This window comes from Helicoverpa armigera, chromosome 12 (genome assembly GCF_030705265.1).
Source record: "Helicoverpa armigera isolate CAAS_96S chromosome 12, ASM3070526v1, whole genome shotgun sequence".
In the NCBI taxonomy this organism is placed as follows: domain Eukaryota; kingdom Metazoa; phylum Arthropoda; class Insecta; order Lepidoptera; family Noctuidae; genus Helicoverpa; species Helicoverpa armigera.
Window position 1 is genome coordinate 9,069,914 of NC_087131.1, and position 930,087 is coordinate 10,000,000.

Sequence of the window (930,087 nt, forward strand, 5' to 3'; positions counted from 1 at the left end):
CAATTACTTACTGAGATTTTATTCTTATCTCCGTGATTTTCGACGAAACATAAATTGTGGTTGGCAACTAATTAGAGGATCTAGATATAAAGTATGTATTTAGAGAATATATATGTATAGAGATCCTAGTCTACCGATATTAAGTAATAAGAAGCAAGTTGACGTTCATAGCAATCGATTTCGGATAACCTTTTGTCCGTCCACCGTCTAGTTGGAGAGGTCACTCCAGTGAACGGTATAATTATACTAGCGTTACGTCAAGATCCGACCATTTCCCAATTCAATCAGCGAAAAGTGCCGTCTACAGATTTTATAGGCAACCCCGATTAACGACAGATTATGACAGCCGTCGCAGTTATGAACGCAGATTTTATAAGCTTTCTTTTATCAAACCATGATTAATTCCTCAGTTGACCATTTAGAGCTTTAAAATGGAGAATTTCTTTATATTTCTTCAGATGTTTTGATCCCAGCTTAAGTCCTAGGGCTTAGGGATCTTTTGTAATTTTTAAACCTAGAAGGGTTGAGTGAGCTATGTTAAGACAAATATTATTTAGTGTCTGTAGAGGTAGATTAATTTCTGCGCTAGTTCCTAGTTAGTTATATTATACAATATCAAATACACTTTCGGGCTATAAAACCTCGCGAATAATAGACAAACTGGTGAACTTTTAGGGATAAATAGTTATATTGAACTAGATGCATTTTTAAGACTACGTGAGTTCAACTGAATGAAAGTCTTTTAATTTACCTAGACAAAATATCATATAATAATGACTCATGTTTAAAAATGTGCAAGGAATAAAACAGATACATTTCTTTATACTTACAAAAAGATTATGTTTCTAAAGACCGTCTTATTATTTTAGTTTAAGCACTCCGTTTGTATAAAAGAAACACGAATGAAATGCAGGTGTTATTTCAAGAGCTTTTACTGCATAATGGTTCGGAAAGTTTCTGAGACATCTTTTACAAATCCCTGCTTTTTATTTCAGTTTATATTTAACATCACTTTGTACCTACAAAGACCTATATTATACTTATATTTGAGCATCTACGTTGGGTAGTTTATTTTGCCAAGGAAATCGGTCGGGACCACAGTGATGCCTATCGAGACATATCCGGAACTCAAGATATATTATGGGCACATTATCAGTAACTGTATTATGAAGATGGGTCGTTACCCGCGTCCCGCTTTTATATCACCATAACTGTGACGCAATAATATCGCTTCTATTCACTGATATAATTTATACGGAGAACACGTAATAATATATATGAACACAAAATTATATACTATTCAGGTGCGTATTACATTGAAGCTACATTTACAATATGTAGTTACTTTTGATCGAGTGAACTTACAAAGACTGAATAAGTTCCTCAACTACTAAATCGGGAATTTAGCCCAACGTGCATTTTTCCGTAAAACCAATAATATCAGAAATTACTTCGAACCGCCAGTACTAGTTTCATGAACAGCAAACTAGTGTAATTAAGCAGATTTCCAAGTAATAAGCAATTCAATAGATCAGAGATAACGACTTTGGAATGAAGTTCTAAAATGCAAATCTAGGACTAACTTTTTGTAGGTCAGCCATTAAGGCCGCTTCTAGGAATATTACGGAAAGACGTCTCGTTTGCTGGAAGAGCTTTGAAGTAAGAAATCGCCGTTTTAAATATCACTCTTTCAAAGTCGAACCCCGGGTTCAATTTAGCAAGTTCAAATGTATATCTACTAGCTTCCGCAGTTTTTGCGTAAAAGAGTAAGAAACATACTATACAAACATCCTCACAAACTTTCGCATTTATAATATTAGTGCGATTATATAGGTAGTGTGACATGTACATATTCCTTCCTTTCTTTCTTTTCTTTCCTAAGTCGTTCCTTGTAAAACACTGATACTCAGCCGCATCCGGTTAGACTGGAAGCCGACCTCAACATAGTTGGGAATAGGCTCGGGAGATGATGATGATGATATAGGATACATCTTCAGTCGACATATGCAATTCAATGCAATCATCTAACAGCAAACGACATAAACACAGCTTTAATTATCATTATTATCCTGCAAACTACACAACACACTGCATGGTTTAATTTATTCATGAAATGTCTGTCTGACTATATCAATTGGTGGCTTTGTTTGTTCATGACGTCACCGCTTGCATTGTTTGCTCGTTTGATTTATGGCGAGTGACCTTCGGGCTTCGGACATGATTTGTCATAAACCACAGTCGTGTCAATCGATAGTTTACATACTTAATGTGTTTATTATTTATCCTTTAACAACACAAGTAGATAACTGTTTGGGGGAATATTTGTTGCAAACGGTACATTAAAGTGTGTAGGTATTGCTGAAAATTCAAACAATATAAGAAGGGCTACTCACAGACTTAGCTATTTTAAACATTGTTTGACATGTCCATGGGAAAGCTTTTACAGGATTAATGGTCAATACGAATACAAGCTGTTGTTTTGCATCCGTGCCATATTCAAGGAGGTAATTATGCTAATGATTCTCGACCCAAATCAATAAAAAAATTGGTACGTAATTTTTATTCTTAAATTTTTTTTCGGAATTCCGTAAATGTCATCTAGCCTTATTTAAACTTGGCGCGTATGTTACTGGCGTTAAAACCGTGCTGCACCCTCACACAAACACAAAGCATACGTAACAATCACTCATAAATTTCATTCATAAAATTGGATTACTTCTTAAATACCACAACATTACAATGACAAAAAAAGCAGTGCATATTAGTTATTTCCCATATACTGTAATTCCAATCGATTATTTACGTATTGTATGTCCTCCTCCCGAACTATGGCACAAATGCAAATCAACACCTTGTATTATACTTAATTAATATAATGTCACTTATCTCAAACCGCAGCTATTCCTAGACGTTTCTTCACTCTCTTGGTATAAATCAATGATAGTAAAAGTTACTTCCTTATTTCGAATATATTACAAGTGAAAGTGAGTTAGTAAAAAATATTGAATACATATATACAGAGTGAGTACTCCTTAAGGTAAACAGTCAGCATCTGATATAAAAACATTACCCTCCTTCTTTGGCAGTCGGGTAAAAACGTACAATCATCAAAAATAATGGAAAACAAAATATGTTACAAAAACGGTAAGTAGAAAAATGCAACTATGAGTGACATCGACAACTTTGAATCACAAACATTTTACCTTGACACAAGGGATATACTTCTCATATGGATATAAATTGGCTTATAAGTTATTCTGATATACATAAGTATTGTATGTATATGCTATAGGTACTTATTGCTCCCTAATTTTATCAAAATCCATTCCGTACTTTTACATGAAAGAGTAACAAACATACACACATCCAACAAACCTATTGGAGTTTATAAAACCTATTGGAACTCAAAATAGATAAAATGCTAGCCGATAAAAGCAGTGTTACAACGCTAGCAATTTTTGAACGAACCAGCATATCATGTTCAAACGATGACATAACTGCCGGCAAAGGTGTCACAAGCAGGAATTCCAAAAATGTTAATTGGTAAAGCTTAAAATGGCGCCTGCATTTTGGCGCGAATACCGCTGGGCTGTCAGCCGCCCTGAATCACGGGATCGATATCAAACGGCTACTATTTCCGTGGCAGATTTTATGTTGATACGATTTTTAACACCATTATGTTCACAATGAAAATAATTTAGCTTGGTAAAAAAATTTGCATTCAATGCATATGTTATAGTTCAAGGACCTGTACAATTATTAAATACTTGCTGTTTCCCGTGGTTTCACCCGCGTCCCTTGAGATCTACTGCCTGAACCCTAACAAAATGTTAGCTATGTTACTCTGGGATAGACTAGCTTATTGACAGTGATCGAATTTTTCAAACGGGTTGCATAGTTTCGAAGCTTTCGAGGTACCTACAAACAACGGTTCAGTACTTTCGAGGACTATAGGGTATAACAAAAAAAATCCTCTGTATTATATTAGTGTAGATAGATATTAGATATAGAAAACTATGAAGTCGTAAACACGTGTTGGCACTAAAACTGATATAGGATTATAAATCTCATATAGCAGCTGCGTTATGAAAGCTCATACAAGTTATTGCAGGACACGGCTCTCCAATATAGGCTGCGGGAGGTTTCTTTATTCGTTTGTGTTGTACCTACTTTATTAAGAGTCTTGTTTTGTGGACCTAAGGTTAATTCACATAATGGCAAAACCTACCGAATAGATTCTGATGAAACTCGGCAATTATATATGCAGATTAATATTAGAAACATACCTATATGCTACTTTTTAACCATATGCGGAAAATAGTTGCCCTGTGCGGTAAGTAAACCTGATAGTATCTTTTAGGGCTCCCACCATATTGGAACTCTAATAATACATACCGTATTACCATACCATATACGAAAACATACATTAAAAAGACAAGCTACCAATGCAACATCCTAATCCTTTTCCGAGAACTTAGTACAAAAGGTTCGTAAAAACGTAATACAGATTTAGTTAGCAACGACTGAACGAAACGAGCCAACTACGATCTCAGTACGTACAGACAGAAATGAGAAGACAGGGCAGTCTTTGTCCCCGACTCAATCTGCGCAAATACCTTTGTAAGTATTAAAGTAAAAAGGATAACTGAAAAAAACCTTAGGAAAGTTCCCACGATTTTCTACACTGTTTATAAAACGATGGTTTTGAGACGTTGGAGTAATTGTTTGTTTTTTATTAGTCCTCAATATTTGGAATTATTTTAGTTGCCAGACAGAGATTTTATGTAATAGTAAGAAAATATAGCTATACTGGAAGTTATTTTTTTTATCACACGGATAAATAATTGCCTTTGTCAACAGGTGATAGTGTAGCTTTACAACAGTGAACTAATACTTCAAATCCATTTAGTAGTTCCAGAGTTAAAAGCTTTCCCAACAGATTAAAAAAAAAACAAATCAATTCAGTTCTTTTAGAACCTTTACGGAATAACAAAAAAAAAATGATCTTCCTTTTCATGTGAAAGACTAATCAAAAGTCAATAAAAAGCAATCGTTTCATATTGCATTTCTTAATCTATTGACATAACTGCATATTGATTGATGTTACAGCGAAAAATCCTTTCCCATTCCGGTTATATTTTTTAGAATAGTTACGTGGAAACTGTTGATGGATGAAATGGAAAATGGAACGTTGAATTTTAATGAATATGGTCCCTTGTTTGATTTGCGTGAGTATCATTGACCACTGTTCTATTTACTTTCGCAAAGGAGCTTAGTTTCCTTTCAATGAATAATTTTGACGAGGATGGATAGAGATTTGTTGAAGGATACTTAGGATTGTACGTGATTTTACATCAACTTATAATACGATTAAGATATTGAGAAACTTCAACATCCTTTAAGCTAATTAAAATCTTAAGCCATAAGAAAATATTGATCCTTTACTTAAAAAAATATAGTTACTAAGACATAGTTGTACTTAAAAGGTAAATCAGTCAGTTTACTTAGCGCTACGAAAATCTAAAAGCAATTCGACATCTTGTTTGCCGATAAAAGTGCGCCATTTTGGCTGAAATGGTTTGTTATTTTGTCGAATAATCCAACTAGACCTTTATCGATGAAGTAGATTTACCTCACTTGGCCTCTTAGGTAAGCGATTGGAACAAGCCTGTGGTTTCACCCTGGTACGCTTGATATTACAGGCTTGCAAGTAATTGGCCAATGATCTGTAACTAGCAGACGTGAGTTTCCGAAGCAACTCAATTTAGCTCCAACAGGATCTGCAGACTGCAGAATTCCAATTAATATTCAGCAGATTTTTGTGGCAATTGTAAAAGGTTCTGTTCAAACCTGTTGCGTTTGCGTTCACAAAGCAATTTTACGTCTATGCTCAGAATAAAAAATACCGAATGATATTTCGATCAGAAACATATATTTTAAAACATATAAAAGATCAGTCTGTAATGAGATGGGATAAAGAGTACACAATAAAATTGTCATTTCTATAGGAGATTTGTAAACGTTTTGTTTATTCTTAATCATCATTGCTGAAATAAAAACACATTTTAAGAAATAGCTGAAAATACCATCTAGTAGATAGATTTATGTTTTGTTGCATGTCCTTGTCATATGTAAATGCGTCTGCCATGCAATCTACCTCCAATTGAGTATTTCCCGCTCGACTTCATACGAACTATAACTTGATCGTCGCTTCCTTCAAGAGGTTGCAACTCGTGACGAGGGTAGCTAACATCATTACCCGGCCATTGGTCACGCTACTTTACTCAATAAAACAACATTTCTACTGATTTTACGCGCTACGTTACTTTCGATAATGTTTTCACACTTAGAAGGAGGTTTTAGGGAAGGATTTGTTGGTTAATGCATGGAACATTCATTATTTTTATATTATTATAATTTATATGTGCTTTTTAGGGTTCAGTACCCAAAGGGTAAAAAGGGACCCTATTGTTTTTGCTCCTCTATCCGACTCGCACTTGGCCGGTTTTTTTTAATAGCTTCTTATTATTTTCTTTACAAAATTAAATATGATTAATTTTTGAACCTTATTACCTCTTCATTACGATACCCTCATAAATATTTTCACCAATTCGATGAATTATTTCATTATGAACAGCATATTATTGATATTCCTATAAATATGACCGCTGGACCGCGAGTAAATCGAATTCCCTAGAGTTATGTAGCGATCGTGGTTCTCATAATTTAAATTTTCGGTCAGTGAGGTAATTCCGAGTTACCAGCTCATTGAGTTAGTGTCGACGCAACGGCTTTGTGTGCAGAGGGGAATAATGAACTAGGACATATTTTGTGGGTCGTGATACCTAAATTAAAAGGGCATATTGTTACAGTAGCAAATATTCAATGCGTAACATGGTATGAATCGATCTAAATATTCAATCAAGAAGCCATTTTAGCAGCGTAAAATTATTTAAAAACACAATTTATTCAGTGACTGCTTTTTTTGTGTTAAATATGTATTAATAATTAATTCCCACGAAACGAAGTAGGTCAAAGTATATCTACGTTTATTTATTTGTAAATATTCAGGGAGTGTTTGGCGACGAATTGTCGACAAAACAATATAAATTATAAATTCACGGTCGCGCAACCGTGTCAAGTTTGAAAGTAATTACAGAGTTCAAACGGAGAGTTAGGTACGTTTGATTGTAGCGAGCCAAATTAATGGAACCCCTTCGCCCTTCAAACTTATCCACAATGTGTACAATGCATTTAATAAATGTTGAACACACAATATGCAAAAAAACTATAAAAGTATTTTCGTAAGAAAAATTCTAATTGAATAGAAATGGCACGATAATAAGGCTTGGAAAAGAGACTTGAATTCACATCACGCAACAGCAAACCACATTTCTAAAAGAGGTATTAAAACTTTTAGAAAATCTCAATATTTTCTTGGTCCTTCAGACTCTTAGAAAGCCAGACTGGTTCGGCTATCGTTATTCTCAGAAAGCGCTTATTTTCAGCACATAAACTTTAACGATCTCTCTCAGAGCAGAATTTAGTTTGCGCTAGTTAGGCACATTAAGTACATTGTTATTTCAACAAACATTTGTACGGATAACTTAAAGATGGTGGTAGTACAAGACAATTATTGAATTCAAAATAAACGTTAAGCATTTTATATTCTTAAATTGAAAGTCAACCCTCTAGAAAAGTTGGTTAAAGGTTAAATTTTTCATGCACCCGAAATAACATGACCTTTGCTTATTTCCAACTCGTGTCCAAATGCCAAAATCAGCAATTTAAAACGAAATAGCAACACAAACAGAATGAAATGCACTTACTTTCAAACCAAAACAAATCAAGTTAATGGAGAAGTTATGAACCAAATATTCAATATTCAGTCTCTGGTGTCCCTCAAATCAATGAGCTCGATATTTTCGCGTTCCAAAGCGAATTCTGTAAACCGGGCTAACATCGTAAGCCGGATGTTATTTCGCTTGAAATGCGATCGAACCGAGAAATCCGAGAGAGGAAAAGGCAATCGGCTAATTGGAGGCCTACATCGGCCATCAGTCGTCTGGCGGGAAATCAATGGCCCTAATTGTGTGAAATAATGTTGTCTCGTCTGAGCACTCGGCCGGCTTTATGGATTAGATGAAATCGACGATTACTCAAGTGTTAAACTTAACTTGTTTTTGTATAAATATTTCCTTCTCTTTGACTTTGGTTTCCGACAATTTTCTAAAATATCGGCTGCCTATCGACGCTTTGGAAAATGAATTGTAGATTCTAGAACGTTTTGAGTCAATCTGCAAGTCAAATATTGTTTACTAACTTATATTTTTGTCTTAAAATTAGAACTACATAGGTATTTTATTGTGTATCCATAATATTTGATTGTATCTGGGTAACTAGGTACAATTGACGACAAACACGACGTTTATTCTATTATACAAAACTACACAATTTGTGTTCCAAGCGGAGCAGACTTCTCATTGTATTAAGCTTTACTTAGTTTGCCTTTGGCGAGTGTCCGCCCTGTTCTTGCCGGTAACAAGCTAATTTAACAGAAAAACAGCTAAACCCTCTTTGTTTTTTAATTATTTGCTTTACCTGGCCAAAATTTAATAAACATTTTTGTGGCTGAGAAATTGAATGCATTGTAGTTTATCAGGTAACTTTAGGTGGTATGATTTTCGCGTTAAATTGAATGGGTCTTGGTAAGAAGAGATTTCAGGTCCACAAAGGTCGTAAGTGGTACACTGTGCATGGCGGTGGCACCTCTCTAACTCTCTGGCTGATAGGGAGCCGGGAATGAATCGAGTACTCGCGTGTTCCATTTCAACGAATTATGTGCTCGCTCTCTATTATAGGAAGGTTCACTTATCAAGGCAATTTGACAAAAGCTCCAAACCAAAATATAAATTAAAAAATAACTAGTCTAGGAAACCTCGTGACGGCTACAAAATACAAATGGAAACTGTTTTAAATTCCGAAAAGTACTCGATGAAAACGAACCGCCACTCTCACAAAGGTATTGACTTTTTTAGGAGTTTGTATGTAAAAAAGGCACACATTACGCTGAGCACGACCCTGAATGAGTGCAGCTCCTGAAAAAGCTTTTAACCTCTACCTTTACCTTTCGCCGACATTCTAGATTAAAAAAATGTGGGAGCAGAAAGTAGGTCAGTGCTGCTGCCAACCATTGTAAAGGCGTCGAGGGTGTTAATCTGTTCGTCACGCTCGAGAGCTCGCCTCATGTTTTAAGGAGAAAAGCTTTTGGCTCGTAATTAAAAACATACCATTTGACTGTTGACACTATTTTTTATTGCCCGAGTAATTGGCAGAGATCGTCTATTGTTACCTTTAAATGAAAGTAGCTCTCTTTTATATGATGTGATATCAAACAAAAAAGTTGGTTCCGTAATATTTTAGCAATTTCATAAAGGGAAAATATCAATAATTTTATCCATTTCACCGCTGTTATTACCGTACTTCGGCAAAGGATATTTATAGGAAGGTCTGGCTGGGTATAAAGTATCGATGTGGCTCGGTCCCCATTATTGTGGAAACGTCAAGCTATGAATGTGACGTCATAGAAATTGCGGATGTATAATAAATAGGTAAATATAAAAATATGTACGAAGGTGATCTTGAAAAGTCAGTTGCAGATGTGGGAAAAGGTCAACGAAAGTAAAGAGTTGCTCGATACAATATTGTTACCTGTATTTTTTATACTGGAAAATCTGTTGTGGATTTATTATTTGTTGGGATTAATATTGAGTGTACATTTACATGCCAGATTACGCATTACTCTTAAAAAACTTACACCTTCTTACAATGTAATTGCTTTTTACTATTTTTCCTGGAAGTGAAGTTGTAAATAGTTATAGGTATAAATATCTTGAAAATCTTAGTCTCAGCATCATAACATAGAGGTTTTCATCCTTGAGGTCACAACACATATACCTACATATTCGTTTGTTCGTTTTCCCGGTGAGGCCGTCCATTGTTGTCCGTACCGGGATTACTCCGGATCACCGGCCACGACATTTCATGTTTATGAAATAGTTGTTAAATTACATACAAATAGATTTGCTCTGTTTTGGTTCAGTTTGGAAAGGTTCTATTTATAAAGGTTTGGAAATAAATGTTTTTTTATTAAACCTACGAAAAAGTACACGTGACTTCAATATCGATTGTTATGAGAAATGTACCAAAAATATATGCTACACGAATATCCCCACCATCCAATATCAAATCATTAGATCAATAACAAATACATAAAAAATCCTTTCTTCACCACAAAACGCAATAAAAAAAAGAATTCATCACGTTGAATTAAACAAAAACCAAACATGGTAAAACAAAGAGAAAATTCTAAGTAGCTAATAACTGGCTTAAGTTCAACCAGAACAGAGAACACAGGAAATTTTGCATCGCTTCATAGTTGTTCAACAATGCGAACAACTTTCGCATTTCCAACGAGCTGATATTAAAATTCGCACAGCATTGAAGAAATTCTAACAAATGCGTTTAATAAATTGGATCGACTTTCATAGAAATCCTTGCGCTCGAAGAAATGTGCTGAGATGACATCTTTGCTTCTTAACGAGACACTGCGATGAACTGAAGCTTACAGCTGAGCCAGCGCGATAAATTGTACCACATCTTCTACATTTTAAAATGTTAACTTACGTACAGATATTTTTAGGATTCATTCGATAATATAGAATATGCTTAAGTTGGTCTAATACAGCGATCGCTGCACGAGTGTGCGATTAATTTACTGAAGCTATATCTACAAAAAATATTCATAGTAAATAATGAGTACATTACAAAAACTCTGCCAAATAGACCATTTAATTATCATTTAGTAAAAGTGTATTTTTATCAGAAATAATAGTTTTATATGCATGGGAATGAACTGCAATGTCACTAAAGGAAAGTCTTTTATAAAATCCTATTGCATTTCATATCTACCGAACAATGCAAGCTGGAAATTATTCAGCATAAAATTAATAAGCAGCTCTAGGAAGACAGTTCGTTAATCTAGGATTAACATAGATATAATAAAACGTCTGCGTATGCAGTGTAATTTAATTCTATCCAGGCACGAATTTAGTACAACGTAGAATTTATACGTACATTTATAGGTCGTCTGACTAAAGCCTCCTTGTACGTAAAATGTAGGTTGCAAGGAAAGCGCTACTCTCGGAAAATTCTAACATTTTCCAGTAAGCTCGCAGCCTTCCGTATTTATTTAGAAAAATGACACGGTTTACCGTATGGAGATGGAAAACCAATTTGTGGAATACGTTTTTTAATATCGTTCTTGTTGCAGTCAGTTTTAAGTTGAAAAATATTCGTTTAGCATTTAAGTGAAGAAATTAGGCACACACTGTAAAAAGGTTTGTTTTTTTTAATACATTAGGTACCTAATATTATTCTTGATATTAAATATCAAAGAGCTTTTAATCTCCCAACTCCATCCCTGAACATTCTTCGTAAACTCATATCGTAATATGAAGCAACTATAAGGACGTACGTAACATTATTAAGCACACCCTTCACACAGAATACCCTTTGCAGTTTCTCGTTTCAATAAACTGAATATTTTAACACGCTTATTATCAATTCTGCAAAGATCAGAAATAGCTACCACCTTATCTCCCCAGCAGAGATTTCTAACCGCATTCAACACAATTAGACATCAAAGAATCTTGACTATAATTCACTTGAATAGCTTCTTTGTTCAGACAACTCCACTATCTATAAAAACAGTATAATCATCATAAAACACTAGTGTATCCCAAATTCAATTGTTGCGAATTCGAACGACAAACATTAAAGTGACAGTAAAAAGGCTAGACCCTACTCCCTAAGCTTAAGCGTTTATCCACCAAAGAGTATTTAGGTAGAAGTTACATTAGAGGCAAAAAGTATTAAGGCAGAGGTTACAGAGTATTAAAAATCCTGTCACGTAACCACGGGCAGTTAATACCGCTTGAGTGCTAAAGTATACACAATTTGTGCCAGGCTCTTATCTACAGGTAAGCAAAGGTATTGGATTTTTTACTCTGTTCGACATAAAGCGTAAACTAGAACGTTAAGGGATGAATACTGAATTAGTTTGTAAAATATGCTATCGTACTGCTAGTACATAATTTGTATTGTTTCGTGTGTAACTGTATTAGGTACGTGTATTCAATTGTTGTTTAGATTTTATCTTTAGAATCATTATTCTGATAGTTATTATCACTTAATCAGTACCTATAATAGACAGTGTAAACTTTTTTATTAGTAAAGTCCAATTACATACTAATTAATTATTAAATTTATTAATTAAATTAAACAAAGTAAAACTAAAACTAGGTAATACCTAACTTTCACATTAATTCTATAAGAATACATAATTACATTAGATTTTCTAACTAACAGCTCCTAAACTAACAGCTTACATATAACTACCTATAGATAACAAATTCACGTCCACCAAATTAACGTTAAATTCTGGAGCACTATCATGACAACACAAAGCCATCTTTGAGCTAACACAACGCGTAACAGATTTATACCATCGCCTTCACTTCAAACAATATACGCCAAATACACGAAATTACAATCTTTCCAGACACCGAATGAATATCTAATGACGCCTTTGTATTCGAACCAAGAACATTTTCATTCGAATATTTTTCTTAAGACAAAACCTGGCTGGAAATAATATTGGAATTTCAAAGGTTATCGATGACAAAAGTGATAATTACGATCGAGTAATAAGATGAGTTTTCGTGGAAATAAAGACGAAAGGAAAATGGCAAGAATGGATTTGCAGATCTATATTGGTAACTCGTTTTTATTAGTTGGGCCTGGTTAAAGATAATTACTTGTTACCAGGAATTACTTGGGTAAAATAAGCGTTCGCTAACGTTCGTCAAACAATGTGAAAGTATTAGAATTCGACATTTTATAGTTGCATAATCCTATAGCATTATGCCATATTCATATAGCTTATTCCATTTATGAACATTTCCCAGAAATTCAAACAACATAAAAACTCAAACGTTAGCGTACTTGTCAACTTATTTCATACGTCCATTTAATATAGGAGTAGTTCAGTTCATACACAGCGGTACTACGTTATAAATTAATAGCGAGTTGCGCTGTGTTCGAGTTGATCACCCCGCCGGAGCAACAAGTCAGCAAACTTCTCTTTAATGCTTTATACCCGCTCAAAGGAAAACGGAACACTTTCAATCAATAATCGTCTGGGGTAGTTAAAAATGTATCGATTTGCGGCTTCTGTAGACTGCAATCAGTAAAATGGAGTTTCTCCTAAATCTGCACCGTCAAACCGATGAACCAGTTTAGTGGAAAAATATTTTAAGCTGAGAACCAGTACACTGTTATAAAAATAAATAAAAAATATATGTATTACAATGAGTACATTTATTTCTCCTGACACTGTGACCTGAATTTTATCGTATCCGATAAAAAGTAACATTTCATAATAATTGGAAAAAGCACTCGCAACAATGAGAAAGTATTGAAACAAAAAAACATAAAAGCATTTCAATCGGAAAAGTGTAGATCGTCTACGGCTACGTGTGCTACGCTGAGCTCCCCTTTTATTAGAATCGCAGCGCGTAGCCCGTAGCGCCGCGGTGGAACGCGACAATCGATTCACATTCGACGAGTGATTGATCGACGTCAACACTCCAATTCGATACCGTGATTTGTTCCCCGATTCCGATTTTCGATATCATCCCTTTATTTATCTCCTACAGAAGGTACCAATCAATACGAATGTTGTGAGTTATTTATCGAGAAGTGAAGCCGTAGTGAGTAGGATTCAATCGAGAGTTAGAGGATTGAATATTTATAAGTTAATGGAGATTTAGAAACCAGATACTTAGAGAATATTTAAAACCAAAGTAGATTAATAAAAAGATGTATTTCCCGGGCCCTGTTCTGGAAAAATAAACAATATTTTTAAAAGTTTTACATTTTGAGCTTGGACGAAGTTATAACTAACATACTTCTATACTACATGAAACTCTACTCAAGTTCTTGGTGCTTATTAAAAAATTAACCACTCACCGTACTTGTACGTATACAGTAAGTCGTCGTTAAACGCTCACTTTATTACATGACATGGCACAGTTAAGCACTCTAAATTAATTTAAGCTCATATTACCAACGTTACCACTCGACCTATAAAAAATAACAATGATATTTTTCCTTGAAAATTGCCCAGCAAACCCAACAGATTCACTTTCCCATAATCCGTACCAACTTGCGTAATAAAATAGTAATTGGAAATGGCTTCAATGCAATATTACGTGAAAGCGAGGTCAGAAAACAATAAATGTTGCTCCGCTCGAAGCATTAGTAGCGATAAAGAAAAACGCTTGTTACGTAAATTTATTTATTCAGAAAACGTGGAAGTACATTAGGTAGTGAGTGCCGCGAGCTCGACGCAACAGGTCCCGATGTGTTTACCCTCGCCGACACCCACTTATAATACCGTGAGGGGAATACTTATCAAAGCCTACACTTAAAAACAACCTGATTCCCAGCCAGGAGTAAACTTTCTTACTTTATATCAAAGATAAACGATGACTGACCTGTTTCGTGTCGACGTTTTTTCCTTAATAGGCCAGCCCAGCGCGGCGACTGTATATCAAGTTATTTTGAACAGTCTTTTTTACAAAACGTTCACGACTGAGTAATTTCCTTTAGCGTTATGCTAACAAAAATATTTTATCAGGCTTTCAGTGAAAAAATTGCGTCGGACGCGGCACGGTTGAAACGGAAAAATACTGGAACTGGGAAGGTAATTGCGTAAGGATTGCGGTCCTCAGTTTTCAACGGATCGTTAGTTTTAGCCAGAGCAATAGAATTGCGTAAAATGACGTCACAAATCGCAAGAGGGCCAGTAATCTCAAATCGTCAAAGAAGTAACAAAAGAAAATCATTCATACAGGATTGCAGCTCCTGTTGCTATATGTAAATCTCTGCCTACAAGTTGGCAGTATGAAATTAAGCTGTAATATTTTTATTCTTAATTCCGTGACGTGAAGACTATTGCGTGACGGTAAGCAGAAGGCAAGCGCTGAATTATCAAAAGTGGAACATCATCCAACAATTCAATTGAATCAGAAGTTATAATATTTCTGTAGAATAAACGGGGCGTCCTCACACTGAAATAAAACAGCACTTGAGCGTTGACAATAGAAAATATATGTGGATATTGCGATAAAAGTCAGGCGGGGGCCATTCCCTCACGACGCTCGTCCATAAATTTGAGCTCGTGGGTATAATGACGATACATTTCCAGATCACGTCTCTATGTAAGCTGTGCCTTAAGAGTTCCTGTACCCTGCAGACTAAACAGTGGGCCGATAGTTGCCCCCATGGTAGGCAATTTTTTTTAAAGAAAATCTTGCTTTTGTCAATGACTTCAGTCAATTTGAAACCGGTTAAATATCTTCCTGATCTTTGTAATGCGTATATGCGTATATGCGTATATTACCATTAATTTCTATACTCATTTATGAGCCCAAGAAAACTATAAGCCGACTAAAAGTTTGCAGTGTACGGCTACTCTAAGTCCGCGATATGAATTCACGTCCTTCCTTCCTTGGCGACCTAAAAACGTAATGAACTACATCTATGTCGGCCATAGTGGTGCTGAACTCTAGTGCTCTTTATATAAGTTGATGTAGACTGATGGGAGACATTAGTTTTTACTTCCAGCGGTGTTTAGTAGTGGTCCTCTTAAGGTTAGTTCTACGCTATTTACTCTAATCTTTCCTTAACACCTAAGATATTTTCTAGTTGTATAAATAAAATGATATATTATGTCAGCTTTTCTCCGCGGTTCCACCCATATCTTGAGGGGAACCTTTCCGCATCCGAATAAATAAATAGCCTGCTTACTTTCTTCTCCCACCCGAAATTCATTAAAATCTGTATAGTCGTTTTCGCGCGAAATTCATAACATATAGGTAACTAAAAAAATTAATCCATTTTCTGTATGATGAATGTCTAAATTAAACATTTTAATATTTCTCGTATCTAAATCGGTTGCCAACACATGCTAACTGAATACCATCATATTATTTCGGCAACAGAATATTCCCAATATGAAAAAGCATTCACCCAACCGCACAGATAATATCATTCAAGATTATTCAATAAACGCTTTTGTTGGATTAATGTTATTCCATAAATTTATTAGTCGAGCTGCTACTTATAGTCACAATAAGATAACTGGCGTAAATAATGCTACTTTATTGAATCCAAGCCAGTACAAATCAAACTTTGATATAGGTAGCTTAGTATAGCTTTCGTTATTTCTTTAGTTGAAAGAAATCAATCTTAACCAATTGCTTAAAATGCTGACCAATCTGACCTGGTAAATTGATCAGTATATCTTATGCAAAATGTATCATACCAACACAGTTTCTGAAAGGCAAGAAAAAGCTAGCGGATCCTGTTGTATATTACTTAGTTCAATTTTAATTTATCTCTCATTGAAGTTACATTCGCAATTTGTTATTAAAGAACAAATTCAGTCACCGGAATTAAACAAACTGTATGTTTAAGTATACAGTAATTACAAACTCCTGTGGCTTGCGAACAAATTTCATTTCAACTCACGACTTATAAATAAGTAATGAGACTACAGCCACACTTTACGACGCAACTTAACAACCTTCCGCAAATGAGACACACACTTCTCACAAAATTATATTTGGGGATTTTTCGAGGATTTTTGTCCACTTTTTGTGGCATTAATACGTAAAGTAGAGCAAGGATGGTCGAGCAAATAAGCACATTCACTCATTTAAATACAACCTTAAGTAATTGAACTGTCGTGAGGACAAAGCGGAGCTCAAACAGCTAAATTAGAAGGAATGTTCTGTCGGGTGTAATTATATTGACGTGCAGCCACACTGTCCAGTGTCCACACTGCACGACATAGCACAAAGGCTTTAGCGCTAAGCTTCCTCCCCTGACCAACGATAATACCGACTTTAACCGGAAATTGCATCCTCCTAAGTAATTCCACTTCAGCTAACTTCTACATCCTACAATTAACATTCGACGAATTTTAATTAATTATCAGTGATCCATGCTCAAAAGCAGGTTTTATTCAATAACATTAGCATAATAATTATACGAAAATCCCTCAGCCGTTAAAACATTTAACACACCCCAATTCCATTCCGCTGGATATGTTTCCATTACACTGATTCACTGCGCTGATTAGATGTTATTTTTAACCCTATACGTGCCTTATTTAATTATCTAATATTTCAAGTTAAGTTGCATGCTAAACCTAATTTGTACAATGCATGTTTGAGATGTTAGTAAAGTGAAGGCTAGCGTGAAAATCGTTTAAGAGATGCATCAAAAGTTTGAGCGGTAGAGATAGACTGGGCGACTGGGCGGGCGGCGGGTCCGGGAGAGGCTGCGGCGCTCGTCCCGCCCAGTGGCAGCCCGACCGCCGCACCGAGCGCACGCCGCGACGCGCACGCACACACACAACCCGCCGGTACGCGACACCAACACACGCATGCATCGCCCCGTCCCGCGCACCCCACCGCGCCCCCTCCGCCCCCCGCGTCCCGCCCGCCCCAGCCTCCGCCACCAGGTGGATACGTATTACACGCACACGTTGATCATCAATTAGCATCACACTTCGATACTGTTGTCATTAACAATGAAACGTTCCCTGAATACGTATCCATCGTGGGTGCAATTTATATCACTATTGTTTGCATGGCTGTGCTCCCGAAATATCCCGTAGTACCTGTAGATTTTATCTTAATATTTCACTCCTGTAATCATACTTCTTCTGATGTTTACCCCTTGTTTAGTAACTTTATTAGTTGCTCTTGTCGGAGATGTAAATCATGTCTCGTAAACGGTGAACACCTCAGTAAATTCGTTATTTTAAAAGCGCGACTTATTAAAACTTTGTTTAAGATTTCTGCATCTTATTTTCGTACCAAAATATTTTTAACTTTTTATTCTGAGCCATAATTTATTAACAGTGTGATGAAAGAATTTTAATATAGGTACATTGTAATATAATGAATTATCCCCTACATGAAAGTGCCAAACGATTTAAAGTTATTCGACTTACTTTGCATTCTAAATATCTCGTATTATTTATCATGAGCACCATGAACTCGTTAATCCATAAACAATATAAGATGAAAGTCCGTACAGTATTACTGAGTGCCACATTAAACAGCTAAAATAAAACGTCAGTCATTTTTAACAGCGCGTCCTTACTGATTAAAAATCAACTATAATAATATAATAATCTCTAATTTATGTCCATTTAATAGCTACGACCATTTCCAACAGCGAACTAAGCAGGCAGACAAGGGTTAAAAAAAATCTATAAAAGCTTTTCAAACTTTAATTACCTTATAAGAAACTATCGATTCCCTTTTAACCAGTCAAAAAAAACATCATTTTTTATAGGTATTCCAATCACTAAACACAACAAAGACCAAAGTTAATTTCTATTAAAAACTAATTTCGATTTGACCAAAGCATTTGACACTGTTGACAATAAAAGTACTGACTACCCATCTATAACTTAGCCTGGCCTGGTCAATTACAAGGCTTCCACTTCATTTGGTAGCTATCCGGTCTTCAGTGTCCTTACCAGCTCAGTGGGTCCAATCGGCACACCTAGGCATCTTCTCGCGATGACCTCGAGGTAGCTAGGCGGCACTAGGTCAAGGTAGACCCCACCTACACGCCCTTGGATTTGGTTAACATCGTCATTGAACATGGATTCTGTCATGTCATCTTAACTTAGAGCTATATTTTTCTGAATTTCTAAAGTTTTATCTTATTGGTCAATTTCTAAAATGTCCAATAGTATAAAATGTCAATTTAAATGGCTATAAAAATTACGTTTTGTACCTAATCTAATTAACCTTAAAAATCATAAATAGAGCTTTAACTTTACCTTATTTTTTAAAACACTGCTCATTATACAAAATGGTCGTGTTACATTAAAGAAAATCTTTTTAACGCTCGTTTTTCCAAAAACTTTTCCCCCTTTTTTCTTTATTCTTGGTTGTACTTATTTTGTCTTGTTTCTTCGCTCCAAGCTCATTGTGCTCTCATATGTAAGGTAATTGGATAAGTTTTAACAACATTTAGCGAACAAAACATAAACCGTATTCGTTAACGAAACAAATAAACGAACATTACATTATATTATTATTATTATACACTTTTTTACATCTAATTGAGTACCGACTTTACATTTAAAACCGGACTTAATCTAATTGGACTGCAATTCGTACCCGTTGAAGTGATTACTCAAATGAATTTAGTTAAATCTCACGCGAACAAATGAACAAATATATAACTTCCGAATTCAATCGTATTTTCAATAGTCATTTTGATAATTTCAATGAATGAAACAAAGGGCCGATCCCCGCGATCCCGTAATTGAATTCATGAATAGTTCGCGTTTCAAAGGATATTTGGCCCCAATATGTATGAGACCAACTGGTTTCACTCCCACAGTTCACTTGTACCATCAAACAAGCTCATCATAAAACCGAAGATTAATTTGGAACTTCGTGTTTTCTTAACGCCACCGCTTTGAACGCAGTTAAGGCTGACGGTAACGATTAATCTGGGTTTCAATATTCATAGGGTCGACGTTCTGAAGAGCCACTCGTCTGTTTTTGTTTACCTATTCACACCACGTAGACGTAGTACATCATTGTCGCCCCTTCTATACTTAGTTGTTTGTTTACCGACGTCCTTATGTTAATTACACTGGATATTAGTTCGTGTAATTAATGCAATTCCCTCGGAATACTCGTTCTTATTTCTCGGTCTTGATAATTGTTATAAATAAAGATAAATGTGTGTGGTGCCTGACCGGAATACTGTTGTAGGCGCATCAGTAGGAGTGTTTGTTCGGTAAATAGGCGAAAGATTTGGATTGGGAGCGGGCTATGCCCTAGTCCGGGAGACTGGGCGTGAAGATACTTGAGAGGCAGCTGGAGATCCGTCAGGTTTGTGACTTCTGTATTTTGTATTCCTGTAGATACACTTTTGTTTTCGAACGCAACGTGATTGTTTGACATTTGTCAAGTTGGAATGTAACAGATTAATTAAGCCTTTAGCAGAAATTGATTAACTTTTAATTTATTTACTGACTCTTTTGAAGGAATCCCATAGTAATACTCTGCATTGCGCGAATAGTCATCAACTTGACTTGTTTTACATAACCGAGCACACAGCTCTTTACTAGATCATATGTAGAACAAATCAATGATGTGTTTCATAAATTAATCCTCAAATCTAGCAGTAACCACAGAGCGTGTAATCTGTCGTTCAGTGAACGATATGATACATTTTCAAAGGCTCACTCGAGTCTGTCCTAAATGTCAGGGTTTAGCATTTATGCTAAGTGAATTTCATCCGTTAGAGTTAGCTATATGTTCTAAATTATATCTCGACTTGAATAAGAAGATATGGTATTTAATAAAACTATGAAGGTCCTTCCATTTTCAAATGGTATTCAAATGGCACTTAACCAAAAATAATAACAATCATCATCTATGAATTCCTAGTATTAGGTACTCCTTTGCGAGATCCACCTCTATTGTAAATCAACAAAACTACCTCAAGTTTATTGTTGCCAAATAGCCGAAAATGTAATCGCTTTCCAATTTCCGTGAAATCGATAAGTTCCTAAGTAGAACTTCATTAACAAGTGCCTATCTTTGATCTTTGAGTTGAAACTACATACAAGTATATTTATAGACGATCAAAGTAATAATAGTCTACTACAAATAAACGTTATTTTAAAATTTCAAACTGTAATTTTAAAACGTAAATAGAAAATTCCCGTTTCAATTAGAAGCTGTGATGGAAAAGTGTAATTTTCATTAGATAATGAAAATTGCTTGTAGCAAAAAGTGCCATTTTTCATTAGGTACTTTCCAATAAAACTGTTACATCAGTGAGATGGCAGAAAATTACCCTTTCTACCTGTTCAGCTCCACTTTCAAACGTTCAAAGGTTCGACGTAAAAGTTACCCTAAAATAAACTTGACGCAGCTCCCGTGAGCGATTTTCTTCTTTATTTACATTCGAACACATCAGCCCTCGGACACGTGAGTGAGGGGGGGGATGTCGCACGTACGAGCGCACGACAAGACGCCGCACAATAATGTTTACTCCAACAATTTGTTTACTGTCAAACATCGGAAGTTTGATTGAAATTCGGATTACTTCGAAACGTTTTTACCTACTAAAAACCTTTACCATTAACACAAACATAAGTCTGTAACTGTGTACGGTAAACTTTTTTATAATTGGGTCACAATAAAATACAATGTGATTGATGAATTTCCCCTTAGAGACAATTAAGCAATTTGGAGCAACGTCGACTTATTAGGCCTTTTCCTCGTGTTTTCATTTTTTGAACACCAACGGAAACTCGGACAATAAAAAAGATAATAACTTTCGGTCGCCTTTGTACTGGCGACCTTTCATGCCCGAGGAAAAACCCTTAATTTAAATGGAATAATTCTTGAGTTAAATTAGAAGCTTGTGCTTTTAGGTAATGGCATTGTATGATGCACTTCGCTAATCATAGTAAAGAGCACTTAAGACTCTCACGGTTGGTGTTGTGTTCGGTGAGATAAGACGCCGCAACACGCGCTAACTAATGCACCTGCTGCCGAGCTCCACATTTACATGAACTCTATTAATAGTGAAGAGCCACTAAACCTGAACTATTATAAACAAACTTCGATGATTTACGAAGGATTTTTACTTTGGTTAGGAAGTTGTCTGTCGATCAATATGTTTATTTTATATCAATCTGTTGCGTGGAAGTTTGGTCGCGTTTTCGATGCTAAGGTATACTTTTCCTTAACAACTATATAACTGGTGTGAAATCGTAAAATTAGTTCAATCGGCTATTTGCAGAGTGTACGCCTCCCACATTATTTTATTCTTAGCATTCGTTGAGTTGTTGATTGAACGTGGATGGTTTGACGGATGAGTTTAATCATCCCGCGGACAGCGTTCCTTCCAGTGTTAAATGTACATAAAGCTAGAAGTTATTTGGTTGTAGCCAACAGATAAGCTAATTAAAATGTATTTATAGCTCATCCCCCAGTCTTAAAGGACCTACTAAACGTAATCGAAAAAATACTGCTCCGTTGACTGTGCCCAAACTATTGTATAGTATACAGCCCTTATACAATATACACATAATATACCAAGCATCTATGCGCATTTACGTATACACATATCAATTGGGTGAAGGGTTAATTCAATGCGGGGTCGCGATATAATTGCACACGCTGTTGGTTTGTGGGATCACGTCCCCACACCGCTGAGACCTTCCCCTAAAAGCTTCATTTAACAACAAAGCCAACAATAACCCAAACATAATAATGATATTTAAATAGAATAATAGGTCAAAGTACTAAACGTAGGTTTTCCAGTAAACTCCAATAGGCTGAAATGATGACGATGATAGATGTTTGATAGAAGAGCTCATGGCAAGTCAAAAGATCGACTATAACGTTTAGCAAAGCTTTCGAAAAGGTTAGGCAGATAATGCATATGAGGATAATAGATCAAACAAAGAGCCTCCATCATATGTTTTAAAGGTAAAAGAGTCACTATCTTTATGAGTTCGAAGTAGACTTAAAGCTTCCTTAGAACAAGGATTTGTTTTTATTCGAGTAAGGAAAATATTTGAGCCAGGAATGGTACCACAGAAACATTTTCCACCAGCTGCGTCTGTTTTTCCGGAATAAACGAACCTGTCAACAAACGTAATTTCAAGTTCCATGAAACAACATTCTGGAGAAACTTTGTCATTTACTAGCTCAGTTCGTGGTATTTTCTGAGGTAAATTCCTAGGAAAAATGGTGCTTTAAATTCTAGCGTAACATCTCTTAAAATACGTGAAATAATTTTTAAGCATTTTTATTTCTCAATTTACATTCATCATCATCATCAGCCTATAGCAGTCCACTACTGGACATCATCATCATCATCATCAGCCTGTCGCAGTCCACTGCTGGACATAGGCCTCTCCAAGTGCACGCCACTGAGATCGATTTTCGGCTGCTCGCATCCAGCTCCTGCCAGCCGCCTTGCGCAATTTACATTAACTTTACATATTTTCAAGCTGTTCAATACTTCAAGACGTTTTCTCTTATTTTGCACTTACGTCAATTTTTTTTCACTATCAAGGAGTATATTAATTAATTTTCATTAGATTTGACGTTACTGATTATCAGCAGTGTCCCCTTTTTAAGAATTTTACAATCCCTAACCACGACACGACAGAGAAAGATTTTTAATTAACAACTGCAACAAGTATTCGAGATCAAACAAACACAACATAAAAATAAACCTAACAGTTTCTTCAGCAGCCGTTTGAGAGCAAATAAGCTTGAAACTTGAATCGAACAAATATTGATCGTATCCGATGCCTTGAGATGAGACGCAGGCAATCGAAGCTACATTTTATTTGCATTGCTCCAGTACGTATGTCAGATGAATAAAGATTGCAATATCGCAAAGATGTCAGCCTCTGCCTACCCAACGGAACATTCGCTCCGATGTAATATTACTTGGACTCCAGCGTATCAATTCTCAGAAAAAACTTCTTATTTTTAATGATGTTCTTTGTGTTTTCCAGACTGCGATATTATTTTTCTTTGATTGAATTACCTACGTCGTTGTATAATTCAATGTGAACATTTGTTTGTTCGTTATTTATGTGGTTGGTTTTACTATTTTTAGGTATCTGAATTTATTTTTGAAAAGTAATCTTTCAGGAGTTGCGTGCGTGCTTTCTAATGATTTTGTTTCAGAGGACACGATAAACTGTAGGTCCCGTCTGAAAAAAGTAGGGGTATAAAATTGTCAGGGTAAACGGGTTGAGAAGGTCAGATAAGAAGTAGATCCTTGTGAAACCCTGGTACTCAGCTGCATTCTGTAAGACTGGAAGCCCATCCCAATACAGCTGAGAAAAAGCTAAACAGTTGATGATAGTTCTTCTACTTTCTTTCTCTCATTGAGCTTGTTTATCGTGCAATTTAATAAACACCTAATTATCTCATTTCCGACTGAAATAAACACATTAGTTAGATGATGAAACTTGATGGCAGTAAATAATTCGTGATGGTGCTAAAACATACAGCAGATTCGTTTTATAGCCGTGCGCTTTGTAACTACGTATTTGTGATTTATTTCTGTCTGTGCTGTTCATATATTTTGGGAAGCATTGCTCAATTATTTGGCTTTGTTTATATTTGCCTAAAACGTTAAGATGATTGTCAAATAACATCTTTCTGTCGAAGTTGGTTAAAAACACAGCATTATTGTATTCAATTGTATAAAACGATATTTAAAGCATATTCAAGTTTTGCTTTGTGGAAATAACTGTAGTTTTTACTTTGTTTATTTGTAATTCCGTTCCGTTTTACGCATAACAATAGGCCTGTCAGAAACAATACAATAGGCGCGTGATTGCAGCGAAATGAATCGCGCCTGATTTGATGCTATCCATTCAATAGTTACTGTTACTGTTCACTATCACTGTTGGTCATCAATAGTTGTTTACGTAATCTAAAACTATAAGTTAGATGCACATACATTGAGGTTCACTGACAAAAAAAAATGAAAACAACTGTTTACCTACTATGATTTTTTACGTTAATTTTTAAAATTAGCTGCTTTAATCAAAACGGACATTTACATGTTTGGTAAAAATGTGTCTTGATATCATAAGTATATTTGTTACGGGTAATGCTGGAAGGTGGAGTAATCCTAGGTTTACCCGGGTTGACTTAGTATTACCCAAGCTTCTTGGGTAAAGTCCGAATAATAAGTAAAATAAATTTTAATTCGGGGTTTACCCATGCTCACCTAGGTCTATAATTTTCGAGCCCGTGGCGTAATTCTAAAAAGGTATAATTGCAAAACAAAATGTGCAACAAAGAAGTGTTCATGCAAAGCTGCAAGAAAATTGTGCAATTTTAAATGTCACAGCAGTTTATCTTGCTCAAATAAATAATTACAATTTGAACAACAACGACCGTTATTAGTTTTTTCTATTAAAGCTGTTAAGTTAATGCTCTTCAAGCGATTACGATCGCCTTTGTATGTTTTTTAAATAATTAATGTTTAAAATGACCTTGGATTTTCATTTCACTAATTAATTTTGACAATTTTTTAACATTACCCAGTCAGAGTTGGGTAGACCTAGGTGAGCATGGGTAAACCCCGAATTAAAATTTATTTTACTTATTATTCGGACTTTACCCAAGAAGCTTGGGTAATACTAAGTCAACCCGGGTAAACCTAGGATTACTCCACCTTCTAGCATTACCCGTAACATATTCACAAATTAGATACAGATGTTAACAATCGTCTTTTTTACCTGAAAAGCGAGGACATTTTATCAAATGGCTTTAGTTTAATACACTGATTGCAAAAAAAAACGAGATTCTCTCTCTCTGCTTTTAATTTTTATATTGCTCGATCTCCCTCTACGTGCTTTAATTCTTTATATTGCTCGATCTACAATAAATCCTTACAAACAATAGAACAGCAAGAACAACACATTTCACATCCACAAATGGATGAACAAACAATCCACAATACCACAATTTCATTACAATCTTAATCCAATGCTAGTTTTATTAGTAAATGGATTGTAGTTTTCTAATAACAACAATGGAAAAGGATCGATAGATAGTATCTCGGATTTAGAGTAGCACACTGCGATCTTTTAGTCGGCCGATAGTTTGTTTGGGCTCATAAATCAGTATGAAGATGAATGTGCGCACATTACAAAGATCAGGTACTTAGCTGGTATCAGACCTGCTGAAAACTGTGAATAGAATCAAGATTTTATTTAAAAAAAAATGCCAACCATCGGTTCAAATGGGCGACTGTTTGGTCTACAGTGTGCGGGTACTCTTATTGAACAAATATTTGAAATAGCTGTGTTCCGCACTATTGATTGTCTATCTGCAATATTCCTTTGTTTATACCCTCGTTATGTTATATTAAATCCTACAATAGTGAAATGTTACGCTTTCTCAAGTAATATTTATTGAAGAAAATATCGATTTCAGACCGTTATGTGTGTGGTTTATAGGCAAACTTTTGGGCAATAAATGAAAGACAATTCTTGTTATTGTAAGCTTGTGTTATGTCTCTTTAATATTTATCTAGCGTGGTCATATATTTATTTGTTTTGGAATCGCATACGACCTTGGTTTTATTTGGTTCGGGAATACATTGGATAAGAAACATCAGATACAATGTTTTAACTAATAGACAGTCAAAATCTGTACAGCTTATAATGTTCTTGTTATTTCATGCTAGATTTAAGCACCATAATTGGAAGAATTAAAATAATACCAACAATTTCCACAAAAAAAATACAACACATTTTTACCCAAAAATAAAATTTCAATTTAACACAAAAAGGAGTGCTGTAAAAACACGTACTTTGGTAACGTTATTTCGTAGCGGTGAAGCACAAACACACGACATAAAATTAATAAATTAATTAACTCGACCCGCCGAGAGCGGCGCGCACTTTTGACGCCGTTTATAAGGTTTCAAATATATAATTGCGAACGCTTAGCTTCGTTTAGCACGCCTGTACGACGGAAAATTGTTTACCAAGCTGTTGATTGTTGCCTTTCATTCTTTGATGTAATTAATAATAAATTTAAATTATTCGTCATCGAGTAAAAAGTATTATTTTTAATCGCTATATTCAGGAACGTTTTCTGCCATTTTTTGATTTCTAGACTTTTTTATTAAACTGGTCTTTCATCAAAATGTTGGAAGCTCCAATCATTTTGCTATTCACTTTAATGAAACTACGACGTAAAGACTTCAATTAACGTATTTTTAACACCTCGCTATTATATTAGTGAAAGTCACTCCAAATATATGCAAATCCCGCGCCAAGCCGAATTAATCAGAATTTCCGGGAGATCACTAATGTGATGTTGTTATCTAAAATACAATTATTACTTAATGCACGTACTCCCTCGGGTTAATCAACTCAATCTATCTCAAGAATATACACTAACACAAGAAGCGTCTACCCCTTCTATTTCAATTTAATATAATACGAAAGATTTAAATATTCAAGCATGTATTTTGTTTTAGGTAAGAAAACCCATTTTTTTAGGTAAGAATAACTTTGGTCTTTCCCAAATTAATTGCTCTTGAGTGTAATGTATCAGTTTCTAAACATTGGTAGACTGTCACTTGTCAAATTGGTAGTCATCTGTCAGCCCAGCGGGGGTCAAGTGACTCCCTTAACAACGAAGAAAAATAAGATTAGAACGCAACTTCTACTTTCCATTCTATTTTAACACAGCCCTTCTTTATCGATATTTCTATTAATAAAGTTATGTGGAGCACCGTATCTTTCCACTGAGAAAAATATGTTTTATCTTATATCTTGTAACATACATAAATCCTGCATTCATACACTTTTATTGAACCCTGTTGGTTTTTGATGTTTTGTTTTTGAGGAGACGCAGTACAAGGTTTACGATTGTTTACGCTGTACTTGCGTGAGTGAAACGTAAACAAAAAATCTATAAATATTCTGTTATTGTATTGTCTTATACAATAAAGCTTTCACTGTGATATATTTTTGTATCGCATAGAACTGTTTACAAACACTCTGTCTCTTATCTACGATCTGTGGGCCTTCACGAATACACTTTGTATAAAAAGTTGTGGTTTTGTTCGTAATAATATGAATATTTAAATTGAAAGCTTAATTTCATTTCAGGAAAAAAACCATGCTTATTACAGTTTATGCAAGTCTTTCAGGTGAAATGCAACTGTTGGGGCAACAACCTTTAAAAAACTCTTTTATGAGACCTTGTTAAGGTCTAACATATAAATTCCTTAACGAACAGAATTTGACGGTGATTATTCTACATCCCAGAATTGTTCTTAAAAGAAATCCTGGTTGATAAAGTGGCTGCAATATGGAAACATAATCAACTACATATTTGGGGATCATGCATTTTATAAAATTATTGGTTATTCACCTTAATCCAAATAAATAAACAAAACAAAAGACAGCCACAACTCTCAAGAACAAATGTCACGGCGGCAGAGAGGCCAGTTACTACAACAGGGCTATTACCGCGGGAGCACAATATCCATACAAAATGTCGCTTAACCCACTTACTGCAGCTAGCCCGGGGTACGACAGCTAGCCAACTTGCTTATAACATCTTTGTAATATGTATTCAAAAGTTTTGTACGAGGTATTTTGTGTAATTTTATATTTATTTAAACTTTAGCAACACAGAAGATAGTAGTCTATATTTCGTTGTATAGTTAGGATAAATATGAATATATCATATTTTTGTACAAATAAATCATTTATCCACCATACAAAAAAAAAATATCAAAAGGAAGTCAGCCACAACTCAAGAATAAACGGAACAGCGGTGTTACCTACAACAGGGCTATTACCGCGGGAGCAGAATATCCATACAAAATATCGCTTAACCCAGTAACTGCAGCTAGCCCGGGGTACGACAGCTAGCCAACTTGTTCGACAGTTCCCGAGATAGTTATAAACTTATAACATCTTTGTAATGTATATTTTAAAGTTGAGGGAAAGGTATTTTGTTTCATGTTGTATTTATTTAAACTTTTACAACAAGGACTCAACTTTCTAAAAGATGTATGCAAAATGGATCTAAGAGTAATAAATAAATATAAGAAAGATATCGATATAATTTAATGAATAGCATGGAGTTGCGACTCAGTGTTTTGATTGTAACAAATTGTAGCTTTAGAACTACATTCACTGTATTATTAGAAGCAAACCCTAATCTGAGCGTCTATTCTCTAAAAATGTATTCCTGGACTACAATATTCATTAAAAAAAAACAACGAAAGCTAGCAATGAAAAGCTTAGGATCATAAAAAAATAATCACCACTATTATCAAGTCTACAAGCCTTTTTCAAAACGACGGTTTGTTCGACAAGCGTACAATTACTGTCCTTTCATTAATCACGCACTAGTTACGGGTTAAACAAACAAATACTAAGCTTCAACAAAGCCCACACATGAATAATATACCAGCTAAAATAAGTAGGTATCGAAGGAAAATCAATTACTCTGCCGCTCCTACTTTGCATTATTAATAATGTTTACGCAAAGCTTAAGCCGGGAATATGAGATTTTTAAAACCTTTTTTTATACGTCATACAAATAAAAAGTTTATCCTCATCTGCCTAGCCTTTTCCCTGTAGGTCGGGGTTGACTTCCAGTCTAACAGGATGCAGCTGAGTACCAGTGTTTTACAAAGAGCGGCTGCCTATCTGTCCTCCTCAACCCAGTTACCCGGGAAAACCAATACCACTTCTTAAGACTGGTTGTCATACTTTCTGGCTTTCGAATACCCATATCTGCCAAAGACGTTCAAATGACAGCCGTGACCTGCCCAAATACGGAACTCGTTATGACAAAATGGTCAAACAGCTACAGACCGACCGCGCTAAGCGTTGCTTAACTTTCATTATCTTTGCTCTTCATCAAATATGAATATTAAAATATCTATGAAAGTTTATTACTAAATATTTAAATGCTTATCGTTGTTAATTGCTTGAAAACAATAATTTTAGGGGAAGAAACAATGTAATTTGGAGTTCATGAATATTACACGAAACACATTATTATTCCGTTTACGCGCGTTTACATGGTTCGCTCAGATGTAAACTCTGGTACATAAACAGGTGCTTACATTGAAAGCACTGAATAATATTGTACTATTATCTTCTTGAAAGTGAATATCGTCGTTAGAATAACTTATTTTTAAAACATGCTGGTTGCTAATACTACAGAATTCATAGTATACATTTAATTCTTTCATTATATAGGTACACTTAATAAGTCTTCCCACTCAATGAAATTACTATATAACTCGGGTTTTCCACTTCAGAGCCTCATTTTAAAGACCTTGGTACCTAAAATAAATGCATAGCCTGTAAAAGGTGATAAACACCTACCTAACCTATCTAGATACACATATTAAACAAAAATAGGGCCATGTAACATAACATTTTAACACTCCTAAAATAAATGTCTATGTATATCTCATGTACCGTCGTAAACATGATACCGAACTCACATCACGACGTATAGAACAAAGAAATTTGTTGCTGTGAGGAGACGACAGGCTTTTTACCTTTACCGTAAAATTACAACGTACCTTGTGGTGCTGGCTTTTATTACTTAGAGCACTTCATTTTATGTCACTTTCTCTTCAGCTTTGTGTAAATTACGGCTGCCAGGGAGATGAACAAACGATGTTGTGTTTCGCTTGTTTATTGTTCGTATCTACACGTTGTTTGTTGCTGCCGTTAAAATAATCTTGGAATAGGCTTTAATCAAATGAAGAATCTAGAAATTTTGAAAGAGTTCCCCTTATTTAGAAATTAATTAATACATTACCCCATTTTTATCCACAGGAAGTATTCAAATTTATTCTAAGTTCAAAATTTTTTTTCAATTAGGCCTGTAGCACAGGAATTTATTACTAACTAGCTGATCCCGCGAACTTCGTATCGTTCAAACCTTCCCTGGACCTCTACAAACATTTTAAAACGAAAATCAGCTCAATCGGCCCAGGTGTTCTCGAGTTTTAATCAGACTAACGAACAACAATTCATTTTTATTTATATAGATACTCAATAGGTTGATTATACAGATTATGCCATATTATTTAAGAGTCATGATGAAAGTGCTTAGTTACAATACAATTGCTAAAATAGGACCTCTAAACTATCTAGTTTATATTAGAACTTTTAAATACATAGTATAAAAGTAATAATGCTAGGTTCAACGGCTTTATAACCCAGCACTACTGCTTACCCGGGTGCGACATTAAATGTTATAATTAAACCATTTTGAACAACGAGCCAGGTACCTACTCGTCCCTCTGAAGTGATACTTACCGGGTCCAACAGCCATTTTACTTTTCATTATTAGGACCCAGATTTTGTTATTATTTGAATGTTTTATTCAAATAATTGTTTATTTGCTCATTGGAATTTTAAATGCAAACAAAGTTCGCGGAAAAAAAATGAAGATTAAAGTGGTCTCGGAGATTTTTACGCATAAGATGATCCACAACTTAATTAAATTAAAGCTCAATACCCTTGAAAGTCATAAGTAGCGATTTTTTTTATTAATTATCAGCCTATGTTAAAAGTCTTTTGCGCTCCTGCGTTGTCGGGTAAAAACGAACTTCAGTCGAAAAAACGCGGTCGTTAGCAGCTAATATAGCCAATAAAATACACTTTAGAGTGTTTAAAAGCCATGAATCTAGGTTTGTTACTAAAGTCATTACCTAAATCCTATAAAACTATCTTCATAAAACAAGTACAAACTACTCAAAACAGTAGTAAAACAGTATGTACGTAGTGTTTGCTGACCCAAATGCTTGCGAGTGTAAGTAAGGTCCCGCAATATTATAATAGATCTTACGTCCACGCATTATAGTGCTTTATTTGTATGTGAGAGTATGCGTGGCGCTCCACTTTATCCTCATTAACACGAATGAGGCTATACACCCTATAGTATAAAAGAAAATGGAAATTTATTACGCCTCTTGACGCCACTCTCTTCAAGTACCATTATTTTTCTCCGTCTCAAAATTAATCACAAAACCACTTCCATAACAATCAGAGGCCAAATTGATATTTCTGAACTTCAAATAAGCCGAAACAATCAGAATAAATTGCCAAGCTATCGATAGAACACGCCGGCATTCCGTATGCTAATTTCTGGCAATGTTTACGTTTATTCCAGAAAATCAGACTTCAATCCGAAACATTTATCACCTGTGTGCCATTTATTCACGTATAAAACATTTTATATGAAAGCTCAGATGTTTCACGAACTAATAAACAGTTCTAAAAGGAACATAACCCTGATTCTTTCAAGACAGAAATGGTTCGTTAGAACTTTACGAGTTCACTCCGGTTACCAGAGTAAAGTTTCATGTTATCGGTAATAATCCATTACCAATAGGCTTTCATGATCCATAATGCACGAGATGAAGGGACCCGATAAAACTCGTTCCGGGAACTGATGGCAACTTTATATCTTTCTTCAGTTACGATTGTGGGAAATTGTTAAAACTTTCTAGTGGAAGTTTTCGGCGTTTTATTGCCACCTCCTTAGTATTGATATTACTCTTCGTTACCTTTCAGACACACCCCAAAAACTGTCTCCTCGAGCCGTGTACGGGTAATTACTTTTTGTTTGTACCTTGTTCACAGGGTAACGAGACAGTTGATTGATGAAAACTCAAAATCAAATTATGTCATAGCGTCGTAGTCACTTCATTCATTAGCGTCAAAGTGTAAAGATTACTTATGTATTACATTACTTCAGTCATATTTTACCTGCACAATTACAGGAATGAATAAAATAAAAATTCTGGCCATAAACGTATTTCAGCAAAAGTTACACGTCAGCGCGCCATTTTACAATATGGTGCGAACATAAAGTGTGAAATAAAATAAACTGTCGTCCTAGACTAGATCTCGACAGCTATTTCCGAGCTGCAACTGCAACGAGATGCTACCCGGGCGAGAGGGCGGGAGACGCGAGCTCACGGGCTCGCGGGGCGGGGAGGGAGGGGGGTAGGGGGTGACGCGGAAGCGGGTCAGTGCCAGAGCAGCCTTGGCCTGCCGGGGCCGCTGCCAGACCTGTTGATACCGCACCAAGTGATCGTAACACGCGATTAGATAATGTCTGTTATTGACTGCTCACGAGCGTTTGTGTTCAAACTTTAGCGAGCAACTTGAAGGGTGGATATGTGTTTTTGTTCGCTCCAGGAAATTGTGATGGTAATCTCGCAGCTTGATTAAAGTACGTAGCATGCTAACAACTTGCGCGTTGCATGTTTTCATAGAATATTATGGTTTTTGGTTCAACAAGTTGTCCCTAACTTTTTGGGTCATTGTTTTGAGAGTTGATTGATGTTTGTGATCAATCCATTTGGCCTAGCAGACTTTTTTGCATTGTTTATGTATTATTTAGACCCTAATAAAAACTGAATGTCCCAAAATGTGTAATTGTATGTATGAGGGGCTGTTGGTCAAGAGTTCAAGGTTATGCTAAACTTTACAAACTTTGCACAGCTAGTTAGATCGCCGATCATCGACTTACATGCCAGACACTTCGACGCCTGGTGAAACCAGTCCCAGCTGTCAATGAAAAATAATTGACAATTGTCAATTGTATTCTTCAAGAACTGGTTTCATACTAAGAAATATCGTGTTACCCTGTGACTGGATTGACAATCGAGGTCTTGCAAAATGCTGGTTTATCAACGTCTAGCAAAACTGGAATTTATCTCCCTTACAATTTTTAAAAGACAACAATGCGCCCGTAGCACAAAAGGGGGTTTTTCAAGGTCTTATTAGTAACGACAACTCTGGCTATTAGAATCTTTACGACACACAATATTTCCGTATTATACTCAAATATTACGACTTGCATAGAATCCATACTCCTTATAACATTAATTTAGCTGAAACCTAAACACATCTAACCTACGTGCTACTTATATGAAACCACTATTACTTAATAACATAAGTATCCCAGGGGACTGTAGGAGCCGCGGATACCAAAAGGGCAGTGTATTAATAGCTAAGCCTTTAAGCCGACTGACCGGTAGCCTGAGCTGTAACTACGTCATTATGAGTGACGTCCATAGATTTAGGAGCACACAACGTTTGATAGATCGGTAATGCGTGACAGAAACAAAACAAAAAAAACAAGCAAATAACACGTGAATGTATGTGTGTCCAAAAAATTTACATTCTAGAGGCTTTTAGAATTAGAATTTATTTATTTGCTTGCAACAGCCCCTTAATGCAAACGAAAAATGTTTTAAATGTTATATGATCGAAATAAAATAAACACCACAAAAACCGCATTTGTGGGTTTAGGAAAGCAGCACATATTTACTCACACATGAAAAAGTAACTCAACTGATGTATTTCATTTTTGATCTCACAAAAAATCACTCGATTGGCGATCTATCTCCTTAAGCTTAAGTTCACCTACAACAAAAATATCCCTTATCCTTACAACAACTGTTTATTTCGACTTCATTATACGTAAAATCATAGTAAACAATTGAGAAAACTGCCGTTTCCGCTGTTAGTGAACTTGGGCCTTACTATTCTATATCTACAATGACGTCACAATCTTCTCTCGTCACTTGCCACGAGTGAATGATCGGTGATGGGTGCTCTATGGCTTTTGTCTATCAGCAGTTTCTTTCAAGTCGGTCTTGTGTGAAAGTTGATGATTGACTTGGAGAACTAGGAAGTAGGTTATTGTTGTTCGGATGTGGTTATGAGGTTAATGACTGTGAACTTTATAAGAAGGTTCATCATTAATTAGGGAATGATTCTCATTAATTCTAGGTTAAATAACTCTCAGTGTCTGTTTTCAGCAGTAACTCTCTTTTATATAATTTTCATTTACCTTCTAATAATCATAATCAACTTTAAATAAAAATAAAATTTATAAGTAAATCCATTAAATTAGGTATGTGTGGCACGCAGTTGGTAAGGGTTAATCATTAGATTAACGTTCATTAATACAAAATAAATGAAACCGTGAAGTAAAGTCATTAAAACTCGGTAATAAACATCTAGAAATTCCAGTGGGCCGCAGACTTAAAATTGAATAAAATTACAAATCAGTGAAATAATTTAACTTTCTGACAGCAATTACCAGTCTAATAGAAATGAAGCTCGGCCGCTTAACGAAATTACGTAAAATGCTTTCGAACGCTTAATTTATATATTAAGAAGACAAATAAACCGTCTAACTTTAATTAATATTTAATTAAAATAATGTAATGTACCGGTAATCTTTTATAGAGACGAACAAAGTGACTTAATAAAGTCTGGTCTGCGAAATTTTAATAATGAGATTACAACTGAATGTTTGCGTGCTGTTTGTTCGACGTTTTACGATTATAGAACTGTTCTTTGTTGTTTACCGGCACTACGAGTAAACACGGCGGTTATTTATGACATGATTAATATATCAGCCGTCAGCTTTTATCAGATCAATAGCGTACAAAAGTAATGTACATACCTTTCACAAGCTCCGTAAAATACAATGTAATTACAATATTGACTTATGTGTTCAATGACCCACTTTTAAACATTGACATCGCGCACCTTCCCTCGTTTATTTATTATCCCATCCGATCGGCTTCCGTCAACATTCAAATTCGGTTACTGGGCTTTTTACTAGCAACCACATATTTTATATTGGTAATTTCGCAGAAGGCCAAGTTTAGGCCGTTTTGTATATAAAATTAAAAGCACTAGACGCAAATCTTGTCAGCATTTTCCCGAATATGTTGGGGTCGGCTTCCAGTCTATACAGATACAGCTGAGTAGATACCAGTGATTTACATGGAGTGTCAGCCTATCTAACATCAGTTATCAGTTACCCGTGCAACACACAATATTTTTTGCCCACGAGATGACTTACCTGTTTACTATAGCTTGAGCATGAAAAGCCCAAGATCTCAACCCAATGAGTAATCACCAAAAGAAGATTGCTTATACCTACCTCAGCACAATTTACTAAAGAAATATTTTTTTTGTCACCCAGCAATGATGCGGCGCGGTTCGATGGCGATGATCGGCGGAGGGGAGCCGCTGATCGTAGTGGAGGAAAGCGGCACGGAGGACACGGACTCCTCCCCTCACTCCTCCGCGCCGACCCGCGGACTGTCCGTGGACCAGGAGTCGCCGCCCGACCCGTACCATCTGTCGCCGTGGCGTGATACTCGCAAGCATTCCCTGCCGACGCCATCCTGCACCACTGGACCTACTGCCAGTCAGGTGAGTAGTAGAAATGAAAATGTTTCTACCAAAGACTTAAAGGATTTTACTGTCCTAGTAAGTGATAAGTGGGTATACGGCAGCGAAAGTTACAAATACACATCATCTATGAACACGGATGAATGGCAAACTAAAAATTAAACCATAGATACAATATTGTTACAGCTCCATGATTGAAAGAAAGTAATCATTTTAATAGGGCCTTTGTGTCAACATTGATATTTTTATTTATTGAAGTTCGTGATATGACAGTCACAGACACCCAGTTCGTCTGGCATGAATGATCAAATAGGTTGACCGATATTGGTACCGACTAAATATACCCTCTTAGGTACTGAGAAAATTCCGAGTAACATTAATTTGTTCTTTGTCAAATGCAGTTTATTAGCCAATTCCCAGTACAGAAATATGTATAATACTACTAGGAATACTAGTTATTACTCAATAGATTACGACTCGATACGACGTTCAGACAGCCTCTTGAGATCTATTTATTTATAGAACTCGTCTAATACGACTATCGATAAAGTTTACAGTATACTCGAGTTAGCAATCAGGCAATCGTTGATTACTAAGTAAAATGAGACTGCTTTATTTGATATTGAGTACCTACTTACTTTGGAAGACTAAAATAAGGAATATTGGACAAAAAATCTTTTCTTAACGAGAGCTTCTTTCATTTTCCAATTAGCCGAGTCATCTTAGCAAAAACTAATTTAAAAGAAAATCTCCGAATGAAGACGACTTGTAGAGTTTTTGCTCTAAAACAAAACCCGTCAGCGCAAATTGATATAAATCTTTGGGAGATATTTATGGAAAACCGATTTTCGAGACGCGCACACGACATCTTATAAGGCTCGAGTATATGTACAAAATGTCACGACGACGACATGTACCTATCAGTTTATAGCTTTTACTTTTTCTGGAGTGAAACTGTAAACGTCAGAACGAAGCTGAATAGGTTTTAGGTGCATTCAATAATTTCTCATCAAGAGGAACAAGCACTAATATTAAGCGTACATCCTACTAGAGCGTACGAATGTGGAGTGGTGCGGTTAATTCCCAAGCCTGCATAATTAAGCAGTTGGCCGATGATCTCGCTGGATTGAACGCAGTTTCAATCAGTTCCGACACACTTAACATTAAGGGTAATTACGAATGCGGATAATTGGCTGTATTGTGTACTTAAATAGTTTCAATTTGGTATATAGAAATTAAACTATATCAGACGGAATCTACCAAATAGAACCATTACCTGTATAGAGTAGGTAAGGGTGGGTTCAAACGAAACGATAAAATGCTTATAATATCCACACCCATCAAATTTTCGTAGAGATAGCAACAAAAGAATGCTCTGCGCTCGATTATATTAGAAGAATTTGATGAAGACAGAATGTAATATTGCAAAAGAATGCTTTCTACGGTCGTTTGGTCTTAATCTCCTCTAATCATTAAGTAGGAATCTATTTAAACTGGCTTCGATGTATTTATGTATATCTATTCTTCAACATATAACATAAGATATACATACATACATAGTACTTACCTACTTTATGTCATGTTATATCAACAATGTTGTGACTAGGTTCGGCGGCTGTCGGAGCGAGGCGAGGGCGCGGCCCGCGAGGCGCGCGAGGCAGCATTCCTGGCAACACTCACGTCTACACAGCCGCAGCCGGGTGGCAGAAGGTGAAATTCTTTAACAATATCTATGATGCTACAGATATTAAGTTTCTGGAATACCGAAAACGGTTTCTTCGCGTTCACTTCTGATGTTGAGCTATTACATATAGTCACTACAACTCGCACTATACAATATATTTTATTTGCGACACGACATCACCACCAGAGTGATTGGAATTGCTGCTATACAAGGTTATTATTACTTTGTTCTTCCAAAAATACGTTCTGCTAACATAACTTTTTGTTTCAGACATTCCGTAGTAACTATATCCCGGGTGCCCCAGGCACTGTTTGGTCGCGGACGCCGCGAGTCCATCGCAGCCTTCCCAGCTCTAGCCCGTCGCAGAGACTCCGGTTCCAAGAAATGTGAGTAAGCCTTGATATTCAGAAACCACCGTAACTCTTTCAGCTTTTGAGAGCAGCTAATATTTTCTGCGTACAGCTCTGGTTTCCATTGCAGGCCCACCAGCCACCGACACACTCGGCAGCACGCACAATCTACAGCTAGACATAATGGATGACATCGTCCAAGCGCGCAAGGTTCGCATGCGTCTCTGGAACACTTCGAATGAGCGAGTATGTGAAGTCCAGCCGCTAGACGAACGCTCGCCTATGGGCGGCTCAGTGCGGTACACAAACCGCGGACGCAGACACTCAGACTTTGTGGGCTCGCCCTTGCCGCCCATACCAGCACGACGCCGAGCTTCTGAGATGCCGCCGCCACCGCCCATTCCACCACGAAGCGGTGCCGGCGTCGGCGTAGTCTGCACCGACACAGACCTTCACTTAATGCTCAATGCACTCACTTCATCAGCCACAGAGATCGACCGCTGTGGCAAACCGGAGCGAACTCGCCGCCTCGCTGACATGAGGTCGAGCAGTTTTGATGCATCATCACTGAGAGACAAACCTTTGGACTCGGGCACTACTTGGTTCACACGTAGGCACCAAACATTAGCCACGAAGAAAAAGGAAAATGAGCCCAAGAAGAGCAAGGTGACATTTGCTCCGGATTCAAAACCGGCTCCAGGAGACGTGGCAGCTGTGGTATGGGACAAACCTTCGGGGTCCGTTGTGGATGCGAGTGCGCTTGGCAGTGCCATCGAAGTGTTCCTTAGGAAGAGTTCCGCAGCAGACCCGGGTGCATCTACATCTGGTACTGCCACTGTGAAAGAATCGGCACCAAAAACCGAAGTTCGACTGAAAACGCGAGACATTCCAGCAGCAGCGCGGCAGCCAGGCCGCCCGGAGGGAGAGCGCTGGTACCCCAACAGGCCAGAGGAGGAGGAAGCCGTGGAGAGCTGCGATGCTTCTCTCTGCACGTCATTAAAAGACCTTTTCGTGTAGGCACCACGTGTGTATTTAACTCTTGTAAATTATAAACATACCTTTAGTTGTCGAGTAAAGATTCGTTTCTAAAATGGAGAGTGAGAGGTGACACGCCGCGGAGCGCTGTGGGCGCAGTCCGCGGCGTGCTGATTGTACTTTATGAATCTTTCTATGTGATAGACTACGCGCCGGCGCCGGTCGTCCTGAGTCGACTCACGACCGACGCCTGTCCTGCGATTCTATAAAACTCGATCAACAACTCGCATTTCACTTCGATTCGTAATGTCATTTCATACTTTAGGGGAGGTAGGGGAGGGATGGGCACTTTTTCACATTTATTGCATAAAAAATCAGATTTTACAGATAATCAATTTTATTGCCATTTCTTATGTTTGGCTAGATAAAATCAAAGAGCTATCCTAAAAATTACAATCAGTTTCAACATTACGAGATATTTAAACGGTTTAAATAAAACCGTCGACACGTCAAAACTTTGTTTAGTCTGACATGCTTTAGTTGGTACTTACGTAGTGTTTAAAGTTACGTTTTGCTTTTTATAGGGTTTATCGTTTATAACATTTTGTCATAATAATTGCGTACTTTTTTGGGTCGGGGGTTTTTTTAAATTTATAATTTTATTTTATTTCATGGTTTTTTAAAGGAGCTCCTTAATTTTTCCTTCTTTTTATGATGGGTTCGCTATAATTATGCGATCTCAGCCAAAGGAAGCTGTTTAACAATCCTCATGACAAACTGGCTCTGGGAGAATTGCACAGATTGAGAAACAATAAAGATGGACCTTTGTTGATCCAGGGTTATATACCATTCTAGGGTTTCATCCACCACATCCCATTTCCAGCATTAGGTTCTCGTCAATTAGAAACATGAAGAAAACTAGTCAAGACAAATTAAACGAGCCCAAACTCGATGGGTTTACTAAAAGGCAGTTCAGGGTTACGTCTCCTATCTTCGTGTCCTAACAGCAGACCAGCTCAGTGGTTTCAGAAGACATTAGTATTTCAAATTTTAGATCCCACATATGCTTGCAAGTAAACTGAGCGTGTAACATTCCTATCACACCTAACAAACGAGCTGATGACCTTGAAGACCTGAACCGATTTCCACCAAACATAGCTAAGATCACTCCCGAATGACATTCCTTTTAAACAAAAAAAACCGCATTACAATCGGATCATCCGTTTGGGAGCTACGATGCCACATACACACACACACACACAGACACGTCAAACTTATAACACCCCGTCGTTTTTGCGTCGGGGGTTAAAAAGAATGGTTTGCGACGGGAAATTCCTAAAGATTTAATATAACGAGCAATACAAGAGGTATCAAAAGGTTAAAAATAAAATTAACAGCTGATAAATATGGAGTCCCTAGATCAAGTTGGCAACGGTACCTGAAACAAGATTCTATAAAGGATTTTTAGCGCAGATTTATAACCTCACAAATTTTCACTGAAGAAGAAGAACAAAAATTTACAAATTATACATTACATGGTATGTCCAAGCCTCCCTACCATAGGGAGCATTGGACACTTTTGACTTAGTTTATAAAAAAATCGGTAAAAACTTAAGTAAAACGGTTTTATCTTATGTGCACTGAAAACTAGAAAATAAAAATAGTTACTTACCTGTCAACCTACGTAGGTGGTCCCGGTCATATTAGACTAAAATAAAAACGTGGGGCCCATAAACTATTGCTGTAGTACCTCTTCTAGAGGTATAATAGGTGTGGATTGCATCGACTTACTATAATCGTAACTGGAGATTTTGACAATCAATCATTAATAATAGAAAATACACATACCTTTCATTAGTTTCTCTTTATAACGATCCGAAACCGCAACAAAATATTTAAGTACTTTTACGAGTGTTTGTTCTTGACAACTCACAGAAATGACAGATAGTCTATGGATGAACACCGTTACCAGTCGGTAACGTAAACTACCCAAAAAAAAAAAAAACTATGATCAAATCAGAATAAAAGGACCCCCCTTTTATTCTGATTTGATCATGTCTCCCAACTGCCCATCTCTCCCCTACCTCCCCTATAGATAGACAGATTTTGGCAGATCTGTCAAAATCTCGAGTTTAATTTAGTTCAACTTGTCAACACGCTCGATAGTGTAGCGCTAGTGTAGTTTGACAATGTCAATCACGAAACTTTAAGGTAGAATTCCGTGGGTCACGATTGTCGCAGCCGCGCGCGACAAAAGTCAACCTATGAAAATGTATGGCACCGCTGCCGAGGGCCGCGACAGTCGCGCGCGCACGACGAATTTTGTGAGCCGCTCGCGGCCGTACGCTTCTCAACATGGTCTAGCGCTTAATAACATCTATAGAATTTTAGTAAAACCAGAATTAAATTGTTGACAATGCCGCGAGCAGCTTACGAAATTCGTCGGCCGCGCGCGACTGTCACGGGCCTCGGCAACGGTGCCATACATTTTCATAGGTTGACTATTGTCGCGTCCACGGAATTCTACCTTTAGATCGAAGTCGAAGTGAGAGTGATGTCGAAGTGAGTTGTGATATTTTATAGAATCGACATGCTGATTCGCGTAAAATTATTTTTAGAGTAAATTCTATTTTCATTGTAAATTTTTTGATATTAGCGATCAGAATATTGACTTATTGTTAGATAGAGAATTATATTCGTAATGACCGGGCGCGCGTTTTCCACGCCGAGTGGCGGTCTCCCACCGCGCGCCCGACCCTACCCGTCTCGTTCAACAATCTGTGTATCGTAATCCAGTGTTACCATTAAAACAATTAAAACTTTATCATATAGCAGACATTAAAATGGAGACGTCGGGAGAAACGTACGCTTAATAGACGAAGGCGACTTTCTGTCGTCTTTAATCAATAAAAGTTTTTATCGATGTTATACTGCGTTTTCATTTCATGCTTCCCAAGTAGTCCACCTACACTTCCTGGGGCCTCACCTCATTACCTGAAAAGGGAAAAGTTAAACATAATTTGCTCACAATACATAAAGAATTGGACGCAAGTCGCCGACGCATATTTCTAAACAACGAAGCCCGACAAACTTATAAGTGACATCGGAACCAATTTCGTCGAGTTTTACGTGATAACTTTTTCAATTACTTACTTGGATAGATGAGCTTCTACTTGGACCGTTTAAACTTAAATAAACGTCAGAGATATAGTTAATGTTCCCATAACTTCGCCGGCAGCGAAACAGTAATTCTTGTTACCCCTTCATCCTTCGAAGTTCGTGGTCGATATGATAAAGGTACGTATTATCGTCTACCGAATACTGAAATACATCATTTGTGAAATTTCAACTTAGATATGATAATAATCTTCTACAAAATATAGAAATATCTACATCAAAATTTCAACTACCACAGTCTTAACTAGGTATAACAATTCATGAAATACAGCCTGGTGACGGTCGGCTAGTGAAGTATTAATAGGTTACCGTTTTACCCTTTGGGTACGGAAACCTAAAACCAAGCGACTTGCGAAAATTAATGGACTCCAAACGTATTAAATTATTATTACAACAAAAACATTGTAGACAAAACTATTTACGGAATAACAATATAGAACGTATATTGTTTGAAACGTTTAGCCAGATGAGCAGTGAGAGTCTATTAGAGGCAGCACTAGTGCGCCACTCGAGCTCGCTGCCATTGCGCTCCAACTGAACACAATTAATTCTGAAACTCAGTTGACATTCAAATTAGCCTCCAAATGGCCCACTTTATGCAATTAACAACGTATTCTGTTAGAAATGTCTCACTTTATCATCAAACTCATTTATGCGGTGACAGTCTCGCGGCTGCGGGTTGCCTTTTGTTGCTAGTTTTATTTTAATATGGCAGTTTATAGAGTTACCTACAAGTATTTGTCATGGACTTTATCACGTCTATTTAATGAAACAAAAATAAAAACAGTAACACTGTAGCATAAGCAAGGATGAAAAAACCTCATATTTCCTTCACAGTGGATTTGTTTAACTTTAAACATTTCTCATTTTAATTTTTTTCTTTTTTTTTTAATTAATCCCATTAGCTCGTTATGTACACGAGACTCGTATTAAAACTATTTTAAACACAACCTCTCTATTTGAATATACGTTGGTTAGCAAACAGCCCCCGGTGTATCTATCAATATTGACCAGAGCAAACACGTTCCAAGAATTTCAATTTAATAGTATGCTGAAGGGTTCCTCGCATATTCTTTTTTTATTTATAATGTTATTAAAAATACTCGGGCTCTTTGTAGACCCTTTGACCTTCAGCCGAGGTCGGCGGGTAATAATAGAAGCTTTTTCCTCTTTTTACACGCAGCAGTGGCCGCGATAACTTAATGCCTAAATTGAACCTGCCTAGGTTTGGTTGACCCTGTTTGTTTGCTCATATTTTACCTACAACGGATTTTCCCAGTAACTCTTTGTGGATGAAATTGAATAAGTATACATTTTCATAGGACGGAAAAGCTGCCCGATATGATAGTGTATTTTCGACAATACGTATTATTTTCAGTATCGAGTATTTTATTTTATAACATGGTTTTTGGAATAGCTATGATAGTAGGTACTATCAGACATAGTTGTTTGAAAATGTCAACGATATTGTATCACCGCAAGATAACATTATTAAACAAAATTATAGGAATATAATCGTTCTAGTTATCAAACCACTTCCACGCGCGGTAGCGTGTGATAAGGAAAATGAATTTAGTTTTCAAAACAAACTATGCAGTAAATAATAAATGTACAAGTTTATATAAACTATTGGGACTCCTCGTTTTATATAGGTAACGTTAGCTTTGCAAAGAATGCCCTCAGCAGGGGATAAAATGTCAAGAACTTTATAAGTTGGAAAAGTTGAAGATTTCAAAGGAAATTCCACATAATCTACCTACCTATACACTTTTATGTTCGCAAACTACCTTTTCCTGAGAGTTATTTTTTGCCACCGATATTCTTCTACATCCGATATCTTTTTACACATAATGTTTTATGTACACAGCAAATTCGTTTTTTTCCTGGACATCTACTAATTAATGTGCAACGACTTTACCAAAAAACAAAACAAACCAACATGTTTGCTTACAAATTTATAACACATATTAGCAAAGATAACACAAAACCAAATCTGTTGAATAAAACTCGTCACCACCAATCCCTTTGTCAATAAATCAGCGATCGTATCGAATATCCTAAATTGTTACATCCACATGTTCAGCGTACAAATTGACGGATTTTACGCAAAATGGCTGACGACGGGTTAACGAAGCGACACAACACGGCCGAAGTGATTGGGTAAGCTTATCTGTCACACGGAATTATGTTCAGAAGGCTCAATTGTTTTGGAATGTAAGTATGCTTAGACAGGTGTTGAATAGATAATCTATTACAATTGATTCTTCTAAATGTTAGTAGGAAAAACAAAATACTTTTAAAGAAAAAAAAACTTTAAATTACGCTAGGTAAAACAACAAAGCTCATGCTTTACGCATCGTTGCTCTAATAATAAGAATCAGTTTCTTTCCAGTTCAATAATAGCTATATTTAATTCTAAGTTACATGGACTAGATTTCACAAAAGTAAACCCACGTATCCAAACAATCTTCATAACCACGACAAACATTAATTAACTTGGAACTTGAATAAAAGCAAACTTCATTACGTCTAGCCCGTATATATTATTATCTAGTCTGAACACTGAAAGACGGGAGTAAGCTCGTTAAAATAAACTTTGTGTCCGACTTTGTGCCAGACGTTTCAGCCGGTCTTAGCCCGACTTCGATTTGAAACATCTTTCTCGAAGTTTCCGGGAGACAAACATTTTATAAAGTCGTTTAATTAACATAAGCCCGTGATTATTATAAAGGCTTCCAGATGCAACCTGATTATTTATGCGTAAACTTAATCAGTAAGTAGGTACGTTTTTCTACGGTTGATTGGGATCCTGGGGAACATCTTCCGGTCTCCGGATAAAATAAAGCCTATGTGTAAGTTACCCTGCAATAGTGTGGCTTCCCAACAGTGAAATAAATTAAATCATTCCAGTAGTTTCAAATCGTAGAAAATAGAACATACACGAGATTGGGTATAATATTTTATCATTAAGTTAAATGAGGCAACAAAATAATTTGAATGTTACAATTAAAATACAATTTCAAAAAACGAAGCCCGAATGCTAAGAGATCAAGTTTATGAGAACATTACAGGCACAAGAAGACAAACCGACTGGAAAATAACTCTAATGATAAATTCAAATAGGTCTCTAGACATTACTATTTGAAAGACAAATAAAAAATCTATAATACAAAGATACTATTTGTACAGAATATTGACTCGCACCTCGTAACAAGCTATGAAGGTTCTTCAAAGTCGATAACTTATCGCTATGCGTGACTCGAACGCCAGGTGAAAACATAATGACATAGTCTGGTAAAAAACGCTTTCTATAACAAATTATTTTCAAACTAGAAATACACAATGATATGCAATAAAATTACCTATAATTTCTAGTTGATAGCTAGCTACCAACAACTAGAAATTAGCGTCAATATTGGATTGCTTTAAGTAGGAGCTTGTTTTAAAATCATGCTACATATTAGTTTTATTGTACATCTTTCTATTATGTGTTTTTAACCCCACTCACCGTTTTCAGCGGTTACACTCGCGTCCCGTGGGAAACACTATCAGTACCTGGATAAAATATAGCCGATGTTTCTCGGAAAGATTGTAGCTTTCCAACAGTGAAATAATTTTTCAAATCGGTTCAGTAGTTTCGAACAAGCAAATTAACAAAGAATTTTTCCTCTTTATTATATTAATATAGAAGTGTAGACAAATAAGTAGGTACATACATAACTGTAATGAGTTCTGTCTCGAATTGTAAATGTTTCACCTAAGGCAGATATTAATGGAACTTTGTACATATACACAAAGTAAGTATATTTATATGTTTGTAGCCCAGTCTATAAGTGAGTATGAGACCACATTTTCGCAGGGTTAAATCTCTAGTGACACTAATAGTCAGGGACGTGCGACGTCGCCTTCAACTGACGTGGCTCGACGTTTCACATGTAATATGGATTTAGCTGAGATTTATTGTAGAGTGAAAACTTTTTGATTCATGACCTTATTTTGCACTTTATTGTTTACAAATGTAAGAAGATTTAGCTTATTCATTCTTGCTGTCTACCTCTTATATTTTCATGTACATTAATCTATACTTACATTACAAACAAACTTTAAATCGCCCGATCTTAAACTTTCACCAGTATAATTATTTTCGATTACCGGGTATCCGTGGACGGTGAGCAGTTCCCCCGGGACGCGGCTGAAAACCCAATAACGTAAACCCAAAAACGTTATAAGAGTAGGTACTACGTGCTTATCAAAATTATGACAGTCATTAAATATTGAGAACAATCAACAATATAATCGAACGAAATGAAAGAAAAACAATCCTTTAAAGTGCTGCACCAAAACGATTGTCTATTGTTTGTTTTATTCAAAGTTTTGTCGTCCAATAAACTTAAGCGAACCGCTTCTAGAATCGAGATTGCATTGATAGGAGCACCTTTGTTCAGCAAATTCGGGATCTATAGTTCGACAAAGCCACCAATCAATGCTGTCGACTGGTCAATGATTTACGATGTTTTTGGTTCTGTTCAACCAGCTGCCCTTTCCGCTAGATATTCCAGAATATATACGTTTGTGAGAGACGTTATTTGGCCTGGTGGATTGTTTGGAAGATTAATAGCAGACGCTAAGGGCAATTGAAATAATATGGTTAGGTTTTCTTTAGTAAGAACTGTAATATGCCTGTTCACTCTATCAGCTCTAATGTAATGGTTTTCTATCCATTGAAATGTTTTTAAACTTTATTATACATCTTGAAGATCAAAAGCGATCAGTTAAACCTCATGTAAAGATTTAGGCTTATCGTGACAGAAGCTGCTTAACTATTAACTTAAATAAGCTGCATTCCAGCTAAAATCGAATTACAATTAAGTGCCTACCTTTAAACTGCTAAATATTAAATGACAAAATGTATCAAAAGTGACAAATAATATATCAACGGGGTAAAAGTGAAGAGGTCGTTCAAGGAGTGTAAAATGTCTCGGCTATAAATTGCGCCGTCTCGCGCACCCAGCCACCTGACACGAGTCTCAAGACTCGCAGCCTTAAAAATGTTAATAGCTCCTCAAATATACACTTAACACTTTCTTGTGTTTTTTACAGTAATACAGGTATTATTTTTTGTCAATTGTTAACTTGTTGTTCGTCAGCAAGAAAGTCGAACGGCCGGTCTTCCAAGAAGTATCGAAAGTGACACGGTGATTGAGTAGAGAAGCTCAGATAATCAGTCGCTGCATATTCTAGTTTCCTGTTGCCAGTGGTTTCACCCGCATCCCGTATGAACTAGGGAAACTAGGATAACTGGAATAAACAAGCAGTACTTAATATATCAATTTAATAACCTTACTTACCGTGCAATACCTTTAATTAGATTCTTACTATTGAGTCATAAATAAAAAAAAAATACAGCTAATTTATAAATAAATAAAATAACTAATAACGATTAATACATAATATAGAATATTTATAATATAAATTAATAATATATAAATAAACGAATATAAATTTAATAAATAATATTAAGTAAAATGTAAATAAATCTACACAGAAATAATACCTACTCAAATATCTAAATATTATAAGATTTTCTACATTTAATTCAATATTAATATGTTTAAAAAGCGCTCTTCGTCCTCTCCTCTAAAAACTAACTTTGCTGTGCCCGACAGGGTCCATAATTGTTTCTTTTAATTTTACCCACCAGCCTGTACACATTATGGAACGCAATAAAGTTATTGAGTATTGAGTATTGAGTATTGAACCTCTGCAGGAACCCGAATTAAAAGTAGCCTATAGCCTTTCTCGATAAATGGGCTATCTATCACTGGAATAATTTTTAAAATGTGACCAGTACTTCGTGTGATTAGCCCGTTCAAAAAAAAGAAACTGAAAAAGAAGCTTTATAATATCAGTAGGTTATAGATTAAGTAGTACTTATTCTAGAAAGTAGTAGTTAGACTGCAAATCGACCCCAACAAAGTAGGACAAACGGCAGGTGACGATGACAGGTAATAATTTGTACCGTGATTTTCCTTTACCTTGGCGTTATGCAAGCAGAACAGACAGTTTTCAATGTGTGAAACGGCCATCGCATTAAATATTTGATCGTGGGAACTCAGCTATCGGTTCCCTTGTATTTTTAATGAATTCTTTCAACGGTTTTACTTAGTATACTCGATGTATATTTTGTACTGCTAAGGAAAAATGGATGTATACTGAAAAAATAATATCGTTTTTCAGTAATTGTAGATTCGGTTGCTCGTGTACTTTGTGAACGTATAACTGTTGTTTTGATAGGACTCCCACTCATTACGGCCTCGCGGTCTCTCATTTCACTTGTTTTTTGTTCACCATTGCATCATACTGACACACGTGCATTTTATTAATTAAATTTTCGCGCATTTCGTGCATTGAATTTATGCTCGAAATACAGACAAAATATAAGGAATATGATACAATTATAATTTAGGTCACTGATTTACGCTACACTACTTTTATTTTTAAACTAGCTAGAAATCACTTCTTATGTCTTTATAAGAAGAATGTATGTAACTAAGCTGAATACAAATTCTACAGAGAACAGATTTCCACAAAATCTGTCACTTTTCAGAAAGCAGGTAAAGTACAGAACGTGGAAACAATTCCTGTCTGCGAGTGTTCACAACTAAAGCTTTTGAAAACTACGAGTCTTAGCATAAATCAAAGCTATATTATGCCGAGTATCTCTCATGGCAAACTGGATTCTGTATAATAAAGTGAGATGGAAACACCTTCGCCCTCCACGAACCTCACTCGAATAATTTACGATTCCCTCTGTCTCATATTTACGAGCTCACCTAAAAATTCTTTATAAACGCGAAAAAACATTAAACTGTTTAGTCAGGTAGAATTTTCGTAATGGAAAAAGAGCTGTTATAATAGAAATAAAACTTTTATGACACTTTTATATCTATTACAGAAAAATATTTCGGTGAAACTCTGTATTTTTTATTTAAACCGACATTTAAATTGGTTTGGCCCTTGTTCGAGCGGAATGTTACGAGAAAATAATGAGGGCATAAAATATACATAGTGAGTGAAGCTAAAGAGCTGAATATTCGCTGTTTCATAGAATTAAATGGGAATACTTTATAAAGGACTCGTCTTTCATATTGTGAAGACTGAAAGCGTTATATTAGTGCTACTTATGTCAAATCTTCTGGATTTTTACAAACGTTCTTTACGCTGATTTTGTTTCACCCTCGGAAATACCTTTTTTATGAATGTTAGGAAGAAAATCCTATTTATTTTTAATTTAAAGCTATCATTCTTACTTCCAGCTAGGTATAGGTACTATAGCCTAATATCACAACACCGATATGTACATATAACTGTGCAGATCTCAGTTAATTGGAAGTAAAGGGTGCTTGACAGGCTGACAGGAGAGCTAACCGCCTTACCGACCGCAAGCCGGATGCGTTACATAATCCGACATGTTCAAATATTAATACGCTATGTACCCTTGTGTTATAATATAGCGATAGGCTTTATTCTTATGATTGAATTCACACTGCTCGTTTCTCATTTATTTGTCATTACATAAAGTGCATTGTTATATAGAGGCAGTACATAATGTAGTACGCAATGGAGTACATAGGGGTAGTGTATAATGGAGTATATAAGGTTAGTACATAGGGGCAACACATAAAGGAGTACATAATGGTGTAAAAATTTTTTCATCCCACCATCTCGGAAAGAGTACTTTTACCCTTTGATATCTGAGCGCAAAAGCCGTTTTTATCCTCTAGAGCGACAAAGTGATTTGAATTTAGAACATCGTGTGCAATATTCCACTTGTGACAATCTTGATGAGACTTTTCAAACAAATACATATTAAACAAATAAAATAGTGCTTAAAATCATTATTCAATTAATTAAGTAATTTTTATTATTGTTTTTACATAGATTTTTAACCTCGTTTCATTTTTAAACTGCGTTTTTAAATAAATGAACTTACTTCTATTTAATTTGATACTCATATGTGCGCGCCATTTTGTTTTTTGCATTTCCTCGATGAGGTGGGATGAAAAGTTACGTATTGCACTCGAGTGCAAAGATTTTTCACCTTGTGCTCTTTTGATTCCCTCGCTATCGCTCAGGATTCTAATTATTGAAACACTCGCTACGCTCGTGTTTCAATTTTAGAATCCTTCGCTTGCTCGGTCATCAAAATTGAGCACGCGGTTAAAAAGCAACTTTGCACTCTTGTATAACAAATAACTATTGTCTTGCAGCCAACTTTGAATAAATTATTTTTTATTTGGTTTGATTTTATTTAAGGCATTATAAAATCTTTAAAATCGAAAAAAATACTATAACAATTTTGTTTATAAAACACAAATCTGAAGAGTCAAATTAAATAAATAAGAAAACCGTAATTTTTAGCAACATATAGCTCGAATTTCAATGCTCCGTTAATCGCAATAGACACTCATTTTCTAAACCGTAAAATTGAAATATAATCTTTTCAACCTAAACAAATGAAAAATCCACCTCAGAACAAACATTAAAATAATTTTCGATAAAATATTAATTGTTTATCGCTGGGTAGCGATCACCAATATTGTCGGTCCAGTCGGTCCCCAAACTTTTGCCGTTAACAGAAATGGATTAAAACGGCACAAAACGGAGTAACTGAATAATAGGGGTTTTAGAAAGATTAAATATTCAACGTATTAAAGCAAAATAAGTTTAAGCGCAATGAATAATTTGTTTTATTTGTTGAAAATCGGCAATCATTAACAACACCTAGAAAGGTGTGATGTGGAAAAAATATCTACCTAATATTATGAAGATTGACTTTTTATAGTTATCGGCACGAATCTTGAGCTCTGACCTACATCTGCGCAGAAGTGATTTATTAGCAAAAAAACCAATCCCGAGTGACGGCTATGACGCGATGCACTGCGGGCCAATCACCGCTTTAGCCCGCCGCTCACTTCATACCACAAAAGGGACCAATAAATTACTTCTGCGCAGGTAAAGGTCAGAGCTCAAGATTCGTGCCGATATCTATACTAGTCTATAACCTATTCCTTAAATGATTTTCGATACACATATCTACGAGTCTATAATTTGTACTTGTAAAATGAACAAACATATAATTCCCTCAGCACATACTCCTAGAATATTGCTATAACCCTATATACTCCGTTATAGGTACATCCCAAATGAGGTTTGGTTTGTAGCTCGCAGCTACGAGCGTAGCGCCGTAGCGTGTCGTAGCGCGTAGCCCAAAGGCATGTAACTGGATTTCAGAAACGTTCACCCGTGGTTGAGTCAATTAATGACATGACGTGATTCGTGTCACCTCAGTGGAGTGATAAACTGTTCGGCCATCGATCGGTGATGCGGTGTATGATGTTATATATTGGGTTGGTGACTCGGTAATACAGCTGTTAATATTATATGAATAAAAATTACCTACACTTATAGGAAACTTAAAGAACTTCATTCTTTATCATAAGCTTTGTTGGTAGCTTCATCTGGCCTAACTGCATCGTCCGGGAAACTAACTATGCATGGTACCCTAAACCTCACGTCAAATATCTTACATATTGAAAAAAAATATCTCCAAATAAATATGTAAAACCTTTCTCGATTCATAATAACAACACACCACGTAATATTTATTATAATTATAATCATCATACATCGTGTATAATAATAAAAATCTGTCCCATCGGACGTATATTGAATTTAATTAGCTCACGTTAATTAGTCCGGTCACCGAGCGCCCTGTCCGCGGATATTGTCAAATAAACGAACATTTACTCGGAATATCTAGGTATATTTATTTATAAGCCACCGACATGTTTTGCTTTTGTAAATAACAATGTTTGAGTGTTCCTAATTTTTATGAGCTTGAGAAATATGAGGCATGTTAATAGTTTTTTTTTTGTTTTAGAATACTTTTTACGTTTTAAATAATGCAAAGGTTCATAATACAGTTAGAACACAGATAGATAGAACAAGGGACGCAACAGGTTAAAAATTCATTACCTATTAAAGATTTTTTCCCAAAAAGACGAAGCTTTATCTCAATTATTTTTATGACGTAGGTTATTCATAAGCGAAATAAATTCCTTAAATTATGCATACGAAAACATGTTCCATTGGCAATCATTTATTTCAAAAGTGCATCTGTAACCGCGACAGCAGTTACAAACTTGCTCCATTCATTTATCACTGGTACGTGTGCAGTCAGTGCAGTGTGCAGTCGACGGTGTATGTGACGTCATCACTATGATTTCACAACTGCAGTGACTGCTACGAGGAGATGATCTTGTCAGGAATAGTTGTTTATTAACTGTCATGTTATAAGCTGTATGCAAACATTATAGGTAAGGTAAAGGCCAGGAACTTAAACTTGCGAGTATTTTCTAAAAACATATTTTTATAACTATGTATGCTGAAGATTTCTTAAATCACGGGATCGAATGGTCCAATTTGAAAAATTATATCAGTGTCAAGTAGCCTATTTACCGAGGAAGAATTAAGTTAAGAGGGTTTCTTATCCGAGTCTAACCAAGGGGTATCGGGTTGCCCGGGTAACTGGGTTGAGGACGTCAGATAGGCAGTCGCTTCTTGTAAAGCACTGGTACTCAGCTGAATCCGGTTAGACTGGAAGCCGACCCCAACATAGTTGGGAAAAAGGCTCGGAGGATGGATGGTTTCTTATCCGAGTGTACAAAGTAGATCTAACGCGACGCAGATAAAATCATAGGTGTAAGCTAGTTTCCTTACATTGATGGAACAAAGAAAAAGCCTGTCTCGAGCAATCTTCTTCGCTTCAATAAGCATTTTTAAATCTCGTAATTACGAACATCAAATAAGACTCATCCAAAAAGAATTATTTATACAGAGACTGTTTTGTGTACGGTTTTAATGAAGGTAGAATAATTGGCCATATTGGTCTTGTATCTAATAAGGATATACGTAATAAGGAAAATGAGTATCTTATCAAAATATGTTTGGGGATAGGACGCCATGTTTTCCGTGTACAACCCGGGTATATGTTGTGACAATATAAATAATGTTAGAAAATATATGTCAACTTGCAATAAGGTATATTAACAATGGATTTCTACTATAAATCCATCTGTGGTTTTGCGATTGGATAATGAAAACTGACATCATTTATAAAAAAAATACTTTAATGAAAATGCAATCTCTAATCGCAAAACACGGATAGGTCAGTTATAGAAACCCACAGTTCATTACTTTACATGAACACAATACTGCCTAAACATTTTAATGCCGCTTTAATCCCGTATCCTATTAACAAACAACCCATATCAAATAGTGACAATAACGGATCGATAGCACCAAACTATCCATAAATATAAATTGGCGTCGGGTACAACCGAACTTAAATAATACGAACCGTAATACAAATCCGTAATAATAAGCCCATTATATAATACTGGCAGGTTATACAGTTTATATGCCATTAGATTACAGGTTATTGTCAAAGAGTTGATTAGGTAAAGTCACGTGCAATTATTATACATATGTATATATTAACGTACTGCGGATTACAATATCATATCCATCCGTTGTTTTCGATTGGAGATTGATTCACATTGGCTTCACATAAAATCTCTAATCGAAAAACAACCAATAGGCCATTTATTGTAATCCGCGGTCAGCAAAGTTTTAAAGCGATTTCTTCGTGAAACGTTGCTTTATTTATACTCTAAGATGAGACCTATTTTGTAATATTGTGGCTTCCAAAAAAAAGTGTACACATGTTACTGCTCGTCACTATACATTATCTACAGAACTAAGTCGAACTCACAGCAGCTAAGTAAATAAACTGAAGGAATTCAAAAGCTCACTGTCTCGACAGCAAGTCTGCGGATTTATTGTGTTTTAAAGCTGAAGACGTTGTTTAAAGTTCAGAGACACAAAGCTTATTCTAACTACCTTTATTTGTCAACTTATTTTATGGGTAGTTAGGTTCAACTTATCCAATGATTTCGGTGCGTCTTTATTTATATAAGCTAAGTACCTAGAACTTACAATACGCTCTACATTCTAAACAAATATCGATTCATAGAATAGTACAAATACTCGGTCCATTTTATAAAGAAATCAATAATCCCTTCCTATCCAACAGTAAAATGAATATACATTTAATAAACGTTGAAACACAAATAGAAACGATCGATATTTTACAAATGCAAGAGCAAATGTTGTTCAATAAATATCCATCGGCAAATAAAGTAGGAACGGTGCGAACAATTGTCCGACATGTATGCACAGCACGTACTTAGAAAATTGCAATAAACTCGGCGATTGGACCACTCTGTGCTAACCCATGAGGGGCCGGAGTACAACGAGCTGCGAAACAAAAAAAGTTGATGACATTTAGCCACCAATGTTATTTATTTTTCAATTCATGATAAAGGCAATGATTATAGAACTAGACCGTTACGTACCTGATACTATATTATGATATGGTGTCATGATTATGGGGTCTATAAGATCTAACAGAGATCTAAGGGGGAGGCCTATGTTCAGCAGTGGACGTCCTATGGCTGAGATGATGATGATGATGATGAAGAAGATCTAACAAATCAAAATCAAAAGGTTAATTAAACATTCACACGATTATGATCTTAATAATGATTTTCAAAAACCAAAAACCAGACGTCTGACAAAAATATGATAATTACCGCTGCACCAAATCCAAAAATACTCAAAGGGAAAATAAAAATATCTTAAAAGCTTTTCCTTTCAGCTCAACATGAAAGTAAAAATATCTGTTAAAAATGTGTATTGGTTTGGCTTTGAGACTCGGTGTCTCTCCACCGCGCACCGCGCCGATTCGAGTGTACTACAGATGTCGTGAATAAGGATCTATTCAGACTAGCGTTTTAAACACCAGGAAATAATAACTTTGGAGGCGTCTAAGCACAATTTCTGCCACATGGTCATATTGTACAATCGTTGATGTACTTATAAAGTGTTATCGCTGTAAACAGCCACATCTCACCACTACTGGATCGGCAATCAATCACTTGTACCAGTTGTATCCAAGTCCAATAGAATTTGGAAGAGCCAAATAAGTATACTGTAGCGCGGGGCACGCTTCGCCATTATTAACTTTAAACTTGTGTTTATTCCTTAGGTCGATCTATTGCAGACTTGACAAGATACGTTTATTTACGAATACAGATATACGATTATTAACTACTTCATCACCAGCTTTACTTTAACCAAAACATATGTCTTTATTTTACATACCTCTATAGTACCTAAATCATAGCAACAGTAGGTACACCCGCGGACAAAAACGCAAGTCTGTAATCGCCCTAAAGCGTGCACACGATTGAAACTCGACGAGAGCACTCGGCACGCATTCAGTATCATAGCCAGTACCGTCTATTGTTTCTGCCAATTGAAAACCACTTCAGATCAACTTTATACGCTTGGCTTCAATAATGCTATTGAACAGTTAACTTTTGTTAAGCTGATATTGTCGTTTGGTATGTTAAGCAGCTTTTTTGCTTATTAGCAATGATGACGAATGAAACAAAATTATTTATTTACAAATGGTGATATTTACCTCCATACATAAGTAGGTACTGTACTGCCTCTCTGTGGTCTACTGATCTTAAGCTCAATTGAACATGAAGTCTTGATTACGCTTCCCAGACCAGCCAAAACGATAAGATTTTCCAAGTAATTTTTCAGTAGCAGACTTTACAATATCGGCAGTCTGTGGGAACAATCTAGATACACTAGAACATTAATTTAATTAAGTAAGGTTTCTCGAAATAAGATCATTTGAGTATGTTTAGTCTGAACATAGCCTTTTATGTTACTAAGGACACAGATTGAATCCCAGACATCAGATTACAAACCTTTGCGTGGCAGAAATACCAATTAGTTCCAGCCTCTACGTTAAGATATTTAATCTATGTAAGTAAATAGATTATGTGCCGAATCACCATTTGAAGCAAACTATCCAATTAATTAACAGTGTCACGTAGTCGTAAGTACGTCCTTGCAAGTTGCTTGATGTCATAATATTATTAGACAAGCAGTTCAATTATGGTATTACCGTTATAGGTAATCTAATTTAGTTAAATGGATAGCTTTGACTATAAAACTTTCCTTTGTGTATACAGCACTTTTTATTTTCCTTTTCCGATAAAAGAAAATCACGAGCGACGTTGGCACTAAACCGTACGATTTGCCTCCATACAAACCGTCAGCAGTTGCTATGAAAAAACACAAGGAAAAACAAATACAAAATCCTTTAACAGAAAACAATGCCTTCGAGCTAGGTTGGCGTTTCGAGAGAGTACATTGACGAATTTTATGGGCTACCTCGAAGTTCCACCGTTCCACAAACAAATGAGCATCATTTGTACAAGAGAAGATTCTAGAATAACACTAAAACTTTATACTGTTACCAGTTTGTACCTGTACCGTTATTTAATTAGTGAATTGGATCTCGAGCGCCGATTCCATTTACAAATTAACATCGTTCATTACTGACATTAAAACATGTAGCACATTTCATTTTGCAGTCTGACGATTTGTTTTATTAATTGCTCCAGAATAGATTGTGCCGTACCTAGGTATCGATCGTAGTTTAATAAGTACTAGATTGTACGCCGTAACATCGTCAGGGGTCACTCACGCCGACCTCACTCAATGTCATCGTGGACACAAAGGATCAATAGTAGTCATCAGGTACTGAATACAATATTGTTTATTAAATAAGCTCTGTAAAGTTTAATTAACCTTTACGGATTAATTTTAGCTTGGCAACATCAAAGCTTATATTATTTTCATTTAGTTACAGGACTTTCATCTGACCATGAAAGTCCAAAACCGCGAGATGTATCTACAGCGGCTATGTATCAAAGCGGGAGAATTTATACCGTGATGCGGTGAGCGGCGCCCGGCGTTCGCTTCCCGAGGTGTTTGCGAGCCAATTTGGTGCGGTCACAGCTTTTCACCAACAATAAACCTTAATGAAATTTGCTCTAAGAGATTCTAAGAGATTCGTTTATAGCCCATTAAGTCTACATCAAAGATATATCTTACTCAAAGAGTCGTTTTCTCGGTTCGAGTGGTGCTCGCCCAACTGTGGAAGGCTGAGATTATTGGTGTAATGTAATTGAAAGGAGATCAATGACACTTCCACACTAATCTATTACGTATACGACTTTAGTCATTCAAGAGTAGTTACCGAGGTGATTAACAAAGCTAAAACTACCTAATAATTCGATAATTGGCTTCGTATCCAATCTATGCTCCATCAAATACAAATTTATAGCCACATGGGTATTAATACAAGGTAAAAATGTGTTTCAAAATGACATCACCTGTTATTAACTGTTAAGAAAGGTAATTTGTTCGTTAACTGTCGGTTATCGCTTATTAACTGTTCACCTGTGAATGTGACTTGACGTAGGTACCATTCATTATTGAATGAAATAGGTAGGAACTTGAACAAATAGGTAAGCTGGAAAATCTAAAATGAACACGTACATCAAAGAACAAAGAATGTACCTATATATCAACGTCAAAATATTTATGAACACTAAAACGTTCGCACTCTCGTGGGAAAATGTCGTTCGCCCTAGTTTACCAGATCACTGAAACTTTCAGCTTCCACATTTTAAACATGTAGCTTTGAAAGGCAGCTGGCAGCCATTAGGGACCTCGGGTGACAAGAGTTAATATTTAAAACACACGTCCTTTTTTTACACCTCATGAAAAGCTCTCGAATTATTCATGAACTTTCTAATTGTAATCGTTTTCTAATCGATAAAGAAATTGCTCGAATCGATAAAACATATGTACTTTCAATCATATGATTGAATATAAGTAACTTAGAAGCTCTTAAAACAAATAATAACTACAAATAAAGTCACAATATAGTGGATTGGATTCTCCGCAGCGTTGGTAATGGCGCGATTGTGACGACTAAATCTCGTTAGTCGATAGTTGGGGGGCCTATTGTCCTAGGCGAGCTATGGAAGCGATGACATGCGACACAATGCTATGAAATAACAAAGAATAGATGAAATATGAAAGGTATTTTTATATTTCAAGTCACATTATTGATTTACAACAACGAACATTCATGATAATCGTCATATAATGGCCTATTACTATCCCGGAGTTGGGTAGCTCGCATTTATCAGACCTTACTGCCACAGAATGAAAGATCCAAATAGGCATTTTGTACGGAATTTATCACAATATGAATTAATGGAAAGTGGTCCTAAATGTTATAATCATTTTAGTTCTTGCATAGTATTTTATAACAAACATTTAGGTACGCTTCGCTAGTTTTCAATACATAGTGAAGTAGCATTTTTCTTTCACGTAGGACTTCGAAATCAGGTCGTCACCGCCACTAAGACGGCGCTCCTGGCTTCAAGTGCCTGGGCTAAAATTACATTTGCTCTGTAGAAGACTGGGTTAGGGAAACACCGCAAAAATCACTTTTAAGAATATTACGTTCAAGTGGTAAAAAGGTGCACAAGTACCTAGTATAATCAGCAGAATACTCACAGAATTTAAACTTATTTTCCATAAAGAACGCCTTTAAGAACCAAATTAGTTAGGTACTAGGGGTGAAATACAATTTGAATTTCTAGGATTCTGCATCCGACGCCCACTAATATTTTTATCAGCCTCATGAATTTTCATATAGGAACAATGGGTTACAGACAATAATTAGCCACCTGAGCCTTATTTAGTTTTATTCCTAATTCTGTAGATACAAGGCAATATTCCCTACTCGGTAAGAAGCTTATATAGAGCCGCGGTCACGAAAAGTTTTCTATGCGACATATCTACCTAATAGCACAGATTATATAATAGTTACTACGTAACTAATAGCTAAGGTTATAAGGAAATGGAATTGTGGAAATAATGTAACAGTCAAATTAGCTCCATGAAATATGTACTTGATAAAACCTTTTGACTTATTTTTTGGTATAAAGAAACAATATTAGCCCTGTTGCAATATAATCCTGAACCTGAATTTTTTGCAAGTATGTAAATATAGCATAGACGTGCCCACAACCATTTTTTTTGCCTTCCTCGATCACAGCATCAAAATTGTTTAACTTCATAAACCCTTTTATGAAAGTGTAAAATGTGAAAAAGAACAGTAGAAAAGTACTGCCATACCCTAAAGCCGCTAAACGTATATGAAGGGAAGGATACGGATAGAGTTATGAAGGACATTTATTTAATCCGGGTTTATGATCGGGGTGCGGTGACAATAGACGAGAAACCACTGCGTATGACTTGTATTCAATCAAATTATATTTCATTTTTTACTTATAATTTTCTAACAATTATATCGTTACAAACTTCGTTGTACATAAATTAGACCCTACGCCTTGTTCTCAGAAAAAGAATACAGTAGGTACGAAAATATTTTTTATTCATAAACATTTATTTCAAGTTAGCGTAGGTATTTAGATATGATTAAAGCTAACAAGACTTATAAGTTACTCTTCCAAATTCAAACAGAGAGTTATTGAACATCAATAAACGAATGCATACAAAAATTCGCGAGAACAGTTTGCTTAACGGAATGACCTCCTTAGAGCCTTCTGTCGTAATTTCGTCGAAATGAAATATCATGTCGATTCTAAAATCCTTCGGTTTCTTTTAAAGGTCACTGAAAAATTAGTCGGGTTTCCAAATTTATGGAGGCCCTTATATGTTCAGAAATCCCTACTGTTTTATGTAAATTTAAGGAGCAGTCCTTTGCCGACATATCTATCTGCTGGTATTTATAATGACACAACTTCAATGCACAATCACGGCTATGTAAATGAGATAAGGAACTCTGAGCACCACCCAAAAGTTTCTGAAGTACCTAATTAACAACTTCTTTAGCCAAATCTAATCAAAAAACAGGATCTTTTTTGTTCGCAAGTGCCCTCAAAAATATTAACAACCATTCAGAAAAGATACGAAAATAACTTAGAATACGCAAAAATAATTTTCTTGAAACCCCAAGAGAGAGGCATTGGTAATCTTGTTTCATACACATGTCACTGGCTTTCATTCAAGTAATGCTGATATAATCTGTGCAAGTATACTTATATTATACCTATGGCTGAAGAATTTTGATTGTTTTTTTGTACAGGTTTGTTTTGTTTCTTAATTGTTAGATAGCCCATTTATCGAGGAAGGCCATGAGACTTCAACGAGACTCGGATGGATAAAACCCTGTAGGACCTAGTAACTGAAAGAAACCTAATAAGGTAATTATTACTATGAAGAGAAAGAAAAGAACTAATATAAAAATTCCTGGAGGCAGCTATAATCTTCGTCGTCTTTTTAATTAGATGACCGACAAAAAATTATATCATACTAGAACTTATCTTTTATTTGGATTGAGTTAGAAAATCCTAATCGGGAAAAAGATGGCTCTCGGGAAATCTTTAAGAAGTCTCACTATTCTTTCCCTTAATTCTAACAGGAAGGATTTGTGTATAAATTTTGGGTGTGAATGAAGGTGTGAATGACACGAACAAGCAAATATAAAATAGAACTTGTCAGTATCCGCGTATGTAGCGTTTGTTTGAGTTCCTTCAATATAGACCAAATAGTATTTTTTTCATTACACTTTCGTTTCAATTCTAATAAGATCTGGATAGGTTGATACACGAATATGATAAGAGCTAAGAAAACCACACCGGCCTCAAAAATTGTATTCATAGTTACCGTATAAGAGTGACGTTAAAATTATCGTGCGTTCTCATCTCATCGGCAATTTGAGGCAATTTTCTACTGAGAACCAAGTGGCAGAAAATTGTATCGGACCTGCAATCAGACCAACTTGTTGAAGGAGAAGAAATTTCACTTCGTTTTGTATTCAATCTGTTTCATTGAATAACCGCCATTTTGAAAAGCCATCAAAGTGAATTAAAGTCAATACGATTTTATAAATTTATATTGTAGAAATCTAAAAATAAACCGACCCAGCTGAAAATATTATCTACTACTGAATAATTCCGGATACGGTTCATAATTAATTTCCGCACGATACGAATGCTCACAAATCATAAAAGTGTTAATCGATTCGTTAAAACCATGCTATATTAATCTAATTAACTCAACAAGTCGCTCGATAAACCTCCGATTGTAATCAATTACATGTACGGATTTATTTTCCAATTTTAGCGAAGCATTTTTGTAACTAAAAAATCGTCGTATTAAATCCTAACTTATCATAGTAGCTTTTTCGGTCCTGTAACGACGACCGACAAAGTTGTAATTTTCCAAAGAATTCGGAAAGTTGAGATTGTTTTGCTTGATCAGTGTTTCGAGAAGCCCTGGGGAGGAATGAGGGGTGGGCGGAGTCAGCCGGGACCAGCAACAGGTCCTGGTCCAGACAGGATCGATACTCGGAGGCTGGAGCATGCGCACATTGCATTGCAAACAACATGCGCTCTCTGATACTGCTCTTCTTGTCATTATTCGCTCCAAGTAAGTAAAATTAACCTTTTATATACTAATTTATGTGAACAGTGATATCCTAGTTATCGGACTTAAGAGTGCGTGTGAAGTTTTTGTGGTACCCATCCAAATCATAGTCTTGTAAACCTATGTTAGATTACAAACGTCAAAAGAGATTGTCTATGGCTCGTGCTATTTGTTTTGGTACTAGAATTTCCTTATTTTTAAATATATTAGACCCCAGAATTAGTAAGAGAGCTTTATTCAAGTAAGCTTAATTAAACGTATTGTAAATATCAACTGTAAGCAGCCAATATCTCCCGGGAAAACTAGTTTTTGAGAAGCCAGTGATAAAATATTCACGATAATATTTACATTTGGGAATAAGTACTTCTTGCAGCTACAGAATTGTTGCTATTTCTATTTTTAACGTTTTATAATTGAAGCCAATTTCGAAAACATGTCTTGTTTATTTATTAACGTCAATATATTTTCTTTATACATGTAAAAACTGTAAACTATGCTGATCGATGAAATACCTGCATTGGACATTTATTTTGATAATGGAACACTTTATGGAGATGTCGAATTTTTTCTGTTATTTAAGTAAAACACGGCAGCCAGTCAGTGCTTTAGATACCACTCAACTTCTACACGGTTTCTTAATCTCAATCAAATAAGAACTACTCTACTACCACATAAACATGTACTTAAAATCCACATCCTCATTTCCAGAAGGCGAATGCGACCTTCTTCGAGACAGTGTCCACGTGACATCAGCAGCAGCCAGGCCCAACAATGAGCTGTGGTGCTACAAGTGTCTGGCTGAGCTGCCCGATGACCGCTGTGCTGATCTGCGGCATAATAACTCCGCGCTCATACATAAGTGCCACAACGATAGAAGGATGTGCATGGTTAGTATGCGTTTAACTTTACCAAGAACAGCATCCACAGACTGTTATTAAGGGAAAGGTATTAGGGTTTACATTTTCGTGAGGGTAACATTAGGTTATTGACCTATCTACACTCAACATACCTAATGTAGGAAAGGGGATGGGGCAGGCGAGATCATTTTAAATTATTGACATACTAAAGCTTCCTTAAAATTTAAGAATTAGTTTATCCAATTTCGTCACCCTTCTGCTAACGTGTTTCGTCTGCTTCAATAAAATGGATTAAGTGTTAACGACCAAACGGGAACATCCAAAATTAAACTGAAAATGAGCCGGCTCTAAATATACGTAACTATTTATAATGCATTTTATTTCCCACATTGCAGGTAAAACGATTCTCCTTTACTACATCAACGGAGAATTCCACGACGTTGCCAAAAATGTGGGCGTTGGAACGCAACTGTACCAAGCACTGCGAGCCAGGGTGCATCGTCATCGGCGAACGCACCAAGCTCTATGCCTGCACTTCTTGCTGCACCACTTCACTATGCAACTACGGCTCAGGAGCTGAAGAAACCGTATTCGATATATTCACTGTAGCAATAGCACTCCTCTTAATATCATTATGATTCAACTAAACGGCTTAGTTAAGTTACGTCATCCGTACCAAAGACAATGACGGGAGTTCTAGGAAAATTATATCAGCATATCGATCTACTTAACTGAAAATTTCATGTAATTTAACAAGATTAGTACGCCTACGTGATGCTAACAGCGAAAATACTGATGTTTTTACACTAAGTGAGACCGTCATAGTTAAGCAATGTTACCAACCAATGAGAGGAGAATCAACAACGTTTTTGTCAAGTAATCTTTGGACTGGATGTGATATGAATGATGTCATGATACCACCTAACTTATTACGAATTTGAAAAGGAACCAAATAAGAAAGGCTTTGATCATAGATTATAATAATATATGGATTAACTCTACATTCAAAAATCAATTAATATAGTTACCTACCTAATGTTGTTTTGCTTTTTAACAGAGACTTTAGATACTTATACTAAGTACCTACTAACTTATTATATTAAAACTGTAGCTAGGTAGATAGATAAAGCTTTTCAGGATATCCAAATATGTTCCTTGCTATTTTCTCATACATTTTATTATAAAGTAGATAGAAAATCTTATTGTTACACTGAAAATAGTAAATAGTAATGCAATATTTTCAGTTATGTAAATAAGCAAGTTATAATATTGAGAGATTATCCTTGTATTTAAAATCAGCTTATAAAATGTTCAGCAAAAATATTCGAATAAAAAATATAAGTAGATAAATCGAAAATCTTTATCAGGATAAAAAAAATATTAAGAAGATTATAGAGATGTTACAAAGAGTAACATCTTATAAGTAAGACCTATGGTAGATAAATAAAGCGCTTTTAGGTACCTATATAATTAGTTTTTAGTATTGTAAGTCTACTTTTAATGCCAAAAAACATGCTGATATTAGACGTTTTACAACAATAAAAAGTTTCTTTTGTTTATTTTAATCTACTTATTTGCTTTTTCTGAGTTCAATAGCCTCACAATACATTTAATTACTTAATGTTAGAAAACTAGCCTCCAGGTATATAAGTAATCGAAGTTACCGTCTTAAAACCACCAGCTTGTCCGAAGATATGTAGAAGGATGTAGATTACCCAAGTTTCACTCTCCCAGTAGGTATTTTTCAACTTTTCAGTCACATTATAGAAATAAATAACGGGATATTATAAATTGCATATCAAATAAATAATCGCCTATCAATAAATCCTCATCATTTATATTCTTTTTTACATCAAATAACTTACTTCACTACAAATAAACTAAATGTTTAACAAAACTCAAACTGCAGATAATTCGAAATTATACATCAATATGACATTGCTTTTTTTATTATAATGCAATACAGTTAAATTTATTCTTGTACAAAAATACTACATACATAGCATTAATACTGACTGCACAGCAAATTTTCCATATTTCATAGCAAAATAACTATCCCAGTCGCATATTAACCAGTAAATACAACAAAACCTATTCATCATATTTGTCTTAATTTTCAAGAAGCCATGCTCGGCAAATTTAATGATTATTATAACAAAAAAATCCTGTCACATTGCATTATTTCTAAAAACAGAACAAATTAACTGAAACGGTTCGCGGCTTCGCGCGCTTTTTCGTCACTGGAGTGGAGGGTGGCGCGAGCGAGTAAGATAGAGTTCAATTAAAACCATTGTATTAAAAATTGAAGCTAGTAACGAAAACGAATCGCTGCAAAACCGACTCCACGTAGTCTTGTTTGCCCTACCCCTAGAGTGCAATTCAAAACCGCGTAGGCGCGGAGGGGCGAGGCGGCCTGCGAGCTGAGGAGCAGGTAGTTTTAACGCTCGCCGACGCGGTTGAGGCTGGCCGGATCTGCCGGCCAGTAAGCCGAAGCTGCGGTGGTGAGCGTGAAAATCATCTGCGACGATAAGCTCGCATGGGACCGCCGGAGCCACGAAGCGCCGGAGCCGTGACAGAAGCCATGCTTGCTGCATGTTGCATGCTTACTTCCATGTTGCATGCCTGCTTACATGCTGCATGCCTGCTTGCATGCTTCAGGCTTGTTTGCATGCTTCTTACAGGAAAATAAAAATTCCAAAACTATGCCAAAAGATGATTCTGACTATAAACATTCTGAAATATGATATTATAGTAGTAGCCTTTTAATGACTACTTATATGAAATGTATGCTAAAAGGAAATACTGACAATGACTGACAATGCACCAGCCCCATTTTTTTTAAAGAACTATAGTATGCAAGCATATCATCGGACTTGCGATCCGACTCAAGTACGTGGCGCCACCTGCAGAAGCTAAAAATGTTGCCTATTGGGCAAAAAAGGAAGCGTGAACGCTTATAAATAATTCAATAAATTACAATTTTGTATTTAATTTTATATTTTTTTGCTGATCTCATTATGCCGTAATTAATAAATAATAAGATGACTGTGACTAATAAAAAGCTGTTTTATTCAGAAAAACTGCTGTAAATAATATAAAAACAGAAGCTATATTTAAAAGAAAAAGAGTTAACATGTATAATGTGCATTAAGATTATTAGCTGTGCATTGATGAAAAAGCTTTTGCTTTAGGAAAAATCGCTGTACGCTGTGAAAATAAATTGTAGTGTGTTTAGTGATATTTTGAGTTGAATATTTTGCTGTGCAATCAGTAATTTTGATGGGAATTCGGAATCTTATTGCATAGAAAAAGGATATTTTTTGATTTGCGTTTAAATACTACCCATAAATAACTTACGAATAGGTACTAGGTAGTTACCTAGCACTGAACTAATATAAAAGATAGTATAGCTTCTGCTATACTTTTCTTGGGCTATATTTGGTCTTGGGCATACCTGCCTGCCTTCTCATAGAACGTTTCCAATACTGTTTGACTCCCGCGGTTTCGCCCAAATCCCATGGGACCTTCTTCGTTAAGGTACTACATTGCATATGCAGGATCAGTAGAGGTCCGTTCATGTAGGAACTATAGATAGTATAGGTGAAGTACGTAGGCATAATGTGCTAGATGAAATATTTTTTTAATAAGTGTTCACAATTTAAGTAATTAAATCCTCTACTGTAATGTCATTATGTAGGTGACTAACTAAGGCACCTTGACTGACGTAGGCAAAATCGTCGTACGAAGATGGAGCTAGAACAAAAAAATATACCCAGAAATGTAAGAATATTCTATTCTAATAAGTGCCTGCGCTTATGGTATGAGCAACTAGTAGTAAAGGGAATATTGGTTCCTTCACATTTCTTCGCCAACGGGATGTGACAAATAAGTAGAGGTACCTACCTACGTAATAAATTTGAAAAAGTATAGTTTCTCTAATGCTGATCTAATCAGAATAACAATGTAATTTTACTAAACGACATTGTATCTGCCACACGTTTCGATTCGTGCCAGCACCTTTGTACTAGAATGTCCTAGATGGACGCGAAGGTCAATGAACGCAGACATGTAGGTAAGTATACTATATACATCATACTAAGTATTGTATAACGAGGAAAACTACCACAGCTACCTATCGAAGTTAGTTGGGCGACTTTAGCCCGCTAATGTTTGATCAAGGTCGATTTAATTTACAAATGAATCACCTAAGTTTGTCGAGGCATCCTGATAAAGTAACTTCAATATGAATACTAATGTGGTAGGTAATTTTCGTGGTACAACAATGTTTAATCGTCATATCATAGGTCACAATAATAATTATTGTAAATCGTTTACTGCTTTTCATGCTATTTGAATAACATTATTGTATTGTGTAACATTGGTCAACAGTCAATACATTATGTAAGCAGAAATGATTACTTTAATGTTGGGTTATCTATCAATAAAAACACTGATGTTATATAAGTTAATTTATTATGAATAAACAATGCACAGAAATAAATGCAATCCCTAGTTTGCAACCTAAAACATAGCAAAAAGTTTAGTCATAATTGGAATGAACCATATTCAATTTCTTGAAGACTGGGAAGGTATTACTTGGGAGGACATAGTTTTAAACTTAAAAAATATTGTTATACTTTTATAATTATTACAGAATTAAGTTAGGAGAGTTGACCACAGTCGGAGATGACGATTTTCTTTGAGGGCTTGCCAGACTGTGAGCCAAAGGCTTCTACTTGCTTGACCACATCCATGCCTTCAACAACGGTGCCGAACACCACGTGCCTGCCATCCAACCAGGAGGTCTTCACGGTGGTGATAAAGAACTGGGACCCGTTGGTGTTGGGACCAGCATTGGCCATCGACAGAACACCAGGGCCGGTGTGCTTCAGGACGAAGTTCTCGTCAGCAAACTTCTCGCCGTAGATGGACTTGCCACCAGTGCCATTGTGGTTTGTGAAGTCACCCCCTTGCAACATGAAGTTGGGGATCACACGGTGGAAGGTGGAGCCCTTGTAACCGAAGCCCTTCTCGCCGGTACACAAGGCGCGGAAGTTCTCACAAGTCTTGGGAGTGACATCTGTTCTAAGCTGTAACAAAAAAAAACAACAAAATAAGAATATTACATTACTATCTAGAATGTTCCTAAGCGCGATATTTTCATATCTGTTTGAAAAAGTTGCTATATTTCCACTCATGGAAGTAACTCCCAGATGGGTGTGTCACTATCGCGAATCGGTTTTGTTTATAGTGGATGAGTAATACAACTTTTCACCAATGAGCGCAGTCGCCGCCGGCGCATCGCTTTCTTACGTGTGAATGTAACCAAAACAGCCAATGGAGGCTACAGTGATATACAAAAACATAAACATCATTACAATGGCAAATTCCGCTCAAATCATAATTATCTATAGCTTGAAGATTTGACCTTCACTTAGCGTAGGTAATCTTAGTCGCGAGAATTAATACCACTACATCTATCTATATATAGCTAAAAGAGCCGATTCCCCACATGTGAAATAAGATCAAGATTACAATATTTTAAATTATTAATCAGAAACAATAATCGAGCTATTGGAATTTCAATGAGTAAAAAGTGCACCGCACTAAGACATATTATAGCGTGCTTTCTGCAAAATCACGCCGGGCCGGCCGAGGCACCGGTGTGACGAGATGTAACCGAAATATGAAGATGTTACATACCTCAACAACGATTCTTCCCAAAGCAGAACCGTCAGCGCTGACGTCGAAATAAACTCGGGGTAAAGCCATATTGCTTTAATATGTAGAGTCTCAGACGAATTAGATTTTATTCACCACAATGACGATGCGTCTCCTGTCGATGCCGGGCGGAAACAGAATGTAGCATAGACAAATTTCTTACGTCATATCCTACGACGTTCGAAATATATGAACGATAATATTATTTCTACAAGCACGCTAAACACACAAACTAAAATATCAAACTATGATAACAAATATTAATTGTGGTCAAATCAAAGAAAAAGTATTTTTTAAATAATATTTATATGGTAGGGTACCAGTTACTAATTTACTACACCGATAAATAGCTATGTATTGTCAAGTCAAATTATATGCAACTAGTTATCCTTAACAAATCAATCTAGCTGCATTTAGTATGATTTTCGAGGCCAAATTACTTCGAAATGTGTATTAGAGAACTTTTATTGTACTCTATAATTGTTTTCCAATTATTTACTGCATCAAATTTCAGAACGCACGTGTAAGTGTTGCCAGTTACTAGAAAGTTCAGAAAAACATTTTGGAACTATTAATTTCTGCTACATTCAATTCAATAAAGGTAGGTTTTAAATGCTAGCTACCGATTAATGATTGCAACTGTCGGCCGCACATGCCGCGACTGCATGAAATAAGCCGCGGCTGGCTGCAATACAGGTTTGTATGTATTTACATGAAACCATTTTTACATGAAATCATGCAGTTACCACAAGTGCAGTTAGCTTTCAAAAAGGCACCTTACAGTAAAATTATTTGGTTTTGATCGCTGTCATTAGTTTTTAATTACGATCGCCGAGTGTGTACTTTTTACAAATATTATGTACCTACCTCGTAAACCTTTTTTAGGTTTGAAGTCTGAGTTAGGGCGAGGCACTTGCCTTTGCACATCTATGCCTTTACACAAAGTTAAGGGCTTATTAAACTTGACTAAATTCAGTCGTCTAAATTAGGTTTCCATGATATTTAATGGAACCTACCGTCAAGTGTAATAAGCTTAAATACGCCCTTTACATGAAAGTGCATAATCTTAAAACCAGTGTAAAACCACCCTAATGCTGATGTCATGTCAGTGACCGTCATGTCAAAATTGACAAACTGACGTTTAAAATTTCAGTGATCAAATTCCCTGAAAATTATTACATTTATTCATTTTCATGTAGCTAAAAGTTATACACGTACATAATCGTATGAAAGAAATCAAAATAATTATTTCGTGTGTTTAAGTAACTCCTTGAGACAATAAGCAGCTATATCGGTATGTACACGCAACAAAACTTAACATACGGTGTGGTTAACAGCCGGTACAATTTACTTGTTTTAATTGGGCTTTCAGCACAAGATGAGTTTAGAATCTATAAAGTACACCAGGGGAAATCTGGAGATCCTAGACCAGCTCAAGCTCCCTCTGCAGACAAGATACGTCAAAGTGCAGGGTGTTGAAGATGGTTGGAAAGTAATTAACAAAATGCAGGTGCTTACATTGTTTTGAAGTATTTATTATATTTGCATTTGCTTAACTGAATCGTAATGGAGTTACATTGACCTTAAGATTCAGCACTTATTTTATACATCAACATTGATTGCATTCTAAGGCAGATTTTATTTGAAGTTCAGTTAATTGGAGTTATTTAAGTATTTATGTATAATTTTAGGTTAAACTTAGACTTATATTTTTACCATTTGTTCTACGTTACAGGTGCGAGGAGCTCCTGCCATAGCTATAGTCGGCTGCTTGTCTCTGGCAGTGGAACTAGAAAAAGACAACAATTCTGACAAAAAAGTCATGCGACAAGAGGTCAGTTCTTCACCTCTTCAATGATAAAGTCTATAAAGACTAACATATTGTATAAAATTTAACTCCAAGCAGATAATGATGTGACAATATTAAAATAGATAAAGTCTCTTATCATTGTTACAATATGTGAGATGAGTTATCAGGAGTTCTTATCTCCACTCTATAATGGTTAGATGTAGAACTCTATCAATTGCATCACATGTCCAATAAATAATTTAAATACAATATCAATACCACAACTCATAGATAATGTTCAAATAAACTCATCTTAACAATAAAGATTATGTAATTCTAATAGTTATAGCAACAAACATAATTTTAGCTAACTACATTTTAGTCATTTAAATAACAGAATGTAATACATAGGAATCTAAATATGTTAATGAGAATATTAGATCTGTATGTTATTGGCAACATTTCCTTTGGTTACAGATTGAAGGTAAACTTAATTACCTAGTGTCGGCAAGGCCAACAGCTGTAAACATAAAACTGGCAGCTGACGAGCTGATAAATTTAGCAAATTCTCTGAGTGCCGATGAGAGTGTTACTCCTGAGGAATTTAAAGAAAGGTGGGTGACCTTACAAATAGTTTCCTGTTCACTTTTGTGTCAGAAATTATAAAAATTAATATCTTGAGCTATTGTCAGTTTTAATAATAGGAAAAATCTTCTGTTTAAATGGATTTAAAGAGTCCTAAAATCTTAAATAGAATTTTATTCTTTTATCAGGTTCATCAGCAGGATAGAAGGAATGTTAAGCAAAGATATAGAGGACAACAAAGCTATAGGAAGGTATGGATGTGAGGCTATACTGAAAACCTTGGAAGGTGATGGGCCAGTCAGAATACTGACACACTGCAACACTGGCTCCCTAGCTACCGCAGGCTACGGAACTGCCTTAGGAGTTATTCGTTCTTTACAGGATACTAAGAGGCTTGGTAAGTAAAAATAAATGTATATAACATAAAAGAAAAATAAATAATTGTCCTCGTGGACAAGCTTGACCTATATACACACAATCTATATATATAAAAATGAAACCCGCTTTCCGTTGTCACAACATAACATGAAAACGGCTTGACCGATTTGGCTTAAAATTAGAGGGGAGGTAACTTAGACCCGGGAGAACGTTTTAGGATAGTTTTTATCACCATCCGGCTACGGGATGCGGGTGAAACCGCAGGCGAAAGCTAGTACTAAATATTTATTGAATTACGCTATTGTTTTTTTTTCAGACCATGTATTCTGCACTGAGACCAGACCATACAATCAAGGTGCAAGACTCACAGCTTATGAGCTGGTCCATGAGAAGATTCCTTCCACGTTAATAGTAGATAGTGTGGTATCAGCACTCATGAACACAAGAAGGATTAGCGCTGTTGTTGTTGGTGCTGATAGAGTGAGTGTTTTGCAAACCAAATAATGCATTTTAAAACACTTTATCCTGTTTGATTGTGATCTGTAATTAATGGACATGTACCATAAGGCTGTAAATCTTTGAATTGGTTGTAGAAGTGATATTGCTTGTCCAAACCTAACTGTGTCTTACAAGTTATATTGTTCAAAAGATAACATATTAAAACTAAAACCATTTTACCATTTCAGGTTGCTGCTAATGGTGATACGGCCAACAAAATAGGAACATACCAAATAGCTATTTCTGCGAAACACCACGGCGTGCCTTTTTACGTAGCTGCGCCACTAACGTCGATAGACATGGCTCTTACATCTGGTGATAGAATTAAAATTGAGGAGCGGCCAGAGAGGGAAATGACTCATGTTGGAGAACACAGGATTGCAGCCCCGGGTATGCCTTTATGATCACTACTATAACTTCTCTTGTATGTAAAATATGTCTTGATTTATTTAAAATATATTTTGTTTCAGGCATAAGTTGTTGGAATCCCTCGTTCGATGTGACACCAGCTGCTTTAATTACGGGTATTATTACAGAAAAGGGAGTATTTGCACCAGACAAGCTGAGTGAAATTGATCCCAAATAACAAAAAATTTAATGTATTTATTTTTGTAAACTTACTGCATCTATTAATTTAAAAGTATTCAAAATACTATAAGTGGCTTATAAACAATACATACCTATGTTTTTATAAGATTGTTATACTGTTAACTGTTATAATCGCATGTAAGAATAAAATTTATTGTAGAAAAAAGAAATTATTTATTGCTATAACAAAGGTCTTTAATTTATCAACAGATTAATTATGTAGCTGTTGCTAGACAGAGATCCTATTCCTATCCCAATTCCAGCATACTCTTGATACTCTTCAATTTTTAAATCAAATATTATTTCGGCTCAGAGGGTTCCCAGTGAAAGAGGAGATCCATAGATAAAGTAATACAATAAGGTGATCTTTCGCTACATTTAACGGTTGCTGTCGTGCGATTACGCGTGCCAGTCCCGTACGAACCGAGCGATGTCGCTCTGATAAGCCAAGTGGAAAATCAAATTTCAAAATTTATAGTTAGATCTACATTTACCACAAATACTATGTAGCAGCCCTAATGTAGAAACTGATGCGCGAGCGTAGTGAGCGTGAGCGCACCTTTTTTTTTTGTCAGTTTGAGGGCAATAAAAAGACTATAAAGCACCCCTTTTTGTAATTTTAAGTGTGGGCGTGACTTTTGAAGACTATAAACTAGCCCCTACACAGAACTTTGTATCATAAATACACACATATCAATAGTAGGAGGTAACTCGGCTCGGGCAGCAACGCTGGCGCTAATAGTGCAGATGTTATACCTATTTTGTTCTGCTTATTTATTGTCTAAATATTTATAGTAGGTACTAAGAACAGTTTGGATTAAAAACTACTATATGATATTTGATCGTCTCGCAAACACTTTAGTAAGTTTCTTGTCACGACGGCGCGCGATGAGACGGTTAATCAAATAGTTTACTATACAGGCTGAAAAGCTGAGATTCCAAACGCCAAAACCAGCTCTTAAAAAAAATCCAATTCCAATATGTCAGGTTGTCGTTGTAGTTGGGCAAGTCGAGAATTTAGTTTTAGTTTTATTAAATTAGGGTAAGAATAGGACGTTGTGAATAAAAAAGTTATAATGATACAACAACATAACTCGGTGCAGTGTTGATGATTCATTTCTGTTCCAGAACTGTGTTCAGGTTTTCGTTTCTCTTTTTACGGAAACGATTCATGTTGTTATTTATTGTTTCGATTCAACTTATGTTCGGTAGTCTATCTAGTAAATGATCGCGGTGACAAAAGTGTTTATTGGTTTTAAGTGTAAGAATAAATTGTTGTAATGTAAATAAAAAAATATTGTTTGCTCGCGCATGCGTTTGTGTCAAAAACAGACAAAGGTTTTGTATGGTTTGGAAATCAGCTGTATTTTATGTGCAATGACTTAGTGATACAAAAGTGTGTGTTTGCAAGCGACAATGTACAGTGAAATTGGATACATAGTTTTTCTACTTCTTGCTCTACCGTATATCGAAAGTGGTAAGTACGAAAGAAGTTTTTATTCTGCAACCCACTTACATTTTAAGAGCAATTACCAAATCTCGGTGTGAACGGCAAGATTTACCCCTACGCTTAGTCATCGTATTTTAGAAAAGGTGACTTTCATTCCCTCACTCATAATAATTGATCCATTGCCTTAAAACTTTGGAAATGATAATGACTTTCAACCAGCCACAAAGACAACACTTGAGTAGGTACCCATTTTACAATTTTACATTGAAATATTCGTAAATACTCCACAATGTTGTAAATAATTCATGAGAGCATTAAGAAATCATGTAGGCCTACATTCAGCAAGCTGAAACAAAGGTGACTAGTCTGATGCAGAGGTGTCAATGACTGGGTGCACAACAGTCCTGTTGCAACATTATATTTACAATAGAACAAGAACATTGTAAACAAATTGTACCTGTGTAGTATACAACACATTAGTATTGTTTATTGTTTACATCTTCATTCATGGAAAACAAATAATGTTTTGTCTAGTTTAATTTGTATTAAATAGCTGTAAGTTCAGGCATTATGTTAATCATAGACAAAAGCAGTGAACCTTTTCTGTATTGTTGTTGTATGATCAGAATAGCTGGCTAAAACCTCATAATAATAACCACTATTTTAGTGTTCTCTTTGTCACTGTTTCTAACTATGCTACTATACCTTGGATGTTTAGGATTTAGTGAAGATATTAGTTTTAATATTTGATATTTTAGGAAGGCTCTTATTTGAAACTGAACATCTCTGTCAGAAAAAGTTCATTCATGTTTCGGTAGGCGCATTCAATTTGTGGGTCCTGGCTGTCATTTAAACAGAGTTGGCAATGGTCAAATTGTGACAACCAATCTTAACAAAGTCTAGATTGCCGGTGTAAGAAGTAGCAAATTCGCTCCACGCAAAACAGTACTCAGCTGCATCTGGTTACGTCAGCTGCGTCTGCGTCTTTTGGACATAAAATATTATTAAATTGAACTACATTTAAGTTTTCATCATTAGTGCCGAGATGAGCAAGTAACAACAAGTTGGAATCCCTTCATTGCTTGATTAAAATCAATATGTTATATTGACAATCGAACTATCAAAATTAGTTGAAGGTAATCCAGAAATTAACAACAGTTACCAGGCAGGTTTAACAATTCATAAACGTGTTGTACTGAACAATAGTCAGCTATAATTTTTATGTATGTATATGCAATTTGAATGTCAAGAGACATCACACTGAGTCTTTAAAATCAATAACCTTGAAGTCCCTCTGGAATCTAGAACTATTAGTAAACATTTTAGCACAACAGTGAACAATCAGCAAAAAAATACATTTCAATACTTTCACGAGCTAGTGAAGCATGGAAAATTTATTAAGGAAGCGATGGCTACTTAATGAAAACAATCATAAATAATGAGTTTCTATTTGTACACAAATAAGAGTCAAATGTCAAGAAGACATTCTTTACCGTCAACATTGCATGTTGCATTGTAATTGTACTGCCCATAAAATTTAATATTGTGTTGTAGGGAATTTCTTGAGTTTGCTATTGCATTTAAGATGATATCGGGTTGTATACTGTGATAGATCTTTTTTTGTACACGATACTAAACAAAGGCACCATACTTGCACATTGAGGGGGTCAGATAGGGCAGTCGCTCCTTGTAAAGCACTGATACTCAGCTACATCCAGTTAGACTTTAAGCTGACCCCGACATAGTTGGGAAAAGGGCTTGGAGGATAGACCATACTTGCAACATCTCTAGCCGACATCTTTAAGGAAAGGTTACCTATTATTCAAATACTATCAAAACTTCCGAACTTTTTATCCAGGTTCACTTATGGACATGAACAAAGTGTGGGGGAAGTGGGCGAATTCAAGTAAAACTATAATTTGGGTGCAAAAAAAACCATGGCATCAAATAAAATTATAAAATGTAATTTGGTGCTTCTCTAATTCACTTTCAACAATAATTACAGTTAGTTAAAACTGGCTTCAAAAATACTAGTTAAACTAGATACAATAGATAGGTTTGTTCCACATTTGGTGTTCGCCTGTGCAGTCAATGTTCGATATTAACGCGCCAAAAACCAGTTTTAAATAGTGACTCATCATAAATCAGCCATGTCATTCATCTACCTCTACCTACTTAGTGAGCTCCATTTTCGAAAGTTTGCAGTTGCCTGTTGTAAATGAGAAACCTACTTAATTTATTTTTAAAAAGTAATGACTATGAAGTTGGTATATGCAGTTTAAAAAAAGCTGTATTTTCCTTGAGTTTTAAGTAAATGGCTGCTATAATTAAGCATAAGCAACGTGTGTTTTCCTGCACAAAACTGAATGATTGTACCTAATTCTGAAAATGAAATTACATCACCACCACTGAACTATTGACTCATAAAACGATTTTTTTTATAATACCTAGCTACAAATGTTGTTGCCTAGTTTTTTATTTTTATAAACTTATTAAGAATATAACATACAGAGGTCATGAATATTTGGACAATGCAATTATACAACGAAATTCGATGTTATTATTTGCAACAAAGATTATGAAGAAAGATGCAATATCAGCTATGATTGCGATGTAAATTGCAGATAGACACTGCAGGATAACATGCATTTTCTGTGATGGCGACTTTGTTTACAAATAACTGAATTAATTTCAATGAGAAGCTGATTAGATTGTCGCGCGCACATCATGAAATATTTTTGTATCCTCTGACGTTCATAATTTTCCAAATTAAGTAAATCCCAAATTCCAATAGTTTTGATCACTATTCTCAACGTCCAGGCACAAACAATTAGTATTTTTTCCCATACCTTTTTTTACGAAGAATTTATTCATCGTTTTTCCCCAAAAAAGAAAGCTAAACTATAAATCGTAATAGCCCATTTCGGGTTCCAAAAACTATTCGCACACAACTGGGCTTTTTGGCAGGTGAAGGTGATTTATTCCTGTCCTAGTTGCCTAGAGGTGAGGGTGTTGTGATCGTGTGAAAAAGCAAATGGCCCTCTGTTACGGCGAGAGGAAATGACATCCATTCATGCGCTATCTATCCGTACCTCGAAGAACAATGATAGCTGTCCAGAGATAGGACAACGGATACTTTACAATAAAGATGGCCTAGCCTTTCCTTTAAGTATTTGAAATGAGGTTTTAGTAGGTAATTGTCGTCAGTAATTTTGTAAACAAAGGTGCTACCTACATATTACGCGACAGTCTGTTTATTCAGGTGCAGGGGAATGTATAGTAATATTATGCCAATTTTTCAATTCTTCCATTTCCAACCTCTTTCCTCTACGTTATCTTCATTATTACGTGTTAATTAGTTGAAAAGTAAAGTTTTATTTTTATACTTGTCTATTTATAGCGTAAATAACTCATTAAACCCATAGAATGTCAGTAACACAACAAACAACATACTTTAGAAGTTAATTATAATTAGTTACTTAATTAGTCATTTTAATGAGCTTTCTGATTTCATGATAGTCCTTGTAACGAAACCATAAAGTAAATAACCACTAGAGAGCGCACTCACCAATTTCTTCTAAGAACACGACTCACCACTGCGGGCGGGGGGAAGCGGGATAATCCGCGGCTACTATTGGTCAGTTCAAGGTCGCTACTAAAGGATCGTACTGATCGTAGCCTTATAGTACGCGCAAAATCACTAACTTTTGGCGAGCGTCGGGGCACTGTATGCGCAGTCAAGTGGTTTTATAGTCTTTGAACGAAACGTACCACCTAATTACGACAAAGATGCCCATTGTTATTCGGTGATTGTGCAAATCCGTCATTTGTTTCGTCTCGTCAGCAAAGCCTGGTCCATCCGCTCGTTCTTCTCTCGCTCTACTAACCGTTACACTCAGCTAACCAGTTCTTGTAACGAGTATAATAATACATCTATTATTATTAATAAGCACTTAGCATGTACCTACAAGTTATTTAATTAAAATTATTCTTTTTAATATCGGCCTCAATACCAAGCGATAGAGTATAATTATTTATGCGAAAAATGGCATTAAAATAATACTTTGTTAATTAACGCAATCAGTAGCAGCAGCAACCTCTAGGGAGCGCAAAGTAAACTCCGATAATTTAAAATAAGCTATCGCAGTTCAAAAACCCGACTGATCGGCAATCAGTGCAAAAGATTAATCCCAGGCTGCTGTTATTCTTATTTCGGGGATCTTTATTTCCTTCGCGCCAGCAAGTTTTGCGCTCGGTGACTCGGTCGTTCATTCTTAATTTGCGCGGCATAACGGTATCTGTGAGCCTTGCCTCAAATTACCTTGTGTTTTTATTTATCTTTAATAACCAAGTTTTACGCAGTGCAGTAGTCTTTGCTGTATCTGAGATTGTAAATTGACAATAACACCAGAACATACTTTAACAAGCAGCCAATCGTTCAAATTAAGATAATTAGTATTTTACGAGCGTGACGCGAAATGCGTACTGTGCCTAACAACTATAATCATGTTCCGTCACGTGTTCACTTTCTTAAAGATTTTTTCTGCCATATTTATTGTTTCTTGCGTTTCATATGTAAACTCATGCATTTTCTTGTTTTTTTTTCACGTTCAATCTTTCAAACAAGAACTTATGTCATTAGGTAGTTGAAACTTGTTGCAAAAATATCATTCAGAACAAAATAATAGCCGTCAGAGTTACAGCACTGCAGCACGACATTCATGACTCAGCGTCATCAAGTACGAAACAACCATTTAAAGACAAATTAAATAAAATTAAGCAATTTGTCTCCAAGGAAAACCGAACATCCTTTTAGTTTTTTACTGTTCCTTTAATTGAATAATTCAATAGTTTGCAGTGAAGCGGTTTAATCGAAACGTTAATTTTTCCGTCTCGTGGTGAAGTTTATTCCGTATTGTTTTTGTTGATTCATGGGAATGTATGAACATTAGCACCTGTTAAAGTTCAGTTAAAAATAATTGTATCATTTGAGTGTAGGTCTCATGAGACAGCGGAGTTGACGCATCGCGGCGTTGCGCGCTAGCTGTGACGGCGACGGGTGCGTTCGTTGAACCGGCGAGGTCACGTCCACCCATGACGTGTGCGGCTTACAAACACTCTTTCCTCACAAACACTCGATGCCAAGTCCAAGTGACTGACAGACACCGAGCGATACTCGGGCTCGACACTATCGCACACATCACTCCTCGACTCATCATTCATACTGCGATCTCGCCTTGTGTCCTGTCCCGCTCGCCGGATATTGTGCGCCCTTTCGCGACACATCAACAAGATATTTTTAGCTCTACTCCTAAGTTCTTAACAATCATGTGTTACTCATGCTCTCTCTGTTGCCTAGTCTTTAGTTTTGAGCGTAATATCCCCTTCCTCTGATTCAACATAACGATATCTTTTAAAATCGACTTTGCTTTATTGATTGCATATCATAATTATTATGTCGATCATCGTCTCATTTAATGTTCTAAAAATACATTGAGTACAATCAGAATACCAAAAATACTAACGATAGGAACAATATTGTGGATGTCTTTGAAAATAAATCAGATACCCCAAAGGTTCGATATAAAGGCATCTTGCGTTATATCAAAACTGTCAAAATTACTTTTAAAACGAGCGAACTTCAATAAGTACTTACACTTTGCAATATACACTCAATTAACTTACGTTTTCTATTTACTTTGGAACACCTATTTTGATCGAAAAAGTTTCGGAAAAAAGAGACTTGTAACGCGACGTTTTAGCTCGCTGTTTAACTGAGTTGAAAAGTTTTTACTGCGTTTGACACAGTTAACTAGACAAAGCCAAAACGATCGCAGCAAGCCGAACGGCAGTTTCGTCTAAAGTAGCCTCGTAAAACGTTTATAGCGAAGTAGTTTACTTATGCCAAACATAAATACACCTCAATGCTGTGTTGGGAAACTGATCAGATTTATAATCTATTTATCATTTTACCAATCATCATATAATTTGAATCAAGTTCCGCATAAAAGAGCACAGCGTTGCAATGTAGTCATTATTTAGTCAATGTGTATATCAAATCCACCTTTCACTTCATAATCAGGAAGCAATTTGCTTCCCCATGCATCGTAATTTTATATTAACTAAGAGAATAATTGATTCAATAATGTATTTTTCAAGCGACATGTTATTACAGTGAAGTGGCGACTTGCAACGAATTAACGTACAAGAATAGTTAGTTATTTTCCTTATTGTTTGCAGTTCTGCTGAATACTACCTACCTATATTTTAGTTCAAGGCAAAACTTGCAATAATATTCCTTAAAACAATTAAAACTGGTATTTAATTAAGTATAGCTCTGCACACGCAAAGCTTAGAAAACTGATGTTTGTTGTTTGCATCCAATCACAATAGATCGAAGTAATTAATAGTGCCTTGAATAATTATCAAAAGTAAAGGTATTATAGCAAAACAGACGACACGATTACACATATTGCTGCCATTAACCTGAAATGTCAAAGGTTTTAAATACTAGCTCTTTCCCCGCGGTTTCACTCTCTCCCCGTGATAACAACTGCCAGTGTCAGGACAAAATATAGCCTATGTTATTCGGGGACAGTCAAGCCTTCCAACAGTGCAAGAATCGGTTCTGTAGTTTCGGAGCCTTCATCCATCGACCATCATGATAGTATAGTATAGATAAGAGAAGAAATAGATAAAGTGCAGTAACGTTGTTATAATTGTTGCATTGTTGTTAATTGTACTTGCAATGTGTGTCGCGGGTTTTTCTTGTTACGGGTTCAGTGTCATTGTCTGTTGTCAGTAATATCACGTAATGTATAGTGCACCGTTCCCACAACTGTATGATTATTCTGCGCTATTATGTTAGTTTTAACTTGTGTACTACTAAAACGAAGCTGAATCTCAATCTACCTATGTAGACCCATTCAAATTACTTTTACATTAACGTACATAATTGTGGTTAATCGGTGCCAACTTGTCCTGTTGTCCTGTGTCCTGTATGCGTAATAACATAGTTATGTACAATAAATACATAACAATATTGTAAAAAAAAAAACGTTTTAAGCCACAAATAAATATGTAACATTTGATAGCTCAGTAGGTACCTAATGCAAATTGTATGGTGGTTGGTTAGCCAGCACGGTTCAATACCCATCATTGTTTCTGCGATAAAATGAATAATGTCACAGGAAGCGCTGTTTTGACCGTCAACTTGATGGCCATTATTTTAGCGTATGACATTAACCTTTTCCATGTTCATGTATCATGACATGACAGTGGTAATCTGTACGTAATATCAACGGTAGCACACAAATCCATATTCTACATTAACTGACCGTGATTCACCGAATTGAATCACAGTAACATAATCAGAATCTATTCAATCAAGTACAGATAGGATTATAGAAGCAATAACGTTCATCGTAATTATCGACGATCAAATGATATTACGGCATAACGGCATCTCTTTTAATGGCTATTTGGTATAATGTTGCCATGGTAACCGTTCTATTTCAGTATTACGGTACGGCACAACGGAGCCAAATCTCCAAAATGGCCACCGGGCGGTTAGAGCAGCGCCTGGCACTGCCGACGGTAATCCCTGAATGGGTAATGCGCGGCTGTAAGAGGTGCATTGATATCCCATTCGCTGACTAACGTTTAGAATGTTCGCCGAATAAAGAGCTTACTGCGGGAGTCGCGCGGATTCCTAATGTAGATAAAATGTTCTCTCATACAAGCATTTGCTCAGCTTTGTAAATAAAATATTTTCATATCTTGCGGCATTTGGAGAGAACTGCTTATGTGGTTTAGAACACTTTAAAAGTAGTTTAACTGGAACAGTATATTCACTTGAAATTCAAACATATTGGAGATTTGATATACTCAGAAATAATGAAAGAGGTTTTAAAACTGCCGCAGTAAACTTAGCATTCGGCAAAATCTTAGGGCCTGAGTCATCATGACAGAATTAAAGCTAAAAACCCAAACAAAGAAACTCAGAAAAAAGAACCCGAAATATGAGACTACTAAATGGATCGTCACGAATAATGCTATCGACACTACCTCAACGACAGCCATTCGTGCCACTAAATAGTAATTTGGAGTCAAGATCACGCGCCTCGTACGTAGAAGGTCAACGTACTAAAGTTAATGAGCCATTATTTTAAAAGAACCTAACCAACATTAGACCAAACCAAAGAACAGTAAGCTATTAGTGTTTAATGTTTATCCGGTAGCAAACAAACAATAACTATGTACTTTACCAGAACTTGAAATAAAGCCATAGCGGTACTAGTTCACGCAATCTGCGATTCTGCCTTTGTCTACGTAGGAAAAAAATCAGTTGCACAGAGCTGTTTAGCTTGAGGCCAGGCTGTAAATCGTGTTACAGCCTTGAAGGCCGGCCATGCTCCACCGAGCATGACGCGGCAAACCAGCCCAACGTCAATATCTTTAATCTATTGTACCTTCGATAGGATCTCGGCCACACTACTACGCACCAACCTTATTTTCCTTGCAAATCTTGTTAACGCGCAAGTGATTCATCAACACTAATTGGTACTGGTGTCTTCGATTTCAAACAGAATCTAGGAAAACTTTGCTTTGCTAATGTGTGTTTGAGAGTTTGCCGATACCAAGTTTTGTGTTCTAGGAAAAATCTTTTCTAGGATTTGGTTTTCGGATACTTACGATCAAAAATGAATTTTCCTAACTCATGTTAGATTGTAAGTTGAGCGAATTACTTTGTTATACATAAAGGATTCAGATCAGATAGTAAAACAGATATCTTTTATAAGTAGTTTTTGGTCTCGCTTCGTCAATCTTTATTGTGCCCTATAACATTATTATTAGATAAAGCTAACTATCGTCTTTTAGTAATAACCTACTTTTTTAAATTGTAGAATATATGATTTACTAGATAATATACTGTTCAACAACAAATGTTCCTAAGTTTGTTTATCTACGTGGAAGTATTTATTGAACAAACGTAATACTCAGTAATTCCGATCGTAAACTACTTCGTCTGCCTTCTTTTGAGAGAGACTATTAGATAATCTCGATAAAAGAAATATACTGTAGTAAAAATAAATATTGTAGTAAAAATCCGTACCAATAAGAACATGTTAGCTTGAGATAAGACAAATATATTGAAATGGTTCTGTTCGTTCGCTGTGCTCCAAATATTGATGTTACTTACGTGCTATGGCGTCTGCTCAAAACTAAATGTTGATTCAGCCAATAAGAAATAAACTGATAAAGTACATACGTCCCTCATTTCTAAGAAGCTTATTCATGTAGTCTGATACCAGACTTGTTATTACTTCTTGGTACTTTTAAACGTCGCTTTTTAATGGTAAATGTCTCTTTTAGACGCTCATGAATATGTTATGACTATGATCTATTTCTTGTAATGGCTTCATTAAAATGGCTATTGTATTGTGTATTTTCTTTTGTAATATTTTAGAATCTTCAATTAACTTACCAAGATACTTCACTTTCAATTGCCCGTAATTTGAAATGAGGTATTTTTGAATAGCTGTACCACATTGAAATTTTGCACGGTATAATAGCTAAACGTTGATAGCTGGAATATTAATAGCTCGCATTTTCAATTTTCACAAGGCATGCATGAGTTATTGAGCGATTATATGACTTTTTAATTTTAAAATAAGCTACAATTTGCAACCATTAGCCGTGTAGAAACTGCGACTAATTACGACGTCTGAGTCGGCTGTTAGCTGTGGTCTTGAGGTCATAATGCCCGTAGGAGTACTGTGCTCTACGTCTGCAGATAACGTTCTTTGGATTATACGACCCAAGTATCGAGAATAAAAATTGTGGGAATCGTGAGTTGTCTGTCTCATCGACTGCTATAATAACGGTTAGTCTTATTTGAAATCTTAAACGCAGACTGCTTTTACCTTGATCAATTCAAGAACATAAATGCCTAGGTACTTAAGTATTGATAACTGGTTTCAAAAGTTGATTATTTTAATGTTTGGCTTTTATAGCTCGAGAAGAAGTATTAATTTTATGAGATTCAGAATTTCTAATTGAAACACGTAGCTGCACAGTGACAAGGTTTAGGTTTATTATGTTGTAAAATCCGTGAGCAGCGGGAGCGCGCGGTCGTTGACCTCGCTGAAGCGAGCATCCGTGCTACAGGGCGGGCGGCCCGTCGCGTCCGACGTAGTTGGGCGCCCTGCAAACATAAACAAATGTTTCAACATGATAGCTACCGATGAATGGACAATCATTTTAATTCCTCGTTTATGGCCACACAAACATTTCTAATTACTCGTTACTTCAATTAATCGTTTGTACTCTTTACGGGTGTTTAAAGACTGAAACGAACGTCTATTTATTGCGGACAGACATTGCGTGGCGTGTCCAATAGCACCAAATATTGTTGTGAACATAAATACGTTTGTCAGGCCGTCAATCTTTTGTATTACATAAATTAATTGGTAATTATACCCGTCCGTGCGGTCACTTCGTTTCAATTAGCTGCGGTTACAAAAGAATTACCTAATCGACCGACCAATTATATGGTGTTTAGGAAATCTTTATGAGCCTCGATAATGAAGGTAAAACGAGAAACATTTTATTTCGATTCATTTCTTAACATTATTTCGCATTGACCAAGATTTGTGATGAAAGCTCGCAAGGTATTTTATCTGAGATAAAATATGAAGCAGTATAATTGGGTCACCGGAACACAGGGGGTGGGACTCGGTAGTTCACACTAGATAACACTCCTCTGATTTCCTGCAGCGCTGAACGTATTATCTCTTTATTATTATATCAATATTGTCATTCATACAGCATTATCGGTGTTTTGTGTGTATAGCATTGAAGCTTGTCGATTTATTCACGTTCCTTCCTTCTTGTTTGGTAGAGCGATTTTATTGATGAATGATTTATCTATGAATTTGTTCAATGCAGTTTCTTGACCAGTTATAATACAAATACGGCCTGTATTATTAACGCACGGACGTGCGCCAAATGTTTCCACAATATTCGCAGTCCAATACTTTAGGGAGCGTTTAGTGCGCGACAGCAATTTGGTACAGATATAATGTGTCTACGAGTGGCCGCCAGCTCGCACTCGCTGCCCAACGAAGGCAATTAGTCGCACATGCCGTCGACACCGTCTTCTTATGAAAGAGCACTCCAACTATTGCACCACTCTTACACTAACACTAAACTACTCATATATTTTTCAACACGCTCCATTTTCCCTTCACCAAGTTCCTTACGTGCGCCAATTACTTTTAGAAACTATTATCCCCTATAATTTATTTCGGCGAAGACTAATAACAAATAGAATCGGCTTATGTTTAACTGATCACCAGAAATAGTAACAAATAGCAGACAAAAATAGTAAATGATCACCAAAATGAAACTCGCATTTTAATGTAAAATGATAACCAAAGTTTTAACACTTTGCTATCCTATTTAAGTGAAATTACTCCAAAATAAATCATGCGCAAGCCAAAAATAGTAAATGGTCACCAAAATTAAACCACCATTTTAAAGTAAAATGATAACCAAAGTTTTTACATTCTGCTATCCTATTAAAGCAAAATGACTCCAAATAAATCATTGTTATCCCAAAAGTAGTAAATGATCACCAAAAGTAGTGAATGATCATCAAAATTATACCAGCGTTTTAATATAAAATGATAATCAAAGTTTTTACATCTTGCTATCCTGTTTAAGTAAACTGACTCCAAAAAAATAAGTTCGGCCTGATACAATAAATGTAATAACATTATGGGGACCCTTTTCCTGCACTAGGGTGGAAAATTGTCTATTGCATGCCTCTAAACAGTGCGATAAGAGTGTGTTTTCGAGGGAGTGTATTGAGAAACACATTCTTCTTCTTCTTTCTCCTGCCCTGTTCCCAATTTTACTTGGGGTCGGCGCATATGTAATTTTCTTCCATTTTCCCCTGTCACTCGTCATACTGACACTCACGCATGCATTGCAAGCCGGACACATAACTTAATATGGCATCATAATACTTTATTTGATAATAAGCCTACATTTTATGGCAATCACAGTGACTTATTTAGGCAAAAATAATACATTAATTTGGTCGTCAAGAGTTGGTGATCATTTACTAAATTTGGTGGTCGAATACAATTTAAAGTGAAGTCGTGACTAAAATAGCTGGTACTATTACATTTTTAGACTTTATTTTTCTGGTGTTCAGTAGATTTTTCTGGTTGCAAAACTAAGGGTATCAAAGCATTTTATGGTGGTCATTATATTTGTTCCCAATAGAATCTTAACGGCCGAAACTGTGTCCACGAACGTCGCCTGTAACTATTACTTTTAGTTGTTTAACCAAACTTTTAACAAAGAAATGGGACGCGGTGGGGGTTGGTTTGTGTCAGTTTAATTGGATGAGGGAGCTGCACAAATTCGCTCCACCAGTCACCCAGTTTATCAATTAGGTCGTATCGCACGGTAGTTTGGTCCCATCAGTATTTATATTGTTCATTGATTGAGCAATTCTCGTATCCAGTTCATGTGCCTATTGTGTGTCAAATGGAATCACCACTCCTCATTTTGGATTTTAGAAAGATGCTTTATATTGAATTCGATTTGTGAGCACAATATAGAGTTTTGTTGGAAAGCAATTGTACTGAATTGAGGTCTTTCAATCCGTATTCTGCGAATTATAATACTAAACGTGCAGGATGTAGCATAAATTATATTTATTGTCATATTGATTTAAACGCATAGCAATCACGCTGTGGTTCAGTTGGTCAATAGTGTATTAAACTGCTTTAGTGTATTGGAGTTTGTTCGTGTAGGGAAAGCTTGTATCGATGTAACTGGTCGCTAAGTAATTGGTCCCTTCCCTTGGGTATTCCTTTGCTCTAGCTTGTTTTGTGCTGTTAACGAAAGCACTTTCTGTCCGCCAACTAATTAGATTTCTCTATCTACTTAGTGCTTGCTTACTGTCTCATCTTGATCGATTTCCTTTGACGTATTATCTGATGCAGTGCACTATACAAAAACAAGAATTTTGAACTTGTAATTCTTGTAAGTCGCAATTTTCTTTGATAACAGCAGGTGTTTGCTTGGTTTGATGTTTAATTATTACTTTTGATATTGTATTCTCATATCTCCCTTTAATTAAACCTGCGTTTTGCTATATTCTCCTTTAGTATGTTATCATTTCAAGATAACTGTCCGAGAATACGTCCTTGTTTCGTTGAATAAAGGCTGTTATTGAAATGTATTTTAATAACATAGAACTTACCATGCAAATTGATCAAAGCATTTTTGAGAAAGTTATTACGTGATGATATAAATTTAAAAGCTTTGTGATAAAGAACGATATTTATAAGAAGATCGCTTTAGTGCACAAGTAGTGCCTGCCCGTCGTTTACGAGCACCATAATGTTTAGCAAGCCATTTCCTTCAGTTGACTACAATAACTTGCGCATAGACGATAAACGATATAATGGAAATAAAATGAGCTTAAAGTACTTCGTGCTCCTTTCAATCTTTAGACACTTTTATGTTATCAGAAAATATAGTCGGAAGGGACAGAAGCTTCAACAGCAAAACGTAAACTGTTTGTAACAACATTATGTGAAACGATGATTACTAACTTTCTTATCTAGTAAAAAATATTTCTGTTACGTCACTTCACGTCTTAGCATCGTCTTAAAATATTCTTCGTCAGAGACCATTACATTAACATCATTACTTAGCGTTAATTCTTCAAAACGCGTGCCGTAACTGTACACGGCCAATTCCAACAACAACAAAGTTAAGGCCTCACGCAGAACAAAGTTACGAATCCCGAGGGACAGTCGAGTAATCCATAAATCCCTCGGAGAGTCCTTCGTCCTCCGTGGCTACTTTCACTTCTGATAATATTGGGTCGTCACGTCGTGCCTCAAGTACTTGCATGAGGACGAAACTCCCCATTCACTGAATTATGGCTTTGCTTGCAAACAATGAAGCACAGGTTGCTAGGTTTTTATTTTATTTACTGTCACTGTAGTATACAATCCCTATCAAAATGCGGTATTCAAGCTATTTATAGATTGACGTCATCTGTTTATAACTTTGATACGGTATTTAGACAAGTTGTAGGTCGCGCATACGCTTAGTCCAGTAGGGGGTATTCCATAGGTCACTAACTGTTTTTATCACATTCAAATCTGTTTCATTTATCCTTTCCCTAGTTTGCACCTCATCAGCGGATGAACCAAGACCATAATCAACTAAAATAATATTTATTCCGTGCTAAGTTATCGTGGAACCCGATAGCTTTATCAATAAGCTGTAAAGGTTACGCAGACAGTTTTATGGCAACTTTCTCGTTACTCATAATAACGGCTCCAATAGCTAACTTAGCTGTTAATATCCCACGATGTGAATGCGGGAATATTTATTTTCATTTGACAGTCAATTGGAGATAAACTATTCCATCACGTTTAAGGCAAAGGTGTCCAATTACTTGGAATAGTTACTATATAGGCTCAAAACGATTAATAGAATTTCTTATCTCAATAGACAGTGCCGAGTAAATACGTCAAGAATTAATTGGAAAAATCTTAAGAATATTAAACGTAGTAGGTGTATGTATTTAGTCATGATTTCTAAGTTATAACTTTGGAACTCCAGCAAGATGTGGTCAGTCAATCAGTTAAACTTGAAAAAATGCCACTTTTGTGACCCACGGTTAATTACTACCTATTTACGTTTTTTCCGTAACTTAAAATAACAGAGTCAGTTAAGTTAGCCCTTGAATTCTAATGAGGAAAAAAAAACAAGACAAAGTTAATTACATTTTAATGATATGGCTTTAAAAATATATTTTTATAACCATATCGATATAGGGTTATAGTTACCATAATAATTGGTGTTCAAAATGCAGTGTAAAACAATTTCTTAGTGTGTTTAGGGTTCCGTAACTTCGATGGAGAATGCTGAAAGCTGTATGGTATTGAATCACCCTATGTCCGTCTGTTAGGACCCTTTTCCTCGAAAACGTGTGAAGTAACAATTTGAAATTAATATTCACATTATTAATTATATTAATAACCCTAGTGTGTGACAGTGTACCAAATCCAGCGATGGGAATAATTAATTAAATGACCTAAGGGTAGTTTAGATTTAGATTAAACCCTGCAGATTAATTATAACACTTGGATTACAAAGATAACAACGTTGTTAGTATCATTTAGTGGAAACTAAATGGTCTTTGGCAATAAGACACTAATGGCTAGTGTTGTAATGTTAACACGTAGTTTCAATGACGAATTTTGTCATTACTCAAAATTACAAGACATTCGGTAAGCATAGACCTTGATATATTAAAATCCGAGCCTAAAGATTTTATTATTGGCGACATCATAATTGTTTATGACTGTTCAAGGACCGACATTTTTCTTAGAAATTATGTTGTAATAAACCTAATTTGTTATTGTCGGTCTGGCCAAAGCTAAGCTTCTTATCCCAAAGTAAGTCTTCGTGAATATCTATTAACAACATAAAACTCCTTTCTAAGTTCTATCGATTTGCATGTAGGTTAGTAATACAACAATTATGTATCTGAACCTGACATTAACTAATTTGCGTACATGTATGCGCAAATTGAAACTCGACCATGTTCTAACTAATGGCATTCGGAGTCGCTAACTATCCGGTACTTAGTGCAGGACTATCGCCATTTCTAACTCGTGCCCATCTTGTTTATACGAGAAAGTAGACGGTTCAATAACGACCCAATTTATTCGATTACGATCTCACATGAGATTATTCATCGCATCAATCATAGAGAAATACTAAAAAGCAAAGTTAACCTCTGATTTAATTCGTATGATCGAGAAATAGCAATATTTTAACCTTGATCAAGTCTGATTGGCTGTTCTTTGTATCAAGTTATCAGGGCGTTTTTTCCTTAATTCAAATGTTTTTTTTTTCATGCTATCGGGGTTTCCCATATTTACTTACTGGTTTGGGGAACACAATTAGCACCTATACTTATGTCGTCCATGTATCCTGAATAAATTAAAACACTTAAAAACAATGAATGTTAGCACTGAGTAAGGTGCACCGCTTACCTCAATTTATTAAAAGTTAGTACATAATAACCTATGTATTTACCTACAATAGTTTCTTAGGATATAATAATTCAAACGCTGTGCATGATAATGCAGTAAAAAAGTAAACAGAAATATTATTAAGAAGTATCGCAATGATTCTCGCAGACGCAATTTTAACTATTTCAATGCTCACAACTGGTCCACCCTTGAATACAATTATTATCTCCTTTTGTTGATACTAACAACTGCGTGGGAATATGTAGATACATCTGTTATAGTATTTTCTTTCATTCTACATACATAATTTGTGTATGTGACAAAGCGCGAAGGTACGCTATATTACATCACATATTCTCACGCATAGTAAAGAAACCGACTAAGGGACATAAGTATTTAATCATATTTGTCTGCACGTAAGCTGGGTCGTCATCTGTATCTTAGGTGTTATTGCACAATCACAATAAGTTTTGAACTTATGTTTGTAAGTATTAATAAGTTGAAACGACAGTAAAGCAAACTGTATATAAACTTTCTCTGAAAACGGAGAACCCTATATTTAGGACATCTGCAATGAAAAACAAAAGCGATAAGGGAATAAAATCAAGCGGCGAGCGTGCAGGTTGGCTTTGTACCCGCGTCCAGAACACGGCGCTCCTGTCCCACTGACCCAGTGACACGCTGCCTATTGCCTAAAGCAAAAAGCTTCACTTTGTACGCCTGAACAAATACACGCGTATGTAAATGTTCCACACGAACGACCAGCCACAAACGTCACGCTGCGCAAACACAGATAAATGATTAATGGGATTTTTAACGTGATATATTGCTAATACGTTGAATTTTCAAAACCTAAAAAAACGACGCATTTCCATTTTCACATTTGGTCGACCCCGAATGACCGAAACGTACGAGGTAGAGACCAGTATGTGTTTGTTTTGTGCTCTGTCACTTCCCCTAGAACTCCTTTATTTTTCAGAAGTAGAAAATGGCCGTAGTTTTTTCCACGGTTCGACATGTTAGTAGTGTATCGACAGGGCTGACATGTTGCGCATTTTATTTGCGTACAAGGGAATCAATTTCAGATAGGACGTTAAATAAATCCGGCGCGTCTCACGCTGTCTCGCATTCAGATTGCATTCAGCTGCAGCTCTCTCGTAACTTATGTCCCGCTGCACATCGCATCGCAAACAAAATACCAGTTCCGTTCAATTTCTCTATGTCGAAAACTAGTTTCCACTTTTCTCACTTCTGTGTAATCCCTATATCAAGTTGTTCTTGTCGCTTCACGCTGCATTTTCTCGAAATGAGGGCCTAACAAGAACGTATAGGCTATTTATTTGCACCGAGCTTCCTACGTGCCTGATGGCCCGGCCACGTAACTACTTCCATATCCAGCGCTGGACACCTTGTACATAGTAAATGTAGTATACAATACACCACACAATGGTAGAATATAAATAACTGGCCGTAGTCGGAGATGCATTGTTCTAGGGAACGTGTGCGTAGGAATATATTCTTATAACTTACGAATATAGAAAAATAACAATGGTTAAGTCCAGTCTAGCAAGAAATTATTTTTAATACCTCTAGGAAACTTTTTGAAACTGAAATTCAGCAAACAAATGAAAGCTTCAATTCACACAATTAATTTAATGTAGATTGATATGGTTCTTGGATCACATTTAGTCCTTAAAAGCTTACAATGAATGTATGTCAGGAAAAAATCCTTGGGGCGAGCTGGGCACGTTTCGTAAATGGCATTTAATCAGAGTGTACGAGTTGAGCAAGCGCGTGAAGTGCTTCGCTTCGTCTTCATAGTCGCGGACTGTCGGGAACCGGACGCCAACGAACTACTCTGTAACTATCTCGTCAGATTGAGCTGTAAACTAAATGAGTTTACATAAAACTAGCAATTGCTATGACTTGACGCGCTTGGCGGAGGTTGAAGAACTTGATACTCTGTTGGGCAATGCTCGCTATACTTTCTTGTTAATTAAGTTAGGTGTAGAGACAACCATGTTTTTATTATGATTATAACATATTTTTGAACACTGCAAGCATATATTACGTAAACTGTATCTAAAAGAGCGCTCTATTTTAAAAGGGTTGAGATAATACATACTTTGAAGTAGTCACCAAGAACAAAGACAACATTTTATGTTAAAGTTAATGAACAAACTGATTAACCTCGTTTTTTTTGCAGCTTCTCGCCGGCGTCTTAACGAGTACATCGAGCACTACGAGGGTCTGGAATACGACTCAGACACATTGCACCAGCAACACTTGCGCGCACGTCGCTCCATAGACGCGCCAGAAGACTTGAGGCTTCACTTCCGCGCACATGGGAAGAAGTTCCACCTGCGACTGCGGCGGGACTTGTCCGCTTTCAGCGAAGACTTTAAAGTAAGTTTTCTTACGGCAGCTGATTCTAACTCAACACAGGTAGAGATTAATTTGTGCAACTGTACGCAACGAACTTGTTTTATCCACAGGTTGAAGGCGCGCAAGGGCAGATACATGAAGTCGACACATCACACATATACCACGGAGAGTTGGCGGGTAAGTTTTACATTGATGATAGTAGAGAAGGATAGGTACAAATATTTTGTATAAATCTGCTCACCAATTAAAATTATTGACACGCAGCCAGTCCGTCCAGTTGTTATGTTAATCAATCCACCCTGTTTAGGTCGTCATCCTACGCGTTTACCTTAAAAAAAATAATAATTAGTTTTAAACGAAGTTTTTAACAAAATGAAATGATGTAATCACCTCGTACAAAGTGAAGTCAGGTGAAGTGGAGAGGTTTAGCGCGAAGCGGAGCACTCACGTACTGAAAAGACAGACACAAACTTTGTTGGTGGCGTGCGGCGGACTGACAGCCGCAACTCGGGACCCACTCCTATTGTACACCGGGAGCCGAGAACAGCGACGTTATCTACACCCAAGATAGACGCTATTGTTTGCCCTCACCCCGAGGGAAAATTTAATAAGTCCCCGCTCGGAGTATGTCGACCGCGATTGTGTTTCTCTTTAATCAAACAAAAGCCGAACGCTAACTCTTCGTCCGCATCTGCCCCTGCCAGCAGCGGGCAGCTCCTCGTGAGATAGACGCTTCGCTCGTTCCCGACATTAATAATTCTTGGAGAGCACTAAAACATATTTCTTTTTGCAATTACTGGCGGGACGGCGTCAAAGTCCTGGCTAATTGGGAGCTTTCGGTGGCCACTCGACTTTTAATGTTGGCGGGCGGAGGCCGTGCCGATGGTTGGCTGCTCCGCAAGCTTTACTACTTTACGTGTATAATATGTATAATTACACTGTTCAAAATTTGCCCTGCATTCTTGTCTCGCGAAATATTCTAAAGAAATGTTCAAAAGAAATTCATAACATTTTCCGGACAAAAAGAAATATTCGCTTGATTTTTTTACGATCCTATAATAATAATAATAATAATAATAAAATATGTTTATTTCTCCCAATAATACAAATGCCGTTCATTTTAACAATGTTAATGTAAGGAAGGGAGACAGGAGCCCATACTAAGTAAAAAACTTGTGACATGGGTCTCCTGGCCTCCTTGACCCGAACAAGTATGTTGGTTCTAACAAAATAAAGAACAGTTAGTTTGGGAGTGAGCTAGATGAGTGAGTTATGGAAGTGAAAATGTTTTGGGGTGTGTGTGATTGTGCGTGCGTGTGAGTGTGAGTGTGTTGTGTTTGTGATTGTGTGTGGATGTTAGATATCTTTGTGCGTGTTAAGTAGTTCCTCTGTTTCCTCATACTTAAGAGTAAGAAGCCATTTGATCACTTTTTTCTTACATTCTAGAGTTGTATTTGAGTAGATTGAAAGTTTTCTATTAATATAGTTATATAAACGTGCACCTTTAAAAAAGAAATATTTATTGCTGAAGGCTGTTCTGGCTGGTTCTGTAGGGCATATTTGATACTTACGACGCTGAGACAACGTTGGGTTACTTGGGTTAAATAGAAGAAGCCTATGTTGCCTAAGAACAACGGAAAGAACATACAGTTGCCTAACTGTTAGTACCTCAGCTAGTTCATAGAGTTCCGAGGTAGAGAAAAGCCTTGGTTTAAATAAACTAATTTTTAGTATAAGTCTTTGGGCCCTCTCTAATTCTATTAGGTGGCTCTTAGCTGCTCCACCCCAGGAAGAAATGCAGTAGGCAAGGACGGATTGACAAAGCGCTAAATAGACTGTTCTCATAACTTTAGAGTCCGCTACATGTCTTAGTTGTTTAAATATATATGCTAATTTTCGCACTCTTTTTGCAACATTACTTATATGTTCTGAAAAATTAAGATTTTCGTCAATGGTTACCCCTAAATATTTTATAGATTTAGTTTTTTGAATCTGTGGACAGGAACAATTTGTGCTTTGGGTTAAATCACATGAATGCGCTATAATTTTATGCGGTGGTGAAACAGAATTACGTAGAGAAAAAGTTATATAGTACGATTTATTTGTATTTAATGTTAGTGAGTTGTTAGATAACCAATGACATACCCTATTTAAGCCTAGTTGGGCGTATTCGAATACGCTTGACCACGAGTCTCCAAAAAAGGTGAGGGTTGTATCATCAGCATAGGAGATTATTTTACAATTTTGAAGATTGAGTTGACATAATCCATTAATGTAGCATAAAAATAGGGTAGGGCCCAAAATACTTCCTTGAGGGACTCCAAAGTTAACAGAACACTCCCCGCTCAATGTGTCAGATATCCTTACCCTCTGTGTCCGACCCAGGAGGTAGCTTTCAAACAAAGAAAGTTGTTTATCCCTGATACCGAGACTCTCAAGCTTAGCTAAAAGCTTGGGAAGAGAGACTGTGTCGAAAGCTTTTGCAAGGTCCAGAAATATTGTTAGGCATTTAGTTTTGGCATCTAGCTTCCTTGCAACAAATTCTGTAAATGTGTGTACGGCATCATCGGTTGATCTGCCCTGCCTAAAACCATATTGGGCGTCAGATAACAAATTTTTTGATTCTAAAAATTTGACGAGCCTCTTATTAATAATCTTTTCTAGGACCTTCGATAAAGACGGTAGTAAAGATATTGGACGGTAATTGTTGACACAGTCTCTCGCCACACTTGTGAATGGGTATAACTATGGATTGCTTAAAAACCTCCGGAAAGACACCAAGATTCAAGCAATCATTGAAGAGGTCGGTCAGGGGGGGTACAATGAACTCTTGGATCAGTTTAAGCAGTTGGCTCGAGATGCCATCATATCCAGTACTGCTGCTCGACTTTAAGTTGTTGATAACATTCCTCACTTCATCAACATCCGTTTCAAGCAAAACAAAAGAATCCGCAGAGGCACCTTCAGTGCCTGCATCAGATGTCAACGATGGGGAGTATCCTACCAGCCAAGTTTGCACCAACAGAAGCAAAGAACCCATTAACTAGATTAGCAGAATCAACCGGCGTTCCCTCAATAGATAATAATTCCTGATTGGGAGGTTTAGTTTTGTGCGAGTTGGTAATATTTTTAATGCTATGCCAGAGCATTTTACTATTGTTTTTTGCCTTTTCTAATTCATATTTTTCGTATTTGATTTTACATTTTTTAATTAAGCAATTACAAAAATTTCGATATCTTTTATAAGTAGTAGTAAGTGTGACATTATTAGGATCACGTTTTAGTTTTAAATGCATTCGATCCCTATTTCTTATGCATCTTAATAAACCTACTGTAATCCAGGGTTTTAAAGTAGCTTTATTTCGGGGTATTTTTATATTAATTGTGTTAAGATGAACTAAATTTTGTAGATAATTGATAAGGATACTACTTGCTGAGTTTGGATTTTGGTTACATAAAGCTTTCTGAAGTCAGTATTTTGCACTCCTGACTGATGTTTTCGAAATTGATTTTACAAATTGCTCTATTACTATGGAAGTTATTGTTTTTATTTTTATGGCAAAATAATGTTGATCCGTGATCTGTAATAGCTGTGTTAAGTACAAACGACAGTGATGGCAAGGTGGTTTTCAAAATGACGTGGTCAATACAACTTTTACTTCTGGTTGTGGAGTCATAAGCGGGGAGTAGGCCATGAAACGATAGCAATTCTAAATAGCGTGATGTGTTAGAGTTGGAGTCTATTAAATTGATGTTGATATCTCCTATAATAAATATATGTCTAAAAGAGGATAAATCGTTTAGAATATCATTTAATGAATTTAAAAAATTATCAATGTTTTTGAAACAATGGGGCCTATAAATTGAAATAATTACAGTATCAGCACTTGTCTTAATAAGTAGACAATTCGCATCGAGGAATGTCGGCTCCTCCACCTTATGCTCAAGCGATTTACTAATAAATAATATCACTCCGTCATTTTGATTGTAATGGTCTGAGCTGCTGTATGAGTAATAGTCATTCAAAATAGGTAAGTTTGTTACAAAAGACAGCCAACATTCCGTCAGTATTATAACTTCACAGTCTATTTTAGTTGTTGTAATAAGATGCAAAATTGTCATAGTTTTTATTTACACTTCGGATGTTTTGGTGCAAAATTTTTAGATAAGATTGAGGGTTAATAATTATATGTTCACAGTCTTCAGGATTACAGACAAATGATTCGCTTGCATTGAAATTGTCAAGTTGATTAATTAAATTGTTAATATCCGAGAATTTTATAGGTTGACAAGAAAGGAAGTACGTAAAATTGATATAATAAATTAATTAAATTAGAGTATCGTAAGAATTTCAATTGATAATTGTAAATAATAGATAGGTTAGTTACAGTTACTTTGCACCGGAATTGGATAAGAAGACTATCAAGTATAGGTTGTGTGGTTGATGTGTCTGTAGAGGTATGAGGGTGTATGGGTGTTGTATATGTGTATGTATGTGTGGTAAATCTTAAGCTAATTAGCATGCAATTACACAGTTTTAATACATTTTTTATAGAGTTAACATTGTATAATACTTCTGGATATAATTTCAAAATAAAATTTAAGGAATAGACTAAGCATAGTCACAATTTGTTTTTTAAATTAATTAAATCTAGTTCATTTTTAAGCTTGATGGGGTGATCTCCCTCTTTTTTTCTTAAGTAAATCGTTCCCTGCGTGGACCAACAAAATTTGTAATTGTTTGTAGAGGCAAAATCTCTAGCAAGAAAGTGCAATCTCTTCATTTTTGGTGTAAGGTAGTCGGCTACGTATATTAATGAACATGGCCCATCGAGTTTAATTTGAGTGGTATTCAGCTTGTTAGTGCTGTGTTCTTTATTATATAGTTTAAAGGAGGATACTACTTTGTACTTTAACATGACAGAAGAGAAGTCTACGATTATAGGTTTTTTAGAATCATTTTTAGAGTAACCCCTGTAAATGTTTCTTATATCTGCAGGTACTATAGGGACATCCAGAGTCTTGCCTGGAATAAGGATGTTGTAATCTTTTCATGTTATTTATGTTAATTAAAACCCGTGTAGTCACTGATAAATAAAGTAACGAATGTAATACACGGAGGGGATTTTTGATGGTTTTAGTTAGAAGTTATTGGCAGTTAGGTTATCGATGAATGAAAAAGTGAGACCATGATGCGTATCGATATAGATGCGGGTGCGACTTGGAGTTCGGGCGCGGGTGTTATGATGGTGAAAGTTTGGAACAGTGTAAATGGATAAAGTTGTGCGGAGGGCGGCGCGGCATCGATCGCAGTTCGTCGCCCTACTTACAGCGGTCTCCGATGCACTTAGTCGTTGAGTTGCAACCTACGTTTTGCATGCACAACCCACCGTCCCCACATATTTATCAGCAACTGTAAACACGATTTGCGTTTTTATTGTTATAATCGAAGCTGTGAATCAACTTGTGGCATTAACATTAATAGTGTGTTAAAGAAGCATAGTTTTAATTACAAAGCGTTGGATAGACTTCTCAAGCGCTTTATTAATTACCTATACTGGATTTGTATTTAGAAGAGATTACAATATACATATTTCTTGCTGAGATGGCAATCATTTTTAAACCACTTGTAACTCATGTATGTAGTTTCTTCTCAGTTCTGAGACAAGATAATCATTACTTATAGTAAACTGCTTCTATTTAGGTCATTCATTGAAACTGTAAAGGAATTAGAAACATTGCGTAAATGGAGTATTACAGCAGAATCTATTTCTAGGAAATATTCACTTTCGTTGAGCGTAACAATAGATCTTGTTGTGAAATGTACTTACATAGTTGGTTATTATACAAAAAAATTATAACCCGAACCGCTACCAGTGCTCTTAGCTTCAGCAAAATGTGCGCGAGTTTTTCTGCCGTCGCACTTGAAATTTACTGAAAAACATTTTCGGAGCCCTGCGGTTGGGCGGAAAACATTTTACGTTTCCTCCGTACTTTCCAAATATACCTTATGTTATGTGTATATCATTACGTTCATTTTACATGGACCACAAAAAAAGCTATACAAAAGCAGGATTATTCTTACAGGAGTTGTCGTTTGCCTTCTTGTTTACGCCTGTTAATGAATGTTGTCTTATCAATTTACGTTGGTCACTTCAGTTCTAAAGTTTACTGTTTCTCGAAAACAATTGCTGTCGTCAATTCAATACTTCATTGTTTCATCCGAATTCATTCCCACGTACCGGGGTATGCAATCTTGTTTGAAGCAGAAATATTTGCACAAAAACTTGCAAGATTAATCCAGTCTAGAATTTATACTGCTATCTTTAACAAATTCAGAGAATTATCAATAGCAAAGTTTACGTAACCCTTACTTGTTGAAAAGTAATTCAATCCGAAAACCAAGGAAGTGAACTGGAAAGCTATTTCGAGCAATTTTTAGTTTATGGTTAACTGACTGAATTATTAATTTATTTCGTTCTACTTTGTCATACTTTCCACTGTTTCCAAACATTATGTATTTAGTTTGATCACGTCTGTCAACTACTTGACGAATTCAAGGTCAAGTAGTTGACTCTGGGCCAAACTTTGTACTGGAAAGCAATGCTTTAATTATGATGACAACCCAGATATAGAAATAGATAGAGCATACTGAAAACAAAAGCATTTGTTTGAAAAACTAAAGTAGCACTTGTTTCCTGTTGGACATTGTATGTCCGAGCACCTGCCGCCTAGTTCAACAATAGGTCAGCTATTCCAAAACTACTCGTCGATATTGTTCCTCAGCAGAGTAACGTTCAGTCATCACAGGTTTATTAACAATCTACATAATAATATTGAATTGATACAACCTTACACAATACCAGCGGATATAAATTTATAATAAACCCATAGTCACCAGCGGTAGTTAAGCGCGTAATCAATTTGATCGCATGCTCACACCTGCATGTCTCAGTGGGTACCGTGGGTAGGGGGCATAAAACAAATGGTACGCCTCAGCAAATGTAATTGCAACGTTCAATTTACGTACAATACACCTCCGGCCCCTATTAGCTGAGCTGTATGACTCACTACACCAGCTATCATTATTAATATACCTTCGGAAACTAACGTGCTTGTGACACGACACCCAGCAATTGTTCAGTGGAAGCTTCGCCGTTATCGTAAGAACAAATTGTGAGCTTCGGGTGACCGACACCGATAATAAGGGGTATTGTTGAGACAAGAATTTGAAATATGGAGCATTAGTGGATACTGGCAGGACGTGACTTTGTTGTCGAGTGTTAAACTTACACCTTTGAACAAGGTGACCTCGAATAGTTGAAAACTGACATTCGATATCGTGGCTTAAGAACTTGACTTTTGAGAGTTGTATTTCTCAGAATAATGTAGTGTACATTTCGGTTAATTTTAATATGTTAGAGTTCTGATATAAAATAAGTCCATTTTATATCTGGCTGCATTGTCATATTTGTATCAGATAAGCCAATGATAAGGTTGTATGTAATATAAATGATACAACAACTCGGCTGTTAATACCTTCTTATTGCATGAGGATAACAGAGATAAAAAGAGATGTAATAATGCAAATAGTTTCTGTAAATTCATGAATAACTGTTTAACGAAGGTTATTTTTACCGGCGAGTCAGAGTATGTTCAAGGATGCCCATTTTGAGCAAACTTAAAATCTCCAATGTTCACCATTATGAGTTAGACCAGAAGCAGTGTCTAAGCGAATGTAGAATGAGCAATATCTTGCAAGAATCAGATTACGTGGGTGTTGTGGTTTGGTTTTTGCACCAGGCTTTGTATAAATAATGAATGGTGTTTCTACGTATAGCAGTACAGTCCAATATACCACGTCTTACACAAGTTCAGAGATACCGTAATTTCCTGAACTGATGGTGACTTTTTTGGGACTTCACACTCCATAAATGTTTTCGCTACTATCAACTCCGTCACGTCTGCTCCTAATAAAATACCCCAGATAACTTTAATGTTACACAACACACATACTTACTTCACCGTCTTATTAGAGGCAATTTTGTTATAACAAACTCATATGAAGGCAAACAACGCAACGTCAAGACTTTAGAAAGCCGTGTTCGGGTAATATACGTAAAATGAAAGTAATGAAATTTTGAGCGGTAAGCCTTAGTAGTGCTCCAAATTTGTTGGTTCCCCTTATAAATTGTTTTTGTATTAATTTTGAAGTCACATTTATGTTATTTGCTTGTCTACCATAGCACCATATTGAGTAATCAATCGTGTTTCATATATAAACGAAACGGTAATTAAATGCGTGGTAATACATATAAACTGGCTACAAAATCCGACGTAAAGGCTGGCTGTGGATCAACCGTTCAAAGAAATTTTCTCAGAATAAGTTAATGACTACGTCTTTCATAAAAATGCACTAAAACATTATACTTGTTCCGGTTCAGAGTACCAATTCTAATGAGAGCTTAAAAAGTGGGGGAATCGCGGTTACGAATATAATCCTAACCGCTGTTATTTTGAGTGCGCGCAAAAGGGTGGATTCTAGTCTAATGCCGGAGCGTGGAATAATGCTATTGCAGAGATAGATGAGGTTCTATGTATGCAAACCCTCGCTGAAGCCACTGTATAAAATAACACTGTTTGTTTATGCGCAGATGATCCGCAATCGAAGGTGTTCGGCTCGGTGACGGACGGTGTTTTTGAGGGGAAGATCATAGCGAGCGATGGCTCGTTCTATGTGGAGCATGCTCGCCGATATTTCCCCCCAAATGGCACTCGCACGCGAGTCCACTCCGTCATCTACCGGGAGGGTGACGTTAGCGACCCCTACGCCCATCGAAGACATGGTAAGTAAAACTTTTAATTTCTATATGCCATTAAGCTAAGTCTGTTTCCAAATTATTCTACCGCTGCCTACCTATTTGTATATTTGGGCTAATTTGCATAGCCACTGGATGGGATTCCTAATTGCAGTAATGGAGATTTAGGGCTGTAGAACTTCATTTGGCAATAAAGTTAGATCCGGATAAATGGAGCAGGTTCTCTCATTCAGAAACACTGAAATGTTTTTGTACTTAAATGTTATTATGTTAAATCTTTCCGTGATCAGATAATAGACTTAAGCAACTGGGACTGTTAAGCTACACAATACTGAATCAGTGTTATTGTTGCGCGGAAAATCCGATTATAGCATAGGTATCCCTACAAAACGCTACTTTATGAGTCGTATCAAATGAAGTAATCGCGTTTTATGGTTTAATCCCATTACGTTATGTACAATTAAGTTCGTTCGCAAAGGTGCAATAACAAAATTAACTGTGTAGAAATTTGTAACTACACGTGCAGTTAGTGGAGTCGGGAGTTCGGGAGCGGAGGGAGAGGCGAGTCGCGTGGAAGTTTCGCCACAGTATGTCGCACGGCAAATGGATTGCAACGCAAGGTCGTTTAACAAAGTTTAATCCCATTTGCTCGGCGCGCTGTCACCGGCTGATTGCGACACCGCTTGCATCGGAAAATTCGCATAATTTATAACGGAACGTTCGACTCATTTATTGGCCGGCGCCGTTGTCATAAATTCATTCAGTCAGTCGACTATAATTCGCCGTGACGAGCTTAACATGCTTTAAATCATGTTTTATCGTTGTGTAGATGAAATTTGGCACGGTTCACAATGTCATCAAACCAGACTAAATTCCACGTTACATATTCATTCGTCCGTAGGCTGCGCTGGAATGGTAATTTCGCGTCAACAACACCGCCCCGCCTGCCGAGTTTGCATTTTTGCCGTTTCAACTGTGTTGTAGATGCAATTTCATTGTGCAGTTGTATGTAGCGACCCACCTGAATATGCGACTTTACTGAATTGCATAAACACAAGTCCCCTTTCAGCATTGCTTTTGAATACTGACAATATACCACACCGATATACAATACAATATATTAGTATGACTATGCATATCATTTTTATCTTGTTGTCTACGATTCCATTTTCACTTTACATTGTGTATTCCGCCAAGGTTTCGTTGGAAGTACCTGGCAATTTTTCCGGTGATCTTTTTCTTTGTATTGATAACAATGTATTTCATTTGTTTTGCTTCTGGAAATTACGTTTGATCGGAAAATAAATTTCGTAGGTATAGACTGAGCAGGAAGGGTCGCGTTTGTAGCTACATTTGTTTTCATTACGAGTTATCGAACAGCGGCAGGGGGACCGCTCTACGCGTTCTCTACGGAACTTTTATTTGAATATGAAAGACTTTCACGAACAACCAAATAAGGGATCTTTTTATAAAATGTACAGGGACGGTAACTGCCCCATTGCATTAGAATGACATGTTTGATACGAAGTATCGTACATAAAGTAAATATTAAATTAGAATTAATTAACAAAACGTCATTTTTATTTTGTTTTATTGGAATAATTATGCATAGTTTTTGGACATGTACGAAATTCTACAGGTTGGTGTCATTCCTAGTATTATCTTACAATTCTGCGTTACAATCTTTGTCTAAATACCAACATACTGTTTACTCTAACCGTAATTTAGATAAGACAAACAAGACGCACATAACACTGAATTTCTCTGTTTACATTCCCATTTGTGTGGGGACATATTATAGAGGGCATTAACCGAGTATAAAATACTCCTCAGAAACCGTCTCAGGAAGACTGAAGCATCACTAATTTAATATTGTCCAAACTCGCGACTAGTCACGAACGAGGTTCTCGTTTCGTTACACAAACTGTTCTACACAATCTTATTTAAGCGCTTCATTTAATATCTGTATCCTCATATCGCTTCGCTTTTCATCCAATGAAATTATATTGTAGCAAGTTTTCTTCATCGCCGGATGGCATAAAAGAAACTCGGCGCTCCATATCTTTGAAAATGTCTGTATTTAATGGTGTTTAGAAAAATAAGATGATACGGATGGAGAATGTTTGTTCAGTCCTCTGCCAGATCTGAGTGAATGTGCCTTGAAATAACAGAACGTATGTACGTACGTTAAGTTCCGTGCAGAACAAACAATCGGCAGCTAAGTATTTCTATATGGAGTTCACTTGACTCCGTCTGGGCACGAGTTGGCACAACGACTCGAACTGCGCCCGTCGACGATATTTGCATGATAAATGTACGTAATATTTCGAATACAAGTTATTACCATTACTGGTTATTAATCTAACAATAAAGTGGCTTTCTGGTATTTGAACAGGATACTTAATTTCAAGACTTCGATTTATTTGCGTAATAGGAAACGGCATAGTAAAAGTTTTCTTGAGATCTTGTAGCGGGGTAGATTTTAATTAATAGTTTGCGTTGTTAATTAATGTTGAACTCAGTTTCTTTGTATAAGACTGTTTATTTGTAAATATATTTACTTCACATATTATTATGTTAAAACACAATCGGAACACTGATAACATGAGGAAAATATAGTAATTTCCTCAGGACCTGTTATCTTAAAAGTTCCGGGATATAATTAGTGTAAAAACAACTTATCGGCTTTTGGTCCAGTATAGATAGTTCAACTCAGATTTGCGCGCGGCCCTATGTGTGCGTCGGCTTGTAAATATACAACTTTCATTCGTGTGACAGTGACGTCGTCCGAGCATGACGTGTTCTTATCGCTTTTTGTTATGGGTACAGTCGTTTACGAAAATACTAGTTATTCACGGAGAAATTATTAAGGAGTCAGGTAAAGCGTTTCAAAAAATGAAACAACATTCAAAGCTTCTTATTAAATTAAATATAATTTTCTCATACGTCTTTTCAAATTGACATTGACATTATCTAAGAAATAAATAAGGTGAAATATCTAAGATGAATTAAATACTCCTTACATATTTTCTAGCTCGGGGTACGCGCACAATAAATAAAAGTGTGGACTAAGAATATAAAAAGAGGTATAATCTAGTATAATAATGTAAACAAAATGTGTGGGGAATTTAAAAAAATTATATTGCTTTGCATAATGTCGACCAAAATAAGACGAAAATAATGAAACTCATAAATGAACGTTTAAGTCAAATTGATGAAGGGATGTGGGGTAATACTTGTCGACATATATAAAAGAAAAAAGAAGATTACTATAGACATTTTGACATGGAGTCAGAATTTATAATTCACCTTGAAGAGTAGCGAATCCGAAAATTCATCATTTGATTTTTCAAGTAGCGATTCATAATCATTATAAATAAATAAACATTAAATTACGTCATAACTGTTTTTCTTTAAACACCCGTATACAACCCCCGACTGTACCTCTTGTCACGCACACAAAGTCACTGTATATGTTCAAGGGTTACCCACACATAGGGCCGCGCGCACGACTGAGTTGAACTTACTATACCATAAGTATAGGGGTAATTAATGTTTTTTCACACATCAGTTTTAAAAAATCGGCTCAGATTTTTGTGACAGCCTAAAATAAATATGAAATGAAGTGGTACATATTTACTTTCATCTTAAATTAGCTAACACTTAGGTCTACCACAAATTGTAGTCACACAATGATTATGAAACGTGCGTCTAGATAGTGCGGGTAAATATGATTTTGTATTGCTCGGTAGGCATTAACGTCGCGATGTTCGCCAGCAGGCGGTAATTTCCGTTATCTGGCTGGCGCGGCGCACCCGCGCACAGGAGGTTCGTTAAAATGCAGCCCGCCCGGATGCGAAACGCCAATGTGCTCTAACACGACACACGAGCTGAAAAAAAAAACTCGACTATTCAGCACTTTTTAATTTTAAAACTGCGCTTTTTCGCTCTCATTGTACTTTTGCATGCGTCGTTATGGTTTTCCTATTCAATGCTGCAGTTTAGATTTACTCTGGGGACAGAAAACAGAATGGCAGTCACAATTTTTCACTTTAATCATTGAATTTATTGTGGATCGTCTAAGTGTTTTCATTTACAATGTTTATAAATATAATTTAATACCACTAGCTTATTATATGAACTAACAGAACCAGGCCATATGCAGATTGCAAAAAGTTACCTACCTAACAGTCGTTACAAAGGTTGGTAATTACATACGTCTCGGCAAGAGAGGAAAAAACAAAGAGATTAATATATATTAAGGTTATAAATCTAACGGGAACTCGGTTGATAAATAAATCTCAGAATAGCGCTATAGAAAAGAGTTTGGTGTCAGCGTTTGGTATTTATTTCACCACGAGCGGCCCGAGACGGTGTCCGCTATGTATTTTTCTTCCCAACTCCGACGGCAAAACTTGGGATTTAGCATGAATAATTTAAAATATCATGTACACCTCTTGGAATATTCCAGCATTGTGCCACAGGGAAACACTACCGTCTTTATATTGATGATGTTCTTTCAACTCCTAAATCGACACGTGGATTTTTTTCTCAATGGCTACGACTGATCTGGATTATAAATCTCGATAAATTGACCTATCGTATTCGAGACACGTACGGCGCGGAGTTGCGACTATGTGCTTGATGTAATGGCCCATGGTCTAGCGTGGAAATCTTTCCGCCACGAAGTGTCAATTTATTTTTTGTTACTCTAAAACGTTACCTTTTTGCTAAAAGGTCATTTAACAAAGTATTTTTAGGATTGCAAAAAAAAAGAATTGTTCAGTGTGCAGAAGACTGACTCACGCATAGGCGTTAATTTCAAAACATGTTGTAATTTGCGTTTTGCAATGTCGCATGGCGGCGGACTGACAACAGCTGTCAGATCTCCTGCACAATAGCAAGATGGTGACGTTGTAAACATTGCTAATGTAAGCGGAAATATACGAGACTGCCACCGGAGGATAGCATAAGGCAGAGCACGGGAAACTAGGCTGAATACTGAATGCATAAATCGCTGATACTAGATCAGCGACGATACTAGATCGTATTCCCGAACCTAAAACCGGAGCGTGGGATGGTCCCCGTTATGGTACAGTTTTATCTTCTGTGGCTTGTTTTGCAAGTCATTAGATTCATGTCTATCTTCAGTAAACAACATTTTGTGGCCTCCAAAATGATAATGATATAATAAAAGATTTAGAGCATTTCGACTCCCACTCATTTTCTTTGATTTGGTCAGGCAGTGTTCGAGCATATAAATTGGAAATTGGATTTTAACTTTGTTGTAAAATCTGGTAACTGAACGTATCCCCGAGGCTTTCTTGATGATTTCGCTTTTTATTTATTCACCGTAACTTGGATATTAATGGTGACTATTATTGTTGGAAAAATATATAGGGGACTCATAGTTTAAAATTCTGCAGTTTTTCACATTGAACTCTTTTTCGTTGCACCAGGTCACGTAGGTGGTTGCGGCATCACAGACGAGGTGGTGCAATGGATGGAGCGCATCCAGAACTCTGGCGTCGACGATGAGCCTCAAACGTCGCCAGCTCCTGGGCCAACGCCAACCACGCACGGCCATCATGCCCCAGCTTCCCCGCCACCGCATCCCAACAGCTTGCGAGACGACGAGCCCAGGTAACCATCAACATCAACCCCCAAAATCACAAACAGTCGATCCAAATTTTCTATCTCTTATCTACTGTTACAGCCTTTTTATCGTCCCACTGCTGGGCACAGGCCTCTCACACTTAGAAGGATTGAGCATTAATCACCACGCTTGCTAAATGCGGGTTGGTGATTTCAGACATGTATAGTCCAGGTTTCCTCAAGATGTTTTCCTTTACCTTTTTATCAGCCATTGGTGTCCAAGATATACTTAGAAAGTACATACAAACTTAGAAAACTTGCATTGGTACTTGTCTGACCTGGAATCGAACCCCTCATACTCGAGAGGTTGGTTCTTTACCTAGTATGCTAGGCCACCACGGTCTATCTATTGTTTATATCTATGTAGGTATAAATCTATCAATTTTCTATCGATACATACAAAAGATAGGAATTTGAAATCACTTGGGCTTAATGTCAAAATGATATTTCTAATAAGCAATCAACAGGTAAATAGAATATTGACAACGCCCGTAAGCTACTTATAATAGGTAAATGTTCTCATACCTCAGGCTATTACAGGTCAATGACCTAGAACTGACTAGAGAAGCGAATACAGTCAATAAACAAATCCTTTTCCTGTCTGTCACGTTTGCATGAGTAGTTCCAAACAGATTTTGACGATGAAATTGGCACACGGGTTATGTAATCCGGGAACGAAATAAGATGTTATGTCGACTAATATTTTTCTTCAATCTCATCTATAATTAAACTTTACTATAAATATAGTGTTGTAAATGCGAAAGTTTCTTCTTTAGATTTATGATATTCTTAAATATAGGTTGAAAACTTTAGAATGATTTATTATATGAGTGCCACCAACAATTCCGTCACTGTATTAGCGAAACTGCCGGAAACCATAGTGCTTTAGGGATTGTTCACACCAAACGTATTGTCCGCCGCTGACTGTGAGTATACTCACTGTCTGCCCCAGTGTGAACGTCGACTCAATCTGCAGTACGCGTACTCACCAAGCCGACAATAGGCTATAGCGTACGATGCGCTACATGTGTGAACAAAAGAATAGGCTCTTGTAGGTTCACACTAGATGCGTACGCTGAGCGGCTGACTATTCTACACATAAAAGGGCTCAGTATTTGAAGTTGCTCGTAGTATTTTATAAACGATAAAACTAGCGTAATTTATTTTTTTCAAATCAGACGTTTTACTGATATTTCAATTAAATGATGCGCAATCAGATAGTTGCCATTTGCGAAGCTCTAGAGGAAGACGAAAATAATAAAAAGAAGAGGTTGTGGGTACATCCCTTAAATTTGAAGAGATGTTATCTTGGTCAATTTCATACTTTATATTTCGAATATAGACTTTATCCAAATAAGTTCAAGAAATATTTTCGTATGACAGTAAAACATTCGATGAGTTACTATCTTTAATACGTTTAAGTTTATATAAAAGGGACACTAATTATCGACGTGCTGAACCGAGGCGCGGCGGTGCGTACGCGGCGGAGCGGCGCTATTCGGCAACTGCGTCCGCGTAGCCAATCCGCGTCCGCCGTGCATAGTCGCGTAGTAAAATAATCGGCCACTGAGAGTCAGCTACAACAGACGACGTAACAGCGTATAGTCGGTTCGGTGTGAACGACAATTTCAATATACAATATGGAAAAGCAAAAAAACTGCGTAACGCGCGCTCACAGTCAACGGCCGACAATACGTTTGGTCTGAACAGACGTTAGTTTAGCAATAAACTCATTCTGCAAAGTTAGAGCTCTTTTATCAAAGTTGTTTCTTCTAAGTTTAGCCCTTTGTTCTAGAGACTTAAAATATTTGTAAAGCATATTTTAGAAATGAAATTTAAATAAAGATGTTAGCGTTAGCTTTGTCCATTTTGTTTTTTTTTATTTAATTAATTTAGGAGAGGTCAATAATAACTTGAACCCTCTGTACCGTTTAGTATGATGATGATGAATTGTATAAGAAGCATCTCTCGACGGTGACTAGTTGATTTGTCCCAAATAAACTTCTGCACATGCATCATTAATCAAATTCCTTTCTTATTATAATTAATATTAAATTTTACATTCACTTTTTTTCTATTGCAGCGATGTAAGTACATAACAGTAGTGACTGTTCAATAAACCTCAACTATTTTTTGTGCCAAATTCATAAATAGTTTTTATATAAACTTCATTGTTGCCAGACTAAAATAAAATTAGAAACAGCCCCTATCGTATAGAACGAAAAATACAAACTAGCAGGGACAAGCCAACCCCAAAATGAAATTGTTTAGAATTACTGTAAACAACATAAATTTTGATGCATGCCCGCCTCTGACACATTATTTGTGTGCCCCTACAACAACAAAAAGTTTAAAACCTTTTTTTATTACCCACATGCTACACGTGGGACGTAGCTGGTGCAAAAAAAAAAGAAAAAAAAACTAGTTGAACCACGCCCAATTAAGTGATGTTTGTACTTAGATCGTAATCGAAGTGGTTTATTCCAAATATAAATTATATTATTATTAGTATTGTTACCGGTTTTGGTGTAGGTCAATGGTTTATGGTCGAAAATGGATCGTCACAAATTTTGTATTAATCGAAAACAAGTAATATCGCTTAATGGAATAATTAAGTGACGTGAACAATTCTAAAGTAACCTTTTAAAGAGTCATTCTTTCGATTGCAACTTAGCTCACCTGTCTTTAAAGTTGTGCGATTGATTGTATAGCCTGTATAGGTCGTCCCTATTTTGGCAGTGGGACATTCCAACGCTACACAATGCTAACGACCGGACCATGTAGATATATGCTTTAAGATTTGTTTGTATAATAACATAACTTTCCAAGTTTGCTTTTTTTCAAAGATAACTTTTTGGCAGTAAATACAATAGTAATATACTATTGTATTTTTCTTGGGAATTAACAAAAGATAAGGCATGAGTAAGAGGAAGAGTTTGTTGAATATGGATGAACAACGGATATTTCCCAATGAGACCAAAGTAATTATAGAGTAGAGAGTTATTAGGGGTGCCTGCTCACACTGCAAATGGCAAATGTTGCGTGAGATGAACTTATGTATACATATATTCTTATCATTGTACAATTGTTTCAGATACTGGGACGTACACCATTACAACAAGTACTCGCGCGCAGCGAACACAGGCGAGCACACGCGCTCGCGACGCGACACGTCCGACAAACGCGACAACTTCGACAATCGCAACGCCTGCTCGCTCTACATACAGACCGACCCGCTAATATGGCGGCATGTTAGAGAGGGATTTCCTGATGTAAGTTTCCTATTTATAGAATAAGCGTAATCATAGCGTAAGGGCCGATGGTTCTGGAGATTGGCAGACGTAGCGTAGGATAGCTACCAACGGCATTAATCGGATGATCTGACGGTTGGTGCTGGATAGAGGCTGCTTCCGACCAGTTGTCGCCATTTCTATAGTGGTCTACAGTGGACGGTTCTATAGCATCTCAATCATGAAGATGTTCATGAAAACACGTTTGCGGCGCGATACTTCCTAGAAGCGCGACAATGCTGCTTATAGTCAACTTATATTTTTCTAGGAAAGGCCAAACACGAAATTCTAAGTTAATTATCATAGTCCACGTCCTGTTAAGTATGTAGTATTAGGCCGTAATATTATTGGTTTGAACCAATATTAGAATGTACTCTACGGTCGCGAACCGAACTCTGTGCACAATCAGATAGACCTACTGGCCGCTAATAATAATATGATGACGCGCTAGGGAGGGATTCCCGGACGTAAGTCATCATTAGTTTTCCGTCCGTATTACGCGATGGATTTTAAGTATGTTAATGTCAATGAAATTTGTTGATACAAGATGTAGCTGGAAAGTAGCCAATGTGAATTGTTTTCTCATCAATTAGGTGGGACACATAATTGTGGACATTTTTTAAACTCCTAAGCGCCTGTTTTTCCGTCATCTGTTAACTTCTATCTGAGGACTAATTATGGCCAACATCATCATCATCATCAATTATGTTGGGGTCGGCTTCCAGTCTAACAGGATTCAGTTGAGCACCATTGTTTTTAAGTGTGAATTATGTCCAAACATATTCTTTAGATAAAAGGTGTCTTGCGATTGAAAAATCGACCCTAAATAAATTTTATGTATTGTCAAAGAAAACATCTAAGATAAACATGGTGTAAGTTAACTCGAGACCAACATACGCTGACGTGACCTCATTGACACCAATGAACGTTGATGAAAAAATGTTTAGCGCCAATTGCGAATGTAAACTCTAAACTACAACATGCATTCAATTGTTTCTTTGTTTTGTTCACGTTACTCACATTTTTAGGGTTCCGTACCCAAAGGCTAAAACGGGACCCTATTGTTTTCGCTCGTCTCTCCGTCCGTCCGTCCGTCTGTCACCAGGCTGTATCTCATAAACCTTTATAGAGAGTTGAAATTTTTACAGATGATGTAGTTCTGTTGCCGCTATAACTACAAATACTGAAAACTAGAATAAAATTAATATTTGGGGGGGGGGGAATGGTACGGAACCCTTCATGCGCGATTCCAACTCGCACTTGGCCCGTTTTTTTGTCCCATTTCCTCTTACATTGTCAATTTATAATTTACGTCATGCTATTTACATATACTGCAATACATATTATCAATGAGTTAATATTTTGTAAGTTAATGATTCATTCATGTTTATCTAAGTTTAGAATAACATAACAAACCCAGACCGAGTTACAATAACACATTTGTGGCTTTTAATATTACCCATTTTATTCTTATGGAAAAACCTATAATAAAATTCCATATTAAAGTCCTCCTAAACATTTATTTATTTAACAATTTATGTACTGTAAATACATAAGAATAAAAAAGATCAATTTAGTACTAAGGGACAGCTTATTTCATAGGAAATACCTTCTATCAGACCCGTTATGTGAGAGTTAGAATAAAAAAGAGATCTAAATATCTTATTGTTTCTCTTTCCAGCATCGGGATCCGAGCAAGAAAAGCGAGGTGGACATGAAGACTCGAGAGGAGATCCTGTCTCTCATTTCCCACCACGTGACCGCCGTCAACTATATCTACAGTTACACAAAGTTCGACGGACGACTGGAACACAGGAACATCAAGTTTGAAGTGCAGAGGATTAAGGTTTGTGGTCATTCCTCATAATAAATGTAGCTAGTGACGGTAGCTGATAGGCAAAATAAATATTTTTTATTTTTTTTTATTTTGTGAAATATGGGGAAAGTTGAGATAGTTTTAGGATCATTCGATCAGAGAGCTTCAGAAATGGGTGGATATAATTCAGTAAGAATATGCCTCCTCCTTTCCATTCCACTGCCTGTAGGGTTCATTGATTAACCAGCTCCCAAAAAAGTGTAGCTTAGCCGAATTTCGCAAACTGTCTGTATTTTACACCAAACAGCCTGTATCTACACAATTTTTAAATCAACATATTTTCCATACTCCGGGATGCAGTAGGTTTTTTTGAAATCCAGAATCTGAGGTTTATTGTCACTCGTGTAGCTACAGAGTCATATGATCTTTAGTTCCCGTTCGACATTCGATAGGCCGGATAAAATTAAAAATATCTTATCACAGAAGTGCTAACAAACCCGACCGCATGGTGGCTCGTTTCGGATGTGGTCAGATCACAAGTCTGATTTCCTGTTTCGCTCGCCTTTTCAAGAGGCCTAGGTATTATTTAAAAGCAGGAAAATAATAACTTAATTTTATTTATTTTTTAATTCGCCTGCTCACAATATTTTTTTAAATTAAATGAAATGCTGAGGTTGACAAAGTGCAACAACCCGGTAAAACCCGGTATCTTTTTTAGGACCACGTTTTAGGCTTTATTGTTCTAAACCTAGTTCTAAACTCGGCACTTTTTAGGACCACGTTTTGTTATAAGGTTTATTATGCCTACCTTTCGGTCCAACAGACACTAATAGAGAATTTTTTATCTACAAACTTATCCTAGGGACGTTATTTAAGGGTAATAACCTACGTAATAGGCCCCGTGGTCAATGACGTGAGGCTCATGAATTTTTCTATAGCAATCTCTCCGTCCTAAGTACCTTATAAGAGTTTACGTAAGCTATAACATCCGATATCGTATGACCATATGTTATGTATGACTCATTTGTTTAAACAAGCGAGAAATTTGATTGGAAACAGAGAAAATCGTGACGAATGTTATCGCCTGATGTTTTAGTAACGGTTCACAGATGAACGTGTAGTTATCGTACCTTTAGGGTGCGTATACACGGTGCAAGTAGCTTGCGCATGTTGAGGCACATGCGCAGGCTACATGCATTTTAAAAACGTGCGGGTCCAGCGACTCGCGCATGTACCAAAGCAAAATACCCACCTGCGTGCTTTTGTCACTTGAGCTACATGCACCGTGTAGACGCACCCTTAATTTCAGAACACAAATTATGCTTTGTTAAAATGCTTATCAGTAATTGGTGCTTTACCTGAAGTCAACCTATAAATGCAGTTAGTTAATTATAATGCAGTTAACTATTCAAATTAAACATTGTACATAATTAGACTCAGTTTTAAATTCATGATAACAAAATAACGATTGAATACCAACTAGGTATATAAATTGTTTTAATTTATTTACTGGTGTAAATATTTTATTTATTTATACTTACAAATACATACAGTACAAGGAATTTTTGTGATTTCATTATACTATTACAAATGGAATTTCCCTCATGAAATCGTATCTGTGCCTACTTAAATGTATAATAATAGTGTTGCATATACATAAATAATGTTTAACATGCGTAATTAGTAACTATAAATGTTGCTATTTATTATTAGCGGTTACAACAAAAATGTTCCTCTTGTACAGCTCATGAAATGAAAATGAAAGTTATGATCTAAAAGTTTATAAGGTAAATAGCGTTCGAAATAAACTATTAATTGTGGCAATGAACGAACATTTATAGCAAAGAGCAAACATGTCTTTTGTATTTAACTGTCTCTAGGCGCAATTAAAATTGACACGCTTGTGTCATTCACGCAATTACATGCACTGCCTCTTAAAAAAAGCCACAGTGGAAGAACTAGTTGTGGAACTACCTCCCGCACCTAGATAAATATAAGCCTGTATGGTATTCCGATGTGTAACCTATATAACGACCTATCAAAATCCATTGAACCGTTTGCACGTGAAGAAGTAACTCACCTACGAACTTTCGCTTTTACAATACCTTTTAGAGTGATGAGAGAACATAATTTCTTTTGTTTCCCCTGTAGTACAATAAAGTATGTGTTTAATGTCGTCTTCTTCCTCTTGCCCTGTTCCCAATTTTATTTGGGGTCGGCGCAATATGTCATCCTCTACCATTGTCTCCTGTCACTCGTCATACTGACACTCACTCCCTTTCTATTCATGTCATCAAAGTATGTGTTCAAAGTACATTAGTTAAAGTAATAATCTTGTACACAGATCGACGACGATTCAATGTGCAAAGGGCACGAGTTCGGCAGCGAGACGAACCAGTTCTGCTTGGAGAACATTGACGTGTCTAACTTCCTGAACTTGCACTCGCTCGGCAATCATGAGGACTTCTGTCTGGCGTATGTGTTCACCTACAGGGACTTCACTGGAGGCACGCTGGGTAAGGAATATTGCATATTAATGGGTATTAAATCAGGCTAAAATTTAAGAAGGGTTGGTCAGATTTTCGACGTCTTTCAAAATTATATATTCCAATTTGCATACAACACACTCTTTCATTGTCAGTTTTGTGGGAGTGCCAGAGTAGTATAACAATGCAGTTTTGTTTAAAAATACTAGAAGTATTGCCTACATTCAGTTACCATTACAATATTCATCATAGTCAGCCATTTTATCGTCCCACTGATGGGCACAGGCCTCTTGAGAAAATAGAGGCCTCTACAAATAGAAAGATAAAGCAATTGTCAAAGTATTCAAAGGAACTTAATTTCAACAAAATGTTCTCCTTATTCAGGCTTAGCATGGGTAGCGAGTGCAAGCGGCGCATCGGGAGGCATATGCGAGAAGTACAAAACATACACGGAGACCATCGGTGGTATATACCAGAGTACCAAGCGTTCCCTCAACACGGGCATCATCACGTTTGTGAACTACAACAGCCGAGTGCCGCCCAAAGTCAGCCAGCTCACCTTAGCTCACGAGATCGGACATAACTTCGGGTCACCGGTAAGTGTTAACATACACGGAGACTATAGGCAGTGTATATCAGAGTACCAAGCGTTCTCTCAACACGGGCATCATCACGTTTGTGAACTACAACAGCCGAGTGCCGCCCAAAGTCAGCCAGCTCACCTTAGCTCACGAGATCGGACATAACTTCGGGTCACCGGTAAGTTTCATCATACACGGAGACTATAGGCAGTGTATATCAGAGTACCAAGCGTTCTCTCAACACGGGCATCATCACGTTTGTGAACTACAACAGCCGAGTGCCGCCCAAAGTCAGCCAGCTCACCTTAGCTCACGAGATCGGACATAACTTCGGGTCACCGGTAAGTTTCATCATACACGGAGACTATAGGCAGTGTATATCAGAGTACCAAGCGTTCTCTCAACACGGGCATCATCACGTTTGTGAACTACAACAGCCGAGTGCCGCCCAAAGTCAGCCAGCTCACCTTAGCTCACGAGATCGGACATAACTTCGGGTCACCGGTAAGTGTTAACATACACGGAGACTATAGGCAGTGTATATCAGAGTACCAAGCGTTCTCTCAACACGGGCATCATCACGTTTGTGAACTACAACAGCCGAGTGCCGCCCAAAGTCAGCCAGCTCACCTTAGCTCACGAGATCGGACATAACTTCGGGTCACCGGTAAGTTTCATCATACACGGAGACTATAGGCAGTGTATATCAGAGTACCAAGCGTTCTCTCAACACGGGCATCATCACGTTTGTGAACTACAACAGCCGAGTGCCGCCCAAAGTCAGCCAGCTCACCTTAGCTCACGAGATCGGACATAACTTCGGGTCACCGGTAAGTTTCATCATACACGGAGACTATAGGCAGTGTATATCAGAGTACCAAGCGTTCTCTCAACACGGGCATCATCACGTTTGTGAACTACAACAGCCGAGTGCCGCCCAAAGTCAGCCAGCTCACCTTAGCTCACGAGATCGGACATAACTTCGGGTCACCGGTAAGTTTCATCATACACGGAGACTATAGGCAGTGTATATCAGAGTACCAAGCGTTCTCTCAACACGGGCATCATCACGTTTGTGAACTACAACAGCCGAGTGCCGCCCAAAGTCAGCCAGCTCACCTTAGCTCACGAGATCGGACATAACTTCGGGTCACCGGTAAGTTTCATCATACACGGAGACTATAGGCAGTGTATATCAGAGTACCAAGCGTTCTCTCAACACGGGCATCATCACGTTTGTGAACTACAACAGCCGAGTGCCGCCCAAAGTCAGCCAGCTCACCTTAGCTCACGAGATCGGACATAACTTCGGGTCACCGGTAAGTGTTAACATACACGGAGACTATAGGCAGTGTATATCAGAGTACCAAGCGTTCCCTCAACACGGGCATCATCACGTTTGTGAACTACAACAGCCGAGTGCCGCCCAAAGTCAGCCAGCTCACCTTAGCTCACGAGATCGGACATAACTTCGGCTCACCGGTAAGTTTCATCATACACGGAGACTATAGGCAGTGTATATCAGAGTACCAAGCGTTCTCTCAACACGGGCATCATCACGTTTGTGAACTACAACAGCCGAGTGCCGCCCAAAGTCAGCCAGCTCACCTTAGCTCACGAGATCGGACATAACTTCGGCTCACCGGTAAGTTTCTTTTGGTGTTAAGGTCATTTGAGTTAACACTTGGTGTAGCGTAACTAATCACAAAAAAAAAAAACATTTTAGAATATTTAGTTTTGACTCTGATCTCAAGGAGACTGAAACTGAGCATCATTAGGGGTACAGGACCCAGCATAATCTATCTCTAGATATCAATTTTGAATTTGTTATTAGACTATTTGTTCTTTTAAATGTTGGTATTTCAGCTTGCCACTGTACACTTGACTGAAGTCTGCCTCTCCCCAGGCGGAGGAAGTCCATGAGGATTTCCCCCTCCCAAAAAAAGGTCTATTCAAAGCCTTAAGCTTTGCAGCTTCGTTACGGAAGTTAATGTAGCGTATATTAAAATTATTGCAAGCCTTCTAAGGGCCCTTGTAGCATAGATATTTACAATAAGTATATTATGCCTATATATTTACATGTACAATAACAAATATCTTCTTTCCCCAGCACGACTACCCCTCAGACTGCCGCCCAGGCGGGCAACAAGGCAACTTCATAATGTTCGCATCAGCCACATCGGGCGACCGGCCCAACAACAGCCGGTTCTCAACGTGCAGTATAGGCAACATCAGTGCCGTGCTAGACGCCGTGAGAGACGGACGTAAACGCAACTGTCTCAATAAGACTAAGGGCACTTTCTGCGGAAATAAGATTGTGGAGTTTGGGGAAGAGTGTGATTGTGGTTAGTACTTTTTTAACTCGCTTTTTTTTTCTCGAGTCTTTTCCCCGAATCTTAAAAGATCCTATTCAGTGACAGAAGATTCAAAAGATAAAAAATCCTTACGCTTACAATTATGATGATTTGAAACATATCTTTTATGTACGTTTTTCTCCAGGTTACGATGAGAACGAGTGCAAAGACCGTTGCTGCTATCCGCGACAAGTTAGCGATTACGATCGAGAGAAGAACCGAACTGCTGTCGGTTGCGCCAGAAGAGCCAATACACAATGCAGGTATGTTCACAACCAATATAAAATTGTTCCAAAAGCCGGTTAAGCCAAGCTTTACATGGTTGGCCCATTAGTTATGGCCTCCGTGTTTCGGAAAGCCGCTAAATTGGGAGGTCCATTGAATTGCTGTCATTTGAAGATCTTTGGCAGTCTTTATGTGTAGTCAAAAGCTAGAAAGTCTGAACAAATTATTAAGCTGTTTTGGGTTGCCCGGGTAACTGGGTTTATATCAAGGTCAGTCAGACAGACAGTCGCTCATTGTAAAACAGTCGATGTCAGACTGGAAGCCGACTTCAACATGTGTAGTTGTACAAGGTTAGGCAAATGATTTCTATAGTAACATGACATTCGACGTCAAAAGGTGTCAGCCAAAAGAAAGACGTCCACTACTGGACAAGAGCCTCCCCCACTTTGATCGATGTTCAACAGCCCGCATTCACTGCTCCTCACCTTGGCCAGATCGGCCGTCCATCTAGAGAAATTTATTAATTCTTATTTTCGTTTTTCAGTCCGTCACAAGGCCCATGTTGTCACGGAGGCACGTGTCAGTTCGTGCCTCCCGCTCGCAACCAGACGTGTCGCGAGGCGTCGGAGTGTAGCCACGCGTCGTTCTGTTCCGGACACTCGGCTGCCTGTCCTGAGCCACGAGCGATGCCGAACCACACCAAGTGTAATAACGGTCAGTACAGTTGTCTTCAAACTTTTTGTCATCAATAAGTTTGTGCGAGCAGTTGAGAAGAAACCAATTCTAGGTATCAGAGCATGGTAGAAGAGTATGGGAAGTAAGTTTTTCGAGAACAGGACAATAACAAAACAAAATCACCATCAAGGGTTTTCAGAATGAGGTTGCGGGATTATTAGAAAGTTATCAGGGTCACTGAACACAAAGTACTCGAGAAGGAACATGGTGGATTTTAGAGTGCCTTCTGCTTTACCACTGCAGGGATAACCAACACGTTCTCATCAAATATATAAGACAGCATTATGTCTTATCATTGGAAGATCAAATGAATACATAAATCCTAATGTTATCCACCATTTTTTGTCTACAGGAACCCAACTATGCCTTGGCGGGGAATGCAGCGGCTCCATCTGTCTCGCTTGGAACATGTCAGAATGCTTCCTCTCATCAGCCCCTCGGTCCCTCGGTGACGGCGTGTCAGCGGTAGTGGATAGACGAGCGTTGTGTCAGCTGGCGTGTCAGACGTCCGCTCGGCCCGACTCGTGTCAGAGCACTGCGGACTTCGCGCATAGAGTTGGATTGCCGCCGGGGGGAATCAGTTTGCGGCCCGGATCGCCTTGTGATAATTTCCAGGTGAATACTTATTTGAATGGTTGGTTGAGACGAATTTGGTCGTAGACTTTTGTGCACTGTTGACGCGATAATTAATGGAATAGAATGGTGGAATTTATGGTCTGCAGTATAACAGCTAGTAGTACTACATAAACAAAACGACGTAAAGGACGTATCAGGTTCAAGCGTCAGCGTCATGTTTATATCCTAACCTATAGAACGGAACTCTAGAAATGTTAAACAAAGTAGACAAATAACGACCAATTTAACACTAGTATTTTTTATAATCGTTGGACAGTAGAAATAAATAAAATAGATGATCATCTATCGATCCGATCGAACATATTTAATTTTCGAGCATCTAGTAACGCTATTTTATCTCTATCCCAGGGTTACTGCGACGTATTCCTCAAATGCCGTGCAGTCGACGCCGAAGGGCCACTGGCTCGGCTCAAGAATCTCCTGCTAAACCGAGCTACGTTACAAACTGTGCAAGCCTGGGTGACGGAGCAGTGGTGGGCGGTGTTGTTAGCGGGAGTGGCGCTTATAGTGTGTATGGGCGCGTTTGTCAAGTGCTGTGCGGTTCATACGCCTTCGTCTAACCCGAAGAGGCCGCCTGCCAGGTATGTGTTAATTGTTTTTTTAGTTAGTGGATCGTAGATCATTTACAGTGTTTTTTTTGCTATTGTGTCTTCATGTCAAAGTGTTGAGGGCTAGCCGAAATGTGACTGTAATTGTAGATTGTCAGGTAATGCAGATTGTCAATGTAAAATGCAAAAGACTGAGGATTCAAAATTGGAATGAGTGCCCATTGGGAAGAATTATTTTTATTACTTTTTTAAGAATTTCATTTAATAATAGCGTCCAAGGCTGATTTTGGCCACTTCGGTTGTTCACATATAAGGAGATCAGCTAGCTGCGCAGGAAATATTATTGTGTACGAGTGCAGGCACAGGAGCACTCTATTCCTTTACTCTCATAGCCCGATGTGACCGCAATCTGATACGACCGGAGAAAGACCGGACGCGGGACTGACATTAACGTGCTCTCCGATGCACGGGTGTATCAATCAGCAACTTCCAGATTCCTCGCTGCTTTTGAGCATCATCACATACTTCTCTATAACAAACGATTATAACACTCATATCTCTTCCAGGCGGCTATCCGAGACGCTGCGTCGTCCGATGAACACGCTACGGCGCATGCGTCACGCGGGCGGCGCGGCGCGCTCGCCGGGCCGCGCGGCGCCGCGCCCGGGCCACCGCCGCGCGCGGACACACAAGGGATACGCGCCGCCGCTTACGTACGCGCACAGGGACCTGGGTATGTATCATCATTACTATGAGAGCTTGTTTTTGACTGTATTATTCTCTGAATTTACCTAAAATACAATAAGGACTGTTAGGGTGCATCGCATGTTGAGGCACATGCGCAGGCTATACGCATTTTAAAAACATGCGGATCGACTCACGCATGTACCAAAGCTAAATACTCACCCGCGTGTTCTGGTCACTTGCGCATGTTAACTTGCTACATGCGCCGTGTAGACGCACCCATATGGATAATAACCATAAGCTATAAACCAATCGAATGACTTTTAGTACTGCCAAAATGAAATACATACATCGGTTGAGGGTCTTTTATGTGTAGAAAGTAACTATGTGCTATTTTCCTCAACCTCAAAATCGGTATTTTTATATATTTCATTAAATATATTTCGATATTTAATTTAACTGTAATTACAGCAGCGGCATCAGCGCCAGCAGGTCCGAGCGGGCGACGCAGCTCACCCTACGCGAACGCCTACCCACAAGCGTACGAGATGCGGCCGCCGCAGAAGGTCTGACAGTACGAGTACTGTGCGGGCGACGCGCTGGAGCTGGTCGCGCTGTACGTGTGCCGGCCGCCGCCGCCCGACCCCCGCACCGTCACCGTGGCCTCGCAGACCACCATCACGCTGCACTCGCCCGACGCGCTCACCGTCACGCATCCGCCGCGGCACCAGGCTGATATATAGACCGATATGCTCAGTGCCTACTGGGAGTCGTGCACGTTAACGTTCTTGATGTGGGAATTATCATACAACTTCATAAGAAATGTAGAACTGTTTGTTTAATAAAGCTGTCATCAGCGTTATTATCCGACAAAATTAAGGAAAGAGTAATATTCACATTGTGTGATGTAATATACAACTTTTAATTTCAGCCGAGTTATAATGTGTCGAGAGCGTTAACTTACAAAACTCGTAATCAGCACTCAGGTAACGACCACGTGACAAAACATTATTTTGTACCTCCCAAGGTACACTTTATTTGCTCAATGCGGATTAGTGCGATCGATCCGCTCTCTCTGAGCTCAAAAGTAGGATTCGCGAGCACCGCGGTACTAAATTATTATTTTTATACAGAAATACCAGACGAACTCTTAGGGACGGCGCGATGTTCGTGTGAACCAGTGATACTTTTTAACTGTTCAGTAGAGTGTTGCTCCTGTAACCGGACATTTATGTATATTTTTGTATATAAATGGAGAGGTATACAAAGGCTACGATGTAAAAATATCATACGACTATAAACCGGAACGTTCATACCGACTCTAGACGTAATTGTAAAGTAACTGCATTGTTTTACTCGAATCTCCGTAATTGTAATTTTTATATAAAGTTATTTTTATCGTATTTAATGTAACGTAAGTGGAATGTCGAGGTGCCATTATACCGATTTGTATTCCTGTTCCTTTAATCGTTAGTCCTTCATTTCTCACTGCATCGTGATAATACATTTATCATAAGTATATTTGATAATTTTATTAGTAAAGGGCTCAAATACCTACATATTTTCAAAAAAAAGATAAAATGCATTTAGTCTTCCTATGGCGATTAATGTACTTTTGTATTCGTTTATTTTATTTATCCTATTTTAAGTAGAATGTAATGTGAAAATTAACAATATTGCCAAATGATCAAATGTTATTAGACTGAAACTTTCATCTTGCTATGATGACGTCTTATAAACTCATTCCTTGTATTATTTGTGAGTGTATGAGCTGGCTAGTAAGCCGCGGCTCTGGCTCAAGGCTCAGGCTCAAGAGGTAGTGGTGGTGAATATAACGTATGGCAAATAAAAAAATACTTGTAGCATCGGCTATGAATCCCTTCAGGAAGCGCTAAATTATACCGTGGCAATTGCCAGCGCACTATATAACAGCCGAACGTGACTACCGTAATACCTTCGCGCGACCTGTTATTGAAAATGGCGCGCTAGTATGATAAATAGATAATTCCGCAGTCAACAGATAGACACTAACCGGTATACCTTACAGTATTGTTACACCTATTTTTGACGCTACTCTATGATTAGCGCCAAAAAAAGAACGCTATAAAATATAGCATATTCCATGTAGCATGGTAGATAAAACTAGGCGTTAAGTCCACCACTATCAGGAGGGATGAAGCCGCACCGGTGGACCGCGCCACGTGAACTAACTTGCATATCACACCTCTCCCTTTCCTATAGCTGTGTACCAGAATATTTTGTCGTACAGTTGAATTGATCTCTTTTATAGATTATGAGATTACGTTAACAATCATATTATTGCGTAGTATTATTACTTTCCGTCGTGCAAGCCAAAGAGCATGATGTATTTTTTATTATTTCTATACATTGTAATGTTAAGAATCGGTCTTATAAGTATACCATATTAATGCCATTTTATTAGTGAATGTCGAAACAATACGCAAGTTCTTGTAATTGTACTATAATACTGTATATTTGTATGTATGTAAACTGAGGGTAATGCTCTGTTGTAGAATGACTTGACCAATCGTGTAACCGGCGGATGACATTATATCCGTCACTAGTAGTACTCAATGGCATTATTTCTCCTAAGTGTAAGCTAGATTACCGTAATAGATTATTTAAATGACAATGTGAATATTTTTAATTAACAAGATGAATGTTACAACATGTGATTTCAAAATAATAAAAAAAAAACAATAAATTTTACATGAACTTAGATTTTTTATTTAAATACCTACCCTGGTACATAGTAAAATTTATTTTAGTGGGCAAGCCTCGGTCCACTATAAACCAATGTTAAAGTAAGCTGTAAGTATAAAAAACTTTTTTACAAAAAAAATTAACCGACTTTCAAAAATAGGTAGATACGAATAGGTAGTTATCACTATCCATATAAGTGGAAAGTTCTCATCAATACAAAGAATATAAGCCCAAATACGAGGTATTTTACATATTCAGTAGCCGAGTTCCCTCGACCTTCTCTGGTCTCCATCATCAGGTCAGCTCCTGTGCTTTCAAGCATACACCTGAGTGTCAAGTTTTTACCCTATGTATGCCTACAACTTTCGAAGGTTGCCCTCGATTTCTCAGGGTTTCCATCATCAGATCCTGACCTGATGACTATGGGACCAACTGCCAGCTATTCCGCGGCGAAGCGTATTTCCCTTTCCGTGTTCAACTGGCGACGCCGAGCTCGCGAAATCCACACGCTTTTGTTTTACTACGGAATCCTACGATCCCGTGTTCAATTCGCGTCAGCTGAGCACGGTTTTGCGATCAAGCAACTTTAAAAGAAGTTTTACAAAACAGTGTGCAATTGAATTGAACACGGTTTTTTAACCTGTCTATTCGAAACAAATCCGTACTGGGGCCCGATTCTCCTAATTTTACTTAAGCGCCCTTCGATTGACGTTCGACTCGATTCGACTGAGATCCAATCCCGACTCGATTACGATTGAAGCGTATGTGGCATTCCGCTATTTTTTCTTTGAAATAAACGTTTTTATCCTTTTCTGTCATTCAATAATGAATCATTTTGTCTGCAAATGATTTACGATTGCAAAATGATTGTACAGCAAACTACCGCATAGACCAAAATCATCAAAATAGCAGACCAATCGCACACCAATCAAATGTCAATCGAATACGATTGGTCTTTTATTAGTAGCAGAATGTCCGATATGGTTAAAACTGCTATTACGATCATATTGCGATTCGATTTCTATTCGATTTTGACATTATTAACTTAGGAGAATCGGGGCCCTGATTTAACGCGTTCGTAAATGTTCGGGATTATTCGTGCGAGCCGAAGCAGGCGAGAGCGTCCGAAGTTGGATTCGCGCGCTTGCAGACTGCTTCCTCTATTGTTTCATACATGCATGATTAGAAAATATGACGTTCACGAAAAATAATCTCGAGACGGCATCAAAAACAATTACCCAGTAGGTAGTGGTAGAATTTAGTCCGGCCGTCCTGTTAAAAAGAAACGTGCACACAATATCGCTGTGAACATAGACCAAAACGAACGTTCCACAAAATAGTTGTCTTGTTGGTGTTTTTGTTTTGTTATTTTTGTGCTGATAATAAATGTTTCATTAATTGTATTGTGTGTAATATTTCATTGAAATCATATTGAGTTAATAACAACCTACTGTCTACTATAGAATAATACCGTCGCTGATTCAACACGCTTTTGAAGACTCAAACAGTCTAAGAGTCGAGTCAAAAAAGTGTTTAAGTAGTTCAACTGCACACGATTTTGTAAAACCTTACCCAGCGCCACTTTATCGCAAAACCGTGCTCAGTTGACGCGAATTGAACACGGGATCGTAGGATTCCGTAGTAAAACAAAAGCGTGTGGATTTCGCGAGACCGGAGTCGCCAGTTGAACACGGAAAGGTAAATACGCCGCGGCGAACAAAAAAAAGAATCACGTCAATCGGTCTATAAACCTCGGAGTAATCGACGTACATACATAGAAAAAACAAAAAAAAAACATACCGGCCGAATTGAGAACCTCCTCCTTTTTGGGAAGTCGGTTAAAAAGTAAAGTCTACAGATAGTTCACTTGTTATGAAAACCAAATATTCAGCAATTAAAACCCACTAGAAGTATTATTTAATAGTTTAATAAAGGATATATCTGTATATACAAGGTACAAAAGTATCATAATTATAAGCTAGACAATAAACAGAAGTGTACAAATATACTAATATATACTTTTATAAGGTATGAGAAGTCAATCCATTTTAATCTTATAAACGCAAAGTTGTAGACCCAAGTTTATGGAAGTCAAACTAGGCATTGAACTAAATATATGTATAGTGTGCCGTTCCTTAATCAAAATACGTAAATACATAATTATTATTACTCATACAGGCATATTATAAAGTTATCAACTGCGGATTTCCTATATTGAGTCATCTGAGTACTGTGCAAAATTACAGTTTTGCACAAACTTCTATGTTGATTAATTTAAATGGTAAAGAAAACCAATTAAGTTTAGATTTTTCATTTTAGATAGTAACAGCTAACTTAGATATAAAATTGTCTTTTATCTAGAATAAAATAGGTGGATAGCCAAATAATCACATTATAAAGCTAAAATACTTAGATGTCTGTTACATTAAAATAGTGGAATAAGGAATATCATTGAAAAGAGTGATAGCATCAGGTGCATATAAGAACATATCGGATTATTTTTGAGTGTTTAGGCGGGTGTCCCCAAATGTACTTATAGTGAGAGTTCATTAAATATGATAAAATTGTGTAACATCTAAAACTATAAATATAACATATAAAAGCATCGAGGCAATTATACAACTAATTACCTAAACGTATTCTCTAATGTATCTTTGTGAGTTGTAGCTACATAATTCAGTGTTACTTGACAAACTGCATTTCTTTATGTATTACAATAGGTTAATTGAAGGTGATTAATCTTTGACCACTGCTAATTGAACTGTAATGTTTCCCTTAACTAACGTAAATATTCTTTATAATAATAAATCATTTAGACTAAAAGGCTTAAAACTAACCAATTATATTCCATTAGATAAAGAGGGGAATAGTACGCCAGTCTCATTAAAGCCAAATATTTCGGGTAATAACTTAAATGTTTTCATGTAAGTTTACATAAATAAACATATTATACGAAATGTCTGACCATCTTTATAATGAACATTAAATTGTATTTTAATAATACTCGTAATATTGGAATTTGTCTATAGAATGACATATCATTATTCAAACGTACTGCTAACTTTTCAAACGCGATCTGTCTGTCGTCATTTTAACAAAATCATTATAAATGCAATGCCATTTGTTCCTGTTTGTATACTTCATGATAAGCATTACGTATTAGAACATATGGGAAACAAGATTCTAACAAGTCCATCGTAAGGAATGGAGACTCCTGAACGATCAGGTCGAGCAGCAGGTAAACTGACTCTCTGTTCTTTATAGCTTCCTTGTCAGTCTCCTGGCCAAGTCGAAGCAGAGATGAAGACGCCAAAGCCAAAAACTCCTTCATACGATCTTCTATATCCCCCTGACCACAGATTGTGAACAGCGCTCCGAATATGTGATTAATTGCAGGGGCCATGCAATGAATGTTATTTGCGTGACCTTCCAAGGAAGGCCTGTAAAACGAGCCTTCACTGCGAGCGAGTCTTGGCAAGGAGACGGCTACGAATACCATCAACAGGCATACAATGAGATGCTCTTCCTCTTCAGCGTCTGTTTTATTTTGGCGCAGAGCTGATGCCAACGTGGGATCGACCTTGCAAGCCAACCCAGCCGCCGAACACATTTCTGATATGACACGCATCGGATCGCCACTGGGCAATTGCTGTTGGAAATCCTTAATTGAGCTAATCAAGAAAGGAATGCGACGCTCCAAAACGTCCAAAAGAGACTCCTGGGCGATCTGTCTGAAGCTCAAAATTACCCCGATTATTGTCATCCTTTGCAATACATTGTCCACATGTTGCAGCCGTTTAAACTGTTCTCTCATTATTTCAGGTTTATCAAAGTTTGTTCTGAGCATCTGAAGAACTTCCTTGTTTTGTACTACTAGCTTTTTAAGTTCTTGGACTTGACTTGCAATATGCCACATTAGTGTTTCACTAAGTAGCTTCATGCCATACGGCCCAATAAGTTCCGCTAAAGCTCGGAGCTCGTTTATGTCTGAATATTCTTCGGCATTAAATGGGATGGCGCCTTCTGCCGTCAAACTTACAAATGCCTTTTGATTCATAGAAAAGCAAATACTCCCAGCACTTACTCTCCTGAGTAAAATTTCGGAATACCACTGTGTGTAAAGAGACGCTATTGTTTTTTCACCATGGCTGTCGGTGTTTTGCGTTTGTTGCAAAAGGCAATTATTGAAGACTCTGGTAATGTCAATGTGTACATAATTTTCAACAGTTTGTAGAACATTCATATAGGCGCGAACACTGACTAGCAACTCAGAGGGCTTTGCGATTTCACTTGTATCCTGATTGAACATAACCATGCCAACCAATGCTTTAGAGAATCTGGTTTCCAAGTGCTGGTGCAAATATTCTCGAGGCGCGAAGGTATACTCCCAAACATTGACAGTGGCACAATAGTTGATGGCATAGCAAAGCTCTGTTAAAGCCATATGGAGTTTGTCCATTGTGGTGAGATCTTCCCTGGTCTTCCTGTAGCTCTCTGCTCCTGGCTGCACAATAGGTATTGTGTTCTTCTTGTTCTTATCCTTCTTCTTCCTGTTCGCCAGCTGTGCTATAGTTTGCGCACAATGTTTCGGAAGTAATTTGTCACTCATTGTACACTGTTCATCACATATTGTTGTGATTATATTTTTAGCCTCTTTTGCCATCTCATCCAGGAATATATTAACAACGGAAAGACTTCTCTCTCTAATATGATGCCTTTCTTCTGGACATAACTCGTGAGTACAGTTTTGGAAGTGGCTGCAAATCAGAGGGAATGCAATGATGTAACGATTTTGTGCAGGGAACTCTAAGCACATGTGAAACTGACTTTCAAAGATTTTACTGTAAAAACAAAAGAGTGACAAGTCAGATGTTTCCACCATAATTTCATCAAGATTGTCAACCATTTTTGTATGGAAAACCATTTTGTCAATAAACTGTGCAAGTTCCCTCTGATCAACGAGATTGAATGCAGATTTGGCAACAGAGGTATATGTCTGCAGCCTGAACCAATCGAGGCGAAATGCTCTGAAGTCAAACAGCTCATTGTCTTCAACTTGTTTAACACTGAGGTTGGCAGCAGTGCTGCATAGAGAGGAAAGTATTATATTTTCGTCATCAGGATTGACTTGCAAGTTCTGTATCATCAAGTTGAGAGCAATAGCATCAAATCCTGACAGATATTGTACATAATATCTCTGCATAACTTGGCTGTACTTTCTGACCAAAGCCCTTAGTTCCTCCATGTGGAACAGCAGTTCAGGCAACTGGCGGTCCACTAAATCCTCTGCTGCTTTTCCTTTAACCTTTTGTGGAGGATTTTCGTTGTGTCGCAATAACCAAAACACTTCATCTCTTGCATAGCAAAGCCCAATGAAAATTAACAGTGCTTTAGGTCCCAATAAACCTGGTTGGTCAGTCAATATGAGACCTAGTTCCTTCAGAGCTGTTCTCAAGAACTTCCTCCTCTCTCTGTGCTTGTAGCCAGCCTTTTGGACTGCATGATGATAACAATCCTTTACTTCAGATATTCTTTTACCATATCCTTTTATGCCATCAAAGAAGCTCTGGATGTAGCTGTGAATATAGATGACTTCATCACGGAATAGTGCTACTACCCAACCAGACTCTAAGGCACTGACCCACATCTTGTTTGCATGATCTTGTTGCAGCATTTGGTGGCAAATAGCCATCCCAAATATGACCCATCTCTCCAGACTCTCCAATGAGACATATTCACATGACATGGTGTTGGTCTCTGAAGGCTTCAGCAGTTGAGCTGGGTTGCTTACCAAGCTCAACTTTTGTTCAGACCTCCAGTGTTCAGCTGTTAGATTCCTGGCAGGATACACTTGCCAGAGTGAATTAAGTGCACTAGACAACACTTTCTGATGTGGTAAGAATTCCTCAGACAGCTTTTTCAGAGGAACATCATAATCTAAAATCATTTGACCCAGCCGAGGGAAACTTTGGTCAATTTGGTTGTGTACCATTTCATGTGCAGCATTAAACAAACCCAATACTGCTTTACGATCTTCTACTCGTGACAATAAAATCATCAATGAGATGTATGTGGTGATCAAATCAAGATAATTCTTAGTCAATTCAAAGTTTAAAGTCAAGTCTAATGTGACCTGACATGCGTCCAAAATATTAAGAAGTTCGCAAACATTATCTTTGAAATCCAATAGATCTACAAATGTGTAGTAGTACAGTGAGAGGGATTTTATAATTTCATTTCTGATGTTGGTGATAGCCTGAAGGCCTTTTACATCGATGTTAGGAAATCTTCTAACAATGTTTTTGATAGAGGATTCTAAAGCTTTGTCAGACAGGAAACCTGGTTTAGATTTAGCATCTCCACATGCTTTCTTGATGTTGTAGATCCTGGTCAGCATTCCAATACCCCTGTCATTGAGTATGATGAGCTTCTCAGCCAGTTTCTGCTGACTGATGTGAACTGATCTCGACATGGTTGACATGCTTCTGTAATCAAACAGAATGAAAATACATTAATAACTACGAACAGGAAAATCCACCTAGTTTAGATCCTGCTGAATGAATAAGCAACAGGAAGCAGTAATATCAATAAGTACATATTGCACAAAACTATTCCCAGAGGGTCACTTTTGTTTAACATTGAAACAGCCATTATTATCATTCAATTTGTTAAATACAAGGTTAGGTATGTGTTAGTTTGTATTATATTTAAGCCTTCCATGAATAGATAATATAAACATGCCATGTGAAATTAATTAGTTATAATTCCATCAAGCCACTTGCCTAACACTGTTCTGTATGCATTACATGGCCAGCAAATAGCGTTATTTGCTGTACGCACACAGAAGGCATAGGTAATGTTTACTGCAGGAGTTGAACCCACATTCAAAACAATAACGAAGTACGACTCAATTGCTTTTAATGCCGCATATCCAATTTATGTTATCATATCCTTCCTGATTGCACAAACTGAAACCTTCACTGAATAAAACCTCGCAGGTATAACTTTTCATTTCCTTTGTACAGAATTATACGTGTGATATGGATAATGATGTTAAATCTAACAAATGAATGCAAAGTGGCACGAGAGTACCACCTCTGCGATAGATTGAATCATAAATTATTTACCTTATTTACTGCGGCAGTTCTCGTACTAGATTTTAACACAGTAAATTAATAGTTCATGGTAATCAGGAAACTGAATACTCCTATTGGAAATTCATATTATAGTGTCTTTCGGTGCACTGATAAACGTTTTCATCAATAATCAAGGAAAAGGGAGTGCCAGAAACGCTATCACCCATTGAGATTTACAGCAGTTTGACAGCTAACAGCTAATTTTATTCTGTTGGTATTCCGTGAAATCACATTGCCATTATTAAAATATAACACAGATAATTTATATGTAATAATAATGTTCGTTATAGAAACTTGTTTATTGGTATACGTGTTCAAAATAACAGTATAGCATGACAAATATTGTATTGTAAGCTTTAAATGAGAGTTAAAGAAATATATTTTCACAAACTAGAGTCAAGAACTAAAGCGCTAGAAGATCAGTAAAATTGCACAATATTACGAATTGTGCAAACTTATTGTCCGTACATTCTCCGAGTCTTTTCCCAATCATGTTGGGGTCGGCTTCCAATCTAACCGGATTCAGCTGAGTACCAGTGCTTTACAAGAAGCGACTGCCTATCTGACCTCCTCAACCCAGTTACCCGGGCAACCCGATACCCCTTGGTTAGACTGATGTCAGACTTACTGGCTTCTGACTGCCCGTAACGACTGCCAAGGATGTTCAATGACAGCCGGGACCTACAGTTTAACGTGCCATCCGAAACACAGTCAATGGTGTCTAAGATATACTTAGAAAGTACATACAAACTTAGAAAAGTTGCATTGGTACTTGCTTGACCTGGAATCGAACCCGCGCCCTCATACTTGAGAGGTTGGTCCTTTGCCCACTAGGCCACCACGACTTTTGTTATTATTGTCCGTACATTTAGTAAATAATGAAGACTTGGCAAAGATTTTTACGAAACGTTATTGATTATTCCCCATAATTGGCGCATTACACTGTAGTGTGTGAAATGGTCTGAATCGGTGATTTGTTAACAATGTCTAATAAAGTTTTATATTTTTATAAAATGAGTAAATTGATTTTAAGAATATTGGTAATTTTATAGGGGTTTTATTTAAGCTTTATGGGTATTTTTTTTGGAGTTGGCAGCACTGCAATTAAACGTCATTTCATTCTATCAGACAGCGGACCTGATTTCGCGTTGGTTATTTTGTATTGAAATGCAGTGAATACTATGTGATTTTAAACAAAATTACAGATATTTGCATTAACTACAAGTAAACTAATTCAAGTATTTCGTGGTGGGCGGCATAAAAAATCCTGAACCATGCCGCGAATTATGATAAAAGGTGGCGTTTGGCGCAACACCGAGGTTTGTAATTTTATTTTTGATAACGTTATATTTTCTATTGATCCATCATATTACAGTGTACATTAATATTATATGTATTATATCATTTGTAGGATGAAATCCTTAAGGCGGCGGTGATGAAATATGGTAAAAACCAGTGGTCCCGTATAGCATCACTTTTGCACAGAAAATCTGCCAAACAATGCAAGGCGCGTTGGTACGAGTGGCTAGATCCGAGCATCAAGAAGACAGAATGGTCTCGCGAGGAAGACGAGAAGCTGCTGCACTTGGCCAAGCTGATGCCAACACAATGGAGAACTATTGCACCCATCATTGGGCGCACGGCTGCACAATGTCTCGAAAGATACGAGTATCTGCTGTAAGTATGGTTCTATATCAATTAATTGCAGTTTCAATGTTTGGAAGACTGTAATCTTCTAGCAGCTGCACCTAGTTTCCCTGTTTGAATTTATCAGGACTAAGCTAGATTTTAGACATGAAAACCACAAATAAATATTACAGCGAGCCTATGTTCAATATTAAATAGACTAATTATTATGATGTGTTAATATTTAACCATCATCCCAGTCTGAACTGATTCCTAAAACTTATATTGAGCCAAAATGTATTGCCGTGAACTGCTGAATTTAATATTTGATATGTGTTTCTACTCATGATTATAAACAACCTTCCACAACACTTTTAAATAAACTTTTTGTTTGCAAGTAGCTGTTGTAAGCAGAACTTAGCACTCACTCCTTATCCCAATGCCACTTGTGACTAAACAAAGGAGATTAAATATAAATTTTCTTTGGAAAAGTTAGATGTAATATTAGTACAATCTCATGTTCAAATACTGGTCTCTAAGTAACGCTCAACCTATATAGAACAATGAACATTAACTTATCAAAATGACACAGGGATCAAGCACAGAAGAAGGAAGAAGGGGAGGATATGGGTGATGATCCCCGTAAGCTGAAGCCTGGTGAAATAGATCCCAACCCTGAGACTAAGCCTGCCCGTCCTGATCCCAAAGATATGGATGAAGATGGTGAGTGTATAGTTGCATAATTCACTTTAGAAAGTTATGAAACTTATTGCAATGCTCTGCGAACTTTGTCGGCAGATACTACGTGTGAAATAGGCTATTGTATGTAATTCCTATTTGAATGTATTGTAATTTCAAAAGTTCTTAAAAAATTATATTGTACTTCTGAAGAATCTTAAGTATGCACACAATAAATGCTTTGATATTGTTTACCCAACAACCAAGAAGATCAAATATGAAGTTGTCATTGATGGTTCTTTACAAATATTAGAGTCATTGATTACATGTTGTACATTTTACAATATCTTAAAAGTGCCTTTTTATCATCCCACTGCTAAGCCTAGGCTTCATCTCACACAGTGACGGATTGATTAGTCAATGTGATGATTAACAATCTTATTTATTTAAAGCCTTTCCATTTCCATTTCTTTACAATAGTATGTTAATTTATTATTTGTTTTAATTTTTGATTTAAAAAATGGATCCCATATGGGTATAGGCCTCCTCCATCTTCTTCCACTTTTCTCTATTGAGGGCAACAGTCTGCCAACTGGGCCCCGCAATCCCAGCTATGTCATCAGCCCATCGCTTTTTAGGTCATCCAACTCTTCTTTTGCCTTTTGGATCATTCCAGTTACAGATGATTAACAATCATCGCATTGAAATATTATATAGTATATTTAATATTCAAACACGCATATGTATATCCTAAACATGTATGATACAGAACTGGAGATGCTGTCGGAAGCCAGAGCTCGTCTTGCCAACACTCAGGGTAAGAAGGCCAAGAGGAAGGCTCGTGAGAAGCAGCTGGAAGAAGCAAGAAGACTCGCTGCACTGCAGAAGCGCAGGGAACTAAGCGCTGCTGGTATTGCTGTGCCTATTAGGTAAGGAATATGCATATTTTACAGGGACAATCAAAACATTAAAATGGGCTGAGAAAATTAGAAACAAGAAGAAAAAATACATTGCAAGTAATTTAAGACTCAGGATGAGTTTCTAGCAAATTGAGTATTTAGTAGATTGATCAAAATACGCAATAGTTTTCTATCGCGTATATATTTTGCCTTAAACCACTTAGATAACTTCTAGAGCTCTTAAGGCGCGGTAATTTCTTATAAAAATAAAACAATATACTTGCAGCAAAGATTTCTAATTAGACAAATATTTGTAAAATTAGGATAAGACTTATAGATATAAACAAGAATGAAATGTAATCATCTACTTCTTTTAGGCGCAAGAAGAAGCGTGGTGTAGACTACAACTCGGAGATACCGTTTGAGAAGAAGCCCGCTTCAGGTTTCTATGACACATCCACTGAGGTGGTGGACCCGATGGCGCCAGACTTCTCACGGCTGCGTCAGCAGCACCTCGATGGAGAACTGCATTCAGAGAAGGAAGAGGTATTTTGAACAGGTTTTCTTTATTTTGAAGTACAATGTGAACTTTTAAGTCCGAAAAAATATCTTATATACTTTTTCTTATGTTTTAGTCATTATAGCTATTGGTAAATAATGATAACTCAAGACAAATACTAAGTTAAATTGCTCATCTTTTAAGATACATTACTTCATCTGGTTCCCCCGATGTGCCTGTTGTAGTTGTATGTTTAGTATGTAGTTATAATTAATGTTATTATGTCACCTTCATTATATCACAAAATAAAATTCTATATTAACTTTTATTTGTCACAGAGGGACAGACGCAAGGATAAGCAGAAGTTGAAGCAACGCAAAGAGAATGATGTGCCGCAAGCGATGCTGCAAGGCGACCAGCCGGCGCGCAAACGCAGCAAGCTTGTGCTGCCTGAACCACAGGTTACTGATCAGGTAAGGAAATAACCCTAAAACAAAATGTGTTTTCTGCTGTTTTGCTTTATGGAAGATAATTCAGGTCTAAAAGCGCTTTCAAAGTAGAGGATTTACTGCGCGGTTTGGATTGTTCATGGGTATATTTGACGAATTTTTGTATATTATGTGATCTTTTCACATTACTTGTAGATGTCAAAATTATCGTAATAGGATACAGTCATGTTGTTGCTGAAAGTTGCCACATATGTTTTAGGGCTTTGGGCTTTCATTGCCTTGAACGGGTACACGTAGCAGACATCTGCACTGTGTGTTTACTTTGTGACATTTGTGTGCTCGGGACGGGTCACGCTTACTTGAGCGCGCGAGCGTATTTATTTGTACAAAGTCATTGAGTGCCGCTGTTATCTGTGTCGCGGACGTATGCGCGCGGGCGTTCGCGACGCGTGTCTGCGTTGGGTGTCCGCTTAAAGTAGCGAAGGTTCTTAGTTCCTAATATTGTGTTTCTGGTTCTCAGGAGCTGCAGCAGGTGGTGAAGCTGGGCCGCGCGTCGGAAGCAGCGCGCGAGTCAGCGGGCGGCGCGGGCGCGGCCACGGACGCGCTGCTGGCGGAGTACGCGCTCACGCCCGCCGCGCCCGCCGCGCTGCGCACGCCCGCCATCCACCAGGACAGGTACACTGCACCACTAGCTGTCGGCGGCGGCACGGACGCGCTGCTGGCGGAGTACGCGCTCACGCCCGCCGCGCCCGCCGCGCTGCGCACGCCCGCCATCCACCAGGACAGGTACACTGCACCACTAGCTGTCGGCGGCGGCACGGACGCGCTGCTGGCGGAGTACGCGCTCACGCCCGCCGCGCCCGCCGCGCTGCGCACGCCCGCCATCCACCAGGACAGGTACACTGCACCACTAGCTGTCGGCGGCGGCACGGACGCGCTGCTGGCGGAGTACGCGCTCACGCCCGCCGCGCCCGCCGCGCTGCGCACGCCCGCCATCCACCAGGACAGGTACACTGCACCACTAGCTGTCGGCGGCGGCACGGACGCGCTGCTGGCGGAGTACGCGCTCACGCCCGCCGCGCCCGCCGCGCTGCGCACGCCCGCCATCCACCAGGACAGGTACACTGCACCACTAGCTGTCGGCGGCGGCACGGACGCGCTGCTGGCGGAGTACGCGCTCACGCCCGCCGCGCCCGCCGCGCTGCGCACGCCCGCCATCCACCAGGACAGGTACACTGCACCACTAGCTGTCGACGCAGAACATAACGCAAGAAACTGACAACAAACCAGTTTTAGATGGCGATGACTAGGTGGAGGGGTATGGATACGGAACAGACAGGTGCTCAGAATTTAATTGCGGAACGACATCGAATTTTACCAAAATTGTGACTCTTGTACAGGACTGTGACTCTTGTACAGGACTAATTAGAGTTTTGCTATATTTTTCCACCATTACATTACCACAGACAGACACATATGTACTCAATACATACACACATGTGACACTAATTTTGTGACTGTATTGGTGACTGATATTATTTAGTTGATTCGTGAGTTTATAAGCTTTATTTTTATTCCTTAGAATCCTAATGGAAGCTCAGAACGTGATGGCGCTGACCCACGTAGACACGCCACTGAAGGGAGGACTGAACACTCCTCTACATCAGACAGACTTCTCCGGAGCTCTGCCGCAATCACAAGCCGTGGCTACGCCTAACACTGTGCTAATTACGCCGTTCAGGTAAGAACAAGGAATTGGAGAGGGCCTAATACGTTACGAAATTGTTTCAAAGTTACAAGTGCGAATATTTTAAATTGGTTTAAACTGATGTTGCTATAAAAAAGACTAAACTATAGCTTACTTTATTTTAAGTTTCTTGGAACAATCAAAGTCACAAATCAAAAGCATTTCAGTGTGAGCTGAAAATCAAATTGGACTGTATTCAAAACCATTTTCACCAAATCGTATTAACCAATAGAAATATTCCTAATTGTGAAATTAACAAAAAATCGGGGTCAATTAATGCATTTAATACATATTTGTATACAGATCATCACGCAGCGAGGTGTCGACTCCCGGCAGTTTCAACACTCCCAGTCACGGAGCCGTGCAACCAGGATTAGCCGTATGTAAAACATATACCCAAATACACCATGCCTATACCCCCTTATTAAAGTAAATCCTAGTCTAAGTCAATGAAAATGTATATTTATTACTTTCTTCCTTGGTGTAGCATTAATCCCTGTTCCTTAATAAGAGGGGTAACTTCTTCGATAGTACTTTCGTCTTAACATTTTCTTACTATTTATATGTATTGCAGACACCAGGTCTTCGTGACAAGTTGAGTATCAACCCAGAAGACAGGCTGTCTACAGGAGACACGCCCCAAGTTGCTAATCAGTTACAAAAACAGGTTAGCATTGTACTGTGTGATTTTTGACGAATATGTAATAATTAATTTATATTTAAAAATATATATTCTCTCTGAGAATTTCGTCGAAATGGAATGATCTTTTTCTCTTCTTAAAAATGACCAAAAAATTATCGTTTGTAATAGGATAAATATTTTTTTCTAGTTTTTTTTATTTGTTGCTGCATCCTGCCATCCTTTGGGTATGGAACTCTAATAATTAACTGCTTCTATATGTTTCTCAGCAAAAGGCATCAGTTCGCAACGCCCTATCCTCCCTGCCTACACCGCGCAATGACTACGAGATAGTGGTACCGGATCAGGATGACGAGCCCATGGAAAGCTCAGGATCGGACGCTCATGTGGAAGACCAGGCCGATGCTGATGCCAGGCTGCTGCAGCAACAGGAGGAATTACGTGAGTATTACGATATTGGTTGCAGTTTCTGGACTATTATGTGTGTATAGGACTAATGTGAAGTGATTGTCATATTGATCTTCATAAATGTGAACTTATATAACCTTTAGAGGCTAATTACTGAATTTCAAACTTTCGGGCTGGTTGATCCGAAACTTTGCGTGGTAGATGCCCACTGGTTGATCCTTAAATTGATGAATAGTTTGATTCGATAAATTAGTGAAATGAAAAAAATATATGGTTAAGTCTTTTCAAAATTCAATAGCGGTTCGCGACAAAATGCGCATGTGGCCCAAACTTCCTCGCATATCCGTCATCCATGTATACCTAAAAATGGTCTCTGCTTTTTTCCGTGACGACATAAAGTTTGATATGAACTATGGAGCTTTGTGTTCTGTGTGTAACTGTGTACATAAACTGTTAAATAAATGAACTTTAACTAAGCACTGTGTTCCAATCCCCAGGTTTAGCAGCTCTAAAGCTGCGGTCGTCAGCAGTGCAGCGCGGCTGCGTGCGTCCGGGCGAGGTGAACGCGTCGGTGGTGCGCGGGTCGGGCGGCGTGCTGACGCCGCTGCAGCACGCGGAGGAGCTGCTCAAGCAGGAGATGGTCACCATGCTGCATTATGACGCGCTCAGGGATCCGCCTCCGGGTTTGTGTAGCTGCTTGTTTGTTCTTATATATGTACTCCTTTTGAAGCATCCCTCTTCGCTTATGTACTTCCTTTAATACTCCTTTATGTATCCTCCCTATATTCAACTTTATGAATGTATAATGTGCTCTCCTACATACTCCCCTAATATTCTTCCTTTATTTACTACCTTTATAAGATCTCGCTGTGTACTTTTATATCGGGTGTGTCATACCTAATCACATTAAATCAAACACGTTAATATACTGGTTAATGTATGTCGATTACCACAAAGAAAAAAATAAAATTTACTCTTATGTGCTGCTTCATATAGTCTCATTACAGATTCTCTCCCGTATAACTGTGAATGGAGGTGATTTTTTTGCCTTATCAAATAGATATAATCACAGCCTATTTTTAGGGAGACCCAAGACTAAAATTATTTTCATCATATTATTTTATGCTATATCTTTATCACGTCAAGCACTATCACAATACATCATCAACTAACTTAATCATTATTCAAAACAGGTGTAGACAAGAAACGAGCGGTACAACTACAGGCATCACACTTAGCGTACCTGGAACAGCATCCTTACGAAGAGTTCTCGTCTGAAGAGCTGGATGCCGCCAAACTAGAGATGAAGAAGGAAATGGAAGTCGTGAAGGCGGGCATGGGTCACGGAGAACTCAGTATGGATGCGTACACACAAGTGTGGGAAGAGTGTCTTGCGCAAGTAAGTTGACATATTATTTACCTTTGTGTTGTATTAAGGTCAAAGTTACAAGTACCATATATGTAAATTTTCCTAATACACCTGTTTAGTCAGTTTTCAAATAATTTATTTTAAAAGGGATGTTATGGTGGTGGGTGAAAAAGACTTGAGATAATAACAGACAGTATGAAAGAAGAAGACATGTTGGACCAAAGCTAGCTTAATTGGGATAAGGGTAGAAAGATGATGGTGAAGATTTAGTAGATCAGTTATTTTAATTATAAATTAATGACGACTCATTTTCATCCTATTTTTAAAGAAATCCATCATTTTCAGGTACTCTTCCTACCAGGCCAAAACAGATATACTCGTGCCAATTTAGCAAGTAAGAAAGACAGATTAGAATCAGCTGAGAAACGGCTGGAACAGAACAGGAGCCACATGGCTAAGGAAGCCAAGAAGTGTTCTAAAATGGAGAAGAAACTTAGGGTTTTGACAGGTACGATAACACAACATAAAAGATAATTCAATTTATTTGGTGACTTTTTTATGGAATATAATCATCAAATGACCCTGCTTGCTGTGGGTTAGCAGCGTGAGGGAGTGTCCGACTCTTATTGACTAAAACCCATCATGTTCCTTCCTAAGCCCTTTATGTACCAGGGCAGCGGCTACTATTTCGAACAATCCCGCAGCATAGTTATATAATCACTTGCTTATTAAAATTGTATTTTACATTTTAGGTGGTTATCAAAGTAGGGCGGCGTCCCTAATCAAGCAGTTCCAAGAATTACAGGACCAGATAGAACAGGCCAATTTGGAACTGTCCACATTCAAATTCCTTGCTGAACAAGAAAAGGCAGCCATTCCACGTAGGATAGAGGTATGTATCCCAAACTACTTTTCTTGGTACATCGGAAAGTCTTGAAAGCCGAGGTTTTTACATTTTGTAATATAACGTCTAAAATCACCAACCCGCATTAAGCAAATACCGCTCAAACCTTCCCCGAGTGAGAGGCCTATCCGACGATAAAAAGGCTTATAATGATGATGATGATTTTGTAATCACATTTTTTTCTCCATTTATAGTCATTGACTGAGGACGTAAACCGCCAAACGGAACGAGAAAAACAATTGCAGAAGAGATACTCAGAGCTTCAAGCCGAATTAGAGGATTTACACAAAGGAAGACAGCCTAAAGAAGTCGAATCGAAACTAGCTGAGGAGTAATTATATTAAGGGAATAATTAAATAATAATTATTTAACAAATTGAGATGATTGAGTGCAATGATCGATAGTTTTGTGAGCAAATTGTCATGTCACGAAATGTTTGTCGTTGTCACTGAATGTAAATCATTATTTCTAATAGAACTGAAGTTGATTAAACCAGTATCTACCGCTCAACACTTGTCTGTGCAATCTGATTGTTAAGAATAATAACTGTACTTTAATTAAGTAGGGTCTTTTCTAACTCAACACAATCTATTGATGTAACTTTTCAAGTTTGATATAATTTGGTCATAATATTTCGGTTGTAAGATTTAAGAAAAGTATTTCAGGACAATATATGTGCGGAGTTCTACAAATTTTACCCGCATGTGAAATAGTGCTATCACTTTAATTTTGCAATAGTTTCTGGAAGCGTTTCATTGAGTTAGAATAGAACGCCAAATGCTTGAAACGAATCGACATATTTATCGTGCCTATTCACCTGTGTTGAATAATGTTGCTATCGTACTGATATTCTCTCGAATACAACCTTGTATTTTATCATCATATCAACTCACTCGCGACAAATATGTCTATTTGATTCAAATCTAAACAGGTCATCGAGTTTGATTATTAAATAAGCAGTAAAATATGACAGAAATGGAAAATAAATATACATAACTTTAAGAGAGATAATGTTTTTTTTTATTTCAAATTTTATATACAACATGATTTACACAAATTATAGCAAATTACATAAGCATTAACCGTAATAAATTATAAGATGAACTTAGAATAGGCTAGTTTCCTAAAAAATAATAATTAGTCCGTCTTGTAGATTGTCCAAAATTAAGCGATACGTATTTTTTCTTTTTTAAATTGGATCAGAACTTGTTAAGATATAGCGTGTTAAAGTTGAGTGTGACGTCACAAGTTGCTACAATTTTCAGGACACTGTGACGTAAAAGGCCCCCACTCCTAATTTTTGAAGTGTATTATCTTTGTCATTTTATGTTTAATTAAAAAAAGAAAAAATACGTATCCAATATTTTTTGATTATCTAAAAAGCGGACTAAATATTATTTCATTATTTCGACCCTGGACACTACCCTATTATTCAGTATCAAAATCATAAATACTAAGTATCATTAATTATACATATTTATATCACAGTTTCGGTACTACCCAGACCGGCTGGATACTTGTCTATAAAACTCATATTTACTTAGTCTATGTCATGTTCAAAATTGTACCTATTTATCATCTTGGACTCATTCACAGTTAAACAATAACTAAGGATATTAAAACAATTATGCTGAGACCAAATTGTACTTTATATGTTAGGCTACATTGCAGTAGCTGTCTGCCTATAATAACAAAAAACAACGGTTTTACTGCACCTCATAGGTTTTCTATCTAACAACACTTGATAAAACATCTTTGTCATACATAATGCATGATAAATAGTAAGTTAAAAATTCACTAAGCACCATCGTCATCAGAATCACTTTCAATCAGTCTCCTTTTAGGTTTATTTCTTTTGACCTCAGGGCTGTCATCCTGTGAACATATTCGTCTGTATTTCTTCTTAGTTTTTCTTTGCTCTTCTAATAACATTTCAGCTAATTCCAGCTCCGAGACCTCGTGACCTTGTGTTAAGCCAATGTTGGAGTCCACACAGAAGCTATCCTGTAAAATCATACTAATATTATAAAGGAGAAAATTCGTGGTGTATGTTTGTTCCTACTTCATGCGCAAACTGCTGAACCGAGATTCATACTTTGGCAAAAATATAGCTTAAACATCAGAAAACCAGATAGGCTTCTTTTTATCCGGTTCGAAAAGTATTTTTTTTTGGAAACGGATGAAATTGCTGGCGGAAGTCAGTATAAATATTTATAAAATGGAACAAGAAAGCGTTCAGACAGCAAAAGAGGATAGGTAATGATAATCGGAAAGTACATACCATTTCATACGAGTCCTCCTCAACGTACTGCGATAAAACCTCCTCCTTATTGAATCTCTTTGGCAATTCAGGTATTTTAAAAGCACCGGCTCTTACAGGACTCCTGAAGAGGTAAGAAAACACGTAATTTTAAATACAATTATTGACCTGAGAATAAGCTAAATGTGAGAAGAACTTCATCATGAAACAACTATTTATTCTAAACTATGAAACTTATAAATCCACAAGCAATACCTGAGTGAAACAACCTAAAGAAAATTCAGCCCTTCAATTTTCTGTAAAGAAATTACGACAAGGGATTTTATTTATTTTATTTTATTTTATTATAATCGGAAAACATACACCCTCTTATTATAAATCGCGGTATCAAATAAGTATCGGCTTTTGTACTACCTTTAATCCACCTTTAAGTACGACCTTGAAAAAACGTTATTACAAAACGCAGTTTATCGCAAGTCCTATTACTATCTGTAGTACAAAAGATAAACCATCGAGCCCCCTAGTTTAACTGCAGTACTTAGTCGACAAACGTCAAATTCCGACATTATTTACTTTTGAGGTTATTTGTTTTGTGATGAAAAAAACGAAAGTGGATATAAATATGTGTGATTTGGAATACTTGGATGTGTTAGAATACTATTGAGAGTGTCCGGGGACCCAACAGAATGCGTCATCGACAAAATCTCTTCAAATTACCTGACGACAATTTTCGATATAAATAACGATTTACGTTTTTCGACATAATAGTCAATTGAATGCATGATGATAGTCCAGGATGATCCTATGATGCTCAACTGGGCTCGCCATAAAGTAAGTAGCCTTTACAGTGCAAGTAGGTTGCCAAAACATCCTAATTAATTGTATAAGAGTCAATGTTTTTATTATGGATGTTTGTTTATGTTCCACGCATAAACTACCACATAGATTTTGATGAAACTCCGAAAATATATCAGATTATCATACAGTCTATTGTTTATTTACAGATTCAAGACTATTTTGGCGTTTTGCAAGCCGTATCTCTGCCAGTAATATGCAATGTTTGGAAAAGACTGGAAGCTTGCTAAAATGTACAAAAATGCCTAGATGAGAAAGGGAACAAGATTGTGTGATGAAGAACAGTGTCCAACATGTATCAGTGCATTTGACTGTATAAATAGACATCGGGATAAAATATAATTTTCTACTTTTATGTTGTTTCAAATGTTTCATTTTCTTTTGGTAATTTAATGCACACGATATTCTGTGTGTAAGTTATTGTGCACTTAATTTTGAAGAGGTTCTAATGAGATGCACAACGCCTTATTTAATCATTTAAATCGGGATGAAAATAATCTAAATTATTTCTAACCTAAAAACAAAACATAACTCGGATACGCGCTGACGTTCCGTTATACGCGCAAACTCGATAGTTGTTTAAAGAGAATAATTGGATCATGTATATCGTTAAAAGATACTAGAAATATAAAATTACCTTTAAATAATAAAAAGTAATATTTTCAACTGCAGAGAATTTTTTTTTATTATCATAGTTATTTATTTTTCATCAAAATAGACTTAACAAAATAATGTAAAAAGGAACGGCGCATAGAAATCGGAACGATTGAAAGAATGATTTAAATATTTGTTGCTTATAATCTGTGGATATTATTTGAACCATAGACAAATCGAAGTACTTAACAGTCTTCTCTTAGTCTACGTTTTGTAATAAGGATGTCAAGACTATCGTAAGTACCGTAACAAACCAAGACGTCTTCAGTCGGGTTTAAACCACTACTTGCAGCAGTTTTTATAATAAGAGGGACAGTATTAACAACTAGGTAACAAAAATAACAAATTATGCATCTATTAACCAATAACATGTTTTCGCATTTAGGTTTTTATGAAGAGCATGCTTGAGAGAGAAAAGGAAACAAAATTAGGAATAATATTAAAAAAAAGGAAAAACTTAACTTAAACAAAACTACATTACTACACTGTAACAATAATACGTGTTGCTACTAGATAGAACAGCTATCGAACCAATGTTTAGTCAGTAATTTATTCAATACTAGCTTCTGCCCGCGACTTCGTACGCGGATCCTGTCCCTTATGCCAGCGACTACGGGGTTAGCAAAATCAAAGAATTTTAAGAGCCCGTTGACTTGAAAACAACGGAATACGCATTAGAAACGTTCCATATATTTAATTTTTGTACTTCAACGGCAAAAGCACAGCAGACTAAACAAAACGCTGCGAACTGAACCGCAATAGACGCGACCATAGGGATAAAAGTAGTGATTCTAATTAGTCCGCATTTAAGTTGTGTGTGGCAAAAACATTACACGTATTATTACGTAAAAAACATTAAATAGATGACAAAGTCGTGGTGACTTAGTGGAAGTCGTGGTGGTTTAGTGGGTAGAGAACCAATCTCTCAAGTATGAGCGTGCGTCTTTGATTCCAGGTCTGGCAAGTACCTGCCAATGCAACTTTTCTAAGTTCGTATGTAGGTACTTTCTACGTATATTTTGGATACCAATGACCGTTATTTGGAAGGCATGTTAAACTGTAAAACATGAACATTCTTGGCAGTCGTTATGGGTAGTCAGACCAGTAAGTCTGACCAGTTTTACCCAGGGGTGTTGGGTTGAGCGGGTAACCGGGTTGTGGAGGTCAGATAGGCAGTCGCTCCTTATAAAACACTGGTACTCAGTTGCATCGTGACTGGAAGTCGACTCTAACATAATTGGGACAAAGGCTCTTGAGATAATAAAGACAATAATAATGAGATATAAGCACCGCAGGACATCTGAGGCTGATGACGGGGAGTAGCTACCCCGCGGGGCTATATATACTGAGTTCTCCAGGGAGAGTATACTGCCCCCATCTCCGGCCGGTCGGAGTGAACCATGACGGGGGTAGGTCTCAAGCCTTTGGCTTGGCTTGGCCGTCCAGAGTGGAGTCGCTAGAGCAGGGTTAGTAGCCCTACTCGGAGGATGCCACGTGGTAAGTGACCCACAGGGAGCGCGTAATCTGCGTTTAAAATCCGCCGAGGTATTCTCACACTTCAGCCGCTCATGTCCCTGTTGCCCTCTTGTTGCTATTCAGTGACTGATTCCCGGGGGCCCAGTAAGTGAGCTGGCGAAGTCTCCACCTGCAATTTTTACATGTATCTAATACATTATCATCGGCAGGTGCCATAGTTCCCGTAGTTTCCCCATTCCAGTCCATTAGCATCCCATCACAATAGCCCAAGTAGTTTTCATCCACGTTAGCAATGGTATAGCACAGAACCGGGGATTGTCTTTTTTTAACGACGTCCACCGGAGATTGTCCTTGAGTTCATATTTCTATAGTGTATAAAGGGATAATCGTCGGTTTTGTGTCACCATACCTATTTCATAACATTCGTTTCTATACATTTCAAGTGTAGTATTGCTCTTGAAGTTCCACATCAGGTGTTTCAGATCTTCGATGTATATACGTCAATAGAGAGTGCTTATTAGATTGAACCACTTTTGCAAAAACGTCATATCTTTATATGCTATAGTCTAGCTGGGCTCCTGGGGTTCCACATCAGGTGTTTTACATCTTCAATTTTTATAAGTCAACAGAGAGTGCTTATCAGATTGAACAACTTTTGCTAAAACGTCACACCTCTATATGCTATAGTCTAGCTGGGCCCCTGGAGTTCCACATCAGGTGTTTTAGATCTTCAATTTGTATAAGTCAATAGAAAGTGCTTATCAAGTTGAACAACTTTTGCTAAAACGTCGTACCTGTATATGGTACAGAGAAGCTGGGCTCTTGGGGTTCCACATCAGGTGTTCCAGATCTTAAAATTTATGATCTCAGCTGAAAATGCTCATCACATGAAACAATTTTTGCTATGGCACCATTTTGGTATCTCTTATAGTTTTGTTGGTCTGTTGGTGTTCTGCATCAGGTCTTCAAGTTTCGAAGATAAATTATAGCCTATATGTTGACCAGGCTTAATACTGATACAACAAAGAAAAAATCATTGAAATCCGTCCAGTAGTTCCGAAGATTAGCGTGTACAAACAAACAGACATACAGACATACAGACAGAATTTTTTTTTTGGATTTGTGCTCCATTACTGTTTCTAAACCCCACCCAATTATTATTTTTTTAATATATTCAATGTACAGACACAGTTTTTTTACAGATTTATTATATGTATAGACATGTGGTTTAGTAACGAATAAGTCAAGTTCAGAAAAGTCGACCAGACTGTTGTAGAACTTTGCGCATCTTATAAAGAACGAATTCTGTCTGTAATTAGTATAACAACGGGGAACGTTAAGAAGAAGGAAGGGTGTTCTAGAAGATCTAGTGGGAACGCGTAAGTTAATCTTGGAAAGAAGTTGCGGGGCATCGATATAGGATTGTGTTAACTTAACGAGAAAAGAGATATCCGATATATTCCTTCGCGCCTTGAGTGGTAGTAGATGGTATCTCTTGCATCTCAATTCATAATTATGGTCGCGTGTTTTACACTTATACTGCAGGAATCGCGTAAAGTTTCGCTGAACAGATTCCAGTCTTGAGATATAGATGTCATACATGGGATTCCAGACCTGCGAACAGTACTCAAGTGAACTACGGACGAAGGAACAGTATAAGATTTTAATTATTTTGAGATCCGTAAACTGGGAACAAGACCTTTTTAAGAATCCCATGGCTTTGTTAGCTTTACTTACTATATGATCTACGTGCCTCTCATAGGTAAGTTTGGAATCATGTATCACACCTAAATCCCGTATGGAATCTACTCGTTTTAGCTGGTCTTTCTTTAGCGTATACGTGTAGGATATGAAGTTGGGCTTGCGAGTAAATGTCATTGAGTAACATTTTGACACGTTGAGTTCTAAATTATTGGACCGACAATAATTTTCAAGTCTATCGAGATCTTGCTGCAAGCAGTAGCAGTCCCCGAGGTTGTTTATGCATTTAAACATCTTCATATCGTCTGCGTAAAGTAGAAATAACGAATTTCGAAAGCACGTATGAATGTCGTTTATGAAGATATTAAATAACAAGGGCCCAAGAAGTGATCCCTGGGGAACTCCTGAGGGGACTACATACCGCTTAGACACAACTCCATTGACTACAACAGCTTGGGTACGATTCTTTATGTAGGATGTTATCCACCGGTATAAGTTACCATGAATGCCTGCATGAAAAATTTTTTGCAAAAGGATAGTATGATCAATACGATCGAAACATTTACTATAATCAGTAAAAATACAATCCACCTGCCCCCCATCGTCCATACTTGTAGTAACGAAGTCGACAAAGGACAGAAGGTTAGTACTAGTCGAGCGATTTTTAAGAAAGCCGTGTTGTTGGGGAATAAATGTCGTAGAAAAAGTGCTATAAACTTGCTTGTAGATGATTCGTTCAAGAATTTTACCAAACAGGCATAATTTGGAAATGGGTCTATAATTATCGATGGCACTCTTAATTCCACTTTTGTGAACCGGTGTTATGTAGGAGTACTTCCATATACTGGGAAAAAATCCCTCCGTAACAGAACGCGTGAAAATAATCTTTAGAGGCTTAACTAAACCTTTGGCACACTTGACAATAAATAGCGGTGGTATGTTGTCGGGACCCGCGCCTTTAGTGAGATCCAAAGATTCTAAAAGAGTAAGCAGATGGTCAGAATTTATTTCAATCTCGCCTATGTTTAGTGCTGAGTCGGTAGGAGAAAAGGAACTTTGGGGAGCAGAATTTTATGGATGAAAGTAGATATGGTAAGAAAGAATGTTACTTGTGAGCATGGAAGAAGAAAACATGCTGCGCCGATCCCAAATAAAATTGTGATAAGGGCAGGAGGATGATGATGATGAAATTACGACAAGGGATATTTCTCTACGTACTTGATAGACTTAAGGTACACAGCCTGTATGTCTTCATGATGCGTCACATTGTCGTCATCGCATATAAAATCGATGATACTACCGACACTCTCGTCCGAGAGCTCGTCGCCGCTGTGGTCATCATCGTCAGATAGCTCCGCTTCCATGTCCAAGAATTCGTTGCCTTTCTTCTTTTTCTGAAATCATATATTATCAGTAAAATACTCATACACTAATAGTTATCTAGTACTTTAAGAAGGGTATATCTTTAAATCCCGACGTGCAACTTTATGTTCTGGACTTCGATTACGTATCAAATATTCTAAACGAAATTTTATGTTTCACCTCGTGACAAAAATGCCTTTGACCAGTGTAATTAAAGAGTCGCTATGGACAAATAAATGATATATCAACTTACTTTTCGAACTTTATGATTAGTTGTAGATCTATACGTATTATCATTATGTTTGTGTTCCGTGTGATTTCTTAAATCGCTCTTCTCATCATCAACGAAATCATCGTCACTATCATCAAACGCTAGTTTTCGTTTATTATCAGCAAGCTTTACTTGAGGCTTGATCGGACTTTTGTACATTCCATTCACTTTACTCTTAGTAGTGTCATATTTGCTATCTCTTCTAAACCTTTGTAATAAGCTCAATTTATTTACGCCATTGCCATTTAAGAACTGGGGATTCTCATTTTCCTTTTGCGATGAGAAACTAGGCTGTGATACCATGCAGCTTAGAACAGTTTTATCGTTCGTAACGACACTTTTGTTCTTTCGCATGACTGCTAACACTTTTTCTTGTATGGACATTTGTTTTTCAGCATCATTATCTAATTTTGGTTTCTTATTGAAATATGGTGAAGCTGTGATCATGCTACTATCCAAGTCTCGTTTTCGTTTGCCGCCTAAAGGACTGACATTAGTTTTATCTAATGTTTCAATATTATTAACAGTAGTTTGTATATCTGTTGGGTCATATATCTGTGTGCTGTCTGAATCGCTATCGCTATCACTGTCTAGTATAACAAGACTTTTTGTAAAGTTCTGAGATGTCGATGCTACTGATTTGTCCAAAGTATTTTTATTGACAGTTTTATTTCTCTCAGCTTGTGTTAATAAAATTGGTGATGTACTCCTTTCGTCATCTGGTGGTTGTCTATCAGAAACGTTTGCCTTAAATGCTGATGCGTTATTCTCTGTTCTGTTAATCATATCCACAAGTTGTGTTATCGTCATTAAACTTTTATTAGTGGTGTTATTTAGGCTATCTCTAGTCGAAGTTCCCGGGATTTCAGCAGGTGTGGACATTAAGCTATTATTGTTCGTTGGTTCTTTTATCAGTTGTTTCCTACAACTTATGATGGGCGTGGAACTGTGAGGCTTATCTTTCTTGGTGCTGAGCTGGTACTTGCGCGGTTGACTGCAAAGTATCGGAGAAGTAGGAACTTCTTTAGGTTTTATTCTTCCAGATAATATTGAAGGGCTGCGGGGATTTTCAAAAGTAGGAGATCTACTTATTTTAACGTTTTGAGTGGTGACGTCATCTTTGGGTTTGTGTTGAGTCTTTTGTGTTTGTTCTGGTGGTGTATTATCTATTTCATCGTCAGCAAATATGTCATCTATACTGTCCAAGCCGAAGTATCCTAATGCTGCCTTAGCTTCCTTCGGCTCTTCTTTTATAGGACTTTCTTCTTTTGCTGAACTTTCATCTTTTACCGAACTTTCCTCTTTTAAAGCTTCCTCAGGACTACTGTCAGCGAATATATCGGCTATGTCACCGATATCAAAGTTATCCGAAGCCATAGAAACATTCTCATTTTTAGGTTGTTCTTCAATATAGGGTGAAGGAATGTCATACTCGGGTGAAAGAAAATCTGCATCTAAATCAAAATTGTTTATAACATTCTGTTCATTTTCTTCTGCCTTTTTAATACATTTTAAGATAGTTTCCGCGTCGAAATCATCAATTAGATTAATGTTAGGTAATTTGGGGTTTCTTACAGACTCTAGTAGCACCATTGGAACTTTATTTTCTTGTTTTATACCTTTCAAAAGGCAACATTCGCAGATATTTTGGCAGATATAACACTTTTTGTTTGCGTTTGTATTGTCAACACTTAAGTCAACGAGTAAGCTAATCAATCTTGTAGGTAGACTACCGTCATTTTGAAGACCTAAGTCATTAATAACTTTGGTATAACTTTTAGTGGATTTCGTAGCAGTACTGAAGAGAGCTCGAATGTCTCCATCTCTCTTATCTAGAGGTTTAGGAATAGGTACTTTTTGTTTCTTTTTAGGCGGCTGTTTAGATTTCGCTGGAGATGTTAATTTGACTGGAGTGAGGGGCGTGAGCCTATGTGGTTGTGTTTGTAATTCTTGACTCGAAAAACCTGTAATTTAAAATGGTCGTATTGATCACATCACATAGGATTAGGGCAATAGTTTTTAAAGAGGAAATATTTGATTGTTTGACATGAATAGGCTCAGAATCTATGTACTTGACCGATTTGACAAATTCTTTCACTGTTGGGAAGCTACATTATTACCGGTGAACATAGGCTATATTTTATCCGGGTGCAGGATGAAGTTTCCCAAGGACGCGGGTAAAACCACGGGGAAAAAGCTAGTGTAAGATGAAATAAAGTATATACTTACAAGGATTCTGTGTAGATGGTGGCAATTCGAATCTTTTAGCATCACTGTATTGTAACAGTTCAGATAATATTTCAGTATCTTTAGAGTGGTGTATATTTATAGTTTTCTGTAGCGTTCGCTGCCATTCAAGCCATTTAGTTAGCTTCAGTTCATTGCCCTCTGATGTTGGGAGATTCTTAATTGTTTCTGCAATATTCAAAGTGTGTCCTGTGAACCTTCATAATACTGACCAAAATCAAGTTAGTTTTATAATTTAATCCTTTATTATCGGACAACTAAGGCCTATAGACATACTGTAAACTTTATCACATTTGTTTAGGTACGTATAGCAAAATATTGAAGTGTTTTCCGATAGAAAAAATATCCTATAAATAGTGAAGTCAGTCCCTATAAATTGAAGACATAGATTAATTCTAATTTCTTACCTTTGTTCATAGCCCAATATTCTTTAGATGTAGCCAACAATGAAGTGCTAGTATATCCTTGCGGGAACAATTCGTTGAATTCCGCTTCAGTGATTATACTACTGCTTTCAGTTTCTTTGTTGGATGAGTTCATACCGCTTGTGGAAGGTCTACTTAGTAGCATAGTTCTTAAATCTTTTTGACCCTATAACAACGTAAATATACCATTGTAAGATTATGTATGAGCCCCAGTCATAAGCAAGTATTATTGGTTTTAAATTCTTGCAGATTATTTTAAGTTATTATGTCATAAATATTTCATGACTTGAGGTTAGTAGTTGTTCAAGCAAATAGTAATCAACCTTCTGTATTGTGACTTATGAAAAAAACATTTATGCTATTAAAACTTACCTTTTTAGCCTTCTCAATCCCTTCTTTACTCTTCTCCTTAGGATCAGGTTTCTTCTCCACCGTGATAAACATCTTCTGACACTGCGGCACGAAGTCGTGCGGTATCATGCGCGGGTTCAACTTGTAGAGGTTGTTTTCAACCTCCTTAGATTGAAGAACCTTCTTGTTGAGCCCGTCTCTTTGCCGCATGCAGTCTTGTAGTGTCTGTGGTGAGGATTAAGAAATCAAGAAATTGGTTTTGTGGGTGCATAATATTTATAAAGTAAATAACTTTTTTGTAAGTCAGTCTGATCATATGATCTTCAGAAAAAATAATATAAAAATGTATAGCCATAAAAATATTTATGCGAACTAGTAACTGCTTATTATCGACACATACGCAGCTTGGTTAAGAAAATGGAATAGGAACATGGAATCCGGTTTTAATTTACCTGATGCTCCCTGCCTTCTGTGACTAGAATGAAGACTTGTCCTCCTCGCTCACGACCGGTTCGCCCACATCTGGTAACAAAAAGATGTATAATATGAAATGGATAAAAGAACCAACTTCTCAAAATATGTGGGTTAGATTCCATGTCAAGCAAGTACCAAGGAAACTTCTAAGTTTGTACTTAGAAGTATTTCTTGGATACCAATGGCAGATAAAAGATGAAGGAAAACATCTGGAAGAAACCTGGAGTATAATGTCTAAAATCACCAACCAGCATTGAGCAAGTGTGGTGGTTAACGCTCAATCCTTCTCTATGAGAGAGGAGGCCTGTGCCCAGCAGTGGGACGATAAAAAGGCTGATTGCTGATTAAAGTGCATTTTTTTTTAATATAATAAGTTTTAAGTTACTTCAAAGTTTTGTAAATAATGTACATGGTATACAAAGTCATCTTATATGATAATAGGTATAAACAGCCTCTCTAATATAACTGACCTCTGCACCAGTCGGACAGGCGACTTGGTGGATATATCGAAGCAGACGATGAGGTCCACGGAGCCGACGTCCAGCCCCTCCTCAGCGACGCAGGTGGCCACCAGCACGTTGCACTGACCCTCGCGGAAACTGCGCATCACTCGCAACTGTTGCTTTTGTGATACTACAGTCTTACCGTCTTTGCCTGGTGGGTAAGTTAATGGTCAAGGTAAAGTTGAAATTGTTAGATTTTGTGCCTACAGTCATCGTATCGGAGAAAAGAAAGAACTTTGATTTGCGTATTTTTAGTAAGGTTTGGGGCTATTCATCGTCAAGCAAAGCTTATAGCAGCCAAAGTAAAATACACTATGGCAATAAGATATAGAGTGGTGGAATACATGAAATAAGTAATTAAATTGTAAATTTTGTATTACATTTTGAATTCTTCATCATGGTATAAAAAAAAATAAGTCTGGAAAATGTGTTTAACAATTATATCGATGACTTTATTACAGGTAACACAATTTATATCATCATAAGCACATAATATGCTAAGCAATCTAGAGAAGTGATCTTACCCGAAGCGCCTTGGCCCACAAACATTTGCGGCTTGACGAGTGGTCTGCACTGCAGTAATAAGCAATGTACCAGGTTCACGCTCTCCCGGTACTCGCAGAATACTGCGAAAAAAATGGGTTGTTTTACGATACTATATATTTATATAAAAAAAAATGCAGTAAATAAATTCTTTATTTGAAAATAAAAGTCTATCAGTAAATAATTATTGTGCAAGAGTTTATTGCACGTGTAAAAAGCTTACCTATAGCTCTTGTATCCTGTTTGTTATGTTGTGCTTTAGTGAAATGATACGTTATTATTTCTTTAAGCTTGTCAAACTTGGGGTGACCGAAGCATAAGTCTTTTGGCATCTGCAATTTCAAACACACTCATAGGAAGCTAATTTAATTAGTCACGTCCAAAAGGAAACAATAATTTAGTAAACAACGCTTGATGCAATGAATGATTTTAGTCCTTAGGCTTTAACGTTAGGGTCGAAGATTGCATGAACATATAGTATTTACAAATTACATAAAAATATATTGTTACTGAAATATTCTGATCCGGAAGTTGAAGTTGTCCCTGTAGAACATTGGTACTCAGCTGCATCCGGTGAGACTAGAAGGCGACCATAACATAGTTGGGAAAAGGCTCAAGAGATGATGATTGTTAATGAAATGAAATGCTTCATACCTCAGGTATAGTCCCATCTGGCAATATACTCCTATCCAGCGCCAGGGGATTGACTCCTAAATCATCTCGGAGCCTCTCCAGCAACGCTGTGAGCCTGTCATCCATCTGTATCCAGGACTTCTCCGGGTGCTCGTCGAAGAAATTCAGGAACACCCTGGAGCCGTGCTGAACTAGCAGTTCTAGGCCGTGGTAGAGTGATATGAGGCCTGTGAAGTCTTTCATTATGTAGTTGTGTTGAGGGTGCCTGGGGAAAAAATGATTGTTGAATTTAGTGCATGTTTTTAACGGCACGTAGACCAAACTATGTTTTAAAAACGTGTAAACAAAGCACGTAACATATAGCACGGTTTTATAGTCACGCCGCAGATAAACATAATACAACAGTATGTACTACTATTTCTCTTTATAGAATAACTAGCCGTTTTCCCGCGGTTTCACCCGCGTCCCGTGGGAGCTACTGCCCGCACCGGGATAAAATATAGCCTATGTTACTCGCAGATAATATAGCTTTCTAATGGTGAAAGAATATTTAAAATCGGTCCAGTAGTTTTGAGTTTATCCATTACAACCAAACAAAGTGTTCCTCTTTATAATATTAGTATAGTATAGTGTATAGTGACGACCTCGATGGCGCAATGGTCACCGTGCCGGACTGCCGAACCTGAGGTCCCGGGTTCGATTCTCGGTTCGGTCGACATTTGTGTGATGAGCATGCTTGTTGCCCGTGGTCTGGGTGTTATAATATGTATTTATAAATATGTATAATATGTAGCTATATGTAGTTTATCAGTTGTGTTAGCACCCATAACACAAGTTAATTAATAACGTACCATGGGGCTAACCGACCGTGTGTGAAAAATGTCCCGGCATTATTTATTTATTATTAGTGTAGATATTCACGTTTACAATTAATGTACGTATTCCGCGAGAGGCAAAAACAATTTTCTTACCTGGAAGCCCGGTCTTTATTTTGATACTCCTTGTAAAGCATCACAATGCGTCCTTTGGAGAGATTTCCCAAATTAGGCGGAAGGATATTCATTTGTTTCAGCCTTCTAGCATAACCATCTAATATCTGAAATGTTAATTTTTTATTAAGATTACATATACATACATACATTAAATATTAGTTTCAATTCTTCAATTCTTATGCGAAATGTGTTTATAAATTTTGAGACTGCCTTGCAACTATGATATATTGAAATAAGAGAAGTATAGGTACTTGAAAAAAAGGGTATACCTCTAATCAGAAGGTGTAGGTATAATATTACGATATTATTGAAGTGTTTGCTGATTACAGACTGATGTGCACTTATTCACTGCAAGGGTTTACCTATAATGGCGTCCACGGCCGATTACGGCCACGGCGGCTGTTCTCACTTAAGGAGATCAGCCAGCTGCGCAGGACATATTATAGTGCACGAGCATTTGCGCAGACACAGGTGCACTCCCTATTCCTTTACTCTCATAGCCCGATGGGACGGCAATCCGACACGACTGGAAAGAGATCAGGCGCAGGACCGACATTTACGTGCTCTCCGATGCACGGGTGAATCAATCACCAACTTCCAGACTACGGGCTGCTTTGTGAAAGTTTAAGAAAATCCATAAAGCGATTTCGGCCCGACCCGGGAATCGAACCCGAGACCTCGAGCACAGCAGCCGCGCTTGCGACCACTAGACAAACGAGGGAGTCAAAGTCAAGGGTTTACCTAAAACCAGATGGTGTTAAAGGTATAATAATAAGTAATATCACCTCAATATACTGTTGTCTTATCTGCGTGAGCTGCGGACCGAGCTGTATGATCGTAGTGTTGATCTTTCGCGCGTGGCTGTACGGAGACACGTCGATACAATTCTCTGTACGCAGCTCCAAGTGAGCTATGTGAAGGTTTTTTACCACCTAGAACCGTGCAAATATTCATCTTTGATATATTGTTATATTTGGACATAGAAAAGAGCCAGAAGATGTATAGGTTCTTGCATAAATGCTAACGAATAAGGCTATTCTGCCATCCCTACTAATATTATAAATGCGAAAGTAACTCTGTCTGTCTGTTAGGGTGCGTCCACATCTGGCGAATGCGCAGCACGCGAGCCGATCGCGAGCTGTCCGCGAGCTGCGCGCGTGCATTTTTGTTCGATGGCCGCTTCTGCTTGGCCCGCGCGCAGCTCGCGCGCGACCTAAGCGCCGCACGCGAGCGGCGCGCAGGCGGCGCGCGACGTCTGCCATCTTCGATAGTACTGAGCCAATATACGGAACTGTAAGGGCGAGAACTGAGTGCGCGCAGATCGCGCGCTCTATACGAGCCTTGCGTGAGTTGCGCTAAAGAGGCGCACCGAACTATTGCAGTGACTGCACGCCATAGACATAATATTAGTAAACAGGACTGCGCATATAAACCCAAAAAACGAGCCGAGTGAAACAGTTAGTACGGAGGCTGTCTGTCCCTTTCTAATAGGGTGACTATGAGATTAAGCTATGTGAGACAAATCCGAATTTGCTAAGATTATTAAACACAGATTGGTATTGAAGTTTTAACTTACGCAGTTTGTGACCTTAAGATACTAATAAAGGCTTTTAATAATTAGCGGGAATTAGCAGTATAAAAGCAGGAAGATTCGAAGTGAAGACTGTTTTTTTTTGTATTTCTACTTCATATATAGACTGCTGAGCCATTTATGTCGCCTTTTTTCTTTTTTTGGGAAGCTATAACAATAGTAAAACAGTTTTAAAATCCATCACCCATATTTTGACTCGTTACAAGAATTCATGGGCACCCTAGTTGTTTGGTTTACGAAAATGTTATTATTAGCTTACCTGTGGAACGATATATTGCAACCACCATAGGATTCACTTTTACAAGTATAAACGCAACACTTTTTCACCATTTAAATAGTTTAAATTGATTTAATACAAAAAATATAAACAAAATTTTAAATGCTGATTACGCGCCAAGAATGTTCAGGGTTCACCGCAAGAGAAAAAAAAAACAAAATAAAAATTTTTGTTGTTTATGTTTTAATAATAAATACGAATAAATTAATGCGATTGTTATTAATATGTTGACTTACAATTGTTAAAATAAGATAAAAATTTTATGTGATTCAATTGTTTTTTGGGAAGACAAAACTTTTGATCACAACATTTTTTATGCTGGCAAGGTGTTAGAAAGAGACAAACAGCCTCCGTTCGAACTATCTCTCTCGGCTCGGATTTGCCTCTGTGTATTATGCAACCAATTTAGTACCTTATTGCGTTAGAATAGAGTTCATTTTCGTAAATATATATTTTGAGCGTGCGCAATCTTGTTTAGTAATATTATATCTATGCTGCACGCGCGCAGCTCGCGGACAGCTCGCGATCGGCTCGCATGCTGCGCATTCGCGGCGCATTCGCCAGATGTGGACGCACCCTAACGCTTTCACGTCTAAAACACTGAACTGATTTTAATAAAATTTGGTAGAGATAGAGTTGACCTTGAGAAAGAACATAGGATAGTTTTTATCCGAGACTTCTGAAGAATTCTCTTGAAAACGCGATATAACTGAACTCTATACATTATATTTGAACAGTTTATGTAAACTTTAGTTTTAGGGTTTGCTTGACTGGTTGCAATACTGACCCATAATATACTATTTCAGTAAATTAAAGATTGATGCTTACAATTCCTTGTCAGATATATACATGATGCAGAAGAATGTTTAATATTTATTATGAAACAGTAACTTACATTAATAACATCTTCAACTCTGCTCCCAGGAGTTGCAGACAGTGCCAGTACTCTATAAATCTTATGGTTCATATCATCTAAGGTGGATATAATCTGGCAGTAAGCATAGTTTCCCCTCGCTCGATGTGCCTCATCTATGACTAGACATCGCACTTTGTCGCATGGACAAATGCCTGATTTCATATCATTGTAAATGACTTGAGGTGTGGCAAAGAACACTCTTTTACTCTGCCAATGTTGCTTTCTTGTATTAACTTGCATGTGACCTGAGAAAATATTAAGCATAGTATTAATGTGGCAATATGGCTAAATAATGGTTCCTTCATTATTGAGTTATCTGTGAGTCATTATAATAGCAGCTTTATATTTAGACCAGGAACTACATAAGCTTCAGCTACATAATATGATGCATAGCTAAACTATGTTGATAAAATATCAGAACAATTCTAGGAAACAATGTTGTTTTAATATGTATGTTCCTATATGTAGATTAGGTTCACGTCATGTAGATACTGTGACTGTGTGTGTGTGTGTGTGTGTATGGTAGTATGTATAAGTGTAGGAGATTCCGAGGATGGCTACGCGACACCACGCAGCGTAACACGACGCCGACACTTCGTGTGTAGTAGTAATATTTTATATATTAGTTTATAAGTATTGTTATGAATGATATATATGTCTTTGTATTTATATGGGCCCTAGTTGCCTGAAATAAAGGAATAAATATGTAAAATAAAAATAAAAAATGTTGCAGGTTATTTTTCACTTGTTTTACCTGTCATTTCAATAGTATCACTGGGTGGTATGGCTATAATGTTATAGCATGCTTCAATCTGCTGAGCAACAAGTGGCCTCGTAGGAGCTGTGAACACTATCTTGCCGAGAGGGTACCAGCGGTAGAAGTTGTACATAATCACAGCCGCTATAAATGTTTTGCCCAATCCAGTTGGTAAGCTCACCTGTTACAAAAAAAAATATGTTAAATAATAATTTAACAATAAACTATCCACTAATATTATATGAAGTGGTTACAGGCACTAATAGACAAACACTAAAGAATATTTTTAGTGAAATCCAGCATTTATTTTTTGATCCACTACTAGCTGTTTTTTTTGGTTTCACCTGCATTCTAGAGAAGTTCTTCCCATATCCCTAAAAAATATAGATAATAGAGAAATATTTTTTCAAATTCGGTTCAGCAGTTTCAGAGGCCATAGGGTAAAACAAGCAATAAATTGCTACTTTTAATAACTTTTGTATAGATTCTTACCAAGGTGTTCTTCAGAATAGCAGCTTTAATGATGTTAAACTGGTAATCCCTGACTGGGTAGTTGGTTGGGTAGATCCATGTCTTCCCAGTCAGCTTGTCATAGCCGCTGATTTCTTCATCGCAACATAATGCACTATAATAGGAGTAAAAATATTAATGCTATTGAAAGGATATGGCAGGACCTTTGTGTGACTGTATTGTAAATTGCGCAATTATACATGCTGTGCATATAATCTATTGCAGATAGTATTACACAGGTAAACAATTACATCAATGATGAATATATTATATAGTCTTAACACATGCAGTTATTTAAAAATATTTGTTTTTGGAAGATGAATATGATGAGTATGATGAATTATAAATGAGTAAACAGGCTTTTTTAGTCACGCCAGAAAACTTTATTCTTCAAAACAAACTCACCTGACATTCAAAGCACTTCTATTCCCAGAATCATTTATGACACTCTCAGAAAACTTGGATCTCTGTATCGAGGTACTATCAAAATGTGCCAGCAGTGAAGAGTCGTCGAACAGATCATCATCTTCGAATCCATCGTATTGTTTAGATTTACTAGTCGAAGGAATGCTGCTCATAGTTGTAACTTGCACATTATTGTAGAGAACGCGGTACTCATACATACATTACATAATTAAAATAGTCCGAAACCACTTTAAGAATCATCTATTAGGTTTGAAATGGTACTTTGTATTAAAATAATAAATATTATAGAATTTTGCGCGGTCTTTCATTCAGCGAAGGCGATTTCATTTGACTGACTGACAAATTGACTGACAGATCTGCTAAACTTGTGATTGTGTCTTGTGACAGTTTCTGACGTTGACTTACGTATCTGACGATTTTAACTGTCACTGACGATTTGTGGAAAAATATAGATTGTGTGTTTGTAAATGGTTTGTGTTTAAGGTTTCTGAGAGTCCACGAGAAGAATAAAATTTGATTTATCATTGGCTTAGCTTTCATTCAGCACTTCTGCTTAGTCGAATTCATCAATATAATGATCAATATCCATTTGAAATATTTAGAAACATCATTTCATTGTCACTGTCACGTCACTGCAGTGCTAATGTCAAAATATAATATCAACAAACAAGCCGGGAGCAGAAACTGCGAAATATTTGAATTTGATTTATAATTTATTAATTCGCACTGTTGTGAGCTTTATTGTCTCAATGGAATTAGAAGATGGTTTCGACGATTTACTTGCTGAAATTAGTGAACCAACATCTCCAAAGCAGCTAAAACTTGAATCCGAAACTTTACATCAAGTTCAACCTGGTAGGTTGCAGTTTCCTTATCATGTCTGCATTTATTTATGAATGTTTATAAATCTACCTACCTGAAGATTATAAGTCGTAATATAAATCAAGTATATAAAAGTCGTTTCTGTAACTAGAAGAATGATTGATATAAACACTTATTTTTTTCAGGAACATCAAAAGATCCTGTTACCAAACCCGCATCTTCAAAGACGCACTGTGTACTAGTTAATCAAAAACAGGTAATTCAACCTAAATATGTATATATTTTAGTACATAACTGAATAATAAAACCAGCAAATCATACATTTTCACGAAGAGATTAACAAATTATGATGCAATATTGTGTAAATCTAAAAAAAGTATAACTCAAAAAATATTATCCAAAATATGTAAATACATACAAGAAGATTAACAATTGGCCCCCAAATTAGGCATGCCTATTTTGGGCATAATTTTATTGTTAATGAGCTACAGTATAATCCTAGTTGACTTAAAATATCTTTTTTTCAGAGAGGTAATCCAGTACTAAAGTTCATCACAAGTGTACCGTGGGAATATGATGATATAATACCCGACTATGAGGTGGGCAAAACTATATGCCTGCTGTTCCTGTCTCTCCGCTACCATAACATGAACCCCGACTATATACACAACAGAATCAAGGAGCTCGGGAAGAAGTATGAACTAAGAGTTCTATTGGTTCAGGTAACATATTTTTGAATTTTTTTTTTTTGAATTTTTTTGGTGAATAGTTTTGGACATTTTTGTCAATATAATTTCTTAAATGTATTGAATAACTAATTAATATGTAAGGAAGCTTTTTATTGCCTCTGAGTGTTAATCACCTAATGCTTGCTCAAAGTAGAAATAAGGCTTATGATGTTGTAAGGAAGGTTGTAACATATACAACAACCCTCCTTTGGAGCATTTGTGTAAAAAAAGAAATGGCAAGTGAAAGCATTGTTCTATCAATTTCATTTTTATAATGCAGTATAGTTTCATACTATTAACTTTCCCGAAACAAACAAAAACATTTTTTTCCTCTTTACAACATTAGAATAGATTTAAAAAGATTATCCTCTTTTAGGTAGATCTAAAAGAACCCCACAGTTCACTAAAGAACTTAACCAGGATATGTCTTTTGACTGACTTAACGCTAATGTTGGCATGGAATCCAGAGGAAGCAGCTAAAATCATAGAAAACTATAAGATTTATGAAAACAAACCACCTGACAGGATCATGGAAAAGATTGAGAATGATCCACATCAGAAGGTAATTATCATTTATTTATTTATTTAACTTTATGCAATCATACAATTACAAAGGCGGACTTAATGCCATGGGCATTCTCTCCAGTCAACCTTAAGGCGATCATTATTATTGTAACAACTAGCTTTTCCCTTAAAGTTTACCAGCTATACTAGCTTCCGCCCGTGGTTTCGCCCGCGTAGTGTTCCGTTATATTGCGTTTCCAAGAGAATTCTTCAAAAGTCTGGAAAAAAATATCCTATGGTTTTTCTCAAGGTCATCTCTATCTCTGTTTATTAAAATCGGTTCATAGGTTTAGATGTGAAAGCGTAACAGACAGACAGGCAGACAGAGTTACTTTCGCATTTGTAATATTAGTAGGGATTTTTGCAATGTTTCATCAAAAAACATAAGTCAGTACATAGGGCAGTACATAAGGGAGTACATAGGTGTAGTGTATATGGGAGCACATAAGGTTAAGGGAACATCTACATCAGGAAAGTACATACATTAAGAATTATCGACCCAAAAATAAATCGCGTTTCTTTTCTAGGTGATAAATGCATTAACGACAATAAAACCAGTCAACAAAACCGATGCTATGACGCTTATATCAATATTCGGTACGTTAGAAAATATGATAAAAGCATCGGAGGCAAGGCTCGCCGAATGTCCTGGGTTCGGAGCTACGAAAGCAAAGAAACTATACAAAGCTTTACATGAACCGTTCTTAAAACGAGCTAATGTTGATAAAAATACTAATAAGAATGATTTCGAAGGAGATATAAGTATAGAAGATATAGAAAAACTAGAAAATGATGTTGAACAAAATGAGGAAGAGAAACTAGCGAGTACTGAAGAAGTTCCGTCGAAAAGCTGATTGTAAGTTCAACTAAACGCCGGTAGATGGCGCAAGCTCACAAGTGTACTTTTAAATAGGTTTTGTGATTTTGTGCCTGACTGAAGAAATGTATCAAATCTTACCAAGGCAATAATAAGTGATTCATAAATAAATACGGTAATTTCAGTACCGAATTAAGAATACGGCATCCTATTAGGAATAATTTTATGAAGTTTTCTGTGTAAATATGCATGTAGAATTTGTTTACCCAGCTAAGATTTTAATTTGTAAGAAAATTGTGTGAAATCCCTTTTTATGTTATTTTTTAATATTTATTTGTTTATCAATTTATCAAAACGTTTGTTGTTATGAACCAAAACAATTTGTTGCTCGCTACACAAAATCAATAAACAGGTTTTTATCAAGTGCAGCTAATATTTTTTTCATCTCATCTCATTAAAAAGTTCCTATCCCTAGAAAGGGTTTGTTTTTAAGAGTACCTTTTTTTGGTATCGTATGTCGAGGGACGCTCGGCCGTTGCGCGCTTGAACCGCGGCGCGGCCGTCGAGTTCAAAATAAAACAATCAACAGCGAACCGGCTCCGCTCGTGGTTGGACGCGCGCCGCTGTGCCTTTGCCTGCCGTACCGACGAAATAAATAAACATTTGGCGGGAATGTGCAGATTCGAAATTTGAATGTGTTTTCCTTTTTCAATTTTTAATTTATTGAAGACGATTTAGTTTTTTTTTATAGAATTATTTTTACTTTTTTTTTGTGAAAAAGTTTGGTCGTACAGTTCGTGTTTTGGACCTCAAGTGATGGATTAAGTGGACTAATGTGAAATATTTTGAAGTGTAATGCTGAGTTATTGAAAGGACTGCCTCCTGCATGCGGATTTAAATTCATGGTAAGTGTGAACTTAATCTTTATTATTATTTCTTTCTTCATGTTTCGGCGTAGGTACCTATTGGTATTTTAATGTTTTTAATAGTATGTGTTAATAGAACGAAATATTTTTAAATGAATATTCTAAAATTTCAGTCTAGCATAGTTTGTCTTTGGTAAAAAAAAAAATATTTAAAAATACATTTAGATTGTTAACTATTTATTTTAAAAAAATATATATTTATCCTATTTTGCACTGCATAGTTAAAAACCGGTGCAAACCATAATCCAAACTTACGCAAAAGGGAACTTACCTATTAAAAATATAACCGACCAAAAAGTTATAGGAAGCGCGTCGTAGTCTCACGGCTATAACAAAATCTCAGGCCATTGTTATACCACCTAACTGATTACATTATTTCTTCTTGACTAGAATATTAACGAAATCCCAGCACAGTACGGCTTGGTCGTATAGTTAGTTCGTATTCGTAGTTTGAAAGCTAACCGCCTCTGAATGTGGTCAAAGCACTGCGAATGACCGTGAGCTTGGAGTTCAGTTTAAAGAGGTCTTGACATCGATTTTATGTGCAAAAATAATTCCTTGTGGAGATGGATTTATAGCCAATTTATCAACATCTCAATCTGCGGTTTATTTATCAATTTTTAAAGGAAAAATAAGTAAATAAGTAAAACCGCTAATAAACTTGTCACAGGAACTGGCCACAGAGGGTGCGGATTGCCTAATTGCGTTAAAAATGAAAATGATGAAAATGATACACCTTATTCCAATTACGACAATTTACTATTGAGTCTGTCTGTCTTATTCGAAACTGTGAGTCGTTAAATCTACCTCACGGACTACAAAGTCTTTAAGTCTCCCTTGACATTCTATTGTTTCAAAATACATCAGCATATTCATGCGAAGCAGGCTTGGCATAAAATTCTTTTTGCCTTTGCCTTGTAGCAATTTCACCGGCGAATTCAAAGCCAACTTGTCAGTGTCAAAATATGGAGAATACCTAGCAAGAATAGAGTTTGCTCTGCAGTTAATATAAACAATTTAATTTGGAATTTATGATAACTTGAATTTATTGGTCTGCTATGCTTACTATATTCTAGCTGATTAGGTGCTATAATTCCTCCCACACCAGTCTAATGAACAATACTTTATGTCCAAGTTGTTCCGATAGACAGATACAGAAACCTTTATAACTATGTTCCTAAACATTATTGTTCCGTCTAGTCTACAGCAAATTGCAATTAACATAATAGAGTTATTACTAAATGTATCTAAAGTCGGCCACATCGACATTTGCCTACATTACGGTTTTAGAAACACGTCTTTCTCAACGGAGAAAGGATTTGCAACATAAAATGATACAAATTGTGTGTCTACTACCTATGTAATCATGTAGTTAATATGAATGTTTGCATGACTCAATATTAGACCACCTTGACGCTTTTGAATTGAGATTAATTACTTTTTTGCACGTCAAAAAAGACTGAGTCAATACTTAATAGTTTGCAAGAAATAATTAGCTCGGAAAAAATATTACTGAATCAATTGTTCCAGCTATTCAATTTTACCGTCACTTAAAATTCGCCATCATTAGCGTATTTTGTCGACAAATTAGATAATCTATACTAAATTCCAAACTTAACATTCAAGAACAAATCAACTGAATCAACAGTTTAATCAACGCCTGACCCTATTTCACCCAAATACGAGTTTACTACCTTAACGTATTCCGTTACAATATTTGTACACCAGTTGTAATTGTAACACTACAACATAATGGTGGAAATAAACGATTGTTTCTTAATAGCATTCGAATGATTTAAAACAGCATCTACGCCTTAATCATCATTTAGAAATAATATATGCCTACTATCACGGTGTGCTGTAGCTAACTTATAATTACGAGTACACTGCAGCAATTTTTAACCCCCGACGCAAAAACGACGGGGTGTTATAAGTTTGACGTGTCTGTGTGTGTGTGTGTGTGTGTGTGTGTGTGTGTATGTGGCATCGTAGCTCCCAAACGGATGATCCGATTATAATGCGGTTTTTTTTGTTTAAAAGGTATGTCAGTCGGGAGTGTTCTTAGCTATGTGTGGTGGAAATCGGTTCAGGTCTTCAAGGTCATCAGCTCGATTGTTAGGTGTGATAGGAATGTTACACGCTCAGTTTACTTGCAAGCATATGTGGGAGCTGAAATTTGAAACACTAATGTCTTCTGGAACCACTGAGCTGGTCTGCTGGTAGGGCACGAAGGTAGGAGACGTAACCCTGAACTGCCTTTTGGGAAACCCATAGAGTTTGGGCTCGTTGAATTTGTCTTGACGAGTTCTCTTCATGTTTCTGATTGACGAGAACCTGATGCTGGAAATGGGATGTGGCGGATGAAACCCTGGAATGCCGGAATGAAACGGATAAACCGATTTATATTTTTACTGAAAATCTAGAATGACCAAAGGTTAATCTTTATTGTTTCTCAATCTGTGCAATTCTCCCAGAGCCAGTTTGTCATGAGGATTGTTAAACAGCTTCCTTTGGCTGAGATCGCATATAGCGACCCCATCCTAAGATAAAAGAAATTAAACGAAAGAAGGAAAAATTAAGGAGATCCTTCAAAAAGCATGAAATAAAATTAAATTATAAATTTAAAAAAACCCCCGACCCAAAAAAAGTACGCAATAATTATGACAGAAGGTAAAAACGCTGAACCCTATAAAAAAGCATAAAATAACTTTTAACACTACGTAAGTACCAACTAAAGCATGTCAGACTAAACTAAATTTTGACATGTCGGGGGACCGCTTTTTACCTTCAAAAATACTTACATAAATTAAATGATACCTACTTAATTACAACATTCGTATAATAAAAACACGTATCGAAAGTAATGAATTAGAGCGGTCCCCCGACACGACAAAATTTAGTTTAGTCTGACATGCTTTAGTTGGTACTTACGTAGTGTTAAAAGTTATTTTATGCTTTTTTATAGGGTTCAGCGTTTTTACCTTCTGTCATAATTATTGCGTACTTTTTTTGGGTCGGGGGTTTTTTTAAATTTATAATTTAATTTTGTAAGGCATACAAAAAATAATGGCATGGTTCATACGGCTATGAGTGCCGAGTGCCGGTTTCGAGAGGCTACTTATTTAAAAGTGCGACTAACAGGTGAACTGAGCACGTGCCTCTTGCCAGGTGGAGAAGCAATTTTTTTAATGCCTGTATAATTAACTACGTCCATACAGATAAATAGACCTGTCGTACTGGGTTATTGGAGAACTGCTGAATTGGGAAGAATTACTTTGTTGGTTCTATGTATAAAATAAAATTGTCTTGGGCTTATAGATAGAGCCTGTTTTCTTAGGCGAAGATATTACCTACATTGGATTTGGCATCCAATGGAGGCTTTAAAACTTGATTCGTATTCTGTTCATTTGGTATTAAAACGAATTCTAAATCAACGAACAGGTTTCTTCGATTAATATTTAAATTGAGCTACCGTTCTCGGAGATCTGGAAGAATTGAGTGGCTGCCGTATGCATACAAGTTAACAAGCTCACGGACGGTTCCCCGTTATATAAATATGTTGATAGCCGATTCTGTCATTGCACAGATCCTAGCATTTATCAACAGTTATATTTCCGCGGTGTGCAATTATTTAATGCGCCTAAGCATGAAATATCGCATGCTCGATTTAACCCACTTGTAACTAGTACGTATGACACGATATTTTCGTGTCACAAGGCAGCTATGTCGTGTCAACTGTTTGTTTATGAAGTTTTCTAATTGGCGTGTGGTCTTATGGAAGGAATTGTTTCTTATATACGATTGGATTTGAATCAATCGATAAGATTAATAGAATTCTTTGATTTAAGTTTTTCCTTATGAGATCATAGAACCTAGTCTTTTCTTCATAAATCTCTATCGTCAATGGTTTGCATTATGCTTTAGCTTTCTTTATAAATCTTATGAATACCTTATTGTTTTATTGTCATGGTTGATGTAACTATGAGTATATGATCAGGCTCGAGGCCACATCGTGATCATCTCGAGAACTTCGTGTGACAAGTATGTCTCTGGCGGTGATCGTGATTGCTTTCATCGAGATATGGGCCACATCACGACTGGCTAATCTCAGCCAATCTACCATTGAACGTTGGAACTTGTAAACAATAGACCGCGGGAACTATGGTTTGTGAAACTGTGACAAACATATGCGAATACGAATGTCTAACGTATGTACCGAGGAGAACGAGCTCATGTTTACCTGTCCGAGTTTCAGCAATCATTTTCAACTGTGCTTTAATGTTCCCAATTCATGCACCAGCCAATAAAGAACGTCATATGTTATGGAATTACGTATGACAAATTAAATACATTGTATAAACAATATGATCGAGAGCACATTACCACTTCATAATCAAATAATGTTTGGCTGATAGAGACATAATCGCCAATAATAGCGCGTGACATCATTTTGCTGAAGCTTTAGTTACAATATCGTTCACATGTGTTTATGGGGTACAAGGATATTTTGAACAAATTATGTGTTAATGCTGCGTAAATATGAGCAAAACTGTGTACCTATTTTGTAAGAGAATGTCGCAATATTGTTTTGCACGGAGGTGTATCATGTTAGGGGTGCTGTATTTTCGTGTTGACGAGTCTCTTTCTGTATATCCGTACACAATGGAAGGAGTTGTTTCATAAGTCCAGAGTTGTGTACTCTATGGGGCTTTTTGTTGACCAGTACATTGAGGAATGAGGGTCATTAATGTATAATGTCCCACGTTGACACCTCTTTTCAAGATGCTGTAGGTATTTTAGACGTAACGCCTTCGTCGTCACGCGAATCAGTTACGCTACTTAGACATTGTATAATTCAATTCAATTTTAGATGACTTTGTGCTCTGCGATCGTTGGTGGTCTAATGAAAGTTTTAATAAGTGTAGCTACGGGATTTATTATATAAATGTATCTACGGGATTTAATACATGCCTTATGTGGCCTTCCATTAGTAGTTTGTAGATGTGTGTTCTACTTCTCATATGTAAGGTGGTGGCATTAGGTCTTATGAATATTGAATATCTCCTTGAAGGTATTGGTTTTTAATTTTCTGGTTTACCTTTACCTCTCCTTTACCTGGTTGGATGTTAGGTACTGCTCTTAAATTGCCTAGTTTGCTTAAAGGTAGGACTTCTTTTCAGACTCGTTTACCTTTAAATCGTTGACGGTGTATAATAATTCTTTTGTAAATAAACTGAGTATTGTAATGAAACTGTGACGTTTAATATGTGAAAAATAATGACCATGCTACCGAAATTACTAGCTGATCATTTCAGTGTTGTTTACTGACCTGCTGTTTTTATTAGTTTCGGAGCCAAATGTGTTTATCGTATAGAAGGAATAGTGTCATAAAATAATAATAGTAATATTATGCGCGGCGCAGCGTTTTGACTCGTGCCATCTCGCGGGTCGGCGACTCGTCGCACGCGCAGCCTCCGCTTCTTCCTCTTTTTGTAACGTGTAATCAAGTTCGTGACGTTGGCATGTGTGCGTTCCTTTTGATGGTGTGCGCACGTGTGTTGTAAGAAAACTTTGTCCGTCTGCGGCTCCACGTCGCCGTGTAAATTTCAGAACGATTTCGATTATATTTTTATGTTTCGTGCCGAATAATTAAACCTACCTGTCTGAGTTTGAAGATTGGCTAGACATTCTATATATAGATTTTATTATTTTTAACTGGTTCTACTCTAATTTATTGCGTGTTGCCTGTCTATTTCATGTTCTGATTTTAGACAGGTACGTAGGTACGATGAAACTGACACTAACTACATACAATGTTGATTTAGAGGACATAAGTCTAAAGTGCCTTTTCTTTCTTTCAAGAGGCATCAATCAATAACCTTGTCAGTTGAATACTTGGTAGAACTTAAGTGCCTACCTAGTGCCATCTAACCTCAAATACCCTCGGGGTTTAGGTCAAAGGTAGGCGCTCCACTTAAAACTAGTATCCAGCGATGTCACGGCTAAACTAGAAAGAAACGGCTTCGATAGTCCATGTCTAGTGAGTGGAAGTGGCAAAAAATGTGGAACATATTCTTTTTGTGTTATTCTCTTTTAGCTTGAGGCTTCATTCCTACCGCAATGGCAAGACAATTATCTGAAGAATGTAGGCAGCTCTCATTGATTCTGATTGGACTATCCCCGTGATCTTGGAATAATTACAATGTGCTGCAATGTTAACATATATTCAGCAATGCAGTACAAATGAATCGGCTTCTTGTTAGAGAGCCAGGTTAAAGTACTTTTGATAGGTAGGGGAAAGTGGTATAAGATGGGGTCGTGGGGTAAGATGGGGATTGCGAAAAAAAGAATGTTCCAAACATGCTTTAAAATTACTACTAACGTCATCTAATGGCCTTTTGAGTAACTTATTCAGTGCCGCAAGTGTCATGGCAGAAAGTGCGTGCATTGAGATTTCGTAAGTAATTTATTGATTTTGACGCTTTTAATCTAATATTTCGATTAAGTGATCTACGTTACTGTGTGAAATATGTGACAATAAGACGGACGAGGTATTTTTTCCTAAAGCTGACATATTTTACCAACTTATGAACAATGTTTCAATCGATTAGCTTTGGTTTTCTAATCTTAAAAAAATAAAGTTTGGTAAATTGTCGTTTGGGGCATGATGGGGTACAAACTGCCATACTTACGGAATCTCCATATAAAGCTGAACTAGAAGAAAGACAAAGACGTAAGAAACCGAAAACACAAAATAAGAAGACACAAAAGAAACCCAATAAAAAAACTAATAAGCCAGCTAAAAAAAATGATGAATCTGAGAGTGTCACTGAGGATACTGAATATCAACACTGTCAGGGTTTGTATTCTCAATCTACTGAAGGATGGATCACTCTTGTCAGTTGTGTGGAAGATGGGCGCATTGTTCATGTGCAGGAGTTGAAGACGATGATGATGAGGCGGTACATATTTGTCCAAATTGTGGCGACAGTGATTGATTTAATGTACCCCACAATCATACCCCATCTTGCCCCATTGACGGGGGCAAGATGGGACAAAACACAGTTTTGAAAAAAAAAATATTTTCATAAGATTTAAATTTTTGAGTTAATGTTGATTAGAATATAAGAGTACTAAGGCTGATTGTTTCTTAAGTAAAGTTTCTATGTTGTATAATAATTTTTTGTTTGTATTTCAGCAACTTTTCCTTAAAGGCCCCATCTTATACCACTTTCCCCTAGTACAAGCAATGGCTTGTTTTTATTGCGAGTGAAGCACGTAGCTAACATATTTATTAGCATTCAGTAGAGCATTGATCAAACATGGGCTATAACATTTTTATGAGGATACAAAGTTACGTGCGCCTTGTAGACGTACCTCATAGTTCGAGACATACTTTATAGGTGCTCGAGTCAAAGGGAATGCTTTTAAGGTTATCAACTCAAAATTATTTATTACTAATGGAACACTTGAAACAATCCCTCGCTTTCTTTAAGTTTTTGTGTGAAGTTGGATTTTTTGTTCTCATGGTAATGTGCAACCACTTGAGCGTTTTCTTATTTTTTCTGCAGTGTGAGCGGCTTTGATGCCGAATCACACGCTAAGTTAACCGCTTGAGATAAGTTTTTTAGATTAAAACCTAAGAATAATATTTTTCTCAGAATTAGCTATCTAACTTGTCACTTCGCACTTAATTCAATTGCAAATGTAAAGTGTAACTCCAAGTGGTATTTCTGCGTTAAAATCATATATTCATCATGTTCAAAAAAAAATATAGATTCTAAAATTATAAATTTAAAAAAACCCCCGACCCAAAAAAAGTACGCAATAATTATGACAAAAGGTTAAAAACGCTAAACCCTATAAAAAGCAAAAAATAACTTTTAACACTACGTAAACTAAATTTTGTCGTGTCGGGGGACCGCTCTTATTCATTACTTTAGATACGTGTTTTTTTTTTAAACGAATGTTGTAATTAGTTAGGTATCATTTGATTTATGTAAGTATTTACGAAGGTAAAAAGCGGTCCCCCGACACGTCAAAATTTAGTTTACGTAGTGTTAAAAGTTATTTTTTTTTATAGGGTTTAGCGTTTTAACCTTTGTCATAATTATTGCGTACTTTTTGGGTCGGGGTTTTTAAATTTATAATTTAATTTTATTTCATGCTTTTTAAAGGAGCTCCTTAATTTTTCCTTCTTTCATTTAATTTATTTTATCTTAAGATGGGGTCGCTATATGCGATCTCGGCCAAAGGAAGCTGTTTAACAATCCTCATGACAAACTGGCTCTAGGAGAATTGCACAGATTGAGAAACAACAAAGATTAACCTTTGGACATTCTAGATTTTCAGCAAAAATGTAAATCGGTTTATCCGTTTCATTCCGGCATTCCAGGGTTTCATCCGCCACATCACATTTCCAGCATCAGGTTCTCGTCAATCAGAAACATGAAGAGAACTCGTCAAGACAAATTCAACGAGCCCAAACTCGATGGGTTTACTAAAAGGCAGTTCAGGGTTACGTCTCCTACCTTCGTGCCCTAACAGCAGACCAGCTCAGTGGTTCCAAAAGACATTAGTGTTTCAAATTTCAGATCCCACATATACTTGCAAGTAAACTGAGCGTGTAACATTCCTATCACATCTAGCAAACGAGCTGATGACCTTGAAGACCTGAACCGATTTCCACCAAACATAGCTAAGAACACTCCCGACTGACATACCTTTTAAACAAAAAAAACCGCATTACAATCGGATCATCCGTTTGGGAGCTACGATGCCACATACACACACACACACACACACAGACACGTCAAACTTATAACACCCCGTCGTTTTTGCGTCGGGGGTTAAAAATTACGGTAAACAAACACTTAAAGTAACCGTCAATTATTTATCAATTTCTATGGATGGAACCAGTCACCGGGTAAGAGGAACGTGACGTAGCAATAAACAACAATTGCTTGATTGCTGCCCAAACTAACATGTTATTAAGCTTTTAAAGAACGTTTAGTGACAAAACGCATCATCATACATGGAACATGATTGAAGTCTTATTTCTCCGTCGAGAATGCTACGAATACAATTGAAAGTTATAATTATAATTACCTCGAATAAAAAATTAATAGCTGCTATACTTTTTTTTGGTTGGAGCGCATTTCTAGAAAGTAATAGACAAAGCCTTTGAGGAAAGAAGTGAAATGTCTTACAACGCGAGATAAAAAGTGAATCTTGAGCGTATCTAACTCAGGAATGAGGATTGCGGTCGTCAGACTGATCATTTCGGTGATTACAAGCGTCGTTATTATCCACGTGGTGTTAGAGTCCATTCTCCCGTGAAAAGTGCAAGAATTTATGATTTAGAAATAAATCGTAAATATAATATAGTAATTCTATTACTGTGATAAGGTTTTTATGGCGTATATGTGATGTTATTTTAAATTGTATGCTCTACTTGCCAGGATTCAATCAAAACTTTTGAGGTACCTACCTACTTTGTAGAATCGCTATAAATTCAAATATATTTCATCGATAAAACTAAGTATACCTAAAGAAATCTTCAGCCAAATTAAAGGCTTCATTAGTCAAAATATCCTTAATTAGGAAGGCTGCTGTAATTCCTAAAGGAGTCTGAAGATTTTATATCCCAAGAATGCTAACGAAACCAAGTTGTGGAGCATAACACTTGAGATTAATTATTTTGGGTGCACGGATTATGCACGCTCTGTCCGTACCGACGCTGTTATGGGGTTTTTAACCCTTTTATACTTTTGTAATTTAATTGTTGGTTACGTTTTATTGAGCGTCTCGAAGATCAAAATGCATCCATGTTGGGTTTTAATTAAGAAAGCTTTAGATTATAATTGATTGTGATGTTTTTATTAACGCAAAGAAGTTAGTTACAAGCTCAGCTTAATATGTGGTTAGAGAGATCGGAGAAAGAAGAATGACGAAATAGAAATGATGAGAATTTTAATTATACACAACACAATGTTTACTGCTGCCGAATGTTCTGCAGCGAGCCGTTTCAACTTACTACAAATATTTATGCTCTGGAATCTGTAATCACAATCTCAGTTACTTGTAACAGAATCTGTAAATAAAAACCGAGACGGGAACGTGTTGTGTTGCGTAACAAGCAAATGATATCCAGGAATTAACCCCGTTTTTTCTGAAATTATCGATAGATCGGAAGTGTGGCCGCAAGTAACTGACTGAAATAGCTCAGCATGCTTGCTTAGTATTTAGAAACAACATGTAAACTCAACACGTACGCGGGCATTTGCATCACAAAATATATTGGCGCCTTTAACGGAATCTATAACATTAGGATAGAAAAGATAGATGCCATTTATGGTGATGCAGTGTTTGTTACGACACAAAGATTTTATAATTGCAAGCATTTGCACATATGTGTGTATCTACCATCTACCACACCTAATTTCATTCATAAAATATTTTTGACACTTTTGTCCAAGGTAAAAAGTTGATCAAAAATCCGATTCATGAAACTACAGGTGATTCCAAAATTCGTTCATAAATCATGCGGTTTGAAATAAACCGTTTTATTGCAAGGCGTTTCGCAGAAGCCCGCACATGTGCCATGTGCATGCGACGCACCGCAGGGCGCCGGCGCACGACTTGCAACACTAATTTGGACAAATCAGCAACAAGGCCCTGATTCTTTATACCCATTGTATAAACCGATACAAATAAAAATAAATGATCGACAAATAAATGTACAGCGTAATTGGGGCATTTAAATTAAGTCGTGTTTTGTTTGGTAACTCTAACGGATTTCAGGCTTTATTTTAACAATCTTAATTAAATCAGTTTTTTGTAACTCGTGTTAGTTTAGTTATGCGGATGGCTTCTGTTTTAATAGCTGATAATAATTAGCAGCAAGTATGGCTGTAGCTCTGTTAATTGCCATTTTTGCTCCTTACTTAGGATCTTGTTATGTCTTCCGGGCACGTTTTTATAAACAACTCGCTATGTATTCTTACACAAAAGCGTCTAGCAGCCATATCGCGTGAAAATTCTTTTGTTATGTTTTTTTAGATTTCTATATTGTTGTGACTTAGGTGCCTATTTTCTACATTTACCAGTGGAACGAATTTTGAAAAGCACTTGATGGTATGACGTCAGCCCGTTAGAGTGAAGGATCTATTGTGTTTCGTGTTGCAAAACCTATTAGGTACTGTTTTGCTGACATAATTTTCACGGGCTGTCACGAACAATCAATCGGTAATTAGGTAGCTTTGCAACCATTTGCCTGCCCTCAACAAAGGTTGACAACGAACGACACAGTTCATTGTTGTCCCGTAGCTAACAATGCTCGTGACTTGACTAGTGAAAGGAATCAGCTAATGAATCATTGTGTAATTAAATATGAAAACTCGCCTTATTAATCCCAATGTAACAATTATATGAATGAGAAATCAGAACACGATAGTCGACTCCGCCCCTCGATTGTCTTGTCTAGGCTGTGTGAACGTTTCGTCAAATGTAGCTACGTGTTGTCTACTTCTAACTGATATTCTTGCATTATTTTCACGTTATGGCAATAAAAACGTGATGAGTTTGCTCTATTTATTCTTTATGGCTATAAAAAACGGTCTCAACTAAATGTAGCGCACTTGCACTGAAATTCGCAATAAAAAAATCTTAGGATTTCCTTATATGATTCTTATTCAAGACAATAAGTAAAAATTCTGCTTGGAAATAATTATTTACCACACATGCATTTTCGGTTCCGCATGTCTTTGATATATTGCACAAAGGTTTAAATAAATCTTCAGATAATCCGACAGCTCCATACATCACTGTTGTAAACCAAATTGCAGATATAACAGTTGCCGTATTTTTCTTCTTATTTTTTCAGATATCGAAATGTGGCGAGTGAATGGATTACTATAGTGCTTTCTTCAAAATGGCGGGTTGGTGATTCAAAATGGCGCCAACAATGGTGACTCCCGCGCACGAACGTTACGCGCGTGACGTTGAACTCCGACCGCAACATTCGAGAGATGGATCTCGAGATTCGGGCATCTTTCACACCACTAAAGGACTTTGGAATGCTCCTGGACAGAACAACTGCTTTTTGAATAGTGCTGTACAGGTGAGTTAATATTTTACTACTATCTAGTTATTTGTCTATGGTAAACGTCAAATGCGAAAAAAACAATAAGGTGATCTCTCTGAATCGCAATGCAATTGATCCCATAACAAAGAGTCATGTTTCATGAAATGTTTTTCTGTTGAGAGTCACTAGATTCGCATTTGTTTTTTACCTACAGGACAAACTGCAGTTACATGCTGTGCAACATACATGTTCTGCACATATGTGACCTGTCTGACCTTCACTTATAGGATTGTTTAATGAGCTTTAGCAAAATTCCTCGAAGGTTGAAGGCAAACAAGTACATAAAAGGCTGTATGCGAAGTTCAAGCATCTGATTGTTTAAACATCGTAGGTGGTGTGTTGATACGTGTCACGTCCATATATTAGAAGATAGACGTGAGATTTTTAATAAAATGCGTCATTTTTATTTCTGGTGAAAAATTGCCTATTAGCAAAGTCTACGAATTGGGAAGCACTTAATTATGAAATGCTAGAGATTGATATCTATAACATGTTTAACACATAACGTCGATGTTTTAGCTACTTTTTAAACGATATAATTTGGTGATTTTACACGCTGCATATAAACAACGTTAATCTAAATTTTAAAGCGATCTTATTTATTTATAACTTAATACATATTCATGCTTAATGTTAGCAACGATGATGATTAGAATCATTAACACTAACGTTGATTACTGACTTAAACTATAGGCATTTATTTTCGTTCGTGGAAAGATTTCATTTTTAAGTTGACGTAAATAATATTCGGAGATAAATTCGGAGATAAACGAGAAGCATTAGTAGGCTGTCATTGGCACGCCTCGGAGCATTATTCAAATTTCATCAAGTAAGCTGGGGTTAATCCTCTATCTGGAATATTTAACAAAGCATTATTCGTTATCGCGCTTAGATATTAAGAGCGAAGTTTGAAATACTGGTGTATTAGTGGGTGTTCTTACGAAGTGTTGGCTTAAAAGCTTTCCTTTTTTGTTTGTCATTAATCAATGGGGCTAATAGCAATTAGAATACTTAAAACTTTTACATTGTGATCCAATTTTTCTTATGTCTGCTATACACTATCAGAATGATATAACAAAGTAACGAGATGTAACTGTAGGTATATTGTTGTTTTTTGTTCGGACTTTCTAAAGCTCAGTTTGTTATAAAATACTGCTACTTCCACACATTATGGTCAAAGGTAAACATTCAAATTATAAGCGGACAATATGGTTTGGTGACACACGTAAGAAGTAACGGCGTGTACTCATTTACACCGGTTCTCTTCATAAATATTACAAACGAAAATGAATCATAATGATAGGAGCTTAAAGCTCAATCTTGCGTCTTTTTTCTAGCTGATGATGACACTGTTGGCTATTTCCATTAGGGGTCGTTTGTTGACGTGACTTCTATACTAATAAAGTGTAGAACCTGTTTAGAGCCTTTTTGTAGTAGCGTCAATATTTTGAAGTAGCTGGTGGGCCCCAAAATATGTATCGAATTACAGACGACATAGTTTGAACATGGGAATTTGGAAGATGGTTCCTCTACCTGATACTAATTTGGGTCACAACTCGAAGCTTCTGAAGATGATTTTGACGTTACTTGAACATAATTGGAGGAGTAAATTAACTCGCACAGAAAAAGAAAGGCACGCTTTTTGAAACCGAAAATTTCATTTCTTGCCGTTGTTTTCACAAAACAACAATATGTTAATTACTGGCTTATCTTCCGCGCGTGTCATATTCTCGCGAAGAGAAAGACGTCGATGAAGTGGTAAGTTTTTGTACAATAACCACTTATGTAGTGTTACATTTCCCACATCGGCGTCGTCTCACCAGCAGTCTACATCGTCTAACGAAAATGTTACGTCGTACCGGTAATAGGTTTAGCGCGATCGTGGGAACAACATGGCTGTCTTAATTACTAAAACATCGAATTACTGTTATCGATTGATTTGAATAAAGAGATAAGAAGTATTAAGCGCGAAATTAATAGACGAAATGTGAAATGTTGACAGCCTTTAAAACATTGACGCTCTTGTATGGGAACTCCATTATTTACAACCCAGAATTTAGAAACTCGTTTTAAAATAGTGAACTATTTACAGCATACCTTACATTCAGTCCATTCTGATCTGGTTTACACCTTTCTGTATCACTTACACCGAGAACTAATCATCGTAGTAAACAAACTATGTATTCCGGTTCTGACATACGCATAGCTCGCGTTCCGAGGCGCTCGTACTCACTTGATAAATCTGATCCAATTTACATAGACGTAATTACCACACGGAAAAGATGCGAGAGCTTACAAAAAACTTACAACCATCGGCTCTGGGCGTAATGACGTGTACCATGGTTGCCGCATCAAACTCCCATTAAAATGCCTGTCTATACATCGCGTGAAGATTCCTCGAAAAGAGACAAATGATGTCATAGCTCCCAGCGAACGTGTGTGATCTTATTTAGGGCCGAGATTTTAATAACGCAACGATTACAATGTCTTCTCATCTCATGTTATTGTTTCAGACAGTCTATCAAAGCGTGTATGTGCATTACTCACTATTACGGCATTTGTATATTTACCTTTAGACATGTTGACGAGCATGTCTTTGAAATTGCTTTTCTGAAATGGTTCCTTTGACTGCCCAACAATTAGGTGGTCGTAAAAACATAAGTAAATAACGTAAAGGAATGTGTATTATACAGACTTCAACTAAACTACCAATGAAACAATTTTAAAGAACACGTCAGCAAATCCTTTACACAGATTTGCGAACCTCTGTGAATCCAATAAGAGTCGTAGATTTTATTATATAACATTCCTTTGGCTTTAAAAGCGTAACCAAAGAAATATACCATGAATAAGTTGGCACGAGCCAGGAATGTGTGAAAAAGTAAAGTGTTGAAGGCGACATGGGGTTTAGGCGTCAGAGCGACGTGACGCGACAGAGATTGCGTCGTCTGCCTTATGATGGATTACACCTCGCAACTTGTTACTTCTTAGAAAATGCGAAGTACGAGATGAACCTGGGCAATTTGTGTGAACATTATTTCAATCTGCTGCGTCTATTTTTATACCATTATTTATAAACTTACTGTGTTTTTCCTCCTTTAATTATTGAACGAATTTAAAAAAAATAGCAAAAACACGGCGGGTACAGAGTAGGTACATAGGTACGTAAGCTAGCTAACGAAATAAAAATACCGCTACACTGAGTAGACTGATATTAATGCGACGAGTATTAATAAAATGAAACAAAGATCGTGTGAATTTAGCCCGAAGAGGGTTATTCTTTACGGGATCTCTAATAGCCGTCGCGTTCCCATAAAGGCAGAGATTTAATTGGAGCACGCGATAGCCCTATCAATCTTACTAATAGAATCAAAAATTACTTCATTGTCTTGAAACTAATACCACGAAATGAGGGATCTTTGTAGATTGAACTGAACTAATACGGTCGATGAACTTCCGCGTTATAATTAAGAGTTAAGATTACGTTGCACCTAAATTAAAACGGAAACCGATATCTTGTGTTATCACTTAAAGGGCTCAAGCTGTCAAGATGTTTGGGAAGACTTAATTAAGCAAGTGTTTTGACACAAAACTTGAGTTTTTATCAGCTAAAACGAGTACAACGAAGTCACACTAATAAGTGTTGAATTCATTTCCAACGTGGGAAAACTCGTGAATGGGTGATATAGCAACATTAAAATGATAGTTGTTAGATACAGACAATGTGGTTGCGGTAAAAGATAAAAACTTTACTTTTGTGGTGCTGACAGGCTTTCAAGCGAGTTTCCAGACGATACTCGTCAGTAAGGAGTTTACATTTTCTATGACTTGGTAGCGATTATTATTTATTACAAAACTTATACGACAACGGTTTACTGATAAGCCAGAACACCATAAAATGAGTTCGTTATACTTTTGTGCACCTGTTAGAAGTGTTAAGCAGATAAGCTTGTTAGCCTTTCCTCCATTCTTTGCTTGTCTTATCTCTTCCGTAATGGATCGACCTAACAGCCATAGCTTTAGAAGAAAACAGTTGTACAATAGCAACATGTAGTAAGTTTAGTGGCCTTTAACCAACGTTATGACTCTTACAGGTGTTGATAATACAGTTTATGTGTTCTAATCTGTACCTTTGCTACGATACTAGTTAATTTACTCACTACGTCGTGAAGTAAACAAACTATGATTTCATTGTAAAGGAAATATAAGTATCGTTTATGTAAGAAGGCGTTATCGACGTGCCATTTCCAACGCTTTTTAACAATGGTTCTGCTATTGGCGGAAAAGCACTAGTCTCAAATCGTAGATTAGTTATGCAATGAAGTCACTATTTTATTGTTTCTATCAATATTCTGTTGTATGGGTTGGGTCACGCTTCAACGCAACACATAGATGAACTATGTATTGAAAAAAACCTAAAACCTATGTTTAAAGGTTTCATTTTCATTTCATTTGAAGCATGTCAATTGTCATGTAGCATAGTTCGTGAGGCATCTGTCTGTATCGCGAAAAACTGTATCCCACCAAAAACATTGAATGTAAAAAAAAGCCAATCCTCTACGCAATTCCTCCACCGTAAAAAGTTTTGAGATCGCATAGAAGCCAAGTCCTGTTCAACATTATTTGTAATAATAAATCAATATTTTGTGACTATATCAATAGTTTCGTTCACTTTACAATAATATTGACTTGGCCATGAGCACTTGGCCAAATCAATATTTTGTGACTATATCAATGGTTTCGTTCACTTTACAATAATATTGACTTGGCCATGAGCACAATAAACTACAAATATAATACAGCATATCTTGGAGAGGTGAAAGTCAAACATGAAGTTTAAAATCAAATAATTAAATACTTTTAGTTTATTCGATTGTTACTAAATGACCGACAGTGAGTATCATCCAACATCAATGAACTGCACATGTACTATGGCGCATGTTTAGTCCATGGTGATCTCAAATTCCAATCAGTCCAATCGTAAAATCATGTCCATAATATATATTTATCAATTCAACACATTATTTCAAGGAGCGACTTTTAACTTGTGCTCATGGCCAAGACAATATTATTGTAATGTGAACAAAACTATTGATATAGTCACAAAATATTGATTTATTATTACAAATAATGTTGAACAGGACTTGGCTTCTATGCGATCTCAAAACTTTTTACGGTGGAGGAATTGCGTAGAGGATTGGCTTTTTTTTACATTCAATGTTTTTGGTGGGATCTAATTTATTTTTTGTAGGTCTCTTTCTTCTCTAAGTATATAACAAATTAAATTAGCTTACATGCAAGTAACTAAATATATAACAAACTAAATATTTACACCTAAAGTAGCACGTAAACAACATTTTTTTTAACTAAAACATTTCGAATTCTTGAATCGAATATCTTTTAGAATAAAAGAGATCTATTTCAGAGGTAATTGGCGCTATCACATGAAATTATTTGTTTTTTTTTTTAAGTACTACTTATACTAAGCTATGTAACGAAACCATAGCGCGATTTAGACCAGAACAACGCCATCTATCGAGCGAGCATGCAGTATTTATTGCACTGCATTAATATGAAAGATTTTATCTGGATTTTATGATTATTCATTTCATTTTAACCTAGCTTTTTTATTCATATGTATGTATATTTAATACATAATAACAATAGTGGTATATTTTATTACGTAACAATAAAACAAATAGTAACATTTTGTACATAAATAAATAACAAAGTTATCAATGCAGTCAAAATACATACACAATGTTCTTAAAAAACCGCAAATATAAATTTGTTTCCTATTTTTTTTTTAAGTTTTAAGGTTTTTATAATTTTCCCTTTATATGTAGCTAATAACCTATCTTGGTGCCAAATTTGAAGGTTCTAAGTTTGCTAGAAGTACCTTAGACTTTTGATGATCGGTCAGTGAGTGAGTCAGTGACAAAATGGTGTAACTTTGATCGCTCATAACTCGTAAACTATTTATTCAAATGTCTTGAAATTTTGAGATTGAGCTTGTTCTAATACTTGCTCTTGGTCATCGAAAACTTAAACTCTTAGCTTTGTTCACATGGAAGATACAGGGGGCTGAAATAGCCGCGAAACGCTTCGAGAAAAGATGGTACGGCCGTGCCCGTTTTGCTCGAGTCTTGGCTGGGGCACTGCCGTGCCCTCAGATTAACTATTTTGAAGAAATAAACCGTTTTGTTTTGTTCGACTTGAAAAAAGGATATTGATGAGGAACTGAATAACAGTATGTTTTTGCCGGTATTTCATACTTTAATTTGCAAGTTAATTAGTACATTTAGTGTCTGTTCTGGATTCAGCATCCAAATACGTTACCTTGTTAGGAAACCCTTTTGATGGACAAGCAATTTTAGAGTTGTTTTGGAAGCCAGTGAAGTATGGTTTTCGATAAAAAATAAATTAATGTCGCTTGTTAAAAACTTTTCGATAAACTTAATAGTCTTCAATTAACCGCATTATAATACCGCTAATAGAAACGGTCATCATCAATCATGATAAAGACGATGACGAAGCGTTTTCAACATGAAATAATTTTCTTTAAACTTTCTTATTACACACATGTGGTATCTAAACAACGTTCATATTCAAACCATCACCTGTTTCATGCACGAGCCAGTATTAAAAAAATACTTATCAAACTGAATATATGTATCTCTTTCCTTCATTGAGTTCATCAGTAAGTGTGACAGTGACAAAGATAGTTGAGCTCCTGTTATGGAATAAACCGGGAGCGTTGTAGTTGTCCACGGAGTAAGGAAAGATGAGCGGAGATGCCATAATTCAGGTAGGTCAGGCGCCTTCTTTGAGGTCAAATTCGTACGGTGGGCATGATCAAAACGAGCGTTCGAGTTCTTTGGGACATCTGTCAACCGTGGGATTTTTGGTATTACAAAAAATGGTGTCCAAAGAAGGCGTATATAAGGGCGAAAACAGTATTCCGTGATGGCACCTCCGCTAGTCAATTTATTCTCTCTGTAGTTGCCAGTTTTTAAACAATTCTCTTTGAACAGGTGCTCGTGTGCTTACTTAAGTTATTTTACTAACTGTAGAGTATTCCACTCACGGCTCAGATTCTGTTGTTTACTCACGGCTTCTGTATATGCCCTTTACATTTGTAACTAAATGTTGTTTATTAGTTTTTAATTGCTCCCTAATAGATGTTGCTATCGTCACTGACGACTGTCTCGTCAGATTTTTAAAGGAATGTGTGCCTTGGTCGTTATTGATTTGAACGGTTTTGAACTCCTAACTTTGATTGACTTCTAACTAGCGTGGTTCCTATGTGGATAAGAATACTTTTAAAAGGATTTCAGTAGGTATATCGACACTAACTTTAATTGAAAAATATGCGATAAAAAAAGAAGTTCGCTATGCAAGACTATGTGTGCAAGCAATTATTCGGAATTGGTGTAAAAGTAATTATAAAAACAATACAAGCGAAATAAAAAAGTAAGCTCGTTAGTTTGATTGGTTGAACGTGTTCAGACATTCCATTTCACGATATTAATGTTTTAAATGACCTCTGCAGCAGTCTTTTGTTTTGGCGAGAACACATACCTATTCGAGATATTGAATTTATACTCGACAGGCAGTTTTCTGTCCGTACCGGTATAAAATATAGCTTATGTTACTAGTTATGGTATACGTTTTTTTTCGAAGTTTCGGCGCCTTCAACGCACAAACAAAAAATGATTCAGGTTTCAGTCATTACTTTTTATAGGTTCAAACTTTAAAGAATTTTATATCTGTAGCATACATATATGTAGTATTTTCAAACTCATTGTTTACGATAGTAAGTTCCATAGTGCAGAAATAGTACGCCTATTTTAGTTCAATTCTAATTTCAAACACGTTAAACATGTCGTGAGTATAAACGTTGTGTGACGAGAAGTGACCAGTGTTGCCAACAATGAATATGAAATGAGGATGTGTGAACATGTGGAACATAATAAACATAAGCCTGATATGTTTATATACATTTTATTGGTGGGAATGTAGGAAAATATTTGTACATATAAGACAAGAGACATGTACTAAGTAAGATATTCATGGTTACTTAGAAACTTGTACGCTGTTTGTAGTTGTCGTAAAATAGATTTACATGTATAAATTGTGCAAAAATTTTGCAGGATTAGGTATAAAGATAACTAGTAGTAGATAGGTAGTAAGTTTTCATATCCATAACTGGTCGTTGAATTACCTACAGTCTTAACCTTAATGTGCCAATTCTATGTGTATAATTAGGCTAGGTAAAGAGTGATAAATAAGTGTCTTATTGCCTGAAGCATTTTTTGTATATGTAGGTACATAATGTAGTAAAATAAACGTGAATTTAAGCTAACATTAGGACCGCACAGAATTAAAAACATTTGCCAATAAGTGGCCTGCGGCTTGCATCTGCTTTTGATTAGATTATTTTTCGATTAAATAATGCTGTTTGCAAGTGGTTTGAATAAATAACAAACGACTTGGCATAAGTTCGTGAAACTGAAACGCTCGCTAAAATGTGCAGTTAGTATATTAATATGAGATACAATTTTGATGAGACTTGTATAAATATTATTATTATTCTTTATTGTACACAATACATTTTTTATACACACAATAGAGAAAAGTTATGTACAAAGGCGAGATATTGTATTTGCTGTCAGTAAATATTTAAATTGTTGTCATCCAGAAACAATGCGTATCTATTAAAGACTATAAATTGAGTTCTCATTTTATTGCTTGCGTCAGATAATATAATTCCCAATCACGATCGTAATTAAGAATCAATATTCAGCAAGTAATCACGAGTGTCAAAATTTTCTGTTGATACGGGATTTAGTTGATCTACTAGATTATCTATATTGATTTAAAATTAAATTCATCATACACGTAGTATGATGACGTGTATTCTATTTTCATATTCGTGACAGATGTCGATAAGCGTGAATTATCTTCTACTATATTGATAACTAATTTGATAACTGGTTTTACGTAAATAAATGTATTTCTTTCGTCAGTATAACACTAAAACACCTGTGTATATCGTCCACCTGTCGATCTTCATACAATAATTCACAAAGTTGTTCACAATGCGCGTGCGCAGGAATTATATTGTAATTAAATGTCAGTGTTGTAATTAACATTTATAATGCGGTGCATAGAGCAAAGGTGTTTTCTCGTATGTAAAGATGAAGTTCTATGGGAATTATGAACCTTCTTTATGGTATATCGATATGCTTATGATAATCCAGAAGGCAGTACTCCTTGATACGGCGCGTATTGTGAGGAGGTTTCTGTCTCTGGGACCCTAACTACCGGTACCTTGAACCCTGTGCCCGATATCGGTGGCAACCTATTATTTATATTTTTGGAGTTTCTTGCCGGTTTCTGTGGAGTTTCTTGTCGGCTCTTCTCTATGAGACCAACTTTGTGGAACCGTGCAACTAGTGTGACGTTTCATAGGAGCCTGTAAAAGCCTTTTATAGTATTTGAAAGAAAACCATTTGACTTTGACTTTTATGAAAATGCGTCTGTAGTACACCTTAATATTTCAGAGTTGAAACCAGCTGATGTAGCTTTAAATATCTCAAAAACCAGAAGGTTTCGCAATAACACAATGGGCACTGGACATGTAGAAGGGTCACCTTAAACTTTTTTCCCTTGAAGCAGCTGCTGCGCCCGCGCCGACATTCCGTCGTGTGCTACCACTCCCGGCGCTTCAGACATTTCCGTCACAACGTCTGGTTTTTCATCTTTCCACTTACAATTAATATTAATGACGGATCATATAACCCGTTGTTTCGTATCTAATTAACTGTTCAAGTTTACCTGGTCTTAAAATCACAGAAATTGTAAGAAACAGGAGGATATGAAGTTTCTTGCCGGTTCTTCTCCATAAGACCCACGCTTTGGGACCGCGCAACTAGCTTGACGTTTATTAAGCATCTAAAATAGGTCTCTATGAAATAAAAACCTTTGATTTGAAAAAAAAAAACATTTTTGATCTTAATATTTCACCTTCTCAGGTCTTAAAATCACAGAAATTATTGGATCTTCTTTTGTTTTTCCACGTAGTTACGTTACATTAGCCACTTAAATTATTAGTCGTAATACAGCTAGATGGCCATAAACATAATTTGTGCATTATAAAATTGACCCTCGTCTTTTTTAAAGTCTTTAACTAGCGGTGAAACAATGAGAGGCGCGATGTGGGCGCCAAGACGGTAGCGTCACGGGTCGCCGCCTCCGGAAGGAACCGTATCGTGGGAACCACACCACGATTCACTCCCTTATTATTCACCTGCATAATGTTTTGATAATTAGAGCACACCATCACTGCTGTTATTCTGACGTGTTAAAACAATTACTTGATGTGAATACACGTCTCATGTTTGGAGATTGGATAAATTAGAGGTTATTTTTGATAACTATGTGGCTATTCAAGGTGTTAAAAAATGAAAAGCAATTTCAATTTATCTATTTACTTCGTTTTTTCGTGTATAGATTTTAATCTTACTCGATAACTTAAGACTAGGCCTATTGTCGCAAATAAAGCCGCTGTCAAAAATGCATAAGTAACACCTAAGTAATGATTGATGACTCCACTGATTAGTGGTGTCACAATCCCAGCTATTGACCTGACGCTGCTGAATGCTCCTATGAGAGTCCCGCGGCTGTCTGGCCCACCTCTAGTCGCTACAACCTCCAAAGACACAATCCTCGCTAGAGAAAAAGATACAGCCTTCGGTATCAAAAGCACCACAAACAAGTACACATTAGGAACTAGAGCTAACCCTACCAAAGAGAATACTATCAAGAAGAATATATGTAAAATCCTCTGACTGTAGTCCTTATCATTTACATAGAATTTGTTTATGTACGCAACTGAGTTATTTATAATGGATGAAACTACTCCTTCTGCAGCTACAATATAGCCTAAATACACGTGAGATAGACCGTGTTCAGTCATAAGGAATAAACGAAAATTACTATAATACAGGCCTACAGAAGCTGACAAAACTAGTTTGAATACAAATATATCCCAGTACGTAACCCAGTCTATGCTATAGAACTTATTGATAGTTTTTTTGAAAGTGTCAATAGTGAGATCGAGTATTTTTGATGCTTCAAACGTAGCTGTTGATTTGTCTTTTTTCTCTCTTGCTGTTTCTGGTAAAGAGTTGATTAACCCTGAAAAAACAGATAAACATGTTACTTGTAATGAAGTAGCTAAAATTTATAAGCGGGGATTTTCAAACAAAGTCTGACCCCAACACCAAAATTAAACATCTTAGAATTGGACCAATAGTTTAGCCTTTTTATCGTCTCACTGCTGGGCACAGGCCTCCTGTCACACGAAGAAGGATTGAGCGTTAATGAGTAAATTGGACCAATAACTTAAATAATTAAAATTCGTTCTAAACTGTTTCTTACCTGCATTAATAACGAAGAATGCGGATAAAATGATACACATTATAGTAAACCCGCTATTTGGGAATGCTTCCATAGCATACCCGCTCAGAACGGACCCCAGGGCTAGCCCTAGTGACCCCAATGACATTAATCTTCCATAAAGAGTTGATATATCGTCTGGGTTATCAAGATAATCTGGGGCTAAAGCTTTCGTCAGTAGCTGAGTGTGCTTGAATGTTCCTGAAACAAGTGAAGGTCGGTTATTTAGAAAAAGAATAACAACAAGTCATGATGATGATCTTGTATGAAGGGATAATGAAGTATTGATTATTTAAACCATTGATTTAGTTACACATATGTGTGTGGATAGAACACAACATAATATAAATTGTACAAGAAGATGTCCTCTGTCCTTTGTAGTTCTTGAAAAAGTAAGTGAGTACTTTACACGCACACGGTAAAAGTTCATAATTTTTTTTGGCATGTTTATTTATTTTGGATAAGTGGATATTCCATGTCAATGAGAAAAATAAAACAATAATCTCTTTACCAATCCCTTCTATAAAAACAATAACAGTAATCTGACTCACCTAGTAAAATACGGAGGCCAAAGAAAGCTAAAAGAGAGGATGTTATTCCTAACCAGAAGTAGGTTATTGCGCAAACAATCAAACAATACAATAATATTGTTCTTCTGCCTCTAACGTCACCTATGCTCCCCTGAAATCAAAACAATACAGGGTTAATGTGATTCATCATCATCCTCCGAGCCTTTTCCCAATCATGTTGGGGTCGGCTTCCAGTCTAACCGGTTTCAGCTGAGTACCAGTGCTTTACAAGAAGCGACTGCCTATCTGACCTCCTCAACCCAGTTACCCGGGCAACCCGATACCCCTGGCTAGACTGGTGTCAGACTTACTGGCTTCTGACTACCCGTAACGACTGCCAAAGATGTTCAATGACAGCCGGGACCTACAGTTTAACGTGCCATCCGAAACACAGCCACACACAGGTTAATGTGATTCCAACACAAAAATATATATATTTATTTAAAAAGCTACTAGTGCAACTGGCGCTATTTACTTTAACCAAACCATAACCAGTCGTGAAATTGTCGCCATTGGTCAATTTATCTACAGGGGCGATTTGACTTCTGAAATTTCATTTATTTTTTATTAGCCTGTGCTGTCCCACTGCTGGGCAAAGGCCTCCCCCGTAGCCTTCCACTTTTCTCTATCCATCGCTGTTTGTGGCCAGTCCGAGAGGAAGCTGTCCAAGTCTTCTCTCCACCGTTTCCTTATTCTAAGCTCGGTTATAGTTATAGTTAAATGGCGAAACTCGCCGTTAGAGTATTTAAAAAAAAATGTTTTACTCACAACTATAGGTGATGATATCATTTGACATCCTGGATACACGGCTCCTAGGAGTCCTATTTGAATGTGGTTGAAACCTAGCTCTTTGGCGTGGATATCGACATATGGCAATATTAAAAATATTGACATTAAATCCTGCAACAAATTGGTTAGCTTATTCTCTCAATACACACTAATTATCAAAACTTCCTACGAAACTAAGTACTATAAATACTCTATATTACAAGAAGTCTAAATACTTTGTTATTTAACAAAATACCGAACTTAGAGATAATAGTTAATACGCCAAATGTTACAATGTGCAGTTTTGGTAATTACGAAATAAATTAGACTATTTGTTACGTCAACATTTTTTACATATCATCTTCGAAAAAATCAGGTGCCCAATTTATAGGTCTGACACACAAAACAATACCAAAAAAAAAACCTTACCAAAAAGCCGACAAGTAAAAAAGTCCAACTCGGCTTCATCTTATTATTTTAATTAGCACTTAACTCACAAATATAAATAAAATAATACACTTTAACTATTCCATACTGCACAACACTTCATTCACTACCGATACACGTAACAACATTGATTAGACACATGTTTCCTATCTCTAACAGACTGCAAGTCACTTTGATAACACTATCTTAGAAAAACCACGATTAAGTTTCATTGTTATACCGTCCAATATTTAGTAACAAATCATTAGTTTAATTTACGTATAATTGAATATATTGTTCCGTAAATATATGTTCAAAATGAGAGCTGTTCAATTGAATTGAAACTTGGCGATCGTCATTTTGACTTGTCCTTGTATTGATAACGTAGACGATAAAAATCATGGATGTTAAAATTAAATTAATTGCATATGTATCACGATTAGCTGTTGCTACTAGGTACTCGTGGTATGACTGGTCATGATTACGGAAAAAATATCGCAAAAAATATTTATCTCTTCAATGATTCCTATAAAATATATGACATATTTTGTCTTAACTGTTTTTGGGATCCTTCATTATAAGTAGGAAGCATATTTAGGAATCATTACATAAGTAAATAAATACAATAAAAAATGTCAAAGCAATTTAACATCAATTTTATTTAAAAAAACATCTTCGTGTGTGTCCGGAAATGGAATCAGAGTTAACTCTATAATTTCTGGCTTCCGATCATTTTGGACAGTTCATCTGTAAGACCGACACGGAAATAAGGCCTAATCGTGAAATGATTAGAAAATGATGCAACTTCTATTATATTGTGGTAGTAATGAAACGTGAGAAAGATTTGTGTTACCTTATCTTACAAAGTTGGCATTTACAAATTGCCTTTCAGCTGATTTGATAAGTGATTGAATGCGATGTCATTGTGAACCAGCGGATTCCTTTAAATCGCAATTTTTATAAATACTAAAAATACTCTTATACCTATTTATGTCACCAATTTGTGGTAAATATGGTCAATCAAAAAATTATTAGACTTTGAAGATGTTTTAAAAGGGATCAATAAAACGATTGCAATGTAGTTATCTATTTTATTTTCTCTTCTAAAGATCTTGTTCTCGATTGATAACTTAAAACAAGGCCTACCGATGCTAACATAGCACCTGTGTAAAATACATAATTAACACCTAAATAATGATTAATGAAGCCGCTACTGAGGGGTGTTATAACACTAGATATAAGTCCTACGTTATATAATAATCCTATGAGTACTCCACGGTTGGTATCTTCACTTCTACTCCACAGGACATTTAAAGTTACCATCCTTCCAAGTGAGAAAAATATTGCTTTCGGCACTACTAATACTACATACAAATAAACATTAGATACTAAAGCTAAGCCTACAAACGACAAAACTAAGACTAGAAAAACATGGAAGATTCTCTGACTATAATCAGTATCATTTCGATACAACTTATTTGAGTAAAAAACGGTTTCAAGTATTATAGTGGCAATAATTCCTTGGAAGGTACCAATATAGCCTATGTAGTCGGATGATAATTCGTGGTTTGTTTCTAGAAATGAAGTAAAATTCATATAGTATAAACCTATAGAGGTTGACAAAATGAGTTTGAATAGAAATATGTCCCAGTATTTGTTCCAGTCTATGCTGTAAATGTTGTTGATACTTTGTTTGTATGTGTCAGTGATGGAATTATTTAGTTTTGGCGATTTCTTCTCTGGCTCTGGATTTTCTAGTTTCTTCTCTTTAGAAATTTCAGGCAATCCATTGACTAAACCTGTAAAAGTGAGACAGTTTGAGATGTTTTGTTTGAAAAATATTTGAGCAATGTCCTGTTTGAGAAATATTAGAGCAATGTTTAAATTCTTATGGTTCGGATGCGTCTACGGCGATTTATAAATTTAGGAATAAGTATAGGTAGTATACTTGTCTGTAGTACAACCTTCAACGGGTAATATATGAAGCGAAAGTATCAAGGATTTGTGATATGTTTGTAAAAAATACTTACGTAAAATTATGAAGTATAACGGTGTTGTCAATGCACATGCTATAGTGAATCCACTTTTGGGGAACGCCTTCGTGATTCGGCCACCTAAATTAGTTCCTAGATCCGTTCCTAGTTTCCCCAATGACAGGAGTTTTCCATAGAGAATAGATACATCATTTGGGTCGTCAAGATAGTCCGGCGCTAATGCTCTAGCAAGTATTTGCGTTTGTTTAAATATTCCTGAAAGAGTAAAGACATATTATTATGTTGATTTTAAAGTTCATTTAGATCTTATAACTTCGAGAAAGAGATGAATGACACACGAAGTCTTATTCATCATTCTCTTTGATAAAATATGTTTTTCAACTTACCTAAGACAATGCGTAGGCTAAGGAAAACAAAAAACGACGATGTTATTCCTAGCCAGAAATAAGCAAATGAGCAAACAATCAAACTGATCAATAATACTGGTTTTCTTCCCTTTATATCACTCACGCTGCCCTGAAAATAAAACAAAAAAATATGAATGAAATCTAATCCTATTACATGTAAATGCACTTGTAGTGTAAAGGTATAATTTTTAACCTTTCAAAAATGAGGTTCTCAGTATGATCTGTATATTTAAGCACGATTATCTCCCGTTTGGATGAAGCGAATTTAATGCGGTTAGTTAGGTTAGGTAGGTAGGTTAGGTAGTAGGCAAAATGTATGGTTAGTTAGGTCCCCTACAATGTCAGATTTAGGAACATTATTGAAGTCGGTTTTTTTTGTTAATAATTTTGAACTTAAACCGACAACTTACCATAAATGGTGATGATATCAATTGACACGCATAAAATGCAGCTCCGACTAACCCAATCTGAATATGATTAAAGCCCAGCTCTTTCATATGATTGTCTAGATATGGCAATACGAAGTGGACTGCTAGCATGTCCTGTAACAACATAAAATTAACAGTTAATTTTCCAAAAGTATGTAGAAACCGTTAATTATTTTGGGCTAATGCATTTAGAAAATAACTTATGTTAAATTGAAATGAAAACTTAAGATTATACTATACAAAAACCTACCTAATTTAAATTAAATTACCGTATTAAACTTCAATTTAAAATAATTTTTATTACAAATTCCTGATTTTTTCAAAAACATTTCAAAATTAATTTAAATCAAATTATTAAACTTTTATTCAAAATCAAATGAAAAATCAACAATTTAAAAGTCGAAATCACAGATTTAAAATGACATTTAATTTGAAGATAAAAAAAATCTCACCAGCAATCCAATGAAAATAAAAGACACATATGGCGATGCCATTTTATTTATTTTCAATCCAATTTATCCAGATCAGACCGCTAAATACATAAACGTAATACACAACAATGATTTCATACTACATTATACATTATTTATTGTCGATATGCGGGACCGCATTGATTAGGCCTTATCGGTATCTCTAGTAGGCACACATCATCATGATAACCTTCATTTTCATCAAAATATACATGTATACGGAAATAATCGAGTCTGTTTGTTTTACCTAAATACTAGACTAATGTTTACGGACGTGGTTGCTCAGCCCCAAAACATTATTGGGTTAATATGCAAAAAATGGTCAGATGTCGTCTATCGCTGCTGAAGCTTTTCCGATGAAGATAAAATTGGACCCTTCGTTATCCGAAAATGATGCAAATACCGCCCAATTGTCGCCATTCCCTAACCTGGATATGTTTTTCAGATTTGATAAGAAATATGATGTAATGTTGGTTATGTATTAATTCACCACATTCAGTTTCAAATCATGTACCTACGTAAGATATCAGAATATTTCAGGAGACAATTGTTAAACAGGTCTATCTTATTTATTTCATTGCATTTCCCTCCTTTTAACCATTTAGGCGTTTCTTGCTTAACCCCTTCAATTGTTTAATACCCTATCGGTCACATGGTTGAATGGGTCTCTAGTTAAAGCCCATTAAGCGGTCTGTTGGCCGTTTGGTCACACTTGCATCTCAATAGAGTTTGTCGTACGACACTATGCTTGATTGCTCGCTGTGTCTGTCATTGTTTTAGTCTGTTTCGTCACAATCGTCCATACATTTTAGGTATGTAATGTTTCTAGCATGCTTTGGCTTTATGTGAGGCTATTTGATGATTGTACAAACGGTCCTCTAAAGAAATGTGTCTGAACGTGAACCTGAAATCAAATAATAGGTAACGTAATTTTGACCCCCTATTTACTTGATGCAATTTATTCAGAAACCCTTACAAGGCTATTCTTTGTTATCGTTAATGACTAAGACAGTAAAGTTATATGAACAGACAAATGTAATACATAACTGCGCTCACGCAGTACATTGGCACAGTTCGGTTGTGCGCACTGAACCGCGACCCCGCGACCCGCGACTTTTGATGACTCACCCTTCCTGACCGTCTTCAAGGATATGCCTCCTGTGACTAATTCTTGGTAAAAAAGCCTCCATTGTTCGAATATAGACCATTGTAACAAAATGTCGTAATTCATTGAGCGTTTCACGACCGCATTGACGTTAACGACACCCTAAAATTAAGAACTTCGGTTTAAGTAGCAATAAGGCTTAGGATAGACGTGAATTTTAACACGCTATGAGTAAGTGTCGACTAATCTTTAAAGCCTGTTGTAAAAAGCAGGTGTGCCACTGTCAAACTGGATTGTGAGTTCATAGCGTAACCTAAATGTGTAAGTTACTTCACAAATCAACGCACATCAGTAGATTTATCTGCTAACATACATATGTAGGAAAATACTTGTTTCATTCTTCCATAATTTCTCCGTTATCAACCGAAGCAAATTATGCTATTAACGTAGACAAAAGTAGTTGCGTATCGGTATATCTGGAAGTGCGGGTTAATCTCATCATCAGAATAGGAGGGTCTGCCTGAGCCGCGAAGACGTGTGGGAAAGCCAGCCAAGCTTGACCGGCGAGCCATGCTTCGGGTAACGATCTAATTACAACACTTGACAGGTGCCCGGTCAAAGGTTGAACAGATACAAGCCAGGACCTTGAATTACAGGCAATTTCTTGCACTGCAATAAGGAAGCAGTGCTAATAGGAAGTCTATAGAAGGATGTGACTGGAAAGGACATGGAATATGCAATTTTATTGTTTCATGCGGATACGGGCTGATATGTGAAAGTTAGAAACCACTGTTGTGATTTAATAGGGTGGGGTTTGCTTTGTTCACACAATGTGAAAACAGATTGAATCAATTAATACGTGACGAAATCAAATTTTATTTGAGTCGAAAGAACATTCCTGAGCCCTGGTTTTCCATGTGAACTTGTGCTCGGAATAAGCAATTTATGCAAACTTAATTCAATAAATAAGATGTTCCTTCCTTTGTTCTATTCAGACTTAAATGGTAAAGTAGCAATTTATTTCCAATACACTCAGTTTGAAATTGAAAGTCTCGTGAAACAATTGTATCAATTTATGGTAGCGGGATAACTGTGGGACCGCGGTTGCTTCAAGCTTCCCGCTTGTTCTGAAAATCATTACAATGTTGTGGTTACTATGTTTACAAACATCTTCTAAAAAAATTGCCCCATGTTAACAAAACAAATGAACATCAACACTTTCCAATTTTGAAATAGGAATGATTTAATTCGGCATCCAAATCTTAAATCAGAAGCTTCTCTGATAAATGTATTGCTATTTCAATGATAACTCCTTCTATGTCCTTATAGACTCTTTCCAGAGGTTTCTTGCGATTGAACTTCATCGCCACCATATCGGTAACAGTTTCCTAATACGTATTCTTACGTAGTATCGGTTGGATCATTCGAACTCCCACGGGTAGGCGCCTGCGCAGCCACGCGCTGAATACGATGCGTGATCGCCGTGAGAAATTATATGCTAGTCGCGGTCCGTGATTTTCTTATTTATATTTTTATTGCTTTATATTTGAATATAAAAAGTAGGTAGGTAAAAACGCTGTAACGTCATCGCTGATTAAGGAACATACATATAGGTTTTATTAAAGGGCCCACATCATCCAGTCTTGTTAGTAAATGTTACCAGTATTGGCTACTGCTCACGGTTTTTCATAACCCAATTATAAAAGTCTATTACTTATTTTGGATATTGGTTTTTATTAACTTCTTGTGCAACCAATTAGACAGGAACCTCATAGATGGTCATCATTTTGATCATAAATCGTCCCACAAAGTGAGCAGTTTATTACTTTATGGTCATCTCTTGAGAAAAGGTATTTGGTAATATAAACATCTATTTAGTAATAGAGATTGTTTACCATAAGAGAGCGACCACGTGGGCATGAGCTTTGTTATGATAATTCTGATAACTTCACGAAGTTTTGATAAGTATTGGGGTAACCATTATTGAAACATTTAAATATTTATTACATTTAAATCAAGTCAAATCAACCATACATGCTTACTTTAAGATGTTTTCATAGTTTCTGCAAAATCAAAGTGATAACGCAACTTCAAAATTGTATTTTTAGTGTTGATCCTAGTTTCGGAGACAATAGTACCGTAACTTTAAATAAAAATAATCATTTAAGCTTGGCTGATAATAAAATGTAAATTAGGTATTTCAACGACTATCATTTGGACGTTAACCTGTTCTCGCTTGGCTATAAAATTAAGATTGGAAACTATAAAAGTGGCGGAGAGGTTCGAGAGCCATTTGTAAACCTCAGAAACTTAAGTGGTCATATAATATTGCCGGTGCTTGGCCTAGAGTGGGCCATGTCTGTGGGTCGGTTAGATTTTGAAATTTTTAGGAAACGTCCATAAGGCTCAGTGACCAAACCGGTCATAGATTAAGTGAAACCTCGTGCGATATTGTGGACGATCCAGTTTCGTGCTCATCTCTCATGTAAATTGATACACAGATAGGCGGCAATTTATGTGTCTACACGAACAATGAAAGCTACGACTGTTTTTGGAGCACTTGGCATATCTGAAATTATGTATGTATGTATCTTGTGTGGTGCTCATAAAATGGAAAAAGTCGTGAGCATTGCATTTTAAAAATCAGGCTTTGAATAGAGAAGACCTCCTACATGGAGGGATCAATAGAAATGATTTCACAATTCAATTACAAGCCCCTTTGAAAAATAAAAACTCGTTAGTGCATGAAGTGGGTCATATAAATGAAAATCAGTTTTTCCGACAGTTTCCCGCCGGTTTTTTATTTGACCTACCTGGTTTATTTGTAGTTTAATCCATAAAAACAAATCGAGTTACCTTCGCCAAGATCAATAATTTGTAGTTATTAAGATAAATGCCATGGGATTTGTCCAATTGTTATGAAGCTATTATCATGTTTGACGTCATAATAAAATACCAAAATCGTCCAAGAATGTGGAATAATCGTTCTATTATTAAAAAATAGTGTCATATGCATATTTATTTATGCAAAGCGAAGGTATTTAAGTTGTTTTCTAAAACTTTTTCTCTTTGTTATGCTATAAAGATTCTTTACGTTCATAAGTTTTTTGGCAAACAATATTTGTTATTTAGTAGTTCGTTACTCCCGTCTGGGTACTTAAATGTTTCAAGTGTTGCGGGTTTGTGAATGGCGGTGGTCGTGGGAATTGCGTGCAGTTTCAAACGTAGTAGCACCCGCATGTCTTGCAACCTAACAATATCTAGTATCTAGGGCTCAATTCTGCTAATGTAATACTGTGGCGATAGGATAAAAATTGAATCGCAATGGCAGTTCTAACCTTAGCGGGCATTCTGCTACTTATATAAGACCAATCGTATTTTAATGACATTTCATTTGGTCTATACGGAAGTTTGCTTTACAATAATATTACAATCTTAAATTTGCAGACAATATGATTAATTATTGAATCACAGAAAAGGATAAAACGTTTATTAAGGAGAAAAAATTGCAGAGTGCCACATACGCTTCAATCGTAATTGAGTCGTAATTGGATATCAGTCGGATGTGAATCGTATGTCGCTAAAGAAAAAATAGCGGAGAGCCACATACGCTTCAATCGTAATTGAGTTGTGATTGGATCTCAGTCGGATGTGAATCGTATGTCGCTAAAGTAGAATTAGCAGAATCGCGCTCCTGGTAGGTAGACTAGTGTATGAGACACCGCTGGAAAGTTTACTAATCTGGGAAACAGTCACCGTCAGAACAATGGCTAGAGTGAAGAATAGCGAAGATAGTTTATTAGAAACTGATTGTCAACGAGTTAATTATGATCCATTGTTTAAACGGAGTATAATGTGCTATGATATATAACATTACTCCTTTAATCGGTTTGCTAGTATGAGTAAGTGATGCTTGTATCAATAGCTACTCATCCTTAACGTTTCTAGCGCCTTCTCGAAATGTGATTCCACCGCGCTGCCGTGCAAATGATTGCTTTTTCATTTCACTAGGCGCTCGGTGAATTGCTATGCGTTTGCGCATCTTTGATTGAGACATTCCATTAGAGTTATATCAATATAATGCCAGTTACTTCTAGTTCTATGTTAAGCCTAAGTTTGAGTCTTGAATAATTTTGAGATTGAATTCACAAAAGTTTCTGTTAATCTACAATTTAAGGTTCTATTTGTTACTATTTTTCCTGCAAATCTACTCGTCATTCAATTATATTATCTACGGAACAGGATAAAGGCAACGATATCTATTATGTATGTCCTACTATATTTGGACGTTTCTTTAACGGTAAATGAGTTTTTGAGCGAAGTGGTCATTTCCTCTTAGCACAAAACTCGTTTCATCTTACTACGACCTACTACAAGATCAACAGTTTATGTACGACGTCGTTCATGCCAAGGGATTTCAAACCTTATTTTTAAAAACCCAAGGACTAGTTTGCTATGACGAAGTACAAGTGCCATAAGAGTAAATGAGACAGCTATATTGTTGTATAGTACGAGATAAAAAACCGGTTAGGGGTGTTGTAATTTTACTATATAGATTTTAATGAACACACATGCCTGCATATAGTATGTTTCTTATATTAATCGAAAAGCTAGGTTTGTAAAAAATAAATGAAGTTGGAGCTTGAGGATGGTGTACGAAGATTATTAAGAAAGAGCTGTGTCGGTTTAGGTAATTTGTTGTAGCTAATTTGACTATTGCTGGCTATATAACTAAAAAAAAAATTACCTCCTTGCCTTTGCTGTATAACAAAAGAAAACCTTTTAGTATTTGTATCAGTCTCAAGTCATCATCAGTCTAGCTTTTTCCCAAAGTTGGAGTCGGCCTCCAGTCTAACTGGATGCAGCTGAGTACCAGTGTTTTAAAAGTAGACAGTATCTGACCTCCTCAACCCAGTAACACGGGCAACTCAATACCCTAAAGTACCTACTGCTGTAACTTTTACTCAATTCTAAAAACACATTATCCTACTTAAACTGCTTCCATAGAGTTCTGAATACCAGTTATAAAAATAAATCATAAAACATTTTACGTTAATCTGTGATTAAAAAACCGTCTAGCTAATTACAAAGAAGCTTACAAAGGATAAGATTATTATCTTTATTTTCTAAATAACCTTTCGTGCTTCCAATTCCCATTAAGTTTATTGTTAAACTTAAATAAGATTTAGATTGGTTCAGAAAGGGTTAAATATATAGGAAGTGTAAAACTCTTTTATGTTGACCGTTTTTTGAAAACAACTCAATTGGTAACGGGTACTTTGTTGTTAACGAATAAAGTTGTAAAGAGTAAGATTGTAAGTACTTGAGAAACTGTTCTTTAAAAATATGCTAAAAAGTACATCAGGATAATCTTTATGCTTCGTTTCTTGCAATCGCTAAAACCTTTATTTTAAGCGGTAAAAGATTTTATGATTATTGCCCTTCCATAAAAATATTTTCATACTTGCGCGAACTTCGACAAATAAAGCCCTTACATGGAAATAAGATTTTTTTTTTAATTAAATTTTAATAATTACATAGGTGTGTTTCTTAAGTCTAAAGTTGCCAAACTTTTACGTATGATGGCGAGATCTCTCGAAGTCTCTCTTCATAAAAATGTTACCTTATCTACCACTAATAATAACTCTAGAGTCTATAAATCACATTCCCCCCTACAATTAAAACTGTACAGATTTCATACAGAGGAGACAAATAGCAGCCATCTGTTGTGGTCGTTAACACACGTCTAATTACAGCCTCCGACTTAAAAGCCTTCATGTCATCTCGACGGCCCTGGATTTCTTATTAACGCAATCCCTTCTGCATTCTTTGGTGCAAGGAATGCGTGCGTCATGGACATTATTATGGTTTAATAAACATAAGGCTTCTTTGAATCCTCAGTTGTCTGGCCTTGCCCTTATATCTGTGATAATGTCCGCCGATGTTCGTACAAATTGCTACAGACGTACCTAATTGGATGCTTTGTATAAGGCAAACCAATTTTGCACGAGCAAATAAATGTTGTTTCTGTTTTGTTTGCGTAAGCTGTGACGAGGATTTGAAGGGTTTTAACCGACTTCAAACAAAAAAAGAGATTTTGTATTAGTTCAAATGATTACTGTTTTAAAGTGGACACTTATAAAGATCCTTTCCGCTTCTGCGAAAACCTATCATCAAGCTCGATAGCAACTCTAAGTGGCAACCAATAAACACTTTTTCTGGCCGTAGTTTCGTAACTGAACATGCTATTACACCCACAATTTTGTGAGTAAAAATAATAGTTTCAATCCGTCGTCATGCTAGCTATATTCTATTTCTCACCTAACTAGACGGGAGTGTATAATTGGGCCAAACAGCCCACTACGCAATTACTATGGAATGGAATAAGTAGTATCCGTAGCTAGTCCCGACGCTTACCGTTCGAGTGGAGCAATCTCTTAAGCGCTTCGACAGACGACAGTTTTTGTTTTATTTTTATCGATTCTCTCCTTAAGGTAAGATAATAAGATTACTGATATAAATGGAGTATTCTTTTCCAAAAGTACCGCTAAAGAATTATATAAGTTATAAGTCCTTTATAAGGACTACTTATTGGCCTACTTGTGGTCATTTTATTTGAGGCATCTCATTACCTCTGAAGCTATTCAAATCATAATGATATGTACCCGTGCGTAAGTAACGGTGTCCGCACGTGCGCAAAGACAAAGGGAACTTGAAACCTTTGTGTCTGGTTTAACAAGAGACTGAGTACTACTCACTATAGTACCTCTATAGTACCTCAGTAGTACCTCCAAGGTGTTGCGCCACTTTCATTGAGCTGTACCAAACAGAATCCACAACATACAATGTATTGACAACACTCGATTGTCAACTGTTTAGAATTAATTGAGCTCACGGACAAATGCAAATGTGTGCGTGCGTATGTATGTGTAATTTGATTTCTATGTGTAAATGTAATTTTAATATTAAATTGTAAATCAACAATGTTAGTTTTCATTGTTGGTTTATTAGTAAAAAAAATTGTATGTCTAGAATAGCATGCAAATAATACGGCCTATCGAATGCAATCCGTTTTACTTTTACTCTGCACACATATACATAATCATTTACGTCACCATTTCTTCTATAACAGACTATTTCTTACAGAAATTTTATGCGTAGACACACTATTACTACTATACAAGTCACGCACGCAATGTACTACAAAGAAAAAGATTTGAAATTTTCTCGAGAATTGATAAGGTATTACGAGCGATTACGTATTATAGTCGGCAAGGTGCGATGGAGGTTTTTTCAAACATTTTTAATCCCTCATCCCGCTGCGCCGTCGAAAAGTGCTCCCTCGCACGTTCAAACTTTTTTCTTTTGGCCACCTGCTCCGAAGCGAGGATTGTAAAAGAAAAAAAAAAACGTCGAACAGGTAATGTGTTATATTATTATTCTTTTTGAACTTAACTCGGTTTGGCAGGTTTTAAAATTAACGTTAAAATGTTTAGTTTTGATGCAATTTGACTGTGTAAAAATCAATCAAAGTTAAAATCAAAAGTTTATCATACAGTGTTCCTGAGTAAACTAGTAATTAGAAGGTAGTCAACATATAAGAAAACTAAAGCCTGAAATAAACTTCTAATCATCATTTTATAACTACACTTTAAAAGGAATGTCACATTACCTAAGATGAAATGTACAACTCCTGACGAGTTTATAATAACAACAATTATTGTTCGCGTCATCTTTACTCGACTCAATCCCGCGGGCACAAAACAAGATGGCCGCCGCTCAAAATCCTGGGCGTAGTTCCTGCTATAGCCGCTAGGGGCGCTGTACGCTTAGTTCGTTACTTCGCCGCAGTAAGCCGTGGCGCTACCGTCACGGGCGGCGTACGCGCTTCGGAACACTCCCACGTACGCTCTCATTGTAAACAGAGGCGCGAGTGCCGCGTGTAAACTTCCCTCACGAACTAATTGACAAACGTTTGTAAACATGATTGTTATAAATGTGTTATGAACTGTGTACTGTGATTTCTGGACGGATTGCAAGGATTTATAATGACGAAAGCCAAGATAACGCGAAGCAGCGCTCTGTATCACAGCGCGAAGGTGAGCCTTCACTTTAATTTATTATTATTTTGTGTTTTTATGAATTAAAGTCATGTTCTTTGGGTTTATGTTCTATGTATATGCATGTAATATAGTCAGAAAAAGTGTTTGAACGTGTTATTTTTAAACTATCAGTCAGCGTGTTATTTATGTAAGTGATTCTACAATATTCTGATTTGTAAACGTGAGAATTTCCTATCTATGTTTTAATTTCGTAAATAAAACATGTGAAGTTAAAATAGAGTTCTATAATAGTTATAAAATGGAGGGCAATTGATTCGGGTCCGGTTTTGTGGACGTGTGTCGTGAATCTCGATCCCTCCGCTCCCGCGGCCCTTCGAAGCCTCCGTGTTTCCAATTTAAAATAAGCGATTACATCTTACATTGCATAGTATATTCGAAAATTCAGATACTTTTCGAAAAATTCAATTTCTGATTGTTGGAAAGCAACATACGTATTAATATAAAGAATGTTGTAGTCTAAATAACTATAAAAACTGTGTCTTAACTTTGTTTTGAATTTATGTAATTTCTTGGCGGGAAAAGTTATATATGTTGTACTTGTATATGCTTATCTAATTATGATAAACAGCTACACGTGTGTTTAAAATAAATACGTATAAGTATTGCTTATTTGATAAATATACCTCATTGCTCAGTTTTGCTACGACTGCAAACAAAAATAGTATCTGTATATTTTCCGTATACTGTAGCCCTACGGGGCCTACGCTTGGAGTAAAAGACATCAACGCACAGGAACAAAAGAGACGACAATACCTCAAAGCTGTTTTTGAGTTTGTGCAAGCGAGACAAAAGTCTCCATAGTGCTTATACTTATTTATTTGTATATAATTAAAGACTGGGATTTCGTATACAGGTACGTTTATAGTCACAGGTAGTGGCCGTTGCACGGATGGCCGATCTCCCCATTTTTGTAAAGGAAGGGGGATGCTTCGTAATGGGGCAGATTTTGACCGTATGTAATGCGATGGCATTCGAACTTTGGGGTCTTTCGTTTCGGACAGTGAGTGCTAATGATGCGTAAATGGAACAATCCTTTTACTTATTCTTGGATAGATTTTTGAATCGGTTTTCATTTACATATTTAAATCTTTGTACCTTCCGATGAACCTTCCGATTTCAGAAGACATTGACTTTGAGACAGTAATATTATAATAATTTCGCTTAGATTTAAGTCGCATTATCTCCTGTTAAACTATAGTAACAGAGCGTCTAATTTGTATTTAATGAATACCTATTTAGCCCTCGTTTCAGACGATATCAAAAAGTAATTGGTGTTGATGTGGTTTCTTGGAAATTGGGCACACGCTACACTCGACGCCGACCGGTTCTCTTCTCGGATTTAAACCGTATAACTTTGATTTTTTCACCGGTCAATCATCTCTTATTAATAGTGGCTGGCAATCATCGACTGTTAATAATAGAAGTACCGCAAATCTAACCACAGGCAAAGTCCTACGCCCCGTCTGTCTGCACGCATTAACTCAAAAACTGCTGAGTAGATTTTCATGGGGTTTCTTCCATTAGATACCTATAGAGATTCAGGTTTAACCTCCCCATTCAGAGACATTTAAAGATTACTTAAGTCACTCCTTAGTGACGGAATGTCATACAAATCCTTCACTAAGGAATGGCTTAAGTTACCGTTAAATGTCTCTGAGTGGGGAGGTAAGTTATATATGAGCAAAGCAAAGGACCAGAGGGTTGATAAATAAGGGTTGTTATAAGATAATTTGAAACTTTTAGCATACTTAATCATGTATTATGTGATTACACAAACTTATATTCAGTTCTCTGAATATAAGTTTGTGTAATCACCTACTTATTCTGTTAACGATAGCAATCAAAGAAAGTAATTTTCTCTCGCTTTGTCATATTTTGATCGTTAATTTATCTTTCAAATCTGACGCGTGTATAGAAAGTGTAAAATGTCTTGTGCTGTTGATGACAGAATACATTTACATAGACTTTGAAGATCGTCGCCATTCTGTGACGTATGTATTACATTTTGAAACGTAACTATAGTTTTTTACTTAATAGGATTATTTATAAATTAATAGTACAAAATTACTAATATAAACAGTTTAGTTTGTCAGTTTAATCATATTGTATTGACATCTGAACTTTCTAAATATGACTCGAAAGTCCTTGGAAGATGGTTAAAGCTATCTTACTTGTATGCTATTACATAGCTACATACAGGTCTATCTAATAAAAGCCTGTTTATAAGAATACGCCATTTATTATGCACAGCTGACTTATAAAAGATTTTTATTAATAAAACAAATGACGATTGATGCTGAGAGAGACTTGTATAGTTTATTATTATGAGTTTATAACAAGGTAAAGAGAGCAACATTATATAAATCAATGTATTAGTCACCTAAGTATTTATTAAACATTGATTGCAACATCACATCATGACGAGTGTATGCGAGAAGTCGACTCATCAATTCCATTGAGATCACGTATTACATATTAGCTGTTTCACGTGGTATCACTCACATGTTGAGGGAACTTTTGCACTTACCCGAATAAATATAGCCTATCTAGAGGTAGCTACCGACAGTGAAGTAATTTTTCAAGTTAGTTCAACAGTCTCAAAGCCAAAAATTTTCCCTTTTATTAGTATCCTCGTAGTTTTCCCGTGGTTTCACTCGCGTCCCGGGGAATCTTCTTTCCGTACTCGAACAAAATATAGCCTATGTTACTCGAGGATAGTCCTGTTTACAATAGTGAAAGAATTTTTCAAATCTTTTCAGTACTTTCGGAGCCTCTAGAGTCTAGGGTACAAATAAACAAACAGAAACATGTTTCCTCTTTATTACAATAAATAAAGATTGTTATAACATACCAGATGAATGGCGCTATCTTGTGATATTTAAACGCATGCGCGTAGTGACACTGAGTCAGCTCATTCCACGGTACATTCACCTGAATCAGAGTATCGTCATACCTGTGATTGTTTTCCACCTAATTGAGTTTTAATTAGACCGTGACGGTGGAATTACCTGAAACTGGCAGCATAAAAAAAATGTGTCTAGTTCGGGTTTAGCGTCCTGACACACTGATTCTTTTTTGTTATCCTATGTTATCCCACTTCTGAGCAAAAGTTTCTCACTAACCTTTCCTCTTTTTCCCTAGGGCTGTTTCTTAAGTCCTATATTAATAATTCCTTTTCTAATTAGAAAGACCGGTGTTATTACTTAATTGTTATACAGTAATTTGCACAATTCGATCATTATGTTATTTGCCAATTAAGTAATATTCTTCAGGAATGTTAAATTTTTATCTGATGAGTCATTTCTAAAGGCTTCGGCAAATGAACACATGGTCACAATTTTTTCTAACTGTGTTTTGTGTCATGATCAATAAATCATTGTTAACGCTATTTTGAATACCACTTTCGCAATATTCTAAGTTTGTTATTAGCGTCTAGACCATGGACAAGAAAATGACGATCAGACGATGGAGATGTCATAATGTCCTAAGATAGCAACGTCGCCAAAATGTGGGGGTTTGAGGGATAAGAAAAGTACTGGCTACCCAATCATACGCCATCTTTGGAACCCGCCCAGTTTTGTCAGACAAAAAATCTTCTACAGATGATCAAGGAACCTGAACGTTTTGTTAGTCGACTAATAACTGATCGGTTTGATCATGCCCCCTCCACTCTTTTGACCTAGAAGAAGTGGCCTACCTGCCTTATGACATCTCCGCTCATGTTTTAATCTTCCGTGTTCTAAACCTTGATGGCGTATTCAAACACAACATTGTGCACAAATATTGTACAGCCTGTAGGTAATTACATCTCAGATTGATTATACGTGTAATTATTTATTTTATAGTACTACAGGTATATAACGTCTAATGATATCCTCTAGCTAATGCAAAGCTCACGATATTCCCTGAGGGGACTACTAAGAAGTGTGCAGTTTTTATTTAAAATCAAGACTTTAATTCAGATTCAACAAAAACGACGTAGAACTATATTGATGGTGAATCATTATTCATAAAAACCCAACCTTTATAAAGACCACACGTTATAATTTTGAACACACAGGTTGAACACTTTGATGACCTATCATAATTACAAAATCATCGATTTTTCGCCATCTGTTCATACCCATGCTAAAAGCAAGTAAAAAATAACCCATCAAACACATTGGTTCATATAAATATTAAACGGTCAAGTGTAGGTGAGCCATTTCCGTAGGGGAAGCGCATCGGCTATATTTTGATTCAAATACTACTTCCGCTTATAACTTCCACTTATGTTCAATGCGTGTACAAGATAAAAGTATAATTAGTATTTTTAATAGCACTTTGAATAACAAAGGTTAGCATAAATTGATTTAATTTTAGGCGTAGCTAATTTAACGTATGCTAATTGGGTATTATCAATTGTATACGGTTATTTAGGTGATTTTTAAAACTACACGTGTGTAACACAACCTTCTTTGTATAGATAAAAAATCTAGATAAAGTATACAGTTATATAACAGATTATTTGTCGATTAAGACTGTAGGTAATGTTGAATTGGTGCGGCCGGCCGGCTTCCCACGCGACTCACGAACCATCAAATCGTGGTTTTTCCTTCTATATATTATTCAATACATGTACAACGCATCACTGCGCCCCCTCGTGTGTATAACACGTAAAAACGTGTACTAATTGACCCTCTCCCTTTCTCATTTCTTAAAAAATACTACTCAACACGTTGTTTGTAGCAAAAACGAAGTGATTAAATCATAGCAGTAATGCAATTAGATTAGCTACATTTATCAGGCGGATTAACTCATTGTTAAGTCGCGGTACGACTAATTATAAGGATAGTATAAATGTTGTTAGAAGGAATGACTAAGCCTGAGTTGGCAACAGTTGTGTCAAATATTTTAATAGCCCACCCTTGGCTTGGGATCATCAAAATCACGACAGAAAATTGGTGTTCTATTGCTAACAGACAGCATTAGCTACGTTTATGAAATGAAATAAGGTTTATCGTACAATTAACATCTTAATATTCAGGAGTGATTTTGAATAACTCATATACAGTACTAAAAATATTGAAATATAAATATGTATACGTAGCACACGCAAAACTGTAAATAAACAAACACAAATGTATAACGATGAAAAATATTATGAACATAAACGAACTTTACTGTAATCGTTTCAGGTCATTGCCATTTCTCATGAATCGTAAACAAAAACTCAGCAGAATCAACAGATTGCAAACAAACGATAAATATGAAATTGTTTTAACAAATATCTGTGTCGAATTATGTACAAAACAGTTGATCTTTTCAGTATGCTGTATAATTTTTGTTTCGCCGTAAAAAGTAGTCATCGCTAAAGTGGTCATTTCACGGTTCACTGCACTTTGATAAATGATATCGGAAATCGGAATAGAGGTAAACACAGGCTATAAAATGTTAGGAAAAATTATGTAGCGTTAATTTCCGCGAGATAGTAAATCGAGGCTTTGGATACTCGACACGTGTTTCGCCCCTTTGGGCATTTTCAGGAGAAGTTGACCCGCTTGTGCTCGAAATTAACGCTACATATTTTTCCTAACATTTTTGTCATAGATTTCCGCAAAGTAACGAGTGATTCCATAATATAAACACAGGCTAGTAAAGCAAGTCGAAAGATTTACAGTTTGGATGCAACTGGTCACATACTGCATAGTTATAAAATGATTCCTTTACTATTTTGACTTGATTAAGTAATTTGAACTCAACAAATCAGTCATTTAATAGAGTAGTCAGTGTTATTAGTCCTTTGAACCCGTAGTATACGTTCAAACGCAAAATACCGTTAGCCGACGTATGTTACTCGTTAAAGCCTCTTAGAATAAGCTAATGCCTTCTTCACTCGTCTTAATATGTGTCTGTAACTGCTAAAGGATTTTTAGAGTTTTACCCTTATGCTAATTAGAATGAATTCTGCCAGTGAGAAAATCACTTTCATCACAACAACTATGCAAAATTTAAAAAAGAAAATACCTGTGTTCTCATTTTAGTCAAAGTATATAGCTCGCTATTTCAATGTTTTATTATCAATTTTGAAACGAAACCACCTTCCTCTTATCAAGGTAAATATTGACAAGAACCGTTGTTCCCAAAACCGTCTCATTTCGAAATCGTTATCTGGCGACAATACGTCCCAACTTCCATTAGCGAGAAACTTTATCTATTTGTCACGAGCTCCACTTCATGTAGGCTGCATACACACGGAGCCTCTGTCTAGCACTTAACACGAACCCCAGAATCTATCGGTATTGTACCGCTGGTGTGAAGACAGGCTTATACCCTGTTTGCTTGAAGACACAGCCTTTATTCCGTATGTTTGACATGCTTTTATAGAAATACAACGAAATCTTCACGTTCGTCATAACTTGTTGTGCAAACAAGCACTTTTTCATGACGTAGATATGTTGAAACTTGAGATAAGTTGCATTTATAAAACGAGATAAAACTATAAATAGTATCAGGTAAAACAATCTAGAGCAAATTGTTGTTCAAATGTTTTCGCTCGTTTGAAATCGAGATGTGGAGAGTTTTATCACATTGATATTTCTACTGCGACTAGAACTAGTTCTAATGTGGTTTTACTTACGCAGTCCACGCGGGGTATGTCGCTAACAGTACCTTAGTTACGTGACTTAGAAAAATCAGCATTAATCTGCCGCTACCGTGGCGCGCTCATTTCGCGGAACATGACGCCCCCGGTGCGCGTGCTTCACTTGCACGGAGCGCATCTGTCATCCTTCCTCCTCCAGTTTTTGCACCTTCCTGTATATTGTCCTGGCACACACATAGTCTTGGAAAAGTTAAATGAAAGTTATAAATATTACGAAATCCAAGCACGTGTAAAGATAACGAAATTATGATAAAAATGTTTGTATGCCACTTAGAGTGTAGTGTTGATTCGAATATAAATACCTTTCGAAATCGGCTCATGATAGCTCGAGATACAAAATAAAACGAAGTATATTATAGTGAGCATTCGACATCTGCTCGAGACGAGTTAGGTTGCACCTGCCCGCCAAAATCGCGAAAAACTGGCCACCGACGTATCTCATTATAATAACAGGTGAGTGAGGGATCTTATGGCGAACCTAGGAGCCTGCTAACTGTATAAATACGATAATTGCATACATACAACGTATTACTATAAATTCTGTAGTAAACACTAAACAATTTTCTTATCGAACGTGCATGTAATTGGAATAATGACACTTTTTGCGTGGCTGGCTTTTGTGCTCGCAAGGTGCTCGTAGACACTCGTAGACTTATAGTACGTCAGCAATTTGTATCAACACATTGTTGATGCATCGATGGACGGAAAGTGTTGAGAACTCTATTAAAATAAACTGCAAAATGCAAATTCATAACTCCATGCAAAAGCTTCTGACAAAAATATACATACAAATGAATACATTTGTTTATTTTTATTACAATCTGCTCCATTCATTTTGACATTTATTCTGACGAAACTGGAGTGAAATGTTAATGAGTACCTGTTCAACTTGATATTTAGAATATGCAAAAAAAAATGGTAGTCAATCGATGACATATGTATGTATTTCTGTGTTAATATTACCTAGTGTGGGCGGCGCAGGAAGTATGTAGGCGTTGTGACCAATGAAACTGAATCGTGCACAACTTTTATCTTGATTATCTATGCCATAGTTAATTGCTAATTATATTGTTAGTTCAGAGTACCTTAATTGCGTTCTAAATGTACCTAATTCTAGCCAGTATATATTTATGTATAGTATTTTCGATGGGCCTTAGTTATATAAATGAATACGTAAATTGAAGCTGTAGTCAACATTGTCATCAAAGCCAGGTGCATTTCAAAAACTGAATTATTTTTTTTCGCACATTATGCCACGCTGACAGAATATAATGGATGGATTATCCTATAGCTCACAAACTTACTGTTTCTTATCCATAGCTCTGTATAATCGGGGTCTTCGCGACACATGTCGGGACACACCTGACGTTAACACGTGCACCTAACGTTTAACGTGTCTTTATAACATGTGCTGCCTTTAACTTAACCTACTGATGCTATCAGGCTTTCAATTATTAAAATAATTCATTAGTTGGTACTCTGAAATAACATTTCAGAGACAGCAAGTGCATGATTTTATAATTAAATACAAACATTTAAGTTTTAATCGGGTCATAATCAACAATTAGAGCATATTATAAATTTAAAACATCGTATTTTTTTTGTTTAATTGCATCAAATGTTCAAACAGGCAGGTGAAACTATTGACTACACGATCAATTTAGAATGTAGACTATAAACAACCGTGGTAAAGCCAAGGAAAGGGATTTTGAAATTAGTAGCTTTACATATACTTAGCTTTGCTTCTATTTACGTATTCCCAATTGACACTGGATGAAAATTTAAATAGTCATATAGGCATTAATTAGCTTGCCTAGTTACCCAATGCACCTGCGGAGCGCGTGTTCCCAACTTTAATCGCCTCATAGAATTAATGTGAGGAATTTAAATGAAATTGACGCATAAGCATTAAGCTTATATCTATAAATACACTCAGATGGATGATAAAGCATTTGCTTTATAGACGAATGTTAACTGATTAATTTGCCTGATGAACTGATAAACTACTCATTAAAGTAAGCTTCTGTGCTCCTCATCAGGGGTTTTTATAGATATACAATTAGTTCATAAAGGTATTGTAAGCATACATTTTAATATTTTGTTTTATGTTACAGGTGCTTTGGCATCTGGATATATTCCGGCGCAGCTTCCGCGAGCTCACTGGCCACGCTTGCCTCGGACCGTCCTGTATTTTTTGCGCCCTAAAGGTAAGACAATTACTTCACTATTTAAAACCTTGCATCTGCTCATGCAACTGCAGAGTAATAAAGGAGATTATTCTCTTGTAAAATGTGCAACAATTAAAATAATCGCCAATTATGAAGCTGTAAAATAATTTCGCTTGTTCTTCATTAAAGATCCCGATAAGATTTTTTGTTATTCGTTGATCAGTTTAATTTTCTTTCTACCTATTTTACTCTTAAGGGCTTATTACACTTGACTAAATTCAGTCGTCTAAATGATTCAGTCACTAAATTCAGTCAAATGTAATCGCATTTAGGAAGGTAGGTTTCATTAAATCATTTAGAAACCTAATCAGACAAACCTAATTAGACGACTGAATTTAGTCAAATGTAATAAGCTCTTTAGAAGAATTTTAAGTTTCTGCTTAGTAAAGGGCTTATTACACTTGACTAAATTCAGTCGTCTAAATGATTCAGTCACTAAATTCAGTCAAATGTAATCGCATTTAGGAAGGTAGGTTTCATTAAATTATTTAGAATCCTAATTAGACAAACCTAATTAGACGACTGAATTTAGTAAAGTGTAATAAGCCCTTTACACAACTTGTTGAGCACGCAACGTAAGTCTGACTCTGAAAGTGCAAAAGCCTTTCGCGGTCTTAGATTAAATGACTTGTTTTTATTACACAACGTCCGCTGGAGCAACTAAAACAACTAGAAACATGATTCTTTGACCACTCGAAATGACACAAAGTACTTTTTAACAAAGCGAAAGAACAACTGCATGACCTCGGCCGCTGCGCGCCAGACAAACGTGACCTTTTGGGAACAATAGAATCTGTTCATAGCCTTATTCAAAACGAAATCTCCGAGCTTTCGACGCGTTAATATTATAAAGAAACATTGCTTTAGAAGCTCCGATGTGTAGCGGTGTTACTTTTAACGGGGTAATAAAAATGGTAATAGGTTGTTGGACAACAATTAGTGCATGTTTTTGCTGTCGATTTTTTCGTGTAAGCTGCAATTACGGGCAGCATGTTTCAGTCTTAAAATAGCGTCTGCTGAATACGATGTGAGGCGTGATTCAAGGGCACTGAGGGTTAATCTACTAGTGCTAGACTGGCCCAACTGGTTTCGCAGAATGGGCCGGCCAGCCTCCAGCCGCGCTGTGATTTAGCTACCCGCTTTATATTTGTTAACTGCAGATTGGCCCTTAGCTCTGGGATAGTTTTATAGCCCTTTGTCTTCACTGGTTGTCTATTTATTATTCTGTCAGTGACGAATTACGTTGTAAGCATTTGAGACACGCGACTTGAACCGCAGGCCTTTTAAGGTAAACAGTACATTCTTACGTTATTTTAAATGAGTAAGATTTTGTACTAAGGAGGCTAATATAAAAAAAAATTACTAATAGGAGTACAATCATTCATTTTAATATAATCTTCTCTATCTGCTCTCAAAAATAAACAATTGAAGATCTCGTTGTTTACACTCACTATGAAACTTTCTATTTCGTATACGTATGTATTTGGTACCGGCGGAGGCAGCGCGTGCGCAAAGCCGTTACATTTCCATTTTCAAACTCGTTTGAAGTTGGCGCCCTTTTCGACCAATGGGCGGCGTGCTAAGTTCGTAGAACTCTTAGCCTCTGCCGTGATTGGTCGGCGAGTGTTGTGGCGCCAACTGCACTTACTCCTTTCTTTTTATCAATACGACAAATGCTAATGAGAATTCAACCATTACGATTGGATCTTTTACTTATGTTTTGTATGTTTCTTAGAATAACACAAATGAAGACTATGATTATGTTTATTAGCAAGAAAATAATTAACTTTTTTCTTTGACTAGAATAAGAATGAACGATTTGAAATGACGTAGAATTTCCAACGGATATACAAATTGTTTTATACGCTAAGCTTTGAATCTAAACTGCGATAAGATCCGTGTTTCATCAATGGTTAATTGAATGTTTTTTTATAGTGCTAATAAAATAGCGTACAATCATTTAATTGGGTACTACGATAGTTTTTACGTTTTCTAACAACTGTTAATTAATATGATTTCTAAGAGCTACCTTTATCGCCCACGGCGGTTTTGAACTAGTGTGCGACTGCTAGGCGTGGGTGAAAATGTATGCATATGCTTTGACTAATTATTATTATTAATAGCTTGAATATTAACCAGAACAAATTGAAAAAAAAATTCATGTTCATAAATTATAGTGAGTAGAAAAACTATTGACGTCACATAGATACCATATTTCTTTCGAAACAGAAGAATATTGTACGTTTCTTATACATAAATGCGATAAATAACATTGTGCTTCTGATCTGTTAGTTTTTTTGGTTTTTGCATCTATTTAGCATGTATGAATACAAAATGTAAATCTCTAGTCAGGCCAGCTACAAACTACTTTAATTTGATTCCTCTTATCTGGCATTATCTTTTACTCTTATCAGATTGATTTATTCTTTTAATTAATTAAAAGATTCATCCCAAAGAATAGTAGCTGTTAAAGTAGACTGCAGACTAAACAAACAGTCGGCCGACAGTTGTCCCAATGAGTGGCGAAAAATGTTTTTAACAAAATCTTGATGCCAAACAAAGTTTTCAGTCGAGTCTGAAACCGGCAATGTACCTGATCTTTTTAATACGTGTATGTGTTTAATACATACTGACTTATGAGCCCAAACAAACTATTGGCCAACTAAAAGTTTGTGATGTGCTTGAGTTCAGTTTAAAAATATAAAGTCAGTGCCTTTATCACTTAACTAACAGTAACATCGGTCATCGGGTGCGATTTCACCCGTTCCTAATTGAATTTGTTTTACGGAGCCACGAACGCGAATCGAACCTTAACGTTGCCTATTCTTGAACAACCAGATTATATAGACCTTTCATATAACAAAGCATTGAGACATTTCTTCGGAAATATTGGAGTGAAAGGCGCCGTGAAAGTTCTACTAATAACAGTCCCTATAGAGATAAAGTTCCGGAAGATTGGAACACAAATTGACTACTCTATCGTGGGCTAGAGGTATCAATTAATAGTTTATTGATTATGCGATTATTCTATATAACTTTCAGATGGTTTAAAAATATTTGATTGAGCCTCACTGCGCCTTGGAGTCTCTACTAAAGTAAAAATACGCCTTGGGCTCTCTAACTGGGCGGAATAAAATATAGTTCACACCAAAGATGGTCTAACTAAATGTATCTAACACCTATTCTAAATGCATCTAGATTCTAGGTAGGTAACACGAAAAACAAATGACGCGAGCTCTGTGAATCAGAACTCGGTACTGGATATAATGGACAATGATTAAGCATGCTCTTAACTTTATCTCTTAAATCAACAGCAATTAAAACTTTTACCGCGGCTTTCTTCTAACGGCATGATCTTAGTAATTCATTCACTACTTTGCCTAGTAGCTGTTACAATTTAGAAGCAACTTATATCGCATGATTGCCCAATGAAATTACAAGAAGCCATTTTTGGTAGTAATTAGATACAGATCATAAAAGTACAACAAAAACTTTAATAGGTCTTAAACATTGCTGTATCTAATCAGCTAGATTTAGCAACGGTTTCTCTTAAGAGGTACATGTATTATTACAAGATATTAAGGTACAAGGTTGATTGCTTGTAGAATTTTAAATGTAACAGAAGAAATATTTGTATCATCTAGTGGGGCCAACTGCCTTGAGCGAGTTGGGTATTAGACAAGCATCGTAAACGGTACCAGTGCCTCTGGTACCTATTTTAAATTCCTTAAACATACTCGTATACGCACGTACTGAAGTAAACTACCAAACAGAGCGAAAACACCAAGCAAAGGTTCCGTTCCGCTTTAAAACCAAATCCAAAAGAGTACTCAGTCCCAAAGCGTTTAAAACTAAATGTAACATAGTGGAACATAATTTAGTATCAATTTCCCCAGTTGTTAGTACGTAACAAGTGAAACATTAGTCCAAATATTATAGGCATGTAGCAACAACGCTAGACGGTGATCTAGGCACGTTCTACCCAACCGCGCCAGCGAAGTACGTGCCGCGAGCTGGACACAAACTGGGCCAGCCAATTACTCAGATAATATTACACCAACTATGTCAAAATATATAGATATTTGTATGTTTTTATTCTATTTAACTAGCAACCAAAATCCTCGGTTTGACAAAATTATTTCGCTTAAATTTTCAATAGTATGGTTTTTTTTCGTCTGGACTCGTACCGGTAGCATAATGGTTCGTGATAAGTAGAAAATTTGGTGGAACCAAGTTCAAATGGTCGACACAGCGTGCGCTTATTACATTTCAATATCCATGCTGAAAAATAAAGATGACATTAATACAAAAAATATTGGTCTTTTCAGCAGTAGTATACATTGGTGACTGCTTGATGGTATAGAGATTTTTCGCGATATTTGGATGTCTAGATAGAATAGGCAGCGTTGCTTAACTTCTACGGCAAGAGAGACAATGTTATGTTTATAACTACAATTAAAATTGATACACATATTAAAAACAAACATGATACACAGATACCATTAACTCAGGTCCAGATATCTGCTTTCATTTAATCTCCTAAACATAAACTATCAAGTAGAAGCTGTCGTAGGAGGGGTCAATGTGTCAACACCAGTGGGACTTAATAAGTATGTTGCGTCAGTAGCTATTATCATCAGCTTTTTCCACCCACGTAAGGTTAAAGGCTCTCTACCATATATTTTCGTGCAGCTTGATATTAAACCCTACCCACTCATGTAGAACAGTATTGTTATGCTATAAAAACAATCGTGATAGTTGCTCACATGTATGTTAAAGTATTATGTGTATAATCTATGGGTGTATGTGGATGACATTATGACTGGTTCATGCTCAGATCTGCAATTCAATGACTTTGTTATGTTAGAGCAAAATGTTTATTAATAATAAAACTTGCCTGTTATATGTAGAGTTATTTCTTAGATGATGTGGTTTTCTTGTTAGAGTTGTCGTGGATATGTAAGGCAAACGTTTCCATTCACTTGTACTCGGAAATCATTTCAAGGATCAACTGTTGCTGCGTTGACGAATCCGCACACTAGTTACGGACATCTTTAAATTCGCCACTGTCATAACCATGCTCACTGGAAGCCATAAAAGTCGCCAACACGTAATATTTACCAGAAATACCACATCAATTTTAAATATTAATGCGACCACGTGTCAAAATCGTGCATTTTAATTCGTTCCTCGAATAAAAAGGTCGTGAAAACCTTAAGATTGATAATGCGGTTCATGAGGGTAGATCACGCGAGAGCGTGCGGACCACGGCCCATGGTCCATGGTACACGTAATATAATAGATCTACATTACACCGTGTATCTAGAGGTATAGGAGCGTGCGCGCAGCTGCAGGACCGGTTTGTGCTTCTCGTTTACACCGAGTTGTGCCATGTCATACTTTACTATGGATGTTTATAGGTACACAGTTAAGTGTTGGGATGGACGTAAAGGCGGAGGATCCGGATGCTGCGGTTGAAGGATAGATTTGATTGAAAGCTCGCGAGCGTTATAATTTATCTTTTAACTTTAATGTTCCGTTTAGAGAGGTTTAGGTTCCCATTAATCAATAACATCAGATATTTCTACAAGAAATTTAAACTGATATACTTTTTTCTATTTTTTGTGATCAGCAGTAAGCAATCCGAAGTGTAACTAACACAGCATGTCATCACAGTTCAAGGTGTCAGCTTATTATTTTTTTATGCGCTTTACAGTCTTGCATCAAATAGAATTGCCATCCTCCTACTTTTTATGAGGTAAACAGCAAAAGGTTAAGACAACTATTAGGTAATTCACGACTAGTTTTTGTACCTTGCAAAAAGACATAAAATGGCGTTAAATGTTCACTTTTTTGTCCTTGTTAGAGTTTTTAGACTGATTGATTCCACTATAATTTAACGAGCCATTCGTAGCAAGCCCAGGCAGAACTGTTTTAAAGCCACATTCATACTGAGAGCTTATTGATCTAACCTTAAATCGAATAAAACATACATGAACAAAACAGGTTTAAGTGCCCACCAACTAAGCAATTGTCATCTTCAGACTTAAACCTGAGCAAACATAATAAAACATCTTATAACAATACTATAAATACCCTTATTTTCTCGTAAAAGCTTCTATTGTGTATTATTGCGAAAAAGCAGTACGTTTACCTGCTCCGAAGACATGCATCCTGTGCATTGTGCATCGGTATCAGTTTCAACAATGGCGTAGTTTGTACTACGGACTGTACTGCGAAATGGAATCATATTAAACCTCTTTAACTCGCTTTGTTGTATATTCCAAGTGGATTTTAATTGACTCATGAGAGCTTCTTTCTGCTTTAAGGCTCATAAGGTCTCTTGAAAAACGTCTCCTCTTGTCTTTATCTTGCCACTTTTTAAACGGTTTTATATATGTTTTATTTATCTGTCAAGTCTAGCAGAATTTAATAAAATTACCAAAAAATAGTTACTCAAAGAATTCCAGTAAGAAACATTTCCAAATAAAGTGCGGCGTATAAAATACTGCGTAGAGCTGCCAGATAAGCCGCGCCAAGCCGAGGAAATTTATTATAACCGAATGAAAACAACACAGTTCATATAAAAGTTAAGCTGCAATTCACTTCTGTTACTCCCACATAAAAGTTAGTGACCAAGGCTTTCGCCCACCAGTCAGTGACGACTTGATTGCAATCTTATCTCAAAAACTTACTTGACCAAGAATCCTAATATAGATTGAACCATATTCATTTAATTCCATGTGTCTATGTTGTTAATTGGCTTGGGTTAGGAACGTTTCTTTTCTAAACCAGTTATGAAACATGATCGATACCTACACTGACACACTGGCAGTGAAAAATAATCACAAAAAAGTGTCTAGGAAAACTGGCCTCCTAACTCTAAAGGCTAGCTGGAAAGTGGTGAAAACGGTCCTTCTAGGGACAGGGCGAATGGCCACGTGCACAGCGACCGGTCACGATAGATATCGCCTTAGCGGCGCCTGCGCACCCGCCTTCCCTTCGCCCTGACAACACACAAATACAAATCACTACAGATTACATCGTAAACTTAATTTTACTTGATATATGATATAATTAAGCTTGTCGAGCTGTCCACAGTCCTGTCAGAGTTCACGGTCTCTGAGCGATCGTGGGAGGTCGATTTATCATTGTAATGCAGGAAAAGTTTTACTGTATTTGTATAATAGGGTTAAGGTGAATACCAGAATTAGTTATGACATTCTAATGACGTTGTTAACTGCATTCGGAGACCAATTAAAATACTCGTAAATGGACCGTTCCTTTGTTGCGAGTACAGACTGAGTAAGAACGCAGCAATTTGTATGTCAAAAGAAGTCATCAGCCGCAAAATGCCAATTGTAATATTATTTGTTAATCATGATCCATCACTTCTTCTCCAATTGACAGTGATCCTTATCTCCTTAATATTAAGGGTGAAAATATATCTTCTCCGATCGTTTGTTACGCAGGGATGTACACAGTGCCCAATGCATGTCAATCATCGTACGCATATGTCCATAGCCAACTGTCATGCGTGTGTGGTTACGATAACCAACCTTTGTCAATACGAAATATGAAGTATTGTTTAACACGAATATGGCTTTGCATTTTTCATTAAAATGACTGTCGTTTGACAAGTGTCCTCCCATCCACTTGACCTTTTGTATGAAGTTGAACTCTATAAATGCAGTTGTGGTTTTACTTATCGTCTTTTTATTCGATCCTATATTATTATGGTATATCGAGCCTTTGGCTTTCTACAACACGACTGAGACTGAGCAAATCTTCAGTTTTCTGAAATATTTTCCCTAGAAGTTATGTCAGTTCTGCAAAGCTTCAAAAAAATCAAATTAAGCATAGTTTAAGTGGGCGATTGCGTCCTACAATACGATTGGTAGCCAGCTACCAGAGGCTCTACCTTCAACCTTCAACCGGCTTAGAGAGGCTAGGCACAACTAAACAAGGAATGCGCAATCATTGTCTATTATCTTAGCTAGGTGTTATCTGTAATTACTAATAGACTTTGTTTGTTGTTTCGAAATCTATCTGAGATTGGATTGCTACCTTACCTACTGAATTTAATTCAAATTGGTCAGCGTCTACCTACTCAATTGTAGATAGCTTTGATGTAGCCTTTGTTACATTCAAACTACACGTAAAATAGTATCTTAAATATCACATACGTACACATAATATGCCTTTACAATTTTCTCAAGTGACTTAATATAGGCAATATATGTTATAACGGATTCACGATTATGCTTATCATCATTGAATTATACTGGTAACTTCAATCAGCCTCGCGATTGCTTGCCGGTACACTCAATTACTAGCCTTTACTTACCACAATACAATATTTTACAATATTTTATAAAGCCGGACGCAAAGAATCAATTTGGACCCTTAAGATTGCAAATATTTGACCAAAAGATTAAAATTGCTTCAAAGTGTAACGGAAACGATCAAATTGCTAGATAAACTTGACATAACAGCAGTAATCAATTAAAATATGAAATCTCTTAAGTCCAAGCTTGGGAGACATGTTTGGGCGTCAAACTGGTTGCAAGTGAAATGAACAAGTGTACAGAAACTAGGACAACGACACACATTATGAATATAGTGAGAGTGGGCATCACTCGACCGTGTAAACCTTTTCAGACAAAATTACTTACAACCATATAGCGACCATAAAAAAAATAAGATTTTCTTATTGGTTTATTTTGTCATAATTCTGAACCAGGATCTCGTATCTAAACTTAATTTATATTGAGATTTTTTTAAGCTTTGGGACTAATAGTAACTCAAAACAGCGAGACAATACTTTTCAAACGGTATTCTCCTACCTGTATGCATTGAAGATCAGTCTTTAGCTTATTTTATTGCCGTGTGAACTTCTGATGCAGGTGGTTCTATTGTTCAGGTTAACGCTCTTTTATTGAAAACTACGTTTGGGGGCGAACAAAACATTAAGCTCAGCGAACTAAGCGCAGCCGTCTATTTACTACGCACGCACTACTTTAATTCGTAATGATTCGTCTACAAATCACTGAGCCATTTCATTAAACTCATGCTGTGCAGTTTTGTTATTCTTTCCGACTAATTTCGTTTTTGTTTCCATGTTCTTTTCATTGCTACATTTAACGAGTCTGTGAAAACTTTTGCCATCTACAAGAGTGTACTGATTCTCAACAATTATATTGTTAGTTGAAACAGTACTGTACGAGTTTACTTTATACACGAAAATATTGCCTTTGCTATTTCACACGCGCATAGACGAGCAAAACATTTCAAATTCCATAGAGTATGACTTGCCTCAAATAAATGCACGGTAGTTGAAAATTGCCATGATGAATTAATTTCAGCTATTGCCAAATTCTTTGGTGGAATGCTGTTGTTTGTATGCAATGTTCAGTTTATTACAATAGCCGTGGACTTCACGAGCTGTGTCTAAAGAAACATTTCTTTTATTGTTTTCGGATCTTGTTGATGGTGAGTCATCAGTTTTGGATCATTGTTCGTGTTATACTTTTAAATGATGTAGGAAATGGAGAAGTTTTTTGTGGGTCTGCCTTTTGTTACTATGGGATGTGATACGTTTTGAAATGAAACGATTAAGTATGCATTTTTGTTTTCGTTCATTAAAGTTTTACAGTTTAACTTCTTTGGAGATTTTTCTCGTATATCATTTCTTAGTTGGAAGATGCTTTTGCCTGACAATAGGACATAAAAATACTTAGAACTCCTGTTGTTATTTTCACGTAAGCTTCCAATTTGTACATTGCGTCATCAAAGCCCTCTAAAATGATCACAACATTAATACTCTTAGCTAAATTATCACTGTATTGATGAATTTATCCTCGATTAGCACATGTTCACATTCACGGTCACGGAAACCCGTTATTGCGAGATTTCGCTTGAATAGACGTTAATGTTACATGCAGCTAAACTTTTGACATTTACTATTGCGCCCGTATAACGAACCTCTTGTGCTTATAAAGACCAATTTAAGTGTTCAAATGAAATAGTTGAAGTGTTGCAAAAACTGCTCATTTAAACCATGGACAGCTTTTAGATTTTGACCTTAAAACTAATTATCTGTACTAATATTATAAAGAGGTAAAATTTTTAAGTTAGTGGGTCGTATTCTTTGAAACCGCTGGTCGGATTTCCAAAATTATTTCACTGATAACTGAATGAAAGATAGCTACAATGTTCCTGAGAGCCATAGGCTATGTTTTATCCCGGTACGGACAGTAGTTCCCATGGGACGCGGGTGAAACCGCGGGAAAAAGGCTAGTCAAACATATACAGAAGGTAAAATTGAAAAGACCAACGTTTATTTGTTTATGGCGTCGTCAAAGTTCGTTGCGCTTGCAGTCTCATCAGGAGTCGCGATAAGAAAGGCATTGCATTACGCAGACTCGTCAAGTATCAGCGTTATCATTACGCTATACATATACCTTACACCTATGGCTTGTTCCCACCTGCTCCACAAATTCCTTCCCAACGGGTCCAAAACGAAACAAACAATTGTTTAAAAATAATACAATCTTTACTCCAAAAGATTTTAAGTACAGAGACATAATTTTGATATTTTCCTGACAGACAAAATTTTTTGGAGCCATGTTGAAGGAATTTGAAGGTATATTTTAATTTATTCTTCAAACTTTTGGACCCAAGTGGAAGAAATGTATGAAAAATTTACTAACAGAAAACAATAGGTTTGTAGTCAATGGGAACAAGCCATCATTACGCTACACATATACCTACATATAAGTATATACATTATACAGTAGTATCCATAAGACAAGGTGTCGTTACTTTGTCGTATCGCGTTACAGAAACCGGTACTAGCAACCGCGGCATGACCCCGGCTCACCAGATTTGTTTTGCATAATCTTGATATACTATATCTGTATATTTGAGAGATTAGATATTGTACTGTTAGACTTACTGGTGGAGCAGACTAAGGTTGCGAAACTTGGAGCAATATCCTGATGGAATCCTTTGTTATCATGCCACTTACTGTATTCGAATTTTTGATAGATACCAAGTTGTTTTCCAAAATCGAAGGAGGATCGTGGTATTAGCTTTTGGTAGACCTGAACATGATAGCAGTAATAAGGCTTTTCCGTTCAATGATATAAAAAGAAAGCTTATTTCAGAAAATAAAACTCTACCATAAAACATGAGTGATCACACACCACTAATTTTCTTTGCAAATGGAAGCATCCTGAAATAAAAATGATAATTCAATAGAAATACTGAGCTTGGTTTTAGGGTAGCTAGATACCTAAATAACATTATGGACCCATATTATGTAAGCTAATAATTGCAATAATCTCAAAATCAAAGCTGTCAAATTGAGAATGTAGATTGCAATTCTTTAGAAAGAGTGAAGGGTGAGACGGCGGTCGATGATCTAAGCAAGATAATGTTACAGACTAGACTTGAGCTAAGTTCGAGCGGGATTAATTACGGTCAACCGTTCTGCAGAGCCGGTGACGTCATTTTTTTCTTACTATTTCAAGAAAAACACGTTTCTAGTAGTAATATTTCTTTGAGTCTTATTTCCAAGTTAAAAGTAGACTTGAGACATGCAAAAGTTGCAGTTGCGAAATCTTTATTAATTATAAGCCAAAGTCTGATTTATACGCAACGTCAATCATGTGATACTTTTTATTGAGCGGCGTATTTCGTAAGCTTTATTTTAAGCGCTCTATGTGAAGGTTTGGTCAAGTTTTTTTCTGAAAGTACTGCGTTTTCTTTTATAAGTAAATTGTTTTTCTTGTACAAAATATATAAACTGTCTTCAAGGAACATAAAAAAATGATCTACGACTTGAAATTCATGAATTTTCCAACAACAAAGAAGTAACGGAACCTACTAACAGTTCTCAACAGAATGTATCACTTATATACAATTATATGTGACATATTACTGTTTATGTGGAATTTTAATTATAATTGCAATGTAAATTGTAGTTTCCACATACTTTTAATCTCCTTGCTCCAAGTAAGATACATAACCGGACTCCCGCGCAAGCCTCTCTTGCGTCTCGCTCGAACTTGGGAAACCTAGTGTTGGCGCCAAAGCCTTCATGATCTGTTGTCTTTGTCGCTCGCGTGCGCCGGCGCAGCCTGTCACTGCGCGGTTACTCCACGAACAGTCGTACATGACGCCTCTCTACCGGAGCGCACGTCGCGTGTTTATTTTGTATTTAATCGAAATGAAACGCTTTGTAACACGTGAAAAATAGTGCCGCAACACTGGATTGTCAAGTGTATAAACAAAGTTCTTACACAAATACTACCAAGTGAAAGTGCAGTGCCCAAGTGAGATGTGTTCATGCTAAAGGTCATTATCATATAAAATCGTGTCCTTATCAAGTGAACGGTATTGTATCTACATTCGATGTGATTTTATACAGAGAATTGGTTACTTGTTAGCCTTGTAGCCGACAGCTCTTCGTCGACCGCAAACTAAATATACAAGTGTTAATTTATTTAAAGTGACGTGACAACCCTGTGCCGCGATAAGTTAATGCCAATTTCAGGGTCGCGTTTAGTTCAATTATCGGGAAAAGTAATTAAAAGCAATCGATGTTTATAGCATTTCGATTGATTGCCCCACACACCTCGTGCTCTTGCGACACAATAATAATAGTTGTAACGCTCGCCTATTCGTGTCTAATCTACCTGTTCCTAGGTCTACAAATCCTTTTCTGGGAAACATAGAAAACTTGTCTATTAGTATGTTTGAAACTACATCTTTCCCAACATTGTATTCACTTAGTTGATTTCAATGACATAATAAACCCCTAAGGAAAATAGGACTACAACATACATATATGTCTAAAGGTTAACTTGTAATGTGGTGTTCAGTTTCAAAGTTAAGCAGAAAACCAGCTTCATAACATTTGAACAGTTGTTATAACACGTCACTAATTATAATCGGAATATTGTCGCCATTGTCTGTTCACCCACACCGCCACAAATTCGTACATTCGCACTCGCGTCTGTAGTGCCCACAGACTATTTACCAAACAAGACGCCTGCGCACACAACATCGTCATGAAATGCTCTCGATGTCCTTGTTCTTAAGTGCACATTACTCCTACAGTATCCAAGTTGTACGCAATTTTTTGGAGCATTAAGTATACTTAAGGTATCAAAAACCTGCTCTTTCCTTGAAGTTTGAAAAGGTGAATTTTAAAATTTGCATGCTGTGGCTCACGCTACGGATGTCGGTGTTCGAGATGTCAGAATATTTTGATTTCGGGAGTCAATGTGCAATTTCCTGATTAAAATGAATAAGCAATCTTCTTCTTATATTATTACGACGCTTTGTAAAATCCTTTGCAGTGTATAAACAAAACTTCCGATACAGTTGTTGAGATAAAGAAAGCATTAAGCGAGTGAATGATCAATCCACAATTATTTGCTATAATCATAAATAATGCACTGCCATTCTTGATATGCGTAATGGTTTCCTTTCAACAGTAGGTAATCCATATAAATGCGATTTCCCTGTTTCTCCACAGCATCCATTAATCATCTCTGCGAATATGATGGTATAAGGGCCTACGATTGTGTATCGATAAATCACACGTATCCGAGTTTATCGCGGAGCTCACTTGCACAATGGTTTATTGCATCGGTAATTGAATTAGATATTACGAGTTGAACGAATCGATTGTGGCGCCGATAACTTCACCGACTAATCGAATAGAACGCTAGAGTTCATCACACTTGCGCTATGATAAGGATTGCTCTCGTTTCTTTGACTTGCTACTTACATAAGTACCAAGTTATAATATCTTCGCATTATCAACCAATTTACTTCTTACTCACTAACAACCAGCAATGGAAACTAAGACATTTAACCCAATCAGATTACCGTCTTGGATTGCACATTTAAGGAATTGTATTTCCAATCCTATTGCCAAATCTGATGCTAATCTTAAACAAGTTAACAACTACATATACGCATACATTTCCAAGATAATCTCAACGTTATGATAGATGTATCTCCTTGAAACAATTTCGAAGAATCTATTTGCTTGCATTACAATAGGTAATTGATACAAGTTGGATTCTACAGAATTAAGGGTTCCGCTAAGTGTTGCAACTTCGATTGTTTGTGGCTTCACACCTTAGCAACCGTAATTACAAATGAATTAGGTTATTATGCACAACATATGGGCGGTAATAAGAGGTTGAAATTAAGTAACACCCAAAATTGTTTGTTGGGTAACCAATTGGGGTGTTCAATTTTTTTCCATCAAGTGTGTCGTAGAAAATTTGGTTATTTTTACTACCTTCAAGTGTATGGAACATATAGATACTTTAAAAAGCTCTCTCTAAAAATAGTAGGTTTTGCTAAGATTATTCTCACGGTCTCATTTATAGACGAGTATAAAGGAAACGTGCGTAATACATATGAGTCAGAATTGGCGACTCATTTGCTAATTTTGTTGAAAATATTTTAAGTACGTAAGAAAACTCAGGAAGTCGTTTATTCTTCAGACTGAAATACATTTTGCAATTCACTGTATCTAAATAGATAATGAAGACTGTCTTAGTTAATCGTTTCTACATCTTTGACGATATTAGACACTTTCCCTTCAAAAATTATCCTTCAGCAGCAATTTTTCAAGGGAAAAATAGTAACAATTTGCACAAGGTCCCTGTCGCAAGAATGTGAGTAAGATTCGGCGAACAGATCCGCCTCTTGAATAGCCTTATTCGGAGAAACCGTGGCGAAACTCGGTGCTGACTTGACGGCTATGACGAAGGCACTTCAGAGTTGTAACAATACCGTGTAATAGCCGCTAAGCATCACGTTTGACATGTAGGTGTTAAGAGTATGTGCATTCCTCCTCAACATTGTTGTTAACTTTCAAAGGCTTAAGCTCACTTTATCCTAAGTTACAGTTAAAGCAACACTTCGAGGAAGTTATGTGCAAGATCTTGGCAGAATGTTATGACGCTTGTAATCCTAGTCTTTGTTAAGGCAGTTCACGGAATTCCACCAATACAGTCCTGTCTACATAGTAATCTTTCTTGGTCCATAGCTGTTTAAGGCACATTACTCAATTTAGCAATTTTACACCCCGTACTTAGCAACAAAAAGACTTAATTACAGACATATTTTTCCTAAAATTTTATGTTTTCTGCAAAGTAACACCTGATTCCATAATTTATCGAAATACATAATTATTTTCTTCACTTTAACGTGTCATTATGTACCTACATATTTATTTATGTAATATGAAAGACTTACAGCTAAAATAACTAAGAATAACACAAGTTTAGTTAACAGAGAGCCAATTTGCATTACAAGAACCATTAACTCTTTACATGCGCAAATTAAAACCACATCATTATAACGACATAAAATGACAATCTTACCAAGATTAAGATGCGATCGCGAATCCCGGATCTTTAATTAAGCGGGAAGTAGTTAATTGATAAAAAGAAGATCGTTTCTCACAGACTACACGAGCAGTGGGTAGTTGTAACTGGATCGCATGTGAGAACCTCTCACGGTTCATGAACACCGACTTATTGAAGCCACATTTATTATTAAATACTTATATGTACACTTTTCCTATTCAATGTTTTTCTTGTGGTTTTAAGAAAGTTTCATAGAGAAAATTGTCTTTGTTCTCATCGAAACTGATTGAATGTATTTAAGTTGGAATAATATCTATTGCCAAATGTAGGAACTAATGAACAACTGAAAACTTAAATTGTTACTTAGCAACTTTAAACTTATTCATACTGCGAATATAGTTAGGTTAATAGTACTAGTAATAATTACGGCTACAGAACTATGCACAGAGCTCTAGCCGCATAGTTAGATTAGAATACAAATAAGCAACGTTAGTAAATGTCACTAATTTATCACTAAAGTTCAACTCATTCACACGCCGCTATGGTAAATCTAGAATACGACCAAAATTGGCTTGCGTGGGCGCAGTTTTTCGGTTTTCCTTAAGAGGCGACCTTAACTCACTTCTGAGAATCAAAGCTCTGAACTTATAAAGTAACCGTTGTTTTAAGAATACGTAACATGAATGAATCACTCAGTATTCGGAAGTGTAAGTAATTTTGAAGCAATCGAATTAACATACATTAAGTTTACGTTTTGAAATCGAAACACAAGTTTCTAAAAAGGAAACGGATGACATTATTTTTGTTTACGACTCACGACTTGATTTGGAAAAGGTTGCACTTATAACTTAAAGTTTTAACGTAACAACTGCCTTAATAGGTGATTGATATTTACTCTAGTCAAGTATTTAATGGGTGGTTTTAAGAGGTGCCCTTCTTACGCATCGACGTCGTCCGACGAGGAAACTGACCACATATTTTACAACTTCGGCATACTTACAGACTGACTCACGTGGCGTGAAAGTCCATTAAATATTACGCATAAACCTTCTCAATATGTGAACTACTTATATAAAAATGTTTGGAACAAAAAATATGTTTATAATTTTTTACTATCAATCTAGGCGTCAAGGGTCGTTTATCAATGAGATCAGTAGACCCTTTACATTTTTGGGGTATGAATCATTGTGACGGATTTTTTGGGAGTGAGTCCTTTTATTGAACCGTGTTTTGTGTTCTGTCAAGACTAATTATAATTTTAACGCTTTGTGTATTAAACATGAACATACCTATCTATTTTTATACTGTTGCTTCAAATTGAAACTATTAACAAATTAAATGTTAATATTGTTATGGGGGACCACTTCTTTGACCACGTGGGATTTTAACAAAAATATCCCAAAACAAGATATTACGTATAATAGGAATTATGTAAGAATTACTTAAATTCATGTGCTCAGCACGTGTTCTACAAATATGGAGCTTTCCTAAAATTTTGTAACTTTATGATCTTTTAGAGCTTATCGCTATTGAAATATAAACAAAGCTTCGCGTCCTCATAAAAGGTTGAGACCATCTTATATTAACTTCTTGACGTAAGACAGAGACAACGCAGGGCCCACGTGAGTTACGTTAACAATAGATTAGAAAAAAAACATGGTACCTGGAAGGTAGACCGCCCCGCCCCCGCGCACCTCGCCTCGTGTCTCTCCTCAGTCTGCACGAAAGCCTTCGGAGAGTCGAGCGTTCGCTCCCAATCCACATTTACTATTTTGAAATCACTCATTAAACTATCGTGAAACATTATTAATAACAACTAGTATCCGTGGCTTTAATTACAGTGCTTTTATTAGTGTTTTTGTGTTGTGCAACGCGACAGTTGTGCCCTTTTGTAGCCACCTGTTACCTTAAGACATCTGACGTTTTCGCGCCCAAAACTTAAGGTTTCCTAAAACTGTTGCGAGCTTCAGTCGCCCCTAGTTTCATTACAGTAGTGAACAAAGCAGCGTATATAGGCATATCTGAGCGTACCTACGTGCGGAGTGGAATTCAAATGAAAAGTTTCTCAACCCTACGTGTTTCGGTTACTTATTGCCGTATAGAGTTGTTTGCGGACTACAAGACAAATGTATATTTAGTTTGCGGCCATTGTTTGCGATAGGTATGGAGATTGAATCCAAATGAGGAACTGAATTCGTCGGGATTAGTGTGTGGTGCGAATTGAGTGAAGAGTTGAAGTGAGCGATGCGGACTACAGTGAGATCACGATGATCAAGTTTCGGTACAAACGTAAGGAGAACAGCGATGGAGGGAAGAGTGGGACTGCTATACAGAAGCAGAAGATTGAAGGTCTTCGGGACCGGGAGCTCCTGCCTCCCAAGGATATGCTGCTGACGGGTTCGCTCGCTGGCGTGAGGAATAATACACTCCCGCGCTCGCGACCCTCGTCCGCGGCGAGGAGGGAGCCGCCTGAATCCCCGCTCAGCCAAACTACTATTTCGCTGTTTAGAGTAAGTTTTGAGAAATCTACGAATTACTGTATTCAGATTGTACTTACCTTCTTATTTCTATAATTTTAATTGTTATCGATATGTGATATTATGACGAGCAGAAGTCGTGTCATGATATACCTATGCATGATTAAAATTTGGGAATTCTGTACATATAGGCACAAGAACTCAAACTATTGTAATTCTGCCACCAACTCATTTACAATTTGATGGTTTATTTCAATTTCAAATAACATTTTAGCATGCCGGTGCTCAGCGAACAAAAGACATCAACGATTTAGTTACAAATGTAATCATGTCGTTACCTCATTGGTAGTTAATTGCACGTGTAATTATTTATTTAAACACAACCTGAGCTCTTTGTGGAATAAATGCGGTCCATGAATATTAATACCAAGCCCTATTTACCGGTAAATAGGCATTTAAATTATTGGAATTGCAGATTGAACTGGTACTTGATTATTTACAATCTCGATCTTATTATACCGATACGTTTTGCCATCATTAAACGACATTAGCACACCTAGAATATTGTGTTCAGTAGGCATATGCAAAGTGTGAATGATGTTCAACTGTAAACTACAAAGTTCGACCATACATACTTACCTACATTGCAAAATACATAGAACGTCTATTTTCTAAACCCTTTCACTAAAACGAAGATTTATACGACCCTTTGTGAACGAGACGGTAAATATGCATATTACCCTAAGTACAAAACAGTTACTTAATAAACTGTCGAGGAATAAGTTGTGGATGCGTCGCTCGTCGCTGACCCCCCAAAGGCTATTGTGTCGATGCTTCCAAAGGCAATTTGTCTCGGGAATACATAAAATTTTCCACTTACGTATGTATGCGCGAGCGCCGTCCTCCGGCGTAACTCGCGCCTTGAATCCGCTATTGTTTCTTCGTGACATACGCCAACATTATATTGGAACTTATGCTTTATTATTCATATTTGAAACACGCGCATAGTTCACGCGGCGATACCTATACTTGTTAATATTCATCAGATAGATATAGCCTTTATGGCGGTTGTGCTCAGGAAATTAACTTATATCGAAGTAGGCAGCGAGCTTTGAATAATATATTATTATTTAACTTCGTTCTATTAAAACGAGTCAAGAAATATCTAACTAGCCTACCTAAGTGAACTTTAAAACGTCGTTAAACGGTCGCTTAAGTGGAAGTGCTTTTAAGCGATTAGATAAGAACTAATCAACTAACTCGACTCACCTGAGTCATGAAACTTAAAACATATGACTTCTACTTCTAACCACTAAAGTATGTACTTTAATAAGCACTTGACGCTTATTCACAGACTGCAAACTTTTTCATCATCCTCCTTCCCTTATCCCGATTTTTATTTGTGGTCGGCGCGTTGTTCTGTTATTCTATACTCTTCTATCTGCCGTCATCTCAGAAATAACATTCTTCCATCCATCGTTTCTTTGGTCGTCTTCCATTATAACCATCCACATTCATGCTCAAAGCACGGAACAAACAATTGCAACCCTTCTAAACAAAAGAAAAACGCATGAACAACACAAAAAAATATCCCACGCACATTAACAGACGTATATGGCACAAGTACAATTTTCCCAGTTTTCCCCTTTATATAGTAGAATCATTTCTGCCATATATTGGTACACTAGCTTCTGCCAGCGGTTTCACCCGCATCCCGTGGGAACTACTTCCCGTACCGGAATAAAAAGTAGCCTATAGCCTTCCTCGATAAATGGGCTATCTAACACTGAAAGAAATTTTCAAATCGGACCAGTAGTTCCTGAGATTAGCGCGTTCAAACAAACAAACTCTTCAGCTTTATAATATTAGTATAGATAAAAGAAGCAGGGTCAGGGTGCAGTTGGCTGCATCATTCTCACGTGGGTAACAAAGGCGTCCGCGTTCTCACAGTTGTGCTACTAATGTCTTCTATGAGGCATTGGTTCCGGGTTTGTTGGGTAAAACATTAAAACTATACTGTATTTTTAATGGCTTGATTATAAGCAGAGTATTTGTGTGGTTTTGTGATGTTAACCAATAATAATGTTGGCAATACTCCAATCCATGAATACATAAGAATTTATCCTTCTGTATTTTATTATGGTATCAAAAATCTTCTTGAAACCTTAACTTTAAAATTTGAAAAATACAGTTTTACTTGCTTTAGTAGTAGGTATGCAGGTAGTTAAAATTGGCAGTTATTTTATTCAAATCAGATGGCTCTGCCTAAAATACACCTCGAAATGACCTCGAATTCAAGTGCATAATTTTAAGCAGGTAGTCAAGCGACTTACTTTAAATTCATTTTAAAATCTATTCATAGAAACTATGTACGTCTTATTTAGACATTAACATTGAAACATCAATTAACAGCCACTTACCATAACGAAGAACCTTTGAATCTAAAAACTAACACAAGAAGAAAGATATTAACTTACATAGAGAGAAACATGCCAACTTCTTGTTAATAATACAAATTGCATTAAAACTAGAACTAACAAAGTTGTGTGTATTTTGCTTTATCATAATCAGTTATCAATTAGCATGTCTGTTGTATGTTATCGCCTTTATGAAAAACAGCGGAGCCAGGAAATAAGTTATGCAGGTGTTTTTCTTTCGGTTGTAACCGTTTTTTGTGGGTAAGGCATGACTAGAACTTAATGTTATTCTTGATTGCAATGGTAATTAGAAATTTTAACACAAATGTTCTCATAGAATTAACTACAATAAGTGCTATTGAAGAACAGGTGAAAAGCTTAGAACACTGTAAGACCTAAAGCTTTATTTTACTCTTGCATTGTTAAGGACAAAAATATAAACACTCATTGAAAGTCAAAGTGTACTAAAAGAAACCATCTATGTATAGGTATATCTATTTATCTGCCAAACTAACAAGCGCTATTGTGAATTAGAAAGATAAACACCATCGCAATATTTAGGTTGTTCCAATGCAACAGGCCAACATCGCGGCTGGTTTAGCCAAGTTTATAAACCCGTGTAACGGAAGGCGCGCACAAGCTGCGTCCGCCCCGCACCGGATCATACGCCATTTAATTGTGCGCTCATCTTTATCTACAAGTTAAATAAATATACCAGTATGTTTGCAAGTAAAGCTTTCGTTTGGCTGTGTTTGTTCCGGCGCTTTTGTTTATAAAGTGGGAAAAGCATAAGATTTAGCACTTCAATTGTGTAAAACACTACTTAACTATAGAAATACACTTGAAGCAGCCATCTAACACAATGTTGAATAACTTTTAGTACTCTAACGGTTACGAAATCGTAAAACTACAAGATATATCTACTTTCGTACGTCAAATCGCCTCGGCCGGGTCACGCCGTGTTTGTGACCTATACCTTAACTCGTATTCGTGCCATACTGGTTTTGTTTCCAGTTTCTTGTTCCGTCATCGCTATATTCAATCTTATTGTATGGATATTAAAACTGGAATTTGCATAGCGGCCAGTCGGTCACAACTTTCTTTATGGAGGGCTTGTAGTGGTCCGTGGATTTTTTTACGTGAAATCGTTCGATGTTTGTTTAAATACTACTACTGCCTATAAATATTTTCTTTAAAGCGTGTCCAGTTATAATTACCACGAAAAAACTATATTTGTTTTTTCTTTTGATAGTAAACTATTACCAAAACATGACCAAATCTAAATATATTTCTTATTTGTTGACAGGAACTATTCACGCAGCTACAATGGTCTGCCGAACGGGCACCCGCCGCGGACGGTCTCCGGCGCGCCCTGGGCGGCGGCGGGGCTCGCTTCCAACTGGGCTGCATGGCCGACGCCAGCGAGTGCTTCGAGCACCTGCTCCTGCGAGTCCACGCTCACGTGGCTGCCGGCTCCGGTGACAGAAGAGATGACGATGCGTGTCGAGCGCCGCACTGCGTACCCCACCGAAAGTTCGCCATGATGCTCGTCGAACAGTCCGTATGCGGCGCCTGTCAAGCTACCTCGGAACCTCTGCCTTTTACTCAGGTGAGATTCCTATCTAGTCCTGTATATCTGTCCCTCTCTGTTCCCGACAAAATCAAACCATTACTGAGATTTAGGTAGTAGTAGATATGTTTGTACCTACGTAGATATGTAATTTTCATATACCCGTGCAACTTGGGACATGTAGCAGCTATTGTTCAAAAATATTCAGCTCTTAGAAACTGCAACTCTTCTACTTAGTTGTGTTAAATAATGTTAAACTTGTCGTAGTTCTTAAGTACTTTAGTGTCCTAGTTCGTACTTGTTAAGTAAATAATATTAATTGGTTATGTATTTGATTTTCAGATGGTTCATTACGTATCCGCTACTGCGCTGACAGCTCAAGCGGCTCTGGGCGAGCATGGTGACAGTTTCGGCTTGTTGCTGAGGAAAGCAGGAGGAATGGGCGATATCAGGGACTGTCCGGTAAGTGTGCTGTTTGTTTGTTATATCTAGAGTCCACACTTGTCTTAGAAAATCACTTTATGATTTCTGCAGTTTATCTTGTACAAACATGCAATGATCTTTGTACCTGCTACGTACTTAGATGTATATCTACTTTTGTTCAAGTGTTCGATTATTACAATGTTCTTTTTTTGTTCCTTTTGCAGAATGCATGTGGAGCGAAGATTCAAATATGCAGAACGCTAATGAATCGTCCAGAGGTGGTATCTATTGGCATGGTGTGGGACTCTGAGAGACCGGCGGCGGAGCACGTGGCCGCCGTGTACGCCGCGCTGGGCACCGAGCTGCGTCCCACTGACGCCTTCCACGCATGCGTCGACCGAGCCTGGGCCGCCCGCGCCACGCACCGCCTCGTCGGACTCGTCACCTACTACGGCAAGCACTACTCCACCTTCTTCTTCCATAGTAAACTCCGCCTCTGGATATACTTCGACGACGCGGATGTCAAAGAAATAGGACCGGAGTGGTCACACGTCGTGGAGAAATGTCAAAGAGGACGATTCCAACCGCTCCTTCTGTTGTACGCTGCGGTCGATGGAACGCCGTGTGACACTCGTCATGCTCCTAAAGATGTTGTTCCATTCCCGGCGCCCGAGCCTCGCCGAGCGGTCACGCCGGCACCCGAACGACCCGCAAACGGATTTGCTAGGCGGGCCGTCACGCCAGGCCCAGACAATGAAAGTGACTACGTTAGTAGGAAAGCTGTAGAAAACATGCTTGAAGTTCAAGCCAACCGACGCGCACAACTCAATCGAAGTCTGAGTACGGGGTCTGGATCTGACACCCAAGAAAGGCCGCGAGCACGGCGGGATTCTGGCAACTGGAGCGGTGACCGCAACAGTGCGTCATCTGCGTCATCCTCCACCGCCGAGAGCCCCTACATGTACCCCAGGGGTCGCGGTGCGGGCAGCGTGCCCGGCAGCCCTACGCGCAAGGGAGAGCTGTCTAGCGGCGGTTCTTGTGATGCCGGCTACGACTCATACTCCCTATCCTCTACAGACAGCCTACCTCTACAACAGGGTCTGCGCCATAACCTTCAACTGGCGCAGATACCAGAGATAACAACACGTGGTGAATGTGAGGCTCTTTGCTTAGAAGCAGACAGGCTACTTGAGAAGTCTCGCAACGCAGAGGATTCGGCTGATTATGAAACAGCTCTAGTGTTATGCGATGCAGCCGCAACAAAAGCTCGTGTGGCTATGGATGCTCCCTACAATAATAGACATATGGTGACATTTGCTCGCATGAAACACAACACATGCGTAATGCGGGCACGCAGTCTCCAGAGGCGAATGGCTGGTATGACCAGAGTAACTGAAATACCCCAGGCTGCCCCAATCAGAAACACAAAAGGCGGTCTCGAAGCCACACCTATGACAATCGAAATCTATGCCACATTACCCAAAAAGAAGGGCTCTTCAAAGAAATCACCCAGATGTATTGATGATGATATCGATACAGTGACTCGCGAGCGACCTCCGAGACACAAATCAAGGGATGAAGACAAAGTTAAAGAAAAGCGGTCAAGAAGTGAAGACCGGAGTCGAGCTCGAAAAGAAGTTCCCGTTGTAAAGACTACAGAAAAGAAAGAGGAATCGGCTGAAGATAAGAAAGCTAACAAGAAACAACATAAAATACGTAGAAAGTTGTTGATGGGCGGTTTGATACGTAGGAAGAACAGATCGATGCCAGACTTGACGGAAGGCGCTGATGGTAACAACGAAACCACTAACAAAGAGAAGCGCGTATCTTCCGTGGATGACACTGAAGTCGGCCGGACGATTGATGATAAGACAAACTTGAGCGGCTACTTGTCGGAAGGGCACCTAGAATACTCAGTTGCGAGCGGTACTAATCCAAACCTTGAAAGAAGCAAACTGATGAGAAAGAGCTTCCACGGCAGTGCAGGCAAGATGTTAACAGCCGCCAAAGTGCCACCTCCGCCGCCACTTCGCACTACGTCCCAACTCACTGGTTCCAAGTACGCTTATTCTGAACATGGGAAGGGTACTTATCCATCTGAAATTGAAGAAGACGGTGGATTCTCGGAGCAGTATGGTGACGAGCCGCATTCGCTACCGTTCTTGCACCCTTATGACGAAAAGCCTGGCAATCACTATGACAGGTTAGACACTTCGCCAGCACAGAACTTCCACACTGTGGTTACGAAGGCTATGATACACCAAGAGCAAAGCCCGGTAAAGAGAGACACGATGCAACCCATAATGCCGTCTCACAACACGATACAGAACCTCTCGCACACGTTCGATGCGGGTGTGGACGTTGTGGACTGTGCACCGCCGCGCAGGTCTCCCACCATGTTTGAGCTGCCACCCTACCCCAGCCCCATGAACTCCGTAAACCACTCGCGACAACCCAGTGAAGAGTTCCCGCCACCGCCCCCACCTATCGATCTAACACCACTACATGACGAACTCGAAAAGATTCAGACCATTAGTGAAATGTCCATGCCAAACGAACTAGAAGTGGCCAAAGGAACCTTACTGGCGAGCCTCCAGGAGAAGAGAAATCAAATTTTGAGAAATGAACAATGTGCTCCTCAAATGCCTCAAATTGAAAAGCAGAATACCCACCCAACACTGTTGAAGGAACTGCAAGCCAAACAGGCCTCATTTAAATTAAAGAGGTCGGGATCGTTAGAGGGGCAGTTATCGTCGAGTCCTATGGAAGCACACAATGTGTATGAAACCACAAATAGCGTTAGGAATATTGCCTCCAGATTCGAAAATAACACTCAAAACCAATCACAAGAAGGTGACAGAACACATATAGGTTTTGTAGGCATGAGTGGAAATAGAGACGTGATCAACTGTTCTGACCAATCCAACGCTGGACTCAACCGTCGTGCGTCAGCATCCTCAATTGATCCCAAACAAATTGAGGAAGAACAGTGTGATCAGAAATCGGCCAACAACACTTACGGCGACCGGTCCAAACCTAAAAAGAAATCAGTGTCCTTCTGTGACCAGGTGATATTAGTGTCCACCGCCGAAGACCAGGAAGACGACAGTTACATCCCGAACCCTATCTTAGAGAGGGTACTGAAATCTGCGATGAACAAACCTGAGCTCACGACAATGCCACTCCAATCAGACAAGCCGTCACTTCAGCGACAAGACTCTTTTGATAGTCAATCATCACGATCGACGATATCATCACTATCACAAAATTCATTCGTCCCTAAAGAGAATTCACACGCCGAGTACGTTAGATTACAAAACAATTATCCAGCCTATCAGATGCCTCCGAATCGTTTACAACAACAATTTAACGCACAAAAGAACAATAGTGTGTACGGGACGAACTCGCCAGTACAAACTACTCAAAATCAAAACGGAGTCAACAGTAATCAGATATACCAAACGCTTCCCTCCAGCACACCTCAGAACACCACCAGCCCTATCCCATACAATCAGCCACCGTCAGTATACCCGAACCACAGCAACGCTAGCCCACCGAACTTTAGCCAAACGCCTGCAAACAGATTAACGCCCACGCACAATCCCGCCTATATGTCAAAACACCCCGTCAACCTTCAGAGACCCGTGCCCAACGCCGGGCACACAACCGCTCAGCTGCATCCAATGAATCAGGCCATCAACAACGCCTACTACCACCGAGTGCCGCAGACATCGGCCGCCACCACGATGCCCAGCAACAACTACACAACAAACCGCCAATACGCACACAATATGCCAAACACCATACATTCGCCTTATCAAAGCGTGCCCACCAATTCGCCAGCTTACCAGAGCTACCACAACCCACCGACAAGCTATGCGAGCTCAGAATATTCTAGTCGATACCCACAGGCGAACAGTACAAACCACTACACCCAGTCACCATACCAGAGGGTACCGCCACCACACGGTGACGTACCGGTCGATAACTACAATAATTTCCCACAGAAAATGTCTAACAATTACTACGTAGACAATCCTTCCGGTCAGCCGCGTGTTCAAGATACGAGGCATTATGCCAACACGCAACACCAACGCGCCGTGTATAGCCAAAACGTTAATGTAGATAGTAATGTAAATACCGAGCAAATGGGGCAGTACCAATATGCTCAGAACGGTTACAATCCGTACCAACACATACCGCCGCCAAAGCAGTTGCAGAAGAAGTCTGTTTCCTTTGAGCCGGGCACAAAGGGTGGCACAGATTCGCCAATACCACCACAAATGAATGGCAACCCTCTATACCCGACTGGCGAATCTCAGCCCCCGCAGAAGACTGTTTGCAACTTATGTCGCAAGAAAACCATCAACCCACCGGCGATGTACTGCCCCGACTGTGATTTTTACATGTCTCGGTTTAAACCACGCTCATAGCAATAAATAGAAATTGCTAGATGCGAAAAATTTGTACTCAATAGTATAACTATTACAATAGATTTGTATTTTGAACCCATATGGGATGTTAGTAGTGTTATGTACCTATGTATTAATATTGTTAAGTAATAAAACAAATTATAGATTATTGTATTAAGGCTTGACTGATCTCATGTGGGAAAATATTTTTATAACATTGCAGAATTATAATTGTAAGTTTTGTATGAAATTAAACTATTTCTTTAAAGTGCCTTAAAGTAGACTCGTATTTTTTTAATATAAATAAACAATGATAATGACATCAACATCGCAAGATGAATAAATTATTTCCAATTAAGTTCAGACTTTTATTGCGCTATTACAGCAAACCTATATACACCCCCACAGATCTGATATCCTGACTAGCCACTACCGGCTGTTTCTGACCTATGCCTCACAAACAGGATAGGTAACAGGTTTGTAAAACATGTAGGAATGATCTAGGGAAACTGCCTAAACATATAAGCAATGGCAAAGACCATTAGTTTATTTAACGTTATTTGCAAAACTCGAACTAGGAATCTACTTAGCCTGTCGACGACCACCTAGGGACAGGCCGCGCCAATCGATGCTTTGGTCGACTTAGCCGCGATCTGCCTGCCCGTGGTGCGCCATGCTTAAAAATGAACAAGGCTCTGACGACCAACTGGTGGCGTTAGTAAAGCCATCACACGGCACTTAGTGGGATATTGTGGGCAGGCAAACTGCGCTGATGCTGCTGCACTCATGCTAAGCGCGCTGAATGTAGGCAACCCCCAGCTTGGGGGAGGCTTTTATACTTAAGCCTGATCTTGATACTTAAGCAGTGACAACGAGGTACCTAATCTTGTGTTTACCACCTCAATGTCTTATTTTATTGTAGTTTTCAGTACCTACATATCGAATCAAAAGGGAAAAGGCCCGAGAGATGATAGTAGCAAAAATAATAATACATCATCTTTGGACAATATTGACCTACTCTCTAATACTAATGCTATCACGGCTCATAAGATACCGCCTGGTGATAGCCGGACAGTTTTTCTCTTTGGGTACCTATTCGATCCTTAAAACGTACTGACCCATATAAAAACTTTACTTGGCAGTCAAATAACAAAATATAGGCAAAGAATGATACACACTTTCTATCCTATTTTGTGCTATCTTATTAATACTTTACCTATAGATGTTTTAAAACGAATTGAAGACCATAATGAACGAAAAAAAAACATAAATTCATGAACGAAATTATCATGAAATTATAATCGATTACGATTTTCTATTCTATTCTATTTTTATTTATGGCAATCCATGTCGATGCAAACGTCGACGATTCTATTGTCGTGGTAACACTATGTGGTAACGTCAGTGTCAAAGTGACAATGACAATCTCCAGAGTGACGTTTGTCAAAAAGACGAGAAAAATCGTTTATTGCCAGATAAAAACATTAAGTTAAAATGTATTTTGGTAGATTTTTAAATAATTTTACATGCCTTTATTTAACATATCATCGGGCTACAATGTTTTGAAACAAAATGATTGTCAAACGTAGAACTTACAGAATATATAGACTGCAAGTTTTTAAAGCCAATTTTACTTAATTTTGTTACATTCCCAGTAAATAAGTAGTTTCAGTCAGCTAGTCACTGATAATATCCTTTTTTTGGTAATTATAATATTGTTAGTAATTATAATTAGTTTAGTATTATTTCTAAAGATATTTTATTACCATAGTTATTTTTTTTTAAACTTGCTATTTTAGAAGTTTTTAGTAATATGAACTAGTATCCCCAGCATTGATTTAATGTTGCCAGACCTACACAAAATCCTCAGGAATAGGGACTACTTAAATCACTTTACAATGTAAGTATACTAAGGCATGCTATACTTGCATTAAAAATGTATTATTATTTTGTATCACATGTACATTATAAAAGACAACGATTATAGCAACGAGAGAATGTGTAAACCTCTTCTTATTTACCTATAAATATGTTTTTGTAGATGAGATGATTTCCATTTACAAATTATTGTTTCATCGAAAAAAAATAAGCAAGCAAGTTATTGTCATATTAAAAGTCTAGTTGATGGGATGTCTATAAAGTACATAATGTGAAATAATGATTGAGTGTAAAATAATCGTCAATGAATCAAAATATTCGAGTTCTATGCACAATGAATGATGATAACTATTTATGAATCACTATTTATTGATTATTTGCTGATCCTTTTAAAGAAATCTTGAATGAATCAAAACAACCTGGGAGGTTTATTTTGTTGTTGTTTGTAACCCTGCGGTTAGTTCTTCAAGTTGGCAGTTCTTTAATGGCGACCACGGGTGACGGGTCGTTTGTCTGGAAACTGTCACTATTTATTATTTTAGATATTTAAGTGTAGGTTCTGTGTTTACGTAAACATGACGGGGATTTTGCCTACATACCAGCGTTTTGTAAATGGAGTTCCTGTGCCGTCCATTTCTCGGCGTTCCTTCCGCCTACGAGAGAAATATTTGATTGTTTCTGTACTTTTGACATTCGGGATCGTGTGGTTAGGGGCACTGTTCTACTTACCAGAGTTTAAAAGTTCCAATAGTGTGAACGATAGTGTTTACAATGTTTACAAACGAATTCAGAAAGCTGGTCCAGAGCTGCTCATGCCGCCTCCTCTCGCTCAGAATGATGTTGGCGAGTTTCCCGTCGTGGGGATGGTTCGTCATGGTGAGGAGGGTGATGATCCTCACGTAGTTGAAGACAGGAACCGGTTGAGGGCTAAGATTGAGGAGGATATGGGTATGAAGGTGCTGGAGAGGCCGCAGTTTGACGTAGCACCTTCTGTGTCGTCTTCGCGAGGGCCGAGCAAGCCGCCAGTGGATGCTATCGAGGAGCCGGCGGCTGGTAACAATGCGGCGAGTAAGGACGTGTCCCCGGCGGGCCCGAAGGCGGACAGCTCTGACAAGTTCGTGGCGGTGGCGCTGGCACCGGGAGCTGACCCTGAAATCAAGCACAAACTGGAAACTGTCAAAAAGGTGAGTCATTTGTACCTTATTTACATGACCTATTCAACATTTCAAATAGTTTCTATGTTATGAATATGTAATTTACTTATTTTTGATTATATAGTAGAAATTCTCACCAAAGTTATTGAAACAAAACTTGAGTAAGAATACCTGATGCTGATATTCTACAAAACAAACTATTAAACCACTAGTGTAGCACATTAACATTTAAGTTTCACTTTCTAGTGAATGTTGCTGAAATTACAGAAAATTAAAATAAAGGCAAAAGTGTTTAAAACCACACACATGTAATTTATGCGCATAGAAGGAAATTATGAAATTAACCAACAGTAACTAAAAATAATCTTTAATCATAATTAAATTATTAACGCACTTCCAACTGTTATTAACTGTGTGAGGTAACGCTTAATTATTTTGATTTTTAGAAGCTTAACCAACTTCAAGAGAAGATGGTTCTCATTTGACATGTGTGTATATTTTTGAGCGCAATACTCTCACGTTCGGCTGAACTGTTTTTAATGCGGTTTGTGCCATGGTATTCGTCAGACTTAGGAGAAGGTCTTAGGTATATTATTTAAAACAGCTTAATTTCTTTTCAAAAAAGTTTTTTTTGCATTTATCATAGTTGGGTCTTATAGTAAAATAATCTATGAGACAAAAATGATTAATGACTGATAGTCGTCTTATACAATATCAATGATGCATGACATAATAAATACAATGATAATAGGCAATACTTGTTATCACTTGTATCAGCTGGTAATACCCTTATCAGTTTAAATATTGGGCAGGCAAATACCCTAATCTGTATTGACTACTGATTGATAGTAAACTGGTTTAATCTTTTACTATATTTGTCAATGGATGTGTGTAGACAAGGCTATACTATTTTTGGACATTTAAAACCATTGTACTGGATAATGATTAACAGTATCAAAATTATATTAGATTGATTTTTTACTTAGGTTCGTCCTAGACCATTGTAACAGCCAATGTAGGTAACTTAAGGAAAACTGGATTTCTGTCATTGATCCACGGTCAAAGATATAATTCATTACATTAAAATGTAACTTCTTTAATTAAATTGCAGTCTTTTTTATTTACTTACTACAGTGCTATGCTGTATAAAGAATCATGATATTACGCACCTACTCATTGAAATAATTTAATGAACCATTTTATTTATCCTCTTTTATTTCATTGCAACAATTTATTACAAACATTTATTTATTCATAAGGTTTTTTTTTATTTGTACAAATGTGCAACCAAGCTATGTTTAACAATAATATATTGAGCCATACTATTCACTGATATCCATATTTTTCTCATGTCTATGTGATTGTTAATGTCAATAGTTACAATGAACTCGCAAAGTTTACCTGTACATTGTACATCTATATGTATTATTACCTACAAGTTCTATTTATGATGTACATACTGTTTCTATGAATAGAACCAGTTTATTTCAGCATACCAGGTAATTCGTATTTAAACTGATAACAAAAACAATAACTTATTATTATTTCAATCATAAAAATAACTTTTACATGAAGTGTTTTATAACAACCGACAACATACCTGTTACATAAATTGATAACACAGTATTTTATGTATTTATAAAAGAAAACCTCAATTTTATTTAAATACATATTTTTGTCCCAATATTTTTATGTTTAAAAACTGCCATCTGATAAATAATGCATATTATTATTGCAATATTCCTTTCTAAATACTTACTACTAAATTATCACTACCACAAAATAATCTTATTTCTTTGCTACAAGTAAAACAGTAACAATAAAAGATTACTAGGTAAATAAGGTCACTCTCACTTAGTTGCCTCGGATCAAAGAATGCTAGACTACCCTAGTTAGCCGTTAGCCTTGACTTGACAGAAGCTCCACAAGTGAGAAAGTGTAATCAATACTGGTTATCTGACTAATAGATATAATCTTACCTTATAATTATACAACTTTGCTTTACATTCTCTAGTTTAAAATGTTGTATGATGCGTAGGTAATATCCCATATAGGTTTTGTAAAGTAGGAAAAAATGTTTTTAAAAACCCCACTGATTGTGTCATGTGAAAATGGTATAATGCACTACATTTTGATATTTACTGATAATTTTTTCAGACTTAATATGATGTAATCAAGTTTTGTTTTTAATTTAAGAAGTTGGCCATGGCCTGGTGCCCAGAGTTCTGTCTTATCTGTGATATGAGGCCTACTTTCAGTCAGTATCATTCAAAAAATTATATAATTCATCTTAACTTTTCAGGAATTTATTTTGGTAATTAAACTTGATCCATATTTCCGTCGTCGTTATCACACCACGCCTATTTTTCCAGATGGCAAGATTACCAGAATTACGTCATGCTCTTCTCCTCTTAATTATTTTAGTTATCAGGACGCTCAGTCCGCCACGACAATTGGCCGTGATTGATAACACGTCGGATAAACCACTTCTGCCGCGGAACATACGCACCAACCTTGCCACGGATATATTAAACTATTTTCTTCATAACTTCGTTTCCGTCGGTTATACAGGATTAGGAGTAATCTAAGCTTAAACTCTGTGGTCTAATTAATTGTGATATATTGTTCCTTGGCTGCCACAGGCTTTTGTCTTTGCGTTTCCTTATTATGCCTCCACGTTAATTGTAGCTTCCGACATCCTTTACTGTTCTAACAATTACATAGCTTAGGGAATTCTTAAATAAATAAAAAATACCCTGGAGGATTATTTTGCTGTAAATTAGTAAACCAGTGGTTAGTACGTTTGTTGCAGTAAAATTGTAATCAGCAATCGTATACCTTTATAGTTTTTAATGCCGTAACATAGAGCTCAGGGTCGTATGATAATTTGCCGTGCCTAATCACACAGCCCGCGTCGCTAGAACATGTTAATCAAATGCCGTAGACCATGACGATATAAAAATAAATGATTTGAAAGTTGATTTGTTGCTCGTCGCTATGGTAAACAATGTTTTTTTAAATCAATATCCTTATTAAACCCAATTTACTTTGCCGCCATCTCTTGTTTGAAATATGATCATCATCTACCTATGATCATTGTCACACCTGCTTTCTTCCATTCTGCCTTCTTCCTTATCCGTAACGACTGCCAAAGATCTTCAAATGAGGAGAAATGAAAGACGGAGGAACTGGTCATGTGAAGTTCATCCGTCCACAGACCAACCGCGCTAAGGTTTGCTTAGCCTTATGATCAATCCATCCATGCGGCTGTTACTTATTCCAGATATATTTGAAATAAGATCCTGTTTTAATAAATGTGTAATCGTGTTTATCACTGTACTTTTTTGCCACGTGTAGGCCTTTAGTCCGAATTTAGCGTCAATCAGACATTCTTATCAGTATTCAACGTCAATGTACCGTATCTGGTCAATGCCTGTTAGTTTTGGCAACTAGGTAGAGATGTCGCAATCTTCCACATTTTAGCGGCTACGAAGTGCAAAAAATCTGTCAACCTAGCTGTGACCTAACATAAAGAAGCTATTGCTTCGGATGCTGGCGGATTTGCGGATGAGAAATATGACAGATTTCTCAAATCTCTCCGACGGCCTCTGATAGCTGCCTCTCAAACTCAGACATCTTAATGATTAAAAAACTTAAGCAATAAACAAAAAGGTAAAAAACCTCATTACCGTTGTTGCTAAACGAGAAATCCTGATGATAAGAACAGCCACGTTGCCTAACAGCCGATCATTAAGTACTGCAGTCCATTGCGAGGTTTCTATTTACTTAGCTAAAAGTTTCAAGTGTTGATTGCAGAAGCCGCTTATCTGCTGTATGAGTGGAATTTAAACAACATGTAACTGTAATCGCTAGTACATGTGGTGGCAACATACCTTCCTGTGTGCTCATTATATAAGCTCTTGATGGTAAATGGTCGTATCGTTCTCTCACCATCAGATAAAATAAATGCATGCACTAGAAAACAATAATGCAGATAAAATAATTAAGATAACATTAAAAATTTAAAAAAAAATCGTGCAAGTGCTAAAATGTAGGTAACAATTTAATGCATCAAATATGAAACCGTTTTGTTTATCTTATCGCGAATTTTCAATACTGTTACGCGTTGAACTATTGTAATACTTACAGTACAAAATAAATAAGTACCTAATAGGTTTTGTGTTAACAATATGCATTTTATTTATTTCATATTAATCGCTTCAACGCTCTGGTTCGGTTTAATTACTCGATAAGAAAAGTAAAAGGATTCAAATTAGCGATGTTAATACTTTATCCTTTCGGCTGTGACTTTAAAATAAATCACAGACGATTAATGTACAAAACTTAATGTTAATAACGTTTTGTAGTTTTCGTTTTTTGTATTTTAACGAGACATGATAGTGATGGCCTTTGAGATGAAATAATTTCTCATATGAAGACCATTCTTAATCTGAAATATAAAATGCTTCAAAGCCGTTAAGTCAACGTGAAATAATGTTTTTTTTTTTTGTAAAGTAATTCACGCAAAACGTTGTATAGCTTTATTTTACGAGTAGTACTACTGACGTGTCCTCACAGTCGTACGCAATGGTTTAACCTAGTAATTTCTTAATACTTATGTACTATGTGCAATTTGCAAATCCGACGCACAACGATTGCAGGCATCAGGTAGGGTCATTTCGCCTGTTGGCGACCATTTAGTGCAGTTGGCAAGTTTGACGGCGATAATAAAAATGCTCCAGCACTCATTTCCATGTCAAATTTGTGTAATGTATTCCTTATATACTCTATTTTAAGATTAACTTTCAGTTGTATTAGAAATATCTTACGTTTTCTATTTAAATCGATAAACCTCAAAATTAGGCGTTTTACCCAGTTTGCGTCCACAAAATCCAATTCGCGACCACCCATGGTCCAGTTCGCGTCCAGTAGCTTAGAAAAGGAATACAGGGGTGATTTTTTTAAGAATTAATAAAGAAAGATTGTATTAGATCAATTTCTTTATTTAACAATAAACTTAATTATTAAAAGTCAACATTATCATCATTTAAAATTCACTTTAAAAAATAAAAATAATTCTTCTCAACATTGGTTTAAGTAACTTAAAATAAGATTAAACAGTAATTTTTTTTATTAAGATATATACGTGGCAGGTGGTATAATTATAATAATTATAATTTAATTATAACCACGTATATATATATATATATATATATATCTTAATAAAAAAATAGAAAAATTATAATTTAATTAGAACCACGTATATATCTTCATAAAAAAAATATAATTTAATTATAACCACGTATATATCTTAATAAAAAAATGTACTGTTTAATCTTAATATATTAAGTAATTTCATTTAAGATAAGTTCTTCGGATACAGGAAAAAAGAAGGAAAAGACAACATACACAGAAGAAGACTTAAAGAAAGCATTAAATGATATTCGAGAGAAGAATAAATCGATAAAAAAAATATTCAAAGAATATGCCTTGTCTGATAATTTATTGACTCAACAATTCTTTTAGTTGTATGTTTAGACAAAATTGTTATATTGTTTTGTTAATTTAATATGGCCAAAAACTTACTATAATCAACGCGGGTCTTTCCCTGTGATTTTAGGGTAAAATTAACAGAACTGATTACTGTTTATTTTTCAAGTTGCAAAATTAATTGCCTAATTTTAAGTTACTTAAACCAATGTTGAGAAAAATTATTTTTATTTTTTTAAAGTGAATTTTAAATGATGATAATGTTGATTTTTAATTTAACATAACAAAAAAAAATTAAAAAAATACTGTTTAATCTTAATATATTAAACAGTACCCATGTTTTAATTATTTTTTATAAGCAAGTATTTAACGAAAACAGTGGACGCAATTTGGTTTATTAGTATAGAGGATAGTTTTAGTTCGCGTCCATTGTGGACGCAAACTGGAAGTTTTGTAAAATACGATGTAGTAATTCGCGTCCACCTTATTTTATTCGTTAAATATAAAAAACATTACCAAATTCATGAAAAACATTATACCTTTATTCATCATTAAACTGTAGAAATAGCTATCAATCCTAAAATTCACATAAAACAATATAAAACTTACCATCAAACACGCCGCTGCACACTAATTTTTATCTAAAATTCAACGTGTTTGCGCTTTCTTGTTGAAGAGCCTAGACTAATTATTTTTTCTAAAAGGATTGGTTGGACGCACAGAACTTTTGTGTATCTGTGCGTGCCTCTTATACATTAACGTATTAGCGGTAATGATCTTTCGTTTGATTGGTGTGTTAATTATCTTGTTTTCGAAGTTTTTTTAAAGGAGATCGGCAAAATGGACGCGAACTGGGCGATGGTCGCGAACAGGCGAAATGACCCTATCACGCGACGCCAATGCAGTGTTGATAACGTTACAACTTGCACTAACGCAACTTATTTACTTACAATACAATATCAGATCGTATACGAGGAAATTAATTAAGTACTCGTCAAAGAACAATAGAAATGTATCCGCATTTCCTGTAACTACTTGCAAGTAAAAGTCTAGGCTTTCTCGCAAACTTTCATGGTGGGCCGTTTGGCACTATTTCGTATTGGTCGATGACCGCGGGGAGGCGCCGCCGCCTGCGCAACGTGCCTCGAGGCACCATGAGCGCACGCATGCATTGCAAGTGAAATCATTTGTTTATACTCGCATGACTTACTCGTTCTACTCATCTGATTTGAATTACTACAGAATGCGAATAAGCTATTCATTGAAACACGGTCTTGCTTCACTCGTGTTGCACTTGCACACCAAATCAATATTTGCGTTATTAATTGAAATTCTAAATTATGGTAATAGGGAATTCTTGGTATTTATTGTTTAACGTTTAAATAATATAGTGGATCTGTCATGTTTTCACCCGATCGATCGCTAAGTGACGGCCGGTTTGAGTCATGTCGGGTATCTGGTTCCGCAAATATTATCTCTGCCATCAGCGCTCAGCTAAGGCCACAAAAATTCTCAGTCCTTATTCGGCTATCGATTTGTTTGCATCACTCGAATCAAAGTTTATTTTCATGACAATAGCTGGCGATTTAAACAAACGTTAAAGATAAAGATAGATTTATTTGCAAAAACATGTGTAGGTGATAATAAGTTCAATCAGTATTATTTCAGCAAGCGTTACTTTTGTGATAATATTTGAACAGCCACTAGTAAAGCAACGCAAAGTTAATTCTATTCATTTTAGTGCTTTGTTCTTTGATAACGTTTTGTATAACTCCACGTCATATGAGCAATTAAATTATCTGGGTAGTTTTACCGATACAAACTGCGTGGCTTGAATGCATAGTTTGATATGTCTATTCAATCCCCGATATTAAAGTCCTGAATATTGTTCGACATTTTAGAAATAGACTATTGAAAATGTTAAAATTATGTTTCAACCATTAGAAATACATGTTTCTCATTTTGTAGGCCCAACACAAACGCCGACTCTTTCAAAGGGAAAGACAAGTCTCTTCATAATAACCACATTAGAATTCTATGCAGCGCGCTATGAGATGCCAACGTTTTTAAATAAGAATATGCATAAAACCGATTCACCGAACCTCAACTGTGATGGAGGCATCGCTAATTTTATTTTCATGTTAAAATATATTCCACGAATAAACGCATTTGGAATTGCTTAACCCACTAAAATAGTATAAATAGCTATGTGGGACGGGCACGAATGGTGTACATAATGAATCGTGGAGTATGGAGATCTAAAAAGCACATTCCGCAAATGCCGTGCAGACCCAGTTTACTTGTATCGGCGTCGAAGTGCCGTGTTAAGTACGTAAGGTAACGGCACACCGAATCGGTCGCGTGGAGACGTCGCCGGTGACCCCACGACACACATTTGCCACAAAACAGTAAGCCATCACCGTTCACTGCACGCTAAACTAACAACACTTTCTCGCGATCTGCCGCCGAGCTGCTGCGGAATGCGACTTAAAAATATTCGATTCCGTTCTGATTCATATATTTTGACTGGATTTATTATACGCGAACACGCAGATAGATGCAAGCAAATACCCCATAAATTCCCACAATTTGCGTAATTTTAACATCGTTTTTTACCCGAGCGACCTACCGTACTTCCGGGTCTAAATAGACTTTATTGAAGAGTGACTGGGCGCATGTCGCACTCGTTACATTTTTATAGAACATCAGAGCTCTCTAATTTTGCTGTCAGCTTGTATGTTTATGGAACGATCTCGGCCTCAATTGTTCAGAAATTATTTACAATATTTTTATGGCAGCCCAAAAGTATTATAATAACGGTCGGACTTGTTGCGTATGTATACCCATAGAAAATTCATGTTACACAAGCTATCATTCATTACAATGAAATAATCCTGCACTTGATTGCAAACATTGTTTTAATTCCGATGATAATCCAGGCGACGACACGACGTCGGCGTCGGCAAAGCGTCGTCGATAAGTTAGCGACAAAACAAACAAAACGTTGTTGACGACGGAGTTAGGCTTGTTGAGAGCAAACCGGGGCAATTAGCCGGCCCTCAGTATCGCGTCGAGGGATATGATAAAAAAAACTCGGTCAAGAGTGAAACTCTCTTTGCTGATTTAGGGTCCTGTGTGCTTAGGGGAGTGACAGGGACTCCTGTTATTCCCAAACGTGCGTGGTCTCAATTAGAAGGATCGGAAAACAACGGACTCATTGGCTCATTTTCTTCGTTTGCGTCACAGATGAGAGATGATGAGAGATGCGTCATTTCTCAAATTAATTGCTTCCTCATTATCTGCCAGGAGTGGTTAGGGTTATTGCTAAGACTTGAATAGACGTTGTTCGAATAAAATTGCGTCAATAAATACCAGTCTAGCAATCCGATAGTCTTACACCAATAATATCGTTCTACACAGGCAATTGTAACAAGATGAAATAACATTCTCTCAAGATCGATGACTCGGGTAAGGTCATCTGCAATCAGAAACATTCACTTGCAATAAAAAATGTGATGTAACGGATCGAACCTATAGAGAATAGAGCAATATCGTAGAGTCCCGTTTTAGTATTTTTATAAAGGATCCATGGTGTCGTTTTATCTGGCAGTTTATATATGGATTGTGTCGAATAGTCTTGTGGTATTTAACCCAAATATTTCTTGCCAAAAATGGTAAATTTCGACTCTTTTTGGAAATGTTAAAAACATTCTGTTCGTTACTGCTTAGTCCGTTTATTTGTTTTTCCACTCAAATCCTCCACCATTACTAATATTCGTCTGCGCTACAAGCTTGCAGTTTAAAGTTACGTATTGCATTCACTTGCTCGGCTTTAGACATAATAAACTTGCTGAAAGTGACAGGCTCTTACAGTTCATTCTCCAGCGTTCCTTGAGAAAATAAATGCCTTCTAAACTACAGCTGACATTGACATAGAAAACTCTATTTTATCACAAATTCTTCTGTAGAATATAACATCAACATTAACTATGTGTGGTATATGACATTATATTTAAATGACGTTTTACAGTTGGGTAACCAGATTAAAGTGATTTTGAGCAAAGTCATTAATGCGATCGAACCGCTATGCGATCTATATTAACGTTTGAGTGGCATTCATGAGGTTTTGATGTATAATGCAGTATTAAAGCAAATTACATTGCGATTACTGACCATGAAAATTTTAAACAATGAGCTCGGTTCAAAGACTTTCGCAGGCATTAAGTTTATTATCATCGTTGTAAATAAATTACACTTAATAATGATGTCATAGTGTTTCCGGTAGCTTAAACCATGTGACCGTTTAAATTAGTTGCAGCTAATCGTATGAAAGGCGCCGGTCCGTCCTAATGCGAGCCGCAATTAGCACATGACGATCCAGAGCAGTTTTACTGTGTTAATGTCTGCCCAAACAGTCGCCGACGAGACCTCATCACCACGCAGTACTACGAACTCAATATTGCCTCATAAAAATGTTAATTTGATGCCAAGTGACACAGCTCTCTTTTCGACACACACATTATTACTCACAGCTTTGTCATTGTGAGGCTCCGCGTGCCGCAGTTTTTGTGTGACGTCTGTTGAGTATGATGTACGTTTACATAACGGCGGCGGAGGCGCATCCACGGCCTCGATTGTACTTTTTCTGTTGCCGATTATGAACGTGGGTTGGAAGCCAACGGAGTGAAAAACTAACATGTAGGCGCCCACATTACTAAATGAACACTCCAAAAATGTTCTACCAAATCGGCAGACAACATTGTAGTACATTTTATTCTGATCAGAACGACGTTTCTTATTGAAGCTTCTACAGATGTCAAGAGTTTGCATAGTACTAAGAGTAGCTTTTACAGAAATGAAAAGTTGTCTTTAATTCCTGTAGAAGCTGCTGTCAGTGCAGTGCAAACTCCTGAATGTATTGTTTATTTAATTGAAAGGTCTCAGATCCAATATCTAAAGTGGTTACTTAGCTGTGGCCGGTAGGATATATCGTAATGAGTATCTTCCGTTCCTAACCACAACAAGTTGGACCCTCTTTGTAGACTGGCTTCTCGTTCTTCATCGGTGTCAATGAACTGCGCTCAGATTACGAAAACGAAAAGCTAATCCTGTTAGCTGGATTAGCTTCACATATTTGGACACGATTGTCCTCTCTCCAAAAATGTATTTGATTGATGAAATTCTTTTTCGATTTATAATAGGATTTATTTCGCGGGTTCCGTTAAGCCTTTTGTGGTATTTGGTAGCTTTCGCTTGTATCTGTTGCGTATGATATTAAAAAATATCAGCTTCCATAATCGTCCAGTACAATTAAATTCATTGGATTCCACAATTCTCGTCCAATCCACTATGATCTCAAAAGTTACCGACCAAATCACATTGTGAGAGTGACAAAAGTGTCCAATATAAGAATTTGACCGTTTTATGTACCATTACAGTTTTTCTGCAACGGTTACGACAACGTTCATTGATGTTCGTGGAGAAAGAGCGTCGACTAATGGACTGTGAAAAGAAACCGGACACTTCGTTTTTCTTAGTTGGTCCTCTGGGGATAGTGTACGTAAACATAATATATCCAAACACATATCTTTAGCTTGCGCTATTCTATGAGTGCTTGAAACAAATAGAAGGGCGGTATGTATAGTATTTGAATGATAGTACTTTTGTACATATATCAAGTACTTTTTTTAGTTATACGAAGAGAAAAAAAATATGTTAACCGGAGAAAGAAACAGGATATTTGTGTGCAATTTTACACCGACGAAATTCAGACATCAAACAAAAAATTAAAATATATTGACACTTCCCGTCAATTGCTGTTGTACACCGGTACTTTTTTTTATACACTTTGTTTGTTTTTCGTGTTTTATGAGCACTGGTATTTCAGTCTATCCTGACGATGTTTGCAGTTCTGCAATCCAGAGCGCCTTACTTTCTAAATGCCTTCTTAATTTTATTAGATACCGCAGCTAAACTCCCTGACGTAAGCTGAATGTGTATCCGCCTTCACGCTTGTTGTTCCCGCCTGATGTTCGGCTAATGCGCGATAATAGGGGGTAGGGGAGGGGGCTAACGAGCAGTCTCAATCACTTGCCTAGCCACCCTCCTGATTACACCGCTTATGGAATCATTATGCTGCATTACTAGTATACTACATGCATTTCTACTCCAGTGAAATGTGTCACTGTCCAGCAGAATGAAGAATAAAAAATATGGTTTATAGTTTGTTTCTAGACAATATCTCTTATTGAAAGTGTTTCCTTGAAGAACTTCTAAGGGCTTTTTTCTGAACTCTTGTTCTTGGATATAATCCCCCTTTTGGAGTACATACGAAGTTTACGTTGACATTAGTAAAAGCATTTGCGCAACGTTGTTAATCTATACGAATTGAAAAGTCAAATTCGTATTTTTCCGACGACGACAAAGCCGTATGCGCCGTGTCTTCATAGAAAGTTGAAAGTCGGTCGTCATGCTTTGTTTTTTGGGCGTTTCTTCAGGTTTTGCATGAGTGAGTGCACTGTCCTCCGACCGTACAATTTTCCTCGTATTGTATGTGAAAATATAAAAGGCACTATATTGTGCGTCATTGATTGTGTACTATTTTACTTTACATTCAATACTTTGAATCGATATTCTGTATTGCGTAGATATTGGAATTTTCCTCACAATGTTGGAAGTCCATAACATCAGTTAATAAAAATGGATCAACTCTCAATACTGTATTGTCAATACGGACTTCCGATATATGAAAAAAATACTAAGAAGTTAATAAATGAAATCCGTATAACCTACACAAATAGCAGCACTTTTGAAGTATTCAATTATTGACTTTGATTTAATATGATGGATTACCGTATATTGATATCCGATAAAGAAATTTATTTGCCATGATCATACGATTACTTGGACTTAATCGTACAATCTACAAGTTGTTGATAAAGCGATGAGTGATATGTTAATATTGTTAGTGATAGCGTTTAATAATAGTGACCTACAATCGTAAGTAGGCACTTGAAACATTCCGTATTGTGCAGTTATCCATATCACGGCATAACGATAAGAGTACATATCTATAAAGCATACACATGGATTGTAAGGTAGCGTGTGAAATCATTAAGATTTCCCTTTTTTCCACCTGCTACGTCACTCGCTTTACCGTGTTTGCCTTACAATAAACCAATACATTTATTTACTCACGACACGAATGGTACCGTACAGTAACCTTACCATAAAGATAAGTCCCAAATATTACATGACTTAAAAACAACTTTTAGATAGGAAGTCGTGTCTAGAAATCATTGAATAAGGCGGGAATATCAATGCAATACCTCTCAAAAAACTAGATCCATTTATTTAAATTGTCAGCCACATCCTCTGAAGATATCCTGTCTTTTTCGAACGGAGTAATAAGAATTGAATTTTAAAATTTTGTTTGCAATATCATCGTAAATGCAGAACGCGAGCGATGCTAAGCGAGTACGGCGCCTTATCTGGCTCGTTTGTCCTCCGGGAAGCTCTTTACCCCGATACGGGGAGTTCTAGCCTTCATCGGTTCAGCCACAAACCGCTAACTTCGGGGTAAATCACGCTTCGCATATCATATACTGTAGCGTTGAAAATTTACAGCCAAAGCACTCATATTTTACACAATATATTACTCATAAGGATCAACGCACCTGAGTTCGTTGTACTGGTAACAATGTTTTGTTTTGTAACGCTGTTTCTGTTTACTTTATCTTTTATGTTTACACTTTCTGTTATTATCACAGGTATGTACCGTATAAAATTAGGCTGCAATTTGTTCCAGCGCTTCACGGTCTCTTTATGAGCGTAGTTTCCGTACTTCTTGTGAGTTATCTTGCAGCGAGTACGTTTAAAATGATATGGAGTGTTTTAAAGAACTCGCTTTTAGTATGTGCTTCTTTCTTGCCAGAACTTAACCGTCCAATCTGCCTTTTCAAATATTTACCAATCTTCTATCTCTGCAGTATTTATTATTTTAACTGCTTATTTTATTAGCAAGTTCGTTAAGCCTGCTGCTATAAAATATTAAAACTCGTTAGCTTAAATTGGTGCCATATTGTTTCATAAACACGAAAGAAAACAGTTTAGATCATCATGATTAAACTGAGCTCCAGTGTTATTTAGGTGCAGAATTTTACTTACACGTTAAGTTTGCTAAGAAACTGGTTCTCGAGTTATGTGCTAAATGGTTTGTAACATAGCTAGTAACCGTTACCTCATAACTATAAGTACAAATAAAGGATGTTGACGGCCACGCTGCTACTAACAGCATCCACATTTTTACTCAGGTTACCAGTAAATTAAATAATAAATATTTTGTAAATACCATATCACAATTGTTGTACTTAAAAAAATATTTTTTGTTTCAGGTAATCCTTCAAGTGCAACACATCTACGAGCACAGTACCTACTCAACGAAATAATTCTTGAAACACTTTAAATTGCTCGGTTAAGACTCTTTTATATTTCCCCTCTTTCTACTACGTTATTGTGGCAATTCCCGATTTCCGTTGTTCCGGCAATATTTTTGTGTTCCTTTTTACGAGGAACATAAAAAACGACTCAAAGTCCACCCGTACTTGTGCTCCCGTCACGGCCCAGACGGCTGAAGGGCGCGCGCAGGCCTCTCCTTTAAAATATAAAACCGCGATTCTTAATTCCTTTGACTATTTTCCGAATGGAAAAATTCACTCAGCTACACAGCCGCAAGCGATTACTCCTCTTTACGTAGTGATACGCGGAGGGTGGCGGCGACACGACGGCTCCCGTAGCCTGGCCACATAAATAATCGAGAGCTTACGAACGAATTCACCCGCCCCAGCTTCACTCCACAATATCATGGAAACTTTCAACCAAATTGATCGCCAAACGTAACTCTCTAATGGCGTGTAGAGCCGATTATAATGGACAGTTTTAATACCCCTCGCCAATTTGGAGGGGATCCTCTAGCATTAAGAAGTTTTAAATTAATTTGGTCGTTACATTATCGTTTTGGGTCGTCTAGAAATAATTGGCAATTGTTCAAAGTGAGACTGTAAATGTAATTCAGCGTGGGGATGATATAAAGCTACGAGCAGTGCGCAATTGATTTTGAGAACTAACCGAACGGTGACTGGGCCTCGTAAATTGGGCAGTGCGGATCTCTGAAGCATAAATCGACAATTGTCCTGTCAACGTGTGGGCGCCGCCACCGCTGGCCGGCGGCACCTCGCCTCATACACAATGTCCACTACATATCAGCCGCTGCAATCTCTCTTTCACGATCACTGTATGAATTAAGCATTTAAATGCTGATGAAGTTACTTATAAATTCTTTTGAGTCTCCATAGGATTTATTGCCCATTTATAAATTATTCTAGCTGGTACTTGCAAAGCTTACACTCACTACTCTGTGCGAATTATTTCAAGTGAATATCTTTGCCGTTCTGAAGTAACGTTAACAGAATATTTTTTTATTTATGAATTTCCAAATCGCAAGGTCTAGTATAAGTGATTGAAATATGGTATTCTCGCATGCCAATATACAATAGTAAAATAGTATGCACAATAGGTTATTGTCTGAAGGTACCATTATTTTTCATATAGGTAGGCGCACGACAATAGCCTTTATGATATTATTTGGGATGTTATTTGCTTTCAGAAGTAGTAAATAAGAATATACGGGGAACAAACAATTGCCAGACGACTTGAAAGCAAATACATCCTTTCTAGCAGACCTTTGTCGACTCAACAGAGTTATTACATTGCATATACATTTTAATCCAACTATTTGGAATTATGTTTTCCTGCTACTTTTTTTGGAAATGTATATGTACTTCATGTTATAGTTGTTATATGATACTTGTATCTAAGTAATTGTCTAAGTGCACAATGTGATACGTTCACATTTACTCGCTTCGTGAAGGTCAGGAGCCATTCGCATATTCATGCCCCGAGCGCGTCACCGTCAATGCATCTACCTAGCACAGTTCTGTTGCTAAATCAAATGTGCCTTCTCAAAGTTTAAAAACAGCCTTTCATCATTTTACCTCCATCCCAATCTTCGTGAATCCTCAAACTTTCATTTGAACTCGTAAATGATGTAGCGAAAATCGTGATAAGAGTACGCTCCCATACGTCGGTGGTAACTATTCGAGCATTGAACGTAACGTTCTGAGAAATGGCGATCTCGTTACGATAGTTGGTGTTCAGCACCCTGGGGCCCGTCCGAAACTTATCGTGGGAGATACCGGGACGATGCTGCCGCCGCCGTGCGATGAATTAATTTGCCTCCCGCTATTATATAAACTACCTAGATTGCAATAAAGATACCTTCGGGTTTCGGGTTTCACTGTAACGTAACATTATTATCTTGTTCCCCAAAATGTACGCTAATTTACTGTACATTTATTATTATTCAATAAAGCCGTGTTAACGTGAAAGGCAGTTCGTGTAAGCGATTCAATATGGCTAGTAATGATAGCTATGATTAATGCTTTATGTCTGTGATTTACTTGAAATGTGGTGCTATTCCCTAAATTTATGACGACGTAACAACAAAGAGAAACTGAGCTGCGATTCGATGGACTGAGCGATATCACCGAAGCTATTATTCCTGAACATTCGAATTGATTACACGGTCTCTTTGATTTCAAACTGAAAGCGAAAAGACTTGCACAGTGAAAATTGTTACTGAATACTCAGGAAAGTTTTCAAAAGTGGAAATTTTATGTAAATAGTGAAGTATGCGGAAAATGCAAAGTGAAAGTTTGCGGTAATCATTCAACGTATATTATAGCTATTGTAACTAATCCCTGTAACAGCAATATAATAATATAGCTACTAGTACCGCTGAGCGGTGTTGCGGCTGTTACATCATGTTGTGCGGTTTCATATTTAGTAATTCAGTTTGCTTTTAATTTTACGACTGTTGTTATGTAAGCTATTATTGTATTATGCTGGTACGCGATCCATCCACATTGCCGTCCCATCGGGCTATGAGAGTGAAGGAATAGTGAGTGCACCTGTGTCTGCGGAAATGCTTGTGCACTATAATATGTCCTGCGCAGTTGGCTGAATAGGAAGTCAGTGAGTGCCAATATGACGAGTGACGGGGGAAAATGGAAGAGGATGACATATCGCACCGACCCCAAATAAAATTGGGAACAGGGCAGGAGGAAGAAGAAGTTGGCTAATCTCCTTGCATAAGAACAGCCGACGTAGCCGATAATCAGCTAGGAGGACATCACATTCTAGCACGTTTGAAAATGAGTGTGTTTTGTTGGGCCCAGGCTGGTATGATGGATCCGTTGACTGTGATCCGTCATCTGAGCGGATGTCGCCTCCGACGGATGTTTTCCGAGCTTTTTGCGCGACTTGTACACCAGACGAAGGACATAAATACGAGGGCACGCCACAACACGTTTTTATGAATACGAAAATAGTAATTTATTGTGTAGCTCTAATTATAGTTGATTTTTAAAACATTCATGTAGCTAATAATAAAGTCACATATTATGAATCATCAATAAAAACACATGTTTCGTGCGATAAGATCATATTATCCTCCCGTCTTAAATGAATGAAAATCGATACATTAATCATTATGTCCACAGCCTTACGATAAGGAAATCTCATGCGCTACTGGTTCAGATCCTACATAAAACATAAACCCCCCGTGGTGATCTGTCGTAGTTCGTTTATCATATTATGTTCTTAATCGAGAAAACCTTCAACTCTGCATTTCTAATTTACCTTTATCTTTTCGTATTCATTGTATTAAAAGGGGCTTCATTGCTCTCGTTATGGTTTGCGAGGATTAAAGTCGTCCAAGTTTTTGTCTTGCTTTTTAAACGTTCCTGGTTTTCGTCGCGTCGTTAAATAAATCAAATTTGAGGTTCCGTGGAGCATTAATCATGTTGCATGTTGTCGGCGCAGTCCGTCGTGTTTGACAATTCTGTCGGTGCCCGTCGGAGATGAAGGGCGTGCGTGAGTGCCAGTCCTCAGCCGCTGTTTTTGCCCCCAGTCCGACGTCTCGTCTCATTGTCTCACCAGGCGGCATATTGGATCTTGTCATTCGACACACGAAGTAATACAATAATTAAAGCTTAATTTGGACTTGTAAAATTATGTGCCCTGAAAAAGGCAAGAACCCAATTAATAAACGCAGTTCGTAGCATGCTTTTAGGGTTTGCTGTTTAAGAAAAACTAGATCATATAAAACAGCTAATGAATCGTATGAAATTTTCGGAACCTATTGATACGTATATACGTATATGTACCTAAAGTTGCTTTGATGAATATTCATCAGACTATTATATTAGGTACTGAAAGCCCATTCAACAAGCACATGAAAGAGACATACCATAATGTGTGTACAGGTGGTATTGAATAGGGATTGCTTCACGAAGCCCCACACAAACCGCGCCATTGACTTTGATGCAGTAACAGAGCATGACATAATGCTCTTAAACCACGTTGTTCTCAGTTAGTTCGAAATACTGATTGATTACAAGCATTGAGAGGTAATAGCCGTAAAGGAGAGCTCGTTACGTCACGTATATCAAGCATCCTAGAAGATTGGATTTTACATTGTTTCTGTGACACCAGAGACTTTTGCACGAGAACAGTAGTCACAAAATTTTTATTCCGCCACCCGCAGGCATTTACGAACCGTCGTAAAACTGATGTTCCGAAACACTGAAGGTAGAAATGAACCAGTTTTATATGATCCTTTCTTTATAGTCGAGTTATTTACGCAAAATACACTGTGTTAAATGTACGCATCTTTGGCAAATTTTAATTATCTGAATACCAAATAATTGGTGCTTCAATACAATGTCTAATACACACTAATCTAATACGTTTCAACCTCACTCAATCCTAAACTTGTATCTTGTTTTCAGTATTGTATCCTAAAGTGTATAATCGTCAACATAAAAATTCGTTTAAAATACAGAATAATCCATTTCATATATCAGTTTAGTATTATTCATTAAGCAATTCAGACCAGTTTCTGCAAATCCTGCATCTTATTGTTTTAATCAAAAAGCACTTATACTGTAGCGCATGGATACTATGTTGGTATCTCAATTAATGAGCGGGTGGCGCCGACAGCCCGGGACGAGTGCATATTGCCTGCACCGCTCCGCTTTCCCGATTGAATTCTTGGCAAACAGACCCACGTTGTTATCCAAATCCTTCATTCCACACTGCATCCAAAGCCGCGCAGTTTTTATCATAAACGGAAGCATTTATTGCGGCTTTATCCTCGACGTCTCCTAAGCACCTTTCAACTTTTGAAGATTAAATAAAATTAAAAGCTTTATGTAAGATTTTCATGAGATAAACTGTTGCGGAAGTTCCGCTTCATTGTTGTGCGCGTCGGCCAGACGGAGCGGCAGCTAAGTTTATTGACCATCGCCAAGTTAGCTCCACCAAAGTACGCCACTTTGAGTAACTTTAACTCTGTAAAAGCTATGGCCCGGAAAGCCCCTTTTTCTCCTTTTATTGCCAAAGTTCTTTCATACGTGTCTTGAGAACTTGAAATTTCTCTTTTTAATGTTATCTTAGTGCCTCTGTGTGGGTCACTACAATTTGCCAATGCTTTGGAGTGTGGATTCGCATTTTAAGTGTATGTGCTTTAAAGCGCTTAAATGTTTCCGGTCGAGTCTGCATTTGTTGGCAGAGTGCCTGTTTTCACGAATTGTTGCTCTCAGTGCGACCTCGGGACTGCGACAGCATCTGTACCCACCTCGGCATTTCGCTGCGCCTGTCCTCCTCACCAACTGGGGATTATTTATCTAAATTTGAAACAGTTAACGTCGCGGGCAAATGCTAGTTATTCACATGCTCAAGGTTTTTTAATCCTTTTTCTTCGGTTTTCATCCTAATCTGATTATCCTAGATGCTTTAATCCTTCGATGCAGTAGGTAATTAAATAATTCGTGAGTGTCCAGTATGTAATCTCTATCATATACCAACTATGATATCTATACCCTTAGTGTCATCCTTAAATTGCCAATGAGTTTCATTACTAGATACACATGTGTCAGGATACGTAAGATAACCGCCTCATTTCCCAAAATATTGATAGCCTCCATTACTGGTCCGAAAATACAGCACCATATTCCCAATATCGATTCCGTCTACATGCTTTCTATTGCGTATTAAATTTAAATGAGAGGACCACGAGACGGCGGCGGCCGGTATTATGCACTTGCGCCCTCTCGATCACGACTTCCTTGCATTCACAAACTTACTGTGGCGCACCGCCTAACCACCCGCCTGGCTTTTCTCTACCGCTTAAAACATTCCTTCTAAGTTTAAATGAAAGCTTCTTTCACCTCGGTTATGAAATGTAGTGAGAAAAACGGGATTCCGAATCGTGCAAATACCAAGATGTGCTATTAAAATTGCGATTGTTGCAACTTTGTCGCCGCAGGTCATTTCATATATGTCAATGAGGACTTACGGTATGAAATCATTTAATCTCGCTTGCCAGATAAAGCTTCTTAAGTATGATGACATGTAGACCTTCGACAAATGTAATTTGGTGTGCAACGTCAGCCATTGCCATTAATTGACCACTTATTACGGTCGGCACCGACAAACAATTTTAATTGCCCGCTATTCTGCAATGTTAATAGATGGTGTCTGCATATTAATTCAGAAGAAAATAATAAGTAAGGAAAAAAACACATACTTAAAGAAATATCACTAACGTCTATGTAAAAAAATTAAATATACAGGATTATTACCATATCATTAATTCAATGTCAAGCTTTTTGGATCATCAAATAAGAACATAAGGTACTCGACACGTGCACCTTTAGCAAAAATTAGTTCACAACTCCTGTAGGCGCCGGTACCTAAATTATAGTAGCAATAGGCTCAATACGTTTTCTGTACCTTTAAGTTTGAAACTGGCGTGTCGTGTGCCCGCTAAGTTTAAAGATATTCAGTGAATGTCGCAGTCCGGAGTCCTGCGGGAGTAGTTACGTGCCCGTATGCAGCGCCCGAGGCCTCATGTGCGCGCTTCACAAACACCGCTCCACCCGTTTAAGGTATAAACTCGTGAGTCTGCCACTACTAACTTGTTATATGGATCATTATACTCCGATTAAATGGTATTCCTTGAATATTCTATAAATGGTCCATTATGACTTTAAAAAAGTGGATTATTTGCCTCCAAAATCGTAAGCGGTCATATTAACGCCATGAATATCATAGGCTGTCAGAGAATGATCTTTTCTTCAATGCAAGCGCTGCAATTCAGAATGTCAGCAGTGACTCCTTATTCAATTTGCATCTTCGTTGCAAACTGCTGAAAGGCGAAAATCTATAAAAAGAAGGCATCATTCTCAGTACATCAAGGGAATGCTGACAACGACACGTTCTAATAGAAAATTTTCATATTCATAAGGACGTAGAAAATTTGCATATAAAACGAGCAACTTCGCCTCCCCCGACCCGCGACGCTGGGTCGAGCACCCTGTTTTCCATTCTCTCTCCTTGTAAGAAGTCAGGAAGATTTTAGTTTACATTTAACAACTCCCCGAGAGTTTCTATTATGTAAGCTCAAATTTACACATGATTTGTTCAAGTGGAAGTCCTTGTTATAGTTTTTGCAAACTCCTTGGAAACTCTTAAAGAATCACGCAATCAAGTCTTCCTATTTTTAAGATTTACCAGGTAGGGAAATATTGATTGTGGATTTCGGTTTTATCAGATAAGTCGTACAAAACGAATGACTTTCATTTAAGGGAACAAATACGGAATACGCGTCAAAAATTGCGAAGCTATCATGCGCAACACATAAATCCTTCTGGAGTGACGTCTGATGCGTTGTTTGACGCGACTAACCTGAAAACCCTGAGCGAGAAAACGTTTTTGAATTTAAACAAACAATTATGAATCGTTCGTTTGACTACTTCCATTTGGAAATTCATTCCATCCAAAATCGGGTGCTGTTATATATTATTTATATCTATTTTTTTTACCTTGGTGAGTTAAGTAAACTTTGATTGCTTAATTCAAAGTTTGATTTCGGTTCAAAGGTATAAAAATGCTGCTATCTACAACTGGAGGCCATAAAATGCCTTTAATGAAATTATGAACATCATCACACAACACCATGTATTCGTTACTAATCCTTTCAATCGTTTATTTGTTTGAGGTACCTATCTACTAAAAGATTATTCAACAACGTTTATGATTGTGTAGGTAGCTCCATTTGTTCAAATCACTACTATTTTATGAACATTGCTATCAATGCAAATGACATCTGGAAAACCGACATCGCTCGAAGATTGAAATGTTTGATTGTTTACTAGTATTGGCTTTTCAATAATGTGCATTCAGCTTCGAAGATATTACATTGAACGGACAGTTAACACAGTTGAAATAGTGAGCAGCGGCTGCGGACACTAGCTGGTACACACTTGGATTGAAATTGAAATGAATTGTTTGCGGAGTCAACTCCGCAACTGGATTATATGCGGTTTGCTCCCGCTCCAGCGTAAATTGGATCGCGAATGAGATGTCTTTTTCCGAATCGGCTGCAATGCTTGTTCATTTCTAACAGACTGTGACGAACCAATGAATCGATCTTCCTTTGAAAAGCGATTACTTTATGCATTGCCTTTTGCCTGGTAACTATTGTATAGGTTTTGGTTGCTGAATTTGACAGGCTTGAATACTTTTTCTATTGTTGCTAATAACCTGCAATGTTTCTCATCTATGCTTTCTTATTTCAGTCACCATAATCCGCATACCTACTATACTTGCCTCAACTTGATATCAGGAATTTTATCGTCTCATATTCAATTAAATTTAAGGCCGGAGATATTGGCCAGATAACCGTCATAACTTAGAGATCATGACTTTCATATCCTCCATCAAGATGAAATTATTGAAATATACGGACATTATTTGTGATATTGGTAGCGAGGCGAGCACGCGCTAGGGTCGTGTGAAAACCTTATTGCCCAACAACAATGCGCCTCGTGACTGCCAATGCGATTTTGTCTTCAGATTAAACGCTGACATAAATTCCCTTGTATTTATTATATCGATACGAAAGTGGAATCTAGCCGCTGAACCATAATTTATGTAAGTTCAGCTAAGAAATACAATGTTTGATTATCTTCAAGTTGAAAATCAAACGTTTTGTGTACGACATTTTCCGCAATAATTTGATCTGCTCTAACCTTTATTATGGTTACCATCGTTGCTAGCTTTATCTAGCTGCTTCTGTTTGCAAAATAAGCAATTAGTGAGTTCTTAGTAAGTAAACAAAGCAGGAGTTATTTTAATTGCATTCGCAGAGAAATTCCAACGACTACTTGTCGTTGAATGACGCCCACTCGAGCGCTCCGTCCTTCCTCCTCGTCGCTCGATGGATAATGTACGTGCCAAACGCTAACTTAGCCAATCGCTGTCGACTCATTTGTGGCTCATCATTAGCTAGCCGTCTGCCTCGACTTTAGTGAAAAATTAACAAATGTGACATCGATGCCAAATTCACTTACAGACTCTATGCAATCGAAAGACTGACTTCAATGTATTTGATAAATAAGATCTCTATCATTCTTGCTTTTACTTGTGCATTGTAGTTTTATGTCGACTTTTAATAATGTCGGGACACCTTTTCACACACGGTCGGTTAGCCCCATGGTAAGTTATAATCATCATCATCATAATCATGGTAGTTTAATAATCCGGATATTTGGTTGAAAAACCATTTGTTAAGGTAAAAACATTTTCTGGGCCTTGTATTCGACAACAATGGGAACGCATCTGAAGGCCCGGAACCTTTGTCGCATTCTCTACGTACAATTAGCTTTTTTTATACGAGAACCCCATAATATTGTGAAATCATGTCCTTCTTTGAATTCTGGATTACGTTTCAGAATGTATGAGAAACCCCAACTCTAGTATTCTTTGAATTTTTAAAATCTTTGTCTAAATAAATGAGCGTGTCGTGAACAGTAGCATGATCGTGTCAAAGAAAAGAGCCCCTACATGAGTTAAATCAGCAATTTCGTTGAGTATCGCACGGCCGGCGTTAACTTAGCTCCACCGACTTTGAAATTACATTTCGTCTGGAGAAAAGCTTCTAACTTTGTGGTCTTTCTCTTTTCAGGCTTTGTCTTGAAGAAACATTAAACAAGTTTTAAAAGCGCAGCTTTTAAGTACATTTGATAGGTTTTTGTATTTGTTCACGAGCTCATAGCATTTTCAATGAATGAAGATCTTCTGTTTCATTAAATTTGGTTTGTCAGTTGACCGAACAAGAGGGTAGCAACAGCGGCCGCTGCCGAAATTCGACAAACAGCGAGTTTTATCTTCGCCCGCATGACGCGGACTCCCGTCTGCTTTCTGTTTACATTCTCTATTTACTTTTGCGATGTGTATTGTTCAGTTCAATACGCTTTAAACGGTCCTATTGTTTAATGTTTTTGTAATCCACGAGTCCACTTGTGTAAACATTACCTGTTGTTAATTATATTAAATATGTTTAATCGCTAATTGAGCCGTTGAAGTTAACAAAATATGTATTGCTATACAATAGTGCAGGATCAAATAAATGGACTTCATTCAAAAGTTGGCGAACGTTTAGAAACTTGGCGGCGTCCGTCGCTTCGGAATAAAGAGATTTCTTTAAAGTTGGTCGATTCCGAGCACGGGTGGCGGCGGGTGGTAGTGTGTCGGTGTGCACCGCAGCCATCACAGGGAATATTAAGGAGAGACGTGCTATTCGGACTGTTCGCCTGGTTCCTTTTCATGCATCGACGATTTACTCGTATTTGTCGCAATTCGGTACAATCGAGATTGCGACACACGTGATTTGCGCTGCAGGTTTAAAATTATTTCCACGCGTAAAGGTTATCACCAGATAAAATAGTTGTTCCTATCTGTTACGTCTGATAATGACGAAACCAAGGTCTGTTACAGAGTTTGAGGCTACTAAGTACTTGAGCTCTCATTTCGCAAGGTTCTCCTAATTAGTGTTAGGAGCATTGTGCAATGATGCTCTCAAAACAAGGGATCTTCAGTGCAGTTGAGAGGTTTTAGCATCATTTAAAGAAGTGATGTTAGTACCTGTTGTATTCACGAAGAACTTAAAAAAAATACGTATAAGTAAATAGAAGTGAACGGCCGAACTGACCCTTAACCAAATGCATTAAAATCAAATACATTTTATATCAAATATTGTCATTTTAATGTCAGTCGAAATGAGATGCGCGCTGATTAGTGCAATTACCCATAAATGTTGATCATACAGCGATATAATTTCTCATTCAGGATGTAATTACATCCAGGTCGTAAATAGTATTTTCCTGTGAATTATCATACGATTCACAATTGTCTGCTCATGCAGGCAAATTACTATATTTTGCTTGTCAATAGTTAAATCAATATTAGGTTTTAAACTTGTGTACACAGTGATATTACCGTCGGTCACGTTAGGGTTGACGTGCTAATAGAGACTAAAGAAAGAACCTTTACTGAAATAGGTACGTTTTTTCTTTTTTTGTTCGACGGTCATAATATTTAAAAAGCTTTTAATGTTATCAGCCACGCTACATGGGCAAAAAGGGAAGATTTTCGTCCACTCTGAGCCGTCCATCCCGCCTTTTCCATGTCGGCTTGGTATTGCGCCAGTCGTTGCACAGGGGACCGCTCGTTAGAGACTGTCCACTAGGATAAATCGAGTTTTCTCTATCGCCTACTGTAACTGCCGTTCGGTTTAACTCGGCCACGTACTATGTAATAATACCCTTTTATTCGATCACTTTATGGCTGCAATATAAAGTAGGTTTTGCTTTATTTCACACTTCTAGATTTGGTTTTGGTTTAACTGTATTTGCCTTTAGTATATTTCCAACTGTACCTACTCCAATGAAAATTATAACTTCAACGTTTAGCTAGTCTGTCTGTATAGACTTCAGCGCCCTAGTCCCTGACCTATTTCTTGGCTTATTGCAATCTTGCAAGGTGCACAGGTAACGGATCTAGGTGAGGCGACGATCGGCCCCTTTTCTGAGTACATGTATCATCCATGATTTAAAGATTGTGTAGCTTTTTAACTCCTAACACTCCAAAGAGAACTCTTTGTAACTACGTAAATGTATTTTTAGTAACGGACTGACAAATTCTGCTAGATGACATGCTTAATCACCATACTATGTATGAAAAACTGTGTGCGGGACATTTCATTTGCTTTAACAGCATCAGAGAAATGTAAAAAATTGTCATTTATTTTTTATGACCGTCGGCAGCCAACGGTATGTGGCGCGTGACAACCAGCCATAAGGCGTACCGTACTCCCTAATACCGGCCAACGTACTCTCTTCACTTAGCAATTGCAGCAAAATGGCAATAACAATAAAATACTAAGATAAAACTGTTGATATAGAGTAGCGATCGTGAAAGCCGAACCATGCTCGCAGCCCTCGAAACTTTGCCAATATCTAGTGTTTCACTGTATCCTTGATCTCAGCTTCTTTCCAACAGATATGTATCAGAACATTCGTACTTTATCTTCCCTTTGATGGCGATGGGTGGGCGTTTGTCGTGTCGTGTTATGACTGGGCTTGTTGAGATGTTATATGTAATTCGCAGAATTTTCTTATTTCGTCTGAAAGATACTTTGAAACAGTCGTTATATCATAAGAGTATAATGTATCTGTAGTGGCAATAACAAAATATGTATTCAGTTTGGTTTTATGATGAAGCAATAATAATGTTGGTATAATATCCTGTAGTTCAAAACATTTCCATAGAGAATTTAACAACTTTGACCCGCTCGCCCAATCATGCTGTAATTTACGACAAAAAAGTAGTTCCTCAATTTGATTCCTTTTCAAAAACTTCTCATTTCTGTTTCCGAGCTTCGATGTAATCAAAACAAACTTCACAATTGTAATTTTCTTCAGCTTCATTCATTTGTTTGAGAGTAGTACACAATCGCGTACGCCTTGCCGTAGGCTGCCTTAATTAGTACTGGGTCTACAAAAACAAATAACTCATTACATTTTTGACTCGGCCGTGATTAAAGTTGTGAGAGCGTGTTTGCGGGTATGCAAATATTCAGTGCAACACAACATGCATACCGCGGCACCGCTGTCAGCACTCGTAAATTTGGAGATTACCCGCAGAGAGTGTTCCCGCTGTATATTAATGCAGCCCACAATAAAAACGTTGTCGTAAACACTTTAATTGAATACGTAAATTATGATTACGCGTCCCGCTAGGCATTGTGTTTTACAGAGCTCTGTATGCTCTGTATAATCTCATTTCGATTAGGTAACGTCTTTATGTGATCTCATCCAAACTATTGATGATTACGTTTCGAATGTGGTATGTCATCTATTATCTAATTCGTTAATAGAACAGATTCAAAACGTAAACATCGATAGTTTTTTACGAGATGACATGCGGCGTAAAATCAATAATCAATTATACAAAAAAAAAGATTGGTGTTTCATTTGTTTCGTATACAATACCGCAATGGTTTCTTCAAAACTTAACAGAAAATCTAACAAATGAACTAAACGAGGTGAAAATTTTCAAATAAAGCTTCATGGTAAGTCGTTTAAACTGAACGAAAACTTCTCCGAGCTGTAAGTTCGCTTTAAAATGACTGGCTTTAATTTCTTAGAAGAAAATTGCAGCATAAACATTTCTTAGCGTTGATTCTTCGGAAAGCGCAGCCACCTTACAGTTTAAGGCTTAAACTGGGCGGCTTACTGCGCCGAATGAAAGTTTACACAAAAGATAAACTTGCCTCCACTTCGACGGCACTACTCCACTCTAGATTAGCTTTTCTATTTCACGCTGTGTAACACCCTGATATTTCATCACGGGAATGTAGGAGCTGTACGACATAAGCACACTCTATGGAGTTTCGTCCTCCTTAATGTAATTTAGAAAAGCAACAGATTTTCTCTCATAACATTGTAATTTGATGTCCAAGATTTGGCAGTGTTTAACAAATTATGGCCCATTCACATTCATGTCGTTAAATTGGGTACTTGTAATGGCCTCAAGCATTCCAATCTTCCTTCTAATATCTATGATTCCAATAAAATAATAAATATTGTCGTGGAGCGTTATTTTGGGTCTAATAAACAGTGCTTTAAAATAAACGACGAAGAGGAAAATCTTCATAAAAATCCATAAACAAACACGTCTCTATAATGATATTTTTGTATAGAAAAATTGAGATACAAATTAAATAAGAGGATTTGGGGCGCGCCAACATTTGACAGATTATAAGCCGAAATGCCTCTCTTCTTTTTCAGCTTATTGAGTTTTTCTCGCATGTAATCAGAATATTCAATAATAATTTATTTATTATCTTATTATTCACTCTCGCTCTCGACACCTAAATTTCACGAAAACACGTGTATTTGGCCACTCGGGAATTCTTGTTCATGAAATTCTGAACCTTAAAGCGACCTCTTCGTTCTGTCTATGAGTGTTTGCATAAAATGTTGGACCTGTTTGGCAGAAATGTATGAATCGCTGCGAAGACACATGATTAATTATAATGACAGACGACTCACAAGAGTAGATAAAAGTGACGTGGGGTCACACCTCTGCTTTGCCTATTAAATCATAAAGATTCATACACCTCCTATTAGGACTCCGTACTATTAGGAGACTATGAACTGGTTTCATTAAACACTATACGAGTATTGACAATGCTCCCTTTGTTATTTAAACACTACCAATACATGGTTACTCAATGAGTTGTTGTTCAATCAATTAGAGGTCATTAGTGTCAAGCACTTACACAATACATGTTTGAAAACACCTGAAGATATATCTACCTTTCGATGTTTGTGTGCTGTGTTCCTTTTCAATTAAATAAATAAGGGCGAATGTATTTCATTTTTCTTTATAGCTTTTTATTCTTTTTTTCAAACCAGTTGTCGTTTGAATCCTTTACAATTCTAAGCAACGCGGTTTTATAGTCGCGAACCGTCACGCGTCATGGCCCATTTGGTCAAATAATACGTTCGAAATGTTTTTCTTGTATAAAACTGTAAGCGTTTTATTGCATGTTTGCTTTAGCTCGAGTGCCCTGCAATAAAGCCTTAGTTTTCTGCTGTAATTTACAGACTGCTCAGGTGCTGCAGTAAAAATAACAGCTCGCAGGAAATGTGCGCCTTCGACCCATTCGTTCGTAATAGGACACTCGTAACTTGCCCTACACCATAGAAACGTCGTCGGTCTTTAAATTGTCGTCTCTAACTAAACCTTTTTATTGAATGGAGTGAAAATGATCCCTTCAATACGCCAACTTTTGCTATCAAACGGATTTATTGTCGTGTCGGATACCTGTTTTGTGATGAAAATAGCCATGAACCGTACAAATTCGATGTATCGGGTATGCAAAGTAGGTGTATCTAAAGCGAGTATTGTGTTCTGCATTGAAGTATAAGCCAGTATTGCTTTATTGAACCGTGCAGTACCGCAGAGCAGGAAACGCGCCGGTGTTTGCGATCCGCGCCTACACGAACTTCCGTCTGCGCTGTCCTGAACAAATAGAGCGGTGCTGTTACTGCAGCCCTGCGAATGGTCGTTTCATTGGCCGCGCTTACATGCAACCATTTATAAATTCAAATGAACACGCCGAACATAATAACGCAAGTGTGGCTCGTGCGTATCAACTCTCACCGGTCGATATTTGATTACTACTAACCCAATAAAAGCACGTGTCGCCTTTCCGTTCTGTTGTTCCCAATTTATGTACGATACCTTACACTACACTACACAGTTCAAAATATCCATTTACCCAGGTATCAATCTATAGATAGCAACAGGAGTGATTTGTACCGGAACTATCAAATCATCCATTATTTAAAGTAGATTTATGGCACAACTTTTTTCCAGTTTCGATTAAATAAATCTGTGTTTATCCGATGTTGATTTAGCTTCGACAGAAGTTGATAAACGATGTCTCGGCACCCGAACTATTTACCGTTTAAAAGGGATTCAGCGCATCTAGTTGTTTTTGCCTTATATTTTGTGTTGCCTTTTTCTTCGGCAGCGTGTCGGATGAACTGAGAGCTGTGTGAAAATATTTCCTCCCGCACCTGCCGGCTCACACGTTAACTACTCACGTATATAAATGCCCTCCAGTTACATTTTCTTTTTCTACACGCCTTTTTATATTGTTCTTTTATTTTCCTTCTTAAATAATGTAGCGAGAAACACATCGCTCTTATACATTATTAAACGTGTTGCAGCAAACCCAGTGCCACAGTAAATACAATCGTGCTATGGACACTATAATTAAAGCTGATTAACTAGTAATAGCATACCATGATTGGTTAACCTGCGGGCTGTACGTAAAGTGTTACGTTGCGTGAAGGACTTCGCGTAATAATTTATCATTAGGTAATGGACGCTGTTCTGTCTTTGTGAGAACTATATGTGTATACGTACAGGCATGTACAGTAGGGTAAAATATGAATCCGACTTGCAACTTTTATGATTTAGTAGGCACAGCAAAGGTGCGGTGACCTGCCACGTCGACGACGACGTGATAATGATAAATGTGGGCTCAGCTAACCCCTATCAAAAATATTTTCCGATTCCGACCCTTCTCCCCTCGTGAATCTAAATAAAAAATGGATTTGATTGTTTTAGTAATAATACAAATCCAGTGTATGATCCCAACATTTTTTCAGGAATTCTTTAGGCAGGCGGCGTTAGCGCTCGCTTACAATAATTAATTGGATGTGCTTCGTCATATTTTTTAATATTTCTGTCTGGCTGATGATTTATTTCGCCCCTGTCACGCCGGCGTCGCGGGTCAGACTGAGTGATGCTTGCAAATCTTTCGGTGAAGCGTGCCCTATAATGGACATAAAACACGAGTGAGCTCAAGGGCCCGGCATTATTGGATATCGCTTACAAGGGTTCCCATGTTTGTCAGTGAAACAGACGCCTTCGTCGATCGCTCGTTTTATCCTCGTGAAAGGCAGTTAAGTCACAAAGGCGGCCCACTTACAAGTTCACTTTGCAAAAGGAGATCTACAAAAACTGTCGTGTTCCGTCGGCGAGTAAATAGCAGTGGTCCATTAGAGGGCGCGGGTGACGGCGCGCGCGCCTCCGACATAACGTGTTCCGTGCAAATCGAATCACAGGGGAGAGAGCCATTATGCAGATTTTCCATTAGAGAAAACTCAGCCTGTGCCTCCGTCCTTCAGTTACGTCATCCTGCGCGTTATCGTGACGTACAGCCGTCAATCTATCTTTCTGGGCGGTCTGTGATTTACATAGTCGTACCTGTTTTGTGTTTCTTTCACGTTTATTGTTATTTAATAATATGATTATTATTCAACGGCCAAAAAGATTAACATTCTTTTCTATCCGAGTAGGTATCCTCAGCCGCTGTAAAAGTCAGATAGAAATGAAAATTATTATTCCACACCATTTTTATAAATCTCTGCTTAGGTAGGCTTTGACATTGTTCCACATTATAATACTGCAGATTCAACTAAAACGCTTTGTAAAATCATCAATGTACATAATTAAATTGCGAATTCTCGACTTTTTCACTAAGATAGTGAAGTACGAGAGAAATTAAACCGTTTACGATTGCGGATTTAATTTTCCGGGTTGCTGGCTCACGTTGTGTGCTTGTCAACGTCACGCTAATCAAAACGTACCTACGTACTTACGTTTGTTGGTTAAAAGCGAAATAGACAAACGTGTTTTGGTACGAGACAATCGATCAATGACACGCGACAATTTGACACCTCCAACAGTGAGGGTCGGAGGTTGCCTCGTTCGCTTGAGTTTAACCTAACATGATAAAGGGACCGAATAATGTTGTGTTTATTTACCTACATTGTTCCTTTTTTGGTAGCTTTTTTGCCGGAAGTTCAACTACAATTTTCTTTTTTCAGTGCTAAAACTGAATGTATTTTGAAGAAAACCAGATGTATGAGCGGTCTTTGATCTGGTGTCAGGTCAAAGATTGAAAGCATTTTTTTAATATATTATTTAAAAAACTATACATTAATAGAGAGCTATCTTATTTCAGTAGGAAGAAAGGGGACAATTGGACCATCTCTACCAAATTAATGTAAAATACTAAAGCATTCAATAAACAGTGAACTAGTTAAACCCTTAATAAAGCTACTAAAGCGACTGTAAATCAAAACGTTTCACTTCAGGCAACAGTGGCGACGGAAGAGACACAAGTTGACACAGCCGCCATTGTTTTTATCATTAGACCGTTTGTTTTTGCCGACAATTTCTATTAATGTCGTTCCATTCCGCTGGAAATCGTCGAGATAACTTTCCTTTTTCAACTCTTTCCTGTTTTTTAACTTGTTTTGTTTTTGTTTACATCATATTTTGTTTCGTTAGCTACTGGAAAGTGGAAACGTCAAAAGCAGTGGTGGCCTAATTTTGTTGTTAATGCTGACTTAAACTTTGACCGAAAAATGTTGAATTATTTTAGCCAAATATCATGTCTTTTCTTCATTCATTCATGAAGTTTTTCAAACTTAGGTACTATCATTATTGCAGTAAATTTACAATTAACAATTAATTTTCCTTATCATAATACTGGAAATAATGGCTGATTTCACCTTCCATTATGCAGTTAAGCTTGGCTATTTTTAATTTACTTCATTCTATTTATATTTATTCTAAATTTATTTTGCGAGTAAAAATTATTATACTCTTAAGACCAATTGATTTTATTGCGATAGTTATTGGATTCAGATCGTTTTAATTCATACTTAAAGAAATTCTTCTGTCATATATTTAGATCAGTCGAAATACTAGGCATATTCAACACGAGGCCTTGTGCAAAAATAATTTGAATAATACCTACGGGTTTCAAAAATAAAGGTCAAAGCATCACCAATTCAGTGCAAAGCGGGACAACTACAGTCTCTTTGATAACTTGTATGAGAGCCTCTTGTCCGACAATAGCATGTAAATAAGTTTCAACGATATACATTTTGGAAGCACAAAGCTTTATAATTTAAACAGAATAGATTGATCCAGCCGGCCTGGCTTTAAAATAATGATAATGCGAGCTGTTTTAGAATCGAGAATATTTAAAATTGCGATACGACGAGTACAATTTTATCACTGACAGACGTCTACAATTTGAATAGATACTACGTTAGAAACTAGTATTGTTAATTAATTCACAAAGAAAATCTGTGTTAGAAACTCGTATTATCTTTCAATTTCTAGGAAATTCTTTGTTGGTCTTTCCTCTCAATTTTAATGGAATACCCTATACATAGCAAAATGTATTGAATTGCCATGCCCCATGGGTCAGAATATAGGAAGAGTTGTAACTCTTACAGCCCATGAAAACCAATTGACGAGAGTGTCAGCGACATTTCATCGCCATAAAACAGTTAAGGTACAAAGTATTGACAAATAAACTTGCGTCTTGGAATTCCGGGATAAAGGTTTAGGGGCGTCGCGGGCGGCAGTTAAAGTGATAGTTCGGAGTGGCGCACGGCAATAAGTCAGTGTGAAGACGTGTGGAGGAAGAGCTGTTATGGTGTCTGGGAAGGCTATAACAGTAAATCTGAAGAGGCTGGGATTTACGCCGGCCGCTAGTGCAGCGGAGGCCGCGCCCGCACTTAATTACCGCCCGCCGAGATTAGTTCCCGTGGTGGAGTCGGCACATATGCCCCAGCCCCGCCTCCTGCCACCCGACACTACTTTTCACCATCATCCACTCGGCCCCTCAGTCCGCAGTGCTTGCTTCTGTTTAGCCACTACATTTGCTTAACAACATAAGATAAATCCCGTTGTCCATCTAAATTCATTACTTGCTCGGACAGTATTGAATGTAGACGTTCTTCTGTCGTAAAAAATATGAAGCCTCACAATCGTAAAGGGTTTATTATTGATTAATTAAAAACTTCACTATCCGTCATGAGTACAGCTGCATTAAAATTTTGTTGATTCATAGTCTCATATGAAGTATTTTTTTCCTTTCCTGCTATCTCTAGAATACAGGGAAAATCGGTCTAAATACCTACATTAAAAAAAACCCCAGTAAAAGAGCATAACCTTTGATAACCTCTTATTTGATTAGGAATTCCCAAGAAGAAACGTTGATCATGCTAAATCTTGGAAAAAAATATTTTTAAATTTTTATCAGCATTAAAACACAAATTTGCCGAAAACAATTCTTGAATCAATCTACATAGAAAACAATATTTAAAATTTTTTGCAGCATTAAGACACAAAATTTGGCGAAAAATATTTCTTGAATCAATCTAATATAATGTAATCGTCTGGCAAGTCTTTTGTCACCATCATCATTTTTTGTTTCGCTGACACAAAATGTATTCGGCATCATTAATATCTCTCTTTATCTCGCCTCTACCGGGTGCTGGAGCGGTACGTCTTCCTCTAATCTGAAGAATTATTTATTTCTGCTTTACTTACGAGCGGTCCTGAATTTTATATCCGTTTGTGTGAAACTGTTTCTTGAGGCGGTGCTAAGCCGTATCGGAATCTGTGCTCTTACTTAGAGTATTGTTTTTGCAGTAACGAGGTTTATCTCAAACACGACGGTTAGCTGCGGTTTAGTTAATAAACTTGATAAAAAGGTTATCGTATCGTCAATTACACAGAAATTAGAAAAAGAAAATGAACATATAAATTACATGTAATAATATCTTTTGTACACTACATTTAATTTACTCGTGACAGTTATAGTTTAATGTTATTGCCGTGTTAAATTTATGTTTAATTTGTTACAAATACTTACTATTTTATGGGTTCGTTAATGGCGAGATAATAAGCTAGAGCCTGTTCGTAGCGTGTGCTGTTTACAGTAACAATATAGGGCTAATCGTGACTCAAAACATGCATATGGATTGAATAAAATTGTTAGGTACCTCTCTTTTTCTGTAGTCGGATAAACATGCCCGTTGTTGTTGATGACTGTTGTTTTATTGTCAATTATATAAGGCGTATTTCTTACCATGTTACTGTTACAGCCTTTTATCGTCCCACTGCTGGGCACAGGGCTCCTCTCACACGGAGAAGTGTACCATGTTACACTAACATGGTAATATTAATCAGTTAAAAACTCGTAAAAGTCACATACAAAAAAAATGTAACATGGGTATCTACATTATTTCAGGTATTTTTAATTTACGAATTGGTGGAATGTGGTTCGATAACAAGTGGTTATTGGGTGTTAGTTTATTATTACGGATATCCGAAAGATTACCAAACATCAACATCGCGGGCGAGTGGCCGACATCATCAATATCTCGCGCGCCGCCGACTCGCGCGCTTGTGTATAAACTTTGCTATTGTCATATAATTTGTTATCGTCTATTGGTCAGTGTATCACCGTACGCGTGTCACCAAATCACGCCCAAAAACGTAACTCCGTAAAAGTGATAAAAATTCGCGAAACGTATAAAAAAATATCGAGAATTGTAATTCCTTCAATATCGTATATTAAAAATATCTCTTTTATCAGTTTTAAACGTGTCGGCCAACCGTTAACGATGCGAATAATTTTCCGGATAGTGTTTATCGCTTTTTTCACTGCGACTATAATCCTGTTGGTCCGCCTGTCGGAAATCGAAACATCGTTCAAGCACGGCGGGAAACTGTCTCGAGCATCTCGTCATGTGCCTGATCCTGACACCATCAACACAGCCGACAACACCGTCGTGGACCAAAGACGATTTATCATACAGGTGTGTCTTTTTTTCACCATTCGATAAACGGACATCTGGGACTGTCATTACTATTGTCTGTGGACCGTATGTAGGTCTATGATAATGGCCCACTCTCCTCAATTTGGATTTTATGAATCGTAATGCAAAGTTTATTGCGTGCGGGTAATTCGTATGAGACAGTAAATCATATGGCAGTATGGTGGCCCAGATTTTTTTATTTACTGACTATACGCTAAATAAATCTACGACGTGATTCTTTATTATTAGTGAACTCAACACATGCCTTAAACTTAAAACAAGTTTTAATTATTTTCACCCCACTAGGCTCAATTTAAAGTGTAATTGGTTAAGTCGCTCAGTTTTTCCAAGTCACTGGGGAATGGAAGTTTCCCGGTACCTAATAATAATTAATGGCCCCGACGAAAGTCCGATATCCTTTCATTAGTGTCCCGTCTCGGCACGGAGCGGTCGAGATTAAGACTTGTTCAGAAAAAGAGCTTTGCGAGCGCGCTTTTTGAAAAGACCTCATTCACGGCACGCCTTTGAAATGTGGTCGCTGCTTTATGAAAAAATATTTGTTCACATGATCAGGAAAACATTTTGAATTTCCAGTGGCGACTTTTGCATTTCATGCTTACATTTTATTTTTGCCTAAGATTCTAGTAACGATACTGCTTATGGACGCGGAAATTAATTGATGCGTCACACTCATTAATGCTCTAATGGGTCATTGATGTATTGATCCTTGGTGCATGATAACATTTATTTGTTAGTTTAACTCGTTCGTAATACTAGATAAGCTACTAAAAGATGCGATCTCCGATGTAGTATATTTATCTGTTTGACTTAATTAATCTGCCCACGATCGAAAATCGAAACTTGTAAATTATTTACACCAACTTAATAAATATTACCACCTATTCAAAAATGTGACCTTAAAATACTAACGGGAATAATAATGAATTTAACGCACATCAAACTCTATATTTACTTATCTATGACATAGTTACTAAGTAGATTACAGATAGACACAATATGAACACAGAAAATACAACGAGTTTTCTATTCCAGATGATGATGCACGCGTGGAACAACTACAAGCTGTACGCCTGGGGCAAGAACGAGCTGAAGCCGATGTCGAAGCGAGCTCACCTCTCCAGCGTGTTCGGAGCCGGCGAGCTCGGCGCTACCATCGTAGACGGCCTCGACACCCTCTACCTCATGGGACTCCACGACGAGTTCCGGGAGGGCCGCGACTGGGTCGCCGAACACTTGCATATTAATGAAATCGTAAGTCAAACAAAGCCTGTCACTCCCAAATACTTAAGAAGCCAGCACTGAAGTATTCATGGAATTAGCAAAGATTTTAATTTACGTCACTTCGTCGGTACCGCGTGATGTTGAAGTTAGACAGCATTGTTTGAATTCTTGTTCGAATATTTATTTGAAAGTAGATTTGCCTTTGGTTCTTGTGAATTCAGAAAACAATTAAGCAATACTTATCCGTTATGTCGCCTAACGTCTGATGATGGCATATGTGAGACAGGTCATCGTCGGTCACGAGTTTTATTTATCATCAAATTGCTCAATTAAAACTATATCATCAGACATAATTATAAATTATTATTATTATCTGATATTAGCTGTCCAATTGGATAATCAATATCTTCATTCGCTCATAAATTTTACAATAATATTGACACAGATTTATTGTTTTGGGAAAGCCAGAATAATCTTTCTCCTGTGGGGTAGTCTCAGTAGGTATCGGGTTGGACTTCTCACGTACGGAGTCATAGCTGAGACTTGCTCGGCGCAATGAGATAACAAAGGCCACAGGAGATTGCTCCCTATCATTTGAATGTGGGACATATCAAATATTTAGGTAGGAGGAAATTAAATTGATTAGAAAGCAGTACATTTTGAGATTGCGATCTAGAAACAGTTGACAAATGGTGACATGTTATGAAAATTAGTCACGATATCTGAGTTTTATGCCAGGTTTACCTTGCAGTTTTATGTTGACTTTATTGTTACAGTTTATAATATCAAATAAGCATTTTCCGATATTTATTCAAATGATGCCGATTAAGCTAATATTGCGTCTAGACTAGACGTCAGCTTGTAGACTCAACCGCTTTTCCCACTATGACTTGTACTTAGACTCGAAAGTAGTAAACAATAAGTTAGTGTCAGCTTTGACAATAACATATAGTTTTACAGATCCATTACCTGCCACGGTAAATTTTGATTGCACGGACATAGGATTTATGAGGCTGCAGAATATTTTAATTAACACTGACTGTTCTAAAAAAAAACATTTGTAACATAGCTCTGATTCTGATCTGTTGGATTTCCCGGCATGACAAGGAAACTTTTTTCCTGGACCGCACTTAACGACCCTCAGGGGTATCAGTGGACAGTGGTACATGCTCACTTAGAAGTAAAGATAACAAGGTTATTTGTTTTTGTCAGGATTCCGACCTGTCTGTGTTCGAGACGACGATCCGGTTCGTCGGGGGCTTGCTGTCATGCTACGCGCTTACCGGAGACACCATGTTTAAGGACAAGGCGGTGGAAGTTGCTGACGCGTTGCTGCCAGCCTTTGATACGCCTACTGGGCTGCCGTTTGCTCTCATCAATCCTTCCACTAAGGTACTGTAAACCAGCGAACCTCGATTCAGATGAATTCGCGCTTCTGTACTTTTTATGTGACTTCGCAATTAACTTGAACATTCGTCTGACTGGAAATTCCATTACGACTATTGTTCTCTTTTTGTAAGTCAGTGTTTTTTTACATGAATTGCGCAATGTGTGGTAGGTGCCATCTGGACCAACGCAAAATAACAAATCCTAATTCGGGATAAGTGTAAACATATTCGTTATATTGTTGTACATATGGCACGTGGAAATTATGACTGTTCATAATTCAACCTCTATATTAAAGCCTAACGTGTAATTATAAAATATTGCCAGCAATTAAATATACCTTTGTTAGTAATTAGGCCCATTTATGATTCACAGTCAAAGAAATCAGAAATAGCTGTCCAAGTTGCCACAGTTTATGCGGGGAATAAATGTCTTTATCGTAATTAGCGTAAGGGACGACCTTACTTCGTAGAACTTGGTAATTTATGTATTGGATACTCGTATTTTGTGTCGGCCTAATGTGACATTAAATGGACATGTACTGCGATAACTTTCAACCCATTCGATTTCGGTGATGATGGTATAAAATAACATAGCGTCTGAGAACAATTTATCTATACACTCTACCATTTTTCCCACGTTAAAAAGATTACACACTTTCTAACATAGTTCTTTCAGAGTTAATATTACTTTAGCAAATTGCTAGGTTATCAAGCTGTTTATTAATCAACTAGGTATCTAATTTCCGCGGCACGTTGACGTGAAAACAGGATGGTGAAATAAATGTAATATCCTGAAAATCTAGTTCGAAGGTTCCGCTTAGAAACGGTGCCGTGATCAATTTACGATGCTTTCAAGGAATATCTGAATTTCATACGAATATTGATTAAACTTACGTTGGCCGTTCCACACATCAAAAATGTAATAGTATATAAAATCAGTGAATTCGACGCAAGGCTGTATCCAATAGGATTTGGACACGCTATTTTACTTTCATGTTTAGATTGAATTAAAAATATTAAAATCTGATATAGAATAAGTTGATTAATTTACATAATGCGGGCAGCGAAATGAATCGAAATTTTCTTATTTAATAAGAACTGAAATTATAATAAAAATGTGATTGTAAGTTTCTAATGATCATTATCGAAAAACTGTTAACTTTCAGACAACCTTAGTTAAACCTGAAAAACCGCACATAGATATTTGAATTACATGTACAGTCAACTTCAGGTCAGTGGTAACAGTTTTATAGGAAAATCGTACTTATTACTGTTGAGTTAAGGTGCATGAGAGTTACCACTGATGTGCAGTCTACTGTACTATAGCTAGAATAAAAACCAACTACTTACTTAATAAAGTCATGAATATTTTTGCAGGCTAGCCGTCAGTACCACTGGGCGGGACCGAACAGCATACTTTCGGAGTTGGGTACTCTCCACCTAGAGTTCACGTACCTCAGTGACGTCACAGGCCGTGATAGTAAGCACATTTGTCATACTCCAATATTATTAACAGCCATTCATCATTCTCTTGGAGCTTGGAGCGGTCGACGCATGTCTCTCCACTCTTTTGTTTTGGATATCTCGAAGATGGAGATTTTGAGCTGATAATGTTGATGTAATTAATGTATGATATTGTTTTGAGTTTATTTAGTAAAAAATTACACCAAAAATGCCCTTATTTTTGATACAATATCAACTCAGTTTACAATCTTTTAAGGTGGCTACTGAAAATGAAGTTCTTTCTTCTTCAACCATTTTTCTAATTTACGCTTTATCGTAAATCAATTCTATATACGATTCTAGCGAATAAATAAACAATGGAAAATTCAATTAAATCTGAAGGTGGCCGATGACGACCGACAATTGATTATATTATTGTTATGCCCATTTATTTTAATCAAACAAATAAATAACCTAATCCATTATTTCAGTCTACAGACAGAAGGTGAATCGTATCCGCGAGGTACTGAACAACATCGACAAGCCAGGGGACCTGTATCCGAACTTCATAAACCCTCGCACTGGACAATGGGGACAGAGTGAGTGCATTGTTTTCATAACTATTTGTATTAACACTGCTAATGATTGTTTGTTTAGTGAGGTAAAAGGCTTGAATGAATTCTGACGGGTTTTCACGGAAACAGACAGTAAGGATGGCTATTTCAAGCTTTAAGTTAGTTAGTTCGTTTGTGGACGGATGAATGACGGGAAACGGTTAGTCTATAGCTAGCTATACTTAATAATCTATACTAATATTATAAAGTTGAAGAGTTTGTTTGTTTGTCTGAACGCGCTAATCTCAAGAACTACTGGACCGATTTGAAAAATTCTTTCAGTGATAGCCCATTTATCGAGGAAGACTAGGCTACTTTTTATCCGGGTTCGTGCCGTGGTTCCTACGGGATTCGGGTGAAACCGCTGACAGAATCTAGTACATCTAAGAAAGAGGATTTTTTTTCGTAAGGTTGTACTTTTAAGGCCCCGGAACTGCTGAACCGATTTAAAAAATTCTTTCACTGCTGCAAAGCTACACTCTTCCCGTAACATAGGCCATATTTTATGACGGTACGGGCAGTAGAAATCGCAGGAAATGACTAGTACATAATAATATTATGGACCGCAATTGGTGAGACTACATGCAAATTAATTGTTCTATTTCAAGCAGAGTCTATGATTCAGTTTATTAATATGTTTTCCTCTTCAAACTACTGTAACTGCTCTTAATTGAAGAATTGAGAGTAGTGCAATATTTTTGTCCCTGTTAATTATTAATTGTTTATTTTAAATTTTGAAAGTAATGAGTTGTAAACAGATATGTTACATGAACTTTGTGTGAATTGTTTAATTGGTGTATAATGAATGAGTATTTATTTTATTATTCAAAATGGAAATTAACACATTGAGATATTATAAATATCAGTGTATTTTGATTATAAATAGAACGTCCCAAATTCAGGGCAATCGGTTCTGTAGTTACAAGTATCGGATTGCGCAACTAATATCAAAACATTCACGCATAAACTGATTAGAATATATTTTTAACTGCAGTTCATATTTGAAGGGTTTGTCTTGACCTAAAATTCTGTACTAGTAGTAGTTACTTATAAGAAGAAGATTCTTACGAAATAGCTTAATATGATATCGAGACAAGCTTCCGCCAACGGATTTACCCGCGTCTCGTGAGGACTAACTTCGTACACCCGAATAAATGTTGCCAAATGAGCTATTAAAAATAAAATAAGCGCTGATAATTGTTGCTTTCGTCAAAAATACGAAATTCATATAAAAAAATTAAACCTTTCTATTAGCGAAGTATTCAATACCCGACGCGAGTGAACCACGGTCAACAACTAGTAAAGTCATAAACATTACATCTATAGACTACAGACAGCCTAGTGATCAGTACAAAGAAAAAGCTGGCTGGAAGATAATAAAACCTCAGCGCTGAAGCACAGCTGTAACTGCTTTGTTTTACGAGTTTGTCGAGCCAACCTGAAAGAGGTCGAATGATGCGGCTAAAATACTAACATTCCTCTCGTCAGTCTTTTGTTGTATTGTTCCACTGCAGGGCATAGGCCTTCTCATAAAGAGAAGGATATGAGCTTTAATCACGGAGCGTTAAGATTGGCGATTTCAGAAACCTGGACTTTTAATGTTTTCCTTCACCTTTTCTCAGTTATTAGTGTCCAAAATAAACTAAGAAAGAATACATAACTTCTGACCTGGAATTGATCCCAAAGCACTTGAGAGAACTGACTTCTTGAGAGGAGGTACTGGGCCACCAATGGGCTAAAGAAAAGGAATTTGGATTTAAAAGCCTATTCAAATTACTATTTCCCGAGGGAACTATACTGTCCGGTGTAGGGAAAACCCGGATAAGTGTTCCGTCTCCAGGGTCCAACCTATCTCCACTCGTTTTAGCGTATAAGTGTATCAAACAAATTCACATTCGCATTTATACTATTAGTTTTACGAACCTTATCCTTTCTGTTACGAAAGAGAACTACACTGAAGGTTTACGAGTATTATACAGGATATTATAAATATAAACTCAAAGCAATCTCAAGTTCCGAGTAATATTCCTAGATTATTTCCAGTGAGACGTTCTGTACAGAAGATTTCATTCCACAATAATATAAACTCGGGTTAGCATTGTTATCGCGCTGTCACCGTAAATAGAACGAAAACTAGTTTACGATTTGAATAAACGGTTCAATTCGCGTAGCTGCAAAGCGGGACTTTTTATCTGTTCTATTTGTTCCCAATTAATGTTTGACGTCATTAATTACGGGATGTTATTGATCTTTACCAATATAATAAAGAGGAAACATATTTATGTTTGTAGCCTAAAGGCTCAGAGTACTGAACTGATTTAAAAAAAAATTTCACTGTTGGAAAGCAACAATCTTCCCCAGTAACATATGCTTTATATTTTACCCCTTTACGGGCAGTGGTTCTGACGGAACGCGGTAGAAACCGCAGGAAAACGGCTAGTGTTAAACAAAAATGACTAGGATACCGTCACCTAGTTATTATACTTTGATGACGTCACTATCATGCTATAGACTATAGACCAATGATGTATTGGCCGCCTAAATTGTCACCACGAAAGAGGCTCTCCACTGAAATGTTAGACGTCGATGGAATTCGGTCGGCCATAATCTAGTTTGTCGCGGTAAAACCAATTTATTACATTAGTGAAATTGATGTAATCGATCAACTGCTAATGTTGTACTGCCAGGATAGTATTAATCAAGGTCGATTAGATTTTAGAACATTCATTGATTCGTGAACTGGACTCGTTGAATTAATGAGACCCTTGGACGATTATGGACATTTGTATGCTGACCGATAGACAGGTAGACCAATAAATAGTTAGGAATAGGAAAAATAAGTATATTGCATATATGAAGTATATAAGTCGAGTTGGAAACAGAATTAGGATTTTTTGACGTAGTGCCTACGGATAGTAAAAAACGGTATGCAATAAATATTATTTCTACAACTACTGCAATATAGTTTTTGTAGTGTAATAAACTATTAAACTCAAGTAGGTTAAGTGCGTAGTTGCATTCAAACATATTATATGTTGTAAAATGAACTGTTAGTAACTAGTTTTATGTTCAAACAAAAAACGGCCTGGGAAGAATTATAAAGCTATGTGTAATTTAGCACTCAAAAATATGAATAGGATTTGATTCCACAGATTTCAACCCCGATTATGATTATGTCCAGCAAACATCTTGGCCATTCGCATTCACTAATATGATTTTATCATCAACATCGATTATCCACAAAAACTCAACCCATTTAGACGACATGATAATAAGTACAGAAAGAAAATTTTACGATTTCTCGTGATCTGCTCTGTTCAGATACCAGGTTATTTTGTTTTTATCGCCTGTTAAAACTTCCTCATGAATATTCCCAACTGACCAATATTTTCCCCATTTTCTCAGGGCACATGTCATTGGGCGCTCTAGGCGACTCGTTCTACGAGTACCTCCTCAAGGCTTGGCTGGTCTCCGGCGGCGCCGACGAACAAGCCCGCATCATGTTCGACACAGCAATGCAGGCCGCTCTCGACAAGATGTTACGAGTGTCCCCGTCAGGGCTCGCGTACCTAGCTGAACTGAAATACGGCAGGATTATAGAAGAGAAGATGGACCATCTTTCTTGTTTCGCTGGTAAGTCACCTTAGATTGGACTCCAAGTTCACACAATTCTTGCTGTATATTTACCTGCTTTGTATATTTAACGTAAAAAAAAACAAAATAAACAGTCGGTGAACTGAGGTCTAAGAATCACTAGTAGTCAATTTCAGATAAGTGAAACAACTCGGGAAGCACCTTAAGTTTTACTAGCTGCTTACCTTCACCTTTATGACGTGACAGCAAGTAAGTTGGTTAAATCTGCTGAATTATCTGCAAGTTAAGATCAAAAATTGGGCACGTATTTTAGCAGCAGTTTGGTATGCATAAGAACCTTATAAGGTTACTCTTATTCCATCTGTAAATAAGCAATAAATCTACCAGTACGACTATCTACTAGTGCTCTGTTTTTTGTTTATGCAATTAGTGTAATTATTTAGTTCCATATGCCATAGATGGACTTACAAATTTAGTGCAGGCTCTTAGTCGGAATTTAGATCAGCTGCTTAGCGTTCAAACATAAACTGTTTATTTATATAAACTAGACTATTAGTTACCAGTGAATTTACGTACAAAATAATTGCTAAGAAGCTTTGGAGTTTCAATGAAATAATCTGCAAATGAAACGCCAACGATGCCATAGGTATACTTAATAACAGTACCAACAAGTAATAATATCTTATTCTAACTATGTTAATTTAAGGAATAAATGAAAATAATCTTGATATGGCCTCATTATTTTTACATTTTAATAACCTTATTCATATAGGCAAGTATGGAGGAAAACCCTATAATTGGAGTTTTAGCAAATAGAAAAAAATAATGTAGAAGTTATAGGCGTTGTACCTACCTACTCAGCTGTTTATCAGAGTTTTTACATATTGCCTAGCCTAATCTTAATTTCCTTAGCGCAGTTACCAAGGAAAACGATAACAAGTCTAACAACTAAGTCTGGTAGTCAGACTTTCTGGCTCCTACTTGACTATAATAACCACCAAAGATCTACAAACGAAGTATTTTAATATGATATTTATTAACAATATTTCTATTATGTTTCCAGGTGGTATGTTCGCGCTGGCTTCGACTACGCTAGACAACTCTCTATCGGAGCGTTACATGGATGTGGCACATAAACTGACCAACACTTGCCACGAGAGCTATGCGCGGTCCGACACCAAACTAGGCCCTGAAGCCTTCAGGTATTGTACACATATTATTTTATACATGCTACTAGCACTAGCTTCTACGTGGTGCAGTACGTGGTCGAGCACGTGGTGTGTTGATTAAACCAAGCAGACATACCAAATCGATCCTGCCGTTTTGGCGTGAAAGAATAACCAACAAACATCCATACATTCTGTCAAACTTTCAGAAATTATAAATTTAAATCAAAAGATATAGGTACGCATCATCTTCTAATGTGTGAAAAAATATGAGAAAAATAATAGCCTAAATAATTTTCGGCCAGCAACGTGAACACTTAACATGAGGTAGATGTATGAAAACAGCTTTATAATGTGTGATGTGGGGTCGCAACTTTCTCTCATCACACGTCATTGTTGTAAAAAAAACGTTAATTCTAATATTAAGTTATTTTGTTCTAATTGCCCGCACGGTTCCATTGCTTGTCTTCACAGTAAAGAGTAAACGGAATAGATAAGTAAACTTGTTGCAATGTAAAACAAAGATACGGCAGACTTGACATATCGAGTTACGCACATAGTCAACTAACGAGTTAAATTGACTATAGTAAAAAAAACGCTTAACATTTGTATGCAAATATATTCTTAATCCACATACATGATGGCATTTTATATATTTTTTTTTTGTTATAAAACATTAATGCAATTGTTTGTCTTATGAATCGAGGTGGACATACCTGACTCTAAATAATTTACATATCTTTGTTTATTTATTTATTTGCAAGCTTCATCCAATTCAAGCAATATAAAATAGTTTTGTAACAAACAAATGAACTATGTCTTTTGTCAATACTTCGAATACCTCTAATATGATCTTCTTCTTGGCGAGTCGATGGCAACTTAAATTTTGGAGGCCCAATATTTCGCTAAAAATAAATCATGTTAATTTTCTCAGATTCTCCGGTGCGGTAGAGGCCAGGGCACAGAAGAGCAACGAGAAGGTATACCTGCTGCGTCCCGAGACGTTCGAGAGCTACTTCATCATGTGGAGACTCACCAAGCAGCAGCGCTACCGGGACTGGGGTTGGGAGGGAGTACAGGTAAACACTTCTTACACCAAAAAAGTTACTAATACGTAACTCTAAATACTATAACTTCTACATTAAAAAGTGTGTTTCGTTTTTGGCTTCACCAGAAATCACATAATGGTCGATCTATCTACTGTTATCTATATCTATTGACAAATATGGCTATCATACTGCGCTTTGTCTGTCAGGACCATTAGAATTTAACGAAATTCTCCATAATCCGAATTTTGCGGATATATGTTGTCGATTCAAAATCAATATTTCTTTATGTTTTGTTATTCATACCTATAAGGTTTCGATCGCGTCTACCGTACTCCTTGACAAAATCTTACTTCTTACTTATGACAAAGTTTGTGAGAATGTATGGATGTATGTTTGTTATTCAATCACGCAAAAACGGCTGGAAAGATTTGATTGAAATTTGGTATGTAGATAGGTGTTACCCTGGATTAACATATAGGCTACTTTTTATCCCGGTCAACAGGGGTAAAATTATTCAGCCACGGTCAAAGCGACTCCATCTGTGGCATATAAAATAGAACCAATTTGACAAAGCAGCCAGGTGGAAAGACATTAGCGGAACATTAATTAATTATTATGTAAAGTCATAGATGGAGTTCTGCATTTTTTCATAAACAAATTGAGCTGGGGTTTTATTTTAGCTTATCTTCCATTAATGTGGAGGCTTAAAAGCAACTTACGTTAAATGAGTAGTATTAAGTAGACCTTAAATATTTTTTGTGTGGTGCAAAACATGTATAAATAACGCTTATGGATCCTAAAAGAAAGGAGAAAGATCTGCCTCTCGCAAGCGCTGCTAAGCGTGAGTTAAGTTTCTGTAGCTTTAGAAACAAGCCCAGACACAAAGTGCACATTAAAGAAATGAGAGCTTCCTCGATTGAATATCATACGCACGTAAAATGCTTTATCGCCCCTGAAAACGTACAAATTACGCGTCGCATACCAGAGACATATGTATGTACTAACTTTCAACTTCTGATCACAAATACACTGTTCTCCATTATGAATAGTCACATTCAGACCCGAGCTGAGTCTAAAAAACACCTTTTATATATCTACGTTTACATCATTGATATCATTCAGTTACAAAGACTTGCTATAAAACGTGTTTTCGCTAAATGTACTATTATTTTTTTGAAAACATTTATTCCCAACTCTGATCTCATGGAGATGGTGTCCGACTATCACCACTGTGTGGACTGTGCGAACTATCGTACCCGGCCCAGGTTTAAGCCATGGTCTAGGGCGAGAACAAATGGGATGAAACAGAATGAGGCGGCGGAACGATTGAAAATTCCCACTGCGGTAAGAAACCACGGGAGCCGATTCCCGGCCACCATAGGCGTGGGCGATGAGTTTTGAGTGGGTCGTCGACCATCCGGCTCCTAGGAGACCCGTGTCTAACATGCCCAAGTCAGCGATGCGCGTTATTTCACGCGCCCCTTTAGGAGATTCTGCAAACCCCAGTGAGGCCCACCAGAGCCAAAGCCTAACACTCCCTCACGCTGCACCCAATGCTGCACAGCTCAATGCACAGAAGACTGCATTCTCTAATGAAACGTCAAACTAATGGCTGAGAATAACGTAACTTTCCAGGATGCCATGCAACGTGTTGCACATACCCTGGCCTTTGGGAGCTTGGTAATCCTTTTCTCCACCTTCACAAAAGCACATAGGAAGTGGTGAAAGGGTTTTGGGGGCTGTCTTTTGTTTTTGCTGAATTATCAGCCTAATTTGAATAATCGTTTTTTAGTTTTTTTCACTTGAGTTTTGAATAGTAATGAATTAGTTTTGGTCTCGGCGACTTGGACGTCTTCAGAACGTATTTACCAACTCTTAGTGGTCATCATGCACACCCGCTTCTCTAACTATATTTGTAGGATCAACAAGATTGTTTTAGTTTGTTATATTGCTATAGTATGGCCATAACCGCTGTGCACTCCCTGAGGTACGCGCGGAGAGGCGGAGGGTGACGCGGTCTGTCAGTCCGCCGTCAACGCTCGTGGCGGCAGGTAGTGTCATTTGTATCGGACCGTCAATGTCAGATGCACATGAGATAAAAATTCAAAGATGGGTCGTGCGTTATCTCGAGATGTAAAAACCGTGATTTTTAAAGTGGCTGAATATTTCAAGAAAAGAAAAGTAGACTGAGAAAGCTTTCCGATCATGAAATATCATGTCCAGAAAAATGAAAATCATTACTGGAATCGCGATTTTAGGTTCGATAATATTATCGATTCATGCATAACAAATTTGCATGACTCAAGTTCCAATGGCGACACGGACGATGAAGATGATGACGAAATGGAAGATGAAGTTGAAACAGAATCTATGTTGGAATAACTTAACTTCTTATACTATCTACATATATCTATTTGTTTGTAATTATAGTAAATTTTCAATAAAAAAAATCCTGATTTGAATTTTAACTTTAGTTCTCATTCATCAACTGTCTAGGTATTTTAATACAATATCGAGCATAATATAGATTCCGACCGAAATGAAAACTGATATCGTTAGATTTGTCTGACGTGTATTGATCTCATGTGAACTTATGCTCTTTTTTCCCCGCCTCCCACCTCGCCTGGCATACCTCAGGGAGTGCACAGCGGTTATGGCCATACTATACTATAGCCCGATGTCGAAGAAACTTTTTACATCAATTCTGGAGAAGCTACATAATTATTAGCCTGTACACAGCCTTATGTTTGCTGGCTGCACCAAGAAGTGATAAATTGCGAGCGCACATTTTGAAAAAAAACTGCAGGCTTCAAGTACGAACACATGAATTGGACTCTCACAGATATTGGCCTGTTCGTGAACTAATTCAAACCATTCGGTGGGATCCCAACTTAACATAGAAAGAAGAAAGAAAGAAAGTGAGTGAGTGCACAGAAAATCCTCAAGTGTTTCCCCCTGTAGTGAAACTATGCGCCTGCCTGATGACTATGTCATCTTCCACCCAGCTATTCCCCAATTATGTGGTTGTTGGCTTCCAGTCAAACCGAATCTGTTTGAGTACCAATAGTTTATTTGGAGTGACTACCTACATGATCTCCTCAACCCAGTGACACCACGTTATCCATGGTATGACTGTTTGACAGAGTTTCTGGCTTCTGATAAGATGCAGTTGCTGCAGAAAATGTACAAAGACAGCTTTATCAGACCTTTGTATCCTGTGAGAATTACTTACGCCCTATACTTACGTAATCATTTTCCAAATTGGTTGGCTAGGTACAGAGATTTCCACAACGTCACAAACTTTACTTCGTTCATTTAAATATAAAGGTCACACAGGAGAGACGACGGCAGATAGAAGAGTATGGAAGGAGAAAATATATTAACGACCCCTAATAAAATTGGGATAAGGGCAGGGGGATGATGATGATGATAAATTGCCACACATACATATACAGGATAAATAGTATTTTGACAATTCTATATTGCCCACGCAGACGAAGTTGCGGGCAACAGCTCGTATATAATATTTGGCCTAAAGTGTATTTTAAAGGCGTCCATATATTTTTTTAGTAGTCAATAATACGAAAAAATGGTTTTATCTAATAATATTTTTGGAAACGTTATTTGGTGACCATTTATCCATTTTGGTAACCGTTTAGAATTTTTTTGGTAGTAAAATAGGTACTTTTTAGGGTGGTGTTTAAACATAAGCCATATTATTGGCAGTCCTGTGTCTTTCTAGAAATGGGCTAAGGGTTGATTTATATTAGGCCGGGCCGTGTCTTAAAAAAAAACTCGAAAGGGTTTCGTTCCATTATTTATAAACTGGACAAATCGCATCTAATTTATAGGTAACATTTAAAAATCTTAATTTTAAGAGCCCCCTAAAATATTTATATTATTTCAGTGTTTGTGGTCATAGACTTGTACATCATTTTGAAAATGTAAACTGTCTACGGTTCGTTAGATACAAAATGCCTGCTGACTGACAACGAAATTACAAAAAATGGGTCCCGTTTTTACCCTAGATACCACGGTATCCTAAAAACTATGTCCCTAAGAACTGATACAACATACATCTGAGCAGACATATAAACCATGACATGTTATATTCCAGGCGCTAGAGAAGCACTGTCGCGTGGAGGGCGGCTACACGGGGCTGGTCAACGTGTACCATCAGAACCCGCAGGGCGACGACGTGCAGCAGAGTTTCTTCCTCGCTGAGACGCTTAAGGTATATACTTACTTATTGCATTAAACAATCAAATCATAAAATAAATTCTGAACCAAATTGCTTCATTGAACACATCTAGAAGCAAAGTAATGTGGTAAAGATTTCTGTCAATTTTGGGTGTGTGGAATTAATACTACTTAATTTTTCCCACACCCAGATAAAAAATACCCTATCTCCTTGCTCAGGCTCTAGCATATTCGAATCAAAAGCCAAAGCCAGACGGACAGAAATAGAGTAACAATCGCTTTTGTAATATCAGTCAGTAGTTATCAATTTAATGAATTAAGATTTCCACCATCATAAGATTTTCCGATTTTCCTAGCGTTAGAGAGAACTAAATTCTCGAATGACCCATCTATAAAAATAAAGGCAGCTAAACTACTCCAACTGCAGCCTTGTCCCACTTCCTATGTCAGTACGTTAGTAATTTAGTTCCATTCGAACAATTATCCTGACCCTAATAAAAATTCCGGGTCAGACGCCACGTCGCTCAGTGCGGACACGATGTAAATAAATAAATATCACCATCATGGCATTTTGCTCATAAAACTGGCACGAGGGTCATTGCGAACTAGGGGAACGGTCGCCTTTAATTTTATATGATTCTCTTCTTTATTTTAATGGTCGTAAAATTCAGTTTCAATTGCAGCCAACATATATAATATATGTTATGTGCGTATTGATGATGTAACTAAAGCATCAAATGACTGGATGATTTTACTGACCTTGTTCCTTCTGAAGGCCTTTGTATTTCAGGACTGCGAAGACTTTGAAGCTATCTCAAAGCTTACTACATTATGAAAAAATATACAACACGCCTCTTTCACATTAGTAGTATCTAAGTATTTACATTGTCTATGAATCAAGCATTTCCTAAACCGTATATTTTAAATTTAACATTCTTGTCAATTATATCCTAGTTTCTTCATAATTTGTCTAAAATATTATAACAAATAATAACAAATTTTATATCACATTTCAGTACCTATACCTGCTGTTCTCCGACGATTCGTTCCTACCACTGGACGAGTGGGTGTTCAACACGGAAGCCCATCCGTTCCCCATCAAGGGTAAGAACCCACTATACCGTGAGGCACCAAAACCCGTACCTTTGGAACCAGCCAACGATGAAAACAACAGGATATAAACACAACACACAACTTTGTTTTGAAAATATTTCATTTTATATGACGTGTCAACAGAGTGCCTGGTGAGTTCTGCAAGTTAACTTTTTCGATACGTAAATTATTATTCAACTTAATTACGAAGCATACATTTTAGAACTGTTTGTTTCATAAAGCTGTCATCGGCTTTTGGTCGTATTATAAACGTGCTCACAAACGATATTATCCGTCAAAATTAATGAAGGTGTAATATTCTCATCATATGATGTAACACACGACTTTTAATTTCAGCCGATTTATAATTACGTATCGAGAGCTTTAACTTACAAAACTCGGAAACAGCACTCTGCTATACGGTACTTACGTGTCATTGACCTTTACAAAAAAAAAATTAGAAGAATTTTTTAAATTACAAAAAAGAAATATTTTTTTTTTAATTCGAATGGCAATGATGCGTTGAAATAAGTACCGTAGTTAATAACCATCAAGTTTGCTTACGTTAAACGCGATATTGGCATCGCGTTGGTATTTCGGCTTTCTAGCCGGGAATATAAACAGTAGGATTGTTGAGGTTCAAAGGATAGCATAATATGCTCGTTACAACTGCTACTGGAATTATATCCTTATGACCAAGTGAGGCAACTCAACATTGTTTGTTATTTTCTTCATAATTCTGTTAGAACTTAATATAATTTTCTATTATTATGACAGCTCATTTCTTAATAATCGGTAATAAGAATTGTGAATCTAATTTGATTTGATTTTATGTATCAATGTGTACTGTTTTTATCAGGCATGTACACAGCTATGTATCTATTAACTATCCCTTTTCAATCTTATCGTAATATAACCCTAATATCTAAATTATTTTAAACAACTACCTACACGCTCTTATGATATCCTACGTATATTCTCAGATTTTGGTACGTAGTAATAAAATAATGTTAAGGCGTAGTTGATTCATTCGAATATTTAAAACGCGTAACATTTGAAAGCGGCTATTAAAAATAAAAATGGGAGCCAATGTATACTCCATTTTAGTGGGCACTTAGAGTAAACAATCTTGACAGAACTTTTTACAAAAACACACTTTCAACATATAAACTACTGCTTAAAATAATGTATACATAGATTTTATTGCCATTTTTTTAATTATTTAAACAGAGTTTTCAAATACAAGTCATATCAATATTGTTTATCTTAATTAAGTGCCTACAAAAGCGGAGTATGAGTAGTTCTCAAAAATTAGGACAAAAAATTAACCTACTAAAGTTATCCATATCGGTATAATTAGCATTTATATAACTGATTTGCGTGTAAGAGGTAACTCCCGATTTGCCGCGTCCACTGCCTGTCTGTAGGTAATGTTGCTCAAGTCAATTAGTGAGTGAGAAGTGACACATTCGTAGTGTAAATATAACCCTATGGTGATCAATCCGCAGTGCAAATGTCCATGATCTCAATTGACAGTTAACGAGCAATAATATTGCTTATGCTGTAAACAATACGGCTCAAATTGCTTTGACCAAGAGAAATAGCAATGTTTCTTATATGAAATTCCTTTATATAATCTGTTGTCGCATGTGTCCAATCTCCCACTATAATTTGATGGAATATGAAATCTAAACAATGGAGGTGAATGTTATTTATTTATTTATTAGCTATGAATACTCAGTTTATAGTAAATACATGTATAGGTCAAATGTTACACTCATTAACCAAAATTTTTATTATGTACTGATATATTTTCCAATACTATGGGAATTCGATTGAGATTAGATATTGATATCAAATTATGTATTATGAATAAAGATCTGATTGTTTGAAAGGCTCAGGAATGGTGACCAATGTTAAGTTATTTCGGGCATTACTAAGTAATATGCACAAACGTACTCGGTTATACAATATACTTAGCGGTCGCGGCTTCGAACACATTCCACGTATCTCGTCTAAGCTGAAATGACGCGCCATATACAAGTTTTCTAATATAAACTTGTTATTAGACATTCAGCTACGCTTCAGTCAAACCAACAACGGAATGATTAATTTTTATATGATTAGCGGTCATATGCTGAAAGTAAGCTTGTGTGTAAATGCGTTAGTGGAGCGCTCAATTTAGCTTAGACAAGCTATACTTAGATATTCTTATACTTGTGAGGGCAATCTCTCCATAGTTACAATGAAACTAGATTCCAAAACCGCTCATTGTGTTGCACGCGTTGTGTAACATTTCGGAATTAATCTCATAACTATAGACTTTCTCTTCGTTTTCATATAAGCAATTTCAATGAGCGGTTTGTGAATTAAGTTATCTACCTTCCTAGGTTTTCTCGGCCCGGGTTCGAAGCCGCGACCGCGCTCTTTCTACATTTGTATGCGTAACTAATGTTATTCTGTAACACATCACTCGACGCCCGACGTGCGATAATTTTAGTTTATTTGATTGCAGCTACGTCGCTTAGGAAATATAACGCTAGTGTAAACGCACGTCGCGGCCGATTTTAATTAGATATATCTATTGATATGTAATTTAACTGATATCTTAAATAGGAAAATACTTTTTTTTATTTATTGAAAACTTATGATTTACTATTTTCTATATTTAATTATAAAAAAAATGATTTGTGTCGGATCTCGTATTTATTAACTTACTGAAATATATTTTCTATATTCCTTTTTAACACGTTCGCGTGAGCAATCTCATTTTTAAATGTTGGTACTGTGGCGCACCTTTTTCGCACACAAAATTAAACCAAGTCTTAAGACGTCCCGCCGTTATACGTAGTCTTATAATCTGTGTTATGTGGCGCAACGTTATTTCACGTCCGACGTCTATAAACGTTGTCGCCACCACATAGGTCTGACATGGTTCGTCAAAATAAATATGACAATCTAGAGGCCGTCGTACGACGTTGGGCCTTTTCATACTTATATCAATACGACGTTGTAAGACGTTGCTTACGCGAACGTGTTAACTTTATCATAATAACGTGGTTAAAAAACTAACATATCTGCGACTAAAGTTTTTAGTGTATAATACATAATGACGAGGAGGCATTAAAGCACACATTATTAATATTTCACATATACCGGCCTACTGACATATTTGTTCAGTTCTTTTCATTGATATTATTGTAATAAAACATTTGAAGCGTTGTGTATACAGCTGAAGTTATAAACAATTGTTCACGCGACCAACTGTACCAACGTTAAACACAATCTAAGCCTTCAATGAATCATAATTATGTTTATCTATACATTCTACAAATAAAAGCGAATCGCTTTGTCATTTTTGTGATTTAATATACAAAGTTACATATATTTAATATAATTTTCTGCACCTGTTAATAAAGCATTAAAATAAATAATCGTTCTTGTAATTATTGTTGGGTTTTGTTTGTTCTAAATGAATCCAAATTCGAAGTCTCCACTAACCATTGGATCACTCACTGATATTAGACGAAGTAGTTGGAATAATAACTGTAAATTGTGTATATAATAGTCATAGACGATAAAATATTTTAGTTTTAGGTTTCTGCGTGTAGATTTACATTGTTATTTTTTAAATTAAGTAATGTGGGTGTGCGTCTGTTGATGTACATATTTATGTTTATTATATGAATTATGTAATTTATATTTTGTACTGCCATGTTACGCGGCCGCTGCCCACGACAACGTACCATTGTACTAAAAACTAAAACTCAATTTAATTTTTAATAAAAAGTCTGTCATGGTACTGTCATTTTCGCAGCAAAGACATTGTTTAACTGCCGCTCGAGCATTTATCATACTAACCCTTTTGGACCAGTTATCATATGCTTAGCCACGGCATAAGCCCGTGATGTTTCTTACCTTAAAATCACGAGGAGCTGTTATAAAGAACTTCGCTCAGATTTATACTTTAAAAACCTTTAAATTCTTGAATGGATTGGTAACGTATGACTCGAATATTATCAAAATTAAATTGTAGGTTCAATCACCTTATCTGGCATTGTATGTAATTTAAAAAAGGACATCATTCATAATCATTTAGCCTTTATTTTCATATCCCCCGTAATATATTTTGTGTTTTTGTATTTAACTATTCTAATGCACTAATCGCAAAATGGCATAATAATTTATTGTAATTGTCTGTTTGACGTGATTATTCTTTAATTTAGAGCATTCTACGTTCCGTTATGAAAGTAGACTAATCATAAATACCTATAACTGTTATACAAGACTTTGAAAGAATTACAAGTGTACTGCCTCTCCTGTATGTTGTCCTAGTACTTGTCAGTGAAGGTTGGCCCTCACTCCGAGATAGTTGTTCTGTATGTAATGCCTGTTATGTATGTATGAAGTTGTAGTATTTAAATAATAATGTACATTTTTCGGTTATTAATAAAACATGTTTATAAACATTATGGTGTTGTTTTTTTCTCTACTACTGCTATTCATAAAAGGTGACGAGAAAGATAAACAAAAAATGCAATTTTGTTGTCAGCAGTAAACAAACATTGCGACAGCGACATCTCGCAATAACATCTTATTTGTATTTTCGTTCCGTCTCTCTAAAAATAGTTAGGTTGTAAAGTGAACGAGAATAATTGTTGATTGACCGAGAGGAAATATAAAATCCTACTAAATATACTTAGTTTTGTTCCTCACACTAATATTATTTGACCAAACAGACAGCGTACAGAAGGCCTAAGTCGAGTTTGATTCTGGTTGGGCCAAATATTGTGAGTATCATTCATCTTTCCATCAGATACGATCTATTGCGATCTATTACTAGCGACCTGCCACAACTGAACACACCTCTGGACAAAGGAAAAACCATTGGTTTCATAAAAGCTATTTGCTGATTTCGTTCTAGATCTGAGTGTTAGGTGGGTATTGTGATGATTTTATGATCACCTATTCATGTGAGTAAAATGTATAAACAACCACGATTTGCAAGAAAAACTATCAAACTACCTTCTTACATCTTGCAGGATAAACAAATAACGAAAATGGCGGTATTTTTGTACAGACTATTAAAAAAATATTTCAGTGGTAGCCAGTGTCACCAGAATCGGGAAAAGGGTTAGGTAAGTACTTAAATTACATTATTAGGTCGAAAAATAAAACAATCCTGCAATTCAGATCCAAAGGATTGAATGTAGTAAAACCGATTTGTTGATGGGGAGTTTGTTCCACCAGTTCTTCTTCTCATCAAAAACACATAGGAAGTGGTGAGTTGAGTGGGGGCTCATTTTCAGCCTACTTTGAATAATGACTTTCTATTTATCATATTGAGGGCCGATTATTCAATCATCAGTTAACTACTATCTGAGGAATAAACATGGCGGCTTAACATATTTTTTATACAAAAGCTGTCAAACTTATCTATTCTTCAGATAAAAGTTATGTGGTGATTGAAAAATAAGCCCTTAAAATATTATCCAACTGGTGAAAATCATCAGCGGGTTAGAACTTACCAACAGTGAAGAGTGACCTTTGATAGTCGCCACCCAGCGTACCTTCCTAACTGCAAGGTTATGTCGCCAACTATCCAAACAGCCCGTCCCTAATTGGATGGCTGCATAAATGTTAGCCCATAGACATCATGGCGCGGCATTTACGAAGCTTACGACTTCGTTACGTTCCGCCACCCTCGTTTATAGGCCAACGGCATACCTTTCAGCAGGCAATGGAAATAATGTGAATTTTCGCACATTATTATTTTTTTGAATGATTTAATACGATGTGCAAGGTAGGTACGTATATCTAAGGTGTATCTTTCAGCGACTGCTGATGTCATGGTCTAAGGGCCGATTTTTGAAGACCTAAGTAGTTTTTGCCTCAGGCATCTAAGCATTTTCTTCTCATTTTCTTTTTCTTAAAAATAGTCACAAGGTAACCAGCTGTACCTGTCTGCGTTCATTCCAGTTATGGAAACCCAGCAGTTCAAAATGCTTCTTATGCAGTATCTTACTTGGAAAATAGTGACTTGAAAATTCAGAACCCAGGATTAGAAACGCGGACCTGCCACACCAGCAAATCTGCTGATCAGTGTTAGTCAATCATCACCTCAGTTTTAATCAATGGTCAGTTGTAGGTAGTTGATGTTAATTCGGCATTATCTATTTTATGAGACTTAACTAAACCCACAACTCGCGTGATGATGTTATGTTAAAAACATGCAACCTATATCATAAATAACGGTTTTAAGTGGGAAATTACATGTTTTCTATGAAAATGAGTTGCTTTTACCATATTATGTACCTAGCCTACTAGCATCGCGTGTCTCATTACTGTAGGAATTAGGCATCTATGACAAGACCTCGTATTAATTGATAACCCACAAGACTGTAAGGCTTACAGAAACTTCAACCTATCTAGGTATCTAAAACAGATGTAAAGGTACTGTAAGCAGCATGAAAAGACATTTGAAGCTTTCCTCCCCAAATTATCTCATTAACCCACTTCACAACCATTTAAGTATAGGTCAAGAAAATGAGATCAGCCTTAGTCACATACTGAGTCACATCAGGACAGCAGTCGTTAACTGGGCTGTGAAACCCCCACGACACCTTTCAAGCCAACAAATATTGTTCCAATCAGTTCAGTGAAGACAATTTTCTTTATGACCGTGGGACGCTCCCTGTCCCCATTCTGCACCACCACGGTAGGGGTGGTGGGGTTGCGAGGGGCGCAAGCTTTCAGGATTGCTGAAATAGTTGAGCGACAGACAAAGTGACGAGCGTGCCTCGCGATACACATCCACTCCCACTAGAACATGGTCTCCACAGACAGATATTTTTTAAATTAGTTACTTTTTAATTATACATCAGTTGGTTAATTTTGATTTATCGCACTTGTTAGGTTTATGTTTATCATTTTATATGACCTCAGCGCGATAATTTGTTTTTTTTTAATACTTAGATTATGATTTGCGTATGAGTTGCGGAGAAGTTAGTGGTTTATTGACAATTGTTTGTAAAGCATGTGGAAGCTGAACATCTTGCGGTTGTTGGCGGTGACCAGTTTACTTTCAGGTAAGAACATTTTGATAGAACTTTGGAACTTAGCTGAAACTTTTTCGTTTATTAACTGTAGTTCTTACAGCATGTTTTAATTTACGGCTACTATCAATTTTATTTTTCAGTTAAAGTAAAAGGAAGCTAAACATTTTTGAAAAAAAAAATTCAAGATTTGCTTAGTAAATTATTTGATTTTAAGTATATGTTTAGCGAACTGAAATAAGAAGTTTGGGTAGATACACATACAATATATTGAATTATCATAATACATACATACAATAAATTAATTTCTTTCCGGTTCACTGTGAATGATTGATGAATGGTCATCTGCCCGTTACATTTGAAACAACTTCGACGAATAATTCAAATCGATCTAAGAACGATTTCGATTTTGTCTGCTGAAGTGTTTCGTTCTAAACTCACTGCAGACGTCAACTATTAAAAAATATTATTGTAATGTGAACAAAACTATTGATATAGTCACAAAATATTGATTTATTGTTACAAATTAAGTTAAACAGGACTTGGCTTTTATGCGAACTCAAAACTTTTTATGGTGGAAGAATTGCGTAGAGAGACTTGGATTTTTTTTACATTTAATGTTTTTGGTGAGATACTTATTAAATGCGGTAACCCTGTCTATGTATCACGATTTGACGGTAAAACTACTCCGATTTAAGTGAATTGAGTACACAGATAGTCCTGAGTCGAAAGCCTGAGAATGGGCAAAGGCATCTTTTTACCAGGATGCGGGAGGTGGTACAGTCAACTTCAGGACAGTTGTAACAATTTTATAGGAAAATCGTACTTATTACTATTGAGCTAAGGTGCATGACAGTTATACCACTGATGTGCAGTCCGTACTTCCTGGACGAGGCTGGAACTGCGGGGAACATCTAGTCGGTAGCTTGTGTATTTCTAAACTATTGTGTCAGCGATGATGTAACTCGGAGTAAAACTAGGTTAATGTCACTACAGTTTTATTAATTTGTTTATCCGTCCTTTAAAAGGTCTGCTCTGGCCCTGAGTCTTATTTAACTAAAAATAGAGCAGCTACTCGTAAGGACAAAGAAAACTGCAGTGTGGAAATTTAAAGTTGTCCTTTATATTAATACAATGTGTCCCGGGGATAAGTGACCGCCCGAAATTTTTTGAATATTTGTACAAAATTAAGGATAATTTCCTTTATATTTGGGACTTACCGCCTTTGGTTTTTTTTTAATGATTTTTTGTAAATACTGTGACGTGCTGCAGTTTTTTTAAGATATTTCCTAAGTTTTTACATCTTTTTAAATTCTTTTTTCTTTATTGACTAGCCGACATCATAGTTTATCAATTAAAATTATCAAACATAACAAAAATGTAATAAAACATTTATTAGAAAAAAAAGAAAATAAAAATTCAAAGAAAATAACGCCTTTTTTTCAGTTTTTTCAAAATAAGTCCAATAAATGCCCCCTTAATATCACTTTCTTTTAATTTATTAATAAACTACATGATATTTCCTACAATAGCTCACAACAATGTTTGCTGCTATTTCAAACAAATGCAAAAATACAGTCAGTTGAAATTTGAAAAAAAAGAGCAAAGCCTGTTATTAACAGGCCTGACAATAAAATTTTTTTAATGATTTTTTTCAAAAATATAAATGAAATTATCCTTAATTTTGTACAAATATTCAAAAAATTTCGGGCGGTCACTTATCCCCGGGACACATTGTATAGGAACCCACCTTATTGGAATTAATTAAATAGGTAGGTAATCATTTTTCATTAAATACATTTAAACCGAAATTATATAGGCATATCAATTGAACCATTGTTGATTTACTCACAGCCAGTTTCTTCATCAAAAGTAAAAGTCAAAGTAATGTCTAAAGTAAAAGTAACGGTTAAATTCAATTTTTCTATGAATTTTGCTGTCACTTTAGCCTTGAAAAAACGAATTTGACCGCTACTTTAACTTTAGACATTACTTTAACTTTTGATGAAGAAACTGGCCGTTAATGTTTTTATTTTACTGACCATTCCACTATTTATCGGCCATTTTTCTTAGAGTTGTCAAAAACGCGAGCTCTCTGTGAACTTGCTAAATTTTTGCATTCTCGCGGATTCGATACCCAGTCAGGCCGAAATTGTCTCGATTTTTTTCTACATCTTAACTTGAAATCTGCGGATAGAAAATAAAAAATTTAAATAAAAACAAATAAATACACATTATATGCGTTAAAAAATGCTCTTTAGTACGTTTTCTTCTTCTTAGTGTTTATCCCGCCTTGTGAAGGGATCCGCTTTCCGTATCTTCTTCATCTACTTCGCTATATCCTGGACACCTTCCTCTTCTAGTTCGCAGATTTTCATGTTTAGGTACTTTACTTAGAAAAAAACTCAACCACTAGAAAATACCATCCGATTAAAGGAACTAATAGTAACAAAATACAACCGATGAAAGTATATTTTTTTATAAAAATAAATATTTACGTTACGTGGTATTTTTACTTAAAATTCGGTAAGTAATTCGAGTTGGATCCCGATTTATCGTAAATTCAGGCTGGCTGCTCGTTGTGTCAGACTAACGCAACCTTTTGGGTCACTTCCGGTGACAAGTTCCGGTTTACGTCAGGCTCACTCGCTGCCTAAATTACAGGGTTCCAAGACAAAACAGATATTTAAACGTTTTTCTACACCTACATAGAATATATCGGATTAATTTATCTAAGCTAGGAATATTAAATTTAAAAAAAAATCAAATAAGTTGTATCTGACTAGAGGAAAATGGGGAAAAACAGTAAAACGACATTTGGACTAATGCTTTTCAATGTGTGACGTGTCGCGATAGTTATTTCCATTCTCATAAAGGTCACCATAAGGCACCCATGTGTAAATGTCTCTACAAATAACATCTTATCGCTTTGATTCACTTTCACCGTTGTTGTCTGCCCGCTCCTCGTCGCTGCTCGTTGTTGTCGCAAGTTAATTCATTATTCAATACCTATTAACTATCTAAAATCTTGTCTAAATACAAACAAAAGAAAACTCAAACTGTTATGTAAAAAAAACTTTAATGCATTTATTTTAAAGTCATAGTAAACAATTTAATGGTATAACCATGGTGCCTTATTTAATGGTTTTAACCAGAGCCGGGATATTGATATTTTTGACAGCATCAATCAACGGGTAGGATAATGGTGCACTTAATAAAATACATCTTGTGGTTTACACCGCAGAGTAAAACGAAAAAGGTTGATAAAACAAAATATACCGGCGCGGTAAACTATTAATTAACATTAACTAAAAGGTACCTACAGATTAATCTGATGCATCTATTAAGCCATCTACTAGCAAAACAATATACCTACCACCTACTTCGTACTTCACAGCTAGTTTACTAGGCCAGAAAACTGAACTACAACAGAAAAAAATCGTCATTGGACACCAATTACAAAAGGAGCATCTCGATCTCATGAGCAGTTCTCACGCGGTTCCCACGCTAGTGCGTGCGAGTAGCTCGTCCCAGGGACTAGACAGAGACAAAACAGGGAGGCTGGAGGCTTCGGGTACGACCGTGAGAAATACGGGATGCTGACGTGTCCTTTTTATTAGGAGAACATGACGGCCAAGGATATGAAGAATTCGCTTGGAATCTGGCGGGAATTTCTTTCTATACAAAATGTTGGACAATTTTGAGTTAGTTAAAGCTCGTTTTTTTAAGACTAAAGTTTTTCAAAGTAATTTTAGCAGCATGTCTTCTTGATTAAATTAAGAAATAAGTAAGAAGTAGAAAAGCTACATAACAAACTTTCTTAAAACACAATTAACGACGATTCTAAAGGTCAGGTGCGCCATAAACTAGTCATAATACTTGTCCATGGTCAAAATGGTCATAGACGGTGATTGGGAAAATGTGCCAGTCTTTTTATAGCTGGCGAGGCGCGTAAAGCTGAAAGTCATAACGCACAGGGTTCTAGGCGCGCCGGGCACTCCCCTGACATTTATTCGTAGACCATAAAAAGAAATATCTACCAGGGTAGCATCGCGCGCGAAGGCTCGCTTCGCAAAGGCCTCGCCGCGCCCTATAAACTCGTTCCGCTCTAACTACGCCCCACTAACCTGTTTCGCTTTACCTCTTTTGGCTGGATTTAATTATTTTATTTCACGCTTATTATGTTAATGTTAATTATTTGTTTAATTTATTTAAAAATGCAAATGCAGATGTTAATTTTACATAATGTAGTATGTAAACACTCTATAGAGATCCTTAAAATTAATTGTCATTTTTCAATTTTCTACTTGCTGTATGTCAATAAAGTGCAAGACAGAAGTTACATCTATACTCCTTCATTTATATATTCCGTAGTTGTAGCCAAACTGACCAGTTTCGAAATCGACTCATTATGAATAGGTAGGTAAGTACTAACCAAAAGTCCCATCCTCCTCTAAAGACTCTAAACCTTATTAAGTTGTACCTATACCGTTTATCGAGAGCCCTTTGAGGACTCTGATCTCTGAAAATCTATGCTCTTTCCGCTAGGACAAGAAATTAGAAATGCAGTTATGCGTGTCGAATACCGTAACTTCAGTACTAACAATAATTATTCAAAAGAGATTTTAAAGGGAGATTTTAAGATGCGTAACGGAACTGTATAAAGTCAGTATTAGTGAAATTATCCTTAACAATCAACCCTTAACTGGGTCATTTACCCAAATAATAGTTTTGGGTTAAATAAAGGTGAAAATTAACGATCTGACAGAGGTAATTAAGCCGGCCGGGATTAAGGGATAAGGCCAAATCGGAACATAGTGGTGACACGTGATATCGGGGTCGTGGCCGGACCCGGTCGGGGCGCGGGGCTGCGAGGCCGGTGACAAATGATGCCCATTGTCTTACTTTATTGCTGAAGGGTTGCGCCGCCTCTATTCTGATGACCCATAAAATCGCTAGCGAGATTGCTCGTAATTAAATTTGTTGTTTTCGCGGCCGCGTTCCGAATTAGGTGGTGTTTTCTGATTTGGTCCTTTGGTAACTTAAACTATAACTTTATTTTTGTAAATTCATCTTTTTTACGTCTTGAGCGAGATATTAGGTGAAAATTTATTTATTCGTTTTAAGATAGAGGGTTACTTTTTCCTCCATCTATATACATATAATAAAATGATAGGAAAGTCAAAACTGTACTCTCTCTCTTTCTAGCTATTTATCCCACATGGTGATGGGGTCATCTTTCCTAATTTAATTTAAAGTCAAAACTGTACATTGAATATTTTTTTTAAAGAATACTTTTGGGGTGATCCATAATCGATTCTGAACCCAAATATGTAGTTTTTATAATTTTTGTCTATATGTCTGTTTGTCTGTATGTTTGTCCCGGATAAACTCAAAAAGTACAGCATAGATTTAAATCAAATTTTGCATGACTATTACCTGGGGGCCGGTTCAACACATAGGCTATATATATATTATCACGCTATCACCTACGGGGAAATTCTGTATTGCTCACGCAGACGAAGTCGCGGGCAACAGCTAGTTCATAAATAAATAGACAGGCTATAGTAGTGTTAACATGAATGTGCAACTATGTAAGTAATCAGAGGGTAAACATCGGCGGTCATCCCTCATCAAAATGCCAGCCGCACCCGCTGCGGCAAATTGACCGAACAACACTGTTATACCAGTGTTCGTGGTATTATGCATCATAACATTATGGTTGTTATGTTTTACACCTGTTTTATAGGAGCCTGAGGGTCACCTTTTTATTTGCTATTATTTTTGTAAGGATGTACCTACTTTAAAATAATGGTGGATAAGGAAAATGGTATCATGGATGAGCCGTGCCGATAATTTTTGTTGTAAGTACTTTTTTCATAGATTTTCACAAACTGAAAAAAGTTTTTCATTGTTAACAAAAAGTTCAAATCAGAACACACCAAAATATTAATTTTACGTTGCATTATAAAACGTGCTGCTTTACGTCAAGCGTGCGCTCAAACGGCACGATCACTACAAAATGAGCGTAAACTTAACAAAACGCATGCTGCCTGCGGTGAATGCACTTGCACTTGCAGCGTTCACCGCCTCGGTCGACTGCGCTCCTGGTGGCGTGGCCGCGCGCTGCGGCCCACCACCCCGGCCACTTGGCAACCAGACACGCAGGCCGTGGCACAGATACCACGATGACCACTCCGACGGAGGTACAGTACCTCCGTCCCTCTTGCAATAACACATAAAGACTCAAACAGACAGACAGACACGCAGGCCGTGATACACATACCACGATAACCACTACGGAGGAGCGCTGCCATCGTCCCTCTTGCAATTGCTCATTACGCACATAATCAATGACGTACCTACCTTATCTAGGAGATGTGGGTAGGTAAGTATTAAGAGATATTATCGTTGGAAATGTTTAAAGGGAGGATTATTTTTATCCATGGGCAGTAGACGTACTGCGTATTACGTATGGCTGCATAAACAACTAAAATTATACATACATTATTATCAACAACACCCATTAGCTTATTTCTTAAATCGTTGCAAAACTTTGAGGGTAAATACAGATGCAATGATGCAAAATACGATGCACTGTACTATTTTTATTGAACTAAGAAAAAAAATAAGTTGAAAAAGAGTTGTAGCTGTAGGTAGCGCCTCAGAAGAATTCCTTCGACAAAGATGAGCTTTTCTGTTAACACCACAAAGTAGAATTTACAACACTCTCGAAAATAGTTCAAGTCAAGTTCACCGAACTTGAATAAAAGGGGTCCCCCCTTTATGGCAGAATTTTTTATGTCATAATCTTATTTTGCATACCAACAGTTGGCATAATCTTCATTTCGCAGAAAATCGTGTGGCATACACTCATTTAGCATACATTAAAAACGCATAATTTTGGCAAGCAGAATCGTCTTTAGGCATAAATTTCATATTCATAATACTTAAATAGTAGAAACATCATTTCGCAGAAAGTTGCCAGTCAGTATTTCATTTTGACATACATTTCATATAAGTAATCATTAAAAGGCAGAACTATCATATTTCAGAATGTTTATAGTCAGAATCATCTTTTGGCATAGTTTTGGAATTTTTATTTTCCTGTAAGAAGCATGCAAACAAGCCTGAAGCATGGAAGCATGCAAGCAGGCATGCAGCATGTAAGCAGGCATGCAACATGCAGCAAGCATAGCTTCTGTCACGGCTCCGGCGCTGCGTGGCTCCGGCGGTCCCATGCGAGCTTATCGTCGCAGATGGTTTTCACGCTCACCAGCGCAGCTTCGGCTTACTGGCCGGCAGAGCCGGCCAGCCTCAACCGCGTCGGCGAGCGTTAAAACTACTTGCGCCTCAGCTCGCAGGCCGCCTCGCCCCTCCGCGCCTACGCGGTTTTGAATTGCACTCTAGGGGTAGGGCAAACAAGACTGCGTGGAGTCGGTTTTGCAGCGATTCGTTTTCGTTACTAGCTTAAATTTTTAATACCTACAATGTTTTTTAATTGAAAGTTATAAATGGCAATTTGCTAAATAAATTGAATCTAAATAAAATTTTACCATCTTCATAGTACGCCAAATTATAGAGATTATACCAAATAATAGTTTCTCAAAATATACATTATGCTAACTAAACGAAATAATGCGAAACTCTAATTATGCCAAAAGCAATTATGCGAAATAAAATTCTGCCATCTTAAAAGTATGCAACTGTAAATTCGGGCATATAAATATTCGGTGAAACAATAATTATGCTAAATATTTTTTATGCCTCAAAAACATTCGTTGAAAAAAAATTATGCCGAGTGTGTTCTGCCAAATAAAATTCGGCCAAATAAAATTCTGCCAGATAGAAGGTACCCGAATAAAAGAGCAATAGAAAGTTGCAACTTTCCTGACACCTCCTACGCTTTATAAGTTACGGGTACATGGCCAACACCGTTTCCATAACAACACCCACGCGCGCGCATTTCTCCGCCTACATTGGGGGATGAAACCATTCGCTTCCTCACACAACCCGCTCCCAGATATGATGTCCTGGTAGGAGTAGATTGCGAGCTTTCAGGAAGGGAAATAACACGGCGGTCGACGCCACTGTGGCGCTTTGCCTTAGCAACGAACAAAGGCCCTCCGCTCCGAGCCGAGTGTGACGTCATAGTCCTTCGTGCCCTTGGTCCTTTTATCGAAACGCCTCTACCTACAGAATATGCTGTCCTAATACTTCTTTGATCTAATTACGCATATCATTATGTCACTCCCCTTCATTTATTTTTTTGCGTTTACGTTTTTTTACAAGTGGTGTTTTTTTTGTTTGTATTTTTGAATAACTTAGTTAAGAATGCATTCAACCGGTTGCAGTCAAGCGGCATAATTAATTCTTTGACATTTGCAAAATATGCTACAATAAGTGAAGAATAAAACTTTGTACAATATTTCTTTGACAAACCTGTTGAAAATGAACTAAAAAAATAATACTTAGATAAAAAATAAATCTATTATATTATATTCAGGATTTTCGACATGTGACATTCACCTACAGTCTAGAGTTAGGCAACGTTTTCAGTATCGCGCACGCGCAAAACACCCGTGCTAAGTCCCGCCTCACCCTAAACGCATCTATCGTCCCACCTGCTCCCTGCTCCCGAACCAATATACCGTGCCCTATAGCTTCGAACACGTATTAATGGGATATCGATTTCTGGTCAGCTTCACCTCTTAGCGTCTATGCAGCCTTGGTGCTTTCCGAACGGTACGACATTATCGGCAATCGCCGATACATTTCCAATAACCGAAGACCGAATGAAATATCGACAATCGTTGGGTAGAGGGACAGCCCAACTAATTGATAGATATTGGTATTTTCTTTTTGACATTAAATATATTTATTAAAGATATATACGTTGAAAGTTATCATATTACAAATTGCTACCGCCTACCAAATAATACATTTAATCAGAACTGATTGTTTAAAGTCGTGATTTTTATTTGTCTATCCGTAGCTGTATTTGTACATCTCTTTCATCCCACTCCACTCCGGATATCGATTTTTCAGCGGAGATAAGGATACCGCTTTCACTTCCTGTTATCCTGGCAGCTCTTGGTGGTATTTCCGGTTTTAAATCCGACCACTTCCGGATTTCGCCATGGATAAGCTTAACATAAGGTGTAATCCTACATAATAAATAACACCCTATATACATTGGTGTACATAGAACTTGTATACTCGACAGCTGTTTTATAATCAAAATATGTAAATGCGTCAATGAACTAATAAAATACATGTAAAATTAAGGAATATAATTTAAATAAATACTAACAACTAAATAACAATTGAACCCTCTATTAATTTAATCCGACGGCGTCCATCTTGGCCGTCGAGAGTCGGATCCGCAGCAACATCGCGCTAAAATGTACTAGGCGCGCAGAACCGAGCGAGAGGTCGAACGGATTTCGTAGGTACAGATGGAGATCCGAAAATACCTACGAGTCTTTCAGGGCTTGACTGTTCGTTTCTTCGATTTGATTTTAGGTATGTCTGAAAGGTAAATTGCATTATTTACTTTTATTCTATTGTATTATAAACAAGATATTTTATGTCTTATTTCAATATTATACTTACCTTTTGTCTGCCGGTATTGTAAGGTTTCTCCGGTTTCTTTGTAACTATCTACTAGTTAAGTAGTTAATAATATTCTCATATCTAGTTTTCTTTGTTTTCTATCAAATCTTACTCTAAGGGGATCCTTATCTTTACTCGCCTTGGAGAATTTCTCCTGGTTCTCCTTTCTAGTTTCAAAACGCCTGCGAGTTTCATGTAGCCAAGTTCCTACCATACTTACATAACATTAGGTACTGAGTAAAAATTAATAGATATTTACTGTTAGGGGGCTGTTTCACCTCTCTAACCTCCTGGCTGCCGAGTACTCCACACCCCCTGCAAGCTTGTCATGGCAGCCGTTATAAAATGGTGGATTTGCACACACATAAAGCGATAACTTTAACATAGAGCTGTTAGCACCATACACACACTAAAATCCGTGTACATATGTGTGTGTAAAATTTTTATGAGTTGCTTAATTGAAGCTTTAAAATATAAATCTGCCCGACTTTCCAAAAAAAGCAGGAGTTTGTCAATAAACGCGAATGTATATTTTTTAGTTTAAAAATCCTACCTTAGAAAAACATAAAATCCATGATTTTACCACTCAATAACAACAATAACAATATTTTCTTATAATGTATACATAAGTGTATAGGTAATTATAGAGAAGAATATTTTGTTTGTATATGTAATTTTGTTGAAACATCATATCATCACCATAATCGTCTCAGCCCATCCAACACCTTTTATCAGATCACCTTTGGTTGCCATCCTTAGCATCCTTTGAATCTCCCTCAATACAGATTCTTGCAAATTTACTATGTTGTGCTCCAATAGATACCTGATGAAAACTAGCTTATTACCACGCAACGAGATTAAAAAATACCTTGACACGGAATACGAAGGATATTCATAACGGGTGATTTTTTTGCTGGTATCTTTTTGGCAACACTGTTTTTGGTAGATCACGTGTGAATCGTGTCTTGTGTCTTTGTGAAACTTGTTCAGTATGGTCTATAATTTAACCATGAATCAACTTACGAACGAACAACGCTTGCAAATTATTAAATTTTACTATCAAAGACGACAATGGCCGAAACGTTACTGTGAATGGCGGGCGTTACCGTGTGATGATTGGCGATTTTTTTTGCCCAAAATGGAAGAATTGGACATGCCTGACATGTGGTACCAACAAGACGGTGCCACATGCCACACGGCACGCGAAACAATGGCCTAATTGAGAGCAGGCTTCGGTGAACAGTTTAACTCACGTTTTGGGCTCGTCAATTGGCCGCCTAGATCGTGTGATCTAACGCCTTGGGACTATTTCTTGTGGAGCCAGCAACGATTGACGCACTGGGAGCCAATATTGAGCCATTTATTCGTAATATACCGGCTGATATGTTGGAGAGAGTGCCGAAATTGGGCCTTGCGAATGGGCCATCGAAACCGGAGCCGCGGCCAGCATTTGCATGAAATCATCTTCAAACATTAAATTATATTGATCGTTCCATCGATTCTAATAAAGATTTCATCAAATTTTTCAAGTTTTTTGTGCTTTTTTTGAAAATCAAATCCTATACCTCTTTAAAAAATCACCCGTTATATAGTATTGAAGATTTTCAGGCTTGGTTACGCTACCACCAAAAAAGTTATCTTAAAAAATTGGACCCTATTTGTTGCTACGAAATTCGTAGCGGCGTAGCATGTCAATAAAATGTGATTTCATTATTTTGAAGTTTAACAAAAATCTTTCAGAGGGAAGTATCTAGGTCATCCAAGACTTTTAAAGATACATAGGTAGGTACATAATTTACCCAAAAAAATTATACTTATGAATAAAAATTACATCGAATTTAAGTTCATTAAATAAGTAAGATTTATATATAGACTATGGAACTTGTCTTTTTGTCGGTTTCAGTTAGCGTCTATGGTGGATAAGATACCCATTCATAAGTCCTGATACTTCCAAGGCGAACTTTATAGCAGTTTATAAAAAATCAGTACCTAATAACTAGCAACCTTCACCTGCTTTTTCTACATTCACCGTCTCAAGCATCCATGTCAGTTTCAAGCTTTCTGGTTTTTCCTACATGTTTCCATTCCCGGTTTTAGCTCATCGTTTACTGGAGAATATGGACGATAGTTTATTTATGTCGCTAACTCTAGTTTCGCATCTGCAATCTCTTCTGCATCCCTGAAAATAAGTTCAACAACAACGTCTGTTTGGTCCGTAACTTTAACCGCTGACCAAAGACCATCATCTATAGTAGTAGTCTAACGTCTGCCTGTCTATTCGTGTATCGGTTTTCGGTAGGATGAAATCTTGGGAATTCTTTTGTTATGTAGAACCTCTGGCAGTCAGTGGTGATGTAGGGTTCAATCTATCTGGGAGCTGCTGTGCTTAGATTTGCGAAAATAGCGATTTTGCGGCCCGGCCCTTTTAGCTTTTTTACCTTGTGCCTATTGATGATAGTTTTATGGATATTCTTCACCTTGCTCTACATTTAAGCTTCTTTTATCAACAGGTATTCATTGCAGCATTGCATTTCATACACACTTGTTCAAATCAAAGTCTTGCCTCTCTTTCTGTTTGAAAAAATAAAAAGAGACATGAAAACTCGTTGGTGTTGATACAGAAGGGTCTTCGCTGCGGCCGTGCGTAACTTCTTGCGTAACTCGCTTCGTTCTGATTGGTCGGTAAGGCCACGCCCAATGCGTAAGCCGAACCGTGAAATTCGACAGGCCCTTAGACGGCCCTTTCTTACTTCTTATACTCTTTGCGTTCCTAGTAATCTGTGTTATATTATAAATAATTTAAAGGGCTCCCCAATAATATTATATTTGACAACAAATAACTGAATTATAATGTTAGTGAAGATGCACATTTTTTTATAAATTAAACTGGTTTTAACTGTACCTTTTCAAAAGTCATCATCTCTTGCCTAAGCTCTTTCAATCCCTTGGCCACTTCCCACTCATAGAAAATGTCAGAGACAAAAACATAATTAACAGTAATTAAATATGGAAATTATTAAAAAGGGACGCCTAGAGCCCTTGAAGAAGGTGTAAATGACAAAAGGGATTTCTTTGTAGTAAGAAATAATGGGCATGTCACTCCCAATGACTTTGTGTACCAGGAATTCATAACTGTGTAGTAGGTATACTCAGAAAAGGCTTTCGTTAACCTTTGAAGACCGACTGGGCCGAGACGGTTTTTGTTGAGTGACGTAGTAAGCGTAGGGCACACGCGACGGGTGAGTCAGCACGTGACGACGCAACTCTAGGATATTTTTGGAAAAGCTTCGATATACTTTATCTTTTTATTTTCTGTAAAGTTCTTACAGGCGTAGAGTGGAACTTTGAAGCAGTTTTATTTCAGAACGTTCAATGAATGAAGAGACATTTTAATCCTGATAGAAATAGCTCGAGACTAGACTGGGTGATAGGAACGAAATTTAATATATCTTGTTGTGTGCGTCATGGTCTCCATAGAAAAAGTAGAGTTCAATCCAATACTTGGAATGCTTATCTTAAAGGCTACCTACTGTAGCTGTCGCAGAGAACCTCACTTGATGTCCCTTGAGAACCCTTGATAGGCTAAAATCGGAATACCACATTGAAATCGTCATCCCGTCGGTCATATTCTTATTACGCCCGCAATCTGTGGTGGTAGCAGGTATGATATTGCTAAGTTCATTGGAGTCAGGAGCAATTGTTCGCTACGGTGGACCATTTTTAATAGGATTTGCGAAAAAAAATCCTTTTTGCAATTTTCGTCGGTAGCTAAAAACTTAATATGAAATTATCCAGATATCAGCACGACACGGTTGCATTTTCAGCTGCTAATGACAGCATAACTGATTAGCAATAATCACAAGTGCTGGAAATGTTGGTCCTTCGATCCGAACTCTCTATATCTCTCATAAGTGCATTAAAGGAAACTAAAAGGAATACAAGATAAAGAATATACCTACAGTTTTTTTTTTTGTTCATTGAAATTTAGTTCATCATCAACTAATCACATCACACTAAACCAAAGCATGTTAATTAGATATTTTTACAAAACTCGCGCGTAGTCTGCAAAGAAATTCCACAAATTCTTTAGAGGCGAGTTATTTTTCTTTGGTCAGACATTCCGACAAAGATGGCCTCACTTGAATCCCAATGACTAGGCGAGCATGAAACTGTAGGAGCTGTTGGAATGCCGACAAAAACGCGCCGTACGAAAAACTCTATGGGAAATGACGAAAATACATTGTAATAGTTTGAAAGTAGATACTACAGTAGTGTAAAACAACGTGTAAAATGTTATCTTTTGAAATTGTATGCTCGTTTTAAGATGGTATGGTTAAATGTTAAAAAAATCATCATTCGCTATCTGAAAGTATTTTCAACAAATATCACGGTTCTTTTTATATTTTAAAATGGAATTGCGCAAATTAAATTTTGACATCACAACAATTGTTAAATAGAATTGAAAAATATGGAAATACTCAAGTATTCCAGTTAGAGTAGGTAAGTAACACAGTTCATTGAAGTGGATTAAATAGTGCGCGCATTTTTTGCAATCTTCGTAGCGCTTGCTACGAAAAAATGCCTACGTCCTTTGACGTCATCCTAGATCCAATCGCTACAGCGCGCGTAGAACTAAACTTTACTAGTGTATATCACGTACTCCGTGTATGTATCACACACGCGCCCTAACCACGCACATTCCCACATCCCTACGTAACTGTTGATCGTGATCACACACTGATCAACGAAGCATATGTGACTTCGACCTCCACCCTCCGTCTGCTACCCTGGTACTTATAGCCCACATGTGCAACCCTTCCCGACACGTGGTCATACCGTACGTGACCCTCACACTAGTGAGTGTCTATTTAATTTATTTGCGTTTCGTGTCAGTATGTTGTTAGTAATGTGCATGTGAGCAGTCACTGCCATTATAATTTGGCTAATTAGAAAATTTTGGTACCTGTAGTTATGAAAAAATATAGTTTATCATCACGACATGAATAAAAAAACTTAATTATTCAAATCTGTAATGAGTTCTTACTTAATAACTACAATAACAAAGGCATCATAACAGGTGTACGCGTACACACATGAGGCGTGCGTGTGATCGACACGGTCGTGTTAGACACGGAGTACGACCACATCGAGCTCCGCACAATGCAAATGTCTTCGCAAGCACAACACAAACAGAAGCGAAGCGGGCAGTCCGCGCCGTCGCGCACGCCCCGTGACGCAGTGACATGCGTCAACACCGACTACTGCACCAGGCTCGCAGCCGGCCGCAGAGGTGCATTGCCCTTCATCGCCTCACCAGCCAGTGTTACTCGAGCCGCAGCTCGATGCACACACACCTCCCTCCGTTTCCCTCCAACCAATGATTGTCGCATGGTCTGGGGAGCGCGCTTGGAGAGAGACCAACGTGCTTCGCAGGGCTAACTGACTGTGCCACACAGACTCGATCTCAGTCTTTCGTGTTGGGCTTGTATGCATTGACATCACCGCTGTGTGGTACGAACACACAGATGTAGTATTTTTACTCTGTTCATTTCACACAACTAATGTTTATAAAGAAATGTAGCCCACACAGTGACGTGTTGTACGTCAAGGTATCCACAATGATAAGTTGTGATATTAAACATTATTAAAACGTATGCAATTTGTTTGTATGGATGTGTGGATGGGAGTTTGAGTATTACTTACAAAATTATTTGTTAGTAAAATCTGTTGAAACCGCGAGGAAATGATAGAAAGAAACACAGTAATTATTAGATACTTTACATATAAAATTTGGTGAACAGAGCGTAGAAAAATTGTATTTCGTAGTCTCGCGTAGGCCGTAGTCGTAGCAGTATATGTTTTGATATCCTTCGACCCGTATCATTTCCTACTTGTTTCAATATTATGGTACCTATTTAAGTTTTTGAAGACAGTTAGGTGGAAGTTAGACTGAATAAAGGGTTTATTTAAAAATTGGTTTTTATTTTCAAGTTCTAGCGTTGTTTAGAGGCGTTTTACACCATTTCTAAATAATAGTATTCAATGATTATTCGACATTTTTAATATGTGTAGAATCAATTTTATTCTGGATTGATTATAAAAGCATTGATGAGAGCAAAATAGGAAATGGTATGTTTGAAGTGATTTTCAAAATTACCTTTTGAGACATAAAATATTTGTTAGCTTCAAAAGGAGTGTTTGAATTAATAGATACCTACATTCATACAATCACATTTAAGAATTATAAATCAACGTCAATTTTTATTACATCTTCTTTGCATATTTGCAAAAAAAAAGAGTTTGACATCCATAGCTGTAGTTAAGGCGCTCAAGAGGATTTTCCTCGACTTTTCCTACCCGGATGCAGTAACTTTGCCTCAAATGTACTCGGGGACCATAACTGACGTTAAGTACTAGTGAAGTGACGCAATATCTGACGTTTCATTATATACCTTCTCGTGTGCAATAAGCACCTATTACTCAGGATGAAAACCGCCACCTTCTGACATGTTAGGTGCTCCTAGTACTCGTTCCGACTCAAACGCGAACGGGTTACGTTAGACGCCTTAACTATATTAGCAAGTTTGCATTTTCACCTTTTTTGTTTCCTATGTATGTATATTGTTGCTTATCCTAAACAAAGTAACCGATAAGTAAATATATTAATGATTTTTAAACCAGTTCTTATTTTAAATGTGTTTATTTCTTTTGTTTTTCCATGATAATTTGATATTTTAATGAGGTTATTTGTAGAAAAATTAAGTCAAGTTAATGAAGAAAATATCACCTGTTACGAAAAATTTAAATACGCAATGTAATTTTCTTTTTTATTCCTAAATTCGATCTTAGAAAAAAAAATACGCTACGTCACTACTACAAACATGTTATAGTACGCTCATAGAAAACGACAGCGTAATGTTTTTTGCTCGTCCCGTCATAACACCCTTGCAAGGTTAAAATTTACTCCTGTCGCTATATGATAACCTGGTTAGAATTGACGTCATAAGACGTGTTGAATAAAAATACTTTTACTTTTCAATCATCTTCCATTTAATCCAGTTTCTTTAAATTCAGTTTGTACATGTTTTAATTTTGTTGGCTGTATAAAATATCGATGGAAATTTATTACCACTATCTACAAATTAAAACTAAACATATCTAATACTAATGAAAAAAAAATACAATATGTTTATGATATTTTAATATTTTATGTGAAAAAATACTGAGACAATATTTATCTAAAAATTGCCCACAATTTTTGCAAATTGGCCCTTTGATTTTGCACCCGTCCTTTGTTATATTAGAGGTAGACAAGGAGAGAGAGAGAGAGTAGCGAGGTGTAACAAAAAAATCTTCCTTCTTTTTTTACATTTCGGCCCACGCACACCCCGACAATATGGCCACCGAATCCCCGCCTACACAACACCCCATGCGATGTCATGGCGGTCCTTTCGGCAGCTGCCATCTCTCTGCGACCTATATTACCCTGGTATAAAAAGGGGGCAAACCATTGTTCTTACGCACACGCATTTTTTTTAGAACTCCGTTTTTTGACTCGGTGAAATTAGACAGTAGTATTCCAAACAACATTGTAATAAAAATAAACTAATTTCACGCATTAGTTGATAGTTCCATTAAAACGATATCTCATGTTAAAGGACAATGACCTCATCTCTAAGGAAAAAGCCCCCAAGTTTTTCAATGTTACATGACGTCGTTGTAAAGCGTCATGTAAAGTAACATCTTCGAGATCATGCAGTCTTAGTAGAAAAGATGGGAAATTCGTTCGTATTAACTCGTTTGTTTTCGTTTGCTCGGCGGATTCGGACCGAAGCAAGAGAGGGACGTGACGATTTGATGCCGTAGGACTGAAATTACGACAATACTAAATACAGATATGAAAACTAATTATAGTTTAATAAATAGTATTTTATAGTAGCATTGCTACTATAAAAAAGAGTAGAGCACTATCAACGTACAGTTTTATTAAGAAACTTATTAAGTAATTAAGGACTTTCATGGAATCTATTTTCATAAAGTTACAGTATTTTTTTTTTATTACTGAGTTATAGAGTCATTTAACTGTATCTCTATCTTTATTTAGTAACCTTGTCTATACTTAATTATTTGTAAAAAATCTAAAGTACATATGGAGCCAAAAATCTATGGAGTTTTTTCGACTAATATTCATAAAGAGCTCCTTCTAATTAAAAACTCTTCAAAGTAAAGTGTGCCTGTGTTAGTGCATTTTATCGCTCATTGGATGCATTATCATTATCAGTGTAGTTACTACGCAGCTGAGTGAATGGCCGCTGCAGTCGCTCGGTCGTCGACGGTCGTTGCCTTTTATCCTTGAGTATCCTTGAACAGGACGACGCTTCAAAGTTAAACCTCTCATATCTTATGCCAGCCTGGTATCTCGCAGGATATTTCGTCCCTTTGGGAAATACGACAGACGATCCTTAAGGGACGACACGTAAGCAGTTTCAAGAAAACGAAAATTAACGGTACTTACGTCACAAAAACATTTTACATCTGTGGAATTTACGAACTAACCTAACGATTTTGGATTGGTCTTACATGTTTGTTTTATTAATAAATATTTATTAGATAAATAGTGAGGCCTTTTTGCAGTAAAAAAAACAACGGTTAAGTTTAAAGAAAAATATCACGTAAGGAAAATTACACGAACAAAGTCGTTTAACCTCACAATTGAAAAATTATCGGTGCAATTTACAAAAGAAATACATATTTTTACTCTTAATTAAGAACAATAGGTAGGTGCATACTTACTCCTCAACACTGATTGTTTATCATTAACAAGCAGGCGTAAATATGTAAATGTTACAAATCCTTGTGACCTCCTCAAATTCATGTTTCCCTGGGTACAACAGACGTCATTTAAGCCATTTCGGTGTAACAAATTACATCCTTCATTTTATCACTGTGAGATCCTCCACCCCCAAGGCTTGGATGAAAGGGAAAGGACGAAGTACTTCTTCATGCTTTCTGAAGCCCTGCTAGTTGTTGACGTCATTCCAATAGAATCCACATCCCTTGGGTACCTCTTAACATTGACCTAACTTGCTACCTGCACAGCGGTTTATGAGAGAGATAGATGCATGTGCTCTTATGTAGAGCTTAGTTAACTTACTTTTATTTTCAATTTAAATTATTTATTTATACAATTTCTTAACTCTCTAAATAACAAACGAAGCCGTAATTAAAGGAAATCGTATTTTTGTTTGACAAACTTGTCACTTCGAAGTAGCATCATGCACAAAATTGTTTTAAAAAACAATATTTATTTTTATAAAAGGAGGTGTGGGTGAATCCTTGTTTAATAGTTATGTAGCCATAGTTATACGTATGAAGGTTAGCTAAGGCACGCCCCTCACAATAAAAGGACCCCATGTTCGGGAACAACGCGACGAACAAAAGGGAGGGTGTTATCCCCTAGCCGTCCCTGTCGCACTCGTGAGCTTATGAAAGCTTTCTGTCTGTTCGATCTCCTCAGTTCGTATGGTGCCCTGGTACATTCCCGCGCTACAAACGCCACTGTCGCTAGCCGCTTTCTCCTTCTCGTGAACTTTTTTAGTTATCGTGCGTCGAGAAAGGGACGGCAAAATGTTATGGTAGTTTATCTCGTTTTATCGTTTACCTACAGTATTCGAAGTTACTTGCAAGGGAATAAAATTAAGAGATTTTTTAATTATTCTAGAAGTTTTATGTAGACTTTTCTTAATTAGGTAACTAGTTTTTTTTGTTTATTTTTTAAATTTTCTTAATTGCAGTATGTCGAGGCGTGCGTCTGTCACCGCAGACGCAGACTACGGGGTCTACTCTCCCGCCAACCACATCGATGTCGCCGGTTCCTCTCACTATCCTGCAAGAGCCGCCAACCCAGCCGTCACCACCCGTCTGCGCCGATGCTACTGATGTCAACAACCCGCTCGGCAGACTCCGCAGTGCCATGAGGAACTCTGCTTACACGCAAATGAATGCGTACTTCGATGCCTTCATTATATTCTATACGGATGAGCACTTGGTAAGATTCAAGCCCGTTTCAAGACCATCGCCAAAACATTCTTGGTGGTGGGAATAATATATCTTTTTACTTGAGCCTTTACAAACATTAGGTATTTTACGGGACTTAAAATGTAAATAAGATTTAACCTGACTGTCGATGGAAATTCCTCTTATTCTCTCTAGTGTAATTTTATAACTACGTTACATAAGTAAATTTAAATAAAAATCAAAGAGCTTTTCTTTATAACTGTACCTGCCCAAACTTTATTTGATTTTGATTTTCAATGAACTAAACAACCACAAGCGTAGTACTTATCTACTTACCTTCCTGAGCATTGCATTTTATGTCCAGAGCGAAGAGCCTCTAAAGCCGGAGCGTCGATTAGAATACATCAGCGGTTGGGACGGAGCCGGCACGGGGGCTGTGCTCGCTGACGGCGGCTCTGCGATCTGGGTACCCTCAGGAGAAGTGCGGCGAGCGCGGTCCATACTCACGTGCGCTTGGCTGGTCATCGATGCTGATGACCCGAGCCAGCCAACCATCCCTGAATGGATATCGGTGAGGAACCAATACCAAACAACTCTACTAAGGCTCAAGTTCACCGACATCCCTAAAACAACTCTTCCGTTTTTCCTAAAACAACTGTTTAAAAATTGCATGCACAAATTCGTAGTAAACAGTTGTTGTTTTCAGCAAACTGACGTTTATGTTGTCAGTGAACTTGAGTAAATGGTAGACTGTGTGTATCAGCAGTGTTTTATTAATTGTATCTTCTTTTTTCGCAGGAACGGCTAGCTCGCACCGGCCGCGTCGGAGGAGACGCTCGCCTGACTTCTGTCGGCGAATGGCAAGCCCTCTCCACAGCACTTCAACGAGAGGGACTACAGCTTGTGCACATACCTACTCTATTGGACCAGCTGTGGACCGAAGAACCGGACCCTGATCGCAGAAGGCCTGACTTCCCGAAAACCGTTGCCAAGAACTATGAGATCGAATTTGCTGGTGACTGCTAAAATAATTTATTGACTCATTTTAAAACTGCAAACTTAATCCATATAATAAAGACATTAGAGAAGTTTTGTTTAGTTAGTAGGTAAGTAGGCATAGTTTTTGGGTATTTACTGATCTATTTTTCAGGTGTAACTTGGCGCGACAAGGTAGCATTGGTTCGGAACGAATTGCGGGCTGTTGGAGCTGATGCCATGGTTGTGACCGCTCTGGACGAGGTAGCCTGGCTGCTGAACGTGAGGGGAAGGGACCTGCCATATGCCAGGCTACTGACAGCATTCGTCGTGATCAGCTTACGAGAAGTGAAGGTTTTCGTGCCGCCGGGAAAGCTCTCGTTACCGGTCCGGGACACGCTAGCCGTTTACAATTGTTTTAATAATAATTGTACAAGGTAATTTGCTATTCTGTTTTTTTTTAATAATGCAAAAAGTTTTTATTCTACGGCCTGCATGCCTGCATCACTAATATTAAAAGTGATGGTGAAAAAAAGGAAACCTTAAATATTATATCGATTCTGCAGGGTAAGCGAATATACCAGCATCTACTCCGAGTTACGACGAACAGCTGACTCCAAGATCCTCATACCAGCAGCGGGCACGTTCCAACGGGGAGCATCGGCAGCCATCGCCCAGAGCATTCCTCCAGCCAAACGAATGTTCCTACTGTCCCCCATAATATACTTGAAAGCGCAGAAGAATGAGGCAGAAGTCAATGGCATGAAAAAAGCGCATATACGGGATGCGATTGCTATGTGCACTTTACTCAGTTATCTAGAGGTATTGTGGACGACTTCTATTTATTAGCTTTGCTCAACGTCTATATATGTTTATAATTTCTAAGAAATATAGGGGAAAGGGGGGTAGCCCCGGCCGGTGGGTAGCCTCGGCCATAGTAAATATTAGAATTTCGCGCGGCGTGACTTTGAAGTTCGTGTGATCTCCATGTGCGTTTAAGAGTAATTCGTCAAATGCAAAAAGTCGAAGTCGATTGATCGCTGCGTTCGGGCGTGATAGAGTCAAATTCTTTTTCGTCGTCGACGGCCGCGTGACTTCAATTGTTTCGAAAACCGTTATTCATTGGATAAAGGCAAGTAATTATTTATTTGATTTTGTTTACATATTGGAATACTATTCTATTTTGCACTTTGAAGTTTATTTCAACGCATAATTAGCTGCTTTTTTTTAAATATTTTTTTTTTCGAAGAAAGTCATGTCGGGTAACCCCGGCCATTAGTTTTGGGGGTATCCCCGGCCATATGTTAGTCTATATAGAGGTTAATATTTTAAGTCTTAATTTTTTTTTTAAATTTTTTTCAGTGTCACAATGCCTAAATTTAAAACTAGAACTACGAATCGCGGAGACTGGAGTGAAGAAAACATGAAAAAAAGCAATTCAAGCGGTGCTTGAGAAAAAATGTTCTGAGAGAGCTGCCGCAGATCAGTATGACGTTCCACGAACTTCTCTGCAGCATCGGGTCAAGATCGGATTTAGATTGGGCTCACGAGGCATGTGTAGATATAAATCCATCGGATTTGTACTATAACTACGATGTGTGCGTCGCCAAAAATCGATTTGGCCACTAATTACGTAGGTGGCCGGAGCTACCCGCCACTTTTAAAAGATATCAAAATTTGACCACTATTTGAAGTGGGTTTTAAACGTATTGGATATTATTTTTGTTAAAATTTTCAATATTCTAATACGAATAAATATTGTGTTGATTATTTTTTCGTAGTTTTCGTTGTATTTCCCTTGATAATTTAATCACAATAACAAAAAAACAAAATTGGCCGGGGCTATCCCCCTTTCCCCTACGACCATATTTCCTATAGGAGAGTTGCTATCTTTTTTTGCTATTATTTCCAGAGTAAATCAGCACTAAGCGAAATATCGGTGGAAAAGACGGTGGATTTAACCCGCGACACGCAGGCGGGTTACGTTGGACCCTCTATGAAGACGCGAGTGGCGTACGGAGCGAACGCCGCCGACCCTGACTATCGTGCCACTAACATGTCCAATAAACTCATCTTCAAGAATGCTACGCTTGTTATTCAGTCTGGAGGACAGTATGATGGTAAATAATATTGCTTATTGACAAATTGCATCATCATAGCGCTTTACTCTACATCTGTTTGTCGTACCTACTGACAATTTTTGAGATTGAGAGAGAGTAACTTAGCTAAATAGTTCTGTTGTGAGCTGGCTTACTTACCTACGCAATATTATTAGACCAAAAAACCTTGCTCGAACTACCTTTGGATAAGGATATAAGAACACTTATAATGATCCTCTTTCACAGAGGGGACAACGGTCGTAACCCGCACAGTACACTACGGATCTCCAACACGTGCTGAACGCAGTGCATACACCACAGTATTACGGTCGCTGGCTGCACTGGCAGGGTTGAGGGTACCGGCTGCCGTGCCAGCAGCACATGTGGACCCGGTTGCGAGGGCCCCGCTGTGGGCTGCCAAGCAAGACTATCCGCATCCTACAGGTTATGGGGTGGGCGCCGCGCTTAATCGTAAAGAAGGTAAGAAAAAATAATTAGGTTTACGCTTTCTCTCCCGAAGTTTTCGCTGAAGTTTTTGAACTAATTGTATTAACACTTTCATTTGGTCTGCAGATCCAGTTGTTATTGACTACAGACAAGACACAAATCTACATACATTGCGAGAAGGATACTTCATTACAGCCGGTATGGTAATTTTAAATTTTTGAGCTTGTTCATTAAAAACTTGTCTTATTCAAAACCTATTCTTCCACAGAACCCGGCTGGTACGACCCGGGCAAATTCGGAGTGCGGTTGGGGAATATTCTAGAAGTGGTACCTAAACCTAATGGCTTCTTAGGATTTAACGAAGCCACTTTAATACCTTACGAGCCGAAGTTGATCGACAAGAGTATGCTCACTGAATACGAGGTAAGATTCCTCTTGTTGACTTTTAATCCGATCAACCTAACTTCATTATCTGCAGCTAAGTGTAAAAAAATCTTCAGATCTTTTCTCCACTGCAGCTCTTGTGTAGTTTTGTGATATAATCGTTACTTCTCCTTTTCTAATACTCCTTAAATGCAACGCAGAAATAAATCTTGCCCAACTAAAATACTCAATCATAAATTGACGTTGATAAGCGTCACTTGAGAATTATTATTAGGATTAACAGACAAAGTGTATATTTATTTTCCCCAGATCCAATGGTTAAACTGGTACAACGACCGAATAAGGAAAGAAGTCGGACCCGAGCTGAAATCCCGCGGCCTCACCGATGTCTACTACTGGATGATGAACAACACCATACCCATTGAACTGCCTTCTAAAGCCAAGAAGCTAGTCAGCAACTCTGCTGACCATTGCCACATGGATCTGGCTACTGCTCTTCTTGTACTAGCCACGACACTGATGCAGGCCGTTGCGTAAAAAGTTTTTATAAGCCGAACAACAAAATCATTTCATCTATGGCAACACTGATAACTTTTCTATTTCAAATCATATTTATTACTTTATAAATGAACTAAAAGTATTTTAGAAATTTGTTACATATCGTAGAGTAGATAGCAATTTCTAGATATTTATATAGTAGTTATTAATTGTTACATAGAGTGCCTTTGTGAGTACGAATGTCATATCCAAAATGGTGCCTTTACCTAACGCAATGTTTTAGCAATATTGTTGTGTATGTGAATGTTGTTCATTTGCTATTATTGTGAAAGTGTTTAGGTATTATGTGGCATTTATATGTGATGTTTATAGCAATAATATATTGTTAACAGATTTATTCATGTGTTGATTTCAGAATTCAAGATGTCCTAACGGAGAAATATTCTATGGTTTTAAAAATGTTGAAATATGAAAATAATATTAATTGAATTATTTATATTATTTGTTGAAATGTATGGTATTAATTTGTACAAATAAAAATGTGTTCTATGAAGTTACTTGACATACCTAGTCTTAGTAGCCATTATTTCTGAATTCTATGAAGAATTTAACGAAATAAATCAAGCACCGAGTGCCTTATTGAAATGTAGTCTGTAAAAATGCTTCGAAATAAAATGTGTAGGATATTCTAAGTAATCGTGTAAATAAGTTTCATTTTAAAATTAATGTTATAATCACTTGTTGTGTTGTCTGTCGTAACGACAAAAAATATATCTTAGAAATCACAATTTATATAATGTAATCTTTTATTTATCGTTTGCACTGTAAGACTTTAAAGTATCACTAATTAATACATATTATTATTCGTAACGGTAAGTAGTTATTTGTTAATTAAATATATTTGTGTGAGCTGTGTATATTTAGGTGATAATTTATACATGTCAAATACTGGCCAATTATTAAATTACTATCATAACATGGCAATCCTCTTAACATTGCCATATATAACAAGCGCCAGTGTTGCCATTATCACCTAATAAATACTACGGTATTAATTATACTATTACGTAGAAGTGTATGAAGTACAATGTACGTATAGTCTTGCTTCACTGCCAATTATGCATATCATTTAATCGGGCAACATATAAATAAAACTTATGATGAATTTATTAAACTTTTTATTCACATTGGTCCGTGTTAGTTGAATCACACATACATAAGACTGCGCTTACATACTAGATGACGTTCATTGCACATTTATTTCCAACATTGCAGTAGCCGGGACTTTACTTTTAACATTTAGTTTAAAGGCAAAATTTGGCTTCGCTAGTCACATCCGAAACGAAGGAAATCAAGTTGATGGAACATCTAAGAGGTCATTAACTGTATACCATTAATATTATACCCTTCCAAACAAGTACAAGGGTATTATACAGATTGCAGTCTACTACAACTTAAATGCAGTAAGAATCACAAATGTTCGTCTTAACGCTATTTCATTCATGTTGATACTTTTAAGCAAAACGGTTTGACTTTATTAACAGTGTGACTACTAAACTGTATACACACAATAGGAAAATTTATAATCATTTATACCAACACTCATTCAGTCTATTATATAATTAAAGTCAGTCTGAGTTTAAATACACAAAGATTAATATTCATTGGTACAAATAAGAACGTTTTCCCACTTCCAACCTAACCCAACATATCAATATCAACACTTATGAGATTATATCTTTACAAACATACTGATTTGTAATCCGTTCCTTTACACGCAACTAATTCCATTCCGATATACGTACAAAATGGCACGATTACATCACCCGACACGTATGTGCACGAAATTATATTATAATTAGTGCAGTCAAACAATCACAAGTGAATATATTAGAATTTTTATTAATTTACAAACGAAATATATTATTATTTACAAAGGCTCATTTGGAGAGTCAGTTAAGTTGTAGCCTACTTTTACAAAAAAAACTCCAATTTTGAACTTGAAGTACATAAATTGTTATTTTGAGAAAAATAACGCATCACTTAACTACCTCGTTGTTATTTGAACCTAAGTGAAACACAAAACAGGTTTTATATTAAGACTCAAAGCCTTTACAAAAAATAAACACTTTATGTTGCAAATAATAATAATTATAGATTTTATTTCATCATTGTCATTAACAAACCACGTCGATAATTATTTGAAGTTATACATATATAAATATATCTATTTATATGTATAAAATTTAAGCTTCAGTCTTCAGGCTGCGATCATATTACTATACTTATATAATATAAATATATAATATTATAGTGCGATAATTTATTTATTACAAGTAAATACAAGCCGGATAGTTTACCATTCAGCGATAGCGAAGATATAAAAAGCAATTAGAACCTCAAATATATAACGACATCCATCTTAATTAATATATATTATTTTGAGAGAGATTGGTTTAATTTCAATATTCGAAACAGACTCGATAATAATTAAGAATAAATCATCCCCAGAACTAAAATTATTTTGAGAAACCACACAGAACTGATATATTTTGACAATATAAATCAAGCATACAAGCATTATAAAACAGTGAAATAGTTTCGTTCGTAAAATTGTATTTTAAATAACGAAAAATATGATTCTCCCTCTGTCACTGGCTTGTAACAAATATAAAATTATAACATGAACAATTACAATTTACATAACATTATAATTACAAGCGTCTACGAAGTTTTATCATATTTATATCACATTGCCGCCTATTAAAACGAAAATAATATACTTCCACACTGTGATGATCTAAATTAATCTAAGTGCAATGATAATGCAACAATAACATTAATAAGTTAAAACAAATTGTTTTTTCCTAACGCTTACACAAATCTAGGTGACTCTTGTTATACAAAAGTTGATAAAGGCATGATTATGCTAAGCAAACATGACTACGAGTCGGTGCCACGGAGTAGATAATGAATGGATCGCAAATACAATTGTTCGAAAGCGTTACCGCGAACACGAAAGGGCTAAAGAAGGAACAGGATGGGGTTCAGTAAGTAAGTCTGACGCCAATAATGTCAATTAATACACTGCGTGTCAATTTTGTAACTAACTAATTTCTGTATGCGTTACCTCTTGCGCTTTGCTTAACTCGTCTTGTTAGTGGCATTTCCGTGCCCCCAGATATAAAATGATCATAAATGTTATTTCAGACAGCAAGTTCGCAGTGGAAGTAAAGAGGCATAACACACCCATCATCTTTTTCAATTTAATTAATTAAGAGATACTAAATTATTAAAGTGACTGTAACTACTATGATCACTTCATTTACCACCTACTCCGTGGTCGATCCGACAAGAAATAACGATGACAATTTACAATCTCTATGTACTACTCCGAATAATACTTCGCTCTGAACATATATGATATGATATATGATCTGTACTTAAAGCGGTATAAATGCACTACTAGTGAACGCAAGCCGTGGTGGAAGAAAGTGAACGTATATGGTGTGAACTGTAGTCCTATGTAGTTCATCTCCTCAAGTCTACGACCTCGACTGGTGCTGATTCGTCCACCTTTATATGTGTTACCGTCTAGAAACAAAATTAATTTAAATATTAAGACCCGTTTTTTTTACATGGATGACAAAGTTATGGCTACATGTATGTATAATTACTTATCAACTAACGTAACTGCATTGAGACCTTTTTTTTCTTTTTTTAATTAATTAAGAAATTATTTATTTTCACTGGGTTTCATTAACTATTATCATTCTTATAATAATGTTTTAACTTTATTGTTTTTTAAGACCTATTTTATTTGCCATTAATTGGTACTTAGTCGACTATAAAATAGTCAGTGTCATTTTTTTTATTATTTTTTTAAGCATGAAACGAAACGTATATTCAAGAATAATAGACCCTATTGAAAGTTTTGTACTGTGAAAGTTGTACATTAGTTGTACTTACATGAAACAGTGGGGGATCATCGGGATGTGGATGGAACCCTGTCTGTCTACAATTTGTGATGAACTGCATTCCGTAGTCTGGCGTCAAGGCGAAGTAACCAGTCCTGAAAATTGAAGACAAAAACATTGGCACAAACTAATACACGAAGTTTACATGAACAATTCTTCACTCAAAGAATTGTGAAATAAATAAATTGTTTATTACTTCACTTTGTACATAATTTTTACAATATTTGCTTAATTCTAAAAAGTGCTGATGTATAATTTGCCCGAACTAGGTAAAAACCTGTGTCTCGGGCGTAAAAGTGCTTATTATAATATTTATAGCGAATTAACAATAAATTGCTATAGTAACTAAAAACTAGGTCAATGTGACAAACACAGTGTTATTATTACACATATTTATTATAATGCTTACATACTAATTTAAAACTAAATGTTCCGATTATCTCTAGGTAATTTTGATTTATTACAATTGGCGTATAAAATCAGTAAACAAACTATCTCTAAGTAAAAACATACAATTATGTATTGTGTAAAATTGATAAAATCTAATGCGTGGCGCTCTCAGGCGCCTTCATAATCCACCGAGTTAATGTACCTGTATTCAGCGGCTTTCCTAGCAGTGAAGCTTTTATAATAAAGAAGAAAACGGTATTCTATGCTGTAATTCAATATTAGTCACGAAATCGTATCAGTGGCCAATAAGTATCAAAACTAATATTATAAAGATGTTTTTCCTTGTTTTGTTAATGTACAGAGAGAAACTGCTAGGCATCCAACACTTATATCAAAAAATGTATTGATAGAAATTAATTTACATAAACATTATTATACTTAACACAGACATTATACTCTAAAGCCTAAAAACAAATTGGATGACATGTGAACATTACAACTCACTCGTTATATTTGGGCGCGCAGACGATCGCAATGGCTTCGGGCATCATCAGCTGGTACGAGCATTGTGTGTGCAGGTCCACCGACGACAAGAACGCCGTCTGAGTTGGATGCGTCTGAAATTATACAAAAATAATATATCTATACTTACATTATAGAGGTAAAATTTTTAGTTTGTAAGTATATAGGATAGGAGCAAGCGTGGTGATTAATGCTCAATCCTTCTCCGTGTGAGAGGAGGCCTGTGCCCAGCAGTGGGACGATAAAAAGGCTGTAACAGTATATAGGATATCCAAAATGGTCCTTAGTGCCATAGGCTATATTTAATCTCGGTACGGGCAGTAGTCCCCACGGGACGCAGGTAAAACCGCGGTGAAACGGCTAGTATAAAAATATTTCTACTGCACCATTTAAAACCATTTCCGAATATCCATAGTATAAAGTCAAGTAGATAAATTGGTATATGTGTGTTCCCATAGTACCTATATAGTCAAGTAGGTAGATGGTATAGGTATGTACCAAAAAGATTTGCTTCAAATAAGAATGAGCCTAAAACATAGGTATTAATCAAAATTTCAATTATAAGTGACGCGGCTTGATAAGCTTGTCAATCATAACCCTGACAGCCCACTCAAAATATCACAATAGTTGTTATAAAGATAGATAAACTACAAAACATTGATAAAACAAGTTAGATTTGCAAATGCCATTGGAAGTCAATGTTCCGAGTGACTCACAATATTTCACTGCCGACCGTGATAAAATTGCTACCAATTAAGATGATTTTTTATAGACAAAACTTGACGAAACGAAGAAATCCTATGCAGGAATATCCTGCTTTTACTTGCAATACTTTATGTAGTTTCGCTAGATATCACGAAACTAGAATAACAATTAAAACATGTTATAATTAGTAGGACCTATGACCGTGAAGGAATAGTGAGTGCACCTGTGTCTGCGCAAGTACTCGAGCTCTATAATATGTCCTGCAACGGGCTGATGTAATTAAATGAGAACAGCAACCGTGGCCGTCAGTCGGCCTTGACATATTTATTATTGTTTATTATAAATGCGAAACTGACTGATGAGCATGATAAAATTCCATAGATCGAAAATTCCTTTACTGTTCACAAAAATACCCTTACCAATAAAAAAATATGGCAAATTGACAAAGTTTAAAGTATCTCACATGAATCCAGCCCAAAGTGATGAGGTTATGCTGATCCTGGTAGTGGAAGATCTCCTCCTCGTTGTTAGTGCTGCACGAGTCGGGAGTACCCGTCTGCTTGGGCACTATCACGTGAGTAATCTTGAGCTGATCGCGCTCCTGCAATGGAAGGTGTGACGTCACATGTCATGTTTGCTACCAACTATTTTAAGAGATTTTTTGTTGAGTAAAAAAGTTGATTATAAAGGAAAATAAGCGATTTGGTCTACCTCTCCTCTAGCATTAAGTGATACATCAGTAGAAGAAGAAGGACATACATACAGAGTAGAAGTAGAAGCTTATTTCATGTAAAGTATTGCTTGGCCGTGAGTCTGGTTTGGCGGCTACTGTCATTTGTTAGTATGTCTAAAATCTGCTTGAAGCTATTTAGTATTGACAATCAGTGGATGTTATTCTACGAAATGTTGCATCTGGAAAGTCCTTTCGAATGATATGACTCATTAATTCAGAAGGGATTTATTCACTTGAAAACACCTATCGATAATATAATCTTATTTAAGCTCTAGCTCTAGCTTCTAAAATACTAACAATTCGTCAAAGGTTTATGAATATGAAATATTGCATTTAAGGAGGCCTTTGAATGATATATAACTATATATAACATAACTGGAAAAGGGATTACAATATAAGAGTATATAAGGAAGTAGCTGATAAGGGGTGTACATAATGGGAGTATATAAGGGGAGCACATAAGGAAGTAGGTACATAAGGGGGACTTATTACTTTTTTTTTCAATCATCATACCTATTGCATAGCCGCGAAATTTCCATACTGAACATGTGTACGTACGAGTATCCCGGCGAGTATGCCGCAGGTCTCGACGTTGCGCGCGGTGTTGGCGGCGGCGAGGCGCAGGAAGCGCGGCAGCAGCGCGCCCGGCACCAGCACGCCGCGCAGCCGCGACCCGCCCAGCAGCGCCACGCCGCCCGTGCTGATGACATACGTCACACGTTACTATCGTCACCAATATTCTGCCCTACTGACCGTCAGTTGCACAAAGCTCCATTACAGTTAATGCTTCTTTAAATCTTTTGCTGACTCTTTCTTTGCCAACAGGTTAAAAGGTGTCAGAAATAGATTAATGCCCATTTTCACCAACAAATACGTAAATTTAGGGATCCCCTAAGAGCATTTAGGGTGTACTTAATACAAATTTGGTTTTCACCAAAGTTTAAGAGCCCCTTATAACCTTTACCTATTGTTGGGGGTGCCCTAATTCTAAGTGACAATTAGTTAGGTAAACGTTAAGAGATTGTTGGTGAAAACGTGCGTAAATGAAGCTTTAATTTTCTAATTTTTCTAATGGAGCTTTGTGCAACTGACGGTAAGCGCAAAAGCCGTGGTGGCCTAGCGGGTAAAGAACCAACCTCTCAAGTATGAGTGCATTGGTTCTTGGGCAACTTCTCTAAGTTTGTATGCACTTTCTAAGTATATCTTGGGCACCAATGACTGTGTTTCGGATGGCACGTTAAACTGTAGGTCCCGGCTGTCATTGAACATTCTTGGCAGTTGTTACGGGTAGTCAGAAGTAAGTCAGACACCAGTCTAAGGGGTGTCGGGTTGCCCGGGTAACTGGGTTGAGGAGGTCAGATAGGGCAGTCGCTCCTTGTAAATCACTGGTACTCAGCTGTATCCGGTAAGACTGGAAGCTGACTCCAACATAGTTGGGAAAAGGCTCTGAAGAAGAAGAATTGTCTACAAAGTACAAGTAATATTTACGTTTGCGGCCTCGAGGGTGGTATGAGCGGCGGCACTGGCTGGTAGTGGTGTGAGGGCGCTCGCGGCGGCTCGTTCGCAAAGTCATCCGGGTACAGTACCCCATCCATCGCTGGGGCCGATGGAGACACAGCCCACTGATCCTGAACAAAAAATACTGTGTCAAAAAACCTTATAATTTACAGAAACCCTTCATAGTTAAACTCAAATGTTTTAATTCCAAATAGTCTTTAGCAGGCTCTTATGAAAAACCTTCCTTCAAGGTGTATTCCACCACCACCCACCCAGCATACCCAGCGGGTTTAGCCGTGCCATTGTTAGTTAGCCATTCTGTTTCACACTTCATGTTTGTGGATTTGCAAACAGGATGGATCCATTTTGTAAATTATAAACTGTTAGAAAGTGAATGAATTATTTTCAAGCTAGACTTACAGATTACAGTGTAATCTCTCACTTTTGTTTTTAGTTTATTTTGATTAAATTCAATGCTCAACTTTGTATTTATTGTCTTTGTTTGTTACAAAGTTATATATATTTTCTACTTTATTTGTTGACAAAAAGGCTTTTAGATCTTCTATTCTAAACAAATAATAATAAGCATAACTTACAGCATGCAGAAGATGTGGTTTTCCGGTGTGTGCATCCTTCTTATTCTCATCAGCTTGAAGCCGTTCAGCCAGCTTTGCATCTTCCCTCTCTTGCTTTTTCCTTTCTTCTTCGGCAGCAGCTCGCCTCTTTTCCTATCAAAATCATAATAAATAAATGAAGAAATAGCATGTTAAATGATACTTAAAACTAAGATTAGGAACCACGTCTAGCAAGTTTCTATTCATAAATAAAGATACATTTTTAGTAAGTAGAACATAAAACTCATACATACCCCTTCCACGTAAGCAACATGTTCTTTAGCATATTGGTCAAGTAACTTTTGTTTCAATTTTTCTGCTTTAGGCATCACCTCCTTCAACTTGGTTTGGTTAACTGCTTTAACAGATGGGGGAACCGATGCATACTCGGGGTGTTTCCGAATCTTCTCCAAAAACAATGTCATGAATTTTATGTACAAAATGTAAGCATTTTCCAAGCTGCCCTCTGCCAAGTACACATTCGCCATCCTAACCATCTCCAAACCTGATCTATAATATCTGGAATTAATAACATAATGTTGATTTCACACGTTTTGCACTTTCTTAATATAAAAATTTTGCTTTTATGGACAACGACAGGCATTAATTGATAAGATTCAAAAGCAAAAGGAAAATTCTCCAAACACACTATTCTTGCAAGCAAGTCTTGTAATAAACTTATCCCTGCTTTACTAAAAAACGAGGTCCTACTAGTGGGGCAATAAAAGGATTTTGTCATCCTTCCATTTATCATGCAGATAATGCATCAATTAATTCAACCCAGTTTTTTTTATTTAAATGCATCTACCGAAATTAAAACACTATCGTACTAAATGAGTCATAGTGCGACTCAAAGTAAAATAGGTACAGAGTCTGTATAGTTACCTCCTTGGTGGAACATTTGGATCAACATCTACTACGGCACCATAGTTAGCTAACTGTTTGACCCTTGCCGTAGGTTCTAAAGAAGCCAAATCGACTGGTTTCGAGCGTTTTTCTTCTGCTTGCATTGTATTGCTATCACTTTATTGACTTGTTTATAAAATTGTAGTTGCTTCATGCAAACTAGAGCCGATTGAAAATATGATGTACCCAAACTAAATATTTAGTATAGGAAATAGAGGATGTATAAATCCCAATCAGCAATACACGAGTAATTTCGGACGTTTCTTCGATTATATTTCTTGAAATCTCACTCAAAACTCTGTATAATACAAAACCAACCCAGCTCTTGAAATGTGTGCTGTCAAAATTTTAAAGATTGTCATTGACAATATTGACATTTGTCGCAGTCAGTTTGACATTTCTAAAGCACGTTCCGATCGAGATCTAAAATCGTAGATTTTTAAAGCAGGTTTTATTTATCCGACTAATTAATTATTCATTGACATAGATATTGGTAGGTATAAATTATTGGTATTTTTTATTTTCATTCCTAATATGGATAAAAGCGGAGGCTAGAGCTTCAGCAATACGTGCTGACTTGAGATATCAAGCGTTAGTTTATATAAAATCATGACATAAAATGTTAGGAAAATGTGTAGCATGCTGTGCACGCGGCGCATTTTAGCTGCGTTTTGTTTGACATCGTGGGTGTACGTTTTCCCGGTTTTCCCTCAATGGTTTTCCCTGGGGCCCGATTCTCCTAATTTTACTTTAGCGACATACGATTCACGTTCGACTCGATTCGACTGAGATCCAATCCCGACTCGATTACGATTGAAGCGTATGTGGTATTCCGCTATTTTTTCTTTGAAATAAACGTTTTTATACTTTTCTGTCATTCAATAATGAATCATTTTGTCTGCAGATGATTTACGATTGCAAAGTGATTTTACAGCAAACAAACTCAACGCTGTCGTCGCGGGTCTACGTTTCCACTGGAGTACACGAATATAACCCACGACTATGTACAGCTCACTTATCGCCTTTAGCCCGTGTGAATGGATTCCAGTGGCACGTGCGAAGCCTGTCCTTGCGCCCGCGCCGTGCCACGCTATATATAATCATCGTGGGTCATATTCGTATACTTCTGGGGCCCGATTCTCCTAAGTTAATAAAGTCAAAATCGAATAGAAATCGAATCGAAGTATGATCGCAATAGCAGTTTTAACCATATCGAGCATTCTGCTACTAATATAAGACCAATCGTATTCCATTTTATATATAACATTAATATAACAATATAACATATAACAATATAACATTTTATATTTTCTATAATGTAAAATGTACCTTTTAAGCAATAAATAAATAAATAAATAAATAATAACGACATTCGATTGGTTTGCGATTGGTCTGCTATTTTGGTGATTTTGGTCTATACGGTAGTTTTCTATACAATCATATTGCAATCGTAAATCATTTGCAGACAAAATGATTCATTATTGAATGACAGAAAAGGATGAAAACGTTTATTTCAAAGAAAAAATAGCGGAATGCCACATACGTTTCAATCGTAATCGAGTCGGGATTGGATCGCAGTCGAACGTGAATCGTATGTTGCTTAAGTAAAATTAGGAAAATAAAAACAAAAAATAAAAACAAGAATAAATGTCAAAATTCTGTAAAGCAATTCCTTTTTTTTCCCGCTTTAAGCGTGCGTTCAAAAGTTAACAACACTACATCCTACATCGTTATGGCGGGCTGCGGGACTTCCCCGTTTTACTTACTTCATCTTCAACTCAGCGGGGAATCCTTCATCGATATCGCGATTTATGTGTGCGTTGTTGTACTTTACATTGGATATTAAACCACGGAGTTAGTAGCAGCATAAGGGGGGGGGAGTGGGAGGGTCCGCCCCTGGTACCACGTCTCGGGGGGTGCCATCTCGGTCGACACATATCTGCACGACCAGGATGGCACGGGCAGAAGGGACAAGCCACTGAGGGTGCCATTCTAATCTGCAAAGCCTAGGTTCACTACCAGTCACTGCATGCTATTCAAATTTTAAACAAAACTACAACAGTGCATGTGCAAGACGTCGAGGCGGCACTGAGAGGGATGCCAGTCCGGCTGTGCACTGTTTATTTACGCGCTTTATATAAATGTGCATTAAATGAAAGGAAAATAGATTATCCCAGCGGCGCTGAGAAAAGAAAAAGTTAACAGAAAAGGGAAGAGGTTATAAAAAAAGTGCCATATGTCGGGGCCCAACAATTTTTTATACGGGGCCCCGACATATGGCACTTTTTTTCAAAGCACGCCACGCCACTGCTATGCCCCTCACATAAACGCAAACACAAAGGATACGCAACTATCACTCATAAGCATTCATAAAATTGGGTTATTTACGACATTACAACGACATAGAGCAGCGCATATTAGCTGTTACCCGTCTACTGTAGACGACAGACGACATATTTACGTATTTTATGTCAACCTCCTGAAATATTGCAATTACAAATTCAACACCTTGTATGTAGAGGTACATACAGTTACCGGCACGGATGTCGGGCTCTCGGCGGAAGAGTGGGGATCGCTTTGCGCACCCGTACGCATAAGGCAATAAGGCAGTAAATCGCTTCTGCGCAGGTGAAGTTCAGGGCTCGACATCCGTGCCGGTAACTGTACGTGTATTTGGTACCTTTTGTATACCTGCTAAGCTTAGATGGGCACAGTTAATCAAAAGTTAATTTTGTTAATCGTTGAAGCGTTAAATTTTCAAAAAAGGACCGCAAGTTAAAGTTAACTTCTTCTTGACTAGTCAATGGCAGATAAACTTTGAATACCTACCCAATGTTTCGCCACGTACATAGCATTGTCATCAGTGGCGTTCTAAAGTTCTTGAATAGTGCACCTTCTAAACTTAAATGACACAGACATAATAAAAGCAAAAGTTTGTTAGTTTTTATTCCTTCCTTCTCCAAGCTAAACGGATTTTGATGAAACTTGGCAGTAATGTCCAAAGCCCCAAGGGTGCGTAAACATCTGGCGAATGCGCCGTGAATGTGCAGCACGCGACCCGATTGCGAGCTGCCTGTGCGAGCTGCGCGCGTGCAGTCACTGCAATAGTTTGCTGCGCCTCTTTAGCGCAACGCATGCAAGGCTCGTATAGAGCGCGCGAGCGGCGCGGGATCTGCGCGCACTCAGTTCTCGCCCTTACAGTTCCGTTTACTGGCTCAGTACTATCGAAGATGTCAGACGTCGCGCGCCGCCTGCGCGCTGCTCGCGTACGGCGCGTAGGTCGCGCGCGAACTGCGCGCGGGCGGCGCAGAAGCGGCGCACGAACAAAAATGCACGCGCGCAGCTCGCGGGCAGGTCGCAAACGGCTCGCGAGCTGCACATTCGCGGCACATTCGCCAGATGTGGACGCACCCCAACATAACATTTAGGCTTTTTTTAAGTAGTTCTGTCAGGAAGCGGGTGAAACTAGAGGTGTAAACTAGTATTCTAACAAAAAAAACACAGACATACAGCCAGTTTCTTCATCAGAAGTAAAAGCCAAAGTGATGTCATAAAGTAAAAGTAACAGTCAAATTCGTTTTTTCAAGGTTAAAGTAACAGCTAAACTAATAGAAATAAAACTGGCCAAGTGCGAGTCGGGCTCGCGCACCGAGGGTTCCGTACAAATCCTGTATAGATAAAAAGTGAGACTCGCTCAAACCGTTCAGTTTAGAACAATCATAGTTATAGTAATTTCGTGAGAGTCAAAATAGTTGATATTTTTTATTTTATAATATAACTAATATAGTAGGCCATGTATGACGTTTCTTTGAATATAAATATTTTATTAAAATTCCATGGGGACGAATGTCATTTAAAAAATATAAAAGACAAGTAGTTTCAGAGGATTGTACAGTTTGCAATACTAGTTATTATTGCTAAAGACTTTTCATAAAGAACCAGGATCCAGGATCCAAGACCAGGTTCTGATGAGGATCTGGAAACCCTGAGAAATCGAGGGCAACTCTTGAATATTGTAGGCACGCACCAAGTCAAAACCAGACATGTGAGTGTATTTTTGAGGGTACTGGTAAACAGTGAAGGTTTGGAGCTGATTTGATTATGGAGACCACAGAAAGTCGAGGGAACTCCTGAGCGATATGTTGCAACTCTCACGTGTTTGGGCTTATTTTATTCGTATTGACGAGAACTTTTCACAAAAGTTAAAAATAAAGACTTTTTTCAACAAAAAAGAACAACTTCTAAAAGCAACAAGAAAACTGTTAACGTAACTAAAACATACTGTTTAGGAGATCTCTCGACTTTCTCACGTCTCCATCATCAGGTAAGCTCTAAACCTTTACTGTTTCATAGTATCATCAGACATACATCTGAGAATCAAGTTTTAACCCTATGCATGACTGATAGTTGCCCTCGATTTCTAATCATCAAATCCTGACCTGATGACAATGGAAATAAACGGCGAGTATACTCTTTCACTACAAAAAAATGATTTCTCAAATCCGTCAAACTTGGTCGTTTAAATTCCCCATTGAAATGAGGAAAATATTCGATGTTTAAACGTGATTTTCTCTAGATTCCCATGGTTCACATTGATATGACTAATGCCATAGTACATCAGAGCCTTATATCATTATACTGTGCTATATTTCGTTCGTGTCCGCCGTGGATATGGTTTCCATACTAAGGTGCCCAATGACCTTTGAATGATTTAGAATTTTTCACAGTTTAGAGGCAATTAGATTTAAGAAGTGTTTGATATGAATTTCAACTTTAATATCTCTACGCGTTCATGTGAAAAGGGGTAGGTAGGAAGTTTATAAAATTATAAAAAAAATATTTTATGTCATGTAAGCAAAAATAATATTTTGATATCTTATGTAACTTCAAATTTATCATTTTCGCAATTTTTCCTTTATCTGTACTATATATCGTTGCTTCGTGCCGAATTTCAAGATTCTGAGTTCACGGGAAGTACCTTGTAGGTTTTGATTCCCTAGCGTGTGACGGAAATTCGTCTAAGTTGTCGGTATAACTGCTGTATCTTTTGATCGCGTTAACTTAGAAGTTTGATTTTTTCACTGCTTAAAGAGACAATGGACCTAGGTATTTGGTATAAATTTCAATTTGATACCTTTATTCTTTCGTGAGAAATAAGGTAATGAGTTTCATTTTATTAAAATATTTTTATTATATTATATGACTAAAAAAATTTGATTTTCGCAATTTTTCCTATATTTGCATTATATGACAATGCATCATGCCAAATTTCAAGATTCTGAGTTTACGGGAAGTATCCTGTAGGTTTTGATTCCTTTGTGAGTGTCGAAAATTTGTTGAAAATATCGACATAATCGGCTGTATCTTTTGATTGGCTTGGCTTAGAAGTTTGATATTTTCACAGCTTAAAGGGGCAATAGACCTGAGTATTTCATGTGAATTTCAGCTTAACACGTCCACGCGTTCTTGAGATAAAGGGTCTTGACAGACAGACAGACAGACAGACGGACAACAAAGTGATCCTATAAGGGTTCCGTTTTTTTCCTTTTGAGGTCCGGAACCCTAAAAATGAATTTGACCATTACTGTTCCTTTATGACATTACTTTGGCTTTTACTTTTGATGAAGAAACTGGCTGTTAGCATACTTTCTTACACTCAATCCATACATAAAGAACTATCTGTCAGGCACCATCTTGGCACTTGCGCTCGCACTTCGCATGAAGTCCATTTCCCGAAAGAAGTCCCACAGACGCAGCCCTAGTGTCTATATATGCGATAGCTCAGTACAAATATTTTCCGCGGGACTTCTTTCGTGAAATGGACTTTATAACATACATCGACTGTGACGTAGCTCAAGATGCGGAATGACGAAAACTACTAATTTAACGCATAACGGAAGTATCTACAATTAAACAGAACTTAACAAGAGCGTTAACGATTTTTGGAGTTAACCTAAAAAGCACCTTCCGTTAAGCAGTTTTTTAACATCGTTAATAAAAGATTAACGGATTAACGTGTTACCTTACCTTTGCTGCTAAAATTGCAGCGAAAAATAAAATAAAACTTTTCTTTCTGTGATCATCATCCTTCGAGCCTTTTCCCAAACTATGTTGGGGTCGGCTTCCAGTCTAACCGGATTCAGCTGAGTACCAGTGCTTTACAAGAAGCGACTGCCTATCTGACCTCCTCAACCCAGTTACCCGGACAACCCGATACCCCTTGGTTAGACTGGTGTCAGACTTACTGGCTTCTGACTACCCGTAACGACTGCCAAGGATGTTCAATGACAGCCGGGACCTACAGTTTAACGTGCCATCCGAAACACAGTCATTGGTGTCTAAGATATACTTAGAAAGTACATACAAACTTAGAAAAATTGCATTGGTACTTGCCTGACCTGGAATCGAACCCGCGCCCTCATACTCGAGAGGTTGGTTCTTTGCCCACTAGGCCACCACGACTTTTCTTTCTGTGATGTATCTTCTAAAATAACAATCTACATATTGATGACTTAATAACTTATGTTAAACATAAACAAATGTATACATATTTACAGAACACTTAAAATGACTTATGTATACATAGTTTAATTTTAACTTAAATTTAAATCCTGGCGGGCACTACTAGGGGGTATCAGGCTGCTCGGGTATCCGGCTGAGGAGTTCAGATAGGCAGTCGCCCACGGTTGTTTAGTTGAGAAAAGTTAGACGGATGATTGAAGTAGGTAATACCTACTTAATAGTAAGACAAACCCTTATTAATATTATTATTTATTCAATATATAAACATACATATTTTAACTTCAAAGAACTTTGCAAAACAGAGAGCTACAAATATAATAGCAGAAAATCGCAGGACACCATACACATATTGCTAAACAGTACGTTAACAGTCGGCATACATCTCGCTGAAATTTGTAACAAGTTAAGAAAGTTGGATAGATTGATGGGAAGTACTTATAAATCCAGAAACAAGGTCTATGCTTCAAAGCGTGTATCCAAATGGGACGACATGAAACTTCAATTGGCCATGCCTCCTTCTCAGCCTTTTGAACCAATTCTCGAAGACATACAAAGAATGATGGACCTTTGACTTTATTAGATTTAACTTTTTTTTTTATAACCTTTTTTGGTTTAACTACCTTCTTTTCCTTCTTTTCCTTCTTTTCCGGCTTTTCCTTTTTTTCCTTCTTTTCCTTCTTTTCCTTCTTTTCCTGCTTTTCCGGCTTTTCCGGCTTTTCCTTCTTTTCTTTTGCTTGTTTGAGCTTAGGAAGCTTAGGAAGAGAAACTTTGGATTTGGATACCTGTTTAGATGGTGATGCTGGTTTAGATGGTGGAACATATCTTAATGGTCTGCGTTTATAGGCACGCCTTAGAGCGTCCTCATTAGTGCATGGTTTCGGTCCACATCTATTTGCTGGATTATTGTAACATTTCCCACGATTTGGAGACTTAAAAAGTCCAGGTGCTGCTGGGTAATTTTTGGCAGGAGCAATACGTTCTGATCGATTACGTCCAAAATTTTGGCCAGGATAGCGCATTAATACCTTATTAAAGTCTGGATATTGTGGTCGTACTCCATCACCAGCAATGCGTCCGTGTCTCGGTGCGTTACGCTGTAACAATCCAGGAGGTGGGGCTACAGGGGCATTCATTTTGACGGGGGACACCTCTCCTGGCAAACATTCACACGAGTTGCGTTGTAAAACATCTCGTGTTATTGGTGGTGAACGAGTTTGGGTAGGGTTTAGTTTGTCTTGCGAAATTTTTTCAATTAGTTTTTGTGACTTATTGGACTTTGGTGTATTTTTGGGATTTTTAAGCTTCTGCGGTTCTTGTGGCTCTGATGCATTTTGTTGGCTTTGGGTATCAGCCAGCTCTGTTAGATCCGACGGAGCTGGCTGATTTTCCAGATTTTGTTGGATTGGTGGGTTTTGTATTTCGGACCGTTGTATTATTATATTTCGTCTACAAAGTCGTTTTGTAATCAAATCGATGTTATTATATGAATAATTAGATGCATTTAACTTCGAATACCGTCGCCGATTAGACGAACCAGTACAAGCACCAGAAACTAAATTAGATTTTAGAAAATTCTCTGGATGCGCCAGAGAGACTACTAATTCTTGTGCTTTTCCGAATTTTTTCACTGAACAAGAACAATTGCCTGGAATTATACGAATTGGTATATCAGGTTGCTGTACTTTAGTATCTCTCAAACTCTTACGCGACGAATGTGGCAAGGGGCTAGTCAAAAGAGGCTCTCTAGATTGCTGGGATTTAAAATTATGTGGTATTTGACTTGAAAGATGATCGGGAATCTGTCCCGTTTGAGGTCCTTGAAACTGTTTTGAACCCGAAAGAGAACTAATTTGTTTCATTGAATTTTTAGGATGCAAACTAGCAGTACCCTGTAATTTCTGAGATTCTTTAGTGACTCTGCGAGAAGTGCTCGGAGACATAGAGTCTTTCAAATGCTGTTGTGGTACTGTAAGTCTGTCATCATTAGGAGATGCTTGAGAATCTAAATAATTGGATTTTTCAAAGTTAGGCGCTAAGTTTGTTTTACTAGAGATTGGTTGAGGTTTGTTTAATTTATCGGTTTCAGTTTTCTTTGAATGCTCTGATGCTAATCTTGATTTTGCTGCACATGTGCAGCTGCCTGGTACTATAGGATATGATGTATCTGGGGTATGCATTGCTCTTGGCATAATATTCGTTTCGTTTGGATCATTCTGTAATTCATTTAGTTTATCTGTTCTGGCGTCTAATTTTTGAGAAAATTTGGATGAAGATTGTTGATTTTCTTTTAATTGTATTGTTTTTGAACTGAAATTCTGCGGTTCCTTAGGAGTTTTCTGACTAGGTTCAATGAATTTAGGATTATTACTGACTGATGATTTACCAGGCGCAGGGGTAAATTCTGAACTTTGAAATGGCTTACTCGTAGCATGTCGCCCTAATTCCGAGGATTGGACAGCTCCTGTAAAGTCTTGCATGTCGTGTTTGGATTTTCTTTCACTTAACCGTTCATCATGGGTAGGTCGTGAAGTAAGTAAAACTGGTAATGGTTTAGAAGAAGGGTCTTTCTCTACTGCAGATTTGTGATGCGTATGTGATTTTTCAGACAAACATTTACATTTTCCGGGAATAATTGGAGTTGTTTGAACCGAATGAGAAATTGGCTCAGATAGCGGAATAACTGGAGCCGTTTGAATTGAAAGTGATATTTTTCCTTGCCTATGTCCGTGTGAGTTAGTTGATACTTTATCAGGTAATAATCTATTTTTTTCCGATAAGAGATTGGATTGAACATAATTTAAAAAAGAACGTTTGGACCACAAAGTCTCTTGGCTCGCATTATACTGCGAGAAGACGGTTTGATTTGCCACAGATGATGAACGATACTCTTTCGCAAGAGAGGGACATTGTGTCAGTGCTGATTTTTTACTAGGTAATCCTTGTTGTGGTCTTCGTGATGATCGACCAAAGATGGTTGAAAATTGTGTCATCGTATTTCGATAGCTTCGAACATTTTGTGTTTGTAATTGTGGCAGATCATTGTTATCATTTTGGAAATCATTATTATTAGACAGGTCAGTTTTTAATCGACTTCTTTGTTTAGTATCCGGAGGATTTGGAGGTCTCGATATAGATTTAAGGTTTTTATAATGCTTTGGAATATTTTGCTTGAAGCTTTTTATATGTTCATTTTTATGTGGCGACGTGTCCACAAGAGAGGGATATTGTGTCGGAACGGAGTGTTGCCTCAATCGTTGGTGTGAATGATGAACACTAGACAATTGTTGCATTACAAGTCTAGATAATGAAAATTGAGATATTCCGTGTCGAATGTTTCCATTGTTTAAACTCGAGAAAGTTCCTTCTTGCGAACATGTACGCTCTGTTTGAATTACGGAAGATGAATGGTCAGTAATTTTACGTTGTTTACCATTTTTGTAGTTTAAAGGTCGCATATAGTGATATTTACTTCTTTTAGATGTTTTTATCTCAGTCTGACAGCAACAGTCATTTGAATATGATGGGTGAAATGAATGCTGTGATATTTTTGACAGCCTACTACGTGTAGAATTTGTATGTGATTTATGTAGAAATAAAGGCTGACGCATGTGTCTGGTTGTTTGGGAAGACGAATGATTTGATAATGATTTATTCTTTGGCCGGGAGAAATATGTACCTCGGTTTATGCTGTTACTTGAGTATAAGGCTAACGACGGGCACCTCGACGTTTGTGAATTCTGACTTCGTCGAGATGATCTCTCAGGTTTGGAAAACGAAGTTCTACTGATTGGACAGCGACAATTGTGACTTAAATATGACGTAAAACTAGAATATGCTGATGTTCTTGAAGGCTGGTCCTCAGTTTGCGAAAAATTGTGGTGTTGTAATATATCATCACGATTAAATTTATCTATAGGTTTATAACTAAGCTTTGAAGAAGAAACTCCAACATTTCGAGACTGCTTTATAGAATTAGGTTGATTTCTGGGCTTAGGTTTTTGTTGACTTATCCTACGACTTACCTGACTTAATCTAGAACGTAATTTCTTAATTAATTCTCTAACTTTACTCGAATGTCGCGATATTATACTTGGTGGTAAGCGTGACGAAGGTTGATCACCTGAGCATTTACCACATGAACCTAAAGAATATTGTCCTTTATTATTTTTTTTACGTTTTTTTTTCTGGTCACTTGACTCAAAGCGTACACTTTCAACGGAACAATTGCACTCCGTGTGCACTAACGCGTCTTGTTTTGGGTAAACACGTAATGGTTTGGCAAATTCACTTGCCCGCCAGGATGACTCTTCTAACTGCGATTTATCTTTCATTTTATTTTTATTTGCATAACGACGCGATTCCATATTTGCTAGCTGATTGAATGCTAGAAACCTTGACTGCGTTCCTTTTTCCGTGCAAGAGGAAAACTGCCTACCCAAAGAGGGGTGTTCATTAAGATAAATCTCGTTCTTGGAATTCCAATTTATTGATGTACGATTCTCTGGTGTTGGAACCTGTATATTTAAAGACTTTTTGAGTTTACTCAATACTTTATTAACTGATCCCGTATCCTGACCCTTTGATGCCGAAAATGTATTTAGCGAAATTTTTGATGGTATTTGATAGATCTTTGATTTCATTTGTGAAATTTTCGTATTTATTTGATTCCCAATATGCTTTTCCGATGGCTTACCAGTATGTTTTGGGTATGAAGGCTGTGGAAATTTCATCCGATGACTCGGAAAACTTTCCTCTAAAAGTATTCTTGAGTTATAAATGCCAGGAGTTAATTTTTGTGAAGTTTGAGACTTCATTTGATTTGTGTTTATGGGTTGCTTCGAAGTTTGAGCTCCTAGACTAGCTTTTAAATTCAGATCTTTAGTATCACAAACGCAATCAGAAGCTATCCCAAATGGTGGTGATTGAGTCTTCTTACTTTGCTGATCAGGATTCGTAGTCGGTTGTACACCTAAAGTATGAGTTTGTTTTTGTGCTGCGTGCGAAAGCGTTTGCGATAATTTGGAAATTCGGGGGTGTTCTGCCTCATCAGGTTTAAAAATTTGACTTTTCTCCTTAGTTGAAATTTTCATTTTTAAATCCTTGTCACTAGTAACCTGTTTGCCACAAGGACAGTCTGCTGCGATCCCTAACGGTGGACTCTTTAGTAGATGACTTGAAATTTTCCGAACTAGCTCATCTTTTTGGGATTGGCCTTTGGTTGATATTGCTTTAATTGCCTGCTGGTGTGTAAGATGTTCCGATGGTTTACTTTGCTCTTTAAAATCAATCATTTTATGAGTGGATGCACTTGGTTTATCAACTGCATTTTGTTTCAAATCCTTGTCTTCCCGAACTAGCTCATCCTTTTGGGATTGGCCTTTGGTTGATATTGCTTTAATTGCCTGCTGGTCTGTAAGATGTTCCGATGGTTTACTTTGCTCTTTAAAATCAATCATTTTATGAGTGGATGCACTTGGTTTATCAACTGCATTTTGTTTCAAATCCTTGTCATTAGTAAACTTTTCAGCGCATGTGCAGTCTGGTGCAATTCTTAATCGAAGACTTGAAACTTTCTTCACCAACTCTTTTTGTGATTGGCCATTTGGTAATGCCTGCAGGCGTACAAGATCTTCCGCTTTTGGTTCACAATCACAAGACGTTGTGTTCGAGAGTTGTGTTTTTGTACATTCACAATGCGCCTTTCCAAGCGATTTGGATGGTAGCGGTTTATTTGCTTGCTGATGTAAAGGCTGTTCCGATATTTTTGTTGATTTCTCTGTTTCCCCAGCAGACGCTATATTTGACAATTGAGATTTTTTACATTTACAATGCGTCTTTCCAAATTGTGTTTTTTTAGTCTTGGCTAATGGTTTTGTTGGTAAAGGTTTATTTGCTTGATCACGTGAAGGATGTTCCGATATTTCAGTTGATTTCTCTGTTTCCTTAGCAGACGCTATGTTTGATGGTTGTGATTTTTTACATTTACAATGAACTTTTCCAACTTGTGTTTCTTTACATTCACAAGCTGTCTTGTCAAACGTTTTGGTTGGTAACGGTTTATTTGCTTGCTCACGTGAAGGATGTTCCGATATTTTAGTTGATTTCTCTGTTTCTTTAGCAGACTTTATGTTTGTCAGTGGTGTTATTTTACAATCACAATTTGTCTCGTCAGTAGAAATCTGTTCGACACAGGAACATTTTTCCGTTAATCCGAACGATTCCTTAGCAGACGCTATGTTTGATGGTTCTAATTTTTTACAATTACAATGAACCTTTCCAACTTGTGTTTTTTTACATTCACAACGTATCTTGCCAAGCGATTTGGTTGGTAACGGTTTATTTGCTTGCCCACATGAAGGCTGTCCCGATATTTGAGTTGATTTTTCTGTTTCCTTAGCAGACGTTGTGGTTTTTTGACAATCACAATGTATCTCTTTAGCACAAGGACAGTCCCATGCGATCGATAGATCAGAGCATATTGATGATTCATTAGATGACCCTTTACTGGTCGATTGATTGATTGAAGAACCTTTAATTGTACGATTGTCATCGGACGTAGTTTTTGTATTACTGCAGCACTGGCAACGCTTTCCTGTTGCTTTTTTAGTTAATAATGATAAGTTAGTGAATAATGTTTCCCAACCACACTTGTTTTCACGCGGTGTATTATATAAATTAGGCAAAGTTTGCAACTTTCTGACTCTTTGTTTGGAAGGATATTGAACTACATAGGCCTTAAAATGTTCGATTTGGTTCTTTTGCGTTTGCTTGGCACGCCGAGGACAATTTAAGGGCTTCGTTGATTTCAACGATCGTTTTTGAGTAGCCAACTGTTTTGAACATGATTTTTGTTTTTCAATCTTTGAGATACTACTTAACATCTTGTCTTTGAGTTTTAGTTTTGGTTTTCTAGACCCACAGGAGCTGTTTGATGATAGAAGCAATGATTGACTTCGATGGCGAACTTTGCATTCAGCTTTACCAGGCTTTTTTCTTTCTTTTAATTTTAAACAGCCAGCTATTGCTTTACCAGTCTCTCGCTCCTTTAATGGAATTATTCTTTCGTACGAAGCGCTTGAATTTGTATAAAAACCCTGCTGTTTTTTGTGAAAAGGTTTCAGCCCAGTTTTATGTTTCTCCAGTGTATCTTCCAGTGTTGATATTCTAGATGTTTTCGTGGATGCCTGGTAGCTTGCCTCAGGCGACTTATTGGACGCACTTGTACAATCTACAGTTTTGATAAGTGACGAAGTTTCTACTATCACAGGAGTTTTACAAACGCATTGTGTTTTTTTATTTATTTTTTTAAGCTTAAACCCTAATGTAGACGAAAACAAAGATCGTTTACCATGTAACATTTGACGAGAAGTACCACACGTGGGTGAACAAAGACATGGTGGTTGTGGTTGTTTTGAGTGTTGTTTTGCAACAGGCTTATCTTTTTTATCACTTGGTACAGATTTCTTACTTCGCACAATTTCTTGGCTTATGCTAGTCAGAATTGTACTAGCACATTGTGATACATAATCTTTTGCAGATTTACTTGCCTCAGGTTTAGTCATTAGCATGGACCCACATGCACTGTGAGCCACTTTCTTCTGTGATGAAGGTTGCTCAGTTTGTACCATTAGTTGCGATGTTCCGGGCGAGGGTAGATAAAGACATTGTGATTCTTGATGGTTACCGCATACAGTGACTTCTTTCTTATGTGATAAAGATTCCTTAGTTTGTATAATTTGACAAGACCTTTCAAGCGTGGGTGGGCAAAGACATTGTGTTTCTTGATGGTCTAAAGTCGTTGGTACTCGTGGACAATCTGTTATAACCTTGGCCGACTCTTGCTTAGAAGAAAACTTTTCTACTGATTTGTCTGGGTAATCACAAACGTACTGAGAGGCATTTTCTTTAGTAAAAGGTTGTTTTTGAATTGCAACGTCTTGTGTTATTAAACATGCCACGCAAATCGTTTCCTTTTCTGAAGTAACCGGTTTTTCTTGAAAACAAATTGTTTCTTTGTTAGTCACGGTAGGATTTTTGCAGCAGGGGCAATTCAAAGCTATATCACGTTTGGTACTTGTTGTCATGTCGTACGTGCTTGGTTGTATGTGATTACGGTCAATATTTTTATCACAAGGGCAATTCAATGCTATGTCAATTTTACTGCAGAATTGGTTTTGGGTTGCTCGGATAAGCCTACTTATTTCTCCTGTGTAAACTTTCATAGGTAAATCGTTTTTAGCCCCACTAGATAGGGATCTTTTAGGGCTCGGTTTTATTTTAAATGGAGTTGTCTGTATTTTTGTTGGGTCCAGAAATTTATCTGATTTATATGTAGAGTGTTTTTCAAGTTTGCCTCCGCAAGTGCTATTCATAACAATCTCAGTTTTACGATTTGCTTTCTTTTCAAATGGGATTGTTTGATTTTTGTTAGGGAAAATAATTTTATCTGATTTAAACGGACTACGATTAGGGGATGCAGGTTTAGCTCCATAAGAATAATTCAGAGTTACATCGGGTTGTGCCTTATGTATGTTTTTTGTTTGAATATGTTTTAAAATGTTTTGATTCATGTGTTCATATTTTAATCTATAATTGCTTATATCTGCTTGTCTAGCCAGTACAGACTGATATGTATCCGTTAGATCACGCTTTTTGTGGATGCAACGTTTTTCTTGCACAGCATGTTTTTTTTTATCAGCTTTACATGGCTTACGGTTTTTGAAATAAGGACATTTCAATTTTAGTTCACAACTTGTGGTTTGCCCTCTAAATCCATTTGCTTTACAGTCCTTAGAATAATTTTTTTTTGAGTTTATTTTAATTTCTGTTGATCCATTAATTCTATGAGCACCAAGTGTTTTCTTACCAGTATTTCTTGCTTCATGCTTGCTCCAATATTTAGTAAGATGCTCGTGCAAGCCTTTTACTATTAAGCTGGGAGTGTATTTTGTCGACATGTTTAGTGTTTTACCTGCTAAACCAAATTTTTGAGATCGATATGTTTCCAAATTCGTTATAAGTGGGTATTTCGTCCCACAGGGACACTTCAAATTAACTCCAAATGGCAGAGTCCCATTTTTTCGCTGACTCAGAGGGTTTATAGGCAAATGCTTATTCACTATTCCATTTTGATATGTGTGTATTGGATAAGTATTAACTGTTTGAAAATTTGATCTAGGGATTACACCGGATGTGGATTGAACATATATCTGTGGAATATTTACCTGTTGGTGTTGTGGACGATAATCCTGTTTTCGAGTACATTTATCCCCACAAGTAACCGGGCCGGCATCACCTGCTGGCGAAGACTCAGCCTTTCCAAAATTGGGAATGCATTGACTTCCATGAACCGGACATTCATGAATTATATTTTGACATGTACTTTTCCTAATGTCATTTTTTCTAGGGCCTGTTTTGACCCAAAAAGTAGGGTTACATTCGCATCGCATATGTTGAACTACCCGAGTGCTGGCATAAGACCGTGAATTGCTGCGTCGTGGTGGTTTCATCATCCATCCTCTATTGTCCGCATAGCACATAGTGTACTTCTTCCTCGGGTTCGGATGATTGGATGGCAAAAACGAAGAGGCAGCGCGTGTTGGAACGTTTTTAAGTTTCAGCATAGATATCATGGCATTAAAAGAGTTCATAACAGTTCCGACGGCACGTGCATACCAACTTGCTACTGAAGTCATAAAGCTCCTAGTAGTAGGTATACCATTTTCAAAACACATTCTTTGGTATTCACTTTCTGTGCCTCTCTTGCGAAATCGATTCAGGAATGAATGTATCAATGGGATAGATTTTTTTGAAGATACACCATAATCAGCTTTGACTAAGGTTGTCATCTTTATAGGACACGATATTGCCCATACCAAAATTACCGCCAGCAGACATGGAGACCACGCCATAATCAATAGTCCAAAAAATATATATTTTAAAGCCTTTTTTCCTGTTTCTTTTTTATTCACTGTTTTAAGTTTTTTAATTTTTTTAAATTTAGAAAGAAATTTCTTCCAATGATCTGATATTATTTTTTTACGTTCCTTGCAAGCATCGACATTTTTTTTTTTAACTTTTTTACCTTTCTTTATAGGAGCGACCGGGTGTCGCTTGGTTGATGCCGGAGAAGGTCCTGCGGTACTCGGGCTTGGCGTGCTGTGTTGGGGGTATGGCTTCTTTGTCTTACTCCCTTTGCCTTTTGGCTTTGACGGTGCTGACGGAGCTTCGCCAGAACCGAGGGGTCCCGGGGTATCGGACGGGCGGGCTGGGCTGCGCGGCCCGGGGGTGGCACTCGAAAGGTTTGCAACCTCCGCTTTGCTAGGGCCTATACGGGCATCGCAACGGCATCTTATTAACGGAGTTAACGACGAAGGGGAAACACCTACAGTAACATCCTTGCCCTTAAACCAAACACGGTCTCTCTGGAATGATTCGTCTTCATCATAGCGACGCCTGCGGTGAGGTTTATGTAGATGGGGACTGTGTATATTATAATAAAGGGACGATGCCGGCTCGCCTTGTCCGCCTGAATTAAGTACTTTCACTGTGTGATGCTTACAAAGACAGTCCGGAAGACACACAGGTTCTTTAGGCTTTCGGTGAAATCCTTTTCGCAACTTTTTGAATGGATGACAAGACATTTGATACAGATATGGATCGAAGTATCGGGTTTTTTTCTGGAAACCAAAGATGTCACTTGGTAATTTGGTATCTCTTTTTCTTTTTTTCCCCTTATCATGTTTCTCTGCTCTTCTTTTACAGTACTTAATAAAACTAGGAGTATCACGCACAAACACAAAATTGACTTCTTCGTTCTTTGCGTGTACAGCTCCTACATGTTGATCACACCTAGATTTTCTGTTGAACAAATTAAGGGGTCGTCTCTTCTGCCGCGTGTGTGCACTTTCATGGAACTGTTTCGTTATATCAACAACACTCAAATTATATTTGTGTTCACGGTTTTTCCATTTATCTGGAAAAATATAAATGATGGATAAATGTTTTATATCCATACACTACAATAGGTATTACCTCACCAGGACCTACATAATTAACTAATTCTTTCATATTGAGTAGGTAGCAGAAGTACGTACAAAATGGCATGTTGTATTGTTTTTGAATTTTAACTCTTTTTCAAACGTATATATCAGCCTCATTTGTCAGTATTCATTAACTGACTTCAAAAAAAGAAGGAGGTTCCCAAGTTCGCTAGTTTTTTTTCTCTCATTCCAACTACATAAAATTTATATTATCTCAAAGCTCCTCAAAATAAAAAAAACTGGCAAAGTGCGAGTCGGAATGGCTCACGTAGGGTTCCGTACCAATATTTAGAAAATGAGCAAAAAAATAATATTTATTTTATTCTAGTTTTCAGTCTGTTGTTATAGCGGCAACAAAAACACATCATCTGCGAAAATTTCAACTTTCTAACTATCACGGTTCATGAGATACAGCCTGGTGGCAGACAGACGGACGGACGGACAGAGGAGCGAAAACAATAGCAAAAAAGGCAAAATAAAATCATGCTAAGAAAATTATGCTTTTTATCTATTTCTTTTTCGGGCAACAAAAAGGAACCAATGTACGATGCCCAGTACTTTTTACCGCCTAAAATGCCTTTTCTAGACCCCCAGCCCCTCTACTCTTGACTTCTAGTTTTGGATGGTTTACAAAAAAAAACCTAACCTAACTTATCCTAGTTAGGGTGTATATCTCGTCGCTCACCATCTTGACATCACCGATTGACTTTCAGCGCAAATATCCAGATGAACTTACCAGTTATTAGAACTTTTTGAGAAAATTGCGTGCTCTTACACACTTCAATGTTCAATGTATTATGCACGTTTTTAAAAGGGTATGATTTAAGCTGTTACCAATTTAATTCATTTTGTGTTTCTTAAATAATAGGGTTTGCCCTCAAAATAGTAGATTTGTCACCAAAATGTATCACCAAACAATATAAAATCAATTCCACAATAATTTACCGAAAATCATGGAGATATGGGGTCAAGTACCAAATAAATGGTTTTGTATGTATTATAATAGGTTTGTCCTAATAGTATTTAAGCAAACTAATTTAAAGAGATCACCAATAAATCATATACTATTTCACTAGAAAATTTCATGAAGGTCTAAAAATGTAGGGTGGTCGTCATCATCCTTTCAACCAAAAGAGTCTACTACTTAACTGGACATGTGCCTCCCCCAAGGGTCTTAATTTCCACAGGTAGTATAAATATATTTAAATTGAATTTCTAGCTGAATATTTTATTTACAACAATTAAAGTCAAAATCATCAATATTTATTGTTAAAAATATCAATCACTGAATAATCAGCGCTGGTTGAAGGGCGCCCCTTTTTCTTTTCTGGCCAATAAGTAATTTTTTTGCTTCCGGTGGAGGGCTAATAAAATGAACCCACAACAATGAACGTAATCTTGCATCTCACTGCCCGCGCCGCGCATCGTACAACCAACCTACAACCCATTCTTTGAGGACCGAAACGCGCCAATTTGTCTGCCTTCCCTTGCTCTTCCCTTTGAACATATTTTCATTAAAATTATAAACTGATGTATTAAATTGGTAACGAATACATGATTTTAATAACTGAACGAAATAAAATGTAACTACTGTATTGGTGACAAAATAACAAATAAAAAGGAGTCGCGGTCAGGGATCGATTAATCGATTTATTTGGTGACAGATCTACCATTCTGAGCACCAAGCTATTATTTAAGTAATAAAACTATTATTATAAGAAAGAAGTTTATATTCATGTAATGCACTTCAATTTTATTGGTAATCCATCTCATATTTTACACATTATATTAACAATAATTTGGTAATTCATACCTGGGAACACTCTTTGTTTATCTGAGAACGAAAATATTTCGTGGCGATAGATCTATTTATTAGGTGATACAACTTGATGACAAATATAAATTTTGGTGACAAAAAATATAGTTCCCTTTTTAAAATGACGTTCATGATAATTATTATTCTAGCATAATGGCAATTACTTTTCTAACTAAACACAAGCTAACAACATATTAGGTACATACAAGCCGTGAATAAGGGGACTTACATTTTGAAGGAATTTTAAATATTTCGCTTTTTGATTTACGACTGATGGAAGAACTTGAATTTTTTGATGTTCCAGGCACACTTGTGCTGTCAACAGCACATTGTTTAGATGTACCTGGCAGACCCAGATAGGAACCAAGATTTTTTTTTGATGTTCTTGGTCTGCTTAATCTGTTACCTAGAAACTTGATTGGTGTCCCCGATTGTTTATTTTGTTCACGCTTATATTTATTCGATGTTATTCTTAGAGGGCTTAATGTGTCTCCTGCACAATTTGCGGTTGCGACTATCGGGATATTGGTAACACCAATATATTTTTTGGACGTGCTTGGCGAGTTCTTGACATCACCTTGACATAATTTCGATGGTTCGGTAGGACTATTGGCTTCAGCCAAGCCTTTTATGGTGCTATCAGTTTCATTTGTTTCGTCTGTATTATCAACGGCGCTTTTTTTACAGTCTTCTTCTACAGGTTCTTCAAGTTCAGGAATATACTTATTATCGCCTTTTTGTTCACTTACTAACGTATCGAACTCCACCACTCGCAATCTATGCAAATCCATGCTCTCATATGACGAATATCTCTTCAGGCATTTGATGGATTACATTATATTTTTATAACGAGCATTGTAGATTAATCGTACTAAATAAAAACTTAGCCATATTAAACTATTAAATAAAATTGTAAATATATCATAAAAACTTAAAAACAAACTATCAAAATTGACAGTCAAAAGCCATTAAAAACAAAAACGATTGTGCATTATTCTTGTCATCATTTTGTCATTAAAAGTTTTGTTTGGATTAAGAAAATCTTAGGAAAGAGTATTGATGTTAAATCTGACCAGGCTGGAAAATGAATAAAACTTGCACAGCAATCGGCGCGGTGCGGCGTTAATCCATTCTGGTAACCTCTATGCTGATAACTGTAGGTAATAAAGCAAGCTTTAGCATGCTTAAAAGAGCAGTATTTTTAATAAATAGGTAAGTACTCAAAGATTCTGTGAAATTTCTTATTTATTAAAAAGTGGTTTAATTGATTCTGTTTGTGGTTCCGACCAAACTATTTTTCTTTTCTATTCTGGTTTTGCGCATTTTACTCTACTTCAGAACCTGGGACTCTGCCTGGACCTATCCGAATACCTACTCTATTTTGTTTTTAAGCTAGCTTCCGCGGTTTCAAATGAGTCCCGAGATAACTGCTTCCCGTTTCTAGATGGTGAAAACGCGAATTCGCCAGAACACGCGCGCGGGTTTCATCGTGTGTAACACCGACGTAGGCCGTTCCGACTGATGACGTAGGTTCACTAGCGAGCGCATGGATACGCGAGGATGCGCGCTCACCAATCATTGTTGACGCGCAGACGTCATTCTTCCGAATTCGCAGGACTTTTTTTAAATCTCAGAAGTAATTGTGCGTTACGCTGTGGAGTTAAGGTTAAATTTTAAGTTCAGCAGTTTAGGAAAGACGCTTCGATGCACTTCGGCTCTGCGGTAGTATAAATTGATCCTAAGAACCGAAATACACAATTGGCTACTTAGCTCATAATAATGTACTGCTTGTAGTGTACCAAAAAACAAAAAGGAATGTAATACCTACCCAAACCAACCAAGATGACAAGAAAAACATAAGCAAATGTGTGCATTTATCTTATAATTATTATTTCATTTATTCAAGTAACACAGATTTATTTATATGCAATTGTAGCAACAGGAACAGCAACAACACTTGCACAACACTATGCACAATATGCAGGGAGCCCAAAACAGGATTCCCCCTATGAACAATAAACATAGCCCTAAATTTCTTAACGATAGCTCAGGAACTTGGCATCTCGGGTATACGGGTGTCACTGGCGGTATTCCCATATTCCCATATTCCCATAGGCATATGGGTCTATTCCTATTCAGTAACATCTTACAATAATCTTCAGCAGCCATTTCTTGTCTCCTGTATGTTTTAAATTCCTTACAACAGTCACATGCTGCACTTCTTTCCTCACAGCTGCAAGGAGTTCTGATTTTCTTTAAAAACAAATCGTATAGTTCACGACTCTTATCACAAAAACATAAAGCAGTACTTTTATTGAATTTCTGTAACATACACCACTTGCGCTGTGGCTCGTTACTGAGCTCCTCACATATTGAATCTGATGAGGTTTTCTCACTCAGTTTTATTTCCTTATTTACTTCTGTTGAATCGCCGTCGAAGTGCACTTTTTTTCGATCTAACTTTATCGCAGGTTGTAGACCTGCTTCAGCTCTGCTCTTTTTATATTTCCTAAGTTTTTCGTTCAACCTTTTCTCCATTTTCAATATTTGTTTTTCTTTTTGTGCCAAATATAGTTCTTTCCTCTTAAGAATTGCTGAACGGTCCATTTTAAGACAAGGATGGCACCCCTCGCCATTCTTTGGTGCTTCCGGTGCTTCAGCCATTCTGTTTTTGTGTGACACCAGGGCAGTAACTTTATAAGCCACACTGATGAGAATTATGATTTAATGTGGGAAGAACAAACGATGCACATAGCTTTTTTTTGTTTAATGGGTTCTTACATTTTTTTTTATATTTTAGTTTATTTATAAAAATATTAAAGAATACGATTATGTTTTGTCCATTTATTTTTAGGTATATTTGTCAGCCATCAATGTCTTTTTTGACATAGAATGAGCCGGAGGTTTACTTCTTATATCCAAAAGGAGGTTGTAACTGTAGGCAGGTACGGCAACAAAAATAATACAAATAACAAGCTAGCTAGACCATCAATTAATGTTCGTATGGCCCAGCGCACACCGCTGGAAGCGCGTCGTAGCCCATTTGAAGACAACAATAATATAAACCTTTACTACCTTGACATACGGTGACTTGACATACTACAAAACGATGTATCAATCACCAACTTCCTAACTCCGGGCTGCTATGTAAAAGTTTATAAAACCCACAATGCAATTTCGACCCGACCCCGGGAATCGAACCCGAGACCTCGTGCCCAAGACCAACGAGGCAGTCATAATGTTAGTATAAGTTGTGATTAGATAACTGGGTAAGTAACGGTACGTGAACAATCCTTTAGTGAGCAGTAGGTACAGTGAGTAATGACTGTAAGTCCTCGTGCGTTTAGGTAACTGTTTATCAACATTCTGTTGGGTGCATGTTTACTGCGGCTCGGGCCAGAGTTCATCTCTCGTCTGCACGTCTTGTCTGGGAGCTATTAGGTACCTACGTACAGATACGGTACCTATAGATAGGGGTAGATATGTCATTACGGTGACGTAAATTTTGAAACATTAGCATGTGAAAAAATAATAGTTTACATCTGAATCGATTTGAAAATTCTATATTTTATCCCGGTATGGGCACTTACAATGTGTATAACAAATTCTGAGCCGGCCAACTAAAATACAAAAATAAACGAGCGTTAAACGGAATTAAAATGAAGTTTCAATTGAGGAGGTCAATTAAAATGAAATTATTGTTAGTAGCACATGCGTGGGGTCACCGGCCATCGACGTCGAGGGAACGCGAATGCAGGCGCGAATTCCCTGCGAATGTCTCACGCGCACCCGTCCGCCTTGTTTGACGAACAAAGAACGTTTTTATCTGAATCTCTATAGAACAGGCTCCTGTACGAGAACACTGATCGAAGTATGTTATAGTTATTGAATGATGTAACAATATATTGAGTGTTTGTCCATGAAGCTAGGGCTTTGAAGCTGCGATTCTTATGGTTGACATTTTAAGAACACATCTTAGGATAGGTAATATTCATTTCTTATCCTCTTTCCAATGTGACTGTCTACTTTTATTTGTAAATTGTAAACCTAAGCTAAGTGAATCATAATATAAATACATAAAGCAATTTGGAATTCCTCTGTCTTTAAAATGAAAAGGTACCGCTACTTTCAATATCCTGAAATATTCATCAAATTCTAAGCCGCTCCTTTTGAAATTCATAAATGTAGCAAGCAAAAAACCCCTTAACGGACAAGAGCTGGCACCTAAAAGGTGATTACCATCGGTTCACCTTTGCCATATCCACGCGGTTAGCGAGATTAGTGTATTTCCTGCACCAGTGAGGTCAGCGTCTCAGGCTCCCGTCGAGCGCACCGCTCTTACTCGCCACTCTTGCGCAGAATACCGCTCGGCTCGGCCACAAGCGAACGTCCGCCCGGCGACCGGCGCCCGCGCACGCATCACATCGACAGTGACAAAAAACAGTGATCATAAAATTAAATTGATCGTGCAAAGTGGTACTTCCCAGCAAAGACCGGACCCCTCGCGACAACTCCCAGGTATTTTTAGAGCAGTCGTGCTCTCATCCAGAACTGGTTTTCTAGCATAAGATCGCGAAAGTGACTCGAATATCTTGTTAATACCGATACCGGTACAACGTGCAAACATATTGTTAATTTTATGTATCATTTTTTTATATTACAAGAAGTGCAGAGTTAGGACTGCGAAGGGCAAGAGTAAGTACTACGGATAGTTCCTTTGAGATAAACAACAATCTATTATTAGCAGAACGTGTCGGTTTTATTTACGCTTCTGCGTTGCTACCAAAATTATTGTACAAAACAGTGAAACTGAAAATAGACTGCGTAATATTTAAACAAACAAATAGGTAAATCATAATAAAAGTGTTTATTTCCCACAGCTCCTAATTGTCATCGTCCGCTTATCAATGTTTCCGTTTAGGTACGTAATTAGGTATGCGTTAAGTGTGTTGTCTGACCACAGCCGATAAGCGCATACAGTGGGACTATTAACGTAAATAAAACAATCGGTTATCTGTTTGCAGGGCGAGTAATGAAATGGCGCGCTACCAGGTCCTGTGTTTAATCATCGTCGCCTCGATGGGTATGTATTATCAGAACAAGAGAAACATTACAAACTGCACTAACTACACAGAATGATTATTTTATCATTGATCAAGAACTTGGCACAGAAATCATCACATTCGGCCTCGTCTCGGCGCACATTGGCATGAATTCATAATAACAGCTTCAGGATATCTCTATTTAACTGCCTGTTTCAAACTTTAAACACAACACTTATGGCTTTACCCTTCCTACTGAATGTTTGAATACAAAACTTGCTAAGGAAGTTCTCAAAGCAGCTTTTCAAAACAAAAACTTTCTATGTAGCTACTGGGCACGGAGCTACCGAACAAGTTAATATTAAGTAAGCAGACACTACTATTAAACTAGTTTACGACGTTTGTTCATCACGAAGTCAGCCCTATGCCTGTTTTGGACTTACTTAGTTTAATTTCAATGGCTCGTTCTAATTAATATTCATTGCAATATGCTACCACTTATATGTAGTACCTAGATAGACCGTATTAAGTAATGCATCATCTCAATACCGACCCCTATCTTGATAGAGCTAAGTTGAGCTTGCTGTTCTTAGTAGTTGATAATCAATTAATCGGCATTTGGCACTTCAAGTATTTTGATATACTTCTAGAGTGCAAACCTGATAAGTCGCTATCTCAAGAAGCCCACCACTCACCACACTTTACAGTAGACTCATTATCTCGGAACTAATGGCGCTTTAATTGTATACAATTTGTTACTCCCAAATTCCGAGAACAAAATCATTTACGTGGGCGTGATTCATGATTTCGATGATCTTAGCAATGGAAGCGACTCATAAGGAAACCCATTCGTATTATCATGTAAATATACCTTATAAGTGACATCAGAGATACAAAATATATGAGTGTCGTCTGTAGTAGTAAGAAGCGTAAAATTATTTACATAATGATTCATAGCAGCTGAGTATTGGCTTCTCAGGTGGCCGTGAATGAATGAAGTTTATGTTTCATACGTTTACCTCATTGTGTCCTTTCTATTCGTAAGATCTTTAAGTGCATGGTCCCAAGAAGCGAAACGATGTTAAATGGGACCACATGTCGCAAATTCTGCCAGCAAAAAGTCGTTGACAAACATAAAATAGTGTGAACAGATGTGAGCTAACATGTGAGGCCTACTTTTACTCTTAAATAGATATGCAATTGTTTATACGCGTACTGATAGCAATACGACATATGTATGTCTTCTAATAAGTTAGTTAAAATACAGCCTACGCAGTTGTATAGGCAAATCGTGACCATGCTAAGTTGGAGAAGGGACGCAAGTCGATTATTCCCTTTCCCGGCGCAGGTCACCGGTTCAATGTAGTACATGCATAACTATTTTATAGCCGAATGGAAGTTTCTGCTTTGATTATAACTGACCTTTGAGTCAGTATATGTAAATGAAAGCTTAAGGCGGTTGTCGTTGGTGCATTATGCTAGTGAGAATGTAATCAAATTGTTATCTGTAGGTTTGTTTTGACCATATATTGTCGTAAGGTTAAGCACCTTTTGATGTAGATATTTTATCGAACATATCGACGCCTACACTCAATCTTTATTTATAAATACAAAATCACGTGTATTGCGGTCAACTTCGCGGGAAATCAATGTTTTCCGCCGTCATTTTACAACTGAGGTACTCATTTGTTCAGTATCTATTGAGATTGATGTTTATATGTTATGATTATTTTTTTCTGGAGTTGCAGTACTCACCAGCTAATGATAAACTAACTATGGATATCTATTTCAAACAATGCTTGTGATTGTAAAAAAAATTGGTACCTAATTCATATCAAATCCGCTGGGATAGAGGTGTACATAGGCATAAATTTCCAGTAGTCAAAACTCTGAAATTCGATGAACAAGAAGACAAACAAAGTTATCAGTAACAACAGTGTTACGATATCATAATAAACTAAAATAAACAATGGTGTGACCTACCTAAATAGATAATGGAAAAACAAGGCAAGTAGGTGAAAACAAGAAGCCACGTAAATCTAGGCAAACTAACGATTTCTTGTAATGGCCCAAAACATTAACGTTTGTTGAGTTATGCCATCAGATACATGTAGCCAATTTATACTGGACTAAAAGGAAATCTCGAATTTTATCTGTGATGCTGAGAAAATTGTGTAGCTTGCGCATGTACCTACCTATTCTTGGACTTTTGGGCTGCTTTTTATTACTATGGCCATACTATATTACTCCTAATTTACTAATTAAGTCGTATTTGGGTTCGAATTAGAATATTTGTGTTTGTAGGTACATAATAAACCTCAAAGCATTTTTTTTAGACGTTCAAGTCCATTTGTGTTTTACTATTCGACTAACTGATGAGTACATATTTGCTAATCATTGCCATACGTATTTGATTATATTGATCTGTAAATATTGCTATGTAAATGTTTATATTTCCCGAGCAATTTATGAATTCTTGCTGTTACGCTAGAGGCATCAATTGGATTATGCTTGCGTGTACTTACTTATAAATTATTGATTAATTTAACCGCGCGTGGTTTCGAATCAATTAATTGGTTTCAAATGAACTCTTCGTGAGTATGTAGTGATTATACGCGGAAGCGTTTACCGTTCTTCCGACAAGGACCGTGAGAATGGCGGCAATAATACCATTTAAGTATTGTTGAAACACTATGGAATCAATTTTTAAATAATAGCTCTGCTGGGTAATCTATTGCTGACGGAAACTACCGCGATGGACGACCATTATGATCAAGATAACTTAATTGCTGGGCCGCCCAATTAGTTGCACCTTGCCATGACGCATCACCAACACAAAGACTTTACCGAGAATATGGTAAATCTTCTAAGGTGCATCCGTGTGTTAGGGCAGAAATGAGGAAATACCCAATCATAAGTGACATTATTATGATGTAATAATGATTGATTACAGTCTTTGCCGCTAATACATAGGTAATCATCTGATTTCTTTGAAAAGATGTAAATGGGACTTCCAGTTCACTTAAAAATGATTGATTGCTATTTCCTTGAAATAAGTTACGGGTATCCAGGAGCCGGAAATTCTGACAATCACACTTATCAAGGGATATCTGGTCGAAAAGGAATACCCAGTAAAAAAAAGACTGTTATACCTAGTACCTACTTATTATGTCTATCCAGATAGGCAGGAAACTGACCCCTACTCAGATGAAAAAAGCTAGGAAGATGATGATGAAGCAGCAAGCATGCTCAAATCAAAAATCGAAAAGTATTTCGCGTGGCCTACTACCTATATCGCTAATGTAGCTAGAAGATATCTCGCTTTCATTCAATTGTTAATCATGTTCAACTGTAGGCAATGTATCACACAACGCCTCCGGCTAATATTCTACGTACTAACGAGATCTAGTCGATTTGCTCCGATAAATACTTTCACTTGAGATACGAGGTTACTCCGAACAATGAAACTGCTATGAGTCACTCCATCGTGTCATTAGGAAATAACATATCTACTAAAATATGAGCTCAGACGGCGTCTCGGTAGTCCGGGAAACCGGATTTAAACACCGTTAAGTACACACATTAACTTAAAGCTGCGCCTGACCCACTAATTGAAGTGCTGCCTGCCTGCCCGGCGACAAGAATGTTTGCATTTAGATAAGTTTAAAGTCAACTGCAGTTCATTCTCCACTATTAGCTAACAACTTAACACTAGCAATAAATCTCTGAACATGGTGATAACGGTTTTTTAACATTTCCAAATTCAAAACTTTCACATGGGTCGTGTTAATTGAATTGTGTTACTTAGCACTACACTTTGGGTTAATCTACAAGTAAAATCTGTGTACAGCATTTATTATCGTATTCCAGATATAAGAACATGTTACGGCGAGAACTCGGCCACGCTGAAGGAACAAGAAAGTACACTGCCGGAGCTCGCGAAGGAGGTGGAGGACAACAGTCGTTACAAAACACTAGAAGCTAACGCAACCGTACTAAAGCTTTTAGTTGATGACAAAAATGGTGTCAGCAGGTACTTACAACAACTATTACGAATAATTAGTTTGTCTAATTGGAACGAAAACAATTTCTGCTAGCCAATCTAAATTCCCAAACGTGCACTAACTTTTAAATCAATTCGTGAAATTAATTATATTGCAATCTGCAGATCTGAGGTGTTCGACATGCTTCACTCCAGAGACGACAATGAGAAACACATAGACTTGCCCAGTTTCCCTCAAGACGCAGAGGATGCTCGCGCGGAGGTGTCTTTGATACCTGATGCCCAGGCAGAGTTCTTGCAAGGTACCTACTAATTTGAGAATAGTTTTCTAACAAGACACTTGAACCCTAGATCACAAAAGACCACAAGAACTGATCAAACAATGTTGACCAACGAACTCATGTTATTTTTTTCAGTCACTGGCGAGGCAGTTCGTAAAGATTCCCAGAAGGTGCGGTACTCTGGCATGCGAGGAGAGCCCATCGGTGCCGCCGCTGGCATCATGGTGGTGGTGACTTGCAGCATCGTGTGCCTCGCCTACACAGCGCTCATCGTGTGGAGGAGGATATACTTGTAAATACAATCCCTTCAACTCATTCAAAGTAACATAAGTAAAGGAAAGGATTTATACGTCCCAAGTTTACATAGAACGTGTATTGTGTGGTGTAACATGATATGCGCGTTCCCGAGACGCGGTGCGTAGGAAGCGGTCAACTAGGACGGAAACCGCGTTATGCTAAGTGAATATAACCCTCTTGACGACGCAAACGCCGAACAAAGACTTCACAGCAGTTTATTGTTCATTTTATTGCGTTTCGATACAAAGTTTTAAAGCCTTTAAACATGTTGGATTTAATTTGAACTGAAATAGAATTTGTGCTCTTTCCAGAAAGCGTAATGGACTCAAGCACGAGCTTCTACGAAACGAAGAGAATATCGCCGAGACCAGAATAGAAGTAAGTTTATATTTTATATTGGTTTATCATCATTGACCATCTCTTAGTTTCAAAGAAGCCTTCTAATTTATTTATTCCCGCGGATAATAAAGTCATTGTTCTGTAGAGATTATCGTCTTCTTTATAGTTATACCTAGGTAAAGATCGAGAAAACTGATCAGTTAATTGTCGATTCATTACTTAATTACCTACATTGTATAGGTAGTAAACTGGTATGCCACAAGGTAGCATATTGGTGTCATCGAAGTTTTGAAGTACTACCTATGTTTTATTTTAACATTTTTAATATTTGAATTCCCTGATCTATGCGGGTTGAAGTAAAATCCCTTTTCAATCAAAGAAGGTGCGAGGCCAAATTGACGCTGACTCCTACCAAGTTGAAGTTAGAAAGGTTAGGTACTTGAAAAGTGACTCGTTGACGACCTTCACACTTAATTGAGAAATAATGAAACTTTATCCATGAGGCCACAACTCTGTCATTGTTTTTATTTTTCAGTGTCTTTTGCACAATGCCAAATCGTTTTTATTTTAATTAATACCTACATACTTTGTTATGAATGTCTGTTTTCTGTTTCAGCTGTGAATATAATAAAAAGAAGAGCCCTGAACATTTTACTCGATTTCCCTGGCTTCCTAGTTTCGGTGGCACATTTTCTGAGAAGCTTCAAGACTGAATTACGTTAAAATTCCGTAGAATTAAACATCATTAGGTAGATACTAAGTAGGCCTTATAGAATATGTATAATTTTGCATGCAAACTAATAATTGTATTCCTAGAAACTAAATGTTACAAGAAGTACAGAAGTTATGTTTATTTTTGATAAAACATGCTGTTGATAAAATATGTAATTTATCATTTTTCGACGGTGTATGATATAACATTATATCTTTTGGTATGTTTCCACTAGCAAGTCGTGAATTTCAGTATCTTTATTTTTTTATTGATGTAGTAATAACAGGATCCTGATACTAGTCATGGCAAACGTTTTTCAGCCGGAAATTGCAGGAAACATGTAACTCATTTGGTCAGACGTAAATCCTTGCTCTAGCAATTAAGCCGCTTGTGTAAAAATATTGGATTGTATCTCTATAAATATTTATTCCATCGTTTGGCAGCTAGTTGTAACGATATTACGTATTTTCTTATTATTATTTACATGCATAATATGTAATAAACTTTGTACGTTGCAAGTTATCAAATAAACAGTGCCATAAATCTTATTATTTTGAACGAAACTGTACACTAACAAGTCATTTTCAGTAAATGTAATTTTTCTAGTACTTTTATATTGGCATGTTTAAATATTTATTTATATTTTAAAGTCAGAACATGTCTGTGATGTTTTTAATTAAGGCAATTTGGTAATAAACATTTTTAAGATTATCAGTTTCTTATTTTATTTAACCAAGTATAATCATGTTGCTATAAATAAACTATCAATTACGTAAAGCTAAGTCAACGATAGGTCTAATTTGATACGCAGCAGAGGTCATCGGCCTATGTTTCGTCGCGCTACCGTCAACAGTTCAGAAGAAACGAATCATGTCGAACTTGCAATAAAAGATAAGCTTATTTCTATAACAATCCAATTTTTTATTGATCTCATTTTAAGTAAAATACTAAGTTTTTAATGTTTAACACTATGACCACAATAAAAATAGCCACAAAAAAAACATCGAAACGTAAAAAATGTAACAAAAGTAAACTTAAAATTAACAATTGTTCTTACGGGTTATTACGAGCATCATTTGTTATTACTGTATATGATTTAAATTCTTTGTTTAAAAGGGCAACAATTTTTGTAATAAATATTATTATGATCACAATTTGTATATCACCATGTTACATATTTTTGTGTTACTGTTCACTTGTTCTCCTTATGTTTGACAACAACTGGTCCGGTGTTATCACCGGTTTCCTTGTTGTGGGCACCATGGGCTCCATCACAGTAGGGCCACTGAAACAATATAAAGATTACTTAATACATAAGGAAAATACTTAGAAAACTTAGCAGGGGATAACTCCAAAAATTCAATATAAAACCTTATCAGACCAATCCTAATCTGATAATGTCAACAAAATCAGCTGAAAAACTGATAAAATTCAAAATATCTATATGGGCCACATAGTGTGACTTGTAAATAAAACACATAATGCTACAATTATCTAAATAATTAACATTGCCGCCAGAGCTGCAAACATTATGTAACATGATGATAATGAAGTACATAAAGAAGGAAACTATGGTTGGTAATTAATAATAGTTGTAGTTAGTTCAGTTCAATTAACTATGGCTCACATATAATAATTTTAGTGAACTACTTTACACACCTATCTGCAATACCATTCTTCCTCCAGATTTATCTGGGCACTACTTCAAATAATCCATGCACTAGCACTATTTTCATATTAAATGTAAGAAAAAATATTTTAATTTTATACTGTTTAATGTCATGGCTTTCCGCAAGGTAATGCCCGATTCCATAATTTAACTTTATATAGAAATTAATTATTTCTAATGAGAACTTTTATAACATTCAACATTTTATTTCTTAGAGGTGACACAGATCTGACAAGATCAACTAAGATAACACGATTCACATGTTGTATATTTGTTTTGTGAATAATACTAACGTTTTTGCTCCTCCAACAACGGCACAGGGACACCTTTTCCGTGATATCCTCAATGTCTATGAAATCAACCACTTTGTTGATGTCCTTCCTGATGGCGGGGTTCACATGTCCATTCCCATTCGCCTGAGCCTTCTTTATTGTTTGGTAAGAGTAATAGGAAATACCTCCCACTACTGCCGCTGGTGGAATTAATGCAAGCCAATCCCTCACTGAAAAAAAACACCAAAATTATTAGACAATGTAATATTAAATAAGTATGTTAATTAAAATCAATTACAAACCAGTTATTGTAGTAATGGCATAGCATGCTGTTTAATTTGTCGTGTCTCAAAGGTAAGATAAATCATTAGACTTGAAAGTGTGTCATTGAAAATAAACTGAGCTAAAAGGAATATAACAAAACAACCTCAAAAATAATTCACATAAAAAAAGGTTTTCTTGTAACTACATAGAGTTCAATATCAAATGCATTAGAATACATAACTGTGTAGTTCTAGCAAAAACATGTACAGTTATCAATTTTATCTGGAAACTATCTAGAGCAAAAAAAATCTTAAACCAAATACCTCCAATACTTTAGAAATTAGTGCCACAGCATAGGCATTTAATTAGGATTCACATGGTTGAACATTTATCTTACCTCCAAGGCGAAACCAGCCCCCAAATGAGTCTGGAATAGGCAATCCAGCCAAATAGTTGGGAATGGTAACTTTCACTAAGTTCGAGACAATGTACATTTTTATAAGTTTATCTTATATCTTTGAAAATAATTTTAATACAACAGCAGCCTCACTGAAGCGGCGCCGTCCACTAGCCAAATACCTCGCGGATTGCTTACAGCACCGCAAATAAGTTACACAATCTCAAACCGTCACAAAATACTATGTTCAACATACTATACTTCCTTTCCATGGAACCCAAAGACACCAACCAATCTTTACATCGATGGTGGCGGCAGTTTCAAAAATTTGACCAAACACACAAAATTTATTAAAAAAACATTTTAAATGTAAACAAACTCATGACACGAAATATTTACTAAGAGAAATAAATACTCATTGTTTGCACTTCATATTATTTACTTAAAACGTGATAAAAATTACAAAAATACGACCAAAAAAATCATTACCGCGTGACATTGACATTGACTTTAATGACTTTGTTTTTAGTGTTACTACATGTTATTTTTCAAGAAATTCAGTAACACTTCGTAGAATATACGTCTGCGAGTTTGCCACCAAAATTGAACTATAAAATAAATCTCTACATCTTGTTTTTAATTTTTGAAGAATGGGTGGTATACCCTTCAACATTTAACATTCATGTATGAAATTATAACGAAATATTCAAAATATTGACTCGTTTTATCAATGACATTGTGATACATTACACGAGAACACTGACAGAGAATATCACCACAATAAATTAAACTTCAAAATTATTATGTATCTGTACCCGTCTTCGCTTTGGTTGGGTGCGCTTGCTTTTTATCGTGTGTTGTAATTATGAATATTTTTCGTTTTAAAATAGAATAATATCCATTTTAAATAGTCCCTCATGTAGTTTTACTAAAGTGTTACAAGTGAAATCCTTCTGTGGAAGCTAATCAATGCTGCTGTACACTGAATATGGCTGACGAAAGACTAGTGGTTCTGAATCGTAGTGACAATTTGGGATTCGGATTCTCTTTGCTTGGCGAAGCCGGTTTGCCACATATTATATACGAGATCGAAGAAAATTCTCCAGCCGCTCGAAGTGGTGAAGTAAGATTGAAATCATTATTTTCACACATAGTAATTCAAGTATAGTACCTACCTACTTTTACACTTATATTCGCCAGCTTTTCGCAGTTTCAAACAAAATCGGTTCAAAATTTCATTAAACCAAGTTAAAAACATATCTCTATTGTTCGCTTACTCAGATTATAACTTATTTTTTATTCTGAATTAGTGTTTCCACTTGGGGCTGCAACATATTAAAGTTTTTAATGGCTTTGCTGATCGAGTTCTAATAAGTTTTTTTATTCGTCGATAAGCTGATTAAAGTAGCTAAACAAATGTCTAGTATAATCCCAATACAATAGGATTATAGGATTGTGGTGAGAGTAGGTAATTAAAATGATGCAGTGAACTCCCAACACTATGTAGGTACTACAGCTGTTTGTCTATGAAATAATACTTAGTATGATTCACTCGTGCCTGTAATTATGCTGAACTTATAAACAACCAGTTCAAAAATATATGCAAAAATGAAATTATGTAAACCAAAATATAGCGTCATTTTGAAACTTGAATGTCTAATCACTATTACTTAATTTTAAAACCAACTAATATTTTGTCAGCTGATAACAAACATAAGACAATTATAAAATTAATCTGCTTGTATTAATGAATGCTGAAGTAAGTTTATTACTTGGCTCATTATGGTTTAATCTTGGTAAACACCTGGTTTCTTAGTTTCTTTTATTTGACTTGAAGTGACTCACCCCTGCTTGTTAAGTGACATGATCATTAATTTTAGATATTCTCAATTCCTGTAGTCTAACATGTAAGTAGTATTATTTTAGAATATATAGTTAAACCATAGATTTTAACAGGAAGGCATTTCCAAAAACAGTAGGTAGTTGCCTTCATTATTAATGCTTAAAAACAACTCACCACAGTTGTCTAGTAAAATGTTGTTCTTATAAACTGTAGTGAGTCATAATAAGCTTTTATTTTTGGATGATTTTGTAAATAATATAAAGTTAACAACAACAAAATACTGTCCTCTTTTAACTTCAAAGTTGTTATTGTAAAGGTATGTAGCAAAGCAGCAATTCATATCCAAAAAAACAATGCTCACAAAGTAAATATGAATTTATGAATACAAAGGAAATGCCTGTTTGTCTCATATAGCAAATATTCATTGTTAGATTTAGTACTAAAATCAATTCCTATATTCTATATCCCTTTGTCTAGTGAACATGGATTTTATGAACCTACTGCCTCACAATAGTGATGTTTATTATCAGTTGAACTATGTGCATCATGTGACTAGCACCTGCATCTGTGTTGCATTACACATCATCCAATTATATTACCCAGTTAGTTTCAACATGTCAAGGTGCACATGTTTAGGTAACTCATTATGCAGATCATTTGTCTATTTTACTTAATTGTCAACCTGCATAGGTGAATTAGGTAAACAGTGTCAAATATTCTATATGTTTACTTGTTTTTACTTATTCATAATGACCATAGATGAAATGTACCTGTTTTGGCAACTTGCCGCTGTTTACCCTGAGGGAAAACCTTTAAATGCTGTGTGGAAACTTAACAAGATTATCAAGCTCTAATAAGTCCTACTAGTAGCTAACTTCAAGCATGTTGTTGTTTGTTGATGAATGATAACCTTAGCCTCAACTGCATGTTGATAGCACAGGCTATCTACCTTTGTTTTTCTTCTCACAAACACACTTATCTAGATACAGTAGTAGTAGTAACTGGGTGGAGCCCAAACTGCCGATATTAGCAATATTAGAAACGATTAGCCTGATGGCTGAATTTTTTAAACATTCAAAATTGGCTTCCAATGTTGGCCTCAATATAGAACTGTATAATGGCGACAATATAGTACTACTGTAACAAAGTTACATTACTTACAATAATTGTGTTGCTTCCCTTTGTATACTGCCCTACCTCTTATTTCTAATAAATAGTTTTATGACCATTTGTATTCCTATAGGACCTGAATATGTCAATATTGTGTTGCAAATGACATCATAGATTGAAATCATTGAGTTTGAGTGTACCAAATAAGTAATAACTCTTTATTAAGCGTGATGAAGCGTCACTGCAGTTGCGAGTCCGCGATACTTCCATGACATGCTGGGTCAAACAGGCGACGACCGACGATAGAATTTAATTCGCGCACAAATTATATCAAGGCCATTTTTAACATATCATCTCCATGACTAACTAGTCTGAGCAGTGAACTCTGGGGCTGGCATTTTCTGGATAAATAGTAGCTCTGTTCATATACAAACTATATTTAAAGAAAGTCTTAGCATGCGAGTTAAGGATGATATCCCTCTTTTCGCCAAACGATGTTTTGAGCCTTATGAAAATAAAAGACCCCACCCTGTGTGCCATTACCAAAGTGCAGCTACTGACAAAAGTCATAAAACCTGTTAGATGTTTGAACGAAATTGAAAGCAATAGCTCTAGTATCAATAAAATGAATACTTGTCTAGATGCTTAACACATCATGCAGTGTCGAAGGTTGATATTTATCAACGTGATAGGTGTCGCCGTTTACCGCAGCGATCAGCTCACAACACGTGTTTAGCATTATAAATTTTACAACTGTACGAACCTATGAAGGCAAATTAATCGCCGTTTTTCCCTAACTGTTTAGTCTGTACATATTTTAGTGCTCATGACGTCAACTGAGGAGACCTTCCCATTTCGCAAATAACAAGTTTATAACTATATTATATATACTTTATAAATTCGATTAAAGCACGAAGTAGATGGCTAATAACATTCGCAGAAGTCGAGACAGTTACGTACTAGAATGTAGTAGTATCATTCCATACAAGTTCGCTAGTTTTCACTACTTAAACGGCATGTAGGTATACTCATGGACACGACCCGTAATCCCACGCAGCAGCCGGAGGCAGCGTCACTGCGTTACTAACGTTTGATAGTATTTTTTATGATCCTACTATAATTTATTCGCAATGACATGAATATGTTATGGACCAAGTGATAAATTGGGCAGTATACATAATGCCCGGACATTATGAATAATGCCCAATATGAGAGTGCAATTTGATAATAATTATTCAAACAATCAAATTGACCGGGCACTATACATATTGCCCGTGACCTTTTGGGCAAAGTAATACAAACATACCTATTTAATTTCATTTTTTTTATTGTTATTGACATTTAACTCAAAATAAACTAAATATAACACATCCCATATCAATTGACAGAGCATAGAAGTAAGCATGCAACATGCAGCAAGCATGGCTTCTGTCACGGCTCCGGCGCTGCGGGGCTCCGGCGGTCCCATGCGAGCTTATCGTCGCAGATGGTTTTCACGCTCACCACCGCAGCTTCGGCTTGCTGGCCGGCTCGGCCGGCCAGCCTCAGCCGCGGCGGCGAGCTTTAAAACTACCTGCGCCTCAGCTCGCAGGCCGCCTCGCCCCTCCGTGCCTACGCGGTTTTGAATTGCACTCTAGGGGGAGGGCAGACAAGACTACGTGGAGTCGGTTTTGCAGCGATTCGTTTTCGTCACTAAGTTCAGTTTTTAATACAATGTTTTGAATCCAAATTAAATTCTACCATAAAAAAACGAGCCAAGAAAAATGAGATCAAGAAAAACGAGGCCGAGTTAGTAAATTAGATGACAATTGTCCAATTAATAATTTTGTGGCTAGACTTATAATTTCCCATTAAAATAGAACATATAATTTAAAACAATAATCATAAAATATGTAGTAGGATTTATTTATTAGAACAACTGCCACCCTCGCACCGCATAAAATATAGCTTTATTATCAAATTGCACAACCATCATGTAGCAATATAATAATGCCCGTGCAATGTGATAAATAATGAAGTTAAGATAGTTATTAATCACTTGGCCCGATGAACCTAGACATTATTCATAATGCTCGGGCATTATAAATAATGCCCGAATTAATCACATGGTCCATAACAAATATAATAATGCCATTTATAGCATTCATCTTTGTGTGGTAGCCGTTTTTTTTTTCAGTTTTAATAACATTCTTACTACTCAAGTCACATCATGTCTTTGTGCAAGTCGTTTACCGTAGTGAGCAGGCAATATGCGTCTATGACTGTTACTTATGCGCCCCAGAAAATAATTGCGCAGTTTGTAAGAAATTGCGCCAAAAAATTCAGAGATGAATAAAATATGTCACTATTTTTAGGCTCCACGCTTTCGATTTTCTAATTAGCGGGTGAATTATTTGCGTCGCTCATGCGTGCTACATCAAGTATTATAATCCGAAGCTTCGTAATCATCTCGTCATACATCGACAGCACACTATCCACCACAAACAACTAATAAACGTTTCTGTTTTGTGATTACGATCGAATGTCATTTGTTAATTTAATACCTTTGATTGGACGCGATAATGCGAAAGCAAGACGATAAACCTTCTTTCACTTCTAATTACTGTTGAGTATGATAATCGATCAATTTTACATGATAACGAGCTACATGTTCCGATTAGACAAGCGTTCGCGAACTACACCATGGCTTATCACACTCTTCATGGTGTTTTGTTATGTATTGTAGCACTTTCTTTTGCTTCACAAGGTGTAAGGTCATCAATATTAATATCAGGGTATTTCATTATGTTTCGTTACCACAGTCCACTAAACTTTTATCTCGGTAGGCTCCGTGTTTCAGTTATAATAAGAAAGTGTTCCTCATAATTACCTTGCGCAGCAGAACGCCAATTTTATTAACTTCAGACCAGACATCATTAAAAAGCCCATTGTATTTGATAAAGGCTCTGTTCTTCATTTTCAGTGGCCGTCGTCCTGTTATCTGTTATTTTTAAGACGCTTGAATTAAAGTTATAAAACAGGTACAAAATATGTGAATGAAAATCTATTGTTATTGCAATTTCACAACGTTTCCTATCAAAGGCATTGTGCTATCGAGAGTATTATTGTAATAGAACTGTGTACCTTGCAAACATTAACAATTATAGTTGCCGCAGTGATCGCAGAAATCGTTAGAAATCTTTTTCCGCTATAAACTACGGAAACTTAATTTACAGCTTAATCGTTTTCCTTCATTTTGTAATATTGAATTTCTTAACTCTTCATTATACATAGGTAACGAGGTTTCTTTTTGAGCCTCTTCCAAATGAAACGTAATTTTTCACTAGGCTTTATTAGTCCTGTAAAACATGCAGTAATAAACAGGACACAGCAAATGCCGAGGGCACATATTAAATACGTATGACCTGTTTAATTAAATTAACTCACCAACTAATAATTATTTGTCACAGGTTGACGTCATTTTGCACTCAACTTATTGCTTACAATTTGCGTAAACATCGATAAAATATTTTGTGGTCAATTTTGAATCTGGTCTAGACATGAGTCGTATGAAGGACTTTAGTATTACCTATGTCTTCGAACGTTTCGCTGGAATCTACCTGACCTGCAAGTTCCCTACGTAACAGCAGTTGGTTGTAGTACTTGTATGTAAAACAGCTGTTTTGGTGTTACCGCGGTTCCGCTTACTTTCGCCTTTCGATAGACCTTTCACATTTGATGATACTTCTGCGTAATAGCATTTCTGTCATTTTTACCACGCCACGTATATGGATGGATTGTCTTTCATCACTTGTTGGAAGTTCTCAAATTGGTTACAGAGCTGGCCACTAGCAACGAACTAAGAGCTTTGCAAAACCAATTGACTATCTTCTTGAGACGATCTAGGTCATCTAAAGATAAGTCGTCGACATAAAAGCTTGCCTTATAATATCCTGCAGAATCCGGGCTTCTGTCATTTATTATTAAACTAAGGAACGCCCTGCAATCAAATCCCGCAAGTTGTTCAGTATTTGGGATGTTTAGATATTCTAAACAGAATCGAAGTTGAGTCCCCTGATGCGCGTCATTCTGCCGAAATTAAACAAACAATTAAAAAAAACTGATAATGCAAGATTTTTCTGCATCAGGGAAATAAATTGTCCGCATAAAAATGCAACGCACTAAATAAAAATAAAACAAATGCAATTAAAAAATGTACCTATTCGATGTCGTCAGTTTACGACGACACCCATTACCTAAGTAATAATAAATTGATCGATCAATTAAGTCTTGGCGTTGTTCAAGAAACTACACCCTGTTTACTCAGCTTTGCATAAATTATTCAGTTGGAAAAAAACTAGTTTGTCCTGAAATCGGCTTGTAAAATTATACAAACGATGTTATTTTCCCGTAAAATGTTAATGACGGGCGTCTGTAAGTGCTCATTCAATGATTCCGCGTTATAAATATAGTTTACACCTTGTTTTAATTGGTCCGCGATGACGTGAGAGAGGTACCCGGGCAGGATACATCTTAGCATGAATGTTATTCGTTAGGTACCTAGTTTGTTTTTAGTCCTAACTTCTGAATAAATGACATTTCACGCAATAAGTTCGCTCTAAGATAGCATTAAGGACTTAAGAACGACGAATTATCAAACAACCTTAGGCTGTCTGATTTAATTAAATTATGATATTAATAACCTTTGGAAATGACCCCCTTTAAGATACTAGTGTAGGATGGCATTGGTAATTCGATACAATGAGCACGCTAGCTGGTCGCGGTCCGTTTGAGCTCATTTCACTCTCACAAGCTGGAGATAGCAACCAATAGATAGCATAGACAAACAAATAGCGTATCATGTTGAAACTCTTTAAAGTTACTCAGATACGAACAACAAAACTGGGTGAAGAAGTACTAAAAGCATGTAGGTGGTACATAAAAGAAGTTAGCTTGAGTGGGCGTAGTGCATGCGGTCGGTCGGAGTTACAGGCGGCCGAGCCATAGCCATGCACGCCTCTAGACAACTGCAATAAATTCCTGTCTGCAAACACATGCCACATTTTACGTAGTGTACTACACAAACAAACACTAAACTTAATTAAAAAACATATTCGCAAATAAGGCGTGTTGTCTTGTGACATCATCTAACAAGCACAGCATGGTGTGGATGCCTTTCATTCAACACTGAATAACTGCGTTCATTACACCCTTGCTATCAGATCCAAAAGACAAGCTATCAGACAAAGAAATCACTGCAGTTGTTATTAAAAATTATAACGCAATAAATGTAAGTAACGAAACAAACCAACTCGGTGGATCCTCCCTCACAGTCACACCATAATATGTATCCCTTTCCCACATACAGCTGCTGGCAGATCTTCTTATAAATGACCAAGGACAGCACTCTAAACAATAAAGTCAATGCTCTATTTTTAATGGGTTCGTTGTTTTCTTATCAAAGTAGGTGCCGGAACTTGGAAGTTAGCTGTAGCGTCGATCATCGGAGCTCAGCTGGTACATAATTCATATTTCCGCTACGCACTTCTGTAGGAGTTTGATCAAATTTATCTGAACCTCAATCCATTAGCGGACCCTCGTGTGATAACGACAAGTTGACAGTGGGACGCCGACCGCGGCGGACGCTCGCACCGCTACTCCCCATTAGATAAACTTATCCATTCCAACGTAATGTGTTCGTGCTCGGGAAGTCCTGTGGCCACGAACAATTCCGGAATATAAATACGACCTTAATCGCAGGATAAAAAGAACCGTGTGTTGTGATTGTTTGAGTTTCAAGTTACGAAGTGTTTTTAACAAACCGGTCATGATTAATGGACTGCGCCTCAGTGAATCATTGACATCGCCGCAAGGATGCGGTGATACCGACGGTTAGTCGTCAATAAACTATTGTTTAATGATAGTTGCTCTGTGTAAATAACAATTTAATTTGTGTGAGTGTGTGGTTTTACATTCATAGTAAACAGAACTCAACTCACGTATCAGCTTGAGTTTAAAATTTAAGGTCTGTATTCGGCAGCATTGCCAAATTTGGTTAGTGTTACAACCTTGTTTTGGTATTTATGTTGAATTCGCGGTAATGTTTGGTTAGGCATCTGCGTGCATGTGCTAAAACTTGATTTGGATTTCCATTCGATCAACCTTCGTTGCAAATGCAGCGGATCCCTAGGGCTGTTAACCTATGATCAAAACAAAACATGTTACAATTCAGTGTCATATTTTCCTTAAATTATACTTAATATGTGCTGTACATAATATTTTACAACCGGACAAGTTCTGCATGTACTGAAACCTTGCTTGGCTCTGGTGGTTCCCCAATAAGTTTAAAAGTCACGTGTTGACAGTGACTGAAGGCTGTGCCGCACATGTAAATGCATGTTTAAACTGCATTATTTTACAATACTGAATCGATTGTTAGTATCGTCACTCCTTGTATTCGCATACTCTATGAACTAGTTTCTCGCCAGTTTATCGAATGCTTTAGTAAAGTGCAAGCCCCTAGTTGGAAACTATGGTTTTATTATAATCTATGATTTGTAACTGACTTATAAACAAGGAGAGGTGCTCAATTGGACTAAATTCAATTGTAGATCCAGTGTTTTTCGATTTGAAATAAGTAAGTGAATACGCGTGTTGAATTACAGGTCGAGGCGGGAGACGTTTTGCTCAAGGTTAATGGGACTGATGTAAACCGGTTCACTACCCGAGAAGGTAAGGAATTTGCCATTTATCACGCACATGCCACTTATCTACGAAACATTCTTAACATACAGATAACTGGCAGAGTGTAATTGAAAATTTTATTTCATCTCATATGTAAATACTCTACAAGAGCCACTGTGATTCAATCTTCTAGTAACTGAATGGATGGCAGCAGGCAGCTTCGTATAACTTAGCAAGAAGTTTACGCACGGATAATGCGTTGAAAGAATCGTTATGTTATTAAAACGTCAAGCCTGACCGCTATCTTTGAACTTATTAACACTAATTCAATGATCGCGTTATGGCCGGCTCGTGCCCGACACGCAACTTCGCAATTCACATTTCACACGTCTCCATACAGACCAACAATAAGAAAATAACCTCTTGAGTCCGCAAAATTGATTTTCTCCGACATGTAATCAAGATGTTATCACAACGTAAATCTATAAATTGTTCTCTGTCGTACAGCCTGCGTAATTTGATAACTTTGCCTTTATATTCATCACAATATATTAATACATATTTAATTATTAGACATTTGTTTATGTGCCTTTAGAATTTTGCATTGATTGTTACAGTTCTAAAATGCTTGCGACTATCGTCGGACCCCGTCACTTTAAGACTGAGAAAGGGTGAGTCTAATATTTTATCCAGAATTTATATAATGTATTGGTGGATATGAGCCATTTGAACTATGACATTCGAAACGGGAATATATCGCGCCAGCTGCAAGTAATAAAATTCGTTTATCCCCGAGTGGTTTGGTCGAGTTTGCGAAGTAAGCCTCTACAAATAAGAGTAGCCATACGCGAAGTAATTTTATAGGTGGCTCTCGGGATCTGGGCCGGGATAACTCTCGTTCACAGTGGCTTTGTTTCTTTAATAATGTAATATCGCAACACATCGATACTCATATTGTATAGTACTCGTATTTTCTTTGTAAATACTTCATAAGTTGGTATTTACGGCGTGGTTGTTGGGTGTGCGTGAGATAACAGCTGATAGTTGTATGTGTGCAGACCCACAGATCAAAGCGAGCGTGAGGCGATACCTGGCCGCGGCGGCCGAGCGTCGCTCTAGCGGCGCAGGCGCACGCACCAACCACGACAAGTGAGTTTCTGTTCTCCTGCTGTGATTTTATACAGATAAGCTCATTGATGCTTGTGAAAGCATGTTTGCTGCTTCAACAAAATACGCGCGTGCTTGTTATTTTCATACATAACATTACATGAAACAAACACACATAGTTGCATGGATATTGGTAGTATTACGTGAAATCGCAGACAGTTTTGCGTTCATTAATTTGTTCCGATTATGTTCGCCTGGCGGGTGAAGCCTGGTGCATGCGGTAAGTAATCGGAAACTAACCCCTCTAATGGTACGACAGCTGATTTCCGACGTCGATAGGTGAATATTGGTAGCATGTGTCGCGGCGCGGCTCGGAGGGGTAGGCAGCCACCCTCGCCACTCTGACACGACACTCTCTTTACTCGTGTATTTTGGGAACACGGCACTGTGGAGTGTTCCCTTTCTACATAAATGCACCACCTAACTCAGGACAAATGCATTCATGCCCAAATATTTATGTTGAAATCGAAGCAGACGGAAATCTGCAACCAACTTAATATGACTTTCAGTTGAATGTTGACAGCTATCTAATCTAAAGCCTTAATTATTCTCCTGAGATGGATATCAAAAAGTCGTGATATTTACATTAGCCTCACGTTGTATTTCTTGATAATTAAAATATCTGTTGGTCGGAAACCTTGAAAGTGCATACGTGTATGCTTGGCTTGTTTTAGCTTTGAATATTTTATAGCGCTTTTAAGATATTCTAAAAGCATTACCAGCAGCTGTTGCCAATTGATGAAATCGATTTAACGATTTTCTAAAACGGATTCAACATCTAAATATTTTTCGTGAGATGTGTTCTCAGCTGGCGCTCTTTAATTCATACGCAAAAAGTGATATACTGTATTGTTGAACGTTATACCGTTATTTATGCTTATTAAGTTTTGCCACAATAATGTGATCTTGAAGCGTTACTTAACTTAGTTTATGCTTAGTGAGTTATTAAAATAAAACTGTTACACACGCCTAGAGGAAAGAGCTAATTGATTCAAATGTATACTTTAATGAAAATGTAGTTGAACAATATATTTTTGTAAAATAAGAAACAACTTTTTCAAGAATATACATTATTAAAATAGTATGTATCCTTAAACTTTGATATTTTTACCACTGGGACTTTTCGAACTAACCTTTGCTTGTACGTAGCAAGGAAAATATATTAGCAGCATTTGAAATAAATATAGAGCGCGGTACAAGAGAGAGCCAGTAAAGTAGCTTTAATAAATTGTTTACAGCATCTGTACAACAAAACAATTCCCAGCTGTTAAACCTTTATGTTACCAAGTATACTTTCTTGAACTATCTCCGCGTCATCTCAAAAACTTCCAGTTTATATTTATCTAAGTTATCGCGATGCGTCACAGGTCACCGATATGTTCTGACTAATTTAGTATATTTACCTCGTATTGCGACTCCTTTTGAAACAATCTAGATGATAAAAACAAAGTTATGAGCTGCACTGCATAACAATAAACATCAGCAAACCGTGGAAGGTATGAATAATTACAGTGGAGCAGGCAGGCACTTATCTTCCCGCATACGTGACAATCGGCGCGAACGAAACTTATTGTGTCGACCGCAGTTAATGTACTGAAAACGCAGTTTATGTTCTGTAACCTATTTGTAATTAGATCGACTGTTTGTATGCTCCAGTTGGACATGATCAGAGTACAAGTCTGTGAGTCGAGGAAGGTTAAACATGTTTTAGAAGTTAGTAAATGATTCCCGTCAGATCGGCATCACTGCCTTCGAGCAACTCGAACAGTAATTCGTCAAGTAACTCGTCGAGCAACGGGTCGGGAGTGCACTCGGGGGACAGCTGCGAGGCGCTGGTGGCGGACGACAAGCGCCGCGGCCGCAGCACGCCCAAGTTCGAGGCCTACATGATGACCGGCGACCTCATGCTCAACCTGTCGCGCGTCGAGCATCCCCACCACAACCACCACGCGCCCACACACCGAACACACTACCATAGGTAATTACATTCTCTACTTACTTCATTATGTAGCTATTTCAGTCTGAATGGCAGGGTTCACTTCATGCGCCCGTCGATATTCGATTATAATATTAACTTCCTGTACCTAATTCTAATCAGCGCAACTATTTTCTAAAGATCATGTGTTAACCAGTTACTTTTTACGAGGTTCACTTAATTAATGTCACTGAACTAATTGGTGTAAATCGCAAACACAAAGAAGAAGCAACAAAGTCGTTGTTATCAGTTATTTAGTTTTAGACCAACAAACAGTTAAATCGGTCTCACTTATCGCAATAGCGGGAACGCCCCTCTACGAGGCTAAACCATGACGCATCAGGAAGTATCAGTAGTCTAAACTCTTCGATCCATTCAAACGTGGAATCTTCTAGAACAAGATGTAGTAATGCTGTGTGTTATGATCAGGTACAACTCAACGCCAGCGTCTCCCAGCGAGAACCGCCTTTGTGGGCGCGTGGAGCTCGCGCAGAGACACAACTCCTCGCCCGACACCGGCCTCGTGGGAGACCATGCCAGTAAAATGTAATACCATCTGTTTCTTGTTTTCACTTGTGTCACGGGGAAACTTCTTCCCGTACCCGGACAAAATATAGCCTATGTGACTCGGGCATAGTCTAGTTTTCCAAAAGTGAGATTTTTTCAAATCGGTTCTCAAGTTTCGACACTCTTTGGGTACAAACAAACAAAACAAAAATGTTTCTTCTTTATTATATGTAGTACTAGGTTCTGCCAGCGGTTTCACCCGCATCCCGCGGGAACTACTTCCCGTACCGGGATAAAAAGTAGCCTAAAGCCTTCCTCGATAAATGGGCTATCTAACACTGAAAGAAATTTTCAAATCGGACCAGTAGTTCCTGAGATTAGCGCGTTCAAACAAACAAACAAACAAACTCTTCAGTTTTATAATATTTATGTAGTATAGTATATGTTTATTATACTTTTAACAAGATTCTTGTTTACTAATGTCATTCAGGCTTTTGTTTCGTCTTCTCTACATAAGTCGTTGATCGACTGCTATCAGTTTCCATGAGATGATCGAAGAGATAATCTTATACTTGTCTGATGCTCTTAAATCGGTTACTCACCAATCTATTTGAAGCCTATCTCTCTGACAAGTGGTTGCTGTTGATTCATTCAAATAATACATCCACTTTTCCTTCTTTTATATGTCATAAGGGCCGATATTTCAATCTCCAGATAATTTTTATCTGAGAAATATGTTTGATGTTTTGACTGAAAATACGTCAAACCGCATTATTTGTTCCTCAGATAGAACTTACCTGATGATTAAAAAATCGGTCCCTGAAAACAATATGATAGTGTGTATATTAACACTAGCTTCTGCCAGCGGTTTCACCCGCATCTAACTACTTCCCGTACCGGGTTAAAAAGTAGCCTATAGACTGCCTCGATAAATGGGCTATCGAACACTGAAAGAAATTTTCAAATCGGACCAGTAGTTCCTGAGATTAGCGCGTTCAAACAAACAACCACTTCAGCTTTATAATATTAGTATAGATGAGGTATAAGATATTGTTATTGTTACTAACATTGTGGATCATTTAGTTGTCCGATTAAATAAATTAAATTAAAAATATATTTGATAAAAGCTTGTGTATCCTAGGTTCATATCTCAGCCGGCGTCGCCGGCGGGCGGGGCGGGCGGCGCGGGGGCGCCGGGCGACGCGTGTGCGCGCGCGCACCACGCCGTGCGCACGTCGCGCTCAGAGGACCACTTACAGGTAACTCTATGGGAATACCATAAAGGACAATGTTCAATTAGGCCCAGATAACACCCGAATGGCAGCGGCTGGCACCCTTATTACTTTAACTACATACTTTAAAGTTTAAAATTATTTCACACTGAAAGTGCTCGCCGCATCTCTGCCGGCCACTGCTATACTGGTGTGACTCGGGGGGCCTTATAGAATTAGGTGTTACTGCAGAAATTCATGACATTAAATGTTAGAAAAAATATTTAATTGTTAATTCCATGAAATCGAGGCTTGGATGCAGCACGTTGACGGCCCATGTTGTTTGTAACTCTTTTTTATGGAGACGATTTTAGGTAATATTTAATTTTGAGGCGTGGAATATTTCCTTCCTTGCTAGATAGTGGGAAATAGATTTTGCCTAATAATAACTCATCCCATAATCGGCCTAGCACGAATAATAGCCAACTACACTACACTACTCATCTTTGTATCTAATACATAGTATTGAGTCACTGAACACTTGTTAAATTGAATAAAATTCACATAAAATCGTCTCGTTCTATATAAAGCGGGCGGTAAAATTGCTTACTTTCAATTAGAATTTTATTGTAACAGTTGGAAATTGGATGAGCTGGAACATCAATAAAAAGCAAATATGAAGCGCACTAAAAAAAACACCACAATACTTAAAAGCAATTATTCAGAATTGGCTGAAATTTTGCCTTTTCAACCTAAAAAATACATCATCATCATCATCTCAGCCATACGACGTCCACTGCTGAACATAGGCCTCCCCCTTAGATCTCCACAGATACCTGTTGGAGGCGACCTGCATCCAGCGTCGACGGCGACCTTTATAAGATCGTCAGTCCACCTTGTTGTTGGACGTCCTACGCTGTGTAAAAAATACATGATACAGTCGAATACGTATTTCTCCTATATAATTTTTGTTTGACTCTTCAATCTTTGTAAATTGAAATAACAACGTATAAAATATTCCACCGTAAGTTCCAGAAGGAGTCTTCTCTAAGCGCCGTAGCAGTGGAAATGGAGGAAGACGTGACGTCATCGCTCAACACGTTGCTCGACGCCCGGCCTGACTCCGCCACCCCCGGCCCGCGGTCCGACTCCGACCCAGAACGGGACAGGTGACACACTCACATAATGGGGCATTTGAACTATATAAACGACAGATTTTTTTTGAAACAACTGTTCACTTTGAAAATTAAACGAAAAATTAGTACTTATAGAGTACCGTTTAGACTGGAAGCCGACCCCAAAATAGTTGGAAAAAGGCTCGGGAGAAGATGAGAAATGAGTAAACAGTTGTTTTAAGAAAAGCTGTGAACTTGGATGTTTAAAGTGTATGGTGGCTGGTGACTCAAGTTTTCTAGAAGAAATGAAAACGCAACTGACTGATTTTGTTGATGACATAGATTTTGATAAAAAAAGGGGGATAAAATTGTGTGCAGAAGAATTGAAGAAGGATGTTAGGCTGTTGTGAATCATCTGTAGGAAATAAATAATTTGTAGCCTTTGGTATAAATGTCTTAATATAGAGAACATAATTATGAATAGTAGAGACTGGATAAGACGGCTTGAATCAAAGTCATGCCGTTACGATACACCTATATACAAGTCCATTATGAGAAGTATACAAAAAGATGATTCACATCAAAATTCCTATTCGCGAATTTACTTCATAAACAATTATTATTTAACAAAAACAGGTCATCAACTTTGTTCCAACAACAATTGTCACCTGCGTTTTCCTCAAACTATTGTGTTTAAATTAATTGAATATAAATTACCAGCCACCATTAACTAGACTAGAGCACACACCTCAGTGTCACCATCAATCCATGTTTAATGTTGTTTTGTTTTAACCACGCTGCTTCGCGTTAGCATCACTGCTCGGTTTATTTCTGTCACGGCAATTTTTATCTTAATATACATACACTATGCCGGATTCACCACTCACCGGATACCTGTTAACATGTAAAACTGATTTTATTTAGTGTTTTGGGACATTATAACCCCTCGAATGACGGTTATACTAAAAATTCTGAGAGTGATCTCAGACCAGCGTTTCTGCGCGTAGACACTTATATTAACAAGCGGGCCATATAACGGTACTTATGCAAAAAAAACATGGGCTTATTCGGACGTATTTATTTGAATCTAAAGTTGACAACTCACAAGTTTTCGCTTTCGACCACTGTTTCACCAGCTCTGAATCAGGCCAGCGTCGTCGGGTAATGAGCTATTTTGAAACTGCTCTAACGCCAAACCGCTCTCAAGTCAAGGGCATCTCAGTTTCAGTGTTCTGTAGGAATGTCTATAAGACACATGGACATATATTTGAGGGGTTATATTCTCCTGCCGGGGCTGCGGAATTGTTCGAAAGAGTTACAGCGCCCATGGTACATGATGGGTTTTAGTCAGAAGAGTCTGACACTCCCTCACCGCTGCTAACCCACAGCGGGTGGAGTCATTTGATGATTTTCTATAAAAATGGTGTTATATTCGTGTCGAGTGGTGAAGCCGACCCGTGTGGCGTCATGAGTGGTTGTGTGGTAGGATCGTGTGGACGTACAACGCGCCGGTGTCGTGCGCGTCGGAGCGAACGCACTGCAACGGCTCGGCCGCCACCTCCAACTCCACCTCGCTATCCGACGGCATGTCCCAACGGTAATGCACCTCTTTATACTGATACTCTGTCGAATAGAAAAAAGCCACATACAGTCTGACCTTTTTGGTGTAGTAGACAGTTGCTGTCAGATAATGGTATCATTTCTTGACAACTGACAGCTGTCAACTGCACAAAACCTTCGGTAATCTTATGATTTTTATTCTGTACGCCCAATTTTAAGTAGAAAATGTTCACTACTGGCAATACCAAGGTTATAACAACTAGCAGCAATTCCATGATCTGATAAAATCGTAGTAAATAAATTAGAAAAAACTCTAAAAAAAAAAATTGACGAGTATAACGTTGAAATTATTCTCCTTTTATCGGTGACGGTATTTTTAAATGCGGACCAATCTATGCGCTATATTTTCTTCCGTTCTAGCTAGATACAGGTATCTCTTTGTAGGCCAATTTAGAACTTTCTTTTTCTTTCTATAATAACAATTTACTTTTTAGGCTAAAAAAAATGCAATTTATTGAACGTATTCAATTTATTCGTGACCCTATATCAATGGAGATTTAATGTCATCGAAATCAGAATATCCGAAGCAGTGCTTGTTAACATTAGAGCAATAAGGCGTTAATACCTAAATTAAATAAATATCTACTAATATAGCTCCACTAATATAGCAATAAATGTTGTAAACTGTGTTTTATGTGTTGTATAAGAGCTTACTAATAAACTGCCAAATGTCGATGTGCCCATCCATTTCGAAACTGCCTATCTTTAATGTACTATCAGACTTGCATATCTATTAATTCAATTTTTAAATACAAATTACGGTAATTTAGAAAATGTTGTAAGCTGTCCTAAGAGATTCCCCCTATATAACCTATTCTTATACCGATAAAAATCCTCTTATATCCGTTTTCTTATGCCAATAAAAACTCTTTTATAACCTTAATAGCTAGTAAAATATAGATGAATAATGTATGTACGTGTGCAGCTCGTCTTCCCCCGCGTCGCCGACGTCAGCGTCGTCGTCGGTGATGTCGTCCCGCGCCACGCCGCCGCACCGACAGCTGCCCGCGCACCACCATCATCGACCGCTTAATGGTAAGCACCTATGGTATTACAAGATGAAAAAAAAAACAATGTTGTAAGATTCTGTAATATACAGGTGCCATACTACCGGACTATCCGGTAAAATACGCTGGAATTTGCTCGATTTGAATGATGCCCATAATAATTAATCTTTATCCATTAAAAAAAAAAACGAAAACTACAAGTTCTAACAAACACGAATAAGCCTGCAATGCAGATTTTTTGAAAAGAGGATTATGCCAGTAGAATCTAGTATATCTTATTACGCTAGTCTGTCACTGCTCTTTAAATATTATTTAACGAACGTTCTCTCTCCACAGGTGATATGAGTTTATCAGAAGCAGTGTCGAATATATCCAGTCCGGACTACCAAGACCAGGACGACATGTTCGAAACCGGCCGCGAGTGTCCGCGGATGGAACTATCCGATCCCTCCGATTCAGATTCCACAATCCTAGTGTCAGAACCCTGCCACAAACGAGCCAAATCCAACTCTTCATACTCAAACGAACACGGTAGTGACGTCACGCTCAACGGCGACCACAACAACGACTATAGAATAGTGATACAGGTGAAAGGCCCCGACAAACAAAACGCGAACGCGACAGAAAATGTAAATAATAATAACAATAGCAACTATACGCAGAATGGTAAAGAAAATGGTCATAATTCACCGGAGAACCAAGGATATCAGGTTAGTACCATTACTGACCTTATCAATGTTAACTTCTTGGAGATGTACCTACTAAGGGTCGGTTCATATCTAACGGAATATGCGTCGCGTATTATCGGTCGCGTAACGCCAGAACTGACAAATATACGGTAAATTATTCAATCATTCACACCTAACCGATGATGCGTTAGTGCGTCGACCATACATTTACGATACGCCCGACGCATTTTCCGTCAGATATAAACCGACCCTAAGTTTAAAATATAGTGTTCCCTTGTTCTCTGAAAATGTAGATTTCTAAGTTTTTCTACAAGAATGTTACAAGGTGTTGAAATGGCTTCATGTACCCAAGAAAAAGATAGTATGGGTGTGCCATATTTTTGCTCGACTACATTTGCGTGCTCCCAGATTTGTCTTAATATATTTTTGTTCTGTCTCAGGAGCTAGGCAGCGGGTCAGACGGCGGTTCTGACGAGGGGTCAGACGGCGATTCGCTACACTCGTTCCACTACAGCCCCAAGGCGGTCGACATACCGTCGGCCGAGCGACTCGCTAAGCGATTGTACCACCTCGACGGATTCAAGAAGTCCGATGTCTCCAGACATTTGAGTAAAAAGTTAGTGCCTGTTATTTTTTGTTGTGTTATGAAGGTACGTTATATAGAAAGATAGATATATCATTTGTTATGTACAATAATTTAAATTACAAAATAAAACGTAACTAATATATGACTTAAAGTGTCACCAACTTACTAATGGGCGGTCTCATCATATAGGACGTTAAAACGTTTAAGAAGTAAACTACGCAACAAGAAAACATAGTTTTGGTTCTCAACCGTGTAAGTGGAAGAATTTTTCAAATTGGGGAAGTAGTTTCGGAGCTATATGTACAAACAAAAAACAAAGGATGTTATCTTTTTATTCTATAATTAGAAAGAGAAGTGCGTTTGTTATAGGGCTTTGAGAATGAGTATGAGAATGAAAATGAGTAAACCTGCATCAGCTAATACAAATAATTGCGTGATCGTCTTCAATATGTGTGCCAAATTTTAAAAAACCCTTACCTACTTTTCGTGCTTTTCAATTTTGGAATATCAAATAACACCAAACACTTATTTCGAGTGACATCTAAAGCCCGCTATACTCTCAGCCCGCGAACCGCGCGCGATAGCCGTGAAATGCGTTTCGAAGAATATGTGTAACGGCTCTCCACACTTGGCGTTCGCGGCCATTCGCGGTCCGCGGGCTATGTGTAGAGCGGGCATAAATGCAATGTTCTCCCTCAGTAACGAGTTCTCCCGCGCGGTGGCGGAGGAGTACGTGCGTCACTTCGAGTTCGGCGGCGCCACGCTGGACGCGGCGCTGCGCGGCTTCCTGGCGCGCTTCGCGCTCAGCGGCGAGACGCAGGAGCGCGAGCGCGTGCTCGTGCACTTCTCCCGCCGGTACCTCGACTGCAACCCGGGGTCATTCAACTCGCAAGGTATTGATTGTGAACTTAGTTTGCCCATACGCCCAGCGCAATGGAGGCGCGGTGGAGCACATTTGAAGACAACAATTTAATATAAACCTTAACTACCGTGACATACGTCAAGGTATGGTCAAGGTTATATCTTCAAATGCGCTCCACCGCGCCTCCAGCGATGTTCACTGGCTATCGGCTGTGTCAGCCCTAATTTGCTTGTGATATCACAGTTATTTGTCTATTATGTGTAGACACTCTTCTATAAACTGCCTCCGCTACTTCTGTACTCCGGTACTTCCTTATAAAGTGGTTGCTCCATAAAAATATTAACTGTTCGCCTCCTTGAATGCCGCTAATTAGAGAACAAAAGAAAATCAATTGTGTCTCGCGTGAATCCGCGCAATGCAAGGGGTTAAAGACTTCCTGCCCATTCTTAATTCAAATGTTTGAATGATATTTTTTGTTCCCAGATGCGGTGCACACGCTGACGTGCGCGATCATGCTGCTGAACACGGACCTACACGGCTGCGGCGGCGGCGCCGGCTTCCGCCGCATGTCGTGCGCGGAGTTCATCGACAACCTGGCCGACCTCAACGACGGCGAGCACTTCCCGCGCGACACGCTCAAGCAGCTCTACCACGCCATCCGCACGCAGCCGCTGCAGTGGGCACTGTGAGTCACCATGTTACTTAACATTTTGCTAACGACGTTGCCAACATATACGTCACTTTGCATATTGAATATACTCAGTTAGGCAATTAATACCTTTTATTGAGGACTAGCCGTTTTCCCGCGGTTTCACCCGCGTCCAGCGGGAACTACTGCCCGTACCGGGATAAAATATAACCTATGTTACTCACAGAAAATGAAGCTTTCTAATCTATTCTAATAGTGAAAGAATTTTTTAAATTGGTCCAGTAGTTTTTAATTTTATCCATCCATTAGTATAGATGACTTTTAACCGATAAACCATCTGCCCATTAACCACTTCAACCACTTCGACTATGCCAGTTTTGCGCCCGATATTGTGTTGTTGCTCTTGAAAATGCCTTGAAACTAATTTGATACTGTATTGCTTGATTTAGATCAAATAAGTTGTCCAATGTATTTTCTGAGTCTTGGAAGAGCAATACGTCAACTTTGTGATGAATGACGTTTGTTACATAACATTGACCCTCATTTCCATATACAGTGATGCGGAAGCTACAACGGGTGGAGCGGGTGAGTCCCGCGCGGGCGTGGGCAGCAACCCGTTCCTCGACGTGCCCGACCAGAGCCGCGCCGTCGAGTATAAGAAGGGCTACGTCATGCGGAAATGCTGCGTCGATGCTAATGGGAAGAAGAGTAAGTAAAAGATGACTAGATAAATTGCTGTATCGAAACCTTATGATGTAAATTAAGGGTGGGTTGAAAATGGAACACTAACCAGCACTGAAATTGATGCTCATTTGTCAAATCGGCGATTTGACAGCTGGTCTTGAACCTAATAATTTATGTTGGAATCTATACTAATATTATAAAGCTGAAGAGTTTGTTTGTTTGTTTGAACGCGCTAATCTCAGGAACTACTGGTCCGATTTGAAAATTTCTTTCAGTGTTAGATAGCCCATTTATCGAGGAAGGCTATAGGCTACTTTTTATCCGGTACGGGAAGTAGTTCCCACGGGATGCGGGTGAAACCGCTGGCAGAAGCTAGTGTTAAAATAAATATTTCGTATTACGTTGTTCCACAGATAAACGATGATTTGAACTTGCACTATATTCCAAAGCCATTTGCACACTACCTCTGTATAAAAATCATATTTAATTTTTCCCAGCTCCCTTCGGCCGTCGGGGATGGAAAATGTTCTACTGTACACTTCGAGATTTGGTGCTGTATCTTCACAAAGACGAACACGGATTCAGGCGCAGTCAGATGTCCGACAACTTACACAACGCTATAAGGATACACCACGCGTTGGCTACGAAAGCGACCGATTATACGAAAAAGCAGCATGTATTTAGATTGCAGACTGCTGATCAGGCCGAATACTTATTTCAAACGAGGTTAGTGTGTTCTCTTTTCCATCATAACTATATGTTACTGGCGGACATCAAAGTAATATTATGTAACCTCTTATCTGGTCATATCATCTTCTACATACAGTTTCTCTAGCAGGCCCACTGAGTTCTGAAATTTTTTGTTGACTCTTCAGCCGATTCTGGGAGTACTATCCCATTCTATATTTGAAATGCTCTGACATTTATAATGTTTTGTTTTCTGCGAGTACTGTCCCATTGTAGTTTTGATAATTTCCTTAGTTGTTATTAATGCTTATCTTGTACTACCAGCGACTCGAAGGAGCTATGTTCGTGGGTGGAGACGATAAACTTCGTGTGCGCGGCGTACTCGGCGGCGCCGCTGGCGGGTGCCGTCGGCTCGCAGCGCAAGTTCCAGCGCCCGCTACTGCCCTGCACGCATACCAAGCTTAATATGGTATGTTTATATTGTTTACATACAGGCTATATAGACAGATTATGTAAGAAAACACAGGTGTTGATCTAAAAAACTGACGTAGTTATTAGCTAGAGGTACTAGAACTTTTTTAGTTTGCTTTTTTTTTGCTATGTGTGTAAGAAAATCTTGGAATCTTAATTGGACCCACTTCCCGGTCTTCGATTAGGATGAAATTTTGTACACTCTTTTTAGTTTTGTAAATTATAAAAACATGTTGATCCATTGATGTGGTATGTTACAGCGCGATCAGCTGGCGGAGCACGAGGAGCGCGCGGCGCGGCTGGAGGAGGAGCTGGCGGCGCTGCGCCACGCGCGGGACAACGCGCCGCATGCACGGGACAAGGAGCACTACCTCGTGCACGAGGTAACACATACTATAATCTGTCTATGAATTTGTTCAAAGACGAAAATTATTCAGAAGCTAATGCTAATGAATCTGTTGTTTGTGTCAGATCAAGAGGTACCGCACGTACGCGTACGTGATGCGGTCGCGCGGCGGCGGCGCGGGCGCGGAGGAGGCGGCGCCGGCGCTGCCGGAGCGGGCGGTGGCGGCGGTGGCGGCGGGTGCAGTGGCGCCGCCGCCCTGACGCGCCATGGCGGTGTTCGCCGCCTGCGTGCTGTGACCGCTGTGCGCCTGTGTCTCTAGTCGCCCGACTCCTCCGGCATAGGCGAGACTTCCTGATGACTGTCACGTGATACTTCTCTGTAGTGAGTGGCCGCCGCCGGCCACCGGACGACTCTTGCGATCGTTTTTATAAATTTCGTCGTATTTAGGAAGTTCCGTTGTATCATTTCGCGTCAGCGATGAGGCTGAGCGGTTATACGCTTTAATTATTCTCTTTTAATATCACAAATATTGGCATAATTAAGATACTGTAAGTAAAATCATTTATCATTCCATGTAATCTGTATCGCTGGTCATTAGAGTACAGATTTAAGAAAGTGATAAAGTGGCTAGGAGTAGCTGTTGACTCATTTTTATTCCGCATGATATTCACTCGGTATTTTATTTGACAACAGCTGAATTTATTACAATATTGTAAATAGTTTTTAAAATATTGAGACTGATACATGAAGTTATTTATTTCGTTCGTAAATTAACCAGTGTCAAATCTTAGGCATCGATAGTGTATCATTACACCCCTAGGATCTCAGATGTAATTATATTATAGCTATAGAATGGAATGTTTGCGACTGATGTGTATGAAATCTCGTGTTGATCAATCATTTGTACTTGGGGAAATCACGTATTAATGTAATACAAGCTTTATTTAATTTTTTTAAAGTCTTATGACATTAGGCAGATAGCAGTAGTAAGATATTAAATCTGAATTATGTAATCTATTGATGATAAGTGTTGCAGCTTGAATGGATATAAAAAATAACATTATTTAATGCTTTAAGCTATCAGAAAACCTTCTTTAATCCATGTAACAGATATATTTAAAATTGATTTAAAACCTAACTATGAAACATATCTGAGACAAGTACACAAATTAACATGATTCTGTCCTATATATTATTTCTATAGGTTCTCAGAATAATGCCTATGATTGTATTACCTGTATTATGATTGATTCCAGCAAAGCAAAGCACCCGAAATTTAAGTGATTATATTTTGCTTTAGATGTAAAACCAATCGTTGTAAATAAATCAATATTTTTTATGAAATGTTTACATGTTACTTTTATTTTTTATATGTTTTACTTAAATGTATAGCTTGGCGAGTTTTGTTTTATTTTATTAATAATTAAATGTTTGCTACGTGTTTGTGACATTTAACAGCCTGTACGTGATATTTTTATTCCTCTCATAATATTGTCTCGCTAACCTATCTTTAAGATGCAAAAATCCATAATTGGATTTGTATGTCTGTTAAGTATAAATCATTTGCTAGTTTTGCTCAATCTGAATAATTGATTAACTTTCCTATTTATTCTTATGGTTTCCATTAATTCTTCAGATATCATTGTATCCAAATTAGTCATCTTGCAAGTATTATAAATTAATCTCTATTGGTAAGTATGGAATTAACTGTTGGCTGTGCCCGAAAATTTAGATTTACAAACATGATTCTGTATCTAATTATTGGGAATGTTATAGTTGGTATAGTGAAATTATCTGTCATAAGCCCACCTTGTAACATCACACAATTGAGAATGTTATAAATTGACCAGTCTATGACATTATGCTTATGCAAAATGTAAATAAGATAGTCTTGGGAGCCTGATACAATATTGATCAACTCTAAAAGTACATAATAAATGTCTAAGTATTTGAAACTATTGTGTAATAAAATAGCATTAGTTTTTTTTTTCTTTTATACCAATCATAACCCCTTTTAAGAGCTGAAATAAATATCACAAATGGAATTTTTGTTTACTTTTACCACTTATGGACTACAAAGTCTCACTAATATTATGATTCAAGCTGACCTACATTGAGAGAGGATGATGGAAATGTAGTCTGATATGCCAACACTGAAGACTACTTATAAGGGCATAATACATATCAACAACATACTAAAAATTAATTATAATAAATTTTAATACTTAATACCAAATGCATAATCTGTGTTTTTCTGTAATGGCCTCTGCAAAGGGTGGGCTAGTAGTTTTGCAATGCAGTCATGAATCTTAGTAGCATTTCTTGATACTTCATAAACATAAGAATATCCATTATCCAGATCTTGCAGTGCATCATAAATCTCTTCACATTTATACAGTGCACAATCTTCTTCATGAGCCAGCAGTATGTCTATGTAGAAATATAACTGCTTCTTCAGGAATATGAAATATGCATCATCTTGTGGTATTGTTGGTATACAACTAGATCGACCATACATTACAATCATTCGCACAACATAAGAGGGAGGCAGTATACAGTCACCTTCCTTATATTCAGGTATTTCAACTTTTTGTTTTATCAACTGGAACAGCTTTTTGAAGTCAAAAGTTTCCGATGTGCACTCCTCAGGATTGATATAGTCAATTGCATTTACGACATCCTTCACATGACTTGTAAAATTAAGAACCCAGGACGCTTCTGTGTCTTTTAGAACAATAATGGCATACTCTGTCTTTTTATTGATGGCACTCTTTGAATGTAAGAAAAAGTCGAGGACCCGCTTCATCATGTTAATGGGAGTGAATGTCGAGCCATCACCCAACCTATACAATGATTTGTTGTTGTCGTAACAAACGTCCAAACAAAATATTATCTTTTCAGGAACGTTTATATTAGGTACATTGGGCTTCTGGAAATTAGCCATTACTTGCTCTTGAAGCTCGGAGAAATCCTCGTTTGCCGATGTCGCTATAATAGCGGGAACACTCCTGTAAAGCAATAAAATCACACAATTATAACATCAAGCTCATCATTGATACAATAACAAAACTAATATTTTATGTATTTACCCTGAAGTGTTAGATTGTTCGGAATCCGATAGGGGGACGTGAGTCGGCAATAAATCTGGACTATCCATATTAAATATATTACAAGTATGTAGTAACAAATGCAAAGCTTTATTTTTGCTTTAAAACAAAAATAATTCACTCACGCCGCAAGCGTAGTAAATAAAAAATGACAATCTGTCACCTGTCACCTGTTAACATATAGGTACCGAAAAACCATAGAGGTACTGGCAATATTTGCATGCTGACCATTGCCATAAGCTCGATGATGCTGACCACTGACCTCTATATTTACACACATGGCAAATAAAGAGGTCAGTGATGCTGACTGATTCAGTCGTCATTATCACCTTCAGGTTATTTCTTGCTTCTACATAGACATCATATCAAGTATTTATCTTCGTGACTTCTATTTATATTATAAACTGCACCTACGTTCCCCATGTCCAAAAGCATCAACTTATTCGTAAGTTTTGCATATGTCGGCGCCGCCGTAGAGAATATGAGAATACGTCGGATTAGAGTGACAGCTGAGGAAGTGTCACTCTGACGGAGCGTCAAGTTGGGAGCAGCGCGGGAACTTTGACATAAAGAAAAAGGCCCGCGCGCCCTCACCAGGCGAATCGTCTCAATTCGACGTCGTAATTTAGTTTATTGTTTGTTTTTCACCATAATTGTTATTTCTAACTATAAAGTGTACTCAAGACAGTGCTGGCATTATTATTCATTATAAACTTAGCGTCTGCAGCTAGAGTAAACGATGGAGATTTCTGATGTTGGTAACGAAGAGCCGACATCAGAAGTGGGATCGAAGAGAGATCATGCCGTGGATACGCAGCCATCAAAAAGCGACCCTGCAACGCAACTATTGTCAAGCATGGAGTCGCTCTTATCCCGGTTGGTCTCAATCCCACCGCCCCAGGCAGCAGTGAGTTCTAATGTGACAACAAAACTCATCCCATACGATCCTGACGATAAGGCCGCAGATATCGAAGATTGGTGTGCACTAACCGAAGTCATAGTAGAGAACAAAAATCTCGATGGTGTCGACTTACTAATGGCACTCACTAGAGCACTCAAAGGTCGTGCCGCTACCTGTTTAACCAAATTAAACTTGAAGAACATATCCTGGTGTAGTATTAAACAATTGTTATTGGCTAGATTTGCCAAACCGAAACTGATTCAAGATCATTTTGATGAGATATTGCGATTTCAAATCGAGGCTAAAGAAACTGCATCTGAGTCTGCGTTGCGCTTATGGAGCATGATCGAGCAAATTCCAAAAGCAGAATTATCCGAAGAGGTTATTACTGGGTTTGTCATATCTGTTTTATGCCAGAAGGACAACTTGATACGTAGAGAGCTAACATCCCATGTTGTTACTACTCGCGCTCAGCTATTTCGAATTCTTAATGGCATCTCGCTGAAACGCCGGACGGATAATACGGACGGGTGTCAAGACCCTGATGTGAAGCGACCGCGGGTGACAGATACGAGGTTTCTTGGCAAATGTCATCGTTGTGGCGTAAGGGTCACAAACAGTTTGAATGCAAATCGCGTAAGGAAGATCAAGTATCGAAGCCTTCAGATTATTCAACTTCCACCAACAAGCAAGACAAAGCCATTACCTGCTTTTCGTGCGGAAAGACTGGACACACATCACCAACTTGTCCCGACAAGAAGAAGCCCGGTGGGTTAGCGAACAAAGAAGTCAACCTCTGCGGTCATCACCCCTCCAGATCCTCGCTGGAGACATCTTCCGGTGAGCGGTTTCCTTTTCTATTCGATAGTGGATCATCTTGTTCACTCATGACTGAAAGTCTCTCTAAGCGGTTTCCGGGTACTGTACGCAACGATTTAGTTTACCTTACTGGTCTTGGCGGTAACGACGTCAAATGCTCTAGTCAAATGTTAAGCACAGTTACGATTGGTGATGTCCCGGTTGACATTACATTTCACATCGTGCCTGATTCCGATATTTCTGTGCCGATTATTATAGGTAGAGATATTTTGGACAAGGGTTTTTATGCAACAATTGATAATAACAAAGTTGTGCTTAATATGAAACAGGAGGCTAACTTTTGCATAAGCAAATGTAATGCGCGCTTTGTTTCTGAGGTTGACACGGACTTAGTAAATGAAGATAAAGAAGCACTTCTAAGAATACTGAACAAATATTCTGATTATTTTGTTGATGGTGTACCAACAAGGCGCGTTAAAACAGGGCAGTTAGAGATTAAGTTGATAGACCCCCATAAAGTAGTTCATAGGTCACCTTATCGTTTAGCACCGGTAGAAAAACAGGTAGTTCGTGAAAAAATAAAAGATCTTCTTGACGCAGGAATTATTCGTGAGAGCTCCTCCCCCTTTTCAAGTCCTATACTTCTTGTAAAAAAGAAAGACAATACGGATAGAATGTGCGTCGACTACAGGGAGCTTAACTCAAACACTCATCCAGAACATTATCCATTGCCTCGCATAGAGGAACAGATAGATCAATTGACTTGCGCTAACTTTTCTCATCACTTGATATGGCTAGCGGCTTCCACCAGATCCCTATTCATCCGGATTCAATTGAAATGACAGCCTTTGTAACTCCTGAAGGGCAATATGAATACCTCACTATGCCCTTTGGTTTACGTAACGCTCCATCCGTTTATCAAAGATGCATCAATAAAGCCTTGCAAAATCTCAACGACAAGCCTCTAATTTATATGGATGACGTTCTCTGCTATTCCTCTGATATTTCTCAAGGCCTGCAACGCTTAGATGATACCTTGTATGCCTTGACAGTTGCTGGTTTTTCCCTAAACCCCAAAAAATGTAAATTCATGAAAGTTAAAATCAATTATCTGGGTTATTCAATACAAGCTGGCGAAATTAGACCAAACTCACTTAAGATTCAAGCTTTGGCAGATGCACCTCCTCCAAAAACAGGCACACACGTTCGTCAGTTTATTGGACTCGCGTCTTACTTCAGAAAATTTATTCCCAGTTTTACAAATGTCATTGGACCTCTTTATCCTTTAACTAAATTGAAGGGACCGATTAAATGGACTGACAAACATGAAGATATCCGTAGCAAGATAGTTGAGATTCTGACTTCCGAACCAGTTTTAACAATTTTCGACCCAGAACTGCCTGTTGAATTACATACAGACGCAAGCGCTGATGGCTACGGAGCAATTCTCATTCAAAGGAAAAACCTCTTGCCCCACGTAATAGAATATTATAGCAAACGTACATCCGAAGTAGAATCTCGCTATCACTCGTATGAATTAGAGACTTTAGCCGTCGTACGAGCGGTAGAACATTTTAGGCATTACTTGTATGGCAGGCGATTCACCGTTTATACAGATTGTAATTCGCTAAAGGCATCAAAGTCAAAAGTTGACCTCACTCCACGTGTACACCGCTGGTGGGCAATTCTGCAAGCGTATGATTTTGACATTGTCTATCGCGAAGGTCGCGGAATGGAACATGCTGATTATCTCTCCCGTAATCTACAACCCGAAGAAGGTGCCTCCTCTAACATATCTCCTATTAAGAAAGAAGTTAAATTTGTAGAACTACATCAAGGTTGGCTTTCCGTGGAACAGAAACGAGATAGCGAAATCCAAGACCTAATAAACAAGCACAACAACAATGATATGCCTGATTCGGTAGCTCGCACGTATGACGTTAGAGATGGTATTTTATATAGGAAAGTCGAACGAAATAAAGCTACTGTGTGGTTACCTGTTGTTCCCCGATCCCTTATTTGGACACTAATTAACCATGTTCATAACGAAATACAACATCTCGGTAGTGACAAAACGTTAGACAAACTTTATGAACAATATTGGTTTCCCCAAATGTCTAAAAGTGTGCGACAATTTGTTGATTCGTGCATAGTTTGTAAAGCGTCTAAAGGGCCTTCGGGAGCTCAATCAGTTCGCTTGCACTCTATCCCTAAAGTACCCGTGCCATGGCATACGATCCATATAGATTTCACTGGGAAATTGAGTGGTAAAAGCGATCGCAAAGAATATTGCTCGGTTATCATAGATGCGTTTAGTAAATACGTTCTTCTCGAGCATACGGCGTCACTTGACGCCACTAGTGCCGTGCGTGCTCTAGAAAAAGCTGTCCATCTCTTTGGGGCCCCTAAACGTGTTATTGCAGATCAGGCTCGATGCTATATTAGTGCCGAATTCAAGAAATTTTGTACTGAGCATAAAATCAGTCTTCATTTCATTGCAACAGGTTCTAGTAGAGCGAATGGTCAAGTAGAGAGAGTCATGAGAACGTTAAAAAGCTTGCTTACGATAGTAGAAAATGAACAGAACAAAACATGGCGTGACGAACTAGGCAATATTCAGTTAGCGCTAAATAGTACAAAATCCACAGTGACTAAATACTCACCAACAGAATTAATGTTCGGGATTCGCGCACAATCATTGGGTATGTCTAAAATTTCTATCGCACAATCGGACGAGGAGATTAAAAGGTTAGATTTAGAATCCGTTAGAGAGAATGCGTCAAATAATATCGAAAAGGCTGCATTAGCAGACACTCGTCGGTTTAATCGTGGTCGCGCTAATATCAAACCATTCACCAGGGGTGACTTTGTTTTTCTCAAAACCGGTGAACGAAACCAAACTAAATTAGACAAGAAGTTTAAAGGGCCATTCATTATAACATCGGTATTAGAAAATGATCGCTACGAACTGAAAAATATTAACGGTTCAAATCGCGTTTACAAATATGCTCATGAGAACTTGCGTCCAGTACCTAAGGGACATACCGGTTTACTTGAAATCACTGACAGCCTATTGAATGAAGAGGAGACCGTGTCGGCGTCGGATGAATTGACACAAAAAAGTAATGATTTCGGTGATACTCCAAATTTCGGGGATATGTTGCGTGCAGACTCGGTCACTGCTTCAGCTGATTCTGAAACGCTCACTGCGGGGTCAGATACACTTAGCCTCTATGACTCTGACACCTTAGATGTACAATATGAAGTCGAAGTTCATACTGAGCAGGATCGTCTATAACAGAAAGGTTAGTTACTGTGTTATGTATTATGAATGAGTATGTGTGATAGATCAAGGTTGAGAGACAGTGCAGTCCGGTCTATGTTTGGGATGTTGTGTTACACAAGCTGGTCGAAGGGACAGTGTCGTCCGGTCCATGTCGCTTTGGCGGCTGGTCGAAGGGACGCACTCGTCCGGTCCATGCTTGTGACAAACTGGTCGAAGGGGCAGTGTCGTCCGGTCCATGTCGCTTTGGCGGCTGGTCAAAGGGACGCACTCGTCCGGTCCATGTTTGTGGTTGTGTTATACAAGCTGGTCGAAGGGGCAGTGTCGTCCGGTCCATGTCGCTTTGGCGGCTGGTCGAAGGGACGCACTCGTCCGGTCCATGCTTGTGACAAACTGGTCGAAGGGGCAGTGTCGTCCGGTCCATGTCGCTTTGGCGGCTGGTCGAAGGGACGCACTCGTCCGGTCCATGTTTGTGGTTGTGTTATACAGGCTGGTCGAAGGGCAGTGTCGTCCGGTCCATGTCGCTTTGGCGGCTGGTCGAAGGGACGCACTCGTCCGGTCCATGCTTGTGACAAACTGGTCGAAGGGCAGTGTCGTCCGGTCCATGTCGCTTTGGCGGCTGGTCGAAGGGACGCACTCGTCCGGTCCATGTTTGTGGTTTTGTGTTATACAACTGGTCGAAGGGACAGTGTTGTCCGGTCCATGTCGCTTTGGTGGCTGGTCGAAGGGACGCACTCGTCCGGTCCACGTTGTGGTGTGTAATGTTACGGTGTATGAAGTTATGGTGTGTAAAGTTGTAGTATGTAAAGTCGCCGTGTGTAAAGTTGTTGTGTGGGCAAAATGTTGCTTCTGTGTTATGGTAGACATTATGTTCGTCAGGGTGGACGAGCGGATCATTAGCCGTGTACTGTTTTCATCTTTCCAGGCCGCCATTAAACTACTACGTCCGAGGACGGACGATTGTCAGTCTGGCCGTGTCGGCGCCGCCGTAGAGAATATGAGAATACGTCGGATTAGAGTGACAGCTGAGGAAGTGTCACTCTGACGGAGCGTCAAGTTGGGAGCAGCGCGGGAACTTTGACATAAAGAAAAAGGCCCGCGCGCCCTCACCAGGCGAATCGTCTCAATTCGACGTCGTAATTTAGTTTATTGTTTGTTTTTCACCATAATTGTTATTTCTAACTATAAAGTGTACTCAAGACAGTGCTGGCATTATTATTCATTATAAACTTAGCGTCTGCAGCTAGAGTAAACGATGGAGATTTCTGATGTTGGTAACGAAGAGCCGACACATAGATTTTTTGACATAGACTACTAGACACTGACATAAAAGTTTGACGAGAAATGTCACCTCATCTGTTTGTCACTCTGCTGTCTGAAGAATTTGACAGATTGAAAAATGTGTATGTGGGAACGTAATTAAAACGTGTGAAATAATATAAAATAGCAATAAAACAATAGGAATCATGGATTACAATTATGAACAGACAAGTGAGGTAGAAGCTTTAGACTCCATTTATTATGGAGACATGCAAGGTAAATTGCTCTTAATCGTTGTTGTATTTGAGGCTCATTTATTCAAAACAGTTTAACCAATCTTCTAGGCTTGAGCTTACTCTTTGCCGGTATTTAGGCATCCGTCGTTTTAATAATTCCAAATCCTTTTCGTAGATATTCTATAACGAAATTCCGTTAAAATACTCTGACAACGCGTCTTGCGAATAGAGAATTGTTCAATAATCTTTTGTTCCAGTGATTGAAACGAAACCGTTCCACAAGTTTAGTATACCGATAAAGTCTGAAGGCTTCGATGAAGGAGAAGGCCTGGCGTGTCAGCTAGTCTTCACATACACTGCTAAGTACCCTGATGAGTTGCCTGTCATAGAAATAGAAGATGAAGAGAACTTTGATGACATAGTTGATAAGGATGAACTGCTCTCACATTTAACTGAACAAGTAATAGAGAACTTCTTATTTTCTGTCATTAATAGTTATATGAAAAACCATTTTTTCTTTTATAAATGCTATGCTAACATTTTTTTATCCTTCTAATTATTTAGTCAGTAATATGTAACCCATAACTCTCCCAATATCTTTATTTCGAATTATTCAAATAATATGTAACAAAATTAATGCTTATTTGAAGAAATAAGGTTATTCTTTTAGTTGAGCTGACAATATATTGTTTAATATTTTGGAAATTGTTTTACAGGGAAATGAAAACCTGGGTATGGTGATGGTGTTCACATTGGTATCGGCGGGACAAGAGTGGCTCAATGTGAGATGGGATACCATAAAGAAAGAGAGAGAAGAACAGATACTGGCCAAAAAGAAGGCAGAGGAGGAAGCTGAACTGGTATGCTCCCATCTAGTACTCATTAACTTTATACTTTGTTGACTATCATCATCAGTTACCATTTCTGATGAACATGATCATTAGCTTTGTGCTAGGAATAATTAGAAAACTATTCGAATTTTCTTACTCCCATTTGCCTTGACTTTCAAGCCTGTATTAAGATTTTGCCTATTTGTCTTATTGCGTTTTGGGTTGGGTCTGTTTGAATTAATTTTTAATTATCGATTTATATGTGTATTCATTCATAATTGTAAATTTGTCTAATTTTACTACTTGTCTCTAATTACAGAAAAGGTTTGAGGGTACCCGGGTCACAGTTGAGTCCTTCCTAGCATGGAGGAAGCAGTTTGAGATAGACATGGGTATTCCTGCTAAGAGAGAGAAGGAATCTAAGGATAAGAACAAGCTGACCGGCAGAGAACTGTTCCTGAGAGACACTACCCTCAATGAATCTGACCTTAAATTCCTTGATGATGGTAAATATATACACATTCTTTCTAAAACTTGATATATCTCTACAAAACTATTTAGAACTAACTTAAACCTCTTGTTATGATCTAATGATCCATATTCAATTATAAGTGAAGCACTCTTCATCATCAGCTTATTGCCCATTGTCCCCTGCTCTAAGTAAGCACTTGTTCAAATAATGTCCTCTATTTGCAGGAGATGCAGTCAAAGTCGACGAATCTCTATTCCAAGACCTGGATGACCTTGAAATATCTGACGAAGATGATGAAGACTATGTTCCGGGACAGAGTGGCAGTGAGAGTGATTAGCAAATGGTGAGTCCCCACTCGCGGGGACAGTGAACCAGTGATAGAACTATACGCCTACTCGGCTGACGCGCGGCCTTCGATCCTTGTGGTTTACCCAGTTACTCAGTTATTGTTCAATAAAACTACTTATATTTACTTGGAGAATATTTTATTTACACTTTGTCACTAAAGTAGGTATGTACAACGGACAAGTGAAATATCAAAGAAAAAGCGATGGACAACTATCATAAATGGCAGCACAATGAAACGATGCGCGAGAAAACTAGGAAATCGTGCTGCTTACCATTAACGGACTTGTCATAACATCAAGTACAAATCATTGGCAATAACGAAAAACACCATACATTTCAATCGATAATATCAGTTTTCTCTAACAAGTGTCGAAAAAATAACTGTAATTTATGTCGTCTACTCACATGTTACTCGAGATCTTTGTGACGAAAACTGACGCTTACAAATATTGCACCTTTATTCGTTTGATTTTTAAGATGCTAAATACAACCTTTGAAATGAGCTAAAATTGTTATTTCGATTGGACATATTAAATCTAAGTAGATCAAGAGAGAATTGAGTGGGCGACATCCATTATACTTGTCATTTCGCATCTATTTATTTAACACCACAACATTTAAAAACCTAAAAACTCTTGAGCAACAAAAACAAATCTAACTCAGCTTATTCAACATTCCCTAACATTAAGATTTTTTTACTAAATTAGATAATTTATTAAAATAGATCAATAAAAGAGGTATCAAAATATATTCATGATGTGCAGTCTTCAAATGAATCTGTGAAAATGAAATACATTTCTAACAATCTAGTAATAATTAACCATAGATATGTAAGTTTTGATAAAAGTAAAAAACATAAGTGCAATTTAACATAATTATCTTATTAAATACTAGTTTCTAGGTATGCACTTATGTATAACTTTTATATACACAGGTATAATGAGTTAGTAAATCAGTTCAATGTCTTAAATGAAAGAGTACAATAGTGAATATTTTCGTAAATAAAAAGACAAACACCTAGAACATTAGGTTAATGTAATAGTAATAATACAATGACAACAACATTATTTTAAAGATAACACACATTACAACAATATTCATTGACCTAATCAGAAGGTGCTTAGATGCACATTACACTCACTAATTTAAATATCCATATCAACTGATGGACATGTTATATCACCTCTGGAGGAATGCGTGATATACCTAGGCCGCATGATTGGTAACTGATAACTTACAGGATAACAATAGGTATAGCTGAAATCGTCTGAAATTGTACTTTGCATCTCGAATCTACACAGTGAAATACATGTATGTTTCCCTGTGGCAAGGAATTTTAAAAATCCAATTCCAGACGAATCCAGCATTTATGAACATCCTGTGTAAGCAAATTAATCGTTCAAAATTAAAGAAATAAGTTAACATTATATCAAGTACACCCACGCGACCGTAAGTTTCAACCACTATGCAGAGAACCAATCAACGACATTAAAAGTTACATTGAGGTTTGGTAACTGTAGGCCAACACATCTATTACTTGAGAATTATTCAATGCGTGAAATATGTCTATTGTGAAAATATATAATATTTTACCTAAAGTACTTTTTACGTTCCTATAGAGTGGGGATTAATGGATTATTATACATAAGACTTATCTTTACATTTTGTCAGTGATGGCGGCCCCAATGTCTCCGAATTATTGTTCGTTTTCGGCATTGAGACCATAAATTTGAAACTTTACAAAGCTATCCTATCTAAGCTTGTGTAAAAAATATTTATGGATGGGCGAATTCGCTGATCAATACGCGTTAACTAATAAAGTGTTTGTAAAAAGCTTATTTATCGAGCAATGTTTCAACAATTACGATTAAATACGCCGACAGAGGATTTCGAATGAAGCCACAATCCGTGTGAAAAGATAACTTTGAGATCCTACGTACACGGCAAACAATTCCAGTACTTGTGTCTGTCCAAATGGAATATAGCAATAGTAAGGATTGCTACAGTACCAATTATTGGAGAAAATCGTCAAGTTCTGAATACATTTCATTAGAATCCGTGTGTCTCTCGATACCCTCTGGTCAGCTCGCTCGAGTTAGAGAAACTGTGCGCTATTAATCGTAAGCTAGGATGGAGTTACTTCAGACGTTGAGTTACGTTGGCGAGGGCTACGGCGAAGGCCTGCAATGCTGAGAACGGGTACTGGAAGTCCAGTGTGTAAGCATTGCCGTCTATGCGTCCAAATTGCATCACCTGAAAAAAATAACGTGGTTTTCATTAGTAGATATAACATAAACTATGGTGTTTACAATAATACAGTTTGTAGAAATGTGGTGGTGGCAAAACTGCTACACTCCATGTCGTGGGGTTGTTTCCCGCATGGTACAAGTAAATTGTTCTAGGTCCAGATCTATTTTTTTTTTGCGGCAAGCATAACAATAAAAAAATATAAATTATGTATAGTATCGGGAGGTCATGCATGGGGTAGATTTGCAGTGATATTCCAACCTGTTTTCCATGATATTCTATCTGGAAATTCTTGGCGGACTCCTGCGTGACGCGGCCGCCGAAGTCGAGCTGGTACACCTGGCTGTTCTCGTTCCACATGGGCGCCTTGTTGTGCATCACGAGTTGCCGACGCGCGGCGCTGTTGCGACTGTCGCTAGCGCCACTCGTCGGCATCACGCCGCCCGCGCGTTTCAGCTGAACAATTTAATTACATGATTCTTATAATATTACTAATTAGAACATCTATCTGAAGCTCGTGATGCAAAAGTATTTTGAGTTGTCACCTTGTTCCTCAGTTGTGCCTTCTGGAAGCTTTCTAAATCTCGATAATTCCTGCCATTGACCTCACTGTAGCCGCCGCCAGTGGAATACTCGTCGTCTGAACTTTCGGACGGTTTCTTGTTTCTTCTTCGGTTAAGAAGCGGGGAGTTCAAGAGTTGCCTGCAAAATATGTACACATGTTTTGTCGAAATGTATATTGTAGGTATTTATTTGTTCATTTTAAGAAAGATTAAATAATTCCCTGGAAACCATTTGTATTGCGGTTTGAAAGTTTAGCTAATAGAACAGCGACGCTGACCTGATAGGCGATGCTGAGGAGTATCGATGTCGTCGTGGTGGCGTACGCGGCGCCGACTCAGCGGGCGCGGAGCCGGCGGGGTGGCTGCGGCCGGCGCGGGGGGAGGCTGGCGCCGAACTGCACTCGCGCGCAGCCGCCGCGCTCGCCCGCGCCGCCGCGCTCCCCTCCCGCGCCCCCGCAGCCCCCGCCCGCCGGGACCCGCGTGACGCCAGCAGCCGTAGCGCCAGCTGTTCCAGTGAACCTGTGCAGAGCATACTTATGTCACTTCGTGTCGTGGTGTTTACATTGTTCTCTACCTGTGTCCATGCCGAGTGGTGCCCCTTCAGGCAAGCTTCATGCGTTCTATAGAAAAGCGCGTGTCTACCGGGGTAGAAGCGATAAGTGTCGAGTGTGAAGCCCTCGGTGCAGCCACAGGTGTATCGCATTGTTAGGTTGGGTTGGCCGTGCTTAGCGGACCCGGGCGGGTCTAGACGAGCGTCGGAGTTAGTGACCATGTTTCGGCTGGTGAACTCCGAGTCAAACTAAAATAAAAGTCTACCTTTAGTCGAAAAAGGGGTGCAGCCGGGGATATCAAGAAGCCGTCGAAACGTTACCCGAATACCGACGACCGGCGATCGTCCGACGAGTCGAGCGGGTGCGGCGCCGACGAGGGTGTGAGTGTTCGACGGCGGGTGAAGTAAAGCATCTACTTATGTACTAACTGTAATACTTGCTGTAGTCGGAGTCGGAGTCGGGCGGGGGCGGCGGCGCGGGCGCGGGCGCGGGCGCGGGGGCGCGGGCGCTGCAGGCGACGCACACGTAGGGCGCGGCGCCGGGCGGGCGCGTGTCGTAGGGCGCCACGAGGCGGCACGCGGTGCACACGGGGTAGTCGCGCCGCGAGCGCCGCCCGCTGTCCGACGTGCTGGTGCCGCTGTTGTCCTCGCCGCCCGTGCTGTTGCAGCGGCTGCTCGACTGCGCCGACGTCACGTCCGCCTTCGGCGTCGCCGTGTCTATCCGCGATAGTCTTTTACTCTTGTCTACGGTGAGCGACATCTCGCTGGAGTCGAGACTCCTGGATTTGCCGCATCTCCGCAAGCTTGGCGTCTTGGTGCACTCAGTCTGTTTGACGTCAGTGGCGCGCACGTGGCGCCGCTGCTTCCTGTGTCGCTTGTTGTTCACGAGCACTAGTCTCCGGGGCGGCTCCCCGCGCAGTGCGCTCAGACTGACCTGAGCGTGCAGCACTTGAGGATCCACCAGGTCCAAGTAGCCGACACTACAGCTCCGCGTCATGGTGTCGTACACAGGAACGGTCGCGCAAACTGGACTGATGGGAACTACGGTAGTGGTCCTCTGCACTTTACCGGTAACCTCCCGCGCTTTGTCGGTCAGATTACTGATGGTGGTATCGACAGGTGTCTCCTCGTCTATGAACTTCAAGTCTTCACTCTTTTGCAAGTGTTTTATAGTATCTCCTCGCTTGCTCAGAGCGTCGGGATGCACTTCGTGCTCGTAATTTTTGTTACATAGTGACTTAAGAATCCTTGTGTTCATATCGTACGAGGCAGATTCTCCCCTGCTGCAAATATTTTTGCGCAACTTTGAGAGACAATTGTCTGTAACGTGATTATCACATTTCTTTATTGTCACCTGTCGACTTGGCTCTAGACTCAGACTGAGGTTGAAAGACTGTTGCTCTATATTGGACAAGTTCCCTTTGAGTGAGACGTTATCCCCGCGCACGCTGTAGTCAGTCCTGCCTCCGCAGAAGTCGCCGCGTCCCCCGCACGTGACAGTCTGCGGGGAGGGTCGCTCGAATATGATGTCGGTGGGCGCGACGGCGTTCTTGGGCGACTGCAGCGTGGGCACGGAGCTCTCGCAGCGCAGCGGGGAGATGGCGTGGCGGTTGGGCACGCCGGCGGGGTTGCTGACGCGCCGCTCGGCGGGCTGGCTCGCGTGACGCACCGGCGTCGAGTACACGCTCTCAGGTACATTACTAACAGTCTCGTTAGTGTCGATGTAAGGGAACTCGTCATAGGACTCGGCTCTGGCGAGTGACGGACCGTTTGAGTTGTTATTGTTAGCAGTAAAGCTCTCATTTTGGTTAATATTATTAGAGTTGTTCATTCTCTCATTGAGGGTTAGTTTTCGTCTGATATTATTATTGTTAGTGTGGGCTGGAGAATCGGTGGAGTCGTTAGTCGGAAAAACTTCTTCTTCGTCTTCGGAGAAAATGTTAGGGTTAAACGAGGGGTCTGGGCCGACGGGGTAGTCGTCCCTAAGCTCTGTGATCATGAGCGTCATCTGGCGCGGCTGCAGGTGCAGCAACGAGGTCTTATACGTGACCTGGCCGAGGTTCGCGGGCACATTTTTAGCTAAACCATGCATTTTAAATTTAGTTCCCCAAATATTAGAAGTTACTTCTACTAAACGTACATCCTGCAACAAGATTATGTGTGAGAAAAGATATAAAATATAATCAATAACAAATTATTAAAAGTAATTCATGTATTCAGTAGAGAATATAAGTAAAATAAGATATTATATCGAATAGTACCTAATAGTAATGTAACAGCGTACCTCTGGCAAGGAGTCGATGTAAGCGAGTTCGTCTGGCGGTTCGTCCTTCTCGCTGGAGGTGCGTACCTTACGTCTCTCCCGCGCGCGCCGCCGCCGCTGTAGTCGCGGGGAGCCCGAACAACCTGGTATTCAGATCAGCGAGTTTTAATGCTGTTTAACATTATCTGTACATGAGTAACAGACGTTCAAATGCTGAAAGAAGAATTTTCGCAATTTTAGAAGAGAATTTTCAGGTAGTCTTAAGTACCTGAAAATGGCAAAAGTCAAACGAGTTCAAAAAAGTGCATCCTATGGAGAAAAACCTTCAGGAATATTAATGATACATAATGACTCCTCCCGCTGTGGGTTAGCAGCGGTGAGGGAGTTTCAGACTCTTACTGACTAAAACCCATCGTGTTCCTTCGTAGGCCTTTTACGTACCAGGGCCAAGGTAACTCTTTCGAACAATCCCGTAACAGGTTAGCATGGTTTACTATCGGTACTATAGTTACCCTCTTCCCGCTCGGTGTCGGAGGAGGAGGTATGCGGCGCGTGGTGGTGTCGCACGTGGTGGTGCCGCTCCTCGTGACGTGATTATCACATTTCTTTTGTGTCACCTGTGACTTGGCTCCAGACTCAGACTGAGGTTGAAAGATGTTGCTCTATATTAGACAAGTTCTCTTGGAGTGAGACGTTATCTCCGCGCACGCTGTAGTCAGTCCTGCCTCCGCAAATGTCACCGACCGCGTCCGCCGCAAGTGACTAATTTGAATGAACGTTTTAGAGTTTGTTACCCTCTTCCCGCTCGGTGTCGGAGGAGGAGGTGTGGGGCGCGTGGGGATGGCGGGCGGGGCGCGGGGTGCGGGGCGCGCGGGGGGAGGCGCCGCCGCCGCTGGACGAGCTGCCGGCGCCGCTGCTGCTGCTGCTGCTAGCGCGGACCACTGCGCTGCTAGACACTCGGCACTGGTATAGTTACCCCTTCCCGCTCGGTGTCGGAGGAGGAGGTGTGGGGCGCGTGGGGATGGCGGGCGGGGCGCGGGGTGCGGGGCGCGGGGAGGCGCCGCCGCCGCTGGACGAGCTGCCGGCGCCGCTGCTGCTGCTGCTAGCGCGGACCACTGCGCTGCTAGACACTCGGCACTGGTATAGTTACCCTCTTCCCGCTCGGTGTCGGAGGAGGAGTGGGGCGCGTGGGGATGGCGGGCGGGGCGCGGGGTGCGGCGGGGGGAGGCGCCGCCGCCGCTGGACGAGCTGCCGGCGCCGCTGCTGCTGCTGCTGCTAGCGCGGACCACTGCGCTGCTAGACACTCGGCACTGGTATAGTTACCCTCTTCCCGCTCGGTGTCGGAGGAGGAGGTGTGGGGCGCGTGGGGATGGCGGGCGGGGCGCGGGGTGCGGGGCGCGCGGGGGGAGGCGCCGCCGCCGCTGGACGAGCTGCCGGCGCCGCTGCTGCTGCTGCTGCTAGCGCGGACCACTATATTGCTTGATACTTGCTCTGGTAACAGATATGGTGCTGAATTAGTGGCTATAAAAAAAGATGGGTGAAATTTTCAAAATCTGTCACTTGCAAAATTAAATACGAGGAAAATGGGGGATAAATTCCGTCCACAATTTTAGAAATTAGAATTTACAGGATTGATTTTTTTTTTTTAAAGGCATGTCGATAAATGACACTCCCTTAGTTATTCTATAATCGTTCCAGGGTCGGGGATTTCTTATAGCACTGACAAAACAGTCACAAGCTACCTGTATGGCTGTATATTTATGGTTGTTAAAAGTATATAAATAAACATAATTTCCATACCTTCAGCTTGTGGATCGAAGATAACGAACTCAGGTCTGATCTTGCTGGTGCGCCTGCCTTTGAGCAAGGGCACGAGTCCCCCCAGGTGTTCCAGGTACAGGGTATATGCGCCCGCTTCCTCGTCATCATGACGGAGCATGGTGCAGTGCAGCCGGCCGCCCGCCGCCGGGGGGCGGGACACGAACAGACGGAGCTCGTTCGTTTCAGGTACGTTGCACTAGAGATGAATTGGTTGGTTTAGTTAGGTGTGTATGTCAAAATCGTAAGTGTTGCTATTTAAGTCAGGAAACGCGAAGCGGCTTCAATAATTGCTAAACGAAAATCATGTGATCAAAATGAAGATCGAAAACTTTTGGAAGTATGTTTCATAATGAGTCCAAACCTGGCGCATGCGTGCATGTTTCTTGAAAACTGTTCAATACTTATTTTCTAATTATATTACACTCTTTGCCATCCACGAGCTGCTCGCATATTTATTTGCAGTCATGAGTGGCTTTTTTGACAGACGCGTGCGCACACACCCGGCCAGCAGCTGCAGTGGCGCCACCTGTTGGGTACCTACATAGAATACTACACGTACCCGGATGGTATGCGCGAAGAGGTTGGCGAGCGCGGGCACGAGGCGCGGCGGCAGCGGCAGGCGCGGCGCGAGGCGCGGGTGGCGCAGCGCCTGCGCGGCCCGCACGCGCGCCAGCAGCTGCAGCGGCGCCGCCAGGCAGCTAGAGGACACGTACCCGGATGGTATGCGCGAAGAGGTTGGCGAGCGCGGGCACGAGGCGCGGCGGCAGCGGCAGGCGCGGCGCGAGGCGCGGGTGGCGCAGCGCCTGCGCGGCCCGCACGCGCGCCAGCAGCTGCAGCGGCGCCACCACGCGCCACACGCGCGCCGTGCACACCGCGCCGCCCGCCGACACGAACAGCCGCCGCGCCATGTGGCCCCAGGTTAGGGCGCGGACTACACCCTGTATAAGTATACATTGTCAATAAGACAGTACCCAAAATTCCTCTTACACTATCCTGTGTCTTTATTAGCAAGAAATCAACCATCGAATTCCTCGTCAATTTTAGGGGGGACCGAAAAATCATGACGATCCAAGAATACGTAAAAGTCAAAGATTTTTATATCATTTAAAAGATCTATTACAGTTGCCTAAGAAAAGACACGAAAGACTTTTTGACTACGCGATATATTCCTAGGAAATTGTCGGCTTCGCAACTAACTTAAAAGTTTACTTTTTGATTGCCAAGATACGTAGGTAAATCAAAATCGTGACAAATTAAGAATTACAACTGACCTGCGTGTAAGGTATAGGGACGGTATAGATGAGGGCTCCGACATCTGAATAGAACTTCACAACGTTCTTGTAAGGGGGCGTGTCCACTGGCTCATCGGCTTCTGTAACAATTGTGACACAAATATGCTTTGTTTACCTAATAATTACTCAACAAAAACAAAGCTTGCTATCTATATACCTACTGCGCTTAATAATCAGCAAATAAAGTAACATATTGAAAAGCGGACCTCCAGCCACAAACCACAAACGAACGCATCGTTTATCAAAACGATAGAATGGTCCGCTCAACACATCAATTTATCAATATCACTCTTTCATAGAAACCATTCAGGGTGCGAACCGACTCGACGTGTAGGTGATTACGTGCTAAAACGTGAAGCTATTTTAAGCCGGATTACAATTTTTGTAGGTTTCATCAATAATTAATTTTCATGGACGAAAAACATTCCTCACTCTTAATTCGTCACTGTCCTCGAATCAAACGTCTACACTCAATATTTTATCTGCAAGTAGCGGTCGCCCGCCGTTTTTTTAGACCTTTTAAAGGGAAAAAAAATTGGTTGCCTGTAAAGTCGGTATACGGGCGAAAGTTTTACGTGACAACAACACTTTTTATGTCTGTCTCTCTCGCTCTTAGGCGGGCTAACCATGCCCGAGTGGAAGGGACGCGTGCCTCTCACTCGCTCTCATTGCGAGCGCATAGCGTGAGCGGAGCGTAACGCAGTTTCTTGAAGTGTCACCCGGCAAACCAATTTATAAGACGTTGTCACGTCAAAAATTCTGTCATACATCATTTTTTGCGAAATTTTTACCGTTTGCACAGCGCTCGCAGCAGAATGCTCTCTGCTCCTATAAGTTTTAGCGTGATGATATACAGGGTTACAGGTTAAGTCGACCTAGATCCTTTAAGGGGTTTTAGTTTTCATCATTCCTAGCTGATTTGACCATGAAACACCCCACCCCAAACCTAACCCATACTGAGATATTGGATTTTGATTATTTTTTAAATAAAATGAAGATTTTTTGTATAATTGACCCTTTTTTCTGATTTTGTGGCACTAATTCATAGTGTTTTTGCTATTTTTGTGTAGCAGATTAGTTTGTTTATTATTCTCAATACAAAAAAAGCAGGTAACTGAACCAACTGGGTAATAGTCGATGATTGAAAGATTAAAAACTAAACAAATTTGTATAAACATTTTTTTTCTTTTAAGAATATTTCAAAAAAAGTCTATGACAGTTATGCTGCAGATGTACTAAATAATATCTACGTTTCTTTAGCTATCCAACAAGGTATAACAAGCTAGGGTATTATCACAGTTCTTAGAAAAAACTTTCATAAAAGGGTCCCAGGTAGTAGCAAAAAATTACGGTACTATTGTCCTTCGATGGAGCTGTGGTGGCTGTGGTGCGTGCAAGCAGGACGGTTTATGTAGGTGTGAGCGAGATAGATAATTTTCGGCCATTTTGTTGTTATTCTGTTTGGTTTTAGTAGTCTGCTTACGCGATTCGTCCGTAGTAGATGTGATACTTGTGCTCTTGGATTTTTACTCGACTTGGCTTGTGTTTCTGGACTGTTTCCCCTTCGATTTGTGACTGTGCTTGTTAACTGGACTTTGATACGTGCTTCTGATTTGGAACTGTTGACGATGACGACCTTCACGAACGAGGAATATGCGGATATTTTAATTTGTTACGGGTACTGCAACTGTGTATCCGCGCGAGCTCGGGATGAATACATTGCACGTTATCCCGGGCGCCGAGTACCGGATGTCAGTGTCTTTGACGGAGTGTACCGGCGACTAAGAGACTGGCTCTGTTTCGAGGCGACGATCAGACCTAGGCAGACCTCGTGTCAATGATGACGATGAAGAGCAAGACAATGAAATAGTACAACGGTTTAGATCGGATCCAACTACTTCCACTAATATTGTTGCCCGAGAACTTGGAATATCGCAGTGGAAAGTGTGGTTTACAGTGAATACTGCAGGCCTTTATCCATACCATTACACGCCGGTACATGTTATCGAAGAAGGAGATCCCGTGAGGAGATTAGATTTCTGCAGATTCATGCTCAACGCAGATTTAGAAAACCCAGCATTTTAAAACACATCTTGTGGACAGATGAGTCAAAATTTGATAAAGACGGCATCACCAATTACCACAACGCTCATTATTGGGCTCAAAAGAAAACAGAAATCCCAATAAGAAGCGACCAAAGGGATCACAGAGACGGTTCAGTTTGAATGTCTGGATGGGAATAATCTCAAACCATTTGATTGGGCCACATTTTCTGCCTGACAATTTAAATGGGGAAGATTATGAAAACTTTTTAAGAAATGATTTACCCGAATTACTGGAAGATTTACCCCTCAGTTTAAATGATAATAATATGTGGTATCAACATGACGGTTGCCCTGCACACTACCGAAGAAGCGTCAGAGAGTGGCTAGACACTAATTACCCGAACAAATGGATTGGAAGAGGTGGACCCATACCGTGGCCAGCCCGAAGTCCCGACCTGACCCCATGGATTTTTATTTGTGGGGCCATATGAAAAGCTTAGTTTACAATGAACCTCATCCGATCTCATCTGTTGATGTTTTAAGACAGAAAATTATTGATGCGGCTAACGAAATTAGAAGAGGCTTAACGACTGGTGTGGTTAAAAGTGCACTAAGGCATAGAATGCGAATATGTGTGCGGAACAGAGGCGGACATGTGGAACATGTATTGTAAAAAATAATAATAAACGTTGTTTAAGCTATTTAGTTTGTTTTATTTCGTTTGCTGGCCCAAGTGATAACTTTGTCCTTAAGTACAGTTATGTTTTACTACTGCCTGAGAGCATTACATCAGAATTTTTTCTGAATATCATGATGATACCCTAGCTTGTTATACCTTGTTGGATAGCTAAAGAAACGTAGATTTTATTTAGTACATCTGCAGCATAACTGTCATAGACTTTTTTTGAAATATTCTTAAAAGAAAAAAAATGTTTATACAAATTTGTTTAGTTTTTAATCTTTCAATCGTCGACTACTACCCAGTTGGTTCAGTTACCTGCTTTTTTTGTGTTGAGAGTAATAAACAAACTAATCTACTACACAAAAATAGCAAAAACACTATGAATTAGAGGCACAAAATCCGAAAAAAGGGTCAATTATACAAAAAATCTTAATTTTATTTAAAAAATAATCAAAATCCAATATCTCAGTATGGGTTAGGTTTGGGGTGGGGTGTTTCATGGTCAAATCAGCTAGGAATGATGAAAACTAAAACCCCTTAAAGGATCTAGGTCGACTTAACCTGTAACCCTGTATAGTCTACACTGAAAGAATTTTTCAAATCGGACCAGTAGTTCCTGAGATTAGCGAGTTCAAACAAAGCTTTATATTATTAGGATAGATATCGCAAAAGGTCTTCACAACTTACCTGCGATTAGCGTGCCCGCAACAGCCAACAGTTCCCTGGAGTTAGCCCACTCCATAGCCAGCGTGTTCCCTCTCAGGCCCGTGGCCACTCGCACGGGACTGACGTCATCGTGTCCTCGCAGGAGCACTATCTCCCCGTTGCCTAGAGCCACGGCTAGCACGTGCCCGCCATTGTTCTCCCCTCCCTCCTCCCCCTCCTCCATCTTGAACTTCTCGCAAGACCACGCCATTGATGTTATACCTCCTTCAGCTACTAGTTGTACCTGCAGTTATATACATCTATTAGAGTCTATGTTAATGTTGCTTCCCTAGGAGAAGTCTTTAAAACAGCTTGATTGTGATTTTTTCCACATTGACATATGGACTGAGCCATATCAAAAAGGCAGCTTAGAAACTTCCCCCTTTCTTTTAGGACCCAATTACTCTTCCAACCACGCCTACAGAATGATCTACTGACAAAAACCATCCATATTCCTTTCTTCGTCCTTTACGAACCTTACCGAAGCCCTATCCCTCTCCTATCTTGATATCAGTTATTAAATAAGAGTGCATCTACACGGTGCAAATAGCTTGCGCATGTTGAGGCACATGCACAGGTTACATGCACGTTAAAAACCTGCGAGTTTAGCGACTTGCACATGTACCAAAGCAAAATACCCACTTGCACATATTAACTTGCTCCAGCTAAATGCACCGTGTAGACGCCCTAAAGTTACCAGACATAAGACACGAATACTAACCTGCGAAACCATAGCTCCATGCACATCCATTACCACGAGCTGGGCCGACGCGGTTCCCAGATACACCTGGTTATCATCAGGCGTCCAACAGCCGCACGTGATGCGCGCGTCCAGTGATAACATGGAGGACCAATACCGCTGCCCGGCCACCGAGCCCACCAGAACGAACCCATCCTGCATAATCAGAAAATTGGATTAATGTCGAAAATCTGTACGGATAACAATAAACTGCAAAATTGTCTAAATTGAATCCCAATCTTTTGGTCAACTGCCTATGCTGCATTTAAGTTTTTCTGTTATCCGGGAAGGCGAAGTACCCATTACTAAACTCTTGAAAAAAATTATCAATCGGTAACGCCGTTTTTAAGTTATAAATGGTATGAGCAACATGACATTGTCTCTAAAACATAAGTATTTGTCCGAAATCTGCGTGATATATCTAGTACGTAAAAACCTTTTATACAGCACAAAGACTAGATTCCTACATAGATTCTATTTTAAGAGTTAAACTTTAAATTAAACCGAGAACCCGATGTGTGTTGGTACCTAAATAACATTTAAAAGCACGCAGCACAATGTTCTAAAAGCTCGCTGTTTACACTGCAATATAAACGGTATAATTACTGTTACTGTTTCATTTGTTAAAATACGATATGTAGGTAACAGTTAAACACATCATTGTTAATTAATTAAACAGAGAATTTATCAAATAATAACTTCGTGTGGTTTCCCAAATACGTGTATATTTATGTACAACATTGAGCTCATTCGATAACACACTATTGTATTCAGACGTATCAAGTTAGAAGAAATGCCATTTTTCATCCCACCATCTCGGAAAGAGTAGTTTTACCCTTCGATATCTGAGCGCAAAAGTCGTTTTTATCCTCTAGAGCGGCAAAGTGATTTGAATTTAGAACATCGTGTGCAATACTCCATTTGTGATAATCTTGATAAGTCTTTTCAACCAAATACATATTAAACAAATAAAATACTGCTTAAAATAATTATTTAATTAATTTTTATTATTGTTTTTACAAAGATTTTTAACCTCGTTTCATTTTTAAACTAAGTTTTCAAATAAATGAACTTTAATAGGTACTTCTTTTAATTTGATATCTACTCATATGTGCGCGCCATTTTGTTTTTTGCATTTAGTAATTTCCTCGATGAGGTGGGATGAAAAGTTACGTGTTGCACTCGAGTGCAAAGATTTTTCACCTTGTGCTCTTTTGATTCCCTCGCTATCGCTCAGGATTCTAATTATTGAAACACTCGCTACGCTCGTGTTTCAATTTTAGAATCCTTCGCTTGCTCGGTCATCAAAATTGAGCCCGCGGTCAAAAAGCAACTTTGCACTCTTGTATAGCAAATAACTATTCAATCTGCGAAAATAAGCTCAACATGTTTCCACCTTACGATTGCGCAAAAATAAGTAAGAAAGGATGTAACAATAAAGGAAGCCTGTAAAACCCAAGAAAATGGGCCATCAATCAGCCCAAAAGATTTCATCGCTTATAGCGCTCACGATCACCGTGATGTTATAATAAATTGGATTGGACCGCCAACCGCTACAAAGTTTATAGTCCCTAACCGATTTCACAATTTTATTGTCACCCTGCAAAAGTTTTCCATCAGTACTGGGGGTGTTACCGTGTCGGGTCGCCGACACGGTAACACCCCCAGTACCCGCCGAGATATTTGCCAAACAACACACTATCAAGGTCTCTGTGTCCTAGTTATTGAAGAAATACCTACTGAAGGCAAAAACTTGGTCTCTTTGTAAACGATTTGGTCATTAACTAGCAACAACAGTGCCAAGTCGAAGTTTCATAAGAAGCCATACGGGTATTATTCCTATTTCATGTGTGTTTTGTATAGATACCAGTTCATTAGCGAGATATATTTAGAGCACAAACACACAACCCCCTAATGGCACTAGGCAAGCCGACAGGTGCATTACGTAACGAGCAGTCTCTAGACGGTCGCTGTCGCCAGATATCACGTCTCGTATAAATCGTTGACGTATTTGTCTACGCCGTCAAGTCTCGGAGACGATATGACGTATAATATCGAGATCGAAGCACGCCCCCGCTAAATCGGCACACCTTTCTTAGCATGTTCACGTTTGTTTGTGTTCATAGGTGTCACGTAACGTTCGCCACTCGGCGTCACTGGGAAGCCTTTTAGCAAATTGCTTGCGACATTTTGACTGATCCGGCAGAGGCTTTGCTCCCAATTCACGTGGATGCACATCACGTGGCAAATCGGACTGGCACGTTGGCGATACACCGATATTTTGATAACAAATCGGTCAACTGCAAATGTGAAGCGAAATGTCGCAAATATGCATATAAAGGATTTTTTATATCTTTGTAAGGAAAATCTCATTTTACTTAAAGGTTCAAACTAGTAAACTATAAGTTCTCATCTAACGAGGTAGGTACCTACTATGGAAATGATTAGCCATATTCTACCTTGAAAACAGAGAATCAATTTTTAAAACAATCCCGCCTCGTAGCTACGTTTTTTCTGCTACGAACTAAACAAAATTGGCGAAGCCTTATTTTTCGCCAGGTTATCTAAATTCAGCGGCAGCTACCGGGCAGCGAATACATCCAATTTGCTTACATAAGACACCGCCAAACATTGTTTTATAACGAGCTCACACTGAAAGGTTTCAGCGCCAGAGCTGTAGGCTAGTTTAGGTAATATAGATACCGTAACGACCTCGTTTAGCCCACACAAACCTATTTAACATACAAATTAAGCCTAATTTGCATATTCATAATGTAATTCAGAACTTGGGGAGGACATTTTAATGAACTTATCAATTTTTTGCTTATGACGAATGACTCAAACTCAAAGTTAGAAACCCTCTTTCACATCGTTCTTAGTATTTGCAATCTTCTGAACTACTTACTCCCTATAGAAGGATAAGGATCGGATCCTTTTTGTACATATTGCAAAACCCTTTGAGTTAGCACACGAATGAATATTTCCCGATAACATACGGCTAGATATCCTTTCTGGAATATCAAATAATAAATTCTAAGAACAAATCTCAAGAACCGTGCGGTCTCGCTCGCCAGACAATAAATCACTTTACGGACTTGGACATATCTACTAGATATTCTATAAGTAACTACTTACTTTGCGGAAACCCTCAGCTTTGTAGAAGTTAGTAATAGAACATTTTTATATAGGAGAAGATTTTATTATTATAGGCGAATATCGACATATGACTGTGGTACAAGAAACAAGACTATTTTGGAATTTGGACCCTGCCCAAACATGTATTCAATCCAATGAGCTAGAACTTAGCTTCAGATATTTATACAAAAACAATCAGATTTCGTAGACAGAGCCTAGAAACTGATAGCGTAACAAAAGTTAGGTCGTTTCAGAAATTACACAACTTAAGTGTGCCTGAACACTTGAAAGACCACTTAAGTCACACTCAGCTGTCACTACAATACACCGAATACATTTAAGTACATTACAGCAATAACACGAGATTTAGGCAACCCATGTTGTCACTAACGATTACAGCAAACTTTTGGGACTTAGAAATGTCTGTTCATAATTTACCTAGCCTTTTCCTAATTCTGTTGGGGCAAGCTTTCAGTCTAATTGGATGTAGTTGCGTACCGGTGTTTTATACTGGCTCCTGTCTATCTGACCTCCTCAACCCAGTTTCTTGGGCAACCCGAAACCCCTGTTCCCATGGTCAGTCTTTCTGTCTTTTGACTATGACCCATAATGACCGCCAAAAATGTTTAAATGAAAGCGAAGACCCACAAATTTAACGTGCTCTCCGAAACTCGTTATGAAATTAGGGTCACTTATCCATGGACTGACAGCGAAATGAAAGCTTATTATAGTAGGTATAACTCTAAAGTCGAAGACAAATGATAATTGTGTTCAAACCTGATAGCATATGAGTGCCATTCTTCCATCGTGTGACCAGGAGAAGTGCGTGACGGGAGTGCTCCTGTCGTTGATAAGCTCGATGCTCCAGCGGCCCTCGTACTTGATCCACACGAAGATCACGCCGCTGCTGTCGCAAGACGCCAGCTTCTGATACGGCTCGTTCCATTTCACGAGGATTACCTGGACAGGAAATAAAATCCTATGAATAAAGCTTAAAGGAAACCGGCTCTTGAAACAACTGGTTGTCGTTCTATATATACTCGGTCTTACAAAAAACAATTTCGCAGAGACATATGTATGTATTATAGTAGTATATACATTAATTTCAACAGATTTCAGATACCGTTAGTACCGATGAACATAGATTTGCTCTAAAGTCAGCTAATGCCCTGGAATTACGGCAGGTCAAATTAATTAGTAGGACCCAGCGCCATGTATATTGTAGCGCTAAGAACATCCCAGCGGTCAACATTGTCTATCGAGCTACTAATAATTTTAGAAACAGCTTTCAGCAGTGGACTAAGGGTATTAATTAAGGACCCTTTACTAATACGCAGAAATAAATCAGCCTTTTGGTAATCCCAGGTAAGTAAGTACATAACGTAATGTGGCTACGCTTGGAAGCTTTCCCAAAATAAACTTGCGCCAAATATTTCTTGAAAGCGGACTAGATTTGGAATCGCAGGACCAGCTTTAACATGGGACGGCTGTAAGTAATGGAGGTTTCGAAATGGAAAATGTGATTGAAAAAAGTTTGCGAAACTCGTAGAGCACCGATGTAACATTCCGTATCATACATAACTAAGTTAACTTGTTTTTGCTGCATCAAACTACAGGTAGGTAGCAGTTGCAGAGTTCTCAAACTTTTAATTTGTCAACTTCAACATTAACTGGGTACGTGTACATCGCGAATGCGAATAGGTACTCCATTCCCTCGTACATCCAGCGCCAAGAATCCACTCTAGTGACAGCTCTAGATTAATTACCGCACGTAGTTTTAATTAAGTAAGGTGCAGTACTAAGTAAAATACTCTCACCCACCTACTTGAGTTATTTATACCTGTACAAAGAAATACAGACGTTTTCCTTCGGTGAGTGGAGTGCTATAAAAACCTTTGAAGAACTTTAATTTTGATTCTGAGTATGATTTGACAAAAAATATTCTAAAGGACATCATTCAGAAGTCAGATAGCTCATGGAGAGTGGAATTTATGATTTTATCTTGTCGATATCTAGATTTGACTCGGATGTTGTTTGCTTGCATTCGTAGAAGGCTGTCTAATATTCAAGCTAGCTTGACTAGCTTCTCTGATAACAAGTTATTACAAGACTAAGGAAGAAATTGGTTTATCAAAATTATTCTATTAATTCTTAAGAATTAATCTAATAGATTATTTCTTTATAAGTTACTTTTTAGGTTAATTAGTAATATTCTGGTCTTCATCTTATGTAAATATAGAGAAGACATAACAGATGCCGTTTCTTCTATTTTCATACATTTGAATTAGTAACTCAATAAATACCCCGTTAGTTACGTAGCAACGTCAAAGTTCTAGCAGTTATTTGACGGATGTTGGTAATTGATTGGTGTCGGCGGTCACTGTTGGAGACCGCTCTGAGCGATGCGATGCTATCCATCACTACAACAGCTCTACGGCAGTTCTAAAACCTAATAATATTTTTATATCCCCAGCATGTTCCATATGACACCATTTATAAACTTTCCCAGAGAAATGCATGAAGCTCTTACCAACTCGTAAAAGAAAAGCATAAGCGACAATACGACTCAAGGACGATGGTCGGCATAATAATAAATTGAAGACTCCATTACCGGCTTGGAGTATAATACAAAAGCCACTTGTTTAACTTTATGGCTACTAATAGATTTCAGCTTTGACTACTTAAGTGGAAAAAGAAAACAATATTAACAAAAAGGAAATTCTTCTTTACCAAATTGGCTGTATAAATGTTCTTGAGCTTCTCAGGGGGACAAAAAAAGGGGAGGTAGTATATTTGAAGATTATAGCCGTCGCGCTCCAGACGCAGTGTTATTACACATTCCACGTGCCCTTCGCTCCGTATAAGTTACACCCACTTAGAGAAAACAGTCGGAATGTGAAGGAATCCAACGCTACACACACTGGCAGCAATCACACGTTTGACACAAGTCTCTCGGCTCCGCATTGAGAGCATTAAATTTATGAGGCTCGGAGGCTCTATATGGCTCGTATCAGTGCGTGTACGTTAGTTCTCTTAGCATACCTACGTCTGTAGGGCTTCTGCGCTTAGATACCGACTGTAGGTACACGTAGATTGAGCGTCGGAAGAACACGCTGAATTACGTTTCATATCAAGACATGGAAGCGAAAAGTAGTTAGCGCTACCCGAAATGAAGTGAAATGGGCCAAGAAGATTATTCTTACAAAATGTCGGTTCTTCAAACTGCTTTAAAAGTTTCTTACTGAAAAGGTGCCAGCAGGTTGAGTAAGATGCAGTGACAAAGTTTCCAATATGCAGTAACTATAAGTATGTAGAAACTAGAACGTATGTTTGAAATCCATGAGTAAAAGGTTCGGAGACCGAAAGTTCCGAAGAAGTCACTTTGAAAGTTTTTGATGAATTCCCAACACAAAGAGGATTCTTTCTAAAAACATTTTAGTTCGTTCATTTTCAAACATTAAACTTCAAAGTAATTAATATTATTTCGGCTCGATCAGCGCGATATCGATGGTTCAAATTCGATTTACTGTTTTGTTTGTCGACTGCAGGTGGGTGGTGCTGAATATATTAACTACAGCGTCGACGCCCGGGGTCCTATAAATAGCAAACAAACAAGCAGCTAAGTGTTATTTTTGCAAATATTATGTTTGGGTCAATATAAAAAGGGCTTCAGTGTAGGCCACGGCGAGTGCCACTTAAGCACGAAAGGGTGGGGCTTAAAACAAAGTCATGCAAGTCGCTCGAGGACTTTCCCTTTTCAATATAACGAAGTCCACTTATTCCTACGCTTATTTATTTTTCATATGTGTAAACCACTAGACTGTAATACCCTTACTGATTTTGTTGAACTTGACTCTATGAACTAGCTGATTTTGTCCTCCCATTCAAACCAAATGAAATAATTTTCTTTATCTTCTGAAAGGAATGCGTATTTCTCAACTAGGATGGTTGATAAATTGCTGTTAACCTTGTTAACATCTGCATCAAGGCAAGTCAAGTGCACTACCGTCTAATACCAGTCTAATGGACTGGTCCGTCGATACTAATGACGTAAAGAACCACAACACTAATGGGACCCGCACTTTGACAGCATACGGTTTCGCCATTGGGAATAATAATGAATGAAGATGTGAATAATAATAGGTCCTACATAAATTGTATCTATTTACATATTTCTTATTTAATTTGAAAAAATCTAGGTATTTTTTTCGTTGAAAACCCGCCCGAAACATAAATAACAATGAAGGTACGAGTACAAGAGCCCTTGTTTCTAAAGAACAAATTGAATGTCAAAACGATAGATCTAAGAATATTAAATTTTGCCTTGTACTTAATTAGGCACAGTAACAATACTTTGTAAAGATAAATCTTTGGAGTAAATGTTAACAAATTAGGTACGAATTTCAATTTATTGTCTGGCAACAAGGAGCAAGTTTAAAAATGGAACCTACTATGTTACTTACCTATTCCTAGGTAAGTAACTTAAATGTATTCAAGTATCAAAGTAATAAGTAAATGTAAAAACTTTTAATATTATCTATAATTTTATTTACCTGTGGTGTTAGCATTTTATTAATATTAAAGTGAAATGGTTTCCAGCTTTTACTTTGATAGATCCTGCATTTAGCTCTCTCCGTTTTAGTTAACCCCAGACTCTTTTCATTAACTTTGTAATTCGGCAATGCGCAAAGCACAGACATACTGAAAACCTTAAAGCATGTCTATTTCTAGCCACATTTTCAACGAATCCCAGCTTTTTAACGTGAATAGATTGCAACATCACTACCGAACGGTATCTTCTCTTTATTAAAAGGAACCTATTCGTGTTTAAAACTTTTTTAATGGACTATCTTTTTGACTCAACCATTAAACAAATTATTTTTCTGTTAGTATTATTTATTTGTGGGTTTTCAAAGTAAACGAAAAGTATTCACAGAATGTCATTAGCGACACCGCAGTCCGCGCTCTATAGAATCCAAGATTTCTATCATCCACAAAAACCAAATGCGAGGAAAAGCTTTCAAATGCGTGGGCAGGTACCTACTGCTACTTCTTATGTAAGCTATCTTATGTAAGTCCAATCAAATCTATACTTAGATTTTGCCCTTTTTCATGAGAGAGCATCACGCGATGTCACTAACACAGATAGTATCGACTATCGGGATTAATATGTCAGTAAGGGTTTTCTCGTTACTTCGAAAGGTCACCAAAATACATTATACGTTTGGAGTAAGTTTTATGCCACATTTCAGCGGATTCAAAACCATTAACGAAGAGGGTTGAACATGACGGTGTAAAAAGACATTTTACGACTATCACACCCATCAGAAAATCCATTGTGTAAATCGTGACTTGAAATTAAACTCGAATTTACAGAGACTCTCAAATAAAGTTGACTTTGTTTTGGCAGGGACCCCAAATGGGTAACTAAATTTTTTAGGTCAGGGTAGCCTCGGGTAGAGCTATATTGAAACCAGACCTAAATAGAAAATCGATGTAAAGTCAAAAGAGTATTTGAACTTGTTGTACGACAAAAAAATTACAAATACACGAGCACTTTACCCGAAAGTCAGAAAAAGAAAATCGATTAAGGAAAATCGTCGCCTGCTCCATTGACTTGTATTGACTACAAACTTTTTTCCAAACGAGATGAAAGATGAAGATAGAGATACAAAAAAAAAAAAACTTACGTCTGATCTGTGCCCGCGCAAATTATAGTTTGTACGCAAGGGCAGCTCGTGCGGGCGGCGCGCGTGCGACGATGTGAACGTCACTCCAACCACCCCGCGCACGTTGCCAGTCGCCAGCCAGCCCTCTTGGTAATAATTGTTGCGGTTCAACTTCCAACCCTCCTCCTATACAAACAAAGCATTATTTTAATTGCACGAATATAACAAGCGCAACCTCCAATGTCGACCTTGGCCTTGCAATAACGAGCTTGCAACGGGGAATCTTTGCTTTTAAATTGCGCTAGCGTTAGACATGTGAATTGATTACATGGGTGAGAAAATGCATTATTACGTGTTAGAATCAGGTAATGTTAATTACTTTATTAGCTACTGCAATAAAACCACTCTACATGAAACTGAATTTTAAAGGTAACAAAGAGTTGTGAAACAATGAAATTAAATCATAAGCTTAAGTAAATCACCTTCCTGCTTATTTAGTACTTGATAATGTAAACATAAACGAAAACTCTGGACTTCGTTCCTTAATAAATCTAGGAATTAACTGGTGACTATCCTGGCATTTTAAAGATATGACTAAGTTAGGTAGGTAACTACCTTTCTAACGCATTTTTTTACAATGCTTTTAAATATTCTTTTAGACGATACCTGAAGGTGGCAAATTAACCCGTTTCAAACTCTAACTTCATCGTTTGCCAACATCGTTAGAGCACATCAAACATGCTCCAACCAGGCTAAATGTAGCACCAGAGAAACATTTCCTCTAAAGAAAATGTAAATGCAATCAACTGAAACGTTTTCCTGAGTATCTAGACGAGCACATAGCTACTAACTTTATTATATAAAACTAAAAGGCAAAGAGTTGGCTGCACGTTCAGAATAATTAATTTTCAATATTGCTACAAATAGCATGTTCACTTGTAGAGGCCGCATTAATAGGAAGCCAGGCAATTAACAGGCACGTAATGGTGCATGCCCGTCCCGACGACGGCGGCCGACCGGAGATCGAAGGCGAAATTGGCAATTAGCTAGATATTACGATCCGACACCCTCCGCTTCATTAATCCATACGTCGCCGCCCAATTAGGGCACATTTCTTACCAATATCTGTACAGTCCGTACTGCGGGGGACTCTACAGGTTGGAAAATTGATACGATTGCTGTCTGATGAGTTGTTCAAATTAATTAAAACGAAATAATCTTATTTCGAATTCGGAAGGTATTGGGTAGGTAGAAATTTAAATCCCTATGATACAGATATAGGACCTACCTAATGCCTAAAATATAATTGCTTTTGCTTCCCCCCAAAAAATACAGTTTTACGAAGGTAATATCAGGAGCGGCCCAGAGCTTTCTCGAGAGCTCGGAAGGAAAATTAATCCGTAGCCAAGGTTCACTAAAAAGCTAAGGACCATTTTAGGCTTAGGGCAAAAAATGCTAAATTACTTTACTTAATCTCGTTTTTCGTATTCATTAAAAGCAAGCACTTAACGGAAACAGATTTAACTTGCTGGTCAAAGCCAAGAAAACTTAGCCCAGATAAGTATGTAGTTAGATAGCAGCTACTCTGTTGTACTTTTGTGTCCAATTGTACCTACTTACAGTTGCGATTGGATGCGTGACATGTTAAGACTCAAAGGACCAATTCTCGTTTTTTGTCATGTATGTGCATAATTAAAAACGTACTTATGGAGCTACTGTAGGTAATAAAACTACTGTCACTATAAATAGGCGGCTCACACAATACCGAGGACGCAAGGACCAGGCAGTAACGTTGTCTAAAGGCTCGCGATGCCCCATGGTAAATATATTAGGTTACCAAAGAATGAAATCGGTTGGAAATTTTAAAAGGCGGAGATACCGCCACTTCATTAAACCAGTTACAAGCGAGGAGCGTGCTCTGCTCATAGTTTAGTGTCTCCAGCTAGCCGTGACTAATGAGAACTGAAAGCCCATTAAAAATAATTTGCACCAAGGATCCTACGGCGACTTCTTTTGTAAGAAACATCCATTAGGTTTTAAGAGGAAAAAATCGAGCGTATCGGACTGCGCTTTTAATTTATTTATCATTTAATTGTTGTACTTCTACTTCGTCTTCTCTTTAATGAAATAGATCTTATGTGCCGTGCCGTTTAGATTAGATCCTGTTCAAATGGTAATTGATGAGCAGATCTAGTTATAATACTCTTGCCAATTTATTATTTACTTTTATGGGAACAAGAGTTTATTACGATTGAAGGACAGGGTACGTACTTGGAAGGGGAATATTAATTTCAAATTCACGTATGACAGTCAAGATATGATAGCCAGTGTAGAAACCTACTTCTGAAAGACTCCGAGATGAGAGGTCGGATAAAATATACCGAAACGCTTTCTTCACTTTCCTATCATTACATATTGGAAACTGAATTACAATTACCAACCCTCAAGATGAGTCGCAAAAAGTTATCATCTTAAACCAATCAACCAAATCCCGAGTTACGTTGATGCATTTTGATGGGATATTTTGAGGTAACGCGTGTAAATTACCCCCGAGTGACAAGCGTTGCATAGAAATTGAATTAAATAGGTCAGAAGTTGGTAAAGCCGACGGAAGGTTAATAGAATGGGACCCCCTAACGTGCCTTAACACCGCAGCAAGCTTCGGCAATTTCATTCCAAGTCGTTACATGGATTACAGTTGTGCGTGGCTCCATCAAGTCTTCCGAGAAATGCTTCAAGCTATTTCACTGACCATAAACAAATTCATACGGGGGTTTATGTGACAAAACAATGAATAATGGAACGATGCCCTATGTGTATTGTGTGCGAACCTACAAACAAACCAAAATGTAGGTAGCTATATGTTATGTCAGATTTTTATTTTATGTAAGTATTTATCATTACCTGAGCCTATTTATTCAGTCCGCTATTCGATTCTAAACCAATTTGCATGCATGAATTCATTGTTTTATAAATGCGAAAGCACACTTCTTTCCCATAATCAACCTATTTGAATTTGGTTATTAGATATGCATTAGTAGATAAGGGGTAGGTAATGTAAAATTGATTTAAAAAATGGCATTGAGCCTAGCTTCCACGTATATTCTAAAATTGGCGCTGTAAGTACATACGGAGGTTGCGGCGATAGTGGACCTCTTATAATATGAGGCTTGTAAGATATAATGAACAATGAATTAAACTCACCTCTGGCAGCTCGTCGGGCACCTTCCCCATCCAGGACAGCGACAGGATGGAACAGTCGCATTTTGCGTTTACGTTTCTCTCGAAGTGAAGATGCATTTTCGCTTTATCAGTTCAGACGTAAACTCAAACGTTCAACATCGTTGGTATATTATGCAAACACACTGTGTACTCGCAAGCCGTTTCGCGAACGTGCGAGCTGACAACTTAACGCGCACATTTCACAGGAGCCAGTGATAATACATTTGGGATCGGATTATGAAAGATCATTTTTGTCGGATTGTGAAGTGGTCGGGTGAGAGCGCGTCGGTCGGCGCTCGGCTGACGTGACAGAGGGTGACAAGCGAGCCTTCGGGACGGCGGCGGACGGCGCAGGTATTGATTGCGCACGGGGGCGCGCGCACCCCACGACCTCTACCGCTGCCAAGGAAAACCGGGAAAACCCGCGGAAAGCCCGCTGAGATGGCGCTGCGATACCCAACATAAGGACCAATTTCAACACCATACCAAAACATACATAAATAAAGTGTTCCTTCAGCACAGCCAAGAATGCCATGTAAATATTCATACAAACAAACGCAACTTCTTATGATTAAAAAATATTGAAGCAGGTACGTGCGTATATACTTTAACGTCTAGCTAGGCTATGCCAGGTGCGGTGCTAAATAATTAAACTATAATTTATTTGAAGAACCCTGGTGAATAATTTGCGGGATGCAAATTATTTGGAGGTCGGCAGAAAATCCTGCTGTTCGAATTTTGGCAAATGGCACTGCAATCCCATTAGCATGCACCACGTTTATTCTTACTTAATTATACATAGTGTGAACAAGAACAAAAGCGGCCGGGCCACAGGTACTCATCGTTTTTCATTTCCACGAATCCACGTTGTTTATGAAAGGCTTTTAAAATGTTGATGTCGAGTGCCGTCGAGTGCGGGCGGTTGGCAATTCGTTTTAAATACCGCAATATTTTTATTGTACGAACGAGTTGAACGATAGGTAAATACGCAGCCTCTATTAACAACCGTTCAAATAAATAAAACGCAATTTCATACATTCTACAGTTTATTGTCTATAAAACCAAATTACACTACCTACATTACGATAAAATATCACGTGAACAGAATAAAATATCACAGAATATAGACTAAAGAATAGAATAGAGAGTTCATGATTAACGATTAATTAAAACTCGATTTCTTTCAAGGAGCCCCAGGTGAGTCCACTTTTGACTTTAACGGGTAAAGGGACGGTTAGTTTGAGGGTGTTCTCCATGACTTGCTTGATGATGGTGATAAAGTAGTGTTGGTACGCTTCGGGCACTTCGTAGATGAGTTCGTCGTGCATCTGGAGAATAAGCCGAGGTTTGGGGTCGAGGGTGTCGGTCATTGTGTCTATAGAACACATGGCGGCCTTCGCGATGTCGGCGGCTGAGCCTTGTATAGTAGTGTTCACTGCTTGACGCTCGGCAGCACCTATGATATTTAAAACTTAATTACGCAATTTACTTTGGAGTCAGTTTTATTTTGGACTGCTAATTTTTTTGACACTTCGATGCTTTTAACACTTTAATATTACAGAAGTAATACAAAGCAATATATTATTTCCTCCAAATTTCAAATCTACTCCTAGCGATTCTGCATTAATCTCTTTACGACAAAGGATTTCAAATAGATAAAAATAAATACCTAACAAAGATTTGATAATGAGCGAATCCTATAAATTACATGTCAAGTATTATGTTCCACGTGAACTTACTCTTTTTGGGCGCAGAACTGCTTGTAATATCTGGCAAATATCTTCTCCGCTTCATGAGCGTCTCCACGTAACCTTTGTCCCTGCACTCCTCTACGACTGACTGCGTGAACACCTTGACAGCTGGATACGTTTTATAGAACGAGTCCATGAAAACTGCCGCCTCAATCTCCGTTACATCGAGAAGTTGCCCCAACGTTTTGTTCCCCATCCCATAAATAATTCCGTAGCAAAGCTGCTTGGCTTTCTGCCTTAAATCATCGTCTACCTGTTAATAAGTCATTGTTTATGCCTTCAATATCGAACGTTAAGTTATAAGCTAAATATAATGAGAAGCCGAGTTGAGTCAAGTGCTCTTTTATGTTGAGCTTCAAAGCCTAACAAACAATAGACGATTGCGCTGAATATAGTTTAACGACGTAGATTTGTGAAACTAGGGTTTATTACTATTTTTAACATAAGTCCTATTTCAAACGAACAGTGTTTTATTATAAGTAAGTACCTAAATCAAGTTCCAAAATGTAAGAAAAAATATTTGCAGATAAAGTCTTACCTCCTCTTCCGGCACATTGCTCCAAGACGCCGCAATAGACTTAAACACATCCATATCAGACTTCATAATGTTCATCAACACCTGATCTTTACTGAAGTGCGTGAGGATCCTCATTTCCAGCTGACAATAGTCTGCCGACACGATGACGTAGCCGCGGGCCGCTTTGAATATGTTCCTGCAGTTGAACTCCGCGACATGATCAGTCACGCCTGTGTGCATCGTCAAGTACTCGAAAGGGATCGCGAATGTGCGCGGAACATTCTGCAAGTTCGGCTCATGCATACTGATGCGACCCGTGCAAGTGAACATTGTGTACGTAGGATTTATTCTGCAAATAATAAATGTAGGGGTCGCTACAAGCTCTCAGTTTAATTAATCCTACTTACTGCACGTGTCACCCCACCCCCTGAATGCCGTGTTGCTTGAGTTAAACTGTTTATGATTATACACTTTCAGTATTTTACGAAGGTAGGTACCTTCTATTTCAGTTGTAATAAGTCATTTAAGCCACATGAATTTTTATTGTCTTTTATTATTTCTTCGAAAAAAAATCTGTCTACAGTCCCTGCAAGTCCCTAGAGTTGTATGAAGCGAGCGATGCAAGCGGAAAAGATAGAATTAAGTGTATAAAAACTTACCTATCTCCCTCTGTGTAAATACAAGCCTTCTCTGTCAGAGGATACAGCGTCTTCGTCAATATAGAGTTGAGCTTCCTCCAATAAATAACGATACTCGACAGCGGGCTGTTGTGCGAAGTCAACACGCTTTTCTTGGTGCTTACCTTGCGCCCATTGTAGATACCCAGTACCTGGCAGAACATGTTCAGAATTTAATATAAACTACAAAAAACATAGCCACATATCAAAACTATATGGTACGTATTGCGAAAGTTATTAGGTACCTTGGCAACATCTTTCGACGAGTTGAAGTTGAAATGATATCCGCAAAGTTTGTATGCCTTCTTCTGCAGACTTTCTTGGGAATTTCTCACATCAATCAAAAGTCGTGACGCGAGATCCTTGTCTACAGTGATTCCGTAATATTCGCAGTTCGACAGAATCTTCGCAACTCGGTTTTCGATATCTGCACAAATATCACTAGATCAATATTGACGCGGTTTTAAATCAGTTTTTTAAAGGTCTAACTTAGATAAAATTTAACGCACCTATTATATTTCGAGCAGGCTGTAGAGATTCTTGTAATGTATTTTCCTGACTTTCAGCCACCATCCATACAGAACAAGCCTTCAAGCAAATAATCTCAAAACTGTCAAAAGTCTTGAACCTTTTTTGCTGACTGTTAACTTTAAACAGCGCATTTGAGAAATCTATACCGCAATACTTTTTCATCTAAAAGACACACGAACATAGTTTAATTAATAAGTATGCCCGAAAAAAATATACAAAACAATATAATTGTTCACACTTACTAGATAATCAATGGTCGGTATTTTCTCGCTGCTATTTATTAACCATTCAATTAAAGAGACATCTGTACAGTCCGATGACAAATTAACTCCAAGCCATCGTTTTATGTAAAAGTTGGCGGTTTTCGAACACAACATTTTCAATTTTAAAGTATTCTTCTTGAACCAGCTACGTAATCGACCTTTGACTAATTGCAAACAATCTACAGATGTCAAATCTAAGTAAATGCTTGTTACTTGGTTTAAGTAAATGACTAGACCGTTCATTGGACAATCTTCATTTTTATCATCGGATTTTCGAACAGGCTTGCAACTAAATAAGTTGCTCCCTATTATTTCATTGCTACCTGGGTTATTTGTTTTCAAATTCAAATGTATAGATGCACTATTTACATTTTGAATATCTTGTGAATATTCGATAACATCATTTCCTCTTAAAACATAACAATCCACTTTATATTGATTAAATTCTATAAAAAATCGTTTCGATAAAGAACATCTTATTTTTGGTAGGCTGTATATTTCTCCTTTGGTCATTATTTTCATGTCGTCGACTTTTTTCTTTTTTATCACAGGATGCGTTTCTTTGCCAGTCGAGTTTCTTCGTTTATAAGTCATCATATTTTTGTGAACAATAGAACTGACTGATTCTAAATTATTGTTTTCTAAGTTTACATTTTCCGATTCCATGATTTTATCGTCTTCATAAACTAGTTTTATATTTGCACCGTCATCATCGTCATCGCCTTCAGTTTCAATTAAAGTCGATTTAAAAGCGTTTAAAATTGTGTTGGAGTTTATACTGGTATATTCAGATGTGGTTTCTTGCTGACGTACGATGGATGGTTCTTTATCTAGTAATTTACTAGGAATTAAATCTACGGCCAAACTCTCTTCAAACAAACTCGAGTTATCACCATCAGATGAAAACAAACTTATATCTTTTGCCGACAGATGTGCAGATGTACTTAAAACATCCGACTTATTCAAAGTTTCTGGCGCTGAAGATTTTTCTTCCAGTTCACCAAAACTAATGTTAGGTGAAAACATTTTGTCAGACGTGCGTAATTTTGTTATATTATCTAAAGCAGCTTCGGTAAAATTTAAAGAGTCCCATATAATGTCGTTGGTCGATAATGATTGGCTATTGCTTTCGCTTGCAGTGCAATATTCTTTTGAGCTATTAGCACTATTATTATTCGATAATCGATTTAGTTTCGTATTTACCCTTGAACCTTCTTTAATAAAGATATCATCACTTTTTTCTGAAATAACTTGCTCGCTAACTGTTTCAGTATTAGTATGTCCGGAACTTTGAGAGGTTTGGTTTTCTGGTGTGCTCTCATACGTAGTGGTTGGTTGGGCTACATTTTTTCTACTACTTTCATGGTTAATAGAACTTAATCTCCCAGTACTGGTGACATTCTGATAATTGCCTAGTGTATTGTCTACAGCATTAGGAACTGCTGTCGACTCTTGATTCCATTTAATTTCTGCAACTCCAATTTCAAGAGAAAGGTATTTCCTAGCTTCGGTAATAAGATTTTCAGCTGCTTCTTTAGTAGTAATACCACAATAACCCGTTATCCAAATATTTTTTATTTTATTTCGTTTTCTTATATCATCGCTGTCGTCATCGTCTCTTTCCTTTTCACTTTGAAAAGGTACGGACTTGTGAAGTATATTTTCTAAAGTATTTGCATCAGCTGATGCAATACTGGCAATTGTTTCAAATCCCGCGTCAAAAAGTGTTCTGGCTCTCATGCCATTTAGAGAAGGGAGTTTCATCAACTCCAGCAAGTCAGAATGAATACCGAAATGTAAACGATCTTGAAATTGTGATACTAACATTTCCATATTTTTCCATCCTAATTGTCGGCAAAACGCTGTGACCATACCTGAAAAGTTTTAATAGACTAAGCATGCAAAATCAATATGCAAAGTATGTATGCCAGCCAATAGCAGTCAGAAACTCACCAGCAAAAGTTGCAGCTCCTTGCTGAAGACTCTGCAGGAAGCCTCGCGCGCACTGAAACTTGGTCGCTACTTCAGCGAGAGGCACCTCATTCACTAAGTCCTGCAAAGCTAAGGCAGTATAAAACCTTGAATAAAAAAAACAATTATTAATATTTGGAATCTATGAACAATCACGAATGTAAAAAATAAATAATCAAGCAATTCTCACACCTCTTATGTATATTCACTCTATTTTGTATGTTGCTTGCTTTATTAGTCCGAAGGCATCTGATTATAAAACTCTCTTGTACCCCAACCAGTTCCCCTACTCTCTTCTGGGCTTTGGTTAGAGATTCCCAAAGAGTTAGCATATGAATCCAATCCATGTTTCCCCACTGACTACTCACACCATAAGGTGTTACCAGATATATAAGATGCAAATCTGTCTCTAATACAAGACACTGACGAGCTTTCTGCAGTTCACAGAACAATGATAATCCATCATTTGGAGCCATTGACGATGACAGACAAGCTTTCCCCAAGGGTGTAGCAACATAATGTTCCTCATCACCTTCAGTTTGTATTCTTACCAATTCAAAGTTTTTCAATTCATCTAATGTCTTTTGTAAGAGACTCATTTGTGAACCTGATGTATCCTGTTGATTGTAAAGCAATGTGCATTTCGAATATATTTCTACCTGCTCCTTAGTGGATAATACTTGGCTAGCTATCATTTCTAGCACTGCTCTCATGTACTTATCTTCAGTTTCAATACAACTCTTTACTGGCTCTAAGGAGCCCATCATTAATTCAAACCCAATTTTTTTTTCAGCCTCTGTGCATATTAATACACTCTCACCCTGCGTATCTCTCCCCATTCTTCCAGCTCTACCAATCATTTGTTTATATGTCAAGATATTTATTGGCTGCCTTTGAAATACAGGTGACCTAATAATAACTTTTCTGGCAGGCAAGTTCACACCAGAACTCAATGTGGATGTGGCTACTAAGACTCTTATCGCCCCAGTCTTAAATCCACCTTCAACTATGTCCCTTTCATCAAATGTCAGTCCTGCATGATGATATGCAACACCAAAAGATACAGTTTTCTTGAGAACTTGATCTAATCCAACAGGACAATTCTTTAGTTGCTCTAGGACTTCTAAAATATTGTCAGATTTTAATTGACTTCTTAAAACTTGGCCAGCCTGGCTGTCTTCACATCCTAATTTAAAGAATGATGATGCAACTGATTGGGCTAAGCTTTCACACCAATTCTTTGTCATACAGAATATGAGTACTGAGCATCCATCTTTAATAGTTTCCAAACAGATTTTCAGAACATTATCTCCTTCAGCAGTTAAACTCATGTCTACAGTATTAACACAAGCTCCTAGTTTATCATAATACTTATTTCCTACTAAACAGTATTCATGAAGAGGGATTGGTCTAAACTGGGTGACGAATAACTCAGCATTCAACCAATTAGCAAGGCTTTCTAAATTAGGTAATGTAGCAGACATCCCTACTATTTGAATTTTGTTATCATCTGACATAGATGTCACATATTTGATTTTTGTCAGTAGTAGTTCTAGTAAGTATCCACGGCTGGGGTCACTAAGGAGGTGCAATTCATCTACTATAACGGCACCTAGCTCTGATATGGTCCCTTCATCTAGGAGTTTGTTGACCAAACTGTTTGCTTTCTCAATAGTGCATATGGCCACATGCACAGCTTGCAAGCCCCCAGGAGGTGACTGGGAACCCATAAACCCCTCCACTCGAATTCCAGAGCTAGACAATATATCTTGAAGGTAAAACATTTTTTCTCTTACTATTGACACAAAAGGCAAAATTATAATTACCTTCTTCTGACGTTCCAAAATAGTTTTGATTGTTAATATTTCTGCAACAAGTGTTTTCCCAGCAGATGTAGGTGCAGAATATACTAAATTACAACAATCAAAGAGTACCTTTGAGTTACCCAAACAAGTAACCTGCCAGTCAAACATTTCTTTAACTCCTCTTTCTTCATATTTTTTTGCTATCTCAAGTGGTAGACCCCAAGCTTTTAAATTTTTATTGTTACCTTGATCTATACATGATTTCACCAGATTATTTTCTGTTGATTGTAACGCTATTGTTGTATTCTGCGAATAGGTATTAATCTTCTTGGTTGGCCTCAAAGTAAGTTTCAAATCATTGTTTTGTTCCAAAGCTTGCTCTTTTACAACTTGCAAAGAACTTTGTAAAATGAATGAATTGTCGAAGCAATTGTCTAAGAAGCCGATATTTTCAGCTATGAACTGAGTGTCAATGCCTTCGTCATCCACATTGGCCATTTTAATTATATTAAACAAAATTCATAATAACATCAAGAAAATTAAATCACTGAAAATCAAACACAACAGACAAAACTTTCAGCTGTTACGAAACGTCAGAAAACTACCGACTGACAGATTTTGTCACTGTCATTGATGACATTGGTTCGCTTCGTCCGAAAATTATTTTCAATGACACTAGTCATGCAGAACCCAAACAATGCGCATAAAATACAAACCTACAAGGAAAACTCAGATTTTTCAGAAACTTTTTTTATTAAGCCGTGGTTGTTCTACACTGGATCTCGTTGTGGGAAGCTTTCACTTGGCAATATGCAAGATGATACACTGTGTTGACATTAATTTTATTGAAGCCTAAACTTATATTTTAATGTGGTTAAAAAAAGGAATCCATATTCGTGTTACTGTTACCGAAATAATCACATTCCACTCAAAAGTTCCCACTTAGCACGTAGGAACTGAAAACTGGAAAGAATATTGACAAAAATAAAACCAGTCATTTGCTGTAGGATACACCAATTTATTAAAGGTTTACAGCCTTACATATACCCATACCATTTGATCACAGAATTAGCCACTAAACATAATTAGATTAAATATTTCTATATAAAGGTGGTAATAAAATCAACCAACGGTAGCTACTCATCTGAATAAACTCTAGACTAAATTAACAAGTTACATCAATAAGAAATTATGTAAGTTTTTAATTTCAACTACTGATCTATGAAATGTACATAACATAATATGCAAAAAATAATTTCAATAAGAACTCAAAAATTAAAAAGTTACCAATAGTTATAATATTATGATCTTCCTTATTAAATATGAAGTAAAATGAATAGTTATTTAGGTAAAAAGCTAAAACACTGGATGTGAGATCAGGGCAAAATTAAATTGTTTTAATAGTCCCTCCTGGCTTACTTGATTTGATGCAGGGTTTCAGCAAATGGAATTGATGTTTTAAAAAATGACACTCCAGAAGTACATATTAAAATTAAATGCTAATGGCAGAGTTTATGTAACTAATCACTCAATTATTCCACAGAATCCTGGCAACAATAATTAATCTAGAACACTTTATAATTTTATATTATTTACAAAGTTGTTAGTTTATTTATAATTTTGAATATTTAACTATAAAATAAATTATATCATAATGAGATTTTCGTTGCTGTTGGTTCTTTGCCTTCTGTTAGAGCCCTTGATTCATGAACAAACGATGCATATGTAATGCCCTGAAAGAAAAACATGATATATTTACGTTAATACAATTATATACATGCCATACATGCAATATAGTGGACAGTGACCAATATGGTTAACTTTGTGGCCATTTAAGTTATTAAAAAAATAAGTAATAATATAATGCATTATTTTACCTGTTGCATGGCAGCTCTAATAAATCCTTCATTGGCTGACACAGTCAGAGCTTTAATTCTATGACCAAAATTAAAAATTATTTTGGATCTTAATCTGACATGACCTCTCACTTTTAAATTCTTTCTTGGAAAATCATCTTCACCTAGAATTGAAAAGAGAAATTATTTTACATTATTCTACACTTGGATGATGATGATTGCAATGAAATGGGTGCAGTGACTTACCACCATAATCATCAGGAAATACTCTAATCATATTTTTCAGTTCCTCTGTTCTTTTAATCTCCATGGGTCCTCCCAAGTTACTTATGATTTTTTCAAAATCATCCCATGCTGTTCGGCAGCAAACTAAGGTTTTGTCTAAAATGATATTTTAGTTACTTCAAAGAACAAATTTATGTCAACTTAGGTAATAAAATATGCAAAAATATAACTAAGGGTAACTATCACCAAAAGTGCACCAAATTCATAGCAGTTCTATTAGTAAAAGACAGAATAATTCTTATCCTAGTTACCTTTGAATAATCTTTCCAAAATAGGTTTGACTGGTCTCTCAGCCTCCCAAGCAGACTGTTGAGTGAGTACTTCTTGCTTGAACACATAGTTGCAGTGTCCATTTGTCATATTGCTCACATACGCCATCATGGCTGTCACATCTAGGTTCAAAGTTTTAATCTCTGGATGCTCATCCATACATTGTGGCATTTCCTGGCTGGTTGGAAAGAAAAAAAAACAAAACCTATTAATCAGTGGAGTAGTTTGTTTATGAAACAGTTTATAATTCATGATTATGGAATAGAATTCCATAAAAGTCCTTTTAAATCTATTTTATGCTATTTTACCTGTCCTGAAGGCACTCTTCATCATCAGACTCTTCACTCCAAGAGTCATTACTATCATCACAGGGGTTAGAATTGGGCAGTATTTCTCCCTTTACTATCACACCAACAGCTTTCAATTTATTTGCCAAATTCTCCTCTATGCCACTCATGAATTCAAATATGACCTGAAAACAAGATTAACAATCATTAAAATTATAAACCAACTAAGATAGTAATTTGCTATTTAAATTAGCTATTACACAATAATTTTAAATATTGCTATAGAGGGTACATACTTTGGGAGGTTGGTACATGCAAGGGTACAACTTGGCACACTCCAGGTAGTCCTCAGCTTGGTCCAGTATAGACCGAGCTCCATATGAAGCCTTGCCTGCACTCAGCGCTGAGAGAGACTTAGGATTTCTAGCGATAACTGAAACAAAAATTCTTTTAGTATTATAACTTTTTCTCTCAATAATATGTTGCAGGTTTCGTTAATCACCTTTAGTCCATACTCGGCCTTCATCGCTAATTATATCAATAACAAGTTTAGTATTATCGTTTGTGTGAAAGATTTTACAGACGGCAATGACACCAGGCCTCAGAGCGGACTCGACCATCGCGCCTAGATGCCGAAGATTTGAACATGATAGTTGTTCGATTTTTACTTTCTTGGATCTTTGGAGCTAAAACAAACATACGTATTATGCTTAACATGCTTCAATATTACAAGGCGGATACCAGTTTATTGACCAGCACTCACCTTTCTCAAGAATTCAATTTCTTGCTTAATTTTCCTTTGTAATTTCATAACTCCGTCTATTTCAACAAGAGGCTCTAATTTTATCACAAGATTTTCGCCAAAATTAACTTTATCATTTAGCAAAGACATTAATTCTTCTGAGCTCTCCATTTTTTCAAATTTATTTATTAATTATTTTCCTCGTATTTACAAAAAGACAAATTTTGATGTTTTCACAGTATAGAACAGCTGTCACCACATTTTGTGACATTTCTTTGTTTTTTTTTTTTTTTTAATTTTTTAATGGCATGGCGTTCTAGCCTTTGTGCCAAATCTTCATTTTGAGACATTTCTTTGTTGTCATTTAGCGCCACAGCATATCCACTGCACTGCTATAGATCACAGATTATAATATCAACTAGAGTTGTCAATATTTTGGAATAAGAATCAAAAAATTAAATCGTAGACCAATCGCGTGTACACACGGACTTTTTCAGTCGCACTGAAAAATTCTAAATATTTGTCAATTTATTAACAACTTTATTTTATGAAATGAATAACAAAAGAATAAACAATTCACGTTGTCATGAAAAGTAGGATGACGTGGCTTATATCATCAATCAAAATAAATAAAAAGTGAATTCAGAGTTTGAATGAGTTTACTTTGATTGTTTAAAAAATAAATAAAGTTCAAAGAAACTTAAATCTCTGATAGTATAATAAAATCAATAATAACCAAACACCCGTTTTATTGCACAACGTGATGAACATTTTATTCTGATTTACCCGCCAACTCAGTGATTCGTTACTCCTGTCACATGACCATAACCTAAATCAGCCAATCAAAACCCAATGCTACTGGGCTAGCCGACCACAACCACAATTTTGAGAAATGGCTGACGATAAAGAAGTTGAGAAAACTATTGCGGAAGACTTGGTTGTAACCAAGTACAAACTAGCTGGACAAATTGTTAATCGTAAGTTTATGTGAATCTTAATTTGTTATTATTAATGGCCATACGCGCCAGCGTAAAGGATTTATGAACAAAGCTTCTCTGTAGGTTGGAGCGATGGACGCGTGTCATCGCCATGCGGGCAATGTGGTGCCGCTATCCGTGCCAAGTTATTCTCATAAGTTGATACATTTTTAACCCCGTATAATTTTACAGGTGTCCTGGAACAGCTAATCACGAAATGTGTGCCTGACGCTTCCGCCAGAGAGATATGCGAATATGGTGACAAGCTCATTCTAGACGAGACTTCAAAGGTTTTCAAAAAAGAAAAGGATTCCAAGAAGGGTATAGCGTTCTCAACATGCGTCTCGGTGAACAATTGTATATGTCACTTCTCGCCGATACCTAGCGAAAACGATTATATCCTCAAGGAGGGAGACCTAGCCAAGATGTGAGTATTAGCTTGTTGGTGAAGTGAACTTTGTACGAAACACATACAGGATATCTCTTTGAGTCGCTTTGCTATTATATTTTTAGGTATACTGTGTGTGTATAGTCATTATGTAAAGATAGAATGGATAAGATTATAATTTGACTCTTATTTTAACAATCTTACTTTTATAACCTCAATATCCTGTTGCCCCAATTAGGTCATACAAAAGTGATACTTGTCAGTCTGCTTATATTATTATTATTATCTGAGTCAATGTTTAGGCTAATTTGGTAAAATTCCATTTGTTGTGTTGTATCTAGGTAATGATAAATGTCCATTCTATTTATAGAGATCTTGGCGCACACATAGATGGGTTCATTGCGGTGGTCGCCCACACTGTTGTTGTCGGTGGAGGTGAGGCATCAGGAAGAGCTGCTGATGTCCTCCTTGCTGCCCATTATGCTAGTGAAGCCGCCCTGAGGATGTTGCGGCCTGGTAATGAGGTATACTTTAATTTTTAGATGTTTCTATCATTTTATTCATTTACAAAAAAAAACTGTAGTGTTATTTTTGTTCTTTTAATGCATTTGCATACAATTTAATTTTAAACCTTGGTAGTGATTTGATATGATTTATGCCCCTTTCACTTTTCTACTACACAAACTAATGTCATAGTGTCATTGTTATTTTTGTGCATTTAAATAACAATATGACATGCAGCTGCATTTTTTGATGCATTATCTGTTCTTATAACTATAACAATGTTAGGGTTATCTTCCAGTTCTTTCAAATAATAGTATCTTTCTATTTTTAGAACTATGCAATAACCGAAGTAGTGCAAAAAATCACTGCGGAGTTTGGCTGCAAGCCTGTTGAGGGTATGCTGTCACACCAGCTGAAGCAGTTCCGCATTGATGGAGAGAAGAGCATCATTCAGAACCCTTCAGAGGCACAGCGTAAGGAACATGAGAAGGCAACTTTGGAGACTTATGAAGTTTATGCAATGGATGTATTAGTTTCTACTGGTGAAGGAGTTGTAAGTATTACACAGTATTGAACAAATTGGCACTAATTAATATAATCCATAATTGGAATTATTAACATAAAATCTACTAAATCTTTATAAGTATGGCCCTGAATTCTTTCCAGACTTTGTACAATACATTTTCTGGCAGTACTCAGGGAAAAGAAAAATAGTAAAATTCTAACTGAAATTGCTCTCATAGCATTTTGGTTTTATCTTGCTGACATTCAAATAAACAGAGTATACTTGCTCCATTCAAGTGTGTTACTGTAACTTGTATAAAAACGTACCTTTCTTGTAATGCAGGGCCGAGAAATGGATACCAGGTGTACAATATACAAGAAAACTGACGAGGTTTATCAACTGAAACTGAAGGCTTCAAGAATGTTCTACAGTGAGGTGAGATATCCTCTTACATAGCTGGTTACTTTGTCTAATATTACTGCTTGTTTCTTGCTTTTCCAGAATGTGTTAATTTAATGGTATTGCTAAATCAATGCCATTGTCTGCATTCTGGATATATTAATAGGAATTTGTTTGAACCAATACATTAAAGTAGTGTATTGGCATAGAGAATTTCGACATTTCCATGAGCAGATTATAATAGTTCATAAATGTTAATTATTAATTACGACAGAGATTTATATATATTTATTATTTTGCTTTGTTTGTAGGTACGCAATAAGCACGGCTCAATGCCCTTCAACCTTCGAAGCTTCGATAAGGAGACCAGTGCGAGATTAGGCGTCGTCGAGTGTGTAAACCACAAACTCATTGAGCCGTTCCAGGTACAGTCAACTTTTTATGTTCTTTATAACCTTTGTCACCTAGAACTTAACTTGGTTCAGTTTAAATTACGAAAAAAGTTTGAATATAATTACGATAATATGTCATAATTTAGGTGCTGTATGAACGTTCAGGAGAGCTGGTGGCGCAATTCAAGTTCACAGTTCTGTTGTTACCGAGCGGTACGCACCGTATCACCGGCTTGCCCTTCGACAAAAGTACGTGCAAGAGTGAACGCAGTATCAAGGACCCTGAACTTAACGTGAGTGTTAATTATATTATCATACATGATTTATGAATGTAATAAACCTTCCCTGTTATCTTTCAAAGCATGCTATCTCAAGGCGTGATTTGAACAAGCACAGGGTAAATAAAAAGTATTGTTTTTGAGCCGATATGCATATCATTCGCATGTCTGTTTGAACCATTACGACATTAACTTTCAAACAATAATAATTTACATAGCATAAGTCTCCTATACACTTTGCACTTTGTATAAAACAACTAAATGTTACAGGCACTTCTCAACTCGTCTGCAAAATCCAACAAGAAGAAGAAAAAGAAAACTGGTGCTGAAGAGCCCATGGAAGTCGAAACTGTTGCCTAGCAACGGGACAAATTGCCCAGGACATAAACTAAATGAAATCTACAGCTTCCTTCAACATACCTGTAATAATAACATATATCACACAAGCCTTAATCAAATAAAGCCTTTTTATCCAAAATGCTAAGTGATATTATCCTGTTTTAACTTAGTAAATCTTTGAACATTTAGGCTTGTGTTAAATCAGATATTAGAGACCACTTTGAACCTTATTATGTACAAGATACTTTTTTATGTGGGATTTGCAATAGGAATGCAAATGTGTGCTTTCATACTTTATTAGATAACCACTTTATTTTGCTTTCAATATGTATTTCCTCACAGACTTCCAGACATAATTTGAAACATTTGAATATTGTATATAAGGTGACATTTCCCACTGACTGAGGTGATTTTGCACTATAAAAAAAGCTAATTCAATTGGACTATGACCATGCAAGACCATTCCTTAAAAAATGTTTTTAAGTCTATGTAAAGTGCACAAAATTTTTAATTCCTTTATTATAATATAATATTGATACATTATTGTATCAGTCATTACCGACAGCGCGATGTAACATTTGTGTAATATTGTTGGAGATTATAATTGTTACAAAAATGATATTACAAAGCCACTCCCCATCTAAAGTTTTACACATTTCGTTATGTTCATGTTTGTCAGCTACATAAGTTTATTAACACTACCAAGCTTTACTGTTCTTCATGTTAAATAGATTTGTGTTAAGAGCGCTATTACAAAATCGAATCGCTCAGGTTTAGGTAAATTAGACGATAGCCGGCAGCACTTGCGCGCGTGTGCGTCTAGTGAAATACGCAACGCACACCTGCGGACCGCCACGCGGCACAAACAAACTTGAGACTTTGCCACTTTTATTTTCGAAATAGTTTATTGGTTTTATAGTTTATGAAATATTATTTGTACCGATGAATTTTATAACCTAGAATAGCTCGATTGAGTTACAATAAACAAATAATCGTTTACAATTTTTAAATTATTTAATCGACAACCAAACTTTTCACCATGTTTATCAATTAGGTATAAGTAATTGATTTAAAAAAAAACTAAAATCTATAATTCGTCTTCCATGTATTGTATCTTCATTTTCCTGCAACAATAAAAACTAGGAATGTAAATAGTTTATTAAAACAAATATATCTGTTGCGAGTGACAAAAAATACTTACCATATTATTTGTACTGGTATCCGATTGAGTCTGATAATCTGAATTAAATATGCTTTCATTATCCTGCAAGAATCAAAGATATCCAATAATATTATTATGCAACTGCGAAACTAACGACGATGACATTTACGTACATATTTCTATATAACCAACATCAAAAAAGAGAACCCAATCTATAACATTTTCGCATTAGAATATCATGGGTTAATACTTGTGTATATTACATTTCAATCAGATCATTATAACTAATAAATAAAATAAAAACTCACTAGTATCAAAACGAGTTCGTTGCGCAGGTTGCGCTATATTTTTCGAGCTCCGGCGAGTTTGCGCGGCGCAACAGCGAGCTATACGTCCTCCCTCGATAAGCGCTTGGCGCTGACTAAAGTTGAACACCGCGCGTCACAAGATTTATATTGAGTTTTGCATTGCAAACAAAAATTATTTTAAAATATTGTTTTACTTTTAAATAGACCAATTTTTTTTTTCAAGCTTTATAACAATACCACCTTAATTATTAAATTTGTTTTATTTGAATTTGGATTATACTTTCATAGATAAAAAATATAGTTTTGTACGGAAAATTGTCAGTAACTCTCAGTTTTATAGAATTATTTTTGGTGTATTACTGTATGAATTGTAATAAATTGGTGTAAGCAAGCACAAGTACAAGATATAGTTGTATCTTGAACATTTTTATAAATGGTTAAATTGCTATATCCTCGTAGTACTGAAGCATCAAAAGATTCCCAAAAGAAACATTTTATGAAACATCCTTTGCAGAGACAAAGATTTTACTGATGTACGTGGACAAATTAAAATATTTATTGAAAACAGCCCCAAGATAAATGATCAAACTTTCTTAATCTTATTTTTGTTTTTTTTTTGTGACTATATCCAAAGCATAATGACGCATCAAAACTCGTATAAAACTCGAAAATTTGTGATAGCCCTCTTAAGAAAGAGATTAGTTAAATGATGGTTTTATATAAAAAAATTAAGATAGACATTCATGTTTAGTGAATGTCGTGTCTGTGTTGTGTCAACTGCAATATTTGTTGAAGCTTGGAAATGTTTACATGTTTATGGAGCAGACCCTATTATTAGGTAAAGTTGTAAAATATGTGACACTGCAAGAAAGGAATAAATCAAACTGTGCCACAGTTGTGGGCTGTTTTTGTAAAGTTGTGTTTTTATTCACCATCCGCCCTATACCTCAGCCTAAATATTGACCAAATATTGAAAATGGTGTTTCCCACCAATAGCCAAAAGAGCTGTAGATTTTATTTGTCTTCGAATCTGTACAGTAATTTCTGAGATGGTGGTAGTTGAATAGTATAGAATTATTCTATTACTAGCTTCCGCCAGCGGCTTCGCCTGCGTGATGTGTTGATAAAAAGTAGCCTATGTGTTAATCCAGGGTATCACCTATCTGCATACCAAATTTCAATCAAATCGGTCCAGACGTTTTTGCGTGATTGAATAACAAACATACGTGCATACATTCTCTCAAACTCACATTTATAGTATAAGTAGGATAATCTGTTGCTTAGGAGTACAAAGGTATGCAAAATAAGACATAATTGCGGAAAGCTGTGTCACTGAATATTTATATGCTACTATGTAGCTTCCGCCCGCGTAGAGTTATATAGCGTTTCCAAGAAAATTGTTCAAAAGTCTGAGATAAAAACTATCCTGTTCTTTATCAAGGTCAACTCTAACTGTACCAATTTTTATTAAAATCAGTTCAGTGGTTTAGACGTAAAAGCGTAACAGACAGACAGAGTTACTTTCGCATTTATAATATTAGTAGAGGTTATTCAGGTGCTTTTCTGCAGGTTGTAATGGAAAACACTGGAGGCAGGTGGATAATGAAGACTAAAGTACAATTTCAAACTAGTTAGTAATGTAACTGCTTTATTCAGGAAGATACATTATTTTTGTGGACTTATTGTCCATTATCATTTATTCTAGGACCTACATACAACAATAATAAATCAAAATAAATAAACATTTTAAAATGCCTACCACATGGACACTTCCCTTTGAACAACTGAATATTATGATTGATTGGTGGTTACTGAAATAAAGATTTTCCCTTTAGATGGAATTTACAATCTACATCATAATATATAATTATAAAAATAAAATATATAAACCCCTATTTAGGTTTTATTTTAATGAACAATAATCACATTCTGAATAAATAGCATTACTTAAACAATTTCACTTGTTTTCTTGTTTAGCCGTTGTGCTTTGTTCAGTTCCATCGAGAGCTGTAGAAATGTAGTCATAAGCCTTAGTTGCAGCTTTACTAGTGTGCTCAGGGAGATCAACTAAAAAGCTGAATGTGGCTTTCACTCCACTGTTCCAATAGTATTTGAACAGGTATGAAACTCTATCATTTGATGGTAGTGGTGGCAACTGCAAGTAATACCATTAATGAATTAGAAAATATTATTGATTGCAACATAGGAAGAAGAGAAATATTTGGAGCTTACCTCATAGGGAATCTGTTTTTTAAGTTCACCGACATAGGGTGAAACACCTTTTTCAAGTTCTTCATAAAGAGCGTTGGTTGTGGCACTATCTCTCCAGACTCCCTTGTCAATGGTGTAGTATACTGCTGAGCCAAGCACAGCTGATTTTATTCCGAACCTAGAATAACACAAAAATGTGATGACAAATGTATGTATAAACTAGCAAAATGCATACTTGCGATGTTGTTTAAATGAAAATTAAATGAACTGTGTCAAATTTACTTACCTCAACATTTTTTCGGTTATGTGGTCATTAAATTATAAGTTATATGTTTATTTACTTCGAAAATTATGTAATTTTCGAAGCAGCTAACCCTAATTTTTCTGAACTGATTTTGACAAGTGACCAACACAAGTGACAATGACAACCGAGTTTCTCAGTGTTGCTAGTTTACGTGTCCGATAAATTGATGGTTTTTTGAATGTTTTTCAATAAATCAAAATAAATCTTTGTTTCAAAAGTTACACCGAAGCGAGATTATGCCACGAAACTCGAGCTTTACTTACCAAAGCAAAGCTCGGTCCAAAAATAATTTAACAGAGGACGAAGATTTTGCCCTGATATGCCAAAATTGATATTGACAATTACTTCGTTTGACATTGACAGACAGTATTTTTAGGGCGATCGATAGCCGGATGCGATACGATACGAGTTTTCAAAATTAAGGATATTAATTAATTGCTGTTTATTTTGCTTGAGAGTAGTTTAGCAACTGAGTCTCTCTATTCAATCTTTTCTTTCCGATCGGAAACGTATCAATCAATTTGGAAGTTATTAGTTAGAAGCCAAAAATGATAGATACATTCGTGAATTTGGAAGAATGCCTAAACAATTGTTTACTACATAAACTTTCTAAACCAATTCATGAAAAAGATTACCACTTTGAATATCAAGCACGTATCAGTAAACTGGATCAGTATTTTCCAAAGCTATTACAAATACTAGAGGACACTGACTTTAGAGAGCTTCCAGAGATAGGCTCAAGTACTTTGTATTCTCTGCTTATTTTATATTTGGAATTAAAGACAGAAGGACCTTGGAACACAGAAAACATAAAAGCCAAAGATTATCCTGAAAAATTGGATGATATATTTAAAAGAAAATACAATATTACATTTCAAGAAATCTTATTCAAAGATGATTTTTACTGTGCTCAAGAAGTTTTTGATAAGTGCATCAAAGAATTGCACCAGAAAATGACATTAGATGACTTCAAGAAGTATCCTAGTCTGATTGAAGTATATTGTTTAATTATAAAGGATGTGCAGGTAAGCAATTAAGTATTTCATTTTGTTAATAAGACCTTTATTGACAACAAGACCTGGGAAACTAAAAGGATGGGCATTTTTACACTATATATGACTTTTACATATTTAACTGTTGATGGTTTTTGTTTTCAGAAATACAATCTATCCATCAACCCAATAACAGTGTTGCCGATTGCTTTGCTCCTGGTTGATGACTACATCACACCAAATAAATTAAAAGGGTTGCAATGTTGCACACTGATAATTCAATGCTTGGTAGGTAATTATTATATATCCAATCCAAATATATAAAAATAATGAAAGTGAAATATTTATTCTAAATCTGTTTTCAGAATTCTGACAGTTTCACATCTGGTAATTACTATGACGTTGTGTACGTTAGTTTAAAGAAAAACATCTATGAGAAAGATATCGAAGTAACAAAGGCTTTATTTACGTGTTTCCCAGATTTCTTGCAAATCTTGCCCCAAGATGAGAAGGTAAGAAACAGAGAAAATAATCCTATCATTTGATTTTCTCAATTTTATATCATAGTTTCCTAATTCCTTTATTTCTTTCAGAAAAAGAAGTTAGATGATGTCTACTCGGGTGCCATAGATCAACTGCACTCAGAAACAAATCTGTATCGAAAGGCTGCCTGTTTTGATTTTACTACAAAAATAATAGAAATGCATGGTGTTCACTGTGTCAAGAAAAAAATCTTCAAAGACATAATTTGTGACAATTTGGATATCTGCACTAATGAAGGAGTTTATGAAATTCTTATTCAGCATGTTATGCAGGTATAAACATCAACTTTTCATCTTAAGAAATAAACTAGTATTGCCAGAAGAGAATAGATTGTTCAACATTTTTATTTACATAACAGGTTGAAAATTATATTTTCAATGAATCCAAAATATGTACATTGTCCCTGATTTAGGATTCATTATAGACATTTTTATTGGGAGTACAGAAACAAATTTTAAAATAAAACCGCATTTTTCCAGTGTCTCCTTATGTGGATCAGACATTGTTGGTGCATCTGGAGGCTGCCGACAGATCAAAAAATCCTGTCTGCGCTCATCAAGACTCTCTATGTGGCTAAGGATGAAGCTACCGTGGTTCAACTGCAGCAACTTATTTCAACGCTTATCAAACTGTGTACTGAGGAAGAGCAAAAGCAAATAATAAGCAATCTAGAATCAGTCCCCAAGGAGTCAAATAATGATTTCTCAAAGAGGATCAATGCAATAAAAGAACTCATTTGTACTTAAAGCACAAGCTTGTTTTATTTAATCATTATGTAAACATACACATCATTATGTAACATTATGTAAAATATATAAGATTTTTTCATAAAATTCATAAAAAATAACTTATAAGCAACAGTGTATATTAAAATTATTCTCATTTTATAACTTAGATATAGTATAAATTGTTTTCTCTTTCTTGGTCATCTGTTTACTTAGTTTTAACAATTTTATGCTTTACCAATCATACATTTTGTTTTATGATATGCCTTACTACTTACTTACAGAGTACATAGTTAAAACTTAATTCAATTTACGATTAATTTCTATCAAAATATCACATACTTCATCAATAGAAGGCCTATCATTTTTGTGATGCTGCAAACATTTTTGAGCAAGAGTGAACACATTTTGAGCTATGGTCCAATGGTCAACAACACTATCCAAAAGATTTGTGATATCTCCATTTTCACAATTATCTTCAACATAATTTTTAATGTTATTATTCTCACCATTGGCTATTATAATTGGTTTCAGGCCAGTTAGTAATTCAAGTAAAACAATACCAAAACTAAAGATATCATTTTTCTGTGTGACTGTACCAGAGAAGCCTTCAGGTGCCATGTAGGCTGAGGTTCCCATCATGGACTTGGTAGTGATGAATGTTGTCTCCAGTTGTTTGGCCAGGCCAAAATCACATAACTGTAAAATTAAAGATTTTTAATAAGATAAAAAAGAACAATATGAAAATATGGTTTTGAGTAAATTATTCCTCACCTTTGGCACACAATCTTTAGTTAACAAAATATTGGCACTTTTGACATCTCCATGGAGATAATAGCTTTTTCTTGTAGATATTGAGTCTGACTGAGGTCCAGTTTCATCATACTGTGGAGGCCTTTCACTATGGTGTATGTATTGCAGCCCTTCAGCAGTCCCTTTCATTATGTTCATTCTTTGTTTCTCTGTCAATACTTTAGCAGCAATTTTTTGTTGCAAGGAGCCACCATCAATGTATTCACACACAATACATGGCGTTGGCCCATCTATTGAATACCCAAATATAGGGACAATGTTTTCATGTCTCAGATGAGAAAGAGACTTCACTTCAGTGTTAAACACTTTCATTGCCACTTCACAGCTAATCTGGAAATGAATTCTTACTTTCTTGATTGCTAGGGCACCATGCTTGTAATGTGTACCAACATACACTTCTCCAAAACCCCCACTCCCTATTTTGCCAATAGGTCCAACTGGTTTATCAACAAAACTTTCAGAAAACTTGTTTGTAATGGCTTCCAACTCCTTATAATCAAAGTGGACCAGCTTTTTGTCTTCTAATATAGCATTGTCTATTATGCTGAATATATTTGGCACAGAGCTAAGGTTTCCACCAGCACCATTGTAGGAGAATTCACTCTGTGGAGTCATATCAACCTGGGAGGATTCTGACTCTGTTAAAGTTGTGCCAGTTGCAGTGTTGGTTATTTTAGCATCCATGCCATTGCCTTTTGGTATCAAAGCACTGAAGTCAGGAAACTCCCCAGTAGTCATTACTGTTGAACTAGAAAAGTTAATAAGATTGGATTGTTTCATCAAAGCAGTGCTTCTATTGCCAAAAGTTTGAAGGACACTCAAGTTAGGTATGTCCTTTGTTTGTATAGTTTCTGAGAATTTTATTAAGTCACTTGGTTCCTTTAGTTGTCTTGTTGTGCGGTTACAAATAGCTTGATCATGGCTGGAGTTATGCAGATTATCACTTTCTATGGAGGCCATTGAATTCAGTCTCTGTTCAACACTTTCATTAAGGAGGTCTGTTAGGTTAGTTGGAATGGGAGCTGCTGGGCCATCACTGGGCCTGGGTGGTGGTGGCTCTGTAACATAAAAAATCTATATAAATAATGTGTTAAGTGTAAGACTTAATACTAAGTAATTTTATTTAATTACTTACCTCCTAGCATTCGAGCAACCTCGTCAACAGCTCTGAATATTTGGGCTTGGTATAAAATGTTCATGAGTGTGCCTAAAGTCGGCCTAACGCGGCCTGAGGTACCCCATTCGTCAAACAGCACTTCGGCACAAGTCCTATTTGTGTTTTTAGCATGGTCTTCTATTAATCTGATAACAAGAAGAGGTACTAAGATATTACGAAAATATAATAAAGTTTGTTTATCAAAAAGATTTACATACAAATAAACAACCGCTGGGTGAGATGACTAGCTTTTTTTTACTAAAGTAGTTAGTTACCTCATATGCTCATAATTATATTTCCGTTCAAACTGTTCACTTTGTAAATCTTTTGGTATGAGGGGCACAACTTTTTGCCAGTCGTTGTTTATCTCCAATATGTTGGCCAGGTTACACAAGGAAGCAGCGGGTAACTTCCGTAGCTCAATATGACGCTGCATTGTAGTAGAATTCACCATTTTATGTACAAAACTAACTTGTTGCAGTGTTGTTTTGTACACATTAATTTGTTATTTGATTTGGTGAGAGGTGGGCGAACTCTATTTACAATTACCCAATGAAAGTGACACTGACAGTTACTACCTAGTGTCAATTATGTCAAAACATCATTGACCTTTTTTTATATGGCAATGCTGAAGTGACGACAATAGTGATGTCACGAAGCCTTTGCAACTAAAACCATATTTTTTAGTTTTATAAATGATCTTGGTACATTACTTTTCATAAATATTTACATTTTATTTCTTGATCTTTAGTCTGGGCTCAAAATAAAAATTCATCATTTGTGTATTGTCACACACATAAAATAGGTGTGACTTCAATAATTATCGCATGTTTTACACTTCCAAACTTAAGAGCTTCCCAATATCAGAAAAAAGAACCGTTAAATAACAATGAAACACGAAATAATTTCAATAAATATTTATTTTTACATAATTTGCTATATTCCATTTCAATGTCATGTTATCAAAATATCTGGAGCTGCCTAACATTTATAAGCTCTATAGTTGAAGTATGAATTACTCTGGTTTTATTTTTCTCATAGTTAAAATATTTAAAAGTCCAAGCTTTCTCTAGTAAATGCAGGTGGTAAGTGGGCGACAACGTCCCGAATTTGAGAGAGCTTGTTATGTGCAGTGTTCCGTCGCCATAGAACTGGACACTCGGTGTTCTCACACGCTGATGACTGACCGTGCCCGCAGCATGACGCGCAGATCTGTAGACGAGAAGAATACATTAATCGAGTATATAATATAGATAAGATAAGAGTTTATGAACGTTGAACTGTGATAAAATCATTAATCATTATCATCATTACACCAGCTCCCTCTCTTGCTACATATTTCATTAGAGTCCACCAAAACACAAAGTCAGTCATGCCATGATTTTTGTCTATGCACTGCTGTACGGGCCCTCGAGAAGGTAAAGGCAGCCCAGACGGACCCTAGCTCGTAACAAAGAAGTTAACTCACAGCAGCACAGTACTGCACATGTTCTTTAGCAGTTTCCAGTCTGGTGACGAGTGTGGCGGCAGAGCGCTGCGCGCTATCGGCGGCGGCGCACGCGTCGCAGAGCGCGGCGCGGGCGCTCCTGTTGCCGCACACGGCGCAGCGCTCTCGCCACATGTAGCGAGCGATGCCGCCCGAGCGGTGGCTCTCGCGTTGCTGTATTTCTCGGGTGTAGCCTACTTCATTCCACCTAAAAGAAAATATGTAGAATATATTTCAAGGTTTTTAAGGAATTTCACCCCTCTACTCATCCTTCTAAACATTTAAATGCAAGTTAAGAGTGAAGAAAAATATTTTTTATGCTTCAACGGCAAGACGACTGAAACAATTTAGCTAGATAACTTTGGGACACAAACAGTCACAAACTGATTCACCAGGTCAAAATTATATATCACTTATTCACATCCTATAAAGCCTTCTTACCATTTAAACACATCAACGCCTAACAACGAGAGGCAGCGATGTAGTGGTGGCAGCAACACCCTGGCCGCGTAGTACGTAGTATGCGGTTGCAATGCGGGCTCCCGCAATAGCTCTGCGGGCGTGCGGGCGAGACGCACGAGCGCTGTTGCGGGCGCGGCTGCTGTCACTTGCCATGTTACGCGCCAGCCGGGGCGAGGGGCGGCGCGTCGGTCGTATGATGATATGCGTCTGTGGAATAGTTTATGTTTTAAACATTAGTTACTCGATTGCTCCGTACGTAAATTCACTTAATTAGTTTTAAAGGAATTTTCACTTGGCAAGTCATTTTGGACTGTTCATGGCAATGTTGCCATCCATGCTAAAGCCCAAGTTTATCGAAAATGTAAACGTCAGTTTTCCCTTAGAAAAAGTGTTTAATTTGAAAAAATGAGCATTTAAGTTTATAGGAAACAGTTGTGTTAGGAAACCGACTGTAATCGACATTTATGTTGACAGTTGGTGAACTTGGGCACGATACTTGGGGTTTAATTACTAAAGACGAGTCTTCCCCTTGTTGATGTGGACTCACTTGGCTATCTCGTTAGGCGGAGCAGACGCGCCAGGTCGGTAACCCGCGGGTCCGTGGTATTCGCGCGTGAAGAACAACTCCTGCGGTGGCAGAGTGCCGTCAGCTAGGCGCGACAATGTCGCCATCACTGAGCGTTTGACGCGGGACATGTCGCCAGTGTCGAATAGCTCGCATAGAGCGCGTTGAAGAAGCTGTAACATCATATATTTGTATAGTAAGTTCAACTCAGTCGTGCGCGCGGCCCTGTGTGGGTAACCCTTGTACATATACAGTGACTTTGTGTGCGTGACAAGAGGTACAGTCGGGTACAAATACAGTTATTTAGGGGTTGTATACGGCTGTTTAAAGTACAGTTATTACGTAATTTAGTTTATTTATTTATAATGATTCTGTATCGCTACTTGAAAAATCAAATGATGAATCTTCGGATTCGCTACTTTCACCAATGTTAATTATAAATTCTGACTCCATGTCAAAATGTCTATAGTATTCTTCTTTTTTCTTTTGTACATGTCGACAAGTATTACCCAACATCCCTTCATCAATTTGACTTAAACGTTCATTTATGAGTTTCATTATTTCCGTCTTATTTTGGTCGACATTATGCGAAGCAATATAATTTTTTTAAATTCCCCACACATTTTGTTTCCATTATTATACTAAATTATAGGTCTTTTTACATTCTTAGTCCACACATTTATTTATTGTCCGCGTACCCCGAGCTAGAAAATATGTAAGGAGTATTTAATTCATCTTAGATATTTCACTTCATTTATTTCTTAGATACTGTCAATGTCAATTTGAAAAGCCGTATGAGAAAATAATGATAAACTGTAAAATGTAATAATAAAAAGCTTTGAATGTTGTTTCATTTTTTTGAAACGCTACCTGACTCCTTAAAACATTTTCTCCGTGAAGAACTAGACATTTTCGTAAACGACTGTACCCATAACAAAAAGCGATAAGAACACGTCATCCTCGGACGACGTCACTGTCACACGAATGAAAGTTGTATATTTACAAGCCGACGCACACATAGGGCCGCGCGCAAATCTGAGTTGAACTATCTATAGTAGATAGTTACTTAATTAGAATAGGAAGGAAATACCTATCGTGAATTAAAAAACGAACAACTTAGGCCTCAAAATGTCAGAAGTTTGGAAGGAAAATATTGGCATTTTATTTTTTACAACCGACTTCCCAAAAAGGAGGAAATTCTTAATTCGGATGTCTTCTTTTTCAGAAAAAATTTCATTATCACCCATTAGTTACTTAGTATTGAAGTAGAATTCATTAGTTTTTACAGGACTTTTCCAATATAAGTCTATCAGCAAAGAGAAAACTTACTTTAACCCCAGCCGGACAGCCATCCCTCCTAACAGTTTCAATGCCTTTCGCTTCATACACGGGCTTCTGTTGGTCCGCGCTCTCGTACATGTAGCCTACGTAGCGCTTCTTAGTTTGTAGGATACAGGGCTGGTAAACCTGTCATAGGTATTATTAGTATAATTAATTGGACAGATGTAATATGAGTATTATGATGAACACATAAATATTATCATAGCTATTATATACCTATCAGCTCCAATTAAGAAGGAGAATATTTCCTGGGATACCTGATTCCAGAAATGTAATGATTCGATTACCGCTATACACCAACGATTATAGTTTACTTAAATATTGACACAACAAACAGCATCGACAGCCCACAATTAGTATGAATTATAATTTCAACAATATAAGAAAGACAGAACAAAGTTTGTTATCATTTTCACATATATGTATCTTTATTTTGGACTAATAAAGAAATAACAAGGTATTCAACATTTAACTATGAAATATGAAAAACAACTTACCTTTTCAAGCTTAAGTGCGACAGGCGAGGGATTATCAGCGGTGACGGCGTCGGCGATCTGTTGTCCGATCTCAAAAGCCTCGGCTCGCGTGCCTCCTGGTACTAGCACGAACATGGAGTCCGTATCGCCGTATATCACCTGGACATAGAATATTTACTTATATTTTAAGAATGTATAAATGTAAATATAACTCTGCCTGTCAGTTGCTTTCATCATCATCATGGCTTTCATGCCAAGAGTACTGAATTGATTTAAAAGGTGTTAGGTACACAGATATTCGAGAGCCTGAGAAAATACATAGGTTAGTTGTGATCTGTCTTTTGTGTGAGATTGCATACCTAACAATTAATCTAACAGCAAGTATGTTGATCTACTTTTGCTCAAATGGTAAAAAGATCAATATGTATGGCAATAATCCAACAGTAAGTAAAAGTAACGCTTAACAATGTGGAGTTTCTTGCCTGTTCTTCTCAATAGAAAGATACTTTTGGAATGGGCAAATATAATCAAACTTGATTATATTTTTAACGTTCATAAGTGCTTGTAAAGGCCTAAATGAAACAAATAAAAACAAAAACACAATATACCCACCTTTGCGTTCCACTGCTTGCTCTCTCGCACCATTTTGATGGCTCGCTCCAACGTCTCGCGTCCTTTAGACACGACGCTATCGCCCACTTCCACGCAAGGCATGCGTCCGCTGAAGTTAGCTGCCGTGTAACCGTATGTTACATTGGCTATTAGTTTTAAACCTGAAAAATGATATGATTAAATGAGGAGAATACACAAAAAGGGGCCTACAATATAATAAGTGTATGAAGGCACCGCTTAAATCAAATCAAATTAAATATCGTCGCATCTAAGAAAAAGAACAGCTGAAATCTTGAAATCATTTTTTGGAAAAAATGTGTAATCTCAAAAACACTAAACAATACGCAAACATAGAAGGTGATATTTGGTCATGAAGTAGACCCCATGAAGTAGAATTCTGTGAAAATACTAATCTGTATGAAGCGCCTATTTATAGATACTTCCATAGGTATTTTATTACCTAATTGCCTGGAATGCATAGCCTTCTTCACGGCTTCATCAGTCTGAACTTTCATATTCTTCTTAACAGCTTGCCTGGCGGCTAAGATTCTTCTCAACAAAGCAGGTAAGACTCCCCGTCTGACAGAAGACTTGACGAACCCCACTCCTACTGGCGACCAGTGAACTAAACCTTTTTTCACTAACGCTTCTAGTTTAGCTTTTGGTATTCTCAGTCGCCAGGCTCCGAATTCATATGCTGTTTCACTGAAGACAAACGAAGGTTCTATTAATTTTAAATGTTGTTTGGACGAAAAGTATATAACTTATACACCTAAGTAGGTACTATGTACTACGTTACATACGTAAACAGTATAGATGTTAAAATTTACATACCCATCGATATTTTGCACCCGTCCGATGCAGGTTGAGAAACAGTAGTTGTAAGCGATCATCATCGATGGATAAAGACTTTGGAAGTCCAGAACTATTACAGGATCAGTGTAGAAACGAGATTCTATGAAACAGAAAAACAGCTCTATAAAGTATTTATCGACTATGGATTACTGAAGCGATTATTGTCGAACTTAATAAGCAGTTAAAAATTTTATATGGATCCTCACCTGGTTCAAAAATAAGAGGAAGGCATTCTGGGGCCCTCATAGCAGCTCTTTGCTTCACAGTGGGAGACAAGGCCACCAAGTTGAGAGGCCTCGCAGCTCTCAGCATCAGAGACTCTACGCGGAATTGAGAACCTCGCGAAAGTACCTCCCACCATTGCAGACCGAATAACCTGGCTAATTCTGATGTTCGATCTACAAAGAGATGAACTTCAGTTAAAACGAAATTTCTGGAAGAATCTATTACCGATGTCAGTGAAAAATACTTACTAATAATGTCAAGTTTATCCAGCATCCTCACAGTACCAAAGAGCCTGGTCAAATAGTGTTCGACAGGGATCCATCGAAATATCCTGGTCTCATCCCGCCACCATGCAGCCAACTGAGCATAGCTATACTTAGGAACTCTCTCCTTCAACACTTCATACATGCAGTTCTCAAAACTATAGCTGGATAGTGCCATCTCATGACGGAATAGACGCCAAACGTTCAACATTATTCGCCCAATTATTCTACCTTCGAAATCGTTTTCTTCGCTCCTCCAACGTTTTTGGCGATACTTCTCTGTTATTCTGGAAACTTCTTGAACAATCTCCAAGCCTAAAACTTGGGCTCTTTCTAGTATGTATCCCCAGGAAGTCAACTCTGTCTCATACCCGCACAGTATGTCTGGATCGTGTGTCCCCACTAACTCTATAACTTTTTCTAGAAGGTCATTTTCAGTGTCAACGTATGTAACATCGACGTTGAAGATACATCTATCTAAATATCGTACTGGCGTATCTTTCTCTACTACTATAATTTTTGTGAGGTTTCTCTGTAATCGATGACCTGGTGGACAGTCGTTTGTTACGGTCAAGAATAATATTTCAATGGGATCAATTGCGGGGTCGGGGTTGAAGTCGCCTCTAATTGCTGTGTGAACTTCCACCAACATAACTGTAAGAAAATTGGCCTAACAGAAAAAATACACATTAAAATTGTCGATAATGCAAATGAGTTTAAAATGTTATTTAATGTCAACACTTACATCAACTGTGGGATTGGCGACTTCGCTGATGTCCGTTCGATTTTCATGACTGCCAAAACACAGGAAAGAACCATCAGGCTGCATGGTCACTTGAAGACTATTATTTAAATCTGTTTTATTCTGTAAGAAAAAAATACGTCATAAAGATAGCACTTTTGGAGTTTGTACTGTTTACATTGGTTCCTTTAATAGTACACTTACTTTCTCATCTACATCTAAACTAATACTGTTTTCCATTTCATTTAAACCTAAGGCTTGCGAGTTTTCTAATTCATCGATATTTTTACTGATTTCATCAGCATTCGTAATACTTTCTTCTTGTTTTGTCTCAGTCTCTTTGCTAGCCAACCATTGCTTGATTTCATTAGTCGTCGGCGGTTTTTTCACGGGTTCCAAAACACATTGTCTGTTGCCAGCGAGTAGTACTTTTAAAGCATCTGGTTTCGAAGATTCTTGGGACATTTCATTTGTTTGCAGAAATAGCAAATGACGCCATTCCTCTATACTAGTTCTGCCTAACACTTTATCGAAAGGTTTCTGATCTCTCGATAGTTTACTATTGACTTTTAAAATCATTTGGCCTATCTCCACTTTGTCGCCTACATCCTTGTGATCTGAGTAGAATGGTTCAGGGTTTTTCACTTTTGGTATGTTATAGTGGTGTAAACTTGACTGTATATAACATTTAGTGGGAGGTTTAATTTTAGGCGTTATTATTACGAAGTGTTCGCTTTTGAACGAATTCATATCACTTCTTACTTTCTCTTCTTCTTTTTTATTTGGTGACGTAACTGCATGCAATTGTGTTTCTGAATCATATTTGTCGGTTAAAGTATCATCTTTGATTATTCGCTCGTCACTTTCAGCTTCAACATCGTCTTTAAATTCATTAGCAACTTCATTATCATCGTCTACAGACATATCAAACATTTTAGATGTATCATAAAAGCTCATTATACCCAATTTATTAATTTCAAGAGGAGATTCGCAATCACTTATAGTATCATTCAAACTTTGATCAAATGATTTATCGAATTTAACAATATGTGAAGGGCCTGGTTTCGGATCAAATCTGTTCTCTAAATCGTAAACCTTGGCTGCAGTCACAGGAGAATTTTGATGTTCTTTTTTAACACGATTATTTGATATTATGTTTACCATTTCCACAATAGAGATCCTAGACTTTTCCGAAAAACTTTCTGGTTCTTCCTTAATAACTCTTCTTAGATGTGCATCTGAAATATCCTTAATAGTTTCTCTTGATTCATTTATTTCGTCCATTTGGCTTATGTCTGTGCTACATTCTGATTTACTGTCCATCTCACTACCATCTTTCTTCTTGGTTTTGGGTCTTGATAATCCGAGTTTAAATGGTCGCATTTTTCTTTTCCTCACCTTTTTTGTATCTACTTACACAAGTAAAATTTATTAATGTTTTATACTGAATTAAAAAAAAAAAACTAAATGTAATAATTATATTCACTGTTAACTTACATTCGTCGTCGAATGTTCCATCAAGTTGTGGAATATTAGCTCCTTCCCAAAACGAATCATTCCATGAGGGAGAACTTGAGCTTTCATCGTCTTTACTGAAATAAACATTGCTTTATAAAAAGACTAATGCTAACTGCAGGTTTGGGAGCCTTTCATGAGTTATTAGAGGTTGAAGGTCGGGTGCCAGAGTTTCGGGAGCAATAGTTGCATAAAGACTGATACTTACCTCTCATCTGGATCAAGAATGATGGTTTCTTCATCAAATATTTGTGAATATTCAGCATCATCTAATTCCTTATCTTCAAATTGGTCAGCATTTGCCGGTGTTCCCATCACACTGTCCTCCTCCACTACTTTCTCATCCATATCTTGCAACATGTTAACTAGATCCAAATCTTCAGTATTTACTATAATAATCAAATGAACATGTTATTTTGTATTCAATAATGGGTAATTAGCAATTATTTCTTAAATAATACTCACAAAAAACTTGGCTGTAATGCAATGACGGACTGCTGTTCAGAGCCAAACTTTCATCTACAAGTGTAGCATCCATATCTTCAGTTGTAGTTTCATTATAATGTCCTCTCAATGTTTGATTAAAACTTGCTCCCAATGTACTATCTGGCAAATGTACACTAACATCCACAGCATTAAACAACTGTGTACCCTCCATACTTTCAGCTGGATATTGCACTATTTCTAAAGGTTTCATATTATTTTCAGTTATCACAGGTTTATTCATCAAATTGGACATTTTGATCAAAAACAATTGTTCAAACTTGTAATGTGATTCAGTTTCCTCAGCTTTTATCCTGCCCTGGGATAATGATTTAGAAGCTAGAGATATATTTAACTGCTTTCGCCTTTCAGATTCCTGGTTCCATACTTCTTCTAGGCCTGGATTTTCAATTCCATCTCCTTTGCCTATTCTCTGGCGGTTAATAATATGAGAGGCAGCACAGTCTGCTTCATAGTAGCAAGAACTTTCAGGTTTTAATCCAAATTCATTAGGACTTTGTCCTTCATTGCTATTTAGTGATACTCCTGCTTTGCGAAACTTGACACATTGCAAGTCTATATTGCTCATACCAAATAAGTTAAAATCTATGAAAAATTGTAATGTAAAATTTAAATGAGATTCATGTGGTTGGAATGCTTGGCCTAAAATGGCGCCATTGCTGCATAGTTCAACAGCTTGCTTGATCAAACCGGGGCTGTACAAAAATACTTTCAGATAAAGATGTTCTTTGTTATGATATCCATAGAAAGGTCTGTAAATTAATTATAATTAGTTAAACATGATAACAGCTAGTAATGTTCTAATAATTTAATATTTTTTCAGTACTTACAATCCTTTGACTAATGATATTTTGTATACATGTTGGTTAACAGAAGTTGCTTGCTTCAATGCAATATTTAATGCTTTATCTAAACTAGCTGCAATCTGCAAATAAGTCAGATTGTTATAACAGTAAACATTGTAAATAGATTCAGCTGTGTATTTATTTACGGTATTTCTTACTACCTGATATAAAAATTGTGGTTGTGGGTTTGGTGTTGGGCAAGGAATGTAGAAGTATGGAAACACTCCATGTATGTGGAGACATGCTTTATGACCATCTGGAGTTGGTCCAAATATCCTTAAAACTGGTACCTAGAAAAAGTAATGTTGATTGTTTGGTTTGAAATCTGAACTCTAAACTTAAGTTTAAACAGATAGAAAGTAATATAGTAGAGTAATTAGGACCATAGTATGGTACTCAGGCCACAGAGGTCTAAAGCTTGCAAGTGCTTACCTGTTTAATATCTGATCCTCGGAAGTCTGAATAAATCACATCTATGCCTGGCGTTGGTTTAGTCAAATAATGGTCGCATACTACAATTCTTACCGAGAATTCAGGATTTACTCGACTACTATCTGGAATTAAGTTAATTATAAGTTCTCTCAATTTAATTTAAGTTACACATAATATTTTCTGAGGCGGTTTTTACCATCATGATTTTTTGGATGTTACCTGCCCTTTAAAGTATACTCTTACTTACTTTCTATTGAGACCATTTTCATCTATCTCCAGAATTTATTATAAATGATTTGGCTGGATTTCGATAATTACGTTTCTGTTTCAATTTCATGTTACAACTTGATTACTTGATAGATCACGAAAAGCACATTCACAACATTTGCCTCACAAACCCGTTTTGTTTACAAGTTTTGACTGTTGACAGTAGTGACATTGTCGTGACAATTGACCAACTGACATTGACACCACATGCTTAATGGTTTGCTCAGACGCTCAGCATCTGAGAAAAATCTCGATCTTGAAAAATTCGAAATATTATAAGTAACTTCACAACATCAGACGACAGACTTTTTTAACCGTGAATTAAAAAGTACGAAATTCAGGATCGCGGAAAAACCTTTCGCAGTCATTTCGACTTTTTCGACAACGTTTGACATCATCATTCTACGGTTTTCTCTATGGTTCATAGAATCAAATCAACCAGTCACTAGTCAGTCATTCGTTTCATTCATTCATTGTAAATTGGTCGTGTTTTGTAAAACATACATTCACAATTTTGTTGCGCTGCGTGCTACTTTTAAAACTAATATTAATTAATAATCATTCATATTGAATCTCTTTAACTATTTCTGTGTGGTAAATATTAAATTCAAAGTGTTGTGAAAGTGTGCGGTGTTTTATTTATTTAAAATAACAGTAAAATGTAATGCTATTTGAAAATGAAGTGCTATTTCAATGAAAGACTCAGCCAAGAAACACCAATATTTGTTAAAAGATAAGAAGTTTGCAAAATCGAGAAGATGGATGATGATGAGGCAGACTTGCGCGAACAGATTTTCCACAACAACGTAAGGGAGCAAATTGTGAGTATCGAAACAATGCCAATACTAGGAATGCCAAAAGTTCAAACAATAAGATATTCATTGTGCTACTTTGTCACAATTTTATTTATTTTCGTTCGTCATGCTAGACTCCTACTGCATCTTAAATTTCATGGTAGCGATAAGTCAACGTTATAATTGTGCTAATTCATATGCTATTCAGACAAAACCATGCAGACCTAGGGTTCCAGGACCAGCTAACTGGTTTTCGTGACATCAAATTATTTGTGCCAACTGGCTTGTATGACCATGAAGATACTGTTACAAAGATCTCATTCACCAATTTAGGCTGCTACTAGTTTCCTAGATCCTGCTCTCACAATAGTATTATAAGCTTATTGCTGTAATATGAATGGTATTGTAACTAAACAGGGATATATTGCCACAAAATCTACTCTAAAATTGACAAATTGAGGCAGTGTATCAATATTATGATATAGTTCTGAACTAAATATAAGATAAAATGGTAAATAATGATGTTCTGGACCTATTTATATAACTTTTACTCCATGACTAGGAAATACAATAATGTAAAAATGATTAATGAATGTCTGGAAATTAATAACTTCTACATTTATATTTGTCAATACATTATTTAATTGAAGTACTTTATCTTTATTATAGTGTCCCTGAATAAAATAAAACTCCACCAACTTTTAACTCATCCATCATGGCTTTGTCATCATTTAATTTACCTTTCTTTTACAGAATGCATAATAAGCTTGAGTGTATATAATTTAAGTAAGAACTAATTAAAAGCCTTCTGCATTACCAAGAATTTTGCTGCATATCTAATTAACAATTATATAAATTTTTAACTAATGAGAGAATAGTGACTCTTTGTTGCATTCTTAAAACTAATTATGTATGAAACCGTACATGTTTTATACATGAAATAATGAGAAAGATTGTATTTTGTCCACAGATTTTCCTACTACTATTCATCTTGCTGTACCTTGTGTCATTTATGTTGATTGAGAAGTTCCGACGTCGAGACAGTGAGGATTACTTTACTGGGGACGAAGATGAAGTTAAAGTGTACCGAATCAGCCTGTGGCTGTGTACATTCGCACTAGCCGTGTCACTAGGCTCTGCCCTACTACTGCCAGTATCCATAGTCAGCAATGAGGTCCTCATACTATACCCTAACAGTTATTATGTCAAATGGCTCAACAGCTCTCTCATACAGGGTAAGTTTGACAATAGAGAAATCTAGAGTAATATAAAATATTCAGAGACAATATTTCTTTGTAATTTAAATTTTCAGACATGTTTTTGTCTGCATAAAGTATGCAACACTCTAGCGTCTGGTTTCTGAGCTAGGCTCAAGGCCTTGCATTACAGAAGTGTCTCTTACCAATTTCATCACACAAAATAAATAATCCTTGATGTTACCTTCCCTACAATCTGTTGTATTAAAATGTCTATTTACGTTTCCCACTACTAAAGCAAATATTTGCCTGTGCCTAGTGTAATTATTAAGAAATTGTATTATCTAACTAATATAATAGTGCTAGCTATTGCAAAATTTAAACACTAATTACTTTGAATTGTTCCATACATTTAACTATGTATGTGGCTGCAATTTTTTTAAATTAATATTTTGGTATTCATTCTTAAACTTAAAACATATTTTAATTTAATTAAGAGGCATTCATCTAGCAGTGAATGAATGAAGTGAATTAGCTGTTGCGATTCATGTGCATGTTCTAAAATTAAATCCATTTAAATAATTTTCACCCTACAAAGATTCTTATCATAACTCTTGTTCCAGGATTATGGAACCACGTATTCCTGTTTTCAAATCTGTCGATGTTCGTGTTCTTGCCGTTCGCGTATCTGTTCTCGGAGTCGTCAGGTTTCCCTGGATGCCGGGGGCTGAAGGGCAGGGTGTATGAGACCTTCATAGTCCTCGCGTTACTTGGTGTTGCCATGCTGGGCTTGGCTTACGTCATCTCGGCGTGGTTGGAAGGCGACCGCTCCAGTATTGATGCTTTGCTTAGTGAGTGTGCATTTTATTTATCTGTACTAATATTATAAAGAGGAAAACTTTGTTTGTTTGTTTGGTTGTAATGGATAAACTCAAAAACTACTGGACCGATTTTAAATATACTTTCACCATTAGAAAGCTATATTATATGCGAGTAACATAGGCTATATTTTATCCCGGTGCAGGCAATAGCTCCCCCGGGACGCGGATGAAACCGCGGGAAAACGGCTAGTCTTACATAAAAGGCATTGTATAGGTCAGTAATGCGTATCAGGTTTAAAAATAGAATTACGAACGAAAAGATAAACGCAATAGCTGTAGTAATTAACACATAAGGGAGGGAATTTCCAGTTGACTGGCTAATCTTTTCGCTTTATTCCTAACTAAACGAACGGAAAAAATAGTCTGAGAGTTTGTGTGACTTCCTTCAATATCTCGTGCAAACTGACTTGTATTTTGTAATTCACAAATAGTGAAGTCAACGTAAATAATGTACGCGACCGCTGTGTTCAATTGACTGTGAAGAAAGCGAGCGCGCAGTAATTGTTCCACCACAGTCTATGCTAATGGATGCGCCGATTACTCGGGAAACTGTGCTACTTAAAAAAGACAGAATTTTCGAAAATAAACGAGTTCCGTTTTGCTAGTACTGAAATAGTTCATTAACTTTTATACAAGTCATGAATTGTTTGTTTTACCCTGAGCTGGTTGCTTCAGAGATTTTGCACCGGTTTCATATCCTCTTTAACTAGCCTTTTTCTGTTTAATGCACGATTAATCACCTGATTTGTAGCGTCTACATGCAAACTCGCGGATCTATAATGTGTTGTCGTGATTGCCATGCCCGTCGTATCGCATCAGTACCCCCAGGCCCTGACAATCAAACCTACGACGCGTATCAAATGCATTGTATGGTAAAATTGTATTAACATTTTGTCATTGTCTGCTCACAGATTTGTGGACATACCTCCCTTTCCTGTATTCCTGTGTATCGTTCGTCGGAGTTCTAATGCTACTAGGTGAGTCACTAACATTACTTTTATCTATACAATTACTTATTTTAGAATTAATGAGTATAACCGACGTCAACCGCTTATCATCGGATCGGTCGTTAGCCTGACTGCTTTCTTTATTGTAAAAACTGGCTACGCATAGACTGGTTCTATGCAACTTTTCCATCAAATTGCACATGATCACGGCGAGTATTTTATAACAACGTACTATATTCTCTTCTTACATTCCTTGATCATTTAGCCGCGTGTAAATGCTGCTTGTTGTATTATTGAGAATTCTATGCACGTTCATTTGCAATAAGGCCTATCGGAGATACTTTAAGTACCTCGACGTCATTTCGAAGAGACCCACTCTCGCAGACATTGACCCCTAATTATTACATTCTGTTTATTTCGTTGGGGGTCGTTAGTCGAAGGTAAGGTGCATTGAACCCGGGACACTATTATGCCTTTTCAATTTCATCGACTGTTACCGACATATTGAATAAAATAATGAAGTTTAACTTCTGACGTGGATACTTGAGTAAATTACACGTAATCGATAACTGTAAAGTAGAGCGATGCGGTATTGTTTATTGATATTAACGTACTGATAAGGTGCACTTAAACCAGCTGTAATCTTTTAAACCAATATGAGTTTATTAGCTAAGAATACACGTGAGTACACAAACAATGTACGAGGATGGCGCCCGTGTCTTATCATTGTCCGGCACTGCGTCCGTTTTGTAATAATTAACAAAAATAATAGAACAAATTAATAAATTAAATAACGTAAATGATGCGTAAAGTACGAGCTAGCAGTTATTTTACTGGGCTTCTTCCTCGTATTCAACTTTCTTGTCCAGAAAGTCCTGGATGAGTTCCTGGTGCTGTGGGAACATTTCGTCCAATTCTTTCCTGCACTCTTGCAGTTTCTCCATCTCTTCCATTTCTTTGTACGCTTTGGCTTGGTAGAGACGAGCCTTCAAACTATTCTCGTTTAAACGCAGCGCCAGATCACAGTCGCTGAAAACCTGAAATATTAAAATGCACAAGTTTTTATCATATTCATATTTGTTTATTATACGCTTGTATATCAGTAGAAAGGCGATGAGCTGGCAACCTTTCAAGATTGGAATTTTATCTATTTATGCCAAGTGCGGATTCTATTCACTGTTTGGCACTTATTTGATTGTGCCTAGCCCTTAGCGTGGTACATATTAATTAGTCGACGAGTTTAGCGCATTCAATTCAGCATTACGTCGAACACAATATTTAGAAAGACAAACGATTTATGATGATGCTCGTACAATAGTTTTGTTTGTTCAGTTTGCATGATGTTATATTACGAGTTATTGCGTATTCAGTTGTCAGTTTCTGAATACTGAATGAAGAGCGACAAACACGTTTATGTTTTCATGTAAACATCAACAAACTTCATGCGAAATATACATGTGGCTAAAGTTTTAGATTTGTAGTCTCTAGCGACAAGATTGAGTTAGCCTGAGTTGTGTCACTGTATTATTAAAGCGTCATCTACCAACGAAGTTGTGTATATGTGCCTTAAATAAACTTGGTTCACGGCGAAAACATAAATAACAATTTATTAATACCGGACTGATAATGGTTGATAAGTAAAACGTATGGCATAAACGTGCGCAAGACGACACAAACACAGTGCAAACTGAACCCTCTTGAGACTCGAAGGCAAAAATTACAAGTAAACAAGTTTACATTATAGCTACGATATACTCAAACAAGTCGAGAAATAAAGCTCTAGAAACCTTTCGAAGAAAATATGTAATGACCTTTCTAGATTCCCTAATAAGTTATTACATAGGTGCTTATAAAGTTATCACGCCATAATCGCATTAATACATCTAATAGCGATATCTTTCATAAACCGGTCCTTGTATGTAACTATGTAGATAAATTACTTTGGGTCTAAACATTTATCTTGTTATTTCGGATCCGGGACAATGTCCTCAACGCAAAAGTTACCAGCGAAATTGACGCACGAAGTAATTTTCAATAACGTAATGAAAAAGACAATAGACAATACCGAATTCAGCTATTGACTCCCTAATTGATGTGCAGACTAGGGCATGCAATACCGGTTAACCGGTTTCGTTTTTACCGGTAAATCGCCCATTTTTGCGAGTTTTAAATTACCGGTAAAAATAATATGAAACCGGTAATTTACCGGTTTTTACGTTTTTCTGATAAAATATAGCAATTGTTCATTTAACGTCAAATCTTTGTTATGTAGCCTAAATATAATGTAATGTTGCATACATTACGTATTGTAAGAGTGTTAAAGTTGCTGTTTTTTAGGAAAGTAAACTTGTGTGTCCTTAACTATCTCTAGGTTAGATACAAATCTTCTTTCTCATCTTAATTTATAAAATCTAAACAAATTGTATTCATTCGGTTATTCTGTTTTTCCTCATAGCTGTCAGCTCATACTAGGTACAAATGTAGCTAATGCTTATTTTACCTACTCTATGACCTTACTGAGCAAGGGCTTTTACTTCACCACCATGCGGACAGCTCTGAGGACACGGTGGAGCACACAGTCCAGGTGTGCACTGCCTGGGAAGGGTACCGCCGTGTTGTCGTCGAGGCAATAGCGGCGACCTTTCACGTCCTGGTTCTAGCCATGGACTAGAGCCGGAGCTAGAGGGAATGGGAAGCCGTCGCCTCCTTCTGCGAAGCAGTCATGCTCGAGAAGGAGACGGCGCGGCGGAGCAACTGCGAGTAGCACTTCTCAACCCAACCGCTGTAGTCGACCAGGAAGACAGGCGTCGGTCTGTGGGCGGTGAGTTCGGGTGGCTCATCGTTCCTAGGACGTTGATCGAGCGACCGATCCATAGACAACAGACCCGTGTCAGCGGCGCGCGTTGTTCCACGGCACGGGCTCCTCAGGGAGATGTCAGCAAACCCAGTGGGGCTCAGCAGGGCCAAGGCCTGCCTGGGCCGCGGGATTGTCCGAAAGAGTTACCGCGACCATAAAACGTCTACTAAAAAACATGGGTTTTAGACAGAAAGAGTCTGTCATTTGATGATTTACCATAAAAAAGAGCTTCCACTTCAATGAAAAATATTTTTTTGCACGGTAATTCTTAGCGTTTATCCCGTCTTGTGACGGGGTCGGCTTTCCGTATCTTCCTTCTTCCTCTTCGCTCTATCCTCCTCAATAGACATCTTCCTCTTCGAGTTCGCAGATTTTCATGTCATTCATTACGACACTCAACCACCACGGTTTCGGCCAGCCTTTGCGCCTTTGACCGGGTATATTGAGATTGAGTATCACATTCACACTGCCGATGTCCGCAGGTGTCACTCCTTTTTACATGTCCGTACCAGCGCAGCCGTTTTTCTTGCATTTTGTCGGCGACATCGCCTACGGATGGTACTGACATGTTTTTTGTTACGGCCCACGTCACAAAAAACGTTTACCACCTTATACTTTGCATATTTATTTAGTTTTCGCTTTAAGACTACCCATCTTATTGTTATAATATCACATAAAAAAAAAATACAAAAAAAATTACCGTTTTACCGGTTTACCGGTAAAAATATTTTTATTACCGAATTTTTACCGGTAATTTTCGTTTTACCGAAATTGCATGCCCTAGTGCAGACATTATTCAGATGTCTGCACTTTAAAATCACGTCACGTTTACGAACTCTGACCTTCCTAAATAATGATAACGGGGTACACGCTACGTCGCCGTGTCTGTGCGTATAATACTGACCTTGTCGAATTTTCCTAGCTTGATTTTAGTGAGTGCGCGGTCGCAGTATAGCATAGGGTCGTCTCGAACTTGCTCGATGGCTCGGTTGTAGCAAGACAGGGCTCTGTCGTACTCCTGACGACGGAACGCCTTGACAGCTTGGGTCTTCAACGTGTCAGCTTTCTCGCGACGAATTTTGCGGTCTTGATAGCGCATCTCAGCATCCTTGCTCACTTCTGCCATCCAAGCTTCCTTGTCCATCTCGCTCTGTCATTTGCAAAGTTTCTCATTAGAAGTATGACAAACATTTTGGACCTGAGATCCTAATTTTCAGTTATAATCATAGACTTCTAATATTAAAGCCAGCCAAACCAGCTTGAAAACCATTGGCAAGTCAGAGTTTGAACCTTCCTCATTATTCACTTCAATTGGTAAGGCAACACCTGTTGCATGATAGGTATATTACGTTTAAGGAGATAGATAGAATGCCTTGATTAATCTATTTATCATGGGTTTTGATAGTGATAATACTCGCTGTATAATTTGGTATTACTCAACTCATTAAAATATTGATAAAGTCGAGGTTGTAGGTATGCCTACACCTAAAATACACTAGCAAAGAAATGTATGGGTCATCGAGTCACACAGTCTTTTAAATTATTATCGATCTTTGATCTTCGAGCCGGTTGCCAAGCCGTGTAATTTTGATAATAGATATCATTGCTACATTAACCAACGTTCTTATAGAATACAATTATTTAAATTGTGGTCCTGACATTCCAAGAAAAAATAAATTGGATCAAAGTGGAAAAGACCTTGTAGAACGCCTAGTTGTGGAACTGCTACAAATATGTACTTGACGATAAGAAGTCTATAATAATTGATCGTGTCAATATTGTTAAGTCGTGTTTTCGGTCAATCACATCTTGTTCCATTGACACACATCTCTTGTAAAAGGTTGCTGTAGCATGTTGTGAACTTTTGAATTTATCATTATTTAACTCATTAAATAAGTCTTTGGGACTACTTGATATTTCCAAATGTCGTTTGCGTATAAATTATCAATTCTTTTGTGACTCTTTAGGCGAAAATGTCATTTTAGTTTAGAGAATAGGGGTAGGCAAAAGTCTGCAGTGTATGTAAACATAAAACATGAATATTTCTATCCGCGCCGCAAATAGAAAAGAACAACAGTATCTACACGAGGTAAATGTTTATTTATAGAGAAACGCGAGCCAAATTGCTTTCACTGATAATATAATACGATACGTGCACCTAGTCGCATCTCCGAGGTCTACTACGAAAGTGCATCGCATGACGTCTGGAATTGCAGCCAGGTGTGGCTGACGACATAAATAAACAATACGCATCCACTTGAACAATGTCGCATCAATGTGATGGCGCCGCGGTCTCATGGTAGGCCCCAAATATTAAACGATTAGATAACCTATTACGAGCTTCGACGACCTAAATTCAGGCCCACGTGTGAACTACTAGTAATATAAGCTCCTTGGCATGTTATTGTGCTATCGTCGTTCGCAAATACAAATGTAAATATTTATACATGCCACCTACGTCGGGTTTTTTTTCACGATTTTAATGCATGTCTGGGAATTGATGTAGACTGCGTGATCGGTTCACACCTTGTACCGTCGGTATTAGTGCATGCTACCAAAGTGTACTTCTGATAACCTACTTTAGTTATGTATTGTGTAACTCAGAAATCGTTAAACAGGGTCGTTAACATAGCTTTTGAACAGTTCGACTTCTAAACCTGTTTGTTCGCCCCCCAACTATGCTCTTACAATAAAGACCAAAGTTAAAAAGGTGCTCTATTTTGATTTCACGGACGAAGGGGGATGCAAGCAGGATATAGCTTATAACAAATGCTAATAATAGCAACTTTAGTCAAGGAAACTAATATAATATCGTCTGCATCGTAGCCAGCTTGGAGTAAATGAAAGATTAGTAGTGGTAAGCAGTTTTAAGTGGTCAGAATCATCAGACCATCGCCAGGTGACAATGCTTACCGCGTCTTGTTTTCCTAGATTTTCGAACGCTTTCTCATTGATCAGAGTGCGATTTTGTTTCACTTTCAACTGGAGATCGTCGTCTAGTATAACTTTTCCGCCTAGATACTGATCGGCTAGAACCTTAGCTGCATCTGCCTTAACTTTATCGCCGCTAGCCATGTCTCTCACAAGACTGGAAACCTCACCGACTCTTTTCATGAAGTTGTTAAATTCTTCATCCAATTCTATGGGTTTTCTATCCTTAAAAGCAGGATTGTTGAGAATACTCATTGTTATTTCAGGTAAAAATATTTCGATACTCAAAAATCGTCTGCAGCTTGTTTACCAGCTGTCCGCATTGACGTAACAACGAACGTAGCAACCGTTGTTAGGTCAAACAAAAACCACTTGTCAAGCGACGTTGACATGGGTGACATTTCTATTAAATAAATTATTTTTCTATTTCTGTCCGGTATGGCCAGTGTTCGTTTGCTTATTTTGTTTGTAAAGTAGGTACGTCATTGAACTGATAATCCTGTGTTTATTTTCGAGTTACGGTTGAGTTCTAGAGTTTTTAATCTTCTAGTCGATTCTATTTTTTGATGCAATGTATTAGTTTTAAGTTGTACATATAAGTTTATTTTTATTTTTTAAAATTAATGTAAATATTATGTAAATATTATAGGAACGTACAGTTATTTTTCTAAAAATAAATAGATTTAAATAAGTCGATTCTATATTTATACCGAGGTAAGATAAAGATGTTTCCGAATGGTAAATATAAAACAGATCTTTCTCAGCGAGTCTGCATTCGGTGTCTATAGCGAGTTGAATTATTAATTAATTATTTTTTGTTTCAATATTAGCCATTGACGCAGTAGAGAACAAAAAAGGCTAACGTAAGAAAGCAAAAACAACTTAAATAAAAAATACCTAATTTATGATACCTGTAAATAATAGCTCTTAGGACTTGTTACTTTGTAAATAAAATACTTAAATGCTAATTTATCTTTGGACAAACAAAAAATATGTACATCTACAAATTTTAAAACCAGTTCAGAATTTATCGAGCATGTATCTATAAAACAAAGTTATCTGTATAAACTATAATTAACCAAGTATGTTCGGACCGTGGAAATCATGCAGGCAGCGTATAAAATTAGAGATGATACTCATTCATTAATCAGACGTTCGACGTTTGAATGACGACAATTGTTTATGTTCAGTGTTCACTCCGCTGGGCTTCGTTCGACTGTTCGGCGTGGTGGGCGGCGTGCTCGTCAAGCCGCAGTTCCTGAGGGACCTCAATGAGGAGTACTACGTGTACTCGTTTGAAGAGGACACCATCAGGCGACGGATCAACAATGCTGTCTCTACAGGTATGATCATCATTTCAGATACGTACACTCCTAAAGCTGAGTTGGAGTTTGCGAAAGGTCTAAGAAGGCCATCTATTGCAAACCTATACGGTAATGCCAATGTCTTCTCATCAAAGACATTTAATAGTTAAAATTACAATATTATAGTCCTCTATAATTACCATAAACGGGTAACATTGATCCCAACCACAATGTCGGTCAAACAGCAATTCGATATCATTGTAACAGAAACACTTCATCATTCTAAATCTGAAGACAGCAATCTGCGCAAACACTACGCATGAGAGTGTTTGTGTATCTGCCGTACCGTCATGATCATGTTAACAGTAAAACGTAAATCAGCAGTATATCGGCTTGTTCCCACCTGCTCCACAAATTCCGTCCCAACGGGTCCACTGTAAAAAAAAAATCAATTCTTAAAAAAATATAAAATCCTTCCTCCGAGCTCCAAAAAAAAATTAGATTGTATTGAGACGTAATTTTGATATTTCCCTGACGATACAAAAAATAATTTGAAGGTATATTTTAATTAATTTATTTTGTTCTACAAAATTTTGGACCCAAATGGAAGAAATGTATGAAAACTTTGCTAACAGAAAACAATGGGTTTGGAGTAAATGGGAACAAGCCATGCTACCAACCGGGTAGAAGGTTAGCTAAACAATGCAGTAGCCAAAACCAAGCTCGCATACACACAAGGATACTAAAGTCTGAGTACATAATGATGCAGAGTTCACTTCCTCTATATCTCTGTGACGTGACAGGCCTAACCTTACAAATAGGCGAGTCGACCTTCCAACGTTACGTTTTTAAATCGCATCGCACTTGCCAACCATGTTAGAGGAAAAAAATACGCTAGTGTTATTTTTATAAGCAATAGTAAAACTACTCGTAAATTACTGTCTAATGTACTGTGATCTTTGATATCTGGTATTACGAAATGCTAGTTATTTCTGGGAATTTACGAATGTGATTAAGGGATCAGCTGTAGACGTGACCCTTTCATACAAAGTCGATGATTACGAAATGACACGTTCTTTGTTCCGGAGTGGTTTGGTAAAATGTCGAATGATAGGCATGGAGATGTCTGTACAATTATCTGTATAGAAAGAGTTTTTATTTATTTTATGTGTTTCTTTCGTAAAAGAAAGAAAATAAATAACCTTATTTTTGACAGGTTTTTGTTTTGGATTTGGAGTATAAACTGACATGTTAAGTTCGTAAAGTGTTCAATTAATCAAACACACTGCAGACCTGGGATATTATTACGAATTCAGTAGAGCAACGTCAACAATTAAGATGTAGTCGCTCACGTAATTCAGTTTAATTAACATTCTGTTAGCACGGATTGTGCGATATCCACCATGGTTTGTTTTTTGAAGCTGGAAGATATTTGAGGCTTTTATCATTAATTAGCATCAGTAGTAAATTCATTCAGAATATGAGATCCCGAGCCTTGCATTACAGCATTCTACTGAATGATGTCACGCAGCTACCGCATTTTTTAAATACAGTCTACGACAAAAGTATTGTATCCCCAATCCCGGGAGCATACCCAAGGCGTGTGTGTCGAGGACATTAAAGATCCTTGCTCAGTATTGTGACTATAACAATAGTTCTCACATATCCGCCGATTGTATTCCTTCAATTAAACTCCATCTACGTTTACTGTCAGAATTTGCAAGCATCATGTACTCAAAACACCGTTATGTCGTACGTTACGCAACAGACCTCATCATTTTGTTTGGTATTTGCCACGTGACATCGTTTCTTTAATGACTGCGATTCGGGTGCGCCTAATCGACGTACACGTTTCATCAAGCCCACATTCCATTTGACATCCTCTGGAAATTGTATATGATTCTTCATCTGCCTAGCCTTCTGTGTTTTACATGGAGCGACCGCCTATCTGACCTCCTCAACCCTGATACCGGGCCAATCCGATACCACTTGGTTGTTGTCAGATTTTATGGCTTCTAACTACCCGTAACGACTTAAATGTTTAAATTATGACATAGAAGAACTCGTCATGTCAAGATGTTCACCAATCCACGGACCGACCGTGCCAAGCGTTGCTCAACCTTATGATCGATCGATCCGCGCGGCTTTGACTTTTCCACGAGCTCTTTTGAAGATCTTTATGATTATAAAAGTAAATGAGCCGAGCAGTCTGACAATAATGACAACATAAATTGCAGTAGGTTTATTTTTGCACAACTATTTTGGTTGGCACGTATTTTGGGATAATGAGCAGGTATTTAAATCGGGTGGTTCCAGCCGAATAGTTTTGTAACGTGGGTGTCGTGGCAACAGCCGATGGCTAAAGAATGTATATACATTGTTTTCCTGTAAAATATGTTATTTAATAATTTATTTCCTGTTATTATGAAAGTACACATCACAGGGCCACATCAATTTTGTGAGGCGTGAGTAACGGCAAGCAAGCGTTTCCATAATCACAAAATCCGAAAAATTATAATCATGTCACAGATCGGGTTTTAATTAGTTTAATGTCTGCAATTTTTCGCTGTATTATTCACGCATTTTTTCTGTGTCAGGTTACTTATCTTTGGGTTCCATTCGGAAGGAACTCACTAATGATAATGACCCACAAGTTAATGAGAATTCTTCGAATTTATCTGTATTGACACAATTTTAAATTATCTAAGTTGCCCAACGGCGGATTTCATTAACCTATCTGTAGATTTGCTTAGCAGAGATAGAAATTTGACGTTACTTTTACGGGACTTATGTCAAAATTCTATCTAAGCAAATGAATAGAAAGGTATACAATTGAAATCCGCAGTTAGTCACCTCGCCTTAGTAATTAGTCACCTTTGTACCATTACCAAATCAATCTATCTATCGAATAATTGACAGAAATGTTATTTATTTGAATGATGAATTCAATGGCAAGCAAACATGGTGAGTGACTGCACTGTGTCGTAATGAGATGAGCCCTGCGAACAATAGCGTGTGTTTACAAACATTGGCCGCAGTCCATGACGATTGCTGACCGCTTATTGATATTCACCTGATCTCTATATACTTGCACATGGACGCATAAAAATTTTAGTTTACCTACGTCATCGGTCGTCACGTATCAGTAAGGTTATAGATTAGCTATACGAAAGTAGAGAGAAAATTCGATAAGTTCATTATTTGGTCACAAAATAGAATAGCGTACAAAATTCTTATTGGTACTTCTCGATTTGTTTCCAATCTATGTTTTAATTATATTTTCTCTTTTTATCTGTCTAGGACCTAGTCTTAAATTGAAGTATGTACGTACATACTCTTTATTTAATAAGCCTGCTTTCTAATAGCAATAAAATAGCATTTATAGAAAAAGTAATATACCCATTTTACATTATAATGTGCTTTGCTTGTTAACCGTGTAAATAATGGAGCATTTTATCTAGAAGCGTGCCAAGAACCTTCGGTAAATCGAGCGTGAATAAAAAATACACGTGTAGGTTTTAACAACGATAATTAGAATAAAATATATAATTGTAGCTAGTTTTATCGCGATCGATGTGTAATCAACTTTTTTGTTATCTAACTTTGATTTTATTACCAATAGCTTGCGTCATAAGGTTTTGTTAACTTGAATAAAAACTAGCAATGGGTATGTTGATTAACTAGCATAATTTCCTTTGACAATTTGGCACCAAAAATAGATGTCCGGTCCTACACTAAAATACATTGCCTTTGAGTACATATGATTCAATCTTAAAACTTTGTACGTATAAGGAATATACATTAAAATAAACGATGCACTATCAATTGAAAGAATAATGAAGTCATCAAAGTATAGATGATTTATAATTTATGGATAAATAATTGTCAGTAAAAATTATTGGTGAGGAGGCTGTATAGATATAGTAATAAGGAAATATTTATTTTTCTTAGTTTAAAAAGATTTATGTGGGTTGTTTCATCTGATCATCTTATCTATAAAAAACAAGTCAACACTCAAAAGCGCAATAAACTGTACTTATCCGATAAATGTCCCCGACATAGAACAATAGTATACAGAACGGATGTCCGTTCTAGCAGACATTGTAGATCTAGACCTATCTAATAAGTGCAATGGCCCTGGCCGTTTGGATACACTTATATGTATAGACTTATCGACTAAGGAAAAAGATAGCAAAATCTTATAAAGGACCAAATCTGAACTATGACATTTTTGTTTGTTCCTGTCATATGATTTGTAAGTGTTAGGAGTAAGTTGATAACATCCGAATAAAACTCATCCTTTGTTTCTTCAATTGCTCTTTGGTATTGTTATGCTTTCTACAGCCTTAATCAGATCACATACAAAAGATACCACAGTCCAGGTTAAGTTGATCCCTCAAGTCCCTCTAAATAATGAGAACTGCCTTAATTTCCTTGACGTTTAGGAAAAAATCTTTATCTACAATAGAATACACATTTCTCCAAACCTACACATATACTTGTTTTCCCCACAGGAGTGGGCTACATATCGCCCGAGCCCATGTACCCTGACCGCGGCGACATATCGGCGCCGGTGGACGCGGACGTGTCGATATCGAAGGACAGCCAGCTCGCGTCTCCTCGCGGCAAGGACACCACGCCGTTGCTGAGGCTGAGGAACGGCGCGTTGCAAGCGGGCCTCAATGATAGGCTGCACAGGGTCGTGCAGATGAGGAAGGTGAGAAAACTTTGTTAGATAAAAAGTTACTAAATAGGGCAATTAAGGTGTGTTCCATGATATCCTTTTACCTTTTGAGGTCTTTAATCTTTCCAGTAAGTAGGCAGGTTACGTTTGGGTTACTCAGCTTTCCAGATAATGTCATCCTAAAGGGGTATAATTTAGGCGATCACCAAAAATATTTTTAAGACTCTATGCTGAAGCACCAAATCAAATAGGGTATAATTTAGGCGGTCACCAAAAATATTTTTAAGACTCTAGGCTGACGCACCAAATAAAATAAACGACTCCAAAAAAACAAATTGACTTTATTAAAAGGGCACTAAAGTATATAATATTATGATCCAAAAAAAATAAAATAACATCAGAAAAATCGCAAATCTCGCACAAATATTATTTTTGGTTCCCAAAATGGATTAATGGTCACCAAATTCTATCCAACTAAAAGATTAATATTACTACCAAAAATTAAAGTTAGTGACGAAAACGAATCGCTGAAAAACCGACTCCACGTAGTCTTGTCTGCCCTACCCCTAGAGTGCAATTCAAAACCGCGTAGGCGCAGAGGGGCGAGGCGGCCTGCGAGCTGAGGCGCAGGTAGTTTTAACGCTCGCCGACGAGGCTGAGGCTGAGGCAGCCGAAGCTGCGGTGGTGAGCGTGAAAACCATCTGCGACGATAAGCTCGCATGGGACCGCCGGAGCCCTGCAGCGCCGGAGCCGTGACAGAAGCCATGCTTGCTGCATGTTGCGTGCTTACATTTTAAACGCACTGAGTTACACACAAATTCATATAACAACAAATAAGCGACGTACGTTTGGGAACCCTAGTATATTAATTGGTATTTGGAAAATATTCTAGCGATCGTTAGCTTTTTTAGTCTAACAAAAATTACCAAATTAGGAGTCATGGTATTACATAATGGCTTATGTTTAAACACCACCCAAAAAAGTACCTATTTTACTACCAAAAAAATTCAAAAATTCTAAACGGTTACCAAAATGGATAAAAGGTCACCAAATAACGTTTCCAAAAATATTATTAGATAAAACCATTTTTTCTTATTATTGACTACTAAAAAAATTTATGGACGCCTTTAAAATACACTTTAGACCAAATATTATATATTGTCACTACTTAGATGTTACCAATTATGTAATACCATGACTCCTAATTTGGTCATTTTTGTTAGACTAAAAAAGCTAACGATCGCTAGAATATTTCCTAAATACCAATTAATATACTAGGGTTCCCAAACTTACGTCGCTTATTTATTGTTATATGAATTTGTGTGTAACTCAGTGCGTTTAAAATGTAAGCACGCAACATGCAGCAAGCATGGCTTCTGTCACGGCTCCGGCGCTGCGGGGCTCCGGCGGTCCCATGCGAGCTTATCGTCGCAGATGGTTTTCACGCTCACCACCGCAGCTTCGGCTTGCTGGCCGGCGGAGCCGGCCAGCCTCAGCCGCAGCGGCGAGCCTTAAAACTACCTGCGCCTCAGCTCGCAGGCCGCCTCGCCCCTCCGCGCCTACGCGGTTTTGAATTGCACTCTAGGGGTAGGGCAGACAAGACTAAGCGGAGTCGGTTTTGCAGCGATTCGTTTTCGTCACTAACTTTGATTTTTGGTAGTAATATTAATATTTTAGTTGGATAGAATTTGGTGACCATTAGTCCATTTTGGGAACCAAAAATAATATGTGTGCGAGATTTGCGATTTTTCTGATGTTATTTTATTTTTTTTGGATCATAATATTATATACTTTAGTGCCCTTTTAATAAAGTCAATTTTTTTTTTTTGGAGTTGTTTATTTTATTTGGTGCCTCAGCCTAGAGTCTTAAAAATATTTTTGGTGACCGCCTAAATTATACCCTTACATAATTGGTAACATCTAAGTAGTGACAATATATAATATTTGGTCTAAAGTGTATTTTAAAGGCGTCCATATATTTTTTTAGGAGTCAATAATACGAAAAAATGGTTTTATCTAATAATATTTTTGGAAACGTTATTTGGTGACCATTTATCCATTTTGGTAACCGTTTAGAATTTTTTTGGTAGTAAAATAGGTACTTTTTTAGGTGGTGTTTAAACACAAGCCATTTTAAAGTTAGTTCTTTCATTCATTGTTTCGTTTTTGGCCCTCTGAAATTGGCTACTAATGACTGCATAACAGTCAAAATGTACGACCAAAACATTCACCAACCAAGTGGATGACTGCAGAGAGGCAAAGTTATAATGTTATTTGGCATTCAAAGTGTATTTATCGATACAGTCATATATATTTTCAGGGAGTTTGTATAATTTACTATAATATTATATAATCCAGCTTGCTTATGTGCAGCTCTCTAAACCGTTGTTCTCTTCCAGGAAGTAGAAAGCCAGCGCAAGACATCATCTCTACAGCGCAACGTGGTGTACCCGCTGGCGATGCTGTTGCTGCTCGCGCTCACCACCATCACAGTGCTCATGGTGCTGCAGAACACGCTCGAACTGCTCATCGGAATCAAAGCTCTGCCGCTTAGCACACGGGTAAATATAAAACATACTTGCAGCAATGATTTACTTTGGTTTTCGGATTATAGGGGGATTTTTTGTGGTCGATGCGGGTTTGCTGCCCATAGATTTGCACATTAAGATTCTGAGATTCTGCATTAAGATTCTGAATCAAAAACAGGCCATTAATGATTTGCAACATTGCATACTATTTGACGACAAACTCATCATGCTCAATTATAAATTCCAGCAATTCACTTTGGGCATAGCGTCTCTGTCGAAGCTGGGGTGCGCGGGCGCGGTGCTGGAGGCGTTCCTGATCGTGTACCTGTACGCGGCCTCGCTGACGGGGCTCAGCACCCCCATGCGAGCCCTGCGCGTGCTGCCCCGCGCCCGCCGCACCCCGCTCGCGCGCATCATCGCCCACGCCGCGCTGCTGCTCGCCTACTCCACCGCGCACCCGCTGCTCGTCAAGATGCTGGGTGAGTCTACTGTCACATGTCATATAGAGGGAGAGCATCATCGCCCACGCCGCGCTGCTGCTCGCCTACTCCACCGCGCACCCGCTGCTCGTCAAGATGCTGGGTGAGTCTACTGTCACATGTCATATGGAGAGCATCATCGCCCACGCCGCGCTGCTGCTCGCCTACTCCACCGCGCACCCGCTGCTCGTCAAGATGCTGGGTGAGTCTACTGTCACATGTCATATGGAGAGCATCATCGCCCACGCCGCGCTGCTGCTCGCCTACTCCACCGCGCACCCGCTGCTCGTCAAGATGCTGGGTGAGTCTACTGTCACATGTCATATGGGGAGAGCATCATCGCCCACGCCGCGCTGCTGCTCGCCTACTCCACCGCGCACCCGCTGCTCGTCAAGATGCTGGGTGAGTCTACTGTCACATGTCATATAGAGGTAGAGCATCATCGCCCACGCCGCGCTGCTGCTCGCCTACTCCACCGCGCACCCGCTGCTCGTCAAGATGCTGGGTGAGTCTACTGTCACATGTCATAGAGGGAGAGCATCATCGCCCACGCCGCGCTGCTGCTCGCCTACTCCACCGCGCACCCGCTGCTCGTCAAGATGCTGGGTGAGTCTACTGTCACATGTCATATAGAGGAGAGCATCATCGCCCACGCCGCGCTGCTGCTCGCCTACTCCACCGCGCACCCGCTGCTCGTCAAGATGCTGGGTGAGTCTACTGTCACATGTCATATGGGAGAGCATCATCGCCCACGCCGCGCTGCTGCTCGCCTACTCCACCGCGCACCCGCTGCTCGTCAAGATGCTGGGTGAGTCTACTGTCACATGTCATATAGAGGGAGAGCATCATCGCCCACGCCGCGCTGCTGCTCGCCTACTCCACCGCGCACCCGCTGCTCGTCAAGATGCTGGGTGAGTCTACTGTCACATGTCATATAGAGGGAGAGCATCATCGCCCACGCCGCGCTGCTGCTCGCCTACTCCACCGCGCACCCGCTGCTCGTCAAGATGCTGGGTGAGTCTACTGTCACATGTCATATAGAGGTAGAGTGACATGAAGAGAAGAAAAAAAAATTGTACTGCTCCGAAACCACTGAACCGATAAAAAAAAAAGATTTGAACTGCTCAAACATCATTCTAACTCTGCAGCACTTATGATAATTGTTGCGACAGAAAGACATTTGTGTAAGACTAGAGTAACTTGAACTTACAAGGATTCTTTCTTGTGTGAAAGCCTTACGTAACGTAAGCCAAAAAATAAGTAAGTAAGTAAGCCACACTCTTTGACATTTTCAACAACAAAACTTAAAGTTATAATATTTTTTGTCCAGGTATAACGAACTTCGATTTGCTGGGTGAGTTTGGGCGCATCGAATGGCTGGGCAACTTCAAGCTCGTCCTCCTATACAATGCCATATTCGCGGGCACGGTGACACTGTGTCTGGTCAGCAAGTTCACGGCGAGTGTCCGCCGGGAACTCTACAACAGGTTGGTGGAAAACGTTAACACGGTCGCGCACTGTGTGTCTTTCCTCAACAACTGACGCGCCTCCGACGTCCTTTGTTCATTAAATTTTTAATATGTAAACACCTTCAAAAAATTTTAAAGGTCAGTTACTGTTTCAAATTCCCGCTGAATCAAATTTTTATCAATTATAATTGAAAATTTTGTAATGTAGAATTTTCATCTCGGATCTGGATCTATAATAGAATTTTTATATATAGCTCTTGAAAATGAATTTTAAAAAAATGTAGCTAGTTTTAGCTGTTCAATACGTAAAAATTAAACAAAGGAGACAAGTGACAAAAGTGGAGGTATCGCACCCGCAGCTGATATAGCTTCAACTATACAGTAGTTGAAGCTCAATGTAATAAATGACAATTTTATAGGTATTATTAATAATTAAATTACTAGGTATTTGTTTAAATAATTAATTAATTACATACATGTAACATAAGTGTTCACTATGGCAAATGACAAATTAATAAAAATAGTAGAATCCACAATATTATTAACTAACATGGCAGACTTATTGTAAGATTATTGCATTTATTTTCTACCAATAAAATTATTTCTATTTATTTCGGTTCCTATTTTAGTATTTTATTGTATACAAATTGTGTCATAATTACTATCTGTAAATTGTAATATTGTAAAGTTTTTGAGGAAAGACTCGCTAGTATAAATTTGTTTTTTTATTACCAATGAGACTGAATTTGTTAAAGTTATGATTAGGAACAGGAGATTATTTATTTTATTTCGTTACGTCTATGTAATTACTAAATGTGACTGGTGAATGAATTACAATAATTAGATAATGTTATTTAAATTAAACAATTGTGTATTATTATTGCCATGAATTATAAATGTTATTATGTTTGATACCACAATTTTTTTATCCTGTCTCAATTTCTTTTGGTTTACGCTGTGCAACAATATTTCCCACAGTGATTATAAATATATAAAAGACATTGAAGACTGTTTTTATTCTAGAATAACTATAGATTTATGTAAGCTTTTGTTGCTCAAAGTTACATCACACAAATAACCCTGCAATGGTGATGAAATAATGTTTTTCTTGCGGTTTACTTGTTGAGGCTAACTGATACAACATTCTAGTCTTGTAGATCTCTGCTGCAGGGATCTTTCTTTACGAGCTTCAGCACACAAATGTTAATTCTCGAACAATTAACCCATTTCGAAGAATTCATCAACCATCATAACGTACTAACGCGCAAACTTACATTATACTTTAGGAGAGTTTGTTAACACTTTATTGTAGCAACATGTAACTAGTGTGTTTAAATATATGTTAATGTATATAGTTGAAAAAATGATGCCAGTGGTGCTACAATTTATCATTAAAATATACTAGAACACCACAAGAATTAAATGTGTAATGTTATTCTGTAATGTACTTAGAACAACCATATTAGGGCGCTTATATAAGTCTTGTGTGTGAATCTCGATTGTTTGTGAGTAGAGTAATTATATTTAGTGTGCGGATTTTATACATTTTGTATTATCTTGTACCAAACGTTGAGATTGCATTTGAAACAATACATAATAAAAATTGATATGGTTCTTTTTATTTCTATCCACATCTATGCAAAGAGCTATTACCCTGATGGATCACATGAAGGAATGTGTGTGATTTACTTGATACATAAATTGAAATTGATCTATGACTTCAATCCAAATAAAGTATGATTGAAGATTAATTACTCCATTTGTTACTTCATTATACAGATTCCCTACTAAAATTTGGAAATCATTTTAACATGGTAGGACTGCATCTAACTAACCATTGCATCGCCCAGTTGCTGTAGCTGCTAAGCTTTGAAACAATTGCTTTAGCTTATAAAATGTTGCATTCTGAAGTATTTATTCAGTCTCATTAGGTGAGTTCACAAGCGCATTGTCTAAAAACTTATGTTCTCTGATTTAGATACAAGTGGTTAGCAGATTGGTTCACATTCCCTGAGGAGGTAAAGACGAATGTGACCATAGACACAACAAGAGTGTCGGCAGAGAGAAGTCCTCCTGTGGATAAGGTGGAGAAAGAGCAAGACGAACATTGTAAATCAGAATAACATTGCAATATTTATCGGTGCCAAAGCAAAGGTGATATTATTACTTAAGTTAACACCACAGTAAGATGTGGAAACTTATCTTCTCAAGATTTTTTTGTAATGTATATCTTTGTACCTATAATTTTAAACCTCAGGGTTAGTCAAAGACTACTACCAGATCAAAATATTTGATACACCATTAATACGTCTTCCAAGGATGTCAATGTATTTTTTTTGGTTAACAAATCCAAAAACAAGTATATCAACCTACCTATACTTTGTGTTACAATCTTTTGCTATGCATTCTCATGATAATATAAAACCCCTGTGATCTGTAAAAATATTTAAGTATTGATATTAAGCACAAAGTATTCTTATATAATTAGATATTGTTAGCTTTATATCAGGGTCTGTCTATTTAAGGTCAATAAATAATGCAATATAATCTTCAGACATTTTATTGTCCGTTTCAGTGAACGGTTCAACAAGCATGTAGTGTTTCCCCAGTTTTCTTCCTTCTGCCTTCAAAATGAGTCTCCTGGGATTATTCCTGACAACTTCAAGACTCTCATTGCTGTTCAGGCCAAGTATAAAACCCAAATTAATGACATCATGCACATCTCTGACTTGCATGTAGTTTTCAGCACCACTAGTGACGATTATGTTTCTAGATTTACCAACCGCATGGTAAGTGTGAGCAGTGCTGATAATGTTCTTCCTAGAGGTAGAATCTCTGATAGCTGGGGAATACATCAACTCAAAGAATATACCTCTCTCCACAGCTTGTGAATATAGCTTACGACTGATTTTGAAAGGTATCTTACTTTCCGGCTCAAATGATATTATGTCTATATCCATATTTCCACAAGCATAGTGAAATGCTTGTAAAGTTTTGGGTATTACTGCAATAATGTCGTACTTCTTTAAATTCTCTGATTGATTTATTTTGTGAGCTATACTAGAATCTGAGAATTCTATTGTAACCCTTTGCAAAATATTAAGTTTTATTTCATCAGATAAATCTTTTGGCAAATCTATTGCTGGAGGCACGTAATCTTTTTTATCTCTTGGTTCTCCTTTCTTTTTCTTCTTTTTGGGTTCGTCCGAAGGTTCTTCAACGTGCGTATTTATGGCTACCGTATTAAATCCAAGCTGTTCAAGGAGATGCAATTTCTCGAGTTCATAATTCTTGTTTATAAATAAGTCACAGAAACCCCAATTGCGACTAGCCATATTGCATGTTAGGTCAGCACAATCTCTTAATTTAAACAATCGTTTATACTGGCATAATCTGATGTAATAGAATTTCTATAATTTCCGATAAAGTGAGGAATTCCGTGAAGAAATTAATGTTTTGATCACGCTCTGTAACAGCAACACACGTTTCATTTGACTTTCGCGTGACACTGACACTTGACTGATAAATAAATGACAGATAGTTTCATTCAGTTGTCGTTGCCACATCTAAAAAACTATAATTGTGTAAACGTCCAGAAATCAGGCGAGATATCGATATAAAAAAGGTTCTGCCAGGTTTCGTCATTATTGGTACTGATTTAATGCGATTTGTATTTAATTGAAAGAAAAAGTGAAAAAATTAATAAGCCATCAAGACGCATTCTTTATTACAGGCCAATGTTCTTGCTTTACTTTTATTGTTACTTATTCTTTTGTTTTTTAATTTTAGTAATCAATGTCAAAAGTATCCCTTTGACACTATTAGATTTCGTATGAAATATTCTTGTAAATCTAAATAATCATGGGATTTCGTATTGTAATTGCTGGCGAGTCACAATGCCCAGCATACGCAGAAACTTGTCTTTTAGCAGATTATCTTGCTCAAAATCTTCCAAACTTTTGTTATAATTGTATTGAGAAGTCTGTTATGGACTGGAGGGTATGTTTTATTGTTAAACAGATAATCAATTCTCACACCGTGGAATTAGTTTTTCCTTTTTAATATTTTTAGTAGATACTGTATGCACGATACGCGATAGTTTGCACGATGGGTACATTATTTTGCAGAGGGAATGTTTTATAGGCTCTAAAGTTTTTTAAAATCATGTTTATGGTGAGACTGGAGCTTTTGTTACAGAACTGGCTATGCAAAGTTAATATTAAAAATAAATGGCATCATATGGAATCTCCTATTGTTTGGAAAGAAATGTTAATGAAGGGCAGCAAGGCATATTATATTGGAGGGGCTTCAGAGTTTTTGGACTACTGTTATTCCTATTATAACTTCGATTCTTTGTTTGCATCTGATAAATACGATGGATTGTTAGACAATGTATTGCAGTTTAAGAAAAAGGTCAATATAGAATCAATTTATCTTAGAGCAGATGAGGAAAAATCCCACCCTAGTGATACTGAACGCAAACGTAACATTGTGGTAACTATTTCTGGGGCCGGTCATCTGTTAGCAATGCATTTGATCTCGGGGCTACTGGACTATGAAATGACAGAAGGTGATATGTATATACATAAAATATATTTATACGACGAATGTTGCTCTCAAACCTTCATGAATTTCGTGGAAAAAGATTGTTCTTATGTCCAGACAGACAATCCTGGCAGAACTGTAAAGTATGTTACAAAAATCGGAATGGCCCTCACGTCTACGGATGTGCTGATAGTCCTGGATCATGTGCCATTTCAGTAAGAAACCTATTTAGAACTATTATTGGGAAAACATAAAGTAGTCTTGAACGAGTGGATAGTGCATTAGTAGCTTAGTACACAGATGTTTTACCTTTTATCTATTTATTGACTTTTCGTCCAAGTTAGTCGAAAATAGTATACTCTTTTCTTTAGTTATACGATGTTATGTTTGAAAAAAATACTGTTGTTATGCGTTCTTCGTATTTATGTTTATCAAAAAGTAACTAAAAATAGTTTAAAAATGCGAGGTGGCCTAGTGGGTAAAGCACCAACCTCTCACGTATGAGTGTGTGGGTTCGATTCCAGTCAGGCAAGTACCAATCCAACTTTTCTAAGTTTGTATGTACTTTCTAAGTATATCTTGGACATCAATGGCTGATAAAAAAGGTGAAGTGAAATATCTCGAGGAAACCTGACTTACAAAGTCTGAAATCACCCAACCCACATTGAGCTCAAAAGACTGTAACACAACTAAAGGGAGATTTTTGAGTTGAGACCAAGGATGTAAATCAGGGAACTAGAGCGCTAACTAAACGATCAATTGAATTGAACAGTATAACATATTGTTAATTATTGTAGGACAAGGGGCCGCCATGATCAGAGAAGTCGATATGCCGATCAATATTTAATGTAATTTTATTTTTCAGAGAATCTAGACCAGTTGGAGAATGGCTGCGCGATAACCAACGGAAAATGAAAGAATTGGCTCTGATGATTAATGCTTCAGGGTCGAGGAAAATGGTTATAATTTTTCCTAACTTAGGACCAGCTTGTTACAACGCCACGATTCTTAAGAACCGTGTGAACATTTGCCGCCAGAATATTGTTGTAGCGACATCAGATGCAGGAACGGAAATATTACCAATCGTTGCAAAAATATGCGAGGTCCCTATGAGAAACATATTTTGTCCACCTGTATGGGGCTTCGTTGGAATAAACAAATTGGTGGATATAAGAACGACAGTACATAAGTATAACTGTTTCAGTGCTTATAGTAGATACACCAGAGTAAGGAATTCAACTTTAAACATTGGATCAATAACACCAGAAATGCGGACTTTAGATTACTTGATGCATTTCGACAGATCTTTATGGATTAAAGTAGGGGAAATGAAAGTAAGTGTATATTTTTAATGTCCATAACTACTGCATATTATCTTGAATTCAAATCAAAACGATATTTTCTTTTGTTAGCAAAAGTACGGCCAAGGAGAGGCACGACTAAGCAAAGCGCTTGCAGTGATAAATTTGATCAATTTATGGCTCCTAAATCCAAGCCCCGATAACATAGTATCTCTAGGAATGTGTTGTGACGGTAATACTTACATATTATTATATCATTTTGGCAGATTCATTTGTGACACTTTCATGATCCACGGGTTGGCGGGGCGGGTTGATCACACGTACTCGCGGGACGGGGTCACCTGATAGAAGTATAGGTCTTGCAAAACTCGATGGCATGTACGTGCATCTGACCCGTACACTTTGAATTCCCTCCCACTGATACCTAAAAATAAAACTTCCGTGAAAACAAAAATAAAAGCTTCCGACGAATTAAGGTGGCTTCTTTCTGATGAGATCTTTGAGCCACAACTGTGACTGATTGTGTAACTTTCCTTCTCCGCTTCTTCTTCTCTCTCTCTAATCTTCGGGGACCATAGCTGTGTCACAAACGAATTTACAAAGCTATAACAAAAATAATTGCCTACGATTGGTTGTGTTAGCTAGTTAACGTTATTTAATAATTTAGGATCGTTTGGATTAAATTTCGATGGAATATTTTCTCAACCCGCAAGATTAGTTAATGGACGATGGGTTCCTGCTACAGATTTCTTGATGCCATTGGATCGTCAAGTGAAGCTTCCATATTTAGTTCAAATTGCAGAGTATGTGCTAAACATGAAACCTAAGGAATTGCCAGAAGTGAAATTGCACGGACCATGCATTTGCAAACCAAAATACTACAAACATAAGGATGCGAAGAAGGACACGTAACATTGTTACTTTGAAAGGCCTACTAATAAATTAAAGCCAATCGATTATTTAGAATCGATTTTGATGTAAAATTTAACTGCCAGTCGTTTCTGAACGGAGAAAATACGAGCGAGCGTACTCTGCTGTCAACACAAGCAACACAACAAGGTAGTCGAGTTTGAAACGAGCTAGTGGTCGCCGAGACGTTGTCGTAGATTGTTTCGTAATTCGCAGTCAAAGGAATGTTATGACGTGCAGTAACTGTCTTTGTTTGAATAACACCAGTTTTATACTTTACCCAAGAATCATAGAACAATGTGATAGATAGAGTACGATATGCTAGTAAAGGTTCAAATTGCGACATGATTTTTTCCAAAGTATGATCGTTTCAATAGAAGTTATTAGTATAGTTAGGCCTTCGTATTGGTTAAGTTGTGTGAATATTGTGCCAATAATGAGATAGTGGAGTGTTGTGATGTGGTTGTGGGACATGTGGGGGGTGCTGTGGGCCGTGGAAGCGGTGGCGCAGCTGGCGGCCGTGCTGGCGACGCCACTGGACCCCGCGCCAACTATCCCGCAAGGTGAGCCGAGAGGAACCTTGTCGCCTACGCTTTACTCGCTGCTGCCGAGCTGTCCCTCTCTTGTGCTTGCTTAGCATGCCTTAAACAACTACTTCTCTACGTCTTTTTTATTTGACAATACCTGCGAACAGGTTTTATTATGGTTATTAATAAATTGCTAAGAATATGAATGCTTTTTATTTACTTATTATTTTTAAAACTCCTTTATACATTTGGCTCTAACTCCATAACAATATTTTATCAGGGGGGTTATCATAAACAATAAGACTGCATATCTTTTTAAGTGTGATAATGTAAAGAAGCACAAATCACAAACACAATAATTTTTCTGATGTCTCTCTCTTCGATATATAATTTTATGAATAATGATTTTGTATAAGCAATGCCTCTGTAAAAACTGGATATGTAAAAGACATAACTTTTCATAACAAAATCAATATCTGAAAATTATGGTGTTTTCCACCTTAAGATAATTAAGTATGAAAGGCATAGACTAGCAATCAAGCCAAAACTTTTATGTGCGAGTAAATATGTATACTTTAAAATCGGTATTTGGTGTGTTTCTTGATTTTGATCAAAGAGCATAAATAACATTATTCAAAAGATTGTAGGTTTTGTTGTTTTAATTTGATGGACATAGGGCCAGTACGGGCCCCTTGTGTGCCTGTGTTTTGGACTTATATCACGCATTGCTAATCTATGAAATTGTAGCGGGATCCTATGTCTAACACAAAAGGAAATCATAGTAATATAAATAACATTGCTGGGTTTTAAACTTACTATTTAACAATAACAATATAGGCTTAAACTATCTCTAAACTGATTTCATAAAGCTTCTGCAATATTCCTGAATGGCTTATGATACCTATTTTTTCTATGCACATTTGTAGATGGCTCAGTGATACAATGCAAAATATTTTGAAGGTTTTATCCCCATTCTAATTTTTTAAACAAAATAGACTTTCTTTAATATATTAGTTTTTATGTAAATTACAATAATTCTAATCGGCAACTTCATTGATAAATGAGATCAGTCTGTAATTTTTTCCAATGTCATTAGGTACAAACAAACTGTCATTGTAACAAAATGTCTTAACACCTTTTTTTAATTTTGTGGTTTTTGCTATAAGCCTTATTAAGTAATGCCAGTCTTAGCATAGTCACCCACTGTTAACCTTGTTAGTTTAACATGGAGCAACTTTTACCTCTACATCTCAATCTATGACTGAAACCCTTTTTAGTTGGTGAAACTGGTTTGGTTTTTATACAAATCTGCAGGTATCTATTTTTGCAAGATGGTCAGGCCGAAAGCTTAAGGTTACACTTTAATCGTGACATTGCGGCCCACCATATTGCAAGTTTTGGACTCATTTAATTGGCCCAATTAAGGCAACCTATTTTAAATTAACTACTAAACAGGTTAGTTATGAAGTAATTGGGTTATAAAAGATGTAAATGTTGCGCTGGCGCAGGCAGCACCGGCGACGCACGATCCGCGTCGGTGCGGCAAACGAGGGACACATCAGTTGCATAACAAGTGGGCGCTGCGGCATCCGGCTAACGGGACTGTGGCGCGAGGGAGCTCCGAACCTCTGAGCCTAGACGTGCTATCGCATTGTGTCAGATTCGACACCACAGATATTATTTCCAGCCAGTTACATCGATAAGTGTTTTAGCAATTTCGCACAGCATCACCACATCTAGATGATGCGATAGTAACGCGCCGTAGAATCTCACGAAACTTCCTCGTTTCGTCATTTCCCATCACGAAATATGACTGTGAAACATGATCGCGGACCGTCCGATGGATCGAGCTTATTCGTGCGATCATGAACGAGACCGTGACTGATCGGACACAATGCCCCTGGCGGACGCAATGAAACCAAGTAGCTTTTTGAACTAGAAAGAAGGTCACTTGAACACTATTAAGTACACATGTTACAACAATTGATAGCATATAATTTGTTTATCTAAATTGACTCTTTTAACGTGTTCATGTAATTGGTTCGTAATCGCGGAGTACGGAAGGCGCAGACCGCGAATCCTGTTTGTGTTCGCGCGTCCATCGAACTGGTTTGCAGAGGGCAATGAGTCTCATTACATGGCAAATGACTCCGCTAGCTCCCAGTGGCTCGTTACATTTACGTATTAGCTCGTTTACAATTTGCTGGTATTCAAGGCTGGTTAAGTTAAAAAAAAAACACAATCTTATATTTATGCTGGTTCCAGCCTATAGGAAACTACCTATGTTAAGAAATTGACTGAAGCTTATTTAATGACAAAAGTTAGTTACAAACCTCCTAAGATTATGAAAATATTTGGGTCTTCGAATGTTATTTATTTATTCAAGAACCTCATTCCAAAGCTCAGAACATTTTTTTATGAAATATTTATTCTTCACTTTTCACTTACATCTAAGAACTGAGTAACTCAACACTCTTTGATATTGCTAGGTTTGTCTACGAATACCACTCTCAATTGTGTTTTTATGATCCAGATCTGGCCACACAATTAGCGGGAGTCTGCGTTTGCCTTGCGAGTTGTATAGCTTTATTTATTGCGGTGCTCGCTTGTCTGTCTGCAACGGTAAAACCCACCAATAATAGTGATAGTCGCATCTACCCGGACATTCAGAACAATGTCATAGCTGCTATGCTATCCAGGTAATTGAAATCGTGTACCTAAAGAGCGCAATTGAAACAATTTATCGCTCGACGACCAACCATTGTTAAATTGACGTTAACAATAAAATGGGAAACCAATTGGGGAACCGTTATTAAAATGTCACAGCGGCGTAAAGAAATACCTCGTTTGATGTTGCGTTGCCTTTGTTCCTTATAACGAGCTATCAAAGAAGCTGCGCCCCGACTCAGCTCGAATAAAACGAGTGTTAAAGGCCGCCACTTGGAATGTTTTGCTAAAAGGTACGGGTACTACAGAAATCTTTAACAGCTACAAAAGATTTCAGCAAATTAGTACAGAAAGCAGTTTAGTGTTAGATGGTGTATAGTTTCATTTCTGTAACATTGAGAGAAAAAGTGGAGAAGCTCCCGACATTATTTACAATAAGGATGCTAAGACTTAGCACTTATTACCGACTCTGTAAAATATGTACGTAGGAATAAATGAAAATGAACATAACCGATGATGTAGATAATTTGCTAACGAATATTGCAATATTTTCGTGTTTCAATAGTAACTTTATATCTATTAGATAAAACATATCGCTTGAATCTGTTTTAAGATACCCATTGAAGGTATTTAAACAATAGATCCCATAGTATTCCTTCACAACCTTTAAAATGAACAATACTCATTCTCAAGAAATACGAAGAATTCTTAAATCTTGATAACTTCTAACCTGTGGGTAAGCAACATAATAAGATTACAACACAATTATCAATGATGCGAACGTTGCGACAGGGTTCGCCGACGGCTCTCGGCGCTCCGCAGCGATTGTGTTGGCGAGGCCGCTGTGTTAAAATTGCCATAAGTGCTAATGGTATATAAATTGTATAGTAAACACTTGACATCCTTGCTCTTTATCTTTCTCCACAGCTTTTAGCACCCCGCAACTTGGCTTCGCTATATTTTCCACAATTTTCTATTCATCTACGTGCTACGACGTAAGGTGTACTTTCAAGCGATTTGGCGTTCCAAAAAGGAACACAAAGAGAATTTTAAAAGCCAAATACAAGTTTTATTCTGGGAAAATATTTACTCTCTGTACGTATTCATACCAACCTCCAGTATTTTCATAAATATACATTATAATGCTTTAACATATAGATTGGATCCACCCCCGAGGATCGAAATTATTCTTAGTATTTTCAGAGGCAAAGGTCTAGCTATGTCCAATTCTGTAACAAACATGTATAACGAACCGAGCATTTTGAACACAAAAATATATATCTACCTTGGTCTGCGTAAAGAACTCGTAAACCAATAGCGAGGAATCTCTTTAACTGTCCTTGTACAAATTGGCTTGGTATAAACAGCCTCTTTTTATGGCGGGCCGATTCTTTTGCAGCGTAATATATTTACCGGCTTACCTATGCTCTTCAGTAGATATTAGATGTTGTAAATAAAAATCTTCACGTTATTTGTATATCGGGAAAATATATCTTATAAGATCTTTATGGTATTATATCTTCACGAGATTCCCTTGAGGTTGGTCTTTCAACCGTTTTGCATTTAAACTAGATCTATACATATCTAAGGAAAAGCAAATGCAAGCTTAACGGATTTCTAATAAACGGCTCCTTCATTATGTTTCTTTAACACTCATCATTGAATTCTCTCATGGCTTAAAAGTTATGACAGATTTTTAATTATAATAACAACCAAGAAGGTCTACCTTGAATTGGAAAATGGCGCTGTCACGCTGTGAATAAGTAATCTACAACAGTTGTTACTGGGGACTAGAAGGAGCTGGTGTGAGTACCTGGAGAGTATTAATTTCTTAATATATCTCTTGGGTCACTGCGACTAGATAAACTGGGAATCTAGCAGGGCCGACCGGTTGTTGAGCAATAATTTTATGTGTATGCGCGCAGGAGCTAAAATGATCTAACCTGTTCTGTCTATGTACTGACCTTTACTACTAAATATCGTCTTCGTCATTGTATTTAATGTTCGCAAACTAGCAACCTTGGTTGGCAAAACCTTCTTTTTGTGTCATCTGCAAAGAATACAATAGAAACTTATTTAAAATGGTAAATACTTGATCTTTGAATATAGTGTCTATTACCTTTTTTTTCTAGGTAAATCAATATTGTAATGATATCATTGTCTATATTTAGTACAGAATGTCCCAGATGGTGGATCGTATACTTAACTATTATACAAGTGATGTGGTATATAGCTACCAAAGAAAAAGAGGTTTGGCATTGCCAAGCGTTTAAAGGATGCCTAAACCTGAAGCATATATCAATAACCAAGTCCTTTCTTCCTAATTTGATTGTTAGGTATACAATAAAAGTCGATTAATCAGAATGGGTAGAGATATCTTATTGCAGAATAGCGTGCATAGATACTAATAAGCAGATAGTAAGTGTAATTTTACAAGTACATGCATGCACATATAACACATATAACATTCTCAACGCCATAAGCAAAATTAATTAAAATAAAAACAGAACCACTGTTTCTTTAGTAACGGCGCTGTTCGTGCTAAAAGCTGACTAGCTATTAAAGAAGCAATTTCTTTTTTGTAGACGCCATGTTTATCTTTTTGGATATTTTACTGTGGTCATCAAATTACGCTTTAAATTGAAATTCGTTGGTTTTGCTGTGTTTATTTTGAGGAACACAATGCCGAGAAATAATTTTCAAAGGTCGCGTTTATTGCCATTATAATCGAACATGCATTATGTGATGTTTTTTATTTAAACGTATGCTGGAACAAAAAGAGCATCTTAATATTTTTTATCAAGGATATTTGATAAATCTTGATATTTTAACTTGATGATCTCATGAAGGTTCACTTAAGTAAGTACCTATGTAAAGCCTCCAACGTAGATTATTGAAAGCCAATTTCAGCATGAAATTGAAAATATAACACGTGACGTTGTGTGTCAACGGAAGACGGAAGGTAGCCGCAAGGTCGCGGGCTGTCGCCTTTCCCCTCCACAACCCCTCCAGTAATTATTTCGACACAAGCCAATTAATGGCCGCGTGCCTTGTGGATATAAGCCATAATTAAATTTTGATTATTATCTACTCAACTCGCATACATTTTGGTGGAGTATGTCTAATAGCGTGGTTTTCGGCAACCTTATTCGTTTATGAAGATTGCGTACATATTACCAGTTTATAATGACGCGTTATATAATGTTTAGTGCCCTGGCGCGGACGTGAAGTGGGCTGGCTATAATGTGCTATGTGAGGACCGGTTGTCGCATGAACTCGTCACGTACTTGATTAGAGAAATCTAGAGTACAACATACTTAAACTTGCTTATAAAAGAAAGGCTACTATAGGTTCAATATTTTTAAAGAAATGCTGTAATTTCGAGCACCTTCCAATAAAAGTTTTCTAGTGTAATAATTGGGAAGCATATCGAAGAAGGTATATCCAAAATACTCAATAATAACTTAAAACCACCTAATGATCGATCGACTATAAGTAACGAAAATTCACGTTCAATAGTGTAGTCTAGACTCTAGACCTAGACAACATGTGTACGCGTTCGAAAGTCGTAGATAGATGTGCTACATATGTTTTGGAACTAGAAATTAATTATTTTATGCTAGTACAAATTTATTTAGGCTATAAACTTGGCACGTCTTTGATAAAGTCAAAGCACTTAAAAAATAATATCATGCAGTGGGTGACCTTTTGCGCATATATCAATTTTATAAATATATAAAACTCTCCATTTGTTGATTTTTTTTTGGAACTTTTGCACACCCTTATTGAGAGTTGATCTAGAAGTTAATGACTTCATTGAAGAATAACGTGCTTCCATATTGAGATCCTGCAGTTTTATATAATATTGATGTAGCCTGCTGTAGGTACATTCGCACTTAGCGACAGTGCACTAACCTCAAGAACAGCTCAACTAATCATCCAAGGTTCTGTAAAATGCTAAAGTTGACTTGAATAATAAAAGGCTGTTATTTTGAATGTGTTTGCTTGAGGTGAAGTCATCGTTGGAGCATTTAGTCGCGTCATCCTTCTCCGATGCAAGACGACCAATGCCGGATGAAAATGTATTAGGTACTTGGCTATCGAAAAAAAGATAGTCGTGACTGGTCTGTTAGAGTAATAAAACTTAATTACTTTTATTTTTTGAAAATGAATAAAATTATCGCCGGCCAATTAAAAGACTTATGTTTACTAGTTTTGGAGGCTGATATCATTATTTTGGAGATCAGTAAAATAAGAGGATGGCGGATAAATCTAAATCTACTAAAATCATTATCCTGCTTTTAAATCAGGTCAGATTATAAAAATACATAAAAAAAAATATAAAATTAACGGAAATGGTCTATCTGGGGGATAATGAACATCCTTGGTTTAATTAAGGAATTTAGGAGTATTTTTTACCTGTTTTACCAACAGTGATAACTGATATAGGTACAAAAATATTATTGGAATACTGGGTAAAATAAAATTAATTTTTTTTATCAGGTTCATTGTGTCAAACTTTCCTCATAAATATTTATAGGTAAGTCAGCTTCATGGAAATCAAATTCTTCCGATTATTAATCAACATCAGAATATTAAAGTTTCCTGGTAAAGGCCCTGTTTAACCGAACTGTAATGTAACTTTGGATTTCCGCGTATAAATGAGCTTGGCTCCGTGTAATAAGAAGATAATATGAAACATTAGATCCGTGCACTGGCACTAATAGCTAAGATTAATGTTATTTACAGTAATCGGGATGTAACTGTACATGTTCCTTATTTGGCGAGACGAGTTGGGCGTAACACAGTTTTTATGTTCTAGCCGTTAGAAAGGTCAGGCCAGCCGCCTCGGACTCGCCTCGCTATCAAATTGTTTTTGTGAAGATGAATTACGTTGTTTCAAAATGTTGAATAAAAACAACGCTGTTTTAAGTTAAAGAAGATTGAGTATCATAATGTGTTAGCTTGGTACTGGTTATCGTTTTCCATCACGTACTTAAAAAATATAAATGCTATGGCTAAAGCCTGAACCGGCTTTAGCTGGGTGTATGCGATTGATCTTGGTTGTATCCATCCATAACTTCTAAACGTGCTATAGGTAAGCTGATTTGCAAATTCTTTTTTTACCATTCCTGCTAAATATAACTTCAATTAAGCAGTGGTTTCTCCCGGATTGATCCCAAGGGAAATTATTTTAGCACTCCTACTTGCTTCTTCGTTGATTTAATTGAGTTTTCTTTGGCTATACGTCTAGTGGTGGTTCGGTAACTACGAGGTAAAAATACAATCTTTATAGGTCTTAGAAAGCAGGTGCGCTTACTGAAGTCCAAGAAGGCAGCTTAGTTATTGGATCTAACATTACTAAGGGTTCTGCAAGACGGGAACTGTAATAACTACTGCTAACAGATTGTAGTGGAACTGTAATCTTGCTTGTGGACGTTTGTTAAGCAGGAGTGGGTAAGCTTACGTGCAAAGCTGGCTTGTGTGCGTACCGCGGGGTGCAAACACATAGTGTTAGTGTACCGGTAGATATTATACTACTTAATTATAAAGCTGTTATCTAATTAGTATCTTAACGATAGCATACAACACCAAATTTGGCTAGATTACCGTATAATCGAGAACATTGGATTAGAAATGTTATTTATAAAAATCAGCGACGCGTCACATACACATAGGGAAGTACAAACTAATTATTTTTGGTATTACTTAAATAGATAATTATTCCATGAATACAGTTCAACGAACTATTATAATAGCAAATTATTATTTAAATATTGTTGGGAGTATTTTCCTTATTACAGGATTTACCTAAATAAATAGAAATGTTCTAATTTAATTTAAAAGCTTGAAATTGTGAAATGATATTATTTTTTCCCGTAGAACAAACAAAATACTTCACATTGAATTCTATAAATAGCAAATAATTAAATTGAGTTTTTTCCCAATAATATTAACGTATTTGTGTATTTTCGCATCAAACAGCGCCCACGATCCGATCGACGCTGTTAAATTCAGCCTTGGGAAAACATACTACTTACTACTTATTTTTACGTGAATCAGAACTTTATTTAATGATGAATTATTTTGTTTCAGGTACGATAAACACTATTTGATGAAAGTTCGGCTTATCAGACATGTGAGTGAGGCGACAGAACAAGTTGTTGAAACAAGCCAAACTTATAATGAAGAAAAGCCAAGTTACCAATTAAGAGTTACTAAGTATTTTTTTCATTTAGGTACCTACTTGAAGTAGTTAGCTAATTGTTCTACTTGTCTACTTGTTCTTTGATTGAAGGCGTAGGTCCAACGCGGCCTACTTTCCGTGAAACACGTTAAACAAGTCGAAAACAATGTTCGCAAAAAGTACCCCGTGTAATGTAACGTTTATTGGAATAATGTTTCAATTTAATACCACTACGTGCTTTTAGTCTAGACAGTGAACATCGGCCTCATTTCCTAGCTGTCTAATTTTACCAACGTTCACGTAGGCCGGGGAAATTTCGAAGTCAACCATAATTACTCAATTAATTTCATCGGAGTCGCGCTCTGCGGTTTAGTTCGCGTTCATTTCATTGCATAACGTGTTATTAGCTCGCTCTTGTTTGTAGGCACACTGTTCTCACAGATTTACAACACACTTACACGAGCCAAATAAAAACAACTGTGGGAAATTTTATACTGTGTGTTTAAACATATGGCTGTAGTGCCGACGTAATTGGCGAACGGTTGCACTGAATAATTTAGCGGAATAAGTATTACGGCGATGTAATATTCATCGCGGTACGCTTTAACCGTACGACTGTGTTCCTACATTTAAAAATACGCTTCCAATTCATGTAGGTGTGTAGATAGGTATCTTTAGAGCTGTATCGGTGTCAAGCCTGGGCTTTACACATTTACTTGTGGCTCTTAATTGCGGCCATACCAATCAAGTTTTATGTAAATGGACACATACATGCATATTAATTCGTTATTTTAGTATAATCTCGAGCTAGCGTAATCGCTCTTTTTAGATCACGATACAAGAACCCGTACGGCTTGTTTGTTGGCTTCCTTGCCGCAGAGAGGGTTTTCGATTAAACAATAAGCAAGTATTACCTGAGTGACGCGTGCGTTGGGAATTTCTAAGTTGGAGGCGAAAATTTTCAACAAAAGTAATTATTTGTTCGAAAATTGTGGCGCCGCGCAAGCCCCCAGCGTCCTGAACATTTCCCCACTGCTGACAACCTAATTGTTCAAGGAAACAGCTTTCAATTATACCACGAATTTCCTTCGAGTTTAAATCGAGCACTTGAAGGAACAGCCTACATTGAGCCTAAAACGGCATTGGAAAGAGACACCCGAAAGGGGATAGAATAACGCTTGCTTGCGGTTTTGTCCCTTTCCCCGGTGGAATTTGTTTCATTAAAGTCTTATTAATTTGATTGCTGTAATTGTATTAACGTGCTTTTTAATTGTCGAGGGTTTAGTGGAGTCGCATTGCCAGACTTGTATATAGATAGTTAATTATAAATTCTAATAGTGTAAAATGTTGTCAGCATGATGTGACTCTGCAGTGTCGGTCACGTTGACTTTGGTTGTGATACCGGAACTGTGTAGACGCGTGAGGTGTGAACACCTGGACTGCTCATTATGCATTAAATTGAATAACGTAACAAACAATTATATAGCGGAAACAAAAGCACTGTTTTCATGAGTTTATTACTGGCGCTGTCAAAAAGTTTGCGTGCTGAACTGTGGGTCAACTATAATGACAATACACGAGTAGATATCAAAGTCCATGTGTAATAATGACTGTTCCCAAAATAACTACTTAAGTACATTAACTTTTAAACACGTCTTTCTATTTTAGCCTATTTTTAGACATTATAAGTGGACTTGTCTTTTTGCGTCAAGCCTTTTTCCGATACACTTAATATTTTGCATGGAATTACTGTCACTCATATGTGCCATAGCAAATTGAATTTCATCAAACATTCTGGGCTCTTCAATCAACAAGACAGTATTGTTTAAACTTAAAGTGTACTCCCATTTGCAAGGAGGTTCCAGGCTATTGTATTTTCCGGAGTATTTACATTATAAATCAACTCAAATCCTGATCCACAGCGTTGTGAATTACCGCGGACATAGACAAACATGCAACACTTTATGCCGCGGACACTAATATGTTGTTCTGTGGTTTGGGCCCGTCAGCCTAACGTAAAGCGGTAGGCCTCATATTCATTTAAGTCACTATGTAATAAGGTCAGACACATCTTGGCATTTGTTTTTCTGTCCGTGCTAGAGAAATGTGGGCATCGTTAAGTTTATTTTTCTTAGTTTCCTGTCATCGTTTTGGCCTAGTTATGGTCTTCTTTCCTTTTTTGATAAAGTAGCGTTATTTTTATTGGTTTGTAAGTAAACCGGAACCCTAGAGTTATCTTATAGATCGCAAGGTCGGCGCACCTACGTGTGACGGCGTGACATTGTACAAGTGGATCGGAAAAGGTGTGGAAAGTTTAAAATGCGCATACTTACGAGCCACGTGCATTGGTCACGGTTTTTGCTATATTTTCTCGAAGCTTAGGCGTGTCTGTGTCCGGCTTATGGAGCCCTACTTCAATAGATAAAACTGACTCAAATTCAACGTTTAGAGTGCTTTGGATTTTGTTGTGGTGTAGACTTATTTAATTCCTAAAAAATCTCCAAACCTCTATTTTGTCAATATTGATTCACATCTAGTAAGAGGTTTTATATTACACCAATATACTTAGTCATTCTATTATCTAATGTTGCTTTCAACTTAGCGCTCGTCTTGAATGACGCCATTATGTCTAAAAAAAGCTGTTACCTGGAATTGTTTTGTTGTTTTAACGCAAGAAACTAAATTGTTGCCCAACATTAAGTCTGCTTTAAGTATATACTTAATCTTAGCTTACGTATCCAAAATTATAAAGATTTCCTGAACGACATTATATTACCGTATGAAGCGTGTTTACAGTAAAGTAATAAAATGATTTTAAACTGTTTACCGGTGTAGCAAACAGTATTATCATTTATGAAATAGGTTAACAAGCATCAACGATTTCATTTAACTTTATTTGCTGCTTTGGGTTCTAGGAATGAGTTCCCTATTGGGGACGTAGTTTCAACGAGGAATACAGTACAGCTCCGTCCATTTTCCGAAAGCTTTCTCTTATTTACTCAAAGTAGTGCGTCTACAGTTAAATTGTTAGCTGACTTAATAGCATCAGCTTCCCCGTCAACTTCAATTTCTTACATTAATTCAGCTTTATTGAAATGTTGAAGAGAATTGTTATTCATCGACAGTCTCTCTTGTCTATGTACCGCTGTATAAGTCTATGGGTACTTGCCATGATTCAAGTGAGGATCATTTGCGAGTGCATCGTCCTTCCGTCTGAATCACAGATCGTTAACCCACTTCCGCCCACGTGTGTGATTTAAAACGTCATAAAAAATGTTAGCTTGCTTAATCTGAGTAATGCTTTGAATACTTGTTCGTCGTTGAGTCGTTTAAATAACAAAAACTGTGGGCGTGTCAGGGACCTTTGTGTGTCGTATGACGCGTGAATATTTAACTGTTTCTGTTTTGTCCTCAAATTAGCATTTAACAATTTGAGTACACATGTAGTTCAGTGTACTATAACGATGTATTTACTATTTTTGAGAGGAAATTGTTTGGAAACATCATTGTTATTTTTAGAAGACCTGTTGAATGATGTCATCTACATAAATACAGCCACAAATTATGCTTTTGATTGAAACATTTCGAAGCATTTAAAATCCATCTTCACGCAGCAAAATCTAGACAAAGGATCTTTGATATAACATCGATCCTAAAGAATCAGACAATCCTCCAATTTGTAGGCCACTGACTATTGGACGAAGACTTATAAAAGCTGGTTCCTTACGAGTTTTCTTTGGGCGAAATAGATTATTTAGCGAACAATTGAACATCACTCGTCCCTTGATCAAAATGAGAAAAGGTAACCCTTTGCAATAAAATGTTTGGTTGCGAAAATGAGAAGACATTGTTTGATGAAGACAAAGTTATTACTCTACATATAAATGCTATCGTTCAAACTATTTCTCAGACATGAATCACCAATAACTTCTACCAAAACATTTCCCAAGTTGCCGTCGTTGTCGTAATAGATTGACTACAAAATCCTTCGATTCCGTGTAAAACGACCGCAAGCCCTAGTTGCGACTGCGGTCATCTGAGCACACCGCACCTCAATATGACAGGCCTGTTGTCTGTGCAAAATACATTGTCAAACCCTCCCCTGTCCCTGGATTAAACCACTGCTTTTTCCGTTTTGTCGTTCCGCCTGTCAATCGTTTTGTGATTCCTTATCTACTTACGAAGACCCATCATTTATTTCTCAGTTTGAATCTACAGAATTTAAATGAAGATTGATACTAATCTAATATTAGATTATTCTTCATAGTTTATCATCACGCCAAGCCCTTCCCTACTCGCCATTAAGTGCACATTATAGAGAAATATTAAGTCGCGAAAACTGCCTATTGAATTCTTAATCGCTTCATCACTGAGTCGCCATTAATCATTGTCGGCCAGGTATAAAAAATCTTGCTTTTACGTAACAAAACAGCAACAGCCAGAGGCCAGAGGGCTATTTATATTTAGTAAAACTATTAGGTTTTAGTCAAAATACAATGTAACTTTGAAATGTATTAAAGTTGTTGTTGATTTAGGTTGAGAGCGGTATGAAGGTGACCCACATTAAAATGTCTATAAACTTTAGACTTGTCTAGACCGTAATACTTCAGGTGCTGTAATATAATATTAGCGCACAGATAAAATTACGAGTTCATTCGATTGTTCATTATAAAAATAGCTTCCATCTCACGCCTCGGACTGTTAATAAAATGATGAAGTTAAAATAGAAAGAGAATATAATTTGCGTACTATGGTCAAGCCTTGATTTGAAATATTTGTTCATGTACATTTTGATTGGAAACCATGTTTTGATGCATGAGTTGATGACTGAGTACTGACATATTTGTAACGGAAGCATTTTTAACTGAAATATTAAATGTGCGAGCTTCGTAATGATTGTATTCCATAAAGTTTTTGTATTTATTTCTGAACGTTCAGTTTTGCGCTGTTGCTCATAAATTATTCAGTTTAAACCTCTCCATATAATTCGTACGTCAACATAGCTCTTGTAAACGGATTCATGGCATTCATGTATTTTATCGATTCTCTTTGAGCTATCAATTTGCAAGTATATACGGTTGAATGTTAGTAACTGCAAACTGTAGCCCGTAATGGAAAAGTACTTGAAGAAAAATGGTTGCAGTGTGCACTGCACTAGAAGATGTTGTGTATTAGTGGAACAATAAGAAAGTTTAAAGTTTTCAGCAAACTATTTGCTGCAGAAGGTTGTGCAGCTAAGGGTGCTTTTAAACTAAGATTATTTCAAAACACGAGAAGGTATAAACATAGAAAGTAGTTTGCCAAAGACTAAAACATAACTTATACCTTAGAAGTCGATCGTTTTAGATGATTCACAAACTTTGAACCAATTTCACGATGGATTTTGGGAATAACCAATTTCCGGACTTACATATTCGATCTACGTTTTCAATAATGACGTGTATGCCTAGTTGGTTACGTACTTTATTTCTCACCTAAAGCTGGGCCAATATAACTCTCTCTACTCAATTTATTCCTTCTATCGGATTTCCTCGACGGAGTTGGCGTGAATATTTATGAAGTTAACTTTAACTATAAAGCTTTTTAAGCGATATATGTCTGCCAAATATTGATTGGATAATAAAAACGATAAGAGTTCATTCTTCAAATGAAATATGTTCATTATTTATTTAAGTAGAGCGTGTTTCATATTCATAATTGATTCTCATTTGGTTCTATTAGCTAAGGTTAGCAAACTTTTGGTTCGGTGTCTTAAATAATATAAGATTTAAATATGGGTTCAGCTTTTCATAGCATTTTGAATAAGTTAAGACCTTTGTCTTGTCTAGACAATATTTAATAACGAAGAGTGCTGGTTTCGACATATAAAGTGAGCATTACTTATTTACTTTTGATGACTAATACTGGCGTATAATATGAACTTGTACGTGTGCCTAATTAATATACAATGCGAGTACCTATTTTCCTTCTTTGTGCACGTAGACAGGAAATGTTTTACAATATGATAGGTGAAGCCTGGTTTTGTAATAAAATCAGCTCGACAAGGTTCATTTTTATATTATGAAGTAGGTACGTAATTTATTTTCTTGAATGCAAACTAAACCTGTTAATTTGTATAATCTTCAAACAATCTATAGAAGAGATATCACATCTGCATATTTAGTAGGTATAACTAATAATATTAAATTGGTAACAATAACTGAACTTCGATGAGGTTGAACTTCGATGAGGTTGAAATTTTACATCGAAGTGTAAAATTTGAACTGGCCTTGATATAAAAGCTATTATAGTTGACATTCGTTGTTTTTACCGTCAATAACATTCTTAGAACTCTAGCCATGGCGCCTTAAATCGGCCTTTTCTCCTTTAAGTCGCTGCTAGGGCCGGTCGCTAATAACATGTCCTCAAAGTCACCTCAGTGGGAGCGAGTTGCCTCTTCAGCCTTGACATTATAAGCAGACATCTTTACTTGCTAATTCTTGACTCACACTTCAACATCTATTCCAAACAAACACATAAAAAAACCTATTAGACATTCTTGGTATCAATATTATTAATAAAACCTTATTTGTTTTTTTTTTAACTCCATTTAAATAATTGAATATGGATTCCTTTTCAAGCGATAGTGTGTTTTTTAAGATTTCAAAGCTTTGCAGTTCTTTTATTCTGTTGAAGCGATCGCTTTGGAAAGTGCATCGTTTTACAAAGTAACCGCTTTAATACTTCGGAAAAGGTCACAGCGATATGCAGATTATAGGACTTAGGATTTTATTTCATCGGTTTGAGTATATGTGGATTAGATTTAAAAGCAATTCATTTTTTATTCTTCATACAAAAACATTACCTAATTACTTAAGTCTTGTTCATCGTATATTTAGATGACCTTTTACGAATGTCAAATGCAACGAGCTTTTTTATAGATACGTACATATTAGAGTAGTTCACGCTTAACAACATCGCTAGATATTACATTATTTTCAACGTTTTTCTATTTATTAGATTGTGCGTTGATGAAAAACATAGTTTTTAGATCGCGTGCTTGTATGCCAAGCTTGAGCGGCATGACGTTATACCATGAGCAATATTCAGCAAGAAATAATCGCCTATATTTTCCATTCGATATGCGAAATTATTTCAAATGTAATAATTAAGTGTTATAAAATAATCGCGTATTGCTTTCATCTGTGAATTTATATCGTAATGGCGTGATTATGAAATGTATTGCAGTAGGAGTTAGCAATTGCACGGTTTATGTACCAATATGGTATTGAGATGAGATGTCACGCAATTTACCTCCGATTTATAGGTCGTGGTTGAAGATGCCGTGACTTGTAACTCGAGGACTTGTTTATACGAGTAATTTGTGTTGGTGCGCTGTTTACAGCTTTAGGCGCTAAATAACGATCCGTAAATGTTTGATGTTTTTAAGTAGCATAATATCTTCATAAATAAATTCTGGGAAGAACAGATCTGCCAAAATATACAAATCTTTTCTACCCATGGAGATTCTACCTGATTTCGTGTACTTATTATGGCAAGGCTGTAAACGTTGATTGATTACCAGAATAAAAGCAGAAACACGCCAAGAAAAACGGCCGCGGAAACATTAATACATTTCATTGATTTACGATGTTCAACTATCCGTTAAATACGTTGTAAGTTAATAAACTTGATATATATAACTGCAATGTGCAATAAAAACATTCGTATTATTAATAGCGTTCGCTAACGGATATGAATGCTCGACGCTCTGTAGTTCATTCATGTAGAGAGTGAACATCCGCAACGAACGAATGATTAAGTGAATGGTATCGCACGTTTCATATCGGTATATCGTTCACTAGCTGTGTACCGTGGTTTTACCTGTGCATGGGTCATGAACTAGCATGTCGCATTGAATGATTTATTTCATCCTTGTTGACGTTTTCAAAAAGCACAATGCTATATACATATTGGTAATTTGGTAATTGAAGCTCAATCCTTAATGAAAATGTTGTAAAACTTCGTCCATAGATCTGATCACTAGCTCCAAAGAAGACTATATTTAAACAAAGAAACACACTATCCAATTTTATTATTAGTATATAATTGTTGTACCATGACATGAGTAGAACCTTATAGCAGTTATAGAAACGTTCTGTATTGTGATTTTCAATATGTAACAACGTTCGCTATTTACTCTACGTGTTTACCAATTATGCTAAATGTGGGTTCGGTTTAGAGTTATGTAGTGCAAATAATGTATTGTTTATTAATGCTGTTTGTGATCGCCACGTTAGCCTAGTAATATCACGCCTATTATTGACTGGTCATCCAAAATTCAGGACGGAGAAGTTCGCAATATTTTTTCATATCTCAGTTTATCAAAAGTCTGTCCTTGGGCGATTTAAAATTGTACTGTAAATGAGCATTCCTACTGTAATAAATCAGGAATAATCGTTACGCTTTAATGTGAAGCAATCTATTAGAAGTACTTTCAAATGGGTGTATGTATGTATATGTAAGCACCATATATTTCGTGCCGAAATAGAAACCGCGTCGTAAGGCGCTGATCAGCCTCGGAAGCGCGGAGTGCGATATATTCCCCAAAGTGTATTCATACAACACACTTGTCAAGTTAGACGTTCCTGATACTCGTAAATAAGAATCTTCACCAATTCCGTGCGGTATTCGACTATCGAATAACAATTGTTGAAGCAATAACAATAGCTCAGTCTCAATGACATGTCGACAGTACACATGTTTGTATGTAGGTACGTCGTAATGTACATAGGTGCAGGAACGAAAGCACGATGTAAATACGTCATTATGTATGATATGTAGTGCAACAATATAATTGTATGACATATTCTCACGCAGTAACGCGTGCAATAAATGAGCGTGTAATTACACAGTTTAGCCGTGTTTGTAACGCACAATGCCTCTGGTCTAGTACTCTGCCATCCGTCTCGTATCTGACCATCTAGAGGAGAAAAGACCTATTTTTCTCTGATATTAAATGTGTAAAAGAAGCGCTGTTGGTAAATGAAATTCGATTTCGCAGAAATAAATCGAATCTCTCCCAAATATATTTTGGATAAAGTGATTGATATCAGCTTGCTTAAATTAAGGCGACAAGTGTTATGTTCGTGATCGTAATATTTCTTATATTCGTCTTCATTTTAATTCATTACGTCCCGGTTTACCTACGTCGCTTTTTAAACTGCCACAAAGCTTTGTCGCGTTTAAACGAGGACTTAATGAAAGTCTGCGAAGGAGGCGCAGCGGACCAAATCCCCCTTTAGCCGAGGCCCGCGAGGGCACAGATTTATAAGGATTTTCTTTCGCCGACTTCGTAACACTTTCATACGTCTCTCTGTATTGAAAAATTATATTCCCTTATAAAGTGATCTGTTCAAACGAATTGCGTTTGTAAGGTTTAAGGGTTCTTGATTACAGAAAAGGCGATTCCGAATCATTTAATTTATTTCGCTCACGTCTGTTATTATTTGTTTGTACGTTGGCTTCAGACCGGGAGGGTTCGATATTCGTGGTTTCATTTTGGTATTTGCGGTTCCAAGCGTCGGCCGTAATATAAAGTTACGTCGATGGTCCTCTAATTTGAATTAATGAATCAATTTAGATTTGGCCATTTATGATAACTGAGCAATAGATATGATATTACGATTGTGGATATTAGCTGTTAGCTATGCATGCTGTCGGCTGATAACACGCGAAATATTGGGGATGATTACCTACAATCGTTGTACTGTTCAATCGCAAAATACTGATATTTTAGGAGCAGGTCAGTGAACGAGGTGCCTGTGTAGACTAAGCGTCGGTGTTACCGTGATCGACGGCGACCAGACGCAGCGGCTCTGATTAACGACTTCCGAGGGCGTCGCGTGACGTCACCCGCCTCAAATTGGATGCTAACGCATATCTCTGTTTGCACAAACTTTCAGCTTTCCAAACAAACTTGCAGAACTAGCTTCAAGTGCATATTTACAGCGAAGCTTACGTGTGCCAGGAAACCCACATTTGTCGTTTTACTTTTACTTGTCCCTTTCAATTTGTGGTTCTTTTCCTTTGACAATATTGCTTTCTCATGCCTTTATTGCGCTGTCTTGATAATTGCGGCGGACTAAGTAGGACTTGCTGAATTAATCTCCTTAAGTACTAAGCTCTCTTAATTATAAATTAAGTATCTAGCTCGTTGGCGACTCACTGTGATTGGAACTTTTTTGTTTTACCTTTTCGTATTTTGTTTTTTTTTTTAACGTGGAACTTATAAGGCTTTTTGTAAAGAGGTCAGATACAATTGCGGGAGCAAATAGCACCGTATTGCCCACTTCCATTATGAAACTCGTAACACGGCGGAAATGCAATCTTTCTTAACGCTAAAACCTTTAAATCGCTCCTTTTAACACAAATGGCTGAATGGAAGGCATTACAGGATGCCGGATGACGTTTTAAGAAGAAAACGCCACTTAATTAAGCCCCGGATTTGTATTAAAAAATGTCTAGCCGTAGCTATGTTTCTTTCTTTTTATTTGAAAATGTTTTATCTCTCGGAGTTGAAGTAAATGAAATATTTGTGATTTAATTACGCGTTTAAGTGTAAACTGTGTTAAGACAATGCTCAAAGAAGTTGAGTACAAACTTCTCACTTAGAAAGACTTAATAAGGGTAACTAAGGGTGTTTTTGCAAGATGTGTATAATTAATTAGCTAAGTCAATTTACAGATTAATTTCTTACAATAATTGTGTCATGTACGATTCACAGCAAATTCTATGTCGTATATACGAAAACCTTTTTGTATTAGTTGTATAACTGTTACCATGGTAACGAAAATAAACCCGACAAATTACCTCGTAATTAGATATTCAACTGTTGTTCTCAACCCGTTGACTTTGCAGCCACACTGTTTACTAAAGCAGTAATATATCAGTAGAGGTTGTATGTATATCAGTACATCCAAACTAATATTATAAATGCGAAAGTAACTCTGTCTGTCTGTCTTTTCTTCACGCCTAAACTACTGAACCGATTTGTGTGAAATTTGGTACAGACATAGTTTTGAACTTGAGAAAGGACATAAATAAAAATAAATAAAATAAAATGAATAAATAAATTAAAAATTTTTTTAATAAAATTTATTCCGGACATACAGCGCCATCTATTGGTCAAACCAAAAATCTGCCGGAAGTCACTATTCCACGCGAACGAAGTCGCGGGCAAAAGCTAGGACTGTATATATCAGTAGAATAGCGGCTAACATCAGTATTCGTGGGGCGCGCGGCCGAACGTTAATCAGTCCTCAATGCAAGACACTTTAATGAGATTTCTTTTGGGAATCAACTGTTCTTCCTTGGAAACTTTGCCAGAAGTTTTTATAAGACAATTTGAAAGACTGTTGCTATAATTGATTCTTCTTTTTAAAGTTATTTTGTTCGTCATTGATGCTTTGTTAACCAGTTCTTGGATATAAATATGTCACGTTTATCTACTCTTTTTTGTGTAAATATGGAAATCGATACTCAGTTTTTAATTAAACTTCCATTGTATCACATAACACCGATGGAAAAACTATATTCATTCACTTTATCAATGGCATACTATCGTATTTATTCTGTAAACCAAAAACTGATTTCATCAAACTCATTTTCAACAAAATATGGATAATTTATTAGCCGCTGGGGATTACGTGGGCTACACGGTGTTATTTATTATTTTAATTGAAATATTGAAGCGTGAAACTGCACTAATATATTATGCAATTTAATCAAATTGTGAATAAACATTGAGGTGAATGCTTTCGATTTGATTTCATAAACTTATTCATTAAATAGTAAAATTTGATCGGGTAAGTTTGCGGGCGAGCTACGCGCCGGAGCGTAGCCGTAGCGCTACGGAGTTACGAGCGCTCGGAGTGCTACGAGCGGTATGGAAGATTTCAACGGGCTATCTTCTATACTGGACGTTAAATTCGCAGTGATAGTTTATTGTTTTATGCTATTTCAATAATATTTTTCTGGATAAAATATAAAACTTTTATATTGTTTTGTGGTGTATTTTTCTATTTTCATGTGTAGTTTGCATGATGAATATAATAACTTAAGACTCGTCTCCTTATACACCTATTTTTGCAAAATAAAATTTAAAGCTCCTAGGTTCCATTTTAAAAATGTAGGGAAACTTTGATGTGTGCTTCAGTTAACTTAGGCTACCATTTTACGGGCCGAAAAGCATAATGAGGGCGACTAGCAAATTCGATAACGGCTTGGCCCTTGCTTACAGAAACGTAAGAGATTTTGTTGAAATTTTATGAAACAATTTCACCCTTGAAAATAAGGTACCAAACTTAATTTTAGATATTATCCTGGAGATTGCGTTCTTTTCAATATACGCTTTATTTTGTATTTTTTAGTAACTCTGAGGGATTACATGAGAAATAGAGTGAGATTAAATTGTCTTGATGATTTTGCAACAATTTATATATAAGAATTAAATATTGACAAAATTAACGATAAAATTCTCAGTTATTAGCACCTTATTTACTTAACAAATACGCTCATACACACCTACCTATATGAATAAAACACCACTCTAATTAATAAAACAAAAGAAAAAAAAACCCAGTTGACAAAACTGTCTGCTAAATATAAGGACACGTAATAAATCTGTTCATTATACAAATTGCTTCGCTCTAACTTTGATTAAGTTAATTTTTCATCAAGTTGGTGACGTCATGTGGAAACTTGGATTACTTTGGAATAGGCACGCGTCGGCTGGGCGTTGCTCACGCATCACTGGGATGTTTGGTTTTGATTTTTATGAAGTACTAGCCGTTTTTCCACAGTTTCACTCACGTCCTGTGGGAGCTACTGCCCGCACCGGGATAAAATATAGCCTATGTTACTCGCAGATGATATGGCTTTCTAATGGTGAAAGAATATTTAGAAACGGTCCAGTAGTTTTTGAGTTTATCCATTACAACCAACCAAACAAACAAACAAAGTTTTCCTCTTTATAATATTAGTATAGATATATTTAAAGGTATTCTGAGGTTTCTTGGATTCCGTTGATCTTCGAATGTGGTACAAAGCAGTGTATGCTAATATTTTTGTTCAAAAATTAGATAAGTGTGCTTATCAGATTTGATAGAAGGAAGAAGAGTGCAGAAATCACCAAGAAAGTTTCAAAGATGAGGTCAAAATTAGATACATTCTTCTGTGGATAAAGTATGCGATTGGTTTTATAAGTTTCTACTCCTTTTTGACGGCTAAAAATAATGCTATGAAAGAGCTTTTCGCTAGTTCGATGTTCATGTAACTGTTAAGATTTTAGAATGCATCTCTAAAAGTCCTAAAATATTCATACAGAATTAATGTTAATTTATTAGAATCTCACACACAAGTACATGATGACGTCACACACGTAGATCACAAAACGGTCGCCATGTTGGTATGTCTGGCGGCACAATAGCTAGGCTTTCGCGAGACTCGTTAACTACTACTTCCGCGTGGGTGCGCCCGACCTCTCGTCGAGATAAAAACTCCTTTTAAACACTCGTATGTAGATAAATGTGAATTTAATACAATTTTATTTGAAAGTAGAACTTTAGCGTCTAATGAATCTTTGAAAGATAGTTTAGTATGTTTTGGAGATGCCGAATCTGTACAAAGAAACAAATCTAGGAATAAATGTTAAAAAGGATATCATTGACTTTAATGATCGTAAGCGTAATGGTTTAGTAACAGGTGCAAATGAAAAAATATATTCTAACTAGATTTTGCACTCATTTACAATCGCTTCTTGAAAGAAATTTCTCCAATATCTCAATAAAAATATATTAAGTTTACATGGACACCATAACACAATATTTTTCCAAATAAAGTGAGATAAGAATTTCAGAGAGACCCGTATTTAATTGTATGAACCGTTTCAGTACTACAACAATTAAAGACATTTCACCAACGAAATTTGTTCCGGTCAACATAATTTAATCTCGTTTCATGAAAACTCATTTATCACATAAGCCGGGCTATAAACATAGATTTTCCAATAATTGCTAAAATTATCGGTCAAAGGGGAATTGCCGTTATAATCGCACTTAGCATTAATTTATTTTTCGGAGTTTGTTATTATTTATATATGATTTTATTACTAGACATTGGGGTTGGGGCACTTTCAAAAACAAAATAATTAAGTTAAAATTCCGAGTGTTCTTTTGAAGAAACATAGAGTAAGTAAGAGGTTAATAAACTCAAAAATAGATGAGTAAACATGTACGTATAAAAGGGTAGCATCTAAATTAAGGTGACCCCTGGCAAAGGCGTCATTCGACCCTAGCTGTCCCAGCGAAGTGCCACAGTAATGAGACAGCATAAATATATAAAGTGGCAACACATGTTTTACCTATGTATATTCAACCCTTAAAATGTTTGCGTTCTCTCGAGGTGAAAACAAGTAATGTTTATTTATGAAAGCAGCGCACAAACTATTGTTATACGTTCAGATTATACGACCTTTTGACTCCTTTCATTAAGTTCGCTTGATGAACGAGGCGGCTAAGTACTACATTATAAACTGCGATGAACTCATTGTGAACGTTTTATTTACAACTCTGCTTTACACTAAACCATTTTGTAAATACATTCTAAACCACGTTCTAAGCAAAGGACAATGTCCAAATTGGCCCTGTGCAGTAAAGAGTATCAGAATATACGATAATTAATCGCCTATTTTATTATGTAAGTTGCAAATACTCCTGTATCACGGACAAGCTGTATTCCAAAATAAACTTTTAATAGACTTTAACGCGACTAATAAAATTAGATCGCCATCTTCGCCTAATGTCATGTCATGTCAGAAGTCCAATAGGGATGTCCAATCAATTATAATCTATTGATTGAATTATTAATCGATCGATTGTGTTTTCTTTTCTAGTGCTTTCTTTTAAACCTAATAAGAATACTTTATGAATGCAGTCATACTCCAATTTAAATAGGTAGTAAGAATAATATTATACAGTAATCAAAACTTTTTATTTCTATAAAATCATTAAAAAATCTTATTCATTTTTTACGACAATTAATACAAAAATAACATTTATTTTTCGGCGTAAAATAAACCATTGTCATAAATACCTACTTGTAATGTTTATATGACAAAGGTGATGTAATAGACAGTTTGAAATAATTTAAGACCACAGTAAATCTTAATCGAAAAAATCGATTATTGGTGTGGTGTTGTACTACATCCCTAGTTTTGCTGTGAACGTCACGTTGTCCGTCATTGATGTTATTAATGTTATATGTCATTTTATTTTTGTACTTCATCCACTTTTTAGAAAAACAACTGCATAGGTACCTAATTATCTAGGTAGGTATTAAGATATTACCTACTTTTCAGTTTCTTAAAAATCACTCAAAGCTATGAAAAATCGTAGGTAGGTAGGTACCTACATTTAATGGTACGTTCACACGCGCGCGTTCAAATCGACATTCAACGGGCACAGTCACGTTCACGAGCGTGTAAACGGTACGCCCGAGCCCGTGAACGCGCCCGAGCCCGTGAACGCGCCCGTGCCCGTGAATGCCGCGAATCGGGCGAGTGTCGGTTTTTTGGCAAAGTTCAAAAGATGAATGTGCGGGCGCCCGGCGACTGTTTACACGCGCGCGGGCAGTCAGTCTCTCCTGCGCTTTCACGACGAGTGGATCTTCATTCAACGTTCTAAGAAAGTCGCTTCGATCGGAGATTACAACATGGCGGAATGATCAACGTCGTTCATCATTTTGTTTCTTTTTCCAATAAAAATAAGTTAAGCCAAAGGCTATGACAGCAACAACACCGAGATCCTCGCTTCTCGCCATTCTTGCACTGACTGACACGACGGCGCGCGTGTGAACAGCTTGAATGTCCGCCTGCCCGCGACGGGCAGCCCGCCGGGCTGCGCGTCGCGCGTGTGAACGTAGCATTATATTCGTTGTTATGGTTAGATTATAACCTCAAAATCTGATACTTTTTTTGAAATATATCTTTTTTGCAGCTAGTCCGCTATAAATACAAGATCTTCTAGGAATCTACAAATGATAGAGAATACAATACATAATTATCCGATGCTCTTGGCTCCAGGGCCAACTATGTATGGACGCAGAGCAATGTCCTTTGCTTCATTATATTTATATAATGCACGATCATTGATCCTTCGTTTTTTGTTCAACTGCTTTGGCGTGAATGATTCACAAATTCCGAGAATTGAAAAGGGTTTCTTCCGTCTTTATTTATCAGACACCATCTAAAATTGTATTCGATGTTTTTTCCTGTTTACTTGTAAATGTGATTATAGCTTACTCAAACAGTTCCGACAGCATTTACGTATTTACAATTGAAAAGATTGACAATTTCATTTACTGATGACGTGACTTTCACAAGCTGCATATTACAGGATCTTCACTCAATTTTGTCTTCCAGACTTAAAGTCCACGCGAGCCAATCCTCACAGTGGTCGAATTGGAAACGAAATCAAAGCACTATCATGAAGCCCTCTTTACTACAAATTGGGTTAGAGAACAAGAGGAAGCCACTACACGCCACTCCAGCCCCTCCGCCTAGCTCTCGACTATAACCGGCACGACGATATGTATTAGGCGGTCTCTTTGATACAACATTAATTTATGTGAAACCCTTTGCGACGAAAATCGTTTGTACGTTACTGTCATTGTACGTATGCGTGTATTTCTCGTACTGTATGTACGAGTAAATGCGATTTATGTACAGTTATACATGAGCTTGTAATCAAACAGTTGCAACCGTTTGATTCGCGATACAGCAGTTAAATGCACATTGAGCGTTGGTAAATAAATACGCTGTGCGCGAAATGTTTTATACATGTGTAACATGTTGCTGGTAATGTCGGTTTGATTAGGGCCGCATTGCGCACATTTTTGAATTAGTTTTTGGTGTACTCTCAATAAATAATTCATCGATCAACTATGTGTTGGTGTAATTTATGCAGCAATCTGCATTTGGAAACATTTCGGCCGGTACAGGAGCCTAATTGGCAACGTAATTAGTAGGCAATTCAAAGTCTTTTTTCTATTCGTTAGTAAAATGAAAAACTACGTCCTAGTGTTTTGGTAAATAGTGTTAAGTATAAAAAGCCTCTGTAGTTTTTTCGCTTGTCCCCTCGCAGACACCTCGGGGAGGGATCGCTCGGCTAGTGTTGCCACTTAAACACTTTGCCCGTTGAATGGGATTGCTCCGCGGACGACCCAGCTGCGCTCTTATACACACTTTAATCTTAATGGCTATTTACGCCGATCGTGTCGCAGTTATATGCAGATGGAAATGTAGGCATTCTAACCATACACTAGCGCTGTATATTGTCTGGGTTAGATTACCGAGTTACCGTCTGGCCGAGCCCTATTATATTATGAGTAACACTGATGCGGCGTCTCGGCGCGATGGGGAGTTCTCTTTATAAGATAAGGGACGAGGGTTCGATTCCCCTCAGCTGGGAAAATCTATTAGGCCTCGTGCCAATTCTGTTCTCAATAACTCACGCTTTGTAAAGGCAACTACGATTACGAATCTGCGTTAACATTATGACTTTCAAACTCCTATTTATTTTCCTTAATTCTGCTGTAAAGTGCTATTGCCAATTTAAATTCGTAAGATTACCGAAGGTCAAAGTGCAATTAAAGTTTGTAACTTTGACTGTAATTTCTAATTATTACTTAAGAATCTAGAGATTATTGTTGTTTAAACGGATTTATACCGACATAGATATCCAAAGAAAAGAGAGTATAATTATGGGCATTTACACCTTAATAGAACATGATATAAGCATTAAGGAGAGAGACGACCTCTATGGCGCAATGGTCACCAAGCCGGACTGCCGAATCTGAGGTCCCGGGTTCGATTCCCGGTTCGGTCGACATTTGTGTGATGAGCATGCTTGTTGCCCGTGGTCTGGGTGTTACAATATGTATTTATAAATATGTATGTGTAGCTATATGTAGTTTATCAGTTGTGTTAGCATCCATAACACAAGTTAGTTAATAACTTACCATGGGGCTAACCAACCGTGTGTAAAAAGGTGTCCCGACATTATTATTTATATAATGTTAATCTTAAAGTACGTCGACACCAAGCGTTAGGTTTCGTTTCATACTTACACATCTACAATAATGATGAACCGAGTTTGGAGAGCGCTCGAACAATTCACAGATATAATGAGTATTTCCAACTTGCGGTAATGGAAAGACCGAATCGTCGAGGTGTAAATCGTTACGGTTCGGTGTGATAGGCGGCGACCGCAGGCACCTCGTAAAGGCGAACTAAAACAGTGGGTTCGTTACTTTCATTGCTGAAGTTCTGTACTCCCTCATGCATTAGTGGGGCTTTAAATTGAACTGTTTATGTATTCTGTAGTTACCTACCGCTGGGGACGGCGCTCTGAACCTTGCTGAATTATGTGCCGTGTTATTACTGGCTCTTGAGATTGTTTTAAACAGTACATGCTTTATGGTATCGAACTCTGCGCTCGTTGGGTGCTCTTGTTTAAATCAAGCTCTTTGTTTCGCGGACAAGGTTTAATTTGATAGGGATTTTTTTATTAAAAGTGTGCTTATGACAAACATAAAAATATAAGGTCAAGGTGAAAATGAATGTAACTAAACCACATAAATAAACATTAAATTATATACAAACAGTCACATTGCAATGTAAAGTTTTTTAACACGATTTTTTTTATTTCTTATTAGTGCAGGAATGAAAACGGTAGCGAACAATGAAAGTTAAACAATAGTAGTTATTTGAATTATAGGTACTCTTGCGGTCAAAGTAATGTTTTAATAAAATTTTTGTTATAATGAAAATTGCAAGTTATAAGACAAATACAACCGTAATGTAGAAATGGGGGACATTGTTAAAACTTGGAGTGCTATAATTATATTGCAAGAAAATTAGAAATAAACTTTGTCTTGCTAAAAAAGGTGCAGTATTTATTGCTAGATCTAGTCTACCCTTTTTCATGTTCGCAATAACGTTGTAATCGCCCTCCGTAGCCCAACACAACAAAAACGATGGTAAACAAATTACTGGTAGTGTGCGCGTTCATAATCACTGTCCGGCTTTTTGTACCTTTTTTACTTTCCTATACAAACCTAATTATTCATGGCTGTATAGAAATCGAAACCCAATTTGCGTACATTCCCGATGGCATGAGTACGCGCCTACTTTCTCTCTTCATGCTACAGTGGACTCGCTATGTCCACGAGTCAATGACTCGGACATTTGTTTTTGTAATTACGTTCGCACAACTAGCGCAAATCGTAAATTACAGCATTTACTATGTAGTCTACTTTGACACTGTAAATTATTCTGACCGAGATCATTTGAACACTCGAATAAATTATCCCACAAAGCAAGCAAAGGAAATTCACAACTGTATAACAAATGCTTCAAAGAACCGTGTCCTGATTTCCTGATTCCTGTGACACTCACTAATTCCACTATTCTGTTTGCAGCGTGTACCAGATAAATTATTATGCTCGCCTGCAAACGTTGGCACATAAAACAGAATTTACCATTCACACTTCAACATTTTTGTGCAAGTGTGACTGTGAGGGACAATTTAAAAGCAATTAAGCTTGAAGCTGTTGTTAGTTTCTCCGAATGCAAAGTGTTTACTAACATTCAGCCACAAAACAACTTTGCACTAACGTCCAACCCATTAACCTGAGCTTAACTATTTATCACACAGGTGACCTCTTTCCAAGTAGTCCCAAAGATAATTTAGGCAGCGTTCCTCGCCACCTTTAGGGTCAAAGTGTTACGAAATTGACTCGGCGAGAGCCCTCCGGGAAAAAGCCCCATTTCGAGGTCACCGAACATTTTTGCCACGTATCCTCGTGAATATTATAAAGGGCAGCCGCATTTCACACGTTCCGTTGTGGCACTAAAAACGTTCAATTCCATCCAGGGTGAGCTTTACTGGCGACGCCGTTCAGGCATTATGTTTATCCTGCAAGACTCCAGACATCCCCCTGGGGAATTGTTACAGTTTCAGCTAACTCACGACACGAGACTGACGCTGATGCTACACGGAGTGCAGATGCTAAGTTTTCATTTTACCTGTGTAAGAACTATCAAACTTAATATATTCTGTGAAGATACTCTCTCGGTGCTAAGAGAAGGCAGACCTCAGGTTTATGTGGTAAGTTAATAGCTATTTGAACAGTTTCAAGTAATTGAAAAGTGAAACAAATCAAGATTGGCTTTAAGTGTATCTGAATATGCGAGTGAAGCCTCCTAATGGATTGAAGGCAGCACCTGTTTCCAAGCCGTAAATTTCTTGCCATCAAAGGCTCTGCAGTAATCAAGTTATTGGGAAATATTTATTGACTTGCTCAAAGCTCCCTTTACGTAGTCCCATATATCTTGTATAGGAAACATGTTTTTGGTGCGCCAGTAATTTGTTGGAGCTTTGCGCTATTTTTGTTACCGATTTTATTGTTGTTTAGGATCCAAACGTGGCAATACTTCATCCCTGTCTCGCCCACTCCCCGACATGGGCACAAATGGAACGGGTCACCGCTATGGGGCTCGTTTGGGGCTGGGTGCTGTATTTTCGCAGACAGCGAGGGGTAGCCGTTTTATTAGCCCAGTGATCTGGCTTTATGACTCATGTTTTCTGTAATAAACTCGTTGGTTCCCTTCGGAATGAGCTTCAATATTGAAACTTATGCGCTGCCAATATCCGTGCCGACGAGCTTGACATAAAGTGCGTTTTATGCGCTTTATATTTTATATTTAATTGAAATACCATCAACATCGGCTTGATTAAACGTTTAATGATACAAGTAGCTAGAATTGCGATTACTGTGAAAGCCATATACATTATATGAGTTATCCGACATCTCATCTAAAATGAGTTCGCTTGCGAGACGATGTCGACTTGGTTATGGAGTGACATTATAAAATATTTTTTCAGAATAATCTCTGTTTCTCCACGTCAGCGATAGATGAGGCTGTCAGCGAAGACATCTTGTATTATGGTTATTAGGCGTTGCTTCGAAGGAATTCCTTCGCAGGAGTCCCGGGGGTAATAAAACCGGTTCTGTTCAAACACATTACTTCGATATAAAGCAATTTAGTGGATGTTCCCGCGTCAGTCACACGTCTTAGGAAGTGTCCCCGCATGCCTAGTTACCCAACAAGGGTCACCGCAGTTATCTGCGTGCGGTCGACGTCCTTGCGGGCGACGGCAAACTTGCCTCAATTAATCAGCAACGCCTGGGAATAAGTAACGAGCGAAAGGCGATTAACTCCACCGACAATTTGTTAGCCGTGTGATATAAATTTTTATCATATTTTACGTTCTCCTTATTTATTCCGCTAAAAAGCTGAGTTATCATCCAGTTTTTACGAGCTCTGTAAAAACTTTGGCTTGGGTTCTGCTATGTTGGGCACCTAATAAAAACTTTTTCATACATTTAATTAAGTAATGTGGCTTCATCAGCTGTTGAGAGTTATGACAATTCCCTGAATTATTTTATTATTACGGTGATCTCATGTTTATCTTAATGTTTTCGTATTCTTTTATAAATTAAGGCGCATGTTAAAACACCTAATGCTTATACCCGTGTAGTGAGACTTAATGACACGTTTGTCCTCCGCGCTTGCACCCTGGGCGGCGGCGTGGGTCCCTCGTCAGGTACCGCATGACTGATGGGGCCGCATCGACGTGATCAAGGGCTCTGACCAATCCCACCGCAGAGCCGTTCCCGCTAATGCGGCAAAGGATTAATCAACAATTAATTTGCTTCATTTGGCCACAGCGCTATGCCTGTAGTTTACATAGGTATTCAGTAATTACTATGTAACATGATGTTATTGTTGTAGCTATGTGGATCGTGACGATGTTTCTCCGTTATTATTATCGGCGGCTGTAGTGCTTCACGTTGGCGCTGCGGATCCCTAGGCGTGTGAGTGGAACTCGCATTTTATCGTTGCGGATTCGTAATTGCACCACAGGGCCGCCTTATTTCGCAACAAGCAATATAATATGAGTTACATTCTCGACTGCATTCGTTATTCAAATTAACCTCAGCTGCAATGTTTGATGTTTTTAATGAAACTTGTAAATCAAATCAAATCAAATCAAATCATCTTTATTTTCAGGCATCAAAGGCCCATAGATAAATACCTTAAAACTAGCATACATATGATATACAAAAACTGTTAGTAAATAAAAACTTAAAACTATGTTAGTAGCACTTCACTTATGCACTATGTCACTGTGCGGTCCTGTGGCACTTGTCCGCGGAAGCGACGGAACACCACGTCCTGTGGCCAGAAGTTTTCGTCCAACACGAGGTGCAGGAAACACGTCGGCACTCGCACCACGAACGCCTTGAAGTTGGCGTTATGGCGCGACTCCAGCAGCTGCACTCTCGGGGCGTACTTCAGCTTCTGACGCACGTACTCCACGATGTCCTCCGCCTTAGTGGTGTAGTGTAGGCGGGAGATGTACACCGGGGTGTTCGGCTTGGCGGCACGAATTTTGATGTTTGGCTCAATAGGAGCCGTGCCGCAGCGATTCTTGTTGGTTCGCTGACGGCGCTTCCTCCTTTGCACCGTAACGAACCCCTCATCGTCAGCCCGATTCTGTCCCTTTACGGGCACGGGCTTCTTCGTAGCATCAATTTTGCTACCGGTGACGCTAGCGTAGTCTCGACGTACATTTTGATGTTCCGTCGACGCTGCAGAAACGAGCAGCTGATCGAGCGGTCGAGCGGCGGCGAGCGGAGGAGCCGCAGGGACGGGAGCGGGGCAGCGGGGCGCACGAGGCGCGCACTGTGCCGACTCAGCATTCGGCGGTGACAGCGGCGATGGCGACAAAACTGCTGACGCGAAACTTGCACCCGATACATCGAGGCACGCTCCGCGCCGCATGTTTACGTTCGATGCACCCACAGGTGACCCAGTTACAGTCGCCGATTTACGCAACTCGTTAAGTTCGCTGCGCAAATCGGCGACTGTAATTTGGGATGCATCTAACTTCTTCTGCACATCCGCAAGACTTGCCTTTAGAAAGACGATGTCTTTCAGCAGGCTCGTAACGTCGACGTGGTCGAAGGTGACGGGCGGAAGCTTATTCAGATCCTTGGCCACAAACGTCGGCACGTCGTCTGGATCGGTCTCCTTAAGCAGCGTGATGACATCTTGAATGCTCTTCTTTGTCCCGTCACGCCGGCGGGACACCATCTGGTCGCTCTTGTTAAGCAACCGGTATAGCAGCTGCTTTGCAGCAGCGACGTCATCCTCGCTGAAGTTCGTCGCGCAGATCTGGACAGCGGACACCTCGTCCATCACGTCCAGCTTCTGCTGCAGGAACGCCAGCAGCTCATTCGCCACGAGTTGTTCACTCATAGCGATTAAAAACTAGCAACGGCTTGCGCCGCGCTAAATTCTAATTTGTAATAAACAAATATACGCGTCAGCAACACGACTGCATCGATTCGCAGCTAGTACGAGACTGTAAGTTGTAAAGCAATGTAAATTAAATCTAGCTACAAAATTATAATATATTACTACTGTACAATCTACATATTTGTGCGTCGAGCGTCCAGTCGCAAATTATTCAAATGAGTACGAGGGAAGGTCACAGTACGCTAAGTCGGCAGGAACAACACCCCCGAGACTTTATTGTCTATCATATAATGATTCCTCTCGACGACCTTTTTTGTATGTGACCTGCTTAGAATGTGCCAGAAAAGTGTGATGTATTCGTCCGCAATCGTAACCTTTTGACACCCAAACTGGATCAGCGAAACCGTACAGAAATGGAACAAAGGCTATGATATTTGCGGACTAATTCGAAACCTTACATTATTTGGCACACTCAATTCTACTTATTGGCTCAAAGATTCATAAATAGACTGGAATAAGTGTTAACGAGGTCGTGTATCTATCAATTCATTTGCATTTATTTGGGAGCAAGATGGCTCGGTGTGAACATTTGGTGGCGCAGTTGTCCGCAGGGCGGTCGTAGAGTCGTGGCGGCGTCGTTGCGACACCGTCCGACTGCGCCGGCGAGATGCGAATATTATGCGGTTACTGGACGATGCCATAAACGTCTGCCTTCGCCACATAGTTACACGGACGGCAGAGGTGGGCGCCTATATTTATATGGACATCATTACCAACCAAAGTACAGCGATATTGGCAAAGTAATGGAAGTTCCGATTGTGTTATATTTGAAATGAAATAGACTTTCTTTTCGTTTGATACATCAGCAACAAAACACAAAGAATCAAACAAAGGTCTCAAAAACAAGTACAAAAACTTGTGCGAAGTTATATCTTTAACAACTATAAAGCAATCATTGTGAAAACCTCACTGTTTGCAAAATCATTTATAGGTTCACCTATTGTGTAACGCGCTGCCGATAACTTTCATCTGAGAAGCCGTACCGTGCACGCGCTCGGTGCCTTAAGAAAATAGCAGTTGCTTTCCCGAGTTCATTGATTGGATATCGGAAGCGTGTAAGTACTAAAAATACTGCCATCGTCTAGGACTCCGACCACATTATTGAGATGTATCAATTCCATTTAACTTCGAAACGACTGGCGTTGTTAGTCTCCGCTGCAATAAAATGATCCAAAATAGGACTTGATGTGCCGGATGTTAAAAAATCTGCAGCGAACGAATGCTTCGAGAAAACGTTGCACACGGCACCATATATTTAAGGCTTGATCCGATGTTTATTGGATTGCCTTCATAAATCTTGCAGACTAGTCAGGCGATAAGACAACTTCGTATCTGGATTGATGAGGCCTATAAACCTGCGAATTCTTTAAATGTTAATCGAAATCTACGAATAGGTACGTTATACGGGACCACCTATTTATTTTATGACCTTATTGAAAATCTGTCTTCTGAAATAATCTTGTATTAAAGTAGACTTTTTGATAAAGAAACCAAGAGATATTTGCTACTGCTATGTCTTTAGTCTGTTCTAAAATGTCGACAAGATAATGTGACCTTTTGTTAAAGGATTGATAAAATAACATTAAGTAGGCCTATAACAAAGATTAGGTTAAAGAGTAGGAGTTGTCTCGAAATTTATTTCTCCATCATTTCACCTTATTTACGTAGTGAAATAGAGCCGAACGTAAATTGCCTTATGTTTGTTTCCAACGAATAGGAGTCTATCTAAATAAGAGAAACGAGTAGAATTACGGCCGGTTGATCTCGTCTAAATAGGCACTTAGAGTTGCCAGTATCCGAACGGTCTTTAAATATATATCGCGTTGGGCTTAGTCCATTTACCTCGGGGGATCTTAAAAAGTTGTCCGGATTTTGCATAGTCAAAGTTAGAAATTTATTTTTAAGCACGTGAGATATTCTAGGTTAATGTGTCTTAAGGAAGGAAGGCTCGTAACTTTTTGATGGAGGTGGAGGATAAAATGCGGGGCTTAATACGGATTTAATGTGAATTTCTTCTTCTAGAGATTGAAAATCCCAGATAGGTTATTTTAACAGGCACATTTTGTAAAATTAATGTAGTTAAGCCTGAATGTTTGTTTAAGATAATATTTTATTTCTTGAGTTTTTGTATGTAAGATTGATAAATGTTGAGTTTTGATATAATCTCTCCATTTCATTATTAAGAAATGAAGAACATCAATCAATAACTCCTGAATTATCTACAGTATGGTATCGGGGCGTAGATTAGAGAGGTCCATCATTATAACAACAAACAGCTCCCATTTTCATTCTCACCTTAATAAAGGGAGATAAAACAAACGCGAACGCACGTTAAAATGAAATTCAAGGAAAACCTTAAGATCGTGAATAAAGATTTTCTTGTGAACCTCTTTTAGGAATCTCATTTTATTTTCAAAGTTTTTACTTTACTAGTAAACTCAGGTATACGGTACACCTCCACGAGAATATAGTGTAAGGAATACAACAATGTGCGAGTATGTTACAAACTATTATTTTTAAAATGAACAGCTTTTCAGTTCCGTTAATATCATGTTTCAGTTGCTTCTGCCATGTGTTCGAAACTTGTATTTATGATCTAAAGTTCTAGACGTAGCCAACTATAGCAAAACTCTTGCGCCATATGCCGCGGAACATTCTAGAAAGGCGTGTTACTTGTTAGTTACTTAATAAAAGTTACCGTCGAGTGTAACATCTCATTATACTTACAGCTTTAACATGGATACGGCAGTTTTATGTGCGAACTTTCTTTTTTTATTTTAGTACTTTTTTAGGAAGGAACTCGTAACACAATATTGTTCGCGGGAACAGTAAGGACGCTAATGCACAAAAGTGTTACATTTCAATATTGTTGCGCGAAGGTACTCTTGCCTCCGCGAAATTGTCGGTACAAGATGTGAAATGACTCAGCGCTATAAACCTTCGAGTATTATTATTTCTTCTGCGTTAAGTAAACCTTTATTTTACTTGACGTGAAGTTAGTGCCAAGTTAGATCGTAAGATAAATTGTTATCGAAACAATGTAATAACTGTAAGTAAAAGTCAGAGTACATAAACGTTGTAATCTAAGATTGATCTTGAAGACTGTTTGAATAGAAGTCAAACTGATCGTTAATTGTTATATATTTACTGTTAATAAAAAGGGAATTTAAAGGACAAATTAAAACGTGTCACATAAACGGTAGCTACGTAGGTAACCATTAACTTTCAGACGATTGCTTATACTAAACTCCTGAATGGCGTCGTAAATGAATTCAAAGCAAATTTAAACTGACGTGCTCGTGTATATTTAATGGTTTAATGTTAATTTAACGTAAGTTTCTAATGGCACATATTAGTGAGGCTTTGTGTTAGAACATAATAGCTGACTGAATGTAGCTGTCATATAAAATGGACGGTAATTGGGTACTTACTGACTCACTTGTGCTTCTCCTTTATTTGTTTGTTGGGCTGTTTTGTCCCAGTTTTTGTATGTGATATGAATATTCGGATTTTTCTCTTAACTTTGTGTGTAATTTACAGTTATGTTCTGTGGTTTTAGTTCTCTCTACATCAGGTTCATGGAACTATGATGACTCGTTGAAAAAATATCATCGTTATTTTTTATTTGTATTACAAAGCAATACCTCAGCTAAGTATTTACAAATAAACAGACCGTACACAATAACACATACCCGAAATTCCAATTAAATTAATAACACGACCCTTGCCAAATCTTGAAGTTTTCGTTTTTTAAAGCAACGATCCGATTGAATTTGAAAGGAATTTAGCGATGGGGCCCTTCTCAGAATCTGCAATATCAAATGACTGGAGCTTAAGGAATTTAATCATACAACACTTGTAGACAATGGTGGTTGTTCACCTAACTTTACAGAATGTTGCATGTTTTCGATAGTTTTGAGTCGGTCGAGCGGAATTACTTTCAGAATTTGTAGCGTTCGTTGACAGTTTACCGCAATTTTATGAACGAATACTCAGAAAATACCGTATACCAGATATACGTTGCAATAGCAACAGTGTTGTAAAAACAACAATGTATTGAAAATCAGTCCGATTTTCTTCGACGAAATTGTCAGTGTAAAATAAATCTTTTTGTTGCGCGTTAAAAACATTGAATATCGTTCCCGTATTAAGCGTTTCCTCGATATATTTACACGAACATTTCGTTGAAATAAAAATAAATATTCGTCGGAAATACTTTCTACGGCAATTACTGGAGTAAATCCATTCGAAAAACATGCAGTTTGTGTTGTTATAAGCTGTTTCGATAACTACTTGTGTGAGGGCCGAAGGCTATTGTTAGTGTTGTATTGTTTTTATTTATTTATGCTTCAACTTGATAAGATTCCTCTAAAGCGCCATGCAATGCAGTAATTAAATCAATATTGATAAAGCGAATGAGTTTTTTTTAATGCAAAGGATTTTAGAATTATTTATGGATGATAGTTTTCGTTGGTTCTTTTCGCCGATTTATTTTAAAGACTTTCAATTTTGTCCTAGCCGACTGTTGATACAGTAAATTGATATTTAGTTAGGACTTCTAAGAAAAAGCTCTATCCAAAATATCAGTTATTTTTACTTGATAGTGGTTTGAGATATTCCATCAAAATAGATTGAACAATGTATTTTCAATCATTCTAATAATACTATGAAAGCGGGTTTCTTATTCGAATTCTTTATAATACAAGAATTTCGCCAAAAAACAGTTATTTTTCATTAATCATTATTTTTGTGGATTTTGGTTGTCAGTGTGATCCCTAATCGAATATTGTAAAGTCAATGCCCTTTCAAACGTGCAATATTCTAAAAGCTAGCGTATTGTTTGACCATTATTACACTAATTCGCGGCGAACACGCATTAAAGCATAATCGCGTTATTATAAACGTCATCAATAAATGATAGCGCATCGCAGAATCGAATGCTTTGATTTGGTTTAGCGGTAGATTTAGGTACAATATTAGAAATGCAATTTCGGTTTTTGGGTAATTTCGGTAGGTGCATCAATTTGTAGCAGAAACTATCACAAGGCTGCTTACGACAGGAGCAAAATAATTGTCAGAAACTTAGGATGGTATTTGAAAAATATATATATATACTCTTTTTCCTAAAGCTAACAGATAAGTACATCAAACACTATCTAACCTCACACTTCAAGCTCACTGCGTTAATAATCGTAAAACGTAAGTCAACTCCATTCAAAAACCAAGAATTACTCGTCGGCGAATCGGCAATAAACTGCTTTATAGTCTCAAGCGCAGCTGAGCCGTTGGAAAATAATTACATAGCGGGCTTTCAACGTTATTTTCTGGATGTGAAAAGCCGGTGACGAGCCGTGGCCGAGCCGTGGCCGGTAATGGACGTGGTCGCCGAGGGCTCCGCGACCGTATTGTCGCATTGTGCATGGCGGCTGACAAGCTATTGTGCGCCCATTGTGGCCCGGGTGACCGTGCGCATCTGTGCCCGTCCGCCCATTTTATTTGGCCAATGTACACACGTGTGTAAGTCCTGAAGTGTTGATTGTATTATTGCTACTTTAGTGATCAATCTTCATAAATTGTAAAGAAACTGAGATATAATACTTTAATTGAAGGATGATAGTAGATTTGAACCTATATAAAAAAAATAGAAAGTTATTTATAAGGCATTTTAGCAGTACCTACATACGTATTTTGTGTCGGACAACTGATAATTTGGATTTGTTATTTATCCAAACAGACTATCAAAATATTTGCATGGAATTCCTGTTCGCTTTTCAATTCTTGTTTTGTTTTTGTTCGAGTTCAAAGCATAAATAGTTGGAGTTATTTTCGTAGAATTAATTAAAAGTTATTCACAGGTACAGTTGTGATGGAATTGTGTTCTATTTGGGCAATCATTGAACAGCCAGGGCGTAACGTGAACACAATATCACAATATTAATTACCTATTAATTAAACTGTGTGCCAACTACTGTTTGATATTAATTAATCGCACTCATAATAAATATACAGAGGATTGTGTTGAAGCTGCACTGCAATGCTACTACAGAATCGATAAACAATTAACTGGATTATTTTGTGTATTAATTATACAGTATACAAGAATGCGACTGTCAATATTTTAAAGGCATAATGGACGATGAATTTAGTTTGTGCGCAATTAAGTTTCGTTCTAAATTCACGAACATTTTAGTTAAACAAAGGCTGGCAAAGAGATGTTTCATTCACACACGAGTGAAGGCTGGCTGTACACGTAGTCTGTCTTGCATGTAGAGAGCAGAATATTTACTGTTTATTAGTCCCACGTTGGGCGGCAGGATGCAGCGCGTCCCCGGTGCGTTGTTTACGCGTCACGCCGGCCCGGCGTCGCCGCACGCCGCGATCGATATCGAGCCTCACTCGCTCTGATATTGAATTTTAATGAACCACACCAACTTAAATAACCATACCAGGAGTTCCCGAATTCCCAAAGTGCGTTACAACTCCGCGGTAGAACTTCTCGCGTACTTGAACGGTTTGCAGACGACTTTCAACTGTCAGTTCATGCTCATCTTATATGCTGCTTGCTTATGTAATTTTACGAAATTGACTGAAACATTATGATGTTATTTTATTATAGGAATTCTGCAATACACCAAAAGATGAGAATGAACGTAACTAATACAACAAAAGTGAACATTGGCAGATGTTACACAAAATATGTGTCTGATATCGTAGCGGTCCATTCGGAAAATGATTTACAACTAACCCTTGTATATTCAGGCACAACATGGTTGGACGCAAAAAAAATATAGCCAGTAAAAACAATACTCTCTAACCCGATAGGCAAATCGAATCAGATTTAATATCCGCGGATATGGAAAGCCAATGCGATACCCTCGCTACAATATTACGAATCGATACGGTGTTATCGGGGGATGTAAAACTTGGAGTATGTTATTATCATTCTAACTGCAAGCTGACACGAGAGAACCGCTTCGACCTTCAAGCTTAAAATAATTTAACTTCATTAAAAAATAATACTTTTCTCCTGTGTCCATTTTCCTAATTATGATTAAATCACCTTTATATTTTCATATTTATTTTGTAAAAAAGTCCTTCCTCTGGAAAAACGTATTATCATCATTAAAATTAAGGCATTTTTCCATCATGTTGCCTTTTTAAATCTATAGTGTTCAGCTGGCTGTCTATAGGGTTTAATGATTGTAAATGTGATAGCTGAAGAATTAAGTGCATTCAAATGAAACAGATACAGAGTCCAAGAGTCGATTACAAGAGAGGTCACTGCGGATGGGTATCAGATATTCAACTTTTCAATGGACATTTAATGCTTTTGTTTGTCCACTACAGATAAATTCAATGAATTCAAAGATTAAAACTATTTAAAGCAGTATTTTTATTCAAAGGATTTTTAACAAAGAGCAAATGAGATCAAAGGATTTTCAACAATCGCGAATTCTTATACGTGTAACTGGAAATTACAGTAACACGAATTTAATATCTCATGATTTGTCAATGAGAACCAAGAAATTTCAGAAAGCCATGGTTTCGCTTCGTAAAGCGAGTCATTTTTCTTAACGTAATCGAATTCAATTTAAGCGGGCATGGCGTCTACTTACGGAATCAGAAAAAGCTAAAAACTTATTGAGTCAGAATTGATTAGGGCGAAAATTGTCGGCACTCGTACCTAAATCTCAACGGAGTCTGTTCATAGCAGTTTAATCTATAACAACGGGCGAAATTTCAAAGTTCGGAAATCATTGTACTTACATATTCTTTAGAGGTCTCTGTTATTAATTTTGAATCGCATTATTACAACGATATTAGGCATTTCGGGGATCTTACTTTTGAGCCATTTTTTTGGATAGTCAAATAGATTGCATGTAAAAATATAACAATACGTCTAATGGCACCCTCACAAGCACTGTATAAAATTCACATGCAATAAATCTAATAAAGGTCTAACAAACGGCCCCATTATATAAATAAAATGCTTTTAAATACAATAACAATGCGGCTCGCTTGTAGAAAGGCAATTCACTAGATTCAAAGAATCACTTAGCATTTATTGTTAAATTTTTCACTTATTTTTCGAACCTTTACAGCGCACTTGGACACGGCTGTACCCCGGCCCGGCCGTCCGTGACCGAAAGCATTATAAAGGACTCATTCCAATGAATAGTGTAATATAAAAAATATTTACGTTTTTGTAGTATTAAGCGTAATTATATTGTTGCGTCTGGGTTGCGATTACCCGCACCTAAGCTAGCTGCAGATGTTTGCATCTTCCCCGCTTTCCATGTAAAGTGGCGGTACACCCGAGCGAGCATGCCACCTTTACTCTTTTTATTTCCACGTCCCCCCTTCAGCGCAGAGGTTCGTTTAATTGCATTAAAAAACTTATTATTCCATGCTGTATTTTTGCTTTATGACGCTGTGTACGTAAATTGGAAAATTCTTGTGGAAAAACAACGCCTCTTTGTGACTGAAATTATTACCGTCTTCCTCTTTGCTCAGGCTTTGGTTTATTTTTATGAAATAAATGGAGAGTTTATTAATTTCGGGTGATGTTATCTTTATTTGGATTTTGAGGGGATAGCGGAACTTTGCTTTTTTTTCCTAAGTAAATAATGAAACAAAATTGGTCCATCTTAAGGGCAAGGCAAGTAAGTTAGCAGGTTTTTATCATTGCCTCACGCTTGTTCTAGATTATGATACACAAAAATGGCATGCCTTTGATAGTTTCCCACCATACTTAAAGCTAATAGCGAACGAGCTGAGTAAAGACAATAACACTGTAAGTTAAACGCAAGACGTTCAGCAGCGATCCGAAACAAAGCTTCGAAGGAAGCTCACGAGAGCCCATTTGTACGTAAGAGTTGACTGAATATGACCATTTAACCTGTGCCATTCCCCTTCTAGTTGTTAAAAGGAAAGCATTTTTCAGAGCACTGGGTGCGCGACCGGCTGCAATTTGTGCCACCCGACGTCGCCATAGCTGCCTGAATACAATCGCGGAATGTTACCGTTAAATTACGCGAAAATGTTATTTATTCACGGGACGACGGATCGATTCAAGTTTGTGATCCAAACGTTCGGGAGACGCTTTGAATTTCCTCTCACTATAAATTGTTTTCTTTGTGAAATATTTCGCTTAGTTCATTCCTTTTAATAGAATTTGTGTGCCTACTTCTTGCTTATTGCCTGTATGTATTTTCAAAGGGACAATATGTTGTACTCATGTATTATTTAGAAGTACCTACTTACAACCATTTCATAATTGTATCATACCAAAGTATTGTCGTATTTCAAGTTAGCTTAGTACAAAGCCTTTTATTACCTTCCGTGTTCAAATTTTAAACCCTGTACAGTGAAACTATAAAAACGTAACAAAACTCACAGCAATGAATTGAAACCGTTTTTCAAGGTTCAAAAAAGTGGTCGTGGCATGTACGGCAGACAGCTTTGAGCACGCAATGTTAACCGCGGGAAAAGTAACGGTAGTGTATTTTAAATCAATACATATATGTTTTATACAACGCAGGAATGTTTTCCGACTTCTTTCTCCCAACCGAGGCGTGTAGCTGATTCCTAAATACATTTCTTTGCAGAAAACAGTTGTGTCTTCGGAGTTGTTTACTGACGGAGAGCAAAGTTCCGAGAGCAAACTAAAACTGCTGACGCGTTATGATTTTTTCCAGTTCCTTTCGTGAGTCTTTAGTTCTTGTGTGTGTTGTTCTGTGTACCTTCCCAATTTATATAAAAAGGAAGGAAGATGTTTTTCGTGTGCGTTGATTCCGCTTTTCGTGTTATGGAACTAATTTGAAGCGTAACATTATTGAACAGCATTTTTGTTAACAAATATCATCGATGTCGTAATAAAAATTATGATAATTACATAATGGTTATTCTAATTTAATCTCATTATCATATCAAAAGTCCGGAGCGAGTCATTTGTCAAGGCAACAATAATTCCACAGAGGACGTGGATTTTCTTCGCCGGTTCTTTCAAACCCGTAATATTACTCAAAGCTCGCTCCATCCCAAGCAACCCTTTTTTGTGTGAAGCTCGTATTTTTCAGTAGCGAGCGAATGGAACGCAATTTGTATAACTCGCAGCATTCGCTCTTCTTGTTATGCTTGTACTGCCACTGAGAAACGGATGTGTCGACACGCCAATATTTCTGTAATGATGAATGCTGTACTTTATGTGAGGCTGGAGCGAACTATTTCACAGTTGAATTCAATTAGTAAGCACGTTTAACCTTTACCTACATAAAAATATATTCAAGACATACACATAGATACTAAATCGTTTCTAGCAAACTTTAATTCTCCGTATTTACGAAACAGGTATTTGTTTGCGGTTAGTGGTAGAAATCCCATTTTAAATTGAAAAGAGTACTTCAAAGTCAAGTTAAGAGTGTCGATAACGATCCAGGACAGTCGACAAATTGTCCCAAGAGCAATTTATAGCTGTGGATAAAGTACAAACTGATCCCTCCCGGCCGCAGACGCCCGCCGGTGATCATGTGTGCCTCCCAATCTACAATTAAACTTTGTATGTAACCACTGTTCGACCATTCACTATGTTTACCTTATCATTTAAACCGCACAATAGGTCCAATTTGAAGTTGTTTGTAGAAGGTATGCCTGTCTATTATATCCATATTTCTCGGCGGGTGTTGACATCGGTACGGAACGACTTCTCGCATTTCATTAAGGGTTGTTGTTATTGCTATTAGAAGCTGCAGCAGCAGCCGGGTGTGGCTAAGTACCCGAATACGTTATCTCGCGTGGGAGAACATTAATTTAGTTTATTGTGGTGCGCGTATATTGAACTCCGCCATGGCTTGAGGTCGTGCGGTTCGTTGGCCGCTCCGCAACATCACGCTGATTTGCATGTTTCTTACAGATTTCATGCTCTCCTTGTTTCTTTGTTCGTTTATTTCTTTCTCGGAATCGTGACAAACCGAATTCGTTGCATGATGCTGACGATGATTCCGATATCGTTAATATTTCTATTAAAGTGCACCTTTTGTCTCACAGCCGTGAGTTCACGTTCCCATGTGGCTCGCGGTGATAATGAATTCAGCAACATGGAACATATAATAGAAACCGAGTGTTCGTGTCTGCAAGGTTTCGTTCCGAGAACTGTTAAAAAACTAACACGGTGCATAATGGTGGAGTGATACGAGTGAAGTGGCCGGTGGAGTGGAACGCCCTGAGATCGTGTTCGCGGTTGTTGGCGCCTGATTAAATCTGTCGGGTGCAAGTGCGGCAACATGCGGTCACCGGCGACGACCTCCGGCGCACCGCGCCGCATCACCCGCACACACCGCCGCACGCTGCTGCGCCGGCGAGCCCTCGCTCAGAGCACACGGCGTGCTCGCTTTACTCGCTTGATTTAATAACGACGGCCACTTTCAAGAGACCAAAACCAACTTGTTTGTATAAACGTGCTCCGAGCACCGGCGCATTGATTTAGACGGATCAGATATGTATGTAGAACTAGCGCTCGCTCCCGGTTGCGTAGTTTACTCTCTGAATAAATATTCGTGGACGTGGACGAGTGTGCGGTTGAATTAAATTTTTCACAAAACTGAACAGCGGCAATAAAACGTCCAGGAGCTCTGGCGGTGGCCCGGACCGTCACAAACTATCTGTGCGCGCTCGCCTGCATAAAACTTGCTAATTAACATACTCACCAGTATACCACATTTAAATGTTTAATGGCTTTCCTAAGGGTATGCGGGTAAAAGTGCCGCTGTGGATTTTTTATTCATGCGATTCAGCTGAAACGATTTATTCTATTAAGGCATTGGAAAAATGCCTATCATTTTTATTTTGGAAATAGGGCGACGCGGGACGGTGAGCGAAACGCAAATTCTGCTGAATATCGTTATTATTATTTGGCACCGGTGAGATTCACGATAGCGTGAGCTGCTGAAAAATGAGAAAAATCTAATAAAACAGGAGTGCGAGCGGTGAGATTGGAAATATCGCTTAATGTTCGCGGCGGTCCCGGGACGAACACGTGGAAATTATTTCGGACAACAATGGCGGCGGCGCCTTCTACGTGGCCGCGTCACTTATCGCGATTTGATTTACTTTTTTTTTGTTGTTTATCTGATATTAAACATCCTCTCCTATTGAAGGGACTTCATTCGTTTTTATTCCGATCAAATATTATAATTTAAAACATTTCCATTCCGAGTTAACTGAACTGGAATAAAATTAATTTGTTTAGTATAAAGTATGCGATTAACGTGATTGAAGTTCGATGAACAATTCATGGAATAACAGTTTATGTTATTAATGTATTCACGTCTAACTTTGGTTATCGCACACGCACGCGGCGCGGCGCGGCGTAGGCAAATGTTTGCAGAGAACCGTCGGCGTGTCTAGTTAATACTTACTTAGCGTTAGGACGATGATTCCTTAATAATTTCACAAACTAGTGAACACTTAATTAATGATGTTATAAAGCCACAATATTGGTTAAGTTGCCGCGAGTCAAGCTTCCGAGTTTGATCCTGACTTTATTTGGAAAATGGTGATAAATGTTGTAGTTGTATATTAAGCTTTGTAAGAGTCTTTATTAAGAGATGAGTTATTAAATTCCATTATAAAATATTAGCTTTAGTCTTAGATGGATAGTTCTTCATAAGCGTAATACTGTGACGAACTAAGTATATTTTTTTAACTAACAAAATTTTGGAGCAGTACATCCTAACATAGACTCTTTTCCAAACAGTGAATATGTAAGTATAGTTAGGTGTATTGGACAGATTAAGTTTCCTTAACAAGTTCTACACAAATAAAGGACGCTTAAACTTTCTTGAACGGTACAGGAAATAAGAGTAGTTAAACGATGAACTATGCACTTGCATTTTCTACGGTTGCGAGGCTGAGGTATGGCGGGTGTTTCTTATGTGACCTAATTCCTGACTTCGCACTGGCCTTGTTTACTCCTCCGTGATACATCTATAGGTGTTACCGTGCAGGATATAAGGTTTCTCCTGTTTCCTGGGAGAGGTCAGGTAGATGTGCACCTAGCTTAGCGTTGGAGTTTCCCCTCTCAGTGTTTGAATCCAATGTCAATACAGCATGTTTTAGTGTTGATGCTGAGCTAAAGAAGGGATCCAGGAATCAGTAAAATCAACGAGATTGTGTGTTAAAACTCCTCGATAATTGGAGATATCCTAATGTATGATGATGCTAAGTTATGTTGTGTGAGCGTTATATACTGGTGTGAACGGACACATACAAATGTAAAAATGAAAAGCTTGCATTACAGAATTAAGCATATCTTTTTAACCACGCCAAACCCGCGTTGACAGAAGCTAGTTAAAACGATACTTCAGGCATGTTATTTTCTATTATGAACTGTATGAGCCTTCATTCGTTACAGCCTGGCTCTTGACACGAGCTCGAGCACACTCCAACTGGCGGCAAGTTTATAATTTGCGTGATAAATTACATTTAATATCAAGTGTTGAGCTTTGTACACCCGTATATTTCCCGCAAAACCTGCTTCATACATTGAAAGTACGCCAGCATTAAAGAATAAACAATTTTAGCGCCCATTGTGACCTTGCTGTGTTTTGAATAGACTTTAAAAATGTGGAGGTTATTGTTGGGGGCTAAGTACTGTAGCTATAAAGTGCATATGAATGTTTTTATTGTAAAACGTATGATTATTCTGAAATAAGTGTGTTTGGAAGGTTGTCTTTAAAATTATATTAAAAATGCTACTTTAGATGCAATGTTTATACCTCTAAATGCAAAATAAACGGCATCACTGTAGAACCTCTTACGAGAAGTAAATTATTATAAGGAAAGCAGTTCACGTAACGAAATAGTCTCAGTAGTAGCAAACAGTAGTCGTGTCCATATTGTTACAGCAAACATTCCTATAACGAAGCTCCTTGCAGACTAGAAACTGTTGACACAAATAATAAGTAATTAAACACGCCAATGATAAATGAACACCCAAGTCCTGGAACAACTAGAGAGCATATTTACAATACATTAATATACTGGGAAGCACAAAGTAAAGAAAGATTCCAGGACCCACCATAAAAGCCTCTTACCGTTCGTCATAGTCTGAATATATTAGAGCTATATATTATGTGCAGAGGTTTATCCAGTGAGGCAAACGCCGTAAATGTTTCTAGTATCAATATCTCTCGGGTTCCGTGTGTACCGTACAATATTTTGTGTGTTTTATGTTTATGTGTGTTCCCGTCGCCAATATTTTGAGTGCGAAAGTATTTTACGGGACTTCTTTTATACGTGGAATGTTTGATCAAAATCCTGTGTTTTATCTGCGAGCCCGGAGACAGATTTGCTTTTATTTACATCAAGTTTTCGAGTAGTCTAGTGAACATCCTATATTTTGTAACTCATTATTATTTTAGTATCTACTTAACGAAACTTAATTAAAGCAAACCTTATCATTGTTTAATTTTGAAAGGGTAGTAGTTAACAAGTTTTCACTTAAGAATATTTCTACAAGATTATATTATTTTATGAAAGTTCTCCTTTGTAGAACTATTTAAATAAATGCTTAACGTTTGCGTAATTAAAAGCTCAATTTTTACGCCCAGTTGGAAATATTTTAAGCGTTCAAAGAGTTAAAAAATAAATTAATTTAGAAGTTCTGAAGCCAGTCTGGTGTGCCGTTATTTGTGTTTCTTAATTACGCCGTAAAAATTAATACCTTTTGGAGTAAACAACTTGAGCGGAATATAAAAAGCACTTCTGAATTCAACTGAAAATAAACCGTTATTGGAGGCTTTGTGAAGTATATTGCGCCCTGAGTGAGTTTGATCTTAGACATCATGAGCCGACAGACACAATCCTTAGCGACATACAATTCAATTCCAAAGTTAAATTGTTATGCATGACTTTTCAATTTGTGGGAATCGTTTCTCGGCTATACAAGTTAACTACATATTTATGAGGGCGTATAAGTTGGTGTGGAGAATATCTGGAGTGCTCAGGAATGTATTCCCCTCATATGCATACTTTGTAAAAAATCTGTAAGGCGTGAACATCGCTCGGCAGATCGGTCCCGCGAGCCTCGGGCGATCCGCTCTGGCCGAACTACTCCAGACTCGCCTAACAAAACTTGAGCCCGACCCCGTCTGAATGGTTTTAGTTTTCCTAGAATTATTTTCCCGTCATAAAACTGTATTTAATTACTATTGTTTACCGATACAAGGAATATTTCATCCGTTCAATATTTTAAACAAACTTTGAACAGTTTCAATTCACACTGAATCTTGTATAGTTAAGTAATAATATATCGCAATGGTTTTCTAAAGCATTGTTAAACGTGACCGCACATTTATCTAGTTAAGTAAAGAGGCCAGAGGCTTAATGTGACGTGGGTGGCAAATGAATATGCGCACACGTCGCCGTGAGTTCGTTCACTCGCACTCGCACGGCTGCGGCCGCGCACCTATCCGGGAAGCGTCGTTCAGCGAACACAATTATGAACCTATTGTATTGGACACGCTACGTATTTTATAATTATAGATATCGTGCCACCTCGTTGCCGTGAAATAAATAACCTGGCATTGACAGTCAATTGTTACTTTAATACTACTTTTTTACAATACCTGTGATTATTCTATTTCCACTAACAACTGATTTAATAATAGTAACTAATTGGATACAATTTGACCTTAACAATGACTTGTAATGCTTCTGAAATTGTCAAAGTGTAACACGTTACGTAGCTCGCAGTTCTTATTCAATATCGTAAAGTCGTCTCGTCTCGGTCGGAATGATCCATCGCTCTCGAAAGTCGCTATCAATCATTCGGTAGTGACTGACGGCAACAAACAATGCTGTATTATCGTAAATGCCGTTATGTCATGCTGTATGACATTACTTGCACGTATTACGTACTTATTATATTGAAAGCGGGAAATTGAGCGCCGATAAAAAGCTTTATGTTGAGGATAAAAGAAAAATGCTGCACTTCCGTTTATTCCGTTCCCATGCCATATTGTCTATTTAGTTACCTGTTCATCTGGGAACACTGACAAAGTAACCAGTTACTAAATCGGAACACGATTTCTTCCCATATGTAAGTGACACATCGAGGACCAAGAAGGGTCCATTTTACTTTGGTTTCGACAGAGACATATTGTAACATGTACTATACACTAGATGGAACAGACGTCAAAATAGCCCGACTAGAAAGGTTTTTCAAATATGACGTGAAAAATTGGGTTGTTTGTCCCATATTCATAGCGGCGACCGCGACCGCGATAAAGCCACCAGAATTGATGGCCGTCGAAATTGGCCTATTGACAAGTGACGTCATCGATTCCGGAGCGGTGGTGACGTTAGCACGTCTACACTCGATGCCGATTCAGTGATGAATGTCGTTTTACTGAGGTTTGATCGTTCCGGGTGTACGCACGCGACCTATTTTCGAAATACCCACGTGCTGACACAAAATCACTTCACGTAAGCACTCGTAAACACATAGGCATGACCGAGGGGTGTGGATGCCGGAATTAAACCCCGCCCCTATTAAGACAATCGAATTGTTATCTTAACGAGTGGTCGTCCTATGTGGAGGTACGCGATCAGATCGACCCGATACCGTTTTCCGCGTCCCGATTAAATACACTAAACGGTAATTGATGTTGTTCGTGGTCAAATTTGGTAAATTAAGTGATTAACAATGTTCAAAAACAATCAGATACTTTTTTATTTTGGTCTTTAGGTGGAGGTTTTGAGTTATATTGTTTTTTGTTTTTTATTTCATAGATTCTAAGATCATTTGATATTTAATTAACTTTTAGAGCGTCAAAGTTTGGCCTTTAGCAGTATGGTGAGACAATGCTCATATGACGCAATGAATGTATAACCGCGCATTTCGAAAGCTCGCTCACGAATAGTTTGATATTTGCAGTAACACTACAGTATGTGGTTTCAATACTGTTCAGGTGTTTCCCGTTTAATATGAGCAATGTGCTTTGTGGTTTTCAGCTTATTTTGGCCTTAGGTATATAATTGATATATTTTTGTGCATGATCATTTATTATTTTATTTACTTAAATGAACACTATTACGCGTTTATATTTATTAGCACATAAAACAAGCAGTTACGTGAAACATCACCTCATGCGAGTTCATTTGAAACCGTTTAAAGACTTGAATGTCGACTAAACAAGGCAATAAATACTTTATAGGATTCCTGTGAGGCACAAAGGCGAATAGCGGTGCACTTGCATTTTATTGCACCGCTGCACAGTGCGATGAAGCCGAGCACAAAGTAAAGATGACAAAGAGACGTGAAATGTCATTTAACCTCCGTCGTGCTTAGACATCGTGACTCTTGTACTTACGTAACAATAATGAGGTTTTAATACAACGTTCCTGTAATAGATCGAAACTCGTTGGGCAATACGCCATGGTTTCCGTCATGAACTTGCTTGTTCGAGCTAAAAAAACGTGTAGGATGTTTCTTGCACAATATGGAGAAATCAACTGTTGAGATATTTTATGGCTTGTGTTTAAACGCCACCCAAAAAAGTACCTATTTTACTACCAAAAAAATTCTAAACGGTTACCAAAATGGATAAATGGTCACCAAATAACGTTTCCGAAAATATTATTAGATAAAACCATTTTTTCGTATTATTGACTACTAAAAAAATATACGGACGCCTTTAAAATACACTTTAGACCAAATATTATATATTGTCACTACTTAGATGTTACCAATTATGTAATACCATGACTCCTAATTTGGTCATTTTTGTTAGACTAAAAAAGCTAACGATCGCTAGAATATTTCCCAAATACCAATTAATATACTGGGGTTCCCAAACGTACGTCGCTTATTTATTGTTATATGAATTTGTGTGTAACTCAGTACGTTTAAAATGTAAGCACGCAACATGCAGCAAGCATGGCTTCTGTCACGGCTCCGGCGCTGCGGGGCTCCGGCGGTCCCATGCGAGCTTATCGTCGCAGATGGTTTTCACGCTCACCACCGCAGCTTCGGCTTGCTCAGCCTCAGCCGCGGCGGCGAGCGCTGAAACTACCTGCGCCTCAGCTCGCAGGCCGCCTCGCCCCTCCGCGCCTACGCGGTTTTGAATTGCACTCTAGGGGTAGGGCAGACAAGACTACGTGGAGTCGGTTTTGCAGCGATTCGTTTTCGTCACTAACTTTGATTTTTGGTAGTAATTTTAATCTTTTAGTTGGATAGAATTTGGTGACCATTAATCCATTTTGGGAACCAAAAATAATATTTGTGCGAGATTTGCGATTTTTCTGATGTTATTTTATTTTTTTTTGGATCATAATATTATATACTTTAGTGCCCTTTTAATAAAGTCAATTTATTTTTTTTGGAGTTGTTTATTTTATTTGGTGCCTCAGCCTAGAGTCTTAAAAATATTTTTGATGACCACCTAAATTATACCCATATTTTATTAGCTAGTGTATGAGACTCATTCGTGACTCATGGTCATTCGATGTAAGATACCATCGATAATTACCATAACTAGACCAATGAACCTGTAGTATTCACATTATCTAACAACTTACTTCTTATTGTTTCAGGTAAATTAAAACAACATACGAGCGGATCCAGTTATTTACAACATTCTATATTCAAACGACATCAAAACAACACCAAATCAAATAACTGGTGAGATGGAGCAGCTGTCAATATTTTGAATTAATATTTCCACATTTAACGTAAAATAAATCTCTGCGAAACCACAACACCGTCGCGAGAAGTGAAAGGGTGTGTTACCAAAAAATGGCTCAACAAAATCAGTTCCCGAGATATCTTGGTGGAGTGATTGATGCGGCGGACGAGTCCGCTTAATTGCGTGCCTTCATCATTTATATTGTAGTCGTTTAATCACAGCAGGACTGGACGGTAGAGGGTCCACGATAGCGCCCGCCACGACACTTACCATTATATTTATTGGTGTCACAAATTGTGGGCGTTTAGCGACGCGACGCTACTCACAAATAAGCGGATAATTAAGTGGTATTGGGGTGTCGTTCTAGAATAGTTCCCAGTAAATACTTGACAACCGATGGTGGAAGCTAGACTAGTCTTTATAACTATGTGTTTACGACGCCATGGTTCACTTGTGACGCCTTTGAAGGTGCTAAGGTGATTGAACTACTTACTTTGAGTTCATGACTGAACAATTGTAACTGACGTCATACCTAGTTATATAAATACGTAAGCTTTGATATTAATAATATTCTGGGTAACCTCCAAAAATACCATATTTCTATCCTTATAAAGTAAACGAAGTGATGGCCTACCTACGCGCTGTCGAATTATAAAGGATCAATTATTTAAATTAAGTTGATCGTTTTAATTACTTTTAAAGAGCCTTGGGGCTATTAATAATGGACAAACACATATACAATTTTTGTTGTTATTTCCAAGTTGTGCAAACTGTGGTGATATAACAAGTGCTAGACATATTCATCACTCTTTAAATATTAGTTTTCTAGCTAAACTGCTTCCATTCGTTTCCTTTCTTCCTATTTATCATCCTCGCTATAGTCTCAGTGACATCTTTTATGTGTGGAGGGGGACTCATAACTTTTTAGCATTTTATATTTTGCTGGTAGAAAAGTTTTCAGCAAGTAGCCTCCGCATACACCATATGATGTGTGATTATTTAGTGTATTAGTCATGGAGCAGATTGGTTTTTAGGTGCTTGTTAAAAGAGACAAATATACCTATATACAAATATACATATATTTTTACAAAGAACACATAATACTCATTTTTTATATCAATTTATTCAGTTTTGATACAATCTAGATTAGTTATGCGTATAAAAGCCTATGTCTAGCTCACCAAACCTGTACAAAAAAAGTTTCCACCAAAAGTTCTATAACCATAACCATAGTCGTATATTTGGTCCTTTTATCCGCGGCCGGGAAATGAAGCTTTCACATAATGATTATAAAATCTAACGAGGTGCTCCCATATATTTGTTTAGGACGGCTTTTATTCCAAGAGATTAAAACAGAAGCAATTAACGTGAGGGATGGCGACCACCATAATATCTTCTTACAGAAGTTTATAGTACCCGCGCCGACCGTTATAAAATAGGAAATTGTTTATATCACACGCTAGGGAATTGGTTCCAGCTTTTAGTGTAAGAGAACTATTCGTTTTATTTTATTAGTGCTTAAAGGTTAAATGATTCGGGTCAAATGCTAAACGGTCAAAGGTTTACTGCAAGCATATCTTTATGTCAAGCATCTTCACCTTTAAACTAAACATCGGGGTGTTTACGAATCATAATCGTTAAGTTTAATTAAAGAAGCGCAATGCCATTTTATTTCTTTTTTATTATCTGTTGCGTGAACGCAGCCAGACTTGGCAAATAACTTACGATACAAAGTCATGTGGACAGGTATGTAAACTCACGGCGGGGACTATCACAATATTTCGGCGAAATGTAATGGAAAGTCAACATTTATGTCGTTTTAATGCGAAAGTCGTCAAAGTCTCGCCGTGCTAAAGTTGGCAGAGCTCGCGACAAAAGCTTCCAAGTGAATTAATTAGACTTTATGTTTCTTCAAGCTAAATTAGTAGGTGTTTGTAGTCTGTCACATTTTGGCACACTAGTTGTTACTCCCTAGTGCTCTGGTATGACAGGTTCAGTAATCCGTTAAAAGAAGAAGGGTCATACATCTTCTTTTCGTACATAAGTATCAAATACATTTTGTTACCCTTGTCCGGATTCTACGCTCAAGTATCTCTGACAAAGAGTTTACGAGTATTCTACATAATAACTGCTTATCTAAGTCTAACCCTACATCTAAAAATACGCCTGAAATGGAAACCTTTCTGAAGTGGATTTATGCGTAGTTCACAATAAAACTCAAACAAAAACAAAGTAACAAACCCTGGAATAACATACAGGAATAAAGTTGTGGTAAAAACACTTGTTTCAAAGTCAATATATTCATGCCTTGTTTAGCAGTAAGTTGAATTAGCGAAATACGTAGAAACGTTAACGTAACAAATATGTTGTGGAGCTATTTCCGAAGGCAGGCGGCCACGCGACGCCACTCGACATGTAGCCTTGTCCATATAGCTTTGTAGTGGCGTGCGAACAAAACTAGCAAAGTCAGTTATTTAAATTAAATTTGCATAATTCAGCACAGCAAAAGCTTTCACATTAGCCCGGATTCCGCGGGACAGTCGCCACGCAGTATTTTTTTATTCCCTTCGTGCATAGCTAACGCAGAGTTTATTTTAGGTAAAATTGACGTACTGAAGAAATATAATGTGTGAACGTTTAAATAGTAATCTGATCCAAAACTACTTTAACACGGCTACGATTGTACCAGGGGCGTAGGTTTACAGAGAGGAAATTTAGGAAATGTAAGAGTAATGCGCTCAGTATTACACTACGTTTCATATGGAAACTAAGTGAATAACGAATACAGGCTGCTTGAGTGCATGTGTTGCACTAACATTTGTTTCCACATTCACAACTAAAGCTCTATTTTATTCCTACATGTTACTTCTTCTGCTTTAAGTGTTTGTATTAGGTTTTACTTTAGCTTGCTTCGTACACACTGTGTACATAAATGTATTCCGTATAATCTTTCTTTGAACGAAAAACGTGAACCTTTTTGCAATAAGGAAACCACATTATGTTGGATTGCAAGAATATTTCCTTAGCCCCAATAAATGGATTATAACAGATGAATAGGAAAATCGTTCCCATTATATTTTCATTTTGTTCTAAAAAGGCGCACAAGACTTACCTGGTTGCCCCTGTCTCACTGAATCAAACTGAAACAAATGATCGGTAATCCCTCTTAAGCCTAAAGGGAATTCTTGAGAATCAATGAATTCGCTCCTTGTAGGCGACCTTGTGGGGGCACCCCCTCCCCACCTCTTGTCAATTTTCTTATTATAAGAATATGGAGTTGAAGTCGGTGCTTAGGTAACCTCTCCGAGATAGGTATTTGCTCACCCAGCGCGCCATGATATGTATTTTCTATCCGAACTAAAAGGTTTCTCAAAGACTATAAAGTTTCCACTTCTCACATGAACATTACCTACTCAATTTCAATAAGTGTTTTTGTCGATCGTTTCATTGAAACATATCGTTGAAAAAAGGTGAATATCAATTTCCCTCACGTATCTTAATGATATAACATATTGTAGTGGAAGGAAACATGAGAGTTTAGTGAAAATAATTCCAAAATATATCTGTGTATATTGCGTATTATCGAATTTGGTAAGGGGAGCGTACAATGTACGTGAATTTCTTTGACATCCCTCAGGACGCCCGGGCTCTCTCTGGGATAATGGAATCTTGGGCCTTTAATATTGCGCTAATCGTAAACTACATATTTGCAATAACGCTCAGGTTTACCGCTTGGATTTATAGCATTTACCTATCACTTCAGGCAATATGAAATCCTTTAAAACCATTTACTTAAGGGATAAATTGAAGTCATTGAAATTCCTTGTTTTATTAGTACAAAAGAATGAACACAATAGAACATAATTTGCAGAAAAAGTATAGAAAATAAGAGCTCTTATTAAAGATTATTCATGTACTTGCACACTTTCTACTGGTCCTTACCTCCGCCGCAATCTCGCTCTAATTTGCCGTGACATTGCGCTGTAAATAGGTTTGAAAGTAGTTACGTCGCAATTTAAATAAAAGTCCCACTTTACATCGAAAAGCCATATTGAAGAGCTTTAAACAATTCATTGGCTTTTTACCTTTTCTCTTTCTATGCAGATTAGGTCATCACAATTCGAAAATTTATGTTTTCTTAAAACCTTCTTGAGTGATATGCATGACTTTACATACGGTAAAATGCTTGTATAATTAGGTTTATTTCATTTTGCAAAGAGAAGTTAGTGTAATCGACATTTTAGGGGCCGGGTCGAGTTTATTTAGGACTGGACGTAACCTCTCCGAATATTGGGAGCGTGATTGGGCGCGCGAGTGGGCCTATATTTATTGTGTACATAAATCTTTAAGAAAAAGGTAAATACGGGAGATGAAGACGTTATATTTCTTCGAGACATGTTCAGTGGAAAGTAAACTCTTATTTGTTCGACCTCTCTATTTTTATCCGTTGAGACAAGATTTATGTGATGTTGTATTGTACTGAAGCGTAATCTCTGTATCCGTGGTATTACCACATTGGCAAAGATGATAGCAAATAATTCTATTTGTACTTGTGCATACTCGGCAAGTCCTTGTAGGATAACAAGATTCATTCTATCTAGGGATTGCCTCAATTAGTAGTCTGTTCTGCTGTTTTTAATTCCTTAAAATGATCCTTCTCTGCTCAGTTTTTGAAGAGTATACAATGTATTTATTAACTGACCATTTTACGTATCTTCATGAAGTTATAGTTCCATCTATTCTAAGTACACCTATTTATTTCTATTATCGTAATAAAAATCTAAGCCTTCATGTTATTGCCTACTCTCACCTCTCGCGTGAGAATAATAATAAAAATAACTCGGCTCATTCCAGTCAATAAATTGGTCTGGCCACAACAATGACCGACTCATGTTGGCCACTTAATAAAACCTCGTGTTATTTTAGCGAAATTCTCATCACATAGTCCGCCACTCCCTGTTATGAACTTAGTAAATTACGTCGAAAATTCGAAATAGCCGAAATTGTTGTCGCAAGTAACATCGTTCGGTTTATGCGCGTTATAAATTAATAAGGAATTACCTCCTGACTGCCAAGTCTCATAATGGCCAGGTGGAATAGGCGGGCTCGCTTTGTGGACTAACTACACTTGTTATTGAATAGTTTCACTCAACAATGTGCCCGTGAACAAAGGGAACATTTCGGGGCTTTGGTCAGATACTTTCTTATTTATATCGCAACTTCACAGCAACGGTGTTTCGGGTTTTCTTTTGTTGTATGTTTGTGGTAGTTCAACATTCGTGGTTGTGCAAGCTCATCACAAATTTCGTTGTTTCTTTTATTTATGTTTGTGGGAACGCTAATGAAATCACTTGTTTGTTGTAATGTGGACCTCTGCGTTCTCTCATAAAATTCACATAATCCACTGCTCTACAAGCCAAAATGTACTATTTTAAACTTGTGCTATTCCGAGGTAATACAAAATTCTCACTTTAATCAGCTAAAACCAATCTGCAAAACCTGTTCGCCGGAATATATTTCCGTGATTAGGGAGTTTGTTCAGAAGACAACCCATTTTGCCTTAACTCCCACACGTAGTCAGATTACTTACATGCCTCTTGAAACAACTCGGGTAAACCACTAGCATAATTTTACGGCCCATTAACTTGGTAATGCCTCACAGCATATATAGATCAACAACGCAATGTGGTCCTGTGAAGAGTTCCTTAAACTTTGTACGTGAAGGGTGAACAAAAACGAGAACGGGTTGAGTCGATCTCTTTATTTCCTCTTCAAAGCGGGCACAGCTGAAGGGATTCTCAGGAAAACTTTATGATTCAAGATTTCAACGTTGTCAAGCGTATAAATAACCTAGTTTTGTTTTTGTGCCAGACTGGCTGGAAATTATTCAGACTGAAATGAAATAAGTGCTTAATTGTATTTTTGTTCTTTTTTTCTACACAGTCTCATGTCTCACCACTCCTCCGAGTGACACATAAATATATTATGTTACAAGAACACTTGGAGTGACAATAAAAATAACGATTGTTTCAGAAACTTTGTCCCAGTTAAGCTTGTCTCCCGTTTCTCAAATGACTCGTAGAAATCTTGTTTTTGGTTTTTCGAGAGTTTTGTATGACGAAAAAGGGAGACTTTATCATTGTTATGCAATGTTTTTATTCATAGCTATTACTTTTACAAAAGCTTCTTCAAGAGCTGCAGCTCCATGACTTACAGAAATAAATGAATTTAATTTCACATGAGACAGTGCGCTATTGTTTTCGTCTGCTGTTTTAAAAATACTGCTGCATCAGCGTTGATAAATGTGAGCGGCAGTCGCGATACTGATACTGTTGGATCTATTCTATGCAGTAATAACAACGTTGAATATGAATTGTTTGTAGACAAAACACAGGCGGTAGATGTGAGTGGTGTTCGTCGTACTCGCGGCCGGTGGCCCCGGGCGCGATCCGATCAGTCGGTGACGCCTATTAAACCCGCCGAGTGGGAACCCGTGTTAACCTGAGTTTGCTTTTGTCTTAGCAACGGGGTGTAGGTGCCAACTCAATACTTGTGTCGCTATAGCATTATCGTTTGTTTTGGGCTTTTTACTATTCTTCACCAAATCATTACTTATTTCCACTTTCCAAAAATGTGTGGCGGTATGTATTGTGTAGAAAAAGAAACATTTTTCAAGCTTGTTTAGCTTAGCCAATGGATTAAACGTGATTTTTCCTCGAAACAAAAAAAGCGTGTGTTTTGTTAGAGGCGTGTCGTTTACGAGGGTCGGTATTCAAGCGCCGGACCACAGCATGTGTTTACTGCGGGGACCGTAAACGCTAGCTTTATAACCTCTACAACTGTCTCCGCAAATGTTCGTGGAGAATGTGACTCAAAAGAGCCTCGTAAAAACTAAATTCAAGTGCCCGCCGTACGGCTAATTAATCCGCGCGGGATGTCCGCACTCCAAGAGTCGCGACTTTATGTCGCTCTCAAGTGATGACGTAAACTTTTTCGATACGACCCACACTATCCTCCTAATAAACTCTCTACATTCTTCGTCAAGTCTCATCTACCAAAAACCGATCTTTGTCCTTTTATATGGGACGAGAAGTTTGATATTTGTTCGCGACTGAAAAACTTTTTGTCGCACCAAAAATTGTCTGGTCTCCCTATTGAATCTTTTTGGGTAAAACTAAGTCAATCGAGGAACTCATTTTGTTCGTGCACTCCTGATAAGTTCTCATGTAGTGAACCCTGTAAAATATCACAAAACGACGGAACATACCTTTGTCGTTTCCCAACTTGTTTTTTGTTTTCCTTTACTTCGACCATTAGCATCCTCTACTGAATGTGTTTTTCGCATTTTTGTTAGGATTTCGAACAAGTCCCGAAGCATGGAAGAACTTCTGTAAAATGTAGAAATCCTTGTTTTATGTTAGCTGCGCCCTGGTTTTACTATGTATCTACTTGCTATAGCTATTTGGAACAAAAACTGAATAATCAGTTGCAGTTTTATTCAAACTTGACCTTTATAATTTTGGCTTGCAACTTAATGTTTGTTCTCGTTTATTGGGTCAAAGTCACACCATGGACTGGCGCACATCCAGCATCCATGAAGGTCACTTTGGAATTTTGCGTAACCTTTATGTTCTCATTCCCATGTTCAAGTTGGCCGGTTACCAAACGAGAAAGAAATGTTGTCAGTTAATGTCAAGTCAAGGTCGCGAGAAAGCGCCGGGTCACTAGGACAACTATTGTTTAAACCACTTTTATCGAAGTAATAAACCGCTAAGTGGGCCAAAAACAGAATTTCATGAATATTTTATGATTGTTCATAAATTGATTAGTTTGTATTTTATAGCCGCCTTACTTATAGCCGATTGATTCTAAATTAAGGTTTATTGATAACCAGTTTTAAAAGTTATATTGTTTAGAGCTTTAATAGTCGGGTTTACATTTCCATGCAACATACAATATCTCGATTATTAACAGTTACTCAAAATATAGAACATGTATTTGCATTAGAAAATTACACAGTAATCAGTTCACGTGTGGGCAATTTTCCATGCCGCTAAGTGTAATTGGCACAGGTGCCGTCTGTCGCTGCGAGGTGTCACCGTTCCAATTTCCTGAACACCCCATTCCCCCTACGGCTGTTATTGGATTTTTTTGCAATATCCTTCATTGCGTACCGACGCGAATGCGAGTGTACTCGAATTACTTGCCAACACGCACTTGGGAAGAACGCTTTTTGATTCACCTCCTTGTATAATATGATCTCCTAGTACTTCCCGCCACTATTCTGTTACAAAGAGAATACGTCTGTCGGTCTGCAGCTTCGCAGTATCGTGATATTCCTTTGTGGTTTTTGCCGTTGTCTAATGCGGGATTTAACGACCTGCGATCAATCTTCCAATAAGTCTGTTGGAACTAAATACGGATTATAGTATCCTTTATAAGAGGTATTAGTAAGATGTTACTTATTTATTCGTGATATTCTGAGGTAAATTCTAAAGCTATTCTGACATATTTCGGGATTACCTGTTCTCGAATATTGTTGTGTTCAATATCAATTTATTTATTGAGGCGTGTGAAAAAAAAGAAGTATTTTTGTGTATAAAGGTAGACTTATTTAACGCGTTCATTATTGACACTTCGCAGAACAATTGAAAACAATTTTATTTGGGACAATTCTTAACTGCCTTAGATGCTATCGTCTAATTACACAACGGGTATAAAGTGAATCTTTAATAAAATTATAATGTATGTGCAGTTTCTCTCTTTATCTATATAAATTAAATATAAATAGTAAAGAATGATTGGCGCAAAATAAACATATATTTTTCTTCGCACGAAAATATGGCACTTAGGTAAAAAGCAGCCCTTTTTACCTGGATTTTTGGTAACAACCAATTATATTTTATCTTCGCACAGGAGACATATTTCCTCCGCCCAATTCCCATTCGCTTGATGCTTATCTGTAGAACTATTCAAGTGACACGACGTATTTCTCTCTTTCTATTCTTGATTTATATCTTTTTCAGTCTATGTTAAGAAACCTGTTTTTATCAGGACTTCTATAAATGATGAATAATTATTACCGTTCTGTCACGACCTGTTATAATAGGCCTCGATGAATAATCACCCAATTTCTTAGAAGCACGTAGAGATAGTCCGACTTCTACGTAATAACGGCTAAATATTTAATGAAGAGCCAGTGTTTATCCCGTCTCGATTGTCGGAAGGGATTTCCATAAAAGCTTTATTTCGTCCCTTATCTTTATCCCTTTTGTATCGGCGTCAGTGATAGCAAGTGCCTCGTAAATCTTAATGACCGAGGATCGTCAAATTGCTCACTGGTATAAACATCAAGAGATAACAGCTTTGTCTATGGTAATTCTTCGTCAACTCGCTCATTAAGTGCAACCTTGTTTGTATAAGGCTCTCGTCGTCATTTCCTTTGAAAGGAAATATGTTAAATTGAAATACAGTGTGCCCAATTTATGAACGAGCTGTGTGAACATGACAGTCGGAATGTTGTTCGAGGAATGTTGCTTCTTGATTTAATGCAGGTATGTGACTAATGAAAGGAATTATTCTAATTTCAATGCACTAATAAATATGCACTGATTATTATGTATAATCCAACGCACTGTTGTAATGTTCCACTAGCTTCGTGTTGTTGCGACACTGCGGGTGTGTTGTGTACTTAATTTACTATTACACAGGTTACCATTTTATTTAATTTTATGGTAAAAAATATTACCTTATATAAACAATAAAATAATTTATAAGATGAGCCGATTACGGTCTTATTTTCCGGCTTTTACGACGACCCAGTTTTCCGGCTTTTTAAGTTAACATTTTCCGTCTAACAAGATTCATTAGTCGAAAAATTATAATAATAAGCTTTTTCTTAAAAATAATGTAATATGATCGTGTTCAACAAGGAACTTCGAACTTGATATTTTAATTTCCGATCGCAAAATCACGAAAAGACTTTTTCAAAAAACATTCTTACCAAAGATGAAATTATGAAAAATGTCAATCAATCAGTAGTTTTACACTTTCTTTGTACGATATTTCCTTAATTTTAATGAACAGTCGCAGAAATAAAAGCACGCTGTAAATAATTTCTTGTTGCTCTCCGTGGACGAAACCTTAAATAAAAGATAGGACAAAGCATTTTCGTTTAATTAAATAAACTGTTTGGTTGTTGAGTTTACTTTAATTAAAAAACAAGATTTGGAACTGAATGAGAAACACCCAAATGGAGCACGCAACTTTTCCGCATTTTGTACTTACGCAGAGTAATATGGGCTTTGCTGTTATAACTTTAATGTCCTTATTGCATTCTCAATGCTGCACTGTGTGAATGAAACCTGTCCGATAGTTGAAACCAGAATTCACAGAATTAGAATGATCACAAAAGCATACCTACAACATTAGCCCGTATTTCGAAAGAGAGAAAAAAGGTGACTATAGTTTCACCTGCATCTTTACAAGACTTCATGGAACCGGCTATAAGATACCTAAGTCTTTTGCTAGTTTCATTATAATTGGCTCAGCTGTTGTAGTCACTTTCCTAAAGATGCAGGTGGTGACTTTCGCAGTTATAAATAGGTATTAGTGAGATCGAAAGGATCAGGATGAGAAATCATACAAATGGGAATAGATTAAGATCTTCCCCTAGATTATTGGTATATACCGTGGCTGCACATAACTTGTATCATTATTCATTCGCTAATTATGTTGTTCTTATTGTCACGGTGTCTGCACGGAGATTGATTATCCAACAATAACGCGATGATTTGATTCATTAACATCTACTACATAATGTTCTGGATAGACCAATAACAATGTATCTACAATTAATAGCTGTGTTTATGTGAAGACTGAATTAATTATCTATTAGTGACCTGTCAAACTAATGAATGATTTTAACTACTATTAACATCGTGCGGTTGGCAACACTGCGATTAAGTAAGGATGTCAGAACAAGGAATTGTTATTTCCCTTCCAGCGATGTATCGTTATTGCAGCAACTCATTACAATTGAGGATGTACCAAATCCTGAAGACAATAGCTCAAAGAGAAAACAAAGTGTTGTAGTCCTCATTTCCAAAGTCTAGCTCTCAAAGAAATAAAACTGAGACGTTTAAACCATCTTTGTTTTCAAAGAATATTCAATTTCTTAGCTCTAAGTATTGCCTTTGTAAAAAATTGCGAGCAGATATTCAGTGCACAGTTTCTCTGGCATTGGTTTTATTGTTTTTACTATAGATATATTTTACGATTCGCCTGATAGAATCCAATTTGTTTACTTGTGTGTGAATTTATTTTATGCGAAGAGAAAACATTTTTATAACTTCGTACTTACTATTTATCATTAGTTAAGGTATTTTTTCTTTCAGTACCAGTATTTATTTTTCTCTTTTCGCTGAGTAACTTAGTAATTTAGATTCTGTTTGTGGTTCTAGTAACTACTAAACTACGCTTTACACTACACCTTAGTTTTTCTAACGAGCATTGCTTGTTAAAGTTATTTGAAGCCAATATTTTCTGCTTATCTTAACTTTTAATACAGGATGATCCAGCAACGTTATTCATCTATGTTATCTCAGTACACGTCTTGTGTTTCCCCACAAAACTAAGAACTAGTTTTTTATCTACAAACTCAGACAAAAATTCGGAATACTTTGTAGGAATTCTTGTAGTGGAATCTCGGCTTACATGCAAAATTTCTGAGAAACCCGCGAAGTTTTTGAATAGTTTGAAACAAATCTTTCTGCGGCCTTCATTCACAATTGGTCCCTCGGAACACGTAGAGCTAATTTATGCCCTTTTTACCTTTTAAGTTGTATTCGAAGGAGGCGTCATTCAACCAGGATAATCTATGGAAACTCAACATAAAACTAAAAAAACAGTCCCTATATTATTCTAGCTATAAATATTTAGTACCTACCTACATCATATTTTATAGACTGGCATGCAAAAAAGCCCCGGAACTGTTATAAATGAATTGTGTACTGTGAATGACAAACTTATTGAACTACACAGGACAATGTTATCTGTACCTAAACTTGCTCGTAATTTTCCAATGTACATGTTGACAATGCAAACTTTTAATTAGATTTTACGATTTATTGGAACCAGTTCCTCGTACCTGTAGATAAGTATAATAGATACTGGGAACCTACTGTTACCAGCATTAATGATCTAAATTGTGTGTACAAAAGATACATAGGCATAAATGCTTATTAACAAAATGTGTAGGACTTGTGACTAATTAAACTGTATTCAAGGTAGTCGTAAATTATTACAAAGAAAGAGACCACTATATCAATTAAGCACATAATACTTTACAAAGCTAGCTCACTGAAACATGAATACAAGTTTATCTGGAGCGCCAGGCAGGGAAGCTAAACATTTTCTATCAGAATTTCCCACGCGGATCGCAGGTGCGGTGCGGCTGGTGCTAACCAATAAATAACCCGACGTTAGCTTCCCTGATCAGTGTAATCTAACTAGACGTGATATACTTAGGTGCAGCGGAACGTACGTATTTACCTATGTATGCTCGCCCAGCCTCAGGAACGCGAACGTCGAATGCTGCATGAAAGTGACAGTACTGAGCCAACGTCGTCATGTAACTACGTCAGATAACGAATGAAAGCTTTACGTAAAAGTCGTGATTTTTTAAGTTATGATCATTTGGTAGGTTTAACTTGGTATTTTTCTTGTGATCACCTGTAATCATCTTATGTATTATCAATATTTATGTAGTTTTTAATTTTCTAATGACTATGACTTTTTCAAGCCCCATATTTACTTACAGCTAGATAATTCTAAATTCAACCATAGTAACATCAGAGTGTTTCACTAACTTCAGCAACAAATGCAGGCTATTCTCCAAAGAAACAGCTGACAAATGATATCATTAAACAGGCTGCACATGCTAAAGTATACCTAAGCGGCCTAATCCTTAATTCGAACGTAACATAAATAAACAGTCGAGTCGGCGCCGCAGGGTCGCGCCATGTTTTCCACATTTTCCCCTTCTAATACATATATGTATAAAGAATCAAATGGACGTCCGATACAACTGTTCCCAATTGTCGAAGTTGCCTCGTAAGGTAGCAACATTAATTATTTATATGGCCCTTATTAGTATGATAACGAATGCGTGCTCTAAATGATAAAGTCATTCATCCTGAACCGACAACATTATCAGGGTTGTGCAGAACTATACAAGTATTATCTGGAGTTAGCTCCAGCAGTAGGTAATCATCGTTATTTACGTATTTTGTATTGTCAATATTAATACAAAGACGTGCGAAGAAATTAATTTCGCTTTTACAAATATTTCAGAAATATCTGGCACGATATGTGTTGGCAAGCTCACATAAAGGCGGCCGATTCTATTGAGTCTTAAAAGGCGTTTTCTTGGCACATAGCTGTCTTCTTTACACTTGTTATGTTTCCCATAAGCTGGGATGAAAGCGGAGATCTTATGAGATAGTCGAGCACAATGTTTTGGTGATCTGGACACAATAGCGACCTCGAGCGGTTGTGTTACAAGGCCGACCTATTTGGAGATGATCCAAAGCGGGAGGTTTCTTATTATCGGGGCGTTGATTTAAATAAAGTAAATAAAGGTATTGGAAACAGGAAAATTCTTGCGAAGATAAAGGTTAAATATCCCCGGGGGAGGTAGGTAAGTATAGGCTAGCTAATCGTTACGTTTTTGGAATGTCATTTACACCCCCGCTTTTCCCTAACATTTATTCATTAATTTACAGAAGCCGAGAAGCTAAATGAGGCTGTCAAATTAAATAGGATTTGGGTAACAATTTATAAATAGTTCCTACAATAAATTCATACTTTAATAATTATACTACGGTAAAGTAGCATTATAATATAAAGTTAAAGACCTCTACCTATACATCTTTCTTTAAGTATAGTCATATTTCACACACGTTCATTACACTTCACAAGTCCACATAAGTAACCATAATTTGTTCTAACTAACATAACATTTTGAGAACAGCACACGAAGTTACCTCGTTACACAGATGCTCGCGTGAAGGTTGGAAGTTCTTCCGCTTTTAGCAGCCTTCCTAAATGTTTACCTTGCTTTATAACCTGTGTAGGTATGACACTTCTTGTCACTCCGCTTTATAGCCACGATTCATGGATATGAATAAATGCCCCAATTTCATGTTTGACCTTAATAACTTTACATAATTAGGCCGAATACTTAACTCATTAATATGGTAGAACAGAACATAAGCACTTAATTAAAGGGTAGTAGGTATATAAATAACCAAGGGCTCATAATTATCGTGAGAGTATTTTAAATAAAGAGCTGTATATTTGAAAATAAGTTTCTGCAAAAGATTGTAGAAAGGAAACGAGCAAAGGAGGAACGCTACAATTATTTGCCTCCGGTAAAACAATTAGCATCACGTACAAATTGAAAGAAATTACGCTTCGTTTCACGTGGCGTAATGAACGTACTTGTTAGTAATTTTCACGTGTATTTACAAAATTCACTACATTTTTATATAACTCGACCTTATAACCCAGTGAGTTGCACACATAACATGTAGTGCGTGAATGTTGTGAATGACGACTCTGATCTCATCGCCTGACAACACTTATGCGGTTGATGAACACTTTGATAGAAGGGGGGAAGGGCCAGATTGGCTTGACTAAAGTCCGTTTAAAGTTTGTGAATAAGGAACGTAGCTGAGTCGCATTTCATTCAGTAGTTGACGCCAGTTGCGTGTTGCGCGCGGCGAGAGAATACTAATCTGTGAAGCTGAGCGCTGAAGGAAGGTCGGCTCCTTCCCCTTCTCGCTTATTGAAGGAGATTGGCAGATGCTGGGAAGAATAAAGAGTTTCTTAGAAGTCTTCAATGCTCATTTTCCTGGTATATATCGCAAACAAATGTCTCGTTTGCAAGTTAAATTACTTAGGTGTCTACCTATGTATAAAATTAGCCTTGAAGTTTTTTTCTAGCAACCTAATTGGAACTAATTCATGGATAATTATGTTGTTATAGACTTTATAACCGTAATTCTAAGCTTCCTTTCCTTTCGTGGCCTTCAATAAACTAAATAAACATTAAGTAATGTGTTACACATAAGAGCAGGCGGCAACATAATGAAGTAACCACCGTGCACCTTCCTAAGTGCAGTCAATTTGCCGGCACGCCCGCCAAACGCTTGTGGCTTACCTGTCAAACCTAATCTAGCGAATTCTATTAACGTTCGAATTGCACGATGACCCAGTTTCCGATTGTCTCCACAATTCGGACACGCATTCGGACTAATGTATTCGGAACGCACCTGAGATAGCATAAATGAGTCATTGATGTGTTTATATAAGCTGATGTTCATGATACCGTGACGAAGGTCGTTTCGCTCGTGTACAATTTCGCGGAAGCATTTCTTTGAATCAACTAACTGATTGACAAATCAAAGAGCGAATATGAAACAGGGTTTTCTTAACAAATATTTACTCTTTTGTACGGTCTTAATACAGTAATGCTGCAAATATGTATTTTTCCAATAAACTTAGGTACAAACACGTAAATACAATTTCAGGAATCAAGGTAAAGTCTAAGGTAAGTATGTAAAGCCTGCCTGAATATTTAAATTTCAAATTAAAACATTTGAACATAATAAATACGAGTTCGGAATTTTCCTGTTCAAATGGTGTCTCGGTGTTTACACCAACTCCGTCGGTGTTCCAAATTGTTTCACAAAATAAATAACGTTCCTTATCTTTGCGCTTTTATTCATGTTTATATCTTTTTATTTTGACTTAACAATGTCAAGCGTGCTCCGCAATATGTCAACGCGAGGCTTTGTTTTATAGCGTTTTCATCTCGTGTTTTTATTTTCGTGAATAATTTTATGATCCATTTTCATACCTTGCTCGCCTAGGCGGCGCGGCAGGTGAAATCGAAACATTCAAAGGCAATTGGGCTATTTTCCACATTTGTTGTGGAATCAACCCCATCGTTAGCGAATTTGGTTTGAGCTTTCACGAATTAGGCCATCAACAAATTGAGGCTGCACGTGCAAATATAGAATATTAAGTTGCGCGTGTGTTTGAATACTAAATTCGGTGTACACTGTAACAAATTAATGCGCCACGTAAAGCTGACGCTGATGTTTCATCTGTCGGTGAACACAGAATTGCACTATGTGTGCCTCCTAGTTAATATCTCAAGTTTGAGAGCCTACGTGGGAACAGTATCAGGTACCCGCCGGTTTATGTTTCACAACAATGAACACGTACATAATATAAACACACTCTACTTGTATTGTAACAAGAAAAATAAGGGATATTATAAATTGCATATCAAATAAATAATCGCCTATCAATAAATACTCATCATTTATATTCTTTTTTACATCAAATAACTTACTTCATTACAAATAAACTAAATGTTTAACAAAACTCAAACTGCAGATAATTCGAAATGATACATCAATATGACATTGCTTTTTTTATTATAATGCAATACAGTTAAATTTAGTCTTGTACAAAAATACTACATACATAGCATTAATACTGACTGCACAGCAAATTTTCCATATTTCATAGCAAAATAACTATCCCAGTCGCATATTAACCAGTAAGTTCAACAAAACCTATTCATCATATTTGTCTTAATTTTCAAGAAGCCATGCTCGGCCAATTTAATGATTATTATAACAAAAAAATCCTGTCACATTGCATTATTTCTAAAACCGGAACAAATTAACTGAAAAGGTTCGCGGCTTCGCGCGCTTTTTCGTCACTGGAGTGCAGAGTGGCGCGAGCGAGTAAGATAGAGTTCAATTAAAAAACATTGTATTAAAAATTGAAGCTAGTAACGAAAGCGAATCGCTGCAAAACCGACTCCACGTAGTCTTGTTTGCCTACCCCTAGAGTGCAATTCAAAACCGCGTAGGCGCGGAGGGGCGAGGCGGCCTGCGAGCTGAGGAGCAGGTAGTTTTAACGCTCGCCGACGCGGTTGAGGCTGGCCGGCTCTGCCGGCCAGTAAGCCGAAGCTGCGGTGGTGAGCGTGAAAATCATTTGCGACGATAAGCTCGCATGGGACCGCCGGAGCCCCGCAGCGCCGGAGCCGTGACAGAAGCCATGCTTGCTGCATGTTGCATGCTTACTTCCATGTTGCATGCCTGCTTACATGCTGCATGCCTGCTTGCATGCTTCAGGCTTGTTTGCATGCTTCTTACAGGAAAATAAAAATTCCAAAACTATGCCAAAAGATGATTCTGACTATAAACATTCTGAAATATGATATTATAGTAGTAGCCTTTTAATGACTACTTATATGAAATGTATGCTAAAAGGAAATACTGACAATGACTGACAATGCACCAGCCCCATTTTTTTTAAGAACTATAGTATGTATGTGCAAGCATATCATCGGACTTGCGATCCGACTCAAGTACGTGGCGCCACCTGCAGAAGCTAAAATTGTTGCCTATTGGGCAAAAAAGGAAGCGTGAACGCTTATAAATAATTCAATAAATTACAATTTTGTATTTAATTTTATATTTTTTTGCTGATCTCATTATGCCGTAATTAATAAATAATAAGATGACTGTGACTAATAAAAAGCTGTTTTATTCAGAAAAACTGCTGTAAATAATATAAAAATAGAAGCTATATTTAAAAGAAAAAGAGTTAACATGTATAATGTGCATTAAGATTATTAGCTGTGCATTGATGAAAAAGCTTTTGCTTTAGGAAAAATCGCTGTACGCTGCGAAAATAAATTGTAGTGTGTTTAGTGATATTTTGAGTTGAATATTTTGCTGTGCAATCAGTAATTTTGATGGGAATTCGGAATCTTAATGCATAGAAAAAGGATATTTTTTGATTTGCGTTTAAATACTAAATAATCGTCAAGGCGAAGGATATCCAATTTCAAGTCTGTATGAGTTTCTAATTCTACCAAACTCGAGTTGTGTTTACTGAGCGAGTTGACGTGTATATTTACCCTTGTACCGGAAACTTTAATCAGGAAGGAACAGTTAATTAATAATAACAAACTGCTTTATTTTAGTTTCAACAAAGTTATTTACTTCACGTCAATTTTCCGTCTATAATAACTGTGTTTTTAGTAAGGAGTAACTACTAAGGCGTAGGCTTCTTTGGAAGTTAATATTTTCCAGGCATTTTGTTCTCAATCTACTTGACCTGGTTACGAGAGCAGGCTACAGATTCATCTTGTTTCTTTGGAATCGGGAATAGGGAATTAAGTCTGAAGATTTCAATATTTGATTTTCTACTTCCCCGGAAGAGTCTTAAGAGCGCGAGAGAAAAAGTACAACATCCGGCCTAAGAAACAAACTTCGTTGTTTCACAATTTAAGTACCTGCATAAAATAAAATGCTTAAAACAAAATGCATATTAATCGCACCCAGTACTTTGTTAAACCAGAATATATTGCTGTATGTACTCTTTGTATTTTTTTGATGATTCACAGCCACTAAAGATAAATTCGTCAATAACGCGATGTCATTCGCTATGTAGGTACACGTAACCTACTCAACCCTGCGAGCTACTCCGGGTTGAGCTCGCCGAGGATACAGCGAGTGCCGGGCATTCATCTCGATGAATGACACTTGATTACCTGCCTCTGCCTCACCTGCAATGGAATGCCAGTTCGGTCCTCAGTTTCGATCATGCCTTATTCGAATATCTACCCCTACCACTTGAAAGACTCAAATACGGGAAAATAGTTTCGCAAATACAAGCATCGCCGAGCTTTCACATTGAAATGAGCTACCTACATAATACATTTTTGAATCTTGCGGTGCTAAATAAATGTCGTGGTGGCCTAGTGGGCAAAGAACCAACCTCTCGAGTATGAGGGCGTGGGTTCGATTCCAGGTCAGGCAAGTACCAATGCAACTTTTCTAAGTTTGTATGTACTTTCTAAGTATATCTTAGACACCAATGACTGTGTTTCGGATGGCACGTTAAACTGTAGGTCCCGGCTGTCATTGAACATCCTTGGCAGTCGTTACGGGTAGTCAGAAGCCAGTAAGTCTGACACCAGTCTATCCAAAGGGGTATCGGGTTGCCCGGGTAACTGGGTTGAGGAGGTCAGGCAGGGCAGTCGCTCCTTGTAAAGCACTGGTACTCAGCTACATCCGGTTAGACTGGAAGCCGACCCCAACATAGTTTGGGAAAAAGGCTCGGAGGATGATGGTGCTAAATAAATGACATTGATATAATGAGATGTTATATGTTCATTATAAATTCAAGATTTGTTCTAAGCTCCATTCAGAATTCGGGATTTGGCTCGGCTTTACTGCTAAAACATGTATGTGTACAAGGCTTTTTGTATTAAACTCAAGTGATTGCTTTCGTTCTGTTTTATCTTCAAGTACGAGAGGTTCTAGAAAGACACGTTTTACAAACAAAAATAGACACGTAAAGGGAAAGGAGAAGTGTAGCGTTATTCGGAGGACACGATGAATAAACAACAGATGTTTATGTCACTTTCCCCAAAGGGACCGACACTGCATGGCCCGAATTTATAAATAATCAATCCCACTATGCTTTACTTACGGACATGTTTCCTCTAAGTGTATACAGGGGATTATATCAAAGAGGACAACATACTTTATTACAAAAAACCTGAAAAATGTTTCAGTAACATTTTATTCAATAATGAACCCTCTCCTGCATAGTATTAACAGAACAATGGCAGACACGTAAGTTAATTCATTGCTGCTTATACAACAAAACATTGTTTCAATTACGATTCTAGCTTTGCATCGTATTTTGCAACTTCAGCAAGCCCGTAGCCAATTAAAATTATTCACATATATTTTAAACTAATTGCTAGATACTAGAAAATTGTTCCACCTAACTTGTTCTAAGTGTACTTATAACATTGCGAGAAGATTAATATCCTAACTAATTACTAAATATCTGTGTACTTAGACAGTTTAACCTTTAACCTGTCTGGGGTGGGGTTATTTTGATAAGCCATGTTGAGCGTAAAGTTCTTTGTGTATGCTTGGCTGTATGAAAGATGATATGGCGTCTAGAATCTTCACTAGAAGAAGGCTGAGAATTAATTTAATATTTTCAGCGTTATACTAGGGTTAATTTTGTGTACAGTTAATTACTGTTTTTGGCTTGAAAAGAGAATGCGTGGTTGTCAGAATAATGAGACAGATCCTCTCCTATGAAATACAGTTTTAATGAAACGGCTGCCAGTCGCTCGGACGGACCAAACTCGGAACTTTAATTGGATTAAGCGCACTAGGAGTGGTTAATAAAAAGCGATGCACCGACCATTCGGCGGAGTTATTCCAAAACTCTCGCAGGGGTCTTGAACATTTTGCAGATGCCTATTGAATGGTGCTCGGTGGTATCGGATGCCTGGGGAGGGTCAAGTGACAAACTGTTGTAGATGTATTTGTGCATAGACTCAAGTGCCGTGTAACTGCACTTTCAATTTATTCATGGATGTAACGTGTCGCTTTGTAGAGAGGTCCCTTATTGACTGGTTTCGGAGAATACGGTGTAAATAGCAAATGTTGGACTTACTATTTAATACTATTCAGAAGGAGTATTGGAAGACTGAATGAACATTATAGTCATATCGATTTCTGCGTAAGCTCCTTTCAATACTTTCAGAAATCCAATGCCTTACATAGGGAATGTGAAAATCATGGAAGTATATCCCATGAATGTATTTCGAGAATATCTCTTATAACATTTCCTAGTATTATCTGTTACGGCACAGGATTCTTTGTACGAATTCGCTAGCTAACTACCGAATTCGAAAAGCCATCCGGGAAATTTGAAACTCGCAGTTCGATCTTATGAGTACCTACGATATAAGTAGCTTGAATGGAGCTGCTCAATTTTACTTTACATAAATTGATGGTATTTACCAAAAACTTATTATACATAGGTACTTGTAATATTTTTCGAGACTTTTTTCTTTATCTCAGTTCTAGGTAATTGTAGGTATTGCTGTCGTCTAAAAAAAATATCTGTAGGTACCTATTTTCTTTCATCATTAGCCGAAAGGACAACTCTGCTACTTATAAACTTACGTATATTTCAATTGATGTTCCTAAATGATCAAATGAGAACGATCCGACACAGCGATACATTGTAATCACGAGATAGTTAAACGTGGTCCAATGTACATAACTATAGTCTATACATAGTAGACATTAACATTAATTGCGTCGGACGGTATTATAGTGATGTGCCGTGATGGGTTAACGATCACAGCGGCGTGGGAGGTGACAACTGTCAGTTTAATAACCCCTCCCTTAAAGGAAACGATGACGATATTCATTAGTGTTGTAGTTAGAACCCACGTACAAATTAGATGAACGAAGACCAGTAAAAGAAGGTTTTCTTAGAACTACACTCTAATGTGAGGAAAATTTTACAAGAAATATCTTAAAATTTCTATACTTGGCTTAATAAAAAGCTCTTCAAGTCTTCGGAAAATTAATTCTACGCCATCTGTTCAGGGAATTAATGTAAAAAGAATACAGCCATAAATATCGGTTACGATCCACGCACGCAACTCCTGTTCAACCTGCCTTCGCAATTGAATAAACAATAAGCTGTGAGCTAAACGTATACAAACTACAAGGAAATAGCGAGCTGATAAGATAAGGGCCAGGCAATAGTTCGCATACAGGGGTTCATCGAGCGCCCTCCACCGAGCTATAAATCACGAGCCTTTAGTAAATTATTGTTTTATGCCCGTTTTACCACAGTCAGCAACTCATACATAATGGACATAATGGAATTAATGTTACGCATACCTAGGTTTTACTTTCAAAAGGTATGTTTAAATTAATAGGAAATTCTGTTATTAACGAGTTTTTGTAATTAACACAAGCAAATGGTTTTAGCCTTGCTTAGTCTTAGCTCTTTTTCCAATCATAGCGTGTCGGTAATTTCTACTAAGTGCCAATGGAAACTGAAGTTATTCCCAGAAAGAGATCTGACAGCAATAGATGGCACAACCTCTGAAATAACATTATTCAACACGTATTAATCCGATAAAGTTAATTCTAGTCCCGGGATTTAATAACTTTATGAGGTTTGTTCAACTATCAGACTAAACGAACCTAATCGTTGGTGCGTCAATAAAATAGAGGATAGCCATTAGTACAAGTTGGGAACATCACAATCCTACTTATACGAGGTTTGAATAAAATCAACATAAAGCAATGTTCATAAACGCTGCCGTGATTCAATTAGTAATAAATTTGGTTTCCCTTCGTCGTTAATACTTTATTATTTACTTTGTAAATTACGTAGGCTTACTCGATCAATCAGCTTTTATACGTGTATTTAAAAAAAATGCTACCGATATTTTCGTAGCTTTTAAACTTCGGAAATAACTTTATCAACGTAAGTAATTGTTATGTGACCTTTTGATGAAAATATTTTATTATACTACTCTACTACACATGTACCGATTTATCTTTCAACAATAGTGATTTACATTCAGTGTAAAAAAATACGGATGTGATAAAGCACTGAATATTGTCGTTTTATTTCATAAATCATTCAGTAAAAATAGTGTTTGAAAAGCCTACGTAGGCAAAGATGCAGAGGGAAACTCTTCAATAAGGTCCCGGAATGTATTCAAAGCAGTGCTCCGCGGCGCCGCCTCTTCGTGTTCTTTCTATCAGCAAGTACTGCATCTAATGGAAAATCCATTTATGTGGAACCGTAGAACCGTAGCTACCCGGATGCACTACCGCTACCCTAATAAGATCTCTTATACCGCTCACCGCTCTAACAAAATACTTATATTATACAGAAACTGGAAACCAATGAACTGACAAAAGTCCTTTACCATTCGACAGATGCTGTAAACTTAGAAGACACATTCGTGTATTGTTACCCACAGCGCCATTTATATTTCACAATAGGCTAGTTTCCTAAAAAATAATAATTAGTCCGTCTTGTAGATTGTCCAAAATTAAGCGATACGTATTTTTTCTTTTTTAAATTGGATCAGAACTTGTTAAGATATAGCGTGTTAAAGTTGAGTGTGACGTCACAAGTTGCTACAATTTTCAGGACACTGTGACGTAAAAGGCCCCCACTCCTAATTTTTGAAGTGTATTATCCAGTGGCGTAGCGTGGGGGGGGCAGGGGGGGCAAATTCCCCGGGCGGCAGCTTTTAGGGGGCGGCAAAATTTACCCAATTAAAAAAAAAATTGTTCGCAACTACATAAAACTGTCTAACAATAACAAAACATTAAACAAGAAAGTTGAAAATTTTTAAACTTAAAATTAATTATTGTCAGGTACTTAAAATACACGTGACACTACATTTTACGTAATTTTGGTTTTGAGTCTTAAATAAAAAATAATTAAAATTTCGCGCTCGCTTCGCTCGCGTATTCAGAAACTGTATGCGCTTAATTTTGCATTTGTCAACAAACAAAAAGTTAAGTACGTTTGGGCTAAATTTTACGTAATATTTAGTTTAAGTTCGATAAAAATTTCGCGCTCGCTTCGCTCGCGTATTCAGAAACTATATAATGCGCCCTTATTTTTGCATTTGTCAACAAACAAAACGTTAAGTACGTTTGGGCTAAATTTTACGTCATTTTTGGTTTAAGTCCGATGAAAATTTCGCGCTCGCTTCGCTCGCGTATTCAAAAACGATGTGCCCTTATTTTTGCATCTGTCAGCAAACAAAACGGTCGTGGTGGCCTAGTGGCAAAGAACCAACCTCTCGAGTATGAGGGCGCAGGTTCGAATCCAGGTCAGGCAAGTACCAATGCAACTTTTCTAAGTTTGTATGTACTTTCTAAGTATATCTTAGACACCAAAGGCTGATTAAAAGGTGAAGGAAAACATCTTGAGGAAACCTGGACTATATAGTCTGAAATCACCAACCCGCATTGAGCAAGCGTGGTGATTAATGCTCAATCCTTCTCCGCGTGAGAGGAGGCCTGTGCCCAGCAGTGGGACGATAAAAAAAGGCTGTAGCTGTAACAACAAACAAAAAGTTAAGTACGTTTGGGCTAAATTTTACGTAATTTATGTTTTAAGTCCGATAAAAATTTCGCGCTCGCTTCGCTCGCGTATTACAAGACGTTATGCCCTTATTTTTGCATCTGTCAACAAACGAAAAGTTAAGTACGTTTGGGCTAAATTTTACGTAATATTTGGTTTAAGTCCGATACAAATTTCGCCGCTGCTAACCCACAGCGGGAAGGGTCATTTGATGATTTTTAACGTCGATATAAAAAAACCCTGTTTTTGAAGTCGGTTAAAAATGACAAACGGCCAGTAGGTAACACTTGTTAAAAAAAATACACGGGAAGGGGCGGCAAAATCGAGAACTGCCCCGGGCGGCAGATACCCACGCTACGCCACTGGTATTATCTTTGTCATTTTATGTTTAATTAAAAAAAGAAAAAACACGTATCCAATATTTTTTGATTATCTAAAAAGCGGACTAAATATTATTTCATTATTTCGACCCTGGACACTACCCTATTGCAAATGTTCGGAGAGACTCCCTTCTTTACGATTCGATAAAGATTATTCAAATCAATGCGAGACAGAATTGCTAGACCGATAAATTTGCAAATGAATATGGCATTAGAAAATAAATTCTCTTTTAGACGATTTTTGGAGTAGTAGCTATGTCACTGAACTTAGAAGTATCCAGTTAATACAATTTACGTTCAATCAACTAAATATTTTTAAAAGCAGTCAGAAATATTCAAGCCATGGTAAATTACCCTTCTGAATTTAATACACTTAGGTAGGTACGAATGAATGAAAAGATTAATTGGCTCTCTTTAGCCCATAAATATCAAAAGACTTTTGATCAAGATAACAGAATAGGACTTGTAAAAAACATTACTCACAGACCATGCATTCAGAATGAACAGAAACGCGGTCAAAGAAATACTCTACATACTTCGAGTTCTAAACAATCAAAGTGAAAAATGACAGCAATATAATGTTCGACAACAAACGGTATACAACAAAAACCGGCTACAAAGTCATCTGCTGCCAGATCAACCCTTTGATATTTGATGCGGACGCATTTTTCATCTGTCCTCGACAGACCAGAGATATGAGGGCCGCAGCTTGTATTAATCACCGGTACTAATCTGGAATACGCCACGGCGGACTGACTACGCTAAATCCGATTTTCCATTAAACCTTTCTTGGAGTGAGCACGGCTAATAAGCATTCAAGCGGCCTTCATTAAGCCGCGCCACAGGGAGAAGCTATTGATTTTATTCAGATTTAATATACCTAGGTAATTCTCCACAAAACGACGTTCAGTCAGGTTTCAAAGAAGCCACACTATACGTCCCCTTTGTCGTCTAGACCAGCGCAATTTCCAAATCTAAGCACTATTTTATTTGGTATTTCAAGTGATTCTCTGTAAATATTGTATTTACCCACACAACAGACAGTTTTAACGAACGTCTCTTAATACGCTACGAGTATTTATCGAACGGCTGTGTAATAATTTCAATTGAAACATTTATTACCGATATGTAAACTGAATCCCTGTGAAGTAAACCAACATGTTATCCATTTCATACGGCGTAAAGTGCTTGTTTCATCCGCCGAGTTCACGGCAACGCTGCAGTATTTATTTTGTGATAAAATAAGGGTAAGTGCAAAGCAGGGATGCTTTTTTGCATCACGAAAACAACGATGTCCATGCTTGTTAAAGCTGTTGAATTTAGCTAGAATTCATGTAAAAAATTACACGGAATTGAAAGTGTTAATTAATTTCTCGAAATAAATGTTGTATTTTGTTTTGTGATGACAATTGCAAATGCTGCTAAATGCTCTCTTGTTACGCTTGTATAACTACCAAGCTTTTATATTTTTAATTATTTTTGTGCAAATTTCTAATCACACCTTAAACTTGAAATAAATAATTTTAAGACCTACTAAACAAAGTTACGTTATAACCGAAGATAAGTACAATAACTGTGCCGTTACCATAGACGTGTTTTCCACTGATGACTTCAATGTGAGAAGTTCCAACAAGTACAATAACGTAATATTACAAGTTCGCTTTCGTATCTTAACTATCCCCGTCGGTATTTGGACTTGACAATAGCTCAAAGATACAAAAGATAAGAGAAAGTTAATATGTAACGTTTGATTGCTACACGCCGCAATTATGAATCGTACAACTTTGAATACAATGCTTCAAATGAATGTTTGAATGTCCTAGCATAAATCACGTCTCAAAGTTTTGCTAACTTGATTAGTTTTGTACCTAAATCACACCCTCAAAATTGTCAACAAAATTAAATGTATTTTAAGCCTTTACGTGTACGAAAATAGCAGTCGTGGGATGGAATCGTCTTTTGTGAGTCTGAGATGACCCTATCCTCTTTAGAAAGTATGTTTACGCCTCCCAAATCGGAAAGTGTGAAGAAAAGATCCTTCAATGGAACTCGACGACTGAGAATTAAACAAACTGAAACTCTATTTACATCGAACTCATCTTATTGGGTCTATTGAGAACCAGCAGTGTGCATAGACTGCTAATTTATCGAAACTTTTTTATTCAGAATCACAGCAAAGAAATTCGGTCTATTTAAGATCTGTGGACCGTTAAGCGGACTTCATTCGGAAACAAATAAAGGTCTCTGGAATTAGATAAGTTGTACACAGTGGACGGACTTCTTACTGTACTAGAGTGTGAGGTAGTCAGCAGAGGTAGTCACGTATCCTCGGCCGGCGCGACGGCGCCATCTAGCGTGCACGTCCCACGTTCATCGGCAAATGGCGCGAAAAATTATACACTTTGCATTCACTACGAGGCTGGCATACGAGTGCATTACACTTGCCAATATTTTCAGCTGCTTTCATATTATTTAAATAAACTTTCTATATTCTTCCAGTTTTCTATTCTCCCATTTGCGCGTCCTAAATCTTGTCTATTTTCACGTTTATATGTTTTTGATGTTGCAACTTTAACAATCTATTTAAACAAACTGTCGGAATGTGTGAGATTCCACGTGCTCTGAATGTAGGACATGGTTTAAACATCACTGGTATGTAGACAATGGCCGAGCTGCTTCTTTCTTTGTGAATATAAGAATTTACATAGATAGTAAAACGTGTTAAAGCCACTGAATTATCTACCATTTGATCCCATCTTAACTCTATACATATAGCACACGTTCAAACTCATAAAGCAATAATCCCCCAATACGTAGAAGTTAGGAATTATTCAGTCCGTTTGTCCGACATACGTAGTTTGGCTAGCCCACAGTCCCAATAAATCCCGTCCCGATCCGGCCGGTACTAATCTAGACTAACTTCTGAATCCTAGACGCGTGTAAATCCCCAAGTCCCAGGGGAAGTCTGGTTAGGAAATATATTGCACTTGATTTTCCAATTACGTCGGTGGTGAGACTCATATTTCCTTCAGATGATAAATTGCAGCGTTAGCTATCTGATAGCGATCTTGTTAAATTGTAGGTACACGTCTCAGTGTTAATTTGATTTGTGTTCCTCGATTAATCTGTATTAGATTTGTTTTGTCTTCATTCCTTATCGTTATATTACATTAGCATGGAAATAGCTTTTGGAGCCATTCATTTATTAACTTTGTTAAATCGACACAATAAGAAAAATAACCTATCCACTTTGTGCCAATTACATTTGTACAATTCTGACTGACTGCATGAGAGTGAGTCCATTTTTCCTTATAAGATCACAATCCGAATTACTAATGGGATTTTTTTATGGAAATACCCTATAACACCTGTGTGGGCTTTACAATCGATCTAGACACTCATACTCACAAACCAACAGGATAGATCACTTAATTTATTTATCACCGTTATGTTCCTCGCTCGTTTTCGGAAGAATTTCTAAACAACTTTAATTAGATTAGAGAAGAGATAAAGTAGATGCTAGGTAGATTGGACTGACCTTAAAATATTGGCATTGTACGAGAATTTATACATGACAGACAGTAAATTGATTACAATACTTTCCTTTCAATTAAAAGGCCGTCAATCATAATGATTTATCAGAAGTCTATTGCCTCGAAAATTTTAATTAAAAATCCTTCAGAGGGCTGCGTTTTAACGATACTTTTATGTAAATGTTCACAACACCTGTCATGTTGGCAATGAATTTGTTATCAAGGCTGAAGGCAGTAAACTGTGCTGTAGTATGAGAACATTGTGAAATCGTACATATATTTTAAGTATGAGGCTTAATTGCAGGAAAATTAGGGTTGGCAGGGAGTTTGTTTCTTGTGTGAATTGACAAAATATGGTACTTTTTTCAACGCTGATAGTAATAGAGAATACATAAAACTGAAATAGCTTATCCGCAAAAATCCGTCACGTTCACTCAGAAGAGTCTCTTTCGAGTGATTAAAAGATCCTCATACTGGTAACTAGAAGTCAGATTTAGTGTTCGGAGTTCAAATGTCCTATTTTTGTTTACAGGGTTGTCGCTGTCACCATTCGTGCGGCACTGGCAGCCGGCGGCGTACGCGCATGTAGGGGGACACCGGCTGCGGCGCGCCGCGCTCCCGCCGCCCGAGCCCCCGCCACCGCCTTTGCGACTGTCCTTCCATGCTCATAACAGGTGAGAACACCAGAAAAACCAAAGAAAAATACTTAAAACTGTTAAGTCTTAAATTAGAGTCGCTTCACATAGGTACTTCGGGTTTGTGCGGCATTCGTGATGATTAATGATAAATTGCGAAAGCAGTGACTGTGATCTATGAATATTGAAGTAATCGAACTTTAAATAAAGACTCCTTTGTGAGCATTAAGGTTGTATTTAGGAACATCGTGATTAGATATTTTCGTAAATACGAAATAAAGCTCCTAAAAAAAAATACAGCCGAATTGAGAACCTCCTCCTTTTTTTGAAGTCGGTTGAAAAAATGTACCTTTGTAACGAGTATGAAAGTACGGAACTTTAAACGTAAAGCGTAGCAAATTGTATGTCACGAATTTCATTAAACCGGTGAAGTAGATATGTGACTAGGCAGGTTGACTAATGACTCATGACGGCTAAGTGATTTCCATCGCTTCATCGATTACTCAATGTTAGATAGTATCGTAAATAAGATCAACTAATATTTTTTATTGTCTTAAAAGTCAATGTCTCATTAGCTATGTGATATGATGGGCGTACATAGCCATTAATTCATCGATAAACATTGATTTATTATAAGCAATATTGGAATAACAAAAAATAAACTAGACTATAAGAAAACTTGAAATAGCTTAAGTTCTTAAAATCCTTTAGCTTTTGTAGTGAGATAAAAAATATAAGCTAAAGTTTACGACGCTAAGAGTTTGGCACTCGGCAAACTGCGCCTATACCGTACGTTAAAAATTAGCGAAGTCCCGGCTTTTACAGCTCAAGTAAAACTTTTAGTTTAAACTAGACACTTATTTCACTTGAGAAAAAAGTTATATTTGTAAAGCCGAGGTACGTAGAACATTTTAGTTAAAATAACAAAACTGTTTCTTTTCTTTGGAGTTAGCATTAAAGTTCTGAAACATGCTACCAATATTTTCTATGCAAATTATACAATAGTATCTCCCAAAAGTTATTTCATATCTGTGGACGAATAAAACTGTTTCGTTGCTCTGTAAAGTGCTGAATTGAGTTCCCAAAGGTTCAGTATTTATGCACAATACATTGGTGGACTCATAACAAACAAACAAGAGTTTCCCATCTGCCCCAAAACTAGTTTACAACTGCTATTATTAGCTCCTAAATGCTGTCTATATCATAATTACGGAGGGTTAATATGCTTCAACTTAGCACAGGATTCAAATTCATAATTAATACATCTCCGTGTATGTCGTGTTCAAAGCGGCTGGCCATTGTACATGAATAATGGCAGCTCGTATCCAATTAAATGAGCATTAAAGCATGCCATTATATCTGTATACACGTAATACCGGGATTCGAGTTGTTTGGCAACAAATAGTATGGACACAAGCTTACCATTGATACCTGTTCAAATATTATGGGGTAATATTGGGCTGCCAGAATGAAAATGGAGCCTAGATATTGAAAGTTGTTCATAATTTTTGTGCGGATTGATTTAGGGCTGGAACTTTGGGATTTTTCTTATAAAAACGAGATCTAACCAGTTTTTCCTCGAAGTGTTTGTGTATATGTAGTCTTTAACTAGTCTAAAAACACCGAAACATGTCGCCTTTATGTTTTCCAATTAGGATTAAGTTACGAATTTGTACAGAAAAACTATTCAAACGACTCATAAACGTAGCAAACATTCAAAATCACAGCAACGCAAAACATAGGTGTGCAAACCAGAACTTGAAGAGGAAGCTCGCACGGCGCACCAGTTCATCGCCTCAGATAAGTTAATTGAACGTGTTTCAGACTAATCCATTTGTAAGTTGTGTACGGCGAGCGTGCACATCAACCGTTGGCCGCTCCATTCCCTTAATTAAAACGTTCGTACGCCAATATAGTGAAACGTGCCCTTTATACCGACGATTCCAGATTATCTCTGGTGACGATCGGCCATGTTGAATGATACCGCTCTATGATAAGCGGCACAAAGTTGAGCTGCACTCAATTTGTTGATTCAACTTAATAACTGCTATCGGCTTATTGACCAATCTAAACGTTTATGTTTGCATGGTTTAGGGTTGATCCATTTCATTAAAAGTTTTGCTATGGGTTTCTGATTGCCATGATTAGTGAGAGGTCACGGAAATATCTATTGCGCAGATTAGGTGAATCAATAACTTTGTTCCATTAAAGCATATATTTATCATAAAAATATCCATGGTAGACTTAGTTATGAATTAAAAAGACTACTCAGACAGCATAGCCGTCTGCCATATAAAAAGCACACGAGCTCACTCCCGCGATACTCCTTAATCATGCTTTTAAACAACAAAGCGAGTCGCGACGCTCATCCACTTCCCGCAGACAATTCCCCGGAGTATCGCGCAGTAAATAAATAGTCACGTAAGAGTTCCGTGTCTATCAATACTTTCGTCTGAGCACCGCCATGCCACTTCAGACCGCCCCAACAATATTTGATTTAGGAACGTCTAAGTTTTGTATTATCGAAGGACCCCTCAGCGGTATTCAAGATGAACAATATGATAGGACCTTCGTTTGTGCTTATTGAATATAGAGATTTTTGAGATATCAGCTGCTTAAATTTAAAATTCAAAGCAAAAATATACATGTATTATAGATATGAGAATTGAAGCAGACTTGTGTTCAGAGCAGTGTACGACAATGACTTCTATATGATGTTTGGTGCTCTCATTAATATTCTCTTAACACACTTTGAAAAGACGTTATGTATATTTGTTTAGGTAAACTTCAATGTATTACGTGTAAAGTAGTTTGGTTAGTAAAGGCTGTCAATTTGCCGCTATAACGTTGCTGGAAGGATTAATCAGTATGTACAAAGGATCTCTAGAGAGTTCCATACATACACGAGCGCTACCTATCGAACTAACATCAAATTGATGAAGGCTTAGGTTATCACGTTAATACTTAAAAGACCTTTAAGAATAGACAACTTTTACTCCACTTACTTTTGCTTAGCATACAAAAGTTTGACTGTGCATGTTTTCTGTCCGCTTAGCATCATGTTTCCCGAACGAATGAACTAACTTTGATTTGTTTTCTCAAAAAAAAGGTTGGTCCAGAAGTCTGGAAAAACCACAAAGTTGTGGTTCAAAATTTTAAACCTCCAGCGAGTATATTTTTCCGTTTAGGTATATAATTGAAGTTACACATTAAAGATTTTTATAAGTAAAAGTTACTAAGTTAGTCACGCTATTTCTTTAGGCACGTGCGTGAATGCGTGCATGAACATAACCAAAGGAAATCCTCATTGCACGACATGTTTTTCATAACAGGAACTGTCTTTTATGTTTGGAATTGTTAACGAAATGATTGGCTGTCAATCAATTCAAATGGAGGCACAAGGAGGATACAGCCGATTGCAATTGATGATAACAACTTTATTCTTGAGCGCAGTTGTGAGCGATAGTGGTTCAATTGTTACTCCGAATTGGAACTGCGTGGTAGATTAGTTAGGGAAACAAAAGGGTAATGTTTGGGGGTTTGATTTGTGATTCGTTGGAATTGCGTGGTATTTTGGTAGTCTATAGCTTCCAATGTTAATGCCAAGTGTTCAACTTAATGTTTGTACCCCTAATTGCAAAAACTAAAAATGGTTTTGTCTAAATCCTCCAAATAAAAAAATAAAATTTTATTCTACACACCCTGATTATACCTGAACCACGAACCGCAAATACAATTTTCAGCTGAACATTAAAACCGCTTCACCAAAAGCCGGATAATAGAATCATTGGAAGTAACGACACGCATAGCTTAGCGTCGCCGGTACACCGAAACTCCATTTTAATCGTATTACTGGCCAATTGTACGGCTGTGGTCCGCATCACGAACTGCAATGGTCACATAATGGTATGGTCTCGTCACGCTAGTGGGATCACGGACTGGACCGGTCCTGCCACGGCTAATGCTAAGAATAACCGCCACTTTACTCTACGGGTATCGCCATCCCATGGAGTTTAAACATAAGACAGACATTATGTTCGTCTGCTGTGGAGATTTTAAAGTCACATCTCCCTGAGGAATACCTTTAGGTATTAAGAGATGTCATTTGATCATTTATTAGTACCTATAAGTAGAAAATTACTTTCCCAAAATGTATCCCTTCGTTACTCTCCAATAGTCATAGAACGAGACATAATCTAAAATCTTGTAACATATAGGTACCTATAATTATGTATAGTAATCATCAGGTTTAACCAGTTATCCTTCGTCGCGATAAATACAACACGAATACCATTAAAGTTTAAACGCATTAAGTACTGAATCACCGAGTGCTTGACTTTAGTGATTAGAGCGTTGTTGCCGCGTAACACCTGCGACTCCAACAACTAATGTTACCCACTCTATTAGACTTTAACTTTACCCATAAATAGTAGCTGTGACATAATCTAAAATCTTGTAACATATAGGTACCTATAATTATGTATAGTAATCATCAGGTTTAACCAGTTATCCTTCGTCGCGATAAATACAACACGAATACCATTAAAGTTTAAACGCATTAAGTACTGAATCACCGAGTGCTTGACTTTAGTGATTAGAGCGTTGTTGCCGCGTAACACCTGCGACTCCAACAACTAATGTTACCCACTCTATTAGACTTTAACTTTACCCATTCTTCATTTATCTCTGGTGACGATCGGCCATGTTGAATGATACCGCTCTATGATAAGCGGCACAAAGTTGAGCTGCACTCAATTTGTTGATTCAACTTAATAACTGCTATCGGCTTATTGACCAATCTAAACGTTTATGTTTGCATGGTTTAGGGTTGATCCATTTCATTAAAAGTTTTGCTATGGGTTTCTGATTGCCATGATTAGTGAGAGGTCACGGAAATATCTATTGCGCAGATTAGGTGAATCAATAACTTTGTTCCATTAAGGCATATATTTATCATGAAAATATCCATGGTAGACTTAGTTATGAATTAAAAGACTACTCAGACAACGTAACAGTCTGCCATATAAAAGCACACGAGCTCCCGCGATACTCCTTAATCATGCTTTTAAACAACAAAGCGAGTCGCGACGCTCATCCACTTCCCGCAGACAATTCCCCGGAGTATCGCGCAGTAAATAAATAGTCACGTAAGAGTTCCGTGTCTATCAATACTTTCGTCTGAGCACCGCCATGCCACTTCAGACCGCCCCAATAATATTTGATTTAGGAACGTCTAAGTTTGTATTATCGAAGGACCCTCAGCGGTATTCAAGATGAACAATATGATAGGACCTTCGTTTGTGCTTATTGAATATAGAGATTTTTGAGATATCAGCTGTTTAAATTTAAAATTCAAAGCAAAATATACATATTATATTATAGCTATGAGAATTGAAGGAGACCTGTGTTCAGCAGTGGACGGCAATGACCTCACTATGACGATGATAAAGGATTTAATTTTTAAATATTTGGTGCTCACATTAATATTCTCTTAAGCACACTTTGAAAAGTCGTTATGTATATAGGTAAACTTCAATGTATTACGTGTAAAGTAGTTTGGTTAGTAAAGGCTGTCAATTTGCCGCTATAACGTTGCTGGAAGGATTAATCAGTATGTACAAAGGATCTCTAGAAAGTTCCATACACGAGCGCTACCTATCGAACTAACATCAAATTGATGAAGGCTTAGGTTATCACGTTAATACTTAAAAGACCTTTTAGAATAAGTATAAGACAACTTTTACTCCACTTACTTTTGCTAAGCTTAGAAAAGTTTGACCGTGCATGTTATTTGTCAGAGTGGCATCATGTTTCCCGAACGAACGAAGCAACTTTGATTTGTTTTCTCAGAGAAAAGTTTGGTCCAGAAGTCTGGAAAAACCACAAAAACCACAAACTTTTGTGGTTCAAAATTTAAAAAATCCAGTGAGTAAATTTTCCGCTTAGGTACATAATTGAAGTTACAAGTAATTTTTATAAGTAAAAGTTACTAAGTTAGTCACGCTATTTCTTTAGGCACGTGCGTGAATGCGTGCATGAACATAACCAAAGGAAATCCTCATTGCACGACATGTTTTTCATAACAGGAACTGTCTTTTATGTTTGGAATTGTTAACGAAATGATTGGCTGTCAATCAATTCAAATGGAGGCACAAGGAGGATACAGCCGATTGCAATTGATGATAACAACTTTATTCTTGAGCGCAGTTGTGAGCGATAGTGGTTCAATTGTTACTCCGAATTGGAACTGCGTGGTAGATTAGTTAGGGAAACAAAGGGTAATGTTTGGGGTTTGATTTGTGATTCGTTGGAATTGCGTGGTATTTTGGTAGTCTATAGCTTCCAATGTTAATGCCAAGTGTTCAACTTAATGTTTGTACCCTAATTGCAAAAACTAAAAATGGTTTTGTCTAAATCCTCCAAATAAAAAAATAAAATTTTATTCTACACACCCTGATTATACCTGAACCACGAACCGCAAATACAATTTTCAGCTGAACATTAAAACCGCTTCACCAAAAGCCGGATAATAGAATCATTGGAAGTAACGACACGCATAGCTTAGCGTCGCCGGTACACCGAAACTCCATTTTAATCGTATTACTGGCCAATTGTACGGCTGTGGTCCGCATCACGAACTGCAATGGTCACATAATGGTATGGTCTCGTCACGCTAGTGGGATCACGGACTGGACCGGTCCTGCCACGGCTAATGCTAAGAATAACCGCCACTTTACTCTACGGGTATCGCCATCCCATGGAGTTTAAACATAAGACAGACATTATGTTCGTCTGCTGTGGAGATTTTAAAGTCACATCTCCCTGAGGAATACCTTTAGGTATTAAGAGATGTCATTTGATCATTTATTAGTACCTATAAGTAGAAAATTACTTTCCCAAAATGTATCCCTTCGTTACTCTCCAATAGTCATAGAACGAGACATAATCTAAAATCTTGTAACATATAGGTACCTATAATTATGTATAGTAATCATCAGGTTTAACCAGTTATCCTTCGTCGCGATAAATACAACACGAATACCATTAAAGTTTAAACGCATTAAGTACTGAATCACCGAGTGCTTGACTTTAGTGATTAGAGCGTTGTTGCCGCGTAACACCTGCGACTCCAACAACTAATGTTACCCACTCTATTAGACTTTAACTTTACCCATAAATAGTAGCTGTGACATAATCTAAAATCTTGTAACATATAGGTACCTATAATTATGTATAGTAATCATCAGGTTTAACCAGTTATCCTTCGTCGCGATAAATACAACACGAATACCATTAAAGTTTAAACGCATTAAGTACTGAATCACCGAGTGCTTGACTTTAGTGATTAGAGCGTTGTTGCCGCGTAACACCTGCGACTCCAACAACTAATGTTACCCACTCTATTAGACTTTAACTTTACCCATTCTTCATTTATCTCTGGTGACGATCGGCCATGTTGAATGATACCGCTCTATGATAAGCGGCACAAAGTTGAGCTGCACTCAATTTGTTGATTCAACTTAATAACTGCTATCGGCTTATTGACCAATCTAAACGTTTATGTTTGCATGGTTTAGGGTTGATCCATTTCATTAAAAGTTTTGCTATGGGTTTCTGATTGCCATGATTAGTGAGAGGTCACGGAAATATCTATTGCGCAGATTAGGTGAATCAATAACTTTGTTCCATTAAGGCATATATTTATCATGAAAATATCCATGGTAGACTTAGTTATGAATTAAAAGACTACTCAGACAACGTAACAGTCTGCCATATAAAAGCACACGAGCTCCCGCGATACTCCTTAATCATGCTTTTAAACAACAAAGCGAGTCGCGACGCTCATCCACTTCCCGCAGACAATTCCCCGGAGTATCGCGCAGTAAATAAATAGTCACGTAAGAGTTCCGTGTCTATCAATACTTTCGTCTGAGCACCGCCATGCCACTTCAGACCGCCCCAATAATATTTGATTTAGGAACGTCTAAGTTTGTATTATCGAAGGACCCTCAGCGGTATTCAAGATGAACAATATGATAGGACCTTCGTTTGTGCTTATTGAATATAGAGATTTTGAGATATCAGCTGTTTAAATTTAAAATTCAAAGCAAAATATACATATTATATTATAGCTATGAGAATTGAAGGAGACCTGTGTTCAGCAGTGGACGGCAATGACCTCACTATGACGATGATAAAGGATTTAATTTTTTTAAATATTTGGTGCTCACATTAATATTCTCTTAAGCACACTTTGAAAAGTCGTTATGTATATAGGTAAACTTCAATGTATTACGTGTAAAGTAGTTTGGTTAGTAAAGGCTGTCAATTTGCCGCTATAACGTTGCTGGAAGGATTAATCAGTATGTACAAAGGATCTCTAGAAAGTTCCATACACGAGCGCTACCTATCGAACTAACATCAAATTGATGAAGGCTTAGGTTATCACGTTAATACTTAAAAGACCTTTTAGAATAAGTATAAGACAACTTTTACTCCACTTACTTTTGCTAAGCTTAGAAAAGTTTGACCGTGCATGTTATTTGTCAGAGTGGCATCATGTTTCCCGAACGAACGAAGCAACTTTGATTTGTTTTCTCAGAGAAAAGTTTGGTCCAGAAGTCTGGAAAAACCACAAAAACCACAAACTTTTGTGGTTCAAAATTTAAAAAATCCAGTGAGTAAATTTTCCGCTTAGGTACATAATTGAAGTTACAAGTAATTTTTATAAGTAAAAGTTACTAAGTTAGTCACGCTATTTATTTAGGCACGTGCGTGAATGCGTGCATGAACATAACCAAAAGAAATCCTCATTGCACGACATGTTTTTCATAACAGGAACTGTCTTTTATGTTTGGAATTGTTAACGAAATGATTGGCTGTCAATCAATTCAAATGGAGGCACAAGGAGGATACAGCCGATTGCAATTGATGATAACAACTTTATTCTTGAGCGCAGTTGTGAGCGATAGTGGTTCAATTGTTACTCCGAATTGGAACTGCGTGGTAGATTAGTTAGGGAAACAAAAGGGTAATGTTTGGGGGTTTGATTTGTGATTCGTTGGAATTGCGTGGTATTTTGGTAGTCTATAGCTTCCAATGTTAATGCCAAGTGTTCAACTTAATGTTTGTACCCCTAATTGCAAAAACTAAAAATGGTTTTGTCTAAATCCTCCAAATAAAAAAATAAAATTTTATTCTACACACCCTGATTATACCTGAACCACGAACCGCAAATACAATTTTCAGCTGAACATTAAAACCGCTTCACCAAAAGCCGGATAATAGAATCATTGGAAGTAACGACACGCATAGCTTAGCGTCGCCGGTACACCGAAACTCCATTTTAATCGTATTACTGGCCAATTGTACGGCTGTGGTCCGCATCACGAACTGCAATGGTCACATAATGGTATGGTCTCGTCACGCTAGTGGGATCACGGACTGGACCGGTCCTGCCACGGCTAATGCTAAGAATAACCGCCACTTTACTCTACGGGTATCGCCATCCCATGGAGTTTAAACATAAGACAGACATTATGTTCGTCTGCTGTGGAGATTTTAAAGTCACATCTCCCTGAGGAATACCTTTAGGTATTAAGAGATGTCATTTGATCATTTATTAGTACCTATAAGTAGAAAATTACTTTCCCAAAATGTATCCCTTCGTTACTCCAATAGTCATAGAACGAGACATAATCTAAAATCTTGTAACATATAGGTACCTATAATTATGTATAGTAATCATCAGGTTTAACCAGTTATCCTTCGTCGCGATAAATACAACACGAATACCATTAAAGTTTAAACGCATTAAGTACTGAATCACCGAGTGCTTGACTTTAGTGATTAGAGCGTTGTTGCCGCGTAACACCTGCGACTCCAACAACTAATGTTACCCACTCTATTAGACTTTAACTTTACCCATAAATAGTAGCTGTGACATAATCTAAAATCTTGTAACATATAGGTACCTATAATTATGTATAGTAATCATCAGGTTTAACCAGTTATCCTTCGTCGCGATAAATACAACACGAATACCATTAAAGTTTAAACGCATTAAGTACTGAATCACCGAGTGCTTGACTTTAGTGATTAGAGCGTTGTTGCCGCGTAACACCTGCGACTCCAACAACTAATGTTACCCACTCTATTAGACTTTAACTTTACCCATTCTTCATTTATCTCTGGTGACGATCGGCCATGTTGAATGATACCGCTCTATGATAAGCGGCACAAAGTTGAGCTGCACTCAATTTGTTGATTCAACTTAATAACTGCTATCGGCTTATTGACCAATCTAAACGTTTATGTTTGCATGGTTTAGGGTTGATCCATTTCATTAAAAGTTTTGCTATGGGTTTCTGATTGCCATGATTAGTGAGAGGTCACGGAAATATCTATTGCGCAGATTAGGTGAATCAATAACTTTGTTCCATTAAGGCATATATTTATCATGAAAATATCCATGGTAGACTTAGTTATGAATTAAAAAGACTACTCAGACAACGTAACAGTCTGCCATATAAAAAGCACACGAGCTCCCGCGATACTCCTTAATCATGCTTTTAAACAACAAAGCGAGTCGCGACGCTCATCCACTTCCCGCAGACAATTCCCCGGAGTATCGCGCAGTAAATAAATAGTCACGTAAGAGTTCCGTGTCTATCAATACTTTCGTCTGAGCACCGCCATGCCACTTCAGACCGCCCCAATAATATTTGATTTAGGAACGTCTAAGTTTGTATTATCGAAGGACCCCTCAGCGGTATTCAAGATGAACAATATGATAGGACCTTCGTTTGTGCTTATTGAATATAGAGATTTTTGAGATATCAGCTGTTTAAATTTAAAATTCAAAGCAAAAATATACATATTATATTATAGCTATGAGAATTGAAGGAGACCTGTGTTCAGCAGTGGACGGCAATGACCTCACTATGACGATGATAAAGGATTTAATTTTTTTAAATATTTGGTGCTCACATTAATATTCTCTTAAGCACACTTTGAAAAGTCGTTATGTATATAGGTAAACTTCAATGTATTACGTGTAAAGTAGTTTGGTTAGTAAAGGCTGTCAATTTGCCGCTATAACGTTGCTGGAAGGATTAATCAGTATGTACAAAGGATCTCTAGAAAGTTCCATACACGAGCGCTACCTATCGAACTAACATCAAATTGATGAAGGCTTAGGTTATCACGTTAATACTTAAAAGACCTTTTAGAATAAGTATAAGACAACTTTTACTCCACTTACTTTTGCTAAGCTTAGAAAAGTTTGACCGTGCATGTTATTTGTCAGAGTGGCATCATGTTTCCCGAACTAAGCAACTTTGATTTGTTTTCTCTCAGAGAAAAGTTTGGTCCAGAAGTCTGGAAAAATCACAAAAACCACAAACTTTTGTGGTTCAAAATTTTAAACCTCCGGTCAGTATATTTTTCCGCTTAGGTACATAATTGAAGTTACACATTAAAGATTTCTATAAGTAAAAGTTACTAAGTTAGTCACGCTATTTCTTTAGGCACGTGCGTGAATGCGTGCATGAACATAACCAAAGGAAATCCTCATTGCACGACATGTTTTTCATAACAGGAACTGTCTTTTATGTTTGGAATTGTTAACGAAATGATTGGCTGTCAATCAATTCAAATAGAGGCACAAGGAGGATACAGCCGATTGCAATTGATGATAACAACTTTATTCTTGAGCGCAGTTGTGAGCGATAGTGGTTCATTTGTTACTCGGTATTGGGACTGCGTGGTAGATTAGTTAAGGAAACAAAAGGGTAATGTTTGGGGTTTGATTTGTGTCTTGATGGAATTGCGTGGTATTTAGGTAGTCTATACAGCCTCCAACAGTTAGTGCCAACTGTTCAACTTAATGTTTGTCCCTTTAATTGCAAAAACTATAAATGGTTTTGTCTAAATCCTCCAAATGTCGTGCGGCATTATCCTTAAACTGACTTTAATTAAACTAAAATAAAATTTTATTTTCCACACCTTGATTATACCTGAACCACGAACCGCAAATACAATTTTCAGCTGAACATTAAAACCGCTTCACCAAAAGCCGGATAATAGAATCATTGGAAGTAACGACACGCATAGCTTAGCGTAGCCGGTACACCGAAACTCCATTTTAATCGTATTACTGGCCAATTGTACGGCTGTGGTCCGCATCACGAACTGCAATGGTCACATAATGGTATGGTCTCGTCACGCTAGTGGGATCACGGACTGGACCGGTCCAGCTACGGCTAAGGCTAAGAATAACCGCCACTTTACTCCACGGGTATCGCCATCCCATGGTCTTTAAACATAAGACAGTTATTATGTTACTCTGCTGCGGAGATTTTAAAGTCACATCTCCCTGAGGAATACCTTTAGGTATTAAGAGATGTCATTTGATCATTTATTAGTACCTATAAGTAGAAAATTACTTTCCCAAAATGTATCCCTTCGTTACTCTCCAATAGTCATAGAACGAGACATAATCTAAAATCTTGTAACATAAGTACACAAAATACATAGGTACAGAAGTCAATCTACATATAAAGCGCGTTCGAGTCACGCAGACATAGGTGTCTATGTGTGCGTGTTCACAGACGCGCTGTCTCAAAACAACTCAAAACAGTGCGAGCGGGGCTGCCGTTTTCTTGAGATACGCGCGTCACACACAAGGTAGATAAATGTTTCGCGCGTTTTGATACCTACCTAATTGTAATTTGACTGTAATATTTTTAATTTTAATAACAAAAGAAAAAGTTATAATGGAGCAACAAAAAAAGTCGTATTATAATTGTTCAGTGGACGGTTGTTTTAATACAACAATAAACAGTGAACTGTCGTTTTTTAGCCTGCCGTATTACATATAGTATGGACCTACTTATTTTCTCATATTTCGATGGTTCTTTTAATAAACGCAGTTGGTAGGTACAGTTAGGTGGGTAGGTAAGCGCCCCGGCGGCCTCTGGCCCAATGCCGTAATAAGTTTTGCTAGTGTCGACCCAGGCGAACCTCCCAACCTCAAAGATTATTACTAGTAGGAGTTGATAATTTTTGTGATCATGGCGAGAGTATGTTGTAAGGTAGACGAAATAAAACTCGCACATCAAGGTTTCTGTAGGTAGAAGCAAGCTTAGATCAGGGACTGTACCAACCCATTACATACAAAAATATTTTTTTCGCAAGTAAAGAGTAATAAGTAAGTACCTATATATGTATGAATAACAAAATTATAAATTGCGGTTTCTGAAAAAGTTCGGTATCTCGTTCAAACGAATTTCCGTTGAAAGTGTTTATTAACCTCATGTATGCCACATTAAATATTTTATTACTATTGGTTTATATTTCATTTTTCCTGTTTTATTCTCAACAATAAATCAAATAATTACGAGTACCACTACCACGTTAGTTTTATGCGCATAAAAAAGTTGACGACCCTAGCGCGACCGCCGAGTTTAGGCATGAAAAGTGAAGTACATACATGAGATTGACTTCTGTACCTGTGTATTTTTTTGTGATAAGTACGTCTAGTAATCATCAGGTTTAACCAGTTATCCTTCGTCGCAATAAATACAACACGAATACCATTAAAGTTTAAACGCATTAAATACTGAATCACCGAGTGCTTGACTTTAGTGATTAGAGCGTTGTTGCCGCGTAACACCTGCGACTCCAACAACTAATGTTACCCACTCTATTAGACTTTAACTTTACCCATAAATAGTAGCTGTGTATCAAAACGCAGAGTCGTATATTCTAGAAAGGAAGTTGCTCTTCCTTACGTTGCGACGGAAAAATGATTGGATAAAAGTACCTTCAAAATAGTCTAATTACATGTAATTGAACCAAAAAGCAAGGACGTAAAACCTCTTTTCCATAAACTCGTTACAAAATTCTTTAACGACTCCATTATCCTTAATTAAACTTCACTCTCTAATTTACGTAATGAGTAAAAGTCAACTTATTTGTTTACACGCCAATTTATCATAATGGACGAGAAAAACACGACGCGAGATTTAACTTGAGATAACAAAGTTCGTTTTAATTTTCGCTGCAAAGTGTAAAATCCGCTAGATTTTATCTGATGTTGTTGCACTCGGGACGTGACGCCGCCGTGTACTGGCGCTGTATCCAGATGCTAACAAACTGTTCCACTGCTTTGCACATACTAATCTAGTCTGACGTCTGCTCCAAATTATTCACCACAACATTGCCTCGGATTTTTTAATCCAATGTACATATTTTTAACTTTGCCACCGGACAATTTGTTCTTGTTAACCACAAAATACGTTGGTAGTGTTAGTACCTATTCGTGATTGATACAATAACATTTTCAGTATTCGTTGATATGATTGAAGATAAATCAATCATCTAAAAATAGAACGCCCAAACTTTATTTTTCATGTGTATCGTATACGGATGTCAGATAATTTCATTCGAATAGAGGAAATCCTGTGCTCGCGGTCGATTGACTCTGTATTAAAGGCGGACGTCATAGTTTGACGGAGACGATCCACCCGAGATGAGGATTTAACCCTCGAGAAATGAGCGTAAAAGGAATTTACCTCTGCCTGGTGTATTTAAATTAGCTTTCTGCCTCCCTCGCATTTTCTTCCTTTGCGCATGGTATGAAAAATGTGCTGTGACGACGTAACAGCGAGTCCCATTACGCCTATATATACATTTTTAAATTAACTAACTAACTAACTTACATAAATTGTATCGCTATGAACTAAGGCACTATTAAAATTACAAGACCTTAATTAAATTTGTTTATTTCTTGAAGCCATTATAAACAGATGTCTACGCCAAATTTCTGCGAACTGTATTTAATATGAACTAAATAGTTTTGGAAACAGCGAGCCGAATTTCTTTATGGTCCATTCATATTTATTATAATGGTGATGAAAGTACTGAGCGTAAGCACGAAATGTGTAAACAAATTGGTGTGGTCGTAGATTAAAGTTAGTTACATAAGACGTCGTGATAAGGCACCACGCAAAGCCGCGTTGAAGCTTGAAATTGGAGCGAACCATCGACTCGCAACGAGAGTATTCACCACAAACAGAGACAAAAGTACAGAAAGGTGTTTAAATTTAAATTACGCTTCACAGGTAACATCAAAGAGATTAATGTAATGCGGCACATCCAACCACGAAATACGTTGTACATTTTGTATAAATAAGCGTGAAAACCGTCCGACATGTCATTATTGATTTTTCGTTAAATAAACTGGTAGACTGAGCACGCGTGTCTACTGAAATCCTAAATCATGTTGTGATGTTTGTCAAACACACACCTGTATATGCGTAGGTAGAAGGAGGCTTTTTTTATTTCAGGCTTTTTAATCATATTAAATGCTAGAGCGGTGCTTCGCTCCGTTTATTGGTCATCGAATTTATGGCTGTACGGTAGATTATTTGCAGAACCTATTAGTTTAACGTTAACTTATTGGTTAAGGCTTTTTGGTTAAGGCTTTTTCTATTAAAGTACCTCGTAACATAGGGATTGAAAAAATCGTTGAAAAATATTTCTGACTGCCTACTTTTTAATGAATAAACCATATTCACCAAAGTATCAAATGGGATCATTTAAACCGCAAACAATGTTTACACTAGGATTACAAACTTTTGGTAATAATACGTTTTGCATATTTTAATATGTTAATACGTAACGCAACTCAGTGCGTATTGTGTGCACAGCATGAAATGCGACAGGCGCGGACACACCGCAACAAAATTTAGTGTTTAGCTGTTAACAACGCTACGTGACATGTTTTACAACTGGATTTACACATAATGCCGCACTGTACATGGAATGTGCTACTTTTTCCACACCTACGAAATTTTTCGCATCACATTTGAGTTAATATTTGAATAACTGGAATGAGGTACTTAGAAGGAAGGCCGAGAGGTCAACTAAGATTGCCGAAGGCGCCGGCGACCGCACCGTCGAAAAAGCCTGGTCGTTTGAACCACAGACAACTTGGCAGAAAAGAAGGTCCCAAAGATAACAAACATAGTAGTTTAGGAAAGGCCTAGTAGTATACCTAGTAGGTAGATAATCAATTTTTTTTTAATTGCATATCACGGGTTATGATAATAATAATTAATTTATGTTCCCAAACAGGGACACTATAACACAATATAACTTAGCTTAAATGGTTGCAAGCAACTGTTGTTAGGTAGAAATTAATAGTGTAACAGAGTGTTATAGAGCGGAAATAAACGTAGCGTGGCCGGCTGCGCAGGGCGGCACTAAATGGAACATAAAGCTGAAGACCATGTGATTTGCGGCCTGCCCAAGTGTGCGAGCTGGTACGAGCCCAGCACTCAACAGTGAAATGTGCGCTCAATTTACACGGAAATTGTTACTATATTTTTTAATAAAAGCGAATAGCCGTATCATTTATTCAGGTCACTTTTATTTGTTTTTAATTAAATATTCCAACAATTTATTCATAACCGTTACCGTTATAGACCTCACTTTAATAAAATATTCATACTTAATTAAAAGCAAATCTGGGAAAAATTGGCTTTAATATATTTTGGTGACGGTAAACGTTGTGTCATCGAGCGTACCTTCATCACGGCGAGTAAACCTGTGCTACGTACACCGCCATCTAATCTCAAAAGCTCTGGATTCAGACTCCTATTAAAATTTCAATATAAAAATGAACAGCCCCCGCTCACGCTTTATCCCACCTTACTTTTATAACGAGTCCCCCGGTTTATTTGTAGATTATTCAAATTAAACTCTAGTAAGTTTCCAAATTTAATTAATTAAACGCTCGCTTACTCAAATATCGTGACGATATTATCAAGGACGAAATTAGTCTAATTATTTAGACTGAAATTTAAGGAATTATTAGTTGGGATGGTATAAATTAGTTTTATATTAATGTCTCTGTAGAGAAAACATCGTAAAGCCCTTTGGGTTGTATAACTTTTAAATCATAATTACTGTAAGGTAGAATTAATTACACATAATTGCCTTCATTAGTGAACAATAACTTCATTGTGCTTTACAAGTGGTTTAGTAAAGCCTTGTAGGCATATTTGTTTTTGTTTATGTCACTAGATAATTAGGGCGCAATACCGATATCGTAATTAGATAGATAGGTAATTCAATACAGTGCCCCAATTTCAAAAATCTTTGGCGAAAGTTTTAAGCTTATTAACTGGAGCAAAGTGGATTATGAATAGTAGCTACTAAAAGGAATTTACACTTAAAAGAAAGTTTCTACATCAATGATAAAAAATGATAATGAGTACTCAGAGTTATTGGTAATAAACGCTGAGTATTATTACAAATGGATAATGAATATTATGTCACCGTCAAACTGACCACAAGTTTGATTGTTTCTCGAACGAGCTACTTATTGACCAAACCGAAACTTTGAACAATTCCAAGAACTTTTCATTAGACAAAAGGCAATGAAACTTTTCTTTCACAATTTCACGATCCCTGCCTTTTACGAAGGTTCAAATTACTGGCGGTTATGTTCGCATGCATGAACAGATAAAAATCTGGTGACAGAGTTTTTCATCCATTTTCAAAGTTTCAGGATGACTTTCAAAGACCACAGTACCAAAAAGGAAAATTTTGTAAAATTACAAATTCATTAAAAGATTCCTTTTCAATTCAGGTAGTTGGCTGTAATAATTAGACGCCCTAGGTTGGGTATATGGAACCTATTTTGAGAAGATAAGATTAGGCTTCAGTTCAATTACAGCGGTGAGAGTACGTGAAGCCACTTCCCCGTGACGTCGTCACTTAATATTCTCGCGCTCCGGTTTCCACAATTACACTGCGAGGAGACTCCAGGCCGCCTACAAGCCTGTTTGTTACCAGAAATGACTAATGGCTTCTGGAAATTGCCTTCGCTAATAACTTCTTACAGAGTTTTCAGGTCTGATCTATCCTCAGCAAATAGGGATGGACGAACGCTGATGTACTCCAACTTCGTAATAAAAGTTAAGGCGGAATTTTCGCTGTCACTTTGTTTCGACTTAAACGCCTTGTTTATTAATCATTGTCGACTCTGTTTGGCTTCTAAAGACGTGGAAACGCAAAGAAATTTCATTTTATTTTCTGTGTCCCTTTCTCGGACCAAATTAGTGTCCTAAAAATAAAGATGCTCGCCGACTTCTTTTATTAAATTAAATGGTTGAACAAAGTCATACAAAACATCTGATTTCAAGTTCCGTTTTACCAAGTTTGAATCAGTTATGGGGTTTTCTCAGCGAATTCTTAATAAATATTTCACCATTTCTATATTCGTACGGTAAACAAGTTCTTTTTCTGGAGTACCTACACAATAAAATAATGTTTTACTCTATGGTTCAGGGGAGTTCTGACGTCAACTCAATAAACCGCCGCAATAATCTCGTTACGGGACTAAGTTCCTAAACCCCAGCAAATATAAGTTGTCGACTTATTAATATTTACTCCGGCCTGAGTTAAATATTACCCCTGAGACTATTTCAAGTTAATTTCGTGGGTCCAATGGAATTACTCAGGTAATTAATTCGTTAATCAAGTTAGAAATCCGGTTGGCAATCAATAGACTAGGCAAAATTCTGTCTCGCATACTCAATTTATAAATGACAAAGTAATTTTTATAATATATCTTGCCTTTACATGAATATCTGACTAATTACTAAGACGGTAATTGCTCCCGGGTACTTAAACTCGAAGTCGATATGCTTTACGTCAGCAAAGTTTGAACTTTCTTAGAGATATTAAACGTTCTTTTAAATTAAGTTAAGTAAGCATCTCTTCTTCGTACTAATATAAAAAATAGAATTTTCTAAAATAAATCACCTTTACATTAAGAAAAACACTAATGATAATCTCAGCAGTAATATAAATAGGAGACATTTCAGATGGTCTCAAAAGATTTTTACGTCTGGAGAAAAAGGTAAAATAAGATTGTATTTCTGTAAAAAATATTAGGGTCTTGTTTAGACTAAATTAACCTAACAACTGGTAAAAGGTAGGTAAAAATGTGAATAGAAAGTAGTTAAAAAACATCTTATTTCAAACGATCTGGACTGGTAATGTGAAAACACTTTTCCTATTGTTTATTCCCTTAGGGAAACATTAGAACGCTGCGAAGCGACGCTCCTAGCGTATCAACGCATGGCATAATATTGATGCCTCATGTCTCCCGAATATCCTCACGTCGTGTAAACGTAAAAATCGTGCTGAAAATAATGATCAGCCACACCGCAGTGAATACCTTCGTTCCGCAGTCGAGGACACTTCATCGGTTTTGTTGAATTGGAATCAGAGCAAGTTTTCCTATAACGAAGTTAGATCAGACAAACAGGGGAGACATTCGACCGTCTATTCGACTAACATCATTAGATACCGCTCGTTAGTGCCGCTTCTGACGTCCAATCTGGGGGAATTGTGAAAATTTTATTGAGTTACAAACGCCCTACATCAGACGTCTTTAAACCTGCCTCGTAAATAGTGATGCGATTCATTCTGATTATGATACCTCGACTGTCGACTGCTCAACAACCTATTGTATGGTATTCGATTCTGCTAAATAGATGTGCTTTCAGGCTTCTGGTTTAACATTGATTAAAGACTTCTTTCTTCTTTAGATAAATATTATCTACCGACTAGTTTTTCGGCTGCTTGTTGTAAACATTTATTACGCAATAACGTCACTTGAAATAGAAAAGTAAAGATAAAGTTTTACTTTGTCCACAATGAAAATAAAATCACTTGAGTCACAAATAAATGTTTCACGTCGCTTGATGTCGCTTCACTAAGAATAAATGTATTTGGAGAGAATCCTTTGTAGGATAACAATACTATCATGAGACGTTATTGTATTCAGAGTCATGTTACAGAATACGAGAATTGCTTGTGCGGTAACTTGTCAAAGCCACTCTTGACTCCTCCGGAAATTGTTTAACAAATCCTTCAATCTTAATCTTCTTGGTTTTATAAGATTACTCGACTTTGTCATTTTAATCTATGAAAGTTAAGCTATACATTTGTAATGGAGGCCATCCAAAGTAATCCGTGACGATGGTGAACACGTTTTCCTCGTCCCATACCTCTTACATGAATTATGGCGGCCCTCGTGAGGTCATCCTCAGAATGTTGTTTTCCCACATCAGTATAGGTTATAATCAATCTGACTGTCGTATCCTCGTCCCCCAACTAACGTTATTTCAAGCCGGAAATTTGATTTTAAAGCGATTCCCAAGACGGTTTGTATCATTAAAATTCACAAGCATGGGCAGAACATATCCGGGATACTGGCTATCCTCGTATCCCGCCCGCTTGTCGCTATTACCTTAATATTACTAAAACGTACCTTAAATAAAAGTTACCCAACTAAAACATTAAAAGGGCACGAGGCCCAGTATATCAGAATTATACGTCTGATTTATTAGCCATTACACTGGTGCTCTACATTTTAATACGAACAGTTTGAACTCAGTGTGAATAGCATTAAATCATAATTAGTTGTACGTGCTGTATGAACATAATATGAGGTCGGACGTATTATTTCACGGCGAAACTTTGAGCACTTCACCTCCGCGAGCTTATTACTGGGACCATAAAGATGACTTTTGCATTAACAATGGGTGTTGCTCTTAGAACAATATCGATTAAAGCAGAATAAGTAGATACAAGATTGTCTGCAAAATCCTTACGTAATCATCTTGCTACCTGAGTCTTTTCCAACTATAGCTAAGCACTCACGTTGTTTTAGTAACCCTGTGATAAGGGTCGGAGGCCATTGCGGCTTATTCTTAGGTAGTACTATATCTAACCTAGCGCTTTTATGGCCTCCTCCCCAGTCTTATTCAATATTCAATAACCCGCAACACTTGCAGCTTCGTTATTGTGTAAGCTATCATATAGAACTAGGTGGACTAGGACGTTTCCAGAAGTGTTTCTTTAACAACATTATTTAATTTTCCTTTTGATGTTTCAGGGAGTTCAAGTTGGTGCTGAGACCAGATCCAAGTTCAGTATTCGCGGACGGCGTCCAGTTCCATTCTACGGGCGGTCAAGTGGAGTTCAACCCTGCCAAAGTTTACTCGGGGAAGCTGGAAGGTCAGTTAAACACCACAGATTTTAAGAACTGTACAAAACGGGGACTGGCACTCAATTTTTTAAAATAATGGTAGATGGACCTGAAGATCTTGTTTAGGATATAAAAAGTAATGCGTGTGAAAGAATACAAATTGGTTCCCATCTCTCAGAATTATAATAATCATCTGTGGGGAAATTAGCTATTGTGTTGCAGTAAACTGTCGCTAATTAGCGCTATTTTAACCTAGTATTAAGGCCACACAACGGCAGTGCTTATCTTAATATAGTTATACAAAAAGCTTAGGTATATTATTCGGAAACTTGGCGGAAACTATACAGAAGGAATACATCTGATTATTTCATCTTCAAAATTATCGTGAATTTGGATTTCGCCCTTAATTCTAAATCATTAACGAATAAATCAATCCGGCCGATTAAAATATTAGACCAACACTTTTATTCCCGACCATAGCATGACATCCAGCGCTTCAATCGAGATTTACAGCCTAGCTTTCAACAACATTCTTATCAGCTCTTAACTAACTTAAACAACCTTATCATGTCAAAAGTTTTCAGCAAAGCCAGCTATTATTTCCGAGCTATTTCTCTTTACAAAATTCTTTTTAGCAAAAAGAAATGTTCCCTTACTTTTCGCAAAAATGAACGTTAGATGTGAGTTATGTGCTTAAATTTATAGCGTAAAGTTCAGTCTAGCCTAAAAGTTTCGCCTGATATGATGTAACCTGTTAAACGTGAAAGTGAACGGCATCTTACAGAGGTTTACTGGCTATGTGATTGTAACTCACGTTGAGGTCACTACTGTAACAAAAAACTTAATCGTAATTTAATTTCATCACACTGTAAGCATTATTTACAGCTATCACCAACAAAATTGTAACCTTTTAAACCTGGCTTTTATCCAGGTCGGATCAATCCTCTCCCCCCTGGACCTCGAACGAGCTTAGACGTGTCCACCTTGTCAAGTTTTTACTTTAAATACAATTTTATTTTCCGAAATTAAATAGTAAAATATTAACACAAGTACTAGGCGCGCAGTGCGGTGTCGGAGGTTGCGATTGAGCGGTGACTCGGATCGAGCAGGACAGCGACAGTCTACGCTACTGGTATCCTTCTCGGCGCACGCGGCGTCATACAGCACACAGCAGCACCACACCACCACGTGCGCGTTGACGCTTGTCACAGTTCATAAGCGACAGCGTTTTGCGGGTAAATATTTCTCCGTGTTGTGAAGTGCCATAAGCATACCATCAAGGTTAGAATAAAGTACAATGAGTGTCCGACGTACCCCACCGAAAAATTCTACGCCTAACCCTCCCACTCATTTTGGATCAGATCCTGCACTTTATACACCTCAAAGAAAACAACAAATGGAATCGAACATTACAAAGCGATCCAAACGCCGGTTGAGCGATTCATCCAGCACAGCAGATATCTCACTTTCTGACTTATTGATTAAAATGGACGAAATTAAAAAGCAGCAAGACGCTAAATTTACCAACTTGGAACTATCTCTGAAGGAACTAACGAACCAAAACGCCGAAATCAATAAGTCAATGATATTGTTGTCTGAGAAATATGATGATGTTCTTAGTGAATTGAAAATTCTTCAACAAGAAAACTGTTCATTAAAGAGCCATATAAAGACACTGGATGCAAAAATTGAACGTTTTGAAAAAAACGAACGTTCTACCATGATCGAGATAAGAAATGTTCCAGCCACTGTATCTGAGAACAAAGAAGAACTAGTTGATATCGCAAAAAAGATTGGAAATATTATTAATACTCCGATCCTGGACTCAGATATTCGAGATGTGTCCCGTCTAAAGCTGAGAGACAAACCAATAGGCCCTATAATTGTAGACTTTACATCAACCTTAAAGAGAGAACAGTTTATAAAGGCAACGGGGTCATATAATAAGGCAAATCGTGAAAAACGCTTGAGTACTACAAATCTGAATATCGATGGTCCAGCAAAACCAATATACGTGGCCGAATCTGTGACTGCTTCGATCAGACGCCTGCACTATGTAACCAGATTATTTGCTAAGAAACATAATTATGAATACTGCTGGACTGCGTTTGGCAAGGTGTTTCTGAAACAAAAGGAAGGTCAGCCTCGTCTACGCATTTTTTGCGAAGAAGATCTTTTAAAAATGGAAAAAAACATTTGACTAGTCTTAGTCTCTAAATGGCTTGTATACTTTTCACTTGCATGCATTATTTTTTATATAAATTATTTAATAAGCGCCCACAACTACACTACTCACGTACATAGCATACATAATAACAAAAGATTAATACTTACATTACAATTGATTATTATTATTAGTCTACACTATATTCTATTAATTTATACTTACATAATTCATCCACGCCGCCTTAGTGTCACAAAATCTCAAAAATATTATATCGTTGCTGATACAAGTTTTATTACTTTTCTCAACCACGTAACAAAATTATTAGTACTCATATTTCTCAATCATTCATGTGATATCATAATTTTAAATAGAAACATATTAGCACACAATACTATTCCCAAATTAATCCACAAATATGATCTTGCTAAATTGCCACTAAAACCAAATTCAACGAGTTAACTCAAATACAAAATGATATTGACTCTTTTAATGTTGCTGATATTGTCATCTGTGATGCAGAGGACTGCTCGGATCTTTTACTAATTTCCAAAAAATGTCTTAAAATATTACAACAGAACATTCGGAGTGTTAAATGTAACCTACCTGGGTTATTACCGGTAATAGCTAGAACAGCGGTGGATTGGGATTGCATTGTCTTGACGGAGTGCTGGCTCTCCTCAACTGCATACTTACCCTCTTTGGATGGATATGATAGCTTTGCCACAACAACTAATCTTACCCAGAATGAAGGTGTCGTTGTGTACTACAGGAGCGATTTGTTTATCTCTATTGAGGAACCGGAGATTGAGGGTGCAAATTGTCTTATAATTACCTTAAATAAAGATACAGTAGCCTTGGCTATTTATAGGCCACCCGGATATAGAAACATAGATAGCTTCCTACAAGGCCTGAATCAGGTACTGTTAAAATATTCGGTTATGCCTAATGTTATATTACTGGGGGACATCAACATTAATATAGCCGAGCTCAGTGCCGATAACAATCGTTCTGCATATCTGGATATGATGGCATTCCATGGTATGTTGCCTGCATACACGTCTCCTACGCACAATAAAACATGTTTGGATCATACGTTTCTAAAGACTAAACTAAGGGCTCGTTGTCTTATACTCCAAACAACAATCACAGACCACAATAGTGTTGTTTTGTACATGGCTAGTCTTCCGAAACAAAAACCTGCAAAAATTATAAATTATCTAGACAACGACTCTCTAAAGGCGGAAATTAAAAGTGCTGACTTTAGCACACTGTACACCTCTAAAAACGCTAACGACGCTGCTAATTTCTTCCATGATATTCTGTATAGGGCTATCATAAACAATACTAAAGAGGTCAAAATATCAAACAGGAAAAGAATTCTAAAGCCTTGGATAACCCCAGGCATTCTAAAGTGCATTAGAAACCGCGATAATCTTTATAAAAAGGCAAAGAAAGACCCAGACAATGAGATAAAAAAAATTACGTATAAACGATACCGAAACTTTTGTTCATACTTATTAAGAAAACTTAAAAGAGAATATGAAAAATCACAATTTCAAAATGCAGGGAATAACAGTAAAAAAATTTGGAAATTAGTTAAAGAGATTACATACTCGACTAAACCTAAAGATAGCCCGATCGAACTTGTTAACACCAGTGACCCTCAAAAATCAGTTAATAATGTCAATCAATACTTCGCAAATGTTGGCAAAACGCTAGCAGAAAAAATCACTACGAATACTAATCTACAAGCAGAACCCATCACCTCACACTCCTGTAGCCACTCTTTTTGTCTGCTCCCTACGGACGATGATGAGATTAGGTCTTTAATAATAGGCTTAAAAAGTGATTGTTCGGTGGGCCTTGACTTGATATCTAGCGACATATTGAAATCTAATATAGATATACTCACAGCACCAATAACGTATATTTGTAACTTGTCACTGACAACCGGTATATTTCCAAAAATCTATAAAAAGTCTAGGGTTCACCCGATACATAAGAATGGTGACAGAGACTGTGTTAATAATTATAGGCCGATCTCAATTCTCCCCACCCTATCGAAAATTTTAGAGCGCGTCATTAACAAAAGACTTGTTACGTACTTGGAAAATAAAAATCTTCTTTCAAAAGCACAATATGGATTTAGAGCCAAGAGATCCACCGCTGACGCTGTGTCAGAACTAACAAATTATATAGTAGACAACATAGATTCGAAGAGGAAAACCATTGGAATATTCTTAGATTTAGCTAAGGCCTTTGACACAGTCTCTGTCCCTATTCTCTTAACGAAACTTGAAAAACTGGGCATACGAGGAATTCAATTAAAACTTTTTAAAGATTATCTAACTGACAGAACACAATGTGTTAAAATCGGTAGCATAACTAGTGAAGAGGTCCCAGTTACTTTTGGAGTTCCACAGGGCAGTATTCTTGGGCCTACACTGTTCCTAGTCTATATAAATGACATATGTCAACTTACGTTACCGAATTCGAAAGTGATTGCATTTGCCGATGATACGGCCTTACTTTTTAGTGATAACTCCTGGCATGAGGCTTTTGTCAAAGCTCAGACAGGCATGAACCAGGTAACTAGTTGGTTAAATAAGAATTTACTCACATTAAATGTAGAAAAAACGACCTTCATCACCTTTTCCATTCAAACTAATGACAAACCGGATCCCTCCTTGGGTATTGTCTCACATTCATGCCCAAATGTAAATAACACAAATTGCCAATGCCCCAATCTTAAAAGCACGAAAGCTACAAAATATTTGGGAGTAATGATTGACAGAAATCTCAAGTTTTGCGATCATATTAATCTCCTATCAGCGCGAGTGCGTAGACTTATAGTTATATTTAAAGCCTTAAGAAACACTGCACCAAAAACTGTGATAAAATCGGCCTACTACGCCCTCTGTCAGTCTCAGCTTGAATACTGTATCACTACATGGGGGGGTGCGTGTAAAACTCATCTGTTAAAAGTTGAAAGAGCACAGAGAGCGCTCCTCAAGGTTAGTCTGTGTCTGCCGTTTTATTACCCAACTACTGAACTCTACTCGAAATGGGAAGTACTAACTGTAAGGCAGCTTTTCATTCTGAGAACGGTTATAAAGCAACATGGCCAAACAGCTTTTGAGCCAGAAAAAACAAAAAACAAACGTCGCAAACATGCAGTGTGTTCTTTATCATCATTTAAAACTAAATTTGCACATCGGTTTTTCTGCTACCAGGGTCCAAACCTATATAATAAGTTAAATCGCGCCTTAACGCTATATCCATTGCCAACAACCAAATGTAAGTCTTTGGTTTCGGAGTGGTTAAAAAAGTTCGATTATGATTGTACAGAGAGACTACTGCATTCAAATTAAATCAATACGATATAAGTTTATTACTTGTACCATACCAAAACCCTCTAACGTAACGGCACACTTGCATACTACACCCGACACTCAACACTACACATTAACACTATATACTAACATTACACACTTGCATACACACACATACACACTGACACTAGCGCTTGAATAACTTTTTCGTTGATAATTTTAATTTAGCTTCTACCCTCAACTATAAGTATTTATGTTTAAGTCATAAATCTCCTTGTCGATGATATTGGACTGTAACATGATATTATTTAAGAAATAACATTTGTTCTTCCGTGGGGTGGGGACCTGGAGATTTGTAATTCAGGCACTTTATGCCTAACTCAGACTCCAGCTCCTCACATTGCTATATTAATAAAACAAATCATAAATGTGTAACCTAGAATAAGCCTATCATTGTGAGGAGAAATAAATAAAATAAATAAATAAATAAATAAATAAATCCCCTCTCAGTTACGTCGAAGGCATAATTAAGTCTAATGGACTCTTACCAAATATAAACCATTATTGTTATTAAATCTTAGCATCCGTCCCAGTAATTAAAATACGAATTCGATATTATAATAACGGTCGAGCGAGCCAAGTAATTGGCGCGTTAAACACACAGAGACGTTGCGATAAACACAATAAAACATCACATAATGTAGCCGCGGCATCAGATAAGCATTAGTGATGTAATCCCGGGTCTTAGCCAACTGAGATGTGCGCAGGGTTGCCGGTACTACCAATCCTACCATATCGATAACATAATTCTTAAGTAGCTCTACAACATTAATCTTTTCCCCGTTTCCTTTGTGGAACTTCTCTTTTCTTCTATAATTACGGTCGTCCGTACAAAATTAAGGGATTTAATTAAACTGAAAGAAATGACATCCTATCTTTGTAATGGTTTCTTGCTCAGCTTTTAAGAGTTTTATTAAGATTTATAATATTTTTTGAACCTAATGAATAGAAATGATAGCTTTGGCTATAAGGTTATTATAAAAAGCTTATTAAATTAAGGGTTTTTAAATAGCTTTATTAAAGATTCAAAGTTGATTTAAACGAATTAAGTTTATTAGTATTTGAAAGACACATAAATAGTCTCATAACATGTAGGTTCTCATAGCGATCGTCAGCCCTGTACAATGAGTAACTGTAGCAAAGGCAGTCACGTGCGAGCCGACTCGTTTGTGCCAATTCATGCAACCTCCTAATCCACGATGTGAGGCAGGGCTCTTAATACTTTACCGAATTCCACGGACATACCTGAGCTAGTCGGGCCAAATCGCGGTATAGGCATATTGCATCGTTAGCATAGTACACGACAGGCATTCAATGGCTTAACCGATGTTAAGTGCCTACATGGCTTATTGGAATGTGCAGTTCTATTGGATCTTCAACCTATATTTGAGTGGATGCTCGCTAGAATAGGCAGTGTTTTGGCCAACAAAACATAATGATTTATTTCAGTAAAATAGCTTTTCAAGTGATTACGAAGTTGCAACTTCTGAACACGTTTTCTAACTGTTCTCCGTGTTTTCACCCGCCCTTGGCCCAGCAGTGTCACGTCGCCCCATTTGCCCTATATTTTAATACAAAAATTTGCTATCTCACCGTCAATCAGTGCTGCCTTCACAATTCTAATTTGGTTTCCTCAAACAGCTGTGATTTATTTATTACTTTAGAAAACATAGTAACGTGATTAACTACCAAACAGCGATAAATAAAATAAACAGAGATACGATTTAATTAAAAATATTTATTGATGCAATGTTTCAAGAATACACCAACATAAATTGCTTTTGATTCAAATCCCCAGTTCGAAAAATCTCGATGTACAAACGAAACGATTTGTAAATTTCCATCATTGCAGTTGGGAACATTCGTTTTTATCCCTACCCAACAGTAATTGTTCGGAGAACTGCGGAATCAAATTGTTTTCCTTAAACGGATTACAGCTTTGTACGAGGTTTCTTTTAATTAAGAGTGAAAGTCCTGGCAAAATGACTTTGTCCTTATTAAGTTAACAAATTAACAGTTTCATGGCACGACCGATACTTTAAATTAACTAATGAACGGTCAGATTGGAAGTGGTCTATTCTAAAATACGTTTTACACAATATACTACAACGATATACAACTTATATAGTCTTGACATGGAGTTTGTTTTTATGACTTGCCGTTGTTATTTGTGTAAACGCAAAAGCTCTCATTTTCTTCCAACACAAACGTTACAAAATAACTCAGCCATCCGTAACTTCGTTACAAAATTCCGTTTTGCTTTAATTAAAATATAATTTAGTTGAGTACTTTAGACATACTCCAACCCTTCACTTATTTCCCAAGTCTTTGAAACAACCAATTAAACATGAGCCCAACAAACTTCTACATTCTGTGACTAACTTAATAAAAGGAAATTATGTGCTGCGACCCATCTGGAACGCTGGAGACAAAGTGAATTTTGAACAAATTACTTCGTAAGTTTAATGAAGTATGTTTCTTGCAAATTCGTCTTTTGGTATATTTGCATTAATAGTAAATACGTTGTTAATTTTATAATTCAATCTAGACCAGGGGCGAACGACAATAGCATTCACAGTATGCAAAAAATATTACATAAAAATCAGGAGCTACTTGAATATCCCATCAAATTATTAAAATTTTCCCTTTGTTCCAAAATCAAAATCCCATAAGAATTGGGGCCACCGCGCTTCACCATTATTCAAAAATCTTGTTCCTATGATTCGGCCGACCGTTATAATGCTGCCTCTGATTTATCTGAGAAAGCGCCAAAGCTCATTATAAACAATTACCAGAAGATATCTGGCCCATTACAAGTTTAGGGTGGTTGTATAACACCGGTGATTTTTGCTTATTACCCGTTGCCAGAAGATGAATGAAGGAGAAACAGAGTGTAGGTGAGAGCAGTAATTACCGTTATTTATGAGCGGTTTCAATCCCTCCCCTACTGCGACTGCAAGTTGTGATTTTAATTCATTCAGAGTCCCGAGGCTCTTTGCACCTCGAATTAGTTTGCATAAAATATCGCCTGCCATTTATTTGAGCGTCCCCGAGTTGTTTGTATTTCAAAGGCTTATTTTGAAGTCCTTATATTAAACGTCCAGATAAAGTCTCTGTTTATTTACAACTATGAAAGTTGCGTTTATGAATAAATTTAACAAATACTCATCTCTTGTATTTTAGATGATGAGTCATCCCACGTCTACGGAGTTATCACAGCTGACGGACTATTTGATGGGACGATTTGGACTCCTACAGAAGAGTATTATGTGGAGCCTATATCTAGATATAACATAGACCATCCGAACATGCATAGTGTTGTATATCGAAGGTCAGACGTCCAGCATCCGCATGACACAAGCGAAGGGGCACCGTGCGCATCACACATGCTTCATATGAAAAGAACTTTAGGCCAAGAAGTTGAATTATTTACTGATCAACGAAACCTTAAAGACTCATCCATGAACAATTTTACTGAAGATCTCCGCAGTGAAATACATAGACGCAAAAAACGATGGCTCCCCGAGGACGAAATGCAAGACGACGAGCCAAAGAAAAATCCAGAATTACCTTTAGACTTAGACTTTCCGTACACCAGCAATAATGAGCCGGTCGATAAGTTAAGCACGAGAAAACCTAAAACCAAAATCGATAAAAGTAACCTCATTACTAAAGTGCGACTCGATTCTGAAGATTCGAGACCAAAGCCAAAGACGCACGTCGAAGTGATAAAAACGAAAGCAGGAGTAGTAACTGTTAGTAAGGATATAGTTAAGAAGGAGCCAGTGGGGTACACTGTGTTGTCGGCGAACGCGAGTGACGATGGACGCCATGTGAACAAGAGAGCGACTGTAGATCCCAGGAAAACCACGTGTCTCGTGTACCTGCAGGCGGATCACATGTTCTATCAAAGATACGGCTCAGAGGAAGCCTGCATTGAAGTCATGACGCGTCATGTCCAGAAAGTTAACGCGATATACAAAGTGACAGGTAATTCTCATATTTATGCTCTTTTCAAATATAGTTAATTATAATTTTCTTACTAATGGCAAAACTTGTTTCAGACTTCAACCAAGACGGCAAGCCAGACAACATCACATTTATGATCAAAAGAATTAAAGTACACACATTAGATGCATTGAAAGACCCTGCTTATAGGTTTCCAAATAACTACGGTGTAGAAAAATATTTAGAGCTCTTTTCAGGTATGTTTACTTTTCATCGATATTAAATTAAGCATTCAAAAGAGCGGTCTTGTCTCTGGAGAGCAATTACAGAAAGTTAAGATACAAGACTAATGAATTATAAGTGCTTAAATCCGAAGGGCTTGTTTAATTTCTATAAGGAAATTCATTATAAGGAAGATTTATGTTTTATTTTCTTTCAGAGGAAGATTACGATGCCTTTTGTTTGGCGTACATGTTTACGTATCGTGATTTTGAAATGGGTACGTTGGGTCTAGCTTGGACGGGTGATCTGAAGAACGCTGGTGGTGTTTGCGAGAAGAATGGGGTAATTATTACCTTTTATAGATATACATTTTATAGATTATTTCGTACTATACGTTTATAATTTGTTTGATAGCATTACCGCGGCAGCATGAAGTCCCTGAACACGGGTATAGTGACGCTCTTGAATTACGGGAAGCACGTGCCGCCGGCTGTCTCGCACGTGACACTCGCGCACGAGATCGGACACAACTTCGGATCACCGGTACGTTGTAATTATTGGCTTTTGTCTTTTATACAACCTTCAAGCGTAATTTAACAGGCTTTTCAGTTATAACGACATTGTTTATCGTTAGCGTAAAGTTATTTTCTAATTTGCTAAAGATTACTAAATAGATGCGAAGGCCAGACTTCCTGAAGAAGTTTCGGAAACTATTCGTAAATGTCATTACTATCTTTGCCGCCAGCCTTGCGTTAACAAACTACAGCCTAACTTGATTCTTGGAACATAGTTTGCGAAGAACTGCGCGTTGGACTAAGTATGTTCGAAGCGCGTTTGGGTAATAGAGTGAGATTTATTCTGAAAAGAATATAATGTAAGAAGAAATTCATTATAAAGACTACATAAATTATGTGTTTACAATAATAGAACCACTAGAATGGTAATAAGCGAATATTACGCGTACAAAAGGCTATCGTTAAGCCGTCCAATAAGGCCGCCATGTATCAAGAGAAAATTCCTAATGAAATAAACTTACAGTTACAGTCCTAAATGTTCTCGTATTTATTCCAGCACGACCCAGAAGTATGCACGCCATTCGGCGAGGACGGCAACTACATAATGTTCGCGCGAGCCACCAGCGGCGACAGGAAGAACAACAACAAATTCTCGCCGTGCTCGCTCAGAGCTATCGACCCGGTGCTCAACAATAAGGCAAGATCACCTAAGGGGTGCTTTACTGGTAAGCTTTTATTTTCATCATTTTCTATAATTCTATACCGTCCTGTGAATGCTGTTAACATTATTTTTTCGATCATGTTAATAGCCTCGGTGACTTTCTTTCTTTAAATATCGTACAGTAATTTTCAGACGCTTCAAGCGCACTTTAATTTCTTCTTTGGCTTTCGCCTGAAGAGCTCAAAATCCACTTGAAATACCTAGTTTACTCGAAATCAGTTTTCGAGTTAAAAACTTTTTAGCTGGTTATAACAGAACCGCAAGAAAGTTTTGCTCTACCTGTTTTGTCCATTTCTACCTCTAGAAGTTGCTTGTTTTACTAACTGAAATAAACTATTTGCAGAACCTCAACCGGCGATCTGCGGGAACGGCGTGGTGGAGGAAGGCGAGGAATGCGACTGTGGCTGGGCGTCTGAATGTACCGACGTGTGTTGTCGTCCTCAGGCTGCCAGGCCGCACTATAAGCCGTGCACGCTTACCGAACACAGCGTGTGCAGTCCTAGTCAGGTATGATAATTATCGAACATATTTTTGTTCATATGGTACACCTTTTACGTGTTATATCATTAGTTAACCAATAAAATAGCATATGTCAATATCAAAATTGTTCTGATAACCTGATTTCTGAAGAGGGCAGGATTTTCAATCAAAGCGCATAGTGCTAATACCGAAATGGAATATGCAATAAACAATAGAATAGGTATACTCCTTTTCTTGCAAATAGACAATCGACATCCAATCTTTCAATTTAGTGGGTTACAATTTAAAGTATAAAAGCTGCAAAAATCCAATAATGCGTTCAACATAATTTCACTACTTTCGTTACATTCCAGGGTCCATGCTGCACCGCGTCTTGCACTCTGAAGTTCGGCGACAAATGTCGGTCGGACAACGGGTGTCGGGACGCTGCGTTCTGCGACGGCAAGCGTGCTAACTGTCCTGCGAGCCGACACAAGCCCAACAGGACTCGCTGCGATAAGGAGCTCGTCTGTTATATGGGCGTAAGTTTCTTATGCTCCTATATATTTTCTGAACCTAGTATTAATCGTAGTTTGGCTAGGAGTAGCAGTCATGAAAAAAATGCTTGCAGATTTAGATACTAGCGTCTACAACCATGATTCGATTGATAGTCAGGTCTTCTAATAGACGATGAGTTTACAATGTCCAAACGGATATCCTAGGCTGAGCTTGGCCTTCTCGCAAAGAGCTTTGGGCGTCTTAAAGTCAGGCGGATTTATTATTGAATGCACAAAATTAAAGAACGGATAATTTTGAGGATATGTGACGCTTGAGACAGAAGGTTATTTTCTAACTCCTTTTTATTAAACCCAAATCTAAAATATCTATTTACCTTCTTCATTGCAGGAGTGCACAGGGTCTATCTGCCTTGCCTACGGCCTGGAATCATGCCAGTGTGCCGCACGTAAGGACGACCCGCGCTCAGCATGCGAGCTGTGCTGCCGCAAGCCGGGAGGCGCCTGCATGTCTTCCTTCGACTGGAACACTGCGCCCTATGACGTGCCCGACATGTATGCTAAACCGGGCACGCCGTGCAATGATTATAATGGGTAAGTTATTTGCGAAAAGGGGCAAAATTATACAGATACTAACTTCGCTCGCGTGGCGTGTTGATAAAAAGTAGCCTATGTGTTTATCAAGGGTATATATCACTTATCTACATACCAAATTTCAACCAAGCCAGCCGTTTTTGCGTGAAAGAATAGCAAACATACATTATCACAAACTTTCACATTTATAATAATAGGAAGTAGGATTAGTTTAGGATTAGGATTTTCTCGTAATAGACTGGACTGACAAATAATAGATTGACAAGTTAGCACTGGCAGACAGAAGCCGATAAATCAAGGTTAAGCAGCTTAAGCCGCTTTCGTCCTGTGGTAAAGTGGCCGTCTGTTAAAGCGAGACTAATCCTATGACGCCCTTGACTGGCATTTATATTTCTTTGGCGATTGTCACCCTAGGCCACCCTAGGCTAACTTGCTTACTATCTTTGCTATAAATTGCAGACGTGCCGACTTCTGGGGATTTAGATGCGAAGCTGTGACCGGTCTCTAAAATCCATATAAATGTGAAGTTTTATTATTTACAAAACGTTTCTTCATCTTCATTTCTTTTACTTAATGATCAATCCATCTCGGAACGATACAAAGGTTCATGATGATAATTAACATACCATAATAAAATTCTAGTTATTGCGACGTGTTCCAACGCTGCCGCGAGGTGGACCCGTCAGGGCCGCTGGCGACGCTGCGCAAGCTGCTGCTGTCGGACGAGAGCATTGCTGGCTTCAAGCGCTGGGTGCTCAAGCACTGGTACGCCGTGCTGCTTATACTGCTCGCGGTTATTGCTCTACTGGTGAGTATTTAATTTATATTTTTTTTATATTGTACCGCCTTTAATTAGCACTTCTATAGAATCGTTCAGTTTTTGAGATGTATTCCAACAGGCAATCTTGTTGTATAGCGATATTAGCGAAAACTAGAAATGTTTGGTTTATGTGATGAATATGGAACCTATTCAAATATATGGACAATAAAACAACTTGCTTTTTTTGTGGGTGTTCTTCAGAAATTTCTTCCGCCAACATTTACCTAGACAGCAAAATGATAGTTCGATATTGGAAGAAAGTGTCCATTAGAGAAAAAATCGCCCATACCCGTTCTGAACGAACTCGCAGTATTTACATAATGCTGCATGTTTATGTTTTGTTTAGGTTTTAATTTAAAACTGTTTTGTTCAGCGATGCTGCAGCGCTCTTGATGTTGCGGTAGAAATCGACACTAAGTGTTAGTGTCTAGCTTAGGTTTAACTCCTCAGGGAAGGTATATCGACAATACTTATTCGTAAGCTAGATGATTTCGGTATTTTCTTGCTAGACTTGTTTTGCATTTTCACAGGGAAGGTAAAGCTAAATTACGTATCACACAATGCTACTACGTATATGCGTTTCGGAGTATTTCCTCATTCATATAGGCTAAGAAACGTGTTTCTTAATTATCTGTCATAACATGAAATAAAAGACAACATTTCAACGCCTTCATCCACATATAGGCTTCCAATCATTTACCTACTTTTAAGAAACGTTTTCACCAATAACCAAACCCTTTATAAACAATACCTAACTTACGGTTGTATTCTAGGTGGCAAGCACACGTTTCTTGGGTCGGCACGGTAAGAAGCTCAAGTCTGTGACCATCATCCACTCGTCCACCACTGAAACCGTCCGCCTGCCTGACGCTGCCGACCAGGGCCTGATCGTTCATACAGCTGTCAGGTAAAATATACATTCTACATGTTTATCCTACTTTATTTGTGCTCTGTTCATTTACAATTTGTAAGCATCGAATCTTACCTAGATGTTTATAGGAACAGGGCATAAGTCTTCCTTCAATATTCATGCTTGCATAGCTCTAACTAACATGTTTGCTTTTGCTCAATTTTGTGTTTTGTTGTTTCAGGTCAAAACTACCTCTTAAGAAGAAAGTGGCTCTTCGAACACGAGCTTATCGCAATAAGAAAGATCATAAGAAGTTAGGAGACAAAGCGTCTCCGCTTCACAGTGCCAATAAGAAGAGGGTAAGTTAGAATCGTGCCTGAGTCACGAATTAAAACACATCGTGCTTAATTATTTGATATGGCAATTATTTTGTGTCCTTTTTTACAGAAGCCGAATAGTCAAGCAAAATTAGAAGAAGTTCCTAAAATAGCTAAAGAAAGCACAGTTATCGTCACAAACGCCGAAGGCAAATCACCAAAACATGTGATACTTTCTAAACATAAAGGTAAAGTTAAAAAACGAAAGACGAAAATGAAAAAAGAAATAATAGACTACAGTTCAATGCAGAAACACCCCGCCTCTCCGATCAAAGATACCGAAGCTTTGAGTAAGGTGCAAAGGTGGCTTCTCAGTTCGCCGCAACCTGCTGCCATCCCCAAATCTAAATCCATTCCACTTGGGCTCACCGAGAGGACCCACAGACAAGTACAGAAAGGATCCAGAAAAACAAGACCGTCCAAGAGCGCCACCAACTTGCTGTCCGGCGAGAAGGCCCGGCTGCAAGTCGTGTTCAAACCTCCCTTCAGATTTAGTGTTAAAATATGCAAGAGTGATAAAACGAAAGTCGTCCTGGACAAATCTTCTAAGCCCGACATGGATAGGAAACGACACGAAGTTGCACCACTGCCAGCTCCCGCGGACGTGGCGAAAGCCAATCCAACCACTAAAACCCCTAAGCTCTCTAACTCCACGAGGGTTGTAGAAAATACTGCAACTCCCAGTGCTCCTAAAATAGAAAAAATACAAAACCAAGAAAATAAAACTCATGGTTATGCCAATTTACTACCTCGAAGTGCCAGTGACTGTAAGTTAACGAAAAAAATTCCCGAAGCTAAAGTTCGTAACGGACACAAAAAGAGTAACTCGGTAGGTCAAAAGAATGAGACCACCGAGAGCCGACAAAATTTAATCTCACAGGAAGATGGTGACAACGCTCATGTTTATGAAAATGTAGTGATGTCGCAAGATGCTTTCGTTCCTAAAAGTTGCAGTATGCCTCGACGACAGACCAGTGTCGGCGGCGGCATCGCTCGGCAGAGCAGTTACGGCCATTTACCTAGAGCTCAAATCCGCCCACATAGACATAGTACAAACAATATAAGCAGGTCCAGAAATAGCAGCTCCTCTGAACTGGAACACTTTTACAATGTTATCGAATCGCTGCGAAAGAATAATGCCAACGATGTAAATACTTGTAATACGAATACGAGCAGTTCGTCTGGCAGCAGTCGCCACGACAGCGCGCTTCTTAAGCACAGCTCCAGCTCCAGGCAGGGCGGCAGCAAAACTTCACGTCAAAACAGTCTAGTCGACAAGCCGGCGCGGTGCAGCCCCACTGAGACCTCCAAACTGAAGAGGCAACTCAGCGAAGTGGAACTGGCCAAATCCCACGGCGACAGCGGGCTGAGGGGCTTCCAGTTGGTGGTGGGGAAGGATAAGTTAAAAAGACAGTTAAGTGATAACGAGCTGTGCAAGTCCCGCGTGCAGCTGGCGATGCCGATGTCGGCGGGCGCGGAGCCGCGGCAGGCGTTCTGCTGGCGGGCGGAGGGCGAGGCGCGGCGGCACGAGCGGCACAAGCGGCCCGCCTACACCTTCGGCGACCTCAAGCACGGCCTGCCCAGCGCCACCGACCCGCCGCCCGACGACGACGTCCACATCTCCCCCGAGGAGTTCTTAAATATTATTGATAATTAAGTATTATTGGGGACGAGTAAGCGTACTATGGCCGCGATCGGTCATTTAAATATGAACAAATAATTAACGTGTATATTAGATACCTATTTGCAAGATGTACTATTGTCGGCTGGTGTAAATATTGTAATTTGCTTTTAATATTAGTACTAATGTAACCTGCCACTGAAACAGACCATTGCTCAGTTTGTCGCTCCCATCGTACCATTGGGAATTTAATAAGAAGTACATACGTTATAATAATATCGATCAAAGAAGTACATTTTATTTTTTAGAGCTTTTTTGAGACTTTTTTTTTTCGCCGTGAATTTGTATTATTAAGATTTTTTTTACTTTTATTTTTTTTGATAAAGTATTTTTTTTTTGTATTATTAACTTTTACAATCATAGGGTTGTGTAACATTATACCCACTTATAACTATGTATAGTGAAAAATTATGGCGTAGTAGTACATAGAAAGCTGGCAATGATCTAGTTTCACTGAACGATCTCTATAAAATGAATCTCTATTTTTTCTACATGCTATGTATTGTACAAATTTACTCAAACCTATGTAAAGTGTTCATGTAAGATTATTTAATTACTTTAAAATACTTTACGTCATTCGAGTTCATTTTATATCTTTTTTTATTTTTTCTAACATGTTTTTTTTATTTAAATAGCTGTCAATTAGCATGTCAATCTGTTAACATTATAGTCGTTTAAGAATATTGCCTGTAAACCATAATATTCGGAAAAAAAGAACAAAGTAATTATAATTTAATAAGCAAGACTGACATAGGATCCTATTATGTGAGTATATAAATACACGTTTAACAATCAAGGTTTCAAATAAAATTAAATAAAAAAAATGATTGAACTTGCCAACTTACTCAGTATGATTGTATTGTATGTATATTGCATTGTTACTTACATTTTATTTTGCGTGGGTACCAGTGTGCGTATTTAAGCATCCATTATCTGAAACATGATAGAATCCTATGAAATTCTGTTGTATAAACAATAATTAAAAACGAACGTAAAACGGTTTTATTGATAAAAATATTTTTCTATACGTATTGGATAATCAAACTAAATAACAGACTCGTACGTAAGCGAACTCATGGCTGTAACTATGTTCTTTACACTTTAGTTCTGCAATATCTGGGATGGAATGTGTTTTTTTAATTCACGTATTAGTATGACAATATCGTAGTGCATAATGTAAGTAAATTATATCTCTTCGAAATATTGTAATTGTTAATAATGCTGTCTAGTGGTTAAGTACAATTTTTTTTTGTTAAGTTCCCGCCTAAATTAGGACTTGTGATAAATTAATTTTTGTCTATGATTTTTTTTATTCAATGAGTGTTGCATAATAAAAAAATATATTATGTCTCAATGATACTGCAATTTGCCATAAAACAATGATAAATATTACTTATGTTGAATAAAACGACTGTTACCAAACATCGTAACATTACTTTTGAAAAATAAGAGAGATAATAAAGACTTATTTTTCAATTCTCATATATTTTGTATCTGCTATTTTATTGCAAGTTAAAAGTTTGAAAAAAGGAAGATGCCTCGGTCAGTATTTTTTTTATAATATGTCTTGATTAGGTGCAACATTGGTCCGGTTAACCCAGTAATCGATTACGCGATGTATAAAAAGAACCAAGTCTTCCCTCTTTGTTTTTTATCATAAAAATCCGCATACAACGACTTGTCAGCTCATCCTGACCCAGCGAAATTTCATATAGCACTCAAAAAAGTTTATATTATATACAGTATTGATGACCATATATTATTGTCATGACGGTGGTTTAATTTCTATCTCAGATATTATTCAGAATGTGTTCCAGTATTTTTGTGAGTCGTGCGAAAGCTTTGCGGCTGTGGCACAGCGTTTATGAGCTTCGACGTAGGGAGGTAAGGGTAAAACGTAAAAGCTATTGTATTGTATAGGAACTGATTTCTAAGAAGATCCTAAAGTATTGAAAATGTTACAAATTTGTATTTTATAAAAATACTGATGTGGACAATGTGATGATATCTATAAGCAAGGACACATCCGCTGGATTAATGACTAGTGCTTATACTTAGATATTTGCATTTATCCATGGTTATATTCTAGAAATCTATTTGTCTTGAGTGAGTTTGTTTTTCTTGTAAAAATCTATTAACTCTTCCTTAATAAAATGTTCGATTTAAGTACATGTTAATTGTGAATTTGATATTATATAATTAAATGTGACTAGATTCTATACATCTATTTAATGGTTTTATAGTCTGGAAAAACTTTCCCTCGATGGATTATATGACACTAACATTATTATTATTAAACTATCTTTAATTTACTTACAATACAGATCTTTGTGATGTTAGGTATCTGACTATAATCTCACTGTATTTGTTCCAAGTGCCTTATGAACAAATCATTATTACATTCCTACTTACATTCCAAATTTTATGCCTATTCTTAGTTTAAACTTTCTCGTTACACTGGATTTATTATTACCTATATGAAAATATTTCTTCAAACTGTAAAGTTATGATCTGATCGCAAAATCGTTTTTGTTATCAATTTTAAGTACTTAATTAGCCTGTGATAGAATACCTACGTCTAAACATGTATTATATTTCAGTTGTTCTTCAAAATGTGTTAATTTATTGTATATCCACCGTTAACATTACTAGATGTATCCACTATGAATACAAATTTGTAATAAATTCATTTTCTAACATTTTACTATTTTTTTTCTGCATTTTTAATGGATTAAAAAGACTCCAACAATAAGAAATGTCTGTTATTTTTTTTGCTTACCTAATGAAAATAAAAACTTGATCCCAGAACAGATACACATAGGTAGGTACACTTATTATAGTTCATTATTTTTTAAGACACACACTGCTTTTGCTTTATTCATTCTCAATTAAAAACTTTTTGATGCGACCATAAACACGTTCTATAAATGATTTTTAAATGCCATTCTACAATTTTCTCGTTAGTGTTTTATTTAACCTATCAAATAGTGACAAAATATTGGCAAAGTGCTTGTTGTAATGAATAATTTAATTCGAAATGGCTCCAATTCGATATAGCCTCCACTATGAAGATTATTCTGAACATTTGATGTCAAGATTTGGTAAACTCTTACAAATGCAATCTTTAGTCGACATGACGTTAATGTGTAGCTCTCATACTTTGCGAGTTCATAAAGCTGTACTTGCTGCGAGTAGTGCTTACTTTCAGGTAAAAGTTCTATTAGCATCAGATAGTTATTAAGGCTTATGTGCTATCGTTATAGCTACTGCGAAAAATGTTTTAGGAGGTGCTACAAAAACAAACGGGAGAGCCTCTAATAATCCTAAAGATGCGCTTCAGTGTATTGAAATGCTTAGTAGAATTCATGTACTGTGGAAAAACTCAGTGCCTTGAAGAGAATTTGGATGAACTTGTATCTGCAGCACAGTTCTTAAAAATTAAAGGACTTTCGAAAGTCACTAAGGAAGGTCTTGGTATTGCAAATAACAGTAAGTCCCTAAATATATGACGTTTGGTTACCAGTGTTAAAAAACTAATTTGTATAAGTAATAGTTTATAAATAAGATTGTTTTACTCCCATTTAAGTAATTAGATGACTATGTTTTAAGGTGAAATGCCAGTCTTCACGCCGCCTGTTGTGATAAACAGACCTCCGCAATCACTTATTGATTTGCATTCTCAGGTACTTTCTAGTCATTACCATCCTAATAAAATGATACCAATTATCTCCAAATAAATTATCTTTCAAATATCGTTATTTTTGGTAGATAAACGTACCTATAGTACCACGTAGTTTAATTTTCCCAATCAAAGCCTCCTGGATTTTGGGCGGTATCTCTAGCGTAGATCTTGAAATGATATTTTTTACCCATTAAGTAGGAACATTTTTACACATGAAAATACGAAATATATTCAACACTTTCCATTTTACAATCGGTAGACAGATAATCAAGCCCTAGATTTTCCTAGGAGTAAATGTGACATACGTTCAGTTCACCGTCTGAGTCGGTTTTCTTAAAACAACGGTCTGCTAAAAAAACTTACAGTTTACGTTTCAAAAATGAACAATTCTTTTAAGAAAAGCGACGATATGTTGTCGATAAACTATATGCCTATAATGGCAAGGCAACCTAATATTTATCAACAATTAATCATATTCAAGGATACCGACAGTACCAAAGCGCAGCAGTCGTCACAGCTGGCACCAGCTACTAGTACAAGCCAGCCAGTGGATAGTCTCGGTCGAATGAATAAGGTTTGTATACCTCATATGCAACATATTTGAAAGTCGTTAAGTCAGAAGCCAAAGAGTCTGACAAAAAGTTTAACCACGTGGTATTGGGTTGCCCGGTTAACTAGGTTGAGGAGAACAAATAATATCTCCATATAAAACACTGGTACTCAGCTGCATCCGGTTAGACTGGAAGCAGACCTGACCACCAGACTGGACCCAAACTTTGGAAAGAGGCCATTCATATGATGGGAGAAGGCATCTTAGTAAAAAACTGTAGTTGACAACTAATGTACACAAATTCTATAGGTACTTTTATCTGCTGAACTGCCAAAAACCTCATAATTTTATTTCAGGACATGGTAGTCCGCATTCCGTTTGACATTGAAAATGGAGGCAGTGCGCCTACAGTCGACTACCCCGACGTGCCGAGGGCTATCAAACCACGCCGCGGAAGACCGAGCGTTAGGGTAAGGAACCTGCAAAATTGCCAATTTTATTCTCCTTATGTATGTATTAAACTTGAACACCTGATAACTTATCCAAAGTATATAAATTATGTCTACTACTACTTCTAAGAAATGAAACACTATCAGCAGGTCATAGATATCTTGAATATAAATATAAATGCTGTTTTGTACCTCGCAGCGAGCAGGGGCATGGGAGGGAGCTGGATCACTAGGCCGTGCTGCCGAACGAGCCTTGCTGCGACGAGAACAGGACTCACGCAAGGCCATACACCAGTTGAAACATTTGCAGACTAGACATATGCAGGTAAAACCTATAAAATCCCGGTGAACGAACATTGACCACTTAAACAACTTTACCGTTTCATAAAAGGAACGAAATATTTTTCCCCAGGACTATATGGACCGAGTGACTCTCTCACAAGCCGTCAACAGCATTTGCGGCCCAGAATCTTCAACCAACTACATGAATATCGACAACGATCTCATGTATATGGATCAAACGGTCTCGTCCAACGTGCTTGATCCCACCATCGCATATAATAAAGAGCACTCGATAGGCAATGAAACGATCACTAGCTATTCCAACACCAATCCCACCAGTTCTGCTGAAACGTCCACAAGTGGTATTAGTACGGCTATGTCTCAATACGTTAATGCGTTGAAAAATGCAGGACTTCCTACAGATTTGCCAATTCTCTTTGAATCTGGAGATGGTTCCTACATCAACGTCAATGAACAAGTACTACTAGACATGGTGCAAAGCAGCGAAATTCAATACGAAGTTATAGAACAACCAAATATAATCGAAAAGGTTGCAGACCCGAGTGAAATAAAGAGCATCGATGATCTATCGAAATCTATAGAAAGAGGAGAAATGCTTCTTGGAAATAAAGGGTATGGTTCAAACTCTGATTACGATAAAGATTCTTCTCAATACAATCGCAACGAAGATACGATCAACAGCCTGAACGCGATACTACCAGATAACTTGGAATCCTTCGAAGAACAGCAAAACTATGTTGTGTTAGACCCGCGCTTACAAGAAAATAACAGTTCAATAGATCATGTAAATGCTCATGACTTCTCCTGCATCGACGGTGACATGCAATTCTTCACTAAATCTATGAGCGATGACGTAAAGAAATATTACGAAGATCAGCAACTACATGACGCTCGAGTTATTGAGCAGTTATGTCCTACAAGTAATTCATTAGACACGAATTTCAGTATTTCATTACTTGACACAAAGAGTTCACATTTGAGTTCAAACTTAAGTCAACAGTATAATCCTCTTAACCCTGAAGATTTGAGAAGGAACGAAGACTGCTATGACTTCGGGCTGCAACTACCACAAAGTGCGGTTTTTAAAGAAGATGCTCTTGATTGCCTGATGTCGACACCGAAACGTAATGATGACGACCAAAATACTTACGAGGATAGCACACAGCTAGATCAACGGGCGCAGGAGAGAGATGAAATTATAAAAGATCTAATGAACATTGAGAACAAAATGAATATGGTACATAAACATGATTCGATAGCTAAGAATGATCAAGACAATTTAAATTCAAGCTCTAACGTTCCAGATTTTAACGTGAATCCGCTGAATGTTCCAAACGTGTTTGAGAATGAGTCTGAAAATAGTAAAGAATTAAACAATTCAAAGAACAGTAATGGAGACTTGTCTGCAACAATAACTTCGAGTGGATTGCAGTGGGACAGTTTAGACATCAATAGCAAAGAACCCGATGAAACTGACGACAACGTAGGAAACGATTGTGGAACTAACAACGAAAGCCAAATCGATTCGCTGACGTCAGAATCTCAGTATCAAGATTCTGTGATAGATTTAACTGGGCCTGTAAATGTCAAAGCCGAGCAATGGGGCGATATAATGACTGAAACCGATGAACTGAATAAAGAAAATGAACAGCCTACTGCAAACGATAACAACATTAATTCTACGATAGAAAATAATATTCCATATGCAGTGGGATTGCTGCCTCTAAAACAGGTCCAACCAGCAGAAGATGGAAGTTTATTGAAAAGGAAAAATTCCATTGATGTTGATTTACTAGATAATGTAGATGCTAAATGTTTAAAACGTAAGGTCAAATACAAGAAATTGTGATAAAATGTTGCTGTGTTTATAATAAATAAATTAAATATCCTACCTTTTTCATTTATTCACTCCACACGTGAAACAAAAAGTTACTTAGGGTAGGGTGGTAGCCAATGAACCACCAAAAGTTTGGAGATCTCTAGCGCGCTCGTTTTTACAGTCTAAGAAAATATTTTTGTCTCAAATGATAGGTTATTTAATAAGCTGCCAAATTGTGTTGAAATAAGTGGAAAACATTTGCTGTTGCCTAATTTATACATGTTTTTTTAAAACATGAGAAATGGTTCATAGCGTACTCCTAGGGGTACACAAAGAACCGGGGGGGTGGTACTAAATGAACCATGTGGTACACAATGAATCACGGTAATATAAAAAAAAACATTATTATTTGTTTTAAAGAAAAATAAATACACTATTTATAACTTTTTATAATAATTAAGTTTCGGGTTATATATACGTATAGGAACCAACAAATCAGCCTTAAAACTTAATTTTTAACAATAATTATGAACATCTTAAAAGTTACGCACAAACTCTTTCCGGGAAAAAAGAAAAAAACATTTTGTACTTGTATATTTATATTAATTAAAATGCTCTTAGCATTATAAAGTCGACGTGTTTTTATCACATTCAGACTTATGTTTTTTTATTGTCCAAATCACAAATTGTAACAATCAACATTTCTTTATGCTGTCTTCATGTTGGGCAGTAAGAAATTTACTTGCATCATAATGGGGCTCTAGTTTACAAGACGGATTGTTCCTGTACTTTGTTTGTGACATATCTTCACACAAACACGTCTGTCGCAATACTGGATAGAGAAGGTTGCAGTTTTTGCTGCTTTTCGAATGCTTAATCCCGACAAGTGTTTTTTCTATACCTCTTTGTGTAGCTTCCGCGGTGTGATACCCTTTTTACGTGCTTTCCTCCCTACCGTGTTTCGCCCCATGCTGAAATAGACGAATAATGGTAATTAATTATAGGTACTTAGAGAGAGACATTAACACTTAGAGGTTAACTGTCTAATAATACTTCCCATCTCATCATATATCATACAAAGCACTAAGATGTGGTACACAATACACAATGAACCGTGGTTCATTGCTTACCCAGGATAAATGGCTCACAGCGTACCCACCCCCTCTTAGGAAATGTTAGGTCATGTTTTATACAAAAACCGTTGAGAATTAATTCCAAAAAATAGTCTTAGATAAGCCTAATGATCTACATTACACATACAATTTACACATAGTTAAGTAAGAGTTAGATTATTAAAGTAACAACAAAAAGAAACTCACCTTTTTTTGTCGTTTTTGCTTGAGTAGAAGACTAAGACGCGGCTCACAGGTGAGTATATCGCGACAGACCCACGGCGAATAGACCAAACTTCTTGACGTGGCAAGGGAGTCTCGACATAATTTTTGCGCGAGCTAGCAACGTTAGGTATGGCCGGTAGGTACTATGGTTCATACTGTACACGCGGTTCATTGGCTACCACCCTACCCTACCCGCCATCTAAAGACCATGAATTCTGCTTTTAGAAAAAAAAAAAAAAAACAAAATTCCCTCAACCTTAATCTGAGTGCGTAGTGCGAGTTTTGCAAGTTAACTTGCTCGATGCCTAATTATCATACAACTGAATTACGTTGCAATAATTTTAGAACTGTCTATTTAATACAGGCTGTCATCGGCACTTGGTTGTATTATAAACGCGCTCACTTGCGAAATAGTAAACATCATTACCCGGAAAAATGAATTAACATGCTATATTCTAATGTGATGTAGATTTCTGACACTTACGCGAATATTAGACATTTAAATAAAACTACTTTTACGGATTTTATCGCGGTTATATTAATATTATTTAATCCCGACGTTTCGGATCCTTTACTTACAGCATCCATGGTCACGGGCAGACTAAGGTGTTGGTCGTCTTGATATATTAGTTACAAACAGCTACCCTACATTTTGTTGATTATTATTGACAATCCGATTCACGCAAAACGAGCTCATTGTATCCTTAGGTCGAGCAGTTGTAGGCTTGGATTTTGATGGGATTCCAAGCAGGTGGTATGCACCAGCCATCTTCTCTATTGAAATTGTGTGTGTTTTTTAATTTCAATAGCCTCGCGAATCATCCTAGGAAGGAATCGGTTTTCTTTTGCAAGGACTTGTGGTTTATCAAATCTGATGTAATGCTGGGCCTTGTCTAGTGTGTGTTCACAAACTGCTGACTGTCTGGAACGGCGGTGTTTGACATCGGCGATGTGTTCTTTTACGCGGGTCGTTATGCTTCTTTTAGCACTAACTTGGTAACTAATATATCAAGACGACCAACACCTTAGTCTGCCCGTGACCATGAATGCTGTAAAGGATCCGAAACGTCGGGATTAAATAATATTAATATAACCGCGATAAAATCCGTAAAAATAGTTTTATTTACATGTGATGTAGCATACGACTCTTTACTTCAGCCAAGTTATAATTACGTATCGAGCGCGTAAACTTATAAAACTCGGAATCAGCACTGTTACCTCGAATATCTTGGAATTAACTCTGGATCGATATGGACTTTTGATAAGTAGCTACTTATTTAGCTTCTGCCAGCAGTTTCACCCGCATCCCATGAACCTCTGCACGATCCCGGACAAAAAGTAGCCTATAGCCTTTCTTGATAAATGGGCTATAGGTATATAACACTGAAAGGATTTTTCAATTCTGACTAGTAGTTAATGAGATTGGCGCGTGCAAATAAACTTCAACTTTATACTATTAGTATAGATGGTGAACCCAAGGTCTCCATCAAAGTTCAGCTTTTTGTCCCCAACCTTACCAAATCGGAGATGAGATGATGTTTACAGCCTCGGTGTACGTGTACAGGGCCGGCCCTAGGGCAGTGAGTGAGGTGCAATCGTATATCGAGCGCCATCAAGGGAGGCGCCGGATTCATCTCACTTAAGAGGCTTTTGGAATAAATAAAATAGGTACCATATAATTTAATATATCTTTTACTTGAAACAAATACATATTAAAATGACAATTTTAACATTTATAAGGCATTTCATATTCTTTTACATCTAGTACACTACAACAATTATCGGAAATATTGAGATTCATTTTAGCAGGCATACAGTAGGCGGGATTAGTGTACTAACTTGATATACATTGTAAAGTTCCACATATTTAATAAGCCTTTTTGTTCTTGTTTAAATTATAATTACATAATGAATCAAAGCAATGATGTAGCTGACATGAGTTAATGATTTGAAAGCTTTAACATTTAAAGTGGAAACAGCTCGCCATATCTGTTATTGGGTAACGTTAAATGTTATACACGTCGTGTATCCTCTATTTGCAGGTAGGTACTAAATAAACAGAAAACAAATTGTCATGTTATTCCTAAACTCGTATTTGAACACTTGTATAAAATATAAATATAAAAATAAAGTATATATTCGAAATAAATCAGATCAAATGTTATAATGGCTCGGATTGGTGGTTATAATAGCTACATTACAAATAGCTGTTACATTTAACAAAATATTATCCTTAATCTACCCTATGTGATATGGACCTATATCAAAGAATTTTATATAAATTCCGCTTACTAAATCAGTAATATCAAATGTTATTAAATTACTTATTGTCAATAAAAAATTGACAGGTAATTACAATTATTACAAAAATAGTAGAATATACATATTTATGAGAAAAGAGTAAAACTACATACAATCGTTATCAATAAAGGTTATGAACTAACTACAGCTATCAACACAATATTCACCTGTTTAACAGAAAAGTCGTAAAGTTAGACAATGAAATGATCGCGGTGCTTTGTGCTTACCTGAATTCAAGCAGTGAAAAAGTTTTGAGTAGAAAAATATAACTAAAACCAGTCTACTAGTTACAGCTACGGACAAAGTAAAGTCACACAAGTAAATCTAACTTAAGCTCTAAACAAGTCACTATGTAAGTTGATTTTAAGCTCATAAAAAATATAAATAAAATATCATAATTAAAAATATGAGCGAAAGTAATGGCCGGACGCATATCACAACCTAACATCAGATAACAAAAAAAAGGAATGCAACATGAGTTAAGGTACATAATTATGAAGAAAAAGATGCAAAATTTGTACATCACGAGACAACCCATTTACACGAGAAAGCGAATAGAAGAGAGGTAAAGAATATCGCTAAAGTTTGTAAATGTTTGTGGGCGGAGCTTCTAGCGCTGTATCCGTACGAATCTGTGTGATAATCTCCCATTTGGAAGGTGATGGCTGGAGAAGACATTCTGCCGTCGCCACCATTCGAGTACGCTAGAACACGCAAGTTATACGACTTGCCTGGCGTTAGGTTCATGACGTAAGCCTCTAGCTTATGTTCGACAAGCACTATCGTGTCGTTCGCTGTGCTCATGTCTTGGTCTATCTCCCATACGCGCACCTGAAAATAACATTTTGTTATAGAAATGAAATAATGAAAAAATACCGATCTCAAACTCCAAACGTCAGCTATAAAAGAACCACATTTGCATCCTAAATATTGAACTAAATTATTAATCTTGTTCCTATCAAATATTTGCTGTTTACCTTGTAGCCAAGCAGGGGTTCCTCTTCATCAGTAGGCTGTACGTATCTCCACACGACGCGCACTGTCGTCGGGTTATACGCCCATACGTTGACGGACGCCGGCGGTTTCTGCGGCGCTTTGCGGAACGTACGCTCCAAGTACCGCTCGCTCTCAGGACCCTCGCCTGCCGCGTTAAATGCCATTACCTGCAAAAAGACCCCATTATCAATATCATACAAACAAAGCAATATTATTGAGAAAAAAGAAGATATGTATGTTTATTTTGTAGACTGCGATAAGAAGGTCAATACAAATTACTTATTTTTATTAAACTACAAATTGTTGCACTGATAACTTTTAAGTATCCTTCACAATTTGTGCTAATCGGTTGGACTTATTAATATGCAAAATAAAGATATGAAAAAAGTTATATTACCTTTACAAAATAGTATGTATCAGGTTGTAGACCAACAATAAGAGCCCAGTTGCGCGTCGTTCGGGAGAGGTAGTAGATACATTCTTCTTCTTTATTCGCCTGCTTCCAGTACTTGAGACGATGTCCAATCAACTTGCCACGCAATCTCTCACGCGACTGATCGATGGGGTTCCAGGTGACGTTGAGAGACGTGGAGTTGAAGGACCTGGCGAACACCATCTGAGGAGCCACCTGCGGCATGTCCTCCGCAGAATATATCGTCACTACCTCGCTCTCCGGACCCACGCCGATCTCGTTGTACGCCTGCACCTTCACATCATATGGGGTATAGAAATAAGTTGTCGATATATGTACGACATATGTTCCAATGTTACCATACTTCTTGAGAGACAACGATTGGAATTCCACTTCGGTACCATTTCGGCGCCAGAATATTTTATAGTAAATCCCTGGTCCATTCTGCAAAGACCGCGGTAATGGGGTCCACGTAATAGTAAGGTCACCAGTTTTTCCACCACCACCTCCCACATTTGCAGGTGCCACGTATGGCCTATCAGCAGGAGTAGAGAATTGTGGACTGGGTGCAGAGGGCTTTCCAGGTCCCAATAGGTTTACGGCTTGAACCCTAAATTCGTAGATAGCCCATGGCATTAGTGTCGTGGTTACGGTGGCACGTTTGCGTCCATTGTATCGGTCAATCTCCATGACATTGACGACATTATCGTTTATAGTGTACCACGAGGAGTTCCAGTGCGTGCGACCAGTAACAATGTAGCTCGTGATAGGTCGTCCGTTTGAATTGCTGTCGGTCCATTCTAAAGTGACAGAAGAACGTTGTATGTTGAGCGTCTGCAAGCCGCCGGGCGGACCGGGTGGTCCTTCAATTCGCAGTTGAGTATGCGATGAGATACGTCCTATAGCTGACTTCACTATACACTCGTAGTCTCCGACGTCCGATAGACTCACGTTTAGAATGGTGAGCTCACCTCCGTCGATTTTAATTCTCTTGTCAGCATACAGATCAGCTGCCTCCTTCATACGAATACCGTTGTGATTCCAGAGGTAAGCTGTGTCCAGCATGGGATCTATCTCGGCGTTACAATGTAGAAACACCACTTGGTTGACTTGTGTTGTGATTCTCGGAGGCAGTCGTTCCAGGAAGCGCGGCGCACGCAACACAATCAATCGTCCTCGGCTTTCGTCTGTTCCGTATTGGTTTTTGGCGACACATGTATACACGCCTTCATCATCCCTGGATAGTTGTCGAATTATGAGGTTTCCACTTTCAGCGATAAATCTCTTGCCACCAGCGCCGATAACGATATTATCTTTCTTCCAAGTAAATGTAGGCTTTGGAGCTGCTTCAGGATTACATTTCAGAGTAACATTGCCCCCCTCGGAACCATATGTTTCAGACTCAAGGGGACGCTTCTTAAATGACGGCTTTAAAGATAGCACTCTCAACTGTCCTGTAGAGAAACTGCCTTTAAGCTGATTCTTTGCTTCACACTGGTACATGCCTGGATCTCTAGTTGGGTCCAAGTACTTTATTATTAATACATTATCTTGTATAACATAACGATCTCTATCTTCAGATTCTAAAGTATCCATGGTAAGTTTCTCTCCATTTTTCCACCAAGTATAGTTAACATCTGGAATACCAAAAGCTTCACAATTCCAATGTAATTCACCTTTGTTGTCCATGTGCTTATTTGCTAGGGGAATAGTAAAGTTAGGCTTAGCTTGCACCTTAAGGAAGACACTGTTGGTTATGTGGGCTCTGTCATTCTTAACATCACAGATGTATTCACCTTCATCTTCAACTCCCACATTTGGTATTGTCAATACGCGATCATAGTTACTCAAATGAGCCTTTCTTGGCATATTGCTACCACGTCTTGTCCAATTGTAAGACGGTACTGGATAACCAAAAGAAACACATTCAAGCCGGACCTCCTGCCCTACAACTGGTGCTTCAGGAAAAACTTTAGGGAAATTATTTGGAAATTTAAGATGCTGGTAATCAGAATGTGGATAGACAAATAGTGGGAAGAATGGTCCATTGCGGCCTGCATCTGAAACCTGGCTCATCACATTACAACTGTAGTTTCCCCTGTCAATAGTCTCCAAAGCAGAGAAATAGAGACCTCCATCATAAGACACAAATACTCTCTTGTCTTCTTCTACCAGATTAGGAAAATAGTTCCTAGCCCATAAGAAGTTCACAGCAGGATAGTAGGATGGTGGATCACAATACATTACTTTGCCCCAATATTGGTTACCGCTTTCAACAGACCTCTTTTGATTAAATTCTCTAATAAAACCAAATGACAATCTCACTGATTCGGACCTGATTGTACCAAATTTATTGGAGGCAGTGCAGTGGTACCTTGCATTATCTTTATCTGTATCTGGGTTATAAATCATGAGTGTTCCTCCACTAAGAACAAATCTGGTGTCAACTAAAGGATCAATTTCAGTGAAGATAGGGCTGTCTACCTGATACTCTTCTCTGTACCACTTGTACACAGGTGCTGGGTAGCCTCCTGCTATACATGTCAACTGAACATGATAATTCCTCATAGGATCATATATTGTGTCTACAGGCTCCTTGATAAAGTAAGGTCCTCTAGGAATCCTCTCCGGATCATAAGTTTCCAGTCCGTAGGTAAATGACCTTTCTTCTTCAATAAGATAATGCAGTCTTTGTGTTTGTCCTTCACAAATAAAGTGATAATACTGGTTGCCTTCTACAGGAGATAAGCCCCAGCGCCCATCGAGTTGGGAGAACCTGTACACCAAGTAATCACGAGGCAATAAGTTATAACTGTTATATATTTGTGAATGATCATTGAAAAATGCATTTTCTAAACCAGTCAACTGTGAACCATCAGCATCATTGGACCAATACCCTGGTGATTGTTGGTGTGCACCAATATACCACGAACCTTTCTGGGGATCAAGTTTCATTAGATTTGTGATGATAAATCCATGTTCTTCTGGGCTGTTGACAGCCGCTAAGTCCGCTTCGTAAGCTAAACAAATCTTACGGGCCTCATTTCTAGGTCGGTCCGGCGACTTAGTAAAGCGGTAACACGATTCTCGGAATCTGATCCAATTTGGCGGACATCTGTATCTCTCCTCGTAGTCCAGGCCGGCGTAATAAGTTGCTGTATTTTGGGGATCAACCTCATTATCATTGGTGCCGAAGTTATCAGAGTTAAAGTTATCTTGGTAAAAAGAACTCTGACCCGAATTGTAATCGTTATTGTTCACTGGAAAGCTGCCGTAAGGTACTTGAGGGTTTGGACGGTATAGAGTACCATTCTGGTTATTATCCTGGTAAGGCTGCTGATTATAGTTGGGGTTGAACGTTCCACTGGACTCAGGAATCTGACTCCTCACGCAACTCGCCAATGCGAGAAGTAACAAAACACGCGTCATTTTCCGTTAATAAACAAAGAGAAAAATTACATTATTTTCATTTGATGAGTAGAAACCACTTTTGTGATGTTGGACACGTTTTTCACAAGGTATAGATATCACAGTTTCATTTTAAAATTCGTTTCTAATTTGAAAATAGCTTGATGATGACAAACACCTTGAAATGAAGCCTCGCCCAACCCACAAACTCAATCACTCAACTCACTCATTCAATCAAGGAACAATAGTTTTTATTCAACTTTAGGGATGTGCAAGAATACCGTAAAGGCTTATTTGACGTTTACGGTTTTTAGAATGTTGCAACACAAAAAAAATATGTGTCAAGAATTTTAAAGGATTACTGGAGCGAAAACTGTTTCGAAATTCCTTTTCAACCTAAACAGTTACTTAGGTAGTTTACATTTTTATTGTCAAACAGCTGTTTTTTGCAGTTTCACCCGTGACCTAGAATAGTCTCTTCCACACTCGGATAAAATATTGCCCTTGTCATCCGGGGGTAGTGCAGCTTCCCAAGGTTAAAAGAATGTTTAAAATAGGTTCGACTTTTCGTGAATTTTAGTACTTACTCCTTACTTATACTAGTATTAGTAAAGTTGATGATAGCATATAGGGCGTTTGCAGGGTTACACAGTTTGGCGGATACAACGCGGTGCCTTTTGTGGAATTCTCGGCAACACTACTCATACCGAATCAAAGGCCGGTTGACCCAGGTTGACCGAGTGCAAAAGATTGTTTTTTGTCAACTTGTTTTTATACAACCTAAAGGGCCTTAGTACAAAAACTTTAAACCCTGTTTTACACTTGTCTAATAAAATTTTGGCTGCAAAATGAACCATATGTCAACGTCATAATTTGACATTTTTTTAGACAAGGCATATACTGACGTTAAAAAGTTTTTGTGGTAAGACGGCAAATGTTTAGGGCTCTCTTCAAGTTTATTGAATGAAGAGGTGAGTTTGTATTCTAGATTTTAGCCCCTAATAAACTTAGATAACACACTTTATATAGGTACGAAAAATATATTCATAGCAGGTCGCCCGCAAATTCGTCCCTTGCATTTCGGAATATCTTTATTATTCGCATTATTTTATCATCATTGCAACCTATCCTGGTAAAGCCTAGGAGCTACAGAATAGTCTTTCTTTCCAATTAATGTTGGGTCAGTAATTCAATATTAGATTTTTACGCAATCAAGGTTGAGGGTAGTTAAAAATAAATAAAAATAAGTATGTTATTCATTGTTCACGGTTTTATTTTCCATGTTATCAACAAGAAATAAGAGTCAAATAATTATAGTAATACTTATACTGTAGGTATAGCTAAAACAGATAAAACATTACACGATTTCGATACCATTCAGAAAAGTATACAATTCTGTATAAATCGTTAGTTACATTTACTCCAAAAACTATCATTATTTTTCATACCATTTTTCCGCGCTCAAGATAATTCTCCTAATAATATTTCATCACAGATTAATAATGTACTTCTTCGTTTCTCGTTTTCACAAAGAAATAAATAGATAGGGCGGATAATGGCCTTGACTACTGCATATAAAAACTGCTACATTCGTACAGAGTCTCAAAATATTATACAGAAGTTGTGTGCTGCACCAAATAATGCCACATGAATTAAACATGTACTAATAGAACATCATTGGCATTACTTAGATCAGATATTTGCCGCTCCAAAATAAGTTAAAAAATAATTTGTTTACAGTTTCATCTTATTTACATTGTTACTGTTTTTGCGATATGCGTATATGATTTAATAAATTTTCCTATTTTTACAGGACTGTATAAATATAAAAACATAACTCATTTATAATTAATTCAAAAATATTGTACAATATTAATAAAAATATTTTGGGGAGACAATATTAGCAAACATAACAAAAGAACAAAAAATGCCATATTAAAATTAAAATTGATAAAGAAATTACTAGCATAATCTCAAAACATTACATAATTATATAACAGTTAATAGGTGATGTGATGCAGATAACGAAAATGACACTGGATAAACCCAGGTAGAAGAACTTGCCAAGGAGCGCACAATAATGTTCATAGAATCTACTTGCATACGATAGTGCACTTGTTCATGCGCAATGACTTAAGTACAACAGTCGTGTGCATAAGGCCATCCAACCCTGTGACTTGATACCTTCACTCCAATTACACAATAAAAATCATCTACATTTTCAAGAATAACCACGTATACTATTGCACACACAGTATAAGATTATGCTAACGCCTTACAATTAACAGTGTGGTAACTACATGTCGTTAATTTCCTAATATTATAATAGAATTACACTAATCATCTCGCCGCAGCATTACTTATTCACCTATCTACCCAATACACCGTACACCAACGTTAAATAGCACCCATTAGATTAGATTAGATTAGATTACTCGGGCTGGTTTCCGCAACTCCACGACAAAGCGCGTATTTTGCGTGTGAGGGTGATAATGGGTGTTTATTCACTCGATCCACCCCAACTCCTCGAGAAAAGCCAGCAGAGGTTTAATTTTGCTGACTATCTCTTGGATAGTACCTGGGTTACCGAAGTACTTAGCCCTGTATATGGCGGTTTCAGGGCAGTCTAGTAGCACGTGTGCCGCTGTTTCTTCTTCCCCCATGCAGGCTCTGCATAAGGGACTGTCTGTAACTCCTATAACATAGAGGTGTTTATTGAAGGAGCCGTGTCCAGTTAGAACTGCCGTAAACTTACGTAAATTCTGCTTTGATAGGCCCATCAGCTGTTTAGTGAGGCGATCGTTGATGGTCGGGAGGGCCATCTTCGCCTGCCTGCACGCGCTGTGGTTAGTCCAGAGGTGGTTGTGTTTGTGCCTAGTACGCTGTCTTACCAGTGTTCGTAGGTGGCCGAAGGGGAGTGGCAGTATGGGTTCTGGTCCTACTGCTGTTTGGTCTGATCCCCTTCTCGCCAGCTCATCCGCTGCATCGTTGCCTCGGGAGCCACTGTGTCCTTTTATCCATTGAATGGTTATGTTATTTAAACTGCCTACCTTGTTTAACCGTTGGTGGCACTCGTGTATAAGGCCGGAGTTTGCGCAGTGTTTGCTTAGGGCCTGTATTACTGCCATGCTATCTGAGAGTATTCGGATAGAGTGACCGGTTACTTCCCGCTTTATGACTGCTTCGGCCGCTAGGAGATGCCTATACATTCAGCTTGGAATACTGTATTATGTACTCCTAGGGTGTGAATATGTGTATGTTTAGGTCTTCTGAGAAGAGGCCTGAACCTGTGCCGGTGCTTGTTTTGGATCCGTCGGTGAAAATTCTTAGTTCTTTGGGATTATGTCCCTCGTAACGATGATCCTCAAAAAGTTGGATCCTGTATTTCTTATCGAATATAAAGACTTTGGGTATGCGGTCGTTTATAGCCTGCATAATGGGAAAGTCTGCATAAAGATTGTTTAGTATAGTTGTGTGTTTTGTAGGCAACTTGCTCCAGAGATTAAGGGTTTTGAGTCTTAGAGCCGTCATTGCTGCTTCTTGCTGTGCAAAGAGGTTCAGCGGCGGCAGACCTAGCATGGCTTCCAACGCTGCCGTTGGTGTTGTCCTCATGCCACCTGTGGCTGCCATGCAGGCTTGTCTTTGGACTCGCGCCAGTTTATTTGCGACTGTAGTTTGGTCGGTTTTGGGCCACCAGACTAAGGCGCCGTAAGTGATCATGGGGCGGATCACTGTTTTGTATAGCCATAGTATTATCTTAGGGGATAAGCCCCATTTCTTCCCTATCATTTTCTTACATTGCCAAAAAATAGCACCCATGAGAATATCGAACATTTAAAGCAAACATCTATACGCATTAAACTACATATTAAACTATTTACAATATTTACACAAGTTGTTCATTTATAGTATACACAACATCTCACAAGCCAGACTTTGAGTGAGACAAAAAAATGATTATGAAATGGCTGCCTTAAAATACACAGTCTCATAAAACGAATATGTTTATAATATTGTTCTTAAATGAGATACATGTTACATTACAATAATCAGTCAAGCTTGGTATTAAGATCTCGTTATTGAGCCGTCTTCAATCAAACGCGTGTATTATGTGTTTATTTAAAAACAATGTTATATTATGTACCTATGACATGAAAGCGTGTATCATGCCATTATGAATTGATTTACATACTAATCTGTAGTAAATCGTCGGTTTCCATCTCTCAAGTGATAAAGTTTCTTAAGAGATGGATACTTTTACAACTGAAAATGTCTCCAATCACATTCTAAAACGATTTAAAGATGACAATGCCAATCTAAAAAACGGCAATGACATATTTGAGTTGAATTAGGCCTTCTTCCGTGTCACCACTTCTTGTGTGTCATTTGATCAATGGGCGGCCTTACAGTTTGTCCTAGTGTCAGCTAACAAGTACGGTTTCAATCTTTAGCAGTTGCCTCAGTTTGTCAGTAACTCTAACGAGCGCCACTTTAGAAGCGCGCACGTTGACTTTCTCTCCGGCGCCGAGCAGCTGGTGACACTGCGCTCGCTCCAGGAACTCTTGCGTACGGATTTCACGAAGTAATTCCTTGGGTGATCCGGACCCACAGTGGATTTGCTTCAGTAGACTGTCTTTTGATTTGATCTGGAACGAGTAAATGATTAAATTAGTGACTGTCTAATAATTAAAATCTAAAAAAATAATACCTGCAACGAAACGTTTTTGTTCAACGGCATAAATAAGTCGTAAAAAAACTTACCTGTAATAAATTGGTGATATCCTGCAGCAAACACCACAGGCCGTCCGCCGGTTGACCAGTGGGGGTCCGAAGGCTGTAAAAGGGCGGCAGCGGAGCCTCGGTGCACTGGATCTCGATCATGGAGTCCGGGGGAGGGGGAGGTGAGGCCGGGGGCGGTGAGGATAGGGCATCGCATCCTATCTCCTCGCGATCTGCAATATCAAGAAGTTACTATTTAGATTTAAATACATCTGCTTCACTCCTATGTCCTATCCAGTACCATTTTTCTGGCTGCGGGATTGTTCGAAAGAGTTATCACGGCCCTGGTACATAATAGGCCTACGACTCCCTCACCGCTGCTGACCCACGGGAGGTCATTTGATGATTTTTGACGTCGTTAAAAAAACTTCTGAACACAAGTTTCTGTGAAACCTACCTATAATTTCAGTAGGTGGTGGAAATCGCCAGGGTTCAATAGCATTTCCCTGCACGTCGGCGATGTGTAGTCTCAGCAGAGTTGCTGCGGGTCCTTCCGTCAGTTCTTCTGGTGTCTGGCCCGCGTATGTACCGAGCAATGGATCCGCGCCGTACGCAAGAAGTAGACGTATAACTTCCACGTGACTGTTCTCACATGCTTCGTGTAAAGGTCTGTAAATAAAACATTTTATTTATTAGACACATCTTCAATATCTTCATCAATAACATAATTGGTGAACTTTCAGATTTTATGACTCACCTTATTCCTCCTTGTGCGGCAGCAGACACGTTTGCGCCGTATTGCAGCAGTAGTCTTGCTATTCTGACATGACCCTTAGCGGCTGCCACGTGTAGGGGCGTAAATCCAGCATTGTCTTTCGCCGAGGGGTCCGATTCCAATTTCTCCAAGCAATAAGCCACGCAGTCCTGTAAATAAGACAAACATTTCATTAGTACTTTTTAAAAACTATTACTGTATTTTTGTCTTGAATTTGTACATAATACTTACCGTGTATCCTAATCTGGCAGCTCTGTGGAGATGCGTTTCTCCAATACTTTTGTTGATGAACCAGCCCTTGATTTCTTTTTGTATATCGTGAACTGATTCTGGACTAGGCTTCACGGCTGGCCTACGAATCTTAGTGGTAGGTTCCTCTCTACGTATTATTTTCTTCTTTTTCCTAATATAATCAAATCCAGAGCTAAATTTTCTTCTCCCAAAAAGACGTTTAAGCCGCCTTTTTGTATTTACACCATCAGGAGGAGCTAATGAACTCCCTTCTACTTTAGTTTTGTCTTTATCTTCTTGATTGGCATTATCATTCTTATGTTTATTAGCCGACAGTTCTTTCGTTCTTTTGTGGTTAAGCGATTTCATAATGCTATTCCTTTTTTTTAAACGCATTAACCTGCCCTTAGCGTCGTTTCTTTTCAAAGATTTAGTGCTTCTAAGTCCGTCTCTTATTGAACTTGACCTTCTTTTAAGTTTGTCTTTTACGATTTTTCTAGGCTTAAATTTGGGTTTTGAATCAGGTTCTTTTTTTATTTCTACAATTTTAGTTTCCTTTTCTTCGCTTACATCGTCCTCTCGACAAGAGGTAGGAGGCGCAGAGGCCGGTCTTTCGTCACCAAATACCTCTTTGATTGTTGCTCTTTGTTTGAGCACTCGACTTTCTGTTCTTGTCCTCGATTTCAGAACAACTGGTGCGAATTCTTCAGTAGCACCAATGAGACCATCTGTGTCTTTAATAAATGAATTCCTGAACGCAGTTACAGTTTCTTTCCTAAATGCACCTAAATAAAAAATATCTTCCATCAATTTTTCTTTCTTAACATTGTAACTGCCTTTATTGCCGTTTTTTACAAGACCTAAGCTGGGTGTCGGCAGCAACTCATTCGATTTTTTTGGTATGATCTTAGGAGTTTTATCGTCTTTATCTTTACTTTTTTTTTCTTTTCGGCCGTCTTCTTTCTTGCCACACTTTTGAATCAGAACATCAACAATGGAACTGCTTTTCTTCTTATTAATTTTAGACGACAATACCGTTGATGTTGATGCTTCCGAATCATAATGCAACTTATTTGGTGTAGAATAACTAGAATTCGAATCCAAATCACTGTCAAGGGTTAGTTTTTCAGGGCGACGTGCGTATAAGTCATCTGTAGCAGCCGACGGTGCCGAAGACGGGGCTGGAGAAAGAGGTGCAGGGTCCAAGTCAGGTAGAGATGTCGAACCTCGAGTAAAAATAGCACCTGACCTGCTGACAAATGGTCCACCAGAGCGCCCTCGTGGTATGGCAATAAGTCGTGTAGGCATACGAAGAGACCGTTTGTATTTATACAATTCTTCTTCCCAACCTGGATGAAAGTATGATCCGTCACCAAATGTTGGTTTGCGCACAGGCGTAGAACTGTTACTTGCGCTGCTGCTATCTTGTTTCTTTCCAGGGGATGATTTCACCGGAGTTTTCAAACTAGTTGTGCTTTTATTTTCGTCTGTTTTTGTATTTTTACGCATACGGAGTCTTCTTGCTACACTAATATCATCATCGTCACTATCAGAACTTGAATTAACATCATGTTTCTCGTTTTTAGTGTCTACGGATAGTTTGCTCTTGGATCTTGATATTTGCCTCGATAGTTTACCCTTGCTTGGCTTTTCTTCTTTATCCTTTGACATTGTAGAATCCAGTGATTTTCTAGTATTTTTATTTACATCTACATCACAACACTCGAGTTTAACGTACGCAGATTTCTCGGATAAATCCTTTAATAGCTGATACTTCAGACGATCACTTTGTTCCTTTTCTTTTAGAATCTTGCTTTTAATGAGCGGCTCATCGTCATCCGTTGATTCTAATTCTTCTTTGATCACAGTTTTTATAGGTGTCTTTTCTTTCAATTCTTTCTTGGATGAAGACGATTGATCGGATTTTTCACTTTTAACCTTCGCTTTGGCTTTCATTTTGGTAGGCCGATCAGAATCTTTTTGCTTTTCAATCTTTTTGTCATTTTTAACCTTTTCACATTTGTTGGACGGCTTCTCGACGGTAATTAATTCTTGTGATACAGGCGTTTCAATTTCATTAATAGGTTCAAGTTCATCTTCATCCATTGGCTCTTGCTTAATGACTATGGGTGGTACCTCTTCTGTACTTTGTGTAGGTTCACCTGCAAGTGGTGTAACATTTATAGTAGCTGGTTGAGACGCTGCCTCTGAAGGTAATATATCTTCAGTTGTTTTTTGAGTGCCCGCCTGAACTGGGTCTAAACTTTGAGATTTCTCAACTTTGCTTTCATTTTCGTTCTCAAGGGTATCAATTCGTCTTCTATGTACTTTCTTCTTATGACATCCCGACTTAAGCTGTTCCATAAAACTATCACACGCATTTGCCCAATCCAAATCTTCAAAAGGAGCATCATGTACTTCATTAATACCTACGGGCTCTAAGCTTTCTAGAATATTTTCCGTCTTTATAGAAATCTCAGCGTCTTTTTCAATTTCTTCAATGTTCATTGGCTCTGTTTTAACTTCTGGAATGATAGCTGCAGCCAACTCCTCATTTTTTATTACAGATTCTAACCTCAAATTGTCTTCCCTTATTTGATTAAACAAGTGTGTTTTTCTGGGAAGTAATTTTAACTTTTCATTTTCAGGTGGTATGGTTTGCTTTGTCTCAGTTTTCGCCATGGTATCTTGTGAAGGAGGCATAACTTTTAACTCTGCCTTTGTTCTTATTCTGGATGCAACATCGTTTTCAGGTGAGATAGGTTTTGGATCGGGGCTATTGTTATATTCTGAGTCACGAGGTAACGAATCAACAGCTTTAGGCATTTGGATATGTTGATGTAAATTGGGAGTAATATGATTTGAATTAAGTCTAACAACATTTTTAGATGCCAATTCTGCATCATTCTCCTTAGTAAGATCTGTGATGTCTATTACAGAATCTTCGGCATCGTCTATGACGATTAGGTCTGGGACGTGTTTGACTTGTCTTGGTGGTTCCATGAACCCGGTATGTTTCGTTTCTAAACTGTTTCTTAGTATACTGAGTACTCTTTTATCAGCAGGAATTCCACTAGCAGGATCAAAATGATGCGTATGCATATCTCTATGGCTCGGAATTTTTTGTATAACTTGGTGACGGCTATTGACAGACGGATTTCTGTCATGATAGTGAGCATGATAATCGCTCGTTTCACGAGCTAATTCAGGATGATATGGATTATTTGAGTATCTGCGATTTGCATGAGTATGATGTTCCCGATAAACGCTAGAAACAGCAGGTCGTTTTTGTTCATTTTGATAAGTTTCTAACTGCTGCTTATATCTGCTATAGCTGTAAACCGGCTGTTTCATAAGTTCGCGTTGTTCTCGGGCAGACTGATTTAGGTGGTCTATCCGACTGTCTGCCGTCCAGGTTTCATATCGAACTATCTTCTCCGGAATGTTGCTTGCAATTGGACCCGCAGGTCGTTTTCTCTCTTCTATTATAAAATGCCGATCATCACGAACTCTATTTTCAGGGAGACGTTGGTCTCCAAGAGATCTTGTAAGGTCTATTTTAGGAACATATTCGGCTCTTATTGGAACACTACGTTCTTGGTAAGAATGGGGAGATTCAACAGGATAAGCTTCGGCTACAGGCCGACGTGCTTCATATGAGCCGTTGTAACGCACAGGCGGGTGACCAGGTTGCGATGGTGTCACATATCCGTGTGCAGCGTTCCTGTCTCCTCCGTATTGAGTAAAATTTGGTGCGAAATCCACTTTATGAGATGCTACATAACTTGTAGTTGGCAAATGTGCGTGACGACTACCGGACGATGATGGACGATGAGGTAGAGCTATCATTTTATTTTCTGCTGCTGAATCAATTGCATCGTCTTGAGTTGTAGACGAGTCAGCTGAATTTTTTACTGTCTTCACAGATAAATCTAACGGGGATTCTCGTTTCTGTTTACTAGCTTGCGATACTGCAGCAGGTGGTTCTTGCTTTTGCTTAGTTTGATTCATTTGATTAACTAGTGACGTTACAGATACTGTCATGCGTGCTTGGTTAGGGTAGCCAGGTTTTACTGTCGATCTCGCTGGGGATGTTTGGACGGGAGTTGACGGAGCATATTCATAACTAGTTTTAGGTGCAGCTGCTGGATGATAAACAGATCTTGACTGAGTTGTATTTTGAACAATTGGAACGGGTGCACTAGGTCCATACCTAGATGTCGACGTTGAAGGCGTCGGGTAGTGGTAACCGCTTCTAGTATCTACAGATCTACTTATAGTAGGAAACTCTGCACGTGGTGGCAAGCGAGCAGCGTCATGTGGGTGCGGTGGGATTGGCACTGGCGAACGCTCTTGTGGTCTCGGCGCGTAATGTGAGCTCATAACATCCATAGGAGCGTGTTTAAATTGCACTTGATGATGTGTATCCACGCGGTGACTTTGAACAGGCTGCGCAACAGGCGAAGGCCGATAGCTCGGATAAGCCTGTTGATGGTCATATTTTCTTTGTGGTACCACGGGATGCCGCTCGTAATGTGAGGAAGTTCGTCCATAAGGCGACAGATCCCGGCGCTGCTGCATAGTTGTATATTGCATCTGAGCGGATCTGCTGTCAGCAGTATGTCTCTGTGCAGGAGGAGCGGGCTGTGGATGATGAATTGGTGGAACGCGATCGTTTGGTGGGGGCGGCGGTTGAGTTGGTTGCATTTGGTATCTTTGCGTTGGTGGACTTTGAGCAGCCACCTCGCGCAATCTCGATGTGGTGTGTTGCGGCATCGACCCCGATAACCTTGCATAAGTTTGTGGACTTTGGCGCGAATGCGTTGAAGGCTGAGGTGATGCTACCGGCCCATGAGAATTTCGGCTTCCTTCTGACATGTTTGAATCGTAATGATACCGCCCATATGATTCCGGTGGTCGTGAAGTAGGATAAGGATCTGGTGGTCTACCAGGTGCATAATGATCCGGCTGCCTGGCAGTCGGTGTTTGTACACGATGTACCGGCGGGCGGTACTGTGCAGTTGGAGCCTCCAGTTGAGGTTCTGCAGGCGTGGGAGGCTGCAGTGGAGCGGCTGACGGCGGTCGTGCCGGGGACGGGCACGGAGCAGCAGGAGCCGGTGCGGGTGACGGTAGAGTCCTCGGCGGCTTTCGAATTATGTGCGATGGAGGTGAAAGAGTACCCACTGCTTCTTCATCATCCTCAATTTCAGGCTGCTCGCGACGCTTCTCTGCAGCCTCTCGCATAACGGTAGCTTTATGGATGATGTGTGGTTCGGGCTCAATAGGCTCCGAAGGTGGCCGCGGTGGAACTGCGACTGGCGTCGAGCTTGGGACGGAAGGCGGGGCGGCCGCAGCAGAAGGCGGACGTGACGACGGAGCAGGAGCTCCGGATTGCGCTGGAGCTCCTTCTTCTGGTAGTGGAGCACCTGATGGCCATAAGGGCTGACCCGAGCCGTCCGCCTGTGCTTGCTTCGGTACCCCCATAAAGTACTGGCGCGTCCCTTCCAGTACATTGTTAAAAGACACGTCCATACTCCGTCTCCTCTAGACACCACCTGAAACAAAAGATGAAAAGAAATTAAAAATGTCTTCAAGACTTATGATCAGAGCAAAATAACTACTATAATCATCAAGTGGTAATAAAAGCAACAGTCATCAATCATCGCATCGAGCGAGTAAATGCCGATATCGGTATTGAACGCACGACTTGTCGAAGGTGCGTGGTTGGGTCGTTACCCGACGGCTGCCCTTGAGCGTACTTCGCCCCCGCACGCACACTTATGTGCGACTGTAGAGATTCGCGAAATTACACACACTAATACAACTTCCGCGTGAGTACGTTGCTTAAAGTTAACTAACCTTCATACGAATGAATGTCAAAAACCCCGCGCAATTAATTGGTCATACTCTTTTGGGGCCACAATTCTTGTTAAACAAGGTGTCATGAACACACTTTTTGTCGATACTTTAGTATCATCAATAATCTTAAGAGTACGAACGTAACGAAAATTATTTGAACAACAGAAAACCAAAAATAACAATATCACTTCAATTTACTGTGTAGCTAGCTGTGTAACTGTTAAAGTTATTTTAAACTATAAACTGAGAGGGCGAAAATGAGAAAGTGTATCTGCATACATACTCAATTGGTGCCGCATGCCGTTTACCTTTTATGTTCGAGGCAGGTATTTGGAGGCAACATACGAAATATTAAATTAACCTTCATTAGTAACTCGTTTCTTTATTTGTAGTAATTATAACTTATCAGCAATTAATGTTAATTAGCCGTCAGTGCTTCAGAATCTTCATTTACATTTCCCGCGTAACGTGTACGACTGTGTGAGGTCAGTTAGGGTTGACAGTTAAGTATTTCAAGGCAGTATGAAGTGAAACGTTGAGAATTATAAATATGCATAAGGATGTATCTTTTACAAAGCCTTGAAACCATTTGGGGAAAGTCCTATAAATTAAAAAATCACAAAGATATTAAAATTAAAAAATCCTTATTATAAAAATAAATTTTATTTTCCCTATAACAAAAGTAATATTTAACAAAAAATTTTGAGGAAAGTTTTGCTGTTGATTTTTATTTGTACCCTTACTTTTTCCGCGTCCGACTGAGAACTTGGAAATAAATACCTTTGTCTGCAAAGTTGTTTTACGATTGTACAGATTTTTTATTTGATCATCAACGCTATGCTTGTGTACTGAAACTTAATACACATACCACTAACGGATTGAAAATAAAAAGTCTTGTATCGTAAACGCTTTGAGTCTGATACTGCGGTGTTGTTTGTTGACATTGCAGCTATGTGTATCCGAACGCATATTTGTTAAGCTTCCCGGGAGCGGAAGCCGGGTCTCCGGGCGACGCTCCTCGATCGATTGCAGAGCCCTGGCAACGGTGACGGATGAGATGCGTCGAACCCCGGACAAACTATCCAAACTAAATCATAGACTACGCTTACATGAGAACTGCTTCCATATTTAAACTGGTAAACGTCGGCCATTTTACATTACTTGTAATTTGCATTTGAAAAACAATTCTTCAATGTCAAAAGATATTTTTTGTTTAGTTTACGGTGTGTTTTAATTAGGTAAGTAAATAACACATATACGCCCTGGTGAGTAGTGAGACGATTTAATTTCTATTCACGTACCTAAATAAAATTATATGGTAATTGTATTTATGTATGTGCCTTGAACATACATAGTTACATACCTACGCTGAATATTCAGAAGTAAAACATTTTAATACGAAGCGATGTTTTTCTTGTTGAAGTGACTAACAATAAAAATAATCTTTCGGTAACAATTGAATTGTTTTACTAGGCCAATAGACGTGTAATACAACAAAGAAAATACATATGTGTGTTTGCATAATACGGTTAAGTCCAAAAATAAACCGGAATAGATTTCTCAAATAATAAGTAACGAAATAACGTTAATGCACCAATGAATTTTAAATAAATTTACTATGTAAGTATTCCTAAGCACATACATACAATTTTCTAAATGATGTTACCAGTAATCCAGCTTAGTATTTCCAGAAAGACCGATCGATCCCTACTCTATTTATGATTTCGAGTAAGGTCAATGTCACCTACCCGACCGTCTGTAAGGTACGGGGTTAATGACCCCGCGACCCATTATATTTACCTATCAAATGTAGATATCTACGTATTGTTGACGTCAGACGTCGTGCGACTGGGAAAAACAATCACAGATAACGAAATTCTTAGACTGTTAGTAGCAACTTATACCTGTCGTTCTCACACAGCCTTTCTGTATCAGCAACCTCTGATAACATTTGAAAATATTATGCTTTCTATCTTATCTGCCCCTATATTTTAACTGATTACTGTCCCCAGCTAATGCGACAAAAATAAAACAGATACCTACTAGCTATTTACATTTCGAAAACATGGAAAATCTCAACTCACTCAGTTACCCAGAAAATTGCACACCTAGCGCTTTTGTTCTCAAAAAGGATTCAATAAAACTTTGTTAAATAAACTTCAGCTTTGTGAATTGAGATGAAATTACATTCAGAAGCAAAAAGTAAACAGAGAGAAAGCGTATAAAACTCTTAACGGTCGAACTCACTCGGGTTCTGTAGCTATACAATCGTGAAACTTAATCCAACAGGTAGCTACTATTTCTATCTTTAGATCAGATTCCGTAATTACGAAGTTAAACGTGTAACAAAGCTATATTCACGTTGTTTTTAAGTGAAATAATTGCATGTGTGCATCGGAGCGTTACAAGATGCAATGACGCGTAGTGCACTTATGCGGATTCCGTTATGAGAACGCCGCACTGGAAAATCTACTTAGCTATGTAATAGTAGTATACCGGAATTAGTTTTACATAACGCGTTTTTAGTCCTCGCTTACTTAGTTTTATTAGTATTTATTAATTTTTATTTGTAATGTAGTAACATCTTCTCTCTTAATTTGACGAAAATTCGTTTAGTTTTTTTTCGTAATTTTTTGAGGCTTAGTTTGAAGCCGAATAAGTCCACATTTTATAAGGCCTATCAAAGTATAAATTAGTCATACATCACTGACTAATTAATAGTTCTACTGATCTATTAAATACGAGTGGAGTTGTTAATAAAGCCACTTCAACACTGGGTGGTAATTCCACGATATTTTATATTTTCATATGTACACGACTTCTTACTACGGTAGGATTCTGTGCTAGCCATGCCCCCGTAGTAATTCGTGTATAATGAATATTATGTGAAACGCATTTTGGCATACAGCTTCGTAGCGTGTTGTGGTCCTTTTGATAACTTGCCAAAAACTACGGTTGTATGCATTGACTCTATTATCTATACTTATTTCAAAGAGTATAACGTCTCTCTGAAGAAATAGGTAGATACTCGTAATTAGACTCGGACAAAAAACGTTGACGTTTTTTATTATTCTTTAGAACTGGGTATTTATTCCAGACACATAAGAATTGTGCAGATTATTGTAAATCTGTATTATTAGCCAGACAAGTTTTCCTGAAATGAGATCAGCACGCAGGAAATAAATTCGATTACGCTTATCTGGATGATTACTGTGTATTTATGTCGACCGGAATAAAATGTTGTGCCTACAGACCAGTGAACTCCAGGAGATTATTAATTAAAACAATGGCGTTTTGATAAGGCGCTTGGTGATAATTCCTCATACTTTTCCATTAGGAACCATTAAATAATGTAGTTAATCGGATTTAATCAAAGGTTTAATAAAAGGGGTGGCAACTTACGTGGTATAACAGCTACCCTGCTTGATGAGAGTGGCGACCCCTATGCGCGTTCATGTCTCCGGCTTCTTTCCCAGAAAGACCTGAAATAAAACATAAACCATCATTAACGACTTTGCTATTGAAGCAACAATTGATCGGAATCAGGATTGTGAAGGACTCGTTCTATTATATCGTTTAGCTATTCGCACAGCCGGCAAATTCAAGGTTATTAGTTTAAGAGCAAATATTACATAACTAGTCTAGGAAAATGGCGTCGTTTATTATGACAATCGTGATATTTTTATTGTTTAGGTGGCACGAGTAACGATCGACCACTATCGCAAAGTTCTGAGAGCTGAAGAAACCATTCTACTTTAAACTTCCAAGTTATGCGAAGAAACCATATAACTTTGAACTGAGCAAACTCTAGGTAAGTATAAAATCTAGGAAGGTGATAATCAGATTGTTCTTTGGAACAAGAAGCGCGCAGTAAGTCAGTCGCAATAAATCTACTAAATTACTATTATTACTGACTATTGATAAGATGGTCTATAAACACATAAGTGAGTTTATCAATAGTTTGAAGCACATACGTCACTCGCTGATAGGTAAGTGTTGCACCAAATGGACATTGACCCACATCCAACATCCGTTGACAAACGATTCAGCACATCATGCGAATTGACTTGTAAATCGATTTTGTTGAATAAAAATACACAATAGGCGTGTTCTGATTCCGATGACGCGTTTTGTTTTGTGCAGCGTGCGTACGATTATGTAAACACCGTATAAACATAATAGAGCACCCGTTTTATTATAAAGACTGTCGCAAGCAAAGTGTTGTCTGTAGGTCTCTACCATTAGACGTGCAATCGGAAGCAAAAATTCTAGTTCATAAGCTAGAACGCAAAGGTGGTATTTATGGTAGGAATATTTTATAATTGATTAATTAAAAATTATACTTACACATCATCCTCATATACTAAAACAGATTATGCAGGTAAAACAGATTTGCAAAATAAAAATGTATCTTCTTTAGTTAAAATTACGAGAGTGCAATGTGTTGTAAAAATAAAACCAGTTCTCAAGACTTTGTAATCACTGGATCCTCAGATCAGAAATTCAACGGATTGATATTCATAGCAACGTCCCTCACGTGGCTAGAAATTTTAAATAAGGATTAACGCAAGATAGGTACATCGTATTTAAATCAATTCGATCGAACGATACGTTTTGTATAATTCACGTTTGAACTGAACTAGTAGTTACAGATCCTATATTATAATACTCAGTAGGTTCTATCAACAACACCATTTACGTAGGCCGTAAGTACACAAACGTCAAAAAACTAAAAATTTTCTTCAACAAGAGCGCGCGCGTGTGTAACACTATTTACGTACACAGACGCGATACAGCTGTGTCGGGTCATTGCCCCCGCGAGCCGCGCGAAACAAGGTGAATCGTAATGTCTGTACTTTTTGTCTCCTTCATTATTGAAATGAGACTCCACTAAAACGTTTTTATACATACCATTTCGCAAATTGTATTAATAATACCTAATGTATGAGATCACTAGACGAGTGTTATTACATGTAGGTGTCAGGTAACCATTAGCGAGTCATCGCGTGGATGGTGTGGATACGTCGAAACTCGAAACCGATTTGTGAGGTGTTCTCAGAAGTTACTTTATGTTTTGATGAATTTAAAGGTTGTTTAGATGATAAGTAGGTTCAGAAATGTGTGTAATTTGAATGAATACGTAACATGTACTTACGTACGTATCGTGAGATGTAGCGTCAATATTTACAAGACCTCATGATGATACATTTAAGTATTTATTTGCTTTAGCTGTGTGTAGCCTTTGCACATGACCATGATGCATTTTTCAATTCCATCAGCAATAAAATCGTCGTAAAATAAAGCACCAAACTAATTTCAGAGTCAATTAATCTTCCCCACACCCTGGTACGTCACGTTCATATAGAAATCCTACTGCCCCGACGTGCACTCCCTACGGGGCCAACGCAAATAATGGCCAAAGGGGATGCGTAGGGGAATGAAAATTATATCGGCACTCCCCTCCATCTCCGGCCGTTTTACACGATAGGGTCATATTTAATTGATTCCCAGAACAAACACCTAATATTTACTATACTAGCAAAAATTCATACGCTCTCGCAATTTGTAAAGCTATTTGTATTGGTTTTGGTTGTTATTTTGACACATATCAGGTCATATCATTGGTAGTGATCTAGCTGCTATATCCATAGGTTACTGTTTTACTACTCAGAAGATATCAAGTACATCTTTATATTCCGCTTGTCCCACAACAACTAGAGACTTGGTTGGTTTAACAGTTCTTCATAATGTTAATGTGTCTGTCTGGACATAGAAAAGCTTGCTTCTGGCATCGACTCTCCAACAAGACGAACGTCGACCTCACATCCAGAAGGCAGTTTGTAACGGTCTCCACGTTGGTTTCTTACTTAAGTGCCCTCATTTAGACTGCCTAAGACGGTCCACAATTTCTAGCTTATGTCAATATCGATTTTCTTCCTGCAAGGCCCTCTTGTGTGTCTTCAATTCGATTATAGATCATTTTGCTGGTGACCACAATTTCACTACTCCCTGTCGTGTGCTAGGCAACATCTAGGCACCAACACTTCGTGTCCAATTTATCTAATTAACAATCAAGAGTTTAGAATAGATCACAAAGGATCTGGGCACATCGAAACGCATCGGCGAGCGTCCGCCGCGGCGCGGGAGCGGCTGTGGCCCACATTGCGTGTTCTATTTTTCATCAGTGTTGCTAGCGCCCTCTATTATTAGATCCGCATTGTTTATGGACGTCGACCGACTAACATCGACCAGTTTCAATTGCCTTTACTTCCTGTATTTGTTTCTATTTCTGTTATGAAATCTTATGTTTTCGTATTCTGGTTGACTACATCAGATTCCGTTGTTCTTACATTGCAGTAAAAAAAATAACAATAGCAAGCTTCAATACGAAGTCAGAGCATATTTTACAAACAACTACGTCAAGCAATATCACATGTCATAAGTTCATAATACAATAAACGTTAGTCACGGAGGTGCCCAACAATTTTGTTTATGTTGTAAATACGGAAAATTATAGCTTTAGTTAGCGGTATAATGAATGCGTAATACTGTAGGTATTAATCATAATTGCTAAGTTCCAAGACACGATTTTTTTACATAACACTAAAATAGAAAGAAAACTAATGTGTACTGTACTTAAAACAGACTTATTTGACAATATACAGCGACCTCATTAATAACAAACAAGAAAACAAGCATTTAATTAAATAATAGAATATATTTTTCGTATATACCTAAATCAACGAAAATTCACTTCATTCATAGACGACCAGCCTACGCTTAACCATATTCGTTTGACCCCGACCATCTAACAGTTGCATTTCTATTTCGTATTAAGATTCGATTTACAGGAGCGAACAGCTGTGCGTACTCAGAAATAGGTTATGATAAAATACCTACAGGATCTATTTTAAGAGTTGTAACAACTAGAGCTCGGCGTTTTGGAGTGTCTCCAACATTCACCTAACAATATAAAGATCGCGATCGTCCTTTTGTTGTCTGTTACTGTTGATATTACGACTAGGAAATGTGAGGAAAACTTCGCTAAACTTCTGAAATTGTTTATTTGTTGCGCGGCTTACACAAACTTGTTCCGAAAAATCCGATTTGTGTAATACGTATTGTTATAGAAGCTTGGTAAATGGGAAAGGAAAAAGCAAAGTTATGCCTATTTTAACGTCTAAAATGACTTAGCTGAAAGGTATTAAGAATTTAATGATGTAGAGAGAGATTAAATTAAAACCGTGTCCCGGTGTCCCGAAAATTTAAAAAAAATTGCAAGTTCAAAGAATCCAAAGCGGATTACAGGTATTTTGAGCAAAGGTATTTTGAGTCGAATTTATAGCTTTAAGCAGCGGAAAATAGTTTATGGGACCGTTTTCCGTACTACATATATGTAATTTAACCCAAACTTACGTCGCTTACAAGGCTGTGAATAACACAAAATAGTCGAAAATGTTTCTTATAAAATTGCCTCAATTTTTTCTTAATTCCGTATCGTTTATCGTAAACGAAAGTAATCTCGATAGTTACATCGGCGGCCGATTGTGACACTCAACTAAGTTGTTTTCCTTCAGCCGTTAGTATGTCAGTAGGTCAATAGTTGGTTGCAACCGTACAATTCGCAAACAACTCACGAACCTGCTCACTATTATTAAAGCGTAGCTTCATAAAACTTACTGGCCTGTTTAAATCAATTTTGACCTTAACTGAATTTTTAGTGACCTTTTTCGAGATAAAAAAAAATTACGAACGGTATAAAAAAATGGTGCCAACGTGTATGACCAGAACGGCTGTTACCTAACAATGTACGTTTCCTGCATGCAACAGAATTGTTCATTATTAAGTACATTATTGTTGCAATTACATAACTCGTGGCAGCGATAATCTTTTCCACGACGCTATAATTGCAGATAGTGCAGGGATCGAGTTGTACAGTTGTGCAAACGGATGGCGGCCGATGGAACTTCACTATCGGTCACCGGGCCAATGTCACGACATTATCTACTTCACCTGTTTTAATTGTGCCATTTCTAAACACGTGATGTGACGTTCTATAGTCTCATTTCATGTCTGAGAAAATGATTTTGATAACCATGAGGTGCAGAAATAAAAAAAAAGAACAGCATGTTAAAAATTATAGTTACGAGATGCCAAAAACAGAATAATAGATATTAGGTTAGCATGTTCTACCACTCTACCGTTCATTATTAGAACAGTCCATGTTCAGTTTCCTCAAGATCCAAAATAAAAATTAAAAGAAATGAAATAAGCTGAATGTATGATTTAGTGCTCCGCTCCAAGTAATAATCTACTAGGAAAAATAAATAAACTACATGATTCGTGGAGAAGCAGGTGACATAATATAGGTAGGTTTTCACAAGAAGTCTGCCGAATCAACGTTAAATTCCGCGAATATTTGACGTATATTATCGTACAATTCCACATAATATTTGTGTACCTATTTACGTCAAACTACGTTACTAGCAGATATAATATAGGAAGCGCCACAACGTTATCGAAATAGATAACCTTTGTAGCACACTGCTCTGGAATTATATTAATGTAAATAATACATATCAGTGCTTAGTTACGCGTTTATTGATAAAACTTTAAACGCCTAATGTTTTGTTAATAATCGAAATAAATAAAAAAACGTTCTACAGTCAGAGTAGGTACGAGTTTTTCCTTCACATTTCTTCGAAAAAGATCGGTTTCTTTGGCAGAATCGGCTACTGTTCGTGATCGAAGTTAGACATTATGTATTATTTTTCTCGAAATGTAGAGCTTCAACGAGACGCGTTGGTAGTTTCTATGCCATTTAAGTACCTAGTATTAAAGAATTTTACCTTAAAGCCTTTCCCGGCTTTATTGATACCGGTTAATATAGAGTTTCGCTAAGCCGAACCGATTTTCTAGACAATATTACCCATAGGCTACAATATTTCAAGATCATCACAATACTTAAATCTAATGAAGAAATATTAATAACTATTATTATCAACCAATAACAATTATTGATTATTTCCTACTATTTAAGTATTTTCTACGGAAATCGCCAGGCAATTTCGAAATATCTGTCATATTTAAACAAGTACTACAATATCACTGAAACTACAAAATTGAGTGCTAAAACACAAAAATGTTGCAATATGGAATAATCTGTATAAATGAGCGCCAATGAGCGGCTCCAAGCAACGCGGAAATAGAGGTGAAAGTGGGGTGAAAGCTGCGCGCAACGTTTACCTAATCGCATTGGCTCGGCGCGGGCGCAGCGGCGGGGCCGCGTTACATCAGCGCCACACGACACAAATGTGAAAGTCAATGTTACATTCGATAATCGTGCTGCTCGAGACACACATGATTACCGGCAGACGGAATTCGCGAGACTCCCCGTTACTTTGTACCGTTAAAATGTTTAAAGCATCAGATCACCGCTTTTGTTTGCAGAAATTCCTCGACCCAAGCGCTGTTTTTTCGCGTTGCACATCACTAGTACCCTTGACCTTATTTTGAGAGTTTCAAAAAACACTATTAACTGTTTTTTCCCCTCCTAAAGAAATAATCTGCGATGACAGTAGAGATCTGTCAAAAGACGTTGATTCACTATTATTTGATGAGGAACAATATGACCACGCAGAAAATATTACCAGTTCGATTTAAGATAAAGAATTTCTAGTATCGATATGTAACAAGTAAGCACTAACTTACAAAGTAAACAAACACGAGGACGAGGCATTTCACGAAATGGAGCGTGCAGAGAAAGTGGTCGGACGTTATCGTAACGGTAAGTGATAGTCGGTATCTAAGTAGGTCGGTGCTCGGCGCAAATGTTAACTAGTGCAAACTGCTGTTATCTGCTAAACACGTACTTCGCATTGTTTGTATACACAACAGACAGCCAAACGTTCATTTGCAAATCTAATCAATATGAAGTTAAAAGGAAAGCTGATCACATCGATTGTTATCAATGTAGGTGGCAGTACTCGCGTTTATCTATAAAACCCTTGACCCAAAATAATCAAGCCGCATGTAACAACGGAATGTTTCGAAATTGCAACACCGGTTACCAGAACGTCAATTTATGAAATTGTAGTGTAGCTATTCATTAAGTAATGAGCTTGTAATAACCGTACCAAGATTGATAAAGTTCATCGTTAGAGTTGTTTCGAACACCTGCCACCAGCATTTTAATGACCACAGATAATTTTCTTCAATTGGAGATAGACAAGCATTTTTGACAACATGCAGTTTTGAACGGTTTTCCGATATCTAATGTTGACTGGTAATAATTGGGCTACAGCAGTTAATGTCTGTGGAGGTTGTTTTAAAGTGCGAATAACGAGTGCCTTCCTTGTAGTGTCGTCAGTGTCTGTGGCGAGTAGGAAACGCCAGCCGCCCGCGAGCGCGCCTTGACCCACTTTATATACCTCTTCATGAGCGCGAACCAAGCTCTCGCTACCACATGTTTACGAAGCAATCATTTGAAACTCAGTAGCTTGATCAAAACTAATCGTATAGAGAGAAAAACAACGAGACTTAACGGAAGCATTAGCGGACTGTAAGTTTTTTGCATTTGTGTCACTTTTTGATTCAATGGCTAATGGAATTAACGTCATCGTTGGGAGAGTTAGAATTTTGATAGTAAACAGTGATTAAACATTTAAGCAAGCATCGAGAGCACAGAATGTCAACCGTGTTCTAAATTTAGTGAACTTGCTCACGAGGTCGCGATGCGCGTCAGTCAAATCGTAAAGATGGCGCCCGTATATTCGCAATCTCGATGTCTCATTAGCTTTGCAGCCTTGCTCAACAATTCACAATGAGTAATTTATACATGTAACAAATAGATTCAGAAGGCCAGCCTAGCGAGCGAGCGTGAGAATTCGTAGAATGTTCACTGCACCTGCCTGAACTCTCCGAATCACAATTTATTGTCCACAGAAAAAATCTTAGCTTGCACGCAACTGATTGGTTTCCACAATTCTTTTTCTGTTGTTTTGTTGTTATTAGTAAATTCATATGCTTCTCCTGAATTAGGTTCAGTTCTTTTTTATATTCACCACTTTGACACGCGAAATCGCTTTAGGAATTTTCATTTTTATGTTGATGACTTTATTATAGTTTCTCTAACATTCAAAAAACCTAAGTTATTAAATTTATTTAAACGAATATTTCTAATTCCCCTGCGAGTTTTAATCCCTGCGGATATCATTTTGATACAAAAGCAAAAGATGTCAATCAACGTACCGTAAAGACTTAAAATTAGATAACGAAAAAATAAACACTTACAATGGCCATTTAGCTGCTGGGAATCCAAATATATAACAATCCAATAAAGACACAAATCACTTGTTTACAGAGCATAACAATCGGAGAACTGTCGTTGAAGTGTACACTGCACTTTTATATAACTAATCAAATAGCTCTGATACAATTCTCTCGTTGCACACACACTGAGCGGGTAATTCACGAACTCCACTGTGAGTTTCTTCAATAACAGTATAAATAAGATTACATAAAACCACACACACCGTATCTGGGTTCACACCCAGTTCCAAGTAGGTACCTGTAACAAGACAAAGCGGTAGTAAGTTTTATGACTTGAGTTTATAATCACCGCAGATGAAACAACGTCCTTAAAAACAGAGCGTTGTGATAAGACACGTGTCACTTACTAGATTGGTATGAGTTTTAAAATGAGCACAAAATTAACTATGACGTAAAGAAGTCTGTAGTAGCGGAGGCGCGGAACGTGCAGTCTGTCTGCCGACCAAACGCTGACTGGCTGGCTGGCGCAATGGAAGGAGGGGCGCCGGGGGAGGGGAGAACAGGCAGACGGAGGACAAAGCGAGGGAGGGAGAGCGTCTGGTCGACTGGTTGGTCGACCTATTGGCTTGACACACACACAGCAGCAATGTCAGACAGAAGATTGTAGGCTGTTTTGTGCACTGCGACACTATACTTATGGTTTCGAACTGATACGATAGTTTCTTTATTTCACAGCTTCAGAAGTTTTTTTACCTCAGTTCTTAAGATGTTAAAGTTATACCAAGAGATAAATCTTGCAAAGCGGTCATCCGAGAAGTCTACGCAACCTTCAGAATTTCTCATGGTCAGGCGACTGAGCGTAAAGGTCATCGCGTAGTTGCTACAGGCAATAACAATGGCTGTCGAATTACTGTAAGAAGAGCTATTAAATATTTGGATTTGTTCGAAAGAGATATCACTTCTTATCCAAAACTTATCGCTGGTCACAATCATGAAGATTTGACTTCAATGAGATAACTGCTGATAGTGGCTGATAAAGCTAAAGTTAAGGGCTATGGAAACAGTTCCTTATAAGAAACTTAAATCGTAAGAGTTCGCCGTAGGATCGGCTTTAGTCGGTCTGATATGTGCATGCAGCTCATCTCCAACGTTACGCAAAGGTCGGCGACACCGACAGCTGAAAGTCCGCGTCACTTACGGACTGATTCGTAGATCCCTATCTCCTCTATAAAATTAAGATCGACTGAAGAATGATGTCCGATTGGTAGGCACGATTTGACTGCTGTCGATCGACGCTAATCGGCTTATGGCGTACTACGGGGGATACCTTTCAGCTAAACATGACTTCGCTTCGATAAACATAGAGAGACTTTCGCATCACTTGATGCTTTAGAAATTCGGAAATATATTTTTTTTGGTGCGAAAGTGTCAATTATACCTGCGAATGAAGCATTTTAGGCGATTCCGTATTATTTAAAAATACCTATGAATGAGGCGTTATGAAGGTAACACGACTAAATAAAGGCTAACTAACCGGTTCGGCTAATTTTACAAACTAATTACAAACCTATTCTAACCACGATAAGCAGTGAAGGCCAGCCACTAACTCGTTTCATTGCTGATAAGTGAAATAGTATAGAAGTATCTCCTAAACTTAATTTCCACTGATATTACATAAGTAGACCAGATGAAGGGTTTATTTACCATGGACTTATCCATGTTTAGGTGGTGTGGACTGACAATCGTGTACTTTCCACACATTTTTTTATTAAATCCTGAAAGTTCTAAATCTAACAAAAATAACCACTGCATTTGCAAAGTTGCCAAATATGATGAGTAAAAATCTGCCTCTGATGAAGGCGCAACATCAGACACTCGTACTTAGTGCTAAAAGTCTATTACGGCACGCCGGTTTGATATGTTTTGGTTGGCAGATTTTGGAGACGATAACTAAAGAATTTACATTCTGTTACGCTAAATTAGACGAAACTTGCAGTAAGAACCAACTAGATATTAAAGACGAATCAACTCAATTTAGTTAAATTGACATGAACATGGCTCTACATGGTGACTTATCTATAGGCAATGCTCGAACGGCTACGCACGTCGCGCTCGTACCACAGATAAATAAAAATAAATACGCGGATAATCTTCGTGGGGGTAACGCACTTGTTTGGTTCTACAGCTCTCTCTGTCTCGCACGACGAACGCATTTTTTTATTCCTATGCCAAGTCATTGCCTTACCAGTTTATTTATTTTTAATGGCAGCAATTTAACTCGTGGCAAAATTTACAAACCTTTCACTGTGTATTGTGCTATATTATATCTAGTTATTTCAATTAATGTTATCGGCAATGTCACGATTGAATTCCAAACCGAATTAGACCTCAAATAACATAGCTAGAAGCATCGCCGATTTTCATCAGTGGGCACAAATAGTCTATGTTCCATGGTCTTTTAGTTCTAATAGTGCTTGTTCCTTTTCATCATAAAGGCGAAATAACGTTAAAAGCATTATACATAATGCTTTCGTCTTCCGAAGTAGACAAACATATTTTCTTTTTCTAACGGGACCTAGCAATATGCCAAGCGAACACCTTTGCTGAGCCAATAACCATGGACACTCACGCGATGAACTGTCCTGTTTTCACAAGTTTGGCAATGTAAAAATGTACGATTCGATCCGCTAAATGTATTGCTAAATCGTCATCTTATTGCAAAACCACCAAGGTCAATAATGCTTATATGGTTAAGCACACGCACACAATTTACCTCAGGCTCAGCACGTTAACATTGTGAGCAACCGGTCAGCTGCATATCACGTATTTCACAATTTTAAAGCTTATTTGCACTGTCGGTAGAGTTGTAGCGATGCGTGTGAGCACGTACCACCGCGGTTGGATCGAGACTGGGACCTGTTCTAGAGAAAGTGACCGTTTCCAAGCGAATACTTTCCAAGTAGCCGTCGAGTTTCGGCGAGCCACCGAGTCGAGGCTTTAGCGGGATATCGTTACCTCATTTTGCGTAACGAGGTCGAATTTAAAGTTCGTCATATCATAGTTACGGTTAGCAACAAAATTTCACTTATTTCGACCAGATTGCGCAACTGATGTGCAGGCCACGTATGAACAGTAAATATTTGCACGATGACACGTAAATTTTTTGTCACATGCTGAAGAAGCTTTACCACAAAATACTAGGTAGAACCTAAGCTAATTGAATATTTTTTTTTGCTGAACTCTAAAAAACTAGATAATCGTAAAAATTGCATAATTTACACGCCTATCTAATATTGGAATTGCGTCTCATTTCATTTACTACACCATTTGAAGGTGCATAGGTACTTGTGGTTTCCAAGTCTTTAGTCTAAAAAAAATGCAAGCGCAGAAAAAGTACTAGCTTAAGACGCGTATAGAGTTCTAAGAAGGGAAATTTTGGAGAAACTAGCAATGAAGTGGTAGTGTGCGGAGGTATTCGTTTTCCGTTATTCGGAACGGTTTTTTCTCGTCAGGCCGCTACGGTACGCGATGTTACGTTACACGGGTCAGGCTGCATACAAACTTATAAATTAAGGCCGTGATTTTACAACGAGGTGTCACGAGAGAGTTACACGTGAGTCCAAACTTTAGCATGACGTCTCATCGCTGCGTCATTAGGAATATCGCTTTTTGACAGATGCTGCAGGCGTTTGTAGATGTGGGTTAAGTAATTAATTACTTAATCGTAGTGATATGACACGGTGTAGACACGCGTGGGATAAATGTTTCGGTTTAAAGGTCACTGAGCAGTTTACAAACACGGTCGATCTACGTAAGCAGCTTCTATCGTTATCTTGTGGGTTTGATTTACTTTTTTTATTTACGCCTACAAAAGTACAAACAGATAGTTTTGTTTCATAAACTGGAAGAAAGAAGTGGGAGGCGTGTGCAGTTTTTATCATTGCATCAGCAATTGCACTTTGAGCCCGAAATTGGTTGTATCTTTAAACGATCTAAGTACTTAAACCAAACGATGACTATCCCAGATTGATTATTCCTTCTCTTCTCTCTTTATCTTTCTACTGTGCAAAGCTAAAACAAAAGAAACTTCACCAGACATCAATAATGTTTAATATGTACGACATGGGCAAGCCATTAGAGCCGCAGTCGCCTACACTTAATCAACATTAGTATGAAGATAATAAACGAGTATTATCTTTAAGTAAATAACGTTCAATGACACTTCCTTATCAAGTTACTGTATTCATTTGCTATTTACATTATCTAAATAGTAACGAATATTTATGTGTTTGAAGTGACGGCCTAAATATTGGTGATTAGGTGTCACGATAATAAGGAGTTGCCCGTGTCCCTAACTGTATTTAAGAATAAGTAATTATTATTTGAAAACTGAATGATGTTTAGATAAGAGACAGAATAGACAATGATGTTTATTTGCCGAACACATTGCTTGACATTGAAAGATTGGAGAGATTTTGAAGGTCTTTCATCGATATCCGTGCGTCGTCGCATCGTCCGCCTGTTCGTTAGTTCAAAGTTCGATCCAGCGATTAGATTGCCTGTGGACTTTGTAGCGATCTTTCTATAATTTTGAAGTTTAAAGTACAAGAAAGCTGAGAAAGTCCTATTTTCTTTACATAAATCGTCATAAATGGTCAATTGCTCTCATTTCCTATATCCTGTTCAAATAAACAATTAAACTTTGATTGCTTTACAAACATAAGCTGGACCAAATATGTAATGTGACCTGTCCCAGAAATCCACATCTACTGGACTTTAAATAATGTAGGTAAGTAGGCGATCAAGTTTAGTGCTCGGTATAAAAGTGATTATAAGCGAACAAGAGCGCGGGCTGACCTTGCTTCGCTCATGGACACCACAATTGGGTCACTAGGTCAGCGATTTTGCGCTTTTTCGCTCGCTGCATTCCCCTACGACAAGTGACAGGCTAGGTTTTTTTTGTAACTGTCGCAATGAAAACGAAACACCACGTTTTAAGCAAACAGTTTTTGCAACATTCGATGACAAACTTTTTGGTTATTTGAATGTAGATTAGACATCGAATTTACCTTACAGCAAAAATACCAAGGGCCATAGTTCAGATAGTTTCAAACTACAAGAAAATAAGTTCATACTTTTATGTACTACCTATAAGCTGCGAAAAATGTAAAAGTTCATAGGACTTGCAGTCTGGTATGAACACAATACACACTTAGGTAAATGTGGAGAGGAATTATGCTGAATATGTGCATAATAACAAAAGTATAACATTTACATTTTAACGTTCAAACCAAACCTTGTTCAGTTTCCGTTAGTAGAACCTATTTTGATATTATCTATTCAATAGTACCGGTAAACAATGGAGGGTGAATTACTTATGGTAATTAGACGTTGTACAATATTAAATTATAGATTTATTAATTGGTTCTTACATCATTATGCTATGTAAAAATACATACTCAATAATATTAAACAAGCCCTGAAAATAAAGACAAGTTGCAATTTATTTTCATCCGGTCCGGAATGGCATACGACCAACTGAAAATAATAAGGTATCTCACCTATATTTCATTACTTTGAACTACTTTATGAACCTAACATTCGACATGAATTCATTATAAAATTCGTAGAATTCCGGCTTAAAATCCGATTGCATAAATTAAAGCGTAGGAATCTCTCGTAGCTCGTAAAATTCTGCAGTGCAAAGAGGATTTATTTCATTTAAATCCTAGGTATCTATTGAGCCAGAAAAACTTCATCGAAGTAGTAAGTAATTGCTACGTGGAATTTTATATTCGCTAATTTGATTTTCCACGAAGTTTTACTCACAAAACCTTTTGCGAACGCTTTTTTTCTACATTGTAAATAAATTATGAATGACACAATATTTTGCAAACAGGTATAATAATTGAAATTTGAGGCGATTACGAGGTAAAAATGGTGTGAATATCAATTAATTCTAGCTACGTTTGAATTATGGTTACGTAATGAACAATCGCTGGTTTGTAATTACATACCTACCTGCTGGACGCTAACAATCATAATAATAAAACGTCGTGTCAATGACCAGTTAAAAAAAGAAAAATAAATGAATGCGCTAATATTACCATGACCAATAAATTATTTATGTTAGTGTCAAATTGAATTGAAGATCTGTGTGAAATATTATATTGTTTAATGACTCTACTTATTATTATAGTCAAACAGATTTATTTATAGTAATTTTCATTTGATATTGAAGTTACGGTTAAGTGTTCATGGAGAAAATAGCCAGGTATTTATCGCGATTATGTATGTACTTAAATTCTCAGAAATTGTTATAGGTAGCTTTGGTATTGGAAATATTATGAAGAATAATTACTCATCCGCCTTCTTATCATTAGACTGAATTTCAAAAAGTTTTAGATACAAATAAGAATGATTGATAAAGCAATTAAGATAGATTCGTTATGTTAATAAGAAACTACTCACTATTATTTTATCTACCAAATTATACATATGTACTTATACTTATAACATAATACAAATATGAAAAACTTGAGCTTAATATAATAAACTAGCTTTTGGCCGCGGCTTCGCTCCCGTCAACTGACTTCTCTACTTGACCCTATTTTTTTTTCATAAGAACCTTCTCCTGACAATAACAAACACAACAAAAACAGAATTAGCCAAATTGGTCCAGGCGTTGTTGAGTTATGCTCTTACCAACACATTTTGCGATTCATTTTTATATTATAAGATTAAAATAAAATAAAATTCATATTTATAACAATTTGAATTTAGAACTTTATTGCTGTACGTGACGCGCATATTTCACAGAGCGCATCAAAAATTATATGTAGAGGGACAAAAGTTTTTCTTTTAAAATGCTTATTAAATAAATGCTGTAGTTAAAAAGATAAAGGTATTCGTAGACAAACGTGCGTTTCGCTCGGATCCCGCTTCCGCACCATTCAATTGGCTGACCTTCGGATTCAACCTTCAGCTAGACTTCCAGTCGATTATCGTTTTCATTGCGAATTCATACAAATTGCGCTCATGGCTACGTCGCCTAGCAACGATTAACGTTGATGATCTTACCAATGCATATTTGGATAAAAAGATGTCTAGATATATAAAGAAATATATTGTGTAATGACTGACTATACAAAACTCCATACAGATAGGTATGTTCGGCCCTAGTTGCCTGAAATAAAGGAATAAATAAATAAAATAAAATAAATAATAATTAAAATTGTAAGGAAGATGACAGAAAATTAACAGAACGAAAAGAGAGACCCTTTCAAATTTTTCTTTTGTTTCGCGATTAGATACAAGGATAGCAAAAGTTTGTAGTCAGCTACGTAACGCTTGGGACTGTTTTGAGACGGGTTAACTTCATAATACACCTAAGTAATGTCATCAAAAGTTTGAAACAATAGCTTTTGCTTAAATGGTCTAAATATACAACGTTTATAATTACCTAAAAGAATTTCTGTGAATTCGTTGCTAAGTCGGAAACATATAGAATTCTTATAGGAGATATTTCAAACTAACCTGCAGACCGTTGACGTTCCGTAGTCAACGACAACGAGTCGAGACATTGTTTTTTTTCTGAATATTTTTTGTTGTAAAATATCTACAACGCAAGTTGGAAAGGGTCCCCCATTAACTATATTATTCGTGATCTCCACAGCAGGTAGTTTGACTTCTCGTTTACACAGGTCTAGGGAAGGGATGTCAGCATTTTTTGTTATTGCAACAAAAAACTTTACAATATATTGCCCTTTTGTATTATCTCCTGTGATTTACTTTAGATCGAATAAAAACTCGGGTTACATCACACGTCACATTTGTAAAGATTATAATTTTATTTATTATTTATCTTTCTTATTCAAAACAGTGTCATATTTTTAAACAAAATATTGATAGTGACTGCAATGTTGCACGGACAGTTTCCTCCGTTGTTTGAAGTTCAACCGACGCAAATTGCAATGAATCCGTATTTCTCAATTTAACATCAACAAACAATCAATAAAGTCGACTCGCCGAGTTACAATAGTTCGCCCACATCAAGTTCACAATGTAGCGGGGGCGTTAGGATAAAGGCAGGTTCATACTACTCAGTCTACTGATCCCTGAAGGCTATCGCTCTAAATATAAGTGTAGAAAAACTAAGGAAAATTGCGGCTTTCCCGCCACGCGAACTGCAAATCGTTGAATGCGTCACGTCACGCTAGGGCTCGTGTATGAATTTAAGTATACCATATACACCATAGTATCGATATCGTGAACTCATATACCTAGCATGTGGTCAGTCTCCAATTTGGTCTCTCCTTACCCCGCTATTAGCTTTGTCTTTCATTCTTCCCCATCCCCTTCAAAACAATAATTCCTGAACTCTACCTTACTCTTTATTTCATAGCAGTACTTACTGACAATGTTTATTATTTTTCATTCACCCACATTCTTATCACTCATTATTAGCGACAGGTGTTTCTTCTAATAAAGCTTTGTCATCGTCCACCACCTCCCCCACTAACTTAATATCTTAGAATGCGGACCACATCATCCCCATTCTGAAATCGTTCTCAAAGCTATTAATTTTATTTTTTGTGTAGGTCTGTAACGTTTGGGCACAGATGTTGCGCAATCCGAAGGCCGACTCACAACAATGTCGCGGTAAATTTTGTGTCGCCGACAATGTGTATTGTGTTCACCATCATTCGGTATTTGTGAATTTATTAGTAACACGTGACTCTGTACACAGATTACATTTTTAGCAGAATGCTGCAAAATGCCAACGTTCAATAAAAACAGCAAAAACTAAATGTTTCGCAATTTTTTAAACTGTGACTCTTAAAGTATTGCAAACTTAGCAATAATAACTGACTAACTTAATTGTTATCGCCACAACGATACATAAACGAACAGGTTAGGGGAGATGACAAATGAACCCATACAAGATTATCGAAAGGGGACTGTCCTGTTGCACGCATCGATTCGTGCGCCGATACGAAGCACTATTCGTAGTCCCGGGGTTGGTTAACAAATAATAATAACTCGCAGCGATTACAGGCGGCGAGTCATCGACCTTCGAAAAATCTGACCTGCGCCGCGCGCCGCAAGGTTGCGAGCACGGCACGCCGCGCGCCACTCGCCTGCTCGCTACTCGATTCACTTGAATATTTTAAACATGCTTCCTTACCGACTTTGTGTTCGCATCTAAATCACTTATCAATTTCCATTAGCGATTAAATACATTCACAGTGTAGTGAACTTTGCATGTATCAAGACCGAGCTCTTATCGTACATTAGCTTGCCAATTACCTGCCTGTCTGTTTTTGATTACGACGCGACAGAAAAACAAACCATATTTTCTGTCATTCAGTGACCTTTTACTGGCGGAATCGGTAACTCAAGGTGCTCGATTCGATTTGCAAAAAGTGCAGAAACTTGTCTTTCTTGAAAATAAATTAAATTGTCGGGGTCACAAAATGTCAACAAACTGTGAAGGTGGTGGTAGGTTTTATGTAAACGATTGTTTACAGCATTTAAATATCGAATTTATGTCAGGCGTACCTAATTGGATAGCTACTATTTATAAATGGTAATGACGCTAGTAGTCCGAAAATGTTTAATTACTTCTGTTTCCTACACCGGGCAATATCAACAACTTTATTATTATACACAGTGGTGTTCTACAAATTATATCTTGGCTCTTTCTAAGAAAAAGTTTGCACATGTGTAGTCAGCATTCCCTATGGTAACAGTACAATAATACGGTTTAATTGAAACATTATGTTCGAGGGGCAAGAAGAAGGGCAAACAATGACGGCACGATATTTACTACACAGGTGTAGTAGAGCCGGGGCTGCGGCACACGTGGCAGAGTTTGTTTAGCGGGAGTCGCGGCGCAGGTCACCGTGACCAAAAAGCCAATTTTCTCGTGTAAATACTTGAACGGGAACTCTCCGGCCACGACATCATGTATGTAGGTAATGACTGGCTTGAGATTCATGCTGGTGTCGTAAATTAATACGTACGCACAGTTATTATAACTAGCTAGCACAACAACAACATGCTATTTAGCCGTGCTTGATGATAGATCCAAACACAAAGTTATCGGCTTTCTGATTTTCGAGACATGCAAAGAAAACGTAGATACGCATCTATCTATTTAATCACTACAAACAATAGTCATTGTGTGGCTATGAATAGTTAGTAAACACCTACACACAATGTGCAAAAGTAAAACATCTGGCGCGACCATTTAATCTGTGATAGGAACTTTAATTTTAGCACATTATAAAAGTAATTGAGTTGTGATTACAGTGCAGAATACTTCAATTTAACTAATCGTGTAGTACAATACGCAGCGAATGAGGTCGTGGAAGGTGAACACCCCACCAAGGAAAACCGTTGACCCCCTCGGCCACATCCGTGTGTACACAGCCGAGTTGCGCTCGTCCATCGGCACCGTGTTCTTATTAATATCGTGTTTGTCATCAATACAAATACATATTCATATACGTAAAAACACTAAACAGGTCCCTAAATAAATTAGTAAAGTTAATGACAAAGAATGCCCGTTGTCTACATATTTTCTCTACAAAGCAGCTAAGACAACCAAATCAATATCCGATACAGGTCTTAAAAACATTAAAATAATGTTGACCTTGGCTTTGAGCCAACAATGCGCACTGCATTTCCCTGCCGTAGTCTAAAACATGAAAATATTTTTTAAATGCGGATTTACTTTATCGTTCCTTCAATTTAATCAAAGAGAAGTTTTGTAAAGTCATGGAGAGATGACAAATGTTTGGAATTTAAAGTCGTTAACGAGACACAAGTGATTGTAATGAACTGATCGATCTTTGTTTAATATTGTTTTCCGTTGGGGACGTTTTGAGTGGTATGTACTCGTATTTTATTTGGAGACAAGTGTCAGCAGCTGGTGTGATGACCCTTCAAGAAATCTCCTTATTTACAGGTGTGAGGACAGGTACGCTCGATGTCACATTGTTTGATTGGGGCTTGGGGGTACGATATGTAAACATAGGTTTTGATTGATTATTAGCAAATTATTTGCTCCTCGTAAATACTCAAATAACTTATCCTTTTTGCAGTAGGATTAAAGCTATTTCAATAAAATTGCTTAGTACCGCATTAAGCATTATACGATTTCGTCTGAAAATTGTGGAACACCACAATGACGCGGGAGATTGAGGATGATTAAAGGGTTACGTAATTTGCTTTTCTTTAACGTACACAATGTACGTTTGTTTATCAACATATTTTATTGGTAGTAATCAATCCGATGAATAGACCACTGTACTAACTCCTCAATCACTTTTTATGTTACAAACACCCACTTTACGACTACAAGACGACCTTCGCAGCACGCAGGTAAAGATTTCAATGATTTCTGTTTTGCCAATAGTTAATATCTAGCTGTCTTTAAATCATACGAAAAAGTTGAATGCAGAAGTACCTAGACTTAGTCTGAATCAGGACCAATCTCTAAAGTATTATCCTGTTTAAAAGAAAAATAAAATACTGGACTGATTACAATAATACATTGGCTCTATTTTTTTACAATTTGTGGGAAGTAGTTCCCCCGGGTCCTCGTTGGTAAGTAACAGCCACTGTTAAATAAGTATAGAACAGCTATGTTATTGTTTTGATTTATGTATTCAACGCATTCTTCATACTAGAGATTATTACAGCTTTATCTTAAACGTGAGTTTTATCAAGTTTAGCAGTTTTCAGTATTTCACGCTATTCAGTATTATTTAAAACATCATCATCTTAGTTGTATTTAACTCAATGTACAATTTGCTATAAAAAGACAAGTTGACAGCACGAAGCGGTAGTTACGCAAGCCACTGAGCGTACGTCATTACCAGTGGCAGCGATTGGAAATGCAGGATACCGTTGTTAACTCCCGCTACAGAAAATTGACGTATTCATATCACTTTTCCCTTCCTGGTAGATTGAAACGATCAATTTGCTCAGTACTAGAAGCCAAGTGTTGTTGTTTCATGATCTCAAACGCAAATAGCGACCGGCGACGGACCTTGAACTTTGTTTGTAATATCTCCGCAAATGTATTAATTAACTTGCAAGTTCAATAATTCATTACCTACAATGGTATCTTTCATATTTTTGTTTGCATTTTCAAGGTTGTCTAGAAGTGTTCTTTTGAGAATATTGCCGGATTGTTTTACAATAAGAAGATGTACTGATGTGTTCGTGACTCTATGAGGCACGTTGTGGGTGTATTTTTTCTTTAATAATGTTGCTATTTTGAAGCTAAGAATCATATCTAGTCTTTAAGATACTGATCGGCGAAGCAGCAACGCGCAAATGATTGATGGACGACTTAAGTTTCAGAATAGTGAAAAAAATCTTGAACGCTTCAGATTAATCACATATCACGATCATTGAACAAAATTCTTAAGTGGTTATAAAGATATTAAGATAAATATAAAGATGTCCTAATTTGAAGATATTTTTGTTCGAGAACGCACGACTTTTTTTTCGGTGTTCATGCGTAACACAGCAATTCGCAATACACGCAAGAATGGATCGGACCTAGTTTAAGACCTCTTTAGACAAAAAGTCTCAAGTTAGAATAGAAGTAAGAGCTACCGCATTTGTATATCAGATATGGTATGGCCATATTTTAATACTACGAAGATCCTTTTCTGTTACTCAAATTAACTACGATATTGAAACCATCGAATAGACCTAAAAACCATGAAATATATTTTTTTCTGAACGACCGGAAAGCGAGACGTGCGTGAGGATAAAAAACATGAAGTAACTTTCGACTATTTTCGGCATTCGGTGTTACGAAACCATTTGCGAAAGCGATTGTTGCGACATCGCCAGCCGCGCCGCGACTCCTTTTGACTACACCGTCATCGTCACCTCGCTCACCACCACAAACTGTTCATCATTTATTAGTTTTTGTACTATCTGTATTGGTCACACACGATCGTTCTTTAAATTGATCAAAATATTAATCTTATTTTTTGTGCAGGAGATGCAAATAGGAGTCGTGACTCGTGACTGATGTCACTGTTCAATTTGACTTGCTTGTTTTATAAATGTCATTGTCAAGATGACTATACGCGTCACGTGTGCATCATCGGGTGTATGCCCATGTGCTGGAACTACCACAACACATGGACGAAATGCATATGGTAGCTTTGCACGCCTGGGGATATTTTACGTAGGAATTGCTGATCTCACCTTTTGGTGCTGGTTTGCCCAGAATATATCACCGTAATTATTGCCACTTTTTTCGTAAAAGTAAGGAAAACAAAAAACAAAACTGTTTAAATTCAAAATTAGAAAAGAGAAACCTGATAGTTCAAAAGTGAAGCAAAAGTAGTGGTTTTACTTCGAAGTTTGTAAAGAGTTGACATTGTTCTGCGTTGACCCATATAACGAGAAGTGAACCTCTCTCATCGATAGTTTTTACAATCGCAGAATGAAAGCTAAGGAGAATGTTCGGCAGGTAAGCAAGTAGGCACTCGGTGTAAACTAGATAGAGATGACGGTAAGCTACATGTAGAACTGGTTCAGGCGGGCTGGGGGGTGCGGAGGCCGGGCGGGGGCTGTGGGCCCCAGACGCGGGGCGTCATTGACCTGCGCCCCCGGCCCCCGAGCCCCGGGCGCGAGCCGCGACACCACGACACCGTAACTTCATTGTGTCGCTGCAATGCGAATCAAATTCGATGTAGCGGACACTTTTTTGCTAGACCTAGAAACCCTTCTAGATCATTAAACTCGTAAAAGCATTTTCCGTATTTTCTGATTTGATGAATTTTGTGAAACCCAAACGGACTTTTCTACGAAAATAATGAGTTACGAGTTTATAAATTGTTCATGGAAATTAATTTTATTTTTTCGATAACATTCTGAATTATTCATTCAGTTCAGTCACCTTATGAATTATTATTTCACTGACTAGTGACGTAGTTCATTGTATATTGGCGTTCGTTACCGATTTACGATTTAAATATTGCTGAAGTAAATTGATTGATATTCACGACACGGGCTCTACAGGGCCGTGATGACCTAGTGCCACTCTGCCCTTGCTAAGTACCTGTAATGATTGTTGAGCAGGTAGTCAAAAAACTAACTATAAACATCAATGTCAGTTAAAGATTCAATAAAGAAAATATTCCTGATTCTCTAACACGTCCATTACTTGAAAAGATTTTTGCGCAGTTCGAGAACCAAAGAGCCCAACTTCTGACAAAGACCAACGATAAGTTACCAAAATCGTACAGCTTCGGATTAGTTGGGGTTGTTGGGAACAAATCGTACAAATGTAACAAAAACTTTTTCGAAGGTCGTCCGGGCGAGACAAGTGAGCATTGAGCCCGCCACCCGACCTACTGGGTCAAGTTCATTATTTAAGGATGAATAGATAGACAGAGGGAGAATTTCAGCCGCTTAATACCCTTTACCGCCCTGCCTTTACAAAAATGTCAAGGTGATTTACATAAATAACTCAATTTTAAACTGCTATAAAAAACGTTCGGGTCCTTGCGTACTCTTTTATAATTCGATTTATAAAGAGCCAGACAGATGTGTAGGTACAGATTTTGGCTTCGAATATTTTTCTATACTTAGATCTCTATCAGCATTTATAGTAGGTATTTAAGTTTCCACATTTTAGTTATAATAATGTTATTGCCTCCACGAGACCACGAATATAGAATTGTCCCACTATCTACGGATTCAATCCCTATCTAGAAGATAAAATGTCATATCTGATTGTTAGTATCATTCTGTGGCGTCTTATCCTACTTTCACGTTTTCTTTAAATAGCTTGCCATAAAGGACGGGTCTAAAAACTCACTTTGCCGGTGTATTCAAGTCTCTATCAGCTTACAGGTAATGTCAAAAGATTCCGTAATAAACAAACGTTTCGTATCCGCAAATAACATAACTTTATTGGAAATAACAATGGTTGAACAATAGAAATAAATATAACAATAGAAGAGGATGCACTAATTAAAGACATACAGGTGCTTGAGTGTATCACTTCTAATGTCAATCGTGTTAACAATGACAATAAATAGAAAGATAAAATCGGTAACTTATTTTTATGGCCACAAGCTCCGTTAAAATCTTAAATTGGATTCTAGTTTAAAATTCCTGTACTCTCAACATGTAGGTAAACGAGCTTCAGTGTATGTGTTAACTATGCAAAACCGCTATGCTAAACTAAAACACATAATACGCTTATGTTTGTATTAGGTAAACAGATTCTTATATGAAATTCAGATGGGTAACATTATACTAAACTTTTTAAGCTTAAGAGTTTGTATGTCTGCTTGCTTGATTGAACGCGGTAACCTGGGAAACAGATGGGCGATTTGGAATATTATTTCAGTGTTAGACGGCCCATGTAAAGAGGAAGGCTATTGTAGGCTACTTATTAACCCGGTGCGTGAAAAAGATCCAACGGGATAAGAGTGAAGCTGCTGGCGGAAGCTAGTATTATAAATTAATACGAAAACCATACACGTTGGCAGTAGCAAAGGAGCTGAGAATAACATAGAATGCAGGTCAAGCCGATAACCTTCTATTTACAAAATTTGGTTAAAAATTGGGTCAAACGCTGGCATGTTTACCTCGCAATACGTTTATTTAATCTACGTAGGTGCGTACACACTCAGTCCCGAATACATATAATATTTACGGATGCAGTTTATTGCACCTACTTCCCATCTTAACAAATACAATGTAACTACAGTCAGAAACGTTAATGGCCCATAGTACATGCCAATCCACCGACCTCATTTCCTGGTGCATGATTGATGAAGGTAATAAAAATCAAGCGATAAACTGCTTCTCACTTTCTTTCGAATACAATTTCGTAATTAAACTCATGAGCGGAGCCGCGGCACAATAGTGTTTACAAAATATAAATAAACCAAGGTAACGCCAGATGTCACTGCCTCTTAATCTGTAGGCGTAAGATTTCGAGTTAACGTTGAAAAATCGACCGAAAGAGCAACGTCACCTTCGAAAATAAAGCTTGTTAACGATAACTACATAGTTTTTCAGCAAATGGCCATGAAGTTTAATGTTGCAAACTTTTCTAGATAGGTTACGATCGTTTTACGATGTTCTATACAGTTTTATACGGAACATATAATAGATAAATAAGTAAGTATACATTGAAGCTATTCGTTTTATCGTAACACAGCTGAGACCATTGAATTCGAAAAGCTAAATGATGAGTTTATAAAATTACAACAAATAAGTAATTTTGATGGTCTCATTCAATTTTTATATAGATTGCCTTATCTTTAACAAGTTTTACGTAATAGGTTTATGTTTAAGTTATTTATTATACATACATAGTGTCGTTGGCATCCGTGTATGTTTGAAGGTCAATCTGATACACGTTATTAAACGAGTAATTTAATAAAGCTTTAATCTGAACGTATCGTTAAAATTTAAAGCATTTTCAACCTTTAATTAAGAGAACAGCAAATTAATTTAATTTTTTTTTAGACAGAATAACTCTGAAACTGTGGAGATGGTAATGGAAAATGAAACGGTTCGATAAGTTGTAAACAAATGTCCGTTGGTGTATGTCCTCTGGTATATTATTTTTAAACAGGCCCAGACAATATGCACAATGTAAAAAAAAGGAAAAGAAAAAAACTTTTTCGTTTCCGCATATCGGAGGCACGAACCGACCGTCATAATCGTAAAGCTATTGTTTGCACGTAGTAAAAAGCTTTCTTTGGAACATTTTGCGTCCTATGAATATACACGAGCCATTGTTGGAGTAGCCTTGCCTATCGAAATCTTGCCGACAACGCCTGCGAACAATTGTAAACAGCTGATCATGCGAAACAACAGAATCTTATGAGGTTTTGCAAAGATAAATGCAATTTGCATTTAGGTGTTCTCAAATGATTTTGATTTTCTAAACACAAGTTTAGTTATTTTCGAAACCAAAATTTGAGGAAGACATAGGTATACTATGTTAGTTTTTATGTATTCTGACGTAGCTCATCTAGTTTTTACACGAATGTGGCATCATAAAACTGGGTTCGGGGCACTTCATGGAATTTTTGGACGGATGAATTTCTAATATGTACGACTGTTTAACATGTATCACGGCAAAACGACTGAACATCTGGCATTCGAGGTCACAACATTCTTTTTTACGAAACGAATTTGAGCAATTGCCTCAACTCGCGATTTCGACCAAAAACTTACAAAGCTATGAAGTAACTAATAGAATTCTTAAGGAAAACGATTCTAAATTATTTCAATAGTGTAAATTTACTTAAACCGTCCGAAGTTACTGATCTAATCACAGCCCTTGAAGGTTAGTGTGTTACTATAAGTAAAAAAATACATGATTAAATTAACGTTAATGAATATTCCGATCCTTTGGAGGCCGGTCGTGGAAGCATAATAGGCACATGTCATAGTCATTTTCAACGGTATATTGTGTCATTTGTACACAATAAAATGTGTTAAGTATGGTTACTCTGCGAGTTCAACTAGGTACATAGATGCCCAGTATTTCCATTGAGATAATATTTGTCAGCTTACCTTTTTGTGGCAATTGGAATACGACGATATCGGTTGGTAATCTGTAACAAACATAATTTGGTGTTAGGATATTTCAAACATGATAAACATACGAAAATCAATGCAATTGAGGAAAGAATACAAATAACTTCATTTCAACTTTTCGTTTTGCCTAAAATAACCGATTAATCGAATAACTATAAACTGATAAAATGAGCTTTCCCTCCCGAACTTACGACTCATTCATATGGCTGACATGTGGTGAAGAAATAACGAGATACCACCGTTTTTTACGGTAAATGGGACAAGTGCCAAATTCTACGCATTGGCAGCATTTCAGACATTTGTCTGTTTTCTAATCTTACAGGTAGATTTATCAGTCAACATAGCTTTGTTTATTTATACATAAACTTTTTTACTGACACACTTGGTTTTGTGGTTCTCAAAATAATTAGGTTACTTAATTTTTATTTATCTGTGTACCAGTATCTTGCAATATCCTCTTTGCTAAAGGGATCTAATTCACCAGATAAACAAGTATTGCGAGGCGTATAAAGTAAGTACAACCTGTTTATATTATACATGTACGTAAGGTTGATTAAATTGCGTGGCTACGGCGCGGCACTCGGGACTCGAGACCGGAGGAGAGAACCGATGATTAAACGATGCAGCAGCTTGTATGAACCATACACGTGGCTTCTGGAGCCAGTATGTTTATGTATGTAACTTATAGAGGGATATACATACTAGCCGTTCTCTGAAAATAGACTGCCCCTGCGCCTCCCTAGGGTTGACACTCAAAGGCACACGTCCATAAGTGAGGAAACCCAGAGTCCTACATCTTAATTTAATTATAAATACTAGGAATGTTCATGCAGATTTAAGGATAATGTGCAATGTACAAGTATCTGAACGATAAATAGGTATTTTTCAGATGTTTTTTTCCGCAACCAAATGTTACCACAGAGTATTGAACCCGAGTGGTAATTACAATGATAGGATTGTTTGTAATGCTTGAACATAACTAACTTATAATCCGTTACTTGCAGGAAAATGGCAAAATATCCAGAAATCTATAATTGATGTTCAGAAAAGAGTATTTTCTTGGAAGTGCACCTGTTGATTTGAAAACCTCTTGGAAAATATAATGTAGAAAATAACACGCTACTTAGGATCGAGAGGAATTCTTGCTTATTTTCCACTCTGCTGCAGCTTATGTGAATTTAAAAACATGAAAACAACTGCATAAAATACGATAAGCTTATTGCCTCATACCTAGATAGTAGTTCAATTAGGTAAATGGTATTGTTAATCTCTGCAGCACATGACCTATTTATGATTATACGTCATATTTCAAGGATTAAGTCTATTGCCCATTTTACAAGCTTGCAGACGATATCTACGGTTGCCTAGACCTGAACAAGACGTGTTGATCTACAGCAGAACACCGGAGTCATAATCATTGAGTCGTGATAAATCGCAGCAGTATTAAATCTCAATCTTCAGCAACAGGTGAGTGCTCTGTAAATTAAACGTATCATCTTTCGCAATCGACTGTCAATATGAAACGAAACAGCTAACGTTGATTTAAACAGAACCCAAAATATAAATAGCTATTTAACCGCAGCGTAAATATACGAAGCATTTGGCGAATGCAACGTAACATGTTAACCTACTGGCACGAGGGAAAAGGAATGCAGTCTGTTCCCATGATGCGTTTTCTTTATCTTTATCTCCGTCTGTATTAGGGAGGATGCCCATTGCGGGAGATGTCTGGTCCACGCCATACTTCACTGTGAAGAGCGTGCTGTCAACACACATACCTGATGATTTTACTGCTATCATTCCTATGTTCCTATTCCATATTAAGTAGGTAGTAGGCAATGTTCAGAAATTAGGTATGTTGATGGTGCTGGTGACATAGTCAAGGTAACTTACACCAGCCATATCCTCATCGATATGGTTTCAGTTTTTGATGCAAAATATGACACTTTGATGCCAAATTGAGAATTTGAAAAACCCTTTCTAAATATAGCTTAGCAAAACTACACGTGTGAGATTGCAAATTTATAATCGAAGCTCATAATAATCGCATTCCAAAATGTAAAACCATGCCAAGTCCAGCCATTCTTTTATGATATTCCTAACACATTAGTGACGTGCGTGACGTCACTAGCAACAATAGGCGTGCCAATTCGTCAATGGACGGCGCAAACGCACGACATGGCCGCCGCAAGATGGCGGCGGTGAAAGTGGCCGCGGTGGCCGATGGTCGCTGCCGTCGGCGTTGCCTCGTTAAATCTTTGCACAACCTGTTCTAACTGTTATAACTAATACTAGGCTAATTGCTCGCTTTTGAAGATCCAGTATATCTGCTAAGTTGGCTAGCTTCAAGCCAGAGGTTATAATGCTCTTCATTCAGCCTGGCTTACACCGTTACAGCCTGACAGCTATATTATTAAATAAAGCCTTGAAATTATAGCTATAACATCAAAAGAATTCACACCTAGGCTGAGACTGAGAGGCTCTCTACCTCAACTTGCCCAAATGTTTTTTGCGCAATTAAACATCAGTTCTAAAAAACCGGCTTCAATTTTGGCAAAAAAGTATGACTCAAGGATTAATATAATAAAAACATAAGCCAATGTCAACGAATAGTTTGATAAAGCAATCCATAACGCTGACCCTGATCGTAGATTGAGGCCGCTGACGGTTTTGCAACGAGCGCCAGCGCATCGCATCCGGAACTTGCATCGCTCTAAACTGTATCACCTACATACATGATCACGCGAACTATTGTTACATGAAGAAATTGTTTCCTGTTTAATAATAATTGTTACGTAAACTTTATTGTAAATTGTCAATGTCTTATACAAAAACGTTTTTGCTCTAAAACCTAGTCACCGACTTGAAGTTGTAGATCTAGTTGCTGCTAGATATAGCGTAACGTAAAATTACGTAGCTGTTCTGTTAGTTATGCATTTAAACAGTGTAATAAATATGCAACAAGTATTTAGCCAATAAAACGCAATGGAAGCTGCCAACAACACTTTCATTTGTTTGGACTTATAATAACTGCGATGTAGACGAGCGGTCGTATTTATTTTGAATACTGTTTCGTGTGAATGACAACTGTAAACACTACGATGTGCATTATCGTGTTCAACATACTTTAGTGATCGCGTTAAACCCTGCAATTCCGAAGACGGCCTGTGTGAGAAATCACTAATGAACTGTCACGTAAGGAAAGGCGTTACGCCACTTCAGGCCTCTTGTACGTGACTTTTTGTAGCTGTCCTTTGATTACAATTAAGAGACCCCTGGCGCACAAGAGCATAAAGTCTACGCTACTCCAGTCTGACGGCAAATCAATTAACCTCGACAAAGTAGAAGAACTCAGCTGAAGTCACGGTCAGCGGGCAGTCTATAACAAAGTCGTTTGTAAAACAATATTATTGAGTTAAGTCAGGTCTGAAACATCGATAACTTAGTTGCTCCCGGCGATGGAGAACGTAAAAGATACTTTGTAGATTGTGCCTAATAGAATTCCTAAAGATACTCTCCCTTTATTGCTCTTTGTTAATTTTCTGTATAACCCAGCGGCCTTCAGACTACAATAATTGCCTTTTGCTTCTATATAAGCTATTATTGAACCAGCAAAATTTACATTTTTCTGTATTCCAAGCAGAAAGGTGACAAAGACAACAGTAGATTTATGAACACTTAAATAATACTTATAAGTGTTTGATAAGCTAGAATTTACACCACATACATTCAAGATGCTATAATCTCAAGGGAAATAACAATAGTGTCAATAGCTCGATACGAGTCCATTAACTTCCATTAACACGAACCATAGTGACAGCAAATACCATATCAATATGTGAAGCGTCTCATAAACCTTGGGCCTTATTAGCGTCGAGACATTGTTTAGCTCTGTTATTATGTTTGTAAAGGGATGGTTTGTTTTAGGCGTAAATAACATTTTTTACGAATTTTACGAGACAAAACCCAGAATACTCGAGACTTGCGAATTAATGGACATAAATCAGACAAACCGTCAGTTCTCGCGATGAATTATTATGAATCATGGACGCGTGTAAGGCAATCTTGCTCAATTACTGCCGAACGCCTAACCTTGCTTGTTCGTGAGGATGTGACGTCACGGGCCCCGATATCACAATGTCTGCTTCCTTTTACACTGTGACCATTGATTACCGTATAGACGCCGATTTTAAAATATTGGACATTTGAGTAACAATTTACACCAAGGTTAAGACTACGATGTCTGTCTGCGATCATTATTTTCAGCTAATGCCGAATTTTCGATTCAAGGTCAAACTAAATAACTTCTGCTACAATTACAGTCCGCAAATTATCAGAGTTATTTTTCCTTGTTTGAGAACAAACCGAAATCATTATGAGAAATAGGAAACAAAGAATTAAGCATTTATTTGTCATCTACATGAGGGCTTGGTTCCGAGAGTTCGTTAATATCCAATCAAAAATTGGGTTTCTACAGTATCAACAAAAGTAATCCGATAACCCATCGACCTAACTTGGTGAGGATAGGCCGATACGCGTGAGCACCGAGACAAAGTCGAGGCCATTAACCTTCGGCTATCAGCTGACGACATCGGCCCAACTGCGAGAAATTATCTTTCACGCCATATTTCGTTCACCGGCACCGTCCTTCGTCACGGAAACAAGTGACATTCTGCCAAATACGACAAAGGGCCCCCAAACTTTGTTAGTCGCAGACTTTCTTTTGAATTCAATCTTAGCATCAAATTCAAAGAAATCTTTCGATTCACATAATTATTCACAATTTACACTTTTTTTGAATAAGCATTTTCATAGTAATAAGATCAGTAATTAAAAAGCAAGACATCGAACTGCAGGCATGATTCACAAAAACTTCCGCTTGCGTCGCGATATTTTGCGTGTTTGACCTGTTTATTCCGGAGCATTCTTCGAAATTCATCTCCGATAACCAAGATTAATCCAATGATCTTACGTTCTAGAGATCTTCCAATATTTCAGCATTAACTACTAATCTATCTTGTCAGAATGGATTCAATTAATCATAAGCGATGTGGTGTTTGTTTTTATGTGTTGGATATCGAGGTGGCCTATTTAGTGGTAATTTTTCACGTCCTTCGCACAGTGTCATTGACTAGGCGTCCGCGTCGCTTGCGCATGTTCAGGTACGCGCGCAAATATCGCGACCTAGTTTGTTGGCGCAGACCGCCCCAGCTCATCGCGCATGGCATCCTTCTATAAATAGACGTAATGTTGAGAAAGCACGACCAACATCATTATTATGTCGTTTCGTCGCCTCTCTGTCTAATGCGTCGATATTGGTCCTGGCTTCCCCAATACTCCATTTCTAGTTTGAATTACTACTTACTTAATTTTTGTTGGCACCATTATACCCTTTTCGTCGACATATCAAAGTAATTTTATGCCAAAAGTCGTTTATAGTACCTATTTTGAAATGAATATTTCTCATTGGTATTATTCTCTTCTTAACTACCTATTAAACTACTAGTAGATAGCGTATACATGCTAACCGCAAAACATTTTTGTACTAGTCACCACGTCACTAATTTCAATAAGGTATTAGAAAGTTTGATTCGAGAGACTGCTGAACTTTGAGCAATTGTTCCGTCGGTGCAGACTTGCTTCAAACTTTTTATTCGAGAGTGTTGGGTGCGCCAACAAAAAATCTAATCTCAGTTTATTTATTTTTGAAACACATTTCTGACGATGTTTTTTTTTTGAAGTTGTCGTCGCAAATGGTTAACAGATTGAACAGAATCATGGGAGCACAAGTGTCTGGTGACCCAACGCTCGTCTGCGATGTCGAAACATCTCAAGTGGGCACACTCGTAGAGCACGATTTAAAAACCCGTCCCAGAGAGCCTTGAAGCACTTGGCCACTTGCCACGCCCATTTCAAACTGACTACCATTTCAAAGTGATCAGTTTTGTCAAATTGACTTCCTAATACATAAAATGATTTTTGACTATCTTCCTATTATCACTTTACCCCGTATTTCACATCGCATATTTCATAATTTTCTAACTGACAAAGGCCAGATGTTCAACACTCGCTGATTAAGGAACAATAAAGTTGCTCATCGCAGTTTCCGCATACGTAGCCGTCTTTATCAAGATAATGGCATTGAAACATGCTAACACGGTAAACATTTCCTTATTTTAAATCAGCCAGCGACAGCGATCGCCTATTTCAGGTCATCGCTGACCGCGGTGTTTCGTGGCCCCAATGATGCCTCTACATTTGATAAACTTCGCATTAACCAGCAAAATTACTAAGGAAAACCTCCGCGAGCAGGCATCGACCGCGACGTCGGCTAACGGTACACGTCTTTCGAACTTGGTTCAGCTCTGTGCCAATCGTGGCAAGAAGCGAATCCAATTACTTTGCACTAACTTTTTTTAAGAAATAGATTGTATTAAAAGCACGACACCGCAATCCGGTTTCTGTCCACGTATGCGATCGCTCTCCTCGAAGGAGTCTCGGCATTTACCTCGCGAGAATCGGAGGGACGACGCCAACTCAGGCACGACGACGGACGTAGCGCGAGCAGCTCCAATGCACTGTCACCGATTCACCACAAAACAAACTTTAGTCACTTTAATACTGCTCCTGCGAAGCGTATCATCCAGTTTTTATAACAACTTCCAATAGTTTTTGAGGTTTATTCAAAGAGAACACACGAATTAAGAGACGGCCAAAATCGCTCTTGCGAGCGACAAGACGTCCACACACGGGCGAGGCTCGAGGTAGACTGAGTCAAGTAGGTACTGTCCCCGGGCGGGTAGAGGGGGGACGAGGTCTCATTCGCTCTCGCAATCACGTCCAAGCTGGGGACGCAAGCGAGTCGCGAGGCAAGCCGAAAGGTAACGAAACGAGCCGAAGAGCACTCGCTAATCCCGCTATCACCGCTATGGCATGACGGGAGATCGCAGGGGCGTGCACGTGCGTGCAGCGGACAGAGACGGCCTCCGACCACCAGTGCATCAGGACCTGTAGCGTTAAGGACAATGACACATATTTCGTGTCACTGTATTGAAACGTTTCTTTATCCTCTGCAGAAACAGTCCGTCCAGACAGTCATACAGGATATATCAGACTCCATATACTTAGCGACATTTAATACTCCATATAAATTTTGCACAAAAGGTTTGCTGGGACAGTAGAGTCCTAGTGACTCTACTTTTACTTTTATTATTTGAGGTCCAACTTATGGAGGTTTTTGTAAGTTTAATTTTATTTATCTTTTTGTTTTCGTACTGGTCCGATATAAAATATTTTTATCGGGAACATAAACACCTGCTGTTATAAGCAGTATGAGTAAGTGGCTATGTTTAATAATCATTTACACTGTCAGTTTTTGATACTGTGGAAAAATATCTTGAACAGTATAGCGTACAGTATAAAAACAAATCCGTTATGTAGCAACCAACACGCAACAAAAACTTGTACATGAAGCAAATTTCTCTGCGCGCTGCGTTTTTGCACAGTTCACGGTTGAATCGCGTTCCGCGGTATTGCCAGGAAACTCGTTACTTATCCCCGAGCGAGAGGGTGACGGACTACTGCTGTTCTATAGTGTTAACTCTTTTTAACACTTCGTAAAATCTTGGTGATGCTTGAGTATTCCGTCGACTTTCTTCGCTATCGCGGCGCGTTCGCACAACTTTCCGATGTCATTGTTCTCAGAACACGTGGGAAGGTTTTGTTTTTGTTCCACTTCCATTTGATTTTCTGGTCTTTATGACTAACTTGCACTGTTATTAAATATTTTATCAAAACAGTTGACGCCTCTTGTACTGCTCAGGTTTAAAGTCGTAGAATTCCGATGATTTGAAGTGAATGGGAAAAGACTTGTCATATTTTCCTTAAATGGAATATTATGTACGCTGGCTTTATTATATACAACTAAAGTCATAATTAATTATGAACCATAAAAGTAGCTTCATATAAAATAATTCAAACAGAGATAGTATACTTAGTTAACAAAGTTAAACAGTTTATAATTACGGAACAGGTGGCACTGACTGAACGATAGCTAGGTAGGTACAATGACCGTGTGTTAACTTATGAGAAAACAGTTAACAACATAACAGCTGTAATAGGGAAAACGTTATATAGAATTTTAATAAAGAAAGTAACGGTTAAAAAAGGTGAATTTGGTTCTCATAAAGGAACGCAGGTTGAATTAAAATTGAAAGCTAGGAATTACCCACCCATGTATTGGTTGGTACATACCTATCATAAGTTTTATTAAAACATAAGCATTATTTTTGTAATTGTAAATCACGGAGCCAAACAATGCAACGACAATGTGGAAGGCCACGTGCCGTGTTTGTGTACAAAATACAAACATCTCGTACAACAGCACAACAGTAAACTACTGACGATCGGATTACTCATACATCCACGTAAGTATGGGAAAAAGTACGGAGAAAATATGTCAAGAGTTTTCCTCGTTCACAAATATTGTAACAAATCGTCACGAAGTGTTTTGGTCTTGTGATACGAAAACAAACACGCGTGGGAGTTTAAAGACCGCACTACGTCATGACTATTGACAGGTTACTAACCCATTACACACGACTTGATAAGGGCTAGTAAATAAAGCTAGAAGAATATTCGTAATCGGGCGAATTTACATATGAACGGTTAATGAAGATATTTTCCAAGAACTGCTCTCAGAAAATATCGGACGCGACCTTGTGGACGGGACTGGCCTATTTAATTCCTGACGACTCTACATTGCTCTGTTTATGTTATTCTAAGATACATTTCGCAAGGAGAGATATAACAGTCTGGTGTATGAAAATTATTTGATATTTCTACGTAATTTAGTATATTTTCAGGTGGATTTCCTGAAACGTGACCTTCGTATTATATGGCGTTAGTAATGGGTAATGGCTAATTTGTGTCGTTATTAACATCAGTCAAATTCTTGTGTGTAATAAAGTTGTGGCGAGATAAGAAGTGTGCCATTTGATAGCAGTTGATTTGTTATTTTATATAATTTTTAGTTCAGATTACCTAATCTTAACTGTGAAGTTGCTTGATGTTTACTTTCTACAAAGACTTTTAGGGCAGTAAACACAAAATATGAAAACCGTTGGGTAGGTACCTATAATAAGCTATGACTAAAGAATAGACAATGTTGGTCGTTTTCTAAACTCTTTATATTCTGCCTGTACTGGTCGACAGGTGGCACTGTTTATCGCCGTTAAAAAAAAACGTTTAGAAGTTATTAACAGCGCATCACTTTCCATGTTGTTTTTCTCAATATTAGTACTTCTTGGTACTAATAGCTCACAGTAACACATAAAACACATTATGAAAAGGTTTCCTAAGAAGAGTGTTTTTGTCGATGTTTTCCTAGGTTTACAGGTGCTAAAGTTTATTAATGCGTTTATGGTTTGTGATCATAGTCTATTATGACATAATGAGATGATATCATGCAAGTAGCTACGCTGTGAACTTGTTTCGCGCCTTTTTTGGTTGTCCACCTGCATGGATAGATATAACTAAGCTTTTTAGATTTATATGCCCAGCTGACTAGATGAGGTTGCATTCCGAGTGTCACAGATTTTTTTTACATCAACTACAGGAACTTTTGTTTTTTGATATCTTTTACAGTCGTTAAGAGTAGTCAGAGTCCAGAAAATATGTCTGCCTGCTTACTAACACTGGTTTGGGTGTCGGGTAATTGGGTTGAGGAAGTCAGATAGGCAGTGGCTCTATATACTCAGCTGCATCTGGTTAGACTGGAAGCCGATCCCAGCCAGTAGGTGAAAAGGCTAGGCGGATAGTAATGACAAACCACAGAATCAAATACATACTAATGAAAGAGATTATAATTCTACCTGTTTCATGGCTATTTCCTTATCAGAGGAAATAAATAAGCAAACAAAATTGTCAATAACGTTTAACAATTCAAATATCCTGACGATCTGGTAATCTAGTCAAGTGCGACTCGTGCACAAGGCCGGCCGTCAATTGAAATGGCGCGATTGCTTTATATTATGCTGCTTCCTGTTTAAGACTAACCAGCCAATTATGTAATGCTAAAGTTAAATAAACCACAGCTGTATAACATTTATAAATGTTTACTAGAATAACAATGAACTAACACTTGTTGCTATATTAGATTTGTTGACCTATTTTCTGTGATCTTATCTCATTTATGTATATTCTGTTTAATAGTTATAAAAATAGATATTATATTTTGATAAATAAGAAACGTCTTATTTCTGAAAATAAAGAAGTCCCGAATCTGTTTTCAGTTCTAGTTTATCTTCACGCGAGAATTCGGTGTTATTAAATAATTTCAGTTATTAGGTACCTACTTAGTGTATCTTACTTTTTCTTGCCCACCCGAACAGGTAAAATGATATTTCATTATTTGTAATTAAGACGGTTATCTGTGTGTGTGTCATCCATCTATTTTAAATAGCGAATTAACTTCACTCCACTGATAAACATAAGATTCGTCATGAATCATGACTGTCAGATTTTTTTATGAAAATAATTTTGTATGAGATTGTTATTCCTTAAACGTCGCATGAGCACGCTTACAAAGTACCCAATTACGAAGAGGTCATTGACACCCAGGACGTTCTTTGGAAGTCAATAAGACTTAATTAAAATAAATCATTTAACTAATTGCGCCTCCCTGCCGCGTGTCTGTCGCCGTCGACACTCTTCACATATCGGCCTGAAAAGATAGTCTAAAGATAGGTACCGTACATTGTAAAAAGATACGAATTCTACGATATATTTATCATATATTTTTATCACTTAAGTAAACAGACGAAAAGATATCTACAATAAATAAAACCGTTTAAAAAGATTATTCGCCCACCACAATCACACTAACCGATTTCTCAAAGTCGCACAATTTGCGTGGGAAAATGGCTCACCTTTCTTTAATTTATTTCCTTTCCGCTAGGTAACTAACTAATTTATTACTCGTCTACATAAAGCCGTCATTTCAAGTCTAAAAGACCAAGGCAACATATTTACTTCCTATGAAATAAAACCTCTTTAATTGCTTCTTTATTTAAAATTAAAGTTTGGTTATCCTTGGTACGTGCTCTATGCGAGCTAAGCAACAATCTAGACCTATTACATTGCTAGCGTAATCGTAACTTAAGGATATTTAGGTTATCGTGCACGAAGTAAACAATACATAGTAACATGAACGTGGATAGGAAGGCAATGCAGCGTTTTCGTGGCTTACTTGACCTACAAAACAGGTTGTGTGTTAAATTGTTTCCATAAAAAGCGACCTAGCGCATATCTTGGCAAATAATTGAGTTATTATTTAGAACAAGAGACGAGAGTTTCTAAAACGGCTATTAACGTAAGTAAGCACCGTTTCTAGGTACCGCTTTTGAACGGCAATTATTTTAACTCATTTTAAATTGAAATATCAGCAAATATGTTTCAGATATAAAATGAGTGTGAAAGCTTATGTAATGAACGTTAAGAAAAATAAAACGTTGGCTGTCTTATGTTTTTCTCGCGTGGCATAGCCACATCAGTGGCGTAGCGCTACACGTCCTAGACCTTCAGTGATTTTGATCTTACCTTCGCATATTATTTGTGCAATTTCATCATAAACATTAAGTTAAAAGTTCCCCTAGGTACTCATGAATGTAAGTAAATAATACATTACATACACCACAGGATTTTCTAGGTTAAAATTATGAAATTGGAATCGAACAAGTTATCCACTATAATACTTAGTTTTTTCATACTATCTATCTAAAATCTAATAGTCGGGGTTAATAGAATAGAGCAATTATTTTTATATAATACGTAGGCAGGCTCGCACATCTCTGCATTGTGTGGCTGTGATGCAACGAGTTGTGAAAGCCGATACCGCTGGAATTGGGTTAGCATTGCGCGCGAGTCGCTCGCACCGCGCATGCGTCGCGCACACTTTTTATTTTTGTTTATATTTTATAGTTATGGCTGTAATAACGTTGTATTAATATGGACATTAAAGCAGTAGATAGCATTATTTTATGTACTACATTAAACTAATTGAAAATCTAGACGACCGTTTGCTAGAGCACTTTTTTAATTGGAGCGGACAGAATAAGCCCGAGTATATTTTAACTTTTAAAGCTAAAAGGGAACTACACTTCAAACTCGGAATAAAGGTTTACTTCAGTGTCAGACTCTCGCAAATTGAGCGCAATTATGTCATTGTACGCCGAATTTCTGTTTTTTATTCGATTTCCCTCATTTGACTTGTTTGGTAAAGGAAAATTGATGACTTTTTACAATTTCATTATGAAAGTGATGATTTTCCTTGTCCTAAAGTTTCACTTAAAAGGCGTTTTATCCTGTTTTTTATTAAAAACATATTTGAATAAGAAATCGCTGTTAGCTAATCACCTTTCGCGATGGAATCAGTGTATAATTACAGTTAGTTACATAACTCCTTGGTTATACAAGAAGCTGTGCCGTGTTCCGGTTGTCTATGAAAGTCGTTGGCACAAGGTCGGCTGCACGTTCTAAATTTTCGACTTGGAAAGGTGAATCTTTATGAGAAAGTTCACACTTAACCTTTCACACTTACGAAGATTTGAGGAGAGTATTTTATTCGACAAATCGTGCTATTTCTGACCTTCTTGTTTCCTTTTGAATAAGACCATTGACAATGTTTTGCTTGAAAAATAAATGTTTTCTATTTTTCAGTATAGTTTTCCGTTGTAGGTAAATAACTAAGTATAGGTCAGATTTTGACCCAAAAGTGAGTCGCTGGTTTACATTATAGAGGTGTCTCTTAAATGTCAATTAGTATCTTGTTTTTATTTTGATTTAGAAATCAAGAATACATAACCTCTAGATCCACTGAGTGATCAAAGCGCTGCTAGCTTAGATTTGGTGTTGTCATTTTTAAAAAAATATCTTTTTGAAGTGGGAGTCTTAAAGTTAAATTCTTCTCAAAATTATATAAAAGCGCTTCCGGAGCTCTTATACAACCTCTTTTCTGTAAAGTAGATATAGTGATCGAATTTCCCAGCCAAATTCACAGCGTTATAACGAAAATCGGTGTAAAAAAAAATTAACATAGTGTGATAAAATTAAGCAAGTCACCATAATCGTTTTATTCTCTTTTGTCTAGTCATGGTGTTTAATCGTCTAGATAAGTAACTAGGATATTGCTAAAAAACATCTTGCATCGTCATGTCATGTCTCTTTTCACGGTTATGTTTCAGGTTCTTAATTAAAGAAACGAAATCAAAAGCATTTCTTTTTTTATTCCTAATTTTTATTGTTTTCGAATAAAATTATAATCCAAAAATCTTATCTATATTTTTTTCGAAAATATATTTTATAAATAAAATATCTGTGAATATTTATAATTAAAGAAACAACTTTTAGCTAGCTAGGTATTACGAAATCATCGTAATCCTTCCGGCATTATAAGCCGACTCTGGCGGCATTTTCTATTTTCCTTATCTACGTAAACGAGTATGACCACATAATGAATAACGCTATTTGCTTCTGCTATTATTTACTGGTAGAATATGTTTATGTAGGTACTATATCTTATCTATATTACGTTTATTACGTAATGCTTGAGATCTGTGAGGTTTACAAGTTACAACACTTTTCCGGCATACCAAATGGGTTGATTATGATTACATAGCAATTTTATACCTAATGTATCTTATATATTACGTAGGTACATACTTATCTAGTGTTTTTATTTAGCGTATCATTACTTTGCTAGTTCGACCGGGATAAGCTAGAACTAGCTCCAAATTTCCTTCACATTTAGAGGTCTGGGTCAAGTCAAAGCTGAGAGGGTGAAGCTTTTTTGGCTCTACTACGTCCAATTAAAAATTTTGCTAAGTTAGCCTTTTTCCTTCTGAATGCAAACCAAAAAACTAATTAGTTTACTGCAGCTAATTACATAAATAAGTCATAATCATAACACAGTCTACAAATCATTATCACATTGACATTTGAGACGCACGATGCTTCAAAATACAAGTACCGTTACATACGTAAATGCAATCGAAGTACGTAATACGTAATAGGCAGAGTGCAGCGGCGCGCGGTGCATCACGACAGCCGTGCGCACTGCACAGCTGATATTTCGAACGCATCGCGCACCGGGACGGAACGACCTTGTGATAACGTATCCTGATTATTGTTCATCTTCATCCAAATGGCTAGAGATTGGCTTTGAATGAAGCTTCAGTAAAATTGCGAAAGAAGAGGCTTCGTTATTTGTCTGCTACCAACTGTTTGAGTTTGATGGTAAGGTTCCCTACCTTTTTATATAGAAATAGACTAAACCGCAGTTTGCTATAATTTATGAATCATACTACATTTGTAATATTTTTCCGAGTAATTCTATAAATATATTTTACATATTAAGTGCAGTAACCTATTAATTATGCATCGTTGGTTCTTGGACGGTAAACAAACTAACGCCACGTGGAAACACTGCGTGCCAAAATTAATGTTGTATAAGCACCTACTCAAATTGAGACAACTGCATAAATATCGCAGTCGAGTACGTAGTGTTTATGCACAAATATACGAGCTGTTACTAGCTCTTTAAATCATTTGTCATGCCATCACCATTCTTTGAATCACCCATTACTAATTAGTTCGCATTAAAGTCTGAATGAGTTGTGATCTTGTCCCAAGATGTACTTAAAGAATGTATTGTACACATCGTCCTCTAGTAATCTGAACGATTTGACTAATCCGATGAAACAATAGATGGGAATAGCGGTAGTAAAAATAATAATATAAAAGTGAAAGTAGCTACTTATCAGATCGTATATTGCGCTTGAATGGGTAAATCTTTGAAGTTTGATATTTTGATGGTTGGACATGGAGATAGGTGATAATCGAGGTACGAAGTATATTTCTGCAGCTGAAGCTTTTTCAAGATTCCAAACATGTGGATGCCATATTCTATTCTAATTATGTAAAGCTGATTTTTGTGTTTATTTGTATGAACCCGCTAATTTCAGGAGCTATAGATCTAATTTGACAAAGCCTTAGATAGTATTTATCGAGGAACTTACTTTTTATCCGGGTATACATGGAAGTATCCACAGGACGCTGGCAGGGCCGCGCCGCCCCTGTGTGCGAAGTGTGCGGCGCACACAGGCGCCAAGACAATAGGGGCGCCGCGCCGCCACTGCCACCTAAATTATTTTTGTTCCCTATATGATTGTTTTTTGTAGTGGAGTATCGACAAGTAGGTACAATACGCGCAACATAGGCCTTGTAAACTACAAAACATCTATAACGCTTATTGAACAAGTCTCTCAATATTTAATGTTTATTATTATTCACGTTTATGGTTTCATTTTACGTTTAGGGTTTTAGTTTACATTCCTTACGAGCTCAACGTTAAAACGGCGGCAGTTCTTTGAACCAGAATAATACTACGAACCAGAATAATTCTATATAAATAATACTACGATCCGTTGCGTGCGATACGTCCGTTGCGTACGATACCGACAAGTGGACGCTTAGCTTTAACAAACAATTTAAAAAAATTCGCGCTCGCTACGCTCGCGGCTGTTCACTTGTCAGTGCCTACCGTTCATTCTAAAACCCAAAGTCCCAAAACTCAAAAATTTTCGCGCTCGCTACGCTCGCGGCTGTTCGCTTGTCAGTATAGTTCTTTCTAACATGATTAGAGTACTTTTATGTCCCAAAAGTCAAAAATTTTCGCGCTCGCTGCGCTCGCGGCTGTTCGCTTGTCGATACCGTTCCTTCTAACATGATTAGAGTACTTTTATGTCCCTAAACTCAAAAATTTTCGCGCTCGCTGCGCTCGCGACTGCACCTTGCACCGTTCTTTAATATACAAGTTTAGGTGCTTTAGTGACCCAAAGCTCAAAAATTTTTGAGCTCGCTACGCTCTGCTTTATTTTCCACTTCTTTTATTTTTTCAATCCTTTTTTAGCCGAACCTAGAAGGTAGCGCCGCTTGTAAGTGCTTTTATTAACAAGAAAATAACTCCTAGCTCACAACAGACTTTTCACGTAGAACAAAGGGCCTCGCATAGACCTGCCGCACGTAGCCTCGCAATGGCTAGGGCCGCCGCTGACTGGAGAACATTTATTTCAGTCAAATTTAACAATTAAAAATATTCATTCAAAAATTAAATTAGTTTTATGATGATTCGTTAAAAAAGAGGCGCTTCATAGATTTCGCACACAGGCGCTGCCGGGGGTCGGCGCGGCCCTGGACGCTGGTAGAACGCCGTTGGAATCAAGTCTACGTCACTTGGAAGTCCTAGTAAAGGACTCAAATAAAAACAAAACTCGCTCGTAGTATTAAAAATCAAAGTCCAGCCAGCACAGCATTATTATTCCGGCCGTTTAGGCTGTGACATGGCTTTGACCCGCACGGATTTAGGTCAAGAGGAATCGATTTATAACAACCAAGTTTGCATCTATTCCACTGATCCGATGAATTGTTAAGTGGAATCAAAGTAGACCTGCTACCGGATTTAGGAAAAACTTTAGCGGTTTGTTTTGTTTTTTTATAGAGTTTTGGTTTCTCGTGTCAAAGAAAAACAAGGTCGCATCTAACTTTTGCAAATTAATGAGGGAAGCCTATGTTCAGCAGTGGATTTCCTATGACAGATGACGATGACGACGAAAATCCAAACTGTCGTAACCGGGTAGGTATTAATAATTACTGCCTACTAACTAACAATTCTACTATGTATACCCTGGCAGATAAAATATAATATAACACATAGGCACAACAGGATAACTTTGAAATCACGTAACATTTTGATGAACATTTATTTATAAATATATGAGCCCCTACAACACTAGATTGTTTATTGACCTTGATTTAAGGTAAAAAGGAAATAATTTGAGTAAATACGCTAATCTAAGGTTATCGCGCTTAGAAAACCATTTTTTTCCTTCTTTGCTTCTATATTCGTACTCATTTACCTTATTGTTTATTTTTATTGAGCTTCATGCAGGCTTTTTAGTTGTCCACTTATAGATATTGTCCTCATCCTTGACGAGATCTCACCAAATCAACGCCTGAATTTCCGATTTTAGCTTGCATACATATCCATAGGTAAGGAGATACGAGGAAGTTTCAATTACTATATCGTCTGGAAATGTAGAGGTATTTGTCAATTATTAATAAGCTAGTGAGACTCGACGTGCAGTCGAGGGGCGCTTCGAAGCCACACTAATTGATGGCTAAGTCGATATAGTAGATGCGCTTACCTAAGCAAACAGACTAGCAAGGACGCTCGGATCTAATAAAATTGATGAGTAACACACAATTACAGAAACACGTTTTAGAATATGCATGTATTTTATCTGCGTTGTACAGATAAACGTATCTCTTGCATTATTAAGTACCGATAGCTATTTATTTACATATCTTTGGATTCTTGGGGTAAGCCCCGATTTACAATCTCAAAAAATGAGCAGCATGTTAAGACTTTACCTGTACACATGGGACTATGGGAATTTGTATGCGTCATTTAAGTTTAATGACTCACTCGAAAGCTATCGACCTTACTTAACGACATTATGTTCTGAGAATTAGGTTTTTACGTTCATCATAATCATTAAACGCAGAAAGACAAAACTTTTAATGAACATGTTTATTTACTTAACAGCTTAGATAGAAATAACGAGGATTTCAAATTATGTGAGTTAAGGTTAATTCTGACAAATTCTATTTTCGCATAAACAATTATTTGTTGACAATGCGACGAAGACATTTGTAGTTGATACGCGTTTTATTTTCACACGCCACGCTCCAGGTCAATCGTATCGGTTGAGTAATAATATGACAATGCGATAATTACCTTATTTGGTTTCCTCGGTAATCGTACCCAATGCACTTAAGTATAAGTATGGCATAAGTAAATAATAATGTTGGCAAATCTATTTGTGTTTCAACCTGACAGCAAAATAGATCGACATTTCCTAAGATTCAAAAGTCAAAGTTCATCTATTTTTTCTTATTTCCTTAAAAAAAGGTTACGTAGCTTATTAAAGTATTTTTCTATAAAATGTGATGCTCTAATAATGCTAATTAAAACAGAATAACAATTTAAATGTAAGCATAACTTTAATAATCTTTAATGGAGAGCTGGCAATATTCATCGAGTGCGTGTTGGCACCGTTGCACGTCGTCATCTCGTCGATATCGCAAAAAATGCTTGCAACCGGTTTCGATACCAGCCTCGACAATAACGTATTACCATTGAGCACACGCGACTTTCAGAAACACCGTACATATGGCGACCACTTACTCTCCATTCTCGTTTTTATTGAATTAAGCGCTTAGAAATCTATGTATATCAACCTGACCAACGCGTTCGACTTCATTGTTATGCAAAGTATCATTAAAATATCAAATACTATTCAAAAAATCGTACGATGCGAATTCAGAGAGACTTGTCTTGTTAACGTAACGGTAATAGACAAGTAAAATTAAGCTGTAAAAAGTTACAATAATAAGTTTATAGTATGGTGTTCCACAGGGACTCATTTAAGGGCCAACTTTAACAACGACCTTATATACTGTTAAACACACCGAGAAATGATTTGTTTCTTATTAAATAAGGTTAAATACCTATATTACCTACATATTTGGAAAAAATCTCGTATCGTTAATTCCTCCATTTTAAATAAAGCGCTTTTCCCGTTAAGTTTGAAGATCGATATGTACCTAAACTATTATACACTGTCAAAGCCATATCTTTTTGAGGAAAGTTGTCGACTTAAATACGAGTTCCATGGTAGCACTAAGTTCCGATTCGCATGTCGTGATACAGCCGATTGTGCCTCAGGAAGAGTGATTTACTGAGCTCCGCCCACGACTCAGCTCCGCTCATTATATCGATTAACAAACACTATAATTACAAGAACATCAGCGTTTATTATCGAGCTGTCGAGGAATACGACCTATTTAAGACACTGGTAGATCAAGGATAAGGGCTATTATAAAAATAGTATGTTTATGCATAATATGCATTCCCTTATTTAACTGTGATTTTATAAGTAATGGGACACAAGCTTTTGGGCTCAATTTAAAATAACACAAATTGATATGCCCGATTCAGAGAAGAAATACAATGTAGCGTAGAATATTACGAAAAAATCTTTATCGGGACACTAAACATACATTGTATTTCAATAGAAGTCTGCCCATAAACGTGGTCGTTGAGAGATAACACGTTGTTTGAGAGACCACCGCGTGTTATTGACATGTGAACGATTTTCACTTGTTTATCTGTGAAGCTACAATATAAATAAAGCGTCCCTACGATCTAAGTAAACAATCTATTATCGTTTATCTTATCCTAGAGTGACAATGTCGAACGATTTTTTTGTTACTTTTGAGTTTATAATATATCTATACTTACGAGATTGTTTTATTTACTTAGGAAGTTAGGATTTTGCACTCTGCAACTTAGTATTGCAGTTAAGGTACTGCCGGTACTGCTTAATATTTTAGCAGATTTTACTAATGCATACTCTAAGGTTTTTGGATACTGTAGGTACCTATTTAAAAAGTCGTGGTGGCCTAGTGGGTAAAGAACCAACCTCTCGAGTATGTGGATGTGGGTTCGATTCCAGGTCAGGCAAGTACCAATGCAACTTTTCTAAGTTTGTATGTACTTTCTAAGTATATCTTGGACACCAGTGGCTGATAAAAAGGTGAAGGAAAACATCTTGAGGAAACCTGGACTATAGTCTGAAATCACCAACCCGCATTGAGCAAGCGTGGTGATTAATGCTCAATCCTTCCTTCTCCCTGTGAGAGGAGGCCTGTGCCCAGCAGTGGGACGATAAAAAGGCTGTACTTAACAGTAACAGGTACCTATTTAAACAAAATTGGTACCTAGTACCTACGTGTTTATCTATGTATAGTTACCTACTGTAGGTCTATGTATCAACGTAGTTTTTATTGTGTTTTTATCTTGATTAAGAACCCCAGGAATCATTATCATTATTAATCTGTATTGTACATATTTACAGCATTCTCTGAATTGAGTGGCAGTTGATTGATATAAATCTTTAATCAAATCAATTTGATAAATTAACAGTAAATTGTTCGATTGTCCTCATTCCGTAGTAGTGTATTGATAGCGTGTCACGTCACTACCGCGAAGGTTTGTGCGATTGTCGAGAGCTGAAAGGCGATATCGATATGTAGGGTGGCACCGTGGTACGAGGTACATTTATCTCGTATTGTAATAGTCGTGGCTATCGGCGGTGGTCGGTGGTGGAGTTGCGCAAGCACAGACGGTCAGGCGCGCGAGGCCGCCACTCGGCCTCATTCTCGTTAGGTACGCAAATGTCAGGATCAAGGCCGCTGTATGAACAGTCAAGAATTTATTCAAACTCGTTCATGATTAACGTTTTATTCTTTATCTGTTTATTGAGCTCCTTAACTGCTAATTGTAGCCGTAGGTGATCTCTCTAAGCAGGTTTGACATTAAAGCGTAGGTACCTAAATAAAAGTTCTGTTTAAACTTGTATTAGGATGTTCTTTCAGTAACTAGCTTCCCTTCCCGGCTCCGCAGTTACTAATTTACTTAGATCAGTTCAATTTTTCAATAATTTTCTGTCCCAACAATTCCTTCCTCTGAAAAAGTCCCACACGTAAGTAGTATTCAAACTATGTTCTTACTAAGGAAACGAGACAGGATAATGTTCTTTGTAGAGCAATCAATATTACATTATTGTGAGCTACAATTTAAATTGATATCCCGCCGTCGTAACTCAGTATCTTTTCAATCCTTCCCCAGACACGATCTTATTGGTCGTAAAGCTTGCTCCTTATTGCTTTAGCTGTTTATACGTACTTAGTTTAAAGCTATGTACTTACACAAATCCCAGTGTTCGTGTTTTGAACGGCTACTGATTTCTGACGCTTTGTAGGAATAGGGAAAAATAAAAAGCCACAAATAAAACAAGTGTAAATATAGAAACGCTCTCATTTATTCGATCAATAGCAATAAGTGGGTTCACAAATTCGGTACAGTATCTCTCGAGCTGAAAGTAATTGTTTGGTCATGATTATTGTATTCAAGTCAGAACTACCGATGCGTGACGTTCGCTAAATCGTAATAACCCACTTCACACGCGCTAAGATGATGCTACCTTTGCAAGGAGAATCAACGAAAGAGGCAGGTAGCTAAGTTAATAATATTTAAAGAGAATTAAAAGTTTAAACATTTATCTCAGGATTTCAAACGAAATAGGTACGTTAAATAGATTTTACGGTATTTTTTTTTTTCATTGTATTCAAAATATTTATAAAGTGTGTCAAGACAAACAAGCGACGTGTGAAATAGGCTCTACAAGCAAACTGTCGACTGACCCGACACTGCCGTAATACAAACAATTTCTTACCGAAATAGCTGCAACGATCATCGAGCATTCATTAAACAAAAACAAGCATTTAATTACCATCTATTTGAGCTATTATTTAAGTATTTTAATATTCAGACTTTAAATGCAATTAATGTGAAATATAAAGTGGTACTATGCCGGCAAAACGTTCCAGCGGGCAATACAGAAAAACTAACATTTAATTAGTTCCAATTACCGCGGGCGTCTTGGCCGAAGCTATTATTTTATTGTATCGTTATGTCCACTATATACCTCTATTAAAAAGGTAATAACTAAGCCTTCTTACACAGTTATTTGAATCGATAAGTAAGATGTTTACATAAACAACAAGTTTTTGCTACCAATTTCGACTCGCTTTTCTGAATTAATTGACTCTCGGTTTATTTACTGATCGTGAAACTTAGCCAATAGAACAATAGACTGAATTTAGTTTAGTGAAAGTTAAACTACAAATTAAGTTACAATATCTTTGGTAACTATGATCAATCATAATAAATTAATTTTAATATTAATTGAACACTTTTCCTTTAAATTTTTTAATGTGCATTTTAAATAAGTTTTTGTTTCTTAACATTGTACACGGCTGAAAACGTGGCATAAAAATAAAAATGTCGTTCTTCTAAATAAAACGACCTAAACTTAAAATAACGCGACTAGCTACAACAGACTCATAATTTCACACGCAAAACACGATTACTAACCGTTTCTACCAACTCAATGAAAAATGTCAACAGCGGTCATTATGATTAATTTTTGTTATTACCATTCGTTTTTTTTTCTTCTATAAAGTAACACTACATTCATTCATTCACTCATTCATGAAAACTTCGTAAAACTCAATGTATCGTTAATAATTCGAAAGTGAATTCGTATCAAAAATGACTAATTGTCCACTGAAATTAAACAAAAGAAGATCTTCGTCTATCAAATCATATTTTTCTTTAGTTTGCTTTCCATACAAAAAATATGCCCACACTTCAAGAACATCTAAGACCCGTGGGCTACTTAAGGTTAAGTGGGCGTTGCGTGGGCAAAAACACCAACACACAGATATTGAATTAATTACTTACTAGACATCGTTAGAGTACATTATTTGTCACTATTGCCGTATCTTTTGGCGTTGAATAAGACATGGATACGCTTTTTGCATAAATTAAACTATGAGATAGAAGAGAACTCCCTTATTACTCATTAGGTAGGATTCAAACAGTGAATTGTTAGTTAATTGTTTACATCGCAAATGTGGTCTAATTAACTGCGGGTTAAAAGGTCACCGGTGTTGAATTCTCGATATTAATTGTTTGTCAATCTACAAAACCAAATTGGGCTATGCCAACTCTTCACACTAAAGATTATATCTATGTACTTTCATATTGATAGGGACTCTAATTTCTTCTTCCTTTCAGTCCCGATAATACTAACAAAAAAACAGTTAACATAAGACTAGTTTGTCATTCACACCTCTCTAAAGTTTGGGGTTCTATGTATCTCAAAATATCGAAAAAAAAAATGTATCAGGGGATCATTTTCAAAAACACTGGCAACATCTATTTATTTACGGCTACCATGTTTCAACTGAAAATAAACACGTCAATATCAGGTTTCATGAAGGGTTTACAGGCTTCTCGGATGAGTGAACGCTTTCGTACCTAGCTATGTGTTTAGGACATGTAAAACTCTACATACATACTTAGGTTATTATTTATAAATAATTTTATTTTTTGCCTGTAGTCTGGGCACACCGTTACTACTCTATAGGTTCCTTTGGTAACAACCATGTTTTGTGCCAATTTGTTACTTACAGGCTGGTTTAATAGCAGCCTGTATGCCATTATAGACCAAAATCCTGGTTATTCTAAAACTGAATCCTATAATGATGTGTGCGTTTGTTGTTATCCTTCGCAGACTCTGCTGACCGTCTCCTGGCTGCTGCATACACGGCCAACTTCGAAGGTGATGGTAAGCTGGAGTCTCGGGGCCGGACCAGTGACTCTCGGGATTCGGCTGCGGGGAGGGACGCAGAAGTCGGTACTGAGGGTAGCTTGCGAACTGTGTCGTATGGGAGGGGTGAGCTGCGGGAAGCTGTTGATGCGATAGACCCGGAGCCGTCAGAGTCCTGGAACAAATTGACATGATAAAACCTGCGGAAATAAAAGCAACAGAGACAGAGGTTACTGAACATTGTTATCGTTGATAACTTTTACCCAACTGCCAACAAGGGCTGATGACCCATGTCATGTGTTTGCAGAATAAGAAAACTCGTATGCTCCGAAGCCGCAAGTAGGTATTTATTTCCAATAGTTACCTACCACTGATATTATAGAGCGTCATAAAATAATCATGTTATTACCATAAACCGGCTAAATAAAAAGCTAAATTTATCTTCAATGGAACTAGAAAAGGTATTGTTTGTACTACTGATTCCATACAAAATTGTGGATAAATCTGTCTGTTACGTTGTATTAAAGTTAAATCGGATTTGGGATTGATTTTGTTCATTCAATCATAATTCCCAATAATCAATCAAATTACGGTACTTAGTTAAGTACCTAAAGCTAAAAATAAATCAGACTATACCGACTAACGTCATTCTGTAACAAGACTATTGATTCCATCTGCGATAACAAATTAACTTGTTAGTGGATTAAAATTGCAGTTCATTTGAACGCATTCATCATTCGTAATTGAGTGAAGAAATTGACCTATCGTTCACCTGTCGACCGCGAAGGTAGCTTAGGTAGCTAGTAGGAACACATGCATGGTGTTGGCACTCTCTAATCACTCACTTAGAAACTAACATGTGAACCGCTTTTACTTTAATGACTTACTGCTGGCTAACTAGCCAAGCGGTACGTACCCTTCGTGGTATTACGATGATACATATACTACACAGAACTGTCAGCAACAAAAAGCATGATGTAAAAAAAGTGCTAAAGTTCTATCGTATGTACTGCGTCGTTTTCAAACACAAGGTAAAGAAAAAAATAGTAGCTGTCTAATGACAGATTTCTGAGAACCTTTATCGGCAGTTTATCTATTCATTTTAAGGGAAAATGGCTGAGGATACATTACACTTTATTAAAGAACGAACTACTGAACGGTATCCGGATGATTATCTTATTGATGAAAAACATAATCTGAAGCTTAAAGTAGTTGAGATTTAAGTCATAAGAATTGTTAAAGACAAACTTGGAGATAAAAAGATAGTGAAAGAGAAAGCACAAGAGTGCTGAAAAGTAGTCCATTATGTATTATCTATCTGGGAAATGGGTTTACCGTTCCAGTTCAACATCGAACTTAGAGATAAAGCTTCGATAAGCTTACGTTATGCTATTTCCTCATCTTATTAGTTAGTACCTATGCACTTCCTATTTAAAATATTTTATAGCGTACTCTGTGCCAAGTAAAAGCTGTTTTTTTTTTCTGGAAAACAAACTGCATTAAAACTGCTGTAATACTTGGGGTTTCCACAAGTGGGGTCAACACAAATGTTATAGTTTGATGGAAATAAACTTTCCTGTTTAGTGGTCAATCCTAAAAAAGCTTACCTACTGTATCGAGGTAGACAAAAACTCACCAATTACCGGTCACAAGGTAAATATTTGTTTGTATAGGTATAATCAGGGTCGTTTTCCGGCCAGTGACTGCCAGGATAATGACAATAATTTCCGTTAACAACAATTTACCTTTACCTATTTAATACAGTTATTTTGGATATCGATGTACGAGTAGGAATATAGAAATCTAAAAAGTAGAAATAGTAAAAGTTTGGAAGATCTTGTTAAGGATTTAAATTAGCTATGTAGACTTTATATCAAAAAACTTCGCCTAAACCGATCCATAAGTTGAATCAAGTAAGACAGACATTAAAAAACCAAAGTATGTCGTACGCCGTGACGGCACATGATTCCCTCTCACTGCCTCACTGCTGTGATGAATCTACATTATACTTTATTTAATTAAAATGTGCACCCACCTTACGCGCATCTCTATGTTCCAAGCGGTCGTATCGCGTGTTCCTGGCGGAGGGCTTGCGAGGGGGGCGAGGCAGCGCGGAGGGCGGCGGGGGCAGGCTGGAGGAGCGCGTCTGCTGGGAAGCCCTGCCCTGGCGCTCCAAGAGTAGTGCCTCTTCCCCGCGCCCGCCGCCGCCCCGCGCACCCACCGTGCCCAGCCCGGGGAAGCAGCAGAGGCCGCGCTGTCAATAGTATGTCATGTTAACAGATTTGTTATTTTTAGTAAAATTTCAAATTAAAAGATATGACAATATTAATTGGGAATACCACTGACATTTTTATCTTATCGATTTATGTAGTAACATTTAGGCTAATTAAGTTTTCGTTGTGGTAGGTGATAGTCTCAAATCTAAAGAAATGCTGTTTTAGTCCCAGTATAGTCCATATGGAATTGATAAGATCAAAGTTGACTCTAGCTTTAGAATTAGTGTGAGACAACACAAAATTTTTATATAGGTAAATGCATCCTTTAACCTTTAAACATATGGTAATGTTAACATTATGTAAACAGCACCATTAATATGCTTCAAACATTCCATGATTTCGTAACAATTCTATTTATAAGATGAACTAAAACAAATTGGGTTGGTGTGGCAACGTGTTATCGAGTTAATGAACTGGCACAATAGAACAATACGGACAAACGCCAATAATTAGTGATTCTTACCTCATTACGGAAGCGGCGCTGCCCGAAGAAAGTTATAACGTGACCACTCTAGTAAGACCACTCATATTCATTAATATTCTGAGACCATTTATTATGTATTGTATGAACAATATGTAGGGTATTCCCTAATTCTTCATAAGGCGAGGCATTCATAACAATTAAACGGTGATAAGGCTAGTCTGGATAAATACTCCACAATAGTTTTAAAATCAATACATTTATGTATTCAAACTGTACTACTGTATAACTTCCAGAAATCACTCAAGTGACGCTAGATAAAAATTTCAAGTGAAAGGACTTTCTTCACTTATTTCTGTATAGTGTGTGAGATTCAAAGTGGCCTATATAGAGCAGTCTTGTTATAACAACAGTGTCAGTAGGCTATCACTGCAACACTCCAAACAAAAGCGAATACATTAATGTTAATATTACGAAGACGCAAATACGCGCTCATTGTTTATTTTCGCCAATCGAGGGCACTCTTCACAACATCACCAAGCCTAGTGTTAGGAACAGCCAGTAAAACCACGACAAACAAAACATGATGTTTATTCTAAAACATGCTTCTAAAAATATGATTAATATTACATTGAATATGACTTACAAAAATATATCTGTATACAATTCCTTAATAATTAGATAAAAGCCTCAGATTAACGGCGAATATAATATCGATATGAATAACTAATGTTATTCTAGTTTCGGCACAATTTTTTAATTGTTATTTCATAAAAATGGGTCAAAGTTTCACATCTAATGGTTTAATACATACAAGCACCTCTTAGGAATAACAACACAATAGGCATTCAATATCTAAATTAATGAGATTTACAATAATTGAATATCTTCTCCTAATATAGCTGCGACATTATCATAATGGTTTGTGTAGCCTTCTCAAGTTAAACAGACTTGTTTAAAGGATTAAGATCCTCCTAATCAAGGGTTTACAGAGATAAAATTATGTTAGGTTAATCTCGCAGTCATCACGCGGTTATGCACATTTAAGCTATATACCGACTTTGAGGCAACTTAATATTACATGAGACTATAACTTACTCTAAAGATATAATAAGGCTTATTTTGTTTAATTATAGGAACAAAATCTAAGTTGCTGACCCATAATCAAAACAAATATAATTTCAATTCCTTTAGCATGTTTTTAATTTAAATAAATACAAAAAACAAACGTAATTCTTATTCTATGTTTTATTTTAAGGAGTACATTTTATAAATGGGCCGAAAAAATAATATAATAGGTACTAACTTTGGCATATTTTTGTGACCAATGCCTCTGTTTTACTTCTATATAAAATCAGGATCACTCGAATATCGTAAGAAGTTAATTATCATTTAATTGATACCTTTCACCTTGTACAATAGGTTACAAAAAGTGAACCTTTTTACTGGAACATAGAATACCACTGTACTCGATTATTTTGCTTTTTTAATTTATATAAAAATATCAAAATATAAAAAGTGAAATATTAAATTCACATTGAACAATTTCTCTATAATAATTTTTGATTGACTAACGGACAGTGGTAGTTCTAGATCTGTATTAATAAATTAATTTCGTACGAAAAAGCTGCCAAGTGGTTGATAGATCCCAAGATGATAAAATATATTTTTGCAAGGCTCTTTTGGAATATTTCGCAGCCACAATGTCGAAAATAATTTATTAACACAAACCTTTATAAAAATTGTCTTAAAATTGGTGAGTAATCTACAATTTATCCTTATAATCTTATAAGACTAGTTCGATACTAGTGGAGTGTAAGAAAACAGTTGTAAATACATTTACGGAGATTCTTAAACGCTATTTGACACACTTACAGTTAAGACACGGTTAAAGGCACACCATTTAACTAAAGTTTAGATAACTACTGTCTTTGTTGGCGGTTATGGGTTAAGAAAACTTGGGATAAAAAACACGGAACACAAAACGAAGCGTTGTTCGTTAACATTTGTACATCGCCGGAATGTCTGTGTGTGAGTAAGCGGAATTTATCGAGTTCAGGAATGTTTTTTAATATAAAATGATAGAAAAATGCCTAGTTCGAGAGATCGGTAAAACAGTCGAATATTAATTTAAATTAGTTTCGAGAATATTAATATTTTTTATCGAATCTTCAATTCTTAATTATTTCGAATCGAATAATCGTTTTCGATTGGAATTCGATTTGTCAAACCATGATGGTCTGACATCGAGACTAAGATTGTATCACCCCAGCACATCAAACAATTTTTAAAATTGAATAGCTTGCGGCTATCGATATCGATAAATAGTACTGTACCACCATAGGTACATACCTATTATATATTGTGTGAGAGTAATCAGTTGTAGTAGCTGACTTTAATTTCGCGCTGCATATGAATATTATCGATAATTTTATTATAGAATATCGTTTTAGTTTATGCAAGAATTAACGATTACTTTCTTCACTATTTTTACTCAATAATTGTCTATTGGGAGAAGAACGTGGCCCAGAGTGTATCTGGCTCTAAACTTGTGCTGTTTGGATTGCGAATACTCCCTAACTATTCGAAGTCGATATCGATAGCAACCATAGATGGTAGCTTAGTTAAACTCGCATTCCAATTTTGTATTATAGTGATCGCAATTCTGGCGCTAGTGTAGCCAAAAATCGAGTCGATATCGATAAAAAATGTCATCTAATACATTTTTCGAGAACTTGTCGATGTTAAATGGTTGTAATGTGTGCGGTTAGTGTCGGGTCAGTAATAGTCCCGGTGCGGGTCTGGCGGCAGGTAACTCACGGCAGGCACGGGCGGCCGCTCCAGACGAGACTCCAGCGCCGCGAGTTGCTCGTCCAAGCGGAGGGAGGTGCTGTCGAAGCCGCAGCCTGAAAACGAATATTACACTTAGTTGAAGATAGGAGTAGTGAGGACATTGGTCGAAAGTTTTAAATGCTAGTCTTATTTTCATAAAAATGTTATCGATACTAGAAAATGAAGATAAAGCACTAAAATAATTTGAATAAGATCTGCGTGGGAAAACATCTCAAAGAGAGAGTCATGAACAAAATTTAAACAAGACGATAATTAAACCGCATCTAAAGTCGATCGTATAGTACTGACCGCTGGAGTTATCGTTGTGCGGCGAGTAGTTCCTCCGCGCGAGGTGTCGGTAGCGCCCCGCCACGCTGCCGCCGCCCTCCGCGCTGGAGAACGACGCGCCCGACGACAGACCCACTGCAAATGTACGTAACAGCCATTATATATAAGGCAGAATATAAGCTACATAAACTCAGGGTTGGGAATCAGTAGTCCCAATTTTTGAGTGAAGATAATCTATTTTCTTTGGACATTATATGAGACCGGACTTTTTCAAAAAATAATGATTAGATTACAAATCTGACAGGAAAAAAAATATAATATGTTACTTGTTTCACCGATATGAAGTTCAGTAAAAATGTGGCGAAATATATTGTCACATCAAGGTTCTTATAATACCACATTACTACGGGTTTCTCAATAACTAACCAAGTTCTTCGCGACTGGAATTGTTCCGCAGTGAGGCGCCGCTGTCGTACGCAGCGCTCGTGTGCTTCTGCAGAACCTTGATCATCGCGTCACGCTCTGCTACTTTAGATTCTAGCTCCTTTACTCTGCGGGTACATACAATGACACATTCGTTAGAATTTACTTCCTGAATGTCATAACATGGGGCTACTCACACAAATATACGTCGGGCACAAAATTGATCTCAGCAAAAAATCCCAGAGAGAAATCTTAGATATAAAACATGAGACTAAATTATCACCGTTTCCATTTAAAATATACACTCTAAATATAAAACAAAAATTATACAAAGAGCTGAATTGAGAACCCCCTTTTTTGGCAAGTCAGTTTACAAATTGCATCCTTCACCTTCCCTCCAAATCGGCAAGTTTCTTCTGCGCGGAGTGAAGTTCGTCCATGTGTCGTATCTTCTCGTTGCGCGCTTCAGCCATCAGCCGCTCGGACTCGGCCGACGTCTTCTCCAAGGCCGCGATCTTCGCGTCCCTGAACACGGAACTGTTTTGACTTACAATGGAACTTCTTTTCAGGTTTTATGCTTTAATAAGGGGGTAAGGACGAGGAACTCAAATGGAGGTGTTGGTGAAGATGACAGGTGGAATCAAAGGAAGAATCTTAACCAAAACCCACTCGTAATTACTGCTTCCTTAATCCTCTGTTGTACCGTGGGGTTTGAGCCAGAGACAGTGAGAGTAAACGGTACAGAGAGAGTGGAGAGTGGCCTACTCGGGGAACAAATTCGATGTCTTTGAAGTGTACGTGAAGTATGCACCGTCAACCCACGTGTCTTTTGGTCGCTTAGACTGAGTTTATCTACCCGTATTTACTCACCGTGTTCAAATTTTCATCTGGAATAACCAGAGGTCATCTCGTGGTCCTGTGGCGTTACACATGACCTCAAGAGGATCTCACCATCAGCAAAAGATGTAGTGACAAATAAAAGGTCCAATTCCCACCACATTTCTTCTCGGACCATTTATGGACCAGTGCCACTATAATCAGCTTGTGGCCCCATTGTACACTAGGCACAGCTGCAGTACTGACTTGGGTATGGAGGCGGCGGAGACGGCGGCCTGGCGCAGCGCCGCCTCCTCCAGGTAGCGCTGCTCCCACTTGGCGCACTCGCCCTCCAGCGCCAGCAGCCGCTCGTCGCTATACACTAGGCACAGCTGCAGTACTGACTTGGGTATGGAGGCGGCGGAGACGGCGGCCTGGCGCAGCGCCGCCTCCTCCAGGTAGCGCTGCTCCCACTTGGCGCACTCGCCCTCCAGCGCCAGCAGCCGCTCGTCGCTATACACTAGGCACAGCTGCAGTACTGACTTGGGTATGGAGGCGGCGGAGACGGCGGCCTGGCGCAGCGCCGCCTCCTCCAGGTAGCGCTGCTCCCACTTGGCGCACTCGCCCTCCAGCGCCAGCAGCCGCTCGTCGCTATACACCAGGCACAGCTGCAGTACTGACTTGGGTATGGAGGCGGCGGAGACGGCGGCCTGGCGCAGCGCCGCCTCCTCCAGGTAGCGCTGCTCCCACTTGGCGCACTCGCCCTCCAGCGCCAGCAGCCGCTCGTCGCTATACACTAGGCACAGCTGCAGTACTGACTTGGGTATGGAGGCGGCGGAGACGGCGGCCTGGCGCAGCGCCGCCTCCTCCAGGTAGCGCTGCTCCCACTTGGCGCACTCGCCCTCCAGCGCCAGCAGCCGCTCGTCGCTATACACTAGGCACAGCTGCAGTACTGACTTGGGTATGGAGGCGGCGGAGACGGCGGCCTGGCGCAGCGCCGCCTCCTCCAGGTAGCGCTGCTCCCACTTGGCGCACTCGCCCTCCAGCGCCAGCAGCCGCTCGTCGCTATACACTAGGCACAGCTGCAGTACTGACTTGGGTATGGAGGCGGCGGAGACGGCGGCCTGGCGCAGCGCCGCCTCCTCCAGGTAGCGCTGCTCCCACTTGGCGCACTCGCCCTCCAGCGCCAGCAGCCGCTCGTCTCGCTCGCGCAGCTGGCGCCGCAGCTCCGCCTCGCCGCCGCCCTGCCCGCCTGCTGCACTCGCGCCGCCACAGTTGCACTCACGCTTCCTGTCACAACAACCAATGTCACAGTTAGGCCGGCAATACACGGACCGCTTGAAGCAGGGTCAGTTGCAACTGCTCGAGCGGTTCGTGTATATGCGTCCATAGAACTCTGCATTTTACTGTGCAGTCGACAACTTGAAGCTGTCGCCCCTAACTGCTTCAAACTGTCCGTGTATTGTCGATCTTATTCATGGCTCGTTTGGCTTAGTAACCATTTACTAGGGGTATGGCTTCCGACACATAAGAGGAAGTTTAAAAGTGGCATCGGATATGTGATGCGTGGAAATGTTGTGATGAAGATGGAATGGAGGGGGACAATCAAAGAACCGATTTATGAATTGTTTGAAAGTCGACATGGCTGGAAAGAAAGTTACTTGTGAGATGATGGCAGAAGAATGAAAAAAAGACCCATGCTGTGCCGGCCCCAAATAAAATTAGGATGACGGCAGAAGGATGATGATTACCTGAGGGTCTGCAGCTCCTTCTCGAGCTGTGCGCGCAGCTTGCGCTCGGTGTGCTCGCGGCGGTCGGAGGCCTGCTGCAGCGACGAGCCGCTCGCGTGACGGCACTGGGAGGATGATGACAGTATGACTACCTGAGGGTCTGCAGCTCCTTCTCGAGCTGTGCGCGCAGCTTGCGCTCGGTGTGCTCGCGGCGGTCGGAGGCCTGCTGCAGCGACGAGCCGCTCGCGTGACGGCACTGGGAGGATGATGACAGTATGACTACCTGAGGGTCTGCAGCTCCTTCTCGAGCTGTGCGCGCAGCTTGCGCTCGGTGTGCTCGCGGCGGTCGGAGGCCTGCTGCAGCGACGAGCCGCTCGCGTGACGGCACTGGGAGGATGATGACAGTATGACTACCTGAGGGTCTGCAGCTCCTTCTCGAGCTGTGCGCGCAGCTTGCGCTCGGTGTGCTCGCGGCGGTCGGAGGCCTGCTGCAGCGACGAGCCGCTCGCGTGACGGCACTGGGAGGATGATGACAGTATGACTACCTGAGGGTCTGCAGCTCCTTCTCGAGCTGTGCGCGCAGCTTGCGCTCGGTGTGCTCGCGGCGGTCGGAGGCCTGCTGCAGCGACGCCAGCGCCCGCTGCAGCCCCATCACGCGCTCCACGTAGCCGCTCGCGTGACGACACTGCGGCAAAAGTACTTTTATAATAACACTAGCCGTTTTCCCGCGGTTTCACCCGCGTCCCGTGGTAACTACTGCCCGTACCGGCATAAAATATAGCCTATGTTACTCGTGGATAATGTAGCTTTCGAATGGTGAAAGAATTTTAAAAAACTGTCCAGTAGTTTTTGAGCCTATTCATTACAACCAAACAACAAACAAACAAAGTTTTCCTCTTTATAATATTAGTATAGCTTATGACTGTCTCGTGCCTAGTTGATCTAATATGTCCTGCGCAGCTGGCTGATCTCCTAATATGAGAAGAGCCGCCGTGGCCGGAATCGGTTTATATGGAATTAATATATTTTCTTTAATGAGTAAATAAATTATGTACACAATGTAAATAAAAATTAGAAACGACATAATACAATTGAGTAAGTAGGCACTGCTTTTTTCTCTAAAGAATTATCTACCAGCACTATGTGTAACTTCTAAAGAGACTAAATTGATATTTCGTATATTATGATTTCATTAGGCTTCAATGATGGTGAATCATTCTGGGGCCGACAATGACAACTATGTAAATGACTAGTATTCTTATACGGAAAGACCATTGAAGAACGATGATGTCGCCCATGGCCCAAATGTTTTCCCACAGAGGTCTGTGACGACATAAAGTTTGACGCGAGTTATACCTCCTCCTCGAGCCGCACGACGTTAGCCTGCGCGTTGGTGAGCGCGGTGTCGAGGATGTCGATGTGCGTGCGCTGCTCCTGTAGCGTGGCGCGTTGTGCCGCCATCTCGATCTCTTGACGCTCTTTCGCACACGCTAACTCTTTATCTGTCGATAGAAGAATTTGTAGTTAACTTAGGTAAATCGAAGGGTCAACATAAAATGTTTTAATGTTCCGAAATACCAAGCTACCACTGGAGGCGAACTTGGCTACCACAGAATAAAACAAAGTGCTCTTCAATATATCATGTGGTCTCATCACTGTTAAACACAAACAATAAACTTGTATGGCCAGTAAATTATAATATTTAGTAAGTTCCAAACGTAAAATGTTCTCTCTATAAGGATCCTTCATCATATCTTTCATTAGTCTATTCTTGAATCATGTCCGCAACCACAGTTGGCAAGGTAAGAAGAACAAAACAAAAGTCGTTTTTTTTTTTTATTCGTCACGCTAGTGTAGAGGCCACATAGGAAGATCGAATTCAACTTACTCTGTGTAATGAGCTGTGCTATGAGCATTTCTCTGTTCTGCAACTCCTTGCGTAAAGCCTCCGCGTTGCTATCGTTCTCTGTGCGAACTCCTTGCGACAGTAGCTCCACCTACAGTAACATTTTGTTACAGAATATTTTTCAAACAAATCCAAATTAACCTCTTGTATGCCGGAGGTCATAAGACATTAGCAATAGGTAAAATAAATAAATTATAATATTTTAGAATAATGTAATTTTCATTCATCATTTTGATTGTGAAAGGGTGATGAATGTGAAAAATTTATTACTGAATTAGCATTTTTGATTACATTTGCAAAAATATAATTGTGTGAAGAGTTGTCAACTACGGTTTTCATGATATGAGGTTATAATTACCTGTTGTTTAAGCGCGCGATTAAGATCGTGTAGGCGGCGACAGTCAGCTTGCAGCCGCACTCGCGCCGCTCGCTCCAGTCGCTCCCGTCGCTCGCACGATCCGACCAGTTCTTCGTGAGCAGTGCGGACTTTCTCCACTTCTTCTTCCAGCTATTTGACAAATAAAACCATGTCTTTGAAAACTTGTGAACGTTTTAATATACATCATCCTTCAATCCTTCTTGGCAATCCGGAAAAAAGCCGTTTTTTTTTAAAGTAACTATTTATTATTGTAGAGTGATAGTGACTATTTTCTTATTTATGTAATTGTGTGACAAATTATGTAATAGAGTTACCGATTTATGTACTTAGGTCACTTATAACGTTAAACACTTATGACATAAAATGAGCATAACGATACATAACTTCTACTAATAAAATAGTGCCAATGCCATATAACATTCCATTAAGTAATGCTCTGTGAAGTGAAGTCTTCATCAATTACCTTATTAGTCTTGGCAACTCGTTCACAGGCATCAGCCAGCTGTCTCTTGAGCTGATGGTTCTCCGCGGCCAGTGCATCGAGCACTGCAGTGAACGCATCATCAGGTTCCTCTAGTTCACCCTCGCCGCCGCTGCACCAGCCACTGGACTCTGAACCTCCGGGTACCGCGCGGACGCCCACACTGGGAGAAATAAATAGGATGTATGGTAGTTTTCGTCCTTCGTCCTTAGCAGTCGTTAAGGGTAGTCAGAAGCCAGCAAGTCTGACACCAGTCTAACCAAGGGGTATTTGGTAGCCCAGATAACTGGGTTGAGGGGGTCAGATAGGGCAGTCGTTCCTTGTAAAGCACTGGTACTCAGCTACATCCGGTTACACAGGAAGCTGACCCCAACATAGTTGGGAAAAAGGCTCGGAGCATGATGGTAGTTTTCATATGGGACTTGTGGCCGGTTTCTATGGGAATAGCGCAAGAGTAGGGAAACGTCACTCAATTTTAATTCTATTCCTGCAAAACTTGTTATGACAGATTTTTAAGTAATGTTTCAGTATTTCGGGGAAGGTATCTCTTTTGCTTTGTGAGATAACTACTTGGCAAACCAAGTTGGTGGCCTAATGAGGCATATAAACTATGTCTGGTAATGTCTGGCAACCCATTTCTCTGCTGCATGAAAGTGTTACAAACACATACTAGACACTACACTATACTAGAAGTAACAATGAGATAATATCTTGTAACTATTGTAGATTAGATATCAATGACAACAAGACAATGGATATCTATATATCTTAAAAGGCGATAATTAAAACTAATGGTTCTATTGTTTTCAAATACTAAGTTCCAAGTTCCATGTTAGGTACTAAATGCACAAAAAACATTTTTTTCTATTTTACTGTAACTTCCTATAACTTATATGGCATTGACTAGGTAACACAGATGCCTAAAAACAGTAGCGGGTAGGGCGCGGTTTTGCGATGGCCCAGGGCGTCGGATAAAAGGGGCGCCGCAAGCGCCTCCAACCTATTCTTATAGTTCAAAGTTTTCTTAATCGTGAATTCCCTAAAGAAGCAAAAAAAAAATGTACTCCTATTATCTCTATATCTATCTACTATCTTATGCTCTCTTGTGTACTCCTCTTATATACTACGATTATGTAATCCTAGTATGTACCCCTTTTGTGTTCTATCTAATTCTCACACATTTTTAGTTCATAAGAGAGTATGTAAGGGAGTACACAAGAGGTTATAAGAAGAGCACATAAGAGAGTACATAAGGGGAGTATATAAGATAGTACATAAGGGGAGTAAATAAGGGAGTACATAAGAGAGTAAATAAGGGGAGAACATAAGTGGAGAACATAAGGGAGTACATAAGAGAGTACATAAGGGGAGTACATAAGTGGAGAACAAGGGAGTACATAAGAGAGTGCATAAGGGAGTACATTAAATACGTTAATATACTGGTTAATCTTTGTTGATTACTACAAATTACTACAAAGAAATAAATATATAAATCCATAGTACTCACCTCGTAAGATCAGGCTGTGACCTAGACAGGTTCAGTTTCTCTTTACTAAGCTTAGCCTTAGAACATTTCCCTTTAGCCTTCCTCGAGTCATCCCGAGGTGGCGCAGGGGCGCGGGGCGAGGCGGGCGGGGTGGGGCCGCGGGGTGTAGGCGACTGCGCTACTTCCTTTGCTAGATGCTTTAGTACTGACGATTGGTTGAGGAAGTCATCGGGGATTTCGGTTATTTCCTAAAAATATAACACATTATCAACCATTTCTTAGCAGCCATAACACGTAGGAAGTGGTCAAATGGGTGCATTTTTGGGGGTGCTGTCCAAATGTAATTTGACGTGAAAAAGTGCTTATTTAATAAGCCTTATTTCAATAATTTCTTTAACTATCTCTGCTGTTCAGTTTCCAGTCTTATATCAAAATCCACAAGAAGTCAGTATGATTTATTTTTTGCTCTCATTTTTCTGGTACCCATCCTCATTCATACTCATTAATACTCCTGATTTTAATTAATTCAACTTTTTTGGTTATTGTTTTATGTTATTTATTTCAGTAATGAAAGACAATTAAAATGACTAGAACATGCTATTCTGTATGGTAAACATACCTGAACACCATGGTCAGGTGGGCTAGTATAAATCCTCTGGCCACCTATATCAATGTAGTTGGCGGTAGTAGTCACATTTTGTTCCTTATGCATCTTGGGTACAGGTATCCCACTAGGTTTCTTCACTCCTTCATTCTTTTTCAGTGTGTGGTATGGTGATGACTGAGTGGTAGGGTGTTTTACTTCACTACTTGTCCTTTCATGCTCTCTGTTGGGTAAAGATTGCAGTATTAAATATAAAAAATCATTACATATAAATAAATGATTATTCTCTGAATAATTGTTTTTAAATATTCAGTGTTCAACAACTATTCAGCTGGATATAGAATAAATTCAATACACAACTCTGAACAATATGGCAAAGATTTGTTGAGTCCATAATTTTTATATGTACATGTAGATATGTACCTCATCAAGACTCATTTATTAGATTGCATCATTTGCAATAGTTTTTGAAAACCATAAATAAACTCTGAAATAAGGTCTCACCTGATAGGAGTAGGTCTTGGAGGCCAGGAGTCATCCTGGTTGTGTATAATAAGAGTATTGTAAGAAGATGAAGACACGTCCAGGGAGCTTCTATTGCTGTTGCCACCACCCACAGAGTCTTTGAGGGAGTTGCGATTACTGCCTGTTACACTTTCCTACAAATTGCAAATACATATAGCTTTATGCGATTTCTTAGGCACGAATTTGGGCAGAGGAATATTCTAATAAAGATTAAAAGATTTACTAAACATATTTATGAATAATTTGAGAAAATATAGGATCTATGGTAGAATGCAAGTTTTCATCATGTTCAAGTTACACAACTAATATTTTCTCACCTTCAAGGAATTGCGGTTGTTATTGTTATTAGTCTGTGTCTGATTCTCTTGCCCCTGAGGCTCCACTCTGGCTGTATGTCGTACCACATAGCGCTCTTCTCTTGACAGGTTCTCGTTAGATGTTGATACATCTGTCTCACTGCCTGATAGGCTTTGTGGGAATCCACTTGGCACTTGAGGAACAAACATTGTGTAGAGTAAAGAATTATGATGCAAACTGTTATGGCTGTTTATTTATAATATTTTTACATAAACATTCATTGATACATCAGAATTATTCTAATTAAAATATTGAATTTTCATAAAATATATAAAACTATTCACTTTGGTTACTAGATTTTATGAAACACATGCATTACATTAGCAGTTTCAATAAGAATACAAATAAACAATGACTTAATTCTGCAACTTGTAGTACTTAGTCACTACAAACATCATACAAAAATAAATTACAGTCATTTGTACAAAATAAACAATAATGTTTTAATTTAGTATGGAACTGATTTATAACGTTATTGCGGAAAGGAACGACACAATTTTGACATACATAAAATGAAATAGCATTTGCAAACAAGGACATTGTGTATATGATTCATAACATTGGTATGTGATTAAGTTTATAGACAACTTGGGGTTACAAACTTACCAGTTTGCTTCTGTGTCCTCTGGATGTTATTAGCGAACGATAGGAACCTTCCCGTCGGTCGCATGGACCCCATATTGCTAACGTAGTAACCTGACAGATTTCAACACGAAATCATTTCACACCACACCACTGACCAACTAGCTACACTCGCACACTCCTGTATGTTAAGCTTATAGCATCTGGAAGTAAGATAAGTTACTCATGTTTATTGATACTGCTGTCTCGCATAGAAATAGAACACAATAAAAATCACAAGGTATAGTAGGCGTCGAGTTTCGACATAATGATATGTCTTCTCTCTGATAAAAATACAACTATATCTTCGTTTATGCGATAATATAACACTCATACACTTACAACGTTTATGGAGTTAGGATAAATTAAGAAAAATTAAAAATATTTTTGCACAAGCTTGAAAGCTTTTGATGGATGGGGTCAGCTGTCAAAATTGAGAATGGTAAATTCGTAGATTGCTAAAGTCAAAATTGTTGCCATTCGCTGTAGATTGAAATCGTCCCAAGTATTAATAATCTGTGAGAAGAAAACCGTAACTTGTCAATAGCCATTAAAAATTAAAAAAAAAAGTTGTCAATATTTTTTTATGTCAATGTCAATATATATCATTTATCTTTCAAAAAGTATAAAAACAGCGCAAATTTGGAAAAAAATCTCAGTGTTGTTTCTTTCAAATAATTTGCTAAAAGTCTCCAAAAGTTGAGTTCGTACTTAGAAATTGAAAAGTGCTTGTAGTATTTTATTCAATATTAACTAAATCAATACTTTAGTAAAAATGCTATGTCGGTTCATCCGTCGGTGTCTCCCGTCATCTTTTCAAACTTTGAGAACAGCGGCAACTACAAATTTGAAATGTCTCAGAAGATACAACATTCGTAAGTCTTATAAAAAAATCTAATATATCTCTGCTACTTACCACTCAGAACTGGGCGAACAAGGCTTTCTTTTATTTTATTTATTTTGTAGATATAACTCCGTCATCCCACGTTACCATTACCAACACAGTACGATCATATTCAACACCAGTAAACGTTGAGGAATTAACAGTTGATTATAATTATGTGAAAAAGGCAACTACTAAGGACAGTACTCTTATAATTGATGTAAGGGAGCCTGATGAAATCAAAGAACATGGGAAGATTCCAAACAGTGTCAACATCCCACGTAAGTACCTTCATTGTGATATAGATTTAATTTTAGGTAAGTACACCAAGTTTTAACAGTACCACCCCAACATACTCATAAAATAATTGAGGACTATCTGACCACAAAAATAAGTGTTCACATTCCATTCCTAATTATTCAAAACTTAAAAAAAAACTGTAATAGGATAGGCAGGATACTTATGTCTTACTCATTTGCACAGTGGGTAATGTGACACCAGTGCTGGGAACAATGCCTGATAAAGAATTTGAAGCCACCTACAAAAGGCCCAAGCCTGCTGAAGATACAGAAATTATATTTTACTGTATGATTGGAAAGAGGTCAGGCATGGCACAACAGAATGCTATCAATTTGGGATTTAAAAAGTAAGTTGTAAAACATAGACATATTTCAGCAAAAATATTCTTTATAGGTAGAGTCTATTTATCTAAGCAGTTATATTTTGAATTGAATATCTAGTACCTACCCTTGTTCTATTGCATAATAGCTCTTTTAAATGTCAAATCCACAAAGTTGTCTTCAGCTGCAATTTGTCTAGTAGCGTGTCAGTAACCTGTAACTGTTTTATTGGTAGTGACACAAAGTCATAATGTAATCGTGTGAGACCATAATTTAATACTTGAGTTTGCAAAGGTTATTTTTTATTTTGCAACTGTAACTTATCTTTGCTTTATTTCAGTGCCAAGAACTACCTCGGTAGTTGGACAGACTGGGCGAGCAAAACCCAGTGAATCAGCTCAAATATGTTGGTAATGGTTAACTTGTCCTTGACATATTTATTGCTTTTAGTTGGTTTTGTCAAATTAGAAAAATGTTATGTTCCTTATTATTTGTGGTAAACAATAAATTGATTTTATTTCTATTATCTTTTGTTTGAGTTATTTCAGTTTGTGGTTTACATATCTGTGGCAACACAAATAGGTTCCAATAATGTGGTTACTACACTATGGCTGCAGAAGGACACATACTCAGTAGGTATTCTGAGGTTAGAATGATAAAACTTTTAATTAAAATAAGATAAATATTTTTATTTGTTTAACATACATCACATTTTAAACATTATTATCACTGTGTCGACTGGACCAATCTGACCAGCTTCCCAAATAAGTTTTTGAGCTGAAAATAAAATGGAATATTTGAGAGTGATTTCAGATAAGCGCGTTTTTTCGACGTTTCATCATATATGCGAGCCTATGAGCTCGCTATATTTTAAGCTTTAAAAAACCGCATACCTAAATATTTCGGCATATTTGCTCGAATGGGTGTATACTCTCCTCTAAACAAGTAATTATAGTACGTAGATACAGTATATTTTATGTCGTCCTAAAATGAATAAAATATTATGTGCCAGAATTAATATTTTACCCACACAAACATACATCATGATAAGATTACTTTGAACCAACAGACTTATATGTACAAATATTATGTATACTTTTGAGTTACAAAAAAATAGATGGACTGCTACAATGTAAAAGTTCGTATATGAACTGTTATGACGTGTAGATGGTACCAGTTGTTTTCATACGTACTTTACATAGCCCATCTGCAAAGCCTTGTGCAAGGCTTCAGAAGATCGTCTGCCAGACTGGCAATAGAAGATAAGCTCATCGGAATTTGATGGTTTCTCACGTTGGTACTGACGCCGGAAATCCTCATGAGACATTGTCACCAATGACTCATGGACATCTCCCACTGTAACAAGAGAAGCTGTTATAATTTACATATTTAACTAACATAAAAAATTACCATTGCATGGGAATTACAGAATTTTAATCCAGAATACTCATATTAAACACAGTACACAGAAATCAGATTGAAACCAAAAGGAATCTTAGACCCTAAAGAATAGAGTTTAAATTCTGGTTACTGCTAAGTTTATCCTATTATTTGTTTTAATATCATACTATAGAATGTGTCCTTCCTCAAGAAATGAAACATGAAGTAAAGATTTATAAATATTATCAATTAAACTGCTGTTATGGGTCATGAAAGGTTGAATGTCTCAAATATTTACAGTTATTGTTATTCTTCTCATAACAACTTCTGTTGTTTAATGTTATTATCTTTTTATTTGTAGTTTTTCAATTCTTTGAGATAAAGCTAAATATTTTTTTCTTACTGCCATCAGTCTTGTGAGGAAACTTATCAGTATATTTTAATAAAGTATCTTTGATTAAGAAAAAGTTATTGAAAAATCAGAAAATAAACATTTAGACAACAGATTATACACATTACGTGGAATATTGATGCTGGATGGTATCTTGCCAGTGGATTGCACCTCATCTGGGTCCCGAACATCAATGATCACTTTCTCTGGCTGGTGGATTACTTGCAACATATCTTCATACTTCAACACTCTCTTGGGGTCCACCATTTTTATGAAATCTGTCTCTCCGTTTGTGCTTTCCCTTCTGCCTACTATAAAACTGTACAATGAATCTGTAATAAATAGTAAATTTATAAATAACCAGTCAGCTATATACATTCTTTTTCTTATATTATGTTATATCATTAAGTTAGTACAGATGTGTTACTTGCACAATGCTTCACCTACAACTAATTATCATGTTAATTACATTCTTTATATATTCTAAAATATACATGATGGAAACAAACACAATAAGAAATTACAAGTCTTTAATGATTGAGTTATTCAATTGTCTTACGAATGGAAGGAACAGAAAGTGAATAAATAATCTATACATATAATAAAACTAGCCGTTTTCCCGCGGTTTCACCTGCGTCCCGTGGTAACTACTGCCCGTACCGGGATAAAATATAGCCTATGTTACTTGTGAATAATGTAGCTTTCGAATGGTGAAAGAATTTTTAAAAACTGACCAGTAGTTTTTGAGCCTATTCATTACAAGCAAACAAACAAACAAAGTTTTCCTCTTTATAATATTATATAATAAAATGATAGGAAAGTCAAAACTGTACATTTAATATTTTTTTAAAAGAATACTTGGGGGGTGATTCATAATCGATTCTGAACCTAAATATGTAGTTTTTAGAATTTTTGTCTGTATGTTTGTCCCAGATAAACTCAAAAAGTACTGCATGGATTTAAATCAAATTTTGCATGCCGCCTGCCTGCCTGCCTGGCCTGGGGCCTGGGGCGGCCTGGGGGTTGTTTCAACACATAGGCTATATATTATCATGCTATCACCCACAGGGGTTGAGCAATGAACGATTAAATAAACGAAATAGGAAATTCTATATTGCCCACACAGACGAAGTCGCAGGCAACAGCTAGTTATATTATAAAATATACCCTCCTACTATATGACTAATAGCACATGACAATGTTAGTTCAAGTATTGCAAATGTGTTATCACATGACCAATACTTACAGTTGTGTAAATTAACTACTTAACACTCATGTGTAAACCAATGCCAATATACTCTAAGAATAAAATTTATTGAACAACTCACAGTACCACTTGCAATAAATTCAACAATTTTATGATCGTCTTATACTTGAACATATGATATATAGCTATTACGTATAATACGTGCTATTCTTATAAGAGTAAGCTGTTAAATGAGGTATTGTTCAATAAAACTTGATAATACTCAATAACAAAAGGCATTCTTTTAAGCACGATTGATCAGAGAAGCAGTTGTTATTGTTAAAACATTGACATATTGGTAGAACTCAGGCCTGGGGCTCTGATACGTACGTATATTCGTCTTACGTACTGCATTTCGAGCAGCAGTAAGAGATGTAGGAAATGAAAACATCGCGTTAACTCTTTATTCTGTAAACACTGCGTAAAATTATTAAATGACTGGTAAAGAAATGACTAAATTAATCATAAAGGTATGCAAGCTATCATGATAAAGACTTACCGTTTACCTAAAATACTATAAACTCAACAAAAAGGTTTACTTTCATGAAAAAGTTCTTCAAAATAAGCTTGTTTTGATTGATTGACGACTCTTTATTGACATTACCTATTGACTTTCAGGCAGTGTTACCAACTCTCGAAAAATTTGATCCCTCAAGTTGGTTTCAAAAACCCCTAAAATTGCCTTAATTATTGACTACTACTGTCCACCTAATATTTGTTTTGGCTGATAGCAGTAGACACCGAATTCTGGGTCGATGCATCTAAAACTGTTTTTTTTTCTGCTTTTTTTGGGATTTCAGAAGGTGGTTTTGTTTTTACAGACAATAAAGTGACCGTACAGTGGCGCGAGTATCGCCGCCAGTCACCATAGAGTGGTTGTAAATCGCAGGGTCATAAAAAATAAAAATCCCAACTCACTTATTTACCCACTAAATGGGGGAAAATCGATAAGTTGGAAACCGTGTTTCAAGGCATGATTTATTGACACGTAACGCTTCACATAACGTAAAATACATCGATAGAATAGATGATCAATGTACGAAAATGGAATAGTTATGGAATTTTCAATAACTAGGATAGAAAGAATCCATTCTTTACTTAAAACGAGAGGGTTGTCTCCCTCTTCTATCCTGTACTGTACGCTCCAAACTGTTCGGAAGTAACACAGCTAGTTTGGAATAAGTAACCACCACCAGGCCTCCGTCACTCCATGTACTTGCGCGCTATAAGTGCCTACCGCCCAGCCGAGCGGTCTCGGTCCGCCGGCGGATCAAATTCAGTTGCGGTTTTCACAAGCGAAGCGCGCGCACGCCGTTCAATTTTTTAACCGACTTCTAATAGTGCGTTCGTTCGTAAGCGCATTACGATGCCGTGTGGTGCCTTATGTGCTGTAACTTTAAAGATTTTTTTATTTTACCTACACACTGATGTATATAATTATGTTTTACCTAGGTTTCTTCTACAGTCAGCACCAATAGGTATATAAAACAAAACAAACTTACAAAAATAATAAAACAAACTTTAAAAAAAGAGAACCGACTTCAAAACACTAAACCGTAAGAAATAATTTATTTTTTGATGTCGGTGCTTTTTCGATTCGTAATTACCAGCTGTTAGCACCAACATAAAAAAAAAAACAAATTATTTCTTACGGCTTTGTGCCTTACTTGAAGTCGGTTCTCTTTTTTTAAGGCTTTTTTTTTCATTTCTAGTGAACATCTCCGAAGATCATCATCAAACTAAGAAGTATTATACTTATTTTAAAACGTTCTCCTAAATGTAACAAATCCTTTTCTGAAAATCGCATCGATATCGGTTTAGCCAAACGCGAGATTATCGCGCACAAACATACATACCTACAAACCATACAAGTCAAACTTCTCAGTTTGGCCTGTACCTATGTCTAATCACCTCCTTTTTTTAAGTTGGTTAAATATTTTATAAATGATAAAATTTTTAACTGCCACATAAAAGTCAGAACATATTCACAGTTCTCAATAACATAGATAAAAAGTTATGTTAATTTAATTTTACCGAAGAAGCAGCCCTGCGATTACTGTGGAATCGCGCGGTGCGAAGCAATCACTGCTGTACGCTTGAGCATTTAGGCGCATTTTAGCATACAGTGGTTGCTGACGCGAAGGAGTAGGCAATTATCGTAATAGGTATTGGAAGTTTTCTACTGAGTGAAGTATCTGTAGTAATCTGTGCCACCACTACAAAATTCTTGGATCTAATGGAATGGTCATTGACACAAGTATAAAACATGTGTCTTATAATAAAGCATTTCCTTTATTTTATAAACTTCGTACTGGTTTCCATCGCTATGGTAATGTATGGCTCCCTGCGGAGCAGCCTGCACGAAAACCGCATTACAGCACGATTGTAACTGAGTTTGATCACTGCAAATATATATATTTTTTTAATGACAGTCTGTGAGCGGTGAGTTTCGGGCGTATCGTCGTCCTTTCGTCTCCTAAGTGACAGCAGGCCCGTATCGGAGGCGCGTTTTCCCACGCGCTCCCCAAAGAGAGTCAGCAGACCCCAGTGGGGCCTTCTAGGGCCAAAGCCTGCTAGGGCTGCGAGATTGTTCGAAAGAGTTACATAAAGGGCATAAGAAGGAATATGGTGGGTTTTAGTTTTAGTGGTCTGACATTCCCTCCGGCTGCATCAAAAAATAAAAAATATTTTTCATTAGACGGATCTATGCAGTCGGGAACTCTCTTTAAAAGTTACTCTATGAACCCTGCGATGAAAATAATACCGGAGTACCAACCACTAGAACCCAACCAACAAATATTTTGACAAAACTAGTGATGTTCATTGACCTCAATCGAAATACAGTGTCAGAATCGATTATTAGAATGGGCAAATTCAACTCACAGACAAGGCAATACAATAATAACAAAAACAAATCAAATTGTAGGAGTGATAATAGTTAATACATATTCATGTAAATTTTTTAATTACCTAGTATATGTATATGATGTGTAGTTTGTAAGTAGGTTTAGGGTAGGAAAATGCTAAGATATGATTTTTAGTTAGAGTTTATTTAAAAAACACTGTGTATTAAAATTTACAAAAAATAATTATAAGGCGTTTGGTTATACACCTGACAATTAAGTAATAATGATCGATAAAAAAGTTTTTACTTCACATTAATCAGTCTTGTACTTAGTGATGTTAAAGTAACATTGTTGGTGATTTATTGACATAAATATTAAATTGAATAGTTAAACGATAATTTGTACGTACCATTACGTTAATTTTTTGCATTTTAGCAGCTGTAAACCTAATTTCTTATGTATATTAAGTAACACAAAAGTGTAGTTTTAAGCAGTCAGTTATTAAAACTGAGTATTTCTATCCTTGTGATAAAATGTTAAAGTGTAAATGTCTGATTTATATTTAATATTAATTTCTTTGTCAGACAATAACTTGATAAACTTTCAACTAAGTATATCCTGTTTGTCAGACAACCTAATTTTATATACCTAATCCATGATCATATAAAAGTTGACGTAAGAATGAAGTGTTTGGATTTTACAGCATTTCTTCCCAAAAATTATGTTTTTCTTGTCATTCTGGAGCAGTTCATCTGGTGGCAGCAGTTCCATGTTGATTTATTGTGCGTTGACATAGCTTCACAACAGTATTTAACCCGAATAACTAATTTTTCGCCACCTTTTCAAAGTATTTCTTCTTTTCATCAGGGTTTGGAATAATCTGTAATGATAAAATAACAATTAAAAACGTTATCTTAAACAAGTTTAGATTAAATTAAATTAATGTTGTTATCTAGTATTATCAATTATTTTTTAGATACATACCGTATCTTGCCCTGGTTTCCAGCCAGCAGGGCATACTTCACCATGCTTATCTGTATACTGGAATGCTTGCACCAGTCGTAAAGTTTCATCAACTGATCGCCCTACGGGTAAATCATTCATTGTGATCTGTCTCAAAACACCTTTGTCATCAATAATGAATAATCCTCTCAAAGTATGGCCTAAGTCTTCTAAGTAAACACCATAATCTTTGGCGATGGAGTGAGTTAAGTCACTAAGGAGCGGTATGTTAATTTTTCCTAGGCCACCTTCCTTGCGTGGCGTGTTAATCCAGGCAAGATGTGTGAAATGGGAATCAACAGAGCATGCCACTACTTCTGTGTTAATTTTTCTAAATTCTTCTACTCTCTCAGAAAAAGCTAATATTTCTGTAGGGCAAACAAAAGTGCTGAAACAAAAATGTTGCATATTAAATTTCTGCTCTACAGGAGCAAAAGGAGTTAAGTAGTATTATCAAAATATCAGTTTACTTTAACTGCCATACCTAAGGTAGCTTATTTGTACTTACAAGTCCAGAGGGTAAAAAAAGAATACTAGGTATTTTCCTTTAAAGCTTGACAATGAAAGTTGCGTGATTTCGCCGTTAACTACCGCAGTTGCTTCCCATTCAGGAGCCGGTTTTGAAACTGAAATTGACGCAAATCAACAATAAATAATAAAGCTATCACAAATATAATTTTCACAGAAATCTTTGTATAAAATACCTAATGTTTTAGGAAAGGAACTTACTCATTGCCTTTGTAAATTGTAGTTTGTGATCAACTTTCCTTGCGCCGCCGGGGAAAACATTGCCGCTGCCGAATGAGTAGCAAGAATCACTATCAAATAGTGATGATTTACAAGAAACACTGAATGTTAGCACCAGTATAACAGAAACCAAATTATATTTCATGGTTTCTCATTTATTATTATCGCACCAAGTTAAATAAATTTTAAGTCAATGACTTATCTGACACGTATCGTGTATGTATCGTAGACACCCACCAACATATACATAAAAAGTCAGTCAATCACCGGCTAACCAATGCAACCTACTCCACACACACACCTACAGGTGTGTATTAACTGTACACACATAACACAAACGTGTTTATCTTCATTTTGACAAAAAAAACAGCATCATTAAAAAATCCAATGAAACAACAAACACGTAAGCAAGTAAGTTCTACGTTCCATTTCACAGAAAAAGCATAGCAGGGTTTCAACAATTGACATTTACTTGAATATTTTACGTTTATTTGTTACCTAAAATATACACAATAATATATAAAAATAAAACTAAATTTTTCATTGGTTTAAGTTTTTAGAATAGTTTAAAAATGGAATCTCAAATCGATTAAAAATATAATCGAGAACATTTTTAGTTGATCTTTTCGATTGTAGATAGTTTGGTTGGTATCGGTTTGATGACATCACTATTATGCGCTTCGTTTCGTTCGCATTTCAGCGAGTCGTATAATTTTTCTGTTTTTGTGTTTTCAATGTAATTTTAAATAGTAAAATGATTTTATTACCGTCTATAAGTTTTCTTTACTGAATTTGACAAGTTTTGAGTCCATCGCAGGGTCTTGCGGTAAGTTTAAAAGTTTGCAATGGAATACACTTGTCGTTCTCGTTCATTATGGCGGTCTCATTGCTTTGGTTCGATGCTAGTTGTAAATAATTTCGTCATAACCACAAAACATTTACGTACAGAGAAGTGAACTGCGCCTGTAATCTTGTATGTGCACCTTTTAGATGGACGTACAGGACGATACAGTTTTGGACGTTGATTTGTTAGCTGACGATGGATCCGAAGAAGAAGGCGAAGCCCCGCCGTCGTCAGGTATAAACCTCTATATTCTATCAAAAAGTATTATAATATGTGCCATTTATTATTTATTTTTAGTACAAAATATATGTAAAATATTTTAAGTTTACATAAAATAGTAAGTTGATGTATCTAACTACTGTGCCCTGTGAACTCTGGCCCTTCCTTGTTATAATTCTGTGGTAAACCTTTGACTGCTAATTAATGCAGTGGCCTTGTGAAATTAGATCTAAACCAATTTTGTTTTGTTTTTGTATTTATTGTTGTCATTGATAAGAGTAATAATATGTGTCTGAGAGTGGACCTTATATACTCTAATTAGCTATTTCCCGCGCATCCTGAATCAACTACGTTGCGTTTACCTCATTAAAATATTCAGGTATCAGCCTAGCTCCATATATATTTTTTAAAAGTTTGTATAAATAGACTGAGATATTTTTTTCTGCAGCACAAAGTGTAATTAAATTATGTATTGAAATACCTAATACAGTAAATATATTTTAGAGTTCTACCCAGGACCTGGATCAACACCGACGTCATGCGCCTCATCTCCTCGGGGGGAGGAGCCTGCCTCTCCTCACGGTGGGGTGTCGCAGCCTGCCTTCTTCCACCATCAGACATACACTCGGCCGTTCTTCACATCAGGCCGTAGGGGGCCAGGACGTCCTAGGAAGGAAGGTCCTAAGCTGGTACGAGAAGGCAAGATAGTCAGAAGGTTAGTGAATAGAATTAATAATGAAAATATCTACAAGAGATAAATACAATGAAGATGTATTATTACACCCTAAAATCCTGACTTCAAGAGCAAGGAAAATTAATCATATTTACCACTGCAGACAGCATTGTAAATAGTAATCTAGTCTTGTTTAGCAGAGATAGAATTTATGGCATATGTTTTTTGTAAATATGTGAGTGTATGGAAACTTTTACAATAAGCTCTTATTATTAAGGCAAAAACATGTCAAAAGATCAAATACTTTTACTTAAAATTGCTTTTGATTATTCTAAGAGTGTAAAGTACATAAAGTCAACTTTTGAAAGAAAAGGTAAGCACAGGTTTAATTAATATAAAAACCTTATTAAAATAAATAAAATTGTTTAATGTGGATGAATGTTAATTGGGAATCTGTTCAGAAGAGGCATAGAGAAGAGAATTAGCCACATGCCAACTATGATGGAAAATGTAACAACTCAGCCATTTGTATCTATTCATTGTAGTTATGTTTTTTAATTAATTTTCTTATTTTCATTTTATGATGGCAATGTATTGTGTCATAGTTCTAATCCTTCACTGCACAATATACATAGGGAATTTACCTGAGACTCATTCAACTGGCTCTAATGTTGTAATCAAGTAGGAAAGTTACCTTTGAACTTCTTCAACAGATATAGAGGGGGGAATGCAGGTTCTCTTAGGGGAGCCAAGCGGCACCGCGGGAGTCGCGACGACTCCCTTGAAGACATGATGGATGACGATGACTTCTCTATTCCACCCCTGCCTGAAGAACCACCATATATGCCTGAAAAATGGTACGATACACCACTTCTTGAATGATTGTCGTTATCAAATACATAGGTAATTATATTAATAAGTATATGTTTTTATATAGGCCAGGGAAGGTGTGTGCTTTATGCAACTTAAGCGAACGCAGTCAGCTAGGACAAGGCGAGATGCGGCAGGTTTCATGCAAACTCGGGGAAGGAGACGGCAGCACCACTCCTGTTATATCGAACTCCGGCGGCGCGACTCCTACCAATGCTACTACACCATCGAGCACTCCTAGCACCCCTGTGACTCCTGGACTTGTATCCCCGCCGCCTGAACTTGTGGACCCCAATCAACATCCTCTTGCGTTGCCTCTCAGTAGGCGCCAGAAAGCATTCAATAAGTGCAAGTAAGTAGCTACACTTTCAATTGTTTACTGCTGTATTTTGTGTGTAAATCAATTGTTTATTAGTTCACACTTTCGTGTTTATAACTAAGTGGTTCGATGATATAATCCAGGAAGTTAGTTATGATAAGGCAATGAATCACAACAGAAACATGAATAGACTTGAAACTGTAAGGTTTGTCACAGTTTGTCAATGACGTATTTTTTGTTGACAGGACTCCTCTATACAATATGGAACATACGGATGAGTTATCCATCATTGGGTTCCCAGAGATCTTGGAATTAGCAGGGGTTGTGTCATCAGGGGCGCTGTATGTCCATCGGTGTTGTCTTGAGTTCAGCCCGCCCTTCCAAGATCAAGTGTTTGCAGCCGCGAATTCTGATGAAGATAAAGAGCAGTTGGAAGAGGCGAGGGTCAAGGGGATCGTGACCGCCGCTCTGTCGAGGAAATGTGCCTTTTGTAGCAGACATGGTGCAAGCATACCTTGTAAAGTGAGTTTTTAGTATGAGTTTAATTTAAAACAGAAATGTTCTTGGACATAAATAAATTCAACATTTTTATTTTGATGATTTTTCTTATTTTATGTTGTGTTGTTTGTTCCAGATGAGTTGCAGTAAATATTTTCACCTCCCATGTGTACTTGCGTCTGGGGGTTTCATGGATTTCCAGATCAAGTCTTCCTTTTGCAAGGACCATCTTTATCAAGTGCCTCTTATTTGTAAGTTTCCACATACTACATTTATACACATGATTCTATACTAATATTTTGAAGAGTTTGCTTGTTGTTTGAACGCGCCAATCTTAGTAACTATTTGTCCGATTTGAAAAATTGAATCTATGTTATATAACCCATTTATCGAGGAAGGCTATAGTCTATTTTTTTCCTGGCTAAAAGTAGTCTCTACGGGACGCGGGTGAAAATGCAGAAGCTGTTACTAATATGTACATATGAGAATGTTGTTAAATGAGTGTTATATTCACAGGTACCGCAGACATAGACTGTAGGACGTGTAGAACTATCGGCGACATAGCTAACTTGATGACGTGCGTCACTTGCGGCGCGCATTACCACGGCACGTGTGTGGGACTCGCCCAGTTGCCGGGTATGTACGATTTTCATAGAGTAATGTTAAAGGAATGTATGTACAAGAAATATTTATGTGCCCCAAACTGTAGAGAAATTAACTGCTGTAGTGTATTGTTCTTTTAACCATATTTCGTAATGACGTGAAAGTCCTGTGTATTTATTACTTTTTACATGACCATTTGATGAGGTGAGATTTAGCAAGAAATCTAAGTCCTCTTCTGTTACCCCACATCTAAACCTTTTAATTTTTCCCTCATTCACAAAACTTTTGTAATTTTTTAGTTTAGCTTTTGTTTTGCCTATAAAGTTGCCTCCTTTCTTTTACATAGCTACTGGTAACTGTACCAAAACCTATACAGCCTATCCTTAGACATGCCATTTCAAATCTCCACTTCTCCCCAGGAGTTCGTTCCGGCTGGTCATGTCGCGGCTGCCGCGTGTGCCAGGTGTGCCGCGGCGAGGCCAGCACGGCCGACGCGAGGGCTGTCACCTGTGAACATTGCGATAAGTTGTACCATGCGACTTGTCTGCGGCCTGTTATGGCTACCGTGCCTAAGTATGGATGGAAGTGTAAGGTGAGAAGTACCCTATATAATTTACGAAGAAGTTTTATGTTAAAGGTGAAATAGCGTTTACAAAGACATAAACAACATCTAACTACATCAGCAAGTGGTCTCAAATTAGTACACCTGTGGTTTGAATCAGCACAACAATGAATTGAACCAATCGAAAATTGGATTACTCCAATCAAACCAAATGGCTGCCTCAACTTGCATTGCTTCAGAATCAAACTAAATTATAGAATGTCTTAAAGTCTTCATAACGAGCTCCTTATTAGCTAATTAGCTCTTTTATACTATTATACTATTACTGGCTTACTGTAATGAAGTTCTCATTATGGAAATTAACCTTATGCCAGAACTCTTTTTATGGGGTTCTGGATAATGCTTCGAATTAATGAGCTCCTGGATTATTACGAAAATAATATCATTATGGGTCATAATGTCGGTCTTTCTCGTCCCAGTTTTAACAGGCTATTTCGTTTCGACACTTCTGCCCCGACAAAAACACATAGTCAGTTTCCAGCGCCAGGCTCAGGGTCTGTTAACACGACCCTATTTGTTATAATAACTCGTCGTAACTCCGGCAGTGCTGCCGCGTGTGCTCGGACTGCGGGTCGCGGTCGCCGGGCGCGGGTCCGTCGTCGCGCTGGCACGCGCACTACACCGTCTGCGACTCCTGCTACCAGCAGCGCAACAAAGGCTCCTGCTGTCCGCTCTGCCGCCGTGCTTATCGCGCCGCTGCCTATAGAGATATGATACGCTGTATATTGTGTAAAAGGTAGGTGGAGAATGTGTGGTTTTCAGCCAAAAAAGTGTTAGGTTTTGTGTGTGAAACTTTTTAGATATGATTTTCAATTCGAAAAACGTCAATCATCTTATTATTATTATTATTTTTTTTTTTTTTTTAAATCTTAGTCTATGTAAAGTGTGTTCCAGCGTCCTGTTTGTATGATCAAAACTTAGGATGTTATTGTAATTTGCATTATGGTCAAACATATTAACTGCCATTGGTCCTCCTTAAACCTATTTGATTATTTATTGTCCACAGTGAGGTTCTATTATATGATCTTTTGGAACCAGTTAAACTTATTTGGCAAATACATAATTATTTTCCATTACACATGAAATAGCTCTATATATTTTTTATCATACTGCAGAAGTTACCTATTCTCTCGTTTTTCTTTCTAATTTAACTTCAACAATTATAAATCTTCGTAACAGATACGTACACGGAATGTGTGATCCGGACGCGGAACCACAGCAATATAGACAGAAGAAAGAATTGAATCCATCATATGAATACAGCTGTCCAATTTGTAAGGCACAGATGCATCTAACCGGCTCCAAGTCTGGATGTGAGTACCTACTTAAAAATGTACCTTATTTACATTTCTATAAGGTGGATATTCTGTATAAAAATGTATGTGTTTTTCCACAGCTTTCGACGAAGATACAGTGGCGTCAACATCTCAGGATTCGTCGTTCGGCGATGAGAACTCGCAGCAAGAGCAGGATCCTCTTGCGATTGAACCAAAAGTAAATCGTTTTTAACATTGTAGGCTAAGTAATTAGTAAGAATTTTTTTATAATGACTGGTAATTTATTAATGATCTAAATGAGTTTCAGAATTTAAAAGAAGCTCATTTTACAGACAAATAGAATATTTGTTAAGACTTCTTTAAAATACCCCAGTAGTGAACCAAACTCAAAAAACTAATTCTTAATGACTAGAATAAAGTTAGGATTAAATAATTATGTCTATCACATTATACGTAACGTTGATATTAATCACTTAGACCACACTTCATTGTCCAAACTATCGGCAGTACTAATATTCAACTTCTTTTAGCCGGACGTGGGTCTCGGCAAGGGTAAACCATTCACGGTGTCAGCAAAAGTGGCGAAAAAGAAGATTGGAGGATATAAATTAAAGGGCGGGTTCCCTCCGGCGGGCAAACTGGGTTTCCAGAAACGTCAGCGATCAGTTCTGGACTTCGGAAGGAAGAGGGGGTCTAAACCAAAGATGAGGGGAGTTTTTGGCGTACCAGGTCTTGGGCTGCAGAGACCTCAGGCTCCTGATAATAAAGCGCCTGAAGATGATCCGGGTAAGAAACTTTTTTAGGAATAGGCGTGATCCCAATTAGTCCGCAGTTTAGCCAAAAATTTTGGACACGGTATTTTTTATTTTAACAAAACATTAAATATTTACTAAGATAATGTATAACGCAAAAAAGATTGAGAGTGGCTCGTGACGTCACGTCTATGTAAACATTGTACTTAGAAGTGACGTAATAAAAAACTCAATGGTGTGGCATTCTTATTTGGTTGTGAGACAAAATACTTTCAGTCACCATGCCTATTCATGAGGTGTTACTAACATAAATAATATTTATTTATTCTTTATTTTTGTTGTAGGTGTGGAGAATAAATTAGTGTTGTGTTCGAGTAAAGACAAGTTCGTACTAACGCAAGATCTGTGCGTGATGTGCGGCGCTATCGGGACGGACTCGGAAGGGTGCCTTATCGCCTGTGCTCAGTGCGGGCAGACCTATCATCCTTATTGTGTTAATATTAAGGTGAGTAATTGATTTCTTTGGTCTATGTAGTTTTAGTATTTTTTTTTCAGCCATCAGTTTATCATGCCATCCTCAATATTGTGTACTATTATGACACTATCCTAATTTATATTTTTGTTTTGTAATTTAATTTGCTTTGATTTCGTGATGGAATAAGTGCCTTGCCTTACCTGCCTTGCTGTCAATCGGGGTCGCTCGCTTTCTTTCGTCTGGCGCCATCCGCTAACCGCCTCTGTCGTGCATGACGTCACGGGAAGCGCACGGCTGCGGTCGATCGCGATTTTCGCCGACTGTCACTAACTTATTCGTTGTGTAGGTATCTCAAGTGATCGTGACGCAAGGCTGGCGCTGCCTGGACTGCACGGTGTGCGAGGGCTGCGGCGCCCGCGGGGACGAGACGCTACTGCTGCTGTGCGACGACTGCGACACCACGTGGCACACGTACTGCGCCCGGCCGCCGCTCGCCGACGTGCCGCGCGGGCCCTGGCGCTGCGAGCGCTGTCGCCGCTGCCTCACGTGCGGCACGCGCCAGACGCTGGCCTGGTGCGACAACTACACAGGTACGTACTGCCACACCACGTACCAGGACATTTCAGATCACTGGGACACCGCTTTTTGCAACGCGGAAACACCATTTTTCAACAATTTTCAGTACCACCAAGGACAAGACACAACCATCGCCTCATCATCATTATCAAAGTCGTTCCCCCATAGATTGGGGATCGTGAACATCATTAGTCTCTGTCAGCAATGAGGTTGGGCCGGGATAATTTCCTCCAGGTGCTCCTATCAGCAGCAGTGTGTACAGCTTCGTGCAGACGGAGTTGCAAATAAGATTGGGTTTGGTCACACCATCTTACAGGAACACGGCCCCTTCGTCTTTTCCCCTCCACTTTACTCATTAGAATGTGTTTTTCCATTTCATTACATTTTCCAACCATCTGTTCCACAGAATGTGCCCCCTGTGCATCGCTGGTGATGTGCTGCGTGTGCTCGGAGCCGTACTCCGACGGCGAGCTGATCATCCAGTGCGAGGGCTGCCGGCGCTGGCTGCACGCCTCCTGCGACTCCATCCGCAGCGAGAGTGACGCTGAAGTGTGCTGTCGAGCTGGGTGAGTGTAAATTGTGATTGCCCAAAATGCGCTTTCAATTGCGCAAAATGCGCTATTGGAATGATTAAAAATTACTGTGAAAGCACGGGCTGTTCTGACTCAAAAACTCTTTAAATGTATTAAAATAAATTTTCAGTCTGAGGCTTTTTAAAGACGTATTGGCGTAACAACAATGGTTTCTGACTCTCATGCAAATATTTCTCCCAATGACAGCTATAAATGTGTCTTATGCCGTGGCCGCGAGCTTCCACCGCCACACCTCGCGCGAGCCATCGAGAACGGCTCAGCCACCGCCAGTGCGATCTGCAACCCTGTGGCCTCGCGCCCAGTGCCCCGGCCCACGCCCCAGTCCCTCGGCCTCGCGGGCGAGTACTACGTCGACGACGTCTGCCTCTCGCAGCGCGGGGCCCATCATATGAAGCAGTTGGAGGCCGAGATGGGCATCACGCACACGAGGCGTAAGCGTCGCTTCAAGAATGATAACACTGAGAAAGACGCAGGTGAATATTTTGTTGGTACTCAGCTTTGCATGGGTTATTTTTTATGGGGGTGGAAGTATTTTCTATGTAATGTGTAATTATTATGAATCGTCTTTTACTATACCTATCTATGGTTAATATTGCTTTATGTTAAATAGAGTTTAAAAACAGCTAAACTCTTCGTCTATGCCTTATCTATCTATGCTTACTATATTATATGATTGCTCTATGTAGGTATATGTATATAATTATTTAATTAGTACATGTAAGATGTGTATCTAACATGAGTTTTTGTATGTTCGACGCTGGCATTGTGGATTAGAAATAATGGCATCTATTGAAACAGTGGTTCAGAATGCAGACGTCGAGATGGGAGATGACTCCAAGCCTGACAGCACGGCTGAAGTTAAAGACGAACCGGGTGAGTTTACAAACATCCAACATAGAATAGTTGTGAAGAAAATACCTGCTAGGAAGTAAGTTTCAAGCGCTGTATGATAATGATATAATCGGATGTCTTAACTAGCAATTTTTTGACAATTTTCGCTACTTGTAGCTGCTTCAATCCACAAGAGACAATACTTGTTTATAAGCCGACAAACGACAAATCAAAATTAATTTAAAATCTACATTATTGCTAGGCAAACCAGTCAAAATTATCTCTACTATTGCAAACTTTCATCACAGGAGTACCAAACACGAATTTCAAAGAAGGCATCCTATGGAACGTGGCCAACGACGGGCCTCCTCCCGAGGGCTTCACCATCTACACCACAGACTCAGGCCTTACCGTACTGCGCAGAAAGAGGCAGAGGAACTTGAACAAGCTCGGTATTGGTGGCTTTGTGGTTCGGCAGAGACAGACCACTGCTAAGGCTCAAGCTGATGAGGAGAAAGACGGAGATGGGACTCAGGCTTCTGGAGGTAAGATAAGAGTAAATACAGGAGAGTTTATACCCAGGAGAACAAAAGGACTGACTGGAGATGTCATAACGAAAGTAGGGCACCGAAATGCGGGTTCGCTCCGCCCCTTTATGCCTTCTTTGGAGCCCGCCTATTATTTTCAAAATAAAATCACTCAATACCAATCTCTGGCAGATTGGTTTTGATTTGATAAGGGACCCGAACGCCTCGTTAATTCTAGTAACTGAACACGCTTACCGTACGTTACTTGACTTACAAGAAAGTGCCTGACGTACCTTCCTTATGGCATCTCCGCCTATCTTTCCTTCCTTCGTGGTTCACACAGTTTTTTAATAGAAAAAGTTGATGTTAAAAATATTTTGTTTTTGTACATAGAATCGCCGAGTAATAAGCGCAAACCGCGTCGTAAGCCTCGTTCGAAACTGATGGAGCAGTTTCCATCTTATATGCAAGAAGCGTTCTTTGGTAAAGAACTGCTGGAGCCGACCAAAGCAGCCGTTTCGTCAACTGGTAAGAAAGTTTTCGTAATTTGGACTCTATACTGCTTTTGTAATCGATAACGAAGCCGGCGTTCTAGGATCCTTTTAAGTTATGAATTAGTCATTTGAATAACTGAAGTTAGCTACATAGTTAACTACGCTCAAGTTCACTGACAAACATAAACGTCCGTTTTTTTTAAAACAACTGAATTTATTTTAGAAATCTTAGTAAAAAATCTGATGTTCATGTTATTGATGGGCCTATGCAATATTGGAATACCTGACTAAGTAAATCTGTTCTAAGACACCTGCCTAACACCTCTTAAAGCTTTCTCTATTATATACCACTATATTTATCATACTACTTCGCTGTCCAGCGAATCCAGCAGAAAGTCCAGGCGGTTCCCTCCGCCCAGCTACTCCGGAAGGGTACCGAGAGCTGCGCGACTTCAAGTGGGACCTCGACAACTCTGATAGTGACGGCGAAGATGTACTCGCTGCGTTAACCAGCTTTAATGACCATGATACGTCGGTTATTATATCGCTTAATTCGGTAAGTTTGATTGTACTTTATGGCACTTACTAAAAAAAAGTTGTATGTTCGTCATGTCGTTTAGAAAATAAGAAGAGATTTTTTCAACACGCGATTGTCTGCTTAAGTTTTTTAGAGTAAGACCCTGAGAGTTGCGTCTAACAATTCACATACTGCAAAGAACCATTTTCAATTATGGTTCCGCTATGTTGGGGGCTCTTTCAGCTTTTATTAGAAAACCATTTTTTCTGGGGGACAAAATGTGCAAATCAACCTAGAACAGTCCTTTTCACTTGGTTGACTATTTTACTCAAATATTTATTTCTGACAATCTTATAACTAATTTTGAAAAGTTTATGTGCTCTTATCACCCCTCTTTCAAAACAGGATGAAGCCGAAATCCTCAAATCCCTGAAACCGAAAGACGAGAAAGAAGATTCATCAGCCACCACCAACTCGGACGGCACAGTGAAGATAAAGACAGAAGCTGATGATGGTCAGCTAAAGCATACAGAAGACTCCACAGCTTTGAAGAATGCGATACTTGGCCCGCAACCTGCTGAGGCGGAACAACCGCCCACTGTGGCCACTGAGAGCATACCTACCGTGCATAGCACGAAGACTGAGACTATAAGCAGTGGTGAGTGGATTTTTAAACAGTTTTTTCTTAGAAATTGTAGGATATTCATAGAAAAATGTTGCAATATTTGTTTAGGGGTGCAAATAAAAATGAAAATGTTATAATCTTGTTTAGGGGTGCAAATTAGTAAATAGAGCCGAACTTTTAGCTATTCCATAGCACAGCTAATTTTACTCCATTTTTGGATTTGGTAGTTTTTAACTATGTACAGATGTTTTTTCCTCATTCACTCAAAAACTACTATATGGATTTTTACAAAACTTATCAGTAATATAGGTTATTATATGTCAGAATTATATATAGGCTATCTTTTACCCCTGTCCGGAAAGTTGTTACGCGAGTGAATCCGTGGATGGAAGCTATTATAAATATTTTTAACATACAATGGTAATTATTATTGTAATTTTCCTCATAGAAACTGGTGGTTCATCTCAAGCATCGACAATATCTCCGAAAGACGACCTCTCCCTGTTAGGCGTGAGTCTAGACGCTATGGTACGCGACGGACTGCCCGACATGGACAGCAATGATGTCGACGAAATATTCAAAGGAGTACTCACTGATGATTCACAGGTTTGTAAAAACTTTTAAGATTATTTCAATGCAGATACACAGACAACTTCGGAAAATGTCAATTAATGTAGTAGACAGCTGCATTATTGGACTCAATAAAACATTTCCATAGCTTGCATTTAAAATGTCCTGTAAACACCTTCAAGTAAAGAAAATATTAAAAATTTTCTCTTGCGACTTTTTTATTCTGTCTATCTGTCTCTGTGTCATTTTCCTATGTGAATATTTTCGATATTTAAAAACTGTGATGTAGTGATGGGGCACTCAGATTGAAGTAAAACCAAACTAAATAAATAAATAAACTTGAATAAAAACAGCGAAATACACCTCCTTTATACAAATCTCCCTAAAAAACTTTATCATGATTATAACCAGGAATCGCAAGAGTCATCGGTATCGTACGTAAACTCCATGGCAAGCACGCCGTACTCGCAACAGAGGCAGCAGCTGCAGAGCCCCATGGAATATACATCGCCTTATCCTGAATTTGGAGGCAGCAGGTTTGTTTGTCTATTGATTTTTAGTGTAAGTTGAGATCATTCGCTGGTCTCTATATTTTGAAGTGACCAATTTTGTGGGATAATTATATGTTTAAATAAAAAATGATAAATATTACATGATTAAATTGCTTTGGGTTCCAAATTGTAAGGAAACTAATTGCTAGAAAAATTATTTAGCTTTAATTCCATGAGAGAATAAATCAAGATTTGGATGCAGGATGTAGTTGTACTCTCATTCTCATACGCATACAGCAAAGGTATCATGCGTATATGCATAAAAGAGACAGTTGCCATGCAACTGAAACTATACTCAACACGTGTTAATATGTGTTTTTAGGATATATAACGTTATTTCAAGGACCCCCGCGAACCTTTTCATCTATTTATTTTCAAATCTCCCTGACGATCTCTGATATATCATTATTTCTGTTGCCGATACAGCAGTAACAGTGCAATGAGTCCACTGTTCTCGGAGAGCGGCAGCGGCAGCACAGCCTGGCCCGACACTGCCCAAGCACAGCCTCCGTCTTACAACCAGCGCAGTGCCGATAAAATGCGAGCTGATGAGAGTATGTACCTAAAATCATTACTTATTTTTTTTTTTATTAAATTTATTTATTAATTAAAGCCCGGTTTCACTGGTTACTGTTAGTGTCAGTTAGTTATCCGTTAGTAAGTGCTGTCTGACAGATAAAGGCTGCTTATATTTTTTATCAGATTGGTTTTCTGAGACCTGAGAAACCAAAAGTATCAGAGACCTTATCAGTAACCGGTGAAACTGGCCATCCATTTTACCATTTTTGGAGTACCATTTGTTTTTTTACAATTACAGTTTTTAGATAGATTGTGTATTATATCGTACCTCGCTCTATAGGTCTAGGTTCAGCGGCGACAATATCAGCAGTCTTATACGCCAACACGAACCACCCAGAATGGAAAACCGAGTTTCCAAACTGGGTGGATCGCTGCAAACAAATCCTGAAGAAATGGCGAGCGTTACCGTCCGATCAGAAAGCGCCGTACTTACAACGCGCTAGGGACAACCGCAGCGCTATACGTATGAAGAAAGCCCAACAGGTATGTCAGCTTGTATGTCATACATGTGGTGTGTGCTAACCCAACTCACTGACCACCGTGTTTATACTGTGTGTTATTTATACTCTACACACGGGTTGTTAAAACGGCCATACTAAAGGAGCCTTAGTAAGAGTAACCGTCAGTTCCACAAAACTCCAATAAAGTTAAAGTTTCATTAATTCTATTGCTAACACTTTTAATCTTATTGACAAAGAAAGAGTCAGCAATAGATTTAAACAAGCTTTAACTTTAATGGAGCTTTGTGCAACTGACGGTAAGGCTCGTTTAATATCGCCCGCTTGGAACCTTATTCACTTGTACGTTGACAAACGTGCACTTTAATGTTCTAGTGATAGCTAAACTGTCCGTTTTATGGTTTGTCTCGCTCACGGTCGAATTTGCCCGTTCTGAGTGAAGGGCTTGCGAAGTTACTAGAGCGGGCTCCTTGATAAAGCTAAAGTATCTTACTCTATTTTTCCCGACTTAGTCCAAAAATAATAAGAATTCTTGTTTCTTCTCTGTGTTCGCTCTAATGACTCCGCAATCACTCAAGAACGTGGTCTTAGGAATTGATCTGTTGTTAATACCACGGCTGCTGTAGATTCTGTCGCCTCTTTCAATATGCTAGCACCAGTGTACATAATATGTCTGTAGGATACACCTAGCACAATGTTTTTATTAGATTTCAGTTTTTGTAAAGAACTTTGATACTATTTCGCAGCAGTTGAATATCAAAGTGAGAGGATCTACAGTACTTATCACAATATTTTAGTCACTACTCTTTTTGGGAAGACTTTGTGTTAACGAGTTTTTGGGGTCTAGTTGTTTTTTTGTGTCCACATTCTGAATAGTTCTTTTAGTGCTAGTACTTCTAAGGTTTCTTGTATTGTTCCATATTTTTCATGGGGTGTGCATACGGGTTCGAATAGCACTGTTTTATTCATTCATGAAGAGTATTGTACGAGCTAGGTATAAATTGTGCACGCATCAATAAAACACAACGCCACGTCGTTGGTTTAGGGTATCAATCATCTGTAGCCACGACAAACATTCTATACCGTTGCTAGTACACCTCAATATCATTATTTCACACATAGGGTTAGGTTAAAGTTTCCCAAACCCACCGTTTAGTCTGACAATCTTTTAAATTCCTTCCGAGTTCACAACTACCCCATCTACCCATTCGTATCAACGTCGATCGTTGAGGTCTCGATATCGGACCGATTGAATCCCCGGGAGCGAGTCGGACGAATCGCGCGACGAGGTCTCGTCGGGGACAATGGAACTGTTACTAAGAAGTGATTGGGGCGCAGCAGAGCTCGAGTAGCGGCGCGGGCGAGGCAGAGAGCAGCGCAGCGCCGGGCGGTGCGGCCAGCCCCGCGGCCGCCCCCCCTGCGGCGGCGCCCAGCGCGCTGGCGGGCCCCGGGGTGCGCGCGCCCAACGTCACGGTGACGGCGGGCGGGCTCCTGGAGGCCGACGCGCACATCCGCGTGCTCACCCCCTCCGAGATCATGCGCACGCTGCCGCGCCTCGCGCGACACACGGTACCGCGCCCCGCCCTCGCATACACACCGCGCGACACACACATGCACAAATACACAACACATGCCACTCACACCAACACATTTTATGACAACTGGATACACATGAAACTCATCTTCAAAAATTGGATACATACACAACTTATTCTACATGAAAAAAATGAATACAACAGTACACATTAGCACTCGTACATATAGAGATACAACATAACTCGACAAGAACACAAGACCGTGTGCGTGTATATGCGAGATACGTTTCGTATTGTTGGGTGATCTCGCGACGTCGCACCACGCGATCCTGAGCACTTCCTCCGATTTTTATTTAAATTCTTGTCATCACCCAACAAAAAATTTTTGGCTGTTTAATGGCGTTGGACGCTGTGTGATTATTTTGTTAATTTTCTTTAAGCTTTTTTTATTACGAGACCATTACCCTCCCATCGATTCCCAAAAGCCTCCCGGACTCGTGTCCCCTGTTTCCGTAATGTTGATTTTATTATTTTCGCTTTGCCTTGGTAGTGTTGGCTTTAACATTGGACGCTGTTGGTGGCTGGTTGTGGTGTGCTAACAATTCTAACACAGTTCGATGTAGTTCACAGTTTATTTGCGTCATTACGCTCTTGTATAAAGCTTTGTGATGTACTTTGTAAGTTCACAGGTATAGATTTTAAGTTGTTACTTCCAACTCTATTCTATACAATAAATCTATTAGGATTAGGTTCTATATTATGAAAGAGTTTTAGAAATAATAATGTACAAAATGGTAGTATTTTATTAGTTTATTTTTTTGGTTTTGTGTATAGTAAAAATATTAACATGACGTAACATATCATTATGGGATCATAAATTAATATCCATTAAGTTTGTAAGGTGTACATTAATGTTGCAGTCTTCTGTGAATGTTATCAAATTAGTAAATTAAACTTAATGTATATTAATTTTACATCTCGTAAATCGGATTATATTAACACATAAGCATGGATATTACCTAATTTGGAGCATTTCATACTAATAGATCTAAAATTGTGAAAAAAAGTATAAAAAAGAACATGCTTAGTACAAATTCAATTTAATGTAGTAGTGTGACTTTGTGACATATTCATTGTATTGTGACGATTAAACAAATGGCTAGAAAAGAAAAAGCCTTTATCGAATCACACTATCATAATATCGATTAAAATAAAATTGTGTTAGTACTGTATAATAGAAATAGCATTAGTACAAAAGACTGACAGTATCTAGTGATGTAAATAGCATTTAATCATCATCGGAATCATAATTAACTTAGCTTCAGATATGTACATTGTCATAGGATAGTGAGAGTTACAATAAACTTGCCTGCGTAGTTACAGCATGTTACAATACTGGACAACAAGTACACGGAACTGATTGTCATTGTATAGGCTGCATAATCTAATACTTAGTGGTGCGGAGACTTAATATTAAAATTAATATCTAGTGTTATCTCTTAGGAGCTTCACGCACCGAGCGCAGTCTGGCGCGATGGTGCCATGCAGAAGGAATTGGATGATGCGTTTCATGTGGATTTGGACTGCGTGCGTTGTTTCACATATCATATAATAAACCTATCGCACTCAAAGACGCTCAATGTCAAAATATTTGCTCTAACATCAGTCTTACGATAGATCCAACTCAATAGCCAATTTTAAATTTATATTCTCAACAGTGAAATTGCCTATTGAATCAAATCTGTCATACAAAGATAAATTTTAGACCAAATATTTTTACCTTACAAAAAAGCTTTTTAATTTTAATCTTCTATGAATTTGTCCTTATACAATGACAATGCTAGTCCCGTGTACGTATTTGTCCTGTGTTGCTAACTTGGCGTATGATGATGTAGGAGCAAGAACGCGCGTGCAACCAACAGCGCAGTGCTCGGGAGGCTGAACAAGAGCGGCAGTGGAAACATCTGCAGCAGCAACGACAGCAACAGACGCAGCAGCAACAGCAGATTATACATGATCAGAGGATGCAAGGTACTAACTAATGCAGTTTGACTGTACACTGAATTCAGATTGTATTGATAAAAATGACAGACATTACTGGTGATCGTTGGCACAGGCAAAAGACAAAGTTGGTGTTTTGCCTATATGCACCGCACTGAGCGCGTTAAAAATGCCTTTCAGTGAGGTTAAATAGGCAGATTTTTACTGCTTGTTTACACATTTCTCAAAAACTATTAACTGCATATTTTTGACCTATTTACTTCAAACACAAGTTCCAAATAGTAGATAACAATACAATTTTAGAAGACGGCCCACTAACCGGCACGTACGTCCTCCCGAAAGCAGCCATGCAGAGGTTACGCGCTCCGGACGGCAGCTCGCCGCCGGGTGCCGGGGCCCCCGGGCAACTCGGGGCCCCGGGACAGCTTGGGGCTCCTCAGCTTGGGGCCCCGCCGCAGTCACCCGCGCCGCCGGCTGAGGCACCACGCAGCGCCTTCCCGGCACAACGCTTCCCGCTACACTACGGGAACAATGATGATATTAACAGACAGCTTAGAGATTTGCTGCAAAGAAATCCGGAGAAAATGTGGACTGGACGTAAGTCATTCTGAGTTTCTTCATACCATATAATTGAGATTAGAATACTTGAGTTACTTTTGGATATTGTTATACAATAGGTAGATTAATCCCAATAGACTATGGTATTTATGAATTAAGATACTGTATTACTAATAGATTAACTATTAAAAGTTCCTTTGACTGTTCTAAACAAAAGTAACGTATTTACTATAGAACATGAAGGATCATCGCCGGCCGCAGGTGTGGGTGAAGGGCAGCCGTTCCGTCAGCCGCTGCCGGTGACGCTGCGAGCGCGGGCGCCGCTCATGCACACCAACAGACCTGACCACCACTGTGAGTACTATATTACTAGAATATGGTGCAGGGAAAACAGGGAAAAAATATCGCCTTATTACAGCATTACAGACAGTTAAGACTACGTATTATAAAACTTATCAATAAACAAAAAATATAATAAAAACATGTTCATAACATATGTTACTATTTCGACAATATACGGTAAATCTGACCTTTATGACCTACTTGCTTCTGCCAGCGGTTTCGTCAGCGACCCGTGGGCTCAACTTCAAGCACCCATGTAAAAAGTAAACTAGTAAATAGGCCTTTCTGAAAGAATCTCTAAAATTGGACCAGTAGTCCCAGAGATTAACCCCGTTCAAGTTTTAAACAAACTCTAAAAATTTGTTTTTAACCAACCCATGACTTGTTTCAGTGATCATGCAGCAGCGTTTAGTGTCGGCAGAGAACAGTCAACTGCAACAAGCAGTACCTAACCCCGCCCAACAAATGGTGGAGCAAAAACAAAACGTCATACAGAATAATGGTGAGTTCCTTACATTTTAATACTGTATTCTTTATATCAAGGTATATGGTCCATATTGTTCCTGTGTTATAAAATATACTACTTGTATAACATATGGAATGCTTATAAAGAATTGAGTATTATATCTCCATAAACGTTCTACAAGTTGACTCAAGAAATCATCAACTTGTTTTTATGATGGAGTACATTATTTGGTAATTATGTTTATCAAAATCTTAGCCTTATATGACTTTGATTTCATTATGTGATTACCTACATTTTAATATTTATTTATACCGAATATAAAATTAGTAAATATTGAATATTAATGATTATTATATTTTGTAGCTCCCAGCAATGAAAACAAGCAGGAGTCCAATCAAGAACAGGGGACGGATGAGATGGATATGGGAGACATGGACAAACTTGAACAAGATGGCGCCAATATTGGAGAGGTAATATTATTTGCTGTTTATATATCTCTTGTTTGTCTCGGTTATACGAAAGCATTTGGTAACACTACTATTTGCGACTACATTTCCTGCCTAATAATTAGTCATTTGACGACTCACGCATTTGCAGTAGAGTTTTGTTCATATTTTTGCTATTCGAAGACAAGCAAAGCTTCTCGACAATATCTGCCCGAATTGCTTGCATGGGCAAGTATACATTTTCAAATGGGTAACTTCAGAATGACTAAAGTTACTTGTCACGAATTGACTATCAATAATAAATGAAGGCCGGGACTTGCGTTTTACATATAGGATAGTGCAAACACTGCTAAACCCATGCTAGATCTACCCATGGGACTTGTTATTTTAGCCACGCACTTTTATATTACATAACTTCCCTCATTATCAAAATCTTACTCGCATCTTATATTTCCAAAGGTGGGCGACATACTAACGGGTCTAGGCGGAGAGGACGACGAAGAATTGTTCGAGACACTCACCGCAGAGATAGGGGAACAGTTCAATATACTAGAGTACGCTGACCCGGAGTTAGCTGCGCTCAATGATACGGAACATATACTGGATGGCTTGGAGTTGGCTGATGATGGCATGCCGGAGAGACATGCTAAGAGAGAGCCTGAGTAAGTAGTGGTTTAATTTTACAATAGTATTTTTAGTTAAATATGTTTTAGGGTTATCTAAGGACTGTTTAAAGTGGACTTTCCTTCCCGATTCATTCTCTTTTCTTCTTTTCTTTATGAGCCACCATATTTTGAAATGAGAAGAATGTCTAGTAGTGTTGAGATTTTTCTAAAAAAACGTGATCAAGGATTATAAAACTAACTACAAAATACTAGGAAACTGCAAGACAAATCATAATAATATCTACGCTAGTCCTTAGGGTCCGAGCCATTGCTCGCTTTTAAAGTGTTTCTGCCTTAGAAATATTAAGAATTCCATAACCACATTTAGGGATGAACACGAACAAACACAAGACAACAAGATGTACAACGACCTACAAAAGGCCGTCAAGAACATAGAATCGAAAGCCGAAGTGAAGTCGGAACTCGAAGACGTGAAGCCGGACGTCAAGCTGGAAGCCCCGGCGACGCCCGCGCCGCAGCCCATGTACAACGATCCCGTGCAAAGAGTTATTACGCAGAATCAACAGATGGCGTTACAGGTAAGGGCGGTTCTATTTTTGAAAATGTTCTGTTCTATGGTCTGTGGGATTTTAATGTGTGGGTTTCATTGTCATGATCATTTATCATTACAGCTTTTTTGTGGTTTTCTTTTGGACACAGGCCTCTAAAAGTGTTTTATTTATGATTGAAAAAGAAGTAGTGGTTATGTTGAAGATTCTATTCTGTTTTGAATGATAAATCTGTCGATAGCATTACCTTTAAACTGAAAGTGGTAGGTTAGCTGATTTAAGCCACAATTTAATTCGACAGTTATTAAGGTATACCTAATGCTTGTAGTTTCTTCTCAGTTCTTACTGTTTAAGTTAATTTTCTCCATTATAAATTCGCTGAAAGTCATTGTCGCATTCTTCCAAACAGAATGCGATGCAAGCCATCAAATCGGAGGTTAAACTCGAAAACGAAGACAAGCCCCGGCCTGTGTTCACGCAAATGTTCACCAACGCGCCACAGCGGCTTCAACTGCATCATCCGGTATTTATATACATTACACATACATATATAATACATTACATATTCATTTTTACTTGGGACATGGGATTGGGCAAGGCCATAAAAAAAATTGAGTGTATTTCAGATTGACTTCAACTTACTGCTTATTTGATATGAGGACCCTAAGTGGAATAAATGCCTGTTTTACATCGAAATACATAGACATTACATGTTCATTTTCACTTGGGATATGGGACGGAACACCCTAGTCATAACAAAATAGGGTGAATTTCAGATTTACGTTTCAACTTATATGGTTTGATATTGCTTTGGGCACTGTTAATAAAGTGGCCCTATTATACACCGAGAAAAGTAGATTACCAAAAAAAGCGGAAACTAGTCTGTCACGGGGCCCATGATATGTAGGTTATAGGGGCCCCGGATAGGATATTTTTTAAAAGAGGGAAATATCCCTCTTTCCTCCTTCCTCCCACTCCTTGTTAATAAACAAGTGTGTTCGTTTATAGCAACAGCGTCCTCAACAATTCGGACAGCCTGGACAACAGGTGATGGGTCAGCAAGTCGTGCAGAGACCGCAAGTGCAATTCACTGCGGCACAACACATGCATTATGCTCAGGTATGATTCAAATTAATTAAATAAATAATAAGTGGGCAATTTACTAGCCATTTTCTTTCGAACCATTTTTTTGTAGTTTATTTAAGGTGTTTGTACGTTTTTTAGCGTAAATATTGACTTCAAAAAAGTAGATACTCAATTTGGAATCTAGATGTACTTAATTTTTATATATTTCTTTGTCTTCGATGTCGTTTCTATATGTAGTATTTTTATCCACACCTATATTTAGTTGTCGCGTCACCTATTATGGTCAATTTTGATACTTAGTAAATGCTGGACTCGCTATTACAGAAAATTTGACGTTTAAAAGTGATTTCAACGTTTTGTAAAATAAATATCATTAATCATTTTGTGTCCAATCCAGGGCGGTAACGCGGGTCCCACGGGTATCCCCGCGAGCGCGGCCAGCATCGTGTCCGCCATGACAGCGCAGGTCAACGCGGCGCTGGCGGCGGGCCGCAACATCGCGGCCGGCACGCGCCTGGTGGCGGCCGACGGCTCGGTGGGCGTGGTCCGCGCTGACCGCACTGTGGCGCTCGCACATCTGCCTTATGCTGGTTAGTACCTTATAGGTTCTGTCTAGGGAGGTTATGTGGCTGGCTGGGCCTACCGGTATCCTAGCCAGCGTTTCGTACTTACATAGTCGTAATCACAGGAAAGTTAACTAATAATTATTATTGTATTAATAATGCTTGTTGTAAGGAATCATCTAGCTGATTGATTAGTAGGATGAACGAATAATACAGGTGACACTGATGATTGTAGAAACGTAAAAAAATACAATTAATACAAACACTTTCCTTAAAAAGACGAATGCGTGAGAACGACGACAAGATTTTTATAAATATTCAAAAGAGCTAGTGCTAAACTGCAATGATGAGAAAATGCATGCAGTTGCTAAAACTGCAAGGACATATGAAGAGAGCAGAAATAATACTGAACCTTAAGTCAACTAGCTGGAAAACATGTTTTATCAATCATGGTACTAAGATGGAAGTTATCCCACAGCAACAGTGCAAGGCGGGCAGGTGGGACAAGTCCAGACAGGGGCGGTGCCGGCGGGCGGGGCTAGGCCTCCGCCCCCGCCGCCCTACCCCGGCACTCTGCGCCAGCCGCAGCCGCCGCCGCCGCCCTACCCACAGGTAGGCTCCAACGCACACATACACACACCCACACGTGACGTGACACCACGCTATACACATAGTAACATGCTTTATTAACTTTACAATAATAATAATTTTGAGAATGATAAAAAATGCTATATTTTTTACTAAATTGCAGTTGACAAAATAGATAGTCGATAAACTTCGCAATTAACTCAATTATAGTAACGTGTCACGTCATAAATCACAAATCATTTCCTATTTAAAAAGTCTAATGATGAAACTTACAAAACTGAATGACAACTTACGATTAAGTAATCTTACTAATATTAAGTATTTTGATAGTCTTGGAGGATTTTTGGATACATTGTCGTGCATGCAGTAATATTTTGATATCTACGTGTTTTTTTATTGTACGAATTTGTTTCGACACGGCGACGGTGTCGAAGTAAATTCCTTGGCTTTAAATGTATGCAGTAAGCTTGGGTTCACATTTACGAGTCACTGTCGATTTGTCACTGGAGTTGCAATAAATGTGAACTTGTAACAACGTTCATCAGTCGCTTCGATATTCGATCGCATCGCAGACAATGTGAAGTTGAACGAGCGTGATCATATCCAAAGCAATATTAATTTGTCTATGCGTTGGTGGCGGATCCTTTCGACTGTAAATATGCGCTGAAATTAAACTTGTCGCTTTTTTCGTTACGAGCTTAGAAGACTAATATTGCATGGGTATATCAGATATCGCTAACAATTCATACGACTGAGGTACTGGAACATACTGGCCTAAAACCTGTCTTCCATTTTTAAATGGAGAAGAAGATATTACTGGTTCTACGAAATACATAATTTGGCACAAAAAACAAGGTTTATACGTAAAAGGTCGTATGAGTTGCGTGACGTAGGCTGAATGTGGACGGCGGAGTACAGGCGTGTTATTTGCATGTCGGTGGTTGATGGTTGTTGGCGCGGGCAGCCCTATGAGGCGGCGGACTGGGGCGACTGGCTGCACCGCCGCCCGCTGCTGCTGCAGGTCAGACCCCACCCCCACTCCCGCACTTAGAACCGCACCCCCCACCAAGGATATCCAATGTCTCTCAATAAGAAGCTAAAATAGCGAACCTCTTTAATATCTGTAGGCAAGAGGCTAGGATATGGTGTTAGAGAGCTGTACTTAAAAGTGTTTTGTCAAATTCTTAATTGTAGGTACACTGATACGATTATAAACATAAATAGCATGGCAAGAAATAATCAGCCTTTATTAATGTACCTTTATACATAGAAATAAATCTTTCTTTTTTTACAAAGAAAAAGTGAAATATAGGGTAAAATTAATTTGTGTGTAACTTTATGATATAAGCTTCTTGTTGACGAGACCTCAGATTAAATACGAAACAGACAATTTCAACTTCCCATACTCCACTCTCTTTAGTAATCTAACCAACCTCTTTGTTTCCTTTTTGGTAACAAATCGTTTTCTACCTTCGTAAGTATATTTTCGACAGCAAAGAATCGAGAAGCAAATTGATTCTTGTCACCAATGAAATAGAGTCTATATTTCCTCTTCCTTATATCCTTCATTTAGATTTCCTTTCCTTAGTCTAGTGGGCCCAGTCGGATTGAGGGCCTCGTCACCGCTAACCACCTTGTTCGTGTCTGTTTTAACGCTTTTTACTTTGCTTGCTCGCGGCACGCATGCGTAATGACTACTAACCTTTGTACCTTTTCAGCATCCTTCCTAACACAATACCACTAACGTTCTAAACAAATAAGCACTAAATTATACACGAAATTCATATTCAATATCTATAAAATCTTAAATTGTTGTAAAGACAGTAGAAGTTAGTATATGATTACCTATCTCATCTTGTTACATAAATATGGTGATGGAAATTCGATATTCGAATTGGTTGTGGGCAGAAATCTTTAAGGCCCAAGTTTATTACAACATACACATAAGTTTTCTTAAAATAACTGTTTATTTTTCTGAGTACACAGTTGTTTTAAGGAAAACGGACATAAATTGTCGGTGCACTTGGGCCTTAGTAATATGTCAGGAAGCTGTTGTGTAAGGCAGATAAATTAATATCATAGGTAATAGCATGAACGTAACTAGAAACTCGAGGTCCCAAGGATGCGAGCATGAACAAAGCTCAATATGCATGAGAAAGACAAATGAATGCGATATCCATAATACACAATACATAAAACCTCCAAAGAATAATGGTATGAGGTATTTTGCAATTAATAATATAATAACTCTTTTTTTAATACATATATGTACCTACCTATGACAGAAATTTTGGAGGGAGATACAGAGCCTAAAATAGCCTCGACTTACGCCAACAGAAGTTAGAATAGTTTTGTGCCTTACATATAATTTGTCGGACTTAGATGATGCTTACAATAGTATAATCAACTCACATTCTAAGACATGTATATTACACAAACACAAATCAACTTCTAGATGATTCTTAGATACTTTTAGATATTATTAAGTTGCTACTTGAAAAGTACAAATCCAATTAATGTACTTTAGACTATTAGCACCGCGTTATGATATCACATTTGTTATTTTATATCAACAGTCTAACAATAGAGTATGCGCACTGAACTATTAGATACAATCTAAGTCACATCATTCTTTATACTGTTATGGAAATAATCACACATCAAGTAAAAGTAGTAAATTTTCTCATTTTTTCAAAATTTCGTAGTAATTCACTTGTCGAGCCGACTGAAAAGTCTGTAGTTGTTCTTTTTATTTTGTAATCGAAAAATCTCCAAGAGTTTTGATTCTTATGTTACTGCACAACAATGTGTAAATTTATTACAATGAAAAATTATTTAAAATGCTTTCATTCGGCTCAACACTCAAGATGAGATGGGTAAATTGTAAACTTTAAACCGGCCATAACAATAAAGTATGCATCGATATAAGTAGTGAATGTCGCAGCGTACGCACCGAGCTCGGTTCACAAACGTGTCGCTAGGTGACATAGCTAAGGCCTCTAGGAAGCTAGCATCGCGACCGGTGACGAAGCTAACGGTGGCGGGCGACGGCGCAGGCCGAGCGTCATCAACAGGCTTACTTTAACCGTCAGAACGTAAACCAGGAGCAACCGTTGCTTCTCGAGGAGCTCCTGGAGCAGGAGAAGCGGGAACAGGAGCGCGAGGGGGGCGAGTGGGCGGCGCCCGGCTCCGCCCCCGCGCCCGCGCCGCCCCCCGCCGCCGCGCCCGCCATCCCGCTGTACCTGGGCGTGGCGCCCGCGGCCCCGCCCGCGCCGCCCGAGCGCCCCGCCACGGAGGCGGAGCACCACGCGCGGCTGCTGTACGAGCAGTGGCTGAAGCAGTACAACGCCTTCGCCGCCGACCAGCAGCGCCACTACGAGGTCGAGGTTCAGAAGCTTCGCAAGATCCGCAAGGTGAGCCGCAGTAGTGCGCTTTCGTGTTCGTGAGCTTTGTAGTGGCAGCGCCGTCCTCCCGGCCGCCTTGTAGAACATTCCAGGTGCCGACTCCGGGCTCGTGGTAACAGAACCAACTTGTCACTAACTCGGGGGCTTAACGCTCGGTCTTGAACCGGTTTTACACTTGAGGCTTTTCAATTTGCAGTCGCTGAACAGCAAGCAACGGCAGTTACGCAAGTCTGGCAACGAGCTACTGCCTAACGACGCGGCTGAACTGCAGCGCGTATCTACTGAACAGCAGGCTCTACAGAAGCATCTCGAAGCTGCGCGCAAGCAAGCTCGTCAGCACAGCATGCTGATACAGGTAAACTAATGTCTCAACTGGTTAAAAAATAACAATTTACGTTGTTCCTGGTAACGTGTTGATCATCTTCATTTTTTTTCTAGGAATATGAAACCAAACAGCGCCAGCAAAACCCTCAACTGGCCCAACAAAGTGTCATAAACCAGCAACAAATAACGTCCAATCAGACGGTATTCGCTCAGAATCAGAACATGAACCAAGGCCAGCAGGTGCAACAACAGGCCACGATCAACCGGCCGATGCAACTTGGCCTACAAGGAGCCACAATACAGCAACAACAGATAATACGTACTCAACAAACCGTGATTGGTGCTGATGGTCAGCCGATATCTCAGCAAAGGATAGGCTTGGTGACGTCACCTTTGAATACACAGGGAAGATTATTGCAAGGTGGTCGTACTCTCGTGATTGAGCAGTCAGGGGCTCCCCAGCAGCAGCTTGTTAGACAGTTATCAGGAGTCCAGGAAAGACCTCAATCTGTAGGGGGCATGGTCCAATTTGGTCAGCAGCAAATGGCGGGAGTGAGAGGGTCTATGCAACAAGGGCCGCAGACGCCGAGAACTCCTGGCGCCAGACCAGCGATGTCTCCTCTCCACGTGCAGTCGCCACATTCTCAGTCTCCACTGCACTCTCTGGCGCCGCAATCTCCGCTGCATCACTTGACGTCACCGATGCAGTCGCCGCTACATTCTCAGCAGTCTCCCTTACACCACACGTCTCAATCACCACTGCATCCGTCGACACAATCACCTCTACACACGCAACAATCACCGTTGCACTCACAGCAGTCGCCGATGCACGTGCAACAGACCAACATGCCGCAACAGTCGCCGATGCATCCACAACAGTCACCTATGCACCAGTCTCCGATGCATCCGCAGCAATCGCCGATGCATCAGCAGTCGCCGATGCATCCTCAACAATCTCCGATGCATCAACAGTCACCGATGCATGCGCAACAGACTCAGATGTCGCAGCACTCGCCGATGCCGCAGCAATCGCCGATGCACTCTCAGCAGTCGCCCATGCATATGCAGCAGTCGCCGATGCATACACAACAGTCTCCGATGCAAACTTCGATGTCGCCGCAACACTTCTTGCAGCAACTGCAAGCTCAGAGGACTAGTCCTCAACTACCGACGCCCAGTCGAAGTCCTCAGATATATCAACAATCTCAAATTCAAAGTCCAGTGGCTTCACATTCGCCGCAAATGCAAAATGTAAGATGGTCCTTGATAATGTCTTAAAATAATCTTGTTTTATTTACCTTTCAAATGTACTTGTTAATAACACATGCATTATTGTTTTAGGTTGATTACGGAACGGGGAGATTTTCTCGGCCCGCTCCCGGTTGTTCCCCTCTGCCAACTCGATTTGCTAGACCGCCACATCACCAACAAGGTACTTAACTTATTATAAATCTAATCTTCTATTCAATTTTTAATATACCATATTATATTTTAAGTGTTTTTGTACTTTATTCTTGGAGACTGAGTTGTATCCAAACTAATATTATAAATGCGAAAGTAACTCTGTCTGTCTGTCTGTCTGTCTTTCTGTCTGTCTGTCTGTCTTTTCTTCACGCCTAAACTACTGAACCGATTTGTGTGAAATTTGGTACAGACATAGTTTGAAACTTGAGAAAGGACATAGGATAGTTTTTATTACAAAAAAAAAAAAAAATTATTCCGGACATATAGCGCCATCTATTGGTCAAATCAAAAATCTGCTGGTAGTCACTATTCCACGCGAACGAAGTTGCGGGCAAAAGCTAGTTATACCATATTTATTTGTCTCTTAGGAATAAGAGTTGGCGGTCCTTTCGGTGGTCGACAACAGACTTCGCCTCTCGGAAGCCCACAGCCTCTACCGTCGCCCGGCAATCCGGCTAATGAGATGGCTGTAAGTATACATATAAATTAACATTATTACATAAATATACATGTAAATTACATATTTCATACTCTTATCGCAAAACAGCGGATAGATTAATTATTGAAATCCGCAGTAAATAAAAAAGACACTGATTGGTCCCAAGTACATAATTAACCTTTATTTATTACTTTACAGCGTCAACAAATGCTACAACGGCAACAATACAGTCCAATGGGTGGAGCTCCGGCCTCACCATCAGTAGCTCGTTCACCCCACGTAGCTCGTACTCCAACACCATCCGCCTCCCCGGCCGCATCACCCGCACCCGGTGGCATGCATGAGCATGGCGGAGGCATGCATGGCCCCCATGCACCGGGCATGCATGACCACGGCGGGGGATTACATGGACCACACGCCCCCGCACCAATACCACCCGGATACAGGTATTTCAAACCTGGTCTATTCGGAGGGGCACCCGGATGGCCACCCAGAGAAGAAGATAGGCGTAGACCCGCGCATTTGACTAAAGTATCGATCCTCAAGCGTCGTACACCACCACGGCCACGTATGTTAGGTACAGCGGCTACTCATCATACTGATAGAGAGGAAACCGACCCTACTGCATCCCCTAGTTCCGCTGACGCTCGAAGCTACGTAGTCTACACACCCGATGCCTTAGAATACGGACCACGAACTTCCCGCAGCGATGAACCACGATCATCACTCACTCGGTCCGATGATGATGACGATGTGGAAGAACTAGTAGAACATTTAGATGATGACGACATAGTACTTGTCGAACCTGATGCGATATCGCCAGAGGAACGCATCGCTACCGAGGAAGACTTTGAAGAGCTGATAGATAGCGGTAAGCCTGATGATGAAACGGAAGACGAGACCGCTGAAAGAGCTCCGACTCGTACTGAAACTACTACGAAAACCGTGGCTGTTATTAGTTTATCTACAGGAAAGCAGCCAGCTAGCGTACAGCAATATAAGATCCTTAAGCCGGGCACTGGTTCCCGCGCTCGCTTGCCACTACTAAGTGCGACAATGCTTTCACCACATACAAACACTAAGATACTTGACGAGGTCTCACAGGCGACTGTCGCCTCCGTCTCGATAGCCAATCAAACCATTTCTGTTCCCGTACTGAAGAACCTGTCAGTACCCATAGCTAGCGTGGCCAGTCATGTAAGCGGAGTCGGAAAAACGCAGATGAAAAAAGTTCCATTGAATTTAACTAATCCACCTCTGACGATCAACATGTCGACGCCACCGCTCTCCAAGCCAATAAGCTCAGTTATAAGTGTAATTTCGTCAAATGTACCGAAAGTAGCTAATGTAAACCCACCACGGGTACCAGTCTCGATATTGACACAACACCAAGTGAAACAAAAGATAGTTAAAACTATCGAGAAACCGATGATGCTTGCCTTATCCAACTCCAAGCTATCGAGCTTGTCTGTAACTCACGATGCAACATTACCGGCTAAGATATTCCAAGATGACGCGGCGTCACCTGACAGTACTGTGTCATCTGAAAATAATCCGGAGAAAGATATCAATACTAACCCCATGACATCGACGTCACAACAGTTGACATCACTGACAGCTCAGGGCACATCGCAAATGGATCAGAGACCTGGAATATTTAAGGAGCCAAACAAAGATATTGACATTGAAAGTGAAATCAGTCAGCAGACGGAACTGCCGCACACGTTGTGTCTAAGCGATAGAACGCCGTTATTACTAGGAAAGGCTGACATAAAGAGTCCTGATCCTATTCCGGAGAAAATTCCTGACAATATTATGGAGGGCGATGATGAAGATAAACCAGAGGACAACATACAGACCAACTTGCTGCTGACTTATAATAAGAGCATTTCTGAGCCGCCGCCACCACCTCCGATGGCTGAGAGTAAACCAGAAGAGAATGTGGTGAAAACAATAAAGGCGATCGCTAACCAAACTAAAGAAATGGTTATAGACTCAAACATGCAGATAACCTCAGACATGGCTCAAGATTCCGTGCAAATATCCATTCCATCACCGACGCCGTCTCAAGAGCGGTACTTAAATGACATTACGATGCAGGAACACCACGAGACAGCAGAGAATACCAAGCATGTCGAGACTTTTGAAGACATGCTTCATATTCTTGAAAACATTGGCGACGAAACCAAAACTTATGGCATGAAACAACAGAATCCTAAACCTGGCAATCAAAGTGCCCAAAATCCTAATATCAGTACTCCAAAACCAGAACAAAAGGAAAGCCAGGATAATTCAGGTTTTACGAAGCGAGAGCCAGAGAGACTGGCGCTGCAGTCGGCGACTGTACCTCAACTGTCGCCGCTCTCGCAACCCGCCGAGCTCACGTCCAACATGGTGAATGTATCACAACAGATTAGAACCATCATGTCATCACTTAACCCCAATACTTCTAAAGTGGACACACAACCCGTCATGAGGAAAAACAGTGACGCCACAACACCAACACAAGTTAATTTTGAAAATTTGCTACCATCTTCCAAGGTTGAGGTGGCAGCGTCTAGGCCTTCGCCTATACAAAGAATTGATAGTAAACCCATCACATCTATCCCGAGCTCCGAGAGTTTGCCCATGAGCGCCGCGCAGGCTATCGGCTCTCGAGTTAACACTCTCTCATCGATCGGACAAATGCGCAAGTCGCCCAATGTCTCACCCATTAACTCCCCAGTAAGCTTACAAAACTCACTAATGAAATCTCCCGCACAGATGATCTCGAATCAGTCATTCTCACCCATGGATGACACTGGATCTACCTCGGTCGCTTCTCAAATAATTCAGATGCCAGCTCTCTCGAAAATACATAGTTCCACTGCAGCTGCTACAATGATACACTCGAATAACACGATCACTACTAGTATGAGTGGGTTCCAGAAGAATCAGTCGTCACTGCCTACAAGCATACTAGGTCACACGTTACTACAACCTACAAGACAAATAAATACTAGTAATCTACCGTTCAGTCAGCAAAGTATAAGTTCTAGTCAGCCGCCAGCCCTAGTCATGACATCTAGACCAATGATGGGTAACAAGGAGCCAGCTCCGAACGTTACTGTGCGTACTCATAGCATTGTTAGTTCAGGGATCAATCAGATACCCGCCAAGCCTGCCCCGCCCGGCTCCATCAATTTCATTACGTCATCGAAACTGCTTCACACGCAACTGACCTCACCTCTAAAGAGATCTAAGTCTACAGATGAGCCAAAGAGTGAAGTTATTGTGGGACATATTCAACCCACGAAAAGGCATAGCGTTGAAGCTGTCGTAGTCAAGTCAGAGCCCATGGAGACAGATGAGCCAGCCACTTCTACAACCACTACGACAGATGCATCAAATAAACACAATGTGCAACAGACTACAGCCAACCAGAAGAATGATGAGTCTCAGAACGTGTTGCTGAAGCAACTGCTTCAAACCACCACTGCCGCGGCTACAGTTGTCCCTCAACGTACACTGACCATACAGAGAACTGCGCCAGCATTGGGCACCATACCGTCTCTAGAAGCTCAGCTGGCAAGACCTTCAATACCGCCACCAACATTAGCTTTGACACCAGAAGTAGAAATACCAAAGAACTCCCCACGACATAATATAATGACTAGTAGCGTAGTGAACTCGCCGTTCACCACCCGGCCCATTCAAACTATTCCCACTTCCTCAATATCCCCACTGACTCAAACGTCGACGCAATCCTTGATGGATGTTCGCAAGCCGCCTATTAAAATGATGAGCAAAGAGGAGACCACACCCATACCAGAAAGCTCACCCACTATGAAAACTATGCAAATGTACCCAATGAGCATTGAGAATCAGCAGCTACAACAGGCTATAAAGAAAGAAATCGCTCCTCCTCAACAAAGTCCTGTTCACAGGCCGTTTACTCCAATGGATGTAAAGAAAGAGTTGCTAGACGAGAGCTCTCAGCAATCCGCCACTTCTGGAGTATCAACCGCGTCTGATCAGGGTAAACTTGACCAGCCTATGAAAGAAGAATTCACTGAAAATGTCAATATGGATGCGTCTTCAGAAGCCAATGCTCCCGAGACTCCATCGGAAGCTAAGAAGCGTAAACGACGTGAATATCAACAGAAGAAACGAAAACAAATACAAATGAACATGAAAGCTGCCGCTGAAAACAACTTGAATGCGGCTAATGCTAAGAAGAGACCACGCAAGGGCTCCCGATATGAGGAGGACTACGATACATTTATTGATAACCTCATGACTCAGTTACGTTTACTGCCAGCGATGCAAATTCAAGAACCCGCTCTTACTACAAACTTTGCGGTTTGTCCACTATTCGGCTCTGGAGATTTGACAAAATTAAAAAATAAAGACTACGATTTACTAAAAGGCGACTTAGTTGGTGAATTCGGTAATGCAAAAATACCTAATGTTGGAGATTATTACAATACGAAGCCATTTGGGGAAGAGGAACCTCTGCCTGAGAAACCTCCAGCGTCCACTCAGAGAGGCTTCTACGACCAAGAGTTCCAGCCGATTCTATTTGATGATGACCCAGAGGATAAGAAATTGGACTTCATCTGTAAAGAGAGAGATACGGACACGCCTGATAGCATTGTTAGCTGCTCGAGTCCCGAATGTCTCGAAACTGAACCTCCCAACCGGTTCCCTGGCCTCAAACTCATTGATGATGAAGAAGAGGATGAAGATAGTGACTCTGCTTCCGGACGCATTTCACCTATAATACCTATTATTGCGCCAGTACCCATCAGAGTAAAACCTGTGTCTTTGTACCAGTCGAAGGATGATGACGAGAATTCCAAGGCGCTTAAGACTCTCGACACTGACGCCGCCAAGGTTAAGGGCGGAGACTCGCCTGGTAGTACCGAAACAAATGAAAATGTCACCGTCACGCTCACCCTCACGTCTGGAGCTGCTGAAGATATTCTTGGCGTACTCAAAGAGCTCGCCGGAATCTTACACATTCCACCACCTACGTCTTATCAAATCATAGAAAGGACAGCAACTCCACCATCGCATAAACTTGGCCTCTACAGGTCCAAGGGTAAGGATGGCAAAGAGGGAACTCCAATTGATATCCAAAGCATTCTGAACGGAGCGGCCAAATTCTGTCGTCATTGTGACGTGGTTATCCTTGATTCAGTAGTAAGAGCTAAAGCATCTGAGTTCCCGTTACTCTCCGCCAACAAAGGTAACGCCGAAGAAATTCTTTGTGATAGTGATTCAGAACTATACTTCTGTAGCACACAATGTTACGAAAGCTTTGCGTGGCGTCCTACTAACATCATCCTTGATGGAAAGACTAAGACAGCCGTCAAGGAGGATACGAAGTCTGAAGTCGACACCAACTTATCTAAAGACCGAGATGATTTCGATACAGCATCCACTGAAAGCATGGAGACTGATGATTTAGACATAAAGCCAGACATCAAAGACGAGAAAATGGATTTGTCGTTCATGGATTCTTTAGATAACGACGAACTGATGAAGGAGGTCGGTGATGACGTCAGCGCGCTCGACGAAGACCTGAAGAGTGAGCAAGATGACAAGAGTAACCAAAGCACGGAGAGGGAGAAATATAGAGGTGTTCGCTATAAGGCGTGGTCGCCAGGTTGTATTGGCCCGCCTGTGAAGTACAAGCGACCGACTGACAGAGAGCTCACTGAGTTGGTGTTCCGAACTGGTGTCGCTATCATGCCGGTAACAAATGAAGACGCTCGGCGCTGTGAATTATGTGGTATCCAAGGCGACGGTGTCGCGGACGGCGTGTCACGTCTACTGAACTGTGATGTAAACCGCTGGGTGCACTTAAACTGCGCTCTGTGGTCGGAAGGCGTCTACGAGACCGTGAGCGGCGCTCTCATGAACGTAGAAACGGCACTAGCAGCTGGATCCAATGCTACGTGTGCCGTTTGCCGTCGACTTGGTGCAACTGTGCGATGCTTCAAAGTTCGTTGCGGCAGTGTCTACCATCTCGGCTGCGCGGTTAAAGACAACTGCGTCTTTTATAAGAACAAGACTGCTTTCTGCGCATCGCATGCACCCAAGGTGAGTTCTTGTGGTATTTTGGTCACTGTATTTGGCAAAATATACAGTTTTTGATCTCTCATTATTTTTTTGTATTGGCAGAATGAAAAAGACAACGAGCTAACGACCCTCAGCGTACAGCGTCGTGTGTACATCTCTCGCGACGAACAACGTCAAGTGGCTTCCGTTATGCTGCATTCTGACACCAACCATCTCATCAGAGTAGGAGGACTGATATTCCTGAGTCCTGGACATCTGTTGCCACATCAGCTCGCGGCATTCCATACGCCGAATTACATCTACCCTATTGGATACAAAATTGTAAGTAGCTTGACAAATAATTGACGTATTGATGACTTGATGTTGACTTGATGATATTTAGTTATGTATTGATGACTTGATGATTTTGTACATAGGGGGAGTTGGGGTGGTACAAAGCATTAGATAGTATTTAAGGGAATACATAAGGAAGTGATTATATAGGAGTACATAGAGGAGTACTACTAGCTAGGGAGTACATAGAAGTAGTTCATAAGGGAGTATACAGGGATTCGAGAGTACACAACACGGTGCATAGGTATATAAAAAGAAAGGCAGAAGTAAGTGTGATGACACAAGTAATTTAAGGTTGTGGGCAGCACAGTGAACTACGTTAGATTCATCACACTACACAATATTTCAGGCTTTTTTTGTTGTTATCTATTTATATATTGCCTGTAATTCCTAGGTCCGCTTCTACTGGTCGATGTCCCGCGCGAACTGCCGCTGCCGCTACCTGTGCTGGATCTCGGAGGAGGCGGGGCGGCCGCGCTTCCACGTGCGCGCGCAGGACGAGCCGCGCAACGAGTGCGCCGCCGCCACGCCACGGGCCGCGTGGGCTAATGTATGTATAGTTCTCATAAAACTCGATGTCTGATGACGTTCCGAAACTAAATATCGAGCTCAAGTTCAAGCCGAAAGAGTAGCGAGGGAGGAGAGGGTTGTGGTACCTAGAATAAGTCTCTACGTAACTACTCGCGCAATATTCAGTGATGATTAAAACTGAATGATCAATGAGCTTCAGACTTGTAATTTTACGTCAAATATAGTATCATATTATGCAATTGAATTACACACATTTAATATGAAAAAATAGTTTCCATTTTCAACACTTTTTTGCTGGTATGTAGTCCACATATAGATTAAATTTTAATTTTTCAAATACGTTGTTTAGGTATTAGATGCCGTAGCGGCATTACGCGAAGGAAGACCCGAAGAAGGAGTACTGAAACTGTGGCCCAACTATGTGACTGGAGAAGATCTGTTCGGTTTGACTGAACCTGCCGTCGTCAGGGTACTTGAAAGCTTACCTGGTAAGTTATTGATATTACTATTCTAATTCGTCCTTTTGTCGTTAACTTTACGTTAATTATATCCGTCGTATCACAAAAACTTTGAAACGTCTGTTGAACACTTGTCTAAAAAAATTACAGATTATGACATTGAAATAAGTTCCGTTTTGCAGCCACACTTGTTTTAGACAAGTGTTTAACAATTGTTTAAGTTTTTGTAGTAAGGCTGTAGAAGATTTTGATCAATTTTAATTTGAAATGTTTTTTCACTGTTGGGAAGCTCCTAGTGTAAATAAACGACTATACAATCAACAATGCTTTCAAATCTTTAGGCATAGAGACGCTGACGGACTACCGCTTCAAGTTCGGTCGGTCAGCGCTACTGGAGGGCGGGCTAGCCGTGAACCCGTCGGGCTGCGCGCGCTCGGAGGCGCGGGCGCGCGCCGCGTGGCGCCGCCCCACGCGCAGCCTGCTGCCCGCCGCGCCCGCGCCGCCGCCCATGCCCGACCACCCCGCCTGCCCCTACTCCAAGCAGTTCGTGCACACCAAGAGCTCGCAGTACAAGAAGATGAAGAGCGAGTGGCGGAACAACGTCTATCTCGCCAGGTATGTGACACCGACCATGATTAGCGCCTCATTTCATCTTTTTCATAGCTTCATTTTGTTGATTTTGACAATGGTCGTCTGTTTCTAAAACAAGAATCATTGTAATATCTGAGTTTTTTCAAATACACTAGGCAATCTGTGACATGAAATCGGCTCATAATTTAACCTCCTTAACCAAACTAACGTAATTCAATTATATCACTAACCCATTTCAGAAATATTCAGATGAAACTGAATACATATCTAAATAAATTAACTATTTGACTTACTGGTAATATACCGCCTAAAAGTCACAATCATAATGTAAATATATTATACTGAATCTCAGTGAGCAAGCTGAGCCGTCATCACAAGCAGCACCCGTTAGCGAAAATGAAACAAATACTAGCCGCGAACATTTAAAAACAGAAGAGATGATCAACGACTCATCCAGTGACACCACATGCACAGATACGAGTCAATGAAGAAACATGACGAATATCAAAAATGCATATCATAAAGAATATCATAATAAACAATATGAAATAGCAATTGATTTCAAAAATATACGGTAAGAATGAGAAACGGAAAATACGAAATTATTGTGTGCAAAGAGGTTGAAATACTTAGATTTGATACCAAAATCGTGGTAGAAACAACCATGTTTTTATTTTCTTTCAGTTATATGACGAATGGACTGCCAAAAAATTTAATATTTGCAATTTCAGATCAACCTCTAGATACGAAAACAAATTGGTCTATGAGTCTAACATATAAAATATTTCTAGGTCTAAAATCCAGGGGTTGGGTTTGTACGCCGCCCGGGACTTGGAGAAACATACCATGGTCATCGAGTACATCGGAGAGATTATTCGCTCCGAGTTATCGGAAATACGGGAGAAACAGTATGAAGCTAAGGTAAGGAACATTATCTCGTGAAAGCAGTATTGGTGGGTGGATTTAGTAGATAACTTATTTTATTCGTATGTTTGTTGGTATTTATGAACTAAAAAATATATTACTCTCAGCTGTTTCTGTAATTCACAATGTAATTGGTTAATATTTAAAATAATTGATTAGGTACGGATTCCGAATCATTGAATACTGATTGACTGAAGCAAGAGCTTAGGAGAATTTGATCTAGCTTACATAAAGTAAAAAAATACTATATGTATTATGTTTTGTGGTCACCCCTATCCGTGCTTTTTAAGAAGTGGAGTATTAGAAAAAAATGGAAGCTGTTGTTTTACCCTGTAGCTATGTTTATTATTTAAAATTCTACTTATACTATGTTCATATTTGATTGCAGAACCGCGGCATCTACATGTTCCGCCTCGACGAGCGGCGCGTGGTGGACGCGACGCTGTCGGGCGGGCTCGCTCGCTACATCAACCACTCGTGCCAGCCCAACTGCGTCGCCGAGACCGTCGAGGTCGACCGACATCTGCGCATCATCATCTTCGCCAAGCGACGCATCGCGCGCGGGGAAGAGGTAAATTATAACCTTATTCTTTATAAGCATTCCATGCTGTATAGGTGGTACATTTTATAAGATAGACACAAAATGGTCCCGACAGAGAACAGCGTAAGCGCAAACCTGTCCTATATACACATACGTATGTTTTCATTCGTGTTTCTATACTTAATGAATGTTTATTTTTCAACAGTTGGCATATGACTACAAATTCGACATAGAAGACGACGCTCATAAAATAATGTGCATGTGCGGCGCGCCCAACTGCCGCAAGTGGATGAACTGAACACCGAACCCGAACTACTGTCGTCACATACCTGCACCGGAGACTGAACCCATACACGCCCAGTGTGCACTCGCACCGTTGGATATTCATGTCTAGATGTAAATACTGTAGCACATTTACCTCTACACATTGATATACAACCATACTCGGTTTTAATTTAGCGTAGGAAAGGCTATGATACCTAGTTTTATGTACCAAAGTGATTGTACTACATGTAAGTAAATAAATCATTATTATTAGACTTATTTAAACGATTCACTCTGTTTAAGCTGATGTGTGATCTATGAATAAGACAATATCAACAGACTTACCGGTAATCTTCAATTTTATAACTATTATATTTAACTGTCGCGGTAATCAATCGGATCGGAAACCTTTTTTTGTAAATAATATTAAATCAATATAAAAAGTTGTTATTGAATTTTAAATGTTTTAGATGTGGACGTTTTACGAGAGTAGAGTAGAATAAGTGTATAATTTTATTATGTTATGTGTATTTTATGGATGTTTTGTGTCGCTGTTTTAAATGATTTTGTTAATTAACATTTATTTGAGAAGTATCGCACCTAGATCGTCACAGGCAATCAATACTTGCGTATACGCACCGTATACTTGTAAATCTCAGCAGTGACTAATTGTTAGGTTAAGTTACCAAATAGACGAGTCTGCATTTAGTATGCATAGAGCACAATTTATTTAGCGATATTAATATCCTCTTTATTAGAAATTATCGAGGGCCCAGTGTTAGGTAGATGAACGCGTTTCATGAACAGGGTAGTAATATAATTTCTAATGGAGCGGCACGCGACGCCACGATGTGCCTGACCCGTTGTTGTTGAACTCCGCAGCTTAGATCTGCGGAACACATCGCGCCTTCCGACGGTGGACGAACTTTAATGTATACTGTTGCCTGTTTGTATGTATGAGTGTCCGCGTGCGTACTTTTATTCACATGGTTTATCGCATACTGCTCAGCAGGACAAGTGTTAGGAGAAGGGTTCATATATATTTTCGAGAGAAGACATGACATTTAGTGATGAAATTATTTTACGAATATTTACTCAAAGTAATGGTTTATACATAGTGCCACCGTCTCAAATAAATGGTGTGAATAAAACAACGTGCACATATAGTAGTTAGTGTAATTATTTATGTAATAAATTTAATGAATAGTCCCAAATGTGATATTACCTCACATAATTTCGCGTGAACTTCACTATGTAGTGGCCATTATAACCTACTAGGTTAGCTTGTTGCGTTACCGCTACGCTCGTGCGCGTACGACGTCTGTAGAGTATCAGGAATGTACCGAGGCGCTTGTAAGATCTGGTTATAGAGAAATATTATATAATGTATGTATGTAGCACAAGGAATTATGTAACGCAGGTCGCCGTCTACCAATGTTATAAATTCATGCAATGTAATTTTAAGTGTTAAATGTGCAATATCATATCTTGAGTACAGATTGTAAATATGACTAGCGCAGTGATGAACATTTGAATATGTAATCATGGAATAGATATGTTTTATGCATTGTTTGTAATCAGTTATACACCACTCATCAAATGTTTCCATCGATTTTATTTAAAGCATTCCCATACATTATGCACTAAAGTTTGACTCAAATTATTATTTTCATGAGAGAACATTTTGAAAGTTGTAAAATTATGTACTTTAGTAATATTCTATACATTAGTATTTTTATTGCATTATTTACCTATAATTAAAATTTTAATTAGTATAAAACAGTTTTTATTTGTTGTTACACAATCCATCACAACCTGTACACCATGCCCAAAGATTTTTCATTTTTAGATTTTTTTCCAAATCTACATCAGGGATTTTATGGAGAAAATAAAACAGCGAGTTATTTCATATAAATTTTATTACAAACTTTTTTTTACTTAAACTGCAAATAATATACCAAAGAACATTGTCTAAGTAAAGCTGGAGAGCCAGCACACGTTGATCGCAACTGAGTTATTGGAAACGGCTTGTCTAGCGAGGCGACCATCGCGCGAGCAGGCGTGTCTCGAACTTCACGTCAATTGACTAATGGAAACACACCAGAAAACATCGTAACAAATTCCCTTCACTGATGTAATGTTTAAAAATCTGATCGAAACAAAAATACATCTTTATAATGATCTAGTTGATTGTGCTTGAAAACAGAAATAATGAAATACTGTTTATTGGTTCCATTTTGCTGCACCTTCAATTAGTATTAATGGAAGATATTTGTATACTATAAACCTTAACTGAGTAAGTATTAAAATTCATTTCAAGTCTCAGCTACCACTAACGTAGACTAGCCGTTTCTTTACAATGTCTATTTAAACATTCCGAAAAATTCAAATGATTGAAATAATTTACAAAAATATAACATTCGTCACTTTAACACATACAACACAATGAGCTTTATTTGATAAATACATAATCGAGTCAAAATTATCACTCATGTTGGAATGAGAATAAGAAAATTAATGTTAAAATTTGAATAAAATTGCATGTTACACTCGACTCGAGGGTGAGACGGAAACTGTCTGTAACGCTTACTAGAGGACATGACAGAGCTGCTTGTACAGGGTAGCGCGGCTTTGTCTCAACAGTTGGAGATATTTGGCGATGAAATGATACATAATACCAAATGACCATGCTTTGCACCATTACCTTATTTATATAGACACAAATTTATAATGGTTTTACAAACCTAAAGGACTTGAAGAAACACCTGACGCAATCATTAGACTTACGTAAAATTATAATTGTTGTTTCAGTTTACAGCCAAAATCAAAATCACTGAACAATACAGCTAGCAGCTATTCGTAGCTGAGATATTGTAGAACCGCATTACATTATAAATCGCTAACTAGTAATGCTCGCTCGCGACACATTTGTACTTTAACACTAGTATTGCTAGTAACTAAGTACTTCGTCATTTGCTTCCACATCAGAAGCGGCAAAACCTCGTACACGTACAGAGGTGTGATCCCAACACAGGGCACTGCCAAATTAGTTACTTAACCTAGGAAAAAGAGGCAGTATAATAAATTATTATTTTATTTATTGAAATATGTTTCTACAATAATAAAAAGGATTCGTTTAGTAAATGTCTAGTCTCGATACCGAGATGTTACAAACACTATATATTAAGCATTACTAGTGAGCGATGGTTGGGCTGCTTACAACCGGGCGCGTTCTGAGCATATATACATCTGAGAAACGTAGCCGCTTTATTCTCTCTAGCTATACAGTATGTAATCGCCTCACACATTAAACGAAATTGTGGCAAAATCTACAACTCCGAAACCAAGCATGGTTGTATTATTAAAAACTTGAGAAAAGCATCATTCACCTAAATATGTACATAATAGTAAAGTCCCATTTTGTATAAACCACGTGACAATGTAAAGTAAGAGAAATGATACACAGGCACAGAGTATATTATTATTGCGTTTGGGCGGCTACGTTTTGACATTTATATGAGAAGCATACGCGAGTATAAGCGAGCCGGCGGGCGCGGCGCTCAGTCGATGTACTGCGCGAGCCAGCGGAAGCCCTCGCCGTAGCCCTGGCGCTTCAGCACCGAGCACATGAACAGCTCCAGGGGCCGTCCGGGCAGCTCTGATCTCGATACTTTGCCCTGAAACAACGTACGATGAGACTTAGCACGTTCGGACATACATCATTATTAGATAATTAAAACTTTAACTAAACGTAATTCAACTATTAACACCTGGGTATTTACGTATTTAGCTTAGAAGTATTAATTCAAGAGTGGATACTCTGGTAAGGAACAAGTTATTTAAAGGCATACTTGACAAACTATATCACTTGAGGCTTGTATCTATGCAAGATATGGCTAATAAATACAAAGAAAGTAACTACACTTAGAAGTGGAAGCAAAACATAATGCCAATTTATACCTGGCACTACGTCGAGTTCATTAACATTTAACATATATAAATAAACCTTGACAAGCCTGCATACCAATTCTACCAGCTATGTTATACTTTTAACATAATCGATACTGCGCCTATATTATTATAGAATGGCAATTATTCAAAATTAAAAAAAAAACACATGCAACAAGTTGAACCTAATTAGACAAATAGTTCCTGCCCTAATATACCACCTGTTAGGTACAAAAGTCTATCTCTTCAATATAAAATGGAATCACGGAAGAAAAAGAACGAGAATGGGAAGAACACTGCGTAATTCTATTTAAAATGAAGATTTGATAAATCTACAGGCACGTTCGTGTATTTACGACGCGATAACGTTACTAATAAATAAATATAAATACTAGATAATACGCGGGGACAAGGTCTGCGGTGGCGGACTTGTGGCAAAGATTGTATCTTTTACATGGTGAGACTGACTGATAGAGAAGAGATAGCACTTTTACGTAACAGCTAAAATGCTGTCAATGTAATGATTGATTGGTTTATGTAAGGATTAAATAGATGTCCTAGAACGAAGGTATTATATATATATTTTGCGTCGTGAAGTTTGTTTTTGTAAGTTACGCAAAAATACTTATAGTGCATTTTGATGAATCTAGTAGTTTACAGGCCACTTTTCCGGGTATATTGACCTAACTATCTACGCGTAGATTCCGCGAATAAAAACTTGTTAATTATAAAAGTACATAACATGTACTAAAGTAGTTGGAGAATAAAAATACAAATGATAAGAGTCTTATAAAATGGGTCAGTTGGCTGATGTATTAATTTATATAGCACCAGGATGATAATGTTGAAGTCTATTGAATTGTTTTGCATTTAATTAAAGTTACAACACGGACAATGAAGATAGAACTATAAGCTCAAGAGTCATTGTTTCTTACTCTATTTTTGCCGTTTACATCACAAAGAATACAGCAGTTATAAATAGACGCAATCGTTGTTTCAAAAAATATAAATGCGCAATTAGACGTTCGTTACGCTTTCATAAATAAAGTGTCGAACTAATTTTGTTGCAATTAGTAACTAGAGTACAAAATGCATTTACTTTTTATCAATATGCATAAAGATGTCACCTCTTCCTTCTTTGTGTGTAAAACCTGTGTCGTGTAGTGGGGAAATAAAATAGCTGAGTATGATGTAGTGTGCTCACCTTTCCAGTGGTCTGTTGGTACAAGTTGAAGAACTGGCGGAGCTCGTCCTCACTGGCGGCGCCAGGCTTGTCGATCTTGTTGCCGAGGATGAGCACGGGGCAGTTGCTAAGCGTCTCGTCGGTGAGCAGCGAGTCCAGCTCGGCCTTGGACTCGGGCAGGCGCGGGCGGTCGCAGGCGTCCACCAGGAACACGATGGCGTCCACCGCCGGGAAGTAGTCGCGCCACACGCGCCGCGCCTGCTGATGCCCGCCCAAGTCGAACGTTGTGAACCGCATACTGCCTATTGACAGCTCTTCCGACGCTGTGGAGTTTAACATTCACTATAAGAAGAGAATCACCTATCTTTGCTACTTATTGGGTGTAATATTAGCGTACCACTTTCAAGGAAGTGTGAACCCAACTTGTTGACATTATGTACAGTGCAGTATAGAAACTTGAGGGTATAGGATAGGCTTCATCCATATGTGTGAATCTTAAGGTAGGTATGTGATTAAACTGTAGAGTTGACCCCAGAATTAAGACAGCCACATGATTTTATACCTTGATATACCATTTACTTTGGTGTAACAATTAACTTTTATGACCAACTTTATATTCAAAACAGATGTAGCGTAAAAGCGACTACTAATACATGCCAACAAGATTAATATCTAGAAATATACCAGTATAGTTCAGCCAGTGTTATTAATGATCACACCACACCCTACAATATTAATTCCGAGTGCGGCCAAGCCAGAATAAATTAAAATAATAAAAGAGACCTAGTATTCAAAAAACTACTTTTTGGTATTAAAAGTCACATTTTATTCTTAATTTCAACTTCCCTACAAGATGTTATAACAAAAATATGAATCTATACTAATATTATAAAGCTGAAGAGTTTGTTTGTTTGTTTGAACGCGCTAATCTCAGGAAGTACTGGTCCGATTTGAAAATTTCTTTCAGTGTTGGATAGCCCATTTATCGAGGAAGGCTATAGGCTACTTTTTATCCCGGTACGGGAATGCGGGTGAAACCGCTGGCAGAAGCTAGTAAGTTATAAATAACTCAATTAAGTGTGCTAAGAATTTTCCATGATAACAGATACTTAGTTTGAAACAAGATAATGATGGTTATCTTATAGGATGCAAAGTCTCAGTAAAGAGAACATTACAAAACAGCAAGTTCATACATTTTAATTATTAATAAGATTGTTGCTATTGTTTATACTGTAAGTAGTCTTGGCAAATGAAAATGTTATTATAAAACTATATTTTGTCAATAACTTGCCAGTCATCATGATGCCTCTTTGCTATATTTGTCAAGATAATTGATTCAAATCAGGAAATTAGACGGCGTTGTGACCTTGAAACAACCTCTATTATTGAAATTATTGTGGTAGCATCAAACTAGTTGAAAATTGGATGTGTGTAATATTTACTAAAATAAGTTTTATTTTTTTGCTTTTGTTAAATTATATAAAGTTAAGTACAAAGTGTAACAAAAGAAACTGTAAATTCAACTTTTATGATTATAGAATATTCATAAAAGTGTAATAATGTTATTATGGCCTTGTAAGAATTCAATGTATAGTTTTTCCCCTTTAATTTTATTGAGTGGTGGCATAGAAAGGGTTATCTTGATCAAAAAACTCCATAAATATCAACATGGAGGATATACATACACAAAAACAAGGTTATTTTATATTTTTTGTCTGTAATTACCTTTACTGTACTTTAGACTTTAGACTGTATCAGAATTATAATAAAAAGTAATGATGACTCACACATTAGACTTTAGTCTTATTATTATAACATTATCAAGACCACTTTAAGTCATCATCAGTTTCATTGGGTAACAGTGGATTTCTGAAACCAATCCACTGTTTTGTAATTAGAGATTGAATTCTGGGATAATTTTTAAGGAGATAATGTCCAAAAACCATTTCTAACAGCAAATTGTGCCATAATTGATATATAAATCCATTGTATGTGTTCTAATTGCAAAATGTAGTAGTTACTCACTGGGATGCAACGTGGGGACATGCTGCGCCAATCTGTCATCCTTCAGCATGTGCAGGAGTGTGGTCTTGCCCGCATTGTCCAGCCCTAGGAAGAGCAGCTTGCCTGATTTCTTCCACAAACCTGATAAACAGGAAACCAAGTTTAAGTTTTTAAGTATTAGTTAGTAAATAACATTAAGACCTACTACCTAGCCAGTAATGGTGTTTAACAATAAGGACAAGAAAGTATTGTATTAACACAAAAAAAATGTTTTACTTGGTAAATAGTTCATTAAGTTCAAAATGTAATTTATTGTATGTTATTTAGTTTTGTGTATGTATATATATTTAGTAAAGTTAGAATTATACTTTGAATATATTTTGCGATAATTATATAAAACAAGTTGACTTCATGTTACTACAAGTATTTATGTAATTAAACCAAAAAGCATAATACAATTGCAATACTAATTAGTTCACTAATAAAGTAGTATAAAACTTCATGCATAATTACAGAAGCCATTAAATTTTCATTGAGGAAACAATGCCAGCCTAAAAAGGCTATGGTTAGTAGGTCACCGTGTCAAACTAACCAGCGACCTTCACTTTTCATCATTTAGTAATAGTTGTGTTAAGAAATTATGTAGTTTCATAGTTTCTTCAGTTATTTTTTTTGTTCTTTTCTTTAAATTTTTGTTATCTGTATAATTTCCTAACTGATTAAGAGTATTATTTTGCATTTGTTTAAATTGGTATTACATTGTTAGCCCTTTGGTTTAAACTGTACTGTAAGCTTATTATGTTCTTGTAGGAAGAGTATAAATAAATAAATCTGCAACAGAACTAAAATGTAATGAAACAATATGTATTGTTAGCAACAATGCTTGCTTAGATAGTAGTTAGCACAATTACATGAATTAGATTCATTATTAAACTGTTGATTCAGTTTATGCCACAAGTGTAAATATTATCCACTTCTTGGATATCCAGTTGCTACACATTCAAAATACTGAGAATGTTAAATAACACATTGAGGAACATTAATTTTATTGTTGTTATCTAATAACACTTACTATTGCATCAAACATTGAGCAAGCTTTACAAATACCACTATGTTTCTAAGGGTAATTCTTTGATATTACTTTACTATACGTTAGATAAGTCAGCTATTTTAGTATGCTTTAATTATTATACTATCATTAATTCTTATTAATGACTAATTAACAGTACTAAAAGGGATCTAATAAGAACAGCACTCACCAAGGAACCCAAGAACGCCAGTGAACCAATCCAAGATAAACATTTTGAATCTGGAACGTAGGAAACGAAATTATTTCAGGGCATCTCCACCTTCATCACAAAGAGGAGCGTATGGCATGGAATGAGTAATGACTTGCAAATCGCTTTGTTATCAATTACGTCGCAGTAACCAGCAGTGGAATTTCACTGACCAGTGCCACCACACATCACTCATGCAGTCAAACTCGTTGAGACATCGAAAACGTATTAGGAATACAATATTGAATTGAGTAACATGAATGACAGAACGTCATTCCCGTACTTGAAACTTCGAACTTGGATTACACAAAAACGCAAAGGAAATACTCACTTTTTAAAATTGAACTAGTTTAACTAATGCTAAAAGGAAGTTTATCACAATATTTCACACTTATTTGCAATATGTTACGTCGCTAAAACCGACGATTTTTCTCAGCAACGAATATGCGATGGAAATATGAATCTGTTGGCAATGACGTACGCTATTTCCGGATGTTGTCACATTGCGTTTATGGATTCGTTCCTAGATAAATAAAGTTTTTGGCATTTTTAATAAGTGAGCATTCGTTATTTTCAATATAAATAAAACATAGTATCATGAAATAATACAATTTCAGTACAGATCTATCTAAAGTAACATTTAGATTTTGTAATAATCTACTCCTTTTTGTTCGCTAAATAAAAACAAAAAATTTTTATTTTTAGGAGGTCGCTTAAAACAACATTTAAGCAATCTTAATAGAAAATTAGAATAACTAAATTACCTACATTTTAATACTATGATTTACACCCAATGCTCTTTTCTCAAAGTAAAATCAATATTTTGAACACACCATTTTCTGAGTGTAACATGGTGATAGTGATACCACATTTAATATATTCCTTTATAGCAGTAAGTTTTACTATTCACCTTATTTTGAAATATTGTTTAATATTGAGATTACTGGTGTTGTGCTTAAAATTTATTGACGAATTATTGTAAACTGTAAGTAACTTTTGCCTCTTAACTTTCTTACAAACATTTTTTCAGTAATTAGCGCGTTACATATTAATTCTGTTCTGTTTTAAAAACAGAAAAGAAAAGTAGAAAACGGTGAATAAGATACAAAACTAGACGTTGTAATAGTTTAAATGTAAAAAGTGCACTGATAAAAATTGTGGAAGGAGTACCAAATATTTCTAATGTAACCAGATTTTTTGTAACTATATTGGCAACACTGTCAACTCGGTTTCTTTCTGATTTTTGACAGCTTTTTAAGCTAAAGGTATAATCGAGTTTTATTAAAATAATGTCTAAATACTATTGAATAAACGAGAAATAATTACAGTTACACATGGCTGAAACATTTATCTAATGTCTAGTTCTGTGCACGCGATAAACAGTGTGTGGATTACTCAGATATTTTAGGTTACAAAAGTGGTTCTGAAGTGTTGTTATTTTCAGGCTGAGCCATGGCACCGAGGAAAAACAAAGTTGCGAAAGAGGAGGTCCAGGTAACCCTGGGCCCACAGCACTTGGTGGGTGAGACAGTGTTCGGAGTAGCTCACATTTTCGCCTCTTTCAATGACACATTCGTACACGTTACTGACTTGTCCGGTCGGGAAACCATTGCCCGAGTAACCGGTGGTATGAAGGTGAAGGCTGATCGTGATGAAGCCTCCCCCTACGCCGCTATGTTGGCCGCTCAGGTTTGTTTACCACTTTTATTCTCCCCAAAATTTGAGGATTTCGCAGTAACATAGTACATTTTGAGGTTATGTCTGTATTTTGGATGTTATCAGATGAGAATTAGTCTTTTCGACCTTGATTTCCTTCTTAAATATTTCAAGAAAATTGGATTTTATATTAAGTAATGTTTGTTAAGTTGATAAACATTCAATGCTGGTGTCTTATCTACTTTCCTCTCATAAAGTTGACCATATCTGAGGTGAAATTGCTTAAATAGAACTAATTTAACTGTCCCCAAGTTATTGATAAAAGTAACAATACTAAAATAGTTATTTCACAACCTCTAAGAAATTAGATTATCACTAATTTGATACTATGTATTTTCCAGGATGTTGCCGAGAAGTGCAAGACTCTTGGCATCACCGCCCTACACATCAAGCTGCGTGCCACAGGAGGCAACAAGACCAAGACCCCAGGCCCTGGCGCTCAGTCTGCCCTCCGTGCTCTTGCTCGTTCCAGCATGAAGATTGGCCGCATTGAGGATGTTACCCCAGTGCCCTCAGACTCTACTCGCAGGAAGGGTGGCCGAAGAGGTCGCAGGTTGTAATCTGTTAGTTTAAGCATACTGTGGACTTTAAATAAATGGGTTTGCAGTATTTCTTTCTTTTATTTATTTATATATACCTTATATTTTAAGAGTATATCAAAGGCCTACATGGTTAGATGTAGGCCCATTTTCACCGATAACATAGTCATCCATTTATCAACCACTGATTACTTTGAAATTGCATGTGGAAATTCAGTTGTTCAGTAACAAAATTGATGTTATCGGAGAACTTGGGTCATAGTGCTTCTACTCCTACCTCAAATGACAACCATAAGTAAGTCACAAAATACTACTAACAGATGGGTTGTGCACCGTGTAATTTTGAGGTGGGGGCTTGTGATAGGCACATTAATATGAAACAGCAACATCCTTTGACACTATCTCGATCTTATTGCGGGTTCAATATTTTTGCCTACCTAGACCGTGTGCGTTCGCGCAGCGGAATGTTGTTGAATTTAAAGATTTTAATTATGCAGATAATTAGTGTAAGACGTCCTTTAATTGTGTATGGTAAATAAAAATTTGTGTATGCAGCCATTGTGGAGAAAATCACCAAAAACAGATTCCGCTGGGCGAACGTTGGCGAACGTTGTCCTGGCGGAACTTTTTTTAATCCATACACTTTAGAAGAAAAGAGATGTGTCCGAAAATTAGTGTGTATTTGTGTATAATTAAAAAAATTAAAAAAATATTTTTCAATCAACAAATACAATTGTTTTATTTTTTCCTAACACTTGTGTACGCAACTGTGCCATATTAATAAATACTAACCTACCAAGTTAAGAACGTTGCTTAGACATATGGCACGGCCGCTTTTTTGTAGCTATCCGAACTTGGTCGGATTATGTAGGGTTTCGATGCTCCGTCAGTATTATAATTATCTTTCTTTAATTACTGAATTTAATGACATGAAACTTTGCAAGTGAATAGTTGAATGATTAAACTAATTATTGGCATACATTTTACCATGCAATTCCTTTAGAACGTCGTGATATTCGACTGCTTTGTAAACAGTGATCTGTTCATGGTAAAATATCCTATAACTTTTTAATTACTAACGGAACATCATTGATACTTGGCAACATGTTGGAGACACTTACAATGTTTGTGTAAACGTGAAAATCTAGACCCCAAACTGCATACTTTAAGAACTAAGACCTAATAAGTGTATTTTACGTTTATATTTTTATCTTTTAAACCCTACGACTTTTTCTAAATCTGTTTTTTAAACAAATATAAACAAATTCAAAACAACGTATGTAAAAATCTACAGCTCTCTATGTAAGCGCTTTATATGAAAACTAGCTAATGGCCAAACGTTCGCGTAGCGGAAACTTGAATTTCTCCGAAGTTTATGCATGCACTGATTTCATTCATACATAATCAATTATACACAAATACACACTAATTTTCGGACACATCTCTTTTCTTCTAAAGTGTATGGATTAAAAAAGTTCCGCCAGGACAACGTTCGCCCAGCGGAATCTGTTTTTGGTGAATTTCTCCACAATGGCTGCATACACAAATTTTTATTTACCATACACAATTAAAAGACGTCTTACACTAATTATCTGCATAATTAAAATCTTTAAATTCAACAACATTCCGCTGCGCGAACGCACACACCTAGACCTACCCTGCCTGCCGTACCTAGAAGTCGATTTTATTATGTTGCCGATGAATTATACCTATTGTGAAGTCTTCCATCAATCATTATTTCAATTCAACATTGTCTTATGATAAATATTGGATCAATTTTTCAAGATATGAAAAAGTTGAACTCCAATTTATTATAATGTTTATAGACTCGTCCAGTATTTTGAGAAAAATACTGAGGTAAAATGCTATATTACCTTGGTGAAAAGTTTCCAAAATTATTTCTGTGTATTATCAAAACATAGGAAAGGGCAAACAGGTGCTAGGAAGGCCTGGAGCCATAGGTAAAGGCATTTATAAGAAAACCAATGATTGTGAGAACATTGTATGTTATTTAACCATATATTAATATTTCAGATAAATAAATAGTTACTGTTTTAAAATATACACACTACGCATTTCTACCGTAAACACTGTATTATACATATGAATTTTGAAAGTATGTTTTTAGTGTTACGTTTGTATATAAAACTTCCGGTACATATAGTAATTCATATAAAATTATTGCACTAAGATTGGTGGCGCGGAACTTGTCGCTCATGTAAGCCACGTCCGCTTCTTACTCTATGTGTAGACAAGTTAATATGTTAATAATACATACATTATTCTAAAAAAACCCTTTATAAATCAAGTAGCTGTTTTATATCACAAACACTTTGTTTCTGTTGCTATTTCTGTTTCCATTTTTTTCGGTATTTTGAAAGCTGCTAAAACAAGTCATGGATGGGCACAGAAATATTTGTGATTGAATAGATATGAGCACTCTTGAAACCAGCTTCCTGCTAAATTTCATAAATGAGATCAATAGTACATTATACATTATTAGCACATTTTGAAAACATTGCTCCATGAGCATTCAACTCGCCTACAGGGGATGATAATCTTCACCGCAAACAATAATAATATTTCTGTCTTTATATAAAATCTTACAGTAAAAAACTTCTTTTGTTAAATAAATATTTCAATCCACAAAAATTGGGATTAAACATTATACAGACTTCCAATTTTAAACGATAAAAATTGACATATAAAACATTATGCTAAAGAGAACACAAGAATTTAGTCGCCCGTTCAGTCAACATAATCACAAGTTACAGGGTTTAATAAAGCAAAGAAAATTTAAGTTACAACACTAGCTCACATTAATTATATCTCATGCCATTAAAAATATTTCTACCAATAAATAAAAATAAAATAAAAGTTTTAAATCAACCATCGTAAACTCCTACTGGTGGCAAGTCGCAGTTAGAAACGATATTAACCCTAAACATAAAACGAGACAAAATACTATAGCTAGATCGATAGGACAGTGAGGAGAAGATCACACACAATTTTTAATGGCATAAGTTACGGACAGGCGCCAAATGTAACCCCACACTTGATTGCCATTGACGGTGGTTGGGTAACTAGCTCAGCGCTGGCAGTGACGTGGCCGGAGCGTCGAGCCCGCCGCAGCTGCACGACGCGTCACACGCGGCGACCGCTCTGATGTCGTCAGCTATGAAAGTGGTCGAGTAGGTAGTTTTCATAAGTTTCTGCGAGATCTACTTAGCTCAGGTATACTTTTCTAACTAAGTGTAAGAGGATATCGACTTTGTAGTTTCATGACGTCTAAAGGAGCCTCGCCCACAGGGTGGTGAAGACCACAATTCTGGCCGACAGTACATTGGAGACGGACGGACTAGCCGTCCCGGTCAGTTGGGGTTGCGCGAGTGTCGGGCGGGTCGGCGCAGTCGGCGCTACATGACGGTCTTGAGGCGGATCTTCTTGAGGTGCGCGGGCGCGGGGTTGGGGAAGGAGCGGCGCTTGCCGGGCAGCGGCAGCGCGTCGTGCAGGCCGCCCAGCACCGTGCCGCCCGCCACGTCCTCCCACGTGCCGCCCAGCATGTCGTCGGACGAGGACGAGGCGGCGGTGCGGCGCGAGCTGCGCGTGGCGGAGCCGCGGCCGGAGCGCGTGAAGCTGCGCTTGCTGAGCTTGCCCGACACGATGGAGGTGCGCGGGCTCTCCGCGTCGTCCGCCGACCGCCGGCTCATCTTCGCCTTCACCACCCCACCGCTCACCTGCGTCTTGCTCGAGTTGGGTTTCCGTATCGCTAGAATGTTCCTACGCTTGGTGGACAGCGTTTTGGGCTTGGGCTCATTTTCGCTGAGGTATCTAGTGCGGGAGGCGGTCTTGACGGGCTCGTTCTTCTTGCCGAACTTCATGTTGAGGTTCATGATGTCGTGTCCGGAGCGCGGCGCCAGCACGGGCGGGCTGCGCTTGCGCTCGGTGTCGGTCTTGGCGCCGACGTACGTGTTCTCCTTGCGCTCCTCGGTCACCTTGCCCTTAGAGCGAGCGTACAGCGGCACACGGGGAGGGGACACCGTCTTGGGTCGTAAACGCGACATCGTCAGCTGGAATAGAGATGTAAGCATTTATTGAGTACCTGACAGTTGTATAGTGTAAATATGACTAATGAGAACATATAAAAGAGTCGAATGCAGCTAAAACTTATCTCCTAACTTTAGTACTAAACATTCAAGTGTATGTTAAATGATTGAATTGAACGGCACACTTCCACTCCCATAAGTACATTTTCTTACCACGACTAGTTTAAAACGCGTTGTGTTTAGTAGTTAACACTGAAAATTAAAGACGTAGGGTTACCAACAGAGAAAATAGTGTATTTATTGAAGCGTGCAAGTAATGTGTTGATTGTGTCAGTTATTTGTAGCGTAAGTAAGATCGGTTGCTGATTGATCGAACCTGAGTAAATAATATGTAGGTATCTAATACGACAATGATCCAGACTTCAAAACATGGCAGAAGAACATAATTTTAGACAGAAACTGCATTGCTAAAGATTAAAAACAAATTGAAGATCATTTTTGTACATGCCCAAAGAACCCCCCATTGTGCAGTTATCACTCTCCTACCGATAGCCACCTAACACTATTGTCCCATCACCAAACCAGTATGAACCAGTCCTTCAATCTTCTAGCCTACAATACATACCTGTGGACGCATAGTTCTAGTGTGAGCTCGAAGCCACTCGCGCACGGCGGACAAGTTGCGATGCTCCGAGCAAGGGATGCGTGAGTTCGGGTGTTGCCCCGTCAGGTCTAAGATCGACGCGCCCAGGGAACGGCCCACCTAGACATCAGTGTTGCTTTATAATATTGTCTTAAAATAATTACATCTGGTGCTATAGTTATTGGGAAGTAGGAGTATAGTAACACTGCAATTAATGCAAAGCACACACAAGCTTGAAAAAATCCTGTGAACAAAAATATTAGGCACATTTGCAAAAGTTAAAATGATGTGGAAGTAATTAAAAATTTTCGTGTAAGAATGTTAGGTATGCATACAATATTTATTTTATTTGAGAATTCAATGAAAACAACTGATCTAGTTCCACGGTCTTTCAGCAGTGGTTGAATAACAACCACACGGGTCGACAGATCATCATGAGGTATATTGATGCTAAGCAATCTTTGTGTCATAATGAGATCCTCCGTGTTTTTGGACCGCAATCGTAATTTATCGGTCCCGGCTAATATTTATTGGGCTTAACGGTGGTTAGAAAGCCATCCGTCATACTAAGTGTGATTGAGGTGGCTGGGTTGAAGAGGTCAGATATGCAGTCGCTCCATGTAATACAATATTTTTCTTCTGCATTCGGTTAGACTGGCAGCCGACCCCAACATAAAAAAGCAAATGACGATGACATAAAAAGAAAAGGTGCTTTTTAAGCAGCAAGTGTCAAAAATTCTGGAGATTTTTTAAAGAGATATCTTACAAGGTCTATTTAATACTTGTGTACTATAAAGCGATGCTCAAACTACTTGTTTTAAAGCTAAAACGTTTAGCACATATTCATGGTATTATTTTTCAAATGTGAACTAGCTTAAACAAGGTTTATGACAAACCTCTTTGGGGCAAATCTCTTCGAAAAACTCCAGATTCTTTGCGCGACAGTGTCTTCCCTGAAATACGTTCACTCTCTAAGATCGTGTTAATATACCATTCTCATTTCAAATAACGAATTCGATGAAAACTACCGAAAATCCTATATTGTTGGACAAAATGCAAAAATTATTAATTTATGCTATATTGAGAATGGTGTATTAATTTTTACGAATTCGTTTTGATATTGCCCATCCAAAAATAAACTTTACGATGATAGGTAAGTAGGTACCTACTCTACAATGCACTACATCGACACTGTGAGCGAGCGGGGTTAGTAACAAACACAGAAGAAAGTTAAGAAAGAAAGAACACAGAAGACACAAGAACAATTTGAAAACGTTACCTATCAATTTCGATGCGACATCAACTTATCGATATCGATAATTTTACATCGACTTTTGGAACTGTCATTTTTAATGCCAAAATTAAAATACATAACAGTAATTAGTGATGTCAAAAGACTTATCGATATCGACAAACATGTCGATATTGTCGTCTCCCAGTGCCGAGGATAAATCAACAGTCATGTTGCTAGGTGACGTGCGGCGCACAAACCTGGAAGGGGTTTACCTCTTCGAAGATGTGCGGGGTGTACTTGGGCGGCAGCGGGGCGGGCGGCGCGGGGAGGGTGGCGGGCCCCTCGCGTAACGTCGGCGGGAGGACGTTCACTAGGCGTCCCGTGTTGTAGTTGCACTCTAATGTGTATGAACGCACTAGTCCTGTGGCTTTGAATACTGCGACTCGGCCTGAGCCTTCGCGAGACATGCCGTCGCGACGGTCCCTAGAGGAACGAATTTAGTTTAAATACGTAAATTAAATTTACAAATTCAGTTACGAAGTGTTGTTGAGCCAAAATATGGCAGGTGTAAAAGACACATGGCTAGAAAAAAAACTTATGTTTTTTGAATCCATCAACACTCATTAACCAAATATTTATTCATCCACTTGTATTCGACTCGTTATTTAATTAGAAAAACAAAAAAAAGTATCACAAATAAAATTCGCTCTAAAAATCTGTTTACAAACATCGATAAAATTCACTATCAGAGTACAACCCTACTCACTTGAGATACATATTCCTCTCGGTAAAGTTGCAGGAGGAGAAGTGGAAGTGCAGGTTGTTCATGGACATGATACGAGGGAGCAGCATGCACTCCACGCAGCTCTCTAGGTCGTCGAAGTGGTTGCCGTACATGAATATACCTGGGAAACGATAATATGTAGTCAGATTGAAACGAAACTTTATTTTTCAGTAATATAATTGATGTATGTACGGACGCTAGCGGGTCAGCCTAAACAAATCTGTCAAATTTTAACAACCGAATATTAACCTTGCAGTATTGTGATAAGGTTGAAAATTTGTTGAAGAAATTTAACGGATGGGTGGATGATGCTGTCTTCTGTGCATAAAAACTTTTCAATTAGACGGGATAGATTAATTTTCTGTAGGCTATGAGCCAATGATTAACAAGTTAATGTCCCAAAAATATTAATTTTTTTACCTCTTTTAAGAGTATACCATAATTATAAATAGTGCAAAATTATAATAAACAGTTTGAAAAAAAAAGAGTATAAAGTTCTTACCTTTTTTGGAAGCATGTCCATGCAGATCTATATACAAGTACAGTCCCGACTCGGTCTCTTTGGGCGGTGATTTCGTGACGGTGGCGCTACTATTATTGGCGCTCGGCACGGGCACAGCTTTCTTCTTAGCCTGCCTTGTAACGGGAGACTTGGGCTTCTCTTCTTTTGGGACAGTTATCTAGAGACAAAGATAAGTGAATTAGGGTACTATTAATGTGATTTAAAAATATTTTTTGTAGTGGGAAAGCTGGTCTGCATTGATTGACAAATAAATGATCCTACAAAATGTTAATGCGATTATTATTTTGTGCTCCGAATATAAACATTCGTATATGGACAAGAAACCCAAAAATTCCAGAAATATACGTCATCAAACTTAGCGCGGCTGGAAGTTGTAAAGAAACAGATTTTCTCAATTTATATATCGTAGGTATACAAGTAGATAAAGTTTCCGATGGTAAAAATCATCAAATGATCCCTCCCGCTGTGGGTTAGCGGCGGTGAGGGTTTCAGACTTTAGCTGACTAAAAATACATCGTTCTTTCGTAGGGCTTTTATGTACCAGGGTCGCGGTAACTCTTTTCTCGGCAGGCCTGGGCCCTGCTGGGAGATAAGGCATACTTACAGCTGTGCTGACAGTAACGACAGCGTCCCCCGTGCTGCCGGCGACGGTGTCGTGCGAGTCCGTGTCGGTGCGATGCTCGGAGCTCTCCTCCGCCGACACCGCAACGCTCTGCGTCGATACCACGCTGCATACCTTCGGGCCAAAACAACGGATTAGAAGACAGGGAAGATAGTGAAAATTTGAATTTAATTTATGAGTGGACAATGGAGTTCTCATAATGACGTAAATGTCGGTCCTGCAGCTGATCTCTCTCCGGTCGTGTTGGATTGCCGACCCATCGGGCTATGAGAGAGACAGAATATTGAGTGCACTCGTGTCTGTGCAAATGCTTGAGCACTATAAGATGTCCTGCGCAGTTGGCTAATCTCCTGACATGAGAACAGCAGCCGTAGCGGATAATCGGCTAGAGGGACATCATCATCATCATCAATAATTTATATTCTGTGACTCAGGAATTTTGAAGTAGAATTTTGAAACTCAAAAAGCCCACCCTTTATCATTTAAAAATGGTTGCGTCGATGTTTAAAAATTTATTCAATCCGTTGCGCTTTTACAGTTTGCCCCAAAATGGAATATTAGTTTTCACCTCAAAACTGAAATGACAATGTTCATAATAATAAAGTTCGACTTACGATTTCTTCATTAGACTCCGTGAGTACGTATCTCTTGAAGCAGTTCGTGCAGAAGTGGATATTGTCGTCCTTGGCTGGCGGGTCTGATGGGTCCTGAGACTGTGGACAAACGGGAGAACTTCAAAATGCGTGGCATTAATTTTTACACCTTTTTCGTGAAATGGAATTTCCTAGAGACAGACAATCAAATGCAATAAGATCGAATTTCGGCAAGCACCGTAAAGGAAAAAGTTTTGTCATATAGTAAATATTGTTCGCATACCTTCTTGGACTGCTCGTCAAATTGTTGTCTCTGGTGCTCTCTGTATTCGTCTATGGTGTGGTATGTCATGTTGTCTTGACGGCCCTGGGAGAGGACGGGATTTATTAGGGTTAATAGGGATGGATAGGAAAGTAGGTAGGAGGATCGGTAGATCTTGTGGGGATATTCCACCAAAATGTGTACGCTTAGAAAGGTTGCAACTTCGGGAACATTTTCTAGAGTCAGTAGACCAGAAGGAACATATTTTGTGTGCATGAAAAGGCTGTAAACCAGTGGAATCTCACCTATAGTGTCTTTAACTTTAGGTGGGGAAGAATATAGGAGCAAAACTGTTTTTTAAGGTTGAATTCTGATCTTCACGTTCGACTGCCTGGACTCCTTGCCTGTCACTGTGCATGTACTGCTTACCATGGCAACATTATACCCGGGCACCATGCTCGTGATGCCGGGCATGGTGTCCTCCAGCTTGCTGACCGCCGTCCTGCAGTCCTGGCACCAGCCCATCTTCACGTTCGACTGTCGAGACTCCTTGCCTGTCACTGTGTATGTACTACTCACCATGGCAACATTATACCCGGGCACCATGCTCGTGATGCCGGGCATGGTGTCCTCCAGCTTGCTGACCGCCGTCCTGCAGTCCTGGCACCAGCCCATCTTCACGTTCGACTGCCGGGACTCCTTGCCGGCTAAGCCGTCACTGCGGATTTGATAAAACAAGTTATCTCAATGCATACTAATTTGAAACCGTCTCGGACATTAAATACATATTTAAGGACAAATAGAGCAGACATTACATCAAATAGAGATTAATTTCTCGACTTTTTAATCATGTGACATTGATGCAGAGAAACAAAAAATCGTATCTTCAATTAACAGAATTGAAGAACATGATATGCTGCAAAATTTTTGGGTATAAATTAAACTATTTGCACTAATGTTTCTTTGATTTACCTTAAGCTTCTCAAGTATTCTAGCAAGTTTGTAGCATTATCGATATACTTTTTAAATTTTATAAGGGTTAAAATAAAGGTTTTTTTTTTCCAAACATACCAAGCAACAGACGACGTAGACTCCATGAGCAGACTGATACTATTTTTGAGCGTATCCCTCAGAGGTCTCAGCGGGTTGGGTCCTTGAAAGTTGAGCTCCTCACTAGTGCTCAGATGTACTGTGGACCCCAGACAGGCTCGGAGCAAGTTGTCGTTCAGGAGAGAGGGCGACTCCCCAATGTTGGACACAGATGGCTTGGAGGAAGAATCGCTGGTTTGTGACGGCTGTTCATGCAGTTTTAAGTCGTATACCTAGGAGGAGAAAGTTGAATTTTGAATGCAAGCTACAGAATCGGGGCTGGTCGTAGATGTGAATTGGGCAAACTTGATATGTTAAATTAAATAAAATCAACATTATATATCATTGAATGTATTCTGTTCCAAAAGTTTGTACCTATTCTCGATCAAAGAAACGAAATAAACGCCAGTTATTGTATAGGTCACATTTCCATATTTATTAACGTATACATATTTTAAACCATTTAACCAAAAGGTCAAAGTCGACTATCACTCGCTTAGGTATAAGACTTATAAGCGAAGTCGACTTTAGGTACTTAGTACCTACATATTATTTTACATATGCATAATCAGTCGTTTTTTAATTAAAAATGGAAGGATACAAGAGCTTTCAAGATAATCCGTCTGAGCGCCGCTCCACTGAGTTTATGCGAAATTGAGTCGATAAGCTTAACGATGGATTAATTCATGCACTTTTCATGGATCGCTTGACGACAAATTAATTATAAAGGGATTACGTTGAATTATTTTATTGAATCCTATTAATATTATAAGGTACCTATGGATTTTTGTTCCTCTTTCAGACAAAATTATTGGATTTTAAATAAAATTGGCAGTGATATAGCTTACGTACCAGAATAACTTACAGGCCATTTGTTTATAATCTCAATTGTTGATGATTTCAAACTAATATTTTCTCGTAGAGTCCTAAGCATAGTGTAAACTATTATGCCATTACTGTTAAAACAAAAATAAGTTTTCAATAAATTATTGCGTTAGGCATTATTGTTTGGTCACACGAACCACAAACATTCCAACACAGTAATTCCTGAAAAAGTTTTAATCTGTTTCTGGCACGATATCCGAAAGGAACTGTAATTTGTAAGCGCAGCTCACGCTAGCCAAATATTTATTAGATTTTTTAAGGCTAACGTTTTACTTTTGTACGTTTTTCTTTGGCTTTGCGGATTTTATGAACAAAACAGTTTTTAATATTTTTTCTATTAATCTGCAAATTTGGACTGAGCTATATCTTGATAAACCATCAGAAAAAATAAAAAAAATATGATATTTTTTAAATAGAATAGATAGGAATTTTTCGTTGTTTCCTTATTCTGGCAAGTATATTTATGGCGAATAAGAAAACGCTGCACTTCTTGTGAAAGTTTATATCACTAATATTAATTACTTTAATTTTATATGAAAATCAGACATACCAAATAATTATAGCGGGATCTACCCCAAAATCCTGCTTAATCAATAAACAATGGTACTCGTATAGTTATTACTTACTTGTTCAGCCAAATTCGCCGCTTCACCACTAAGCGTTTTGAACTCTTTCTTAGAGCTATCTGACGTGGAAGAAGGAGGTTTGATGGTAGTAGCAGACTTGTTACTCGTTATCTTAGGCTTCTCTCGCTTGTTGTACTCGCCCACTTTCGCGTTCGTGCTTGACGGTTTCTTCTTTTTCACTTCTAGAAGCTGAAAAGTAGGAGTTAAGTTAGATGAAGGGAAAATACTCATGTGGTTCGGGCCTTAGTTTATATTAGAGATAAAACTTATATAGATAGGAAAAGAAAATTGAATATTAGTAAACGCTCCGAAACCATTGAACTAATAAAAAAAAAAATATTCAGTAACTAATCCCCTGGTAAGGTGACAGGTACGGGATTCTTTTATTGAACTTATTAATAGGAAGATTTTTAAAATTCACAATTATATTATGTTACCTCAGCGCTCTCGCTAATGTTCTGTATGCTGCGCGAAGTAAAACTCTTGTTATCATCACAGAAGTCTTCCTTCTCTGTGCCATAGTGGTAATATCTATGGACAATACGTTCTTACTTACTTATAGTTTAAAGTTGTAAGTGACAATAGCAGGCTTAAAAATCCATATAAAATTGAGAAATTATATATTTTATAAATAGGTAATGGTTAAGTCACAAAGGGTACAATTCAACCCAAAAAAGTCTTACCCATAGCCATATGTCAAAATCTCACCTTATCAACGCCCTCGAAGCATACACGGTAGGATGATGAGCCAACGAAGGGTTCAAATAGACCCGGTTCAAGTTGACCCCTCTCGTGTCGGTCCTATAATGTCCGCGGGCGACCCCATCAGGGTTCAGGAACGGGATCATTTTGAACACATAGAGTTTTCTTAACTGGATCGCGATGGGGTCGTTACGGGTTAACAAGAGGTTCAGAAAACCGTTGAACACGAAGCTTGAAGGGGTTTCTCCTGGATGTACTCGAGCTGATATGAATATCACCTGTTGAAAGATGAATTTGTTTGATGATGATGGAATTGTATGTTTTAATTGATGGTAGGCGATATTGGACTTTAAGACTGCCAGTGGAAAGTTCAAATTCGTATAGCGGAAAAGCCAACTTTATCCTTACTATACTGTACTGTATATTTAGAGTTTTAAACGAAAACCGGTGAATTTTTTCAAGACATGAAGTTTGGTTCAGTGAACAGGTAAATTGAATGAAACCCAATAGTCTTTGCCTAGACTCCTTTGAGGTATTATAAATACCTAAACATGAAAACAAAAAATATAATTCATTTACACCCTATGTTTGTTAAGGGCAATTCCTGAATCAACAATAACATACACTAAAAACGTATAGAAATACCATAATATTCCCGTACATTACATACCCGAAGCTAACAATAGGTTATCCTATAGCCGTGAGAAAAATATTACCATTGTCTAGTACTTGGAATATTTGCCAATAATCAATTTATTATAGAGTTCACCAAACATAATGGCTTTTTTACATGAATCCTTTCTTTATTTAAGGGTTATTTGAACTTGTTATTTGTTGTTCGTCGTTTCAATTCATCTAAAATCTCATTATTCTGTCTATATTGTTTATTTGTCTGTCTGGTGTTTATGCAGAAGCAATATTTTTCTAACATTATTCCGCTTTTTTTTTGCAGAGTTTATTAATAATGACTGTTTCGAAAATTGACTATACTTATAAACATCTAGTACCACGCTAAAATCAATACCCTCCTTACAGTTTTAGTATAGCTTATCAGGAAAAACTGGCATCAGTTTAAAAGTAATTTAAGAACCTCTAAGCCAATCTTCTAAGCTGGATAATCTCCAGTAAGAGAGGATAGTATTTTACATAATTAATATACCCATAGAATATATGATCTAATTAGTAAATCTGCTTACTTTCTTGTTCTGAAACTTGTAGGGCCTCTCCTGGGGGTCGGGGAACAAGTTCTTGAGCCTTTCCTCTCTCTCGTTTGTAATGCCGTGGTGGGACGTGATTGTTAGAAGGTCCACTCGCCTCCCTAAATGCATTAAATAAAAAGGTTGATTTCTCTAACGGAGGATTTCAATAATCTACCTATGTATATGCTTACCTACTAGAGATGACATTTTACATTGCTTGTATTTGGATAATGAATGAAATCTTTTTTGTACCAAGCAAATCAACAGATAGGTAAGAAACTGAAATCTGTAGTTAAACAGAATGCGCCTGAAGGCCTTTCTCTTGCATGTTAGGCTTATAAGAAACGTAGGTATTATATCTGTCTATAGTTTTATCTCAAAAATATTATTAAAGTTCAATCTGAATACTTACCTACTGGACCTATTGGATTCCTATAATTTTGCCATGTTTAAATGACAATGCAACATTACTGAATTTTAACATTTTTATTTAAGCTTCAGTCTAAATAAACGATTCTGTATACAATTATTAACAAAAGAACAATATATTTACCTTCTAAAGAATAAATAAGGCATTCCCTCGTATAGTAGATATCATCAGCTGACTGCGGCGGTGGCAGAGGCAGCATCTTCAAGTCGATGGAGTTGAGGGCTATCTGCAGCTCAGCAAAAGAGAACGGGTATGTGAAAGCGAAGAATGTGGTCGCTTTCAAGTTCTCTGATGTACGGTACTTGAAGCTCAGGGTGAATGTGTTGTCGTCCGTCTGGAAAGAAGAGCTTATGAGTATTTTTTACTGTAATGTTATTATGAGAATTTGATTTGCTTTAAGCATTTTTCTATTCGTATTTAAGGGTCTTACGCTTAGCCCAAGAAAGACAACTGGGACATTCTTATAGTTTGATAAGGTAAAAATAGGCGTGTTTCCAACTCTTCATGGAATTTGAATAGAACAGTAGAATTCTGTAACTTTACTTGTTTTTTTTAATCAGTCTTTAAATTTGTGGTTCCTATTGAGTGCATGAAAATGTTATATGGCATTGCCCACTAGATTAGTAGGCTATGCATTTTTAATTCGCAATAAATACAAGTATGAACTTTAGACTGGAGTCAAAAAGCAGTGCAATAGGTATTTAGAAAATATGTTCTTACCGAGTGTACAGGACGGTCCCTAATCCTCTCCCACTGAGGCTTGCCGGGCAGCGTCCTTGTCACCGGCGCCATGCCTTGGTTGTACATCTTGCCTTGCTTGTTCAGGTTTATTAGATTCAACCGCACCTATTGGAATAAAAATATAGAATTAATAGAATAACTTAGTTTAAAAGTAATTAGAATGCAAGTTTTAAGAGAAAAAATAACTACCTAACTACCTCATAAGTATTATTGTAAAATCTGTCAGATAGGGTAGTCTGAAATACATAGTGACTTTATCAGAAACCAGTGAAACTGGCCATAAGTTTTATAATAAGATTGGCTATGTAGTCCTGTAAATGCCAACATTTATGGCAAAAGAAATCAGGTAAGTATTCTTATAAGCTTCAATTTTAAATTAATAAGTTTCCTATTTACCAAAACTTTGCACATAACAAAAAATTATAAATAACATTACTTTTTGTTGATTATAATAATGATATTTACCAGTACGCCAGGCTCACTAGCCTGCACGCCGAAGTAAAACCAGGTACGGTTGCCATTCTCAAACTCGGTGCCGGCACAGTCCGGCCGGGTCCACATGTTGAATTCATAGTCCGGTGTTTCTGATACATTTGTCTTTGGGTTTAAGCTTGGAGCTGCGGCAGCAAGAAAAACATGGTGATGATGAGTAGAATCTTATTGGATAAAGTTTGTATTAATTTGTCTGTATTTTAAGATCTGTATAATTGGTGTATAGAGGATATTAATTTAAGAATTTCTAATGAGAATAGTTGTTCTATAAATGTGCTGTTCCTTGGTAATATAAAAAGATCATGTGATTGTTGTCAACTAGAATAAGCAGAATTAACTAGCAAGTTCTTAAAGTGCTTGAGGGTAATTCTGGTAAGAATTTTTAATCTTTGTCTAATACAACAGACACAGATGAAAGGGAAAGTGAAAGGTGTTACTTTTATAAATATAATTTTGATATTTTATATACGCCTGTAATTGTAATGTTTATCAAAATATTTGTTCACTTTTTTATTTTTGTTATATTTGGATGAGATGCATTTATAAAAGCACTGATGAACTAAGGTCTAGTTTGTTGTGGCATAACAGTGAATGGGTAAGCTGGAAAATTCCATTTGATTAAATTAACTTTCTTTGCTGTGCTGTCAATACATGTTATCTGTGTCAAGTCAATATTGATTAAGTTGGTGCACCAGAGCACATACAAATGTATTAAAACGACCTCAAATCTATTTCGAGCACACAACAATAACAAAAAGTCCGTGAAAAGGGCATAAAATTGGCAACTACTCACCAAATTATACCAGGTCTTTGGACTTGCGAATTTACGTCAATTACCAAAATATCCACTCACCTATTAGCTCCGTCGGCACCCGTTCCACATGTCCGAGATTCCCAGAGTCAAAATTATGAATAAAATAAAATCCACCGCACTCAATTATATTGTTTTGATCCATAACTAAAATATTACAGCGGACTACATTATACAAAAAATCACAGTCGCCAATGTTGTGAGCCGCTGGGTACACATCTACTTTATCAATTTGTCCATTGAATCATAGATCGAATCTTCATGTTTGGTAATTTCAAAATGACACTAAAAAACGGAGGCTGCACTGTTTTTCTAAACAAAATTATGTAATTTTGTTGACATCGATTGACGGATAACAGCTGATTTGTTTTATTGGTGATCTTTTTAATTTTTTAAACTATTTAAAACCAGGTGGAATAATTAATTTTTAGTTTATAAATATGCAAATGTTTTATGGTAAGTTTTTATTATTTTCCCGATTGCTTTAATTGCTATCACTTGATATTTGGAAAGACACATGCCATTATGAAATTTGATTCAAGATGGCCGACATTTCATTTGCTTGCTGGCTCGACTTGAGTACAAAGAAAACTGAAAATGCCAGTGTGAAAAATGTTATCGTGCTCAATCCCAAACAAAGAGATTTTGTTAGGTTGGGTCTAAATTATGGGACGACTGGAGTCCAAATGTTCGACCGGGAATTACAAGCGATATTTATATAGATAGAATCATTTATCTTATCATCCAGTTCTAAATCATTGAGCTTTGGCTTATAAGCTTTTATGAGCAGTTCACTTAATTCTCTAATTAATTTTCAATTGTTGTATTAATTATCTAACATGAAGGATAAAAAATCACAAACGAATAAATCAGTTCTTATGTCAATAGAACATTGGTTGATTCGATGGGTTGATTCTGTTTCATGTTCAGTGTTGCCCTACACCTAAAAGTCGACGTCAATACAGGGCGTTTCCGTCCGGTTTTTATGACCTGTGTCAAATGTTCACGACTTTTGGTGGGTAGGTAGGATTCTAGCAAACTTTTAAATCGTTTCAGTAGGTAGTTTTATCGCGTAAGCAATGATTTGGCAATGATGCGTGTGATACTGCCTCCTTATTAAGTTATCAGTAAGTAGACATCAAAGCAATAGGCAGGTAGCTCAAAATTGTACTTACGTAAAAAACTCACCTGTCTTCACTCACTCAAATTGTAACATAATGTCGCACCGGTACAAACAGCGACGGGTGCAATTTTTTTGGGATTGGGGATAGCATCATAAAGAGTCAGCAGGGGTCCTTACCACAGGTGCAGCTAGTGTAAGTGGATTCTTTGTGTGTACCTATTTAAAGAAAAAAAATCACTATCTACCTAGTTTTAAGTGTTATTTTTGAGTAATTTGAAGAGCTTCACTTACTAGTTCTTATGTACTTATTACCTACATATGTTTGCAATAAATAAATTTGAGTTTGAGTTTTGTTCTTGCTACCTAATTTTATTTTATTATTTAGATGTTCTGATGATGATTGAATTCTATGCCGCGATGTTTAATATGAGAATACACAAACTATTTCAATGATAGCCAAAACCTAAGTATAAAGGATTATAAATAAAAAAACAATAATTAATCATAAGATATATTTAGAGGGATTCCATATAAAATCAAATTAAATCAAAAGAAAAGGTCTCGTTTTTAACTCAAATTTGTATTTTCATTTCATCCTTACAATTATAACAATATTAAATAAGCTTAATTTAAGTATACAATACAATATTATAATAGATTATTTAGGCGTGGCACTTACCTACGGATTATAAAAAATTACCTTCCATATAATTTTGAATAACTTGGCCAATAAATGCCTACATCACAAACTTATAACTTGACCTACGTACCAATAATTCTAAATTATATAATAAATATATACGTGGACTACGACTTTTATCTACATCCTTGCTTCTTATTCAATTGTCTTTTCTGAGCACAATTAATTTATTGAGTGTGAAACGAACAACATACGAGACATGGACGCGACGAACTTTATTTTGGCATCTTCCTTTTGGCTCATTCACCAAAACAATGATTTATGATTCAACAAAATAGGAGAACCTATATATTTTATATACAAAATGATTTCAAATTATTTTGTTTTTAGGTAAAAACCACAGATAACATAAGAAGGCATTTTGAATATGTTCTCTTTTGTTCTCTGCGGCCGCAACAAAGTTGCTTTTGCATTCAAGTCAAAAGAATGTTACAAATTAAAAGAATATCACAATCGGGACTATAACTAGGGCATGTGTTTTGTATGTACTCTTACACAATAATACTTACACTAATATTACGTGTAAACGAATGTAATGGACAATTTCCTACAAATATTATTTAATATAAGGAACGTTTTATCCTACTGAGCCAATACATTTCTTCTACCGCGTACATATTATATGAATAAGGTATATTAATTACACCAACAAAGTATAGATAGAACGATACGACTAGAATGCCGACACAATGATCATTGGGATAATCATGAGATATAATGAATGCCCTATTTACGTGATAGGTACCTACTGTAGCTTGCCTGAAGGAACATTATAGTCTTATATCGGTAATCGAAGTCATACCTGACATTTTATTATTCTATTTTTTATTAATAAATATTTTATTAAGTGGCAATGATAAAGCACGTGGGCGTGCACCTATTGTTAGTTCAATGATCTAATGACGATAATGAAAACAAAGAAAAAACATTAATTCCGTAAGTAGAAGTTACATACGTGTTTCGAGGCCTTTTAGTTGCGTCATACTAATTGTATGATAATTCAGTAATAAATTATTTTGACGTCTTCAGACAATTCTAAGTATCACATAAATAGGACGAGTTTAACCTAACATGCACAATGTAAAATGAACGAAATGCTCTGCTCAGTTCAAAGTAAATGGAAGCAAAATAATATAACGTATAATCACTTCATCATATAACATTTAACATAGACATTCTTATTCAATCTCTCATTCATTACACTTACTATATTTGGCGCAATATATTGCTAATAAACATAGACTGTGTGGTATTCATTATAATCTAGGATTTAACACTCAACCGTAGAACCTATTTGACTGAACATTTACGGTAAAATGGTCCTTTTGTAAACTGTCCGCAAGCCTGAGTTGGCTATCACACCCTATTTGCGTCACACCAAGAACTAATTGCAAGATCGAAAAACCAACCCAACGTAAATGCAGCAAAGGTGACAATAAAAACTTTACAGTGATCAATTTCGTGGCTGATCGAGTGAGCAGCAGCGGAAGACAAATCGTGATCGTTTGAGCAGACGAATGTTAAGAAATAATATTGTGATCCTTATATAAAACAATTTATGTACACCGTTTTCGTCAGGGTGCGGCCACACTAGGCGTATCGTGGCTGTCTGTGCTCACTACTAACAACAATGAGCATAAAACTAGGCATTACACAAACACATATACGCCCAATTTGGTCGTCGCCAACCTTACGCCAAATATTTCGAATAGCGCATTCCAGCTCACTTTGAACAATATTTAATTAAAAAATTGTCTAGCCTAAAACGTGTCGTTAACCCTTCCCTTCGTCGGGTATCGTTATAGAAACTGTGTTGGGTCTTATTGGTCTGTTGTCCGCGCTATGAACACTATTGTGTGGGGCACTGCGGTGTATCTCCTCCGTAGTGGTCAGCTTGCACTCGACGACGCGGTAGTTGCACGTCGGCGAGCCGCAGTCGAAGTCTGGACGTATTATAACTGCATTCGGTATGTCGTCTAAACCCTTGGACTCCTCTTTGAACGGTGGACAACTGAAAATATAACCACAATCTTATTAGTTTAAGAATTCTTCCTTGGAAATTCTATTAAACTTGTCCGGTATTTATTCCGGATGAGATATCAAGGAGTTCAACTTTCGGATTAGCAGTTCATAACCTAGGTCTCAAACCTAGGTATAAAATATGAGCCTTATTTTCATACATAAGTAGATAAACAATATTTACCTCAATGGTGGCGGTGTCGGTGAGCGCGACAGCGGGAAGCTGGCGACCTCCCTGGATATCGCGAGCGATTTGATGGAACCGAACGTTTGCTCGGGACTAAGAGGAGCTCCAAGAACCGATGCCATGCCTCTGTAATGACACACACAAACAAATTAGCTAAATGTTATGGGAAAGTGGAACATCAAGAATAATCCTGATAAAGTTTAAAATTCCATTCCTGACTCGTGAAGAAAGTTTTATAAAAATATCTAAAGTTGTGAGAGTGTAGTAGGTAAAGCATCCATAGAAGAGTAGATGAGTGAGGTTTTGATATGCCACTATTCTAAAACTACAGTAGAAATATCACCATATCGACTGACTATTACCTCCTTGGTCTAAAAACAAAAAAAAAACAATTACAAATTCGAACTTACACAACAGAATCCGACGGCACTAAGAAAGGTAAAGGAGGGGGGCACGGCGCATCAGCTCGTGCCGGTGACGCGGGCTCCGCAGACCTTGGGCAGCGAGCAGCCTCACCTTCCTCGACCAGGCCCAGCCAGCTGCGCATCCAACGCCACATGCCTGCCGGCGTGCCTGCAGGAACAACTGCTGTTTAGTGGACAGAAAAGATTTGTGTTTTAAGGAAGATGAATGATGTGGTTATGACAATGAGAGATGTGCGAGATGTGCTTAGTAGAGGTTTGATGATTAGAAGAATATGAAAAGTTCTTAATTTCCAGTTAGTTGCATTTAGTGAGGTTTTTGGAATTAATTCGTAGAAGATGATGTTCTGGTTGACTACGATTTTGCTCATCTCACTAAATGCATTAAAAAACCCTACAGATCACAATACGTCAAATTATAATTCAAACAACGCAGTCTTAAATCATATAAAAAAAAACACTACTCAAATCCAAAAGCAACAGTAGGTATTCCAAAAAGGTATCGCATATTCAAATCCGACAAGGTACTTACGCGAATATTTCCTGCTATTCTGTGGGCTCAGTGGGTAGAAGTCGCCGTGAATGGGACAGTGGAACGCCAGCCTACGCTGACGACGTTGTGCCGCTCGCATCAATATGCATAACACGATACCTGGAATAGACAATACATTCGATTTATTTAGCCGTTGTATGGCAGCATTAAACCAATGCGTAGGATGTTCAAATGAGGTGTGTTAGCCGGAATATTTTTGAATCGTACAATGAAAGATTAGGGTCCGTATTATAGGAGCTGATTCACTACTTACAGTTAGATTCAGCTAAACTAGCCCCGAAATTCTCTGGGCAATAAGATGATTATGATGATTCAGTAGATAATAGCATAGCAGTTAGCAGTAGAAACGGACGATAATAGTCACGACTAATATATGTACCTAGTGTATATTCGAGACTTTCTGCAGTGCCTAATGATATTGGTATTCGTTATTATTCCTTAACGATAATACTGTTTCAAGAATCAGATCACGCTCAGACAACCTAATTACAAATGTATGTCAACACACTCGCAGTGTTAGCACATGGCTTTAAAGAGTTTGCTCATGTTAATGATTGTCTTTAATTATAATAATGTGTTTGTGAATAAGTAATTAATGCTAATCATTCGTTAAGTTCATTGTGTTCAAACAGAGCTTAATACGATCAATATCTGACGTGTGACCCTTTGGGTTCGTCGCGACCTCGTCTTTGAGAGCCCTCTTCACCTTATAATTTGTCCTTGGATAGACTTTATCATGCTGAAAAATTTTTGCGATAAAATGTTCGGCATTTAAGTTCCAGCGATTGTCATTATAGAAGGAATCTTCTAAAGTAAGTATGACGGCAACTTGATCAAAACAATTTTCAGCTGCTATTAAGTCTGAAACAGTTTGACGTCACGTACGCATGACGTAGTTAACGACAGCCGCAGCGTATAATCAAGACAAGTCTGTCATCCATGATTGCCATAATAACTGGCTTCCGTTAATTAACTCTTACAAGTCACACGTTATAAGTGTTTCCTGCACGAAGCTCTAATTTGATTTCTCTTTTGTTATTAAGGACCTCTCAAATGTGAAATGACTGAATCACAGTGTTATGAGGACAGATGATTAATATCTCATTTCGGGGACTCCAGAAACGAAATTGGTCATTAATTTTCGGGAAAAAATCACTGATTTATTCGACCTATTCTCAGTCACTAACGACCATTTGGCGTTTCTAAGAATCCATTTGAGTATCTCCAATCACAATCGTTATTAAGTATTGGTTTTTAATAACAATAGGTACGTACCAGCAATGGTCATGATAGCTCCAGCCACGATGCACACAGGGCCCAAAACCCGCGAGTTTCCAGTAAATGCTATCCGGGCAGCATAGTGATCCGGCTCCTCATTCTCACCACAACCGCGATATGATGCCGCTGTAACATAACACAGAATACTTTGAATTATTGCCTGCCATTGACATTGTTGCAGATAGAATATTGATGTTCTTATAGCATGTAACCACCCGGAGCTGCCATGAGCACAAATCTGTATGTATTTAATAAAAGGAAAATTACGCTTTATTTGGAAAGCTGGAAATAAATCCTCCATGGAAGGTGGGTGGGTTGATGGGTATCAGTCAGAGTCTAAAAGGTTCCTTCTGGAGCCTTTTGTGTACCAAGGCGGCGGGAACTAGTTCGAATCCCGCACACCCAGGCTTTGGCCATAAGGGATCCCGGTGGGGAAGATACCTTCCAGTTGGTAACTTCTCTAAACACAAACCGCATTGAATGCGGAAACAGAGATTGAATTTCAGAACGTGTTTATGAAAGACAATATAACATTGGTCACTTTCACGGTTCGCCGCAGTGTTGTGAAAAGATCTCACTAGTGCATTGACATAATGTGCAATTATGAAAGTGTGAAGTCTAGCTGCGACGTGGGAGGCCAATATTCGGAAAAATATAACATGTTTTAACTATGATTTGAACCAGCCAGCATGATGTTCATAAAAATTATATGAGTAGCGTTATTTATTTATGTTGTAATCAACATTCTGACACCGTATTGATGCTGAGCATATTTGTCTTGATTAGACTGAATTAAACTGTGATTGAATTTAGAGAACACCAGTAGAAGATCGATTAGAGTGTATAATAAGGTACATGAATAATCTTCAGTAGCCTCCAAACGAAAGCCGGCCATTGTCACGAGATGACAGGAATTCGGCAGTCTTCTGAGTCAATATGTGAAAATACTTTAGTATGAACTGAGAGTAGGCGTGTCGTTTCAGCGAGGGTAGCATTTAGATGGACATCTATTTTAGTTAAAATAGATTCCAGTTCGTTAGATACTGTATCTCTAGAATACTCCAGTCAAATAAACGTAGGCGAGGCTGCACTTTCAATAACGTTATGAAATCAAATAAAAGACTCAGTTTGAAATTAGTTCAGAACCGACCCTGAAGCGACGGATATCGGGAAATTTATATTGTTGCTTTTAAAAGTATTTCTATTTATTGTCTGTTTAATGTTTGCGCTATGAGAAACTGGCGATTTCCCGGTATTTCTGGAGGTGGGCTATAGGTAAATATATGAGTTGCATAATAAATTATTTACTAAACAATAAAGAGATTGCTACGTAAACTGGTCACGTTCCAAGTGATTACAAGGTAACAGTTTGGTTCTTCTGAATAGGTACTTACCAGTTAACACACATCCTACAAGCATGAACAGGAATCCGAATATCGGTAGAACTATCTGGCAGTTGGCTGCGACGACGACCCCAGCGACCGCCAGGCCTCCTTCCACCTTCTCCACGCGGAGACGAGATATGGCTGGCGGACATCTTGGCTTGCCCACCGGGGCCCGCACCAACGGCTCCCCGGGTGGTGACGTCGTCCTGGCAACAAAGAAAAAAAAATTGAATATTGGTTCGATTTTTAAAAATGGGTGCTTTGATGCAGTATGTAAAATATGGACAACAAAATGGTGACAGTTAAACAAAAATGGTCAACTAATAATTTACTCATGTGTGCCAAAGATGTAATTTGTAATCGGTATCTAGCAAAACATCAGTAAGTCCCAGAATGTCTTAAAAAGATAATTTTAAGATAATTCGGCATAAATAAAACCGTATTACACATTTATAAACATAAACGAGTGCCATTCTAAATAATTGCTTGCTCTATTTATCTAGCGAAAACAATGAAGACGACAACATTTCACCAGCGCTAATTACGAAATATTTAGCTAAAGCAAATGTTCCGTTGGCTCTGTGAGAAGTATCTAATATAATCTTGGCTCAACCTTGAAGGTTCAGCGTGGCCCAGGGCCTGGGCTATTTCTGGGAGTGCCGTGATAATTGCTACTTTTGTTCCTCAATATATTTCATCGGCCCTATTTGTTACATAAACTTAGCAGTTGGATTTCGTAAAAGATCAGTATCTATGTACATTCTTCAGTAAGTATGCCAGTTTACGTTTATATCTCGCCCATCATGGAGTGAAGCAGAATTTTCTTGAAAATAAAAGAATATAAATATAGTCGAGTGATAAAATTAAATGATTACGTGCAAACAAAACGAACAAATGCTAACGGTATTCAAATAAACTAAAAAAAAAAAAAAACAGTAAACCGCTAATCTATCAGTTTTTACGGAGCTTCGCGAATCGTAAACCATGGCCAGATGCAATGAAGACGTAAAAAAACTTTGTAAAACTCATTAAAGTCGGAATAACAGAACGCAGCGAAGAATTGAACGCTTAATGAGCAAGCACAGCGCAATGTACCATAGATCACCTACGCACATAGTCTGGTAACTCTTTAGTATTTACTCTTCCTTACGTCAGAACTGATGAAACTTTTTAATATTTTTGTAGCGAAAATGTGATGTGTTACTTTTGGCAATGATTTTTTTTTAATTCTTCAAGAGTGCGTAGATTCTTTTTTGAATGTAAGATTTTTCATTAAGCTAAGCAGTTTTCATTACAGAATGAGTACGATGGCAGAGACACAATACAAAATTTTCGCTTTAAAGAATTTTAGAACCTTTGATAGCTTTAAGCTTCTATGTATCTATTTTTATATACAATTTTTAATGTAAATTGAACTCAGTTGTATTAAAAGTTTACAAAATACTTTTTTACCAAACACGCATAACAGCTGCTAACTATTCCTCGAAATTATTAGTTAACCAAACCGATCCCACATATTTTTAGTTCTAAAATTAAAGCTATCATAACACTCGAACATTAACGATGAACTAGTGAAGACAATTGGAGTCATAAACATGATTATCATCGACTAACGTAATGGCGTTTTAAGTAGGTACCTCCCCCGACACTAGATAATATATGAAAATAAACGGTTTAGAAATTGCTCTCACTGACTGACGTGTTATTGGTTGATGATTATGTATCTACTCATATATATTTCTGAACGTTATTTTTCCTTGGTATTGTTGGTTTTGTGGTTAGAATCTTTAATCTAATTACTTGAATATACATACAACTACATATTTATTTGTTTAAAGCAGTGCTCATTTTTTTTTCGTTTTTTTTTTGCATTCAGGATCTGACTAGAGTTCTTTTCGGGATTAACGAGACTTTTCTGTGTGGGATTAAAGAGACTACAAAATAGCGTTTTGTAACATTTTTTGTGTTGCATTTTTCCTTTTTTACTAAAAATTATTATATATCTTAAGGTAGTGGCCCTACATATAAAAACAGCTATCGTCAGATTATAAATCAATCATTTCTCTACTAACGAGAAGTTTTCCATGCTGGACACACGTGCTTGAAAACGTGGTCCCGTTCTATTAACGAAGTGTGTTTGGCACTAAACCAGTGTCGTATAATACCAAAATATTGGCCAATATTGCCCTGTATGTGTCACTCTTTCGAGTTTATTGCCATTTCTCATGAAATTGTTATTTACACAGTCATCTTGTAAAGTGCTAACAATTATTTCGTTCTGATTCTGTTTACGTTTCAGCGGAACGTCATCAAACGTGTCTTTGGTTGGTCGTTACGTGAAAATTAGACGTCACGATAAAGTTATATAGCTAGTTCACATTATTTATTCAAAATTTTAGTATTATATACGTATTGATCACACACACTGTTGACTCAAAGCGTCGGCATCATATTATGCAATTTTTCCAAAACGTGGTTCGCCGAAATATTCCATTTTATGCGTCAGTTATTATTCATACACATGTTTTATTATATTTCAAAACAAAACACGCTCAATTACCTTTGATACAAAGCTTTTACAACCAAACTCACGTGCGTTGATTATAGTTAATTGCAGTTGAAGTTTCTATTTTTTTAGATATTTTTATCCCCTTAATTTACGCACGTGTGTAGTTATCATTCGTGTTGAGGTGCGTGTTATTAAATAAAAAAAATGTTTTAGAATTCACATCCATAAAGCCATGTCACTGGTAGAGCATAGCACATCTAATTTATATGTATAAACTATAGTGTAGAACTAGCATTGTTTAAGTCTAGCATAGCATATAAAATATGACGTATCGATTAATTCTTACTTTCTAAATGGTTAGACGCTATTAATTGGATATCATTGAATGAATACTTTGCATACAATGGACGGATCCATATTTTATTTATGCTCACCAGTACTCTTAAAGTTATAGTTTCTATGAAGGCAAGACGTAGACGAATAAAGGTCTTGATAGACAATCAATCAAATGGTTGTTGTGATTATTGTGTCGCTTCAAAATGTATTGATGAACGGTTTCAGGTAGTAGGAAGTGCGTAGTGCATTAGCGAAAAAACACTAGCTTAATCAAGACAGTAATTTTACATCTTAATTGACCAATGGCAGACCTTCATTGAAACCTGGAACAAAGCTGCGGTCGACTGGACGAGATGTTGCAGAAAAAAAAACAAAAAGGTTGATTACCACGTCAGTACCTAAGGGGACAGAACGACATAATTAATTGTTCCCTTCGTACATTCTTTGTTGTCTGTCACAATATTAGGTCGAAGCCTTGGTACATATACCTTCGCTCCCTACTAAGCAAAACAATGCCCGCGTAGGAAGCTAAATAATTTTATGTATCCAACCGTTGGATAACAAAGGTTCCTTCTTGGAACTTGGGCCTGAGCGGGTCCTTAAAGATGTCATATATTGAAATCTTCATACTTAAGAAACTCTTACATGGGTATATACTCTCTTGAAAAAATATGTTATTTCGTGGAAGTACCTATAAGAATGTCCAAAATCCCAAAACGGCCTTTTGACTTTGCGACCCTAAAACGTAAAGCTTTCCTCTACACATAATATCTTGTGGATCGTCCCTGACGTCCCTAACCTATACATACACATAATAAATTGTGATTTACTGTTGACACGACAAGGAGGATTTGGGGAACAAATGGGAAAGTTCTATTCCTTTTTTTTGGTTGGTGTCAAAACAAGTTTGTTATTTGGTTGTTGGACGTGGATATATGGGTATATACTCATAGATTACTATATTTCCTAAAAATGTTTTTGGCATTGATGTTAATTTTTATACAAGTTTCGTCGAAAACGCTACAAGTTCATGCTGCAATGGCCACATTCCTGTGTTCCTTTTACAACAAATCAATTGGCGGCCATGTTGGTACATGACAAGAGAATAATGGCGGGAACTTAACGGTGGTTCCGGTTCGGCTGCGTCAATTAACCGTGGTTACTGGTTTCCGATCCACTGGCCGTGGACAAAGTTACTGTTTTCTATTATGATGGATTTTGTACCATAGTCAGCGATTACGTGATGCACTGGAATTTAAATATGGTTTATAGATTTTTTTGTGTTTTAATTGTCATTTTCCGACAAATCAAGACATCAAAACAAATAATTTCGAGCAGCTACATTTCTAATATTTCGATTTAGATTAAATATAGATAATTTTAATTGTAAACGAAGTCTACCACGTTTGGTTACACGCGACGTTTATTTCAGTTGGTTTATTCTGGGTAGACGTGGGGGGCAATTTGCCGTCATTAGCTGGTGTTGTTCAAAAATAGTCACCGTCCCCCCACACAATCAAGCAATGGAGGACGTGCCGGACGAACATATCCTGTTGGTATACGACCTATAAACACCAATGAGAAGAAGTATGACTGCGTAAAAAACTTGTTAACAGTTCCGTTGCAGACCCGATTGGGATCTAAAAACACCACGTCCATGAATTATAGTGGACGGAGTGGACGCTGGTGTTTTTTTCAAGATCTAAAGATGAATACGACTAGGTACATGTATCATTATTCATTATTGATGTAGATTATGTAGCTGTCCGAATAATGAGGTCACCGACCGAAGGATTATGACCAGTTGATGAAAAAATTACAACGCTATTATCGCTGCTACAAACTACATAATTGAGTTTTTATAAGGGGTCATTACAAAGACTCAATGTACATTATCTAAGTCGTTATATAAGGAATAAAGCAGCTAAACTACTGTCCTTTTCGTGATGTGGTAACACTCTCCCGTCCACACATTCACGTCTGCAAAAATCGAAGAATCTCGCACAGTGACGCACTTGGCTCCGACGAACCGGGAGAGTTTTAATGAATATTTGACTATAGTTAGTTTATTTTTAACATTCATACGTAAACGTACGCCAATGGGCTTATAAGTGTCGTCTACGTAACCATTTCCTTCGAATGAAATTTTACGATCTGCATTCGATTCTTTTATTGAAACAGAAGTCGTAGTAAAACTGTAACGACCGATTCTGGGTTTCACAAAACCATGATGCGAACAAAAATAACCCACGGAAGTGTAAACTGTGGGAAACCTTTGTTTATTTTCGAACCGAATGAAAATTATAGCAGTATGAGGCTCTATTGTGATTAGTTACTACGTAATTTGCATCAAATAAAATTATAACAATGATTTACGACTTTTAAATAGCCTGGTAATAAAACAGGCGTGTTTTGTTTCTACCAGCCACGTGTTCTGTGTTATGATGTTGTGCTTCGAAATTGGACGAAGTGAACTAAATCTTCGTGTAGGTCTCCTATAATTATCCTGCTATTTGTTTTTATACTAAATCTTTAAATAATACCTACCTAGCGCTATACTCGTATGTAATATAGTGAACGTTCCATCAGCTCTGAATTCATTCCATCGGACAAATCGCACAAAGCATGAATGGCGACTGTTGATTGGATGTACCGTTTATTCGCTTTCAACTATTCGATACACCGGGATCAAATCACATCAATACAGAATACATACACAATTCAACACATCGTGTTGATTGACAAAGAGCCGTCACATGTAAAAGCTCAGACTCCAATACGTAGAACGAATTCTCGTAATGAAATTCCATGTTATGTGACTGTCACACGAAACCCTAAAAGAATCGCGACTGCTGAATCAAAGCGACACCACAAGGCTATTATCAAGGACAAAATAAATGACAACCTGAAATAAACAGTAGCTACAAAAATGTCGGCTCAAGCTTTATAAGGAGATTACGGTTTAAGGCTAAGCTGGACTTATTCCCAATCCCAGAGGTTAGGATAGAAAGAAATGTCGCTCTGAAAACAATCTCTGCACGTGAGTCCGTCGCACACTAAAATTAGATTAGAAGAAAACATTTCGATGGATAAGGGCATACATACCACAATAAAATAACAATGAAGGAATTCGTCTCAAAGTACGGCAAACGACGAAACTATTTATGGGAAATTATGGAAACGACTTGATCCGACGTCGGGGACATTTTATGGGTTTGATCCCTCCTTTATTGGGATACTTTTAACTTGAGAACTCTGCAGATTCTTCGGCGCTCTCATGCCTCCCATGGCTTTTATGAATTATATTCACCATGGAACGACCTTGTTGAGGAGGAATGAGAGTCATGTAGTGAGGAAGGTGATAAGTATGAACGTGGACGGATATAGTGGAAGAGGACAACCAAAGAAACGATGGATGGATTTTGTGAAAGTAGATATGGTAAGAAATAATGTTACTTGTGAGATGACGGCAGATAGAAGAGTATGGAAGAAGAAAACATGCTGCGCCGACCCCAAATAAAATTGGAATAAGGGCAGGAGGATGATGATGATGATGGTACGACCTTGTGATTGATTAGATATTCCAATAGAGGCTAGGAATGCGAGCACTTGAACATATTCTAACAATGTCAAGTGGAATGTCGAAACAGAACAAACTATTTCTGTACATCATAACCGTTTTAAATCCAGAAGTTATTATATCAACAGATGAAAGCATATTGTGTTTGTTACGTATTTCGCTAACATTACGTGAGTGTATTCATACATAAATTATACCTAGGTATCTTATAATGTTGTATCTAGAGGCACTAGCAAAGGAAAGAATATACAAACTTCCTATTTGCAAGACAGACAAAAAATGGCTTATGTCTGCCAGTCTAGTAATTATGGCTAGATATAATTTATAGCTTAACAATAACAGTTATCATGCATCAAAACTTCTAAACTTAATGGCTTAGATGCTTGTTAGATAAGATGATGTTATTTATGTTGTAAAAGTGGGCAATAAAAGTAAACTGTTATATCTGCAAAACGCATCGAAGGGAAATCTAGAGAAACGGCTCATAAACGTCTTTTTATAGAAATTGCAGGCCTTTAGCCGTAGTCTTTAAGTACAAAGTGATCGAGGCAATAGGGACTTAGTTCGAAGAACCTCACATTACGGCAACTGGAAATATAAATTTATATGAGCACTTTAGGAAAATCATACTATGAATATTGTGTCTTTACAAGGCACATGTGGAATACAAAACGTAGTGCATTGTTCAAACAAAGGAAATAGAATTTATATTTGGAATCAACATCAAAGTTCCGCTAACAGTCTTCCTCGAACTAGCCACAAACGACGTGGAAGCGAAGTGGCAATAGGGTAGGTGAATAATTTTTAAAAACTTACTCATAGCGCGCCCTATGGCCAAATGTAACTGAAATATTAATATTTCAGTAAAAAACAAACTGAAACATATTTTATTTTGTATTTTTATGAACTTTTTGACATATGACCACCAAAACGCCTCAAACTGTCATGGCGAATCGTGTGACGTCATACGTTGCAAAACACAGTGCTGTTTGTTTTTGGTGGATGAAGCGTTCTTATAATTAAAGCAATAAAATGGATCACAAGTTTTACAAATATTGTATAGTGCCTCAGTGCGAAAGCTCGACTATTAAAACACCTGAAAAACTATTTATACATGTGCCTAGAAATGAACAAAGGCGAAAGTGGCTACAACTTGCAAGACGCGACGTGAATGTGGCTTTGGATTCAAAAATGTACTTTTGTGAGGATCATTTCGATGTAAGTTTTAACTTTTTTGCTATAAGTAATGTTCGTTAAATATATTAACGTAATAATAATAAGTAATATCTAAAAAAGATAGTTTTTTTTCCGTTGAATGCAACTTGGATTTTTAGGTTAGAATACTCATTCTATTTCTAACAAAAACTTTAATTAAGACTTTAAATTACAGTTGCCAAATGATATGGAAAATTACATGGAATATCATGTCATGGGATTTGTATCGCAAGTTCGGATGAAACCAGATATTTTACCTAGTATATTTGATTGTCAACCAGATAGAAGAAAACGAGCAAGCAGTAGTTTGGAACGACCATGTGCTCTAAAAAGACAAAGGATGACTATAATAGCAGAGTGCTTAAATAAAACAGACAGCAGCATTGCCAAAACTACTCCAGTTCAAGAAAAATCTCCAGTTATTAATGAAGGTAAATTCATGTTCTGTTACCAACTTATTTACAGACATTTTTAATGTGTATGTTGTACAGCACTGTAGTACATTATTTTGATCTATCTTATAAGGTTCAATATAAGCATAAATAATTGATATTGAGATTATTTAAAGTACTTAATTTATATACCTATATTTATTTTTAAAGTATGTGCAATCTCACAATTTAAATATGCACCTACCCAACGTCTCCAAATCACCTGAAGGTTGACTTGTAGATAATCTTTAGGTATAAGTCTGCCTCTGTACAAATGTTCATGAAATTAAATAAATAAATAAAAACCTCTAAAACAATAAGTGTTTAACTATTAAATTTATCTGGAATAAATCCATTTTCATCATCTATTTCTTTTCAGATTTACAAAAAACTAGAAAAACAGAAGATTGCTTAAATAAAACAGTTGAGAGCAGCATTGCCAGCACTAGTTCAGTTCAAGGAGAATCTTCTGTTACAAATTCAGGTATTCTCATGTACCAACTCATTAGCTGACTATTTTAATATTTACAATAGTAGTACATAATTTTTTAATACTATATTTATGATGTATATTTCAATAAATATTTATATGGAACCACTATTATTTTTTTCAGATTCACACATGATCGGAGGAATTTTACAAGAACCTAAAAAAACAGCAAATAAATGTGTACAAGTATTGCTGACAAAGAAATACAGAAGCAAAGCTACTCAAACACAAAAGAAATCAGTGGACCAGGCAGCTTCACCACCTTCACCATTCAGATATAGCAAAAATGTTTCTACATCTCCATTTAAAGTTGAACATGTACAACCTAAACTATCACGACCATCTGGATCTGGAATATCAAAGAAGTTGTTATGGGAAGAAGATAACTCAGATAGTGATTTTTCTTTATGTAAGTCAACTGTGACTCATTCAGAATCTTCACCGTCTACAAAATCTACTTCAAGTGGCAGCGAAACAGTTAAACAGGAGAAAAAATCAATTGAAGCTGTACAAAATATAATTAATAAAATTAAAAATAAACCTAGGTTTTACATTGGAATACCCAAAAGCAGTTACTTTTTATTGGACATAATAAGTAAAGAAACCAATATTTCAATAGAAAATTTGATGTTATGTTTGAAAAAAATTCGCTTAGACACTAAAAATCAAGAACTAGCTGATGACTTTGCAATGACACCATCGAATGTTACCAAAATTTTTTTTAAACATGTGCTTACATTAGCAAGTGTGTTGCGTCCATTCATTGTGAACATAGATAAAGAATTAAATAGAAAAACCCTGCCCATGGCATTTAGGCATAAATATTATAACGTTAGCTGCATTATTGACTGTTTAGAAATCGAGGTGCAAAAGCCATCTAAGTCAGTCAACCAAGCATTAACTTGGTCTGAATATAAAAAAGCCAATACAATTAAATATTTAATATCTTGCACTCCAAATGGATTAGTGAACTACATATCGCAAGGATTTGGGGGCAGAACAACGGATACATGCTTGGTAGAATCGTGTGATTTTGTAAATACTTTAGAAAAAGGAATGGTTGTAATGGCAGACAGAGGGTTCAAACACATTGAACAGTTTTTATTAAAGTCTAGGGTTCAATTAGTTAGACCTCCAAGTGTACAATCGGGTGGAAAACTAAGTAAGGTTGAGGCTAAGCAAACAAAACAAATTGCTAGTTTAAGAATACATGTGGAACGTGTGATACGGCGTTTGAGAGAATTTAATATGTTAAGACCACATGCATGTGTCAATACAAATCATGTAAAAATATTAGATGATATTATTACTATAGCATGTGCTTTAATTAATTTGCAAGATTCTCTAATTAAATAAAACTTCAAATGATGCCTTGTTTTATTTATTATAATTATTTTTATACAAAAAGTAACATGAATATTAAACCTAGTATATCCATTATTATATCAAAGTTTATACAAAACCTAGTTAGGAGTTGTTTATACTTCTCTGTCCACTTTGAATCCGGCGCGAAAACGCTTGTCAGTGTCATGTCGTCACTTGTGACGTCACGTCTGAAATTACAAGACGCAAGTAAACAACGCTCGTGCAATAATTAAGTTTTTTGTGTCATTAAATATGAATTCGAAAGTGCATAGGTGTTGTGGGGTCCCCCAGTGTAAGAACACATCCAAAACAACTCCTGATAAGTTATTTGTGTACGTTCCTCACAATAAACAAATACGAAACAAGTGGCTTAAACTTGCAAGGCGAGATTCAAAAGCAATATTGCCCAGGGTACAACTTTATTTTTGTGAAGATCACTTTGATGTAAGTTATTACATAGTTCTCTAGATTCTCGCATAGTTTATAATGTAAATAACTATTTCGAGGTTAGGTTTCATCTCTCATTGCTGTTATATTACGCATTTTATTCATATCATATCATATCATTTATTGCATTCCATAATGTACATTAGGTGGAAAATATAAAATAGTAGAGATAGTCACAATTATGGACCCTGATGGGCACAGCAAAATAGTTGGAAGAGAGGAAGGCGTTTATGTAATATAGTAGTAGTATATTAGTCTTTGTTTATATTATAATTTTACGTATATTTTAGTTTAGCATAAATTCGTTTTATAGTTATTTTTCTTTTTATGTTGCTTTTTTATTTAACTTTAGGTTATTTCTTTATCAATAATATACTCATTGATTGAATAGTGTCCTTTTTTTATTAGAATTTGTTTTAGGATGTTCATGAACTTTGTGTCACTAGTTTCGTCAAATTTCAGTTACCAAATGATATGGATAATTATATGGAATATCATGTGATGGGCTCGGTGTCACAGATTCGCATGAAACCAGGTTGTATGCCCACTAAATTTCAATGTCAACCAGATAGAAGAAAACGAACATCAGATGCTACACCAAGACCATATATTGTCAAAAAACAAAGAAAGACATTGATAGAAGAATATCAGAAAGATTTAGAAGAAATAAGTACAAAACAGGTGAAACTTGAAGAGATGTCATGTGGAAGTTCAGGTAGGTACCATTTCAGGTGGTTATTTCTGATACATAGGAGGCCTTTTCCCTACAGTGGGATGGTATATAAGATTTTACCTTTTTCTAGCCCTGTAGTGGGACATTAACAGACTGTTGTTGATAATGTTGAATACTTATAATGTTGATAACAATATTTTATAATGCCTATTAATATTATGTCTATTGATATAAAAATCATATTGATATTTGTTTGAGTTGTTATTGTTTTGACCTTTAAAATATACCTACAAGAACACAGCATATAGATATTTATATACCTCTCTGTATACCTAGTTATCTTGAAATCTTAATGATTTTTTTCATGACTAAGTATTTAAAGGTATTAAAACTTTTTTTCTTTTTCAGCTTCACAAGCATTCATTGGAAATATTTTACAAGAAAACACACTTAAGACAGTAGATAAATCAATTCAAGTATACATGACATATAAGTTTAGAAGTAAAGCCATCCAAACAAAAGCTAATTTAGTAAACCAAATGACATCACCTCTGAAACCTTCAAGACAATCTGTGTCTACATCACCATTTAAAATTAAAAGTAACATTGCTGCTAAACCATCAATATCCAATGTACAGAAATTGCTCAAGAAACATGAAGAATCTGATAGTGATATTTCTTATACACCATCAGTAACGCACAGAGATACATCACCGTCAACAATATCTCTACAAATGAAATCTACTTCAGACTGCAGCAAATTGATTGAAGAAGATAAAAAACAAGTTAATTCAAAAATTCTGGAATTAACAATATTAAAAATAACAAATAATCCACGTTTCTACATTGGAGTTCCTAAAAACTGTTTCTACTTAATAAATTTAATTGCAGAAAAATTACGTATTCCTGTAAACCATGTACTTATGTGTTTAAGAAAAATAAGATTGAATAACCCATTCAGAGAGCTTGCTGATGATTTTTCAATGGATCCAACATATGCTAGCAAAATATTTCTAAGGAGTATACCATTAATAGCTAGTATAATGCGTCCTTTTCTTGTAAAATTAGATAAGCATTTAACAAAAATAAATTTACCTATGGCTTTTAGGCACAAATACCATAATGTAAGTTGCATCAAAGACTGCCTAGAAATAGAGGTGCAAAAGCCTTCAAAGGCTTTAAATCAATCACTCTCATGGTCAGAGTACAAAAAAGCTAATACTATTAAATATCTTGTGTCCTGTACACGTAATGGGTTAGTAAATTATATTTCACCAGGTTATGGGGAAGAATTACAGATACATGTTTAGTTGAATCTTGTGATTTTATTAAGTGTCTGCAACCTGGTATGTGTGTCATGGCCGATAGAGGATTTAAACATGTAGAACCATATTTACGACAACAGGGAGTGCAGTTAGTACGGCCTCCAAGTGTTACAACTGGGTCTAAATTATCAAAAAATGAGGCAAGGGAAACTAAAAAAATTGCTAGTCTGAGAATACATGTGGAGAGAGTGATTCGACGCCTACGTGAATTTAATATGTTAAAGCCACATGCATGTGTAAATAATAATTTAATAAAAGTACTTGATGATGTCATCACCATTGCCTGTTCTTTAATCAACTTACAGGATTCATTAATTAAATAAAACTATTTTTGTTTTAATGTTGTGTTTTATTTACATAAAATATTAAAAAGAACTTTGGTATAGTAATGGATATACATTTTCTTTCCATAAAGAGACTATAACATCTAGAAAATTTAATACATACTTTTCATCATATGAAACACATATTATTTCTACATTTTTATTTGCACTGTAGCTGCTATCAGCCACACAAAAGTAGCCTTTTTTAAGTCCTGTAAGGTACATTTGGAGCTGCATCTGCACATAAAACTTAATTGTTGGTTTACCATTGACTATATATTTTTTTAACGTTTTAGCACTCATGGGACATTTAATTTCAATAATACTGTCTTCACAGATACCATCAGGTGATCCTGCTATCATAGGATAGTTCTTAGACAGCATTAATCCACAGTGCTTAATTTTTTTTCCCAGTTTGTTACTTACTGTTTTCCTTACTTCATTTTCCAATATTCTACCACGCTTCATGGCTGATGTGTCAGGGAGTTTCCCACCCATTATTAATGAGATAAGAGTGCCATCACTGGTTTTGCAACGACTAAACTCAAATGCTCTTGAAGCTGTTACCCTGCCATATCTTAACTCATGCCAAAGGATGCTTTCATGTTGCCTTTTAGTTTCTTTCTCAATGCTATCAATATCAGCATCGGTCAATGTAACCTTTTCCAAAAATTTATCACAAGATGCTTCTTTATATTTCAGCACTAACTTGTGCATAGACAAACTTTCTTTTTGGTCAAACACATAGTCAGATTGATATTTAAGTAACTCGCAGTTGCTAAGTTTTCTTTTTCTCCCTTCCTCTAAAAACTTTTTAAATACATCTTCATCTGATGGCACACTGGGTCTGCCATTGGATAACTCTTTGGCTGTTATAAATTTCGTGGTGGATCCAACCCTCGATAGTCGCGATTTCATCCAATAGCACTGTATGGATGTGCAGGATGGCTCCTCACTCCGACGATGGACCCACATTAGGAAGGCTATGCCGTGTTTACAGCCTCCCTGGGAAGCCACACAATCATTACATGCTACAGACTTCACGGCATCTTCCTGTTCATCTACTATTAAAGTTACTCCATACAATTTTGCGTGGACTTTGTGTTCTGGGCAGACTTTACATTTTACCACACACAAATCGCCGTCGCGTTTCAGCTGTACGTAACTCACAGCGTCATCACCATAGGATGGCCTGGAGGACCTAAAAGAAAAATCAATTTATAAATAAAGGGTAGAACCATGATAATAGATTTCATTAACATTTACACCTGATAACAAATACATTGTCAAAAGTAATTTTAAGGAATTATTTATAACTAAAATTGTTTTTAATTAAACTGATATTCTAACATAGAAGTTTTTTTAATTAAACTAATACACTTACATGGAAGTTTTTTAATTAAACTAGTATACTTACTTGGAAGTTTTAACATTTCTAAATTCAGCTGAACAAAAATCTTTATTTGATGCCAAAAACTCTCCCAGCATCATAATATCAATTCTAGGCAAGTTAGCGCTGTTTGCCTTGATAAATCCGGGCTCCATAACTCGTGTTCTAAACAATTAATTTATTAAAAACAAAGATCGCAGTGGAAGTTCACTATAACGAAATGTGACGTTCGCGCGCTTTCGCGCGAGTTGTTTTCAGAGATGACGTCACGAGCTCTGATTGGTGTTCAAGATATCATGGCGGATTGCCTTATTTCGTAATTTTATTTTATAAAAATACATGTTAATCACATTATTAATAAAGAAAACAATGCGCGTTTTATATTCCAAGCTTCGAGTTTAATTTAATAAACATATTATTTTAATGATTTTTGATTACTGTCATCATGCCTATTCGGCAGAGCAAAAATTGGTATTATTTGCGAAAAACGCACCCAACATAATAACATCGACTTTGGGCAAGTTACTGCTAGTCGCTTTTAAAAACCCTGCTTCCATTGTCGTTACCAACAGTTTCTAGTATTAGTATAGTATAATTAAGTAAGAAAAACGAAAGAAAGTAAGAGAAACAAATGAAAACCACAATATTATTACGACCGTAATGATAATGAATATGTCAAGCTAATGTCAAGTTGTTTTGTATTGCAACATATGACGTCACGCGCTCTCATTGGCGTTCGTTGTCACGTGACTGAGGACTGTATTTTAGGAATTTTAAAGTTAAAAAATATTAAATAATCGTGATTTATTTATTCAATTTAATTAAATTTTAAGATTTTTAGATATTTAGCTACCATAAAAAACATAAATTTTCCAAATATTTTCTTACTGTCATCTACCCTATTAAACACAATTCACATTGAAACGGAACACACAATACAATTGTACTACAGATTTCCTTTCTGAGCGGAACTTTCTGCGTTATCTGAATTCTAATGAGAAGTCGCCACGCCCACCGATCGATGGCTCTAAAGGCGTGGTTAGATCAACGAAAACACAAACAAAACAATTTTCCTCCTTGATATTTAGTATTATTGCTAGCCAAACATTTTTCTGTAGATCAGCTGTTCTTGAATGAATGAACAGATATTTTTTTCCCAGAATATAAGCGAGTGTTTAGTCTGATAGTGTGAATATTATACGGATGCGTGGTCGTTAATAAGATCTGCAGACTCTTCATTTGTTTTCATAATATCTATTCTAAGAATATTTTAGCTTTAAATACACTTGGTGAACAATGACGCCATGATCTTTTGGTTAATTAAATATATTAATAGACGGCAATGAATATCTTTTCTATTTCTATTTTGGCCACTTGTTATTGTCTGCACTCAGCTTTAGCTGTCTATTGTATCGTGATTTGGTTTTGTTATGAATATGGCAATGTTTATTTAAATGTTTAAGTTGGCTACATGTTGTTAATATGTCAATGTTGGTATAAGCTCTCTCCCGTTCTATTGTTCTAAAAGGCAACACGTTGTACAAATTATATGTTCAAATAAAAGACAAGATAGTCCACCGAACAAGTCCTGTTTAATTTCAAAAACATCAGGTTATGGGCCCAGGCACGGCCATAACAGCTTGATGTAGATTACTTGCGGTGGCAGTAAAAGTAAAATCGACGAGAAGAAAAAAAGTGAGGTTGTCACTTTTGCGGCATCGGCTGACGGCTCGGCCATTGCGGAACAGCGGAACATCGTCGAGAAGGAGTACTTGTTCTTATTTGGGAGAGGACAAGGTAAAAATGACGGAAGGAAATAACAATAACGTCAATGTGATCAAGTTAGAAGGAGCCAGAAATTGGAATTTATGGAAATTCCAAACAACAGTACAATTGAGGGGCCATGGATGGTTAAATATCGTGGAGGGAAAGCAATTGAAGCCCGAAGTTGCCGCTGAGATACCGGCATGGGAGTCCAAAGATGCCAAAGCACAAACGTTACTGGTAACACGAATGTCAGAAGAGGCAATGCTACATATTATTACTTGTACGAGTTCTGCGGAGATGTGGCGAAAACTTCATAGTGTTTATGAACAGAAAACGGAGACCAGTGTGCACATTATACAGCAGAGATTTTTCAATATAAGTTCGAAAGAGGAGTCGACATGTCTGTTTTCTTATCTAAGATACAAGAACTACAAAACCAATTGAAACAGATGGGTGAAGAAATCTCAGATAAATTTGTAATCACGAAGGTGTTGATGTCGTTACCAGACGAATATAAACATTTCATTTCGGCCTGGGAGTCGGCGCCGGATGACAAACAAACGTTTGAAAATTTAGTGGCCAGACTACTGATTGAAGAAGAGCGAGTAAAGGAAAGGAACGAAGGAGCACAGCAAGCAACACCGTCTGCATTCTTTGTGAAGAATAAAGGTCCAGGACCGTCAAGAGGTTTCAAATTTGGTAAAAGCGGACAGTATAATACCGAAAGTAAAAGCAACAATAAAACTAACAGTGAAGGGAACATGAGTAATAATAATAACTGTTTTTATTGTGGGAAGTTCGGACATTTTAAAGCTCAGTGTCGTTTTCGAAAACAAAGAATGTCAAGAAGTGAAAATAAAACGAATAGTAATGCGTTCGTGGTGTCTAATCTGTCGCATCAACTGCAAAAATCTAAGTGGCTGGTGGATTCTGGTGCCACTGAACATATGTGTAGAGACCGTGCATTGTTTACATCATTCTCAAATACTTCGCCAAAACCTGTTATCATCGGTAATGGAGCAGTGATAAATGCGATTGGTTATGGACAGATAACAGTTCAAGTGTCAAACGGAATGAATGGATTGACACAGTCATAGACAATGTCTTGTATGTTCCTGAACTAAAAACGAACCTGTTTTCGGTAAATCGCGCCACAGACAAAGGTTATGTTGTAGTGACAGATGACAGTTCATGCAAATTTTACAAGTCAAATAAAATTTGCGCTGTTGCGGAAAGAATTGGAAATTCTTTTTACTTGAATTTACGCTATAATAGTAATGGTGAAACTGCGAGTACTGCAGAACTAGCGTGGAACGATTTAAACGAGTGGCACAGAAGATTGGCGCACCAAAACTTTACCTATGTCAAAGATATCTTGCGGAAAAACAACATTGTGGTTAAACAAACGTCCAACCCGATGTGTGAGAGTTGCTTGGTCGGGAAAATTCATAGATTGCCATTCAATAGAAGCGAATTCAAGAGTACCAGGACATGTGAGTTAATTCATGTTGATACATGCGGTCCCATGGAGGAACCGTCAGTTGGTGGGTCAAGGTACTTTGTTTTGCTAACAGATGACTATTCGAATTTCAGAAGTGTGTATTTTGTGAAGACAAAAGATAGGATTAAGTATATAATTGAGGATTTTATAAATAAAGCCGAGAATAATACTGGAAACAAGGTGAAGACAGTCAGAAGTGATAACGGCCTGGAGTTTGTGAACAGGTATGTGAAGGAAATGTTTACAAGACGTGGAATAACACACCAAACTACAGTACCATACACCCAGAGCAAAATGGAAAGGCAGAGAGAAAATAGAACATTGGTGGAAGCGGCCAGGACAATGATACATGAGAGAAATTTACCAAAGAAATTATGGGTCAAGCCATAAATACTGCAGTGTTCGTGTTGAACAGGACTGGGAAGAGTCACGAGGATGGGCGATCTCCATATGAGGTATGGACTGGAAAAACATATAATATCATGGAGTTGAGAGCTTTTGGTACAGAAGTATATGTACACATACCAAAAGAGAAGAGACTGAAGTGGGATCCGAAAGGAGAGAGGGGATTGATGGTTGGATATGAGGAGAATGTGAAAGGTTACCGTATTTACTATCCTGAAAAGAATGTAGTAGAAACAAAAAGGGACATTGTATTCTTACAGCAAGAAGAGAAGGAGAAACCTCTAGTGAAGAAAGGTGAAGGGCAAACTGTGGTGTCCTTAGACCTTGAAGAGGACACAGGGCAGGAGAATAGTCCCGATATTGATGAGGTAACAACCCACAACCACAACGAGGTAGAGACATCCCACATGAGTAGTGACTTAGCAGACAACTCTGAAGATGACAGTGACTACTTGCCATGCAGTGAAGAAGAACAGTTATTGGAAGATATTGTTTTACCTGTAGAAAGGAGCAAGCGTGAGCGTAAAAAAACTGACTTCTACAAGTGTAATAACGTAAAATTAGAGCAAAGTGAGTGTGAACAACAAGATATAATGAATTTAAGTGACATTTTTGCTCCAGTTGCTAAGCTAGCAACTTTTAGATTGTTTGTAGTAATTGCAACAAAATATACTTTACCTATACACCAGATGGATGTCACTGGAGCTTTTCTATATGGTAATATTAAAGAAAATGTATATGTAAGGTTACCAGAAGGGGCATACTCAGGAGAAAATAATATTGTAAAGTTAAACAAGTCACTGTACGGGTTGAAAAGTTCACCTAAAGCTTGGAATATTAAAGTTGACTCTGTATTAATTAGAGATGGTTTTATAAGGTCTAAATGTGATCCATGTTTATATAAGAAGTATAGTGGTAAAGATAAAATATTTTTGTTAATATATGTAGACGATTTGTTAATCTTTGGAAGTAATGAAAGTGAGGTCACTAACCTAAAAACAATGTTAAGTAAAGAATTTAAAATGAAAGATTTAGGGCTAGTTTCAGAATTTCTAGGAATACATATAAACCAAAACTTAGAAAAGGGTATAACTACATTGTCACAAAGAAAGTACTTAGAAAATGTATTAAAAAGATTTAATATGGAAGATTGTAAACCTATGTTGACACCCTTGGATAGTAATTTGAATACTAAAATGTTTGATTCAAATACTAATTGTGATATAGACATTGAAAGAGTCTGTAGGCAAATTATTGGCTGTCTTATGTATGCTGTCTCAGGCACTAGGCCTGATCTGTGTTTTGCAGTTTCCTTACTAAGTAGATATCAGAAATGTGCTAATAGTGCATTACTTAGTTCACTTAAGAGAGTATTGCGTTATGTGAAGCATACATTAGATTATAAAATAGTATATAAGTGTGATGATAGTGTATTACAAGGCTATTGTGATGCAGATTGGGGAGGTGATCAGAGGGACAGAAAGTCCACCTCTGGCTATTTGTTTACTTTTGCAAATTGTTTGGTTATGTGGTGTTCAAAGAAGCAATCTTCTGTAAGTTTGTCTTCAACTGAAGCCGAATATGTTTCTATGAGTATGGCAGCAAGTGAAGCGTGCTGGCTTGTTAATTTATTGCATGATTTTGATGTTCAGAATGATAGCCCTGTTAAGTTGTATTGTGACAATCAGGGAGCTATTTTGAATGCAAGTACAGACTCACTGAAACGTCTTAAACATGTTGACATTAGATACCACTTTGTTAAAGATTTGATCAAAAATAATAAAATTGATATTCAGTATATTAATACTTGTGAACAATTGGCAGACATGCTAACAAAGTCGTTAAGTAAGGAGTTGTTAATTAAGTTTTTAACACAGTGCAATGTCAAGTGGTAAGCTAAGAAGTAGAAATGTTTATTTGGTAATGTTTTAAGATGTTTTAAGTTTTGTTTTAATGTTAATGTTATTTGTTTAAAATGTATAAACATTGAGAAGGGGTGTTATGAATATGGCAATGTTTATTTAAATGTTTAAGTTGGCTACATGTTGTTAATATGTCAATGTTGGTATAAGCTCTCTCCCGTTCTATTGTTCTAAAAGGCAACACGTTGTACAAATTATATGTTCAAATAAAAGACAAGATAGTCCACCGAACAAGTCCTGTTTAATTTCAAAAACATCAGGTTTTATCACGAAGGAGCAGTTAAAATTATTTTGAAAGCACTTTTACTTAAACTGTTGCTCTTTGATCAAGTTTTGATGTACCTCGTCAATTTTGGCGAGTTATTCAGAGCACGTTCAAAGAGACTGCATCTGTTTCGTGGAAATAGGTACTTACTCATTACGGTACTTTATAATATTTACTTAATTCATGAATTTTATAAGCTGTGTACTTAAGCTTACATTTGCGAATTTTGGCAGGAACACTATTAGGTATTACACGGATTTCATGAACACATAAAGGTTTCATGGAGGTTCAATTATCTAGTAAAAACAAGATATTATCTCATGTGTTATCTAATAACAATAGACGCATTATTTAGGTAGATTAGCTAACTTTAAACTTTGTAATCTTCAAACTATCTTATCTTTTGTTGAGAGAGTGCCACTGGGAAATGACTCGTTTATTATTTCAGATTCCAGGTAGCGGCCATCTTAGGTTCTATTTCTTTATGGTAGCGACTAAAAGCTAGACATAATGATTCCGTACCTGGTGGAGTGATGGTATGTCGGCTTATTAATAATTATACAGCTCATAAGTCATACTAAAGGTAGGCTACAGTTATGAGGTGTGTGTTGAATCGAGAATGATAGAGAATTGCTTTCATTAGTGGCTTTGGAACATCCTTAGTGACTAGCAGAGTTATTTGCATTAAAATGTAAGATAAAATGTATAGGTATTTCATATGTGGAAATGTTAAAGTAGGTAATATTAGTTTTACAGTTACAGCTGCACAAATTAAACTAACGACTTATCTCTGGTGTTATTTCTCATCTCACATCATTAAAGTTTCATCAAGCGTAAATTAAGCACGAACAAGTTTAGACATGCACCATAGAGATGAATATCGAGTGCGGCAGGTGAATAAAGTGGCAACACTGCCAAAGTGCGGAAGCGTTGGACTGGAAACCAGACAGGGTTCAACGTCCCTTTCCCGCCGTGTCCCACAACTCGGCGCCCGCGCGTGTTGCCACACACAATAAATAAATATTACTATAATGTATTAATATGCGTTTTACTATGCAGGATATGGAGAGGAGACGGTGCCGTCGAGGCGGTGGCTTACGAAGCTGTTTTGAATATCGAATAGAAAAAAGTTAAGCAAAGTTCAAAGGCTTCCGTTTTGCTTGACAAATAAGCAAAAACTTTTTTGTTGATCCTTTTGAACATACTGTTTGGTTTGGATCTTTCTTTTTTTCTTAATTTGTTCTGTACCTACTATTCACGAGCGGCGTTCTAAGTAACCTACAAACTTTCAGTGTAATAATGTAGTTGGAAATTGTAGAGTTAATAATTACCTCTCGCGGTACCTAACTGTTAATTTATCGGCGCAATCAAAGGCTTGGTATTCATAACAACAGTAAACTGTTTCCTAATGTAAACGGCGGTAAATATAACTTTATTCGTAATTGTAATGTCAAGGGTACCTACATTTGAACAGCTGAAGTGTTTTTCATGAACTATAATTATAAATGAAAAGGCTTATTACCTAAATGTTATTACGAAGAAAGGTTTGACGATAACCTTCTAACGTTACTGGCGCACAATGCGTATTGAAGGTAACTAGTACCTAGTAGTTTAATTATATTAGGTAATGAAAGAAACTAATGTGGTAAGACTGCAGACAATACTAGGTATAAGTAGCTGTAAGTTCTCCACAGATTCCGGAGAATATGGTTTTAGGCAGAAGAAAAAATTGTGTTAAACATTCATGTTTCAAACATGACTCTAGCTTATTCCGAATCAAAAACAGTTTGTTCGTTGTATGAACCAATGAAACCAATGAAAGTACTTATCTCTTATTTCCGAATATACTGAATATCTTATATCACAGTAGTTATGGTGAACAGTGTTCCCAAAGTAACAATAAATGTGTGTAGAACATAGCCAGTGACGTCATCACATGCCTTTCAGCATTACTTGCCGATAACTGTTCGTGATTGACGCTGAATTCAGGCGATTAATCCATTTTTTCCGACCTAGCGATTGGCGTTCGGCCAATTAGTAATCTCACTGTTCGCTGTAACTAGATTAATTAATACATGTCATGTTTTCAATTACGCCCTTTCCGCAGTGTAGTAAGAAGGTTTTATATAATTGAGGAGTAAGGAGTATGAATACCTAAAAGTTTGAAAGAAAACCACATGAGTAACTTTGAGGACATAGGCTGTCTTTTCGCGAAGATACGGTAAGGTTTATGTAGGATACCTTGCTCTCATATCTTGTTATTTTAATTGCGTCGTACAAAAATAATTAGAACAGGTAGTTAAAGGGTTACGTGCTCTAATTAGGGAAAATAAACGCGGAATTTGTTAAATTTTATTCTGTAATGTTAAATTGGGTAAGATTTTCTTGTACATTACGTAGAAGAAACGTAATGTACCTAATGTCTTATTTTAATCAAATATAGTTCGCACAAAAGAAACGATTGTCATCGCCCGAATACATCTACATGTCTTCAAAGGTCTGCTTTCTTGAACCTTCATTTCGATAGCTATTGTAAAAGAACTATGCTAACAATGGACGTCAATAATACGAATAAGAGATAAGAAAAGGTTGACTAGAAATATGTAGGTACTGTCATAAAAATACCTGGCAAAAAACATTCCAGTAAAATGATTATACTTTTGTAAGAAAGCTTAATTTGAAATTTTAACTTCGGAACGTAAAGACAAATCTGAAAAATAACACATGACACGTCACATGAAAAAACGATAACTGGCGAGTTTAGTTTAAAAAAGCACACACAACAAGTATTTCAAATATGGAATAACAAAAACAAAATGGTGTCCTTATATGCCACTCCCTGGGAACAGGTATCCACATTCACAGGTAGGTACAATAACTGTTAACGTTTTTCTCGTAATGTAGGACATTGAAAACATTCCGAGAGCTACAAAACTTTATTTCAAGAAACGAACAGCGAAACGACAGGACCTTTCCTTCAGTTCTTTTCAACTGCAAAGTAATTGTACTAAAAGAAAACTGTAAAACTGTGACGTTCTTATACGTAGCGAAATGGAGCGAAGTTCTTTGTGATATTGTGAGACTCGTCTTTTCATTGTGAGCAAGGGCTCGGAGAAATCTTTAGTGTTTGCTTCTTACATCATCTTGAGAGATAAAGCTGACGAGTACCGAATTTCATGGGCTCGCCTACAAGGGCTTTTAGCTGACTATAGATAGATGGGCTGGGGATTCAAGAGGTCGTAAATTAAACTGCCTTACGCCTTAAGCGAAGGTCAGTCTTTGGTCAGGCTGGTAAACAAAGTGATGGCTAATATAAAGGCGACGTTAAGTGCTTGACAGCTATTTATTGTAATATGATGTGAGTTATCGATAAGTATTACCTACGATGTTTATTTTGACGTAAATGGACATTTGAGATGCAGCGTGAAACATGTGAACAGGTAGTGATTTACAGTTTAGATTTATTTAGCGACTGCTCAAATTGTTACAGCACATATGATCGTGTATGTTATGATGTCAGACAGATATGTTTTACGGTTTTACGTATGTTGACAATATTTTTAGGGTATGCAAATCAGTCCGTAGTTACAGACTTGATGACGTAAATATGTGTGACTCTGAAATGTGTTGGCTATTCTAAAACAGACTAATGAATTGGATTAAACACAATACTCACGTGTTCACGTGTATGAGTTAATAAGCGTCGCCATGTGTCCAATAAATAGCTTTTGCACGATTCAATTACTGAGGCAAAACGTTGGTAAAACGCCACAGGGTACGCCGGGATCGAATGATCCGATTAATTTCAATTAGTCGAGATTTTCTTAGTGATCGAATAGAATAACAGCCTGAACAGGTTTTATTACAAAATCTGATATGTTAGGGTTAGTGAGTGTCGTAACTTTCTCATATAACCTAACGATATACAATAGATATAGGTACGTATATTGGTTTAGTTTATTTTCCTTGTTTTAGGTTCCGCACTAAAAGGAAACCTTTATGGCGCCATTCGATTATCGGGAAGCCGTCACGCTCGATTACTGGCAGATTTTGCCGCCGGATATTTTGACGACTTTCAATATTTTTTCATATAATATCAAATACAATATAATCTACTGAATAATGTAATATATTTTCTACGAAATTTCCAAAAAGCAAAGCAAATGTTATATTTTCATGTTCCTGAAAAGTTAAGTTGAGTGAAAGAGTTGTCTATAATAGGTAGGTACGGCATAGACATAGCAATGTAAACGGTAAATCAATCCTGGGTAAATATTTGCTAAGCTTTAGGAGGCTGAGTAGAGCTGAGTAAAATATCTGACAAGGGCAACATACTGCGGCGCCAAACTAAAACCTCTTTACAAAATGTGAAGAAAAAGGCAAAAAGGTTTTTCAACAAAAACAACTATTAGTTTGACAAATAAGTAGTTGAAAGAGCCAACTTTGTCAATTAAAAAATAAATATTGTACCTATTTAATAACACTGTGCTGGTTTTATTAAAATCTGGTGTAATGACGCCTAGATTAGATTTAACGCATTATTTTGCTCATTAACACCAACATTATCCTACATATTATAACCCATAACAGTGAATTGCAATTACTGTCTACTCTACTGTAGGATGTAGGCCTAATAACATCACACATCAAACGCATCACTAGTATTCATTTGTCAATCTAATGTTGATGTTTATTTCAGCGACCTATTTTATTACAAAACCGGTGATCATAGCGACCACTGTATGTACCATTATTATTAGAATTTAAAAATTGTGTAAAAGTTAACTGTAATATTAAGTTTGGTCTGCCAAGTCTTTTAATAATTTCATAACATAATTAATGCGTAATTTCACAAAATGTTAGTGTCATCAAATCAAGTGTATGTTTTCATATAATTCCTGATAAATAACGATGTTTACTAATCGCCAATTTACGTCAATATTGGCTAAAGAAAACTGATACAATTATAACGGCGAGGGTTATCCACAATGTCACCTGTGCTCTATTTATAGTCCGTCTTGACGTTCTCGTCCCGACTACACATATAGCATCGCCACCTACTTCTATTGTTCAGCCGTGTAGTTCTGTCAAGAATTGTCAAGAAGCTGTCTTTGTGTAGATGACAAGAACATGGAGAATAGAATGAACAATCCTCATGAAATTGGCAACTCTATACAAGAAAGCAACTGCTTAACAAATACCTCTTGTCTCTTTTCCACAGGTGCAACGACTATTACAGGTACAATAGTTTTATCTCTCTCTTCACATTCACACAGGAAGTCACAAAGTCCATTCTCTACGTCTGGAGAAACACAATATAAAAATAATTTCGAATCGGTTTCCAAGCCTTGGCACTGCAAACTGGAAGTATTTTGAGAAAGTACACATCAAAACATGGCTCGGCATTCAAATGAACAAGCAAATACATAAGTACGTCAATAGTCGATCCTCTTAGGTCGTTAAGCATGTTAAATACAGTTCATGTATTGTGGCAGTTCATTATGGGACTTAGCGAAGCCCCGCAGGGTTACGGCCGAGGTCGCTCGTGTGCCCTACGCGCGTGATCCTATGAATAATGTTGCCAGTGCGAAAATATTGTTCCAAAGAGGTTTTTTGCAAGGAAAGTTTTATGCTAAAAGATGGAATGATATCTCCTGTTTTTAAGTTTTTATGTTGTGGGTTAAAGTTTGAAAATAATAACAGAGATAAAGACTTAAGATTGACGTGAGACCTAAGATATGCATCAAAATAGGATGTATACAAAGAGATTCAAGAAAAAACTAAAATTATTAATTAAAACTAACAATTAAAATTATGTTTGCAAAAATGCCCCATGTCATTCATTTGTTATCACATTATCTGACAAGAAAACAAGTCTGTAATTTAAACATGTCTAGATGGCGACGGGTGGCCCCAGCCTCGCGTTCCCAGCGTGTTACCAAAATCGGCCAGATCTCGATAAACCAAGCCATGTATCATAATATTTGGTTTATGATTACAACACTATGCGAAGATTGATTGTTTAATACCGCGTATTATACCAGTCTGGTACAAAATAATATTGTGTCTCGTTCAACTTCAAAAGCAACAGATAAACTATAAAAACTGCTTGTCCAGACAAACATGTTTGCATAAAAACTTTCCTTATTATTTAAGATGATTTAGCAGCAAGTATGGTTGTAGAAAATCCATAAATAGTTTATCATATGTTATCCAAAATGATGGATAGTCTGATATGCAGCCAAATTACTGCGAATGATGCACTCAAACCAAAATATTAAAATAACCGTGTGTCCCAATAAACGTATAAATAAGTCTGGCATCTCTCAGGGCCAAAATGTAGGGCAGAGTCTATTTAAAATTAAAATGTAGGGCAAACCACGAAAGTGCAGTCGCGGTTGGTCAGTTCAAAAGTGTTCACTTTATTTAGATGCATCTGACGTCATCGTATAAATAGATTGTGCCAATGTTTGCATGCAGGTGTTACTGTTCAACTTGCAGTTTTCAAACTCAAAATTGGAAATGTGAATTTGTTTATGTCTGTTCGTTTTTTGAATTTATTCGTTGAATTTGTTATTTTTTAGCTGCCAAGTTGCCACAGACACAATGTCTGCTTCTTGTAGAAAAATGTAACAGATTCTGTAATTTGTGGTAACCAACTACTGAGAATCTACCTCGACCGACTGACCGACGATCGACTGTCTAGGTTCATATGAATGCTTATATAAATGAATAAGTGACCCTTTAAATTACGGGTCAACGATCTCTACGACTGCTAAGTAATTAATTGCAAAAGTTTCTAAAGGTCCAGTACGACATCAAATTAAACAGAACTATGTTTTGCAAAGGGCACATCATTCATCACTTAGGCATAATTTACGTAACATCTCCCCAATTGAAATTGTCGTGTAAATCTTTAACAATTGGTCGTTTTAACACCCCTCGTCTAACCTGCCGTGTCACGCTTCAGCGAGCGATTAATTAAGTAAGTAAGCTTTGAGCTTACGCGTACAACGTTCAGGGTCACAGCTTTCGTGATTACATCTTATTAGAACTTTCCTTTATACTTAAAGCAATCGATTACTACGAGTTTACGATTATTGTTTTCTTTAAAAAATGTTTTCTTTTTTTAATGCTTTCGACGAGGCTGAAGTAAGTAGTTTTTATTTACATTTGTAGTTGTTAGGTGCCTTTTTTGTCCTTATGTTGACTTGTAGTAATTAAGTTCGTAACTAGTGCTATGTTATGCGTGATAAACGTAAGTAAGGTTAATTGAGTGAGTATTATAATAGAGCTCGTTTAATTGTTTTAATGTATGAGCGACATGATTTGTATTATAACACTGAAAAGTCTAGAACACTGCTGGAAAAGCTCGTTACATTTTACGAGTGATAAATCGAAATCATCAATCATTTATCAGATGCACTTACGTAAACATACATTTTATTTTCACATTTCTCTGAACTGTTCATCAATAAAAGAACAGTTTCTATTGCGTAAAAATAGGTTCACTGTTGCCATAACCTGGTTTTTTCGTATATTTTATACGGGTGTCGAAATGGCCACATCTGTTAAACGTAAGGTAAACATTTATTCAATCTTCAAAGACAGGCTATGGTAGTTTCGAGTTCCCATAGTACGACTACGCGAAGTTTCACGTGTTTTGCAGGCGTAATACGGAAAGCTGTGAAGTCGTGGCGTGCTGAACGAACAGTTTTAAATGGTGGGTCTTCTGAAATTAGCCGTTTTGCGTGAAAGCCATGACCCTCGACTCGTGAAGGTCGGAGCCGTGGCAGTCGGCGACGTAGCCTTTGCCTAACTTATACAACTGTACACGAAGACTGTGTCAACCTCTTTTATATGCGCTTTGGATGTTTGTGCCATATTAATATTCACATTAGAAAATAATAATTTTCCTTTAGCCGCATAATTGGTTAGGGTTGCAAGTGGCTTGAAAGTTTCAAGAAATTGAAACGTTGGTTCTGCGGAATTGATTTAAATTTATATAACTTCAGTCAAAAGTGTCAGAATTTCAAGTTTATTTATTGTAATGTAAATCTTCAATGGCGAGTTTTGATTGACTGAAGTGTCCTTTGTTCTTATTGAGAATAAGAAAACCAACGCTGTCATTGTCAGTACAGTAACCAAAAACCGCTTAAAAATAACACTTTAGTTATTACGGTTACTGAGACGCGATTTCAATGTAAAACAGACACGGTTAAACATTTGGGCTACATGGTCTGAGTGTTGCTATAAATGTTACAAAATAAAATCAAATAGGCCACACATAACACTTTAGTTGATGTTTTTTTCACTGTTTTATGGCTTTTATTACCGACGCAACTAAGATTGCAGGTGGAAAACACATGGAAGCGGTATCAAGAAAAAAAAAACTGTACGTTGAAACTTTCCGTTGCAACCTCTTTTTCATTTGACGCGTTATGATTTTTGTAAACAAGGTTTGTCATCAGGCTGTGACCTATAAATTGCAGATTATTGGAGCGCAACCACGTGAGGAAACGGATGTTTACCACTACATAAACCTTTATCGCTTTGATGACTGGATAAACTACAATTCCACAATCTTTGGCGGAAATCGGATCGGGGCGTATAAATATTTGGTATTTGAGAGGAATTTATTGCCTACAGTGAAAGAATTCGGGGTATGCATGCGAAATATAGTGGATATAGCTGTGCGTGCTTCCTTTACAAATTATTATCTTCATGATAATACCAATATTACTTCTATAACTTATAAAACGACTTGATGGGAAAGAACTTTAATCTACTTTCGTGGGGCACACTGTGTACAGGCAATAGATAATGTCCTTATCGCTTAATTATATAAAGACTAATGGTTACTGGTTAGTAACGTTTGTCAGTCCTAAGTCATTCAATTAATGGAAGACCTCAAACCACTCACAATAATACTGAAAGAAAAATTACCAAACAAAGTGAAAGCCGCAATTACCATACCAGAAAACGATCTCAAGGAAAATGGATTATAACAACAGAAAGAAATTAATTTGCATTCAATTAACGTTTTTTTTGTATTTTATGCAAATTGTATCTGGCGTTCCGAGTCCGCATTGCGATGTTCGGAGCTGCAAAGGGCAGGTTTCACCGCGTTTTAAACGAACACGCGATCCCAGTTTAGCGTTTTCCCGGTGATTTTCTTACACGCATACTCTTAGAGCCCCCGCAGACCACAGACTTTTTATCGGCCGATAGTTTGGTCGGGCTCTTAATCAGTACGCAGATGTAAGCAAGTGCGCACACTATGACGATTTGGTATCGGCCGATAAACAAGTTTGATGGGCTTCCCGATTCCATTCAAACTAAACTGTCGGCAAACTATCGGCCGACCGTATAATCAGTATTGGCTCCCTACCACACGCGCACACATGACGATTTTTTAGTCGGCCGACTAAGCCGATAGTTCAGTTCGCTCCGAGCTTTAACAGCGAATGGTCGATCGCGCGTGTTTTGTAGCTAAGCTAGTTATGCTCATTCGATAAAAGGCGAATTTTTTTTTCGGATAATCGAGTAATTTGGCATGCATAGTGTAAAATTTTCCATTTCATAATTTATCACTAAAGATAGGATGCACCCAATACTCTCGGGCTCTCTTTTTAATTTTCCTTATCCGGTGTATGAGAGCAATAATAACATTTCTATGCAATGTTTTATTAATTTTCATTGTGCGGTGCGACCACTCTTTTCACCAGTTGGTTAGAAACTAGCAAATAGTCGGCAGACTGTTGGATAGTTTGCGCACTCATCACCGACTAAACTGTTTAGTTGGCTCGGTGTGCGTACTAGCAGGCCAACCCGACTAAACTATCGGCCGATAAAAAATCTGTGGTCTGCGGGGGCTCTTAATCATTATTATGTAACAAACAAAACACGCCAGATTTTAAATTGATCGGTGGAAGTGAAAATGTGTTACAAGATCTTCAGTAATTAAAGCAACGACTGAAATCATCCAGAAAATAACTTTGTCTTGATTTAAAAACTAGGTATAATAATTGTTACCTTTAATATTTAGCATTTAAGTTTTTATTTCGATTTGTATCGATATTTCATAACATCTGTAAACGGTTCTTTGCACGGTTCTCTGTGGTGATTCATGGAAGGTTAGCCTTCGCAGTTAGTGTTAGGTAAAGCGAGTTTCTTTGTGCCTGTATTTCCATGTGTGGTTAGCAGATACAATAAATCAAGTACTAGATAAGCGGTCAGGCTCTTTCTTATCGTCCAATATATTCTCCACGCTGTTGTTTCATGGTCATGACTGGTTGAAGTTAACTATACATTTCCGCAGCAATTACGTACGTAACGTAGGGCCAACTATTCGTGTCATTATTCTGTTTACCACAATTTCTAATAAGATTTTATTTGATGTTCCTACGACAAACAAAACAACATCATAAATTAAAGCTGTCTTCCATAAATTAAACGAAGCAGTCTATTAAGTTCTGTCCCTAAATATAACGTTTATCGGTCGCTGGGGACTCCGCCCGAGAACAATTTACGAACTTGTGCTAAACTGTGGTTTAATGCTTATTTAAAGTTGGGCTTTAAATACACATAATTTTATTGAAGAGTTCGTGATCCACGTGCGATTCCGTGCCAATGACATGACTGGAAACGAAAGTCAAGGATAAGGTAAGATTTTACTGGCAAAACGACTTTGTTTATTTGGAATTCGCAGTTGAAAGCTTGTCTGTTTTAGATCGTAGGCCTTTTCTCTAATTTCCATCTGTTTGACCCAGTTGTTAATAACAAACAGATTCTTAGGAAATATTATGTAAGTAATCCACCAAGTACCTACTAATCTATTGTGATTTGAAGTCAACTAAAACCTCTTTGCAATAATATGAACTAAGGAGGTGCGTCAGCCATTTTCCATTCCTCTTACCATAAAGGTTTTAATGCTGCCCTACCTTTGTTAAGACCTTGCGTTTTATAATACAAAACTATAAATGAAACCCGTAAACCCTGGGCCATACTTCAGTTTGATTGTGGAGATAATTTGATGGAAGTAACTTGTTTATCAGGAGTAATGGTGACAGTAGCGTGATAGCCAGCAGTTCGCTGTCTGCCATATTTTGCATATTTCTCAAGAATGTTTTGGGCACGGCTTGTTCCATGGCTGATGTAATGGTGAATATTAAGTTTAATTTGAAGATTAAAGAAATTGTCACCTGTTTAAAAAATAGTTCTTTTTTTTTTGCAGATTTTCAATAGGTTTTGTATCATTTTGATTTTCGTTTTCTTCTGATGTTCCGAGTACAAATAAAAGCTGAATCTTATTAGTATCTGTCAAAAGTCTAGACAACATTCACTGATCTGTCACTACATAGGTACGATAAACTTCCGCAAAAATGAGACGGAGCAATGAACTTAAAAAATAATTTGAACACAACTAATAAGTCATAGAATATTTAGAATTATTTATTTATCATTGTCAGCCTTTTAAAAGTGTAATGTAACAACGTATCGTTTCTGTATCTCTGTGAAGCTTTTGCCAGAAATATAAAACAAGATTTGGACGCCACAAAAAATAGTTCATTGAACTCAGTCGACAGTTCGGGCTATGCAAGTTTCGGTATCAGCTTCGTACACAATACCAGTTTTTCTTAAATTAATCTTAATAGTTTATTGATAGCCTTTTTTGTAAGGTTTTTTAATCATAAAATTGCTATAGAAACTTTTTAGTATTCTCATACCGGTTTGATGTTACGCGGTCCAATGTTCGAAAGTACCTATGTTGATTTTAATTTACCAATTTGTAGTCGTCAGCTATCTACGCGATCATGTCTAATTTGTATTCTATTAACATTGCATAACTTTAGAATTATAGTTCTATTTTTATAAATAACATTTTAAAATCTATTTCTTAGTTATATTTTCATCAGTGTGTTACAAAAGTAAATGTTATTGAACTGTTACAAAATACTGCGTGGCACGGAGTGTGTTCGGAGTCAGGAGGCTGGGGCAGGTGTTCAAATAAATTGAATTTCATTGGGTCTGCAAGAACGTAGGGATGTCAGCAGGTGTTGTGCCAATACTATTTATTTACTGAGGTATCCTCCAATTCTATTGTTTTGTATTCATTGGAGGAGTGGGGGCACGTGAGGAAGGTTTCTTTAAATATAACAGCATCTGCCAACTCGATAGAAATTGAAATATGTATTTCAAATCTACCATTTAAATAAAATGTATTGAGATATATTTTCGCAAATCAAAGCAGAACTCAACAGTGAGTTAGTTAACACATATTTGTCTGTCGTCGGTTAATTGATGTACCAATACTTCATGTTTCTGCACAACATTTCAACTGAGATGTAAAATGACCCAGAAATCTCAATCAACGTCGGATTTTTCGGCTCTGTGCGATTTTTTTACACCTCTAACGGTAACTCGGTCGTAGCGGTAGTGACGTTTATAAACATTAACAAGGTACACTGACTAGCAAAAACTTAGGGTTCAACCACGAAGATATTAAATACGTTTCACGCATCATCGCGGTTTCACATTGATGGAATTTTGATGATAGATCTGTAAACAGTAATGGGCTGTAAATTGAAGTCTGAGATTTTATCGTCTGTGGTAGCATAGAGTTTAGTTATGATTCATAGACACGTACAGTCAACTTCAGGTCAGTGGTAACAGTTTTATAGGAAAATCGTACTTATTACTATTGAGTTAAGGTGCATGACAGTTACCACTGATGTGCGGTCTACCGTACATACCGTTGTCTCAATTCGTAATTAGCTTACTGACCCGTACTAATTCCTTTGTTAGCATTGTTTGGTTTTCTTGTAACCGATAATTAGCATGAACAGGAGAAACTTTGTCATAACTTTCGTTTTTTACAGCCTTTGTTTTCCTTGAAAAAAATGTGTCGTCATTTTTATGTCAACAAAACTAAAGCAAGTCAAAAACTGACCTCACATATTGATTTCGAAATCGGATATATGTGGGATATCAAACAAATAAATTCATAGTTGAGTAGGTGTCAACGTGCGTGAAGGAAATATTTGTCTTTCTACAGGCATCGTGTATTTGTGGCCATGACCAACGCCCACATTTACCATAGAGACACTTTCGCTTCGATTTATGAATTCAACAATTGCGCGGGAAGGAAGTGACATCAATTTACCTATTCATTCATTTCATTCTCACACTCGGGTGGGAAAATTACAATTAGAATTCAGATTTGTCACTTTAGATAGGTTATAGGAACAGCTTTTTATGATTATGACTCATTTTTTTAGTTCATTGATCTTATTGGTCTAAAATTGTGTCGACTACAAAGGTTCACCTTTCCGCTGCCCTACTCTAATTGGCGAATATTAGCCCCAGATTCCACAGACTATGATAGGCTAGTTGAATGGATCGTAATTGTACTAATCGGTCTTAGGGTCATTCACGATGTTCATTGTACGTACTTTCAGGTAACGGTTACTATAATGGGAATAACAGTAATTTTTCGCGAATGTCTTTAGAAAAAATAAATGGGACCAAATTATAGAGGCCGTTAAAAGCATAGCAAACAGATCATTATCATGAGTTTTAAAACTTTGAAATAGATTAATTGCGACTTCAATTGCTTTTAGTTCTGAATTAACTTGGAACAAAGTATTGATCGTTAAAATAATTACAATAAACTACACGCATGTTTCATCTATGATTAGAGATAATAAAAAGACTATTAAACATAAGTTGGGCGATTAAATGACTGAATTGTCATTCTGTTAAGTGTTCAGGTTGTTTCAGAGTCATTACAAAATGAAGTGGATTCTAAAGATGTTCGTTATTAAAATGGCATGTTAACAAAATACATTGTATTTGTAGTGTTGTATGTAGATGTACAGAGGTAGGTATATAATCATTGTTTCCTTTGCCTGCAAAAGAAGGCTAAAGGTGAAATCTTCTATAGTTGAAACTCAAGAAGTTATTGCTAAGTTAAACGAATGACGCATTGAGGCAAATCAGTGATAAGAATGTTAAATTCTTCTTTCAGTATACTTTTTTCCGAATACAACAATATGAATTTCGATCGTGCCTCGTAAAACAGTCAAAATCTTTTATTTGCGATTCGCGCTTTGAATGATAAGCGCTTACATGCAACTTAAGATTTCTTTTTTTATTTTAAACAACATGGCCTTCTCGGAATAACATTTAAAATAATTCGAATACTCTTTCTGAAAAAGACTTTCAAGAATTGCACTAAATTTGGTATAAAATTTATATGGGTTCGACATCGTTTTATTTCATGAAAAGTAACTTCAAATAAGAGGTCACTGGCATTATAAATAGAATACAATGAAATATATTTAGACACGTCCTTCAAAAGTTGCTACAACAATCAATACTACAAAATAAACCTCAAATTAACAATAGTAGAAAATATGATGTTTGTTCTATACCAAATGTTTTGATTACCTATAGTAACCATTCGGTCTTCGTTCGTTCAACCGGCTAATTGAATGAATATGTTATGTTCGTTCAGCTGTAAAGTGTGCTCTGACATTTCACATTACCATTAAAAAAATAATAAGAAAAGTTAGCGCGAATAAAAAAAAACAAAGAAATAAATCAATGATGGAAACTTTATTTGATACTTATGAATTTTAATTATTTTTCTGTATTCATATTTCACACACAGGATTGTGGCTAGATCTTTGATATTCAACACTTGAGATTATTCTTTCTTCTTGGTACAAGAATGCTTTTAAGATAAATTACATTTCGCGTGCCCTAGATACCGAAGTTTCTCTGACTGATATATTTTATGTACATTTGTTATCTTTTGAAAAGTATGATTTGATGGTAGGTGATGCATTGAAAGTCATCATTAGATTTTGTTTTTTTTCTCTTTGATATTTTAACGATGCATTTTTTCAAACGGGTTTATTTCGATATCTACATTATCTTTTGAAGCTTTCTAATGTTAGTTCCTAGGTTCCTGCACTGCAAATTTATTCAATTACAAAATATGACTAAAAGCCAAATATGTAAGTCCCTTTAATTATACAAGCGGTTAATAGGCATATTGTTTTATTACCAGGAATGGAAGCAATATTAAAATTCCCTAGAAAATGGCCCCCATGCATCCGTACATTAGTAAGTACATGCATATACAAATATGTCAAGGAAAAGCGATCAAGTCAATTGACCTACTATTGTGACGTTGCCCCTCACTTGAATTGTAACTTAAACGGTTAAAATTGTACCCGGACTATTTATAAACTAAGAATCGATAGCCAATACTATTTCCTACTAATACTTGGTTGTAGATGTGAAAGTTTCAACGAGTGAGCGAGATGTTAGTCCACGTCTACTCTGGCCAGGTTAATATTGGTAATAATGAGGTAGGTTACGAATAGAAAGAATTTAGACATGGCTGGAAAGAATGTCACTTGTGAGATGACGGCAGATAGAAGAGCATGGAAAAAGAAAACATGCTGCGCTGACCACAAATAAAATTGGTCTAAGAGCAGGAGGATGATGATGATGAGATATGTTAAGACTAGAATTGAGAACGAGCACCACCGAGAGGGAAAAATCATACAAAGCTAAATGCGTAGAGTAATTTTTTAAAGATAATTTGAAACCATGATTTCCATGACACAAAGCTAGAAGTTCAAATAATATAAAACCATACATTATTTCAGGTTTACAAATATGATATAGTTAGTTTAACGTTTAGATGAACTTACAGTTAGCTCGACACACTTTACTAAACTGGGTTTAATGAGAGAAATCAGCGCTATTACGTAGTGGACCGGCTGTAGTAATGATACGCCTTGGCTTATCATAAATTCTGATTAGGTTGATTGAAAAATTTGTTACTGACTAACGGGTGTTGCCAACGAATTATGCTCGTTGAAATAGTGTAACCATGACGATTCAATTTTACTTTTATGTCCTTAATTTAAATATTTTTGTGATGATAAATTCTTCTCTATTTTTTATTTATTTTGTGGCAATTTGTAACTCTCTGTTAGCTATGGTCTCGTCCCTTCTAAAGTTCCTATAAGTATTTTCCATCTTGTCATCCTTATTAGTCATCTGTTTATAAGCATCGTGCTTCACCCACTGACTTTTTCTGTCATTTTGTCAGCCAGGCTTATCAGATTTTCTCTGCATCATGCAGTAAAACCGAGCATCATGGAGTTTAAACAACAAAAAAAAAAAAACAAAAGAGACTCACAATATTAAAGTAAGTAAGGAGATTTATTAGCGATACGATTTGCGTTTGTTTTAGTACCACAACGCGGTCATCGCACCACTCATTGTTTCGCGAAAAACGCGAAAGAAGAAAGAAAATATATTTACTTTCTAATGAAGTTTTTATGAGCCACTATGCTTTAAGAGTTGGTTTATCGGATGACTATAATCTCGGCCCAACAGATTAAAATTCCTTGAAAATAAAATAAGAACTCATTTAATGTTCTGTGGGACATTTTTTCTCGATCTTGCGGTTATAGCAGCCGGGAGACCCTATAGAGGTCACGACCCGAAGGAATTAGGGTAATCTTAGAGTTACAAAGGGTCGTTATGGCGGAAAAATATTATTTACGACTTTTTCGTGGGTATTTTCGTGTTGTTAGGAAAACTTGATTTATTGTTGACGGTTTTTGGGGCTCTATCTAATGTTACGTTTTCCGCTGATATGTGTTTCGAATAAGTTATTGGTTATTGCTTTTTATGTTGGTTGATCGGCTTATTTGCTGAGCATTTCATCCACGACGATTTTTTTTTTATTTTCATCACACATTTAACATTTAAAATGTAATTTGCCGCACGTTATATCCCACAATATTATATTCCAGGCTATATTCGACGTGCTAACACAGTTAAAGGCAATTAGGTTCTGAACGTAGCAACTCCCTAGTTTTGCCATCAATTCAATTATGTCGAGCGCGCCCCGACGGAGTCTTAAACGTCATTAATATTAATAGCGATAGTTATTTGCATTTAAATTCCGTTTTGATAACATTGTCTTGTTGACAATCGGATTTGGAGCGAACCTTAACCTTTGTGGTAAGATATCAAGCTTGCACTCTATTGTTTCCTAATTAAACAGTGTGTTTATGCTAAATTTAGGTTTAGTTTGCACAAAGATTAACAGATGTTGACATCAGAGAAAAGAGGTAATATCATTGTCAAGTATCGTTTAAAGACAGTTTGTGGAAAACAGTATTTCACTCCAGTTTTATACAAAAAATGTTGATAAAAGTGTCGTCTTCACCTTTCAACATTTTAAATTGTTCATTGCGTAACAGTAGGATGTCACAAGCACGATGCCGCGAACAATGGCCACTGTTCGTGGACAATTTTAATGAGACTTCACTAAGAAAGGGTCCGCTACAATGCCCCCTTCCTGTTACACTTGATGATGATAATTACGCTCGCTACAAATGCGAATGAAGTTCTCCATTCATACAATTAAAATTGGAATGTTTGATTTACCTAAAAAAGCGTATTAAAAATGTATACTTTATCTGCGTTCAAAGGGTTAATGTGGTAGTCTACACTCGCAGACAGATTAATAGGGTACATTCTTATCTACAAAAAATCTCTTTGTCTGCGCGCGGCAATCCAATTTGGGTTCCCTCCATATTTCTATTTGTTCTTCTTTTATAGTGTCCTTTATGACGCATAGGTTAACACTCGGTTCATGGTCGTATATCTTATGGATGCCATTCAAATAAGGAATGTCGATAAGGGATCGGATAGCATTGGCTTTGTTGCTGGCACAATAGGGATTAAAAAAGGTCAAATTACAACCGATACTCTTTCCTCCCGCTTTTATCTAGAGTCGACATCTTATGTTACAAAGTTGCGGGTTAAGTTTGATATCTTTTAGCCAATATTGGATGAAAAGGGATCTTTAAAATGAGAAGGATTTAAGCATTATCCGTAGAGCGGCCTTTATCTAATGAAACTTTTGTCATACTTAATTAAACATTCCGATAATCGTTTAGACGGATTCCACGTGTTATTTTTTTATAAATCTATGTATGTACGTAACATCAAAACATTTTACTACAGCATGCGCAACAGCTAAGAAATTTCGTTACAATTTCACCGTAGTTGTAATGAAAGTAAGAGATGTTGGCACCAGTACAAGATATAAATGGATTTATAAATGTCCGACAGATTTTTTGCATCAACAGCTGATAGGCAAACTTTTTTATTTTTGATAGCTGTGCATCCGCTTCTTGCAGCAGGCGATTATTAAGTCACTTTTTAAACAATGTATAAAAGTCACGGTTCAAACAGCCAATAGAAGAGAATTTAGATCGTCTTACAGCAAGTGCATGTAGGACACGCCTTCATTTTTATAACAAAAGCAGATGAAAATAATGCTTTACGTTCTACATTTAAATAACATAGAAATAAACCCGCAACGGATTATCGTGCGTTTATTGTTTCAATTCGATTTGTAAAGCAACGTGACAGCTGTTGGTGTCACGTGACAGCGGTTAGATAGACCTACCACAGGCCACAATATCGTAGATTAGCTATTTAACAGATGGTACATGGTGGCAACACGTGCTTTACCTATTTTTGTTTACACTTTGATTACTTATTATTAGTTAGTTATGGTTGATAAGTTTGTTTTAAACGTCAACGGCCTCCAACATGAGATAAAAAATAGATAGGAAAGGTTTAATAATAGATGATGATAGCTTATCCAGGTATGACTAATTAGTACCTACAGATTTATAGTCAATGCTAATCCAAAAATGGGACACTGTTGAGAAGAAACACCAAAGAAATGAGTGGAAAAACGGCTTATGACGGTGATGAAGAAGCCAAATAAATAAAATAATTTACAAACTGTCTTTACATTTGGGACATTCCGAAAGAGTAGAAAAACCTACAAGAGCGTAATATGATCACATTTATATACAAAAGATTACGTATTTCCTTGAGGGAACAAAATTTTATTTCATAGTAAAAGTGAGGCAAGCATTTCGAAGAGATATACGAGTAACTTAGTTTTCTCTACGACAATCTTCAGTTTTGCTACAAATTCTGACGTTGCTATAAACAGGGGTAGTCCACAATTGTTAGAAAGTTGATATTGGATACGTGTCACGAAATCAAAGGCTTTGGTCAAGTCTGCGTCTACTTACATAGAGTTTATTAAGGTCTATTTTTATATTTGTCCTGTATTTTTTTAAGCTTTAGATGATTATGGGATTTATTTTTTTTGGGTATAAGTGTGAATTATATGGAAATTATAAATATTAATGTATGTTTCAGAGCACCCGCACACTGCAAAAAGTTTGTTTGCTGACAGTTTGTTCTTGCTTGTAAATCAGTATGGAAAAGAATGGAAGAACGCACATAACAACGACAGGCACATAAGAATTCCAGGTTGAGGATGGCACAGTCTTTTCAAGTTTTTAGAGGAACTAGAAGTAATATCATGCTCAAGATGCTCCTGAATGTAATGCCCAAGACTTAGTACACTACAATGTAACAGAATTAATTACACATGCGTAATAAGTATTCGTATTTTGGCGATGTTTCGGCCGAGAGTGATCTTGCATGTGAAACTGGACAATGACTTTACTAAAATTTACCGATGATTTACCTATGAAATATGAATCGTTGCGTATTACTGAAGATAAAAAAAATATTGTTCTAGTTGATTTTTTTACTCTCTCTTGAATATCTGTTATTAAGTTTTATTTGCATAAAAGATAAGTATCATATTAGATAATTGAAAAGAAAGTCCAATTTAGATAATATCATTAACAGAAATACATTGTTTCCTCTTTCTCATATCATACCAAAAGTTTTTAACATAATTGTCTACCAAATTACCCAGTTTATTAAAAACAAATATAATAATGTAAGATAATGATAGTAATTAGTTAGAATAAATAAACATAATTCATACTATTTAATAATATAACGTTTTGTAAAAATTGTCACGTAGGTAGTACTAAATAAAACTAATTTCCAATTACAAAAGTAATTGATATTTTTTTAACTAAACAAGTAACTAACGGGTGCGATAGTAAAAACATTGGAATGCTTAATTGAAAACAAAAGAAAAGTGTGAAATGATAATAATTGTAAATTAATTGATAACAAGCTGCACCTACTTTTGCATTCAGAAGTAGTTTAAGCAACAGGCAGGGGTGTGGAAGTACAACCATTAATTATGCCTAATGGGCATCGTAAAATAAATTAACATTGCAAACACGAAATATTCCTCGTAATCAAAGAGAGTACTTTCATCCTAACAATAATATTGACAAATGTTAATATTATTTACCAATCATTATTTTATAGAACAAATGTCGAACGTTTTTATTAAATTTGGATGGTTATCGGTATAATCGTAATAATATTTATTGTACGCCACAGTTGAATAGCCCACATTATGTAGAGCCACTAATGAAATTCCCAGAGTTCGACAACGTGTGTCTGCAATTATGTAATGTTGCAAAGAAATAAAAAGCTCTACACAATTGCCGTATGACCAATAAGAAAAATGCACAAACAATGTCTTTTACGACGTGATCCACATACATATTATGCTACAAGTTCCTAAAATTTTCAGAATGAGCAAAAATAATTGTGAAGCGTAACTGAAACTGGACGATGGACAAATGCACTATGGTCTAAGCTAAGGGCTTTCTATTCTACATGAGTGTGGATCGGTAGAAGATCTCACCAAACCGGTTGGCCCTTCATGCCGGCGGTTGTCCGTTCGAGTGAGAGTAGAGCACGCAAGTGCATCTCTCCTTTCAGCTACGCGCACAAATCAACGCATACCATTTTTGGCTGCAGCAAATTTCACCGGTCATCTTCTTTATCAAACACAGCACATGTTCCAAAAAACAGATCTCACACTAATATCGTCTGTTCAATAAATTGGAGCACCCGCGAGCGCGGCCCACCGCGCCGTGGCTTACGGACGACTAACCGACCGAGTCGCGTACACCCATCTCGCTACGGAAAAATAAACGGGATTGTGCGCAGTCTGTATAGGGCATAAATAGAAACTGAACAAGCTAATGTGAACTCTATCCAAGTGAAGATAGGGATGATGAAGAAGATTTTGGTAAAAAAAACATGTGTTGTTTTGAGTAAACGCGAATCTGGTGATTGTAGCCAAAGCCCGCTAGTTGCAGTGGAAAGAAAGTAGGTGCATTTCCCCGTGTTGGATGCTGCAGGCTGCGAACCGAAATGCGGTCAGTGTCGCTGCTGTTATATGATTAAATAATGTGACACAGTAGAAGCCACTGCCTTCATTGATTTTGGCGGGGCTGTGGGCAAAAGAGTTTTCGGCAAACGTGCATATAAAACTACATCTCATTATTTCGAGGAACCGCTCCATTTTTAGAAATGAGCCTCATAGCAATCATAACTGCAATCCATCTTCCGGTGTAAATGTTGTTGTTTTCATATAGGATGTGCTAGTTACCGAAATATCACGTGCTGATGCTGGAGCGTGGAATATTTACCTGGAAACAAAATAGAGATGGATTAGAATAATTAGTGGTGTTACTTGTGGGTGAGTAAAAAGGAAAGTTGATCTATCGGAAGCAGTGAACCGGTTGTGAGCAAGTTGTCAGTTAGTGGCACTGTTTACTGGTGAGCAAGCCGTTGCGGCTGTCCAGCTGTTTCAACATTCGCTGTGTACAACCGCATATTGGACTAACATTAAACAGTTCGAAGTCACAACAATTAACGACAACATGATCGAAGTTACCTTCTTATTTATTCTAAGTTGGGTATTTTAAAGCCTAAATAATATTAAAGAAGACGTAACTGAAACTCTTGTAAAAAGGTACTTATAAGCAGTAGGGTCCTATGGTTCTCAGCAGAAGCCACAATGAATGTTTTATTATTGCCGAGGTTCATTAACATCCGTCAGTATTGTAATTATGATAAATGTAATACGTTACATAATACTTAAACCTGATAACATTATCTCTTTATTTATTTTGGAATTTAAATTCTGCACGATCTTTAAAACTAATATTTGATTTTGGCTTGCAAGATTTTTGGTATCAAAACACATTTAGATCTATGAGTAATTCACTACAGAATGATACTCAATTCCCTTATTGCAACTATGTATTTTCAGTTCTCTTCCGCTAAATATAAAATCATCGATCTATATTTCATCTGTTAAGAATTTCCGAATATCTCAAATGACTATAATTTTCTAAAATCGTTGCACGAATATGAGGTGTCAAAATAAACGTAGTGTGTCTACAGTTATATTATAAGGAGTATCGTATCTACGTTCTGTGTGTTTGCCTTACAATATCTGATTATTATGGAGACGGAACGCAAAACAGCTGGCCTGATGATGATAGTTTACAAAACTTACTCATAACCTGCTGAAAGACGCCTCCGGTTTATTGTGACGGTCCTGACAATTGGATTTAACACAATCTGTACTACACATACATACTTCTTCATTAATTATCAACTTTAACATGTGTACATTTTCTTTAAAAATTGATGGTTTTTTATGTCAATAACAGTGCTTCATCCTTATTCTCGAAGATATTATCTTAGTGGCTCCACTCCGGAATCAATATATAGGAGCTACCCTAGCCTCTTGGGCTTAATTAAGAGTTCAGTTTTTATATTTTAAACCGTTTTATTTTTTACGTTTTATTTTTTACAGCATTACTTTTGTTTTTGATATTCAATGGAACAGCTAATTACTATTTTTGTAATTCTAAAGATTCTTATGGACCTTCGTAATTTGTATTATGCCTAATCGACAGCCAAATCAAGTTATTTGGCTCACTAAGTTTTCTGTAACTGATACTTTACATATTTGTATAATCAGGACCGTTTAGTATCTATTAACATGGTACACATAACGTTCAAGGCAAGGTTATTACCCTAGATATAATGAGAGTCATGTTCTCTCCCGTTTAAATTAGCACTAAATATAACCCAGAGACTTAAAGTCTGTAGTCTAAAGATCTTTCTGAAAACTAAATAATTTATGTCTACATTAATATTTCATCTGAGCTTCCTAAATAAACGTTAAATTCCGTCTAATTAGCGATTGTTCTCGTTTCTTGTGATCTTCCAAGGAACAAGAGAAATGAAGGAATTAAGGTTATAATGATGAGATTATTTCAATAAGGTTTTATAATAATTACGTTCCTTTTGTGAACATAATTATTTTTTATTCTTTTATTGTTAAGATCAACAGTTTTTTTTTGAAAGATGGAGTGATAATGTTATGGCTATGTAATAGATAGACATACCTACAGAATAATAAATGTTCTGTTGTATCCGTAACTTCTCTAATCTTCCCAAAATTTTCCTGTCTATGTTACTTGTGACCATTGACCAATTTGAAAAACCAAGACCTTTGAACGTTCCCATGTAGTTTTTGTTAGAAATACATATGTACGTAATTGCAGTTTTTGCTGATGTAGTGGTTTTGGTAATATGTTATTGGGTATTACAACTTAAGGTTACATTACATCATTGTGCATATAAAAAATGGAATGTGCGAAAATTATTTATTAAGTAAATCCCCTTTGCTTTTCCTTATTCATTGTGTTATTTGACCAGTGGTTTAGAGCAGTAGACACTACTTCATAAGGATTGCTAAAGCATTGACGTCTGTAGTTCTATAAATAGTAGAATATTTACAACTGCTACCAAAGTAGAAATTTCGCAATCTGGGCTAATCCAATATTAGAATGCCTATAACTAACTGGTTTGCAGAACTCAAATAGCGATAGGTCAAAGTGGAGGCAGTCTGCTTGAATTCCAGATTTAAAATAGAAGACTAATATTGGAGTCCAAGAGCCTATTTCTGAGCACCATTATACCTATTCATTTTTTTAAATTTATAAAAAGCACCGGAATAGTAAAACTGCCATTGCCAATATTAAATTGTTTAGGACACAGACAAGAATTCGATAGCATATAAATCACAAACTATTCAAACTACTAAGAAGCCAAGCTACTTCACGTCTCAGCTTGCAAAAAAGAGGCCATGACGCAAAACAAACGTTGTCTCTGTCAACAACATTGAAGGAGTGTAAAAAATGAATGCACTATGGTATCTTTATCTGTCTGTGGTTCACGCGACGTTTACAAACAGAGGCGACAAAGGTCGTATAACACGTGACTGTGTTGCCATGTGTTGGCTTTGTCTTTATAGTTCACTGTCTTATCCTAACTGTCCTATGTTTTGTTGGTAATGGAATGCAACCTATTTGTTTCATTGTTGGTTACATTTCCATAAGATAGAGGTATAATCTGTCCTGGAGATGGAGATGTCATTGGGTACTTCTTATCCAGATAAAGTAGTTTAACATGAAGTCGTTGTTATCGCGGGAAACTACTAGTTTATAATGACGCCTTTTGCCCATCACCTTTTTGTTTGTTTAGGAAATCATCTAATGACCTCTCCCGCTGTGGGTGCAGCAACAGGGAGTAGACTATCACTGACTCAACCCACCATGTTCCTTCTTTGTGTACCAGGTGCCGCGTTAACTCTCCCGCAATCTTTTTTAACAATGGGACTGCTTTATCCAAAACATCCTTTTTATGAACATTTTGTATGTTATTTATAAAGACATTTAATGTTTGCTGCAGTGCGTGAGAGCTACCACATGTCAGCATTACTCCAAAACAAATTGTACCGTATGTTAAAGTCATGAATTAAACTTTTTAGGGGTATTATTTACTTTTTCGTTCGGAAAACAACGGTCATATTGTGTACGGACGTCATACAGTGATCTATTACTTCGTGGCTTCTTTTTTGTGCGTAAACCCGACATTATATTCTTGCGTGTTTAGTTGTACGTTTATTTTTGTGTTCAATAATAATTTACATGCGTACGATACTTCTAAAATTATTATATTCATAGACCGATAACTGACTTTTTAGTCTGCCGGGAGTTTGTTCGGGCGCTTGATAAGTACAGAGATGTATGAGAGAGCGCACATAACAACGATCATGTATCCGAGACCGAGACCACCGACCGACTAAAACTTTGACTGAAATCACGATTGTCTTTAAAAAGCCCTATCATCGGGACACGGATCACAACTGTCAGCCCACTGTTTAGTCTGCAGTGTAACGTACACTGCAGACTAAACTAGACTAAACGCATACCTAACTCTGCTTCCATGTTAAATTTTTCTGCCCATAACAGAACATGTCTTTGTAAAGAACAATTAATCATATTAACAACTAGCCTTTTACAGTGCTAACAAAAGTATAGCAACCTATTTCCCGTGGTTAACTTTTAAGATTCTGCGCAAAGATAGACAGTGATAAATTGTGTTTTTATCGGTCATTATAATCGGCGCTAACCGCTTAGCACGTCGGGTGGATTCTACTTTTAGCACGTGGCCTGATGACTTGATATGATAAGTTACCAAGACCTTGAAAAATAGGGGTTGTTTGGTATTTTGAAGGTTACGACTCTACGAGAATTTGAGTGTATTTAGATGAAGGCATACCTTAAAGGCGTTCAGACTTCGATTTGTTGACTCTTATTTATTTTGTTGAATGAAGTGTCTAAACCTTGTTTGTTATATGCACGAATGAATATGTACAGGTGGCACAAAATGTCCAACCTTGATGGAGACAACAAAAATAATAATAAAAAAACGATGGTAAAAAAGAGGTTGGTGTTTGATAACAAAAAGTCACCATAACGTTGGATGAATGTATCAAATGAAATTTTACGCGGATCACTTTCAGTTCGCAAACAATGTAACAGGGACGTGCTTGTGTGAGTGAGTTCACGTTCCATTTCGATATTGAGTTTACAAATTACTGATGAAACACACAGTCAACATCATCCATACCCTGCCCATTTCAAAATTCGATTCAAATCGATCCAATGCCGACCTGAGACCTTGTTCTACAAAAACAAATATCCCTCCTTCCCTAATCGATTATTTTCATAGTAAATCTCATCAGATCAGCATTTAGACAGGATAAAATCCCGTTTTCCGAAAAACAATAACTTCCCACGTTAGAACAAAGATTTATGCAGGAAACAAAAGAAATGAGAAATGTGCAAACATTATTGTTCAATGTGAATTCGTTACTTCTATATCTGAACTTTGTGCGTCATAATGCTCATAAATGAGGAATTATCGCGAAACCATTACTTCATTAGCATCAGCCATTATTGAATCATATGAAACCAGAGAGCAGAAACCGGGTTAGAGCGTTAATTGATTAATGAAAACAGGTAACTTTACACCTGTGTTTAAATTAAACCTGTGTGGCCTAGTTAGCAGAGATAGAAACAAGATCATCGCTATGCATGCAGTTTGTATTGAATCGTAAAGTAGACTGAAAAAATAAAACATATCATTGTATCGTTCTCTGTTCCAAATTCAAATTGGTTCATATCAAAACAAGACAGACAGGATAAAAGATTTTTTTTTTAACCGTCAAATCCGTAGCGGACCCCAATCGGGGTCTGAACATCAATGTCACTGTAAGCTCGGTTTAGACCCCAATTGGGGTCTGCGAATCAGTCATACACTTTCCTAATTATTTACGCTCATATTTATTTTCTTTCCAATCAAACCACATTTGTGAGTACTAAATAAAATAACTAAATAAATTTAAATTATTTTTACGCATTCAAACCTTTCATATTTAGCATCCCGTTAGAAATATACCTTTTTAAAATCCAATCGTAATTACCGGGAATTCTGATCGAACTCGCCATGTTTGTTTACATTAGTTGTTTTTTTAAATTTGAAGACGCATAGACAAGATGGCGACGGTGATAGAAGTTTTGCATCGAATGATCCGATTCGTTAAAATAAAGAATCGATTTAATAATTTTATATTATAATATTACTAAATTGCACTTTTGTATAGGTACTTACCATAATCTGAAAATAAATTAGGAAAATTAAAATGACTTAATTTATTTTGAAAAAAATGCTAGAAAATCAGTGGTAGAAAATACGTTGTAGCCGGAATAAAAAAAATCTTCGGTTTTTAGGGTTTCTGAAGACGGCAAATGAAGACTTATTTATTTCTTCGGGTGTTTTATGTGCAGGATTCCTGTAGACCTGCCAAACTTAATGGCGATTCGTTACTTCCAACTTTTAACTGAGCGGCAAAGCTATTTGACGAGAGCCGTAGTTAGGTGTAGTTATCGCAAAATTTTATGACGATTTCATTGTTTGAAAGGGCAAATAGTTCGCTGTTCATCGAAAGCTGGTCCAAGATGGAAAGATGGCCGCCGCCGACTTATTTTTAACCGACTTCCCAAAAAGCGGAGGTTCTCAATTCGACCGTTTTTTTGTATGTTTGTTACGCGATTACTCAGCCATTTATTTATCGATTTTAATGATTCTTTTTTTGTTTGATAGCGTATACTTCCGAGGTGGTCCCGTTATCATCAGGTCAGGATCTGATGATGGAACCTTGAGAAATCGAGGGCGACTTTCGAAAGTTGCAGAAATACATAGGTTGAAATCTTATCACTCAGGTGTTTGCCTGGTAGCACTATTCAACAGTGAAGGTTTTGAGCTGAACTGATGATGGAGACCAGTGAAGTTCGAGGGAACTTGACAACTGAATATTTAAACTTTCTCGTGTTTGTGCTTATATTATTCGTATTTACGAGGCCTCTGCAACAGTGAAGGAGATGGAGACGAGAGAAGTTCGGTTGTCGAGATCCCTCGACCTTCTCTGGTCTCCATCATCAGGTCAGCTCCAAACCTTTACTGTTTCATAGTGTTATCAGACATACATCTGAGTGTCAAGTTATAACCTTATCTATGCTTACAATTTTCGAGAGTTGCCCTCGATTTCTCAAGGTTTCCATCATCAGATCCTGGACCTAATAACAAATATGGGGAATATACCCTTTCGACCAAAAACAAACATCCAAATTGAGAACCACCTCCTTTTTGGGATTCGGTTAAAAATATTTGGTGACTTTAAAATCAATCAATTATTATTATTGTTTCTCATCATCAAATAAGTACATTACTTTGGTAGTTACAAATTGCATTATATTTCAGAACACCAGGCTTACCCTCATCATCATCATCATCATCATCAGCCTATCGCAGTCCACTGCTGGACATAGGCCTCTCCAAGTGCACGCCACTGAGATCGATTGAAGTAGGCTAAATACCTCTATGAGCAGGCTTACCCTCCGCCGAAACAAAAATCTTAGAATTGTTCAGAAATAATATAAAAATAAATTAAAATTCCGTAATAGGTAATAAAAATTCAATTAAAGTTAAAAATTATTACGAATGACGCAACACCAAAATAAATAATACATATAAAAATTTAATGCTAAAAACTTTCATAAAACTTAAATATCTTTTTTCTTAACAACAAAAACAAATTGAACCTATAATTTAAAATCAATAAATAAAATTGAAATAAGTTGCTATTAAAAAAAATATATAAAATTGGTATTCGATTATTTATAATAAATATCCGATTTAGGTATCGAATGCACACCGATGATTGAAAAAAAAATAAAACTCTATTCCAAACTCTACTTGTCTGTGACTTTGATCTTGTAAATATTGTTCATTTTTATTGTGTATTTTATGTGCTGATTTTTTAGTTATTGAACATAAATAAGTGCACGAAATGTATTGCAATGGATTGAAAATGTTATAAATATGACGTTTGTGTTGTGTTTGAGAAAGTGATGCGATTATTTATTGGTAAGTTTTCACCAAATTTGAAATGCCTAACTTTTCGATAGACTTAAAAACACCGTAATTATTATATTTTTCTGAATTAACTGACCCCATTTGACCTTTGCACGTTGTTGTCAAATAAGTAAGCTCTAAAGTTATAGGTAAAATACTTCTAATCAGGCATTACGGACTTAGAATTCATGTGTTGAAAGTTAGTACAAATTTTTGACTTCCATGTCGCGATTCAAAATATCCCGCCGAATCAACGGTATAGTCATATGTCAAAATCTTGTCGAGCAGAGGGGTTAAGTAGCACTTAACAATAGGCATTCCGAAACGTAAGTAGGCCAGGCCAGTATTTTATAATAAAACCTTTTCAGATTGTTGGAATCGGAAATAGCGCTGTCAACAACATCTCAAAGTTTCCACAAAATGGCGAGAGCTTTACTTAACGAATTTGTCTTTTCGGAATGAAACAAAAAATGTGAGGGTTTTAGAGCATCAAGCAATTTTCCGGTCCGGGAGAGGCCTGGGGCGCGGATACATACGTCGCGATTTCACGAAAATCTGTGAAAATCCATTCGACGTATGTTTGGCGAATGCCGCCGGCAATGGACACATATTGAGTTCCGATTCCGTGAACGATATTCGAGAGTGGATTTTGATGCGATCGCATTCACATCAAACGTGGTAAATCAAATTTGAATCGTACTGAGCTTGATGATATATTCTGGTGATTGATTTATGGCTTTTGGACTACGCATGGCCATGCTTAAAACAACAAAGAATCTAGTTAAGTAATAATTGGAAAGCAGTAGGTATACCTACATCCAACAAAATAACATAAAACAGATAGAGAACTGATAACAAAGTAATTTTATTAAAATGGTATTCATAACGAAATAACAAAAAAGTTACACGTGCTGCTCTCAATTAAAACGAAAGCTCTGTTATTGAGGTAAAATATTTACAAATACAAAGAAATAAAAACATAATAAAAATGCAAATAACATGTTAAACATGCAATAAAAGTTTATCATTATGTCGAAGCTTCTTGCTTGCAAGATAGATTTTAAAGCTCCATAGGAATTCGTTAGTGCGAATCAAATTCGCTGTTTCAGAGTCCACAAAGAGAAATGGCCAACTAAATTGATGGAAGATGTCGTTGACTGTATTTTTTGTCTATTAACTGAAGCACGAGCGAATTTGGTACTGAAATAGATTTCAGAGTGACTAATATTAGTTTAGTTGAGTGTACCTAGATGACGTCACGGATCTGTCAACGCGTTTAACGTCAAAATGAACTGTGACATTGAGTCTGCTGTCGTGGAAACGCGAATCTTTAAAGATGATCTTAAATAACTGTAAACTTAAAATATAGACTAAAGTATCTAGTTTTATTTTGTTGTTTTAGTGAATCAACTTTCGTCACAATATAACCCTCTATTCTCTTAAATTATATGAGTAAATAAGGTGCAAGTGGAGCCCTCATTCCTGTATTTGCCCTGTTAAGTTGCATAGGCGCTGCATTGCACAGCTGCTTTGTAGATAAACTATTGTCTTAATATTTATGTGTTAAATAGATATGTTCACCTATTCTCCTAACTTAACTCCTATTTTCTACATCGGTGTTGAAAGTACGGAACCATCCAACTGTATCAATTTGTGAACACTTAACAAGATGCTCTGCTGTCATCCCGAATTTCATGAACCTCCTTCCTCCTTTTCATATTAAAAAAGTTAAGATAAGTATAAGATTTGCCATAGATGCGGTAGACCGGGGTTTATCGTCAAGAGATGCTTGACAACCGGTCTCACGAGTACCACTCACTCTTTCAAGAGCATTGTTCAGAAACTCCGAAGATGTAACATGAGTGTTACATTATACGTACATTATATAATTTTATGAGGCTGACAAGCGGTTATAGATGGACCATTTTATATATATTTATTTACCTACTAGTTGCCCGCGGTACATGCTCTGCTCCGCTACGTATAAAGTAAACCATTTTGTTACAAAAAAATTGGTACATGAAGAACCGCTCGATCAATTTTGTGCAAACTTCACATAAACCACCTACTTTAAAGTCTGCACAAAGCCTAAAAATTTGGTTTGGATAGGTAAATCGTTGTTGAGTTATAAAATTACAACGAAAAGTGAAAATATTTTTTATATTTAGATGAAACTGACAAGCGGTTATAGATATACCATAGAGTCCATAGATATGTTTGTGGACAGTACTGTTTCTTTTATATCCATTTTAGTTGACATGTGTGGCAGACACGTGCATTTGATTTTATTATTCGTTCTGACATGGACTCTTGCAAAATACAACGATATTGTTACTGACTCTTTTGTATCGAATATTCCATTTTATGTTTTTGTACCGACACAGACCGATGGAAATTGGTACTTGATGAATTGGATGTTTCTAGTGTAGTGTTTTCGGAAATGGATGAAAAATAAATAACGTAGAGTTGCCTGAATATAGACCATTGCATAAAAGCATGTCAAAAAACGTTTCATACGAGTATATTTGATACCAAAAGTTATGGAACCATCGTGAACAATCATGAAACCAATAAAAGCGTTACAGTAGCTAACAGAGATGAACACAAAATTAAGTCTTTATTTAACTAAACAGGTACACTATCACGGGAACAGTCTCAAGATGTAAGTAAATCTCGGAGACTTATTACTAGAAACACATTACGCAATCTTAGCAACAAGGGCCGAGTTCCGGGCTGATATCGGTTACATAAACCAACTAGGAAATGTCGGGAGACGCCACGCAAGCGTGCCCATGCCCACGTTTTCTCATTCGCTTTATATTTTCCTTTTTACTTTACTACACGTTTTATGGGGAACGTGATCATAATTTTGGATGAAAAAGGGTTGCTTGTAAGATGTAATTTTCGTGTGTAGTTTTCTGTTTAAGGTTGAGTCTTGGAAGGAGTTTCTGTTAGTATAGTTTTTATTTCGAATTTTATTCTAGTCTCTTGATACGTAGTAGATAAGTCTAATTGAATAAAATATTAAAACGCACTCTAAAGCTATGTTAAAATAGTGAAATATTTTTTTGCGATCAAAATATTTGACTACATTTACTTATTAATTAGTTTTATAGCTATTCTTACAGACTGTTTACAGACACTGTTTAACCTCATCAGCAAAAACTAAATAGGCATTCTCACGGCAAAGATGGAGAATTGCCAAAAAAGCATAATATGACATCAGAGTACACGCGATCAAACACGTGCTGGTTCAAGTATGAAATTAATGTTCTTCAGTTTTTATAAGGAGTTTGAAATCATAGACAAGAACAGTAGTGCAACCTTTTTTGAACGCAACTGTATGAGGGAGTTCGATGACCTTTTTCCTAAAGATATGATACAATAAAAATATGATACAATATTACAGTTAGGTACCTAGATACTTTTGATAGATAGTATTGTGCCTATGTATTAACCAAGTAATCGCACATACCTTCCGTCACAGATAGGATCAGCAATCCCGCGAATAGATATCATATATCTTACGAATGTGTTCTTATAATAAGACATGCATAACAATAAATAAAGCTTAGATACAACTATAAATAAAACATTGAGCCAAAATACAAAACTAATGCATAAACAAACCTCAAATTATGTATAACGCATATTAATTACATGATTTTATGAGATGAATCAGTTTTCGAATCAAGATGGCGCGTAGGACGGTTCTGACTCAGATCAATAATTTCGCATAAAACTTTCAATATTGAATTCATTAAATGATTAGTAGTTCATGTTTTTAATAAAGTGACTCATTTATACTTTTGTTTGTGTTATAGTTTTAATATCATTCAGGTGATCGACTTCCTATATTATAAAACAAGTATATAGGTAGGTAATATTATTATGGACATTTGAAGCCTTGTTAAGTTTTGATATCTTGTCAAAGCATTAAAACATCATTTGGCGGTAATTATGGCGTTGGTTTTTATGAGGTATCTTAGTCATCATACCATCAACATCTTATACCTCGCAGTCTAAAGTATGGTCATGTGATAGTCTGACATTTCATTAAGTTAATGCAATTTGCAGGATTTTTTAATAATTGACATCTCTCATTGTTTAACGTACTTTTTAATCGTTTTTCCTTATTGACAATTAATTTCGTCGACAAAAAACAGCACTCAAGTATTGACCTAAAATGTCGTATGTAGGTATATAAAAGTCGATAAATAAGATAGCTACAAAATCAGATCATTTATCATTCCTATATTTTTTGTGGTAGCTTACAAATGTCAACCAACTTGTTCGTGTTCGTGATTCAAATTTAAATTATCACGTTCTAAAAAGTAGAAATTATCTATGGTTCTAATACCCATTCTGATTCGGACCACGCAGTTTGTATATCAACTTGTTTTTCATGCTGGTGACTATAATTTGGGGACCTATTTATGGAGTTTTAGGAAAGAAATAAGTCATTATCCTAGGTACAGGTATTACGAGTTTGTCAACATCATTAGGGGTTATTTTATTGTAAAGGAGCCTTACGGACGAACTGGCGATGGACGGACGGGACGTAATAACTGTGGTAATAATGGCGGGCTACCTATAGGACCGTGTAATTATGAGTGGGAGTAAGTGGGTTGTTATGTCGGCCATTCGATGGAGTTCACTTACTGATTTTACGGTCACTAATTGGATGGTCGATTGACACTTCTCATCTTTCAGTCTGCGGAGATGTAAGTAGGTAAGTGGGAGAGTGAGTGCCATCAAAGTGATCAAAAATCGAATTGATGATCTTGGCCCTCATGGATGAATTGCTTAAAGGTTTGATAAGAATCTGAAAGTTGGGCAACTATCAGAAGGGAAATACATATTAAAGATAGGTGATGTAAAAGTGCATATAATAATAACTAAACTGATCTACCAATTGCGGACGCACGCTCTCATCTGAAGTTGCACTTAAGATTAGACCCTTGAACTTCTTCTATTTTAATTTCTACGTAAAAAGATTGTCTCAAATACATAGCTTAGTCACAAGTTAGTACACAAGTCTTTCTTACCAAAAAACTACCGTACCTACTTCCTAAAACCGCGTTGCACTAAATTCTTACATTTTTTAAAAGTTGAACGACCTCGGGGCGTGTCGCAGGAGCATTCTATTTTTAAACCAGAGGATACTGCCAGTTTTATTTAATCTGTTTCGTAACATCGTAACAGAAATGCGTCTGGTGTTAAGTATCAATGAAAGATATGAATAAACTTATGCATGTGATTATAACCTCCTTTTTGCTTGGCGCTTTTACAAGATTGCTTTTTTTTACGAAAATGCTTTTTTCTTTTGCATAACATTCGCTTGCCATTGATATTCTTACGCATATTGTTTTTAAGGCCAATCAAAAAACCCTAAGCATAATTTATAAGGTTGCATATAGAGTAGATTGAACCAAAAGGGCCTCAAATCCGTTATGCAAGGTTTATAGTAGTTACCATTGCAGTGAGATATATATCAAATACCCACTCATTACTCACACCTACTCTACAACTTTCAATGGTTTTCGTAACCTGATTTAAAATAGTCCCCTTGTAATATTTGTTGTCAGTGAAAACGAATGAATGAGTCATATTGGGCAACAGATAGAATGGCTGGAATTCTGACGGCGTTCAACTGAAATAGTCGGTGACAAGAATTGAGATTCCTTTCCAATGAAATTTTAAGAGTTATTCTAGAATTTATAAGTCATCAAAAATCTTATTGAGGTCAAGTCCTATGTTTCGTCATTTCAGCTGAAAGACATCCAATGCTTCCAGCAAAAAGCCTCCATGTACATAGGTATATTAGACCTAAACCATTTTCCATGTTTTTTTTTTCTATTTTTTTACATTGGATGCTATTGTAAGACTTTGTTGTTACAGCCTTTTTATCGTCCCACTGCAAGGCACAGGCCTTCTCTCACACCGAGAAGGATTGTAAAACTGACATTTATAAAATACTGAACTCGTATCATAAAAATCACATCAAATACTCAAACGGCGCACTCCATTTCATTTTCCTACATGAAAACAGAAGAAAATAACCTTCCAAAGTACCTAGAACACCCATAAAATGTGTACCTATTATGTAAATAAACCACTTCACATTCTATTTGAGAGACGTGAGTCGAATAAAACTGTCTCATGTTCACATCTCGTTGCAGGCGCTCGAAAACTTACAGAATATCGTGCGGAATGTAAAATACGCAATTTCATCATTCACAATGTAAACGAAATATATGTACCTAGAATGTATCAGAAAATGAAAACAGAATGTTATTGGTTTCGCGTTAAAATATCGTTTAAATATAAAACTAAACAGTACTTCCAGCAAACTGTTTAATAAAGTAAAAATATAGATTAAATAGAACATATTCCAGACATTCCTCACTAAAAGATTTAATTAAGTAAACAGATTTTGAAATCAGTCGTCTTAATATTTTTATAAGTTCTTCAGAAAAATATGCATCTAAATAACCTAGGGTATGGTCCAAAAAACCCAATCACTAATGCTGCATAATGAAATTACCCATGTCATCATCTATTAGAAGATTGGAAGGGATCCCAAAGAACTATTGAGATGGCTTAACCGTAACTGTAGAAGGTATTAAGGCAGTACATACTCTCACTGAGTAGCAACTAGTAAGGTCAATGCACTATAAGGCTTTGGGAAGACGTTCGAGGCTTTAAAAGACTTAAGAGAAACCATTCACCCTATCTTAAAGAAAGGGAGTTCTGAGGGCGTTCACGCGGAATTATCAGACAATTTGCATAAACTGTGATAGCGGTTCAATGAACTTTTAGAGGTTCGGGATAAATAGGATGGGTTAACGAATTTTAGATTATTCATTATGTTATTGCTGTATTGAAATATTGAATGAATTGAAGCAGTAGAATAGTGGATGACCTCTATAACGCTACTGACAATGCCGTATGCGTAGCGAAATATTGGGCCTCAAAAATTTAAGTTTGCCATCGACTCGCGAAGAAGAAGTGAGTTTTTCATTAAGCTTAGAAAAGTAATTACATAGTTGTTATTACAAAATCTATCAACATGAAATAACAACGTAAACAGCAGTAAATGCACTTACGAAAGGCAACACCATTCGGGTAATATATAAAACTGACTCATCCTAAAAATAAGATCGATGAGCTAATCTTCTGATAACTACAAAACTATACTATCTCTGATACTAAAATTTTACATAGAACACTAAATTCCCTGAAAAAAAAACTATGCGTAATAGAAAAACCCGATGAGTTTTCTAGATAAACAGTGTTCAAGGCAACATTTTCATTAACAACTACTGCGTAGCAGACCGAACTAAGTGGATATACTTCCTAAATTATTTTAATACTATTAGACTATTTATATAGCACGTGCGTGCTGGCACGCGTTCGTAAATGTGCGTTTATTTACATTATAAATAATGGCATTTAGCGTGATCAAAGGTTTGTCATTGGTTGGTATACATCAGTGGTTCTTAACCTTTTTGACATGAGGGACCACTTTGACTAAAGTTTGTCTTGCCGGGGACCACCTCATCGGTTTACCTAAATTAGTACTCATTTCTTTATTATTTCTCAAAAAAAAAATGAATTTTTGGGTCATTTCTACTCAAAGCTAAACGCATGTCGGCAGTTGTGTAGGTAAGCAATTACAAAGAAAGAAAAACTTGCCTGCGTAGTTTCCAAATGCGCGAGCGAAGCGAGCGCGAAATTTTTATCGGGCGTAAACCAAATATTACGTAAAATGTAGCACAAACGTAGGTACTTAACGTTTTTTTTGTTGACAAATGCAAAAATAAGGGCCATAATATAGTTTCTGAATACGCGAGCGAAGCGAGCGCGAAATTTTATCGGACTTAAACCAAATATTACGTAAAATTTAGCCCAAACGTACTTAACTTTTTGTTTATTGACAAATGCAAAAATAATGGCATACAGTTTCTGAATACGCGAGCGAAGCGAGCTCGAAATTTTTATCGGACTTCTACCAAATTTTACGTAAAATTTAGCCCAAACGTACTTAACTTTTTGTTTATTGACAAATGCAAAAATAATGGCATACAGTTTCTGAATACGCGAGCGAAGCGAGCGCGAAATTTTAATTATTTTTTAAGGCTCAAAACCAAAATTACGTAAAATGTAGCCCAAACATACATTTTCATAAATGGGGGGACTAGGTACGACACACCCGATATACGTCCATGCGAAAACCCCCGCCTGCAATTATAAGTCGATAAAAATTAAGATAGATAACGTATAGCAACGTCGCGAAGCTAAGCTTCGCGGACCACTTGGAATGCGTCCAGGGACCACCAGTGGTCCGCGGACCACCGGTTAAGAACCACTGGTATACATGATGATAATGATAGCCGATGACGTATAACGTTGGATCCAAAGTTGGCTCCATGTGGCCATTCAGTATTGGCCCCAATATCGATGCCAATATTTGGAGTTTGTGGTTTGAACAAAATCTTTGGCAGTTGTTACGCGTTGACAGGAGCCAGAAAGTCTGTCAACCAGTCTTGCCAGAGGTATCAGGTTGCCCGGGTAACTGGGTTGCGGAGGACAGGTACTCGCTCCATATAAGGTCGTTTTTAGTTTCAGCAAAATTATTCAAAACGTTGGTAATTTATCATACGTTCATTGTACATATGTAAACCCACATTATAATGCCGTCGCTAACGACACGATAACATAATACATAATACCTATTCATATCACTATTATATTACATTATTTATTAGCAAAACTCAATGTACATATTTGTTATTAATTTATTTGATGGCTTTATTAAATTATTCTTGTTCAGTTCATAATATTTTGTTAAAATCTACTTAGGGTCAAGTTAATAATAATTATGACTGAGTCCCTATAGCAGTTATCATCTCATAATTTTCACCCCTGAAATCATTTTATCATTATTTATAAAACATCTTATAGGTATGTTTATTTCTCCAAAGCAATTTTCAAAAATTAATTCTACATACCTAATTCGTAACACTGCATGAAGCAAACAAATTCGCAATCAATATTGTGAAATCAATTCTTATCGAATATAACAGAATAGTTTCTGATTTTGCGCTATAAAACTAAACAAAACAAAACAAACAAAGTCACTATCACGAGCTGATAAGGTTATTAACACGTGTGGGTGTTGGAAAATATTACACGAACGGGCCGGCATCATTTCATAACGTTGCACATTTATACTATAGGAGGAAACATTGTTTTTAAACCGATTGGAAAAATTCTTTGAAAGCAGTTTCAGTTCTTCTCCCAAGTAACATCTATAGGCTATATTTTACCCTGGTACAGGCAGTAGTTTCCGCGGGACGTGGGTGAAACCGAGCTAAACATCTAGTATTGAACAAAGAACATGATTAACGCATAATACGTTCGGAAACTCACGCGCACCCTTGCCATGTTTCGATGTGATTCAGAGATGGCTCTCGTATGAAACAATTTGGTCGGGAGCCAAACAAACGTGGTGATAATGAGAAAAGCATTCACTGAATCGCGTGCGTACTAATAAATTTTACAAAAAGAGGAAAATACAGGGAAAATGGTTCATTATTTTCAGTGAGTTTGCAGGTTATCCTGTTAATGATTCATGTTTCACGGCTAATTCAATTATTGGAAGCTCGTTAACAATCAGTTTCCAATTTTAGAGAATTTGTTTTCCTTCAAAAACTACACACGAGAGGAAGTTCATTCATACTTCATGTAGGTACAATGTTCATTTCTAGTTTACAGTAGTATGTGTACCTATGTATAATTTAAACATATGTAATAAATATCTTCTTATCCTGAAGGTCTCCGCAAGCTTCACTCACGCTCGTATTTCGGCATCAACAGTGCTTATTCATAAGCTCTCCCAGCTTCCAACGAGGTCGAAAGTCGACAGTTTACAAGAAGCCGCACGACTTCCTGGCTTTCAAGAAAGTCGTTTTGAAAACTTCAAAGGTTATCCTTCATTACTAAATTAAGTTCATTAGTTGAGGTTATGTTTGGACATGCCGTACATCGTCAACAGTTATCATTCTTAATTTGTATTATTGAATGAAACAGAATGTTAAGAAGTATTTTGTTGGATCTTTTAAAGACGTTAGGCTAGAAAGGCATGAAAGAAGACAGAAGAAAGTTTTTTCCTTTTTTATTGGGGAAAATAAAACGAAGAATAATAGTAGCCAAAAATTTGAGATAGTAACAACGTTTTCCGTTTTCCACGAGTTAAAGTTCTATGAAAAGTCCCTTCCTGGTAAATTGTAATTGGTGGTGTAATCGGATTAACTTTTCATCTACCCAGAAATCAGTCAATACCGAAAACTGAATCGTATTCATTATATCTTTCAGCATACCTGTTTTAATTTATCAAGTGCGTTTCCAATCCCCAGTATTTTCAATTCCACATAATTTTAACTAATCCATCGAGTTCTAAATAATACACTCATTTTCACTTCAGTAAAAGAGGGAACAGTTTACATTAATAAGCAAATACTCATGAAAATCAGGAATCACCAGTTCAGTAAGTTTCCGGTAAAAATAAATGCAGACTAAGATTTCCTTGAATTTCTTGGTATTGAAATAAACTTTCAATGAGTCAGTCAGTCATCGGCCTATTTGCTGAAAGACGAGTACTATCTTAATATATTAGAACTTTTTGCTGATTCGTGTTCAACTGGAATAAATAGCTCAGATTTTTTTAGTAATATTTGTTTGAATAATATAAACAAAAGCTATCGAGGTCGTAATGAAAATTCAATTATATTATTGAATTTTCATTACGACCTCGATAGCTTTTGTCCTCGACCAGTTATTTTAGGGGAATAGATATCCATGCGATGTTATGATGTTACTAACACATAACACTGAAACTGAATCTATGAGCCTTACTATGTTTATAGTTTACTACGAAAAAAGTCTCTTAAAAATCTAAATAAATCAAACTTTTCTTGTCAAGCCGAGTGGATTATTATTAAATATACCTAGCCTATGCTTTGAGTCCATTTTTTGCTACAATGTGCTGCATACTTATTTTGCACACTTATTTTGTCGCATACGAATGAATGAATGCATTCCCAATAATAGCGCATTGTGAAAATTGCACAAAACAAATCCTATTTTATGACTTTTTCATGCTTATTTACCTCGACAAATTGCAATACTGTACACAAGTACAACTGAGAGTTATGACGTAGTTACTGAGTTCAATGACCCGAAAATTATTACTTAGAAATTATTTTAAAAGCCTACGCACTTCAAATAAGTATATATTTTTTTTATTTAGATATAATTTTCAAAACAATCAATCGTATCTTAATTTCAATCCTGTATTTACTTTCAGTCATTAGCAATGGCCGGTCATCAAAATAAGAATAGACAATTCGAGGCATTGACATCTAAATTAAAAGGTTAAGTTAGAACTTTGACGTCACGTGGAATGTTCAACGTCAAGGGTGAATATTTTACGGGATAAACTCGATTATTTCGTCCATTTTCGCATAAAAGTCTAAGGGGTAAAAGGACCTTTTTAATTTTTGAATAAAATCCCGTAAATTAAAGCTTAATAGGATTAAATGATGTTTGGTCGCTGGATCAAAGACTTTGTTCCAAATGCAATTTAGCCACAGATTAAATAATTTGATGAGCGTTGACGCTTGGATTCTCTGAAGTACTTACTTGAATATAGTTAAGTCGCATAAATTCTATCGGCCACAGTGGCACCTTATTAAAGTTTTAAATTTTTATTTTTTTTTATTTTGAGAATGCTGAGATTTTCGCCTATTTAATAAAATTATCAGCTGATCTCAGCATAGTATGGAGACAGCCAAAGTGGTGTGTTGTGTAGTTGACGAGACGTGACGTATCTTGCCATTTTTTGGCGCTCACAACTTTTCCTTCTAAACTTTCAAAACGCCTGTTGGAAAAATCCACCAACATGTACCTTGTTTACGCATAAGATTCAAAATAAGAACTATTATTATTTACAACTCACTTACACATAAAGAAAACAACATCTACATACAAGAACATCTAGTACTACACCCAGTAGGTACCTATGTTACGTAGTAATATCTCAGTGGTATTGCATTATTTAATAGTGCAAGCGGTTTGGCTGCATACAGCTGTGGTCACTGCCTCCACGCCATTTGGCAAGCCACCAGATACGATGCACTATGTAAAGGTCATTCCACACTGCGGTGTAACACAAACTATTGTAGTGCTTCCTCGTAGGGTCGGAGGTCTACTAAATATTAGCCTATAACAATTAATCTGTTTGTATACTGTGTAGTTTGGAACTTTCTTAAAAATATTTTTTTGGGAAATGTTCTCATGATGATATTTCATCTTCTTGATTGGGTACCACATACTTGGCCGTAATGATTATTTTTAGTAGTCTAGTATTCATGCATAACAGTAGCCTGGACATTTTTGAAGCCAACATAACTAATATAAGTAATAAACAAACTTGAGCACAAATAAAAAGCTCAGTGCAAAACTTTGCACCACCTAATTAAGCAGAACAATAACTTAAATCTGCAAACAGCAGACCCGACAAACCGCTTACACGTTGCATTGCAGTAGAACAAAGTGCTAACTTATACTCGGTGTAGTAGTGTCATGTAGTAGACCACTAACACGTGGCTAGAACGCGCGACCACGTAGTCTTATGTAAGGAGATGCACGTCTGTTTCGTACTCTGATCTATGACATTTTTAGTTTTTATTTTAAATCGATTGTCAGTTTGAATTTAGAACCTATTTTTATGTGCAGCCTATGATCGGTTGTGGCAAAACAAATAAGACTGCCCGTCCACGTCAGACTTATTGTAGGACAGATAATCGGGATTATTTTTTGATTGACATTCGGCCTAGGATTTTCTGACCAACTTTTTGTAGGACGACACGTGAGTGTTGCACTATTGCTGTCAGTGTGATCTATTTTCCTCCTACAATAAATCATTCACCGATTACCGGACGTGGACAGGCAGCTTAATGCAACGCTTGCAGCAATATGTTCACGGGGTGAGGTTGGGATTGTGTAGCTGTAATTCCTAAGCCCCAAGTTGGTAGCGTTAAGAACATATACTTACGTAGAGTGATAGACGAAATATTTTTTTAAAGCCACCTTACTTATTCAGTAAGATTTTTATAGCTTATGACGTGTTACGGAATAATTTCTTACTCTAAGTGCTCACATATGATGCGCTCACGTTTTGAAGAGTCGGCGATAACCACAGTAAGTGGTTAGTCTCCACTCTGAGCCACGTGCATCGTGATGCGGTTACTATAACACAACGCATAAATTGTTATTGTTTTATTACGTTCTACCCTTAATGGCTTCACTAGCGCAATAGTAAGGAATAGCTAGCTGGCCAGATTTAAAATTCTACCAAAAAATCTTAATAAATATCGTGCCTATACTAAGGAATTCTCTAGCAACTTTGACAGAGTTATCGCTGTCCCTTTAACACAAAGGATTCCAAAAGAAACATGGGTGCTTTCTATTTAGGTACCTAATCAGTACAGTTTGAAGGTTTTCTAAAATTTGTAAACCATTTATTCAAACTTGGCTGCTAAACATCACTTTTTGAACTTCATATACAAAATACAGCCCTTAAAACGCCCACCTTTCACCAATTTTGCTGTGAAGCAGTAACTAAGGCTTTATTAAAATGTATCCATTCCTGAAAGAAGAACCAAACTTTTAACAATCGCTTTAGGTAATAGGAGACACGACCTAGGTTTAGTATAACAATCTCCTTTCAAAGCGATTATAAAACCGTATTGCTAAGGCAAATATTTAAATTATATTCTAAATTCAAATGCCTATAATATAAAAGAAGATACAGTCATCGGTCACCTTCGTTTTCACAAAGTAATAAAGTAGACAGCCTTTGTGGATTGTGACCTTTTTGCAAATGTTTGAGCCTCATCGCTTTGAAATTCATTAATTTGGTTGGATCTAAGTATGAAAGGCGTTAGGCCTAACTGTAGTCTGTCTGTAGACTTGTTTGCAGGTCCTATAGGTGATCATAGCTAGTATCTACTTATATAAGAATGCTTAGCTGAAAGTATGAGATTTTTAAGGGTATGTTGCCCACAGCGGCGGAGCTGGGCACAGGCAGTCACTTCATATTAAATACTTTGAGGAAAAATAATGATAAGTGTCTGATTGTACAGTAGGTAAGTAATAAGTTTAGGTAAACAGTAGAATCGGGGAATACCTAGAAAAAGTGTTAAAAGGAAATGTCTGACGTTAGATAATTCATGCAAGCATTCAAGCAAATACTTTTAGACTACTTACACATAATAATGTTATCATGTATAATCTATTACTATTTGCTTTCAAGGGCTACAATTTTCAAAAATTAATAATTGAGCTTATCAAAATAGTTTCACTCATAAAGTCAAAACAAACATTCATTCAGTCCATTTCCAACAAAAAGTAACGAATTCATCAACTGTTTGGGATGAAAACCGACCTCATTTCGTTGGAAAGCCCGAACAAGTTAAATTGTTTGACGGCTATCAGAAATTTAACAGCATTTCTATCAAAATAGAAGTCTATCCAATAGTGGGGTGAGCTATTCATGTATAATTTGCATATATGGTTGAATTTAAAAGTTTTCTTAATTCATTCTAACATGACGATGAAAACGTAACAAAAACTTTTACATATTCGTATTTCAGTTTAGATATACGGTTAGAAAAACCAGAAAATGAATGAAAACTGTAAGCAATTTAAATAAAATTATTACTAAACTTGTACAAAATATATTGAACCGCTACTTTCTTATGTTAGTAACTACACTGAAAGCTGAAGAGCTGAAAACTATCATTGAGACGTGCCAGTAGCGCCATCTGTTTTGCAGTGTAAAGACTATTTGAACTCACAGACCATACGCGGACGCCGAAGTAAAAGTTTGATTCACCAATGTGTGTATATTTTATTATTGAAAAGATCAATTTTCTCCCTTTAACTTATTATTTATAATTAATTAAAAAATAATAGGTATTTTTCGTTGAAATAACAATATAGGCCGGACTCCGGCTATGTTCAAAATTGTTTGAATTTTTTCTCAATTTTCCTCAACATAATTATTATTAAACGTTTTTTTGTATCTCCCATCAACCCCGACCCCAAAGAGATAAGGTTTTCTATGAATAAATTATCTTGTAAAATGTTTTCATATTTTTTTATCTAATCGGCCGGGCCGCTAATGGTCAACGTTATTAATGGGCGAACATTTCTGATATAATATCCAAATTGTGCGTAATACCGGTGAACTTAATGATGTTTATTTTCATATTTTTTTTTATTATTAAGGTGATTAAAATATCCCTATCCTATCCTGAACCCCACATAGGTACTTGGAGTTAGTCGCCATAACAAAAGAAATGATCTATGGAATGAGGCGCCTCCCATGACTCTAGTTTCTCTTCTGCCTAAAGAGAGAGAGAAAGTGTAACTCTGTAGGATGTTATCCATTGAGCTTCGATTATTAAGTATGTAGGTTGTATTCGTAATTGCAAGTTTAATAGCTTGCCTTGAACCAATAACGGACAACGTGGGACAGGTGACACATTCTTAAATCTTTATGTCCCTCATAATGTCAGTTTGATAGGTATTATTAAAATGTAAGGAAGAAATAAAAGTAAAACGCCTAAGCTTAAAAATACATTCTTCATTTGTTCTCCTATCCCTTACAGACGCAGAATGCTAAAGCAGCATTACATATTTATTTCCCAGAATTTAATTTCATTCCAGGTAACGCCAGTTTTCCATGAATGATCTTCAAAGTTCTTATGTTTACAGATTAAATTCAACAAGATACAAGAGAGCCACAGTAACTGAAACTCATTCAGTAATATCTTCAACTCCCGGGAATATAAAGTAGGTACAAGATACTTTCCCAAAGAAACCAATCCATTAATTAATTCAAAGAGGACGGCTAACAAACATAGTTTAATTAATCGAGGACTATTCTCCTCAATTCTGTTCCAATCGTGCCGACCCAAATAACTATCGCTAGGATAACTTGTCCGGGATAAATGGATCGAGTTCTACGTTATAATCAAGGTTATTCCCGAATTATCCTTGATTCAACATCGAGCCAGGGGAATGAGGACGCCAAGGGAATGAGAATGACAGGGGCCTGATAATAGAATGAATGACGCTCAATATGTTTTTGATTGAATGGAGCTAATGTAGGCTTGTCTTTGCGAGATCCAATTAACTTTGCGCTTGTTTGATCAAATAATCATGAGGGTGTATTTCTTAGCTTTAAATTGTCTTCATTTTCTTCTTATTCTTCATATGTCAATTCTTTTAATCAACACAATTCTAAGTACGAACGCATGACCTACGACAACTAAAACATAGTTAACTCCCATCTGGTATGTTATAGCGTATATTTTGCATAATTTTAGTTAGTTAGAGCTTACCTACTAAAATCGTCATTTCGTCAACCTTTGGCCTTTTCCATAAATTACTGGTATAGTTAATAGAGGGTTAAAATAAAACCTCATAGCTTTGCGTTCGAATTTTAAAAGGCTTGTATATCGGCCGGGTGCAAGCCCACTCATTAACAAGTTAAGCCCGACCTACTTTTGAGGCTACATTCAGGTTGCTGTTGACACAACCTAGTTCTTGCTTTCTTGCGACTCTCATTTCGAAGTTCAAAAGCTGTTTGAGTGTTTGTTACCTTTGTACGTGTGTGTAAATAAATTGGTTGGAATTTTTCTTATGTATTTTTAGTCTTTTGACTAGTATAAGTAGGCATGTATAAAAACGAATAAGGCGTAGATATTTCGGTAAGCCCTTCACATTTAGTAACAAAAAATAATTATATCTTCTTTTTCTTCTATAAATTGCTCAAATACACAATAGACTAAAACGCTTCCATTTTATGATAAAAGCACTCTTATAACTTCCCACCTTACGCATTCAAAATTAGACTCAGATTTTCTACATATAGAAAAGTGGCCCAGTAATGGATCTGAAGTAACTTTATTTATAGGTTATAAGGTCGACCCCACGGAGGAAGAAAAGATGAGCGGAGATGCTATGCAAGAATGGGCCGTACGACTAGAACTAACAGGGCGTTCGGGTTCCTTGTTAATTCAAGACGAATCTATCAAAAATTTGTCTATTTTAGATCGACGATTTGGTTTAAAAAAAATAGGCAGTGATTTCGGAGCTATACTCTATGGGCCAGGCCACAACAGTGCGTTGCGGCGTCGCATCGCAAAAACAACATTGCACAGCTATGCGATTAATATGATATGCGTCGTTGATTTTTGCGATGCGACGCCGCAACGCACTGTTGTGGCCTGGCCCTATCCACGGAAGCAAGAGCTAAAAGGTAAACAAAGAATGACAGTTTTTCAAGATGGCGGTATAACCCGACCGATGACAAAACGTCACATTTTTGTGTAAAATGTTCGCAGTATCTATGATTTTGTCAACGTTCCTCTGCCTTCGATTTTGCGTTACGACATCTCCGCTAGTCATTTTGTACTCCGAACCTCATATTCCATTTACTGAGAGTTATTGGTGTCAACTTGACATTGCAAATTGTCTGATCCCACTGTGATACAAGTAAACTGACGATTGAGGTTTCCTGTCGCACAAATAGATTGACCTTGGGCTCCCTGCTCTTGTGGGTCAAATAAAGATGGATGTGGAAGTTTTCTGTTTTATTTCTGTTCTCGTCATTGAGATGTAGTGCCTTGGATTTATAGCCTGGAGGTTGTGTAGTAAATTGTAGCATGTTGTTGTTTGTTTAGGTTCTTAGAGGAAGAGTTTTCTTGCGAGTGCTTTAAAATGAAATTGAAAATCATGATGTTAAAATTGCATGGTGCACTTTTCGAAAGTCCAATTTTAAAAATATGGGGCCTCTTGCCGGGAAGATGTAGAGCAACTAACGCTATAGTAAAATTGCTGCTCTCAAAAAGTATAAAATGATAGATAAATAAACTATTGTAGAGTTATTTTCAAAGATCATTTAAATGATACAAATCAAAATTACTTACATAATATAATACCAATAATTCTCCTATTTCAAGCCTACAAGGACAGTAAGACAGATTACTTGCATTGAAATGGGCCATAATACGTCTATACCGGCTTCTGAATTAATTTAATGCCGGGAGTCTCACAAGGTGAAGCAGGAAATTGCACAATGTAAGCTATCTCGGTTTATTAGGTGTTACAATGTACAGTCACGTGTAATATTATGTAGGTATTCACTGAGCAAAATTCAAAAGCGATTTCTTCGTGATATTGGTTTTTAGTTTGAGATGAGACCTATTTCATAATATTGTGGTTTCCAAAATCTTCCTCTTGTAAAAAATCTAACGTTAATAAATAAAACAAGAGACAAACGCTATTGAATTTTGTAAATATAAAAATATTGCTTGTGTTTGTACACTCATTACGTAATTTGCAATTTTTAACGGACTTTTAAAAAGGAGGTTCCCAGTTTGACCTGCCCAAGCGAGAATACCTTACTATTGGCTGAACCAATTTTAAGTCGATTTTATGTTTTTATAAAAAGTTTTATTGACATTTATATATCGTTATTCATTTTTATCTTACTTCCTAAAGGCTACCTACGCTATATCCCAGTTTCCCCAATAGGGGCAAAACCGTGGATGTTCCCCTTCGAAGCTATTTTCATCCCTTTGACGTTATCGTGTATGCGTAGCTTTTTCTGAAAGGAATTGATTGCACGCCTGTGGGTGACCTAAAAATGTATTTGACCTTAGCAATGTAGGTAGTTATTACAGCCTTTTCATCTCAAAATAACTTTTCATTTATGTTAGGTTACTTTTACATTTATTATTGGAGTAATTTTATATTTTGGAAATAGGTCTCATTTCAGTTGTAAATATTTAGGTACCTACTGCGTTTATACAACATCTCGATAAGTCGGGACTGACATAGTAATCGGGATTATAGATTCTCCTAAAAGCCCTAAATAAATAAAGAATAGAAAAACTATCTATGTCTCGATACAAACTGATTGGTCAGCCATATTTTCACAGTTTAAATACCATTCTCACTTTAAAATTGCGCAATTTTAAAACATTCCCATTTATTTTGGTTAGCCTTTTATTTTCCTACACAAACAGTTTTTGACAATAACCTGACAATACTCATAACACAGTATTGGCAGCTTGCCAGTCCCCTGGAATTAACAGCCGGGCCGCGTTTACACTGAAGCGAGCGTGAGTGACGAGTACCCGTCACATCGTAGCACCGTTTCATTAAAATGATAATGACCCTACCAAGGACTCTCTCGAGTATAATTACTGCCAGAGCTATTGCTTGATAGATATATTTATATTTTTGGCGGGATTTATTCGTCCGTGATATTTGACCTTATTTTCTGAGAGGAAAGGACATTGTTCCGGCTCCATACATGTTCTGCCTAAAAACCGTTCGGATGGAAAGTGACTTCTATAAACTCTTAAAATTATATGGAATCCTATGAAATAAGTTTTCACGAACGGACACTTCAGGAAACTAAAATAATTACAGAAAAAAGTTATTATTTTGAGGTTATAAATAAAAAATAACCAAGCTTGCGTGAAATATCAGAGTAGTATTATCAAACTACACTATACAAAATATCAACAATACTATGTACAGCTCTATATGTTCTCTTCTAGATCTAGGAAAAGACTACTCTACTAGATACTAGGAAAAGAGATATCACACATATACAATTATCATTTTACAAAGTTGCATTTTCTGTCTGTCCCTATGAATGCTTAGATCTTTAAAATTACGCAATGGATTTGGGTGCGATTTTTTTAATAGATAGAGTAGGTCAAGAGGAAGGTTTACACTAAGGTTTTACATTGCCACCGTGCGAAGACGGGGCGTGTGGCTAGTTTTCATAAATGCTCAGAATTATTATGAAAAACAACTACCTAAACGCTTTTGCTTTCAACGTTACGTTTCTTAATATAACCCGCGGTCCAAGAAGGCACTGAAGGCACTGAAGGTCCGGAACCAAGAAGGCACAGACAGACCATACTAAAAATGTCATTACCACGCAAAATAATTTAACAGTTAAAGTAAGGTTTACCAATAACAATGAAAGAGGTTTTCGAGGATGTGCAATAAAAACAATATTTATATTCAATTAAAGGTTTTTAATCATTAATATTTCTCAATAATATATTATCTAAGAACTGTGCAAGGGGGTTCAATTGAATTTTGGTATCTCGCCCAGCTTATCCATTGTTGTATGCAACGAAGTATTTCTTCGTTTTCTAATACCAAAGAACCTCCAGCAGATCCACAATTTACACAATATGAACTATATTCTGCATCCATTGTTGTAATTATAATACAACTAAATTCGATCACAGACAGAGCAATATCCGAAAATGCCAGGAAAATCCAGTCCTTTACACACAGCCGAGTCTACCAAGTACGCAATCTAATCGGAGTCCGTAATCAAGCCAAAGTTGTTAGAATAAAACCATGAAACGCATAGAAAATCACAAAAGAAACGATAGTTGCAAAGCAATCAAACCATTGACATAATTATATTCTAATCAAACTGACTACTAGCAAACTGACTGAAGTACACCAGTGTTGCCAATTACGAAAGTATAAAGCCCCCAGTACACATTGGCCCAAGCGTGGCCAATACACGCCATCACCAATGTGTACACGGGTATTGGTGTATGTTGGTGGACATTTGTCAAGGTTGGCGCGCATTCGGCGAGTTGTCGGTTTTTTGGGCACACATCAAAGGAATCGTGGCCCAGCTTGGCGTGTGGTGTTTACACATTCGGTCAATGTTTAGTTCGTCACCGACCGCTGAGAATAGTACACTTTTGTGTTGCGTGTAAAAATAAATATAGTAGTAAATATAGTAGTGTAGTATAATATAAATATATATAGTAGATAGTGTACAGATAAATAGCCGCAGCCTTAATTACTTCGACGTCCATCGCAAGTGGTTTGCCAGGCAGCAATGAGCCATGCTCCAATGTGTTAACACTATTTGATCGTGGCACTACATTTGTGCATCGCAAAGGTTGGCCCAACACAGGCCAATGTGTACTGGGGGCTTAATACTCGAATGCCAAGCTAGAAATTCGCGATTTCGCTTAAAAAAATATAGAATACTAGTTTTTTTCTAGCTAGTCAGTTTAGGTATTTAAATGAATAAAGTGTTACCAACTTATTTTAATAACCGATTTCGGAAAGGAGGTTCTCAATTCGATCCGTATTTACCGAAATCGCGAAATCTTCCGAAACTGGCAGCACTGGACGACGGAAACATTTTATAAGGCATCAATAATTGTGACCCTACTTTTTATTTGGAATTTATTTATTTGAAGTGTCCGTGGAATACTAAAATATGTTTTAAACAATATAAAAATAAATAAAAATTATAGTATAATTTATATTCACATCGGTTCTTAGGCCAAAATTGAACAATGTCCTTTACCTAAGGTTTACGAGCTGTTGCTTACTGTGCGGTGTGAATGATGATATTTTTTTGTTTGTGTGTAGAAGCCATAATGTTCAGGGGTTATCGTAAGTAGTATAATAGGCTGACGGAAACCTTTTTATTGTTTGGCATTTGTTTTGTCATCGAATTATCACTGATGAATAGGGCGTAAAATAGTTCTTATGAAATGGTATGGTATCCTAGCAACCGGGTTCTTAGCGCTATGTTTTCATTGCCTCCGGTGAACACTCTGACAACTTTATTCTCAAGTTAATTGGAGCATCTTGATAAAAAAAAGCCATGCATAGTTTAACCTAAACAGAGAATCAAATCCAGGATATACAATACATGCCCAGAAAACAGTAATTTTTTTCGACTAATTAAGCTACATACTTGTAAGCAAGGTGAGCTACAGTGCGAGAAGAGTGGCGACGGATTGTGAAGCTTGCTAACATCCCTGGGGCCCGATTCTCCTAATTTTACTTAAGCGCCCTTCGATTGACGTTCGACTCGATTCGACTGAGATCCAATCCCGACTCGATTACGATTGAAGCGTATGTGGCATTCCACTATTTTTTCTTTGAAATAAACGTTTTTATCCTTTTCTGTCATTCAATAATGAATCATTTTGTCTGCAAATGATTTACGATTGCAAAATGATTGTACAGCAAACTACCGCATAGACCAAAATCATCAAAATAGCAGACCAATCGCACACCAATCAAATGTCAATCGAATACGATTGGTCTTTTATTAGTAGCAGAATGCCCGTTATGGTTAAAACTGCTATTACGATCATATTGCGATTCGATTTCTATTCGATTTTGACATTATTAACTTAGGAGAATCGGGGCCCTGATATGACGACCACGACCACTCTGCCAAGAGTGTGATGACAGAGATCATTCTCATATACCTACGTGCAGCCTATCATCAACAGTGTACGTATGTATATGTATGTATATGGAAGCCAACCTCAACATAATTATGTAGTTGGGAAAAGGTTAGGCAGATGATACACAGCTTACATTTTATGCAATATATCTACGCCACTGCGCTTCAGATGCAAAGCGGAGTGATAACGAAACACGTAAACAAGTCACTCATACTGACATGTACTAAATAGCATATTCCTCTATTTAGAACATATTGATATCAGTAATGTTGTCTCTATTATATTGTTTTGTTGTAAATATGATGTTTCCTTGTATCCATGTAATGTAATCCTTCTCCGTGTGAGAGGAGGCCTGTGCCCAGCAGTGGGACGATAAATAGGCTGTAACTAACTAACTAACTAAATATAATGTTGGATCCTTTGTGCAGTCGCGACTGATATAGAATTGTGTTTTGCGTTCAACTCATTCATCGTTAGGGTAAATAATAGTCCAGTCAGTTAGTTCCTGAATTTTATTGTATTGTATTGTGTCTACTCTATCAAGGAAATAAATAAAATGCGTTTTATTGCGGTGTACAGTGTACACAACAAATAACAAAATACATATAAATCAAACTAATACTACCTCTAAATAATCTCATTTTAATGGTTTCCACGCGGAATTTCCTTGGGTCAGCCAATTGTAATATAAGAATTAAGGAAAAACCAAGATAGTTTTAGCTGTCAGTGTACCTATGATTAGTAGAAGAATGTATGTCACTAATGCGGAGGCAAAAATTTGTTAGTAAAATAAAACTTGTTTTCATAACAAGCATCTCTATCATAAACTGCCAAAATATATATTCTCGCCCTTGTTTATTTTCTTTATTAATTTATTATCCCTTCGCTACTGTTGTTGTTTATGCCGAATTAATGAGCCAGAAGATTTGACTATGAAAATATTACAAAATAATATTGTGATGGAAAACAAATAGGCAGTGAGGAACTTTACGAAGTTTGGTTACGTAAGCGATTACTTATTTATTAAAATGTAATAAGCTATCGACATCATCATCTGTCTATTCAACTATGTTGGGATGGGTTTCCAGTTTAATCGGATGCAGCTGAGTAGCAATGTTTTATTACCCTCAACACTGAAGCTTAGGCAACTCGAACTCTTGTAAAGACTGGTAAAAACATCATCATCCTCCGAGCCTTTTTACCAACTATGTTGGGGTCGGCTGACTGGTTAAAACAATAGTGGTCTAAAAGATAAATAATAAGAAATCGACATAATGTTTCTCAATAATTTCTACTCTCCAAGTATTTTAAGTTCCTTGTTGTTCCAAGAATTTTCGCCAAGAGCAACGCAAAAAGCAGCTAATAGTGGGAAATGGTGGAAAAACGTGGAGTTTTCTCGGATGAAGTTCCTGTTTAAGTTGTGAAGACTTAACTGAGTTGTTGTTCTTAAGAGTTTTAAAATGTTTGAATACTGTTTTATGCCGTAGAAAATCTTTTTTTGATGATGTTCTGTGTGGTTAGATTAAAAGCTTTAATTATTACCTATGTCCTAAATGAATGTTTCTTTGAGCCTGTCTCAATTTGTTCATCTGATAGACAATTTCTAAGTTTCTTTTCTTATATTTTCGATACCTAATTCCAGAAACTACTGACCCTTTTGGAAAAGTTCATTCAGTGTTAGTTTATCGGGGAAGGAAGGAAGGAGTAACGCGAGTGAAACCACAAAAGAAAACTAGTATTGTTATAACCACAATTGTTTAAAACAAAAGCTATCTTAAAATACAGTATAAGTAGCGTGCGTGCCCCTTAGTTTATCGTAGTTTTGCTTTATTTAGCTCTCGAACGCAATACTCATATGAAATACTTATCTCCCTTACGTACAAACGCAAGAATTATTGTTCCAAACACGTTTTGGAGAATAAACATCACTTCTATTAGAATGTTTTGATGATTGGCATGATTCGGCTGGAAAAATGTATTTGTAGATGTTTAAGTTTCCTTATGTGATTTATGTGTTGAAAATGATGTGATTTAGTTTTGTTTTTCTTGGCTTTAAAGGTTCGAAATTTCTAGAGTCTTGGTCTGGTGCTGTGTGCATTTTTGCATACCTACTCCTCTTAGAATCTATATAAAAACCAACATCAGGCACGAGTTGTCTGGCATATTGCTGAACTGGACCTATTTGGAACGGTTTTTTTTGTTTTGTATTTTCTACTCCTTATTGTATTTGTCTTGCGTTAAGTAAATAAAAGTTTACTTGAGCGTTTACAGTATACTTGAGCGTTAGTTACAACTAAAAGTAGTAGTCAAAGTATGGGGTAGGTACCTATTTATGTAAATGTTAGTTCCGTTTTCTACTGAAAATCAGGACAGTCAAATACCAAAGAAATCGTCACGAATTTAATATTGTTATGTCACCATCTCTATAAGCACTTATTGAAAAGCAAGTATTCCTGACGTAGCTCGAAGCCTGCAATATGTTTGGAGTGTTGCTGGCTCGCTGCCGGCCAGCTGTGCTGCAAGTAACCTACTTTCTTACTACTTTCGTGAACACCGACAGAGCTCTGGATAATCTAGATGTTTGTAGCTGGTGTAGAAAACTTTTCATAGATTTGATTTGGGTGTTTAAAAGGTGCTGAGATTTTTTCCACTTCTCTGAAAACACATGTACCGCCTGTATAAGATATGCAATGCTTATAAAGAATTGAGTATTGAAAATGTTTTTGAAAAATAGTAATTTCAGGATACCTACTCACTATAGGATACCTACCTAAGATTTCTTTAACAACTTTTTTGCAAAACATAATATAATACTTACTTTTGTGAAATATAAACTTATTTACTTTACTATTTACTTATCTATTTACACCTTTCAAAAAATTGGTGTTCTTAAAATCATATAGGTAGACCTAATGCAGCTAAAAGGATAACATATAATGATATATATATATTTCCTCACTCTACAATGTTTATAAAAGCAAGTAAGTAAACCGATTTACGACACATCCCCGCGGTTTTCCACTTCAATCTGGAAACTTTTTGTATGAGAAGGTGAACGTTCGACTGATGGATAAAATATGGATGGCAGGCGTTAAGAGGCGATCCGTTTTACGAGTCAGCTGCGAAGAACACTCACTCAGACGTGCTTAAATGATTTATTTTAAGAGGAGAAAAAATATCTGCTGTCTGGATCCAATATCAATTTATTTTTTTGGGGTTAAGCTCATAACTCTTTGCTTATACTTGGTGTAAAAAGCTTGTTACTAGATAAGCTAGCTTAATACCCTGTGAAGAGTAGGTTAGTGTTACACATTGTAGTATATTGTAGGTCTTGGTAATAAAGTGTTACTTGGTGTAGAATCGCGTAGCACACTGTAGCGTAGCGTAGCTTCGTAGCAACCTAACAATTACTATGTTTACATGTAAAATCTATATGTATACAATTATGACTGTCCTGTTTTACTAAATTTATCACACAGACGATGGCAATAAAATATTTTTATATTTTTTTCAGGAACAAAAGGCGAGACTAGACTACAGTAAGTAGACAACCCAGTTACCCAGGCAACAAGATAGTTGCCTGGGTAACTGGGTTGAGGAGGTCAGATAGGCAGTCGCTTCTTGTAAAGCGCTGGCACTCCGCTGAATCCGGTTAGACTGGAAGCCAACCCCAACATGATTGGGAAAAAGGCTCGGAGGATGGAAAAGGCGAGACACTGACCTTATTGCCTAAATGCTCTTAACAAAAAGAAAAACATGAATATTCCTAATACATACATAGGTAACGAAATTTCTCTCAGTCAAACGGATGGAAAAATATCATATAAATATATAAAGGAAAGGGAAGAACATCGGAATGCGGGCGAAACCGCGGTAAACATCTCAGTCATACATAAAACAGCGAATTATGTAAGTTCGAGCTTAAATTACGTAAGCTTTAAAGAAAAGAGGTTAATGCGATCATAAATACGTTGTTTGTTATAAAGTTTTCTCGCTGTTGTGGTTTACTGGCGTCGTAATAATGTTAGCACCATGCATGAATTTAGCTTGCCCATAATAAAGCTCGTCATATACCTAAGTTGGGAAGTCCGTATTCAAGGGAAATAATATTCTAATACCTACTTGCAATCTGAGACATTTTTAATACGTGCTGAAAGCTTTCTAACCATTCATTTGCATGCATGAGATATTTTACAAACAGAAGTTTAGTTAGGCACCTCTTATATAGTCAGAAACAAGAGATATAAGCCTATTTTGCCCGGACCTCAATATAATACAATACAACTAACTTAATTACACGTGTGGCAACTCATTTCAGGTAGAACTTAATTCCGTTTCTAACAAAACGACCACAACACAGGATCTTATATAGTATATAATATATAGGTACCTTCTATCTCATAGGTCGAAGAATTAGTATGCAAGGTCGACGTACCTTTTAATATAAAACATCTCGGCCTTGTTTTCTTGCGGCCCTAATCTGGGTCGCGTGCATGGAGGAGAGAAAGATGAGCGGAGATGCCATAGGTAAGACAGGTACCTAGGTCAGACGCCTTCTCGTGGGTCAAGCAACGTGCATTAGGCGTGATTACTAACTAGATCTAACGAAGCGTTCAGGGCCCATGTTTAATTTAGACAAATCCTACAGATTTTATTCATTAGTTAGTGAGTTTGTTTAAAAAAAAATGCACGGGTACTAAAACAGGCGTATGAGGGCGGAGCTAGTATAGTTTCTTGTCCCCGAACAATTGCATGTTGTCGCGCTACTTTCTTAGGTGATTTTGAATTATGACATATCCGCTAGTGATTTTGTTATCCGTGTTCCCTTGGTAATCTCCTGTCAGCGACGGCTTAATTCTGGAATGAGGACTATGCATGATGAGATCCGAGTCGTAAACTGAGGAATTTACGCTCGTGGGTGGCATATTGTGTAAGTAAACCATGGTTTATGTCGTTTTTCTGTGTTTTTTTTTAAATAAAATTGCCTGGGTTATAATAGTGTTTTGTAGGCCAGTAATAAAATATGGTTAATCGAGTATTTATGTCAAAATATTTTGAGTATCAGAGCTATGTTTAGACTAGGTACCAAATAAATTGTGGTACCCAATAAAACATACCTATCTAATAACGTTACACTTCTACAGCAGTCTGGTCAGCTCTATATTCAATTGAATTGTAAACACTTATTATAATTAAACGTTCTCTTGATTTGGTAAAATTAAGAAATCTAGTTGGGAAGTTTTGCAATGAAAGGGCTCGGCATGCCTTCGCCGCAGCTTAGGCGCAATTGAATTTGAATTTAAATAACATTCTTAACCAAATATACCTAGTTCTAGTAAGGAAATACACGCGTGCTAGTTTAATGAATTGAAAAAGTGCTTATTTTGATAAGATATAGAGGAATACCTAATTGGGTAAAACAATTTAAAAATATTATTGTTAAGTTGCAGAAATAATTGCTCTTATGTGGTCTTGATAACATTACCGGAGGTCCAATGTTCGTTGTTCTGAATTTATTTACTTAAAAACAAGAAAAACAATGCCTGTTTTTAGTCGGCTCATTTATTAAAAAACCATTGGTGAAGAGAAGGTCCTTAACACGGTATCCATCTTTTCGATGCCAATGTCGACCATTCTGACAAATGACGACAATTTCTAAGTATCTGACGCAATAACAAAATTACCTGGACAATTTAACTCGTCAAGCCTATTATTCACTTGGTACCCAGAAAATAGGCCAAACTCCTAAGTTGGGAACACTTTAGGCTGATCGAATCGAACTATGTTATCCCACCCTCCTTTGTTTCAAACTTACTGAAGCAGTCTGAATAAGGTGACTAGGTACAGGCAGCGTCAAAAGTAGATGAACAAAAAATTTACAAAACTACGTAAGGACAATAAAAGCCCAAATAATATCAAAATCATAAACTTCAAAAAGACGTGATGAATAGGTACTCTAGTAAGTTGTCGACAACACGATTTTTAACGGTTTTGAAATTTCAGATTTGTTCAGCTACTTTTGAAGCCGACTGTACATACTTCAGTACTTTTCAAAGTCATAAAACGTATTGGCTCGCCCTGAAAACTGAAGTTTGTGTCATTAAGGTCAGGACTCTTGGTCAAATGATTATTATTATATAGAAGTTAGGAGTAGGTCAGTAATGGACGTCAGAGATTATGATAAGGTTAACGACCCGTTTTCATGGAGAAAATGAGGAGATGACCTAGTTGGGGAAATGAAATGAAATGAAATGAAATGAAATGAAATGAAATGAAATGAAATCGTTTATTTTTGCAAGTTGGACATTACATCACTTTTACACGTCATTTTAAGAATGCTGAGGTCGGCATTTCCTAACTGACTGATCCCTGAGAAGAAACGCCGAAACAAACTCAAGGGTCATAGTCTCTTTTAAAGTCCAAACATGTTATAAATCAAGTAATATCATGTGTGAGTGTCACCATGTACGCGGTCTGGAATGGCCTTTTGAGGAAAGAGCCACATCAGGCTGGAGCTGACCAGTCCCAACAGACGGCACGCATGCATCAGTCGTCGTGTAGCTCAAACCATATCTTAGGGAGCTCAACGACCTGTCACACGACGATACCAGATCTGCAGAACATTTGCGTAGGCCATTCAAAAATACTCAAACCCGCCAGACAGTATTTATGTTATAAGAATATATAATGTTGCTCGCATACACGATACTCACATTCACAATAATAATAATAAAAAAAAATACAATTATAATATATAAATGTCAATAAACAATGTCATTAATAAAATGTTATCTGATGATAATATATATTTAAATGTCAAAAGTAACAATACACAGGCATTTGAAAAGATATCACTCACTAAGCGAGCAGCTCATTCCCAAGCTTTTTTATCATTTAAATAATCAGATATTTTGTAATATCCTTTTTTCAAAAGTTTGGATTTTATATGATTTTTAAATTTCTTGATAGGCAAATCACGAACCGCTTTGGGAAGTTTATTGTAAAAGCGTATACATTGACCCATGAACGAGTTGCTTACTCTGTGGAGGCGAGTAGCATGTACAGCAAGATTATGTTTATTCCTAGTATTTATGCTATGAACATCAGACATTTGAACAAAGTCTGATATGTTTTTATGAACGTACATTAAATTTTCAAAAATGTATTGAGAGGCAACAGTCAGAATATTTATTTCTTTGAATTTCTCTCTGAGAGAAACTCTGGGAGTGGTCACCTCTGCCAATGAACCTCAGTAATATCTTTGATTACGAACTAATCAGTGGAGGTTGGTTAGTATACCTACAACTATATATGGAAATAAGTAGGTGCTGATGATGTCTTTGCTTAGAAAATCCACTCATGACCAAAAAGCTGGCCTATATTTCCGTCAAAGAATATGCATTGCAATTCAGCGTGGCAATGCAGCCAGCCTTTTGGGCACGATCCCCGCTGACAGCGATACGGATGAGTTTTTTGATACTTACATAGTTTTTATTTTTCCGTGTTCCTTGTTTACCCATGTTTGCAAATATTAAATTACTTTGACTTTTATTTTTGTAAATATGTAGATTCTAATCTACTACTAGGATATGCAGGTTTTGTACTAGAATAGTTTTTAATTTTAATTGTAAAATAATTAAATGTTTTCCAATTGAAATAAAATGAATTTTCGATCGTGACGTAGTTCTGAAGCCTACGTTTTACCTAAACACAGAACCATATACTGAGCGCGAATCGTGGTCCCAGACCAGACCATTATTATGGAAAATACTTTATACAATATAGACGGTATAAACCCGATAAAACTTTGCATTTAAACAGTAATATTGCTGAATAACACGTTTTTCAGGGAACACGTAGATTTACACGTGACTAACTAGGTGGGTTCGTCATTGAAACGTGCCCAAAACTGTTATCTGAGAGATAATAATATCATATCGTGTTCATATACTTAGATATTGATTGCATTTAAACCGCATGGAAATATAAAACTTATCCATTGATTAGTTGCAGATGATATCGTGAAGTGCAATGCTATGTAACAGGTACCTATTATGTTCCGTACTGGATGCACCTACTGTTAAAATAAGATTTGAATTGTTTTTTTTTTATATGTAGTGCTTATGTCAAAACAAAAGGTTTTGTGTACATAAACATTAGTAGGTACCCATTGATTACAACCGGCTACTTTACTAATCCACTGCTTTTTAAAGGCCTTCTCGAATCTGGTGGACCAGATACATTTCGTTTGTTGGGAAATCATTCAACATTAATTTTGATTGATAGAGAGCTAGGTACATTCTGACTGTTGAGCGATATACTGGTAGAAAACTGATGATGACTCCAGACCGATTTCGGTCACGGCGACTGCCTCAACTCCGTACAGATAATTGTCGCTGGTGTGCTCGCATATGACTACAGTAGCCAATCTTCTTTGAGAAGGTCCGCGCACATTGGGGACACATGTCCGCAATGTGCGCGGACATGTGTGCACACCATTATCATAATTGTAACTGATTGCCGCGGGTGGTCGGGCTTTCAGTTCGTCGCGTCTAGAATCAAGCTCTGACCGACGACGCTCCTCAAAGTCAGAAACTTTGTTTCTAACTAGAGCTCTCCAATCAGGCCGTTGGGCTGCTAGCCCTTCCCATTGCGAAGGCTCAATGTCACATTTTTTCATGTGACGTTTTTGCACATCTTTATATCGGAGGAACTGTCCGCCCTGCTTTCGTTTGCCCTCCTTTAGTTCGGAATAAAAGATGCGCTTAGCCACTCGCTCCTCCGCCATACGTGACACGTGACCGCACCATCTAAGCTGTCGCCGCATAAGGTAAGCCTCAATTAGAAAACTATAGTTATCACTATTTGAGTGAAATACTATTTGAGCAGGTGAGTTATCTATTAGATAACGTACTATTCGAAATGTTTGTCATATCCTATCTAACACATTGTTCACAACCAACAATATTATTCAGGTGCTCTAGGAAATGGAATCAAAACATAACATCGCTTGTTTTCCTAGAATTAGGTAGGATAGCATGATAGCACAAATACATTGGGCTTGACATAGGTATTCTAGCTAGTCTGTTCAACGGAGAACTGGTATTTCATAGGAACGAACACGACATTGCTACGCAACCTTTTGATTTAATCCAGAACCTCATGCACATCAATTGCAGACCAGGTTTTGAAAATGTAATGTACCTGCTAGGACCCTACATAATATTGTATAACGCTTGTCAGTATGTTGCCTATTAAACACATACTTTTAAGCAGCTTTCATCAATACATCGAGGCATCTTTCAGTAATCTACTTGTAGATACGTACAACATAAGTATAGAATAGATACATCTTATTTATATCAACTTAGGGCGAGTGTCTATTTTAAAATAACGCAGTCATAACAAAGTACCTATGTACTATTTGATAGGGTCTTAAAACAAATGCATATCTATATTTAAACAAAATCTTCCGTATAGGTATGTCTGCTAACATTCGCGAGACTCCTCTTTACTGAATGCAAGTGCATTGTCACTATCAGTAGGTATGTACTTTTTATCATATGAAGTGATAATGTCGTACGTGATATTATCAAACAAATAACAAAAGACAAATATCGTTATTGTTTTGTTTGAGAGGATGTGAATTGTAAAACTTCTGTATGTTTCCACAGACGTTGTTTATTTAGATAAAGTCTGTTTTTAGTTGCTGAGTGAAACTGAGTTTGTAATGTTAACTTTCACGTAATCTTTTTGTTGCTTAGTTACTGGGAAATACTGATAAAGAAAACTTTTATGGGTTCACGTGATTAAAATTAATAGCTCAAATATAAGAAATTCCTACATAACAACAACTTACTTTTTGTTAACAAACCTAAAATTAAGGCCGCTGCTATCCGCGGCTAGCATTCAAACCGTACCTTACATAAGAAAAACAAAAGCAATTTACATAAACAAATCAAGGTTGCCTAGCGACGATCAGGATTTCCAATCGCAGTGACGGCCATGTTGGAACACGCTCGCTAATGTGGCGGGAAATGGAAAGCCCAGCGAGCTGGGGTAATAGCTCGCGTCGTCTAAATTTAGCCATGTATAGGGGATGCTGCCAAAAGCAATCGCATTTAGGAATCGATAGGTATTAGGTAACTAAAGATCTTGTTTTTTTTTGTTTATTTGGCAAGCTTGATAACTTTGTCAGTTTTGGGGACGTAAGCATTTTAGATTAACTGTTCAGATTACGGTAATTGTAAGGCAATAGAAAATCAACAGTGTCTCGTGCCTATCTGTGCTCCGGCATACAGCGGGTTAAAGCATCTTTGTTTAACTATTATAGAAAGTTAACTTTTATTGAGAGTTTCATTCCATAGATCCATTATGGCCCTTCATTTATTTCAAATCCAACCAAATTATAGGCAGTTACTCAGAACCTTTTGTGTAACTTATCCTTCAGTCTTCAAACCGTACTTATTATAAGACCTTTAATTGAATTGGCAAGCTAACTCCAGATTATATAAAAGCTTTAATAACAGAGAAGGCAGTCCACAAGCTTCTATTTAAATAAATTAAACATGGCTGATTCGTAACTTAGAATTACGTAAATGATCACGTAACGTAGGTCCCGTTTCCGAGGAAACCGCCAAAGTTAATTAATTCCTTGCATAAATACTTATATAACAGTTCATTAACTTAATACAATGGATTTATTGGGTGTTAGAATTAAATTAATTCATTTGACGTAACATTAAACCATTAAACCTGTTTTTGTCAAAGTCTGAGTAAGCGAATTTCTAGATCTTTAATACTTCAACCCACATTAAGTTATTTTAAGCTCAATATAAGTGAAGGATTGAGAATTTCCACTTAATACAAATATATCATTTAATCTGAGTTACAGAGAAATTCTAGGTTTTGAATTCTAAGACTTGTGTATGTTGTTCTCAGTAGCGAGAACTCTGTAAATAGAGACAGTTCTTTGTCTTAACTATACCTTGAACCGCATTCTGTTTACATGATGTCGTGTCTAGGTATTTCATAATGTCACAATATTGAGACGTTTCTTAGAAGTGTGGAATGGTATTAACATTATCTAAGTCCTGTTAGTTATTTTTACCTTTAAGCAGGTGCCTATATTTTGTTAAACATAAAAAAGTCCAAAACAAATGTGCGGAAGCAATATTCAACATTTTTTCTCAGCAAGATCAGATATTGAGGAGAATAATTTAGTTTTTTTTTTTAACTAAGACCACAGATAATTAACCAAATGAACACTAATATTCTAATATCTTCCTAATTCAAATTCCGCGCGTCATCTATGAGGATTTCAAATAAGGAACTGTTACGGAGTGGGTCGGAAAATGGTTTTTAAAAAAAACTATTTAATTGGCTAAAATAAAAATGTATTGAAAAATAATTAGAATCACAAGAAAATAGAAAGAAAGTTGCCCGACGGAAGTCCAATCCAAAACTGAAGAAATATTATTATCACTAATTAAAATAACATCGGTTTCCTATTGCATTGACGTCAATGCAATGGGAAACTCAGCAATTTAATTTTATATTGGTAACAGGGGTTATTTCGATATAACAACCCCCCCGTTAAGATCGATCATCACATCTCAGAGTGATGAGAGATGTCAGGATTGATGTATGCTAAATCATGTATGCTAAATCGCGTATGCTTAAGTGGATTTACGTCGGACATTACAATAAACAAAAGAAACATATTTAAAACACCAAAAATAACAACTAATTTCAAAAGACATCAATACAACTGTTAAGGATAGAAAAGTTACTCAAAATAATAATTATTAACTACATTTATCATTATTTAGGATGCAAGGAAATCGAGATTAGAGTTAACAATAAAAGTATTTAAACAATTAAACATTATTGATTAATAAGAGCAATTATTAAAATCTAGATAAATCAAGATGACAATATGAAAAGAAAGAAAATTATTACTTAATTACGAACCATGTGCATTCATTACAAATTAATTATCATGAGTCTTGCCAAACAGAATATTCCTTTTAATAGGGGTTGGCGTCACTCGTAAGTCCTCTATAGACTCTGACTCGTCCTTATTGACGGGTGCTATTGTATCACCATGAAATACAGTTTGAGAGGTTGGAACCGAGTTATTTTTTGTGTTATGACATTGGTTAAATATTTGAATGCAACATGGGGCACTAGTACGACGAAGTAACTTACGACTCTTATATAAAATGTAAAATAAGGTTAACATCGAGATGCATAAACTAAAAGACAAATAGTGAGTGCTATACATTTGAAAATGAGATGGATTTTCTATCTTATTGATCTCTTCTTCAAAAGAGTTCAAGTGAATACTGGCTTGCAGCAGAGAATCAAGATTATCTAAGTTATTTAACTTTGAGTAAGGTAATCGTTCTAGAGTTTTATTTAACTTAGATCGCTCACAACAATCATCTTGTAAGATGTTGAAATTTGATATTTTATTGGTTACATTTCCAATAACTGTTTCGCCAACAGCGGCGAATTGCAACGTCTTGTAAAAAGCCTTACAGTTTCTAGGCAAAGACAAGATACCAGTACCAAACAAAATAACGTCAGAACTTATGTCTTTATCATTACAAGTTACATGACACTTGCCAGGTTCAGATTGTACAAAAATCCAACGATTTAAAGTTAACTTATGAAATAGATCAATTGAACCGTGAATGAGTTTTGTAACACAAATGTCAGGAAGTTTGCTAATCACATCACTTAAGAGAATCGTTTCACACGTAGGGTTAGCGATTGCTGAAAACACATTAGTTAACACACACACGTAACACTTATCACTTATTAACTTGCACTTGTCTATGTCTGCGATAAGTGAATAAAACATGCGATCAGCTGTGATTGCTACATATGAGCTAGTTGGCTCGATAAGAACGTAGGTATCTGGTTTCAACATATCGTAGGGAACAGGTAGGGGAATGATCCTATACAGGTCATACACCTGAGGTAATACGAGAGGGATCTTGACAACAATAATTACCTTATTTAAATGGAAAAAGCACACAAGTTGTGAAATGTCAATAAGATTGTGTATATTTTGTAGCGTTAAAGGAACGGGAAGTTCATAATGGCTAGGAAGATTATTCCTATGCTTATCTAACTCACTGTACAATTGGTGTGGACTGAGTACAGTGGGATGCAACACGTTGAGTTTTGCGAATAGAATGGCATTGTTAATATCTTCGATATCAAAGACAAAGTCATTATAATAGACTCTAATGAATTTAATAAGGAACTTAATTCAGATTTAATTTCTAGCTTGTTGTTACTATTCACAACAGTTTCTAGTATTTTATGGATTGTTTCCATGTTCCTTAAAATGTGGTTTTCGTTTTCGTTGACCTTAGATATCGTGTTATTGAAATATGATATGGTCGACTTAATTACATGAATGTTATCTTTCATGAGATGAGCGAGACGTTTCTCATCAGTTTGTACTTCGTCTATGGCTTTCGAAAATCTCACCGCGTCTTCAGAATCCAAAGTGCCAAAAATAGTTTTAAGGAGAGAGCCACCGAAGTCCATGAGACCTCTTTTAAAACGCATATGGGGTTTTTCGTCGACCAATAAATAAGATACGGAAGAAAACTTACTAACATTAAGAATATGACGATTTTTTAGAGCGGATAACGAATTGATACAGTCGGACTGTATCTTAGAAGAAGCTAACGAGTTGCAGAATACATTGAGCTTTTCAAATAAAAATTCGACCTTATCTAAATTAGGTTGTACATGACCTATATCAACATATGCTATAACATTCCAATCACTATTAGTAAACTTAATGTCTAGAAGCTTATCAAAGTAGACGCCAGGACTGCTGACGATAGAAGAAACGTATTCGCATGTGATCGGCGATGACAGCGTCGATCTGAAATAACAATGAAACGCTCATGTATTACGTTACTACTGTTGCGTCACTGGCCGGCTTGATTTCGTCGTAGTGGTGACGTACGTGTTTACGATTAATAAGCAGCGTAACAGAATGGTTGCCATTTAGTTTTATTATTTTGAAAGGGCCTTTCCACACAGGGGATAAGGCCTTATTTTGCTTGTGATGGCAACGGACATATACCATGTCTCCTGTTTTATAGGACAATGGTTTCGTACGAGAATCATAATAAGTTTTTGATTTCTCTTTTGAGGATTGAATATTTTGGAGAGCCTTCTGACGACTGTAGTATAGTCGGTGATTAAGGGCTCGGATGTAATCCGTATAGGTGTTTGTATCAAGAGTATCGATGCTTGAAGGTAAGTAGGGTTTGAACCCGAAAAGCAATTCCAGGGGTGAGTAACCTGTGGTACTATGTATATTTGAATTATATGCTATCATAGCACTAGGAACATAGAGGTCCCAGGTATGTTGGTTCTCACCGATATATGATCTAAGGTATTCCTTTAGAGTAGAATGACTTCGTTCAAGGCTACCACATGTCTGAGGGTGGTAAGGAGATGCGAACACATGTTTGATGCTGAACAACTTCTCAAGTTGTTTGAAGACATCAGAGCAGAAATTGGTGCCTTGATCGGATATTATTAATTTAGGAATCCCCATATGGGATATGAATAGAACTAAAGATTTCGCTGTTTCTTCAGCGGAACAAGATTGCATAGGATAGGCCTGAGAAAATTTAGTCAAGTCATCTTGTAAGGTAAGTAAGAACTTATATTTGTGTTCATGTGTTTCAGGAAGCGGACCGACTAAATCGAGATAAAGTTTTCGTTAGGCCGAGATGCTGTAGATGTTATAATCATAGGGCCTTATTCGTTTGTCTTAGAGGTTTATTTATTTGGCAAGAGCGGCAATTTTTCACATAATCCTCGATGTCTTGCCGCATGTTTTTCCACCAGAATTGGGTTTTGATTCTATCAAACATGCGCGATATACCCGGGTGGCCAGCTAGTGGTGAATCATGATTATCTCTAAGAATGCTTTTGACCTCGTCAGGGGTCGGATAACGTATAGAATTACGATAGATGTTTACTTTTATATTAGTGTTATGAAATAGAAATGATAAAATATTATAAAGTTTTGTGTAAGATAATCTTGTGTAAGGATCTGTAAAGTCTGATATAGCGAATTCTTTTTCTTCCATATACCAATACTTTATCATTTCTCTATAATCACGAAGGAGGTTAAATATGTCCTTGTAACTCATTTCATCATAGTGGTTAAGTTTTAGAAATAAATGTGTAAATAAATGATTATCATTAGATGTGGAATAGTAAGTATTTAATTCGCGTTCTATGTCGCAAATTTTAGGTTCACTAGTGGAGGCGTCCATGATATCCTTGCAATATGGCACGGATTCATCTAAGTCAATGGACGTCGGATACGCAATAAGCTTACACTTTGCTTTCATTAATGACTCGTTATGTTCTTGGATAACGGTGTCGAATGACACGTCAGGCTGTTTTATAATTTTAAGAAACTGCTCGTAAGTTTCTGATATAGATGGTGAATTACGTGCGTCTTCCTCGTTGTTAGAAGTCGATGGATTGCAGATAACTGAATCGGAGCCTTCGTTATCCTGTAATACATTTACGGGGAAACGCGATAAAGCGTCGGCGTTTGCATTTAATTTACCCTTTTTATAAACGATTTCATAATCGTACTCTTCGAGTTTAAGACGCCATCTGACGAGTCTAGATCCTGGATCTTTGACATTGAAAAGCCACACTAGAGGTTTGTGGTCAGTAATTATCTTAAATTTACGGCCATACAGATAAGGGCGGAATGTTTTCACGCCAAATAAGATTGCTAGGAGCTCCTTTTCGATAGTCGAATAGTTGCCCTCGGCTTTATTAAGGGTGCGCGAAGCGTACAGAGACAGGTTTGTCAGACCCGATTGCGCCCTGAGATAGTACAGCACCTATCGCATAATTAGAGGCATCAGTTGTTAGAAGAAAGGGTTGTGTAAAATCAGGATACTGAAGCAGAGGCGCCGAAGTTAATTTATCCTTGAGGGTGGTGAACGCTTGTTCTTGGCTGTTCGACCATTGAAATGTGGCATCTTTTTTCAGTAGGGCAGTCAGTGGTTTAGTGATCTTGGAGAAGTTATTAATAAAACGACGATAGTAGCCGACTAGCCCTAGAAACGATTTTATATCCTTTGGATTCTTAGGAGTAGGGAATTGAGAAACGGCCTTGACCTTTTCGGGATTTGGACATACACCTTTATCGGTGATTATATGCCCAAGATAAGCGACCTCGCGTCGCAAAAACTCACACTTGTCAGGTTGGAGTTTTAAATTGAACTTTCGGATGCGGTCAAAACTAACCTGATTTTGTCCATATGAGATGTCAAGTTACTACTGTAGATTATGACGTCATCAAGATAAACATATGCATGGAGACCTTGGAGACCAGAAAGGACAGTGTTCATTAATTTCTGGAAGGTCGAAGGGGCGTTTTTAAGCCCAAAAGGCATCCGCAAGAATTCGTAATGCCCTGTACTGCTAGAATTAGTGTTTATTGAGAACCCCGTTTTTTGTGCATCTTGGGAGTTCATTCTGATCTGATGAAAGCCACTGGAGAGATCTAATGTACTGAAATATTTTGAGTGGCCTAACTGATCTAATATATCAGTAATAAGCGGCAAAGGGTAACTCTCAGAGACAGTGACGTCATTCAGACGGCGATAGTCTATTACTATACGCCATTTCTTTTTACCTGAAGCGTCCATCTTCTTGGGAACTACCCAAACAGGGGCGCTCCAAGGTGACGTTGACGGACGTATAATATTTTGATCGAGCATCTTGCGGATTTGTGAGTCCACTTCTTCCTTGTGGCACTCAGGAAAACGGTACGACTTTACGTGAATAGGGGCTGAATCACCCGAATCTATAGAGTGCTCGATCGCGTTCGTAAATGATAGAGGTTCGCCCTCTAAATGGAAAATATCTGTGTACTCAGAACAACATTCTAGCAGTGCCTCCTTTTCTTCGGAGTTTAGATGAGAACAACGTATTAGATTCAATACCTTTTGAGGTCTGTCAGATTCTGAATAGGATAAAGCATTGACGGATTCGTTTATATCTGTGGCAGTATCATATTCAAGAGGCGTTAACTGGACTTTAAAGTCTCGAACTTGGATATCAGAGTTAGTAGTATTTAAAACGGTTACGTTAATCCTTTTATTAGGCTTTATAGTAACAAGACAATTTGCGATATAAATACCTTCGCTTATAGAATGATCTAATAATAGGCCCTCATTATTTTTATAATGTTCAGGTGAGTAATTAGATACTGCGCATTCGATGACCGCTTCGGAACGTGCGGGAATGACGTAAGTCGGTTGAATATAGTTTATGTCCAGGCTCTGTCCGCATATATGAACTGATTGTGAGGTATAGTCAATATTGGCTTTGAAATGATTTAAAAAGTCGCTGCCAATGATACCGTCATACTCTAGGTTAATGTTATCGTCAACTACATGGAACTTAAACTCGTGGCGATTATTATTCAATGTAAAATACATCTGACACGTGCCTAAAGTTTCTGAATAGGTGCTAACATTATTAAAACCTTTTATCTTAGCTATTTCACGAGATAGCTCAGGCGCTTTAGTTAAACTTGACAGTTTGACCAAACTAATACTCGCTCCCGTGTCGATAAGAAGGCGCAACGGATGAATGGAAAGAGAAGTACTCACATATACGTGAGGCAATGACACCTTTTTAGAGTATGAAGATACCTCGTAGACAGGAATTTCGGGATTGATTTTAATTTCCTCTTTAGGATAATGCGGCATAGCGGACTCATTATGAGAAGGAAATTTTGGACTCAACGATACAGGGGCTCTAATAGGAGCTTGTTGAGATGAAATGGTATTTTGACTCGACGAAACAGCGGTTCTCTGTGGAATGTGTCGAGATGAGACAGAGTTTTGACTCAGCGAAACAGGGACTCCTTTTGGAGCGTGCTGAGATGAATTTGGCTTTAGACTCAACGATTCAGAGGCTCTTGGAAGAGTGTGTTGAGATGAAACAGTGGAACGACTCAGCGAAACAGGGACTCTCTTTGGAGCGTGCTGAGATGAAATAGGATTTGGACTCGACGAAACAGGGACTCGCGGAGGAGCATGTCGAGATGAAATATCAGAACGACTCAGCGAAACAGGGACTCTCTTTGGAGCATGCTGAGATGAAATAGAATTTGGACTCGACGAAACAGGGACTCTCGGAGGAGCATGTCGAGATGAAATAGTAGAATGACTCAGCGAAACAGGGACTCTCTTTGGAGCATGCTGAGATGAAATATGTTTTTGACTCAACGATTCAGGGACTCTCGAGAGAGCGTGTTGAGATGAGATATCGTTTTTATGCGATTTATTTATAAAGGTACGAGTGCCTAAATTATCCGGATAACGACGGCACATTTTCGTAATCCGTGGTGTTAGTTTAAAGAGTTTTCAGGGTCGTCGCCGTTCTCACAAGGAACATAATAAGGTGTCGGTGACGGCGCCGATGATATCGGCGGCTCGAATGTAACATGATGCATCGCAGCTGGACGGTCGCGATTCTCGGAATTAAACGTATTACGCCGTTCGCTATTATATTTTCTTTTGCGGCATTGAGTAATATCGTGACCTCTGTTTTTGCAATATTTGCAGAAAAGTTGAGACCCCGAGTTATAAAATGATGTTGATGGTTGAGGCCCCGAAGGAGTAAATGGTGGACCTGTGCGCTTTTGTTTCTCCCGGCATTCAGCATCCGAGTGCCCGGGTTTACCACAGATCCTACATTTAGGTTTAATAGATGTTTTATACAGGAGGTTTTGTATCTTTTCCTCCTCGAGAGCCACGTTGATAGCATCATTAAGTGATTTTGGGTTTCTACATCTGACATTATTACTCAGTCGTGGATTTAATCCTAAACTAAAAGTAAATAATGCCAAATCTTCGGTCATAGCGATGCGACCGGATATGTCCTTCTTTAGGGATTCAGAATTATAAATTTCTGATTGAAGATCGGTGAGGCAGCTTTCTACACGCAGGGCAAATTGCGCAACAGTTTCGTTTGTTGTTTGCCTGCACGATTGTAAGTCTAGCAACAAATGATTATAATGCTTCCTCTCACCGAAATTTTGCTTAAGAAAACATTTCAACTGATTAAAATCCGAAAATATTTTATTAGAGCACGCAATCTGAGCTTTACCTTCAAGGCGTGATAGAATATATTTATTTAATAAAACTATTTGACTTGGTGATGCTAAATCTAAGGCATTTTGGCAGTTGGTGAGAAAGGCGGTAAGAGTTTCGCGCTCCCTTATAAGGGCTAATAAAATCACAGAGCACCTTGATGGGAAACTGTTCGCTCAACGACATTTTCTTAGAAGAGGAATTTTCGGCTGTTTCCGTAGACATTATGAACTTGAAAGGAAACTATAAAGGTAGACGAGTAGCACGTATAATTATGATAGAATAAGGGTTACGATATGTGATACCCTAGGTAATAAAAATACCTAATAAGAATTAAGAATATTGTAGCGATAACAGCAAAATAATATGTTCTACTCACAGACACAGGAACACGAAGAATTCGATACGCATTTTCTGGCACTGAATTAGCACGATTACTGGAACAGGAGGACTGCGGCGCGATAACTCGCGGCCAGCAGCAGCAGGAACGTCAGGAACAGCGGGGTGACGGTATACGGCACACGCGCGTGCACAACGCGTACACGTGGCAGCACCACGCGGCAGCTCCGCGTGGCAGGGCGGCAAGGGCGATCACCGGCTCCTTGCGGCGATATCAAGGTGACAGAGCTCGCGTATATTGAGCTCTGGGAGATAGAATTTGGAAATTCGGGACGATCGGCAGGCTTACGCAGGACACTCGTAAGGCTTACTGTCGCGACTCGTCTTTGGAGATGGCACTGAGTTTGTCGAGGTGTGATTTCACTTAGAGAAAATATAGACACCCCGGAGCTGGATTATCTCGTCGGCAACGTGAAGTTCACACACGATAACTTTTTCAGTTTTCAGGACACACACGACCCGTTATGGAATACCAGTGGAACGATTACGGCGATATCAACACTGGTATCCCACTTCTGACACCACTGTTACGGAGTGGGTCGGAAAATGGTTTTTAAAAAAAACTATTTAATTGGCTAAAATAAAAATGTATTGAAAAATAATTAGAATCACAAGAAAATAGAAAGAAAGTTGCCCGACGGAAGTCCAATCCAAAACTGAAGAAATATTATTATCACTAATTAAAATAACATCGGTTTCCTATTGCATTGACGTCAATGCAATGGGAAACTCAGCAATTTAATTTTATATTGGTAACAGGGGTTATTTCGATATAACAGAACCCATTTGTTAGACGAATGCAAAACGAGCAAAATACATCCAGCCAGGATTTATATACACATTCGTGAGTTCAACTTCAGGCGCCGATATTTTCTGAAAAGAGTTCATTAAAAATGCACGCTGAAGCTTGAACGTTTCAAGCGCGGTTCAGATTAAAAATGTAGGTACTTAATAACTTTAAAAATGTTCAGCTCAGTAGTTTTTCGTTGATTACTTTGACGGGAGTTTTATGTTGAGTATGGTTGTGTTTGATTTCGTTGAGCAATCGGATTCGTTGTGACTTGGTTTCGTGTTAATGAATTGAGGTGAACGACCTTTAGTTTTATTATATAGAGTTTTATTTATGCTGCATTTTATCGACCTTGTACATTATTCTATGTTCGGATTAGATACTTTGGATGATTTACTCAAAGAGTGTACCTACCTATAGACAAAGTATGTACCTACATACAAAGGAGTATTAATACCTACGCAATGTGACAAAGTAAGCATTAAATAGAGTAGGTACTAAACATAGATGTAATAGCTTGATTATTCAGACACGTGGCGTACTTATATGTATCGCTAGTAATTGTATATATGTCTATAGACATGTGTCGTGTCAAAGAGCGAATAAACTCATGACATGACAATAGCTCATTGAGTGCATATAAGTAGTTAAGCTAGGTGTACTTATACAGGATAGACAGTTAAGTATTGCCTTTGGTCAGGTTCAAAACTCTATAATTGGCATTTATTTATTAGTGTAAATACCTTTCACTTGTTTTTATACTCAGGCCCCTTTATTAACAGGTAAACACGGAATAAAGTTGATCAAAGTTTATGGTTAAAATAAAGATAAAATTTATGGTTATTCATTAGTTATTCCGCGTCTTTCTTCATCATTCGGGCGAAAAACAGTATCTAATAAATTGATAATTTGGAGAAATAGTGCAGTTCCTGTGTATCATAATGCATGTAAACGTTGTATTATCTATGCCCTAAGTAAGACCTTATAAGTGTAAGTTACATTAGAACGTATCAATTTAAGTTATTTTTTTGTCAATTTTCCTATGAAGTTTGAAAATAAATAACTTAACACACATACTATTACTAAGTCATCAATTACAGGTTTTTTTCTATAAAAAAAACTCTCACTTGACCTACTACGAGAGAAATTACAAACATAATAACGTTCTATAAATACCTGGTCTCCCATACATTGTTTTGTATCAATTAACGATAGACTAATTACCTCGCTTGTAATCCAAATGGCCGCTAATTGTTACTGTCACGTTTGCACCAGCGTGTCAACTATTAAAACACAAAGTTTAAAAGGTGAACGAGGTGCAGGAAATTCATAAATAAAATAATAATTGTTTTCGATATTCTATCAAAGATATAATTCATAATGTATCTCAAAGTATTCGATGTCTATGTTAACTAATCTCCGTAAATTATAACAATTCAAATATTTCTTAAATATAGGTAGCTTCCGCCCGCGGCTTCGCTCGCGTAGAGTTCGGTTATATCATATCGGGTTTCCAAGAGAATTATTCAAAAGTTCAGGATAAAAACTATCCTATATTCTTTCTCATGGTCAACTCTATCTCTATACCAAATTTTATTAAAATCAATTTAATAGATAAGTAATTTAATAGATTAAGATTGGATACGTAGGAAATAGTCATAATTGATTTGGTACTTAGCTAAAGCGTAGGTACTAAACGTACGTAGGTAGATAAAGTCAAATCTGCTGACCAAAAAGGTATAATTGCTGATTACACAATTATAATGTCAGTGGAGTCACTATTTATCATGGAAAACATCATCATCAGATTGACAGTGACTGACTCACTGTTACTGTCGACAATTATAAAATTTTCGTGTCTTCGTTTTATTGCGATAATGAGAGCTAATTAACGATAGGTTTATTATCTTATCCAATGAACGATAAAAAGTCAATTAAAAGGTGTGATTGCCAGTAGGTATGTCAAAAAATAAGCCCGACACAAACACGTGTTAGGTATATCCACGCAAAAATAAGTATTTTAGCAGGTGCCAACAGGTCTGTATGAAAATTTCACAGCCATAGATAACAAAGGTGATTTTAATGTAACCTTTTTAATGCTAGTTATTTATCTGATTTAGTTTTATACAGCCTTCGTGCTCAAAGACAAAAGATGCATAGAGTTGGTTTTACTATGATTTTATGATTGCACTTTGATTCCGAATCGTGCACTGCCGTCATCATCATTCTTAGGTATGCATTACTCATTTATCTTAGCATAAACACCTTTTTATAAACTTGTTACTTATCATGTTTTTTTACTTGCATCCTAGACTTTGTGTTGAGAGCTGTTACTCGTATACCTTTCATTTTAACCATAAAAAGTGACATAACTACAGTTCCTGCCAATTACCTCTGCTAATCCGATGTTAGCCAGCCAGTTGAAGCCTCGCAAAACTGCATTAGTGTTTTGTTTATGCATTTTGACTATCGTGAAGTTTCTAGGTAGGTAGTACCTACTCAACTTCAGACATGCAGAACTAATAGACAAGATCTGGGCCCCGATTCTCCTAAGTTAATAATGTCAAAATCTAATAGAAATCGAATCGCAATATGATAGTAATAGCAGTTTTAACCATATCGGGCATTCTGCTACTAATAAAAGACCAATCGTATTCGATTGACATTTGATTGGTGTGCGATTGGTCTGCTATTTTGATGATTTTGGTCTATACGGTAGTTTGCTGTACAATCATTTTGCAATCGTAAATCATTTGCAGACAAAATGATTCATTATTGAATGACAGAAAAGGATAAAAACGTTTATTTCAAAGAAAAAATAGCGGAATGCCACATACGCTTCAATCGTAATCGAGTCGGGATTGGATCTCAGTCGAATCGAGTCGAACGTCAATCGAATGGCGCTTAAGTAAAATTAGGAGAATCGGGCCCCTGTAGGGAAATAATAAAGAACCTTAAAAATGTATTGTCATCAGTTGCCGATCATATAATGGTCACACCATTACACTAATTAGCCAAAATTGGGCACATATTACATAAATAGATTGAACATTTTTGATCTACCTAAACTTTCATCGAACGATGTAGTTAGTAGTTCTGTTTATATTTTCAGTATCATAACTTATACCATTACTGAATAATAGCCTCCAACTTGTCACTTCTGATTACATAAAGTTTGGCAAGTGTGCCCATATTTTCGCAAAGTTTCTTCGTGCCATTTTGATATGTTGCCATACTCAGCTCTTGATAAGTTTCCCGTCTCTATGCCAAGTTACCTTAAAACTGTGAAGGTTTTTATTACTTGGACATAAAGGACAACTAAGAGAACCTTCACTTATTGAGAAAGTGAGAAAATTTGAACATACGATTTTAACTCTTTTAGGCATGTTGTATTTTTTTTGGTGTTCCTCTTATACTCTCAAGATTATTTTAGAACTGCCGGGGCTGCGGGATTGTTCGAGAGAGTTACCGCGGCCCTGGTACATTAAAGGCCTACGAAGGAACACGACGGCTTTTAGTCAGTAAGAGTCTGACACTCCCTCACTGCTGCTAACCCACACTGCTGTTAAAAGTTAAGTTTAATTAACATTACTAGATAGCACCCATAGTAGCTACCTTCCCACTTGATATGAAACTCTTTGAATTATTGCACTATATTACTATCATAGTATTTACTATTGTTTTGAAAGTAAATAGGTAACATATACAAACACAGACAACAAAACATTGATAAGATTACTATGAAGGTTTTATTATTCAATCAAAACACCGAATGAATAAACATAGTTTTCTGTGTAAAACACATCATTTTTTGTTGGAACAATATTTCCTTATCCATAATGAAGGACTGGGTTAAAGATTGTGAGTAATATAAAGACACGCAAATTGTCTAGTTTCCTCATTAGATGCGTCAGATTTTCTTAGATTTTTAGATTGATATCACGTTTATTCTGGTCAGAAGAGGAGCTAGAATAATAACTTAATAAATAAATAGCTTAACAGGTTCAACAAAAGAGTATTTTAATACAAAGGTGGTTTAATATGAATGTCTTAATGACCCTCAGGGCTTATCCTTTGTCATAATGTATACCAGATATACATGCGGGATCGTCATCGAGCTATTTATAATTTCAATGCTGATTAAGGAACTCTATCACATAAAGCATGAGTCTAGCCTGTTCCTAGTTTCGAAGTCTTTGTTATGTACGGAATGACAGCTCTCATTTGAAGATGTTTGGTGCTCCACGGGAGATCCTTCGCGTGCTCAAGGCGTTTGGTAAAAACGTGACACCGTCAATTGTTTTTCTTTGTTTTTCAGAAGAATGTAATTGAAAAACGTATGGGTATAGCAGACTTACATTTCAGAAAACACGTTCAAACTTGAATCACTGATGGCATAATGGTATTTGGTAATGCAGCATGCCAAAATTAAATATTTCGTAGAAAAATTACGGAGTAAGTAGGTGGACAATAATGAGAGCCGGTACAAAAATCAATGCCGCAAAAAAGGGTAGGTACACTTAATAAACATACATTCCTGAACAGAGACCAGCCTGAGCAAAACCTGTTAAGGAAACTTGTAGAAATGACCCTACCTTCATAATTTGAATACTTATCACTTGCTGGACTGTACGTGCCAGCCTTTATCATTATATTGAATGAAACAAAGGACAGTCCTCGAATTAATTCAAATAATATAACAAAAAGTACCGATAGGATTGACTACGGAAAATAATTCACGCCGAAAAGAAAAACAATCAATGAAAAATAAAAGTAAATAGCTCACCCATTATCTCGCGTATCCAAGGAGTTATTGGAAGACCTGGGCACCAGAGGACGGTAACTGGACCTCGTCATATTGAGCACAGAATCACCAGCTGAGTCCACAAAACATCACTGATCCAATCACGGTAAATTTAATTGAGCAATCGACGCGCCTGTCGTACTAAGATCCATGCAACGGACTGATTAATGTCAGTGTTTACTACGCCACCGGCGAATGATAACTTATCTATACATCGAGGACATATTCTTCATATCGAAGACTCAAAAGATAATAATAAACACGCCGAATACGACTGTGTATTTACTGTTGCATTGGTACTCTGCGAACCGATCAATAACATTTTAGCTGGGGTGAAAGCTCTTGGAACCACGCCTCGGGGGGCCGGTTTAGCGAGCTTTTGTGTCGTTCGGTACACTGCCATCTAGCGGTGGGCACTTGAACTTCAGTTTCAAGGGGTGAACGCCTGAACGGGACTGTTTTTATCTAGCAGAGCTCCAGCTGAGTATTGATTGACCGGGCAAGTGATAGGGTTTATAAATAGACTTTTGGGCTAGCTAGAGGCTGCCCATTTTTGATTATTTTTTATCATGTTATAATAGGATGTAAATATGGAAATAAATTCACCAGGTGCTACTCGTTTACTTCTATGTATTGACAAAAACAGAAACTAATCTGATATGTTAATTACATACATTTTAAAAATATATCTTTTCCAGTTCTGGCCAGAATTTAATGTCCCCACGTGTATTTTTGCAATAAATACTTACCTAATTTGAACTGTTTTTCTGATATTTTGCACAATAATTTCAACCAAAATTATTTTTGATAGATTTTAATCTAAATCCGTGAATCATCTTGGTACTTAAAGTCAATCACTGGAGCCATTAAAGAGCACTTACTCACATTGATGAGTAATTCAATTCTTGTTTTGTTAGAGACAGCTCTTAGCACTAAAGTTGACATTGAAAAACAAACAACCGGACATCTGTGACTATGTTTATTTTATCTAGATTTCCTGTCTTCGGCTTTGATTATATATGTATCAAGAGATGCGATGTTTTGTGTGCCTAGCTTCTCTATCCTACTAATATTATAAACGCGAAAGTTTGTATGTATGGATGTATGGATGTTTGTTACTCTTTCACGCAAAAACTACTGAATGGATTTTAATGAAACTTTACAATAATATAGCTTGTATATCAGAATAACACATAGGCTACAATTTGTAAACATATTGTTCGAAATACTAAACCTGCGCAGACGAAGTCGCGGGCACCAGCTAGCTATACTATAATGACATTTATTTGCATTAATCTTATTTAAATGTCATCTCAACATCGTAGGAAAACATTTTTTTTTACTAGAAAATACTGTTTTAAAACTCGCAAATTAATAGATAACTTTAAATTAATTAGTTTCAGCCTATTATTTGCGAGTGAATCTTAGGGGAGATGTTCCCAAAACGGGTAAGCTAAGGGAAGATGTTAAATAAAATAACCAAGAACATTACATGCGACTTGTATTTGTACTCATAGGGTTGTTTATATAATAAACTTTGGAAAACATAAGATAGTCTTAGTAATCTTCTTCAAAATTCAGAAAAAAATCAAAAAAAATAAACCCCTTCGAAATACCCGCTTTGCCCTCGGGGGGGTCCTAAAACGGGTAGCGCCTTTGGGCAAAGCAGGTAATGAATTAATGAATGAATATATGTGATAAATGAATTAGAAAACGTATCTTAGCCTCCTGTTATCCAGGAAATTTTTATCGTTAATTAGTCTCCTTAATTATGTTAAACAGTATTCTTATTTTGATCAGTCTAGATCACTTTTTTTACTTTATTAAATGTTACATTTGAAATTATAATCGTACCAGCAGATAATTTTGTTAAAAATCAGAGAAAACATACTTTAATTTCTTTTTCACGCTGTTCCTGTACTTCTTCAGCTCTCTGTGGCTTCCTTTGTCTTCGATTAGCTTTCTGTGGGATCAATTGAGGAAGTGGTCCCTTATTTCAAATCGGGTAGTCACCCGTTATGCCCCTACCCGTTTTGCCCAAAAGCACGTTTTAAATTTCAACTACCTTATCCTTAAAATAGTAAACAAGGAGACCACTAAGTATTCACAATTAATAAGCATATAACATGCAAAATGATAATAAAAAACTGCGAAAACCGTATCTTGCACCATATTTGAGTAGTCAGCACTAGCATAATCCTATTTTTTTTAATAAACTCTGCAAAAAACTTTTTTTACATCTAATCTCGAAAACGCTCGTTCTAGGCGCCCGAGCCAACTGACCGTGATCGGCGGGGTGGTAGTGCACCGCTCTACACTAACAGGTTCACACTAAGACCTATAATATACGAATGGCAAAGCCTACCCGTTTTAGGAAGGGTACCCGTTTTAGGAACATCTCCCCTAAGTTTGTTTATAGAACAATATATACCCTGATAAATATGAAGTTACATAGTCTCTCTGTTTAAAAAGAGGCGAAACTTTTTTTGCAAAATCATAAATTACAATAATGTCAATTTTTCTTTACCCACGCGTTTTTAAATATATTACTCTATACTCACTCAAGTGTGAAAATACTCGCGTCGTAACAAATTTAATAACCATCGTCTCATAGGAAGTGCATATTACATGCACCCAGTGGGCTGTAAACCACGGAACAAATCGGACCGTGAACTCCGCGCTATGCAAATCCGTGGTCTGCATCACTGGGCTCGAAATCTATTTGGAGATTATTTGTATTCATGTACACTTATCTATAGATTGTATCATAAAGAGAATACACAATTTATTTTTTTATCTAAATAAAGGCTCCGAAACTACGGGAACGCTATGGAAAATGCTTAAACTGTTGATATCTACTTACACTGTTCTCGAGTGATAAGTATACCTAGGCCATATTTTATCCCCGTAGGTACCTGCAGTAGTTTCCACGGGATGCGGATGAAACTGCGGGAAAATGGCTAGTGCTTAATACATAGAATATGCGTTACATAAACAGATTTATAATAAGGAGAAAAATTGTAAACATATAGTCGAAGTCATTGTCAGAGCTGAAAAACGGCCAAAGCTGGACAAAGGCCTTCCTCAAGCAAAACTCATAGCGCTGGGCATGCATATTGCGCAGCAAATATATAGGTACATATTAATACCAAATAAGTAGTGTGTTGACATTATTTGTGACCCTAATCTCTTTCTTATCAGATTTACGTTTTTCAAAAATACTTTGGTTATCATGAACTCAAAGGTGTTTAATTAGATGCTGGTTACTTAGCGCGCAATAAACTAAGAACAATACCCAAGTAAACACCATTTGTAATTTTGCTGTATTAGTCATGGGCGACGGCAGACAACAATAAACGTTTATGGACTCATAACCTACCTGCCTAATTATGATGATTACATTTATTCGGCAAGACTCATGTCTTAGTAGGTGCCTAACTGAAAATTAAAACAGATTGCAGATTCGAAGGCATAAAACACCTCGTATTTTGTAGGTATGAAACTACATTTAATATTGACTAAGTTTATTAAATCCATATTCATACTAAAACATTCATTCAATACACAATACCTTTATCAATCGTAAACAATAGTAATCAATATAAACCCATCATATACAAACCATTTTCACCTGAACCTATTTCTTGCGCAAGTTTCATAGAGAGGCGTATCAACTTATACTGGTACATTAAGACTTATTACGAGTAGCCTTGAAAAGAAAAGACCTTCATACAATTATATAGTTTTCTTGTCTGAACCTTCGACAGCTGGTAGTTTCTCACTTTTTTCTTCATCTTCTTCATTAGCATTATCTTTTTTGAGTTTTTCATCCATTTCTTTATTCCATTCTTCTAGTTCCTTTTCTGCGTTCTTTATGTCTTCTTCTGTCACGTTTAGGTCTGGATACCGTCTCTGAAATAATATTTAGAGTCAATCTGTAGTATAATAACATATTTAATAGGTGTTGTGGGACGTTACTAGCCTCACTCCCTGTTTGTAGTCTACGCTAGAGAACGCCATGTGTGTAGGCAATGGGCCTTGTTGAAAGTGTATAAAAAGGTTTAAATGACAATTGGACTTTCGCATATTAAATTTTTGACCAGTAGTAAATTGTTTGGAAAACTTCGTTCCATTTCTATGAAATTGTGTCAAAGTTTTAATTACACCTTCGGCCTCACAAACTGGGCTGTTAGTTATTTTCGTAAATTAACTCCTTAGCAACGAAATCACATAGATACGCGTAAACACAAGATATTATAATTTTATGAATATTTCGAATAAAGCAAAACCATCAATCTCAGTTATTTAATATCATTAAATTGTTTACTTCGTGTTTTGAGAAACACAAGCAATGTAATAAAGCAACTATGATAAATAGAGATAGATACAGAAAATCAATGTTTGCTCAAACCACCGTTGAATCAAGCTATAGGGTTTTGTTGTTTACCTATACATATAATAATTGTTATGTATTGTAGGTATGCGTAGGACAAATATTAGCATTTCATCTTTCTTTATTTCTTCTTCCTACCCAGTTCCCAAGTTAGGTATGTGTCATATTTTCTACCTCTGTTGCTCTGTCTGTCGTCATATTTCCATGCACTCCCTTCTTTCCTGTCATCTTTTAGGCAATCTTTTCCTTGGTCTACTTTGTCTTCCCGCTTATCTACATTCATACTCTCGCACTCATTTCATCTCATTCCTTTACCATTAAGATATTTGAAGACGTAAATTTGCATAAAAAAGATTTATGGTAAAACTTTTGAAAAGTTCCTATCTGAATGACCCTTCTTTGTGGCAGTTTTAAGTACATAAATATAAATGGTTACCAACCTGAAACTCCTCCAACGTGGCCTGTATATTCTCCTGCTGAGTCCTCAACCTCCTTGGTAGCGAGAACACAGCATTGAACAGCCTCAGCATCATCCACCCCAAGACTGTCAGCACCCCATACATCGCCATGCTCTTGAACATCGCCCAGTAATCCACGCTCACCTGCTGATGCTTCATTTTCGACCTTTGTTTGAAGACAAGGATCTGATTGGTCAAATTCGAAGATCGATTTTGGAATTTGTGATTGTCCTTTGTTTTCCAAAATCTTTCTATTGACTGTTCTTGTATTATATTGCAATCTAACGGCTGTCTTTTATTTTTGCAAAAATTGTTCTATTGGGTACTTTAGGTTTCTGCAGTTGTCAAGGAACCGATGGTATCAAGTGATGGTAAATGATGTATATGGTGACGCCTGAATGGTCACGTGTGTAATGGTCCGTAAGAAACGGCTGTGTTTATGACAGTGACCCATTTCACTATCGATTCTATGTGGATGTCGCTTCACGAATAATTGATGCAGACAGACGTGGTCAACTTTGATGGGAAAGTAGTAAATCATTTTTCTTTATCTGAAAATTATATGGAATATGGAAATAGTATGGAAATTGAGGCCTTTTCCAAGTAGGTTGCTAGACTTGCTTCCCGGTGCAGATTGAAAAACGCGAAGCAGAAGAGCTTTACAAGAATTCGAAGTGTCAATATCAAGTTCTCAGTGGTCGTCACAGGGATCACCGAAGCCGAATAAACTCATGGCGTATTTTTTTAATATGTAGTTATTTCTCTGGGAAAGAAACAGCTAACCACGTGTTATACGCGGTAATCAAAAAAATATTCGGTCATCGTCTCGATAAGTAAATAGTTACTGAAGTGTATAAGAGTAAGTGTCACTTACTGTTATTATAAAACCACTCATAATATTCTTACAATAAGAGTTACTAAGTATTTAAGTACTTCGAGTCTCATGAATTAATGGATATTTCCATCAAGTGCCAATCGCAAAATATTTTAATTCATATTTACTGTCTAGACAAAAACAAATAAGGTTAATAAGGGATGTGTTTTTTTATGGTTAAGTACTTACTTATTTAAATTGTAATGGCTTATTTATTTAAACACCAATTATGTAAGTAAAAATCTAGGTACATTTTGATGATGACATACATAAATTGATATGATACATAAATTGTCGCTAGTTTTTTTAGGTAAGTATCTGTCAAGGAAAACCATTTCACTAATGAGTTTTCCGACGTAAAAAGGAAACCCCGAGTGTCTACCTGTATGTTGCTTTCTGGCGACAAAATCTCCGAATCAATTTAAAAATGAAAGGCATACTTAGAGATAGTCTAGCTTAGAGCCTGAGAAAGGACAAAGGCAACTTTTTAACCGGGACACAGCGAAACCGCGTTGAAAAGCTGGTATATTGTACAAATTAAATAGAATTGCTGTAGTTTAGAGAACTATGACAAAACAACAGTAGATTAGCTGTAGCTATCTAATATTTACCTTTACTGTTAGGTACCCTTTACACAATAAGGATGCTGTGGATTACTTCTACCGCGGTAAACAGTCGTAAAGATAATACCGAGCCCCTAACTGCTTTGCCTCCTCTTGTTTTACTTACTTTTATAAAATAACTGCAGATTTGCGCTCTTAATAGCACTGCGGGTTACATTAATGCTTTTATGGCTCCGTAAAAGGAGACTGCACCGTAAATTTTTGGAATGTTAAGATTATTTTTATGTCATTTTAGGAGGCGTGAGGAAAACACGCCTTTTTGTATTTTTTTGTGTTTAAATTATCATGCCTATCCGAGATAATCTGTCAACATTTAGGCTCATGATTGCAATCGATCCCCAAAATTGTGCTACTACCAAGCACCTATAAATGAAGTAGGTACAATTACCAAGTTATTTGCAAAGATGACTTCCTGTTGATATTCTAATTCATTAAATATTTTCACAATACCATTTCAGTAATTTTACTTGGAACACAAAACAATAGACAAAGATATTTTCGTGCTTATTAACAACGGTAGATACTTATTACTTTATGATACAAAGCTGTTTACTGTCCTCGTTAGTGGAATAAGTCAAGACCTCTTAAATTATCTGGACTGGAAGTTGTTTCGCGAGGGCAACGCCCGATAAGAGCACTCGCTCTAATTTCTATGACAGTTGAACATCTCAAAGTTCTTAAAAATAGTGGGACATTTAACATTATGAGCATATTTTTGTTTGTCTCTCGCGGTATCATGCCAAAACTAAAATGGTTGGTACACAGTTAGTTAAGAACCTGAGAAAAGAAAGGAGATAGGCTTTTGTCCGAGTGCCGTAAGAAGTTTCCTCGGGTGGTATAGAAGGGAAAATAATAACTTGAGAAATAAGTACATATTCTGTAGGCAAGTACAGTAAGTAGCTTATTACGTAGAGTTCAATGCTCCTACAAAAAATAGACCGCAGTAATTCAAAACATCTCAAGTGTAGACTGTAGACAGCAATAGAATGAAAAACGATAGAAAATGATACGGAACATCGGTATTTCTACCGGAGTCTGTTACCTAATAATAGATTAAATTCTCATACTTTAGGCGCCGGCTTCAGAATTGCTTGCAAGAGCTGCCCGTCCATAGCTGAAATAGTTTTGTGGCTACGAATTGCAACGGTTCAAATTCGAGAGTAGAGGAAACATGCGGAACAGAAGAAACTTAGGTACCTATTATTTGTTACTTGGGTCAAAGTCTAAAGAAACGTACCTATGGTGTTGCTTTTCTATGGTTTCTCTAAAAATGAAGCAAAATGGTTTATAAGAATACACACGTGTACGTAGTCGTGGGCCTCCACAAAAGTGTCACGCTCACAGATTTTTTTGCACCAATTAAAAAAAAAATCCTTGCTTTTATAGATAAGTCTAGAAAGGCTTAAATAGGTACTCGTAAACTGTCCTGTGGAGATAGTTCATGTAGCAGTCTGATATACGTTTATTTCGCATCAGAACAATGTCGCTAGATATCTTCAAGTTGCACAATAGATGCATTTGTAGGATGTATACATATACCTAACATACTGTGGTCTTACGTATATGAATACAACAATATCATACAACGACTCCTATTCCAAGTGATAGTCAAGACAAATAAATAATTATCTACTCTGCAGTCTTATGAAATCGTAACTTATTTTAGTAAATAAGACGTAGTAGTAGGTACCTAAGTACTACGTAATAAAAACAAAGGTCCATATAGGTTTATCATATTATTATCATCGAAATGATAAGACATAAACAGTAGCTATTTATACTTTGATCTGAAACTGTGTCAAGGCGCAAGATTACCTAAGTACCTAAATATGTATTTGCAAAATGTCTACTTAGACATTATCATAAGGTTTGAAAGACAGAGTAAACCAAGTAGGTACATAAGCTGTAATTGGCGACATGCCCTAGGTACTGTTTATTTAACCGACTTCCCAAAAAAGAGAAGTCCTCAGTTCAGATGTTTGTGTCTTATAAATTTTTCAGGGAATAAATCAAAAAAAAAAAAAAAAACTTTGAAAAATCTTCAATCAGAGTAATAAAATGTAAGTAAACCAGAATGTTACGAGCACATGGAATCAATAAATCAATAAGTGGTTACCTCGTGCTATGCCGGCAGACAATTATAAACGTGTGAATCGACTGGCCGCCACAACTGTGGTACAAAAGTTTGGTACAGTCAGCCACATAAATTAAGTAGAAAAAATAAATGAAGCTACCTTAAGTTAAACGGCGAAGCTTTTCAAATACCTGTAAGGATGGATGTCTTTTAATGTTATTTTTAGCTCTATTTTCCAGGAACAAGTTGATGACTGAAGCGTTTTGCAGCTGCAGTAGTGCATCTACGAGCAAGCAACTGATGGACCCAGAACTGCATTATCTTCATTGAAGTCTGGGTAACGTGTTCTATATGTAATATGGTTAAAGTTATTTTTATAATAAATCTTATTATTTTGCAGTCGACTGTACTGAATTCTTTTCAACTGCCGCATAAAGTACATATTTTATCAGGGTCTTTCTTTGTGGCGCTTCGTGGGAAATTATTGCAACTTATAACTTTTATATTGATTAGCTTATTATTTTTTATGTTTGTTTACTGTTGGCCTTGTCATTTGTATGGACAGTATTTCTTTTTCAAGGACATTTATAAGCTTCTGCAAAAAAAACGGGTATTCACAAAGGAATGATTATAGTAAATAAGGAACAACATTGTTATAGCTAAGTAATCATTTACAATATGGTTTAGCAAAAAAGTTATCTCTGACTCTTACTATATATTCAGCCCCATGCAGTTAATAAAGACACGATCATTTTGTTAATATGCGCGAAATACATTAAGCATATTTGTTGTCGGGTAAGTGGCGATAACTAGTACAAGATTAGTACGAACAAAAGAGATCGAAATAGAAGTGAAACAATAAAAAATCTTATACAAAGTGTTTGAGTTTATTAAAAACTGATTCATTGACACTTCAAAAAAATAATTAACATAAATAAAACATAGTCAACATAGCATATCATATAGTTTACAATATTACAATATAATACAAACGTCGGATTCCATTAAAATCACAGATGAGTATTTAAATTTGAGAGATACTACAATTTGTAATTTTGAAAACGACAATGAAATTCATGAATATAATTTTAATTTATTTTATTTCTATCAATTCCCGATTATTCTTAAATATTGTAGACATGTATCGTATGTAGTAATTCCAATATTCAATTTGAAAATGTGAGAATAACACACTTACCGGAGACTAGTATATCAATATACATTTTTAGGACATTATACACCTTTGGTTTTCTGGTTAGGACAAGAAATATGTTTAGTAATTTAGTATACTAGGCGGTAAACACTCATGGTCTGGAAAAATCGACTATTTGCGCAAAAAAAACCCTTTTCTCAGCATTACCGACTACAATGTGCTGCCTAAATGTGCAAGACGCCATATTTTATCAAAATTATACATTTTTATACACAGTTACAGATTATTAGACAATTCATTTATTGCCACTGGAAACTGCCACAGACTACAGGTGAAGAAAAAGCTCGTAGGTTTATAATTAAAACGGTTATGTACATAGAACTAGGTAGGTATATGTCTTTGTCTAACTCTTAGGCTAAAATGCGTTCTATGGACACGAGAATTTTACGTTATGTATTTTATTTTATTTCTTTCTTGCCTTGACAGTTAAATATGTATCATATTGCCAAACCGAGGAAGGAAAGAGCGGAGGTATAAAGCAGGTAGGTCAGGCGCCTTCTTGTAGGTCAAATAAGTACGGTGAGCGTGACCAAAACGATCAACTACATTAGAAGATTTTTGGGTTTTACTAAAATTACCGGGTCTCAAAGAAGGCATGATTGGCTCCGTTTGTCATTTTATTCTCAATTTTTTTGGAATAATTTACTCAGTAAAATTCTGGTGCCCATTTAGAGTCTGTAGAAACTGTTCTGAATACTTATTTTTATTAGTTTTTTCAGAACAATTCCCACAATTGCATAGTCATTTTGACGCATACGAAAAGTCTCGCCCGAATCATATTGGCCCCTAGAACTCAATATTACAATATTTGAACATTTAGGTGAAACTCATAATAGAAATAGTGAGGAGAAATAATAATAGCGATCAGTAGAACAAATACTATTAACACATATTATTTAATATCAATACAATTTACTGATATGGAATGAGTTACGATTTAATTTGTTCAATATATAAATTGGAATATTATTATCTTAAATTTATTTATACTGACTGAAATCTCAAAATCTATAGATTTTAGTAAAAATAAACCGATGTTTTATTATAAAAGAATTCGATTTTTTTGATTACAGTAGTTATTGCAGTCAATTCTACCACACAGAGTAAAAAAATACTATGACAACTATTTTTTTAAACACCGAGTTTTCGTTCACAAAAATGAGTATAAGATATAAACATATAACGTCATTTTGAAACTGAGCAAGATTTTTCTATCTTTTTATCTTCTAGGCGTTTATAGGCAAAAATGGGTTCAAATGTCCGTGGACGGTTTTATGTCCAAAAAGTTCGTAAATAGAGGGACGGATGTCACTTGAATAATAATAATTTCATCCCGGTCGATCGTCGACCATGGCGGCTGTTCTCATATAGGGAGTAGCCAATTTTACAGGACATATGCGTGCACAAGCATTTGCTTGGACACAGATGCACTCACTATTCCTTCACTCGCACAGCGCGATGGGACGGCAATCCGACACGACCGGAGAGAGATCACAAGCAAGACTGACATTTAAGTGCTTTCCGATGCACTCAATTTCGACTCGACCCAGGAATCTAACCCTAGACCCCGTGCATAGCAGTAGCGCTTTGTGATTACTAGGCCAACGACGCAGTTTAATCACTTTTCAGACGTTACAATGGTGATGGCGTGATTCCCATTCAGCCTATGTCTTAGTATGAAGGTAAGTTTTGTAATTCAGTAGTTACTTGCTCGGTTTCGAAACGACACAGTTCTACTTACAAAGTGAGATAGAAAAGTATTAAGACTAACGCACAGTAGGTACATTTGGTATAAAAACTCCTTGGTGGGGTCTACGGCATGTTTTGAAGGCATTCCTTAATCTGCGTCCACGCTTGTAGGTTCTATTGAATAAAAAAAAAACATATTTATATACGAAAACGATTTAAATAAAAGAGGTTGTCTTTTTGGCCTGTATGCATGTATTTGCGCGGCTATTATCTTACGTTTGGCTGAACTGATTTCGATGTGTATTTCAGCATAGTATTTGTCAGACTTAGGAGAATTTTTAAGCTTTAAATTTACATTTTTCAAATGTAACTTACCTTTTTGGCGGCTTTCACTTGCAGAGTAATAAAGCTAACGAGTGACTCGTGGAGATCCTTGTCTTTTTGTTTTTGGAAATATTCTATCTCTACCTGCGCCTTCTTGGTGAATTCTCTGTAACAAATGCATAGTCGAAAATGAAGAAAAAAAGGATAAGAAGTTTCAAGTAAAGAAACAAATAATAGTAGTAGCATCGTATTACTCTATAGAGGTATATAGCACAATGATCAGTGAAAGCAATCATGCAACAAATAGAAGTATATTTTTTAATGTTATATAGTGAACTCTGAAATTTTAGTACTTATAATGTATCCTTAAACAAGTGAAATTATTAAGTAGATATTGCTCATTATGAGCGTATAACAATAATAATAACATATCAACACCATATTAAGGGAGAGTATTTTTTAAATTAGTCAACAGAATACTATAACAAGGAGTACCTATACATGTCTACTCACTCTAAATCGCTCTTCGCCTTCTCTATAGCATCCTTATCAGCCAGTATCTTGCTGTCCAGCGCCCGCGTGGTCTGGTCGCGCACGATGTCGGGGTCGGTGGTGCCGAACAAACGAGACATGATGCCCGACTTGCCCGCTGCTGCACGACTGCGTTCCGATACCCTGAGGAATTAGGTACGATCAATATGGAGAAAAAAAATCATGTACAGGTATTTTCTATAGACTCTGTCTGATGTAAAAAGCAAAACATATTTGGTAACGTAATCTGTTGAGACCATAAAAATAATAGACCAATAACAAAGCATTAAAACCACCACGAAGAAAGCAAAAATGAGCGGAGATACCATAATGTCAGGCGCCTTCTACTAGCTAGTTCAAATAACGTAGTGGGCGTGGTCAAAAGGCTCAGTTATGAGTAAACTAATGAGGCATTCGGGATCCATTACATATTAATATGAAGATTTTTAGTTTTACATAAAATGGGCAGTTTCCAAAAAAAAGCGTATGAGTACCAATGGAGTCAATAATGTTTCTCGACATTTGAACACTCGCATTTTGGCGGCGCTACTTTCCTAAGAGATTCTGCGTTAGCGAGTTTAGCGAGCGAGGCAAACTTGGTCTAATTGACTCTTCACACTTTTCGTATTCGCCTAAAATCGGCCTCGGCCTTACGAGTAATGTGGAGGCAGCTATACAGATAAATAATAAACCTGTTAGTAAGCGTATCCTGTGCATTCTCCAGTGCCCGCTGCAAGGTCTCGTGGTTGGTGCAGAGCTGCTGCAGAGCGCTGGCGTAGAACAAGTACTCCTTCAGCTGGTCTGCTAGCTGCTCCTCGTCTTCTGCCACTGAGTCTATGCTGTATACTTTGGTCTACTATTATCACAGTTTGGCACCTGTTAGTAAGCGTATCCTGTGCATTCTCCAGCGCCCGCTGCAAGGTCTCGTGGTTGGTGCAGAGCTGCTGCAGAGCGCTGGCGTAGAACAAGTACTCCTTCAGCTGGTCTGCTAGCTGCTCCTCGTCTTCTGCCACTGAGTCTATGCTGTATACTTTGGTCTACTATTAACACAGTTTGGCACCTGTTAGTAAGCGTATCCTGTGCATTCTCCAGTGCCCGCTGCAAGGTCTCATGGTTGGTGCAGAGCTGCTGCAGAGCGCTGGCGTAGAACAAGTACTCCTTCAGCTGGTCTGCTAGCTGCTCCTCGTCTTCTGCCACTGAGTCTATGCTGTCTGCTATTGAGTCTGCAACGTGAATTAATATTAACTCTTTAACCGCTTGTGTCGCATATATTCACAAAGCGTTCTACATCCGAAATATGTACGGAACAATACTTCATTTGGATTGGTCGATATCATGTGAAGAACATGCTAGTTTCAAGAAACCATTTACCATTGCTATTCTACAACCTCAGCTCATTAGAACCTGCGAGAAAAAGTTAACAGGCTCTTAGAACTCATAAATCCACAAAAAAACTGTCGATTATGATCATGGCTAAGTATATAGTATTTAAGTATAATAACTCCAGTAAAAGTATAAGAAATAATGATGTAAATATACATATAATATGTAGTAGTATAAGTATAATAAACAATAGTCACTAACATACCGAAGTAATGACCCGCCTTCTGCAGTCCGTCGCCCATCTCCTTCTCAATAACGCTCCACTCGCTGAATAGTTTGCCGTAGTTCGCGTGTAGTTTGCACAAAGCGTAATTCTTTTCTATTATTTTTGATCTGAAATGATCAAATACAATATTATTTATTTAAAAATAAAAAATCAATAGGTTCCGATTTAACGGTGTTGGTTAATATCTCAGGGAAAGTCGGCCCTCTGGAACCTTAAAAACCGTATGAATTATCATTTTATTGTCTTAGGCCATTTTCTGATGATTATTTTTTGTAAGCAAATAAAGTGTTAGTTATGGAAAAAATATTATAATAATAGAGGAATTATAATAATGGAAAAATAGACGTAAACAGGAAAAACATATGTATGTATGTTGCATTTTCTAGGAATTTGATAAAGGGAAGGAAAAGACTATGCACTATTGAATGCATTTTACCTTTATCCAATATTTTTTATCCATGAGCTGAATGTAGTACCCTCGGTATGTGGGTGAAAGCGTGGACAGATGCAGTATTAAATAAAACTTACCTAGTATAAAGAAAGTTTCCTAAATTAGTCTCTAATTGTTTCCCATAGTTTTTAACACTTTCAATCTCTGGATCAGGCTTTTTTAGCCGGATTGATACTGACAGTGATTTGATCTTGTTTTCCGCTTGTAATATGTACCCTGAAATTATTAAATATCATAATATGAGTATAAAAGAAATATTAAGTTGAGTAGTGTAGTTAGTTTTATGCCTAATCCTGTTTTTAGACCTTTAAGATATGGTCACTTTTAGTTTCAAGTTGATATACAAACTAATCTATAGTCTCAAAAGGACAGGCACATGTAAAAAATGTCTAATCCTTATCAACATACCTATTTATCATTATCAATATCAAAATAATGCCAAAGTAACTCTCGTCAGTCTATTGGGTTTTCCCAAAGATACTTAATCGATTTTTTTCGATTCTCCCGGGATTTTCAATTCAACATGGGGAAAGGAAGAAACTGCTAGTAATCATATAAATTGTATTTGATCAAGACCACCTATTATCAAGACAATTCAAGTCTTATTTTGAATGCAACAAAGATCCATACTGACCACTATCAGTAATAGTTTCCCGCCAGCCATGCTCCTGTTGTAGGAAGTTGATGAACTGGTCATCGAAGCACAGCCGAGGGTGGGAAGCAACCCGCAGCAAGAAGTTCTCAAGCCCCGCTCGTCTTCTCTCCACAAACTCAGGGTCAGTGGTGTCTGACTTCCTCCAAGCATATAGAACCTGGAAATATATTGTGATCGCATAATAATATAATGTCAGTAGTATTTCTTCTATTTTTTTGGAGAGATTATGGATATATGTAGAGGGTCACTAATTACTATTATAGTCAATCTGAAGTCAGTTGTTTTACTAAACCAAGGTAAAAAAGGGATAACTGTCCTGGGAGTTCAATATTTTGTGGACCACATAACAGGTACTCATAGCTTGTTTCCAATTAAGATAACTGATAACTTTGACCTATCTACCTTATCAATGAATACTCAAAATAAATAAAAAATATTTTGGCTGATTAAGGTGTATTATTTTCACACTTTTATCAAAGAATAACAAATGATTGTTTTGTAATGTAAATATTAACACACCTACTTTTTATCTTTATTGTTTTGAACTTTCTCAACAAGTCATGACTATTTGAAGACAGAATTATCATGTAAATACTGATTTAATTATGATAATAATTACTACATCAATGAGATAAGAGACAAAGATAATTTTATGTCTCCATGGTGAAATATAAAACATTGAAAGCAAAAGAATTAATAGAAATACCTTATTAACAGACTTATTTCAATATTAATAAATTTCCACTCAAAAAGGCCTATTTCTGCAAGGAGTCTAATAAGCAAATAAAAAGGCTGATATGATGATGATCACGAATGGATGTAGATAATTTGATGACACCTATATGATTACAGTTTTCTAATAATTCAATAACTCTTTTGATTTTGTTTCTGTTCCATTTTCTTTTAAAGGAAACCAAAGATGTCCGTAGTGTTTGTAATAATAGGATATTTTTACACCAAAAATCGTTTTATTGCCACTGTGGGCATTGGGATTTTTTGATAATACATATTATGTAGAACTTCTAAAGTAGAATTTTTAGAGCTACATAGTCACTCTCCTTTATGTTTTAGCAAAAATATTGGATAAACTCACCCTCTTTTCAGGCAGTGGTGGTATGATCACGTGGGGGTAAGTTACAAGTAGGTAGTCATGAATCTGTTCAAACTCTGTGTACCGTCTCCAAATTGTGCTAATCTTTGACTGCACCAACTTATAGTCCGGGTCTGTCACTCTGTAATAAAAACAAGGCAATTTTTTTTTAAACTTGAAATATAAATAAGATTTGTTTAATTTGTTTTTTAAGGAGATTATATTATTTTTTGAAGAGTTAAGCATAGATTCACTTATAAATAGATATTGCGTTTTTCTATTGTTATATTGTACATATCAACTGTTGCTTTGATGTCTTGCCTTGTCTTCATTTAGTGATCAAAATATTGCATTACAAAAGTTTGACATTATTCTTTATTTGCAGAGCTATACAGATCTTCAAGAGTGAAACAATCTGTTGAACTATTTATTAACTTCTGCTGTAAAATTTTAGTTTCACATTCTATGGCATGTAAAACTAGTTTTCTTAGTAATACATTACCTTCAGTTACACCAGAAATAGAAAGCAATAATTAATTTTATGAGGATATGACCTAATTAGCTTTGACATTTCAATCTCAGGCTCTTGGTACCATTGGAAGCGATGTAGGCAGCGGTAATAAGTCTAATTGACGCACAATGGACGTCTAATTTGTTAAGAAAACAATAGAATAGAACCACTTACTTGAGATCGATTAGATACACGGTGTAATGATCACGAACGTGCAACGTCCCATTAGCGCGCTTTTCTGACTCAACTATCGATATATCAACGTGTTTCAACAACGTATCCTGGAAATAACACAAAGATAAATACTTTTCACGTCCTAAATAAAGGAAAGTAGGCGTAGTAATAATACAATACCTGGCTATCGAAGTCATCCGCTGTTTCGATAACGCTAGGCGATCTCGACGCCTTGACCGGCGAATTTTGTGCTGACATTTTGCTTTGGGATGCGATTTAACGTAATATGAGGTGGTATTATTTAGGTGTAATAAAGAAAATTATTTAAAATTTCCAGACAAGAAAACAGTGACAAACTGTCAAATGACAACACAAATATCAAAATTGATGACAGATTATAAATATTTTATGTTAATGTGACAGCAGGATAGCACTATATCCCTTTAATGGTAGGAGTGAAAGAGAACAAACATTATATGCAATATTTTATTCGTGGAACAGGTGTATTAGAGCGTTCCATGTCTACGATTAAATATATCAACATTTATTACATTGCACTAACAAGGATGTTTGGCATTGCTTGGTGACATCCTACTCCTATGGAGATGCTATGGAGTCAATGGGCTGGCAAACGCAGCTAAAGTAGTTGGCAGGTACCAGCACCTGGCTGGTACCTGCCAACTACTTTAGCTGCGTCCGATAGTCTAAAAAATATCGAGTACCTAAGTGTTGGATGCAAATCGCTTTCAGATCTTCCTTTCGAATATAGGGAAGTGAAAGACTATGTTGAAGGGCTTCTTAATGGTGAGATGATGGACATAATGATGATGATTAGTAAGTAGGCGTTAAGATAAGGAGTACAGTACAAGTACAGTAGGTGTATTAGTAAAATGGGAATCACAGTGATAATGATCAATCACATTTCGATTATAAAGTCACAAAGAGTCTCTTTTTACAGAATTTCCAATATGGAAATTGCCTGATATATTTTAGCACTAGGTGGCCCTATCTACCTAAGTGGGTAGCTAAAAGTTCATGAAACTTTTTCATCTAGTTTCAGTAGATGGGCGGGCGCTACTAATTAAAAGTTTGTTTGTTTTCTAATAGATAAGGTTACAGAAATAACTAAGTTAATGTGTGACATCAAAGAGAAAGTACCCCAGTTTGAAGTTATTTATTGTTGTTCAAGGTATCTTGAAATCACTTGAAACTTATAAGGTACCTTTTAATTAAGTATGTTAGGAAAAATTTGGCACTGTTAATGAAGCTTGAAACCTTACCTTACTTGTTTAATTAATAATTTTGGCTACTAGGGAACTCAGAATAGGATGTAGGTATATAATTATCACCAAGTGTAGATTTTTTTAAATGAGGAGTGATTCGACATACAAGTATCAAAAACTGTGTCATACGACACGTCGCCGTGTCGTTTGATTTAATTGATCCAATACCTTGTGCTCACTGTTTTTTCACTAGGGTCTTGAGGGAACTCGTTCCCCAGCACGAGGACGAAAAGTAGCTTATAGGTACCATCTTTCCTTTGTTATTTGTATGGTTATTCCTATGTTAGTTAGCTAAGTTTCATCAAAGTAGTAGTAGTAGTAGTTTATACATGAAAGAGTAACAAACGTAGATAGGTACCTACTAAATACTGATCAGTGGATCGTCTTATACCGCATATACCTAACTTTCACATAATTTATGGATAATATTTGTAGTATCCTTTAAATATCCAATTATCTAGAAAATCCTTTGATATTAGTCCCTACCCACTTCCATAGGTAGGAGTAGTGGGTAGACAAGGGTACAAAGTCTACACTGACTGACTATTTGTGAAATCTAGACTCATGTATAAGATTTACGTCATAGCTAGGTGACATTGAAAAGGGACTGCGGTCCGTGATTTGTGAAACATTTTCAATAGGTAATCATAAAATGACCATTTACATTCCCCTGTATTGAAAACTAATAGCACACTAAGCTATTTTATAGCTGCGAATAGATAATATGGTTTATGGAGCTTCCCCGAGATTTTGAGTATTTAAACACCTACGGTTTGAACTATTCCTCGCACCAGGATAAAAAGTAGCCTAAAGCTATCCTCGATAAATGGTGTATATCTAACACTGAAATATTTTTTCAAATCGGACCAGAAGTTGCGTTCAAACAAACAAACCCTTCAGCCTTCAGCTTAATAAATAACATTAGTACCTACCTATAGGTAGATGTTCCCACAGATTATTAACACCATTTTATTAAAAGCTGGCAAATAAAAATAAAGTTATTAATTTCTATAAAAGGGGACAAAGCCGACGGTATAGATTATAACGGTTACTCAGTAACTTATAAATAACCGCGAATAAGTAATTAATGTTGGCGGAAATCTGTGAAATTCGTCCCACTTTTGGTATAATAACAGGATTATATTAAAGCTAAAACAAAGTTTGAATTAAACTGGCTAATTTTAGCCTTGACTTAAATAAGGCTTAACCTTTCGTTCGTATTAGTAAAACACGTCAAAACAAAAAGTTTGCACGATACCTATAAATATTTTATTTTTGAACGCCGACGCAAAAACCACTATGAGCATGAGGCGTCGTCCTAATTGGCAGCGATCGCGCGATGGCGCGATGCGTTTTTCATCTAAGACGTCGTCCTAATTGACAGCGATTGTACGATGACACGATGCGTTCTCGTCGATTTCATCAGAGTGCCCTATTTGAACCTCGCAAGTGAGATCGTGAGATGAAAAACGCATCGCGCCATCGTGCGATCGCTGCCAATTAGGACGACGCCTGTGTCTGTCTGTCTGTAGCGCCGTAGCTCTAAAACAGATAAAGCAATTGGGATACTGATTTCTTAAATAAAGCTAAGGTTGTTTAAGACATGCTTCATCCAAATCGGTGTTGTAAAACCGTTGGCGGAAGCTGCCTCACCGTACTGGCCATGTGTTGTAATTAGGTACCTTTTTTTTTTTTTAACGACGTCAAAATTCATCAAATGACCCCTTCCGCTGTGGGTTAGCAGCGGAGAGGGAGTGTCAGACTCTTACTGACTAAAAACCGTCGTGTTCCGTCATAGGCCTTTTATGTACCAGGGCCGCGGTATCTCTTTCGAACAACCCGCAGCCCCGGCAGGCCTTGGCCTTACTGGGCCCCGCTGGGGTTGCTGACATCTCTCTGGAACAACGCGCGCCGTCGACACGGGTCTGTCGTCTAAGTAGACAGAGGGACGATGAGCCATCCGAACTCACCGTCCACAGACCCACGCCTATAACGGTGGCCGGGAGTCATCTCGCGACACCCGGCGCCCATGGTGTCTACCTGGTCCAGCGCGGCGGCCGGGATGAGAGGTGCGAACTCTCTGGCGTTCCGCCTCCTCCTTCTCGAGCATGACTGCTTCGCAGAAGGAGGCGACGGCATCCCATTCCCTCTCTCCCCGGACCATGGCCTGAACCAGGGCCGGACGCGAGAGGTCGCCGCCGCCCAAAGCCTCGACGAGGACCCGGCGGTGCCCCTCCCATGCGGGGCACACCTGGACTGTGTGGTCCACCGCGTCCTCGGGGCTGTCCGCACAATGGTGACACCCGGGCGCCTCCTCACGACCGATTCGGTGCAGGTACCTCCCGAAACAACCGTGTCCGGTGAGGACCTGCGTCATGCGGTACGTGAGGGCGCCGTGACTCCTCCCGAGCCACTCCTCAAAGAGGGGACTTACCGCCACGTTGGTGGCCCTTGTAATTAGGTACCTAATCTAAAACATTAACAGGTAAGTAATCTTGTACCTTCATACTTTAATCACTTCATAACATTTTGTTGTAACCCTATTAATCAAGATGTGTCTCAAGCAAAAAGCCTCGTCCATAATGTCACAGTTATTATCCTCGACAAACATATTAATGGCGACATGACGTCACGGGAAATAGCGACATATTGTAACGTATAAGTGGTTTGTGACGAGCTCGGCTTCAGCGACAGATGTTTAATAAACTACAGCCAGCGGTTGATAATTTAAACGTAGGTAGTGAATCTGTCAGATTTGATACGTGTATTGTTTGGGACGAATTTGGGACTGTACTGTTAATCTTGAAACAAGTGACAGATTTGCTGTTATGTGAAGTTATCAAAATGCCTACGAACTTTCTATCGGTAAATACGTCATGTAGTTTTTACTTAGTAATATTTCTAAATTCTAATTTAGAGCAGGCCTTATTATGGCATAGCATTTTTTATCAAAAGGGTTTATTTTCGTATTCTAAGAATCGTTTCTCTATAAACGATAAAGGTGCCAAAAATATTACCTACTTATTTCCTTTTTTTCTCGACACCTACCTATTTTAGCTTGTAGAAAAAAGGTAAATAGGTTATTAGAGTGGATATAACTAGGCACGTAGTATATCTACAATAGGAAAGCTTCAATTCTTAGCGTTCCTGCGCCGACAGACGATTGGTTTCTCAGATATTTTTGGAAGGCGTTTTTTCGGGAGCAGGGTAGCGAATAAATAGGTAAATGCCTAGACAGACTTTAAGTTAGTTAAGTCAGATAGTGATAAAATAAGACCTAGATTCACGGCGTATCGTGTCACAAATGTGGACACACAGATTTTCTGCGTTTATCATAGTGAATCTCAGTAGATTCACTGAAAGAACCAGTGTTCTTTATTACTCTGTGCCACATTTTATCGCTTCTGTCTGGATCGACTGGAGCAGAAAAACAAATGGTTTGGGATAAATATCCGTTTACTTCTATCTAGATCATAGGAACTCATGCTCTGAATTTTGGTAATTTAGGTATCTAGGCACGTTGGAAGTGTTAGTGGATTTTATATTAGAGGTTCTATGCCTTGCATGCATTGGGAGTGGGAAGTATTTGGTTTGTGAAAAAGACAAATCATATTTGTATTATAGTATTTTGAGTTAGGTGCTTGGTGGCCAAAAATCATGCATTATCACTTTAGCTCGCGATGTTAAGTTAGAAGCATTTTCGTAGATTTTTTTTCATTAATAATCTTTACGAGTGGTTTAACCTAAAGCTATCATTAATAACACTGATGACAGACAATAAATGATCTTCATGACATTATAAAGCAGAGCCATATCATGTATTATGTATGACTGAAGAATAATAAATTACATTTGCAAAAAGAAATCTGCAAAAGATACTAAAGATTTTCTTTAGAAATACTTGCATTGCTTCGTTCTTAACGTAATCTGGTTTCGGTATCTTATTAAGTAATCCGAAGTTCTTAAGATCATTCATACAAAGGGTTCGTTCTAATGATCTTGAACCTGTAGAATCCTATTGATTTAAAGTCCACACATGGGGTGAATAGAGATTGACTTTTGGAAGATAAGCACGTGGATAAATAGGTATGTATTTACATTGGAGTTTCATTTTACTTATACTTGGATAAATTTCACTGAAGTAACTTCTAGATAAATAAAAAAACTCTAGTTTGATAAATGCTGGTTTACGTGCTAAAATAAATACAGTTTTAAAAATAATTGTAGGTTGAAAATTGAAAACAACATAAATACGTTTTCGCCAAAAACTTTTCAAAGGCAATGTCGTCGCCCTGAACATGGCAAAGTTTTCCAAAATAGTTGAGAAAATGTTCCATGCCATCTGTCTGTGAAAGTTTAGCCCATCTACCCACGTACCTGTCTTGATCAGCTCAGCTCATAGCAAATATTATGTGAATATTTTACCGAAGCCTCGAATTATTTGCGAGTTATGGTGCGCCGGAATTTTAATGAACTGAAGTCTAAATTCAATGCTAAAACTAAGTTATTTAACTACCTACATTGCTTTGTAAGGTTTGACTAGCTGTTCCTGCGATTTCACTCTCATCCCGAGAGAATGAAGTGGCTATCCTATATTTGATTCTTATCGAAAACCACTTATGATGTTTCATCTCAATTCATTCCGTTGTTTTTTCACAAAAGAGTGTTAAAATTCCACGATAAACGACACGATAAAGTTTCACGATTGTTCTAGGTACTGTGATAATTCTCGGTAAAATCTGAGATTTAAGTTATTTATATTTTCAGATTTAAATAAATACTCTTGTGATCAGTTGCATACGGTCAGACTGCGACCCAACCGCAACGGTTGGGAAAAGGCTAGCCGGATACATGAATGCAGTGTTTACGTAAATCAAGCCTACCCATTAAACCACAAAATATAATTTGTATAACACTCATAATATGTCACCATGCTGCGTAAGCTTTATTTGAGCGTTCCCTTAATCCTGGGTTTAGCGTTGTCAGACTAAAAAATGCGGATTTATAATGGGAAAACATGTAAAAAATGGTATTTGTATTTTTTTGCTCAGAGTTTTGTTCTTTACTGTACTTTGTATGTTTGGTATTAAAATTAATGGTAACATAAATGTTTATGGAAAATTCGCGGTCATTCACATCTGCTGTAGGTAAGATTGGTGATCCTAACAGGGTGGCATTTTGGATTAAAAAAAAAACAACCGCGTTGCTAACACACTTATAAATGGCAAAATGTGGCTAGGGTACACGTTTATCTTGAAACAAGGATACCTATATATTTCAGGCGTATGGTATAAATTGCAATACATAATGTTCACAATATTGCACCTTATCTCGATTGTGCCATGTCACCGATAGGCTATGGTTTCCCAAGCTTAGCATAAAATATTGCTCTAGCCTTAGCATGGATAATCGTTTGAGCATTTCAAGACGTCAATTAACCTGGTGCAAGATACGTGTTCAAAATGCAGAAATGACTTCTGATCCTTAACAGGTTGAGAGCGAAACCAGATCCAATACACCTGGCAGGATATAGTGAATGTGAGGGAATTAGCCTGTACGTACAATATAAATCTTCTTCGTAAATAGTTTTGCTGTAATTTCCAGTTGTACCTAGAAAATGTAAACTTCGTTTTATACTTTACTAAAAATGAAGCTTATTAGTTAGTCCTACAGTTGAAATTTAAATGATATAGCTAGACTCAAGGTACCCGCATCACACGTCACTTCACACACGTCGACAGGGTTAAAGGACTCGCATGTTTCCCTAGTTAATATTAAAATATACTTACGTGGAAATTAACTTTGTGATTGCTAAAATTGATATTTTGCAAAAGCTTTTCGACAATACTGCAGTATCTGCATTGATCACACGCAACATCCCTGTGGGATACACAAAGCTTTTTAACAATAAAGTAAACAAGTTTAATGCCCACGAACATTGATATAACACCTATTTATTGACAACATTGAGCGACCCTAACAACTTATACAAACCAGAAACTCAAAATCAACGTCTCCCCGATTAAAGACTAGACAGCAATCTGACTTTACCAATATCGGAAGTCCAAACTAAAGTCTAATTCTAAGCTTTGACAAAAGGAAGTCACATCGAACAATATGTGAGACACTTCAAATTGCTGAGCCAATACTTTCCTAGACTACTTCACAATTTTTCAGCCGCTGTACCGGCGTGAAATTGCTATCATCTGTAGCTCTGGCTTTTAGAGACATTGTGCAGGCAATAAAGAAAGATTCATGTGTTATTTTATGCGCATTTTAACACTGGTTTACTTGGTTATTGGATACAAATACCTTTACTCCTTTTAGATAAAACAGAACATTTAGATTAAGGATAATACCAACGTATTCAACGATGAAGGCGATATTTCTTTAGGTTTACTTCAATATTTCAGGTTAAAATAATAAATAACTAATGTAATGTGTTTTACAACTTCAGTTTCATCAATTTACCTATTTGTGGAATTTCGCAACCAGTCTCATATGTATGATGCTATTCATTATAATATTACCTTTTGAATGTAATAAATTCTACGGATGGATCTTGATCACCTTTATTGGTGGCTTATCTCAGTAAATAGAACTTAATCAATTCATCAAAGGATTTATTAATTATTATTCACCATATTTGCTACGTAATGAAGCACCGAATTCACGGAAATACACAATTAGAATCAGCAGACCTGACCATTCGCAACTTGCAATTTGCTTCGGGCTGCAAATGCGAACTAATTTCAATGTTTACCTTTTAGCTCTGTTCACAAATATCCAAATGGATGCTATTTCAACTTGTCGTTGTTTCAAATTAATTCGGTCTCTAAGCTAACATTTGCAATTCATCATATCGATTTGGGATGATGTATTGATGACAAGCTATTTGAATAGCAATTTCATTGATAGTTCACGTTTTGGTTATCGTTTGAATATTAGATTGATGTGTGGTTAAAGGTGAACTAACCAGCAAGTTTATATCTTTACATTTGCGCACCCAAAAAATATCTTAAGCAGATCCTTAACCAAAAATAGCCTAGAATAAATCCTTAGTTGCTGTGTTGCATGAATCTGTAGATATTTAATTTAGTTGATGAAAACGGATGAACCATACATATTTGTGCATGTAATTGTACATGTCGGTACATTGTCTAGTTATAATTCAGCGACTCGGCTACTAATAAGGCAAACCAAGACAATGTACATGCATTTGCACGCACAAGTTTTGCTTACCCGCTTTCTTGAGATAAAACACCATTATCAATTATTTTTTCGACTTTTGTTTCGAAAAAAAATACCTACATTGTACAGTGATACTTCTGAAGTATCTTCAAAGCTGCCTGTTGCAGTCCACACACCGGACGTAAATATGTAGTTCGTAGTATTGTGTCGCACAAAATCAGACTCCATTGTCAGGGAATTGATTCTGCCGGCGCTGCTCTTGATTTCACTTACATAGATCCGCGGTGATAGCTGCTTTATGTGGGAAAATATAGTGTTTAGAGAATAAAGAGAATGGTACTTTTAGTAATTTTTAATTTCATTTTTAAAGGGCAGCTGTTATCTGCTACTTATTCTGTTAATAAATGTTATCATCGGTTTGAAATAAGTGGCACTTTTCAATTATAGTACAAGTGCTTACAGTAGATAGTTATTGGGGTTATCGAAACTGTTTTCATATGATCATGTTTATACCTACTTACCAATTTTATTTGAAAGTGGAATAAAACACAAAGCAATAAGCTATTTCTCGCACCATTTAGACTAAAAAACATAGACTTGATTTTAAATAACTTTTTTGAGAAAACTTAGGTACAAACAGAATGTGATGAGCAGAACTTATGGATTCACAGAACAAGATTATTATTTACGAATTGAATTCTAAAACTAAGGCTGATATCGAGCAACTATCGAAAGGTAATTTGATTAAATTCCTTTCAAAATTCGAGGGAAAATGATAGATTGAAACGCTTTTGTGTTAGTACGCTTGACTTATAGCGATTAATTGGTTCCTTTTGTTGTTGACCTGGGAGAACTCAAACGGTTTCTAAACCTCTCTATCTATTTAAATATATATTTCTTTACGTACTTTTGTATATTACAAAAAAACTTCTTCGGTGGGAACAACTTCGCGCACGGAGATAGAAGTAATTCGCCTCGACGAATGGCATATCTAAGACTGATCGAGTTTTTCAAATTGGGTAAGTAATTCCTGAGATTACTTACCCAAATGATTATGAAATTAAGCAAATAACTCTTCGGCTTTATAATATTAAGTACCTAGATCTTATTTTTTTTTGTATAAAATAAAACAACAATGAATTCGCGTGCTGAGCATTCCAATTAGGTTTTGTGAAGCCTCATAAATTTAAATACAATTAAGTCTATTCTAATAAATCATACAAGTTTAACGTTTTTATAGGTTTCTTCATCTTTAAACAAAGCTGAATAAATTAACAATTGATCAAATTAGAAATTGAATTCATCTCTAACTTTAATGAAATTAATTTTGCAATACTTCATTAGCTGTGACTTCTAATAATCTTTTATCTTGTCCCTTTATAATTTATATCTATGGAGATGTATCACTTTTTTGTTTATTTGTAAAAAGGTTCCGAAACTTGAACAGATTTGAAAAATCTTTTCGCTGTTTTGAAGCTATGTTATCCCCTGACATAGGTTCTACCAGGCACATCCGGCGTTATCCACAGGGGTTTATCCGGGTACGGGAAGTGGTTTCCATGGGACATGGCTATTCTTCAATTAAGCTAGGGACTGTATTTCTTTGTTTGACGTTCATTGCGTACTAAATATGTTTTAAGTAAATTTAGCTTAAAGCGATGCGTCCGTGTGTCTGATGGCATGGTTAGTGTTAATAGACCGTTTTGTTATGGATGCCATGATTGTTACACGTCTTACGCTGTCTTGGTTTTGCTCGATATGGGGTAGTTTGTATTCAAGACGTTGTAGTTTGCCATTGAGTCACTTATGTAATTCTATAGGAAAAAAAAGCGATATTGTCTCAAATGCACTTTTTCTGAAGTTAGAAATGTTGTATAATAGATAGCTTATCATCTCGTTCTTTATAAGACTTACCCGACACAGACAAAAAACTAAACCACATAGAAATTCCACCGCTACATTATATCAGATTTCACAATGTGCTCATGCATGTATCTTAAAAGATGATCCGGGATTTCAACCGGAAAATTGTGCACTAAAATGTGTGAGCCATTTTCATATGCTCGGGGAAGATTTTAAGGACGCATCAGGAAGCCGAAAATTCGTTTACTTGCTACCAAGCTGTGTACCGAGCGTAGTTTAATTATGTATGAACAAGCTTGTACGGTGGTTGTTCATACAATTATTTCAGCGTCTCACCGCTTCCAGTTCTTTAATTAAGTTTAAATCTACGTGTGTTTGGAAGAGTTTTTAAATGCAATATTTAAAGGGCGTTGTTGTTTTTGAGACATTCACTAGTTACAATTTAAGTAAAATTTAGGTTTTGTAAGATATAGATGAATAATGTATATAAAATTCCTATCACCATTCGATATACCCGATTTTGACTACGCTCATATACATACAAAGTATACAATAATAAAACTATGGTTTCTTGTTGACCAATTCATGTAAGTACTAATTTAGTTTGTCATTTCATTGTACCATACAATTACACATAGGTACCACAATTTCTGGAATTCAGAGCTTTTTTAACATTTTGGGTTCGGCTTCCAATCCAACCTGAAACGGCTGAATATTCATATAACATGGAGCGTCAGCTATCTGACCTCCATAATCCAATTATTGGGGAATACCGATAACCAAAATTCCAAATAATCCTATTTCGGTCGACTAACTCCCACGGTTAGGACTAGCTTTTATCTAGGAAAACCCACACGGGGACTTATTGTCGTTCTATATTTAGAACTATACTTATGACTGGTCTAGGCTTTTCCTAGATACCTACATTGGGGTCCGCCTATAGTGACTGCCTCGTCAACAAGGGTCACAGGATATAGTTATCGGCACGAATCTTGAGCGCTGACCTTCACCTGCGCAGAAGTGATTTATTAGCAAAGAACCAATCCCGAGTGACGGCTATGATGCAATCGCGTTGCACTGCGGGCCAATCACCGCTTTAGCCCTCTCCCGCGCCTCACTTCATACCACAAAAGGGACCCAATAAATTACTTCTGCGCAGGTGTAGGTCAGAGCTCAAGATTAGTGCCGATAACTATACTGTTGTCATATTTCCTGATTACGAGTGAGTAACGACTCCAAAACGTAGCCAAGACCCTGTGGACTCGATAACTTTTGTAGTCACCAATGGAACGTCCGTGCTCATAATCTTTATCTAACTTACGATATATTCCCATTCTTCTATAGGTAGATATTATTATAAAATATTGACGGAAGAATAGCCTTCATTTGTTTCCCCAAATTCCTTTATCCTATCGAGTTCAAACTTCGAAGGTACTTTAAACCTTTTGTTGTATCTTATTGGAAGCAGTGAGGCGTAACATATCAATTCGTTACGTATTGGTCCCTTAGCTTCTGACGGATGGCGGGTACTCCGACCCTATAATTTATAACTACACTTTTCTGCCAATCCCTTTTAGTTGGTGTTAATAAATAGAGGTTATTTTTTATTTACGAATTGTTTTTGAGTTCCGCGTTATATTTTTAATTTGTTTAGTTTAGAAATAACTTTAATATCTATATTATGTATTTTAAATGCTAAAGGTTCGCTACTCATCGATGCATGGCATATACATACAATGCATTTGCATTTGTTAGTGCAGCGCTTTTGCTACGAAAATGCTTGCTACGATCGCAAGGATAAGTCCATAATGAATAAATTGATATTTCATAAGATCTATAATATTCACCTTATTATATTACTAGCCAATTTTCCGTGGTTTTACCCGCGTCTCGTGGGTACTACTGCCCGTACCGGGATAAAATATAACCTACTAGCTTTTGCCCGCGGCTTTGTTCGCATGGAATAGTGACTTCCGGCATATTTTTGGTTTGACCAATAGATGGCGCTATATGTCCGGAATAATTTTTTTAAAATTTTTTTTTAATAAAAACTATCCTATGTCCTTTCTCAAGTTCCAAACTATGTCTGTACCAAATTTCACACAAATCGGTTCAGTAGTTTAGGCGTGAAGAAAAGACAGACAGACAGACAGACAGACAGACGGACAGACAGACAGACAGACAGACAGACAGACAGAGTTACTTTCACATTTATAATATTAGTTAGGATGTAGCTCGGGGATTATGTAGCTTTCTTACAGCGAAGAAGTTTTTAAAATCGAAACAAACAAATATATGTACGCTGTTTAGTTTATTATATTAGTATAGATTACCTTACCGTATATACCGTAAAGGACAATATTTTTCCAAAGTAGTTTTGCCAGCGTCATTACTTAAAGACGCTCACTCAGCATATTTCCCGTGGCATTAAATAAACTATGTGTTTTTCCATTTACTAGATAACCTCCATACATGGAGCCATCATGTAGGAGCACGGAGGAAGGAAAGATAGCGGAGATGTCATAAGGAAGGTAGGTCAGGCGCCTTCTTGTAGGTCAAGCAACCCACAGTAGGCGTGATCAGTTACTAAAACCAAGGAGGCGTTCGGGTTCCTTGGCAAATCAAAACCAATATGACAAAGATTGGTCTTGATTTATTGGTGATTTTATTTTAAAAATAAACGGCGTATTTAGACGGCGTGCAACGGTGGAGTAAGTAACGTTCCTCGTCTCCCGAAAACCCGCATTTTGGACGCGCTATTTTCTCAGGAGATTTTGCGTTATGACATCTCCGCTAGTCATTTTGTTCTCTATGTGTAGAAGCCAGTGGTAGGTTACCGTTTCAATTTCCTATGGGACCGGCTCGCAGTCGGTTCGTGTCCGAAACGTTTATTGACGAATATCCATGTTTTTTTGGATACACGCTCGTGTGAACGAGGTTAGTGGATGGGGATAAATTAAATAGTTCCTATTGTTGTGCAGTTTTTGGTAGTGTTTTATGTGAATGAACGAGTGTTAGATAAAAAGTAACGTTCAGTACAAGGAAATTATATTTGTAAATACTCTTCACTAACTTACGCAACATAGGTACTATAGAAATTAAGAACTTGGTCAATTACATTTTTAATGGAAGTTAGGTTAAAGTAGTTAAATAAGTAATTTAATCATTTAGGAGGTAAAACGTGTTTTTTTTATACACAAGTTGTTGAATATATTAGGTAATAAGTTAATTGTATGTTGTATATATATATTTATAATTAAGATATTGTAAAAAGCTATTTGTAAATAAATTTATCAATAAGTTTCAGTTGTTGAATAGATATATTTTATAAAATCATATTCCAATGAAGCCTGATATTTTATCACCGATATTAAAGGTCCTTTTCAATTGCTACAAAGTCGTGTGAAGCTCCGTAAACTAGAACGATTTTAAGTTTTCCATAAAAGTATATTGTGGCGTGAAAACTGTCCTTGCATCTACACGAACAATGTATCTCCGTCCAGTGGGTTATGTACATAAATTCCAGTTCATCGGTTGATATGATACTAGTTTGTCGCCACTTATTATTTTATATTAGGAATTTTCAGTACTTGCTTTCGGTTTAGTTTCTTAGTTTCGTAATGCTGTCCTAGTTCAAAGATTAATGATTTAACTGCAGCCATTTATAATCGGAACGCCATGGTCACGACTGACGGTATATCGCTGCATATATTTTGAAGGTTTTTAATCAAATTTTCAAAGAAGCCTCGTTTATTATTATTTAAACGACAAATGGAAGTGTATGAACAATATGACGATCAAAATTGGCATAACATGTGATTATAAGTAATTATATTATATTATAATCCACATATACCGTACCTTCTTAGCTTAGAATTAGGCAAAATGTTCTGCCATGTATTCTAACACATATTTACAAACAGGCTTTGTAAGCATATGCAGACATGCATATTAGTGTATCGCTTATTATAATATTGCGCTCGAGGGAGCTAATGTCAACATACCTGAGTTCGCTTTACAAGCCAAGATTATACAATTCTAGCGAATAAAGTCAAAAATCCATACCGTCTTTTGTCAAATTTATTTAGAAAACTTTGATAATTTCAATTCTTTGTGGCTAGTGATGAGGAAAAGAAAGAAGGTTAATGACCTCATTTATTCTCAATCCCAACCTTCTTTTGTAAGACACAGCCGTTGAACTTTGTCTTGGTTTATTGCGATAAGGTCATTTTGATGTTTACTACAATTCATTAATTGTGATTAATGAATTTTATCGATAACTCATCTTCATTGGAGAAGTTTTGAACAAATATCAAGAGTCTGAAATAGTTCGATGAGTCAAGATTGCATCGTTACGCTACAATTATTGTTTTGTGTTTACTAAGAACGCCGATGATAGAATGTTATAGTGATCTTGTGAAACACTTCTAAGGTCACTTAATTTAAATAGTAAAATAGTTTCAAATAGTGTAAGTAATTGGATTATAACTTGTTTACTAAAAATTCTATGTAATAACTTATTGTTTACCGACTCTCATGTCTGTAAATCAATATCAAGTTCTCTGTACTCCATTCAAATATCTACATGACTTCTAAACACGTCTAAAGCATATTTGATATCGCAATTCAATTAAGGAATTCATCCGTATAACCCGCCAATGTCTTTATGTCGCGTGAATCAATTAATACCAATTTGCGTTCGTTCTCGGACCGTCGGTCATTTGCATGCAGCTAATTCGGCATGTAGCACTCAATCCGGCTTACCACCGACTGACTTCAGTGTTTGTGAATACATAATTAATCGTAATATTGCCACAACTATGCCTAAACGTGCCGACATGAACATTGACCTGACCGCAGATATTAAATTCTTGAGATTATGGAGAATCTCATTAATTTTATCTTAAAGTTGTTAAATTGTTATTATATGACCTACGTCTGATATAATGTGTCTCAACAAAATTGTTATTCAATTCAGCGTATAATATAGGTACTAGCTGTTTCTCGCGGTTTCAGCCACGTCCCGAGGCTGGATTATCATGTCACTTGGGTTTAGTGAAACCTACCAACAATAAAATAAGTTTACAAAGCGGATCCGTACTTTCAGAGCCATTAGAAAACAAAAAACCCTCCGGTGGTTTTATAAATATACAGTAAAATATCACTCTCTCAATCTTTAATATAAACATGTTATATTATATCTTTCGACATTCTTTTACTCAAACAAAACCTATTAACTTGTATGTCGTATGCGAAATGAGTGAAAGTTCAAAAGCCTGCCAAATAATTGAGCCATCCCGTCACGTACGAAATACGATGAAATACTTTCAGAGAAATATGTATGGTAATGAGCATTAATTCTTATTGTTTTACGCATAGATATACTTAGAATGTACAAGATACACAAAGGCGGCTTAGAGATATGACTAAAAAAAATGTGTGCATGTGTTGGTGAATGTCTATACACATACATGTTTAGGTGTATGTATGTGTAAAGGTAAGCGCATGGCGCCAACCTATTTTAAATAATATGGTTTTACGAGATGAAGCAAGTTAATCCAATATTGTATAATTCAAGTGCAATTATGGTGTTTAACTTTATAAAAAGTAAATAATTTTCTAGAGAGGCTCCAGTTTAGCGATTTCTTTGATTACTCAAAAGAATTCTTCGTCTTATCACAGTAATCGTGTTCTAGAACAAAAAAGTACCTAATAAAGCATTTACTAGATGCTTTTTTGTTTTCTTTAAAAAGATAGTTGCCACGAGAAAATGTTTGTTTTTTCAAGATCTGAGTGATTACACTTAGAGCTAAGCTCGTCTTCGTCTTTTTACAGTTTTCATAAAACGTTAGGCTCTAACAAGTTTATCTTTAATTTGCAAAAGACAAAACCGTGTTTGCTAACTGTATCCACTCAAGTTTGAACATTTTTATTTTTTTGGATAAGTTTTATTCTCAAAATTATTGAGGTTTGGATGAGTGAGTGAACTTATTCAACTTTATCCTATATTTTTTCATTTTATTCATTGATCCTCATTTGTCTGTATGATATATCTACACATCATAAATAATCCTCACCGGTGTTTTCCACACAGTAAGGAACTAGTCAATATAAGTCATTCATGCACGTATAAACGCAAATACATCATGTGTGGAAACGTGCTACCTATCTCGTGAGAACAGGTCACGGTCGCACTTACCCCATGGAGAACAAAATGACTAGCGGAGATATGAGAACGCAAAATCTCCTAAGAAAGAAGACCATCAAAATGTGGATGTGCATCTTCGTAACCCGTCCATTAAAAAAAAAAAGACAGAAAAATTGGTCTTGATTTGACAATGACCCCGAATGAATAGTTAGTTCTAGTAACTGATCCTTTTGATCACGAATCGTGTATTTCCTGTACCTACAACAAGGCGCCTGACCTACCTTCCTTGTTGCATCTCTGGTATCTTTCCTTCCTCCGTGTAATTTACCTTAACCCATATCATCAACCTATCACAACATTTACGAGTAAGAGCGCAGGTTACAAGCACCGCGGTACCCCACAACTTTCACCCTCATATTGTTTACGCTACGTATAAAAAGATACAATTTTCCCCCGACATCACTTTATTCAACCAAGTGTTATGTAAAGGAAAAGCCTCAGGAAAAGATATTTTCGACGTATCCGATTGTGTTTCAGGCTTACACGTAGTGTTAACTATTCATGGATTTTACACCTTATGTTTAAGTGTGTTAGGTTTAATTTTGAATGGGAGATGGTGTCGAAATATCAGTTGGGTCAAGAACGATTGACACCTCAGAAATGTATTATGTTTAAAAGGTTTTTAATAACAATAGGTTTTGTGGTGATACAGGGATCAGCGGTACTTGAGGCAATATTTGTGTCATAAAACGTGATGTATCTTTTGAAAAGGGACATGGTAAGGATTTAGTTACGGGTCGCTGTGGAATGAGGGATATAACGATATTCTACGTAACAAGATTCATGTTGGTATGTATTTTGTTTTCATTTTTAGTTGTTGTTCTATATACCTATAAATTTTTAAAGGGCCCATATGAACTCATATTCATTTATGTTTCAGTTTTTCTGTTCGATACTTAAATCGATGGGAAATCTCAAGGAATAAGGCATTAAAAAGCTCTTAACGATGACGGTGAAACCGCGTGACATACCTTACATAAAACCTTTTTCAATTGTAGTATTAAAAAAACGTTCATTTGAAGAGATCAAAGTTTCATGACCAACGTTTCAATTTAAAGAGCTTTTCTCACCGGCCAGACGTGACTTGTAAGCTAATTATTTTTTAAGGTTTTATACCTGGTACATTCATAGAGTGTCGCACCATCAAGTTGGGTAATGGTGGAGAAAGTAAATTTTGTCTATTCTCCGTTGAAGAGCGAGGTTATTTTTTAGGGTTCCGTACCCAAAGGGTAAAACGGGAAACTATTGTTTTCGCTCCTCTGTCCGTCCGTCCGTCCGTTCGTCTGCCACCAGGATGTATCTCATGAACCGCGATAGTTAGGGAGTTTAAATTTTCACAGATGATGTATTTCTGTTGCCGCTATAACAACAAATTTTAATACTGAAAACTAGAATAAAATAAATATTTCGGGGGGCTCCCATACAACAAACGTGATTTTTTTGCTCATTTTTGCTCGATACTTATCCATAAATATATATAGAATATTAGTTTGGTTGGTACGGAACCCTACGTGCGCGAGTCTGACTCGCACTTGGCCGAATTTTTTTCAAGAATGCTAAAATTATTCATTATTCCAAGCTAACTACCTACGTAAAGAGATGTATAGCGAGGGTTCGACCATAAACAAGAAAAGTTTGTTTCTAGTTGAAAGGACTTGTGTGTGGGTCGTGATTTTTAAGCTAACATGTTTACGTAATAAAGTTTATTATGTGAAAATGTTGTGCAAAAGGGCACTTGTATTACAAATGTAATTAAGTATGTGTAAAAGCGGTTTTTCCGCGAGGCATTCATACTGCCAGTGGTTATAGTCATTTGTTATTTCTAGTGTCAATAAACAACTGACAACTACTAGTACAAGCGACGACATTTGAAACCTGAAACGGAATGTTTTGGGCGAATGTACAAGAACCGAGTATTTACGTACGGGACAAAATCACCCTTCTAGAGTAAAAAACTCTGTATTTTTCTTTCCAATTGCATATGTATTGTTTTATATGCATCCAAGTTGTCATGTTGTCATTCCATCGACAAAGTAAGACCAATACCAATTAACACACCAAATTCTAAAACTGCTCAAAACACGACAATTTTTACTAAAATTATGTACGAAAGTCCCACAAAGAGGCTAAGGTTATTACAGTCTTATGATGAACGTGTAAGGAACACTCAAAATTGTTTGCTCTCGGCGAAAATAATATATAAAACTAAGTAAGTGTACTACAGCCAATGTGCTTTGAGTCGAGAGAACGAAATTACCAAGAAAAAGTGAAGTACTAATGGATTTTTCTTGAGTAAAGTCGGCAGTTCATATTTTGCTTATTATGAGCATTTTTTGAATTATGTAAAGTTGAGGTAAAATAATCTTTCCAGTAAAATATTACTTCAATCGTTTTTCTTAAGTTAAATGAGATTTTATGTACGTAGCTGCGTATTGAGGGCGTAAATTACTTGTTCAATATATTTTTATGATTGGTACAAATCTATAAATAAATTGAAAATATGAAAAATTACCTACTTTTGAAGTACAGAAAAGCTAAGTAAATAGATTTAGAACCTTGCTAACATTGGTATTATTTAGAGGAATAGTGAAAAAAACTGTTTTATTTTACGAAGTTAAACAAAGACTAATAAAATTGTCAAAGAATACAAACTTTAGGACTTTCACGCGTCACTTTGTTCACTGAAGAGGTTGACACCTACTGACAGTATTTGAGAACTGACTCGAGATTGAGAGAAATATTAAAAGTAAGAGAGGTCTTTGACCTTAGCCGAAAAGTTTGTAAGGGTGAGATTCCAATGAAATTGTTCGCGCACGTACGTACGTGACCAAAAATTGTGTACGCGTCAGCGCGAGTCCACTGCTAGCATAGTGTTCGCGCATAAAGGTTTGTGCGTTAAAGTGTTGCTCACCGGTGGAATCTCGCCTTATGTATGTATGGCATTTAATTTCTGGAATCTCTTTTCAACAGATGTCATTGTCACGTTGTTTAAGATCAGATATTGAATTGCGGATTCTTCATATGAGACTTGATTTTTATTGGAGCTTGCTTATTCAAATAAGATCGAATGTCACGCTTAGTTATTGAATTGAGCACCTACTTATATTGACATTTTATAGTATATCAATTGGCGTGGGTTGGATAGAAAATTGCAAAAAACTAAAAAAAGCTTTAAATTGGGCATGCCTCATTTCATTTAATTAAAAATGTGTATTCCTAAACATTACCTGGGTACTAATATTATGAAGCTGAAGAGTTGTTTTGTTTGACACGCTAATCTCAGAATTGCTGCTTACAACAAATCATTTTCGGAATCCAATTCCGAAAATGATTTCAGTAAGTAATTAATGTGTTGTCTGGGTATGGGAAGTAGCTCTCACGGACGCGAGAAAAATTGCGGTTGACAGCTAGCAATAATAGTATCTAACACGTGCCTGGTTTCTATTTAACTTTAATTTCTCCAACTAACAACTTAATTGATTTGACTTCTTCTTCATGAAATGTAAGAATTCTCTCTCATTCGTATTGATTGAAAGAAAACACTCGTTGCGTGGAACAATTACTGTCTCAACAGCGAAGACTCAGTTTGTTTTTATTTTATTCTTGGTTGGTATCTTTATAAACTCTGTAATACCTTAGAATTAAGTAAATTAAAACGGACCTTTCTGGTACATAGAGCGAGTAATCACTGCTAACACTGACAATTTGGTTTTATTAAAACAGCTTTACGTAATTGGCCTTTTCAAAGAAATCCAAAGACATTTCAATTTATAATCCATTACCTACTCTTTATATACGTAAGATTTGTGGTATAAAACACTGAGAGATTAATCACCTAACATGCCTTAGTGTCAGATTTCCTGACGGCTTCTGACGTGGAATTATTACAACGTCAGCTACAGAGTAGCATTCGGGGACGCCGGCTTTACGTGCCCTCTCAGGCACGGGGGTATAACACAGCCAACTTGCAAACTCCTGGCCGCTTTATGAAAGTTTCTAAAACTCACAAAGAGATTACAGCCCGACTCCGGAATCGAACCAGCAGTTGCGTAATGCGACTACTAGACCAACGAGATACATTTTATGCTAAGAGCCTTGCTTATTAAAAAAGAAAACAAACTACCACCCATAAGCATAGCGGATCGCTTCTGGCTTATAAGACTGGTCTATGGAGGCCTGTTTGTCTTCCAATATGAAATACTAGCTTCTGCCAGCGGTTTCACCCGCATCCCGTGGCAACTACTTCCCGTACCGGGATAAAAAGTAGCCTTCCTCGATAAATTGGCTATCTCACTGAAAGAATTTTTCTAATCGGTCCAGTAGTTCTTGAGATTAGCGCGTTCAAACAAACAAACAAACTCTTCAGCTTTATAATATTAGTATAGATCTATGAGCAAAGCAGAGGCCTCTTGGTCTTCCAATTTGAAATTTTTCCCCATATACAAGACGTCCGTGCGCTCATAATTAGTAAAAGTAAGAAAACATACTCGTAAGTAGGTAAGTACCTACTTATAATAAAGTGAGATAGAGCTTAGAATATCAGAGAGAAACTTATGTGTACTTAGACGTAATAACACTTAGTGAGGAAGGAAAAATAGATGGATATATTGTCAAATTGTGTCGCCTCTTGTCGTAGGGAAGCAAGTTAGCTTGGCGTAGTGCCAGGCGCGATGTAGCTGAACTGATGAATAAACAGGATAAATAAAAAACATGTCTAAATTACTGTTAATATATAGAATATATATTTATTTTCATAACTGTAGTGTAAGTATCATCATAAGCATTGAACGTCCGTATCTGCCATCAACGAGGTCGTTGTATAATCTGGTTCATGGAAGTTTAGCTGTTCCCGCGGTTCCGATTCCACTACTTCCCATAAATAGATGTAAAGTAGCTGGTATATTATTCTAATAGACAAGCTATATTAGGTACTACCAAGTTTAATCAAAATAATCGATGCAGTAGATTTTTGATGAAAGAGATACAAACAAATGCAAAAAAAACATTTTTTTTTTGCTTTTTGAAACGTAAGCAGGATTAAAATTCATTATGGTATTTTTAGCTTATCGCAAACTAACAGACGCAAAAGCAAAACGTGCTTCTAAATTTAAACTTGCCTAACTAACCCACTTATTAAAATTCACACGTAAAATAATAAGGCTCGTTGCAACGTCGGTTAACCGCGGTGCAGGAATAACTACGTCATACCTGAAGCATAACATAATAAATAATACCGAGTTTTAGTGAACGGCAGCCTCGTGCTGTGATAAATAGCTTATGCTGGTCAAATTTAAATTGGCGTTCTATTCGATGTTTAAAAATGTATTTTTGATTTTTTTTTCAGTGTTTGTTGGCTTGACTGCCAGTATCATGCCATGTTATTCCGCAAAAAGTTTTTATTTGGTCTTTCTTTTATTATTGTTTCAAAAAATTGCACTGGATAAAAAAAACATACCGGCCAAATTGAGAACCTCCTACTTTTTGGGATGTCGGTTAAAAAGCTTGCTTGTTCTTCGAGATACTAATTATTACTGATAGGTGGTAATTAACCATGCTATTTATGTTCAACATGATTAACATGTTCAGACACCTGCACACTGATCACATTAAGGACCTTATCAAATCCTCGATTAATCTCCCATTGGCCGGTTCCTGTATTTTTGTAAGAAATCATATTTTACTAGTAGATAACCAATCGTATACTCTAGTCGGAAATGCAAAGGATTGCTACAAACTACAAACGTGCATTGAGTGGCTGCATTGGGCTTACGCACAGTGGCGGCCGGAAGTGACGTCGAGTGTACTCGATTGTTCGGAAATATTCCAGAACGTTCTATCAGTAGATATTGTGTTCTACTTGTCCCAAGACAAACTACAGATTTCTGTGGACGATTGTTTGAGGCAGGATTATTAACAGAATTTAAGCTGTGGTGTCCAACTACAAGACAAAAGCCGTACTTATAACTACGGATAGCAAAACCCCCATCCATCCATGATTTTCAATTAGAGTTTTGACATTTTAGCTTTATAAGAATTATGTTGAATATCAATCTCAAACGAAAAACAACGGATAAGTCGGTTAACATAATCTGCAGTTATTTCAGCTAATAGCGCCATCTTTGTTTTAAAATCACTTCACTATCCCTGATGATATTAATTGTTATTAGAATATTAAATTACGTGGGTTGTGGAAGAAAGACGTAAATAAAATTATTCTGTGTAATCTGAAGACAAGCTTAGGTATGATATCATTTTCTTACATTAAGGAGACAGTTTGTACAAATGAGTTCAACTTACAACTTCTGGCTCTCATTAACGACAGATGCCCACTTAATTACGTTAGTCACGTTGTTTTTATTTACAGGGCCTATTCCCACAAATGGTTAGTAAGGAAAGGAATATAGTACTTGTACTTACTCTAGAATCTGCCATTTACTACTCTGAGAAAACATAAAAGGGTACGATGATATAACAAAGAATTTAAAATAGACGAGATAAGAGAAAGACCAACGGTTTCATCCACATCATGTGGGGTTTACCTATTTCAGGCGGCCGTATAAAAAACCTACAGCCTTCCCTTATAAATAGGCTATCTAACACTGAAAGAATTTTCCAAATCGCACTATTAATTCGTGATAACTAGTCTAATTAACCAAACAAAATCATATCAAAACTCATGAACTTAAAATCGGAAAAACGATACCGAATGTAGCTAAGCCAGTCATTTCAATTAAAAAAATCCTCCAAAAAGCTTAAATAAACAGCATAACAACTATAAATGTAAAATAATCCGTCAACTATGAACACCAGGTATTCTAGTATTTGTTAACACAAGAGAGTATTATCTTGTTACTGTAGCTTTAGCCTTTCAGATTAGCATTGAAACAATACCGGCACGGTTTACCTCCGTCTGCTAGTTTCAAACAACAAACGGTGCATAACTATTGTTTTCACGGTTACGTAAACTGTTTTTGGGTTTTGCATAATGCATTGGTACGAATAAATTCATGATTTATAGCAGTAGCTACAACGTATTTAGAAAGCTAAAGGCTTAGGAAGTGATGAAAACACAGACGTGACTCCTTCAGAATGCCGTGTAATCGTTTAATTGATACTAAACAAGGTCGTCATATGAGGACAGTACATAAGGGAGTATATGGGGTAAGTATATAAGGGACTATATGGGGTAAGTATATAAGGGAGTATATGGGGAGTGTACATAAAGGTGTATATGGGGTAAGTACATAAGGGAGTATATGGGGAGAGTACATAAGGGAGTATACGATGACAGTACGTAAGGGAGTATATAATGACAGTACATAAGGAAGTATATGGGGTAGGTACATAAGAGAGTCTTTGGAATAAGTACATAACGCGCGTTCCACTGTGCATTAGTGTGCATCGCCATACTGATTTATGAGCCCATACAAGCTATCGGCCAACTAGAAGTTTGTAGTGTGCTCTTAGATAAATACTTTGATGTAGGTATTAAAACCTCAGAATGTTTTAGCTTGTAAATAGTTAGGTCAGGGAAACTGCAACGATGCTGATCTGCACAAATTCGAATGCACTCGTTTATATTCTCAATTGTGGCTTTCGGTGCTCGAGTTTCGCTAGAAACAATTTAAGGTTTAAAGTGAATTTAGCTTTCGACGAATTTTCGGATCCGAAAATAATTCTGTGTGCAAATGTCAGGGATATTTATGTAACTTCCTTAAAACGTGATGATAATTCAAATTAACTGTTAATTTGAATGAAAGTAAAACCGAGATAAAGGTTCAATTAAAAAAAAAGTTCAACATAAAAATAAAAAGTACCTAAACATTTTGTAGCTGCCCTTTTCGGGAATAGCCCGTTCCATTGGTCTCAAATTAGTCTATAATTAATAATAGTGCTAGAATTAGAAACGTTCTTCCAATAATAGGTATATCCTTGATAAGCCAGCAAATCATATTATTGCGAACATAATAATCAATAATTAAGTTCGTGACCAGAATGCACCATCTTTAATATCAGCTATGTACGGATTGCGGAAGAAACTGGGATATTATTTTTCTGGACTTTCCTTATTTATTTCTAAATAGTTAAGGTGGATGTCTTGTTTATTACTTTTAAGTCAATATAATTATCTTATGAATACGTTAGGGTGACAATACTGCCCCACAATAGTGACTATTTGCATGAAAAATGGGTTAGTAGTCAATTTGCAATAATCTAACTGGCACGAAAGTGCCAATCGTAACTTTTTTAAATAACATTTTTGAAAACTCGCACGAATGGTATTTTATAGTGGATAAATCGACCCCTGCAAAAATATTTAGTAGTAACAATTATTCCATTTCTACATAAACGTGATCCCTAAATCCCAGGAAAATATTAACCAAATTAACTGGAACTGCCAATGTATGAACAAGGTTTTCCTTAACCGGTGTCCCATTGTGACGTAGAACGACAATCCTTCAGACGGATTGCGTGAAAGGGTAAACGTGCACGGTTGATCTGTCAAAAGTGACAGCTGTCACACTATATTCATTAAGGGATTAACTTCGGTAGAAAATGGATTGTTTGTGTTTTTTAGCACTCTGTACGAAGTATAAGGCACCCAAATAAAGGAGAGAATCTTTGTCTCCTTTTGTCCCGTTCATTGTCCTGTTTTTCAGGGCTCGAGTTATGGCCATACTACACTATTTCACATACCTTGAAATTATACATACAGAACCACATATTATGTAACTATACGAGGTGGGCTCGGTGCCTTCTGAAAGCTAATTGGGTCATTTTGTGAATCATTAAGAAGCATGGTTACCCTAACTATCTGAATAAAGGTGGATGTAATGCCATATGTACATATTTTTATACCAAAAATAAATAAAGTCGATTTAATTCAGAATTGGAATTTAAAATCAAAACAATGAATTCAATGCTTGTACTAAAAATATTTCTCTTGAATGTGAACCAAAATACCAATTCACAAAGGATCTGATTACAAGAGGTATTGTGATAAAAACAAAAGCTGGATTAAAAATGCATTATAAACTACGCACGAAAGTAATAAAAATAGTCTATTTATATTTCCTTTTTAATTATTAAGCTGGATTGCAATTTTAACAATAGACTTATATGCAAAGACTATCAGTCCCGCTGTGAAATAATTATCCCAACATTTATACTGAGAGGACATTTATTTAAATAACAAATACATACACCAAAACATGAAACTGCAGAACCTGAAATGAGATGTCTGTTGCAAAACATTTCGTATAATAAGCTCTTTCAGCGAACTACTAATAACTTGCCTGCTTGCCATCGCGGCATATTTTATAATGAGGCTGGCGTATCGCTTTCAATTCAATGCTCCTTTTTATTTTTATATATAAAATGGTATAAATTATAAATATTTTGTGGGTTTACTGGCCTTATACATGTATAAAATGGTAGGTATAAATTATAAATATCTTAGTGGTTTACTGACCCTGTGATTGTAAAGGAAAACTGGTTATTATATAGGGAAGTATTGTATTTTGAAAACGGATTTTTAGGTAGCTCATACCTAGGTTAATGTTTGTATCCTTAAATCTGGTCACTGATCAACTAGACCTAAGTTTACCCAAGTTAAGTGGCCATTCAATGCCTGAAATTACAAGGCTTTTTTTTGTTAATTTTATTTTATTTTATTTTATTCAAAAGGAACTCCAACAAAGGATACACCTTACATGCGTAATTATAAAAAAGTTATTTGTAGATTTGTGCTCCTTCAATTACAGGAGAACACATCATGCATACATCATCTTCAGTTAAAATTAAAGAAACTTAAACAATATTAAATTAAAAAAAACACATGAACATACAAATTAAATTAAATTAGACATTTGAAATTAAAAATTAAATTAAATAGTAAATTAGACATTAAAAAAAGTTAAACCTGGATGCAGTCGCATTAGAGCTAAATAAATATTTCACGTGCCCTATACCCACTGCAACAAGTAACTGTTTGTATGGTACTATTAGGGTTAGCACATTAAGTCGCTATTGCAGCAGTACCTCCGTGCAATGTTGCACTATTTCTAAAATGGCGTAATAATATACAGGCTCTTTGTGCCATTTGCTAAGGACGTACAGTTTTCGCTAACATTTTCCGAACATTCCAAATTCCAACTTCAAACTAGCCACATAAGTCTATCCCAAAACCGTTTGACCAATAACCTAGCTTATCAATACCGTGGTTACTAACGTGTACGGTCCAATATACAAATTAATTAAGCCGTGCTTGTGTGTGACATCATTTATTAGCGCGTATTGGATAATGGGCGCGTATTGCCGTGACGCTTGACAACCCGACGTGGCTATTGGTCGAATATAATCTGATTGCTGATTCCTGTTTTATTTTATTTTACACCTGTGTGATGAGTGGTTTAATTTGATTTATGCTGGTTTTAATTGTTTTACAAGTGGTTTGTGCGAGTATTACGTTTTAAGGGGATTTCTTTATGTATCTTCATAGAAGGCTTATATTGTTTCCAAAGTCTGATGTATTACTAGTTTATCCAGTTTATACACCGAATTCGTACAATAAACTTTTCCAGACAAATGTCAATAAAATATTTGTAATTTTATTTCCCTTTTCACTTATTCTTTATTAGTTTTTTTTTGTAGCATTCAGAAGCATATAAATATTTTACTGGTCTTTAATAAAAAATCACTAGATACAATTTTTAGTATCTACGTGGTTATAATTTTGTCTACATCTATGACGTTTAACCCTACGTGCAAAACATTCACAATATTATTCTACGTTGTCAATTTTCCCAAGGCCAATGTACTTTAAAATAAAAGAATACTGAAAGCTCACACGATGGTCCCTCATCAGAAATAAATAATGAAATCAGCAGCAATGTTGCCAGTATTTCTGTTATTTGTTTATGGTAAGTTCATTCAATGCATAGGTAAGTTGCTCTCGGGTTTTTGAACTTGGAACATCTGTCTGGAGGTTTGATACTTGATACACTATAAAAGATTAAAAAAGTTTGAGTCTATGAAGTATTGAAAACTTTTTTGATATTTTTGTAAATAAATGCCGCTCTATTTTAATAATTCTCTGTTGACTTTATTCCTATTATTTTTTTTGCAAATATATGCACAATTGCATATGCAAATAAAATATTTTTTTCCAATTAAAATACTCGCAGATAATGTGAGAAGTCTTATTATACTTTCATATCAAGTTCAGTCAGATTACCCGTGCAAAGTTCCACTTTACCGTAAACATGAATTTGTTTGTAAGTGCTTATTGTTTTAATTTTACCTGTTAACCTCTCTATATTAGATAATTCCTATCTTCCTTATGAAGTGTTATACGGTTCAAAGTTTGAACAATCATTGACCGAGCCTCTTGTACGATCAACCACACATATTAAGGTTAATAACTATTTTCAGTAGAACTCTGGTGTAACCAAACTTACATAAAGGGTCGGGTCATTTTATATTGGTTTATTTCCATTCATATTTGGCTGATCACACATATGTTGTGAACAAGCTTGTGTTAATTGAATTTCATTATGATTTGAGTAGTGTTTAATTGAAATTTAAAGGTAGGTAATTATACTATTCAGTGATTAATGTATGAAATCAATGTATGTACATGTATTCAACAGATTAAAGTGAGATTGATAAGTCCATCAACATTTCTTCATATTTTAGTACTCGATTTTAAGGGGTTTTTAAACATCTCCGAAAAAGGAGCACTGAGTATTTTGTTTCTCTTTGTGTCCGTTTTGAAATTTTCTAAATATAGTTGCAAGTCATCGACATTAACTACCCAATTCCTGAAAAGTGTTACTAAAGTTCACCAAACCTAATTTGCTATTGCCAAATATTCCTGTGCCACCGGCGTTCCCATTTAGGCACAAACTTGTAGAACCTGGTTCAATATCCACCTTGAAGTGAGTAAACTTTTCGAGAGGTTTAAAGAGAAAAGTTGGGCGGAAGCTAACTTCAAGGCTAGCTGCACTTGCCGAATCAAATCAATATTTCTTAAACTCCTATTGAAGGTTCGGAAAGACTTTTAAAATTGGATTTGGAGAGTTCGCTTCTGCTTAATATCATACGCAGGTATGAGGTATGAGTTTAAGAAGACCTTGGACTAATTCACAGAGGCGTAGGCAGTGTGGGTATTGGGTTCACTAGTGACAATTTAACCGCTCGATCTCGCTTATTATAAAACGGTAGAAAGTCAATTGTGTCTCGTGTATATCTGCGCTCTGACATACAACGGGTTACACCAACGGTTTTAGCTTACAAGGAGGTAAGAAGTAACTAAGAATGTGAACAATGGCATGACTTTTCGTTTATTTACAACAAGACGAAAGGAGTAACATTCAACACAAAGGTCACATTCACGTCTGTTTGTACCTGTTTTCCCCCAAACGTATCGCAATAATTTTCTCGAGCGAACTAATCAAGGGGTACTATTCAAAGCAGGTAATACAACATCCCCAGGGCCCGCCTGCATTGAATACAAAGCGTTGCTACCAAGATGGATCCTTTCACGACTGATAGGCCTAAGAAATTGGTAACTAATTCCATTCAAATCGAGAATCGATTGGAACCTTTTGTTTGAGGGTTTAATTAATGAAATCGATTACAGTCTAACAGATGCCGTGTTTTTAATTATATTTAATTGGACTGTGTAATATAATGGTGGTGTACCGTTTGCGTAAAATACCTATTCCCACATGGAATAGCAATGTTATATGCATATATTTTTTATATCTTACACAACGAGATGAGTACCTGTAGACCGATTCTCTTAACTTGGGGAGGCTTTGGTGAACCAGTACTACAGTAGTTTACTTTTTCGGCAATGTCGTTGAAAACAGAGTTCTAGGTACATAATATGAAACATCAGGTAAATATAGTAAAATAAACGAAGCGACAAATTAAATTACAATAACATAAAAACCTATTATGCTACACAAACTTAAGTTACACAAACATTAAGTTTCATTTAATGTGATTTTCCCTTGAAACAAATTCTAAATGACACAAAATTCAGTTTTGGCAACATAAATGTGAGCTTTGTCCAAATTAAATCGTGCTGGCTCTGGATTTCAGATTAACTTGAATGTACGAGGTCAATGGTCTTGTTTTTAATTAAAATTAGCTCGAAATAGAATGAGTTTCCAGATAACATGACTGGGTATTTAGTCGTTCTTGAGATTTTTATTTGGACAAGTTCAGCTTTGAATTTTTGGATCCCTAAGTAGTTGACCTATATTTTTGTGCCTTTAATTATTATTATTTTTACTAGTGTTAATGACTTGCAAGGCGCCTGTAATTTAGGCAGATAAAACCCTCTTTTGGTTAAAATAAAAATGTCAGTTCATTATAGAAATCAAAATTGACAAATTCTTCAATAATGAAATGAAAATCTAATAATAAAAAAACATTGTACTAACAGTAAATGAAATAAAAAGCGCGATAAAGAAACATGTGGCTGATTCACTAAGAAATCTTTCAAACGCAATTCAATCAGCTCGCAAAATCCTCACAAAGTCCTCCCGATAAATATAAAAACCGTATTTGAAAAAGTGCTGCAATTTTATTGCCGAAACTACAACGGTATACAGAAATGGCGGGAAAATAACAGCCAAGAGTGAGTTGGCCTCACGAATGTAGGGGTCAGTATGTTTATCTACAAAACAAGCAAGAAAAACTATGTTTGTTTTACGGGAGCCTCGTAAGATACTAATTTTATTCTTATTTTCAGTATTTGTGGTTATAAAAATACACTAAACAAGCGGCTACAAAAATACATTATCTGTAAAAATTACAACTGTCCAGGTATAATGTTTTATAAAACACAGCCTGGTGACAGACGGACAGCGAAGTGTTAGCAATAGGGTTCCGTTTACCCTCCGATCACGGAACCCTAAAAAATACAACCAAAATGGCAGCAATCATTCGATAGAATTAATAGTTGGGTGTTGTAGACTCACATACATACATATATACCGACAAATATGTATTGACAGTTGATATATTGAGTCTGACGTACGCGGACTGAGTGAAAAAGTGGGCCATTTTAAGGCCCGGCCTTCTGACACACCGTCACGTAACGATGGGGTCATTTATGTTGAATATAAATGAGATTGTGAATTTTTTTATGTTGTGTTTCCTATGCGGAAGGGGCGACTTCAGAAATAATCTGGGAAAAGTCATACGATATAGCAGGAATTAATGACTCCTCCCGCTGTGGGTTAGCAGCGTGAGGGAGTGTCAGACTCAGTGACTAAAACTCATCATGTTTCTTCGTAGGCCTTTTATGTGCCAGGGCCGCGGCAATACTTTCGAACAATCCCGCAGCCCCGGACTAATTTTTGCCTCATGTCTCTGTTACGTGACATCGTAAATATAATCTAAAGCGGATAAACCAAATGATGTAATTTACAACCGACAAAAATACTACGATTTGTACGTTCAACGCTAAGCTCAAAATAGATTAGACTTCGTGAAAATAAATCCTTGCCGTAAGTATGCTAAGTGAGTTCTTGATAAATAAAATGTTCCCATTTTTTAACAAAATTAAAAAGTGGTCAAAGTTCAAATTGAAAATCTCAATTTCTTTTTTGACTCCTGAATATGTATGCAGTAGCTTACTAGCTGATGAAAATAGTGATGAAAGCGAGGAATCTACATATTCCCTACTCACGTCGAGCCAAAATCACTTTGTGGATTTTCAGAAACTTTCACAAAGCGGTCCGAAGTCTGGAAGTTGGCGGTGTTAGATCCCCGTGCTTGAGGGGACACGTGAACTATATTGTTGAAATTCCACAGACACTGTACATATTTGAAAAACTCTGTCACTAAGGATTATATGTATTAGGTGATTAAACTTGTAGCACACTCGAAAACGAGATTAGTTAAACAAAATAAATCCATCCAAAAAAAAAGTTTTAAGGAAATCAAAGTACTTGAAGGTAAAACGTAACTTAAATAAATAAGAATTATACTAATTAAGAACATAAAAATAACATGAAATATGCTGAGCATGTGTGCGTGTTGGCACTCGTTACACAAATGATATAAAAGACAAAGTTATAATGACTTATTTCCAACTTAATGTTTACATATGAATATGAATGTCGTAAATAACACACTTTGCCATTTGTATTTCAAATGTCTACCCTATTTCAAAACTTTACCTTGTTAGAGATTGAGGTAAATACATTTGTAGATATATAACTTTTGCTTATTGAAGGCCCACACGACATAGGAATACCAAAGTATATAATGTTAAGAATAAGAATATAATTTCACCGTCATTTACTTTTTATTTGTCTTGCAACATATCCTTACTAATATTATAAATCGGAAAGTGAGTTTGTTTGTTTGTTTGTTTGTTTGTTCCGCTTTCACGCCGTAACTACTGAACCGATTGCTTTGAAATTTTGCAGACGTAAAGTTAGAAGTCCGGATTAAATAATAGGGTACTTTTATCCCGAAAAATAGATATTCCCGAGGAAAACAAAAATATTGTTTGCTTGATGGATGGATTGTAGATGGCGCTGTGTGTCGTTTAAAACAAGGTAATATATTGCAAACGAATATAAACATGTAAATTTAGAAGCTAAATGATACGATAATGAATCCCCGAAAATGAGGAATTCCCGAGGGATGATGTACAATTTGTTTAATCGTCTAAACTGTTTTTTTTACATCTACTTATATATTGCAAACGAATATGAACATATAAATTTATAAGCTAAATGATACGATAATGAATCCTCGAAAATGAGGAATTCCCGAGGGATGACGTACAATTTGTTTTATCGTCTTAACTGTTTTTTTTACATCTACTTATCCTGAAATAACTATAATTCAACGAATTACTAATTGGTATAATTATTAATACTTATAGTATTAGTTAAGTTATTTAGTTCTTGAGGTATGCCATAGATGGCGCTGGGTGTTTTTAAAACGTGGTAACGATGTGTTTTAAAATACGTAAGAAGTGGAATGATAGCTTTTTAAAACGTGGTGACGTTGTTTTTTTTAAGATACGTAAGAAATGCAATGATATCTCGCGCTTTAACCTGTAGCTCATTGTTCAATCGCGAGCTTCCCGATAGCTCGATAGATGGCGTTGTGCTTTTCTGTATCGCGGTGTTAAGGTTCGCCGCGAATTAGTCTTAAGGTGTTTTGAAATCAGTGAGGCCCAGTAGGGCCAGGGCCAGCCGGGGCTGCGGGTTGTTCGAAAGAGATACCGCGGCCCTGGTATATAAAAGGCCTAGGACGGAACACGACGTAAGAGTCTGACTCCCTCACCGCTGCTAACCCAATTCCAACAGACCTCCCATTTCAATTTAAAGACTACAATTTCCTATAAGGGTCAATTCCCACTGAAAGAGCAGCGGCCGGCAGCGGCCGTAAGAGCACGAAAAATGTAAGAGCGCGGCGCGGTGCGGAGCCGCGCGGCGCCGCGCGGCCCGCCGCGCTCGCGCTCAATCCCTTGCAATTACGGCCGCTGCCGGCCGCTGCTCTTTCAGTGGGAATTGACCCTAAGGGTTTCATTTGCAATGACCATTAATAAAGCACAAGGCCAAACTCTAAGGGTTGCTGGAGTACACTTAGAAAAACATTGTTTTTCGCATGGTCAGCTCTATGTAGCGTGTTCCCGGGTTTCCAGTGCCCAAAATCTGCATGTTTTTGCTCCACAAGGGAAAACGTATAATATAGTGTATGTACCATTCAGTTTTGGTTTAACAACTAATCGTATCCAGCGTTACATCGCGCTTCTTAGATTTTTCCGTGGGAATGAGAAGTTTTCTTGTAGTTGTGATTTATACCGCAATATAACCGAATTCCACGCGGGCGAAGCCGCGGGCGGAAAGCTAGTTGAGCTATAAACGAAGAAAGCATAAAACAGTACTTTGTAACACGCAATGTCACAATAAAAAAATGAGTAGTTACCTAAGAAATAAAAGAAAAAATAATAAAAATGTATTATTTTAAAACTGTAGATAATTTAGTTCAAAACAAAGTAACTAAGGTGACATGCAATCATTTTTACGGGTTAACATAAAATGAACTATAAACAGCAAAACTAGTAAAAGACACAATCAGAAAGGATCCCTTTACTCTTATGTAAATAGAGGAAAGTCATTTCATGAAAGGAACGAAGATAAAACACCTTCGCACGTTTATTGTCCGAATTGCTCACAACGAGTCTAGAAAGAAAGTGTTCCTAAACAGTCTAACAACGATAAACTGTAGTGTTCAGCCACAAAACTTGCCGCAGACTAAAATTTTACGCAACACGAATGTGGTTTGTTTCATCCTAATACAAAACTAGACTATGCTTGGCCTATATCGAAAACCACACATGAACTCCCGAACGAAAACTAATTTGTTCCATAAAGTTTACCGCACACATGCGCACTCTTACCTGAAAGACTTAAAACCTCTTTGAATACAAGATCTGTTCTATTCATGTACATGTGTGTGTCACCATTCAAATTTCGAAGTGTCAGTGCCGTGTCCGTTGCTAACATTTCATTGGTCCGCAAAGATTCCTTTGTCACATTTATTTTTAAAACTCATTCTTAGGTTTGGCGTAGGTCGTAAGCATGTTGTAAGACTTTTTGGAGATCAGGCTCAAATCAAATGGCAGTTTAGCCTTTAAGGCTAAGATGTGAGGTACAGAGAAGTCAGTATTAGTAAAATGGGAGTTATAAAACTGAATTTTATTGGAAATCCACAAGTCGTTCAATATATAGCTAGGAATTTTTATTGCAATATTTTATAGACATTCTCCTTTCGTCTCCTACTACCTGTGCATTCTTGTTGATAGCAAGTTATATTATTTTCTATTTGCAAAAGGGTTAGGAACATTAATCCTTCAAGAGTGCTGTTTCTCAGTAACAGACTAAAGTCTGGATTTTTGCCAAATTAGTAGCAATAGGCTTGTCGTGTTACGTGAGTTATGAGAGCATGAAGAAATTAGACAAAGGTTAGTTAGTAACCCTTTGTAGAAAACGGTGATTTTGGATGATTAAAAAGTTCTCTTATCCCTTGACCTTTTGCCCTATGACGTGCACATAAAACCATAAACTAAAAGTGGGTCCAACAAAGCTAATAAATAAACTTCCGTAGTTCAAGATTAACATGTAAAAGCGTCCAAAAATTTGAATTTCCAATTTCATCCCCTTTGACTGGAAGTACGTGAACTGAACTCAGTGCATCAGAATATACTTTGTTGAATTTTTTGTTAGAAATTTCTATACTGCGTTTGGACTTTTAAACGTAAATGGTTGCAACTAAAGCTAGGGTTGTGAAAATTATTAATATACACCTTTTGAAAATAGTTGGAGTAAGTATTAAGCGATTGTGCATACGGGCTGCACAATACAGCCCGCATCGGTTGTACAATTTATAAACGTGAATTGTTTAAAAACTTAGGCTTAATAAAATAGAGTATAAAATGAACTTTCATTCAGACAACAACGAATAACCAAATAATGAGCTGTTGTTATGTGAAATCTGTTTTTATTATTTACAGGTAAAATTATAAGGAAAAGCTAATTTTTTGACCACAACGTGCTTTTGTCGTACTTAATACACATAATGGGCCTCAGTGACAAAAAATTCAAACAAAGTAAAAAATGTATAGCATCAACCCTATGCAGTATCCGAACGTTCTTCAAATCACATTTAAATATGTTTTTGCGTCCATACATTTTATACTTATAATTTAAAATGCAACACAAAAAGTATATTTATATTACAAATAAAAATTTACTTGCGTTACGTTGCTAATATGTACTAGTATATTTTGGACTTTCAATTTTTGTTGCATTTTAAACTTTAAATATAGAAATGGCAATGTTCGCTGGTTCAATAAACGCTAAGTTGTTGACATTCGGATTTTTCTTTTTATTCAGTGTTCATACAACTCTATTCGATTACTTGAATGAAATGGATTCAATTTAGATGTGGTATGCTCTTTTCAGATAACCAGGGAAGCGAATAATCGAGAGATCGGATTTGCTTTCAAGGGCGTATGTATAAATTCGCTTTTTCCAACTTAGTGCAATGCTAATCTATCTATTTACAGGAGTTTCTACTCATTCTAAAAGTGCATAAGTACATTCATCTAAACCAATTTGAAAAGGTGAATGAAATAAATGGTAAGCCATAAAATGGTCTGACAGTACAATAAACTTCACTGCGTGCGTGAATTAAATATATATCTTGGGAAGCATAAATGAAATTATTTTACTATCGATGGCTTATTACGGCAAACGTCGTATTGACACTTTAATTGCTTGAATATTCGTAATTGACATCATACTAACGATATGTTGCTAAATGATGGGCACAATATGACTAAATGAAATAATGTAACAAATGCTGAGCAAATAGTCGTTGTGGAATATGTCACGCGATCGAGAAAGGTGAGCTCACGCAATCAGAGAAAATATTTATAAATACTTGGTAATTATCAAGGTAACGATTGGTGTTAAAATGAATAGGTAACTAATTATGATTGCCGTCTTAAAGAAAACAATAAATAAGCAATTGTTTGATTATATATCACACCTTATATTTAGAAGAACAGCAATGCTCCACTCAAATTGTTGAGGAACAATGTTTCCTCCGTAAACTAAATTAGTAGGTACCTAAACAATTTTAAAACTCATTAAAAATTATGAAAAACGTTAACAAAAATAGTAACATATTACTCCATTAATATCCAAAAGCATTTCAAACTTCTATATTTTATCACGTAATTGACGAAACAGTTTTCAAATTGAATTACACAATAAGGAACCGCACGAATGCTTGAAGAACAATCAAATTATTTGCAAGACAAGACAAGACAAGACAGGAATGCTCCACAAACAGCGGTCGGGAATTATACTAGCTTGCAGCTTGTCGTGAAAGTCTGGACAGCTGTACCAGAAACTGAGGATTTTCTACTGATTGCTCACAGACTTGTAGTATTGTCGTACTTGTACTATTGTTGTAACAGACCCGTCTCGTTTCTGAAGTGCTGCAGAATTTTGTAATTGATCGAGTGTTTGGGCCTGAAATTAAGAAATGGGAGAATGTTTTTTTTTACATGGTGCAGTGCATTATAAGAAAGGACGAGAGAAAACGATACTTGTCTTTATCGGTATTAGGTAATGGCGATCTCGAGTGCTAACAGAACTACACATTGGTTCATCCATATGCTTAAGTACTTTCCCCGAAACCCGGGCGAAACCGCAAGGAACAGCAAGTCATCACATAAATCTCTATCCTAATCAAATAAATCATAGATCGAATATTGCAGGAATAATCTTATTTTTCGCCATTTTGAACTTGAATCTTTCGAATCGTGCGCAAACTACCAAGCCACGATGCCCCTTACAGCATTACATAGGTACATCTTATAATATTATATGTATTAATTGTCAAGAACAATTTCATATGACTGACTAACCTTTGAGCGATAACTCCGACAGTTAAGCTGAATCCTGACTATTCCTGACTAGTTAACTGTCGCTGCAATTGCAGAAGTACAGTTAGACTAGAACTCAGCCATTGTGTGATGTACCGGCTGAAACTTTACTGTGAAACTAATGGCTACTGATGAATCCGTCTTTAGTGAAGTTATGTGGTTGCCGTTGTTATAGATTTTAGAATATTACAGATTTTTTATTTTTAGAATACCTACAGGATCGTACTCATGTTTTAATTGATACTAAACCTATAGTTGAAGTTAGTCCGTTTTAAATGAAAGTAAAATATAACCCAGTTCAGTAAAATTTAACTTTCTAGGAATTGGAGTTAATCTTAAGGTGGCAGGGGCTCACAAATGACTGAAATATTTTAAGCTTTAAAAGTATTATTAATTGGCTATGATAAGAATTAATGAAATTCTAGTTCTTACTGAGTATTTTTGTGAATTCATTTTATAATATTCAGGAAATTATGCCTACGCATTTCCTCGAATTGAAAGGCTGTCATGAAAAATAGCCCGAAGCTGAAGTTGTTTTCGTAAGTAAACTTACAAAATGGTTTCTTTACATGTATCTCTATCGGATAGTCGGGAAGTCGGACAAGATTTACTTAGGATAGTTTGCCTGTAACAGAGTTCAGTAGGTCAAGAGAGTAAAAGGACTCTGCCTTTGTAAAAAAACTATAAATTAATCCTATTATAGACGGTCGTTTTGCATCGTTAGTAGGGCTGCCATCCGTCCGGGTTTCCCCGGATTTGTCCTCGTTTTGAGGCCGTCCGGGGGCCGTCCGGGCGGGGTTTTAAGAAGTGTCCGGGGAAAACCCGGACACTTTTCACAGGGCTGTCTTAACCTATGGTGCAGGGTAGCCAGAGCGCCCACGCCAACGCCATACAGGCCTAGAGGCAGCAGATTCCAGAGGACGATCACTCGATTTGAGAGGATAAGAAATCAAACAGGGTTTTCAATAACAATCGTTAAATCCACCACCCAAGCCAATTCCTAGCCAGCTTCGCCTTCATCAACTACGAGTTGAAAACATAATATACATACATGAGATTTGTTAAATTACAAATAGACAAGCATTTGCTGCAGAAGTCGAAGAATGTCCCACAACTCAAAAATTTTCGCGCTCGCTTCGCTCGCGGCTTCTTTTCTTGGCAGTGTTTTTTACATTAACTTATCCCAATATTCAAAAAGATTTGCGCTCGCTTCGCTCGCGGCTTCTTCACTTTACGGATTTTTTTTATTTTACAAGTTTAGGTGCTTTAGTGACCCAAAACCCAAAAATTTGAATTTGATCTGACTTTGCATGTAAGGAAGCACCTCATTGAATTTAAGAATATGGTAATATTAAAAATTAGGTCTTGTTTTGTTTAAAAAAAATCGGACTCGTCCGGGGAAAAAATGCGATTTACGTCAAATGTCCGGGTTTTTTTAATGTTTGTCCGGGTTTGTCGAAATTCGAGATGGCAGCCCTAATCGTTAGTAAGGTAAACATGCTGTTATTTTTAAAAAGCTTCCGCTCGCGGTTTCGTACAACTACTATCTATTATCAACAGGTTAAAAAGTAGCCTACGTCCTCTTTCAAAACAAAACCCATGAGTATGAAGATATTTCTGCAAGGAATCTTAGTTGTGAAATGGCGTCAGATAAGAAGGCATAGAAGAAGAAGAAGACCTACTGAGCCGACCGTAAAGTAAATAATAAATTGAAATAAAGGCCGGAAAATGATAAATCGCATGGAAGAATGTGACTGACTACCCTAGGCCTGCGGCTTCATCAAAACTAAGTTTGCGTTACCCTCATTTGCACACACTTTGATAAGGACATTAACTTAACATATACACAGGTTATTACATAGTAAATGATCCGACCATATAATTCACATGCGTCATTACCCACAAACACCATAAGCATAGTTCATTAGCGCTCACTACCTCTAATTAGTGTGTTTAGTTAGGTGCTCTTAATGAGTTCGGGTCTCTGTCTCATTATGTTAAGTTGATGGTGAAATATTTAGTATGAGCAACTTGAGTATTTAATAATATTGTCAGCGAGTTTGTTGTGTTAATTTATAGTGGTTTCACACTGGAATTTTTGACGCGCGACAAAAAAGCGAGCTATACACACACATCGACTCATTCCCAGCGGGAATATCTTTTGTACCTGTACCTAGTTTTCAATTGTTTACTATTGCGCTAATATGATTATAGGCGGACCTAAGGGGTGGTGTGGTGCCATATGCAAACAATTGACAACTGCCGGTAAAAATAACATGTCAAATCACGCCCGTCACTGGCCTATACTTACGAATCGATGCGGTGTCGCACGAAGAATCCGCTAGTGAGAAAGCGCTGTTAGTGAGTTACATTGTGTGTTGAGGTATACCAAGATGTAGTGTCTTACGTCTTATTCAGGAATACTCAGTTATGTTTACTTTGTCCGGTGAAGAGGAACATTATAAGTTTATAGGTATTTAATCAACAATAAGTTCCCAGTGGTTTCAACTATGTCTTGAACGAACTAGTTGGCGCTTTCATGTAAAAAGTAACCTAAGTAAACTTAAGTCAACATTGTAAAAATAGAAAATAGTCACCAACAAGTTAAAGCCCAGCTACTCTAAAGCGAAGCGGAAAAGTTTTTATACAAGCAATAAAATTTCGTAAGTCAAACATCCAGTGTCCCTGAACGGAGAAATTCTATTGGCTGCTTAAAAACTTTCATTCTACTACGTTGGAGCCTTGAGTCCACGATAATTTTCTATTTTTGACTAAAGCTCGAAAACTTATAGGTACCAAGGCCAAAGCATCATCTTTTCCCAACTATGTTGGGGTCGGCTTGCAGTCTAACCCGATGCGACTGAGTAGGTACCAGTGTTTTACAAGAAGCGACTGCCTACATGACCTCCTCAACCCAGTTACCCGGACAGCCTAATATCTCTTGGTTAGACTGGTGTCAGACTTAGGTACTGGCTTCTGACTACCCGTAATCACTGCTAAGGATGTTCAATGACAGCCAGGACCTAAAGTTTCACGTGCCCTCCGAAACATAATAATTTATGTCCAAATATACTTAGAAAGTACATACAAACTTAGAAAAGTTGAATTAGTACTTGCATGACCTGGAATCGAACCCACGAACTCATATTTGAGAGGTTAGTTCTTTACCCACTGGGTCACTACGACCAATGCCAAAGAAAAAGTAATTACCTTATATTCCCAATAAATACAATAAGTTATCAAAGACGCCTACGAATGTAATGAAAAGACCACTGAATTGACATGTTTATCTTATTTTTATTCGTACACTTAAATACATTTGTGTAACTTAAATACATTGCCCAATAAATGGAGGCTTTTGGCCGTTTGCCTATATCAGTCAGTAAACGTTTAATATTTAGTAGATAAGGCATCGAGCCAAATCTTGATATTCTCCTTAATTACATCAAAATAATTTAGTAAAGTAAGTCCTATAATATTTATTTATAGAAGCAATATTTTTCCGGTCTTCTAGAACTGAAGAACTTTGTTAAGTAATTATTTTTAAAATGATGTTTTACCAAAATATTTTTTTTTTGTTTAAATTAACGATTTATCATACAATCACAGTGTCTTACAGTTTCCCCAAATTAAATTATCTATCTACAAGACAAAAAACTCCTCAATAAAACTATGAGGTACAAGAAAATGCCATGACTAATAATAACGAAGATAAATTAACACGGACCTTCTGTAAACCTGTTACGTGCTCTTGACGTCAAGCCCACATAAACTACTCAGGAATTCAATATTAGGGCCTGCATAAAACAGTATTACAGAACCTGCAGGTATCGCAAAAATTCTACTACGATATTCAGAAGTTTCGTCTACCAATATTCTTGAATTTGTTCATCTTGTACACACAAACCTTGTGTCTATAAAATGTTTTATGACAGGATCTAAAATACCCACTCACTCACACACTCACTTGTGTCTACGTGACGTTTTTTGCGAACTAGGAATCTAAAGGAGGACCCAAGAGAACTATGAGACAGCAGCAGAAACAATGCATGCATTGACAGGTTACATTTTTTGCTTGATGTAAACTTTCACTGAATAAACTAGGTGCTTTAGACAACTTTAAGTTACTAAGTAATAAGAAGCTATATTTACGAGTCTTTTCAAAGATATTTACGGTTGATAATCTGCTAAATTAAACTCGGTAGACAATGGGCCATTAGTAAAACATACCGCAAAAGCTCTTTAACTATTCAGATACAGATAGAACAAATCAAGTAAACGCTAGGTCTAAATATTGCAATAATTTGAAATGAGCTACAATTATAACATTAAATAGCACAAATTCTAAATCATTATATCTAAGCGCGAAAATACATCTAACCATGAAACAAAAGAGCCACAAGATAAATCTTATAGCTATTAGAAATATGAAGATATTTGAGATATACGAGAACAAAGCCATGAAGGTGACTATCCTCTTTAACCCTTCAATGACAAGTTTACTCGACATTTCACAGAGAAACCACAAAAATTAAACCACCCTAAATGCTTGACGAAATCAAGATTACGAATATTTGGAAACTTTGAGAGTAATAAATTATTTTCACTTTATGTCATACACAATTAGGTACTTATGAAGTAAATTTTATGTGGCACGCGAAAATAGTTAGGGCGAAAATAGTTTCAATTTTTAAGAGAAACTGTAATGTTAGTAACTTAATAAAATGTGTAATATTTTATGAATGTTTTTATCGACTCATATGTAGTCTATCTAAAACAAAATAACTGGCGTTTTAATGTTCATAAGTATTCATAACTATCGCTCTCGTCTCCCGCTATTACAAACTTTTTAAACTTTCCTTAATTTGTAGGCTATCAAATCCAAAAATAATGAAATCCCGGTTAAAACCTTTAATTACTAGGCAGTTTAAAAAGACGACGATCATAATTCATCATTTGACTCTTCATTCAGTGTTTCAGAAACAATAGAATGATTGGCAATTAAATCTTAAAGCACTTTCCAACTAAAGTTTTGAAGACAAAGTCACTAGGCAAGATAATGAAGATAGATTTCACCTCAATTTACGCATTTACAGCCACAGTGGTTAAATAATTACTCTAGTTTAGTTGTAGTGGCCTTGTGGGTAAAAGATCAACCTTTGAATGCGTGTGGGTTCAATTCCAGGTCAGGCAAGTACCAAAGCAACGCTTTGAAGTTTGTTCGTACTTTATAAATATAGGTAAAAGAAAATATGTATATCGAGGAAACCTGTTAAGTCAGAAATCACCAATTGAGCAAGCGTGGTGATTAACGCTCAATCCTTCTTTATGTGTGAGGAGGCCTGTAAGAAAAGAAATTGAATAGGTATGTTATTTATATAATTTAAATAATGCA

The 930,087-nt window shown here is 37.3% G+C and overlaps 52 protein-coding genes and 1 long non-coding RNA gene across 90 annotated transcripts; 24 read left to right on the forward strand and 29 right to left on the reverse strand.

Annotated features, from left to right (window-relative positions):
• Positions 1–17,459: 17,459 nt before the first annotated feature.
• Positions 17,460–39,228, forward strand: LOC110384043 (uncharacterized). 4 transcript variants are annotated; one of them, XM_064037341.1, is made up of 6 exons: positions 17,494–17,554; positions 19,941–20,060; positions 35,754–35,986; positions 37,572–37,675; positions 37,920–38,035; positions 38,112–39,228. In XM_064037341.1, the coding sequence occupies exons 3-6, from the start codon at positions 35,756–35,758 to the stop codon at positions 39,014–39,016; spliced, it is 1,356 nt and encodes a 451-aa protein (XP_063893411.1). In that variant the 5' UTR covers positions 17,494–17,554; positions 19,941–20,060; positions 35,754–35,755; the 3' UTR covers positions 39,017–39,228. The 4 variants fall into 4 exon arrangements, with proteins under 4 accessions (XP_049694572.2, XP_063893411.1, XP_049694570.2 ...); XM_049838613.2 differs by having other exon boundaries at positions 17,498–17,554; positions 19,903–20,060; XM_049838615.2 differs by lacking the exon at positions 19,941–20,060 and having other exon boundaries at positions 17,460–17,554.
• Positions 39,229–61,521: 22,293 nt separating this feature from the next.
• On the forward strand, positions 61,522–64,088 carry LOC110383984 (uncharacterized). Its single transcript, XM_021344983.3, has 3 exons — positions 61,522–61,675; positions 62,381–62,559; positions 62,925–64,088. The coding sequence occupies exons 1-3, from the start codon at positions 61,633–61,635 to the stop codon at positions 63,165–63,167; spliced, it is 465 nt and encodes a 154-aa protein (XP_021200658.1). The 5' UTR covers positions 61,522–61,632; the 3' UTR covers positions 63,168–64,088.
• Positions 64,089–66,985: 2,897 nt separating this feature from the next.
• On the reverse strand, positions 66,986–68,397 carry LOC110383983 (peptidyl-prolyl cis-trans isomerase). The gene is made up of 2 exons (XM_021344982.3): positions 68,233–68,397; positions 66,986–67,619 (listed from the first exon to the last, which is right to left on the reverse strand). Exons 1-2 carry the CDS (start codon positions 68,299–68,301, stop codon positions 67,191–67,193), a joined length of 498 nt encoding a protein of 165 aa, XP_021200657.1. The 5' UTR covers positions 68,302–68,397; the 3' UTR covers positions 66,986–67,190.
• Positions 68,398–69,350: 953 nt separating this feature from the next.
• Positions 69,351–72,278, forward strand: LOC110384018 (methylthioribose-1-phosphate isomerase). The gene is made up of 8 exons (XM_021345034.3): positions 69,351–69,544; positions 69,623–69,760; positions 69,986–70,084; positions 70,517–70,653; positions 70,813–71,021; positions 71,319–71,482; positions 71,689–71,890; positions 71,971–72,278. The coding sequence occupies exons 2-8, from the start codon at positions 69,629–69,631 to the stop codon at positions 72,084–72,086; spliced, it is 1,059 nt and encodes a 352-aa protein (XP_021200709.2). The 5' UTR covers positions 69,351–69,544; positions 69,623–69,628; the 3' UTR covers positions 72,087–72,278.
• A 768-nt stretch (positions 72,279–73,046) lies between these two features.
• Positions 73,047–122,570, forward strand: Kuz (kuzbanian). Its single transcript, XM_064037337.1, has 16 exons — positions 73,047–73,565; positions 91,827–92,026; positions 92,116–92,182; positions 100,660–100,851; positions 106,284–106,467; positions 109,574–109,751; positions 111,451–111,615; positions 113,930–114,101; positions 114,456–114,667; positions 116,763–116,997; positions 117,152–117,269; positions 117,776–117,945; positions 118,319–118,581; positions 118,951–119,183; positions 119,717–119,883; positions 120,306–122,570. The coding sequence occupies exons 1-16, from the start codon at positions 73,505–73,507 to the stop codon at positions 120,404–120,406; spliced, it is 2,718 nt and encodes a 905-aa protein (XP_063893407.1). The 5' UTR covers positions 73,047–73,504; the 3' UTR covers positions 120,407–122,570.
• Positions 122,571–124,469: 1,899 nt separating this feature from the next.
• On the reverse strand, positions 124,470–129,896 carry LOC110384047 (membrane-associated protein Hem). Its single transcript, XM_021345095.3, has 2 exons — positions 129,686–129,896; positions 124,470–129,043 (listed from the first exon to the last, which is right to left on the reverse strand). Exon 2 carries the CDS (start codon positions 129,037–129,039, stop codon positions 125,662–125,664), a length of 3,378 nt encoding a protein of 1,125 aa, XP_021200770.1. The 5' UTR covers positions 129,040–129,043; positions 129,686–129,896; the 3' UTR covers positions 124,470–125,661.
• Positions 129,897–130,792: 896 nt separating this feature from the next.
• Positions 130,793–139,924, forward strand: Cdc5 (Cell division cycle 5). The gene is made up of 16 exons (XM_049838607.2): positions 130,793–131,013; positions 131,106–131,371; positions 131,913–132,043; positions 132,768–132,927; positions 133,275–133,443; positions 133,735–133,869; positions 134,366–134,520; positions 135,428–135,586; positions 135,896–135,971; positions 136,167–136,259; positions 136,502–136,673; positions 137,138–137,323; positions 137,834–138,039; positions 138,355–138,517; positions 138,762–138,901; positions 139,108–139,924. The coding sequence occupies exons 1-16, from the start codon at positions 130,969–130,971 to the stop codon at positions 139,246–139,248; spliced, it is 2,397 nt and encodes a 798-aa protein (XP_049694564.2). The 5' UTR covers positions 130,793–130,968; the 3' UTR covers positions 139,249–139,924.
• Positions 139,925–140,029: 105 nt separating this feature from the next.
• Positions 140,030–158,470, reverse strand: LOC110383937 (Fanconi anemia group M protein). Its single transcript, XM_064037146.1, has 18 exons — positions 158,117–158,470; positions 157,694–157,826; positions 157,199–157,382; positions 156,424–156,689; positions 154,446–154,592; positions 153,640–153,764; positions 152,690–152,933; positions 152,259–152,367; positions 152,017–152,118; positions 151,460–151,643; positions 150,968–151,037; positions 150,537–150,740; positions 150,147–150,330; positions 149,722–149,907; positions 147,475–149,456; positions 147,078–147,253; positions 141,195–141,297; positions 140,030–140,917 (listed from the first exon to the last, which is right to left on the reverse strand). Exons 1-18 carry the CDS (start codon positions 158,332–158,334, stop codon positions 140,711–140,713), a joined length of 4,824 nt encoding a protein of 1,607 aa, XP_063893216.1. The 5' UTR covers positions 158,335–158,470; the 3' UTR covers positions 140,030–140,710.
• A 358-nt stretch (positions 158,471–158,828) lies between these two features.
• LOC110383957 (DNA excision repair protein ERCC-1) lies at positions 158,829–161,491 on the forward strand. The gene is made up of 5 exons (XM_064037165.1): positions 158,829–158,992; positions 159,145–159,215; positions 159,487–159,681; positions 160,064–160,249; positions 160,779–161,491. The coding sequence occupies exons 1-5, from the start codon at positions 158,887–158,889 to the stop codon at positions 161,103–161,105; spliced, it is 885 nt and encodes a 294-aa protein (XP_063893235.1). The 5' UTR covers positions 158,829–158,886; the 3' UTR covers positions 161,106–161,491.
• Positions 161,492–161,625: 134 nt separating this feature from the next.
• Positions 161,626–235,821, forward strand: LOC110383912 (uncharacterized). 4 transcript variants are annotated; one of them, XM_049838589.2, is made up of 6 exons: positions 161,626–161,973; positions 173,879–174,115; positions 208,650–208,742; positions 230,365–230,667; positions 230,971–231,090; positions 231,276–235,821. In XM_049838589.2, the coding sequence occupies exons 2-6, from the start codon at positions 173,948–173,950 to the stop codon at positions 235,482–235,484; spliced, it is 4,893 nt and encodes a 1,630-aa protein (XP_049694546.2). In that variant the 5' UTR covers positions 161,626–161,973; positions 173,879–173,947; the 3' UTR covers positions 235,485–235,821. The 4 variants fall into 4 exon arrangements, with proteins under 4 accessions (XP_049694546.2, XP_021200549.3, XP_049694547.2 ...); XM_021344874.3 differs by lacking the exons at positions 161,626–161,973; positions 173,879–174,115 and adding an exon at positions 199,660–199,868; XM_049838590.2 differs by lacking the exons at positions 161,626–161,973; positions 173,879–174,115; positions 208,650–208,742 and adding exons at positions 220,902–221,162; positions 226,326–226,674.
• Positions 184,617–187,630, reverse strand: LOC110383913 (major facilitator superfamily domain-containing protein 9). Its single transcript, XM_021344875.3, has 5 exons — positions 187,369–187,630; positions 186,940–187,071; positions 186,154–186,283; positions 185,585–185,803; positions 184,617–185,341 (listed from the first exon to the last, which is right to left on the reverse strand). Exons 1-5 carry the CDS (start codon positions 187,405–187,407, stop codon positions 184,632–184,634), a joined length of 1,230 nt encoding a protein of 409 aa, XP_021200550.3. The 5' UTR covers positions 187,408–187,630; the 3' UTR covers positions 184,617–184,631.
• LOC110383936 (major facilitator superfamily domain-containing protein 9-like) lies at positions 188,442–190,801 on the reverse strand. Its single transcript, XM_064037244.1, has 5 exons — positions 190,647–190,801; positions 190,177–190,308; positions 189,746–189,875; positions 189,396–189,614; positions 188,442–189,164 (listed from the first exon to the last, which is right to left on the reverse strand). The coding sequence occupies exons 1-5, from the start codon at positions 190,686–190,688 to the stop codon at positions 188,452–188,454; spliced, it is 1,236 nt and encodes a 411-aa protein (XP_063893314.1). The 5' UTR covers positions 190,689–190,801; the 3' UTR covers positions 188,442–188,451.
• Positions 235,822–237,802: 1,981 nt separating the features above from the next.
• LOC110383953 (mannosyl-oligosaccharide alpha-1,2-mannosidase IA) lies at positions 237,803–291,584 on the forward strand. 2 transcript variants are annotated; one of them, XM_021344939.3, is made up of 10 exons: positions 237,803–238,525; positions 274,774–274,992; positions 276,175–276,354; positions 277,728–277,830; positions 278,285–278,392; positions 281,813–282,040; positions 283,065–283,203; positions 284,102–284,246; positions 288,334–288,450; positions 289,433–291,584. In XM_021344939.3, exons 1-10 carry the CDS (start codon positions 237,917–237,919, stop codon positions 289,595–289,597), a joined length of 2,013 nt encoding a protein of 670 aa, XP_021200614.3. In that variant the 5' UTR covers positions 237,803–237,916; the 3' UTR covers positions 289,598–291,584. The 2 variants fall into 2 exon arrangements, with proteins under 2 accessions (XP_021200614.3, XP_063893231.1); XM_064037161.1 differs by lacking the exon at positions 237,803–238,525 and adding an exon at positions 273,241–273,720.
• A 4,816-nt stretch (positions 291,585–296,400) lies between these two features.
• LOC110384013 (xaa-Pro aminopeptidase 1) lies at positions 296,401–321,766 on the forward strand. Its single transcript, XM_064037218.1, has 11 exons — positions 296,401–296,596; positions 315,973–316,226; positions 316,560–316,766; positions 316,994–317,210; positions 317,346–317,607; positions 317,737–317,992; positions 319,083–319,290; positions 319,516–319,749; positions 319,843–319,914; positions 319,985–320,139; positions 320,410–321,766. Exons 1-11 carry the CDS (start codon positions 296,545–296,547, stop codon positions 320,635–320,637), a joined length of 2,145 nt encoding a protein of 714 aa, XP_063893288.1. The 5' UTR covers positions 296,401–296,544; the 3' UTR covers positions 320,638–321,766.
• Positions 321,760–330,298, reverse strand: LOC110384016 (STAM-binding protein-like A). Its single transcript, XM_064037219.1, has 9 exons — positions 329,922–330,298; positions 329,291–329,555; positions 329,019–329,150; positions 328,414–328,553; positions 327,484–327,625; positions 326,656–326,793; positions 325,470–325,582; positions 324,568–324,670; positions 321,760–324,192 (listed from the first exon to the last, which is right to left on the reverse strand). Exons 1-9 carry the CDS (start codon positions 330,044–330,046, stop codon positions 324,130–324,132), a joined length of 1,221 nt encoding a protein of 406 aa, XP_063893289.1. The 5' UTR covers positions 330,047–330,298; the 3' UTR covers positions 321,760–324,129.
• Positions 330,299–336,697: 6,399 nt separating this feature from the next.
• LOC110383992 (uncharacterized) lies at positions 336,698–350,509 on the reverse strand. 3 transcript variants are annotated; one of them, XR_007510759.2, is made up of 4 exons: positions 349,552–350,509; positions 345,689–347,439; positions 345,331–345,435; positions 337,419–337,558 (listed from the first exon to the last, which is right to left on the reverse strand). XR_007510759.2 is itself a non-coding variant. In XM_021344993.3 (3 exons), exons 1-3 carry the CDS (start codon positions 350,111–350,113, stop codon positions 336,746–336,748), a joined length of 3,126 nt encoding a protein of 1,041 aa, XP_021200668.3. In that variant the 5' UTR covers positions 350,114–350,492; the 3' UTR covers positions 336,698–336,745. The 3 variants fall into 3 exon arrangements, 1 of the variants encoding a protein (XP_021200668.3); XR_007510758.2 differs by having other exon boundaries at positions 345,331–345,438; XM_021344993.3 differs by lacking the exon at positions 345,331–345,435 and having other exon boundaries at positions 336,698–337,558; positions 349,552–350,492.
• Positions 350,510–353,625: 3,116 nt separating this feature from the next.
• On the forward strand, positions 353,626–360,707 carry LOC110383962 (uncharacterized). 2 transcript variants are annotated; one of them, XM_021344951.3, is made up of 7 exons: positions 353,626–353,840; positions 354,347–354,405; positions 358,235–358,397; positions 358,533–358,669; positions 358,784–358,940; positions 359,257–359,323; positions 359,901–360,707. In XM_021344951.3, the coding sequence occupies exons 2-7, from the start codon at positions 354,360–354,362 to the stop codon at positions 359,904–359,906; spliced, it is 576 nt and encodes a 191-aa protein (XP_021200626.1). In that variant the 5' UTR covers positions 353,626–353,840; positions 354,347–354,359; the 3' UTR covers positions 359,907–360,707. The 2 variants fall into 2 exon arrangements, with proteins under 2 accessions (XP_021200626.1, XP_049694604.1); XM_049838647.2 differs by lacking the exon at positions 353,626–353,840 and adding an exon at positions 353,953–354,017.
• A 186-nt stretch (positions 360,708–360,893) lies between these two features.
• On the reverse strand, positions 360,894–362,851 carry LOC110383960 (CDGSH iron-sulfur domain-containing protein 2 homolog). Its single transcript, XM_021344950.3, has 3 exons — positions 362,599–362,851; positions 361,959–362,167; positions 360,894–361,281 (listed from the first exon to the last, which is right to left on the reverse strand). The coding sequence occupies exons 1-3, from the start codon at positions 362,693–362,695 to the stop codon at positions 361,189–361,191; spliced, it is 399 nt and encodes a 132-aa protein (XP_021200625.1). The 5' UTR covers positions 362,696–362,851; the 3' UTR covers positions 360,894–361,188.
• Positions 362,852–363,390: 539 nt separating this feature from the next.
• Positions 363,391–387,835, forward strand: LOC110383897 (PH and SEC7 domain-containing protein). Of its 6 annotated transcripts, none has more exons than XM_064037128.1 (19): positions 363,391–363,721; positions 372,196–372,262; positions 372,832–372,885; positions 373,273–373,363; positions 375,117–375,359; positions 375,786–375,902; positions 377,005–377,122; positions 378,104–378,243; positions 379,676–379,786; positions 380,735–380,844; positions 381,153–381,526; positions 381,946–382,121; positions 382,791–382,984; positions 383,437–383,638; positions 384,159–384,310; positions 384,784–385,012; positions 385,298–385,442; positions 385,705–385,827; positions 385,916–387,835. In XM_064037128.1, exons 1-19 carry the CDS (start codon positions 363,587–363,589, stop codon positions 386,048–386,050), a joined length of 2,916 nt encoding a protein of 971 aa, XP_063893198.1. In that variant the 5' UTR covers positions 363,391–363,586; the 3' UTR covers positions 386,051–387,835. The 6 variants fall into 6 exon arrangements, with proteins under 6 accessions (XP_063893198.1, XP_063893199.1, XP_063893200.1 ...); XM_064037129.1 differs by having other exon boundaries at positions 378,110–378,243; XM_064037130.1 differs by having other exon boundaries at positions 378,113–378,243.
• Positions 387,836–387,992: 157 nt separating this feature from the next.
• On the reverse strand, positions 387,993–389,041 carry LOC110383898 (BRISC and BRCA1-A complex member 1). The gene is made up of 2 exons (XM_021344853.3): positions 388,880–389,041; positions 387,993–388,798 (listed from the first exon to the last, which is right to left on the reverse strand). The coding sequence occupies exons 1-2, from the start codon at positions 388,945–388,947 to the stop codon at positions 388,009–388,011; spliced, it is 858 nt and encodes a 285-aa protein (XP_021200528.2). The 5' UTR covers positions 388,948–389,041; the 3' UTR covers positions 387,993–388,008.
• A 6,223-nt stretch (positions 389,042–395,264) lies between these two features.
• LOC110383931 (RWD domain-containing protein 1) lies at positions 395,265–397,170 on the forward strand. The gene is made up of 5 exons (XM_021344914.3): positions 395,265–395,436; positions 395,654–395,856; positions 396,113–396,256; positions 396,546–396,732; positions 396,923–397,170. Exons 1-5 carry the CDS (start codon positions 395,367–395,369, stop codon positions 397,033–397,035), a joined length of 717 nt encoding a protein of 238 aa, XP_021200589.1. The 5' UTR covers positions 395,265–395,366; the 3' UTR covers positions 397,036–397,170.
• A 6-nt stretch (positions 397,171–397,176) lies between these two features.
• On the reverse strand, positions 397,177–422,861 carry LOC110383935 (tubby-related protein 4). Its single transcript, XM_064037105.1, has 15 exons — positions 421,962–422,861; positions 418,779–418,943; positions 413,866–414,048; positions 409,936–410,109; positions 409,197–409,458; positions 405,762–405,862; positions 405,204–405,428; positions 404,470–404,686; positions 403,993–404,160; positions 402,691–402,812; positions 400,836–402,549; positions 400,135–400,375; positions 399,839–399,995; positions 399,555–399,749; positions 397,177–399,299 (listed from the first exon to the last, which is right to left on the reverse strand). The coding sequence occupies exons 1-15, from the start codon at positions 422,055–422,057 to the stop codon at positions 399,183–399,185; spliced, it is 4,137 nt and encodes a 1,378-aa protein (XP_063893175.1). The 5' UTR covers positions 422,058–422,861; the 3' UTR covers positions 397,177–399,182.
• Positions 422,862–423,012: 151 nt separating this feature from the next.
• On the reverse strand, positions 423,013–430,391 carry LOC110383930 (DNA polymerase theta). Its single transcript, XM_064037104.1, has 9 exons — positions 427,882–430,391; positions 427,672–427,796; positions 425,698–427,592; positions 425,434–425,617; positions 425,166–425,351; positions 424,907–425,072; positions 424,269–424,596; positions 423,719–423,983; positions 423,013–423,435 (listed from the first exon to the last, which is right to left on the reverse strand). Exons 1-9 carry the CDS (start codon positions 429,990–429,992, stop codon positions 423,146–423,148), a joined length of 5,550 nt encoding a protein of 1,849 aa, XP_063893174.1. The 5' UTR covers positions 429,993–430,391; the 3' UTR covers positions 423,013–423,145.
• Positions 430,392–430,491: 100 nt separating this feature from the next.
• On the reverse strand, positions 430,492–433,213 carry LOC110383915 (uncharacterized protein). Its single transcript, XM_021344877.3, has 8 exons — positions 432,956–433,213; positions 432,695–432,878; positions 432,489–432,625; positions 432,214–432,377; positions 431,887–432,083; positions 431,597–431,731; positions 431,372–431,514; positions 430,492–431,227 (listed from the first exon to the last, which is right to left on the reverse strand). Exons 1-8 carry the CDS (start codon positions 433,103–433,105, stop codon positions 431,144–431,146), a joined length of 1,194 nt encoding a protein of 397 aa, XP_021200552.2. The 5' UTR covers positions 433,106–433,213; the 3' UTR covers positions 430,492–431,143.
• A 322-nt stretch (positions 433,214–433,535) lies between these two features.
• On the forward strand, positions 433,536–439,101 carry LOC110383918 (proliferation-associated protein 2G4). Its single transcript, XM_021344878.3, has 8 exons — positions 433,536–433,911; positions 434,104–434,338; positions 434,670–434,823; positions 435,135–435,356; positions 435,651–435,743; positions 436,019–436,132; positions 436,246–436,392; positions 436,648–439,101. The coding sequence occupies exons 1-8, from the start codon at positions 433,827–433,829 to the stop codon at positions 436,735–436,737; spliced, it is 1,140 nt and encodes a 379-aa protein (XP_021200553.1). The 5' UTR covers positions 433,536–433,826; the 3' UTR covers positions 436,738–439,101.
• A 720-nt stretch (positions 439,102–439,821) lies between these two features.
• LOC110384025 (MICOS complex subunit MIC13 homolog QIL1) lies at positions 439,822–440,842 on the reverse strand. The gene is made up of 3 exons (XM_021345045.3): positions 440,684–440,842; positions 440,419–440,575; positions 439,822–440,341 (listed from the first exon to the last, which is right to left on the reverse strand). Exons 1-3 carry the CDS (start codon positions 440,689–440,691, stop codon positions 440,144–440,146), a joined length of 363 nt encoding a protein of 120 aa, XP_021200720.1. The 5' UTR covers positions 440,692–440,842; the 3' UTR covers positions 439,822–440,143.
• A 206-nt stretch (positions 440,843–441,048) lies between these two features.
• On the forward strand, positions 441,049–442,989 carry LOC110383959 (uncharacterized). The gene is made up of 5 exons (XM_021344949.3): positions 441,049–441,726; positions 441,859–441,981; positions 442,059–442,205; positions 442,287–442,508; positions 442,716–442,989. Exons 1-5 carry the CDS (start codon positions 441,250–441,252, stop codon positions 442,980–442,982), a joined length of 1,236 nt encoding a protein of 411 aa, XP_021200624.3. The 5' UTR covers positions 441,049–441,249; the 3' UTR covers positions 442,983–442,989.
• A 262-nt stretch (positions 442,990–443,251) lies between these two features.
• On the reverse strand, positions 443,252–445,483 carry LOC110383958 (interleukin-1 receptor-associated kinase 4). The gene is made up of 4 exons (XM_021344948.3): positions 445,206–445,483; positions 444,910–445,076; positions 443,736–444,832; positions 443,252–443,660 (listed from the first exon to the last, which is right to left on the reverse strand). The coding sequence occupies exons 1-4, from the start codon at positions 445,382–445,384 to the stop codon at positions 443,262–443,264; spliced, it is 1,842 nt and encodes a 613-aa protein (XP_021200623.3). The 5' UTR covers positions 445,385–445,483; the 3' UTR covers positions 443,252–443,261.
• A 406-nt stretch (positions 445,484–445,889) lies between these two features.
• LOC110383921 (DNA polymerase zeta catalytic subunit) lies at positions 445,890–455,661 on the reverse strand. 2 transcript variants are annotated; one of them, XM_064037358.1, is made up of 20 exons: positions 455,501–455,661; positions 455,254–455,375; positions 454,983–455,111; positions 454,807–454,901; positions 453,938–454,728; positions 453,681–453,861; positions 453,455–453,549; positions 452,162–453,366; positions 451,961–452,080; positions 451,201–451,885; positions 450,934–451,125; positions 450,707–450,827; positions 450,333–450,577; positions 449,873–450,033; positions 449,282–449,419; positions 448,773–448,910; positions 447,426–447,616; positions 446,858–447,085; positions 446,399–446,624; positions 445,891–446,142 (listed from the first exon to the last, which is right to left on the reverse strand). In XM_064037358.1, the coding sequence occupies exons 1-20, from the start codon at positions 455,520–455,522 to the stop codon at positions 445,981–445,983; spliced, it is 5,247 nt and encodes a 1,748-aa protein (XP_063893428.1). In that variant the 5' UTR covers positions 455,523–455,661; the 3' UTR covers positions 445,891–445,980. The 2 variants fall into 2 exon arrangements, with proteins under 2 accessions (XP_063893427.1, XP_063893428.1); XM_064037357.1 differs by having other exon boundaries at positions 445,890–446,142; positions 454,807–455,111.
• A 278-nt stretch (positions 455,662–455,939) lies between these two features.
• LOC110383927 (protein Lilipod) lies at positions 455,940–478,138 on the forward strand. The gene is made up of 10 exons (XM_049838962.2): positions 455,940–456,341; positions 457,285–457,549; positions 458,134–458,361; positions 459,303–459,368; positions 466,317–466,469; positions 470,945–471,147; positions 473,514–473,675; positions 473,890–474,121; positions 475,452–475,608; positions 477,569–478,138. Exons 1-10 carry the CDS (start codon positions 456,279–456,281, stop codon positions 477,711–477,713), a joined length of 1,674 nt encoding a protein of 557 aa, XP_049694919.2. The 5' UTR covers positions 455,940–456,278; the 3' UTR covers positions 477,714–478,138.
• On the reverse strand, positions 459,980–465,585 carry LOC110383925 (RNA polymerase II-associated protein 3). Its single transcript, XM_021344890.3, has 3 exons — positions 465,109–465,585; positions 463,100–463,345; positions 459,980–460,375 (listed from the first exon to the last, which is right to left on the reverse strand). The coding sequence occupies exons 1-3, from the start codon at positions 465,379–465,381 to the stop codon at positions 460,169–460,171; spliced, it is 726 nt and encodes a 241-aa protein (XP_021200565.3). The 5' UTR covers positions 465,382–465,585; the 3' UTR covers positions 459,980–460,168.
• On the reverse strand, positions 478,107–479,108 carry Rpp30 (RNaseP protein p30). The gene has a single exon (XM_021344889.3). The coding sequence runs from the start codon at positions 478,923–478,925 to the stop codon at positions 478,107–478,109; it is 819 nt and encodes a 272-aa protein (XP_021200564.3). The 5' UTR covers positions 478,926–479,108.
• A 275-nt stretch (positions 479,109–479,383) lies between these two features.
• On the forward strand, positions 479,384–483,074 carry LOC110383923 (putative malate dehydrogenase 1B). Its single transcript, XM_021344888.3, has 5 exons — positions 479,384–479,589; positions 479,788–480,350; positions 481,001–481,469; positions 481,548–481,668; positions 482,104–483,074. The coding sequence occupies exons 1-5, from the start codon at positions 479,452–479,454 to the stop codon at positions 482,346–482,348; spliced, it is 1,536 nt and encodes a 511-aa protein (XP_021200563.1). The 5' UTR covers positions 479,384–479,451; the 3' UTR covers positions 482,349–483,074.
• On the forward strand, positions 482,492–600,610 carry LOC110383922 (uncharacterized). Its single transcript, XM_021344887.3, has 15 exons — positions 482,492–482,908; positions 562,388–562,529; positions 583,471–583,592; positions 592,306–593,112; positions 593,187–593,327; positions 593,510–593,634; positions 593,707–593,835; positions 594,364–594,532; positions 594,872–595,035; positions 595,362–595,529; positions 595,894–596,096; positions 596,739–596,904; positions 597,690–597,823; positions 598,008–598,125; positions 598,214–600,610. Exons 1-15 carry the CDS (start codon positions 482,803–482,805, stop codon positions 599,798–599,800), a joined length of 4,281 nt encoding a protein of 1,426 aa, XP_021200562.3. The 5' UTR covers positions 482,492–482,802; the 3' UTR covers positions 599,801–600,610.
• An 8-nt stretch (positions 600,611–600,618) lies between these two features.
• LOC110384046 (uncharacterized) lies at positions 600,619–606,685 on the forward strand. Its single transcript, XM_021345093.3, has 7 exons — positions 600,619–603,032; positions 603,109–603,313; positions 603,434–603,507; positions 603,988–604,080; positions 604,413–604,526; positions 604,705–604,830; positions 604,918–606,685. The coding sequence occupies exons 1-7, from the start codon at positions 602,862–602,864 to the stop codon at positions 606,655–606,657; spliced, it is 2,523 nt and encodes an 840-aa protein (XP_021200768.3). The 5' UTR covers positions 600,619–602,861; the 3' UTR covers positions 606,658–606,685.
• Positions 606,686–609,640: 2,955 nt separating this feature from the next.
• Positions 609,641–615,329, reverse strand: LOC110383910 (contactin). Its single transcript, XM_021344867.3, has 3 exons — positions 611,659–615,329; positions 611,243–611,428; positions 609,641–611,096 (listed from the first exon to the last, which is right to left on the reverse strand). Exons 1-3 carry the CDS (start codon positions 615,100–615,102, stop codon positions 610,788–610,790), a joined length of 3,939 nt encoding a protein of 1,312 aa, XP_021200542.3. The 5' UTR covers positions 615,103–615,329; the 3' UTR covers positions 609,641–610,787.
• A 682-nt stretch (positions 615,330–616,011) lies between these two features.
• LOC110383909 (uncharacterized) lies at positions 616,012–678,991 on the forward strand. The gene is made up of 3 exons (XR_002430116.3): positions 616,012–616,052; positions 630,359–630,476; positions 678,868–678,991. It is a non-coding gene; the product is annotated as an uncharacterized LOC110383909 (long non-coding RNA).
• Positions 618,328–662,333, reverse strand: LOC110383903 (uncharacterized). 4 transcript variants are annotated; one of them, XM_021344862.3, is made up of 9 exons: positions 662,055–662,333; positions 655,523–655,563; positions 637,958–638,234; positions 630,068–630,147; positions 620,807–626,361; positions 620,558–620,724; positions 620,258–620,469; positions 619,843–620,033; positions 618,328–619,727 (listed from the first exon to the last, which is right to left on the reverse strand). In XM_021344862.3, exons 5-9 carry the CDS (start codon positions 626,336–626,338, stop codon positions 619,503–619,505), a joined length of 6,327 nt encoding a protein of 2,108 aa, XP_021200537.3. In that variant the 5' UTR covers positions 626,339–626,361; positions 630,068–630,147; positions 637,958–638,234; positions 655,523–655,563; positions 662,055–662,333; the 3' UTR covers positions 618,328–619,502. The 4 variants fall into 4 exon arrangements, with proteins under 4 accessions (XP_021200537.3, XP_021200538.3, XP_049694792.2 ...); XM_021344863.3 differs by lacking the exon at positions 637,958–638,234; XM_049838835.2 differs by lacking the exons at positions 655,523–655,563; positions 662,055–662,333 and adding an exon at positions 640,710–640,844.
• Positions 678,992–683,771: 4,780 nt separating the features above from the next.
• LOC110383906 (angiomotin) lies at positions 683,772–694,542 on the reverse strand. Its single transcript, XM_064037226.1, has 16 exons — positions 694,391–694,542; positions 694,034–694,212; positions 693,388–693,560; positions 693,050–693,204; positions 692,561–692,768; positions 691,963–692,189; positions 690,438–690,618; positions 689,954–690,103; positions 689,578–689,686; positions 689,046–689,191; positions 688,235–688,374; positions 686,227–687,249; positions 685,534–685,680; positions 685,147–685,271; positions 684,742–684,855; positions 683,772–684,506 (listed from the first exon to the last, which is right to left on the reverse strand). Exons 2-16 carry the CDS (start codon positions 694,104–694,106, stop codon positions 684,379–684,381), a joined length of 3,099 nt encoding a protein of 1,032 aa, XP_063893296.1. The 5' UTR covers positions 694,107–694,212; positions 694,391–694,542; the 3' UTR covers positions 683,772–684,378.
• A 102-nt stretch (positions 694,543–694,644) lies between these two features.
• Positions 694,645–696,077, forward strand: LOC110383905 (uncharacterized). Its single transcript, XM_021344865.3, has 4 exons — positions 694,645–694,923; positions 695,015–695,212; positions 695,415–695,577; positions 695,892–696,077. Exons 1-4 carry the CDS (start codon positions 694,824–694,826, stop codon positions 695,941–695,943), a joined length of 513 nt encoding a protein of 170 aa, XP_021200540.1. The 5' UTR covers positions 694,645–694,823; the 3' UTR covers positions 695,944–696,077.
• A 142-nt stretch (positions 696,078–696,219) lies between these two features.
• LOC110384027 (rhodanese domain-containing protein CG4456) lies at positions 696,220–699,225 on the reverse strand. 6 transcript variants are annotated; one of them, XM_064037224.1, is made up of 5 exons: positions 699,068–699,201; positions 698,899–698,985; positions 697,451–697,654; positions 696,745–696,907; positions 696,220–696,328 (listed from the first exon to the last, which is right to left on the reverse strand). In XM_064037224.1, the coding sequence occupies exons 2-5, from the start codon at positions 698,957–698,959 to the stop codon at positions 696,265–696,267; spliced, it is 492 nt and encodes a 163-aa protein (XP_063893294.1). In that variant the 5' UTR covers positions 698,960–698,985; positions 699,068–699,201; the 3' UTR covers positions 696,220–696,264. The 6 variants fall into 6 exon arrangements, with proteins under 6 accessions (XP_063893294.1, XP_063893295.1, XP_021200723.3 ...); XM_064037225.1 differs by having other exon boundaries at positions 699,075–699,184; XM_021345048.3 differs by having other exon boundaries at positions 698,899–698,976; positions 699,068–699,181.
• Positions 699,226–701,597: 2,372 nt separating this feature from the next.
• LOC110383991 (peroxiredoxin) lies at positions 701,598–703,590 on the reverse strand. The gene is made up of 4 exons (XM_021344991.3): positions 703,146–703,590; positions 702,925–703,042; positions 702,399–702,804; positions 701,598–702,294 (listed from the first exon to the last, which is right to left on the reverse strand). The coding sequence occupies exons 1-4, from the start codon at positions 703,306–703,308 to the stop codon at positions 702,238–702,240; spliced, it is 744 nt and encodes a 247-aa protein (XP_021200666.1). The 5' UTR covers positions 703,309–703,590; the 3' UTR covers positions 701,598–702,237.
• Positions 703,591–703,823: 233 nt separating this feature from the next.
• LOC110384023 (histone-lysine N-methyltransferase 2C) lies at positions 703,824–742,514 on the forward strand. Of its 7 annotated transcripts, none has more exons than XM_064037183.1 (53): positions 703,824–703,989; positions 704,154–704,241; positions 704,731–704,941; positions 705,613–705,756; positions 705,837–706,121; positions 706,334–706,610; positions 706,723–706,837; positions 707,103–707,222; positions 707,609–707,781; positions 708,357–708,547; positions 708,991–709,124; positions 709,208–709,305; positions 709,619–709,874; positions 710,185–710,345; positions 710,662–710,905; positions 711,298–711,457; positions 711,671–711,957; positions 712,259–712,357; positions 712,624–712,860; positions 713,236–713,370; positions 713,717–713,892; positions 714,259–714,511; positions 714,927–715,084; positions 715,460–715,584; positions 716,026–716,153; positions 716,459–716,661; positions 717,975–718,205; positions 719,675–719,758; positions 720,067–720,202; positions 720,476–720,769; positions 720,965–721,084; positions 721,464–721,574; positions 721,902–722,008; positions 722,444–722,646; positions 722,978–723,188; positions 723,568–723,681; positions 724,167–724,277; positions 724,642–724,834; positions 725,286–725,419; positions 726,360–726,416; positions 728,500–728,808; positions 728,996–729,154; positions 729,238–730,374; positions 730,465–730,555; positions 730,956–731,056; positions 731,225–737,113; positions 737,195–737,413; positions 737,820–737,975; positions 738,306–738,444; positions 738,756–739,029; positions 739,797–739,926; positions 740,318–740,500; positions 740,676–742,514. In XM_064037183.1, exons 2-53 carry the CDS (start codon positions 704,154–704,156, stop codon positions 740,766–740,768), a joined length of 15,444 nt encoding a protein of 5,147 aa, XP_063893253.1. In that variant the 5' UTR covers positions 703,824–703,989; the 3' UTR covers positions 740,769–742,514. The 7 variants fall into 7 exon arrangements, with proteins under 7 accessions (XP_063893253.1, XP_063893254.1, XP_063893255.1 ...); XM_064037184.1 differs by having other exon boundaries at positions 720,515–720,769; positions 728,488–728,808; XM_064037185.1 differs by having other exon boundaries at positions 720,518–720,769; positions 728,488–728,808.
• A 121-nt stretch (positions 742,515–742,635) lies between these two features.
• LOC110384024 (GTP-binding protein SAR1b) lies at positions 742,636–749,641 on the reverse strand. The gene is made up of 5 exons (XM_021345043.3): positions 749,478–749,641; positions 749,129–749,178; positions 747,891–748,010; positions 745,887–746,188; positions 742,636–744,411 (listed from the first exon to the last, which is right to left on the reverse strand). The coding sequence occupies exons 2-5, from the start codon at positions 749,169–749,171 to the stop codon at positions 744,295–744,297; spliced, it is 582 nt and encodes a 193-aa protein (XP_021200718.1). The 5' UTR covers positions 749,172–749,178; positions 749,478–749,641; the 3' UTR covers positions 742,636–744,294.
• Positions 749,642–750,249: 608 nt separating this feature from the next.
• Positions 750,250–751,471, forward strand: LOC110384002 (small ribosomal subunit protein uS11). Its single transcript, XM_021345011.3, has 3 exons — positions 750,250–750,411; positions 750,591–750,835; positions 751,204–751,471. Exons 2-3 carry the CDS (start codon positions 750,599–750,601, stop codon positions 751,420–751,422), a joined length of 456 nt encoding a protein of 151 aa, XP_021200686.1. The 5' UTR covers positions 750,250–750,411; positions 750,591–750,598; the 3' UTR covers positions 751,423–751,471.
• A 1,919-nt stretch (positions 751,472–753,390) lies between these two features.
• Positions 753,391–767,960, reverse strand: LOC110383919 (cytosolic carboxypeptidase-like protein 5). 3 transcript variants are annotated; one of them, XM_064037289.1, is made up of 18 exons: positions 767,126–767,960; positions 766,246–766,397; positions 765,760–765,885; positions 765,163–765,373; positions 764,607–764,728; positions 763,417–763,688; positions 763,146–763,239; positions 762,709–762,897; positions 761,180–761,430; positions 760,538–760,826; positions 759,868–759,966; positions 759,236–759,367; positions 758,611–758,788; positions 758,091–758,229; positions 757,582–757,807; positions 756,073–756,210; positions 755,661–755,699; positions 755,372–755,471 (listed from the first exon to the last, which is right to left on the reverse strand). In XM_064037289.1, the coding sequence occupies exons 1-17, from the start codon at positions 767,226–767,228 to the stop codon at positions 755,694–755,696; spliced, it is 2,727 nt and encodes a 908-aa protein (XP_063893359.1). In that variant the 5' UTR covers positions 767,229–767,960; the 3' UTR covers positions 755,372–755,471; positions 755,661–755,693. The 3 variants fall into 3 exon arrangements, with proteins under 3 accessions (XP_063893357.1, XP_063893358.1, XP_063893359.1); XM_064037287.1 differs by lacking the exon at positions 755,661–755,699 and having other exon boundaries at positions 753,391–755,471; positions 767,126–767,959; XM_064037288.1 differs by lacking the exon at positions 755,661–755,699 and having other exon boundaries at positions 753,391–755,471; positions 757,597–757,807; positions 767,126–767,958.
• Positions 767,961–768,765: 805 nt separating this feature from the next.
• LOC110383911 (uncharacterized) lies at positions 768,766–871,303 on the reverse strand. 5 transcript variants are annotated; one of them, XM_049838834.2, is made up of 7 exons: positions 870,961–871,303; positions 774,760–774,956; positions 773,363–773,491; positions 772,067–772,186; positions 771,523–771,697; positions 771,110–771,238; positions 768,766–770,917 (listed from the first exon to the last, which is right to left on the reverse strand). In XM_049838834.2, exons 1-7 carry the CDS (start codon positions 871,029–871,031, stop codon positions 770,680–770,682), a joined length of 1,059 nt encoding a protein of 352 aa, XP_049694791.1. In that variant the 5' UTR covers positions 871,032–871,303; the 3' UTR covers positions 768,766–770,679. The 5 variants fall into 5 exon arrangements, with proteins under 5 accessions (XP_049694791.1, XP_021200543.1, XP_021200546.1 ...); XM_021344868.3 differs by having other exon boundaries at positions 771,523–771,700; positions 870,961–871,302; XM_021344871.3 differs by having other exon boundaries at positions 771,523–771,685; positions 870,961–871,300.
• Positions 782,073–784,712, forward strand: LOC110371011 (uncharacterized). Of its 2 annotated transcripts, none has more exons than XM_064037290.1 (4): positions 782,073–782,393; positions 782,566–782,821; positions 783,201–783,305; positions 783,436–784,699. In XM_064037290.1, exons 1-4 carry the CDS (start codon positions 782,208–782,210, stop codon positions 784,665–784,667), a joined length of 1,779 nt encoding a protein of 592 aa, XP_063893360.1. In that variant the 5' UTR covers positions 782,073–782,207; the 3' UTR covers positions 784,668–784,699. The 2 variants fall into 2 exon arrangements, with proteins under 2 accessions (XP_063893360.1, XP_063893361.1); XM_064037291.1 differs by having other exon boundaries at positions 782,253–782,393; positions 782,672–782,821; positions 783,436–784,712.
• LOC126054683 (uncharacterized) lies at positions 784,849–787,252 on the forward strand. The gene is made up of 3 exons (XM_064037292.1): positions 784,849–785,120; positions 785,586–785,838; positions 786,205–787,252. The coding sequence occupies exons 1-3, from the start codon at positions 784,929–784,931 to the stop codon at positions 787,104–787,106; spliced, it is 1,347 nt and encodes a 448-aa protein (XP_063893362.1). The 5' UTR covers positions 784,849–784,928; the 3' UTR covers positions 787,107–787,252.
• Positions 787,461–789,533, reverse strand: LOC126054673 (uncharacterized). Its single transcript, XM_064037293.1, has 3 exons — positions 789,328–789,533; positions 788,862–788,999; positions 787,461–788,645 (listed from the first exon to the last, which is right to left on the reverse strand). The coding sequence occupies exons 2-3, from the start codon at positions 788,987–788,989 to the stop codon at positions 787,487–787,489; spliced, it is 1,287 nt and encodes a 428-aa protein (XP_063893363.1). The 5' UTR covers positions 788,990–788,999; positions 789,328–789,533; the 3' UTR covers positions 787,461–787,486.
• Positions 857,191–866,135, reverse strand: LOC126056027 (uncharacterized). The gene is given in 3 exon segments (XM_049847393.2): positions 857,191–859,037; positions 859,040–859,713; positions 865,365–866,135. Coding segments are annotated over 3 exon segments (1,950 nt in total). The 5' UTR covers positions 865,397–866,135; the 3' UTR covers positions 857,191–857,793.
• A 3,203-nt stretch (positions 871,304–874,506) lies between the features above and the next one.
• Positions 874,507–876,034, reverse strand: LOC110383996 (uncharacterized). The gene is made up of 2 exons (XM_021345003.3): positions 875,812–876,034; positions 874,507–874,890 (listed from the first exon to the last, which is right to left on the reverse strand). The coding sequence occupies exons 1-2, from the start codon at positions 875,986–875,988 to the stop codon at positions 874,714–874,716; spliced, it is 354 nt and encodes a 117-aa protein (XP_021200678.3). The 5' UTR covers positions 875,989–876,034; the 3' UTR covers positions 874,507–874,713.
• A 4,232-nt stretch (positions 876,035–880,266) lies between these two features.
• Positions 880,267–888,033, reverse strand: LOC110383933 (sorting nexin-4). Its single transcript, XM_064037249.1, has 10 exons — positions 887,828–888,033; positions 887,648–887,754; positions 886,966–887,104; positions 885,852–886,029; positions 885,295–885,433; positions 884,746–884,873; positions 884,218–884,380; positions 883,140–883,301; positions 882,678–882,792; positions 880,267–882,476 (listed from the first exon to the last, which is right to left on the reverse strand). Exons 1-10 carry the CDS (start codon positions 887,903–887,905, stop codon positions 882,426–882,428), a joined length of 1,260 nt encoding a protein of 419 aa, XP_063893319.1. The 5' UTR covers positions 887,906–888,033; the 3' UTR covers positions 880,267–882,425.
• Between the last annotated feature and the right edge of the window lie 42,054 nt (positions 888,034–930,087).

Coding starts and splice junctions, on each gene's coding strand:
- LOC110371011 (XM_064037290.1), top strand. CDS start 782,208: ATGGATCACAAGTTTTACAAATATTGTATAGTGCCTCAGTGCGAAAGC. Junction 782,394..782,565: donor TTTGTGAGGATCATTTCGAT/GTAAGTTTTAAC, acceptor TTTAAATTACAG/TTGCCAAATGATATGGAAAA. Junction 782,822..783,200: donor ATCTCCAGTTATTAATGAAG/GTAAATTCATGT, acceptor ATTTCTTTTCAG/ATTTACAAAAAACTAGAAAA.
- LOC110383898 (XM_021344853.3), bottom strand. CDS start 388,947: ATGGATAGTCCAGATTTATTGCCGACTCACGTCCCCCTATCGGATTCC. Junction 388,799..388,879: donor GAACAATCTAACACTTCAGG/GTAAATACATAA, acceptor ATTGCTTTACAG/GAGTGTTCCCGCTATTATAG.
- LOC110383911 (XM_021344868.3), bottom strand. CDS start 871,031: ATGACGAGGTCCAGTTACCGTCCTCTGGTGCCCAGGTCTTCCAATAAC. Junction 773,492..774,759: donor TGTAGGATGTGTGTTAACTG/GTAAGTACCTAT, acceptor GTTATGTTACAG/CGGCATCATATCGCGGTTGT. Junction 771,701..772,066: donor GAATAGCAGGAAATATTCGC/GTAAGTACCTTG, acceptor TCCACTAAACAG/CAGTTGTTCCTGCAGGCACG.
- LOC110383905 (XM_021344865.3), top strand. CDS start 694,824: ATGCTATGTCGGTTCATCCGTCGGTGTCTCCCGTCATCTTTTCAAACT. Junction 694,924..695,014: donor TCTCAGAAGATACAACATTC/GTAAGTCTTATA, acceptor TTTATTTTGTAG/ATATAACTCCGTCATCCCAC. Junction 695,578..695,891: donor ATCAATTTGGGATTTAAAAA/GTAAGTTGTAAA, acceptor GCTTTATTTCAG/TGCCAAGAACTACCTCGGTA.
- Rpp30 (XM_021344889.3), bottom strand. CDS start 478,925: ATGGCTAGTCGCAATTGGGGTTTCTGTGACTTATTTATAAACAAGAAT.
- LOC110383918 (XM_021344878.3), top strand. CDS start 433,827: ATGGCTGACGATAAAGAAGTTGAGAAAACTATTGCGGAAGACTTGGTT. Junction 433,912..434,103: donor AGCTGGACAAATTGTTAATC/GTAAGTTTATGT, acceptor ATAATTTTACAG/GTGTCCTGGAACAGCTAATC. Junction 435,357..435,650: donor TTTCTACTGGTGAAGGAGTT/GTAAGTATTACA, acceptor CTTGTAATGCAG/GGCCGAGAAATGGATACCAG.
- LOC110383962 (XM_021344951.3), top strand. CDS start 354,360: ATGGCGCGCTACCAGGTCCTGTGTTTAATCATCGTCGCCTCGATGG. Junction 354,406..358,234: donor AATCATCGTCGCCTCGATGG/GTATGTATTATC, acceptor ATCGTATTCCAG/ATATAAGAACATGTTACGGC. Junction 358,670..358,783: donor CCAGGCAGAGTTCTTGCAAG/GTACCTACTAAT, acceptor TATTTTTTTCAG/TCACTGGCGAGGCAGTTCGT.
- LOC110384018 (XM_021345034.3), top strand. CDS start 69,629: ATGAGTTTAGAATCTATAAAGTACACCAGGGGAAATCTGGAGATCCTA. Junction 69,761..69,985: donor AAGTAATTAACAAAATGCAG/GTGCTTACATTG, acceptor TCTACGTTACAG/GTGCGAGGAGCTCCTGCCAT. Junction 70,085..70,516: donor AAAAAGTCATGCGACAAGAG/GTCAGTTCTTCA, acceptor CTTTGGTTACAG/ATTGAAGGTAAACTTAATTA.
- LOC110383933 (XM_064037249.1), bottom strand. CDS start 887,905: ATGTCAGCACAAAATTCGCCGGTCAAGGCGTCGAGATCGCCTAGCGTT. Junction 886,030..886,965: donor CACCACTGCCTGAAAAGAGG/GTGAGTTTATCC, acceptor ATATATTTCCAG/GTTCTATATGCTTGGAGGAA. Junction 884,381..884,745: donor GAAGGCGGGTCATTACTTCG/GTATGTTAGTGA, acceptor TTCACGTTGCAG/ACTCAATAGCAGACAGCATA.
- LOC110383922 (XM_021344887.3), top strand. CDS start 482,803: ATGTGGTTGTGGGACATGTGGGGGGTGCTGTGGGCCGTGGAAGCGGTG. Junction 595,036..595,361: donor GCGTGTGCAGTCCTAGTCAG/GTATGATAATTA, acceptor GTTACATTCCAG/GGTCCATGCTGCACCGCGTC. Junction 595,530..595,893: donor AGCTCGTCTGTTATATGGGC/GTAAGTTTCTTA, acceptor TCTTCATTGCAG/GAGTGCACAGGGTCTATCTG.
- LOC110383921 (XM_064037357.1), bottom strand. CDS start 455,522: ATGAAAATGGTCTCAATAGAAA. Junction 453,862..453,937: donor GCATTACAGCCAAGTTTTTT/GTGAGTATTATT, acceptor TGATTATTATAG/TAAATACTGAAGATTTGGAT. Junction 451,886..451,960: donor TCGCCAATCCCACAGTTGAT/GTAAGTGTTGAC, acceptor TTTTTCTGTTAG/GCCAATTTTCTTACAGTTAT.
- LOC110383912 (XM_049838589.2), top strand. CDS start 173,948: ATGGCGCCAACAATGGTGACTCCCGCGCACGAACGTTACGCGCGTGAC. Junction 174,116..208,649: donor TTTTGAATAGTGCTGTACAG/GTGAGTTAATAT, acceptor TTTATGTTACAG/GTGCTTTGGCATCTGGATAT. Junction 231,091..231,275: donor GCGATATCAGGGACTGTCCG/GTAAGTGTGCTG, acceptor TTCCTTTTGCAG/AATGCATGTGGAGCGAAGAT.
- LOC110384047 (XM_021345095.3), bottom strand. CDS start 129,039: ATGTCAACCATGTCGAGATCAGTTCACATCAGTCAGCAGAAACTGGCT.
- LOC110383910 (XM_021344867.3), bottom strand. CDS start 615,102: ATGACGCGTGTTTTGTTACTTCTCGCATTGGCGAGTTGCGTGAGGAGT. Junction 611,429..611,658: donor ATACATACTATTTTGTAAAG/GTAATATAACTT, acceptor GTCTTTTTGCAG/GTAATGGCATTTAACGCGGC. Junction 611,097..611,242: donor AACCCCTGCTTGGCTACAAG/GTAAACAGCAAA, acceptor TGTTATTTTCAG/GTGCGCGTATGGGAGATAGA.
- LOC110383983 (XM_021344982.3), bottom strand. CDS start 68,301: ATGGCTTTACCCCGAGTTTATTTCGACGTCAGCGCTGACGGTTCTGCT. Junction 67,620..68,232: donor TGGGAAGAATCGTTGTTGAG/GTATGTAACATC, acceptor TTTTTGTTACAG/CTTAGAACAGATGTCACTCC.
- LOC110383925 (XM_021344890.3), bottom strand. CDS start 465,381: ATGAGTATTCTCAACAATCCTGCTTTTAAGGATAGAAAACCCATAGAA. Junction 463,346..465,108: donor ATCTAGGAAAACAAGACGCG/GTAAGCATTGTC, acceptor TGCAAATGACAG/AGCGAGATGGACAAGGAAGC. Junction 460,376..463,099: donor AGCTAGGAAAATTCGACAAG/GTCAGTATTATA, acceptor TTAATATTTCAG/GTTTTCAGCGACTGTGATCT.
- LOC110384043 (XM_049838615.2), top strand. CDS start 35,756: ATGATGCGGCGCGGTTCGATGGCGATGATCGGCGGAGGGGAGCCGCTG. Junction 35,987..37,571: donor CTGGACCTACTGCCAGTCAG/GTGAGTAGTAGA, acceptor TGTTGTGACTAG/GTTCGGCGGCTGTCGGAGCG. Junction 38,036..38,111: donor AGACTCCGGTTCCAAGAAAT/GTGAGTAAGCCT, acceptor TTCTGCGTACAG/CTCTGGTTTCCATTGCAGGC.
- LOC110383958 (XM_021344948.3), bottom strand. CDS start 445,384: ATGGTGAATTCTACTACAATGCAGCGTCATATTGAGCTACGGAAGTTA. Junction 444,833..444,909: donor GGTTGCTCGAATGCTAGGAG/GTAAGTAATTAA, acceptor TTTATGTTACAG/AGCCACCACCACCCAGGCCC. Junction 443,661..443,735: donor CTAAAGATTGTGTGCCAAAG/GTGAGGAATAAT, acceptor TTAATTTTACAG/TTATGTGATTTTGGCCTGGC.
- LOC110383931 (XM_021344914.3), top strand. CDS start 395,367: ATGGATTACAATTATGAACAGACAAGTGAGGTAGAAGCTTTAGACTCC. Junction 396,257..396,545: donor CAGAGGAGGAAGCTGAACTG/GTATGCTCCCAT, acceptor CTCTAATTACAG/AAAAGGTTTGAGGGTACCCG. Junction 396,733..396,922: donor CCTTAAATTCCTTGATGATG/GTAAATATATAC, acceptor CTCTATTTGCAG/GAGATGCAGTCAAAGTCGAC.
- LOC110383935 (XM_064037105.1), bottom strand. CDS start 422,057: ATGCATCTTCACTTCGAGAGAAACGTAAACGCAAAATGCGACTGTTCC. Junction 409,459..409,935: donor ATGGAGCTATGGTTTCGCAG/GTTAGTATTCGT, acceptor ATATAACTGCAG/GTACAACTAGTAGCTGAAGG. Junction 405,863..409,196: donor TGCGGGCACGCTAATCGCAG/GTAAGTTGTGAA, acceptor CAATTGTTACAG/AAGCCGATGAGCCAGTGGAC.
- LOC110383936 (XM_064037244.1), bottom strand. CDS start 190,688: ATGGCATCGCCATATGTGTCTTTTATTTTCATTGGATTGCTG. Junction 189,876..190,176: donor TGATATCATCACCATTTATG/GTAAGTTGTCGG, acceptor TTTTATTTTCAG/GGCAGCGTGAGTGATATAAA. Junction 189,165..189,395: donor GTTATACTTCATAATTTTAC/GTAAGTATTTTT, acceptor TCACTTTTACAG/GTTTAGTCAATGGATTGCCT.
- LOC126054683 (XM_064037292.1), top strand. CDS start 784,929: ATGAATTCGAAAGTGCATAGGTGTTGTGGGGTCCCCCAGTGTAAGAAC. Junction 785,121..785,585: donor TTTGTGAAGATCACTTTGAT/GTAAGTTATTAC, acceptor GTCAAATTTCAG/TTACCAAATGATATGGATAA. Junction 785,839..786,204: donor GATGTCATGTGGAAGTTCAG/GTAGGTACCATT, acceptor TTTCTTTTTCAG/CTTCACAAGCATTCATTGGA.
- LOC110383923 (XM_021344888.3), top strand. CDS start 479,452: ATGGGATTTCGTATTGTAATTGCTGGCGAGTCACAATGCCCAGCATAC. Junction 479,590..479,787: donor AGTCTGTTATGGACTGGAGG/GTATGTTTTATT, acceptor CTTTTGTTACAG/AACTGGCTATGCAAAGTTAA. Junction 480,351..481,000: donor CTGGATCATGTGCCATTTCA/GTAAGAAACCTA, acceptor TTTATTTTTCAG/AGAATCTAGACCAGTTGGAG.
- LOC110383930 (XM_064037104.1), bottom strand. CDS start 429,992: ATGGCCAATGTGGATGACGAAGGCATTGACACTCAGTTCATAGCTGAA. Junction 427,593..427,671: donor AGGAGCTGCAACTTTTGCTG/GTGAGTTTCTGA, acceptor AAAACTTTTCAG/GTATGGTCACAGCGTTTTGC. Junction 423,436..423,718: donor CAGTTCTGCGCCCAAAAAGA/GTAAGTTCACGT, acceptor TAAATATCATAG/GTGCTGCCGAGCGTCAAGCA.
- LOC110383960 (XM_021344950.3), bottom strand. CDS start 362,695: ATGTACATTGTCTCGAACTTAGTGAAAGTTACCATTCCCAACTATTTG. Junction 362,168..362,598: donor GGGCTGGTTTCGCCTTGGAG/GTAAGATAAATG, acceptor GTTTTTTTTCAG/TGAGGGATTGGCTTGCATTA. Junction 361,282..361,958: donor GTTGTTGGAGGAGCAAAAAC/GTTAGTATTATT, acceptor ATATTGTTTCAG/TGGCCCTACTGTGATGGAGC.
- LOC110383913 (XM_021344875.3), bottom strand. CDS start 187,407: ATGAAGCCGAGTTGGACTTTTTTACTTGTCGGCTTTTTG. Junction 187,072..187,368: donor TTTTACTTGTCGGCTTTTTG/GTAAGGTTTTTT, acceptor AATTTGTTGCAG/GATTTAATGTCAATATTTTT. Junction 186,284..186,939: donor TGATATCATCACCTATAGTT/GTGAGTAAAACA, acceptor TTTTGATTTCAG/GGGAGCATAGGTGACGTTAG.
- LOC110384046 (XM_021345093.3), top strand. CDS start 602,862: ATGGCTCCAATTCGATATAGCCTCCACTATGAAGATTATTCTGAACAT. Junction 603,314..603,433: donor TCTTGGTATTGCAAATAACA/GTAAGTCCCTAA, acceptor CTATGTTTTAAG/GTGAAATGCCAGTCTTCACG. Junction 603,508..603,987: donor TTATTGATTTGCATTCTCAG/GTACTTTCTAGT, acceptor ATCATATTCAAG/GATACCGACAGTACCAAAGC.
- LOC110383953 (XM_021344939.3), top strand. CDS start 237,917: ATGACGGGGATTTTGCCTACATACCAGCGTTTTGTAAATGGAGTTCCT. Junction 277,831..278,284: donor TGACGTCACAGGCCGTGATA/GTAAGCACATTT, acceptor CCATTATTTCAG/TCTACAGACAGAAGGTGAAT. Junction 282,041..283,064: donor CCATCTTTCTTGTTTCGCTG/GTAAGTCACCTT, acceptor TTATGTTTCCAG/GTGGTATGTTCGCGCTGGCT.
- LOC110383919 (XM_064037287.1), bottom strand. CDS start 767,228: ATGGATCAAAACAATATAATTGAGTGCGGTGGATTTTATTTTATTCAT. Junction 764,729..765,162: donor CCTTATTTATTCTTTAGAAG/GTAAATATATTG, acceptor TAATGCATTTAG/GGAGGCGAGTGGACCTTCTA. Junction 760,827..761,179: donor TCTACGTCGTCTGTTGCTTG/GTATGTTTGGAA, acceptor TCAAATCCGCAG/TGACGGCTTAGCCGGCAAGG.
- LOC126054673 (XM_064037293.1), bottom strand. CDS start 788,989: ATGGAGCCCGGATTTATCAAGGCAAACAGCGCTAACTTGCCTAGAATT. Junction 788,646..788,861: donor AGAAATGTTAAAACTTCCAA/GTAAGTATACTA, acceptor TTTTTCTTTTAG/GTCCTCCAGGCCATCCTATG.
- LOC110383897 (XM_064037128.1), top strand. CDS start 363,587: ATGGCTGACGAAAGACTAGTGGTTCTGAATCGTAGTGACAATTTGGGA. Junction 375,360..375,785: donor CACCGAACACACTACCATAG/GTAATTACATTC, acceptor TGTTATGATCAG/GTACAACTCAACGCCAGCGT. Junction 379,787..380,734: donor TCCGACGGCATGTCCCAACG/GTAATGCACCTC, acceptor GTACGTGTGCAG/CTCGTCTTCCCCCGCGTCGC.
- LOC110384016 (XM_064037219.1), bottom strand. CDS start 330,046: ATGCAAGCAGAAGAAAAACGCTCGAAACCAGTCGATTTGGCTTCTTTA. Junction 329,556..329,921: donor CCAAATGTTCCACCAAGGAG/GTAACTATACAG, acceptor TATTAATTCCAG/ATATTATAGATCAGGTTTGG. Junction 325,583..326,655: donor TCACTTTGGGCTGGATTCAT/GTGAGATACTTT, acceptor GTATAATTTCAG/ACGCATCCAACTCAGACGGC.
- LOC110384024 (XM_021345043.3), bottom strand. CDS start 749,171: ATGTTTATCTTGGATTGGTTCACTGGCGTTCTTGGGTTCCTTG. Junction 748,011..749,128: donor TGGCGTTCTTGGGTTCCTTG/GTGAGTGCTGTT, acceptor CCTGTTTATCAG/GTTTGTGGAAGAAATCAGGC. Junction 744,412..745,886: donor ACCAACAGACCACTGGAAAG/GTGAGCACACTA, acceptor ACGTTGTTTCAG/GGCAAAGTATCGAGATCAGA.
- LOC110384027 (XM_064037224.1), bottom strand. CDS start 698,959: ATGTTTTCATTTCCTACATCTCTTACTGCTGCTCGAAATGCAGTACGT. Junction 696,908..697,450: donor ATCCAGCATCAATATTCCAC/GTAATGTGTATA, acceptor CTCTTGTTACAG/TGGGAGATGTCCATGAGTCA. Junction 696,329..696,744: donor TTGCAGATGGGCTATGTAAA/GTACGTATGAAA, acceptor TTTTATTTTCAG/CTCAAAAACTTATTTGGGAA.
- Kuz (XM_064037337.1), top strand. CDS start 73,505: ATGTACAGTGAAATTGGATACATAGTTTTTCTACTTCTTGCTCTACCG. Junction 73,566..91,826: donor TCTACCGTATATCGAAAGTG/GTAAGTACGAAA, acceptor TTTTTTTTGCAG/CTTCTCGCCGGCGTCTTAAC. Junction 116,998..117,151: donor TGGGGAAGAGTGTGATTGTG/GTTAGTACTTTT, acceptor GTTTTTCTCCAG/GTTACGATGAGAACGAGTGC.
- LOC110384013 (XM_064037218.1), top strand. CDS start 296,545: ATGTGGAAGCTGAACATCTTGCGGTTGTTGGCGGTGACCAGTTTACTT. Junction 296,597..315,972: donor GGTGACCAGTTTACTTTCAG/GTAAGAACATTT, acceptor TCTTAATTGCAG/TATGTCGAGGCGTGCGTCTG. Junction 316,227..316,559: donor TCTATACGGATGAGCACTTG/GTAAGATTCAAG, acceptor TTTTATGTCCAG/AGCGAAGAGCCTCTAAAGCC.
- LOC110383906 (XM_064037226.1), bottom strand. CDS start 694,106: ATGGGGTCCATGCGACCGACGGGAAGGTTCCTATCGTTCGCTAATAAC. Junction 693,561..694,033: donor GAGGACACAGAAGCAAACTG/GTAAGTTTGTAA, acceptor TTGTTCCTCAAG/TGCCAAGTGGATTCCCACAA. Junction 692,769..693,049: donor CCAAGACCTACTCCTATCAG/GTGAGACCTTAT, acceptor TTTACCCAACAG/AGAGCATGAAAGGACAAGTA.
- LOC110383992 (XM_021344993.3), bottom strand. CDS start 350,113: ATGGATTTGCATAGATTGCGAGTGGTGGAGTTCGATACGTTAGTAAGT. Junction 347,440..349,551: donor ATTTAAAATTCCTTCAAAAT/GTAAGTCCCCTT, acceptor ATATTTTTCCAG/ATAAATGGAAAAACCGTGAA. Junction 337,559..345,688: donor ATCGTCCACAACACCAACAG/GTAAATATTCCA, acceptor GGATTGTTACAG/CGTAACGCACCGAGACACGG.
- LOC110383996 (XM_021345003.3), bottom strand. CDS start 875,988: ATGAAGCATCAGCAGGTGAGCGTGGATTACTGGGCGATGTTCAAGAGC. Junction 874,891..875,811: donor CCACGTTGGAGGAGTTTCAG/GTTGGTAACCAT, acceptor ATATTATTTCAG/AGACGGTATCCAGACCTAAA.
- LOC110383937 (XM_064037146.1), bottom strand. CDS start 158,334: ATGTATGAGTACCGCGTTCTCTACAATAATGTGCAAGTTACAACTATG. Junction 151,038..151,459: donor CCTGTCCGACTGGTGCAGAG/GTCAGTTATATT, acceptor TTTTGTTACCAG/ATGTGGGCGAACCGGTCGTG. Junction 150,331..150,536: donor GGATTGAGAAGGCTAAAAAG/GTAAGTTTTAAT, acceptor ACGTTGTTATAG/GGTCAAAAAGATTTAAGAAC.
- LOC110384002 (XM_021345011.3), top strand. CDS start 750,599: ATGGCACCGAGGAAAAACAAAGTTGCGAAAGAGGAGGTCCAGGTAACC. Junction 750,836..751,203: donor CCGCTATGTTGGCCGCTCAG/GTTTGTTTACCA, acceptor TGTATTTTCCAG/GATGTTGCCGAGAAGTGCAA.
- LOC110383984 (XM_021344983.3), top strand. CDS start 61,633: ATGCGCTCTCTGATACTGCTCTTCTTGTCATTATTCGCTCCAA. Junction 61,676..62,380: donor CTTGTCATTATTCGCTCCAA/GTAAGTAAAATT, acceptor CCTCATTTCCAG/AAGGCGAATGCGACCTTCTT. Junction 62,560..62,924: donor ACGATAGAAGGATGTGCATG/GTTAGTATGCGT, acceptor CCCACATTGCAG/GTAAAACGATTCTCCTTTAC.
- LOC110383991 (XM_021344991.3), bottom strand. CDS start 703,308: ATGAAATATAATTTGGTTTCTGTTATACTGGTGCTAACATTCAGTGTT. Junction 702,805..702,924: donor TTTTTTTACCCTCTGGACTT/GTAAGTACAAAT, acceptor TTTTTGTTTCAG/CACTTTTGTTTGCCCTACAG. Junction 702,295..702,398: donor GGAAACCAGGGCAAGATACG/GTATGTATCTAA, acceptor TTATCATTACAG/ATTATTCCAAACCCTGATGA.
- LOC110383957 (XM_064037165.1), top strand. CDS start 158,887: ATGGAATTAGAAGATGGTTTCGACGATTTACTTGCTGAAATTAGTGAA. Junction 158,993..159,144: donor TTTACATCAAGTTCAACCTG/GTAGGTTGCAGT, acceptor TATTTTTTTCAG/GAACATCAAAAGATCCTGTT. Junction 159,216..159,486: donor TACTAGTTAATCAAAAACAG/GTAATTCAACCT, acceptor TCTTTTTTTCAG/AGAGGTAATCCAGTACTAAA.
- LOC110383927 (XM_049838962.2), top strand. CDS start 456,279: ATGGATGATGATGAGGCAGACTTGCGCGAACAGATTTTCCACAACAAC. Junction 456,342..457,284: donor ACAACGTAAGGGAGCAAATT/GTGAGTATCGAA, acceptor TTTTGTCCACAG/ATTTTCCTACTACTATTCAT. Junction 458,362..459,302: donor CAGTATTGATGCTTTGCTTA/GTGAGTGTGCAT, acceptor GTCTGCTCACAG/ATTTGTGGACATACCTCCCT.
- LOC110383903 (XM_021344863.3), bottom strand. CDS start 626,338: ATGGACGTGTCTTTTAACAATGTACTGGAAGGGACGCGCCAGTACTTT. Junction 620,470..620,557: donor GCCGCACAAGGAGGAATAAG/GTGAGTCATAAA, acceptor TTTTATTTACAG/ACCTTTACACGAAGCATGTG. Junction 620,034..620,257: donor ACCACCTACTGAAATTATAG/GTAGGTTTCACA, acceptor TTGATATTGCAG/ATCGCGAGGAGATAGGATGC.
- LOC110383959 (XM_021344949.3), top strand. CDS start 441,250: ATGATAGATACATTCGTGAATTTGGAAGAATGCCTAAACAATTGTTTA. Junction 441,727..441,858: donor TAATTATAAAGGATGTGCAG/GTAAGCAATTAA, acceptor TTTTGTTTTCAG/AAATACAATCTATCCATCAA. Junction 441,982..442,058: donor CACTGATAATTCAATGCTTG/GTAGGTAATTAT, acceptor ATCTGTTTTCAG/AATTCTGACAGTTTCACATC.
- LOC110383915 (XM_021344877.3), bottom strand. CDS start 433,105: ATGGAGAGCTCAGAAGAATTAATGTCTTTGCTAAATGATAAAGTTAAT. Junction 432,879..432,955: donor AAATTGAATTCTTGAGAAAG/GTGAGTGCTGGT, acceptor TGTTTGTTTTAG/CTCCAAAGATCCAAGAAAGT. Junction 431,515..431,596: donor ATTTCCTGATGATTATGGTG/GTAAGTCACTGC, acceptor TTTCAATTCTAG/GTGAAGATGATTTTCCAAGA.
- Cdc5 (XM_049838607.2), top strand. CDS start 130,969: ATGCCGCGAATTATGATAAAAGGTGGCGTTTGGCGCAACACCGAG. Junction 138,040..138,354: donor GGGAAGAGTGTCTTGCGCAA/GTAAGTTGACAT, acceptor CATCATTTTCAG/GTACTCTTCCTACCAGGCCA. Junction 138,902..139,107: donor CCATTCCACGTAGGATAGAG/GTATGTATCCCA, acceptor CTCCATTTATAG/TCATTGACTGAGGACGTAAA.
- LOC110384023 (XM_064037183.1), top strand. CDS start 704,154: ATGGACGTACAGGACGATACAGTTTTGGACGTTGATTTGTTAGCTGAC. Junction 710,346..710,661: donor CTTATTGTGTTAATATTAAG/GTGAGTAATTGA, acceptor TTCGTTGTGTAG/GTATCTCAAGTGATCGTGAC. Junction 730,375..730,464: donor ATTCGCCGCAAATGCAAAAT/GTAAGATGGTCC, acceptor TTATTGTTTTAG/GTTGATTACGGAACGGGGAG.
- LOC110384025 (XM_021345045.3), bottom strand. Junction 440,342..440,418: donor AAAAACAGATTCCCTATGAG/GTAAGCTCCAAA, acceptor TATTACTTGCAG/TTGCCACCACTACCATCAAA.